Consider the following 810,256-nt stretch of genomic DNA (forward strand, 5'->3'; position numbering starts at 1 on the left):
AGTGTGAAATGCAACCAAGCTGACTATCCCTTTCAGAAAGACAGCGAAGAGAGCACTTATGGCTGAGGTTTCATTCAAAGCCCCCCAGCCCAGTACAGACACGCCCAGGCTCTGCCGGCAGCATGGCTCCCACTCTGTCCTGGGAGGAAGAGCCCCAGTCTCTGCCAGCCTCGCCCACAGCACCGGACCCATTTCCACAGTCTCAGGGGACCCATTCTGTACCCAAAGAGCTTTCAGCCAAACCCATCCGGGGCATAAGGCCAGAGGATTCCTGCAACAGCCTCCTAATCACTTCCATCTTCTCCTCCTCCCTCCATCTGTCCTGTACACACTGCCAGGTTATTTTATTCCTCTAGGTTATGTTATTCCTCCAGATCAGGTTACAGGCCTTCCTCTATATATGTCAATATCGCCCGGAGGGTGCTTCTTAAGACCTGTTCAGGTGGCAGGGCCTCAAGACGTCATATGCAGCTATTTGTGGAACATTCTGGACATACTGACATGTTTAACTCTAACATACAAACAAGGAACAGAACCACCAGCAGAGAGCATTTTTAAGGATCCAACACATGTCCACTAAACAAAAGCTGTGGAGGGTCAGTGGCTGCTGACCTCCTTAGTTAATATCTATTTGCTACCTGTTCATTCACTTTGGAATCTACTTATATTAAGACGACATAGCAGCAACCAAAGTTTTAGAAAAACGTATGCAAGAAAGACTTAGATTGGGAAATTCTATTATTTTTTTCCTGTAAATCAGGAAAAGACCTTTCACTGTACCATCCCCAGCCCAGCTCCTGAAATGGCAGTATTCCTTGAGGGCAAAGTTTGAGAACCACTGACCAATAAGGAAAAAGGACAAACTCCTCAGCCTATCAGTCAATGTCCTCTGCAATCTGGCCTTCACTACCTACCACCATCAACCCCTTTCCTGACGCCCTGTGTTTCCACCCGTCACTGCCTCAAGCATCCACGTGAGCCCTTATCTGTTCTACTTCTGCCCCACATGCTAATATTAATGCCTCCACGCCCAAGGAATAACCACAGCTGGCCCACTGAGGGAGCTCGCCCTGTATGCGTTGACTACATGCTATCTGCTTTTCTAATCACTTGGGTCTCATCTTCCCTGGTAGCTGCAAATCTTGAGGGCCGGGGCTGTGCCTCTAACAGCTTGTATTCTCAGAGCCCAGGAGGAAGCTGTTCTCCCTGTCAGGACCACAAGCTTCAGGACAGTGGCTGGGCCAGACTTCCAGGTGTTTGCTCCAGCATCCCACACAGCACAGCTGGCGGATGAACCAGGGAATATGCCCCATAGTACTGCTGAGAGACCGTGGGACCAGGGGCAAAGCTAGGTTCTGTACTTTCTCAACTACTGGAAAGCTGAGACCAGGGCCCTCACTGGGCCTCAGTCCATAGAGTAAGGAGTTGTTCGCTTGATCTAAACGGCCCCAAGGACCTACTCAGCTCTGCCCTCACAGGGCTGCCCTTCTACATGCGTACTTTTGCTCTCTCAGGGACTCCGGGTTCTGCCTAATTAACCAAATTCCCAGGGGCCGTATGAGGTTAACCAAAGACCTCAAAAAACTAGGGAGAATAGAAAGCTACTCCTAACATCTTTCCCTACACTGCTTCCAGAGCTACTGCTCTGGGTCCTCAAGCCAGATGCAGGGGCAGTCATTTGGAACTGACAGCTTGGTTTCCAACAAAACATAAGGAAAAAAAGGGCACGTCAAATTGCATCTTCTGGCATATATGGTAGTTTTAACAATTTGCCCCCATCTCACACAACTGCCTTTTTAAGGTAAACTTTAAGTGGACACTTAGAGGGGCTTCTGAGTTGAACGAATTCCTGCTGGAAAGACAAGCCCAGAACACTGACTCTTCTCCTCAACTAGGATCCTGAGGATGTGCCCTGCCCACCCAGCACCAAGCACTGAGTGCCCTTTACCTGAGGTTACTGTGCAGCGACTCCCTGTTCCTTGAGCCGAAGTGAAGCAGAATCACATACTGGTGAAGCCACTGCTCTGAAGCCAAACTTCCTGGTTTCAAATCCTGGCTCTCATTTATAAGCTGTCTGAATTTGGGCAAGTTATATAACCTCTTTGTGCCTCAGCTTCCTCATCTGTAAAACAGGGATGATAATAATAGCATCTATCTTACAGGGTATTGTGAGGACTTAAGGGGTTTAATATATTTCAAGTGTTAGAACGGTGCCTGACATATAGTAAGCGCCATATTTAATGCTATTATGATGGTGCTGAGTTGTACCCAGTAAATTAAGTGAACAGCTGCTTAGAGCTGGGGCAGGGCAGTCATGATAGGAGGGAGCCAAAAGGGAGAAAGACCAACCAGTTCAACCCTGAGGCTAGGAGCCACACAGAGATACCAGCTGGGATGGTCCTCCGTGAGCCAGCACACCCTATATATACTGAGGGTACCTCTGCAGCCATCACCTTTGCTGTCTCTCCTCTCCCCCAGTTACAGTGTCCAATAGGGATGAGGAGTAAAAGGAGAAGGCAATGAGCAAGGTTAGCTTTCTTCGGAAGAGCCCCAAAGACAGCAAAAAGATATGAGAACTACTTTTGCAAGGGTGATTCAAACTGTGTGGCCTTGGACAAGTCACTTTACCTCCTTCACTTCTTCTCTGTGCCTCAGTATCCCTATCTGTCCAAGAGGTATGAACCTGATGATCATTCAGCTCTGCATTCTAGGATTCTACAGTTCTAGCAGAGCATCACTTTGATGCTCCTCTCATCTCATTAAAAGAAGGCAGAAATGCCAGTGTTTCACAGCAAATGATTATGACACATCAAAAAGGGTTCACCTAGTCAGTCCCAGGCTGGCCACACAAAGGGACTGGCTGGCCCCTCTGCTCCCTCCCCTTATGTATCACTAGTCACTTCCCATCTCTTCCCTGCCATTTTCCTTGTCAACTACTATACCTTCTGCAGATTGGCTTCAGGGTGGCAGTTCTCTTCATTCAACTTGCCTACTGACTCCTGGCCTTTCTATGACCCCAGATACCTGCCCACGCCTTCCTGCAGGCTTGGCCAAAGCCTCACCAGCCTCTGTTCTGTGGGCTGCATTCAACCAGCTTCTGGCCTCTTGCGACACTCTCAACCTCAGCCATGCCCTAGGGCAGCAGAGGGAGAGTGCCAGTGCTCACCACACATGTGGCCAACTCACATACCTGGCTGCTTTCTAAGACAGCCCAAAGGAAGCCACCAGAAGGGCAAAAGAAAAGCCAGAGCATTCTCTGAGCAGGACTTTAAACATTTACAATAATATCAAACTATCTGTTAGCATAAGAGGCCATACTGTCTCAAAGCAGCCCCTCCTTCTCCACTTCCCTCTCCTTTATAGACACAAAGTCCTATCAGCTGACAAAACCTTAAAATGAAATGGAAAATTAAATTAACTTCAGCCAACTAAATATATTCAGCAGGTTCAGGTTTAAGTCAGGTCTGCTTTTGTCACATTAGCTATGATTTTCGGAAGACTGGAATATATTTAAGATAATATCCATGCTTTGTGGCCATGCTTTTTTAACTCTCAATTTGCCATTCCAGTTCCCTTATCTGTTACTAGATTATGTTGATTAGGCTGGTGGCAACATTCATGTTTACAATTTTGCCTAAAACACAGAGCCTTCCGTGAACAACACAGGCAAAGATAAAATAATAAATTAACTTTCACTCCTTTTTTTCAATTTTCTCTCTTCCTTTACAAAGATAGGCATATTTCTGGTAATACTTTTAAAGCTGTGAAAAGGCTTTATTATATATTTTATTACAGAACTAGAAAATTTCAAAAAATAACTGTGTGGAACCACAAATAATTAAAAAGAAACATAATAATAACCCCATAAAAAAGCATTCTGGCGCCTGTTAGAATTTTTCCTCAAATTACAAAATGTAGCTCTCCACGCTTTCCAATGATTGTTACGTTAGCCATGAATTTCTATTTCAGCTGAATATACTTTGATACAATTTTCCTTCTTAAGACATGGTCATGGCTCATTTTTTCTTCAATAGTTCTGTCATTTCAGGAACAACCTGCAAATTAAAAAAAAAAAAGTTATTAGCAACTTGAGTCTTCATTGTGATATGGTCACAGCTCCTTAAGAAGTAAAAAGAGGCCAAAAGAAACAATGTGAATCACTACAGAGGTACAAAGTGCCCCCTTCTCTCCCCCACCCAGGAACTCCCAGTTCACCCAGTCTCTCTTCCCATCCATGGGGAAACTATAAACCTTGGGAGGGAAAGGTCACCTGGGACACATGGCTGGTAGGGCCAAAGCCCACTCATGGCCTAGGAGCCTTTCTGACACAACCTCAAACCTCAGAAAGGCACCACAGGAAATAGGAAGTCCAACTTTTCTCTGTGCTGAGAATAGTGTGTGTGTATATATATATATATATATATATATATATATATATATTTTAACATCTTTATTGTAGTATAATTGCTTTACAATGGTGTGTTAGTTTCTGCTTTATAACAAAGTGAATCAGTTATACATATACATATGTTCCCATATCTCTTCCCTCTTGCGTCTCCCTCCCTCCCACCCTCCCTATCCCACCCCTCCAGGCGGTCACAAAGCACTGAGCTGATCTCCCTGTGCTATGCGGCTGCTTCCCACTAGCTATCTACCTTACGTTTGTTAGTGTATATACATCCATGCCTCTCTCTCGCCCTGTCACAGCTCACCCTTCCCCCTCCCCATATCCTCAAGTCTGTTCTCCAGTAGGTCTGTAATGAGGTGGATAGACCTAGAGTCTGTCATACAGAGTGAAGTAAGTCAGACAGAGAAAGACAAATACTGTATGCTAACACATATATATGGAATTTAAGGGAAAAAAATGTCATGAAGAACCTAGGGGTAAGACAGGAATAAAGACACAGACCAAATAGTGTATATTTGTTACCTTCGTGTTTTCTAGCATTCTTCCTTCCCTCACTGCATTCCTGCCCTTCCTTCAAAGTCCACACCAGAGTCTCTTGCTTAGTCATGACTCCTGTCAACCTCCTCTAGTACTTGTTTTCTCATTGTTCATTCATTCATTCATCATTCATTTAACAAACACTGTGGCTGTTGTTCCTCAGCATATGTTACTATCTTCTGGCACATAAAAATGAGCTGCATGCTGAACATTACCCATCATCACTCTTTATTAAAATCAAGGCCTTGTGCTGATGCAGTGGCTGGTCAGCAGACGCAGTAAGAAACCACAGTGAGGGAAACTGACCGAGCTGGCTCCCACCTTAAAAAGGATTAATTACTAACCCTTGGTCTTGGCAGTTTAGTGGCTGCAACTGGAGCTTTTGGCATGGAGCTGCTTTGTAACAGCCTGGACAACAGAGGAGGGCTACATGTGGGGACTGCAGGGGAATGTCACACAGAGCCCACCTGAAAACTAGCTGAGCCACTCATGTAAAATATCAATTACTCAGTCTTCCAAGGGGCTGTCGACTGCCCTAGCTCACAAAGATCCCAGCTGAACTCGCCACTGATGAATATAGCCTCTCAATTATTTAAGAGAGCTACATTTCCATTAGGTGGAAATAATGTGTTCGTACAAAATTTATTAAGGAAATTGTTGACATGTTGTTCCTTCCGAATGTCACTTTGTCTCCAGACTATTAAAAGGCCCATGTTTACCATGGAGCCAGGAGGCATTAGCTCAGGGGCAGCATTAAGTGCTGGCACCACTTCTCCCAGCTTTTCTCGGTGGAGAGACCATGAGCTTATGCCAGTCATACAGATGACATGCTAAATGAGCTTCATGTGGGACCTACGTGTTTCATGAAAAATAGGCTAGAGCCCAACTTCTTTTAAATAAAACATTAATTTGGTTTAGAACACAGTTTTTAAAAACCTTACAGAATGTCCCCCTGCCACGGTCCCCAAAAAAGAGTCGAAGGGTCTCTCTCTCTCCATCCTCTACATCCTTTTTATTAGATCAACCTCAGACTTTCCAAGCATACCACACAATGCCTTAGTTAGGAAAAAGAACATGTCAACTCAGTTTACTGAGTATCTGATGGTCTTAGCACACTGAAGGATCTGGATTCTTATTTTTATTCTATTTTAGATACTACAGAGGCAGTTCCCTATTCAGTAAGACCAAATGAGAGTGAATTTATGTTTAAAATATGATAATCTACTGATATAAGTCACAGCACAACTATATTTCACTCATTTACCTAGTATTTCCTCAGGATAAGCACTATGGGAGATAAAGAAGTTCAGGCCTGATTCCTGGCCATGAGGAGTTCCACTCACTATTTGGAGAGAAGAGCCAGAGGCCTATGAACAACCCAATTAGAAATGTGCTCATCTTCCACTGTAATGTAAGAGGATGAGAAGAACAGCACTAAAAGCTCCAAATTCAGGAGTCCTGAGGAAAGTTGAGACTGGTGCAGACTAAGAAAAATCAGGACATTACCATGGAGAAGAAAAAGATACTGAGCAAAAAAATAAGGAGGCAAACAGATAAACATTGCAGGTTCCAGAGACAGTAAAGGGATTAGAATGACTCCAGTGAATGACTATGCTGGGAAGAGGTGAAAAAGGTTTAAAAAGACAGGAGATATGCCAAGTCTAATCAATGGGAACACAATAGTCTCTCCAACGGAGATGGACAACTGGATATCCACACATACAAAAGAATGATGTTGGATTGGACCTTCCCCTCACACCATGTACAAAAATTAATTCAACATGGATCCACAACCTAATTATAAGAGCGAAAACCATAAGACTCTTGGATCATGACAACAGATTCTTAGATATGACATCCAAAACATAAGCAACAAAAGAAAAAAAATAGATGAACTGGCCTTTATCAAAATTAAAACCTTTTGTCATCAAAGGACATTATCAAGAAAGTGAAAAGACAACCTACAAAATGGGAGAAAATATTTAGAAATCATATGTCTGACAAGGGTTTAACATCCAGAATATATGAAGAAACGTTACAACTCAACAACAAAAAGACAAACAATTCAATTAAAAAACGGACAAAGGACTTGGATAAACATTTCTCTAAAGAAGATATACAAATGGCCAAAAAGCACACATGAAAAATGCTCAATATCACTGGTCATCAGAAAAATGCAAATCAAAACCACAATGAGATACCACTTCACAACCGTTATTAGGATGGCTATAATAAAAGACAATAACAAGTGTCAGCCAGTGTATGGAGAAACTGGGGCCCTTGTATATTATTTGGTAGGAATGTAAAATGAGGCAGCCACTTTGTAAAACGGTCTGACAGTTCTTCAAAATGTTAAACATAGAGTTATAAAGTAAACCAGCAATTCCATTCCTAGATATATATCCAAACAAGATGAATCAGTGCACAAAAACTCATACATGAATGCTCATGGCAGCATTATTTACAACAGACAAAACATGGAAACAACTCAAAAGTCTATCAACTGATGAATGGATAAACAGATTGTGGCATATCCATATAATGGCTATTACTTGGCAATAAAAAGGAATAAAGTGCTGATACATGCTAGAACATGGTGAACCTTTAAAACATTATGCTAAGAATCCAGCCACAAAAGACCATATTACATGATTCTATATCCAAGACTGGCAAATCTACAGAGACACAAAGTAGATTAGCTGTTGCCGGGGGCTGGGGAGAATGTGAATAGGGAGTGGCTGCTAATGGGTATGGGGTTTCCGCTCAGTGTGATGAAGATGTTCCAGAATTAGACAGTAGTGATGGCTGCATAACTCTGTGAATATACTAAAAAAAAAAACCCCACTGAACTGTACATTTTAAAAGTGTAAATTTTACAGTATATGAATTACATCTCAGTAAAGCTATTATATTAAGACAAAAACAAAGACCCCAAACTACCAGTCAGGTGGTGCCCTCTGCCCTATCACTCTAACGCTGATTATGATATTTACCATTTATTAAGCACCTACTATGTAAATGTATGGTAGGAAATACAAACAGGTAGGCTAATATTTAACACAGACTATACTAGGTGCAGTATAATCTCATTTAATTCTCATTACAAGGTAGTATAATATTTATATTATCTATGAGAAAGCTTATATTCAGAGAGATTAAATAACTTGGCTAAGATAATTTAATTAGTATGTGCCCAAGACAGAATATGAAACAAAGCTCATAATTACCATACCATGTTATTTCTGTCATATGAAGAAAAAAAAAATTTGTCCTAACTCATATGATTGTTGAAGGGTAAAGTGAAAGGATGAATATAAGAAAATAAAATGTTATGCATATACATTTTTACTCCAGACATGATGAAATTTGGTGGACACAGTATCCCTTAGAGAATTATTAGTCTAACAGCTATATACACTTGTTATGTGTGATACAGTTTGAAATTTTTAATTTTTAAACAAAAATTTGATCTAAAAAAGCCCTTTTTATACAGCTATTATTTGACTTATGATGTTAAGATCATAATCCCAAATAGATAATAATTTTCATTCATCATTTGCATACTTGTATTTTTCAAGTTGTTATACCTTTAAATATTTGATTTTTAAAGAGAGGGTGGCTCCAGTGAGAAGTATATTCACTGAGCCACCCTGTCTCTTCTTCTGTCAGAATTACTATAATATTCATCTGGAATCATTCTGATTTCAACTGAGAAAACAATTTGATTTCTATCTAGTTCTGCCTTGGCTGCTAGTCTGTCAAAGATGTGGTTCTATTTACTGCAACTTATCTAAGGTACAGGACTAGCGGTGAACCACCCAGCTGTGGTACCTGATGAGCTGGAAAGGCAGAGTGATGAGAAAACGAACAGAATCAGGAGCCTGGCTTAGTTGTGCCAATAACTTGCTGAGCAGCTTCTCCAAATCACATCTCTCTGGGACACAGACAACTTAAGAAGAACACACCCTGCATGTTACTCATATAGTAATAAATGGGAGGCCGCAACTCAAGCAGAATTTTTAGTATCTTCTTTACTAGTTTTTCCCCAAACTGCATTTTTAAGGACTGATTTTCTCACAAAGGCATATATAACTGTACTTCAGAACTTCTGAGCCGCATGAGATAGACACTACCGTAATTCTAGCTAAAGGCAAATAAAAATTATGTCTTACTCCAAATAGTCTCCCTATAGTCAAATGTGGACTTCTTAAGGGATGGAAGATGATACTCCAAGCAAATGGCAGCCAAAAGAAAGTGTAGCTACACTCATATCAGACAAAAAGACTTCAAGATAAAAAAATTAACAAGAGACAAATTGGACAATGTATAATGAAAAAGGGGACAGCTCATAAGAAGACACAACTTATTAACATATATGCACCTAACAGAGGAACACCAAAATATATAAAACAACTATTAACAGACCTACAGGGAGAAATTGACAGCAACACAGTAATAGTAGGAGATCCTACTTACATCAACCAATAGATAATTCAGACAGAAAGTCAATAAGGAAAGAGCAGCCTTAAATGAAACGTCAGATCTGATTTGATAGATTTGTACAGAACAGGCCATCCAAATGCAGCAGAATACACATTCTTCTCAAGTGCACATGGAGTTTTCTCAAGGATAGGCCATATGTTGGAACACAAAACAACTCTCAATACATTTAAGAAGACTGAAATCATATCAAGCATCTTTTCTGATCATAATGGTATGAATCTAGAAATCAACTACAAGAAGAAAGATAGAAAAATATCATAAAAATGTGGAGAATGAACAACATGCTACTGAACAACTGTTGGGCCAATGAGGAAATCAAAGGAGAAATAAAAAATTACCTGAACACAAAAGAAAATGAAAATATGACATACCCAAATCTATGGGATGGAGCAAAAGCAGTACTGAGAGGGAAGCTTATAGCAACACAGGCCTACTTCAAGAAACAAGAAAAATCTCAAATAAACAATCTACCCTCACACCTAAAGGAACCAGAAAAAGAACAAACAAAGCCCAAAGTCAGTAGAAGGAAGGAAATAATAAAGATCAGAGCAGAAATAAATGAAATAGAGACTAAAATATGATAGAGAAGATCAGTGAAACTAAGAGCTGATTCTTTGAAAAGATAAACAAAATTGACAAACTATTAGCTAGACTCACCAAGAAAAAAGAAGGCTCTGATAAATAAAATCAACAAAAGAGGAGAAATAACAATGGGTACCACAGAAATGCGAAGGATTATAAGAGAATATTATGAACATATGCTAACAAACTGGACAGTCTAGAAGAAATGGACAAATTCTTAGAATCATACTACTTTTCAAGACTAAATCATGAAAAATAGAGAATGTGAATAGACCAGTCCCTAGTACAGAGACTGAAACAGTAATAAAAAGCTCCCCAGAAAACAAAAGTTCAGAACCAGATGGCCTCACAGGTGAATTCTACTAAATATTCAAAGAAGATTTAACACCCACCCTTCTCAAACTATTCCAAAAAACTGAAGAGGGAACGTTTCCTAACTCATTTTATGAGGCCAACATCATCCTGATACCAAACCCAGACACAGAAAACATAAAAAAAGAAAATTACAGACCAATCTCTCTGATGAATATAGATGAAAAAATCCTCAACAAAGTATTAGCAAACCAAATACAACAATACATTAGAAGGATAACACACCATGATCAAGTGAGATTTATTCCAGGAATGCAAGGATGGTTCAACATCTGCAAATCAATTAACGTGACACACAACATTAACAAAATGAGGGACAAAAACCATATGATCATCTCAACAGATGCAGAAAAAGCACTTGACAAGATTCAACATCCATTTATGGTAAAATCTCTCAATAAAGTGGGTGCAGAAAGAATGTACTTCAACATAGTAAAGGTCATATGTATCAAACCCACTAACATCACACTCAGTGGTGAAAAACCAAGTTATCCCTCTAAAATCAGGAACAAGACAAGGATGCCCACTCTCACCACTCTTATTCAACATAGTACTGGAAGTCCTAGCCAGAGCATTTAGGCAAGAAAAAGAAATAAAAGGCATCCAAATTGGAAAGGAAGGAGTAAAAATGTCACTATTTGTGGATGACATAATTTGATATATAGAAAACCCTAAAGATTCCACCAAAAAACTATTAGAAGTAATAAATGAATACAGCAAAGCTTCAGGGTACAAAATCAACACACAAAAATCTGCTGCGTTTCTACATACTGCCAATGAACTAGCAGAGAGAAATTAAGACAACAATCCTGTTTACAATCACAACAAAAAGTATAAAATACCCAGTAATATATTTAACCAAGGAAGTGAAATACCTGTACAATGAAAACTGTAAGACATTGTTGAAAGAAACTGAAGAAGACATAAATAAATGAAAAGATATTCCATGCTCAGAGACTGGAAGAATTAACACTGTTAAAATGTTGATACTGCCCAAAGCAATCTACAGATTCAATGCAATCCCTATCAAAATCCCAAGGACATTTTTCACAGAAATAGAACAAAAAATTCTAAAGTTTACATGGAACATAAAAGCCCCCCCAAAACAAAAGCAATCCTGAGGAAAAAGAACAAAGCTGGAGGTATCCCATGTTCTGATTTCAAACTATATAACAAAGCCATAGTAATCAAAACAGCATGGTATTGGCACAAAAACAGATACACAGATCAGTGGAAGACAATAGAGAGCCCAGAAATAAACCCACACATATATAGAAAATTAATTTATAATGAAGGAACAAAGAACATACAATGGAGAAAGAACAGTCTCTTCAATAAATGGTGCTGGGAAAACTGGACAGCCACAGGCAAAAAAATGAAAATAGACCATGCCCCACACAAAATCAATTCAAAATGGATCAAAGACTTGAATGTAAGACCTGAAACCGTAGTAGTACTCCTAGAAGAAAACATAGGCAGTATGCTCTTTGATATTAGTCTTAGCAACATCTTTCCAGATATGTCTCCTCAGGCAAGGCAAACAAAAGCAAAAAATAAACAAATGGCAAACTAAAAAGCTTCTGCATGACAAAGGAAATCATTGATAAAATGGAAAGACAACCTATGAAACAAGAGAAGATATCTGCAAATCATATATCCAATAAGGGGTTAATATCCAAAATATGTAAAGCGCTCATACACCTCAACAACAACAAAACAAACACCCTCATTAAAGAATGGGCAGAGGAGCTGAATAGACATTTTTCCAAAGAAGACATATGGATGGCCAACAGGCACATGAAAAGATGTTCAACATCACAAATTATTAGGAACTTGCAAATCAAAACCTCATTTCTGTTAGAATGACTATTATCAAAAAGGCAAGAAATAACAAGTGTTGCTGAGGAAGTGGAGAAAAGGGAACCCTCCTGCACTGCTGGTGGGAATGTAAATTGGTGCAGCCACTATGGAAAAAAGCATGGAGATTCCCCCCAAAATTAAGAATAGAACTACCACATGAACCAGCTATCCCACTCCTGGGTATTTATCCGAAGAATACAAAAACACTAACTTGAAAAGATATACCGGTATTTAAAATGACCCATATACAAGGACCTACTGCATTGCACAGGGAACTCTGCTCAATGTTATGTGGCAGCCTGGATGGGAGGGAACTTTGGGGGAGAATGGATACATGTATATGTATGGCTGAGTTGCTTTGCTGTGCACCTGAAACTATCACAACATTGTTAATCGGCTATACTCCAATATAAAACAAAAAGTTTTTAAAAATTTTAAAAGAAGAAAAGATATATGGGGACTCCTGAGTTCACTGCAGTATATTTACAATAGCCAAGATAGGGAAACAACCTAAGTGGCCATCAAACAGTGAATGGATAAAGAAGATGTGATGTATACATATACAATGGGATACTATTCATCCATAAAAAGGATGAAATCTTGCCATTTATGACAACATGGATGGACCTTGATGGTATTATGCTAAGGAAATAAATCAGAAGGAGAAAGACAATTTCACTCATGTGGAATATACCCCCCCCCACCAAAACAAAGTAAATGAACACACCAAATAAAAACAAACACATAGAATCAGAGAACAGAATAGTGGTTACCAGAGGGGAAGGGGCTTGGGGGAGGGTGCAATGAGTAAAGGGGATCAACGGTATGGTGATAGGTGGAAACTAAATTTTTGGTGGTCAGCATGCTGTAGGGTATACAGAAGTAGAAATATGAAACTTATATAAACTTATATAATTACTGAAACTTATATAATGTTATAAAACTATGTTATCTCAATAAAAAAATTTTTCAAAAAATTTTTAAAAGTGCGCTTCTTAAAACACCAAAAATAGCTTGAGAATCTCAGGTTGGAAATCAGCTGACTGGATGATCTTTGAGGTCCCTTTCCACTTTTACTGTCCTAGGACTCTGAATGAGATATCTCTTTGATCATGTGCATGCGCACAAACACACACACACACATACAATACAGATACATACACTCTCTCATGTTAATGCACAATGTGTGGGACACCACTGCATCTACCATTGCTACAAAGATAGCAATGATATCCTGCCTTGAGGCAGGAGCATCTTTGTAGCAATGATAGATGCAATGGTGTCCCACACAGTATGAACATCACAAATTTCTGACTGTCTAACACTTCATTCTTTTATCCAGTAAGCCCCGCATGTAAGTAGCAATACATAGTACATAAGCAGACAGAATAACATAACTTAAAATAAACAAAATTACTTATAGATTTACTCAAATATTCTCGAGGAAAAATAAAAGGTAACTACAGTAGATGCCTGTCTGAAAACATATCAACATGATACATGGTTAAGGTTCAGAAAGTGTTTGCTTTCATTTTTAAATTAAAAGGTCTTTATCCCTTTATCTGTATCTCACTGGAACTAAATGCTTTCTACTTGAACAAAGGTATTATTATACAGAAATACAAAAACATTTATCTTTTTCATACTAACTTTTCCTCCCACTGGGATATCTTGGTCAAATGACTGCCACTACTGTTTGTTCTTACATAGTTGGGCCAGGTCACAGGAGCAGCTAACCTACCTAAACCCTAAATTTCAGATACAGAACCCCAGGATCACAGAAGAGGGGGTGTATTTTTCCCATGCAATATACAGGCTCTTTTGGGAGGGGGGAGGTTCCATGGGGAAAGCTGCCCTATGCTAACCCAGGACAATAGCCCCAATTATAGTCTCTCCATGAAGTCTGGACCATTACTGAATAATTCTGAGCATTTGAAGGGCCCATCTTTCACTGAGCATGAACACACACTTCAAAATACAGATGTGCTCTCTAAGTGTACTCATTAGTTCATCTGGATCATAAACAGTGCTGGAGAAGCCATGGTAATGGGCCAATCCTCTTGCTGGGGAGACCACCCCTGGCTCTGTTCTCAGGTTGCAGCCTCTCCATTAAGGCCCACAGTAGCTCATTATACTTCTATGTGAGGGGTTCCTCACTCCAGTAAACCCAGGGTTGGATGCTACTTTCAGAGCCTCAATTCCTGCATGAGTGATTTCTGCACAAGGTGACCTGGAAGCCAGTAGACAGGCCCTGAGGGACAAAAAGAGGCCAGACCATGCATAAGCTATGACCTTTAAATGTGGCCAAATGAATATCAGGTGCTCAACAATATCACTAAAGTAATTCTCTCACGGAGAGGGCAAATACAGGGGTGGTAGCAGGGTAGAAGGAACACTCAAAAAAACGAAGAGTGCGAGGAGTGGGAAATAAGTGTCCTTCTCTACAGCTGTCACTGTTAGGAAGGCCTGTGACTCTCAAACACAGCAAGCAGAGCATACTTGCTGAGTAGATAAAGTGGACTTGAGTGCCCACTCATCCCATGAAAAGCTATAGCATCACTAGTAAATCTCTGAATGAGGGGTTATGATGTGAATTTCTTTAAGGTACCTGCCAAATATGGTTCTAGGTTATAATTACTTGAGTCATTTCACACTGTATACTAACTTGGCATATGAGATGCCAAGAGCCATGTGGATATTTGAAAGACAATATGGACTTCTTAAAGGGAAAGTTATAATGCTCTATATAAACATCATATATTAAGCAGAACAACTCTTCACTTTAAGTAGTTCAAAACTGCGTATATTAACATATACATACACAGACAGACACAGATACACAAACACAATGTTTTCCTATAATAGCTTCCTTCCTGACCAACTCCTGGAGGTTGTTGGATGACAACCTAGATAACAGCCATCACTCTCAAGGCCAACTTACCTTAAATAAATCTGCAACTATTCCATAATCTGCCACTTGAAAAATTGGAGCTTCTGGGTCTTTGTTAATAGCCACAATTGTCTGTGAAACAAAAAGAAAGAGTTTGGCCTTTATAAGAAAACATACCACACAGATTGATGGTTCTATTCTAACTTCCCTAACAAATTTGTATTCTTAAAAATGTCTACCATATAAGATTAGTTTGATTAATGTATGCCAATATTGTAAGTTTAGAAATTTCTGGATTGGAACATAACAAGATTATCTCCCACCCCCACCACTAGCCCACTGCAGTATTAAAAAGGTTTTAAATTATTATTTTTTAAAGTTATTTTTTTACTTATAAAAATAAATGTTTTAGGTAAGTAACAAATCAGAGGAGAGGATTCTGGGAAGACAGCCAACTAGGAAGCACTGGGAATCTGTCTCCTCACGTACACTACAACTGAACTGGCAGAATCTTTCTAATGTAACCATTTTGGAACTTTGGAATCTATTAAAGGTTTGCAACTTCCAGGGGAAGACTTGCATGGTAAACTGTAGCTCTTAGCAAAATAGTTGCTACCCACCCCCCAACTCCCAGCCCTAGTGGCAGGTAGCTGTGCACATGTTCCTGGGGCAGCTTTCACACAGCTTACAGGAGCCAGAGTGGGCAAAAAGGACGCTGTTCTCCAAATATTGAGGATCTGTGCTTTGATCATGGAATGCTGCTTCTGATCACAAAGGTGCAAAGAGGACAGTGGCTACTGCTGTTGTACCTTAACCATCATTGTTCATGCCTTCCCCCTCCCGTCAAAGTTATTTCCAGGAGATTTAAAGGATCAGTGCTCTTCATTTTTCTTTTTCCCCTTTTGGGAGCCAGACATTAAAGCCTAGGACATTGAAAAGCAAATACATATCAGGAGAAAACTACAAAGTGACCACACATGCCCAGGGAAAGGCACAGGCTCTGAAAAGACCCAAGAAGACAGTATTATACCTCAGGTAAATACGTGGCACAGAGACAGCCTACAACAGTCAAAAAAACAAGAACAATAATAAGCAAAAACAATAACCAAAAACCCAGCAAACCTGGGGAAAAAGGAGAACCTGATTTCCAGAGATACCACATTATTAGATTCAAGCGTCCAGTTTTCAACAAAAAAAATCACAAGGCATACAAAGAAACAAAAAAGTATGGCCTATTCAAAGGAAAAAAAAAAAATCAACAGAAACTGTTCCTGAAAAAGACCTGATGGCAGATCTACTAGACGAAGACTTTAAAACAGTCATCTTACAGATGCTAAAAGAACTAAAGGAAGATGAGGAGAAGGTCAAGAAAACAATGTGTGAACAAAATGGAAATAGTGATAAAGAGAAAACCCAAAAAGAAACCAAGAAGACATTCTGGAACTGAAAAGTACAAAAACTGAAATGAAAAATTCACTAGAGGGATCCAAAGGCAGACTTGAGCATGCAGGAGAATGAATCAGCAAATTTGAAGACAGGATGATGGAAATTAACAAGCTTGAAGAACAGAAAGAAAAAAGATTTAAGAAAAGTGAACAGAGCCTAAGGCACCTGTGGACCACCGTTAAGAGGACCAAAATACCTACGGTGGGAGTCCCAGAAAGAGAAGAGAGAGAAGAGGGCAGAGAGAATATTTAAAGAAATAATGGCTGAATATTTAAAGAAATAATTTGATTAGAGATATGAATAGAAACAGCCAAGAAACTCAAAAAACTTCAAGTAAGATGAATTCAGAGATCCACACCAAGACACAAAATCACACTTTCAAAAGCTGAAGATAAAAAGAGAATCTTGAAATCAGAAAGAGAGAATTGTTTTGCTACACACAAGCAATCCTCAATAAGACTATCAGCAGATTTTCCATCACAAACTTTGGAGGCCAGAAGGTAGTGAGCTGATATATTCAAAGTGCTAAAAGAAAAAAACTGTCGACCAATAACCCTCTATCCATCAAAACTGTCCCTCCAGTGACTTTTGCAGAAATTGAAAAACTCATCCTAAAATTCATATGGACTCTCAAGGGACCCTAAATAGGGCCAATGAAATAGAAGAGGGAGCCCAGGAATAAACCCTCACATATATGGTCAAATGATTTTTGACAAGGGTGTCAAGATCATTCAATGGGGAAAGGATAGCCTTTTCAAAAATGGTGTTGGGAAAACTGGATATCCACATACAAATAAATGAAGTTTGCCCCTTACCTAACACTATATACAAAAACTAACTCAAAGCAGATCAAAGATTTAAACACTAGACCTAAAACCACAAAACTCTAAGATGAAAAACAGGGCAAAAGCTGAATGATGTTGGTTTTGGCAATGATTTCTTGGATATGACATCAAAGGTATACGCAATGAAAAAACAGACAAATTGAACTTCATGGAAATTTAAAAATTTTGTGGATCCAAAGGCACTATCAACAGAGTAAAAAGGTAACCCAGAAAATGGGAGAAAATATTTCAAATAATATATCTGATAACGGATTTTTTAAAATTAATTAATTAATTTGTTTTTGGCTGTGTTGGGTCTTCATTGCTGCATGTGGGCTTTCTCTAGTTGTGGTGAGCAGGGGCTACTCTTCGCTGTGGAGCACGGGCTTCTCATTGCAGTGGCCTCTCTTGTTGCAGAGCATGGGCTCTAGGCGCACAGGCTTCAGTAGTTGTGGCTCACGGGCTCTAGAGCGCAGGCTCAGTAGTTGTGGCACACGGGCTTAGTTGCTCCGTGGCCTGTGGGAGCTTCCTGGACCAGGGCTCGAACCCGTGTCCCCTGCATTGGCAGGCAGATGCTTAACCACTGCGTCACCAAGGAAGTCCCATGATAAAGGATTAATATACAGAATATATTCAAAAACCTACTAAACTCAACAACAAAAAAACCAAACTACCCGATTCAAAAATTGGGTGAATGACTTCCATAGCCACTTCTCCAAAGAAGATATACAAATGGCCAATAAGCACATGAAAAAATGCTCAACATCACTGATCATTAGGGAAATGCAAGTCAAAACTACAATAAGATACTACCTCAGATCCATCACGATGGCTACTATCAAAAAAACAGACAAATGCTGACAAGGGTGTGGAAAAATTGGAACCCGTGTGCATTGTTGGTGGGAATGTAAAATGGTACAGTTGCTGTGGAAAACATTATGGTGGTTCCTCAAAAAATTAAAAATAGAATTACCATATGATCCAGCAATTCCACTTCTGGATGCATACCCAAAAGAATTAAAAACAGGGCTTTGAAAACATATTTGTACACCCATGTTCATAGCACCCTTACTCACAAAGGCTAAAACTTGGAAGCAACCCGAGTATCCACAGATGGACAAATGGATAACCAAAATGTGGTGCATACATACAATGGAATATTATTAGCCTAAAAATGAAGGAAATTCTGACACATGCTGCATGGATTAACCTTGAGGACATTATGCTAAGTGAAATAAGCCAGTCAGAGAAAGAGAAATACCAAATGATGATTCTACTTAAAAGATGTACTTAGAATAGTCAAAATCATGGAGACAAAAAAAATAGAACTGTGGTCGCCAGGATCTGGAGAGTGTGGGGGGAGACTGGGACATTACTGTTTAATGGGTATGGAGTTTCAGTTTTACAAGACGAAAAGAGTTCTGGAGTTGGATAGTGGTGATGGGTGCACAACATTATAAATGTATTTAATACCACTGACAGTGGGTACACATCTAATTTTATACTTAAAAATGGTTAAGATGGTAAATTTTTTGTGTATTTTACCATGCAAAAAATATTAAGTGCAGTGTACTAAAAACTTTGAATTTTCTGTATATAAATTATACCTCAATAATCTGAGTTAAACCAAACAAACCAAATATAACTGGAAAGTTTGGCAGTTCATCGAAAAATTTTAGATATACTGAATGAAAACCATGGATGAAAAATTAATTAACTTATTTTATATTTGGAGTGCTTTATTCAATAAGACAGAAGTCTACTTTATAAAATCATCATGAGATACATATTAGAGTCAATCCTCAGCTTATTTCACTTATAAAATGATTAGTATTTTCTATCTCCTATTAACAAGTATATATATTTAAACTTGTGACTATAAATGTTAGATTTCAACTTTAAACAAGTAACAAATCCATATCCTAATTCCTAACCCATCTCCTAATCCTAATAGGCTTTGTAGCTCACTATTTATCCTCCATGTACTGCATTCAATTTAATATTTTAAAATTACTATTCTGGGTCTATGTGAGAATACAAAATTTAACTATCTAGTCAGCCTGTTAAGATGAACTTTAAAACAAAAAAGTTTAAGTCTTTATGTATGCAGCAAATATAAATAAATGTAATAAAGGAAGTAAATTATGACATCTCCTACAAAAACTACCACAAGTTCTTCTTATCCCCTATAAAATTTTTAAGTGTAGAAGGTTATAATGACAGTTCAGTAACAGATTAAGGAGAAATAGTCACTAAAAAAGGTGTCATGTTTAAACAATTATTCGATTAACAACAGACTTATTTGTAAGTTACAAATAGTTTGGTATTCCCCACAGATGCTTCTAACACCATTGCAATTAAAGTAAAATTAGAGTTTTGACTCTAACATGCTGTTATTTTAATAAAAAGATCATAATAATGTGAATCTCTAGAAGAAAAATTAAGTACTTCCCTGACTATTACACCATCTCATGAAAACAGCTGGAACACCTTTTTAAAGTATTTTGATATAGTCTGACTTAAAATATAGGCTACATGACATTATGTGTAACTCCCCTAGAGGGGTCCTGAGGCGGAATATTCCAGAATATCTGAAACTGGCACACACTGTAGTCCAGGTAACTAGTTGATCCAGAGAAACATGCCATATATATTAAAGTATGGTCAGAGACGATAAACGAGGGTTTCAATATGAGCCTCAAATCCAAAGTCACAAGGACAAACATTTTGAATCACAGGCATTGATTTGCATCGAGGTGTTTCTCTTCTGGGAATATGTAGCCTGCTTCACAGCTACTAGCAGAGATTTATTAAATTAACGATGGTTAATGATTTTCCTGGAGGCCACCTAGTCAAACGTCTGACAGTTTAATCATCTGAAAGCTTTTTCATCCCACTATATAAAAGTTATTTTTAAAGAAAGAGCACGTAACTGTGGAAAAGGAACCACTATAGTATTTAAGAAAAAAGATTTGGGCTGTTCACAGTTTTTCAGATTACTAAAAGAATATTCCTGAATTATCAACTGCAAATAACTATGATAAAATCTTACTTGCACCTTAGAGCTCTTTTAATATGTCCCTATAAATGCATGTTCTTCTTCCTTACAGACCTTTTAAAGCACAGACTGTATTCAACCATATTAATATGTATACAGTTCCATCAAATTTCATATTCTTTCAACTAGACCACAATGCTAACTAAAACTACAGCTTATATGCAATGCAACTATCAGATTTAAACCAATCACTTAATATTCCATTTTAGAGCTTAACCAAAATTACAAGCTAAGACTGCTGTGTCTCCCACACAAGACAGTGATGGCAGGGACGATGTCTTTTTCATTTGAGCATCTCCAGCATCTAGTACAAAGTACACATGTTTAATAAATATTTGTTGATGGCATGGAGAGACAAATTCTTGGCTCAAGTTTATTCTTATGGATTGTTCCCCAACACTGGTCTCCTTGCTTCAATTATTCTTTTTGCTTTGACTATCTAGTCCAGTTCTCCCAGTCCAGCCCTGTTGGCATGTAATGAGAACTTTCACCAAGATCGTCTAGGCAGGTAGAGTCTTTTATTTTAGAGAAGCAGAATTCTAGATATGTCTGAACTGGCCCAGCTAAAAATATTTTTTTAAGGTTGCTGGTGTTGGAGTGGTTTTTTCCTCTAATGCAGCAATAACATTTTCCCCATTGGCACTGCTGTTTTCAGAGCTCAGTAAAGAAACCTGCCATCCAACTGTGAAATCTGACTGATTTGGGGCCAATTCATTTAGAGGTTACAAGGAGGTAGTGCATGCATCTTTTCAAGTTAGAAGTTAAACCTATTAAAAGTTTTATTACCTTTTATATCAAACTTCCATCTGAATGGATAAAAGCAGGAGTGTCAGAGGCATCTCTGACTTCATGAAAGACTAAGTTCATAATTCCAACTGTGCATTGTTATGCATGAATTAATGTGTCATATTCTGAAATATATGTTCACAGAGTCATCACACATAGAGTCCAAGTAGCAAGTTAAAATCAAGTGTTTCCTCTATACACTGTATTTCTGACAATTACTGAGGTTTTGAGACACTCCAATCCAAAACATGTCAGTCGCAATTTAGTAACAACCCAAGAAGAGGGGCCTTGCTGAGGTATGAGGGTGGAACCATTAGGGGACTAGGGTGAAGCAGAGAGAGAATCAGGCATCAGAACCTCATAAACTAGATAAGTCAGAACCTCATCTAGTTGTTTTCACCGCACATTTTCTATCCATAGATTGTCAGAGCTGAAAGGGATCTTAGAGATCATCACCCAACACCTGCATTTGGCAGACACAGAACTGAGGTACCAATAGGACATGTCACGTGGTAAGTTGGCAGTGGAGCTGGGATTCAGGTTCACACCTCTTTCCATGACATAGCACTGCCTCTCCTACCAATGGTACATCTTCAGGCAGGGTACAGTAGCTTATTTATCTTTCAGTTCCTAGATTTGTGTTCATGTGAATGGTTCCACTATACACACTATAACTACATAGAAACATACCAGTCAAACCCTAGTTTTAAAATATGAAAACTTTTCCTCTTAGCATCTTTATTGTTGTGTAGTTACCTTGCTGTCTTTCATCCCAGCTAAATGTTGGATGGCTCCAGATATTCCTACAGCAATATAAAGTTCCTGAAACAAAAGAGACCATATCATTAGTATGTATTTATATTATATTATACCTTCCAAAGTATTTGCTATTAGCAACTCGAGTCTTACACCGAAAGTATTTTAAATAGAATAGATGCAATATGTATTACTTAAATTATGCTTTCCTCCTTCTCTGATCTCCCTAACCCATAGTCCTCATTTTCCTCTGAATTCCTATAGTAGTGGTGGCATAATAATAAATACATGGATAATGAGAGTTATTGAGCATTAACTATGTGTCAACCACTGTGCTAAGCATTTTCCATCAACTGTTTCACTTAATCTCACAACTTCCTGTGAGGTAGCACTTTTTTGTCTATGCTACTCATTTGGATAACCACACTTCAACTCATCACTCTGTATGTAACCATTCACAATACACACACATTGTATATAAACATATAGACACATACACTTACACATATTAAAATATATTTTGACTTAATTGTTTGCCTTCTCATGGATATTTGTGGAAGTGGTAATTAGGGTATATTTATTAAGCTTCATATTTAGAAAAACCAAAAATACAAATCAGTCTCAAGAGTCATCACACACACACAATCTCCTTAACTAAAAAATAACAAATTTCTCAAAGGCATAGAATGAACCTTTGTATTTCTAACGCCTAATAAATGGGTCACCGCACTGTAGTTTCTAAGTAAATGTTGATGATATTTGCATCTCTTCCTACCCCTCTGCCCCCACTAATTACAAAGGGAATGATGACTTACTGCTGCTCTCTGTCCCTTTATCTAAAAATTTTAAAGTATCCATGTTTGACAAGTAAAATTCACTATCATCATGGAAAACTGACTTAATAAGTGCTTAATTAAAAGAGCTTAGCTGCTCTATTCTGTCTAGTAGGGATAATTAAAGCTTCAACTGAAAAGCTTTTCCCACACATAAACTGAACTAACAAGTCCTGGCTTGGGTAGGGGGTGCACCTACCATGTAACCAAAATAACACTACAGTTTTGTCACAAATGACAGTAAAGTTTCTCCTCAATATGAATAACATGGAAGGCACTGAAGGTGGCTCTGTCACACTCAGTTTTATTACAGGGCAGATACTTCGAAGTCAGTGACAGTGTCAGGTGGTCCCACTTTGTTTTCTGTACTGCTCATAATCTTATTTATGAGCATTGGAGCTTTTTAAAAAAGCTCTCCAGCATTGGACCTTTCTTAAAAAGCTCCCCACGATGCTCTAATGTATAGCTAGAGCTGAGGCCCAGTAAAACAGATGATCCTCAGCTCTTGTGCAGCTTGAAACCTGTAACTCGACACAGCACATTGACAGCATATCTCTGGGTCTCATCTTTAAAGGCATGAAGTGTCCATTGCTTCTAGAGCAGTGAGATACACTGTGTACCCCGGAAAGGACGCAACCTAGCCCCCATTGTGAGTTAATCATCTAAAAATCTAAAATGAGCTGGGCTTGTTTTCTGATTCAACTTGCTCTATAGTTAACCATCAAAAGCCTGACGATAAGAAAGAGCAATTTGGCCTGAACAGACTGTGTCTTAGGGTGGAGGGTATACTGCAGAAAGTAAAGTGTATGGGTTAGGATAAAAAGCAATCCCATGCTCCATGATTCTATCTTAAACATAATCCAATGTGTCAATTATGACCATACACAGCTGGACAATACAATAAGGCCCTGTCATTATACTGTCTTAGCAGACATGGACACTCACATGAGTAATAAACAAGCACCACTATTTTCCATTGAAGATTTTACAGGTAACTTCAATTGATAATTTTAGCATCATTTCAGTTTATTCTGACTAGCATTTCTTTCAAGAAAGAACATTCATTAAGTTATTAATCAAAATATACTTACTAAATCCTACATTCAGGAAAACCAGGCCAAAAAGTTCTTATGTAAAGATTTTTAAAGTAAGATATTTAGACAGACACTGTCTCACTGACCACTCTTTTAAGTATATTCTCAAAGCAAGTATTGGGAAGGATCAATAGTTCTGTAAATGAGTCTTTCTGACATACATGTCTTCATTAAAATTTAGCCAGTCTGGGCTTCCCTGGTGGTGCAGTGGTTGAGAATCTGCCTGCCACTGCAGGGGACATGGGTTCGAGCCCTGGTCTGGGAAGATCCCACATGCCGCAGAGCAACTGGGCCCATGAGCCACAACTACTGAGCCTGCGCGTCTGGAGCCTGTGCTCCGCAACGAGAGGCCCATGCACCGTGATGAAGAGTGGCCCCCGCTCACTGCAACTAGAGAAAGCCCTCGCACAGAAACGAAGACCCAACACAGCCAAAAATAAAATAAATAAATAAATTTATTTTTAAAAAAAGAAAATTCAGCCAGTTTTAAAAGCTGCTCCATTTGCATTATAAAATGCTAATAAAAAATGCTGATTCACTCTGGCACTACACATCAACATAAATATGATATAAATGAAATTTACTTTAGACCCCCTGAGAAATGAATACTGTTGGCTTTATTCATAAATGTCACTAAGGAAATAACAGATTCTGGGGCAAAGGAAACCAAAGGCAAGTGGTTCCAGGGTCATTCCCTCCTTTCTTACCAGCATAAATTGCCCAAATAGGTCCACATGACCAACAGGACCTTATTTTATACTATCTTGCAAACATGGTTCTCTTAATAAATATAAAAGCTTTGAAACAACAGCCCTGAACGAGTCCTGAGATTTTGGCTGCTGTTCTGAAATCTGATAGCTCTCTAAGGCAGAAGAGAGGCTTTTTTCTTCTTTTTTAAAAAACATGTACAGGCAATTAGACTAGTGTCATAGGATGCTTCCTCATGGTTCAGAAAGCATTTCTGTATTTCAATAATAATAATTAGTATGTACAAAACTCTCCACAGATGCTAATTTATGGAGCACTTTAGACACTGCTTCACAACATAACAAGGCAATGCCTGCCCTGAGGCACTTTCTTTCTAAATCAGGTAGTAAGATAATTTGGAGAGAAAATGAGAGGCGATGTTGGAGGGGAGAACAGCAATTAAGGGTTCAAGAAGAGGTGGGATTAAAGAAAGGAACAGACACAAAAGGAAGGAGGGGTAGTCCTGGAGATAAAATCCTAGTAGCCTTTACAAAGGGAGGGAAATCTTGAAGAGTGAAGAGACTAGGACAAACTACACAGCTGGTAGCAGTCTGGGTGGATCATCCTGCAATTCAAGGATAGAGACTGGTGGGGAGAAATAAAGCCACAGAGCAGTAAGAGAACCAGAGGTTATTCTGAAATATAAAGAAGGGACAGCACCTTCTTCAATACAAACAAATTCTGGCAAAAGTAAACACAAATCTCTCTTCCTTTGCCAAAGCCTAAAAAAGACTACAGCTGTAGACTCATCCAAAGAACTTACGGGCAGATGTCTAAACTACTCTAGAGTGGGCTCAGATAAAAACAAGAATGGGGCTTGGAAACTTCTGCATCCAGTGTGGTTAACAGAGGTTTGCAAGAGAAGCATATTATTGTTGTTTAGAATCTAGGCTCTGGAATCTCACTGCTACGTTTAAATGCCAGTTCAGCCACCTAACAGACATGAGACCGTGGGCCAATTATTTAACCTCTCTATGCCTCAGCTTGCTCATCTGAAAAACTGGGATTCTAAGAATCCCCACTTCATAGGGTTACTGTAAGGCTTCAGTTCTTAGCATAAGTATCTGGTTTCCCAAGACACTGGTGTGCCACTCATGAATTGAGATTTGCTCAAACATTGATTTTCTCAGCCCACTGGGTGACCAGTGGACTCCTGGGGTGGTCCCAGGGCTACCATGTACAGCTGAGCAGGCTGTATACTGAACAACTCTGAAGGGAGGTATCATTCATATCATAGTCGTTAAAGATCTGCATTTTATTACAATAATTTTCCAACAGATGGCAGTAAAGTAACTTGAGAAAGGGGTACTTTTTTCCTAATTCATACAGAAGAGTTGTATGGACTAGTAGAAGTGCAGGGCAGCAAGAACCCCCTGTGGTACAAACACTGTCATTGTCTTAAGGATGCCATAACATGGTTTTACTGTTGTTGGTACAGTTATACGTTACAGGCAATATAAAGACAACTAATTCTTTGTCCTGTGTTCTCGTGAAGCTCACAGTCTAACAATGTAGGTTAAGGTAAGATAATAAAAATCTGTAATTCATTACAGGAAAAAATCATGGTGTGATAGAGCTCTGGTCTCTTATGCAACCCCTTACTTTCTGTTCCTGCCACTGAGAAGTGGAAAGGCCTTTACAAGCAGGAAGCAGTTCGCAGGATGACAGTCCTCTGTAGTCATTTCTATCCTCTGCCAAACAGGAGTCCACTTTTATATCCATCTGTTCCTGTTCCCTTAGTCCTTCAAATAAAATAAGCTTTTAGAAGAAGTTTTATTGATCCTAGCCTGATGATAAATCTGTATGTCTGAAAACAGAAAGACCGGAATGAAATCTTAACACTTTTACAGAAATCTAACCAACCTGTGGAATCGACATGGTCAGAGTATTCCCTGGTGGATGATTTGGGTTTGGGCTGCTTTCTTCAAAAAGTATGTGCTAACATCATTCTCCTGCTTTACCCAAACCTTGTGCAGGAAATCTGGAATTCCAAGAGGTATTTATTTCTGAGTCCTGCTCTCTAGAGGATTCTGGTGCAAAAGCTAAGGAGAAAATTTTATTTCCTCATTGTGATTTTTGCCTAACGTTATTAAATCCAAGAGATATACAATATGATGTGAGCTACATAATTTAAAATTTTCTATTAGCCTCATTAAATAAAGTAAAATGAAATAGGTGAAACCAATTTTAATAATATAATCTCAATTAAGACTAGCCACATTTCAAGGGCCCAATAGCCACATGTAGCTTAGTGGTTACCATGCTGGACAGCACAGATCCAAGATGATTTAAGAGCAAGCTAAAGAAGGGAATTCCCTGGAGGTCCAGGGCCCACTGCTGAGGGCCTGGGTTTGATCACTGGTCAGGGAACTAAGATCCCACAAGCCATGAGGCATAGACAAAAAAATCAAAAACAAACAAAAAAACAAGCAAACAAACAAAAACAAGCTAAACAAGAGCCTTCTTGTAAGCTCTAAGAGGTACTGTAGAGCATAGTTTGATAGTAGACCTCAGGATAGAATGACATTAGTCTCTTGTGTCAGCTTTGCTTGTATTATCTCAGAACAAGAACATTTATAGGTTGTTCAAACTCTGTGAAAGAACCAAAAAGGAAAGTCAGCAGAATGACGAAGCTGAAGATGAGTGTAAGAGACATGAGACAGCAAGATTAAACAAGGGAGCAGCCAATAGAGACACAAATAGATGACAAAAATCCATCAATTTTCAGGTACAGTAGACCATCATAGGAAAACCAAAAGCAGATGAAAATGACTGGTTTAAAAACAGTAAATTTATACTCTGAAACTAATTATCAAATTTTGTTCTCTAGTAAGATATTTTTTCTTAAAATTTTAGAAAAACCTGAAAAATCTATCCTGAGAAGCTCACAATTCTTAAAAAAGGGTACAGGCATACTGTGGAGATTTTGTGTGTTCTAGACTACTGCAATAAAGTGAGTATCCCAATAAAGCGAGTCACAAGAAGTTTGTTTCCTAATGTATATAAAAGTATGTTGACACTCTACTGTAGCCTATTAATTGTGCAATAACTTTATGTCTAAAAAAACAACATACCTATCTAAATTTAAAAATACTGTATCGCTAAAACAATGCTAACCATCATCTGAGCCTTCAGCAAGCCATAGTAGTTAACATTGAAGGTGACTCTTCACAGATCACCATAACAAATAGAATAAGATCAGAGACAGATGGGTTCAGATCCTGGTTCTTCCACTTAACATCTGTGTTCTCAGGTAGGTTACCTCTCCTCTCAAAGGCTCAATCTCCTCGTGTAAAATGGAGATAAATACCTGCAGCTAATAAGGATTGCTGTGGTTATTAAATAACAGAATGCATGTGATGTGCTCAAGATATTAGACATTAATGCTATTATTATTATTACTGAATGATCACTAAATCTTTAAACTAGAAGGCATTAGACAACCAACTACCATATAAATTCCACTTTAAACTACTTAAGTAGTTTACTATTGTAATAGTAACTATTACTATCTCAAGGCAAGTTGTTACTTAACTTGATACAATTCTTCTGGGATAATGTACTGAGGAAATTTCTTTTTATTGATATTTATTAGTTTCTGTTTTGCATTTAGTACTAGCTGTAAAGTTTGAATTTCTGCCCAACTTTCTAGACAGTGATGGCCGGCCTAGGAAGTTGAGGTGAGTTTCTTTACAAAATTCTAACACAATCTTCATACAGGTACCAAGACATGTCAAATTGGTCATACAAAAAATACATATATCAAGTTGAAATTACACTTTTTTTCTAGAATTGGAACAGTATTCTGCTGCAGCAACTTCAGATCTGCTTTACTTTAAACAAAGTAGAAAGGAAAGATTTAAACATTTACTTTTTTGTTTATATGAAATATGGCTATGAGAGGAGTAGTTAAATCTGGAGCTTTCCAAGTAGAAAAACCAGGCCAATATTACTTCATCTCTTTAAAAATCAGGTTTAAAATATCTTTCCTACCAAGTCTCCCTTTCTAAATAGAGTTGGGGAAGGAATGTAAAAAACTACATTTATTCAAAGACAAGAAATTTTAAAGACGTCATATAAGTAGTTCTCACTAGAGTTCAGCAATCCAATGTTACGTGCTCAAAAACAATACCCTATGACTACCTCAGACAGGACAAGTTTTACAGAATGGCACATGCTCTCTCAACCTTGTTTACTCAGAAGACTACAGAGGCATAAACTTAAACAGCAACTGTTACAGCTAAAACACAACACATACACAGGACAAATGCCAGGTTAGGAGTTAAATGGAATTCATCATAACAAATAATGAACGTCTCTTTAGAAGTAGATTAACTGAATTATGTTTTCTAATTAGGGCAAGTCTCCTGTGCATTAATATTGCTATATTTCATCCTGTTGCTCATTTAAAAGGCCAAACTATTTCCTCTGTTTGCCAAATTGTGTTTAAGTCTCTTCTCTTTTTGGAAGAGGCCCCAAAACGCAAAGCACAACTATCTGTGGCCCTTTTCTCAAACAGCTCTCTGCCTATATTATGAAATTCTCAGGCAAGATTATGGCTAAACTGAGTTTTACATGAATAGAGAACTTTACCCATACTCTTGGTTTGAAGCTGAAGGTATGTCCCATCCATCAGACAATGCTCCTATACTAGGACTAACTCAGGTTTTATCAGGATTCAAGATGGCATAGTAATCATCACAACTACATGAATTGTCTATAATATTGCCAGTAACCATATTCTACTTTATATACATTAACTCACTTAACTATGACAACTCTAAGGGGTGGAAATTCTTCTCATTTTACAGAACAGAAAGCACAGGCTCAGGCAGGCCTGCTGAGTTGTTCAAAGTTATATACACCTAGTAAAAGGCAGCCTCTTAACCTTTAATTTTTCTTAAGAGAATATTTTGACAATAAATTTTTAATATTTAACTATTTTGCAATTAAATGCTTAGCATTTATGTAATTAGTTTCTATACCAATTCACAGATTTTCTACGGTGGGGAGATATTCTTCAAGTATATCTAGAATGATAGAAAGCAAAGCATATTATATAAAATTATTATATAAAATTATTCAGATGATTAAATTACAATGAAATATTTGGGTGTATGACATCAAAATATTTAGATATACAATCAGTCTATTACAAACTTTGCATTTTAACAGATCAAATAAAAATTTTGACTATAAAATTTTTTATCAGTAAGGTTTTTTAACTGACATGGTTAGTTAGATCATGCTAAATTATATATACCTATATAGAATTTTGGAGTACTAAGGAACCTCTACGAATTTAGGCATAATCTTTTTATTTAATCAATGAAAAAACAGAGGCCCCAAAAACCAAAGCTGGCAATTGAACCTGACTTCCAAGTACTATTCTTTTCACTCACCAAGCTACCTCTTTCCCAAAATTACTAAGAAGGCCATTGTTTGTGCACAGCCTTTCTTGATGATTATTTAATCTAAAATTATTAAGATAACTTCTGTGCCAAGGAGCTTATGAAAGGTACAATGTAACCAGAGGAACACAGTTTGGAGGTTCTTCAAAAAGCTAAACAGAGAATTACCATGTGACCCAGCAATCCCACACCTAGGTATACCACCCAAAAGAATTTAAAACAGGGACTCAAACAGATATCTGTATGTGAATGTTCATAGCAGCATTATTCACAATAGCCAAAAGGTGAAAACAAAACAACGCAAGTATCTATCAACAGATAAATGGATAAACAAAATGTTCATGGGGGCTTCCCTGGTGGCGCAGTGGTTGAGAGTCCACCTGCCGATGCAGGGGACACGGGTTTGTACCCCAGTCCGGGAAGATCTCACATGCCGCAGAGCGGCTAGGCCCGTGAGCCATGGCTTCTGAGCCTGCACGTCCGGAGCCTGTGCTCCGCAACGGGAGAGGCCACAACAGTGAGAGGCCCACGTACCGCAAAAAAAAAAAAATGTTCATGGACTATTACTGAAATATTTTTCAGCCATAAAAAGGAATGAAGTTCTGACACACGTTACATGGATTAAATCTGAAAACATGCTAAAAGAAGACAGTCACAAAAGGACAAATATTGTATGATTCCACTTTTATGAAATATCTAGCATAGGCAAAATCATAGACACATAAAGTAGATTAGGCATTACCAGGGACTGGGGTGGGAGGGAATGGGGAGCTACTGCTTAATGGGTATAGAGCTTCTGTTTGGGGCCATGAAAACTTTGGGGAATAGACAGACAGTGGTTATGGTTGCACAACATTCTGAATGTAATTAATGCCTCTGAATTGTACATTTAAAAATGGTTAAAATGGTAAATTTCATTAGATTTTACCACAATAAAATCATCAAAAAGTAATTTCCTTGACAGAATCCTTTACATAATTATCCGTCTTCAAAACACTTAATTCTAGAATCCTATGGTTTCAACAACTATCAAAAGTAAATAGTTCAACATAACATTAAAAAAATAACAATAGGTGAAACCAGGTAAAAGATTGATGGGAATTATCTGTACTATTTTTGCAATTTTTCTGTAAATCTAAAACTGTTCTAAAATGTTTTGTTTTGTTTTTTTAAAAAGCAACTAGAGTTTTCTGTGAAGTTCAGCCCAAGTTACACAAAGACTCCTTGAAGCACATTTTAAAGTTATAAGAATTGGAGCAGAGCTAGTAATGTAGAAAAGGCAAGTGCCTATAACACAATAATAAATTTACTATTCTTCCAACCTTACTGGAGACCTTCTAAGTAATCTCACTTTAAGGAAATGGAAGATATTCCCCTGCCCCAAATACCATTTCCCAAATTCCTTTACAGACTAAGTTTAGTTAATATTAATATATAATTATATTAAAATAAGTTATTAAAATGTTTTATACAAGATCCAAGTACTCATGTCTTTGGCCCTAAAGTAAGCACAAGGATTGAATTACATACTCTAACTGATCAACCATCATTAAATAAACATTTCCTTTTAGTACAGTGTCTTATGTTCTCTGACATGAATGTGCATGTTTATCTTATCAGAAACTACACATGAGAAAAAAATTAGCTTTTATATGAAAGAACCAAAAATACAGTTAGAATAAGAATAGAAATTTAGAATAGTTTTATTCAAGTTGCCACACCACGACAACTACAACAAAGATTTGCTGTCTACTCTTACTGATTTTCGTGCCAGCTGTTAAATGAGATTGACCACCTACATGTCAATTATATCAGTGGAATCTTTTTTTAAAGTTCTAATATATACATTAAAAAATTGAATTGTCTCTCCAAAACTTAAAAAATTTAACTTTATATATAAAGTAGTAATGGATAAAAAACCTGGCTGATATTTGTCCTCTGAAATAAATGTTTAGAGAAATCAGTCTAATAAAAATTAGCTAAGTAAATAAAGCAAAGATTTAATTAGAACCCAAAGATACAATTACAACTAACTTTTAGCAAAGAAGTTTTTAACTACTGCACAACCAAACTATTTATACATCCAAATCACAGTTTATTAGTTCTACAACTTCTCCTTTGTCATTTTAAGCTTCACTGTAAGGGCTTCGATCATCCAGGCCATGTAATTACCTTTAAGAAGCATGCTTAGGGTGTTTTCTGGACTACAGGTCCATACAGCATTTCTCTTTGTCCTCTTGGGAATAGAACATCAATTGCTTTCAGCTAAATGCACTCACATATGAATATTTTAGTACAATTTAATGCTTCTACACCAACCCCAAAGGAACAGAGCATCAATTTGTGAACACTGTTCTCTTGGAGTTAAAAGCCAAGCTGGATAATGCAGTATGAAAGGGGTTGTCAATCTTTAGCTTTTTAGCAAGTCAGAAAAGCAGTCCATAAATTCAGTTCCAGCTGTGTACAAATAACTCCATAAAATTTATTCATACACAGATTTTTCAACATTAGTGAAATTTTTCAAGAGAACCCCGAAACAAAATTTCTTGTCTTGCTAAATTCTCCCCAAAACTGCTTCTTCATCTAGTAACTATTCACCTTGTCTTACAATTATAAATGAACCACTAATCTGTTAGTAAAATACCAAAATACAGACAAAGTAATCTACTTCCACTAAGTGTAAAAACACATTTTCCTGGCATTAGGTAACAGATTCTTTAATGACTGCAATAAGCTTATATGTTTGGATGATTAGGAGCATAAAGTCATCAACAGGGCTTCTAAAAAGCAATCCAGAAAAAAAGTTAAATGGGAACTACCACTAACTATGACAAGGCTTAAAAAGCCATATTCATTAAATTCTAGTCAGAGCATAAATCTGACACTCTGTTAAGCTCAACACATGTTAATTAATGTCCTAACAAACTATCAGGTATTAGTTAAAGAATTCAATACCTCTTCATGATTTCAAAACAAACAAACTTTCAGCTAACAAGGATTTATAATAGTAATGATAAAAATAGCTAATTCACAGTACTTATACTATATGCCAGGCACAGTTTTAAGTGTTTTACATATACTAACTCATTAAATCTTTAGAACTACCATATGAAGTATACAGACTGTTACTATCACCATTATACACCTGAAAAAACTGTGGCACAGAGAAGCTAAGTGATCTGTCCAAGGTCACACAGCAAGCAAGTGGTAATACTAAGAACTGAATTCAGACAATCTGGCTACAAAGTCTGGACTGTTAACATTTTTAACCATTATATGACACTGTCTATTGTAGGAAACTACTTTAACATCATACCTAGTGGTGAAACACTAGAATTCCCTTGAAAATAAGAGATAGGGATGTTTATCAATCAAAACTCCAACTGTGGAGCTTGACAAATTAATTCTAAAACTGTGAAGAACGGCAGAGAGCCAAAAATGGCTAAGACGATTTTGGAGAAGAATGAGGGAGAGGGGTATTGCCCAACTAGATAATTTTATTATAAAGCTTTAGGTGCAGTATTGGTACAATGATAAACAACTGATGGACAGAACAGAACAGGGAACACAGAAATAGACTTGTGCATATATGTAAACTTGATATGTAAGAGGTAACACTGTAGATCAGTGGGGGAGAAAGGAAATGTGTAATAAATGATTAGCTACATGAGGAAAAATTAAATAGTTACTTCACACCAAACAAAAAATCAAATCAAGTAGATTATAAACCAAAATGGGAAAAGCAAAACTTTAAAACTTTTAAGAAAACAAATACTGATTAATATTGTTAAGACCCTGTCTTAGGAAAGAGTCCTTAAATAAGACACAAAAAGCACATATCAAAAAAGAAAAACTGTTCAACAATGTTAAAATTATAAGCTTCTGTTTATCAAAAAATATGATTTAAAAAATGGAAAAGACAGCCATAACTGAGAGGAAATGTAACATACATAACAAAAGATTAGTATCTAGAATATATAAAAGAACATCCAGAAATTGATAAGAAGACAGACAATTCTATAGAAAAATGGGCCACAAAGATATAAACAGGAAACTCAGAGAGGGAAAAAACCATGAATGGACATTTAGCATACGAAAAGATCCCTCACTAATAATCAGGGAAAAGCAAATTAAAAAACACAGTGAGATTTCATGCCCATAAGACTAGCAAAACTTTTTAAAAATCGTAGTAAAACATAACTAACAAAGAAGTTACCATTTTAATCATTTTTAAGTGTAGTTCTGTAGCATTAAGTGTGTTTGCCTTGCTCTGCAACCATCACCACTACCTATCTTTGGAACTATCATCTATCTCTAGAACTGCAAAACCTTAAAAAAGAGAAAATACCAAAATACAGAGATGATGAGAATAAAGGTAAATTTTATAAACTGTTGTTAAGTGTAAATAACCACTTTGGAAAATAATTTGTCAATATCTGGTAAAGCTAGACATTTACTGGTAACTAAGCTATTCCACCCTTAGGCATACTTCTCTAGGGAAATACTAACATACAAGGAGACATTTAAGAATCTTTATAGCAACATTACTTGTAATAGCAAGAATTTATAGACTACCTAAATAAAATCCATTAATAGGAATATGGTGGAGTTATGATATATTTATATACTAGAATACCATAAGTCAATGTAACACAAATGAAAAGATGCTACCCGCATTAAATGAATGAATCTCACAAACAAAACTGACTAAAAAGAGGATAAAGAACACATACAGTAAACAAAGCGGGTATAGAGGGAATATACCTTAACATAATAAAGGCCATATATGAAAACCCCACATGTAACATCATACTCAACAGTGAAAAGCTGGAAGTTTTTCCTCTAAGATTAGGAGTAAGACAAGGACGCCCACTCTCACCAATCTCATTTGATATAGTATTAAAAGTCCTCACCACAGCAATTAGGCAAGAAAAAGAAATAAAAGGCATCCAAAGGCATTCCTTGGAAAGGAAGAAATAAAACTGTCTCTATTTGCAGATGACATGATATTATATACAGAAAACCCTAGCTCTCCCGCCCACCTGGCAGTGGTGCATGGAAGGCAGGGGTGTGGACCCCGGCCTGCCTTTGGTCTTCCACCACTGCCTCTCATGCCATGGGCACTCTAGCCTCACTGCACGTCTCATGACAGGCCCTCCCCACAGTGGGGTAAGGGCGGGGGTGTCCTGCCACCACCATGCACCCCCCTCAGTGTGTGAGAGCATCTCGCCCTGCCCTCAGTGGTGCCCCTGCAGTGCTCCGGGTTGCCCCTCAGTGGCCCAAGCTGTGGCATCATTTCCCATTGCCAGCAAGGCCCTCGCGTCCCCACCACGATGGTACGAACATTGAGCAGCTCTCTCGGGATATTGAGAGATCTTTTCCAGAGATGTTCATGAATGGGCTCCTTTCCATCCTAGAGGTCGACCTGAATAGATTCTCATCATTCTATGTGATTTTAAGGGCACCAATCAGGCACCAGAGGGGGACCATGGACACCTAAGGGGACGGGAGGAACCCCCAGTGACTGGCTTCCAGGATCTTGGCGCCCAGGCTGGAGGTATGGCCCAAGCTCCTGTGGTGGGAGCTCTGAGTCCAAACTGCTGGACTAACAGAGAACCTCAGACCCCAGGGAATATCAATCGGAGTGAGGCCTCCCAGAGGTCCTCATTTCAACACTAAGACCCAGCTCTATCCAACTGCCTGCAAACTCCAGTACTGGACATCTCAGGCCAAACAACCAGTGAGACGGGAATACAGCACCACCCATCAAAAAAAAAAATGAAATGACAAAAAAATATGTTACAGACGAAGGAGCAAGGTAAAAACCTACAAGACCAAATAAATGAAGACAAAATAGGCAACCTACCTGAAAAAGAATTCAGAGTAATGATAGTAAAGATGATCCAAAATCTCGGAAACAGAATGGAGAAAATACAAGAAACATTTAACAAGGATCTAGAAAAACTAAAGAGCAAACAAACAATGATGAACAACACAATTACTGAAATTAAAAATACTCTAGAAGGAAACAATAACAGCATAACTGAGGCAGAAGAACGGATAAGTGAGCTGAAAGATAAAAGGGTGGAAATAACTGCCAGGGAGCAGAATAAAGAAAAAAGAATGAAAAGAATTGAGGACAGTCTCAGAGACCTCTGGGACAACATTAAACACACCAACATTCAAATTATAGAGGTCCCAGAAGAAGAAGAGAAACAGAAAGGGACTGAGAAAATATTTGAAGAGATTATAGTTGAAAACTTCCATAACATGGGAAAGGAAATAGTCAAACAAGTCAAGGAAGCACAGAGAGTATCATACAGGATAAACCCAAAGAGAAACATGCTGAGACACATATTAATCAAACTATCAAAAATTAAATACAAAGAAAAAATATTAAAAGCAGCAAGGAAAAGTAACAAATAACATACAATGGAATCCCCAAAAGGTTAACAGCTGATTTTTCAGCAGAAACTCTTCAAGCCAGAAGGGAGTAGCAGGAGGTATTTAAAGTGATAAGAGAAAAACCTACAACCAAGATTACTCTACACAGCAAGGATTTCATTCAGATTCGATGGAGACATTAAAACCTTTACAGACAAGCAAAAGTTAACAGAATTCAGTACCACCAAACCAGCTTTACAACAAATGCTAAAGGAACTTCTCTAGATACACAAGAGACGGAAAAGACCTACAATAACAAACCCGAAACAATTAAGAAAATGGTAATAGGAACAAACATATGGATAATTAACTTAAATGTAAATGGATTAAATGCTCCAACTAAAAGATATAGACTGGCTGAATGGATACACAGACAAGACCCGTACACAACCTGTCTACAAGACACCCACTTCAGACCTAGAGACACATACAGACTGAAAGTGAGGGGATGGAAAAAGATGTTCCATGCAAACGGAAACTGAAAGAAAGATAAACAATAATGCTACTAAATAACCAAGACACCACTGAAGAAATCAAAGAGGAAATAAAAAAACACCTAGAAACAAATGACAATGAAAACATGACGACCCAATACCTATGGGATGCAGCAAAAGCAGTTCTAAGAGGGAAGTTTATAGCAATACAATCCTACCTCAAGAAACAAGAAACATCTCAAATAAACAAACTAACCTTACACCTAAAGCAATTTGAGAAAGAAGGAAAAAAAAAAAAACCCAAAATTAGCAGAAGGAAAGAAATCATAAAAATTAGATCAGAAATAAATGAAAAAGAAATGAAACAAACAATAGCAAAGATCAATAAAACTAAAAGTTGGTTCTTTGAGAAGATAAACAAAATTGATAAAACATTAGCCAGACTCAACAAGAAAAATAGGGAGAAGACTCAAATCAACATTACTAGAAATGAAAAAGGAGAAGTAACAACTGACAATGCAGAAATACAAAGGATCATGAGAGATTACTACAAGCAACTATATGCCAATAAGATGGACAACCTGAAAGAAATGGACAAATTCTTAGAAAAGCACAATCTTCCAAGACTGAACCAGGAAGAAATAGAAAGTATAAACAGCACAATCACAAGCACTGAAATTGAGACTGTGATTAAAAATCTTCCAAGAAACAAAAGCCCAGGACCAGATGGCTTCACAGGCAAATTCTATCAAACATTTAGAGAAGAGCTATCCTTCTCAAACTCTTCCAAAATATAGCAGAGGGAGGAACACTCCCAAACTCATTCTACGAGGCCACTATCACCCTGATACCAAAACCAGACAAAGAAGTCACAAAGAAAGAAAACTACAGGCCAATATTACTGATGAAAATAAATACAAAAATCCTCAACAAATTACTAGCAAACAGAATCCAGCAGCACATTACAAGGATCATACACCACAATCAAGTGAGGTTTATCCCAGGAATGCAAGGATTCTTCAGTGTACACAAATCAATCAATGTGATAAACCATATTAACAATCTGAAGGAGAAAAACGATATGATCATCTCAACAAAGGCAGAAAAAGCTTTCAACAAAATTCAACACCCATTTAAGATAAAAATTCTCCAGAAAGTAGGTATAGAGGAAACCTGCCACAACATAATAAAGGCCATATATGACAAACCCACAGCCAAGATCACTCTCAATGGTGAAAAACTGAAACATTTCCTCTAAGATCAGGAACAAGACAAGGTTGTCCACTCTCACCACTATTATTCAACATAGTTTTGGAAGTTTCAGCCCGAGCAATCAGAGCAGAAAAAGACATAAGAGGAATCCAAATCAGAAAAGAAGAAGTAAAACTGTCACTCTTTGCAGATGACATGATACTACACATAGAGAATCCTAAAGATGCTACCAGAAAACTACTAGAGCTAATCAATGAATTTGGTAGAGTTGCAGGATACAAAATTAATGCACAGAAATCTCTTGCATTCCTACACACTAACAATGAAACATCTGAAACAGAAATTAAGGAAACACTCCCATTTACCACTGCAACAAAAAGAATAAAGTACCTAGGAATAAACCTACCTAAGGAGACAAAAGACCTGTATGCAGAAAACTATAAGACACTGATAAAAGAAAGTAAAGATGATACAAACAGATGGAGACATATACCACGTTCTTGGATTGGAAGAATCAACATTGTCAAAATGACTCTACTACTCAAAGTAATCTACAGATTCAAGGCAATCCCTATCAAATTACCAATGGCATTTTTCACAGAACTAGAACAAAAAATTTCACAATTTGTATGGAAACACAAAAGACCCTGAATAGCCAAAGCAATCTTGAGAACAAAAAACGGAGCTGGAGGAATCAGACTCCTGGACTTCAGACAATACTACAAAGCTACAGTAACCAAGAAAGTATGGTACTGGCACAAAAACAGAAAAATACAGATCAACAGAACAGGATAGAAAGCCCAGAGATAAACCCACGCACATATGTTCACCTTATCTTTGATAAAGGAGGCAAGAATATACAATGGAGAAAAGACAGCCTCTTCGATAAGTGGTGCTGGGAAAACTGGACAGCTACATGTAAAAGAATGAAATTAGAACACTTCCTAAAACGACACACCAAAATAAACTCAAAACGGATTAAAGACCTAAATGTAAGGCCAGACAGTATAAAACTCTTAGAGGAAAACACAGGCAGAACACTCTATGACATATATCACAGCAAGATCCTTTTTGACCCACCTCCTAGAGAAATGGAAATGGAAACAAAAATAAACAAATGGGACCTAATGAAACTTAAAAGCTTTTGCACAGCAAAGGAAACCATAAACAAGAAGAAAAGACAGTCCTCGGGATGGGAGAAAATATGTGCAAACAAAGCAACTGACAAAGGATTAATCTCCAAAATATACAAGCAGCTCATGCAGCTCAATATCAAAAAAAAAAAAACAACCCAATCCAAAAATGGGCAGACCTAAATAGACAGTTCTCCAAAGGAGATATACAGATTGTCAACAAACACATTAAAAGATGCTCAACATCACTAATCATTAGAGAAATGCAAATCAAAACTTCAATGAGGTATCACCTCATACAGGTCAGAATGACCATCATCAAAAAGTCTACAAACATAAATGCTGGAGAGGGTGTGGAGAAAAGGGAACCCTCTTGCACTGTTGGTGGGAATGTAAATTGATACAGCTCTATGGAGAACAGTATGGAGGTTCCTTTCAAAACTAAAGCAGAACTACCATACAACCCAGCAATCCCACTACTGGGCATATACCCTGAGAAAACCATAATTCAAAAAGAGTCATGTACCACAATGATCACTGCAGCTCTATTTACAATAGCCAGGACATGGAAGCAACCTAAGTGTCCACTGACAGATGAATAATGAAGATGTGGCACATATATAATGGAATGTTACTCGGCCATAAAAAGAAACAAATTTGAGTTATTTGTAGTGAGATGGATGAATCTAGAGTCTGTCACACAGAGTGAAGTAAGTGAGAAAGAGAAAAACAAATACTGTATGCTAACACGTATATATGGAATCTAAAAAAAAAAACGATTCTGATGAACGAAGGGCAGGTCAGGAATAAAGACACAGACGTAGAGAATGGACTTGAGGAGACAGGGAAGGGTAAGGGTAAGCTGGGACGAAGTGAGAGAGTAGCACTGACATATATACACTACCTAATAATAAAATAGATAGCTAGTGGAAAGCAGCCACATAGCACAGGGAGATCAGCTTGGTGTTTTGTGACCACTTATGAGTGTTGGATAAGGAGGGTGGGAGGGAGGCACAAGAGGCATGGGATATGGGGATATATGTATACATATTGCTGATTCACTTTGTTATACAGCAGAAACTAACACAACACTTTAAAGCAATTATACTCCAATAAAGATGTTAAAAAATAAAAATAAAATAATGTCTGAAAATTAAAAAGAGAAAACCCTAAAGACTCCACCAAAAAATTGTTAGCACTAATAAATGAATTAACTTGCAAGATACAAAATCAATATATAGAAATCTGTTGTGTTTCTACACACTAACAACAAACTACCAGAAAGAAAAATTAAGAAAACTGTCCTATTTACAACTGCATCAAAAAGAATAAAATAACTGGGAATACATTTAACTAAGGAGGTGAAAGACCTGTATACTAAAAACTATGACCCTGATGAAAGAAATTAAAGAAGACACAAATAAATGGAAAGATATTCTGTGCTCATGGATTAGAAGAATTAATATTGTTAAAACATCCATACTACCCAAAGCAGCGTACAGATTAAATGCAATCCCTATGAAAATTCCAATGGCATTTTTCACAGAATTAGAACAATCCTAAAATGTGTATGGAACCAAAATATACCTTGAATAGCTAAAGTAATCTTGAAAAAGAATAAAAAAGCTGGAGGCACCATATCAGAAATTTGTAATATAATTTAAAACTATATTACAAAGCTATAGTAAACAAAACAGTATGGTACTGACATAAAACAGACATATAGATCAATGGAATAGAACAGAGAACCCAGAAATAAACCCATTCACATATGGTCAATTAATTTATGACAAAGGAGCCAAGAATGTACAATGGGGAAAGGACAATCTCTTCAACAAATGGTGCTGGGAAGACTGGACAGCCACAGGCAAAAGAATGAAACTGGACCACTATCTTAAACCATACACAAAAATCAAATCAAAATGGATTAAGGACTCGAATAAGACCTGAAACCATAAAACGCTTAGAAAACATAGGTGGTAAGCTCCTTGACATTAGTCTTGGTGATGGTATTTTGGATTTCACACCAAAGGCAATAAAAGCAAAAATAAACAAGTAGGGCTATATCAAACTAAAAGGTTTCTGCGTAGCAAAGGAAACCATCAACAAAATGAAAAGGCTACGTACTGAATGGAAGAAAATATGTGCAAATCATATATCCAATAAGGGGTTAATATCCAAAACATGTAAACAACTCACACACCTCAATAGCGAAGAAAAAACAAAACAGAATCCAATTAAAAAAATGGGCTGAGGTTATGAACAGACATTCTTCCCAAGGAAGCCACACAGAAGATGGCCAACAGGTACATGAAAAGATACTTAATGTTGCTAATCATCAGAGAACTGCAAATCAAAATCACAATGAGATAGCACCTCACACTCTTAGAAATGGCTGCTATGAAAAACAAAACAAACAAAAACCCAAGAGACGACAGCTGGCTAGGGTGTAGAGAAAATGGAGCCCTTGTGCACTGTTGATAGGAATGTAAATTGGCACAGCCACTATGGAGAACAAAATTAAAAAGAGAACTACCATATGATCCAGCAATTCCACTTTTGGATTTTTATTCAAAGAACACAAAAACACTAACTTGAAAAGATATTTATTGCAGCATTATTTACAACAGCCAAGATACGGCAACAACCTAAGTATCCACCAATGGATACATGGATAAAGAAAATATGGTGTGGGGCTTCCCTGGTGGCCCAGTGGTTAAGAGTCCGCCTGCTGATGCAGGGGACACAGGTTCGTGCCCCAGTCCAGGAAGATCCCACATGCCGCGGAGCGGCTGGGCCCATGAGCCATGGCCGCTGAGCCTGCGCGTACGGAGCCTATGCTCTGCAACGGGAGAGGCCACAACAGTGAGAGGCCCGCGTACCACAAAACGAAAACAAAAAGAAAAAGAAAATATGGTGTGTACATATATACAATGGAATACTATTCTGCCATAAAAAAGAATGAAATCTTGCCACCTTGAGAGCGTTATGATAAATAAGAGAAAGACAAACACCAGATGATCTCACTTAATGTGGAATCTAAAAAAACAAACAAAACAACTCTAAGCTCATTGATACGGAGAACAGATTGATGGTTGCTGGGGGTGGGGAGGAAGGGTCAGAGGGTGGGCAAAATGAGCGAAGGGAGTCAAAAAGGCACCGACTTCCAGTTATAAAATAAATGAGTCATGGAGATGTAATGCACAGCATGGTGACTATAGTTAATGATATTGTACTGCACATTTGCAAGTTGCTACAAGAGTAAATCCTAAAAGTACTCATCAGAAGAAAAAAAGTTCTATAACGATATATGGTGATGGGTGTTAACAAAAAAACAGCATGCTATTATTAACATAAAGTTTTAAAAATATACAAAACAGTAGTATGTATCAGTGTTTTCCAACTTATTTATATCATGGCACACAGAAAATAGTAATATTTGTATGGTACACTAGGCTAAATGAACAAGGCTAGTCATAATATTTACTCTTCCAAAGACTGAGAGGATCAACATCTTGGCAAACTTGTAAATCATCCACGGCACTCAAGTTGAAAAGTTCAGCTATATACTGTTTAGGGATCTGTCAATATACAGTAAAAGTAAAAATGAAATGCATTGAAAAAATAATCATCAAATTTAGGGTAATGGTTACGTTTGAAGGGAGGGAAGGATATGCATTGAGCAAAGAGTTACAGGGGTTTTCAATTGTAATACTGCTTTTTAAATTTGGTGGTAAAAACGTAGGTGTTTACTGTTTTATTTTATATATAAATATATATTTACATATATATTTTTAAATAAAAATAAAAGAATGGGAAACAAAGTGAATTTAGTAAACATAAGCTAATTTTTCAAGCTTAGCCTAGCAAGAGAGATAAACAGGGTGGTAGCTAGCAGGGAAAAAGAGCTGCTGGGTGGGTAGATGAATAATTTTCTTTTTTTAAGGTTATAAAATAGCAGCCAGGGACTTCCCTGGTGACGCAGTGGTTAACAATCTGCCTGCCAATGCAGGGGACACGGGTTCGATCCCTGGTCCGGGAAGATCTCACATGCCATGGAGCAACTAAGCCTGTGCGCCACAACTCCTGAGCCTGCGCTCTATAACCTGCAAGCCACAACTACTGAAGCCTGTGTGCCTAGAGCCCGTGCTCTGCAACAAGAGAAGCCACTGCAATGAGAAGCCCGCACGCCACAACTAAGAGTAGCCCCTGCTAGCCACAACTAGACAAAGTCTGCATGCAGCAATGAAGACCCAAAGGCAGCCAAATAAATAAATAAGTAAAACTAAAATAAATAAATAAATAGCAGCCAGTAGAGAGGTGCCCTGGACCCAAAGTATGGGGGTAATTAATGAAATACCATCTCAAAGGAGGTAAGAAGTGATGGGATCCAATGACAGGTAGACATATTAGTATTAAATAAGAAAAGGGCCACCTCTTTCTCTGATACATATAGGTAACCTTGGTTTTTGTTTTGTATTGTTTTTTGCTTTCATAGAGAGGACAATAAGTTGACTTGTGAAGCAGAAGGAAAGGTCAGTGCCCAAGAATAAGGGAAATGATACTAAATGAGGGGTTTAAAAAATTGGTACAATATAAAATAATGTAGTTGATATATACTAACAAATCAAAATTCAGTTCAGGTAGATACACTTGTGGAAAACTGTCTGAGGCTATACAATCCACCAATTTTTTCTGGACAAGTGATTTTCAAAACGTGCTCAGGGCTCTAATCACTCTGCAAAGGTGCCATAGAAAATCTCTCAGAATACTGAGAAAGGGAGGGAGCTGAGTTAGTAGCACTCCAGATACATGGCCCCAATTCAATCCCACTTTTTCTTATGTTATGTATGGAGCTTTCTGATAAGATTTCATATGAAGAAGGGCTCTACAACGAAACCACTATGAAATTTTACCCTAGCCAGACCTACAGGCCCAAAAGCAAATAATTTTGACTCCTTACAGTAGTACACTTAAATATTAGGCAATTGGCTGACACTGAAAAATACTATTTTTTTAAAAAAAACCTGCCCTATGAAACCACTGTCCTATTTATAATAAAGATATTGTTGAGGATGTTAATCAATAGTGTCCTCTGTATAAGGGCTCAAGGGATAAATGTATTTCTCTGATCTTGATACCAGGCCAAATTATGCTTCCCATGTGCAATTAGTTTGTTTTTACCTTAGGGACAATGTAAATGAAGACACTGATCTTGTTTCCCAATATGAACTGGCTTCTAGAAAACCTAGTGCCAAACTGGCAGCCCGGGTCTAACAAATGGACAAGGCCATACAGAATTTATTTTCTTTAAAATCTCTCTCCTAGTTTCAACACATATCTCCAACCTTTGTTTACCCTCCACCTGAATTTTCTCAAGACCACTCAAATTGCTATCCAGCCACCCCCCCACCTCACCCCAAGAGATACAAGGCAGAGTTTGGCTGTGACAGGTATGGGAGTGGAAAGTCAGAGCAGGAACACTAAGAAATCCCTATCTCTGAGGCCCAGGTGCAGAGGACCTGCCTAAGATAAGGTTAAATAAGAACTGAGAACCACCCCTTAACACAACCAAAGACTAAAGAGATATGACAACTAAATGCAATACTTGGCCCTAAACTAGATGCTGTACTGAGAGGGGAAATATATTATCATGAACATCAACAGGCTAATAAAATAGGAATATTCCATTAGAATATGGAAAACTGGAATTGGAATATCAACTGACAACATCCAGATATGGAATGTAAACTGTACTTTGGCTATGTAAGAGACTATTTCTTTTTTTTTCTTTTATTGAAGTATGTTGATTTACAATGCTGTGCCAATCTCTGCTATACAGCAAAGTAACTCAGTTATACACATGTACACATTTATTAAAATATTTTTTCCATTATGGTTTATCACAGGATTTTGAGTATAGTTCTCTGTGCTATACATTAGGACCTTGTTGTTTAGCCATTCTAAATGTAATTGTTTGCATCTACCAACCTGAAACTCCCAGTCCGTCCCTCTCTCTCCCCCACTCCCCCTTGGCAACCACAAGTCTGTTCTCTATGTCTATGAGTCTATTTCTATTTTGCAGATAGGTTCATTCGTGCCACATTTTAGATTCCACATATAAGTAATATATGGTGTTTGTCTTTCTCATTCTGACTTACTTCACTTAGTATGATAATCTCTAATTGCATCCATGTTGCTGCAAATGGCATTTCATTCTTTTTTATGGCTGAGTGGTCCATTGTATATATGTACCACATCTTCTTTACCCATTCATCTGTCAATGGACATTTAGTTGTTTCCATGTTTTGGCTATTGTGAACAGTGCTGCTATGAACATACAGGTGGATGTATCTTTTCGAATTATAGTTTTGTCTGGGTATATTCCCAGGAATGGGATTGCTGAATTATATGGTAATTCTATTTTTAGTTTCCTGAGGAACCCCCAAACTGTTCTCCATAGTGGCTGTACCAACTAACATTCCCACCAACAGTGTAGGAGGGTTCCCTTTTCTGCACAACCTCTCCAGCATTTGTTATTTATAGACTTTTTAATGATGGCCATTCTGACCGGTGTAAGGTGGTACCTCACTGTAGTTTTGATTTGCATTTCTCTATTAATCAGTGATGTTGAGCATCTTTTCATGTGCCTACTGGTCATCTGTAAGTCTTCTTTGGAAAAATGTCTATTAAGGTCTTCTGCCCATTTTCAATTGGGTTGTTTGGTTTTTTGTTATGGAGTTGTATGAGCTCTTTGTATATTTTGGAGATTAAGACCTTTTGGGCTTAATATTTGCTTAATTTGCAAATATTTTCTCCCATTCTGAGGGTTGCCTTTTTGGGCTTTTTTGTTTTTTATGGTTTCCTTTGCTGTGTAAAAGCTTGTAAGTTTGATTAGGTGCCCTTTGTTTTTGTTTTTATTTCTATTGCCTTGGGAGATTGACCTAAGAAAACTTTGGTATGATTTATGTTAGAGAATGTTTTGCCTATGCTTTCTTCTAGGAGTTTTATGGTGTCATGTCTTATGTTTAAGTCTTTAAGCCATTTTGAGTTTACTTCTGTGCATGGTGTGAGGGTGTTCTAACTTCATTGATTTACATGAAGCTGTTCAACTTTTCCAGCACCCCTTGCTGAAGAGGCTGTTTTTTTCCCATTTTATATTCTTGCCTTCTTTGTCGAAGATTAATTGACCGTAGGTGTGTGAGTTTATTTCTGGGCTCTCTATTCTGTTCCATTGATCCGTATGCCTGTTTTGATTTCTGTAGCTTTGTAGTACTGTCTGAAGTCTGGAAGAGTTATGCCTCCTGCTTTGTTTTTCTTCCTCAGGATTGCCCTAGCAATTCTGGGTCTTTTATGGTTCCATACAAAATTTTGAATTATTTGTTCCAGTTCTGTGAAAAATGTCATGGGTAATTTGACAGGGATCACATTAAATCTGTAGATTGCTTTGGGTAGTATTGCCATTTTAACAATATTAATTCTTCCAATCCAAGAGCATGTGGTATCTTTCCATTTCTTTGAATCCTCTTTTATTTCCTCTATTAATGTTTTATAGTTCTCAGCATATAAGTCTTTCACCTCCTTGATCAGGTTATTCCTAGGTATTTTATTTTTTCAGGTGCAATTTTAAAAGGTATATATATATTTTACATTCCCTTTCTAGTATTTCATTGTTAGTGTAAAGGAATGCAACCAACTTCTGAATGTTAATCTTGTATCCTGCTACTTTGCTGAATTCATTTATTAGATCTAATAGTTTTTGTGTGGAGTCCTTAGGGTTTTCTATATACAGTATGTCATCTGCATATAGTGACAATATTAGCTCTTCCCTTCCAATTTGGATACCTTTTCTTTCTTTTTCTTGTCTGACTGCTATGGCTAAGACTTCCACTATTATGTTGAAGAGAAGTGGTGAGAGTGGGCATCCCTGTCCTGTTCCAGATTTTAATGGGAAGGCATTCAACTTTTCACCCTTGAGTATTATACTGGCTGTGGGTTTGTCATAAATGGCATTTATTATGTTGAGATATGTTCCCTCTATTCCCACTTTGGTAACAGTTTTTATCATGAATGGATGTTGAATTTTGTCAAATGCTTTTCCTGGATCTACTGAGATAATCATGTGGCTTTTTACTTTTCTTTTGTTAATGTGGTATATTACATTGACTTGCATATCTTGAACCATCCTTGTGAACCTGGGATGAATCCACTTGGTTGTGGTATATGATCTTCTTTATATGTTGTTGGATTCAGTTTGCTAATATTTTGTTGAGAAATTTTTCATCTATATTCATCAAAGATATGGCCTGTAATTTTCTTTCTTGGTGGTGTCTTTGGTTTTGGTATCAGAGCGATGGCGGCTTCATAGAATGTCTTTGGGAGTGTTCCCTCCTTTTCAATCTTTTGGAAGAGTTTGAGAAGAATCAGTGTAAGTTCTTCTTTGTATGTTTGGTAGAATGTGCCTGTGAAGACATCTGGTCCTGGACTTTTGTTTGTAGGAAGTTTTTTTTAATTACAGATTCTATTTCAATTCTAGTGATCAGTCTGTTCAAATTATCTATTTATTTTTGATTCAATTTTGGGTGGGCTGTATGTTTCTAGAAAGTTGTCCACTTCTTCTAGGTTGTCAAATTTCTTGGTACATAATTGTTCATAGTACTCTCCTACAGTTTTTTGTACTTCTGCGGTATCGGCTGAGATTTCTCCTTTTTCATTTCTTATTTTGTTTATTTGGGATCTCTCTCTTTTCTTCTTGGTGAGCCTGGACAGAGGTTTGTCAATTTTGTTCACCCTTTCAAAGAACGAGCTCTTGGTTTTGTTGGTTTTTTCGGTTTTTTCCTATCGTTTTTTTAATCTCTATTTTATTTATTTCCTCCCTGATCTTAATTCTTTGCTTCCTTCTGCCAATTTTAGGTTTTGTTTGTTCTTCTTTTTCTAATTCTTTTAGGTGGTAGGTTAGGTTGTTTACTTGAGATTTTTCTTGTTTTTTGAGGCAGGCCTGTATCACTATGAATTCCCTCTAACAACTGCTTTTGCTGGATTCCATACATTTTGTATGGTTGTTTTCATATTCGTTTGTGTAAGAGACTATTTCTACTCTTTGGAAATACACACTGAAGTATTTACAGGTCATGATCTTACTGTCAAATAGTTCAGAAAAAAATTGTGTACATATGTGTACACATACACACACTGTATTATTTTTAATTTTCAAATTTTTATAAGTTTGAAATTATTTCCAAATAAAAAGTTAATTAAAAAAAAGGAATAGAAGTCTTTGTTGCAACAGTAAGCTACAGACTAGTGGATCCCTATAACTGGGTCTGAATTCTTGCAGGCAGCATGAATCCATAAACATGCCAGATTGTTCCATATAAATAAATGTTCAGTAATCTTCCATACGTACGTGTCAACTGCTATGAATGATAATATAAAAATGTATTTAAAAGTATAACTAAATTCATACCATCTCTGAGGTATTAGATATTTTCTTAAAAAAGTGATAATAAAAGTAAAATTATTTTGTGAAATAACAAAATTTGCCTTTAAGTGTCCCCTTACGTGAAATAAGGAACTTCTTACTATTCATCATCGGAGAGAACTATGATGATGCTTTCCATAGCTGTAACAAAATGGCAACAAAATACAACATAGGATCTTCAAATAATATAAAGTTAAAAGGAATAAGAATGAAAAAAAATCAAGCTTTAAAAGATTCAGGAGGTTTTGGTGGTAAGACAACACAGACCCAAATTTAATAAAGATAACTAAAAGTACTTTGTTCAGCTTTAAACACTAAGAAACATTGCATTATTACTAAACATTGCATTATTACTAGACACAGTTTTAACAGCAAACAACAAAATATGGAGGAAGGAGAAGAGACATTTTGGATGTCTTCAAATGCCAACAGTAGGATCTGGCTGCCAAGAATCTAATGCAATATTACGTAGCACTAATTAAAATATTATTTAGGAAGATAATAATCCAACTCTGTACTAGTCAGAGCACACATGAAGTAATGTGCTCAATTCTAAACCTCAGGACTCCTGCTTATGGCCCTGAGAATAGTTTGTATCAGACTAACCCCCCTCTTGCAGAGAAAAACTGTGAAACCTGGTGAAAATAAAGGCAGCAACTGTTTAAATACATTGGAGATCAACCAAGATAGTGGACACTTGAGAAGCCAGAATTCTGTTGGGGAGGGAAGCACAATGAAAAGAGTCCACCATACACCTCTACTTCTTCCCTTGGGACATATGCAAATCTCCCACAAGGGAAATAAAAGCCCCTCAGAAAGCAGCCACTTTAGATAGAAACCTGCAGTCTTATTAGTGGAGGGAACAAACAAGACAGTATTTATGGCCGCAACATTAGCTGGAAGGTGAGGAAAATATTCCAGAGGGACAACCAAAAACTCTGCATACATATTCTGCTCAAAACTCTGGCTGACCACCCCCGGACACACACTGGACATGTGTCAGGTAGCCTCTAAGCCAGCTGGCTAGGCTAAAAGAGAAGAGGATTTGAGGTTTGAGTGCAGTCAAATTAATTGCCTGCGAAAACAAAAATGAATATTCTCAACAGAAATATAACAGAATCCATAATCTCTAAACATATTATTCAATCTGCATAATATGATCCCAAAGTACTAGGCCAGTGATTCTTAAAATGTGATCTGCATATTCCTGTAAGTCCCAAGACCCTTTCAGGGGTCTGCAAGGTCAAAAATATTTTCATGGTAATACTAAAGTGTTATTTGTCCTTTTCTCTCTCATTCTATCACAATGCTACAGTGCAGTTCTCCAGTGGTTACATGACTGTTTGAGGAAATCATCTCTCTGATAACTACCAGAAGGTATGCATCTGTATTTCTGTGTTACCTAAAAATGTTTAAAGTAGTAGGTTTTAAGTATAAATATGTATGTTTAGAGAGATTAACTCAGTTTGTTCTCAGTACAGTAGCTTGTGCTCTTATAGTTGTAATTTCTGTAACCTCATTATCATCCAATAAATTGATATTTGGAATCCCAAAGATTTCCCTGTGCCTACAAGGAAATACAAGAAGTACATTTTGTTACCTTATATGGCAATAAAAAATGTTTTGCAAATTTTTATATATTTTAAAATTTATCTAAAACTATAATTTTGGATTTTGCTAATATTTATACTAAAATACAGAAGACTCACTTTCCCAACCCACAGCTCCAACATCTACATCAAAAGATGCTGATAAAGATGAAACTGATAACAGAGATCTCTAACTTATGGAAAAGAGGAATCTATTCTAAAAAATATTGTGTAAAATTAAAAATAAGTGAAAATATGATGAAAGTTATCTTTCTCTTGGCTTCAGAGATGTTAATAATTTATGTTACTGTGTCTTTTGCAACAGAAATGATGGCCATTTTGAAAATAATTTAGAGAAAAATTAATTGAATGTTTTATTTTTAACACAGATGTGATGAGTTTAAAAGTAAAAAATTGTTTAGCTTTTCAAACCAGGAAGGAAAAAGTCACTGAAGCATCATATGGGTTATCATATTTCATTGGCTAGACAAGCACAGTTGCTAAAAGACAAATAAAGGTGACCTTGCTAAATGCCTGCTAGATGAAAAATCAGTGAAAGAAACTATGGCACTGCCACATTCCAATGATACAGGAACTTGCTGAATAAAAGATTCAACTGTAAACATGAATATTAAGTTAATAAATCATCTGCAAAATTGTACTTTTGCCTAACAAAGAGACAAATCTATATAGTTGGGTTTTGTGTTTTAATTGTATTTGTCCAGTATCAATAACAACTAAATACTGAAGAATTCCTTTATGTGAATGCTTGGCAACAAACAAAAGTGGTACTGAAAAATTCAAAGTATTAAGTAACATTTTTGGATCTCATGGTTTATCCTAGAAAAACTGTATTGACTTTTGCACTGATGATGTAAAAATAACAGTGGGTAAAACTGCTGCCTCAGCATTAAGCAAGACAGTTGCGCCAAACTGTACTAGTTGTCACTGCATTCTTCATGGCCACATACAGTTTAAAAAAAAAAGAAAACCTGGTTTCACTTAACAACGCCCTTGATGAAGTAGTAAAAATTATTAGTTTTATTAAATCTTGACCTTTGAGTACACATCTTTTTAGTATTCTGTGTGACAAATCACGAAGTATGCAAAGTACTTCCATTGCATACAAAAGCACAATGATTGTCTTGAGGAAAATGGCTCGTGTGATGGTTTGAGTAAACCACCCACATTTTCATGGATCACCATTTCCACTTCAAAGAACAACTGATAGATATTTGGAGTTTTGGCAGACATTTTATTGAAAATGAATGAGGTGAGCTTATCAATTCCTAGAAAACAAAGTTTTTGTTGCCATGGACAAAATTTGTGAATTAAGTTGATAATTAGAATTTTTTAAAAACTTGTATCCATGAATATGAACTGTAAAGACGCCTCTAATGAGATGAGTGGTGATATTGATGAAGGTAATGTTTTGATATTGATAAAATGTGTCAACATTTGAAAGATCTACAAAACTCACTAAAGGTTATTTTCTAAATGTTACAGGATAGTGAAAGATCCATTCGAAGTACAATACAGACCAACAGATTTTAATGTAAGGGTATGAAAAGTTCATTGATATGTTTCAGATTCCACACTGCCAATACCCTTTAAGAATTTACTCCTTGCCAAGTTCTGATGTAGTGTAAAAGAAGAATATCTACAATTTTATGAAAAGGCTATTAAAATACTCCTTTCTTTCTATATATCTGTATGATGCTGGATTTTCTTCATATACTTCAATCAAACCAATATAAAACAACACAGTTAGCAGAAACGAGAATCTAGCAGTTTTCTACTAAGCCAGATATCAAGTCAAAAATGTAAAAACATACCACTATTCTCATAAAATTTCTTTTGTTTTGGAAGACAGTTATTTTCACTAAAATGTTATTTATATTAAAAGAAATGGCTTTACTGTTGTTATTTTCAAAAGAATAAATATTTTAAAATTTTCTCAGTTTGAATTTCTAATATAAGAAATATCAATAGATATAACCCAAATAAACAAAAGCTCTGAGAGCCCTAAATAAATTTTAAAAGTAAGGATCCCTAAGACAAAAAATTTGAGAACCATTGTACTACAAACATAATGAAACAGGAAAGTGTGAAAATACAATCAAAGGACATCAACCCTGAAATAACCCAGAACTTGGAATTAGTACACAAGGATTTAAAAGCAGCTATTACAAGTATGGTCAAGGATGTAAAGGAAGATACCTGTAATGACTGCACAGATAAGAAATCTCAGCAGAGAAATGAAACTATAAAAAGAACCAAATGAAAATTTAGAACTAAAAAATACAAAATCAGAAATTTCCTAGATGGGTTTAATAGTATATTAGAAATTATAAAAGAGTCAGTAACCTTGAAGATAGACCAATAAAATTATTCAATCTGAAGAACAGAGGCGAAAAAAAACATGAAAAAGAATGAACAGAACTTAAGTAACCTACAGAAGAATATAAAGATATCTAAAATATGTGCAACTGGAGTCCTAGAATAAAAGTAGAGAAAAATAATGTGGCATAGTGTTCTATGTCAACAGGCCAAATCTGGACTGCCATCTGTTTTTGTACATAAAGTTATAATGGAATACAACTCATTCACTTACTTACAAGTCTATGGCTGCTTCTGCTCTACAACAGAAGAGTTAAGTAGTTACAACAGAGACTATGGCCAATTAAACCAAAAATACTTCCTATGTGATTTACAGATAGCTTGCTGTCCCCTGTTCTAGATCTTTTATGTCCTTACTGAAATTTTTCATCTAGTTATTCTATCAATTACTGGGAGAAGGTATTAAACCCTCCAACTATAATTATGGATTTGTTTATTCCTCACTTTAGTTCTGTCAGATTTTGCCTGATGTATTTTGAAATTCTGTTATTGGGCAGTTACACATTCATGATAGTTCTTTCTGATAAATTGATCCTTTTATCATTACATAATGGCCTCTTTATGTTTGGCAGTACCCATTGTCTTGAAGTTTGCTTTATCTGATATTAAAAAAGACAAACCAGATTTCTTATGCTCACTATTTGTATGGTGTATTTTTTTCTATCTAAAATGTATTTCTTTTAGGTAGCATATAGCTGAGTCTTGCTTTTTATACATCTGGTAATCTCTGCTTTTTGACTGGAATATTGAGTTCATTTACAGTCTTCTCTCACTGCTTTTAAGAATTTATTTTTATCAGTATTGAAGTGGATGTACATTATGAGTTTTGAATACAATTATATCAACCATAAAAAAAGACCAAACAATTCTGCTTGTCCATCAGAAAACAATTCTTGATCATGAGATTTCAGGTCTTCGTTTTGTTCTCATTTATAGTAATAAAAGGTGTTTGCTGATCATTAACTGGAGAAAACTGCAAAGTCAGTGAATCTGGAAACTAACATTTATGACATACAGATGGCCAAGAGGCACATGAAAAGATGCTCAACACTGCTAATTATTAGGGAAATGCACATCAAAACTACAATGAGGTATCACCTCATACCAGTCATAATGGCCATCAACAAAAATTCTACAAACAACAAATGTCAGAGAGGGTGTAGAGAAAAGGGAACCTTCCCACACTGTTGGTGGGAATATAAACTGGTACAGTCACTACAGGGAACAGTATGAATATTCTTTAAAAAACTAAAAATAGAGCTACCATATGATTTAGCAATCCCACTCCTGGGCATATATCCGGAGAAAACCATTATTCAAAAAGATACATGCACCCCAATGTGCAATGCAGCACTATTTACAATAGCCAACACATGGAAGCAACCTAAATGTCCATCGACAGGTGAATGGGTAAAGAAGATGTGGTACATATATACAATGGAATATTACTCAGCCATTAAAAAGAATGAAATAATGCCATTTGCAGCAACATGGATGAAACTGGAGATCATCATACTAAGTGAAGTAAGTCAGAGAAAGACAAATATCATATGATATCGCTTATATGCAGAATCTAAGAAAAAATGATACAAACGTACTTATTTATAAAACGGAAACAGACTCACAGACTTAGAGAACCAACTTATGGTTACCAGGGTAAAAGGGTGGGGGGTATGAACAGACTGGGAGTTTGGGACTGACATGTACACACTGCTATATTTAAAATAGATAACCAAAAAGGACCTACTGTATAGCACAGGAAACCCTGCTCAGTACTCTGCTAATAACCTAAATGGGAAAAGAATTTGAAAAAGAAAAAAGTTTCAATAGGGAATGCAGCAAGGAGATCTGATGTTGGTTAAATTATGGACTCTTTCCAATTAGTTGGCTCTCCCTCCAAAGCAAATGTACTAAAAATAAAATGACTTCCTTTTTGAAAAAAATTTTTTTCTTTTTATCATCCTGTAAACAATTTGACTATTACATGCCTTGTAGTTTCATTCCTGTTTCCTGTTCTTGGGGTTTGTTGAGCTTCTGAGACCTGTGGATTTATAGTTTTCATCAAATTTGGACATTCTACGGTCATTATTTCTTCCAATAGTTTTCCTGATCCAATTACACATATATTAGGCCTCCTAAAGTTGTCCCATAGCTCACCAAGGCTCTGTCCATTTTTTTCCTGTGTTTTCAAAATTTTCTGTGTTTCATTTTGGACAGTTTTTGCTGCCATATCTTCAAGTTCACTAATCTTTATTCTTGTAGTGGCTAATGGCAGGATAAACATTCTTTTCAAGTGCACAAGGTATATTCACCAAGATAGAGCATTTGTTAGGCCATAAAATAAGACTCAATGAATTCTAATACTGAAATATTAAAGAGATGCTCACCAAAATTAAATTTGAAATCAGTAATAGAAAGCTATCTAGGAAAAAAAATCACAAATATATAGAAATTAAACATTCTTAATTTTCTAAATTAGAAAATTTTTTTAACGAATGATGAAAATATATCAAAATTTGTGGGATGCATCTAAAGTACTATTTAGAGGGAAATTTGTGTCTTTAATATTTACATTTAAAAACAAGCAAAATACAAAATTAATGAAGTAAAGTTCTACCTTAAGAGCAAGGTAAACCCAAAGTAATTAGAAGGAAGAAAATTAAGAGCAAAAATCAATAAAAAGAAAACAATGAAAAAAATTAACAAAGCTAAGAGTTGGTTCATTGGTGTAGCTGCTCTGCAAAACAGTGTGGCAGTTCCTCAAAGGTTAAACATAAAGTTACCATATGAAAAGCAATTCCACTCCTCAGTACATATCCAAGAGAAATGAAAACATATGTCCACACAAAAACCTGTACATGAATGTTCCTATCTGCATTATTCATAAGAGCCAAAAAGTAAAAGCAGCCCACACACACACAAACCAATCTTACACAGATTTTTCCTTCAGAAAATATAGCAGGAGGGAATATCTTTCAACTCATTTTATGAAGCCAGCATAATGCCAATACCAAAATTAGACAAAGATATTGGGTGGGGGGGATTACAGATTATTTTGATAAAGACAGACCTAAAAATCTTTAAAAAAATATTAGTCAATCAAAACCAGCAATGTATTAAAAGGATAACATATCATGATCAAGTAGGGTTTACCACAGTAACTCAAGGTGGTTTAACATTCAAAAATCAACCAATGTAATTCACCAAATTAACAGAAAAAAGGAAAAAAAACATGATCATTTCAACAGATGCAGAGAAATATTTGACAAAATTCAACAACCATTCACGATAACAACTCTCAGCAAATCGGGAACAGAAGGGAAGTTCCTCATCTTGATACCATTAAAATAAACAGGCAAGCCACAGATTGGGAGAAAATATTTGCAAAACATATATGACAAGTAACATATCTGGAATAGATTTTTTAAAAAACTTCTACAACCCAATAACAAAAAGACAAGCAATTCAATAAAAAAGGTGCCATACATCTGAACAGATACTTTGTAAGGAAGACATCTGAGTGGCCAATAACACAACAGTGTTCATCATCACAGATATCAGGAAAATGCAAATTAAAACCACAATAAAGTACACCACTACACAAGCACCTGAACAGCTAAAATACCAAATGTTGGTGAAAATGAGGAGCAAGTGGAACCCAGATACATAGTTGGTGAAAATATAAAACTGTACAACTACTTTGGGAAGAAATGATCCAGAGGGGTGTCAGAGTCCAAGCAAGGTAGGTAGGGTTATCTATATAGGAGGGCTGAATGTTCAGTGCAGGGTGTGGGAGCCTGAGTGGGGCAAGGAGAGCATTTGTGCAGGTTAGCGTATTGGCAGGGTCCAGGTTTTTTACTGCCAATGAAAGGCATTACAAACAGGGAAAGGGAGAGTCAGAATTGACCTTGGACTGGAATTGGTGATGTCACTGTGAACTCATGGTTTTCAATGTAGATAGACTGATAGTGAAATAGATATAAATGTTTGTATGTGTATATGAATACATATGTGTGTATATCTGCATACATATATACATACCTACACACATTCCCTAGCTTTTTTCACTGAGGGGTCCTGGGAATAGCAACGAGCACAATTAATATCCAGATGTCAGCTTCATACTATTCTTCACTAAAAGGAGCCAGGACTCCCTGGAGAAAAGACTGATGCCAGGGCTGGGATAGGAAAGGTACAAAAGGCCTGGAACATCTTACTCTGCCAGTAAGTAAGAAAGGCCTCAAAGAATTATGGGAACATGTCAAGAAGATACAGAAGCCACCTTGAAGGGGTTCTCACTGGCCAAATGTGGAACAATTTTTACATCAATTAAAATAATAACAACAGATTTTCACCCATTGAATAAAACAGGAACCATAAGTCCTATTATAAAGAAATGAATATTTATTTAACATTCATTTATAAATAAATATAAATAAATAAACTGAAAGTGAGGAGAACTGGAATATTCACATCATTTCAAAGTACCTCCTCATAAAACACTTATTAATTACAAAGGGAAAAATAACTTTACAGTGGAGAGGTTTGACAGATATCAAAGCCTTTAATATATTTAAATTCCTTATGAAAAATTTAACCAAATGGTCAAAGTGAAAATCTAATAAGACACAATGAAACTGTGTACCATCTGATAGTATGAAATACATCCTTTTGCTATATAGGACATTATTGGGACAACTGGCAAAACCTGAACAAGGTCTGATGATTAGATAGTATTAATGTAAATTGATGTTAATCTCCTAATTTTAAAAGTTGTACTGTGGCTTTATAGGACAATGTCCTACATATTTGGAGATGATGGAGAATCATCTCAGCAACTTACTCTCAAATAGTCCACAAAAATAAAGGCTTTTACTCTGTCCTTGAAAGTTTTCTGTAAACTTGAGATCATCTCAAAAAGGCTTTAAAGTCTTAAAGAAAAATACACACACACACACAAAAATAAATATGTACACATATATATACATGTCAAACTCTAACTCAGAGTTAATGAATCAGAATCTCTGGGGCTTACATGATTTATGTTAAAGAAAGTCTTCAAAGCCTTTAATGTATTTAAATTCCTTATGAAAAATTTTCAATAATCCTATATTCATGACAGTAATGTTGAAGAAAGCTGACTGTATGGCATTTATTTACAATACAGGTAAGGATGCCACTGGTCATTCCCTGTCATTCTGCTATCCTACTTAATAACAAGTGTGTTGTTACTGAAAAGTCAATGTAAATAAAAGTTTGTCTCCCACCATACTTCCTTGTAGAAGTATTATTGATTAGGAAGGTTGTGGGTCTGATTTTTTGTAAATAAATTCAAGCCTAAAGATTATCTATTCATGTAAACTAGGACAAACAAGATTTCTACCAAAAAAATACCTATGTGCCACAGCTCATTAAATGCTAGGGAAGGCTTGAGCTTACTTGCTCAATAAATGCTCTCACAGCCTGACTAATGCAGTATCACAAGCAAATGGGTCACATGGTTTTGTGACTTTGTTTATTGAGTAACTATTTTACATTCTGAGATCTTATCTGACTTCAAATAAGCTGAATAACACAAAAAGCATTAACCATCAATACGTTAGATCTTATAAAAATTAAAAATTTCTGCTCTTCAAAAGAAAGTGAATAAAGAAGCAATAAAAAGACAAAGAACCGAATTTTAAAATGGGCAAAAGACTGAACACTCTTCAAAACAAACTTCAAAAGCAAGACAAATTTTTTGCCTATTTTGAAACTTTGAATGAACCTCTGATGGAACAGGGCACTGAGATATGAGATTTTTAAAAACAGATATGACTTAATATCCTGTTTTGAAATACATTAAAAAAATTTTGAAATACATTAAAAAATTTTTGAAATATATAAAAAAATTCATTTTCCTCCACACAATAAAGACTTAAACTGGCTGAGAATTGTATTCACTGAAAACCTGAATCATCTAAGAAATGTGAACAATCATTAGATATTGTTAGTGATTCAACTTTGAAACCAAAGTATTCCTTTTGTAAGTTTTGGATAGTTTTAACTGAATAGTCTAGTATCACTTACCCATATGGATAAGAATTTTCTGAATTTCATGCAACTAGACATAATACAGAAATAAACTAGGTGTTCAGGAAGATATAAGACCACAGTTGTCACTCACGGCTCCCAATTTTGAGATTCTGTGTTCATTAATATAGATTCATCAGTTTTACTGATAGATTTTATAATATATAGGCTTTATGGTAAATAAATGTTAACGTGAACTTGTAAAATCCATTTAATAATAAAATGCTGCTTCTATCAATTTTATATTTAGTGTTGTGACACAAATTTGACAAACTATTCCACTGATTTAAAAAATGTGAAAAACAATGCTGGATTTAAGAACTGCTCTGTGTTTTACTGAGGCCAAGAAATCCACAGACCTGTGAGAAGGACACATTCACCATGGTAATGGCTAACTGCTTAGGTACATTGAATAGGGCACCAATCACAGGGATGACTGTTCCACAAATATATACAGTTCTTATCCCCATAGAATTCTGCATGGCGTATTTTATTGCGATACTTACCGGTGCTACTATTTTTCCTGTCTGTCCAACTTGCATGTCATTGGGAACAAAGCCAGCATCAACAGCAGCACGAGACGCACCAACTAAGGAAAAAATATTTGTCATTTTTTTAAGCTCTATTATTCAACTAGTTGGAATATTCACTGATAACAGTAAAAAAAAAAAAAAGATTGATATAGTACATACATAAAACATACATTATAACCTGTTTGGGACGTCATTATATAATGCTCCTTTACACTGTAACTTCACAGCTTTTAAAGAAAGGTATTATAATATCTTTACCCCTAGGACCAGATAAAGAAAAGAGTTATATACAACACAAGATAAAGGCTTAACCAGTATTTTCTATCTAAAAATAAAAATGAGAATTTAACTAGCCTTCTATCCTCATTCAGCAGGAGTCAAAAGGGGCCCTGTACTTGGAGAAAAGGTACCCCACTCCCAGCAGGGGTCAACAATGAGCCTCAGGTCCTCTTCATCTCCATCTAGAGAGGACAAAAAGGGGGAGCCCTAGTGAATACTCCTCACTACCTCTTAACACTCACAGACTCACCTCCACTACCTATCATGAGTCAGTCAGGACTGATCACATTCTGCCCTTCACTTACATTAGTCACTGCAACAAGCCCCAGACTCAAAGGTTATCCTTCATAACCCATACACTGATCCCCACAATGCCCTGCATGCTCCCCAATCTGCACCTTCTCCCATGGCTCCCCAATTCCTGAAATCTTACACTATGATTTCTGGAATTCACAGCCTGATACCAGCAAACCACAAGTCTCTGTATCTTCCACCTATCTGTCTAAATGTTCCCTGAGGACAAGGATTCCCCTGCAGCCCTCTCCAGCAGATGTTGCTTTGCCTGCCACCATCTTCATACCACTGGGCCTAGAGGTGGTACACCAGGCCCTCACTGCCACTCTCAGAAAGTTTCCCCTCCTCCCTCCTTAAAACCCTTCAGCTTCGAATCTCATGTCATCAGATCATGTCACCCATATATTGCTGTGTCATCTATCAACCAGCAGGTCAATCCCCTTCATTCCTCAATGATTTTTAGCTTCTGGGTCTTTGTCACTTTCTCCAATACTAGTCTTAATTCTTGAAGACTTTGACACCTTGGCTTCTCAGTTCCTTAAGCAACTCTCCTCCAGTCATCTTGTCCTTCACTCTGCCCATGGTCATATCCCCAACCAGCCCATTAGCAACATCCCTCAATAATCTTGATTTCCAAAGTCTCTCTGTGACCTCCCCTTTCTAGCTGACTATTTTTAGTACCCTACTCCAACAACCCTCTGACCACACTGGGATCCACAATTGTATTCATTGTCCCTCTCTCCCCTCATGTTCTCTCTTCTTTCTTTACCCAGCTTAATTTCTATGATCAGTGACTCTAATCACTCCTCTGCATATGTCTTTAATTTCTTTGCCCTCCTCTTGTACCATCACACTCAAGTGGAAATCCTCCATCTCTGGTTACTGATTAAGCAATCTTTCCACCTTTTCCATACCTGTCCTACTATAGTTCTGCATGGCTGGAGAAAAACACCAATACTCAGCCATGTTAACTGGGTTTTCCTTTAAATAAATAGGCCTTAATTCTCTCCATCTTTCTTAAACTATCGATATAATTTCATATCTTTCCTTCTCTCTTCAAACTTCCAATACTCTTTAAGATTCTGCCTATTTCACTGAAAAAGTTGAAACAATCAGAAGAGTTTCCACATGCTCCAACTAACACATTCACCCATCAACCTGCAGCTGTGTTCATATTCTCTCTCGTCTACTCAAGAACATCCCTCCAGTAACTCTCCTGTCTATCTCGTGTATGATTAATCTCTCCCTCTTAACTGAAGCACTCCTATCAGCATGTAAGTATGCTATTATTTGTCCAATCTTTAAAAAGTCCCTCTGTTCGTCCCACTCCCCCTCTAGCTACTGTCTATTTCTCTGCTCTCCCATATAGTTAAAAGCCTCTAAAGAGTTGTTTGCATTCACTGTCTCCAATGCCAGGCCTCCCATTCTATTTCTAAAAACTTTTTTATTAAGATATAACACACATACAGAAAAGCACACAAATCACAAACGTGCTACTGCTCAATGCCTGATCATAAAGTGAATACAACCAGGTAACTACTACCTAGGACCATTCTTTTAAACCCACTCCAATCAGGTTTTCGCCCCCACTACGCACCACCCCCATTACTAAAACTGCTCAAAGTCACCAATGACTTCTAAGTGGCTGAATCAATTAGTCACCTTTCAGTCCTCACCTTCCTTGACCTTCCGTCCTTGCAGCATTTGACATAGGTCATCACTCTTTCCCTTACTGAAACACTTCATTTGGATTCCAAAACATCATACTCTCTATCCTGATTTTCCTGCCTTACTTACCCATTCCTTTTGGTCTTCGTTCTCCCCTTCTCCCCTACCTCTTAATCTTGCAGAGTCTAAGGCTTAGTCCTGGGACCTCTTCTATATCTACACTCAGTTAGTTCCCTTGGTGAGTTCATCTGGTCTCATGGCTTCAAATGCCAAAGAAACGCAATTGATTTCCAAGTTTCTATCTCCAGCCCAAACTTTTGAACTCCACATTCCTATACCAATTGCTTAATTGACATCTCTATTAGGATGTCTATTATTAGACATCTCAAAACTTAGTACAGTCATTCTTCAGTATCCGCAGGGGACTGGTTTCAGGAACCCCGCCCCACAAGGATACTGAAATCCAAGGATGCTCAAATCCCTTATGTACAATAAAATGGCATATATTTGCATATAACCTACGTATACAGGCATACCTCAGAGATATCGCTGGTTCGGTTCCAAACCACCACAGTAAAGCAAGTTACATGGATTTTTTTGCATATAAAGGTTATGTTTATACTATACTGTAGTCTATTAAATGTGAAATAGCATTATGTCTAACAAATAATGTACGTACCTTAATTTAAAAGTACTTTATTGCTAAAAAATGTTAATCATCATCTGAGCCTTCAGCAAGTCACAGTCTTTTTGCAATAGTAACATCAAAGGTCACTGATCACATATCGTAACAAATATAACAGTAATGAAAAAGTTTGAAATATTGCGAGAATTACCAAAATGTGACACAAGAGACATTAAGTGATCAAATGCTGTTGGGAAAATAGCACCAATAGGCTTGCTCAAAGCAGGGTTGCCACAAACCTTCAATTTGTAAAAAATGTAATATCTGCGAAGTGCAATGCCTATACTTCAAATCATCTCTAAATTACTTATAATACTGAATAATGTAAATGCTATGTAAATAATTATAAATACAATGTAAATGTTATATAAACAGCTGCCAGTGCAAGGCAAATTCATATTGTTTTTTGGAACTTTCTGGAATTTCTTCCCCCCGAATTTTTTTTTTTTTTTTTTTGCAGTACGTGGGCCTCTCACTGTTGTGGCCTCTCCCATTGAGGAGCACAGGCTCCGGACGCGCAGGCTCAGCGGCCATGGCTCACGGGCCTAGCCGCTCCGCAGCATGTGGGATCCTCCTGAACCAGGGCACGAACCCGTGTCCCCTGCATCGGCAGGCGGACTCTTAACCACTGCGCCACCAGGGAAGCCCCCGCCCCGAATATTTCTGATCCATGGTTGGCTGAATCCATGGATGCAGAACCTGCACATATGGTGGCCTGAATGCATGCCCAAAACTCAACTGCTGGTCTATCCTTGGAAACTGTGCCACCTGGGGTATTCCCCATCTCAGCTAATGGCAACTCCATCCTACCAGCTGCCAGATAAAAACTTTTCCTCATAATCTATATTCAGTCTATCAGGAAATCCCAATGGTTCTACGTTCAAATATATATCCCAAAACTCTTTCTCCCCACATCTACAGCTACTAACCCGGTCCAAACCATGAGCATCTCTCACTGAATGATTAAAACAGTCTTCTAATTGATCTCCCTGTTACTGGACTTATCACCCTATAGTCTATTCTCAAAACTGTAGCCAGACTGATGCTTTTAATATATGTCAGATCATGCAACTCTTTTGCTCAATGGTTCCCCATTTTACTCAGAGAAAACCAATCTCCTTACGAAGGCCTACAAGCCCTATGTGATCTGGTCTATTACTCCCAATCTTATCTCTTACCACTCTCCCTTTCTGCACTTTTCATTCCAGCCACACTGGCCTCCTTGTTATTCATCACGGAGGCCAGACACCTTCCTGCCTTAGCAAAAAGCCCTTTGCACTTTACTGGTCCCTCTACCTGAAACACTCTCTCTCAGATTTCCTCATGACTTGCTTCCTTACTTTCTTCAAACCTTTATTCGGATGTCTCCTCATTAAGGCATACTCTGACCAGCTTATTTAAACCTGCAATCCTCCCCCTCCAATCCTCCTCCTTCTCCTTTTCCTGTTCTATTATTTTCATAGCATTTACTACCCTCTAACACACTATATTATTTACTAATTTATTGTGTTTACTGTCTGTAGTAGGCAGAAAAATGGCCTCTCCAAAGATATAGTCACTTTCTAATACCCAGAACCTGTGAATATTACCTGTATGACAGCAGATAGGATAAAAAATTAAGGATCTTGGGAGAAGGCACTTATCCTGAATTATCTAGGTGGGTTCTAAATGTCATCACAGTATCCTTGTAAGAAGGACACAGAAGGAGATATGAAACAGATACAGAGAGAAGAAAGTAATATGAGGACAGAGGCAGAAACTGGAGTGATGCGGCCGTAAGCCCAGGGATGCCAAGGCAGCCTCTGGTAACTGGAAACAAACAGATTCACCCCCAGAGGGAGTGTGGCTCTGCCAACACCTTGATGTCAACACACCTGTGGCCTCTAGAGCTGTAAGAGAATAATTTTGCTTATTTTGTTCATTGCTTTCGCTTAGCTCCTAAAATAGTGCCTGCCAAATGGCGGACACTTGATAAATATTTGTTCGGTGAATGAATGAATGAATGAAATATCCTCAGTCAAATACCACCATCTGATTATAAAGAGTCGATATCCTGCCTTTATTCAGACAAAACCATAACTGTTTCTATGGGTACACATATTAGGTAATATAAAAGCACAGGAAAAGTTTAGAAAGTTATACACAAAACTCTCAAAAGGGGGGAGAACAAAACAGATATCTTTATAAAAAGAAGAACATATTCATGTAATGGTTGTATAATTAAAAACTAAAATATTTTTAGTTTTCTGATTTTTCAAAAAACATCATTCCATTCTCAATATACTTTTTTTTTTTTTTTTTTTTTTTTTTTTTTGCGGTATATGGGCCTCTCACTGTTGTGGCCTCTCCCGTTGCGGAGCACAGGCTCCGGACGCACAGGCTCAGCGGCCATGGCTCACGGGCCCAGCCGCTCCGCGGCATGTGGGATCTTCCCAGACCGGGGCACGAACCCGTGTCCCCTGCATCGGCAGGCGGACTCTCAACTACTGCGCCACCAGGGAAGCCCTCAATATACTTTTAATAACAAGATGTCTCTTCCCTATAAATTTAAAAAAATAATGTTAAATGTTAGTTTCTACTTGTATGAGAGATTTATGTTAGACCACCAATAAAGGGAAAAATAAGGCATTCCTGAATCTGAAGTAGGCGATGAAGCTGACATTTAATTTTTTTTTTTAATGGAAAAAACTACTAAAATGTGGCAAATGTTAAGTGTGTCATATAAATAATAAAAAAGAACATAGACAACCTCTCTTCACTGAACGCTACACCATTTACTTGGAGACTAAGAAAAACTGTTTCAGAGAGAAAAGTTGAAAACCAGAGAAAGCAAAAAATCTGCAGCTTTGAATGACTTATATACAAAAGAAATAATGAAGAAAAAATATTTCCAACGAAATGGGAACATTTTTCTACTAAGGAAAGTAACTTTACCTGCAGCATGTAGTTGATCTGCCAAATCGTACAACAATTTAAAGTTCTCTCCACTCTTCAAACCCCGACCTCATTTAAAAAGATGAAAAAAAAAATTGAGCAAATATAAACTCCATTCCATAAAAATTTTGAACTTCGTATACATGAGTGAATCTTCATATTACACAACTACCATCTCCTCTATAAAGCCTTTCCTGAGTTCTCCCATGATACTCCTGTACTTCTCCTATAAAGCATTCAACACTACTGTAATTAACTAACTGGTTAACTAATGGTATAATCAGTCTTTAAAATCAGTCTTCCCCACTAGAAGAAAAACTCTTTCAATACAAGATCCTTACCTATCTTGGTCACTGCTATATTTAGCAATACTTAGCTGAACAACTGAAAGAAGTTATTATTTTCATGGAAGTCATTCCACTAGACTTTCAACTCAACAGCAAGAACAATCTGCCTTTTCCTCTTTGTTTCTTCAGCACTTTGCAATGGGCCTGGCAGAGAACATATACCCAATAAACATTTCTTAAAAAAATAAGTGAATAAACTATTCAGATATACCTTTTTTGAAATATTAAATTATTTCCTCTCAATGCCACTTGCAATAGGAGGCTGTATGGAAGTTTAATTATTTCATTTGATGTTTAGTTTGGGAAAAGTTTTAAATCACAGCAGTTATTTTTTTAAAAAGCCAGCAGGCTATAAAATGTGGGCCTTTTTGTTTGTTTCTTGGTCTTTTTTTTTTTTTAAGTAAGAAACATGACATACAAAAAGAAGCAAGTCTTGTGCAATATTAACAGCTTTGATACTAAATGTGAAAAAACTTTCAAAGAGTTATCCATAGAGACCTGGACTGCACTGGAGGTCTTTCAAAGAAGAGTGAAGGGTGGGAATCATACAACACAGCGAGACCTGGACTGCACTGGAGGTCTTTCAAAGTAGAATGAAAGGTGGGAATCACACAGCACAGCCCTGAGATTCCAACCAGTTCTTTCTGTGATTTCAGAAGTCAACCATACTCTTCTGAATAACACAGAAGTCAGTCAAAAAGACAAAGCTATGGAGTTGAGAGATTTGTACCATGCTCCCCCTGGTGCCAATGACACAGATTTGCAACAGAAAGTCCAAACTGTGTATTAAACTCATGATTTCATTTTCTTAATCGGTAAAATGGGACTAATATTCGCAACTTACCTACTTCTTACATTTGAAAAAACACCTGTGCTCCTCTTAAATGAGTACTAATAAAAGCAAAGTATTTTAAGTTTACATCATTTTTTAAAATTAATAAATTACAATATTCCACTTACCACCAGATACCACCACTTTGGCACCTGTTAGCTCTGGTCGATCGCTTTTTGTTAATTTCTGGTCAAGCCATTCTGATATCCCCACTGGGGAAGCACTTGATGCTGCATATATTGATACATATAACAAAACATAGAGCATGAATTCAAGTTCTACAGTAAAAAAATTTTTAAGAGAAATACACAAAGAATTAATTCCAGGAAATTTAACTTTGCTAGTTACTGTGAATTTTTTATGCCACTAATTTCATTCTCTCTGATTTTATGAAAGACAACTAGATTCCAGCCTTCACCTCATTAGCTCATTGAGAAGTCATTTAACTCTCTGAGTCTAGCTATAAAATTGGAATAAGCCTCTCTCTATGGGGTTCAACAAGATACTGTATATGTTAAAGTATAACACCTTCCATAAGTTTACTATTATTACATTATTCCATTATATTGAATCTCTATTATAACAGGCAACAGTGAGAGGGGAGTAAAAAATCTTTACATCAACATAACGGATTAATCTTAATGCCCCCCCCACCCTTCTGATGTACACCAAAGCAAATATCCGAGGACCAAAAATGATATAAATATTTCTTATTTTTGTATAAACTTGGGAATAATATTTAGATTGAGCTCTCAAACACTCTGCATTAGAAATTTAACTAGAAGCCTTCTCTTATTCTAATGTAATCTCTGAGCTAAAAACTAAAAAACTGAAATAAATACAAACAAATTCAAAGGAACACTCACCCTTTTCTGAGCTGGCACTACCTCCACTTGTTGCTGCAGCTTCAAAAGATGTTCCTCGGACAGAAAACACCTTCACTTTCTCATCACACTTCACTGTACATAAAGCATTTCCTGTAATGCACATTTATTTTTAAAAAACCACCATGAAAGGCAAAAAACCTCCCAAATATTCCTTTGAAGTTCAGAATTTACTTCACAAAGAGAAGGAAGAAATAACTGTAGACCAGTTACTTGTTTTCTACCTTTACTAAGTATAGGATAAAGGACTACACACTGAAGAAACATATCAGTGGCTCTCTGTATAACCTTGGATGTCTTTAAAAATAGAACAAGTGCTGACCTGCGTGGAAGAAACAAACTGGAAAAGGCAGTCACACTAATCAGGTACACTCTTCCTAAAAGGAATATAAACAAAAGCTTCCTTCTCCAAAAACAACATAATCAGTAACTCAACAACATGAGCTGCAACAACTTACTAAGAACGAAGCTACTATGCCTTGCTAAGGGAGGAAAATAAGTGAAAACATGATCAGGCATAAAGGACAGGAAGTGTGATGCATCAAGACTTTTAAAGGATTTGAAACATTTCTTATGGATTAGCAATCACATTAAGAGTGACCTAAACTATGACCAAATATTTTCCTTTAAACACTACTAGCGATGAAAGATCTGATTTGAGAATTGCCCATTTATACTGAAACACACAACTTCGATCAGAAAGAACAAAGAGTTCACTGCCTTCTCCAGCCCCACTAGAGACCAGCATGCTTACCAAAAGATCAACTAAAGAGATACCAAAATGAATATCGTAATGCAGATGGAAATGAAGTAGAAGCAGCAAAGAAGACTGAAAATACTACTTTACAATAAAGATGTTAAAAAAAAAAAAAAGAAAATACTACTTAAAAAAATAGAAAATTTTCTTTTCCAGGTGCCACTTACAAAATATACTAAATAGTAAATCTAATTTTTATTGATCACTGGAAAAATCTCACTCTGTACACTGAATGATCAGGAAGGAAAGAAGTGTGTTCCAGATTTACCAGAGAGAATGTCATGTCATGGTCCAGCAGCAATTCTAAGACTAAGATTTTCCTCAGAAATCTTTAAGATGGTCCATATTTCAAAATCCTATCTTCAAGATTAATCTCTTCTTTTAAAGTTTTCAAAAATTTAACATACTGATTAATTATTTTCCTTGGGTACTCACCTGCATAAATGGTTCTCACAAATGTGTCAGGTGATTTGATTGCAATGATGTCAGAAATAGGGGCAACATCAAGTTTGGCTGCTATTCTGGGCAAAAGGTTCTAAAAGCAAAATAAGTAGTGAGTTACACACATACATGCTGATGGATGGCTATAAAGTATAAGCAATAACATTCTCTAAATGGAAATTCTGTAGAAATTTTAATTTGAATCTTTTGTATTTCACATGCATCTTTAGACAAATCACAATTTCAAGCACAACTTTTTGGATAGTCTTTGAGCATAAGTAAGAGTCGATGATTACTCTTACATTAAGAGTTTTATAGCAATAAATTACCTTAACTCAGTATGCTGAATTATGATACGATATTTGCTTTAATGATCATCATTTATGAAGTGTGACAGTTATAGACTACTGAATTTAGATAATATAGAAAAATATTTAGAGTAGTAGTAAAATTCTCAAATACTGAGAAAGAACATACTTGTATATGTTTATTTAATGTACATGAAACAAAAAATTTCAAAGCAGACATTTTCACCTTTTTAAAAAGTGATGTTGCATTTTAAAAGACCAAAACTAACCTAAGTGTCCATCAATAGGGGATAGGTTTATAAATTATAGTTCATCCATATAATTTTTAAAAATGAGAAAAGTAAAGCACAATGCCTCTCTCTCTCTCTCTCTATACACACACACACACACACACACACACACACATATCTCAACAAAAATTAATGTACGTGCTTTTCCTTGTATATGCATATAACATCTTTGGAATACATACATGTGGTAACTTTGCTCCCACTAGCAGGGACCATTGGGCAAGCCACAATATTCCCAGGCCTTAGTTACTTCACCTCACAAAGAGAGGAAGAGAATCTCTATGCTTCTGCTCTAAATTTCTCTGACTCTCAGGCTCTAAAACAGAATCAGTTAGTGAAGAATGAATATCCATACTTTCTAGACTCAGAGGTTCTCTTAGATGATGACACCATCTACGTGTAATTTTAAAAGTGAAGTGTTGCTTTGATCACATAAATAGAAAAGGTGAATTGTACACTACTTTCTACAGAGAGCTTACTCCATGGCATCTCCTAAACTCAGCACATGATACTACCTCTAGCAGGCAAACTTTCATTATGACAGTACTCAAGCTCCTCTCCTCACTCCATCCCCAAACTCTCTGTTCCTCTAAGAATTCTCTCAGGATTATCCTCTAATCACTCCTTTATTCTTCATCCTCTTGCACACATGTACAATTATACTATTTAATTGGCACTAACGTGTATTTTGTTTTAAAATACTTTTTAATATACATACTATATGACCCTCAACTAAATTTATAAAGCACCCTGAGAACAGAGGTTGTGTGTCTTCTGCTTCTTGTGTCTCTGCCCCGTATCTAATAAGCAGTTCTACATAAATTGATGCTAACAAGTGTTAAAAGCCTGAATCAAATTTCCTCCTGTTGCATCTGAAAATCTATAAAGATTTTCTAATTTTCAATCTATTGCTACCTATGTTATATAGTAATCCCCTTTCAACCATGATAAAAGAGCTACTGAAAAGTACTCTAGTTTATAAATCCACAATTAGAAAAAATTAAGATTTCATAGGAAATAAAGGGCTTGGGAAGATAATTAAAATTCCATTCAACATAGCTCTAACTTGATAAATAAGAGGTTTAGAAGACACGTGCTTTTAAAACAAACCAAATTTGTCAGCATTTAAAGCCTACTTCAGTAAGTAACTCTTTTTCCTGAGCCACCTTCTTTAAATTGTTCAGGAAATACTGCTGGAATATTGTTACCTGGCTGAGCAGATTCTCTTACAAATTTTATGATACGCAGACCGTGCTTCTTTTTAAAGTTTTAGAACTTTCTAAACTTGAAATTTAATATACTTTGTACTTCTATTATCCCTTGTTTTATTTTAGCACTTCTTGAAAAAAATTTACCACAGTACTTAAAGGCACATGTTTTTCCAGGTCTGATCTTCTGTCTGAATGTCCTGAGAGGATGGATGGTAAACAGATCTATTTCTACACTATCCAACAGGCTCAACCACATGGTTTCAGGGAAGGAGAGGCAATAACTAACACAGTTTTCTTTTGATGCACAAAAAGATGACAGATTTTTAAACTCTAGCATACCAGTACGAAGGTGTGGTATCTTGAAAACACAATTGGTGAAGAACTGTTACACAGCCAATTGTTTAGCTTAATCTGATGGACTCTTCCTCATTCCAAATCCATTCAGAGGCTGCAGCAACAGCTACTATTATGTGACCTTTGTTCTCAAAACTCCCATATGCCACAACATAGCAATCAAGGCTAGAGTATTAAAATCTAGCTAATCAGATACAACAAACACCCCTTCTTGGTTTAACAATCTTTTAGGTAAACTGTCATCACAGAAACTCAGACTCACGAAATTGTTTAAATCACCCAACACAGAACCAAACTCTCAGAGATGGAATGGTCCATAAAGATCTTTTAGTTCAATGCTCATGTACAACAATCCAAAGTACAGGAGCTGGATGTCAAGCCTCTGACTTAATCATTTCCAAGGGAAGTGAAACCTGCCATAGAAAAAACCCATTCCATTTTAACATTTCTAGTTGGTAGATCATAGACATCACTTGGCCAAACCGCATCATTTTACATATCAGAAAACAGATTTCAGGAAGGTAAATGACTAGCCCAGAGTCATATATCATATATATAGAACCATCTTACTTAGCAATTACCAAACCCCACACAAAAATGGGAAAACTTATGATAGGCTGCAATGTGACAACCTAATTGTTGTCACACTGTTATTAGTAAAAGAACAATTATTCATTAAACTCATGTACTTACATTGTAGATTACAAATTCTGTTATTGCCCAGAAATTCTACTAATCTTAAAAGAAAAAATTTAATGAATTCAAAGTGATAATTCTGAGCTTAAAAACAAACTAGAGCAATTCACATGGGTGACAGTGCAAGATCCCTACATGTTTGCAGTGATTCACGTCTAGAAGCAATATTGCACTACATATAAATATTCACAAACACTATTCATTTTGCAAGAAAAGGGATCAATGTATTGGGAACTCACTGCTATTACCACTAGACATGGTTAGCTGATGAAACAGCTTATATCTTATTTCCCAAACTCATATTTAAAAATCAATTACAATTGTGAATGTAAAAGGAAAAAAAGTCAAATCAAGACAATTCAAAAAAGAAATTTAAATGACTGATAACTATATGAAAAGATATTTGATCTCACTATCAATCAGAGAAATGCAAAATTTTGAAAGATATATTTTTCACACATCAGATTGGGGGAAATGTTAAAATGTACAATAGCAAGTGTTGGCAAGCTATGCAACTGGTGGAGTGCAAACTGAGGCATCCTTTCATGAGAGCAATTTAGCAATATACATCAACATTTTAAAAGCACGTAGTCTTGACCCAGCTATTTCACTTCTAGAACTCTGTTCTAAATAAATACCAGCCCATGTATACAAAGGTATATACAAGGACGTTTCTTCACAGCAAAGTTTATAAATACAAAAAATTAGAAACAACCTAACTGTCCATCCTTGGCTAACTATGAAATATTATGCAGCCATTTAAAAAATGAGATAGACACATTATGAGCAAATATTTTCAAGATATACTCCTAAGTGAAAACCACCAGTCACAAAACAATTCATGCTATACTATCACATTCTAGAAGTAAAAAAAAAAAAAAAAAAAAAAGTACATTTATTATAATTTGAAAATCCACAGGAAAAGGCTTAAAAGAATGTACAACTGTTAACACCAGTACTTTGGAAGAGGGAAGAGAGCTGGGAATAAGAAAGGGGAATTGTGATACCTTGCTCTGCATACTGCTTTACTGTATGCATCTTTTATAATAAGAATGTATTCGTGTACAACTTAATTTACCATCTTTAAAGGTAAAAATAAAAGCTACAAGCTGCAGCTTATTAAGAATGGGATAAAAGAAAAGGGAGCTAGAATAATACCCATGGTCACAGGGAGAGCAAGAAAGACCCACTGACAAATTCCTTCTCTTGGGCTCCCCCTACATTCCCCCTCCGTTTTTTTAAACTTCATGCAGACCACGACCCATCTCATAGCACATTCTTTCTTCAGACATATCACAATGCACATGATCAGATTACACCTTTCTCTACCCTAAGGATTCTTCAGCCACCACACAGCCCTTCCCAAATCCCCCAAGTAGATAAATTTGGCCTTTCTAAATATCCATCAGTCACCCAAACAAAGCCATCTCTTATGATGGGTTACTAATACAAATGACATTCACACAATGAGAAAGTTCAACATTGTTTTTAAAGAAAAATGATTTTTTTTTAAATAGAGTTTTTCTCCATAACAAAATCTGAAAATCTGGAAGAGGCATTCTAATAAATTATGACAAAATCTTGAAAGAACAGAGTTGTCTCTGTGACAAAATGGAAAGCCTGGAGATAGCATTCTCACAGAAATTATAACAAAATCTTGAAAGAATAAATTTTAGCAAAACTATCACATTAATTCTGAAAGCCAGGATTAGCTATCTAAACAAAGTCTGTTGTACATTTTCAGCACAATGAAATCTAATGCTTCCAAGTAGTGACATCAGATTCCAGTCTCAATCTTCTCACCTTTCCAAAGGCAGATGCTCCAGCGCAGATGTGTGTGTAATTAAACTGCTTCTGAGTTGCCAAAATCAATGGTGTCAGTTCCTCTGAGAATTAAACACATTTGATAAACACATTTCATAGTATTTTACTTATTTCATAAATTCATAAACTTATTTATTTCTACTGGAAAAACTCACCTGGAAGGAGGCCTTTGTACACATCATGCTGAGCCACCAGAACTTTTGCTACACCTGTTACTTTGCAGAGATCTTGTGCCACCTATGAATAAAAGAGTTTTCAATTATCCATCTAACAGAAAGATACTGATAGATCCACCACTACAATTATCAACAGAGCATAAAATCTTAATGGCCAACTGTAAAAACTGTTCTTATGGGAAAAAGGACTATTTGAGAAATTAAAAAATTATTTAACAAAGAAAATCTTAAGCCAATTGATCTTACTGTCCACTGACCTTAAACAAAAATTCCTGCCTTGAAAAAGAGAAGTACTAATTGATAAACCAAAATCAACACAGCTGCCTACTCAAATTTTGTTGTACATTGTGCTCTTTCCTTTCACTCAGTGCAAATGTAAATTCATCATTTTAGAAATGGTGAAAATGAAGCAACAGTTAGATTCTTTCACAATAACAACACAGCCAATACACTTCAGACTCAGGGTTCCTAGAGCTAAAGAACAGGAGTTAACCACATTGGTATACAGACTACTGCACTTTATCTGGCAATAATAATTTCTGCTGATTTTAAAATTAGTGAGTGAATCTGGGCAATAAAGAAAATCTTATATAACAGTCCCCTGTGAACCACTGAGTTCCTACTCACTGACATATATTTATCTATGATGAAGCAAAATATTTTGTATTTGAAATCCTCATTTCTTCTGTTCAGAATCAGGATGGGGTTCTGGATAAGCTTTTTGACCACTCAGACTTCCTGTATACAGAAGACAATTAGAATTCCTTCTTTTAAATCTCTTTAATTACAGCATAACTAGTTTCTGCTTTAGGAGAAACATGGTAATCATATTATGGTCTACTGTCTTCTTGTTTACCTCCATGCTGATTCACTGCGGTGTAGGCATAAAATGCTGTGCCTCCTGTCCCCTCCCCCTTGATGGAGGGTAAGATTGTAACAATATTCACTGAAGAAAGAATGCAGTGCAAAAGCACCTCTTCTGAATCAAGTGTTCACTGGAAGACAATCTTGTACTATCAAAACCATCTTTTTTTTAAAAAAAAAGAAAAAACCAGCAAAAACTTCAGGCACTACACAGAAGAGTCACTTGCTGTTTATGATAGCTACAGAAAACAATATAAAACTGAAATACGCCTAGGCTATTAACAGAGTCTCTATATACAGGTACTGATTGTTTTTCTTTAAGATTAAAATGTGACACGACAATAAAATTGTAACTGAAGAAAAGATGATTTGCTTTGATCTTTCTCAAAATAATATAAATAAAATAGCATCAAATATTTTTAAGTCATATTAGAATAATTATTTAAAATCACAGCAAAATAAATAATCAAATCCAGAACTAGTATATCTGAAAGTAGGGCAACCAAAAAGATAGCTTAGCTATATCATCATACATTGTGGTTAATAACTATATAAGATTCAACAAGTGTTAGCAGGATTTTGGTAAAGAAATCCACATAACCGCAAACCTGCTTGAATACATTCTTTTAAGATACCAATTTCACATAAGAATATGGACAGAAGCAACACTAACATTCTGAACCTGCATTATATCACATGCTCTGCAACAATGCCATTTAATAAAAAATAAATTAAATCCTCTAAAAAGAAACATGCTCTATTAGGGATTTCTTCCTCTGAGGTCCAAGCCCCCAGCTATACAACTGGCAACTCCTGTATAGTGAGAGGGAACGGGCGGCTCAAGCTGGGTAAGCTTAATTGAAGCACAATTTCAACTACACTACAGCCCAGAGGTACAGACTCTGCATACCACATTAGAGCTCCTTTCCAGGGGGTTAGTTTACAAAGCTGTCACTGTCTTATTTCAACAACAACCAAAATGAAGAACACCTTTTAGTAGCAGCTATAGTTTAGAAAGCATAATACTTACACTTGAATTCTTACACCAATTAAAAATTAACACGCATGATACTTTTTCCAGATTTACCACTTACAGGAATTAAAAGCAATTAGCAAGCATATTCATCAATACAAAAAGGGATCAGCTATTAACCTCTAAGGGGACTCAAATATTATCACTCTACTTGGTACCTGATGGTACATGATGGTGCCAGTGGAACTAAATTAAGTATTCTACCTCATTTCAAAAGATAAAATGCCTGGTGAGCAAACCTTTTAGTTCCTTTTTTCACACGTAGTAACGGTTGTGACATTCAGCATTTAATGAGGATCAGAGACCAGTTTGGGTTACAGTCCTCAGCATAATTCTCTGTCTCCATCTTTCCCTGTCTCTTGATGGAGATTATATTTGCTATGGTTGACCTTAAAAATTTCTCACCTTGTCACATTTGGTTCCAGCTACTAAACAGGACACTTCACCTCCAAGACGACTGGCTGCAGTGATGGTATTTAATGTAATGGGTGCTAGGGTATCATTTGCATGCTCAGCTATTACCAGGGTACTCTGAAATCGTAGCAATGAGGCCTAAAAAGAGAAAGAAAAAAAGGAAAAGAATGTTGTAATACAAACTTTATTTTTACTCTAATTGGTAAGCATGTGTGCTTTAAAGAAAACTGTATGCAATATTCAGTTTTATAAATGTATTTATAAAATACTTGCTCAGTAGCAAAAATTTGGGCTGTGTCTATCACTCTATTACTGATAGTCTTACCTAATAAAAACAGAGAATACAAATTAGTATTCTACTGTTAGAAAAAAAATTTTATTATTTCCAAGCAACTTTCCCACTAATCCATGTTCAATAACAAACTGATAAATGTATCTAAATTTAAAATCCTTAGAACACATTAACCATCAAACTGGGAATCAACTACTACCAATTACATTCACTTGCAGCAATACTGCTAAACAGTACAGTATATCTAGAAATAATGATTATGAAATCAATTACTAAAGTTCTGTTGCTTCAGGCAAAATGAATACCAAAATAACTGATAATGTAAATCTGCCTTTAAAATACAATACTACACAGCAATTTTGCTAAAGTTTCAATTGTTCAAATATGCTTCCAACTTCAAAAAAGAAGCTTTTGGACAGTATCTTGGAACCAACTAATAACCATCCATAGCTACTGTGGACTATCAAGAGACCACCAATAGTTCATGGTCATTTGAAATAATTTCAAACACCAGAAACACAAAGATGAACAAGAATGGTCCCTGCACTCAAAGTTCTCAAGAGAAATTAAGACTTGTTCACATACAATTATAAGACTTGTTCACATACAATTATAAGTTTTCAGTTAATGAAGAGAGCCAAAATGTTGGCAGCTGCCGATCATGAAGCAGAGAATCAAGAGGAAGAATGGAAGGAAGTTTAGGTATTCCTACCATGTGAAAGGATAAGGAAGCATACCACAGGCACGAGGAAAGGAGAAAATTTTGGAACTATCCTTGTGGAAAACGGCAATGAGAAATGAGAAAAAGGGGCACTGATGATCAAATGTCATGGTTCTGTGGCTTTAAATTCAGCAATAATCTTCAGATCTGGAGTTGGAGTGAACAAAGCAGGGTGTAACATGTACCCAGAGCTTGAAATTTACAAAGAGGGTATGAATGAAGGAAAGCCAGGTACATACAGGACTATAAGGCTGGTTGCACAACTAAACTGACAAAATACATATTTTTTTGTTTACTCTATTGTATATACCAATTGCTATATCCTTCACCTTTTTATTAATATATGAGCATATCAGTTCAACTAGTTTCCATAATCATTTGGGTTATTAGTAATTTTTTATTATTATAAACAATGCAGAGACGAGCATCCTCATAGCCAAAGCTCTGCACTTATCCTCAACAGATAAGAGTTCCTTTTAGTCCAGTAAGACCTTTTTGGCTGAAACTTAGCCAAGTTACTCTACCTGTTCTGCTTCCACGGATTACTAAGTCAGATTCTGTGCAACCTTCAACAAAATAGGCCCTTCTTCCTCTAAGCCTCCTACTTCTACCACTGCAACCCCTTCCTTCTCCTCAGCCCCCTAAACCCCCTCTATCCTTGATGAACCTAATCCCAGAGCTGGGGGCCAGAGACTCCAAGGCAAGCCTTCAGGGGCAGAAATGCTTCCAGAGCCACAGAATGAGAATGGAAAGAGGAAGAGGACAGCACTGAAGAATATGCCAGAGGAAGAAATTGCTGCATTGTGTATCAGTGGATAGCATTTCTTGTCTTTTTTCCTCCCTTTCTGTTCACTCAAAGGGAGCAAGAAAAGGGGAGAAAATTAGACTTTTGTTTTTGCCAAATCAAGTCACTGTTTGTATAACTTTTCCTTTTTTACGATAAAAAAAATTGCCTTCTCACGAGAGGTGAAATTCTTTATGGTTAAGGTTAGAAATCTTTATGCACTTCTTAAGATTCTCTTCTTATGACAAATTCCTAGGAGTGTTAGATCAAGAGATAGACACATTTTCAAGGCTTTTAATACTGATTGACGCAAACTGTTCTCCAGAAAAGTTGTAGCAATTCACAACAATTCACAATTCCTGGGATGGCATGAAAGTTCTTAGAAGACAAACACCATGCCTGTTCACTTTTGTATCCCCATAGTCTAGAACAATATTGTTTCCAATATACATCTGTAGAATTATACGGTACTTCTTTTTTAATCAGAAGAGCACAATATCTTGTAAAGAACTTTGTAATTAGGACCCAATGGCATAATTTATGATTTAAATCACATTTCACAAGAATTGCCAGTAACAAACTATTTATTACCAATATATATCAGACACCATATTTTTGATTATGCTTCACACATCATTTGCCATAAAAATTATGAGCTTTTCATCACCATTTAAAGAATAAATCCAAGATTTGGTGGCAAAAGGCCCATATTTGCTATAAGTTATAGTTCTAACATAAGATAAATTAGGTAGTGTCCTAAGGAACTGTCAAGCCTTTTAGAACTTCCAAGGGATCACTGCATATTCTTTCTAAAAGACTATTCAAAATTAAATTTATAAGAATAAACAACAAAAGAATATACATAAGAAACTACTCAGTCCGTCTATCTGATCAATCTTTACTAAGTACTACATATATCATAAGGCACTCCACATTACTTTATCAATTGACTCCTTTATAGTTTTTTTAATACTACGCTTTCTTCTAATTCAATGTTCCATCTTCTATTTCTCAGATACCACCTAAAGAGAAGCTGCAAGCATCTAAACATGGTTATGTAGCTTAATTCAGCAATAACAGCTATGTGTAGCCTACAGCAGAAGAAACTGGTCTGTGACCTTTAAAATGTTATTCCTCACTCCAGAGCCCAGTTTCTTCATCTTCAAATTGAAGGAGACAAACTAGATCAATGGTTTTCAGACTATACTCCATCCAGGGAGGCACCTCAGGAACGACCGCATAGAATAAAGTGAGAACCAGGCAGGTAGGGCTGCCAGAATGGTCCCCAGCTTTGCTTTAACCAAATTAACCAAACTAATATTATAGAGCCCTGTACTAAGACAAAATCGTATTTAAAATTCAAGAAACCTCTATGATGTAGGTACCATTATTATCCTGAGTTTACAGATGAGGGAATTGGAGCTTAGTGGCTACATAGCTAAGAAACAGAGCCAGGTTAAAGTCCAGGTAGTTGGACTCCAGATTTGGGGTTTTTAATTACCAGCTCTCATCAAAGCACCATCATTTTTAGCTGTTTTATATATGGGTCATTCCTGTAATGTTTCACTTAGCAAATATTCTCTTGTTTAAAAAAAAAATAGCACTGGTCAAAAAGAAACAAAAAGATGATATCAAAGGCCTCTTTTCCAGCTCTAAGAATTCTGTAACCCTAAAATCCTATTTTAAATAGAAGTGGTATAGAATATCACAAAAGATACAAAAAATACAGGTCCCGGGCTTCCCTGGTGGCGCAGTGGTTGAGAGTCCGCCTGCCGATGCAGGGGACACGGGTTTGTGCCCCGGTCCGGGAAGATCCCACATGCCGCAGAGCGGCTGGGCCCATGAACCATGGCCGCTGAGCCTGCGCATCCGGAGCCTGTGCTCCGCAACAGGACAGGCCACAATAGTGAGAGGCCCGCGTACCGCAAAAAAAAAAAATACAGGTCCCATTACTGAAAAGGTTTTTAAATGAAAGTCATTTCATTATCTTATGACCCATTCATTGCATCTGTAGACTTTAGGGCCCTCTCTTTTATGGGGAAAAAAGGAGCCAAATCTTAAACATCTGAAGGTAACTATTGAAATCAGTAAGAGAGCTGCTCAGAAAAGAATCTCAATCTCTTCAAAACACTGCTACTTAAATTCAAATTAATTCATGCAGACCAGTGCCACCATATATTCTTGGTCATCAACCTTATCTGGGCCCTCTGCCTGGCAATGTTACTATGACATCCTTGTTGGCACTCTCACTCACTCTCCACAGCAACTATTTCCAATATCCCCTTCTGACATTTTTCAAACTGCCAACATAGTCTGCTCCTTACTCTCAGAAGAAAGCCTCGCTTCTTACTTTGCAATGAAAACTGAAGCCATCAGAAGAGAACTGCTTCCCCTTCCTGATATCCAACACAGAAATTCCCACCCCTACTCTATCACAGTAGAAGCTGCTGCAGGTCCTTCCTCCTGGATCTGATCCCTTCATCTGGACTCTGGATTCCATCCTCTCAAATCTAGTCAAACACTTCATTCTGTAATCACCTCTCAGTAACGTTTCCAACCTCTCCCACCTCTCCCTTTTCCTGGGCTCCTTCCCGTCAACTTTAAAACATGTTTGAAGCTCTCCCAATTTTAATGAAACCCAAAATTAAAAATCCATTATCCCACCTTTCACTCCAGCTAATTCCTCATCTCCCATACACACCTCAACTACTGTACTTGTATCCTGGCTTCTGCACTCACCAAAATTACCAACAAATACTTTTCATGCTTACTTCTTCTCTCAAAATGTTTGAAATTACTGACTAGTCCATTCTTACTTCCATTGCTTAATTAATAATTTATCATCTATATAAAAATGACAGATATACAGACAGAGATAGAGGTATCAAATCTCTCTCCTAAGTGCTAGACCTATATAATTAGGTTACACCTGCATATCCAATTGCTTAACTTGTCTCATCAATCACTCACCAACTCAGCAAATCCAAATCTTAACTCATCTTTCCCTTGATCCTCCAGCCCCCTCCCATACTGCTTCTCTGGAGTTCTTCAGGGGATGCACCATCCCCTAACAAGTTGCCCAAACCATGATCTGAGAGTCATATCTGGGTTTTTTCCTCAACTCTCACAGCCAATCAACCACTAAAGCTGTAACAATTCTTCCTTCTAAATACAGTATATCCTAACTCCACTCACTTCTCTCCATCTTTAATTCCACTACCTAGTGCAGGCCATTAACCCTCTCTTATTACTCCAACTGACTCCCAAACCAACTTTGCTCCCCTCCAATCCATTTCTCTCAGTGATCTTTCAATGATAAAAATCCAACGTTATTCTCCTGCTCAAACAAGTCAACTGCTTCCTGCCTCCTTAGGATATGGTAAACTAGACTCCTTAGATTGGCTTACCAGGCATTTATTCTATGGCCTGATCTACCTCCCTAGCCATATATCTTTTGCTCTATTTATAACTTACTTTCGGATACTTGAACTTGCCCTGCTCTTTCTGACCTTTAGCCTGTCCTCACATTGTTCCCTCTGACTTAAGGACCTCTTCCTCTATTACCGGATTAGCTTCCAATCACCCTTAGATTTTCTGCTTAAATGCCAACCCCTCCAAGAAACTTTAGTACAGTGCTGTGGTAAAGAGTACAGGCTCTAGAGCTCCCCTGCCTGTTCTTGTTTTTTGTTTTTGTTTTTAAATTCTCTGGCTGCACTGTGCGGCCTGCAGGATCTTAGTTCCCCAACCAATGATCAATCCTGGGTCCGGGCAGTGAAAGTGCAGAGTCTGATCCACTGGACAGCCAGGGAATTCCTGCCTGGGTTTAAATCCCACCTCCACCATTACTTCTTTATGCCTCAGTTCCCAGATCATAAAATGTAGATGATGATAACAACAGTAATAATCTCAGAGTTGTTGGGAAGGATTAAATTAGTAATTGTAAAATAAAGCTCTTGGGATAGTTCCTGGAACATAATAAATGCTCAATAAAAGTTAGCATGAAAGCTTCCTGGATCTCCTCCAACTGGTTAACTTTCCTAGCACCAACACAGTACCCTGAATCGACTTCATTACAGCACTTGACCACACGCACCTGATTACTTTGTCTTCCCTTCTTGATTTTGAGTACAGAGGTCATGTCTGGTCTTCTTACCGCTACAACCCCAGCTTCTACTTCAATGTCTAGCACAGAGTAGATGTCTAATAAATGAGTTGAAAATTGCTTCTAAAAACTTCTTCATCAAAAGGATAACAAGTCACAGATTGGGAGAAAATATTTGCAAAAAAAAAAATATCTGATAAAGGACTGTTATCTAAAATACACAAAGAACTCTTAAAAGTCAACAATAAGAAACAAACTGATTTAAATATGGGCAAAAGTTCTGAATAGACACCTCACCAAAGAAAATATACAGACGGTAAATAAGCACACATAAAGATGCTCTACATCATATGTCATTAGGGAACTGCAAAGTAAAACAAGAATGAGATACCACTACACATCTATTAGAATGGTGAAAATCCAAAACACTGACAACACCAAATGTTGGTGAGGATATGAAGTAATGGGAACTCTGGTGTAAATTCAAAATGGTACAGCCACTTTGGAAGACAGTTTGGCGTTTTCTCACAAAACTAAACATACTCTTGCCATACAATCCAGCAGTCACACTCTTTGGTATTTACCCAAATGAGTTGAAAACTTACATCCACACAATGGGACTTCCCTGGTGGTCCAGCGGTTAAGACTCTTCTGGACTTCCACTGTAGGGGGATGGGTTCCATCCCTGGTCAGGGAACTAAGATCCCACATGCTGTGTGGTGTGGCCAAAACAAAACTTACGTCCACACAAAAACCTGCAAACGGATATCTATGAAAGCTTTATTCATAATTGCCAAAACTTAGTAGCAATCAAAACGTCCTTCAGGGGACTTCCCTGGTGGCACAGTGGTTAAGACTCTGCACTCCCAACATGGGGGCCCAGGTTTGATCCCTAGTCAGGGAACTAGATCCCACATGCATGCCACAACTAAAATTTCACATGCCACAGCTAAGGAGTCCGCAAGCCGCAACTAAGGAGCCTGACTGCTGCAACTAAGGAGCCCTCAAGCCACAACTAAGGAGCCCTCGAGCCACAACGAAGGAGCCCTCAAGCCGCAACTAAGAAGCCCATCAGCCACAACTAAGGTCCAGTGCAACCTACTTAATTAAAAAAAAAAAGTCCTTCAGTAGGTGAATGGATAAACTGTGGTACCACTCAGCAAATGGAGTACTAGTCAATGCTTTAAAATAAAAAAAAGAGCCATCAGACCATGAAAAGGCATGGAGGAACTGTAAATGCATATTACTAAGTGAAAGAAGACAGTCTGAAAATGCTACATACTATACGGTTTGACCAATGTGACGTGCTGGAAAGGAAGAGCTATGGAGACAGGAAAAAGATCAGTAGTTGCCAGAGGTGGGCAGGGAAAGGGAAGAGCACAGAGGATTTTAGGGCAATTAAACTATTCTGTATCCTATAACAGTGGATACTTATCACCGTACATTTGTCAAAACCCATAGAATGTATAACACCAAGAGTGAACACTAACGTAAACTATGGATTTTGGATGATAATGATGTGTCACTGTAGGTTTTTCAATTGTAACAAATGTACCACTCTGGTGCAGGACGTTGATAGTGAGGGAGGGAAAAAGGGGTAATATGGGAATGCTCTGTACTTTCTGCTCAATTTTGCTATGAACCTAAAACTGCTCCAAAAAATAAAGTCTATTTTTAAAAAATCTGTTGCTTCAAAAACATCCTTTTAAACTTCTACTTTATACACTGAGCTATAAAAAAAACAATTTTAAGACTCTAGATTAGTTACTCCTCAAGGTTATTCATTTGAACCACAGAAAATGATGCGAATAACTGTTTTCTTGATTCTCCTGAGAATGAACATAGCTAGGACCATTCCAGATTCACAGGTAAGAAGTTATTTAATTACATACAGTGAATGCTTAAGGATTATAAATGTTTGTTGCCACCTTACACTTAGATCTTCCTTTTGTGTGTGTGGGTGTACAAGAAGTTTATTGGGGAGTACTCTTGAGAACGACACTCAGGAGGCATCAAGGAAATAGAACTGGGCGGTGGAAGAAGCTGAACTGCAATATTGCAGTGCAGTCACTACAAAGCTCTCGGCTGATCTCACAAGGAACCCTGGAACTAGGATGGCCCTTCAGAGTTGTCCAGAACTGAAGCAAGGGGGCCACAGACTTTGGGTGGTTTTTTGGGGTTTTTTTTTAAGAATAATCAAACTAACATGACTGACGCATTCTTTTATTTCTAATTCAACCCTGGAAATAACGCCATGTTTTAAAAAAAAGCAAGATATGATCAAATAAGAACACATACAATATGTACAGAATTAAAACAATGGTAAACAGGTGATTTAAGATAGCCAAAACTCAAAAATGAAGTGGCCTTCTTATCTAAAGAAAATCCTTCACCCTTACTATTACTTCATCAGCCAATAACAACAGTTGTAAAGCACCTTAGTTTACAAAGTAATTTCACAGGTTTCTCTAGCCCCCTAACTAGATTAATGCTCTCCCCAATTACATATTCCCCAAACACCCTATACACCTTTCTGTCACAATGATCACACTTAAAATAATGTGTTCAATATTTGTCTCTCCCAGTCTGTTTGCACCATGTGGGCAGGGATTAGGTCTGTCTCATCCTCCACTGTGAACTCAGTATCTATCTTTGAGCGTGACACATAGTGGGCATTCAATGAATGTTTAGCGACTAACTGAAAAGTTTACCCCTAAATGATCAAAAACTAAAAAAGCAACCGTTTTTCTCTCATTGATAACTTAATTATCTAAGCAGTTAATATGTGTATCTACCAAGGACAGTACGCAAACTTGCTAAATCACTAAAGAAATACCCCATCATACTTTTACAGAACTTATCTAGACTACTAAGTAGACTTAGTTCCCATCAGTAAAATGTGAACTTTTCTTCTGCATACCTGCCACATACCCTTGTTAAGTTGACTGGCCTTAATGAGACAGTATTCTTGAAGATAGGATTAAAGGGGTCATCATCCTCTCTCCACCCTTTCAGAGCCAGACTTCTTGAAAACAACGTCCTTAAGCATAAACTCTGCTGCCTCACCTCACTCTTTCTCCTTTACTCACAGCAAACCAGCTTTCACTTCCACTACAACACTGAATCCAGTCTCTTCAAAGTCACCAACAACCTGGAATAGCTAAGTCCAGTGAACACATTTTGGTCCTTCTCTTATTCAACCTTAACAGTTTTGACACTGTTTTTGCTTTTCAGTGTTTTTAGGAGCAACAAAGGAGATTCACTGCTCAGGTGCTCCTGCTGTGCCTTTAACTGTATGTTCAGGTAGTAAACTACCACAGGTGTTAGAAGGAAAAAAAAAGTTGGACTCTAACTCCCTACTGTACAAACCCACTCAAAACCTAAAGTAGTAAGAATAAGTTTAACCTACCTCCCCCACCTTTGAAAACTAAGTGGGGTAATGGTAAGGGTGTGGGGGTCGTTTTGCTTAACTCAAAAATTAAAAAGCAGGAACAAACTATAAAATCTTTCCAACTTCTACTGAAAAAGATAAATATATAATTAAAGTTACCCATCCCTATTTTAACATATATTTTGTAATTTAAAAACGTATATTACATTTCTGTACTTTAACCTCCTTAGTAATAAAATATGATAGCTTTTAATCATGACTAGAAATGTCATATGACATTGATTATATTATTAAAAACACAGTCAATTTACTTCACTTTAAAAACAGACAAGACCCTTAAGTAGACACGTTGGCAGGAAGCATAATTTTACGGAATTCCCCTTATGCAATAAATGTTTTAGTACCACATCAAACTTGGCTTTCTTCTTTCAAAAGAAATTAAAATTTGCATGTGAATTACAGAGTTCAATCTCATTCATCAATGATAGACCGTGGACTCTGAAAAATGTCATGTTCCTTCATACCAGTTTCATAGCTTCTGAATCAAGGTAGATATGCCTCCTGTCTGGCAATGAATATAGTAACAGGAAGACTCAACCTTGAAAAGTGTTGCTTCACTCTCCATGTAAAACATCTCTTTGGTATCTTAGTCAACAAATCAATTTCAAATGTAAATGAATAAAATAATACTAATAATTCAAATCAATAACCCTGCAAGAATGTTAACTACCTATTTTCCTCTTATTGTGTTCCCCAGATGGAAAACACTTTCATTAACAGATAACATTGAGGACCACTCCCCCCTCACCAAGAGACTTTGCTCAAGGCCACAGATAAATCAAAATGAAAATGGAATTTAGATACCAAATGCGAGTCATTTAACTTACATTCTAACAGTTTAAGGTATCTCTTTTATTTTCACTAGTTGCAATAAATTTACCGTCTTAACCATTTTTAAATGTACAGTTTAATAGTGTTAGACATTCTAACAGCTTATGGTATCTTTTTTTCACTAGTTGCAATAAATTTACCATCTTAATCATTTTTAAATGTACAGTTTAATAGTGTTAGCTATATTCACATTATGATGTTAACAGTTTAATCTTTTTAATCTTTTAATAGATAAATCTATTATTAAAAATGTGGTTTTGTAGAAACATATCTTCCTGAATTTACTCATGGTTAGCTACAGAACAATTTATTTAAATTGCAAGAGTGGGGATTCAGATAACTCACTTTGACTTTACGGTATCATAAATATAAGTAAACAGGAGCCAGACTGAGGGACTTGCACTTTAGAAATCTGGGACAACTTGAGCACCAAAACATTTAAGAGTAGTAATGGATGAAGTAACCTACTGAATGAAGTAAGGATCCATGAGTCCATAAATAAATACATCAATAAGCAAGAAGAAAATGTTCTTTCTTATAATTATACAAAGCTAATAAAAGTAGAAGGAATGGACTTCTCTGGTGGCGCAGTGGTTAAGAATCCGCCTGCCAACGCAGGGGACGCAGGTTTGAGCCCTTGTCTGGGAAGATCCCACATGCCCTGGAGCAACTAAGCCCGTGCGCCACGACTACTGAGCCTGCGCTCTAGAGCCCACGAGCCACAACTACTTAGCCCACGTGCCACAACTACTGAAGCCCACACGCCTAGAGCCCAAGCTCTGCAACAAGAGAAGCCACCGCAATGAGAAGCCCGCTCATGAAAACGAAGAGCAACCCCTGCTCGCCACAACTAGAGAAAGACCACGTGCAGCAACGAAGACCCAACGCAGCCAAAAATAAAATAAAATTGATTAATTTTTTAAAAAGTAGAAGGAATGATGAAATTAGAAAAATTGCTATTTTACATCACAGTACTCATTTCTCAGGCAAGAATCATCAACAGATAAGACTAATGGGTGAAAGTCTGATGAGAAACAGAAGAGTTACATCGTTTCAATGTATCTCTCCACAAATTAGTTAACAGATAAGTAGTAATTTGATAGTGGAGAAACCTGCTGAACACTTTAGCCAAGTAATTAACATCACCAATAATGGGATAAACCAACATTATGAGCCTCCTAATATGATGCACTGAGAACACAATACCACTTCTGTGATACTCCTGCCAGTACATAACCTGAAACTAATCAGAGGAAACACCAGACAAACCTAAATCGGGGGACAGTCAACAAAATAGAAGGCCTGTACTCTTCAAAAATGTCAATGCCATCAAAGCCAAAGAAAGGCTGAGGAGTTTTCTAACAAAGACTGAAGAGACATGAGAACTAAATGCAAGGCATGATCCCAGAGTGTCCTAGACCAGAATAAGAAATACTGCTACAGATGCAAACTATTACATAGAGAATGGATAAACAACAAGGTCCTATTGTAGAGCACAGGGAACTGTATTCAGTATCCTGAGATAAACCATAATGGAAAAGAATATAAAAAAGAATGTGTACACACACACATATATAAATAAGTCACTTTGCTGTACTGCAGAAATTAACACACTGTAAATCAACTATACTTCAACTAAAAAACAACAATAAAAAAATACTGCTACAAATGAGTAACAATTGGTAATACCTGAGTAATATCTACAGATCATAGTATTGTATCGTTAAACTTGCTGATTTTGCCAATTATACTGTGATCATGAAAGATGAACCTCCTTGTTCATAGAACATATACTGAATTATTTAGTATAGAGCATGTCTGCAACATACATATTATATCAGAAAAATAATATGTATATATGAGGAGAGAGAAAGCAAATGTGCCAAACTTAATAGCCGGTGAAACTCAGCAAAGGGTTTTGAGAATTCTTTGTACTATTCTTGCGACTTTTCTGTAAGCTTGAAATATCTAAATTTTTAAAGTTAAATATGTATGTGTATTTATGTATCCATTTTACAAGTGTTCCCGCTGTTTTCCTATACCCTTGAAATTCAAATCTCTCAAATGTTCTTAATGACTTTAGAGGAGCTACTCTAAGCATGACTTCAAACTCTGAAAATAAAGTCAAGGTCAAAGTCTTCGGCAAACCACAGCAAAGATTTGGAAATACTGCCTATGTATATTAGCAGTGTTTATAATGACTTAAGCTAGTCATTCCATTTTTTTCTGTTAGTGCTACAAAATAACTGAGTCCTAAATTCCCCCTCCACAACTATTTCACTTATGCCAGACTTCTAACCTGTCCACATAACTATCTTCCAATTACTATATAGGTAAGAATCTGGCTCTGATACCTGGAACTTTCCCAAATCCATGACTTTAACTTGTTTATGTCTGAGTCATCTGAGGAAAATTTCTGGGGAAGACTGAACACTGACCTGAAGGATGTGGGTTTGAACTTTGAGCGTATGGGGGGGGGCCAGGGTTGGGATTTTTTTTTTTAAGGGACCAAGAATACATAAGAAAAGGGCCTACAGATATCTAGAAATACTGCCAACTATGTTTCAGGGAGAAAATCCCAGCGGTGGGTATGAAAACATGCATGCACAAGAAAAACTGTAGAAAAAGTACAAAATGTCAGGAAAGTTTCTGACCCAAGTTTAGCAATCTTGTCACTTAACCATCAGAATATCTACAGAATCTACAATATAAATTGTTACTTGACTTGTAATTGGTCAATCTCCAAATACTACTGTCCCATAGCATTAGGAAAACACATATTTTCTATCAGTCTTTCTCACAATAGCAAAATGTGGTAAACTCATGATTTGTAACTAATGAAAGCATCAAAAACTTACCGCTACCAATATCGTTCCCTAGCTATTTAACCAGCAATCTGCTGGTTTAAAAGCAGGTCAGCTTGCAGTAAAAAGACGCCTGCCTTTCAAAATTGGCTACAGCTGTCAGCACAATCACCTAAACGCAGCACTGTCCCATTAGCCAGAGAGCAGAGCAGGTTTCCAAAACCACATTGCCCCTCGCTCGCCCCAGCACTTGACAGTGAGTGAGTGGATTCGAAGAGCCGCAATGCATCCAGGGAAAATGTTTAATTCTTCCAGAAACGTCACCTTCCAAGCTGAATTCAGGTTTTAAACTTTTTCCAAGAGGACATGCCGGCGGCGACATTTTCCTCCCTCGGGTAAAGATTCCCCGGAGACTCAGTTGCTCGCTCCCCGTCAAAGGTGGAGAAACTGGCGGCCTGTCTGTGCTGGAGGCTGGGAGAGGGGCTGGGAAGAAGACGGGGAAGAGGAGGGGCAGCGGGAGCGCAGGTTCAGTACTCTGACCTCTGACCTCGACCCCCACCTGACGGCCCGAAAGGAGGCAAGGGCAGGCCCCAGAACTTTGAGCCCGAGCCCCAGGCCGGGCTGGGCCTGCCAGCGCGAGGGCCAGTCAGGTCCGGGGGTGGCGGTGACCTTCGCCCAGACCTTCACAGGGACAGCAGATCGAGGCTGGACCGTCACCGGGCTCGACCCTTCCCTCCCAGACTCACCGCCCGCCGGAACTGCCCAGGAGCCACCGCTCGGAACATGGTCACGGCACCCGTTCGCTTCACACTAGCCGTGAACGTACCCAACTGCACCGCCTCCGCGAGTTACCGTAACGCTCGCGAGACTCGGGAACGAGAGCAGACTCCCCGGCGAGGAGAGCAAGCCCGTGGTTTCTGCCTGCCCACTGGGCGGTCGCGCAGCCAATGGGGCCGGCGGAAAGTTAGGGGCTGGACTTGGGAGTGGGGCAAAGGTGAGGCTTTTAACTAGGAGACATAGGGGGAAGCCAGGCTAAAGAAAGGCACGGGCAAAGCGGTCTAACTGCCGCTGACCGTAGCCCAGACTGTCTGCCAGCCCCAGTGTGCAACGCTTGTTAGACTGAACTTTCCCACTGAGCTGATGACGTCACTGTCCTGGCTTCCCAGACCTCTGGACGAAGTTCACCTCTCTCACTCTAATCATTCTTCTGCCTGTTCATTTGCTCACGGATATCAATGTTAACCCCTGCAATGTGCTAAATACATTTTCCAGGTCAGGGGAATATAATAAAAGTATGCATAAAATGTTGACCTCACCAAACTCTGGAGGAAACATACGAGTAAACCTATCATTACTATTATGGGAGGAGGGATTCCTGGAATTGGTGATATTTGAGCTGGGTTCTAGAAGGAGGAACCTCCGGAGCACAAACAGGGAAGGAACATGACAGGAAGGTCCAAGGACAAGGGGCAGGATGCTGTGTGCTGCCTGTAGAAGGAAGCAGATTGGGAAAGGTCTTGAATGGGGGAGTAACATGCGGCCCCACCCTAGCCCTCTTCTCTCCCCACTCTTCCTATCCCAGGACAGGCCCACCCACACCCTGCCTTCAGTGCTCTTGACTGCCAAATCTCTTCTGACCTTTGGATCAGCTTATCCACCTGCCTACTGGGCATCTCCTCAGGATGTTCCTCAACACCTCAGACCCCCATATCCACAACTGACTGGGCGTTCCCTTCCAGACTTTATTCTCCTCCTGTATGCCCTTTCACAGGGAATGCTTTCCGCCTCCACCCAGCTGCTCAAGCCAAAAACCTGGGGGTCATACTTGACTTGTTTCTTCCTTTCTTCCCTATCCTATGAGTCACTAAATTCTAGCGATTCCACTCCCAGAACAGCTCCCAAATCCATCCAGGACTCTCTACCACGCTCTGTGTTTGCACTGCTGCAGTTGCTTCTTTACTCTTCTCCCAGTTTCCAGTCTTCAATCCATCTCCCACTGCAACCGAAGGGCTCTTTCAAAAGAGCAAACTGGTGATGTTACTCCCCTGTTGAATAATACACTTCAATGGCTGCCCATTGATTTTAGGATAAAATGCAAACCCCTTAACGTGATGTATAAGCCCTGTGTGAGCTGATCTCTTCCTTGCTCTTTTACCCCCTTTCCATCTCCCATGGCCATACAGAATTTCCTTCACATCCTCCAACGCCCTATTCCTTCTGCCTCCCCACTCTCTTCCCCCTTCCTCTCCCCTTTACTCCTTCAACTGTTTAATACTTATTCATTCTTGACATTTCAGCTTGGACTTTCCTCCCCCCAGTAACTCTGAATTAGACCTCTCTTCCACATGCCCCTATTTCTGCCTGTACTTCACCTGTATATAGCGGCAATTGCCACATTGGTTGTAATGGCCTGGTTACTTGTCTGTCTCACCCACCTGACTGTAAGACCCGTAAAGGCAGAGTCTATCCTACTTTTTTTATTAATGTGTCTTCACACCTTGCACAATGCCTGGCTCACAGGAGGCATTCAATCAGTGTTTGTTGGATGAATCCACAAATCAATGAGTGACTTGGCTAAAGAGTCTGGACTTTAAGCAGGGGAGTAATACACTCAGAAATTGTCTTACTTCCCAATTTCCTAACCATCTACCTTTCGATCCTTGTCGAGTCTACCAACAAATCCCACTGGCTCTACCTTCAAAAGATGTCCAGAATCCAACAACTTCCACCAACACGTCTTCATTCCTCCACCACTACCACCTCTCCTCAGGCCCTTATCATCTCTGCCCTGGATCATGGAAGGAACCTCCTGACTGGTCTTTCTGTTTATACCTGTGCCTCCTGAAGTCTCCTCTCCAAACAGCAGACTGATTGTGTGCTCTGCTCAAAGCCCTCTTCTGCCACTGCCCGCTCTGTCACTATGCCCCAACAGAACTCGCTGCTCCTTGTACACACCAAGCAGCTCCCATCTCTGGCCTTTGCACTCCCATTGTTCCCTCTGCCTGAAATGCTCTCCCCTGGGGACCCACGTGCCTCTTTTTCTCACTTCATTCAGGTCTCTGTTCAAAAGCCACATTTTCAGAAAGGTCGACCTTGGCCACCCTACATAAAAGAGCCCCCCTCCTTCTGCACTCTCAGTCGGCTCCTTTGACTTTCCTTCTTGGCATTTATCACCAACTGACAGGATGCACGTTTCTATTCATTTGTGTTTCTTGCTAATCTCCCTGCATGGGAATGTAAATTCCCTGGAGCAAGAACTCTGAGCCAACAAACATTCGAAGGGCCCTGTGCTTGGCTTTTGCTCTTGCCTCTGTCTGGAATTCCCTTCCCCACTCAGCAGGCCTCTGTTCCACATTTAACACTCAGCTCACATGACATTTCTTCTGTGAGGCTTTCCCCACCCCTCTAGGATGAACGAACCCTTTCCTCTTCTTCACTCTCCTGGTTCTGTGACCATAAATTGAGCATACGTTACATCCACTTAGAATATGTCTGCGCCCACGTGGTGGGCTGGGGCTCGGGACCCCCTCAGTGAGTCTGCATGTGGGAGGGGCCGTTTAGTATTCCGTATATCACTGCATTTGCCTCCCAACCCAGTTTCCCAGTTGGACTCATAGTCCTATGGAAGTGGAAAGAAGAGGGAAGGGTGCTTTAAGTAAAAACTGAAAGGGGTATTTTACTAAAAACGATGTAAAAAAAAGTGGTCCACAAAGCCACCTCCTCCCCTGCCTCCCCACCCATGACAAAGCAGAACACAAAAGAGGAGAGGAGCTTCCCCACCCCCTCCCCACCTCCATCTCCCACTGGGCAGCTTTGGCACCACCCAGCCTCCGGTGAATCAGCAGCAGCTGTGCCCAGCAGAGGCGCGATGCCAACAGAGACAGGGTGGTTCCTGGCAGAGCCGAGACAGAGCCAAGGAAGAAGCAGAAAACTGCCCAGGTCTATGATAACTGACCAGACCTGCGCATGAGCACAGAGGGGACGCCCCTTGGGACTTCGCCGGGGAGTGGGGGGAGTTCTATATTCACATGCGGGTCAACAACCACCGAAATGTGTGTACGAAAACGTCTAACTTAGAGGGATTTCCCTGTAGATACTTGGGTGTCTGTTTTTCCCCCTCAGTTATGAGCTGCTCTGATGGCAAGACCCCGTGATTTTTATTATCTGGTTCATGTTTAGTGAGTGTTTGTAGAAATGTTTGTCCAAAGAGAAAAGGGAGTAAGAGAGGGTGGGCAGAGGGAGGAAGGAGTTGCCACAGTCAAGCCCTGAAGACTTACTCCAGTCTCTTTGGAAAAACAGCTCACCTCACCTCTTTCCTCTTCACAGGCCAGTTTCAGGAGCAGTTTCTCCAGGATTCCTGGTGAAAACGTAAAAGAGGAGAGTTAGTGGGATGAACTACAGCCCCAGCTGCTGCAACTCTCTTGGGGGGCCACACTCCTTCCTCGTCAGCCATGCTAGGCTCCCCTTACCGTCAGCTGGCACCTCCTCTGGGCTCAGTGGTTTATCTGCTGATCTGAGCCCTTGACCACCAGGCCCTTCTTAGACCAGAGTTGTTGTACTTGTCCATTTATCATCACAAGTGGGCAAGAGAGTACTGAGAAGCACCCAAGTGGATCACTCTTGGCCAAGATGATGTCTCCTCTTCGTCCCTGCATACAAGGTGCCCAAAATGCCCAGGTGGCGTCTGTAGCTAAATACTTCAGTGGGACTCTTACCGTGTCCTTTGGTGGAAGAGTCCCAGTTTGGAGTCAAAGACCTCTAACCCTGCAGAGCCCGGAGCTGTGAGGTCTGGAAGCCCAATCTCCTCAAGTGCTCACTGAGAGTGATGGTAAAGTAGGCCCCTCCTGCTTCCACCCTTTGGTTCCTGGATCCATGTATTCTTCCTGCTGGGGACACAGCACCATATAAAGGTCTTTGATTCAAGATGCACATGGCATCCCGGAGGATGAACCCCATCCTCATAAAGTATTGCCTCCAAGCTGGTGCTTCAAGTGGGCCTTCAGGAGGTCATTCTGATACCCTATCAGGCCAGCAGCTTTGGGGTGGTAGAGTGTGTGACTGGATCAGTGACTCCTGTCATCACAGACTCATTCCTGCACCTCCACTGCAATAAATTAGGTCCCGGGTTTGACATGATGTTTCGTAGGATCCCATGCTGGTGAATCAAATACTCGATAAGCCCTCAGATAGTGGTGCTGGCTAAGGTCTTGGGGGCAGGAAAGGTAAACAGTACCCTGAATATGTGTTAATTCCTATCTGGATGAATCATGGTTCTTCCAGGGTGGAAGGGGTTCAATGTAGTCAACATGTCACCACATGGCCAGTTGGTGTCCTGGAGGAATGGTACCATATTGCTGGCTCATTCAGCAGCAGCAGTAGCTAGAACAGCCTTCTTAAGTGGGAGCCCATGCTACTAGGTTCACACTAGCCTCTCTTGCTGTCACTGTGGCCACTTCATTCATGTACCCTTAGTGCCAGCACTGGGTGGCTGACGGCAGAGGCTGGCTGAGGTCATCTGGCCAAGTGATTTTTTGTCTTCTTGGTTATTTAGTGCCTCTTTCATGGTGAATGCTTGCTGGTGGGTGTTAACATGTGATACAAATACTTTCATACTTGGTGCCAACGTTCACACACCCATCCATCCTTGTGTCTCTATCCCAGACCTCTTTGACCCTAATCCTCCAATCTTTCTTCTTCCAGGCCCCTACTAAGCCATGTAGGCCATTCATCACCACCCCTGAACTCCTATATATTCTAACCTTGGGGCACCTCTCTGTCTACACAATGTGGATGACCAGGTGCACCTCCTGAAGCTCAGCCCACTAAGAAGAGTTTCCTTCACCACTATTTTCAAGGTCACCCCGGAGTGGGGCTACAATGCAACTGACATCCATTTTCAGTTTGAACTCACATACTGGGTCAACTCTCCATAAACCATATACAGGATTTTCGTCCTCTTGTCTGCTGGTTGTGAGGGATCCTACACAGAGCAGTAAGTGTGAACTGAGGATGGGTGCTGGTATAACATGGGGTGTGGGCTGCCTGCTCAGGCAACTTGGTCATGCTCTCTGGTCCTACTTGTGCTCAATTCCAGATGTACCACTTCCATCCCAGGACAGACTGTTGCTGCCTACCTGATATTATGACTTGGTGGGTTTGATAGAACCCAGCTTATGATGGGTGGTTTCTGACATATGGTTACTTGGTGTGGTTACACCAGCTTCCTTTTTGCAAAAGGCACATAAATCTCTGCTGTAGGTGGCATGGCCTTGCTCCAGGGGCAAGGGCCTATTTTGTGATTCCCAGTGGAGGTTGCCATAAACTTCACACAGCATCTCTTCTACAACTGATAGCACTAATACCAGCTATGGAAACATAAATGGCCTAATAGCAGGACTGCTGGGACTACAGCCTGGACCTGCTGTATAACCTTTTCCTGCCCTGAGCTGCATTAAAGCTGGCAGCCTTTTGTGTCACCTGGTTTATGGGCCAGAGCAATATGTCCAGGTGTGAAATATACCATGCCAAGAACCCAAAGCGGACTACCAGGCGTTATGCTCCCTTATTCATGGTAGAAGGTACAATAATTTATCTCTTTCTTTGGATGGGTTATGTGGCATTCCCCTGACTCTGGACCCCTAAACATCCTACTGATGCTATCGGCCCCTGCGCCCTTATAGAATTTATCTCCCACCCTCTGGAGTACATGTGTCAGACCAAGGCCTCTAATGTGCTAGCCACCTTTTTGTCCATCTGACTGAGTTAATATGATGTCTTTGTTGTAACAGATCAGGATGTGATGTTTTGCAGGATGTCTAAATGGTCTTGATCTCTTCCGTCTGTCTTACTACAGAAGTTGAAAGTTAACATAGCTCTGGAGCAAAACTATAAATGTACTCTAAATGTATAATGTTGATGTTCCATATGAATGCATACTGTGTCTGATCCACTTTCCTCATAGGGATAGGAAAGGACTTATTCACCAAATCGATATCCACATAAAATGTACCTGAGGCTGTGTTCATTTGCTCTAGCCAAGATACCCAAACTGGTGTGGTGGCTGCAATAGGGCTCCTACTTGGGTGAGTTTGGGCTAGTCCACTGTCATCCTCTAGGTTTAGTCTGGTTTCTGCAGGGACAATACTGATGAACTGAATGGAAAAATGACGGGATTCCTTTAGACCCGTAAATGTTGCTTCATTGTATGTTGCCAAGGAGGCCCTCTGACTTTTACACATGGTTTTCAATTGCCTGTTAATCACTCCTAGTCTTTTATATTTTTCTCTAGGGCATCAGTGGAGCTTAGTAATTGTCACCCAATGCCATTGTCTTGTAGTTACTATTTCCCTGTATCTCTCAAATGCCTAGCATATTCCCTTCCACAGGCAAAGCATCCCAATTCACCACCAGTGAAAGCTGTAACAATTGAACCACCACTTTACATGAAGGGCTATCTGTATTCCAGCTACTGGCAGTGAGGGTGTCCTCAGTGCTGGTCTAGCAAAGAGTAATACAGCTCCAAATCCCTATCTTATCACCTGCTTTCTCAGACCACTCTCATACTCCTGTTTCTATTGGAAGCAGGCTCTGAGACAAGTTTAAAGTACCTGATGACTATTTGGGGGATGCCCTTAAGATTCACACCTCTGTAAAGGATGAGAGAAGCAGAATGGGGCAGAAGGAGAAGCTGGGAAGATATGTAGGCCTGAACAACAATGCAATGGAATGTGAATTATTCTGTTATTGAATAAGCGGAAAAGCACTGTGTTTATTATGCAATAACACTATTGCCATGCTAAAAGAATACAGTATATGTCAACATTCACAGACTAAACCACATTATTGTCGACCGTAGGAGAACAACCATCAGAAAAATTAGAAAATTAAAACTGGAATGTATCATCTGTGATATTTGAAACTGAATAGCTCATTACATCAGAATTTCTTCACAAATGGAAAGACTGAAAACAAAGCTGCAACCAAAGTAAATTTCTGATTGGCTCATTTGTTAGCCAAACAAGGAAAGCCTTTTTACTGATGGTGATTTAATTAAATTGGGCTTGATCGCAGCAGCTGAGAAAATGTGTCCAGAGAAAATTAACTTGTTTACTATGATTAGATTTGGGGGGGGGGGGTAGAAGAAATGAGGACGTGAAAAGCAACATCAATAATCAATTAAAAATCAAGGTAAATTATTTCAAGTAGTTTTCTGTGGCTTTTGATGAGTTAACAGATGTTACCAATAATGCCCGGTTAGTCTTGTTTATTCAAGGAGTCAATGCTAAGTTTGAAGTTACTGTCGAATTGCCCTCTGTGAATAGTCTGAATGAACGAACTATTCCCTAAGAAGGTGAGAAAACACAAATCAGTACAACCTGAAGTGGAATCTGCTAAGATGTATTACACAGCCAATGGTGGCAAAAATATGTGTGAAGCAGAAAAAGGCTTAGACAAATTTAAAAACTTGTGAAAATGTAAGGTGTGTAAAGCCTGTAGTTATTCATTGTATTATTTGTCAGCAGCTATTTCCTTGAAAATATTTTGAATCTATCATTTTTCATTGTCTCAGTGTCAGCAGTGAAATTCATTCACTCTCATGGACTCTTATCAGTTCTGTGATTTTTTTGCTCAGAAATAGAAGCTGAACTTGTGCTACTACATAGCAGTTTGACGGTTTAGCAGTGATAAGGTTTTATTGTGATTTTTAGCTCAGGGCCTAGATTGAAATTGTACTCGAATGTTTACAACAGCTTATTATCATAGCCCCAAACTGGAAATGACCCAAATGCCTATTAACTGGTGAATGAATTAACAAATCGTGGTCTATTGTATTCCATTGTGCTATGGACTGAATTGTATTCCCTCCAAATTTATGTATTGAAGCCCTAACCCCCAATTTGGTAGTATTTGAAGATGGGGACTTTGGGAGATAATGAGGTTCAGAGGAGGTCATGAGGGTGGGGACCCGGTGATGGGATTACTGCACCCTTCCTCTCTCCCACATTAGAGGACAGAGAGAGAAGGCAGTGTCTGCAAGCTGGGATTACCAGAACCCTACAATGCTGGCACCCTGATCTTGGACTTCCAGAACTGTGAGAAAATATATTTCTGTTGTTTGAGCTCCTCATCTGTGGCATTTTGTTATGGCAGCCCAAGCTAAGCATGATCCATTGTATTCCATTGTAAAACAATAAAAAGGGTACATACTACTGATACACACAACATGAATGAATATCAACAGCATGCTAAGTGACAGAAGCCAAACACAAGACATACGATTCCATTTATATGACAGTCTGTAAAAGGGAAAACTAAAGGGACAAAAAGCTGATCAGTGGTTTCCAGGAGCTGGAATGGAGTGTGGAGATTGATGGCAAATGCGCACGAGGAAACTTTCTATGGAGATGAAAGTGTTCTGTATCATGATTGTGGTATATATATCAATGATTATGTACATTTATTAAAACTCAACAAACTGTATATTTAAAATTGGTGAATTTCATTACATGTGAATTTCACCTCAGTAAAGTTGATTAAAACACATCCACACACACATACAGCAGATCACCAGACTGAACCCTCTGCTGATACAATTTACAATCAGGATATTGATGCAAACATAAACTGAAACATTTTATTTTGTAATCTGACCCACATCCTACATTCAATCCACCAACAAATCCTGTTGGCTCTAGCCTTCTGCTCCCACTCTAGTCTAGCCACTGTCATCTCTCCCTGGGGTTATTGAAGCAGCCTCCTAACTAGTCTCTGAGTCTCTGCTCTTGCCTTCACAGACTATACTCAGAACAATTAGTGATCCTCTTAAAACGTAAATCACATTACACCACCCCGTTCAAACCCTTCCATCCTGCTGGGGAGAAACTCCAAAGCTCTTGCCATGGTTGCAAATCCCTCCCTGATCTGGCCCCTGCTTGGCTCTCCTATTTATTTCCTCTCTCTCCTTCCATTTCAGGTACTCTGTCTCTCTACTCTTCCTCAAACACATGAGCATACTCCTGCCTTGAGGACTTTGCACTTGCTGTTCCCTCTGTTTGGAATGCCTTTCCTCTAGACCTTCTGCTCAATTTGCTCCCACTTTTCATTCAGGTCTCAGCTTAAGTACTGCCTCCTGGGAGAGACTTTTTCTGACCACCACCAGGTAGTTCTTTCTCCATTTTCTCCATCTACTAATTATGTTTTATTTTTCAGAGCAAGGACTTTGTTCTGTTCCCTGTTGTATCCCTTGACCCTAGAACAATATCTGGTGCGTGTCAGGACTCAGTACATACTTTGTGAATGAACAAATGAGCTTACTTGCTATGAAGCCTTCTCAGACTGCCTGGCCTGCCTCTCCAGGCCATCTCTCCCTCTTCCTCATCTTTCTGGCATTTGCTCTTTTTGTTTAATTTTAACAACACCTTTATTGAGATATAATTATGTGCCATACAATTCACCCATTTCATGTATATAAATAAATTATTTTCAGCATACAAGCCACAGTCAATTTTAGAATATTTTCATCACTTCCAAAAGAAACTTCAGGACTTCCCTAATGGTGTAGTGGTTAAGAATCTGCCTGCATGCAGGGCACACGGGTTCGAGCCCTGGTCCGGGAAGATCCCACATGTCTCAGAGCAACTAAGTCTCTGCACCACAACTACTGAGCCTGCTATTTAAAGCCCGCGAGCCACAACTACTAAGCCCACGTGCCACAACTACTGAAGCCCGCGCACCTAGAGCCCGTACTCCGCAGCAAGAGAAGCCACCGTAATGAGAAGCCCGCGCACCACAAGGAAGAGTAGCCCCCGCTCGCCGCAGCTAGAGAAAGCCTGCACGCAGCAACGAAGACCCAACGCAGCCAAAAATAAATACATTTAGATTTAAAAAAAAAAACAAACTTCATATTCTTTTTTTTTTTTTTTTTAGCAGTACTAGGGCCTCTCACTGTTGTGGCCTCTCCCGTTGTGAAGCACAGGTTCCGGACGCGCAGGCTCAGCGGCCATGACTCATGGGCCCAGCCGCTCCGGGGCATGTGGGATTTTTCCGGACCAAGGCACGAACCCGTGTCTCCTGCATCGGCAGGTAGACTCTCAACCACTGCGCCACCAGGGAAGCCCAGGTCTATGCTCTTAAAACCTGCTTCACAGTTTCAAGGCTCACCCGTGTTCCCAACAATTATTCTGCAATGACATACTGCCTTTCTAAATACAGCACATGGAAATGGACCGCCCTTTTTTTTTTTTTTTTTTTTTTTTTTTTTTGTGGTACGTGGGCCTCTCACTGTTGTGGCCTCTCCCGTTGCGGAGCACAGGCTCCGGACGCGCAGGCTTAGCGGCCATGGCTCACAGGTCCAGCCGCTCCGCGGCATGTGGGATCCTCTCGGACCGGGGCACGAACCCGTGTCCCCTGCATCGGCAGGCGGACTCTCAACCACTGCGCCACCAGGGAAGCCCTGGACCGCCCTTTTTAGCAGTGTCTGGCAACAGGACTTTTTTCTTGGTGCTAAAATTACCTGCAAATTATTTTAACTGTGCCACTTTCAGATTCTCCTTTCAACGTATCTGTTCCTTCCCATGTGTTGTCATTTCTCTATTTGAAAGTCATGACCGTGAAACCTCGAACATTTATGGGTTATGCAAACTGCTTCTTTTGGTATATTTTTAATAATCACTGCTCTTATTATTACCAGATGTTGAAATTGCAAATGATAACAAAGTGACAGACTTTAAGGGTAAGATTATTTGGGCAAGAGAAATGTGACTTTTTGTTCTCTGAGAGATAGCGGGTGTCTCGCCTGGATTTGTATCCATTTTTTCCCACTTTTAGCTGAGATGTCTTGGACAGATTCTTTAATTTCACGGATCCTTTGTGTCTTCATTGGTAAAGAGTGCTGTTACTGCCTCTTTCATAGAGTCTTGTTGAGAAATGTGTGGGATTTTTTGTTATTTATTATTATCAATTAGTTATTAGTTATCTATTGCTGTGTAACAAATTACCTCCCAAATTTAGCAGCTTGAAACAATGTTTTTTACCTCACACAGTTTCAGAGTACTAGAAATTGAGTGCTTTAGCCGGGCGGTTCTAGCTTAGAATCTCTCACAAGATTGCATTCAAACTATTGGCCAGGGATGCAGTCTCAGTAGACTTAAATGGGATCAGAGGACTTGCCTCTAAGCTCACTCATGTGGCTGTTGGCAGGAGGCTTCAGTTCCTCACCACAGGGACCTATCCATATGGCTTCTCCCAAAGGCAGTGATCAGAGATTAAGATGGAGACAGAGATACCAAAACATAAGCTGCAGTCTTTTATAACCTAAACTCAATGGTGACATACCATCATGACTGCCATATTCTACAGGTCACACTAACCAACCCTGTTACATTGTGGCAGAGGACTGTGCCAGGGTGACTAGAACAGGAGGCAGGGATCACTGGAGGCCATGGTGGAGGCTGGGTACCACCTATAGATAGAGTACCCAGAAGGCATCCCTGAACACCACGAATTCAACAGCCCTTCTAGGCTCCGGAGATATAAAATAGACATTGTCCTTGCCCGCCACGACTCTCATTCTAGAGGCCCATAGTAAGTGCTCAAGAAATGTGTTTTTCCTTCAAGAAAAAGAAAGAGACAAAAACTTCACAAAAGGAGATCTTGCTAATCAGAGGTATAGCCATGATCAAGGTAATTCCCGCTAGGGAAACTCTCCCTAAGGGTGACTATTACAAGTTGGATGACTCTGCAATTTTCAGTTTAGAGCCTGAGAATTTCTGTTAAGGATTCTAGCAGAAGTAAAGACAGCCATTCTAATTGTCTGTGAGAAAAAGGTGTACTAGGCAAATTGATGGTATCCACAGCCCAGCAAACAAGGTTATTTTCCAAAACTATATTTTCAGACATTGGCTGCATCTATAGGCAGACTAATAAGGTTCTAAAGTCCTGGGCTCCTTATCTCTATGTAAAAGCAACTAAGGTGGGACCTCTATTTGGCAATGACTCAGCGACTGTCAATTTTGTTGATGTTTAACATAACGTGTATATATAGATAGTGTATGTACTATATAATAAGGTGACCTTGAGTTTAACATCTTCTAGAAGGCACTCTGACCTCCCAGTTTACCCTAATTAGTGAAGTTTTACTCCCTTGATATTTTACCTGTGCTAAAATATTTATATTTCAGGTTCTTAGAGGAGGCATGTATGACTCATGGGATTAATGGCAAAGGAATTTCCTCCATTATCAGATTAGCCTTGCATCTCACCAGCCTTCATGATACTGAAGTGAAGCTTGAGATTTATACATAAATATTGAAGTCTTATTCCAAGTTTAATAAAACATGCACATCTTTCTAATATACCCATGGACAGAAACGGACACTGGAACTTTTGCTGATGCAGAAGTGCCCCCAGGTGTCTGAGAGATACCAATTCAAGTCCCACTGGATGGCTGTCATTCCCTCTAATGCCCTTGACCGGCCGTTTCAGGTCACTGAAAACTTTGTGGTTCAGTAGCTCTTTGCGGAGCCTGCCGTCCTCTGCCAGGCCCATGGAGGATGCCGGAGAAGAGACTGATACTATCTCTGAGCTCATAGATTTAATGAAAAACACTCGTCCTAGAGTCCCTGCCTCCACGAGAAAGAGCAAGGATTATATCTGTCTTATTCACAGCTGTGTTTGCAGTGTTTAAAAAAGGGATTTCAGGCAAACTCCGTTAGGGAGTCCCTAAGAACTAAATCATCAGGTGGTCCCCGGGTGTCTCCACACTGAAGCATATGCACCATGAAACTATAATGAGAGCACTGGGGCCAAGCAGGGGGCCAGACCTTTCACAGTCCCCATATTTCGGGTTCATTCCTGCCTCCCGGCTTTGCTGCCAGGTGCCTGCTGCTTTGGTGCACCCTCCTCGTTGCCAAGACTCTACCCCAGTGGTTCCTAATCTTCAACCCAAGAAGAAGTTTTTGGCATTTTGCAGCCAAATGAGAAAAACCAGAATAATATAATGAGTTTTTCACAAAGCTCGATGGGAAGGACCATTGATTCTGAGACTAGGCTTTCTTTTTTGGTGTTACTATGTTACCTCTTACATGAAATTATGGTAGGAGATAGTGGGTTTTTTTTTTTTTTTAAGTGCCTCACTTGGCATCATGGAATTGGCAGTCCTGTGTGATGTCCCCATTGTTTTTTCCTTGGTTCCTGAATTCCAGAAGTCTGAGAACCACCATCATACAAGAACAGTTCAATCCCCACCTCACTCTTGGAGTCTTCCCTGATCCTTCAGGGTTCACTTTCCCTTTCTTTAAAAACAATGTCAGGGCTTCCCTGGTGGTGCAGTGGTTGAGAGTCCGCCTGCCGATGCAGGGGGCACGGGTTCGTGCCCCGGTCCGGGAAGATCCCACATGCCACGGAGCAGCTGGGCCCGTGAGCCATGGCTGCTGGGCCTGCGTGTCCGGACCCTGTGCTCCACGGCAGGAGAGGCCACAACAGTGAGAGGCCCGTGTACCAAAAAAAAAAAAAAAAAAAAAAAACCACAATATCAATTAGGATATTTTTCTAAAGTCATAAGTATATAGTGCAGGACAATTGGTAAATGTAAAAACTCACAAAGAAGAAAACAGAAATCCTCTATAGCCCCACTTCTCAAGAGAAAATAAACAGTCTGAGAGATGCCCTTCTATTCCATTTTCTGAGTTTTTCACTTAACTTTTTAACAAAAATGGAGTTATTTTGTATAAACTGTTTGGTAATTTCATAATATTCCATCCTCCTCCTCCTCCATAATTTTTTAAAAAATAAATTTATTTATATTATTTATTTTTGACTGCGTTGGGTCTTTGTTGCCATGTGCGGGCTTTCTCTAGTTGTGGCGAGCGGGGGCTACTCTTCGTCGCGGTGCACAGGCTTCTCACTGCAGTGGCTTCTCTTGTTGAGGAGCACGGGCTCTAGGCGTGCGGGCCTCAGTAGCTGTGGCGCACGGGCTTAGTTGCTCCGCAGCATGTGGGATCTTCCCGGACCTAGGGCTCAAACCCGTGTCCCCTGCATTGGCAGGCGGTTTCTTAACCATTGCGCCACCGGGGAAGCCCCCTCCACAATTATGACGTGCTGACTTGGTCTAGCTGCTGTGGTAAGCATTTAACATGTATGAGCCACTTAATCCTCACAACAACCCCATAAAGTGGATACTATTATTATTCCCTCTTTGTAACTGAGGCTCAGAGAGGATAAGATACACCCCCATTTCACAGAGCTGCTAAGTAGTAAAGGCCTTCTGACCAGGGGTGCCTGGCTCTGGAGCCCAAACTCCAGAACAGTATGATTCAGTGCACTTCCATTATATGGGTTTATCACAATTTATTGAACCAGTCTTTTACTTTTGTTCATCTCCCTTTTTTTCCCCCAAGTTTCTGGTATTATAAATAAAGCTGCCCTGTACAACCTCACGAGTAAATCTTTATGAACATTATCCGTAAGTACTTCCATAGCATAATTTCTAGCAGAGGATTTGCTGGGTCAAAGTGATGACAGCATTTTAAGGCTTTGTCAAAATTTGCCAAACTGCATCTCAGATTGTTGTGCCTTTTCAGAATGTTGTACCCTAGACACTCCCTCCAACAGGCTATGAGAAGGTCACTTTTCCCACACTTTGCCACCATTGGGAATTATCGGGGTTTTGTTTTTTTAAATCTTTGCCAATGTGAGAGACCCAAAATGGCAATTTCTGATGCTTTAGTTACTAATGTGGTGGTAACCCCCAGAGACTCTGGCAAAAGTGAAGGATTTTGTAGATGTAATTAAAATCCCTAATCACTTGATTTTCAGTTAATCAAAAGGGAGATTATCCTAGGTGGGCCCTACCTAATTGGGCGAGCCCTTTAAAGGGATCATTGCCGTTAGAGAGAGACTCAAAGCAGCAGAAACTCTCTCTGTGGCTGGCTTTGAAGAAGCAAACTGTCATGAAATGAAGCTGAAAGTAAGTGAATTTCATCACCAATCTGGGAGCTCGAAACTTCGTCCTTCCCTAGTCAAACCTCCATATGAGAATGTAGCCTGGCCATCACCTTGATTTCAGCCCTGTAAGGCCCTCCCAGAGCAGAGAACCCAGATAAGCCATGCCCAGACTTCTGAGTTACAGAAACCCTGAAATAATAGACGGGTGTTGTCTTACGCCACTGAGTTGTGTGCTAATATAACTAACAAGACTACAATTTTTCCACGTGTTTTTAATCATGTTTTTTTTCTTCTTTCTAGCTCATTTTTCTGTTAGCATTCATCATTTTCTTATTTGAGTTCTTAATATATTTGTTTTAAAGGTATCAACCCCTTTGTCTGTCATAAATAATAATCAGCCATTGCATTTTTATGTGGTCAAATCCATTGGTCTTTCCCATCTGGAATCTATCTTTGTTGTGCACTTGGAAAGCCCACCCTCATCCCAAGGTTATAGGAAGAGTCACATACATTTTTGTCTAGTACTTTTGTGTTTTTTTCATTACATTTAAATCTTTAATCCATCTAAAGAGGGTTTTAATAAACGGTGGTGCAGAAAAGTCCAACTTTAATTACTTTCAAATGTACCAATAATACCTACTGAATAATCATTTGCTTTCCAATTGAATTCAGATAAAATCAAAAGTCTAATTTTGGCCTTTTCAATCTGTTACATTAAGTCCATCATGTTCTGCTTTAGTATCAAACTGTTTTCATTATTAGAACTTTATAATGCATTTGAGTATCCAGTGCGAAAAATCACCCTTCATTTCACTTCTTTTATAAATTTTCCTCACTATTCTCACACATTTCTTCTTTCATTTTATCTTTTGAATTATTTTGTCAAATTCCATTGGCAATTTAATAGTATCTGTAGCATACCAAAATACATTTATAGATTTATACACATATAGATTATTTGGGGGAGAAATGACACCCCATAATTCCATACCAGAACATGTTTGGCATTCTGTGCATTCTTCATGGCCCTCATCAAGATAGGTTTATTCGTGTACACTCGACATATTTCTTGTCGAATTAATGACAGGGTTTTAAATATTTTCATTTAAAATATACTAACTCTAGTATATTTTAATAACTGTTTATTGCTAGATTATAGGAAAAATATATTTTTTTACTTACTTATACAACCATAAATTAGTAAGAGTTTGGCAAAAATCAGTGAAAGAATTCTGTGAGAATCAGTTGGCTATGTGGAATTTACAGGTCAGAGTATTGAGTATTTTATAATTTATTTGTAAATTATTTGCTATGGTTCCTTTATATCAGTAAAATTTATTATGAACATATATATGCTTTATGTGTATGTATGTGTGTGTATATATATGTGTGTATATATGTATAAAATTTCTTCCCTAGAGACTCAGTTCTTAAACGTTTATCAATACCCCACTCGTGGGATGTATGTGCCTATGATGATTTGTCTAAGCCGTAAGGGAATTCCAAATTCCTTGCCAGTAATTGGTTCACGAATGGACAAATCTAAGCCAAGTTGGGCCAGTGAAACAGGAAAGAGGCTTCCCAGGGGATTCTGAAAAGAAGCTCTCTTGCTCTTTGGTGAGAGCCCCAGGAAGCCAGCTTCTCCAATTGGTCACAGACAAGGAGGCATGTGTATATTTTGGCAGCCGTGTGTGACCATAAGAACCACTCTCAGAATGAAGCTGAGTCTGTGGACAGTAGAGCAGAGAAACAGAAAGGCACTGCTGATGACATCTTTGAGCCCCTGGGTCGTGTAACTCTGGGGTCTACCCTGCCTCTGTGCTTGTTCTTTGAGGCAGCTCATTTTCTGTTTATGTCCCTTTCGCCTGGGCCTTCTTTAGCCCAAAGCACCCTGCCGATACATGAAGACTGAGTGAGGTATGGAGAGTATCACCAGTTCCCAGCACACAGTGGCTGCTTCAGTAAATGACAGCACCTCACCCCCACCCCACCGCTTCCCACCCCCAGCCCCACCAGGCTTTGCTTCCCCATCCAGTGCAGGCCTGCCTCCAGCTTTTGCTCCTGCAACCTCCCTCCTCACCCACAGGCCACACTTGAAGCTTTCTCACCCTTAAAGACCCTGCTCAAATCCCACCTCCTTCACAAACGCTGTCTAGCTCATGGGGAATTCTTCATGCTCAGCTTGTGTAAGCCTCATCACATACCGTCTCCTGTGGTTGCCTGTGCCCTCCTGAATCTGGGTCCATCTTCCCTAGAGCGGCTCCCTTTAGGGCCTGGACCATTCAGTGTGCATCAGAGTCTGCCTCCTACACTGGCCTGGCTCAACCTCTTGCCCCCTGTAACGTTTAGTGAGTACTTGGTGCTGAACTTACCAGACTTTAATCTCTTCTCTTCCTTGCTTTTTGTAAACTGTGGGCACCAGGATTCATCTGAATGAGATTCCTACAACAGCAAGAGGAGTGTTATTATTTTGTTCTGAAGGTCTTTACAAGCACAAGGCATGTCTAAAGTGGCTATAAATAATTTATATTGTCCATAACTCAAGCTGATCAAAATAGACCTCATCACAGTGATGCGGCAAAATCTGGTACAAGCTGCTTTTCTGCTGCCTCCAAACCAATTACACATTCGGCGCAGATGAAAATCTGCCTGGATTCCCTCCCGAATCGGATTAATGCCCCACCTGCAATCACATTCATCACAATCTGTCCATGCTTAGACATTGGATAATCCCATTGGACAAGAGGTGACAACCCAGTTTCTATTATCTCATTTATTACCTATTTTTGGAATTTGCTGGTAACTCTAGCCTCCAGAAGATGTTTTCCAGTGAAAGAGGCTCCTCTGTAGATTCTTTTGAAAAACTGTCACTTCATAGGCTTCAAATAGAGCCAAGCACTTGGTGTTATTTATGATTCCTATTTTGTTTCCAGGTGATGAATACACAAATAGGACACAAGTCTGTGGTCTTTGTTACGAGAAACACACACACACATTTAGCTTCTTACAAATGTGTGTTGGAAACAATAAAAGACATCCTTCAGAACCTTTAAAAGATCTGGGCAACAACTTTCTGAAGAGGCATCCTCACGTTTGAGATATATGATACTTCCTTTTCTGTTTCTTTTAGTATCGTAAAAGCAAGTATCTATGATTGGTAAAGGAGCCGTAACTGGCCCCAAAAGTCTGAAAACCTAAACCCACAACACATGCACACATTTGTGCAGGATGGAAGACCTTTTACAATATTCCATTTTCCTGCTGGAAGGTCAAACTGAACTCCGATAGCTGATTGTTCCTCTCATTTGCATCTAGAAACACCGCTCAAGGGACTTCCCTGGTGGCGCAGTGGTTAAGAATCCACCTGCCAATGCAGGGGACATGGGTTCGAGCCCTGGTCCAGGAAGATCCCACATGCCGCGGAGCAACTAAGCCCGCGTGCCACAACTACTGAGCCTGGGCTCTAGAGCCCACGAGCCACAACTATTGAGCCCAAGCACCACAACTACTGAAGCCCACACGCCTAGAGCCCGTGCTCTGCAACAAGAGAAGCCACCGCAATGAGAAGCCCGTGCACCACAACGAAGAGCAGCCCCTGCTCGCCACAACTAGAGAAAGCCCGCGCGCAGCAACGAAAACCCAACACAGCCCAAAATAAAATAAATAAATAAATACATTTATTAAAAAGAAATACCGCTCAAGGGAAATGCTAGGACCACATGAGTTCGGGCAATTCTAACATCGCGCCCACGTTCTCAGACCCGCGGGTGCTGGAGCACAGCAGAGAAAGCCCGAAGTCACTCCCACCCCAGAAGGATACAACTCGCAAAGCAGGATTGTTCCCCGCAATGTTGATGTCTGTATCTCAAACCAGATGTATTTTTCAATATCTTCAACAAGTAAGTTACAAGTGAGTGGTATTCTTTTCCTCCTTCTTCCCTTCACCCCATGGAAATGGTTGCGAGCAACTGATTACCAGCCACCCCTCCTTCAAACCAGCCTCCCTCCTGCCGTTTCTAGGTTTCTAGGTGGAGAGAGGAGCCTGCCAGAGGGTTTCTCCCTTCGTCCCCTGCCCCCGCTCCTGACTCACGATCTTGTTACCTCTTGCCTCGCTTGACTTACCCACGTGTTAATTTTCCCACAGCACAGCTATGTTCTTGCCATTTTCCCATCTGAATCTCTTCAGTACAACAACAGGATCCTGGAGGTTCTCCTTTGCCAAGAGAGTCCCTCATACTCCTCAGTGGAAGCCTGAGGCTTCCCACTGTCTGACACGAGCTTCCCTTTCAGTCTTTCGCTCATGTTGACTCCTCTGTGGGAGTCCAGCCGCACGGACCTGCCTTGGGTGGCTCCAGGGGTCTTCCCTGTCTCTACGGGGCTTTGCCTGTGCCACTGCCCTGATTCATTCCTGCCTCTCCCAGCTGCTCACATTTTCCCCCAAATGCACTCAACTCACTCATCTCCTCCCTCTGTCTTTGAGACTGTTCCCTCTTCCAAGCAGACCTTCCTGCTCCTTTTCTGCTTGGAAGAATCATACTCATCATACAGGGCTCAGATGATTTGCCGTGGGCTCCAAGAAGCCTTTCTAGTCATCCCGTTCTGTGCTCCCTCCTTGGTGTTCCTGTTGCAGCTCTGGTTCTCAGCTCTGTGGTAGCCCTCGTCCCATTGCTGACCCTAAGTCAAAGGTGAACAAAGCTGGACACTAGGTAAAGTGGCAAGGACACATTTTAATTAGTAATATCTATTGCAACAGGGAGAAGAGTCCCGCATGAACCGAACTCAACTTCGATTTGTACAGAGGGGATGCGAATTGTAAAGGGAGAATGAGGGAACAGGGAGGGGGATGAGTGGGGGCTGGGAATAGTCAGCAAAGTGATAAATTATAAAAGGCAGGAATCAGGGGTTGGTCTGTGAGAAATCCATCGGGGTTTGCTAACTGCTGCTTATCCAAGGTAGGCTTCTACCCTCCCACAGAGGCTGGGAGACACTGGCCCTATCTTAAGGTGTTGGATGGAACAAAAAGTAAATTCTTTCAGCAACCTTGAGCTTTTTTCAGGTAAGCACTTTAAGCGGGGCTGGGGTCATCCTAGGGATGTGGCGTTGAGACATTATAAACTATGTTAGTGTTTTGCTCAAATCTTCATAGGCTAAGACAGAGGTCTAGTTGAGAAAGCGCTTAGAGGAGGCTGGCTAGAGTCTGATCAAGGAGAGACCCTGTGTCACCTACCATCATCTTTCTCTTCTCTCTACCGGGCTGCCTTGTTTCAGTGAAGGCACCTTGTCCAACCGGGGCCCCAGCCCCAAGCCTGGCCCATTTGGCAAGAGACTGGCCTCTCTGCAAAACCACCCAATCCTGGTTTGGTTCATCTATTCCTTTTGGAGCTCAGTCTCTCCCTCTTTCCTTCCCTCCCTTTCTTTCTCATTTTTCCCAGTATCCAGATCTCGGCAAGGGGAGGGATAGTGATAGAAAAAAACCGAACCCTAGAAGGTAGGCCCTGTGACTCTGCAGGCTGGCAGAAGCAGCCAGGAATGCCAGTGCCCTGGGTCAGGCTGCTCAGAACCACTCCCAGGCCACACTGAGCCAGCTGGGGCTCCCCCTTCTGGAAAGATGGGAAAAATGCAACTGTCCCAAAAGGCATCAGCACAGCTCCTTCCTATGACCCCCTCCCTTCCTGAGATCTGGGCATGGCGGTTTATCCCTGTGGCTACCAGGGTGTGCTTTGGAAAGAAACAAAGGCTCCCATGTGTTGTTTTTTTTAAAGGGTTAATTTTTCTCATCCTTCTGTAATGACCATATTGATCCCACAAGGAAAAGAGTGCTAGAGACTGTGGGTTTCTTAATACAGAATGACCCTGGCACATGTCCACTATAAACAAAGTAACAAACAAACAAACAAGTTCATTCCCATCTGGATAGACTCAAGTAGCACAAGTTCATAACTCGTCTCACGGACTAGTGGGCTTGAGTCTCAGTCCCAGCTCTTACTAGTTGTATTAACTCGTGAAGGTTATTAATTTATTCATTTCTGAGCTGCTGGAAGATGGTAAGAGGACCTGACCTGCCTCAATGCCTCAGAGGCAGAGTTGGCTTCATGGGATGCAAGCGGTACAGTCCATGGGGCCCCATGCTTGTTTTCATGCTCTGCCATTGCCGTCTTGAAATTGTTCCTCATTTTTGAGCGAGGGGCCCCGCATTTCATTTTGCACAGGTATCTGCAAATTATGTAGCCCATCCTGCCCTGTGGTTGTTGGGAGCTATAAATGAGACCTTCTACGATTGCTTAGCCCAGGGCCTGGACTGCAGCAAGTGCTCAGTGAATGTTAGGGAGGGAGAAAGGGGCTCAGGAAAGAGGGAGAGGGGCCCGGCAGTGTCACTGGATACCTGTTTGCTCAAAGGAAGTTGGTGTGGGTCAGGCAAGAGAGCCTGGGGAGAGAGGACGGGCTTGGATATTGAAGGCCTGGAGTCTGACTCTGATTTGCCAAGTTTCTTTCTCTTCCTGGGCCTTAGTTGCTGTCTCTGAAACATGGTGCCCAACTCCCCCAAAGTCGAGCTCTCAGAAGCCTATGGCGGTGGTGATGGGGATGCTGAGACCCTTTCTGGCCTATTCTGTACAATGTCTCCAAGTGCCTTTGGAGAAAAGTAGAGGCCAAGGTCGTGGGGTGGGAGGGGGATGGAGGCAGGAGGCAGAGGAGGAGGCCTGGTCCTCAAGTGGGCAGTAACAGAATCCCATCCTAAAGGACTCCAGCAGGAAGACCCCTGGTCTGGGTCAGGGGACTTGGCTTCCAGCTCCATTTCTGTCACTTATATGCTAGATGACAGGTCATTGGCCCTCAGTTTCCTCTCTGACACTCACAGTGGGTTTAATGCTCCCATCACTGGCAACGGCTTCCTTTGTGTTGGGTGGGCACTATGCCTGTGACATGCCCTTTGTGAGTGATCCAGATGCAAGACAGTGTAATGATTCCACCAGCAAGCTCCGGAGGCAGAGAGCCTGGCTCCACGAGCTATGTAACCTGGGACAAATTACTTAACGTCTCCAAGCCTCAGTGTCCTTATCTGTGAAATGAGGATAATTTTAACAATAGTAACTCCTTCCTGAAATGGTTGTGAGCATACAGGCAGTCATGTGTGTGAAGGTGGCCCCAAGCGAGAGTCCTATATGTTAGCCATGACGATCATGATGATACTGAAGATATAGGTTAAGCCCCACATTCCTTCCCACATATGCATTTCCATGACAAATAGGAGACAAATCATCTCCTGGCAGGTAAAGCTCTCCTGAGTGGGTAAGAACAGCAAGGCGGTTAGTGGGGAAGGAAATGGAGCGTGTGTGCACACATGTGGGCCTGTAGGAGCTGTCTGGGGGCTCTGAGCTTGAGGACGGGCAGGCTGGGCAAGGATGACCACCTCTCTGGGCTGCAGATTTTTCTCTGTCAAACAAGGGTCTGAAAGAGAAAGTCTCCAAAGGGTCTTCCAGCGTATTCATTCTAGAGTTCTAGAAGGAAGGAAGAACGGAGGATTGACTAAACAAAACTGTAAAATAATAAAGCCTGGTTTGCTTTAGGTGACCTGGCCTGCTCTGTGATCTGCTCCTAGGCCCTGGCCCCATGCCTAGTGCTTTCCTGCTCTTTCTTTCAGGACTTGTTCCCAGGGTAGGAGCTGCTATCCCTGTATCGTGAATGACCACCTGTTCTGTGATTTCTCAAGGATTTCTGCACAGTAAACCTATCTTTCAGGAGAATTGTGAGTAGAGTTTAAGGCAACAGAGATGGGGTTGGGGGAGGTTTGGGGAGAAGGAATCCAGAGAGACTTCTTTGTGCTTCTGCAGTCTTCTCAGGAAGAGGGTCATAGCCGGGGCTAGTTTGTTTTTTTTTTTTTTTTTTGCGATACGTGGGCCTCTCACTGTTGTGGCCTCTCCCGTTCCGGAGCACAGGCTCCGGACGCGCAGGCTCAGTGGCCATGGCTCACGGGCCCAGCCGCTCTGCGGCACGTGGGATCCTCCCGGACCGGGGCACGAACCTGTTTCCCCTGCATCGGCAGGTGGACTCTCAACCACTGCGCCACCAGGGAAGCCCCGGGACTAGTTTTATGGGATAATACAGAGCTATGGAGCTCAAGTTGCTATTCCCAGTAAGGACAGAGAGTGATCTAAAGCCCAGGAAAGGAGGCTCCCAGATCTCCCATGTGCTGTAGCCCAGGACATGGAGAAGGGGACCCTGGGAGCAGCCAGGAAGCAGAGAACCAGGGCAGGGCCAGATCAATGGTGTCTTGTGGCTGTGCTGGGGAAAGAGGATTTTCACTTCTCTCACTCCAGTGCTGGTCTCCCAAGGATGGCTGTGACCCAGGAGACCCACAGAGAGGGATCCTGAAACGGGTCCGTGGTTTTACAGCTCCAGAGAAGTGAAGCTGGTGAGTGATGGAACCACACCCATGTGGGTCTTCAACCGCACAGTGAAAGAAGCAAGGGAGATGGAGCCAGGCAGCCCTGCTTTGAATGCCAACTCTGACTTACCCTGTGACCAGAAGCAATCAGGTCACCTCCTTAAGCCTCAGTTTCCTCATGGACTAAATGAGTCTAATACTACCCACCTCATAATATTGCGGTAAAGACCTAATAGGCTAATAACTGGGGCTTTGCACATGATGGAGACTAAAGAAATATTAGTTCTTGACCCAGCTACCTGACATCTCAGGAGAAATCACCACCTCCCCCCTCCTCCCTCATAGGGTCTCAAAGAATTGGCTTTTTTCTGGTAAGGAGGAATTTCTCCTCTTGGCAGGAGAGTGTTAAAAGTCTGGACCTAGGATTCCAACACAGAGCCTCCCCCTCCCGGCCGCCTGTGCCATTGAGTTAATTGATCTGCTTGCTCCTAGTTGGGTGCGGACAGTCTGGCCAGGCCCAGAGCGGCTGGAGAGAGAGGCCAACCGGCCAGGAGCACCTCCTAGTTCACTAGGGAAGCACGCCTACCACAAGCCTCCTCCCCATTCTGAGACGGCACCCAGATACACAGACATTATTTGTACACAAATTCTGCACTCAGTCCACAGTTTCTGATCCTCCAGCCCCACAGGAGATACACACAGAGCAAGCACACATGGAAATGCACAAAGAAATCATCAGATGACACACACACAGATATACGTAGACCTCCCCTCCACGCCCAGAGGCACGCAGGCACCGCACACAGGAAAGGCACAGCATACACAGAGGCTCCCAGCACAAAGATACAGCCATAATTGTGATGATCATAGTTACCATGTATTGCACTTATTATGCTCCAGATATTGTTCTAAGTCTTTTCCAGAGAATGCTTTAATCCTTACAATAGTAGAGGTAGATATTATTTTTATCCCTCATTTTACAGATGAGGAAACCGAGGGTCAGAGAAGTAAAATAAAGTGCCTGAGGTCACAGAGTGGCCTGGTGCAGACATACCCACCCATACCCGTCCCCTCGCTCCTCAACCCCGTTTATTTTCATAGACACACAGCATTGTCCCCGCCCCGACATGCTCCACACACACTCAGGGCGAGCGCTGTTTGGGGCACTAGTGGCCAAAGACGCAAGAAATGGCCTGTTGGCACAGCGGCTGGTAAACTGTACTGAAGAACCAGACGGGTGAGAAAGACCAGGCGTTCCAAAGGTAGTGGCAGTGGTTAAAAGCCTTACAAGACCGACGGGGCCACCACGTGAAGCGCTCAGCACAGCGCTGGGTGGCGGGCCGTCATCCAGTAGTGAGTTCAGTGTGCGCTGAGGGCCTAGCCCCAGCTCTGCGCAAAGCCTCTCCTTTCGCGCTTGGCTGCGCCCATTTCCCGGCGAGCAGCCCAGAGTGTGAGGCCAACCAGCCCTAGGTTTTTAGCAGAAGGGCCGCCGAGCTCGACCGCGCCCTCAGGCCGACTTGGGCCGGGATCTGGGGTTCCCGTGGAGACATTTTATTCCCAGGCGCCCACCTGCGTCCCATCGCGCACCAAGTTCTTGGTACACCTTTTAATGGGAAAACAACGACAGCCACCATGGTTGGATAAATGTTATTTATAATTCATGGGCCAGTTCTTGAACCCTTTCAAACAAAACCCACAGAGATTTCTTTGAAAGAAAAATGCCTGGACTCTGCTCAGAAGTCGCGGGTTTTCTGAGGAACGACAAGCCGCTACACAGATAGTAAATTACCCCGCGCGCCACATTTGTTTCTGATTATTTGCGTTGCAGTTGGTTTGTGAAATAAAACAGAAGAGTTTATAAATATCATTTATTCTGGAAGTGAGACACACATTCGACCCCAGCCTTGTTCCTAGAAGGAGCTGTGCTATTCGAGTGGGGAAAGAATGGGGGAGTCCGTGTCAAATTACACTCCCGCCCCAAATGCAAGTCAAGGCTCGAATCTGGATCCGGTGATCGTCTTCGGATTCTGCGTTCTGGCGTTACCCACCTAACGCTCCAACTGGGAGAAGTTTTCCACAGGCGGACGGGTGGGGAAGTCTAAACAGAGTTTATCCAAACCCTTAACCTCTCTCTCTAGCTTGGACCCTGAGAACAAAGGCGCCTGAGAGGAGAACGGTGACCGGCTGGACGGTTGAAGGTCTTGTCCAAACAGACCACCCTTCCCCCCAGCTCTCGTCCTAAGAGAGTGGATTTTTTTTTTTTTTTAAGGAAACAAGGGAGCATCTAAAGGACAGGCCCCCCTTCACTCCCCCAGGTATCCATCACCCTGCTCGAGCGCGCCTGGGGAGACCGCACCGCAAGTCCAAGAGGAAGTTCAGAGCTGCGGCGGCAGCAGAGACAGCTCAGCGGTGGCACAAGGTCCAGCCGGGATAGCCCGACCCAGCGCCAGAGTGAGGATCCTTGTACATTTCAGGGGAGGGGGGCTGCGCTCCATTGTTCACTCTGGGCCAATCAGGGTTAGCCCATTTCCTCCCAGCCAATCCTCCGTCACCCCCGCCTTCCACCCAATCTACCCCGCCCATCAGCCCCCAGGTCCCCAACACCTCCCCTGCATCCCCAGCGGTTCTGGGGAAGCTTCGTGACGCCACAGGTCCCGCCCCCAGCTCCGGCCACTGGCGAATGCGTGCTGACGTCATGCTGCGTGCGGGCCGGTGCGGAATCGCTCCTTCAACTCCGCGGGGCAGGAGGAGTTAGTTAGCAAAAGAGCCGAGGCTGGGCGCGCGACCTTCGTCCTTCTGCCCCTGGCCGCACGCTTTGCGCACATCTCTTTTCTGCATGGTGGATATTATTTTTCATTATCCTTTTCTGGGTACTATGGGGGATCATTCCAAGAGTAAGTCTTCCTGTGTGTGTGTGCGTTGTTATGTGTGTGTGCTTAATATGCAATATTTCTAACGCAGAAGAATGTTTAGTGGATTCTACAAGTGGCTTCTATTTGACAGGACACTGGGAGAGAAAAAAAAGAAAACGAATGCATTTTCCTGCAGGACCGCTTATCCGTTGGAATCCTGTTGTTTTAGTTTATAATTAAACACTCTTTCTCAAGCCTGCTAGGCTGACCTCAGGCTGTGAAATCTGCTTCTGTTTCGCGCTAAGGCAATAGGTTTGATTTAGGGATGTGGGCTTTTTTGTTTGCTTGCTTGCTTGCTTGTCTTTCGGCCTTTCCAATAAGGAAGATTTCTCTAGCTTGATCTGGGATATTTAAACTAAGAAATGTCAGAGGGTGAGCGGAGACTCCGCCGAAAGCTGATGTGTCTGTATTGGGATAGGAGGGAGTCGCTGTGAGAGGGAGTGTGCGGACGGCAATGCCGGAACATCACCGTCCAGTATTGATAGTGTGGCGTCCGCAGGGTTTAAATGTCTATTTACTCTTTCTTCTCACTGACTTGTTATATTTTAGTTACAAGATATATCGATAAAACGCCTGTGTCCAAGTGAATATAATAGCGAAAAAATCGGGGAGGGGGATGGGGGAAGACAGAAAGCCTTCGCAAATTCAGAAGATTTTGTTTTTTCGTTTCCAATTGTCTGGACCTATGGAAAGCCCATTTCCTTTTTCTTGTGGTCGCAATTCTTGAAAGAGAGCGAGAGCGCCAGCGGGTTGGGTTGGGGCTGGAGCGGCCTCGGCCGGGGTCCGGGCAGCCAGGCCTGACACGGGCCCCGCGCCCTTCCCCGGCAGAGAAGCCCGGGACGGCCATGTGCGTGGGCTGCGGGAGTCAGATCCACGACCAGTTTATCCTGCGGGTGTCGCCCGACCTCGAGTGGCACGCCGCCTGCCTCAAGTGCGCCGAGTGCAGCCAGTACCTGGACGAGACGTGCACGTGCTTCGTGAGAGACGGGAAGACCTACTGCAAGCGGGACTACGTCAGGTGAGGCCCGCGAGAGCCCGGGCTGCGCCACCGCCCGCTGGGGCCGGGGCTCGAGGATGGCGGGCCGCCCGCGCGCCCCGGCGCGGGCAGAACACGGCCCCCAACCCCGAACGCGTGCCGCCGCACACCTCCTGGCCTGGGAACCCCCCGAGGGCTGGTCCCCGCAGCCTCCCTCTGGGCCACAAAGCGCCCTGGGCGCGCGTGCCCGGGGTGGGTAGCAGCCCGGCAGGCGAGGCCGGCCGCAGGCCCCGTGCTGACACCACCGCCCGTGCCTTGGGCCCGCAGGCTCTTCGGCATCAAGTGCGCCAAGTGCCAGGTGGGCTTCAGCAGCAGCGATCTGGTGATGCGGGCGCGGGACAGCGTGTACCACATCGAGTGTTTCCGCTGTTCCGTGTGCAGCCGCCAGCTGCTGCCCGGCGACGAGTTCTCGCTGCGGGAGCACGAGCTGCTCTGCCGCGCCGACCACGGCCTCCTGCTCGAGCGCGCTGCGGCCGGCAGCCCGCGCAGCCCCGGCCCGCTCCCCGGCGCCCGCGGCCTGCATCTACCAGGTAAGCCGCTTGCGCCCGGTACTGCGCCGCCGGCTCGGGAGTGAGTGCATGGGTGTGTGTTCGTATGGGGGGTGGTTGTGATCGGACGAAAAGTTGTCACTTGGGTGTATTTCCGTTTGCCTGCAGTGTGGGGTTTTCTGGGTGAGTTCAGAACCCTGTGTTAGGAACGCGGCTGAGTGTGTGTTCGTGTGACGGGGAAAAATTGCATGTGGGTAAATGTGAGCCGGGATTGTGTGTATGAGTGTGCAGAATAGTGGGGAATTGTGTTGTCCGTGATCAGGAATATGTGGAACACAGTAGTATGAGCAGGAAGGTGAATGATCACGGGGAATCTGAAGTGGTGACTTTGTCTGTGGAACTTGTACTCGGAATTTCAAGCAGTATGTGTGTCGTCAGAGAGAAAAGATAGGTTTGCCTGGGGGTATGTGTGTAAGGAATACAGTTCCCAGCCTAGAGGTGGGTTCAGCCAGCCAGAAGCCCACCCGTAAGGACAGCTCTGAAGGCTAACCACTCAACAAAGAGCTAGTGTCTGCATTTGTCTTTTGAGGCCCAGTTTGATGAACAACTTAGCCAAACGTTTCTCGGTGGGGAAGGAGTGGACGTACAGTGGACTCAGGGATCATACACCTCAGGGGATGCTCTGGGTCCTAATCAGGAGATGCCCAGAGGTGGGTTCTAAGTGTGTGGTTACCGGGTAGGAACAGTGACTCTGGCTGAGCAGTTACCAGCAAGTAGCCACAGACCTGAAGCACCAACCTCTAGACCAGGCTGAGCCTCGGGGTGCTGTGTGCTTGAAGTGCTCCCACTTCCTCTGGTCCTCCCTTTATTCCCGTATAGAATGAGAAAATTGGGCTAGATGGGCTGTTTGTAAATATTTATCCAGATCTAGATATGCCCAGAAGAGGATATAAATTGAAACAGTGAGACTTGTATCCAAACCTGGTTCAGATGGGAGTGCGGAAACAGGATGAAGCCAGTGTTGAGGGTACCCTGGGCTCGGGTGTCGGAGGGGCTCCCTTTTGTTTGCTGCGGGTTGCGGGCCGCGGGAATCCGGCCCTAAATACCCGATTCTACTTAACCTGGGGTTGAGAGAACCCAAGGCCGAGTGAGGAAAGTGCCAGCGGCTGCGCGCGGGCCGGGAGGGCGGCCGCTGGGCCAGGGAACCTGGAGCCTTGAGGGAGGAGACCCGGCGGGCCGAGGCCCGAGGGTGGGCAGAAAGGAACCGTTCCAGGCCCTGGAGGCCCACTCGCGCCCCAGGGCAGGTCTTCGCGACACACGGCCTGGCCCTGTCCGAGAGGCCTCTGAATCAGGGAGAAGGGCTCTTGGGGGCCACCCGGGAGCGGGAGACAAGCCCCCCAATTCCGAGGCAGCGCGGCGCTTGGGGTCCGTGTGGGTCCCCTTCCCCTTTCCCCCTCCAGAGTCCCGGGCGCGCCTCCTTCCTCTTCCTCTGAAACTCCGACTTCTTCCGGAGAGCTTCCCTCGTCCCGCGGAACCCACGCGGGCATTCCTAGGGTCTGGTAAGTGGAGGAAGCACAGCGGGGGTCGGCCACTCCCGTCCCGCACAGGCCTAGCTCGGAACTCCCACGCCCCGCTTGCGCGCTGGCGAGATCGCTGCGGGGAGAGCCCTGTGGAGGAACTAGGGAAGGGACGAAAATGCACACCTTTTTCCGGGTAGGGCGAACAGACGGAAAGGGAGAGAAGACGAACAATAAAACGAAATAAACGGAATAAACGAGAAACGAAATCGGGCCTCGGAGGACTCGGCCGCCGCGGGGCCGGGCACAGGGAGAGTGAGTGGCGGTCACTCTCTCATCTCTCGCTCCCTTGCAGACCCGGGATCGGGCCGGCAGCCCTCGCTGCGTCCGCACGTGCACAAACAGACCGAGAAGACAACCCGCGTGCGGACCGTGCTCAACGAGAAGCAGCTGCACACTCTGCGGACGTGCTACGCCGCTAACCCGCGGCCCGACGCGCTCATGAAGGAGCAGCTGGTGGAGATGACCGGCCTGAGCCCGCGGGTCATACGCGTCTGGTTCCAGAACAAGAGGTGCAAGGACAAGAAGAAATCCATCCTCATGAAGCAGCTGCAGCAGCAGCAGCACAATGACAAGACGGTGAGAGCCTGGGAGCTGGAGGATCGGATCGGGTGGAGCCTCGGGTTCGCCCTGCGGCATCTGCGTGCCCATTTCTGGGCCGGCTCTCGGGAGATCCAGGGGGAACTGGGCTCCCCAATAGCGTGTGTTGGTGCTTTCAGAGCAAGGCTTACCTTGAGGTTGAAGGCTTCTTAATTACTGTATCCGAGGTCAGGTCTTCCCCAGTTCCAGCGGCAGACCAGAGTTGGGGTCTGGGGCGTAGTTCGGAGTTCAAGGTGGCATGTTTGCCAGAGCCAGCAAGTCGGGGCGGGTTGTGTCCTTCTCTCAGCATGACTCGGTTTGAACACTTTTCCTCTGTAAACCTGGAGAGGGATGGGAACGCAGGCCTCACGTTCGTTCCCTTGCCATGTTGGCTTCCAGGACCGAGGCTGGCCTATGGTGGCTGTTTTTGGGCCCGAGGAATTTGCACTGGATAAGGCGGGCTCACTCGGCTGCGGACAAGTGTATGCCTCTCCTAAACCGTTTCAGGCTCCAAATCACGTGCCAGTGCCTGGGGCCCCAGTCTCAAAGATGTCGGGAAACGCAAGACCTAATTCGAGCATCTTCCACCCTCTCTCCTGCTTGTCCCGCAGAGCCTGCAGGGACTGACCGGGACGCCCCTGGTGGCGGGCAGCCCCATCCGTCACGAGAGCGCCGTGCAGGGCAGTGCAGTTGAGGTGCAGACGTACCAGCCGCCATGGAAAGCGCTCAGCGAGTTCGCCCTCCAGAGTGACCTGGACCAACCCGCCTTCCAGCAGCTGGTGAGGCCCTGCTCTACCCGCCCGGAACTCAGGACTCCGGGGGAGGTGGGGTGGATTTAGCCACTTAGCCAAGGTGGGAAGGGGTGGGGGTTTCTCAGGGGATGAGGGTGGGGGTTTCTCAGGGTTGGGGGGAGGTGGGTAGCTGCAACCGCACCCGGCTCATTAATTCGCTCTAAACCAGGTCTCCCTGGATTAAAGCGCTCGCAGGGGAGGTCGAGGGATTACCCAACCCGCAGCCCCGCCCTAATACCCCTGCGTGCGCTTGGGGACCTGGCCGACTTATCCAAGGGCCTGCTCCCAGCCGGTGGCTTGTCCCCAAGAGACACCTTTGGGAGTAGGTGGCCCGGGAAAACCAGCTCGGGCGCTTCTTCACCCGCTCCTTCCCGGTGTCTCCGCTGCCCCAGGTCTCCTTCTCTGAGTCTGGCTCCCTAGGCAACTCCTCCGGCAGCGACGTGACCTCCCTGTCCTCGCAGCTCCCGGACACCCCCAACAGCATGGTGCCAAGTCCCGTGGAAACGTGAGGGGGACCCTTCCCCGCCAGCCCGCGGACCTCGCATGCTCCCTGCATGAGACTTACCCATGCTCAGGCCATTCCAGCTCCGAAAACTCTCTCGCCTTTGTAATTATTATTATTGCTATTTAAAGAGAGAGGACTGAGAGAAGCGGTCGGGATAGCCAAAAGCGCCGGGACGCAACCTGCTTTCACCAGACTGGAAAGCCCTGCTCCGAGGACTTTTCTTTTTACAAAACCAGAATTTGGGTTTACTAACGTTAGCTCTGCCATCTCTTCTCCCTCGCTCGGCGTGGCCGCCGCCGCTCTATTACCGCGCCCCCCGGCCCACGCACCCACTTGTGCGTGGAGAACGCGCAGGTCAGGTCCCGCGCCGGCCCAGCCCCGAGCTCGCCCACGCGGATGCGGGCATCTGCCGCCGCCCGGCCCCGCGCTCCCAGGTGGCCTCGCCCCGGCTCTAGCGGGGAAGAGGACGGGGCAATCCAAAGGAACAGGCACTCAATCCCCCAAAGCGCATGATTGCCGGAAAAAAGTAGAAACGAGACTTTCCTTGAAAATGTTTTAAATTATCGGTCGACGGAGGACAGAGTGTGTGAGCCTTTGCCGAACAAAACGTAAGTTATTGTTATTTATTGTGAGGACAGCCAGTTCATAGTGGGACGAATATTTTGATCTTAATAAAAAAAGATAATAACCCGATCGATGCTGCTCCTGTGTGCTGTTGGTGCAGCGGGAGGGCTGGACGAAGGCAGGTTGGGGTTGGGGCTTGTTTCAACGAAGATGAGGCTCCGCGCAGGGCCCACCGCTGGTGCCCGCGCCTCGCGCGCCACTGGCCGGCGTGCTCCCGCGCAGACAGGGGCGGGCCCGGCGGGGATTGGGCGTCGCGCGGGGGGCGGGGCTGGGTCCCTGTGCTCCGTGCGCCCAGTGCGGCCCAGCGAGGCCCAGAGAAGCATGTGAGAGCCCAGGAACTCCCGGAAGCCTGCGCGCTCCCTGTTGGCTCTCCACTCTCGGCGTTTCGCGGCAGAAGCCCGCGGGGCGGTGGGGTGACCCCGTTTGGGCCGGGAAACCTGCGATGTTCCGATGGCGTCCGTTTGGCTGGCTAGGGCCAGCGTTTCCGTCTCAACCTGGCCTCAGCTCCTGCAGCTGGACCCAGCCTGGCGTCCCTCAAGGCCCCCTAGACCCTCGCTCCACTTTCGGCCGGGTGCACTCGGCCCCCCGCCTGCGTTTCTTTTCCCGCGGGTCTGGAAGCCCGAACCCCCACCCCCGGGCGCCTCGCCCGCCTGCCACCCGGGCCCTGCCGCCGAGCAGCGAGGCCAGCCCGCGCGCCCCGGGGCGAACAGGGGGGCCGTGAGGCTCGTCCTCGGCGCTGTCCCCAGAGTGGATGCGCGACGTGATCAATCCCGCTGCATTTATTAATTCCCCCGTCTAGACAGAGGAGAAGGCCGTGCGGCGGCTCCTTATCTGCATTTGGCATCACCTGCAAGCGATACACTGAAGGAGCCACAACAAGCCCCCGCTAGGATCGAGGCTGCCAGGGAAAATAAGTCCACCCAGAACCAGTCTGGCGTGTCCTTGGTTTATTTTCTTTCCAGACCCGAAATGCAGGGGGCGGGGGATGGCCCGGGTGGGAGGGAGCTGGGAATGGCCCCTGGATATGCCGTGCCCAGGTCACTTGGTGTGACATTTCAAACCCCTGTGACTTGTTTTCTTGAAAACTGGCTTTAGTGATCGCAGGAAATAACCAAGAGATACTGAATCTCCAGCAGGCCCCCGGGCAAGCACAAAAAACCGGGAGGCTCAGGTTTTACCCTTCACAAATATTTAACCCTTTGGCAGCCTGGGGTAATTCTTTTCCCAGACCAGTCCTCTTTTGGTGGACTCAGAAAGCTGCCAGCCTGCCAGTGATTCCACTACTCTTGAACAATCTCTGGCATTGGGTTTCCTTGTCCCTCCAAGTTAAAAGACCCTTAAGTAGCTCCTTCTTTGTCCAGGCATTGTTTTGAAAGAGGGCAATGCCCTTACTGAGTAGGGGATAGTTGCAATCTTAGCTCAGGTAGCTTCTGGTAAGGAAAAATGTGTCTGAGGGGGCATCTGTGGTCGCTGGATAGAGGAATCGATGCTTTCTGTTGAAAAGCCATGGGCTGATTGGATGCCAGAGCCTGCTGTAGATGTTTCAGCTGAACTGATGGCAGAATTCCATCAGCAGGTTTCTCCCCTTCCCCCCCATTAGAGATGGGAGGCTGGAAGACTGGCTGGCAATTGAGGAGGTGGGAAGATCGGGCCACATTTATGTTTTACTTCCTGAAAGTCAAGGTGATGCTAGCACAAAAATTAAAGAGAATCTTCCCCTCTTCAGAATTTAGGAAATGGTGCTGCAGACTTAGAGATAAGGGGAGAGATATGTAGGTTTAATGAGGACCAGCTTTACTCTCAAGTGCCCAGAAAGTGTTTTAATAATCAGGGTTAGATTCTTTGAGGGTTCATTCCTTTAACTTAGATCATTCCCTCCCAAACAGAACTATAGATATTTCCCTTTACCTTCTGGCTGGCCATTGGATTAGGGGGCTAAACTTCCAAGAAATCTTACTTTTGAAAACTTTTGATTTATCCAGAATATTGGGTTTTGTCATTTTTAAAAAGGAAATAACAGGTTCTTGAATTTAAAAAATTTCATTAATGGTTGTTGTTAATTAGCTCTGAATTTTTGCTTTGAACACACTGCAGTGTTTTAATGCTACAAATGGAAACATCTGCCTATCTAATTACAGTCACCTCTTCCCTTGACATCCGTAGATCAAAAATCTAATTCCTCTTTTTGATATTTATATGAGTGTGTCTGTTTTTGAATATTGGGAAATTATCCAGATCACGGTGGTTACTGTGTATTAGGATACCCGTATCTATGTGTATTGTTGTATAAAACATCACAAGCTGTTCTCCTGTAGTTTGTTGCTAGCCACCCAAAGGGGCGCATCGTTTTCCTTGTGGGTTTCCAAGGAAAGGGTTTGACTCTGAAGCCTTATTACAGCGGTCCCTGGTGAGGTGTCAGATCTATGGTTGGTTAGTTACATTAATAAATATCTGTTTTACTGGTTCCCAGGTCATCTTTAAACATCTTCTGTAATACAGTAGGGATATCCTTGTAAATTAAACTACAAGTACATTTGTAAATTGTAATTACAATTACAAGTGTTGTATTTTATGCTTACTGAACTTTTAAAGTGAGATACCCAGCTGTGTAGTAAAAAAAGTCAGTTCAATCAAAGAGGCCATAGATGGGAAATGGGAGTAAGTTATTTAACTAGATTCACCTTAGAATAAGGTTTTCTCAATGGATTTATCTAATAGTTTGGATAGCTCTATGTAATGGAGGCAGAAAGGGATTCCCAGAGATGGAAAAGTTTATGGCTATTACACCACAAAATTTAATACATATTGAAAGGCAGCACAATTCTGGGAAATTCAGAGTCCCTGTGGCAGTATTCCCAACGAACTTTAATTTTTAATGGGTTGTGGAACAGAAATCAGCCTTTCAGTTTTGAATATGAAATAGCTTAAAGCTTAGTTTTGTCAGAGCTGCAAATACTGGGTTTAAATGAGACGTTGTCTAAGATTGTTCTCTAAAAAATGTGAGATTCTGCCGCTGCTGTCTGGGGGAGGGCATAAATTGCCACACGTTTAGTTAGCTGTCTTTTCCCATAAAATATTCACCAAAGAGAGCAAGAGAATTAGTTGACTAGCAGCACGCTGGAGAGGGGAAACAATGAATGAATAATAAACGATTTGCAGAGGAGTTCCCAATGGACTTGTGATAAAAGCAGGAAATTCAGAGAGTTTATTAAGCTGATGTAGGGAAGATTAGAGGCTTTTAAATATGGGTCTGATTGATGTAAAGGTAAACTTTCTTCAGGATACTGGGATTCAGTGCAATAACGAGGATTGTGTGACCAATTACAGACTAGCACCTTGTTGATGGAGACTGTGCATGGAAGATGCAGATAAATGGAGCTAGGCTGAGAGCAGTAATGGGAGAGACAAAGGGCACAGAGAAATACTCCATTGGGATCCAGATGTGGAGTGGTGTAGGGGGAGTGGTTCAATTTATAAAGCAAGTTTGGCGCCCGGCAGAAATCATGCCAGAAAGGCTGGAGTGCTAGGCGAGGCCATGTTTTGGATCGGGGCACCGCCTGGTCCATAAGGTCAAGGGCTCGTGAGAGAGTGGGTCAGGGGGTGAGCAGAGGGGCAGGAGTTCAGGAAGCCTGAGCGATTCCTCAGTGGGAAACAGGATATTCAAGGCGGTAGTTTCAGTGTTTAAGGCAGGAGACCCCAGTGTTCGTTCGGGGCGTGGGAGCAGGGAGAGGGACGTGGAAGAAGAGGAATGGTGAGGAGTAATCCCTTCCCAGATTGAGACCCAAGAATTCAGAAAGCTTGGCAAGGAGCTCTGGAAAAAATGGCCCACGTGCTTTTCTTCCTGGGGAAGGAAGGAAAGATAGTAGAGGAGGCGAGGTCCGGACCTAGATTCAGGGTTCGAGGGTCACAACGCCTCCAATTGCCTGTAGGGAGGGAGAGGCTCCGGAACTCGGCAGAAAGCGGCATCCTGCTGGGCGTCCGGTGTGACGAGCCCTGTAGAGCTCCGGGAAAGCGAGCTGCCGCCTAGAGCGGGAAATTCGGTTGGGCAGCGGCGTTGGGCGTTCAAATGTCGCTGCCCCCGGACCTCGGGCGGCTTTTACCTATTTGGCTCAAATTCTGGGCTCTAAAGCCTGGGCGAAATTGTTACCTTTGCTCCGACTGGGCCCTGTCGCGTCGTCAGGTTTACAGGCTGGACCCAGCAGAGACTTTTCGCTTCGGCCCAGCGGGTCCACCTGTGGCCCCTGAGCCTCGGGAGACGCGGGACGTGGCCCCCGCCCCAGGAGAAAGCCAGTTGGTGGCACTTGTCTCCGCAAATTGGAACAAGATGTGCCTGCGCTCACCTGCGCGCTGTTCTCTCCCCACCCCCCGGAGAGTTTAGAAGTAGTAAAACCCAAGGGAGTTAGAGCTTAAATCACTCTGGCCCTGCGGAGCGCACAATAAAGGAGGGAACTTGAGACCTGCAGAAACCGCGCGGGTCGGGAGTCACAGAGGAGCCGCCAGGCCCGATCCTCGCAGGCTCCCCAGCCGGGTGGAGCCGGGGTTTGTCTCAAACAAACCCTCTCCCCTCCCGGACGAGGGGACCAAATGAGACCACTCAATTAAATGTTTAATTGCGAATTCTGGTATGGTTTCTGGAAGGTTAATCACAGCTGTCTCAATTATTTATGGCTTTTTGGCAAATTTCCGACCTGATAAGAAGTATATTCTACTGTGAAGCGTCTTGCAGGAAATCTGATAAATATTTGATTATTCCTTTCAGCTACAAGGATTCTGCGTCCACGCCCCAAGACCCGCGGGGCAAGCGGGATTTGGGAACTCCTCCCCTGGTTGGGGCGCCCCGGGCGACGGCGGGTCGAGCAAGGAGCCGGCCGCCGACACCTGGCTCCCCGGCCCTCGGGCAGCGGAGAAGCCCGGGCCGCCGTCCTGGAGGAAGGCGCGGGCGCCAGGGCCCGGCCCCTCGGCCTCCCGGGGGCGCGGCGCTCAGCCCGGCCGCGGCTCGAGGTGTTTCGGAGCGCGCCGCGGGGAGAGTCCGGGGTCCTGGGTCCGGAGCCCCGGGCCGAGTCGCCGCCGAGCCCTGGCAGCGGGCTCCGCCGAGGCGGCAGGGACTTCCCGAGAGTCGGTCCCACTAGCCTCGGAGCCGCCGTCCCCGCCCCGAGCCCAGCCGGGCTTCGGCCCCGCAGCCCGAGCGCGGAAGACGCCGGGTCCCGGGCGGCGGAAGTACAGAGCGCACTGGGATGCGTTCGCTTTCTCTTTTTTTTCGTTTGAAATTGGATCTCTTTATTTTCTATTTGCAAAGGAGTAAAAACAGCATATACAAAACTCGGCAGCCTTGTGAGGCTCCAAAAAGAAGTGTCCTGAACATTAGGTAGCTAAATTTGCTTTCAACAATCCGATGAAACTTCTGTATTTTCCAGTCCCCTCCGCCCCCAGTCTTGAATCTGATACTATTAAAACCATTTTTTTCCCCCCGACCAGATCTTTCTTCTTGGTAATGTTTGATCCTTATCTGACAGAAATTATTACCAATGTCACTCAGTGACCGGCTTAGCACTGACCGTTGGCGTAAGGTGGAGAACCGATGAGAACAAGATATGAAAAGGTCAACATCTCCTGGCAGACACTCCTCCCGTTCAGCTGTGAGCCGTGCACAGGAGTTGAAAACTTCAATTCAAAGCCCTTGTGACCGTCTGTTTTATTTTTACTTCGGTTTTCATTGCAGTTATTTGAGAAAATACTTTAGGGTGATTCACTATGGTTGATCTTTTTGGATCCCTAATTTTTATTCTGGAGAATTTCAGTTCAGCGATGCTATTTCTATAGGAGATTCTCAGTATTGGCCGCTAGGAAAGTTTAAGCAGACCAACGAATATAATGCTTTAAATTCATTTCAAATAGCCCCCAAAACATATTATGTAATTAGAATGTAAAACTGTTATAAACATCTTTTACTCAAACCTATAAAAGGGAAATTTAGAGCAGGTTAACTTTTAGTAAGTCTTTAATTAAGATACTTCCGGAGTTGGAATTAACGTTTTTCTTTCAAATTTGTATTGCTTTAACAAGAAAAGTCATCATTGCAAACAGAATAAGTTATTTTATTACAAGAACAAAACAGACTTGCTAATTTTATGTCTAATTTTACCCACATTACAAATGCAAAGTATATATTATCATAGGATGTAAGTTACCAAACTCCAAAATATTGTGCATAAATGAAATAAACTCAACTTGCAGAATTAGAAAGAACATTAAAGTATCTACAGTCTTTATAAATAGTGCAAAGTATATACCATATCTACAGAGTATAAACACGTGAAAATGAACTTCTTAAGGAACAGTTAGAATGTTTGATCAATTTAAAATATTAATGAGGGTACTCAAATATACAACCAACCAAAACATTTATTTTTTCTCTTTTTTTAAGAAAAACTGTCGAGCTTCTTCCCAGGCCTGCTGAGGAAATCTGTTAGCCAGCTCAAGATAGTCTTGGGAACCAAGGCATTTTCCTGAGAGAGAAAAAAAAGAAGAGTAAAATTAAAAAGAGTTAAATTCTTCAAAATGTAAGAAATGAAAATTATTTTGATATCTGAGTACAAAATGGAGACATACTCTTCAAATAAATCATGATGCAAATTTAAGTAAAGGTAACTGATCTATATCTATTATAGTCTAAAATATATAATATATATTTTAATCACAATCTATTTCATGCTTCTAACCTATTCAGACATTAACCCCTATGTAAAACATTGTGAAAAACATTGTTTTTGGACTCTGGAGTAAGAAAATAAGTAAATAAGTATGGTAAACAAAATAAAGTGACAGTCACGTATTCCATCCTTAAGTTAGCCTTGAAAGGCTAAATCTGTATGTAAACTTTACAGTTATTTTCTAAAATAGTCTATTTAATCTAAAACATGATTTTAGTTTAAACATAACTTTAAAAATGTTCCAATCTGGCACTCAGTCACCTAACAAAGCAGAGGGAACTGTCAGGAGCCTTACTGGCTCTTGAAACAAACGATCTCCTGGCCAGCCAGTCATCTAGCAGCGAGTATTTGAAAAACAGAATTCTTCCTCAGCAATAAGAATGTGGTGCTGCCAGGAGCTGCTTTACACTTAGAACTTAGAGGTTCACCTGGGCAATGAACTCAACATCTTGAAACATCTTGAAACATTTTGGGGGGATTTAATCTAAGCAAAAGGGGAACAGATGTCCAAGGTGCAAACTGGCAACTTAGTGTGGCATCATCATTTTTTAAAATCAAGTAAGCATATTATGAGTTGTCACCAGTAGAGTGATGACTTTTTCTAAGCAAAGCAGAGAACAGTTCCCTATTTGTTGGTTTGTGGATTAACCCATAGTAAATCCACATTGGGGAAAGCATGAAAGTCAGAGAACATGGTCCCTTGGAAAAGGAAAGAAGGTTGAAACCATGCAGACAGAGTCAGCCCCTGGGACTTTGCCTGCCAGATAGGCAGCAAATTGTGACTCATCCTTACGTCAGGAGAAAGAGGAAGAAAAAAGAATGTTTATATGTCTTACTGGCAAAAAAATTGCTGTACAATTAAAAAATAAATTAAAAAATACATTAGAAGATTTTTCTAGGCATTTTCATAAATTCAAAATTTAAAACATTGTTTTATAAGGTATAGTAACAAATTATGTTGATTTCTGTCTAGCCTCCAACAGCTTAAAAAAAAAATGCTGTCACTGAGTCAGGGCAGAAGTGAACTTGCACACTAATGCAGGCTTAGACAAATGGTACCAAGTATGATGTTGACTTGAATTTCTAAAAAGGGGCATAGCTTTCTGTTTACTTCTCTGAGTGCCTGAACCAATAAAACGACATTTTTTCATATTGTTACAGTTTTAGATATATTCTCTTATACGTACTTTTCAACACCTGCCCACTATAAATAATGTGTGTGTGTGAGACAGACAGACAGACACACACACCCCAGGGTGACCTCCCCTTCTCCCAAGTAAGGGCTACTGAATGGGTGCCCCATAGGGTTTTGCTGGGAGTAAACCTCTGGCCACTTTAAAGACTATCAAACTAATGGAAGAATTGGGGAAAATCTGGATTAAGGTCTCATTAATCAGAGATGCTGTCACGAGAGCCAGACAAAGAGCAACTTCTCAATTACAGTGTGGGTAGCAGAATATTTCAAAAAGTAAATATGCACTTTAAAATTCTACATCTCAGCTCTGATCACAGGACTCACCTCAGCAGGAATGCTATAGGGAAAAAAACCTTTGTAAATCTTTTGGCCCCTGAACTGTGCTGTGCTCATTTGATGGCTTTTTCGTCATGTAGAACAATTTTACACTTCTATTTTCAATAAAAAATTCAAGTACTTGAATTTAGGGGGATGTACGGGCTACTACCAATGATGATTTTATTCTGAACATGGAACCAAATGTATGTGATTTCAGCATTTATGTGATAATGTAGGCCAATATTAATGATCTGATTGTCTCTTGTATTGCAAAGTAGCTCTTTAGTAATTATTCACCATTTATTATACCTTGCATGAGGTGAGTATAAATTACATAAAGACGTTTTGTGGTTTTCTTGTACTTCCATAGATTTCTCTGTATATTCTGATGTACTCATGCTTGATGACAAAATCAATTTCTTTATTCCCTGAAATATATTTGGTATCCGAATCTCAAATATTTTAGGTGATGTAATAAACTGATTTCTCTAACAGTTTCAGAGGGTTGAGTGAGAAATGTCCAGCTAACAAACACATGACATTTAATTTAATAGAGACGTACCTTTGGGCTGATAAGACTGGGTATCTGCCTGACCTGGAGTCTGTGCAAAATCCTGTGTGAAACGAGAAAAGTGTTTTTTTTAATACCAATGCTACGGACAGAGAATTTTGCTGAGCGTGGCTTTAAAAATGCTTCTGAATTCTGAGGCAACTATATTTTTTTTAACATCTTTTTTTTGGGGGGGGGGCGGGTACGCGGGCCTCTCACTGTTGTGGCCTCTCCTGTTGCGGAGCACAGGCTCCGGACACGCAGGCTCAGCGGCCATGGCTCACGGGCCCAGCCTCTCCGCGGCATGTGGGATCTTCCCGGACTGGGGCACGAACCCGTGTCCCCTGCCATCGGCAGGCGGACTCTCAACCACTGCGCCACCAGGGAAGCCCTTTTTTAACATCTTTACTGGAGTATGATTGCTTTACAGTGTTGTGTTAATTTCTGCTGTATAACAAAGTGTATCAGCTATACGTATACATATATCCCCATAACCCCTCCCTCTTGCGCCTCCCTCCCACCCTCCCTATCCCCCCGCTCTAGGTGGTCACAAAGCACTGAGCTGATCTCCCTGTGTTATGCAGCTGCTTCCCACTAGCTATCTATTTTACATTTGGTAGTGTATATATGTCAATGCTACTCTCTCACTTTGTCCCAGCTTACCCTTCCCCCTCCCTGTGTCCTCAAGTCCATTCTCTATGTCTCCATCTTTATTCCTGTTCTGCCCCTAGGTTCATCAGAACCATCTTTTTTTTAGATTCCATATATATGTGTTAGCATACGGTATTGTTTTTCTCTTTCTGACCTCCTTCACTCTGTATGACAGGCTCTAGGTCCATCCACCTTACTACAAGTAACTCATTTTCGTTTCTTTTTATGGCTGAGTAATAGTCCATTGTATATATGTGCCACATCTTCTTTACCCATTCATCTTTCAATGGACACTTAGGTTGGTTCCATGTCCTGGCTATTGTAAATAGTGCTGCAATGAACATTGTGGGACATGTCTCTTTTTGAATTATGGTTTTCTCAGGGTATATGCCCAGTGGTGGGACTGCTGGGTCAAATGGTAGTTCTATTTTTAGTTTTTTAAGGAACCTCCATACTGTTCTCCATAGTGGCTGTATCAATTTACATTCCCACCAACAGTGCAAGAGGGTTCCCTTTTCTCCACACCCTGAGGCAACTATTTTTGCATGAATAGTTTGGAGCCCAAATATAAAAGTTGAAGAAACTGACATTATGTAATTCAGGTTCTCATACATTTAAATTAAATAATGATGACTCAAATCTTGCTAAGTATCACCAGGGGCCAGGTTGTTGCCTCCTGTGGAAAGTACAACTTTGTTTTATATCTAACAAACTGAATTCTTTAGCCAAATACTGTCTTAAAATATTGATAGATTTTTAACATTTTAAAAAGCACAACTAAAAAGCCCTTAACGTATTCTGCAGCTATATCTTTTTTTAATTGAAGTATAACTGACATACAGTATCATATTAGTTTCAGGTGTGCATCATAGTGATTCTATATTCATATACATTCCAAAATGGTCACCATGATATGTCTAGTTATCATCTGTCACCATACAAAGTTATTATATTATTCACTATATTTCCTATGCTGTACATTATGTTCCCATGACATTTATTTTATAGTTGCAAGTCTGTACCTCTTAATTCCTTTCACCTATTTTGCCCACCTCCTACCTCCCCATGCCTCTTTCCCAACCACCAGTGTGTTCTCTGTTATCTATGAGTCTGTTTCTGTTTTGTTATGTTTGCTTGTTTTTTATATTCCACATATAAATGAAACCATATGGTAAAATTGCCTTTCTCTGTCTGACTTATTTCATGTAGCATAATACTCTTTAGGTCCATCCATTCTGCAGCTAAATCTTAAAGTCTAGTAATTTTACTCTTAGATGGAACATGAAAAATGTCATCTATAACATGTAAAGTTTCAGGAACCTAGGACAAACTACTAGCTCTTATTTTAAATATAATTTTCTAGTAACTATTAATCATCTAACACAGGGGACCTTGAAGAACCATTTTATAAACTAAAATCCAATGTATTTTCGTTCCCTTGAGCACAGTTATTTATAGAAAAAAACCAAACTTGATTTAACTCCAGCAATCTAAAGTGCTATCCCAAATAAGCATTATAAGAAATTTCTGTAGTATTTATAAAATCTGTGTGCTAAAATAAAATGTATGTTAAATGTGTTACATTTACATTAAATTACATTTAATTGTGTGTTAACTGTAATGGAGAAGAGTTGAATTAGAAGTACTCCGAGATCAACACCAGATGAAAATAATATATATGATCCTTACTTTAGATTCTGATACCATTTATAGTTTTATAAATTGTTTTCCAAGCAGTTGAAAATGTAAGGGACTAAGTTGGTACAGATGCAAAATTGTCTTTGCTCAACAATCACTCTCTTGGTTCAACAATCACTGTCCTGGTTGAGGCCTCTCTGCTCATGCCATGAAAAACTGCATATCACCTCCCTGGCAGTCCCTGTCCCCCTTTCTTGCCTTACTTTTCTCCACAGCACTTAGTACCATCTGACATGCTATTTATTTTACTTATTTATTTGTTTTTTGCTTTGACTCCCCCCATTCTAATGAAAGACCTTTAAAGGAAGGAATTTGTATCTGTGTTATTTGCTGCTGTATTTCCAGTGCCTAGAGCAGTGCCCAGCACACCGAGGGCACTAAAAAATTAGTGAATGAAAGAAAGAATGAATTTTAAGATCACAGTCTTAAAATTCTCTATAACATCTTTTCTGTTTAAATTTAATCCTAAGGCTGTAAGAATATCTGAAGAATCCTAAATGCTAATTATGATGTTTACATGAAAATTCATTAAGATTTTAATTATTAATCACAAGATGTTCTTTGAAAAATCTCTACCCTACCTATAGATCTGAATATCTTTGAAAAAATTTTCAGAAATTGGAATCCAGACTCAAACAGAACAATTAAGCTGAAAATAAAACATTTCTAAACAATTGATCTAGTATGTTTATTAACTGATCATCTAATAGAGGATAGTTTAAGAAATGTAAACCACTGATTGCCATCTAAGGTGAAGAAGGCTTGGGGGACTCTTTAGCCATCCCAGCCAGCTGGGCACAGTTACACCCTTTCAAAAGTGATATTCGTATATTAGCCAGAATAAGGAACAATAACAATACAGAGCTCTGCTTTCTGTTCCATTATTATGAACAGAAAACACTGTCTATTAATCACATGTGCATCATGGAACAAAAACAGATTGGTTTTAGGGTGGAACATTTGAAGGAAAATGGAAGATTCTGATTCCAGTCCTACAGAATTTAACTGGATCAGAAAAATATAAGGCCATACTTAAAAGTTTTAGATTTAAGAAAAAGCAACATAACAGATTTTTATTATACACACACAGGCTGTGTGTATTTATTTATTTAAAAATTTATTTTAAATATTTATTTAAAAATTTACAAATAAACGGACATTTTTATTGATCTTTCTTCAGCAATCATTAACTTTTCCCTATAAATAGACAAAAAGCAAGATGAATTAACAGTTAAAGCCTTAAAGAAGTCTTTTAAAAAACATTTCCTTAGTGCAGGCTTACCATTTCATTAACTGGAAAAATACCCTTTTCTTGAAATCCTCCAAGTAGAAATGATACAACACCCAAACCCCAGTTTTACTATCATGATATTTTAGAAATTAATTTCAAGCACAGAAATATGTGAAATTTTTAAAAGGTAGCGTGGATGGCAAGAATAAACAGCTGGTTCGCTTTTACTTTTCAATTGCATTAGCTTACACACAGAGCCAGAGAATTAGGCACAACACAGAAGGTACCTGAATGAACGTGGCCAGTAGAACACAGCTCATCTCCTGCTCCAGAATGATCTTGTTCTGAAGATTGTTGTAACAAGCAGCGATAAGTGAAGGGAACAGCACTTTGATCAGCCGTGGGTCACTGAAATACTGGAAGGGCAACTGGCAAAGCTTCTGCAGCACCGTGGGGTGGCGGCCGGACTGCACAATGACCTGAAACAGGAGGAACCCCAGGTCAGCTGCCAAAAAGCCCCGGCCTGCCTGCCCTGTGTCCCCCTTCCCCAGCCAGTAGTGCCAGTAAGAACCATGGAGAATATGCTGAATAAGTGTAAGGAGGAAAGAAAAAGACTCCTCAACTCCTTACCAGAGCTTAACTTAAGTGATATTTGAAAGGAGCAGAAAAGAAAGAAATCTCATTTCCTAACTTAAGGGAAAAGACTCCAAAAGTTCTGCACCCATTTAAAAATTCTTATAATCCACGAGGAATCATGCATTTATCATGGAGAGAGGGTGCCTGTGAAATGGGTTTGGGATACACACTGCTTTAACAGAGTGCCCCACCCTTCACTCTTCCCCTTAAAGCAAAACAGCCATATTCCTTAAAACCTGCAAAGAGCTCACTCACAAGAAAGATACCCTTTCCTATACTCCTGCCCACTAAACTAGCTCACGGAATATATTGAACACAGATAGATCTATTCTGTATGCAGACAAACCCTTGGAAAGAAAAGGGGATTGTAAAGGGAATGGGAACAGTTTCAGCAAACACAGGCTCCAAAAGTTCCTTCCTCCGATCCATACAGCTTATCTATGTTTCCATCAGTGCCACTGAGTCTAAAAGGAGAATTGTTTAGATAAATGAGACTGTTGTCTTGAAGCAGTCTAGGTTTACAACTGTGTACATTTTAAGAAATGGGGCAATGCAATTAATGGGCTTGCAGGGAAGCCCTCCTAACTTACTCCCTAGGCCTACATGATAAACTAAGAAATGTCAAAATCAGATCTGTTTCAAGTAACCTTGATTAGACTGTTCTAATATAAAAGAGCTGGGTGACCCAAAGCCCACTTCTTGGTATAGGAGGAAGCTCACGGAAGGTTAGGAACACTGTAAAATCTAAGGTCAAGACCGTAAATTGTACTTGGAAAAACACAGTTTTACAGGTACACACCCAGACAGGACTGCATTCAAATTAAAACCAGAAGGACAGAATGAAACAGCAGAGGCAGGAGAAACATAAATTACAGGGATTTACAAGTTTTCAAAGTACTTTTAACAATACTTTAAGAACACACTCTCAGATGATAATGCAGTTTGGTTTAAGAAGAAAATCAACAAAGTAATAGATCACATATTTTAGTTCAATAGCTAAAATGACATCAAAAACCTTTAGAGAATGTTGATAGGGACTTGTTAATACCTTCCAATCCAGCAGGAATTTTAAAGACTTGCAGTGTGACAATTCAGCACATGGCTATATGCTGCCATTTCTGACACTGGCTGAGAAAAATATGCCCTATCATCCACTTTATTGATAAAGCATTTGCTTAAATCTTTATTTTAATTATTAGCTACAAATTTTGTAGCACAGCCAAATGATCATCTCTTTAGAATTTATAATGACACCATTATTAGAAGTCTCTTTTCTCCCTTTGGACAAAAATTAAGAACAAGTTTTTTCTTTGGAACTTCACTGTTAAAATGCTATTATTGGAAGACTCACTGATTGAAAAGACATTAAACTGGACAGTCTGGCTAGCACAGGCACAATGTTAACTCAAAGATGACAACTCCTGGTTCCTGGTAAATTAGCCCAGAACATGAGAGCTTAACCATAACTTATTCCACCTGGACTCCTGACTCTCGCTGGGGTGAGGCAGAGCCCCTTGGGGGTCAGTCCCCTCTGGGAACAGGGCTGGCTATCAGTTGCCTGTTGAAAAAGTGAGTTTACAGAGGTCACCAGGAGTGTAGTGAGATGACCTGCCAGAGGCCACCAGCTTTAAGTCCTGAGACTGCAGAAGACACAAATGGAGGCAGGCAGTTTGGTTCCCTTGGGGTAAGGAGTTCTACCCACAGGACTGACTATGACAGGACTCAACCAGATTATAGGTAAGGGGTCCAGTCCCTGAGAGCCACACCCCTTGGCTTGGCTGTGAGCCAGAGTAGGACATGTAGTTGTCACTGTCCCTCAAATCACACTTCAGACATTGTGGGGAGACAGGATTAGGAGACCCCGGAAGTGGCCAACCTGTAGCACTGAGACTCAGTTGGCGAGACTCCTGGATAATTCAGGTGGGCTCTTGGCACAGAGCAATGGCAGTTTGATGTCATGAGCACAGCTAAAATAGTCATCTAAATTAGGCTAATAAGCACTTCCTGTAGGGGCAGGGAAGCAAGGCTGGGATACAAACAGCCTGACCTCAATGCTCAGGGCCTTGGGTACCAGGAGAGAGTTTCCTGAGGGGCTTTTGACAGATTAGGGGATGAAGGCATCATTCAGTTTTATTTCATCCACTCACTCCCAGGCCTTAGGGGGTAGGTCAAATGTCACCTTGGACTACTTAAGCTTTCCAAAATCAGTAGAAAGTCAATAGAGTGCCATCACGGGGCATGAAGTTCTTGCTGAATGAAAGAAACGTACATAAGAGAAATCTCAGGCATACAATATGATGTAAATATGTCTCTCTATATGCCTTCCTCATGGAGCTGCAACTAAATCAATAACTGCTGGTCTGCCACCTTTGTCCAGACAAAGGGTTACCAATAAGGCCTAAGGTGGTACTACCCTGAACCTGGCCAGGCCACCTGCCCTTCCCTTCAGGACACACAGGCCAACACAAATATAAAGAAGCTTTTCACAGAGCCCCTTTCCAGAGTACTGCACCAAGGGAAGGATGTGACCTGCCTGTAGATTTCTTTGGTGGCCACAGTCATCAGAGACAGTAGGTATGGCCTCAGTAGTAATGAGAAACCTCCTCTCAAACATGATGTCCATTTTCAGATGCAGAGGAGGGCTTCAAGGAAACCAAGGGAATTTCTAGCAACATTCAGATCAAAAGAGACTGAAACTGAACTTGCCTCTTGCTCTTAGGTGTGATTCTAAAATAGGTACTAACTTAAGAAGAACTAGGAGATCTGAGTTCCTGCCTTCAATCTAGTCACCAACTAGTTGTGTGACCTAAGCAAACAGCTCAGTTGCTTTGAGTTTTAATTTTTGAAAAAGTATACTTTTCATTGAAGTATAACACACACACCCGTTAAGTTAATAGCTTGATTTTTCACGAAGTGAACTTAACCTGTGTCGCCAGCGTACAAATAAAGAAAGAGAACACGACCAAGGGTTCTGGGTCTTTAATACACTCTTTCTCACTGAAAATTAGATTTCTGCATTTTGAATTTAAGACAAGTCACAGAAACTACTTGACTGTAGTAGAACATAAGATCTCTCTTATGTTCTTAGCACTTCGAGGCCTTCTTGGATTCAGTCTCTATCAATCATTCTCTGGAGAGAATTCTCCTTTGGTCTTCTAAGCAAAGGCCAGTGGGCCTAATTCCTCAGTCACTGAAGAAAGACACCTTTTACCCAAATGCCCTGGCATTCACCACCTTTTTCTTTGGTATCATTGGCAAGGGGTTGGGGGAGGGAGTAGGGAGAGGGTAAGAGAGGAAGTGGGAGAGAGACCCTCACTTCCTTTTCTTTTTGGAACTATCAACAATTCTGGGAAGAAGGGGCTTTAGAAAAAGGAAAGTTGCATGCTGCCAACGTGTGCTATAGCCTGTGGAAAGAGGGCCAAGAGGATCTGAATGCTGGCATTAAAAAGGCATCTGGGAAAAAAAATAAAAATAAAAGAAATCTGGAGTAGACAAGTGGACACGTTGATTCTTTCATCTGTTGATCCTTGACTACCCACTAAGCCTTCTGGCTCCAATCTTTGTACTTCCTACCAAGTGAAGCATAATCTGGGTGCACTGAGTGAGAGAGCCAGAAGAGAGCTCTAAATTCAGAGGACGTTTGCTGAGTGCCTCCTGTGTGCCAAATGCTGTCGGGGACATGGACAGGAATCAAGTTTTAGCTCTCAGGGAGATGAAGTATGTCCACAGTAGACAATGATGCAAAGGAGCCTGGGTCATCAGAGAGGGAAGGATAAGGTACTAGGGGGCCCCTCACCTCCTTCCTTAGGCGAGGAAGGCTGCACTGAGAAGGTGGGCTGGACCTTCAAGGCTAGATCAGATTTGAGCACCGAGAATTGTAGGTGGAGGAATTTTAGGTGGAGAGAAGAAACGCCTAGGTTCAATAACCAGCCTGTCTTTGTCTGCTCAGGCTGCCATTATAAAATACTATAGACTAGGTGTCTTAAATGACAGAAATTTATTTTTGAACGGTTCAGAAGCCTGGAAGTCTGAGATCAGAGTGCAGCATGGTTGGGTTCTGGTGAGCGCTCTCTTCCTGGTTTGCAGACTTGACACCTCAGTGTGTCCTCATGTGGCCTTTCCTTAGTGAGTGCACATGGAAAGAGAGATCTCTCTCTTCCTCTTCTTATAAGGCCACCAATCCTATCACATTAGGACCCCACCCTCATGACCTCGTTTAACCTTAATTAACTCTTAAAAGCCCTATCTCCAAGTACAGTCACATTGGGGGTTAGCATATGAATTTTGGGGGGATACAATTCAATCCATAGCTCAGGTCTGATTCCTCATCACCCCTGGCCAGAATAAAGTTTCATTAGCAGGCTACCCTCACTAACCAGGTGGATTTTAGAAGTGACTGGGTCAGTTGTCTCTCAGTGGGCATAAGCCGTGAATCTGCAGGCTCAAGGGTGCTTGGTGTTAGGTAGCCCTGGGCTCTAGGCCTGGCTCTGATCAGTTAACCAGTTTGAGCCTCAGTGTTCTTTCAATAAAATAGAGGTAGATGTCAGCCTTCAGGGTTTACATGAGGATCAAATGAGACAGTGTTCGTGACCACAATGCATTAATAAAAAACAATGTTAGTTATGAGTGTTTGGTTAGCTCACCAGCTGTGCTGCTCTGAGTCTTCTCCTGCTGGATCTGGCTTCCCTACACTTGCAGGATCAGAAGTCCCCTCCCAGCGTTAGGCCTAATGAATGCTTTCCATCATCCCACCCCCATCTCTCCATAAGGGTTGCTCATTAGAACAGGGCATCTGGCAGCAGCAGGCCCTGCTCTGGCTGGGACTCATCAGCAAGCTTCATGCCACCTGGGAAGCCATTGTGGCGGCCTCTCCCTGACCCTGTCTGCACAGGAGACAGCTATGCAAACAGTGCTGGGGATGCAGCTAGGATCTCGTGGTGGTGGGGTAGGAAGTGCATTCTGAAGGCTCTGAAAAGAAAATCCTAGCATAAGCACGATCCAAGAAATGCAGGTAGTGGTACAGAGAAACAGTCTTAGCTTACTCTGTGTGTGTGTGTGTGTGTGTGTGTGTGTGTGTGTGTTTTGAGCCTGTAGTGCTAGACTTGTCAATCTGAAGACAGAGCAGGAAGGGCCAAAGCTAATAGGCTGGTGTTGTGGCCTCCTGATTCAGACCCAGGAGGAGCTTCCCTCCAAGCACTTGAGGAAATCCTTAAGCCCAGGAAGTCTTCCCAGGTAGCACAGCCTGAGAATGCCTCTCCTTTTCAACCCAAAGACAAGGCAGCAGCTATTACATATTTAAGTGTGTGTAGCTTAATTCCTAGTTCCAGAAGGGCAGGAACTGTATCTTTTACTCTTCTGTTCTCCATTGCTCTGTTACAGGGCTAGGCACATCAAAGTTACTGGAATGAATGAATCAAAGTGACAGAGGGTCCCTACTTAACAAATTCTTCTGTGCCTTACCTTGGGGGAGAATCATACCACAATCTCTTCTCATGAGGTATAGATGCTGTTTTCTGACTCAGGGGCCTCAATGGTCTCCACATCATGTTGCCTTAAGTCTGCATAGCTAGTCCCTTGTCATAGACTGAATGTTTGCATCCCCTCCACTCCTTTTTTTTTTTTTTTTTTTTTTTTTTTTGCGGTATGCGGGCCTCTCACTGTTGTGGCCTCTCCCGTTGCGGAGCAACAGGCTCTGGACGCGCAGGCTCAGCGGCCATGGCTCACGGGCGCAGCCGCTTTGTGGCATGTGGGATATTCCCGGACCGGGGCACGAACCCATGTCCCCTGCATCGGCAGGCGGACTCTCAACCACTGCGCCACCAGGGAAGCCCACACCAATTCTTATGTTGAAATCCTAACCCTCATGTGATGGCATCAGGAGGTGGGGGCCTTTGGGAGGTGATTAGATCATGAGGGTGGAGCCCTCATGAATGGGATTAATACCCTTATAAAAGAGACCCCAGAGGGCTCTCTAGTCCTCTTTCTGCCATGTGAGGATACGACGAGAAGTTGGTAGTCTGTAACCTGGAAGAGGGCCCTCCCCAGAACCTGAACAGGCTGGCACCCTGACCTTGGACTTCCAGCTTCCAGAACTGTGAGAAACAAATTTCTATTGTTTATAAGCTACCCAGTCTATGGAACTTCGTTATTGCAGCCCAAACTAAGACATCCCTAAAGAATGGATTTTGTGATGCTCTGTCTCCTATCCTAGAAGGAAGTTGGGCTTGAGATCCTCAGCGTCCTAGGCACAAACTCAGGGCTCCCTGGCCTGGTTATAAAGAGAGGTCTGGAAAAAATCCTCCTCCTTTGTGGGTGGTGGGTGACACTGGTCTCTCACTTGATGTGAAAGAATCCAAAATCTTCTAGGATATCACGTTGCCAGAACCTCAGCAATACCCAACACAACAGAAAGCCTGTCACTGGCGGAGACATTACTCAACAGTCTATAAAGCCCCTTTCCCTACATTGTCTGAGTCTCTAAACACCCTGTGAGGTGGGCAGACAGGGATGACTATACTCTTTTCTAAGAAGAGATCTAATGCTCAGAAAGTTTGAAAGACTTGTCGCAGGTCCGCCAGCCAGTCACTTATGGAGCTGGGCCTGGAAAACTCTTACGACTGACTGCTGGCTTTTCTCTCACCACTCAGGCCTGTCCAGGGCTATCAGACACTCATGATGCTGCCCCTTACTAGGCAGAGGGGCTCTCTGTCACCTGAGCTCATTCCAATGACTGGCTGCCAGCCAGCTTCTCGCACAACTTTGCCCACCCAGATGAAGATGAGGATGACATACTGTCATTCTAAACAGACTAAACCAATTGACATATACAGATTAAACCAACACAAAAGACCTTTCTTCAAAACCCTATATTCTCTTTGGCTAGGTATCAAATAACCAGTTCTCCGCTATGGGCTGTGCTGTGCTAAGGGCTTGTCTCAAATGATCAGACCTAAGAACTTGAAAGAGAGGAACGGTTGGCAATGGGGCTAGATTCTCAGGAGTGAACTGTTGGAACATGTGACTCCGAAACGAGGACCCTCTTGTGATGGTTATGTAGTCAGCTGCCTTCTGGGTTTTGAGTGCCTGCCAATCTGGTCTTACATTTTTGAAACAACTGCTATCATCTATAATATATTTATAATGTTAATCCTTGGTATGACCTGAATAGTTTTTCCCAACAGTTAAATTTAAAGAAGAAAAAAAGGAAAGTGGAGGTAGGCTATTGAGTAGTTCTAAGTCTGGTCTAGAAATGCAGTCGGCCTGGGGAGAGTTTGCAGATTTCACACCTGTGAAATGACAACTGCTGTATTCACTTCAAAGATCCCAAGGAGAGTGGCTAGGAAGGCCTATGGAGACTCTATCATGTTATGTAAATGGAAAACAGCCTGATTCTCCTCACCCAGAAGGCCCCCTTCCTCCAACTGTGACCACCTGGAATGCAGCCAAGAACCAGGAAGTGAGCAGACAAATCAGTTCATTCATCAAAAATCTACTGAGCATCTACTCTGGCCAAGTGCTGTGTTAGGCTCGGGGAGCGGGGTAGTGAATGAGTCAGACACACCCTTGCCCTCATAGAGTGCCCAGTCTTTCCACAAAACTGATGTCAATTATTGACAGCAAAGTTCTGCAAGCTCCAACTCAGTCTACCAATTCATATTTCAGAAGCAAGTCTAACAAAGTGGATTGGAATCAGCAAATTAGGAGACTGCTGGAGATAGATAAACTGACAACAGGAAGAAGCATCTGCTGACACGAATAAGTGACGGGTGGGAATTAAAATTATTTCAAGAATAAATAAGAATTCAAAAAGTTGCCTGGAACCATTTAGTATATAAATAGTTGGTCTTGAGTGCATTAATGTACTGTAGTAAAATATCATATTATAACCCATTACCTTTTCTTAGTACTCTACACTTTAAAAATTTGCTTCAAAGAGAGGCTTCTGGGAAGATGACGGAAGAGTAAGACGCGGAGATCACCTTCCTCCCCACAGATACACCAGAAATACATCTACACGTGGAACAACTCCTACAGAACACCTACTGAACGCTGGCAGAAGACCTCAGACCTCCCAAAAGGCAAGAAATTCCCCACGTATCTGGGTAGGGCAAAAGAAAAAAAGAAAAAAACAGAGACAAAAGAATAGGGACGGCACCTGCACCAGTGGGAGGGAGCTGTGAAGGAGGAAAAGTTTCCACACACTAGGAAGCCCCTTCGCGGGCGGAGATTGCGGGTGGCGGAGGGGGAAAGCTTCAGAGCCGTGGTGGAGAGCACAGTAACACGGATGCGGGGGGGCAAAGCGGAGAGATACCCGCATAGAGGATCGGTGCCGACCAGCACTCACCAGCCCGAGAGGCTTGTCTGCTCCCCTGCCGGGGTGGGCGGGGCTGGGAGCTGAGGCTGGGGCTTCGGTCAGAGGCAGGGAGAGGACTGGGGTTGGCGGTGTGAACACAGCCTGCAGGGGGTTAGTGCGCCACGGCTGGCCGGGAGGGAGTCCGGGGAAAAGTCTGGACCTGCCCAAGAGGCAAGAGACTTTTTCTTCCCTCTTTGTTTCCTGGTGCGCGAGGAGAGGGGATTAAGAACGCTTCTTAAAGGAGCTCCAGAGACGGGCGCGAGCCGCGGCTAAAAGTGCAGACCCCAGAGATGGGCATGAGATGCTAAGGCTGCTGCTGCTGCTGCCACCAAGAAGCCTGTGTGCGAGCACAGGTCACTATCCACACCCCGCTTCCGGGGAGCCTGTGCAGCCCACCACTGCCAGGGTCCCGGGATTCAGGGACAACTTCCCCGGGAGAACGCACGGCACGCCTCATGATGCTGCAACGTCACGCCGGCCTCTGCCGCCGCAGGCTCGCCCCGCACTCCGTGCCCCTCCCTCCCCCCAGCCTGAGTGAGCCAGAGCCCCCGAATCAGTGGCTCCTTTAACCCCATCCTGTCTGAGCGAAGAACAGATGCCCTCCCGCGACCTACACGCAGAGGCGGGGCCAAATCCAAAGCTGAGCCCCTGGGAGCTGTGAGAACAAAGAAGAGAAAGGGAAATCTCTCCCAGCAGCCTCAGAAGCAGTGGATTAAAGCTCCACAATCAATCTGATGTACCCTGCATCTGTGGAATACATGAATAGACAACGAATCATCCCAAATTGAGGAGGTGGACTCTGAGAGCAAGATTTATTATTTTTTTACCCATTTTCCTCTTTTTGTGAGTGTGTATGTGTATGCTTCTGTGTGAGATTTTGTCTGTATAGCTTTGCTTCCACCATTTGTCTGAGGGTTCTATCCGTCCATTTAAAAAAATTTTTTTTTTCTTAATAATTACTTTTTATTTTAATTATTTTATTTTACTTTATCTTCGTTCTTTCTTTCCTTCCTTCCCTCCTTTAGACAACGAATCATCACAAATTGAGGAGGTGGACTTTGAGAGCAAGATTTATGAGTTTTTCCCCTTTTCCTCTTTTTGTGAGTGTGTATGTGTATGCTTCTATGTGAGATTTTGTCTGTACAGCTTTGCTTCCACCATTTGTCCTAGGGCTCTATCCGTCCGTTGTTTTCTTTTTCTCTTAATAATAATTTTTTTATTTTAATAACTTTATTGTTTTATCTTACTTTACTTTATCTTCTTTCTTTCTTTTTTTCCTTCCTTCCCTCCTTATTTCCTGCCTTCCTTCCTCCCTCCCTCCCTCCTTTCCTCCCTCCTTTCTTTCTATTTCTACTAATTGTTTCTTTCTACTTTTTCTCCCTTTTATTCTGAGCCGTGTGGATGAAAAGCTCTTGGTGCTGCAGCCAGGAGTCAGTGCTGTGCCTCTGAGGTGGGAGAGCCAACGTCAGGACACTGGTCCACAAGAGACCTCCCAGCTCCACATAATATCAAACGGTGAAAATTTCCCAGAGATCTCCATCTCAACACCAGCACCCAGCTTCACTCAACGGCCAGCAAGCTACAGTGCTGAACATCCTATGCCAAACAACTAGCAAGACAGGAACACAACCCTACCCATTAGCAGAGAGGCTGCCTAAAATCATAAGTCCATAGATACCCCAAAACACACCACCAGATGTGGACCTGCCCACCAGAAAGACAAGATCCAGCCTCATCTACCAGAACACAGGCACTAGTCCCCTCCACCAGGAAGCCTACACAACCCAATGAACCAACCTTAGCCACTGGGGACAGACACCAAAAACAACGAGAACTACGAACCTGCAGCCTGCAAAAAGGAGACCCCAAACACAGTAAGATAAGCAAAATGAAAAGACAGAAAAACACACAGCAGATGAAGGAGCAAGATAAAAACCCACCAGACCTAACAAATGAAGAGAAAATAGGCAGTCTACCTGAAAAAGAATTCAGAATAATAATAGTAAACATGACCCAAAATCTTGGAAATAGAATAGACAAAATGCAAGAAACATTTAACAAGAACCTAGAAGAACTAAAGCTGAAACAAACAATGATGAACAACACAATAAATGAAATTAAAAATACTCTAGATGAGATCAATAGCAGAATAACTGAGGCACAAGAACGGATAAGTGACCTGGAAGATAAAATAGTGGAAATAACTACTGCAGAGCATAATAAAGAAAAAAGAATGAAAAGAACTGAGGGCAGTCTCAGAGACCTCTGGGACAACATTAAACACACCAACATTCGAATTATAGGGGTTCCAGAAGAAGAAGAGAAAAAGAAAGGGACTGAGAAAATATTTGAAGAGATTATAGTTGAAAACTTCCCTAATATGGGAAAGGAAATAGTTAATCAAGTCCAGGAAGCACAGAGAGTCCCATACAGGATAAATCCAAGGAGAAATACGCCAAGACACATATTAATCAAACTGTCAAAAATTAAATACAAAGAAAGCATATTAAAAGCAGCAAGGGAAAAACAACAAATAACACACAAAGGAATCCCCATAAGGTTAACAGCTGATCTTTCAGCAGAAACTCTGCAAGCCAGAAGGGGGTGGCAGAATATATTTAAAGTGATGAAGGAGAAAAACCTGAAACCAAGATTACTCTACCCAGCAAGGATCTCATTCAGATTTGATGGAGAAATTAAAACCTTTACAGACAAGCAAAAGCTAGGAGGATTCAGCACCACCAAACCAGCTTTACAACAAATGCTAAAGGAACTTCTCTAGGCAAGAAACACAAGAGAAGGAAAAGACCTACAATAACGAATGCAAAACAATTAAGAAAATGGGAATAGGAACATACATATCGATAATTACCTTAAATGTAAATGGACTAAATGCTCCCACCAAAAGACACAGATTGGCTGAATGGATACAAAAACAAGACCCATATATTTGCTGTCTACAAGAGACCCACTTCAGACCTAGGGACACATACAGACTGAAAGTAAGGGGATGGAAAAAGATATTTCATGCAATGGAAACCAAAAGAAAGCTGGAGTAGCAATTCTCGTAACAGACAAAATAGACTTTAAAATAAAGACTATTAGAAGAGACAAAGAAGGACACTACATAATAATCAAGGGATCAATCCAAGAAGATATAACAATTGTAAATATTTATGCACCCAACATAGGAGCACCTCAATACATAAGGCAAATACTAACAGCCATAAAAGGGGAAATCGACAGTAACACATTCATAGTAGGGGACTTTAACGCCCCACTTTCACCAATGGACAGATCATCCAAAATGAAAATAAATAAGGAAACACAAGCTTTAAATGATACATTAAACAAGATGGACTTAATTGATATTTATAGAACATTCCATCCAAAAACAACAGAATACACATTTTTCTCTAGTGCTCATGGAACATTCTCCAGGATAGAGCATATCTTGGGTCACAAATCAAGCCTTGGTAAATTTAAGAAAATCGAAATTGTATCAAGTATCTTTTCTGACCACAACGTCATGAGACTAGATATCAATTACAGGAAAAGATCTGTAAAAAATACAAACACATGGAGGCTAAACAATACACTACTTAATAATGAAGTGATCACTGAAGAAATCAAAGAGGAAATTTAAAAATACCTAGAAACAAATGACAATGGAGACACGACAACCCAAAATCTATAGGATGCAGGAAAAGCAGTTCTAAGAGGGAAGTTTATAGCAATACAATCCTATCTTAAGAAACAGGAAACATCTCAAATAAACAACCTAACCTTGCACCTAAAGCAATTAGAGAAAGAAGAACAAAAAAACCCCAAAGTTAGCAGAAGGAAAGGAATCATAAAAATCAAATCAGAAATAAATGAAAAAGAAATGAAGGAAACAATAGCAAAGATCAATAAAACTAAAAGCTGGTTCTTTGAGAAGATAAACAAAAGTGATAAACCATTAGCCAGACTCATCAAGAAAAAAAGCGAGAAGACTCAAATCAATAAAATTAGAAATGAAAAAGGAGAAGTAACAACTGACACTGCAGAAATACAAAAGATCATGAGAGATTACTACAAGCAACTCTATGCCAATAAAATGGACAACCTGGAAGAAATGTACAAATTCTTAGAAATGCACAACCTGCCAAGACTGAATCAGGAAGAAATAGAAAATATGAACAGACCAATCACAAGCAGTGAAATTAAAACTGTGATTAAAAATCTTCCAACAAACAAAAGCCCAGGACCAGATGGCTTTACAGGCGAATTCTATCAAACATTTAGAGAAGAGCTAACACCTATCCTTCTCAAACTCTTCCAAAATATAGCAGAGGGAGGAACACTCCCAAACTCATTCTACGAGGCCACCATCACCCTGATACCAAAACCAGACAAGGATGTCTCAAAGAAAGAAAACTACAGGCCAATATCACTGATGAACATGGATGCAAAAATCCTCAACAAAATACTAGCAAACAGAATCCAACAGCGTATTAAATGGATCATACACCATGATCAAGTGGGGTTTATTCCAGGAATGCAAGGATCCTTCAATATATGCAAATAAATCAACGTGATACACCATATTAACAAACTGAAGGAGAAAAACCATATGATCATCTCAATAGATGCAGAGAAAGCTTTCGACAAAATTCAACACCCATTTATGATAAAAACCCTGCAGAAAGTAGGCATAGAGGGAACTTTCCTCAACATAATAAAGGCCATATATGACAAGCCCACAGCCAACATCATCCTCAATGGTGAAAAACTGAAAGCATTTCCACTAAGATCAGGAACAAGACAAGGTTGCCCACTCTCACCACTATTATTCAACATACTTTTGGAAGTTTTAGCCACAGCAATCAGAGAAGAAAAGGAAATAAAAGGAATCCAAATTGGAAAAGAAGAAGTAAAGCTGTCACTGTTGGCAGATGACATGATACTATACATAGAGAATCCTAAAGATGCTACCAGAAAACTACTAGAGCTAGTCAATGAATTTGGTAAAGTAGCAGGATACAAAATTAATGCACAGAAATCTCTGGAATTCCTATACACTAATGATGAAAAATCGGAAAGTGAAATCAAGAAAACACTCCCATTTACCACTGCAACAAAAAGAATAAAGTATCTAGGAATAAACCTACGTAAGGAGACAAAAGACCTGTATGCAGAAAATTATAAGACACTGATGAAAGAAATTAAAGACGATACAAGTAGATGGAGAGATATACCATGTTCTTGGATTGGAAGAATCAACATTGTGAAAATGACTCTAGTACCCAAAGCAATCTATAGATTCAATGCAATCCCTATCAAACTACCACTGGCATTTTTCACAGAACTAGAACAAAAAATTTAACAATTTGTATGGAAACACAAAAGACCCCGAATAGCCAAAGCAATCTTGAGAACGAAAAACGGAGCTGGAAGAATCAGGCTCCCTGACTTCAGACTATACTATAAAGCTACAGTAATCAAGACAGTATGGTACTGGCACAAAAACAGAAAGATCAGTGGAACAGGATAGAAAGTCCAGAGATAAACCCACGCACATGTGGTCACCTTATCTTTGATAAAGGAGGCAGGAATGTACAGTGGAGAAAGGACAGCCTCTTCAATAAGTGGTGCTGGGAAAACTGGACAGGTACATGTAAAAGTATGAGATTAGATCACTCCCTAACACCATACACAAAAATAAGCTCAAAATGGATTAAAGACCTAAACGTAAGGCGAGAAAGTATAAAACTCTTAGAGGAAAACATAGGCAGAACACTCTATGACATAAATCACAGCAAGATCCTTTTTGACCCACCTCCTAGAGAAATGGAAATAAAAACAAAAATAAACAAATAGGACCTAATGAAACTTCAAAGCTTTTGCACAGCAAAGGAAACCATAAACAAGACCAAAAGACAACCCTCAAAATGGGAGAAAATATTTGCAAATGAAGCAACTGACAAAGGATTAATCTCCAAAATTTATAAGCAGCTCATGCAGCTTAATAACAAAAAAACAAACAACCCAATCCAAAAATGGGCAGAAGACCGAAATAGACATTTCTCCATAGAAGATATACAGACTGCCAACAAAAACATGAAAGAATGCTGAACATCACTAATCATTAGAGAAATGCAAATCAAAACTACAATGAGATATCATCTCACACCAGTCAGGATGGCCATCATCAAAAAATCTAGAAACAATAAATGCTGGAGAGGGTGTGGAGAAAAGGGAACCCTCTTTTCCCACTGTTGGTGGGAATGTAAATTGATATAGCCACTGTGGAGAACATTATGGAGGTTCCTTAAAAAACTACAAATAGAACTACCATATGACCCAGTAATCCCACTACTGGGCATATACCCTGAGAAAACTATAATTCAAAAAGAGTCATGTATCAAAATTTTCATTGCAGCTGTATTTACAATAGCCCGGTGATGGAAACAACCGAAGTGTCCATCATCAGATGAATGGATAAAGAAGATGTGGCACATATATACAATGGAATATTACTCAACCACAGAAAGAAATGAAATTGAGCTATTTGTAATGAGGTGGATAGACCTAGAGTCTGCCATACAGAGTGAAGTAAGTCAGAAAGAGAGAGACAAATACCGTATGCTAACACATATATATGGAATTTAAGAAAAAAAAAGTCATGAATAACCTAGGGGTAAGACAGGAATAAAGACAGAGGTAGTAGAGAATGGACTTGAGGATATGGTGAGGGGGAAGGGTAAGCTGTGAGAAAGCGAGAGAGAGGCATGGACATATATACACTACCAAACGTAAAGTAGATAGCTAGTGGGAAGCAGCCGCATAGCACAGGGATATCAGCTGGGTGCTTTGTGACCGCCTGGAGGGGTGGGATAGGGAGGGTGGGAGGGAGGGAGACGCAAGAGGGAAGAGATATGGGAACATATGTATATATATATAACTGATTCATTTTGTTGTAAAGCAGAAACTAACACACCATTGTAAAGCAATTATACTCCAATAAAGATGTTAAAAAAAGAAGTAAAAATAAAAATTTGCTTCACATACATGATAATTCTCCTGTACCTCATATTATAGTAGGTATTCATTTCTTAAGGCATCAAAAAATATATATTAAGTATAATTTAAGTTTTAGAAGACAGGAGACTGTAATATTTAAAAAATGAACACAAGTAGTTAATGTTTGTTCTTTTTTTAACATCTTTATTGGAGTATAATTGCTTTACAATGGTGTGTTAGTTTCTGCTTTATAACAAAGTGAATCAGTTATACATATGTCCCCATATCTCTTCCCTCTTGCATCTCCCTCCCTCCCACCCTCCCTATCCCACCCCTCTAGGTGGTCACAAAGCACCAAGCTGATCTCCCTGTGTTATGCGCCTGCTTCCCACTAGCTATCTATTTTACTAGTTTGGTGGTGTATATATGTCCATGCCACTCTCTCACTTCATCCCAGCTTATCCTTCCCCCTCCACGTATCCTCAAGTCCATTGACACAGACCTACTAGAGAATGGAGTTAATGTTAAATAAACATCATGTTTTAAACGTAGGTTTGGTCTTCTGCAAAATTCACTTATATGGGAACAGCTCATTCCCTGACCATACCAAAACCGTGACACTAAATAATAGAAATAAACTAGAAAAAGGTTCTGTGACAGTTTCTTGCCCTTCTCCAGATCCATCTATCCATCCATCCATCCATCCCTCCAAGCATCTTAGACACAGCCATGGTGTACTATAGTAAAATCTCTCTCTCTCTAGAACTCACCTAATTCAAGGAAACAAAACAGAAAATGGTCATGTTCTGTCTTACCTACTTATACTCTGTGAATCCTGCTGATTTTGCTAAGATCTAAGAATGATCCTGAATTTCCCTCTTATTTAGGAGAAAGTTTTGCATTTTGTTTTATTTTTATTAGTTTTTTTTTTTTTTTTTTCTTCTCAGAATGCCCTCTGGCAAGCTTCTAAATACTTACGTCACTGGGACTCCAATCCTATGTCTGCCATGGACCAGAAGACAGAAACACACATATGGCCTGCCTGGCTCCAGATGCACGAGCAGTTGTTTAGGCAAAGACAGGCAGATGTGAATCTCCAGTTTTCAACACTCTTAAGACTATAAGCTCCATGGGAACAGGGGTTATGTCCCTTTTATTCACTGCTGTGTCCCCAGCATCTGGCATAGTGCCCAGCACAGTGCCTGACAAATTATAGGTGCTCAATAACCATCTGGGGAATGAATGAATGAGGACTGAGCTTTGGTTTCCAAACCTGACTTTAGGAGCCTATACCTTCCGCACCAGAGCCCTGGGCCTACTCTTCCCAGAGCCTTCAAGGTCCTCAGAGACACTGTCTTTGGACCTACAAGAACAGCTGACTGAGTACCTCAGCCAGCACCCTGTCCAATCCAATAGCCTCTTGGCACAAAGGTGCGGAGAGTAGGGCTAGGTGGGGCAGGGGTAGCGTCTTTCAGCAAGACTTGTGAGCTGATCAATCAAGCCTAAGGCCAAACCACCTCCGTCGGCCAGGGTGGTAGGGTGAGTGGAATACGGGTCAGACAGAAATGTATACAAATAGTTAAATCTCACCAAGGCAAATTCTTTATGCTCAGGAATTCCTGTTTTGCTTTTTTCCATTTCTTGTCAGAGACAAGGTGTCCTCAACAAAGGGGCAAAAATAGGTGTCTAGACATCTAAATTCATTATAAGAGACAGCCAAAAGAGTCTGTAAATCATTGGAACAAAGAATATTTTTCTAGCAGAGCAGAAACAAAGTAGTTGTCGCATTCCTTCCCGCAAAACTGGTCCTGCTACAATGCTGAAGTGAAGAGGTAGCAGCCGCAGTGGCCAGGCCAGTACACAAGCCTCTCTATCCACATTGCTTTTGACAAGTCTCATCACACCTGAAGCCCAGGCCCAGGAGAGGAACAATATGACAGGAGGGGCCTTGAGGCCAGTGACCTCTATGAATCATATAAAGAAACGGCATGCCCCAAACACACACACACACCTTGTTTCTCTAATCTCATGCCTTGGGGGTAGAGTAGGGAGGGTGTTGAAGTGGCTTTATTTAAATACCACATGAGAAAAGTTTTAAGAGTCTGTCCACATACATAATCAAATCAAATTCAGAGCAGAGAAACACAAAGATTCCCTTGGCTAGCACTGCAAACAAATTCCTCTCCTCCCAAGCTTGCTTCTGCCATAAGATAGATTTCTAGGCTGAGACTAAATGCAGAGATATTAGCAGACTGTGTGGGAGGCAGGCCCTTTAAGCACTAGCCTTCTCGCTGGTGGTCCCAGGGATTCACTGCTGTCTAGCGCCAGCAGAGGGTCAAGGAGGAAGGAAAGAGGGGGAAGAAGGGAAGGAGGGAGGAAAGCAGCCAGGGGCACGAGGAGAGGCTAAAGCCAGTAGTTGGGGGCTTGGCCTCTCAGAGGCTTTGGAAACCAGGTGATCCTACAGAAACAAGGGCTTTCTTCATGTAGTAAAGGGTGAGTGGCTGTCCTGCAGTGTCCCTCCAGGGAAACTGGGTGAGAAGGCCCCTGAGCTGTCTTCCCTGCTTCCTATGGGTGACAGGCTGTGTGCTGAGTACCACCAGCAGAGGGGTGCAAAGGAGGCTTCTGGGCAGGCCTCCCCCTCAAACTCCACTCTGCTCCTGCAGGCGAGAATGATGCTTCAGAACCAGGGCATCAGGTCCCAGTCCTGGGGCTCCAGTGTGGAAGTCCTGATGACCTCCACATACTGGAGTGACTTTCAGACGCAGGCTGAACATATCATCCTGCTGCTCTCCTCATCATCTCCTAGAGGATAAATCCCCAATTCTCAGCCCCACACGTAGGTCTCTTCATGACCTGGGCCTGGCCTGCTTCTTCACTCTTAGCTCTTATTCCTTCCACTACCTCCTAAGCTCCAGCCAGAATGAACAGTTTGCAGTTCCCTAAACCTTCCCAGGCTATTTTACATCTCAGTATCTTTGCTCATGGTCTTTCCTGTGCCTAGAATGTCTTTCCTACCTTGCTACCTGGTAAGTATTTATTCCACTGTCAGATATCAGCTCAAGCACCAGCTCCACTGTGAAATACTTCTAAGAGGAAGCTCTAGAACCGATCCAGGTTTGTTTACTGTCTGTCTCTCCCTTTTCTCTTAGAATGTCAGCAACTTGAGAGCAGGGACTTAATCTGTTTTGTTTTTCTCTGTCTCCTGGGTGTCTAGAACAGTGCCTGGACCATTGCAGGCACTCATTAAATGTTTGTGGAAGGAAGGAATGAGTCTCAGCACTGACAGCACTGCTCCTAGGCTGTGGGTTCCACAAGGACAAGATCTGGGTTGTATTCATTTCTTTATCTCCCGGCACTTGGTTTGAGATGGGGTGGGCATTTAGCAAAAGCTGATAAATGAGAGAAGGAATGAGTGATGAATGCTCATATGGACAGAAAGCTCATGATATGGGGCATTTCCCCAAGAATAAGTCACCCCCAGCCTTCTGTTCCATGTTAGAGCTTCTTTTTACTTCTTTCATGTTGTCTATTTTGTGAGGAGAGTTACCTTTTAAATGAAGCATGTTCCAAATTCCCTTCAAACACATCTTGTAGCACAAGAAGTGTGGGCTAGATTCTCTTAAAAACTTGGCTAACCCTAAAAGTCACAGATTCTATAATTGTCAGGGACTATACCCATACGTGCTTTTTCTGTTTTAATTTATGTTTGAGAAAGAACCTTGTCTAAAGAGCACAAACCTTGGAAATGATACAGACTCACTGTACCGTCATACATTTGAGGGACTACTTTATTTTGGATTTTTTGTTTATTTGCTTTATCTGTGTCCCATCTACCACAAGGTGGGGGGAGGGGAGAAGAGAGAAGGCTGGTCACAAAAAGTCCTAGATAATGTGCCAGGAGGCCTGGCTCCAGGGACTTGAGCAAGTCCTTCTCTTGTCTGGCAATGAAGGGAGTTGGACTAGATGATCTCTGAAGGTCTGTGAACTTGCAGAAATAATATAATCCTGTGCTATGAGCATTCACACACATAAGCACCTTTTGTTGACTATACCTGCACAGATATTACATTTAAATATGGTAAAAAAATAGTTTAGAATATATTTTTCTTATGAATGAATGAAAAGTCTTCACACAAAACATGCTATCTCCACATTCTCAACTATTCTGATTTTCTAATCCAGCTTCTTTAAGAAAAGAGAACTTATAATCACACACACACAAACACACGAATACTGGCAAGATTATGTCCATTACAGACTAACAGGACATGTGTGTGGGGGGGTTGGGAGGTGGGTAGGTAGATGGACAGTATTTTATAATGCCCTAAAATACAAATATTCCAAGTGGGCTCTGGACCGTTCCTGTGAGGAGAACTTGGGTCAAACCTTCTTCACCATGGAGCCTTTGGGTGGTGTAAGAACAACAGCAGGGTTAATAAATGCAGAGCACAGCCTGATAGATTTTCTGGTCACATCCTAACAGCAGCCAGAGAGCATGGATGCATTCCATGGAGCATTTATGGACTCACTAGCACCAGTCTATGACAATTTTATTTAATCATAAAAATATAATAGTAGTCAAATCTTTTTGTAGTTTCAGTTTACTGCTTTCTCAAGTGAAATAAATGGTCTCTCAGATTTCTTTTACTTTCATCTCTCTGCTCTAAGTACAGTAGGATAAGGTTCCAATTAAGGCCCATTAAATGTTCACGTTGATTCATGTGAGGCATTTTCCAGTTTCTTTTCCTAACACAATCTCAGTGTACCTCTGAGTTACCTCTGTGGTGTGTTTTCAGTTTAGCAGTTGCCCATATAGAAGAGAATTATTCGAGTGTGAGGTCTCCCTTCCTCCTATTTCTGCAGCCCAAAATGGTGAGTAGAGATTCTCCTTCATTGCATTCCACACAAGCATATGTTTATCACCTGTCAGGTACATCCAGATGAACTACACATGCCCCTTGGGAAGGGGAGCTGGCAGCTGGCCAGAGCAGACTGACCCTCCCAACCTCTCTTTGCAGCTGTGCTGGAGCGGCATGGTGAGTGGCAGCCCAGAGACCCCTACAGGGGGACCTCCTGGTGCTTCTACATCTTTTGGGTCCATGGAGACACACAGAGTTCTCTTCAGTTTCTCAACAGATGGGGACACACGCTTTGACGGCAGAGATGGCCTAGCTAAGGTGATATCAAGTGTCAGAGCTGACTGAGTGGATGCTCCAGGGATTTTCCTATTAAGAGCAGGGAATGTGGAGGCTGACAACGATAGTTTCAATAACATCATAGTCAACACTTGCTCCCAGCCAGGGAATGTGCTAACACTACGCGCATGATCAAATTTAATCTACACAACAACCCTATGAGGTGTTATCGATGTTATCCCCACTTTATAGGTGAGGAAACTGGCACCAGGAATGTAAGGGGTTTGACCAGGATCACAGAGCTAGTAAGTGGTATAGTTGTGACCATAGGTCACCTGGCTGCAGAGCCCATGTTCCTCTCATCATGCTATAGAAACATACTACCAACTCCTTAAAGCAGAGACCAGCCCATGGCTACCATGACAGAACTCCTGCACACTAGGGTCTCTGACGAGGTGTGCATTATCTGACGGCAGACCAAAGGTGCATAATCCCAAAGGAATTACATACACATGAAGAGATTTAGGAAAAATATTTTAAAATCCTCCCAGGAAACTTGCTATTAAATGAATGATATGGTGATTTGGGGGTCTTTAAGTGTAGATTTTCCCAGTGTGTGCTTTCAGAGTGAGGCATACCTGCCAAAAAGCCTTTTTTTTTTTTAACCAAATCATAACAAGTCAGTGTAGATTTGCTGTGACAATGCCACCAACTTGATAAGCAAATACCCCAAAGACATCCACTCTCACAGCTGAGAGTCAAACTTGGGGCCTACGTAATAAGGATGACATTTAACCTTCACAACAATCCTGTGAGTTAGGACTTCTTGGCTCTATGTTACAGCTGGGGAAAGCGACACTCAGGGTAACCTGCCCAAGTTCATCACTCAAGTGAGAGGAGGGTCTAGGACGTGAACCTAAGTCTGCCTCCAAAGCTTTCTCTCACACACCGCTGTTTTCTCAAATGCAGGATTTGCCAAACCTTAAGCACAGTGGTTTCATTTGGATCTCAGAACTACTGGCTCCAGCAAAAGCAAAACTAAGAAGTTTCTTTTAGAATAAATTCAAAGATAAACAACTTATAGTGCCAAAGAAATGGCTCTTAAATTTTTAGCTGAAAGTCAGTTCAGGAGGTTTGGTCACTAAAACAGAAGTGCTGTATCCTTCAAAATCTGGGGCCATTTTATCCTTTCCTGCAGTATTATGCCTAAGAAGAGCTGTATTATCTCAACATCCAATAATTCATTCAACAAATATTAAGTAATTACTCTGTGCCAGGCACTGCTGTAGGCACTGCAGACAAAGGCGCTGTTCTCAAGATACTAACATTCTAGTAGGATGGGGTGGGAGCGGGGAGACAGGCAAAATAAATAAATGTCAAGGGCGGGTAATAAGTATATGAATAAAAATAGAGCAAGGTAAAGGGGAAACAGTAACCATGGGTCTGATACACTATTTTAGATACTGTGATCATGATAACATGACATCTGAGAAAAAAACCTTTGAAACACCCCCACCTCCCAAACCATGCTGATTTCTGAGGGAAAAGATTCCCAGGTAGAAAACAGCAAGAACAAAGGTTTGACATGAGAGGTGTGTTTGTAGAAGAGCAAGGAGACCAGCATGGCTATAGTGGAGTACTTGCGATTACTGCAATTAGAAATGAAGATTATTAAATTCAAGTACTTATGTTGGTCTGGACATGACTTAGAATTATATATTCACCTTAGAATTCACCTTAGAATTATATATTTGTCCTCCATCAGAGCTGGAAGGGCCCTTGGGAGTACCCAGCCTAACTCTGGGTAAAGCCCAGAGAAGGGCAGTGACTTGCCCAGCGTCACACAGCTGTACAGCTGTAAGAGGACCCAGCCATCCTGACTGCTGCACTAGTATTTGTTCCTTGGTGCTGGGCTTTTTGTGACTGATGAGGATCTCATATAAGATTTCCTATCTCAGGACAGGTGTTTTCTCTGTGATTACAGATTAAGTCTTTATAGTCTATCTCAGTGATTTATTAAAAAGGTCCCTCTATGACCAAACACCAAGGCAGGACCACAAACAATTAGATTCACCACTGGTCATGAGTTAAACTTTGACAAAATATCCCTTCTGGCCTCATTTTCCACCCCATTAGAAGATTTCCAAGTGAGCAAAGGATGATTGACATGACCTGGCAGTAGGGTTCAGCTCTGGACCTTGTTCACAGGATCAGGGTTTGGGCACCTTGGGAACAGGGTGCTGACAGCTTATTGCTTGGCTTCCCCTTGCGCATCTCCTGCTGCTCTGCTCAGTCTTGGGATGGAGCTCAGAAGGAGATGATTAACTTCATGGCATCTTGCGGCTAAACTAAGCCCTCACAGTGACCCTACCCATGCTCTTGGTCTCACTTCCACTGCTGAAGGCGCTTAGTGGGTTCCCAACTTTTTATAGGAGAGTGGAGATGAAACTATGGTTAGCTTTCAATTTCAAAGTTTCAATGTTAGATTTCCTGACAGTTATTTTACTGGAGTGTTCTGAATCTGAGTTCCCCCAAAATGAGAAACTGAGGAGACTGGTGAAGGAAGGATAGTTTACCTGTACAATTGTGTTTTTTTCCGATCACTATGCCAGAATTATGAATTCAGCCTACTGCTGAATCAGGTGTATTATTTAGTGCCATAAAGATGACGGTAACAGGGCCATCAGGGATAGCAACAGCTGCCTTTCTTGAACATTCACTATGAGTCAGGGCCTTTATTGTCTCACTTAATTCACACAACAATGTGAGAAGTAGTGGTATTATGTCCTCCATTTCACAGATGAGGAAACCGAAGCTCACAGCTCAGTAACTTGACCAAACCAAGGTCACAGTGCTAGGAAAGAACAGAACACGGATTTCAAAGCCAGCTGACTTCAGAGCCTATGCTCTATGTCACGGAGGTGTGACATCTGACTTTTAGTACTATCAGAGATCAAGTTCAAAACCTCAATTGCTGACTGACTCAAGAAGTGAATCCATTCAGGTGCCACCTTAACTATCGCTGTATCAACCACAAGCGGGGGACCCATGGGATTATAGTGAGCCACGAATTAGGACACAATCCTGTACAAAGGGGGAGAAGAATGTTCCTTTCTCAGTTAAGTGCTACAAGTATACCTGGCCAGCATTAGTCTTGGGTGGTGAAGGCTTCCATCTGAGAGCTCAGTGGAGGCTCCCTTGTGGAGGCTGCCATTTACTCCAGCTGATTCCCTGGCAATGCAGCCACCGGGTCAAGGAGGGAGTTCCTTATAACTTCTCAGGTGGTTTTTGGAGTTAAAAGGTACTTGGTACGAGCTCATGGTACTTCAAACTACCCTTGTGTTGGAAAAGAGAGATGAGGACACCAAAGAGATGAGGGAAGTAAAAGGTATCTTTTATTTGGATTCTGTGACATTGGTGACTTTTACTACAAGCAGCCAAAATTGCTAACTGGCAAATTTCTCCATTCTAATATCAGCCAGGTCACTCACTAGAAGTCTTAGAATAAATCTTTAGGCAGAGGACTTCTCTGGTGGCGCAGTGGTTAAGAATCCACCTGCCAATGCAGGGGACACGGGTTCAATCCCTGGTCCGGGAAGATCCCACATGCTGCGGAGCAGCTAAGCCTATGAGCCACAACTACCAAACCTGTGCTCTAGAGCCCACGAGCCACAACTACTGAGCCCACGTGCCACAACTGCTGAAGCCCGTGTGCTTAGAGCCCATGCTCTGTAACAAGAGAAGCCACTGCAATGAGAAGCCCATGCACCGCAACGAAGAGTAGCCCCTCCTCGCCGCAACTAGAGAAAGCCCGCATGCAGCAACGAGGACCCAATGCAGCCAAAAAGAAATAAATCAATAATTAAAAAAAAAAATCTTTAGGCAGAAGTTACTATTATTTTTGCGGTACGCGGGCCTCTCACTGTTGTGGCCTCTCCCGTTGCGGAGCACAGGCTCCGGATGCGCAGGCTCAGCGGCCATGGCTCACGGGCCTAGCCGCTCCGCGGCACGTGGGATCCTCCCAGACTGGGGCACGAACCCATGTCCCCTGCATCGGCAGGCGGACTCTCAACCACTGCGCCACCAGGGAAGCCCCAGAAGTTATTTTTAATTAGGAAATTTATTATTCTACTTTTGGGAAAAACCCCATATTTTTCTTTGGTGCTGTAATACTGAGAGTAACTCCAAAATGGTTATACTGTTGAAGTTCTTCGGCTCTGCCTTAGACATGATACATTTTTATTTTGTGAAAGGAACTGTATCTGTCGCACAAAGAAAGAAAATACAGAAAGCTGACGTTTGTGTGACAGCTAGAGAATAAGCTGCCAACACTGGGAGAACAGAAAGGCCTTGAATGCTGGAGTTTCCACTTTGAGCCCACCACAGCAGAGTCCATTCTTGGACTTGGATGGGGCTGCGGGAGTTTACCAAATGCGTGTGACCTAGGACCATCTGCCTTTGAGAAAAACAAAGAGTAAAGTAAGAATGTGTGAGCAGGAATTAGGCCACCTCTGAAAGTTCTAAAGGCTACAACGGAGCTCTGGAAAACCGCCACTCTTAAAACACAACTCTGTGTCCCTCACTTGTAGATGGTATACAACTGGGAAACTGCCCTGTTTTTGTTTTCAGGGAAACATCTGAGGTGAGTACAACAGATACATTTTAGGACCATTTAGTCAATTAACATTTGGATTGTCTTATTAAGCCATCAAACTACAAAAGACTTGGAAAACGCATGTCACACAGCTCAGGCAGAATCTAGTTTCAAGAGCTTCAGTGTCCAGCTTACTCGCAGGTTCTCATCTCCCCCAGACACATTAGGGAACCTTTGGTGCAGTGCCGAGCAGATGATTACATGATCTGCATGACTCTCTACAGAGAAGCTGATGGGGGGAGGGTGGGCCAATGGGATCCTTCCTACTTTCAACTATCACAGGAGAGTCCGGCTCTGATTGCTGGAATCTATGGGGTCTTTCCAAATGAAAAAGTCAGTCACTGACTACAATGAATATGCAAAGGTGCTTATTCCCAATACAGTAATATGCAGGCAGTCAAATCATCTGTCATTCAAGTTAATTTAATTATCAGACCACATTTAATTATCAAATATAAAATGTAAATAAAGTGAAGGTCTGACAGCCCATACTAATTATGTTCATTATAATAATTAAATGGGAAGGAACGCAGAGTCATGAAAGTACCATAAAAGACAAGGAAGCTTTTGATTAAAAAGAATATTTTAATTAGAAACTGCAGCCCTATAGGAAACAGATGATTGGTTCTATCAAGGATGGGGCATTACTTTTATTATCCAGGTTTCTCTTCTAAAGTCATCTTTAGTACCATGGGGCTCAGTCCTTCCAGTTAATAGACTAAATGGTGGCAAATAAAAAGTGCCAATCCTTTATGCAAAGCAGTTTCCTAATAAAACAGCCTTAGGCTGCAGCAGGAGTTCAGGATCTCCTGTCTTATAAAGACACAAGCTGGAAATAAAGGATCCTCTGTGGACAAACAGGCACTGAAAATTAACATGACTTCTGCTTAATGATACGGAAAGATGAAATGAATTGAGCATCATAATTTCTCCTCTGAAATTTCTCTGATTTAAAGTAAGTGGCATGAGGTTAAATAAATTCACTTTCACAAGAACAGAAGTGAGGGGGAAAGGGCACTAACTGGACTGCCAATCAGGAGGTTGGGCTCTGCCAGTTCTTGCTTGGCAATTCCTTTTCCTTCTCTGAGCCTCAATTTCTCCATCTACAGTATGAGGGAGCCGGACTAGGTATCTCAGGGCCCTTCCAGTATGAAGGCTCCATGAAACTGTGATTGAAACTGGAATGAGAGCTTAAAACTGCACTTCCATATCCCTCAGGAAATGCTCACTTGGCAAATTACTGGGTTTTGGAGGGAGCAGAAAGGGGATTTAGAATGAAAATAAACAATCAACTTTTTAGTTATAGAAAACTCCCCAGTTCTACTGGGATATGAGCAGTTATCATTAAGTAAGCTTGAGGCTATTTCCCCTACCCTTCCCTTGCCATGCAGCCTGATGGGCATGGAGCCCAGCCACGGATGGTGAGCATGGCTGTTTGGTGCAGGTGAAACTACTGTGGCTAGATACGGCATCAGACAGCAAGGACACTAACATCTCACCTGTAAGTCTCTGCTTGTGAGTGTCTGCCAGTGGACCCCCCTGTATTAAAATAGGAGAACCAACGTATATTCAGCTTTTAAGGATGAGCTGCCATGGAGTGGGCAAGCAGCTCATGAAGCTATCTGGTACTGAAAGAATCTGGAGTAGGGCAAGGAGGATCTAAAAAACCACAGTATGTCTCCATAAAATCAGAATGCTGGTCTGTGGTTCTAATCTCAGCCATTAAAATATCACAGACTCACGGAGCTCAAAGGAGAGATGATCTAGGACAATCCTAGGTCATCCTAGATCATCATTTAAAAAAAAAAAAAGGGCTTCCCTGGTGGCGCAGTGGTTGGGAATCCACCTGCCAATGCAGGGGACATGGGTTCGAGCCCTGGTCCGGGAAGATCCCACATGCCACGGAGCAACTAAGTCCGTGAGCCACAACTACTGGGCCCGTGTGCCGCAACTACTGAAGCCCATGCGCCTAGAGCCCGTGCTCCGCAACAAGAGAAGCCACCGCAATGAGAAGCCCACATACCGCAACGAAGACCCAACACAGCCAAAAATAAATAAATGAATAAATTTATAAAAGAAACAAACAAACAACAAAAATAAAAACCCACAACATTTTTTTGGTGGTAAAATATGGATAACATATAATTTACCATTTTAACCATTTTTAAGCCTACCATTCTCAATGGCATTAAGTACATTCACAATATTGTGCAACCATCACCACTATCCATTTCCAGAACCAAGCTATTGGGTTGGCCAAAGAGGTTTGTTTGTTTTTTGCCATAAGATGGCTCTAGTAGTGCTTAGTTGTCTTTAACTTTATTCGAAACAATTTTGTTAGATTGTATTGTGACAGCTGTCATATCAGAGTGCATTTTAAAACAATTATCAAAATTGGTGGATTTTTGTGTAGCCATTTTAATATTGAAGATGGAAGGAAAAAAGCAACATTTTCAGCATATTATGTTTTATTATTTCAAGAAAGGTAAAAATGCAACTGAAACACACAAAAAATATTTGTGCAGTGTATGGAGAAGGTGCTGTGACTGATCAATCGTGTCAAAAGTGGTCTGCGAAGTTTCGTGCTGGAGATTTCTCGCTGGACGATGCTCTACAGTCGGGTAGACCAGTCGAAGTTGATAGCGATCAAATCGAGACATTAACTGAGAACAATCAACCACACAGGAGATAGCCAACATACTCAAAATATCCAAATCAAATGTTGAAAATCATTTGCACCAGCTTGGTTATGTTCATCGCTTTGATGTTTGGGTTCCACATAAGTTATGAGAAAAAACCCTTCTTGACCATATTTCCACATGCGATTCTCTACTTAAACATAACAAAAACATTCCATTTTTAAAACAAATTGTGATGGGTGATGAAAAGTTGACACTGTACAATAATGTGGAATGGAAGAGATCATGGGGCAAGTGAAATGAACCACCACCAACCACACCAAAGGCTGGTCTTCATCCAAAGAAGGTGATGTTGTGTATATGGTGGGATCGGAAGGGAGTCCTCTATTATGAGCTCCTTCTGGAACACTGAACGATTAATTCCAACAAGTACTGCTCCCAATTAGACCAACTGAAAGCAGTACTTGACGAAAAGCATCCGGAATTAGTCTACAGAAAACGCATAATCTTCTATCAGGATAACGCAAGACTGCATGTTTCTTTGATGACCAGGCAAAAACTGTTACAGCTTGGCTGTGAAATTCTGATTCATCCATCTTATTCACCAGACATTGCACCTTCGGATTTCCATTTATTTCAGTCTTTACAAAATTCTCTTAAGGGAAAAAATTTCAATTTCCTGGAAGACTATATAAGGCACCTTGAACAGTTCTTTGCTCAAAAAGATTAAAAGTTTTAGGAAGATAGAATTATGAAGTTGCCTGAAAAATGGCAGAAGGTAGTGGAACAAAACAGTGAATACATTGTTCAATAAAGTTCCTGGTGAAAATGAAAAATGTGTCTTAGTTTTACCTTAAAACCGAAGGAACTTTTTGGCCAACCCAATACCTCTTTGTATGGTCAAAAAAGAGTCATGTACCAAAATGTTCATTGAAGCTCTATTTACAATAGCCCGGAGATGGAAACAAAACCTAAGTGCCCATCACCGGATGAATGGATAAAGATGTGGCACATATATACAATGGAATATTACTCAGCCATAAAAAGAAACGAAATTGAGCTATTTGTAATGAGGTGGATAGATCTAGAGTCTGCCATACAGAGTGAAGTCAGAAAGAGAAAGACAAATACCATATGCTAACACATATATATGGAATTTAAGAAAAAAAAATGTCATGAAGAACCTAGGGGTAAGACAGGAATAAAGACACAGACCCACCAGAGAACGGACTTGAGGATATGGGGAGGGGGAAGGGTAAGCTGTGAGAAAGCGAGAGAGAGGCATGGACATATATACACTACCAAACGTAAGACAGATAGCTAGTGGGAAGCAGCCGCATAGCACAGGGATATCAGCTCGGTGCTTTGTGACCACCTGGAGGGGTGGGATAGGGAGGGTGGGAGGGAGACGCAAGAGGGAAGAGATATGGGAACATATGTATATATATAACTGATTCACTGTTATAAAGCAGAAACTAACACACCATTGTAAAGCAATTATACCCCAATAAAGATGTTAAAAAAAAAATGCTCAAGTCTCAAGAGGGAAAATTATTTATCTAAGATCCTGCAGCTAGTGGCAGAGCTGAGGTTAGAGCCCAGGCCTTCTATTTGCTAGATTATGGTCCACTTTGTGCTCATAAAACACACTCATTTACACTTTCCCAGGATCTTTACGTGTCTTCCCCACGTAAGGCACACAGATATGTCCCAGAAGCATTCAGAGTTGCAGAATGGCAGCTTCTCAGTGTACTGTCTAGGTAAATGGGCATCATCTTCTAAACCCTCCACCCCTGCCCAAGAAATACTTCAGAGATCACTGGTAGAATGGGCCGGTGATACATTTAATTTTCTTAAGCAATGTGAAATGAAAAGAACACTGAGCTGGGCTTTGCAAGACCTGTGTTCTAGTCCTGGTATTTAAGCAATTCTTTATGTCATTTCAGGGGGCTCATTTCACCTCTCTGAGTCCAGATTCTTCACCTGTCTGTGAGGTGGGAGTAATTCCTCTGCCTTACAGCCTCAATGAAGTGCTAATGAGGTCCAAGAGGCCACAGATGGGGCAAGCAGTATAAAGAATTCTACAAATACCAGAGGTTATGCTTTAGAAAAGCACCTCCATAAGGTGCAATGTCTCAGTGTTTGACAATTACTATCATTTCTATCAATTTCTGATTTCTTCTCTACTTTTTGTCATATTCTTTCTTTTCACAGATTGTTGCATTTCAGCAATTGCCTGAGGACTGAACTGACTTCTCTGACCTTCTACCTTCCACCAAATCAGAAGTGGATGTCCAGTTAGGATTCAATCCCTCTGGGAGGCAAGGTGTCGAGAAAGGAGGTCTGGCCTTTTTTACTTTTCTAATTTCTTCCTCTCAACAATTACCTCTAAACCCCACAGCTTCTTCCCCAACTGAGAAGCCATAGGGTCTCTGACTCCTCCTTGGATTGCTTGCTGCTCTCTCTGCCCATTTAATCTGCTTTCTTCCTGTCCCAACATGCCCAGTCTTTACTTTGCCATCAGGTCCACGTCAGTTCTAACATGCCATTTCCAAATACCAGTTCCCCCGACCCCATTTCTCATTGACTCTGGTGAGCCCAGAGATACTTAGAGTGTGTGTTTTATCTATAGGAGAGGATTAGTCTGTGGTCCGGCAACAGCAGAAAATCTCTCTGAAATCCTACACAGTTCTGAGTTCAGTAAATTCATCACAACAGAGTTGGTTTAAGCAAAGAGCTTCAACCATCCCTAAACATGGGTGTGCTGAAGAAACTGAACTTTTTGCTGTAGAACTGTACAGCAAAATATTATCACACACACAAATTACTTACCTCTTTATAAGTGCAGTAGATAGTGTCATGATAAATGGTAAACGACTTAACAGGAAATTGTGAGGTAAACCATGGGCTGTCTACACAAGATAAAGCCACGCAGCCATTAAGAACTGTATTCACAAAGAAGGATTATGATATAATGTTAAATGTACAAAGCAGGATAGGAGTGTATATACCATATGACCTCAGCTATGTAAAAATATTCATAGAGGGCTAAGGAGTGGGTGAAGTGAGTGAAGGTGGTCAAAAGGTACAAACTTCCAGTTATAAGGTAAATAAGTTCTGGTGATGTAATGTACAGCATGGTGACTGAAGTTAACAATACTGTATTGTATATTTGAAAGCTGCTGAGAGTAGATCTTAAAAGTTCTCATCACAAGGAAAAAAATTTTAACTATGTGAGGTGATGGCTAACTAAATTTACTGTGCTAATCATTTTGCAACATATAAATATATCAAATCTTCACACTGTACACACTTAAAAATAAGACAGTGTTACATGTTAATTATATCTCAATAATATTAACTGGCAAAAATATTCACAGAAAAGAGACTGTAAGGAACCTGCCAAAATGGTAACAGTGACTATCTCAACAGTGAGATCAGGGATAACTGTGACTCCTCCTCCTTCTTTACACTTCCTATCTTTTTCATGATGAGTAAGAAACACTTTTGTAATCAGAAAAATAAAAACAAACTTTTAGAGGGAAACAAAATGCAGTTTAGTAGGTCAAATGGACACACATGAAGAAAAGAAAACCACACAGGAGATTTCGCTCAACTTTCCTTCCTTGAGTAGCTTGTAAGAGACTCGTGGACCTGCTGGGCTTAGTCCACGGAAACGACAAAGCATCAGTACCTGAGAGAGCACTGCATGAGTGCTCCTGTGGCGGGAGGTGAGAAAGATCTGCCCTTCTGGCAACGAGGTCTGCGAAAGGGGAATTTTTCTACGTATGACGCTTCTTCTGGCAAGGGTCCACATTTTCTACATTTTAATCACGGAAATCTTTCTAGAATGGACTTCATATTCCTTAGCCTTCTTAAAGGGAATGCACAGAACATACATTTTGCCTCCATGCTCACTCAGGGTCTGCACGGGGGGCATCAACAATCATCCAGGGAAATCAAATACAGGGCTTAGTGTCCCTTTGAAACCAGAGAGCTACAATTTTTTTTTTCTTTTCTTTTTTGGCCGTGCCACGCGGCACGCAGGATCTTAGTTCCCTGACCAGCGATCAAACCAACGCCCCCCGCAGTGGAAGCGCAGAGTCTTAACCGCTGGACAGCCAGGGAAGTCCCAGATGGCTACAATTTCTGAGGTCTTGTGCTTGTCTTGTTGTTTTCTATCCTCTTTCTCCTTATCAGATAGGCAGTTGCAGCTCTCAGTGTGTAGGTTCTCACCTTGTATTTGGCTCTGGCACTACAGCTATCTCCTTCCTTCTTCCGCCCTGGTCTAGTTTACTGCAGGCTAATAAACCTAGTAAGCACACTTATTAGTGAGTTGCCTAAAATAAAAATCAGTAAGCTTAGAGTGAGGGTTAAGGGCCATTCATAGGCCTTTTTCTCAGCTATAATCCACATAATTAAGGTTGCTGAATATGAGGCTTTAGATAACTGAGGTAGTCAGGAATTACAATTTGATGTGTTAGTTATGCCATGGCTCTGTTTTTAAAGATAAAGATGACAACCTAAATGGAAAACGAATTTGAAAAAGAATAGATACATGTATATGTATGACACTTTGCTGTACACCTGAAAATATCACAACATTGTTAATCAACTATACTCCAATATAAAATAAAAAGTTAAAAAAGGGTAAAGTGCTTTATTATTGTTATTTTTAAAATAAAATCTGTAACACAGATTTCCCAACTTTTTAAAGCAACAGAACCCTATTTACAAATGAAATCTTGCTTAGAAACCGAATAATCAAAATAGTTAAAAGCAAAACTACTCTGGGTGATTCAAGGGGGTAAGGCCCAAGCCCTGCCTTCTCAGGCTCCCCTCCAACACCATCTGGCACCCTCTTAAGCACCTAGGCAGAAGCCAAAGACCAAGAGCAGTTTCATAAAGCACCAGACTAATGCTATAATATTTGCAAAGTAACCCAAGTTGAAAGATGTAATCTATTTCATTAAAACAACCACAAAAAAATATGAATAAAGCATCAGGATCTATGTGGTAAGGGAGTAGATGCTTCTGTGTGGCTTAAGAAGAACATTTTATTAAAAATATCTTATTGTTATAGCTTTAAGAGGAAGTCCTAGTGCTGGTCTAGTGCTGATCAAATCTCTTTGGAGAGAAGTCAGAGGCATATCCCTGGAGCCTGGTTAAAGGGCCTCACACAGGACAGATGGGTTCCAGCAGGCTAGCCTGCCTTTTCTCACTCCAATACCTCACACTCTCAGTGCTGGGGAAGCAGTCTGAGGAACTTTCCTGTGCCTCTTACCTGGTTATCTGGGTGGTTGACAGTGAAGTAGCCCACACAGACGATGACCTCATGAAGGAGGCTTTCGCAGGAGACGTGGCTGCAGTGGCCCAGTAGGGAGCTGGCGATGTGCCGGAATGCAAGGGACAAGCCCTCTGCCCCTACAATAGACTAACAAAGACAAGGAGCAGTTAGAACTCCCCAGCCCAGGGACAGCCAGGGCTGCAAATCACAAAACACACCTGGGCCCTGTGCACCTTCTGCCATGATGCCAGAAAAGCATATGAAATTTCTAGAGCACTGTGCTTAACAGTTCAGTTCAGGGATTCCTGCTCCAATAAACGACCATAATAAATGCAACGTTTAAACTGAAAAAAAACAAAAAAACAAAAAAAACAGAAAATAAAGCATAGCAGACCAAATGCCTGTACTACATGGATCAAGACACTATTCACCTAAAGCATGAGTATTTATCCCATTTTTAACAAGGTATTTTTTTCTCATTGCACAGTCTCACTGTAGAAAATTTGGGAAAATATAATAATACTAAAATTCACCTGTAAATCTACCATTTAGCTAACTTCCAATACTTTTTTTTTTTCTGAAGGAGAAAATATTTTCTTGTATGCAGGGATAAAAATATGACTCTAATTATTTACTTATGTTCAAATAGAAAAGAAATATAAATAACAATTAGTTATTCAAATAGCTCTTGTGCTCCCAAAGTAATGTAAAAAAACCCAACAACCTCCCCCTGCCCCCCCAAAAGAGCACAAAAAACAAACCATGAAGCCCCCTCAGCTATGAGGCTTCTGGGATCCTTTCTCGAGACAGTCAAAGGGCTGTTGGTGGTGGGCGACGCGGGAGGAGAGCCTGAGTCTGTCTGTGCAGCCTGAAGCGTCTATTTAATAAACATGTCAAACAGACAGAGCGACAGGAGGGCAAAGGGGAGAGGCGAGGCCCACAGAATGCACTCGCAGCCCACACTGGAATGAAGCACCACTGCCAGCCTGTGGGAAAAGGCAGTGTTTTAAACTCATCTCTTGATTTGAGGTCTTGGCTGGCTTGAACCAGGTCAGATACTTTGCAGCTTGGAAGTTTCAATGAATTCACTCTGCCTAACAGCCGGGGAGGCACAGTCTTTTTAATAAATACTGTTGAAACAAAATTACTACTAAATTTTAAGAGTGCCTTCTGTCTCCGTTTCATTGCACTGAGACAAAATGTTTTTCAAGCCCCAAAGAGACTTCAGGAGGGCCCTGCTCCTTTAAATCAAGTAGTGACACCTTCTCAGCTCAGCCCTTATTTAATTAGTTGTGTCCAGCTTGCTGTGACCCAGTGCCCTCTGTTTAACCTTCACTGATAAGAGCAGGTCAAGGGGCATGTAAGTTTGAATATAAAAATTAAACCAATTTATCAAGGAAACTATATTTCCTTTTTAGCCAGAATTAATTGCCAAGTCAGTACATTGATTTGTTTCTTGAGACTACCTTCAATTGTAAAAACTGTCAAAGTATATGCACTATACAATATCCGGGATCTCAAGGCCATCTGTGCCAATATGAATTCAGAGTGAAATCAGACTCGTTGCTGAAGGGAGAAAAATATTTTGACAGCCTTATTAGTATATAATGAAATGGAACCAGTTAAGAAAATATTCTAATGTATAATCTTTTGTGACTACTATGCGATGAGTTCTCAACCAAAACAATCACATAGGTTTATGGCTTCAAAGAAGGGTGCAGAAGCACTGGGAATGTTGCATTTGAAACCTAACCTTTTGATTCAGCATCTGCAAGATGGTTTGGGTAAATTCTTCACCTTCAGAATATAAGTCAGTCCACATTTCCTGAGGGCCTACTATGTGCTAGTTAGCACAGTGCCTTTATGTAATCTCATTTAAACCTCAGACTTGTGAGGTAAGTGTTTTTAATCTCTATTTTACAAATGAGAAACTCAGTGTTAAGGATTCAAATGACTTGTCCAAGGTCATACAACTTGGTAGTATGATGGCTCAAAGTCAGGTCAGTCTGACTCAAGACCCAGAGGTCTTGATGAGGATGCTTCTCCATAACAGCTCTACAGAGATGCATTCTTGCGATGCACTGGGACTCAAACCGTCAACATGTCTTACACTGTCTTGTCTAACTCTTCAGAGGGTCAGACCATTTATCTCATTTCAATTTTCTTCTTCAGTTCCTTCAATCCTCTCAGGCAATTCATAAATTGTCTCCCAGATTTTTTCTGAGCTCAGACCCATGCTGTACCTAAAATCTCTTTTCCTGTGCTTTATAAGCATAGTTCCTGAAATCTCACTTTTGACAAGTAAGTTGTTTTAATGAACTAGAATATGAGTTTCTCTGACCATATCGATCATAAAAATAATACTTTTCTCCTAAACTCACCCATTGCTTTACAATGCAAATATTGTGTATTTGTATGCTATTTACTTGAGTATTGCACGATTGATCAGGTGTCTATCTATGGCAATGATGTCTATGTGGTCAGATGCTTTGCTTTAGCTTGCTCAACAGAGTGTAGTGGTTAGTTAAAAAAAAGGACTATAAACCTTTGACAGCCGTCCCACTGAGAGATGGGGCCTATGTCTTCTCCTCTTGAATCTGGAAGGCTTATGACGGATTTAACCAAGAGAGGATGGCTGATATGTAACCATATGACTTCTGAGGCTAGGGCATAAAAAAGCCATGCAGCTTCCGTTGGTTCTCTTGGAGCAGTTGTTTTCCAGGAGCTTCCTCTCAGGAAACTCCTACTGAGAACCCAGACACCATGATGTTTGAGAAGCCCAAGTCACATAGAGAAGCCATATGTAGAGTCTCTGGCCAGTAGTCCTTGATGAACCTAGTCTCTGAGTAATCAATCCCAGGCATAAAACATGAAAGTGAAGGAGCCTCCAGATAATTTGAGCTCCCAGGTATTTGAGTCAATTTGCCCCTCTTCTCCATACCCCCCAACCCCAGTCATTCGAGCCCCTCAGCTGAAGCCCTACATCGTGGAGTAGTGACAAGCCACCTCCACTGTGAAAAGCCCTGCCTGAATTCTGGACTCACAGAATCTGTGATCATAAAGGTTGTTGTTTACCCCACTAAGTTTGTTTGTTTTTCAAATGTATAAAAGTAACTGGAACAGTAAGGTAATCATTGGTAGATGTATTAAAGGACCTGATGTTAGAAATTCTAGGTATCTGGGTCCCTGCATACACTGATGAAGCATAAGAGAAAAACATGTGCTCAACTTTGGGCACCAAAAGGATGGCAGCCAGGAGGAAGGTCCCTGAAGGCCTTCCTGGCCCATGCACTGGTTAAGGGGAAAAAGGTACCTGGGAACAATGTCTGGGGAGAGGATGAGAAGCAGTGATGGCAAAATTGACTAAAATAAGACAGGAGAGTCAGAACAGAGAAAAGGAAAAGAAGAAAAAGCAGGAAAGAATTAAGAGAAATATGGAGTAACAGGAAGGACAGAGAAGAAAGAAGCAAAAGAAGTGTTAGGAACCAGCCACAAAAGGACATTCCCCTGGGGAGGTGGGCATCTCACTCTAAGAATGGCTCGAACTCTCGAGTCACCTTGGTGTTTCTCCTGGGGTTGTGGCAAAAGCGGCTCAGGTAGGGAATATATTCTGGGCTCAATACGGCAAGGAGCTGCAGAGGAGAAGTCGTGGTTTCATCTTAGTTGGGCATGAAGGGCTCCAGAAATAGATTTTTGACTTTTCTAACATTATTGGCCATTGTGCCTAAAGGTCATGAGGGAGCAGGGCTGGTTGGAGTTCACTGGTTCTTTTGAGTAAGGCTGCACAGGCTGTGAGTTCATGGAGGGCTGGGGGTAGGGCAGGGACCTGGGGCTCCCTGACACTCAGAGTGACTGATGGAATAAATGGCTGACTTAATGTAAATGCTTGTGTATGATGTGGTGACCCCTGAAGCAGTATAAATCCTGGTCAGAAGACCCAGAAACCAGGAGCTCAGGAACATTTTTAGGTATTTGCTTTTCATAATCCCTGGTAACAAAAGAAATCACTCTAGTTGGACCTAGCTGATGGGTAGCCTGCTGGTCTCCATATTCTGAGGGCATAAAATTAGCATATCTTGATTTCTAAGCTGTTTCCAGACGGAACACAATGGGGTTGGGTCTTCATAAAACACAAATGTTACGTTCAACCCAGAGGCAAGAACCATTGGCATTCTCTGGAGCAGGTACCTCTTGTTCTAGGTGTGGCTGTAAACTCTCAGAACTTTACATATTGTGTAGCTACCACCTAAGGCTAGTTCAAGTGCTTTGAAAACTGAAAAGCATTAACCCTAAGGAAGAGATTTCTGTTCTTATGATGGATAAACTAACTCTACAAAGTTGAAAGATACTGAATCCAATGATACGACTTACTAATTTCCAGTTGTGAAGAGAATGACAGGAAGACAAGAACTGCACATTTGTCACCAGCTACAAAACAGAAGTGTTTCTTCCATCTTGCGATGACCAAAGACCACAATTTTCATACATTTGTATCTCTATAACCTTTTTCCCTTTGAGCAAAGCAATTCATCTAAATTAGGGGTTCATTATCTGCCAAGTTTGTTCCCTTTTTAATGAAATCACTTGACAGTTAATAAACTGAAAGAGAAAGTCTACTCCTTGGGGCTTGCTCTGTTCCAAAGGTTCAGTGTTTTTGAAAATTAAATTTCCTACATGAAAAACAATCTGTTTCTAAGCTGACAGTCTGGTGTTATAACATAAAGCAAGTTTTCTTTAGCTATAAAAACTTAGTATTTATAGGGGTTTGCACATTTAACTACACATGCACTTTACGTTGGATACAAGTCAGTTAAATCATTCATAGACAGTCATATCAATCAAAACAATTTATCTAATTTTGGTCGTGTTTATATAAGAAACCATTACTTTCCTTAATATTTAAATGTTTATGGTATGATAATGCCTTTTCTAAAGAAATCAAGACAGAAGATTTATAAGTAGCAGAATGGCATAGGCTTGGGGCCATGGGTACCAGTCCTGGCTCAGCCATGTGTAACCCTGGGAAATTACTTAACTGCCAGCTTTTCCACCTGTAAAATGGGTATAATAATATTCTGTAGGGTAGTCATGAGAATAAATAAGAAAGCATATGCAAAGCACCTAATCCAGTTCCTAGAATACAGCAGCTTAATAAATAGTACGTATTATTATTCCCTGTATTGTAGCTTATTCCTTATGCCCCAATCCAGGAAAAGAACCTCTCACCATATCTACACAAAATTATCTACTCTTGGCTGGTTAACCAATTCCTGGTACCTGAAAAGCAGGCAGGTCAAGAGCTGCAAAGCTGTTGAAGAAACGTAAACTCTGAATGGCCACTTGGACTGTGTTCTGAGCGTAACTCTCCTTGGGACTAGAAGTGCCGGGGTCCGAGATTGTGCCATGGAAGAGGACACAGTAGAGCATATGCAGAACTCCAGCCAGGTCTGTGGCCTGAAGAGCAGCTGTCAGTCCTGTGGGATCCTGGCGATTATTGTCAAATATGCTGTGTGACCTGATAAGAAACATTCAACTTTTTAACAGAAATCTACTTAAAGGATGCTAGCATTTTTATAGGTCAAATGGAACATGACAAGCAGACCGTTAAAAGCAAACCATGTGAGTGGTGTAGTAAGGTAACAAGAAACCTCCAGGAGTAAATGCAGCCCTCCCCCCAACCAAGTGCACTGCGGCCCGCCCTTTTCTCCAGCTGGGAGACCGGGCTGCTGCAGCAGTGGCAACTGAGTACTCTGCAGCCAGGCTGAGGCTGCTTCCACCCTTTGCAGCCTAGATAGCCTCACTTTGTTTAGATTCCAGGCCTGGTGGAACTGGACAGAGTCCATGAGAGCTGTTGGGACTCAGAACTCAAAACACCATGGCTTCCTTTCTGGATACACAAGGGAATCTTCTCAGGGGAGGCAGTTACTGGGAAAGTACGAGGCCTCAAAAACCCAGTAGTGTGTTGGTATACCGTGACAGGGAGACACTTCAACCGCTTCTGAAGGCACAGTTCCATCATCAAGGAGTATTGGCAGGACAGGTTGTAGGGGCCAGGCTCTCAAGAACAAGCTAGTGCTGGGTTAGCTTTGTACAAATCACCTTGAAGTTAGCTTAGCAATTGTGGCAGGCAGTATGGATGAGCAAGAAGCAACGGCAGTGGCAAATGAATTCCTCAAATCAATAGGAAAGGAAGGGTTTGCTAAATCCACCTCACTCTGGAACTCAGGTATGCGTGAAGCATCTAGTGATCAAGAGCCTACAATTTTAGTAAATGTGGCTGCTAAGCATTCATTCACCCTTTCTGCCCCTAGAAACCATACCCAGGTTTCTCTCCCCTTCCCACAGCCAACATGCTTCAGGTGGGGCCCCCTTCCTATTCACTCTGGCTCAAGGGTATGTAGGTCTAAGGTAAGGGGAACATGGAGGGAGATTCTTGGGCTGAAATGCCTGGAAAGAAGCCCTCCCTTTTTCTCCACAGGTTTGAATCTGAAATGTAAGCTGCTGCAGCCATTTGTTCTAACCACTGCACAAATCCTCAGGTCTCTGGGCTGTTCCAAGTGGGTCAGTCACCTTTCTTCATGGGACACAGCTTTTTCTCAGGAAGGGAAGTTACAAGTCCCTGCTCAGTGTCTCCCTTTAACCTGGTATGATCTGCATAAAGCTGAGCAGAAGTGTCTTTATGTTTCTGCCACAGGATGATGCCCTTCCCTATTTAACACTAATATAGGTCCCTCCCATTCCTTTTTCTGTTGTTGTTGTTATTGTTCCTTTCAGCTGGAATCTAGAATGGGAGAGAGGCATTAAAGATCTATGCTTATCTCATAAATTTGCCCAGAAGCACTGAAGAGATGCCACTAAGTAAATATGAATTCGAAAGTGCTGGCTGGCAAGTTTCTAGTATCTTGTCTAGTTTTCTAATCTATAACTTTTTAAAGGGATTATATTATTCATTCTAATTTGTTAGTTTCATCAAAGTATAGTTTTATTCGTAACTGTGGTAAGCATTTGTTTCCTGAATGTGCACTATTTCTGATAGTCTAAGAATGTGGGATGACACTTATACTTGTTCTCTTCTTAAGAAAGCAGGTCTTCTGAAATACTATCATCTCATTTGCATGGCAGGACCTGCTAAGTACATTCACATCTTCCACCCCGCCTCATTTGTAGTTCTTCACAGTTGGTAGAGAAGGTGTTGTTCTCCTCACTTCACACATGACACAACCGAGACCCTCAGAGATTCAGTGAGATGTTTTAGGTCATAAACATTTGTCAGTGGCAAAGGCAGGGGTACTACCAAGAACTGTTGACTTTTTAAAGGCAGGGCTTTGTCCAAAGACCAAAACATCCAGGCCAAACAGGAGGTGACCTCTTCTTTCGTCTCCATGCCTTTTCTTAAATCAAATCTCGGGGTTAACCGAACACTGTTAAACAAAGTACACAGACGTTGTAATGTAATCCTGATCATCACGGAGAGACACTTTCTGTCTTATGGGACTCAGTAAAAACAAAAAGTTAAGAAATTATATTTATTTGCTTACAGGCACATCTGAACCTTTACACAAACTGTTAGCTAATGTCATTTCAGTTCACCCTTCCTTCCTTCCTTCCATTATAGCCATGAGAGTTAGGGGTCAGACCCCGACTAAAGACGTGAGTAGAGATTAATGTGTCTGAGTTTATTATATAGATTCCAAAAAGGGGTCTGTGTTTGTTTAACAATGACTGCCTTTTAGAACCAATGACAAGTCAGAAGACATTTCTCCCTAAAGCTAATTTCTAATAGGCTTTCAGAACCTTGGGGATGAGTGACATCACTGCTGGTGACAACATTTTTTCTTCTTTGTGATTCAGAATGGTCACCTCCCCTTTACTGCCTGTGTTGCTTTTAAACTGATTATTAGCATATTCAAATGCAGATATTCAGGAATATAGCTTTATTATTTAGAAAACTTTGTAACAGTTAATCTTTGCAAGCATTTATGAAATGACATGAATTCACTGCTATTACTTGTTTAAAAAAATAAATTAAAAAAAACCCAGCAAGTGAAGATCATCAGAATAGTTTCTCTTCTCTCCACCCCACCCTATTTAGGAAAATACCAAACTATAAAATAACATAACTCAGGATCTTTTGCAATATTCTTCTGATGAAATAAAAATGTTGATTCAGAAAAATCAATTAAATTAGCATTCAAGAACTCAGATGTGGAAATGGTTCAAAATGTATATTAATATTGCTTTGTGGAAAAGACACTTTTAAAGTTAGCCTACAGAATATACAGGGTGGAGGGGAGGGGAGAGAGCTTGTCTGCTGCATTTGGCTTCCACAGAACTAATGTAGACATGAAGGGACTTTAGAAAATGTTTACTTTTGATTTAGTCTGAAATACGGATAATTTGTCCTTGAACAGGCCACTGGCTCCTGTTGGTCTTAAATGTCAGCTATAATCACTTTAAGCCTAAATGTTTATAATAAAAAAGTAAAAGGCCTTATTCATATCAGGCACAGGTTATAAAAAGTTTTCTTTTTTTAAATAAATTTATTTTTGGCTGCGTTGGGTCTTTGTTGCTGTGCGTGGGCTTTCTCTAGTTGTGGCAAGCAGGGGCTACCCTTTGTTGCGGTGCGTGGGCTTCTCATTCCGGTGGCTTCTTGTTGTGGAGCATGGGCTCTAGGTGCGCGGGCTTCAGTAGTTGTGGCACACAGGCTCAGTAGCTGTGGTTCGTGGGCTCTAGAGCGCAGGCTCAGTAGTTGTGGCGCACGGGCTTAGTTGCTCCGCGGCATGTGGGATCTCCCCAGACCAGGGCTCGAACCCGTGTCCCCTGCATTGGCAGGGGGATTCTTAATCACTGCGCCCTCAGGGAAGCCCATAAAGTTTTCTTTTAAAAACACATTGAAGATATGAAAAATCAGATCTGAAATTTTGTATATTACACTCTAAGATCTTCTCAATTTTACTGGATTTTAAAGTGTTTTTGTTTGGTCTCTAGGATTAGAGATCTTAGTGGCATATTCATTTCTGTTCATTAATCGTGAGATTCAATCAGGAAAAACTATAACTGGGCCATCAATATACCTGCACAGCTCTTGAAAACCCTACTTTGCCTTAAAGGAGAGTATAGTTGGGCAAAAAAAAAAGCAATAATTTGTGTGGGCATGAATCAGCTGCCATCTGTTCTATCTTTGGTATTTTAAACCACTTATGTAACAGGCCTTATTTGGCCCAAAAAAGCAGCTGTGACAGTCGCACACACTATAACCCCCTTTCCCCATTTGTTCCTGGCTTGTTTGCTCTTGTATCCCTGGTCGCAGATTTCTGATTCGGTAACATCCACCCTGATCCCCTTCAGTGCCGGTATCTTCTAGACTGCTCTCCTAGCTTCTTGGATTTTGGCTTTGTTCCCTCCTTTAGATCTGGAATCCCGGAGGCATCTTATCAGAACCTCCCATTTTAGCCTCTGAATCCAGAACACTCCCCACAAAGGTCTGCATAGTGCTGGGAGTGGACGGAGTTAAGTCACTGTCCCTCCCAATGATGAATGTGAACTTCACTGTTCAAGGAGAAGTGAATTATTTCTTACAGAGTTATTCCAGCTGTGGGCTCTTATGTACTGGAACAGTCTTAGAAAGCTGACCTTCATCTAGTAACATCATCATTTATCAGGCTTTGTGGTGAGCAAAAGGGACATGATTATCTGTCATATATTCTCTATTGAAAAAGCCAAAGTACCTGTGCTCCAGCAACAGTGACCTGTGATGTATTACAAAATCAAGGAAGACCAGACCCCTGTCCTATAGAATGTTACAGTCTAATAGTGGCAGGCATGTGCATCAGCTTCCTATTGCTGCTGGAATAAACGATCACAAGCTAGTTGTTCAAAACAACACAAATTTATTCTCTTAAAGTTCTGGGGGTCAGAAATCCAAAATGTCTCACTAAGCTAAAATCAAGGTGTTACCAGAGCTGGGTTCCTTCTGTAGGCTGAAGGGGAAAATTTATTTCCTTGCCTTTTACAACTTCTAGAGTATGGTTGCTCCTTGGCTCCTGGCCCCTTCTTCCATATTCAAAGCCAGCAGCATAGCACCTTCAAATCCCTCTCTAACACTGACTTTCCTGCTTCCCTTTGAGATTACACTGGGCCCACCTGGATAATCCAGGCTACTCTCTCCATCTCAAGATCCTTAACCATTTCTGCAAAATTCCTTTTGCCATGTTAGGTAACACATTTATAAGTTCTGAGGATTAGGATACAGGTATCTTTGGCAGGGCATTATCTCCCCCCACCCCTGATTTTTTTTTAATTGTGGTAAAATACACATAAAATTTACCATCTTACCTGTTTTTAAGTTTACAATTCAATGGTATTAAATTCGTTCATAATGTTGTACAACCATCACTACCAACCATCTCTTTAAGTCTTTTTTTTTTTGCGGTATGCAGGCCTCTCACTGTTGTGGCCTCTCCCGTTGCGGAGCACAGGCTCCGGACACGCAGGCTCAGTTGCCATGGTTCATGGGCCCAGCCGCTCTGCGGCATGTGGGATCTTCCCGGACCGGGGCACGAACCCGTGTCCCCTGCATCGGCAGGCGGACTCTCAACCACTGCGCCACCAGGGAAGCCCTCCATAACTCTTTCATCATGTAAAACTGAAACTCTATACTCATTAAACAATAACTCCCTATTCCTTCCTCCCCCTGGCAACCACTATTCTACTTTCTGTCTCCATGATTCTGACTACTCTAAGCATGTCATATATGTGGAATCATCATATAGTATTTGTTTTTTTGTGACTGGCTTATTTCACTTAGCATAATGTCCTCAAGTTTCATTCATGTTGTAGCATACGGCAGAACTTCCTACCTTTTCAAGGCTGAATAATATTCCATTATATGTGTATACCACATTTTGTTTATCCATCATCCACTGATGGACACTTGGGTTGCTTCCGTTTTAGCTACTGTGAATAATGCTGCCATGAACATGGGTGTATAAACATGTCTTCAAAACCCTGTTTTCAATTCTTTTGGATATATATCCAGAAGTAGAATTTCTCAATCATATAATAATTCTATTTTTAATTTTTTGAGGAATTGCCATAACATTTTCCACAGCATCTATACCATTTTACATTCCCACTAACAATGCACAAGGGTCCTAATTTCTCCATATCCTCACCAAACCTTGGTATTTTCTTTTTTTTTTTTTTTAATAGTAGCCATCCTAATGGGTGTGAGGTGATATCTCATTGTAGTTTTGATTTGCATTTCCCTATCAACGACATTGAGCATCTTTGCATGTGCTTATTGACCAATTTGTATTTCTTCTTTGGAATTCAAGTCCTTTGCCCATTTTTTAATTGGGTTATTTTGTTGTTGAGTTCTAGGAGTTTTCCATAGTTCCTGGATATTAACCCCTTATCAGATATATGACTTGCAAATATTATCTCCCATTCTCTGGGTTGTTTCTTTACTCTGTTGATATTATATTTTGATGCACAAATCAAAAAACTTTTCATGCAGTCCCATTTGTCTACTTTTTCTTTTATTGCCTGTGCCTCTGGTGTCACATCCAAAGAAATCATTGCTAAATCCAATGTCAGGAAGCTTTTGCCCTGTGTTTTCTTCTAGGAGTTTAATTGTTTTAGGTCTTACATTTACGTCTCTGATCCATCTTAAGTTATGGTGGTAGATAAGTGTCCAGCTTCATTCTTTTGCTTATGGATATCCAGTTTCTCCAGCATCATTTGTTGAAGAGACTGTCCTTTCCCATTCAATGGCCTTGGCACCCCTGTCAAAAGTCATTTGGCTATAAATACAAGAGTTTAGGTCTGTGCTCTCTATTCTATTCCATTGTTATATATGTCTGTCTTTATGCCAGTACCACACTGTTTTGATTACTGTAGCTTTGTAGTAAATTTTGAAATCCGAAGTGTGAGTCCTCCCCCTTTGTTTTTCTCTTTCAAAATTGTTTTGGTTATTTGGGGTCCCTTGAGATTCCATATGAATTTTAAGATGGGATTTACTATTTCTGCCAAAAAAAAAAAAGCCTTTGGGATTTAGATAGGGAGTGCAAGGAATGTACAGATTTATAGATTGCTTTGCATAGTAATGACATCTTAACAATATTGTTTTATAATCCATGGTCATGGGATGTGTTTCTAATTTATGCCTTCTTTGATTTCTTTTGGCAATGTTTTATACTTTTCATTGTATAAGTCTTTCATCTTCTTGTTTAATTCCTAAGTATTTTATTCTTTTTGATGCTATTATAAATGGAATTTTTATAATTTCCTTTCCAGATTGTTCATAGTATATAGTGTATATAAATGCAACTAATTTTTGTGAGTTGACTTTGTAGTCTGTTACTTTATTGAATTCATTAGTTTTAACAGCTTTTTTGTGTGGAATCATTAGTAGTTTTTACATATAATATCATTTGCAAACAGAGAAAATTTTACTCCTTCCCTTCCAATTTAGATGCCTTTTTATTTTTCTTTTCCTCACCTAATTGCTTTGGCTACAACTTCCAGTACTATGTTGAGTAGAAGTGGCAGAAGTGGGCATCCTTGCCTTGTCCTGATGTTAGAGGAAAAGCTTTCCTTCTTTCATCCTTGAGTATGATGTTCCTTGTGGGCTTTTCACATATGGCTTTTATTATGTGAAGGTAGTTTCTTTCTATTCCTAATTTGTTGAGTGTTTTTATCATGAAAGGGTGTTGAAATTTATCAGATGCTTTTCTGTATAAATTGAGATGATCGTGTTTTTTTTCCCCTTCATTCTGTTAATGTGGTCTATTAAATTGATTGATGTTCATATGCGGAACCATTCTTGCACTCCAGGAACAAATCCCACTTGGTCATGGTGTGTAATCCTTTAAACATGCTGCTGAGCTTGGTTTGGTAGTGTTTTGTTGAGGATCTTTAAATCAATGTTCGCAAGGAATATCAGTCTGGAATTTTCTCTCTTGTGGTGTCTTTGTCTGGCTTCGGAATCAGGATAATGCTGGCTTCATGTTAGAAAGTATTCTCTCCTCTTCAATTTTTTGGAGAAGTTTGAGAAAGACTAGTATTAGTTCTTTAAATGTTGGGTACAATTCACCACTGAAGCCATCAGGTCCAGGGCTTTCCTTTGGAGACTTCTGCTTACTGCTTCAGCCCCCTTATTAGTTACAGGTCTCTTCAGATTTTCTATTTCTTTGTGATTTAGTCTTGGTAGGTATTGTGTTTCTAGGAATTTGTCCATTTCATCTAAATTATTCAATTTGTTGGCATACATTGTTAATAGTACTCTTGTATAGTCCTTTTTATTTCTGTAGAATTGGTAGCAATGTCCCATTTTCATTTCTCCCCCCCCACCCAACTTTACCGAAGTATAACTGACAAATAAAATTATAACATTCAATGTGTGTAAAACATGATGATTTGATATACATTGTAAAATTATTCCTATCATCAAGTTAAAACATCCATTACCTCATATAGTTAATTTTTTTTTTGGTAGAATGCTTAAAATCTACTCTTTTATAATTTCAATATACAATACTATACTACAACCATAAAAAAAAAAACACTTCAAGAATCTGAGTGTCATCTTTGTGCAGGGACCATGCTAATCTTTGTATCATTCTAATTTAGTATATGCACTGTCAAAGTGAGCACCCCATTTTCATTTCTGATTTTAGTAATTTCAGAGTTCTCACTCTTGTTTTCTAGCTGAAGGTTTGTCAATTCTATTGATCTTCTCAAAGAACCAACTTTTGGTTTCACTGATTATCTCTATTGTTATTTTATTCTCAACTTAATTGATCTCTGCCATAATCTTAATTATTTCCTTCCTTTTGCTAGGCTTGCGTTTAGTCTGTTCTTTTTTTCTAGTTCCTTAAGTTGTATAGTTTTTTTTTTTAATTAATTAATTTTTGGCTGCGTTGCGTCTTCGTTGCTGCACACAGGCTTTCTCTAGTTGTGGCAAGCGGGGGCTACTCTTCATCGCAGTGCATGGGCTTCTCATTGCGGTGGCTTCTCTTGTTGTGGAGCATGAGCTCTAGGCATGTGGGGTTCAGTAGTTGTGGTTCGTGGGCTCTAGAGCACAGGCTCAGTAGTTGTGGTGCATGGGCTTAACTGCTCCGCAGCATGTGGGATCTTCCTGGATCAGGGCTCCAACCCATGACCCTTGCATTGGTAGGCAGATTCTTAACCACTGCATGACCAGGGAAGTTCCTAGTTAATTTTTTGATTTGAGATATTTCTAGTTGCTTTAGTGTAAATGCTTATAGCTATACACTTTCCCCTTGACAGTGCTTTTACTGTCCCATGAGTTTTTAATTTATTTTATTTTTTATTGAGGTATAGCTGACTTACAATTATATTAGTTTCAAGTGTACAATGTAGTGATTGAAATTTTTATAGATTATACTCCATTTAAAGTTATTATAAAATATTGGCTATATTCCCTGTGCTGTACAATATATCCTTGTAGTTTATTTTATAGATAGTAGTTTGTACCTCTTAATCCCCTACCTCTACGTTGCTCTTCCCCACTTCCCTCTCTACACTGGTAATCACTAGTTTGTTCTCTATATCTGTGAGTCTGTTTCTGTTTTGTTATATTCATTAGTTTATTTTTTTAGATTCCACATACAAGTGATAACACGCAGCATTTGTCTTTCTCTGTGTCATTTATTTCACTAAGCATAACATCTCCAGGTCCAGTCATGTTGATGCAAATGGCAAAATTTTATTCTTTTTATGGCCAAGTAGTATTCCATTGTGTGTATGTGTGTATGCATCTCCTTTTTCCATTCATCTGTTGATGGACACTTAGGTTACTTCCATATCTTGGCTACTGTAAATAATGTGGCTATAAACACTGGGTGCATGTATCTTTTCAAATTAGTGTTTTCATTTTCTTTGGATAGACACCCAGGAGTAGAATTACTGCATCATATGGTAGTTCTAATGTTAGTTTTTTGAGGAACCTCCATACTGTTCTCCAGAGTGGCTACACCTATTTATATTATACCAACAGTGTACAAGGGTTTCCTTTCCTCCATATCCTTGCCAACATTTGTTATTTGTGGTCTTTTTGATGATAGTCATTCTGACAGGTGTGAGGTGTTATCTCGTGGTTTTTAGAATTTTATTGAAGTATAGTTGATTTACAATGCCGTGTTTAATTTCTGCTGTACAACAAAGTGATTCAGCTATATATACATATATATATATATATATATATACACACACACATACACATATATGTATATATATATTCTTTTCCATTATGGTTTATCACAGGATATTGAATACAGTTCCCTGTGCTATACAGTAGGACCTTGTTTACCCATCCTATATATAGTAGTTTGTATCTGCTAATCCCAAACTCCCAGCTAACTTTCCTTCCCCATCCTGCCTCCCCCTGGCAACCACAAATCTGTTCTCTTTATCTGTTAAGTTTGTTTTTGTTTTGTAGATATGTTCATTTGTGTCGTATTTTAGATTCCACATATAAGTCATATCATATGGTATTTGTTTCTCTTTCTGACTTACTTCACTTAGCATGACAACCTCTAAGGTCCATCCATGTTGCTGCAAATGGCATTATTTCATTCTTTTTTTATGGCTGATAATATTCCCTTGGATATATATATACCACATCTTTAACCATTCATCTGTCGATGGACATTTAGGTTGTTTCCATGTCTTGGCTATTGTAAACAGTGCTGCTATGAACATAGGGGTGCATGTATCTTTTCAAATTATATTTTTGTCTGGGTATATGCCCTGGAGTGGGATTGCTGGATCATACAGCAACTCTATTTTTAGTTTTTTGAGGAACCTCCATACTGTTTTCCACAGTGATTGTACCAATTTACATTCCCACCAACAGTGTAAGAGGGTTCCCTTTTCTCCACACCCTCTCTAGCATTTATTATTTGTAGACTCTTTAATGATGGCCATTCTGACTGGTGTGAGGTTGTACCCCATTGTAGTTTTGATTTGCATTTCTCTAATAATTAGTGATGATGAGCATCTTTTCATGTGCCTACTGGCCATCTGTATGTCTTCTTTAGAGAAATGTCTTTATGGGTCTTTTGCCCATTTTTTAATAGTGTTGTTTGTTCTTTTTTTGATATTGAGTTGTATGAGCTGTTTATATATTTTGGATATTAACCCCTTGTCGGTTGCATCATTTGTAAATATTTTCTCCCATTCAGTAGGTTGTCTTTTCACTTTGTCAATGGTTTCCTTTGCTGTGAAAAAGCTTTTAAGTTTAATTAGGTCCTATTTGTTTACTTTTCTTTTTGTTTCCTTTGCCTTAGGAGTCAGATCCCTCAAAATACTGGATTTATGTCAAAGAGTATTCTATTTGTTTTCTTCTAGGAGTTTGATGGTTTCCAGTTTTACATTTGGGTCTTTAATCCACTTTGAGTTTATTTTTGCATATCATGTGAGAAAATGCTCTAATTTCATTCTTTTACATGTAACTGTCCAGTTTCCCCAGCACCATTTACTGAAGAGACTGACTTTTCTCCCTTGTATATTCTTGCCTCCTTTGTCACAGAAACCATAAGTGTGTGGGTTGATTTCTGGGCTCCCTATTCTGTTCTGTGAGCTATGTGTCTGTTTTTGTGCCAGTACCAAACTGTTTTGATTACTGCAACTTGGTAGCCTGGTCTGAAGTCAGGAAGCATCATAGCTCCAGCTCTGTTCTTTCTTAAGATTGTTTTGGCTATTTGGGGTCTTTTGTGTTTCCATACAAATTTTAAAATTATTTGTTCTAGCTCTGTCAAAAATGCCATTGGCATTTTGATAGGGATTACACTGAATCTGTAGATTGCCTTAGGTAGTATGGTCATTTTAACAATATTAAGTCTTAAAATCCATGAACATGGTATATATCTTTTCATCTGTTTATGTCATCTTTAATTTCTTTCATCAGTTTCTTAGAGTTTTCTGAGTATAGGTCTTTTACCTCCTTAGTTAGATTTATTCTTAGGTATTTTCTTTTCTTTTATTTTTTGATGTGATTGTAAATTGGATTGTTCCTTAATTTCTCTGACAGTTTGTGTATAGAAATGCAACATATTTCTGTATATTAATTTTGTGTCCTGAAACTTGACTGAATTCATTGATAAGCTGTAGTAGTTTTTTGGTGGTGTCTTTCAGATTTTCTATGTATAGTATCATATCATCTGAAGACAGTGACAGTACTTCTTCCTTACCAATCTGGATTCATTTAATTTCTTTTTCTTGTCTGATTGCTGTGCCTAGGACTTCCAATACTATGTTGAATAAAAGTGGTGAGGGGCTTCCCTGGTGGCGCAGTGGTTGAGAGTCTGCCTGACGATGCAGGGGACACGGGTTCATGCCCTGGTCTGGGAAGATCCCACATGCCGCGGAGTGGCTGGGCCCGTGAGCCATGGCTGCTAAGCCTGTGCGTCCGGAGCCTGTGCTCCGCAACGGGAGAGGCCACAACAGTGAGAGGTCCACGTACTGCAAAAAAAATAAAAAATAAAAAATAAATAAATTAAAGTGGTGAGACCGGGCATCCTTGTCTTGTTCCTGGTCTTAGAGGAAATGCTTTCAGCTTTTCACTGTTGAGTATGTAATTAACTATGAGTTTGTCATATATGGTCATTTCTTATGTTGAGGTATGTTCCCTCTATACCCACTTTGTGGAGAGTTTTTATTATAAATCGATGTTGAATTTTGTCAAAAGTTTTTTCTGCATCTATTGAGATGATCATATGATTTTTATTCCTCAATTTGTTAATGTGGTGTATCACACTGATTGATTTGTGGATACTGAACCATCTGTGCTTCCCTGGATAATTTCCCCTTGAACATGGTTTATGATCTTTTTAATGTATTGTTGGATTTGGTTTGCTAATATTTTGAGGATTCTGGCATCTATGTTCATCAGTGTTACTGGCCTGTATTTCCTTTTTCTTGTGATATATTTGTCTGGTTTTGGTATCAGGGTGATGTGGGCCTTGTAGAATGAGTTCAGAAGCATTCCTTCCTCTGTAACTTTCTGGAAGTTTGAGAAGCACAGATGTTAACTCTTCTCTAAATGTTTGGTAGAATTCACCTGTGAAGCCGTCTGGTCCTGGACTTTTGTTTTTTGGGAGGTTTTAAAATTCCTGATTCAATTTCATTACTGGTAATTGATCTGTTCATATTTTCTAGTTCTTCCTGGCTCAGTCTTGGAAGATAGTACATATCTAGGAGTTTGTCCATTTCTTCTGTCCAGTTTATTGGCATATAGTTGTTTGTAGTAATCTCTTATAATCTTTTATATTTCTGTGGTGCTGGCTGTAACTTCTCTGTTTTCATTTCTGATTTTATCGATTTGTGCTCTGTTTTTTTGTTTTTCCTTGATGTATCTGGCTAAAGGTTTATCAATTTTGTTTATCTTCAAAGAACCAGCTCTTGGTATCACTGTTTTTTCTATTTTTTTTTTTACAGCCTGTTTCATTTATTTCTGTTGTTATCTTTGTGATTTCTTTCTTTCTACTAATTTTGGGTTTTGTTTGTTCTTTTTGTAGTTCCTTTAGGTGTATGGATAGGTTGTTTGTTTGAGATTTTTCTTGTTTCCTGAGGTAATCTTGTATCACTATAAACTTCCCTCTTAGAATTGCTTTTGCTGTGTCCCATAGATTTTGGATTGCTGTGTTTTTGTTTTCATTTGTCTCCAGGTATTTTAAAATTTCTTCTTTGATTTCTTTAGTGATCCATTGGTTGTTTAGTAGCACACTGTCTAGCCTCACCTGTGTAATTTTTGCAGTTTTTTCTTGTAGTTGATTTCTAGTCTCATAGTGTTGTGGTTGGAAATGATGCTTGATATGATTTCAATTTTCTTAAATTTACTGAGACTTGTTTTGTGGCCTAGGATGTGATCTATCCTGGATAATGCTCCATGTGCACTTTAAAAGAATATGTATTCTGCTGCTTTTGGATGGAATCTTCTTTATATATCTATTAAGTCCATTTGGTCTAATGTGTAATTTAAGGCCAGTGCTTCCTTATTGATTTTCTGTCTGGATGATTTGTCAATTGATATAAATGGGGTGTTAAAGTCCCCTACTATTATTGTGTTACTGACAATTTCTCCCTTTATGTCTGTTAATATTTGCTCTATGTTTTTAGATGCATCTATCTTGTGTGCATATATATTTACAATTGTTACATCTTCTTCTTGGATTGATTCCTGATCATTATGTAATGTTTAAGAGTGTTTTGTTAAATTTCTGCAAATCTGTGAATTTTCTAGTTTTACTTCTATTATTGATTTCTTACTTCATCCCATTAAGGTCAGAGAAGATATTCTGTATGATGTCTACCTTTTAAAATTGACTGAGACTTAATTAGTGGCCTAACATGGTATTCTATCCTGGAAAATGTCCCATACACACTTGAGAAGAATGTGTATTTTGCTTTGGGGTAGAATGTTCAGGAGGGGCATTATTCTGTCACATGGGCCTATTCATTCATGATTCATTTATTCAACAAATATTTACTGAGGACCTACTCTGTGTAAGCACTTTTCTAGGCACTGGGATTCAGCAGTAAAATCCATGTTCTCTTTCTAATAAAACTTACATTTTAGTGTACGAGATACAATGAACAAATAAACAAGTATCACATGTAATATATAGTATGTCAGGTGTGCTAAGTACTGTAGAAGAGCAGGGGATATGGGTAGGGAATGAAGATGCAGGGGTGTGTGTGTTTGTGTGTGTGTGTGTGATGCTATTTTATATAGGGTGGTTGGGGAAACACTTTCTAAAGTGCTATTTAGACAGAATTCTACAGAAAGTGAGGAAAGAAGCCATGTGGATACCTGAGGCAAGGGTGTTTTTAGGCAGAGGAACAGCAAGTCCCAAGGCTTGGAGCCAGGAGCATGCATGACATATTCAAGAAACAGCAAGAAGGCCAGTGTGGCTACAGCTGGTTAAGCAAAGTGGAGGAACAATGGGGGATGAGGTCAGAGAGGAAACAGGAAGACGATCAGGTAGGGTCTTGTAGAGCATTGTAAGGACATTATAAGGGTTTTACTGAATGAGATGGAAAGCCATTGTAAGGTTTTGAGCAGAAGGGTTATATAATATGACTTTGGTTTAAAAATAATCACTATAGCTAATTGGTTGAAAAGTTGTTAGAAGAGCCAAGACAGAAGCAGAGAGGCCAATTAAGAGACTGTTTCAATCATCCAAGTGAGAGATCATGGTGGATGAACCAGGATGGTAGTCATGGATGTGGTAAGAAGTAGCTGGATTCTGAAAAATATTCAGAAGGGAAAACCAATAGGATTTCCTGATAGAATGAATGTGGGGTGAGAAAAAGAGGAGTAAAAAATGGCTCAGTGGTTTTTTTTGCCTGAGTAATTAAAAGAATGTGGCTGCCATTTACAGAAATGGGAAAGACAGTGGATAGAGCATGTCTGGGGAGGAAAATGAGGAGTTCACCTTTAAACTTGTTAAATTCAAGATGCCTATTAGACACCTAAGTGAAGATACTGGATCAGAAGTTGGATAAAATGAGCTTCCCAAGGGTAGGGAATTTTGTCTGTCTCCAGGGCTTAGAACAGTATCTGACATAGAGTAGCCACTCAATAGACATCTGTTGAATAAATGAATAAATATACAAGTCTGAGTTCAGAGGAGCGATCTGGGCTTGAGATATTTGGGAGTCATCAACACACAGATGGTATTTAAAGCCAGCTCATCTAGTGAGTGAACATAGATTAGTCTGAGAATTGAGCCTTGGGATACTCCAAAGTGTAGAAGTTGGGGAGATGAGAATAAATCATCAAAGGAAACTGAAAAATGAAACCAGTGGGGTAGGAGGAAAAGCAGGGAAGTGTGATGCCCTAGAAGCAAAGTGAAGATAGTTTCAAGGAGGAGGAAGTAAAAAATAAAAAAGTTTAATTAAAAATAAATGAGGACTAAAAAAGGATGAAATTTATAGAAATGACTATTAAATCCTATTTTTAGATTTAAAAACTAACTGCATAGGTTTAGGATGGGAAGAAGGCAAGTGACAGGGGACTGGAATATAGCTTTCAATGATAAGTAGGGGGAAAAGACTTAGCAAATTAGCTTCCTATCCATTCAAATGAAGAAACAGTCTTGCTTGATTACCCATGAATATAATTCAATTTTGACTGAGCTAAGAGGAGTAAAACGTACACAACCAGAAAGGTTTATCCTGATCCACTGCAATGAACAACTACTCTGGAAGTACTGGTTCTAGCACTGGGTATGGCACTACATTCAGGACACTGATGTATCAGAAAGTTCCCAAGGAAAGTGAATTGTGTCGTAAAACTATGTGGAAACAATGTCACCTGAGGTACATTTGAAAGTACTGGGAAATTTATTTCAGAACTGGAGGATATAAAGGTTATCTTCAAACTGAAGAGGTATTACACTGTTATTTATGACACCAGAGGAGAGATGCTACCCGAAAGCAGATATTAGATAAACTTACAGAAAATTTTCTAACAATCAGAACACCCAAAAGTTAAATGGGCTGTTGGTGAGGTATTACATTCTTAACTATTCTGAATCAGTGGAGGAATACATTCACTGAATTGACAGAGGGCACTCAAAACTCAGCTGGGCAATGGACAGGATGATGTCTAAGATTCTGTTCAGTTCTGGGGTGTTATAACAGGTGTGAATCTACTTCAAAAATTATAGTCTCCTACACAGACACACACACGCACAACCCCCCCCCCCTATATTTTATATATACAGTAGAGGGAGAAAATAGCTTGTTTAATGCAGATCTAATTTGGAGCCCTGTTGAAGGGAATGAGGATGACTTAGTAGAGATATTAGAGCAAGAGAAAACTCAAGGTGGAAAAGATACATGTGTAAGCACTATAAGATAGTCTGGACATTTGGTTAGAGAAGAGGAAAAATATAGGAGAAATTAAATAGTGAGAATATTAGGTAGGGTGAGGCTGGCTGATTACTTGGGAGGATTTCCAAAGTACCTGGTCATTAGTTTCAGTTGAATTCAAAGAGGAACTTTTGAGAAGGAAACCTTTCTGGGAAGAGAAGTGATAGATGATGAAAACAGAGAGACATTCTTGTTGTTGGAGATCAACAACCTAGAACACGCTTGAGAAAGAAGAAGACCAAGAGGACACCAATGAGAATGGAAGGTAAAGGGTGAGGCCCCTAAGAAGAAACTGTGGTCTCTGGCAGAGGTCTGGGAGGAGGACCAAGAAAGTGGAAGATAAAGACAGTCTGGGGACAACCAAAGGTGAATGGAGAAAGGGCAGGGAGGAGTCCAAAAGGTGAGAATACGGCAGCTCTGGATGACTGACAACAGTATATGGTCCTAGATCTTGGAACTACAGACTAGGACTGTTGTCCAAGAATGCTTCTCAGATGGGACTTTTCTGACCTCTCTATCTTCAGTTTTCTCATTATCACTGTAAAACACAAAAGGGCCCTGTGCTGATTTTGGCTAGTTCAGCTGATATTTTGGGCTTCTCTTATCTTTAGTATTTGGCAGTTAGGCTGAAGGAGCTCTGCCAGAGGCTCTGCTGTGTTGCCAAATGAAAGCAATTACTTCTTCTGGGTGAGTAACTGGGAGGAAAAAACTGTCATATCTGGGCTGCGTGATGCAGTACCCTCCTAATTAATCTTTCCTGCTTCCACTCTTGCCCCTATAATCCATTCTACACAGAGTAAAAATCCATTACTTTTAAAGTAATCAGATCATGCTGCTCTCCTGCTTAAAATCCTCCAGTGGCTTCCTATCACACTTAGAATAAAACCCAAACTTCCACTCTCTCTGTCCTGATCTCTTGGCCCTTCGTCTCCTAGCACTTTCTTGCTCATCACATTCCAGCACACTGCCTTCTATGTTTCTGGTACACACCCACTTCAGATATTTGGGAGTCATCAACTTCCTATTCTGCTCAACTAGAATACTCTTCCCTCCGATCTTTACAGAGTTGGCTCCTTCTTAGCTCAGTGTCATCTTCCCAGAGAGGCCTTCCCTGACCACTCACCCAAATCACTCTGCTATATTACCCTGCTTTATTTTCTCATATCACTATCACTAGCTAAAATTATCTTATTCATTTACTGGTTTATCATCTTTTTCTCCTGTTAGACTGTGAGCTCCACAGAGTGAGTATTTTGTTCACCACTGGATCCCTAATACCTCGACAAGTGTCTGGCACATATCAAGTGCTCAGTAAACAGTAATAAAGATTTGCTAAAGCAATGGAAGGAAGAGAGAGAGAACTGGTCTCAGAAAGGTATGCCAAAGGCACGAAGGCCTTGGACGTCTCCTTCTTACCTTAGGGGAGGAAGAACGTGAGACACAGGCACCTCTTCTTCCTATGCTAAGAGTAAGCCCAGGAAATGGGGCCCTGGCATAGGTCGATGGTGCACACCAGTATTTGCTAATGCTGCCAGTCATAGCTACTTACCGACTTCTTATTTTGTTTCTAGCCTGATGCTAGGTGCCTGAAGGGGAGCTGCTAGGATATTTAGTCTCTCTCCTTAGGGAAACCTTTTCATTTGAAGACACAAAACATATACACAGGACAAAGGAACTAGTGAATTAGAAGTAGACAAATATCAAGTCATAGGTATAAATAACAGGAGCCACCTCATATTTCTGTGGCAAGCATCTTTTTGATTTAATTGCATAGGACTGGATTGGATTCTGAAAGACAGAAGTCAAAGATAATAAAAGTCTGAGGTCTTAAAATCTGTTCATATTACTACAGTCATGAGCAGAGTAAGGTAATCAGGAGGAAAAGCCAACTTTGGGTGAAAGCCAATGAGCTTAGAATCTGACATATTAAATAAAAGTTCCTGGTAGAAACTGCCAGTAGGAATTCCAAGAGGAAATGTCTACCAGGGGCTTGTTTATGAATATGGTTTATGCCTTAACTTCACTTGCTTCTGGATTCATTTACTTTTCCTTACCTATTTTCTTCTATTCTAATTTTTTCATCTATTTTTTAAAAATAAGAAGACATATATACTTCTATAAGCCATCTCAAATCTTTTTGGAACAGGGTGGGGTGTAATAAATATATATAAAAAAGCACCTTGGGCAGAAGGTTAGGGTGACAGACATGTTAGCCCCCATTTGCCCCTATCCTGACCAACTCTGTGAAGAAGAATTGTCAAATTCATGTTTATAATGTGAGGAAACAGGCACTGAGAAGCTAAAGAATCTGTCACTGGTCACAGAGCTAGGAGAGCAGGAACTGCATTCACATTTTTCTGACTCCCAAACCTGGGCTCTTCAATACAACAGTACAAAAGGATTTTCCTCTTGAGATCCTGACCCCCAAAGTCCTAGAGCCAGTGGGAGTTCAACTGCAAGTGTACACCAGATATATTCTGCTATCCTAAGTGTGGTGAGCCTGCATACGTATTGGCAGACTACCTTCATCACACCCTCTCCCCTCTGGGAGTAGTAAGTCAGCGAAGCCTGCCCCTAAATGCTGGCCCTGTGGGCTAAGGCCCAGGCAGCTCCCTTTCTCTGGCATAGTGCCTAGCACACAGTAGACACACAGTTTGAATTGCAGCAATGAAGCGATCATCTTTCTGTCCCTACAAGTCAACTACGACTTTATTACCAGCTGGGATAGATCTTTCAGAAATCTCTGTACTAGCATTTGCCCAATTGTGAATATAGAGATAGCCCAGAGGTTCCTGTTCCTGTATTCTTCTCACTTGCCAGACCTGAAGGATTCGGACAATCACTCTTCCTTATCAGTCTAGAGGCTGTTATGCTCCCTTGGACAGTGTGAGGATTGCTGGGAGATAACTCATGAGGAGCCCTTAGCCTGGGGCACATAAACAGTGTTCAACAAATGTTATTTCCTTTAGTTACACTTGTTTAGTCTTATGTTCACTTCATTCTCCATCTCCCAACACCAGCAAGCCTTTTGTCTGAGGACAGTGGCTAAAGATGCCAAGAGAAATGATAATACCAAGTATGAGACTGCAGAGAGGAAAGAATACAGATGAGAACAGGATACTGGGAACACATTTATCTCTAGGGTAGGTTGGAACGTGGAAGACTCTATTTTTCAAACATAAACATAGCAATATTTCTGGTACAATACGCTCTTCCAGAACCTTTATATTGCCCATGAAGAGATGGGAGTCTACTTCTCCTCCCTTTGAAGCTGAATGGGACTCTGTGGCTGCCTTGCTGAACAGAATTCAGTGGAGGGGATGCTGCATGACTCCTGAGGCTAGGTCATAAAAGGTGACATGGTTTTCACCTAGCTCTCTCACTTGTCAGGATGCTCCTCCTTTGAACCTCCACCATGCTGTGCAGCCCAAATTAGCCTGTGCAGAGGGACCACATGGAAAGGTCCCTAACAAACAGGTAGCATGAACTACAGTCATGTGTGAACAAGCACACAGATGATTCCAACCTCCAGCCTTCAAGTCTTCCAACTGAGGCCTAGAGACTGTGGAACAAAGATGAGCCATTCTCCCTGTATCTTGATAGAATTCCTGACATACAGAATCTGTGAGATTAATAGATTGTCATTTTATGCCACTAAGTTTTGGGGTAATTTGTTACACAACCACAGTAACTGGAACAAGAATGAAAGCAAAGGAGAATATGTGGTTTGGTGAGACGGGAGAAGTGTAGGGAGAAGAGTGGGGTTAGAATAATCTATATGTTGCCAAGGAGCAAATAGGACTAGTACTAGTAGGTAGTGTTAGGGAGACGGATTACAGCTTGGTACAAGGAGAGGCTTTTAAAGCATTAAAACTGATCAATGAAAAAAAAAAACTGATCAATGATAGAATAGGCTCCCCTGGTAAATAATAAGTTCCCTGTCAATGAAGATACTCAAATGTAAACTGAAAGAAGTTATTGAAGAGCTACAAATCTGAACAGAAGACTGGATTAAGGTGACTTTAAGGTTCCTTCCAGTCAATGGAACGTGACAGCACATTAGATCTGGGGTACAAGGAAGATGGATGAGAGAGAGATGACATCTGGAGCCTGATGCCCGAGAGACCAGTGATACCATACATAAAAAGAGAGACTATGAGAGGATTTAAAAAGATTCTTCGGGCTTCCCTGGTCGCACAGTGGTTGACAGTCCGCCTGCCGATGCAGGGGACACGGGTTCGTGCCCCGGTCCGGGAGGATCCCACATGCCGCGGAGCCGCTGGGCCCGTGAGCCATGGCTGCTGAGCCTGCGCGTCCGGAGCCCGTGCTCCGCAGTGGGAGAGGTCACAACAGTGAGAGGCCCGCGTACCACAAAAAAAAAAAAAAAAAAAAAAAAAAAAAAAAGATTCTTCTTTTCCATTCCTTTTGCCTCTTGCCCAGATGCTGTTAATGGTCTTTCCCACTTTCTACAGCCTCTCTCATACACTTTCACATGATAACTCCCAAATATGGTTTTTAGCATGTCATTGCCCTGATCAAAGGCTTTTAACGACACCACTGCCACCACCACATTCAGCAGATTGTTTTATATATCACACAGTATTTTTATATTTATTACCTCATTTGAACATCATAACAGTCTGGTAGGCACTAAAATCACCAATACATACATCTCAAAATCCAGCCAAATTAAGTACTCTGTTCATTCTTCATGTTTTTTTCTGCTTTGATGTCTTTGCGTATGCTATTTTCTTTGTCTATGTTTTTCTCAACTCTAAATGTTCCAACCCTTTTTATCTTCCAAGGCCTAAATTAAATTTTAGTTGCTCTAGAAAACAGCTAATTCCTACAACTAAGAGTGATCTCTCCCTCCTCTGAAGTCCATCAATGATGATGTGATAATCCAATATTTATTAAGCATTTACTATGTGCCAGGCAGCATGCTAAGTGCTTTTTGTGTGTTATCTTCTATCCTCTGTAACACTCTCTGCCTTATACCATGGATATTTGTATATACCTCTTCTTTACTAGCTTACAAGGTCCTTGAGGACTCAATCAACATCTTAGTCATTTTTGTTTTCTCCCAAGCCTAGCACAGGGCCTGGCACAGAGCAAGCACTGTATAAATATTTGTCTAATGAATGAATGAATAATTCAGGCAGGCAGAGTTAAAGTTTACCTTTGTTTGAACAAATGGTTTTCAAGCACCCTTAAACACTTGAGAAGCACTCATTTATATCCACATAATTAATGGGCTAAATTACAAATCATTCTTATCTTTTTTTTTTTTTTTTGCGGTATGCGGGCCTCTCACTGCTGTGGCCTCTCCCGCTGTGGAGCACAGGCTCCGGACGCTCAGGCTCAGCAGCCATGGCTCACGGGCCCAGCCGCTCTGCGGCATGTGGGATCTTCCCGGACCAGGGCATGAACCCGTGCCCCCTGCATCGGAAGGCGGACTCTCAATCACTGCGCCACCAGGGAAGCCCCCATTCTTATCTTTTTATGACACAGGTTTCCAGAGACCTTGGCTAGAACTCATTTTGTTAGTGTAGTTTACAGATGCGAAAATAAAAACCACAAATACACATAGTAACAAATTTCTTTTTGTGTAAAAATATTCTAGCATTCACAATAGTGTTTTCCAACCAATCAGAATTAACTAAGTTTTACAAGCTCCTGTTTTTCTTCTGTGCAGTCACAAGGACTGTAAACTCTTTCACTTTGGATCCACTACTTCTCGGCACTCTTGCTATATAGTACTTTGCATAGTTATGCATCTAGAAATGATTGCTGATTAACTGAAAGGTTTTGTGTTGGTTACAATTTATAATCACTCATTACTGTTTGGATCCTATTAGTTTGGTTACGGAGCCAGCACCTTAAGGGGGACTTGAGCCTTAGCCAATTATGGCAGTTGAGTCACTGCCCTGAGATTTGAAAACTATCCTTTTTTCCTTATTTCTTGCAGGCCCAAGAATGGAAAACTGGTAACAGTTAAGGCCCAACAGTCATTTCTGAAAGTCCTATTACAGATTGTTGAATTTTGTTGAAGTGATTAAGAATTATAGCTTGTGAACAATTCGCATATTAAAATTGTAGAGTAATCCTAATATAAAAATCAATCCTTTCACCAGAAGATCACAATTTCGATTTTTACTTAAAGAAATGCAAGTTTACTGTTCAAAACTAAGGCTGGTACAAAAATCATGTGAGTACTTTTCTCCCCCATGCTGAAGCAGAGATTAACAGTGTAAATACTGACACCCAAATTGTCTTTCAGAAAACCTAGGTAAAAATTAGAAGATTAAGGGCACAATAGCAGGGCAGTGCAAAGGCAGACCTGCTATAATCACCATCACAAAGGCCGGCCACCGGCAGACTGCAAAGTGTTTACTCAAAGCCCTGTGCTATCAATTAGTGTACATAATTATCTCAGGGTCTGCCAGTTCACAAGAGGCAGTTTTTGAAGGTCTCTCTGGGCCCCCTTTGTCTTTTACTCCTGTTGGTCACAGAAGGGCTTTGAGGACAAGCCTTCCTCGGCGCTCAGGCTCTGGCTGGCTTCCCTTGGCAGCCCCAACAGGAATTATGTGAATTCCTCTAGTATAACAACCACCAAGCTACCTTTCTCCCCACACACGGCTTTGACCTTGTGCTGAGACTATTTAACACATGCAACAAAGTGCTTTCAACAGGTCATTATAGTTTAAAAATATAATTTCCACAAAGAAATGGGAAGTATTGTAGCACAAAATGGGCTGTAAATATTAGAGGTAAACAAATCAGAAGATGTAGGAAAAACTCCCTGTATTCCTGTAGCTTGGCAGTATTCAGGAAATACTGGAAGATTGAAGGATGAGAGGAAGAACACCAGACAGGGGTCATTCTTCTTGTCTCTCAGAGAAGCAGCTTACACTGATACTGCTAAGAATTTCCTAGGTAAATTAAGCCAGGAAACCACCCGAACCTGCTTTTGCAGCAAGGCCTACCAATAGAAATTTGCAGAGTAACTGAGGTTGGAGAAGGAAATTATATTGGGTAAAAAATAGATGAAGAATTCTTAAAAACCACTAAGGGTTAATCATTGATTTATTTAAAATCCAGTTGTATATGTACATAGAAATAATTATACTTCATTTTATGAGTGTGTGTATATACGTATAGAATAAGGTTTTATATATAAACTTCATACATACACACTCACACTTTCGTCTGCCTGGATAATCCTTGGGCATGTCTAGAATCATGGAAAACCACATATATCCCCTAATTTGGAGACTACACCATCTACCACTCAAAAATTTCAAGTCAGAAACTTGGGAGTCATTGTAGACTCCTCACTTCCTTTTACATCCCATACTATCAGCTCTATGCCATTTCCCTTACATTTATTCTGTGTCCTCAATGTATCTGCTCCTCTCTATTTCTACTGTCTCCACAGCCCTCAACATTTCAAGAGCCTTTTTACTATTCCTTCTGCCTCTAGGCTCATGCCATTCCAGTCATTTCTATAGTTTTCAGGAGTGATCATCCTATCACAGAAATTTGAACATGTACGGAGTGCACTGAATACCTCATCTCCTGCCACTCTTCACAGTCACCCTATTGTAAACTACATCAAACTGAACATGAGACAATGTCTTATATATCCATAACTCTTGGTTTGGGTTGCCCCCAAAGCAGTCCCTGAAACAAAGATATGGGTGTTAGTAGTTTATCTGTGAGGAAGTAGAGAAGGAAAAGAGGGTAGGGAGAAAAGCTAATCAAGTAAGTGTTAGTGAACAGGTTACCACTGGGTCCCTTTGAGAAACCGTACAGAACATACCTCAGGATCGTCCCACTGAGGGTTAGCGGAGCTGGGATATTACCCACCAATGTATTGTTGGAGAGTCACTCCTGGGGGTGTTAACTCCCTGGCACTTCTAGCGAACAGCTACTTGTTCAGTGAATATCCTCAGGCAGAGAAATACAGGAAGCCACTTGTAGGTGACCTGATAGGCCACAGGCACCAATAACATCTACTATATCATGCAGTGCCCATATTATGCCCTTTCTCCCGAATGAATTCTTTACTCCACTTGTCTTCCTGGATCCTTTAAGATTTAGGCCATTGAAGCCCTTCTTGACCTCCTTTGGAAGTGCTTTACTTCCTTCTCTGGGCACATTCTCTTCTGTTGCAGCTATTATGTTGTAGCTATTAATTTGCAAGTCTGACTCCACACCAGACTCTGGGCTCCCTGAGGGCAGTAACCTTAGTACTTAGCTTGGTGTCTGGCCCAAGGCAGATGTTCAGTCAATGTCTACTAGACAAGGACATGACTGTGTGTGTTAAAGAGAAGAGGATCCTGTTTTCCACATATGTAATTGAGAAACTTTTCAAAGAAACAAAACGTATGCTACCATATTTTGAATAATATAAAGTCAAGTGTGTAGGAGGGAACACCAAGGGAGGAATCTTGGGTCCTAATTCAAGTTAGTTTGGCTCAGTTGCTTTCCCTATAAAAATGAGTGGCTATTAATGACCTTTAAACTTCTTTCAAGTTCCACAGATTTCAAGTGACTGAATCCATGTGTAAGTGAAAGCTGAAGCCCACAAACTTTACAACAACCACATATGGAAATGTTTATGTGTGATATTCATCTGTATTCAAGGAAAGAGTATAGGTGACAAAGACTTGAGACGCTGGCAGGTTTATAATGGTGTGTATACAAAAGAGTGAGTGTTGGAAGGGTCTCCTGGGTGAGAGGATACCTCCCAGGGAGTGGCCTGGCTACTGCACAGGAGCTAGCTGGGCAGCATGGCAGCCTCCAAGCTGGCAGGTGCCAGGGCCCTGGATGGAGCCCTGTCACTGCTGCCAGCCTCTGGGCAGTGTGGGACCACTCGAGCTTACTTAGGTCACAGACCTACACATAGCCACTTCCTGAGTTCTCATCAAATCCCTGGAAGGTAGGCTCTGGCTACATTTCTAGAGGGAACAGACTAAGTGGAACACTGACTACAGGTCGTGCTTGGCTTCCTTGATACTCAGACAGTCTTAATCTTCCTAGAAATGTGACTCAGGGTAGAGGGACTAGGCAAGAATAAGGAAGAATAGGTGGGTGTCGGGGTCCTATGCATAACAGACTAACAAATGTTGAGGAAGTTCATTTCAGGAAACAAATTCTCTTTTAAAATATTCTGAATATAGACATTAGCATTGTGTGTACATTGAATATGGCTGGATAAGATTTCTTTAAGTACCTAGACTTTATTAGTTTCAAATCATTAGTTTTCTTCTTGACAAATCCCTGAGATAGATATATATATATATATATATATATATATATATATATATATATATATTTGTATGCAGTGTTGTTTAGAATTTAATTGTAAGAAAATTGTTTTACTGAACATCCTTAATATGCCTGAGGGATAGGTCATATTTCTATCGGAAACACTGAGTCACTATTGCAAATGATTTTTACTTGGTAGGAGGGGAGAGAAAAGAACACGAGGCGGTTTACTCTGTCTCTCTTAGAGAATTACTGTTTTTGAGGACAGTCCACAGGTGGGGTGAGGGGGTTTACAGAGCCAAGCAGGCCAGTCGTAGTCCCTGGCACACTGGCTAAAACGATGCCCATGGGTCATGTGTGACGTCAGGAGGCTACTGTTTTTGGATGGCTCCTTTCTCTTATTCATGGAGATACCTTGGAAGGACAAAGGGGAAAATAAAGAACTTAGGAGGGGATAATTGAAAGCATGTGACGGTCAGGGCACTGTGAAGCTGTGCCGTGTTGCGCTGAAGGCCTGACTTGATTTGGTCTAGGCTTTGTCGCTGACTTGCTGACTCAAGGAGAATCACCTGATTCCTCTGGATCTCAGCGGAAGAGGAACTGGATGACTTCTAAGGTCTCTTGTAGAAATTATAGTTAAGTTTATGACACCAACAAGAAAAAAAGGTTCTGACAGGAGCATGTAGCCAGGGAAAATGAGACATATTAGACAAGTCTCAATATGGGAAGCCAATAAGGACAGAGGTAGCACAAAGAGGAAAAGAGCCCAGGATGACCATGTACATCCCTATGAAATGACTCCAAAATGAGCAAAATCCAAGAGATGTTTCAAAAGTTGACTCCAGACTGACATCAAGTAGAGGCCTTACCTTCCGGTGACAGCAAAGCACAGCGTGCACATTCCGTGTAAGAGCCCTGCGGCATGCTGCAGAAATGTGGCTGTTTTGGGATGCTCATCCACTGGGCCTTGCACCGAGAGGAAGCAGCCACAAAGCTTGTCGATCAGACCAATGTTCACCACGTAGCTAGATGTGGGGAGAAATGTGTGTTAGCAATCTGCATAGTCTGGCAACATCTTCACCTTCAAAGATAAATCTTAACAAACACAGGCTTAGACCCTTCAAGCAAGCAAACACAACACACATACGTTTGGGTACAGCATCTTAAATAACAATTTCCTAAGATTTAGTCCTGAATAATCAGCTATTTCTGTAAATGGTTCTCTTTTCTCTTTTGGTTATTCTGATGCTATTTTTTCAGGAAAGTGATCATCTGATCATTCTCACCGGTCTAGAGAGTCTGACAATAATTGAAATGATTTATAATGATCTCTATCCTCTTGAAAAGCAGTACTTCCTAAAGTACTAAGAAGCTAAATTCACCAGAATTCAGGGATTCAGAAAATAAGATAATGCTACCCAGACACTCCTGTTACAACCTAAACTTCTAATGCCACTTTAGATTCTCTACTTTTTTTTTAAACCCTATCACCATTAGAAGTATAACAGTGAGAATCTAATTGCTCTCTGTTATGAAAAGCAGCAGTCCTGAGAGTTGACAGTAACACTTATGAAGTCATTTTCATCTTTTCAGTCTATTAAACAGTTTTCCAGAGTCGTTTATTAACCTGGACCAACAACAGTAGTTCTTTTATTAGTCTACAAAGCAGAAATAATTGAAAATATCTGAAGACTATAAATGACCTTGTAGATAAATCAGCCTTAGCTTAGACATTTTATACCAATTCACTGCTACTGCATTTACATGTATGAAAAGCGCAGGACTCTGAATACAGCAGTTCTGGAAATCAACACATACAAACTTTCAGCAACATGTGCAAAGGAATTGATGCTTCTGCTTGTAAGTGCACTAAAATCCCTATCACTATTCATTTACTAATACAGTTTTTTGTAAAAGGAAGGAAAGCTGATGAATAATTCATGTTTGGAGCCTCTTCTAAGTTTACTATTTAAAAGGTATAAAATAATGTTCCCTTTCTCCTTTTACATTTGGAAATGCATTTATCTGGTTACTGAGCATCGGTGGCCTGTTAGGAACCAGGCCACACAGCAGGAGGTGAGCGGCCAGTGAGCTAGCAAAGCTTTATCTTTATTTTATTTATTTTTTTACATCTTTATTGGAGTATAATTGCTTTACAATGGTGTGTTAGTTTCTGCTTTATAACAAAGTGTATCAGCTATACGTATACATATATCCCCATATCCCCTCCCTCTTGCGTCTCCCTCCCACCCTCCCTATCCCCCCCGCTCTAGGTGGTCACAAAGCACCGAGCTGATCTCCCTGAGCTATGCAGCTGCTTCCCACTAGCTATCTATTTTACGTTTGGTAGTGTATATATGTCCATGCCACTCTCTCACTTTGTCACAGCTTTATCTTTATTTACAGCTGCTACCCATCGCTCGTATTACCGCCTGAGCTCCACCTCCTGTCAGATCAGCGGCGACATTAGATTCTCATAGGAGTGCGAACCCTACTGTGAACTGCGCATGCGAGGGATCTAGGTTGCACACTCTTTATAAGAATCTAATGCGTGATGATCTGGAGCTGAAGAAGTACTAGATGCTAGTGCTGGGGAGTGGCTGCAAATACAGATTATCATTAGCAGAGAGGTTTGACTGCACAGAGACTATAATAAATTAATTGCCTGCAGACACATATCAAAACCCTATCAGTGAGTGGCAAGTGAAAACAAGCTCAGGGCTCCCACTGATGCTGCATTATGGTGAGCGGTATAATTACCTCATTATATATTACAATGTAATAATAATAGAAATAAAGTGCACAATAAATGTAATGCGCTTGAATCATCCCAAAACCGCCCCCTCCCAAGTCCGTGGAAAAACTGTCTTCCATAAAACCGGTCCCTGGTGCCAAAAAGGTTGGGGACCACTATCCTACAGTTTTAAAATTGGGAAGTATGAAATGATGACCACTAACCCTATTATCTTATAATGAAGGAAAATGACATATTGACATACTGAACCCTAGCCCTGCAAGTTACTGGATGACCTTGGGCAAATTACCTTGCCCCTCTTAGTCTGTTTCCTTTATTAATGTAATAGAATGTTAGTATAAGGTTCTTGTAATAAGTGACTGATAAGCTAATACATGCAAAGAAGTTGATACATTTTATTGTTAGTTTTATTGTTACTAGTAGTATTTTAAATACTACTAGTATTTTAAATACTAGTACTACTAGTATTTTAAAAATAGATGCATGCAAACTTACTAATCATAAATACAATGAAAATGAAGACAACACAAAATACCATTTCACAAATATCAGATTGACAAAAATCAGTGAGTTAATATAAAACACTGATAAGGATATGAGGAAATGGAATTCCTATCCTTTACTGATGGAAAGTGAAATCTGTAAAATCACTTAGGAGAACAATTTGGTGTTACTTGGTAAAGTTGGACATGCATTTATCATAACATTCATAAATTCCTACTGTAGGCATATAAGCTTGAGAAACTCCCATATAGGTGCAAAAGAAGGTTTCTACAAGGATATTCATTGTATCATTGCTTGAAATAGTGAAAAAATAGAAACTATTGCCCTCAAATAGAAAATGGATGAACTGGGAATTTATTCATTCAATAGAATCTTTAGAGCAGTTAAAATAAATTTATCAGATTTACATGCATCAACATAGTGCTCAACCCCATGTTATGTGAACATAGAAACTGACAAAATAGTATGATAGCATTTATGTAAAATTTAAATAATACAAAAAATAGAAAGCAGAATATATCATTTATGGATATTTATTATATATAAATATATACATATAAAATTTATATACACAAATATATTTATATATATTTGTATATATTTACATATATACATATATATTACACACATGTATATAAAAATTTTATAAAAATGCATAGGAACTATATAAAAATTTTATAAAAATGCATAGGAACTATAAAAATTTTATAAAAATGCATAGGAACTATATATAACTATATACACACTCTAACATAGTGATTTACATCTTGAGCGAGAGTAAGAGGAAAGGGATGGAGATGGGGAGTTAGCTGTATCTACAACATTTGGTTTCTTACCAATAAGAAAAAAGATCTAAGACAATATGGAAAAATGTTATTGGTTACTGAAAAATGTTGTCAAGTTGGTACACAGGTATTGATAATTTTGTTAGGTGTATGTTGATATACTTCATCATAAAATAATAGAAAACTTAAATATTTTAAAAGGCAATAATGACAAACAGAAAAAGCATTTGAAACGTGTAAGATGAAGGCCTAATGTATTTTTCCCCCATGTTTATTGAGATATAGCTGATATATACATCATGTAAGTTTAAGGTGTACAATGTGATGATTTGACATATGTATATACTGTAAAATGTTACTGTTTTCCAGTTTCACACCACTGGGATTGGAAAAGATACTTGATATAAGTTATGTGTTCTCGAATTGTTGAGACTTGTTTTGTGCCGTAACATAGGATTCATCTTAGCAATTGTTCCATGCGTATTTGAGAACAATATGTATTCTGCTGCTGTTGGATGGAGTGTTCTATATATGTCTGTTAGGTTCTTTTGGCCTATAGTGTTGTTGAAATCTGCTGTTTCCTTACTGATTCTCTGTCTGGAAGATCTATCTATTGTTGGGAGTGGGGTATTAAAGTCCCGACATATTATGGTATTGTTGTTTTGTTCTCCTTTTAGTTCTTTTAGTATCAGTTTTATATATCTAGGTGCTCCGACGTTGGGTGCATAAATATTTACCACACCACTGTCATATCCTTGGTGGACTGACCTCTCTATCATATAATGACCTTCTTTGTTTCTTTTAACCATTTTTAGCTTAATATCTATTTTATCTGATATAAATATAGCTACTCCTGCTTTCTTTTGCTTACCATTTCCTTGAAATATCTTCCACCCCTTTGCTCTCAGTCTATGTGTGTCTTTAAAGCTAAAATGAGTCTCTTATAGGCATCATATTGTTGGATACTGTTTTTTTTTTATCCCTTCAGCCACTCTATGTCTTTTGATTGGAGAATTTAATCCATTTACACTTAACATATTGATAATTAGTGATTGGTAAGGACTTCGTATTGTCATTTCACTAATTATTTTCTGGCTTTTAGATCCTTTGATCCTTGCTTCCTCTCCTGCTGTTTTCTTTTGTGATTTGATGACTTCTTGTGGCAGTATGCTTTGACTTCTTTACACTATATGTATCTACTACAGGTTCGTATAGGCTTAAATAAAACATATATATTACATCCTATTTTAAGTTGATAAAAAGTTTGATAGCATACAGAAACTTTATACAATTGTCCCTCAGTATTTGTGGGGAATTGGTTCCAGGACCCGCTATAGATACCCAAATCCGCAGATGCTCAAGTCCCATCATTGGCCCTCCATACCCTCGGTTCTGCATCTACAGATTCAACCAACCACAGATTGTGTAGCATTGTAGTATTTATTGAAAAAAACCTGCATGTAAGTGGACCTGCACATTTTAAACCTGTGTTGTTCTAGAGTCAACTGTACTTTTATTTCTCCCTCCTCATATTTTAGGTTATTCGTGTTATAATTTATGTATTTTTATAGTGTTCATTCAATAACAAATTACTGTGGTTATGTTTATATCTATTATGTTTGATTTTTTTTTTTTTTTTTTGCGGTACGCGGGCCTCTCACTGTTGTGGCCTCTCCTGTTGCGGAGCACAGGCTCCGGACGCACAGGCTCAGTGGCCATGGCTCACAGGCCCAGCCGCTCTGCGGCATGTGGGATCTTCCCGGACCAGGGCCGAACCCGTGTCCCCTGCATCGGCAGGCAGACTCCCAACCACTGCGCCACCAGGGAAGCCCTATTATGTTTGATTTTTAACTTTCAAACTAGACTTGTAAGTGAATTATGCACCACCATTACAATACCAGAGGATCGAATTTTGACTATATGTTTACCATTACCAGTGAGTATTACACATCCATATGTTTTTTTCATCTTTTTAAAAATTTATTTATTTTACTTTTGGCTGCATTGGGTCTTCATTGCTGCATGTGGGCTTTCTCTAGTTGCTGCGCGTGGGCCTTCTCTGGTTGTGGCGAGCAGGCTTCTCATTGCAGTAGCTTCTCCTGTTGTGGAGCACGGGCTCTAGGTGCGCTGGCTTTAGTAGTTGTGGCTCTCAGGCTCAGTAGTTGTGGCTCACGGGCTCTAGAGCACAGCCTCAGTAGTTGTGGCTCACAGGCTTAGTTGCTCCACGGCATGTGGGATCTTCCCGGACCAGGGCTCGAACCCGTGTCCCCTGCACTGGCAGGCGGATTCTTAACCACTATGCCACCAGGGAAGCCCATCCATATGTTTTTATGTTATTACTTATCATCCTTTTCTTTAAAAAAAAAATTATTTATTTATTTGGCTGCGCTGGGTCTGAGTTGAGGCACGCGGGATCTTCATTGCCACGAGCGGGATCTTCATTGCGGCATGTGGGATCTTTAGTTGCAGCATGCGGGATCTTTAGTTGCGGCATGCAGGACCTAGTTCCCTGACCAGGGATTGAATCCGGGGCCCCTGCATTGGCAGTGCAGAGTCTTAACCACTGGACCACCAGGGAAGTCCCTATCATCCTTTTCTTTAAACTTGAAGAATGCCCTTTAGTATTTCTTGTAAGGCAGGTCTAGTGGTGATGAACTTCTTCAGCTTTTGTTTGTTTGGCAAAGTCTTTATTTTCCCTTCATTCCTGAAGGACAACATTGTTGGGTACAGCATTCTTGGTTGACAGTTTTTTCCTTCAATATTCTGAAAGGCTGTGCCACAGGCTGGGCTTCTTGATTAGGTTGGCTGCTTGCTGTGCTCTGATGTTGAGCAAGGTCACTGGCTGGCCTCTCTGGCTGGGAGGGGCCTCCATTTATATCTCATAGTTGGGTGGGTAAAGAAACTGTCTCTGTGGTTGGGAGAGTCTTTGTCTGGGCTCCATTGTGGGGTGAGGATGCAGGCTATGCTCTGTAGTTGAGTGGGACAATAGCTGGGCTCTAAGACTGCCCAGGGTTACTGTTCAGTCTTCCTGGTTATGTGGGGTCAGAGGCTAAGCTCAACAGTTGGGTAGTTCTGTTGGCTTGGTTCCCTGACTAAGAAGGGCTGTAGTTTGGGCTTTGCGGCTGCCTGGCTTCCCCAGCTGGCCTTCCTAGATGGTCAGAATAAAGGCGATGCTGAGCTAGAGGGCAAGGATGATACTTTGCTTTCCTTCCCAGGTTGTGTGGTAAAACAAGCTCTACAGCCAGTACAGTCTGGGGACTGGGGACCCTAATCAGCAGAACTGCCAACTGAGCTCTGTGGCCAGATGGGGTACAGGCTCAGTTCCACAGATGGGCAGAGCTGCTGCCTGGGATCTCTTCTTGGGCACCACTGCAAGCAGCAATACAGTCCACCAAGATCTGAGTGCTGACTGCTGTCAGCCCCTCCACACCTTTCTACTTGATCACCAGTGGTCAAGCTCTGCAGATTCCCCCAGCAATCCCGGTGACGTGAGACCCAAGTGGAAGTGTCCCACAATGCTGGGAGAGCTGGATGTCCACTTGGGCTCCCTCTTCCCACTGGAGAAACCACAGGCTTGTGGGGGGATGGGGGCTCATGCAGTGTTGTGCTGGCCTGTGGGAGGGCTGTTGTGGTCAGAGTGTAGCTGCTCCTCTTATTCTTCTAATGTGGTACTTCTTGATCTCTGAGGTCTGGGGGGAGATGCTTCAGTCTCATCTACCTCCTGCATTCTGAGTTTTCACAATGGTTTCTTGTCTATGGATAGTTACTATCTGGCTTTCTTGTGAGGCCATCTGTTTGATGACAGAATCTGATCAAAAGTAATGAACTAAGACCTTGTAAACAGAGGATTATCACAGGGAATCAACACTGATCCTGACAAACAGGAGCATCATCTACAGCACTGGACTCCATTTCATAGTACAAGACGGTCGGCTGTTCTTTAGCACATCCCATCCATATCTCAGCAAAGTTCTGGAAGCCAAGAAAATCCAAGATCAAGGTGCCAGCAGGGGTGGATTCTTCTGAGGCCTCTCTTTTTGGCTTCCAGATGGCTGCCCTCTTGCTATCTTTCGTATGGTTGCCCCTCTATGCATGTGCCTAATGATTTTAATACATGAAGAGCTTTTACAATTAAAAAAGTCAACATCTCCAATAGAAAAATGGGCAAAGTACATGAACAGGCAACTCACAAAATAATTAAAATGGCCAGTGAACATTAAAAAATGTTCAATGTAACTACTAATACAAAAAATGAAATATTTTCGCCTCTCAGTTTGGCTAGGACTCAGAAGAATGATGATATCCGACAGTGTCTAGGCTGAGGGTACAAGGACGTACTCATATGTAATCTTTATGTAGGACAATTTGGCAATATGGATCAAAATCCTTAATGCATATTCTTTGACCCCCCAAATTATACTTCTCAATGTTTAATAGAAGACAATAATCAATTGTAGGGAAAGATGTTCTTTACAGTATTATCTGTAAGAGTAAAATACTGGAATAAACCTATGTAAGCAATAATAGATTACCTAAAGCAAATCATGGCTACATAATTAAATACTTGGAAAGCCAGTAAAAATTCATTTGCAAGTTTCTGTTGATTTGGAAAAAAGCACTTAAAAAAAAGTATGACCAAACAATGTGTATAAGTATTACAGTTTTTTTCATAAAGTAACCACATATATATGTACCAAAACCAAAACAAAACCAATGATTATCTTTGGGTGGTGGGATTAAAGATAATTTTTGTGTATTCAACAAAATCCATTGTGCTTTTCTGTGTTTTTCAAATCGTTTTTCTCACTGAGCACATATTAATTTTATAATTAGGAAACAAGTTATTTTAAAAAGGAGAATGGGGAGAGAGGCAGAGGCAAGCTATCTGCTATTACAAGAGAGACTGCACTCTTAAAGAAGTAGCAATGGAGCAAAGGTAAATCTGAGATATTTACAAGGTAGAATCAATAGGTACTAAAGACTTAATTGGATGTTGGTTTGGTAAAGGATTGTGAAGAGTTTTTGACAATGCTCAGAATGCTGGCTTAAGTAACTGAATGGAATACTGGTGCTACAGATAAGGACAGAAGACACAGGAAAAGTATCTCCTTTGGGTGGAAAGATAAGGTGTCCAGTTTTGAACTTGTGGAGCCTGAGGTGCCTGTAGTACATCCTAGCAGCTAGGAAAGTGCTTGGCTAAAGTACAGTTTTATGACTTCTCCTTGAATAGATGCCTTATGTTTACTAATTTTTGATTCCAAAAGGCTGGTATCAGTGACTTGGACTATCTATTTGCCTCTAGGTTGCAAAGTTTGATTTCCCTGTTTTGAGAGACAGATATAAATTTCTAATTGAACATGATGAAAAGAATTGTGCTTCAGCAAAAGACCATGAATAGCCAAAGGAATCCTGTGAAAGAACAACAAAGCGGGAGGTATTACATTTCCTGATTTCAATCTATATTACAAAGCTACAACAATCCAAATAGTATGGTACTGGCATAAAAAGAGACATGTAGACCAATGGAACAGAATTGAGAGCCCAGAAATAAACCCATGCATATCTGGTCTATGAATATTTGACAAAGGAGCCAAGGATACTCACTGGGGAAAGGATACTCTCTTCAATAAACAGTGCTGGGAAAATCAGATAACTACATGCAGAAGAATGAAACTGGACCCCTATCTTACACCATTCCCAAAAAAAGAACTCAAAATGTATGAAAGATTTAAATGTAAGACCTGAAACCATGAAACTCCTAGAAGAAAGCATAGAGGAAAAAACTTGACATTGGTCTTGGCAATATTTTTTTGGATATGACACCAAAAGCACAAGCAACTGAAGCAAAATAAACAAGTGGGACTCCTTCAAACTTAAAAACTTCTGCACATCAAAAGAAACAATCAAAAAAATGAAAAGGTGACCTGCAGAACAGGAGAAAATATTTGCAAACCATATACTGGATAAGGGGTTAATATTCGAAAAAATAAGGAACTCCTACAATTCAATGGTAGAACCACAAATAATCCAATTAAAAAATGGGCAAAGGACCTGAATAGACAGTTTTCCAAAGAACATATACAAATGGCCAATAGGTATAGGAAAAGATGTTCAACATCACTAATCACCAGGGATATGCAAATTAAAACCACAACGAGATACCACCTCACACCTGTTAGAATGGCTATTATCAAAAACAAAATCACAAAACTAAAAAGCCCCCCAAACTAAGAGACAACATTGGCAAGGATGTGGAGAGAAAAGTGAACCTTTGTACGCTGTTGGTGGGGAAAGTATATTTGTAAAGCCACTATGAAAAACAGTATGGCGGTTCTTCAAAATATTAAAAACAGAACCACCATATGATCTATCAATTCCACTTCTGGGTATATATCTGAAGGAAGTGAATCATTATCTTGAAGAGATACTTGCATTCCCATGTTCACTGCAGCATTATCCAGAATAGCCAACACATGGAAACAAAGTGTCCATCAACAGATGAATGGATAAAGAAAAGTGGTAAATACACACACACACACACACACACACACACACACACACACACACACAATGAAATATTATTCAGCCATAAAAAATAAGGAAATCCTGCAATTTGTGACAATATGGGTGGCCATATAAGGCATTATGCTAAGTGAAATAAGTCAGACAGTAAAGGATAAATCCTGTATGTTCTCACTTACATGTGGAAACTAAAAGAGCTGAACTCACAGAAACAGAGTAGAATGGTGGTTGCCAGAGGCTGGGGTGGAGGGTCGGGGAAAGGGGGAGATGTTGGTCAAAGGGTACAAACTTCCATTTATAAGATGAATAAGTTCTGGGGATGTAACGTACAACATGGTGACTAAAAATAACAATACTGTATTACATACTTGAAAGTTGCTAAGAGAGTGGCTCTTAAATGTTTCGAAACACACACACCCGGTAATTATGTAAGCTGATGGGAAGTGTTAATGAACGTTACTGTGGCAATCATTTTGCAATATATATGTGTATCAAATCATCACGTTGTATAACTTAAACTTACACAATGTTATATGTCACCCATATCTCAGTAAAGCTGGGAAAAAATTGCAGAGCTTCAGGGTTGATGCATTTCCTGAGCAAATTTCAAACCAGTGTTTTTTTCAAATTGCAATCTGCTTCTACCCTACTCACAATACTGCTTTCCTAGAACTATGCTAAACATTTGACACAGACAATATTTGCATCTTACAGAAAAAAGAATTCTGATGTTTGATAGCCGAAAGATATTATCTGGATATTCTGTTAAAGGATTTTTTTTTAATTTTTTTTTTTTTTTATCCCAGGACCTTGTGAAGTGTCTGGCACAAAGTGAGCACAAGTGATCATATTTTGAGGTGATAAATATTAGAGGATCCCTTAGATCTAGAAACTTGACTAAACTATGTAAAATAATGAGAATAAACACTGTTATTACCTCATCTTGGTTAGACACCCTCTTGCCTCTTCTATGCCAGATAAGGAGAGAACAGGGACATATGTCAGGGTGATGTGCCCTGCTCCAGCTCTGCCTTAGGGGTACAGGTCAGAGAATAGTGCCAAAGACTGTGTTGGAATGCTTTCCTCACAACTTTACAATGCTAGAGATATAAACTGACAAAAAATGCACAGGTTGTAGCAGGGAGTGGTGTGAGATTTCCTGTCACTTCATATTTGAGAAGGTGAGAAAGAAAGCATGAAAGTAGTTAAACATGTTCTGTTTGCTTCATTGAGAAGATCTGAGATAAGGTTTGTGGTTCTACATATAGGGATCATCAAACCAGCCTGCAATGCATTATCTACAAGAAAACAATATTTAACAAAAGTGGTTCAAGTCAGATAAAGAGTGGCATGGTTTTGTACTGAAGTACTATAATTGTCAATCACCCTTTTTAAGCTACATGAGTTATTTGGCAAATTACCACTGTTATTTTTTTCCCCAATAACCTTCTTCTTTTTACAAAGGATCTGGTAACTATAATAATATATGTAAAAATGTAGGTACTTTCTCCCGGAAGGCCCACCAGAATTGCACTGAAGCACTTGGCTGGACCTTCTGCCTCATCACAGCTGAGGCATGTGGCTAAGCTGTCTGGATGACAAGAATGCAGGGTTGCTGCATCACAGAGTAGCCCAAGGGAGAATGCTGGGGCTGAATGGCATTCATCAGCAAAGAGGGCCAGGTTCTACAATGACCAGAAGGACATGGGGAAATTGAATGGGATCAAGCAACTGAGAGAAAGGCCAGGGAGGGTCAAAGTCAAGTGCTGTATGATAAATGGTTGTGGACCCAAAGGGCCTAGTACTCTCTGGCAATAAATATGCCTGGGGAAAGAGGGCAGGCAGATGGAAGGGACAAGTTAGCAAAGTAATCAAGGGTAAGAAAGATACTGAATGAAACAACTGTTTTCAAGAAAGCACTACAAGAGACCAGTGTAAAATTTATGAACTGTGAAAGAAGCAAATGCAGAAGAGGGCATTCTCTTTCTCCTATGAACCTACTATAAGCTTCAGAGAGTAACAAATTGCATGGGTTTTGGAAGTCAGAGATCAGTGCAGATCACAGAGGAGTTTCTGATAGGTGGGACAGGTAATTGATTAACACCAGATGGAACCCTGTTGGGAAATTAAATGTCCTACCTGATTCCAGATTCATGAGGGAAAAAGAATTCAGATGTCAAAGTAGGAATAAATTTCCCAGGAGAGAAGGTGGACCTTGGAAGGAAGCAGGGTTGACCTTGAACAGGTGTTAGGAATTGCCACATTTGTGTAGTGGAAAACATACAGCTGTTGGGAGTACAGCTAGACCTGAGTTCCAGTCTCAACTCTCCTACTTAACTTTTAAACTTATTCAGTACATAACCTTGGGCAAAGCACTTAACCTCACTGAGCAATTTCCTTATCTACAAAGTCTGTATTAGAAATCCTACACTTATAGGGCTGTAAAGCCTCTACTACAGTACCTTACACATAATGGGTGCTCCATAAATGATAGCTATTATTACTGTTTTAAATCTGAACCAAATTTATAACCAGAGATGACCTGAGATAGGGAAATTCTTAGAAATTCTTTGAGTTGGAAGGAGTTGACAGCAAAAAAAGTTATAAAAAGCTTGGACACTACCTATTCTAATATCAAATATCTAAATACCAAGAAAGACAAATGAGCTCTAACTGTAATGCTTTTCATTAATAGGATTTTCCTTCTCTCTACAAAATGTGGTATATTTTGTATTAGGAATTTGTGGATGGTGTGAGAAAGATTGCCATCACATTGGGCCCTGAGACTTAAATTATTTTAATATATATATTTTTAACAAAAAAGACAGTTTTAAGAAATCTAGAAATTTACCTGATGAGGTCCTGAACTCGACTGTTAAAAGCATCACCTTGTGAGGGTTTGCTTTTCATTTCCTGTGTTGATATTTTTGGTGTAATTGGCTGGCTGTTTCCATCTGGTCGATTGGCAATCAGGCAGCCAAAAACCACAGCACTGACTTTGAGAAGTCCAGTTGTCAAGCCTTCGAAAACTTGCTTATTTGTATTTCTTCCCAAAATAGCATTATTTTCATCTGGAACATAAACCTAGATAGAAAAAAAATACAGTAATTGTGTTTCAATAAAACCACCAAAAATGAACAGAGATGATATGGAAATTTTCTGGAATCATAAATAATTTTGAAATTCTAGAGGTGCCATCTGAATGTTTGAGTATTGGTTCTAAGGTCAGATTGTCAAGTTCAAATCTCAGCTTTGCGCCCGCTAGCTGGGTGACCTTGGGTAGGTTGTTACTTCCAAGCTTCAATTTTCTCATTTATAAAACACGGATAATGACATTACCTATAACATAGGGTTCTTGTGAGGATTAAATGAGCTAATAACATAAAATGCTTAGCTTGTGCCTAGGTGCATAATAAGCACTCAATAAATATTAGTTATTCAATTGAATAAAGTATATTACAAATTTGTATAAACTCAGAAAACAAACCAGTTGGTAAACCGACAGCACTGTTTCTTGTTAAAGTGAATTTTTAAAATATCTAATCTAAATTCCTCTCTTAGGAAAAAATTTGCATTTCTTATTACAAAATGGTAAAATAGTTTTTTGCCTAATACATAGGGTCATATTGAGCTGTTTATTTATGGTTTACAGGAAGTAATATGCCTGTTAAAAGTTGGACAAGGAGTCAGAACCTGGGCTTGGGTTCTGGCCTTGCAGCTATACGTGATCTTAGACATGTTCCTTAACCTTTCTGTGTCTCAGTTTCCTCAACTGTTAAATGAGGATAATCTTAGTATCTAATGAATCAACATATGTAAATTCTTAGAACAATGTTTGGCACATAGGTAAGTCCTACAAAAGTGTCATCTGCTACTATAACTGCTACTCTTACTGTGATTCCTACTATTACCAGGAGTAAATACTACTGTGTGTGAACATCAGCTCTTGCAGAGAAGTACAGCTCTTGTAGAAGTACAGTGGCTAGATACATAATTATCAGGCTGGGAGCTCTGTGCCTTGGTATGTGATACTGGCTACATAAGGGTTCACTCTTCCCACGGAGAAGAGGGGCTCCTGAAGGCCTCACTACCAAGAAAGGGGCAGAAACAAGAAGCTAAAGGTGGGGAGAAAGGAAGTTTGGACTTGGAATCAGATAGCACTGTAATTAAGTTCCAGTTCCTCCTCCAGCACGTCACATGACTGTATGTAAATACTTCACATTTCCAAGCTTTGGGTTCTGTATCTGTCTACCTGCTAGGACTACCATGAAGTTCAAATAAGATGACGAATGGGAAATCACTTGGTAAATTATTACTAATAACTTCACAAATGCACTTACTTAGTAACAACTAGTCTTTGCCTCATTCTCATTTTTATCTGCACCAGTTCTATCAAAAGATAGAGGAATAAATGATCACTAGGATTCAAAAGGAAGATCTGCATAAACACAAGCAAATATTCCCTCCATTGTTTATAGTTGTTCATTTAGACATTCCATGAAAGTTACTTTTCTGAGAATAGCCTTGTTTAAGACTGTTGACCATCTCTAACCACTGAGCAATTTCTAAGCCAAAGTAATTACAGTAGAATCTTTCTGCAGTATGTGCTGATGGAAGTTCCCTTTGAAACTCTATAAAACAGTCACAGAGCTTCTTCAAGCTGTGACTAGCATAATCTAGCCTATCCCAATACAGAAGGTGGTATTAGGAGCTGAGTTTGAATCAAGGATTTCTGTATAAGTCAGGATAAGCTAGGTTATGCTGCAGTGAAAAATTCCTCAAAACTTTCAGTGGTTTCAAACAATAAAGCTTTATTTTTCATTCAAATGACATGTTCATCTGAGACTGGCTGGGGCTCCTGTTGTCCTTACTTCAGAGTCTAGGTGACAAAGCAACCATCATTTAGAGCAACAATGCCCAACAGAACTTTCTAAAATGACTGAAATGTTTCAATCTATACTGTTCTACATCTGCACTTGTCACATGTGGATAACAAGTACTTCGAATGTAGTTAGTGTGACATGGGACTGAATTTTTAATTTTAGTTAATTTTAATTTAAATAGTGGCTAGTGTATTGAACAGTACAGAGGACTGTAGGTCACAGTGGCAGAGAGCAAAAAATATCTCTGGAGGGTCTTGTGTCAACATTAAATGAGCTGCCTGGAAATGACACATCATTTTTGCTAACAACTTATTGGCCAAAACAAATCACATAGTCCAATTCAACCACAAGGAAGACAAGAAATGTCATTCTACTATGTACTTGGTAAGAGGGGGAGAATCAGAACATCTGGTCCACAGCACTACCGACAGCAAAATATTGTTTCTTCTAGTATGACTATACAAATATTATTCACAGTTAAGCTATTTAGTAAATGATTACCTTTACTTTCTTGTACAAATTTTTGGTTTCACTCAGATGTTGAATTTCTTATGTACGTATCACTAGTTCATTGTCAATCTTTCTGGTTAAAATGAAATTTCCTCTCAAGTTCAAACACATCAGGGATTGTTGATTCTTTTTCTCCCTCCAATGGAGACAATTGTCCTGAAACCGCCCTCCTCCTGCTGTAATCTGGACTGGTTGCTCTCTAGGCATGCTACACAGTTCTCATTTTGAGATGCCCTTCATCTTCATCCTAAGAATTCCTTCCACCCCCACCCCTCAACCCCGAGTTAGATTCCTTTATTTCTTGGATTCCAAACAACTTCCAAAGAAAGGGTGCTTGGGAAGAAAAATTTTGAGACCTTGTAAGTCTGAAAGTATATTTATTTCATCCTTATACTTGACTGATAGTTTGGATGGATATAGAATTCTTGGTTGGAACTACTATTGGTTGGAACTAATTTTCTTTCAGAGTTTTTTGTTTTAAATAAATTTATTTATTTATTCATTTATTTTTGGCTGCGTTGGGTCTTCATTGCTGTGCGTGGGCTTTCTCTAGTTGCGGCGAGTGGGGGCTACTCTTCGTTGTGGTGCGTGGGCTTCTCACTGCGGTGGCTTCTCTTGCTGTGGAGCATGGGCTCTAGGTGCGCAGGCTCAGTAGTTGTGGCTCGTGGGCTCTAGAGCGCAGGCTCAGTAGTTGTGGCACACAGGCTTAGTTGCTCCGTGGCATGTGGGATCTTCCCGGACCAGGGCTCAAACCCTGCATTGGCAGGCAGATTCTTAACCACTGCGCCACCAGGGCAGTCCCTCTTTCAGAGTTTTTAAGGACTGTCCCATTGTTTCCTACTTTAAGTACTGTTCTTCATAAGTCCAATTAATTCCTAACGTTTTTGTACATGTCCTATCTTGTCCTCTCTGGAAACTTTTCGTCACTTCTTACCCCTGATTTCTTCTGTCATGGTATAGGTCTTCCTTCATTTTTTGTTCAAAAACTCAGTGGTCTTTTCAATCTGAAAGTCATGTGTTTCACTTCTGAAGATATCTCTTGTATTACTTCTTTGCTAATTTCCTCTCATTTATTTTCTCTGTTGGATTTTGGTCCTGAACTGAGTCTTGAATTTTCTTGTATTTTTTTCTTCTGCTTTTCATATCTTTTTACTTTGTCCTACTTCTTAGGCAATTTCCTTAACTTTATTTTCCAGTCCTTCTACTGAATTTTTCATTTCATCAATTGTATTTTTAATTTTCAGGAGTTCTTTTGGGCTCCCTGTTTTGTTTTTACAGTACTTTGTTTTTGCTTCATGGCTGCAATATTTTCTCATCTCTGTGAAATTCTAATTTTTAAAGATATTCTTTTGTATCCTGCATGGTCTTTGTTTCCTCTGAGTTCTTTCTTTGTATTTCAGGTTGTAGGCTTTCCTTAAATATGTGGTAATCTGGAGATTTCTGTTCATACTTAAGATTAATGCATAGATGGATTTCAGTGTTTCACAATCTAGATCTAATCACAAGCTGGATACAAAGTCAGCATGAGGGGCTCCAATTTGAATGACTAAGCAGAGACCCTGCTGGGGAATCCCAGCTGTCAATATTTATAGGTCTATTCTCCTGGGACAGTTAGTGTCACAAGAATGGAATCCTATGCCCTCTAAGCCTAGAATATATGACATGGCCTGCTCATTTTCTCAGAGGTTCATAGAAGAAGGGGCTGAGTGTCTCAGTGTTTAAGGAACAGATTTTCACTTAATCATTTTGTTTTTGTATGATTTCCATATGGCTGTACCTGGTGGCCCCATGTCCTGAGTAACTTTGGTTCAACCTCTTGTCTTCTGCCAGTGTTTGGGGAGGGGCATTCACTTGGCTGTACATGTAGCAGATGGGATCTAGGGCATCTGAACTGCCTCTTATTTAGACTTTCAACCAATCCTCCTCTTTCCAGCCCTACTTGTACCCTCATTTTCTGAGATACTTGGGAACTCTAATTTTTGAGCCTTCTGGGGTTATGTGGCACAGGTTTTCTTCTGGTAGGAAGACCTCCTGCTAATTGAGGTTTTAGCTTTTAGGCAACTGTTTTTCAATCATCTGCTTTCCAGATTAAAACATACTTGCTTTACTTTCCTTCCCATTCTCTCTGTCTTTGAGGGGTTAGAACTTTATCTGTTTATCTATTTACTATAATATTAGTGGGGGCCTTCAGAGAGAGAGAATGTAACTTGTGTGTTCAATTGGCCACATCTAAAAATTAACTCAATAAATCACCTAAAGACACAAGTTTCTTTTTCTTTTACAAACTACAGAAAGAATATGAGAAACACATTTCTGGGTAATGTCAGGGTTCTTCATACATCACAGATTTTCATATTCCTTTCTTTTCAAAAACCTTGTACTGATATTAAGTATTTCAAATAAAACACTATACATGTGCATTTCGCTATCTTTCACTTCTCTAGAAGTATTTTATCCAATAATTGCATCTTTTAAGAATATAGTTGAGAATCACAAAGACATTAAAGACTTCTGAGATACCCAAATTAGTGTCATTTATTTAATCACCTGCTCATCTAACATTTGAATATCTACTACATCCATGGTCAAAGGAATAAAGTGATGCTCCGCTTATTCTAAGGGTCATTTAGACCCTGTACACTTTGATTTTACAAATAAGTGTAGAAAGCTGTGGTTTACTGGTTTATAGTAGAACAGAAAGAACAATATAAAAGAGAGGAGTGGTAGCTATTTTAGAGGTAGGCAGTAGCAAAATGTAACACTAATTCTGGAAGCATAAGAAAAAACAGATATAAGAATGCTAAAGGCACTGCAATGTGAGACATGTTATTTTTACTGGACTCACTCATCTTTATTTGCACTGAAATTATTATTTACTACAAATCAGTATAACAGTTTATGCTCAAAATGACAACCTTAAGATATCAAAAAAAAAGCTAAATTATGAGCCTCACTTATTTGAGGGGGGGGCAAAGAAAAAAGGATGAAAACTAACATTTATCAAGCTTTTCTTCTATGCCAGATACTTAAGCACTTTCTTTATACCGTTACATTTAATTTTTGCAGATTAACATATCAAAGTTCAGAGATATCAAGCAACATGTCCAAGTTTCACAGCTAGTTAATAGAAGAGCTGGGACTTGAACTTGAGTTTATCAGACTCTGAAGCCCATGTGCTTTCTCTTACCCCACACTGACTTCCTCCCACTGGCCATCTCTTCTACTGAGGATTCTGGAGCAACTGTCTCAATTGGAGGGAGGTGAAAACTGATCATGGGCCAAACATTGCCTTTCTGATGTCTCTTCCATTAAAAGCTCTTAATTAGGGCTTCCCTGGTGGCGCAGTGGTTGAGAGTCCGCCTGCCGATGCGGGGGACACGGGTTCATGTCCCGGTCCAGGAGGATCCCACATGCCGTGGAGCGGCTGGGCCCGTGGGCCGTGGCCGCTGAGCCTGTGCGTCCGGAGCCTGTGCATCCGGAGCCTGTGCTCTGCAACGGGAGAGGCCACAACAGTGAAAGGCCCGCGTACCGCAAAAAAAAAAAAAAAAAAAGCTCTTAATTAATTTGAACTTTATTCTTGACCAAAGGGCATGAAAATATTTTATTTAACGGTTGTTGGAATAATTATGGGTGAAATATACTAAACTTATTATTCAGAAACCATAAATGTGGTTGAAGGACCAAATGTTACTTCTTCATCAGCCCCCCCAAAATAAGCTCAATGTAAAGTAAATCAGATATATTTTTACACTTTTCTTATTTTCTCTGTCCACAACTGACAACTTTTGATTTTTCTATTTCATTGGGGCTTTCTGCTTAATTTTAGAAACACCATTTTGGCAATTTTTAATAAAGTAAACAGAAATTGAAAAAATTCTCTAACCATCTGGCAATTATACGAAGAACACTTGTGGCCTGCAGGAGCCAAGCTTGCCATGGTGAACCTTGGGACCTCAGACCTCAGTCTAAAGTCCCTCACTGTACTGAACAGTCTTTTATTTTCTCACTGTGGTTTCCTATTTTCCAACAGTCTAAGCCCCTCACCTCATCATATTTCCGCCCCAAATTTGTTTTTTTCTCTCTAATCTCCTTATTTAATATTGATCCTTTCACTGCTGAGAATAGAGTTTTCTTTTGCTTGTAACCTTTGGTGAAGTCTTTGTCTCATAAGGACATTATTTTATTCAAACGGTCACAGAAATTCTCCTCACCCTTCTATATAGATTTTTCTTTTGCTGGTTTAAAATCCTTTTACCACAATGTTTTAAATAGGAAACTGATGTTTCATCTAAGAAAGAATTTCAAAATTGACTGAATTAAAGTATGAAGGGGTTTATCTTCAGTTAGACAAAAGGTTCTTTCTAGTCTTCAAGAATGAGATTTGATAAAGAGAAACTTTAAGGAGAAGGTATCTACACTGTAAAGGATATTCTATTCAGAGCAGTACTCTGCACTGTTGTCTTTTGTCTAGTTGGGTATCACTGTTACTTGCCAGAGGTAAAGTAACTCGTTAACAGCCTGCTCTTTTGGGACACTTAGTAGATGAAATGCACACCTAGAGTTCTGATATACGCTTATAGACTAACACTTGAGTTTGCACTTCCTTCTAACACAGCTGCTGGGCCAAGGGCACACTGCAAGTTGAGGGGCCTGTCCTTTAGGAAAGGTGTGCAAGCAACATCCTCCCTTCCCCCCGTCCGCTGTCTATTGCACACCTGGCTTACCTGAGTCTGGAACACATTCCATCCTAGGGTGGGTGGTCTGTGGAGGGCAGGGGAAGGTTGCCTTCCCAGCATGCAGCAGTGCTTGTAACTACCACCTGCTGGTACGTACCAGGCCTGGCCTGGGAAAAAACAGAGCTATGTAGCTTTTGTCTCTTCTGAATCTGTCACTCCTGAGGCAGAAATCTAAAAACCACAATTTCTCTTCAATGGATGCAAGGTATTTCCTTTAGTATATTTCTTTAGAATACACTGGTGTGGTTATTATCTTACTCTCATAGTAGCAGCAAACTATAAGTAATTTCATATAATACTCTTATTTATAAAATTTCTCCTTCCTCTCAAAAAATATTTGGCTTTCTCAAAATTTGCAGATATTTCATATAGTTTTAGATCAAGAAAGAAACTTAGCATCAATTTTTTTCATTTTATATTTGAGGAAATAATGGTCTAGAGGAGAAAGAGACTTTCCTGAGAATGAAGAAACCATCAGGGCTAGAATAAGTACTGTGCTACTTCTCTAAACCTACTCCAAGGAGAAACCCAATATCTATAGGGCTAAGCTCTGAGGCAAAGTGTTTTAGCAAAATTAAATTAAAAGTCATTATCACTTTTAAAAGACGAGCTCACACTCTTTCTTTCCCCCACTACCTCCCACCATCAAAGTAGTTGTGAAAACTTTCCACATTCTTTTTTGCAATCCAGAAAGATGTTTTTATTAGTAGTATAAATCTATCCATCTGTAACATGATTCCATGAGACAGAAAATTAACTTGGTAATCAGTGGTAATTCTATCCAACTAATTTTCAGTATTGTGAAGTTGGGCTTAAGTATTTTTAAGTTGTAGAGTGTGTTCACAATGGTCAGAATATGAACTAAACTCACTGAGAACCAATAGGAGATTGTTTAGAAAGCTCCTGTCAAGTCAATGTCAGAGTATAGGGGAAAAAAAGGCAAAAAAATGTGGAAGGGCTCCAGCATCAGACACAGGTTTCCACATTGCTGGCACCATTTTATTTCCTTAGCTAAACTGTCTTCAGACTACAACAGTCATTTCACCATTGACATTTTATAAAACATCTATGCTCATGTTGTATTATGTATAAAAATAGAACTCATGAATGATATTTACCCTGATGATTTAATTGGCTTGAAAGCATGAAAAGAAATTACATATGAATGGCTAATAGTTTTCAACGTTATCTTTTTTAAATTTCACAAACAATATCAAGACAATATTAAAGAGAATGTTGCATTTTATCCCAAATATTATTACCCTTTTTTAATATATTTATGCCTTTCAGACTCTGTTTATACATTTTCCAAAATCCTAAATAATATAGTTTCAGAAAGCTCTATAGTGCATGCCTTAGTGGTCTTGATGCTTGGAAATTTCTTTGTTACTAATGTTGAATTATATTATTTTTCTGCTCAAAAGAATCCCTGGCTTCTTATCTCCTGCAAAGCTAAAGTCCAAACCGCATAATGGCCAAAGAGGCCCTTCCTGATCTACTTCCCCAATTACCTCTCTGAATTCATGTATTACACTTTGTCTGTATGGCTCTTGCTCTGCTATTTCCTCTGCCTAAATACACTTCTCCCAGGTATCCTCATGATTCATTCCCCCTCTTCCTCTAGGTCTCTATTCAAATGCCATCTTATCCATAAGCTTTTCCAGACTATCTCTTTAAAAGTTACATTCTTCTCCCCCAAACCCACTTCCCTTTCCTGTTTACTCAGCTTTATTTTTCTCCCATTGCAATGGTCTAAACTAGTATGTATTTCCTCTCTCTCCAAGCTAGAATATAAGCTCCATGAGGGCAAGATTTTGTTTTGTTCAATTCTCTGATCCTGGTGCCTAAAACAACACTGGCTATTTAGGAGGTGTTAAAAAAATATCATGTTTAATGCACCTAGATATTGATTTTCAATTTTAAAAACCCAATTACTGTAACATATTCAGAAGTTCTAAGTTAAAAATAAAACCAGCACTTAAGGGACTTCCCGGGTGGTCCAGTGGTAAAAAATCTGCCTTCCAACTGCAGGGGACGTGGGTTTGATCCCTGGTCAGGGAACTAGGATCCCACATGCCATGTGGCAACTTAGCCCATGTGCCACAACTACTGAGCTCGCGCGCCTCAACAAGACAGCCCGAGTGCTGCAAACTACAGAGCCTATGCACCCTGGAGCTTCTGCACCACAATTAGAGAGAGAAAAGCCTGCACACCACAACTAGAGAGAATCCCATGCACTGCAACAAAAGATCCCGCATGACTCAAGGAGGATTGTAAATGCCACAACTGAGACCCGACGCAGCCAAAGAAAGAAAGGAAAGAAAGAATAAAAACATGACATTAACAGAAAGATAGACAAGATGAAAAGGCAGAGGGCTATGCACCAGATGAAGGAACAAGATAAAACCCCAGAAAAACAACTAAGTGAAGTGGAGATAGGCAACCTTCCAGAAAAAGAATTCAGAATAATAGTGAAGATGATTCAGGACCTCGGAAAAAGAATGGAGGCAAAGATCGAGAAGATGCAAGAAATGTTTAAAGAAGAAACAAACAGAGATGAACAATACAATAACTGAAATGAAAAATACACTAGAAGGAATCAATAGCAGAATAACTGAGGCAGAAGAATGGATAAGTGACCTGGAAGACAGAATGGTGGAATTCACTGCTGTGGAACAAAATAAAGAAAAAAGAATGAAAAGAAATGAAGACAGCCTAAGAGACCTCGGGACAACATTAAACGCAACAACATTTGCATTGTAGGGGTCCCAGAAGGAGAAGAGAGAGAGAAAGGACCCGAGAAAATATTTGAAGAGATTATAGTCGAAAAGTTCCCTAACATGGGAAAGGAAATAGCCACCCAAGTCCAGGAAGCACAGAGAGTCCCATACAGGATAAACCCAAGGAGAAACACAGTGAGACACACAGTAATCAAATTGGCAAAAATTAAAGACAAAGAAAAATTATTGAAAGCAGCAAGGGAAAAACAACAAATAACATACAAGGGAACTCCCATAAGGCTAACAGCTGATTTCTCAGCAGAAACTACAAGACAGAAGGGAGTGGCATGAAATATTTAAAGTGATGAAAGGGAAGAATTACAACCAAGATTACTCTACCTGGCAAGCATCTCATTCAGATTTGATGGAGAAATCAAAAGCTTTACAGACAAACAGAAGCTAAGAGAATTCAGCACCACGAAACCAGCTCTACAACAAATGCTAAAGGAACTTCTCTAAGTGGGAAACACAAGAGGACAAAAGGACCTACAAAACCAAACCCAAAACAATTAAGAAAATGGTGATAGGAACATACATATTGATAATTACCTTAAACATGAATGGATTAAATGCTCCAAGCAAAAGACACAGGCTCGCTGAATGGATACAAAAACAAGAACCATTTATATGCTGTCTATAAGAGACCCACTTCAGACCCAGGGACACATACGGACTGAAAGTGAGGGGATGGAAAAAGATATTCCATGTAAATGGAAATCAAAAGAAAGCTGGAGTAGCAATACTCATATCAGATAAAATAGACTTTAAAATAAAGAATGTTACATGAGACAAGGAAGGACACTACATAATGATCAAGGGATCAATCCAAGAAGAAGATATAACAATTATAAATATGTATGCACCCAACATAGGAGCACCTCAATACATAAGGCAACTGCTAACAGCTATAAAAGAGGAAACTGACAGTAACACAATAATAGTGGGGGACTTTAACACCTCACTTACACCAATGGACAGATCATCCAAAATGAAAATTAATCATGAAACACAAGTTTTAAATGACACAACAGACCAGATAGATTTAATTGATATTTATAGGACATTCCATCCAAAAACAGCAGATTACACTTTCTTCTCAAGTGTGCACAGAACATTCTCCAGGATTGATCATATCTTGGATCACAAATCAAGCCTCAGCAAATTTAAGAAAATTGAAGTCATATCAAGCATCCTTTCTGACCTCAGCGCTATGAGATTAGAAATCAATTACAGGGAAGAAAACGTAAAAGACACAAACACATGGAGGCTAAACAATACGTTACTAAATAACCAAGAGATCACTGAAGAAATCAAAGAAGAAATCAAAAAGTACCTAGAGACAAATGACAATGAAAACAGGACAATCCAAAACTTATGGGATACAGCAAAAGCAGTTTTAAGAGGGAAGCTTATAGCAATACAATCCTACCTCAAGAAACAACAAACATCTCAAATAAACAACCTAACTGTACACCTAAAAGAACTAGAGAAAGAAGAACAAACAAAACCCAAAGTTAGTAGAAGGAAAGAAATCATAAAGATCAGAGAAGAAATAAATGAAATAGAAACAAAGAAAACAATAGCAAAGGTCAATAAAACTAAAAGCTGGTTCTTTGAGAAGATAAACAAAATTGATAAACCACTAGCCAGACTCATTGAGAAAAAGAGGGAGAGGACTCAAATCATTAAAATTAGAAATGAAAAAGGAGAAATTACAACAGACACCGCAGAAATACAAAGCATCCTAAGAGACTACTACAAGCAACTCTATGCCAATAAATGGACAACCTGAAAGAAATGAACAAATTCCTGGAAAGGTATAACCTTCCAAGTCTGAACCAGGAAGAAACAGAAAATACAAACAAACCAATCACAAGTAATGAAATTAAAACTGTGATTAAAAATCTTCCAACAAACAAAAGTCCAGGACCAGATGCCTTCACAGGTGAATTCTATCAAACATTTAGAGAAGAGCTAACACCTATCCTTCTCAAACTCTTCCAAAAAATTACAGAGGCAGGAACACTCCCAAACTCATTCTATGAGGCCACCATCACCCTGATACCAAAACCAGACAAAGATACTACAAAAAAAATATAAAGAATTACAGACCAATATCACTGATGAATATAGATGCAAAAATCCTCAACAAAATACTAGCAAACAGAATTCAACAACACATTAAAAGGATCACACACCATGATCAAGTGGGATTTAACCCAGGGATGCAAGGATTCTTCAATATACACAAATCAATCAATGTGATACACCATATTAACAAACTGAAGAATAAAAACCATATGATCATCTCAATAGGTGCAAAAAAGCTTTTGACAAAACTCAACACCCATGTATGATAAAAACTATCCAGCAAGTGGGCATAGAGGGAACCTACTGCAACATAATAAAGGCCATATATGACAAAACCACAGCAAACATCATTCTCAATGGTGAAAAACTGAAAGTATTTCCTCTAAGATCAGGAAAAAGAGAAGGATGTCCACTCTCACCACTATTATTCAACATAGTTTTGGAAGTCTTAGCCACAGCAATCAGAGAAGAAAAAGAAATAAAAGGAATACAAATTGGAAAAGAAGAAGTAAAACTGTCACTGTTTGCAGATGACACGATAGTATACATAGAGAATCCTAAAAATGCCACCAGAAAACGACTAGAGCTAATCAATGAATTTGGTAAAGTTGCAGCATACAAAATTAATGCACAGAAATCTCTTGCTTTCCTATACACTAATGATGAAAAATCTGAAAGAGAAATTGAGGAAACACTCTCATTTACCATTGCAACACAAAGAATAGAATACCTAGGAATAAACCTACCTAGGGAGACAAAAGACCTGTATGCAGAAAACTGTAAGACACTGATGAAAGAACTTAAAGATGACACAAACAGATGGAGAGATATACCATGTTCTTGGATTGGAAGAATCAATATTGTGAAAATGACTATACTACTCAAAGCAATCTACAGAGTCAATGCAATCCGTATCAAATTACCAATGGCATTTTTTACAGAACTAGAACAAAAAATCTTAAAATTTGTCTGGAGACACAAAAGACCCCGAATAGCCAAAGCAGTCCTGATGGAAAAAAACGGAGCTGGAGGAATCAGGCTCCCTGACTTCAGACTATACTACAAAGCTATAGTAATCAAGACAATATGATACTGGCACAAAAACAGAAATACAGATCAATGGAACAGGATAGAAAGCCCAGAGATAAACCCATGCACCTATGGTCAACTAATCTATGACAAAGGAGGCAAGGATATACAATGGAGAAAAGACAGTCTCTTCAATAAATGGTGCTGGGAGAACTGGACAGCTACATGTAAAAGAATGAAATTAGAACACTCCCTAACACCATACACAAAAATAAACTCGAAATGGATTAGAGACCTAAATGTAAGACCGGACACTATAGAACTCTTAGAGGAAAACACAGGAAGAACACTCTTTGACATAAATCACAGCAAGATCTTTTTTGATCCACCTGCTAGAGTAATGGAAATAAAAACAAAAATAAACAAATGGGACCTAGTGAAACTTCAAAGTTTTTGCACAGCAAAGGAAACTACAAACAAGGCGAAAAGACAGCCCTCAGAACGGGAGAAAATATTTGCAAACGAATCAACAGGCAAAGGATTAATCTCCAAAATATATAAACAGCTCATACAGCTCAATATTAAAAAAACAAACAACCCAATCCAAAAATGGGCAGAAGACTTAAATAGACATTTCTCCAAAGACATACAGATGGCCAAGAAGCACATGAAAAGCTGCTCAACATCACTAATTATTAGAGAATTGCAAGTCAAAACTACAATGAGGTATCACCTCAAACCAGTTAGAATGGGCATCATCAGAAAATCTACAAACAACAAATGCCAGAGAGGGTGTGGAGAAAAGGGAACCCTCTTGCACTGTTGGTGGGAATGTAAATTGATACAACCACTATGGAGAACAGTATGGAGGTTCCTTAAAAAACTAAAAATAGAATTACCATATGACCTAGCAATCCCACTACTGGGCATATACCCAGAGAAAACCATAATTCAAAAAGACACATGCACCCCAATGTTCATTGCAGCATTATTTACAATAGCCAGGTCATGGAAGCAACCTAAATGCCCATCGACAGATGAATGGATAAAGAAGATGTGGTACATATATACAATGGAATATTACTCAGCTATAAAAAGGAACGAAATTGGGTAATTTGTAGAGACATGTATGGATTTAGAGACTGTCATACAGAGTGAAGTAAGTCAGAAAGAGAAAAACAAATACCATATATTAACGTATATATGTGGAACCTAGAAAAATGGTACAGATGAACTGGTTTGAAGGGCAGAAATTGAGACACAGATGCAGAGAAAAAATGTATGGACACCAAGGGGGAAAGTGGTGGGGAGGTGGGGGTGGTGGTGTGATGAATTGGGAGATTGGGATTGACATGTATACACTGATGTGTATAAAATGGATAACTAATAAGAACCTGATGTACAAAAAAATTAAAAACTAAAAAATAAATGGAAAGAAAATGAATAAAAACATAAAACCCCCCAGCACTTAAAAAACAAAAATGTACAGTACGTAGTCACCCTGGATGAATTTGTAAAGTGAGTAAAAGGAAGAAAGGAATTTTGCATGTTATCCCCTTCTCTATGCAATATCCTACTTCTTCTTCACCTCTTATTCCTAGTTCAGTTGCTGCAGTCTATGGGATATGTCTTCTATTTTCCCCACCTGACAGTTTAAGTTATGTGCCTCACTAAAGTCCCCAAACACCCTGGGCACACTCTGCTTTATTGCAGTACTAACTGCAATGAATTTTAAATGTCTGTTATCTCTCTTTTCTACTAGACCGTAAGCTATTTGTCTCTGTAATTCCAGTGCCAACTACCTACTTGGTGCTTCTAAATATTTGTGGAATGAAAGAATGAGTAGGTTCTAGAGGCATTTACAAAGCAGTATTGGTATGCTGACGTTACTGTGCTGGGAGCTAGTAAGCCAGGGTCTCATTCTAGCTTAGCCATTATTACCAACATGATCTATGTGTCTCCAATTCTTTATGCATAAAATAACGGCATTTGGCTTTAGTATTTATTGAGTCATTTGGAAGTAAGATGGTGAGAGAGGTACTTTTATAAGCATTTAACTCATTAAATGTTTACAGCAACCCTCTATTATATCTATTATTATCCCTATTTTTGCAACTGAGAAAACAGAGGCTCAGAAAGGTAAAACAACATGCACAAGATTGTGAAGTCAGTAAATGATGAAGCAGCTTCTCAAATTCAAGACATCTGATTCCACGTTTAGTGACTTATCCCAACATCACTGTATCTTTCTTAGTAGGAGGTTGCAATGATTACTCTCTAAGGCCTCTTTTTATTCTCAGATTCTTTGATTCTGTAGGCCTAATTTATTTATGATCATGAAGTTATTCAAGTAAAGCCATCTATTTGGAATACAAGCAAGGACCAGGGAACAAAACAAACAGACAAAAACAAAACCAAAAAACCAACGAACAAAAAAACAATGAAAAAGGAGATGGAATCAGGCATACTGATGCCAGTGAGAAAATAGTTAAGCAGTGGAAGTTGAGGTAAAAAATGACAGCACCACTATAAGCATCATCATAAAATACTAGAGGGAGGAACCCGAAGTACAGAAAATCAGAGATTCTCAGAGTGGAAAGCTCTGAGAATTAACTGAAAGCATTAACTGGTTCATCCTCCCAGATAATGTAGGGATTTCTCAATATGGGTCTGACACCCTCAGCCACAGGGTCTCCACCAACCATTCGCCAAGGCAGACCTTTCCAATTTTAGACAGTTCTAATTATTTATTATGTTTATGTCAATGTCTGTCCCTGCTCCTAGCCCTATCAATCTCCACTGACCCACTGGTCATTGGTCTTCTTATTCCTCTATGCAATCAGAATAGGTTTGTTCCCCTGTCCCTAGGAGAACCATTGAGAAATTTAAAAACAGTCCTCATGTATATTGAATCCCAGTTTCTTCATTTATTTCTTATTTTGCATGATTTACATTCTCTTTACCCATCAGGTTACTCTCTATTCTGCAGAGAGACTGTCATTCTCTTGTTCTACACACCATTCAACTATATGATATGACATCAGTTTTTTTCAGAAGTCATGTTTCACTCCAGATATACTAAGTTCATAGTCATCTAAAACCTATAGGTCTTTCCTCCAACCTTGAGTCTTTTTCACTGATGCAACAGAAAAGCTAGGTTACCACCACACCCTGCATCCCGTAGCTGATTTTTTTCAACCTAAATGCCAGTCCACCGAGATCTTTATCAGTCCTATTTCTATCACTCTAAAAACAGCCTATCCTTCCTAGTTTTGTGCAAATTTGATATGCCTGCATTCTATGCCTCTCATAGTCAGATTCCTACCAATACAAGGCTTAAGCCCAAAGGCTCTGAATGCACATAGCCAACCAAGGAACCCATGCTGGGGCACATCTTATTGAAATAGCTTTCATTCTCTTTTGGAAACTCAAACCATGCCATTTGTCAAATGGAAACCACTGTGGTTTATGGGTTGGGGGTTGGCAGGGTGTGAATGGGAGAAGTATATATACGTGTGTGTGTGCGCACACACATGTGCGCACACCCACACCTTCACAGGTGGTAAATATCTGTGAAGGCAAAACACTGGGTTTCCTATCACGTAAGTGTGGAATTCCTAAATAAATTATTTGGCATTTTGCAGCAAATAATGTCTCTTTTGCTCAAAGCTGCCATTCAAAATTCTATCGACCAAAAAACAAAAAATCATCCTTAAGTACAAGGGGCTCTTCTCTAATAAACCTGGTACTCTTCTCATTTTTCCTATCGTAGATAATGGCACTACCATACATCTAAGTACAAAATCCAGAAACCTTGGTCTCATCCTCCTTACCCTACATATCCATTACCAAGGTGAATATTTCTTGACTCCTCTTTTTCGATGGCCATCCTAATAGTCCAAGTCACCAATAATCTCTCTTCCAGACTACTCTGATAATCTAATTGGTCTCTCTGAATCCATATTTGCCCCCCCCCAAAAAAATCCATTTTAGATATCCATATGTATATCTGATCATATCTGATACCCTTCAGGAATGTATATTTATGATTAAAGTCACAAACTTAACTGAACCTACAAAATCCAGCATGCTCCAGCCCCTAAATCTACCTCACTTGCCCAAATTGACTGCCTTCACTTCTTGCTCACTAGGGTCCAGCCTCAGTGGCCTTCCTTTGGTTACCTGAATTACACAACCCCTTTTCCACCTCAGAGCTCTCTTAGGAGCTATCCTCTCTGCCTAGATCATTCCCTCACCTGCCTTTTTGCCTAGCTAATAAGCAAAACCTAATCCTTCAGGATTTAGTTTAAATATCACTTCTTCATGGAGGCCTTTCTTGACCCTCCTAGCTTGGTCAGTTCCCATTTATGCTTTCCTAGTACCTTGTAAATATTCATTTAGCATGTAACACAATAGTAGTCACATAATTAATTGCATAATGACTATTCCTCATACCTGGTAAAATAGAAGCTCTACAAAGATTAGGACAAATGTATTTCATTCACTGTTCTATTCATAATACCTAATGTTCAGTTCTTTATATACTATAGGTGCTTAATAGATTTTTTTTTTTTTTTTTTTCCAGTACGCGGGCCTCTCACTGTTGTGGCCTCTCCCGTTGTGGAGCACAGGCTCCGGACGTGCAGGCTCAGCGGCCATGGCTCACGGGCCCAGCCGCTCTGCGGCATGCGGGATCTTCCCGGACCGGGGCATGAACCCGTGTCCCCTCCATCGGCAGGCCGACTCTCAACCACTGCGCCACCACGGAAGCCCTTAATAGATATTTTTTAAAAGACTAAACAATTCTTTGAAAATGGTACTATTGTTTATCCCCATATTATAGGTAAGAAAACTGAGTTTTAGAGAAGTGAAGAAATTTGTTCAAAATTAAAAATTAGCTAATTATGGAGTGAGAATTTGTACCCAGGTAGTTTGATTCCAGAGCCCGGGCTATATGCCTTCTAAGGTATATGAGATACTTTTCAAGAAGCATCTTCCCTCTTACCCATTTTTATGTCTTTTTTTTATTGTGGTAAAATACACATAACATAAAAGTTACCATCTTCACCATTTTTTTAAAAAAAATTATTTATTTGGCTGTGCCGGCTCTTAGTTGTGGCACGTGGGATCTTCATTGTGGCATGTGGGATCTAGTTCCCTGACCAGCAATTGAACCCGGGCCCCCTGCATTGGGAGCACGGAGTCTTATCCACTGGACCACCAGGGAAGTCCTATCATCTTCACCATTATTAAGTGCACAGTTCAGTGGTAATAAATACATTCACATTGTTGTGCAACCATCACCACCATCCATCCCCATAACTCTTTTCATCTTATAAAATTGAAACTCTACACCCATTGAACAACTCCCCATTCTCTCCTTCCCAGAGCTCCTGGCAACCAACATTCAACTTTCTGTCTTTATAATTTTGACTACTCTAAGCACCTCATAGAAGTGGAATCACACAGTATTTTGTCTTTACGTGACTGGTTTCTTTCACTTAGCATAATATCCTCAAGGCTCATCCACATTGTAGCATGTGACAAAATTTCCTTCTAAAAGACTGAATAATATTCCATTGTATGGCTATACTACACTTCACTTATCCACTCATTCACTGATGAACATTTAGGTTGCTTCCACATTTTATCTATTGTGAATAATGCTGTTTTGAACATGGGTGTATAAATACCTTTTTAAGACTCTGATTTCAAATCTTTAGGGTATATACTCAGAAGTGAAATTACTGGATCATATGGTAATTTTATTTTTAGTTCTTTCAAGAATAAGTTCCTTAAAAGAAAACACTTTCTACAATGGTTGTACCATTTTACATTCCCACCAACAGTACACAATGGTTCCAATTTCTCCATATCCTCACCAAATCATTTGTTTTCTGATCTTTTTGACAATGGCCATCCTAATGAGTGTAAGGTATTATCTCATTGTAGTTTTGATTTGTATTTCCCTAACGATAAGTGATGTTGAGTATCCTTTCATGTGCTTATTGGCCATTCAAATATTTTCTTTGGAGAAATGTCTATTCAGGTCTTTTGACCATATTTTAATTGGGTTTTATTTTGTTGTTGTTGTTGAGTTTTAGGAGTTCCCTATATATTCTGGACATTAATCCCTTATCAGATATAGGATTTGCAAATATTTTCTCCTAGTCTGAAGGTTGCTTCTTTACTATGTTCACAGTGTCTTTTGATGCACAAATTAAAAAAATTTTCACTCACTCCAATTTGTCTATTTTCTTTTGTTACCTGTACTTTTAGTGTCATACACAAGAAATCACTGCCAAATCCAATGTCATGAAGCTTTTGCCCTATACTTTCTTCCAAGAATTTTATTGTTTTAGCTCTTATATTTAGGTCCTTGATCCATTTTGTCTTAATTTTTGTATATGGTGTTAGGTAAGGGTCCAACTCTTTTGCATGTGGTATTTAGTTTCCCCAGTACCATTTGTTGAAAAGACTGTCCCTTCACCATTGAATGGTCTTGGCAACATCAACAAAAGTCACTTGATCATATATATGAGGGTTTATTTTGGGGCTTTCTATTTCATTCCATTAGTATATATGTCTGTTTTTATGCCGGTACTACACCATTTGATTACTGTAGGTTTGTAGCTAAGTTTGAAATCAGGAAGTGTGAGTCCTCCAGTTTTGTTCTTCTTTTTCAACGTTGTTTTGGTTATTTGAGGGTCTCTTGATTTTCCACATGAATTCTGGAACAGGTTTTTTTTCCCCACAAATACATCATTGGGATTTTGATACAAATTGCATGGTACACACAGATTGCTTTAGCTAATATTGACACCTTAACAATATTAAGTCTTGTAATCTGTGAACACAGAATGTGTTACGACTTACATATGTCTTCTCTAGAATCTTTCAGCAATAGTAGTAGTTTCCCTTGTACAAGTCTTTCACCTCCTCAGTTAAGCTAATTCCTAAATATTTTATTTTACTTGATGCTATGGTAAATTGAATTGTTTTGGTAATTTTCTTTATAGATTGTTCACTGTTTGTGTATAGAAATGCAACTAATTTTTGTTTGTTGACTTTGTATCCTACTACTTTGCTGGATTCATTTACTAGTTCTAACAGTTTTTTCTTTTGTGTGGAATCTTTAGGGTTTTCGACATATAAGATCATAACAGATAAAAACTGAGATTATTTCTTCCTTCCCAATTTGGATGACTTTTGTTTCTACTTCTTGCCTAACTGCTCTGGCTAAAACTTCCAGTACTATGTTGAATCGAAGTAGTGAAAGTGGACATTCTTGCCTGCTCCTGATCTTAAAGGAAAAGCTTTCAGCCCTTCACCACTGAGTATGATGTTTGCTGTAGGTTTTCATATATGAATTTTATTATGTGAAGATTCATTTTTGTTCTTAGATTCCATATATATGCGTTAGCATATGGTATCTGTGAAGATACTTTCCTTGTTTCTAGTCTATAGAGAGTTTTTTTTTTTAATCATGAAACGGTATTTTGTATTTTGTCAAATGCTTTTCTGTATCAATTGAGATTATCATGTGTGTTTCCTTCCTTCATTCTGTTAATGTGGTGTATTACACTAATTTATTTTTGTATGTTGAAACATCCTTGCATTCCAGGAATAAATCCCACTTGGTCATGGTATATAATCCCTTTAATATGCTGCCGAATTTGGTTTGGTAGTATTTTCTTGAGGACTTTTACATCAATGTTCATAAGGGATATTGGTCTGTAGTTTTATTTTTTTGTAGTATCTTGTCTGGCTTTCATATCAAGGTAATGCTGGCCTCATAGAATGAGTTAGGAAGTGTTCCCTTCTCTTCATTTTATTTTTTTGAAAAGTTTGAGAAATATAGATATTAGTTCTCTAAAATGTTTGGTAGAATTTGCCAATGAACCTATCAGGTACAGGGCTTTTCTCTGTTGGAAGATTTTAAATTGCAGATTATATCTCCTTGGTTATAGGTTATTCATATTTTCTTCTCCATGATTTAGTCTTGGTAGGTTCTGTGCTTCTAGGAATTTGTCCACTTTGTCTAGCTTATCCAATTTGTTGGTGAACAACTGTTCACTCTAATCTCTTATAATCCTTTTTATTGCCATAGAATTGGTAGTAAAATGTCCTCACTTTCATTTCTGATTTTAGTAATTTCAGTCTTCTTCGTCTTCCCCTTTTTTTCTTTGTCCATCTAACCAAAGGTTTGTTAATTTTGTTGATCTTTTTTGAAAAAAACAACTTTCGGCTTCATTATTTTCTGTATTGCTTTTCCATTCTTTATTTAGTTTTTTCCTGCTCTAGTCTATATTATTTTCTTTGGGTTTAGTTTGTTCTTGTTTTTCCAGTTCCTTAAGTTGTAAAGTAGGTTGTTGACTTGAGATCTTTCTTATTTTTTAATGTAAGCATTTATAGCTGTAAAATTTCCCCTCAGCACCACTTTTGCTGGTTCCCTTAAGTTTTGCTTTTTTTTTCAATTTCATTCATCGCTAAGTATTTTCTAATTTCCCTCGTGATTTCTTCTTTGATCCATTGGTTGTTTAAAAGTGTGCTGTTTAATTTCCACAAATTTGTGAATTTTCCAGTTTTCCTTTTGTTACTGATTTCTAACTTCATCCCACTGTGTTCAGAGGAGATATAATATCTGTCTTTTTTAACCTATTGAGACTTTTTTGTGGCCTAACATATGGTCTATCCTGGACAACGCCCCATGTGCACTTGAGAAGAATGTGTATTCTGTTGTTGTTAGGTAGAGTGTTCTGTATAAATCTGTTACAGCTACTTGGTTTAATGTGCTAAGTCCTCTATTTCCTTACTTATCTTGTGTCCGGTTGTTCTATCCATTATTGTGACTGGGGTACTGAAGTCTCCAACTATTATTGTAGAACTATCTATTTCTCACTTCAATTTTGTCAGTTTTTGCTTCACATATTTTGATATTAGGTATGTAAATGGTTATAACTGTTATATCTTGCCATATTGAAACTTTCCAAAAATATATAATGTCTGTCTTTTTTTCTTGTAACCTTTTTGATTTAAAGTCCTCTTGATCCAGTTTTAAGAATCAAGCATTTTCTTATTTTATCTCCATTATTTTTATCTGCATCCACATACTTCATTACACAGAAATAGAGAGAATTTAAGATAATATAGAAATGAAAATGCAATCACAGAGTTAAGATATATAATTCTAGTCTGAATAACTTCCCTCTTGGTCACAATATGTTGGAAAATAATAGCAAGTAGAGTAGAACTATATCCAAGATGGCCTCCTTCCAAGGGATTTGTTGAGAATTTTAGGGTCAAAGGCAATTGGTCTGGAACAATTTTAAAGGAAGAATATTTATATTATTTTCTCCTTTCCCTATTCCAACAAGGTGCTATGTACTTATCTCTTGTCTGACTCTGATGTTGTACTGTAATTACTGATTCTTACGTCAGTTGACTTACTATATTGTAAATGTGTTAATCCCAGAAATATATATTTTTAAGATGTACAGCATGATGAATTGATATACAGAGTGAAATTACTACAGTCAAGTTGGTTAACATAACATCTACTCACATAGCTACCATTTTTTTTTTGTGATGAGAACACCTGAAATCTCTTAGCATATTTCCAGTATTCAATACAGTATTATTAACTATAGTTATATATTGTACATTAACTCTCTAGACTTATTTATCCTACATAACTATAACTTTGTACTCTTTGACCAACATATCCCAATCTCCCCCAGGCCCCAGTCCCTGATAACCACCATTCTACTCTCTGCTTTTATGAGTTTGACTTTTTAAGATTCCACATATAAATGGATTATATAGTATTTGTCTTTGTATGCCTGGTTTATTTCACTTAGCATCATCACATCCTCTGAGTTCATCCATGTTGTCACAAATGATAGGATTTCTTTTTTTTTTTTTTGGTCGCGCTGAGCAGCATGCAGGATCTTAGTTCCCCAACCGGAGATTGAACCCGTGCCCCCTGCATTGGGAGCATGGAGGCATAACCACTAGACCACCAGGGAAGTCCCAGGATTTCCTTCTTTTTTAAGGCTGAATAATATTTCATTATACCTATCTATCTACCACATTTTCTTTATCCATTCATCTGCCAATGGACACTTAGGTTGATTCCATATCTTAGCTATTATGAATAAGGCTACAATGAACATAAGAGTGCAGGTATCTCTTTGAGATATTTATTTTATTTGGATACATATCCAGAAGTGTGATTTCTGGAGTCACACTTGAAGTCATTTAATTTCTAGTGGACATTTAAAGGACTTTCTGGAATACAGCCTAGTAAATGGCAAGAGACCGACACAGCCTAAATAAAATTCACACAGAACAGAAAAGAATATTTCACTTGCTGTGACAAAAGTGTCAGGAGTGAAAGGAGTGAGGCACAACGAGGAAAATAAATAAGCATCATAAATGGGATGCTGGGCTACACATGCCTAAATATTTAATTAGGCCCTAAGATGATTTGAAGGCAGCACAGAACAGCAAGGCAGGATGTTGAAAGACTGTTGGATTATGAAGCATGAAGAAATATGTTCAGGCTGGGTGAGCTGGCATGAGTTTTTTTAACTCTTTAATTTAAAATAATTACAGATTAATTGGAGACTGCAAATAAAAGTGTAAAGTGGTTCTATGTACACTTCCCAGTTTCCTCCAATGATTATATTTTATATATCAATAACTGTAGTATGATAGCAAACCCAGGAAATTGACATTGGTACAATGTGTGTGTATAGTTAGTTCTATGCCATTTTATCACCTATGAAAACTAGTGTAACTGCCACCACAGTCGAGATACAGAACTACTTCATTACCACAAAAACATCCCTTTATGGTCACACATACATCCTCCTCATCTATTCTTCACTGCTGGCAACCGCTAATTCACTTTCCATCTTTATATAAAATTTTATCATTTTGAGAATGTTATATAAATGGAATCATTTAGTATATGACCTTCTGAAACTAGCTTTTTTCACTCAGCATAGTACCCTTGAGATCTACCAAGCTGTTGAGTGTATCAGTAGTTCATGACTTTTAATTGCTTAATAGTATTCTATGGTATGGATGTACTAAAGTTTAACCATTCCCTATTAAAGGACACTTTGGTTGTTTCCATTTTTGGCTATTACAAATAAAGTAGACTATTTATATTTAATGATAAGTTAGGACCTAAGTCCATCATTTTATTTTTTGTTTATCCTGTTTGTGGCCTTTTCAGCTTTTCGAACCTATACATTTATGTCTTTTGCCAAATTTAGGACAATTTCAGCCATTATTTCTTCAAATACTTTTTTAGTCCTGTCTTCCCTCTCCTCTCCTTCTGTGAGTTTGATAACATGAATATCTGATCTTTTGTTATAGCCCCATCAGGCCCTTGAAGCTCTGTTAATTTTTTTTTCAGTCTATCTTCTCTGTTGTTCAGATTGGGTAATTTCGATTGTTCCTCTTTCCTCTTTCCTCCCTGTTCTGTTGTTGAACACATTCCCTACATTTTAAAGTTGTGGTTATTATAGCTTTAAGTTCTAACATTTTCATTTGGTTCATCTGTATATCTTCTATTTCTTTGCTGAGGCTTTCTATTTTCCATTTGTTTAAGCATCTTTGTAATTGCATGTTGAAGTGTTTTTATGATGGCTGCTTTAAAATCCTGTGAGATAATCACAACGTATGTTGGCTCTCTCTTCTCAATCAGGTATAGGTTTTTCTGGCTCTTGGTATGATGACTGATGTTTTAAATTATATCTTTGATGTCTTGGGTATTACAAGTTCTTATTTAAATCTTGCATTGTAAAAGGCCTTCTCTGACACCGTGCTGGTATGGGGTAGGGTATGCCACCTTGTTACTGTCAGGTGGGGACAGAAGTGCAGGTTTCCTGCTTGGCCTTTACTGACACCCTTGGCGGGGGAGGGTGCCCCATCATTGTTGGGTGAGGGTAGGAGTTCAGGCTCCTCACTTAGTTTTCCACTGATACCACACTGGCTTGCTGGTTTGGAGAGGGAGAGGTAGATGTTACTGCTCCCCACATGGCCTCCACAGGAAGGTGGTGGGGCTTGTTACCTCAGGCAGGTGGTAAGGGTGGTAGGATTTGTTACTAGAGGAAGGTGGTAAGTCCTGGCATCCTACTTGGCCCTTTCTGATGCCACTCTAGTGAGAGAGAGAGTGGAGTCTCACTACCTCTGGGTGGAGTGAAAATTCAAGCTCTCAGCATGGTCTGTGTTTACCCTGGTGGGACGAGGGGGGCTCATTACTGCTAGGTGAGGATTAAAATCCCAGTTTCCCACCCAGCCTTCTCTGAAACCACCATGGTAGAAGAGCAATGCATGAGTGCTTAACCCCTTCTTAAGGCCTCTGATTCTTCCAGAGAGTAACAGCCACTGTCACTGTGCAGGGATTTTTCTTACAGTGGTAACAGAAGTAGTGAAAGAGGCAGTAGGGACAGTAATAGCTTATACTTAGTGAGCACTTAACAATGTGAGATACCAATGCTAACAGCTTCACCTGGTTCATTACACTTAACCCACACAATATTGCCAAACAGCAGCATTGCTACTCCTTTTTCAGACAAGAAAGCTAGGGTTTAGAGAGGTTATATTATGGCCGAGTCAGGATTTCAATCCAGGCAGTCTCACTGCTAAGCCTGGGCCTTAAAACTACTTTACTATACTGTAGTGAGGATTAATCAAGATGACGTGTGAAAGTGCTTGAAAATTAGAAAGCACTAAACAAGTGTGAGGGAATTTTTATTACCACTTTTCAGAGTACTTTGACAAGTGACCATGATTAGGTAAATGAAATTTCAGGCTTCATCCAAAGCTAATGAATCATTTATACACTGTTTTCCACTGTACCAGCTACCCAAAAGATAAGTTTCATATTCCGTAAAAGCTGCAAAGCACCTCTGAATGAAAGTTTTAAAGGTAGAACTTTAGGGAAATACATGTACAGACTATTTTCTCATAGGTATTTTTACATTTTTCACATATAGAAATGGGAGCTGAATTTTGGTTTAATCTCTTTAGATAGGTTTAAACAGAAGTTGTGAGGCGAGAGGTGTTATGGATAATCACTGAGCCATGCTATCTACTTTATAGGAAGGAGATTAAGTTGTGGAGAAATCCCTTTAAATAAATAGATGTAGATCATGAAGTAGACAAATTCACATGAAAAAGGAAATGTATATCATTCACATTTCAACTATATTTGAAATGATGTATAATTCTCTAAAGCACATTAGCTTACAACACTGTTGCATTCATTTATCATTTTTCCAATACTACGTCCTAAGCTCTGTGATAAGCTCAATGGGCGAAGATAAAGACACAGTCCTGCTCTCAAAAGTTCATAGGTAACTAAACTGTAATTAGAATTCCATGTAATAAGTACAACCCTAGAAGTAAACTCATGGCACTGCGAGGACTGGCACAAGGAACAGTGTGGAGGAGGTAACTCCTGGGCTGAGTCTCACAGGAAGAGAAGAACTTAGCTTGCAGGGGTCTCGATGGTGTGGGGCAGTACAGTACACAAAAGGACACAACATGAATGAAGGCCTGAGAGAGTGCGGACATCTAGGGAGCTACGGGTTGATGGGTGTAGCTAGAGCAGCAGGAAATGAGACTGTCAGATCACACAGGCCTGGTATGCTTCATTAAGGATTTTGGTTCTTAACCCTGAAGGTGATGGGTAAGCCAATCAAGGATTCATTTTAGAAATAGGACTCTTGTCATAATGTGGTGTTATGGAAGGGATTAAAACTAAAGGCAGGGAAGAAGCCTATTATATTGCTACAAATGAGAGATGATGGGGATTGTAGAATAATCTGATTAACTGCATATCTGGTGAATGGGGAGGAAGAGGAGCGAAGGGAGGTATGGTTTTAAAACATTTCCTAGGTTTCTGACATAGACGGTAGTTTATTTATCAGGGTAGGGGGGAGGTAAGGGGGGAGGACAGGCCCAGCTTTGGGCATGCTAAGTTTCAGGTACTGGGTATGGAGATGCTGATTTGGGATCGTCAGTGTGTGGACAACAGTTGAAGTCATAAACATAAAACTGTCCATGAAGACTGTACAGCTTGAGGAGGAGGAGGAGAAAAACTCAAAAGGGAATCCTAGGAAACATCAACATTTGCAAAATGGTCCTCTATGAGGAAAGTCCAGAGGGAGATTTTACACAAACCAAAGGAGGGGAGATTTTTAATGTGGAAGTCACTGGTGATCTTGGTGAAAGCACTCTGAGTGAAATGGTGGGAGAAAAAAGCCAAACTACAGTGGGTAGAAAGTGAATGTGTAGTGTGGAAGAGAAAAAAGTGGATGCAGACAGCTCTTTAAGATGCCTGGATGTGACACACAGGGGTGGTAAGTATGACCAGAAGCCAATGAGCTGTCATTTCTTTTCTACTGGAAATACAAGGATGCCTAATGACAGCAATACAATAAAGCTGATGATGCTGGCATTTTACAAATGATAGCTTAATCTTTGGCAACTTGGTCAAAAACAAATGCAGGAATGAAACAGAGAAAAATACAAAAGTGCTAGTCTCAGGATGGGTAATCTGATGTAACATAGAAGCCACATTTTCCCAAGTTAATTATAGGCAACAATAAGTAGTTTTCAAAATTATGTCATTTATTTGTTCTTCTAAAAATACCTATGAAATATCTATCAAACTGTATGTGAAATGCACAATTTAAAAAAGGGTTTTGGTCTTCCTCTTTCACAACTTTCGCTTGGGAAACAAATCCCCCCTGACATTTCTCATTGCACACAGTAAACCTCAAAGGAAGGGAGAGTACATATGATTTGAAAAAAGTCTTTTAGACAGTCTGATCTGCATTCCCACACCTTAGATGAGACTTCTTGCCCTAGAAAGGTACTTCAGGAAGGCAGGTCAGTTCAATTCGGTAAATGTTGGTTTACGTGCCTCAATGTGCCCAACACAAGGTGTGGAAGCAAAAGCAATGGGTTTTAGTATAGCTCCCCCACTAACTTTGTGACCTTGCATGAGTTATTTAACCTTTTTAAGTCTGTGGCCTCACCTGAAACTTGAAAGGGTTGTAAGAGAGAATCCTTCAAGTTCTTTACAGTTCTTTATATTTTATGATTTGTTGACAAGTGGGTCAAAGGTTGCTAAATTAGACATTCTTTTCTCTCTACCTGGTGATTTTTAAGAGCATATGCAAAGTTTTCCTTCCACGCTTCCTGCTCCAACCACTTACCACTCTGTTCCCACCTGCCTAATTCCTACTTAGGTTCAGCTTCCAACAATACTTCCTCAATGAAGCCTTCTCCAACCTTCCTGTTAGGAAGGAATCGCTCCTTCCTCTGACCTCTCAGAACACCCAATCTTTACTTTGCTTATGGCACTCTTTGCTTTGGCATTCATGTCTTATTTTACTAGACCAGAGGATGGCAAACTTTTTCTATAAAGGGCTAGATAGTAAATATTTTATGCTTTGCCGTCATACCGTCTCCATCACAACTACTAAACTCTACCATTACAGGGAGGAAACAGCCATATGTAACAAACGAGTGTGGCTCTATTCCAATAAAACTTTATTTACAAATAGGTGATTGTTTGGCCTGTATGTCCTAGTTTGTTGACCTTCGTGCTAGACGATAATGCTCTTGAGAGCAAGCTCCACACCATATTGTCTCTGCATTCCTTGTGATGCCTAGTATAACATATTCTTGCCTAAAGATGGCACACAAATAGATGGAATAAATTATGTACACTTAAAATGGGAGGAAAGAAAATCAATAACCATTCCCTCTATGTTATTCATTTCAAGAAAAAAAAGAGAGAGAATCGATATAAAAGCATAAGAAGATGGTGTAGCCCTTCAATAATCTAATCAGTGTCTTTACATTGCTGCCTTTTAGACAATACTTTTCCCTTTCTAAATCTAGGGCAAAAAATTAAATTTCAATGCCAATGGCCCTTACAATGCCAAAAGCCAAAGGCCCTTCTGCATATAACAAAAGCACATTTCCTCCAATTTTTTGTTTTGAAAAACGTCAAGCTGTTAGAAAAGCCAAAGAATATTAAACTATGAACTATACCTAGATTCACCAACTGATATCATTTTGCTACATCTGCAAAAGCACGTTTCAAAAATAAATTTTATTGTAAACTGCACCTATTTTAAGTGTAACTTGCAACAAGTTTTTTTTCTGAGAAAATTTTAAAGTTTTGCTTCTTAAACATTTGGGGAAGAGTGTTTGCCCAAGCATACCATGACATCCAATATCCTTAAAGGAAAATATTAATGTATTTGATTACATAGAATGAGTAACTTCTATACCGAAAAAGACAGTATAAGCAAAATTTAAAGGAAAAGGAGACACCAGATGCTAGGAGAAAATGTTAGCAACAAATCTATAAAACAGGAATAAAAATATATAAAGATAATAAATAAAAAATTTAATGTGTGAACAGAATTTAAGAAGACAACTCAATTAAGATGGATAAAGGATGTGAAGATATACAAATGACCAATAAATATATGCAAAGATATGCAATCTTACTAAGTTATCTAAATTTATCTAAAACATTAGTGAGATTCCATTTCAGTTTAGCAGATGGGCAAGTATTTTAATATACAGAATATATCTACATTGTAATATCTGATGTTGGTAAGTCAGTAAGTTTTGACAAATATGCACCTCTATAAGAACCATCAAGGTAGAGAACATCTTCAACACCCCGAAAAGTTCCCTTGTGCTCCTTTGAAGTCAATGTTCTCCTCCACCCCCAGGGCTCTAGGCAACCACTGATCTGCTTTGTGTATCATAGATTATTTTGCATTTTCTAGAATTGCAAATAACTGGAATCATAGAGTAGGTGGACTTTGAATCTGGCTTTTTTTTTTTTTACTTTGAATAATGCTTCCCTGAATTCTGAATAATTCATCCATGCTGTTGAGTGTATCATCAGTCCATTTCTTTCTATTGCTAAATATTATTCCATTGTATGGATATACCACAGTTTGTTTACCATATCACCTGTGGGTGGCTATGTGTGTTGTTTAGGGATTTTAGTTAGTTATGAATAAGGTTGCTAAGGTCATTTGTTTTTTTTTTTGTGTGTGTGTGTGTGTGTGTTATGTGGGCCTCTCACTGTTGTAGCCTCTCCCATTGCGGAGCACAGGCTCCGGACGCGCAGGCTCAGCGGCCATGGCTCACGGGCCCAGCCGCTCCGCGGCATGTGGGATCTTCCCGGACCAGGGCACGAATCCGCGTCCCCCATCAGCAGGTGGACTCTCAACCACTGCGCCACCAGCGAAGCCAAGCAGGTTATCTTTTAAGGAACAAAACTACATACTGAAGTGTGGTCTACATTAAGATTCTCATTTGCTGTGGTCAGAGGTGTTAATGAGACCTAATATTGCTGCTTTTCCTCTCTACACACACTGCTTTCATAGGTGAGAATGAACTGAGCAAGAGCAGAGGCCCACCATAAAGAATGCTTTTAGTCTATTTCCAGTATCTCATAAAACCCCAAGAGGACTGGGAAAGGGCATAGAAACAGGAACTTAGCTGTGTGTATGACCATTTTAATGTCTGGTATTACTGTTCTCTTTCATTTACTAGAAACGCCAGAAGGCCTTCTGCTTGATGCCCTGCTATGTCTAAGTACAAACATGAAGATGTTGGGATGTAAGCTTCAGAAGGGCAAGAAGAGAGACTGAATTATTATAGGGTGCTGGAAAAGGCCTAAACAGAGTTCATCTATATTCACCCTTCTAATTTCTGCCTATCTTCCACACCTGACCCACTAGTAGTCTCTTTTTCTCTCCATTCTATATTGCCCTCCTGAGCCCTCCTCTTGTCTGTTTCCTTCTCGTCTTGGGTCCCACTCTTGTCTTCCTTTTAGTCTCTTCCATTTTCTTTCATCTTTCTGCTTTCTGAGTATGTGTACAAATGTGCATGTGCATGATTCTCACCCTTGCTAAGCTTATTTCAGGCTTCTCTTCCTAGTCTCTCTTCTTCCTCCCAAACAAAAGCTATGAAGTCTGTTAGACATAAAGAAATAGAATTATTCCCTTGCAATTGTTGATGATGGCCTTTGTGCTTTTCATTTGCAGTAGTTTTCTCCCTGCAGCTAGGTACTACAGGTTCCAGTCTGAGTACCGGGATCACCCATTTTCCTGAATCTCTATGTTAAATGACAACATAGCATGTTCAAAATGTACATTGAATAGCTGCACTCCCTTTAAGGAATTTTCAAAACATGGGTTAAATAGTTGTTTTTAAAATTCCTCTGCAGGTATTTTAAAACATGTTTCAACTATATAGCTATAGATATACAGTCTACAATGAAAGCTTCACTTTCCTTTCATAAAAACAATCATTTTTCCAATAAAGAAATCTTTTTAAGTTCAAGGCCATATTTAAGCCCTAAGAATTAAGTCCTGGTATTTAAATTACCAAGTATTTCAGTTACTGAGGTGAATGCATGTAGCTGATGGAAACCACATAACTCTTCCCAAATTCCGGAAGTCTAGAACTTTTATTTCTGTACTGCTTTAAAATCTATCTATATGTATATGTGTGTTTGTATGTGTATAAAATATCAAACTTCAGAAAAGTTGCAATTATAGTTCAGAGTCATGCTGTACCTAGTTGTCATGTCTTGTTCCTACCCATCTAGAAAATTCCTCAGTGACTCCTTGAACTTTCATGATTTTGAGACTTTTGAAGATTACAGGTTATTTTGAAGAATGTCCCACAATTTGGGTATGTCTGATGTTTCCTCACGATTAGATTCAGATCATGCATCTTTGGCAGGAATATCACAGTAGTGATACTGTGTTCTTCTCATTGCAGCCTATCAGGTGACAGACAATTTTGATTTGTTGTACTACTGATAATGTTCACTTTCATCACCTAAGGTGGTGTGTACCAGGTTTTCCCACTACAAAGTCACTTTTATTTTGTAATTAATAACAACTTGGTAGGAATGTACTTTGAAACTAGGTAAATATCCTATTCCTCATCACATATTCATTTTTTTTAAAGAAATGGGTACAGCATAAGTATTTCATAAAAAAGTAAATATTTCTCTTTCACTGGTTAAAAAAAGGCAGAGTGATATTTGGAACAGAATTTGAGATATAGGTCTTCCAGCTTAAACTGACAGATCAATTACCATTTGTATCTCTTTAAAACATAGGCCATTATTTTTAAAAATGTAGAAGTACAATAAATGTATTCTTTCCTCACATTTGAAACCTGAGAAATAAGCAAGCTTCTGTAGGGTAAAAGCTAAGGCCATGTCATTTCACTGTTAACTCAGTATCCATCTTAAACTGAACCTGGCTTAAGTCCGGCTGGAGCTCTCACCGCTTAGCACTCACTCCTTTTCCCTCTGCCTTTATTTTGGCTGTAAGCTTACTAAGGTTGATATTTTTTTCTCATTTCCTTAGATAATGATTAAATTACTTATCAATCAGTTCTCAGTTTAGATAGCTCCTCTAGGAACTTCCCCCGACTCTTGAATATCTCAGCACCCTGTCTTGACTCATCATAACCCTTAAAATATTATATCGCATTTGTCTGTTTGCTTGTTTGAACTGAACTATCCACAAGACTGTAAATTCCAAGAAGACTAAGATTGTGGCTTTAGTCCATTAAAAATTTAATAACTTAACTAGAACAATGCCAACAGATTTAAACTCTTTTGGCTCTTCTGCTATCCCACTCCATGCCTCTCTACTTAAGTAACCACTATCACGAATTTTGTGTTTGTCATTTCCTTGCTTAATAAAGTTTTTTTAATCACATATGTATGTGTCCCTAAAGAATATAATTTTTAGTTTCCCTTGTTTTCACACTTTATAAAAATAATATTTGAAAAAATTAATCAGTGAATTTAATTTACTAATATTTTTAGAATTTTTGCTTCGGTTCATGAGAGAAACTGGCCTGCATTTTTTTTTTTTTTTTCTTGTTTGGTTTTGTTAACAAGGTTGTACTGGCCTCAAAGAATGAATTGGGAAGAAGTTCCACTTTTTCTCTTTCTGGAATAGTTTGAAATTGAAATGATCTCTTCCTTGAATGTTTGATAGAAGTTGGGTATAAGCATCATCTAAGCCTGTGATTTCTTTGTGGAAAGACTGTGACTAACCAATTCAATTTCTTTAATGGTTAGAGAAATTTTCAGGCTTTCTATTTCTTAAGTTGGTTTGTTGAGTTATAATTTTCTAGGAATTTGTTAATTTAAAATTTTAAATGCACTGGTATAAAGTTATTTGAAGTATTCTCTTAACTTTTTAATTCTTCAAGCTGCAGTTAATTCTTTATATTCCTTATATTATTTGTGTCTCTTCTTTTTTTTCATGATCAAGTTTGGCAGAAGCTTGCCTCCTATATTAGATTTTATGAATAACTAATTTTTGCTTTGTTGATATTCTCCAATGTTTGTTTGCTAACTACGTATTATAATTTCCCTTGTTTTCTCTCTAGGTTAATTTGGCTGTTCTTTTTCTAAGATTCTTAAGTTAAATACTCAACTACTTATCCATACACTTTATTCTTTTCAAATATAAGCATTTAAATATATATATTTTACAGTTTTGCTTTATTGCATCCCCCCAAATTTTGATATGTAGTATTTTCATTATTGTCCTATTTTAAGTTCAAAAATTTGTGACTTACTGTATGACTCCTGAGTTTAAGTCTCTAAATTTCTAAATGTATATGGATGTTTATCTTTTTGTTATCAATTTCTATCTTAATTGCATTACATTCAGAGAAAATTGGTTGCAGAATACTTCTATTAAAAACTACAGGGCTTCCCTGGTGGCGCAGTGGTTGAGGGTCCTCCTGCCGATGCAGGGGACACGGGTTCGTGCCCCGGTCCGGGAGGATCCCACATGCCATGGAGCGGCCGGGCCCGTGAGCCATGGCCACTGAGCCTGCACGTCCAGAGCCTGTGGGGAGGCCACAGCAGTGAGAAGCCCGTGTGCCGCAAAAAAAAAACCATACACACACACACACAAAACTATAAACTTCCCCTTAAGCATTGCTTTTTGGGGATATGCTATATTTTTATTATAATCAATTCAAATTATTTTCTAATTTCCCTTGTGATTTTGTAGGTATATTATTGATTTCTAATTTTATTCCATTGTGGTCAGAGAATATACTTTGTTTCTTTAAATTTACTACGATTGTTTTATGGCCCAGAATATAGTCAATCTTGAACACACTATGTATGCTAGAAAAGAATGTGCGTATTCTGCAGTTGCTGGGTGTAGTGATGTATAAATATCAATTAGATCTAGGTGGTATCATCTATATTTTTACTGATTTTTTTTTTAGTCAAGTTATTTTATCAGTTGCTGAAGGAAGGTGCTGAATATCCGTCTATGAGAATGGAATTATTTTTCTCTTTGTTAATATTTGCTTCCTGTATTTTGAAGCTGTTATTAAGTACATATACATTTATAATTGTTATATTTTCCTATTGGTTAACCTTTTATCAATTTGCAATGTTGCTCTTTATATCTTCTAATACTGTTATATATTAAACTCCTCTTCGTTTGATATGAATGTAGCTATTCTAGCTTTTTGTTTTGTTTTGTTTTCAACTCATATTTATATAGGTCTGTGTTTTTATATTTAAGTACATCTCATGTATATAGCATTTGGTTGAGTCTTGGTTTTTACCCTTTTTGACAATTTATGCCTTGTAATTTTTTCAAGGAAAGTTTTGCACATTCTGTTTAGTATAATTATTGATATATTTGGGTTAGGTCTGCTGTTTCATTGTTTTCTGTCTGTCTCACTGTGTTTTGGAATATTTAGATATATTACAGAATTCCATTTTAATTTACATATTAGCTTCTAAGATATTTTGCTAGTAGCTGCTCTAAGGGATTATAATACACAATCTTAACTTTTCATAATTTACTTAGAGTTAAGATCGTACCACTTTGTATAAAATTCAGAAACTTTGTAACCTTATAGGTTTTCTGTCCTCCCCATCCTTTATACTATAGTTATCATTTGCAGTACACCTAAACATGTTATAACCTTAAAGACAGTGCTAAAATTTTTGGTTTAAACCATAACATGTACTTTAAAATTTTGTTAAAGAAACAAAGAGGAAAAAAATCTTCATTTCCAGTGTTCTTCATTCTTTCCTTCCTAAAGATAGCAATTTTCATTGGGTATCATTTTCCTTCAGTCTGAAGAACTTTAGCATTTCTAGTACTGCAAATCTGTTGTCAACTAATTGTCTTAGGCATATATTTTAAAATGTCAACTGTATTTATTTCACCTTTATTCTTGAAGGATTTTTTTTTGCTGGATATAGAAATTCTGGATTGAATTTTTTCTTCTTCTAGCATTTTGAAGATGCTCACTGTCTTCTGGCCTCTGATGAGACAGATGTCAGACACTATCTGAATCATTATTTGCCTGTATGCAGTGTGACAACTTTCAACATTTTCTCTTTTTATTATACTTGGTTTTTATCAGTTTGGCTATGATTTACTTAGGCATGATTATCTTTGTATTTATCCTTTTGGAGGTTTGTTGAACTTCTGATTGAATCTATATATTTATGACTTTTACCAAATTTGGAAAAAATTTAGACATTATTCTTTCCAAAATATTTTAATGCTTCATTCTCTGTTCTTCTTCTGGATATCCAATATATATTACACTGTTTGATATTGTCCCACAAGTCCCTAAGGCTCTGTTCTTTTTCTTTGTTTTTGTTCCCCATTCCCTCCACCACACACATTCTTCAGACTGGTTAATTCCTATTCATATAACTTTAAGTTCAATAATATTTCTTCTGTTTACCTCCATTCTGCTGTTAAGCCCACTAGTGAATTGTTTTTTTAAAAACGTATACTTATTTTGTAAATAATTTTACACTTCTCTCAGCCTTCCCTAGTGTTAACACCCTACATATAACTATGGCACAATTACCAAAACCAGAAAATTAACACTGATACAAAACAATGAACTAATCTACAGACCTCACTAGAATTTTGCCAGTTTTCTCCCTAACGTCCTTTTTTTCGGCTTCAGGATCCAATCCAGAATCCCACACTGAATTTAGTTGTCACATCTCTCTAGTCTCTATGAGTTTTTCAGTCTTTGCATTTCATAAGCTATCTTGTAGACTGTCCTCAATTTCGATTTTGTCTGATATTTTCTCATATTTAGATGGCATTTTTGGCAAGAGTACCACAGAAATGATGATGTGAGCTTCTAAGTATATAATATTAGAGGGTAAATGATATTGATATGTTCTGTTCCTGGTGATGTTAGCTTTGATCACATAGTTAAGGTAATATCTGCCAAATTTCTTTATCGTAAAGTTTCTATTTTCCTTCTTTGTAATTCAAAGTATCTCGTGTGGAGTTATTTTGAAACTTCGAAAATATCCTGTTTCTCGTCATACTTTTACTCACTAATTTTTGCATCCGTTGATGATTCTCTCCTGCAATAATAATTACTGTGGTGTTTGTCTAATGTGATTTTTCTATTTTTCATCATTCCCTCTCATTAATTCATTTGGTGAATTTTTAAATTCAGTTACTGTATTTTTCAGTTTGATTCTTTTAAAAAAGCAGGCATATGACTTTTCTGGACTCAACTGGAAAACTCTATTCTTGGATAGCAGCTGAAATCTCAGTTCAGTTTGTCTTTAGCTGAGGCACTTGGAGTCTGTCCCACACATATATGGTACCAGGGTCATTCAGATATTTATAAATAATTTAGGGGATCCTCCTTTCTGGCTCTCTCCTTTTTGAATATCAGCCTTACATTCTAGCAGTTGTCTTTGCCCCAGATTCTGTCTTCTGGTTCTTTAGGCCAGAAGAATTGCAGATTTTCTACAGTAGTTCTAGTCATCCCATGTGGTACCAACTGTGGCCTGCCCTCAGGCTAAAAGCCATAAAACCAGGAAACTCACTCAATGCTGTTCCCTTCTTCCAAGTATCTATTCCAATCAGAATTTGTCTGCTTTTGATTGGTCTCTAGTACCTTCAGGTAGGTTTTTTTCATACTTTACCCAGAGATTATACTTGTCATCTGCAGGAGGGTCAGTCTGGTAGGAGCTTATTCAATAATATCTGAAGCAGTACTGGATTATCTATATGATACTGATTCTTTCAAATATGTTAAGACTTGCTTTATGGCCTAGTGCATAGTCAATTCTTGTAAATTTCCCATGTGAGCTTATAAAAAATGTATATTCTCTAATATTGCCCTACGGTTCTATCTATGTGCATTAAACCAAGTCTGTGAATTGTTTTATTCAGCTGTGTACATATTTAACAATCTGTCTGCTTTACCCACCATTTGAAAGCAGTGTGATAAAATCTCCACTATGATGCTGGATGTGTCAATTTCTCCCTCAAGCGGTCAACTAATGATTCTAGGTGACAGTAATAATAATGATGATGATACTATTTCATATGACTGCAGTAGAAGGGCAATTAGAGTTATAATCTGACCCATATTCTTTCACTAGGTCAATTTTGAATATAGCTTTGAGGGTAAAGTTCTACATCAGTTACAATATCCTTTAACTGTTCTCACCAAACTTACATTAGCGGTGTGTCATGTAATACAGTAGAAAGAAGGTTAGGTTGGGATTTTGGAGACCTGAATTTGAATCCCAGTTCTATTGGTAACAGGCTGTGAGACTTTTGGCAAATACCCACCCTATACATCTCTCATTCTTCTCCTTTTTTGAGTTCCGTTGTCCTCATTTGTAAAACAAGGAGGACTGGACTAGACTGGATACTATGAAGGCCTCCTCTCTGTTTCTGATATACTCTGTATCAATAAGCTATATAGCCTACTAGACACAGAGTTCACATTATTGATGAAGAAAAGGGTAGGGTGTCCTTGACATGCTGAGCAAGTGCCACATAGTGAGGAAAGGAGAAACAAGACGCAAGTGGCATCAGGAAGAGCAATATTACCAGTAGAGTTGAAGGATTTCTGCTCCCTGTAATTAACTATTAAGTCCATGTTCTGGCTCCTTGGTACAAAGAAAACAATGTGGTGAATGGCCAATTCCAGGCCTTTGCTACTGTAATGAAAATGAAATAGGCACCTGCATGGCTCTGCACACGACTCAGTGAAAAATGATCCCCTTGCTGTAAGGTTGCACTTATATTTTCTTTGTTTGTACACAGGGCTTTCTTGTCACATTCTGAAGTGCTCACCAACAGTCTCTTTGATCCAACAGTACCATATCAATTATTTAAGGTTTGTACATCACTTTTCAATTAACAGTTTCCTTGGCTCCAGAAAATATATACACACAATTTATAAGAGTATTCTTTAAATATTCCATGAGGAACAGGTTACTATGAATTAAAAATAAGAATGCTAATAAAATATGTAATGCCTTTTAAAGTGCAATGAAACATCAAGAAATTATAAATCTTTTAATTAAATGCTTCTTTAGTGTATCTTACCCAGGTGACAATATTAAACATGTATAAAATTAAAGTCACAAAAATGTTACTTTATCTCATTTGTCAACTCAATAAGGTGAGGACACATCAATTTAGGTTATAGGAAGGGATGTCCTGGTCAGGGACTCAGGAGACTAGCATCCAGGTCACGGTTCTATCACTAGGTAGTTGTATGATCTCTTTGCCACATCGCAATTTACTAATCTGTAATATGGACTATTTAGAATTTGTTCAACATTAAAAGTCTATCAATCTATTTTCACAGCACTCAGTAGTACCTGTACTGGTCTTTTTTTTATGGTAATAAACACGTAACATAAATTTACCGTCTAACAATTTTAAGTATACATTACAGTCTAATTAACTATATGCACATGGTTGTAAAACAGATCTCTAGAACTTTTTCATCTTGCATGACTGAAACTCAATACCCACTGAACAGTAACTTCTCACTTCCCCTCACCCCAGCTCCTGGAAATCACCATTCGACTTTCAGTTTAATGAGTCTGACTACTTTAGATATCTCACATAAGTGAAATCATGCAGTATTTGCCGCTCTGTGACTGGCTTATTTCATAAGGTTCATCCATGTTGTAGCATACGTCAGGATTTCCTTCTTTTTTATGGCGAACCAATATTCCGGTGTATGTACATACATTTTCTTTATCCACTCATTTGTCAATGGACATTTAGGTTATCTCCCCCTCTTAGTTACTATGAATAATGCTACAGTGAAAAAAAATAAAATAATGCTACAGTGAACATGAGAGTGCAAGTATCTATTTGAGATTCTAATTTCAGTTCTTTTTGGGTAAATACCAAGAAGTAATCCCATATGGTAGTTCTATTTTTAATTTCTTGAGGAACTGCTGTTACTGTTTTCCAAAGCAGCTGCACCATTTTACATTTCCACCAGCAGTGCACAAAGGTTCCAATTTCTCCAAATTCTTGCCAATACTTGTTACGTTCTGTGTTTTTGATTTTTGGATATTATGTATTTTGGATATTAACCCTTCATCAGATATATATGTTTCAAATATTTTCTCCCACTCTGAAGTTTGCCTTTTCATTTTGCTGATTGTTTCATTTGCTGTACAGAAGCCGTTTAGTTTGATGGAGTGCCACTTGTTTATTTTTGCTTTTGTTGTACTTTTGGCATCATATCCCCCCCAAAAAATCCTTGCCAGGACCAATGTCAAGGAGCTTTCTCTTCATGTTTTCTTTTACGAGATTATGGTTTCAGGTCTTACATTAAAGTTTTAAGTCCATTTGGAGTTAACTTTTGTGTATTGTGTAATTTTTGTGTATGGTCCCCACCCTTTTGGTACCAGGGACCAGTTTTGTGGAAGACAGTTTTTCCAAGGACTGGGGTGCAGGGGCAGTGTGTGTGTGAGATGGCTCAGACGGTAATGCGAGCGATGGGGAGTTGCAGATGAAGCTTTTCTCGCTTGCCCGCCATTCACCTCCTGCTGTGTGGCCTGGTTCCAGGGGTTGGGGACCTGTTGTGTAAGATAAGGGTCCAATCTCATTCTTTTGCATGTGGATATCCACCATTTCCCAACAGCATTTACTGAAGATTACCCAACAGCATTTATTGAAAAGACCACCTTTTCCTTTGTGTATTTTTGATGGTTTGTCAAATCTTAGTTGACTGTATATTCGTGGGTTTACTTCTGAGCTCTCTATTCTGTTCCATTGGTCTATGTGTCTGTTTTTATGTCAGTTTGCTTTAATCTGAATTATTTCCTTCCCTCTGTTAACTCTGGGCTTAGTTTTTCTTTTTCTAGTTTCTTGAGGTATAAAGTTGTTTGTGTGAGATCTTTCTTCCTTTTTAATGCAGACATTTATTGCTATGAACTTCCCTCTTAGCACTGCCTTTAAGCATCTCATAAGTTTTTGTATATTTTGTCTCAAAGATACTATCTAATTTCTCTTTTAATTTCATTCTTTGATTCACTGGTTTTTTCATGAATTTGTTTAATTTCCACATATTTGTAAATTTTCCAGTTTTCCTTCTGCTATTAATTTCTATTTTCAATCCATTGTGGTCAGAAAATATACTTGGTATGGTATCAGTCATCTTAAATTTGTTGATGTGTTTTGTGACCTAACATGTGATCTATCCTGAAGAATGTTCCATGTGTGCTTGAGAAAAATGTGTATTCTGCTGCTGGTGGGTGGAATATTTTGTATATGTGTATTAGGTCCATTCAGCATATAGTGTTGTTCAAATCCTCTGTTTACTTAATGATTTTCTTTCTAGATGTTTATCCATTATTGAAAGTGGGGTATTGAAATCTCTTATTTGTACTGTGTTACTGTCATCTTCTTCCTTCAGTTCTTTTCAATGGTTGCTTCTTATATTTGAGTGCTCTGACGGGTGCATATGCATATATATTTACAATTGTTTTACCTTCCTGAAAAATTGACCTTTTATTACTATATGATGTCATTCTTTATCTCTTCTGAGAGTTTTTGACTTCAAGTCTATTTTGTCTGATATAGGTATGGCCACCTCTGCTCTTGTTTGGTTACCATTTGCATGGATTATCTTTGTCACTTCTTTCACTTTCAGCTTACGTGTGTCCTTAAATTTAAAGTGAGTCTGTTGTTGACAAATGAGTTTGATCCATTCAGCCACTGTATGTCTTTTTACTGGAGAGTTTAATCTATTTACATTTAAAGTAATTATTGATAGAGAAGAAACTACTATTGCCATTTTGTTAATTATTTTCTGTCTTGTAGTTATTTTGTCCCTCATTCCTCTCCTGCTGTCTTGCTTTGTATTGCTGATTTTTTTTTTTTTTGTAGTAACATGCTTTGATTCCTTTCTCATTTTCTTTTTTTTTTTTTCTTTTTTTTTTTTTTTAACATCTTTATTGGGGTATAATTGCTTTACAATGGTGTGTTAGTTTCTGCTTTATAACAAAGTGAATCAGTTATACATATACATATGTTCCCATATCTCTTCCCTCTTGCGTCTCCCTCCCTCCCACCCTCCCTATCCCACCCCTCCAGGCTGTCACAAAGCACCGAGCCAATATCCCTGTGCCGTGCGGCTGCTTCCCACTAGCTATCTACCTTACTATGTTTGTTAGTGTGTATATGTCCATGACTCTCTCTTTTGAGTATCTTCTATAGGCATTTTCTTTGTGGTTGCCACTGGGTTTACATAAAACATCTTATAGTTATAATAATCTATTTCAAGCTGATAACAACATCAATCACATACAAATATGCTACACTTTTACTTCTCCCCCCCAGTATTTTATGTTACTAATGTCACAAAATACATATTTTATATCATGTATCCATTAACATACTTTTATAGTTATAGTTATTTCTACACTTTTGTCTTTTAATTTCTATAACAGAATTAACAGTGATTTAACCACCCTCCCATTACAGTATTACAGCATTCAGTATTTGTCTACATATTTACATTTACCAGTAAGCTTTATACTTTCATATGCTTTCATGTTGCTATTTAGTGTCTTTTTGTTCCCAATTGAAGGACTCCTTTTAGAATTTCTTGTAAAGCAGGTCCAGTAGTGGTGATGAATTCCCTTAGCTTTTATTTATCTGGGAAAGTTTTTATTTTTCCTTCATTTTTGAAGGATAGTTTTGCTGGATATAGTGTTCTTGGTTGGGCTTTTTTTCTTTCAGCATTTTGATTATAACCTCCCACTCCCTTCTGGCCTGTGGTGTTCCTGGTGAGAAATCCACTGATTGTTTTATGAGAGTTCCCTTGCATGTGACAAGTTGCTTTCCTTTTGCTGCATTGGAAATTCTGTCTTTGACTTTTGATAAGTTGATTATAATGTGTCTCTGTGAGATTCTTTGGGTTCATCAAAGTTAGGATCTGTTGGAATTCTTGAATTTGGATTCCCTTTCCTTCACTAGATTGGGAAATTTTAGGCCATTATTTATTTAAATAAGCTTTCTGCCCCATCCTCTCTTTCTCTCTCCTTTTGGGACTACCATAATACATACATTGGCCTACTTTACAGTACAGCATAAGTCCCTTAGGCTTTTTTCATTCTTTTTTCTTTTTATTCCTAACTGGATAATTTCAAATGACCTATCTTTTAGTTCGATGATTCTTTCTTCTGTTTGATCAATGCTGATCTTGAATTCCTCTAATTTTTTCAGTTCAATCATTTTGTTCTTCAGCTCCAAAACTTCTCTTTGGTTCTTTTTATATTTTCTACCTCTTTGTTATTTTCATTTTGTTCATACATCATTTTCTTGAGTTCATAGAACATCCTTATGATGATTATTTTGAATTTTTTGTCAGGTAATTCATATACCTGTTTCTTTAGGGCTGGTTTTGAAGATTTATCTTGTTCTTTGTAGGGGCCATGTTTCCCTTTTTCTTTGTGTGTCTTGTAACTTTGTGTTGGGATCTGCACATTTGAAAAAACAGGCATGACTTTTAGACTGTACATACTGGCTTTGTAAAGGGGAAGACACCAATCACCTTGACTAGGGAATCAGGCATTCTCTGACACTTTTGTAGGGGATGGGACTTCTCTGGGCCTGCGTGAGCAATTCCTCAATTAGAAAGGCTTGCTGGTTTCTGTTTCAGGAGATCATAACCTCTTGCTCCCTCTGGTGTCTACCTGCAGCACTGCAAGTTCTCTGGTTCTCAGAAGCAAGCTGCCTTGCTCTCTCTTGTTCTCAGGGCCTGCCAGGCATCCAAAGTATGCCAGTTTCCTGTCAGTGCCATAAGTCAGGTGAGACAGATACAAGTCCCCTGGCAGCCCTCCAAAAAGCCAGAATGCAGGACTCACACTCAACTCCCCTCCCTCCTAGAGGGGAGAACCCATGGTCTGGGGTATTATCTTCCAGTGTGGAGCTGTGCCAACTTGAGAGAGGGGTGATCATGAGTAAAGCAAAACAGTTCTTCTTACCCACATCAATGTGGCTGTTCTTGGCTTTGAGATCATCTGGGGTATTGCAATATCTTAACTGTTTACCAGAGTTCTCACAATGGTATTTTGGTCTGTATATAGTTGTTAAGTATCTCTGTGGGGAATGAGAACTGGGGCTTCCTATTTTGTCAATTTGCTCTTTTTCACTGGTCTTTCTATTGCCTTCTAATGTGCATGTCTGGTCTCCTCAAGGAGACATTTTGAAGGTAGAGGCCTACTTTTCTATGCACTGAAATGATTTAGGTACAGAGAAGATTCTTAACAATTACTTATTGAATGAAATCTGCTTTAACATATTTTAAAGTTTTCATACTTTTTGGAAGATAATACATCTCTGTTAGCCTTCATCCTAGATCATGCCTGTCTAAATGTACTGTTTTTACAGGGCTCCAAATAAATTCCTCAAGACCTTATCTTAAAAATCCTACTTTGAATCTGCGCTGCAAGAAAAAGCACATACTTTTACAGTGCCACATATGCTAATTTAGCTTTTGTAAAAATCATAATCCAGAACTGTAGAATTTCCATCCTTCCTCAAGGCATGGGCAAATACAATTTCTTCCCGAAAGCCTCTCCAATGCTCCAATTAGAACTCATTCATTCATTCATCAAATATTTAACAGGCACCTCTTATGTGCCAGGCACTCTTTTAGGCTGTGTGGGCTACTCTGTAGCTCTGATTATGTTACAGAACTTCTCATAGCTTTTCTTTAATGTTAATGTATGTAAGTTGTTCCTTCTTCAACTGTGGGCTTCTAGAGGGAAGGAACTGTGTCCAATTCACCTCTGTAACCCTGGAATCTGTACAATGCTTTGCACATAATTGAGATGAAATATAAGAGTGCTAAAACAAACTCCAAACAGCTAGACTGGGGGAAAATAAAGTCTTCGAAACCATCTCAGTTTGCTGAAGAACCAGAAAGGCTGAAGTGCACTATAATCAGGTGTCATATAAATTCCACCAGATCTCAATTAATTAGCTTCTTTTATGCTTCTTTCTAATCCTTCTGGAAAATGTGTTGATGACTATTTTCTATCCTTTACTTAAAGGGTACTAACAAGTTAGAGATCCATATTTCAGTTACATGTATATCAAAACAAGTCAGCAATAAAAATGGAAATGCACTCAAGTGATTTCCAGAAAAATAAAAATCACCATCACTAGCCACCACCACCCTCCACTTCCCCAACTTAGAAAACATACCCTCCTCTCCCAACTATCACATACTCTATCACAGCGGTATTAGAATTGACAGCTAGAGAATGAAAAGCCAAAAGGAACAGCAGAAACCAGAAAGTGCCACATATAGGGGGGATGAAATGTGTTTGACAAACTAATGTCCCCGGATCCCAGTTCTAAACTGAACAAAATAAACATAGAATGTGGTGAAATCCACTGGTTGGGAGATTAAAAGCTTTCTGAGTGTCAAGAAACCTTGAGGTCACAAGTAAGGGAATATTATTCAAAGAAAACTGGGGATTTCAAAATACAGGGAGAGGATCAAGCTACTTGTAACAAGCTCCTGGCACATAGTAGGCACTTAGTAATTGCAAGCTATTATGAGAAGCTAAGGTCTAGCTCAAATGTCCCTCCTTTGTGATGTCTCGGGCAGAGGCTACTGAGCTCCTTCCTCTGTGCTCCATTATACTCTGTACAGGTTTCCAACACACCATTTTTATATGCAGTTTACATGTCTATTCCCACTCTTATGCAGGAATTTCCTGGATGATTGGGATCATGTCTTATGCTTCTCTGGAACTGGAAATAGTAGGCGCTTACAATTATTAAGTGAGAGAATAAACAAACTACCTCATACAATAAGAAAAGGTTTCGATCAGAAAAGAATGAACAGCTAGGATGGAAGATCTTGTCTATAAGTCTTCTTGCTCATTCCTTCACATTTCAAATGTCTCTTTTGTTACTTGTTCTGTTCAAAGTACATTTATGTATCTTCTTCCATTAGCAATATAGAATAGGTTTCACAGAGTAAATTCTTCCAGATGATGCAGCATGCAACAGTGGGAGAGCATGGAGTTTGGTTTTATAGTTTTTGCTTCTTATTTTGAAATAATTTTAAATTGGTAATGGAAGAATATAAATTATATACTTTGTACAGGACAAGTAACAAAAGAGAATGGCTTTTAAATGTGAAAGAATATGCAAGAAGACTTAAAAACAGGATATGATGCAAGAATAGTAGAGTTCCCTTCAGCCAATACCCCTACTGTTAACACCTTACAAAACCATAGTATAATTACCGAAAGCAAGAAGTGAGCCAATAAAATTAACTATTCTATAGACCTTATTTGAACGTTCAGTTTTCTCACTAACGTCCTTTTTCTGGTCTAGGATCCCACATTACATCTAACTGTCAGATCTCCTTAGTTTCCTCCAGTCTGTGACAGTTCTCCAACCTTTCCTTTTCTTTCATGACACTGACACTTTTAAAAAGTACATGTCAATTTTTGTGTAGAATGTCCCTTAATTTGGGTTTGACAGACCTAGGTTGGACTCTTGACTCCGTGACTTACTATCTATGTAGCCCTGGGCAAACCAACCTCTCTGGGACTCAAGTTTCCTCATCTGTAAAATGATATTATAATACTGACTTTCTGTTTTAAAAGTTAAATGAAGCAATATATATTAAAATACCTGGAATATAATAAGGCCATACCACAAATGCTAAGTCTTTTCTCCTTGCCCCTGCCTTTCAACTATTTCTGATAGAATTTTGCTAAATGTGTAACCCGTATTTCAATGCCTTCTTTTATAGATAAAACCACATATAACTTAGCCCTCAAGTGATGACTCGGTGTCATCACTATAAATAGCCATTATTGCACTGTGTAACAGTTCTAGGTCTGTGTTTTTTGTTCTCTCTCACTGCAGTCCCTTCTCATTGTCAGTATACCTCCGTGTAAGGGCCTCATCATTTCCTTTCTGATTTTCAGCTTGAAACATATGGGGTTCCATTTATTTACTTATATATTCATCAAAGACATACTGAAGCTACTGTGTCAGGCCCTGTGTTAGGATCTCGGAGAAAGTGATAAATTACCTCCTGTCCTCCTTGATTTTATGGCTAGCTGGGGAAATGGACAAGTAAACAGTTAATTACAATTCGATGTGGTTAATTCTATGAATGACATAATGCAGAGGAGCATATAAGAAGAACACCTAACCTGGACTTGGGGAAAGAGTCAGGTTGGGGAAGGTTTCATAAAGAAGGTGCCATTATGTCTCAGTAAAGGTCTGCAGAATGTGTAGAAATTAACCATATGGAGAAGGAAAGACAGCAAAAGGCACACAGTTTAGGATGAGCTATTAGAAATACATGCTGAGTAAAAGTAGATCGGTTCTGAAAAATAAATCTCCTGTGTTATAAACTCGCAGCTTGAGAGCGATTTTGTGCCAATACCTCAGGAGCTCAGAAACTTGACCAAGGCCCCAGGGCTGTGTTCTGGAGACTGCAGTTGACAGGCCTAAACCTTTGGATATTATGCTGAGCTTACCTCTTTCAACATCTGTGAACCGAAGTAAAATTTAAGGCTACAATTGGCTGCTTGTTCCCATTTCAAAAGTATAACAGGTTTGCCCCTTTCTGACAGAGGAGTTTCTTGCTTCAAAAAAATATATCAATGGTCATCAAAAAGTCCTTTTTAAACTGACCCTTTTAACTGAGCTGGTAAGATAGGTTTTGAGACTTTCCCAGCTGTCTTCCCTTCTACAGCGCTCATTCCTACGGCCTCAGAGGTTTGCCTTTGAGCTTAACTGATTCCAAAGCCCTAGTATGACCATGTAAATTTATGATATCAGCAAGTGCTACAAGTATATTACCCATCAAATACTGGAAATTAGGAGAATGCAATATAAGATTTTCAAATTAAGAGGTTTTTCTGCCAGTTCCTATTTTACTCTCCCAATCATCTTCACTTTTTTTTTTTTTCCCCAATCTGGAGAGTAAATAAGCTTTTAGTTTTCTCCACAGGGGATATTTCTCAAATCTTAGCTGCTTCTAACTCAAAGCAATAATATTACATACCGTCAACTGGTGTATGAGGAGGTCCATTAAGAAGGTAATCTTGTTACTAAACAGAACATCAGTGCAGTTTTCTGAACAGTTATTGCAGGTGAGGTTGTAAACATTGATTGCATTGCAGAGAGACCTAACAGAAGGAGAAAAACACCACTTATAAAACTCGTGCAGCTCTTCTCTAAACAATTTAAAATACATAAAATGAATGGTATAAAAGCAACAGGCATGGGATAGAAGTCACTCTAAAAAAAAAAACAAGCCAAATATTACTAGGTACAAGGTCCATCAGCTAGATATAAAAGCTTGTAATTTTTATCCACAGCCCAGTGTTCATTAGTAACTAATTCTTACCTCTTATTAATTTCTTAGTTGCAGCAGCAGGCAATGGAAATGTACTTACCAGTCTACTGACAAGGTCTTAATAATCTAAGATTAGATATTACCCAGGAATTTTGGGATCTAGAATTCTTTGAATAATACCCAGAAAAAAAGGTCTGCCAAAGCTCCTGTTGCTAGATCTCCTGGTTGACAAGGGCAGATGATGGAAGAAGGGAGCACACATGAGGAGAAACTAGAGGCTTTCCCTGTGAGACAAGAACTGCAGAGTTCTGGGGAGTGAGCACCACACCTGCTCAGAGATTGAGCAGGGGAGGACCTAGAGAGTAAAACAGTCTAAGGTCAAACCCATCAAAGAAATGTTTTTTTTTTTCTTAAGGATTAAAAAATTATATGCCACTGTTCAAAGAAACATTTGGAGCAACACTCAATGGGTATTCTTCTGAGTGCTTTGAAAACTGTGATTAACCTGCATTGCCTGAGTGATCAATGTTGATTCCTGCCTGTCTGACTAAATCTCCTGCTTAAGTCCTATGTATAAGTGTTTCGATTTAGTCCCTTACAACCAACCCTCTAGAACAACAATTCTTAAAGTGTGAACCATGGACCAGTAACATCAATATCACGTGGGAACTTTTAGAAATGCAAATTCTCAGGTTCCACCCCAGATTACTAAATACTAGAAACTTTGGGGGTAGAGTCCAGCAATTTGTGTTTTAACAAATTTCACAGGTAATTCTGATGCATCTTCAAGTCAGAGGACCACTGTTCTGGAATAGGGGCTCTAGAGTTTGACAGAGCACTAGCATCACCTGTATATCTTCAAAGATATATACTTGCCTGAGTTCCTCCCCTGGAGATGCTAGTTGGGGAATGGGAGGGCTCTAGACATCTGCATGTTTCAAAAGTTCTATGAGCAATTCTGATGTATAGCTAGAGTTGAAAAGTACAGGTCTAAGAACCAACAAGTGACTATTCATTCATTCAACAAATATCTAAGTGCCTATGATTTTCCAGGCTCTGTGCTAGATGGACAAGACAGACAAGCTCTCTGTCCTCATGGAGCTGATGCTCTAGTAGGAGAAAGACGGTGAAGACAGCCCCTCTTGTACTTGTAATCATCTGTTTGTCTGATATAGTTGTATCTTGCTTCACATAATTGATAGGTTCCTGAAAACTGAGCATTAGAATACACTGGTTAAGAGTAGAGGTACTGGAATAAGACACTAGGTTAGAAACCCAGTTGTGCCATTTGAGGTTTTAGCAAGTTAGTCATTTAATATCTTAGCATCCATTTTCTTACCTATAAAACTGAGATAATAATACCTAAGCTTCACATGGTTATCATGAGAATTAAATGAAGTAACAGATGTAAAATATTATACTTAGGACAGTGCCTGGCACATGCTTAAATACTTAATAATGATAGACTTCGTTAGGGTTATTAATCTTATTATTCTTGTTAAGAATAATGCACAAATAAAACATTAAAAAATCCAAAGTGTGCTATAGAAGCTATTATTTCCAGGATAATAAAGCATGGCGTGTCCCAAATTTTTTCATGGCATACTGGCATAAGCAACGAAAGAGGGCTTCCCTGGTGGCGCAGTGGTTGGGAGTCCGCCTGCTGATGCAGGGTACGCGGGTTTGTGCCCCGGTCCGGGAGGATCCCACGTGCCGTGGAGCGGCTGGTCACGTGAGCCGTGGCCGCTGGGCCTGCGCGTCTGGAGCCTGTGCTCCGCGGTGGGAGGCGCCACGGCGGTGAGAGGCCCGCGTACCGCAAAACAAACAAACAAACAAACAACGAAAGGACTCTAAGTTGAAGGGAGCCAGGAGGAGGCTCAGTTCTGGCCTGAATCCCTGAGGATTGTACAGGAAAATGTGGCCTACATGTAACTCATTTAGGACACATTGGTTGGAGGCACTACCTAACAAATTCTCCACAAATGCAAATCAACATTATTTCAGTTATTAGGTAACATATTTAGATTTTTCAAGAGGACTTTTCTTTTTAATTTAAAAAATAACATGTATTTGTGATTATAAAAATAATTTTAGATAACTGTCATAACTTTGGGAAAGAGAAGCACAAATAAACAGTAAAAAACTATCAAGAGATGATTGGTATTTGTACTTCCAGTCTTCTCTTCTTACAAATATTCACTTAGTTAATATGTGTACAATGAATATTTCTCCATGACATTTAATATTCTTCTATAGGGACTTCCCTGGTGGTCCAGTGGTTAAGACTTTGCCTTCCAATGCGGGGGGTGAGCGGTTCGATCCCTGGACAGGGAGCTAAGATCCCACATGCCTTGGGGCCAAAAAACCAAAACATAAAACAGAAGCACTATTGTAATAGATTGAATAAAGACTTTAAAAATGGTCCACATCAAAAAAAATCTTAAAAAAAATTCTTCTATAACACTGTTCTTCAATTTTTTAAGAAAAAGCAGCAGAATGCTTTCTTACTCAGAAGCTTAAAAGCTAACAAAATCTTTTTCAGAAGCTTAAACCAAAGAACAGATAAAATCAGACCTCTTCTGACTGAAGCAGAAGTGGGGGACCCAGGACCCTACTTTGTTCTCCTCTCAAAGAGCCTTGAAGGGTTCCTCAGAGGCCTGGGGACACCTACGGGTGTGTTCCCTTGGAGTACAGTAAAAACTACTGAGCTTCAATACAAATAAAATTTAACTTGGTAACTTTTTGAATAGGAATGATACCTTAGTACAACACACACAAAAAAGCATGGTGAAAAGTATCTCCCTCTTACTTATTTCCCTCAGCCACTCAGTTCCCTACCTTAGAAATCACCATGGTTACTAGTCTACATATCCTTCCAGAAGTAGTCTGTGCATATGCAAGAGTTGTTCCCTCCCACACAAATGGTATCATACAAGATTTGGAGGGTGAAGTGAGCCAAGGCCATCTTCCCGTGCCATTGGTTGTTGTCCTTATCAAGCAAGGTTTGGAAAAGTGAGGTTTTCCTGCAGTAATATTCAGGTTCCATTTCCCGAATTCTGTGTGTCAAAAACCAGTGGGATAACTTGTACTACTTGATTTGATTTCCTAACCTCTGATCTGCAGCCTTAAGTACCCATTCTGTGGTTTCCCGGTTGTGAGAGAAAGTTGTGTGTGGCATTAGCTTATTTCCTTCCTAACTTGTGTTTGGCCTCAAAGGGAGCAGTGCCCCCAGTGGATATGTCTGGTATTGTTTTGGAGTCAACAACAAAAGGTCTACAACTTTTTCCAACAGTTTTGTAAACATCCAATTTCTTATTTTAAATTCCTTTTCTGATTAAAATACTTACATTGAGAAATATTATAGATTTTAAAAGATGGAACAGTGTCATCCAATGGATATAAAATTTTACTTCAATCAATCCCTTACTATTGTGCCCAATTTTCAACGTTATAAACAACACTGTTTTAATATTCAGAGTTCTTAGTTATATGCCACAGGAAGTAAGCTCTGGTTGACTTAAATATTAAGGAAATTAACTGACAGGATATTGGGTATATCATAGGATTTAGAAAACACAGGCATAGAAGTTACCCTGCCCGGACCAATATCCAAATCACATACCATGAAATTGATCTGCTAAAAAAAACACTGGGCACCATATGCCACAGCTTGAACTCACACTATGATTTTGGACACCAGATGCAGCTGCCTCCAATTGTCAAAAGAATAGAGTTTGGGATGTCCTTGCTTCTTACTTCATTAGCCTCAGAGTAAAAGTCTGGAGTGGGTATGTTGGGTTGTGAAGCCTAGGTCACAAGTTTATATACTAGACACAAAGAATACTGGGAAGCAAATACCTGGCATTCTCATGCTCTATAGCGGGAGGGCCACATTATATGCTTGGGAGCTCCAGAAACATAGGATGTGCTCAATAGCACAACTCATGTTCACAATAGCTGTCCTGAACAAATCCTTCTGCTTCCTTAGGATGAATTTTCAGCAATGATAATTTGAGTCAAAGTATATGAACATTTAAGATTTTTGAGACACTGCAAAATTCAAATTGCCTGCCAGAAAAAAATATTTTAAACCAATTTATACTCCCAGAAAAAGAGTTTCTCCATGTTTTTATCAACATCAGATAATTTCATTATAAACAACTGTTACTGATCTGACAGCTAAAAATGGAATTTTTTTTTTGCTGTACGCGGGCCTCTCACTGTTGTAGCCTCTCCCGTTGCGGAGCACAGGCTCTGGACGTGCAGGCTCAGCGGCCATGGCTCACGGGCCCAGCCGCTCCGCAGCATGTGGGATCCTCCCAGACCGGGGCATGAACCCGTGTCCCCTGCATCAGCAGGCGGATTCTCAACCACTGCACCACCAGGGAAGCCCTAAAAATGGAATTTTTAAAGGTTGCATTTCTTTTATTACTAGTGTGATCAAAGACTTTTTCATGTGCTTTTTGCCAATGTATATTTATATTTTCTTGAATTATCACTGTGAACCTTTTACCCATTTTTCTATTGGGGGGGGTCTCTCTTTTTCTTATTGATTTATAAGGCTCTTTACCAATAATAAAGATATTAACCTTTTATCATCATATGTAGCAAAATAACTTTTCCAGTCTGTTGCTTATCTAAATTTTTTGTTTTTTGTCATAAAGAATGTTTTCATTTTTATTTGATAAAATCTGTCAAACATTCCCTTTAGTACACCTGGGTATTGTGTAAAACTTAGAAGGACCTTCCCATTTCAAGATTATAAAAACATTCTTTTAAATTTACTTCTGGCATTTTCATAGATTTTTACATTTAAATGCAAGCTATGAAATTGATTGTGGGATAAGGTATAAGGTGAGTAGCCACTTATCTTTTTGTTAATTATTCTTATCCTCTATTTTAAAATTTTTATTGGAGGTTTTTATCTTTTTCTTAGTGATTTATAAGGATTCTCTCAATATAAATATAAAAAAGAGTTAATATATGTTGTTAATATATTTTCCAGTTTACCTACTGCCATTAATTTTGCTTGTTATTTTGAAGGCATTTTTTATGTACTGAAGCTAAACAATTTTAGGCAGTCAAATAATTCTTTCTTTGTGATTTATTTTTTTCTTCCTTTCCTTTTATCCTTTAAAAGGTTATTCTTCACTATAAGATGAGGTAACTACATGTCTTTGTCTAGCCATTTGTATTTATTTTTCTTTAATCATCACTGTGTGTGGTAATTTTATGGTTTTATAATTTACTATCAAATCATTTAAAATTTATTTTGGGGTGTGGCATGAGGCAGAAGCCTAAATTCCACCCCCCGCCCCAGAGATTACTCAATAATTCACCTTTTCTCTACTGGTTTGAAATGCCACCTTAACTATAACTATATATATAGGATATATTCCCTGGTTTCCTAGTCTAGTTGCTAATATTGTTCAGGATTGTGCCAATATCACATTGTTTTGTGTATTGCAGCTTTACAGTGGGACTAACATATGTAACTATAGATCCCTCAAGGCTTAAAAAAAATGAGGGTACTATATTTAGAATGACACGTGGAATTATAGTTCTATAATTGTATCCTCTTTTCCCTTTGGTTTTGATCTATAAATTTTATGGTCTTGATTTCTAATCTTTTTTCTGTCTTATTCAATTAAATCCCTACAACTTGTCTAAAATCTTTTGTGGAATATTGTAAGGCATAAATAAACAAATACATGAAAAAGCAAACAGCACATGGTAGGGGATTTTGTCCTAAAGCCCTCTGTGCTTTAAAGAAACTGCATTTACTAGTAAAGTATGGAATATGCATCTGTATAATCTTATGCTCACAAAACTCTCCAAAGAAACTTCCACAAAGAAACTACTTTCTGATGAGAAAAAAGCGGGGCGGGGTGGGGGGGGGCAGTAACCAAAAATCTCAGGGTCAGGAAAAACTTGTCCACTTAGTAGAACTTGTTTGAAAAACAACCTCTATTTGAAGAGCACCTGTCTTAGAAAGATCACTTCTTTGAACCCAGCTTGGGTGGTCTGCCCAAGCAGCTTTCCTTGTAATTTAAAACTCAAATGACTGGAAGCACTTTTTAACATCAAACAGAAAGCCCCAGATTTTAAAAGTATCTTCTGAGAAGACAGTAAAATCTTACTGTCCTTTCTGTCAAAAGTACACTGTGGTTGGGTTTAGATAAAGGCTTTCTGCTCCAAATAATCATGAATACATGAGTGAATCTTGTGTCAGTAAGTCTTCTCACTGCAAATGTTTCCTCTGAAAAACAGAGGACAGAAAAGGCGTCATAAAGCTGGGTATTTTAGCAATAAATACAGGAACCTATTTATACCCCAAAAGAACACTAATAGAATACAAGTGTAGTACACCTCTGACATTAAGATTAGTATCTAAGATGTTATGAAATAGTTAAATAGAAAAGCCCCAGGTGGTTGCAGCCTAAGAGGACTTGATAATATAACTAAGGAAGTATGTAAGTTTATATCTTTATGCAGTTTCTAGTGATTAAGACTTTTCAGGAAACACTGTTCACCAAAATCCACTATCTCATACCAGTGTCAAGAAAGCAGACATTTAAAAACAACTGTCATTGGCAGTTTAAAACCAGAGGCCTTATATTATAAATTATAATTTGCCTTTGGCTTGCATTGAGCATTTAATAAATGGCATATAGCTTATACACATGGAGGTGAGTGAAGGCTTTAAGTTCCCGCAGAGCAAAATTCTGTGCTAAGTAGGCACAGCAAGTAATAAGAGTCACACCAATACAGCTGCAAAGAGAAACTTGGAATTTTCATCAGTTACTGTTTCAGCCCTCATGTAAGCAAAGGATGGGCTTGATGTGGATAAGTGTAGGAAAGAGACAGAACATCACAAAACACAGCAAATGATATAGTTTAAGGAAAGAAGATTATCTGGACTGAACCAGAACACACAGCCCTGGAGTAATACCAGTTTCCTAGGGAAGGGAGAAATGAATATTAAAACTAGAGCTCTCAAACATATTATAATTTACCACGTACATTTTGTTTGCATTAAGCATTTAATAAATGGTATATAGCTTATATGCATTGCCATTCTCAAATTATGCTTTGTCTTTATAAAGCTCCAAACTACAAGAACTTTTTAAGATATTATTAAAAAGAATTATTTGAAACTAGGGAGATGCAACTGCAGTTAAGAATTCTAACACCCTAACTGGACCCACCAAGTGAGTGGCCCCTCACAGAACGGGGCCTGTGATGTAGGCCTGGCCTTGCAGGACTGGCCCACCTGAAAGCTGTATGTGCCAATTCTGGAGGCTAAAAACTGAGACTAGTGTCAAAGCACTGAAAACTCTATTCTATTATACAACTACTTTAAGTTAGTTCTAAGCAAGGTCCTTGCCTGATTCATCCTTTTTGGGGCCCTCATAGTATGCAGCACAGAGCTGGCTGAGCACAGAGATGTCTAAATGAAGGGACAACTGTCTTCCTTGTTTCAAGGAGAATATACAAGAATGTACAACTGTGGAACATGCTAACACATTAATTAACCACATTTCCCACTATTCTGCTTTTTTAAACACTCATTAGAATGACTAGGGGTGGGAACCCCATCCCCCAGTTAAAGATCAAGTATCTCGTAAATTCATATTGTTATTTCAGATTCAAACTCAGGACTACGGGATTTTTTCTTCAAACTCTTCTATCAACATATAACAGCTCTCTTTCCTCTCTTTGACACTGAGAATCCTGGTCCTTAAGAGCAGCAAGGATGACAGAGTTAGAATATCCATAATTACTTATTTGCTTTATGCTACATTATAACACACAGCAGTTTGAGAATAACAAAATTAATAGTACACTAATTATGATTACTGAAAACAGTTAAAAATATTTTGGCATATGCCATATCTATTCCTCACCTCCAAAGAGGCTGTACTAGCTACACTGTCAGAACATACAATCATCTCATACTACACTCTCCCTCTTAATCTTCTTTAGTTTTAGTGCCATAATTATATATTTAATGTTCACTATCAGTCCACATGTCAATGTACCTATATTCATTACTTGTCTGAAGCTTGTTCTCTATTAGACTCCTTAGCAAGGTCTTGTGGAAACAATATTCCCTGAGTTCTTGCATATTGATAAGTGTCTGTCCCTTTTATAAGGGAAGGTCAATTTTGCTGAATATAAACTCCTTGGCACGTATCTTCTTTTCTTGAGTATATTAAAAATGTTATTTCATTTTCTTCTGAAATAAAACACTGATATTGAAAAGTCTAATGATAAATGAATTTTCTTTCATTTATATATCATGTGCTCTTTTGCACTTTCAATATGTAACTTTAAAATTTGAAGTACAATTTATACACAGTTACCATTTACCCTTTTTAGTGCACAGAGTTTTGACAAATGCATTCAGCAGTGAAACCACAACCACAATAAAGATATAGAACCATCATCTCCCAAATTCCCCTGGATGGTTACTTTCTAGTCATCTCCTCTCCTAACCCCTGACTACCACATATCTGTGTTCTAATTCTGTAGTTTTGCCTTTTTCAGTCATAGAAATCGAATCATTCCATATGCAGCCTTTTGACTCTGGCTTCTTTCACTTAGTACAATGCATCTGAGATTCATCCGTGTTGCTGCATGCATAGACAGTCTGTTCCTTTTTATTTCGGAATAGTATTTAATTGCATAGATACTTTCCATGCTTATGAATTGCTTATTCATTTACCAGTTGAAGAATATTTGGGTTGTTTCAAGTTTGGGGCAATTATGAATAAAGCTGCTATAAACATTCATTTACGGGTTTTTTTGAGCACATATTTTGTTTCATTTCTCTGGGGTAACTAGGAGTGGGACTGCTGGGCCATATAGTAAGTATATATTTAATTTTATGAGAGACTTACACACTGTTTTCCAAAGTGGCTGTTCCATTGTGCATTTCCCACTAGTAGTGTAAGTAAGAGAGTTACAATTGCTCTGTATGCTCACTGGCACTTGGTAGTATCAGTTTTCTTTTTTATGAAATTTTAGTAGGTATGATGAAGTCTCTTCTTGTGGTTTGAATTTGTATTTCCTAATGAGGTAGAGCAACTTTTCATACACTTACTTGCCATCTGTGTGTCTTCTTCGGTGAAGTATCTATTCAAATCTTTTGCCCATTTATTACCTTTTATTCTGTAATGTATCCAAAGCACATAAAACACTTCCTGGTCTATACATACCAGGAACTAAAAAATAAACACTGACAACAGAGCGAATGAATGTAATACTCTCTTCCTCAACAAAAAAAGGTAGAGAAAGAACACTACCCAGCTTGGGAAACATGTGGAAAGTTCATGATTTTTAAATTTTTAAAACAAATAAAATCAGCTTTCATTTGCAAATCTTTTAGTGTCAGATCTCTTAGTTCTTCTCTACAGAAAGTAGAAAGACTCTAGTGTATATTACTGAACCAGTGAATTTAAAATTATAAAACAACATGGAATGCTAACATGTAGTGTTAACAGAGAGTGCTATTTGATTATGCTTATAAAGTTATTTATTGAGGCAAGGGAGAAAATTTTCTAAAGCAGTCTCATTTTAATAATGTTCACTTGGTCTGTTGTACCAAATAGATTTTAGACATATAGTACTGATTAGAATAAAATAAACTGAATAAAAGCAAAGCAAAATAGTATTTAACATGGAAAATGTATTTGCAAAAAGTTCTATATGTGGTCTTGCATATATGGAAATCTTTTTAAGTGTTATTATTTTATTGATAAAATTTGAAGATATGGAATAAGCAAGTCTTGGTTAATAAGAAAATGTCTTCTCAGCAAGAAATCTGAGGACAGAAGAATGATGCAGAAAATTTAATAAGGAAGAGATGATTCAGTTTTGGTATTTTTGTGACCACAAAGAATGTGGACTTGTGACAGAATTTGGAGGTATTTTTACAGTGGACATTTGGACATTTGGATCCGTGTGAGCTGCGGACAAAGAGGAAAACTTTTCCCACTGGCACAGTGATGACTAGTGTAAATCCACACTGCCTTCTCTACCTCTGACTCCCTCCATTCTGACGCTAGAACACTTAAGGTGGGCGGGGATAGCAGGGGGGCCAACATCCAGGAATTGCAAATCAAGACAGCTCAAGGGGTCTTGAAGAGACGCTAATAATGCTGCCGACCAACCGATCTGTACTATGGGTATGTAAGTTAGGTGCATCCTACACTTCAGTTTGCATCAAAATTCAATGTAACAATCACAAATGATCATTACATTGCATATCATATTCTACAATGTAACATTTTAATAACACTGAGAGTAATTTTTTAATTAAATGATTTTCCTAAGTATAATGATGCCTCAGAGCGGGAGTAAGAAACTTTCAAGTGGATATGTTATTTCAAGGGTTCTTCTTTAATTGGTGAATTTGGGACAATTAGATAGGCAATTTAATTATTCCACAGAGACATATTCTAATTTTAAATGTGAAACCATATATATTTTAAGCACAACCTAATTAGACTTTCTGCATTTCCTAAAATTAATCTCCCACTGAGAAGGTGTTATGTTTCAAAGATTACAAAAATATATTTAAAAATGTAGGATGAGCATCAAATTAAAACATTAATTTTAAAGTCTACTGTTAAACTCTGTCTTGTCTAATAACAAGACAGTTATGATTAGCAAGTCTTTAGATATGTTCTTATGTAGGATCTGGTTATATAATTTTAAAGTCACAATTAAACATGTTGGCTCTGGAGAAGACCCCAGGTGGTTTGCAATGTTAAACAGCAGATTAAAGTCGACACAACTAATTTCTTTACTTTAATCTTATTAGTGGTACAACAGCTGTCAACTGTAACCATTTGTGTTCAGCCTTCCAAGGCATAAACAAAATGCCTCAATATGTCAAATGGAGATGAGTATTTATCAATCACTATGGCTAATTAGCTTGCAAAACAATGTTTTTACTTTTATTGTCTTGGGGAAAGTTATTCACTTCTAGTAAACCTTGATCTAAAAATAGACATTTAGAATTATATTACAATAATCCTGCCTAGAAATAAGGAATTGCTTATTAACAATGGATTGTATCCTAAATTTCACCCACACTGGCAAATACCATTTTATTAACACTTAATGAGGGGCTATAACGTAGCAGATACATGGGGTGGCGCATGATTTCCACCTCTATAGTACCCACATCTGTTACTGATGGGAAATAAGTCTTATGATAAATTTACTCCATATTTGCCACCTGATTTAAGTCATGAGAAGGGTGTTTAAGGTAACACAGAAACGTTGCACTGCTTTTTTAGACTTCATTGCTAGATCTTCTCTGAACATTTTGTCTCATACATACAGATAGTTACAAGTGGTTTTGGTTCATCTTTCCCAATTTCTGTTAGATCATTCCTGTTGTCCCTCTTTGGCTCCTAACCTGTTAGGAGGGAAAAATCATTCCACTAGCATTTTCTGTACCCACACCAATAAGCCACTACAATAATTGGTTTAAAAACCTTAAACCAATCAACCAAACAATACCACCTCCACCAAAAGTAAAAAACTAAACAAATAAACTAAATAACAGCAACAAAAAAACCCCAAGCTACTCACAGGAATGATGACAGTAATTTTTATAAGGTATCAAAGAAATATTCAATTTTTATTAAATTTTTAAAGGTTAAATATTCACATATCAGAAACAAAAGCATAGCCATCATTACCCTGTAAATACCAGCTTTGTAAGAGATCCACTGAGGACCCTTATAGACTCAAACAAATTAAATCACACTTTCTACATACACCTTCAATAATTCAATTTTTTTTTGCTGTGTGGTGTAGAGTAACGTACTGATTAGTCTTATCTTTCCCGTTGTGATGTAAGCTCTTTGAAGATAAAAATCTCACATATCTCAGAAGAAATTTAACAAATACCTGAAGACTGATAATATCTCTCTTTGGTGATACCATGTAGGCAATAAGGTAGAGAAGGAAGAGTACCAGAATAGAATGCGCAGTCCTAGCTGCCAGTGTGATAACTGATGGTAAATCATTCAGTCTTTTTAAGCCTTAGTTTCTTCATTTATATAATGTGATAAATTGGTGAAGACAAGCCAAAAACTCTGTTAAATAAATGTAATATATTTATAAAACAGTTTTATTACTCTTGTATTTCTGACAATGCCAAGTGTTTTGCAGGGATTCAAAACAGCTTCTTTGTAAAGGTTCTGTCTCTCACTCATCTTTTACCCACAATACTAAACAAAGTACTACGCACATGGCAATAAAAGAATATATTAAATGACAGAATTCCTCTTTGGTTAAAATAGCATAAGCAATACGGGCTTAAATTAAGGTAGTGGCAGCACTAATAGAAAGATGAGTGAATGAAAGAGATATAAACTTTTCTTGCCAAAATGTGAAATAAATAAGGAATAAATACCTTTTACTTTTCCCTGAATTAGTCATTTTGTCCAATTCCATCAGACTTAATTATTTTTGATATTGTACTGACAGTGTTCTAATATCTTTTCCTCTTATTAGAACATTTGTGCCCTAAGAATATCAAAATGTGTACAGCTTCCCAAGCACATCCTATTATTTCAGGCCTCCATGATCTTGCACATGCTGTGCTCTCTGCCTAGTAGGATTTGTTAATTTGGCAAACTCTGAATCTATCTTTTAAAACCCAATTTAGATGGCATATCCTACAGGAAAGATTCTGTGTCCTCCTATGGCAGTTAATTACTCCATCCTTCATGCTATCTCTGTACTTGGTGCATGCTTCCATAGTTATTCTTAGCACATCACACTAAATTACCTCGTCCCTTGTTTAGCTCACCTCTTAATGAATGAGCCTGCTGAGGGTATGGACAATGTTTTATTTCCACAAGTCTACTGCTCAGCACACAACTCTCAATCAGAATTGTACAAACCTCCTAGGTATGTGTGTAAAGGTATAATAACATATTTGGTTGTCACAATGACTGAGGGCAGAGGTATTTAATGGGCTATTACACACCTTGCAGTGTGCAGGGCAATCCCGCATTCTGACCCAGTGCCACTGGTATCCCATGCTAGAGTGTGACAATTCACAAAGCCCTTTTCTACATATTAGCACTTCACCTTCACAACAACCCTGTGAGATGGAAATCTTTCCCCCATTTCCCAGATGAAAAATACTACAGCACAATAAGGTCTTAAGAGACAGGTCTCACATTAAATACTGGCAAAGCTGGTATTTGAACTCTAATGCTCTGACTCTAAATCCCAGCTGAGTTTAATCCATTAGTGCATTATATTCCCTTTTCTCTAATTCTAAATACAGATATTCCTGGCTTCAGTTCTAGAACTAATCAAGTGGGAAAGTGAATATGTTTATAGAAGTAGATTTTAGCCTAAAATACATTATGTGTTAGACTGTGTACATATTTGTAAAATGTGATATTATAATCTTCATCCTATTTAGGTGTTTCTCAAGAATCTAAGTCCCAGACAGTAACAAAAGAAAAGAGGTTACAAAGTTAGCAAATTGCTACATAGTTCATAATTCTGAAAGTGCTACAGAGTATTTCAGTAGGACTGCTGTGTTACACTGTCTAGAACACCAAAGGACTTCGTCACAAACTCTACATCAATTGTTTAGTGCATTGACACTTTCCTCACAGAAATACACTGCTGATTTTAGAAGGAAATTAATAAGAAAATAGGATTCACTTAATAGAAATTAGCTTTACAACCATCTTTGCTGGAATGCATAAATTTGAAAAAACTGAGAGAGATTTGTATTTACATTAACTCAAATGTCAATGCTGAGAACTATTTATATGAATTTTTATTTTCAGTAAGGCAATAACCTGAACTCTGAATCAATAGCTAGGCTTGATGAAAATGATTCCCTGGAGAAGGCATTAGTGTAAAGGAAATAGCAAGCAAGTTAGAGCCTCAAATAAGTTGTGAGTAACATCCCAGGAGTTATTTACCAGTGACAGTTCAAGTTAAAGATTTTCTTAAGTAGACACGTAACCAAAACTGTTCAACCAACAAAATATTACTTGAGAACTTTCTACATGGAAAGAAAATGCCTTAATGTAGACTGGGCTAAGAAAAAAGTTTCAAAACTGCAAATTTTATCAGAAAACATGAATCCAGCAGCTACCAGTGCAATTTTGGTAAAACAACAACCCCATCTAGAATAAAGTTTTGCATTTCTTATTGGGAAAGAGAGAGAGAGAGGAATAGGATGATGCAATGCCCTGAAACTTGCATCAGGTACTTGACTATGTCATGCTTTGGGATAGATGTTTAATAATATGGAGATATTGTGTGGTTTCCCTGAGAAGAACAAAATTGCAAGTCCAAAAAAAGCTTGAACTGAAATAAGTCAATGTTTTTCTTCCTTCTTTTAAGTACTATAAAAATGACTTAACAAAAAAATCATTTGTCTTTTACCAATGCTATATCTTTCTCCTAGCAGTTGAAACTGCACCGTTAAAACTTAAAATAAAGGCATATTATTCAGTTCTTAAAAATATAATAAAGCTTTACCTTGTAGTATAGGATTAACATTCTGAGCTGCATCATGCTTTCAGGACTTGAGTGGGGGGTTGGGGGGTGGTGACTGCTCTTGCAATCTCCTCACATTCTAAACATCTTAACCTCAGCTTCAAAACAGGCAACTGGTTCTAATTTCAGAAGATAACTGGTACACTGATTAAGTTCATCATGAACAAACATTTTTTTATTAAAAAGTTGGACTATGGTCCATTATGATCAAGTCTGAGAAAATAGAGTCTAAGAAAATATACTTCTAGTTTTTGTAAAAATAAGACAGTGTTACTGGGATTCAAACTAAGTTCTAATTATAAAGTTAATAATGAGGTAATCAATCTGTGACCCAAGGGCCAACCAAGAAAGTTAACACTTGAGGGCTATAAAGAACATGAGTAGTACTGTTACTTGTTCTTGCAGAACTTATGTATTGTTATTAAAGAACAATACACAATACATTTTCTAATCTGTGATTCTGAAAATAAGCTCTGCACTCTAGAGTATGTTACTTGAAGTGTGCTTACCTTAGCATCCAGGGACAGAATGTTTAATGTATATAATTTTCTATACAGATTCTCCAAACTGGGGTTAGGAGAAAAAAGGAAAGTTCTGCCAGTCCCAGCTTGTAGAAACATTTAATGTTCATAAAGAACTATACCCTAGAGAACTTGTAAAACGTGCTTTCTCTATTTCTACTTTAAAACGTGGGCATTCATTCATTCTTTCTTGGTATGAAAGAATTTAGAAAAACAATTCTATGAGGTTGCAAGGAAGGTTCTATACCATAGTCCCATATTTTCAACCCAATCTAGAGTTTTAAAAAATCTTTAATATTTGTATTTAAAAGTATCAGTCTCTAGGTTGGAAGGGACAGAAATTTACTCAAAACATGTCAAGTAAAAAGAGGCATTTACTGTAAGGCTGTTGGGAACTTTCACGTGAATCCAGGAGAAAATGAACTACCACACTTCAGGAGGGCAGGAACAATGCCAGCTCTGTGGACTGGGCCTACTCTCATTTCCAGCCCCCTTTTCTCTTATGAAGCAGTTTTGGTCTCCTCCTTTCCCCCCAACTGGCCTTCATTAGTCCTGCTAAACTTGGAGTGAACATAGCCCTGTAATGACCATCCCAGAAGTTATTCTACATGATTTTTCAAATTCAAACACACACACACACACAAAATAGGTTGGAGTTTTATAATTTTCCAACTGCAAATCCCTGAGAGAGAAACTTGACTGGACCAGTTTAATTTTGGGGGCTGCGTTTTAAGCCTGATACTGCTGGCTGGTCTATAGATTGGCTGCTTTTGAGTCAAATGTCCATTCTTGGTTTAACCAGCTACGGCCATTGGGGGAAACACCCTATGGCATAAAATATAGCTGCTTAGAAGAGGCACAGCTGCAATGCCTAGAACATGTAGTATTTATAACACCCAGAAAAAGGGAACAACGAATAGGAATGGAGTTGAGGCGAATATGAAGTGAATATGACAAGCCAAGAAGAAATAAAGGGTAGTAGGGAAGGAAGCTCATGGTGAAAACAGGTTAACGGAGTCTGGATTGTGTTACAAACTGAAGAGAAAGGCAAAGATTTAACAGTAGATGAGCTCCAAAGAGAACAGACATGTGAGTCAAGAGACCAGAATAAGAAGCAAGCTATAGGCCAGGCACATGAGGCCAGGCATCTGAGGAAACTAAGTTTGCAGACATTAGATACGTAACAAAATGTTCCTTTTATGAAGAGCTTACATATACCACCAGGCTGGCTACTCCACAAAGGTAACACAGCAGGCTAGTACTAATGATATTTAGAGTTTAACCCACCTCATTTCCCTGTAAGTTCCCTAAGGACAAGGTCTATTTCAAATGGTTCCTAGATGTGGCAATCCCATTCCCATGTCCATATGTACATACAACTGATCCCAAGAAAGGAATCCCTAGAGAACAGTTTCCCTGGGTATCAGGATCAGAAGCCCTACGTCATGTACCTGCTTCTGGTATACAACGGGATATCCCTTTTCCACTATGAAATGAACTGCATCAGTCGCTACCCTGTGAGTATCACTAGACCAAGAAAAAGGAACAGACACCTTTAGGGATGAAACCTCAATAATCATGGGAGAGTAATTCCGAACACTCTGCCATTTGGAAAGAAGAAACACTCTTTGAAAAAAGAGTATCATGGCTCTCTTTCAGGTTGCAGTCATGCCCCAAACATTGTTGCTCCTGACCCTCATTCTGGCAGCGGTCACGTACATGGCTTCCAGCGACTGTGAGGAGTGAACAAGGGAAGCCACGCAAAGCATCTGACACAGGGACTGGCACTGAGGATGCTCTCAATAAATGTTAAGTTCTGCCTCCCCACCAACTTCAAAGGATCAAGCAAATGCAATATTGCCAGGTAGATAAATTGCATAAGTTTATGTTATTTTACTTTGGAGAATAAATTTGTGATCTTCCTAGTAAGCAAGGCTCTACCTCACATCATCCTAAACTTATTTATTTTTACTGTATTCAGTGACTATTGTTCTACCTGAGACTGATTTACTAGATAGATAAATGTATATACTCTAAAGAAGCAAAAAGCAACTTAATTTGTTTGATGTGAATAGAGAGGTATACTTTATAAAGGCCACAGCAGCAGGAAGAATTTATTTTTCATCATAGATTAAAACAGGGGTAATCTTATATAAACCCGTGTACTCTGATTCTAAAACTGTGATAAGGACAACAACTAAGAATATAGTTGTAGCATTCCCTTTGACCTTTTGAGGAAAGAAGTTATAGATATAAGATATACAAATCCACAGAAGTTTAAAGATGGAATAAAAACATATTGCCTTAAGTCTAGCTAACAGAGTGGTCAAAATCAGTAGGGCCTTATTTGGCTAAGATTGAGATGTGATCATATTTTAAGTCCACAGAGTCAAGTATTTGAAGCAGTGTGCTCTTTTACTGCTTTACTTCCGTGTCTCAGAAAATGAATTCATTCATGTATTCAAATGATATTTACTAAGATATCATATGATTTATAAGTAATGTATTTACTATGGTCTCTGATCCCAAGGAATTACAGTATCTCTGAGGAGAAGATAACACAACGAATGGAGTACTTGGCAACATTAATAAAGTGCTAAATTGGACTATTCTCTAAACTGTTTGATATTTCTTCAATGATTTAGATGAAGATACATATCTTTTACAGATCAACTTCAGGAGTGGCACAAAGTTAAAGAAAAAGAAACTAAATTAGAGGCCAAATCAGGATCCAAAAACGATCTTGACAGGCTGGGCCAAAATTAACCAGGATGAAGTTTGGACTTAGGGTGAAAAAAACAAATGACCAAGTAAAATTAATAGATCATATATTCTTAGAACCCAAAGTGATACAGACTTAGGGATTTAAAGTTCAATAATTAAGTAGGGTAAGTGGAGTCAAGACAATAACAACTACCAAAAAACCCCCATTGATATTAACTAAGTGTTTTCTTTGTGCAGAGCACTTAATAAATACACACACTTTTAGCAGTCAACAAGCCCTACCCTACATGGTAGGGTTACCATTTAACTGAGGTTCTGTTATAACAAGCAATTTAGCCCATGATCCCATAGCTACCAAGTGGAAAGCAGAGATTTAAGCTCAGATCTGACTGCAGAGCCTGTCTGTTCTCCATTATACCATGTGGTCTGCACTGCTCCATGTTGATAAGACTACTTACATATAAAAAAATTGTGTCCAGAGGGACAATGGAGGAAGAGAAGCAAGGCTGATGGAGAAGAAAGAGGGGCTGGTTAGTTTTGCTACAGAACAACCTAGAGCAGCTTAGAGAATAAAATAGTTAAGTAGAATAGCTTAACTATTTGGCCCCTTTATTGTCCATGAGTACCTGTCAAGAACTAGAAATACCAGATAAGTAAAAGGCAACCTGGGAAAGACAGCCCAGTATCATTTTTGGTGTTCCAAAAGGTTTGCTGGCTTCTTTATGAAATATGAACATTTACTGTTGCCTGAAAAGGGCTTGGAGATGTGGAATGCCAGCAAATGTCGACTCTCACTTCTGTTATCATTGCCACTATGTAAATATACTACAAAAACACAACACAAAGTTTAGGTCACAGCAGATCCATCTTCTTATTTACATAACATGGGGCATTCCTTTAGCCCAAAGAAAATGACAAACTATCATTTATTTTCAAATATTAAAAGCTATGTTAAGAGGCAAACTAGTATATATAGAATGTATAAATAACAAGGTCCTAATAGCACAGGGAACTATATTCAATATCCTGTGATAAACCATAATGAAAAATAATATAAAAAAGAATGTACATATGTATAACTGAATCACCTTGCTGTACAGCAGAAATTAACACAACACTGTAAATAAACTATACTTTGATTTTAAAAAAAGCTATGTAAAACAACTGTTATTAGTCTAAACCAAAGAAAAGGTTAGAATATGTCATTCATTGTTTTGTACTTGTTTTCTCCAAGTAAAATTAGGAGGCAGAATAACATGAGTCATTCCAAAAGTAGATACAACATGAAATGAAAATTGCCTTGTTAAAAAAGAGGGGATATATGTATACATATAACTGATTCACTTTGCTGTACAGTAGAAGCTAACACAACATTGTAAAGCAACTATACTCCAATAAAAATTCAAAAAAAAAAAAAAAAGAAAGAAAATTGCCTTGTTTCATGGTGATCTTTCCTGGCACTGAAAACAATTTTACTGGAGCACATTTGTTAAAAAGGTTGATTTTAGAATACCATATCCCAACCAAGTCCTTTCAGTAATAACTGATATATATATATATTAATTGAAGTATAGTTGATTTACAATATTGTGTTAGTTGTAGGTGTACAGCACAATGGTCCAGTCTTATCTATATATCTATAAATCTATAGCTCTATCTATCTATCTATATCTTCTTTTTCAGATTCTTTTCCTTTATAGGTTATTATGAAATTTTTTTTTTTTTTAAATTTTATTTATTTATTTATTTATTTTTGGCTGTGTTGGCTCTTCGTTTCTGTGCGAGGGCTTTCTCTAACTGCGGCAAGTGGGGGCCACTCCTCATCGCGGTGCGCGGGCCTCTCACTATCGCGGCCTCTCCCGCGGAGCACTGGCTCCAGACGCGCAGGCTCAGTAATTGTGACTCACGGGGCTAGTTGCTCTGCGGCATGTGGGATCTTCCCAGACCAGGGCTCGAACCCGTGTCCTCTGCATTGGCAGGTGGATTCTCAACCACTGCGCCACCAGGGAAGCCCATTATTATGAAATATTGAGCATAGTCCCCTGTGCTATACATTAGGCCCCTATTGGTTATCCATTTTATACATAGTAGTGTGTATATGTTAATCCCAACCTCCTAATTTATACCTCCTCTACCCCTTTCCCCTTTGGGAACCATAAGTTTGTTTTCTATGTCTGTGGGCCTATTTCTGTTTTGTAAATAAGTTCATTTGTATCTTTTTTTTTGATTCCACATATAAGTGATATCATATGATAACTGTCTTTGCCTGGCCTATTTCACTTAGTAGGATAATCTCTAGGTCCATCCATGTTGTTGCGAATGGCATTATTTCATTCTTTTTCATGGCTGAGTAATATTCCATTGTACATGACAAACCCACAGTTAATATCATACTCAATGGAGAAAAGCTGAAAGCATTTCCTCTAAGATCAGGAATAAGACAAGGATGTCCACTCTGACCACTTTTATTCAACATAGTTTTGGAAGTCCTAGCCACAGCAATCAGAGAAGAAAAAGAAATAAAAGGAATCCATGTTGGAACAGAAGAAGTAAAACTGTCAGTGTCTGCAGATGACATTATACTCTACATAGAAAATCCTAAAGACGCTACCAGAAAACTACTAGAGCTCATCAATGAATTTGGTAAAGTTGCAGGACACAAAATTAGTACACAGAAATCTGTTGCATTTCTATACACTAACAGTGAAAGATCAAAGAGAAGAATTACGAAAACAATTCCATTTACTATTGCATCAAAAAGAATAAAATACCTAGGAATAAATCTACCAAAGGAGGCAAAAGACCTGTACTCTGAAAACTATAAGACACTGATGAAAGAAACTGAAGACGACACAAACAGGTGGAAAGATATACCGTGTTCTTGGATTGGAAGAATCAATATTGTTAAAATGAGTATACTACGCAATGCAGTCTACAGATTCAACGCAATCCCTATCAAACTACCAATGGCATTTTTCACAGAATTAGAACAAAAAATTTTACAATTTGTATGGAAACACGAAAGACTCTGAATAGCCAAAGCAATCTTGAGAAAGAAAAACGGAGCTGGAGGAATCAGGCTCCTTGACTTCAGACTATAATACAAAGTTACAGTAATCAGAATAGTATGGTACTGGCACAGAAACAGACATGTAGATCAATGGAACAGGATAGAAAGCCCAGAAATAAACCAATACACCTATGGTCAATTAATCTACAACAAAGGAGGCAAGAATAGCCAATGGAGAAAAGACAGTCTCTTCAATAAGTGGTACTGGGAAAACTGGACAGCTACATGTAAAATAATGAAATTAGAACATTCTCTAACACCATACACAAAAATAAACTCAAAATGGGTTAAAGACCTAAATGTAAGACTGGATACTATAAAACTCCTAGAGGAAAACAGGCAGAACATTCTTTGACATAAATTGCAGCAATGTCTTTTTGGAGCCATCTCTGAGAATAATGGAAATAAAAACAAAAATAAACAAATGTGACCTAACCAATGATAATTTGAAAAGGATTCAAGCAGGTTTATGGGCTTTCTCTGTTTCTAAAAAAAAGAAAAACAACCCAGTGAACATTCAGAAAGGTTTCAAAAATTTAAATTTTCATAAGTGGGTATAATTCTCAATTTCACACTAAAAAATTCTGCTGGAAGCAAAATATTCACTCAGAGGGAGTTACCTAGCAATAATTATAGGACAACTGCTGAGGTACCATGTGTAGTAAAAAGGAAGATGGGCAAATTGGTGAGGAAAGAGGATCAGGGAGTTGATTTTTCCACTCACAGAGCTCTGGGGCTGCAGGGACAGTGAAGCATTAGGCTTGCAGTCATAGGTGATCCACATGATAAATGTTACTAGACAGTGGCTGCAACTTCTCAAATCTTTTCCTGTTTATTGCTGAGAAAAATGAACTACTGTAGGATAGTAAAAAAAAAAAAAAAAACAAAAAAAAAAACGAGAAACAAAATACAGTCTCTCTAGGTAAGAGCCATGAAAGGCCACAGGAAGCAGAAAACAAAATGCGCTAAGGTGGCAGAAGTTTCATGATGATGAGGGCTGGGAGCTCAACAGGGATAGAAGGGGAGGATCTGGGCAAGTTGAGAGCAAAGGAAGTCCCAAGGCCAGAGAGCAGTTAGGAGGAATATGAAAAAGTCACTGACTCAGGCCCACCAGTGTGCTTTGAGTCTACATTTAAATCTAATGTAGTTGTGGCATTTTTCTTGCCTGTCTCCAAGTAAGCAGCATAACCCTAATTCATTAGCCCGGAGAAGTGAGGCTAGTTTAGAAAGTAGAGTCATGATCTTGAGCTGTGCTAAGGACGGACAGGAGAATCTTAGAGTCAATGCTAGATGCCCACAGCCCTGAGTGCTGGCCTCACTCAGTAAGCAGTACCTGGCTGAAAACACAAACTTATTGGCCTAAGATGAGATGAAGAAACAAACTCTCAATCCTGGTACTGTGGCCAGCTGAGAAGCATTGATCTGGACTTTCAGGATTCCATGGCTCCTTTCCAAAGCAGGTGTGCTAATTCTTACTTAGGTCTTTTTGGGAACTATGGAAACCTCTTCTGTTCCCTAAACAAGAGGCACAAATAAGCACCAGAACATGCCCTCTGCCACAATGACAAAAGTAGCTTTGGGGAAATAGGCATTTCATCTAGGTTACCATTAAGGGAGCTCAGGGTCATGCGTGTTGCAACCTACCAGAAAACAAACAAAACAACAACAACAACAATGAAACCAAAAAACAAAAAAACTATAGGTGCAGTTAAGATGAACAATATGAATTATTAACAGTTATGAAAAGCACTGTCCCAAAGAATCAAATGTCATTTCCTTTCTTACCTCAAACATTTTATTGTATTTCATTCTTTCCTTCCTCTCTCTCTGACAATTAATATACATTGAGGGCTGACAACATGCCAAGCAACACACTGTCAATAAAGTCTACTTTGATAAGGAGTAGCAACTCTTCTGGGTTAGAACATCTATTTGTGTGCTATAACTGCCCCATGTATGGTTTTCTGCTCCAAAGAAAGATATCCTGACTTTAAAGGACACCTATACCTTCTTTCATTAATCTCTACTTTGTCAGTAGAGCAAAACCACCCAAACTAACTCAGTATCAAAGTCTGTACTTAGAAATCTCTCACGTCAAATAGATAACACTGTCTTGAACCAGGCAAGATTACTACTTTAAAAACTGTCACCTAATATTTATATAACACTTTAAGGTTTACAAAGAACTCTCACATACATTATTACTTCAACTGATCCCCACACTGTGAGGTGAATATGATTACCCCTGTTTGACCAAATGAGGAAACAGATGCAACAAGATTAAGGCACTTGTTCCAATTCTCCCAACTAGTAACCAGCAGAGGTAAAACTGGAATTCAGGTTTGTTTGACTCCAAAGCTGGCGCTATTTCTATTTTACCAAATATCTCTCAGGAAGAAAGATAACATACTCTTGGAATTTTTTTTTTTCTGTTGTATCCAGCACACAAATGAAGCAATCACTTTTATAGAGCTAATTAAATATTTAAAAGTTTCTCAGTGATATAACTGAACTTTTATCAAAACTTCTCATTTAAACCTGTAAATAAGAGTCTCCACAATCCAAAAATTGTGCATGTTACAACTCAGGAATACAATACTTCTGAAATAATGCTGTCTGCTACTACATCCTAGATGGCCAGGGACCAAAGGGTGATGTAAAAGAATAAGCAAGTAGATCTTGGGTCTAAAGGATGCACATGATCCTTACGACAGAGCAATTTGCAGTTAAAAGACCAAACTGCAATCCACTTCCCAACTATTTGGCTGGGACTCCAGACTATGGCAGTCTTGGCCTCAGACTGCTCTTCCTGTACGTTAGGGACTTCTTCAAATTTCACAGCTCAGGTCTTTGTCAATGTACTTACCTCCTTTTTTGTATGCAATACAAAAAGTTAGCTGTTATTACTACTCATTTCTGTTCAAATTTTGTAAGCAGTTAGAACTTCTCACAAGTTCATCAGTTCTTCTTGATTTAGGATTAGAAAAGGTCACAGACCAAAGAAATTTCCTTCATAAGGCTTTTCAAGCTCAATTTGAGTTTTGTAAATGAAGTCGAGCACCTCTGTTTTTCTCCCTAATGGGGAGTGTAAGCTTTTGCTATTCAAGCCTGAATAAACATACAATTTTCCTGTGGTCCCCCATATGGAAACCATAGGGCAGAAATGATTCACAAGTGAAACGTGAAAGACAGATTAAAAAACTATACTTACTTAGGAGGAATTCGTGAAACTGTGTTCACATTTGTGACTGGGACCACTACTTGAAGAATGTGTTCAAGGGCTGTTAATCCACCAGCAACTTGAAATGCAATCTGATCTGCCACATTCTAAACAGAAATACAAAAAGAAATTAACCCCATTTCCCAGGCATAAAATTATAACCAAATGAAATATTTAGTTGTAGTGTGAAATATTCTGTTGGTTCAATTATTCTACAAACACTTATTGAATGCTTACTCAGTGCTAGGAACTATAGGCCAAAAGTGGTGAACAAAAAATCATAGTTGCTGTCCCCCATGAAGCTTAAAATTTAGTGGATGAGACCAACATTCATCAAATAAATATAAATAAAACAATTTGAATTACAATAAGTACTCTGAAGAAAAAGGAAAGGTGCTCTATGAGAACAGTGGGGGAATCAACTGTATATTGGGGAAAGGGGTCAGCACAGACTTTTCTGAGAAAGTTGAGGTTTTGAGACAGGCAAAAGAAAAGGGAAAGGGATGAAGCACTCCAAGCATAGGAAAAAATCATTTCATACAGAAGTTTTTAGCAACACTTTTAAAAACTGGATTATTTTGTAATGTTAATTACCACTTAACAAGACAAACTGACTTCCACAAAGATTTCCTTTGCTAGAACTTCTTTCTTCAGTAATACAAGATAATCTAATAACTAACCAGTTAGATGTACCTTTTTTAAAAAAGGGGAGACCTTTAAGATGGTGGAGGAGTGAGACGTGGAGACCACTCTCCTCCCCACAAATACATCAGAAATATATCTACATGTGGAACAACTCCTACAGAACACCTACTGAACGCTGGCAGAAGACCTTAGACTTCCCAAAAGGCAAGAAACTCCCCACATACTTGGGTAGGGCAAAAGAAAAAAGAAAAAACAGAGACAAAAGAATAGGGACAGGACCTGAACCTCAGGGAGGGAGCTGTGAAGGAGGAAAGGTTTCCACACACTAGGAAGCCCCTTCACTGGCAGAGATGGGGGTTGGCGGGGGGGAAGCTTCTGAGCCACGGAGGAGATCGCAGCAACAGGGGTGCAGAAGGCAAAGCAGAGAGATTCCCGCACAGAGGATCGGTGCCCACCAGCACTCCACAGCTTGACAGGCTGGTCTGCTCACCCGCCAAGGCAGGTGGGGGCTGGGAGCTGAGGCTCAGGCTTCTTCAGAGGTCGGATCCCAGGGAGAGGACTGGGGTTGGCTGCGTGAACACAGCCTGAAGGGGCCTAGTGCGCCACAGCTAGCTTGGAGGGAGTCTGGGAAAAAGTCTAGAACTGCCTAATAGGCAAGAGACCATTGTTTCAGGGTGCACGAGGAGAGGGGAATCAGAGCACCACCTAACTGAGCTCCAGAGATGGGTGCAAGCCGCGGCTATCAGCGCGGACACCAGAGACGGGCATGAAACGCTAAGGCTGCTGCTGCAGCCACCAAGAAGCCTGTGTGCAATCACAGGTCACTATCCACACCTCCCCTCCCGGGAGCCTGTGCAGCCTGCCATTGCCAGGGTCCCGTGATCCAGGGACAACTTCCCTGGGAGAACACACGGCGCGCCTCAGGCGGGTGTAATGTCATGCTGGCCTCTGCCGCCGCAGGCTCGCCCTGCATTCTGTACCACTCCCTCCAACTGGCCTGAGTGAGCCAGAGCCCCCTAATCAGCTGCTACTTTAACCCCGTCCTGTCTGAGTGAAGAACAGACGCCCTCCAGCGACCTACACACAGAGGCGAGGCCAAATCCAAAGCTGAACCCCAGGAGCTGTGAGAACAAAGGAGAGAAAGGGAAACTTCTCCCAGCAGCCTCAGGAGCAGTGGATTAAATCTCCACAATAAACTTGATGTACCCTGCATCTGTGGAATACCTGAATAGACAACGAATCATCCCAAATTTGAGGAGGTGGACTTTGGGAGCAACTGTAGACTTGGAGTTGGCTTTCTGCATCTAATTTGTTTCTGGTTTTATGTTTATCTTAGTTTAGTATTTAGAGTTTATTATCACAGTAGATTTGTTTATTGATTTGGTTGCTCTCTTCTTTTATATATATATATATATCATATATATGAGATATATCATATATATATATCATATATATATGATATATCATATATATATGATATATATATATATTTTTTTCCGTTTTCTCTTTTTGTGAGTGTGTATGTGTATGCTTTGCGTGATTTTGCCCGTGTAACTTTGCTTTTACCATTTGTCCTAGGGTTTGGCCTGTCAGTTTCTTCTTTTCTTTTTTTTAGTGTGGTTTTTAGTGCTTGTTATCATCGGTGGATTTGTTTTTGGTTTGGTTGCTTTCCTCTTTCTTTTTTTTTTTTCTTAATTACTTTTTAATTTTTAATAATTTTATTTTACTTTTTATTTTAATAACTTTATTTTCCTCCCTCCCTCCCTCCCTCGCTTTCTCCATTTTCTTCTGAGCTGTGTGACTGACCAGGTCTTGGTTCTCTGGCCGGGTGTCAGGCCTGAGCTTCAGAGGTGGGAGAGCCCAGTTCAGGACATTGTTCCACCAGAGACCTCCTGACACCATGTAATATCAAACAGTGAAAGCTCTCCCAGAGATCTCCATCTCAACACGAAGACCCAGCTCCACTCAAAGACCAGCAAGCTACAGTGCTGGCCACCGTATGCCAAACAACTAGCAAAACAGAAACACAACCCCACTCATTAGCAGAGAGGCTGCCTAATATCATAATAAGGTCACAGACACCCCAAAACACACCACCAGACGCGGCCCTGCCCACCAGAAAGACAAGACCCAGCCTCATCCACCAGAACACAGGCACCAATTCACTCCACCAGGAAGCCTACACAACCAACTGAACCAACCTTACCCACTGGGGACAGACACCAAAAACAACGGGAACTATGGACCTGCAGACTGCAAAAAGGAGACCCCAAACACAGTAAGTTAACCAAAAGGAGAAGACAGAGAAATACACAGCAGATGAAGGAGCAAGGTAAAAACCCACCAGACCAAACAAATGAAGAGGATATAGGCAGTCTAGCTGAAAAAGATTTCAGAGTAATGATAGTAAAGATGATCCAAAATCTTGGAAATAGAATGGAGAAAATACAAGAAACGTTTAACTGGGACCTAGAAGAACTAAAGAGCAAACAAACAACGATGAACAACACAATAAATGAAATTTAAAATTCTCTAGAAGGAAGCAATAGCTGACTAACTGAGGCAGAAGAACGGATAAGTGACCTGGAAGATAAAATAGTGGAAATAACTACCCAGAGCAGAATAAGGAAAAAAGAATGAAAAGAATTGAGGGCAGTCTCAGAGACCTCTGGGACAACATTAAATGCACCAACATTGGAATTATAGGGGTCCCAGAAGAAGAAGAGAGGAAAAAAAGGGACCGAGAAAATACTGAAGAGATTATAGTTGAAAATTTCCATAATATGGGAGAGGAAATAGTCAATCAAGTCCAGGAAGCGCAGAGAGGCCCATACAGGATAAATCCAAGGAAAAACATGCCAAGACACATATTAATCAAACTGTCAAAAATTAAATACAAAGAAAAAATATTAAAAGCAGCAAGGGAAAAGCAACAAACAACATACAAGGAATCCCCATAAGGTTAACAGCTGATCTTTCAGCAGAGACTCTACAAACCAGAAGGCAGTGGCAGGACATATTTACAGTGATGAAACGGAAAGAATTACAACCAAGATTACTCTACCCAGCAAGGATCTCATTCAGATTCGATGGAGAACTTAAAACCTTTACAGACAAGCAAGAGCTAAGAGAATTCAGCACCACCAAACCATCTTTACAACAACTGCTAAAGGAACTTCTCTAGGCAAGAAAAACAAGAGAAGGAAAAGACCTACAATAAGAAACCCAAAACAATTAAGAAAATGGTAATAGGAACATACATATTGATAACTACCTTAAATGTAAATGGATTAAATGCTCCAACCAAAAGACATAGACTGGCTGAATGGATACAAAAACAAGACCAGTATATATGCTGTCTGTAAGAGACCCACTTCAGACCTAGGGACACACACAGACTGACAAAGGTATTCCATGTAAATGGAAACCGAAAGAAAGCTGCAGTAGCAATTCTCATATCAGACAAAATAGACTTTAAAATAAAGACTACTACAAGAGACAAAGAATGACACTACATAATGATCAAGGGATCAATCCAAGAAGAGGACATAACAATTGTAAATATTTATGCACCCAATATAGGAGCACCTCATACACAAGGCAAATGCTAACAGCGAGGAAAGGGGAAATCGACAGAAACACACTCATAGTAGGGGACTTTAACGCCCCACTTTCACCAATGGACAGATCATCCAAAATGAAAATAAATAAGGAAACACAAGCTTTTAATGATACATTAAACAACATGGACTTAATTGATATTTATAGGACATTCCTTCCAAAAATAACAGAATCCACTTTCTTCTCAAGTGCTCATGGAACATTCTCCACGATAGATCATATCTTGGGTCACAAATCAAGCCTAGGTAAATTTAAGAAAACTAAAATCTTATCAAGTATCTTTTCCAATCATAATGCTATGAGATTAGATATCAATTACAGGAAAAAAATTGTAAAAAATACAAACACATGGAGGCTAAATAATACACTACTAAATAACCAAGAGATCACTGAAGAAATCAAAGAAGAAATCAAAAAATACCTAAAAATATATGACAATGAAAAAACGACGACCCAAAACCTATGGGATGCAGCAAAAGCAGTTCTAAGAGGGAAGTTTACAGCAATACAATCCTACCTCAAGAAAGAAGAAACATCTCAAAAAAACAACCTATCCAGACACCTAAAGAAATTAGAGAAAGAAGAAGAGAAAACCCCAAAGATAGCAGAAGGAAATAAATCATAAAGATCAGATCAGAAATAAGTTAAAAAGAAATGAAGGAAACAATAGCAAAGATCAATAAAACGAAAAGCTGGTTCTTTGAGAAGATAAACAAAATTGATAAACTATTAGCCAGACTCAACAAAAAAAAAAAAAAAAGGGAGAAGACTCAAATCAACAGGATTAGAAAAGAAAAAGGAGAAGTAACAACTGACACTGCAGAAATACAAAGGATCATGAGCGATTACTACAAGTAACTACAAAATGGACAACCTGGAAGAAATGGACAAACTGTTAGAAAAGCACAATCTTCCAAGACTGAACCAGGAAGAAATAGAAAATATAAACAGACCAATCACAAGCACTGAAATTGAAACTGTGATTAAAAATCTTCCAACAGGGCTTCCCTGGTGGCGCAGTGGTTGAGAGTCCGCCTGCCAATGCGGGGGACACGGGTTCGTGTCCCAGTCCGAGGGGATCCCACATGCCGCGGAGCGGCTGGGCCCGTGAGCCATGGCCGCTGAGCCTGCGTGTCCGGAGCCTGTTCTCTGCAACGGGAGAGGCCACAACAGTGAGAGGCCCACATACCGCAAAAAAAAAAAAAAAAAAAAATCTTCCAACAAACAGAAGCCCGTGACAAGATGGCTTCAGAGGTGACTTCTATCAAACATTTAGAGAAGAGCTAACACCTATCCTCCTCAAACTCATAGTAGAGAGAGGAGTACTCCAAAACTCATTCTACGAGGCCAACATCACCCTGATACTAAAACAGACAAAGATGTCACAAAGAAAGAAAACTACAGGCCAATATCACTGATGAACATAGATGCAAAAATCCTCAACAAAATACTAGCCAACAGAACCCAGCAGCACATTAAAAGGATCATACACCATGATCAAGTGGGGTTTATACCAGGAATGCAAGGATTCTTCAATATACGCAAATCAATCAATGTGATAAACCATATTAACAAATTGAAGGAGAAAAACCATATGATCACCTCAACAGATGCAGAAAAAGCTTTCAACAAAATTCAACACTCATTTATGACAAAAACCCTCCAGAGAGTAGGCATAGAGGGAATTTACCTCAACATAATAAAGGCCATATATGACAAACCCACAGCCAACATCATTCTCAGTGATGAAAAACTGAAACCATTTCCTCTAAGATTAGGAACAAGACAAGGTTGTCCACTCTCACCACTATTATTCAACATAGTTTTGGAAGTTTTAGCCACAGCAATCAGAGAAGAAAAAGAAATAAAAGGAATCCCAACTGGAAGAGAAGAAGTAAAGCTGTCACTGTTTGCAGATGACATGAGACTATATATACATAGAGAATACTAAAGATGCTACCAGAAAACGACTAGTGCTAATCAATAAATTTGGTAGTAGCAAGATACACAATTAATGCACAGCAATCTCTTGCATTCCTATACACTATTGATGGGAAATCTGAAAGAGAAATTAAGGAAACACTTCCATTTACCAATGCAAGAAGAAGAATAAAATACCTAGGAATAAACCTACCTAAGGAGACAAAACACCTGTATGCAGAAAACTATAAGACACTGATGAAAGAAATTAAAGATGATACAAACAGATGGGGAGATATACCATGTTCTTGGATTGGAAGAATCAATATTGTAAAAATGACTGTACTACCCAAAGCAATCTACAGATTCAATGCAATCCCTATCAAACTACCACTGGCATTTTTCACAGAACTAGAACAAAAAATTTCACAATTCGTATGGAAACACAAAAGATCCCAAATAGCCAAAGCAATCTTGAGAAAGAAAATGGAGCTGGAGGAATCAGCTTCCCAGACTTCAGACTATACTACAAAGCTACAGTAATCAAGACTGTATGGTACTGGCACAAAAACAGAAATAGATCAATGGAACAGGAGAGAAAGCCCAGAGATAAACCCACACACATATGGTCACCTTATCTTTGATAAAAGAGGCAAGAATATACAATGGAGTAAAGACAGCCTCTTCAATAAGTGGTGCAGCTACTGGACAGTAGCTGGACAGCTACATGTAAAAGAATGAAATTAGAACACTTCCTAAAACGATACACCAAAATAAACTCCAAACGGATTAAAGACCTAAATGGAAAGCCAGACACTATCAAACTCTTAGAGGAAAACATAGGCAGAACATTCTATGACATAAATCACAGCAAGATTCTTTTTGACCCACCCTCTAGAGAAATGGAAATAAAAACAAAAATAAACAAATGTAACCTCAGGATACTTAAAAGCTTTTTTGCACAGCAAAGGAAAACACAGACAAGATGAAAAGACAACCCTGAGAACGGGAGAAAATATTTCCAAATGAAGCAGCTAACAAAGGATTAACCTCCAAAATTTACAGGCAGTTCATGCAGCTCAATATCAAAAAAACAAACAATCCAATCCAAAAATGGGCAGGAGACCTAAATCGACATTTCTCCAAAGAAGATATACAGATTGCCAACAAACACATGAAAGGATGTTCAACATCCCTAATCATCAGAGAAATGCAAATCAAAACTCCAATAAGGTATCACCTCACACCAGTCAGAATGGCCATCATCAAAAAATCTACAGAAAATAAATGCTAGAGAGAGTGTGGAGAAAAGGGAACCCTCTTGCACTGTTGGTGGGAATGTAAATTGATACAGCCACTATGGAGAACAGTATGGAGGTTCCTCAAAAAACTAAAAATAGAACTACCATGCGACCCAGCAATCCCACTACTGGGCATATACCCTGAGAAAACTATAATTCAAAGAGTCATGTAGGGCTTCCCTGGTGGCGCAGTGGTTGAGAGTCCGCCTGCCGATGCAGGGGACATGGGTTCGTGCCCCAATCTGGGAAGATCCCACATGCCACGGAGCAGCTGGGCCCGTGAGCCATGGCCGCTGAGCCTGCACGTCCAGAGCTTGTGCTCTGCAACAGGAGAGGCCACAACAGTGAGAGGCCCGCGTACCGCAAAAAAAAAAAAAAAAAAAAAATTAAAAAAAAAAACATAAAATAAAAAAAGGTCATGTACCACAATGTTCATTGCAGCTCTATTCACAGAAGCCAGGACATGGAAGCAACCTAAGTATCCATCAACAGATGAATGGGTAAAGAAGATGTGGCACATATATACAATGGAATATTACTCAGCCATAAAAAGAAACGAAATTGAATTATTTGTAGTGAGGGGGATGGACCTAGAGTCTGTCATACAGAGTGAAGTAAGTCAGAAAGAGAAAAACAAATACCGTATGCTAACACGTATATATGGAATCTAAAAAAAAAAAAAAAAGTTCTGAAGAACCTAGGGGCAGGACAGGAATAAAGGCACAGACGTAGGGAATGGACTTGAGGACATGGGGAGGGGGAAGGGTAAGCTGGGACCAAGTGAGAGAGTGGCATGGACATATATACACTACCAAATGTAGAATAGCTAGTGGGAAGCAGCCGCATAGTACCGGGAGATCAGCTCAGTGCTTTGTGACCACCGACAGGGGTGGGATAGGGAGGGTTGGAGGGAGACGCAAGAGGGAGGGGATATGGGGATGTATGTATACATAGAGCTGATTCACTTTGTTATACTGCAGAAACTAACACACCATTGTAAAGCAATTATACTCCAAAAAAGATGTAAAAAAAAAAAAAAGTCTGTGATAATGATAAGAGCTAAAAATACATAAATAAAAATAAAAAAAGCCACTTCACCTATTTTAGGGAGAATATTAAGTAACCATTTTAGAACTCAACCTATGATTTTTCTATACAACTTCTGATTTGTATACCATTCTTGTGGGAAGGATATATAAGCTCTTTGCATTCCTCTGGCATGGGGACGGCAAGTTTTTAAGCATACACAGAATCACTGCATCAAATATGTGAAATACAGGATAGCAACCTGCTATAGGCTGAATTGTGTCCCCACCCTCCACTGAATTCTTATGTTGAAGTCCCAACCCCTAGTACCTCAGAATGTAACTGTATTTGAGGATAAGAAATTTAAAGAGGTGATTAAGTTAAAATGAGGCTGTTAGGGTGAGGCCTTAATCTAATATGACTGTTGTCCTTATAAGAGAACAAGAGAAACCAGGAATGCACATGCACAGAGAAAAAGGCCGTACACAGCAAGAAGGTGTCCAATTACAAACCAAGGAGAGACGCCTCAGAAAAAAACCAAACCTCATAACACTTTCACCCTGGCCTTCAGCCTCCAGAACTCTGAGAAAAGTAACTTGTGCTATTTAAGCCACTCAGTCTGTGGTACTTTGTTATGGCAGCCCTAGGAAACTAATATTCAACCCCTCTATTACAATACCCCCTTATATTTCTTTTAATAGTATTCTACAGTTCATTAAGCCTTCAAATGTCTTTGGAATACTGAGGGGCTTTTTTATTGGGGGGGTACTTGGGGGAGATATATGAGTTATTCACAGGCTCTGTCAAACATGTTTTCCTGATTCTTCTGATGTTCAAAGCACAATGCTCTGCCTGCTTGATGTGGACTATCAATTATTGGCTCCAGTACATGTCTGGAGTTTGGTAGTATAATATCTTAATCATTCATTTACTCATTCTTTGTGCACAATAAAATACAGTCTGAGACTATAAGAAGTTCATCATGAATCCTAGACAAGACCTCACACTTTTAAGATTAAAAATTAACAATTTATGTTGTTATTAATGAAAAAATGTTTCCTTGCAATAAAACTAACAATCAGAAAATTGAAAACTAGGTGCTCAGTAATTTATTTAAAACCATAATGCTGTTACCATTCTTTCTTCTTATGCTAGGATGTCAATATAATTAGAAAATAGTAACAACTTTGTATTACTACATAGCATACACAGATAAAACTGCACTAATCATAACTATATAGCAAACTATATGGCAAATTGAAAACACATTGTAATAACTCCAAAATTAAAAAATAAAGCTCTATAACATGCCATAATACCCCTGTTGCCCATCCTACTCATTATCTCTCCGTCTTTCCCCGATGTAAAGGCTCTCCTGACTTCTAAAATCACAGAATCCTTTTGTTTTCTTTTCAATTCTATAAAAATAGAATCACACTTTATATATTCTATAATATCTAATTTTTCTTGCTTGTTTTTTCCCCTAAATTCATCCATATTGTTGCCTGTAGCAGTATTCGATTCATTTTCCTTGCTGCATGGTATTCCTTTGTCTGATTACATACCTCAACTTATTTAAATGTTTAACCGCTGATTGACATTTGGGTTGTTTCCACTTCGAAACTCTGGACAATGCTGCTTTCAACATTTTTGTATATGTATTTGGGCACATGTGACATGCAGTTGAGTATATGCTTAAAAGCAGAACTGCTGGGTCACAGAGTGTGCATAGGTTGTGTTATTAGCTATAGCCAAACAGCTTTCTAAAATATTCAGAACAATTTTTGTACACATTGCAGTGCCGTGATGATTTCAGTTACTCTACAATGACACCAAAACTTGCCTTTATCAAGTTTTTTTTTTAAACTTTAGTGATTCTAATGGGTGTATACTCGCCTTTTTTTTTGGCTGTGTTCAGTCTTCGTTGCTCTATGCGGGTTTCTCTAGTTGCGGCGGGGATGCAGTGAGGCTTCCGTGGTGGTGCAGTGGTTAAGAATCCGCCTGCCAATGCAGGGGACATGGGTTCAAGCCCTGGGGCTACTCTTCGTTGTGATGCACGGGCTTCTCACTGTGGTGGCTTCTCTTGTGGCAGAGCACGGGCTCTAGGCACGTGGGCTTCAGTAGCTGTAGCACATGGGCTCAGTAGTTGTGGCCCACGGGCCCTAGAGGGCACGGGCTTCAGTAGTTGCAGAGTGTGGGCTCAGCAGTTGCAGCGTGCGGGCTCTAGGGCGTGTGGGCTTCAGTAGTTGTGGCACACGGGCTCAGTAGTTGCAGCTCGCAGGCTCTAAAGGACGGGCTCAGTAGTTGTAGCACATGGGCTTACTTTACTGCATGGTATGTGAGATCTTCCCGGACTAGGGATTGAACCCATGTCCCCTACATTGGCAGGCCAATTCTTAATCACTGGACCACCAGGGAAGTCCCTGTATACTCACATTTAATTGAGGATTTTATTTGTCTTTCCCTGATAATGATGGGGTTGAACACATTTTGTTCATTGGCTTTTTTTTTTTTAATTTGAGGTATACTTTACAATAGGGTGAAGAGCTCAGATCTTAAGGATACCATTCAGTTAAATTTGATGAGCACCTATCAAGACCTGAACATTTCCATTACCCTAGAAAGTCCCCTCATGCCCCTTTCACAGTCAATCCCTCCTCCCTGATGCAACCACTGATTTGATTTATGGTACCGTAGGTTAGTTTTGTCCACGGTAGAATTTCATATAAATGAGATCATGTAGTACGTATGAATATTTAATTTGGTAGTGATTGGTTATCCTACCAGCAGTTTTACCAGAGCCAGGCCTAGGGTATCACGGAAGCATCTTTAGCCCAGGGGAAACGGCAGAGGGGCTCTGAGTCAAGATAGGGAAGCAAACACATATGTACATATCCTTTCTTCTATACTCAAATAGGAATTATAGATAAAATATTTAATAATATGAAAAAATAACCACATTAAAAATAAGTGAAACATCTCTGTAAAACAGGGATGGAAAAGCTCATAATAATGCATAGAGCAAGGGTCCAACTTTCAGCAGACTCTTAAAAGAACATTTGCCCTTCTAGACTCTTTCTTCTTCCTCAGCTTTCACACTGATTCAGCCTCCAAGTTCTGATTACTCATCTCCTGTTATGGCCCTTAACTTTTGCTTTTTCTATCCATGTCTATATTCTTACCATGTCAGTTCAGGCTTTCATGGTCTGTTGCTTGAGGCACTGCAGCAACCTCCTAACTAGTATCTCTGGATCCTAGCTTACTTCACAGCACACCATTCTCTAGAGCAGTGCTTCCCAAACACTCTAAGATAAAAGTCAGGTGTTTTTGTTTGTTTCTTTGTTTTTAATATTTTCACTCCATTGTGACCAACAGTTTTGTGAAATACAAATTAAATACTAAACAAATGAGGGAAAAAAGGTGTACTAAGTTTGAGCCCACATTTTAAAATATTAGATGAAAGACATAAAATTACTCTTGATTTGTGTACTTATCTCACCATCTTCTAGTGACAGTAGCCTGGCACTGGCCTGTGGACTCTCTTTTGAGTAGCCCTGCTCTGGATGCCTTTATATGCAATGAAGATAATATTCTCAAGAGTAAATGTGATCATGCCACTCTGTGGGTGAAACATTTGAATGACTGCTTCCTCACTGTCTACAGAATGAGGCCCAAACTCTTTAGCACAATTCTTCAGAATCTGATCCCTCTCTAACAGCTTCCTTCCCTGCCATGCTCCTGCCTCTCTCTCAACCAGATTCCCCATGTGGCCCATGCTGTTTCATGCCTCTGTGCTTTGGCATATACTGATCTTCCTAGAAGGGATGATCCTCTAGCTTTTCATCTTTGTATCCCCACTAAACTCAGGACTTCCTGCAGCCAGGGACCATGTCTTCTTCATCACCATATAGCCAACACTTAGCAGAGGGGAATGTACTCAGAAAATGCTTCATCAACGGTTGTTCGGAAAATGCTTCATCAACAGTTTTGGAAAAGAAGGCTCACAAAGGTATTTTAACAGGATTTTAACTGTGAAAACACAGATAGTCAATTGCTCTGGTATGATCCCAGGATACAATTCCTGTTACTGCATGTGCCTAGTGGAATAGTTTTTCATTGGGATTGAGCTTCATGACTGGAGAACAAAATTCAGTTTTTCGAGACTGAAACACATGTTCACCTTGAGCCTCCTTAATAGCCACCAAGAAACTAAATTCTCCACTTGTACTCCGTTTCAGTGTAAAGCCTTTGTATTTTGATATTTCTCAACTCAAAGTTATGTCATACCCTAAGCCAAGCAGATGCACCAATTGATGCAATCTGTCCACAGAGAAACAAAACAGCACCACTGCTGTTCTCACAGACCTTTCCACAACAAGAGAGAACTGGGTCAGCATTGCAAAAGTGTAGGGGAAAAGGACTGAGTGAAAGCAGACCATCTTAATGTACACATCTATGCCTTAAAAACAAAACAAAATAAACTCAAAGCCTTTCATGCAGTGCCAACAACATGGATATGACCTCTTGAAAAACTTAAAACATGGGCTCTAACAGACATTAAGCAGGAAAAAAAAAGCCAATTTCAGGAAGATAGGCCATTCAAAGCCAAATTTTTATTAAAGTATTATTGAAAATTGAAGTTCTAATTTATCAATTGCACCTTTTCAAGGAACTGAAGCAAAAAAAGCAAAATCAACTGTGAAATAAAAAACCCCACAAATTTCTCCCCAGAGAAATCAAGGATGGTTTTGGTCATGCGCACTTCTGTATTACAGATCCAACAAGCCATTTTTGGATTCTCATCCACAGAGCATGGCCAAGTGGGAACACTGTTCAGTATCCTCCTAACTTCTTCTTCATGCCCCACATCAACTCCTATTCATGCCATCATCTCTGCCCTACCTCAGGGCCCCATTTCTCTCTGTTTGCAAGCTCCTCAAGAGTGGCAGCTGACTCATCTCTGCAGCCCCAGTGATGACACAGAACAGAAATGGTAAATACTTGATGGATGAGTGACTGAACAAAAGGATGAACAAATGAAAAGATCTCTCTCAAACAGCAAAAATGTCCTGTGAGATATGACAGTTTAACACAATTATAGGGGCCCGTGAGCATAACAAGGAGAAACACCTCCCACTGGATCCTATTTCCTAACACAGTGCGAATGAACAGCTCTTCCCTCTCTCTGTACATAAAGGTAGATGAGACAATCCTCTGATAGCCTATGCCTTTTTCACCTCAGGGGGACAGAAAGGGAAACTCAAACTGGCTCAATGATGAGCTGCCCAAATGTTAAAATCAAGGGGGGAAAAACACCTTCTTAAGCAGGTGGCATTAAATACTCTTTATGCAAATGAAGATCACTTTCACACAGTAATCCAGGTAGACTTAAAGGACGTAGAGAGCCTCTCATTTCTTCCTCCTCTCTTTTCCCACCACACTAGCTTCTTGTGCCAATCACGTGGTACTTCCTATACACTGCTCTCTTTATATTCCTGGATGCCACAGTGAGGCTGGATGCTCCTCAAATACATGGTCATATACTTGTTCCTATCCCTCTCAGTGTCTAGAAAAAAGCAAGTATGCAAAAAATGCTTAACCATAACTATACTCTCCATCCAACCTGCCCCCTTCTCGATTTGTAATGTTCAAATGCTATCTCTCAATCCTTTAAGACCCAGATCAAATCACTCATAAAGTCTTTCCTGATCCCCTCAACAAAAGTCAAAAGGTCTTTGTATTTAACTGTATTTCTCTTATGGCCCTTATCACTCTTGACTTTATCCCAGAGCTTTTTGTGTTCATGTGCTACACTGTGAAGCCTAAGCTCTCCTACCTCTGCATTCTCAACTGTGGTCAAGCACAGGATGCACATACTGCAGATACCAAGCAAAGTTTGTTAACTGATTGAAAATACCTCATCTAGAAAGGTGAACTAGATATTTCTCCTTTTTTCTGTTACCCCTTTTCCAAATACTCTGCATTCAGACAGAAATTATGAAATTAGAACTTTCATAAATAGCTTTACCATTCTGATGTGAGCAAGAAAAAAATACCTCTGAAGAGGAAATATGTGGCTTTACTTGTGTACCAGACATAACACCTTAATAGCTCTCCCTTCCTTTGCTCTCTCCCACTGTGAGACTGACAACTGACTAATAGGATTAGAGGCTCCATTATAATAACCCAGCTTAGCTAAAGGCCAGCAAAAAATGACAGCTTCAATCTGAATTACATGGCCTAGGAATCCATTCAATTATTAACTAGAGTAACTGTTATTACCTCTCCCAATTAAAGGAGAGGCAGCTGTTAATCTTTGGTGGCCTGAAAAGGCTGATGGCCTTTGTACTTGACTTCTCTATAGACAGTAATTACATTCTTTGTGATCAGAGAGGAAGGCCTTCCTAGCCTTTTAGACAGAGGTGGCAGATGGGGAAAACTGTTTGCATGTTCATTAGCAGGATAGGCTAGGCTAGATTTGTTTGGAGCATCTGGTGACACCTTAAGACCTGTTTAGAGATAGTACAAGTAGGTTTTGGCAAGTTCATAAATTTAGAACTAGTAGCCCCATTTATAGAGATGAGAAGATTCTAGAGTGAATTGTTTTACAGCTGTTTTTCCCATAATGAAAACTTTCCTACCGTTTAAATGACATCATCTCTACTCAACTACTGTCTTCACCTGTTATGGTCAGCTTAAAAGAAGCAAGTATAATGAACAGATATTCCTTCTTCTGTTACATGGTTTTTCTCTTCTAAGCCTTCTAATGTCTGCTTCTTCACATTCCCATAATCTACATAAAGGTTTGGCTCAGTCTTTCAGAAGTAGACACTCACACTTGAAAGAATCAGTTTCTGGAGTCAAGAATATCACAAGGAAATTGTAAATTTGTGGGACTGTGGTGCCAAAAAGAGTAAAATCATAACCCACAGTTTGAAGGGTTAGGTAATAAGGTAAGTGGGGCTGAGAGAGGCTGGAAAAGCTTTCTCAAGATGAGAGGAAGAATTCCTTTGTGATGCTAATCAGCACATGGACCCTGTGGAAGGCTCTCCCCGAGGGAGCTGAATTGTGCCATGTTTGACCTGTTTGGACTAAGTGAGATGAGGGCAGGGTGAGTGAGAGGGGGTGGTGCAGGAACTGAAGGATGAAAGCAGGACACAGACCTGAGTGCTCTCATTCCTTCTCTTTAAGCTGTTATGAGACAGATGACCAAAGATTAGTGTATAGAGTTTATTACTGCAATCCAACAAAACTCACAATAAAGTCATTTTGATCTTCTCTCATCTTCACGCTCCACAAAGCTGCCAAGTGGCAGGCACTGGGCCAGACCCAGCACTCATAGCTACAGTGAGAGACAGACTTAACATAGACAAATGCAACACTGTGAGATAAGCACTATAATAAGGGGATGTACAAAGAGTTGTATGCACACAGAGGACTAGTTCTTCAGGATATAATGGGTGTCAATGTGGACAGTTTTCTGAGTTATCATGTAATCAAACTAAAAGACAAAAAAAGGATTCAAAGTCAAGGACCTACATATGAAGTTCCTCGTGCAACTCCTTTATTCTCCCACCATTCCTAACTTCCAGGCTACCCGCTGCTTTACCGCAGAACTTGAGGAGTCTTACCACAGCAGTTCCCTGTTTCCCTTGTTGCTGCATCTTAACTCTCCTGGGTGGTTTAAAGTTGGGAGGCAAAAGAAACTCAGGACCATGAGACCAAGGAGAATCTGTTTTGGGCAAGGGAGCGATACGGACAAGGACCAGTAACAAGGACAAACTCCTTTAGGTCCAGCAGCTCCCAGGGAGCAGGACCATAGAGCTCGAGGCTCTTGTCCACTGAGATGCAAGGAAATGGAGACGAGTGGTCCTAGAGCACTCTGTTCTTGCTCCATTGTGACACTGGCACTTCTTGACTGATTTTTCTATTATTTAATTGTAAACTAGATCATACTGATTATCTATTTATTTAATCACAAGGTAGACTGTGAGCTCTTTGACAGCTGGGATTACGTTTCTATAGGTCCAGCAAAAATTTATTTATTCAATAAATAGCTGTTGAATATAAAAGTACAGTCTAATTTCTGGGCTCTCACATCAGAAATTCTCTTAAGAGGCAAGAAAAGCCATCAATCCTTAATGAGAAAGAAAAGGCTTAGAAACACTCATGTGCCTGGGAAAGTCAAGGCAAGGATACAGGTAAGCTAGAAACTGTGGCTGATAAGGCAAGGCAGGCCCTGGTGTTAGGCCTGCCTGAAGGGGACAAGCCCAGAGAAGAGAGGCCAGAAATGTGAAGGCCAACTGCAAGGCCTTTGCCAGTCATCTTTGCTTATGTCCTGCCTTAGTCATCTCGGCATTCTTTTTTTTTGTTTTGTTTTTTCCCCTTTATTCTCAAGGGAAGTAATGACCCAGACCCTTTTATGTCCTTAAGAAGGGATGGGGAGAGCAATTTTCTCCAAGTGCCATCCTGGAGGGCTGAAAGTGACAATTCAAGGAATTACTATGTGGCAGGCCCTAGGCTGTTATCTAATCTAAGCCCTCAAAACTGGTACCTCATCATCATCCCATTAAAGAAAAATAGTCTTAGAGGAGTCAATTACTTGCTTAAATTTTTACAGCTAGCAAGTGGTGGAGCCAGGGATTGAGCCTAGGTTTATCTGACTTCCAAGGGTATAATGGGTCTATACCAAGAAAGCTGTGGGGGAAATCTAGTGTGTGGCTATAGGAATGTATGTGACTTTTGGCACACTTATCACTCAATATCCCAATTTTGTAAAATCTTGGACTTGATATTATTTTAAAATTTCAAAGAATATTTTATTTTGAAATAATTTTAGATTGAAGAGTTACAAGTACAGTAGAGAATTCCTATATGCTTTAATTGAGCCTTCTCTCATATTAACATCATACAAAACCATGGTACATTTATCAAAACTAAGAGATTAAATTAAAACTATACTATTAATTAAGCTATGGCCTTATTTGGATTTCCCCTAGTTTTTCTACTGATGACCTTTTCCTGTTCCAAGATCCCATCTAGAATACCACATTGTATTTAGTTCAATGTTATTGTGAAGACAAGGTGAAGTTACTCTTAGCATTAGAGGGGGGATTCTGAGCTCTTATATTAGCATTCACTAGCAACTAAAAAAATTCAAAAAACTTGAAGTAATCCAGACTCAGAGAATGCAAAGGAATGCCAAGTTTGACTATCACAAGTAAATAAAAAAGGAAATGAGAGCTAACTAGATTCTAAGGGACTGAAATATGAGTAGTTCTTTTAACTCGTGGTGCAGTTCTTGAGACTGTCAGGAAATGGGAAGAAATGTGCACACAGCAGGAGGGAAGCAAGCCTTGGGTGAGGAGGGAGGGAATGTGGGACCAGGGTTAGAAGAGACTCCAGGTGGCCCAGGATGGTCTCCCCCTGCAGCTCCAGGCCCAATTGGCCTTCAGTACTTTTTTGGCCTATGGCAGGCTTTCAAAACCCTTTCCTTCCTGGATGTCAGTGAAATCCAGTAAAGCCTTCCAACTGTAGCATGATACTGCTTCAAAGTCTTCAGAGTATGCCTTTCCCACTTGTGCCCATGATAGGATATTTACTGCAAGATTTTTTTCCAAGAAGCAGCTAGGTTAAAAACCTTGTGATGGGGCACTAGGAAAATCAGTTACAGTTGATTTTCGAAATGATCCTGCTAGGAAGCACTGGGTCTGCTTAATTTAGTCAGGAGGAAATGAAAGGGGGGAAATAACTAGTGATAGGCAATGTTTTCTCAGATGGATTATCTGGAGTCTGCACTCCGGTTTAGCCCCTCCTGTTCTCTAGCATCTAAAGTATACAGGGAAAACAGAGGAGACAAAATCCACACTACATCTGTTACTTAAGAGACTGATACAAAGTATGGCAAGGAAGAAGGCAAAAATGAGCAGCCTTTCAGATTTTGGACTTCAAGATGATTGTGCTAATTTATACTTTGATCGTGGATGAAAACTGTGTAACCATGCAGAGCTTTTGTTCCCCATTAAGATGCTGCAAACAAGACCTTCTTATACAGACAACAGTGTGAAAGGCAGAATATCTGGTCATTCTTCCTGATTTTGCTAAATCAAATATGATCAAATGTTTACTGAAGAGTTAGTGCTGCCCGACTGAATTGTAACTGAATTAGAGATGCTCTGTGCTACCACTTTTAGCTAGTGAGAATAAGATAAGACCTTTACTAAAGGTGAACGAAAATGTTTAAAAGTCTGCTTATTCAAGGCAAACAAAACTCAGAAGACTCATTAAGTCTGGAGAACACCAGACCATTACAGAATCTTATTTCTTTATAAAAAGGCATATATGAATCTCTTTCTCTTTACAAGGAATAACAAAGTTCATTTGAAGAGAAATTTGGTAATCAATTTATATTTACACAGCTTTTAGTCTGAAGTCTGAAAAAGGTTTTAGTTTTAAGTCAGAATGCAAGTCCATATCCTTCCATTATGGGGAAGTAAAGTTATCTTATGGAAAAGAAATGTAAAGATCCTAAAAAGAGTCCACACTTCTGAGGACATCCATGTGTAAACATTAAAAGGCATACAACACTAGGAGGCCTTTTCAGCAGGGACAGGGAGAGGTAGGGATTTGAGAAAGACAGGCAGAAATGATGTTTTAGATATTGTTCGTTATGGCACAAATGGTCTTTTTTTTTTTAATTTTAAAGAACAGATGTTATTTGTTTAGAGTTTGCTATAGCAGATAGTCAGCCACCAACAGTTACATTTGGCAGAGGGATGGGTAACCTTTATAATGAAAAAAAGAGAAGGCTTCAAGTATGCACTGTTTGGAGGCTATTGGCATGGGGAAGCTAGAGGTAGGTTAACTAGGAGTGGGCATCTTATGTGACGGCCTGAGTAGCATACTCATCTTTTCCTGGTGGGTCTTGAGTTAGAAGCAGGATCAGAAAACAGTGAAGCTGGCAGTCACTGATCAATTTCTGACCATTCTGGGTTGATTGCTTCAGAGGTAGTAGATTGGCTTCCTAAACTGGTTGCTGGTCATTGTTCTATTGTTATATATGGGCTGGCTATTGTCTATTTGTATATTCAGTTTCTCAGACAACTTGAATATACATGCAGAAAATCCAGAGGAACATACAAAAAAGCTCTAAAAATAATAAGTGAGTTTAACAAGGTCTCACAATATAAGTCAATTAAAAAAAATTAATTCTATCGGCAAATCTGTAAAGATAGAAGTAGATTAATGGTTGCCAGGGGCTGGGGGAGGAGAAAATGGGGTGTAACTACTAATGGGTATGGGGTTTCTTTTTTGGGGTGATGATGTTATGGAATTAGATAGTGGCGATGATTGCACAACCTTGTTAATAAACTAAAACCCACTGACCTGTATACTTTAAAGGGGTGAATTTTATGGTATGTGAATTAGATACAAACTATGTCTTATTTACTGTTTAGAAGCTGTTAGCATGGCCTATGGATTAATTCTGCCACGGGTTGAATCCCAACTCGTTCACTTACTAGGCATAACATCAGGCAAGTTCCTTATCCTCTTGATGCCTCAGTGTTCTTACAAATGAGGGCACATAATTCCCACTTCAAAAGGTTATTAAGAGAATTAAATAAATTGACCTATATAAACATTAGAATCATCATCTTCTTTATATTGTCCCTGCTTCTTTAGCTAAGTACCTAGTATAATGTCATCAAATAAATATTAGTTCCTAACTGCTGAGGGTTCTTGCTTTTTCTAGACTTCACATTTCACTTCTAGTTCATTCAGTACTAATACCAGTAAGAGTAGACCCTTAATGTTCTTGAGAGGACATATCCTGGAATCTTTCTGATACCTCAAAATTTCACTGAAGTATGATTTCTCTCATAAATACCTTTATTTTAGCTGAGTCTACCTTCTCACCTCATCAGCCTCAGCTTCAATATTAGTTCCTCAAAAGGGCATTCTCTGACCTCTAGGTTGTATTTAGTCTTCCTACGACTTCCACAAACAACTCTGTATCCTCAATCATTTCCTAAAAAACTCATCACTCTTTACTGTAATTAACTGTTTAACTGCCTATAAGGGCAGGGTCGGTATCTGTCTGAATTAGTGCTATTTCCCATGTGCTTGGCACATAAAAAATTCACTAACATTTGTTAAGCGTGTGCACACACAGTCAGGTACTCTCTTAAGTGCTGCTTTGCAAGCACCATCTCATATAATACAACAGCATGAGGTGGATACAATTATCATTCCCATTTACTTGGAGAAACTAAAGTTCAGGGAAGATAAGTAATTTCTTTAAGATTATGTAACTAGTAAGGGCTGGTCTAGGACTCAAATCCAGGTATATCTGAGTCTAAAATCTGAGCTTTAACCATCACACTATTCTGCCTCTCTGCATACTATGCACTGAAAAACAAAATTGTTTCATTGAACTAAAATGTCTGTGAGTGAGTACAATGATATAGAGTTAGTGCTGGGAAGTTTCCCTAGACAGGAAGATAGCATTATAGACATATAAACTATACATTTCTACATAAGGGATGGCTCTATATTGTTCTTGAGAATAAGGCTTTGAAAATGAGCTATTATTCAAGTAGCTAGGAGTAAATGGTAAGAGGCAGAAAATAATTATAGAAACTAAAAATTTTAGATTAAGAAGGAACCTGAAAATGATCTAATTCCGTTATATAATTTGAACACATTAGATCAGGCAAAGATGCACCATAGAATATTTTAAGGTGGCCATTTTAGGTAGTTTGGCAAATGTTATGTGCTCTATAATCTTACTATATTTTTATGGCATATTTTATAACTTATTGTCACAACTTGTACATAGATGAACAAGCATGTTATATCAATTCAGCAAATAATCTATGTAGTACCCAGAATATATAAGGAACTGTAGTTGGTGCTTCAGAAGACCAAATCGACAGATAGCAAAAAATCAAATTTAAGGATAACTAATGTCTGTACTTTGGATTTTGTATTCAAGAAATTAATGATGCAGAGGACTTTCCTCGTGGTCCAGTGGTTAAGACTCCATGCTCCCAATGCATGGGGCCCAGGTTCGATCCCTGGTTGGGGAACTAAGATCCCACATACCGCGACTAAGCTCGCGCGCCGCAACTACTGAGCCCGCGCACTCTAGAGCCTGCAAGCTGCAACTAGAGAAGCTCGCAACTAGAGAAGCCTGGACACTGCAACGAAGAGCCCACGCACCGCAATGAAGACCCAGCGCAGCCAAAATCAATCAATCAATTTTTAAAAATTCAATTAAAAAAAGAAATTAATGAGGTAAATTATGTATAGGCTTTTAAAGATAAAAATGTTTTCCAGCTTCCTTTGGTCCTTGATATAAGTATAATAAACTTGGGATATGTAAATGACAGCAAACACAATAAAACAGAGCCACTGCTGCAACTCTTTGAGATAACACCAATTTTTCCCTCTGAATAGACTGACTTTGTGAGGTAATTCCCAGAACTCTTTCCTAGTATTACCAAATCTGCCAAGTTGGCTACTTCTGTAAAGTAAGCTATTTGGCCCAGACAAACATCTATCTTGAATGTTTGGGCATTTGCTTGCCTTAAGGCAAGGAATGGACTAGAAGACAAGCCAAAAAACCATTCAATTTATTTGAACAAACATTTATTGCCTGCCAACTGTGTGCATGGTGTTTGTTAAATGGCAGAAATACAGACACACAGAGGATCAGGACCTGCCTTCAAAGACCTCACATTCTACTGAGAAAGAAAATTAAAAAACAGGTTAATGCAACATAGTGTGATAAGTCCATAGTGTGATATGATGGAGGTACAGGGTACACCCTGGGCTTACGTGGTAGGTACCTAACCTGCTTGGGTGAAGATCAGAAGAATGACAGGGAATACTTCCTAGAGGAGGTGACACCAGAGTTGAGCCTCAAAGAAGCCATCCAGGTAAAAGTATTTGATTATGGGGTGAGGGTGGATGTCTGTGTGTGGGTGGGTGAGTGGGGTGGAGGGAGGCAAATGCACTGAGCGGGAGAGAGGGAGGTGTTCTAGGGGATGAGGTGTATGCAGATAAAAGGGTACAAGGCCCACTCAAGGGGCAATAAGCCACTGAAAATGGTTACGAGTGTGAAGTGATGGGGGAAATGTTGAGAGATGATGACAGAGGGGTAGGAAGAGAACAAATTTTGCAGGGGACCTCGTACTCAAAGAAAGAGTCTAAATCTTATTCTAACGCAACAGAGAGCTTCCAAAAGGTTTTAAAGCAGATTGACACACCCAGATTTTCACTTTTGAAAGCACGCTCTGGAAGCTATATGGAGGACAGACTGGAGAGGGGTAAGACAAAACACAACTCAAATAGTAGAAATGATTAGGGACCCAACACCATCAGTGACAATTCAAATAGAGAAGTAGGATGGCTGGCTAAAAGCTATATTTACAAGTAAAAGCAACAGTCTTGGCTGCTGACTGGATGTGGGAGAAAGAAGAGTCAATTTACCAATCATCTTCTATGTATAAGGCAAAATGGATACAAACTGGTCTGGCACAGGATCAGACTCTCCTCCACGAAAAAGCTTAGAATTCAGTTAAGTATACTAGGGATAAAAAGAATCTAATGATTTTCAAGGTAATGTCTACATGCTAAATGAGTATGTGGCAGTCACAGGACACAGGGTTCATGCAAGGCAGGAGAGAGACAGGTCTCATGCCTCCTTTTCATAATGCCAAGTGAAAAACATGTTTAAAAACGGTTTTAACCTTTTAATATATAACCTTGGTAAATGGAACAGTGGCTTGAATTGGGTATTTGTACATAGGACTGAAAATTAGACAGATTTTTTACTGCATTTGTCGTTAATCAGCCATCTCTGTTCAATAACATTAATTTCATAGAAAAGATAAAGGAGTAAAATATGAAGGAGAAGGGGAAGGAAGAAACAGGAAGATACACTGCTTTTTCTAGGAAAGGCAATATTTCTCCCAATGAACGTCATATATTGGTTGCCATGACTCTGGAAAAAAAAGCCTACTTTTCTTTCTCCTTAATTTGAACTTAAAAGGATCCCTATGGCATCACCATATACGTGCCATTGTCCTCTGAAGGTTTTGTAGATATTGGTTTGGCATCTCTTCTATGTTCATAGCAGCAGGGGGGGCTACATCATAGGCCCCTATAATCTGTACCAAAGAACAGAGTGTGGAACAGTTTGAACACGGAATAGTTCAAAGAGGAGACCAGAACGTCAGTGAAAGACTTTTGAATGATCTTGTGCTCACGTTTTCCAAGCCCTAGTCAGTATATCCATAAGCTCAGAAGCAGTGTATATTTAAGCTTTGTAAGCTATTAGCCACCCATAGACATGATTTTGTCTTCTCAGAAAGTGCATTTTATTAAATTAACCTATTTCTGACAAAGCACCTTTTCTCTAATCTGCTGAGAAATACACTTACCATATTTCAGATGGCCTCTGAGTGGCACTGCCTAACAGTCAGTAGACTGTGTCAGATATGCAGTTATGCTACCTCCCCTTTTTTAAAGAACAACATTAACTTGATAGGAAGAACTAGGGCTATTTCAAAGTAAACAGGCAGGTCAAAACTGTTAAGTTAAAAATTTCTATACAAGCTTAAACACCTTACATATATGGTCTGAACATATTTACATGAAGATGTGAGTGTTGTCAGGTAAATTTACTTATCTATTACAACTTGCACTTTAAAAATTAATTTTTATAATCCTAATATTTAACACAGTGCCTGGCATTTAAGTACTGAGTAGGTACTTGAATAAATGCAAGTTTTTTATACTAATAAAACACTTCCCAGCCTACAAAGGAATAAATCAAAAGATTGCAATCCCTAAACATATGAAATACCAAAATGCACAAGCAGCACAAGAGAATCACATTCTACACACATTGCTGTGTCCAATGAACATTACACCAGAATTTAAAGTTGCACTGTACAATATACACATACAATGCATATATTATAACTAATCAGAAATATTACTTTTTCAAAGGTAGATGAGCTACAGCATTGCCAGTGATCGGTGTGGATTTACAGGTTCCAGGCAATCCTACATTCCCATCTTTTACTACTCCAGCTCTGGGTGGTGCAGGGGTGGAGAGGAATAGCATCCTGCAGTTATAACTCTCTGGGTACCATCAGCCTCCTCTTTTTGCTCCTCCAACCTGTCCAATAATTTTTATAATGAAATCTTTGTTTTAAATACTCTTCTTTTTGAAATACCTGAAGTAGTCACTATTTTCCTGACTGGGTAATACTTTCTTACTGCCCACTGTTGCTTGACATTTTCATTCATTTATTCAACAAACATTTATCAAGCAACCATTATGTTCTTATATTAGGTTCTGGGGACAGTTAAAACAGACATGTCCAACCCTTTATGGAGTTTATAGTCTAGCATTCTAGTCTGGTATAATTAGTTTCTATTCACAAATACGTAAGGATTAAAAACTCAGTGAAAGATCATAAAGTACTACTCAATTCTTACTGGTAAATGCTTTTCTCAAAATTAAATTTATTGCTTTAAGTAAACCAAACGATAAAAGTAATTTTATTAGTTAATAAATCAAAGTGATAAGAAAAGTAAGTCAACCCTTCATAGTTGTACTTTAGTAATCCATTCCTATTCCTAATGTTACAATTAGGCATTGCAAAAATACATACGTGATACAAGTTATGCAAACTGTATACAAAGGGTACACAAAGCATATACACAAATATCAGAGAAGCTGCACAGACTCATCACGAATTTACCTAAATCCTCATTTGAATTAGATAAGAAATTTATTAAATTTGTTTCTATGGCACTTGATACAAAGATAGTAGACAAGTCCAAAACGTCCTCTATCAAACGGAGTCAGCAGTCTAATGTGTCCCCAGACACCAGGTTACCAATTTGTTTATCACTGATCTTGACTATAAGGTTTTTAATGTATTATTCATAAGTACATTATGCATTTTACTGCTTGTTGCAGAGATTTTAATTCAGAAAATGCTCTGTGCCAGCAAGAACTTAGTGTAAATGATACAGATAAAAAGATCATTTCATGTGTTTCTGACAAGTGATTTACATAACTTTTCTATTAATCAAAGTAGAATAAGTAGTGTATAACGTTAACTTGTCACCCACATGGGGTTTTCTATTCTGAAAAATCCAAAATGCTTTGTGACTGACTTTAATTTTCTTATAATTGTCTAAATCTATGATAAAGAACAATTTAGACCGAGAAGTCTGAATTGAATACACATAATCCAAACTATAAGAGATACATTCACCCACTATGACTTATTCCAATTTCAGTTTGGTGGAGAGGTATCTCTTTAATCACGGTATGGTAACTGATTCACTGGTAGTGAGTCAATTAAAATATTGACGATTTTAATTCTGTCAATAAAGCAATAGTTGCTCCTCAAATAGTATACTAATTTTTAAGTTTTATAGTTGAAAGGAAAGGTAAAACGATAATATTCAAGTTACTAAATTTGGAGCTCATTTAGACAAATAGCTTGCAGTGAGATGTGAAAACCTGGACTCTACAGAGATGGTTGAAATACACACACACACACACACACACACACACACACACACAATGTGAACCTTTGATCATTATACTAAGACAGGGTAGGAAATAAATATTTCAAGTGTAAATGTTAACAAAATGCTAAGGGGGATGAGGGAGATTAGAGAGTGATGATTAAAGGGTGCAGAGTTTCTTTTCAGGGTGATGAAAATATTCTAAAATTGATTATATTGATTATATTCAACTGTGAATATACAAAAACAGTAAATTATATTGTTAAATGGGTGAATTCTATATTATGTTTAAAGCAGTTTAAAATGTTAACAATAACATAAAGCAGTTTAAAATGTTAACAAAATGGTTTTACTAAAAACCACACGATTTATTGAAATATTGGGTTTGAAACATTTACAGCAATTTCAGAATAGACCGATTAGCATAGTTCTCACGCAGTATTAACGTCTTTACTAAAAGTGGCACATTGCCTTAAGTAAACATAGTACATAAAATTCAAATAAGAACAACACTTATGAAAATATTTTCTACTTTATAAAAGATTCAGATTCAGTTGACAGGACTGAAGAAAGTCTTAAGTAATAGATCAGACATACATTTGCACAAAAATGAGAAAAACTTAGTATCAGACAAAAGTCTCTGATTCTAGGTTCTGATATGGACCGACATGTTTCTCTCTCTCGCACAGAAGCCAGAAGTTATGAGTTATAGGTTTCCAGGACAGTCACTGATTACCCTTTATGGGAATCTGATAGAACCAACGAATAATCAACAAAGAGATTCAGAATTTCTGTGCTTCAGAAAACATGATAATATAAACAACCTTAAGCACCTGAATTCCATGGGAATTAAACTACTGTCAGGATCTCATTCATTCATTCAATAAACATTTTTGTGTCATTTAAGGCTTGTGCTTCCTTATTAATTTGGGGGTATCCATCCAATGACAGTACTGAGGTGGGAAGTACTGTGTAAGGAAAACAAACAACTCACTGTAATTCCATGGTAAATGCTATAACGTAAGTATAATCAGAGGGCTGTGAGAACACAGAAAGAGGAGAAATTGCTGCTTGTATTTTAAAAAGAAAGTACATGCTTTATATATGAAAAATAACAATTATAGCATGTTATCATGTATGCTGGACAGGATGATATACATTCCACTTCAGTGTCTTAGTAAAAAAAGAAGTGCATAAATCAACTACCAAAAATCCCAATTGTTGTGTGTGACCAGGGTAAATTCACTTAACCTCTCCCACCTTAGTTACCTCACACATGCCATCAATTCCTGACTCACATGAGACTGAAATGACTGTCAGGACTTAAATAAGACTCTTTCATATTTCAAATACGGTTTGAAGTTCCTTTAAAACATCAACACAATTAGCTTTACACAAATCTTTCTAATGTTAATGGCCTGATTATTCAAATAGAAACTTTACTTACTTTACCAGCAAATCTGTAAAATTTTCATAGTTTTGCAAGACAACATGCGGTAACATACTCCTATAGAATGCTTTGTTGTTAGAGTTAAAAAAAAAAAAAAACTCCACAAAACTCAGATATACGAAACGACCATTCATGTGACATTTGTGCGCTGTGTGTATAGACTGTGTTCATCTACCTTGTGGAATATAGACAGCCATGGTAGAGACCTTGAGAAGACTAGTGTTCGAAGCAATAAAAGAACAAGCAGCTACAAGCCAGGGCAAAAATTGGTACTTGTCCTAAGACAGATGCAGACAAAGTGTTTTTAGAGTTCAATGAAGAGAGAGATCATTACTCCTTTGGGAGATATTTTCACTTGGATTACTAGGCTTTTATGGATGATTCCATTAGAAACAAGACCACCATATAGCTGAGTGAATATTTTAAAATATATTCACTTATTTACATCTTACTGCATAACTATTCTTGCCTCCATGTTATTTTTATGATACTGAGATAGGAAATGAGGACAGTCCCACATTCTGCTGAGAAATGTTCATTCTGTACTTTTTGGGATATTTAAGACAATGGTTAACAATTTCTGGAGTCTTTTATCATTCATTCAGAGACTTAACAATAGATGAGAGTGTTATCTTTGGAAGGAAACAAGAACTGCAACCTAATATTGAAATATCTCAGGAATAAATATGAAATAAAGCCTTCCAACTATAGGCTTACATGAAGGGAAGATCTTCTGAGACCTGAACTACTCAAAAAGTCCATCATAGGACACTTAAGTTATGAAAAATTAAACATAATTACTGGTCCACATTAATACTGATTATGTTAATACATGACTGTAAGGTAGAATTCAGTTTTTGGTAAAGTTGGATTTTCTATGCATACTTAAAAAAATATAGGTATCCCTTAACAGATGCCTATTTTAATTAAATTTAATTAGAAGTTTACCCTGTTAATGGTTTTCAAGGCTAGGTCAAGTAGTTTTATCTTTGCCTTAGGAAATCACTGGCCTCATTTATGATTTACCTGATTTTGAAACCTTGTTCTAGAATCTAAACTTATAATATGACATTATTGCTGTGCAGTAATTTTGATTCATAAGCATAGTAATTTATTGAAAATATTCACTCTCCTCTACTCTTACTTTACCATTTCTGTCATAAAGTCCTTTGCATATTTTAACTCTCAATTATATACCCTCCTCATATCTTGTTATCACCAACTAAAGGGTTAAGTTTTTCTTCCTTTTCCTTTTTGTGTAAATAAAGTTTTTTTTTTTTAAACATTGTCAATGGTTAATGAAGCAAACTGATGCATCTTTACAATTTCTAGGCTCACCATTTTTACATATCCCATGCCTTCTCTCTGAACTCATTTTCCTCTTGCTGACATATCTTTTAATTGCTCTTTTAGTGAAGGCCTGCACTTCTTCTATTTCTTTGTCTTCAAATGTTTGAAAATGTCTTCATTTTGCCTTTATTCCTGAGTCATATTTCACTGGGCATAAAATTCTTGGTTGATATTACACATTTTGAAGATACTGTTCTCTTGCCTTTTGGTACCTCTCATAGCTGACAAGAAGTTTCAGCCTAACTGTACTTTTAAGATAATCTGTATTCTGGTAGTTTAAAATATTTTCTTCTTCTCTTAGATCTTCTGCAGTCTCACTATAATGTGAATGCATGCCTTTCTTCCATTCTTGAAAATTCTCAGGTTTGAGTGTGAAATATTAACTCCACTTTTCTCACCATTCTTTCCCTCCAGAACTCCAAATAGATACTATGGAATCCCCTCAGTATATATTCATGACTCTTAATCATTCTTTCATTCTTTTTATCTGTTTTTCTTCTGTGTTTGGGGGATATTCTTTAATACCATCTCCCAAGCTACTGATTAATTCTTTCCCTGTCTACTTTCAGTTTATATTTTATCCTGTTGAGTTTATTCTTTATTTCAAGAGCTGTATTCTTATTTCCTAGATTTCTTTTAGTTTTTTCTCATATTACCTATTATTTCACTTCTGCCTATTTTTTCATGCTTTCCTATTGATTTTAAATGGGTGCTTTCATTTATCTCCTTGAGCATACTAAATATATTTCTTTAAAAATCTCTTTCAGAGAATTCTATAAAATCAATTTCATCTGTTATAAATTCTTGCTCCATTTAAGAAATTGGTTGGCTATTCTTTCTAACATTTTATTTATTCATGTCTGTAATTTTGACTTGTAGGCACATTCTGAGCAGAGGTGTTTTGTTTTATTCTCTCTATCCCTTTATTCTCCCTTATCTCATTTCATAGTTGCTTCCCCTGGGCAGCCAGGGCTCAAGGTCACTTAAATAGCAATTCAGAGGTTGGAGCTCCAGCAACGATCCTGGAGATACTGTAGATTTGGTTACTGAGCAGGCAGGTGGCTTGGTTTAATTCTTGGTTGTGAGGCTGTGTGTTCTCTTCCTTCCTAGGCCTGAAACCTCCTGCAAGCTGATGCACTAAGCAGTAGTCAGAAGCATTTTTTATTCAACCTGCTTTCATGAGTGGAAAATTCCCTAGCCCAAGCTTTGTCCTTGGGCTGTGAACATGACTTTGTATGGGACAGTTACCCGCTTTCAGTCCACAGGAGCCCAATCCTGGTCGCCATAGTGTCTCTGGTCTGAGAGTAGTATGGAATGGTGACTTCTGCCCTTTTGTTAATACTTTGTGTTTCTATTCATTCCATCCTGGTCCACAAGAATCCCAGTTTTGCTTCTGACCTGGCTATGTCCCCTTAGTTTTCTTTTAAAATATCTTTTATTATTGTTACGTATTTGAAGCAGAAGAGAGGTGCCAGTATATAAACTTCCTATGCCAACATGATCCAAAGTTTCCCTAACTATCTGAAAACCCTGTTTTCCCCTTCTGATTTTCCCTATCACTCTCACTAACATTTACCTTCATCTTTGAAGGCTTGTCTTCCTTTGCTTCAATCAGGGGTTAGTAAAGTTTTCTTGATGGACCAGATAGTGATATTTTAAGTTTTGCAGGCAAAATGAAGGCTATTATGTAAAATATAATCACTAATAAATGTAAAGAGCATTCGTAGTTTGTGGGCCATTAAAAAACTGCCAGTGGGCCAGCTTTGGTCCATGGGCCTTAGTTTGCCAAACTCTGCAGAAAATATTATTATTTTTCAGGTTTCTCTCCTCCACTCTATCCTTTCATTACTCTATAGATTTTTATCCATTTCTACTGTTCTCTTCACTGTATTCAGGCCGATGATCCTAAATCTTTATCTCTAGCCTAGGTGCTTCTTCTAAGCCCCTTGTTTTTAGAATTAACTTTATACTGGATATCACTATGTGGATGTCCCATGAGCACATGAACATATCAAAAATGGAATCTGTTCTGTTTTTTCTTATAAACCTGGTACTAAAAGGCACCATCATCCACTTCATGTGAAGCTTCTTCCTTCCCCATACTCCTCACAGCCAATGTTGATTGAATATCTCTTAAATACTTTTCAAATGCATCCATTTCTCATCCCTACATTTGTCAACTTAGTCTGCCACCATCTCACTTAAATATCCAAAATAGGCTTCTAAAACGCTTTATTGCTACAAGCTTGGCCTCCTGCAATCTACTCACCACACTGCAGCCTGAAGGATAGTTCCAAAAGAAATAGCAAAGCTACTGACTTCGCTCCCTGATTGAAGTCCTTCAGTGGCTCCCACTGTCTTTATCTGACCCTTCACTGGTCCCTGATTATCTCTCCAGTTTCACTGCTTACCACTCCCCATCCTTGCTATGTCCCAGTTATGATAAATGACCAAAAGTACCACACACTCTTGTGTGCTTCTCTGGGTCTTTGCAAGTGCTGTTCTCTCTGCCTGAAACACTCTGTTAAAAACCTCTTACTCATCTTTCAAGTCTTAGCTTTGTTGTAAGGTCTCCTCTGATATCAATTACTAGATTATGTGCTCTCATAGCACCTAGTATTTAAATTTTACTCATTTACTCAACAAGTATTTATTAAGCACAGACAGAAATCCCTACTTTCATGAAAGTTTTATTTTAGTTGGGGTAGAAAGTCATTAACAACATAAATGAGTATGTTAGATGGTGATAAGGACTACAGAAAAAAATAAAGTAGAGATGAAGGGCTGGGGGCCGTGGAGGGAAAGAGGGTTACAATTTTTAAAGGATGGGAAGAGAAGGCCTCCTGAGAAGATGATGTCTGAATAAAGACCTGAAAGAGGTAAGGAATAAGCCATGCAGCTATCTGGAGGAAGAGATTTTCAGGCAGCAAGAAGAGTAAGTGCAAAGGGCCTAAGGGAGAAGAGGACTGACATGTGTGAGGAATAGCAAGGCCCATGAGGCTAGAGCAGAGTCAGTGAGGGGGAAGAGTAGTAAGAGATGAAATCAGAGATGTAAAGAGTGGGGCAAATCTACAGCTTTCTAGGCCATTGTAAGTACCTTAACTTTTGCTTCAAATACACTGGGAAGCCACTGGCAGGCACTGGGTAGGGAAGTGATGTGATCCAACTTAAGAATTATTCTGGATGCTGTGTAGAGAGCAGACTGAAAGCAGCAAGGATGGAAGCAAGGAGACCTATTATTGTACAACTTATTATATGGTATTTTAACTGCCTCTTTGCTTTTCTGTAGTCAGCTATTAGACTGAAGCACCTTGGGCGCAGAGTGTGACACATACATTAGGCATTTATATTTATTGAAAGAATGATGTACTTCCCAAGGATCTGTTTTTAAACATAGTTTTCAGGAATGAAGGAACATGCTCTCCTAAGAACATATTGCATAATAAACATCAAATGCCTTTTAGGAGAGAGATGAAGTATCCTTCCAAAATGAAAGGCAGGATACATCACAATAAAGTCTGCGTCCATCAACTAAATTAACTACATGTTATAACTTATCTCTGTGTTTCAATGACCATGTGACTCCTTGGTTTTCAATGACCAGGTGAATCCTACTCTCAGGCATCCTGTTTACTTTTTGGTCACTGTACTCTTTTGAAAGAGGAGTAGGCATTGCCTCCTTGTAAACCACGTCCTGAACCTTTCAAACCCAAATTATCTAAATGTGGTCTGAGGATGAGAAAAATTTAAAGGTATCATGTACGAGGCATCCACTGTCTAGAAAAATCTGTTCCAAAGACACTATGGCAAATTTATCAAACCCTTCATAGTCAAACTTTCTCATGAGGATCTTGTTCTTTTTATGTTTTTTCCAAATAAAAAAGTGAGTATATGTACCTGCACATGGTTTCTGAGTGTGCACTGGGGGAACTAGAGAGCATCTGTTTCCTGTGAACATGCTATGTATCTGGAAATCATCACCATCGTATGCTAATTATGTACCATTGTTCACAGACCAACCTACATCACTGGGAAGGGAAAAATGAAAAGGAAGGAATGAAGAGAGAGAGAGGCAGAGAGGTATGTTAATGATGGAAGAAAACATCAAGAAGACACATTTCTTGTAATCGAAGAACTTTAAAGTTATGTGTGTATATATATTTAACCCAAACCACAAAGAACATATTTATGAATCAGTTCTGAACTATATAGATAAAAGCAGTGATTTAGATGACTGTAACAAAAATTTAGGGTTGAAGTCTGTAAATCTCAGAATTAAAAAAACTGACTATACATATGTTAGCCTTCAGGAACACTGGTATTTCTTGAACACTTTAGCAAAAGTTGAGGGCATAGAGACCCTTAAGTAAAACTCTCTAGGAGAATCTACTGAAGTTGGTAGAGGAAATCAGAAGATCAAACCACTTGGGATGAGATGCCTGTTTTCCTGACTGGGCTGGAAATATACTCCCTCCAAAAAGATATCTGAGACTGAAATATGGCTCTTGTAGTTGTGGCTTATGGGAATGTGTGAAGCTCTCTGGACAAAGGAGTTAAGGGACAGTCACATCCAGATGCATGCTCAAGCAAGGAAGAGGCAGCAAGATAAATATCAACTTGCTTTGCTCAGTACACTGTAGTGATTAATAGCTTGGACTCAGGCTGCAACTGATTTGTTTTCAACCCCTGGTTCCCTACTTATCTGCTGTGGGACCTTGGAAAAGTGCCTCCGTTTCCTCATTTATAAAATGGGGATAAAGCAACAGGACTGCTGTGAGGATAACATGTGTTAAGTTTATGTTAAAAATTTAGGATGAGTACCTGGCACAAAATAAGTGTTAATTATTAGTCTGCACCTATTGAATCATACTGTCCACAGATGTTTTCTTTTACGTTCCCAGTATCTTTTGGCTCTGAGTAAAGGAAGCCTTCAGGATCCCACAGAGATCTAGTGGCCCATCTACCAATCTTTAGTAAAGTCAATGAATTGGGTGACTGGGTTGTGTCCATGCTCTTTTCCTCAGCAGATTCCTTGTCCCTTTGGCATCAGGGCATGGTAGAGAACACAGATAATCAAAAGCATCCCCCAGCAAGAATAAACATCTTCTCTAAGATGGAGTAGATAGAACATAAGTTTTCTCCCACTTGCCACCCCCTACTAGGTACCCTTGGTTTCCTTATCCTCATTCCAACTCTTAGTGCCATCAGCTTTGTTCTAACTTCTGTAAGAGGATCTTCTCATATGAGGAATGAAATGAGAAAGATTCTTTGGAAACCATGATGCCATCTGCAAATATAAGCATTATTACTATTATTGTGGGATTGGAGAGATGGTACATCTATTCTGAGATTCCACCACCTTCTGATTATACTGGCCAAAAACTTTCTAATTCATATTCTACCTTTCTATAATTGTGTTTGAGGCAGTCAGAGGAAAAATTACATTTAAATTCTCTTTGAATGATGTAACCATTGTCTTGAAATCCTACAACGCTTTTCTTCTTTAGCCACATAATAACTTAAAACTCCCCTTGCCATGACTATACAACTCCCTCAGCAGAAAGTAGCTTCCACAGTATGGTTCCAGAGACATAACGCTAATTAAATTTCAATCTGCCTTCTAAATAGTTCCACCCAAAAACCAGTTTGCTACTTTCACGTATCTGTAAGAGTCCAAGATTGGAGAGCTCGAAGAACCCTCAAAACCACTGTTTCATTGACGAGGAAACTGAGGCTAAAAGGTTTTGTCATTCCCAAGCACATACAACCAGGTAATGACACATCTGGAGCAAGAAGCTGAGGCTTATCATTTCTCTGGCACTGTTCTCCCTTGTCACAAAGATGACTACACTGGCAGTAAGATGACTATATGACTAACATTCAAGCTCCATTGAGATTATTTTTCCCATCATTTATTTTCCTTTTTGTTTAACATATTTTTCTCTTTTAAGTTTATAGTCTAATGTTGACTTCCACTCATCAATTTATCTATTACTCATTTATGTTTTCATTAAGTATCTTGAGGGCCTATACTGCTCACTGTACTCTTGAAAGCCTCAAGGACTGAGTTAATCATAGGTTTTCTAAAGGAAGTGTATCTTGAATGTGATCTTGAAGAAAACAGTAGGCACAGATAAACAGAGGAAATGGGGGCCTATTACAGAAGCAAGGAAATGCAGAAAGAAAAAGATGGTGTAAGCACAATACAGAGGATACTGTTCTGATTAACAAGGGGTGATGCCCTTGGAGAAGTGGGAATGAAGAACCAGTGAGGGAGGGCATGAATGCTAGCATTCTAGAGCAGAAATATGATGTCCTAAATTAAATAATTCAACATTTATTTAGCACCTACTAAATGCCAAACACTCTGCTTTACACTAGTGACACATGCTTAAATAAAACAGCCCTTACCTTTTAGAAGCTTCCAATTTTAGTAGGGGAGACAAACAAGAAAATCAGTAATCATATTATGAGGTAGAAATGACAAATTGTATTATGCAGCTATGACAAAACTTGGTAAGGACTTTAAAATCAAACAATGGACTGAGATAAGGCTTCTAAAGGTGATTACTGAAATTAGTTTTGAAGAACAAGTAGGGGATGGCTTCAGGGAGTAGGTGTTTCAGAGGAGGAAGCAGTATGGAGGCCGTTGGGAATGAAATGTACTGTTAAAAATTCAGTATGTCATGGACTTTCTTGGTGGCGCAGTGGTTGAGAAACCGCTTGCCAATTCAGGGGACATGGGTTTGATCCCTGGTCTGGGAAGATCCCACATGCCACAGAGCAATTAAGCCCGTGAGCCACAACTACTGAGACCACGTGCCACAACTACTGAAGCCCGTGTGCCTAGAGCCCGCGCTCCACAACAAGAGAAGCTACCACAGTGAGAAGCCCGTGCACCGCAACGAAGAGTAGCCCCCATTCGCCACAACTAGAGAAAGCCCACGCGTAGCAACAAAGACCTAATGCAGCCAAAAAAAATTTTTTTAAAAATTCAGTATGTCAGTATTTATATACATACATATGATCTCTGGACAGATCTTAAGCAACATTCACTTTATTTATACACTCCCCAAACCTTTGCTCAATAAAAGATTAAGTAAATACCTGAAATTGATAAACAGGCTTTAATTGGCTGTAATAGTTGACATGACTACAGTGCAAGCAAAGGGCCACTCCTCCTTTCTAAAAACTCCTCCTCTGTCTACTTGTCAGCACATTTTTCTGACCTAACTTGGAGATGATCGGAAAAAATATCACCACAGGAAACACATTCTACACGTGAGTCTCCACATTTCACTTTTGGAAGAGGGTCATTAACCAAAATAGTAATATAATTTCTAATACTGGAATGGCTTCTTCTCATTCTTTAGCCATCATCTGTAAAACACATTTTTTTTTAAAAAAGACTAATTCAGAGCAATACATGGCAACTAGTATAAAAATTCTGTGCTATTCATCTTCTTGTGCTGCAGTTGGTCACTATAGTGAGCAGGCCTGACAGTTTGCAGATGAAAATGTAAACACTGAGCTGGACTCAGTTATGTTGAGGCCAACCATTTCTGACAGTCTCTACAACGTGATAAACACCGTCTGTCTATAGTTCCTCTGTATTTGAAAGTTACGACAAACATTTTGTTGAAATGTAAACAACTGACTTCGTGACTGGTGAAGCAGTGGGCTGCAAATTTATCTAAAATCAAGAAAACAAAGATCTTGTTTGACACTAGATAAACCATTAGTGGTCACCAAGGGAGCAGCTTTGGGAGGTCATAAGTGTTGTCATCAGTCTTGAGAAAATATGCACCAAAAGGTATTGTCGCAACTCAGTTGAGGCAAGAATAAGTAATATGAGAGACAAAAGAATTAGAAACTAGTAGAAAAAGGGTAAATTTTTCTTTTACTCTAAAGCACAGTTTTTAACCAGTAGAAAAAAGGTGAAAATTTCTCTTTAAAGGACAGTTTTTAATTGGAGCTGAATTTTAAAATCTATTAACCTTAATTTCTGTTTTTTCAATGACTTTAAGTGGAATAGTATGGAATAAAATTTATAACTAATTTTCTAAAAAACTTAATGAATCCATTCTTTCATTTATTCAATTCTACGGGAGATAATTGTTATTACTTCTTTGTATGGCCTTCCTGAAAAGTTATGCAAGTCCAGCCCAGTGCTCTGGAAAACTTCAACTTACCTTTTAATTAAGGTGGCATTGCAAACCAAATTCTACTATTTTATAATGATATATTATAAGGTTAAATTAAATATTTATAAGTTATAAGGTTAGAATATCACTGACTGAATTTTTATGACAGCCTGTAAATGTTTACAATTCCTGTATCTGTATTCCTGGGCTACATATACTTAGACCTTAATGATGACTTTCAACATGAAGGACAGACATATTAAAATTTTTAATTTCTAGATATGTAAAAAAGTGTTTATAAAATGGAATGGCGGTCACTTCAAGACATGGTAACAAATATATTAAGTGAGAGTCCAAAATCAAGGACTTGGCTTCTTAAAGTTCACAATAAATATCAACTAAATTATTGTCTACGTTTTATATAAGGCAATTCATACTGCACTATATGGCAAATTAAAGTCAATTTTTTCTAGTGAATTTATTAAGATTAATCTTCTTTAGTCATTCAACCAATATTTAGAATATGTAAAATGCACTTCAAAGACCTCTTTTCAAGATTAGAGAAGGGAGATATTCCTACTATGAAAATGAAAAAAGAATCTGTATATTTTACCTTGATCAATCAGCTAAAATAAAAACTGACATAGCTTTATTCACCCTGTACCATTATATTTTAAATCAAAACCACTAGATTCATTTTGTAAATCATGTAATTATAAAATCAAAGACAAAAGCACATGAATTTGTTTACCTAGTGTAGTTCTTCCCACTGGTTAGCTCAGTCTTGTATTTTATAGAATATCAGTCATATGTTAAGCCCTCTATGGTTTCTTCTCAACTACCTACCTGCCCCCTGAACACACCCAATACCAGAGAAACAGCAGCTCAGCAATACTTTCTAGTCACAGCCTAGTACTAACCTATTTCTTGATCGATCTGCGTGCCAGCTTCCATCTGCTTCTGTTCCTCCCAGGTAAAACTTTGCTGCTTTTTCTTCTGTTTCTTCCCCATCTTTGCCTTTTACATCAGTCAAGATGCTCAGCACCATTTTTATACCTAAGACCTACATTAGAATAGCCTCAAGTAAAAACGTTACAGTCTTGGTTTGGTTCACCCTGTGACTGTTTAATTCTAAAATTTTCCACCAACTTTGTCCTGGCCCCAAAGTCTAGAACTACACATCATGGATGGCTTTAGCCTAAATTCCCAGTGTACAGGACAAATGCCTAGCTACCATCTTATGAAAGGAAGTCTACACCCTTCATAAATTACCTATTTATTGAAATAGCTTAGTAATCTTTATAGGCAAGAAAGTTTTCATAGTCTATGAAGTTGTACATTTTGGCTCATTTCTCATTCTAACCTCAAAGAAATTGGATGGTATATCTTAGACCTTCTTATTAAAAACATTATGTATACAAACTCCACTAGCTTACTCTTTACCCTTTTCCTAGTTAACAGAATAATCTCATCCATTCTTTAATTTTCTTGTTTCTTCAGTAAATCTTTATTGATCATCTAGTAATATGTCAGACATTGGGCTAGGTCCTAGGGACTCAGAGACAAAAGGATCCTCAAGGACTCTACAATCTTATAAGAAGACAAACAAGCAAATGAGCTATTCTGGTATAGCAATGATTCTCCACCCTAGCTCTATCTCAAAATTACTGGTAGAGATTTTTATTTAGTAAATCTGTGGTGGACCCAAAGCATCATTTTCTTTTTAATTTTTATGATAAAAGATTTCAAACATAACAAAAAAGAAGAGAGAATCGCCCAGTTATCTGTATTTACTTTAAAAAAAATTCCTAAATAATTCTGAGGCACAGAGTTGAGACCAATACAATATATTAATGATAGTGCTAAGAGAGGTAAACATGAACGGATGAGATTATAAAGAAAGGGTACCAAAATGTTCATTGCAGCTCTATTTACAATAGCCCAGAGATGGAAACAACCTAAGTCTCCATGGATAAAGAAGATGTGGCACATATATACAATGGAATATTACTCAGCCATAAAAAGAAATGAAATTGAGCTATTTGTAATGAGGTGGATAAACCTAGAGTCTGTCATACAGAGTGAAGTAAGTCAGAAAGCGAGAGACAAATACCATATGCTAACACATATATACGGAATTTAAGAAAAAAAAAAACTGTCATGAAGAACCTAGGGGTAAGACAGGAATAAAGACTGTGTCCTACTAGACCTACTAGAGAATGGACTTCAGGATATGGGGAGGGGGAAGGGTATGGTGTGACAAAGCGAGAGAGAGGCATGGACATATATCCACTACCAAACGTAAGGTAGATAGCTAGTGGGAAGCAGCCGCATAGCACAGGGAGATCAGCTCGGTGCTTTGTGACCGCCTGGAGGGGTGGGATAGGGAGGGTGGGAGGGAGGGAGACACAAGAGGGAAGAGATATGGGAACATATGTATATGTATAACTGATTCACTTTGTTATAAAGCAGAAACTAACACACCATTGTAAAGCAATTATACTCCAATAAAGATGTTAAAAAAATAATAAATAAAAAAAAGAATAGCTAATCTGGAGTGATGACAGGCAGGTGTGTGTGTGTGTGTGTGTGTGTGTGTGTGTGTGTGTGTGTGCAGGTACAGAAAGGGCAGCTTGGTAGGGAAGTCTTCCAGAGAATATAACACATCAGCTGGTTTTCTAACAGTGGAATTTCCAATCCTTCATTTTGCCGTAGAGATTTCTAATCAGAAAAACGGGGATCTACCATGGGCACTCCAAGCTCACTGTTATCACTGCTACAGTTCCTTTTCCTGCTGTTGTCCTTTTCTTGGGTTGGCTAGGATTCCCAGTGGAGAAGGGACTGCAGTCCTCTTCTTCGCTGCTCAGTTGAACATCAATTTACGTGCTTTAGGACTTTACCCCAAGAGCTTCTCACAAAATGCCGGATGCAATGTGCAATTTATAATTCTACTTCTAGAAATATGTCCTGCAGAAATACTTAACACAAGTACTCTGCAAGATCTGTAGGTCATTTTTTTTTATTCAACAAACTTTGCCACTTACTAATATTTTCCCTTCTGAAGAAAATTTAAGATCATAGGGTAAAATCAAGATTGGCTTTTCTTCTTTTCGAATTGAAATGCCAAATACATAATCATGGGGATGTAGTAGGTGAGAATTCAATGTAAATTCAAGAGGTTATCAAACAAAACATTTTTCAGAAACTGTGGCTTAGCAGCTTGGTGTGTGTCTGTCTCTCTTATTTACATTTGGATGTTAACTATAACAAAAGGTAAAACTCAATGTAAAGAGAAATACAGGTCTTAATTTATACAATGAAAACATGCTAGAGCAGACACACTCAGTAGGTCCTGTAGAAATGAGTTTAACATTTAGGATTATAGACTGATTGGTTTACCATGCCCATGCCATGACCACGTTATCCTCTTCCATTAAGAGTGTAGGAAATTCCAATTTTAATCTGTATTGATATGGCCTCTACGGACTTAAAGCATCAGCACACTTCATTCACATATTCCACAAACAAAAGAATGAGAGAGTTGGCTAAATAACTCTTAAGGTGACTTAACTTCTAACATTCTATGACTTTCTTCCTATAATTTGTAAAACCAGGAAAGTGCCTTGTAGGCTCAATATATACTTAGTGAAAAAATTTTATAAACCATTCTGAAAGAATATTTCATGAAAGGAAAATATACTAAAAATTTCATATTTCTACAAGGACTACTTCTATATTTTGCCAGAATGTTTTAACTTCTTATATGAAATATAAGACATTGAAATGCTGAATATCCCATTCGTGCAATAAACTTATTATGTCAAATAAAAAGGCTTAAAAGTATTTTTCAATCTCAGCTCTGCTACTTACTGTGTTACCCTGGCCAAGTTAGTTAATCTCTCTGTCTCAGTGACTTTACTTTAAAAATAGGGATAACATCAGATAACATTACTATACTATAATGTTACTATAATGAGTTAATGAGACAACATAGGAAAGCGTTGACAGTAGATGCTCAATAAGTGCTAGGGTTTTGTTCTTTCTGTTGTTCACTGAGAAACATTTTCCAGCTTTAAGATGCCTTTTGGATTAATAATACCTGGTGTTGGCAAGGATGAGTGGAAATGGACCCTTGCAAACCATAGGTAGGCTTGTGAATTAGTATAGTACAAAATTCTTTCAGCTGCTCTCCACTTGGCCAGAATGATGGCTTATGGGACACTCTCCACTTCTCCTGTAGAACATGCTGACTGATGCCTACATCCCAGTGAACATCTTGCCTCTGAGTGTTATCACACACAGCGTAAGTTCCATCTGTTCCCAAAGAAGTTTATGTTAATTGACTCTTCACCATATTATGTAATTTAACTAAATGTCGAGAAAATTAATGATGTATTAGGAAAAAAACATTTCTGTGAAAACTAAGTTGAATGCTTCGGAAAGATTCGATAATAACAGCTGCTATACAAAACTGCCAGCAAATTAGGTCTAAGTGAGATAAGTGAAAGGACTGGGGGAAAAACATAAAAATCTAGAGGACTAGGATGAACTCAGATGGTTTTACACTTTAAAAAACCTGAATGTGAAATCTGTAGCTATTGTATTATAGGTAATAATACTCATGTAAGAATAATGGAATGGAATTCCAAAGAAGAGATCTATTCACAAAGAAAAGCCTTGCTTCTACACCAGAAGACTGGTGAATGAACATAAACTGAAATGTTTTATATGTTGAAACAAAATATTTAAAGTACTTAGGTATCATTTATCATGATTTCCTTGGTTTGACCTTTGGGCTTAACTGATCAACTACAATTGATCTCAATTATACTGGCTAAGAAGGTTACTACTTTTTAACATGTATGAAGTATATATAATTGGCTTTTTTAAAATCAGAACTTCAATTCCATACCTAGTAAATCTATCCTGGAAAATAAGCCCAAGTCCACGACAGCACAGGTACAGAGATGTACATTGACACACTATTTGAAAAAGCAAAATCCCCCCCCAAAATCCAAACAAAAGTCCATCAATAGGGAAATGGTTAAATAAGTCAATGGCACAACTATTCCATGGAATACTATGCAGTCTTTAAAAAGAATTTCCAGGGTAAATAAAAGAGAAGGTTGCTTTTCATTGAATTCCCTTTTGAATGGTTTAATTTTTTTTAAGCCATGTATTGCCATTTTTTCAATTGAAAAATAAGCCCAGCTAATTAAAAAGGTAAGAATTAGGTAGATCATGTGCTCACATGGAATAATATTCATAATATGCTACTAACTGAAAAGAAAGGACTAACAATACATATAGCTTGATTTTTTTAATTAGAAAAAGTATATATGTATGTATATGCATAAGAATATTAACAGACAAAAAATATGGAAGGATATTTTCCTAACAGCTGTTATGTCTGAGATGAGGGACTAGGAGGGAAAAATGAAGGGGCTTTCGCTTTTCTATATATGTATTTCTGTACTGCTTAATTTTGTTTTTAACAGTCAACATACATTATCGTAAACCTAAAGGTCTCCCAAACAGATGATTAACCAAATAAATTATAGTACTCTCATATGATAGAAAACTGTGTGGTTCTTAAAATCATGTTCATAAGAAATACTAAGAAAATGTTTAAGTGTTACACATTTTCTACCAACACACATTACCTTACTAGAATAAAACTAAAATGTTTTATTTTAAAATTATATTAAAATACATATATTTTTATTTGAAACATTGGTAGTTTGCTTCTGAAAGTTTTAAGTGGAAAAGAGCTGTTGTAATCAACTTTTTATTTTCTGAGGACAATTCTGTATCCATCCCGTACCATTAGTAGAGGAAAATCAATGCAACCAACTCATACATATTGGAGACTTGTATGGATTTGTTCCTTCTCCCCTTCCCCACACATGATGGTATATTTTTGTTCTCTTTACAGAAATTCAATTAGCAATATTAGCCTCCTCCTCTGTCAGTGATGAACACCATTGAGATTCTCCTCACCACCTAAAGACATGTAAGATGGGCTTACTGATTCCCTGACTTACTAGTTAACAGGAGAATTACTGCCCACTCCTATAAATGACTCTATATGTTTCTTGTCATAAACACAGTGACAGCTCCTGAAATCAATCTTTCATGACCTTATTGATTAGGACACTTAGAAATAATGAGACTTCACTAGTGGCAGAGTAATGCTTGGAAAAAGAAAAAAATACTCCAAAGAGGACTTGCCTATTAACACTGTGAAATTTATCTTCTCATTGCCCTTTTCTTATTACGGACATTCACCTAGAAACATACATGATGAAAAGTTAATAATCAGTTTTGTGATTCACGTGCTTTTTCTTAATACTTGCTGGTAACATTTTAAATTAACAAAATAAATAGATATAAAAACAATTTTTGACCACTGTCTTCCTACCCTGTTAAGATCAGTACATAATTTCTAAACAAGGGGAACACCTGGGTTTTTCTGAGAGCGATTACAGGATAAAAGCTATTTAGGGAAATTCTGAATATTCTAGAAGGGGGAAGTTTTAAAACTGTTTCACTCATTTGAATATTTTCTGCTTATATGATTTACATATATGTGTTTGAAGCAAAACATAATTTTAGAGCTGGACAGAACCCTAGAGATCTTCTAATTCAATCTACTTTTCATATTATGAAGAAACTGTCACCTAGGGAAGGGAAGTGACTTGCCTAGGGTTATACCCAAACAGAGCTAAGATTGGAATCCATAACTCATCTGATGAGATGTTTTACAATTTTCCATAAAGTTGAGAGGAGGAGGTACAGCTTATCTGGTTAAAGAAAAAAGAAAGAATTCTGCTTCTTTTACCCTCTATATCACTTTTAGGGTATCTGGGACAGGGTTAGGAAACACGACCATGTTTTATTTAAAATATGGGCCTGTAGACAAGAATCACATCCCTTGTACAGTACCTGGCATATTACAGGTGCTCAATAAAAACAGGCATACCTCTGAAGAGTGTTCTGTGGATAACATTTTCCTGGTACAAAGCCTCTTGGTTTTTAATACCCAAACTTGATAGAACGCACTTATCTCTCATTACAAAGTTTTTCAGTTGAAATATACACAGAAAACTTATATGTACCCCGAACTCAGTACATTTTAAATACAATGATATGCAAGTTGAATTACACTCCAAATAGAACTCATAAACGTCAGGATTCCGTGTAGATAGTTCAAAAAAATGCACTGACTGACAACAAAGGGAGTATGTAATATGCTACTGCATGCAAAGCAAAATATTAACCACCATATTAATCATGATGTTTTAGACACTTTACATTGTAATGTGTCTATTACTTACATATACATTTTGCCGTGTTTTAGTACAGTTTAGGAAACTGGAGTTTAAAATGTAATGTGTTTTTTTTTCTCATTTAAAATAATGGGAAACAGACTTGCAGTTAGCATTCTCACACATAATGGATTCACTTCAGGAATGAATTACTAATGGTAAGAGGGAGATTTTCAGTGCAGACACTGTGCTTACAACTGCTGCGCACAGCACTGTACTTTGCACTGTGGACAGAAGGAATGTAGTTCTAAATCCTGTCATTGTTGAAATCTGAGAACTGTATGTATCTGCTGCTACCCTTACTGGAATGGATTCTTTGTAGTGCCTTTCTTCCTTACCTCCTTAGACTCGGATGCAAAATTTGGCATGGGTGCTTCTAACTGGAAGAACTTAGATCATAGGCCCATGCCAAGCTGTAAGGGAGGCTGGAAAAATATTTTCTGATTTCTATTTTGGGAAGGCTTGTACTCATAAGGTAGGACTTCCATAATACCATGAAAACTAAGACCTCAATATCATGATTTTGCAATAAGACACCAAATCCAAAACCAAAAGAATAAAAAAAAAACTGGACTTAATAAAAATTAAAATTTTTATGCTTCAAAGGACACCATTAATAAACTGAAAAGACAACCCACAGAAAGGGAGAAATTACTTGTAAGTCATAGTACTGATAAGAGACATAACCAGAATATATAAAGGACACTTACAATTCAACCATAACAAATAACCCAGCTTAAAAATGGGCAAAGGATTTGAATAGACATTTCTTCAAAGAAGATATACAAACAGCCAATATACACAAACAGATGTTCAATATTATTACTTATCAGGGAAATGCAAATTTAAATCACAACAAGATACCACTTCTCACCCACTAGGATATCTGTATCTATATCTGTCTGTCTGTCTGCCTGTGTATCTATCTATTTATTGGCAGAAATTAACAAGGATGTGGAGAAACTGAAACCTTCATATGTTGCTAGTGGGAACGTGAAATGGTGCCAATTTGGAAAAGTTTGCCAGTTTCTCAAAAAGTTGAATCTAGAATATACTATACAACTAAGCAATTCTACTCCTAGACACATACCCCAAAGAAATGAAATCATACGGCCACACAAAAACTTGTACATGAATGTTTATAGCAACATTATTTATAATAGCCCCAGAGTAAAAACAACTCAAATGTCTATCAACAAAATTAAATGTGGTACATCCGTACAATGCAATATTATTTGGCAATAAAAAGAGGACAGAATATTGTACTAATACATGCTACAATATGGATGAGCCTTAACAATATTATGCTGAGTGCAAGAAGCCAGTCACGAAAGTCTACATATTGTATGATTCCATTTATATGCAATTTCCAGAATAGGCAAATTTATATAAACAGAAAATAGATTAGTGGTTGCCTAGGATGGAAAGGGTAGGGGAAAATGGGGAGTGATTCTAACGGGTACAGGGTTTCTTTTGAGGGTGATGGAAAAGTTCTGAAACCGACTGTGGTGGTAGTTGCACATCTCTGTGAATATATGCTCTGTGAGCATATATTCTCTGTGCTCTGTGAGCACTGAATTGTATGTCTTAAATAAGTTAATCGTATGGTATATGAATTATGTCTCCTTAAGGTCCCCCTATATATAGAGGACCAGTTAACTATACACCTAATTGTTTTTAGTATCTACTGGTGGTTATTATCTAGATTCATTTCATTAGAGGATTTACAAAACTAGTGATTTTCAGTGTTCAACATTCTTTATTAATTTATTAATATCGATTACTTGGTTACCCTAAGATAATATCTACATAAAAAAGCCAGGATAAACACTTGATTCCTTCCCTCAATTTACATATTTTCAGAATAATGAAATATTACAAAATATTTCAAATATACACAAAAATATAGAGAATAATATAACTAAAATCTATGGGCTCATTGCCTACATTTAATAAATGTTATTTTTTCAAATTGCCTTAATTTTTAAAAAAGAAACAGAACAAATAGGGTTACCTTCCCCTCCTAACTTTCTCAAAGGTAATGACTATCTCGAATTGGTATATATACCTCCTATTAGTGCTTTTACACTTTTATGTAACCCTTTCTCTCTCTCTCTCTCTCTCCCTCCCTCCCTCCCTCTCTAGCAACATAACATTTCTTTGAGCATTTTAAATTGTTACCTAAACGGAAGCATACTGTATGTAGACTCTTACAATTTTCCTTTTATGGTCAACATTGCATTTACATTTTTAAAAGTAAATGTTTTACTTAAGTATACATATAGAAAAGTGCATAAATTATAAGTATAAAGCTTGATGACTTCACAAAGTGAACATACTCTTTGCCTCCATTCATTAAAACCGCCACAACTTAAGTGATGACTTACAAGACTCTGTGTTGCTTACCATCATATCCTCAGTATCCAAAGTGTTTAGTACACAGTTGAAAGTTCATTAATGTTTCTTAAATAAATGAATCAATAAACTGCTTCATAGTATTCTATTATATGACAAAGCTGCAATTCATTCATTCTCCTAGTGCCATTCCCCCACTGATGACATTCAGGTTATTTTGCTATTAAAATGAGGATAGAACACACATCCTTGTATAGATCTCACTGCACCCAGGTATAAGAGTTTCTCCAAAGTATAAAACTAGAAATAGAATTTTGGGGGTCAAACAGGGTATGCAAGCTTCTACTTTACCAGATCTTGCCAAACTGCTCTACAAAGTAGTATATCAATTAATATTCCCACCAGCAGTATATGAGGGATTCCTTTCACCATATGCTTTCAAACACTTAGTATTTTCCATTTTCAGTTTTCACCAGACTGGGAGTGAAATGGTGCCTTGTTTAAATTTATAGAAATCTATTAATGAGGTTGAACATCTTTCCAAATATTTAATGGCCATCTGGATTTCTCTTTTTTTATGACTCCACTCAATTTCCTCATGGGTTCACTCTTTCCTACTGATTTGTAGGATAACTTTAATATATTTTTCTAGTCCAACTTCTGGTTATATGTGTTGCAAATATCTTCTTTTCATTCAAAGCATATAACTTTGTTTGAGTTATTATTTGAAGACATTTTTTACTTTAATGTTGTCAGTCATGTTACCTTAATTATATATGCTTTTGAGATCTTAAATTATGTTATAACTAATATCATAAAGATATACTGTATTTCTTCTAAATTATAAAAGTTCTGCTTTTTACATATAGGACTCTAACTTATCCTGGAATTAATTTTCAAGTTTGTGAGATAGGGGTCTTATTCCATCACTTATTCACTTACACATACATCCATTCATTGATTGATTAGTATGGAAAAATAACTGTCCCAGTCCCACTTACTGAAGGGTTCATTCTTTCTCCACTATTGAATATGCAACTTACGTCAAATACCAAGATCCTCTCTCTATATACATGTATATGTGTACATGTATGTATTATATATATAGGTGTGTGTATATATATATATATATATATATATATACAACACACACACACACACACACACACACACACACACACACACACCCCTATATATGTAAAACAGTTTCTGGGCTAATATTTTCCACAAATGTATTTGTCTATTTGCACCAACATCACACATTTACTACAGCTTAAAAAAAGTCTCGTTTAATTCTTTGTGTTTTTTTCCCAGTGACTATCTTTTCAAAATTTATCGTTCAGTTTTATTGAGATATAATTGACACATAACACTGTACAAGTTTAAGGTATCAAGTTTAATCAAATAATGTGTTGATTTAATATACATATATTTTATGAAATGATTACCATAATAAGGTTAATTAACACCTTCATTATCTCACATATTTATCATTGTGTGTGGGGGGGGGTTGAGGACCTTTAAGATCTATCTCTTAGTAACTTTAAACTATATAATACAGTATTGTTAACTTCAGCCACCACACTATACATTAGATCCCAGAACTTATTCATCTTATAACTAGAAGCTTATACTCTTTGACCAACAGCTTCCCATTTACCTTACCCCCCAGACGCTGGCAACCACCATTCTATTCTCTGGTTCTGTAAGTTCGATTTTTTAGATTCTACATACATGAGATCATATAGTATTTGTCATTCTCTCTCTGACTTATTTCACACAGCATGCCCTCTATCCATGTTGTTACAAATGGGAGATTTCCTTCTTTCCCATGGCCAAATAATATGCATTGCATATGTACACACCACATTTTCTTTATCCATTAATCTGTTGATGGATATTTAGGTTGTTTCCATGTCTTGGCTATTGTGAATAATACTGCAATGAACATGGGAATGCAGATATCTCTTTAAGATAGTGGTTTCATTTCATTTGACTATATACCCACAAGTGGGATTGTGAGATGATATGGGTAGTTTTATTTTTAATGTTTTGAGGAACCTCCACACTGCTTTCCATAATGGGTATACCGATTTATATTCCCATCAACAGTGTACAAGGTTCTCTATTTTCCACATCCTTGCCAACCCTTGTTAATTGCTCTTTTTTTTTTTTTTTTTTTTTGCGGTACGCAGGCCTCTCACTGCTGTGGCCCCTCCTATTGCGGAGCACAGGCTCCGGACGCGCAGGCTCAGCGGCCATGGCTCACGGGCCCAGCCGCTCCGCGGCATGTGGGATCTTCCCGGACTGGGGCACGAACCCGTGTCCCCTGCATCAGCAGGCGGACTCTCAACCACTGCGCCACCGGGGAAGCCCAATTGCTGTCTTTTTGATAATAGCCATTTTAACAGGTGTGAGGTGATATCTCATTGTGGGTTTCCATTACATTTTCCTGATGATGATGATGATGATGATGCACCTTTTCAAGAACCTGTTGGCCTTTTTATGTGTTCTTAAAAAACGTCAATTCAGGTCCGTTTGCCCATTTTAAAATCAGATTATTATTATTATTTGGTATTGAGTTGTAGGAGTTTCTTATATATCTTAGATATTAACCCCTTATCAGATATTTGGTCTGCAAATATTTTCTCCCATTCCACAGGCTGCCTTTTCATTTTGTTGGTTGTTTCTTTTGCTATGCAGAAGCTTTTAAGTTGGATGTAGTCTGACTTGTTTATTTTTGCTTTTGTTGCTTGTGATTTTGGTCATATCCAAAAAAATCATTGCCAAGATAAATGCCAAGGAATTTTTTGCTTGTTGTTTTCTTCTGGGAGTTTTATGTCTCCAGGTCTTAGATTTAAGTCTTTATTCCATTTTGAGTTAATTTTTTTTGAGTTAATTTTTGTGAGTGTGAAAAGAGTCCAGTTTCATTCTTTTGAACGATTATCCAGTTTCTCCAACACCATTTTGAAGACATTATCCTATCCCTGTTGACTATTCTTGGCTCCTTTGTCAAATATTAATTCACCCTATGTGTTGGTTTATTTTTAGGGTCTCGATTCTGTTCCACTGGTTTTTGTGTCCGCTTTTATGCCAGCACTAAACTATTTTGATTACTATAGCTTACATAGGGATTGCATTGAATCTATAGATGGCTTTGGGTAGTGTGGACACTTTTAACAATATTAATTCTTCCAATCCATGAATGAGATTTTTTCCCCATTTATTTGCACATTCTTCAATTTCTTTCATCAGTTTCTTACAGTTTTCAGTGTATAGATCTTTTCACTTCTTTGGGTAAATTTATTCCTAAGTATTTTATTGTTTTCGATGCTATTGTAAATAGGATTGTTTTACTTCTTTTTCAAATACTTCCTTGTTAGTGTATAGAAAAACTACTGATCTTTGCATATTCATTTTGTATCCTGCAACTTTAGAGATTTTGTTTATTAGTTCTAACAGCTTTTTTTGGTGGAGTCTTTGGGATTTTCTATACATAAGATCACATCTTCTGCCAACAGAGACAATTTTACTTCTTCCTTTCTGATTTGAATTCTTTATTTCTTTTTTTTGCCTAATTTCTCTGGCTAGGACTTCCAGTACTATGTTGGATAAAAGTGGTGACAGTAGGCAGCCTTGTCTTATTCCTGGTCTTAGAGGGAAAGCTTTCAATCTTTCACTGAGTATGTTGATAGCTGTGGGCTTTTCATATATGGATGTTATTATGTGGAGGTATATTCCTTTCATAACTGATTTGTTGAGAGTTTTTATCACGAAAATGTGTTGAATTTTGTTAAATGCTTTTTCTGGATCTACTGAGAGGATCACATAATTTTAATCTTTCATTCTATTAATGTGGTATATCACATTTATTGATTTGTGTATGCTGAATCATTCTTTTATCCTAGGGAAAAAATCCCACTTGATCATGGTTTATGATCCTTTTAACGTGCTGTTGAATTTGTTTTCCTAGTATTTTGCTGAGAATTTTTACATCAACATTCATCAGGAATTTTGACTTAACACTTTTTTTTCTTGTAGTGTCCTTATTTGGCTTTGATATCAGGGTAATGGTGGCATTGTAAAATGAGTAGACAGTATTCACTCCTCTTTGATTTTCTGGAATAGTTTGAGATGATCTGGAATTAATTCTTATTTAGAACTGACTAGTGAAACCATCTGGCCCTGGGCTTTTCTTTTTTGGGAGGTATTTGATTACTGATTCAAATCCTTATTTGTTATTTTTCTGTTCAGATTTTCTCTTTCTTCAGGATTCAGTTTTGGGAGGTTGTACATTTCCAGAAATGTAGCTATTTCTTCTAAGTTGTCCAATTTCTAGGTGTGTAATTGTTCACTGTAGTCTCTCATGATCCTTTGTGCTATCAGTTGTAATGTCTCTGGTTTTGAGTTTTCTTTTTTTCTTAGTCTATCTAAAGATTTGTTAGTTTTGTTTCTCTTTTCCAAAAATCAGCTTTCAATTTAACTGTCCTTTTCTAAATTTTTTTTTCTCTATTTCATGTATTCTGGCCTGATCATTTTTATTTCCTACCTTCTACTAACTTTGGGCTTAGTTTCTTCCTTTTCTAGGTACTTGAGGTACAAAATTAGGTTGAGATCTTTCTTTTTTCTTAATGTAGATGTTTATCATTATAAACTTCCTCTTAGAGCTGCTTTCATGGCACCCCATAAGTCATGGTATGTCATGCTTCTATTTTCGTTCAAGATCTTTTTAAAATTTCACTTTTTTTTTTCTTTTTTTGCAGTACGCGGGCCTCTCACTGCCGTGGCCTCTCCCATTGTGGAGCACAGGCTCCGTACGTGCAGGTTCAGCGGCCATGGCTCACAGGCCCAGCCGCTCTGCAGCACATGGGATCCTCGCAGACTGGGGCACGATCCCACGTCCCCCGCATCGGCAAGTGGACTCTCAACCACTGCGCCACCAGGGTGGCCTTAAAATTTCACTTTTGATATTGGTTGTTTAGGAGTGTGATGTTTAATTTCCACATATTTGTGTATTTTCCAGTTTTCCTCCTGTTCTTGATATCTAGTTTCATACCACTGCAGCTGAAAAGATACTTGGTATGATTTCAGTTTTCTTAAATTTGCTAAGATTTGTTTTGTGACATAACATATGATCTATCCTGGTTAATGCTCCCTATGCACTTGAGAAGAGTATGTATTCTGCTACTGTTGGATGAAATGTTCTGTGTCTATTAGTCCATTTGGTCTAAAGTATAGTTTAAGTCCAATGTTTCCCTATTGATTTTCTGTCTGAATGATCTATCCATTATTGAAAGTGGGATATTAAAGTTCCCTTGTATTGTTGTCTACACCTCCCTTCAGATTTGTTAGTACTTTATATATTTAGGGGCTCTGATGTTCGATGTATATACGTTTACAATTTTTATAGCCTCTTGATTATTTGACTCATAATTTTATTATTATATAATTACCTTCTTTTTCTCATTATAATTTTTGACTTAAAGTCTATTTTGTCTGAAATAATGTAGCTACCCCTGCTGTCCTTTGGTTTCCATTTGCATGGAATGTCTTTTTCCATGCCTTCACTTTCAGTCTATGTGTGTTGTTAAAGGCTGAAGTGAGTCACTTGTGGCCACCACATACTGAGGTCTTTTTAAAAATCCATTCAGCCACTCTATACATTTTGATTGGAGAATTTAATCAGTTTACATTTAACATAATCATTGATGGGTAAGGACTTGCTAAAGCCATCTTACTGTCTTCTGGCTACTTTGTAGTTCCCTTATCCTTTCTTCCTCTTTTGGTATGTACTATTTTGGGGGTTTTGTTTCTTGGTTACCATGAGGCTTACATAAAACAACTTATAACAGTCTCTTATAAACTGGTAATTTGGATTGCATACAAAAGTCTACCTTTTTAATCCCTTCCCCCATTTTATTTTTTGATGTTGCAACTTGCTGCCTCTTTTTATATTGTGTAATAATTAACAAACTATTGTAGCTATAGTTACTTCTGATACTCTGTCCTTGAACCTTTATACAAGAGTTAAGTGACTAACACACCACATTACATTATTAGAGTATTTCAAATTTGACCTTAACTTTACCAGTTTTATATTTTCATGCTACTAATTAGCATCATTTCATTTCAGCTTAAAAAAGTCCTTTTAGCACTTCTTATAAGGCAGGGCTAATGTGATGAATTCCATCAGCTTTTGTTTATCTGGGAAAGTCTTTATCTCGCCTTCATTTCTGAAGGATAGCTTTGCTGGCTAACATATTCTTGGTTGGCAGTTTTTTCTTTCAGCACTTTGAAAATATCATCCTACTCTCTCCTGGCCCACATGGTTTCTGCTAAGAAATGCACTGATAGCCTTATTGGGGAGGGGTCCCTTGTATGTGAAGAATTTTGTTTCTCTAGCTGCTTTAAAAATTCCCTTTGTCTTTGACTTTAGACAATTTTATTATAATGTGTCTTGAAGATCATTTGGGATTGCAATTTTGGGGGCACCTATGAGTTTCATGAATTTGGATGTCTAAAACTCTTCCCAGATTCCCATATCTGTGAAGTTCTCAGGCATTATTTCTTTAAGTAAGCTTTCTCAAGAGACCCTTTCCTTCCCTCCCTTCTCCTAATTGGACTCCAATAATGCAGACTTTTTCTTAATGGTAGACCATGGTTCTTATTAGTTTTTCTTCACTCTTTTTCATTCTTTCTCAGGTAAATCTTACATCTCCATTTCTTTGGGGTCAGTTGCTGGAAAACTGTGTTCCTTTGATGGTATCATATTTCATTCATGTCTTGCATTGCTATCTTCTTGTTTAAAGAAGCCATCACCTCCTCTTTACTGACTGGCTTCAGTAGAAAAATTAATTTGGTCAGCCCTGTTAGGGATTCTAAGTTTTCTCAGAACTATGAATACACTTGCTGCATACTTCTTGCTCCTCTTCTGGGGGAATGTTAAGATTATACGCCTTCTCTTGATCCTGCAAAGCCAGGCCATGTGCTGACAGCCTCCCTTTTGCTTTCCCTAGGGTGGTGCTGAATGTTCATATTTGGGTGATTTCTCTCAATTCCCCAGAGTTGGGCCAGCTTTCTGTGTTGCTCATTAGCCACTGGCAGAGGTTTCTTCTTGCTGCTGTTAGAGGCATGCACTGGGAGCTGGCCAGGGGGTGTAGGTTTGTGTGGATGAGGTGCTGGGGTACTTGTGGACCAGTTGAGGGGATTCTAGGGCAAGGTGTCTTCAGCATCTCATGGGCGAGCTTCCTGATGGAGTCCACAATGTGGTTCATAGGATCCATGTCCCTTTGATGTTCTCCAAGAGCACTAGCTGCTGTTCTCCCAGTCACATCCAAACTCCTAGTCACACAGCATACCTCAGTATTGAGGATGGGGCTAAAAAGAAGTGGGTCTCTTTGGCAGCGTCCTGCCCAGCTGGGGAAGACTAACTCTAATATGCTCTCACAATTCCTCCTTGGGAGAAATCACAGGCCTAAAAGGTGTCTCATGGCACTGTGCTGTGCCTCCTTGGGGTAGAGGTGACACGTCCTCTTATCCTCTTCAGTGTATCCAATCTCAAAATTTTTTGCTCCAACAGTGTGATGGAACTTCCCCTGGGTCTAAATTGGTGTTCTTGGGCAGGGGGAAGACTATAGGAAATATTTAACCCACCATGTTGATGATATCACCAACTCTCATTTATTTCTTATTTAAAATTGGTTTAGTTATTCTCAACTTTATTTTTCTAAAGACTTTTAGAATTATCTTGTAATATTCCATGAAAAAGTTAATTGCAGTTTTAACTGAATTTAATTTATGTTTTAATTTGTAGAGAATTGACACTTTATAAGTCTTCACAATCACAAACATCAAGTATTTCCATTTGTTGAAATACTCTTTCCATAGAATCTCATAATTTTATCCCTAAAAGTCTTATTTTTTTAAAAAAGGTTATTCCTAGGCATATAATGGTTTCTGTTGTTATTAAGAATGAGATTAAAGCTTTTCTTTTTTACATTTGTAGTTTTTGGTCACTGGTGTCTAAGAACACAACTTAATTTGGTAAATGGATCCTGTAACCAGGAATCTTTATCGTCTTTTTGGTTTTAAGAATTTGTGAATTTTCCTGGATTCTCAACATAGACAAGCACCTTATCAGCAAATATACACAACTTTGTTTCTTTACTGCGTATCTTTTATTCAGGCATGATGTTCAGATATGTTAGCAACATACTTCACAGATATCAACCAATCAAAAGGAAGCAATGGCTTTAAACAATCCATTTGGCTGTACTGGTGCATATCAGCCAGTAATCAGCACTGCTTTTTCTTGTTATATTGAACAAGAAAATATATCGTCCAGGACCTTGAGGACAGTGAATCAATGTTTCATTATTAAATACGATGTTTTTTGCAGGTTTTTGGTAACCACCCTAAACTAGCCTCTTCTTCTTAAAATTAAATCTTTAAAATTGTTAAAAATTAGGAGTAAGTGTTGAATTTTAATTTATGCCTTTTCTGTTTCTACTAATACTGTTTTTCCCCTTTAATTTTAAAATGATGGTTTATATTAATTTATTTTTAGATGTTATATCAATCCTTTCATTTCTGTAATAAATAATAGTTGATTATGTTGCTACTAAATTTTAATTCTCACAACTGAAAGAGTTAGATATGCAATCCTACCCATATTTTTCAAAGGAGAAAAGTGAAGTTTCTGGTACTTCCCTGGTGGCGCAGTGGTTAAGACTCCACGCTCCCAATGCAGGGGCCAGGGTTCGATCCCTGCTCAGGGAACTAGATCCCACATGCATGCTGCAACTAAGAGTTCGCATGCCACAACTAAGGAGCCTGCATGCTGCAACTAAGGAGCCGGCGAGCTGCAACTAAGGAGCCCACCTGCCAAAACTAAGACCTGGTGCAACCAAATAAATAATAAAAAATAGATATATTAAAAAAAAGATTAATTAAAAAAAAGAAAAGTGAAGTTTCCTGCAAAGGTTAATAATCTGGCTAATCTCACAGAGCTACTGCATGGCTGATCTGGAATTTGAATTCAGGCCCATAACTACAAAGCCTGTGGTCTTAATAGCTGCATTACATTGTATCAACATCTGCCGACTGCCTAATTATTGCCATGAATTTAACATAAATTATTTCATTTAATAGTCACACAATCCTTTGGGACGTGTCAACATCATACACTTTACTGATAGGAAAGACTGAAGCCCAGATAGATTAATTAATTTGTCCAGGTTCACAAAATAAATAGGTAGCAGGTTCTAGGCCCATGCTTTTAACATTGCTCTCATCTGCTTCCTTAATATCTGCCCATTGCTGGTGCAATTTTGACCAACATCACGTGCAACTTTCAACAATCCTCTATTTCTTCATAGTTCCTGAGAATGGAATAGAGGACAACATAGATGATTTAATTTATTCTAAGGCAGAGTTTCTCCAAATGTCCATTTAAGTATCTCTAATGTCAGAAAAAAAGTGAATTTCCAGGGACATGGGGGGTATACACCTAGTAACAGCAAGAAGCATCTTCATGAGTATCTTGTTTCAAAAATAAAAAAATGTTGCATTCCTTTCCATGATATCATCTATGTTTATTTTAACCAGAAAATAGTTTTATATGACATACTATTGAGGAGGAAAATAGTTTTCTACTTGCCTTACTTCATACACAAGGTATCTGCCATGGAGTCTATTAATGTAAAAAAAATGAGCTGAACTGAAGACAGCTAGCATCAAGGTCCTTATACAGGCAATTTCTCATTTTTTAGTGTCACTATTTCCGAGAACCCAGACTTATATAAATGTGGTTAAAAACAGTAAGTGTTTACTCACTGCATCCAGCAGTCAATAACTAAGGTGAGCCCAAGAGTAGAATATTGCCAGAGAGGTAGCATGATGGAATACCGTCAGGCTGCTATGGGAAGAAACTTCAAAAAGCACATCTTACTGACAGGTAAAATCACTCATATCATGTGCTGGGCTGAAAGGATCTCTTATACAGCATTGTCTATTTACTTATTTATTTTAAATCATAACAACAATGTACTCAACAAGAACTTTATTAGTGAAGAAATAACTCTAACAATTTGTTCTTAATATTATCAGTAGCATTGTCATTTTTAGCAATGTAAATGAAGATTAAATAATTCATGGTCCTACTTCTGGTTCTCAAACATCATTTTCATGACATTTCTTGCCTAATACAATAATTGACATGCTTTGGTTAAAATTTATCAATTATTTGCCACAAAGTATTTATTCAAGAGATAATACTAAAATAGTCTTTTTCACAAAAACCTGAGTGTAAAAAATTTTTTAACAATTTTTTTTGTCGCTAATATTTGCATAAAACTGACACTCCAGGGAAGTGTACTTTTGTATCTAATAGCTTTGAGAAGCCCCCCTTAGCAATGTTCTAGGGAAAGGTGATTAACGACAGTATATCGGGATTCACCTAGCTAGATGAGTAGTGAACTTGGTTTTGCTTTCTCATGCTTAGCTCTCTTTAAGCACACCATAATCTCTCTACTTCTAAGAAGAAATGAAAAATAACCACCAAAAGGTGTGTAGCTGGGATTCAGTTATAAATAACTCTAATGTCCTATAGTTCTGGTCAGTGAACTGAATACTTTTCTGAATGAGGACCTGCACTGTTCAGTCAACACAGACAGACATTCTCTTTTTAAACTAAATCCTCTACGTGTGATACTTTTCTAAGTAGAAGATGACACACAGCTGTTTTCCAAGATTTGCAACATGGTTTGATATGAAACAGGTTGATCCTCAGTTACACAACTAGCTAACAACTCTAACAGCCATTTCTCAAAATGCTGCTGTTACAGACATTAATATCCTTCCAGTCTTAATTTATATTAAAAGTATGATTTAAAATGATACTAGAAGGTACCTCATTCAAAAATGGGAAACTAAGCAATTAAGATAAGCTCTCCTGCTGAAAACAACCAAAAAAGTTGAATAAAACATTTTTATTATTCTAAACAAATTAAAGCTACCAGAGAGAGAACTGCAAGTCAAAAATCCAGGAGAAGGTAAAAACCAAGAGACAGAAGCACAGCCCTCAAAGCTGCTTTTGCTGATCCATGAGAAACAGTTACAAAATGACACAAATTAAACCATTCCAAAAAAGATTGAAAAGTTTCATCCTCATGATAAGCCTGAAATGGAAGTCAGCCAGCCAATCCACATACTTGCAGCATGTTTAGGACACCCAAGTGGCCTGGGGAACCTTAGACCTTGAACTTGAATTAACATGGTTCCAGAAACATTAGTACTCTTAGCACCTACCAAAAATAAATGAAAATATTTCCAGAGGAAGGCACCATCATATTAGGTTTTCAATTATTCTTAAAAATTGTTCAAATACAATGACCACAAAACACATGTAAATAAATTTTAAAAGACTGAAATTATACAAAGTATCTTCTCTAACCACAAAAGAATGAAATTAGAAATCAGTAACAGAAGAAAGTCTGGAAAACTCACAAAAATGTGGAAATTAAACAATACATTCTTGCACAACCAATGGGTCAAAGAAGAAATCACAAGGGAAATTAGAAAATACTTTGAAATAAGTGAAAATTAAAACACAATATAACAAAACTTATGGGATTCACTGAAAGCAGTGCTCAGAGGAAAATTTATAGATGTAAATATCTGCTTTAAAAAGAACAAAGATCTCAAATCAATAACTTAACTTTACACTTTAAGGAAGTAGAAGACCAAACTAAGCTCAAAGCTAACCCAAAACTAAAAGAAATAAAGATTAGAGTGGTGATAAACAAAATAGAGAACAGAAAAGCAAAAGAGAAAAATCAATGAAATCAAAGTTGGTTCTTTGAAAAGATCAAAAACATTGACAAACCTTTAGCTAGACTAAAGAAAAAAGAGAAGATTCAAATGACTAAAATCAGAAATGAAAGTGGGGATGTTACTATTGACCTTACAGAAATAGAAAGGATTATGACAGCATACTATGATCAATTATATGCCAGCAAGTTAGATAACCTAGATGAAATGGACAAATTCCTAGAAACATGCAAACTACTAAAACTGAGTTAAGAAGGAATAGAAAACTGGAATATATTTGTTAACAAGCAAAGAGACTGAATCAGTAATCAAAAACCTCTCAACAAAGAAAAGCCTCGAACCAGATGGTTTCACTGGTCAATTCTACCAAACATTTAAAGAATTAATACCAATCCTTCTCAAATTATTCCAAAACACAGAAGTAGAGAGAACACTTCTTATCTCATTCTATGAGGCCTGTATCATCCTGATAATACAGCTAGACAAAGATATCAGAAGAAATTCTAGACTAGTACCCTCTATGAGTATAGATGCAAAAGTTCTCAACAATTACAATTATCAGCATGTAATGAAAAATAAACAGGTTAAAAAGGAAACAAGACATCACAAGAAAGAACGTGTAAAAACACACACTGAAAGATGTGAGATATTAAGGTTATTAGACACCGATTGTAAAATGTTTTCTGTGTATAAATAAAAAATAAGCTTGAAAATATCTGCAAAGAACATGCAATTATAAAAAAAGGTCATAGCAGGTGTGAAAAAGAGCAAACAGGCTTTCTAGACATAGAAAATTGAATACTGTGGTTAAAATTAAGAATCTCATGGATAGTTTTAAGAGTGTATCAGAGACAACTGGGGAGAGAATAAATTAAAACAGAGAAGCTAGAAGAAACTCACATATCTACAAAACTTTGATTTACAACAGATGAGGCACCAAAGAACAGTAGGGGAAACTAGTCTTTTCAATAAATGGTGCTCAAAAAATTAAGCACCCAGATGGAAAAAAAAAATGAAATTAAACCTTACAATAAGCAGAAAAATTAATTCCAGGCAGATAATAAACTAAAAGTAAAGGCAAAACTATAAAATTTCAAGAATAAAATATAGAAAAAGACTTCTTGACTCAGGAATGGGACAATAGTTTATAAAGAGCAAAAACTATTAACCATAGAATACTGATAACTCTTTGCACACTAAAATTAAGAAATACTATATGATACCACTTATATGTGGAATCTAGAAAATACAACAAGCTAGTGAACAAAACAAAAAAGAAACAGACTCACAGATATAGAGAACAAACCAGTGGTTACCGGGGGGGAGAAGGACGGGGGGACACTACCATATTGTGGTAGTAGATTAAGAGGTACATGCTATTATGTATAAAATAAGCTACAAGTATATATTGTACAACACAGGGAATATAGCCAGTATTTTATAATAACTATAAATTGAGTATAACCTTTAAAAATTGTGAATCACTATATTGTACACTTGTAACTTATATAATATTGTATATAAACTATACTTCAGTTTTTAAAAAAAGAACTGTTCATCAAAAGAACCAAAAGAGAGTAAAAAGACAGCTGAGTAATAGAAATAGGTATCTTTAATACACTTCAAAAACATAGAACTGGTATCCAGAACGTAGAAAGAATTCTTACAAATCAGCAGAAAAGTGAGCAAAAGATTTGAACAGGCATGTCACAAGAGAATTCAAATGGCCAAGCAATATGAATAGGTGCCCAAACCTACCTGCCAATAGAGATGCACATTAAACTACAGCAAGCATACTACTACATACCCACAAGATTGGCAAAAATTAAAAAGTCTGATAACATCAAGTGTTAGAAAAGGAGAAAGAAACAGGACTTTTATACTCTGCTGTCAGTAGAGTGGCTTGGTACAACTTATCTGGAAAACAATACAGCATTATCAAGAAAAGTTAAAGGTACACATACCCTATAACCCAGGAATTCCACTCCTTAGGGAAATTCTTGCACATGAGTACAAGAATACATGTTTAGAAGCACATTTTTTATAAAAACAACCCAAATTTCCATCAATGGTGAAATGGGTAAGTGCTACTGTGGCAAATTTATATAATGACACAGTACATACAGCAATGGAAAAAACCCTCTACACAACATAAATTCTTAAATACATAAACCTGATAGACGCCAAGACACAAAAATACAGAGAGTAGCATTCCATTTATATAAAGTTCAAAACTAGACATGTTTAAACTAACATATATTATTTAGGAATGGATCCTTAGGGAGTAAAACCATACAGAAAATTTTTAAAAAGTGGTTTCCAAAAAGTCAAAGTAATAATTTATCCAAATATTAAAAGAAATGCATGATTGGCAAAATAAATGTAGGTGGGTTGCAGGGTTCGAGATGCTGGCAATGTTCTATTTCTCGAACAAGTAGTCACCAGGGTTTCTTGCTGTTATAATTATTCATTTTTCTGTGCAAGTGTGTTTTACACAAATTTCTGTGTGTTGTATTACATAAGAGGTTTTTTTTTAAGACGAGGTTTTTTAAAAAGAATTTTAAAAGAGTTTACAAAGAGTTAATGTGCATAATCAGAAAATATCACAAGTTGTGTAAAAAAAGTTACTATAAGCTAGCAGTACAAATATTCATCACTGAGTTTTTATAACAAATTTATTTGCTTTTAAAAGAGCACTCTTCAAAAAGAAGCCACAATAAGTGATTTCACACGAGATGACTAAAATAGTGTGTTTTTATAAAGGCAAGCCTCAACATCTGAAAAATAATATAAGCTATTTTGGAATCATGATTATCTAATTTTTTTTGTTTTTTACTGAGACATAGTTTACATAAAATGCACAGATTTAAGTATTTGGTTTGATGACTTTTGGCAATTGGACACACCTATATAACCACATCTAAAACAAAATACACAAACACTTCCTCCTTTCTTTTCCTTCACTGTTTCTTTTTAAAAAATACAAACCATATACATATTAAATTTCTGTATGATTCTTAAAATAACAATTCCATTTTCCTTATATTAATTGTCTAATGCAAGCTAGTTGAAGAAGTATCAGAAACATTTTCATTTTACTTTGGGCCATACGATACACTTGTCACCTTCTGACAAGATATGGGTGTCATACAAGCTATACAGTTACTTGGCAGCTGCTACGAGGAAACAACTACATAAATTGAGAACACAGTAAGTGAGGGGATCAAAATAAGACGATCCTACGACTGAATGTTTTCCAGTTCCTCTCAAACTGAAGAGTTCCAGCTGAAAATAAGAGAAGTAAAACCTAATGCAACCATGAGGTTTGGAGGATAGACAGTGTCTACCCGGACCTGGACACAATTTTCTGAACACAATTAGGTTGAAAAAGCTCTTAGGGATTAGTGGTTTATCTTCTCTAGGCATGTGTCAAATAGCCACAAAAAGCAGAAAAAAGGGGAGTGGGGTGAGGAAGGATTTCTACCTTTCTACCTTCCACAGTTTTTTGTTGGTGGAATTTTGCAAGATAAATTTCAAAAACACCAAAGTAAGACGGGGTTTGCTATAGGTATGACAAAGTCAATTGTGATTTGACATCTCAATTCAGTTAAATTATGAATGCTGTCAGCTACGTGGTTTACTTATTCAGGTTCAAGAGATTCACAGCTGAATCCCTATTTAAATTTGGCAGGATTCTAAAAAAGTCAGGAAAGGCAACTGGACAAAATCCACGTCCAATCCATTTGCTTAAAGTGTTTACTTATAGTAACAGCATACAAATGTCTCATGTTACTGATAAACCACAGAAAGCTTGTGGGATGCTGTTACTATCCAAACTTAAATGTAATGTTCATTATGGCAGAGTAATGAGAAAGTCAATAAAAATACAAATCACATTTACTTAGAACCAATTTAATACAATGGCAAGTATGATGAAAGTGCCTTTGCATATATGAGAATGTTTTAGAAACTCTTATTTGAAATAATTAAACATTTCTGCAACAGAAGTGTCTTAGGAACAATTTATTTTAACTTGAACTTTAATTATATTGTGAAACATAAACATACATTAAGACAGGAAAAAAAAGAAAACATTTAGTACAATTTTAAAGAATAATTATAATTTGAACATAACATCACCATCTGGTCAAGAAAAAAGAAGACTAGAAGCACTCAAGAAGCCACTTAGGTAAATCTTCCTGATCATACCATTCACCCTCCTCTTTGGATAATCATTATCCTGATTTTGACGAGAAATATTTTCCGTATCTTCTTTATAGTTTTACCACCTATGTATACAGTCTAAAAGAATAATGTTACGTTTGTCTATCCTTAAAGTTTATGTAACTGGAAATGTAACAGTATATAAATATATTTTGGCGACTTGTGACTACACATTGTGAGATACACCCATGTTGTTACCCATAACTGTAGTTCATTCATTTTTTTTTAAACATCCTTATTGGAGTATAATTGCTTTACAGTGGTGTGTTAGTTTCTGCTTTATAACAAAGTGAATCAGCTACACATATGCATTTATCCCCATATCTCCTCCCTCTTGCATCTCCCCATTCATTTTTACTGTTGAACAATATTCCATTACATGAACATACCATAATTAATATATTCAGCTGTTGATGGATACTTGGGTTATCTTCCATATTTGGTAATTATAAACAATGCTGCTATTGAACATTTGTGTACGTGTCTCCTGGTGCATATATGCATTAATTTCTCTAGGGTATAAACCTAGAAGTAAAATATGATATGCATGCCTTCAACTTTAATTGATCCTGGGCATACATCAGAGAAAACCATAATTCAAAAAGATACGTACACCCCAAGGTTCACTGCAGCACTACTTACAATAGCCAGGACATGGAAGCAACTTAAATGTCCATCAACGGATGAATGGATAAAGAAGATATGGTACATATATAATACGATGGAATATTACTCAGCCATAAAAAAGAACAAAATAATGCCATTTTCAGCAACATGGATGGACCTAGAGATTGTCATACTGAGCGAAGTAAGTCAGACAGAGACAAATATCATATGATATCACTTACATGTGGAGTCTAAAAAAATGGTACAAATGAACTTATATACAAAACAGAAACAGAGCCACAGATATAGAAAACAAACTGATGGTTACCAAAGGGGAAAGTGGAGGGGTGGATAAATTGGGAGATTGGGATTGACATATACACGCTACTATATATATTGATAAAATAGATAACTAATAAGAACCTACTGTATAGCACAGGGAAACTCTACTCAATACTATAATGAACTATATGGGAAAAGAATCTAAAAAAGAGTGGATATATGCATATGTATAACTGATTCACTTTGCTGTACAGCAGAAACTAACACAACATTGTAAATCAACTATACTCCAATAAAAATTAATTAAAAAAAATAAACTTGTAGTACCAAGTTATATTATCACAAACAGTGTATGAGCATTCCCATTGCTCTAGCTCTTTGCTGATACTTGGTATTTTCAGTGTTTAATTTTTGCCATTGTGATAGGTGAATCACAGTACCACACTGCGTTTTTTATTTGGATTTTCCTGATCAATAAAGAGATTGACTATCTTTGCATATATTTATTGGCTAATTAAGTTTCTCCTTTTGGTTTTGTTTTGGTTTGGTTTTTTTCCGCTGCACTGTGTGGCATGTGGGATCTTAGTTCCCCGACCAGGGATCAAACCTGTGTCCCCTGCATTGGGAGTAAGTTCCTCCTTTTGGAATGCCTATTCTCTTGATCATTTTCCTACTGGGTTGTTGGTAGGTTTTTTTTTTTTCCCCTCATTAATTTGTAGGAATTCCTTATATACTCTGGATACCCTTCTTCATGGGTTGTACATATAAAGATCTTCTCCCATTCTGTTCTCTTGTCTTTCTACTCTTTTTTCTGGTGTCTTTTGAGGAATAGAAGTTCCTATTTTAATGCAAATTTATCAACACTTCCCTTTATGGTTAATGTCTTTTTTTGTCCAGGCAAAACCCCAAAGTCAAGAAGATATTCTTCTCTTATTTCCGAAAGGCTTTTTTTTCTTTTTACATTTAGGTCAATCTGGAATTAATTTTTTGTTTATGATGTGAGGTAAGGTCAAGTTTCATTTTTTAAAAATAAGGATATTTAATCATTATAGCATCATTCACAAAATAGACCATACTTTCCCCTAGTGCTTTACAGTGCCTCCTTTTTCCATACATACATAAACAGGCATACACATTTGAATAGGACTATTTATGTTTTTAATTGTGTTCCATTTTTCTTTTTCTCCATCTTTGCTCCAACAGCACACTTTCTTAATTACTGCAGCTTTAAGCAAGAGATATGAATAATCTAATCCATGAACATGATAGATTTATTCCTATATAATATTTTGATATCATAAATACAATTGATTTTTTTTATACTCTCCTTGTATCTAGTGGCCTTGTTAAACTTATTTATTAGCTTATGATGTTAGCTATGTTTTTTTTTTTTGTAGATACAATTTGTCAGATTAAGGAAATTCCATTCTATTCCTGGTTTACCATCATGAATTGTTTGGCTGCTGAATTTACCAAATGTTTTTACTGCATCTTTCGAGATGATCATTTTTTTTCTTTTTTCTTCTATTAATATAAGCTATGATTGATTTTCCAACATTAAACCGAACTTGAATATCCTGAATAAATCCAACTTTGTTGTTATATATTATTCTTTTAATACATTGCATGATTCGGTTTGCCAAAATTTTGTTTAGGAAATCTGAATCCAAGTTCATGAATGAGATCGGCTTGTAATACGATTTTCTCCAATTTCACTATGATGTCTGTAGGTGTGTATTTGTCTTTATTTACCTGGCTTGAGCTTCATTTGGCTTCATGAATCTGTGGGTTGATTTAGAAGTTTTAGAAAGTGCTAAATGATGATGACTTCAAATAATGTTTCTACTCCTCTACTGTCCTTCTGAATAACTATACATACATTAGGCATTTTCACTACATATTATATGCCTCTTACACTCTTCTCTGTGTTTTCCATGTCATCTTCTCTCCATGTTTCAGTCTGGATTCTTTCTTATGACCTACCTTACAGTATACTAATTCCCTGTCCAGCTGGTTTATTCTGCTGTTATCTCACATACAGTTTTCTTGATTTTAATTACTAAAATATTCAGTTCCAAAACTTCTATTTTCTTTCAAATGTGCTGTACCTTTAAAAAAATAATTAATACTTATATCGTTGAACATAATAGGCATAGTTCTAGAGCTCCTATTGGCCTGTTTCTATTGATTTTTATCCATGTTGTCTTGCCTTTTATACGCCTAATTATCTTTCTCTGTCAGATAGTATATTTGAAAATTATTTTGTTGAAGTAATTTGAGACTTAGGTTGATTATTATCTTCCTCCAGAGTAGACTATCCATTTGCTTTTGTTAGGTACCTGGGGGTATTAGCAATTCAAGATCACTTTACTGCTTTTTCCAATGATGGGATTTTCCCAGCTACCCAGATGATTTGCCGTTTATCTGCTGTCTGTGCAACGACTGGCATACCTCCTGTTTACAGTTCAGTCCTTTAAGGTCCCAACCCAAAACATGGGTTTTTGGCCACTGTCCTACGACTTACAGTTCTAGACTCCAACAATTTTTCCCCACCAGTTCTGCAATAATATCAAAAGTACTACTCAGCTTCTCATCCGCCCCTTTTGGATCACCAATTGTACCCAGCCCCAAAATGCCTGCCATGTTCCCAGATCTTAGACCAGTAATTCTTCACTACTTTATTAGCAATTCAGTTCCAGTTTGTATTTTGTCTAGCTTTATTCATTGTCATCAGTGAGAGGACTATTCTGAGTTACCTCCTCTGTCATTGCTGTTAGGTCTATAACTAAATATTTTCAAGCTTATCTTTTGTTTCCTTAACACGTAAAAGAACAGTTTTATGATCTGTGACTGGTATTTACAAAGCCTTACAGTTCTAGTTTCTGCTTGCTCTTACTCATAATGACTTATCCACTTTTGTGCTTGTTTTTTGACTGCAGCTATTCGTTCTTATAAAATTACTTGACAAAAATTACCTGAGGCCTAGGATAAAGGTGTCTTCTTCCAATTAGGACTCGCATTTCCTTCTGCCAGGTTTCTAGGGGATGCTACTAACCAATCTGGGACTATTTTAAACTCACTTCACCATTTGATATAATACAGGTAATGTGAACTTGGACTGCAAATCTACTCCAGGGCTGGATTATGGTTATAACTTCTGCACTATACCGAGACACATTCTTTGCAGTCTCTGAGGTCAGGTGAGAGGGTTCACCATTACGTCGGGGAGCAGGCTATGGTGGTTTTGGTGAAGGGAAAATCTCCTATTAGACTTCATACCTTAGGTAGCCCTTAGGCTTTTACTTTTGTCTCCCCACCCCGAGGCCTGCAAAATCGTAATTCACATTTGCCAGCCTGGCAAATACTCTTGGGGCATTCAGTTATAAGCAAAACTGTCTAAACTCTTGCTTTTTCTTTGGCCTGATAACTCTTTATTTCTCCTTAGCTCTTTGATGCTTTTAAGAAAATTACTTTTAAATTTTTTCCAGAATTTTTAGATGTTTTTGATGGTAGAGTTGGTGCAAGTCCCCTAGATCACCGTATTTCTTACAGAAGTGGCTGCGGTTTGTTAAAAAGCATAATACATGCAAGAAAGCTTACAAACGTTTTATTTCTGAACAGAATCAGAGAACCCAAAAAGCCAGAAGGGACGTGAGACACACAGTAAGTATTCCAAAACCCAGGTCTCCTCAGTTTCCAAACCTCTTTTGTGACAAGAGCATTTTTGTGCATCACACATTTAACCTGTTAGTCCTAAAAACATTTCTCAGAACTTCAGAAAAATTACCTAAGGAAACTGTGTCAAAGCAGTAACAGAAAGCATCAGTGTGTTGAGGTCTAAATTAGAGGACAAAGACCTCAAGATTAATCTCTCACCATTCCTCAGTGAGTGCCTGCCCAAGTTCTACCAGTCCCCCACCCCCACCCCCATCACTTCTAGGCTGTCTTCAAATCCTTCACTGGGTACTTGGCTTTGGTGTTAATGATTTTGTTACTCCAGGCAGTTTTCCAAACAAAAAGGAATGGTTATTTATAATTCCTAGACTGAAATCATAAATACCATCAGCTGAATTACACTGAAATGTCCGTATAACTCTATGAACAGAAGTTCACATAAAGTTAGTCTGTCTTGGCTAGGTAAAAAGGATTTTAGTTATAAAAGTTGCAAAAGGATCTTATTGTAGGTAAGTTTAGACTCTTAGGTGGTCCTGCAGTGTATACTCTGAGGACAGCTTTGCAGCAAGGTTCCTGACACAGATCATTTAGGCTGGGAGCCAGACAACATTTTTCTCCCTCAAATTATAAGGGATCAGTGGTATTCCAGTAAATTGCCCCTTTGTGAATGAAATAACTTTACTTAGATTTTCATACTGAAATACCATACTGAATACCTTTCTTATACAGATCATTTTACTTTTTCCTCAAAAATTTTGTGATTACTTCAGTCTGAAACAGTATTCATGAGATACGGTATACATGGTGGTATCTTCAAGCAAATGCCTTTTAGTTCAAAGTATAAGTACCCTTTATAAAAAAAAAATCAGTATCTGCTAATTTTAAAATAATTAGAGATTTTTCCAAGGTATATAAAACCTCCAAACACTCCACCTAGTACATGTTGGACAACTAACAGCTTCTGAACTCTCTCATACTCTGAAAGGGGCATGTTATACAGAAGAACTGACTCTATGTGGCTCTGCCATGATATCACAGTGAATATGCTGCTCTCAGTTCCTATAGAGGATTGTATTTTCTGATGCCAAAATGCAGCTGAGCACCATCTTGTAAAGCTGATCATTTATATGACTGAAAACCTGGTAATTCCACCCATGAGGCATATCCCCTAGAGTAGAACACTGATTCTCAAAGTATAGTCCCTGGACCAGCAGCATCAGTGTCACTTGGGAACATATTAGAAATACAAATTCTTGGGACCCACTCCAGACCAACTGAATCAGAAATCCAAGGTGTTTTAACAAGTCCTCTAGGTGATTCTGATGCAGACTAAAGTCTGAGGCTCCCTGCTTTAGAGAAATTCTTGTTCACTTGCTCTGATACAAGAATTGTTTGAGCAGAATTGCCCCTTCTCTCTCTACCTCTCCCCACCGCCCCCCCACAAACATCCAATCCCAAAAATGAACATCTACTGTCAGGAGAACAATATAAAAAAATGTACTACTAACACAATGTAGTACTCACTATACAACAGAGAAAATAAATGAAAAACAGCTACATTTACAAACTTAAATAAAACTTAGACCCATAATTTTGATTGAAAAAAATCACGTTAAGTCTGCAGTGTGATATTTTATAAAGGTTAAACACAAGCAAAACTAAATAATATATTATTTAAATATATATTTATGTGATAAAGCAATAACACTATTTTTAAAAAACAAAGAAAGGATACCCCTTTAATTCTGTACAGTACTTCCCTCAGAGGGAGCAGAGGCAAGGGGATAGGGTGAGGAAGGAACACAGTGGGAACCATAAATGTACTGGGATCAATCTAGTTCTTAGGTTGGTCATGAGATTGCAGCTGTTCACGTATTTATGTAATTTTTATCACTACATTCTTTTGTATATATAAAATATTATATAATACATTTTAAACCCAGAAAACAAAAAAATGCAGCTCATAAACAAAGATAGTCATTACCTTAAGTAGAAAAATTAGAAACCACCTAAGTGATATAAATTGTGTAAATTGTGATATGTTCATTCAGTAAAAAAGAATTTTAAAATATATGAGAAAAAATTTATGATAAAATGAGTTAGATAAAATAATGTAAAAAATGTACAGTAAAAGGATTAGAAAAAATACAATAAAATGTCAATAGTGGGTATTACAGGGAGTTTTGTTTCTTCTTTGTACATTTAAATTTTTCTATAGTGAATAATAAATACTTTAAAAATCATTAAGGATTTTTAAAACTGTCACTGAAACATTTAATAACTCTAAGTCATTAAAGAAAACTACCAAATCTTCCATTGGAAACAGGAAGGAAGTTGGTATTTTGTGAAAATCTGCGATATATGAGCTTTATAATTCAAAGTTTTATATTTTCTGCCATAAAACTGTGTATCTTTACTACTCTGATTTCATTTAAAATAATTTCATGTTGTTTGTGTGGGAGGAAATATGACTGAGAAAACCATGACCTAAAGAATATATTTTTGCCATAGAGGACGTCAATTAAAACAACTAAAAACAACTTCGATATCCTTAAAAACAAAAAGAAAAAATATCCACCAATGGTTGACCAGCTTTTGGAAACACCGAAGAAACACATATACTGAGAGTCTGCCTTATAGCCCCAGGGCCCATCATAATAAGAAAGAAACATAAAGATTAAGGCCAGAGGCCAGAGATTAGTTACATACCTCTTTTTCCAATATTCTAGCGACCTCACCAAGGGTACGATCTAAAGCAGAAACCTTATTGTTTGCCCATGAGCCACTGTCTTGTACTTGTAGTTGTTTTAGAAGATCTTTGGCTAATCGCTGAAGCCTTGGATACAAAATGAAAGAGAAGAATGGCATGAATGTATTAGACTATAATATTTCGTTTTCCTAAATATTTTTAAACAAAAGTTACTTTCATTATTGCATTAGAAACTGCTTCATAGAGCACCTAAGGGGAAGAAAAACAAACCACTCCTAAGGCTGGTATTATCCTATGTTCACAAACATCAATCTAGTCCTTGTGACACAAAATAGATCTAGAGGACAGTACTGTCCATTCACAGGATTAGCTGGAGCAATTGCTGCCATCAGTTTCCACGTGACCCTTAAACTAGAACAGAATTGGAGATGGGGAAAGGTGAGAGTACGATGGCAGAGAAAATGAGTATAAGACCCTGAGCAGGTTTTCATATTTTGATTTAAATCTTCAAGGTAGCCTTGGATACCATGTTATAAGCACTGTAAACTCTCAGAATATCAAACTCTCCATTTTCCAATTTACAGGCAATTTGGGGATTTCCTGCCACTGCTGATGTCATTTAGACAATAGAGCAATTATTTCCTTTTCACCAAGAATAACACATATTTCCTAGATCGTAAGATTCTTTAGTAAGGGGAATGTATGTAATATTTCTTTGAAGCCCTTATTTCTTCTGTTTCATATACCTTACTCTTTGATCAATCTTCCTCTCCTTTCAACTTACTTGCTTGAGTATCCTACCAGCAGATACTCACCAGACACTTTCCCAGATCTATCCACTTTTCCCCTACGCATCATCTCCCTGTTGCCTTACTTCCATTTTTATCTATGATTGATTCCATAGGCCATCATTATAATCACTTTCTTGTAAACGTGTGCTACATTCCCTTTCTGTTGTTCTGTTACTCCTACAGCTAACCCCCAGCCATGGTAACAATCATTAATGTTTGTTTAGTGGGCCAGGCATCCCTCTCAGTACCTTGCATACATTAATTTATTTAGCTGGATTAGTGAACATCTGCCTGCCTTTTCCATTTTTGATACTGAGAAACAGTCATACCATGCAAAAGACTGGTATGACTACAGATTCAGAATCTTACTAATATACGTTTGTCTAGTCTGCTCACTCTCCTACAAAGACTTGCTTCATATATTGCTCAATCTCCTCACAACTCCACCCATTCCTTTCTCCCCATTACTTTCACATATGAAGATCTTACATCTTATAGAGAAAATGGAAGCTACTGGAACCAGAAAATCTTTCTGCCACAAAATCTACAAGGATATCAGCACTTCACCCATACTCTCCCTTATTTCTCCTATTACAATCAAGGAAGACTGATTCCTCCCATGTAGGGCTAGTCTTGCCACACAGGCTCTGTATGCACGAGGTCTTCCTGGATCTAAATCCCGCTCTTCCTGCTTCAGTGTCTTTGCAAATGCTGTTCATTCATTCCTCTGAAATGCTTCCCCCACCTCCACATTATCTAGAAAATTCCTACTTATCCCTAAGTTTTTAGGCCAAACATTGCTTTCTCTGATTTGACTATTCCTTCAAATCACTTATTACAAGTCTCTCCCATGCAGAGATTTACAACAGAACTTTTGGTAATGATGGGAATGTTCCATATCTGTACTGTCCAACATGGTGGCTGCTAGCCAAATGTACCTATTGTGCACTTGAAATATAGTTAGTGTGACTGAGGAACTAAATTTTAAGTTTTATTTAATTTTAGTAATTTAAAAAGCCATATGTGGCTAGAAGCTATCATACTGGACAGTGCAGAAGCACAGTATTAACTTCATAAGACAGGGTTCTTTTCTTTTTTTTATTATTAATTAATTTATTTATTTTTGGCTGCATTGGGTCTTCCTTGCTGCACATGGGCTTTCTCTAGTTGCAGCGAGCGGGGGCTACTCTTCGTTGTGGTGCACGGGCTTCTCATCGTGGGGGATTCTCTTTGTTGTGGAGCACAGGCTCTAGGTGCGAGGGCTTCAGTAGTTGTGGCATGCGGGCTCAGTAGTTGTGACTCGTGGGCTCTAGAGCACAGGCTCAGTAGTTGTGGTGCACAGGCTTAGTTGCTCCGTGGCATGTGGGATCTTCCTGCACCAGGGATCGAATCTGTGTCCCCTGCATTGGCAGGTGGATTCTTAACCACTGCACCACTACAGAAATCCCGAGACAGGGTTCTTGTCGACCCATTCACCATCTTATCCGTAGCACCTCTAGATAAGTACCCTCAATAGATATTTAATGATGAATGGTCTAAGAAGAAATTTCTTCTTTACATTAATATTAATAGTATCCATAACCTCATATGTTACAAAATGCTTTCATGTACATGATCATTTTTAGTCCTCTGAAAAACACTGTCCATCCCTGTTTGAAAAATGACGACGCCAAGGCTCAGGCAAATTAGGTGACTTTCCCAAGGCCTCACGACTGGTAAATGTATTATTGGGACTAGAAACCTAGGCCTTTAATCTTCAAATTTCATGCTTTGTCTCCACACCATATTAGTCAATTCAAATAAGGAAATTTCATTCACAAATGAGTAATATCTTAGAATATAATTTCATCTAGAAATGTATTTATGTAAAAAAACTGAACTCCTCAAAGAATACAACAGTAATTGCAGCTCAAAAAGGCCCTGGTGAACTCCAGTTTAAACCTAAGCTATCCATATGAAGTTTACTTCGATAAGTCAAGGAATAAATACAAACTCTAAAATCAGAAATACCTATGCTTAAACTCTGGCTCCAGAACATACCACATATGTAAACCCTGGGGAGGTTATTTATCTACTTTCAATCTCAGTTTCTTCAACTTGAAAGTGGAGATTTTATATATATATATATATATTTTTTTTTCTTTCAGAGCTTCTGAAGATTAGAGATAATTAATGTAATGTACCTAACAGCATTCACTAAAGTAGACATTCAATAAATGACCAACTCTTATTACTATTCATTGACAGAAAGTCTCAACCTAACAAAAGGAAAAAGGGAATATAAAAAATACAAAAATAGAATAAGAGCAACATACTTCTTTTCTTCCTAATCGAATATGGGCTAGAGTCCCATCCGATTAAAGTTACTGACCTTATCATGTGGATGAATATTGGCAGCGAACTTCATTGTGTGACAGATAAGTAGCCACTTCAGCTTTTGGCTGAATAAAGCCTGCACACCAGGTAACTGAATATCCAGCCATAGCAATGGATGCATATGAATCTAGCACTATTCTTACCAAGAATGCTCACATTCCACTGAAAACCAGGGGTATTTAGGGAGGCACAAGGGCCATTTTAATTCACAGAATACAAGAGGCTTGTATTTCACCCTGAGGCAAATCAAATCTGGGATTCATATGAACCTATCTTTCAAGGAAGAATGCCAAATCAAGGGGATGCTTAGGTAACACGAGCTAAACCTCTGTTTTATTCCCTGCCTCCAAAGAAGTACCACAAATAATACAGCCCCTCTCAAGAAAAACATTAGATTTTGATTCATACTATAAATAATGATAGAATGTCACAGGACTCAAGCCCTGAAAGCTGTATTTTCCCTACAGGGCAAGAATAGGAGCTGTTTAGAGGGTGCAGTTTTTATTAATACAGAAATTGCTATTTGAGTTACTTCTGGCATGTTAATTTTTTCTAGCATGAAAAGAAAACGTGAAGGATTCATAACTCCTAGCCTAGAACATGAGAAGTATCTGTCAGGTAAATGGCTTTATGGAGAATTTTTTAAGGTCAGATATTTTCTTCTCAAAACTTGAACAAATTCTAACAACTCTTAAGTTCAAACCTGTCACTGGCAAATGTGAAATGTAAGGGCTTCTCTGTAAGGATCCCTAACTTTTATCACAGTCAATTTTGGGAGGTTCATTAGGATCATTGGGAAGTTTTATAAAAGTGTAAGAAAGGGGACTGGGCCCACGTTAGGAACTAACATTGTTCTTCGGTGTGATGTACAGGAAGACATAAACATATTAACTTCTTTTTTCTTTCACCTCCTCTATTTGAAAGGTACATAGTCTAAATTTAAGGCTACTGGTTCCCCTTCCATTTGTAAATAATATGCTTAAGCCTGTATTTCTAAATGTAACAGCCTAAGAAATCCCCATATAAGATGAAAAAATCAGTGTGCATATATTGCCTCCTACATTGATCATCATTCATTGTTGCCAGCCAGCATCCTTTCCTGTGGAAAAAGAACCCATCTATCCCTTTCAGGGAACTACCTCACCTTCATACTTACATGGGTATACTAGATGTGCTCAATGCTATCAGGGTGTTCCTGCTCCCAGACCCTCATTCTTAGTGGAAAGATCTAGAAAATGTGTGTATATTATTATATAAATAAATATAAAAAATACATATAACTGGGCGCAGTGGTTGAGAGTCCGCCTGCCGATGCAGGGGACACGGGTTTGTGCCCCGGTCCGGGAGGATCCCACATGCTGTGCAGCGGCTGGGCCCATGAGCCATGGCCGCTGAGCCTGCATGTCCAGAGCCTGTGCTCCGCAACGGGAGAGGCCACAACAGTGAGAGGCCGGCATATCGCAAAAACAAAAACAAAAACATATAACTATATATATAATTATATATACACAGAGTTGACGCTTGAGCAACAGGGCTTTGAACTGTGCAGGTCCATCTATATGCAGATTTTTTTCACTACGTATGTCCCACAGGATTCAGGATTGGTTGAATCCGTGAACACAGAACTTTGGAGGGGAAGGACGACCGTAAAAGTTACAGGCAGATTTCTGACTGCTCGGAGGGCCAGTGCCCCAGCCCCCACCCTCATTGTTCAAGGGTCACGTGTGTGTGTGTGTGTGTGTGTGTGTGTGTGTGTGTGTGTGTGTGTGTGTGTGTATCCCTACACATTACATCTATATTTATTTCTACTTATATATATAATGGAAAATACGAGTTAAAACCGATACCTACAATTCCAATTCACCACCACAGGATTTTCTATTCTCCCTGGGTCTATTTTTAACTCTCTTCTCTCATCCTTAATATATTTACTTATGTGAACAATCCACCTAATATATCATGCATCTTTCTTTATGCATACTGTTATCTTCCTGCTTGGCCTCCAACTCCCTACTCTGGGCTCTTCTGCCATTCTCAGCTTGCTTGGGTTTCACACCCTTTGCAAGACTCCCCTGACAGACTGTGCCAGGATTACATTCCATGGATTACCCTCCTCATTTGGCTCTGATTCCCCACACCAGGCCATGGTGTCCTACCCCACATGGAAGCTCCCTGCGCTCTGCTTGGGCTCTGAACCTCCATACCTGGCGCCCCTCCTTAGCCTATCTGACACCCACCGTTGTGCCACTGCTGCCTCCAGCCATCCAGCCAGTGCAGATGGTTGCTTGGTGCTCTCTCTTCTAGTGGCTTTAGGACTGAATTTTTCTGGAAAGGGAGGGGAAACTGGTGGAAGAGTCATTTTCATTTATTAGCTAGAATAATTTTATAAGGAGACATTTCTTTTCATCTGCTATTTGGTTACCAATTTCAATCGGTTACAATAATTATCCTTTTTGATGCTCAAATTGTCCTATTTTTGTCTATTAGTAAACTTTTCAAGTCAGCTCCTGAGTCTTTTGATAAAACACTAGCAGTCTTTGAGAGATTCCTTGCCATCTAGTATGACAGAGCATTCAGATCTAGCATTAGACATTTTTCCAAGAAGCTCTTGCTCCCTTTAGTGAGATATGCTCACTGCTACTGCATTGGTCATTGTTTCTAGGCCTCTTCAATCGACAGAGCTAGGAAATAAGTAAATGTGTGTACACACATACATAATACATGTGTATCTATATATGTATATACACAAATACGTATACACACAAATATGCAGAACACTTTTTAAAAGATAAAATATCTCATAAATTCATATATTTCAAATTCAGTCCTACAGGGGTATTACCTGATCTCTAATGTATTACATCTATCTCCTTTCATCCAGACTGAGAATTCAGTTTCTCAGTAATACAGGGGATGAAAGAATGCTAGTCTCCATAATCTTCTTTACTTTATCCTTATTATTATGCACATAGACTCAGAATAACATTATCAATAATACCATCACCAATATAACTGGAGAATGGTTAATTTTTTAGAATATGTTTTTCTCATTCTCCCCAATATTTTTCTTATAGTTATACTATAAAAACAACTGAGATACAGTTATTACATAATATTCTTTTTCTTCTGGCCATCAGTTATTCTTAGTTCTATAAGAAACTATAACTTTACTATTCATCCCTAGTCTTTATGTTGATGTCTAATAATTTTGATTGTCTAAGGTTCATTCTCTCTTAGTATTTAAGATCCTCAAGAAAAGAAAATGTGGGTCAAGGATTTTGTAACTGGCAAAACTGATTTTTTTTTTTTTTTACGGTACACGGGCCTCTCACTGTTGTGGCCTCTCCCATTGTGGAGCACAGGCTCTGGACGCGCAGGCTCAGCGGTCATGGCTCACGGGCCCAGCCGCTCCGCGGCATGTGGGATCTTCCTGGACCGGGGCACGAACCTGTGTCCCCTGCATCGGCAGGCGGACTCTCAACCACTGTGCCACCAGGGAAGCCCGGCAAAACTGATTTTTGAGGGCATAAAATTATTGATAAGAAAGAGTAAGAACTAAGGCAACATTGTTCACATCAGCCCTTCTTGAGAAACCTACTTAAGACTGAGGTTCAGGTGCTTCTCTCAAATTGGTTCCCTGAACCTTCCAGTGAAAACCTGTTAGTTATTTGGGGGTTATCCTTTCCTTACATCTGTTATCCCAGTTGCTTCTCTTTGCTTTCTTTCACACTGATGTCATTACCATGCAGGTCTTGTGGCTATTTGTTCCCATCCACTTGCATTTCAGATTTCATGCAGATACCTGGCAATGCAGTGTTTTTTGTAAATGCTTCCATGGGTTTTGGGTTTTCTTTATTAGTTATCTGGTTTCTATATTAAAATTTGAAGATATTGAAAAATTATGCTTCTATTGCTACTGCCATTTTTCTAGACTTATAATTTAAAAGAATACCCTGGTTGCCCTGTGGCGAAGAGACTGTAGTAAACAAGGGCAGAGCAGTGTAGAACTAATTAGGAAGCTGCTACAATAATCCAGATGAGAGACACTGGTAGGTTAGACTACACTAGTTACTATGGAGGTAATGAATAGTTGTCAGATTCTGAATATATTTTACAGATAGAGCCAATAGAATTTTTTGATGGACTGAAAGAGTGTGAGAAAAAGGATGACTCTAAAGATTTTAGATGTCTTAATTTAAGGATGGGCTTGCCATCCTTAAATTAAGGATGAGCAAAAATATGAGGGGTAAGGTATGGGAGCAAATTTCAGGAGTTTGATTTTGCACATGTTCACTTGAGGCATCCAAGTGAACAGAGACATTCAAGTGGAAATGCTAAATAGGAAGCTGGATATAGTGTTCTGGAGTTCTGGGGACAGGTCTGTATTGGAAACATAAATTTAAAGTTCATCCAGATACTAGATGTTTAAAGTCATGAAACTAAATGAGATTACCAAGGGAGTAATTCTCTATTTGAACTCTCAGGACAAAGGCATGTTAATGTCAGTGGTCAAAGAGACAAGAAACAACCAGGCAAAAGATACTGAAAAAGAGCATCTAGTCAAGTAAGAGGAGAATCCAGAGAAAGTTGTATAGTAGATGGTTACATTAAAGGTCCCCCTTGAAGTATATCTTGCCAGCCATGACGTACATAGTCACCTCAGACAGTGACTACGGACTTGGCAAAATGACTTGCCTTGGCCAATGGGACATAAACAAATGTGACACAAGCAGAGGCTTGATAAGGCCTGATATCCTCTATGAACACTGATGCAAAAACCCTCAATAAAACAAGCATAACAAATTAAACGGCATATTAAAAGGATTATACACCATGACCAAGTGATCTGTCATCCTCAAGGAGGCTGACCAAAGCTTCCTTATATGGCAGTCACAGGGGAGCAAGAAAGCAAAGTTGTGAGCAGAAGCCTCAAGACTTCTGGAGCCAAGGCTCAGGAGTCACATATTGCTTCTGCAGTAGACTGTGGATGAGAACAAGTCAAAAGGCCAGAACAAATTCAAGAGTGAGGAAAATAGAGTCCACTCCTTGATGGAGAGGTGGCAAAGTTATATTGCAAAGGGATATGCCTCCAGGAATGGCTCAACAACTTCTGGCCATCTTTGCAAACACTATACCACATCATATATTAAATTTCCTCAAATTTTGGATCTATTTCTAGACTGTTTTAAAAAATCTATTCCATTAATTTGTATTATTATTCACATGCCAATACAAAACTATTTGGTGGATAAATTAGGAGTTTGGGACTAGCAGATACAAACTACTATATATAAAATATATAAACAACAAGGTCCTACTGTATAGCACAGGGAACTATATTCAATATCTTGTAATAAACTATAATGGAAAAGAATTGGAAAAAATATATATACTGGATCATTTTGTTGTATACCAGAAACTAACACAACATTGTAAATCAACTATAAATTAAAAAAATAAAGTACAACTTCAAGTGCTAGAACTTAATCATATACATAATGAATAAAAGATATCTTAATCGTAAACATAAAAGTGGACATCCTAAGCTCCAGATTCACATTGCCTTTCAATAAGACTACACCAGTCTGTACCCCCATTGGTAGTATTATATAAGTACCTTTCTCTCACTGCACCTCTACTGGTAGTCTATTTGAGAGAAGCAAAATGATGATGTTTTTGTTTACTTAGCTATTACACTTAGTAATTACGCTTACACCCAATGGCGGAGTCTAAATCCTCATCTGTCAAGTGGCCCTTGCAACAATCTTGAATGAGATCTCCTCAGAGTAAGAACCAGTACAGCCTTGCCAGAACTTGTTTTGTTAGAATAGGGTTTCTTTACCTCAGCACTACTGATGTTTTGGATGTGGTAATACTTTGCTGTGGAGGCCTATCTTGTGCACTGAAGAATGTTTAACAGTATCCCCTGGCTTCTGCACGCTTGATGGCAGCTGCACCATTTTTCCAAGCTGTGATAACCAAAATATTATCACATACCCCTAGGCACAGACAAATGTCCTCTCGCAAAACCATCCCCAGTTGGATACCACTGTGTTAGCAGAATAAAATTCTAGGCATCAGATACAAAGTCCATGACCACAGGCATACAATGATGGTTCAGATAAGCTTTTGTTACAGGCAAAGACTGAAAAGACAAAGAACTAAAATGTAGGATAAAATACTCACTTTGCTTTATAGGGTGAGTCTGAGCCAGAATTTTTTGTTTCCAGTAAACTCTCGTATTCCTTGGCCCTAAAGCGAAAAGAGTTTTATCACTGTTAGTTATTTTGCTGCTAATTTTTATAACAAAATAAAACGTTGGCTGTGTTTTTCCTCTCCCAGTACTAGGAACGTTACCACACTAATTTTCACACTTAGATTTCTGAGATTGCATCTTTAAATATTATAAATCTATCAAGAAAGACTAAAAAATACATATTTCCTCACAGGATATAAAACAGATTCATAAAAACACTTCTGAGTTTAGGGACATGGTACAGAATGGTGCTATTTTTCAGAAATGTTAAAATCATGATAATTAAATTTAAAACCATACTAAGTTTCTACAAGGTGGTTGAGGTGCCTCAGGAGGCATATAATGCAAGATTAAATACAGGTAAAGAATAGTCACTTAACTCTAGAGATAATTTTAAAAGGCAGTGGAAATGACTTGACCAGATACTCAAAGATTTGTTTTGTTCTGCTTTTGTTATTTATACTGACTAAATACCAAAAGTCTGCAAAAATCTGAGATAACACTCTTCTGCCATTGTCCAACTAAGCTCCACCTTGCCTGTAACTGTAGGTCACAGCCATCAACAGGTCACCAAACTAAGCAGATGTCACTACAGCAATCCATTAACAATGACTTAATTTGTCAATTTCCCTTTTCAGAGGAAAAAGAGAAAAATACTAATTTAAATATTAACCATTCATCCAAAGGGTTCTAGTCTCAAATAATTAGTCCAGTGACCTATGAAAGAATTAGTCACAATGTACACCAATCCATACAGCAATGACAGGTGAAAAAATAAAAACTGTTTCATAAAAAACCTGAAAGATGCAAATTACAACACACCCAATGAGAAAAAAGCAATCTAGCATAGGTTATGCTTGGGAATGAAGAAATAACTAAATTAGAATTAAACATTAAATTATGTATTGTTTCAACCTACGTGTGCTCATTGCTATCAACCAAAATATTAAGGCATATCAAAATGGGGAAATAACCACATTGTAGTTGCAAGTAATTGTGACCTCATATGAAAGGTGGGGAAAGTAACAATTTTGCAGGATTGAATATGTTCCAAGAGCTGTGCCAAGGAGCTACACATTCGTTGTCTCATACAGTCTTACAAACTCAATATATATATTGTCCTCCTTTTACAAAAAAGAATTTGAGGCTTAGGAAGATGCCAGTTATATCAAGACATATATTTTATCTGAGCCTTCAAGTGGAAAAAACTGAATACATTCTCCCATTCATGCACACCTAACTAGAAAAATACTACCCAAAGAAATCCTAACTTTACCTGGAATGGTAGCTAACCACTTTTTCCTAACTTGAATCTCACCTTGATTCACTTTTAGCAATCAATTAAATATTTATTTCCAGAGCCCCTACTCTGTATAAACTAGAGTATGGGGGGATAATGAGAGTTATATATATATCAGGGATGGGGTATATATATATATATATATATATATATACACACACACATATAGGGAATATTCCATGTATTTATTCTCCATAAGGAGAAGGAAGATAAAGCATTAAAAGATACATAGTTCTAAAAAGCTGAGTAAGTGACTCATGCATACTGTCACAAGTGCTCTTTTCCACCTAAGATGCTAGGGGGAGTTTCCTCAAGGAAATGGAAAGTGTACCTGCTTGAAAGATAGGTAGCATCTGAATACATGAAAAGAAAATGCCATTAATAGGGTATAGAAGTGAGCAAATAATGCTAGACATGGGAAAAACACAGGTTTTGCTTAGGGAACAGTGTACAGATCCCTTTTGCTGCAGCAAAAGATTAAAATGTGGGAATAATGAGAGATAAGGCTGAAAAGAATTATTTCAGAAACTCTTATTATTAAATTCTGATTACTTACTCTTTAAGATAATGACCCACTTTATTAATATTTTAAATTTATTAGTGTTGTGTTGTATACTGCATTCCCTCACTTTTAGTCTCCTTGTCATCGTGGTTGTACTCTTTCTTAGCCATAATGTGGGATATTTATTTACTCCATTTTATTTTTTGTTAGCTTTTCAGAGTTTACCAATATTCTCCAAGAATTAGATCTTACCAACTTCTATTTAATTTCCATTTTTATCTTTATAAAGATATAGTACATTGTAAGTTCCATATGTATATTTGTTAAATAAAAATAAATACATCTATAAATAAAAATAAATACATCCTATTTCCCATGAAGAAGATATGAATATTGTTCTAATCCTTGAGTTGTTTAGACCACTACTACTTCAACTGATAAAATAATTTAAGGCTAAAATTTCATTCTGAGTAAAGTTTTGACCATACTCCATAAGTTTCATGTTCTCATTGTCACAAATTTCAAACAGTTTGTATTTCCATTTTGTCTTACTCCTAAAAACTCTTACTTCAAATAATGTTTTCTGGCCCACTCCCACCCCTTGGTTCCGAAGTGTTAATTTTTTTGTCTTTATAATTCTTTTTTTCATTTTTGGGTCAGCTTTATTGAGGTATAATTTACAAACAATAAAAACTTTAAATTTTAAGTGTATAACTTGATGAGTTTTCACAGTTGTGCCTACCAACATAAGTGAAACCACAATCATGATATAAAGCATTTCCACCACCCCACAAAATTTTCTCATGTTTTTCGGTAATAGTTCTCTTCCCCCTGCCCCCACCTTCTTGTTCCTAGGAATAATCCATCTACTTTTTCCCAGTATAGATATCTGAATATCAAATTACTACAATCATACATACTTTCTTGTGTCTGGATTAATTCATTTAGAATAAATCTCGAGATTCTTTCATAATCAAATATATTATTAGTTAATTCCTTTTCACTGCTTTGCAGTATTCTATTGTTTGGACACCACAATTTATCCATTTCCAGTTGGATATTTTACTTCTTTCCAATCTGGGGCTACTACCTACTCTAAACATTTGCAGACAAGTCACTGCATGGGCAGATGTCTTAATTTCTTTTGGATAAATACCTAGGAATGGGGTTGCTGAGCAATCTGATAAGCATGTGCTTAACCTTAAAATACAAAAATGTTTACCAAACAGGTCATTCCAATTTGTACTTCTACCAGCAAAGAATGAGAGTTCCAGTTGCTTTAATCCTTGAAGAGTGTCTTGCTTAATTTCTTTATATCTGTGAAGTTCTCATATTTCCTTTTGACTTCTAACTTCATTTCCTCGTGGTTAGAGAAGATATCTTGCATGATTTCAATATTTTAAAATTTATGGAATCTTGTTTTGTGGTCTAACGTATGATCAGTGCTGAAGAGTATTTCATGTACACTCGAGCAGAATATGTATTCTGCTGTTTTGGGGTAGAATGTTCTCTATTTATCTGTTACGTTTAGTTAGTTGATGTTGTTCAAGACTTTTATTTCCTTGTTGATCCCCAGACTGATTGTCCTATCCATTATTAAAAGTGGGGTATGAAGTATCCAACTATTACTGGTGAACTGTCTATTTCTCCCCTCAATTCTGTCAGTTTTTCCTTCATATATTTTGTGACTTTCTCAGGTGCATATATGTTTGTAATTTTATGTATTTTTGATGGATTCATCCTTTCATCACTATGTAATATCCTTCTCTCTTTATTGTATAATTTTGGTCTTGAAGTCTATGTTGCATGATAGCAATATAGTTACTGCAGCTATATTATCTTGCAGAGGGTACTCTTTGCATGAAATATTTCTATCCTTTCACATTAAACCACTTGGGTTCTTATATTTGAAGTGAGTCCCTTGTAGACAGCATATAGTTGAATGATTTTTAAAAATTCATTCTGCCAATTTGTTTCTTTTACTGGTGTCTTTAATGCATCTATATTTAATGTGATTACTGATAAGGACAGATTTACTTCTGCCATTTTGCATTTTCTGTATATCTCTTTGGTCCCCCAATTCCTTCATTACTCCTTTATTTTGTGCTAAATATTTTCTAGTGTACCACTTTCATTCCCTTCTCATTTCTTCAAGCATATGTATATACTTATTTATTTATCTATTGTTTTCTTAGCAGTTGTCCTGAATTATAATTAACATCTTAATTCACAACAATCTAGTTAGAACTAATACCAACCTAGTTTCAGTAGTATACAAAAATGTTCCTATATAGCATTTACCTCCTTTATGCTATTATTATAGGTCATTTCTTTATACATTGTGTGTCCATCAACATAGGTTTATAATTATTGTTTTGTGTAGTTCTCTTTTAAATCAAATAGGAAAAATGAGGAGATACAAAAATACTACATTTACACTGATATAGTTACTTTATTACATATATAGTTACTTCTACAGCATTCTTTATTTCTTTGTGTGGATTCAAGTTACTGTCTACTGTGTTTTTTTCGCAGACTGAAGATTTCCGTTACAGCTTCTTGAAGTGCAGGTCTACTAGTGACAATCCCTCAGCTTCTGTTTATCATGGAATGTATTAATTTCTCCTTCATTTTTGAAGTTTTGCCAGATATAGAATTCTTGGTTGACAATTTGTTCTGCTTTTGTGTTTTTCTACCAGGAAACTGAATATGTTTATCCTACTGCCTTCTGACCTCTATAGTTTCTGATGAGAAATAAACTGTTATTATATTGAGGATGTTTTACATATGAAGAATTGCTTCTCTTTTGATGTTTTCAAGATTCTCTTTGTCTTTATCTTCCAATGTTTGATTATAATGTGTCATAACGTGGATCTCTGCATTTCTCCTACTTACGAGTTTGTTGAACTTCCTGGATCTGCAGATCATATCTTTCATTAACTTTGGAAAACTTTCAGCCATCATTTCTTCAAATGTTATCTGCCCTTTTCTCTCTCTACTCTTCTCTGGGACTCCCCTTATGTATATGTTGGTATGCTGGATGGTGTCCCACAAGTTTTTGAGACTGTATTCAAATTTTTCCCCATTCTTTATTCTTTCTCTTCCGTGGAGTGCATAATCTCAATTGAGAATCTTCAAGTTCACTGACTCTTTCTTCTATCTGCTCAAATAAGCTGCTGAACCCTTCAAGTAATTTTTTTCACTTCAATTACTGTACTCTTCAGCTACAAAATTTCTATTAGTTCTTTTAAAATTTTTATCTCATTATTAACATTATCCAGTTGGTTACATATCATTCACATGTTTTCCTTTAGTTCTCTGAGTATATTTAAAAAAATTTTAGGGCTTCCCTGGTGGCGCAGTGGTTGAGAGTCTGCCTGCTGATGCAGGGGACATGGGTTCGTGCCCCGGTCTGGGAAGATCCCGCATGCCGTGGAGCGGCTGGGCCATGAGCCATGGTCGCTGAGCCTGCATGTCCAGAGCCTGTGCTCTGCAATGGGAGAGGCCACAACAGTGAGAGGCCGGCATACCGCAAAAAAAAAAAATTTTTTTTTAAATCTTTGTCTAGTAAGGCCAATGTCTGGGCTTCCCCAGGGACATTTTCTATTAATTTTTTTTCCCAGTGTATGGGCCAATTTTCTTTTTTTTTGCATGCCTTGAAACTGTTTCTTGAAAACAAGACATTTTAAATATTATAATGTGGCAACTCTGGAAATCAGATTCTCCTTCCTCTCAGGTTTTGTTTTTGCTACTTGATGTACATTTGTTTAGTGAGTTTTCTGAACTAATTTTCTAAAGTTTATATTCTTTGTCATTATGGCCCCTAAAGTCTCTGTTCTATTACTTTAGCAATCAATTAGTGATCCAAGAGATTTCTTTAAACACCACAAACAATAACATCAAAACTCCTAATCTAGTCTTGGTAGATGGGCTCTGTGTGTGTGTTGGGGCAAGCCAACAAGACTCAGTCAGGCAGATTAAAACTCTACCTTAGCCCTCACTTCCTGCTTGCATAAAAGACTAATGGTCAGGACCTTCTTGGATCTTTTCTGATCATGTACCCATCCCTGGGCATGATATGGCCTTCTAGATTTCTCAGAGTACGTGGGAGGTTTTCAAAGCCCTTGTTCCCCAAGGCATCTCAATCCTCAGCCTTTCCCTGCAAATTTTTTGATTAATTATTTACACTAATTGTATACCCTTGCACTGGGCACCACCAACTAATACATTTGCCTTTAAACTGTTTTTGACAATCACCCCCAGGTAGCCTCCTCAGCTCTGGGAGGATCCTGAGTTATGTAAAAGGAAGACAAACCCTTAGAACTAACCTTTCAGAGAACCATCAGTCAGGTTAAAACAACTACAGTTCTTTGAGTACAAGGTTTGTTCTGCTCCCTCCATTACTAAGTACCTGTAACAGGGATGCTGAGAAGTTGAGACATGATCAGGGTAAGTTAAAACACCCCTAGCCTCTTTTTTTAAACTGAAGTATAGTTAATTTACAATGTTGTATTAGTTTCAAGTGTACAGCAAAGTGATTCAGTGATATATATATATATATATATATTTTTTTTCAGATTATTTTCCATTACAGGTTATTACAAGATATTGAGTATAGTTCCCTGTGCTATACAGTAGATCCTTGTTGTTTATCTATTTTATAATATATTGTAGTGCGTATATGTTAATCCCAGACTCCTAATCTATACCCCAACCCCCACTATCCCCTTTGGTAACCATACATTTCTTTTCTATGTCTGTGAATCCATTTTTGTTTCATAAATAAGTTTGTATCATTTGTATCATTTTTTAGATTCTACATATAAGTGATATCATTTGTCTTTCTCTGTCTGACTTGTGTCACTTAGTATGATAAACTCTAGGTCCATTCATGTTGCTGAAAATGGCATTATTTCATTCTTTCTTAAGGCTGAGTAGTATTCCATTATGTATACACCACATGTTCTTTATCCACTCATTTGTCAATGGACATTTAGGTTGTATCATGGGGTATTCCTCTGTGGGTTAATCCTATATGGAACTCTCTGTACTTCCTGGACTTGGGTAACTATTTCCTTTCCCAGGTTAGGGAAGTTTTCAGCTATTACCTCTTCAAATATTTTCTTAGGTCCTTTCTCACTCTCTTATCCTTCTGGAATCCCTATAATGCAAATATTAGCGTGCTTGATGTTGTCCCAGAGATCTCTTAAACTGCCCTCATTTCTTTTCATTCTTTTTTCTGTTCAGTGGCAGTGATTTCCACTACTCTGTCTTCAGCTCACTGATCTGTTCTTCTGCCTCGTTTAGTCTACTATTGATTTCTTCTAGTGTATTTTTCATTTCAGTTATTGTATTCTTCAATTTTGTTTGGTTGTTCTTTATATTTTTTAATTCTTTGTTAAAATTTTCTAATTTCTTGCTCTGTGCATCCATTCTCTTCCCAAGTTCTTTGATCATCTTTATGATCACTACTCTGAACTCCTTCTAGGGTCGACTGCCTATCTCCACATCACTTAGTTCTTCTTCTGGGGTTTTATCTCATTCCTTCATCTGAAACATATTCCTCTGTTGTCTCATTTTGTCTAAATTGCTACTTGTATTTTCCTGTATGTGGCAGGTTGGTTAAGTTTCTCAACCTTGGAGAAGTGGCTCTCTGTAGATGTCCTATGCATCCCAGCAGTGCACACCCCTCTCATCACCCAAGAGCCAGGGGCCAGCTGGTCCCAGGGTAGTGTCTGGTCTGGATTTGTGGACTCAGTCTGCAGGCTGTGGGAGTGTAGTTTTCTTGCTTCTGGTGTCTGCGCCCTGGTGGATGAGGCTGGTCTAAAGGTTTGGGTAGGGTTCCTGGCAGGAGGGGCCAGTGCCTGCCCCGCTGGTGGGTTGAGCTGGGTCTTGGTCCTCTGATGGACAGGGCCGTGCTAGGGGCATGTCTAGAGGTGGCTGTGGGCTCAGAGAGTCTTTAGGCAGCCTGCTTGTAGATGGACACATCCCCACCCAGTTTGTTGTTTGCCCTGAGGTGTGTTGTTTAGCACTTGAGCCTACAGGCTGTTGGGTGGGGCCAGGTCTTGATGCCAAAATGTCAGACTCCAGGAGAGTTCTTGCAGATGAATGCTCCCCACTGTGTCCGCCACCAGTGTCGCTGTCCCCAGGGGGCCACTGCCACCCCGACCTCCACAGGAGACCCTCCAAGACTAGCAGGTAGGTCTGGCCCAGGCTTCTATCAAATTACTGCTTTTGCCCTTGGTCCTGGTATGAGTGAGATTTTGTGTGCGCTCTTTAAGAGTAAAGTCTCTATTTCCCCCAATCCTGTGAAGCTCCTGCAATCAAGCCCCACTGGCTTTCAAAGACAAATGCTCTGGGGGCTCTTTTCCCTGGTGCTGGATCCCTGGGCGGGGGGGGGGGTGGCTAATGTGGGGCTCAGAACTCTCACTCCTGTGGGAGAACCTCTGCAAATATAATTATTCTCCAGTTTGTGGGTCGCCCACCTGAGAGATATGGAATTTGATTATATTTCAAGTCTGCCCCTCCTATGGGTCTAGTTGTGGTTCCATCCTTGTATCTTTAGTTGTAGAGGATCTTTTCTGGTAGGTTTCAGTCTTTTTCAATGATGTTTGTTCTGCAGATAGTTGTGATTTTGGTGTGCTCATGAGAGGGGGTGAGCTTGGGGTCCTTCTACTCTGCCATGTTGGCCACTCTCTTCCCTCTCTTAACGAGGTTCATCTGATTTTTCTTTCTTTTTTTTTTTTTTTGGTACACGGGCCTCTCGCTGTTGTGGCCTCTCCCGTTGCAGAGCACAGGCTCCGGGCGCGCAGGCCCAGCGGCCATGGCTCACGGGCCCAGCCGCTCCGCGGTATGTGGGATCCTCCCGGACCGGGGCACGAACCCGTGTCCCCTGCATCGGCAGGCGGACTCTCAACCACTGCACCACCAGGGAAGCCCATCTGATTTTTCTTAATTGCCTTTTCCCCCAGTAGCAGTAAGCCTTTGGTCATTTCCTGAGTTCAAAAAAAGTTGATTCTGACAGTTTTTGCCAGTTGATTCATTATTTTTATGGCAATATGGACTCTTGGAGTTCCCTACCCTACCTTTTTATTCACATCATTCAGGATTTTTAAAATTTTAAATAAAAGACCTTAATTCATATTTACATTATAATTGATGTGTTTAGCATTATTTCTGCCATTTTATTTTTTAAACCAACTTTGAGATATAATTCAAATACCATATAATTCACCCATTTAAATGTGTAATTCAATGTTTTTAAATATATTCATAGGGTTGTATAGCCAATCATCACATTCTAACTTTAGAAGATTTTTATTTTCCCTGAATAAAATCCAGTAACCTTTAGTACTCAATCCCAGTTTCTCTCCTCCTGCTCACATCCCCAAGCAACACTAATCTGCTTTTTATCTCTATAAAATTTTTTATCCTGGACATTTCATATAAATGGAATCATAAGATACATGACCTTTTCCTGACTGGCTTCTTTCACTTACCATATTGTTTTCAAGTTTCATCCACATTGCAGCACATGTCAGTATTCATTCCTAAATACTATTTCATTGTATGGATATATCAAATTTTGCTTACCTATTCAACAGTTGATGAACATTTGGGTTGTTTCCACTTTTGGCTCTTATGAATAATGATGCTATGAACATACCTGTACAAGTTTTATTTGACCATGTTTTCAATTCTCTTGGGTATAAATCTAGGCGTGGAGTTACTAGGTCATACAGTAATTCTGTGTTTAACTTTTGGGGAACTAACAAACTGTTTTCCAAAGTAGACAGACCATTTTATATTCCCAACAATAAGGTATAAAGATTCTAATTTCTTCACATCCTTGTTACTGTCTGTCTATTGAATATAGCCATTCTAGTTGGTGTGAAGTGGAATCTCACTATGGATTTGACTTCCCTGATGACTAATGATGTTGAGCATCTTTTCCTGGTCATACTGGCCATTTGTATACCTTGTTAAAGAAATGTCTACTCAGATCCTTTGCCCATTCATTATTGGTCAGTCTACCAAGGCAAAAGAAATAAAAGCAAAAACAAACAAATGGGACCTAATCAAACTCAAAAGCGTTTGCATATCAACAAAATGAAAAGACAACCTATTGAATGGGAGAAAATACTTGCAAATGATGTGAACTGACAAGGGGTTAATATCCAAAATATACAATCAGCTCATACAACTCCATATCAAAAAAACACACAACCCAATCAAAAAATAGGCAGATGACCTAAATAGACATTTTTCCAAAGAAGACATACAAATGGCAAACAGGCACATGAAAAGATGCTCAACATTGCTAATTATTAGAGAAATGCAAATCACAACCACAATGAGGTATCACCTCACACTGGTCAGAATGGCTAATATCAAAAAGTCTACAAAAAGTAAATGCTGGAGAGGTTATGGAGAATACCGCTGGTGGGAATGTAAAGTGGTGCAGCCACTATGGAAAACAGTACGGAGGTTCCTTATAAAACAAAAAATGGAGGTACCATATGATCCAGCAATCCTACTCCTGGGTATATATACAGAAAAAACAAAAACTGTAAGTCGAAAAGGTACATACACCACAATGTTCACGGCAGCACTATTTAGAAAAGCCAAGACATGGAAGCTACTCAAGTGCCCGTCAGTGGACGATTGGCTTAAGAAAATGTGATATATATATATATATATATATATATATATATATATATATATATATATATATATAGACACACACATACACACATACACACACATATGCAATGGAATATTACTCAGCCACAAAAAAGAACAAAACATTGCCATTAGCAGCAACATGAATGGACCTAAAGAATATGCTTAGTGAAATAAGTCAAACAGAGAATGACAAATACTATATGATATCACTTATATGAGGTATCTAAAAAACAATACAAATAAATCTGTATACAAAACAGACCCACAGACACAGAAAACAAACTATGCTCACCAAAGAGGACAGGAAAGTGGGAGTGAGAGACAAATTAGGAGTGTTTGATTAACAGATACAAACTACTATACATAAAATAGATAATTAACAAGAACTTACTACAGGGAATTATACCCAATATCTATAATAATCTATAATGGAATATAGTCTGCAGAAAAAACCCAAAGACAAATCAATATGCTGTACACCTGAAACTAACACAATATTGTAAATCAACTACACTTCAACAACAAAAAAATTACTCTGAGCATTAAACACACAGTATATAAAAAGAATGACATGGTAACTATTCTTACTAAGAGTTTACAGTGAGGAGAGTAAATAAAAATTTTAAAAAATAAATAAGGTAATATCTGAGAATAAGATATCCTATAAAGAGAATAAAGTAATTAATATACAGTGGCTGATTATATGTATGTGTGTCAAGGAGGTGAAGGATTTATAGAGCACAATGAAGGAAGGCCTCTGAGAAGTAAGTCTTTAAGCAGAAACCTGAATCAAGTGAAAGAGCCAGTCACAGGGAAATCTCGGGGAATTTCAGGCTGGCTAGAGGGAACATCAAGTGCCAATACACTAGGGAATATTCAAGGAACAGAATGGCAGCAATGGTAAAACGAATACAGAATTATGCTTATTATATAAACATGCTACTCCATTAAAAATGCTTCCTTGAAAGTCATCAATGATCTCCAGTATTACCAAACACAATGGCTTTTTCTCTGTATTCATTCTCCTTGAACTTTCTGACTATATTTCACATCTCACTATCAATGCCTTTTTCATGCCCTTATCTCCTTTCACTTCCATTTAACAATTATCTATTGTTACTATTGCAATTTTAATATTATAATAATGAATGCTAAATATATAATTTTAACTTACAGTCCAAATTTCAAACTCCTGAAGCTCTTCACTTGGAAGTTCAACTTTCACCTTGTTCTCTGTATCTTTAAAACCAAAATCATTCTTAACATTGTACATCCACTTACCTATATTTTTCAATAGTACTTTGGACTAATATTTCAAAATTATTTTCTATTCTTCATTTTCTTTTCTCAATATTATTATCAAATCACTAATCTTAGATTAAAACATTTCTTGATTGCTTTCTTTAAATTTATTGTACTATACAGTGTAATGTCAGCCCTATCACTTCATGCCTGAGTTAGTAAAATAATCTCCTATGCACCCAAGCTCTCAACCTTCTAATCCTACCTGTATAGCACAGGTGACAAATCTTCCCAAGTCATTAATTTCCTGATGTTATTCCCTTGGCAATCTATGGTAGTTCTTTCCCAAAAGATATAGTCAATCTTCTAACTAGCATTCAAGGCTCTCCATAATTTGACCCTTTGCTACTTATTCAACTTTATATTCTCTGACATATCAACTGCATTTTATAAATTTGGATTTGCACAGTCCATTATCGAGACATTTTCACCAGTCAGGATACTGCTAGCAGGGAGCAGTACAGCTTAATACCTGCACAGATTAATGCAGAAGGAAAGAAATAGGAGGAAATTATTACTTTTACAAAAATAAACTTCAACTGAAAAGAATAAATAGGCATTTAACAGGCTTACGAATGTGGACACTGTCTACCAGTTCCTCTGGGATACCACTTGGAGAGCTGAAACCTACTTGCTGTATGCTCAGCCACATCATCTCTGTGCCCCTATTTCTTTTTTCCCCCCAAGTTTACTGAGATACGATCAACATACAGCATCGTGTAAGTTTAAGGTGTACCAAGTGATGATTTGATACACATATATACTGTGAAATGATTACCAAAATAAAATTAACACCTCCATCACCTCACATAATTACCATTGTGTGTGTGGTGAAAATATTTAAGATCTACTTCCTTAGCAACTTTCAAGTATTAAAATATAGCATTGTTAACTATAGTCACCAGCCTGCACATTAGATTCCCAAAACTTGTTCATCTCATAAGTGGAAGTTTGTTCCCTTTGACCAATATCTCCCCATTTCCCCCACCCCTGAGCCCCTGGTTACCACTGTTCTAATCTCTATTTATATGATTTTGACTTTTGTAGGTTCCATGTATAAGTGAGATCATATAATATCTGTCTTTCCCTGTCTTACTACTACATAGTAAAATGCCTTTGGGGTTCCATACATGTTGTTGCAAAAAGGCATAATTTCGTTCTTTTTTATGGGTGCTCCCTATTGCAATCAAGGACATACATCAGCATACAGCTAGATGCTCTAAGGACATCATCAACTTCTTCCTGCCTCCCTCTCTCACATAATCTATCTCAGATTTCTTTCTTGTATCTATCTACTCCTCCACATGTCTGTGCCAAACATTCTGGCATCTAATTTTGATCCTTACTGAACCACTGTCTAACTACTTTGTGTGAGGAAGTTTTTTTGTTTATTTCTAAGTATGGCCTTTAGAAAGCCATTGTATTTTGTAAGCCTAGTTTTCCGCATTTGTAAGATGTGGGAATACAACTAGCTAATTTTTTTTTTTTTTTTTTGCGGTACGTGGGCCTCTCACTGTTGTAGCCTCTCCCGTTGCGGAGCACAGGCTCTGGATGCGCAGGCTCAGCGGCCATGGCTCACGGGCCCAGCTGCTCTGCAGCATGTGGGATCCTCCCGGACGGGGGCACGAACCCGCGTCCCCTGCATCGGCAGGCGGGCTCTCAACCACTGCGCCACCAGGGAAGCCCCTACTAGCTAATTTTTAAAGGTCTTTTCTAGCTCTAAGATTCCATGATTCTAAATTCTTATAAACAGTAGGTACAAATTTGTTAGGTAGGGACTTCCCTGGTGGCACAGTGGTTAAGAATCCGCCTGCAGGGGACACGGGTTCGAGCCCTGTTCCAGGAAGACCCCACATATTGCGGAGCAACTAAGCCCGTGTGCCACAACTACTGAGCCTGTGCTCTAGAGCCCGTGAGCCACAACTACTGAGTCCACAGGCCACAACTACTGAAGCCCATGCACCTAGAGCCCACACTCCGCAACAAGAGAAGCCACCACAATGAGAAGCCTGCACGCTGCAATGAAGAGTAGCCCCCGCTCGCCGCAACTAGAGAAAGCCTACATGCAGCAACGAAGACCCAACACAGCCAAAATACAAATAAATAAATAAATTTTAAAAATTGTTAGGTAGATTAGAAGTAGTTGTGAGCTTGCTAAAATGTAGATTCCTCACCTAAACCCAAGTTAATCAGAATCAACTGGCTGAAGCCCAAGAACCTATCTTTTAAATAGGATACCAAGTGATTCGGATGTAAGGGGTCAAAGACTACAGTTTGAAAATCATTGTCCTGTTTCATGATTTGATCTATATTAACAAAACAACATGAAACTTATCATTTATTGAGTTATCTCTTAGATACTAGGCCAGTAGATTTTAGAGTATGATGTGATACCAGGGGGTCTCGGAGAATCTTTCAGAGGTACAAGGTAAAAACTCATTCATTCTCATTCTCTTACAAGCATACAATGGAGGTGAGACTATATGGCATGTGATATTACAACACAGAAGCAAATTTGAGAACCCACCTCTATTTTTTAAGCCAGACATTAAGAAAATTAACATAACTCTTCTTACTAAATTTTTTGCTTGTTTTAGAAAAGTTATTTTTCATAAATTTTTTTTTCATTTTTAGACCCTTTGTTTTATAAATTATGTATTATTGCTTTGGCTAGAACTCACAGAATTATGTTCAAGACCAAGGGTGATAGTCTTTTTGGTTTGCTTCTGGTGCATGGGCTTATTCATGGGCTCTCTATTCTGTTCCATTGATCTATATGTCTGTTCTTGTGCCAGTACCATACTGTTTTGATGACTATTGCTTTATAGTATGCAGTTGGCCCTCTGTGTCTATAGGTTCAACCTCCATGGATTCAACCAACCACAGACTGAAAATATTAGAAAAAAATATTAGACAATATTAGACTGAAAATATTAGAAAGTTCCAAAAAGCTTAAATTCGCTGTGTGTCAGCAACTATTTACAGAGCATTTACAACTATTTACAGAGCATTTAAATTGTATTAAGTATTATAAGTAAGTTAGAGATGATCTAAAGTACATGGGATGATGTGTATAGGTTATATGCAAATAGTATGCCATTTTTATATGGGGGACTTGAACATCCACATAGTTTGGTATCCACAGGGGGTCCTGAAACCAATCTCCTGCACATACTGATGGACAACTGTAGTTTGAAGTCAGGAAGTATGATACCTGTAGATATTTTCTTCCTTCTCAAGATTGCTTTGGCAAGTGTCTATTGACAGATGAATGGATAAAGAAGGTGTGGCACATATATACAAAGGAATATTACTCAGCCATAAAAAGAAACGAAATTGAGTTATTTGTAGTGAGGTGGATGGACCTAGAGTCTGTCATACAGAGAGTGAAGTAAGTCAGAAAGAGAAAAACAAATACCGTATGCTAACACATATATATGGAATCCAAAAAACAAAAAAAGGTTCTGAAGAACCTAGGGGCAGGACAGGAATAAAGACACAGATGTAGAGAATGGACTTGAGGAGGGGGAATGGTAAGCTGGGACGAAGTGAGACAGTGGCATGGACTTATACATACTACCAAATGTAAAATAGATAGCTAGTGGGAAGCAGCTGCATAGCACAGGGAGATCAGCTTGGAGCTTTGTGACCACCTAGAGGGGAGGGATGGGAAGGGTGGGAGGGAGACGCAAGGGGGAGGAGATGTGGGGATGTATGTGTATGTATAGTTGATTCACTTTGTTGTAGAGCAGAAACTAGCACACCATTGTAAAGCAACTGTACTCCAATGGGGACTTTAAAAAAAAAAAAAAAGATTGCTTTGGCTATTCAGGGTCTTTTGTGGTTCCCTACAAATTTTAGGATAATTTGTTCCAGTTATATGGAATATGCTATTGGTATTTTGATAGGGATTACATTGGCTCTGCATATTGTTTGGGTACTATGGCTATTTTAACAATATTAATCTTTCAATCCATGAGCACAGTATAACTTTACATTTATTTATATTATCTTTAAATTCTTTCATCAATGATGACCAGTTTTTATCTTCTTGCTTAAATTTATCCCCAGATAGTTTATTCTTCTTGATACATCTGCAAATGGGATTGTCTACTTTTTTGTTTTTGTGGTATGTGGGCCTCTCACTGTTGTGGCCTCTCCCGTTGCGGAGCACAGGCTCTGGACGTGCAGGCTCAACAGCCATGGCTCACGGGCCCAGCTGTTCCATGGCATGTGGGATCTTCCCAGACCAGGGCACGAACCCGTGTCCCCTGCATCAGCAGGCGGACTCTCAACCACTGTGCCACCAGGGAAGCCCGGGATTGTCTTCTTAATTTCTCTTTCTGATTGATAGTTTATTATTAGTGTATACAAATGCAACAGATTTCTGTGTATTAATTTTGTATCCTGCAACTTCACTGAATTCATTTATTAGGTCTAATAGACTTTTGATGAAGTGTTTATGGTTTCCAATTCATAGTATCATGTCACCTGCAAATAGTGATAGTTGTACTTCTTCCTTTCCAATTCGGATGCCTTTTATTTCTTTTTCTTGTCTGACTGCTATGGCTAGGAGTTCTAATAATATGTTAAATACCAGAGAGTGGGTATCTTTGTCTTGCTCCTGATCTTAGAGGAAAAGCTTTCACCTTTTTACTATTGAAAATGATGTCACTTGTGAATATGTCATATAGAGCCTTTATTATGTTGAGGTACATTCTCCCTATGACCACTTTGTTGAGAGTTTTGATCATAAATGTATGTTAAATTTTGTCAAATGCTTCTTCTCCATCTATTGTGGTTATTATATGGTTTTTATCCTCCATTTTATTAATATTTTGTATCACACTGATTGATTTGCAGGTGCTAAACAATCCTCACATCTGTGGAATAAATCCCACTTGATTATGGTATATGATCCTTTATATTGCTGAATTTGGTTTGCTAATATTTTGCTGAAGCTTTCTGCCTCTATGTTCATCAAGGATATTGGCCTCTAATTTTCTTATTTTGTAGAGTCTTTTTCTGGTTTTAGCATTAGGTGATACTGGCCTCATAGAATGAGTTTGGAAGCCTTCCTTCCTCTTCAGTTTTTCGGAACAGTTTGAGAAGAACAGGTATTTACTCTTCTTTAAATATTTGGTAGAATTCATCTGTGAAGCTCTCTGGTCCTGGACTTCTGTACGCTGAAAGTTTTTTTTTTTTTTAATTACTAATACACTTTCATTACTAGTGATTGGTCTATTCAGATATTCTATTTCTTCCTGATTCAGTGATGGAAGATGGTATATTTAGGAATTTTATATATAGGAGTTTATCCATTTCTCCTAAATTGCACAATTGTTCATGTATAATTGTTTGCAGTAGCCTCTCTTTCATTTCTGATTTTATTTTTTGTGCCCTCTCTTCTTCTTGAAGAGTCTGGCTAAAGGTTTGGCAATTTTGTTTATCTTTGCAAAGAACCAGCCCTTAGTTTCACTGATCTTTTCTATTGTATTTTTCACCTCTATTACATTTATTTCTGTTCTGATCTTTTTTTTTACATCTTTATTGGAGTATAATTGCTTTACAATGTTGTGTTAGTTGCTGCTGTATAACAAAGTGAATCAGCTATATGTATACATATATCCCCAAATCTCCTCCCTCTTGCATCTCCCTCCCATCCTCCCTACCCCACCCCTCTAGGTGGACACAAAGCACCGAGCTGATCTCCCTGTGCTATGCAGCTCCTTCCCACTAGCTATCTATTTTACATTTGGCAGTGTATATATGTCCATGCCACACTCTCACTTCATCCCAGCTTACCCTTCCCCCTCCCCATGTCCTCAAGTCCATTCTCTGCATCTGCATCTTTATTCCTGTCCTGCCCTTAGGTTCTTCAGAACCATTTGCATTTTTTGTTTTGGATTCCATAGATATGTGTTAGCATATGGTATTTTTCTCTTTCTGACTTACTTCACTCTGTATGACAGACTCTAGGTCCATTCACCTACTACAAATAACTCAATTTCATTTCTTTTTATGGTTGAGTAATATTCCACTGTATATAAGTGCCACATCTTCTTTATCCATTCATCTGTTGATGGACACTTACACTGCTTCCATGTCCTGGCTATTGTAAATAGAGCTGCAATGAACATTGTGGCACATGACTCTTTGGGAATTATGGTTATCTCAGGGTATATGCCCGGTAGTGGGATTCTGGGTCATATGGTAGTTCTATTTTTAGCTTTTTAAGGAACCTCCATACTGTTCTCCATAGTAGAGGCCACCAACATCCTGATACCAAAACCAGGCAAAGATGTCACAGAAAAAGAAAACTACAGGCCAATATCACTGATGAACGTAGATGCAAAAATCCTCAACAAAATACTAACAAACAGAATCCAAAAGCACATTAAAAGGATCATACACCATGATCAAGTGGGATTTATCCCGGGAATGCAAGGATTCTTCCATATATGCAAATCAATCAATGTGATAAACCATATTAACAAACTAAAGGAGAAAAACCATATGATCATCTCAATGGATGCAGAAAAAGCTTTTGACAAAATTCAACACCCATTTATGATAAAAAAAAAAAAACCCTCCAGAAAGTGGGTATAGAGGGAACTCAACATAATAAAAGCCATATATGACAAACCCACAGCCAACATCTTTCTCAATGGTAAAAAACCATTTCCACTAAGATCAGGAACAAGACAAGGCTGCCCACTCTCACCACTATTATTCAACATCGTTTTGGAAGTTTTAGCCACAGCTATCAGAGAAGAAATAAAAGGATTCCAAATCAGAAAAGAAGAATTAAATCTGTCACTGTTTGCAGATGACATGATACTATACATAGAGAATCCTAAAGATGCTACCTGAAATCTACTAGAGCTAATCAATGAATCTGGTAGTAGCAGGATACAAAATTCGTGCACAGAAATCTATTGCATTCCTATACACTAATGATGAAAAATCTGAAAAAGAAATTAAGAAAACACTCCCATTTACCACTGCAACAAAAATAATAAAATACCTAGGAATAAATCTGCTCTGATCTTTATTATTTCCTTCTTTCTACTAACTTTGGCCCTCATTTCTTCTTCTCTTTCTAGTTGCTTTAGGTGTAAAGTTAGATTATTTATTGGAGATTTTTCTTGAGCTAGGTATCTCTATAAATTCCCTGTTAGAACTACTTTTGATGCAACCCATAGGTTTTCAAAGGTTGTTTATCCATTTTCATTTATCTCAAGGGACTGATATTTTTTTGACTTTCTCTTTGATTTCTTTGTTGACCCATTGATTAGTTAGTTTCATGTTGTTTAGTCTCCATGTGTGTGGGGTTTTTTTCAGTTTTCTTCTTGTAGTTGATTTCCAGTTTCATACCATGGTGGTCAGAAAGTTTTAAATGATTTCAATCTTCTTAAATTCAATGAGACTTGTTTTGTGCCCTAGCATGTGATCCATCCTAGAGAATGTTCCATGTGCACTTGAGAAGAATGTAAATTCTGCAGTCTTGGGATGGAATGGTTATACATATCTGTTAAGTCTATCTGGTCTAATGTGTTGTTTAAGGCCAGTGCCCCCTTACTGATTTTCTGTTTTGATGATCTATCCATGGCCAAATTGGGGTACTGAAGTCATATGCTATTAATGTATTGCTGTCAATCTGTTTTTTACATCTATTAATATTTGCTTTATATATTTAACATAGGTGCTCCTATGTTGGGTGCATAAATATTTACAGATGAATAGACAACAGTGAGATGGTAGACTTAAAACAACCCCAGCAGTAATTTCATTAAATGTAAATTGATTAAAAACTGCAAAAAATAGACACTGTTACACTGGATAAAAAGGGAAGATTAAATCATATGAAAATTATAGGAGATGCTCAAAATATATAAAAAGACACTGGTTACGTTTAAAACTAAAAGACTTAGAAAAATTTATCGTGGAAATGGTAATTATTAGCAAAAGTGGACCTCAGCATAAGGGACAGAAAAAGTGGACTTCAGCATAAGGGATAGTACCAGATATAAAGAAGGACACTTTATAATGGTAATGTGATCAATTTTTCAAGAAGATAAAATAATACTAAATTTGTATATATCTAGCAATAAAGCTTCAAAATTTGAAGCAAAACTGGAAAAAACTAACATGAGAAATAGATAAATCCACATTTATATTTAGAAATGTTAATATTCTTTTTTATGTAACTCATACAAGATGAAATGGACAATACCAGAGATAAAATACAGATTTTAACAACACTATCAACGAAACACACCTAAGTGACACTACAGAAAATGCACTTACCACAAGGAAAATATACATGCTTTTCAAGTAAACATGCAGCATTGACCAAGACAGACCAGATGCTCAAGATAAAAGTCTCAATAAATTTAAAGGAATTGAAATTGTGTGCAGTAGCATCTCTGACCACAGGAAAAAAAGGCAAAAAGATACATGAAAAGTTGCCAATTATTTGGAAAGTAAGCAATACATTTCTAAGTAGCCAATGGGTCAGTGAAACTGAAAAATATTTTGAACTGAATGAAAATTAAGACACAACATCGAAAATACTGGAATACAGTTTAAGCAGGGCTTAGAGGAAATTTTATAGGTGTAATTTCAAATATTAGAAAAGAAGAGAGGTTTCAAGTCAGTAATCTAAGCTTCCACCTTAGGAATTTAGGAGAAAAGGCAAAATAAATATAGAGTAAAGACAGGCAAAAATAATAAAGTACATAAATCAATAAAATAGAAAACTAAAAAGTAGAGAAAAATCAATGACTGCAAAAGTTCATTCTTGAAAAGATTAATAAAACTGATAAATTCCTGGACAGAGCGACCAAAGAAAAAAAACAATTACAACTTTTAGGAATGAAAAAGTGTATGTCACTACAATCCATACAGGCTTAATAAAATATGGTAATTTTTTTAAACTAGTTTTTAGAGCAGATTTAGGATCACAGTAAAATTGAAAGTTACAGAGATTTCCTATACATCTACTGCCCTGAACATGCATAACCTCCTGCATGATCAGTGATGATGGCCATTCTGACCAGTGTGAGGTGATACCTCACTGTAGTTTTGATTTGCATTTCTCTAATAATTAGCGATGTAGAGCATCTTTTCATGTGTGTATTAGCCATATGTATTTCTTCTTTGGAGAAACGTATATTTAGGTCTTCTGCCTATTTTTCGATTGACTTGTTTGTTTTTTTCTTATTGAGTTGTATGAGCTGTTTATATATTTTAGAAATTAAGCCCTTGTTGGTAGCATCTATATGGAAAAATAAACTTGGACCAATGCTTCCTATCATACTCACTAATTTATTTGAGATGGATCATAAATCTAAATGCCAAAGCTAAAATTACAAGGCTTCTAGAAAAAAAATATGGAGGCTTTTTTAACCTCTGGTCAGACAAAAACCTCTTAGAACCCAGAAAGCATAAAAACAAAAAAGAACATATTGATTGGGGGACGAAGGGAAGATGGCGTAAGAGTAAGATGCAGAGATCATCTTCCTCCCCACAGATACACCAGAAATACATCTACACGTGGAACAACTCCTACAGAACACCTACTGAATGCTGGCAGAAGACCTCAGACCTCTCAAAAGGCAAGAAACTCCCCACATACCTGGGTAGGGCAAAAGAAAAAAGAAAAAACAGAGACAAAAGGATAGGGACGGGACCTGCACCAGTGGGAGGGAGCTGTGAAGGAGGAAAGGTTACCACACACTAGGAAGCCCCTTCATGGGCGGAGAGTGTGGGTGGCGGATCGGAAAGCTTCAGAGCTGCGGAGGAGAGCACAGCAACAGGGGTGCGGAAAGCAAAGCGGGGAGATTCCCGCACAGAGGATCGGTGCTGACCGGCACTCACCACCCTGAGAGGCTTGTCTGCTCACCCGCCGGGGCGGGTGGGGCTGGGAGCTGGGGCTCGGGCTTCGGTCGGAGCGCAGGGAGAGGACTGGGGTTGGCGGCGTGAACACAGCCTGTAGGGGGTTAGTGCACCACCGCTAGCCAGGAGGGAGTCTGGAGAAAAGTCTGGACCTGCTGAAGAGGCAAGGGACTTTTTCTTCCCTCTTTGTTTCCTGGTGTGCGAGGAGAGGGGATTAAGAGCACTGCTTAAAGGAGCTCCAGAGACGGGCACGAGCTGCAGCTAAAAGCAAGGACCCCAGAGACGGGCATGAGACGTTAAGGCTGCTGCTGCCGCCACAGAGAAGCCTGTATGCGAGCACAGGTCACTATCCACACCCCCCTTCCGGAGAGCCTGTGCAGCCCTCCACGGCCAAGGTCCCGGGATCCAGGGACAACTTGCCTGGGAGAACGCACGGCACGCCTCAGGCTGGTGCAACGTCACGCCGGCCTCTGCCACCACAGGCTCACCCCTCACTCCGTGCCCCTCCATCCCCACAGCCTGAGTGAGCCAGAGTACCCGAAGCAGCTGCTCCTTTAACCCTGTCCTGTCTGAGCGAAGAACAGACGGCCTCCTGCGACCTACACTCAGAGGCGGGACCAAAACGAAAGTTGAGCCCCTGGCAGCTGTGAGAACAAAGAAGAGAAAGGGAAACCTCTCCCAGCAGCCTCAGAAGCAGCGGATTAAAGCTCCACAATCAACTTGATGTACCCTGCATCTGTGGAATACATGAAGAGACAACGAATCATCCCAAACTGAGGAGGTGGACTTTGAGAGCAAGATTTATGATTTTTTCCCCTTTTCCACATTTTGTGAGTGTGTATGTATATGCTTCTGTGTGAGATTTTGTCTGTATAGCTTTGCTTCCACCATTTGTCCTAGGGTTTTAACCGTCCGTTTTTTTTTTTTTTTTTTGGTTTTTTTGCTTTAAAAAAAAATCTTTTGTTTCTTAATATTTTTTATTTTAATAACTTTATTATATTTTATCTTATTTTATTTTACTTTATTTTCTTTCTTTTTTCCTTCCTTCCCTCCTTCCTTCCTCCCTCCCTCCTTTCTTTCTTTCTCCTTCTTTCTTTTTCTTTCTTCCTCTCTTTCTTTCTTTCTTTCTACTTCTATTAATTCTTTCTTTCTACTTTTTCTCCCTTTATTTTCTAAGTCGTGTGGATGAGAGGCTCTTGGTGCTGCAGCCAGGAGTCAGTGCTCTGCCTCTGAGGTGGGAGAGCCAACTTCAGGACACTGGTCCACAAGAGACCTCCCAGCTCCACATAATATCAAACAGCAAAAATCTCCCAGAGACCTCCATCTCAACACCAGCACCCAGCTTCACTCAACGACCAGCAAGGTACAGTGCTGGACACCATATGCCAAACAACTAGCAAGACAGGAACACAACCCCACCCATTAGAGAGGCTGCCTAAAATCATAATAAGGACACAGACACCCCAAAACACACCACCAGATGTGGACCTGCCCACCAGAAAGACAAGATCCAGCCTCACTCACCAGAACCCAGGCACTAGCCCCCTCCACCAGGAAGCCTACACAACCCACTGAACCAACCTTAGCCACTGGGGACAGACACCAAAAACAAGACAGAACTACAAACCTGCAGCCTGCAAAAAGGAGACCCCAAACACAGTAAGATAAGCAAAATAAGAAGACAGAAAAACACACAGCAGACGAAGGAGCAAGATAAAAACCCATCAGACCTAACAAATGAAGAGGAAATAGGCAGTCTACCTGAAAAAAAATTCAGAGTAATGATAGTAAAGATGATACAAAATACTGGAAATAGAATAGAGAAAATGCAAGAAACATTTAACAAGGACCTGGAAGAACTAAAGATGAAACAAACAATGATGAACAACACAATAAATGAAATTAAAAATACTCTAGATGGGACCAATAGCGGAATAACTGAGGCAGAAGAATAGATAAGTGACCTGGAAGATAAAATAGTGCAAAAAACGACTGCAGAGCAGAATAAAGAAAAAAGAATGAAAAGAACTGAGGACAGTCTCAGAGACCTCTGGGACAACATTAAGCGCACCAACATTCGAACTATAGGGGATCCAGAAGAAGAAGAGAAAAAGAAAGTGACTGAGAAAATAATTAAAGAGATTATACTTGAAAACTTCCCTAATAAGGGAAAGGAAATAGTTAATCAAGTCCAGGAAGCACAGAGAGTCCCATACAGGATAATCCAAGGAGAAATATGCCAAGACACATATTAATCAAACTGTCAAAAACAAAGAAAACATATTAAAAGCAGCAAGGAAGAAACAACAAATAACACACAAGGGAATCCATATAGGGTTAACAGCTGATCTTTCAGCAGAAACTCTACAAGCCAGAAGAGATTGGCAGAACATATTTAAAGTGATGAAGGAGAAAAACCTGAAACCAAGATTACTCTACCCAGCAAGGATCTCATTCAGATTTGATAGAGAAATTAAAACCTTTACAGACAAGCAAAAGCTAAGAGAATTCAGCACCACCAAACCACCTTTAAAACAACTGCTAAAGGAACTTCTCTAGGCAAGAAACACTAGAGAAGGAAAAGACCTACAATAACGAACCCAAAACAATTAAGAAAATGGGAATAGGAACATACATATCAATAATTACCTTAAATGTAAATGGACTAAATGCTCCCACCAAAAGACACAGACTGGCTGAATGGATACAAAACCAAGACCCATATATATGCTGTCTACAAGAGACCCACTTCAGACCTAGAGACACATACACACTGAAAGTAAGGGGATGGAAAAAGATATTCCATGCAAATGGAAACCAAAAGAAAGCTGGAGTAGCAATTCTCATATCAGACAAAATAGACTTCAAAATAAAGACTATTACAAGAGACAAAGAAGGACACTACATAACGATCAAGGGATCGATCCAAGAAGAAGATATAACAATTGTAAAGATTTATGCACCCAACATAGTAGCATCGCAATACATAAGGCAAATACTAACAGCCATAAAAGGGGAAATCGAGAGTAACACATTCATAGTAGGTGACTCTAACACCCCACTTTCACCAATGGACAGATCATCCAAAATGAAAACAAATAAGGAAACACAAGCTTTGAATGATACATTAAACAAGATGCACTTAATTGATATTTATAGGACACTGCATCCAAAAACAACAGAATACACATTTTTCTCAAGTGATCATGCAACATTCTCCAGGATAGATCATATCTTGGGTCACAAATCAAGCCTTGGTAAATTTAAGAAAATTGAAATTGTATCAAGTATCTTTTTGGACCACAGCGCTATGAGACTACATATCAATTACAGGAAAAGATCTGTAAAAAATACCAACACATGGAGGCTAAACAATACACTACTTGGTAACGAAGTGATCACTGAAGAAATCAAAGAGGAAATAAAAAAATACCTAGAAACAAATGACAATGGAGACATGACGACCCAAAACCTATGGCATACAGCAAAAGCAGTTCTAAGAGGGAAGTTTATAGCAATACAATCCTACCTTAAGAAACAGGAAACATCTCGAATAGACAACCTAACCTTGCACCTAAAGAAATTAGAGAAAGAAGAACAAAAATACCCCAAAGTTAGCAGAAGGAAAGAAATCATAAAAATCAGATCAGAAATAAGTGAAAAAGAAATGAAGGAAATGATAGCAAAGATTAATAAAACTAAAAGCTGGTTCTTTGAAAGGATAAACAAAATTGATAAACCATTAGCCAGACTCATCAAGAAAAAAAGAGAGAAGACTCAAATAAATAGAATTAGAAATGAAAAAGGAGAAGTAACAACTGACACTGCAGAAATACAAAAGATCATGAAAGATTACTACAAGCAACTCTATGCCAATAAAATGGACAACCTGGAAGAAATGGACAAATTCTTAGAAATGCACAACCTGCCAAGACTGAATCACGAAGAAATAGAAAATATGAACAGACCAATCACAAGCACTGAAATTGAAACTCTGATTAAAAATCTTGCAACAAACAAAAGCCCAGGACCAGAGAGCTTCACAGGCGAATTCTATCAAACAGTTAGAGAAGAGCTAACACCTATCCTCCTCAAATTCTTCCAAAATATAGCAGAGGGAGGAACACTCCCAAACTCATTCTACGAGGCCACCATCACCTTGATACCAAAACCAGTCAAGGATGTCACAAAGAAAGAAAACTACAGGCCAATATCACTGATGAACATAGATGCATAGATCCTCAATAAAATACTAGCAAAAAGAATCCAACAGCACATTAAAAGGATCATATATCATGATCAAGTGGGGTTTATTCCAGGAATGCAAGGATTCTTCAATATACGCAAATCAATCAATGTGATAAACCATATTAACAAATTGAAGGGGAAACACCATATGATCATCTCAATAGATGCAGAGAAAGCTTTCGACAAAATTCAACACCGATGTATGATAAAAACCCTGCAGAAAGTAGGCATAGAGGGAACTTTCCTCACCATAATAAAGGCTATATATGACAAACCCATAGCCAACATCGTCCTCAATGGTGAAAAACTGAAAGCATTTCCACTAAGATCAGGAACAAGACAAGGTTGCCCACTCTCACCACTCTTATTCAACATAGTTTTGGAAGTTTTAGCCACAGCAATCAGAAAAGAAAAGTAAATAAAAGGAATCCAAATCGAAAAGAAGTAAAGCTGTCACTGTTTGCAGATGACATGATACTATACATAGAGAATCCTAAAGATGCTACCAGAAAACTACTAGAGCTAATCAATGAATTTGGTAAAGTAGCAGGATACAAAATTAATACACAGAAATCTCTGGCATTGTTATACACTAATGATGAAAAATCTCAAAGTGAAATTAAGAAAACACTCCCATTTACCACTGCAACAAAAAGAATAAAATATCTAGGAATATACCTACCTAAGGAGACAAAAGAACTATATGCAGAAAATTATAAGACACTGATGAAAGAAATTAAAGATGATACAAATAGATGGAGAGATATACCATGTTCTTGGATTCGAAGAATCAACATTGTGAAAATGACTATACTACCCAAAGCAATCTACAGATTCAATGCAATCCCTATCAAACTACCACTGGCATTTTTCACAGAAATAGAACAAAAAATTTAACAATTTGTATGGAAACACAAAAGACCCCGAATAGCCAAAGCAATCTTCAGAACGAAAAATGGAGCTGGAGGAATCAGGCTCCCTGACTTCAGACTATACTACAAAGCTACAGTCATCAAGATGGTATGGTACTGGCACTAAAACAGAAAGATAGATCAATGGAACAGGATAGAAAGCCCAGAGATAAACCCACGCACATATGGTCACCTTATCTTTGATAAAGGAGGCAGGAATGTATAGTGGAGAAAGGACAGTCTCTTCAATAAGTGGTGCTGGGAAAACTGGACACGTACATGTAAAAGTATGAGATTAGATCACTCCCTAACACCATACACAAAAATAAGCTCAAAATGGATTAAAGACCTAAATGTAAGGCCAGAAACTATCAAACTCTTAGAGGAAAACATAGGTAGAACACTCTATGACATAAATCACAGCAAGATCCTTTTTGACCCACCTCCTAGAGAAATGGAAATAAAAACAAAAATAAACAAATGGGACCTAATGAAACTTCAAAGTTTTGCACAGCAAAGGAAACCATAAACAAGAGCAAAAGACTACCCTCAGAATGGGAGAAAATATTTGCAAATGAAGCAACTGACAAAGGATTAATCTCCAAAATTTATAAGCAGCTCATGCAGCTCAATAACAAAAAAACAAACAACCCATTCCAAAAATGGGCAGAAGACCTAAACAGACATTTCTCCAAAGAAGATATACAGACTGCCAACAAACACATGAAAGAATGCTCAACATCATTAATCATTAGAGAAATGCAAATCAAAACTACAATGAGATATCATCTCACACCAGTCAGAATGCCCATCATCAAAAAATGTAGAAACAATAAATGCTGGAGAGGGTGTGGAGAAAAGGGAACACTCTTGCAGTGCTGGTGGGAATGTGAATTGGTACAGCCACTATGGAGAACAGTATGGAGGTTCCTTAAAAAACTACAAATAGCACTACCATACGACCCTGCAATCCCACTACTGGGCATATACCATGAGAAAACCATAATTCAAATAGAGTCAAGTACCAAAATGTTCATTGCAGCTCTATTTACAATAGCCTGGAGATGGAAACAACCTAAGTGTCCATCATCGGATGAATGGATAAAGAAGATGTGGCACATATATACAATGGAATATTACTCAGCCTTAAAAAGAAATAAAATTGACCTATTTGTAATGAGGTGGATACACCTAGAGTCTGTCATACAGAGTGAAGTAAGTCAGAAAAAGAAAGACAAATACCGTATGCTAACACATATATATGGAATTTTAGGGAAAAAAAATGTCATGAAGAACCTAGGGGTACGACAGGAATAAAGACACAGACCTACTAGACAATGGACTTGAGGATATGCGGAGGGGGAAGGGTAAGCTGTGACAAAGCGAGAGAGAGGCATGGACATATATACACTACCAAATGTAAGGTCGATAGCTAGTGGGAAGCAGCCGCATAGCACAGGGAGATTAACTCGGTGTTTTGTGAGTGCCTGGAGGGGTGGGATAGGGAGGGTGGGAGGGAGGGAGACGCAAGAGGGAAGAGATATGGGAACAAATCTGATATGTATAACTGATTCACTTTTTTATAAAACAGAAACTAACACACCATTGTAAAGCAATTATACTCCAATAAAGATGTTAAAAAAAGAACATATTGATAAAATAGACTTCATCACAATTAAAGAACTTTTGCTTATTAAAAGCTATCAGTAACAAAATGTATAGGCAAGCTCCAGATTCAGAAAAAAATTCACAAGACACATATCTGACAAAGAACGTGTAGCTAGAATATATAAACAACTCAAAAATAAAGTGACAACTTTTAACGTGCAAAAACCTTCAACAGACACATCATAAAGGAAGATATGAATGGTTAAAAAGCACATGGAAAGATACTCAATACATGTCATTAGTCACTAGGAAAATGCAAATTAGAATCACAATGAGATACCACTATGCTCACACTGGAATTAGGTTAAAATTTTCAAAACTCACAATACCAAGTACTGACAAATTGTTGAGCAACTGGAACTCCCACAGTTTGCTGATGGGAGTGTAAAACAGTACAACCACTGTGGAAAACAGTGTGGTATTATACTTTTAAGTATTTACCCAAGAGAAATTAAAATGTGTATACACCCAAAGACTTGATAGGAGCTTAATTTACAAATGCCAAAAATTGGAAACCCAAATGTCTATCAACATATGAACAGATAAAAATTTGTGGGACATGCACACAATGGATATGTTCAGCAATGAAAAAGAACAAACTATATACATGCCACAACACAGATAAGTCTGAGAAACAGTATACAGTTGACCCTTGAACAACATGGCTTTTAACTATGTGGGTCTACTTATACATGGATTGTTTCCAATAGTAAATACTATAGTACTACACAATCCCCGGTTGGTTGAACCCATGGCTGTGGAAACATGGGTACAGAGGAACTGCAGATACGGAGGACCAATAAGTTATACGTGGATTTTTTGACTGTATGGAGAGTCAGTGCCCCTAACCCTCTCGTTGTTCAAGGACCAACTGTACTTAGTAAAAGAAGCCAGCCACAAAGGAATCTAATTTCATTTGTATGTATTTCTAGAACAGGAAAAACTAATCTATAATGATAGAAAGCAGATCAGTGGTTACCAAGCACCAGCAGTGGTGGAAGACTGACTGGAAAAGAGACACAAAGACACTCTGTGGAGTAATGGAAGTGTTCTAAACTTTGACAGGAGTATGGCTTACGTGAGTATCTAGATTTGGCAAAACTCAACAATCTGTACATTAGAGATCTCTACTTTCACTTAAGTAAATCATACTGCAATGAAAAAAAAGTCTATAGATACAGATAAGTATGCATAAAAAGGATATATATGCCAAAATATTAGTATCAGAATTATAGTTTTTTTCCTATAACTTAAAGATTTTCTTTAATAAACTAGCATTATTACTATATATATTATATATATTACTATATATATTATATTAATATATATATGTGTGTGTGTGTGTGTGTGTATGTATATATATATATATATATATAAATAAAACTATACTATACTTCCCTGAAGGACCTCACTGAAAAGGTGACACTTGAGCAAAGACCTGAAGGAGGTAAGGGAGCTAAGCTCTATAGATAAAAGTAGGAAGAGCCATCCAGGAAGAGGAAAACTGAAGTACTGAAGTTTAAAAGCCCTGAGGTTTTGAGAAGAGAAGTGACGTGATCTGACATTTTAACAGGTTCACTTTGGCTAGCGTGTTTGGAATAGACAGTAAGGAGCCAAGGATAGAAACAAAGAAACTAGTCAGAGGAGTACAGCAATAATCCAGGTGAGATATGATGGAGGCTTGGTTGAAGGAGGAAGTAGTAATGCTAGAGAAAGACAGTCAAATTCTGAACATATTTTAAAGCAAAGCTAACATTATTTGCAGTTAGATTGGATGAGTAGTGTGGGAGAAAGAAAAAGGTCAAGGACAACTTCAAGGGTTTTGGCATACACAACTGGAACAGAGCACCTGGTCATTATGATAGGGAAGACTATGGGACAAGAACGGGTTTTTTTTCGGGAGGGGTGCTGCAGAGAAGAAAGCAGGAGCTTGTTGTTTGGACATACTAAGTTTGAGTAAAACTGAAGATATATAAAATTGGTAGTCATCAGCAAATGGAGAATATTTAAAGCCACAGAACTGGGTCAACTAGCCAAGGGAATGTGTACACAGAGGAAAAAAAAGAGAGGTCCAAAGAATGGACTCTACAGCATTTCAGGACCTCAGCAAGTTCTTAGCACAAACTAGAAATGAAGGTCAGTAACACCCTGAAGTATATACTGCAAAACTATTTTTAGAAACTTGGAGGAACTTCAAAAAATATAATCAAAAAAGCCTTTTCTATTCTTTGCCTGAATGAGTACTCTCAAGTTTTCACTGATGCTATAAGATGAAATCGACACCTTTTTAAATTACAATCTGAAATTGGAAACTATAGAGAGATAACCCCGGTTCACCATTATTCTAGACCTGTATTTCTGTAATCCCATGGGTGAAGCTTCTCCATCTTTCAAACCATTTGGGAATAAAGGTATAACAACATATTCAGACTACCTTCCTTCAAATAGCAAAGAACTATCTTCTAAGGAGGAACTACATTTGTGTCCTCGAACAAGACTCATCAGTCATCAGATGATGCTCAAAGCTTGTGAGGTAATGATATACTACACAGCTGTCTGATCCTCAGATATCACTTTGGAGGCAGATGATAAACTACAGATCTGACAACTCACTTTCCATTTCAAGATATTTCTTGAACTTTTTCTTGTTGTGACAGGCTACCAAATTGATTAAACCTAGTCATGGTATTTGACACTACAGCCAGCAGACTTCTATTTGTTGATTGCTATTGATTTTCTTTGATACTTCATTTAAAAATCAATAGTTGGAAAGAAAAATAGGCTTGGTTTACACATACTTAAACATACTGTTGTATGCTGAAGGAGGCACAAGTTTGGCAGGGCTTTGGCATCCAATTATACGAAGAGCTCTTAACAGGTGAAAGCAAGGCCTTCAGATCGATATGCAGCTTTCTTTCTTAATCAAAGAAAGTGGCTATAAATTAGGCTCATCAGTGTTATTTTCAAGGCTTTCTTGAAGCAAACAAGTTTAAACTTTTTTGGCGGGGAGACAGGGTCTTCCTTGGATTTACATTAAAAAAGATACATCACTAAGAGTTTTTCTTTGTTTTTAAGGATATTTTTAGTACCTGAAGTTCATCCGGGCTTTTATCTTTTTGGCTTTTTTTTTGTTTTTTTGTCGCTCTTCTCCATCTTTCAAAGGCTCTGGTGGAGCTGCACTTTCAACCACAATGTCAATAATATACTTCTTTAAGGAAAGGTGTTCCTGCAGGATAAATAAATGAAATAATGGTGATGATGATGATGATTAAGAAATAACACAGCATTGATAAAGACTACAGTGAGTATGAAAGAATATATAGATGAAAGTAAAAGTAATCTCTATGAAATACTGGTTTCAAAAATTGCTTGGGGAAAAATTGAAGAAACTGTTTTACTTGAGATTTTCATTGACTCACCAAACCTTTGCTGCACATCAATTGCGCTACATGCTAAGGATACAGCAATATATCCCTGTGCCTTGCAACCCTACACTGCAGTAGGAGAGGTAAAATATGTACACAAATATATAATACCAAGCTTGAGAGTTAAGAGTGCTATAGGAGCTCAAAAGGGAAAACAAGATCACTGTTCACTCAGGGTAAAGAGGAAAGATTTTAAGAAGGAAGCACCACGTCTGCTATCCCTTGATTGAATTTGAACATATGGATATTGGGGATGTGTGTATTTGTTTGGGCTGGTAGTTGGTAAAGGTGGCAGGAAGGGGAAAGGAAAAGGGCATCTCAGAAAACAGGCAGAGATGAGAAAGTGGAAGGTGGTTACTGGCAGCAGAAGTTGGCCCCAGTGCCCTCCTTAGCCGTCTTGGATTTTACGGCTCATCACCGTAATCACTCCCTTGCATGTACACAACTCGCTTGCCCCTCTGTTCTTCTTTCATACCTGCATGGAAAAATCCTAACCCTAAATCCAACTCTTTCCCTACTCTGTACCCATAACTGAGCAGATTAATATGGCTATAATTACAAACCATGTTGACTACTCTAACTTTAAATTTATGACATTACACCTCAAATGGGCTCCAGTATTGCCAGGCAATCAAGCAACCTTAGTCTACCCACATTCTCCTTCCTAGAAATTATTTTAGACCTTCTCCTTAAATTTCCAACACCATTAGCACTGTAGATCACTTCTTCCTCCCTGACACTCTTTCTTCACTAGGTTACTAGACATCACATTGTCCTCCTAACTCCAGCTGTACCTTCTACGTTTTCCTTGCTAGATCCTTTTCCTCTTCTTAACTGGTAAATGTTAAACATCTCAGACCTATCTTCAGATCCTCCCTCTTCTCTATTCAAACTTATCCATCAAGTGCAGTGACTTGAAACATTATTCACACAGGCAATTCCCAAATTTTTATCCCTAGTCCAGACCTCTCCCCTGAACTCCATTCCTATATCAAACTGTCTCCTGAAAATCTCCACTTAAGTAGAATATTTCCACCATAAGAATTTCCAAAATAATATTCTACAACAAAACTCTTACGCTCCCAATATAAACTGCTCTTAGAGTGTTCAGTAAATGGTCCCACTATTTGTACAATTGCTCACATCTAATACACTAGTAACTCCTATCAGCTCTACTTTCAAATATAACCATATTAATCCCAATCCAACCACTTCTCCCCACCACATCACCTAGTCTAAGGCATCATCAGCTCTCATCCATATTATCGCAATAGCCTCTTAAATGTTCTTGCAGCTTCTGTGATCTCCAAATCTTTCCTTTACAAAATCAGCGACTTTTAAAAATATAAATCACATCATATCATTCCTCTTATCAAAATCTTGAGTTCTCATCACATTTAGGGTCAAATCCAAAGTCCTTACCATGGCCTACTAAGCCCCCACATCATCAACCTCTCTCACCTCATCTTACACTACTCTCTCCTTTGTTCACTCCTTTCTATCCACAGTGGAGTGGTTGCTGTTGTTCCCCACATTCATCAGGAATGGTACTGCATCAGGACTCTTGTTTCCTTAGCCAAGAATATTCTTCTCCAAGTACTTGCATAGTCTCAGGTAAAATGAACACCCAGTCTTAAGTAACACCTTCTATTATTTGCCATCTTCTTATTTTGTTTATTTTTCTTCATAGGACTTGTCTAATATTAGTGCCTAACATCAATATTCATTTGCAATCTCCTGCACTAGAATATAAGTTTCATGAGGGCACTGACTTCGTTTTGCTCAGTGATGTTTCAGTGTCTGGTACTGTGCCTGGCATATGGTAGGCACTCAATAAGTAAATGTTAAATGAATGATGAGAAGAGGGTGAGGTAATAAGATCTAAAATAGTATTTGTGGTCAAATGAATGAAGGTGGTCAAAATGTGCAAACTTCCAGTTATAAGATAAATAAATCATGGGAATGTAATGTACAACATAGTGACTATAGTTAACAATACTGTATTGTATATTTGAAAGTTGCTAAGAGAATAGATCCTGAAAGTTCTCATCACAAGAAAAAAAACTGTTAACTATGTGTGGTGACAGACTTTAACTAAACTTATATGGTAAGTTTACATTTCATACACTATATACATCAAACATTATGTTGTACACCTAAAACTAACACAAATGTTCTGCCAATTATATCTCAATTAAAAAAAGACAAAAATAGTATTTATGAGGGTTTATTCTACAACATATATTGAGGTAAGTACTTTACATACCATCATTTAGTCCTTTATACTAAAAGGTATATATTGTTATTATTCCCATCTTAACTATGAGGAAACAAACACAGAATCAAATAACTTTTCTGAAGTTAAAAGGTCAAGATCATGACTAAGCAGCTTTGGAGGTAGTAGTGATAGAGCCTAAGTTTAAACCCAGACAGTATGATTATGGAGTCTGTATTCTTGACTAGTACCTTACATATATGGCTGGAAAATGAGTTTGAGTCATAGGGTTGTGCTCATTATGAAAATTTTATGCTTAGTGAAGTCAGAGAAAGACAAATCTTTTATGTTCTCTCTTATATGTGGAATCCAAAAAATAAAACAAATGGATATAACAAAACAGAAACACAGTCACAGAGAACAACCTAGTGGTTACCACTGGGGCGAGGGATGGGGAGGGACAAGACAATGGAAGGGAATTAAGAGGTACAAGCTACTAGTTATGAAATAAATAAGATACAAGGATGTAGTATACAGCACAGGGAATGTAGATATATATATGTTATATAATATATAACTATAAATGGAGTATAATCTATGTAAATATTGAATCACTGTGTTGTACAACTGACACTAATATAAGATTGTAAATCAACCATACTTCAATAAAAAAGAAACTTTTCAATTCATAAACCTACCAAAAAAGCAAAACAGAAACTCCACAACCAAAGGCAGAAAATATTCTCTCAAATGCAGAAGCAATTATTTTCTTTATTTAATCATTTATTAAATACTTACTGTGATCAGCAAAGGGCTAAAGTGCATACATTATTTCCTAAAATCTTCACAACCCCATAGATCAGGTGGCAATATGTTTATATTTTACAGATATTTAACAAAGGCTCAAAGAGGTTCAATATTATGTCCATGATCACAAAACTCAAGTTCAAAACTACAACTGGCTGACTTCACAAGACCAACCTTTTTTACTACTCCACATTCCCTCCCGCTACACTGCTCATGTGGGCTGAGTCTCTGACATCTAATTTCTAACACTGCGTTAAGGAAAGGAAATCTTTTAAATGACGTCTTCAATTTTGTGAAAAGTTCAATTATACTATTTTCAGTTGTACATAAATGTTATTTACATATCTAATAGAATCCATTAAGTATTAATAGGATCCTTATTATGAAAATGCAGACATTATATAGAAAAATTTGGATTCTATCCAGAACAAAAAAATTGCATCTTTTAAAAAGACATTACATTTATATACAGATTCACACATACAACACACATCATGCCCTCAAATTTATGTTAATTTTTTAAAAACCTCAAAACTAAAACCAAATGAGAATATATATTTTTGTTTGATTTAACTTTTTTCTTAATACAAAATCAACATGTTAATTATAGAAAATATGAATAAAACTAAGAAATAAAAATCTCCTATAATCTTACCACCTAAAAATAATTATTTGAGTATATCATCCAGACAGTTTTCTTCATATATATTTTTATTAAAATGGGCATACCTTTTATAATATTTTATAATCTGCTTTTTAAATTTAATATTGCAAATATATTCATACCATTAAATAATGTTCTAGAACATAATCTACTGATTATAGCAGTACACCTAATTTTACTAAATGCTTTTTTGTTAGATATTTGGATTTATTTTATGTATTCAATATAATAAATACCAGTGCAATAAATATTCCTATAGTTAAAATTTTAAACACAGAGTATATTATTCCTTTATGATCAAATCATAGAACTGAAATTCCTTGGTTACAGATTACACATATTTTTAAGGCTTTTCATATGTATTCCGAAACAATCAAAATGAGAATTAAGTCCCCACAAGTGATTTGCTAGTACCTAGTGTTTCGGTTTTCTTTTGTCTTTTTTTTTTTTTGTAAATATGTCAATTTGTTAGCTGAAAAAGTGATATTAGTATGCTTAACCATTTGTTTGTATTTTGTCTTCTGTGATTTAAAATGTGTCTTTTGTCTGGCTTTCTATAGACACATTTCAAGGTTTTATAGATTTGCTTCTGGTGGTTTGCATTATGTTTTCACTTTCTGTAAGCAAGAGACCGCCTTTTGATGATAAAAGAAATGCATTGTTGGATGTGACACAGGATGATTAATAGTTATTTTTCCATTAAAACTATAATGAAGAAGACTTTAGAAGACTATATATATAGAAGAATATAGAAGACTATACAGGAAGAAGGTTTTGAGACGGTTTCTGAAGATGGAGAGAATGTACAAAGAAGGTTTTTCGCACTGAGAAGTGGTTGAGAAAATTATGGTATATTTCTATGATGAAGTATTAGTCATTAAAACACTTATGAGAATTCTGAGAAAATGAAGGCAGTGGTAGCAATGTTTAAGATTCTCTCGGAATCATCATATAAATCAGAAAGAAAGATTAGATAGCAAAAACAAAACCCACAGAAAATATTTACAACAAAGTAAGTGACAAGGTATCCCCACAGCCTCCAAATAGAAGAGGGTGAGGACAAACTACCAATAGGTCAGCTGTGTTTCAGTGCCTTTGGAGGAGAAATCAGAGGGAAACAACAAGAGTGAATAATGAACTTGAGAGCAGAACTCTAAAAGGAACTGTTTTTCACTGGAGAGTTCAATAGGCCAATTTGCAAACAGCATCTAAAACTGAGAGGGGTTTCCCACTCAAATGGCAGGTGAGTAAAAGGTGCCTGCATTAAGAAGGTCTGAACAGTGTGGTGAAGGCTAGGCCCTATGAACTCTCGAAACTGAGCCAAGGAGAAACTGTTAAAAAACGAACTTAATTAAGCCAACTAGGGATAATTGAGACAAAGGGGGAAAAAGCCTCGATAAAAGCAGAGCAGGGAAACAGAATCAAGAAATATTAGAAAGCAAGTCACTATATTTTTCACAAAAACAATAGAAGAGGGAGCTCTAAGAAGTTAGAATAGGTACCCTGAGTCACAACTCATTATAAAAGTCTTATAAAACCAGTTCCACATAAAAATAAGCAATACAAAAGTATCAAGGTCAAATGTCAAACTTATTAAAAGAAAAAGAAAATAAGTAGAATAGCAACACTACAACAATGAAAACACACCAAAAAAATCCACAGAAAAGATAAAAATGCAACCTTCTATTTCAAAATAAACTAAAACAAATACAGAAAATGTTCTAACACAAATCGCCATCCTAAAACCTCAGCATTTAGGTCACAGAACTCAATGAAGACTGCAAAAGAAAATAAATCATTTAAGAAATGAAGATAAAACAGATGACAAGAGTGAATAAACACAACAAATAATGCCTCAGACAACTAAAAGATAAAAGGTAGAAAAATACTTAAAGCAAAAGAAATAAAAATTATTTGAGAGTAAGTGGAAATACAGAAGATACGGAAAGATGCAGCAAACTGAATAGGAGTGCCTGAAAAAGAAAATCAAACCAAGGGAACAAATCAAATATTAAAAACTATAATTCAAGAAAACTTTTCTGAAAAAGAATATAATTAAATATTGAAAGAGTATACCACATATCTGAAAATATTGACCCAGAGTGGCTAATACCAAGACATATTGTATTACAATTTCTAAAAATATAATTTATGAAAAAAATTAGATTATCATCAGCCCTTTTGACAGCAATATTTTATGCCAGAAGAAAATGAAGTACAGTAGTTCCCCCTTATCCTCGGTTTCACTTTCTGTGGTTTCAGTTACCTGTGGTCACCAAGGTCTGAAAATATTAAATGGAAAATTCCAGAAATAAACAATTCATAAGTTTAAAATTGTGTATTGTTCTGAGTAGTGTGATGAAGTCTCACACCAATCTGCTACATGGCCTGGATGTAAATCTTCCTTTGTCCAGTGTTTCCATGCTGCACCTACCCGTTAGTCACTTAGTAGCCATCTAGGTTATCAGATGGATTGTGGTACGGCAGTGCTTGTTTTTAAGTAATGCTATTTTACTTAATAATGGTTCCAAAGCACAGGAGTAGTGATACTGGCAATTCAGATATTCTCTTACTTGCCTAATTTATAAATTAAACTTTATCACAGGTATTTATGTATAGGAAAAAACAATACAGCTGACCCTTGAAAAACATGGGGGTTAGTGATACTAATTCGCACACAGTCAAAAATCTACATGTAATCTTACAGCTGGCCTTCCATGTTTGCAGATTCAACCAACCACAGATCACTTTATTGAAAATAATCCATGTATAAGTGGACTTGCATAGCTCAAACCCGTGTTGTTCAAGGATTAACTGTATATATAGTATTTGGTACTATCCATGGTTTCAGGCATCCACTAGGGTCTTGGAACATATCCTCCAAGGATGAGAGGGGACTACTGTAAGGTACTTAGTATTTTTTAAAGAAAGAAATGTGAGCTAAGGACTTTATATCCAGCAAAACCAACTTTCAAGTATGAAAAGCACAGATAAACTGTTATCAACATTTTAAAAAACCTCAGAGAATATTATTCTCATAAGACCTTCCTGAAGAATCTACTACAGAACAAGCCTCAGAAAACCAACATGACTAGAGAGACACAGACATAAGACTCGTGGTAAACATTACACGTACACTTACAGAACTAAGACTACACTAGTGATTAAAAGGTAAAGAAATATAGTTATATAATGGCTATATGTCAGACTTTTCACAGAATTACTAATAAAAAAAGATGAGAATGGGGAAAACATGAAAAGAACACAAAAGGGCCTATAACACAGCTCTGACTCTGAAGGGGAGGGCATAACTTAGGGGATAACAGAGACAGAAGATGGATCTCTGAAAAACCACATGGCATAAAGCCTTGGGACTGCTTACCTCAGGACTGGCCACTTGGGATTGCTTACCTCAGGACTTTATTGTGAGAAATAAACTTCTATGTTCTTAAAACCACTGTATTTTTGTCACTATTACAGCAGATTAGTCTTTTCCCTAATTAATGCAATTATGTACAAAATTTTATAATAATTATATATATATATCTTTGCATTTTTATATGTGTATACGTATGTGCATAAAATGACTATAAGAAAATAAGGCAATGGGAGGGAGGCTCAAGAGGGAGGGGATGTGGGGACATGTGTATGTATATGGCTGATTTGTTCTGTTGTGCAACAGAAACTAACACAGTATTGTGAAGCAATTATATTCCAATAAAGATCTATTTTAAAAAAAAGGTGGAAAATTACTAAAAGTTGTCACTAGATGATTGTGATAGATTTTTAATTCTCTCATTTATAATAAGCATGTATAAGTAGATGGTAAATCATTTTAAAATAGTTCTTATGAGATGAAATCTGGAATTGACTTCAAAAAGAGTATTTGAGGAAAGTGAATGGAACGTCAATAAGGCAGGATAAGTTTATCATTGTTATAGCTGAGTAATGATTACATGGAGGCTTGTCATATTATTCTGACTACTATTATAAATGTTTTAAATTCTCCACAATAATCAGTTTAGAAAATCTTGTAACAAGAAATAATTTGTACACATGCATCTTAAAATTCTCTGTCTTGCCAAAAGGAGTAAATGAAATCACAATATTCCTATATCTCAAGCATCTAAGAACTGGACTTAAAATGAAATTTACATGTTTGCACACTATTCAAGTGCTAAAAGTGTGTACTACAAGTTTGAAATCTATTGTAAGGACAGAAGGAGACAATATCCTGCAGAAAATAATCCTTAATGACATCCTTTCATAAAACCCCAAGGAACTGCCTAAGGTAAGAAAAATACAGCAGTCTCATCTCCTTTTACCCGAAATGTTGCTTGCTTCAAGTTTTCTATAGTTCTGGTCATCCAAAAATAGAGCTTTTCAGAGACTGATAGTCCTGCCTCCATTCTATATGAACAACCAAATAGCTTCACAGCCCAGTCTACTTAATAATTAATAAATGTTCAGTTAAAAAAAAAAAGAAACTGTAAGTAATTTACTTCTCCAACAATATTACTCTATAAATATATTCACACTGCAGTGAGATTTACAACAAAATATCAGCAGTAGGGAATTGACTCCATAAATTATGGTACATGAATTAATATGATACTATACAGATTTGTTTAGTTTCAAACAACAGTAATGATATTAGAAACATTCATTGTATAATGGTAAATAAAAATTCAGTAGATGCAAAAATCCTCAACAAAATACGAGCAAACAGAATCCAACAACACATTAAAAAGATCATACACCATGACCAAGTGGGATTTATCCCAGGGATGAAAGGATTCTTCAATATACGCAAATCAATCAATGTGATACACCATATTAACAAATTGAAGGATAAAAACCATATGATCATCTCAATAGATGCAGAAAAAGCTTTTGACAAAATTCAACACCCATTTGTGATAAAAACTCTCCAGAATGTGGGCATAGAGGGAATCTACCTCAACATAATAAAGGTCATATACAACAAACCCACAGGAAACGTCATTCTCAATGGTGAAAAACTGAAAGCACTTCCTCTAAGATCAGGAACAAGACAAGGATGTCCACTCTTGCCATTATTATTCAACATAGTTGTGGAAGTCCTAGCCACAGCAATCAGAGAAGAAAAAGAAATAAAAGGAATACAAATTGGAGAAGAAAAAGTAAAACTGTCACTGTTTGCTGATGACATGATACTATACAGAGAGAATCCTAAAAATGCCACCAGAAAACAACTAGAGCTAATCAATGAATTTGGTAAAGTTGCAGGATACAAAATAAATGCACAGAAATCTCTTGCATTCCTATACACTAATGATGAAAAATCTGAAAGAGAAATTAAGGAAACACTCTCATTTACCACTGCAACAAAAAGAATACAATACCTAGGAATAAACCTACCTAGGGAGACAAAAGACCTGTATGCAGAAAACTATAAGACACTGATGAAAGAAATTAAAGATGATACCAACAGATGGAGAGATATACAATGTTCTTGGATTGGAAGAATCAATATTGTGAAAATGACTATACTACCCAAAGCAATCTACAGATTCAATGCAATCCCTATCAAATTACCAATGGCATTTTTTACGGAGCTAGAACAGAAAATCTTAAAATTTGTACGGAGACACAAAAGACCCCAAACAGCCAAAGCAGTCTTGAGGGAAAACAACAGAGTTGGAGGAATCAGACTCCCTGACTTCAGACTATACTATAAAGCTACAGTAATCAAGACAATATGGTACTGGCACAAAAACAGAAGCATAGATCAATGGAACAAGATAGAAAGTCCAGAGATAAACCCACACACCCATGGTCAAGCAAGGATATACAATGGAGAAAATACAGTCTCTTCAATAAGTGGTGCTGGGAGAACTGGACAGCTACATGTAAAATGTAATTAGAACACTCCCTAACACCATACAGAAAAATAAACTCAAAATGGATTCGAGACATAAATATAATAATGGACACTATAAAAGTCTTAGAGGAAAACATAGGAAGAACACTCTTTGACATAAATCACAGCAAGATCTTTTTTGATCCACCTCCTAGAGAAATGGAAATAAAAACAAAAATAAACAAATGGGGCCTAATGAAACTTAAAAACTTTTGCACAGCAAAGGAAACCATAAACAAGACGAAAAGACAACCCTCAGAATGGGAGAAAATATTTGCAAATGAAATAAAGGACAAAGGATTAATCTCCAAAATATACAAGCAGCTTATGTGGCTCAATATCAAAAAAACAAACAACCCAATCCAAAAATGGTCAGAAGACCTAAATAGACATTTCTCCAAAGAACATACACAGATTGTCAACAAACACATGAAAGGATGCTCAACATCACTAATCATTAGAGAAATGCAAATCAAAACTACAAGGAGGTATCACCTCACACCCGTCAGAATGGCTATCATCAAAAAATCTACAAACAGTAAATGCTGGAGAGGGTGTGGAGAAAAGGGAACCCTCTTGCACTGTTGGTGGGAATGTAAATTGATACAGCCACTATGGAGAACAGTATGGAGGTTCCTTAAAAAACTACAAATAGAATTACCATATGATCCAGCAATCCCACTACTGGGCATATACCCAGAGAAAACCATAATTCAAAAAGATACATGCACCCCAATGTTCACTGCAGCACTATTTACAATAGTCAGGTCATGGAAGCAACCTAAATGCCCATCGACAGATGAATGGATAAAGAAGATGTGGTACATATATACAATGAATTATTACTCAGCCATAAAAAGGAACGAAATTGGGTAATTTGTTGAGACGTGGATGGATCTAGAGACTGTCATACAGAGTGAAGTAAGTCAGAAAGAGAAAAACAAATATCGTATATTAACGCATATATGTGGAACCTAGAAAAATGGTACAGATGAACTGGTTTGCAGGGCAGAAATTGAGACACAGATGTAGAGAACAAACGTATGGACAACAAGCTGGGAAAGCGGTGGGGTGGGGATGGTGGTGTGCTGAATTGGGCGATTGGGATTGACATGTATACACTGATGTGTATAAAACTGATGACTAATAAGAACCTGCTGTACAAAAAAAAATTAGTTATATAAATATGCAGGTGTAGATCCATTTATCTATTCTGTTCCACTTGTCTTTTTCCAATCTAGATACTAATACTACACCACTCTGATTGCTATAACTTTTATAATAAGCCGTATAATCAGGTAGCATAAAATCTCCAACTTTGTTCTTTTTCCAAAGTTGTTTTTGTTATGAATCAGCTTGTAAATTGTATTCTGTTCCACTTGTCTATTTTCCAATCTAGATACTAATACTACACCATCTTGATTGATATAACTTTTATAATAAGCCTTATAATCAGGTAGCATAACATCTCCAACTTTGTTCTTCTTTTTCCAAAGTGGTTTGGTTATGAATCATTTTGTAAATTTTTATAAGAAAGTGGAGAAGAAGTACTGAGATCTTCCTGAATGGAACACTTGTAGGATAGAGCCTGACGATTTGTCCAAGGTGTTCTCATTTAAGTATTATTTCCTAAGCTCTGCATTTATCTAAAAGAGAGATAATGTAGGAAAAAATGTTAAAAAAGCATATATATATAATATGTATAAAAATTCTCAATTGGGCTTTCCTGGTGGCGCAGTGGTTGAGAGTCTGTCTGCCGATGCAGGGGACACGGGATCGTGCCCCGGTCCGGGAGGATCCCACATGCCGCGGAGCGGCTGGGCCTGTGAGCCATGGCCGCTGAGCCTGCGTGTCCGGAGCCTGTGCTCCGCAACGGGAGAGGCCACAACAGTGAGAGGCCTGCGTACCGCAAAAGAGAAAAGAAAAAAAATCTCAATTAAAAAGGGCTACCCTTTTAATACGTCTGATGAACTTAATGTGATTGAGAGACACCGATATTGCTGTTTGTTATCTTGTGTGCAAGACCTATTAGATGTGTGAAAATACCGATCCCTTGGAAAAGAAGTCTGTGTTAATATAATTGTACATTCTATGTTGTCATATGTAGCATATCACGTAGACAACTGTCTGGCTGTACTTGGAAGATTTTTTGAAATCTGATTGCTACTCAATGATTTTCTGTTTTAAAGAGTGTGAAACAGATCACATATGCAAGTAATAAGACCAAAAATCTTAAGACCAATGTATACAATTAAACCACATAGCTTATATTCTTAAAAAATAAAATAAAATTCAGGATTCAATCCTTGCAGTGCAGCTTATATATAAATAAGTGTGTAAGATTCATATATTCATATGTAAAGAGCTGAAAATTAGATCAAAATGCTAATAGTAGGCAAATTATATTTTTCTCAAATTTTCCACAATTGACATATATTTAAATTTTAATTATTGTGAAATTAATGGTAATAAGGAAATGTAAGGAAAAGGCAAGCTATTTAAGGAAAAGAGGATTTGTTTGTATTAGGTTAAGTTGCTATAGGCTCATTTGTGCTGCAGAAGAATAAGTATAACTACATAAAAATACACTCATCTTTTTGTATCTATCCACAATCCTAATTATTATGGCACAGGCACAAGGAAAAGCAAAGTATACTCTTTGAGACACAGTATCTATGACTCATTTCCAAAATATGAATCAATCAGGACCAAAAATCATCCAAAGACCCCTGGATCTCCTTCTTTCCTATAAAAATTTAAAAAATACAGCTCCTACCCTGGAATCCTGCTCAGTGCAAGTACTAATCTGCTACTAACAAGTCAGAAATGAGTCTTCATTGGCCATTCTCAGTATTTGACACTGTTAATTCTAAATATCCATTAAGAGGGGAGACTGTTTTTCCTTAGGAATAGAAAAGCAAATCAATGCAGTGGAAACAGCACTGAACTGTGAGTCAAGATAGCTATACCAGGATAAATTCTACAGCTCATGGCTAAGTGACTTCTCTGGGCCTCAGTTTCCTCAGTAGGAAAAAAAGAAAAGGGATTAGACAGTAAATTGCAAAGTCCCCCATTTTCTAACATTCTGGAAATGAATGTATCAAGCCCAAAAGCTAATTAATGATGGCTAACTGTGTACACACATACACACACACAAATTTAAGTCTAGTTTTAAAGTCACAGTTGTGACTTTTTATATAAAAACAACATTGCTGCAATAAGAAATACCAGTACAACATATAAGGAAACTAATACCTATACAGATGATCTCATCAAAGTTTATACCCTTCTTATTCTTTTAATTACCTTTTACGGCATACTAGACCAAACCCTGGCCTTTCTAACATAATTTACTATATTCAACGAAATAATTCATATTGAAGTTTATGACTTCGATATTCTATCAGACTCTTCCTAAAGGCTCTCATAGTTCTTTATTTTTTAAAAGAGACAGGAAAAAATTAAGCCATAGATAGGTTCATGATCTTTGGGAAAGAATGTCAAAGTTCTAAAAATAGTTGATTAGAAGGAAAATATAAATGACACAATATAGGATTTTATTAAACTATAATTATTATAGCTCTCTCAAGGGTTACCACACAATAAATACATTTCATAAAATGTGCTACATCAAAGAAAATAATTTGCTTCCCATTATTTAAAAATATTATAATACAGAACTGAGAATTTTTAAGGATGTTATTCTTCCTTGATCAAAAAGCATTTAAATATGTCTTCTTTGAATAAAAAGGACCAGAATTTCATTACAGTAATACAAATGTATTTTTACTTGAAAATCAAACGTCATGTTCAAGAGGCATATTTCTCTAGAGCCAAAAGTTTACTTTCAAGAGCAGGGTGGATGCCAAGTTACTAATCTAAATAGATGAGAAATTAATGCAAGGGTTTTCACATTTTGTTTGGAAAACAACATTTTTCTCTCAACCTCATCCTTTACTTTCTCAACTTTGTAATCTAAAATCCAATGATATTAATCAATTCCAGAACTAAATAATGTTTTCTCTTAAATTCTTAAAAATATTATGAGGCATTCTGCTCTTTGAAGCCTGCCTGGCACAACAACAAGTAAGATAAATAGGAGGCATTTTACAATATTTCCTCACTGTCTTCTACAAAACTGGGAAAGGGTGAAGGCCTGGAGGGTTGGAACTTGTTTTTCTTGTTTCTCTGGATGACGATGGTAAGAAAAGTGAGGGGTGAAGAAGAGGTGGAAGAGTGGAGAGATGAAGGTGTTTGGGAAGGGAAGAAGAAGGAAAATCAGGAGAAAAAGAGGAAGAAGCAGATGAAAGAAGGGAAGAAATAAAGAAATACTCAACCACAAACAACATGGCATTTTTAGACAGTACTTTACCACATATTTTGAATACCAACCTCAGAGACATAGTATATTGAAAATAATAACAGGTTAGCTCATTAACATTTAACTTATTAACATTTAATTCAATACTAAGTGTCAAGGGCTTATGCTAACAGCTTAAGTTAAAGAGTCAGAGTTTTACTCAGAATAAGACCAAAAGAATCTAAACTATTATTTTGACTGATATCACTCTTCCATAAAACTATTCCAGCAGATTATCCCCCAGAAAGATTTCACAGGAAAGCTGATTTGTAATTACTGATTGTTTGGATGGCATTAGCCATATCTACAGATTATTATCATCCAGGCACTATTCAGAAGTGAAAGCACCATATACAAAAACTAGTTCATTTATATTCAAATGAGTGTTTAGAGATTCATGAAACTATGAAATTTATCAGAGATAGCATAAAATTAAGAGATAGGCTCAAGTGACATTATTTATCTGTATTTCCCTGGTCCCTGGACTAGTGCAGAGTGCACAAGCAGGTGCTGAAGAAATGCTTAAAAAAAAGTTTGAGAGTTCCATTATATTTATTTATTTATTTATTTATTTTTATTTTTTTTTTCCATTATATTTAAATAAAATTTTAAATTTAGTCAAACAGTAAATTTAAGAAAATCTGAAATGTAATGCCTTTTATCAAAATAATGCCCTTTGTGACAGCATCATTTTGAAATATTAAACACATGTGACAATGACAATTTTTAAAACTCGATAGGCTATTTTAATTATACAAAAGATTCAACTCTGCCAAGGTCCCTGTCTACAGGTATAGGATACACTTATGTTCTTATCTACTACAATCTATGTATTATATTGTTTGAAGTGACCGATGAGAAAAATGAAGCTAATGAAATACTGTGAAACAGACACCATGTAAAAGAGAAAAGGCCATCTTCTGATAGAATGATAGTCCACCATCTGTCCCCCTGCCACTCAGTGACAATTACAAATACTCCAACAGTTTTCTGATTGGTGGAGATGATAAATGAGGTAAAGACTTCTTTTTCAGATACTGATATTCCTTTCTGATCTAATCTGAGGTTTAACAGATGACTCAAAGAAAAGCCCAGAGTTCAACAAGCTTATAATTTATCATGCTGTGAAGATGGAAAGAGGTCTGAGCTCAATACTACAACAGGGAATGGTTCAGTAGTATTGAACCACGGCTTATAATGAAAAATATCTTTGCAGAATTCTCAGATTTAAAATATAGCAACTTAGATTAGTATCAGACTTCATCCTCAGAAATCGTTTCAATAATATCCCAGTAACAATATTACCACAGATCACAAATAACATCACCCTTTCAATACAGAATCAAAGAGACAATAATGCTCATAGACAGAGCTGGAACTCCCCAGTTGTGAGTGGCTTTCACAAGCCCTGGGTGACAAGGGCTTGAGAGAGTTAGCAGCTTCACATCATAGTCAACAGTACCAGAATAAACATTCCCTTTAAGTCTATTGACCTTTAAATGTTTAAGAAAAGGATGCATGCAAAAAAATAAATACATAGGTTAAAAGTAAAAGGATAAAAAAGGATATACCACTCTAACACTAGATAAAAGAAAGCCGGAGTGGTTATGTTAATATTAGACAACATAGCAAAGAATATTATTAGGAATAAAGAAGGTCATTTGACAATAAAAAGGGGTCAATTTAGTCAAGAGGACATAACAATGATTAGCATTTATGAATCTAATAACAAGGCTTTGAACAACATGAAGCAAAAACTGGTTGAACTGCCAAAAGAAATAGAAAAATTAACAGTTAAAATAAAAGATTTCCATATCCCTCTCTCAAAAATTGATAGAACAAAAGTAGGCAGAAAACCAGCAAGGATATAGCAGATGATGAAACTTTTTGAGGTGACAATTATGTTCACTATCTTGATCTTGGTGATGGTTTCATGGGTGTATGACTATGACAAAATTTATTAAATCATAAACTTTAAAGTAAGTGCAGTTTAATGTATAACATTTATACCTCAAAGTGCTTTAAAAACAGCAGGAAATTCCCAATTTGTATGAATCTAGGCACTATAATACTGGGTGGAAAAGAGCTAAGTTCAAAAAGATCACATACAGCATGGTAACTTTTTATAGAGCAGAAAACAACTAAAATAAAAGTATATTTTTTAGTTAACAGATCTAGATGCAAAAATAAAACTATGAAGGGAAGAGGAGGAAAGAGGAAGAATATAAAAGTACATATCAAAAACCTAACCAAGGGCTTCCCTGGTGGCGCAGTGGTTGAGAGTCCGCCTGCCGATGCAGGGGACACGGGTTCATGCCCCGGTCTGGGAAGATCCCACATGCCGCGGAGCGGCTGGGCCTGTGAGCCATGGCCGCTGAGCCTGCGCATCCGGAGCCTGTGCTCCGCAATGGGAGAGGCCACAATAGTGAGAGGCCCGCATAGCGGGGAAGAAAAAAAAAAAAAAAAAAAAAAAAAAACCTAACCAAAACTAGGTTTGCCATAACAATACAAAAAAAAAAAATTCTAGGAGAGAGGCATTAAATAAGAAAGAGGAATGTTTCATATTCTTAAAAGGTATAATTCATCAGTAAGATGAAAAATGTGTAAATAGTTATGACCACGATAATTAAACTTTGTGATATATATATTGCAAAAACTGACTTTAAGAATACAAGGAGGCAAGAATAAATAATAATAGCATATTGGTAGTCTTCATTTTTGAGAAAAGGATATTAATGAGCATAAAAATAGGTGTAAAAAAGTAAGAATATTCACATAACAATGAACAAATTTGATCTAACATACACTATACATACCCAAAGAGAAAAAAACATATTCTTCTTAAAATTTTACAATGTATGAAGCTATAAAGAAAATCATTAAATTTCCCAAAGTAGAACCTATATAAGGCATAACCTATGACCATAATGAAATAAAAATTGAAATTAAAAACAAAGAATAGTGCTCATTTTGGCATTACATATTTTAAATTAAAGCAATGCACAGAAGATTAGCCTGGCTCCTATGCAAAATATCTGACAGTCAAATCCATGAATCATTTCACACTTTTAAATACACACAAACACTCATATTCATAAAATAAAGCAAAAGGCATTGCCACCACTCTAATCTATAACCTTGGAACTACCTCTTTGTTTAAAAGAAAATAAAAACTGAAATACAAAATACTTGTAAAACCCACTAATTATTGAGAAACAAGCCAGCAAGAAATGCTTAAGACTTAAATGAAGAAAACTATACACTTTACTGAATGACACATACATACAAATACAATATATGAGTAGACAAACATGTGGCTGGATGGAAAGAAAGAACATTTAAAAGATGTCCACACTTACCTCAATGCAGTCTCAATCAAAACACAAACAGGATTTTCTTAGCTTACAAGTTAATTGCAAAGGTTATGTAGAAACTGAAAAGCAGAGGAATAGCTAAGGAAATTTTGAAAAAGAATAAAGAAGAACAAACTGACCCTATGAGGAGTAGAAGCAAGAAGACAGCAAATGACATCTACTCAATTTTTGGAGAAAATAAATGTAAAATTGCAAATGTCTACCCAGTGAAAATATCTTTCATAAACAAAAGCACATACAAACAAACAAAATTTCCTACTGGGAGATTCTTACTACCTGAGTAGTAGGCACAAAGACAGTTGTTCTATTATTATTCTACAAACAGTATATATACATCTTATGTACTCTTCTGTTACATAATGAATTTCACCAAAATATTTTAAAGTAGAAAAAGATACACCATGCATATACTAAATAAATGAAATCTAGTATATGTATACTACTGTCAAACAAAATAAGACTTCAAGAAAATTCTTCAGAGGTAGAAAAAAAAGCCAATTTATTTTGTGAATCTGTTATGAACTTGATGTTAAAACCAGAAAGCACCTGCAGATAAAAAGGAAAACTATTCACCTATAGCATTACTCATGCTACAGAGCCATTTCATATAGTAAAAGGCTGAATACATTGAAAGATACACAATTGTAAACTTGTATGCTCTTAGTAATGTAGCCTCAAAATACATGAAGCAAAAATGGCTGGAACAAGAAAAAATAAATTTATGATCATAGTGAGAGACTTTAATCTCCTCAATCAGTAATTGAAAGTAGACAAAACTCAATATAGATATAGAATATTGTAATATCATTACTAATATGCTTGATAGAATAGGTAACTAGAAAATACAATTTCTCTTCAGGCACAGAACATTTACAAAATCTTACCCTGTGCTATGCTACTTCAGATTTCAAAGGATTTCAAAGACTACATTCTCTGATCTTACTGTAATTAATGTAGAAATCAACAGACAAAACTCTTATGTTTGGAAATTTCAAGTCAATGTTCTAAACAACCAATGGATAAAAGAAAAAATTCTGAAGGAAATTAGAAAATATTTAGAAGTGAGTAATAATGAAAATATATTGTATCAAAAAAGGCCTTAGAGATTAATATCTTTAGGAAAAAAGGCTAAAAATTAATGAGCAAAGCATTCACCTTAAGGAGTTAGAAAAAGACTGGCAAAAATAAACTCAGAGAAAGAAGTAAAAAGGAAATAATAAAACCAAGAAATGACATTTACTGAGTAAAAAACAAAGAAGCGATAGGATCAACAAAACTAAAAACCAAATCTTTAGAAATACTAATAAAATAGACAAACTCATGACAAGAAAGATCAAGAAAAAAAATATAGGCACAGGACTTCCCTGGTAGTCTAGTGGCTAAGACTCCACGCTCCCAATGCAGGGGGCCTGGGTTCAATCCCTGTTCAGGGAACTAGATCCCACATGCCACAACTAAAAGATCCCGCCTGTCGCAACTAAAAGATCCTGCCTGTCGCAACTAAAACGATCCCGCATACTCATGCCGCAACTAAGACCCAATGCAGCCAAATAAATAAATAAATAAATATTTTAAAAAAAATATAGGCACAAATTTTAAATGTTAGAAATGAAAAAGGAGACACAGTTAAAGATTCCTTTAAAAATCACAAAGAATACTATCAAAAATGTTTTGCCAAGACAATTGAAAACTTAAGAAAACATATAATTTCCTAGTAAATGAAAATTTACCAAAATAGATGTAGTAAACCATAGAAAATCAAAATACACTCAAATAAATAATTGCTAATTTAGAATCTGACCAACTCATTAGGATAGCTACTACCAAAAAAACATAAAATAACAATGTTGGCAAGGATGTGGAGAAATTGGTACCCTTGAGCAGTTTATGGGAAAGTAAAACTGTACAGCTACTGTGAAAAAAAGTTTAGTGTCCTCAAAAAATTAAAAATACAATCACAGTACAATCCAGAAATCTACTTCTGGGTATACATACAAATAATTGAAAGCAAGCATTCAAACAGATATTTGTACATGTCCATAGCAGCATTATTTGCCGTAGCCAAATGGTGGAAGCAAATCAAGTGTCTATCAACACATAAATGGATAAACAAGATGTGGTATATACATACAATGGAATATTACTCTGCCCTAAAAAGGAAGGAAATTCTGACATATGCTACAACATGGTTGAATCTTACGCTGAGTGAAATAAGCCAGTCACAAAAAAACAAATACTATAGGATTCCATTTGTGTGAGGTGTGTGTGGTAGTCAAATCCTGAGACAGAAGGAATGGTGATTGCCAAGGCCTGGGGGGAGGGAGAATGGGGAGTTATTGTTTAAAGGGTAAAGAGTTTCAGTTTTGCACAATGAAAAGATTTCTGTGGCTGGATGTTGGTGATGGCATACAACGTGAATGTACTTAATGCCACTGAACTGTACACTTAAAAATGGATAGGATGATAAATTTTAACTCGTGTATTTTACCACAAATAAAAAACAGAAAATCATTTTTCAGAAAAAACATATACTAAGAACATATAATTTTATAGACACGTTAAACAAAACCTTCAAAGAAAAGATTATTTCTATTTTATGCAACCTATCCCAGGAGTTTAAAAAGAAAGGAAAAACTTGTTAGCTTATATTATGAAGCTAATATAATCTTGAGAAAGGAAAATTAGGAAAATCTAACTAAAATATTTGCAAAACAAATTCAACTACATATCTTTTTATTTTTTTCGGTATGCGGGCTGCTCACTGGTGTGGCCTCTCCCCCCTCAACTACATATCTTTAAATCAAGACCAAATAAGTTTAATAACAGAAAAGTCATTAATGTAATATATCACATTAAAAAAATTAAGGGAGGGCTTCCCTGGTGGCGCAGTGGTTGAGAGTCCGCCTGCCAATGCAGGGGACATGGGTTCGTGCCCCGGTCCGGGAAGATCCCACATGCCCCGGAGCGGCTGGGCCCGTGAGCCATGGCCGCTGGGCTTGCGCGTCCGGAGCCTGTGCTCCGCAACGGGAGAGGCCACAACAGTGAGAAGCCCGTGTACTGCAAAAAAAACAAAAAAAATAAATTAATTAATTAAGGGAGGGAATTCCCTGATGGTCCAGTGGTTAAGACTCCACGCTTTCACTGCCGAGGGCCCGGGTTTGATCTCTGGTGGGCGACCTAAGATCCCACAAGGCGTGCAGTGTGGCCAAAAAAATAAATAAATAAAATAAAATATAGGAAAAAGTGACCTTTCCATAAGATCCAGAAAAAAATTTCAATAAAAATACCTACTTATTTTTTTAAGACCTTACAAAACTAGGGAACTTCCTTACCTTGATGAGAGCCATTTATAAAAACTTGTAAATTGTTAAAACTCCAAATCAGAAAATAAACAGGGTAAAAAAAGTCTTAATTTCATTCAGCTTAAAATGCCAAGTTACTGAACTAGTTACCAGCATAAATCTAAGGTCACTCTGTACCCCAAATCCTATAGCATGGTTAACACAGATGAAACCCTGGCAAGAGTCAATTGTACATGCTTTAATTCACTTGTTCTACAATGCCAAAAAGCTAAAAAGCCAACTTGAAATTAAGAATACATGCACCTATCTGAGCAAATCTCATCAAAGTGGTCAAAATGGAATCTAGTATTTTGTCTTTTATAATGGCATCAAAGGATATTGCAACAATTTAAAAGAATAAAGAACTAAGGATGTAACAAGCCAAAATACCCAACTTCACCATAATGGTCTTTTATGGTTGCAGATGCATTCATTTATCTAATTTTAACCTTGAATCAAGAAAAAGCAAAAAAGGGGCACAGAAGACTCTGGAGCAACAGGGACACATCTCCATTGTTCTATTTCTTTTTTAATTTTTTAAAATGCTTTTGCTTTTATCAAAGTTACCCATACACATAATTTACACAGTCAATAGTTCAAGGAAAGTAGTTTCCTACTGGTTCCCCCACTTCTTTCCTCAATCCAGAGGCAATGATTTTAGCTGGTTATTTTATAATTTTTTCTCTATACTCCTTAATATATTTTGTGTTGCTACTTCTTCAGTTTTCAATTTTAGGAGTATCTATTGACTTTTCATTGTGAAACATAAGGACTTAAGCTCTACTCCTGGAACCCGGTCCTCCCACCCACACTTTGTATCTCATGTATTCCCCTATCCTTCCAAATGTAAAGAAAATAAAGAAGTGTTATCACCTAATTATCCAGGTGACAGGAATATGGGGTTTACTACATTACTTTCTTCTTTTTTTGGTGTAAAATTTTAATATTTAAAAAGAAAATTCAGCAACACTAGTGAAATATGGGAGAAAAAGTAATATATTTTATCTTTGCATCAAGTAATATATATAAATTATCTAGAAGGAATGAAATATTAAATTTACATGACTGAAATTTTCACATAATATAATAATATATATATCTAAAACTTTTTCACTTTATAAAAATTTCTTCAATGTAATTTTAAACTAGGCCACTTTATTTTTATTTTATATTGGAGTATAGTTGATTAACAGTGTTGTGTTAATTTCAGGTGTACAGCAAAGTGATTCAGTTATACATACACATGTATCTATTCTTTTAAAAATTCTTTATGCTAAGATACTTCATAATCTAAATAAAATTTTTTTGAGAGAGAGGACCAAACTACGGGACTGTGACAATTTTGCTTTATAGCTTTGTGATTTTCCTAACACAACAGATGTGCCTACTCTGCCAACTGCAAGAGAAGCCAAAGTGACAGAATAATTATTACTAAAACTCAGTAAGTTTGATCAGAGATAGGTGTTCCCTGCTCCTCTATGAATATCTACTTTGGAACTAAAACACTGGCCACTGAATTTCAGATAAAGAACCTAATAAAGTCTTAATTAAAGTAAAAGCATTTATAATCACTTATTTATTAAGGAAAATTAGAAGAATTATCTAAATTAGGCATGTAAAATGCTAAATTTGTCATCTATCCTCATTAGGGCAGCAATGTTCCCTCTCATAAACTATCAATAAATCTTTCATTTCCTTTATCCCTCCCACATGAAATCGTCATACTATGGATTTTAAGATTATGCAGGCATAAAATTTCTATATAAAGAAATACATATTATAAAACTTTTACAGCATATTCAAGTAGAAGCAGCTTGAGCTGTATAAATTTGTCTCACTTTAACCCTGTTTCAGATCCTCCATCATCCAACTGAAAGACAGCAGCTGAGAAATGGTGATCACAGTTGCTCCGATCTTTTAACATCGCCCATGGACACAATTCTGCAGCTCCTTGTAATTGACACTTAAGAGCCAGATGGGAAAGTATCAGCCTATACTCTGTGAATGTATAGAACTAGCCACGGTTCTAGTCATTCCTAGCTACCATGATCTGGATTAAGAGTTTAAGGAGTTTAAGAGTTGTCTTTTATAAAACAATAGCGTTTAGGTATGTAATTAACTTCTTAAAGGCAATGGATACCTGTTGCAAATAACTGCCAAAAACATATTATAGGGACCTCCCTGGTGGTGCAGTGGTTAGAAATCCACCTGCCAATGTAGGGGACACGGGCTCCAGCCATGGTCCAGGAAGATCCCACATGCTGCGCAGCAACTAAGCCCGTGTGCCACAACTACTGAGCCTGAGCTCTAGAACCAGCAAGCCACAACTACTGAGCCCATGTGTCACAACTACTGAAGCCCTCATGCCTAGAGCCCATGCTCCACAGAGAAGCCACCGCAATGAGAAGCCCACGCACCGCAACGAATAATAACGTCTGCTCACCGCAACTAGAGAAAGCCCATGCGCAGCAACAGACCCAACACAGCCAAAAATGAATAAATAAATAAATAATTTATATTAAAAAAAGTACAACACTTAACATATCATCTAGAAAACTCCATTCTAAACCTCAAATAAGCAGATGCCAAAAGGAAAAACTAATCTTAATTAGTTTAAGTAAACTATGAAATTTAGGCAACCACCATGATGCAAAAGAAAAGTAGCATGTGTCACAGTATACATGCACCAAGGACTCATGCAGGAAAATATGGTTGAAATGGCTTTTCACATTTGTACAGGTTAACAGTATTTTGAGAGCTAAGAGTCACAGAATGAAATTTTATCCAAAACTAAATAGTTTAAGTTTCTAAACTGCAGTTATTTGTTACCTATTTAAAAATGCATTTTATAATAGAGCAACTGTTTAAAAGCAAAGATCAATGGAAGAAATACTGAGACAGTGATTAGCAGTGAAAGCACAACACGTAACATTAGAAGAAGCATGAGAAACAGGTATCACTGGAGCACTATTTCAAAATTATTAATGTGATTATCCATTTTACCTTCCTTAGCACATGGCCTTTGCCCATTTCAACCCAGCTAGACAGGTGATTAGAATTTGTTCCAAAATAAATAAAAGAAAAAAAGCACCTTATAATCAACTTTAGATATGCAGAACAGATATATGAAGCAAGAGAAGAGTTTTATAAGCCAAGTTAATATCCTGAGGTTTAATAAATTTATTTACTTTGCCCTTTAGCATGTCAATAATCAAGCTTGGAGGATTCCTATAGCATTTACTTCAAAGTATAGAGAAAGTTCCCTTTTGCAACCTTAAGGCTTAGTTACTTGGTTAGAATAAGGAGGAAAGAGAGGTTAAAGTAAATTTTACTTCTTTCTAGCCAAAAAAGTTTGGAGATGAAAGGAGGAAAAAAAAGTGTGTCCCAAGGGAGATAGGTGTGTTAGCTAAATCAGAGTAATGACAAAAGTATTATTTTGATTCTCAAAAGAAACTGTCTCTCTAGGTGTCCCTGGCACCAAATAGGGTATGGTCCATTAATATGGCCATGCTGTGTGGTTTAGCTTTCCCCAAATGCCCTTAGTTCTTATGTGATAGAAGCCAGTAGGATGCCAGGGGCCAGAATGGAGGTTATGGTAAAGTCTCAGAGATATGAAAACAGAGAGAACTGAGGGGTGGCCTGATCAGGAGGAGGTAAATAAATGGCTGATGCTCCACTGAAACACCGTCCAAGTGGAAAGAATAGATCAAGAGTTCACTAGCCACCCTTCCAGATCGGTGGCCCTAAGTAAACTAAGTGAACAGGTAAACAAGAAACCCACACTGGAAATCAGAAAAGACAAAGATACGATGTAGTACGATCCCAACTTTTCCTCCTAACATGGGGTTACGTATGCCATACTCTTACTTCGATACGCAAAGATGCCATCTTAAGGAAATAAGCAAGAGGATGGGGACCAAGGATTGTTATAAAAGAGGCTGGGTACTAACTATGGAAACTAATTAAATTACCAGATCAAACTAAGGTTTAAAATAAACTGGTTGCCTACTTAAAATTTCTTCCTTAAAAAAAAAAAATTTCTTCCTCGAACCAACGAAGAAGACTAAATCAGCTATAGATAGATAGCTACATATTCTCTGCAAATCCCAGGTACAATGCAAGTGAATTTACCACCATAAGAATTCCAAAAGTGAGAAGAAATATACACATTAACAATCAGCTACATATGTGTGTGAATTATATACACACACAACTATAAAAATTTTCCCAGCCTATTAAACAGAAAATGAAGGCAATGGAAACTATGTCCTATAAGAAAGGGTAAGATGTTTTTACATCATTTCTCAAACTAACATAAAATGTACTTATTGAAGTATTGGGGGGAAATGAAGATCCATTCTAAATGAGTTCTAGTTTTTTAATTTGACTTGATTTTCTGTTGAAAGGCAAAGAAGATATTTTCCTAACATGATTATTAAAAGAGAGTAAATACTTGTACTTCTACAAACGTAATAACCAAGGTAAAAAGAAAATGAATCTATTAGGAATTACGGAGTTATCTATTATTTCTCAGACTGCCATCAATTCTGGGAGACATCTACTACCTCTTTTTTTTTTTAAATTAATTAATTTATTTTTGGCTGCACTGGGTCTTCGTTGCTGTGCGCGGGCTTTCTGTAGTTGCGGTGAGCGGGGGCTACTCTCCCTTGTGCTGCGTGGGCTTCTCATTGCGGTGGCTTCTCTTGTTGAGGAGCACGGGCTCTAGGTGCGCGGGCTTCCGTAGTTGTGGCACAAGGGCTTCAGTAGTTGTGGCTTGCGAGCTCTAGAGCGCAGGCTCAGTAGTTGTGGCACACGGGCTTAGCTGCTCCGCAGCCGCAGGCAAGTGGGATCTACCCAGACCAGAGCTCGAACCCGTGTCCCCTGTATTGGCAGGTGGATTCTTAACCACTGCGCCATCAGGGAAGCCCTTTACTACTTCTTCCACATCAATGCCAGGCACACTCTAGCCAAAGAGATTGGCTTATATCCCATTAAATACAGTGATATCTTTATATTTTTACTAATTAAAATTTTCATTTTTTCCTTCAATCACCTAATTAGCATAATTTTCCAAGCAGAAATACTAATTTGGGATTTGTAAAATCACACTTGGTTGTGAAACATAATTTAGTGAAATATTCACTAAATTATAACTTAAGATTCTTCATAAAAGTTGTTTTCATACTTTCCATGAATTAAATGAAAATAAACTATTATTTTCTCTATATTTAAATAACATGGTTGACAAACAGGTATAATGTATATGCTTTTAGGGCCAAGAAGTCTCACAAACACAGAAATGGATAACTTAAAAAAATTTTTTTAAACCTTTTTAATTTCATTTTCTATATGGAATTAAATGTACTTTATGCAAGTCCTACAAAAATCACTATCAGCTTCCTCAGAGAGTGTGAAAACAGGATCACAAAAGAAATCAGAGTTTTAATTAAAACTAATACTTTACTATTTCTCTAGTAATGTGCTGAAAAATTAAATTTTGGAATGTATTTAAACTAGCACCAGTTTCTTTTGACCTTTAAAAATCACATACTTTTATCGTTTGCATTCTAGGATGATGAAAGAGAAAAAAAACAAACATGTAACAGCTCTTTTTGTGAAGTCTCAAGAAACATAAGAAAAATTTCCTGGTCAAATTACAATAAAAACACAAAACATTAAACCTTTCTTGCTGGGCAGCTACCTATTATGTTTAACAGGCTTGAAACAAAATGTGTCAGAGATCAAGAGTAAGTTATCTGATATGTCAAGTGCATAAGGTCAAAGGTCCAATTTTATTAGGTCAGAGGTGGTATAAATAAAATCTTATATGTCAAAGAAGAAGGGTCACAGATAAAGTGTATATAATATAAAGACATCACAGATGACAAGTAATAACTTTAAGTAGAACAAGTATGTTTACTATAGATACCTTTGCTGATTAAAAATGACGTGTGTGTGTAAATATAAAATTGCCTTTCTGTATTACACAACTACATTGCACACTTGTTTTCAGGAAAAATGGGCTATAACCAAGAATAACTACATGAATCGAGAACTTAAAGAAAATTTAATACTTTTATACTGAAACAGTACACAAAATGAATACATCAATCAAATCTCAAACCACAACAGCTAAACATCAAACTATGCTTTAGTAGCTAAAAAAGTTAGATAATATTACACATTTTTCTTCCAAAGTACATGAATTAAATATTCTTTCCTTCTCTACTTCTCTCATTGAGATAAAAACACATAAAATTTAGATTCCAGTTTACATAATAGCAGTGCTCCACAAAAATTTAAAATATTTTTTTGTAAATTGAATAATATATTTAGTTTTTTTTATTAAGAGAACTTAGTTACAAACAATTTTTATAAGTGGAAGAATTTCCTTTATAATGGGAATAATTAAATTCTAATTAATGAAGCAATTGAGAATTTTTTTTCATAGTGGAACACACATAAACTTGACTCTAGCTCTAAACAGTAAACTTAAGTAGAGAATGGGGATAATCACATGAATGATTCAAGTAAAAAAAAAAAAAAATTCCATGTTACTCTCTCTTAAAATACCCATACGATTTGATTAAAAGGCAAAAAAATTATTTCAGGTAAACTAAATAGATGATTAGTTCCATTTTTTATTTCACCTTTATTAATGGTACCTAAAGCCATTCTGTATAACCTTTCAGTTCAACTCAACTAAATGAGTTCTTATTAAATACCATACTATGTGTCAAGCATTATGTCAAACAATGGCTATTAGAGAAATTAAACATTTAAAGACTTCCAATTTCAGCCACAGTGACTGGCTTATACTGGACTAATCTTCCAACTCCAAAAGTTGCACAAAATATACAAAACATCTATTTAAAGGCATTAAAGAACAGCCAACACAGCCAGAACTTGAGAGACCATGATCCCTAAAAGGAGGGAAGCACATGAGGCGAGCTCCACATTCACTCTGGATTTTTCCCTAAGGGCGTATGCCAATTTTTGGCATGAGAGAACAGTGCAAGGTGAAAGTGGCAGTCTTACTAAGCTGAGGAGACAGAATTTGGTTTAGAGCTGTCAAAATAGTTGGAACTTGAGGGGCAAAAATCCTTAAAAGGAGGAATCATAAAGAAGTGAGCCAAATTAACCATGTGCAATTTCCCCTCAAACACTGGTCATATCCAGAAACTTAGGAGAAAACAGCAGCTTTGTTCCTCCTACCTAGGTAAGATTTATTAAGAACCATCCACAGAATTACCCCTGCTTCCTGACAGCATCCATTCCAGAGCAAAGTCCCACGTCCTTGAACACTCCCCCCAACCTCCAGGTCACCTAGCAAAGATCCAAATCCTATAATAAGTCCTTTCTAACACATTATTGAGAAACTATAACTTCCCATAGTGTGCATTTTCCCTTCTTTTAACAAGTCAATAAACCTAATTTTATTCAACTGTAGATGCGTTCCTGATGGTCTTTGCCTGGAGAGCACTGACAAAAACCCAAGAAAAAGAATGAACTTCATATAAATATTAGGGATCAATCTCACAGACTTAAGGATGAGTGAAAGAAGCCAGGTACAAAAAGTACATACTGTATGATATCATTTATATGAAGTTCAAGAATAGGCAAGACTAACTGATTGTGCTAGTAGTCAGAGAACAGTTACCTTTTGGGGGCACGACTGAGATGGGGCATGAGGGAGCCTTCTGGGGTTCAAGAAATTATTTATGTGCTGATATGAGTGGAACAAATGTAAAAATTCATCAAGCTATATATACTTTAAATTTGTGTATTCTATTAATATATGCTCTACTTCAAAAAAGAGTTAAACACACATGTGCACATACACACAAGTACTGCCCTCAAAGAACCACAATAACCTTTCCTGGACATCTTAAAAGATGCTTGACAAACATGAATTTCTCATCTTTGGGTATGTTTAGAAATTTTCTATTAAAAATAGAACCCACAAATTCAGAGATTAGTAATGTCATACATATCTCAATAACAGTCGAGTGAAAAACATTTATAAAACTACTTATACAAATCTAAATTCCATGTAAATAGCAATTATAGGTAGATAAATAATGCCTTTCCAAAAATTTCTAAGTATTGTACTGATACAAAATTATCAATTTATATGATTTTTATATTGTTAACTGTTTTCCAAGAAACATAGAACATCACTAAATAAAATTATTTAAATTATTAATATTTTTAAATTATTAAAATACCATAAACCTTTTTTTGCACTGAAATTATATAAACAGTATTAAATTCTTATTTCTATGTTTCTTTTAATATATATACTAAGATAAGGACATTTGTATACTATATTGTAGTAGTTATTAAATATTAAATATAGTTTTAAATAATCACAGAAATACATATGAACATGGATTTCTTCATAATAGAAAAGAACATAGAAGGTACTCAATAAATGAACAAAATTAAAGCTTACCACTTCCTCATCTGAAAGTTCACGCCCTTGGATGCTGCTATTTTCTCTCACAGCTTGCTGGTGTTTTTTTCCTTTAATGTGGCTAAAAAGATACACCTCTGAAGAGATCTAAAAGCATAAAATCAAAGCAATGTAATGAACATATAATTATATCTTACTTTAAATATTACACATTCTATCCAGTATACTATATGCAAGTTGCGATCACTCTAGCATTTACATATTAGTTTTAAAAATATTTTCTTTAGAATACAATTCTGAGAATCCTCTAGAACAGGGGTGCCCAACCCCGGGTTCGCGGACCATTACTGGACCTCTTAGGAACTGGGCCGCAGAGCAGGAAGTGAAAGGCGGCAGGTGACCGGCCAGCGAGCGAGCGGCTTCATCTGCCGATCCCTGTCGCTTCCGTTACCACCTGAACCATCCCCTCTCCCCCGTCCGTGGAAAAACTGTCTTCCACGAAATCTGGTCCCTGATGCCAAAAAGGTTGGGGACCTCTGATCCAGAAGACACATGGTCAAAAAGGCATGTCATCAAAGCCAACCTTAACAGAGTATCATTTCTTCTAAGTATCAAGGTTCAAGTTTCAGCACTGAAAATGTTCCTTTTCTTCTGTGGTCATAATACCCAAAAATATTGACTTGGGCTATCATTAAGCAGGTATACATCCATTTTAGCAGCAACTGCATGCTTTGGTTCTTTGCACTGCTACTCCTAACTGCTGATACTATTTTTGTACTACTTACTTACTTTGCATAAAAATCGTGAAAGAAATCCATGGTAGTCAGCAGATGCCTTAGTATGACTTTTAAAAGAGTGGGAGAATATATTTCCATAGTTTAATAAACTTTAGTAAATAAATTATAACGTATCATAACAATACTGATACTGACAACCTACCGGGACATTGCAGAGAGAACACTGCTTCTTTCTTTCATAAGGGGTCAATTTGGGGGCATAATCAGTATTTGCATGTCGTCCACTGCTTAACTCAGCAGCTTTTTCTTTTCTTTGCTCAATCTGCTCCATGTGCCTTCTAATGCTTTCATCATGCTGTAAATGAAGTCGAAGTGTGAGAATACAGAAATTTATTCAAGTTATACTGAGAACTTGAAAAAGTAATATTTCCATTAAACTTTCTAATATAACAAAATGTCTTAATTCAGTATTAACTTGGACACTGAGGACAAGAATCTACATAAAGCCCTTTAATATCTCCTACATGCACAGTAACATTTCCTAAAGTGTACTTCATGGAATTACACTGTGGGTTATTAATAAGTGTTGATATTTTGTGGAAGAGGTTCTATGGTCAAATAAACTTGGAAAATATTAAGTTAAAGCTACTTACTTACTCCAGCTTGTCACTGTGCATTATGACTCAATAAACCTAGCTTACACTAAGCAACATTTTAGACACTTATTTGACGACAACATACTTTTGAGAAGCACTTCCTGGAACACACTATGGGAAATGTTGCCCCACAGGTAAAGACCAAGCTCATCCTCACAGCAGACAAGGCCCATCATGACACAGACCTTTACCCACATCGACTCCAGTGACTTCCCAGAAAACAAAAAATAAACCAACTAAAAAACACTATTTCAGACTTCTGACTTTGTGCTCATACCATTTCATACGGCTGGATGCCATCCCACCCATCTACCTATTCAATTTGTCTTTCTTTCAAGATTCAGCTCACAAATTATTCTCTAAAATTATTTCCCTGACTTCTGAAATTCTTCATGTTAGCTTAGTATCCTCCTCTGTACTTTCATAGCACTCCATAGCACTCTATCCATATGGAAATTATCTGCTTAGCATCTGAATCTCACACTAGATTGAGTTCTTGAAACTGAGAGAGAACCATGTCTTACTCATCTCTGTATCCCCATGCCTAGCACAAGACTCAATAAATATTTGCTGCATTAAATTTAAATACATGATAAAGTTCTAGAGCTATGCAAATAGTAAAATAGGGTTCTCTACTCCCTGGAATTTACTACCCCTGTGAAAACCCAACATGTAAATAATTGTGACACAATGTAAAATATTCATACTGCTAGAAACTACTAATGGTAAAGATTTTCTAGAAAATATCAGCTTATCATAATCTCCCAAGCAACAACTGTGCAATTCATAAACATTGAAATAATCTTTTAGTTTATTTCTAAATAATTAAAAGTCTATGAATATAAGAAAGCTAGTAGCAATGTCTTCAAGTCATTAACAAATTAATTACTAAAATCAAGAAATGCTAAAATTCCTTTACATTTTTTCTGTCAATTGCTTTATCTTACTAAAATAATTTCAGGTTTCAGATAGTTGAGTTGGAATTGATCATAGCCAAAACCATATGTCTTATTCTCCAAATACTGATATTAGGAATACAAATTAATTCAGTTTTTTTAAAAGAAATATGACTGATTCTTTTCTTTTTTTAATAAATTTATTTATTTTATTGATTTATTTTTGGCTGCATTGGGTCTTTGTTGCTGCACGTGGGCTTTCTCTAGTTGTGGCGAGTGGGGGCTACTCTTTGTTGCAGTGCGTGTGCTTCTCATTGTAGTGGCTTCTCTTGTTGTGGAGCACAGGCTCCAGGTGCCCGGGCTTCAGTAGTTGTGGCTCCGGGCTCTAAAGAGCAGGCTTAGTACTTGTGGCGCACGGGCTTAGTTGCTTCGTGGCATGTGGGATCTTCCCGGACCAGGGCTTGAACCCATGTCCCCTACATTGGCAGGTGGATTCTTAACCACTGGGCCACCAGGGAAGCCCTAATTCAGTTTTTTTTTTTTTTTTTTTTTTTTTTGCGGTACGTGGGCCTCTCACTGTTGTGGCCTCTCCCGTTGTGGAGCACAGGCTCCGGACACGCAGGCTCAGCGGCCATGGCTCATGGGCCCAGCCGCTCTGTGGCATGTGGGATCTTCCCGGACCGGGGCACGAACCCGTGTCCCCTGCATCGGCAGGCGGACTCTCAACCACTGTGCCACCAGGGAAGCCCCTAATTCAGTTTTTATACAATTAATTAAATCGATAAAATTTTAATCTCATGCTACATTAAAATAGCTCTAAAATTTCAAATTAAAATATATAATATTCCTACCTTGAGCTGAATTTTTTTCTGTAGCTCTTCCATAGCTTCTTGTTGAGCAGCTGTGAGTGCTGCCAATCGTTCTTCCCTGTCTCTATAAGAAGATATTTAAAAATTATAAACTCAACTGCTTGGAGTAACAAATTTCATGAGGTTAAAAAAATACAATTAGGATACACAGGCTTATATGTTCTAGAGAGTTTTTTAAATTATTTTTTTCTGAATGCCTATTAAGTCTCAGATATATTATTGCTCATTAAACATTTGGGAAGCAACAGACATTATTATTTATAAAAGTAGGTTTCTGGACCCAAGAATGGGTTTAAATACTAGCTCTGGGCTGTCATTTAAATATGGCATATTGAAAATATATATTTATCTCTTTTCCCTTCCAAAAACCTATAAAACAATATGAAAGGAATAGAAAAGGCAAAAATTCACAAAGACAAAGAGAATACGAGAGGAATCAATCACAAACAAATTATAAGACATACAAAGAAGTATGACCATGTTTAAGAAAAGTGCAGTCAAATGGAACTCTCTGAATGAGGCCATATGCTAGATTTATTTGGTATTATAAATACATTATAAGAATTAAAAGAAAGTATGCCAACCTAAGGAAAAATATTGTGACAATGATTCAACAGATAGAGAATCTCAACAGAGAAAGAGAAAACGTTTTTTAAGAACTTTCCAACAAAAGGAACTAGGAGTCCTTAAACAAATGGCTTTCTATGGATGGAGCAGGGAAAATATAAGATGAATTTGAAGCATCTTGCAGTGCCAGGAAGTAAGGAAGTACTCAAAAAAACAAAATGATGAAGTATGTCAAAGGCAAGCAGGGGTCAAATGAAAAAGCTTCCAATGTCCAAAGGTGAAACAATTTGAGCAACAAAATAAATACCATAATACTGGTTTGTAACCCATAGTAGAATACAAATATAAACGAGTCCCCATTGACATAACAAAGGAATTTAATAAATAAATGGGAGAACAAATATCCTGTACAGAAGAACTGCAAATAATTTATGTATAAATTCGTGTCTCAAGGAGGTAGAGAATAACTCCCCATCTCTTCAGCATAGGCTTGCTTCCAAGGAGGACAGCATAGGGAAATTTTTAAACTATACAGTGGAGAAATCTGACAAATACTACCTTAGCCAGGTGATCAAGGTTAACAAAATCAGTGATAAGTCAAGGTGACAGTATGAACCTTAGACATTTTAAAAATGGTAATTCATATTCACCCCTGTGCTTCCTCCCAAAACCCATAACCTCAGTCTAACCATGAGAAAAACATCAGACAAATCTTAAGAGAGGAAAAGTCTACAAAATACCTAACCACTACTCAGAACTGTCAAGGTCATCAAAACCATGGAAAGTCTGAGAAACTGTTACAACTCAGAAGAACCTGAAGAGAAATGACAATTAAATAGCTGAAGAAATAGTGGCCACTTTCCAAATTTTATGAAAAGCATTAATGTACAGAGTAGGATAATCATGAAGAGAACCAACCTACTGGTGAAAAACAAAGTCAAAAAGAAAATTTTGAAAACAGGAAAAAACCCCCAACAACTCACCATATACAGAGGAAAAACAGTATGATTAATGGCTGACTTTTCATGAGAAACAACCAAAGTAAGAAGATTCAAAGTACTGAAAGAAAAACCAAGAATTCTATATCCATCAAAACTACCATTCAAAAGGAAGCCAAAATAAAAATATTCCCAGATAAGCAAACACCAAGATAATTCAATGAAAGCAAACCTGCCTTACAAGAAATACTGAAGGAAGTCCATCTAGCTGAAAAGATATGCCAAAGGGTAACTTGAATCCACAGAAAGAAATGAAATACACAGGAAACGATAAATATGAGGATAAATATAAAGGAATCTACAAATACATTTTCTCTATTATTCTAATTCCTTTGAAAAATGTGGGACTGCATTAAAAAAATCGTAACACTGTATTGTTGAGTTTATGACATATATAGATGTAATATATATGACAGTACAAGAAGAAAAAGACATAGTGCTATATTGGAACAAAGTTGCTCTATTTTACCAAAATTAAGTTAATTTTAACGTGAAGTAGTTTGTGATAAGTCAAGATGAATACTGTAATAAAGAAAGCAAACACTAAGCAAATAACTAAAGTAATACAGTTTTTAAAATCAAGAGAAAAATGTAAATGATGCCCTAAAAAGTACTGGTTGAGGGACTTCCCTGGTGGCACAGTGGTTAAGAATCCCCCTGCCAATGCAGGGGACACACGTTTGAGCCCTGGTCCGGGAAGATCCCACATGCCGCAGATCAACTAAGCCTGTGCGCCACAACTACCAAAGCCTGGGCGCCTAAAGCCCGGGCTCCGCAACAAGAGAAGCCACTGCAATGAGAAGGCCAGGCACCACAACGAAGAGTGGCCTCCGCTGGTGGCAACTAGAGAAAGCCCACACATAGCAATGAAGACCCAACACAGCCAAAACTAAATAAATCAATAATTTTTAAAATGTACTGGTTTAACAAAAAAGAAGACAGTAAAGGAGAAAAAAAACTTGAGACATACAGAAAACAAATATCAAAATGGCAGACATTAAATTCAGTCATATCAATAAATTACATTAAATAAGAATGGACTAAACAATCAAAAGGCAGAAAATAGAAGGCCAGATATAAAAAGAAACCTCAACTATATATAAGTGACACACTTTAGATACAAAGACACAAAAAAATGTTTCCCTTTAGACAGAAAAAGACATATCATATAAACAATAAACATGGCAATATTTAAAACATAAAAAAAATTGACTTTAAGATAAGAAATATTTTTTTTAAAAACCCAACGAGGGATATTTCATAATGATAAAAGGGTCAATACTTCAAGGAGTTATAATAAGTATAAATTACATGCCTTTAATACTAAGGCACCAAAATACATGAAGCAAAAAACTGTCAAAACTGAAAAGAGAAATAGACAATTCAACAATTATTTTTGGAGATTTCAATAACTCTATCTCAAGAATTAATACAACTAGACAGAAAATCAGTAAGTATACAGAAGACTAAACACTATCAACTAACTTTATTTAACTGACATTTAGAGAACACTCATCCAAAACAGCAGAATACACGTATTTTCCAAGAGCACACAGAACATTCCCTAGGATAGTCTACATTCAAGACCATAAAGTAATAAGTTCAATAAATTTAAAAGGACTGAAATCATACAGAAAACATTCTTCAACCACAAAATATTTAATTAGAAAACAGAAAAACGGGAGACATTCCAAATATTTGGAAACTAAATAACATGCTTCTGAATAACTCAGGAATCAGAAATCATAAGAAATATTAGAAAAAATCTTGAATTGAATGAAAATAAAAATACAATGTATCAAAACTGATGAGATGAAATTAAAGAAGTGCTAAGAAGAAAACTGGTAATTCAAATGCTTATATTAGAAATGCAGAAATATCTAAAATTAATCAACTAAGTTTTGACTTTATAAAAGTAGGAAAAGCAAAGCTAATCAAATCCAAAATAAGCAGAAGGAAAGAAATGATAAATATCAAAGTGGAAATCAATGTAACAGAAAACAGAAACATAATGTAGAAATCCAAAGAAACCAAAACCTGGTTTTTTGGAAAGATCAACAAAATGTACAAACCTTTAGCTAGACTACCAAGAGACAGAGAGACAGAAAGACAGAGACAGAGAGGAGAGACATAAATTAGCAAATAAGGAATGAAAAGAGGAACATCACTATAGATCATGTTACAATTAAAATCCTTATAAGGAGCTATTAACAACTTTATAAAAATACACAACTTAGATGAAAAGGACAAATTCATAGAAAAACACAAATTACCAAAGCTGACTCAATAAGAAACAGAAAAATCTCAATAGATTGATAACATGTTAAGAAAAATTTGTTTGGTAATTTAAAGTCTTCCCCAAAAGATAACTCCAAACCCAGATGGCTTCACTAGTATACTGAACATTTAGCAAGAAAAAGTAACAATTCTACACAAAGAGTTTCTGTAAATAGTGGAGGAAAAAACACTTCCCATCACATTCTCTGAGGCTAGGATTGCCATGACATGAAAGCCAGACAAAGACATCACAAGAAAATTACACAACAATATCCCTTATGAATACATCCTTAATAAGAATTGAACAACACATAAAAATGATTTTACACTACGACCAAGTGCGAATTAACCCAGGAATGTAAAGTTGGTTTAATATCCAAAGATTAATTAATGTAATAAACCATATTAATAAAAAATGAAAGCTACATGATCATCTCAGTGAATGCCCCCAAAGAAGCATTTATTTAACCAAATTAAAAGTACATGCGTGCTAAAAACTCTCAATAAATTAGAAATAGAAGAGAACTTCTTCAACCTGATAATGAGGATTTATGAGAAACCTACAACTACATCATACGTAATAGTGAAAGACCGAATGTTTTCCCCCTAAGATCAAGAACAAAATAAGGATATACAATGTCACAACTTCTATTAATGTTATATTGTAGGATCTAGTCAGTGCAATAAGGCAAGAAAAAGAAATTAAAGACATCTGTATTAGAAAGCAAGAAGTAAAACAATCTCAATTTGCAGAGGACATGAGCCTTTATGTAAAATATCCTAAGGAAAAACAACAGCAAAAAAGAAAACACTAATAGGAAAATACGCATAGGAAAGTTGCACAAGATCATAAAAAATTATAAAATAAAATATATAAAAAATTGATTGTATTTCTACATACTAGCAAAAATACTAACAAAAATGAAATAAAATAACTCCATTCACTATGGCTTCAAAAAGAGTACTTAGGAAAATATTTAAGAAAAGAAATGCAAGACCTATTTTCTAAAAACTAAAAAATACTGTTGAGAGAAATTAAAGCAGATAGAGACACATACCATATTCATGGATCATATACAATATTGTAAAGATGGCAATTCTTCCCACAATGACTTATAGATTCAAGGCATTACTATAAAAATGCTTGCAAGCTTTCTTTTTTTAGAAATTGGCAAGCCTACCCTAAAAAGTTATTTGGAAAGCAATTCTGAAAGAGAACAACAACATTAGAGAACCTACATTAATTGATTTCAAAACTTGCTATAAAGCTACAGTAGTTAAAACAGTGTGGTGCTGGAGTAAGAATAGACATGTAGATATCAAAAGAACAGGACAGAGTCCAGAAATAAACCCTTACATCTATGATTAATTGACCGTGAAGAGGCAGCAAGGATAGTCTCTTAAAAGCTACCCTCTTCAACAAATGGGGCTGTGATAAATGGATATTTATATGCAAATAAATAAATTTATATTTTTGATTCATACCATACATAAAAGGTATCTTAAAAGGAATTAAAACCTAAATGTGTGTCAAACTGGAAAACTATAACATTTTGAAGAATATCTTATGACACAGGGTATAAAAGGATTTCACAAACAAGATCAAAAAGCACAAATCAATTTGGCCAATTAAATGCTTTTTCCTGGGTCTTTGAATCTTAAACAAGTGATTTTAAAATGTAGGGATGGCTGAGTGTCATTTAACATAATCAGGGCGGCAACATGTTGACCAGACCGTTTCCATCAAAAGACCACTGCCGTGGCTCCTGGGACCTAGTCTCATACTTGACCATGTCCCAGCCTGGTCATCTAACCACCTATCACTTTCGCTCCCAATATTTTACTTAAAATTTACTTTGCTTAAGTAGCCAGAATCAAATTCTATTTCTTACAACTGAAAATATCTTGAAACATCAAGTTTCCCATCCAACAGAAATTTTCAAAAGTTTTCCATTTTGAGTAGGATGTCTTAATTCCTGGAAATCAAAATTCAGTATAACATTTCTGTATTTGTAACACTTTCTAAAAATTCTACATGACGGCAAATAGCTTCAAGACTTGATTTGAATATGCACTCACTACAAATGTTCATCAGGATCAAAATCAAGATAGCAAATGAAGTACCTAGCTCTTTCCCGGGCAGCATCTTCCCGGGCTTTTTCCTTTTCTTGCCTCTGTTGCTCAATTCGGGCTTCTTGTTCTTTCCTCTTCATTAACAATTCTTCTACACGGGCCTGTCGTTCTGCTTCTAGAGCTCTCTTACGTTCCTAATGTCAGAAATATTTTAAAAGATGTTAGAATTATGTGTAAGATGAAAATGATTAAAGGTGACACAGCTTTGACATATACTTATATATTCAAGCCAAATAGATCCCTGGCTTCTCATTAGGTATGCTTCTCAGAATTTAAATAAAATCAAATACCAATACTATCTGGTTTTCATATGTCATTTACCAGTGTTACAAATAATTAGAAGAATAAATGCTGGGCTTCCCTGGTGGCGCAGTGGTTAAGAATCCTCCTGCCAATGCAGGGGACATGGGTTTGAGCCCTAGTCCAGGAAGATCCCACATGCCACGGAGCAACTAAGCCCGTGCGCCACAACTACTGAGCCTGCACTCTAGAGCCTGGAGCCACAACTACTGAGCCAGCGCGCTGCAACTACTGACGCCCACACGCCTAGAGCCCATGCTCCACAACAAGAGAAGCCACTGCAATGAGAAGCCTGCGCACCACAACGAAGAGTAGCCCCCACTCGCCACAACTAGAGAAAGCCCACACGCAGCAATGAAGGCCCAACACAGCTAAAAATAAATAAAATAAAATAAATTTATTTAAAAAAGAATAAATGCTATTTTAAGCAGATACTATCTTATTAGAACCTGATACATATTTTATGGTTAATCACTTCTAAAGCCTTGTGTTTGGACATGGTTATAGAAATAACAGAACATGATGAAGAAAGCATAATTAACAGATTTTATTTCTGAACTAAGCTTCCATATAGGACTTAAGTGAAGAAAAGCTTGTGGCAGGGAGAAAGAGGCATTGTAATATAGCATAGTGGGTAAGAAAGTGGACACTGTATTAGATTCCCTGATTTTGTTTCCTGATTACATTATTTACCAGTTGGTCTAGTTATATTATATATGTGACTTAGTTTTCTGGAAGACAAGTAACAATAGTGCTTATTTCTTAGGATATTGTGAAGAACACATGAGATAATACATGAAAAGCACTTACATAGGGGTTGGCATATACTAAACTCTCAATAATTATCATCATCATCATCATTAATGGAGAAGATACTTCATTAAAATACTGTGATATACTTCCTGTGTATTTTTGCCTACTAGGAGTACTTAGCTAATTTTCACCATATTACTAGATGTATTGATATATTTCTTTCAATTCATCCCCATCCCCCAGGGAGCTCACACAACATCTCCCTGGTCCCTACTCTTTATGATAAATGGAACACACTACACTGATCTAGGCTCTAGTAACCACTACTTCCATAGCCTTGGGCAAGTCATTTTACCTTAAAGAGACCCAGTTTGCTGTGAGATCTAAATTATTAACACAGGTAAGTACTTAGCAAAGTGTTTAGTACATAGTAAAGTGTTCGGTAAATGAGAGCAGAAAAGAAATGCTAAAGCAGTTTCTGTTTAGATAACACTGGGGAGAGATGCTAATATTCCTAATAGTTAACTAAGTTACTAATAAGCTCACAATGGTAACTTTATATCTACAACAAGCTGTATCTACCCAGGGGAAGAAAACCTTTTTAAAGTAGTAACACAAAAGTGTCCCTATTTCTTTTCTTTCTTTTTTTTTTGGCAGGGGGCCTGAGAACTACTGAATTCATGAGAGCACATCTGACAGATCATAGACTGTTGCAGGTGGGCAATTAAATTTTAAATATAGTCTTTACTTTCTAACATACTATTCATGAACTGGTTATAGCTATTTCTCATTACTAAATATAACATGTAGAAACTTTTTTAGTTATATACTCTCTGAAAAACTCAAGAGTAAAAAACAATCAAACCTGGTACAGAAAATTTTCTCCAATAAAAAACATGAACAGGGACTTCCCTGGTGGTCCATTGGCTAAGACTCCACACTCCCAATGCAGGGCGTCTGGGTTCGATCCCTGGCCGGGGAACTATTCCCTCATGCATGCCTCAACTAAGAGTTTACATGCTGCAACTATGAGTCCACATGCCACAGCTAAGAACTCCACATGCAGAAACTAAAGATCCCACATGCCGCAGCGAAGATCCCATGTGCCACAACTAAGACCTAGTGCAGCCTAAATAAATAAATAAATATTTAAAAACATGAACAAAAGAGTTTTCCCTTAAACTCAAATTTATTTTTAAAAAGTCTGCATTATGTCTGAAAACACAACTTTCACACTAAAATGCAAAAGGTTAAAGCATTAAATATAAAGAATTAAACCAGAACTTTTCATTTCATATTTTATAAAACCAAAATCTTGAGGGATATACTTTTAAAAATTATAAGTTGGTCTTATAAATGAAATTTATTAATATTATATATAAACAATTACTTTATGTGTATGTGCAGTGTAGCTACGTTGTACGCAAAAATATGATGTCAACTTGCTGATTGTTTTTACGGATATAAGAAATACTCCAACATTGTACTAATAGAAATAACTGGACTTCAAAAAATATCCAATCTTCTAATTTCTGTTTTTAATAAGTGGAAGAGAAAATTGGTAACTGTATACCTAATGAGTAAAATTAGTAAATTCACCTAGTGTTTTCCTTTCTAAAATTTAAGTTTCCTAAAGATAGGAAGCTTTGTACCCCACAAAAGCATCTTGTACAGGGAAGGAGTTCGATAAATACCTATTAGACAAATGAAGCGTAACTTTATAATATTCATTATAAATCTATATACTCACAAATAAAAAGCATAAACCTACAGCAAATGAACTGTAAAGATTTCTAACTCTCAACCCTTCTGAAACCTCTCAGACTCCCATGTACTTTGTTTCACAGTCAACGATGTGTTTATGGCAGCCTAAGAAAGGATTTTGCAACCCCGCCCTTTACGCCTACAAATCAGAAGATTAGGGCAAGAGGACAAGGCAGAATATCTAAGAAAACTGGGCTTAAAACTAATCCATCAATAATTTATATGGCAAAAAAGGGAAACTGAGAATATATGACGGCAGCATTAACTTAGTATTTCACTTACAAAAAACAAGAATCACAATTGCCTTTAACAATTTAACATTTATGTGAATGTTTCAAAAATAAAATTAAAGCAGATGGAGGGCCTCTGAATTCTTTATTAAGTCAGTATCTTACTATTATTGTATTTACAGAATGTTTGGCATTATCTCCTTGCACATATAGTAATGACTACATATTTAAAAAAATTTTAAATTTTATATATATGTTATATATTACCAATGAATTTTTCTAGTATCAGTTATCTCGATTAAACTTATGTACATACATTTTAAATTTTTCACTGAAAATTAAATCCATAGGAAATTTCTACATTTTTAAAGATAAAAATAAGTCTGAGTAGTCAAAAAAAACTTTAAGTGTTAGTGAGTTCAGAAGATTCCTTACTACTTTCAGAAAATAACTGCTTTCCTTTACGCCTTAATAAATGTTCCAAATTATAAAATAAGAGTCGTCATTTTTAAACAGAAGATAACTGTTATATTTCAAATCTTCAAATCTGCAAAATAAATGCAGAAAAAGTAACTAAAGATGTCTACTCAAAAATATACAATATTACTCATATATTTCCCCCCAAAATCCAGTTAAGAAGTTACCTCTTCCACTGAACTTTCCCTGACATTCCCCTCCCACCAAGAGAGCTAATTATTCCCTACTCTGTGATACCACTGTAACCTATACAGTACAGGTTTCTATTACACTTTCACACTATGTTGTATTATTTGCCATAAAGGCAAAGATCATATCTCATTTATTTCTGAATTATTAATGCCTAATGGTTGCTCAAAAGTAACACACAATTTTCAAAATAATAATTATTTTTGAACATCTTTATTGGCGTATAAAAAAATAATTATTTTTATAAATTGGTTTGATGCAGAAAAAGAAAGAGCAATAAAGCTGAAGGGATGGGTCAAATTAAAAATTCAAATATCCTATTTCATTTACTCATTTAAGAATGTTAGTGAGTAATTAACTTTTAAATGATAAAAATGAATTTTTTACTGTTCCTTTGAGAGGAAAAGCTAAAGTTTCTCTAAAAGTAGTATCCTGTATTTTTAAACATAAGTTAGCTTGACACTCAGATTAAAATGAGACATTGAACTCAAATCAAATAGAGATTGGGGTGAATATGGGACTGATTGCTAGTGTACAAAAAGAGCATAAAGTAACCAATAAACTTGAAAACTGTAATGATATTTTAATTTCCTAAAATTACCAGTGACATGAAGAAGCATGAAACATTAATAACATCCCTAGCTTTTAACATAACAACAAAGCTCTTCATGGTCAGGTCCCTAACTGTACATGCCATACTCACTCATCTCCTGCATAGAATGCCTACTTTGCACCATTTACGACTGTCTCAGTTTTCAAAACTTAGTTGAGGCACCGCCTCCTCCAGGAAGCTTTTCCTGATGTTCTCACGTCTTTGCCACTCTCAATTTGAGTAACAGATTCTCCTTTGTGCTTCCAAAAACGTCTTTACTGTTACACTAATCCTACGAGTTAAGATTTGTTTACATATATGTCTTCCCATTGAGATCAAGGATATATCTTTTTCATGTCCTTGAGCAAAGCACAGCACACAGATTATAGCAGTAATTCAATAAACGATGACTGAATGAATAAACAAGCAAATATTAGTCATAATAGATAAAGTATGTCTGCATCCATATTTGATCTTGAGGAAGATTTAAATAGTTTAAAACCATCACTAAAGTTTATGTGTTAAGTCTTCTTCCCATCCTGAAAATGGTAGCTAACTTAGGGTATGCTACAGAGGTTAAAGTACGTGATGACACTGCCCAATATATGACAGGTGCTCCTTGTCATAAGCATAAAGATTGCCCAGTTACTAAGGCTATATACATTGGTTCAAACACAATCCATTTGTAAGGGAAGAAAGGAACATATTCTTGCCCAACCCAATTAGAAAAGAATAGATAATAATCTGTCCAGAGCAATTTAGTCCTTCATCTGGTTGAGACTAGAGATTCAAATTGACAAAAACACTGATACCCTTTCTGAAGGAGTACACACTGCCTTGGCAATCAGACTTCCCATTTCCAAACCGTGCTACACTAAACCATGCATCCTTGGGAACACAAACTTGGTCTTACTCCTTTTTGTATCCTCAGCACCTGGCTCAGAGCCTAGGAAATGGCTGGTGCTCAATAAATGCTTGCTGAATAAAATTCTACCTGAACAGCTTCATCACGTGCTTGCTTTTCTTCCTGTCTTCGCTGACGCTCTTCCTGTAACTCATTAAGCCTCTGCTCATATTCCTTCAATTTTGATAAAACATCATGGCGTTTGTTCTGGGCTTCGAGGGTATTTATAAAGGCAATTTCGTTTACCTGCAATAAAAAAAAAGAAAGTGAGTTTCAAATCAGGTTAATTCTAAGGCACATCACAAAAATAAGAAACTTAACAGTCTTTATATAATAATACAAACCAGTTTTAAGGCATAGACCAAAAAATGAACGACTTATAGTCTTTTCTTTCAATACTTATCCCCCAAATGGATAATAATCCAGTGTACATAACAAACCCATAGGCCGCAGTAAGAAGTGATTTAGAGAAGTGGTCCCCAACCTTTTTGGCACCAAGGACTGGTTTCGCGGAAGACAGTTTTTCCACAGACGGGGGTGGTGAGAGGATGGTTCAGGCATTAATGCGAGTGATGGTACAGGCGGTAATGCAAGCACTGTTCAGGTGGTAAGGGAAGTGATGTGGAGCAGCAGATGAAGCCGCTTGGTTGGCCGCCACTCACCTCCTGCTGTGTGGCCTGGTTCCTAACAGACCACAGGACTGCTAACGGTCCGTGGCCCGGGGGTTGGGGACCCCTGATTTAGAGTAAAGGTCTGCCATTGAAATATATTTTTTTTATTGAAGCATAGTTGATTTACAATGTTATGTTAGTTTCGGTGTACAGCAAAGTGATTCAGTTATACATATACATATATTCTTTTCCATTATAGTTTATTACAGGATATTGAATATAATTCCCTGTGCCATACAATATGACCTTGTTGTTTATCCATTCTATATATAATATCAATAGTTTGCATCTGCTAGTCCCAAATTCCCAATCCAACCCTCCCCCTTGGCGACCACAAGTCTGTTCTCTATGTCTGTGAGTCTGATTGTTTCATAGATAAGTTCATTTGTGTCATAGCTTAGATTCTATGAATAATGATATCATATGGTATTTGTCATCTCATTCTTACTTCACTTAATGTGATAATCTCTAGGTCCATCCACGTAGATGCAAATGGTATTATTTCATTCTTTTTATGGCTGAGTAATATTCCATTGTATATATTTAGATCTTCTTTATCCATTCATCTGTCAATGGACATTTAGGTTGTTTCCATGTCTTGGATACTGTAAATAGTGCTGCTATGAACATAGAGGTGCATGTATCTTTTTGAATTATAGTTCTGTCCAGATATATGTCCAGGAGTGGAATTGCTATATCATATGGTAACTCTATTTTTAGTTATCTGAGGAACCTCCATACTGTTCCCCATAGTGGCTGTACCAATTTACATGGTCACCAATTTTGTAGGAGGGTTCCCTTCCTTCCACACCCTCTCCAGCATTTGTTATTTGTAGACTTTTTAATGATGGCCATTATGACCAGTGTAGGATGGTACCTCATTGTAGTTTTGACTTACATTTCTCTAATAATTAGTGATGGTTAGCACCTTTTCATGTGCCTGTTAGCCATTTATATTGTCTTCTTTGGAGAAATGTCTATTTGGGCCTCCACTGAAATGTTTTTAAGAGATAAATTAAGATTTTTATAGAAACCATTTTATAGTTACTTAATATCATTGTGATTTGACATTATACAAGTTACATTAATTTTAATAGGTATGTACATTATTCTAATGAGTATGAGGTGACAAAACTTAAAGTAAACAAATCATTTTTCTTCAACATACACCAAATAAGTGACAATTAGGTACAAGATATTAAACTATATACCTCATCCTCAACTTCACATATATTGAGTCTGAACAGTCAAGTTTTGCTAGAGTACAGTTTTTTTTAATAGATCTTTATTGGAGCATAATTGCTTCACAATACTGTGTTAGTTTCTATGGCACCACGAAGTGAATCAGTCATACGCATACACATGTCCCCATATCCCCTTCCTCTTGAGCCTCCATCCCATCCTCCCTATCCGACCCCCCTAGATCATCACAAAACACCGAGCCGATCTCCCTGTGCTATGCTGCTGCTTCCCACCAGCCAACTGTTTTACATGCAGTAGTGTATATATGCTGATGCTACTCTCACTTTGCCCCAGCTTTGCCCTCCCACCCTATGTCCTCAAGTCCATTCCCTATGTCTACCTCTTTATTCCTGCCCTGCAACTAGGTTCATCAGTACCATTTTTTTTTTTTAGATTCCATATATATGTGTTAGCATACAGTATTTGTTTTTCTCTTTCTGACTGACTTCACTCTGTATGACTCTAGGTCCATCCACCTCACTACAAATAACTCGATTTCATTTTTTTTATGGCTGAGTAATACTCTATTGTATGTGTCACGTCTTCTTTATCCATTCATCTGTCGATGGACATTTAGGTTGGTTCCATGTCCTGGCTATTGTAAATAGTACTGCAATGAACACTGTGGTACATGACTCTTTTTGAAATTATGGTTTTCTTAGGGTATATGCTCAGTAGTGGAATTGCTGGGTGATATGGTAGTTCTATTTTTAGTTTTTTTAACACATCTCCACACCATTTTCCATAGTGGTTATATCAATTTACACTCCCACCAACATAATTAAATGAAATAGAAACAAAGAAAACAATAGCAAAGATCAATAAAACTAAAAGCTGGTTCTTTGAGAAGATAAACAAAATTGATAAACCCTTACCCAGACTCATCAAGAAAAAAAGGGAGAGGACTCAAATCAATAAAATTAGAAATGAAAAAGGAGAAATCACAACTGACACTGCAGAAACACAGAGGATTATAAGATACTACTACAAACAACTATAGGCCAATAAAATGGACAATCACAAGAAAATGGACAAATTGTTGGAGAGGTAAAACTTTCCAAGACTGAACCAGGAAGAATTAGAAAATATAAACAAACCCAACACAAGTAATGAAATTGAAGCCATAATTAAAAATCTTCCAAGGGCTTCCCTGGTGGCGCTGTGGTTGAGAGTCCGCCTGCCGATGCAGGGGACATGGGTTTGTGCTCAGTCCGGGAAGATCCCACATGCCGCGGAGCAGCTGGGCCAGTGAGCCATGGCCGCTGAGCCTGCACATCCAGAGCCTGTGCTCCGCAACGGGAGAGGCCACAACAGTGAGAGGCCCGTGTACCACAAAAAAAAAAATCTTCCAAGAAACAAAAGTCCAGGACCAGATGGCTTCACAGGCGAATTCTATCAAACATTTAGAGAAGAGCTAACACCCATTCTTCTCAAACTCTTCCAAAATACTGCAGAGGGAGAAACACTCCGAAATTCATTCTATGAAGCCACCATCACCCTGATACCAAAACCAGAAAAAGATTATCACAAAAAAAATAAAATTACAAACCAATGTCACTGATGAACATAGATGCAGAATCCTCAACAAAATACTAGCAAACAGAATCCAACAGCACACTAAAAGAATCATACACCATGATCAAGTGGGATTTATCCCAGGGATGCAAGGATTCTTCAATATATGCAAATCAATCAATGTGATACACCAGATTAACAAATTAAGGAATAAAAACCGTATGATCATCTCAATAGATGCAGAAAAAGCTTTTGACAAAATTCAACACCCATTTATGATAAAAACTCTCCAGAAAATGGGCATAGAGAGAAACTACCTCAACATAATAAAGGCCGTTTATGACAAAACCACAGCAAGCATCATACTCAGTGGTGAAAAACTGAAATCATTTCCACTAAGATCAGGAACAAGACAAGGATGTCCACTCTCACCACTCTTATTCATCATAGTTTTGGAAGTCCTAGCCACAGCAATCAGAGAAGAAAAAGAAATAAAAGGAATACAAATTGGAAAAGAAGAAGTAAAACTGTTACTGTTTGCCAATTACATGACACTGTAAATAGAAAATCCTAAAGATGCCACCAGAAAACTACTAGAACTAATCAATGAATTTGATGAGGTTGCAGGATACAAAATTAATGCACAGAAATCTCTGGCATTCCTATACAGCAACAATGAAAAATCAGAAAGAGCAATTTATGAAACACTCCCATTTACCACTGCAACAAAAAGAATAAAATACCCAGGAATAAATGTCCCTGAGGAGGCGAAAGACTTGTACTCATAAAACTATAAAACACTGATGAAAGGAATCACAGATGACATGAACAGATGGAGGAATATACCATGTTCTTGGACTGGAAGAATCAATATTGTGAAAATGAATATACTACCCAAGGTAATTTACAGATTCAATGCAATCCCTATCAAACTACCAATGGCATTCTTCAAAGAATTAGAACCAAAAAATTTACAATTCATATGGAAACGTGGAAGACACCAAATATCCAAAGCAATCTTGAGAAAGAAAAATGAAGTTGGAGGAATCAGGCGCTCCGACTTCAAACTATACCACAAAGCTACAGTAATCAAGGCAGTATGGTACTGGCACAAAAACAGAAATATAGATCAATGGTAAAGGAGAGTAAAGTTTTTATGAGTAAAGTACAGTTAATGATAAAAAACTGGAAAATGTCTGTTGGGGTCAAATTTCTCATTCTTGAAAGCCAGAAGGAAGACATGCCACAGTGAAAAAGGTAGAGTGAAATTGGGAAGTAAACAAACTCTGAAGCTTACTCTCTCTGAAAGTAGTATAGACTCCAGGAATCCATGTTGGATGAAATAAAATCTATCACTAGATATGTTACAAACTGAAACAAGAAAGTTTGAATACAGTTCTAGCAAAGATTTCCCAATCTCCATGCCACCATGTAACTACTTTCATAAGTAAATTAACAATATAATCATTTCTCAAGGTATACTGAAAGTATAAGACAAACAGGTATGCTCAAGGAAAATTAATCATAATGTATCAAGGGTCACATGTTAAACATAATCAAGATGAAAGAAAAAGAAATGAGACCTAATGCTCCAGACAAAATAAATAAAATAAAATTCAGAGGGAAGAATGTGCAAAAGCAGCATAAAAAATACAGTCTGTGATGTTGGTCAAATGCTACAAAATTTTAGTTATGCTAGTTGAATATGTCTGGAGACGTAATGTACAGCATGGTGATAATAGTTAATAGTACTGTACTATATACTTGAAATTTGCTAAGAAGATAGATCTGAAATCTTCTTAGTGTGTGTGCACGCACACACACACAGTAACTAAGTAGAGGTAACAGATATTTTAATTAGTTGGATTGTAGTGATCATCCCACAATGTATATGTATATCAAAATATCAAGTGTGGGCTTCCCTGGTGGCGCAGTGGTTGAGAGTCCACCTGCCGATGCAGGGGACACGGGTTCATGCCCTGGTCCGGGAAGATCCCATATGCCACAGAGCAGCTAGGCCTATGAACCATAGCCGCTGCTGAGCCTGCGCATCTGGAGCCTGTGCTCCGCAACGGAAGAGGCCACAACAGTGAGAGGCTCGCGTACTGAAAAAACAAAAAAAAATCAAGTTGTACACCTTAATATACACAATTTTGATATGTCAATGATATCTCAATCAAACTGTAAGTAAGTAAAAAAATAAGACATTTCCTGGAAATTAACTGGAAGAAAACATAACCAAAGAAACAGCAGAATATCTCCCAGGCAAACTTAGTAATGTAAAAAGAAGTCAACACGAACCTGAATTTAAAGGTGCAAAAAAGATGATAAAATGACATGATAAAATAAAGGAAGACTAGAGAGTTAAGGAAACTTAGCCCAAAGTAACACAATCACAGAATTAATTAAATTAGAAAAAGCATGAAACAGAGCAAAGATGGTAAAAAGTCGAATCACTAACAGAGGAAAGGCTTGTTATAATCACAGTTAATATGGACTTTAAAATGAAAATTTATGTGTAAGTAATAACTTTTGAACATGGAGAACAAGTTAAGATGATCTAATGTAAGAATAATATCTGTAAAGTTAAGAAAGACAAAATATTCCAATATATAATACAGAAAATTTTCCCTGATAAAAAGAATTACTGAAAATTTAGAAAGCCCACTTTATTTCATGAAGAATTTATTCAGAAGATCAACACCAAGAATATCCTTATTAAATCACAAAACATTAAGGAACAAGCACAAATTTTTTAAGCTTCCAGGCAGTAAATGCAAGTCATCTATGAGAAAGAGGGAGAAAAAATCTGTCTGGCCTCAGGCTTCTCCACAGAATTAGTTAATGCTAGAAAAACATGGAATAATGCCTACAAAATTTTGAAGGAAAGATATTCTGAACCATGAATCTGATCTCTAGCCAAGATGTACTCAGAAATGCCACAGGCCTTTGATACCTAAGAACTCAAGGAATAGAGCATAATAACCTCTTCCTGAAAAAATTACTTGTTAATAAAATCCAGCCAACCAGGTCAAAACAAAGAACACATGAATGGAGGATTAGGCAAGCTGTGCATCCATTCATACATAGAAGGAAAACTAAACTGTGGAATTTATAGTTTCAGAGCAAAATGTAAATGTTATAAACCTTAACAATGTAAAAATAATGAAACTATGAAAATTGTTGGGAGGAGATCTTGTGAAAAAGAAACCTTTGTTACAAATTCAATAAGTCCCTCAATTTTACTTCCACGTCACTTCCTTCTCTTAAAATGGAACTAAAATAGAAATGAATACTTCTTATTAAGAAGTACCATGGATAGTATAATTCTTTTTTTTTTAATTAATTAATTAATTAATTAATTAATTTTTTTGGCTGTGTTGGGTCTTCGTTTCTGTGTGAGGGCTTTCTCTAGTTGCGGCAAGCGGGGGCCATTCTTCATCGCGGTGTGCAGGCCCTTCACTGTCGCGGCCTCTCTTGTTGTGGAGCACAGGCTCCAGACCCGCAGGCTCAGCAGTTGTGGCCCACGGGCCTAGCTGCTCTGCAGCATGTGGGATCTTCCCAGACCAGGACTCAAACCCGTGTCCCCTGCATTGGCAGGCAGACTCTCAACCACTGCGCCACCAGGGAAGCCTGATAGTATAATTCTATTTTATAAAGTTATCTATTCATTCAATCTGAACATTATTCTAAAGAGATTTCTGGAAGAGTATTTATAATGTCAATGGTAGCTATTTCTGAGGGTGGGATTTTGAGTTTCCTTTGCTACATATTGCTTGAATTCTTTAAAATGAGAATAAACCATTTTCATAACAATATGGCCACTATTCTACATATAAAACAGTATTAAAGAAAGCTAGAGTAATGCATTTATACTAAGAAAAACAAGAGAAAGTCCCTAAAGGTTTTTAAGTTGAGAGGTAATACAATAATGCCCTTAAGAAAGATTAATTTGAAGGGAGTAGGGACAAAAGGCAAGAATAACAACTGCAAATATTGATAAATGATCACAAGCTTTCCAAGTCTAGATTAATGGGAGACTAGTGATACCATTCATCTGAAATATGAATTTCAGGAAAGGCAAATGATTTGGGATACAGGGGTGGTGAGCTGATGAGTTTCACTGGATACAATCATCAAGCAATAGGTAACTGAGTCTAGAGCTTCATTGAGAGGGTGGGGTTAAAATGCAGATCTAGGAGTCATTACAGAGAGGACAGCTGAAGCAAGGAGAATGTGATATTCAAGGAAAGGAATAAATGAAGTGGACTGAAGGCAGTAACATTTAAGCAGCAAAAGAAAAAGGGAAGATAGTAAAGCATTGGTTAGGAAAGCAGAAGGAAAACCAAGATAGTGCAGAAGAAAGTGTTCTAGAAAAAAATACATAACAGTGTTGATAATGAACAGATCCAGAAAAGGCTTTTAAACATAGTGATAACAGAGTAACATTCTGAAAGGAAAGTGCAGTATAGCATAGAGGAAAAATGGTGTCATAAGGAATTCAAGAAGACAGGAGTGATGAGGTAGTGGAAATGAGCACAGACAGCTCTTTCTAGGAATCTAATGATTTCCAAAAGGAAAGAGTAGGTAATCTATAGAACAGGTGGAAGCAGTCAGTCTAGAGGAAGAAAGCAAAGGAGCAGGCACAAGAAGATAACTGATGAAGCAAATTTTAAAAGCAGGCAAGAGGACACAGCACAAGGAAAAGGCTACTGCCATAAATAAGGAAAAAGATGTCTTTTCCTCAAAGAAAACCCCCAAAACCCTGTAATTATGAGTAGACACATTGCATCTGAAAAGCTATCAATGAGACCATTAAGAAACTGAAAATAAAAGCCATTTTATACTATTAAATAAATGATAAAATCGGGTGCTGAATAACTCTGCCTGTAATAATAATCACTAACAACTAAATAGTAGATGACTTATTTTCAATCATCTGTGTATCCAAGAAAGAACTAAGACATTTGAGAAGACTGTTAATTTATGCCAAAAACTCACAAAAAAAGTATATGTGGAAAAAATATCTTACACAGGACTGAAATAAATATATTTGGTATGTCTCAAGGACATATTCTTAAGTTCTAGTGGAACTTAAGTATATTTTAAATCACTGGATTATTAGAACTTCTGGATTAGTAATAAAACAACAGAAATGCATTAGGGACTTAAGGAAAAGTTAGGAAGTGGAACACAAATAGGATGTGGCATTCTATGAAATTGTAATATTTTACAGAGTATTTACAGCATACCAAGGATGGCATTAACTGCTTCACAATACGCACAACCTAATTTAATCCTTTCAGCAATTCTTTGAGATGTAGGTAAGATTATTCCTATTTTACAGATCAACAAATAGGCTGAGAGGCTAAAATAACACCCAAGACCATTCAGCTACTATGTGGTAGAGTCAGGACCTGAATCCAAATTTATCTAACTCCAGAGACTTCAGTCCTCACTATTATGATGAAAAATTACTTTTGAAGAAGGAGCAACTGTTTGATATATGTGGAACCAAATTTCCTGATCATAAAAATCACCTGGGGGGCTTATAAAAAAATAAAGCTCCTCAGGGGCCACTCTAGCATTACTGAAAAAAACCTGCAAAGCTTGGAAATCTCTCTTTTTAACAACTCATATTACTGTTATAATCAGGCAAGACTGGGAAATATTGGCATGTGATAAAACCAAAGGTAGGAGGTTTTGTCTCATAGATTAAAATGTCTGGGGATGAAAGTAATCGACAATGTTTCACACAAACTTTTAAGATATTTATGTAATTATACTAAGAACAATTCATTCATAAAATATTTAAATGAATGAGAGAACAAGAAAAAACTAGATTGTCTATTTTTATTTTCTTTGTAGATATAATACATTTCAAAAGAGGGTTTCAGAGATTATCGAAGAGAAAGCAATGAAAATTAAGAGAACCAACAGGACAGCAGTTGGTAGCAGGGTTTTAAAGCAGAATTTCATATTAGCAAAAATCTTAGTACAGACTGTTAACTCAGTGAACCTGGATTATCAAGAATTTTTAAAACTGAAAATGGTAGCTGATATCTTTATGTAAAAACAACCAGCAGTCAACCACTTATCTTGACGGAAATTATTTAAACTATAGTTTGGGTTAATATGTTTATAGGAGCCACTTTGGTTTAATGAGATTATAATGAAAGTAAATATATTAGGCAATTAGACAGATCAAAATTCATACAAGTCATATAAAAAAAGACCACAAAATGAAAATACTAAACCAATAATAAGAACAGTGGTAAAAGCATAGGCTTTCGAACCACAAACATCAGGATTTTAATTCCGACTGTGTGACCATCAACAATCTGCCTTCAGACTGCTTCTCTAAAATATAAAAATAATACATAGTTCAGAATTTCCACTTCCAGCTATGATGGAGTAAGAGGGTCCAGATGCACCCTCCCACCTTAAACAACTAAAAAATTAGACAAACATATAAAATATATGAAATTCAATTAATGTAACACAGCAAATATCAAAAGAACAAAGGACAAAACCACATTATTCTTGCAATAGATGGAGAAAAAGGATTTGACAAAATCCAATACCCCTTCATGCTAAAAACATTCAACAAACTAGAAGTAAAAAGGAACTTCCTCAATCTTTGAAGTGTATCTATGAAAACCCCATACCTAACATCATACTTGATGATGAAAGACTAAATGCCTCCCACTCCAAAGATCAGGAACAAGACAAGGATGTCCACTCCTACCACTTCTATTCAGTATTGTATTGCAGGTTGTATCCTGAGCAATAAGCAACAACAACAACAAAAAAAATCAAAGCCATCCAAATTGGTAAAGAAGAAGTAAAACTATCTCTAGCTGCAGATGGTATGATCTTGAATATAGAAAATCTTAAGGAATCCACTAAAAAGCTATTACAACTAATGAGCAAGTTCAAGCAAGGTTTCAGGAGATAAGATAAATATATAAAAATCAATTGTATTTCTATACACTAGCAGTAAACAATCTGAAAATGAAATTAAGAAAACAATTCCATTTACAGTCACCTCCAAAAGAGTACAATCAATACTTAGGAATTAATTTAAACAAGAAGGTGAAAGGCTTGTGTGCTGAAAAATAGAAAACACTCCATAAAGAAATTAAGGAAGATTTAAATAAATGGAAAGATATCCTGTGTTCATGGATTGGAAGATCTAATATTATTAAGATGGCAATACTCCCCAAAGCATGGTAAAAATTCAATGCAATCCTAACAAAACTCCAATGGACTTTTTTACGGAAATGGAAAGCTTATCCTCATCCTAACTGCAAGTTGCCCCAAATAGCTAAGACAACATTGAAAAAGAACTAAGTTGGAGGACTATAGTTCCTGATTTCAAAGCTTACTGAAGTGCTACGGTAATCAAAACAGTGTGATACCAGCATAAGGATAGACGTATAGACCAGTGGAATAGAACTGAGAGAAGAGAAATAAACCTGTACACCTATGGCTAATTGATTTCCAGCAAGTGTGCCAAGACCATTCACTGGGGAAAGAATAGTGTCATCAAGAAGCAGTGCTTGGACAAATGATATCCACCTGCAAAAGAATAAAGGCAGACCCCCTACCTCATTCTGTATATAAAAATTAATTCAAAATGTATCTATGACCTAAATATAAAAGCTAAAACCATAAAACTCTTAGAAGAAAACATGGAGGTAAATCTTCATGACTTTGAATTTCGCAATAATTTCTTAACACAAAAAGTACAAAAAATAAAACAAAAGATAGATAAATTGGACTTCATCAACATTAAAAACTTTTGTGCAAAGAACATTATCCACAAAGTGAAAAGGTAACCTACACAGTGTGAGAAAATATCTGCAAATTATATATCTGATAAAGGACTAGTATTGAGAATATACAAAGAACTCCTACAGCTGAACAACAAAAAGACAAACAGCCCAATTTAAAAAAATGAGCAATGGACTTTGAATAGACTTTTTTCTAAGGAAGATATACAAATAGCCAATAAGCACATAAATATATGCCCAATATTGTTAGTCATTAAGGAAATGGACAGATTCCTAGAAAGACACAAATTACACAAGAGAAATAGATAATATGAATAGCCCTATGTATATAAAAAAATGGAATTTTTATTTAAAAAACTCATCCACAAAGAAAACCCCAGGCCCAGACGGCTTCATTGGTAAATTCCACAAAAAATTTAAGGAGGAAATTGTACCAGTTCCACATAAACTACTTTAGAAAACTGAAGAGGATGGAAACCTTCCCAAGTCACTTTAGGAGGCCAGCATATTCTGTTACCAAAAGCAGACAAAGACATTATAAGAAAAGAAAAAAAAAGATCAAAATCCCTCACAAACATTGATGCAAAAATTCTTAAAATTTTAGCAAATGAAGCACACCAAAATATAAAACTGATATTATATCATGACCATGTGAGGTTTATCCCAGAATTGCAGTTACTTTGGTATCCGACAATCAAATACTGAAATTCACCATTTTAAGATCTTAAAAAAACACATAATATCATCTCAATAAATGCAGAAAAAGCAGGTAACCAAATTCAAAGTCCATGGTAAAAAAATTTTAGTAACTAGGAAAAGAAAGGAAGTTCCTCAATCTGATAAAGAACATCTATGAAAGATCTACAGCTAATATCACACTTAATGGTGAACGACTGAACGCTTTCTTCCTAATATTAGGAGCACAGCAATGATATTGGTTCTCATCATTAATCAACATTGTGCTAGTACTGGTTAATGCAATAAAGGGAGATTTAAAAATGAAAAACATACAGGAAAAGAAGTAATAAAACTAGAACTAGTAGGTTTAGCAGGGTTGTAGCATATAAGGTAATACACTAAAATCAAATGTGTTTCTATAAGTTAGCAGCAAGCAATTACAAACAAATTTAAAACAAGATACTATTGACAAGAGCATTAAAAATATGAACTGCAGATAAATTTCATAAAATATATACAAACCAAAATAAATGGAGATATATGCCATCAGACATATGGTTCAGAATACTAAATATCATTAGGATGACAAGTCTCCCCCAGATTAATTGCATTAATTAATTAATATCATTAGGATGACAAGTCTCCCCCAGATTAGAATTGCATTAATTCAATGCAATTCTAATCAAAATACAGGCAGGCCTCTTTTGGGCAGGAGGAGTAGAAATTCATAAGCTGATCCTATAAATTACATGGAAATGCAAAGAACCTAAAAGAGCAAAAGTAGTTTTAGAAGAAAATAAAACTTAAGGATTTATACTTGATCTCATGACTTATTATAAAGGTACAGTAATGAAGATAAAGTTGTATTTATAAAGATAAATGTAACAGAATAGAAAATCAGAAATAGACCCACACATATATAGCCAATTGCTTTCAACAAGGGTCTAAGGCAATTCATTATACAAAAGATAGTCTCTTTAACAACTGATACTGGAACATTATATAACCATATGAAAAAAATGAACCTCAACCCTACCTCACACCATATAAAAAACTTAACTCAAAATGGAACATAGACCTCACTGTAAAATTTAAAACTTCTAGAGAAAACTTAAGGGAAAATCTTAGTGACCTTAAGTTTATGTAACTTTTTTAAATAGGGTACAGAAAAACATAAAGTATAGAAAAAAAAAGTCTATATGGGACCTTTCCAATTTTTAAAACTTCAAAAGACACTTTTAAGAAAATGAAAAGGCAATCCGTAGACTGAGAGAAAATATTTGCAAAACATAGATATTAATATCTAAAATATACAAAGTCCTCTAAGAAATTCTGCTATTTGCCACAACATGGGTGAAACTGGAGGGTATTATGCTAAGTGAAATAAGCCAGAGAAAGAAAGAAAAATACTGCATGGTATCACTTATATTTGGAATATAAAAGAAAAAGTGCAACTCATCGAAACAGATTTTTCTTTCTGTAGTTGATTTCTAGTTTCATACCACTGTGGTTGGAAAAAATGCTTGACATAATTTCTATCCTCTTAAATCTGTTGAGACTTGTTTTGTGGTCTAGTATGTGATCTATCCTGGAGAACATTCCATGTACACGTGAAAAGAATGTTTATTTTGCTGTTTTTGAATATAATGTCCTATAGATATCTATTAAGTCCAACTAGTCTACTGCATCATTTAAGACCATCATTGCCTTATTGATTTTCTGTCCAGATATGCAACCAACTGAAAATGCAACCAACTAAAATGCCCATCAACAGATGAATGGATAAAAAAGATGTGATAGATATATATATATATATATATATATATATATATATATACACACACACACACACAATAGACTATTACTCAACCATAAAAAAGAACAAAATTCTGCCATTTGCAGCAACATGGATGGACCTAGAGAACTTTATGCTTAGTGAAGTTAAGTCAGACAGAGAAAGACAGAAACTGTATGATATCACTTATAATTGGAATCTAAAAAATAATACAAATGAATATATATTCAAAACAGAAACAGACTCAGAGATATAGAAAACAAACAAACCAGTGGTAACCAAAGGGAAGAGGGGAGAAGGGAGGGGCAAATTAGGGGTACAGAATTAAGACATACAAACTACTATGCATAAAATAGATAAACAATAAGGATATATTGCTATTACATGGAATTACAGCCATTATCATGTAATAATTTTAACGGAGTATAATCTGTAAAAATACTGAATCATTATGCTGTACACCTGAAACTAACACAATATTGTAAATCAACTATACTTCAATTCAAAAAACTCAAAGAAAGAGCGAACAGAAAAGTAGTTGCCACAGGCCGGGGGGAGGCAGATAGAAATAGGGAGAGATTGGTGAAAGGGGACAAACTTTTAATTATAAGATGAATGAAATCTAAGCATCTAATGTATAACATGGTAGCTATAGTTGATAACACTGTATTGTATTGATATAATTGAAATACGCTAACCGGGTAGAACTCAAATGTTTACACACACACACACAAAAGATAAATATGTGAGGTGATGGATATGTTAATTAACTGGATGAGGGAAATCCTTTCACAATGTATATGTATATCAAATCACCATGTAAATATCTATTTTATTTGTCAACTATATCTCAAAAAAGCTGAAAAAGAGAACTGTTTGACTAATAACAAAACAATCTAACTTTAAAAAATGAACAAAGATATTTGAACAAACACTGTACCAAATAAGAGCTACAGATAGGAAATACATGAAAAGATGTTCAAAAAGCATATTAAAACCATATGACACTATACATAAAGACTAATATGGAATGGTTAGAATTACAGTATGTAACCATGTCAAGTGTTGGTGAGAATGTGGCTAACTAGAACTCTCATCCACTGCTGGTAAGAGTATATAAAGTGTTTCTTTAAAAGTTAAACCTATCATAAGACTCTGCCAATATCAGGTATTTACCAGAGAAAATGAAAGCACACATCTGCACAAAGATCTGTACACGAATTTACACAGCAGCTATATCTATAACAGCCAAAAACTGGAATGAAAACAAATGTCCATCAACAAGTGACTGGATTAACAAACTATGGTATTTCTACACAATGGTATACTTCTCAGCAATGAAAAGGAAATGATACACAACAGCATGGATAAAATTCAAAATAACTATGCTGAATGAAAGATGCCAGGGGAAAGAGTACATACTCTATGATTCCATTCATATAAAATTCTGGAAAATGCTAACATCCATAGTGACAAAAAGCAGATCAGCAATTGTGTGGTAACAGAGTTGGAGGAAGGAATGAATTACAAAGAGGTATAAGAAACTTTTGAGGGTGATGGAATTGTTTATTATTTTCATTGTACTGATGGTTTCAGGAATATATATGTCAAAACTCAACAAATTGATGCTTCACATATGTGTTATTTATTGTCTGTGAATTATACCTCAATAAACCTGTAAAAAGTAATACATATCTCACAGGATTACTGTAAGAATAAGATATTGCACATAATAAGTATCAAATGAGCATGTAAAAATGCTGTTATTCTGGCACAGGATAAACATTTGATAAACATTAGCTTCTCGTGTAACAACTGAAAAAGTACTCAAGTAACTAATTCAATGTTCAAAGCACCTAAGTTATACCTTAGCTTCTTCCTCTTGTGCTTTTTTAACAATTGCTTGTAACTGCACCTCTCGTTTAAATTCAGCATGAAGTAATTTCTCTTCCATCATCCTACGTCGTTGGTCTAGTAACTCTTCTTTCCACTTCCGGACATCTTTCTCCTATATGCAATGAATTATCACATCATTAATTTCAGCATACATAGTCACTTGACAAGAAGTGCAAACAGATAAACAGCTTAGGAATTATAAAGTCAAGCATGTGGAAAGACCTAAAGGATCATGACTAATGATTACGAACACAGCCTATGGAGCCAGACTGATGAGTTCATAATCTACCATGGTCACTTGCTAGATATATAAACTGGGCAACTTTTTTAGCCTATGTCTCAGTTTCCTTATCTATAAAGAGAATAGTAGTAGTACCTAACTCATAGGTTTTCAAGATTGAGTGAATATATGTAAACTCTTAGAACAGTACATTAGACATTGCTCAAGAGAAATATTTGCTGTTATTATTATACTGCACTATGAGCACACTTAAAATGAAAATAGTTTGTATGTCTTATCCTTATAAACATTAATGGCTCTATAACCCAAATTCAAGACAGATAATTTTATCCTAGAAATTGAAAAAAAGGTGAGAAGTCTGAAAAATAAATATTTGCATAAGAAACATTCTCTGAAGGAACAGAGAGTTTTGACTATAGAAGAATAATTACGTTAGCTCCCTTTACTTCCTTAAAACAATATCAAATAGAAGTAAAAGACTTGTCCTGTGCTCCAAGAAATCAGAACCTGCACCTGCAATAAGAATTATAGAAAATCAATGTTGGCTCAACATGAATGGGAAGAAAACTAACATTTCAGTTGAATTTCATCTATATAATAATGTATTTAACCACCTAAAAAAGTATGATGCAGAAACAGTACTGGATTAGGAGCTAGGAACAGGTCCTTAAAGCTCTAGCTCTGCAAATTATTGGTCAGGTGATATTGGTAACTAGCTCTGCAAATTATTGGTCATGTGACATTGGAAACAGCCCTTAGCCTCTCCTAGATTCAGTTTTCACATCTATAAAATGGGGTTCAGGGGGACTTCCCTTGTGGCGCAGCGGCTAAGAATCCGCCTGCCAATGCAGGAGACATGGGTTCGATCCCTGGTCTGGGAAAATCCCACATGCCACGGAGCAACTAAGCCCGTGCACCACAACTACTGAGCCTGCGCTCTAGAGCCTGCGAGCCACAACTACTGAGCCCGCACGCTACAACTACTGAAGCCTGCGTGCCTGGAGCCTGTGCTCCACAACAAGAGAGGACATCGCAGTGAGAAGCCCGTGCACTGCAACGAAGACCCAAGGCAGCCAAAAATAAATAAATCAAATAAAATAAATTTTTTAAAAAATGGGGTTCAGGATCTGTTCAACTCTGTGTGCCTCACGGAGGTATTGTGGTGATCAGATGAGACCATATATGTATAGAATAGTGTTGAAACAATAACTCATTATATAAATGGAAGGTGGGATTTATCATTTAATAATTGCAGGGATACCTACATTGATGGGAAAATTAAACCAGAGAACCTCTAACGTCTTGTACAATTTCAAGAATTTACTATTTTGGGGCTTCCCTGGTGGCGCAGTGGTTGAGCCTGCGCGTCCGGAGCCTGTGCTCCGCAACAGGAGAGGCCACAACAGTGAGAGGCCCGCGTACCGCAAAAAAAAAAAAAAAAAGAATTTACTGTTTTGTTTGCATGAGTATCTGGAGATTATATTATATAGTGAGAAAATAAAGTATATAATTTTATTTGTATTAAAAATACAATAAGAAGGGAAATTATAATTGTGTTAAAACATTTTTCTCAAGCTTAAAATGAAATAATATATTAACTCTTATAGAGCCCCATGACATGGAGACTGTTTTTCATATTTGATCTATTCAATCTAAATGATTAAAATCTTGACTAAAATGATTAAATTCTTGAGATTCAGGTAAAGAGAAAAATTACAGATTTTCTTCCTTTCCCAGCCAACTTGTCCACTGTACTAAGGAGAATCTTATGCCACCTCATTTTTACATTCAAATTATTTGGTCCAATTGTTTTCCCCAATTTTAAAACAAACATAAGTAATGCAAATATTTTTAACCTAGGCATATTAGTCCTCCTTTCTAGGACCAGAAGGTAACAAAGGAGTTCACCTATGCTATAACGGTTACCTATCTTCTATCATGCTATGTTAGGTATATGTAGTTCACAGACTTCAAGATGGCTCCAAACGATCCCAGCCACCTGGTATTCAGACCCTTGTGTTTTTCCCTCCAACACTGTATCAGGTTCGTGACCAATACAATTCAGCAAAAGTGATGGTATATCACTTCCAAGATTAGGTTATAAAAGACAGTGCAGCTTCCATTTTGGCAGCTCACTTGTTCATTCTCTCTCTTTCTCATCTTCTCTCAGATTACTCTGTGGGAAAGGTAGCAGCCATGTTATAAGAACATCAGGCTATGGAAAGACCCACATGGCAGGATACTGAGGTCCATAACCAACTGCTAAAGAGGAATCCAGGCCTGCCAATAACCATATGAGAGTTTGGAAGTGGATCCTTCAGCTCCAAATGACTGCTGCCCCAGACAACAGCTTGACTGCAACCTCAGGAGAGACTCTGAACAAAGAAATAACAACACAAGCCACTCCTGATTTCCATGCCCAACAAACGGTGAGCAGTTGTTTTAAGTGAAACTGTGTGTTGTTTTAAGCTGCTAAGTCTTGAGGCCCTTTGTTACACAGCACACATAACTAATACAGTACTCATGTCTGCCATGTGTAACTAACAATAAGAATGACCATATGCTGAGCAACAGCCACCCGAGCACCACGCTACTGTTTTACTTGCCACTTTCATCATCACAACTGGTTAACAATGATAATTGTCATTTTATGGATAAAGAAATTAAAAGGCAGTATTGTTATGTAATTTGCCCAGGGCATCATATCCTATTATGTGGTTCAAACCAGGATTTCACCTGATTGGCCATCTCCAGAGCCCATGTTCTTTCCACTACATCATACTAACCAGAAGTTACACTGCTCTAAACACTCCAAGAATGTCTTCCATAAATCTAATTAGTGCCCTACTTATTCAAATCTGATCATCCCAAGCTCAAAACTGTCCTACCAATTCAGTGAACACTTTGCACAAGACTCCCCAAGGAAACCTCCACTGAAAATGGCAAAAGACAACGCGCAGCTTTAATAATCCATGCGAACTCAGCAAAACATCAATTTACCAGCTTTTTTAGGAATGACAAATTCTGTTTTCTTTCTTTAACAGGTAGCTTTCTGTAACTCAGTAGATAGAAATGCTTTTGTTTCCTAGTAAATTTATTTTTATTGTTCTTTTAGCTTCTCTCGAACCAGAAGAAGTCAAGTTGAAAATAAGCCCATTAATTTAAGGCAATCATACTTCCCTAAAAATTAAAAACTCACCCTTTCTAACAATTTCTGAAGCTTTAATGTTTTCTCTTCACGTAACTTTTCCCTTAGCTGCTGTGCTTTCATTTGTTTTTCTTCATGTTTCTTCTTAGATTCTGCAATTGTTCTATTAATACAAACAAATGGACAAGAGACACAAATGTTTACATGATAAAGTCAGTAATATCTTCTTTAGTCTTCAAAGTTCTTAAAATAAATATAAAAAATATACAAAACTAACTTTGGCCTAAAATTTCACAGAAACATTGTCACTTTTCAATGGATCTGGAAATGTCTTGAATAATGTACCTTAAAATAGTATGTAGTAACTCCATTTAATAGTCAAGAACATCTAGTTCCCTTCCTGTGAAACATTTCAAATTAATTTTCAAAGGCCAGACCTTTTACGAGATGGTGAGGAAAGTTTTTCATGCATGTGAATTCCATGTCCTGGAGGTCTAGCAGGTTCCTCCTCTACAATATCCCCCCAGGATGTATTTTGGCGCCAAGATTCACGAGCTGTTTTCAGAAAAAAGAAAACTGCTATTGCTTAACCACATAATTCTATAAAACCAACATTTGAGAACAGACTTTTAAAAGGCATCCCACTCTTATTTATTTTACACAAAAACCCCAAGTAATAAGATAATCTATTTTATACCCCTCTACCTATACATACAACACACACACACACAAACATACAAACATGTAATACCTTCATAATCTGCAAGGACATCGTTCCAATCCATAGACATACCACAGAAAGATACACTTCCACTGCCCATGCTGGCCTAAAATGTAGTAAGAAAAATTGAGTAACAAATATTTGAACCAATTATAACCTTATAAAATGAACTATATATGAAATTTTTCTATCTATTGCTCATATATTTCATTTAGCAAACAGTCCAAAACCAGAAAAAAGTTACATACCTCTTACAGTCACAATAATTACCAAGTTAAAAATACCACAGCCTATACATTTTAAGAGGAAGACTAACCTACGTGCCATTAACAGCAGAGACAAGCCAAGTAATTTTAAAAGAAAACTACTGGGTTTAAACTATTACTACATAAATTCTGACATATTTAGAGCATACATCAGAAAAGCTAAAAAGTATTTGTTGGGCATTAAAATTTAATAGGATAACATAGCAAACATTCATGATACTTTTATTCTTTAAGAAATCCCTCTCATCAACATATATATCCTGAGCGCCTAGTGATAGAAAGGCAATGTATCATTTGCTTTTTATTAGCAGAAGGAAAGATATATCTTTGACTCTTCTTCAATCTGTACAATTATAATCTGAGTAATGTTACGTATTTACTTACTCTGAGATTCATTTTCTTGATGTGTAAAATGAGAAAACAACTTCCAACTTGTCAATTGCATTATATATAAAAACACTTAGTAATGGTAAAGTGCTTAAAAAAAAACTTGCTATTGTTTATCGTATAAGTCTCAATCACCCAGAGAATAAAAATTCTAAAAGCTCACAGAAAAATCACTGTCGTTGTCAGTTTCAATATTGATATCATTGTTTTCTTCAGCTTCAATTTCTCTAGTTAACTGTTCCTCTTCAGCAATAGCACTAGCAATGGCTTCTTCATTGGCCTTTTCTAGACGATCTGCTAGCTCTTCCTTTTTAGCAAGAACTTCTGCCATAGACTATAAAGTGAAAAACAAAATCAGTTGACTGGAAAGTTAAGTAAGTATTTCTTTATGTTCTAATCATAAATAGTATATATAAAAATAGCATTGATCTAGAATTATAAAACTTGGGGTCCAGTTATATGACTCGGAAAATTCTTAAAAGCAAAAGTCTATTTTATATTCCATAAAATGATACAATAATCCATGAGACCTTTTTACTAAACTGCTGTGTATGACAAACTGTGAAGTTGTATAAATAATAGTTATTGTTATTAATAATAAACTGTGAATTTCATTTGAGCACCAAAATTCAAAACATTTACAGGTCAAATATTTGAAAAACCAAAGAAAAACATTATACTTTAAAGGGAATATAAAAAAAAAATTATGCCGTACTGGTGATGACACTTTCTGAACATATATACCTTACTTAAAATTATGCATTAGAATTATGTAATACAAATATATGCATCAGAATTATTAATTAATAAATCCCTATAAAAAGCTAAATATGCATATTATAAACCCTAAAGCAAACAGTGAAATAACAAATATTTATGGCTACTAAGCCAACAAAGAAGATAAATTATAAAAGAAAATTAATCAAAAAGATGGGAGAAAAAGGAAAAAGGGGATGAAGAACAGATGAGTCAAAGAGAAAAACAATAAGATGATAGATTTAAAGGAACCATATTAATAATCACATTACACGGAAATAGAGACTCAAATTGGATAAAAGCAAGACCCCAAACCACATGCTGCCTATACGAAACCTAATTTAAATATGAGAATATAAACAGATTACAAATAAAAGAGCTACCATACTAACACTAACCAAAAGAAAATTGAAGTACTAATATCAGACACAGTAAATTTCAGAGCAAAAAATATGACAAGGGATAAAGAAGGTCATTTCATAATGATAAACTGTTAATTCACTAAGAAGACAAAACAATCCTAAAGGTTTATGAACATAATAATAGATCTTCAAAATGAAAGAAGCAAAAACTGATAGAATTACAAAACAAAATAAACTTAATGGGAACGTAAAATGATGCAGCTACTTTGGAAAACAGTCTGATAGTTTCTCACAAACTTTTCCCACAAAGTTTCTCACAAACAGTCTGATAGTTTCACACAAAAACTCAGGAGAAACGAAACCATATGTTCACACAAAAACTTGTACACAAATATTTAAAGCAGCATTATTCATAAATTCCAAAAAGTGGAGAAAACCTAAATGTCCATCAACTGATGAATGGATAAAATATGGTATATTCTACAATTTTCAATCAGTGGAATATTATTTGGGCATAAAAAGGAATGAAATACTGATACAGGCTAAAACACGAATGACCTTGAAAACAATATGCCTAGTGAAAGAAACCATTTACAAAGACCACATATTGTATTCCACTTCTATGAAATGTCCAGAACAGGCAAATCTATAGAGACAAAAGACAGATTAGTGGTTGTATAGGGCTGGGTGGGTGGGGTGAAAGGGAGGACTGCTGCTGGGCACTGGGTTTCTTTTTGTAGTGATGGAAGTGTTCTAAAACTAATTATGGTGATGTCTGCACAACTCTGTGAATATACTAAAAAACACTGCACTGTACACTCTAAATGGATAAACTGTATGCTATGTAAATTATATCTCAATAAAGTTGGCTTAAAAAAAGTAGCCCCACAGATATATGCAGAGATTTCAATACCCCTCTCTCAACTGATAGAACAAGTACAGAAAATTGGCAAAGGAAACCTGAACAATATTATCAACAAAACTGACCTAGATATTTTCCCAAGAGAAATGAAAACATATGTTCAAAACAAAGACAAACGTTCATGGTGCCTTTATTCATAATAGAGAAACTGGCAACAACTCAAACATCTGTCAACAATTGAATGGATGAACATACTGAGTTACATGCATACAACAGAGTACTCCTAAAGACAATAAAAGAAGAAGGAACTATTAATATACACAACTACATGGATGAATCTCAAAATAATTATGCTGAGTGAAAGAAGCTAAACAAAGATTACATTATTCCATATACAGAAATTTCTTAAAATGCTAATTAATATGTAGTAACAGCAGAATAGTGATAACCCTGGGAAGGGGAAACAGGGAAGCGCAGAAAGGAGGGATTACAAAAGAGAAAGTGAAAACTTTTGGAGGCAATCGATACTTTCATTATCTTGATTATAGTGATGATTTCACAGGTATAAACACATGTCAAAATATATCAATGTGTATATCTTAAATATGTGAAGTTTACTGAAAATCAATAACACCTCAATAAAGGTATTAAAAATGCAAGTGCTTGAGCTTCAGCTTATTACTGAATTGGTCTGGAGTGGAGCCTAGACATGGGTATCCTTCTTAAAGCTTCCCCTCCCCACTTCATTTCCCCTGTCGATACTCTGCCCCCTCAAAACATACAAGATTGTCCCTGGGGAAGAGAATGGGGTGAGAGAGTTTAGATGACAGACCATTTCTTTGCATCATAAGCTTTTTCTCTGTAAACGCTAGAATATTATAGAAACTAACTTGTTAAGGTGCCACACAAATATCATACCTAACAATGATTTAAAAAAACTATTAAAGTTAAATATATTTAACTTTGCAGAAAGTAAATTCTCACATAAGCCTATTTCCTTCTCAATTTTATCTTCTCCAGAGAACATTTCTATTTCACCTCTTAAGACCTGAAGAGATTTTAACAGAGTAACAGAGCTTACGGATGAAATAATGATTAAATTATCCATATACAACTTCTACTATTTTCACACTGTGAAATTCAAACACATACCTGCATACATAATCATTTTTTAAATTTCTAAATTTTCATTAAAATTTGTAATTTCAGTAAATCTAAAAAAAATAAATCCATGGTAGCTAGGATTTACATCAGCATATTTTTACAATGGTGGCAAAAGTGGACCTTAAACATAAAGGGTCCTTTATGTTTAATAAATAAATTTTATTATTATAAATTCTTACAGTCATTTTTTGCTTAGGCTTCTGTTAAATAAGAGAACTACAGATTTTTTTAGTTGAACCATGTATGTGACAATACTATATTGAGGGGAAAAAAGAAAACAATTTTCTCAACACTGCAGCAATTCTCTATAACCCTCTATTTAGAACCTAAACAATGACATGCTTATCTAGAGCAACCCACAGAAGTATCTGTGCCAAGACAAATTAAAAACATAAAATTTTCTCCAAATATTAGTTTAGTTAAAATTCCTCTAAGACCTCTAAGGATATGACAATATTCATATGTAAAGCAGAACTTATTTTCCTTCAAGTATGTAAATGTCATTCTCAAAATAACCAAGGGTTTTTAATACTCTACCATAAGCTTATTTTACCTACGTGATCAAAATAAAAATGATGAGAGAAGAATTTTTAAATAATTATTTTATGCTTATTTAACTATAGGATCTTTTTCCTCTTTCGAAATTTGATTCTCATAGAATCCATTTGCAAAATACATAATTTAATATGATAGCTAGCTATGAAAACAAAAATATAAATACGACCAATTTCTACCGATACATTAAACCCACTATTTATATGACCGTAAATTAGTTAACCTTTAAAACATTCGCACTAAAAAACCTAAGTTAAAAAAAAGTTGCCCTTTATTCCTTTATAAAGGAATCTAAATATTTGTTGTTCTTATTACTGTAACTCTTATTTTTCCCTTAAACAATCCATATCAAATTTCAACTACCTAATCTTGTTCTCTCTCTAAAATGTATAATTTGGCCTAATATCATCTGCTGGTATCATCTTTCAACATGATGAGGCATTAAATTTAAAAAGAAATTATAGTATACAGTGGCCAATTAAAAACTAAATTTGGAGTGTAGGAGGAGGAACCGAGATGGCGGAGTAGAGGGACATGCTCTCACTCCCTCTTGCGAGATCACCAAAATAACAACTAGCTGCTGGTCAATCATCCACAGGAAGACACTGGAACTCACCAAAAAAGATACCCCACATACAAAGACAAAGGAGAAGCCACAATGAGAAGGTAGGAGGGGCACAATCACAGTAAAATCAAATCCCATAACTGCCGGGTGGGTGACTCATAGACTGGAGAACACTTATACCACAGAAGTCCACACATTGGAGTGAAGGTTCTGAGCCCCATATCAGGCTTCCGAACCTGAGGGTCCAGCAACCGGAGCAGGAATTCCTAGAGAATCAAACTTTGAAGCCTAGTGGGAATTGACTGTAGGACTTCTACAGGACTGGGGGAAACAGAGACTCCACTATTGGAGAGCACACACGAAGTAGTGTGTGCATCGGGACACAGGGGAAGGAGCAGTGACCCCAGGGGAGATTGAACCAGACCTATCTGCTTGTGTTGGAGGTTCTCCTGCAGAAGCGGGGGTGGGGGGGATGCTGTGGCTCACCGTGGGGACAAGGACACTGGCAGCAAAAGTTCTGGGAAGTACTCCTAGGCTAGAGACCTCCCAGAGTATGTCAATAGCCCCACCAAAGAGCCCAGGTAGGCTCAAGTGTTTGGTTGCCTCAGGCAAAACAACCACAGGGAGGGAACCAAGACCCACCCATCAGCAGTCAAGTGGATTAAAGTTTTACTGAGTTCTGCACACCAGAGCAACAGTCAGCTCTACCCACCAACAGTCCCTCCCATCAGGAAACTTACACAAGCCTCTTAGATAGCCTCATCCACCAGAAGGCAGACAGCAGAAGTAAGAAGAACCACAAATCTGCAGCCTGGGAACAAAAACCACATTCACAGAAAGATAGACAAGATGAAAAGGCAGAGGGCTATGTACCAGATGAAGGAACAAGATAAAACCCCAGAAAAACAACTAAATTAAGTGGAGATAGGCAACCTTCCAGAAAAAGAATTCAGAATAACGATAGTGAAGATGATCCAGGACCTCGGAAAAAGAATGGAGGCAAAGATCGAGAAGATGCAAGAAATGTTTAACAAAGACCTAGAACAATTAAAGAACAAACAAACAGAGATGAACAATACAATAACTGAAATGAAAACTACACTAGAAGGAATCAATAGCAGAATAACTGAGGCAGAAGAACGGATAAGTGACCTGGAAGACAGAACGGTGGAATTCACTGCTGTGGAAAAGAATAAAGAAAAAAAGAATGAAAAGAAATGAAGACAGCCTAAGAGACCTCTGAGACAACATTAAACGCAACAACACTTGCATTATAGGGGTCCCAGAAGGAGAAGAGAGAGTGAAAGGACCAGAGAAAATATTTGAAAAGATTATAGTCAAAAACTTCCCTAATGTGGGAAAGGAAATAGCGACCCAAGTCCAGGAAGCGAAGTGAGTCCCATGCAGGGTAAACCCAAGGAGAAACATGCCGAGACACATAGTAATCAAATTGGCAAAAATTAAAGACAAAGAAAAATTATTGAAAGCAGCAAGGGAAAAATGAAAAATAACATACAAGGGAATTCCCATAAGGCTAACAGCTCATTTCTCAGCAGAAACTCTACAAGACAGAAGAGAGTGGCATGATATACTTAAAGTGATGAAAGGGAAGAACTTACAACCAAGATTACTCTACCAGGTAAGGATCTCATTCAGATTCAATGGAGAAATCAAAAGCTTTACAGACAAGCAAAAAGTATGAGAATTCAGCACTACCAAACCAACTCCACAACAAATGCTAAAGGAACTTTTCTAAGTGGGAAACACAACAGAAGAAAAGGATCTACAAAAACAAACACAAAACAATTAAGAAAATGGTCATAGGAACATACATATCAATAATTACCTTAAATGTGAATGGATTAAATGCTCCAACCAAAAGACACAGGCTTGCTGAATGGATACAAAAACAAGACCCATATATATGCAGTCTACAAGAGACCCACTTCAGACGTAGGGACACATACAGACTGAAAGTGAGGGGATGGACAAAGATATTCCGTGCAAATGGAAATCAAGAGAAAGCTGGAGTAGCTTTGCTCATATCAGATACAACAGACTTTAAAATAAAGAATGTTACAAGAGACAAGGAAGGACACTACATAATAATCAAGAGGTCAATCCAAGAAGATATAACAATTATAATTATATATTCACCCAACATAGGAGCACCTCAATACATAAGGCAACTGCTAACAGCTATAAAAGAGGAAATCGACAGTAACACAATAATAGTAGGGGACTTTAACACCTCACTTACACCAATGGACAGATCATCCAAAAGGAAATAAATACGGAAACAGAAGCTTTAAATGACACAATAGATGAGATATTTACAGGACATTCCATCCAAAAACAACACAATACACTTTCTTCTCAAGTGTGCACAGAACATTCTCTGGGATAGATCACATTTTGGGTCACAAATCAAGCCTCAGTAAATTTAAGAAAACTGAAATCATATCAAGCATCTTTTCTGACCACAACGCTATGAGACTAGAAATGAATTACAGGGAAAAAAACGTAAAAAATACAAACACATGGAGGCTAAACAATACGTTAATAAACAACCAAGAAATCACTGGAGAAATCAAAGAGGAAATCAAAAAATCCCTAGAGACAAATGACAACGAAAACACGACGATCCAAAACTTATGGGATGCAGCAAAAGCAGTTCTAACAGGGAAGTTTATAGCTATACAAGCCTACCTCAAGAAACCAAAAAAATCTCAAGTAAACAATCTAAACTTACACCTAAAGGAACTAGAGAAAGAATAACAAACAAAACCCAAATTTAGCAGAAGGAAAGAAATCATAAATATCAGAGCAGAAATAAAGGAAACAGAAACAAAGAAAACAATAGCAAAGATCAATAAAACTAAAAGCTGGTTCTTTGAGAAGATAAACAAAATTGATAAACCATTAGCCAGACTCATGAAGAAAAAGAGGGAGAGGACTCAAATGAATAAAATTAGAATGAAAAAGAAGTTACAACAGACACCGTAGAAATACAAAGCATCCTAAGAGACTACTACAAGCAACTCTATGCCAATAAAATGGACAACCTGGAAGAAATGGACAAATTCCTAGAAAGGTATAAACTTCCAAGACTGAACCAAGAAGAAACAGAAAATATGAACAGGCCAATCACAAGTAATAAAGTTGAAACTGTGATTAAAAATCTTCCAACAGGGCTTCCCTGGTGGCGCAGTGCTTGAGAGTCCACCTGCCGATGCAGGGGACACGGGTTCGTGCCCCAGTCCCGGAATATTCCACATGCCGCAGAGCAGCAGGGCCCGTGAGCCATGGCCGCTAAGCCTGCGCGTCTGGAGCCTGTGCTCCGCAACTGGAGAGAACACAACAGTGAGAGGCCCGTGTACCGCAAAAAAAAAAAAATCTTCCAACAAACAAAAGTCCAGAACCACATAGCTTCAGAGCTGAATTCTATCAAACATTTAGAGAAGAGCTAACACCCACCCTTCTCAAACTCTTCCAAAAAACTGCAGAGGGAAGAACACTCCCAAACTCATTTAATGAGGCCACCATCACCCTGATGCCAAAACCAGAAAAAGATACTACAAAAAAAGAAAATTACAGACCAATATCACTGATGAATATAGATGCAAAAATCCTCAACAAAATACTAGCAGACAGAATCCAACAACACATTGAAAGGATCATACACCATGACCAAGTGGGATTTATCCCTGGGATGCAAGGATTCTTCACTATATACAAATCAATCAATGTGATACACCATATTAACAAATTGAAGAATAAAAACCATATGATCATCTCAATAGATAAAAACTCTCCAGAAAGTGGGCATAGAGGGAACCTACCTCAACATAATAAAGGCCATATACGACAAACCCACAGCAAACATCATTCTCAATGGTGAAAAACTGAAAGCATTTCCTCTAAGATCAGGAATGAGACAAGGATGTCCATTCTCACCACTATTATTCAACATACTTTTGGAAGTCCTAGCCACAGCAGTCAGAGAAGAAAAAGAAATAAAAGGAATACAAATTGGAAAAGAAGTTAAACTGTCACTGTTTGCAGATGACAGGATAATATACATAGAGAATCCTAAAACTGCCACCAGAAAACTACTAGAGCTAATCAATGAATTTGGTAAAGTTGCAGGGTACAAAATTAATGCACAGAAATCTCCTGCATTTCCTATACACTGATGATGAAAAATCTGAAAGAGAAATTACAGAAACACTCCCACTTACCATTGCAACAAAAAGAATAAAATACCTAGGAATAAACCTACCTAGGGAGACAAAAGATCTGTATGCAGAAAACTGTAAGACACTGAAGAAAGAAATTAAATATGATACCAACAGATGGAGAGATATACAATGTTCTTGGATTGGAAGAATCAACATTGTGAAAATGACTATACTACCCAAAGCAATCTACATATTCAATGCAATACCTATCAAGTTACCAATGGCATTTTTTACGGAACTAGAACAAATCATCTTAAAGTTTGTACAGCGACACAAAAGACCCCGAATAGCCAAAGCAGTCTTGAGGGAAAAAAACGGAGCTGGAGGAATCAGACTCTCTGACTTCAGACTATACTACAAAGCTACAGTAATCAAGACAATATGGTACTGGCACAAAAACAGAAGCACAGATCAATGGAACAAGATAGAAAGCCCAGAGACAAACCCACGCACCTATGGTCAACTAATCTATGACAAAGGAGGCAAAGATATACAATGGAGAAAAGACAGTCTCTTCAATAAGTGGTGCTGGGAAAACTGGACAGCTACAGGTAAAAGAATGACATTAGAACATTCTCTAACACCATATACAGAAATAAACTCAAAATGGATTCGAGACCTAAATGTAAGACCAGACACTATAAAATCTTAGACGAAAACATAGGAAGAACACTCTTTGACATAAACCACAGCAAGATCTTTTTTGATCCACCTCCTAGAGTAATGGAAATAAAAACAAAAATAAACAAATTGGACCTAATAAAACTTCAAAGCTTTTGCACAGCAAAGGAAACCATAAACAAGACAAAAAGACAACCCTCAGAATGGGAGAAAATATTTGCAAATGAATCAATGGACAAAGGATTAATCTCCAAAATATATAGACAGCTCATGCAGCTCAATATTAAAGAAACAAACAACCCAATCCAAAAATGGGCAGAAGACCTCAATAGACATTTCTCCAAAGAAGACATACAGATGGCCAAGAGGCACATGAAAAGCTGCTCAACATCACTAATTATTAGAGAAATGCAAATCAAAACTACAATGAGGTATCACCTCACATCAGTTAGAATGGGCATCATCAGAAAATCTACAAACAACAAATGCCGGAGAGGGTGTGGAGAAAAGGGAACCCTCTTGCACTGTTGGTGGGAATGTAAATTGATACAGCCACTATGGAGAACTAAAAATAGAATCGAACTAAAAATAGAATTACTGGGCATATACCCCGAGAAAACCATAATTCAAAAAGACACATGCACCCCAATGTTCATTGCAGCACTATTTACAATGGCAAGGTCATGGAAGCAACCTAAATGCCCATCGACAGATGAATGGATAAAGAAGTTGTGGTACATATATACAATGGAATATTACTCAGCCATAAAAAGGAACGAAATTGAGTCATTTGTTGAGACACAGATGGACCTAGAGACTGTCATACAGAGTGAAGTAAGTTAGAAAGGGCTAAATAAATATCGTATATTAACACATTTATGTGGAACCTAGAAAAATGGTACAGATGAACCAGTTTGCAAGGCAGAAGTTGAGACACAGATGTAGAGAACAAACATATGGACACCAAGGGGGGAAATCCGCGGTGGGGTGCAGATGGTGGTGTGCTGAATTGGGCGATTGGGATTGACATGTTTACACTGATGTGTATAAAACTGATAACTAGTAAGAACCTGCAGTATAAAGAAACAAACAAAACCTAATACTAAACTTTCTTTGGGTTATTTGTATGGAAATATGTTAATATAAATGTTTCAGACATTACGTGAAATTTCTAAAAATCTTATATGTTCTGGTATAATGTTATAAGTCATAATTCTAGTTATTACTTTAAAATGTATGTCTCAGAAAAAACTAAATTTCCTTGTCAATTGCCAAAAAAAAAAGAACTAAATTTGAATTTTTTCTCAACAACTTTTTATATGTGCCTATTCCTTTTGAAAATTACTTTTTAAACAAACCCAACATGACCTAATCTGAATTATACTCAGGCCAAGTATCTTAATACTAAAACGGGAAGGAGAAAGACATGAGCAGAATTAAATAGTCATCCAAAAACATAAACCTATAAGTAATTTTAAGTCAATGCATTTTTAAAGATTCTGCCATAGGGATGATAAATAAATTTCATCTTAAAGACCAACTCCAAGCAAATGATAACAACTGTCTAAAGTACTCTGTTAAGAGAATTCTTAAAGCTAAGTTCATTAAGCACAATTTCCCATCTATCAGAGTGGTAGATGTTGCATAGAAAACATTATTATGACAGTTTCTTAACATGTGATCAAATCACACACAAAGTGAATGATTTTGAGCAAGTTATTTAATTCTCACAGTCTCATTTCCTTCCTCTACAAAAGAAGAAGAAACTTAACTATATCAAAAGATTGCTATAAGAATAAAATGTTAAAATGAAATAACATATATCAAATGCTATGTTAAAAAGTGCTTGTAAAGTGTAGAGAAATATACATTACAATTTTTTATTATCGGAGTTTATGTCTCTTTAATATATTTACTCAGAATTTCGATAAGTTGTTCTTACCAAGTTAGCAGCACTCACATTTGAAATATCTGAAGGATGCATTTCACTTTCTATTCTTTCTTTCTCTTCTGAAAATTTGTCTTCACTTGCTTGCAAAGGTGTGTCAGCTTGCTGAGTAACTGAAACACACTCTATATCAATGTGAACGGCAGGTATTTCAGAAGTTTGCACAGAATTGTCTTGTAAGAAACTACTGCCAGAGTTCTTGACATCATCCAGTGTACTCACTGTGAACTAACGAAACATATTACAGATTGAATCAGAGATAATGGAAAATACTCACCAACTTATTTCACTCTAGAAAACCTGATTCTGCTTAACCTATCAACTGTAAAGCAGCAGTTGACTGACAGATGACTCAGTCATTTTTTGGTATGTTTCAAGTATAAGAAGAGAAACCATTAAGCAGCCACAAATTTTATTTGCACATCTACTATGTTTAGGACACCACATAGCACATAATACCAAATCTCAGATATAAAAGAGAAATACACCATAAAAAGTAAAGTATATGTCAGCATGCAGTTTCATTATGCAATTCATATTCTTTAGACTTCAATAGGCTCTCCATTCCCCTTTAGAAATATTTAACACATAACCAAGAGAAACGTAAAAACCATTTAAACAAATACAACTTATGCTGAAGTCAAATACATACCCATTTTTTTTAAAAACTTTCTAGTTTAGTGAATAGGAACAAGCCTTTATTTTCACTTTCTAACAGAGTACAGAAAGAATGGTGCTATGTTTTCCAGCTATACTCAGAGTAATGAACTCCAAGGAGAAGAACTAAAATCTAAAATTGTGAATTTAAAACTTACTCACATCACTACTTAAATAAACATTAGATAAACAGTGCAGTGGCCATAAAAACCCTAGTTTGATATAGTATTTATATAAATATTAAACTTGGCCAAGTCATATAAACTACTTTAAAAATCCTACTATTGGTTAGAACTTTAAAGTGTCCCAAAGTGTTCATTTTAGCATAAGCATTATTCAAATTGCATCACAATGTTTATATTGCTATCAACATTATCCATACATCAGTCACCATGGTTTATAATCTTCTCAGTAATATTTACATTAGCATTATTGATCTTCACAATATAGTCAATGCTGTTTATTAAAAAATCAATATCAACTTAAATAACAAAATCAAAGCTAAACTATAATGTTGAAAAATATATAAAAATGCTAATTCCATTTTCAGAATGACAGTGGAGAAAACAATTATTAATATTAGCTTGGCCACCACAAGCAGTGAACTTTTATACTGAAATAATTTAACAATAATTACTCGAAAGTTCTATGTATAGACTATTTCTAAAACCTCAAAAAATCACATAAGTTTATTCATTACACAAAATCAGCATAATTTTTATACTGTTAAATTTTATAGTTAAAATATAATACATGTACCAAGAATGCCAGATGGTAGTTAAGTGATATAGAAAGTGATTTCGTCATCAAATTTACCTACATTTAAAAGTTTCTTAAAGTTTCACCCAACAACTATGTACTGATTACTTTCTACGTATCTTTGACTCTGCTCCATATTGTGGGAAATTAAAAGGCAACATAAGATAATGCCCGCAAGGAGCTTTAAATCTCATGTGGGCACAAAACATACATACATTAAAGAGTTATAAAACATCAGGAACAATGTAGGATTAAGAGCCATTATTATCATTAAGGAAAAAAACCATGGAAGTTGAGTACAGTTTCTAATAAAAATAAATAACCTACAAGTAAAAGGAGAGAATTTTAAAAGGCAGATACTATTCTGTACTGAGAAATATGACAACTATTTTACAACTTTTTTACTTAGTCCCTGTACCTTATCAAAGAATCTCTCTTATATTTCATTGGACATTTTACATAAAATTATACTAACTGAACATAAAATTTTTTTGTAAACAAATATCTTTTTTTTTGTTGTTGTTTGTTTTGCGGTACGCGGGCCTCCCACTGCTGTGGCCTCTCCCGCCGCGGAGCACAGGCTCCGGACGCGCAGGCTCAGCGGCCATGGCTCACGGGCCCAGTCGCTCCGCGGCATGTGGGATCCTCCCAGACCGGGGCACGAACCCGTGTCCCCTGCATCGGCAGGCGGACTCTCAACCACTGCGCCACCAGGGAAGCCAAACAAATATCTTTTAAAAATGCATTGCTGGGACTTCCCTGGCGGTTCAGTGGTTAAGACTCCATGCTTCCAACGCAGGGGGTGCAGGTTCAATCCCTGGTCTGGGAACTAAGATCCCACATGCCGTACAGGGTGGCCAAAAAAAAATAATAATAATAATAAAATAAAATTTTTTTAAAAGTCCTGTTTTTTTAAAAAAAATGCCTTGCTTAACCAAGTAAGTAGAATAAACTTCAAATGGACTGACAGAAGAGTACTGGGAATATTAACTTTAAAGAATTATTTAAATATAAATCACTCTATACTCGAATTGTAGGAAGTAAAAGTAGAGCAAGTGAAAAATTATCCTACTTTCATCACCATTTAAAATAACACTACAAATGAAGCAGGAGGACACCATTTTAACCAGTAATCAAAGTTAACAAACTTGGGCAAATTGATATGATATGCCTTTAAATGTGAGGCTAAGAACAATCACTTTATTTCTCTCAAAAATGTATAAGCTAAAGTGAATAATGAATAAACAAACTGAAGAACACTGTACAAAAAACCCACAATGTATACTTCAAAAATATTAATGTCATGAAAGACAAAGACAGGCTGAATAACTGTCCCTGGTGAAAGACATTAAAGAAACAAAGCCAAATACAATGTGTAACTCTAGATTGGATCATGCATCATGGAAAAACATTCTATGAAGAAATTATTGGGACAACTGGAAATTTTTGAATACAGACTATAAATTCAATAACAATATTATATAAATGTCAAATTCCCCGAATTTTATAATTATAGTGTGGTTATGTAAAAGAGTTTCTTTGTTCTTTAGAGATATATGCTATAGCATTTAAGGGTGAATGGTTACGATATTTGCACATTACTCTCAAATGTTTAGCATACAATATGAGGGTGTGATATGTAAATAGAGAGAGAAAAAAATGTGGCAAAATGTTAATCTGTGAATCTACGAAAAGGGTACAGGAGAGTTCATTATTCTATTCTTGCAACTTTTCTGTAGATCTGAAATTTTTCACAATAAAAGTAAAAAATGAAGTAGAAAAATTAAGACATTCCAACATACATATATATATCCGTTATAAAAAAGCAATAAAAGGATTTTCAGAATGTACTACCTGGGTTCTCTCTGTGAGAGGATGATCACATGAGTGTAATGAGTCTTTGAGCCGAGATTCTATAGTATTAGAAGGTCCACCTCCAACAAATTCACCTTTCTGAATACTTTTGTCAGGTAGAAGACGTACATTTTCTTTATCACTGTCATCCTTTGACCTTAATGCTTCTGTTGGTAATGAAACTTTTGGCACCACTGCTGTTGATCGTGAACGAACAGGCCTTCCTCTCTGAACAGTTTCCCATCCTTCAGCATCTTTCCGTTCTACGCAATTGAGGGAAGAAAATAAATCAAGATTTCTTTGATGATAAACATTTTCAAAAACCTACAAAATAACATTTTCCAATCTAATTCCCATTAAATATAACTAAAATATAAACATGACACTAATTACTATGCAAGGTGTATTGTGCACAAGTGTGTCTGTGTATTCTCTAGTTCCTACAACCACACTGTGGGGTAGGTATCATTATCCCTATCTTACAAATGATAAAACTGAGATTAAGACTGACCTAAGACCCTGGGACTTCCCTGGTGGTCCAGTGGTAAAGAATTCACCTTATAATGCAGGGGACATGGGTTCGATCCCTGGTCCCACATGCCAAGGGGCAACTAAGCCAGAGCACGACAACTACTGAGTTCACACCCCTCAACTAGAGAGCCTGCATGCCGCAAACTACAAAGCCCATGCACCCTGGAGCCTGTGTGCCACAACTAGAGAGAAACCCATGTGCCACAACGAAAGATCCCACATGCCTCAATGAAGATCCAGTGTGCCGCAACTAAGGTTCAATGCAGCCAAAAATAAAATAAATAAATAAGAAATAAATCCTTAAAAAACAAAAAAGACTGACCTAAGGCCCCATAGTCAGAAAGTAATAACATTTATACTGTGTATACTATGTGCTAGAACTGTTCTAAGTGCCTTAGATGTAACTCTTTTAAATAAACCCTCTTAGAGGGTTCACAACAACCCTCTAAGATCAGTACTATCATTCCCATATTACCAGTGAGGAAACTGAGACAAAGAGAGGTTGAGTAATTTACCCAAGGTCACACACTTAGTAAAGGTAAAGCCAAGATGTAAGTCTAGGCAAATTGGTTCCGATGTCCATACCCAACGAATATGTAAAAACTACCTCCCCTTCTTTTAGAATCCAAACATAGGCCTTGGTCCAAAATCCACGTTCTTTTTCCCCTGTCTCAGTACTAACAGTATACACTGACTTAGGAAAAAAAGGAAAAATCTATTTTAATGATCATAAGATTATAGTGTTAAATGAATGAACCCTCAATGATCTAGTCCAGTATTTCACCATACACATAAGAAAATGAGGGCCTGTATCCAAAGTCACAGAGCAAACTAGCCTAAAATAAATAAGTTTCTACCAAAATGTTTCAAAATTTCACAGCCTGAGATATATATGTATACAGTGATAGCCACAATTTTTAAAATTTTATAGGCTAATTGTAATCTATCAAAATTAGTATGAAGACTTCCAGTTCTGGCCAAGATGGAGTAGCCTCACCTTCATTTCCACGTCCTCCTACTTACAATTAAGAACTCTGGAAAAAAACATACAAAATAAGCACAGGATGATTTTAAAAGACAAAGTAGTAGGTGGACTGCCTAGTGACCCTGGGAATTGAAAAGCAGCACAGCAGTGAGTTCTGGTTTTGTTTACTGCTGACAGGATGCTATAAAAGCCTCCAATCCAGAAGGACCAACTGACACAGACAAAACAGGCAACAGCAAAACTTGTTTTGCCAAGCCAAAGAACAGAGAAAAGGATGGCCTAAGAAAACAGACAACCATTTTGGCAATATTCCTTCTATTCTAGCCAAACGTCAGTGGAAAACTTCCACCCCATAGTTTCAATAGGGGTAAGCAGAGAGCTGAACTTCCGTTGCCCACCTGGCAGAAGCAGATGGTGGTCCAATTCCCTCACCAAAACAATGTCAGCAAAGGTGAACAGTGAGCTGAGCTCTTACCTCCAGTTGGCATTAATAACACTAAACAAAGCAGTAGGAACCGTTTACTCAGCACTCCACTTTCCCTCACATCTAGTGTCAGTGGGAGCTGAACTTCCACACCCACCAAGCAGCAGTGAGACTTAACGAGGTAGTGAAAGTCAGAACTGGTAGACACTGACCTAGTCAGCTAGCTGGGAGGGAATCCGGGAAAAAGTCTGGAACTGCCTAAGAGGCAAGAGACCATTGTTTCAGAGTGCACGAGGAGAAGGGATTCAGAGCACCGCCTAAACGACCTCCAGAGATAGGCACGAGCCATGGCTATTAGCACGGACACCAGAGAAGGGCATGAAACACTAAGGCAGCTGCTGCAGCCACCAAGAAGCCTGTGTGCAAGCACAGGTCACTATCCACACCTCCCCTCAGGAGAGCCTGTGCAGCCCGCCACTGCCAGGGTCCCATGATACCGGGACAGCATACCTGGGAGAACACACGGCATGCCTCAGGCTGCTGCAACATCAGAGTGGCCTCTGCTGCCGCAGGCTCAAGCCGCATACCATACACCTCCCTCTCCCCAGCCTGAGTGAGCCAGAGTCACCTAATCAGCTGCTACTTTAACCCCGTCCTGTCTGAGTGGAGAAGATGCCCTCAGGTGACCTACACGCAGAGGCAAGGCCAAATCCAAAGCTGAACCTCAGGAGCGGTGTGAACAAGAAGAGAAAGGGAAATTTCTCCCAGCAGCCTCAGGAGCTGCACATTAAATCTCCACAATCAACTTGATGTACCCTGCACTTGTAGAATGCCTGAGTAGACAACAAATCATCCCAAAATTGAGGTGGCAGACTTTGGGAGACCTGTAGACTTGGGGTTTGCTTTCTGCAAATAATTTGCTTCTGGTTATATGTTTATCTTACTTTAGTATTTAGAGTTTATTAACATTAGTAGAATTCTTTATTGATTTGGTTGCTCCCTTACTTTTATATTTTTTTTTTCCTTTTTTTGTGAGTGTGTACGTGTACGCTTCTTTGTATGATTTTTTCTGTATAGCTTTGCTTTTACCATTTGTCCTAGGGTTCGGTCTGTCTTTTTTTTTTTTTCTAAGTACATTTTTTAGTGCTGGTTACCATTGGTGGATTTGTTTTTCAGTTTGGTTGCTCTCTTCTTTCTGTCTTTTTATTTCTTTTATTACTTTTTAATAATTATTTTTCATTTTTGATTTTAATAACTTTATTTTATTTTATTTTTTCTGTCTTTCTTTTTTTCATCCTTTTCTTCTGTGTCGTGTGACTGACAGGGTCTTGGCACTCTGACCAGGTGTCAGGCCTGTGCCTCTGAGGTGGGACAGCCGAGTCCAGGACATTGGTCCACCAGAGACCTCCCGGCTCCACGTTATATCAAATGGCGAAAACAATCCCAGAGATCTCCATCTCAACTCTTAAACCCAGCTCCACTCAAAGACCAGCAAGCTACAGTGCTTGACACCCTATGCCAAACGACTAGCAAGACAGGAACACAACCCCATGCATTAGCAGAGAGGCTGCCTCCAATCATGATAAGGTCACAGACACTCCAAAACACACCACAGGACGTGGTCCTGCACACCAGAAAGACAAGATCCAGCCTCATCCACCAGAAAACAGGCACCAGACCCCTCCACCAGGAAGCCTACACAACCCACTGGGGGCAGAAAACAAAAACAACAGGAACTATGCACTTCCACCCTGTTAAAAGGAGACCCCAAACACAGTAAGTTAAGCAAAGTGAGAAGACAGAGAATTACACAGCAGATGAAGGAGCAAGGTAAAAACACACCAGACCAAACAATTAAAGAGGAAATAGGCAGTCTACCTCAAAAAGAATTCAGAATAATGATAGCAAAGACAATCCAAAACCTTGGAAACAGAATGGAGAAAATACAAGAAAACTTTAACAAGGACCTAGAAGAACTGAAGACCAAATAAAAAATGATGAACAACACAATAAATGAAATTAAAAATTCTCTAGAAGGAATCAATAGCCAAAAAACTGAGGCAGAAGAATGGATAAGTACCCTGGAAGATAAAATAGTGGAAATAACAATCACACAGCAGAATAAGGAAAAAAGAATGAAAAGAATTGAGGACAGTCTCAGAGACCTCTGGGACAACATTAAATGCACCAACATTCGAATTATAGGGGTCCCAGAAGAAGAAGAGAAAAAGAAACGGACTGGGAAAATATTTGAAGAGATTATACTTGAAAACTTCCCTAATATGGGAAAGGAAATAGTTAATCAAGTCCAGGAAGTGCAGAGAGTCCCATAGAGGATAAATCCAAGAAGAAACATGCCAAGACACATATTAATCAAACTATCAAAAATTAAATACAAAGAAAGATATTAAAAGCAGCAAGGGAAAAACTACAAATAACATACAAGGGAATCACCAGAAGGTTAACAGCTGATCTTTCAGCAGAAACTCTGCAAGCCAGAAGACAGTGGCAGGACATATTTAAAGTGATAAAAGGGAAAAACCTACAACCAAGATTACTCTGCCCAGCAAAGATGCCATTCAGATTCGATGGAGAAATTAAAACCTTTACAGACAAGCAAAAGTTAACAGAATTCAGCACCACCAAACCAGCTTTACAACAAATGCTAAAGGAACTTCTCTAGGCAGGAAACACAAGAGAAGGAAAAGACCTACAAAAACAAACCCAAAACAATTAACAAAATGGTAAAAGGAACATACATATCAATAACTACCTTAAATGTAAATGCATTAAATGCTCCAACCAAAAGACACAGACTGGCTGAATGCATAGAAAAGCAAGACCCATATATATGCTGCCTACAAGAGACCCACTTCAAAACCACGAACACATACAGACTGAAAGTGAGGAGATAGACAAAGATATTCCATGCAAATGGAAATCAAAAGAAAGCTGGAGTAGCAATTCTCATATCAGACAAAATACACTTTAAAATAGACTATTACAAGAGACAAAGAAGGACACCACATCATTATCAAGGGATTGATCCAAGAAGAAGATATAATAATGGTAAATATTTATGCACCCAACATAGGAGCACCGCAATACATAAGGCAAATAATATCAGCCATAAAAGGGGAAATTGACAGCAACACAATCATACTAGAGGACTTTAACACCCCACTTTCACCCATGGACATATCATCCAAAATGAAAATAAACAAGGAAACACAAGCTTTAAATGAAACATTAAACAAGATGGACTTCACTGATATTTATAGGACGTTCCATCCAAAAACCAACACAATACACTTTCTTCTCAAGTGCTCATGGAATATTCTCCAGGATAGATCATATCTTGGGTCACAAATCAAGCCTTGGTAAATTTAAGAAAATTAAAAGAGTATCAAGTATCTTTTCTGACCACAATGCTATGAGACTAGATATCAATTACAGGAAAAGATCTGTAAAAAATACAAACACATGGAGGCTAAACAATACACTACTTAATAACCAACAGATCACTGAAGAAATCAAAGAGGAAATCAAAAAATACCTAGAAACAAATGACAATGAAAACACAAGGACCCAAAACCTTTGGGATGCAGCAAAAGCAGTTCTAAGAGGGAAGTTTACAGCAATACAGTCCTACCTTAAGAAACAGGAAACATCTCAAATAAACAACCTAACCTTACACCTAAAGCAATTAGAGGAAGAAGAACAAAAAAACCCCAAAGTTAGCAGAAGGGAAGAAATCATAAAGATCAGATCAGAAATAAATGAAGAAGAAATGAAGGAAACGATAGCAAAGATCAATAAAACTAAAAGCTGGGTCTTTGAGATGATAAACAAAATTGATAAACCATTAGCCAGAGTCATCAAGAAAAAAAACAAAAGACTCAAATCAATAGAAATAGAAATGAAAAAGGAGAAGTAACAACTGACACTGCAGAAATACAAAGGACCATGAGAGATTACTACAAGCAACTCTATGCCAATAAAACGGAAAAACTGGAAGAAAGGGACAAATTCTTAGAAATGCACAACCTGCCAAGACTGAACAAGGAAGAAATAGAAAATATGAACAGTCCAATCACAAGCACTGAAATTGAAACTGTGATTAAAAATCTTCCAACAGAGGGCTTCCGTGATGGCGCAGTGGTTGAGAGTCCGCCTGCCGATGCAGGGGACACGGGTTCGTGCCCCGGTCCGGGAAGATCCCACATGCCGCGGAGCGGCTGGGCCCGTGAGCCATGGCTGCTGAGCCTGCGCGTCCGGAGCCTGTGCTCCACAACGGGAGAGGCCGCAATGGTGAGAGCCCTGCGTACCGCAAAAAAAAAAATCTTCCAACAAACAAAAGCCCAGGACCAGATGGATTCACAGGCAAATTCTATCAAACATTTAGGGAAGAGCTAACACATCTCCTTCTCAAACTCTTCCAAAATATAGCAGAGGGAGGAACACTCCCCAACTCCTTCAATGAGGCCACCATCACCCTGACACCAAAACCAGACAAAGATGTCACAAAGAAAGAAAACTACAGGCCAATATCGCTGTTGAACATAAATGCAAAAATCCTGAACAAAATACTAGCAAACAGAATCCAACACCATATTAAAAGGATCATACACCATGATCAAGTGGGGTTTATCCCAGGAATGCAAGGATCCTTCAATATATGCAAATCCCTAAATGTGATACACCATATTAACAAATTGAAGGCGAAAAACTATATGATCATCTGAATAGATGCAGAAAAACCTTTCGACAAAATTCAACATCCATTTATGATAAAAACCCTCCAGAAAGTAGGCATAGAGGGAACTTTCCTCAACATAATAAAGGACATATATGACAAACCCAAAGCCAACATCGTCCTCAATGGGGAAAAACTGAAAGCATTTCCACTATTATCAGGAACAAGACAAGGTTGCCCACTCTCACCACTATTATTTTAACATAGTTTTGGAAGTTTTAGCCACAGCAATCAGAGAAGCAAAAGGAATAAAAGGAATCCAAAACAGAAAAGAAGAAGTAAAGCTCTCACTGTTTGCAGATGACATGATACTATACATAGAGAATCCTAAAGATGCTACCATAAAACTACTAGAGCTAATCAATGAATTTGGTAAAGTTGCAGGATACAAAATTAATGCACAGAAATCTCTTGCATTTCTATACACTAAAGCTGAAAAATCTGAAAGTGAAATTAAGAGAACACTCCCATTTACCATGGCAACGAAAGAATAAAATATCTAGGAATAAACCTACCTAAGGAGACAAAAGATCTGTGTGCAGAAAATTATAAGACACTGATGAAAGAAACTGAAGATGATACAAATAGATGGAGAGATGTACCATGTTCTTGGATTGGAAGAAACAACATTGTGAAAATGATTCTAGTACCCAAATCAATCTACAGATTCAATGCAATCCCTATCAAACTACCACTGGCATTTTTCACAGAACTAGAATGAAAAATTTCACAATTCGTATGGAAACACAAAAGACCCTGAACAGTTAAAGCAATCTTGAGAAAGAAAAATGGAGCTGGAGGAATCAGACTCCCTGACTTCAGACTATACTACAAAGCTACAGTAATCAAGACAGTATGGCCCTGGCACAAAAACAGAAATATAGATCAATGTAACAGGACAGAAAGATCAGAGATAAACCCACGCACATATGGTCACCTTATCTTTGAGAAAGGAGGCAAGAGTATACAGTGTAGGAAAGACTGCCTCTTCAATAAGTGGTGATGGGAAAACTGGACAGGTACATGTAAAAGAATGAAATTAGAATACTCGCTAACACCATACACAAAAATAAACTCAAAATGGATTAAAGACCTAAATGTAAGGCCAGACTCTATAAAACTCTTAGAGGAAAACGTAGGCAGAACACTGTATGACATAAATGACAACAAGATCCTTTTTGACCCACCTCTTAGAGAAATGTAAATAAAACCAAAAATAAACAAATGGGACCTAATGAAACTTAAAAGCTTTTGCAAAACAAAGGAAACCATAAACAAGATGAAAAGACAACCCTCAGAATGGGAGAAAATATTTGCAAACGAAGCAACTGACAAAGGATTAATCTCCAAAATATACAAGCAGCTTATGTGGCTCAATATCAAAAAAACAAACAACCCAATCCAAAAATGGTCAGAAGACCTAAATAGACATTTCTCCAAAGAACATACACAGATTGTCAACAAACACATGAAAGGATGCTCAACATCACTAATCATTAGAGAAATGCAAATCAAAACTACAAGGAGGTATCACCTCACACCCGTCAGAATGGCTATCATCAAAAAATCTACAAACAGTAAATGCTGGAGAGGGTGTGGAGAAAAGGGAACCCTCTTGCACTGTTGGTGGGAATGTAAATTGATACAGCCACTATGGAGAACAATATGGAGGTTCCTTAAAAATCTAAAAATAGAACTACCATATGACCCAGCAATCCCACTACTGGGCATATACCCTGAGAAAACCATAATTCAAAAAGAGTCATGGGCTTCCCTGGTGGCGCAGTGGTTGAGAGTCCGCCTGCCGATGCAGGGGACACGGGTTCGTGCCCCAGTCCGGGAAGATCCCACATGCCACGGAGTGGCTGGGCCCGTGAGCCATGGCCACTGAGCCTGCGCGTCTGGAGCCTGTGCTCCGCAACGGGAGAGGACACAACAGTGAGAGGCCCGCGTACCGAAAAAAAAAAAAAAAAGAGTCATGTACCACAGTGTTCACTGCAGCACTATTTACAACAGCCAGAACAAGGAAGCAACTAAGTGTCCATCAACAGATTAATGGATATAGAAGATGTGGCACATATATACAATGGAATATTACTCAGCCATAAAAAGAAATGAAACTGAGTTATTTGTAGTGAGGTGGATGGACCTAGAGTCGGTCATACAGAGTGAAGTAAGTCAGGAAGGGAGAAAGAAATATCATATGCTTACTCATATATATGGAATCTAAAGGAAAACAAAGAAAATGGTTCTGATGAACCTAGGGGCAGGACAGGAATGAAAACACAGACATAGAGAATGGACTTGAGGACACGGGGAAGGGAAAGGGAAGCTGAGACAAAGTGAGAGAGTTACACTGACATATGTACACTACCAAATGTAATATAGCTAGTGGGAAGCAGCTGCATAGGACAGGGAGATCAGCTCGGTGTTTTGCAACCACCTAGAGGGTTGGGATATGAAGGGTGGGAATGAGACGCAAGAGGGAGGGTATATGGGGATATACGTATGCATATAGTGATACAACAGAAAGTAACACAACATTGTAAAGCAATTATACTCCAGTAAAGATATTAAAGGAAAAAAGAAAAAGAAAAAAAAAAGCCCTGGAATAATCCCAACCTGACTGTGATTTGTTATCATTTTTATTTATCGCTGTATTTAATTCACTAATATGTTGTTCACTGTTCAAGAGAAAATGTTTTATTATAATATCCTTTTTAGGTTTTGATATTAAGGTTATAAAATGATCTCTCTTTTAGTCTGAGGAAGAGTTTCTTTAAGATTGAATGTATCTTTACCTAAAATGTTTGGAAGAATTCACAGGTGAAGCCATTTTGACCTGGAATTTTCTTTGTGAAAAAATGTTTCATTATTAACTCACATTTTTTTAATACTTATAGATTCCTTCAAGTTTTTCTAATTCTTGCTATGCAATTTTTGTTATGTTTTTCAAGTTATTTGTTAATTTCTTCTAAATTTCTAAATTTAGTGTATAATATTGCTCAGAATTTCTTTTTAATATTTTGGGGATCTGTGCCAATGCCCCTGTTTCATTCCTGGTGCTAGGCCTTGTCTCCTTTTTTTCTTGGTATTACTAGAAGTCTGTTAATTTTATTGGTCTATTTGAAGAACTACATTTTGGTTTTGTTAATTTTTCTCTATTCTCACCTGTATTTTTCCTTCCATATTCCCTGGGTCTAGCTTGTTCTTTTCTAACTTCTTGAGATGGACAGAGTATGGATTTTAGGTTTTCCTCCTTTCTAATTGGTGTAATTGAAGCTAGAAAATTTCCTCAAAGCATAGCTTTACCCTAATCCCAAAGATTTCAAATGTTCATTCTTATTCAACTGACATTTTCTAATTTTCAGTGTGATTTCTTCCCTGACTCATGGATTATTCAGATATATATTCCAAAATTCCAAAAATCTGAAAATTGTACAGCTACATTTTTGTAATTAATTTCTAACTTCATTCCACTGTGTTAAGACAGGCAGAATAAGTTCAATCATCTGAAAGTTGTTGAAACTTGTTTACTGTGTCAATTTTGGTAAATATTCCATGTTTGCTTGAATATGTATTTGGACTTACAGGCATGACAAAGTAGCCTGTATTAAAATTAATCTTCTTCCTGCCAAACAGAACTACAAGAGCTAGATGAAATATATAAATGAATTGTTTAAAGGCATTGGAAAGCAACCAGTATAGGCAAGACTTGAGGAACTACAATTCCTGAGAATAGGGACAACAACATGAGATCCACATTCACCCTAGAATTTTCCCTGAAGACTGCTGGAATTCACAGTGTAGGAAAGTGAGTTCTAGCAGAAACCAGCAGTCCTATCTAGCTAAGACAGATATTGGAGTTCGATGAGTCTAAAGAAACTGGGGCTTCAGGGGAAAAAATCTTGGAGAGGGGGAAACTGCAGGAAAGTAAGCCAAAAGAATCTGCATTCAATCTTCCCCTAAGAAGTCTGACAACTGCTAAGCTTTGCATATACAGGGCAAGATTCCAAGACACCCAGCAGAAAACAGCAGCTGGGATGCTAATGAACTAAGCAGATATTGTAGCAACTGTATGGTGCCGAGGAAATAAAAGTTGGAACTCAGGAATGAAGTGGTCTTGGCAAGCACCCCAGGTTTTCAATTGAGACTCCAAAAGGAACAAGAAAAAACTAAAACACATCAACTTTAATAAAACCTCAAGCCAAACCTTGACAGGATTAAGGTGTTCTGCTTGTTCTCTACCTTACTGCCATAAAAAACTATATATTTTTAGAAGAAGTCTCTATAACTTTTAGTATACAATGTTAAACATTCAATTAAATATGAGGCATCCTAATCAAAAAGAGTAAAATAACTCTAAACTGCCCCAAAACTGTTTTTTAAACTAACAAACTCACAGATGGTTCAAACATTTTACTTTTCAGACACAAATTTTTAAAATAGCTATTATTAATATGTTCAAGAAAATATGGATTAGACATACAGAACAGAGAATGAGCAGAATGACTAGAAGACATATCAGTAAAAAGTTTCCAGATTGAAGTAACAAAAGGGAAAAAAATGGAAAAAAAAAAGCATTAGTTGTTAGACATATCAATTATGTCAAGTTCATTAATCAGGTTGTTTAGATATTTTTGATCTTTACTGATCTTTATCTACAGGTACTATCATTTGAGACAGTTATGGTAAAATCTCCCAGTGTAAATATAGACTTTTTTTCAATTTTTCCTTTCAGTCCTGTCAGGGTTTGCTTTATATGTTTTAAAGATATGTTATGTACATATAAATTCAGAGTTACTTTATCTCTCTGTTGAAATGACCCTTTAATAATTTTTAAAAATCTCTAAAATGTTGCTTGGCTACTCTTATTTCATCTGGTAACAATACTAGCTTTGAATTGAATGGGGTATGTATAGAATATCTTTCCCTGCCTTTTCCTTTTGACTTTTCTACATTTTAATATTGAAGGTGTATCTCTTATAAGCAGAATACAATTGGGCTTTTTTTTGTGTGTGTGTGGTACGCGGGACTCTCACTGCTGTGGTCTCTCCCGTTGCGGAGCACAGGCTCTGGACGCGCAGGCTCAGCGGCCATGGCTCACGGGCCCAGCCGCTCCGCAGCATGTGGGATCTTCCCGGACCGGGGCACGAACCTGTGTCCCCTGCATCAGCAGGCGGACTCTCAACCACTGCGCCACCAGGGAAGCCCCTATTTTTAAAAGTGTTATAATCTTCATTTTTAAAATTTAATATTTAGACCATTTACATTTAATGTAGGGATTGATACATTTACTTCTATTACATTATAATTCTTTTTTTGATTTGTCTTATGTGTTTTGTGTTTCTTTTTTTCCTCTTGCTTTCTTTTGGATTGATCAAAAAGATTATTAGTTGAACATTCGTTTATTCTTCTTTGTGGTTTTCCTGAATTTATAACACAGCGTTGACTTATGTCTAATGCAAACGAGCACTCTTGTAACTGCTTAGACAATGTTAGAACCTAGAAAATATAAACTCCATTTATTCCTCTCTTATCTTTTGGGTTACTGTCATAAATTTTCATTCTACATATATGTCAAGCTCCACAAGACATTGTTTCACACAGTCAATACACATTTAAGGTTATCTGCATTTTTATTCCTTCTAGTTTTTTTCATTCCTTCATGCATTTCTGGGATGCTATCTGGAATCATTTTCCTGCCATCTGAAGAACTCTGTGGTTTTTTTTAGTGTAGGTCTGACTACAAATTCTCTCAATTTTTATTCATCTAGAACTACCTTTATTTCACCTTCATTTTTGAAGGTTATTTTTTGCTGGATGCAGAATTCTGTCTCTCCAGTTATTTTCTTTCAGCACCTTAAAGATCTCATTCCACTGCCATCTGGCTTTCATCAGCTATAAGTTGACTCTTGCTCATTTTAAAAGTCTTTTTTTTTTTTAAAGCTGTGACTACTTGCAAAGATTTTCTTTCTTTGATTTTTAATATTTTTATTATATTGCATCTAGATGAGATTTGTTTTATATTTTTCCTAGTTGGAGTTTATAGTGGTTCTTGAATATAAGACAGTATCTTTTGACAGTTTGGGGAAATCTTCAGTGATTACCTCCTCAAAGGTTGCTTTTGTACCATTCATACCATCCCTTCAGACTCCACTTACAGGTGTGCCTCTTATGCTCTTCTCTGCATTCTCCTTTCTCTCTTTTCTCTCCATGATATAGCCTCAGTATTTTCTACTGACTTAGAATTAATTCAATCCCAACTCTCCTAAATTTTAAATCTCTTCTCAGTGTGGGTAAACACATTAGTTGTTTTAAGAATTTCATTTATCTTCCTGGATTCCTCCCTTCCAGGGCACTGTGACCATAAAAAAATCTGGACTGGCTGCTATCTAGACATTTACACAGCAATCATCCTGGGATCACCACCACAGAATTATTACCTTTGCCTCTTCTCTGTACTGGCTCCCTCTTGTAGTGACAGTGTCCATAGAGTTAAAAATCTTTTGAGACCTAGAATGTTTGAAAATGTCTTTAATCTACTCTCACATCTAATGGATAATTTGGCTGGACATAGGATTTTAGCTTAGAAATTATTTTCCTCCAGAATTTTGAAGACATTGCTCAATTTTCTTGTGGCTTCTAGTGATAATTCTGCAAAAGCAGGTGTCATTCTGATTCTTGGTCATTTGTAAACAAACTGATTCTTTTCTCTAATTTTTTAGAGCCTCTCATCGTCTGTAGTACTCATAAATTTACCACCTTTTTTTTTTTTTTTTTTTTTTTTTTTTTGCAGTACACGGGCCTCTCACTGTTGTGGCCTCTCCCGTTGCGGAGCACAGGCTCCGGACGCGCAGGCTCAGCGGCCATGGCTCACGGGCCCAGCCGCTCTGCAGCATGTGGGATCTTCCTGGACCGGGGCACGAACCTGTGTCCCTTGCATTGGCAAGCAGACTCTCAACCACTGCGCCACTAGGGAAGCCCCTCCCAACATGTTCTGATGTCACTGCAGTTTCATCCATTATAGTGGGCACTTAATGGGCCCTTTTGGTTAAAAACTTATTATCTTTCTGTTAAACAAAATTTCCTTTAATTATTTCATGACTTCTTCCTTTTCCTTTATCTTTCTATAATCCATGTTATTCAAATAGTGGATAGTCCAGTATCTATTTTTATATAATAAGTCTAAAACTTAGCATCTTAAAATACTATGTTATTTCCATGCAATTCTTTGACTCAGGAATCTGAAGAGTGCTCAGTTTGGTGGGGGGAGGTGTAGGAGGGGGTTCATCTCATCTCCATATGGTGTCAGCAAGGGTGGTTCAACTGAGACCAGAGAATTCATGATAGCTTCACCACATGTCCAAATCTTTCATACTAGTTACTGGCTGAGACTAAGTTCTTCTCCGGGCCACTTTCTCTTCACATGGTCTCTCATTATTCAGCAGCCTATCTTGGGCTTCTTTACATGGTAGCTGGCTTCCAACAAGGAGAAAATTGAAGCTGCAAGCCCTCTTACCAGCTAGGTTGGGAATTTACCAAACCTCACTCTAGATACATTCTATTGATTATATCAAGTCACAGGACCAACCAAAGATTTAAGGCGAGGGAAAACAGAATCTACCACTTGACAGTGGAAGTGGCATGCATGCACAGGGATGAGAGAAACTGTTCACACCCATCTTTGCAGACAATCTACCACAGTCCACAATCTGGCTTCAGATTGCCTAAGTCTTCCAAGACTACCAGACATTCATCAATTAGAGAATCAGCCTTGAAGACCAATATCTCATGATCTATGTCAGATTTGGATGTGTTCCTCAGGTGTGGGTTCTCTTGATCTGGAAACCTGGCAGTTCAAGTAGAAGAGGGCTTGAAGTGGAAGCAAGATTGAGGTATCTCAACATTATCTTTATCCATAGTCTTCTACTTAGTCTCGTTGTTTGCAATACAGTACCCCCACCTTCCAATGTGTCTGGTATCTCTCAGGTCAAATACCATCTTTTGTACCTTCTCTAGAAACTAAACCTCCAATATTCTGTAGGGTGAGAGAGATACATCTACTCTCATCCTACTATTCAGAGTTATGGGGAAGTGGGGAAGATTCGAGATTCTTCTTATAATCCCTACCTATACCCTCACTTCCAGAGATACCTGCTCCCACCAATTTCTGATCCTTTTGGAAGTTATGTGGATCAAATTGGATTGCTTGACAGTTTTGCCCACCCCCTGAGCTGAGGATTCAGCTAGCTTACTCAAATGTCACAATTGGTCTTGCTATTTTCCAACTTTCAAAAATTTGTTCATGTCATCTCTTCTCCTGTCTCTTTTTCCTTAAGTCCTTTCATATCATTTTAGTTGAGTCTGGGGAAAAAGCAAAGTAACTGCATGTGCTCACTCTATCATCTTTAACAAAAATCAATTTTATAGCATATCATTACAAACTTGAGTACTATACCTACTGTAATTATAAATGACTTAAGATATACACCATAATTCACTGTGCAAAACAGTGCATCAAAACCCCACAACTGAAAACCAAAGTGGTCAAAAACAAAATTCCTTGGTATATTAACGAGTATTTTTAAGCCTAGTCATAATGAAGATCTATCATTTCACTTCAACCAAACGGGTCACACTCATAAATAATCTGAGAGTACTGCTTTAAACAAAACCATGATACATGCTAATACTATAATTCCTTTAAGTTCTTTTGCAGTTTTGATTTTTTAACACATTTCTCTCAGACTTTCAAGACACAGACACTAAACTTCATGATTCCACATTTTCCTACCTTTTCCTAAGAAAGAACTCATACCAACTCTCAATTTTCTACTTTCTCAATGGAGAAAGCAAGGGTAATATATTCCATAAAAGTAAGGTATGTATCTGAAATAAGCCAATAGCACTTACTGAGACCAAAATGGAAAAACAGCGCAACAACATCAATAATGCAAAGGTGGCAATACCTTTGTTATATCCAATAAAACATTTCTTTATGAACCAAAAAACTCCAAAGTGACCCTTCATTGAATAGAAAAGAAAGCAGTATTCTCAAGTTGTTCCTTAACTAATAAGACAAACTCATTATTACTTACTATCACTCTAAAATCTAAGCCTCTAAAGATGTATAAAAATCCACTCTGGATTTATGAAGGAAACTCCTATGGAATCAATTCAGATGAGTCTTCAGAATTACAGCCCTTCTATTTATTTTTGCCCCTTTATTATTCTGATGGTATGGAAAACAGATATGTGAGTAAAGATAAACACATGATATTATTTTAGTACCCAAACAATATTTAAACATTAATGAAATGAAGTACTGACATGACATTTTAAAGTGTATACTACCTAGAAGATGAACTACTTTATTTCTCTTCTACTTACAAATGAACTGACAAAAGATATCATTCTCCTTAAAGTTTACACAGGGCAAACCTGAGACTAGAATGACCTCCAAAAGTTTTCATACAGTTAAGATGATTTTATGATTTTAACTAAGGCAAATTAACATCATATAAATGATGCACAAAGATAAATATATAATGTTATTAGCACCAAATTCAAATAAAATAAATATCTTCACATAAATCTACTTGTCTAATACATACAAAGGTTGATTCAAAGTCACTTGCCATTTTTGCGGGAAGGCTTCTGCACTGTCATTGGTGGGCAAGACTGGGCAGGTGCTACATCCGAAGAAGCAGTAGAGCCTGTATGATGAGCCTTTACCTTGTCAGCCCAACTGACACCTGTGGGAGCCAGACGCGGAGCAGCCACTGTGCCAGGTGAACCCCTATGGAGAAAATGACAGCATTTAATAAATCAAATATAAATTAAAATTTTAAAAATATAGTTAATATATTTAAATTTTAAATGCATTTTGTGTGTGTGTGTGTGTGTGTGTATCCACATATATAGAATAACATACTACCACAGCAATTTAAGGCAAATATACTCATAAATTTATCTTCTTCTAATACTTCATTAATATACCATAACATATTATATGGGAACAAATATAACAAAAAAGCTCTCACCAGATTGGTTTAAAAGAAAATTTCAGTTAAATGGGGAATCTTAAAAAAAATGCATATATTTTTTATTTAAAATTTTATTTTCATTTAAAACTCATAACTTTTAATATAAATGTGCATTAATTTGCCAATTTATCAATGTAGGCATTATTAAAACAGGCTTTTTTTGTGTATATTATTTCATACATGATGCCTCATTGACAATGTCCAATTTTGTTTTCTTTAAAATGGAGTGATACTTTAGTGACACCTATTAAATAATCTTAGTACACAATCCTCCTCAGTTTTAATAATAATTTCCCCAATCTTTCACAGCTGTCCTATCCACTCATCTGACAGCAAAACTTTAACAGTTCACTTTATGAAAGCTTTCCAAAAACTTATCTTAGTTTTCACAGAAACAATGACTCTTTTACACTCACATTTTAGTGGTTTACTTAATATTTAAGTTATGAGTTATTATATAGACAACTTGAGTAAACAAGTTTGGTAACTAACTGCATAGTCTAAAGCATTTAACTCAACCAGGAAGAACAGAATTGCGCATATATACTAAAGTAAGCCTATAAGCCACAATCTTTCAGCATGCTTAAACATGTTTTACAATGATAATAAAGAGTCTCAATTAATCCAATGACACAATACATGGAGAGCAGTATGAGAACCTTTACTATGCATGCATTAAAGACTTCCAGGTTAAAATAAACCATTTACTATACAATACTCTGAACCACAGACTAATGGACTGCATTACAGGGAAATTTCCCTTAAACTGGTGATAGAATATAAAAACATTTGGTTTTATTTGCTTATATGTCTTTCCCCCACTCCACTAAGGTCCAATTATTATAAGGTTCCAAAGTCCATCAACCTTCACCTAAGGCAATATTATCTAATAATCTCATATGAAAGCAAAAAACTGGTTCTACTGAATAACACTTTATGAGCTCTTAGTAAGGGTCAAGTATTGATACAATGCCAGATGCTTGTGATAGAGAAGATATGACAAACATCTTGCCTTAAAGAAGGTCATAATATAAGTACAAAGAGTAAACAAACATTAAAAATTCTAACACACTGAGGGTTTGAGGCAGCTGCTGTCGTGGGGTGGATAAGGCAAATCAGCAAGCCACTCCAGTAGCCAGTCACAGGAGAGCAATGCTTTGGACCTGCCATCAGCTTATGACATACAGGATTATGTGTTGCAGAGACCCAGCAAGGAGGTCCACAGTGAGGCTTTTAGTCCTGAGGGAGCCCTTTCTATTCCTTGCTCTTGTGTTGTAGATCCAGCTGTGTGGCTGACAGGGTCTTGGTGCTCCTGCCTGAGCCTCTGAGGTGGGAGAGCCAAATACAGAACACTGGACCATCAGTACCTCCCGGCCCCACATAATATCAATTGGCGAGAGCGCTCACAGACATCTCCGTCTCAATGCTAAGACCCACATGCACCCAACGGCCAGCAAATTCCAGTGCTGGATGTCCCATGCCAAACAACTAGCAAGACAGGAATACAACCCTATCCATTAGCAGAGAGGCTGCCTAAAATCATACTAAGTTCACAGACACCCCAAAGCACACAACCGCATGCGGCCCTACCCACCAGAAAGACAAGATCCAGCCCCACCCACCAGAACACAGGCACCAGTCCCCTCTACCAGGAAGCCTATACAAGTCACTAAACCAACCTCACCCACTGAGGGCAGAAACCGAACACAACAGGAACTACGAACATGCAGCCCACAAAAAGGAGACCCGAAACACAGTAAGTTAAGCAAAATGAGAAGACAGAGAAATACACAGCAGATGAAGGAGCAAAGTAAAAACCCACCACACCAAACAAATGAAGAGGAATTAGGCAGTCTACCTGAAAAAGAATTCAGAGTAATGATAGTAAAGATGATCCAAAATCTTGGAAACAGAATAGAAAAAACAGAAGAAATGTTTAACAAGGACCTAGAAGAACTAAAGAGCAAACGAACAATGATGAGCAACACAATAAATGAAATTTAAAATTCTCCAGAAGAAAGCAATAGCAGTATAACTGAGGCAGAAGAATGGATAAGTGCATAGAAAGTAAAATAGTGGAAATAACTACCACAGAACAGAAGAAAAAAGAATGAAAAGAATTGAGGACAGTCTCAGAGACCTCTAGGACAACATTGAATGCACCAACATTCAAATTATAGGGGTCCCAGAAGAAGAAGAGAAAAAGAAAGGGACTGAGAAAATAGTTGAAGAGATTATGGCTGAAAACTTCACTAATATGGGAAAGGAAATAGTCAATAAAGTAAACGAAGCACAGAGAGTCCTATACAGGATAAATCCAAGGAGAAACACACAAAGACACAAATAATTCAAGCTATCACAAATTAAATACAAAGAAAAAATATTAAAAGCAGCAAGGGAAAGCAACAAATAACATACAAGAGAATCCCCATAAGGTTAACAGCTGATCTTTCAGCAGAAACTCTGCAACCAAGAAGACAGTGGCAGGACATATTTAAAGTGATGACAAGGAAAAACTCACAACCAAGATTACTCTCCCCAGCAAGGATGTCATTCAGATTCAACAGAGAAATTAAAACCTTTACAGACAAGCAAAAGTTAAGAGAATTCAGTACCACCAAACCAGCTTTACAATAAATGCTAAAGGAACTTCTCTAGGCAGGAAACACACGAGAAGGAAAAGACCTACAATAACAAACCCACAACAATTAAGAACATGATATAACTACCATATGATGCAGCAATCCAACTACTGGGCATATAATCTGAGAAAACCATAATTCAAAGAGTCATGTACCAAAATGTTCATTGCAGCTCTATTTACAATAGCCAGGACATGGAAGCAACCTAAGGATCCATCAACAGATGAATGGATAAAGAAGATGTGGCACATATATACAATGGAATATTACTCAGCCATAAAAAGAAATGAAATTGAGTTATTTGTAGTAAGGTGGATGGACCTAGAGTCTGTCATACAGAGAGAAGTAAGTCAGAAAGAGTAAAACAAATACCGTATGCTAACACATATATATGGAATCTAAGAAAAAAAAAGTCATGAAGAACCTAGGGGTAAGACGGGAATAAAGACACAGAACTACTAGAGCATGGACTTGAGGATACGGGGAGGGGAAGGGTAAGCTGTGACAAAGTGAGAGAGTGTCATGGACATTATATACACTACCAAACGTAAAACAGATAGCTAGTGGGAAGTAGCCGCATAGCACAGGGAGATCAGCTAGGTGGTTTGTGACCACCTAGAGGGGTGGGATAGGGAGGGTGGGAGGGAGGGAGACGCAAGAGGGAAGAGATATGGGAACAAATATATATATGTAAAACTGATTCACTTTGTTATAAAGCAGAAACTAACACACCATTGTAAAGCAGCTATACTCCAATAAAGATGTTAAAATAAAAAGAACATGGTAATAGGAACATACATATTGATAATTACCTTAAATGTAAATGGATTAAATGCTCCAACCAAAAGATATAGACTGGCTGAATGGATACAAAAACAAGAAACGTATATATGCTATATACAAGGGACCCACTTCAGACCTAGGGATACATACAGACTGAAAGTGAGGGGGTGGACAGAGATACTCCATGAAAATGGAAATGAAAAGAAAGTTGGAGTAGCAATCCTCATATAAGACAAAATAGACTCTAAAATAAAGACTATTACAAGAGACAAAAAAGGCCACTACATAATGATTAAGGGATAAATCGAAGAAGATATAAATATTGTAAATATTTGTGCGCCCAACACAGGAGCACCTCAATACATAAGGCAAATGTTAACAGCCTTAAGGGGGAAATCGACAATAACACAATGATAGTAGGGGACTATAACATCCCTCTTCCACCAATACACAGATCATCCAAAATGAAAATATTTAAGGAAACAAAAGCTTTAAATGACATATTAAACTTAATTTATATTTATAGGACATTCCATCCAAAAACAAAAGAAAACACTTTCTTCTTAAGTGCTCAAGGAACACTCTCTAGGATATATCATATCTTGGGTCACAAATCAAGCCTTGGTAAATTTAAGAAAGTTGAAACCGTATCAAGTATCTTTTCTGACCACAATGCTATGTGACTAGAAATCAATTACAGGGAAAAAAACCTGTAAAAATTACAAACACATGGAAGCTAAACAGTACACTACTAAATAACCAAGAGATCACTGAAGAAATCAAAGAGTAAATCAAAAAATACCTAGAAACAAATGACAATGAAAACACAATGACCCAAAACCTACGGGAGGCAGCAAAAGCAGTTCTAAGAGGGAACTTTATAGCAATACAATCCTACCTCAAGAAACAAGAAACATCTCAAATAAACAACATAACCTTACATCTAAAGCAATTAGAGAAAGAAGAACAAAAAACCCGCAAAGTTAGCAGAGGAAAGAAATCATAAGGATCAGATCAGAAATAAATGAAAAAGAAATAAAGGAAACAACAGAAAGATCAATAAAACTAAAAGCTGGTACTTTGAGAAGATAAACAAAACTGATAAACCATTAGCCAGACTCATCAAGAAAATACAGAAGAAGACTCAAATCAACAGAATTAGAAATGAAAAAACAGAAGTAACAACCGACACTTCAGAAATACAAAAAATCATAAGGGATTACTACAAGCAACTATATGCCACTAAAACAGACAACCTGAAAGAAATGGACAAATTCTTAGAAAAGCACAACCTTCCGAGACTGAACCAGGAAGAAATAGAAAATATAAACAGACCAATCACAAACAATGAAATTGAAACTGTGATTAAAAATCTTGCAATAAACAAAAGCCCAAGACCAGATGGCTTCACAGGCGAATTCTAGAGAATTCATTTAGAAAAGAGCTAATAACACCTATCCTTCTCAAACTCTTCCAAAATATAGCAGAGGGAGGAACACTTCCAAACTCATTCTACAAGGCCACCATCACCCTGATACCCAAACCAGACAAAGATATCACAAAAAAAGAAAACTACAGGCCAATATCACTGATGAACATAGACGCAAAAATCCTCAACAAAATACTGGCAAACAGAATCCAATGGCACATTAAAAGGATCATATACCATGATCAAGTAGAGTTTATCCCAGGAATGCAAGGATTCTTCAATATACGCAAATCAATCAATGTGATACACCATAATAATAAATTGAAGGATAAAAACCATATGACCATCCCAACAGAGGCAGAAAAAGCTTTCAACAAAATTGAACACCCACTTATGATAAATATTCTCCAGAAAGTAGGCACACAGGGAACCTATCTCAACATAATAAAGACCATATATGACAAACCCACAGCAACATGGTTCTCAATGGTGAAACTCTGAAACCATTTCCTCTAAGACCAGGAACAAAACAAGGTTGCTGACTCTCACCAAGATTGTTCAACACAGTTTTGGAAGTTTTAGCCACAGCAATCAGAGACAAAAAAGAAATAGAAGGAATCCAAATCCGAAAAGAAAAAGTAAAACTGTCACTGTTTGCAGATGACATGATACTGTACATAGAGAATCCTAAAGATGCACCAGAAAACTACTAGAGCTAATCAATGAATCTGGTAAAGTAGCAGGATAAAAATTAATGCACACAAATCTTTTGCATTCCTATACACTAAGATGAAAAATCTGAAAGAGGAATTAAGGAAACACTCCCATTTACCATTTCAACGAAAAGAATAAAATACCTAGGAATAAACCTATCTAAGGAGACAAAACACCAGTATGTAGAAAACTATAAGACACTGATGAAAGAAATTAAAGATGATACAAACAGAGAGATATAGCATGTTCTTGGACTGGAAAAATCAACATTGTGAAAATGACTATACTACCCAAAGCAATCTATAGATTCAGTGCAATCCCTATCAAACTACCAATGGCATTTTTCACAGAACTAGAACAAAAAATTTCACAATTTGTATGGAAGCACAAAAGGCCCCAAATAACACAAAGCAATCTTGAGAAGGAAAAACAGAGCTGGAGGAATCAGGCTCCCTGACTTCAGACTATACTACAAAGCTACAGTAATCAAGACAGTATGGTACTGGCACAAAAATAGAAACACAGATCAATGGAAAAGGATAGAAACCCCAAAGATAAACCCACGCACATATGGTCACCTTATCTTTGAGAATGGAGGCAAAAATATACAATGGAGAAAAGACAGCCTCTTCAGTAAGTGGTGCTGGGAAAACTGGATGGGTACATGTAAAAGAATGAAGTTAGAACACTTCCTAACACCATACACAAAAATAAACTCAAAATGGATTAAAGACTTAAATATAAGGCCAGACTCTATAAAACTCTCAGAAGAAAACATAGGCAGAACACTCTATGACCTAAATCAAAGCAAGATCCCTTTTGACCCACCTCCTAGAGAAATGGTAATAAAAACAAAACTAAACAAATGGGACCTAATGAAACTTCAAAGCTTTTGCACAGCAAAGGAAACCATAAATAAGACGAAAAGACAAGCCTCAGAATGGGAGAAAATATTTGCAAATGAAGCAAGTGTCAAAGGATTAATCTCCAAAATATACAAGCAGCTCATGCAGCTCAATATCAGAAAAACAAACAACCCAATCCAAAAATGGTCAGAAGACCTAAATAGACATTTCTCCAAGGAAGATATACAGATTGTCAACAAACAGATGAAAGGATGCTCAACATCACTAATCATTCGAGAAATGCAAATCAAAACTACAATGAGATATCACCTCACACCAGTCAGAATGGCCATCTTCAAGAAATCTACAAACAATAAATGCTGGAGAGGGTGTGGAGAAAAGGGAACCCTCCTGCACTGTTGGTGGGGATGTAAATTGATACAGCCACTATGGAGAAGAGTATGGAGGTTCCTTAAAAAACTAAAAATAGAACTACCATACGACCCAGCAATTCCACTACTGGGCATATATGCTGAGAAAACCATAATTCAAAAATAGTCATGTACCACAATGTTCACTGCAGCTCTATTTACAATAGCCAGGACATGGAAGCAACCTAAGTGTCCATCGACATATGAAATGGAAAAAGAATATGTGGCACATATATACACTGGAATATTACTCAGCCATAAAAAGAAAAAGAAATTGATCTGTAGTGGTGGATGGACCTAGATTCTGTCATACAGAGTGAAATAAGAAAGAGAAAAACAAATACCGTATGCTAATGCATAAATATGGAATCTAAAAAAAAAAAGGTCTGATGAACCTAGAGGCAGGATAGGAATAAAAACGCAGATGTAGAGAATGGACTTGAGTACATGGGGAGTGGGAAGAGTAAGTTGGGACGAAGTGAGAGCGTAGCATTGACATATATACACTACCAAATGTAAAATAGCTAGTGGGAAGAAGTTGCATAGCACAGAGAGATCAGCTTGGTGCTTTGTGACCACTTAGAGGGGTGGGATAGGGAGGATGGGAGGGAGACGCAATAGGGAGGGGATATGGGGATATATGTATACATATAGTTGATTCACCTTGTTATACAGCAGAAGCTAACACACCATTGTAAAGCAATTATACTCCAATAAAGATGTTAAAAAATATTTTTAACACATTGAAAATCTAATAATATAAGTATATGCAAGGTTTAGCAGTAACAAGAGATAAAAATGACTGTGACACGGTGGGGTGGGGTGGGGTGGGCAGTGAGGGGAGCAGTAAGAAGCCATGAATAAAGGGTAAGTTTTAACAGAAGAAAGATAACTGACCAAGTAAACTACTCACCAATCCTCACACTACACATCAAATGTTAAGACTCACTCTAAAGAACTAAAGTCCAAACAAATTTTCGTCTTTAAAAACAAATTTTGCCAGGGAAATTTAAGGAAAACAACAGTGATGACTGTGATGAACAATATCATAGCTGACAGAGCTGTGAATAGCATTTTGGGCAAACAGGGGCTAACTTAAAAGGAAAAGTTGGAGAAGCTGCCTCAGGAGGCAAAAAGGAGAAATGCTGATAAGTGCTTAAATTAAAAGAGTTGCCTCAGGGCTTCCCTAATCTCTCACCTCTGACTGACCTGGCTCTGAGGAAGCAGGAACTGACAGTAAAGACAGAATTGTAAACTCCAGAGCACGGAAGACAATAGTGATCACATGTAAGACCAGACAAGAGCTAGGAGATTTACTGGTTCAAGGTGATTTACTGATTCAAGGCACTTAAGGAAACCTCTGTCAAATCATTAGTTGACAACTAAGATAACTGAGCAGAAACTTTAGTGACTATACATGACAAAGAACATAGACTTCATAAAACTAGTTCAAGGAAGTCACTAAACAAACAAATAGCAATAAAACCACCACCACTAAACAGCCACAACAACAAATCCTGGAAAGGGTAGCAATCTGATCCCCAGAGCTGTTGCATTATATGATTTAAAATATCCAGTTTTTAACAAAAAAAAAAAAAAATAAGATATTCAAAGAAACAGGAAGGTATGGCTTACTCACAGACACACAAAAAGAACAGTAACTGAAAGAGGTCCTCAAGGAAGCCTGAACTTTGGACTTACTAGACAAAGATTTTACATGAGCTATTATAAATATGTTCAAATAATATCTAAGAACAAAAGGCAACCACATCTAAAAATAAAGTATGATAACATTTCATCAAATACAGAATATCAATAAAGAGAGATTAAATATAAAAAAGAACTACATAGATGTTCTGGAGTTGAAAAGTACAATAATGGAAATGAAAAATTCACCAGAGGGGCTCAACAGCATAACTGAGCTTGCAAAATAAAAAAACAGCAAATTTGAAGACAGGTAAAGTGAGACTATCTAACCCAAGAAACACAAAGAAAAAGAATGCAGGCATTTGAACAGAGTCTCAAAGACCTGTGGAACACCATCATGATTACCAGCACAGGTATAGTGGGATTCCCAGAGGAGAGAAAGGGACAGAAGGAATATCTGCAGAAATAATGGACAAAAATTTCCCAAACTTGATGAAAAACATTCATCTACAAATCCAAAAAGCTCAACAAACCTGAAGTAGGATAAACTCAGAGATCCACACCTAAATACCTCATAGTCAAACTACTGAAAACCAAAGACAAAGAGAGAATTCTGAGAGCAGCAAGAGAAAACTGAGGCATCTCATGAAAGGATTCCCAATAAGAATAACAGTTTATATCTCACCGGAAGCCACGGAAGCCAGAAGGTAGTGAGAGGACATAGTCAAAGTGCTAAAAGAAAAAGACTCTCAACCAAGAATTCTATGCACAGCAAAACTATCCTTCAAAACCTGAAGAATAAGATATTCTCAGATAAACAAAAACTGAGAAAAAATGTCACTAGCAGACCTGCCCAATAAGATATATTAAAGGGAGTTCTTCTGGTTGAAATGATAGGACACTAGACAGTAACTTGAATCCACATGAAGAAATAAAGAGGACCACTAAAAGTAACTACATAGGTAAATTCAAAAGACAATACAAACTTATTTTTTCTTGTAACCTTTTTCTTCTCGTATGTGATATAAAAGTCAACTGCATAAAACAATAATTATAAAACTGTGTTGATGAGATTATAATGTATAAAGATGTAATCCATATGATAATATGGGTAACACAGTTTATGATATATTTAGATCATTTGTTGTGAAAGAAATTGCCAGTTGATGTTACAAATCATTTAGCATGAAATATGTTTATGAGTTTTAATTTTTGGATCCTAATTATGTTTGAATATACAACATTTCCTGAAACTTAAACTTTACTCTCCTGGATTTTTTTAACTTTTTATTCAAACAATTTCAAACATAAACAAAAACATATACATGGATATATTTATAGTGAAATACCAGTTTTATAATACTATATTACCCACAAAAAAATTATTTACTGTAATGCAAGCCTCAGTAGGCTTTTTTGAGTTCATCTCACCCAAAATTTAAGCTTCTTCGAGCATTTGATGTTACACTTATTCTATCTGTTGACGGACTTGGAATCACATGACGTCCTGGGGACATCTTCTTTACTTCCCATGCCAATGAAGTTGGTCTGCCAATTCAAGACATACAGCAGATTAACAGAGAAAAGGGGTGGCAGGGGGAGGGGTAATCTAATCTTTTCTCTTGGTTGTTAGTGCATGAAAACATAAGCAGGTCACAATTTTTCCCTAGTGCATTGTTTTCCAGAAAGTTACCACATTACCAGTAAGTAATCCCAGATGATGCATGGTCCAGGATTTTCCACCCACTACAGCATAGCAGCATAACCGTAATTATCTAAAAAAGGGCTATGGGGTTACAAAGACAGGATATAAACTACTTATATTTTAAAAGCTTCCATACACCCAGCTAAAAACACATTAAAAAGGCAATGGTACTAATTCTGGCTGCTTGTGTCTAATATCCTTGGAGAGCTAAGTGTGTAGAACCGAGATCAAGACAGAAATACAGTGGTGAGGGTTAAAATGTAGAATACACAGGAAAATATGAAGTCTTCGTCCTCTACCTCTTAATCACCTGTGAGAGTGACATCATAGACATTTCACTGCTCTTTGCTATAAAAGCTAACTATTCCTCCTTCTTCACTGGCCCCACAACCAATTAGCTGATAGGATGCACAATCTCTACTAAAATGTTTTTTCCGAAGCAACATCTTCTTTATCCTATGCCCTCAATCAGACCTCCATAACTCCCCAAATCTCCTTGCCTCTTACTTTCCATTTAATCTAGTGATTGTGATTTTTTTCCCATTAAAAAGTAAAATTTATTGTTAGAAAACAAGAAAATTCAGATAGATGATTATCCAAATAAAGTCTAAAGCTTTTGATAACTTATTGCTAAATTGCCTTTCAGAAAGGTTGTAACAAATTACACTTCCACCAGATGAAAAGTACCCATTTTACTTTAACGTTGCCAGTAGTTGGTATCTTGTCTTAGAATTTTCGTTGGCTTGTGAAAGAGACAACATTGTTTGCAAAGCCTAAAATGTTTACTATCTGGCACTTTACAGAAAAAGTCTGCTGACTCCTGTGCTAGAGTTTCAGTCTTTGATGAGTTCCTTTTCCTACAAGGATGTCAATAAAGATGTTTAGTTGAAAAAAAAAATTCACTGGCAAAATGGTATTTGCTTTTGTTTTTTAAATTATAATACACTTACTATCGTTACAAGTGAGGCTGAACTTTTTCACCAGCCATTTAAACTTCATCTTTTGGGATTTGTACATTGGTATCTACTGTCCATTTTATCCACTGATACTTGTATCATTTTCTAATTGATTTGCAATCATTTACTACTACTACTATTATTATTACTATTATGGCTACAAATCTTGTCACATAAATGACATAACTATTTCACTTGTAATTATTTTTTTATGTAGAAAGGCATATTTTCTTCCTGTTAAATCAAGCCTATCAATATTTTCCTTTGTGCTTTTTGCCTTTGTCTCACAAAGTCCTTACCCACAATAAAAATATATAAATATTTATACTTTCTTTTCTAAGCATGTACAACATCAGTTTTTACATTTACATTTCAAGTCTGCGTGAAATAAATTTTGATGCATGATTTGAGGAATGAAAGATGGATAATGCCATCTACAGGAAATTTAAGGTTGTTTTCTATATCTGGGAGCTGCCTCAGGAGGCCAAAAGGAGAAATGCTGATAAGTACGTAAGTTAAAAGAGTTGCCTCAGGGCTTCCCTGGTGGCACAGTGGTTAAGAATCCACCTGCCAATGTAGGGGACACGTGTTTGAGCCCTGGTCCAGGAAGATCCCACATGCTGTGGAGCAAAGAAGCCTGTGCACCACAACTACTGAGCCAGCGCTCCAGAGCCCGCAAGCCACAACTACTGAAGCCCACGTGCCGCAACTACTGAAGCCCATGTGGCTAGAGCCTGTGCTCTGCAACAAGAGAAGCCACCGCAGTGAGAAGCCCGCACACCGCAACGAAGAGTAGCCCACGCTCGCCACAACTAGAGAAAGCCCGCACACAGCAACAAAGACCCAACACAGCCATAAATAAATATGCAATGCAGCCATAAATAAATAAATGAATAAATAAATAAATAGTTGCCTCAAGTATATTTTTGTAGGATATGAATAGCTGTTGGACGTGGCCTCACAAGCTTTCTCAATACAATCTTCAACATAGCCACTGTTAGCTTGGAGTTTGCATGCAAGAAAATAAATCTAGTTAGCTTTTTTAATGCACTAATGGTTATATTACAGACCCTTTTTGGATATAAGGAACAGGAACTCCATCAAATTAAATAAAAAAGAAAAAAGTAATAAAGACTTATTGTAAGGATACAAACTGTAAAATGTCAAGGACATCCTCAAGGTGGCTCATGATTAGCCACCTGGAAGAGGCAGGCTTTAAAGCAACACTCTTAAACTCTCAAAGATCACATGATTTCTCTCATTTCTGCCTCTCTCTGTACATCTATTCCATTTTCTTTGAAATTGCTTTCCTCTGATTATCTTTACAAGGGCAATATAGTCACCAATCACAAATCAGCGTGATGATCTCTTAACTTGGTTCAACCCAGTGAAGGAATGTACCCCCCACCCCTGCCCAATCTAATCACCTATTACCAAGGCGTAAAGACGAAACTGCTTGTTACAAAGACAACTAGGCTTGATCCACCCAGGGACAGAGTAAAAAATTTTCATTGTGAGAAAAAAATATTAAAAGGATCAACATATCATGGCTTCCTTGAATTTGGTTTCCTGGGAATCAAGACTTCCTGGATTTGTCTCTTGGGATTCCTTCACTCTCTTGATTTCCCCCTGGGGCTGATACACTAGGATGGGATAAAAGATACGTTCTCTATAGGACGGTTCCACTCACTGAGACTGAACCAAGGTTAAATCTAAGGGAAAGAGGCAGCCTAGGCCTGTTTTCTCTGGGTAAAAAGGCATCATTGTAGCTCCATGTGAACTGACCCATTTCACAAGGGCTCAGGTTTCACTTTTAAGTCTAAACGAAATGGTAAATTGTTCTTTTGCCTTTGCACATAGCCAAAATGATACTAAATCCAGTTGGATCTCTGGAATATCTCTCAACTCTCCCTAGTGCCTTTACTCTAGTCTGAGTAGCCATCATCTATAAACTATACTGATGAATCTCAACCTTCCCACACTACAGCCAGAAAGATCTTATAAAAACACAAGCCTGGTATGTGGTTTCCTTACTTAAGAACCTTTACGGCTCAAAATAAAGTTTAAGGTTTTTATCATGTCTACAGAGTCCTACATAATCTGGTCTCACCCTACCTCTCTAGGCTCCTCTCATGCCACTTTTCCCCTGCTCTCTTCACTCCAGCCCTGCTAAACTTTAAACTCTTGACTACACTGTGCTCTCTTCCACCTCCAGGATATCATATACCATCACCTCTACCTGGAATTACACTTTTCTTCTCTCCTTGTCAAGCTAACTGCTTCTTGATATTTCTTCCCCACTTAAATGTAACCTCCTCCTGTGGGGAAGCCCTCCTGGACTTAACAAACTGCATGATGGTGCATTTTCTTATACTCCCAAAGTATACTACATTTCTTTTGGATGACACTTTGTACACTAGTAAGTGTTTACTGTCAATGCACTGTGCACTTCATGAGGGCGGGGACTGTCTGTTTTCTTCACCACAATAGTCCCAGAGCCTGACACATAGCACTCAGATGTTGTGTGCTGATTCCAAATGAAGTTTTCTAAAATATCTCTAATCTCTCATTATTCCCCTCATCTCATCAATTTTCCTCAGTGCCTACTACATTAAGAAATACTGTACCTTTCCCTACATGCTGTCACTTCACACACTCTGCACTTCTATAGCTATCCTTATTTCCTTCATCTGAAAGGCCAACCACTTTGTTAAAATCCATCACTTTCTTTAAACACTTCTGTATTTTCCATGAAATCTTTCCTGATCTATCCCCCAAAAGAAATATGACCCTGTCTTTCACTGAACATCTATAATAGTTTTTCACTGTAGTAAGTTCTATTTTATTCGACCTTTAGACTGAAAATTCATGAAAGGAGTAAATGTATCATATTAAGCAATTAAATTTCTGTACCAGATAAAAGTGATTGTACTAGTAGGTACCCGATAAATACTTGTTACTTAACTTGAGAAATGCAGCTCCCAACTTTAAGATTTTTACAAGTTTCAAATTAAGCTGAGATCAAGTTCACTGTCAATTTTAATAATTGTTTTTGAATCTGCTGTCTGCTATAAATATAAAGACCAGAATTCATTACCTGCTTTGAGCATCTGTCTTCTCTAGCTTTTCCTGAAGTTGAATCCAGTCAATCAACGCTTTGAAATCTCTTACATAATTATCCAGCATCATTAGCACCTCCTAATTCAAAACAAACAACAAACATTAGATTCCATTCTGAAACTAAAGAGTTTCAAGAAAAAATTTTAGAGTAAAAGGACTTAGGAATTAATATTTTTTACACTATATATACTCATTGAGGAAGCAGCAAAACCTACAGATATTTTTTTGAGGGGGGGTTGTTTTATTTTCATTCTCACTCTTTGGTAAGAAATTAGGTAAAGCTGACAGTCTAAAGACCAAGAAATGGTACTGATATTCCTTCTCAAGACTTTCTCAACTGACCATTCTTTTAACCTTTTTTTATTGTTAAATTTAATAAACAGAAAAGTGCACAAAACATAAATGTACACATGAAAAGATGCTCAACATCACTATTGGAGAAATGCAAATCAAAACTACAATGAGGCACCACCTCACACCAGTCAGAATGGCCATCATTACAAATTCTACAAACAATAAATGCTGGAGAGGTTGTGGAGAAAAGGGAAGCCTCCTGCACTGTTGGTGGGAATGTAAATTGATACAGCCACTATGGAGAACAGTATGGAGGTTCCTTAAGAAACTAAAAATAGAGCTACCATATGACCCAGTAATCCCACTCCTAGGCATGTATCCAGAAGAAAACATAATTCGATAGGATACATGCACCCTGATGTTCACTGCAGCACTATTTACAACAGCCAGGACATGGAAGCAACCTAAATGGCCATCAACAGAGGAATGAATAAAGAAGATGTGGTATATATATACAATGGAATATTACTCAGCCATAAAGACGAACAAAATAATGCCATTTGCAGAGACGTGGATGGACCTAGAGATTGTCATACAGAGTGAAGTAAGTCAGAAAGAGAAAAGTATTGTATATTAATGCATATATGTGGAATCTAGAAAAATGGTAGAGATGAACTTATTTGCAAAGCAGAAATAGAGTCACAGATGTAAAGAACAAACCTACGGATACCAAGGGGGGAAGGAGGGGTGGAATGAACTGGGAGATTGGGACTGACATATATACACTACTATGTATAAAATAGATAAATAATGAGAAACTACTGTATAGCACAGGGAACTCTACTCAATGCTCTGTGGTGACCTAAATGGGAAGGAAATCTAAAAAAGCATGGATGTATGTATGTATGACTGATTCATTTTGCTGTACAGCAAGAAACTAACACAACATTGTAAAGCAACTATACTCCAATAAAATTTTTTAAAAAACAAACATAAATGTACAGATAAATTATTTCAAAGCAAGGAACCATGCAACCACCACCCAGGACCAAAAATTTATTAATATCAGTCTCTAAAAGTTCCCTGATGTCCCTCTCCAAATCACTATTCCACCCCTGTTCCAAAGTAACCACTGCTTTGACTTCTAATAGGTTAATTTTGCCTGATTTTGAAATTCACATAAATGAACACAGAGTATGTATTACTCTGTGGCTTCTTTTGTACGTTTACCACATTCATTCATGTTGCAGAGTGTACTTGCGATTCATTTACTGACACTGTCCAAGGTCACTACTAAACAGTATTCTAATGTATTAATATTGGGTTAGCCAAAAGGTTCGTTTGGTTTTTTCCATAAGATGGCTCTAGTAGCACTTAGTTGTCTTTAACTTCATTCAAAACAATTTTGTTAGGCTGTATGTGACAGCTGTCATATCAGTGTGCATTTAAAAAAACACATCAAAACTGGTGAATTTTTGTGTAGCCATTTCAATACTGAAGATGGAAGAAAAAAGCAACATTTTCGGTATTTTATGCTTTATTATTTTAAGAAAGGTAAAAACACAGATGAAACACAAAAAAAGATCTCTGCTGTGTATGGAGAAGTTGGCTGATGAAACGTGTCAAAAGTGGCTGATGAAGCGTGTCAAAAGTGGTTTGCGAAGTTTCGTGCTGGAGATTTCTCACTGGATGATGCCCCATGGTCAGGTAGACCAGTTGAAGTTGATAGCAATCAAATCGAGACATTCGTTGAGAACAATCAGTTATACCACGTGGGAGATAGCCAACATACTCAAAATATCCAAATCGAGTGCCAAAACTCATTTGCAGCAGCTTGGTTATGTTAATCGCTTTGATGTTTGGGTTCCACATAACTTAAGCAAAAAAAACCCTCTTGACCATATTTCCACATGCGATTCTCTACTTAAATGTAATGAAAACATTCCGTTTTTAAAACAGATGAAAAGTGGATACTGTACAATAATGTGGAACGGAAGAGATCGTGGGACAAGTGAAATGAACCACCACCAACCACACCAAAGGCTGGTCTTCAACCATAGACGGTGATGTTGTGTATACGGTGGAATTAGAAGGGAGTCCTCTATTATCCTCCTTCCGGAAAACCAAACAATTAATTCCAACAAGTACTGCTCCCAATTAGACCAACTGAAAGCAGCACTCGACGAAAAGCAGCCGCAATCAGTCAACAGAAAACACATAATCTTCCATCAGGATAATGCAAGACCGCATGTTTCTTTGATGACCAGGCAAAAACTGTTACAGCTTGTCTGGGAAGCTCTGATTCATCCACTGTATTCACCAGACACTGCATCTTCAGATTTCCATTTATTTCGTCTTTACAAAATTCTCTTAATGGAAAAAATTTCAATTCCCTAGAAGACTGTAAAAGGCACCTGGAAAAGCTCTTTGTTCAAAAAGATAAAAACAGTTTGGGGAAGATGGAATTATGAAGTTGTCTGAAAAATGGCAGAAGGTAGTGGAACAAAAGGGTGAATACATTTTTCAATAAAGTACTTGGTGAAAATGAAAAATTTGTCTTTTATTTTTACTTAAAAACCGAAGATGGGACTTCCCTGGTGGTCCAGTGGTTAAGACATCACCTTCTAATGCAGGGGGTGCAGGTTCACTCCCTGGTCAGGGAGCTAAGATCCCACATGCCTTGTAACCAGAAAACCAGAACATAAAAACAGAAGCAATATTGTAATAAATTCAATACAGACTTTAAAAATGGTCCTCATGCAAAAAAAATCTTTAAAAAAAAACAAAACCGAAGGCACTTTTTAGCCAACCTCAAATTTATTTATCCAGTTTATTGGTTGGTATTCATTTTAATATTTATTTATCCAATATTTACCCAATCTAATGTTGAAGATTTAAGTGATTTCCAAATTTGGGATATTACAAATTATATGCTGTTATTCATGTACATGTCCTATGCATATGTGTATATATTTCTGTTGAGTGTATGACCAAGAGTGTAATTGCGGAGTCACAGATTAAGCATGTGTTCCACTTTATTTATTGTTTTAAGTTTATTTTATTTATTTTTGGCTGCTTCGTGTCTTAGTTGCAGCACGCGGGATCTTCATTGAGGCATGCGGGATCTTTCATTGCAGCACACGGGCTTCTCTCTAGCTGTGGCGTGTGGGTTTCCTCTTCTCTGGTTGTGGCACACAGGCTCCAGGGAGCGTAGCCTCTGTAGTTGTGGCGCGCGGGTTTCAGAGTGCATGGGCTCTGTAGTTGGTGGCACGCAGGCTTTCTAGTTGAGGCGCGTGAGCAAAGCAGTTGTGACACATAGGTTAGCTGCCCCGCGGCATGTGGGATCTTAGTTCCCTGACCAGGAACTAAACCCACATCCCCTGCATTGTAAGGCGGATCCGTTACCACTGGACCACCAGGGAAGTCCCAATGCTCCACTTTAGTATATAATACCAAACTGTTTTCCAAAGTGGTTGCCACTCCCGCCAGCAGTCTACGTGAACTCTACTTGCTGCACACCCTCACCTACACTTGGTATTGTCCATTTGGGGTCTTCTTTGTTTTTAACCTGAGCCATTCTGGTTGATGGGGGTGTAATGGTTTCATTTTGGTTTTAGTATGTATTTCTCTGATTACTAATGATTCTCAGCACTTTTTCATATGCTTCCTGGCCATCCTCTTTTTGTGAAGTGCCTATTCAAGACACTTCCCATTTTTCTAGAGTGTCAACTGTCTTTCTCTTTTTGATGTGTAGAAGTTCTTCACATTTTTTGGATATGTGTCTTTTGTTGATTATATGTGCAGCACATATATACTTGCCTTTTCACCCTCCTAATGGAATGGAATTTTTGATGAACAGAAATTCCTAATTTAAGGTAGTCTCATTTATGAGCCTTTCACCTAAAGACTGATGTAGCAATCTTTTCCTACCACAAGGTCAGGAAGATATTCTCCAAAATTATCTTTTAGAGCATGGGTCTATTTCTAGAATCTCTCCTCTGTTACACTGGTCTGTTTATCTATTCTTATACCAGTACCAAACTAACATACGTTGCTACAGCTCTAAAGTAAATCTCAAAACTCAGTAAATTCTCCAACTGTATCTTTGACTTCAAAGTTGTCTAGGCTAATTCCAGGCTTTTGCATTTCCATATAGATTTTAGAATCAGCGTGTCAATTTCTCAGGGGAAAAAAATCAGAATTTTCACTGCATTTGCATTGATTCTATAGATGACCTGGAAGAAAACCAACATTTTTATAACATTGTTTTCTAGTCTATGAACAGATCTATAGCTCCATATATTTATCTTACTCAATGTGTCTCAGTAACGTATTACACTTATCTGTGTATAGGTCTTACACATCTTCTGTTAGATTTAACCCTAAGAATAAATGGAAGTTGTTTTAAAGTTTTTCTTTTTCAGTTACTGTTGATTTATTTTGAACTGGTATCCAGCAACTTTAACTCACTCAGTACTTCTAATAGCTAATCTTTAGATTCTTCTGGACTTCATAAATATACATACATACATATATATATATATAATCTGTGAATAATGACATATCTATTTTTCTCCCTAAGCCTTATACCTTTTATGTCTTATTCTTGTATTCCTCTGCTGGCTAAAATCTTAAGTACAAGGTTGAACAGAAATAAGGTTAGCAGCCTTTCTTGTCTCATTCACAACTGCAGAAGGAAAGCTCTCAACATTTCACCATTAAGTACGATGTTTACTCTAGAATTTTTGGAAGATTCCTTATATCAGTAAGGATGTTCCGTTTTATTCCCAGTTTGCTAGTCTTATCATGAATGGGTGTTGAACTTCATCAAATATTTTTCCTAAATCTACTGAGACAATATGATTTTTCACCTTCACTCATCTAATTTGGTAAATAACATTAATTTCATATTCAAATGTTAAAGGAACACTGCAGGACTGGAAGGAAACTGACTTGATTGTGATGTAGTGTCTAATTTTCAATAACCAGATTTGATACATCGTTATATGGTTTAGGACTTGTGCACTCTGTACTCCAGAGTGGCCTGTATTCTCCTTTCTCGTAAGTGCTTTCGTTATCAAAGTTATGCTGGAAAGAATTCTCTATTTTTCTAGGTTCTAGAAGAATTTGCATAATACTGGCACTTTTTCCTCAATTTTAAAAATTGAGATATAATTCATACACCATAAAACTCACCATTTTGAATTATACAATTCAGAGTTGTGCAACATACATGCAAAGAGTTGTGCAACTATCTAATTCCAGAACATTTTCATCACGCCCAAAAGAAACCATAAGCAGTCACTCCCTTTGCTCCCCTCTCTCCAGGCTTGGAAACCACTAATCAACTTTCTGTCTCCATGGATTGGCCTGTTCTGGACATTTCATATAAACAGCATCATACAATATGTGGTCTTTTGAGGCTGGCTTCTTTTACTTAGTATAATGTTTTCAACGTTTTTCCACCGGGTAGCATGTATCCGTACTTCATTCCTTTTTATAACTAAATAATTGCATGAATAAACACACTTGCTTATTCACTTGTCAGCTCATGGATATTCAGGTTGTTTCCACTTTTTGCTTATTATGAATAATGCTGCTACGTACATTCATGTACAAATTTTTATGTGAACACATGCTTCAAATTCTCTTGGGTGTATAACTGGAAGTGGATTTACATATGGTACATAGTTACATATGGTAACTCGAAGTTTAACATTTAATATTAACGACCAAACTTTTTTCCACAACAGCTGTACCATTTTACATTGTTATCAGCAATATGAGAGGGTTCTATATTCTTCATATCCTTGCCGAGATTTGCTATTTTCTGACTTCTTGATACTAGTCAACAAAAAGAGGATAAAGTGGTATTACTGTTGTTATTTGAAATTCCCTGACGACTAAAAACGTTGAGCATATATTCATGTGCTTATTGGACATTTGTATATCTTCTTTGGAGAAATGTTGATTCAAATTCTTTTTTTTTTACATATTTATGGGGATATAATTGCATTACAATGGTGTGTTAGCTTCTGCTTTATAACAGAGTGAATCAGCTATACATATGCATATATCCCCATGTGCCTTCCCTCTTGCGCCTCCCTCCCACCCTCCCTATCCCACCCCTCTAGGTAGCCACAAAGTACTGAGCTAATTTCCCTGTGCTGTGCGGCTGCTTCCCACTAGCTATCTATTTTACATTTGGTAGTGTATACATGTCCATGCCACTCTCTGACTTCGTCCCAGCTTACACTTCCCCTTCCCCATGTCCTCAAGTCCATTCTCTACATCTGCGCCTTTACTCCTGTCCTGCCCCTAGGTTCTTCATAACCAATTTTTTTCAGATTCCATATATATGTGTTAGCATATGGTATTTGTTTTTCTCTTTCTAACTTACTTCACTCTGTATGACAGACTCTACGTCCATCCACCTCACTACAAATAACTCAATTTGGTTTCTTTTTATGGCTGAGTAATATTCCATTGCATGTATGTGCCACATCTTCTTTATCCATTCATCTGTCGATGGACACTTAGGTTGCTTCCATGTCCTGGCTGTTGTAAATAGAGCTGCAGTGAACACTGTGGTACATGACTATTTTTGAATTATGGTTTTCTCAGGGTATATGCCCAGTAGTGGGAAGGCTGGGTCGTATGGTAGTTCTATTTTTAGTTTTTTAAGGAACCTCCATACTCTTCTCCATAGTAGCTGTATCAATTTACATTCCCACCACCAGTGCAAGAGGGTTCCCTTTTCTCCACACCCTCTCCAGCATTTATTGATTCTAGATCTTTTGATGATGGCCATTCTGACTGGTGTGAGGTGATATCTCATTGTAGTTTTGATTTGCATTTCTCTAATGATTAGTGATGTTGAGAATCCTTTCATCTGTTTGTTGACAATCTGTATATCTTCTTTGGAGAAATGTCTATTTAGGTCTTCTAGCCATTTTTGGATTGGGTTGGTTTTTTTTTTGATATTGAGCTGCATGAGCTGCTTGTAAAATTTGGAGATTAATCCTTTGAGAGTTGCTTCACTTGCAAATATTTTCTCCAATTCTGAGGACTGCCTTTTCATCCTGTTTATGTTTTCCTTTGCTGTGCTAAAGCTTTTAAGTTTCATTAGGTCTCATTTGTTTATTTTTGTTTTTATTTCCATTTCTCTAGGAGGTGGGTCAACAAGGATCTTGCTGTGATTTATGTCATAGAGTGTTCTGCCTATGTTTTCCTCTGAGAGTTTTACACTGTCTGCCCTTATATTTAGGTCATTAATCCATTTTGAGTTTATTTTTGTGTATGGTGTTAGGGAGTGTTCTAATTTCATTCTTTTACCTGTAGCTGTTCAGTTTTCCCAGCACCACTTATTGAGGAGGCTGTCTTTTTTCCATTGTATATTCTTGCCTCCTTTATCGAAAATAAAGTGACCATATGTGAGTGGGTTTACCTCTGGGCTTTCTAGCCTGTTCTACTGATCTATATTTCTGTTTCTATGCCAGTACCATACTATCTTGATTACTACAGCTTTGTAGTATAGTCTCAAGTCCGGGCGCCTGATTCCTCCAGCTCCGTTTTTCTTTCTCAAGATTGCTTTGTCTATTCAGGGTCTTTTGTGTTTCCATACAAATTGTGAGTTTTGTTCTATTTCTGTTAAAACTGCCATTGGTAGTTTGATAGGGAGTGCATTAAATCTGTAGATTGCTTTGGGTAGCATAGTCATTTTCACAATGTTGATTCTTCCAGTCCAAGAACATGCTATACCTCTCCATCCGTTGGTACCGGCTTTAACTTCTTTCATCAGTGTCTTATAGTTTTCTGCAATAAAGGTCTTTTGTCTCTTTAGGTAGGTTTATTCCTAGGTATTGTATTCTTTTTGTTGCAATGGTAAATGAGAGTATTTCCTTAATTTCTCTTTCAGATTTGTCATCATTAGTGTATAGGAATGCAAGAGATTTCTGGCTATTAATTTTGTATCCTGCTACTTTACCAAATTCATTGATTAGTTCTAATAGTTTTCTGGTAGAGTCTTCAGGATACTCTATGCATAGTATCATGTAATCTTCAAACATTGACATTCTTCTTTTCCTATTTGGATTCCTTTTATTTCTTTTTCTTCTCTGATTGCTGTGGCTAAAACTTCCAAAACTATGGTGAATAATCTTGGTGAGAGTGGACAACCTGTCTTGTTCCTGATCTTACTGGAAATCGTTTCAGTTTTTCACCATTGAGAACGATGTTGGCTGTGGGTCGGTCATATATGGCCTTTATTATGTTGAGGTAAGTTCCCTCTATACCCACTTTCTGGAGGATTTTTCTCATAAACGGGTGTTGAATTTTGTCGAAAGCTTTTTCTACATGACTTGAGTTTATCATATAGTTTTTATTCTTCAGTTTGTTAATATGGTGTATCACATTGATTGATTTGCGTATATTGAAGAATCTTTGCATTTCCGGTATACACCCCACTTCATCATGGTGTATGGTCCTTTTAATGTGCTGTTGGATTCTGTTTGCTAGTATTTTCTTTTTTTTTCTTTTTGTGGTATGCGGGCCTCTCACTGTTGTGGCCTCTCCCGTTGTGGAGCACAGGCTCCGGACACGCAGGCTCAGCGGCCATGGCTCACGGGCCCAGCCACTCCATGGCATGTGGGATCTTCCCGCAACAGGGCATGAACCCATGTCCCCTGCACCGGCAGGCGGACTCTCAACCACTGCGCCACCAGGGAAGCCCTGTTGGCTAGTATTTTGTTTAGGATTTTTGCATCTATGTTCATCAGTGATATTGGCCTGTAGTTTTCTTTCTTTGTAACATCTTTATCTGGTTTTGGTATCAGGGCGATGGTGGTCTCATAGAATGAGTTTGGGAGTGTTCCCCCTTCTGGTAAATTCTGGAACAGTTTGAGAAGGAGAGGTGTTAGCTCTTCTCTAAATGTTTGATAGAATTCACCTGCGAAGCCATGTGGTCCTGCGCTTTTGTTTGTTGGAAGATATTTAATCACAGTCTCAATTTCAGTGCTTGTGATTGGTCTGTTTACATTTTCTATTTCTTCCTGGTTCAGTCTTGGAAGGTTGTGCTTTTCTAACAATTGGTTCATTTCTTCCAGGTTGTCCATTTTATTGGCACATAGTTGCTTGTAGTAATCTCTCACGATCCTTTGTATTTCTGCAGTGTCACTTGTTACTTCTCCTTTTTCATTTCTAATTCTATTGATTTGAATCTTCTCCTCTTTTTGTTGATGAGACTGGCTAATGGTTTATCAATTTTGTTTATCTTCTCAAAGAACCAGCTTTTAGTTTTCCTGATCTTTGCTACTGTTTCCTTCATGTCTTTTGCATTTATTTCTGATCTGATCTTTATGATTCTTTCCTTCTGCTAACTTTGGGGTTTTTTTGTTCTTCTTTCTCTAAGTGCTTTAGGTGTAAGGTTAGATTGTTTATTTGAGATGTTTCTTGAGGTAGCATTGATGTGCTATAAACTTCCCTCTTACAGCTGCTTTTGCTGCATCCCATAGGTTTTGGGTTGTCATGTTTTCATTGTCATTTGTCTCTAGGTATTTTTTGATTTCCTCTTTGATTTCTTCAGTGATCTCTTGGTTATTAACTATTGTTTAGCCTCCATGTGTTTGTATTTTTTTACAGAATTTTTCCAGTAATTGATTTCTAGTCTCATAGTTTTGTGGTCAGAAAAGGTACTTGATAACGATTTCTAATTTCTTAAATTTACCAAAGCTTGATTTGTGACCCAGGATATGATCTATCCTGGAGAATGTTCCATGAGCACGTGACAAGAAAGTGTATTCTGTTGTTTTTGGATGGAATGTCCTATAAATATCAATTAAGTCCATCTTGTTTAATGTATCATTTAAAGCTTGTGTTTCCTTATTTATGTTCATTTTGGATGATCTATCCATCGGTGAAAGTGGGGTGTTAAATTCCCCTACTATGATTGTGTTACTGTCAATTTCTTCTTTTATGGATGTTAGCACTTGCCTTATGTATTGAGGTGCTCCTTCGTTGCGTGTATAAATATTTACAATTGTTATATCTTCCTCTTGGATCGATCCCTTGATCATTATGCAGTGTCCGTCGTCATCTCTGGTAATAGTCTTAAAGTCTATTTTGCCTGATATGAGAATTGCTGCTCCAGCTTTCTTTTGATTTCCATTTGCATGGAATAACTTTTTCCATCCCCTCACCTTCAGTTTGTGTGTCCCTAGGTCTGAAGTGGGTCTCTTATAGACAGCATACACATAGGTCTTGTTTTTGTATCCATTCAGCTAGTCTATGTCTTTTGGTTGAAGCACATAATCCATTTACATTTAAGGTAATTATCAATATGTATGTTTCTATTACCAATTTCTTAATTGTTTTGGGTTTGTTATTCTAGGTTTTTTCCTTCTCTTGTGTTTCCTGCCTAGAGAAGATCCTTTAGCATTTGCTGTAAAGCTGGTTAGGTGGTGCTGAATTCCCCTAACTTTTGCTGTCTTTAAAGGTTTTAGTTTCTCCATCAAATCTGAATGAGATCCTGGCTGCTTAGAGTAACCTTGTTTGTAGGTTTTTTCCTTTCATCACTTTAAATATGTCCTGCCACTCCCTCCTGGCTTGCAGAGTTTCTGCCGAAAGATCAACTGTTAACCTTATGGGGATTCCCTTGTATGTTATTTGTTGTTTTTCCCTTGCTGCTTTTAATATTTTTCCATGTTTCTAATTTTTGATAGCGTGATTAATATGTGTCCTGGCCTGTTCTCCTTGGATTTATCCTGTATGGGACTCTCTGCACTTCCTGGACTTGATTAACTATTTCCTTTCCCATGTTACGGAAGTTTTTAACTATAATCTCCTCAAATATTTTCTCAGTCCCTTTCTTCTTCTTTTCTTCCTCTGGGACCCCTATAATTCGAATGTTGGTGCGTTTAATTTTGTCCCAGCGGTCTCTGAGACTGCCCTCAATTCTTTTCATTCTTTTTTCTTTATTCAGCTCTGCGGTAGTTATTTCCACTATTTTATCTTCCAGGTTACTTCTCTGTTCTTCTGCCTCAGCTATTCTGCTATTGATTCCTTCTAGAGAATTTTTAATTTCATTTATTGTGTTCTTCATCACTGTTTGTTTGCTCTTTAGTTCTTCTAGGTCCTTATTAAACATTTCTCATATTTTCTCCATTCTATTTCCAAGATTTTGGATCATATTTACTATCATTACTCTGAATTCTTTTTCAAGTAGACTGCCTATTTCCTCTTCATTTCTTTGGTCTGATGGGTTTTTACCTTGCTCCTTCATCTGCTGTGTGTTTCTCTGTCTTGTCATCTTGCTTAACTTACTGTGTTTGGGGTCCCCTTTTTCTGGCTGCAGGTTTGTAGTTCCAGTTGTTTTTGGTGTCTACCCCCAGTGGGTAAGGTTGGTTCAATGGGTTGTGTAGGCTTCCTGGTGGAGGGGACTAGTGCCTGTGTTCTGGTGGATGAGGCTGGATCTTGTCTTTATGTTGAGGAAGACCACGTCCGGTGGTGTGTTGGGGGTGTCTATGACTTTATTATGATTTTAGGCGGCCTCTCTGATAATGCGTGGTGTTGTGTTCCTGTCCTGCTACTCGTTTGGCATAGGGTGTCCAGCACTGTAGCTTGCTGGTCGTTGAGTGGAGCTGGGTCTTAGCGTTGAGATGGAGATCTCTGGGAGATCTTTCACCATTTGATATTACATGGAGCCAGGAGGTCTCTGGTGGACCAATATCCTGAACTTGGCTCTCCCACCTCCCACCTGTACCTCCCAGAGGCACAGGCCTGACACTCGGCTGGAGCACAAGACCCTGTCAGCCACACAGCTCAGAAGAACATGGAGAGCAAAAGAAAGAAAGAAAGAAAAAAATAAAATAGAATAAAATAGTTATTAAAATAGAAATAATTATTAAAAATTTAAAAAATTAAGAAGAAAAAAAAGAAAACAGAAAAACAGGTAGAAGAGAGCAACCAAACTGGAAAACAAATCCACCAATAATAACAAGTGCTAAAAACTATACTTAAAAAAAAAAACAAAAAAAAAAACGGACAGACAGAACCCTAGGACAAATGGTAAGAGCAAAGCTATACAGATAAAATCACACAAAGAAGCATACAAATACACGTTCAGAAAAAGAGAAAAAGGAAAAAATATATATATATTTCTGCTCCCAAAGTCCACCGCCTCAATTTTGGGATGATTCGTTGTCCAGTCAGGCATTACACAGATGCAGGGCACATCAAGTAGGTTGTGGAGATTTAATCTACTCCTGAGGCCGTTGGGAGAGATTTCCCTTTCTCTTCTTTGTTCACACAGCTCCTGGGGTTCAGCTTTGGATGTGGCCCCGCCTCTGCATGCAAGTTGCCTGAGGGCGTCTGTTCTTCGCTCAGACAGGATGGGGTTAAAGTAGCAGCTGATTAGGGGGCTCTGGCTCACCCAGGCCGGGGCGGAGGGAGGGTTATGGAATGCGGGGCGAGCCTGCGGCAGCAGAGGCCAATGTAAAGTTGCACCAGCCTGAGGCACGTCATGTGTTCTCCTGGGGAAGCTGTCCCTGGATCATGAGACCCTGGCAGTGGCGGGCTGCACAGGCTCTCCCAAGGGGAGGTGTGGACAGTGACCTGTGCTTGCACACAGGATTCTTGGTGGCTGCAGCAGCAGCCTTAGCATTTCATGCCCACCTCTGGTGTCCCTGCTAATAGCTGCAGCTCACGCCTGCCTGTCTCTGGAGCTCGTTTAGGCAGTGCTCTGAATCCCCTCTCCTTGCGCACCCTGAAACAATGGTCTCTTGCCTCTTAGCCAGGTCCAGACTTCTTCCCAGACTCCCTCTGGCTAGCTGTGGTGCACTAGGCCCCTTCAGGCTGTGTTCACGCAGCCAACCCCAGTCCTCTCCCTGGTATCTGACCTCTGACCTCTGAAGAAGCCAGAGCCTCATCTCCCAGCCCCCACCTGTCCCGGAGGGTGAGCAGACAAGCCTCTCAGGCTGGTGAGTGCTGGTCCGCACCAATCTTCTGTGCGCGAAACTCTCCACTTTGACCTCTGCACTGCTGTTGCTGCGCTCTCCTCCATGGCTCCGAAGCTTCCCCCCACCAGCCCCCATCTCTCAAGGGGCTTCCTAGTGTGTGGAAACTTTTCCTCCTTCGCAGCTCCCTCCCAGTGGTGCAGGTCCCATCCCTATTCTTTTGCCTGTTTTTTTTTTTCTTTTGCCCTACCCAGGTATGTGGGGAGTTTCTTGCCTTTTGGGAAGTCTGAGGTCTTCTGCCAGCGTTCAGTAGGTGTTCTGTAGGAGTTGCTCCACATGTAGATGTATTCCTGATGTATTTGTGGGGAGGAAGGTGATCTCCACGTCTCACTCTTCTGACATCTTGAAGGTCTCTCCTATTTAAATTCTTTGCCTATTTTTTAACTGGGTCATTTGTCCCTTTTATTGTTGGACTGTAGGAGTTCTTCATATATTGTGTATATTAGACTGTTATCAGACATATGGTTTGAAAATATTTTCTCTCATTCTGTGAGGTGTCTTTTGACTTAATAGTGTTGGCTTAATAGTGTCCTATAACACACGTAAGTTTTTACTTTTGTTGAAGTTCAATTTACATATTTTTAATTTAATTATTTGTGCTTTGGGTATCATATCTAAGAAACTATTGCCCAGTCCAAGGTTACAAAGATTTCCATCTATGTTTTCTTCAAATAGTTTCATAGTTTTATCTCTTACATTTAGGTCTTTGCTCCATTTTCAGTTAATTTTTTGCACATGGTGTGAGGTAGGTATCCAAATTCATTATTTGCGTGTGGATGTCTAGTTGTCCCAGCACCATGTGTTGAAAACACTATTCTTTCCCCATGAAATAGTCTTGGCACCCCTGTCAAAAAACAGTGGCCACAGATGTGTGGATTTATTTCTAGGCTCTCAATGTTATTGCATTGATCTATATGTCTATCATTGTTCTGGTAACTTACTGCTTTGATTATTATAACTTTGAAGTAAGTTTTGAATTCAGGAAGTGTGGGTCCTTCAAACCACTCACATTTTACCAACTGCCCCACTACCGTACGTTAGAGAAAAAAAATAATCTAATCCAGGATCCAGTCGAGGATCAGGCATTGCATTTAACTGTCCTGTCCGCTTAGCTCTGCTACAGTTCTTCCTCAGTCTTTCATGACCTCATATTTATAAAGGATACAGGCCAGTTATTTCATAATATGTCAATCAATTTCAGGTAAAATTAAATTATCAGGAATATCACATTTCTGATGTTGTGGCCTTAGTGCATTATTTAAAAAGGTACCTGGGGCTTCCCTGGTGGCGCAGTGGTTAAGAATCTGCCTGCCAATGCAGGGGGCACGGGTTCAAGCCCTGGTCCAGGAAGATCCCACATGCCACGGAGCAACTAAGCCCGTACGCCACAACTACTGAGCCTGCGCTCTAGAACCCGCGAGCCACAACTACTGAAGCCCACGTCCCTAGAGCCTTGCTCCACAACAAGAGAAGCCACCGCAATGAGAAGCCTGCACATCGCAACGAAGAGTAGCCCCCATTCGCCGCAACTAGAGAAAAGCCCACGCACAGCAACGAAGGCCCAATGCAGCCAAAAATAAATAAATAAAAGGACACCTGCTATGTATATGTCCTATTACTGGTGATAATAACCTTGATGATTTGATTAAGTGGTACCTACCAACTCCCCCACCTAAACTTCCTATTTTTCTTTGTAATTAATATTTTATAGAGAGACATTTTGTGACTATATAAATATCCTGTTCTTCAACAAAATTTCACCCACTAATTTAAGATCCATTGGTGATTCTTGCCTGAATAAATTATTATAATAGTTGCTAAATGATGATTTTCTAATTCCATTATTCCCTCTACATTTACTACTTAGCATCCTATTGTAGGAAAGGTGCTGTCCCTTCTCCCTCATTTGCCTATTTATTCATTTAGTTATTCATAACAGTATGGATTCATCAATTCCTACATTATTGAATGATCCATTACTATATTTGTTTTGATGCTCAAATTGTCCCAGATTTGGACAATCAGAAGCCCTTAATGCTGGCTCCTATGTATTTCTGACATGACCCCATTATATCAGAGCATTCCCTAGCTTTCTGTCACAAAAAGAATTTTCAGGCTCATCTTGTATTTTCCCTGCCCCTGCTCTGGAACCAGCCATTCCTCTAAGAAGCTCTAGTTCCTCTTATTGGAGAATGGTATCTTGACCACGACTAGGTGTTTAATGTGCTCACTGGTACTGGTGTGTCAACACTTCAAGGTGCTCCCAGTAGACAATAGAAATATATATATTTTTTTATAAACACACACACATATATGTATAGTTTACTTTTTTCCCCTAACTTCTTGAGCTGGATACTAAGATCATTGGCTTTTAGCCTTTATTTCATTTCAATTATACGCATTTTAGCACTATAAAGTTTCCTTTAAGCAGGACTTAGGCTCCATCTCACATATATAGTTTTTGTTATCATTCAGTTCAAAATATTTTCTAATTTCTATTGTAACTTCTTCTTTGACCAATGGATTATTCAGAAGTGTTTTGCTGAGGCTTCCCACTAAGGATTTCTATCTTTTCCTGGATCATGCCCCTATCATTCTCCCCTGCTTAAGAATTCTTCCCTCTCCTAAGCTGTCTGTAGATTTGTTATTTATCACCTAGCACTTCCAGTCCTCAGAGAGAGAGTTGACCTGAATTTTCTACTCCATCTCTAGTAGAAGTGAAAGCCCCTCTACCCAAACATTTTTACCAGTGATTTTCATAAAGCAATACAGGGTATGCTCATCTAATTTACAGGTGAAATAAATCTATGGTAGACAACAGAATTCGAAAAATATATAAATCTGCACTGTTCAATATGGTAATCACTTGCCACATGTGGCTATTAAGTACATGAAAAGTAGCTCATCTGAACTTAGACTTGGACCAAAAGAAAAGGAATGTAAAATACCTTAATGTTCATAACTAAAAAATAGTAATAATGGTCATACTGATTACATGTTGAAATAATTTTGATGTATTGGGTTAAATTTAAAATATTACTTAATGTTTCTTTTTGCCTTTTTAATGTAACAAATAGAAAGATTAAAAGTACATATGTGGCTCACATTATATTTCTATTGGGCGGCACTGATCTTGACAGGCTTACAGTAACTTGGCAAATCTAAAAAGATGAGATTTTTAAATGATAAATTTCTGATTCTACCCTTTGATCCAGTAACTAACTGTACAAGTAAAAGATTGGGGGGAGGTTGGTCTTAACAACACATGACACATATAAAAAGACTGGAATTTTATTTGACACTAAACTCAAGTTGAGTAAATAGTTTGCTGAGCGAGAGGAAAAAGTGAATAAGGCCTCACACTTCAATAATACAAGGATAACAGCAACTATGAAAAGGCTGTGAGTCTCACCAGCACAAGGTAAAATGAGACCATTTCCTCTGTGGGATTTCCATTTGTATTAAACATTTTTTATTGCTAACCAGAATTTTCACTCCCTTTCCAGTTTGGGGAATTGGGTTCTTGCACAGATGTAAAAGGAGAAGATCCTCCTCCTCCTTCCTACTACTTGGCAGTAAGGCTCAGAAATATGATTGGGACTTAACCAATCAGATTCACTTGCCTGGGACTTTGAATCTCAAACTAGTAAGGCAACAATGAAGAGGCAATGGTGTTATTAAAAAACAGCAATACAACCTAGCCAGATGTTTCTCTGCAAAACCTCCCTTGGTTTCTGCCTACTTTCTAACCCTGATTCATCGGTTCTAGTGACAAATCTGTGAACTATCCAATATCCTCCCAATAAATTATTTTTTCTACTTAAATCTGCTAGAGTCTATTTTTGTTGCTAGCTACCAAGAGCCTGACTGATAAGCCATTGTAAGCACAATTTAAGGAGGCTAGATAGATAAAGCAGAACACAATAAAACAAGTGTGATAATAAGGAAGACTTTAACATCACATCATAGTAGGAACTATAGTAAGAACTGGATGACTAGATTTTAAAAGACTAAAGGGATGGTATGATAGATACCTTCACATATAAGAGAGCTTGACATAAAGGGATTATATTATTTCCATATGAATATAATTTATAGAACAAAGAATGCTTGGTGAAAATTACAGATTTTTACCTGGGAGAGCTGTCTCAAAAGAGAATTAGCTACCTGGGGGAATATGGTCAAGGGTAACTCTGTAATCGGTATGTGGACTAGACAACTTTACTTACAGTTCTAAGATTCTATGATTTACTCACCAAATGCAAATTTGTTAGGAACCCACTATGTGCCAAAATACTGAATCTATGAAACTCAAACCACAGGAGAGATGTATTCTATGCTTTAGAACACTGATAGCATGCCTGCAAATGCTGCTCTTTAGGCTGAGTGAATTAAACAGATTATTCCCTCAGATACCCAATGTAACATTTATCAGTGGTACTTTCTGACAGAATGAATTATAATTTACAATCCCTCTTAAAGCAAATTTCTATCCTCTCCAATCTTTAGAAAGTTTTACTCTAGGACCTGAGGACAAGGGGGCAGGGTGGGAAGGGTAAGGTGGGACAAAGTGAGAGAGTAGCAATGACATACATACACTACCAAATGTAAAATAGATAGCTAGTGCGAAGCAGCTGCATAGCACAGGGAAATCAGCTTGGTACTATGTGACAACTTAGGTGGGACGGGGATGGTGGGAGGGAGGCGCAACAGGGAGGGGATATGGGGATATATGTATACATATAGCTGATTCATTTTATTATAGAGCAGAAACTAACACAACATTGTAAAGCAATTATACTCTAATAAAGATATAAAAAATAAAGTAAATAAAAAAATTTTTAAAAGATAATTTTATCCTAAAAAATTGGATTAATAAGTAAAACTATTAGCTGCAAAATACATTAAATAACAAGCAAATCCCACAGAATTATCTGATGAGTGATGAAGTCACACTGTCTATAGTCAGCCACTTCATTTTCAAGATAACACTGACGTTTAGCGATCTGGATGTGATGGCACAGAACCCAAACCCTACTGACACCTGGCCCACTGCTCTTTCTGCTAAGTCGTATCTCCAAGACTTCCTACACCAGCAGCAAGAAAAATAAAAGGAAGAAAAGATAGGAACGAAAAAAATTACTAGCAAAATCCATTATCAAGGGCATGTTTCTTCCAGTGTTCTTTATTAACACTTTTTACATTTACTACTAAACTGAAAGTTTCTGATGTGAAAATTCAAAAAAATAATAATAGTGTCTTCTAAATACTCAGTCTTAAATTCTACTACCATATATGTGAAATCATCAGTTTAAAAACAAATAAATTTGGAAAAGTAAATGTTTAGAATTTTACCAGCATTTCTTATGCGATTGACTCAAAGCTAAATATATCACAGGCAATTATGCATGATTTAAAACCAGTTTTCAATAATATGATGGACTACTTGCATTCTGTTTATCAAATACAGCATTTGCACTGGCAGTGAGCTTCCAATGGCAAAATAAATTTTAAATTGACTGGATTTCACAGGGAATCATTTCTAAATCAGCTTGTCTGTGCTCCACTGTACATACTCATGATAATAACCATTGCTGCACTCTAATTTTCTTCTTTATTTTTTTACTAATTAATTTATTTATTTTTGGCTGCGTTGGGTCTTCGTTGCTGAGCACGGGATTTTCTCTAGCTGTGGTGAATGGCGGCTACTCTTCATTGTGGTACGCAGGTTTCTCACTGAGGTGGCTTCTCTTGTTGTGGAGCATGGGCTGTAGGTGTGCAGCTTCAGTAGTTGTGGCACGTGGGCTCGGTAGCTGTGGCTCACAGGTGCTAGAGTGCAGGCTCAGTAGTTGTGGTGCAAGGGTTTAGTTGCTCTGTGGCATGTCAGATCTTCCCAGACCAGGGATTGAACCCGTGTCCCCTGCATTGGCAGGCGGATTCTTAACCCCTGTGGCCACCAGGGAAGTCTCTGATTTTCTTCTTTAGATGATCCAAAATAACATTACTGGGACACTACATTCTACACATCTCGCAAAGACTTTTTCTTAGCACAGACTAGTTTTGCATATGAATGACAATGAAAATTTTACACAAGAGTTAAATGCACAGGCCACTAACATCCACTCCGTTACTCAGAAACAGGAACTGATTTCAAGTGTAACTATGTGTAGATATTGCTTAATTGGCCAAAGTTGTCATTCAAATGCATAAGACAAAGAACTTCAAAGTGTATTCACTTCACCAGTATCACACCATTCTCATCTTACTATAAAGACTAAAGACATGCCACTCTCACTTTACTATAAAAGCCAACTTTCCAATACTCCCAGAAGATGACTATCAGAAAATGCTAACCAACTATAAAAATGCTTAGGTTTTATAAATACATTACTTTTCTATAACAAAATCTTAGACTGATGTTTTAGTGTCAGTGACCCTCAAAGACCTCAAAAACGCTTTTCACTTATATACGCCTAATTATTCATAAATGAAATATAGTACCAACCTCACTTCAATCATAAAAGTTATATTCTACTTTAAAAGATTCTTCTGAACAAAGAAGTATTGTTTATTTTCTTTCAAAGGTAATCTTTAGTGCCAAATCACTGGTAATAAAAGTCTTCTTATAATCAGGAAAAGGAAAAATTTTTAAATTTTGTCGGCTTCCTTTTCTCAATTCTACTAACAGATTCAAAATCTTTAACTTAAATGACCTATTTATTTAGGGCACAGAAAGTTTTAATTCAGGATAATTTATTTTAGAAGTTTTCTACTGATTTCGCTTTTTGCTAAAAAAAAGAAAAAGAAAAAACCCTCTAAAAGGTAAGAATATAAGCAGCTATACTTCTAATACAAGTTGGCACAGAGAAAGTACATTTGGTGGCTTAAACAACCTATTTTAAGGAATGTTTAGCTCAACGTTATCAGAAATGATCAGAGTGGTACCGTGCAGCTGTAATCCGAGTCATGTTTTACGAACAAGGGAATACAAACAAGACAAGCAGCTGGAGCAGCCTCACAGTCACTGATGCACATCTTCCTCCTTACAGCTATGAAGGCCATTTTGTCAAGCAAGATGAAACAGAACAAAAGTGGCTCTGAAAGTAATGTTATAGGCATTCAGATAACTACATATAGATGTACAGCTAAAATTACCAATTAGTTTACCAATTGGCTGCAACGGATTCGATTGGTTTGTAACTAATTCTAGTTACTGGCACACAGAGCAGGATGGTTGGCGCCATCCCTTTGTCCTCCTGACACACAATACTAGTGCAGACCCTTGGGCCCAGGACATCAATACAGCCCTCCAATTCAGCTGCAGGAATGAGCACAGTGGTGTACCTCAGTGATGATGAAGAAGTGGAAATAACCATCACATGAGAAGTCAGTGATAAAGGGAATGTTATGAAAGAAAGAACTTTACAAAAAGTGTAACAAGTTTTAAAAAGCATTATTTTTTAAAAACAGCTAATCTAACTTTTAAAAACTACTAATGAAATAAATAGTTCAAAAGGGAAATCATCTGAAAGCAAAATGGCAAGTAAACCACTAACGAAACTGACTAATTTCAACATTCACGGTCATGTTCATTCCTTTATCATTCACTTCTTTCAAATATCTCGCCTTAATTTTCAGTAATAAGCAACCTGGAAAAAGAATACATTATATGTTCAACAAATGAAAGCCTGTAAATGAAAATCTGCTGATGGAAACCATTCTCCTATAATTTAATCCTTACTAGGATCCTTTTGGATAAACAAAATTTGCAGTTGCCTGGGTAGTGATAAAAAAATATTTTGCTGCAGTGGCTAATTTTTATCTCAACTCATTTGCAAGCTGGCTTGAATAGATGCTTTTCTCTTATGTAATTTCCCACTATGAAAACTGAGAGACCTATTGCAACTAAAAATGAGCAAAGATACTCAAATAAAATTGTTATAATGCACAAAATCAACATACTCAAGTTCAAATTCTCCACTGATACTTTCATGGTTACCTCTAAACAACTACTTAATGAATTTCTTATGCCTGGAATATTCTCCCAATACCAAACTAAATGTTTACATTCAGGCTGAAGGTCCTCAGGTGTCATCTAGCCAAACTCTTCATTTACGAACACAAAGGTAGGAAAAGGTTTGGTGATTTTTCCGAAGTCATGCAACTAGAGTAGAGAAAACACTAAAATAACTATTATTCCATGAAATCGACTACTTTCCTTTCAAGGGACAGCACAAATATCACATGTAAAGAAACTCTACCAGAATCCTGCAGCCTGTATCTCTCCTTCTATGAATATCAGCATATGTAAAAACTAATGTTAACACATATTCAAAACTCATAAGTGCTACTCATGAACCTGAAAGGAAGAAAAGACTTTTCTCCCTCAAGCCACATATATTGTAATATTGCGACCCACATCCTAAGAGAAAAATAACATGACATTTTTCTAAAATTTTAACCTCCACTAAGTCACCATGCATAGAACAGCAAAACTTCTTCTGAAGACATAAACTGACTCTCTCCCAGCAAACAAATCTCAAATATTTTTTAAAATCCTGAGGAATAGCATGACAGAAATATAACCTTTGCTGCTACACCTTGTGATCTGGACATCAGGAAGAAATGTGTTCTATATTGCAGTCATTACCTGGTAAATTTCCATCATGCAAAATTAACAGTAGAATTCAACTGCAGGAAAAAAACAGTAAAAAAGAAATACTGTAAAAACCACAAATACATGGAGGCTAAACAGTGAGCTACTAAATGACCAAGAGATCACTGAAGAAATCAAAGAAGAAATAAAAAAATACATAGAAACAAACGAAAATGAAAACACAACAGAAAACCTATGGAACACAGTAAAAGCAGCTCTAAGAGGGAAGTTTATAAAAATTCAATCTCACCTCAAGAAACAAGAAAAATCTCAAATAAACAATCTAACCCTACACCTAAATCAACTAAAGAAAGAAAAACAAAGAAAAATCAAAGTCAGTAGCAAGAAAGAAATCATAAAGATCAGAGCAGAAATAAATAAAATAGAAACAAAGAAAAATATAGCAAAGATCAATAAAACTAAAAGCTGGCTCTTTGAGAAGATAAACAAAGTTGATAAACCCTTAGCCAGACTCATCAAGAAAAAAAGGAGAGTACCCAAACCATAAAATTCGAAATGAAAAAGGAGAAATCACAACTGACACCACAGAAATAGAAAGAATTATAAGAGACTACTACAAACAACTATATGCCAATAAACTGAACAACCATGAAAAAATGGACAAATTCTCGGAAAGGTACAATTTTCGAAGAATGAACCAAGAAGAATTAGAAAATATAAACAGACCTATCACAAGTAATGCAATTGAAACTGTAATTAAAAATCTTCCAACAAACAAAAGTCTAGGACCAGATGTCTTCACAGGTGAATTCTACCAAACATTTAGAGAAGAGCCAACATTGATCCTACTCAAACTCTTCCCAAAAATTGCAGAGGGAGGAACACTCCCAAATTCATTCTACGAAGCCAGCATAACCCTGATACCAAAACCAGAAGAAGATATCACACAAAAAAAATTATAGACCAATATCACTGATGAACATAGATTCAAAAATCCTGAACAATATACTAGCAAACAGACTCAAACAACATATTAAAAGGATCATGCACCATGATCAAGTGGGATTTCTCCCAGGGATGCAAGGATTCTTCAGTATACACAAATCAATAAATGTGATACACCATATTAACAAATTAGGGAATAAAAAACATATGATCATCTCAATAGATGGAGAAAAAGCTTTTGACAAAATTCAACACTCATTTATGATAAAAACTCCCCAGAAAAATGGATAAAGAGGGAACCTACCTCAGCAAAATAAAGGCCACATATGACAAACACACAGCAAGCACCACACTCACTGGTGAAAAGTGAAAGCATTCCACTATCAGGAAGAAAACAAGGATGTCCACTCTAGTCACTCTTATTCAACATAGTTCTGGAACTCCTAGCCACAGCAGAGAAGAAAAAGAAATAAAAGGAATACATACTGGAAAAGAAGAAGTAAAACTGTCACTGTCTGCAGATGACATGAGACTATATATAGAAAATCCTAAAGATGCAACCAGGAAACTACTAGAGCTAAATAATGAATTTGGTAAGGTTACAGGATACAAAATTAAAGCACAAAAATCTCTGGCATTCCTACACACTAACAGCAAAAAATTAAAAAGAGAAATTAAGGAAACAATCCCATTCACCACTGCAACAAAAAGAATAAAATTCCTAGGAATAAACCTGCCTAAGAAGGCAGAAGACGTGTACTCATAAAACTATAAAACACTAATGAAAGAAATCAAAGATGACATAAAAAGACGGAGAGGGCTTCCCTGGTGGCGCAGTGGTTGAGAGTCCGCCTGCCAACGCAGGGGACACAGGTTCATGCCCTGGTCCGGGAAGATCCCACACGCTGCGGAGCGGCTAGGCCCGTGAACCATGGCCACTGAGCGTGCGCGTCCGGAGCCTGTGCTCCGCAACGGGAGAGGCCCACGTACTGCAGAAAAAAAAAAAAAAAGATGGAGAAATATACCATGTTCTTGGGTTGGAAGAATCAATATTGTGAAAATGACTATACTACCCAAAGTAACCTAAGATTCAATGCAATTCCTATCAAACTACCAATGGCATTTTTCACAGAACTAGAACAAAAAATTTCACAATTTGTATGGAAACACAAAAGACCCTGAATAGCCAAAGCAATCTTGAGAAAGAAAAACAGAGCTGAAGGAAAAAGGCTCCCTTACTTCAGACTATACTACAAAGCTACAGTAATCAAGACAGTATGGCACTGGCACAAAAACAGAAATATAGATCAATGGAACTGGACAGAAAGCCCAGAGATAAACCCACGCACATATGGTCACCTTATTTTTGATAAAGGAGGCAAGAATATACAATGGAGAAAAGACAGCCTCTTCAATAAGTGGTGCTGGGAAAACTGGACAGGTACATATAAAAGAATGAAATTAGAACACTCCCTAACACCGTATACAAAAATAAACTCAAAATGGATTAAAGACCTAAATGTAAGGCCAGACACTATAAAACTCTTAGAGGAAAACACAGGCAGAACACTCTATGACATAAACCACAGCAAGATCCTTTTTGACCCATCTCCTAGAGAAATGGAAATAAAAACAAAAGTAAACAAATGGGACCTAATGAAACTTAAAAGCTTTTGCACAGCAAAGGAAACCATAAACAAGACCAAAAGACAATCCTCAGAATGGGAGAAAATATTTGCAAATGAAGCAACTGACAGAGGATTCATCTCCAAATTTTTCAAGCAGCTCATGCAGCTCAATAACAAAAAACAAACTACCCAATCCCAAAATGGACAGAAGACCTAAATAGACATTTCTCCAAAGAAGATATACAGATTGCCAACAAACACATGAAAGAATGCTCCAAATCAATAATCGTTAGAGAAATGCAAATCAAAACTACAATGAGATATCATCTCACACCAGTCAGAATGGCCATCATCAAAAAATCTAGAAACAATAAATGCTGGAGAGGGTGTGGAGAAAAGGGAGCCCTCCTGCACTGTTGGTAGGAATGTAAATTGATACACCCACTATGGAGAACAGTATGGAGGTTCCTTAAAAAACTAGAAATACAACTACCATACCACCCAGCAATCACACTACTGGGCATATACCCTGAGAAAACCATAATTCAGAAAGAGTCGTGTACCAAAAGGTTCATTGCAGCTCTATTTACAATAGCCAGGAGATGGAAGCAACCTAAGTGTCCATCAACAGATGAATGGATAAAGAAGATGTGGCACATATATACAATGGAATATTACTCGTCATAAAAAGAAACGAAACTGAGTTATTTGTATAGTGAGGTGGATGGACCTAGAGTCTGTCATACAGAGTGAAGTCAGAAAGAGAAAAATAAACACTGTATGCTAACACACATATATGGAATCTAAGAGAAAAAAAAAGTCATGAAGTACCTACAGGTAAGATGGGAATAAAGACACAGACTTACTAGAGCATGGACTTGAGGATATGGGGAGAGAGAAGGGTAAGCTGTGACAAAGTGAGAGAGTGGCATGGACATATATATCAAACTTAAAATAGATAGCTAGTGGGAAGCAGCTGCATAGCACAGGGAGATCAGCTAGGTGGTTTGTGACCACCTAGAGGGGTGGGGTAGGGAGGGTGGGATGGAGGGAGACGCAAGAGGGAAGAGATATGGGAACATATGTATATGTATAACTGATTCACTTTGTTATAAAGCAGAAACTAACACTCCATTGTAAAGCAGAAACTAACATATCATTTTAAAGGAATTATACTCCAGTAAAGATGTTAAGAAAAGATATTCAAAAAAATGAACAATGTGAATATGATTTTGAAGGAGACAATTTAGTTAAGCTCAATTTCTCTTCTAAACACTTCAAAATTCATTGATAAAAATGATTTTCTGATAACAAAATTACTCTCATTGTACTATGAAGAATATATTTAACAAAGAAATGAAAAAAAAAAACATGACCCACAGAGTAAAAAGGAAATTCAAGGAACAGGAGAAAATATTTATAAATCATGTATCTAGTAAGGGATTATATGTATCCCTCTATATAGTCTATATAGAGAACTCCTAAAACTTAACAACAACAAAAAAAAAACAATTCAAAAACGGGCAAAGGACTTGAATAGACATCGCTCAAAAGAGGATTTACAAGTGGTCAATACACAGATGTAAAGATACTCAATATCACTAATAATCAAGGAAATGCAAATCAAAACAACGAGATATCACCTCACACATGTCAGAGTGACTATCATCAAAAAGAACACAACAAATGTTAGCAAACACATGGAAAAATGTGAACCCTTGTACACTGTTGGCGGGAATGTAAACTGGTGCAGCCTCTGTGGAAAACAGTATGGAGGTTTCTCAAAAAAACTAAAAATAGAAATACCATAAGACCCAGCAGTTCCACTCCCGCGTAGATGTCCGAAAAAAAATGTAAACACTAATTCAAAAAGATACATGCACTCCAGTGTGCACAGCAGCATTATTTACAATTGCCAAGATGTGAAAGCAACCTAAGTGTCCATCAACAGGTGAACAGGTAAAGAAGATGCTGTATATACACATACACCCCACACACACACACAATGGAATACTACTCAGCCATAAAAAAGAATGTAATATTGCCATTTGCAACAACATGGATGGACTTGGAGGGTATTATGCTAAGTGAAATAAGTCAGACAGAGAAAGACAAATACTGTATGATATCACTTATATGTGGAATCTAGAAACTACAACAAACTAGTGAATATAACAAAAAAGAAACAGACTTAGATATAGAGAATAAACTAGCGGTTAACAGTGGGGAGAGGGAAGGGTGGAGGGGCAATATAGGGGTAGGTAATTAGGAGGTACAAACCATTATGTATAAAATAAGCTACAAGGATATAATGTACAACCCAGGGAATACAGAAAATATTTTATAGTAACTATAAAAGGGAGTATAACCTTTAAAAATTGTGACTCACTATATTGTATGCCTGTAACATAATACTGTACATCAACTATACTTCAATAAAAAAAGGAAAAAAAGAAAAAGCAATACTGTGATTTAATTGATAGAGAAAACAGCTGTCATGAAGAAACTCAATGAGCTACAAGAAAACTCAGAAAGGCAGTTCAGTGAGCTCAGAAATAAAATTAATGAGCAAAAGGAATACTTTACCAAAGAGACTAAAACTCTAAAAATGAACCAAATAGAAATTCTGGAGCTGAAGAACTCGATAATACAAGATGAAGAATGCATTAGAAAGTACTGGAAATAGAGCAGACCACATGGAAGAGAAAATTAGAGAGCTCAAAGAAAAAAATCTAGAAATGATACAAGCAGAAGAGGAAAGAGAAATGGGATTTTTTTTTTTTTTAATGAGGAAATTCTACGAGAGTTATCCAACTCTTTTAGGAAGGGTAACATTAGGGTAATGCACACCCCAGAAGAAGAAAAGGGAGAAGAGGGCAGAGCATTTATTTAAAGAATAATAGCTAAGAACTTAACAAACCTGGGGAAAGAACTAGATATACAAGTTCATGAAGCTAAGAGGACACCTAATTACCTCAATGCAAAAAAGACCTTCTCCAAGATGTATTAAAATTGCCAAAAGCCAATGACAGGACTGCCCTGGTGGCGCAGTGCTTAGGAATCCGCCTGCCAGTGCAGGGGACACGGGTTTGAGCCCGGTCCAGAAAGACCCACATGCTGCAGAGCAACTAAGCCTGTATGCCACAACTACTGAGTTTGTGCTCTAGAGCCCACAAGCCACAAATACTGCGCCCGTGTGCCACAACTACTGAAGCCTGCGTGACTAGTGCCCGTGCTCCACCACAAGAGAAGCCCCTGCTAACTGCAACTAGAGAAAGCCCAGGCACAGCAATGAAGACCCAATGCAGCAACCAATCAATAAATAAATAAATAAGAAAAAAAAGCCAATGACAAAGAAAGAATTTTAAAGACACCCAGAGAAAAAAAAGACAGTACCCTATAAAGGAAGCCCCATTAGGCCACCAGCAGATTTCTTAGCAGAAACTCTACAGGCCAGGAGGGTGTGAAATGACATTCTCAAAATATGAAAGATAAAAACTGTCACCCAAAAATACTCTATCCAGCAAAATCATCATTCAGATATGAAGGAGAAATAAAGATTTCCCCAGACAAACAAAAGCTGAGGGGAGATTCAGGTGAAAGGATGGCAGCGCTGAAAGATCCTGAGATGACCTCCTCTCACAAGCCCACCAAAATCACAACTATTTGCAGAACAACCATCAGTGAAAAAGACCAGAACCTACCAGAAAAGATCTTCTACAACTAAAGATATAAAGAAAAAAACACAACAAGTCAGGTAGGAGGGGTGGAGTCATGATATACTCAAGTCCCATACCCCTGGGTGGGTGACCTACAAATGTAAGAATAATTACAATTGCACAGGCTCTCCCAAATCAGTGAGAGGTCCAGCCCCACAACAGGCTCCCCAGCTCAGGGGCCCTGCACCAGAAAGATGAGCCATCAGAGAATCTGGCTTTAAAGGCCAGCAGAGTGCAGTTTCAGGAGACCTCATGGACCGGGGGAAATTGTGACTTCACTCTTAAAGGGTGTGTACAAAATCTTGCTCCAGGACCCAGGGCAGAAATAGTATGATAGGAGCCTGGGTCAGACCTAACTGCTGATGTTGGAGAGTCTCCCAGAGAGGGAGGCACCAACTGCAGTTCACCCTGGGGACACAAACACTGGCAGCAGCCATTTCTGGAAACTCCTTTAACTACGTTGGCACTGGTGTTGACAAGTACCATTTGGGAATCCCCCCTCTAGCTTATTAGCCCCAGGACCCAGCCCCATCTTGGCCCAACAGTCTGTAGGTGCTAGTGCTGGGACACCTCAGGCTAAACACTAACTGGATGGGACAAAACCACACCCAGAGACAGACAAGTTACCTTAAGACCCCCTGAGCCCACAGCTGCCCCTGGACAAGCCACTGCCCTCCAGAGGGTCCAGGACCCAATCCCAAACATCAATGCACAAGCAATGGACCCCAGGACCCCAAAGGCCCTCCAGACAGAGACTGTGGAAACCACCCTTACCGAACAGGGGGCAGACACCAACCACAAGAAAAGCATAACAGCACAGTCTGTGAAACAGCCCATCTACTAGCATATCAGATCCTGCCCTGAGACTGGCTGAGCCCTGGCCCCACCAACTAGTAGGCCAACACAAGCTTCATGAAACCCCAGCCCCCACAGCCAAATGTGTCAGGAACAGGCCCCACCCACCAGCAACATGACACCAGCTCTGAGACCCTTGGGACTTACAACGAGACCCTGGAACATGGCTCTGCCCACCAGTAGGCCAGCACTAGCCCCATGACCTCCTTCACCCACCACTAGGTAGACAATAGCCCAGGGGTCTCCTGGACCCTGACTACACCACCAGTAAGCCAGCACTAGTCCCTGGGGACCCCCAGGGTCCCAGAGTCAGCTGCCTTGTGACCGGGTCCTGCCAACCAGCAGCTGTTAGCTTTCACACAAGCAGAGCCTGGCAACCAACTGGGCTGGGGGCCAACCAAGCCTACCATACCATCCACGTAGTCAGCCTGCCATAATAAAAAGACCCACACAGCCCTCATAAGGGGAACCCCTAGAGCATATAGCTCTGGTGATGAGAGAGGAGTGCGCTGTTGAGGTGCACAGGACATCTCCTACAGAAGGCCACTTCTCCGAGGTCAAAAAACATAACCAACCTACCAGATACATAAAAACAGCAACTTAGGCAAAATGAGGCAACGAAGGAACATGATCCAAACGAAGAAACAAGACAGAACCCCAGAAGAAGAGCTAACTGAAGTGGAGACAGGCAATCTACCTGAGAAAAAGTTCAGGGTAGTGATCATAAAGAAACCCAAAGAACTCAGGAGAAGAATGGACACAAAAAGCAAGACGTTAGAAGCTTTAAACAAAGAGCTAGAAAATATAAAGAAAAACCAAACAGATGAAGAATATAATGACTGAAATGAAAAATACACTAGAAGGAATCAACAGTAGATTAAATGATACAGAGGAATGAATAGAGAGCTGGAAGACAGAGTAGTGGAAATCACTGATGCCAAACAAAAAAAGAAAGAGGAATGAAAAGAAATGTGGAAAGTTTAAGAGACCTCTGCAACAACATCAAGCACATTAATATTCACATTATTGGGATCCCAAAAGGAGGAGAGAGAGAGAAAGGCACTGAGAGCATAATTAAAGACATAATTGCTGAAAACTTCCCTAACCTGAGAAAGGAAACACACATTCAAGTCCAGAAAGCACAGAGAATCCCACACAAGACTAACCCAAACAGGAACACACCAAGACAAAAACTTACACATAAGAAAACTCCCATAAGGCTACTTACATCCCCACTTACCTCAATGGACAGACCATCCAGGCCAAAACACCAATAAGGAAACACTAGACTTAAATGACACATAGACCAGATGGACTTAAAAGATATCTACAGCACATTCCATCTGAAAGCAGCAAAATAAACATTCTTTTCAAGTGCACATGGAACATTCTCCAGGACAGATCACATGCTAGGCCACAAAATAAGCCTCAATAAATTTAAGAAAACTGAAATCATATCAAGCATCTTTTCTGACCACAACACTGTGAGACTACAAATCAACTGCAAGAAAAAAAATGTAAAAGACACAAACTTATGGAAGCTAAACAATATGCAACTAAACAACCAATGGATCACTGAAGAAACCAAAGAGGAAATCAAAAAATGCCTGGAGACAAATTAAAATGAAAAAAAAAATGATCAAAAGTCTACAGACTACCAAAGCAGTTCTAAAGACATTTATATTTATACAAGCTTAGCTCAGGAAACAAGAAAAGTCTCAAACAATCTAAACTTACACCTAAAGGAGCTAGAAAAAGAAAAACAAACAAAACCCAAAGTTAATACAAGATAAGAAATCATAAAGATCAGAACAGAAATAAATGAGACTGAAAAAAAAAAAAGAAGAAAAGATCAATGAAACTAAAAGCTGGTTCTTTGAAAAGATATACAAAATTGATAAATCTTTAGCCAGACTTATCAAGGAAAAAAGAGAGAGGGCCCAAATCAATAAAATCAGAGGGGACTTCCCCGGCAGTCCAGTGATTAAGACTTCATCCTTCCAATGCAGGGGACATGGGTTCAATCCCTGGTCAGGGAACTAAGATCCCACATGCTGCATCATACATCCAAAAAAAAAGACAAAGAAGGAGAATAAAATCAGAGATGAAAAAGGGGAAGTTGCCATGGACACCAGAAAAATACAAAGGATCATAAGAGACTCTACAAACAACTATATATCAGTAAAATGGACAACCTAGAAGGGATGGACAAATTCTTAGAAATGTACAATTTCCCAAGACTGAATGAGGAAGAACTAGAAAATATGAACAGACCAATTACCAGTAAGGAAACAATCAATTAAAACAAAAATTCCCAACAAACCAAAGCCCAGGACAAGATGGCTTCACAGGTGAATTCTACCAAATATTTAGAGGAGAGGGAACACCTATCCTTCTCAAACTATTCCCAAAAATTACAAAGGAAAAAACACTCCTCAACTCATTCTATGAGACCAGCATCACCCTGATAACCAAAACCAGACAAAGATATGACAAAAAATGAAAATCACAGGCTAATATCACTGATGAACGTGTATGCAAAAATCCTCAACAAAATATTAGCAAACCAAATCCAACAATACATTAAAAGAACCATACACCATGATCAAGTGGGATTTATCCCAGGGATACAAGGATTTTTCAATATCTGCAAATCAATGTGATACACCATATTAACAAATCTAATTGAAGAATAAAAACCATATGATCATCTCAAAGGCTGCAGAGAAAGCTTTTGATAAAATTCAGCATCCATTTATGAAAAAAAACTCTCCAGAAAGTGGGCATAGAGGGAACATACCTCAACATAATAAAGGTCATATATGACAAGCCCACAGTTTAACACCATACTCAACAGTGAAAAGCTGAAATCATTTCCTCTAAGATCAGAAACAACACAAGGAGGTCCACTCTTGCCACGTTTATTCAACATAGTATTGGAAGTCCTAGCCACAGAAATCAGAGAAGAAATAAGATAAGAGGAATCCAAGTTGGAAAGGAAAAAGTAAAACTGTCACCATTTGCAGATGACATGATACGTTACATAGAAAATCCTAAAAATGCCACCAAAAACATACTTGAGCTCATGAATAAATTTGGTAAAGTTGCAGGACACAAAATTAATATATGGAAATCAGTTGCATTTCTATACACTAACATTATTAGTGTATAGAAATGCACTGTTGTGTAAATTAAGAGAAACAACCCATGAGAAATTAAGGAAGCAACCCATGTACAATTGCACCAAAAAAAAAAAAAAAAAAAAACCTAGGAATACTCCTACCTAAGGGGGCAAGAGACCAAACTAGAGGACACTAATACTAGGAATAAGCAACAGTGGAGATATAGAGGAACCAGGAAACAAAAGATAAAATGGCAGTACTAAGTCCTCATCTATCAATAATCACCTTACATGCAAATGGACTGAATCCACCAATCAAAAGATACAGAGGGGCGAGACAGGTTAAAAAACAAAACCCAACTGTATGCTGCTTCCAGAAGACACACCTCAACTCTAAAGATAAACATAAGTGAAGGGATGAAAGAGGATACTCCAAGTAAATGGCAGCCCAAAGAAAGCTGGTGTAGACATTCTGCTATCATACAAAATACACTTCAAGGTAAAAAAGGTAAGAGACAAAAATGGATAGTAATAATGATAAAGAGGATACTTCATAAGAACACGTAAGTTATTAACATTTATGCATCTGACATAGGTGCACCAAAATATATAAAACAATGATTAACAAACCTAAAGGTAGAAATTGACAGCAACAGTAATAGTAGGGGACTTTAACACCCCACTTACATCAATGGGTAGATCATCCACACAGAAAGTCAACAAGGAAACAGCAGCCTTAAATGAAATTTTGACGAGATGGATTTTATAGATTTGTACAGAATATTCCATCCAAATGGAGGAGAAATCACATTCTTCTCAAGTCCACATGGAACTTTCTCAAGGGTAGACCATATTTTGGGACACAAAATAAGTCTCAACAAATTTAAGAAGACTGCAATCATATCAAGCATCTTCTCCAATCATGATGGTATGAAACTAGAAATCAAATTCAAGAAGAAATCTGGAAAAATCACATATATGTGGAGACTGAACAACATGCTATGGAATAACTATTGGGTCAATAAAGAAATCAAAGGAGAAATTAAAAATTACCTGAAGGCAAATGAAAATAAAAATATGACATACCAAAATCTACAGGATGCAGCAAAAGCAGTACTAAGAAGGAAGTTTATAGCAAAGGAAAGAAGAAAAACTGTCACTATTTGCAAATGACATGATAATATATACAGGAAACTGTGGGAGACTCCATCAAAAAACTATTAGAAATAAATAAATGAATTTAGTAAAGTTGTAGGATATACAATTAATATACAGGAATCTGTTGCATATCTATACACTAATAATAAATTATCACATAGAGAAATTAAGAAAAAAATCCACTTAGAATTGCATCAAACAGAATAAAATACCTTGGAATAAATTTAAGCAAGAAGGTGAAAGATGTGTACTCTGAAATCTATAAGAGTTTTAAGAATTATTATTATTGATGAAAGAAATTAAACACAACACAAATAAATGTAGAGATATACAGTCCTCATAGATTGGAGGAATTAATATTACTACAATACCTATACTACCCAAAGCAATATACACATTCAATGCAATCACTATCAAAACACCAATAGCATTTTTCACAGAACTGGGAAAAACACTCCTAAAATTTTATGGAAACACAAAAGACCCCGAACAGCCAAATAATCTTGAGAAAGAAGAACAAAACTGGGGTTTTGTTCAACATCACTAATTATTAGGGAAAGGCAAATGAAAACCACAGTGAAATATCCCCTTATGTCTGTCAGAAAAGTGATCACTAAAAAGGCAAGAAATAACAAGTGTTGGAGAGGATGTGGAGAAAGGGGAAACTCATGCACTGATGGTGGATGTAAACAGGTACAGCCACTATGGAAAACAGTATGGAAATTCCTCAAAAAATTAGGAACAGAATTACCACATGATCCAGCTATCTCACTTCTGGGTATTTATCCAAAGAACAAGAAAACACTAATTTGAAAAGATAATATGCACCCCTATATTCACCACAGGACTATTTACTGTTGCCAAGATATGGAAAAAACCTAAGTGCCCATCAACAGAAGAATGGATAAAGAAGATATGTCATGTCTGTATGTGTACTACATATATATATATATATATATATATATATATATATATATATATATATATATTTATATTTATATACAGCAGATGAAGGAGCAAGGTAAAAACCCACCAGACCAAAGAAATGAAGAGGAAATAGGCAGTCTACCTATAAAATAATTCAGAGTAATGATAGTAAAGATGATCCAAAATCTTGGAAATAATATGGAGAAAATACAAGAAATGTTTAACAAGGACCTAGAAGAACTAAAGAGCAAACACACGATGATGAACAACAATGAAATTTAAAGTTCTCTAGAAGGAAGCAATAGCCTAATGACTGAGGCAGAAGAACGGATAAGTGACCTGGAAGATAAAATAGTAGAAGTAACCACTGCAGAGCCAAAAAAAGAAGGAAAACAATTGAGGACAGTCTCAGAGACCTCTGGGACAGCATTAAACACACCAACATTTGAATTATAGAGGTCCCAGAAAAAGAAGAGAAAAAGAAAGGGACTGAGAAAATATTTGACGAGATTATAGTTGAAAATTTCCCTAATATGGGAAAAGAAATAGTCAATCAAGTCCAGGAAGCGCAGAGAGTCCCATACAGGATAAATCAAGGAGAAACACGCCAGGACACATATTAATCAAACTATCAAAAATTAAATACAAAGAAATAATATTTAAAGCAGCAAGATAAAAGCAACAGATAACATACAAGGGAATCCCAATAAGGTTAACAGCTGATCTTTCAGCAGAAATTCTGCAATCCAGAAGGGAGTGGCAAAGCATATTTAAAGTGATGAAAGGGAAAAACCTACAACCAAGATTACTCTACCCAGCAAAGATCTCATTCAGATTTGACAGAGAAATTAAAACATTTACAGACAAGCAAAAGTTGAGAGAATTCAGCATCACCAAACCAGCTTTACAACAAATGCTAAAGGACCTCTCTAGGTGGGAAACACAAGAGGAGGAAAAGAGATACAATAACAAAGGCAAAACAATTAAGAAAATGGTAATAGGAACATACATATTGATAATTATCTTAAATGTAAATGGATTAAATGCTCCAAGCAAAGGATACAGACCGGCTAAATGGATATGAAAACAAGACCTGTATATATGCTGTCTGCAAGAGACCCACTTCAGACCTAGGGACACATACAGACTGAAAGTGAGGGGATGGACAAAGATATTCCATGAAAATGGAAACCAAAAGAAAGCTGGAGTAGCAATTCTCATATCAGACAAAACAGACATTAAAATAAAGACTATTACAAGAGACAAAGAAGGATACTACATAATGATCAAGGGATGAATCCAAGAAGATATAATAATTGTAAATATTTATGCAACCAACATAAGAGCACCTCAATACATAAGGCAAATGCTAACAACCATAAAAAGGGAAATCGACAGTAACACAATCATAGTAGGGGACTTTAAAACCCCACTTTCACCAATGGACAGATCATCCAAAAAGAAAATAAATAAGGAGACACAAGTTTTAAATGACACATTAAACAAGACGGACTTAATTGATATTCACAGATATTCACATCCAAAGCCAACAGAATACACTTTCTTCTTAAGTGCTCATGGAACACTCTCCAGGATAGATATCTTGGGTCACAAATCAAGCCTTGGTAAATTTAAGAAAATTGAAAGCGTATCAAGTATCTTTTCCAACCACAATGCTATGAGACTAGATATCAACTACAGGAAGAAAACTGAAAAAAATACAAACACATGGAGGCTAAATAATACGCTACTAAATAACCAAGAGCTCATTGAAGAAATCAAAGAGGAAATCAAAAAATACCTAGAAACATACAACAATGAAAACACAACAATCCAAAACTATGGTAGGCAACAAAAGCAGTTCTAAGAGGGAAGTTTATAGCAATACAAACCTACCTCAAGAGACAAGAAAAATCTCAAATAAACAACCTAAACTTACACCTAAAGCAATTGGAGAAAGAACAAAAAAACCCAAAGTTAGCAGAATGAAAGAAATCATAAAGATCAGAAATAAATGAAAAAGTAATGAAGGAAACAATAGCAAAGATCAATAAAACTAACAGCTGGTACTTTGAGAAGATAAACAAAATTGATAAACCACTAGACAGACTCATCAAGAAAAAAAGGGAGAAGACCTAAATCAACAGAATTAGAAATGAAACAGGAGAAGTAACAACTGACAGTGCAAAAGTACAAAGGATCATGAGAGATTACTACAACCGATTGCCACTACAACGGACAACCTGGAAGAAATGGACAAATTCTTAGAAAAGCACAACTTTCAGAGACTGAACCAGGAAGAAATAGAACATATAAACAGACTAATCACAAACAATGAAATTGAAACTGTGATTAAAAATCTTCCAAAAAGCAAAAGCCCAGGACCAGATGGCCTCACAGGTGATTCTATCAAACATTTAGAGAAGAGCTAACACCTATCCTTCTCAAACGCTTCCAAAATAGAGCAGAGGGAGGAACACTCCCAAACTCATTCTACAAGGCCACCAACATGGTGATACTAAAACCAGACAACGATTTACAAAAAAGAAAACTACAGGCTAATATCACTGATGAACACAGATGCAAAAATCCTCAACAAAATACTAGCAAACAGAAGCCAACAGCACATTAAAAGACTCATACACTATGATCAAGCGAGGTTTATCCCAGGAATGCAAGGATTCTTTAATATATGCGAATCAATCAATGTGATACACCATATTAACAAACTGAAGGAGAGAAACCATATGATCATTTCAATAGATGCAGAGAAAGCTTTCAACAAAATTCAACATCCACTTATGATAAAAACTTTCCAGAAAGTAGGCATAGAGGGAACCTACCTCAACATAATAAAGACCATATATGACAAACCCACAGTCAACATCGTTGTCAACAGTGAAAAACTGAAACCATTTCCTCTAAGATCAAGAACAAGAAAAGGTTGCCCACTCTCACCGCTAACATTCAACATAGTTTGGAAGTTTTAGCCACAGCAATCAGAGAAGAAAAAGAAAGAAAAGGAATCCAAATCGGAAAAGAAATAAAACTCTCAGTGTTTGCAGATGACATGATACTATACATAGAGAATCCTAAAGATGCTACCAGAAAACTACTAGAGCTAATCAATGAATTTGGTAAAACAGCAGGATACGAAATTAATACACAGAAATCTCTTGCATTCCTGTACACTAATGATAAAAAATGTGCAAGGGAAATTAAGGAAACACTCCCATTTACTACTGTAACAAAAGGAACAAAATACCTAGGAATAAACCTACCTAAGGAGACAAAAGAGCTGTATGCAGAAAACTATAAGACACTGAGGAAAGAAATTAAAGACGATACAAACAGATGGAGAGATATACCATGTTCTCAGATTGGAAGAATCAACATTGTGAAAATGACTATACTACCCAAAGCCATCTACAGATTCAATGCAATCCCTATCAGACTACCACCGGCATTTTTCACAGAACTAGAACAAAAAGTTTCACAATTTGTATGGAAACACAAAAGATCCCGTATAGCTAAAGCAATCTTGATGAAGAAAAATGGGGCTGAAGGAATCAGGCTCCCTGACTTCACACTACACTACAAGCTACAGTAATCAAGACAGTATGGTATGGCACAAAAATAGAAATAAAGATCAATGGAAAAGGATAGAAACCCCAAAGATAAACCCATGCACATATGGTCACCTCTTTGAGACAGGAGGCAAGAATATACAATGGAGAAAACACAGCTGCTTCAGTAAGTGCTGCTGGGAAAACTGGACAGCTACATGTACAGGCATGAAATTAGAACACTCCCTAACACCGTATACAAAAATAAACTCAAAATGGATTAAAGACCTAAATGTATGGCCAGACACTATAAAACTCTTAGAGGAAAACGTAGGCAGAACACTGTATGACATAAATGACAACAAGATACTTTTTGACCCACCTCTTAGAGAAATGTAAATAAAACCAAAAATAAACAAATGGGACCTAATGAAACTTAAAAGCTTTTGCAAAACAAAGGAAACCATAAACAAGATGAAAAGACAACCCTCAGAATGGGAGGAAATATTTGCAAACGAAGCAACTGACAAAGGATTAATCTCCAAAATATACAAGCAGCTTATGTGGCTCAATATCAAAAAAACAAACAACCCAATCCAAAAATGGTCAGAAGACCTAAATAGACATTTCTCCAAAGAACATACACAGATTGTCAACAAACACATGAAAGGATGCTCAACATCACTAATCATTAGAGAAATGCAAATCAAAACTACAAGGAGGTATCACCTCACACCAGTCAGAATGGCCATCATCACAAAATCTACAAACAATAAATGCTGGAGAGGGTGTGGAGAAAAGGGAACCCTCTTGCACTGTTGGTGGGAATGTAAATTGATACAGCCACTATGGAAAACAGTATGGAGGTTCCTCAGAAAACTAAAAACAGAACTACCATATGACTCAGCAATCCCACTACTGGGCATATACCCTTAGCAAACCACAATTTTAAAATAGTCATGTACCACAGTGTTCACTGCAGCTCTATTTACAATAGCCAGGACATGGAAGCAACCTAACCTAAGTGTCCATTGACAGATGAATGGATACAGAAGATGTGGCACATATAGACAATGGAATATTACTCAGACATAAAATGAAATGAAATTGAGTTATCTGTAGCAAGGTGGATGGACTTTGAGACTGTCATACCGAGTGAAGTAAGTCAGAAAGAGAAAAACAAATACTGTATGCTAACACATATATATGGAATTTAAAAAAAAAAGGTTCTGAAGAACCTAAGGGCAGGACAGGAATAAAGACGCAGACACAGAGAATGGACTTGAGGACACGGGGAGGGGAAAGGGTAAACTGGGACCAAGTGAGAGAGTAGCACTAACATATATGCACTACCAAATGTAAAATAGCTAGCTAGTGGGAAGCAGCTGCTTTGCACAGGGAGATCAGCTCAGTGCTTTGTGACCACCTAGAGGGGTGGGATAGGGAGGGTGGGAGGGAGACGCAAGAGGGAGGAGATATGGGGATGTATGTATATGTAGAGCTGATTCACTTTGTTATAAAGCAGAAGCTAACACACCATTGTAAAGTAATCATACTCCAATAAAGATGTTAAAATAAAAATAAGAAAAAATGAAAGATTAACGTCATTGGTAAAAAGCACTACAAAAGCAGAAACAACAACAACAACAAAAAAAATGAGACGGGGACATACCCAAAAGGACAAGAAAAATGTTCACCAGAGAGTAATAAGGGTCTTTAAAAGGCAATGTATTGACACTAGGAAACAGGGAGGGGATGTGTGAATGGGAAAAAAATGCAAAAAACAAATGAATAGGAACTTTGAAGCTGACAAAGAAGAAAGCATGGGTGGCTGGGAGAGTGGTGGTCATTAACAGAAATAAAGAAATCAGGAAGAAATCTTTTAAAATGAAAGTATAATATCGTTTGATGGCTACTCCTAAGAACTAGGTTACCATTACTAGGAACTTAGCCCAGATAAGTCAGGTTTGACTAACCCCAGTAATAGTTACAACATGGTGATTGTGGGATCAAGTTATTAAGTTATTCCAAATACCCCAAAGAAAAATAATCTATTCTCTATTGATTATAATAAATGAGAACCAAATACAAGGAACAAAGACTTAGCAACGAAGATATCATCAATGAAGTGTCATGTTAAATACACTAAAAAATAACAATTCATCTACCTCTACAACTTAAACACTGAATCATAAAACAATGTCTCAGGAAATGTTATACACATAGGAGTAATTATTCTTTAATCAATAAAGATAGCAAATTTTTACTGTAAGCGTACAATGAATGAAAAACAGCAAAGAATACATAACTAGAATAAGACCAGATACAGACAGAGGAAAAGATAGCTATTAATGGGGTGGGAGGTGGGTGAAATGGGTAAGTTGGTCAAAAGGTACAAACTTTCAGTTACAAAATAATGAAGTTCAGGAAATGTAATGTACAGCATGGTGACTATAGTTAATAATAATGTATATTTGAAAGTTGCTAAGAGAGTAGATCTTAAAACTTATCACCAGAAAGAAAAAAAATTGTAACTATGTGTGGTGATGAATGTCAGCTAGAGTTATTGTGGTGATCATTTCACAATTTATACATATACTGAATAAATAAAAACTAAATTTTTGAAAGATAGTTATTAATGTAAAACAATGGTAAGGTAACCAAAGCCTAGTCCATAAATGCACAGGTGAACTCTTAGCCTACTCTCCCTGTGCAGAATCTCATGTTCTTTGTAACAAACTGCAATACCCGAGCTAAAGGGCAATAGGCAAATCAAACAAACCAAAAATAGAGAGATTATAATATTAACATCACACAAAACAGAATTCACAAATGTTAAATTCACAATGAAAATACAACTCATATGATCCTTTATACAACTAATAATAAGGCAGCAAAATGGTTTAAAAAATCTTAGTACCTTTATTTTATGTATTTTCTTTTCAAATTTCTGTAAAAGACCATCGATTTTTACAGCAAAAATTAAGCAATTGAGACGCTTCCAGTGTATAGAGTAGTAAAATATAAGCAATGAGAACATAAAAGGTGGAGTAGGTCAATGGAATTGTGCTGTTGTTATGTCCTTACACTCTTCATGAAACAGTGTGATATTAATTGAAAGTAGATTATGATAAAGTAAACATGCATGTAATACTTATTCCTACAGCAGGTTATTACCTAAAAGTTTTGCCTTAAGTTAAATCTGATTTTCCAATAGAAACAATGGAATTAAATGAAGATGTTTTCCTAGGGACTCAAATTCAAGGCCTCCCTCTGGTGCTCACTGCAGAGTATACTTCGTTGTGGCAATGCCCCAAATTAGCAATGCACAGCCTGAGAGGAGGTCTTCTCCCAGAGCCCGCCCATCCTCGATGCTCCCCCCAACTGATCTAACATGGCTCCCTGTCTCCAGGTCAAAGCCTCTGAGGACACTCCTCTAACCACTTCACTCTCCACCCTTCTCTCTCCTACAATCCAAGGCTCTCCAGCCTATTGTTTTGCTGCAAAAACTTCTTTTGCACTTCTAGACTTTTGCACTTGTGTGCCTAGATGGGATGATTCTATAAATCTATAAATTCTATAAATTTTGCAACTTAAAAAAAAAAATCTCAGAAATTCAAGGAAATATTGAAGAAACTGCAATAGTAGTGGGAGACTAAAATATCTGTGTCTGACAGATCAAGAAGATTAAAAAAATAATAATTTGGAGTATGTAAATAGTAACTTTAAAAATATAAACTTATCAATTTCTATCTAGAGAGAATCCACCTTACCTATTCCTACCATGTCCAAAGGATATTTGCAAACACTTAGCTTCTTTACTTTCTCCACATCTATCAGGCTTCTGCAGTAGTCATTTCCTTCCCCATCCAGCTTAGGTTCCATGGTCCACTACTCCAACTACTCTCTCACCCTCTTCAATCCTTTACTCCAATGAAATTACACTGCATCTGCCTAAAAAATACCTACCCATGATTAATTCATCTACCCACCATCTTTGTGCATTTTTAGCAAGCAACTGAATGCTAAGTATAACTCAGGAGAGAGAGGAATCACATCACTGTGTAAACCAGTGTCTTCACCCCCAAACTCTACGTAGTCTCATTGCTTCACACAGCCTTTTGATATCTATTTACAGAGCATTTACTATGTTTCAACGCCAGTTCCAAGAACTGATGATGGAGGGGTAAACAAAACAGTATGGTTTCTGTCCTCATGGAGCTTACCGTCTAATAAGGGAGACAGATATAAAAACAACAAAATAAACAATTATGTAATTTCAATTGTGATAAGTGCTTCTAGGGAAAGTATTAAGAGTACAGTCGGTCCATACGTGCCCAAGCAGAACCCATGGATACCCAGGGCTGAATGTACTATGTCATTTTATATAAGGGGCTTGAGCATCCATGGATATTGGTATCCACAGGGCAGGGGTTGGGGGAGGTGTCCTGGAAGCAATCCCCTGAAGATACTGAGAGACGACTGTATATTATAGGGGAACCTGGTTTAGTCTGAAATATCTGGATAGGCTCCCCCTGAGGAAGTGACACTTAAACTGAAATCTAAATTAAGGAAATTAGGTAAAAGGGATGGGGGAGGTGAGGAGGTGCTGGGCAAGGAGAATGAGGGATTAGTGTTCTGGCAGAAAAATCAGAATGTGTAAATGTCTGAAGACTAGTGAGCACATGGCATGTTTGACTAACTGAAAGAAGGCTGGTTTAAATGAGGCAGAAGGGAAGAGAGAAAAGTGGTGTGAAATGAGGTTAGCACTGATCAAGTCACTCAAGATTTTAAGGTCATGCTGAAGATTTTAATGCTCAGAGCAAAGGGAAACTTTTGAGGTGCTATCATCAAAAAAAATAGAGCTGGGGCTTCCCTGGTGGCGCAGTGGTTGAGAGTCCGCCTGCCGATGCAGGGGACATGGGTTCGTGCCCCGGGCCGGGAAGATCCCACATGCCGCGGAGTGGCTGGGCCCGTGAGCCATGGCCACTGAGCCTGCGCGTCCGGAGCCTGTGCTCCGCAACCGGAGAGGCCACAACAGTGAGAGGCCCGCGTACCACAAAAAAAAATAAAAATAAAAATAAAAGTAGAGTTTATTTTTGTGGTTTTTAAGTATCATTTTGCCTATAACGTGGAGAATGGATTGGAAGGGTGCAGGGAATCCTGTTACAAGGTTTCAGTTGTAATCCAGGCATTTTTTACTGGTGGCTTGGACTAGAATGGTAGCAGTGGAGAATGAGAGAAGTGGACAGATCAGAAAGATTTAGTAAGTAATCTGAAAGAGGCTGATTCATTGGACAGTGGCTGGTGTGAGGTGAAGGGAGGAGGGGGGAAGAGAAATACATCTCCAGGTTTGGGGCAAAGGAAGCTACCATGAACTTGGTTTATATACGTCAGTTTGACATGCTTGTGAAATATACAAGTGGAGATGCCAACTAGGCAAGTTGGATATACAAGTCTGAAAATCAGACGAAAGATATAGGCTAGACATATAAATTTAAGAATCATCAGAAAATGAATAGTAAACTAAGCCATGGCATGGAGAAAACTGAAGAGGGAGAAAGATGGTCTAAAAGGAGCCTTAATAACTTCTCAAAAGCTAAAGGTCAGGTGGAAAAGAAAAAGCTAAGAGGAGGCAGAAGCAGCAGCCAACAAAGGAGGAAGAAAACTAGCAGAGGTTGTTCCATAAAAGCCAAAGAAGGGAGTGCTGTAAGAAGAGGGGAGTGGTCAACAGCATGAAATGCTACTCAGAGATCATGGAAGGGACTGAAATACAGCCACTGGACTTAGTAATACTGAGTGACTTTAATAAGAACTTAACAGGAGCTCTGATAGGATGTGACACCAGGTTGGAGTAGACTAATGAGTACCCAGGAGAAAAGGAAATGAAGGCAGCAAATGTAGAAAGTTCTTCTAAGAAACTTGGCTAAGAAGGGGAGGAGGAAAATGGGGACTGGGAGAGTAGATGAAAGGATAAGTAAAGTAGAGAAAGGGTTTGGGGGTTTCTTCTTGTTGTTCTTATTTTTGTAGTTCAGAATAGAAGAGAAATAAGCATGTTGTAGGCTGATGGGAAAAGAATCTAATAAGGAAAACTGAAGATACAGGAAAGAGAAGAATTTCCAATCTCAACTGTGACCTTCAAGGCTGATGGGCAATCGGTTTCTATATGTCAGCCCTTTCATCTCCATCACAGTTATTTCAGACCTTTCCACTCTCTTCAAACTTCCAACCCCACACCTCCTACTTTTCAAAATAAAGAGAGCAAAGAACCCATCAAATGGAATTTCAAATTCTTATCACAAATTTCCACCTTGATCCCATCTGTTCTTATCCCTCTTGAATGCCAAGTTGAACAAGCTTTCTCTCAACTGCAGTCATTCTTAACCTATGCACCTCTCCTACTTCTTCCATGGCTTTTGGGACATTCCTATTCTCCTATCTCCTTCCTACTTCTATGATGATTCTTTCTCTGTCCTGGACCTATATTCCTCTTTCTTCATCTGTGACTTCTCCTTTCATCTAATTATAAAATTGATTTTCTTTTTATTGTGTGTCATACCTTTCTAAGCACTTTCTCACATCTCATTTTGATCCTTACTTGTTGAATTGAGAAGTCTCAACTATTGAGATATAAACATAGAATACTTTTATTTTTCCCCCATATAACTAACTACTCAGTTGAATCCTAAACCTGCTGAGTATGCTCAGTGAAATTCCACAGTTTTTCAGTCACATTCAATTATCAAAGCTTGGTTTTTAAATCCCATCTACAGACAACCTGCCTAGCACAAGTGAGAATTACATGCTTTAGCAGATGCTTGTGGTGGGGAAGAACACAGCTTGTCCTCACGGTGTCTCTCCTCTCGTCCTCACTGTGTCTCTCCTCTCGCCCTCCTCTGTACCCCTTCAAACTCTCCTACATTCACAAACTTATGTCCTTGCCATAAGTGGCAGCTGTGGGAACACAGCAATATCCTACTTATTATAGAGCTCACCAGTTATCAGTGATGGATCTACTACAGTCATCAGCCAGTCCTTCTCCAGGGACTAAGGTGATACTGACCACCAAAAGAATCAAGTGCTGCCAGGCAGAGATGCACCCCTAATCTTTCTCTGAATCAATTTGAAGTCAGTGGTCTCTACTGATCTCTGCAGTACATGGTAATTTCTGCACAGGGAACATTCATGGTTCTCTAGGCAGTGGTCAGGTTCACCCTGGCTCCCTCTGCCCAAGCAGTATCTGCCTCAACTCCAACAGAGGTTGGTATATTTTACCTAACCAAGTGTCCCCATAGGAAGCCCCTATTACTCCAACATCTTCACTAATGTACACAATTCTACTCTCACATAAATCGTGAGATGCACTGGGGTTCCTCTTTACTTGGTCAATGACAAGTCCCATCCTATCTCCTTCCAAAGAAAGCATACTACCGTAAAGTCCCTTCAAGCCCAGCTGGCATGAGCTACTCCAGCAAGCTTATTATGCTATGAAACTTCTAAGGGAGATGTAGGTACCACTCTCTATATTCAAGGATGCCCCCAATATTCCAGAGCCACACATCCAGTTCCCCCAGGTGGGAATGGAAAGTACAATATGTTCCCAGTATGCTTTTCCCCAAAATCTCTCAACATATTCCACAGGCACCAAAATCAGCACGGCAAAGATCCAACCAGAGAACAAGATGCCAGTTTCCTGCAGCCATACACACAAACTTCACAAGCAATTCACACACCACATCAAACTTCATTAACTGTGCACTCCCCAAAAGGCAATCTCCCCCTAGCCCACTTTATATGGAAGAAGGGGAAATGCAGTGGTGATGGTCAGATTACAGCTTTGCTGAAAAAGTCAGCTCTTAGCAAGTCATGCAGTGAAGTAGCTGATGGCATAACAGGCATGCCTTTAAACGAAAAAAATGAGAATTTTAGCCTCTTGATTAAAGAGATTGGCTCTGGTCAGCAATCCTGGTTGATACAGTTAAGATACTTTTTCATACTGTACTTATCATGTGAATTACATAATACAGGAGTTATTAACTGCATTTTACATATGAGACAAAGAATTGAACTGTGGTTACTTAACAAAGGCGTTGCACAAAAATCACGAAGAAGGATAAATATTGTCAGTAAATCTACAAAATAAAGGCTGAAGGCACCTGTACAATGAGGATCTATAAAATGAGGGTTATACATCTTACAGTGGTACTAATCAAATGAGATAATGGATAGAAGTGCTTTTAAAATGAGAATAGAACAAAACATAAATAGAACTCCAGTTATTATATACCCAGCACATGGATAAAGCAAATATTAAACTGTATATTTTTACATCACCACCTGTAAGTCCTAGATGGGGAGAGGAGCAGAGTTGGGTATGAAATTAACTTTTAAGCTCCCAGATTTTATTTCTCAGCATAAACCTTTGAGCATCTTGACACAGTACAAAGAATAGAGAACACATTTCTACTCCTCTGTCAAAATCTTCTCCATTCTTTCTTTCTTTTTTAATTAAAAAAAATATATTTATTTATTAATTTATTTTTGGCTGTGTTGGATCTTCATTGCTACACGTGGGCTTTCTCTAGTTGCGGTGAGCAGGGGTTACTCTTCGTTTTGGTCCGTGGGCTTCTCATTGTGGTGGCTTCTCTTGTTGCGGAGCACAGGCTCTAAGCACACGGGCTTCAGTAGCTGTGGTACATGGGCTCAGTAGTTGTGGCTCACAGGCTCTAGAGCACAGGCTCAGTAGTTGTGGTGCACAGGCTTAGTTGCTCTGCGGCATGTGGGATCTTCCCGGACCAGGGATCGAACCCATGTCCCCTGGATTGGCAGGCGGATTCTTAACCACTGTGCCACCAGGGAAGTCCCTATATTGCATTATTCTACTTTGTATTTGAAAATTCTCATAATAAAAAGTTAAAAATTAAAAAAAAATGTTTTTAAATCTTCTCCATTCTTGTAATCTACAACTTGCACAACCAATTTCTATTACTGTTAAACTTTCACAAAGCTTTGACAGGACTGAAAATAAAAGCTACACTGTCTTTGTTTCATAGATATGTTGATTTGTATCATATTTTAGATTCCACATATAAGTGATATCATATGGTATGTGTCTTTCTCTTTCACTAGAGATGATAATCTCTAGGTCCACCAGTGTTGCTGCAAATGTCATTATTTCATTCTTTTTGATGGCTGAGTAATATTCCATTGCATATATATAATAATTTTTAAAAAAAAAAAAAGCTACACTGTCTTATGGCAAGTCTAGCTTCCCTGAATACAGTATCAGAGATAGGTGCAAGAGTTTCTGCTCATCACAGAGACATGGCTGCAATTGGTCCAACTCACTTCTATAAAGAAGTACACATTTGACAAATTTGATTTCTTCAGTCAACCTTTTGTTATTTTTAATCACAAAATCAAAGAATCTGCTGATCTTATTGATCTCTAGGGATGACCTAAAGATTATCTAGGCCCACATGCTCATTTTATATAAGAAACTATAACCCAAAATTAAATCCAATAGTGTTTTCTACCACAACATGCTGATTCATTCCACCCCAATGATATGATTTTCCTTAAAAATATTTTTCTTAAAACATAAAAAGTTTTACATGATGATAGTAACAATATTAATTGTGACAACCAAAGCATAAATTTGGGTGATTTCAACCACTGTTCATTCTGAAAACTGCTTCTGAAGAGTCATATTTTTAGGCTAGTTTAAAACATTTTGGCTGTTTCCAGTTTTAGAGGAAGCATAGCTGTTGTGTCAACATGTAACTTTGCTTTGACCCTTCGGACATTTCAAAGGTTAAACAATGAATTCCAGGATTTTCAACCATGTTCACTGTAGAAACAGAAGCTACCTCTGTAATATTTCTATGATGATGTATCATTCTGGTTTTTCTCAAAATAATTTTATTTAGTATAAACTAATACAGTATATAGTTTGTATCTACTAAACGGCCAGACTTTCTAGTGAATTTTTAGAGCCATATTATGCTATGTGTCTGTTTAATATACTATTACAAATACAAGGTTATCTAAAATTAGAAAACACACCTTACAATGACATCCTAATCCCGCCCAGGATTGTTTATGGTTAGCCATCAATCTCACTTTTCCCTGATCACAGTGAATTAGAAGAGTGATAAGTATCTCAACAGAAAAGAAGCAATGTCCAATTAAAGACATTAAACAGGAAACCAAAGAATGTGAAAATCTCACTAATGCCACCTACAGTACCAATGGAGAACACAGATAAGAGATTTTTTAATAAATTGTGTATATGTGTACCTATCCCTTAATTTCTTGCCTAGGACTATGTATCAAGACAACTTTCTACCAAATCTTGCACAGAATATAAAAGTACATAAGTAGGTAATGCAAACAACAACAACAAGGGTACTCTTGAAAAATCAAAACAAAGAAAAACCTGACACACTCACAGAAGCAGAGAGTAGAACAGTGGTTGCAAGTGATAGGGGAAATAGGGAGATGTTGGTCAAAGGGTACAGACTTTCAGTTATAAGATGAATAAGTTAAGCAGATCTAGCGTATAGCATGGAGACTACAGTTATTATTAAAGTACTGTGTACTGAGGCAAATTATCAAGTCAGACGTAGCAAAAATTGGAGAATCTGACTTCAAATGGATTACAAAGCCTCAAAGCAAAGCTTACCTTACATTCCACCACACTCTGATCTGATTCACAAGTTACATAGATTTCATCTACAGCCCGGCGAAGATTGTCAAAAAGGAATGCCCAGTATCGAGCTCTTAGATCAATTTTCCGAGGGTGCCTTGTTTTAGTGGGACTTTTATCAAAGTGTTTATCTCCAGTTGTAGATGACGTTATTTTACAGTCTACTGTAGTGTTCTGATGAAATAAAACAAAACATGAAAAAGTATTTTTTAAAAGCCTCCAGGAACTGGATTTTTGTATAAATCAAATTTTTCAACATAAATACTTAAAAACATGACATTCTTCTTTTTAGCTTATATCACACTGAATTCATCAAAACAAAACTTCTCAACTTAAATAAAAGCGGCAGGTTTGTAAGGTCAATTACATGTTTCATTGAAGATTAGGATGATTTTAATGGTGAACAGACTCAGTCAAAAAGGAGCACTAAAGTGGCTCCTGATTTACTAAAATATGTGTATGGCACATTTACATACAGTAACAAATAACAGATACTAATTTCAACATTTTGAAATTGCTTGTATATATTCTTTTCATTTAGAAATGACATATCTATACTTATATTCAGTTACTGAATTTTATCTTAAACGTTTTTCCACTAAAAGTAAAAATATATAAATACAAAACAATTTACTAGAAAAGAACACTGATTAATAAAACCAAGCATCAGCTACAGAGCAGACTCACCAAATAAAGTAACTATAGTATTCTATGACCCAATGTCTCCTGAGCTGCACAGGCGGACTTTGAAAATACAAGATTATATTCTATACTTTTATAGACTGTACCAAAGAATCATTCCCCCACAAACAGGAGCGTGCAGTTTACATAAAGACCTGAACTTCTCACTAGAAGTACAAAGGAGTTGCTTATCTCTCTGTGGCTACTTAAACTGATAAATAAATAAATACTAACCTTGTACTACAGTTACAACAACAAACAATCTCAAGTTTCTTTGGGTTGTTTTGTATGTGTGTATGTCATTCCTGTTAGCTTGTTTGTTTTTCCTTTTCATAGAAGAGCCCCAGAGTGAAGAATATCCAAAATAGAAGCTAATACTCTCCTGTTTTATTTTAGGCTTTGGCCTTCAATGTAACAGTGATTCCTATACTTCAAAAATCTTTTATAGCCAATCTTCGGTTTATATAGAATCTTCACTATCAAAAGTCAAGCAAACAAAACATATATACTCACAAAGACATGCACACTTAAGAGACTGAGATGGAACTGCTCATCCACCACAGTCCCCCATCCAGACTAAGGTTGTCAGACTCAGCAAATAAAAATTAGTAAATATTTTATCTGACAGCCTTAGTCCAGGCCCAAATTCTCAACACTCAAGCAATAAAATTTAAAGTAATCATCAACAACCCACAAAACCTTTGCTTCAATGGCTCTCCAAGCACTTTCCAACCCTAATAGTAAATGATAAATCATGATGGCAAATACCCACTCACACAAATTTTAAAGTATGTATTATTAGCTCTACTTTACAGCTTAGAAAATTGAGATTTAGAGGCTGATTTGTCCAAGATCACATAGCCACAGGAGACTATCTTCCAGTTAGAACTCTGCAATTACACCACTGACTTCCCATTACACTGCACCCCAAGGCCCTGTGCTAACAACCCTTTACCGAATATTCCAGACCACCTCATTTCTCTTCCTATATACCACCCAAAGTTAAAATTAACTTGAATTTTCCTGAATTATACTTCCCTCACAAACTTCTTAGAGTGATCAGCAAAACACTAGTAGCTTCCTGTGAATTCAGATCCTAATCTTATAAAATTCTCAAAAATAATTGAACTCATCTTCACCCATTTATGTATTTACCCTATCATGCTTCCATATGTATATGATTCAAATACTTTAACCAACCTTTCTTAAAATGTAGAATAGGCAAAACTGCTTTTAGGTTAAGATGTTTCTATTCTCCGTGATTGGTCTATGTGAGGCTTTTACTAAGAAAGACTCCAGAAAGGCAGAAACTACAGCTAGGTAATTCCATCTGAAGGGCAATGTACTATACAAATTTGACATTTAAGCTTGACAAAAGTAGTAATACTTTATATTTGCACAGTTATTTACATTTTATGAAGGGCTTTTGAAAACATATCATTTAATCATCACAGCAAACTATAAAGACAGGACAAATATTGAAATATTATTATTCCTATTTTGTAGATGACAAAATCAGTAAGATTCAATTTCTTGACCAAGTCAAAAGGCTGAGTGACAGAACTGGGACCAGAACCGAGTCTTCCAACTTCTGCTCCAATGTTCATAAAGCATTTCACATAGCACCTAGCACACAGTAGTACCCATATAATGTTAGGTATAATTATAGTGGGAAAGACAAAGAGGTGAAGAAATATGCTCACAGAAAAATGTGAATAAACTAATGGCAAAATTGCCAAATTTGTGAAGAAAGGTAGAAGAAGCATATCAAATTGTAGAGGCTGATAAGTTTGTATAAAGTTTCAAAATACAGCGCTCTTACGTACCACTGATAAAAATAACAGCAGTGATAATAATAACTGCAGTGGCATCTAATATTCATGTCATACTTGCTATGTGCCAGACACTGTGCTAAGTGCTTTCCATACAGTTATACTTCATTTAATCTTTGAAGCAATTTTATATCACAGTTACTATTATTAGTTCCATTTTATAGAGGAGAAAACTGAGGTTTAGCTAAATTAAATGATAAACCCAAGGTCTCACACTAAGTAAGAGACAAAGCCAAGATTCAAAATCAGGTAACTATCCCATTGTTATGACTTACTGTGCCTGTTTCCAAGACATTCAACAGAAGACAAAGCAACCTAAACTTCTGGAAAAAGCTAGACACAACTGAATCTCATGTTTTTAATAAAATTCAATATAACAAATGTTATACTATTTTAATCAATCACTTCTGAGAGAAAAAGAGGAAAAAAGAAAGAAAGGAGAGGGAAAGGGGAAGGAGGAAATTGAGATTTCTGACTCACCTCTCTTAGAACTCTCGTCAACTCCCCTGAGAATCTGAAGAAAGCTATGGACCTAAACCTCTGACAACAGCTTGTCTTTTTACTGTCTCCATATTTAGTCTTTTCTAGAATGTCCTAAGGTTGGAATCATACAGTATGCAGCCTTTTCAGATTGGCTTCTTTTACTTAATAATATGCAATTAATTTCCTCCATGTCTTTTCATGGCCTGATAGCTCATTTCTTTTTAGAGCTGAATGTACCACAGCTTATTTATCCATTCACCTACTGGATATCTTGGTGGCTTCCAGGTTTGGCAATTATGAAAAAGGCTGCTATAAACATCCATGTGCATGTTTTTGTTTAGACATAAGTTTTCAACTCATCTACATATATACCAAGGGCATGACTGCTGATCACAAGGTAAGAGTATGTTTACTTGTGTTAAGAAACTGCCAAACTGTCTTCCAAAGTGGCTGAATTTCCACTCTGAATTCCCACCAACATTGAATGAGAGTTTCTTGGCTCTTCATCCTCACCAGCATTTGGAGTTATCAGTGTTCCCAATTTTGGTCATTCTAATAGGTGTGTGGTGGTAGCTCATTGTTTTAATTTGCATTTCCCTGATGACATATGATGTGGCACACCTTTTCATATGCTTATCTGCCATCTGTACATCCTCTTTGGTGAGGTGTCTGTTAAGGTCTTTGGCTCATTTTTCAATCAGGTTGTTTCAATGATTGAAACATTGAAACATGTTTAAAAAAAGAGTCCTTTGTATATTTTGGATAACAGTCTTTTACCAGATATCTTTTTCTAAATATTTTCTCCCAAGTCTGTGACTTGTCTTCTCATTCTCTTGACATTGTCTTTTGCAGAACAGAAGTTTCTAATTTTAATGAAATCCAGCTTATCATTGATTTCTTTCAGAGATCATGCCTTTGATACTGTACCTAAAAAGTCATCACCATATTCAAGGTCATTTAGGTTTTCTCCTATGTTATTGTCTAGGAGTTTTATACTTCTGCATTTATGGTCAATAGTCCATTTTGAGTTAATTTTTGTGAAGAATGTGAGGTCTGGGTCCGGATTCATTTTTTTTTTTTTTTGTCGTATGGATGTTCCAGCACCATTTGGTGAAACGACTACCTTTGCTCCATTGTATTGCCTTTGCTCCTTTGTCAAAGATCAGTTGACTAATTACGTGGGTACATTTCTGGGCTTTCTATTCTGTTCCATATATCTATTTGTCTTTTCTTTTGCCAATATCACACTGCCTTGATTACTGTAGCTTTATAGTAAGTCTTGAAGTTGGTTAGTGTCAGTCCTCCAACTTTGTTCTTCTCCTTCAATATTTTGTTGCCTATTCTGGGTCTTTTGCCTCTCCATATAAACTTTAGAATAAGTTTATTGATATCTACAAAATAATTTGCTGGGATTTATTGAATATATTCTTCAACCTGGGAAGAAATGACATCTTGACCATATTGAGTCTTCCTATTCATCAACATGGAATGTCTCTCCATTTATTTAGCTCTTTGAGTTCACTCATCAGAGTTTTATAGTTTTCCTCATATAGATCTTATACATATTCTGTTAGGTTTATACGCACCTATTTAATTTTGGGGAGTGCTGATATAAATGGTATTGTGGTTTGGGGGTTTTTTTAAGATTTATTTTATTATTTTATTATTTATTTATTTTATTTATTTATTTTTAGCTGTGTTGGGTCTTCGTTGAGGCATGTGGGATCTTTCACTGCGGCACGCGGGCTCTTCATTGTGGTGTGCGGGCTTCTCTCCAGTTGCGGCATGCGGATTTTCTCTCTCTAGTTGTGGTGCGTGGGCTCCAGGGCATGTTGACCCTGTAGTTTGTAGCATGTGAGCTCTCTCGTTGAGGTGCATGAGCTCACTAGTTGTGGCGCGCAGGCTTAGTTAGTTGCCCTGCAGCATGTGGGATCTTAGTTCCCTGACCAGGGATCAAACCCTGCATTGTAAGGCAGCTTCTTTACCACTGGACCACCAGGGAAGTCCCAATGGTATTGTGTTTTTAATTTCAAATACCACTTATTCACTGCTGGTACACAGGAAAACAACTGACTTTTTTATGTTAATCTTGTATCTTGCAACCTTCTGTAATCAATTATTAGTTATAGGAGTTTTTTTGGTTGATTCTTTCAGATTTCTTACATAGATGATCATGTCATCTACGAACAAAGACAGTTTTATTTCTTCCTCCCAATCTGTATACCTTTTATTTCCTTTTCTTGTCTTATTGCATTAGCTAGAACTTCCATTAAGATGTTGAAAAGCAATGGTGAAAGGGGACATCCTTACCTCATAACTGATCTTAATGGGAAAGCTTCTAGTTTCTCCCATTAAGTATCATGTTAGCTGTAGGGTTTTGTAATTTTTTTTAATTAAGTTGAATAAGTTCCCCTCTATTCCTAGTTTAGTAAAAGATTTTTATCATCTTTTCTAGGTGTAGAATTTTGTCAAAGTTTTTTTCTGCATCATTGATATAAAAGTAGGTTTTTTCTTTTTTATCCTGTTGCTGTGATGAATTCCATTGATTTATTTTAAATTACGAACCAACCTTGCACCTCTGGGATAAATCCCACTTGCTCATGGTGTATCATTCTTTTTATTGTGGGATATGATCTGCTAATATTTTGTTGAGGATTTTTCTATCTATGTTTGTGAGAGTCACTGGTCTGCAGTTTTCTTGTAATGTCTTTGTCTGGTTTTGGTGTTAGAATAATGCTGGCCTCATAAAATGAGTTAGGAAGCATTCCCTCTGCTTCTACCCTCTAAAATGGATTGTAAAGAATTGGTATAATTTCTTCCTTAAATGCTTGGTAGAATTCAACAGTGAATCCACCTGGGCCTGGTACTTTCTGTTTTGAAAGGTTATTAATTATTGATTTAATTTCTTTAGTACATTTATTCGGAGTGTCTATTTCATCTTGAGTGAATTTTAACAGATTATGTCTTTCAAGCTATCAGTCCATTTCATCCTGGTTATCAAATCTGTGGCAAAGAGTTGTTCATGGTATTATTTTATTGTCCTTTTAATGCCCATGGGATCTGTACTGAAATGAATAAGTAGGGACATGCAATAGGACTTTGGGACAGTACTATCCATATGAGGTTAGCGGTCATAAGTGTCAAAAGAGCCTTTCAACATAACTGATACTTTTCTCCTGCCACTTTCAAATGCATGGGGCACAGAGCAGAATAGGCAGAAAAGTGGCTGTAATGAGGACAACTCTGTCAAGCGTGTACTACCAAGGGGCAGGGTAGCCAGACAGTTGGGAGAGTGGGCAAGAAGGCAATTGTGACAGACAAACCATAGACTCTCAGGTGGATATCCAGGAAAGTGTGGTCATATGGAGGATGAGGGATAATGAAAGGGTGGTAGGATCAGTAAATTATAGATTGCATGGGGTTGAAGAATTGTTAGAGTCACATGATCACAGACAATAAGGCAGGAGGAGAGATGACAGGTAGAAGATGGGATGGCTGAGACTGAGATCCTGGAGAGAGAGTAGTTGTTAGTGAGAACAAGGCAAGAGTCTGACCATCGGAATGAGCAGAAGACAAAACTATTGGAGGAAAGAAATGCAAGAAATTGAGAGGACGGCAGTAATGGTGTAGAGCATGCAGTGAGCCTGAAAATTATATCTTCAAGGAATAAGAAGTGACCTGGAAATCTGTAAGTGCTGCAACATGTCTGATGGCATGTCCTTCAAATCTGAGGAGTTTTAGGAGATGGGAGGGAGAACTGCCCGAAATGCCAGTGAGGAGCAAGCAGGAAACCTAAGCCACCTCTAGGATCACAGGTAGGAGTGCTGTGGGGGAAGAAAACAACTACTACTTAAAACAACTGTGGAGGAAGCAGTATCCCCACACGTGAGTTGGAATTTACCTAAAACAAGAAGGTAAAGGGAATGTGCAGGGAAGAGAGGAACAAAGAAAGTTTTGCTGATGGTAAACCTACTTCTAGAGGGCAAAGTTGTAGGATTTCACAAGTAATCCAGAGGCATTTCCCTGATTACTACTGAAACTGAGCATCTTTTCACAGGTTTACAGGCTATTCAGGTTTCCCCCATTTTTTATTGGGTTATTTGTCCTTTTTCTGATGAATTTTAGCTCTTTATGAAGTCTTTGATGAATGGTATCTTCTCCCAGTCAATCTCACCTTTAACTTTGTTTAAGTGAGTTTTTTAGTATATAAATTTAATTTTGATATAACATATCCATCAGTTATGCTTTTTGTCTTGTCTAGGAAAGCCTCTTCTAATTCAAGGTCATAAAAATATCCTTCCAGATAATCTTAATTTTTTTGTTTTCTCATTTGGTCTTTAGCCCATCAATAATTTTTTTTATATTACATGAAAATATCCTTATATTTTATTTGTAATTTAATTGCATTACAGTCAGAGAACATGCTGTGTCTGACTTCTATATTCTTGTCTGACTTGTATTTACTGAGACTTCTTTATAACCTAGGATGTGATCAATTTTTGCATGTGCTTTGTGTACACTATTTGAGTGCCAATAAATACACACATATACATGCATACATATACATACATATATGTATATGTATTTATGAGATCAATCATAATTGCATCTTAATTCTATCTTCTTGCTATTTATTCCTGCTTGATCAGTTTCTGAGTAAGGGATATGAATATTTACCACTATGATCATGAATACACTTTTCTCCTTGTAACTCTGTTAGTTTGGGCTTTAAATATTTCAAGCCCATGCTGTTAGGTACCTAAAAGTTTTGTACTTTTATACTTTTTGGATGATTATTCTTTTCACCATTATATAATTTCTATCTTTCTGTAATCAATGCTTTTCATGTTGAAGTCCACCTGGTTTGATATGAATATTGCTATTCTAGCTTTAGAGCACATCTAGAATATCAAGTATTTTGCCTGGATTTTTTTCTCTTTCTTTGTTTTAAACTTTCCTTGAAGTTTTAAATATGTCTCTTATAAGCAGTATACAGCTCAATCTAAAATGAGAGGTTTAATTCAATCATCTGACTTTTAAGAACTGAATTTAATCAGTTTACATGTATTGATATTATGTTTGCTGAAATATTTATACTTAGTATCTACCATTATCTTTCATGTTTTTCACTTACTATGATTTTTCTTCTTTTTTTCTTTCTCTTTCCTTCTATTTAGTTGAAAAGCTTTGGTTTATTCACTTTCTCTTTTCCTCTGTTTATTTGGAAATTGTGCCCGCTTGTTTTAGTCCTTTAGTAGCTAGCCTTAAACAAAGACTTCTTCCTAAATAAGACAAGGATTTTATCACGTTAACTCCCTTCCAAACTCCCTATGGTCTTCTGTGTTAACACTGTTTAAGATTATAGCTCCACCTTTCTAAATTTAGTTGTGTGAGTGTTTTTGAAAACCATCAATAGTTAATGAGATTTACTAAAATATTTTACAGCTATCCTTTTATCAAGCTCCCTCCTACAGGTTACCTTTTCTTCTTGCTGATGTATGTCTTTAATAGTCCCTTCATTAAGCATCTGTAGGTGGCAAACCCTTAGCCTTTGTACATCTAAAAATGGCTTTATTTCACTCTTGCACTTGAATGATCATTTGAATGGGTACAGACTTCTGGGTTAAAAGTTATTTCGCCTTATAACTTTGTAGATATTGGTCCACTGTTCTTTTGTTCATTACAATATTATTGTTATTCCTCTGTGCTTTTGTTTACTTCCTGGTATTTTAAGAGTTTTATCCTTAACAGTTTGCAGGTTCTCTAGAATGTATCTAGGTATAAATCTATTTTTATTTACCCTGCTCAGCTCTACAGTTATGCTCTGAATCTCTTGAGAACTCAAAGTAAGGAAAATTTTAAACATCATTTTTCCAAATATTGCATGCCCACTATTTATTCTCTATTTCAAAAGTCCTAGAAGGCATATGTTAGAATTTCTCAATCAAATTCTCTTTCCAATTTTCCATCTCTTTAGTTCTCTGAGCTACATTCTAAATCCTCTTAAGTAGTTAGTGTCTTCCAACTCACAAATTCTCTCTTTAACTAATCTCTCTGTCCAATATATCATTTATTCTTACTAATTGCAGGTACGAATAAAAAATTAAAATTTCACGGACAACATTTTCATTTGTAAGATGTTCACTTTTATCTATAAATGTTCAAAATTCATATCCATCTTTTATTTCAGAATTTTCCTTTTTGCGTTATATTTAATCTTTCCTTTGAGGAATTTAAACTTGTTTATTTGAAAGTCCTCTTTAGAAAAATGACCATTTTTCATTACCTCAGGAGTAAATTCTCTCATTTGTGGAATGTGTTGTTTATATCTTACGATATTATTTTCCTCATGTGCCTTGATATTTTGTTTTGCAAACTTATTTTGCATTTAAGTTTGTTTTATTTCAGTTTTTCACTTCGCTCACCCTAACTACATGTGTACTAGTTTTATGGTTACCATCATCTGGCCCACCATGGTCCCCTTCCAGAGGCCTTTTATTGGGGACTTAAAGCTCTCACCCTTCAAGAATATAGCAGACCCAGTCATGAACCAGAGGGCCACTCTCTTTTATTGCTTCAGATGTCAATTATCACAGGCCACAACCCCAGGCAGATTGTAGTGTTCTTTGTCTCCTAGTGCAGAACACTGCACAAGCCTAAAGTTTTATGCCATGAGCCTGGATCTGTTTTCCCACCACAATCAGGGTGTTTCAGCCTCCCTTATATAGGACTTGTCCAGTAAGTGTGTCCCCAACTCCACTTATCTGTGAATATATGTGTTTGTTTTATTTCTGATCCAGAGAGATTTTTATTTTATTTTTGAAAATCCCTTGTCTCTTTAATTTTTAAAAAATATTTTATCATTGATGCCTCTTGTATGAGAGGACTAGGGAATATTTTATGAACTCACAATGCCACCTTGATTAGAAGTCCATGTTTTCCTTATGTGTAGTTTGGGGTTTACATAATACATATTGGTATATTTAATAAACTAAAATAATATATATGAAAAGTTCAGGGAAAATAACTACAGATTACAGAGCTAACTATAAATATGCCAAAACACTTTTAAAAATAAGGTAGGCTTGTGTTCTCTAAAATTTTAGTAGAACAATCTGAAAAATTTTAGATTGAATACATCTTTATTATCCTACATCCAAAAGACTTCATTATACCTAGAAAGTAAATCATAGAAGAATCACAAATATGGCATGTGCAGCAGAGGAGTTAAGAAGATAAACTGTAGAAATTGATGGCATGGGTTCAAATCTTGGCTGTGTCACTTACTAGTAAGTTACATAACCTCTCTCTACCTCAGTTTTCTCATTTGTAAATGAAGAATAATGCCTACATCAAAGGGTTGTTATAAGAAACAAATTAATATCTGTAAAGTATTTAGTACAAGTTAGGCACATAATACTACATACACATTTGTTAAATAAAGGATGTTACATTAAATTTTTATATGGAGATAAAATATGCAATATTCAAATACTGAAAAATTAGATTTTATAATTGAAATTAATCACAAAAAAGTAAACAGTTGTATATGCTGTACCTGTTTTGTCGTTTTATGAGTGCCTTGAATTGTCCTCTTTGATTTTCCACCAGTTTGACATTTAGATTTTCCTTCAAGGCAAAAATAGATAAATATATATAGATCAACAAACAGATAATATAAAACTGAACTGTGCAAATTATCCAGGCATACTAACACATAATCTCCTTCCAGAGACCACAGAACAATCTATACATGGCCAACATGAACTACAGATGTCATAAAAAACAAATTTCCAAGGTCCCAGAGACTGCTTTTATTGAATGGCTTCTCAGAATAGGAAGAAAATCAACTTCTTCAAGAAGTCAGATAGTCTGATAATTTAAAAACAAAATCAGGTTAGTGACACTCTTCAGCTTATATATAGCTCCTTTGAAAGTAGTTCTTTGAATTCAAATTTTAGTTTGACAATAAAATTAAGAATACATGTTTTGTTTGTTTGTTTGTTTTTGCAGTACGCGGGCCTCTCACTGCTGCGGCCTCTCCCGCTGCAGCGCACAGGCTCCGGATGCGCAGGCTCAGCGGCCATGGCTCACGGGCCCAGCCGCTCCGCGGCATGTGAGATCCTCCCGGACCAGGGCACCAACCCGTGTCCCCTGCATCGGCAGGCGGACTCTCAACCACTGCGCCACCAGGGAAGCCCAAGAATACATTTTTTTACCATATAAAAACTCAGTATTTTCTGTTTTAATTTATCTGATTTATGAAATATATAGTTTCATTTTGAAAAGGGACATTTTCAGTTCTTTGTATTTCTGCAGCAGATACAGCTTTCTCACTTGCTCTTTTTTATAAGAAAGACACTAACTACTGTTTTATAATCACTCTATTCTTGAGAGCTATTCCAAAACAGGAGTAAAATTCTGTAATGTACAACAGACTCGTTTTCCTTTTTGCAAAATAATTTTGGGCCAAGACCCCTGAAGCAGTACAAATGAAATGAACCATAACACCTACTATCAATTTATCTGCACATCAGAGGGCCTCCCTCACTGTTCTACCAGGGGTGGAGGCAGAGAACTCTCCACCCCCACACAGCCTTTTATTCATCCTTTCATCATAGAGAACAATGTATCAGAGGCTTCTTAGAATATCCAGGAGAATAATCAGCTTAGAACAAATACCAGAGGAGACAGGAATAAAATAAAGAACAGAAGAAAACTTTTAAAAATTGAATTATCATCCTCAGAAACATCTGAGTATAGCTGACAGCCATAAAACAAGAACGAGTTGATACTTTTTAAAAAGCAAAATAAAGATTTTTCTGTAAGTGGCAACGTTTTAACAATATAAAATAATCCTTAAAAATTATGAAGTTAACATTTTTCCTTTGTCATCATTATTATAGATATTCAGAACGTTCTAATTCTTTGTGCTCTTATTTCCATTAGTTTGCAATAAGCATAAATGAAGCTTTAAAATAGTACTGGTCGGGCTTCCCGGGTGGTGCAGTGGTTGGGAGTCTGCCTGCCAATGCAGGGGACACGGGTTCGAGCCCTGGTCTGGGAGGATCCCACATGACGCAGAGTAACTGGGCCCGTGAGCCACAACTGCTGAGCCTGTGCGTCTGGAGCCTGTGCTCCGCAACGGGAGAGGCCGCGGCGGTGAGAGGCCCGCGCACCGCGATGAAGAGTGGCCCCTGCTCGCCGCAACCAGAGAGGGCCCTCGCGCAGAGGCGAAGACCCAACGCGGCCAAATTAATTAATTAAACGAACTAAAAAAAAAATAGTACTGGCCAATTTTTTATGTACTTATGTGCAATATCAGGATATATACAGATATAGGATTCATTATTATATTTTCTTTCCTTTTATGTTTTTTGAATAGAAGCAATTTTAATAACACCTTCAGACTACATTGTGTTTTGAATAACCCATGAAAAATGAGAAAATTTCATAAAACAGTATTTATAACATAGAGCAACCATGAGATATTTCTAGGTTTCTTGCCACTTTTGTACTAAATAATGTTGATATATATTTTCTATAAAAGAAATGAAGTAATAGTAAGCTCCATATGACAATTTTAGCTAGTAAGGAGCTAGATTTAAAAAGAAAAATTTAATTTCCACCTCTATTTAATAGTTTTTGTGATCCAAAAGAACTGCTCTCTAAAAATACCTAAGAAGACTGACAAATGAGTGAGGTGGATGGACCTAGAGTCTGTCATACAGACTGAAGTAAGTCAGAAAGAGAAAAACAAATACCACATGCTAACACATATATATAGAATCTAAAAAAGAAAGAAAAATGGTTCTGAAGAACCTAGGGGCAGGACAGGAATAAAGACAGATGGAGACGTAAAGAATGGACTTGAGGATAGAAAAAATCTAAATCTCCTAAACTTTAAAAAAAAACCTAATCTGCCAGTCATAATAACACAGCCAATTTCATTCCTATGTGAAACAGTGAAACTAACAATATCATTTTCATTTGTGTATTAGGTAAGATAAAAAATTATTTCTTATTTAATACATACTAATTTGCCCAAGACTTCTAATTATAAACAGTCTTCAGTCTGTCTACTGTTCAAGACTAAATACATTCTTCTAATTTACAACAAAAATGAAACTTTTTTTTTAATACATACCATCATCATCTTTGCTTTCTAGTGGAACACTCCAAGCTATTAGGTTTCTTGCTGTACGACCCTCCTCTGCAACTATTCTCCTTACTTTGTCATGACTATTGGAGCGCTGGAATGAAGCCTATGCACAGAAAAGAGAACATGTATTAGTTTATTAAATTAGTCAACATAAAAAATATATCTGGCAGACAAATTCATCATTTCTATTATTTTCTCAGAAAGGAAACACTTAAAACTAATTTGGGATCGGAAAGGTGCTTAGACAGAAATAAGAGTAAGTCCCAGATCTTTTTTACTTCTAAAAAGACTGAATTTTACAACTTGAAAAATAAATAAATCATTTCAAGAATGAATTCAACCTAAGGTTTGAAAAACTGTCCTAAGGAGCACAAACACTGCTGTGTACCCATTTCAGCACCACTCCCCCATATGTATCACAGGTTAAAGAGGGTACATATTCCCTCTGAAAGCTCTCGGCAACAAAAGATGTTTTCAAGACTCCTATTTTTTTCCCTACAGATACTGCTAAAGTAAATTTTCACTCAGCTGTAAATTTCCACTGCATAATTTTATCTCCAAGTTATTGGGATCTAAATAATAATTCCTGTAAACTAACATATTTAAGTTGCAAAATTTTAAACTCTGCCCTACTGCACACAATGTGTGTATGTATACATGTAAGTGGTGTGTGTGTGCGTCTGTGTATTCTTGCTTTCTCTAGTTCCACACAGCTGAAAGCAACACTAGCCTACAGGTTCAGCCCCAACAAAACCCTGGGCCAATGGAAGCCAGATCCAGTAATGTAAAGTAAAAAAAAAAATCCACTAATGAATGCTATATGAAAATAGTCCTTTTTTTTCGGTTGTAATAAGATCATGGATGCCTTTACTGTCTTCTTTTGCTTCTCTATATTTTTATTTTTATTTTTTTACTTTTTTTTTTACTTTATTCTTTTGTAACATCTTTATTAGAGTATAATTGTTTTACAATGATGTGTTAATTTCTGCTTTATAACAAAGTGAATTAGCTATACCTATACATATATCCCCATATCTCCTCCCTCTTGCGTCTCCCTCCCACCCTCCCTATCCCACCCCTCTAGGTGGTCACAAAGCATTGAGCTGATCTCCCTGTGCTATGCGGCTGCTTCCCACTAGCCATCTATTTTACATTTGGTAGTATATATAAGTCCATGCCTCTCTCTCACTTCGTCCCAGCTTACCCTTCCCCCTCCCCGTGGCCTCAAGTCAACTCTCTACGTCTGCATCTTTATTCCTGTCCTGCCTCTAGGTTCTTCAATACCAGAAAATAGCCCATTTTTATAAGTCAAGAATCTATGAAAAGAAAATGGCTCTAAAGCATCCCTATGAGCACAAGGATGCAGCCTCCTTGCCCAACCCTTAACTCCATGTGGGAAATCTACCTCTTTCTGAAAAGAATTCACTCCTGGCCCAGCCCAAAATCCTAGTCCAACTAATGAGTGAGTTCATCTTCTCTTCTAGTTCTTGCCAGTCTAAACTCTTAGCATCCCTGGAATCCTTAGTCAACAACAAATTTACTGGACAATTACTATGTGCCAAGCACTGTGTAAAACACCGAGAAGAATACAAAAATATAAGGTAATATACGTATCCTCAAAGAATTAACAATCCAAATGAGTGAACCAAACACGTAAGAGCAAAAACTAATATATGAATTAATCAGTATGGTATCTAGTCTCCAGATGCCCCCTTCCCCTCAATAAACCACTCCTGCTGGTGTTCATGCCCTTGTGTAATCCCCTTCCCTTGAACCTGGCTCTGTGACCTGCTTTTTGACCTATAAAATGAGGTGGAAGTGACACTGCATAATTTCTGAAAATAGGTCATAAGAAGCTTTGCAGTCTCTACCTGGGTCTCTTGGAATGCTCCTTCTTAGGATATTCACTCTTGAAACCCAGCCATCCATGCCATGAGAAGCCAAAGCCACCAGTAGAGAGACCACGTAAAGTCAGCACTGATGGACAGGCCCAGCTGAACTCCCAGCTGACAGACAACATCCACTGAGCCATCTTGGACATTGCAGCCCAGTCAAGCCCCCGGATGAATGCTGCCATCCCAGCACCCCAGGGCAGAAAAACCACCTAGTCAACCCATAGTATCATGACAGGTAACAGGAACTATATGTATGCACACTAATCCACAATAAACACATCTGTATTTCTGTATCTATCTGTATAGAGATATTGAAAACTGTGAGTTTATATTAATACCTCTGATACCTCTGATTTCTTTTTTTTAAGATTTATTTATTTTGGCTGCACAGGGTCTTAGTTGCAACACACGGGATCTTCCTTGCAGCATGCGGGATCCTTAGTTGCGGCATGCAGGCTTTTTAGTCACAGCAAGTGGGCTTCTTAGTTGAGGCATGCAGACTTTTAGCTGCGGCATAAGGAATTCTCAGTTGCAGCATGCGGGCTTCTTAGTTGCAGCATGCAGACTCTTAGTTGCAGCATGCATGCAGGATCTAGTTCCCTGACCAGGGATCAAGCCCAGGCCCACTGCACTGGGAACTCAGATTCTTACCCACTGGACCACCAGGGAAGTCCCAATACCTCTGATTTCAATCCTACATCATAGGTTCATTTTAGCCTTCCCCTTTCCTTATTCGTAATTTCTTTCTCCAACAGTAAGAAACCCAGCTCTCATCATCTAAAATATATTTACTTACCTGTTCAATTCTAATATATACATAAAGTAGTTTCAAAAAAAAAAAGGGGGAATTCCCTGGCGGTCCAGTGGTTAGGACTCTGTGCTTTCACTGACGAGGGTCCAGGTTTGATCCCTGCTCAGAGAACTAAGATCCCACTAGCCACGCCATGTGGCCAAAAGTAATAAAAAATAAATAAATAAAATAAAATAAAGTAGTTTCATAACTGCTAACCCACATCTCTGTGAGAAACACACTTACTAACAAGATTATATTTCTATACAGTTCCATCTTTAGCCTTACAGTGTCCAAAGTACTAAATTTTGTTTTCCAAAATTACTTAAATTATTTCGTCTCATCCTCAACCCTTCAGTGTGGTTACATTATATACCTGTAATATGTTACTCTTTAGTTTCTGGGTTCCCCTCACGTACTGGTAAATTTTAATTGCTGGCTTATTTGGGGAGTATGTGAAAGAAAGGCAACACACGGTTCTCAAACAAAAGAACGTATTAATTAGTATGACTTTGAGAGAAGAAAAAAGTCACTACACTCTAGGGCAGGGGTCCACGAACTTCCTCTACAATGGGCCAGACAATAAACAATTATTATTTTAGGCTTTGCAGGCCATACAGTCTCTTATGACAACTACTCAATCATGCCATTTTGTATGACAGCAGCCATACACAACATGTAAACAAATGGGTGTTGCTCTGTGGGAAATATATATTACTGTTCAGTTTAAAATAAATTCAAATTATAGAAAAGTTACAAATTAGCACAAAGAATCCTCAAAATATCCTCATATATTCTTTTTCCTAAAACATCTGAGAATAAACTGCAATCATCATATCTTTTGCCCTTAAGTACTCCAATGTGTATTTCATATATCCAAAGACACTCCCCTATATAAATATACTACAACTATCAAATCAGGAAATTATCATTGATCCAAATTATTATCTAAATTAGAGTAATTATTTAAATTTCACCAACTGTTCCACTAATGTCTTTGATAATATAAAGTTGACAACAGAGAGAGGGGGAAGATGGAGGAAGAGTAAGACTCGGAGATCACCTTCCTCCCCACAGATACATCAGAAATACATCTACACGTGGAACAACTCCTACAGAACACCTAGTGAACACTGGCAGAAGACCTTAGACCTCCCAAAAGGCAAGAAACTCCCCACGTACCTGGGTAGGGCAAAAGAAAAAAGAAAAAAAATAGGGATGGTACCTACACCAGCGGGAGGGAGCCATGAAGGAGGAAAGGTTTCCACACACTAGGAAGCCCCTTCGCGGGCGGATACTCCGGGTGGCAGAGGAGAGCACAGCGACAGGGGTACAGAGGGCAAAGCGGAGAGATTCCGCACAAAGGATCGCTGCCGACCAGCACTTACCAGCCTGAGAGGCTTGTCTGCTCACCCGCCGGGACGGGCAGGGGCTGGGAGCTGTGGCTCGGGCTTACCCCGCATCGCAGGGAGAGAGGACTGGCGGCATGAACACAGCCTGAAGGGGTTAGTGCACCACGGCTAGCCGGGAGGGAGTCCGGGGAAAAGTCTGGACCTGCCGAAGAGGCAAGAGACTTTTTCTTCCCTCTTTGTTTCCTGGTGCGCCAGGAGAGGAGATTAAGAGCGCTGCTTAAAGGAGCTCCAGAGACGGGCACGAGCCACGGCTAACAGTGCGGACCCCAGAGACGGGCAAGAGACGCTAAGGCTGCTGCTGCCGCAACCAAGAAGCCTGTGTGCGAGCACAGGTCACTATCCACACCTCCCTTCCGGGGAGCCTGTGCAGCCCACCGCTGCCAGGGGCCCGGAATCCAGGGACAACTTCCCAGGGAGAACGCACGGCGCGCCTCAGGCTGGTGCAACATCCTGCAGGCCTCTGCTGCCGCAGGCTCGCCCCGCACTCCGTGCCCCTCCCTCCCCCTGGCCTGAGTGAGCCAGAGCACCTCAATCAGCTGCTCCTTTAACCCCGTCCTGTCTGAGTGAAGAACAGACGCCCTCTGGGGACCTACATGCAGAGGCAGGGCCAAATCCAAAGCTGAGCCCCGGGAGCTGTGAGAACAAAGAAGAGAAAGGGAAATCTCTCCCAGCAGCCTCAGGAACAGCAGATTAAATCTCCACAATCAACTTGATATACCCTGCATCTGTGGAATACCTAAATAGACAAGGATCATACCAAATTGAGGAGGTGCACTTTGCGAGCAAGATTTACTATTTTTTCCCCTTTTCCTCTTTTTGTGAGTGTGTATGTATATGCGTCTGTGTGAGATTTTGTCTGTATAGCTTTGCTGTCAACATTTGTCCTAGGATTCTGTCCATCGGTTTTTTTTTTTACTTTTTAAAAAAAATTTTTTCTTAATAATTATTTTTTATTTTAATAACTTTATTTTATTTTATCCTCTTTCTTTCTTTCTTTGTACTTCTTCTCCCTTTTATTCTGAGCCGTGTGGATTAAAGGCTCTTGGTGCTGCAGCCAGGAGTCAGTGCTGTGCCTCTGAGGTGGGAGAGCCAACTTCAGGACACTGGTCCACAGAGACCTCCCAGCTCCACGTAATACCAAACGGCAGAAATCTCCCAGAGATCTCCATCTCAACACCAGCAGCCAGCTTCACTCAACAACCAGCAAGCTACAGTGCTGGACAACCTATGCCAAACAACTAGAAAGACAGGAACACAACCCCACCCATTAGCAGAGAGGCTGCCTAAAATCATAATAAGGCCACAGACACCCCAAAACACACCACCAGACGTGGACCTGCCCACCAGAAAGACAAGATCAAGCCTCATCCACCAGAACCCAGGAACTAGTCCCCTCCACCAGGAAGCCTACACAACCCGCTGAACCAACCTTAGCCACTGGGGACAGACACCAAAAACAAGACAGAACTACAAACCTGCAGCCTGCAAAAAGGAGACCCCAAACACAGTAAGATAAGCAAAATAAGAAGACAGAAAAACACACAGCAGATGAAGGAGCAAGAGAAAAACCCACCAGACCTAACAAATGAAGAGGAAATAGGCAGTCTACCTGAAAAAGAATTCAGAGTAATGATAGTAAAGATGATTCAAAATCTTGAAAATACAATAGAGAAAATGCAAGAAACAGTTAACAAGGACCTAGAAGAACTAAAGAGGAAACAAGTAACTATGAACAACACAATAAATGAAATTAAAAATACTCTACAAGGGATCAATAGCAGAATAACTGAGGCAGAAGAACGGATAAGTGACCTGGAAGACAAAATAGTGGAAATAACTACTGCAGAGCAGAATAAAGAAAAAAGAATGAAAAGAACTGAGGACAGTCTCAGAGACCTCTGGGACAACGTTAAACACACCAATATTCAAATTATAGGGGTCCCAGAAGAAAAAGAGAAAAAGAAACGGACTGAGAAAATATTTGAAGAGATTATACTTGAAAACTTCCCTAATATGGGAAAGGAAATAGTTAATCAAGTCCAGGAAGCACAGAGAGGCCCATACAGGATAAATCCAAGGAGAAACATGCCAAGACACAGATTAATCAAACTGTCAAAAATTAAACACAAAGAAAACATATTAAAAGCAGCAAGGGAAAAACAACAAATAACACACAAGGGAATCCCCATAAGGTTAACAGCTGATCTTTCAGCAGAAACTCTGCAAGCCAGGAGAGATTGTCAGGACATATTTAAAGTGATGAAGGCGAAAAACCTACAAGCAAGATTACTCTACCCAGCAAGGATCTCATTCAGATTTGATGGAGAAATTAAAACCTTTACAGACAAGCAAAAGCTGAGAGAGTTCAGCACCACCAAACCAGCTTTATAGCAAATGCTAAAGGAACTTCTCTAGGCAAGAAACACAAGAGAAGGAAAAGACCTACAATAACAAACCCAAAACAATTAAGAAAATGGGAATAAGAACATACATATCGATAATTACCTTAAATGTAAATGGATTAAATGCTCCCACCAAAAGACACAGACTGGCTGAATGGATACAAAAACAAGACCCATATATATGCTGTCTACAAGAGACCCACTTCAGACCTAGGGATACATACAGACTGAAAGTGAGGGGATGGAAAAAGATATTCCATGCAAATGGAAACCAGAGGAAAGCTGGAGTAGCAATTCTCATATCAGACAAAATAGACTTCAAAATAAAGACTATTACAAGAGACAAAGAAGGACACTACATAATTATCAAGGGATCGATCCAAGAAGAAGATATAACAATTGTAAATATTTATGCACCCAACATAGGAGCACCTCAATACATAAGGCAAATATTAACAGCCATAAAAGGGGAAATCGACAGTAACACAATCATAGAATGGGACTTTAAAACCCCACTTTCACCAATAGACAGATCATCCAAAATGAAAATAAATAAGGAAACACAAGCTTTAAATGATACATTAAACAAGATGGACTTCACTGATATTTATAGGACATTCCATCCAAAAACAACAGAATATACATTTTTCTCAAGTGCTCATGGAACATTCTCCAGGATAGATCATATCTTGGGTCACAAATCAAGCCTTGGTAAATTCAAGAAAATTGAAATTGTATCAAGTATCTTTTCCGACCACAATGCTATGAGACTAGATATCAATTACAGGAAAACAGCTGTAAAAAATACAAACACATGGAGGCTAAACAATGCACTACTTAATAACGAAGTGATCACTGAAGAAATCAAAGAGGAAATCAAAAAATACCTAGAAACAAGTGACAATGGAGATACAACAACCCAAAACCTATGGGATGCAGCAAAAGTAGTTCTAAGATGGAAGTCTATAGCAATACAATCCTACCTTAAGAAACAAGAAACACCCCAAATAAACAACCTAACCTTGCACCTAAAGCAATTAGAGAAAGGAGAACAAAAAAACCCAAAGTTAGCAGAAGGAAAGAAATCATAAAGATCAGATCAGAAATAAATGAAGAAGAAATGAAGGAAACGATAGCAAAGATTAATAAAACTAAAAGCTGGTTCTTTGAGAAGATAAACAAACTTGATAAACCATTAGCCAGACTCATCAAGTAAAAAAGCGAGAAGACTCAAATCAACAGAATTAGAAATGAAAAAGGAGAAGTAACAACTGACACTGCAGAAATACAAAAGATCATGAGAGATTACTACAAGCAACTCTATGCCAATAAAATGGACAACCTGGAAGAAACAAATTGGACAAATTGGACAAATTGGACAAACAAAATGGACAAATTCTTAGAAATGCACAACCTGCCAAGACTGAATCAGGAGGAAATAGAAAATATGAACAGACCAATCACAAGCACTGAAATTGAAACTGTGTTTAAAAATCTTCCAACAACCAAAAGCCCAGGACCAGATGGCTTGACAGGCGAATTCTATCAAACATTTAGAGAAGAGCTAACACCTATCCTTCTCAAACTCTTCCAAAATATAGCAGAGGGAGGAACACTCTCCAACTCATTCTACCAGGCCACCATCACCCTGATACCAAAACCAGACAAGGATGTCACAAAGAGAGAAAACTACAGGCCAGTATCACTGATGAACATAGATGCAAAAATCCTCAACAAAATATTAGCAAACAGAATCCAACAGCACATTAAAAGGATCATACACCATGATCAAGTGGGGTTTATTCCAGGAATGCAAGGATTCTTCAATATACGCATATCAATCAACGTGATACACCGTATTAACAAATTGAAGGAGAAAAACCATATGATCATCTCAATAGATGCAGAGAAAGCATTCGACAAAATTCAACACCCATTTATGATAAAAACCCTGCAGAAAGTAGGCATAGAGCGAACTTTCCTCAACATAATAAAGGCCATATATGACAAACCCACAGCCAATATCGTCCTCAATGGTGAAAAACTGAAAGCATTTCCACTAAGATCAGGAACAAGACAAGGTTGCCCACTCTCACCACTCCTATTCAACATAGTTTTGGAAGTTTTAGCCACATCAATCAGAGAAGAAAAGGAAATAAAAGGAATCCAAATCGGAAAAGAAGAAGTAAAGCTGTCACTATTTGCAGATGACATGATACTATACATAGAGAATCCTAAAGATGCTACCAGAAAACTACTAGAGCTAATCAATGTATTTGGTAAAGTAGCAGGATACAAAATTAATGCACAGAAATCTCTGGCATTGTTATACACTAATGATGAAAAATCTCAAAGTGAAATTAAGAAAACACTCCCATTTACCACTGCAACAAAAAGAATAAAATATCTAGGAATAAACCTACCTAAGGAGACAAAAGAGCTGTATGCAGAAAATTAGAAGACACTGATGAAAGAAATTAAAGATGATACAAATAGATGGAGAGATATACCATGTTCTTGGATTGGAAGAATCAACATTGTGAAAATGACTCTACTACCCAAAGCAATCTACAGATTCCATGCAATCCCTATCAAACTACCACTGGCATTTTTCACAGAAATAGAACAAAAAATTTCACAATTTGTATGGAAACACAAAAGACCCTGAATAGCCAAAGCAATCTTCAGAACGAAAAATGGAGCTGGAGGAATCAGGCTCCCTGACTTCAGACTATACTACAAAGTTACAATAATCAAGACAGTATGGTACTGGCACAAAAACAGAAATATAGATCAATGGAACAGGATAGAAGGCCCAGAGATATACCCACACACATATGGTCACCTTGTCTTTGATAAAGGAGGCTGGAATGTACAGTGGAGAAAGGACAGACTCTTTAATAAGTGGTGCTGGAAAAACTGGACAGATACATGTAAAAGTATGAGATTAGAACACTCCCTAACACCATACACAAAAATAAGCTCAAAAATGGATTGAAGACTTAAATGTAAGGCCAGCAACTATCAAACTCTTAGAGGAAAACACAGCCAGAACACTCTATGACATAAACCACAGCAAGATCCTTTTTGACCTATGTCCTAGAGAAATGGAAATAAAAACAAAAATAAACAAATGGGACCTAATGAAACTTAAAAGCTTTTGCACAGCAAAGGAAACCATAAACAAGACCAAAAGACAACCCTCAGAATGGGAGAAAATATTTGCAAATGAAGCAACTGACAAAGGATTAATCTCCAAAATTTATAAGCAGCTCATGCAGCTCAATAACAAAAAAACAAACAACCCAATCCAAAAATGGGCAGAGACCTAAATAGACATTTCTCCAAAGAAGATATACAGATTGCCAACAAACACATGAAACGATGCTCAACATCATTAATCATTAGAGAAATGCAAATCAAAACTACAATGAGATATCATCTCACATGGGTCAGAATGGCCATCATCAAAAAATCTACAAACAATAAATGGTAGAGAGGGTGTGGAGGAAAGGGAATACTCTTGCACTGCTGGTGGGAATGTGAATTGGTACAGCCACTATGGAGAACAGTATGGAGGTTCCTTAAAAAACTACAAATAGAACTACCATATGACCCAGCAATCCCACTACTGGGCATATATCCTGAGAAAACCATAATTCAAAAAGAGTCATGTACCAAAATGTTCATTGCAGCTCTATTTACAATAGCCAGGACATGGAAGCATCCATCATCGGATGAATGGGTAAAGAAGATGTGGCACATATATACAATGGAGTATTACTCAGCCATAAAAAGAAATGGAATTGAGTTATTTGTAGTGAGGTGGATGCACCTAGAGTCTGTCATACAGAGTGAAGTAAGTCAGAAAGAGAAAGACAAATACCGTATGCTAACACATATATATGGAATCTAAGAAGAAAAAATTGTCATGAAGAACCTAGGGGTAAGACGGGAATAAAGACACAGACCTACTAGAGAATGTACCTGAGGATATGGGGAGGGGGAAGGGTAAGCTGTGACAAAGCGAGAGAGTGGCATGGACATATACACTACCAAACGTAAAACAGATAGCTAGTGGAAGCAGCCACATAGCACAGGGAGATCAGCTCAGTGCTTTGTGACCACCTAGAGGGGTGGGACAGGCAGGGTGGGAGGGAGGGAGACGCAAGAGGGAAGAGATATGGGAACATATGTATATGTATAACTGATTCACTTTGTTATAAAGCAGAAACTAACACACCATTTTAAAGCAATTACACTCCAATAAAGATGTAAAAAATAAATAAATAAAGGTGACAACAGATATAAGCTCAATTATTCCAGAAGCTCTACAAACTCCAAGCATGATAAATATAAATACAAAGAAAACCAGGCCTAAACCAACCACAGAAATACTGATGATAGCCTGAAACAGAGAGAAAAACTTAAAAGCATACAGAGGAGGGAAAAACAGCTCACCTTTAAAGAAGCAATGATACAGTGAGACTGACAGCTTTGAATTGGCCAGGAAGTGATAAAAGTAATAATTTATAATAAATAAATGAATAACTTATTACTACCTATTCAGTAGAATAGTAGGGTCAAAAACCTTGACTCAAGAGAGTTCAAGAGAATGTTGAGTGAGAAAATGGAGACAGTAAGTATAAATAACTTTTTTTGAGTTTTGTAGTACAGGCGAAAAGAGAAAGAAGAAAGCAAAATGAACAGAGAAGGTTTTTAAGATGGATGATAGTATGGTTTTATGCTGATGGGAATGATCCATAGGAAGTGAAATTGCATATGTAGGGAAACAGGGAATAACCAAAGAAGCTAAAGCTGCGAGTGACAGGAACTGAGTTTCAGTGTACACGAATGAACCACCCAGCTCAAACTATTAGGCAAACAAAGACTGCTCTCTTCCACTCTAATACTCTGTGCTATGAAGTTAACCCAAATTTCCCTCTCCAAAACTTGACTATTTATATTTTTAAAATAAATACCTGCCTCCACATTCCTTCATTCCTCTGACCTTACCCTGGATATCCACATGGCATCTACTTACCTGACTCATAAGCTTTCACTGAGACTCATTAGTCCGTGACCAATGTTCCAGCTCCATTCTGTGCAAAATACTTGAATGATCTCTTTTCTATTCCCATACTTTCCAATCAGTGTAACATCATAAAATCTCCTTTTGCTTAAAGACATCGCCCAATGATTATATAACTTAGGTTGGCATCTATCATTTAGGTTATCTAAGCATTGTTTTAACCAAAATGTATCACTATTCCTTTCAGGCCAGATGAATACATTTAAATAGGTGGTCTACTTTTCATCTCTTTTTCAGATAATTCTCTTATGCAATCACAGAAAATTATATAGGTAGATATACATATATATATATATATATATATATATATATATATATATATCTCAGATCATAAAATCCACTATTCTTTACTTTATAACTCAAGAGTCTTCATAAAGTAATGAGTTTCTCGGAACTAAAATGACCACAAGAGAGCAACAATGTAGTACTGCTAGACCAGAAAATTGGAAACCTAATATTGTCTTCTTCCATAAACATTTCAGTTCTACCACAAATTTTGTAGTTAGTTCTTTTATACTTAGTACACATACACATATTCAAAGAAAAAGCCACCAGCTCAACACTGTCTTCATTCTTAATTCCAATACTTCATAAGGAAAAACATTATAACACTCATCTTACAACACATGACTGAAAACCATTTTTCAGTTTAAAGCACAAGTGCCTTCTGCAGTATATGCTGAATGGACTCTTTTCAGTAAAAACTCATATATTATAATCAATTTTAATAATCCTATTCTTATAAAAATGTCAGTAGTAACTTAATGCAATTTTAAACATTTTAATTAAAGCATCAGGGTTTGAAATGCAATAAATGAGTCTGAGATACTTCAAAACATTATAGATGTCTATTTCAAACAGTATTTTCACACAGGTTCTTTTCTTCCAAGAGACTTAAACAAAATATATGTATTTTCATCCAAAGTCACAGTGTGCCACCTAGTGCCATAGGGAGATTTTACAGAGGCTTGTTCAAAAACTAAATGTTTCACCCAATCCAAAAATGGGCAGAGGACCTAAACAGACATTTCTCCAAAGAAGATATACAGATTGCCAACAAACACATGAAACGATGCTCAACATCATTAATCATTAGAGAAATGCAAATCAAAACTACAATGAGATATCTCACACCAGTCAGAATGGCCATCATCAAAAAATCTAGAAACAATAAATGCTGTAGAGGGTGTGGAGAAAAGGGAACACTCTTGCACTGCTGGTGGGAATGTGAATTGGTTCAGCCACTATGGAGAACAGTATGGAGGTTCCTTAAAAAACTACAAATAGAACTACCATACGACCCAGCAATCCCACTACTGGGCATATACCCTGAGAAAACCATAATTCAAAAAGAGTCATGTACCAAAATGTTCATTGCAGCTCTATTTACAATAGCCAGGACATGGAAGCAACCTAAGTGTCCATCATCGGATGAATGGATAAAGAAGATGTGGCACATATATACAATGGAATATTACTCAGCCATAAAAAGGAACGAAACTGAGTTATTCGTAGTGAGGTGGATGGACCTAGAGACTGTCGTACAGAGTGAAGTAAGTCAGAAAGAGAAAAACATATACCGTATGCTAACACATATATATGGAATCTAAAAAAAAAAAAAAGGAACAGAAAATGGTCAGAAGAACCTAGGGGCAAGATGGGACAAAAGATGCAGACCTACTAGAGAATGGACTTGAGGATACGGGGAGGGGGAAGGGTAAGCTGGGACAAAGTGAGAGAGTGGCACGGACATATATACACTGCCAAACGTAAAATAGATAGTGGGAAGCAGCCGCATAGCACAGAGAGATCAGCTCAGTGCTTTGTGACCACCTAGAGGGGTGGGATAGGGAGGGTGGGAGGGAGGGAGATGCAAGAGGGAAGAGATATGGTGACATATGTATATGTATAACTGATTCACTCTGTTATAAAACAGAAACTGACACACCATTGTAAAGCAATTATACTCTAATGAAGATGTTAAAAAAAAAACTAAATGTTTCAATAAAAAGCATACACATCAGCCTTAAAGTTTTTATGTTTGACTCTTCACTATATAATCTAAGAAAGTAAGTGCTCAGAATGTTTACCAAGAAACATATATACCTCTTAGCAAGGCTCATCAAACAAAAGAAAAAAGAAGGCAAAAATAACCAATATCAAGAAAAAAAAAAAGGAACATCACTACAGATTCTAGAATCTCCAGAAGTCAAAAACATAAAAGGATGCTATAAATAGTATCAATAAATTTGAAAATGTTGATGAAATGCACAAAATCCTTGAAAAACACAACCAAACTTGGCATAAAAGGAAACGGGAAAATCTGAGTATTTATTAAAGAAATTTTTAAATTTTAAATACTAAAGAAATATTTACTGAAGAAGTTCCACAAAAGATAATCCAGGCTCAGATAGGTTTCACTGGTGAATTCTCTTAATCACTGAAGGAAAAATTGCACTAAATTCTTCCAGAGAATAAAAAAGAAGGATCAAATCTCAACTCATAGAGTCCCACGTGACACATTTAGGATATGACAACCTAAGAGGACAAGAGAAGTAAATTACCCGTTCAAATTCTTTCAAAAGTAACAATGTGAAAATTACATATACATACACACACACTCACACTTGCAAACTGAATCCAGGTAAAACATCACAATCAAGTTGATTTTATTTCAGGAAGCAAGGCTGATTTAACATTTTAAAATCAATGAATGTCATTTGCCATATTAACAAAATAAAGGAGAAAAGTTTGATGCTCACTTCAGCAGATGAAAAAAGCATGTGATAAAACTGGACAATCATCCATGATAAAAATTCTTCACAAACTATAACAAACAGCGTATTTAATGATAAAATCTTGAAAGAGACAAGGATGCCTACCATCACCACTTCCATGAATCACTGTACTGAAGTTCCTAGCCCATGTAATAAGGTGAGAAAAAGAATGAGAGGGAAAATATAAGGTGAACCTGGAACAGCTTGTTACACTAGAAAGTATAGAAGGACTCAGAGAATAATAGGAGCATATGAAAAGACACAAGAGCCAGTTTGAAGGAGTTTCTACCAGCTAAATCAGGGACAATCTGAGCATCAAAATAAATGGTAGTAATAAATTATAACAGTAAATAAATAAAAAATCCAGAAAGCCTGAAAGACAGGCGCACAGATAATTGGGAAGAAAGCAAATATTTATTATCTACTTTAATTAATATTTATTATCATCAGTGGATACTAAAACTAATGGGTAGACAGTTTGATGAGTTGCAGGGTATTTACATAGCATCAAAGTATCTCTTGACAAATTAATTTCAAAAGAGAAAGCAAACTTTAAATAGAAGAACCTGACAATACCCTATATTAACCAAGTGATCAGAGTCAACATGATCAATAGTAGGACAAACTGACATCATATGCTTCATGATGTGATATACTGACAAGGACACATCATCATTCATGTGCTATTCTGCCAAAAATACAAAATCTGACTCTAATAATAAGGAAACATGACCAGAATCGAGTGACGTTCTTCAAAATAACTGTCCTGTACCCTTCGAAAATGGCAAAGTCAAAAGAGGCAAAGAAAGTCTCAGGAATTATTCCAGGTTAAAGGAGACCAAAGAGACATGATAACTAAATGGATCAAGAAAAAAAATAGCTACAAGAGATATTACTGAGATAATGACAAACTTTGACTACATTGTGGCTTATATAATAGTATTATATGAATGTTAAATTTCTAGATTTTGATAATTGAATTGTGGTCATGTAAGAGAATGTCCTTGCTCTTACGAAACATACACTGAATATCTAGGGATAAAAGAGTATGCTAGCTTCAAATTGAGGCAGGAGATAGGTGGACCCCAGGCTGAGCACCTGGAATCTGTCCCCTGTGGACAGATACTCCAAGAGAAAGATAATGGCAGGAGCAAGGAGGAGCTGAGTCTTGCTTGGATGAAAGATAAAGAGACCACATATTTCTCATTTTTAAGGACTAGGAGACCTCTCCAACTACACGTGTGCAGAAAGGCTCCTCTGGGGTCAAAAGGGGAGGGGGCGCCACCCCATAAGAGGTGGTGTCAACCTCCCCAGAGGCCTCTACACTGGAATCCATCTTGGCAAAAAGATGCACACACATTTCAGGGTGGGCCCTAGGACAGGTCCCCTGTGGGAAAGAAATGAGATAATTGGCCAAAGGTAAACAAAGACCAGGAAGAAGTGCCCTATGTAAGTGATTTGAATCACCTCTCTGGTGCACTCCTCCTCATTAGGGAGGACACCCACATCCTTTCTCTACAGGTGTGTATCTCTGTCTTGCTTCTATCTTAAATAAACTGTTTCTCTGTGCTCTCCCACTTGTGCTGTGTCTCTAGTAATAAACTTTGTTCCTGTTTTTACAGTTTTTGCCTCCTTGAGAAATTTATTTTTCAGTGAGGGGCAAGAGCCAGGGCAACTTTGCTTCTAGCCTCTAGCCCCTGGTGGTCAAGTGGTTAGGATTCCTGGTTTTCACCCAGGCTACCCAGGTTCACTTTCTGAGCAGGGAACTAGGATCTCTCTTCAGGACCACTCACTGCTGTCTCCTTGAGATCAAAATATTTTCAAATGGTTCATGGAAGAGTAATATATTTATGCACATAACATGCATATACTATATGCATGTTTGTGCAAATATATGTGTGTGCAAATACGTGTACATGTCTATAGGTACATATGTATATGTGTTTGTATGTTTACATGATCTTTTTTTTCTGGCTCTGCCGCATAGCATGTGGGATCCTACTTCCCCAACCAGGGATCGAACCTAGGGCCCCTGCAGTGGAAGTGCAGAGTCCTAACCACTGGACCACCAGGGAACTCCCTATGTGTAATTTTAGATACACATATTGTGTATATATACATTTATACACATCTGCATGTTTTATATACACACACATACATATAGAAAAAGAGAAAGAGAATATGAGAAAAGAGACAAAATTAGCAATTGGTAAAGTTAGTTAAAGAATATATGAGAATTCCTTGTACTCCTCTTGCAACCTTTCTTAAATTTGAAATTATAGCAAAATAAAAGGTGCTAAAAATAATGATAATAAAGGATGATATTTTCATGAACTTCAGGTAAAGAAAAAAGTCTTAATCGAGACACAAAAAGCACTAATCATAAAGGAAAAAACTAATAAACTGAACTTCACTGAAATTAAGAACAGCTTCTACTAAAAAGACATCATTAAAAGAATGAAAAAGCAAGCCACAAAGAAGATATATGCATAAAAGAAACAAAGGTATTGTACCCAGGATAGATAGAGAACTCCTTAAATCAATTAGAAAAAGAAAGACAACCCAACAGGAAAATAGGCACTTCACAAAAGATACAAAAATAACCAATTACCATATAAAAAGCTACTCAAAAGCAGGCACCGGAAATACTAAATTTTTTTTTTAAATAAATGACTATACTGTATGGTGGTGAGGAGTTGGGGCAACTGCTTACACTGCTGACAGGAAGCTAAACTGGTACAACCACTTTGGAAATCTGGCATTATCTACCAAAGCACAAACCAGCCTCTGTTTATCTCTCTAGCCTCATCTTCCATTACTCTTTTCTTTTCTTTTCTTTTTGATAAATTGAGTCTCAGAAATTTTATTTTATTTATTAATTTTTTAAATTTTATTTTTGGCTGCATCAGGTCTTTGTTGCTGCACATGGGCTTTCTCTAGTTGTGGCAAGTGGGGGCTGCTCTTTGTTGAGGTGCACAGGCTTCTCATTGACTTGTTGCACAGCATGGACTCTAGATGTGTGGGCTTCAGTAGTTGCAGCACACGGTGCTCAGCAGTTGTGGCACATGGGCCCTAGGGCACATGGACTTCAGTAGTTGTGGAGCACGGGCTCAGCAGCTGTGGCTCACAGGCTCTAGAGAGCAGGCTCAGTAGTTGTGGTGGATTCTTAACCACTGTGCCACCAGGGAAGTCCCTCCATTACTCTTCTTGTCTGTCATGCTCCAACCCCACTGACTTCTATTCAGTTCCCTACAGCCACCAAGCTCCCTCCTAATTCAAGGCATTTATATAGAATTCTCTCTGCTATTTAGAATGTTCTGCCACTCTACAATGTACATTTTATTGGCTTCCTCCCCAGCATTCACTCCCTACATCTTTCCTAATAGTTCAATTTTGTTGAGGTCTCACGTGGTTCTAGAGAAGTAGACTTCATCCCTAACTCCAGGCAACCCATGACCTTGCCTAAGCCAATCAGCATATTCCACTCCTCCAGGCATAACAAGTGATTCTGGTGTAAGCATGTAACGTAAGGTGATCAATACACAGTGGACTTCAGATCTTCTCCTGAAATATTGGAGAAAAGACTCATTTTCCTACTGGCCATACATGAGGGAATACAAAGTTCTGAAAACTATCACTAACCAACTGGAGACCTTAAAGGGAGCAAACCTTAAGATTATGGCAACAAAACAGAAGGCAGAACCAAGGGAAGAAAAGCAATCAAATCCTTGGTGAAACTGTTGAGCTAATAGATCAAGTCTTATCTCTACTTGCTACTGAAAGCATCCTAACTAAGACAGTGTTCCTCTTAGCCCAGCCAAGGCCTAATGATCTTTCAAGCCCCGACTTAATGGTACTTTCTCAGAATGAGGTATCTTCAACTCCCAGACTTGGCCACGACCCCTTTTATATACTCGAATCAACTTGTACACCTTTGTAGCACATCTCACAATTAAATTTTAAATTATATAATTATGTGTTTACCATCTATGCTCCCCATTAGACCATAAGCTTCTGGAGGACTGGATTTTGTTCATCACTCTAGCTAGTGTGTGCTAGCACAGTGCCCAGCACATAAATACATCATGAATGATGAATAATTGGAATGATAAAGAAATCGTCAAGATAGCTAGTGGGAAGCAGCCGCATAGCACAGGGAGATCAGCTCGGTGCTTTGTGACCACCTAGAGGAGTGGGATAGGGAGGGTGGGAGGGAGGGAGACACAAGAGGGAAGAAATATGGGGACATGTGTATGTATAACTGATTCACTTTGTTATAAAGCAGAAACTAACACACCACTGTAAAGCAATTATACTCCAATAAAGATGTTTAAAAAAAAAGAAATCATCAATAAATAATTGACAAAATAAATATATCATGAATAAATGAACATCATTGGGAAATAAGGTGCTCAACATAAATCCACAAGTAAAGTTCTGCCCTGCTAAGCACAAATTCTTTTTGATTTTACCATTTTGGATGAAAATCTCTGAATTACAGCTCCCTGACTTCTGAAACAGAGACTACTGAAGCAACTTCCTCTTTTCTTGAAACTTTCAGGCTATCACTACAAACACCAACTTTTGTATGATATTGTCATATATAGCCTTCAGGAGCTATAGAAGGGCAGTGGATGACTGTCTTAAAATAAATGGGCCCAGGCCAAAGTGTTTTTAGACTTTTTGGGCTCTTTACTTCCTAATGATTTTGCAGAAAAGAAAAACTTAATTCTTAATTATTTTGTCTTCTTCCCTATCAAGCTATCAGCTGTCAATTCTTATCTGTTAGAATTCTGGGAAATGTACTACTATGTTTCTGAATAAGAAACGCAAGAATTTTACAAGTACAGTGAATATATTTTCTGTATGTGAATTATCTGTTATGGATGATCACAGGCATATTTCATTTACTTTCAGGGTTTTGGCCACATTCTTCAGAGTCACAATAAGCAGTGCTTTACTATACCTTTCCCATTAAGCAGTTTAAAAACAACAGAGATCAAAAGGAAATACTATGCAGCTGTAATAAGGAATGAAGATCTCTAATGATCTAGGATATATTGCTAAGTGGGGGAAAAAAGTATTAGAATACGGTATCTTTGGATTTGAGAAAGAGAATGATAAATATATATAAATTATATACATACTTATATATTTTTCTTCTTTTTGAAAATATAAGCAATAAAGGATAAACCAAAAACTAGTCAAAATGATTACCCACAAGACCCATTAGGATAGCTACTACCAAAAAAAAATAATAATAACAAGGATGTGAACAAACTGGAACCCTTGCTCACTACTGGTTGGAATGTAAAATGGTATAGCTGCTGTGGAAAACAGTATGGAGGTTCCTCAAAAAATCTGATATGATCCAGGAATTCTACTTTGGGTATATAGCAAAAAGAATTAAAACTAGGGTCTCAAAGAAATATTTATACATCCATGTTCACAGCAGCATTTTCACAATAGTTAAAATGTGGGAGCAACCCTGTCCGTAGACAAATGAATGGATAAGCAGAATGTAGTATATACATACAATGGAATATTATTCAGTCTTAAAAAGTAAATTCTGACATATGCTACTACCTTAGGATAGTATACTAAGTGAAATAAACTAGTCACAAAAAGACAAATACTGTATGATTCCACTTATATGAGGTACCTAGAGTAGTCATAATCATAGAGAGAGAAAGTAAAATGGTGGCTGCCAGGGGCTGGGGGAGGAAAGAAATAGGGAGTTATTGTTTAATTGGTATAGAGTTTCAGTTTTGCAAGATGAAAAGAGTTCTGAAGATGGACAGTGGTGATGGTCGCACAACTATATTAATGTACTTAATACCACTGAACTGAACACTTAAAAATGGTCGAGGGGCTTCCCTGGTGGCACACTGGTTAAGGATCTGCCTGCCAATGCAGGGGACACGGGTTCGAGCCCTGGGCCAGGAAGATCCTACATGCCGCAGAGCAACTAAGCCCATGCACCACAACTACTGAGCCTGTGCTCTAGAGCCTGCAAGCCACAACTACTGAAGCCCACATGCCACAACTACTGAAGCCCACGTGCCTAGAGTCCGTGCTCCACAACAAGAGAAGCCTGCGCACCACAACGCGGAGTAGCCCCCGCTCGCCGCAACTAGAGAAAGCCCACGAGCAGCAACGAAGACCCAATGCAGCCAAAATAAATAAATAAATTTTTTAAAATGGGTGAGATGGTAAATTTTCTGCATTTTACCACAATTTAAAACATGGAAAAGAAAAGATTGCCCACGAAGGAAAGAAGAGGAAGAAGAAAAGTCATACTTCTCTAAATGAATACTGTTTAATAGGAATTGTGAACCATGTAAACATTGCATATAATATTAAAACAAAGTAAAAAGAAAAAGAAAAATCAAAAAGAGGTTGAAAACAGTGGAATAATTTTTTCAGCATACTGAGAGAAAAATTAATCAATCTAGACTTCTATACTCAGCAGACCATCTTTCAAAATTAGGGCAGGAAAAAAAGATACCTTAGACAAACAAAAACAGAGCTTATTAGGACTTAAAAGGCCCTCACTATAAGAATTTCTCAGAATATTAAAGGCAGCAAGAAAACAATCCCAAATGACAGATTTAAAAAATTTAAAACTCAGCTTTTTTTATGTCTTTAAGATATAAAAGAAACTGGAGTGTGGAATGGGGCAGGATGAGATAGGAAAGGAGAATATAGGTAGAAACAGTCCTGCCTTTATACCCAAAAGAGGAGGCTCCTGCCCTGAGCCCTACACTTTAGGAGATTACACCTATCAAAATATCAAAACATCAAAAATATCAAAACCCAAAGATAATAAGTAACTAATTGAGGGTACAGGAATTAATAGAGAGAGATTCACAAACTGAACTGAGACCTCCCCATCCTAAGAGAAGACAATGAAGAGAAGGAAGGAGGCAAAGCACAGCCTCTGTGCTGAGAAACCAAGGTAAAAACATCTAATTTTACTTAAGAATGGCCACCCCCAATCTCCCAAGGAATGTGTCTAGGCAGCCTGGATTCCCCCAGAAACTGCTTTCCCTCCTCCTCCTGGGTTTGAGTGGGATAGTTTAAGAAGATACTTAGAACTGCCTTAAATCTTGAGTTAGAAAAGTAGAATATGGGGAAGGAGAACCCATCTGCCCAGACTCTCTGGGGACTTTCACCACATCAGTCCCCATCTAAGATTCGGAGACCACCCTGGCCCAACTTCCACCCTGCCAACCCCAGGGAGTATATTGCTCCTTTAAGAGCTGGCTGGGCCCTGGGTAGGAAAGTAAGTCAGGCTGCTGACATAACCTGATTTATAACTTTTTAAGATTAAGACATATTGTTAAAAAAAAAAGCTGACTTCCATTTCTATTCTTGCCCTAGGTTGTACAAATGTTAGGAGTGAGAGTCTATGGCTCTCAAGTTGAACAGTACATTCACAGTCAGTTACTTTATTGTTGTGCTTTATAACAAATGTGTTCCATAGAGTGTCTTGAAGGTAACAAATATTACATCAAAAAAGAGAATGAATTAAAAATAGAAGGAAGGAAGGGAGGTAGAAGGAGGCTAAAAAAACTAAGGTTAATGCTTAAGGTAGCTTGATCACTTACCATCATTTTTCAATTCCCTTCTATGCCAAGAAGTTCATTTACCACACAAACCCATGGGGTGTGACTCCTATAATAAAAAATATATAGTACATACTCTTAGTCATAACATTGTCATAAAATCATATTTATTCATAAAAGATAAAAATCTCATCCCCGCAAGTTTCTCATTACATTAAACAACAAAAACATCACCCCTTTATATTCCGTTTAGATATACTATAGCATGTTTCAAACACTCTATGCTGAATAATACCTCAATATCTCCAAAAGAAATTAAATGGAAGAGAAAGAGTATTAATTACATAAATAGCCTATGACATTCCAATCCAAAGGCTTCAAGCTTTTTTTTTTACTAAACACACACACACACTTTATATCATGACTCAGTTCATACATACATGATTAACTGAAACAAAGTTTCATGAAGTAATATTTATCCCTATTGTGAGAGATGCACTCTGATTATTTCCTATTCTATTCTATTTCATTTTTTAAATACTGCTTTCACTGAATTGATTTATGACCCACTAATGAATCCCAACTCAGTATACAAAACACTGTGTAACCTCTCCTTAGGAACTTCCGAAAACTGAGATTTTATCATAATATCTCAATTACAGAACATCTAATTCTCTACGTACAACAGATCCTACTTTTCAGGGAACCTAGTTAATATTGGTCAACCCTTTATTCAAAGAAATCCAAAGCTAGGAAACTAGATAAAAAACAAGAGGACAGAGAAATTGTGAGAAAAAATGGCTTAACGCCGTAACAAAAGCTACTGAACAAAGAAAAGCAAGCAACAGTTGGAACCCAACCTTCTGGGATGACAGTCTAGGTCATTTATCTTCATCAAGTGAATCTGCTCCTTTTAAAATGCAGCACTTCAAATGAAAACATATGCTCACACAATAACTTACATACAAGTATTCACAGCAACATTATTCCTAAGAGCCAAAAAGTGGAAACAACCCAAATGTCCAAAAACTGTTGGATAAATAAAATGTACTATATCCATACAATGAAATCTTATTCGGCCACAAAATAGAATAAAGTACTTGTACATGCTACAACATAAAGGAATCTTGAAAACAAGATGCTAAGTGAAAGAAGCCAGTCATAAAAGACCACATATTACATAATTCCACTTATATGTAATGTCCAAAATGGGCAAATCAAGAGAGTCAGAAAAACAGATTACTGCTTGCCTAGGGCTAGAGAGTTGGAGGATGATGAGTTACTGCTAATAAGTACAGGGTTTCTTTTTGGGATGATGAAAATGTTCTAAAATTCAATATGGTGACAGTTGTACAACTCTGTGAATATACTAAGAATCACTTTTTAAATGGGTGAGTTGTAGGGTACATGGATTATATCCCAGTAAAAATGTTACACTTTTAAAAATATACTACCTCTGTTCACAACTTCTCCAATGCCTCTACATCTCACTCAGAGTAGAAGTCAAAATCCTCACAGTGGCCTACCACACCCTAAACCTTCTAACTCCCCATAAGTCTCTGACCATACCTCCTACTCCCCTCTTCTCTGGTGTTCATTCCACTTCAACCACACTGGCCTCCTTAAGTTCCCCAACATGCCAGACACACTACTGCCTCAGGGCTTTACAATTTAAAGTCCCCATCTGGAACACTCAAGATTAACTCCATCTTTGCCCACATGTCACTTTCTCAGTGAGGCCTTCTGACACGCTCTTTTAAAAAGTGCAACCTGTTTATCCTGACTCCCACCACTGGCACTCCCTATCCCACTTCTTCTCTAGAGCACTCATTACTTTATATTATTTACTTACTTGGTGGACTGTCCCTCTTTCCCCACAAGAATGTAAACTCCATTATGTTCTTTTTTTTTTTTTCCTATTAGACCTCCCTCCCACCCCATCCTCACCCCACGCATCTAGGTCATCACAGAGCACCAAGCTGAGCTCCCTGTGTTATACAGCAGGTTCGCACTAGCTCTATTTTACATATGGTAGTGTACTTATGTCAAACCTAATCTCCCAATTTGTCCTACCCTCCCCTTCCCCTCCCTGTGTCCACATGTCCATTCTCTACGTCTACATCTCTACTCCTGTGCTGCAAATAGGTTCATCTGTACCATTTTTCTAGATTCCACAAATATGCATTAATATACAGTATTTGTTTTTCTCTTTCTGGCTTATTTCACTCTGTATGACAGACTCTAGGTCCATCCACATCTCCAAAAATGACCCAATTTCGTTCCTTTTTATGGCTGGCTGAGTAATATTCCACTGTATATATGTACCAAATCTTCTTTATCCATTCATCTGTTGATGGACATTTAGGTTGTTTCCATGTCCTGGCTAATGTAAATAGTGCTGCAATGAATATTGGGGTACATGCATCCTACTGAATTATGGTTTTCTCAGGGTATATGCCCCACAGTGGGATTGCTGGGTTGTATGGTAGTTCTATTTTTAGTTTTTTAAGGAACCTCCACATTGTTCTCCATCGTGGCTGTATCAATTTACATTCCCACCAACAGTGCAAAAGGGTTCCCTTTCCTCCACACCCTCTCCAGCATTTATTGTTTGTAGATTTTTTGATAATGGCCATTCTGAACAGTGTGATATGATACCTCACTGTAGTTTTGATTTGCATTTCTCTAATAATTAGTGATGTTGAGCAGCTTTTCATGTGCTTCTTGGCCATCTGTATGTCTTCTTTGGAGAAATGTCTGTTTAGGTCTTCTGCCCATTTTTGGATTTGGTTGTTTGTTTCTTTAATATTGAGCTGCATGAGCTGTCTATATATTTTGGAGATTAATCCTTTGTCCATTGATTCGTTTGCAAATATTTTCTCCCATTCTGAGGGTTGCCTTTTCGTCTTGTTTATGGTTTCCTTTGCTGTGCAAAAGCTTTGAAGTTTCATTAGGTCCCATTTGTTTATTTTTGTTTTTATTTCCATTACTCTAGGAGGTGGATCAAAAAAGATCTTGCTATGATTTATGTCAAAGAGTGTTCTTCCTATGTTTTCCTCTAAGAGTTTTATAGTGTCCAATTTTACATTTAGGTCTTTAATCCATTTGGAGCTTATTTTTGTGTATGTGCTAAGAAGTGTTCTGATTTCATTCTTTTACATGTAGCTGTCCAGTTTTCCCAGCACCAGTTATGGAAGAGGCTGTCTTTTCTCCATTGTATGTTCTTGCCTCCTTTGTCATAAATTAGGTGACCATATGTGCGTGGGTTTATCTCTGGGCTTTCTATCCTGTACCATTGATCTATATTTCTGTTTTTGAGCCAGTACCATACTGTCTTGATTACTGTAGCTCTGTAGTATAATTTGAAGACAGGGAGCCTGATTCCACCAGCTCCATTTTCCTTTCTCAAGATTGCTTTGGCTATTCGGGATCTTTTGTGTTTCCATACAAATTGTAAAAAAATTTTCTGCTAATTCTGTGAAGAATGTCATTGGTAGTTTGATAGGGATTGCACTGAATATGTAGATTGCTTTGGGTAGTATAGTCATTTTCACAATATTGATTCTTCCAATCCAAGAAAGTGGTATATTTCTCCACCTTTTTATGTCAACTTTGATTTCTTTCATCAGTGTTTTATAGTTCTCTGAGTACAAGTCTTTTGCCTCCTTAGGTAGGTTTATTCCTAGGTATTTTACTCTTTTTGTTGCGATGGTAAATGGAATTGTTTCCTTAATTTATCTTTCTGATTTTTTGTTATTAGTGTATAGGAATGCAAGAGATTCCTGTGCATTAATTCTGTATCCTGCAACCTTACCAAATTCATTGATCAGCTCTAGTAGTTTTCTGGTGGCAACTTTAGAATTTTCTATGTATAGTATCATGTCATCTGCAAACAGTGACAGCTTTACTTATTCTTTTCCAATTTGTATTCCTTTTATTTCTTTTTCTGCTCTGATTGCTGTGGCTAGGACTTCCAAACTATGTTGAATAAGAGTGGCGAGTGGACATCCATGTCTTGTTCCTGATCTTAGTGGAAACGCTTTCAGTTTTTCACCATTGAGAATGATGTTTGCTGTGATTTTGTCATGGCCTTTATTATGTTGAGGTAGGTTCTCTCTATGCCCATTTTCTGGAGTGTTTTTATGATAAATGAGTGTTGAATTTTGTCAAAAGCTTTTTCTGCATCTATTGAGATGATCATATGGTTTTTATTCCTTAATTTGTTAATATGGTGTACCACATTGATTGATTTGTGTATACTGAAGAATCCTTGCATCCCTGGGATAAATCCCACTTGATCATGGTGTATGATCCTTTTGACATGCTATTGGATTCTGTTTGCTAGTATTTTGTTGAGGATTTCTGCATCTATGATCATCAGTGATATTGGTCTGTAATTTTATTTCTTTGTGATATCTTTGCCTGGTGTTGGTATCAGGGTGATGGTGGCCTCATAGAACGAATTTTGGGAGTGTTCCTCCCTCTGCTGTTTTTTGGAAAAATTTGAGGCTTGGTGTTAGCTATTCTCTAAATGTTAGATAGAATTTGCCTGTGAAGCCATCTGGTCCTGGGCTTTTGTTTATTGGAAGATTTTCAATTACAGTTTCTATTTCATTACTTCTAATACGTCTGTCTATATCTTCTAATTCTTCCTGGTTCAGTCTTGGAAAACTGTACCTTTCCAAGAATTTGTCCATTTCTTTGTACTTGTCCATTTTATTGGCATATAGTTGTTTGTGGTAATCTCTTCTAACCCTTTACATTTCTGCAGTGTCAGTTGTGATTTCTCCTTTATCATTTCTAATTTTATTGATTTGAGTCCTCTCCCTTTTTTTCTTGATCAGTCTTGCTAAAGTTTTATCAATTTTGTTTATCTTCTCAAACAACCAACTTTTAGTTTACTGATCTTTGCTACTGTTTTCTTTTTTTCTACTTATTTCTGCTCTGATCTTTATGATTTCTTTCCTCCTACTAACTTTGGGTTTTCTTTGTTCTTCTTTCTCTAATTGTTTAAGGTGTAATATTAGGTTGTTTATTTGAGATTTTTCTTGTTTCTTGAGGTAGGATTGTATTGCTACATACTTCCCTCTTAGAACAGCTTTTGCTGCATCCCATAGGTTTTGGGTCGTCGTGTTCTCATTGTCATTTGTTTCTAGGTATTTTTTGATTTCCTCTTTGATTTCTTCAGTGATCTCTTGGTTATTTAGTAGTGCACTGTTTAGCCTCCATGTATTTGTGTATTTTACCCTTTTTTTCCTGTAATTGATTTCTAATCTCATATCGTAGTCAGAAGAGATGCCTGATACAATTTCAATTTTCTTAAATTTTCTGAGGCTTGATTTGTGACCCAAGCTGTGATCTATCCTGTAGAATGTTCTGTGTGCACTTGAGAAGAACATGTATTCTGCCACTTTCAAGTAGAATGTCCTATAAATATGAATTAAATCTATGTGGTCTACTGTGTCATTTAAAGCTTGTGTTTCCTTATTTATTTTCTGTTTGGATGATCTGTCCATTGGTGTAAGTGAGGTGTTAAAGTCCCCTACCATTATTGCTACTGTCGAATTCCCCTTCTATGGCTGTTAGCATTTCTTATGTATTGAGATGCTCCTATGTTGGGTGCATATTTATAATTGTTATATCTTTTTCTTGGATTGATCCCTTGATTATTATGTAGTGTCCTTCCTTATCTCTTGTAACAGCCTTTATTTTAAGGTCTATTTTATCTGATACGAGTATTGCTACTCCAGCTTTCTTTGATTTCCATTTGAATGGAATATCTTTTTCCATCCCTTCACCTCAGTCTGGATGTGTCCCTAGGTCTGAAGTGGGTCTCCTGTACACAGCATATATATGGGTCTTGTTTTTGTATCCATTCAGCCAGTCTGTGTCTTTTGGTTGGAGCATTTAATCTATTTACATTCAAGGTTATTGTCTATACATATGTTCTTATTACCATTTTCTTAATTGTTTTAGGTTTGTTTTTGTGGGTCTTTTTTCTTCTCTTGTGTTTCCCGCCTAGAGAAGTTCTTTTAGCATTTGTTGTAAAGCTGGTTTGGTGGTGCTGATTTCTCTTAGCTTTTGCTTGTCTATAAAGTTTTTGATTTCTCCATCAAATCTGAATGAGATCCTTGCTAGGTAATCTTGGTTGTAGGTTTTTCTCTTTCATCATTTTAAGTAGATCTGCCACTCCCTCCTGGCCTGCAGAGTTTCTCCTGAAAAATCAGCTGTTAACCTTATGGGGATTCCTTTGTATGTTATATTTTGATTTTCCCTTGCTGCTTTTAATATTTTTCCTTTGAACTTAATTTTTGTTAGTTTGATTAATATGTGTCTCGGTGGGTTTCTCCTAGGGTTTATCCTGTATGGGACTCTCTGTGCTTTCTGGACTTGGGTGATTATTTCCTTTCCCATTTTAAGTAACTTTTCCACAATAATCTCTTCAAATATTTTCTCAGAGCATTTCTTTTTCTTTTCTTTTTCTGGGAACCCTGTAATTTGAATGTTGGTGAGTTTAGTGTTGTCCCAGAGGTCTCTGAGATTTTCTTCAATTCACTTCATTCTTTTTTCTTTATTCTGCTCCTCGGCAATTATTTCCACCATTCTGTCTTCCAGCTCACTTATTCATTCTTCTGCCCCAGTTATTCTATTATTGATTCCTTCTAGTGAATTTTTCATTTCAGTTATTGTGTTGTCCATCTCTGTTTGTTCTTTATTTTTTCTACATCTTTGTTAAACATTTATTATATTTTCTCAATCCGTGCCTCCATTCTATTTCTGAGATTCTGGATTATGTTTACTATCATTACTCTGAATTCTTTTTCAGGTAGGTTGCCAATTTCCTCTTCATTTATTTGGTCTTGTAGGTTTCACCTTGCTCCTTCATCTGTAACATATTTTTTTGTCATCTCTTTTTTTTTTGATGTGTGGGATTGTCTTCCTGTCTTACTGGTTGTTTGGCCTGAGACTTCCAGCACTGGAGTTTGTAGGCTGTTGTGTAGATCTGGGTCTTGGTGCCAAGATGAGAACCTCCGAAAACCTCACTCCAACGAATATTCCTTGGGACCTGAGGTTCTCTGGTTCTCTGTTACTCCAGTGGTTTGGACTCAGGGCTCCCACTGCAGGAGCTCAGGCTCAACCCCCAGCTCATGAACCAAGATCCCACAAGCTGCGCAGGGCAGCAAAAAGAAAAAGAAAAAAAGGAGAACAATAACAAGGAGTAAAAAATACAATAAGATTAGAAAACTAACAGATGTGTTAGAAGAAAATTTTTAAATAAAAATATAGATGAAACAACAACCAGAAGGTACACTGGAACAGCAGCAAAAAAAAGGAAGGAAAAAAAAGCCAGAAAAGGCCTTGGCTGTTTGGAGCGGGGCTTAGGCAGGGGCAAGGTTTAGGCAGTGGGCAGGGCCTATGCTTCAGACTCACAGGGCTGGAAAAGGCACCGGGGGCAGAGGGGCTTAGGCTCAACACAGCAGGAGGGGCCCAGGAGTGCCTCAGGCCTTGGAGGGCAGAGGACCAGGTCCAGGACCCCAGCGGGCTCCCTGGGCACAAGTGGGCAGGGGAAATACTAGACACGTTCCCCTCCGATCCTCCAATCCTGGAGGGTCCCTCCCCACTGCTCTCTTTTTCTCCCCACACCCCATCTTATGCTGCTAGGACCCACACAGCCAGAGGTGGCCCCAGAAGGCAGGGGACCAGACCCAGAAGCCCAACAGGCTTCCCGAGCTGAGTGGGCAGGGAATATGCCCACGGCACTTCCCTTGATACCACAGTCCCAGAGGGTCCCCTCCCGGTCCGCCCCTCCTCCCCTTTCTCTCTCTTCCCTCCCTACTATGCCCCTAGGACCCCCACAGGCAGAGGGGGCCTCGGAGGGCAGAGCACCAGGCCCAGATACCAGCAGGCTTCCCAGGGCCCAAGTGGGTGGGGGAAACACCCGGCACGCTTCCCCTGATCCTCTGATCCTGGAGGGATCCTCCCCATCCACCTCTCCTCTTCTCCCTTCACCTCCCTCCTATGCCCCTAGGATCCAGGCAGCCCGGATGGCGCCTTAGCAAGCAGAAGACCTGGTCTGGGAGCCCAGCAGGCTTCCTGGGGCCTGACTGGGAAGGGGAAATGCTAGGCGTGCTACCCATTGATCCATGAGCCCCCAAGGGTCCCCCAGGTGAGGGAATCCCTCCCCTCTGCAAGCCACACCTCAGGGGTCCTGGTCCTGTCCAGCCTCCACTTCTCCTCCCCCTCTCACTCCCCCCCACATCCAAGCCAGTTTCTTGGGGGTTCCTCCCATTTCCTTGGGCATCGAGGTCCTCCACCAGCATCCAACAGGTGCCCTAGTTGTGGGGAGACGTGAACTCTGCGTCCTCCCACACTGCCATCTTGACTCCGCCCCCTTTCTCATCTGGTTTTGTTATTGCTATAGCCTCAGAATACAGAACAGAGCCTAGCATTGAATAGGCGTTAATTAAACACTTATTTACTATTGAATAAAGCCTGTACTAAAGAATCTTTGCGATCAGAGGGCAGACAGCAGAAGCAAGAAGAATAACAATCCTGCAGCCTGTGGAACAAAAACCACATTCACAGAAAGACAGACAAGATGAAAAGACAGAGGGCTACCAGATGAAGGAACAAGATAAAACCCCAGAAAAACAACTAAATGAAGTGGAGATAGGCAACCTTCCAGAAAAAGAATTCAGAATAATGATAGTGAAGATGATCCAGGACCTCGGAAAAAGAATGGAGGCAAAGATCGAGAAGATGCAAGAAATGTTTAACAAAGACCTAGAAGAATTAAAAAAGAAACAGAGATGAACAATACAATAACGGAAATGAAAAATACACTAGAAGGAATCAATAGCAGAATAACTGAGGCAGAAGAATGGATAAGTGACCTGGAAGACAGAATGGTGGAATTCACTGCTGTGGAACAGAATAAAGAAAAAACAATGAACAGAAATGAAGACAGCCTAAGACACCTCTGGGACAACATTAAACACAACAACATTTGCATTATAGGGATCCCAGAAGCAGAAGAGAGAGCGAAAGGACCAGAGAAAATATTTGAAGAGATTATAGTCGAAAACTTCCCTAACATGGGAAAGAAAATAGCCACCCAAGTCTAGGAAGCGCAGAGAGTCCCATACAGGACAAACCCAAGGAGAAACACACTGAGGCACATAGTAATCAAATTGGCAAAAATTAAGGACAAAGAAAAATTATTGAAAGCGGCAAGGGAAAAACAGCAAATAACAGACAAGGAAACTCCCATAAGGTTAACAGCTGATTTCTCAGCAGAAACTCTACAAGCCAGAAGAGAATGGCATGATATACTTAATGTGATGAAAGGGAAGAACCTACAACCAAGATTACTCTACCCAGCAAGGATCTCATTCAGATTCGATGGAGAAATCAAAAGCTTTACAGACAAGCAAAAGCTAAGAGATTTCAGTACCACCAAACCAGCTCTACAACAAACGCTAAAGGAACTTCTCTAAGTGGGAAGCACAAGAGAAGAAAAGGACCGACGAAAATAAACCCAAAACAATTAAGAATATGGTCACAGGAACATACATATCAATAATTCCCTTAAACATGAATGGATTAAATGCTCCAACCAAAAGACACAGGTTTGCTAAATGGATACAAAAACAAGACCATATATATGCTGTCTACAAGAGACCCACTTCAGATCTAGGGACACATACAGACTGAAAGTGAGGGGATGGAAGAAGATATTCCATGCAAATGGAAATCAAAAGAAAGCTGGAGTAGCAATACTCATATCAGATAAAATAGACTTTAAAATAAAGAATGTTACAAGAGACAAGGAAAGACACTACATAATGATCAAGGGATCAATCCAAGAAGAAGATATAACAATTATAAATATATATGCACCCAACATAGGAGCACCTCAAACATAAGGCAACTGTTAACAGCTCTAAAAGAGGAAATCAACAGTAACATAATAATAGTGGGAGACTTTAACACCTCACTTACACCAATGGACAAATCATCCAAAATGAAAATAAATAAGGAAACAGAAGCTTTAAATGACACAACAGACCAGATAGATTTAATTGATATTTATAGGACATTCATCCAAAAACAACAGATTACACTTTCTTCTCAAGTGCGCATGGAACACTCTCCAGGAGAGATCACATCTTAGGTCACAAATCAAGCCTCAGTAAATTTTAAAAAGTTGAAATCATATCAAGCACCTTTTCTGACCACAACGCTATGAGATCAGAAATGAATTACAGGGGAAAAAATGTAAAAAACACAAACACATGGAGGCTAAACAATACGTTACTAAATGACCAAGAGATCACTGAAGAAATCAAAGACAAAATCAAAAAATACCTAGAGACAAATGACAATGAAAACATGATGATCCAAAACCTATGGGATGCAGCAAAAGCAGTTTTAAGAGGGAAGTTTATAGCTATACAAGCTTACCTCAAGAAACAAGAAAAATCTCAAGTAAACAATCTAACGTTACACCCAAAGGAACTAGAGAAAGACGAATGAAGAAAACCCAAAGTTAGCAGAAGGAAAGAAATCAGAAAGATCAGAGCAGAAATAAATGAAATAGAAACAAAGAAAACAATAGCAAAGATCAATAAAACTAAAAGCTGGTTCTTTGAAAAGATAAACAAAATTGATAAACCATTTGCCAGACTCAGCAAGAGAAAAACGAAGACTCAAATCAATAAAGTTAGTAATGAAAAGGGAGAAGTTACAACAGACACCGCAGAAATACAAAACATCCTAAGAGACTACTACAAGCAACTCTGTGCCAATAAAATGGACAACCTAGAAGAAATGGACAAATTCTTAGAAATGTATAAACTTCCAAGACTAAACCAGGAAGAAACAAAAAATATGAACAGACCAATCACAAGTAATGAAATTGAAACTGGGATTAAAAATCTTCCAACAAACAAAAGTCCAGGACCAGATGGCTTCACAGGTGAATTCTATCAAACATTTAGAGAAGAGCTAACACCCATCCTTCGCAAACTCTTCCAAAAAATTGCAGAGGAAGGAACACTCCCAAACTCATTCTATGAGGCCACCATCACCCTGATACCAAAACCAGACAAAGATACCACAAAAAAAGGAAATTACAGACCAATATACTGATGAATATAGATGCAAAATCCTCAACAAAATACTAGCAAACAGAATCCAACAACACATTAAAAGGATCATACACCATGACCAAGTGGGATTTACCCCAGGGATGCAAGGATTCTTCAATATACGCAAATCAATCAATGTGATATACCGTATTAACAAATCAAAAAATAAAAACCATATAACCATCTCAATAGATTCAGAAAAAGGTTTTGACAAAATTCAACACCCATTTATGATAATAACTCTCCAGAAAGTGGGCATAGAGGGAACCTACCTCAACATAATAAAGGCCATATACAACAAACCCACAGCAAACATCATTCTCAATGGTGAAAAACTGGAAGCATTTCCTCTAAGATCAGGAATGAGACAAGGATGTCCACTATCACCACTATTATTCAACATATTTTTGGAAGTCCTAGCCATGGCAATCAGAGAAGAGAAAGAAATAAAAGGAATACAAACTGGAAAAGAAGAAGTAAAACTGTCACTGTTTGCTGATGACATGATACTATACATAGAAATTCCTAAAAATGCCACTAGAAAACTACTAGAGCTAATCAATGAATTTGGTAAAGTTGCAGGATACAAAATTAATGCACAGAAATCTCTTGCATTTCCTATACACTAATGATGAAAAATCTGAAAGAGAAATTATGGAAACACTCCCACTTACCACTGCAACAAAAAAAATACAATACCTAGAAATAAACCTACCTAGGGGGACAAAAGACCTGTATGCAGGAAACTATAAGACACTGATGAAAGAAATTAAAGATGATACCAACAGATGGAAAGATATACCACGTTCTTGGATTGGAAGAATCAATATTGTGAAAATGACTATACTACCCAAAGCAATCTACAGATTCAATGCAATCCCTATCAAATTACCAATGGCATTTTCTACGGAACTAGAACAAATCATCTTAAAATTTGTATGGAGACACAAAAGACCCCGAATAGCCAAAGGAGTCTTGAGGGAAAAAAACGGAGCTGGAGGAATCAGACTCCCTGACTTCAGACTATACTACAAAGCTACAGTAATCAAGACAATATGGTACTGGCACAAAAACAGACGCACAGATCAATGGAACAAGATAGAAAGCCCAGAGATAAACCCACGCACCTATGGTCAATTAATCTATGACAAAGGAGGCAAAGATATACAATGGAGAAAAGACAGTTTCTTCAATAAGTGGTGCTTGGAAAACTGGACAGGTACCTGTAAAAGAATGAAATTAGAACACTCCCTAACACCATACACAAAAATAAACTCAAATTGGATTCGAGACCTAAATGTAAGACCGGACAGTATAAAACTCTCAGAGGAAAACATAGGAAGAACACTCTTTGACATAAATCACAGCAAGATCTTTTTTGATCCATCTCCTAGAGTGATGGAAATAAAAACAAAAATAAACAAATCGGACCTAATAAAACTTCAAAGCTTTTGCACAGCAAAGGAAACCATAAACAAGACGAAAAGACAACCCTCAGAATGGGAGAAAATATTTGCAAACGAATCAACGGACAAAGGATTAATCTCCAAAATATATAAACAGCTCATACAGCTCAATATTAAAGAAACAAACAACCGAATCCAAAAATGGGCAGAAGACCTAAACAGACACTTCTCCAAAGAAGACATACAGTTGGCCAAGAAGCACATGACAAGCTGCTCAACATCACTAATTATTAGAGAAATGCAAATCAAAACTACAATGAGGTATCACCTCACACCAGTTAGAATGGGCATCATCAGTAAATCTACAAGCAAGAAATGCTGGAGAGAGTGCGGAGAAAAGGGAACCCTCTTGCACTGTTGGTAGGAATGTAAATTGATACAGCCACTATGGAGAACAGTATGGAGGTTCCTTAAAAAACTAAAAATAGAATTACCACATGACACAGCAATCCCACTACTGGGTATATACCCTGAGAAAACCATAATTCAAAAAGACACATGCACCCCAATGTTCATTGCAGCACTATTTACAATAGCCAGGTCATGGAAGCAACCTAAATGCCCATCGACAGACGAATGGATAAAGAAGTTGTGGTGCATATATACAATGGAATATTACTCAGCCATAAAGAGGAACGAAACTGAGTCATTTGTTGAGATGTGGACGGATCTAGAGACTGTCATACAGAGTGAAGTAAGTCAGAAAGAGAAAAACAAATATCGTATATTAATGCATGTATGTGGAACCTAGAAAAATGGTACAGATGAACCGGTTTGCAAGGCAGAAGTTGAGACACAGATGTAGAGAACAGACGTATGGACACCAAGGGGCACAAAACCGTGGTGGGGTGGGGATGGTGGTGTGCTGAATTGGGCGATTGGGATGGACATGTATAAACTGATGTGTATAAAACTGATGACTAATAGAACCTGCAGTATAAACAAACAAACAAACAAACAACTAATACAGAACTTTCTTTGGGTTATTTGTATGGAAATATGTTAATATAAATGTTTCAGATATTACATGAAATTTCTAAAACTCTTATATGTTCTGGTATAATGTTATAAGTAATAATACTAGTTATTACTTTAAAATGTATATCTCAGAAATAACTAAATTTCCTTGTCAATTGCATTATTATGAACTTTCATCAAATCTTTAACTGTAGTCATTTTTAAGTCTTTTGTCATTTACAGACAGTTCTGGGTGTACTCTGATGCTTTTGCAAATATGTTCCTGTAAAAGGGTTTCATCTTCAAGGAATTCATGGAAAAGACTTTGACAAGTACAGGTTTCTGGTAACTGACCATAGTGCTGAACTGAATGAATAAGCATTTTCAGAACTCTAATGGAAAACTGATGAACTCATAAAAGTGCTAACAAAAGATCAAGATGAAAAAAAAATTAATTACATGGGACTGAGTGAACTGATGAGGATGATTATAATTGTTGTGACTTTCTGTTTGAATTAAAAAAAATCCGACAAGGACTCAGAGGCAAAAAATACACAAATCAATTTTCACTGCAAAGTAAAGGAGCTGTTACAGCAGAGGATTACTGGACTGAATGTCAATATTATGACACAGTATGAGTGTGTTTCGTGTTTGGTAATTGCAATCCTTGTTGCTTTTGTTGTGGTCATCCATTTATAATGCTTGGTGTTAGTCTATTTATCTCTTGTAAAAATAAAATACAGTGTGTATGTGTGTGTGTGAAAAAAAAAAAGAACCTTTGCTCACAATATTCGTTTCTTCTCACCCTATATGTATTCAAAGCCTATCAATTCTTCAAGGCCAACTCAAAAGTCATCTTCATGAAACCCATTTTTTTTTTTTTTTTTTTTTTGCGGTATGCGGGCCTCTCACTGCTGTGGCCTCTCCCGCTGCGGAGCACAGGCTCCGGACGCGTAGGCTCAGCGGCCATGGCTCACGGGCCCAGCCGCTCCACGGCATGTGGGATCTTCCCAGACCGGGGCACGAACCCACGTCCCCTGCATCGGCAGGCGGACTCTCAACCACTGTGCCACCAGGGAAGCCCCATGAAACCCATTTTGATATCCCCAGCTGACAGAGATCTTCATCTGAATTCCCAGATCACTTCATCTGTAATCATTACCTCTAAAAAGTGGGGGAAAGTGTGATACAGTGGAAAAAGAGTATATAGGCACAGGAGTCAACCAAATCACTGGTCATGTGACCTTGAGAAGTCATTCAACCCTTCTGAGTATCGGTATTCCCACCTATAAAAATTAAGGCTGGGTTGTTTACCCAAGAGAATTTTTTCCACACAAAGACCTATATACAAATATTGAAAGCAGCTTTATTCATAATATCTCCAAACTGGAAACAACCCAAATATCAAAAAGAAAAGAGACAATCCAATTGTGGCATAAATGTATAACAGAATAGAAAGCAATACAAAGGAATGAACTATTGATATATGCAATAAAATGGATATCACAGACATTATGTTCAGAAAAAGAACCTGAACACAAAAGAATACTGAATTTATATCATTTATATCAAGTTTTAGAACATGCAAAACTAATCCTAGGTGAAAATATCAAAAGAGGATTTCCTCAGTTGGAAGGGAAGGACTGGGGAGAAGTACAAGGCAGCTTTCTGGGAAGATGGATTGCGATAGTGGTTCCCAATTATATATAAATGTGTCAATACTCATTTAACTGCCCACTTAACAAGTGGTTATACTTTTTGTTTGTAAATTATACCAGTAAAATTGATTAAAGACAAGGGCACACAGCTTAAGGGGAAAAAATAAAGGCTATCCTTAATTTATAAGGTTGTTAGGAGGATTAGATGAGAAACACTTCTACTGAAATCAGTATGGCACAGTGGGAAAGACTACACACTGATACAGGACTGAATCTCAATTTAGCAAATTACTATAGCTACTAGTTACATAACCTTGGACAACTCATTAATCCCTCAGAACTTCAGTTTTCTCTTTTGTAAAGAGAATAATATCTACTTTACAGAGTTAAATGGTAGCATACTAGAGTTTCCACCAGTTAAGAAATATCTGTTACCTAACAAGTACCCCAATAGTTTTTTAAATAATACATAAAAACCAGCACATAGTAGATGCTCAATTAGTGTTATACTCTTCCCCATTTTCCTTGGATGAGAATTTCCTCCTCTACTATATTTTAGGATCCTGAAGGACAGGATCAGCATCTCAGTGATCTTCTCTTTCCTCTACTTAAGATTCTATCTAAAAAATGGTAGTCACTCAACAAAGATTTTGAAGGAAAGGAAGGAAGGAAGTAGGCTGGCTTGTTGCTTAAGCAGAATTACCTCTTTTTCTTTTGGTCATTCCAGAATCAATTACTGAGCTTTTCAGTAAAGACAGTTGTAGGCTAGATACCAATAACTTTTTTAAGGCAGACACAAAACTTATATACTATATGATCTATATGCACTGGAAAACAGATTTGAAATAGACAAGAAGCAATGTGAAGTAAAGAATGGGTCTCTGAAGTCAGACCCAAATACATATCCCAAGACTGACACTTAAAAATCTATGTAACGCAGGACTTCCCTCATGGCACAGTGGTTAAGAATCTGCCTATGTTTGTTCTTTGCTATTTTCCAGATTTTCTGAAATACAACTGGAGTACAATTACAACCTTAAAAGATTATAATGATATAAATTGAAATGTATGCAGGAGAGGAGATCAAGACAGCAGGATAGGAGGATGCTGAGCTCACCTCCCCCCAACAACATATTAAAAAAAAAAGAAAGAAACACATCAATTCTCACAGAAAACAGACTGGAGACTGGCATAAAGACTATTACATAACCAAGGCTGTAAAGAAAGATCCACACAGAGTCAGGAAAGAAGGGAAGAGTAGTGATCAGGTTGGAACCCACAGCTGAAGGAGGGGACACAGAAGTAGGGGAATTACTTCATTTTGGAGATCCTCTTTGGAAATAGAGGGGTTTGAACCACATATTGGGCACTCCAGGCCCGGAGTCCGACACCAGAAAGACAAATCCCCTTCACTGGTTTGAAGACAAGTGGGACTGGCAGGGGGGCTGTGAGAAACGTGAACTCCACTCATTAAGAGCATGCACATGCTTGCTTGCTCCCAAAACAAGGCAGAGGAAGCAGACTGAGACTGCCTGGGACTCTAGCTGGTTTCCACAACCAGCCCAGTGCACGCCCTGGCCTACCTTGCTCCTCCACACAGCTCCCGACTAGGGTGAAGGCTGCCGCTGCCAAGGAAAGTGCACAGTTGTGGGGGATGGTGCCAACTTGGACCCAGCTCTGCATCTGAATGGGGCAAGGGCAGCCATTACTGGCACTCCCAGAAGCAGCAGATTGGGAGTGGTCTGGACTGTGACTGTAAGGCCTGGACAGCCCCAGCGCATGCCCCAATCCACACTGAGTGCCCGCTCCAGCCCCTCTTGCTCCATTGCAGCTCCGCAACTACTGAAGCCCGCATGCCTAGAGCCTGTGCTCCGCGATAAGAGAAGCCACTGCAGTGAGAGTCACACGCACCACAACAAAGAGTAGCCCCCACTTGCCACAACTAAAGAAAGCCCACATGCAGCAATGAAGACCCAATGCAGCCAAAAATAAATATAATTTATTTTTTAAAATTTAAGAAAATTTACATCAAGCAATATTCCAACCATAGTAGTATGAAACTAGAATCAATTACAGGAAGAAAAATGAGAAAAAAAAACACAAGGGGACCAAACAACAGACTATTAAAAAAAATAGATCAATGAAAAAATCAAAGAGGAAATCAAAAATTACCTTCAGATAGATGAAAATAAAAACACAACTCTCCAAAGTCTATGGGATGCAGCAAAAGCAGACCTAAGAGGGAAGTTTATAGCAATACAGACCTATGTCAGGGAACAAGAAAAATCTCAAATAAGAATCCTAACCTACCATCTATAGGAATTAGAAAAAGAAGAACAAAAAAGCCAAAAGTGAGCAGAAGGAAGGAAATAATAAAGATCAGAGAGGAAACAAATAAAATGGAGACCAAAAAAACAATAAAAAGGATCAATAAAACCAAGACCTGGTTTTCTGAAATGACAAACAAAATGTAAAGCCTTTAACCAGGCTCATCAAGAAAAAAAGAGAGCAGACCCAAATAAACAAAATAAATTAAACAGGAGAAATTACAACTAATATCACAGAGATACAAAAAATCATAAAAGAATACTACAAGCAGTTATATGGTAACAAATTGGACAATACAGAAGAAATGGATAAATTTCTAGAAACATACAAACGTCCAAGATGGAATCAACAAGAAATGGATAATCTGAACAGACTGATAACTAACAATGAAACTGAATTAATAATAAAAAAAAACTGACAGCAAACAAAAGTTCAGGGACTCACAGCTTCATAGAGAAATTCTACAAAACATATGAAGAAGGGCTAATACCTATCCTTCTCAAACTATTCCAAAAGTTGAAGAGGAGGAAACACTCCCAAATTCATCCTACAATGCCACCATTATGCTGATAACAAAAAGAGACACAGATACTCCAAAAAAAGAAAATTATGGGCCAATATCTCTGATGAATATAGATGCAAACATGCTCAACAAAATATTAGCAAACTGATTTCAACAATATATAAAAAGAATCATACACATGATCAACCAAGATTTATTCCAAGGATACAAGGACAGTTCGATATCTGCAAATCAATGTAATACGCAACATTAACAAAAGGAACAATAAAAATCACAATCATAGATGCAGAAGAAGTATCTGACAAAATTCAACATCCATTCATGACAAAAACTTTCATCAAAGCTGGTTTAGAAGGAACATATCTGAACATAATAAAGGCTATTTATGACAAATCCACAGTTAATACCATACTCAATGATGAAAAGTTGAAAGTTTTTCCTTTAAACTCAGGAACAAGGATTCCCACTTTCACCACTTCTATTTAATAAAGTATTGTAAATTCTAGTCACAGCAATTGGACAAAAAAAAAAGAAACGAAACGCATCCAGATTGGAAGAAAAGAAGTAAAACTGTCCCTATTTGCAAATGACATGATGCTATATATAGAAAACCCTAAAGTCCCAACCAAAAAACCATTAGAACTAAGAAGTGAATTCAGTAAAGATTCAGGGTACAAGGCTAATATACAGAAATATGTTGTTGTTCTACACACTAATAATAAACTATCAGGGAAAGAAAAAAACATTTAAAAATCACATCAAAAAGAATAAAATATCTAGAAATAAACTTAATCCAGGAGATGAAAGACCTATACTCTGAAAACTATAAAATACTGATGAAGGAAACTGAAGATGATACAGAGAGATGGAAAGATAACCCATGTTTATGGATTGGAAGAATTGTTAATATGCCCATATAACCCAAAGCAATCTACATATTTAATGCAATCTCTATCAAAATACCCATGACATTTTTGCACAAAACTAGAACAAAAAATCATTTGGAATCACAAAACAAACTAAATAGCCAAGGCAATCTTTAGAAAAAAGAACAAATCTGAACTCACACTCCCTGACTTCAGACTATACTACAAAGCTACAGAAATCAAAACAATATGCCACTGACACAAAAACAGACACATATATCAATTGAAGAGAATAGGGAGCCCAGAAATAAACCCGTGCACTTGCAGTCAATTAATCTACAACAAAGGAGGCAGAAATATATAATAGAAGAAAGCCAGTCTCTTCAATAACTGCTGCTGGGAAAACTGGACAGCTACACATAAAAGAAGGAAATTAGAACATTTTCTCACTCAAAATATAAAAATAAACTCAAAATGGATTAAAGACCTAAGTGTAAGACTGGAAACCATAAAACTCCTACAAGAAAGTGCAGGCAGAACACTCTTTGATATAAACTGTAGCAATATTTTTTTGGATCTGCCTCCTAAGGCAAAGGAAACAAAAGGAAAAATAAGCAAATGGGACCTAATTTAACTTACTTGGGTAAAATATAATGTGTAGATTAATAAACTTAAATAAGGGATGTGTGTGTCACAGTAGAGTATGTAAATACAATGGATTTCTGGGGAGCAATCACTTGAATAAAAAAAACCAATAGAGTGAGCAAGCACAGGAGTGACACCAAGAGCCCACGTCAGGTTAAATGTCACCATTACATCAGGTTAAAAAGGCCATGTTCTCATTTCTCCCAAAAAGATAAATAAATGGCTAATAAGAACATCAAAAGATGCTAAACATCATTAGTCATTAGTGAAATACAAATCACAACCTCACAACTACAATGAGATACCTCTTCACAACTACCAGAATGACTATAATCCAAAAGACAGACAAAACCAGTGTTATAGAGGATGTGAAAAGACTGGAACCACCATACACTGCGGATTGTGAATGCAATATAGTGCAGCTGGTTTTGTAAACATTCTGGCAGTTCCTAAAAGGTTAAATACAGAGTTACAGTATAACCCAGCAATTCCACTCCTAGAAACATACCCAAGAGAAATGAAAATATAGCCCCACAAAAAAAAGCTTATACACAGATATTCATAGTAGCATTGTCCATAGAATTCAAAAAGTGCAACAACCCAAATGACTATCAACTGATGAATGAATAAATAAAATGTGGTACATCCATAAAAGAAATGAAGTTCCTGGAAAAGTCAAAATTACCAAGACAAGAAAAACATCAATGGTTGCCAGGGATTCAAGGGGAAGGAGGAATGAATAGGTAGAGCACAGAGAATTTTTAAGTCAGGGAAAGTACTCTGTATGATACTATAATGGTGGATACATGCCATTATACATTTGTCCTAACCCATAAAATGTAAAACACCAAGACTAAACAGTAATGTAAACTATGGACTTTGGGTGACAATAATTTGTCTATGTAGGTTCATCAATTGTAACCAATGTACCACTCTGGCAGGGGATGTTGATAATGGGGAGGCTATGCATGAGTGGAGACAGGGAGTACATGGGAAGTCTCTATATGTGCCTCATAATTTTGCTGCAATTCTAAAACCGCTCTAAGAAAAAAGTTTTATTTAAAAAAAAAAAAAAGGTTCGGGAGCGTTCACATGGTGCTGCAGGAAGATCCTGAACTCACCTCCTCCTACAGACACAATGAATCTAAAACTACGTATGGAATAATTTCCTTGGAAAGGGACATGAAAACTGGGTAAACAGAACCTCCACAACAAAAGGTAAAAGCACATCATCAAGACAGATAGGAGAGGCAGAGGATCAGAGAGGCAGAGAAAGTTTCACCAAGGAAAACCCACCCACCAGCTGTGTCAATTCACAATCGGGAGGAACCACAAAGGTATGGATCTTTGCCTGAAAAGTGAGGGATGTGAGCTCCACATCAAGCACTCCAACCGGTAGACGCTGCACAGGAGAGATGGGCCCCCCAAACTGTCTTCAAATACCAACAGAAAATATGCCCAGGAAACCTATAAAACTTCAGAGTATGGACAACCCACTCTTAAAGGGCTCACAGGTAGACTTAACCCAAGAATCAGCGTAAAAACACCTGATTAAAAAGCGTGGACCCTAAGTAATGAGGACCCACTTACTATCTCGAAGCATCTGCCAGAGAGGCAGAATCCAATTAGAACATTCCCCAGGGACTGAGACACTGACAGGAGACTTTTTTTTAAGATTTATTTTTTGAGGTAACCTGGTTCATTATATAATATATATATATATATACACCTGGTAACATTATATAATTTTGTGTATACAACATTATATTTCTACTTTTGTATACCCTACAGTGTGCTCACCACCAAAAATTTAGATTCCATGTGTCAACACACAGTTAATCTCCTTTATGCATTTCACCCTACTCCTTTCTGTCCCTTCTTCTCTGGTAACCACTACTCTGTTCTCTTTATCCACGTTTCTTTTGATTTGGTTTGTTCACTTATTTTTTGTTTGTTTTTATATTCCACATAAGTGAAATTTTACAGTATTTGTCTTTCTCCATGTGGTTTATTTCACTTAGCATAATACACTCAAGTTCCATCCATGTGGTTGTAAATGGCAAGATTTCATCTTTTTGTGGCTCAGTAGTATTCCATTGTGTGTGTGTGTATACAAATACATATCCATATCATATATATATGTATCACATCTTCTGTATCCATTCATATGTTGATGGGCACTTAGGTTGTTTCCATATCTTAGTGATTATAATGTTGCGGGGATTTCCCTGGTGGCACAGTGGTTAAGAACCCACCTGCCAATGCAGGGGGCATGGGTTCGAGCCCTGGTCCAGGAAGATCCCACATGCCGTGGATCAACTAAGCCCGTGCACCACAACTACTGAGCCTGCACTCTAGAGCCCACAAGCCACAACTACTGAGCCCGTGCGCTACAACTACTGAAGCCCACACACCTAGAGCCTGTGCTCCACTATAGGAGAAGCTACCGCAATAAGAAGCCCGTGCACTGCAACGAAAGAGGAGCCCCCGCTCACCGCAACTACAGAAAGCCTGCGTGCAGCAACAAAGACCCAATGCAGCCAATAATTAATAAATAAATAAAATTTTTAAAAATTATTTTAAAACAAATAATTCTGTGATGAACATAGGGATACAGCTATCTTTTCAGATTAGTGTTTTCATATTCTTCAGATAAATACCAGGAAGTGGGATAGCTGGATCATATGGTAGATCTATTCCTAATTTTTTGAAGAATCTCCATAATGTCTTCCACAGTGGCTGCACCAATTTACAGTCCCACCAAAAGTGCATAAGGGTTCCCTTTTTTCCACATCCTCACAAACATTTGTTATTTCTTGGCTTTCTGAATAGTTATTCTAACAGGCATGAGGGGTATCTTGTTATAGTTTAGATTTGCATCTCCCTATTAATGATGTTGAACATCTCTTCATGTGCCTATTGCCATCTGTATGTCTTCATTGGAAAAATGTCTATTCAGATCCTCTGCCCATTTTTTAATGGGTTGTTGCTTTTTGTTATTAAGTTGTATGAATTCTTTATATATTTTGGATACTAACCCCTTATCAGATACATCATTTGCAAGTATCTTCTCCCCCTTAGTAGGTTGTCTTTGTTTTGCTGACTGTTTCCTTTGCTGCACATAATCTTTTCAGTTTGATGTAGTCCCATTTGTTTATTTTTGCTTTTGTTTCCCTTGCCTGAAGAGACAAATCTAGAAAGATATTGCTAAGACCAATGTCAAAGAGCATACTGCCTGTGTTTTCTTCTGGAGTTTTACGGTTTCAGGTCTTACATTCAAATCATTAATTCATTTTGAGTTAATTTTTGTGTATGGTGTGAGCTAGTGATTTTTGTGTATGGTGTGAGCTAGAGTTTCATTTTTTTGCACATGGCTGTCAAGTTTTCCTAGCACCATTTGTTGAAGAAGTCAGCCTTTCTTCATTGTATGTTCTATGCTCCTTTGTCATAAATCAATTCTCCATATATGAGTGGGTTTATTTCTGGCCTCGCAAATCTCTTCCACTGACCAGTTTATCTATTTTTCTGCCAATACCATGCTGTTTTGCTTACTATAGCTTTGTAGTATAGTTTGAAATTAGGGAGTGTGATACCTCCAGCTTTGTTCTTTTTTCTCAGGATTGCCTTGGCTATTCAGTATCTTGTGGTTCCATGTAAATTTTAATATTATGTAAATTTTATAATTTTTGGCTCTATTTCTCTGAAAATTGTCCTTGGAATGTTGATAGGTATTGCACTGAATCTGCAGATTGCATTAGGTAATATGGACATTTTAACAATATTACTTCTTCCAATCCATAAGCATGGAATATCTATTTATATTTATGTCTTCTTCAATTTCTTTCAATGTCTTCCACTTTTGAGTGTAAAGGTCTTTCAAATCTGTAGTTAAGTTTATTTCTACATATTTTATTCTTTTTGTTGTAATTTAAATAGGATTCTTTTCCTAATTTCTCTTCCTGCGAGCTGCTCATTGCTAGCAGATAGAAACACAACAAATTTGTGTATTTTGATTTTGTACCCTGCAACTTTACTGTATTTATTCTTTCTTTCTTTCTTCTTTCTTTTTTGGCCATGCAGCATGCAAAATCTTAGTTCCCCAACCAGGGATCAAACCTGTGACCCCCACAGTGGAAGCACGAAGCGCCAACAACTGGACCACCAGAGAATTCCCCTGTATTTATTATTTCTAATAGCTTTTTGGTGGAGTCTTTAAGAGTTTTCTATTTATAAAATCATGTCATCTGCAAATAGTGGTGAATTTACTTCTTTCCAATTTGGATGACTTCTACTTCTCTTTTTTGCCTAAGTGCTCTGGCTAGGACTTCCAATACTATGCTGAATAAGAGTGGCAAGAGTTGGCATCCTTGTCTTGCCCCAATTTTAGAGAGATAGCTTTAAATTTTTCACCATTACGTATGATGTTATCTGAAGGTTTGTTTTATATATGGCCTTTATTATGTTGAGGTATGTCCCTCCTATGCTGAGAGTTTTTATTATAAATTAGCATTAAATCTTGTCAAATGTTTTTTCTGCATCTATTGAGATAATCATATGATTTGAGGCCTTCATTTTGCTAATGTGGTATATCACATTTACTGATTTGTAAATGTTGAATAAATCCCATTTGATTATGGTAAATGATCCTTTCAATGTACTGTTGAATTCAGTCTGAATACTTTTTGCTGACTCAACAATACTTTGTTGCAGATTTTTGCTTGTATTGAAATGTTCATCAAAGATACTGGCCTGTAATTTACTCTGTTTGGTATCAAGGTGATATTGGCCTCACAAAGTGAGTTAGGAAGTGTCAGTGGGAGCCATTTTTGTGATGTCAGGCTACCTTGCTAATGCCAGCGCTGGCGGGCATGCATTTGAATTTCTCCATGTAACCTGTTAGTGCCAGTGGCCATGCCCCACTTAGAGCTCTGCCTACCCCTGTGCCTAAGCCAGGCCTCATAGCCAGCTGAGTGACAGCCCTGCCCATCAGTGCCCCACAGTCACTGTGGCCCTGCCACAATAGGAGGCCCATGCAGTCCACCTAGGAACACCTGGCTCTGGTGGCCAGGCAGAATTACACTTCTGAGCCCCACAGGACATCTATATAAGACCACTCCTTCAGGATTGGGAAACAGCTGATACAGCTAATACACAGAAGCAAACACAGAGACTTAGGCAAAATGAGGAAATAGAGAAATATGTTCCAACTGAAAAACCAAGGGAAAAAACCTCAAGAAAAGAACTAAATCATAGAGAGATAAACAATCTACTTGATAAAGAGTTAAAAGTAATGTCATAAAAATGCTCACCAGGGACTTCCTTGGTGGCGCAGTGTTTAAGAATCCACTTGCCAATGCAGGTGGCACAGGTTCAAGCCCTGGTCAAGGAAGATCTCACATGCCATGGAGCAACTAAGCCCATGCGCCACAACTACTGAGCCCACGTGCCACAACTAATGAAGCCCATGCGCCTAGAGCCTGTGCTCTGCAACAAGAGGAGCCACCACAACAAAGAGTAGCCCCCGCTCACTGCACTAGAGACAGCCCGTGTGCAGCAACAAAGACCCAATGCAGCAAAAAATAGTAATAATAATAAAATGCTCACTGAACTTGGAAGAATGGAAAAACACAGTGAGACCTTCAACGAAAAGATAGAAGACATAAGAATGTACCAAACAGAAATTATAACTGAACTGAAAAATACACTACAGGGGTTCAACAGCAGACTTGATGAGGTAGAACCAATCATCAAGCTGGAAGACTAAAGAATGGAATTCACCCAGACATAGCAGCAAAATGAAGAAAGAATTTTAAAAAGTGAAGATATGATAAGGGACCTTTCGGACAACATTAAGCAGCATAACATTCACATTATAGGGGTCCCAGAAGAAGAAGAGACAGAGAAAGGGCCAAAATAAATTATTTAAATAGTGGCTCAGAAATTCCCTAATCTAGGGAAGGAAACAGACATCCAGGTCCAGGAAGCCCCAAGAGTTCCAAATAAGGTGAATCAAGAGAGATACATAACAAGACACATTATGATTAAAATGCTGAAAGTTAAAGGTAAAGAGAAAATCCTAAAAGCAGCAAGAGAATAACAACTTGTTACATAGAAGGGAAACCCCAAAAGGCTATCAGCAGATTTTTCAGCAGAAACTTCACAGGCCAGAAGAGAATGGCATAACATATTCAAAGTAAAGAGAAAAAACTTCCAACCAAGAATGCTCTACCCAGCAAGGTTGTCATTCAGAATTCAGTAAGACATCAAGAGATTCCCAGAGAAGCAAAAGCTAAAAGAACTCATGATCACTATACTGGCCCTAAGAGAAATATTAAAGGGACTTCTTTAAGCTGAAAAGAAATGACACTAATTAATAAGAAAATTTATGGAAGGAAACATCACACTGGAAAAGGTAAATAAGTAACAAAGGTAGTGGATCAATCACTCAGAAAGCAAGCATGAAAATTAAAAGACAAAAAGTAATAAAATCAACTATAACTGCAATTAGTTAAGAGATACACAAAATAAGATGTAAAATGTGTCATCAAAGTATAAAATGTTGGGGGTAGTAAAAAGATAAACCTTTGGAATTTGTTCAAATTTAAGTTGCTACCAACCCAATACATACTAATTATACAGTAAGTAGGATATTGTATGTGAACTTCAGAGTAACAGCAACGAAAAAACTTACAGTAAATACACAGAAGAAAATGAGAAAGGAATCTAAACATAACTCTAAAGAAAACCACCAACACACAAGGGAAGAGAGAAAGAAAATAAGCAACAGGGAGGCACTACAATAACATCCAGTAAACAGTTAACAAAATGGCAATAAGTACCCATCAATAATTACTTTAAATGTAAATGGACTAAATTCACAAATCCAAAGACACAGAGTGGCTGAAGGGATTTAAAAAAAAAAACATCTATATGCTGTCTACAAGAGACTCACTTCAGAAGAAAGAACACACACAGACTGAAAGTAAAAGGATGGAAAAAGATATTCCATGGAAATAGAAATGAAAAGAAAGCTGGAATAGCTATACTCATAACAGACAAACTTTAAAACAAAGATGGTATTAAAAGACAAAGACATTATATAAGGATAAAGGGGTCAATCCAGCAAGACTGTATAACATTTCTAAATGTACATGTACCTAACAGGGGAGAACCAAAATATATAAGGCAAATATTAACAGAATTAAAGGGAGAAATGGAAAGCAATACAATAATAGTAGGGGAATTTAACACCCCACTTACAACAACAGATAGATCATCCAGACAGAAAATCAATAAGGAAACATCAGGTTTAAACAACAAATTATACTAAGTAGATTTAATAGATAAATAGAGTACATTCCATCAAAAGCAACTGATTACACATTCTTCTCAAGTGCACATGGAACATTCTCCAAGACAGACCACATGTTAGGTCACAAAACAAGTCTCAATAAAGTCAAGAAGACTGAAATCATGTCAAGTATCTTCTGCAACCAAATAGTATGAAACTAGAAATCAATCGCAAGGGGAAAAAAATGGGAAAAATCACAGAAACATGGACAGTAAAACAACATGTTACTTAACAACCAGTGGGTCACTGAAGAAATCAAAGGAGAATTTAATACCCAGAGACAAATGAAAACAGAAATGTGATATACCTAATTCAGTGGGATGAAGCAAAAGCAGTTCTAAGAGGGAAGTTCATAGCAATACAGGCCTACCTTAAGGAACAAGAAAAATCCCAAATAAACAATCTAACCTAACACCTAAAGGAACTACAAAAAGAAGAATAAATGAAGCCCCAAATTAGTAGAAGGAAATAATAAAGATAGGAAGGAAACAAATAAAATAGAAATTAAAACGAAAAAAAAAACAGAAAAGATCAATGGAACTAAGTACTGGTTCTTTGAAAAGATAAACAAATTCAACAAATTTTTAGCTGGACTAACCAAGAAAAAAAGGAGGAGGACTCAAATTAAATCATAAATGAAAGAGGAGATGTTAAAATTGATACCTCAGAAATAAAGGATCAAAAGAGACTATTATAAATAATTATACACCAACAAATTTGACAACCTAGAAGAAATGGATAAATTCCCAGAAATATATAATCTTTCAAGACAATCATGAAAAAATAGAAAATCTGAATAGACAGATTTCTATTAAGGAGTCTGACACAGAAATAAAAAACCTTCCAATAAACAAAAGTCCATGACCAAATGGCACCACTGGTGAATTCTACAAAACAGTCAAAGAAAATTTAACACCTATCCTTTTCAAACTCTTTCAAAAAACTGAGGAGAAGGAAAACCTTCTAAACACATTTTACGAAGCCAGCATTACCTTGATACTAAAACCAGACAAGGACGTGACCAAAAAAACAAAAAAAAAATTACAGGTCAATAGCTTTGATAAACAGATTAAAAAATCCTCAACAAAACATTAGCAAACGGCGTCCAACAATACAGTAAAAGGATCATACACCAAGTACACCACAATCAAGTGGGATTTATTCCACGGTCGCAAGGATGGTTCAAAATTCACAAATCAATAAATGTGATACATCACAATAACAAAAGGAAGGATAAATATCACATGATCATTTTGATAGATGCAGAAAAGCATTTGACAACAGTCAACATCCCCTTATAATAAAAACTCTCTACAAAGTGGGTACAGAGCAAACATACCTCAACATAATAAAGGCTACATACAACAAACCCACAGCTAACATACTGAACAGTGAAACGTTGAAAACTTTTCATCTAAGAACAGGAACAAGACAAGAATGCCCACCTTCACCACTCTTATTCAACATGGTATTGGAAATCCTAGCCACAGCAATTAGGCAAGAAAAAGAAATAAAAGGCATCCAAAATGGAAAGGAAGAAGTAAAACTGTCACTATTTGTAGATGGCATGATACTATACATAGAAAACCCTGAAGACTCCACCAAAAACTGTTAAGACCAATAAATGAATTCAGTAAAGGTGCAGGATACAAAATCAATACACAGAAATCTGTGGTATTTCTACACAATAATAAACTATCAGAAAGAGAAATTAAGAAAACATTCCCATTTATAACTGCATCAAAAAGAATAAAATACCTAGGAATAAATTTAACCAAGGAGATGAAAGACCTGTAAACTGAAAACTATATAAGACACTGGTGAAAGAAAATGAAAAAGACACAAATAAATGGAAAGATGCTCTATGCTCATGGATTGGAAGAATTAATATTGTTAAAATGTCCATATGACCCAATGTGATCTACAGATTCAATGCAATCCCTATCAAAATTCAAATGGCAACATTTACAGAACTAAAACAAACACTTCCAAAATTTGTATGGAACCACAAACAATCCTGAATAGCCAAAAAAATCCTGAGAAAGAAGAAGGCTAGAGGTATCATGCTCCCTGATTTCAAACTATACTACAAAGCTACAGCAATCAAAACAGTGTGATACTGCCACAGAAATAGAGACATAGATCAGTGGAACAGAATTCACAGTCCAGAAATAAACCCACTCATATATGGATAATTAATTTACACCAAAGGAGCAAAGGATTGTCTCTTCAATAAATGGTGGTTGGCAAACTGGACAGTCACACACAAGAAAATGAAACTAGACCACCATCTTACACCATACACAAAAATTAACTCAAAACAGATTAAAGGCTTGAATGTAAGATCTGAAACCATAAAATTCTTAGAAGAAAACATAGGCAGTAACCTCACTGATCAGTCTTTAAATGTTTTTGTGGATCTGACTCCAAAGGCAAGGAAAACAAAAGCAAAAATAAACAAATGGGACTACATCAAACTGAAAAGTTTATGCACAGCAAAGGAAACCATCAATAAAACAAAAAGGCAACCTACCAAATGGGAGAAGATATTTGCAAATGATATATCTGATAAGGGGTTAATATCCAAAACATATAAAGAACTCACACAACTCAACAACAACAGAAAAAACTCAATTTAAAAATGGGCAAAGGATATGAATAGACATTTTTCCAGAAAGAAATACAGATAGCCAACAGGCACATGAAAAAACATGTCCAACATCACTAATTATCAGGGAAATGCAAATCAAAACCACAATGAGATATCCCCTCATACCTGTTGGAATGGCCATTATCAAAAAAAGCAAGAAATAACAAATGTTGGAGAGGATGCCGAGAAAAGAGAACTCTTATACACTATTGGTGGGACTGTAAATCGGTGTAGCCACTACGGAAAACACTATGGCGATTCCTCAAAAAATTAAGAATAAAACTATCATTTGACCCAGCTATTCCACCTCCAGGTATTTATTGGGAGAACAAGAAAACACTATTTTAAAAAGATACATGCACCTCTACGTTCACTGCAGCATTATTCACAATAGCTAAGGTAAGGAAACCACCTAAGTCTCCATCGATGGATGAGTGGATAAAGAAGATGTGATATATATATATACAATGGAATATTATTCAGTAACAGAAAAGAATGAAATCCTACCATTCTCAACAACATGGATGGACCATGAAGGTATTATGATAGGTGAAATATGTTAGAAGGAGAAAGAGAAAAAACTGTATGATTTCATTCATATGTGGACTGAAAAAAAACCCAAACAAACAAAATAAAACAATGACGAACTCACAGATACAGAGAACAAATTAGTAGTTACCAGAGGGGTAGGGGATTGGTGGGGGGTGGGGGGGAAGTGGACGAAGGAGGGGGCAACTACATGGTGATAGATGGTAACTATAATTGTGGTGGTGGTCACTTCGTAGTGTATACAGATGGTAACTTATAATGCTGTACACCTGAAACTTATATTTTAAAAAAAGGAATAAGGTGCTGATACATGCTACAACATAGATGAACCTTATAAATGTTACGTTAAATGGAAAAAGTCAGACACAAAAATCCGCATACTGCATGATCCTATTTGCCAAAATAAGCAAATTCATAGAGAAAGAAAGTAGATTAGTAGTTACCTGGGGCAGAGGTAGGGAGTAGGATGGAAAAGTGGGGAGGGAAGTCAGGAATAGGGAATGAATGCTAATAGTTATGGGGCTTCATAGTGGGATACTGAAATGTTCTAAAATTGATTGTGGTGATGGTTGCACAATTCCATGAATACACTAAAAACCACTGAAGTGTACACTTTAATGATTGAATTTAATGGTATGTTAAATATCTCAATAAAGCTGTTTTCTAAAAATAGAACTTACAATTTCCAAAATTTCAATCAGTTACTAGTTTCATGACATTTGCCATAACTACCACCCATACTATTATCTACAAAACATTTTTCTATAAAAAGAACTACATTTCTACTTAAATTTTAAAAGAAAATTTATAACACTAACCTAAATGAAAAATCAGCTAATATAAAAAAATAGATATGGCAATATATTGGCAGTGCTACTCAAATTAAATTTGAGAACCCAGGCTATGGCAAAACAATGGCCACGTAGAAAATAGAGCACAAAAAACAAAATAAGTCAGTAAACAGGGAATGAACACTAGGACTAACTGGCCCCAACGTTTCTGAACAAGCTGCTGCCTGTGATGAACTGAGGTCTCACTTGTCCTACCCTGCCCTGCAGTCCCAGAATGTAGAGACACCTGAGAGTCCTAGAGATAAAAATGTGAAGACTGGCTCAAGTGCCAGGAAAGGCTTCTCTCTTCTCTGAGTTCGGTCACCAGGCTCTGTAAAGGCAAGAATCAAATGGCAGGCCCAAAATAGTGAGAAGCCTGCTAGTAGCACTATTCTAAAAATTATAGGCCCAATTAACTGAAGTCAGGACAGTACATCTATGAATTGTCTCATGTTTGTCAATAAATTCTAGAAAAATCGGGATTTCAATCAGTTCCTCTCCAATGTTCATAAAATCTATCACCCATGTTTTTGCTTTTTCTGAAATATAAGAAAATCTTAGTATTTACCTTTCTGAGACTGGTACTTAAACAATGCTGATGTCCGCATACTCCAAAACTATCAATAATTTTTCACGTTTCCTAATGGAAAGTAAGTGTATTACAGTAAAATAAGTAGTATTCTGAAGAGCAACACAGACATTTTATAAGTCCAAGTTGTTTAATGAGGTTTTCAATTCTGATCACACCTATATTTACTACCATGAAAACATCAAATAAAAGGCATTTATTTTCTCCCATGAACCTGGCATGCCTCTTTGAAAATATCAAAATTACTTCTCTTTCCAATAGTATATTAAAAGCTGGCTTGACACATACAGAAATCTTTACAAATGAAATATGATGTCTGAGATTTGCTTCAAAACAATGGGGAGTGATAGCTTTTACGGGACAAGACTGTCCATGCATAGGTAACTGCTGAAATAAATTGGTATACAGAAATTAATTTTTCTATTCTCTCCATTTCACAAAATATATAATATTAAATATATAATAAACTTAGTGCTTTAAGAAGTTAGGGGACTTCCCTGGTGGCACAGTGGTTAAGAATCCACCTGCCAATGCAGGGGACACAGGTTCCAGCCCTGGTCCGGGAAGATTCCACATGCTGTGGAGCAACTAAGCCCGTGCACCACAACTACTGAGCCTGCACTCTAGAGCACATGAGCCACAACTACTGAGCCCACGCGCCACAACTACTGAAGCCCGGGCACCTAGAGCCCGTGCTCCGCAACAAGAGAAGCCAACGCAATGAGAGGCACCACAACGATGAGTAGCCTCTGCTCACTGCAACTAGAGAAAGCCCATGTACAGCAACGAAGACCCAATGAAGCCACAAATAAATAAATAAACATATATTTTTTTAAGTTATCATTAAAAAGTAGTAATTATTTTAGCAAAGCTTCATGAAATCTTTAGTGTTTCATGTCACAGAGGGGAAAGTCTGCCTATAAATCATTTCATTCTAATATTTTTTAAGGTTGTCTCCACCAATGGACTGTAGATCTTTTGCTTATATTCCTTAAGACTTACTGCCAAAGCCAAACACGTTTGTGAAAAAGGTTACCATCCCAGCATAAAACTGGAAACAGATTTCTATTAGTGACTTATTTTGTTATACATGCCATCTGCCGTTTTCACTTCTACAATTTCAGAAATGCCAATTTCACAATGGATATTAGATTGCACCATTAAAGAAAATTCTATTTAACTTCCCACTAAATACCACCATCACTTTCTAAGTGTTTAAAGAATGTTCCCATGTGATTCCCAAAGAATTTTTGCTTCTCCTTTAAATTAGGTTGGGTTGTAGTTGGGTATGAAGGTGAAAGAAAAGACAGAATCTCAAGCCCCTTAATCTTATCCTTAAAACATTAAAGTGGTTAAATGAAGGAATTAATAAAGTCAATATCAAATCAACATTTTAGTGATTCTTAAATATCTATGAAGCTGTAAGGACAAATATTTTTGAAGTCTATGTTTAAAACACTAGATCCTTTGGAGACCAATCAACAAATTATTCATAACTGCATTCATATAGCAACACTGATTATGCTTCCATGCATAATCCACCAGGTAGACTGACCTAAACCACCAGGGTTTAGAGAATTTTAGAGAATTTTAGAGAATTTTAGAGAATAAAGAATGGCAGCTCAGTGGAGTGGAGAGAAAGAAGGAAAGGAGCATGCATTTGCTGAGTGCTTACTACGGGCCAGGAGCAGTTCTAAACGCTTTACAGACACCTCATTTACTTGCTATCAACAAATTTATGAGGTGGATAATAACATCCATATTTTATACATGAGGAAACCAAGACTCAGAAAAATTAATCTGTCCAAGAACAAGTAGGAGAGCTGGGATTCAAACTCAGATCAGTTTGCCTTCAAGGCCATCATACCACACTTCCTCCCACAAAGACACCTTTCCAAATCATATTAAAAATTCTTTGATTAAAATATTAATTCCTTAGTGGATATTATTCAGATCATTTCAATATGCAGCATAAATCAATCTGCACCACTACATTTTGAGGAAAAGTCATAGTTACCTGGAGGAAAAAAAAAATACAAGGGCCAGAGCATCAATATAAACCAGACAGGGACACTGGTCAGAATACCAACCTCAGGTCTGAAAACTTAATTCCAGATGAACCATTCACCAATGGGTGATCTGGAGCAAGTAATGACCTCAGTTTCCCCACTGGTAAAATGGACATAACACTTAACCCATCCTTCCACCTCGGATTGTTTATGAGAATGAAATTAATGTTGGTGAAATCAATAGGTAAACTATAACAAACTATAATACACATAAGGAACTACTATCTACTCAGTAAGATGACTATACTGAACAGCTATTTTCATGTTAGAATAACTTAGCACAAACAGAATGAGGAATACAGTTCACAAACGACAGGAAGCTGCTCTCAGGCGGGCAGGCCCCACCTCAGCGAGAGCCACTTGACAGCAGCAGGTGCTGCTTGGAGGACCAGTTTTCTGCCTGGTTTCAAACAATCCCGTCCCTCACTCCGTCCCTCACTGGTAGGGGAGGGTAGGCGGGAATAAAGTGCTGGGAAGAGAGCACTAGAACAGGCAGAAGGCTGGGTTCTACTACACCCAGGTGCCAGGCCCTGGTTAAACTCTTTACCCCTCCAGGCCTCAGTTTACGCATTTGTAAGATGGAGAGACCTTTCCCGCCCTACTTCCCGGGGAGAGCTAATACCCGAGTCACTGTGCAGGGAAAGCGTGGTAAACCCCGCTGAGAATGAGATGATGACGATCACCTGTCAAATGAAAGGCTGGGAGGGCGGCTCCTCCGCTAGCCCTTCGCAGTTTAGATATTCCAGAAACCTCGGACCGGGCCGCCCCTCTAAGGAGTAACGCAGCCCCCCTGTCCACCTCTCGGCCCGCGGGGTGCGCGCAGTCCGCTGTCGCTCACACCCCGAGCTGAGTCCACAGGGCAGGCCCAAAGCCTGCCCACCCCCGCCCCCAGGCCTCCTCAGAGGACCCCAGGGCCCTCCCGAGTAGCCGCGGCTCCCCTCCCCCAGCAGTGTTCCCTGCCCTTCTCCGCACCCACTCCCAGGTGAGAGGAGGGGGTGAAAGGGCGTACCCCGCCGCCATTTTGTCCCCTTGGCCCCCGCTAAGCATTCCGCCGGCCCGCACCCCAGCCCACGCCCGCCCAACTCTGTGCAACGCGCGCCCCTCGCGGACACTCACCCCTGACCGCCCTGCGCAGTTCGGGGCGGCTCCGAGCGTCCCGCCGGGAAAGGGGCGGGGCGGGGGCGGGGCGGCTGCAGAGGGGCGGGGCGGCTGGCCGCTGCACCACGTGACTTCCAGCTGCAGCCGCGCCTCTCCCCGCTCCACTCTTCGGCAGGCCGCGCGCAAGCGCAGCTCGGTTCCCGCCTATGGGCCGCCGAAGCGGGAGGCAGGGCGTGGGCGCGTTTCGTGGCCCGGTCACGGCTGCTTGTAGGTGGCTGGCTGTTCCACCCCCTAGGCTGTGCGATTGCACGAGCTTTTGGCCACACGGTTCTCTCTGTCTTTCGGAATCAGCCCCTTCCCCCTGCCTCCCTTATCACCACAGTCTGTCCCATAGATAAAGGACCTAGAAGTACGCCTCAAAAATCTGTGACTGAAAGCGCTTCAGAAAAGCAGCAGCCCTAAGCTGAACACAGTTTATTCTCTGCCGCAAAGCTTTATTCAGCTTCTCTTGTGCGCCAGGCTTGAAAGTCTCAAAGTACAAAGACCTAACAATTTAACGGTGTTAAATTAGAGCTCTGAACAACGCAGACCATAATTATCACATGAATATTCCCCCATCGCTTTTCATACATCTGAGAAACTCTCTTTACCTTTCCCTCTCCTTTGCTTCCCACAATAAGCAGGAAGTTATGGAATCCAATGGAGTCTACTTCACAACTAGACTGTAAGTACTGTGAGGGCAGGACCCATATTGTTGGCTGTTGTGGCTCCTCTTCCCTCTTGCCTTCTTAGAAAACTTGCTCTTTCGTTCATTTATTTAACAAGTGTTTTTTGAGTACCTACTATATGTCAGATGCTATTCTAGATGCTTGGACTTAAGAAATAAACAAAAGAGATAAAAATCCGTGCCTTCCTGGAGCAAGGTAGAAACAGACAATAAATAGTGAACATAATAAAGTTCCATGATAATGAGATGATAAGCACTACAGTAAACAAAATGAGTAGGATAAGGAGGCAACATAATGCGATTTCCTGAAAGGTGGTCAGGGCGTTATTCCTCTTATCAATTGTCCCCTTTCTCCGCTCTCTTTCATTTCCATAAGCATTTAAATAACCTCTCCCATCTTGAAATCTCCCACCCAACCCACCAAACCCCACTTCAACCTCTGCTTGCTTTCTTCTGTTTACAGATCTGCCGTTCACGGATACATCTCTCTGACTACCTACACAAGGACGTCTCCAATTCCTCAACTACTACTCATGTCTAGAAGCTCATGTTAGGGACTTCCCTGGTGGTCCAGTGGTTAAGAATCCGCCCGCCAATGCATGGGACACGGGTTCAATCCCTAGTCTGGGAGGATCCAACATGCCATGGAGCGACTAAGCCTGTGTGCCGCAACTACTGAGCCCATATGCTGCAACTATTGAAGCCTGTGCACCTAGAGCCCGTGCTCCACAACAAGAGAAGCCACCACAATGAGAAGCCTACTCACCACAACAAAGAGTAGTCCCCGCTCGCTGTAACTAGAGAAAGCCCGCATGCAGCAATGAAGACCCAGCGCAGCCAAATAAATAAATACTCACGTTACTGCCCTCCGGTTTCTGCCCCACCACATTATGAAAACCACTCTTCAAAGTCACTAGGGATCTCCCTACTGCAGATCCTATGGGCATTATCATCATGACCTAACTTAATTTCTCTGAGTCAGTTGACACTCCTTACATCTGGAAACACTCTTTCCTTGCCTTCCACTTTTACTCTCTTGATCTCACTTCTCCATCTCTAACCACTCCCTCTCCACCTCTTTTGAAGTCTCCTGTTATTTCTCTCACCCCTTAAATGTTGGTGTCCCTCAGGGATAGGTGTAGGCCCTCTCTTTTCCAGCTGGACACACTTTCTCTGGTGATTGCTTCTTTTTAAATTCAGTTAGTATCTTTGTCCCCTATATTTCCCAATATATATCTCCAGCCCTGATTTCTGCTTTGAGCTCCAGAGCCACATGGTTAACTACCTGGTCATCTCCACTTGAACCTCTCAAAATCAAGAAGACAAAAACAAAAACCACTCATCTTTCTTATATACATATAAAACAGCTTGAGATATTTTATTTATTACACAGTTCACTCAAAGTGTTCAATGGTTTTTAGTACATTCACAGCGTTGTGCAACCGTCACTATAATCAATTTTAGGACATTTTCATCACCCCAAAAATGAACCCAATGCTCATTAAAAGTCACTTGCCCACTTCCTCTCAGCCATAAACAACCACTGATCTATTTTTTCCATATATAGATTTGCCTATTCTGGACATTCTATGCAAAAGGAATCATGCAATATGTGGTATTTTGTGACTGGCTTCTTTCACTTAGCATGTTTTTCAAGCTACAACCACATTATAACATGTATCAATACTTCAATCCTTTTATGGCTGAATAATATTCCATTGTATGGATATACCTCATATTATTTATCCATTTATCAGTTGATGGGCATTTAGGTTACCTCCATTTGGGGGCTATTATGAATAATGCTGCTATGAACATTTGTGTACAAGTTCTGTGTAGACATATGTTTTCATTTCTCTTGGATAAATACCTAGGAGTGGAATTGCTGGGTCATAGGTAACTCTATGTTTAACTTTTTGGAAAACTGCCAGACTATTTATAAAACCAGCTGTATCATTTTACATTCCCACCAGCAGTACACGAAGTTTCCAATTTCTTGATATCCTCTCCAACACTTGAATTGCCTGTCTTTTTTATTACAGCCAACCTAGTAGATGTGAAGTGGTATTTCACTGTGATTGTGATTTGTATTTCCCTAATGACTAATGATGTTCAGCACCTTTTCATGTACTTATTGGCCATTTGTGCACATAGAGAAATGTCTGTAGAGAAATGTCTATTCAAATAGACATTTGAATGTTGTAGAGAAATGTCTATTCAAATCCTTTGCCTATGTTTAAATTGGGTTACCACTCATTATTTTTTGCACAGAATCTGTTCCTATTATTGTTCTGACAAATACTCTGGTGCCCCTCCATGAAATGCCCCTTCTTCAGCCCCACTGGTGGCAGGCTTGACCATGTGACTTGCTTTGGCCAATAAAATTTGAGAAGAAGGATCAATTCCAAGCAGAAGCTTTAAGCACCAGCTGGTGGGTTCACCATGTCTCCTTTTTGTATGCCACAAGACTAGCAATCTGTTTCAGAGAGAAGTTGTTCCATCAGCCTGGGTTCCAGAGTGAAGATGACATGGAACAGAACCACAGCTGATCCCCAAAGGACTTGCAGCATTTTTCTTTGTAAGCCACTCAGATGTGTGTGGACATTTGTTACTGCAGCACAACCTAGCCTGTGCTAAAGGATACACCTGTCCTATGTGCTGTGTGAGTGCCTCTACTATCCCTCCAGCCTCCTTGACATGGCCTACCAGGCCATGAAGATCAGGCCTGTTGACCTCTCCAGGCTCATTTCCAGGCCATTCCCTCAACCACCCTATACTCCAGACAAAATAAAATACGTTGATACCCTGGAATTCACTTCTTCCTCTCTTTCTCTCCCCATCCTGGACCTTTGTCCAATTTGTTCCTTACTACCGGAATAACAGTAATATCTATCTTTCCCTGAGTATTTTCTATGTGCAAGACAATATTTATATATGGTCTCATTTTGTCTGACAGCAACCCTGAGAATTAGGCAATCTATCCCACTTTACAAATCAACAAAGTCCCTAGACTTACTTTTCCTAGAGCAAACAGCTAGAAAGGGGCAGAGACAGGATTTGAACCCAGGTCTGTTTGACTCCAAAGCTCCTCTTTGAATCATTATGCTATAAAAATAGATAGAGTTATTTATCTTTTATTGAGCATTTACCATGTGGCAGGCATTACACTGAAGCACTTTGCATGGACTAAATTTAACCCATTAAAGAAATCACATACAATAGAAGTATAGAATTGTGGTATCCCGTAGCAGTTAAGACTCTGACTTTGGGGTCAGATCATGTAATTGTGTGACCTTGAAAAAATTACTAAACTCTCTAAACTTCATTTTCCTCATCTGTAAAATGTAGCAGTAAGATGTACCTCAATGGGTTTTTGTGAGTATTAAATGAATCAATTATTAGAAAGCACTTAGAATAGCTTAGTCTATAGTTAGAGCTCAAATTATATCAGCTATAATGTTTATTTTCTCATCTAGCCTCGCAACAAATAGATATGAGGTTGGTACTATTATGTAACTGTCCCCTTTCCTTCAGCTGCCCTGTCCTTTCCCACCTCTTGACTTCTGACACACTACTCCCTCCAGAATGCGCCTGCTCTTCTTTGCCACCTGGCAGACTCCCACTCACCTCTGGGACCTCAGATATCCTTTCCTGCACTGCTGCAGCAAGCTTGGTTGCTCTCCCCACTGGGCTTCCAAAGCACTTTGTTCAAAGTCTGATAGTTAGATCCCCTTGAAAACTAGGAACAAGAACCCAGTAAAAAGTAGAGTTTACTGTAAGACTGGAATTGAAATGCGGAGGCCTTCGAAACCAGTCTCTCTTGCTTCTCTCAGGTGGATTCCCTGGCTTCTCTGCTTCTTTCTGTTTTTGGCACTAGGAGAGGTGAAGCCAAGAGATTTCCCCTCGCTTGCTCTCCCTCAGGCACCATCTCCAATGGTTAATACATCTTCTCCATGGCTCCAGCTCCAACTAGGAACCTCTTGCCATGGCTCTAGATTCTGCCTGACAGCCTTGGCTTTGATGTTCTGATAACATCACATCTTTCCATTGTTCACGGGCAGATTAATTTGCTCACGTGTTTGATTTGAATGCTGTTATCACCTCCAATGAGTGGAAAATAAAATTCTAGTAATCCATGGCAGACAATTGTAACTGTAATTGCTTGAATTAGTATCTGTGGTTGCTTGAAATAAAGTTCCAGATGAAGGTAAGGAAATTAGAAAATTCGGAGCTACTGTAATGATAATTACAAGGACTACAGAGTAGGCTGACAAGCATTAGACACAAGCATTAGGCAGCTTAGAGAACAAAAATGTTAAATTCAGGACGTTAAACTCTCAGCTCAAGGTGTGATCAGAGAACCAGAAAGCTTGTACAGTGTAGTAGAGAATCTCTTATTTCTTATGACTTAAGGACAGACCATGGCTGAGGATCAGAACAAATTTATTTGTCCAAGTTGCTAGAGTATAATGACATCGAACTCACAGCCTTTCTAAGTCACTGCCTTAAAGTTAGGACATCAGTTGGAAATTAGCGGGGCCCTGTGACTTAGGATGGGGACATTTGAGGTGACTTCCAACTAGCCCCCTAAATATCCCTGTGCCCCCTCTCCTTTATAAGGAAACTGACCTTTCCTTGTTTAAAGATTCTACATGCAGCAGTTGCCTTGCAAAGAGATATCTAGTCTCCCTTAAATCCTAGCCCCCCGCCCCATTACCTCCAAACCCAATTCTAAAGTTAAATCCAGGGACTTCCCTGGTGGTCCGGTGGTTAAGACTTTACCTTCCAGTGCAGGGGGCATGGGTTCAATCCCTGGTCAGGGAGCTAAGATCCCACATGCCTCCCGGCCAAAAACCCAAAACAGAAGCAATATTGTAACAAATTCAATAAAGACTTTAAAAATGGTCCACATTAAAAAAAAATCTTTAATAAAAAAAATTAATAAATAAAAAATAAACTTAAATCCAGGGACCCAGGAGAGAATTGTAAGGTATATTCCAGAAAATAAATAAATAAATAAACTCATACACCCAAACAATTACAGTGTCTTTTATATTTACATTATCAATAACCTGGAAAACTATACCCGAGTAGATTCTACGGGTATTATATGAGAAAAGATAGAATAAAATGATGAGTCAGGTTAAATTTAAACACAGGTATCCTTCGTCTTTTAATGTGCTAAACTGAGCCTTTCTAACAGCTTGCCTGATATGGTTGACTGAAACTAAGATTCAGTAGTGGCCTACATTCAATGAAGCTGAGATGCCAGAACTTCACTCACATAATGGGGAGAAAGAAATGTAAAGAGTCTTGTACAAAAAGGTCAAGCCACAGTGTCACATATGAAAGAGTCAAGGTGATGGGAATATTAGAGTGAATGTGTTATGTGTAACCTGCTCACCCTCCTCCTGACTATGCTTCCTGGAAGGGCACAGAGGGCACTAACGCACTGAGAAAACATTAGTGAGAGAAACATGGGCATCCTTGAAAGCCCTGCAATGCCCTCAGGGGTCTGTGGGGGTACCAGCTTGATGACAGGGTCCCTAGGGATGAAATAGATGGGTAACCTACTAAAGTATTCCTTGATAGACACAACTGGGAAAACTAAAGTTCTAGCACACAGAAACCCACCTTGAGTAGCCACAAAAGGACGTCATAGCCTCTCCCAGTTACGGCACATACCCAGGGCCCAGTGATTGAAGGAGAAACTGGGCTCTCTTGAGGAAGGACACTGCGACATTGTCACAACTGTATACCATAAATATTTCTCCAAGCCTTTCCCAAAAGGACCTGTGGCTATTAGGAGAATGAGCATGCACTGAGGGAAGGGACATACCCAGACTTTGAAGGATTATTAGACACTGATCTGAATTTATGCTAATCCTTGGGGGCCCCCGGATAGATTGAGGGCTTTGGGTAATCAGATAATAAATTAAATTTATGTCCAAGTCCATCACACAGAGGGCTCAGCAGGTTCTGTAGACCCATGCTGAGGTAATTTCACCAGGTCCTAATTGTATATTTAGACGAGACATACTTGGCAACTGGCAGATCTCCTGCACTAGCTCCCTGAAACTTGCAGAGAGGACTATTTTGGTAGGCAGAGCCAAGTAGCCCCTGGAACTGCCCTTCCCTAACAAAATGGTAAGCCAATAGCAATACCACAGACCTGTGGGAACTGCAGGGATCGGTGCCACCATGTAAGATTTGATAGATGCAGAAGTGATGACTCTTTTCTCACCTCTGTTTAATTCCTGTGTTTGACAGTGGCAAAACTAGACAGTGATTGGGATTATTCAAGCTTCTACTCAGGAGATTTCTAACCCTTGTTAATAGATAAATATAAATACATGATTGTTCACAAATATATTCTTAGTACCTAGAACAGTGTTGAATGTGTGATAGGTGCCTCAATAAATATTTGTCAAATGAAAAAAAAAAAAAAACGAGACAGTGTCTTCACTTGAAGCTTCTGATCCAGATATGGCATTTTTGCTGGGACAAATCAACATAATCCTGCCCACGTAGCATGCAGTTGTTGATCTGGCAAATCATTTTTCCCTCAAATCAATTAGCAAAGAAAATCAGAAGCAACAAATTTTCATATGTCAGGAACAGTGACTGACCGTTACAGTTTTACTTCAGGGCCATGTCAGCTCTCAAATTCTGTCACAGTATAGTCCACAAGGACCTTGATCATCTGGACATTCCATAAAACATCACTCTGATCCACTACATTGATAATATCGTGTTGATTAGCTTGGTGAACAGGAAGTAGCAAATATTCTTAGTAAGACATAAGAATGCCAGAGACACAAAAATTCCATGAAGGGAGTATTGCGATATCCCTGTATAGCAGTGGCTCTCAACCAGAGGCAATTTTGTCCCCTACTGAACATTTAGCAGGCAATATCTGGAGATGTTTTTGGTTGTCACAGCTGGAGGTAGGGGAGTTAGTGGCTATTGACATCTAGTGGGTAGAGGCCAAGTACACTGCTAAACAACTTGAAATGCACAGGACACCTCCCCACAACCAAGAATTATCAAGCCCAAAACGTCAAGATCAAGGTCAAGAATCTATTTAAAATTCACTTTTAAAAGTTCAGGTTAAAAAGTCTACAAATAACAAATGCTGGAGAGGGTGTGTAGAGAAGGGAACCCTCCTACACTGTTGGTGGGAACGTAAGTTGGCGTAGCCATTATGGAAAACAGTAAGGAGGCTCCTCAAAAAAGCTAAAAATAGAGTTGCTGTATGATCCAGCACTTCCACTCCTGGGCATACATCCAGACAAAACTATAATTCGAAATACAGGCACCCCAATGTTCATAGCAGCACTATTTACAGTAGCCAAGACATGGAAGCAACCTAAGTGTCCATCAACAGATGAATGGATAAAGAAGATGTGGTGTATGTATATACAATGGAATATTATTCAGCCATAAAAAAGAATGAAATATTGCCATTTGCAGCAACATGGATGGACCTAGATATTATCATGCTAAGTGAAGTAAGTCAGGCAAAGAAAGACAAATATCATATGATATCACTTATATGTGGAATATAAAAAATAATACAAATGAATTTATTTACAAAACAGAAATACACCCACAGACATAGAAAATGAAACATGGTTACCAAAGGGGAAAGGGAGGGGTGCAGGATAAATTAGGAGCTTGAGATTAGCAGATACAAACTACCATATACAGATACAAACTACTTTGTAGATATACCATAAACAACAAGGATTTACTGTATAGCACAGGAAACTATATACAATATCTTGTAATAACCTATAATGCAAAAGAACCCGAAAAATGTATATATATACGCAACTGAATCACTTTGTTGTACACCTGAAACTAACACAATATTGTAAATCAACTATACTTCAATTAATTAATTAATTAATTTTTGAAAAGAGAGAAAGCTCTTAATAATCAGGGAGATGACCCATCCTGTGGATGTTGGTCAGCTTCATTATTCAGCCACTGAGTCCTTGTTCACTGGGCTTGTGTACTAGTAGCCATGGCAGCAGGCATAAGGGCTCAACAACATGGACTTCCCTCTCCAAGGCAGAAAGCTCAGACTGACAAGAGCAGAAGCCAATATTGAACCCTTGCTATCGCACCATTCCTCAGGGCACTGGGGGCATGCCGATTATATTGGACCTCTTCCATTATAGTGGGGCAGAAATTTGCTCTCGCTGAAATAGATACTTCTTTCTTCTTTCCCTATCCAAAATGGTTCTGCCAGCAACACCATTTGTGGACTTATGGAATGTCCTGATTCCATGACTCATTATCATGATGTCCTATACAAGATTGCTTCTCACAAAGGATCTCATCTGAAAACAAGAGAAATTGTCTCAGACTCTTGTATTTCACTAATATTATCACATACCCCATCATCTGAGAACATCTAATCTGGTAGATTGATGGAATAACCTACTGAAGTCATAATTACAGCACTACTTGTGGAACACACCCTGTGAGGTCCAGTGCTATCTTAACAGGATGGAGTTTATGTTTTGAGCCAGTGACCAACAGATGGTGCTGTTTCTCTTACAGCCAAAAATAACCAGGTACTAGAAGCTATTACACCTAATAACCCTCTGACAAAATTTAGTTTCCCTTCTCCCCAGCCATAGATTCCTCTGGTTTAGAGGTCTTTGTTCCTGTCTTAGTTTGGGTTCTTGCCCTAAGACAAGGCCTTGGGTGCATGCAGTTTACCTGGAAGATAATTCCAATAAGCACAAGTAGTGAAGGGAGGAAAGTGAGACAGAGAAAGGAGAAAAGCCAGTAAGGTGTGTGATGATGAGCAGATGATTGCTGTGGGCAACTGAAGCTCAATCTCACCAAAATCCCTCTGAAAAACAGTATGGAACAAGCTTCAGAATTGTCCTTTTGGAGGACAGGAAGGCAAGGCATATACCCACCAACTCCAATTAAAGGACATTAACTCCCTTGCATTTCTGGGCTTTTTTCCTTTGGCAGAGTGTGAGAAAAAACTCACAGGAAGAGACTAGAGAAGGGGGGAAGCTGTCATCGTGCAAGGAGACTCTATTGCAGCTGCAGGTGACTCAGGTAGACCAAGGGGATATGGACAGAGGCATCCACCTCATCTGCTACAGCCCCAAGGGAGGCGTGCTTTCATGAGGGGACACAATAATGGTCCAATTGAGTGAGAAATTGAAACTGATACCTGACTATTTTGGGGTCCTCATGCCACTAAACCAATAGCTAGAGGAGAGGTTACAATACTGGTTGGAGTGGTCAGTCCCAACTAACAAGGGGGATTTAAATTGCTGCCACACAATGAGGCAGAGAGGATTCTGGTACCCAGAAGGAATCATTGGGGAATCCCTTGTTTTTCCATCTCTAGTAGAAACGATTAAAGGAAGAACCCAATAAAGGCAAGACCACTGAGGATTTGGATCCTTCAGGAATGAAGGTTTGGCTCACTACCCAGGCAAAGAGACACCACCAGCCAAATCATTGACTAAGGACAAGGGAAGCATGGAATAAATAGTGACAGAAGGAAGTAATAAATATCAACTCTGCCCTATGACCAGTTATAGAGATGATTAACAGCTATGCATATTTTTGTTATGTATATATTAATATTTACCGATTATTTTTTTTCCCTTTCCTAGGCTATTTTGTACAAAGGTCAATGATATTTAACTTTGTCAATTGGTTCATATGTCACCAGACCATGAGAAGCCATGGTTTACTGGGGAAGACTGTGAATTCCCTAGAGATCTTGGACTTAAAAAGAGCAATGATGACTTGCCTCACCCATACTGAAGAGATGATGAGGGCATCTTCATTTTTGTGAACCGTAGTTGCATCCTGCTAAAAAGAAGCATGAAGTTGTAACATAGGTGGTAAATATTATGAATAGCAAAAGGCGTGGACTGTGACACTTTGTTTGCCTGTTTGCTCTTGGTCTGTTCCCTGATCTACCCCTGCTCCACTCTAACTCTCAGAGAACTACATTTCCTAGCATCCCTCGACAAAGGGCTTCCAGATAGATTAGGCCAATGGGAGGCCCTGGCAGAACACTGGAGAGTGGAAGGAAGGGAGAATCAGGGTATTTCCCTCTCTTACTCCTCCCTCCTCAGGCAACATCTCCAATAGTGGCTATGTTTTCTCCATATCTCCAGCTCTCACCAAACGGTCCCTTCATTCATGGTCCAAAATCCTTGCCATGGTCTAACTCTTGGGTGGTGCCAATTTCAGACAACACCACCTCCTTCTATTCTCCTTCCATCATTAGAAGTGGTAGCAGCTGTGTAATGTTGCCAATCTGTGGTTTGTCTCACTATCTATTGTTGAATTTCTCAGCTCTTCCATCAACTGGTATAATTTCCAAAATTAAAAATCCCTCTTCTTTTAAAACGTAGGGTAGATTATGTTTTCTTGACTGTATCCTAACTGATACATAACCTGAGGTTAATCCCATGCTCAGTCTGGTTCTATGGGGTGTTTATAACACACTGGTGGCAGCCTTGGCACACTGACAAGGATTTGAGGCAGTTGTCATCAACTTGGTAGTGGATATAAGCAGAATGAGGTGTAGGCTATAGCTGCTGAAACATGGGTTTGATGTGAAGAGTATACGGTCCAACCCACCCTGGGCCCTTTTAATTTTACAGCCCTCCAGATCTGCACTATCCAATACAGTAGCCACTAGCCACATGTGGCCATAGAGCAATTGATTTGTGGTTAGTCTGAATGAGATTTGCAGTAAGTGTAAATTGTATACTGGATTTTTAAAGTATTTTAAGAAAGGAGGTAATATATTGCATTAATAATTTTTATACTAACTGCATGTTGAAATGATAGTATTGGGGGGTATGTTGGTTTAAAAATTCATTAAAGTTAATTTCACCTGTTTCTTTTTACTCATTTTTAATGTGGATATTAGAAAATTTTACACATATGCATCACATTATATTTCTGTTGGACACACTGTTCAAGACACCAAATGGGTTCTTTAAAAAGATAGTAAGGGTTGGTGATAAAAGGAACTGTGGTCAGGTGAATAACAGCTCCCAAAGTTACCCAGGTCTCTGGGTCTGTGAGTGTTACCTTATATGATAACAGAATTTGCAGATGTGATTAGTTAAGGATTTTAAGATTTAGAGATTATCCTAGATTATGCAAGTAGGCCTTAACTGTAAATCACAAGTAAGAGGAGAGTGTGATTTGACCTAGCTATGTGAGGACTGGAGCAAGATACTGTACTGCTGGCTTCAAACGTGGAGGAAGAGCCCAACAGCCAAAGAAGGCAACTCTAGAAGGTGGAAAAGGCAAGTAATCTGATTCTCCCCTAGAGCTTCCAGGAAGAGTGTAACCCTGCCAACGCCTTGATTTTGGCTCAGTGAAACTGATGTTGGATTTCTGATGTCCAGAACTGTAAGAGATTAATTTTAAATTAAATTTGTTGCTTTAAGCCGCTAAGTTTATCATAATTTATTACAGCAGCCATAGGAAACTAGTAAAAGAACCAACATTTCTTTTTTTAAAAAATAAATTTATTTATTTATTTTTGGCTGCGTTGGGTCTTCCTTGCTGCGCGCGGGCTTTCTCTACTTGCAGCAAGTGGGCTTCTCATTGCCGTGGCTTCTCTTGTTGTGGAGCACTGGCTCTAGGCACACAGGCTTCAGTAGTTGTGGCACGTGGGCTCAGTAGTTGTGGCGCACAGGCTTAGTCTCCGCAGCGTGTGGGATCTTCCCAGACCAGGGCTGGAACCCATGTCCCCTACACTGGCAGGCAGATTCTTAGCCACTGCGCCACCAGGGAAGCCCTTTTTTTTTTAATTTTATATTCTTTTTTTGAATTAGCATTATCATTATGATAATTATATCATGTTATCATATAGTCTTGCTTTTTTTATTAGAGTTGCTTTTTATAGATTTCTTTTTTTTTTTTTGGCTGTGTCGGGTCTTAGTTGCGGCACATGGGATCTTCGTTGGTGTGGGTGGGCTTCTCTCTAGTTGTGGCGTTCAGGTTTTCTCTTCTCTAGTTGTGGTGTGCAGGCTCCAGAGTGTGTGGGCTCTGTAGTTTGTGGCTCACGGACTCTCTCGTTGAGACGTGAACTCAGTAGTTGCGGCATGCGGGCTTAGTTGCCCCGTGGTATGTGGGATCTTAATTCCCCAACCAGGGATCTAACCTGTGTCCCCTGCATTGGAAGGCAGATTCTTTACCACTGGACCACCAGGGAAGTCCCAAGAACCAACATTTCTTTGTGTACTTTTAGGTACCTGCACTTAACATGTGTTATCTAATTTAATCCTCATGACCATCCTATGAGATAGGTATTTTAAAGATGAGGAAACCAAGATATAGAGAGACTAAGGAACTTGCTCCAGGTATTACATTTAGTAAGAGGCACGATCTGGATTCAAATCTAAAGCCATGTGAAAATAAAGTTCATGCTCTTTCCATGATGTTGCACACATCTCCTCATCTCTCTGGGCTTTGTTTTCTCCACTTTTCTTCCACCACATTGACCCCAGAAGTCACAGGGGTACCTGGAAAATGAGTTAGCATGTTACTGCCACCTCCAAAGGGAGGAACATCCAAGTTGGTCACGTGACTGCCATTTTCTCAGGCAGAAAACTGCTCAGAGGGTAAGTGATTCTGAAGCAGTCAACCAAGGCATACTTCATTCCATTCCCTGGGAGTACTAAATTTAACCCTCTAAATTTAATCTCCTGGTGAAGAGGTGCTACCACCTCCATCCAAGGGGAGAATCTTGGTGTCAGGGAGGGGTTGAGGATTACATAACTGTGTCTAGCTTCAGCAACCTCATGAATGGGGATGCCAGTGTGGTACATACTGGGAATTAACTCAGTCTCCATAGGATGCATTACAGAGACTGGGTAGCTGAAAAGTACATATTCCTGACTCCTTTGCAACAGGGTTTCTGAATGTGAATTGATTTCTGATAATGGGATGACCTCATGAAATATAAGGCAGAAGTGAGATAAAGTCTAAAGCCATCTTTTTACCCCTTACACTGTCAAGAAAATGGGAAAATGTGAATTTTTTTCTGTAGTGGGATTCTAGTAGCCATTTTCCATCTTTCTGAGTGCTGAGAGACGGTGCAATCATCCACGGTGGCAATAGCAGCAGCTTCTTGATTACAGTTTCCTGACCCCTGGATCAAAACTATGGGGGGGTATGTCTTGAATAATTCAAATGATGACCTTGGAGTGTTGGTGACGGTCCATTCTGTATTGTTCTGGGAATGATTTCTAGTAGTCCAGCCTAGATCTTTCTCTCCTAAACCTTATATGCATCAATTTCCTGCAATAAATCTCTTCCTGTAAAAAATACCTAGAGTGGTTTCTACTTTGCATTGAACCTTGACAGATACAGCTGTCAACTGAAAGAGGGAAAATGACAAATACAACTTAGAACATATTTCATCTTAATTGCCGCTAAAGTGTGCAGATCTAGTTGTTCAATAAATATTCATGAGTATCTACTATGTGTCAGAAACAGTTCTAGTCAGTGAAGAAAGACCAGTGAAAAAGAGACATACCTGCCTTTTAAGTGGCTTGATTCAGGTTGGAGAGGCAAACACAATCAGGGATAGAGTGTTAGAAATACACTGGTAGGTAAAGTACCCTGTATTATCAGGGTACATAAGAGAGTTGCCTAACCCAAAGTTGGGGTCCAGGAACATATGCTGGAGGAAGTGATTTCTGAGATTGCAAATTAATTAGAGCTCACAGAAGCTAACACTGACTCACTTAAGCAGTAAAGAAATTTGTTTAAGTGATATAGGAATTTGAATATGAAGTATGGATTAGATAATAGTTTTATATCAATGTTACATTTTCTGATTTAGACAATTGTATGGTGCTATGTAAGAGAATATCCATGTTCTTACAAAATATACACTGAAGTATTTACGAATACAGAACTATGATATTTGCAACTTACTCTCAAATGATTCAGAAAAAAAGTGTGTGTGTGTGTTGCAAGAATAGTTAAGGAACTCCCATATTCCCTTTATTTAAATTTATCAGTTGTTTACACTTTGCCTCACTTGCTTTACCATTCTCCCCCCCACCCAGTTCCTCTCATCCCCTCTCTCCCTCTCTGTATCCCTCTCTTCCTTTCTCAAGGGTATATGATTCCTTAACTATTCTTGCAATGTTGTGTTGCTAAGTATGAAATTATATAAAAATTAAACTTTGTATACCAAAAAAGTGATGTCGAATTGCCAGGAGGGCTAGAAATATCTCAGGCTCAGTGCTACCCAGCCAGGAACAATACCCAAAATTCACACCCCAGAATTTGTCAGTGAGAGCACCACTACTGCTCAAAGAACTTGATCTTTCTATAATATTGTAGCTGTCGAAGAGTCCCTCGCAGTCTTCCTGTGGCTTACTTCTGATATAGTTTTGGGAGATTGTATCCAGTTAGTGGTGGATCCTAGATAATGTACCCACACACTAACTTTAAGGAACGTGAGAAAGTGAGTATAGGCCATTTTCAGCTTCTAGAGTGAGAGACAGACTTTAAGGTGGGAAATTCTGCAATCATCCAAAGGAAAGCAAACACTCGATTGAAAAAAAGTGACAACATTCACTAGAGTGCACTTCTTTGCTACCCATGCCAAATATTAACATAAACCCTTCTTCCCATACTTAATCCTCCAGAAGAAAAAATACTGCCAGTTAACATAATGCAGCTGTTCCTTATAAAATCAAAACGTGCTCACTTTCTCCCTAAAGGGATGATAACTTGGAATCTTACTGGTGGCTGAATCCAGCTTATATAGAATCTCTGTATGATGTTCAGTCCTCTTCTGGTTCCATCATGATCCTGTCTCAGAATTCTGTAACCCATGAACAATATTATAAAGCTAACCACTGTCAGCATGCCCTGGAAGAAACGGATAGAAAAGAAAAGAAAAATTAGTTTAAATATATGCATGGCAGAACAATGAGGCAGATCCTATCATCTTTATTTCTGCAAGAACTCACAAACCTATTTCAAGGGCAGGAATAGAGACGCAGATGTAGAGAATGGATGTGTGGACACGGAGGTGGGGGGATGAATTGGGAGATTAGGTTTGGCATAAATACACTACCCTGTAAAATAGATAGCTAGTGGGAGCCTGCTGTATAGCACAGGGAGCTCAGCTCAGTGCTCTGTGATGACCTAGATGAGCAGAATGGTGGGCTGGGGGGTGGCAGTGATGGGCGGGAGGTCCAAGAGGGAGGCAATATATGTATACATATAGCTGATTCACTTTGTTGTACAGCAGAAACGAACACAACATTGTAAAACAATTATACTCCAATAAAAATAAAATAAAATAAAAATTAAAAAAAAAGTCACAGCGCTGTAATTGATATTTCTAACTTCCATCCCCTACCACACATTTTATGTTCTCCTGCCCAGAGCCACCAGCTGCAACTGGTCAGGCTTCATTACTTGGGTTGAAGAACCCGAACCCTCATTCCCAAGGGATCTGAGCCCTTGATGGTCTTATAAGACTGTTGGAGTCCTCCATTAACTTTACCAGCAGACATGGCAGTACTAAGAGTCAACCCCAGGAGATCTGTGAGTCCCAGCCATTGTCCTTTAAGCCTCTGTGTTTATCGGTGACACTATCTCCTCTTGATAGAGAGGATCAGTCATCCCAGCTGGCACCTTTTTTGGCCTGTATTCCTGGTGACATGAAGAGCTTTAAGCATCCAGGTGGTAGTCTTAATTTCCAATCAGTGGAACCATGGTGTGTCCCCTGGTAGAAGCATTCCTCTCATGCTTACCAACACCTCTATACCAGCGCTCTAGAATCATAGGGGTAGAAAACAAAACATTTCCCAGTTTGCATTACGTGTGAAAGGTACACTTTCCACTTCCATCTTGGAGACTATACTTTTGCAGTGGAAAAAAAATAGGACCATATCTTGGTTGCTGACTTAGAACATATAGCACATCTTGTAGAATAGCACAGTAACCTCGCAAACTCTCCCTACTAGCATTTTAACTGAGTTTTCAGTAGACCATCCTACCTCTCTATATTTCTATTTCCAGGTGATGGAATAAATGATAAGACCAGTGAATTCCATAGACATCAGTTCATTGCCTTAACTCTTTCACCATAAAGGAAGTTTTCTTAGTCAGAAGCAATGTTATATGGGATACCATGATGGTGTATAAGACATTTAAGGCTATGGATGGTGGTATGATCTGAGGCATGGTGGGCAGGGATGTTGAATGATGCCATCAGAGAGCAGTCGTCCAAACACTCCCATATATCCTACTTCAATTCTAGGCATCCTACTTTCCAATCAATGCCCTAATTTTCACATAAGAGAAAGGCTATTATTTCAAAAAGTGCCTAAATTCAACAAATGGAATTTAAATTTGGTTTTCAACCATCTATAGGTATAGAAAGCCCATGGTTTCAGTCCACACCTTCAGTCACGGTCAACTGCCCAGCACAACTCACTGAAGGATCCCATAGGCTAGTGTTGGTTATATATTTGAACAACAGTTTTTACCATAAAAATGAGATTTGGTTAAAGAGAAATGTATATAGAACAAATGATGAACTTAATACTGGTTACTAGAAAGCAAAACAAAAAGAATAGAAAAAGTAAATTATTGGAAATAATAATTTCTCAGTTGAATCTCCAGCAAAAAGAGGGTTCAAAATATCATAGTTAAGTTCCTGAATATAGATGATAACTATAATCACCTGCATCAACTAGCTACCAGTTTAATGCTTCTGATGCCTGAAGAGCACTTTGTTTTGTTTTCACCAAGTGATTGTTCAGCTTGTGTTTGGAAATCTAAGATGACACAAAATTCAACCCAACCTGAGGCTGCTCTAATAGCTACAAGTTCTCCCTTGTGTTAAATGAAATTTCTTCTCACTGAAATTTACACCATTGAAACTAATTTCACATCTTGAAGTTTTTCATGTCATTGTTAATGACATTTCTGCAAACACACCTGATCTTCCGTACAGAAAGTGGGTCAAAGTCTATTAAAATCCGTTAAAAGTACAAAGTATAGTTATGTATACCAAGATAATCTGCGATTCCATTTTAATGATTTTTATAATAGTTGAAGTTCCCCTATTAGGGTTATGTGGTCTTCTCAGCTATTAAAATTCATTGAATGAATGATTTCCTTCTTATTTTGGAGAAGAAGTTGGGTGCAGGTAGTTTCTTTGTGAGAAGTCTTTGGTAAGGTTCCTAGAAACAACCTGAGATGGATATTTGTTTGCATGTAACTTATTGAGAATGTACTCAGAACAGACAGGTAAGGGAGGGAAGGAAGCAGGATGGGAAAGGAACTATGCAAGAATGGAGTTTCAGGTGAAATCTATCTTCAGTCTCATCCTACAAGAAGCTATGGAGTATAAAGTGTACTGCAAAGCCCTTTTTACCTTGAAGCAAGGGAGTGGAATTTTTGTACCCCTACCCCATCTAGATATTAGTCATGGTCCAAGAAATGGGCAGTTGGTATAACTCCCAGGAATCTCCAGCCCCAGAGCCTTCAAACATACAAGGGAAATCTTCCAGAGAACATTGCAGGTATGACCCTTTACCCCAAGTATATGGCAGCTGGCACTGAACACAAAAACTAAAGTAGTTAAAGGAATCTCAGAAGGTCTGGGTAGAGCATCAACAATGTCTGCCAAGGCCCACCTCTTGCACCATTCAGATCCATGTGTTTTTGACATTAGATTCACTCCATTCTATCACAGCTTCTCCAGGATTCTGGTCAGTTATAATTTCTGGCAAAACATAAGAGAGGAGGGTTTGTGAGATGAGCTCTAGCCCCTGTTGCTTCAGTTAGACCCTAGGCTATCATTGATACTTATCATCTCTCACCTGTACTGCCCAATCTAGATTTCCCTCAACCTCAGGTAGTGTTTGTGCTGTTCTATATGGTTTGTCTAGTGGGTGACCTAGATCCTCATTTCTGGGGATGCTGAGCTCCTGATTACCATGCCATTAATAGGTCATGGTTGCTGAATTTTTCCACTTACAGTTAAAACTGGCCATGGAATATCAAGAGACTCCTTAGTGGATCACCAAAGTGCCAAATGTTTCTGCCTGCTCCATTACGTAGCAGTAGCCCCACCTCCTCATGATATCAAAGTCACTTTTCCCCCACAAGGTGGTAGCTCTTTTTCACTGGCACAAAGACCCCAAAGTGGCAAGGTGGCAGTCAGAGTATTAAGTTAAGTAGGATTCTTTGTTCCCTGGTGGAAGAGTCCTTTTTCTGGAAACTAGGAACTACAGAACCACCGGACCTAAAAATTGTGGGGCTAGGAAGAACAAATTCTTCAAACGGTTTTCTGAGAGCGATGGTGAGTGGAGTCACTCCAACTTCCACTCTTTAATTCTCAGACCCATGTATTGTACTGACTGGGGACACAGTACCACACAATGATTGCTGGTTTAAGGTAAAGAAGGATAGAGATCCATCCTCACAAAATGTCATCATAGTCAGATGTTCATTTCTTACCAAGGCACAATAGCATAATTGTAGATGCTTTTCAAGGTTAAAATAGAGTTTAACTCTATGCTTCAATAAAATTCTCTGCTACAGATGTCATGACTCTGCTCTAGAACCCAAGCGGTCTTCGCCATGACTCTCCTACTAGGACTGCTAGGCTAAATATGTAATTCTAAATAAATACTGACTTATGAAATAATAACAACACCTTATAGAGTTTAACATATAGAAAGAATTATAATACATGACAACAATAGCAGTAAGGTATGTGGTGAGTAGTAAATTGTAATTAAAGGGTTCTAAAATCCTTGCATTGTTCAAGAATTGGGAAAAGTCCTAATTTATATTAGAGAAATTTCCATTAAGTCAAGGATGCATATTATAATCTCTTTTATAACACTAAAAGACAGTAAAAGAATGACAACTAGCAAGTTAATAGACAAAAAAATAGAATAATAAAAAGAAAATTTTAAATTTTATTTTAAAAAGGCAAGAAAAGAGACAAAAAGGAACATAGAATGTATTGGACAGGTAGAAAACAAATAGTAAGATAGTTGGTTTAAACCCAAATCTCTCAGTCACTCTATCAAATATAAATAGAATAAATACTCCTATTAGAAGGGCAAAGATTTTAAGACTTAATGTAAAACTTCAACTATAGGCTGATTTCAAGAAATACATCTTAAGTATAAAAATACAATGAGGCTGAAAGTGAATGAATAGAATAGAAAAATGTATACTTGCAACCAGTAATCAAAAGAACCCTGATGTTGTTATACTAACAACCTTATGATGAAAGGCTTATGATGAAAGGCTTTATTAAAGGTAAAGATAACATTTCATAATGTTAAAGTATCAGTCCACCAGGAAAATATAAATTTGTATGTTCTTAATGACATAGCCTCAAAATATGCATAACAAAAATTGAGAAAACCAAAAGTAGAGAAATATACAACCATAGTAGGAGATTATGAAACATATCTCTCAGTAACTGATAAAACAAGTGGACAAAATATCAGTATAGATATAAAAGATTCACACCACACAATGAGCAGATGTTACCTAATTGACATATATAGAAAACTGCAATCAATGACTTCAGAATACAGATTTTTTTTCCCCAGTGCACATGGGTGGGAACTCTTCAGAAGTTCCTGAGCAACAGGAATCTGAGATCCAGCCTCTCTAATAGAATAAATAACAGATACAGTCATGTCCATCTTTCCTCCCTGCAGATTTGTGTTCTAATTCCACTCTCCTATTGAGCGCCAGGTGGGAGTTTGTTTAGCCAGGGCATGTGAGACACATCTCATTTGGGTATTATGAGTAAAAAGTGAGCGTAGGGCTTCCCTGGTGGCGCAGTGGTTGAGAGTCCACCTGCCGATGCCGGGGACGCGGGTTCGTGCCCCAGTCCGGGAAGATCCCACATGCCGCGGAGTGGCTGGGCTCGTGAGCCATGGCCACTGAGCCTGAGCATCCGGAGCCTGTGCTCCGCAACGGGAGAGGCCACAACAGTGAGAGACCCGCGTACTGCACTCTGTCCACTTGGGCTGCCTTTAGGGCCAGAGATGGGTGTAACTGCCTTAGGGCCATAAATGTGAATTGCCGGTTGTAGAGGATGGCTTCTATTTGAGGATGGAGCTATCATTACATTTGATTATTTGATCACTGGGACAGATCCATGTTTAATTTAGGGAAATCTCATTCAGTAAGAAACAGTTAAACTGAATTTGTTGGAATTATTTCTAATAGGTTATTACAATTTTATGACTACCTACACACTTTTTTTTGTTGTTCGTTTTTGCGGTACGCGGGCCTCTCACTGTTGCGGCCTCTCCCGTTGCGGAGCACAGGCTCCGGACGCGCAGGCTCAGGGGCCATGGCTCATGGGCCTAGCCGCTCCGCGGCATGTGGGATCTTCCCAGACCAGGGCACAAACCCGCATCCCCTGCATCGGCAGGTGGACTCTCAAACACTGCACCATCAGGGAAGCCCCCTACACACTTTTGGATACTCCTTAGTATTGGATACTCCTTGGTATATTTTCTAGGTATTATGGCACACCCACCCACCTACATATTTTCTGTCATTTTCTAAGACCCCACTATAACCCTGGAATTTTCATATCTCCTTCTCTTCTCAAAAGACTAATAAAAGATAAAACAACCAACAAAATCCCTCTAATTGTGTGATCATTCAGTCTAAGTTGTTCCTTCATTCACTGCCCTGTAATCTATTCCTTTGTCTTGTGTTTTCCGACTTTGGAAAAGCTACAAATTCATTCAGTTTGTTGGCCTTTCCACATAAGTTGTGTATTGTGCCAAATCTCATTCATTCTCATGGAAATGGGCCTATAACACAGTGTCCATACCAATATATTCAGTAAGTATTGCTTTGTTTCTTAAGCCACTATCCATTGTAATGCACGTTTTAAAAAACTCAAAATCTACAAATTCCCTCTTTTAATAGTTTCAAAGCTAACTCTGCTATCTGTAGTACATACTTTTAAAAGAATGCCAATAGAGCAGAATTCATTCATTCCACAAAAATTTATTGAGTTCCTCTTATTAGTAGGGGCACTGATGAAATACAGGTGAAAACACACAGTTCCTGACCTCAAGACTCTCAAATTCTTGTAGTAATATCAACAAATAGCTACAGTAGACTGTACTAAATGCTGTAGCAGAGGAACATACAAAGCACAATAATGGAACAAAGAGACTTGAGAGACCAACAATTTTGCTTGGTAGGGAGTTAGAAAAGGCCTCCTTTAGGAAACACTTGTGCTGGGTCTGGAAGGTGGAGTGGAAATTTTCTAGGGGGAAAGAAAGAAAAATTTAAAAATTTGAGCCCCTTCTATGAGCCAGACACCTTACATAGAGTATTTAATATACTACTCTCATAAGACTTATCAGACAGGTTTTTATTATTACATTTTTAATAGAATTTTTAAAAGATTAGGTCATCTGTTCAATGTTACAAAGTGGGTGAGCTATGGAGACTGATTCAAGTTCTGTGTGTCTGATTCCAAAATTGTCTATGCTCTTTCCATACTGCTTCCCAGCAGGGCAGAAGGGTATATGATTCGTAGGTTTTTGTTTTGTTTTGTTTCTATTTAATTTTTATTTTATTTATTTTTTATTGTTATTATTTTTTCTGGCTGCGTTGGGTCTTTGTTGCTGTGCACGGGCTTTCTCTAGTTGCAGCGAGTGGGGGCTACTCTTTGTTGCAGTGCACGGGCTTCTCATTGTGGTGGCTTCTCCTTGCAGAGCATGGGCTCTAGGTATGCAGACTTCAGTAGTTGCAGCACTCGGGCTCAGTAGTTGCGGCACCTGGGTTCTAGGGCACGCGGGCTCAGTAGATGTGGTGCACGGGCTTAGTTGCTCCGTGGCATGTGGGATCTTCCTGGACCAGGGGTTGAACCCATGTCCCCCTCGTTGGCAGGCGGAGTCTTAATCACTGCACCACCAGGGAAGTCCCCTGATCAGTAGTTCTAAATCCTGTATGACACCATCTACATAAAGTTCAAGAATAGGCAAAACTTAGCTATGATGAAAGATGTCAGAATAGTAACTATGTTTGGCAGAGGTGATATTTGGGGAGCAGGAGGGAGACTTTTGGGGTACTGGTCAGTCTTCACAGGTTTATATATGTATAAATTCGTTGAGCTGTACATGTAAGATTTGTGCACTTTATTGTATGTAAATTACACCTCAAAAATCTACATGAAAACGTATTTGCTACATGATTTGGCTTTTATAGGTCAAGAAAGTTGATCTCTGTATTCTCATAATGCCTTTTTTATTGACAGGCTGCTTGTTGTAGATACTTATTTTTCTCTAAATAAAATGGATTAATTACAAGTAATGACAGTGGATCAGTCTTGCCTCTCTTAAGCATAGGTCTTTACTATAATCTGCTTCCTAACAATCCTAACTGTCAAGATAATAAAATTGTGGATTTTAAGAGATGAAGAGCTGCTTAGAGGCTTCTAGAAGGGTTGCCACATGGGTCTTTTTGAGACTTTGATGAACGTGAAACTATAGACCTCCTCCCCAAAAATGTACTATGCACAAAATTTTGCATGGGATTTTGAGATTATCACACCACTTAGGACCCACCTAGCAGCCAAAGATTTCAAATTAAGATTCTCTGAACTAATACAATCATTTTCCTACAGGTGAAAAAAAAATAGGCCCAAGGAAGGAAAGGAGCCTGTTTAGGTGCTGAGGGAAGACAGTACCCAGACATTCTGATATTCAGACATTTATGCTGTTCACTCCAACAGCACCTCTTTAGATATCATTAGATCTCCTTTGCCCCAAAGCCTCTATCTGGGGAGATCCTGAGTTCAGAAGAACTTCCATAATATCTTGTATCCTACCCTTTGTAATTGGAATCACATCAGGAGCTGGTCAAATTTTACCTTGTGCTTATTGGAGAACAATACGTGCAAAGCTGAGTTGTGACATTAGTCCTTCTTTTTTCACAGACTGCCCTAAAGCCCAGAACTAAAGTTAAAATTAAAATGTGATAAAAGTGTTAAAAGTTTTTCTTGGGCTTCCCTGGTGGTGCAGTGGTTGAGAGTCCGCCTGCCGATGCAGGGGACGCGGGTTCGTGCCCCAGTCCGGGAAGATCCCACATGCCGCAGAGTGGCTGGGCCCGTGAGCCATGGCCGCTGAGCCTGAGCGTCCGGAGCCTGTGCTCCGCAACGGGAGAGGCCACAACAGTGAGAGGCCCGCATACCGCAAAAAAAAAAAAAAAAATGATAAAAGTTTTTCTTTTCTTTTTTGTTTTTTAATTGTTTGTTTTAGAGAAATCAACCCTGAAGTGTTGCCTATATTTACACTCTGAAACTTAAAACTTTATTCTGTGCTGATCTTTATAACACTGGAAAGATTCCACTGAACTTACTCTTTGTTCTCTAAACTTTTCAATGGTCTCTGATTAAAAAAATAAAATTCCAGCCTGACCCAGGAAATTTGTCCAATCTGTGCCCATTCAGTTTTTCAGTCTGGAGCAGAATTCTTGCACCCAATCCAAACAGAGACTGTGAGAAGTGAGAGGACCCAGAAAGCCTTTTCTTCTGTGTGAAAAGGCCTGATCTTAAGTGGACCAATCAATGAAAGAAAAGGGCTCCAGCTGCAGCCTACAAATTACTTTGAGTTTAGTGTGCTTGGGATGAGGTGCAGAAATCACATAGAACTGTAGGTGGACATGGAATAAAAACCACGTGCACATGCATTCTATCTGCACAGGATTTCCTAGGTACTTACTGAACTATTCCTTTTGCGCAACCATCTTTTGCTTTTCTAGCAGCATGATGTAAGCTTACATTTCTTGAACACTTTACCATATGTGCCAGGTACTGTTCTAAACGCATATTATTTTAATTTAATCTTCATAATAACCCTTTAAGGTAGTCTTATTACTATGATCATTTTATAAATGAGCAAACAGGTTTTCAAAGGCCAAGTAACTTGGCGAAGGTCACAGAACTTGTAAGTCGCGAAATTGAGCATCACATACAAACATCTGGCTTTAGTACTTGGGTTCGTTCGTCGTTCTCTGGTCAAATAAATAAGTAGTGATACATTAAAGACTGGCAAAAACAAAGATTTTCCTAGGTACTGTATTATTTTCACCCAAATCTCCAGCCTTTCTTATTGATGGAAACCGGGTCGGACACACGGAGTGGACAAGGGGCTTCTGGTAGGAACGAGGCTGACGGAAAGAGACAGGGCGGGGGTAGGAGGGGCGTGTCTTTTAGAGGGCGTCGTGGCGCAAGGAAAGGCTCCTCCGGGGGTCTCCCCTCCCGGCCCCGACCGCCAGCCTCCTGTAGCCTCTGGGCCCGCAGCAGACCGCCACATCGCCGCGGCCCGGCCCCAGCGCCGTGAGGTCCAATCATCGGCGCGGCCTGGCGCCCCGCCCCTCCGCCGGGGCTATATAGGCCTCGGCCTTGCCTGCTGCATCACCGCAGTTGTCGCTCGGGCTTCAGCCAGTGATCACCCGAGGAACGGAGGCCACGGCCCTGTTCGCGTTCGGTTCCACCCTCCCCACGTACCGTGCGCCGCCTCTCTGCGGCCGCCCGCTGAGCGCCGCCGCCGACCTGAGCCCCCTCCCGCCTCCCTCCTCACCTCTCTATGTGTCCGCGGCTGGCCGGCGCGATGCGGCTGGGCCCGAGGCCCGCCACGCTGGGGCTGCTCCTGCTGTGCGCCGCGGCAGCCGGCGCCGGGGAGGCCGAGGAGTTGCACTACCCACGGGGAGAACACCGCGCCGACTACGACCGCGAGGCGCTGCTGGGCAGCCAGGTGAGGCGGCCAGGCCGGGGGTTGGGAGGGCCGGGCCTCGCAGCGCGGCTGCCGCGGGCTTTGTCCCGGGACAAAGGGGGCGGCCGGGCAAGGCCTGGCCGGGGCAGCCTGACAATGGGGGCCGGGCGGGGCGCAGCTCACTCTCCCGTGGACCCCGGGGGCTGTAAGGCTGAGAAAAGAGCGCGGCCGAGGAGCCGGATCCCTTCTACCCTCCCTACAAGAGGCAGGATCACTGAGGTTGTGTAGGGGGCAGGGGCCTTGGAGAGCAGGTGTGGGTCACCCCAAAAGCCCTCGGCGAGGGTAGCTCTATTTTTCTCCACCATTTTGCCCTCCTGATAGTAATGCTTGACCACCCCCTGTATATCGCTTACCCCCCAAAGGAAGAAGTCGATGAATATGTTAAACTCACCCCCGAAGAGCAACACAAAAGACTGAAGTCAATCATAAAGAAAATTGACTTGGACTCAGATGGCTTTCTCACCGAAAGTAAGGACGTCCTACACAACTAACAATGGAGACATCCCTTTGTAGGAGACAGAAATACAAACATTTAAGCAGGGTGTCTGTTGAGTGTAGATTGCTAGTGTTCCAATCAATTACAGGTACTGTGTGAGAGGGAAAAAAGGACATGGTGAGTAGGTTTTATACCTGGAAATCTTTAGACATAGGATACCAACTAACACTTAGTGCTTTCTCCAGTAATATATAAACATCACTGACCCTACATGGTGTGTGCAAGTCACACCTAGAGCAAACACCCTGCTCCTCACATGACTTTTTATCAATATCAACATGATTCACTTTAGAGAAACATGCTAAAAACCTTCTTAAGGCATTAAGTGGTTTATAGCTCTTTTGATATATGCTTCATTAGAATCTTAACAACTTGCTTCTTTTTATAAGCAAGTAGAAAAGGACCTGTTGCATGTGAATTATGTTTATCACAAATTATTATAACTGTTAGAGGCCTTAGAATCATTATGTCCACCTCTTTTTGTAAGAAACTGAAGCCCAGAGGCATTAAGTGCCTTGCTCCAATGAGTGGCAAAGCCAGGATTAGAACCCATATCTCCTGCACTTAATTCAGTCTTTAATATCCTTCACTTAAAAAAACAAAGAAACAAAAAACAAAGTGAGTGCTCTTAGGTAGATTCTAGAGTCAGAAATGAAATGCACAGATTCTTTAAAGAATATTCCAAATAAATTGCTGTGCATCTGCCTCACCTCATTGCTTAATTCATGTGATGAACCCGATCAACTTTCCAAGTTGATCCTCAACAAAAATTCAGGAGCTATTTTCTTATAACTCTTATTTAAATACTGTTCAGCATCTGAAGAATGAAGTTGCTGGAGAGAGAATTATAAGCTGATTAGTAAATTCAAGATGTGTTGTCAATGAAGTATTCACATTGGTGCCCTCAGGAATATTAAGGTTTTGTTCCTTGTACTTAAACAACAGAACCTTTAGACTAATTATCCAATAAGAATAGGTCCATCTTTTGTTACACTAGAGAGCACATAAAACAAGTTGATTTGGAAGACTTGGTGCTGTTTATCTGTAAGGGCCTACATGTGTTCAAATATTTAATAGTAAGCTTTTTAAAAAGTTAAAATTAAAGGGAACTTAGTCCAAATCTTCATTTTATAGATGAGAAAACAAAACCTAGAGAGGGTAAACTTATTCCTTACGGCAGAGCTGAAGTATGAACCCCTGCTTCTGACCTTTGTTTTGTTCTGTATTCTGTTAAGCCATGATGATCATTCCACTTGAGGACTGTTCAGGGAATTTTGCTTATTTGCACTTTAAGGGCCAGGACTGGACTCAGGTTCTTGAGAGACAGCTAAGTTCAGTTTGGGCTTTGAAGCCAAACATGGGTTTGAATCTAGACTCTGCTACTTACTAGCCGTGAGTCCTCAATTCCTAACCTCAGTTTCCTGAACTGTAAAACAATTATTATAATTGCCTTGTTTTGAAGATTAGAGACAAAGTATATAGAGGACCTGATATATAATAATTGTTCAATACATGGTTGCCATAATTATTCTGCCCTGATTTAGAGTTTCAGGAGAGACAACGTGTCTTTACTTTTCTATTCACCTGACCTCCCCCAAACCAACAGAGGAGTACCACTCTTTAAACCAAATGGTGTATTATCTTTAAACCAAATGGGTACTCTTGCTTCCTTGCAAATATTTATGTTTTTCTTACCCCCCTTTTTTCTATAATGCAGTATAGTAAATATTTCTATGATAGATTTTTAAAAGTTCATCTGAAGGTGGACATTTGCGATTTAGAAACTTTTCCCCTATGTCTTCAGGTACCCAGTTAAGACAGACAGCTATTATAAGAAGGGCATAAATCATAATTGCTACCCATAACTTTTTAAAATTTCCTCCAGATGCTTTATGACATAGTTAAAGGGAATGTACTGTAACAATATTTCTCAAACTTCAGTCACTTGAGTACATTTTTCACAATTTAGGCCCTATTTACTTATCTATTATTTCCTTAATATAGTCTTGATTCAACTTAATGTAAAATGTATTTTAAAGGAAAACTTTATATTTCATAAATGAAGAACACTATTTTTTCCAATACATATTAAAATAAATGGGCATGGGCTTCCCTGGTGGCGCAGTGGTTGAGAGTCCGCCTGCCGATGCAGGGGACACGGGTTCGTGCCCCGGTCCGGGAAGATCCCACATGCCGCGGAGCGGCTAGGCCCATAAGCCATGGCCGCTGAGCCAGCACGTCCGGAGCCTGTGCTCTGCAACGAGAGAGGCCACGACAGTGAGAGGCCCACATAACGCAAAAAAAAAATAAATAAATAAAAAATAAATGGGCAGTTATTCAAATATTTGTGCTTCCTGAGATATCTGTGATAATTAGCAAAAGTTATCTACAATTTTTTGGATAATATGTTTTAAAAGTCAAGTGCTATTTTGGCCAATTGGTAGTTTATTTAATAAATACTTGTTGAGCCAGGTGCTTTCTAGGCATTTGGAGTACCTCCAAAACATACCAAAACTCTCTGTACTCAAAGAGCTTACATTCTGTGTAGATCGCATATTATAACATTCTTAAGACTCCAAACAGCTCTCCCCACCTCCTACTCCTATTTCTATGAATACAACTAGGCCAGTTCTCACTCACTATTTAGATACATTAAAGATTTTTTTCTTCTTTTAAAGAATGTTTAGAAATTCTCACTTGTTTTAAGTATCAGAATTACTATCACATTCATTGTGTTCTGGGAAATTCTCATAGGTGAACTCAGTTCATGGATTCAAATGTCTTTTAAACATTATGCTATGCAAGAAGCGAAACAACAGTTTGTTGAATATGATAAAAACAGTGATGGTAGTGTGTCGTGGGATGAATACAATATTCAGATGTATGATCGCGTAATCGACTTTGATGAGAACACTGCTCTGGATGATACAGAAGAGGAGTCTTTTAGGCAGGTGAGTACAAGTGCACAAGCTTTTGATTATATCAGTTCACTTTACCTTCCTGCATGAGTGAGCACAAGAGGCCTGAGGTCATAGATTGATTGCTTTGTTCTCTAGGCAATCACCTGTTTCACTTCAGTGGTCATTTTGATGGTTTCCTTTCTAGCCAGATTTAGGACTCTTATTCTGGACTACTTCAGTTATCCTTGCATCTGTATTTCTCAGCTGCATCATTTGTCCTCATTTCCAGGGTTGCTTTTTTAGTGTATTTTGAATATGTATCTCAATATTTTATTTTTTTTTGTTATTGAACAATTGGTTTTATTATTATATTAAGACTGTAGAGGCCTATTCCCATTTTTAAGCACATAGTTTTATATAAAATAACTAAAATTTTTTAAAATTGTGGTAAGGTACACATAACAAAATTTACATTTTAACTACTTTTAAGTGTGCAGTTCAGTATTGTTTAGTACATTCACATTGTTAGGCAACCACCACTCGACTTTCTGTCTCTGAATTCAACTATTCAGGGTACCTCGTATAAGTGGAATCATAACATTTTTGTGTGTGTGTGACTAGCTTATTTAACTTAACGTTCTCAAGTTTCGTCCATGTTGTAGTATGTGTTGGAATTTCCTTTTTAAGATAATAATATTCCATTATATTTATATATCACATTTTGTTTATCCATTCATCAATCAATGGACAGTTGAGTTGCTTCAGCTTTTTGGCTGTTGTGAGTAATGTTGCTGTGAACGTGGATGTACAAATATGTCTTCGTGGCCCTGCCTTTAATTCTTTTGGGTATATATCCAGAAGCGGAATTGCTAGATCATATGGTAATTCTATTTTTAATTTTCTGAGGAACTACAATACTGTCTTCTATAGTGGCTGCACCATTTAAAATAACTTATTTTTGAAGATTCAGTATCACTATGAGTTCTGTTGTGTCTCATTGTTTAATTTGTTGAAATATATTTCTTAAGCAGAGTTGAGGAAGACAATATTTAGGAATCACTAGGAACTTTTAAAGACTTTTTACTTAGTAATTACTAGGAACTTTTTAAGACAAATTACTATAAGCTTGAGAAATTACTATTTCAAATACTGTTGTACTTCAGAGGTAATTTTAAAGACTTTTTTTTTTTGCGGTACGTGGGCCTCTCACTGTTGTGACCTCTCCTGTTGCAGAGCACAGGCTCCGGACGCGCAGGCTCAGTGGCCATGGCTCATGGGCCAAGCCGCTCCGCAACATGTGGGATCTTCCCGGACCGGGGCACGAACCCGTGTTCCCTGATAGGCAGGTGGACTCTCAACCACTGTGCCACCAGAGGAGCCGTAAAGACTTTTTTTAAAAGAGTTTTTGTATGTGGAAAAAATAAAACCAAACACCTTGTTGCAAATGTTGTGTCCCAAAATATTAATCAAGGGTGCTTGGAAAACATTTGAGGCTCCTCTATTCCTTAACTTACCTATCCCATTATTAGTATCTACCTTTTATTTTTTACCATGGCCATATTTTATCAGTGTATATGCTATTTATTATAGAATCATATTGTCCACTTGAACTCTGTAGGCCATCACTAGCTCAAAATTGGTTGTTTCTCTGCTAATGATTATGCATATGCTATGCATATACCACTGGTGTGGAGGTTAAGAGCTCCAGCTTTGGAGCCAGTCTGCTTGGCTTCACATTCAGGCAGACCACTTAACAGTGGTGCAGCTTTAGGTTAAGTCAGACCTCCTTATGCCTCAGTTTCCTCATACCTAAAAATGGGAATGATAATAGTATGGAGAAACAGTAATAAATATTGAGAGTAGCATTTGGACTGGTAAACTCTTCTATGTTGATTTGAAAGAATACTGTTGAAGAAAGCAGGTGTGATTCACATGTTTATCTTTAATATTTATATACAATCAGCTTTTGAAAGTTGTTTAAGCATTTGTTAACTATATCAGCTTTAGATTAGTTAGGATTTAATATATAGGGGAAAAATGTCTTTGCTCCTTTTTTTCTCCTTATTTGGGTCTTCATCTTACAGCAGACTGAAAAGAGTGCAAATCAGTCTTTTCACTACTTAGTGCTAAAAAGAAAACAAATGATAATAATGAGATCTGGGATTTGTTTACTAGTTATTCTCCTTTACTATAGGAATTAACTCATCTTAAAAGCATCATTCGCATTCCAAGACTTTTCTAAAACCAGACCATGGTATGATATTATGACTTCCCTTCCAGAGAATAATACAGAAGTTAAATACAGTATTTTAAAATCTTACTAGAATTAGATTCTGTCCTTTTTTTTTTTTTTTTCACTCAAAAGATTCAATTAGCATCCCATCAAAAGTAAGAAACATGTGTGGTTTTTAAAATCTGTATTCTTTTGAGGGTTGGGGGTGTGGGATGAAATAATACATGATGTTGAGGAGAAAATCTTCACTTTGAAGAGGTACATGACTTGTTAATATAAAGTATTTATGAACAGTTTTTCTTTTAAAAGATGTCTGGTTCTAATGCTATGTTCCCCACCCAGGTACTCAGTACATGTTGATTATAAGACTCTACTTTTAAAGAATGAATTAGATGGATCTTAATAGCCTAAAGGAATTTATGGATCCCTAAAATGAACTCTTCTCAATGGGAGTCCTAATGGTTATTTTTTGACAACACAGGAATATGTCTCTGCATGAAGTTCTATTTATAATACTTTATTAGATTTTGATATATAGAGATATAACCCACTAAAAGTGGATGTGGGGTGTAAAGATGAACGCAGACACAGCTGCATTATTATTCAAAATAAAAAATCAAGGATGAAGAATGAATCGGTCTTAATCGAAGTAACAGACTAAACATTATACCATAAAATAATCATAAAAAGTAATTGGATATCTAAATAAAATAAAATGTTTCTATATGGAAACCTAATAATAAACAAAAATCAACTTGATACCTGAATTTTATCTTATTTTTGATGTTTCATATAGAGAATAGAGATAGCCTGGAATAATGACCCTCTCAGGCAGTGAAATGTCTGAAAAAGCATTTCTTTATGATCTGATGAACAAGTATAGTCAGCACTTTTAAGCAGGATAATTAAAGTTTGAGGACCAACCTGGCAGAAGCTCAATTGCTCTAACTTCTAAAGCCAGCTGCTGAATGTGCATGTATAAGCAACATTTATTTATATAAGATATTATCTTGCATGTGGTTAATCAGAATAAGACCTAGGCTTTTTTTCTGGTATCACAGGTTACATATTTCCTCATGTAAAATTTTTAGTCTACCAAAAGATGGCAGTTTTGTTCTTCACAAGTTTCTATTACAATATAAACTAAACGAGTATGGTAGTTTCTGTCTTTTTACTACTGTGTATAGTACTTCCTACTCTCGACTAAAACACAAGGTCTTTATACAGAAGAGAAAAGTGTTGAGGTTTTATGAAACTGATAGTCTTTTGTTGTCTTTTAGAAATTTGCCACTTTGAAAAACGTCTTTCAGTGTATTGGCTTCTTTAATATGAGTCTCTTAAATTGTGTTCCTCAAATGACTAAAACTTTAAAAAATCACATTATTTCATTTTATTTTTAAAACTGAGAAATGTAAACCAGAAAATACCTTTTTTTTTTTTTTTTTTTTAAAGAAATCTTAGCTGTTGAAAGAGATCCTTTCTTTCCATAGGCAAATTTGGCCAAATTCCGCTCCCTCTGCTGAAACGTGGACCTCTTGCTCTGAATTGAAGGGTTCTTTCATAAGGAAATCTAAGCACTTAGTATTTTGAATAGTGGTTTATTCAAAAAGAACTTGATTGACTCAACAAAGTACCTCAAGTTCTTATTTTTCTACTTTTCCCCATGTTAAACCTGCACATAACATGTAAATTACTTGGTCTAATTATTTAAAATTATGAAACGTTAAGTTAAAACAGCTATTTGGAAACAGTGTTTTCCCCCTGTCGTGATTGGGTGGATATAACTGGCTAGTGGAATCTGGATGTTTAAAAGAAATTCTTTGGGGAAAGAAATGAGCCTCTCCACTGTAAATCAATCATCGTAAAAGAACTAGTGTTTCAGTAAATGACTGCTACCTAACCTCTAGTATTCCAAAAAACCGAAAAGAGTATTTCTTTTCAACAGTGAATCACGTAAGTTAAAAGCTTCTAAAATATTTGAAATTGTACTTTTTCAAAAATGTGCAGTTTAATACACTTAAGTTTATAGAAAGTTATTCCCAGAAATTCTCAAAATAGAATTTATGCAGGATTAGCAATATGCCACTATTGGCTTCCAAGGCTCTTAATCACAGAATTACCTTTGAGAAATTCATTAAAAGCAGCCTTGTCCCTAATAGCTGCTACTTCTTGATTTCCTATCAGAGTGTACTTGGGGGAAAAAAAGGAAGATGGGTGTGAGAAAGTAGAAAAGGGTATGATTGTTTAACCTCGACCTCAAGATAGGCCCTTTTCAGCTTTTGATGTGTTTTATCTGGACATACAGAATTAGCACTGTAAAGAGCCTACAGAGAGTAGACTTCCAAATATTATGTACATTTATCAAAAGTATTCTCATTAAAGGACTATTTTTTGAAACCTGTTAACCTGTTTTTGAAAAGTCATTTTGAAGACCAGAAATAGTTAGAAATAGACATACCAAGAATTAATACGTAGTCTAAATTTATTGCTTTGGGGACATGAAAAAAATTATTGAGATTGTTAAAGAAGATAGTGTGTAGTACTGTAGAAAGAACAGGGAGGATCCAAGTTCAACATATTTTAGCTGTTTTCCTGACATCCCTTTCAACAAATCATTTTAATCTCAGTTTTTCTGTCAATAATAGTAATATGTAACATTTGTTTAATACCTAATACTTAAGGTTTCTAATTGCTTGATAGGAATTCTCATCCCAATTGCTTAACAGAGATTTTTTTCTTATTTATTATAAATTGTTCAATTTCTTTAAAAAAACAAAACAAAACAGTTCACCCATTTCTGTCACCTCCCCACCTCCCCACCTCTGGCAACCACCAGTCTGCTCTCTGTATCTTGAGCTTGGTTTGGGGGGAGTTTTTTGTTTGTTTGTTTTTAGATTCCACATATAAGAGATCATACAGTATTTGTCTTTCTCTGACTTATTTCACTTAGCATAATGCCCTCAAGGTACATCCATATTGTCTCAGATGGCAAGATTTTATTCTTTTTTATGGCTGAATAATAAGTCCCATACATTCGAATGAGTTCCATTCGTAAGTCCGATTTGTTTTGTTCGTTAAGTCCAACAAAGTTAGCCTGGCTACCCAACTAACACAATCGGCTATATAGTACTGTACTGTAATAGGTTTATAATACTTTTCACACAAATAATAGATAAACACAAACAAGAGAACATTTTTAATCTTACAGTACAGTACCTTGAAAAGTACAGTAGTACAGTACTACAGCTGGCATCGAGTGAACAGGCAAGAAGAGTTACTTACTGGAGGAGGGAGAGAAGGTGGGAGATGGTAGAGCTGAAGGATCGTCAGCAATAGGAGATGGAGGGCAAGCTGCAATTTCACTCACGCCTGACGCTGATGCCACAGGTTCTGGTTGCTTTCTGGATTCAATTCTATCTACCGTCTTGAAAAAACGATCCAGTGATATCTGGGTAGTAGCTCTTTCTTTCTTGTCACAGATGACATGGTAGCACTGGGTTGCATTCTGAACGGCTACTGCAACCTTCGTGTACCATTCTACGTTTGGGTCCTGTGCCTCGAAAAGTAACAGTGCCTCCTCAAATAAAGAAAATCCCCTTGCCATTTCCGGTATCGTGAATCTCTTCAGTTCTTTAGTTACTTCTTTTTGTCTCTCTTCATCCTTTCTCTGGGCCTCCAATTCCATCTTTTCGCCTCGTTCCACTCTCTCAATTATTTTCACTTTTGTTTCTATTATCACTTGGTGCTTCTTAGCAGCACCAGCTACATTACCACTGCTTTTATGCTTGCTTCCGGACATCCTGGGCTTGAAATAAAGATACTGTACTACTGTACTGTATACAGTATTGTACAATAAAGTACACAAAAGCACAACCACTTATAGAGGATGCACGCATGTGACAGTGTATGCCCGTCATGTAAACTAACTTACGTGATTGGACATACTATATATTGGCTATTGTAAATAATGCTGCAGTGAACATAGAGGCTCATATATCTTTTTGAGTTAGTGTTTTCATCTTCTTTGGATGAATACCCAGAAGTGGAATTCCTGGATCAGATGGTAGTTCTATTTTTAATTTTTTGAGGAATCTCTATACTGTTTTCCGTAGTAGCTGCATCAATTTACATTCCCACCAACAGTGCACAAGAGTTCTCTTTTCTCCATATCCTTACCAACACCTGTATTTCTTGATTTCTTGTTTTTTTTGTAACAGCCAGGTGTGATATCGCATTGTGGTTTTGATTTGCATTTCCCTGATTTATGATGTTGAGCATCTTTTCATTTACCTGTTGGCCATCTGTATGTATTTGGAAAATGTCTATTCAGATCTGCCCATTTTTTAGTTGGACTGTTTGGGTTTTTTTCTGTTGAGTTGTACAAGTTTTTTATATATTTTGGATATCAGCCTCTTACCATATATATGATTTGCAAATATTTTCTCTCATTCAGTAGCTTTCATTTTATTGATGGTTTCTTTTGCTGTGCAGAAGCCTTTTAGTTTGATGTAGTCCCACTTGTTTATTTTTGCTTTTGGTGTCAGATTATCCCAGTTGTATAGGTGAGGAGACCAGAGAGGTTAAGCAATTTGCCCTAAGTAATAAGCTAAGTGAGTGGCATTGCTGGAATTCAGATCTGAGTTTCTCTGACTCTAGAGCCTGTGTCTCTGTACTGCTTCTAATAAATGTTTGTTATTTGCCCAACTTACCTTCAGAGGGATGATGTGAAGATAAAATATGATAATGGGTGTAAATGTACTTTAGATTTCACATAGTTGTATTTTTCAAAGTATTTTTAACGATGTTATGGTATGGATGAGACCTTTAAACGTGTTCAATATTTAATTTTCAAAGCTTCATTTAAAAGACAAGAAGAGATTTGAAAAAGCTAACCAGGATTCAGGTCCTGGTTTGAATCTTGAAGAATTTATTGCTTTTGAGCATCCTGAAGAAGTTGATTACATGACGGTAAGGAAGAAACATTTCAAGATGACTATTGAATGACCAAAACTTTAAAACTTGCTTTTACAAAGTAATTAAAATGAATTGTATGGCAAACAGAATTTTGAGAGACAGGAAGATCTAGTTTTCCCTGCTTAAGATAAGGAGTGGGAAGAAGGAGGTTTTCTGGTGGGGTGGGGTGGGGTGTGCTTATTGGGAGGAAGAAGGTAAGGAATGAGTTTTCTTTAATCTCTGTAACATATATGAGCATCAGTCTTTCCCTGGCTAGTTTCTGTTTCATAACCACATTATCTTCAGTGCCTTCCTTGTCTTTTTGTAGTTTTCGGACTTTCCTCTGGTGTTGCAGTATTAGTAACACTAGAACTTCCTATTTAGTTTACAGCATCACTTGTGAAAACTTTTGGTCTGGGAAAATGTATCACATTTGGATCCCCTTTCATAGGGTGTGTGGGGGTAGGGTAGGGAGTACAGCTGCTAATGACTAATGATGTTTTTGCAACTTTAGGCATAATGAGTCCTCTCATCCCTTTAGTGCTTAAAAGAAGTACCAGCTCTTCAAAATTTTGTTGGACTCTAGGTTTAATTTAACACTGATTAAGTCCCTCCTATGACTTGATAAGTTTCTTGAGAACAGAAACTATCGTATTGGAGGGTAAAGATTAATATAAGACATGGCTTTTAAAAAATAGGCTAAACATTTATATTGAGGTCTGTTGCCTGGCATCAGCCTCCAGCCATGTGGCTTAGTTCCCTGGACATTTCAGGGAGGGGAGATGTAGCTTTTTGTTTAATGGGTCATGGTCAGATGCTGCTACCTTGTTAGACAGGCTGCAGATATGTTTTTCATGACCTAGTTTAAGAACATTGGCACAATTTGTTTAATTAGGGCCAAAAATTGAGCCCTAGCATGGTAGGCAGAGGATGTTGGATCTTGATTGAGGAATAAGGAACAGTTGAAGACTGAGGAGGGAAATGACCAATGAAAGCAATGAAATAATTTAGGCATTATATGTTATGGCCCCGGAATACAAGGTGTCAATGGAATGAATTAGACTTGACCAACATTTTGAAGAAAGCATAGACAGGAATGTTACTGACTAAGCACGGGAAGGGAGGGGGGCAAGAGTCAGAGATGACTGTGAGGTTTGGGGCTGGCGTAACAATGAAAGCCCATTGCAGAATGGGGTGTGTCAGTATGGGAAAGTTATGTTCTTTGTGCTGAGTTGGCCTTGATGGCAGCATATAAGGTGTGTGACCATAAATTGGTGTCTCATTCAGAGCAGCTTCATTAATTCCTATTTACCTCAATTGTTTTTGCGTATCCCTTTTTCCCTTTAAGGATATGTTTGATATAGGAAAAGGCAGGAGTACAAGATCAACTAAGTGATTCTACTTTGGATTAAAATTTGGAATTTAAAGATATTTTCATTCACGTAGTTCCAAAAATTATTTTAACCAAGGCAACATTATTGTAATAAGTCTATTGTTTCCCAAGAGGATTACTTGAATGGAGGAATAATCATTTTGATCAGTGATTCTTTCACTGGGTCACAGACTTCTTAAAAAATATGATGCAAACTATTGTTTCCCAAGAGGATTACTTGAATGGAGGAATAATCATTTTGATCAGTGATTCTTTTACTGGGTCACAGACTCCTTAAAAAATATGATGCAAACTGTATACTGTGTCCCAGAAAAATCCTATGTATGTCCATGCATACACGTGAAGTATTGGATTATAATTTCAAGAGATTCTCAGATCCTCTCTCTAAAACCAATCTTTGGATATCCAGGTTAAGATGCCCTGGTTTCTATATATAAAATCTGTAATATTTGATTTTTAAAAACGCCAACAACTTGTATTTCAGTGTTATTTCATACAGATATAGATAAAGCCCCTGGGTTTGACTAGAATGGTAGACTTTTGAGAATACATTTCATTATAGTTGTGATGCTAGAATCCAGATTGAAAGGTATTTGGGTGGCAGTAGGTAATGAGGAAACGAGAACTGTAAGGTATAACCTATGAGAGGAAAAGAAAAACCAGGATGGTGGCTAAAGAGTGCAGCATAGTCATTGGGGACTTGAATGTTTTTAAAGGCATAGAAGAAGGAGCTAGTGGAAAAGAGATTGGAGCCTTGGGAGAGGCTGGAGTTAAGAGTGAAAGAAAGCACTCAGGAAATGGGGTAGTATGGGATCTAGGAAGACAGTTGAGGGCTTCACCCTAGAGAAGAGGGAGAGAGAGCTTTAACTGCTGAGATCAAAGGCCTAAAATGATGAGAGGAAAAGGCATATATAGAGGTAATTAAAGGTGAGGATGCAATGCTGGGAAACAAGGAAGCATTTCAGAAGACCTGTACCATGTTTAGAAAAACAGGAGGGTCTTTGTCAAGAGTGTATTGGAGAGAGTTAGGGTGAGGCCCAAGGAAAATGGAGGTTTCAAAAAACAGCTGTAGAGGGTATGTTAGGGAAAGTGAGGCAGAGATAGACTTCGAAGCTGCAGTGAGACCCCACCAAAATGGCAAATTAATTTACAAGGACTAGTTTCTATTTTTGTATCTTTCTCTGATTCTGGAATAAAGGAGAAAGTGAAGTGAGTCTGTTGTACTAGATGGGGATTGGCATAATAAGAAGAAGGTACAAGGGGATATAGGAATATAATAAGGGAAGTACTGAAGCAGCTGGCCATTAAATGGGTCATCTTGGGTCAAGTATAACGAGAAAGGGTGTGGTCTCTGGGTCAGAGGGGAGTGGTTGGTAAGAAGCCTTGGTAAGCGTGAGGAACAGATTTGGGGGCAATCTGGTGTGGATAGGGTAGATTGGTAGAAGAAGAAGCAGGGAAGTTGAGGTTTTATAGGGGACTGCCCCATTTCAGGTCTGGGGGTAGAACAGCAGCTCTATTCAAAGACATCTGAGACAGCGGTTCTTTTGGGGTTGTTAATAGATTTGAGGGAAAGTGGAATTAAAGAACACAAAGGTAGTAAGATACGTCATTCTTCAGAAGGAGGGTAATGTGCAGAAAATAGGAGTGTGAGTTTAGTGCCGAGGTTGTTCAGGAGGGTGAAGTGGAGTGCTCAATAATAGAAACTTAAGGATGTTGAATTTTAAGCTACTTAATATTTGGGGTTTTATTCCTGCTTCTAAATTCCATTGTTTAGAAAGATTGTCTTGCAAGTATGGACAACCAAAATAATTATTCCTAAATAAGTTCTGTAGTAGCATTGATTCAGATGGTGGTGGGATTGAAACTTTTGTGACTAATTTTTTTTGTGTGTGTGTGTGTGTGAACGGACATGCAATAGGAATTTGTCATTCAAGAGGCTTTAGAAGAACATGACAAAAATGGTGATGGATTTGTTAGTTTGGAAGAATTTCTTGGTGACTACAGGCGGGACCCAAGTAAGTAGCTTGGGGATGTGTGGAAGGGGGTGGGGAAGAAGAAAGAAATTGAAAGACAGTCTTGCTCATTGAGAGTTCTGTTTGACAGAGGAAAATGGAAGAAGAACTAGGCCTGATTCCTCCTTGTTCTGCCAAGTTCAGTAAAATACAAGGGAAACAAAGGAACTTAAAACTTATCTGAGAATGCTGTTTTTACTCACTTTTAGTTCCACATCTAGATCCAAGCATTTTTATTCCTTTTCAAACAAATACAATGTAATCATTAATCCAAATGGGTGAGGAAGTAAAGGTTGATATTTTTAAATAGACTTCTGTACCCTTGCATGTAGATCTTGAAAGAGAAGAAAATATAGAATCCTATAAAGACTGGAGTAAGACTGGAAGGTGGCTTACTGAGTGTTTGAAATTTGAGGAGTTTTTAAATGCAGCTTTTTCTGAAAGCAGCTGTCTTTTCAGAATTGTTGCTTAAAAGCATCACTTATTGTGAATGTCACTTTAAAATTACACATGGCATTGCTTTGTAAGAGCACGCAGGAAGCTTTAGTCACATGATGTACGTAAAAACATTACCTAGCTCAAACTTGGGAAAATTGTATCCGAACAAGTAGCAGCAGTTACCAAAATTACTAGTTTGTGATAATAAGCAACAATTTTAAAACTCTGAGTATCACTTTTGAAAATTACTATAGGGTTTATACTTATTTCAGGACTTTTCAGTTAAGTACCTCTGTTTCTTTGGGCCTCCTTTATTTGGTGAGCTTTAATTCATTTCCTTTATTCTAGGGGTATACCAAACTTATTGGATACATGTGATATTCTTGCATATGCATGTTTATGTTCTTGGGGTTTTTTTTAATATATTAAGCAGCAAATGAAGATCCAGAGTGGTTACTCGTTGAGAAAGATAGATTCCTGAATGATTATGACAAAGATGCTGACGGCAGGCTTGATCCCCAAGAGCTGTTGTCTTGGGTAGTACCCAACAATCAAGGCATTGCACAAGAAGAGGTAAGTGTTACAGAATTACTCTCTCATCCCCAAATTGGTGGTACTGGTAGTAAAGGAAATTCAAAATCTTAAGCCAAAGAAAGAAGTAGTGGAGTTATTTATTTAGGAATAATGCATTGCTATTTATTGATTTAAATCTATGATCTGTTAGATTTTCAAGGAGACAAAGAAGTTAAGATTGTATCATGTATTAATCTGATAGCACAATAGAATAATAAAAATTTGTATTTACCTATAGGGGCTCAAAATGAGTTATATTAATTTTGCTTTACTTTGAGATATCCTGAATTGGATTTGAGTTGGGAGGAGGCAGAACCCAGCAGAAATTAAGGAAGGAGGTAATGAGAGACTCCGTAGACAGACCTGGTCACAATGGTTAATATTTTTAGATACTTAGACAATAATGAGTACTTGGCATACCTGAATGGTTTTGACAAATCAAATCACATTAAAATGTGAACCTCTTGCTGAAAATGCTTATTACACTTGACACCTTTTTGTTTTGTTTTATTTTAAAGGCTCTTCATCTAATTGATGAAGTGGATTTGAATAGTGACAGAAAGCTGTCTGAAGCAGAGATTCTGGAGAACCAGGACTTGTTTCTTACCAGCGAAGCCACAGATTATGGCAGACAGCTTCAGGATGAATATTTCTATCACGATGAGCTTTAATCCCCGGGTATATCTGAGTAGAGTACTGGCTCCTTTTATAGTTTGTTACCAGCTTTACTTTTGTGATAAAATGTTGATGTTATATTTTACATTCTTACATCTTACCACAGTCAAGATTAATGTACATTAAAATTTGGGCCTTTTAGAAGAAACGTAAAACAAAAACCTGATATTTATTTCAAAACATATTGAAGAAATGAAACAATATTGTGCCATATGACAACATAGTCTTTCCTAAATATTCCATTTGTTTAGTACTGTATTATGGAATATTTGAGTCCTGTTTCCATACTTGAAAAAATGGAGGATTCTAGAGATGGCTGAACAATATTATTTAAGTAGTATATGACTGAGCTAGCAATTTTTGTTTTAAGTAGATTTAATTTGGGAACTGACAGAAGGACATTGTGTTTAGTTTTAGCATTTTTGTTTTAAAACCTTTAAAGGAACCTTAGAAGGACTTATGCCTCACATGTTAATGATGAGAAGTTCTGCTTAATTTTAAAATGGTTTCTATAAAAGGTTTTATTGTATGAAATAGAACTTTATATTTTTGCATATGTATAGATAGTAATTATATTTAATGTGTAACTATAGCATTATGGTGAGTGGAATTTGACATTGTCCAGAACTCTTTTCTTTTTTTTGACTGATTAAAAATGAAATGTCCTATCTTTTTATATGTGTGTTTGTTTTTCTTTAATCTTTCACGTAAACCTTGAATTTAGCAAAAGTTTTGTTGTATTATACATTACTTCACCTCATCCATTCCTGTATTTTATTTGGGGAGTGAATGTTCTCAAAACTCTGTTAAGTTATATTCTTGCTGCATATTCTTATTTTGCCTTTTTTTTTTCTAGATAAAAGAATCATATTATAATTGAATGTGCACCTGACACATTTCAGTTGCTATTGTGGCAAATGTGGTCTTGCTATTTGGGGCTAGAAATAATCATAAGAACTACACAGGTTGAAATCACCAGTAGAGCTGGTTAGTTATCCGCAGTAGAGCTCAAGATCAGTCATAATGAAATTAAAATCATACTTGATAAGCATTTCTCCACACCTAAATGGTCAGTTTTAACCTTATTCAGGAAGTCAACTTATTACCTTTGTGGGGAGTAAGAAAAGTGAGAAGGTGAGAAATTCATTTTTTCATAGCTTTGACTCACAGATAGTTTTTCTTTCTGTTTTCTTAAATTACTTTTATTTGTGGATGACGAGGTCAGCTATGCATTCTATTAATCTTTTCCCAATCTAAAGTTGTCCCCTTTATAGCACACACAGCACTGGAGGGCTCAGCCAGTCTTTATGAGTTACTAGAGAAAATCTGAAGCCCTTTTCCAATAGAATTAACTGCATCAGCTTATCTTTCTACTGCTCCCACCTCTGCTGATGTGAGTCGCGAATGCAAATTGTAACCTCTCACACTTTAGTGATAGCTTGCTTACCCTGGTATCTAAAGTACATGGTTTTCATTTTAACTTACACAATACCTGTCTGGCCTTTTAAGAATTAAAGATATACCATTATCACTCATCTGCTACTTGTCAGACTTATTGAAGTTGGGATATTTGGAATAACCAGTTTGATTAGCATGCTAACCATTTGTTTTTCTCACTAGATTCTCCAAAATCTATACCAGAATTGTTAGATCATTGGATATGGCTTTTATTTTTAATCTTAATGAGTTAAGAGTTAGCATTCTACATTGTCTTGATTTCATGCAGATATAAGAATTTTGGTGACATTATTAGCGGTCACAAGTATCTGTACTCCTTTAGTTTCTGGCATAAAGAAAATTACACTTTCCAGCCCCCATGTGGGTGAGCAAGGGCTAGTTCTGACCAGTTAAATGTGAGTAGAAGTAGTATGTGTCACTCCCAGACCAGGCCAGTGACAAACCTTTGCCATGGCATTGTAGAGGATGCCTCACTTGAAATGGTGAAGCCACAAGATCAAAATAGTCTTGATTTCTGAGTGATCACATGGAGGTCAGTTGGACCATCAGTGGACTTTGCATGATCAAAAAATAGACTTTTATTATGTTAAGCTACTAAGATTTTGGTGTGTTTTTTGGTTTTTTGTTTTTTAAACTACAGCAGAGCCCAGCCTATCCTTACTGAGTGAAGATTTAGTATTAAACAATTGGCTTTTATAAGCATATGGAGAAGAATCATCATCTACTTGAACGGAGTTTCTATATCTTCTGCTAATTCAAAATAGAAAAGTTTATTTTTAAGGCTTTATTTGGATTTAAATTTTAAATAAGCCTCTTTAAAAATAAAACTTTAGGGCTTCCCTGGTGACGCAGTGGTTGAGAGTCCGCCTGCCGTTGCAGGGGACACGGGTTTGTGCCCCGGTCCGGGAAGATCTCACATGCCGCGGAGCAGCTGGGCCCGTGAGCCATGGCCGCTGAGCCTGCGCGTCCGGAGCCTGTGCTCCGCAACGGGAGAGGCCACAACAGTGAGAGGCCTGCGTACCGCGCAAAAAAAAAAAAAAAAAAAAAAAAAAATTTTAACAGAATTAGGATAATTCGAATTTATTCATATGGAATGAGAGTAAAGATAGAATGAGGCTTTTTGAATAAGCTGATTCTGGCTGAAGGACTTAATTACTTCCACTGTTTGACTTCAGGTACTACTTCAAAATGGAAAAGTTGGCAGTATTTGCACGAATCAGTTCATATGTGGTTCTGATTGGGCAAATATACAGGACAGAAAATGACTTTCTAGTTTGTGGTATGAACTTAAAGGAAGCCAGGACATTCATAGTAAAAAGCCATGATGTCATGTTTGCCTTACTTATTAGTTCTTTCCTTTGCAGTTTTGTTTTTTTTTAAACAGACCTTATTTTTCGAGCAGTCTTAGATTCACAGCAAAATTGAGCAAAAAGGTAGTTATTTCTCATACGCTCTGCTCTTTGCATATGCACAGCCCCCTGCACTATCAAAATCCTGCACCGGAGTGGTATATTTGTTACAATTGATGAGCCTACATTGACACATTATTATCACCCAAAGGCCACAGTTTACATTAGGATTCACTCTTGGCCTTGTACATTCTGTGGGTTTGGACAAATGTATAATGACAAATCCACCTTTATACAGAGTAGTTTCACTGCCTGAATTGATGTTTTGTTGTTCTGTCTAACAACAAATGACCTCATACAAGTGATTGATTTTGTAAGAGTACTCTGTAATAAAAAAACTTGATTATATTTAATTGTAGACTTGCCTTCGGTGGTAAGGAAAGGGAAGCTGGGCTAAGCTGAGGCTGAGCTGTGACTAAGCTGTTTACAGGTATTTCACCTCACCGGCATATAGCAATTAGTCTTCCACCTGTGCTCCTTCAGCCCTTCCTTTTTTTTTTTTTTTTTTTTGCGGTACGCGGGCCTCTCACTGTTGTGGTCTCTCCCGTTGCGGAGCACAGGCTCCGGACGCGCAGGCTCAGCGGCCATGGCTCATGCACGCGCCCAGCCGTTCCGCGGCATGTGGGGTCTTCCCGGACCGGGGCACGAACCCGCGTCCCCTGCATGGGCAGGCGGACTCTCAACCACTGCGCCACCAGGGAAGCCCGCAGCCCTTCCACTTTTTAAACCCCAGCACCGCAGCAAAGCTCCTAACTCCCGAACAACCCACCAAAGCAAAACAGCAAATACTGCGAGCTTAGAAAAGAGGTGAGGGTGATTTGTATTAATGCCACTTTCCTACTCAATTTAAAGGACATGATAAACATTTATTTATAAAATTTCCTGTATGACAAAGAGAAAAAATATAACAGTTTATCTGGAAATCAATGTGTTATCCTTCCTTAAAGTTAAAAGAATGGAATGTAAGTTTCTTGAGGACTGCAGCTGTATCTTTATCATTGTGTTTCCAGTGCCCAGTATGTGATTAGCACATAGTAGATATTTACTGAATGAAGTTACTAGTGACACAAGATGAGAGAAAGCTGACATAATATCAGTTTGTTTCAATGACTCATTTTTTAAATGTCTCAGCCTGTTCTTGCCTTGTGGTCTCTCTTTAAAAAAAAATTCTTTGGATGTTTAAATATATTTGTTTAAGTATCTTTGAGATTATTCTGTTAGTTCTAGGTGTACTCCCATTTGTCAGTCCACTGACTCTCCCTCATTATGGTTTGCAAGTTTTGACTGAATTCACATTTAGTGAGAGCTGTTTGCATAGAGTCTCGTGTGTCCAAGGTTGTAGAAATGTCATTTGTTAGGTCCTGTGGGTTTTATCAGTTCTAGACAGGTTTCTGTGTTAAATTTCTTAGCCTGAAGTTTCTGTACCTCACAGTAGTGTGAATTTGGACTCCATATATCTGCATGGGCACAGTTTTGGTGTCTGATTTCTCATCAGTGACCTTATCTACCCACGATTGACAGATACTGTACTTCCTTGTTCCTTTTTAGACCAGTGAGTGGGTTTTTCTAGTCTTCATTTCAAAGAGAGCCTCCTTCATGGTCCTGGCCAGCTCCCCACTGTAGAAGCATCATCTCCTTTCCTTTTCTTTGGCATTAAGACCTCAGCCCCAGTGGTTAAGGCCCATATTCAGGTGCCATATGTGATTCTCCTGTGAACCATCGTGCCCTTGTTCATTCCTTCTTTGTTTTTATTCCTTCTTTGTTCTAGTACCTGGAGATTTCTCTTTCTTGCTCTTATACTCTGATTTATATTCTTAAATGTTTTGGATTGTATTTTGTCTAGCATTTAAGTTTGTTTGGAGCAGGATTTCAATCGCCATGATGACTAAGAAGCTTTACTGTTAATTTATACTGAAAGAGCTGGATTTTTAATGTGACTATAAGCTAGTAGCATAAAATAATGCAAAGTATATAATGCAACCTTAAATGCTTTAAAAATAAATGCAATGTGCAGATTGTGAGAAAAGTCCTACTGCTAGTTAATCTCATTTGCATTTTGTTTCTTAGACTTAGCCATGAGGTCTGAGCAAACCAGAGGCCAGTTGAGTCAACTAAATGACTAAACTGGAATTCTTAAAATTCCTTGAAAGAAGCATGAGGGGGACATATCAAAACGATGCTGGACTCAGCTTGTAGGGGTTCCCACTGGCCAAATATGGTATAATTTAAGCATCAAAATAAATCATGATAATAGATTATAACATTCGAATAAAATAAAAATCTATGAGTCCATGGTGAAATAAAGTAATGAATTAAGAAATAAATGGGGGAGAAGGGAACACTCTTCCATAGAGTAGAATGCCAACTTATAAATGTAAAACAATGCTGGAGTTAGAAAATCATCAAGGGATGCCAAAACTAGTAGGTGAAAGTTTGATGAGGAACATTATATTTACAGTTTCAAAGTCTCTTCACACAAATTACTTTTTTTTTTTTTAATGTTGAGCCTTCTTTTAATTATTTTTATTTTTGGCTGTGTTGGGTCTTCGTTTCTGTGCAAGGGCTTCCTCCAGTTTTGGCAAGCGGGGGCCACTCTTCATTGCTGTGCGCGGGCCTCTCACTGCCGTGGCCTGCCCTGTTGCAGAGCACAGGCTCCATACGTGCAGGCTCAGTAGTTGTGGCTCACGGGCCCAGTTGCTCTGCGGTATGTGGGATCCTCCCAGAGCAGGGCTCGAACCCTCGTCCCCTGCATTAGCAGGCAGACTCTCAACCACCACGCCACCAGGGAAGCCCTACTTTTTCATTATAAAGAGAAAGATAGTAACTATAGCTGAGAAACCTGGTGGACACCACCTTAACCAAGTAGTCCAAGTTAACATCACCAATACTGGAACAAACCAACATTGTGTTTCTGATATGGTCATTGAGAAGGACACACCATCACTTTTATGGTATTCCTGAAAAAATACAGCTGACCCTTGAACAACATGGACTTGAACTGCGGGGGTCCACTTACACATGGACTTTTTTCCCAGTAGTGAACACTACAGTACTACATGATCCGCTGTTGGTTGAATCCAGAGGTGCAGAGGAACTGCTGACAGAGAGGGCCGTGTGAAAATTATACTCAGATTTTCCACTGTGCAGAGAGTTGGCACCCCTAACCCCCCTCGTTGTTCAAGGGTCAACACTACATAGTCTGAATCTAACCACAGGAAACTCACAGAAACAAAGTGAGGGACATTCCACAAAATAGTTGACCTATGTTCTTCAAAAATGACAAGGTCAAGAAAGACAAAAAGGCCAAAGAGCTCTTCTAGTTTAAAAGAGACTAAAAAACTATGACAGCTAGATACAGCATGTGATCCTGGACTGGATCCTGAAGAAAGGAAAAATAGGTATCAATGTTGTTAATGGAGCAATCCTGACATTTGAAAATGTTCTGTGGTTAATATTGTATCAATGATAAATTTCCTTATTTTGACAGTTGAACAGTGGGTATTTATGAGAATGTCCTTGTTCTTAGCAAAGTATTTTTAGAAGAGAAAGGAGTATGATGTCTGCAACTTACTTTCAAATAGTTCAGAAAAGAAAAAAGGTCTGTGTTCATGCATAGAGAGGAGGAGGGAGAGGAAAGAGAGAGAATAAGGATGCAAATGGGGCAAAATATAAACAGTTGGTGAATCTAAGTCAAAGTTATAATTTCAAACTTAAGAAGAGTTTCAAGAATACATGAAAATTTAAGAATTAGCCCTCTCCCTAAAATACCTTCTAACAATAGGATTGATTGTACACCATTCAGCAACTGTTGGTTCTGCAGATGGATTTAATTAGGAGGTAATGGCAGGAAACCAGGTGGGTCATTTCAGAGTTTAGTGGGTAATGCTACCAAGTGTATGAGATTGTCAGGTTGACTTTGAAAAGATCATTTTGGTTCTGGCGATAAAATGATCTAGAATAGGCACGTGTAGCAAAAGTGTAGGGCCACCAGAGTTCATCTCTGCCTTTTTGAGTCCTAACCCCCATCCCATCCTCCTCCAGATACTCAGTATTCTGATGACCTCTTGTGCTCTCAATCCCTTCCTTCCCACTACTAACCTGCCTTGTAAATTTCCATACCCATCAATATTATCTTACCTGTTGGTTTCTGTCCCTACCCTCTTGAGAGCTTTTAAAACAGAAAAAATATTTTCTCTTTCAATTGTATTTGTATCATGAAGTTTACATTATAACTGAACAGGTTGGCAGAAGAGAAAGGGACCAGAAACACTCAGGTGTACGGTGACTCTATTCAAAACTGCGTGAGAGAATAGAGTTCACCAATGATAGGGATAGGATAGTATCCTAGGCAAACAGGATCACAGGAGAGGAAACATCTAGTTTTGATGACAGAAACCTTGAATCCAAACCATTGCTGGCTCCAACTAGAGAAACTGGATCCCCTTTCCTGCTTGCTCACCTGGGTTGGCATTCCTATGGCAACACAGTGCAAACAGAAGCTCAAATATGGAGTTTACTTAAGGTTTCTTGAGCATATGTCTCCTGATTGCAGCATCCTGAAAAATGCTTTTTTTCTTTTGGTTTTCATGATGCCATGCTTTTCTAATTTTTCTCCTTCCTGTTTGATCACTACTTCTCAGACTCTTTTATTGGCTTTTCGTCCACCACCTGGGGTTTATCCATGGCTTTCTCTCTTTACACACTTTGCCCAGACTATTTCCACTACCCCCACAACTTGGAGAACTTTTCTGAGACTCCCAAATCCATATCTCAGTGTTGAAGGAGGCTGCACATCCATCTTTTGGCATATATGAATACTTGAGCTTTTCATGAGTTGAGAAGTCCTTGAAAATGGGCTCGTTATCTCATCTGTGAGGACTGTTTGCTTTGTGGGCCAGCAGTAAGAGGATATGGGGTAAATCCCTGTGGTGTTTGCAATGGAGCAAATGAGAGAGGTTGAAAAGGAGCTGGATCTCCCATATCAGGGGAAGTATGAAATGGGGGAGGCCCTTGGAAGGTCCATTTTAGAACCCATATGGGTATAATCAAGTAGTGTGGCACTGACATAAGTATAGGCTTATAGATCAGTGAGTAGAATTGAGAGTCCAGAAATAAAACCATGTTGATAGACAAGGGTGCCAAGACAATTCAGTGGGGAAAGAATAGTCTCTTCAACAAATGGTGCTGGGACAACTGGATAGCCATATGCAAAAGAATGAAGTTGGACCCCTTCCTCAAGCCATATACAAAAATTAACTCAAAATGGATCATAGGCCTAAGTGTAAGAGCTGAAACTATAAAACTCTTAGAAGAAATTGTATGAGTAAATCTTTGTGACCTTGGTTTGGGTGAAGCCTTCTTAGATATGACACCAAAGCATAAGTAACAAAAGAAAAAATAGATAAACTGAATTGCATCAAAATTTAAAACTTTAAAAAAAAAAAAAAATTTAAAACTTTTGTGCTTCAAAGACACCATTAAGAAAGTGAAAAGACAACCCACAGAATAAGAGAAAATACTTGCGAATCATACCTGAGAAACTACTTATAAAAAACTACTTATAAAAACTACTTATAAAACTACTTATAAAAATAAATTATCCAGTTAAAACATGAAGAAATTATCTGAATAAACATTTATCCAGAGAATATATACAAATGGACAACAAGCACTTGAAAAGATGCTCAACATCACTAATCATTAGGGAAATGCAAATCACAGCCACGGTGAAATGTCACGTCGCACCTACTCAGTATGTATATAATCAAAAAGGCAGATAATAACAAGCATTTGTGCAGAAGTGGAGAAATTAAAACCCTTATACACTGCTGGTGGGAATGTAGAATTATGGAGCTGCTTTGAAGAACAGTCTAGCAGTTCCTTAAAAGGTTAAACATAGAAATATATATGTCCCAGCAATTCCACTCCTAGGTCTATACCCAGAGGAAATGAAAACATACATACACACAAAAACTTGTATAAGATGTTCACAGCAGCATAACTCATAATAGTCAAAAGCATGGAATCAATCCAAATGTGCATCAACTGATGAATGGAAAAATAAAAGGTGGTATATTCATATAATGGAATATTATCTGGCTATAGAAGGGAATGAAGTACTGAGAGCAAACTACAACATGGATGCACCTGTATATAATCTGCTAAGTGAAAGAAGCCAGTCACAAAAGACCACATATTGTATGATTCCAAAATCTTCAGAGACAGAAAGTAGATTAGTGGTTGCCTGGGGCTGGGGGTACAGTATGAGTAACGACTGCTATTGAGTCCCTGATTTATTTGGGGGTGATGAAAATGTTCTAAAATTAGATTGCGGTGACAGTTGCAGAACTCTCTAAAAATTGTTGAGTTGTACACTTTAATTTTCTGGTATGTGAATTATATCTCAAAAAGATCATTTAAAAAAGAAAAAATCAAACTCACATGAGTTCCACAGAAGATTTGCCTAATCGGTCACTGCGAGCCACAGAATCATGATAACCACCTGAGAGAGGAGAGAATCCTCACTACAGACAGTGATCTCTCCCCACCCCCTGCCATCCCACCTCTCCTCCCAGACTCCAACGCCAGAAAGGAGCAGAGGGCAGCAGAGGCCACAAGTACCCCACCCCACTTGCAATCCCCTGGAATTTTGTGCTTGGGGGGCACACCCTGGGGGCACTTTGGGAGCATTTGAAGGGCAGGGTCAGGGGTCCTAGGTGCCCTGCCATTTTTGGGACAGTCCTGCACAAGAGATAAGTGTCCTTTGTCCCACATGGTTTTAGAATGTCCCAGTGGACATTCATGTAGATAAAAGACCTGGATATGATCATCTGAGCCTAGAAGCAAACTCCATTTTAAACAAAGTAGTTTTTACATGGTTTTAATGTACACTGCATTTCCAGAAATTCAACTACTATGTAAATCAAAGGAAGGTTGGGCTTCCTTTTATTTAGAACTTTTCCAGGAGTTGTTCACCATTGCAGAAAACGAGGTCCCAAATGACATGGCCACTAGCGGTATTTGAGTCTCTGATAAAAACCCCGGTATCCATCTGCATTTGTACCCAAGCCCATTCATGGTGCAAAGAGCCGACAGCAGTACTTCAAGATGTCTTCTGGGGACAGTCATTCCCAAGTATTTACATGTTGAGCTAATACCCTTCCCAAATTCATACTCTGAAGTCCTAAACCCCCAGTACCTCAGGATGTGACTGCATTTGGAGACAGGACCTTTAAAGATGAAAGGGTGGGACGCTAATCCAATAGGATTGGTGTCCATAAAAGAAGAGAGGGAGACACCAGGGACAGAGGAAAGGCCATGTGAGGACACAGAGAAGGTAGCTGTCTTCAAGCCAAGGAGAAAGGCCTTACCAAAGATCAACCCTGTAGGCACCTTGACCTTGGACTTCCAGCCTCCAGAACTGTGAGAAAATAAATGTCTGTTGTTGAAGCCACACAGCCTGTGGTTATGGCAGCCTTAGCAGGCTAGTTTACCCCCCCACACACATGAGCTGTGACTATATGTCTACAGAGATATGTCAACACTGTTGGTACCTCAGTGGGGCAGGGAATAAATACCCTCACCTCTCTCCTTTTGCTGTGGCCTTTGTATCAGTGCCTCCTATTGGCCTAATGCAACAGGAACCCCTGGTGGATACAGTCTGTGGAGGTTACCTCTCTGGGCCCAGAGCAGGTCATAGGAGCATGGAGAATACATGGGGGAGAAGGGACAATCAATATATATTGATTTAAAAAAATTTTATATGTAGATAAGTTATACTACATGTGAATTCTATTTCAACATAGTAAACCAGCTATTAACCACATAATTTTTATTACAAGGAGCGTTGGGTCTGTTTAGAGTTGAAAACCACTGCCTATAACCACCAGTGCCTCTAGGAAGAAGGGGAAAAAGGTTTTGAATAGACACTAGTTTAAAAATGAAAAAGACTATGTCTTAAATACTGTGTCCTATACTGTGAAGTGAAGGAGTTGTAACCACAAAAATGACAGGCAAGTTAAAGAATCTGAACAAGATATCCTTAAGGGACACAATTCCCAATGGGAAAGATGGGTTTAATTAACCCAATAACTGTAAGGGGACAATTATATTCTTAATGTATCAGTTACACCGAATTGCCTGTATAATTTTTTTAAAAAAGCAATAAAGCAGTCTCTCTGGGCTTAGTAACGCACATACATTATATTTAATATTATTAAATCATGTATAATTATAATTTGGAGGGTAAAGTAACGTACCTTAAGAGGTTAACCCAATTCTAGCAGACTGAAAAAAATAAGGCTTTTTCTGATCATAGAAGTAAACATATACAAAGATGCAAAATGAGTGAAGTAGTCCCACCAACAAACCCACCTTTGGTGACAACTCAGGAACCCTCTGATTTCTCACGGCTCTTTGCTGCCTTCTCTCTGCTAAAGCCCTTCCTCTTCTTCATTCTTTGGGAATGAAGATCCCGAAGGAGTGGATCTTCATTCGTCACCTAAATACCCCACAACAAATGATAGTGATTCCTGGTCTGTTCTTCATCCAGACTGTGAGCTCCCTAAGGCAAGGACTGTGCTGTGAAGTGCTTTATATCTCCTCCAGTTTCTGGTGGACACATAGTAAGGGCTAAATATCTTCTTCGGTTGGTGGTGTGATTCATTTTCCAATTTGTAGGGGGTTGAACCAGTGATTTTCAAACTTTGGGTACATTATGATCACCTGGAGAGCTTTCCAAAAACACTGATGCTTGACCCACTCTCCTAGAGATTCTGATTCATTGGTCTGCAGACACCCAGGTGATTCTAAAATGCAGCTGAGTGTTGACAAACTGGTTCTAGTTCAGGGTTTCTCCATCTTGGCACTATTGACTTTGGGGACTGAATTATTCTTTGTTGGGGACAAGGAAGGGCTGTACACAGTAGGATGTTTAGCAGCATCCTTGGCCTCTACTTGTGAGATGCCAGTAGCACCCTCACTTCAGTTGTAACAGATAAAAAAAACGTCTCCAGACGTTGCCAGAAGTCCCCCAAGGGCAAAATCGCCCCACTTAGAAACACTGGTCTAGTTGCTCTGCATATTGCTTTAAGAGTCTAGGTTTGAAAGCCCATAATTTTGTTTTCTGTGTCTTTTCTGACAGGAAGCTGCATCACTGTGTCTGGGTAAAGCACTAGGCTGGTGTCTGAAGGTGGACCTGAGCTTCAGCCACTTAACCTCAGTGCAATCCAGGCAGCTCTCTTCATTCCCAGGTCTGGTTTCTCATCAGAGGGCTATGGAAGAGATCAGAGGAGTCTATCTTTATATTTCCTTCCAGCTCTGACGCTTTGTCTTTGCTGCTTTACCTAGCAACCAGTTGGAAATGGAGTGTGTTTTATATTTAATACATTTACTGAAAAGAATTTTATATTTCCCATTTAATTAAGAAAAAGTAGATTAAATTGCTTTATGGTTATGACTTTACTGATTCCCCACTCCACCTCCTGTAGCAATCTCCCAGGAGACATACGAAAAGTAAGGCATGACATTGTTTTCATTCCTAAGTTACATAACCAATTTCAGTGTGGAATATGATTTAAACAGACAGGAAGAAACACAGCCTTTTTATGAGAGGAATTTAAAAGTGGAGATGATGGATTTAACTTTCAAAAAGTGTCTGTAGGAAATTTAAAAGGTGAAAGTTATTTTTAGAAACTGTAGTGCTAGTATTAAATGAAGTTAAATGAACTATTTCCTCTTTGGGGTGTGTGATTTCAAATGAATCTGTGATAATTTAAAGAGACTCCTGTGTAACTACCTGCAAGGAGGCAGAGTAGAATTGGAGGAAGGCGGGGTTAGGCACTTAGGTCTCTAAATCACTCTCCGAAGCCCAAAACTTTTAGAGTCCAATCCAGACGCTTCTCACCCTTCCACTGCTACTGCCTGGATTCATGTAATTGCCTCTTATTCCTTGCTTCCATCTTTGACTCCCCTTCTCCATAATCTCTTTCCTACTAGGCGACCAGAGAATAGACTTGGTGCTGCCCACCCCACCACTTTACCATTTTACTCAGAGTAAAAACGAAATAGCTAGAGGATTCTACACGATCTGGCTTCTCACATAACTTTCTGACCTCATCCCCTGCCCTTTTCCTTTATTCACTCCTCTCCCTCCACATTGGACACCATTACAATTCCTAAACACACCAGGCACTTGGCACGTTCCAGTCTCAGGACTTTTGCACTTGCTCTTCCCTCTCGCAAGGATGCTCTGCCCCCAGATAGCATAGGGTAACTCCTTTTATTTCCTTCAGGTCTTGGTAAGAAGTCACCTGCTTAATGCAGCCACCCTGACCACCCTATTTAATACCGTAACCTGCCGCCCACATACTGACTCGTCATTCCCTAAGTTCTGCTCCTCTTTTGTTCCCATAGTACTCATCACCTTCGAACACACTATATAATTTACTTATAACGTCTGTTCTCGTGTCCATTTCCCTCCACCAGAATGTAAGCTCCATGAGGGCAGAGTTCTTTGTTTTCTTCTCTCATGTTTTCCAAGCAACTAGGACAATGCCTGGAACATAATAGGTGCTCCAAAAACTATTTGAATGAATGAATGAATGAATGAATGAACCATGAACTGTGAAACCTGAACTTGGGCAAGTTGCTTAACTTCTCTGAGTCTCTGTCTCATGACTGTTAAATGGAGTTGATGAGTTGCTGTATTTACCTAGTAGAGTCATGTGTGAATCAAATGAGTTCTTACCTGAAAGGACTTAGCACAGTGCCTGGCATACAGAGAGTCCTCAGTAAATATTGGCTGTTCTTATTGTTATTATTAACCTGTTGCCCAAGATCAAAATCGGGGTGTAGTGTGTGCTGACGAGTGAATGCGCTCCTGGTTGCATGACTTAATAAGCAATGAGTCTGAGGCAAGAGCTGAACTATGAGAATGGGCAAGGTGGAGCTGGAAAGGCAGGTCAGGTACAGGAAACGCACCTTGAAGGTAGCTCAGGGTGCTGCCCTGGTGCACTTCCTCCACTCCCCCAAGAGGTGTGTGGAGCTGATCTGTGGGCCCTAGGAGAGGATCTGTGTTTGGGGGAGTGTGTGGAGAATGATCATTAGCAAGATGAGAAGGGAAGGGGAGTGGAAGTGGGGAGATCATGTAAGAGGGGGTTGACTCATCTAGGAAGCAATAACGAGCCCTAGGGAAGACAACTGTGGTTGCAACAGATGGTAGAGACATTTTGGAGACAGAACCAACTCCTTCAAAGCACACTCAGAAAGACAATCTACTTTTTATGCTCTATCAGGTAGCAAAAATACGATTAACATGAATGATGTGATTCTTACCTACTGTTAATTTCTAAACAGACTTTGATTTTTATTAACAGGCTTTGGGGCCTATTATTCAACAGAGAAGCAGACTGTTTTTCTCATGGGGAATGATTAGACTAGAAAAAAAAAAAAAGGGAAATTCTTTCCTTGCTAGGTAATAATAGAGAGATATAGCAAGCGTGGCCAAAATACGACATGAAGGAAAGCTCTGGAACCCGCTGTTGTGAAACAGTTCTTGTCAGACCTCAGTGAGTACTGTAGCAGTTTCTCTCAGAAGTTAAAACAGGAAATACACACCTGATTAAACTCCTTTAAGTTCGGATAGCTGCTGCTGCAGGTTTGAAAACCCTGGCATTTCAAAATCTCAATAAAGTGACTTTCGAAGCAACAGAAGGGCAAACCTTTGATAAGGCTGCAAGGTGAGATACCAGAGAGGAAGGTTCCTTTTATATATATATTGGCCACCAATTGACAGCTTCTGCCCTTTAAACTTAATTGCCCGCTCTCTTTGGGACTAGGAGATTTCAGTCTGTTGTCAGTCTTTGATGCTCAGGTGGTGTTAAATATTTTAAAAACCAACAAAACAAATTCCCCAGACTCTAACACCTCTTTGCCCTGATGACGGCCCAGCCTCCTACTTTGTTTCCCTGCTCAGCTTCTCTTCCTTCCTAGCAACCTCTAGGATCGCAAAGTCAGGTCGCTGTTACTGTTATTTTAAAGTGTTTCTCATCTCTTAGGAACCACATCTCCTGGGAACCAGATTTCTCAGAATTTTGAAAATTTCCTTGTTCAGGTTCCTAGGACACATCTGCAGGGCCCTCAGGCATACACGGGAGTGTTGATGAAATGCTTGAGGGCCGTTCTCTTGATTATTGCCGCCTCCAAGAGGAAATGGCTGTTTTCTTGCCCATTTTTCCCTAAGGGCCAAAACTGGGTCCACAAGAGCAGTTTCCCTTGGGCTCTGAGATGAAATGGTCAGCAAACAAGGCTAACGTGTCCGTTGCTCCACTTCCAGCCCTGCGAGACTGCACATGGAGGTGATGCTGCTGGGGGAGATGAGGCACCTGAGGAAGGAACCTCGATGAACTCAGGCACCTGTGGAGCACGCGGATCCTGCTGCACGCTTTCCTACGGGGCACTTAGAAACACTTCCATTTTTTGAAATCTTGCTTTCTTTGGGGTATTTCTCCATTTAATCCAGTGGTTCTCAAAGTGTAGTTCTGAGACCAGAAGCATCAGTATCACCTGGGAACAGGTAAGAAATGCACACTCTCAGGCCCCACCCAGGGCTTCTGAATCAGAAACTTGGGAGTGTGTTTTAACAAGCCCTCCAGGTAATTCTAGGGGTCAAGTGTGAGAACCATGTATCTGGCCTGCTGTTCTATTGGTGTGGTCCTCAAATTGCTTTGCTAATAATAGTTTAGAAAGTCAGCTTTGTGTTTCTGTGCATCTGAATTCGCCTCGTTGTAAGGGCTGTGGTTACTCTCTGACAGCCACAGCCTCCATGACAGGAGGGGGAGAGGGAGGCGAGTGCTGTGAAACAAACGCCTGGCGAGGAAATCTCAGACCTGCCAGAGTCTGCTTTGAATCTTCACACCTTTGAAAAGGGAGAGCACTCAACAACTGGGAAAAAAAATAAAACCCATTAAAGGGACACACAGCTGCTATTTTGAATCAGTAGCACAGCAAATTGAAGTGATAGCCATAAAACATTTTTACTTCTGACGAGAGAATCCCTTTAGGGCAGGTAATGATCTGTTAAATATCAAAGGAGCAGACCAAGGACCCTAGCACATTTAATAGGGAGAAGTGAGGTGGGGAGAGGGGGGAGGAGGTGAGCTCCGCCTTCAACAGGCCACAGCTTGGACCTGGGGAAGTTGACCAGGAACAGGACCAATGCAGAGAACCACGGAGAGGTGTGCGGGGATCCTTTTGATCATTAGAGCTGCCCGACAATGGGATGGCATCTTAGGGGCGATAGGGAGCCCCCTTGCTCCGGGAGCACGTAAGTCTAGGTGACCCTGTAACAGAGACGCCATAATAAAGGAAATTCTTGTGTCAGGCAAGAAGCTGCACGAGGGTCAATATTTTGCAGATTTAAAAAAATCAGAACTCTTTCTTCAAGTGAGATAGTACCCCTTGGTACTTAAATTTATAAAACAGATTAAACAGGGGCCTCTTTTGTGATCCCTGGGACACATCCTCTTTGGAACGTCCTAGGTGAGTACCCAAATCCCTTGCAATATGAGCTCCTCTGATTCTGTGGTTCTTTGACCTCTTTTCAAACCAGAACTTCTCTCTCTTCTCCCCAGGCTTCTCTTGAGCTGCCCATGAGCTTCCTGGGATGTGTGTCACCAAAATAGCAATGGTTACAGAAGATGAGAAAAACCTAAGAGTGCATGCAGCCACACGCCTCACACGCCCCTCCCCAGGGATGGTGCACAGTGAGGACTTTGCATGCTGAGGCTTGATTCCTAGTGGCATGCGAGGGCAGAAGCCCCGAGCAGGACACGCCTGTCTTTAGCCACCTTCAGTGCAGACAGGAAAAAAGGCAGGCAGACTGAGCCAACAGGTAGACCTAAATGGAATGGGTTTTCCAAGCTGTGAGAGACCCACCTTGAAAGTGGCCCAGATGCTGTCTGGGCCTGCCCTGGTGGGGGTCTCAGAAGTGAAGAGGGGGCCTTCCTGAACTCTGAAGGGACCAAATGTGAGATGGACCCCGGACCCGTGGTAGGGAGGGCTGTCAGCCAGGGCCTTCCCTTCTCTGCCCAACATTGTTGGCTCTGAGTCTGTTTTTTTCCAACAGAACCAGATTTTTTGTCATAAAATTCTTGGACTACTTGAGCTTCTGGATTATAATGTCCTTTTTTTTTTTTTTTTTCCACAGTGATGATAGCTTTGGCCTCTCTTATAAACACCTAATGGGCAGAAATTTTCTCCTTCAGAAGAATAACAAAAAGAAAACACCAAGGAGATTTCATTATAGTGCAGCTTCTTCTCTGGTTGACGAGAGGCATGACTATAACCTGAAGCTGATTTTGTTTATTTGAAAGGAAAGACAATTGTTCATTCACTCAACAAACATTTACTAAACACATAGAGCTGCTGGGCTTCTGCTTGGCGTTGGGCATATTGTCAGCTCCAGCTCTGAAGGAACCATGAGGTGAGGGGATAAACATGGGAAAAATCACAGTTCAGGCATCCATGTACTGATACCAACTGGTTTACACAGGCTGAAGAAAAGAAGGTGAATAAAAGAAGAACAAAAAGGCTTCTAAGCAGACAATAGAGAATGTGTAAGCAGCATGAAGTCAGGGGTAGTGAAACCAAGACCCCTAAAACCGAGTTCCCCTGCTGAGTTTGATTAACCTCTCTGTCTAAAATTATTCCCTTTCTTGCTCCTTCTGACCTCAATCCTGTGCTAACTGAACACTAATCAACCAGAGTCAGATGACTAAAACTGCTGTTGTCGATAACATCGTTAACCTACAAACTCAGGTTTTTTCTCCAGGACAAGATGAGCTAACAGACCCCCAAGCCATGGACCACCTGGCCAGAGATAGTAAACCAGAGACATCCTGACTTCTGAAACTATGATTAAGAAATGTCACAAGACCGTTATTAACCCCAGCTTCTTTGTTCTTCCCCTTAAAAAACCCTCTAACTCAAAGACCGAGTGGGAGTGAATCTAAGGCGTGTCTCCCACTCCCTTGCTTGGCGCCCTGCAATAAACCCTCACTTTGCCGCTAACACACACTGTCAGGAGTTTGACTTTCTGCGCTGTGGATGCACAAGCCCTTCTTGCTTGGTTACAGAAGTATGGACCTGTCCTCCTGGGTGGAGAGGGGCATGAGAGGTGCTAGGGAGAGAGCAGCAGCAGGTGGCTTGGTGAGCTGGGCAAGGTAGGATCTGGTAGGGCACTGTCTGCTGAGCTAGGCAATTTGGACTTTATCTTAAGAGTGAGGAGGAACCATTGATGGATTCTAAGCAGAGGAGAGTCCTGACCACATCTGTACTTTAGAAAGATTTCTCTGTGAAAAGATAATGTCTAGGATTTGCATCCAAATGACCTCAGACCAAAATACAAAATCAATTAATTGCAGGACTTTGTAATGGGAAACAGCCCACTTGTCTATCAAAAGGCTGGTCGAATAAAGAAGTACTAGGCAGCTGTAGAAGGGAATGAGGGATATCTCCACTTATGATATATTTCTGAGTAAAAAAGGAATGTGTGGGACTTCCCCGGTGGTCCAGTGGTTAAGACTCTGTGCTCCCAATGCAGGGGTCACAGACTCGATCCCTTGTAGGGGAACTTAGATCCTGCATGCCACACGGCCCAGCCAAAATAAATAAATAAAATAAAAGTAAATAAAACAGAGAAAATTAAAAAAACCAAAAAGGAATGTGTGTATAGTATTTATCTAAGAAAGGCAGGGATACAAATATATAAACATACAACTGTATCTACTTATATTTAAAACAGACAAGCAGTGGATAAACCAATGAAAAGTGGTTACCTATAGGGGGAGGGAGAGTACAGTGTGGAGGAGATGGGGAGAAAAGCTGGACTTCTTTGAATAAAGCTTGGCTTGTGTATTTGACTTTGGAACCAAGTAAAAATTTCATGTAAAAAACAAAACTATAGGGCTTCCCTGGTGGCGCAATGGTTGAGAGTCCGCCTGCCGATGCAGGGGACGCGGGTTTGTGCCCCGGTCCGGGAAGATCCCACATGCTGCGGAGCGGCTAGGCCCGTGAGCCATGGCTGCTAAGCCTGCGCGTCCGGAGCCTGTGCTCCGCAACGGGAGAGGCCAGAACAGTGAGAGGCCTGCGTACCGCAAAAAAAATAAAATAAAAATAAAGAAAGAATTCCTAAAAGTAAAATGGAACAAATGAGCATAAGTGTGCATATGGTTAGTGGGGTAAGCACACAGGGGAACTGTTCCAAACACAGTAATTTGACTGTACACCTATAGAGAGATATGACCTAAGGACAAAAAGGACTGCAAACAAACAATCTTAACTTGTTTTCAGCAATCATTTGGCTGGTGAGAGAATTGGTATTGGTGTTCTGAGACTTGTGTGTGCAATGTGGGATGAAGCCAATGAGAAATTATGTGAAATTCTAATTATATATTTCTTGCTGTCTTCTTTTTTGGCTGCGTTGGGTTTTCGTTGCTGAGCGCGGGCTTTCTATAGTTGCAGCGAGCAGGGGCTACTCTTCGTTGCCATGCGCGGGCTTCTCATCGTGGTGGCTTCTCTTGTCGTGGAGCATGGGCTCTAGGCGTGCGGGCTTCAGTAGTTGCAGCATGTGGGCTCAGTTGTTGTGGTGTGCAGGCTCAGTAGTTGTGGGTGTGGGCTCAGTAGTTGTGGCTCGCAGGCTCAGTATTTGTGGCACACAGGCTTAGTTGCTCTGTGGCATGTGGGATCTTCCCGGACCAGGGATTGAACCTGTGTCCCCTGCATTGGCAGGCAGATTCTTAACCACTGCACCACCAGGGAAGTCCCTTTCTTGGTGTATTTGAGAAATGAGATTCTTAGCATGGAAGAAAGGAGATGCAGGTGGAAGAAATAAGAGGTTATGCAAAAGCCCCGTAGCCCTGAATTTGAGTTGAAAGTATCAGTATGAACTTATAAGTTTTATCTTTAAGACTAACAGAAAACATTATTCCCTAGCTCTGATCTCTGAAAAGATCTAGGAATAGTAATCAATCCTGTAGCAGTGAACACCCTCGGTGCCCAGATCTTAGTCTTGAAATTCCATTTCCCGACAAAAGACTAGGGCTCCATGAAGAAATGTTAATTCCAGGGCTGGGGTAGAAAATGAACATGAGGAGCCTATCATACCAGATGGGAAGGAAGTCCTCAAAGACGGCTAGGATAGTGTCAGAAGGACTCAGAAGTCAACTTGAAGAGGCTCCTTCTGGCCAAAGATGGACACTTTTAGCATCAATAACGGCAAAACTTCAATGGATTGAATACATCAAATATGTTTAATTCCATGAGTTCATAATGATACTAAAACAAATTTAATTGGTCACTTTTGGAGTATGGTCATGAGCAAATTCATTATTTTGAAAATTAATAAAGACATATAATTATCTTTGAGCATTTATCTGTCTTTCCTATACAGGCTGTACTACTGGGTAACCAAATAGTAGATGAGGGGAAGTTTCTCTTTATAGAAGTAATTCAGTTCATAAACAAAGAAGGAATTATAGAATTGGAATATCACCATTTGGCAACTCCTAATTAATTAATGGGTAGTGACACTGGATCAGCAACATCTGCTAATATCACAAACAAAGACAACCAGATATCACATGGCTCCTGTGAAGTATTCTTGCCAAAAATTTCAACCTAAATCTAGATTCAAGTAGCAATTTACAGGAAATACATGGGACAGGAGAAAATATTAAAAGACACCATGGAGATGTAATCAGTAAAATCTATATTGTGGAAACCTCTATAGGATAAATGATCTAGTTTCCTTGCAAATAAATTGCAAGGAAAAAAAAAGAGGAGGAAACTGATATTTAAAAGAAACTTAAGGTAGACAACAAATGTATGGATACAAGGGGGAAAGGGGTGAGGTGAGAGGAATTGGAAGACTGAGATTGACACATATACATTATTGACACTATGTATAAAATAGACAACTGATGGGAACATTGCTGTATAGCACAGGGAATTCTACCTAGTACACTGTGGTAACCTAAATGGGAGGGAAGTCCAAAAGGGAGGAGATATCTGTATGCATATGGCTGATTCATTTTGTTGGGCAGTGGAGGTTAACACAACATTGTAAAGCAACCATACTCCAATAAAAATTAATAAAAAGAAAAAAACTTAAGAAACATATCACCAATTACTGTGTACAGGACTTATTTATTTAGATCGAGATTCAAACAAACTAAAAAAATAAAATAAAAATTTTGTGACATTTAAAAACAGTTGGAAATTTGAAAGCTGGCTGGATATTTGATGACATTAACATTATTAATTGTTTTCAGGTGTGATGTTATGGTGGTTATGTTTTTCTCCAAGAATCCTTATCTTTTAGAAATATACACAGAAATAGTTACATATAAAATGCGATATCTGAGATTTGCTTTGGAATAATAGAGGAGGGGCAGGATGTGGGTGGGGATGGAAAAGGAACAAGTTTAGCCATGAGTTGACAATGACTCAGGTGGGCGATGGGGACATGAGAGTTCATTCTTCTATTCTACTTTTGGATACGTTTGAGATTTTCCACAATCAAATGTTTAAAAACATAAATACAAAGCCATGAAGCCGAAAAGAACGATCCCCGCAGCAACCTGTGAAAGATGGACTGGAGGGAATATTTAGGGGCGCTGACTTTCCTCTACCCTCTTCTCAAGACCCTTTTGCCTCTCCTTCTCTACTCCCACGCCTCATATTCCATAACATCTTACAGAGAAACGCGAACGAACTTTTTGGCCAACCCCATAGAACAAGAGAACGGCTGATTGTACATCAACCTCACAAGAGAAGGCCTGGTTAGGCCTGCCCCCAATATTTGCAGGGCTCAAGCTAAGAGTACAAATGGAAGTCACATGCCATGGGACATCGAAATAATAAAAGTTATAAATCAAGCTAACAAATTGCTAAGTAAAATGTGTTTTATCCTCTTACCCTGGAAAATATATTTGCCTACAGACCTGGAACACCAGGTTTCAGTTAAACATTCTTGAATTCTGTGCTGGAACACGGAATCTGGAAAAGGAGTCCCTTTTTTCTCCCACCCCCCCCGCCCCCAGCTTTGTCTCACGTTGTAAAGAATATTGTGTGCATGTGTGTATATATCCCAGGTCACATGTCCAAGCTCTGTCCACATCCTCCGCCAAAGCTGCCCCTTGGCCATCCTTTGGGCCTAGGGCTGCACACACCAACAGTTCAGTTTACACTTAGGGGGACAGAATTGTGAGGAAGAGGCCCTTGAAAGATTTGGGGCCATGTGGGCATGCTATTCCAGAGTCTCAGGGATATGAAATTTCTTCTAGAAAGGAGACACAGCTCTGTGTGGTTACATCTCCTTGGTTCTGTTGACTCCTTATGCTGTGGAAAAGGGTATGGTTGAGGGAGGGCCATAGTGGGGCTCAGGGTCCACGAGTCCCCAGGGTGACACCAGCGATGGCTGGTGGGAGGATGGGAATTTTATCTCAGATGAAGCAAAATTTGGAGGCCCTTGGAGTTTTCAAAATCCCAATTTAAATACATGACTTTCACCTAAAGGATGATAGAAAGAGGATAATTTCCTTGGCCCCCAGCCCTAACCCCACAGCAAGATGACGAGCCACAGAGAAATCAAGGCCTATGGTTGGAGAGGGTGTCCTAGAAGACATCTTAAAAGGACTGATTTATCCTTTAGGATTAAAAACCTGACAGTTTGGAGTAACATTATAAATAATACAATTATTTTGGTTTGGGAAAAATACAAGATCAATTATACACATCTTACCTTCGAGAAAGTCACGGTGCTTATTGAAATTGAATTCATATCATGCCTCCAAGATGAAACTGGCATACTTTCCAAGACCGAACAGCAGGGGAAGTTGCCCCCCAAGGGTTGTTGGTATGGCTGGTCAGGTGGTTGTCTCTCAGGTTCATTTGAACAATCTTTGCTTTTCAGCCACCTAAAGTCCCACCCTCAGTGCTTGTTCCCTTGGCATTAGCAGCAATACTGTCAAACAGTAATCAGCATCCAGGCTGTAAAGAACAAAGAGCTTTATGGGGGTCTTAAGAATTGCAATTTTGGGGCTTCCCTGGTGGTGCAGTGGTTAAGAATCCGCCTGCCAATGCAGGGGACACGGGTTCGATCCCTGGTCCGGGAAGATCCCACATGCCGCAGAGCAACAAAGCTTTTGTGCCACAACTACTGAGCCCACGTGCCACAACTACTGAAGCCTGCACGCCTAGAGCCCATGCTACGCAACAAGTGAAGCCACCGCGATGAGAAGCCTGCACACCAAGAGAATTGTAATTTAGGATACACAGATTTGGGTAGAAGGGAAAGAGTGTTCCAGGGAAGAAAAAGAGTCAGGGGTTTATAAAGGCAAAGACCGTAAGGTTGTTAAACTTGTCTGGCAGGAATTATGATTGGCCCTGATACAGGAAAGGAAATATTTCTCCTTAAGGGATAGGCTGTCATGAGTTATTTAGGGTAAGGGTCCATATGATATCTTGAGTGTCTGGAACATTGGGCAGATGTTCTGGATGCCTGAGTTGAGACATAAGTGATCAAAGGCCAGATTCCGTCTGGGCTGAGGTGTGCATAAATCACACTCACTCAGTGCCTCCTGGCTTCATTTTAGAGAATTAGCAATACCGACTCCATTTTAATTTTCCTTTCACAGTACATGCCAGGCTCTTAAAGCAGCATGCAACTTGTTCTAGGAAGGGAAACCTTTCGGATCCTTATACCTTACTGAGAACAAGTTCATCAGCTTTTCCCACAGGGAGGGCCGGGGCAGCCAGAGAGCCCCTGACCCCTGCATGGAAGGGCTGAAGAATGAGCACAGGACTTTAGAAACGGTACAGATTTCCACCCAAGTTTGTCTTTATAATTTTGCTGAGGGCTCCTATACCATGGAAGGATGTGATACAGAATGTATCACAGACATAAAAGGTCAGTACTTCTTCAGGGCTCTTTAAGCAAGGCAGCGCTCTTGAGGCTTGTGTCCTTGGAATCCTGGCTGATGTGGGAGCTGGATGTACAGGGCCAAAAGCACAGCAGGCTTCGGGTTGACTAGTGCTCTGCCAGGCCCTGCCTAGCCAGTTCCTGCCCTCACAGCCACGGCAGCCTGAACACTGCTGGGAGCTAGAGCTGTTGGGCAGTCAAGGACTTCGAGGTAGGCCAGGACAGACTGTCTAGGCTCCGTTCTCTTGAAATTTTGGTTCAACTCAAATAGACCTCTGACCACATCTCTGGCCTCTAGGGGGCACGTTTCTCAGTCTCACGGTCTTTTTTAGGGTGAAATTTCTTGAGCCTTGACCACAAGCTTCTAGGAATTTTCTGGATGGGTGGGTGTTAAACCACAGGCCACTGTGCTTTTTTTTTTTTTTTTTCCCGGTACGCGGGCCTCTCACTGTCGTGGCCCCTCCCGTTGCGGAGCACAGGCTCCGGATGCGCAGGCTCAGCGGCCATGTCTCACGGGCCCAGCCGCTCCGCGGCATGTGGGATCTTCCCGGACCGGGGCACGAACCCGTGTCCCCTGCATCGGCAGGCGGACTCTCAACCACTGCGCCACCACGGAAGCCCGCCACTGTGCTTTTGACTCAAACTCTTGGAAGACCTTGGGCCCCAGAGCTGGAGCAGATGAACTTGGCCTGGAACCTGGAGACAGGAGCTTTGCAGGGTTTTTCCTTTGTTTTGCCCTTAGGTATGGACAGGAAGGTTGAGTTACTTAGCCTCATGGTCCATTATCATCTTTGAGCAAGGCCCCTTCCTTGATTTTGAATTAATGAATTCCCTCTTATCCCGTAGTTCCCTCCCATCCCCCTCTCCTCTATAGGTAAGCACACTAATGGGCTTAATGCACATCTTATTATTTGCGTGTGTTCTTGCATGTATTTTGTGAGTATATATTTTCTAACTCGGAAAATAATTTATTTTTCTTAAATGTAAGGGGAAATTAGAAGCACTAATACCTTATCGGGACTTTATGCAAATGTAGAATAAGGATGTTATTCCAAATTCAGGGCCCAGGTGATGTGAAAATGAAAAATAATTGGGGGGACAAAAATACATTGTGAATAACACATACATTTCCATTTCCATGTAGGTATATTATGCCAAAGTCAGTTTATAGTATTTTGGTACATTTGAAATAGCACTGACTTATTGAGAGTAACCACTGAAATACCTTTCAACTATGTGAAGTATGGAAAATTGCAAAATTAAAAAAAAAATTAACATAGGAGAAATGTTATACTATTGTGCTGGCTTACAAAGTTAGCGTCCAGATTTTGGATGAAAATATGTTCCCCTAGTATCCTAAAAATAAGCAAAGTCTTTGAAATCTTTTACACACTGGTATTAGATAGTCCTGTTTATTTTACTCACACCAGCGGCAATAGTACAATGCTAAAAATAAGCATGCACTGCCTGTATTATTAATGTATGGAAATTGCATTCTGTTATAAAATCTCATCTGGTTTCCTACTTTTTTCACTAAGCGCTCCGATGTTAAGATGCATCCACGTTGCTGAGTGTGCCCGCAGCTCATGGGCCACGTTTTACTCATCCACTCCCCCGCCGGTGGACTCTCAGGCTGCCCCTCCCTCATCCATCATGGGCACAGGAACAGAATTTCTGGGTCATAGGACTGAGACAGAGGCTTTAGTCTGGAAACCTATTAGCACAGCAAGTGCCAAAACCCCTTTCTTGTGCCTGGAAGAGATGTTTTGGAAGTCTGAAGAGCCACCACGCCTCCCATCCTCCCTGTAGCACTGGGCTTAACTCCTAAAACTACAGGATTTGAGGTAGGAAAGCTGGATTTGAGGAGCAGCCTTTCTGCCCTCCTCTGCGCCAGGAGAAGACATCCCAGGGTCCAGGTGAGAGGCCCAACATCGCCAAAGAATTTGCTGGCAAGCCCTGAACGCTGAGCTGGCCCCTCCTGCACAGCTCAGGGTAGGGGGACAGCCAGCCCTCACTCCAAGGCTGGGAAGTGACTGGGGCCAGGCCCGGGCAGGCAGAAGACTTGAGCAGGAACACCCTGGGATCAGTAGGCACCCCTGCACCTGCCCCTGCCCCCGGGCAAGCCTTTGGGGAGCAGCTTCTCTAACTATTGAACTGAAGCCATAGTCCAAGAAGCTCAGGCTTCTGGCACTAAACAAAATTCAGAAACACCCAGATTGACTCCAGGAAGAAGTTCTTCCAGCCCTAAGATGGGGCCTATGGGCTCTTGCTGATTTGCACTGCCCGACCCCACCAGCCTTCAGGGGGCGCTGTTTCTCTAACATCAGAGGTTCTGAGCCAGAACCAAGGGCAGCTCTCAGGTGACACAGCTCAGTGGTGCCTCACATTGATGGTAGAGACCTCTCAGACAAAGCCCTGGGGAGAATGAAGGGAAATTGGCTCAGGCAGAAACCTGACAACTAGCACCGCCTTTTCCTCCTTGCTCCAGGAGACCCTCCTATTCATCCAGACGCTTCCAAATGCAGACCGAAAGAGGCTGAGCCCTCCCTCCACACTGCCCTGCCCTGCAGTTCCATTTCCTGCCTCCTCTCCTCCCTAGCAGGAGAGCAGGGACCTTCCCCGGCAGGACCCGAGGATGGCCTTCTCCAGGAGGACACAACCACAACTTCTGTGTACGACAGGCACACAGCAAATAGTAGGAAGACAGTGTAGGGGAGGACTTTTCTTGGCCCTCTGGACCCTTGTCCCATGGGCATGACTTTCAGTTAAGGACAGCCTGGGGCAAGGCCAGTGAGATTGAGGTGGGAGAGTGGGGAGGTGAGTAGGAGCCCATGGGGTGTGAGCCTTCTGGGGCAGCCTAGGGTGGGAGTGGGTGGCAGACTCATAGGAAATAAGCATGGTCCCTGCCCGGAGAAAGGGCACTTGCTATGAGGGTAACAACCATTTGTGCCACAACTATTCTCTAAGCATCTCTTATGTGTCAGGCACTGGGCTAGTTGCAGGATACTGCTGTGAACAAGAGCTATGTGGTTCCAGTGATCTGGATCTGACACTGGAGAGCAGAGGAGTCAAACAAACAGTTAAGTAATCAAATACTAATTCTAAATAGCAATGCGAACAATGAGGGAAGTTGGGAGGATGTTGAGATGGAGAATAATGGGGAGGAGGGAGCTACTCTAGAACTCAAGGCCTTCGAGGTCGGCCAGGACAGTGGGCATGACCTCACTTGGCCTCATGTGCTGATCAGGAAAGGAGGCACAGAGGCGGAAGCAGTGATCATGGAGGTTTTCCCCTGCCCAGGATCCCTTTCCCTCTCCTTGTACAGCCCTCTCAGTTCCCTTCTCCACTCTCGATCCATAAGGGCTCCTGGAGAGGACATGTGACCCAGATCTGGCCAATCAGGGCAGCCCATCCCACACTGGCCACAGTGATTGGTTCAGAGATGGACCCATGACCCAAATCAGGCAAAGGAGAGTCAGGCTGGAAACTTTGGCTGGACCGTTAGATAAGAAGCTGTCTCTTTTCGTCGGAGGATGCTAAACAAGGATATAAGCCTTGAACAGCCATGGGTGGCCACATAGAAAGAGCCTGTCTGAGAATAGAGCCAACCCCAAGGAAAGCAGAGCTGAGAATTGGTGACGGAGGGAGAGAGATCTGTTGACCAAGCCCTAATGCTACTTTTGATTATCTGAATCTGCAGGAGGGAAGAGGAAAAGAAACATCAGCATTCCCCAAAACTCTCTTCAAAATCATCTTCTTCACCAGTCTTCTCTCTCCCCTCAACTCTATAGGAAGCTGGAGGCAGGTAGTGGGCAGCAGTGCAGGGTCTGTTTGGAGCCCCCTTTTGGCAGGTCCTGCAAACACAGGTAGTTTCCTAATGGCTTTTCTCATCTTCACCTTTGGACATCAGCCAAAACTCTGAGAGAGAAGAAAAGCCCCATTTTTAACATCCTGTTACATGAGTATTGTTGGCTCATTTCTATAAATGAAGAAAATGAGGCTCAGAGAGTTTGAATAACTTGCCAAGAACACAGAGCTGGTCAGGGACAGAGCTGAATTCACACCCCAGTTTGTCTGGCTTCAAATCTTCCTCCCCCTTTCTACTACTCCAGTCTAGGGAGTGGTATGGCCCGGCAGGCAGGTGGCCCCTAGCATTGTGGCTATAGGCAGCTTGACCTGGGATTCAGGGCCATTTAACTCCAGCTCTGGCAGGCTGTGGGCAGGGCAGTCCCACATTCAGAGAAAGTGACATCTGTGGGGTCTGGAAAGTACAGCTCAGAGTCTAGGGTTACCACCATGGGCTGAGTGTCCACTGTGTGTTACTGTGTTTCATCCAGATAAGAAACTGACTACTAGCCAGAGCTGATGAGACCTACTGCTGGATACCTTCTTATCCTCGTGTCCTGAGTCAAGACTGACCCCTGTGGTGGCGTGAGGCTGAGGCTGGCCAGCAGGGAACCCCAGCTGTTAGGAGCAGAGGAAGGCAGTGTCAGAGCCAGGCCCACACGCCTTTCTCCCACATCCATCCCATCCCAGACCTGGGCCAGCCTCCTCATGTCTCTCCAGACTCCTCCCCTGCCTCTCTGCCTCCAGCCTCACCCCTCACCCTTATCCACCAGAGCTGCCATTGTTTGCCTGATTGTTCACCATCTTGTAGCCAAATGAATGGTCCAAAAGCATGTTTTACAATGGCAACCTTTATCTACAGAAGGTCTTTGAAACTTCTTGGCCTGGCATTTGCAGTGGTTCAAAATGTGGCCTTACTGAACTTTTTCAACTCTGTTTCTCTTTTCTTTCAGATGCATACCCTGCATGTGTGTCAAACTGTGTGTGCTATTCCTACTGCCACTCCTTGGCTCAGGTGATGTCTGCCATCCCTGCCCTCCCCTCTCCGTTGTTAATATTGACAATGCACTCCTTCAGTCTGTCCACCTTTCCTTCAACAGGTATTCCAGGAGTCTCGCTCTGCTCCTGACATTCCGGGCAGCTTCACCGACCCGCAGCTCTGACACCTCATCCCTTGTATTGTGATCTCTTTAACCCTCTCGTATTAACCTCCTGCATGAGACATCCTTCTTCCCCTGCTCCACTCAACTGCAAATCCTTCAAGGACAGAGACCCTTCAAGGGTCTCACCCATTTTGCAGCTCCTGTGACAGGGGTTAATAAATGTGTGTTGCTTGAATGGGACAAACACAGGCTCTGGCAGGAAAGCACTAAAAACACTGGCTTGAGAGGCTAGAGCTTAGTCCCAGCTCTGCCACTTCCTAGTGTGGCTTGAGGAGAGCTACTGTCCTTCTCTGGGCCTCAGGATGCCCATCTGTAAAATGGAACTACCATCCTCTCCTGACCGCCTTACTAGGCTGGGGTGGGTGGGAGACTCTGCAGGTGTCGGCTGTTATTACGATGGTTTCTCCCATAGGCAGGGTGTGTGTTGAGGGTGGAGGGAGATGATTGTGTTTCTTGGAGCCCTTTAGCCATAAGAGCTGAGTTGAGCAAAGACAGCAGGAGGCCCCTCCCAGGACCCTCAGATGCCAGTCCCGGGGGTTACGGCAGGGGAAATGACCAGCGACTTGGTGCACGTGTGTCTTTCTGAGGCATGGATGCTCCAGGGCTCTCTGCCAGTATCCTGGGAGGGGGACAGGCAGGAGCTCTTCTCCAGCCCCAGACTGCCTGTGAAGGGTCAGTGGGCATGACCTCACTTGGCCTGCTTGCAGTCCTATGGTCCTCGAGGCTCCAGACTGCCTCCAGTGACCTGGGGTGGGGTGTGCAAAGGAAGGTGGGGTTTGAGTCGGGGCGTTTTATCATCACGGGCTATCTGTCCAGAGGGGAAGCCGAGGTTCACACTGGAGAAGGGACTCGCTGAGGTCACTTTTACAGTCCTGGTGTGGATTTTAGAGACAGAGACAATTGAATCTTAGCTCTGCCACTTACTCCTGTAAGAGCTGGAGCAAATTACAACCCTGAGTCTCAGGTTCCATAAATGTTAATGGGGGCTTACAATTCTAATGTTGTAGAGCTATGAGGATTGGAGGGAATGATGTGTATGAGGTGCCCATTCCCGGTGGCGGCTCAGGCATCTGGCTCCATTCCCCAGGGTGATGGGGATGCTCCCTCCTGGACATCCTGCACTGCTCTGGGCAAATATCTCCCCGTTTCTCAGGTGACAAGGCTGCCAAAGGCTTTAGGAGAGAATCAGGTCGGCTTTGGACCCAGGACAGGAGGTGGCAGGTCTAAGATTCTGCAAGTCAGGAGGCTGATTCTGAGGAAGTGAGCGGCTTAGGGCTTGGGACTCCTTTCCTTCATTTGCTCATTCATTCCGCAGATATGGATTGACTGTGCACTCAGGAACAGATTCTGTCCTGGCTGCTGCTCCATCAGGGAGGACGAAGACCCAGATGCTCCCCACCCAAAATGCTCACGTTCCAGTGGGGAGAGAGACAAAGCAAGGAGACACAATGAGAGTGGGATTGCTATGGGAGTTATGTGCACAAGGCAGGGGATACCGAGGTAGTGGAGCTGCGGAAGACTCACACTTCCTTTTTTTCTCATTTTAATTGCAGAGCACATTTTCGTGGTTGAGATCGAGCTGTATAATTTTATAACCTGCTATTTTCATTTGTCATTATGTCATAAATATTTCCACCCGGTGATTATTGAACTCTTTATTGTTTTTAATTTATTTATTTAATTTATTTATTTTTGACTGCGTTGGGTCTTCATTGCTGTGCACGGGCTTTCTCTAGTTGCATCGAGTGGGGGCTACTCTTCTTTGCGGTGCGCGGGCTTCTCATTGTGGTGGCTTCTGTTGTTGCAGAGAGCGGGTTCAGTAGTTGTGGCGCACGGGCTTAGTTGCTCCGCGGCATGTGGGAGCTTCCCAAACCAGGGCTCGAACCCATGTTCCCTGCCCTGGCAGGTGGATTCTTAACCACTGCACCACCAGGGAAGCCCCAATTGAACTCCTTATAAATATTTTCAATGGCTGCAGTGTATTTTCAGTAGAGCAATGCCCTGATTTAATTAGGCCTGGACATGTAGATTGTTTTGGGTTGTTTTTTTTTCCTATGATAAATAGTACTGTTACAAACATCTTTGTACATAAATTATTTCCCATGTTTCTTGTTATTTCCTTGGGGTAGATTTCTAGTCATGGAATTCCTGGACATGGTATATCAAATTTTTAAAATCTCTCAGTAATCCCTTGATACCTACTGCAAAATGTCTTTCTGAGTCGGTTTTTCGGGCGCACCCTAGAGCAACTGTGGCACTGTTTAGACTTAAGTCTGTATAGAGGTAGGGGATCATCGTAGGAAGATAGGTTGGGGTGGGGGTTTGAATCATACAGACTTGGAGGTTCCAGTCCCAGCCCCTTCACTTACTCATCCCATAGCCCTGGCCACGTCGGTTCTCCCATGACAGGTGTGATAACACTATCCTTGACCAGTTTTCTGCAGATGAGAGATGGCGGATGTGAAGCACACAGCTCAGTGCCTGGCACACAGTAGGAGCACAGTAACTGGTTACTGCTATGGAATGACAGCCTCTTGGTCGGGCCTGGGGTGAAGTCATGCCCTCTGGAAGCTGAGGCTGCAGGGTGAGGCCTCAGCTCCAGCCTCCGCTGGCCCAGGCCCAGGTGCCCCTACACTGACCAGGCCAGGGCCCCCAGGAGCGCTGCAGGCAGCAGGGCAGAAGGCAAAGGCCAAGATCGGAGGCTAGAGAAAGTGAACAAAGGGCTCTGGGGGCAAAACAGAGGGAGGAAGTGATTTCCAGGCTGACTGAGGAGGGGAGCTGGGAAGGAGAGGGAAGAGGGAGGGGTAGAGGTCTCAGGGGCCACAGGAAAAGGCAGGACCAAGGTGATGAGAGCCAAAGGGAAGGGCTGGTTCAACGCCAGGATGTAAAGTGAATCCAGGTACCAATCAGGTCCCCAGAGGCTGGCCCAAGGGCAGGGGTGGGCACCAGGGGGCTCTGACAGGCTGCCCAGCACCTGATTCTATGACTAGCTCACTGAGTGCCCCTGGACAGGAACCTGACCCTTGCCGGGCACTGACGCACCCATCTGCAGAAGTCTCTGTTGTCCTTCTGTCTCTGACATCCTCTGGCCTGGCAATGCCCTGAAGAGATGAATGACTTCCCATCTGGCCCTCTGAATAAGTTTAAATACCTACCAAACAGTTTTTCTACTTCAGACAGGAGACAGAACTGCCCTGGGTCTCTTGGATCAGTGGGAAGACTTTTCTGAAGGATTATTGGAAAGGGGAAGGGCAGAGGTCAGAGGGAAAGGGCTTGCTTAGAGAGAGTGACCACAGCCAGAGCAGAGTGGACAGGGCAGCCCCAAGTCAGGCTCGAGGAGAATTAGAAAACGCCTGCTTTGGTGGGTGAAGTCCCATGTTCATACTGCTTGGCTAGAGAAACCAGCTCTGGTTTTCAGCCCTCACTCATCCCCTTGGCTTGATACTCTGTGTTGCAGGTTGAGTTCTGCAAGAGCAGACACTGAGGCAGAGTTTGGAGCACGTGGTATGTACTAGAGACCCACAGCTATGAAAGGAAGGGGGAGAAAGCAGGACTGGGCAGAGAGAAGTCAACCTGTGTTCTAGGCTCAATCAAGTCTCAGCAAACCCAGCACCAGGTCATCTGAGTTGTCCAGCATCAGACCTAAATGGAGGGGCCTCTATCCTCTTGTCTCCATCAGTCACCAGATTTGAGCTGCCCCAGGACAGCTGTGATCTCACGTAAGGCGGCCCCCTGCAGCTGCGATGAGCTTGGAAGGAATTGACAGGAGGTTGTGTGCTGAGCACTCTCCCTCCCTTCACTCTCTTTGAAGCGGGGGGGGGGGGGCCGGGGGGGGTGGGGGTGGGGGGGGTGGGCGGGGATCTGGGCAGCACAGCTTCATGTCTTTCACAGCTTGGGCAGTGAACCACCTGCTCAACTGTACATGGCAGCCCTGTGGGAGAGAAATTTTAGAGGATACAAACCTGTGCCTTCTCTAGATGCTTTGAAAAGTGTGGAAGAGGAAAAGAAAATCAAATAACACATCATTGTCTTTGTACTAAGGGAGTCCCTGTCAGGAGAGTCACATCCTCTGAGCATGCTGGTTCCTGATTTTCTGGCCTGGAAGTTTTGAAATGTCCGGTTGTCTTATCTCACCACTTCCTGCCCTCCCCCTGCACTAGCTCCTGGGCCTCGTAATACGCTTTCTGCTGGGAAAGTGTGTTCATTCTTCCATTTCTCTCCTTTTCCCCTTTTTGTGTGATTTGGCCACAAGTTCTTGACATCAGGGAGTGAGGAGGCAGCCCTAGAAAGAGACGTGACCTTCACAAGAAGAAGGGAGATGGAACCCTCTGGCTCCAAGGTCTTCAGTGGCCCCTTAGTGCTCTTAGTTTGAAGTCCAAACCCTCAACATGGCATGTAACGCCTGCATGAGCTGGCCCTGCCTCTTCCCAGCCTGGCACAGAGCATCACTGAATGAATGGAATTTTTTTTTATTAATAGTGATGAAGAAGATGATGATGATGATAAAAGAACTCATGTTTCTCTAGGCTCCATCAAACCATGTGCACTCCTCGGGGCTCAGATCAGCAATGACCTAAAAATTCTTGGCTCACCTGCTCATACAAAATTCTGACTCTCTCCTTAAAATCTATTCCAACCATTTCTGACAGACAAGCGGTAAAGAGCAATGAGTTAAGAGCAAAAACTTTGGACTCACCCTTGGAAGGAACCAGGATCCTTGGAGAAAGCTTGATTCCAGAGCTGGGGACAGGTAATATATAAGATAAGCCTGAAAAATCTCATGCCAGAAAGTAAGGAAGTGCTCAAAAACTAATAGTGCCACATCAAAAGGAAACACAAGCCACCCTAAAGGGGCTCACACTGGCCAATCTGGGACAGTTTGAGCATCAAAATAAATAACAATAACAACAGATTATAACCCATTGAAAGAGAAATTCTCGAGTCCTCATTAATATAAGTAAATGAATAAATAAATGAGGAAAAGGGAACATTCTTCTGTTCAGTAGGATGTCAACTAATACACATAGATGGAAGAGTGGAGTTGGGTGACATCAGTGAATGTCAAAACTAGTGGGTGTGGGGCTTCCCTCGTGGCGCAGTGGTAGAGAGTCCGCCTGCCGATGCAGGGGACACGGGTTCGTGCCCCGATCCGGGAAGATCCCACATGCCGCGGAGAGGCTGGGCCCGTGAGCCTGTGCGTCTGGAGCCTGTGCTCCGCAACGGGAGAAGCCACAACAGTGAGAAGCCCGCGTACCGCAAAAAAAAAAAAAACTAGTGGGTGAAGGTGTGATGAGGAATAGGATACATATATTTATTTACATAGCCTCAAAGAATTTTCCTATAAGATACTTATTAATCACAAAGGGGAAAACAGTAACTCTATGGTGAAGAAAACTGGTGGACACCACTGAAATTGAGTGACCAAAGTTAACATCACCAACAATGGGACAAGTTGACATCATGTGCCTCCTGATATGATGCACTGAGAAGAACACAGAAGCACTTATGTGGTGTTCCTACCCAAAGAGCATGATCTGAATCTAATCATGAGGGAAGAACCAGACACAAATCCAAATGCTGAGACATTCTTTTTTTTTAATTAATTTATTTACTTATTTATTTTTGACCATGTTGGGTCTTCATTGCTGCGCACAGGCTTTCTCTAGTTGCAGCGAGTGGGGGCTACTCTTCGTTGTGGTGCGTGGGCTCTTCTCACTGCAGTGGCTTCTCTTGTTGCAGAGAATGGGCTCTAGGTGTGCGGGCTTCAGTAGTTGTAGCACAAAGGCTCAGCAGTTGTGGCTCACGGGATCTAGAGCACAGGCTCAGTAGTTGTGGCACACAGGCTTAGTTGCTCTGCGGCATGTGGGAACTTCCCGGACCAGGGCTCGAACCCCTGTCCCCTGCAGTGGCAGGCAGATTCTTAACCACTGTGCCAGCAGGGAAGTCCCAAAATGTTGAGACATTCTACAAAATGACCAGCCTGCTGCTTTCCGAAGTGTCAATGTCATGAATGTCAAGGGAAAATAGAGGAACCGTCAGAGATTGAAGGAGACCAGGAGGGAAAAATAGACTTAAGGGACATTACAATTGATGGAATTAAATTTGAATGAGAAGTGCAGACTAGACAAGAGCATTGTATCAATGTTAAATTTTGCTGTGGTTATGTAAGAGAATGTCCTTGTTCTCAGGAAATATACACTAAAGAATTTAGGGGTGAAGAGTTCCATGTCTCCAGCTTACTCAGATAATATATACTGTACTATTAAGCATATATAATTAATTAATATGCATATGTAAGTATATAGAGAGACATAATAATAAAGCAATTGGGTAAAATTTAAATAATCTGCTGAATCTGGGGAAAGAGGACAAGAGATCTTTGTACTCTTTACTTTTAAAATTATATCAAAATAAAAATGTAAAAAATTTAAAAGCCAAACCAAAACATGAGAAAATGTGCCTTTTACTGACCACCGTAGCAGAGTGCTGGTGAGGGCAGGGCTTAGGAGGGAACTAGGGAGATGGGCACCTGCACCCCAGGAATGTGGGGTCTCACCGTCTGGTGAGAGTCTACTGTCACGCCGTCCACGAGGCTCAGGCTACCAGTCACTCCTCGGCTTTGTTCTGCTGTTTGAAGTCCCGGGAATGAGGCTTTTCTAGTCGATCCTGAGAGGACAGGGCCTCAGCAGCAACAATGCCAGGTCTGTGGGTGCATCGTCACGGTGGGCTGAAAGCCCGCTCTGCGCGGGATCTGAGCTAGATGCCTTTTCATGTTCTCAAGCACTGGGCTAGGCACGTTAGAAACATCTTATTTAAATTTTAGAGCAACCCTATTAAATACATAGACTTATCATCCCTGTGTTCCAGTTGAGGAACTCAGTCTTGGTGAGGTGAGGCTGGAGCCGGGATTCAAACCCCACTCTTCGGACTCCCAGTCTAGTGCTCTCCCTGCTCCCCCCTCCCCGCCCCAGCTGGACATGCCTGGAACCCTCCTGTTTCCGCACTTTGGCCCATGCTGTCTCGTTTGCCTGCATCCGTGCTCCCCTCCCCATTTCTCAACTTAGTGATTTTCTGGCCCAGCCAAGACTGAAGTCCAGGTCTCCTACCTCTGAATCCCAGGTTCTCAGTGATAATTAAACACCAGCTGGGCCACAATCAAGCTTTGCCTTACTGTGAACAAGTCATTTTCTGACTAAATTAAGACCAGCCCAACTGAGGAGAGGAGAGGATGCCGAAAAACTGTTTTGATGCTCTGTTTTGAGACAGAAAAGAGCTACGATGGAAAACACAAAACAAAGCAGGCTGGAAAGGACGGGGGCAGGTGTTGGCATGGGAGGTAGTTATGCCATGCCTTCCCTGTTAGAATCAGGTCAGTTGTTCTGTCCCACTGGGCCTCAGTTTCCCCATCTGTAAAATGAAGCAGTAAGAGGATAGAAGGAGCTCCCATCCAAGCGTGTATGTCTGACTCACGGACTGTGACTAGAAACTAGGCGGAGTCAGTGTCCCCGACGCAGTCAGGCGGTCTGAGTTGGAGCCTGGCCTTATGTTTTCTAACAAAGTCCCACAGGGCTTCTGATAGGCACCCTTCCTCCATTTGAGAACCTCCAGAGCATCTCTGCGGGCCCTTCCACCACTGCAGTCCTCCACTCTCTGACCAGTGAGCGGTGGTGGTTCTCAGCCCTCACTGAAGGAGCCCTTCCCCCATGTCTACCGGGCTGGGCAGGGGGGTCCTGATTACTCTGCTGGCTGCCCACTGGCCACTTTGCACTTCTTTGATGTCTTTTAAGGATCCTGGCCAACAACACCCAGCTTCTGAAGACCAACGATGATTGGAAACTCAGAGTCACACCCTGGTTGCTGCACATTACTAAATCTGAAAGCACCTTGTAAACTCAGAAAAGCCGTGTGGGCGGGAAGAAGCTTTCTTTTTTGCAACTGCTTTCCTGGGGCAAACTGAAAAACAGAATCTATATCACATCCTGAGGGCCAAGAGCCACACCCTCGGTCCCCTCCGAAGATCTGGGGCCAGGATGTCTCCAGGCGGCAGACATAATTTCTGGGAGCCCTGGGCCCCATCCCGCATGGCCCCTTGTCCCCGTACTTCCTCCTCTGCTACTGACTTCCCTTCTCTCCCCTTCCTCCTCATCATGCTTCTGCTCCAGACCCTGCCCTGGCCCCTCGCCTCCAGCCCCACACTCTAGGAAGGAAAGACTCCACTTAGGATGGAACTCTGACAAGTTAACTGAACTCTCTGAGCCTCAGTTTCCTTATCTGTTGGATTAGGTGAGACCTCAGGCATGTGACGTGCTTAGCACAGGGCCCTGGGCAGTGAGACCCCAGCAGGCTTACCTCTGTCGTCCTGGAACTCCCTGTTGCCTGGTCTCACCAGTGAGCTTGTTCTGGTTAATCAGGCCCCAGCTCCCCTCCTGAGGGAGGACTTCCCAGGCAGAGCCCCTCTCTCCTTGCACCCACTGCTGTCCTGCCGTTCGGCACATTTCCCCACCTGGGCTGCCTCCCCGCTGAGACAGGCAGAAGCCCTGCCTTGTTTGTTTCCAGGTCTCCAGGCAAAAAGGCTCAGTAAATGCTGGTGGGTGCTCTGCAGCAGAGCTTGTTCTATGCTGGGCCAGGGTAGCTGCGGTCGAGAGTGGGAGCCCCAGCCCAGTGGACCTGGCCACCTGGAGGGACCCCACAGGCATTTCCCCCGGGAACAGTGGACCACAGTAGCTGGGTACATGAACATTCCAGTTCAACCATGGGGTAGGTGGGGTGGGAGGGCACACCACAGCCATGCCAGCATCATGGCAGTGCACTCTGCTCCTCTAGGAAGGAAGGAGATACATGTGTCACCTGGCCTGCCTAAAGAATGGCAGATATTATCAAGACAGCATGTTAGCAATGAAAGGGCCAAAACAAATGTCGCTTGGACCAGTGGTGATACTGTTTCCAAATGAAATTCGTGGTAAGGGCCTTCCGGATTCCTAATGTCACCAAGGAGCTTTGAAATGTTCTGTTTCTACAGCCCCTTCCCCTTTCCAGAAGGCTCCAAGCTATTGCTTAAGATTCTTCCTATATGAGATGAGGTTGAAGGGTAGCCTGGGGCCAGATCATGCAGGCCATGTAAGGACAATGACCGTTGTTCTAACAGCAATGGGAAATCATAGCAAGGTGACAACGGGAAGGTGATGATCAGATTTGGGTCTGAAAATGTCACCCTGCTGTGTGGAGAACTGACAGTAGTGAGCAGGGTTGGCTACAGGGATGTGCATCTTGAAATTCCTAATAATATCTTTGGATTTGTATTTTTAAGTGACGTCTGATGGGACAATGAAGCATGGATTCAGGGCTCGGAGCCTCGGCTCATGCGTGGTCCCGTCTCCTACTACCACCCCTGACGGGTTCTCAGCTTTCCCCTCCCCACTCCTGCCTAGCAACCACTGCCACCCTCTGCCCCCAGCAGGAACCTGGTGCAGGTGTGGGGAGGCTCAGGGTTGACTGGTGGCATCTCAGGATGGGGCACTGCAGCGGTTGTCCCTGTGCCGTGCTGGCAGCACCGTGGCGCATTCAGCAGGTGACTCGAGCTGGTGGGTCTCCTGCTCACTTCTGCTCCAGGTACCTAGGGCATCCTGGCATGAGTCTGCAATATTCTTGGGGATCACCCTCCACCATGGGAAAGGGAGATGCCTGCTTTACTTCTCTGCCCCCCCTCTGGGGAATGCAGTCTGGTAACTGGCAGGATGGGAAACCCAGCAGCTTGGGTCTCCTACGGAAGTGAGTCAAGAGATGGAGGGTGCTTGTCCTTCACGTATTCCTATGCCCAAGGGAGCGTAACATTAAATAGCAAGTGAAGCACCAGGACAGGTTGAGAGAACATGGGAAAGGAAAAGACTTTATATTTTAGGACCTTTAATGGCAATTTTCCCCTTACCTTTTTAATAATAGGCCCCATAGTTTCATTTTGCATTGATGCTGCAAATGACATGGCTGGTCCTGGTAGAGAGCATTCAATGAGATCAAGCATGTAAAACACATGCAGGCCCTGCAGGCAGTAAGACTCCCTCAGTGCTGGCTAGTAGTATTGTTTTTGTTGTTTCTTTGGCTCAAAAGGATGGATGAAGTGGCTTCAGGAGCCGAACCCCGCCAGAGGGCTTGCTGTGGCAATCAATGTTGTAATAACTGAGTTTGCATTTTATTCTCAATCCTCAGACCCACTACCTCTTAAATTCTTCAAGTAGATGTGTTCAAATGTCATGCAAACCAGGATGGGGCTCTGCCTGCACAGGGGGACTCCCCCTTTAAAAAAAGGAGCAAAGCGTGCCTCAAACACAGCTGCCCAGACCTCAAGGCAAATTGTGTTTTGAGGCAATTGTGATAGTGATTTTCAGGACTGGATCCCCCTCCCCAGGGGAGCTGGTGATGAAGGGAGGCCTGAGGGCAGCTCCCTTTTCTGAGGGGAGCTCAGATGACTCCGTCCCTCTCTTCCACCTCCCTGATGTCCCACCAATCCATCCCCTCCTCCCTGCCTGCCCATCTAGGCCTCATCCCTCTCTCAGAGTTACAACAACACCCTCTTCTTGTCTCACCCCCTCCCAACCACTTCCCCTCTGGAGACATCTTTCTAGAACCTGTCTGTGGGTCCTCCAGGGCAGAGACCAGGTCTGTGTCCTCTCTGAGCCCCAGTCCCAGCAGGGCCTGCCAGGAGTTGGTACCCAGCAGTGTTCGTGGACCTGACTGGGAGAAGGCTGTAGTGGTCATGGTGGTTGGCTCCCAACACACGTAACACCCCAATCAAGGCACCCCCTTCCTGAGGCCAGTGATGGTGGTATATGAGCATGTGACTCAGTCTCCTTCTGGCCAGTGAGACACACGGGGAGGTCTCCCGGGAGACTGGGTGGGGAGGACTTTGGAGAAAATGAGACAAGGAGAGGGGTCCCGTTTCTTCCTCTGTGGCTGTGTCGAGTTGTAGACCAGAGCCGTTGCAGACGGAGGAGGGAGACAGTCAATGAGGAGAATCACAGAGAAACTGAGCTGGGGCTCCAATGCACTTCACCTGGAGGCCGTGCTGCCTCCAAACCCCTAGTGTGGGTGATAACACACGTCCTCCATGTCAGACCCTCTGGTGTTATGTTCCTTGCGGCCAAGGCGTCCTCAATGGGTGCAAATAACAAAGTGAACCTGGAAGATCACGTGCCAGGGCTGGACTCTCACCCAATGGCACCACCAGCCCCAGCAGCCTCCCTGGACTCAGCTTTTCCTGCTACGGATCAGGGTGACAGGTTCTGGAGGCAGAATTGGAGAAAGGAAGGATGAAACCCATTGTTACGAGAGGGCTGTTGATTACAGACACCTGTGAAGGTTAAGACATGGGCTTTGGCATCAGGCAGGCCTGGGTCTGAAGCCTAGCGCTTTACTTACTGGCCTTGGGCGAGTTGCATAAACTCTTTAGTTTGCTCCTCTGTGAAGTGAGGATGATGATAATGTGTGCCCCACAGGATGGGGTGAGGACTAAGTGAGGTTGTCCATGTAAAAAGCTTCAGCAAGTGCTCCAAAGCCGAGCTGGCTGTCCTGGTGGCCCAAACTTGGGAGCCGCAAAAGGTGAGGTGTGGGGAGGGAGAAGACCTCTCTCCACAGACTACTTTAGATTGACGTCTCTGTTACTTCCTTCCCCAGTTGCTTCACCCCACAACCAGCATGGCCATCCGTCTGGGGCTGCCCTGACTGGACCAGAGCAGCTGGGAAAGGAAGGCCTCATGTGTGGGAGCCTTGACATGGACCTTGGGGGATGGGAGGATTGGCCCAGGGAAGGAAGATGAAGGAAGGCATGTCAGGAGGGAGGCTGGGGAGCAGAGGGGCAAAGCTGTGGAGGTAGGAGTAGAGAGGGTACCTTTGGGGAGAGGGAAGAGGCCTGTTTGGAGCAGAAATTTGTGAGGGGTGATGGGAGGAGCCCCTGGAGAGGCAGGGGAGAGAGCCTGGCTATGAAGTTTCCTGCTGATAAGAGGGTAAGAGCCGTCTATCGACAGAAAGTTTCTAGTCCGCCTCCAGAACTAGAAGCGTCACCCCATTTGGTAGATGGAAAAACCAAGGCCAGGGAGGCTGAGTCGGTGCTATCAGAGGCGGTGATGCCATTGGGATGAGGAACAACCTCAGCACTTGGCCTTCGGGGTTCAGAGTTAAATTTACATTAGCTGTCTTCAGCTGCAAGCAGCAGACAGCCTGACTGGGGTGCCTTCAATGCTGGAGATGTTTATTAGCTTGACCCCAAGGATTCTGGAGGTAGGGGGCTACCACGGTAGCCCCACTGCCCTGCAGGTCTCCCTGACATGTTCTCTCTTGGGTGGTTATTGCAGAAGTGTGGGTGTGCCCCATCTCTAACCCTGGGCTTACATAACTGGCACTTGGGCTCTTAGCTCTCTCCTGCGGCAGCTCTCATCCGTCTAATCACCACCAGTCAATGGTAAGGGAGGCATCGCCAAGGGTGGTGATTTGTGGACGAGCCTGATTCATCTCTTCTTGCCAACCCACCCTGGGCTCCGGCCCCCCTCCTGATGTCTTCTGCTGAGTGGGCAGGCCCTGGCTCCCCAGGGCGGTATCTGGAGCTCCAGCCCAGGGCTCTTCCCAAGTTGATACCAGACAGAGCCCCCAGCACCTGCCCCATCAAAACCAGAAACTCTAGTAATGTTCTCAACATTACTTTGTGTCTTTTCCAAAGACTGGGGGTGACAGATGGGGAAACTGAGGCTCAGAGAGTTGGAGGGTGGATTAAGGTCCCTCTGAAGGGTAAGGCCCAGACAGAACAGAAACTGGGGCCTCAACCTGGCTTTTCAAACTCCCACGTTTATGCCTTTGTAATCCTGTGTCTCTCGATCCAACCACATTCTTCCAGCCTGAAGACTCCATCTTCAGAGGGGGGCTTCCTGCCCCAGAGAGTGCCTCACCTGGGGACTTGGAGGGAAGGCAGTATCCACAGGCTGTTACCCCTTGGCTAGTTACCTGCTCACCCCACTTCTGTGCTTTCACAGTTCCCCCCAGCACACAGCTCTGTCTGCGCCCAGACCGTGAGCTCCTTGAGTTCAGGATGTGGACTGGGGCAACGTTCACCCAGGGTCTGATGATGTTCTAGGCTTGGGTGAGCCCCTCCCTCCCTGAAATGGTTTGCTGGTGACGGGTGGAGAGTCTAGCGTCTCTGGACCCGGTCTGGGGTGAGGCTTGGGGTGGTAGGTGACAGCACCCGGGATCCTGCCCTCCTCCTTACCCACAGCTTCAGTGGGCCTCAGGCTCCCTAAGTTTATGGCCTCTGAGAATGGCCCAGCTAGGGCATCGGAAGGAGGCAAGTGGAGACAAGTAGCTGGGTGGCAGATGGCAGGCGGGGCTGCACAGGGGAGCATGGCAGCTCCACTTCCTGTGGGGCGACGGCCCTGGAGCCTGCCCTAGGGGAGGTTGCACAAACCTACCTGCACAGGCCCCGGGCTGCGTCTCCCACTGGCCCCTGCCTCCCCACAGCCCGGGGCTGGCATCCCTGCTCTCAGTCCTGAAGCCTGGGCTGTGTCCTCCGTCTCCACGGGGCTGGTGAGGGGCCGGGCCGGACACTGGGACCCGCCCTCCCATCACTGGGCACCAGCCCTTCCTCATTTTGCTGCTGATTCTAGCCCCAAACAAAACAGGTTGAGCCCTTTTCCTCCCTCCAGCAGTCTCTGGCTTACAGCTGCCTTCTGAGGCACTGCAGACGGCGCCGGCCTGGAAGGGGGGCCCTGGGCCAGCGCTGCCAGGACGGGGACGGTGCGCCTGCCTCCTGGCCCTCGTTCAGCCCTGTCTGTGGCAGGAGAGGGAGCTTTGCCGTGGCAGTCGGCTGAGGAAGATGCCCCAGCTTCAGTTCAAAGATGCCTTTTGGGTGAGTGAAGACGGCTGCCGGTTTGAGCCAGTGGTGTTGGCCCCGGGGAGGCCAGTCCGACCGAAGTTTCCCCGGGGGTGGTGGGTGGGGATGCGGCTCCAAGAGGGGGATTTCTCATGAAAATAGTGGTTGATTTTTGGTCTTTATCATCGTGGAGGTGACTTGGGCTGCTTCTGAGTCAGGAGACGAAGGGGATCCTCAGTCTGGGGTACTGATTTCTCTGCAAACTTCAACACAGTGAGTGGGGGATAGTCTCTGTGCTCCCAGGGCTGGTTTTTCCCCTGAGTGACCCTCTCCCCACAGCAGGAACTTTTTAGGAGTGTCTGATATATGGGTGGGAGCTCGAGGAGGTCTTGTGAGGCGAAGGAGGGAGGGGGTCAGGTTTGGGGACCAGAAAAACTTGACTTTGGATGTTGGCTCTGCTATTTAGAGGCTGGACAAGTCATTTAACCTCTCTGAGTTCCATTTTCCCCCATCTATATAGCAGAGAGAGATATTAATAAACGCACCAACTGGATGGGAGGGTTAAAACAAGGTGAGGTAACAAACTCCCCCGCACCTTGCTGGAGCGCCAAATGGGAATTCTCTTCCCCTCACCCAACCCCTCTTCCTTGCAGACCTCAGGGGTCCTTTGAGGAGGCGACAGGGCTGGGCAATTCCTTGCTGACTTTCTTAAATCCAGTGCACATGTAAATCAAGCCTTTTCCTAGTGAAATTCCAGCACCCAGCTGGCTCGTGGGGGTGAAATGCTTGGCCCAGGCCACACAGCCTGCAAGCCCAGTTTGGACCCCAGATCCCTTCAGCATTTTTCCAGCTGTCTCTCAACCTCTCCCTCTGCTCCCCAAGCTCTGGCTGTTCCCAGTGGCTCACAGGAAAAAGCTGAGACCTCTCTGGTTACTGCTGGGGAATGTGGCTGTCCTGAGGGATCCCCTCCAGCCCTGCAGAGGACACCTGGCTCTTTGCTCACTTCGCACGGCCTCAGTCAACAGCCTGGCCTCCCTGGGCTCTTTCCTGGGGCCTCCGGCCAGGAGACGAAAGCTAACAAGCCAGGTCTTCCTTGCCTTCCAGGCCACGCTCCGCTTGGGGCCCGTGGCCAGCGTGTGAGTGGCCTGCTTCCCGCCGGCACTGACTGCACAGTGGGCAGAGGGATGCCTCTCTGGGCCTCCGTTTCCCCATATCTACAAAGAGGGGCTGGGACCGGCCCAGAGAAGCCAAGGGAGGCAGACCTGGCTCGGCCCATTCCAAGCACCAGGCTGGAAAATGGGGCCCGTGCAAGGGGCAAGGGGCGAGGGGCTGCAGGGGTGGGGTGACAGGCCGGACAGCGGGTCACTACATCACTGCTCTGACTTGGAGTGCAAAGTCTGGGGAAAGGACAGGGCCTGAAAATCCAGGTGCTTAGTCGCCCAAGGCAGGCCAGGACATCTTGACTATATTTTAGCTCCAGGACATCTGTCCCAGCCCAGAGCCCCTGGGTCCACCTTCCCTAGGACAGCTGGGCCAAGGAATAGCCTAAGGCAGGATCTGGGCAGCGGGGGATGGTACATGAGGGAGAGCAGGGTATGGTGGCAGCTTCCTGAGCGGTATCCCGCCCACGCTCTGTGCTCTCCCCACCTCTGAGCTGCTGCGGGCTTCACGGCCTACAGGTGCCCCCTCTCCACCACTGCTCGCTCCCTGGGCCTGGGGTGAGGGTGCAGCTTCCCTAGGGAAGGCTGGAGCAGAACGGGAGAGGTGGCCAGTGGGAGCCTCTCACACTGAGCCTGGGCAGATGCCCCAGAAGGTCGGTGGCAGCACCCCTGCCCCCAGGGCTCTGAATTCTGACACCTCTCACGGGAGCTCAGCCCCACCCAGCCCACGAGGACAGCTAACAGTTACTGAGCATTAAAGATGTACCAGCCGCCCGTTCTCAGGACTCTGTATCTGTTCATCCATTTAAACCAAGGAGGTAGATGCTATTGTTATCCCTATTATTCACAAGAGAAGGCTGAGGCACAGAGAGCCTAAGTCATTTGCCCAAGGTCATGTAGCTGGGGTGAAACCGGACAGGTTGGCCCCAGTGTATGGACTCTCACCCAGGTGCTTCATTGCTCTTCTAGCAACAGGGCCCATCACTGGATCTTTGGGCCACGTTGGTGGAGGAGGGAGAAAAACTGTCCTTCTCACCTCCCAGAGAAGTAAGATCAGATGAGGTCCATAGAAGTCTTTTAAAGCCCAATTTACAGACAAATCTGTTAAATGGAAAAGACTTAATGATCTAACTGCCATGGGGGTGTTAGGGACAGGGGCCTGCCTGCCCCTCCCCCTGGCTTTCCCCCACCCCAGTCCAAGGCGCACCAGCTCCGTTGTGAGGAGGGAAACAGAAGTGTTTTCTGAGGAGCTGAGAGCTTGCATTGAAGCTTATACACTTTACTCATACGAGATGCCCTAGAGTGGTTAGGGCCCATGAACTCTGATTTTACCCACAGTTATAGCAAGCTTGGTCGTGTGGTCTTTTAACCTATAGATACAGCAAATAGTAGGGATCTACATTTGGTTAAATACTGGTGGGCCTGAACTGTCAGAGACGGTTTCACAGATAGCTGGTAGCCTGATAGCAAGAGGAGACAAAGAAATTATAAAAAGCAGACACAGCAGTTCAGAAGTGGTGGGAACATTCAGCATGGGAACAGCCCAGTCCCGTCCCTCAGTACGCCGATATTTGCAACTTTTGCCAGTGTGGCCACACGGTATGTATTTATAGCCTGCGTTTATCTTCAGCAGAACGTTCAGAGGCAGGCCGCTGTGGGAGTGCGGCAGGGGCGGGCCTAGCCGCAGGGGGAGGGAAGGGATCATTCGATGTCTGTTATACACGCACAGTGATAAAGAACTTCACGGCTTTGCAGGAAGTTTGCGGCTGACCCTCAGAGCAGGGGCTGTTGGTGAGACAAGGCCGAGGATGAGAATACCAGGTGCTCGAGCTGAGGGGGACTTAGAGCTCATGTAACCTGACTCAGCACCGAGCGGCACAGAAGCCCCCAGAATGCGGGGATACCACCCCCCTTCCCCAGTACACACAGCTTTCCTTGCCAAACTGTACTGCAAGAAACACCTGTCTGCCTCCTCAGGATAAGGCTGGCGAGTGGGGTGTGTGTTCAGTCAAAGTTTATAGAATAAGTGAATGAACAGTAAATGCATCCACGGTCCTCATGCCTTCCTGAACCTACCTTCTCCTTCATTTTACTTTAGTTACATTCTGCAAATGTTTGTTGAGAAGGGTTCACTACCAGGCAGCCTAAGCTGGGCCTCCCACCCCCACGTCCAATCAGGTGAATGAGACTGTCTTGCCCTCAAGGAGGCCAGAATCCAGTGCTGGAGACTGAGCTTCTCTGATAACACGGCCAGGCACGGGGCATACCCAGAGGGGTGCTCCGAGCTGCGCTTTCCCCTCCTACCCCCTCATTGCCTCCCACCTATATGTCCAACCGCCTTTGCAAAGAAGTCACTGGATATTGCTTCAAGAGAGAAAATCTAGGTCTGGACCAGGTTTTATTAAGATCCGCATCCTGTCCCACTTGGGGTTGTTAAAAGGAAAAGTAAGGGCCGCGTATACTACCTCTCACTCCCTGCCCTTCCCTCCCTGCCGCCCCGGCTTTGGGCAGGAACCATCAATGGGGACAGAGAGAACAGGCCTGAACTTTTCCCTCTGACTTGAGGTCACATCTCTCCCCTTTGAGGCTGGGCTCCAGCTTCAGCTGGAAACCTCTGTGCCAAGCTGGGAGGAGCTGAGCTCCTCAACAGAGGACAGAAGGAGGTACCACATCCTTGGGTGGGGGAATGACTCACCCAGGATGCACCGGGTGAGGGTGGGGAGAGGGGACTCAGGCCCTGTGTGTCTGATCAGCTACTGTTGCCTCTTCTCCTTCCCAGTTCTGAGACTCTGAGGTTCCCCACAGAGGAGGAGACTGAGGTGGGGAAGACCCTCTTTTCAGCATAATTCTGTTTTGAATGTATGTGGGCCTGGGTATGATTTCCTCATCTTCAAAACACCATTGTTAATGACTGCATGGTCCTCCAGCTTGTGGATTTGGTGGACATGCTGTGATTTATTTATCCAATCCCCTATTGTTGGACATTTAGGTTACTACCGATTATTTAGTATTCTGGACAGTGATGTACTGGGTAGATCTTTGTGTATCAAGGTTTTGCACTTGAGGACTACGACTTTGGGTAGCTTCCCAGAAGAGGAGGCATTCCTGGGTGAGAGAGTGGGCCCAGTTCTCTAGCATTTGACACTAGCAGTCACTTTGGGACCCTTCATAGTCCTCTGGCTGGGCAGGAGACTTTTCATCCAGGAAAGAGGGACCAGAGGGACCTGGAAGGGGCTGGGAGGACTGGGCCTGGAGGGGCTCTGCTGGGAACCTAAGCCCACTCAGGCTTTGTGGGTAGACTTGCAGCAGGGCAGGGCCCTGTGGCCTTGAAGGCTGAGGGGGCCAGTGGCTGAGGAGTGGGGTCCTCCCGAGAAACAGGGGATTGTAGAGGCAGGAGGTGGGAGAGGGAGGCCCCTGGCTGTCCTTCCTTTGCCGCCACCTACTGCCTTCCCAATGTCTCCCTGGCCATGGCTGTCAGAAGGGGTGAGGATGGACTCTCTTTCTGTGCTGGTTGCAAAGCTCTTCAAGGCATGGTGTTCTGTGTAAAAAGCATAGAGCCAAGCAGCGTGTCTTGCCTGCGACCTGTTGTGAAAAGTGGGGGAAATAAGCATTTATGTCGGCACAGGCTTGTATTAACAACGAGAGTCTCTAGAAAGACACACAGAGAACTAATTAAATTGATAACCTTGGGGGGAGTCAGAGAAAAGCGATTGATGGGTTACAGGGCTGGGTGTCAGTGAGCGTTGTCACTATGTATCTTTTTATAGTTTTTAATTTTTGAACATGCAAATGTATAACCTATTGAAAAATTAAATTACACAACTAAAAATGAAAAAGAGAATGTTTATTTCCTGTTCTGTGAAGATTTTTTTCTCTGAGTCCCAGCTACTTAAATCATCCCCAGAGGAGCGACAGCAGTGCCTGTTTGTTCAGTGCCTGTTAGGCGCCAAGCACTGCGACAGTCATTCCATGTGTGTCCCCAAACCCACCCTGCAGGGAAAGACTTGCCAAAGTCCTCCTGTCTGCAGAACGGAGGCATGGGCAGGTCAAGGGCCTAGTTCATGGTCATATGTCCAGGACAAAGCAGGGGCACCCACCTAGCTCTGTCGGACACCATCCTGTTCTGCCCCTGACTCCAAGGAGATTGACCGGTTCTTGGTTCAATGATAACTCCTGTTGGATATAAGGGCGGCTCCCTATAGGTTAACACTGGTTTCCATGGTTTTGGAAGTAATGCGATTTTTCTCTCCATAATTTTCTGCAAGTGATCACGGATTACGTATTTCATTAAAAGGAAAATATTTAAAAACACAACTAAGCAATTCCTGTTTTCAAGGCCAAGATGGTGTTTTTAGGCGACATTTGTAGCTCGATAGCATGAACTCTTCCACGTACCCTGTGCACACTCTGTGGCGCGTGTGCCCGCTGGGACCTGAGAACTTGGTTCCTCAGCACCCACTCCACAGGACACGGTTGGCCATGTAATGGCAATAGGTGACTGCAGAGGTCTGTGGTTGTGTTTGCCCTGCTGTTGCGATGCCTGCAGATGCTCTCCTGTAGGATTTCCTGGAGGCGGTGTCCTGGGCCAAGAACATAACCCACACCTTTGATTTTATTATTGGTGGAAAACAAGATCTGCTTCTCCAGACCCTCTTTTTGATCCAATTCCCAGGAACTCATGGACTTTTCCTAGCTGTTCCTGGCACCTCCCCCCAGCCGGGGTTGCCAGCTCCTGGGATGGAGAGGAAGGGCCTTGCTTGGGTTTGGAAGGGTTGGTGAGGATTTGGGAGGTGGCAGGAGGGCAGAGCATGCTCCAGGTGGAAGGAATGGCACAGGCAAAGGTGTGGAAGGGGGAGAGGGCACAGTGGGTTTGCAAGATGGTTTTCTGGCCCAGAGGACTGTGCAGGGTGACTGGTAGGAAGGGAAGGCCCTTGCCGGCTTGTGAAAGGTCTTGACCAACCTTGAGTGAAGGCAAAGATGCTTTCTTCCTTTTTGCACCCTCTGCAGGGATGGATGTTTCCACTCATGCAGAGGTTTGGAGGCTGCAGGCTGTGGGTAGGATGCCCGCCCACCTCGCCTAGAGCCTGGCTGACGCTGCAAACCACACGATGGAGGGAACTTGTGGAAACTGAAACTGCCTCACGTCCAGCTAGAGAGAGTGGTACCCTGTGCCCTGGGGGCTGCCCATGCTAGGGCTCCCTGCTGTGCTAGCTCCGGAAGGTCCCTCCCTCATGGGCTCAGTCACTCCCTGTCTTCCAGTCTCAGAATGGGGAATAGGCCTCTGTGAAGCTTCAACCCTCACTCTCTGAGGGGAACCTGGAGAATCCTTTCCCCTCTCTGAACTTCAGTTACCTCATCTGTAGGATGTCAGAGTGATTCTCACCTAAGATAAAGGCTTTGAAGATGGAGAGGCTCAGGGGTCCACATTCTTCTGCTCAGCATCAGGAGTTAGCAGACCAGTAACAGATCCCAAGGGATCCCCACTTATAATTGGATAGGCACCTACAGGGTGAGCCTCATATGTGGATCCTCCCAGTCTCAGGATGCCTCCCCAACTCTGTTCACCGTTGCATATTAAATTCCACCATTAGAGAGTCATTCCTATGGCTTCAGGTGACAAGATGCAATAGCCCCATGAGGTTGGTATTCTTATTCCTGCTTTATAGAGAAGACTGAGGCTTATAGAGGGGATGTGGGCCTGGGGATACCACCCCGTTGGACTTTGGGGCTGCTGGGCTAGGCCTGACTGCTACCTTCCCAGGCCAGTTCAGAAAGCCCTTGGCGTCAGTGAGAGTGTGAGGTGGTTTGCCGAGACCTGGTACCCTGAGCAATGAGTGACAGAGGAGGCGGGTGAGTGACATCCCCTTCTGCTGGTGTTGACAGGCCACCCACTATTGGGCAACAGGAAGTGTCTGCTGGTGCTCCAGAGACTAGCAGCCTGGGTGGGGATGGGGCAGCCAGATGGGATCAGGGCTTCCCAACTGCAGAAATGGAAAAGCAGAAGCTGAGCTATACTGGAGAGGAAAAGGGGGTGATGGGCTGAATCAGGAAATGCTTGACCTCTTCAAGGGACAAGGAGGCCTGTGTGGCTGGGGCAGAGGGACAGAGGTAGAGAGTAGTTGGAGATAAGATCAGAAATGTGACAGGGATCAAAAATACCAATGCCCAGGCACTGCCACAGGTCAATTGCATGCAAATTTCAGGGTGGAGGAGCAGTATTTTTCAAAGTTCTCCAGTTTCCAAAGTGCAACCAAGGCTGAGAACCATTGGTGTAGATAACTGTGGTGTTTTGGATGCATCGCAGTTGCTGACAATGAGCATATATCTGGCTTTTACCATTTACGTGACCTCATCTGACTCACTTGTGAATGAGTAGAGGGTAGAGGGTTGTTTTTTTTTTAACCTTATAACCTCATACAATTACTTTTTTTGTGGTCAGTATACGTAATGTAAAATTTACCATCTTAACCATTTTTAAGTGTGCAATTAAGTGGCATTAGTATATTCACAATGTTGTACAATCATCACCACTATCTATTTCCAGAACTTTTTCAAATTTCAAACAGAAATTCTGTACCCCTTAAATAATTACTCCCTATATCCCTCTTCTCACCTCCTACTCTGCTTTCTGTCTCTATGAATTTGCCATGCTAGGGACCACATATAAGTAGAATCAGACAGTATTTGTCCTATTTCATTTAGCATAATGTCTTTAAGGTTCATCCATATTTTAGCATGTGTCAGCATTTCATTCCTTTTTATGGCTGAAAAATATTCCATTCTACGTATATACCTCATTTTGTTTACCCATTTATCTGTTATTGGGCACTTGGGTTGTTCCCTCATTTTGAATATTGTGAATAATGCCGCTATGAACACAGGTGTTCTAATACTGGTTTGAATCCCTGCTTTCAATTCTTTTGGGTATATACCTAGGAGTGGAGTTGCTGGATCATATGGTAATCCTATGTTTAACATGTTGAGTAACTGCTAAATTATTTTCCCCAGCAGCTGCTCCATTTACATTCCCATTAGCAATGCACGAAGGTTTCAAACAAACAGACAAAAAAAAAAACCCAAAACAAAACAATGCACAGGGTTCTGATTTCTCCACATCTTCACCAACACTTGTTATTTTCTGTGTGTTTTTTCCCCCAATCATAGCCATCCTAGTAGGTATGAAGTGGTATCTCTTTGGTGTTTTGGTGGTTTTTTTTTTTAAACTTTGCCTTTTTATTTTATTTTTTAAAAATTTATTTATATGGCCGTGCCACGCTGCATGCGGGATCTTAGTTCCCCTTCCAGGGATTGAACCGTGCCCCTTGCAGTGGAAGCTCTGAGCCTTAACCATTGGACTGCCAGGGAAGTCCCTCATTGGTGTTTTGATTTGTATTTCCCTAATGACCAATGATGTTGAGCATATTTTTTTATATTTATTGGCCATCTGTATATCTTCTTTAGAGAAATGTTTATTCAAGTCCTTTGCCTACTTTTGAATTGGGTTGTTTATCTTTTTGTTGTTCAGTTTTAAGAGTTAGTTTTTGTATATGGTGTTAGGAGTCCAATTCCATTCTTTTGCATGTGCATATCCAGTTTCTCCAGCACCATTTGTTGAAAAGACTGTCTTTTCCACATTGAATGGTCTTGCCATCCTTGTTGAAAATCAGTTGACCATATATGTGAGTGCTTATTTCTTGCTCTCTGTTCCATTCCATTGGTCTGTATGTCTGTCCTTATGGCAGTACCACAGTATATTAATTACTGTAGCTTTGTAGTAAGTTTTGAAATCAGGAATTGTGAGTCTTCCAACTTTGTTCTTTTTTTTTTTTTCAAAATTATCAGCTATTGAGGTCCTGAGTTGAGGTGTTTTTATTTTTTTAATTTTTTAAAATATAGTTGATTTACAATGTTGTATTAGTTTCAGGTATACAGCAAAGTGATTCAGTTATACATATTATATATTGATATATTCTTTTTCAGATTCTTTTCCATTATAGGTTATACAAAATATTGAGTGTAGTTCCCTGTGCTATACGGTAGATCCTTGTTGGTTATCTATTTTATATATAGTAATGTATATCTATCTGATAATCCCAAACTCCTAATTTATCCCTTCCCCCCCTTTTCCCCTTTGGTAACCATAAGTTTGTTTTCTATGTCTGCAGATCTATTTCTGTTTTGTAAATAAGTTCATTTGTATCTTTTTTTTATATTCCACATACAAGCGATATCATATGATATTTGTCTTTCTCTGTCTGGCTTACTTCACTTAGTATGATAATCTCTAGGTCCATCCATGTTGCTGCAAATGGCATTATTTCATTCTTTTTTATGGCTGAATAGTATTCCATTATATATATGTATCATACCTTTTTTATCCATTCATCTGTCGATGGACATTTAGGTTGCTTCCACATCCTGACTATTGTAAACAGTGCTGCTATGAACATTGGGGTGCGTGTTCGTTTTGAATTACGGTTTTCTCTGAATATATGCCCAGAAGTGGGATTGCTGGGTCATATGGTAGTTCTGTTTTTAGTTTTTTAAGGAACCTCCATACTGTTCTCCATAGTGGCTGCACCAATTTACATTCCCACCAACAGTGTAGGAGAGTTCCTTTTTCTCCACACTAGAGATGTTTTTATAGGTGAGGAAACTGAGGTTTGAACCTTCCTGAGGTTGCCAACCTGGACTGGCCACCAGTCTATGACAAACCCCCTATAACTCTCCCAAACCTGGACATACTTGGAGAGACACCGTCCTTAGAGAGAATCCCCTGGGGATGGTGGGCTCCTCCTTACAGTTGCCCTACCTCTGGCCCCCTGAGAAGGCCCATGACTTCTGAGCTTACTTGAGGCCCCACCAGCTCTCCCTCTTCAAGGAGGATTGTCCCACAGGCTGGGGTCACCGACTTCTTCAGTGGATCATGAGACGGCCCTGAGGGAATTGATGTCCACCCTGGTCTGGGCCTGCCTAGACCTGAGGGGTCTTTGAAAACCAGGACTTCTACCCCCAACTGCCCAGATGGCAGCCACTGAAGCAGAAGGGGTCCTCTTCTTTGTCACCTCTTGAATGTTTTCCCTTCATTTGGACCAGCTCTGAGCCCACTCTCCCAGGCCTGGGGCCCCCAGACTGCAGGTGGTAGGAAGGTCCAGGAGGTCAGCTGGAGTCAGTCCACGCAAGCAGGGTTGAGGTGGTAGGCAGGGGATCAACACAGAAGTCTGGATCAGTGTCTCTGGAGCTGTCGTGAATACTAACAGCTTGGGCTGTGGGGGTCTGCACAGTGTAGAGCAGCACCGTAGTAGGTGCTGTGTTGGTGTCTGCAGTTGTTCTCAGTCTGACCCAGAAGAGGATGGAAATTGACACTGGAACCAAAGGAACAGTGTGGCTAATTCCAGGGCCAGGGGAAGACCAGCAGCTGAGACCAGGTCTTGGGTCAGGGCGGGAGCTGCCATGAGGCTGCTGGAATTTTATTTTAGTCCTCAGATCACCCCCAACCTTAGAGGGACTGCAGATTCATTGAGGGGAGGAGTTTGCATTCCAGGGTCCAAAGGTCTTGGTTTGAGTCCTACCAACGTACGGGTGCAAGTGAGAGGCTGAGTGGGAAAGGTAAGCAGTGAATGGTTCCAGAGAGCACAGGCTTCCCTCAGGCAGCCCCAGCGCCCCAGAACCCTGGAGGTGGCAGCTTGCTCCACTTAGAGATGTATTTTCCCACAGTGCTGCGCTATGCCGGATGCACACTGGCTGTGTTGGGCAGGGTGAAGCAATTTCCCAGTCTCCAACACAGAACCCTTGCTTGGAAGGCACCGTCTTTGTCTCTCACACTGCCTTTAGAACCCGATGCACTGCTTGGATTCCACTGCATTCACGGTGTGGCCCTGGTGAGTCCCTCCACTCTCTCAGCCTCTGGCTCCTTGTCTGTATTAAATCCATTACTGTGGTTAAAAGATAGACGTGGTGAAATGAATGTTAATGGCCTAGGGCAAGAAGCCCCGCATATAGACCCTCGGCAGGTACAGGAGCCCAGGAAGACCCTGGGCTTGGAAGGCGTTGGAGCCAGAGCCCAGGGTCAGCTCTGAGGCCCAGAACCTACCAAGGCCGGCAGAGGAGGCTGAGGGACCTAATCCAGGGGCTGTGGGTGTCTGTTCCTGCCTTTGGGGAAAGGTGTGAGGAGTGGGGGTCTCCTGCACCCCAGGGGCCCATCTCTGTCTCTTGAGCAAGTCTCAAGCCCAGAGGAGGCTGTCAGTCCTCACCCTGAAGCAATTCACAGCTACCAAGCAAGACACCCCACGTCAGCCCAGTGAGGGCTTGGAGTCCAGTGTGCGTTCCACTATACGGGTGAAAAAATGAAGGCTGAGAGATCGGAAGCAAGCAGTCGATTGGATTCCAACCAGCTAGGATTCAAACCCAGCTCTCCTTTTTTATTTCCTTTCTTGGTTTACTTTTACTTGATATGTACTTATCACCATGGCCACCATTTTCCAGGAGCTCCTTAAGTTTCAGGGTGCCCTTTGCTGGGCTCCTACATATATTATATCATTTAGTCCTCAGAGTCCCAGGGAAAGTGGACAGTGTGTTCACACTCATTTTACAGAGGAGGGAATCTGTGCACAGGAGCTTAAGTAACTTGCTCAACTTGTGTGCGTGGGACTGGCCAGGACGAGGACGCAGTGCCTGGGGTCTTCCCACACCCCCTGCCTGGACTTTCTCTTGTCGAGGTGTTCCCTGTGGGCCATCCTCTGGCAGGTGTAGGAGGTGTGGGAGGGGTGATAATTGCAGAAGGAGACGTGCAGAGACAGCGCCTGGGCCACAGACGCCGGTCTCCAGTCCCTGGCCGGTCACTTACAAGCTGGAGGCCATGCAGCAAGGAGCCCTGTGCAGCCGGCCACGTGCAGGGGATGGTCAGTGCCTGCCCTTGCCGACAGGTCAGAGTCTCCTCCAGGGTTCAGCGTCGGGTGGCTCATTTCCCTTCTGCCCTCCAACCATGTTCCCTACCTGCCCTCAGCCCTGGCCACTGCTGGATCCTACAAGCCCCCCGCCTAATCAACTTGAGTGGGGGGCACTACAGAGGAGCTGTGTGACCTGGGCAAGTCACTCACCTTGCTGAGCCTCCGTTGCTCATCTGTGACGTGGGGCAGTAAGGGCACAGTCCTGACATTGCAGGCTTCTCTGGGAATTAGAGGCATGGAGAACACTGGCCTCTACCCATCCACATCCCATCCATCCTGTTCCCTTCCCCTGAATTTGGAACCTGGCCCTGAATCCTCGTTACCTCCAGGGAGGGTCCCACCACTTGGTCTGCCTGACTCAGGGCTCCACCTCAGCTGGCCTCAGGCTACCTCTTCAGACACCTGCTCCAGCCCCTCAGACCCCTCACTGCTGCTTTCTGCTGGGCTTGTAGCCACTCACAGCTCTGAGCATCAAGCTTCCGGTCTCCTAAACCCGAGGGGCTCATCCCCACCTCCAGGCCTCCGCCCCAGCTCGTGTTCACTCCCTGCCCCACCTCTCGTGCTAACTACTACACGTTTTGGTTTCATAAAGCAGGAGGGAGAAGTGGGGGATCGAGCTGGGCTTTTAAGAGCAGAGGGGAAGTGAGAAGTACATCACAGAATGGGGGAGGGCAGTGCAGTAGAGGAGGCCCTTCCTGCTTGACACTGGAAGAGGCCTATTTAAAAGAACAAAGTCGGAAGCCACACACGCCCACACAATTGCTGTTTGAGCCTGGACAAGTTACATAACCTCTCTCATCCTCGCATTCTCCCCGGGTCGGTATGACTGAGATAAGAGGCCCCAGGTGTGCACAGTTGGTCCCCTTCTGTTGCTTGTGTTGTTCCCCTGGCCCCCACACCCGGCTCCGTGGGATTCCTGAGAGCTCCTGAACATTCTCAGGGCTCCAACGGGGCCCCCTGAAGGCCGCAGGTAACCATCAGCACCCTGCCTCCAGATTCCCCAAGGTCAAGGGCCTGGATGTCTCAGGGGCCCATCCAGCAGGGCTGCTTGAGTAAAGGGCTGTCTAAGGCCCAGGGGAGGCCTCAGACTGGGGCTCAGTGGAGAGCTAGAGCCCTCTGGAAACTCATTTCTAATCCCAAGCCCCTGTCAGCCCAGCTGAACCCAGAGTAGCTCATCTAACCACACTCAATGTGCTTTTGTTCCTTAAAAGGAAGCTTTCTTGGCTCTCTCCCTTTGCCACCTAGCCTGGGCCATCTTAGTAAAGCTGTAAATCACCCCCCCATTTGTCTGCTTATGAATGGACCCCTCCAGTCTTTGAGTCAGGGGACACCTAGACCCAGAACACCTAGTTCAGCACGTCACCTGAGGCTCGAGTCCTCTCTGCGGAATCCCTAACCTGATTATAGACCCCGGAGATGGGGCGTTCTCCATCCATCAGAGCGGCTCACCTGTGTTGCACATTTGGGGCCACTTGGGCTCTTGGAGTTGACCTCTCTGGGGGCACCAACCACAGACACGCCCTCTGCTCCTGATGGCCCCACAAAGCTCTGCAAATGACCACATTCCCCAATGGCTCCTCAAGGGCTGAGACTAGGGAACTTCTCTTTACCCAACCCTCCTCCTGGGGTACTCTGGGTAAGCAACCGGCTTGCTCACTTAAGTCTCTGATCCATCCATCCATCCATCCATCCATCCATCCATCCAACCAAGCCATACGTGGGTGTCCGGTCCTTTGCTTTTCCTCAGTTTAGCAGCCAATAATGGTGGACATGCAGGGTACTAGCTGTGAGGCAGTGGAAAGAGCCCAGCTGCTATTCATTGGCTTATCCTCTCTGAGCCTCAGTTTCCTTATCTGTACAACAGGGATAATAATACATTGTACAAAGTAGAGGGGACAAGTCTGTCTGGCTTATTTAAAGGTGCTGGATAACGAGTCATTGAATCGCAAACAAATGGTCTGGTGTTCTCCATGGGGCAGCTCAGGAGCTGTCATAAACCCACGTCAGCTCGAGGGCCTCCATTAGACGCTTCCTCAGCCTTTGTCCAGTGTATTTGCTGAGTGTTGCTGTGCAGACCTGGGCACCAGGACCCAGCAGGCAAACAGACCCACGTTCTGCCTCCAGGGGGCTGCCTTCTCCAGAGTTCAGTGCTTACTACCTCAGGTGTGCTGACAATCCCAGTGGTTTGGTTTCTCAGCCCACAGCAGACAAGCAACAGTGGACTAGTTGTTCATAAACCAGCCATGGTAGGCACCTTGGCCGCAGAGAACTGTTAAACTGCGGTAAAAGGAGAGGGCAAAGCAGCCTGGGCACCATGAGGCCTGTAACCGTGTTCAAAATCGCAGTCCTTGGCTTCTGGGGCTTCCTGAGATGAAGGGAGTAAGTCCAGTCTCCCTGTTCTGTCTCCTTTTCACTAGTAAAAGGTGATTTTTTTTAAAAAAGAAAGAAAGAAAAATGTTAGAAAAAATATATAGGGCTACCCTGGTGGTCCAGTGGTTAAGATTCCACGCTTCCACTGCAGGGGGTGCGGGTTCAATTGGGGAAGTTCTGCATGCTGTGCAGAGCAGTCCCAAAAAAAAATATAGAGAGAGAGAGAGAGGAGAGAGAGAGAGAGAGAGAGCGCGCCTAGCAACCCAAGAGCACATCAGTTATTAGAAATGTTTTTGACAAGCATGGCTAGCATTTTACAGAAGGTTTCTGAACTTGGTTAGGGTGCAAGCAGGAAACTTAATATTTTTCCTTCCACCTTCCAAAGCCACTGGTAGCGCTCCCTTCCTCTACCCTGGGCACGTGTTAGAGCGTTTCTAGTCCTTTTCAGGTCTACCTCCCTCCAGTTCCACCACATATCAAAATCTCGCTCTTGTTCACTTGAAAGTTTCCCAGTCTCCCCACTTGGCCTGTGATTGGAAGCCGATGCTGGGGGACAGAGAACGGGTCCGTCTCTGCACTCGCCGTGTTCTGCCACCTCCACTGCCTGCTGCTTCTGTGTCTCCACAGATGGCGTGGGGTGCGGGCTTGGGAGCTCTAAAGGGATACTTCACCCCTTATTTCCCTGGTGCTGCTGTAGCTGGTGCAGCGGGTAGCAAACGCACACAGGTCAGCTCTTCCTCCCTGGCTGCCTCGGCGGGCTCTGTCCCCTGCAGCTGTCCACGTCTGACCCCTCCCAGCTGCTCCCCACCGTCCACTCCACGCAGCTTCTTTCGGGGACTCTTCCCTCGCTTACTACCGGCAGCTCTTCCCAGCCACCTTCCCGGCCTCCTCTTGGTTCCCAGGAAACACATGGTGCCAGTTCCCAACTGCTCCCTCCCCAGGCCTCACTCCCCTCAGGCAGCTCCAGCCCACCCCGGACTTCAGACTTCTCTAGGTAAGATGCAGCCATGGTTGCCATGGCTTCCAAAAGCCAGCAGACAGACAGCAGCCTCCCTGCTGGAAGGGCAATTAAAGGTCACTTCCTGTCCCTAAACCTGTTTCACAGTCAGGAGGCCCCCAGAGAGGGCAAGGGACTTTACTAAGACTACCCAGCTTCTTCCTGGCAGATCAGACCTGGTACCAAAACCCAGGCCTCTCCCTCTAAGGTTAGAGGTTTAGCTGTCCTCTGAGGGACTTTATATTCTGGAATTCCACATAAGGGAACATTTGAAAAGGCTTCTGCAGCCTTTTAAATGGACCCTCTAGTGGGGGAGGGTGTATGGTAGGGAGATAACTTGTTTTTTCCAGCCTGGCACATCTGGGTTCTGTCTCGTGGGGGGTGGGGGTGGGGGGGGGTGAGAGGCAGGCAGGGACAAGGTAGGGCATATGGGGAGCTACCACTTGCTGAACAGCCACTGAGCCTGGGGCTTTGCAGAGAGGTGAGGGAATGAGCCAAGATCTGGTCCGGGGGAGCTGGGTTCAAATCCCTTCTGTGCCCTTCAGGGCCCCTGAGCAGATTAGGTAACCTTTCTGGGTTCCATTTTTCTCATCTGTAAAATGGGGGTAATCCCGGCTCAGGGCAACCTCTGACCTTGCTTTTACTATTCTCACCTGTGTACATTATTTCACTGGCTTCTCAGATCAAACCTACGTGGTGGGAACAATTAGGCTTCTCTTTACAGGGAGGGAAGTAGAGGCTGAGAATGACCAGGACCACAGGGTGGGGTGTGAACCCCTATCTGGTCTGCTGAACTCTGTCCAATCTCTCAGGCCAGGCCCGGGCCCCCTCCCTGACTGGGCGGCCAATCTGCCCTGATAGGGCTGTGCCCTAGAGGGTGGGCTGTCAGGGCCAGGAGAGGTTGGCCTCTGCCCTCACTTCCTCCATGAGGAAACCAGGTCCCGAGAAGGGAAGTGGCTTGCTTGGCGCCCTGGTCTCTGCGGCCTAGCCCATGCAGCCACCAAGAATTGTATGGGTATAAAAAGGAGGAAGTGGCAGTGTGTACAAAGGCTAGCTCTCTACCCACCCAGTGGGGGCATGGCAGGGCCGGGGTCAGCTGGCGGGCCTGGACAGTGGCTCACAGCCAGAGCCACCCAGAGAAGGGAGCAGGTGGGCTGTCCCTGAGCACAACCCGGCACCCAGGCCTCCCACATGCTGCCTTCAGGCTGAGGTAGGACCATGCTTCCTCCTGCCAGAGTTGTCCTGAGCACCTCCTCCTGCAGCCCCGATCTGACCCCTCTATGGGGAAAAGGAGGTCCAGAATGGCCACACAGTGAGGGTGGCAAGGCCTGGGGTCCCACATCTGGCTTGAGGGAGGTCTCCCAAAAGAGGGGACCGCACCTGCCTGCCACCTGGCACCCTCCCCTGGGGGGGATCGCCCTAGTGCCACATGGTGAGGGCGGGGCCTCCGGCTGCTTGCCGGCTCTCAGCAGCTCATCTGCAGAGCCAGCACGGCCCTTCTCCAGGGCAGCGTTCCTCTGACCCAGCCTGGCACAGAGCTGGCCTCTGTGAATCCATGGTAACTGAATGACAGACGGAAACACAGCTTTGGTTTGAAGCAGAGAGAATTTGGGAAATCATTTTCAAAAGTTTTTTTTTTTTTAATCTTTTTTTTTTTTTTTTTTTTTGCGGTATGCGGGCCTCTCACTGTTGTGGCCTCTCCGGTTGCGGGGCACAGGCTCCGGACACGCAGGCTCAGGGGCCATGGCTCACGGGCCCAGCCGCTCCGCGGCATGTGAGATCTTCCCGTACCGGGGCACGAACCCGTGTCCCCTGCATCGGCAGGCGGACTCTCAACCACTGCGCCACCAGGGAAGCCCCTTTAATCATTTTTTGATGTTTCAAAATGTAAAAGAGCTGCTGGACTGTCTGTTGAATGACTGATGTCGGTATGTGAGTTTGGGGACAAGCTGACCTGGGTTCACATCCCAGATTGTGATCTTTACCAGCTGAGGGACTTGGGCAGTCACTTCCCCTCTTTTCCTCCTTATCACCATCCTTACCTCCCTGGGTGTGTGGTGTTTTCAATAAGAAAACAGCTGTGATATACCACCTCCCCCAGAAAGCTGTCACCTCCCCCCACCTCTTGTTCATCCTGCGCCACGTAGGGTGCTGAGTGTCACAAGCTGCAGAAGCTGCATGGGGCAGGGGTTCAGGAAATAAAGGGGAATTGAGGCAGGGCTGGGGGCAGCTTCCTGCGAGCCCCTTTGCAGTAGCCGCGAGCAAGGACGGCCCCCACCTGAGTCCTCACACCCTCTCGTCCCTGCTTCACCCCCACTTGTCACAGCCTAAAATGCTGTGTTTTCCTGTCAAAAGAGAGGGATTTTTTTCATGATCTCTGTTCCTCTGAGCTCAGAGCATGAAGGTATCACTGAGGATACTGGAGGGAGAGAGGCGGGCCCTGTTCACCTCTGTCTCAGCAGCTCCTCCACGTCCTTGCAGGTCTTCCTGTGTGGTAAGTGGACTCAATAAATAGCAATCACAGAGGGCAAGGCCACAGGCAGGTTCAGGTGACAGAGGCTTCAGGTAGACAGAAGGAGATGGGAGGCCCTGCCTTCTAGTAGCTTCTGCACTGTGGAAATGTCAGCCTGAGCCTGTCAGCAAGGCCCTGAAAGGGAGCCTTGGATGCCTAGAGGATGGAGCTGGGTAGGTGCAGGGAGGAAAGGCCAGGATGGGCCCCCTGGAGGAGGTGACTCTGGTGCTGGGCCTTAGACAGTAAGCCTGCAGGACTGATTGATTAACTGATTGAATGATTGGTTAGTTCATTTCCTCAGCAGCTTCCTGAGCCCAGCTGTGCCCAGCTCTGAACCATGAGTCAGAAGCCCTGGAGGAAGAGGCAGTGGTGGGGTGGAGGAGGGGTACAGGCTGGCAGGGAACAGGCCCCAGGGACTCAGGCACTTCCTTGGAACAATCTAGTCACTTGTGACGGTGGCTCACTTGGCCAAAGCCCCTGCTGGCACCAGCGCGCTCTGAGCAGGGGCTGGACCAGACTCTCAAGCCTGGAGTGCTTTGGGGACTTGAGCTCCTGAGGACCCAGTCTGCAGGACCCCTCTGCCTGCCACCTCCTCCAGAATGGCCAATGTAGGTTTGCTTTTGCTTCTCTTTCCACTCTGGGGGTCTCAGGAAGGACAGTGGGGTTTCCCTGGGGAGTGGGAGCTGGGCATGGGGCTGGGAGGGAAGAGCAGAGTGTCCGCTGCAGGGCTGGGCTTGGTCAGCGTCTCCCTGCTCAGGCCCCCCTCCCAGAGGCATCGGGGAGTAACAACAGGTGCCCTGCAAGTCCAAATCCTTGTCCTGCCTCTGCCAGTAGGACCTCAGGCAGGTCCTTCCCTTCTCTGGGCCTCAGTTTCCCCAAGGACTGAGGGGCGCTGGACAAGATGCTTCCCAGTTCTGGTGGTCTATGGAATTTGGCCCTGAATACTGGTGTCCAGCTCAGAGTGACCCTCTTGGGGGGGAGGGCAGATCCATTTTCCTCGCTGGCTGCCACAGGCTTTAGTCCTGGGGGTCCGGAGGGAGGACAGAGGCTGAGGGCAGGAAGCCGTGGTCTGCTGCCTGGTTAGTTGGCAAGTGGCCCATGAAAGCTACAGAAATGGAAGCCTGGTGCACACTAGCCTGGACATTGTGGTGGACAGGCCTTCAGGAGTTGGGGGGTTGACTCCCTCCTGCTCGGGTTCTGAGTAGTCAGCCAAGGCCCAGGCCCGCTGCTTGTCACCCAGTGGGCAGCTGAACCTGGGTCTCAGGAATTTCTAGTGCTGCTTAAGGAGGAGGGTGTGAGCTTGGGATCCTAACCCTCCTACAGGCCTGCAGATTCCATTATTCTGAGTTTGCTGAAGGTGGGCTGGGCCTGGCACGGGGCCATCTGGAGCAATCTGTGGCATCTCTGCCCTTCTCTACCACATCTGATTCTCCTTAGACTTTGAAGAAAAACACCCTCTCCTCAAGTACTACCTCCCGCCCCCAGCTTCCTACACCAGCAGCTCAGAACCCACTCCAGGGGTGAGAGTCAGATCAACAGCAGGACGGGTGGCAGAGAGGCAGCTGTGTCCTGTGACTTCTCCAAGATGGCCCTCTCCCCACCATCCTGGCTAAGAGGTGGACCTAGGGGGTGCTGGGTGTCCTGGGCAGCTAGGTGTGTCCTAAGTGTGTGCTAGGATGTGCCCTAGCCCTGACCCTCAAGGCCCACCTCAGCGGATGGGTGCAGGAGCCCGGCGTGGCATCCGGTACACAGTGGATGATCAGGGAACAGCAGCTGCTCTTGTCTCTGCAGAGGCTGTAGAGTGCAGGGGGGTGAAGGGCACAGACCCGAATAAGACAGCCTGGGTTCAATGCCACACCTGCTGCTTTCAATCTGTGTCACCCTGGGTACACCTCACCCATCTGTGCCTCAGTTTTCTCACTTGGACCCCTGAGATAAGAGGGTAATTGAGAAGGTGACAGGAGTGAGCAGAGTGGGGCACCCCATAAAGGCTGTCATCACGGAGGCTTGGTGGGGACCCTTCCCATGGCTGTCTTAGATTAGAGTTGCTGTGTCCTGACTATGAGCTCTGATCTGCAAGGGGCTCACCTACACCTGGTACCTCCACAGATGGGGGACCTACTGTGTGCCTGTGTGAAGCTGTTACCGACCAGCGTTCTTGGCTTCCTTAATAAATAGAAATTGATCAGAGGCCAGACAAGAAATTCAGGCAAGGTTTTATTGGGGCCCCTGCCGCAGCACCGGGGAGCGAGAACAAACAACACGTTCCCTTGTTTGCCCGCTCGCTCAAGCGGGGAGAACTTGTTCTTTATACTGGGTGAGGGTAGGGGTGTGTCCAGGGGTCGGGCTGGAGGGGTAGCTTAGGTGGTTTGCCCACCCCTTAGCTGGTATTGTGTGCAAGGAGCTTTTGCTCTCCCGGCTCTTCAGAAGTGGCAGTTGAGGTTTTTTTGGTCTTTTGTATCTTTTGGTCCAGAATTTGCCCCAAATGCACATGCACGCCATATAATTTCTTTGTATTTTGTAGCTTGAAGGGAGGTGTGTCCAGGTGCCAGCACTGCAGCACTGCAGCAAAGGGGCCCAGGTCCCAGCCTGTCTCAAAGCCAGGTCCTGAGTCCCAAGAGCTCGTTCTTGGATAGGGCAGAGGGGGGCAGACGGGGAGGCCAGGCTGGAGGAGGTCAGCAGGGTCCTCACCAGGCTGCAGTCTGCATTCCCCTGACCCACGCAGCCCGGCTGCGGCCCTCACACGTCCCTCTGTCCTGTGTTCCAGTGCAGGGACTTCACGGCCCACACAGGCTACGAGGTGCTGCTGCAGCGGCTGCTGGATGGCAGGAAGACCTGCAAGGACGTGGAGGAGCTGCTGAGGCAGAGGTGAGCCCCTCCCCCCAGCCCCTGGGAAGTGGCCGAGCCCCCATCCTGGCTGCGCCCCACCCCACCCCCCGCTGTAAGAAGTCAGGAGCGCAACTCTCCTGTTTGTCCCGACCTGGGCCTCCCCCAAGTGGGCAAATAATCTAGTGTTCCTCCAGATGTCCTTGAATTTGGCCAACACTTATTTAGACGAAGGGCTGGAGGCTTACCCTTCTCAAGGAGGAGCCCGCCGGCCAGCTGACCCCCAGAGGCTGAGCGGGTGGACCATCAGGTCCTCCTGCCACTGCCGGCGGAGTCTGAGCCGTGGGCGGCGGAAGTGGAGGAGACGCAGCGTCCATGGGTTGTCATTGCAGGGCCCAGGCAGAGGAACGGTATGGGAAGGACCTGGTGCAGATCGCCCGGAAGGCAGGCGGCCAGACAGAGATCAAGTAAGAGGGCCCCTCCTGCTTCGCCAGGCACTTTCCACAGGGTTTAGGGCCTCCCCGTGTGGGGTGGACTGGGGAGGGCCGGCGAGGGTCTGGATGGCTCCCAGGGCAGGGTGCCTGGAGGGCATCTCTCTTGGGAGTCAGGCATTCTGGGTGAGGTCAGGTTCTGTGTGTGGGAAGAAAGCCAGCAGTCTGAGCACCAAGGAGGCCCTGGGCAGGGGGTGAGGTCATCTGTCCTCAGGTGCCTGCAGCACAGCCTGCACCCTCTGGGCGGCCTCCATCTAAGTCCTGAGAGCCCTGAGGGGAGGTGACAGGACCCCACTGGCTGCCCGAGACCCCGCAGCATCGGCTCAGGCTTCCAGGAGGGACTGTGTGGCCACAGGTGGGGGTGCCAGTTCCTCACCCGTTAGCCCTGGGACCTTGGTGGGGGGGTCACTGACACTCTGTGCCTCCATTTCCTCATCGGTGAGCAGATGACAGTACAGCCTTCCTCAGAGGAATATGTGAGTCCAGGGCTGGCTCAGGCCTGGCTGGGAGGGGAGGTAGCAAGGGCACTTACTGCTGTGAAGCCGCTGGGCCTCTCTGGCCCTGGGGCCTGGGCCTCTGTGTGCGGGCTGTCAGGCGGGGACGCAGATGGAGACAGAGTGACGATTTGAGGGCAGCTAAGGAGAACTTTCTAACAGTGGAGTGGAGGGGCTGCCTCGGGACGTGTGGACTCTCCCCGCTGCATGAGGACCGAGCCAGGCTGAGGGGCAGACAGGACCCTGGACTCCAAGTCCTGGTAGGGCTCTGATGAGTCCTTCTCCTCCTACCCCAGAGCCGCAAGTCCTCACTCAGCCTGCAGTTGCCATAGCAACCCCTGCCCCCTGCGCCTGCTCCCACAGGGGTCAGGCCTGTGAGCGTCTAACGCTGCCCAAGGAAAGTGGCCCTGGACCCCGTCAGCTGCAAAGCCCAGAACCGGGTCCCCTTGTTTGAGTGTCTGAATAAACAACACGCTCTAAGTCTCCTAAAGACATAGGCAACCCTGGCTGGTCCCTGCTTCCAACCTGGAGTCGGGGAAAACTTAGGGAGGGCTAGAGGAAGGTTGAAGAGTGGTGTGAGCCAGGGGAGTTGAATGCTCAAGGCCCAAGGGTCCTGCGCGGGACCACAGAGTGTGAACGGCAGCTTCAGGAGTACGAATGGACCACAGAGTGTGAACGGCAGCTTCAGGAGTACGAACGCAGGAGCCCCAGTCCCCACTTGACCTTTGTGAGCTGTGTGACTGGGAGCAAGTCACTTAACCTCTCTGAATTGGGTTCTCATCTGTCCACTCTGGTGGGCTGTTGAGCAGATAAAGATGGCAGGGCCGAGGTTGAATACCAGTGCAGAGGAGGGCTCAGGACATGGTGAGGAACGAATGGAAGTCTGTGGGGACCTTCTTTGTCTTCCAGGCAGGGGGTGGAATCAAGGGACCATGACCCAGGGGGAGTCCCTGCCCACCTCCTGCCCTCCCAGGCCTGCTGGAAAAGGAGAACTTTCCCAACAAGAGAGGAGACCTCCTGGGGGAAGTGTTCCAGGCAGGGTCACGGTGGGAGGTCAGGCTGGAGATGGACTGCGTGAAGCACACTCAGGGGGCTGTGAGTCACGGGGGACTTAAAATAAGGAAGGAGAAGCCACCAATGAAGAGAATAAAGTGGGAATGGAGCCAGGTGAGCAGTGGGAAGGGTGGAGAGGTGCACAGAAGTGGCCAGGGCGAGGCTGTGGGCAGCACTGATTCCCTGCGTGGTTATAGGAGGCCGAGTGGGTCAAGGTCTGCCCTTCCCTATATGCTGTGTGACCCTGGGATGGTCACTCCCCCTCTCTGAGCCCTGGGTCCTCAGCTGTGAAAGGGGACAATCACTCCCAAGAGTTGCTCTGGACAGTCACAATGTCAAGCAGAGAGTGCCAAGCCACAGTGATGCTCAATAAACAGCAGGGGTCTTTACGATCTCATGGGCCCCTCCATAAGTAAGATAAATTGGGGTCACCCAGTTTAGTTTAACGCTAAGGAGCCTGCCTGGCCAGCCCAGACCATTTCCTATGAGGCCCAGCCCCTCCCTGGCCCTGGCCCTGGCCCTATCCTTAGAGACACAGCTTCCATCCAAGGTGGGAGCACCAGGGTGGGGCCCCAGGCCAGGGAAGGGAGGAGAGTCAGGGTCCACCTTGCTGCCTACCAAGGAGGAGCTGGTGCCTGGGCTGGGAGGGCCAGGCCCTAAGGCTCAGCCTAACCAGTGGAAGGAGAGGCAGGAACAAAACCCACAGGGGCACCGCTGCACAGCCACACGGGTTCCAGAGCAGGCTGGGAGCAGTGCATGCATACCAGCACTGCCCCGAGTTCCCCATTGAGCTGGGGTGGCCAGAGGAGCAGGGCAGAGCAGAGGGCACCTCCTGGGAGAGGCGGAGAGGAAGGGAAGGCACCTTCCTGACAGAGGACCGGCACGGACAAAGGCTGGAGGTTGGGAAGCTCAGGGCACATTCAGAACCAGAGAGTCAGGAGGCAGGAGGCAGACCATCCCAGCTCACCTGCTGCTTCCCGTAGGGCTGTGCCCCTTGCAGCTCCCAGCTCAGCTGACTATGCGCAGTAGGTCCTTCACCATTATTGCTGTTGATCCACAAGGCATGTACTAGGGCTGGTGACACGATTAAGCCATTCCTTTCTTTAACCGTGGGCCAAGCAGCCGTCATCCATCCAAGGACGTAAGGAGCACCTCCTATGGGCCATGCCCTAGGCCGAGTTGGGAGGGATTCAGAATTTTTAAAATAAAGGGCCTCACTGTTCTGAAGCCAGGGCCTAGCACATTGAGGGTAACTTCACTCTCGTCCCCAGTCCTTTGCATCAGAACATCACTCCAAGGGCCCTCTCGTGCCCCACCTCCTCCAGGAAGCTCTCCCAGACACTCGGGCCTTGCCTGCCTGTCAGGGTCTTGGCTTAGACCAGGTTGCCCCATCCCACACCAACGTGGAGGGCTCTTTGTGGGTAGGGGGAGTGGCAACCATGACAACGTGGGTTGCTTCCTTGTCGCCGTGGAGACTTGTGGGGTTGGCACCTGGCAAAGCTGGCCTGGCCACTCCATGTGGGGACTGGCAGCTCATCCTCCAGGGCCCGTCTCCTGGTCAGGGGGAGCCCCCTGCCTCCCCATGGCCAAGGCCCCTGTGTCCCGTGGGATGCTCATTCTCAGCCCCTGGGAGGGTGGGCGGAGGGCTGGGGGTGCATAGGCTGGATGCGGTGAACGAGGAGGACAAAAGCCAAGGGGTGAAGTGACCCCAGAAATAGCCCAGCGAGAGCTGAGAGGGTGAAGCAGGCCAGCCTCCCCACCCCTGCTGCCTGAAATAGAGCATTTCTGTGTCATCCCCTGACCTCAGACTGGTCAGAAGGCCGGAGACTCAGCCACATATATTAAAACAAGGTTACTCCCACCTTCGAGTGATTTTTAGCATTCTCTCCTTCACACATTAACTCAGCAAGCATCTGCTGGGCAGTGGCAATGGAGGACACACAGATAAGACCTGGTCCTCAACTCGAAGGATCCCCACAAGCCCTTTCAAATGCATCTTAAAGAAGCGCTCGGTGGGTACAGGGGGCTTACCCATAACATCTAAACCACACATCCAGCCCTTACAGAAAGTTCACCTTGACTCTCCTTCCAACCTTGGGGCCTTTGCTCTGGCTGTTGCCCTCATTTCTCCCCTGCGAGGTCTAGCTGAAATACCACCTCCCCCAGAAAGCTGTCACCTCCCCCCACCTCTTGTTCATCCTGCGCCACGTAGGGTGCTGAGTGTCACAAGCTGCAGAAGCTGCATGGGGCAGGGGTTCAGGAAATAAAGGGGAATTGAGGCAGGGCTGGGGGCAGCTTCCTGCGAGCCCCTTTGCAGTAGCCGCGAGCAAGGACGGCCCCCACCTGAGTCCTCACACCCTCTCGTCCCTGCTTCACCCCCACTTGTCACAGCCCAAAACGCTGTGTTTTCCTGTCAAAAGAGAGGGATTTTTTTCATGATCTCTCTTCCTCTGAGCTCAGAGCATGAAGGTATCACTGAGGATACTGGCGGGAGAGAGGCGGGCCCTGTTCCCATCAGGGCTCCTCTGGGGTCAGCTCACTCAGGCCCAGCCTCCAGCAAGGGGAGCAAGAGGCCCATCTCCTGTGAGCTGGGAGGCAGGGGTCTCCTGGCTGGCAGGTGCACAGGAAGTGGGATGGCAAAGCAGGGACCATGAGATGGTGCGTGTCACATGGTGGTACAGAAGTACAGAAGGAGAGACATTTACACTGGAAATTCAGACTGTTTGGAACAGAATTCCAGGCTGAGTGTCCTGAGAGCAGGGTTGAAAGGGGCAATGGGATGAGTTACACATGAGGACACTGGTGACTGATAACAGAGGTCAGAGGCTTCCAAGGGGTCCCCATCCTTGACATGTGATGGAGACACGGTAGAGGAGAGCTCTGGGAAATCTGGGTCATGGTTTCCCTGAGTGGTTTGGAGTTGAGAAAGGCCTAGGAACTTATCGCTCTGGGCTGTAATCCTAGGGACAACGGGGAGGAGAACCAGGCATTGCCGCTGTTCAGTGGCCTCACAGTTCAGTGCTGTGACAGACACTCAAGGTATCAACCCAAGATGACAATAGGAACAAGTGCTCCGAAGGGACAGAAGAGGAAGCCAGGCAAAGATGCTGCACATAGGGAATTAGCACGTGCAAAGGCCCTGTGCAAGAAGGAACATGGCATATAGAAGGAACTGGTAGGTGGCCAAAGAACAGGGATAACAGGTGAGAAGTGAAGCTGGAGGGCTGGAGGTGATGGGGCAGGGGCTAGGGTGGTGGCAGTGAGAGGTGGACACATAGGAGATTTGGGAAGTGAAAAAGAAGGTAACAGAGGGGGAAGAGGGTGGAGTCAAGGGCGGCTCGTAAGTTTCTGGTGTGCATAACCTGGTAGATGGTGGTGCCTTTGCTGAGAAGGGAGCCCTGCAGGAGCAGCAGGTTTGTAGGGCGATGAGTCCAGTTTCGGACACTCTGAGTTTGAGGTGTCTGTGAGACGTGAAGTCTAAAAGGAGGTGAGGACCAAGCAGTGGGTGTGCAAGCCCCAGCCTGTGGGAGGGGTCTGGGCAGGGTGTGGTCATGCTGTGGGTCATGATGGGGCATGGAGAAGTGGCCATACTGGACCTAGAGAGGCTCTAACCATGGATGGGGAGACTGAGGCAGGAGATGAGTGTGTGAGACGGAGGTGTAACCGCTGGCAAGGTGTCAATTCTGTCAGAGAAGAGTCCTGACCTCTCCACCCCCCGCCAGGGCAGGTGGGGTCACCATGGCAATCGCCCCTTCCTTCCTCTGGTAAGAGGCAGAAGGCTCCGGCTCTCTCCACTTGTGCGGCCATGGTCAGTTTCTTTACCTCTCTGACCCTTGTTTTTCTCACCTGTAAAATGCGGATAATGATGGTACCCTCCCTGCCTGGCAGAGGTGTGAGGATCACATAATTTAGGCCAGCATTTGAACGTACATCAGCAGCACCTGCAGATTTGTTAAAACACAGTGTGCTGGGCCCCTCTTCCAAGCTTCCGCTTCAGGAGGATTGGGGTGGAGCCTGAAATCTGCGTTTCTAACAAACTCCCAGGTGATGCTGCTGCTGCTGGTCTGCTGCTCCTCCATGGCCTCAGTTTCCCTAACTGTCCCCATGGGAGGAGGGAGCCCCCCCTGTGAAGCCTGCCTTGCAAGGCTTGAGGGGAAATGCAGGCGGGTGGGCAGGGCTGTCTCACTGGGTGTCATGTGGCCATATGGCCACCAGTGGGCGGGAGCGCTGCCCCGCAGAGAGGCTGGATGGGCTGCAGCAGGATGTGGCCAGCAACAGGATCCTCGCCGCTGCCTGGGTGTGACCCCAGCAAGCCTGGCCACACTCGGGCCTCAGTTCCCCTATGGGGGAACTGTGGCTCCTCAGGCGTCCTGGTGAGGGGGGAGTTAAGGGGCCATAAACACAGGCAGAGAATTTTACCCTTGAGATAGACAAGCCTCACTTCAGGGCCAATCTGCAACCTCCACACACCGTCTCTGTGCACTTGGGAGTCTTGGTACCCACAGGGCTGCAGGGAGTGGGGGGGAAAGGAGCCCAATCTATGGGGCTGCCTCAAGGGGACCCCCTACCTGAAGGCAAATCCAGTGGGGGTTTCTGTTAAGAGGGGGCATGCAGTAAGCCCCTAGGTGGGGCATTTTGGAGCTACAGCTCAGGTCAGGTTAAGAGGCCTGGGGGACCCCCAGGTCAGGGTGTGCAGTAGTGGGCTCAGGGGAGGGTGGCACAACAGCAACCCTTGTAAAGCATCTTCTTTGCACCAGCTCAGAGGTGCTTTATACATATACATTCATTTAATCCTCATAACCATTCTGTTTGTGCTATTATCCCCATTTTACAGAAGGGGAAACTGAGGCACAGAGAGGCTAGGTAACTTGCCCAAGGTCATACAGAGAGTCAGTGGCAGAGCCTGGATTGAACTCAGGCCGTCTGGCTCCAGGGTCTGCTTCTAACGCACCTGGGAGTCCAGAGCAGGAAGCCCCTACCCAGGTTCCTAGCCTGGGATTCCAAGTCACCTCCCTCCTCTGCCAGGAGGGGGAGCTCACTCCTCTGAGAGGCCCCTGCCCCTGAGAGCTGATGGGCTGGGGAGAGGCACTTCACCGTCAGTCCTGCTCTGGGCAGCAGACAAGACTGGGCCCTGAGTGGGCTCCAACATCTTTGCTCAGATCTCAACTCCGTTGGTAGCTCTGGGAAACAGCCCCCTGGCAGGACTGCCAGATAAAATATAGACTGCCCCGTTAAATTTCAGATAGACAACAAATATTTTTAAAATTTACGTGTGTTCCAAATATTACATGGGGCATGTTGACATTCAAAAACTATTTGTTGTTTATCTGAAATTTGAACTTAGCTGGGTGGTCTGTATTTTTATTTGCTCCATCTGGCAACCCTACCCTTGGGCGTAACCCCCTCACACCTCCTATGCCCAGCCAGCCCCTTCCCTTTCCTTTCTCCTTGGTGCCCTCTCTGGAGTGGGCAGTGTCTGCATGTCTGCTTCAGACTGGCCAGCTGGTGCCTCCTGACTCCTCCTACTGGGTTTTCTCAGGCACCCCAAGCTTAGTGCACCCTAAAATAACTCCCCATTTTCCCTCCTGGGCCCCTCTCAGAGGTGTCACCACCATCCACCCAGCCACCTAGCCAGGGACCAGGGAGCCCCTCAGTTTCTCACTGTCCTCACCTGTACCTCCTATTCATCCTGTCCGAAGGCCCCTACATCTCTCCCCTCCATCACCTCTGCCCTGCTTGTCCCCCTCTTCCCCCACAGCCCCCTCCAAAATGTCCTCAGGCCACCTGCCAGGTCTGAACCCCACCCTCTCCTGCTTCGAGGCAGGGCCCTGAAGATGTGCAGAAGCCAAGAGCATTCTGTCACAGTGGGAGGTTTGATTTCTGAGCGGATGGTCACAGTCTTGCTAGAGGGTCCCTGGGATCTAGGTCAGTGTGTGTGAGTAAGCCAGGGCCCTCCCACCAAAATAAAAGTCCCCGGGCCCAGCCAGGACTTCAGGTTCCCCTGCACTGTCCTCCTGCTGACCCTGGTCTTTCTGTTTTGTAGCTCCCTGAGGGCCTCCTTTGACTCTCTGAAGCAGCGTAAGTCCCGCCTGCTCCCCACTCCAGGCTGCAGGGTGACAGGACCTTCTGGGAACACCAGATCCCCCACCGTTGGGGATGGATGGATGCTGGCCGGGAGTCGAGGCTGGTGGAGGACTTGGGGATGACAGAGATGAGCTGTGGGGTTGGGGTGGGCTGGCCCAGGCAGGGGCAAATATGTGAGTGGCTGGGGCCCACCAGGTCTGACACCGGGGACCACTGTCCTTACTCCACCCCCAGAAATGGAGAATGTGGGCAGCGCCCACATCCAGCTGGCCCTGGCCCTGCGTGAGGAGTTGCGGAGCCTGGAGGAGTTTCGTGAGAGGCAGAAGGAGCAGAGGAGGAAGGTAAGGGGGCGTGGGGATGGGCCTCGAGTGGGCGGTGGCTGTTGTTGCTGTGGAGGCAGTAGGGGACGGGCTCTCCCGATGGGCAGCACCCCAGGCTTGCGGGTGACGGCGATTTGAAGGAGGAGAGGGGGCTGTGGACAGACACCTGGTACTGGGACCAGGGCCCAGCTCTCGGGCCTGGAAGCCCCACTGGGGGTCTTCCCCCTGCGCTGTCTCAGGCCAGGAAGAGGGAAAGACCTTGGTCTTTTTGATCATCCTACTACAACAGGCTATAGAGGGTCCATGACAGCTTGGGGGTATCCAAAGGAGGCAACCTAAGTTGGGGAGTCACCAGAAACTGGTCCTGAGCCCAAGGATCAGGGCTGTTTACCTGGGAAAAAGGAAGACTTGGGAGTCAGTCACTGCAGCCACTCTGCAGGGCTGCCTGAGGCTGAGGGGAACAGACAGAGCTTGTGGGGAGTGGGGGCTGCCGAGCCTACCTCAGCATCCAAAGGTACTGTTCACCCATCTGTAGGGTATGGCTGTCCCTAGATGGAGGGATTGCATGGAGAGGAAGTGAGGTCCCCATCATGGGAGGTATACAAACAGAGGCTGGAGGCTACTTGTCAGGGAAGCTGCAGAGGTTGGATGGGAGGTGGGCTTGGTGACCCCTGTGTCCCAGGGCCCCCTCCCAAGCCTGAGACTCTCTGACTGGCTGAGCACGTGGCCCTCTGGGAAGGCAGGTACGGACACATGATCAGCCTCTCAGGGCCTTAGTGATGAGCGTGGTGCCTTGGACAGGGTGGGAGAGGCCAGGGCACAGGAGCACTTCTTGCTTGGAGAGGAAGCATTATTGTAAACTGTCCAAAGAACTGAAAATGGAAAATTCCACACAACTGAGCTGTGAAGGGACAGAAGGCAACAGTTCATGGCTGGGGCCAGGCTGGGACTGGGTGTCCCGGCCAAGCCACTTACCCTCTCTGTGCCTGTTTCCCTCTTGTGGGATGGGACACTTATATCCACCTCCCAAGCTCTGGGGGACCCAGCCCAGAACTAGGCCCCTTGCAGTCTTCACAGGCAGGGTGCTGGCTCCGATTAGTAGCTTTGGCCACAGAAATTTAGTGTGGCTGTACTCCCTGTCTGCCCATCTGGCCAGCTGGGGCCTCAGGCTTTCACGATTCTAAATTTGGGTTCCTGAGCAGACAATGGGTCCTCCAAGCCAGCCCCAGAAGTTGGCCCAGCCTTAAGGAGCTGCAGCAGGCGACCCCTCTGAGCTGGGACTTGCTTGCAGAGCATCTACTGTGACAGCAAGGCCCCAGGATGGCTGTTTTGAGTTTTCCTGTGGCCAGTGGGGCTGTGATGTCTGAAAAAGCTGTTCTGGACAGAGGGACAGTTCCAGGGTGTGATCAGGGATCCCACAAGCGAAGGACAGCCGTGATGTAGTGTGCGGGGAAGACTGCCTGGGTGTGTGTGCACACGTGTGCATGTATGGACGTGGGTGTGCACCCAGGAGAATGAGAGGACACCTCTGCACACCTGTGAGCATGTGCATGTGTTTCAGTGTGTGTGTGTGTGTGACCAGGTGGCTTCTCGAGGTCTCCCCGCTGGCACCGGCCCCACTGAGACCCCAGGCACGAACCGGCTCCAGCACCAACACGAGAGGTGTTTCATTTCCCATTATCCTTAGAGCCAATCTCTGTCCAGGCCGAGTTCCATCCTCTCCATCTGTACAAGGAGTCTGGGAGGCGAGGTGGAGGTGCAGGGGCCCCGTGTGCACCAGCGGGTGACCATGACCAAGTCTGGGGTGTGTACACAGGGCCCATGGCTGTGTGTGGCGGACATGGGAGAGTGTATGTATGTGTACTTGTGAGTGGTGTCTGAGGTTGCTCTGTGAAGGCCTTGTGTATATGCAAGGGGGAGCGTGGGGGCCTGTTAACGTTTACTTATGTGTGTGCGTGTATGTGCCAGCGTGGGTACACGGGGTATGATGGCTTTGAGTGGGTACAGAGGCTTGTGAGTGAAGGACAGCGTGCGTGTGTGTGCGCATGTGCACGTAGGTAGGTTGGGTATTCCCGGGCTAGAGACCAAGTCCGGGGTCTGCAGGGAGAGGATACACCATGTGTATCCATGCCCCGGGTTCCTCTAGCTTTCTGTTCTGAGCAGTAGTTGTGAAAGAGCAGGCTGAGGGAGAGGGAGGGCATCTTGTCACCACCCCCTTCAGAGCCAGGAAGGAATGCTGGGCCTCATCCCAAGGACACCCCGTCCTCTGGGCCTAAGGGAGTGTCCTGAGGCCACGGCCCAAGCTCAGAGCCTCACGTCCCCTGCAGTATGAGGCCATCATGGACCGTGTCCAGAAGAGCAAGCTGCTGCTCCACAAGAAGGCCATGGAGGTGAGCGCAGGGGTCTTAGGCCTGGAGGGGTGGCCGGGGTCAGGGTGTGGATGCCAGGAGCCCTAGACTGGGCACCTGGGACAGGGATGCCTCAGGCCTCCATCCAGCAACAGGCACAGTGGCCTGTCGGGTTCTTGGTGTTGCACTTGCTCCCAGGGTGCCATGCAGATTGGCCCACGGCCTGACCTTGGGGGGCTCCTGACTGATGGGCAAGCAGCCAGTCCCGGACAGCGGTCTACAGGGTCATCCAGGCTGTCAGCTGGGGACTCCAGGGGCAGAGGGAGAAGGGACCCCTGAGCTGTGTCTCCTAGTTCACTGAGTAAGGAGAAAAATAGCTTCACCACGCGTGCAGAGGCTGGCATCGTGATGACGCATGGCATTTTAAGGGCCCTGCTGGCGGTTTGATGCGACCACACCTCTGAAGAGGCCGGGGCTGTGGGCAGGGCTACATTGTCCCCACTGGGAAGGGGCCTGGGAACAAGACTCCCTTCTCCATCTCCATTCTGGATCCCCAAATCCTTGTCCCTGGTGAGGAGGCCCCCAACCCATCCACAGCCCCCAACAGGGAGAAGGGAGGTTGGGCTCAGGAGCCTCACTTGGGGCCCCCAAGTCACGCCCCTCCACCGCCCCCCCCCCCCCCCCCCCAGTCCAAGAAGACATATGAGCAGAAGTGCCGAGATGCAGATGACGCGGAGCAGGCCTTCGAGCGCATTAGCACCAACGGTCAACAGAAGCAGGTGGAGAAGGTGCGTGGAGCCCCTGAGGCCATGTGGTGTCAGGGCTGGGGCAGGGCGGGGAGGGAGGGAAGGGGTGCCACAGACACTCCAAGGCAAGGTCTGCATCTGGGATATCCTGGCTGCTCACCTCGCTCTGAACCTTCCTCCCTCTGTCTGTGAAATGGGTTTCCTAGAATCTCAGGGTCTAGATAGACAGTCAGCTTGATCCCCTTTGCCATCTCCAGGCTGCACCCAAGGACCCACTCCTCAGAGCAGGCCCACTGCAGCCCAGGCCCAGAGCTCACAGGGCAATGAGAGCAGATGCTAACCCTCACACAACCCTTTGGAGAAGGGCTCAGTAGGCCCATGTCACAGGAAACAGGCCCAGAGATGGTAAGTGACTTGTTCAAGGTCTGAGGGCCAGGCAGAAACAGAGAAAGGACCCAAACCCAGGTTGTCCAGAACCCAAGCTCTTGACTACTCTGGCCTCTTGGCCAGGGTGGGAGTGTCAGAGATGCCAGGGCTCAAGAAGACATTTTGCCCATTGCACAGACAGGAAAGCTGAGGCCCAGAGAGGGCAGGGGCCTGCAGGTGAGTTGGTGGCAGCAAGTCAGGGACAGAGCCCCAGCCTCAGCCAGTGGGTTCAGCAGTGGGCGTGGGGCCCCAGGGCCCGGCCCCTGGCCTACATTTCTCCCTCTAGGTCTCAACATCTAGTTTTCACATGTACCTGCATGAAGTGCAGGTTTCTGTTTTATTCCTTTTTTACTGGAACCAGGCTGTGGGCCCTTGCAGGGTGAGGCTGGAGTTAATGATGGAACTTGCCCACAGTTGGCTCCTGAGTGTCCCCCTGTGTGGCCAGAGAGGGGGTGACAGAGTTCCTTCAGGGTTGTCCAGGGAAACTCGGAGCCCAAGGGCTGGGCTGGGGGGTTCCCGGGGGCGGGGCTTCAATGCTGCTTTCCCTCTGTCTCTTCAGAGCCAGAACAAAGCCAAGCAGTGCAAGGACTCAGCCATGGAGGCAGGTATGTGGCTAGCCCACCTCCTCAGCCTAGCGGGTAGGGTGGCTTGGACATCCCTTCCCCCACAGCACACTGCCTTCACCCTGGGGACACAGTCACGCTCATCACTCTCATTTCCATACTTATGCAAGTAAAACGAAACCATTCGTTTTCTCACATTTGCCAAGACTGTTCTTGGTGCTTTGCATGTTTTAACTAACACTCACAACAATCCTGCAAGGTGGTCATTATTACTATCCCCTTTTTTTTAAGAGACGAGGAAACTGTGGCACAGAGAGGTTAATTAACTTGCCCAAGGTCACACAGCCAATAAGTGGTAGTAACTGTATTTGAACGCAAGCCATCTGGCTCCAGGGCCCAAGACTTTCACAGCCACAATCAAGGGAGACAGGCCCACTCATCGCACATACCTCTGTCTTACATACACTGAAACCCATCAGAGCCTTCTCTGGGCTTCTGTCTCCTCTATCCTTCTCCTGATGCCAGAAGACCCCAACACCCCTGTCTCTGCTGACACAACTCCTAGGACAGAGAGCTTACCGTTGCTCCCTTTCCCTGGGAAGGCTCTCCCTCCTGCTAGCGCTGCCTTTCCCAGGACCCAGCTGCTCCCTTGGCTGGGGGCACAGAGGTCATGGTCCAAGCCTGCTGGCTTCCCAGCCCGATAGCTCCCAATGCTCCCCTTCACCCCTCCTCCAGGGCTGCCCTCTCTGAGCCTGTTTCCCATCTGGAAAGTGAGACGGTGGGACCTGGGGATGGTGAGAGGCCCAGATTCTGACTTTGGGTGTATGAGGCTCTGCTCCAGCCCCAGGCAGCTGGACCACAGGGGGAGCTGAGAGTCACCCTAAGGGCAGTACCACAGTGGGTGGCCCTTACGAGCGTTCAGATGTAGCACCAGCAGCCAGGGCAGGTCTCTCTAAGGAGGAGGAGGGCACTCTGGGCAGGGGCACTGCAGGAGCAAAGGGGTGGCCTGTGGGGGGGTGTCTAGGCCGCTGGCCTCCCCAAGGACTGCCTGTGCTTCCAGAGCGCGTGTATAGGCAGAACATCGAGCAGCTGGAGAAGGTGCGGGGCGAGTGGGAGCAGGAGCACCGGACCACCTGTGAGGTGAGACACTCCCGGCGTGGAGGCTGCTTCCCGAGCTACGAAATGGGGTGGACGCCCGTCCCCGCTCCCGCCGCTTCACGGGGGGAAAAGAGGCAGTGCTGCGGGAAAGGCATCATTCCTTCATTCATTCACTCATCCACTCACTCCACAGGCCCTGTGCTGGGTCCCTGCCCCCGGGGAGCTCACCGCCTGGCTTTGTGCTCTGGGTCCCCTTTTGCAGGCAGGCATCCTTCACCCTTTTTGGCTGAAGCCGAAACTGAGGCTCAGACAAAACCCATAGCTTCCCTGGGCTCTGCTGATGAGCAGGGCCTGGGAGACAGGCCTCAGGATTCGGGGTCCAGGGATCCTCTTTAGACACTCCCCAGGGGTACACTCCCCCACGCCTGGAGGAAGGACGGGGCAGGAAGCCCACAGGCAGTTCAACTTCCCTCCCCAGAAGCCTCAGGAGCTGGCACAGAGGTGGGGGTGGGGATGCCCAGGAAGAGTCTTTCCTTTCGGCTTGGCTTCAGCAGAAGGGGTCTGGCTGGTCAGCCCCAGCTGAGCTGAGTGGGGCCTGGCCTGGCCCAGCCCTGCAGCAGCCCCCGCCGCCCCCGCTTCTCCCCCAGGCCTTTCAGCTGCAAGAGTTTGACCGGCTGACCATCCTCCGCAATGCTCTGTGGGTACACTGCAACCAGCTCTCTATGCAGTGCGTCAAGGATGATGAGGTAGGGGCTGAGGGCAGGGAGGGGTAGGGAGTGGGAGGGGGGCGTAAGGAAAGGTCAGCCTCCTAGCAACGGCGCACCCAGGCCCACCTGAGCCTGTCAGCAAATACCTAGTCCTCTGTGGTCCGAGCCCTGGCCTCAGGGGTCTCCGACCTCAGCGCTGAGCCGCTGCCCCAGGCCCCGAGTACAGGGAGCTCAGTACCACAAAGGGCCACAGCCTCTCTGCCTGCAGACTGGGCTTTGTGGTTACCCTGGCATCTGCCCTCTCTGCTCACCCCTGCTCCAAGGCCTTGGCTCTGCTATCAGAGCCACAGAACACATGCTCCCTCTGCTGGGATGGGGAACGGAGGTGGACACAGCACCTCAGAGGTTTGCAGAGAGGCTGGGGGACCCTCGGTTGCCCTGCTCCAGGCCTGGCACTTGCAGGAGCCAAGGTTCGGTCCCTCTTCTGTCTCTAGACATCTCCAGGGTGTCCTGGTTCCCCCTTACTGAGCTCTACATGCCTGGTGGGCTGGGTGGGTCCTCCTCAGCAGAGAGGGGCCGCCACCTCCCTTGCCAGGGGCCTTGCAGTCCTAGAGCCATAAGCTCCCTCTCTCATGGCAGCCCTGACTCCCTGATGCCCGCTGCTGTTACTTGCCTAATCCATTCTGCCTATGGGGTGAGGAGTTTTGGGGGTTTTCTCCCCAAATGACTTGAGCCCACCTGGTGACCTCCTTGTAGTGGAGGAAGGAGTGTGGGCTCTGAATCCTCTCATACCGGATCCAAAGCCCAGCACACTGAATTCCTGCTTTGTGACCTTGGGCAAGTCACTCTCCTCTGAATTTCCTCATCTGTAAAATGAGGAAGCAGTGTCTACCTCAGAGAACAGGAGTGGGGTAAATCCCTTGCAAAGGAACTTGTGCACAGTAGGTGTTCCGGAAACAGGAGAAACTGTCAGCCAGGGCTCTAACCCCTCAGGCAGGCCTGGGGCAGTTACACCTCAAGGCCCCTGGTCAGAGTTCAGACCCGAAGTGGGGGCAGGCTTGACAATGTGGGCATGGAGGTGAGGCCTGGCCTCTCAGCCTCTGCTTTTTCCTGCCCCCAGCTCTACGAAGAGGTGCGAGTGACGCTAGAAGGCTGCAGTGTGGATGCCGACATAGACAGCTTCATCCAGGCCAAGAGCACGGGCACTGAGCCCCCAGGTGAGGCCCACGTACTGGCAGCACAGCCTCTGGGTCCAGGCCCGCCTTCCCTAGGCCTGGCCCAGGTTCTCTGAGCCTCAGCTGCCAGGACAGAACTGGGGTGGCTCACAGCTCCTTTCTGGGTGGAGAAGCCTTGGCCAGGCCCGTGGAAGGGGTCAGGGACAGTGCAGTCCCCTGGTTGGGTCCTTAGCCTGCCGCCTCATCCAAGATAGAGAATGAGCAGAGCTTAAGAACACTGACACTGGAGGGGGAGATGAGGATGGGGACAGAGGCAGGAAGCCTCCCCAGAGCACTTGCTCCAGCCTGCTTGGTGCCACTACATCTTGAGTCTAGACTATTCGATCTTGGTGCTACCCACAGTGAGTATCTCTAGGAAGGGAGCGGGCCCCGTCCTCAAGCACCAAGGTGGCCAGGGCAAGGATGGTAAGGTGGGGCCCCAGTCTGGGTCTCCGGATGGGGAGAGGATGGGGTGCCGAGTGGCACAGGTCCTGCCTGCCCTGCCCTTGCCACCCTGGGCCTCATGTGCTTGCTGCCTGCAGCTCCGGTGCCCTACCAGAACTACTATGATCGGGAGGTTGCCCCGTTGTCCAGCAGCCCTGGTGTTCAGCCGTCCTGTGGCATGATAAAGAGGTGAGCCGCCTGCTGGGTGCCAGCCGGACGGGATACAGAGGGTGGGGCCGGGGGTGGGGAACGGGGGCTGCCAGGGAGGGAGGCCAGCCTCTCCTCCTGCAACTGGCTCTTCCACATGTATTTATTGGGCATCTATTATGTGCCTGGTGCCAGGGTTTAGGTGCTGGGCACTCTTCGGGGACAAGACAGGTTCAATCTAATCTCATGACACCCTCAGCCCGAGGGGACCTAGGCATTAAAGAATCACAGCCCCCTTATTCACTAGCGACTATGCTCAGAGCTCCAGGGAGACCCCAGGCTGGCTGACCCCTTGGGCTCTGCTGCTAGCCTGGTTGGAGCCTTGGACAGTCAGGCTGCAGTGGCAACCCTCTCCCACTGGCACGGGATCAGGGCATAGGAGAAGGCCCTACAGCCAGTACTCTTGGAGAATTCTCCAGGTTTTTCCAGGGCCCCTTCCCTGGCCTGGCTGTGGTAGGTGCCAGGGTCCTGGTGTCAGGCCCCAGCGCGTCACTTGCACAAGTCACACACCTCCTCTAAGCCCGGGGCCTATGCGTGTTGGGGGCAGACTCAGACCTAAGGACCCTCTTGGTTCAGGCCTTGGGTGACGATGGTGACAGCCCACTGGGAGCGCCATGGCCTGCTCAGGGAGCCCCCCTGCCCAGGAGCCAGTTCCCTGAGCTCCCCATCTGTGCACATCTAGGAGCATCCATGGGCTTCACATGGTGCCTGCGCCCCACCCCCACCCCCAGGCCTCTGTGACCTCCTCCCTCCCTCCAACCCACTGCAGAGAAGGCCCTGCCTTTGAGAGGCGGGTGGGGTGGAGGTGACGGGCTCCCGGTCCTCTGAGGACAGCTCATTTCTGAGGCCTCTGGAGCCGCCCTGCAGGAAGGCTCCTGGGAGGCAGAGGCTTGTGGGCACCATGGCATGCTCCTCTGGGAACCCTGAGAAAGTAAGAACCCCAGGAGGAGGGCATTCCTACGCTCGCTATCATTACAAAATCTTAGGGGACTCAGACCTCCCTGCACTCCCAGTGAGGACCCAGATCCCAACACAGGTGGTCACTTAAACAACGGGACAGAAGAGCTCACCTGGGGCAGTATCAAGAAAGGTCAGAAAGGGGTCTGATGAGGATGAAAGATAAAGAGGAAAAGAGGTCGCACAGGCAGAGGCCTGGCTGTTGCAGGGGACAGGCAGGGACCACCGTGTGGGGACCAGAAGCCAGGCAGGGCTGGGGAGGGGCAGGGGCCACTGGCCAGGAAGTGAGTGGACGGAGGAACGGAGTCAAAAGCGCAGACAGCCCTGGCACACACAGCCTCGACGAGCTGCTCCTCCAGCCCCAGCCCTGCTGGGTTAACCCTACCTGGCAGGGGCAGGAATGCCACAGGCACCAAGTCTGCAGGGCCCAAGGTAGCATCAGGCCTTCCCACATGTGCCAAGTCCATGCATGCCTGTCCATGTGTTTCCATCCTGGGCCCTCAGCTCCACAAACCCTGCAAGGGGGCGGGGGTCCCGGATTCTCCCACCCTGGGAAAGGTCTCTGTGTCCCACCTGGCACTACAGGGCAGCCTCCTACGGGCCCAGCCCCTTACTGGGCACTCAAGACCCCTGGGCGGTCTGGCCTTGTCCCTATCTCAGTCTTATCTCCTATACACCCCAAACTGGTCCACTCCACTTCCCAAATTCCTCTGTCTGTACAATCTGCACCTTTGCACTCCTCTCCCATTCACCGGCAATGCCTTGCACTCCAGTCTCTACCTGATAAAGCTGAGTCTTTGCAGACTTGGCTTGACCCCAACAGGCCAGGAAGCCTTTCCTGATCAGGGGAAGTAGCATCAGCCTCTACTCGTTTAGCCCTCAGCACTGTCTGCTTCGGGGCACCCACATCTGGTTCCTTACTAGGTACCCCAGTGTCTGCCTCTGCCTCTTGATTCTTGCCTTTTTTTTCTCTCTTTTATTCAACAAACTTCCATGAGTCCAGCTCAGTCCAGGTCTGAGCCAGGCACGAGGGAAGGGGTGAATTAGCCCAGCACTGCCTCCTGGACCTCACTTTGTGTGGTCGGGGAGCAGCTGGGCTGCCCAGGCTGGTGAAGGTCCTAGCGAGGTGTGAGTGGGCCAAGCTCTAGGGGGCAGCTCCTTTGCCCATGGGGGAGGCTGGAGCAGGGGCCTGGTGGGTGTAGGGCCTGGGCCCTGGAGCACAGAGGTCTTAGAGCCCCCATTTAGGCCCTGCAGGGAGCAGGTACTGAGAAGACGTCTACAGGGTGAGGGACTGAGAGAGTGCGGCTGGGCAAGAGCCACTGGACCACTCTTTAGGGAGTCCTCATGGTGAGGGGCACCCCATAAATCACATCTGTGCCTGGAGGCTAGGGGCAACCCCAGCCCTGGAGCCCTGTGGGCTCCCTGCCTCATCTACTCCCCCCATCCCACCCCGACTCACCTGCTTTCCTCCCTGTCCCCAGGTTCTCTGGGCTGCTGCATGGAAGTCCCAAAACAACATCGTCAGCAGCTTCTGCAGGTAATTGGGGGTGACAACTGTCAACCTGGGGTGAAGGGGAGGATGCCTACTTGGCACAGATGGGCCTTCCAACAGCTGGGAGGTTGGGTGTTGGGAAGAGGCTGGGCCAAGTCTGGGGAAGCTCCATGTCTGGGGGGCCTCCAGGGACCACTGTTCTTTGTAAGGGGCGGGTGCCAGGCCTCACCCTGCTCTCAGCCTCCACAGAGACCCTGACTCCCACCTCTGATCGGAATGAGGGTGTCTATGCCGCCATCGCTGTGCAGGAGGCGCCAGGACCCCACACCCTGCCAGCGCAGGATTACAGGGCGCTCTATGACTACACAGCCCAGGTGAGGCCCCGCCCTCCCCTCCTTGGGAGGGCACCAGCACGCCCAAGGGTGTGCTCACACGTAGGCACATGCACTGAGTGGGCTGGGGTGGGTGCCCTTAGAACAGCACCTGGCCTTTGGGAGGGGCCCAGTGCGGACGTGCTGAGTGAAAGCTGATGAACGGCACGAGGGCCTTGGTCACAAGCACATGCGGTATACAGGCAGGTGTGCACGTGTGCAGCAGCTGGCAGAGCTGCAGCTATCTGAGGAAGTGGTCTGAGGATCAGGCTCTGCACCCACAGGTTGAGGGCCTTGTTCTCCGTGACCACGGGTGCCCAGAACAAGCCATGGTCGGAAGGAGGCCCTCAGCTGTGCCGGGGTTGATTTTCTGAAGCCCACAAGGGGAGGATGAGTAAAGGAGCCACAGGGCAGCTGTGCCCAGATCCCCAAAGAGTCTAATCTGCTCCCAGTTTGAGGTGAGGGAGTACAGAGCTGGACTCCAGATCCACTGGGACTGAGGCCAAGCATCTCCTCGGGGCTCGGCGGGCTGCACTGACTCCCAAAGCCTGGTCCCTGGACAGGGAGACAGCCCAGGAGAATGATGGTGTGCCTGTATGACAAGGGCTAGCAGAGGTGCGGGCGTGGCAAACACACCTGACTTGCTAGGTTGCAGCATCTGAGGCAGGGAGGGGAAGAAGGGAGCGGCAGGGAGGTGAAGCAGGGGAAGAAGCCCCAGGTTGTGTGGGAGGCCCACAATGACAAACCAGAGGGGACAAGAGGCTGAGCCCCACGAGGCACCCCACACCCTATGTCTCCAGGGCTGCCTTAGCCCAGAGTGGCCGTGTCTTGCAGCCCCAGGAGGCCAGCATGTCTCAGCTGACAGCCCATCTGGGAGACAGGCTGGCATTTACTGCCTGGGGTTGGGGGAACGCCTGACCAGAGGCCCTCCCAGCAGGCCCACTTCAGCCTGATGCGTTTTCATTCTCTTGCCCAGAATTCCGACGAGCTGAACATCTCTGCGGGGGACATCCTGGAGGTCATCCAGGAAGGGGAGGATGGCTGGTGGACAGTGCAACGGAACGGGCAGCGTGGCTTTGTCCCTGGCTCCTACCTGGAGAAGCTTTAAGGAAGGGGCAGTAGCCCCCGCCTGGACCTGTCCTGTCCACGGGGCCAGCAGTGCCCTCACCACTGCCCTGGCCTCGCAGGGGCCTCAAGACAGAGCCTACCCTCAGGAAAGGTACCGGCTGCTCCCGAGCAGTCCTTCCCACAGGGAATAAAGGAGCGCTCTTTTTCCTCCTTGCACCCGTGTCCAAGTGCTCAATTCGGAGGAGGCAAAGGAGGGGAGAAGCCCAGGAGAGCAGAGCTCCCCACCTGCAGTGTTGTCACTAAGGCCCCAGCTCGGGTCTGTCCCTGGTCTGCTGGGGATGGGGAGGTACCCTAGCCCTGGGTCCCGGGGAACTGCCAGGGAGACATGTTCACAGCGGGCAATGGGAGAAGGCCGCAGCGGTCAGGGAGGATGGGGTAGGGGCAAGGAGACGCTTGGGACAGCTGGGATGGGGAGACCAGGCTTCCTGGGGCTAGAGCAGGGCAGCAGCAGACCGAACACAGGGAAGGCAAGAGCAGCAGGACAGGGTAGGTGTGTGAGCACAGGGAGGAGGGACACCTGGAACGTTCTGGGGATGAGCCAAGCTTAGTTCCAGGCAGGAAACAGGTGACAGGTCTGCCGAGGCGGAGGGGCTGTGGCATGGTCGCTTAGGCAGGCCTGGAGTCTATGCGGGCTGACCTGGGCACAGAGGTGGCCGAGCTCTTCTTCCGCTCTTGGTGCTCTCCGGCCTTTGTCTTTTTGGCCCCAGAAACGTAACTTCTGCTGCCCAAGGCCTGCCACGGCCCTGCTCCAGCCACGCCAAGGGCCTGGGGAGTGACTGCGGGGGGGAGAGCCAGTGGGAACCGGCCGCTCCGCAGTCCTAGGCCTCCCCAGCGCTCGCCTGTGGGAGCCCCAACACTCTACCGGCACAGCAGGCCAGCAGCCCGCCCCGACTCAGGGCCAGACATGCCGGGGGCGGGGGGGGCCTCCTCCACCGGGCACACCTTGAGTGAGCCTGTTACTATCCCCATAGACCACCTTCCCTGGGACTTCATCACTTCGCTTGCTCGTTCATTAACCTTTGTGGCCCACCCACTGTGAGCTCAAGAGGAGGAACACCTCAGACACTGGCTTTACTCAAGGGGCCCTTGACCTGGTGGAGGGGAACAGATAGACCAGAAAGCTGGCGGCAGTACAGGAAATGTCCTGATGTGCCAAGCAGTCCTGAGGCTTCTGGGAACAAGTGACCAAGATAAGCCAAGGGAAAGGGGAAGCTGTTCCAGGAAAGGAAAGAGGGGGTTCCTTTCTGCTCCTGCCTGCCTGTGATGACAGCCTCACAATGGGCAGGGACAGAGAAGGGAGCGAGGGGCATCACTGAATTCTCCAGGATTTAGAACTAGAAGAGACTCTGGGGGAATCTAATCTGACCTCCTGCACGACTGGGCACCAGGCACTCCTGTCAGCTTCAACATCTCTGTGACTGGGAGCTCATGGCACCCACGGAAGCCTGCCGTGGACCTGTGGCTTCCCACCGGTCCTGGCTCTGCCTGGCCAGCCATCCACCTGGCAGCCATATGGAGGAACATTCCACGTGCTCAGGCAAACATCAGATGCCACAGTAGCAAAAATGAGGGCTTTGACCAAGCTCTGCCCTAGGAAGATGACCAGGAGGGGCTGGTAAAGAGGGCTGTTCCTCTGTTTATTGCAGATGTCCATCTTTATGCCCTTATCTTCATCACTTAAGCAAAAAAGTGGGTTTGATTAAGCAAACATGACACCTGGTCAAGGAGGGGGATGGCCAGACTGTGGCCTCTGACCTCAGACTCAGGTGTGAGAACACCTCGAAAGTCTACAAAGCATGAAAGGGTTGTTTCCACCCAGTGTTATTCATGCTGGGGCCAGGCAGAGGTGAAAAGGCACAGGGCAGCTCCTGGGTGCAGGGTAGGGTCCTGGAAGCACGGCTCCAACTACGCTCTGCTAGATGCCACCCCACCACTGCTTCCACCAGAGGGTGTATGGCAGACGGGGTGGGAAAGGGCTTTGGGCCTCTGAAAAAAATCAGACTGAGGCTTAAATCCTTCCTGAAATGTAAATAAATTGTCTTTTTATAAAGCATATTGTACAAGTGAACTGACCAAATGACCATACCGGTCCCTGACACATCTGAGGTTTATAAATAGGGATGTTTGGAAAGAAAAATGTAAACTTGTGCTTGGTTTTATGCTCCCTGAAGGACAGAGAGAGAAGTCAGTGACTAAAGCCCTGCTTACACAAATGCTTGCCTGGGCGAGAAACGTTGCCCAGGACAGCCAGATATGAGAGCTGTCAGAAGTAATTCAATCAAGCAAGGTATTTTGATGACTTCTGTGTGACTGACACTGTATTTGAAAATAGGGGGGGATACTAAGATAAGGGGGTGCTGTCAAAGAGCTCACTCACCCCAGAAGTAGTACAGAGACACTATTGCCCCTCTGATACAAGGTAGACAGTGAGTAGGGCAAGAGTAGGACCGGGAGACCAGGTGCAGGCTGTCCAACACAGAGATGATGGTGGCTTCTCCAGGAAGTGGCAACTGGGCTGGAGAGCCATTCTGGAAGAACGAGGGAAATAGATCAACAGGACTTGGTAACTTACAGGATGTGAGCCAGGAATGGAAAGAGTGGAAAGGAAGGAGATGAGAAGCAATTTCCCTTCCCAGGTGGACTAGAAGGTGGAGGAGGGGTAGCAGCAGGGACGAAGTCTGAGCAAAGGCCCGGAAGAGGCAGGACAGCCAAGTAGACTGACCACTGGCATCAGGTCATATATGGGCAGCCAAGAGGAAAGAAAAGAGGAGAAAGTTAGGTTATCAGTGCTTTATTTATTCCTTGAAAATACCTTGTCATCTTGATTGAGCATTCCATTCAACTGCAAAGATTTTTTTAAAAACCTTTGGCCTAGATATTTATCATCATCTCTGACAGGTGCCGCAGTGTCTACAGTCCTGGAGGGTGATGGGTAATGAGTGTTAGATAACAGAGCCTGCACTCCGGTCATTTAGGCAGCCAGAGAATAGAACTGAAAGCAACTCTGGGGTCACAATTTATACCAGGAAAAAAGAAACCCACGAATGAATCTAAGTCAGATTCATTGCCTCTGCAGCCTTCTCCAATCTCTGTGCACCAGGTCACAATCTCAGCTGGACAGACAGCCTTCCCAGCAGAGGAGATGGTGACAGATAAAGAGGTTGTTGGTGTGTGTGTAATTGGGTGTATAAATAACTGCGGCCCACTTCTTGACAGAGGGCTGCTCAAAGCCAGAATGGAGCAGGAGGAAAAGCATGGCCTCTGAAGTCAGACTATCAGGGTCTGAATCCATGCTCATGCTTCCTTGTGTGGTCTTAGGCAAGGTACAACTTCTCTGGACCTCAGTATCATCATCAGTAAGATGGGTGCAATAAGCCCCTGTGTAAGTTGCTATCCTTGTAAAGTTCAAAATTAGATATAAGCGCTAATTAAAAGCATGAGATGATCATTTTTAATAAAAAAGTCCACCACCTCCAAATCTTGGCTATAATCAACAGTAGCTTTGCGCTTGGTACAGCATCCTCACTTAACGTGCCCTCTGGAGAGTGTGGGTTATGTTGGTAATTCCTTCCCAAAGGTGACAACGAGGAAAGGAGAAGCAATGCACTATTTGACCGAACTGGACACATGCACCACTGGGGTCTAACACTTAACTCCAACCACCTTCCCACAGCTATTCTCAGGCCTGGCAACCTCAGCACAGGGGTAGCTGTTAGGCTCTGTTTGGCTGAACCAGAATATCTGCCTATTTCCCATCCTGGCATGTGAAGCAGCAGCACAAGCCCCGAACAAGGTCACCACCAGCAAGTGAGCACCCCATCCTCAGCACCCTCACAGGATTCTCAAGACCACAGGGATGTGGCTTTCAAACTGTGCTCTACAAAGCCCTAGCAGGGGCCAAAGGGAGGAGAAGCGGCGCTCCCACTCCATTTCAAGCTCTACTTGTAGAGTTTACCTATTGGACCAGCCGTGGTTCTCATTCCTGGCTGCTCAATGGAATCACCTAACAAGTTTTTTTTAAATGTTGATGCTTTGGTCACACTTTAGACGAACTGAATCCAATTCTCTGCCAGCTGAGCTTGAGCATAAATATTTCGAACACTGAGAACTTCTCTAGCTAATGGGTTCTTCAGCTGAAAAAAGAAAGTTTGAAAACCATCTTCTTATGGCACCATAGTGACATTTCAGACACTGAGTGTCCCACTATGGTGCTGGGGATACAAACATAAACAAGTCTCTTTTCTATCCTATTATAACTTCTGTATCTATTTTACTTTCAGTGGATAAACTCAAGAGACCAGGACCTGTGTATGAGTTAATTTCCCCCACGACTAGCCATGTACTCAGCACTGTCCAAAAAGGTATTCAGTAGGTAAACTCAGAAAATTTCTGCAAGGTACTGCACAGTACCCTCAGGAAATCTCAGGGACACTGCAATAAAGAACCACACAGAACATGCAAATTATTTTCAAGAACTGCAAGGATGCTGCATATAAGATCAAGTACCCAAAAAGTAGGGGCTCCTACGCACCAACAATAACCAATTAGCAAATGTATCAGCAACATTACCCCATTCACAGTAGCAATAGACATTGAGTTTCACAGAAAAGTTTCCCAAGTAAACTTAACTCTGTTCAAATCTATAAGAAAAACAAAAACAACCTATCAGGACTTCCCTGGTGGCGCAGTGGTTGAGAGTCCGCCTGCCGATGCAGGGGACACGGGTTCATGCCCCAGTCCGGGAAGATCCCACATGCCGCGGAGTGGCTGGGCCCGTGAGCCATGGCCGCTGAGCCTGTGCTCCACAACGGGAGAGGCCACAACAGTGAGAGGGCCGCATACCGCAAAAAAAGAAAAAAAAAAAAAAAAACCTATCAAACTGGGCAGATGATACAAACTGGAAATCCAGGAGATACAAATGGCTGAAACAGCTTTAAGAGTCCTAGCTAAGAGTCAAAGACATACATATTTTCATCTACTGGATGGGAAGAAAAGGTAAAGGCTGATAATATCCAAAGTGTCAAAAACAGATCAAGATGGTGGAGTAGGATGGGGGACTCGCCTCCCCCAGTGAACACATCACAAATACATCTACATGTGGAACAATGCTCACTGAAAACTAACTGGAGACTGGCAGAAAGACTCCTGTGCAACCAAGGCTGTACGAAAGATGCACAAAGAATCAGGCAGGAAGGTAAGAGAAGTGATCAGGTTGGGACCTGTGCCCTTGGGAGGGGACTCAAACGAGCACGGAGATTACACGGGCAGAGATCCTTCCTGTGGAGTGAGCGGTTCCAGCCACATATTGGGTGCCCCAGGAAGATGAGATCCCTTGGTTGGCTGGAGGGCTGATGGCACTAACAGAAGGGCTGGGGGAAGCCTGGACTCGACTCATGAGGAACAAGCACAGACTTGCTTACTCTTGAAACAGGGCAGATTGAAACTACACAGGTCTCTGACCAGTTTCCCACCACTGCCCTGGCATGCACCCAGCCTGAGCCGAGCAACAGCTCTGGCCTCACTTGTTCCAAAAAGCAGCTCCACACTGGGGCAAGGGCTGTCTTGGCCAAGAGTAAAGCTCGTCTGTGAGGCACAAAGGTAGCCCAGACCCAGAGCAGTGTCTAAGTAGGGCGGGGCAGCCATGACTGGCACTTACACAGGCAGCCCATTCAGAATCTGTCTGCTGACTATGGCCAGACCTCCACAGCCCAGGCCCGACCCACACCGAGTGCCCACACACAGGCCCCACTTGCTCTAAGGTGCAGCTGCACACCAGGGTGAGCATAGCAGTGGCTGAGTGAAGAGACAAAGGAGGCTCAGATGTGGAGCAGCATCTGAACAGGGGAGAGGCAGCCATTACTGTTGCTTACACAGGCAGCACGTCAGAAGCAGTCTAGATCCCTGACTGTGGCCAAACTGCCGCAGCCTGCGCCAGCACTGCTCCGCTCTGGGGTGAGTGTGCCAGCGATGGCATCAGAGGGCACACACTTTAAAGGGAACAGAGCTAGCTCGGACCTGACCCTCAAAACTTCTGCTCCAGCAACTTGAGACCCAACCTGCCCCTAATAGCATGGTGACAGCCATTGAGAATAAGGGACATCACCTCTCACACCTGGCTCTGGCCCTAGCCCCTCTCTCTGCAGTCCCACCTTCTACCAAGGTGACAGCTGCCAGCATGTCCTGGAGAAAGATGTGACTTGTGTTCACGTCGATCTAGCTTCCCCACCAAAGCCACTGGGCATGTGCAGACTGTATAGGGTTGCTCCCACACAAGGATACCCCTTTTCAAGATTGCTGTAGGTAACTGTTTCACCTAATTTCACAGAGACAGAGAAAGTTAAAATGAGAAGACAGAGGAGTTTGTTTCAATTGGAAGAGCAAGTGAAAACCTCTGAAAAACACAACTAACGAAACAGAAATAAACAATTTACCAGATAAAGAGTTCAAAGCATTAGTAATAAGAATGCTAACTGAATTAGTGAAAAGAATACATAAACACAGTGGGAATTTTATAGAACTAGAAAATATAAAAAAGAACCAGTCAGTACTGAAGAATGCAATAACAGAAATGAATAACACACTAGAAGGAATTAACAGCAGATTAGGTGATACAGAAGAATGTGAAAGTGATCTGCAAGAGAGAATAATGGAAATCACCCAATCAGAACAGCAAAAAAAAAAAAAAAAAAAAAAACAGTAAAAAATGAGAACAGTTTAAGGCATCTCTGAGACAATATCAATCATACCGACATTCATGTTACAGGGGTCGCTGAAGAAGAGAGAAAGAAAAAGGTCAAAAAGGTATTTGATGAAATTATGTATGAAAACTTTCCAAACCTGAAGAAGGAAACAGATATCCAGATATAGGAAGCCCAGAGGGTCCCAAACAAGATGAACCCAAACAAACCCACACCAAAACATATCATGATTAAAATGGCAAAAGTTAAAGAGAAAATTCTAACGGCAACAGAGAAAAATAAAGAGTCATATACAAGGGAACCCCCATAAGGCTATCAGCTGATTTTTCTATAGAAAGCTTGCAGACCAGACGGGATTAAATATTCAAAGTGCCAAAAAGGGCTTCCCTGGTGGCGCAGTGGTTGAGAGTCCGCCTGCCGATGCAGGGGACACGGGTTTGTGCCCCGGTCCGGGAAGATCCCACATGCCGTGGAGCAGCTAGGCCCGTGAGCCATGGCCGCTGAGCCTGCGCATCCGGAGCCTGTGCTCCGCAACGGGAGAGGCCACAGCAGTGAGAGGCCCGTGTACCGCAAAAAAAAAAAAAAAAAAAAAAAAAGCGCCGAAAAAGGGAAAAATCTGCAACCTCACATACCCAGCAAAATAATCATTTAGAATTGAAGGAGAGAGAAAGAACTTGTCAGACAAGCAGAAACTAAGAATTCATCAATACTAAACCAACCCTAAAAGAAATGTTAAATGGTCTTCCCTAAGTGTAAAGGAAGAGGCTATAACACGAAGTATCTACAGGAAAGGAGAAATCCCGCTAGTAAAAGCAAATATATAGTAAAGGCTGAGGATCAACCAAACAAAACAAACAAAAAAACAAACAAAAAAATTGTAAAAACAACTATAACTACAACAATCAGTAAAGGGATAAACATGAAGATGCAAAACAGGACATCAAAAACAAAATATGGAGAAGGAGAGTAGAAAATATACACCTTTTGGAATGTGTTTGAATGTAAATGACTACCTGTTTGAAATAGGCAGACATAGTTATAGATCAGCATATATAAACCCCATGGTAACCACGAATCAACACCCTAAAATAGACACACAAAAACTAGAGAGAAAGGCACACAAGCATACCAGTAAAGAAAGTCATCAAATCACAAGGGAAGAGACTAAAAGAACACAGAAGAGCTACAAAAACAAGTAATAAAATGGCAGTAAGTACATACCTACCAATAATCACTTTAAATGTCAATGGACTAAATGCTCCAATCAAAATACATAGAGTGGCTGACTGGATAAAAATACAAAACTCAACTATATCCTGCTTATAAGAGACTCCCTTCAGAGCTAAAGACACACAAAGACTGTAAGTGAGGAAATGGAAAAAGATATTTCATGCAAATGGAAATGACAAGAAAGCAGAGGTAGCAATACTCATATTAGACAAAACAGACTTTAAAACAAAGTCTGTAACAAAAGACAAAGAAGGACTCTATATAATGATAAAGGGATCAATACAAGAGGATATAACACTCATTAACATATATGCACCTATTACAGGAGCACCTAAATACATAAAGCAAATATTAACAGACATAAAAGGAGAAATTGACAATAATACAATAATAGTAGGGGACTTTAAGACCCCACTTACATCAATGGAGAGATCATCCACACAGAAAATCAGTAAGAGTGGTCGTAACACATTAGACCAGTTGGACTTAATAGATAGCTACAGGACCCTACATCCAAAAAAAGCAGAATACACATTCTTTTCAAGTACACATGGAATGTTTTCCAGGATAGATCACAAAACAAGTCTCAACAAATTTAAGAGGATAGAAATTACATCAAGCATTTTTTTCCAACCATAACAGTCTGAAACTAGAAATCAATTACGGGAAGAAAAACGGGAAAAGCACAAACACATGGAGACTAAGCAACATGCTACTAAAAATACAATGGGTCAAAGAAGAAATCAAAGAGACAATCAGAAAATGCTTTGAGACAAATGAAAATGGAAACACAACTTTCCAAAATCCATGGGATGCAGCAAAAGCAGTTCTAAGAGGGAAGTTAATAATGATACAGGCCTTCCTCAAGAAACAAGAAAAAACTTGTTTCTAACCTAACCAACCATCCAAATAAATTAGAAGAAGAATAAAGAAAGCCCAAAGTCGGCAGCAGGAAGGGCCTAATAAAGATCAGAGAGGAAATAAATAAAATAGAGACCAAAACATAACAAACGAGCATCAGAAATGATCAATGAAACCAAGAGCCGGTTTTTTGAAAAGATAAACATAATTGAAAAACCTTTAGTCAGGCTCATCAAGAAAAAAAGAGAGAGGACTCAAACAAAGTAAGAAATGAAAAAGGATAAATAACCCCCAAAATCACAGAGATACAAAAAAATCGTAAGAGAATACTATGAATAGTTATATGACAACAAATTGGACAACCTAGAAGAAATAGACAAATTTCTAGAAACATACAATCTTCCAATACCCAAAGTATCAACAAGGTTGTAGGAAAATGCAGAATTTCATATACTGCTAGTGGGAATATAAACTGGTATAACTTTTCTGAGGGTAACTGGATGTATCTAAAAGTACAAAGTAAACCACTACTAAGAATCTATCCTTGTGTCCACGCAAAGATGTAGAACACAGGGTAATGAAAATGCTTCGGAACTAGATAGAGGGGGTGGCTGCACAATACTGTGAACGTACTAAATGCCACTGAGTTGTTCACTTTAAAATGTTAACTTTATGCTGTGTGAATTTCACCTCAATAAAGTTTTTTAAAATCAAAAAAACATTCTAAATGCCTGACAGCGTGTGTACGAAGGTGTTCACTGCGGTGAGGCTGGAATCAACGAGTGCCTGTCCACTGTACATTGGTTAATCATACTATTACTATATCTATGCAGCTAACAAAATGCAAGAACAAATTCTACAGACTGATACAGGTAATAGTACACATTTTGCTGAGAAGGAAAAAAGAGCACCTATAGAATAGAATTCATATAATAGCAAAAAGCAAAACCACAAACCATGACCAACTCTGGTTTTTTCGCTTTTTTTTTTTGCGGTACGCGGGCCTCTCTCACTGTTGTGGCCTCTCCTGTTGCGGGGCACAGGCTCCGGACGCGCAGGCCCAGCGGCCATGGCTCACGGGCCCAGCTGCTCCACGGCATGTGGGATCTTCCCGGACCGGGGCACGAACCCGTGTCCCCTGTATTGGCAGGCAGACTCTCAACCACTGCACCACCAGGGAAGCCCCCCAAGTCTATTTTTGTAAATGTAGAGAAAACAGTTTAGAAGGGTGCATATCACTGCTAAACTTGCTTACTTGTGGGCACATGTTCCTTATAGGTGTCTGTATGGTTTACATTTTTTTTTTTTTTTTTTTGCGGTACGCGGGCCTCTCACTGCTGTGGCCTCTCCCATTGTGGAGCACAGGCTCCGGACGCGCAGGCCCAGCGGCCATGGCTCACGGGCCCAGCCTCTCCGCGGCATGTGGGATTCTCCCGGACCGGGGCACGAACCTGCGTCCCCTGCATCGGCAGGCGGACTCTCAACCACTGCGCCACCAGGGAAGCCCTGGTTTACATTTTTAAAAGCACTATTACTTTTGTTAAAAAAATTAGGAACAACTTTTAAAAGGCAGTAAGATAACTCTGATAGAATGAGAAGCAAAGACACCCCTGTAGTGATGAGTACAGCTAGAGCCAGGGACCAGGGCTCCTTGGAGAAACAATGATTCCAGGGCTGAGGGGAGGTGGGTACAAGATGAATCTGGAACATCTCATTATGTCAGAAATAATAGAAGTTTTAAAAAAAAAGTTGGGATGTAGGAGACAACTTAAAGGGGCTCCCACTGGTCACATCTGGAACTATTTAAGAACCAAAAACAAAACAAAAAACAAAAGGACAATAATGAATTACAGACCATTGAAAAAAGGAGAATCCATCAGTTCACAATGAATATAAATAAGATATATAAAAATAAATAATTGGGGAAGAGAGAGGGAGGGCAGACTGGTAAATGAGGAAGGAGTGCTGAATTGGAAAAACAGTATTTCACAATCATCATTTTAAGATGGAATCTAAAACAACAATCATCATAGGAAAGATTGAATCAGGCCAGAGTCAGCACTATTTGCTAAATCTAGGCAGAAGTTTGGTGAGGAGCAGAATATTTACATGGTCTTATACCTCCACAGATTGCTTGAGTTGGAAGGGGAAAAACAATAACTATACCATGGAGAAAGTGGAAAACATCCTGTCCCAGTGTGCTAGGTATGAATTTGTTGCCTCTTAGCTCCAAACTTGCCTTCCTTTCCCTTCCTTGCCACACTGAAGCTGGGACTCTGCAAACTACATTTCTCTTCGCCAGCTGGCCAACAGGGGCCTCTGAAGGGGAAAGCAGGGCTGGAAGAGACCATTAGTGTTTCAGTCTGGCCTGGATCCCAGCAGCATCCTCCACAGCGATTGTTCTTTGCTCTCACGTCTCGGCAGGCACCTCCAGGGAGTTGATTCTGCAGCACAGGGCAGGCAGCATGTTCCTGTTGGTCAGGCTTACAGGGCCCTCCTCTGAGGTTCTAAGTTCCTTCCTTGTCTTCTCGTCCCTTGATCCTCGGTGTGGTAGCTGTTTTCTATTCAGACGCTTTAGAGCTCTCTTCTTTCCCTTTTAGTCATTAACTACCTCTTACTCAGTTAACAATTATTTATATTAAAGTTTTCCTATTTACTTTTTCCCCCTCACTGGACTCTGAATGATACACCAGGTGATCAAAATTAAGATCACCACTGAGGGGCAGATGACATTGTGCTTCCTGAGAGGACATATAACATAGTGTTCCAGCCACCTGGAATGCAAAACTCAATCTAATCTAATCAAGAGGAAACAACGGATAAACCCAAAATGAGCGGTATCATTTAAAAGGAGAAACTGTATTCTTCCAAAATGTCAATGTCATAAGTGACAAAACTATGGAAATGCTCCAGATTAAAGGAGACCAAAGAGACATGACAACTACCTATAATACTTGATCTTAGACCAGATCTAGAACTGGGTGGGGGTGAGGTTCTACAAAGGACATTATGAGATCAATTAGAATGTGAATCGTATTTTAAACTATTTTATCAGTGTTAAATGTACTGAATTTGATAACTGTATTGGGGTTGTTACAGAGTATCTTTATTCTTAGGGAATACCCGCTGAAGTATTAGAGTTAAAGGGCCATGATGCATGCGCAGAGAGAGAGCATATGCAAGAATACAAATGACAAATCAAATGGGGTAAATGTCACTCAGTGGATCTAAGTAAAGGATATTTGGGCCTCGTATGTACAATTCTTATTCCTGCAACTCTTTTGTAACTCCGCATTTCCAAATAAAATTAACTTTAAAAAAAAGGCAACAGGTTACAGCAGTAGTTCTCAGCCTTCACTGCACTCTGGACACCCCAAGCCATTTCCGAAGCTCTGGGACCCAGGCATCTGTATTCTCCAAGTTCCCTGGGTGATTCCAATGTGCAGACAAGGGTGGGAAATACTGGTGCAGTGGGGGAGCTCACTCATTAAATTCAGACATAAAAAGTGGCTCTTTTGCCCTCCAGAGCAGCAGTCCCCAACCTTTGTGGCACCAGGGACCACTTTTGTGGAAGATAATTTTTCCATGGACCGGGGGAGGAGGGAAATGGTTTCAGGATGATTCAAGCGCATTACATTTACTGTACACTTTATTTCTATTATTATTACATTGTAATATATAATGAAATAATTATACAACTCACCAAAATGCAGAATCAGCGGGAGCCGTGAGCTTGTTTTCACTTGCCACTCACTGATAGGGTTTTGACATAAGTCTGCAGGCAATTAATTTATTATGGTCTCTGTGCAGTCAAACCTCTCTGCTAATGATAACCTGTACTTGCAGCCGCTAGCATCACCGTCTCAGCTCCATCTCAGATCATCAGGCATTAGATTCTCATAAGGAGCACGCAGCCTAGATCCCTCGCATGTGCAGCTCACAGGAGGGTTCGCACTCCTATGAGAATCTAATGCCGCGCTGATCTGACAAGAGGTGGAGCTCAGGCGGTAATGCTAGCTATGGGGCGTGTCTGTAAATACAGATGAAGCTTCCTTCACTTGCCTGCGGCTCACCTCCTGCTGTGCGGCCTGGTTCCTAACAGGCCATGGACCGCTACTGGTCCATGGCCCAGGGGTTGGGGACCCCTGCTCTAGAGAATAGCCCTGGGGATTAGGGTCTCAGGGTAACACAAACTCTAGTCTCAGCACCATGTGGTACGGCAGAGACCCTGAAGACCCTGAAGCAGGTAGAAGGTGAATTTGTATGGCCCTGGTCAACATGGAGAGATCACCCATCCAGAGGTTCCAAAGGAAAAAGGCATTTCCATGACTATGACAGGTATTAAGCACAATTTAAAGCTGGCAGGAATTAGAATGGTTTAAACGGCCCCAGAGCTACCATCTCCCTTTGTCTTTTTGGTTGCACTGTTAGCATGGTCGATCTGGGTCCAGCTGACAGAGCACAGGAGAGGATGCTGCTCTCTCTCATCAGGCAAGCCAGGGAATGAGTGAAGGACAGCGGTGTGGAATTAGCCTCTTGGGCAAGTTCAAGGAGTGGGTTACCAACTGGCATATTTTCCCAAAGCACTTTCCTACCGTGAAGGCTCAGCTAGGTAGGTCAACGCAGAAAGAGCTGAGGGCAACCAACAATCACAGTCCAGCTATTGCTCACCTCAGCTCCAACCTGTGACAGGGTAGCCATAGAATGCTACATATGGAAAACTGGAAGCAAGGTTGGGGAGAGACAGGACTGGGGAATGGGGAAGGTGGTAGTCAAAGGCCACAAAGACAAGCAAAACATTCTTGCCCAACGTGCAATGGGTAGGAACAAGAGATGCGATGGGTCAAGAGAACATAGCAAATTTCCTACAGTTCTCTAAAATCAGGCATGTTTTGGTTAACTTCCACTTTGTGAACAGAAGTTAGTTTTTACTCCTCTTTCTCACATCATCTCCATTTTCAGGCAGGACAGATTTGCACAATATTTAGGCATCTCAAAACTGATGGATCCAAAACTGAACATGAACTCATGTCCCTAGATGTGGTCCTTACTGGCTCCATATCTCTGCAACAATTCTGCTTCCCCAGTTGACTGAGCCAGAAACCTGGGACTCATCCTAGATTCCTTCCTTCCTCTCCCTTCTCTCTGCCCCATGGCCAATCAATGATCAAATTCTGCCATTCTCCGTGACTCCTAATTCCTCCTGAGTCCACGCCCCACACCATCTCCACCAACAGGGCGCCACTCCAAAGAGCCCTCGAGCTCTCTCCTCAACTACTACATCCACCTCACTGAGGCCTCGCATGGCCCCTTTAGCCCATCCCCACAGCTACAGGGACGCCTATGACAGGTCCGCCTGCACCACTACCACGTTCACACATGGCTGCTTCTACCTTCAAGTAAAATCTGACTTCCAAAGGATGTCATATAAGACCCTAGAGGACCTGGGCTTTGCCAATTTAACTTCTTTTCGTTTTATTTTAAGCCCCAGGCACAATGAGTTACTTGTAGCTCCCTGCACTTTCCATCCCATTTCACATTCCTGTATACCCTCTCCCACAAAGCCTATTCAGCCTCTGGGCTTGGGCCTCTCCTCCAGGAAGTTGCCTCTGACCTCTCCAGGCACCTCCTTTGGGCTCCCATTCTTTAACCACTACAATCACTGCACTGTATGGAAATTATCTGCTTCTGTATGTGTCTCTGATACTAGCACTCCACATTCCTTGAAGAGGACAGCACCATCACTGTATCCCCAATGCCATGCACACAGTAGGTGCTCCATATTTGTGGGATATACTGGACTGAAAAGCATCTGTAGTTTTTTGAATATCAAGGCCTTTAGAATTTAGCAACAGATATAATTAAAACACATGCAAAGCATAATGAACTGCAGATAGCACCAACATTTAAAACATACTGCTGCTCTGGAATTGAAGTATCTCCAAATAATTAAAACCTACATGTTGAGGGGGTGATACAGAGTTTATTGAATTAGATTTTTCTATTTACAACTGAGATCACATCTACATACTATTTTGCTAGTCTACATTATTTCTAACGAGTTTAGACTTACAATGAATGGGCTCAATCATACAAAAAACACACGCACACACTCACACTAATTGTTTTAAAACAGTAGTGCATACATTACACTCCTCCTATAAAGCCAGCTTTGATTAAAAACCGCTAGTTTCAAAGATCAGTCTGATTTTGAAGATGAACCAAGATACACGCTGTATGATTCTAAAATCTATTTTAGCCATTTTGTACAGTTGCTATCTTACTGAACTATAGTATATATTTTTTAAAAGGACACTGATGAGGGGCACCATCTGGTATTACCTTTAACCAGACAGCTGACTGTCTCCCCCTCCCCCCAAAAACCTTTGGCCAAGAGCTCTCCATTGTGAAGACTGAAAGGACCCGGTGATACTTCAGCAGCAGTCCCATTACTGCTTGGAGGTAACAGAAGCAGGTTCATGTCCGCCTTTAATTCTACCACACTACGCAACTCGCAAATGGTTCTGAGATTAGAACATTTACCACCGTACTTAAACACTTACGGACATGGAGAGTCAGCTAGAACAGGGGAAAAGAAACTCACAGGTGGGTAGGTAAGAAGGTGGACACGTGAAGAGCCAAACTGCTCTGTCCGACACCTGTGTACATGTGCTTTAACTAAATGAACTCAGGAGGCCAATAGCAGTGGACCTGCTCAATTCACCTTCCAAATCAGAACAAGACTAAAAAAGCTCAGGTTTGAGTTTTCTACTATGCATAGGTTCCACCGGTGATGAGCAGCTCATAAGCAGGATCTCTACTCCTTCTGCACAATACGATGCAGGCACACAGCATGCCCAGCAGCTGTGGGAAGAAAACAACAATGGAAAAAAAAAAAGGCTGAAAACCCTCTTACAGCAAGTGCGTATTTCTTTGTTGGCAATGGAACTGTTTCTAAGTTCAAAGATCTCAAATCATCAAAAAAGCACTAACAGTAACGGAAGCAATTTCAAATGAATACATTATCTTTTTAGGATCTAAGTACCAAGTTTTAGTTTCCCTGCTTCACACCTAAGAACAATTTGTGAAGCCAGCAGAGAATCAAGTCTCTCCTAGTGCCATTCCCATCTCAATCTAGAGCAGTGCTGCATGAAAGAACTTTCTGCAGTGATGCAAACAGTCTATACTGAGCTGTCAAATATGGCAGCCATTAGCCACGTGTGGCTACTGAGCACTTGAAATGTAACTAGCGCAACTAAGGAGTTGCAATTTTTATTTTATTAAAATTAATTTAAATTTAGACATATGTGGCTAGTGGCTACAATACTGAACAGCAAAGGTCTAGGGAGCGGAATGATCAAGACTATGTATGGTGAGCAAATTTAATGGTGGTGGGTTTTTTTGTTTTGTTTTTTTTGCGGTACACGGGCCTCTCACTGCTGTGGCCTCTCCCGTTGCGGAGCACAGGCTCCGGATGCGCAGGCTCAGTGGCCATGGCTCATGCGCCCATCCGCTCTGCGGCATGTGAGATCTTCCCGGACCGGGGCACGAACCCGTGTCCCCTGCATCGGCAGGCGGACTCTCAACCACTGCGCCACCAGGGAAGCCCTAATGGTGGTGTTTTTAAGCATCTGGATTTGAGGGAGATAAACTTTATAACAAACCACAAAGTGAAAAGCCCAATACATGAGTAGCCCAAAAGCCCTATGGGGGAAAACCAATCTTGATACTAAAAAGTATAGTTCAAAGGTTTTTGTTCCACAATTATTTACTATTTTTGAAATCTAGGTTTGGCTCTGTGGTATTATATACATATTACTTTTTAAAGGTCACTTTTCCTTCATCATTTTATTTTAATAAGGCCTAATCCTTCCGTGGTAGCAAAGTGGAATAGTAGTGCCATGTTATTTTGGATAAGCGAGAGGATTAAGCTGGATTAAAAAGAAACGATTCTAGGGCTTCCCTGATGGCGCAGTGGTTGAGAGTCCGCCTGTTGATGCAGGGGACACGGGTTCATGCCCCGGTCCGGGAAGATCCCACATGCCGTGGAGCAGCTAGGCCCGTGAGCCATGGCCGCTGAGCCTGCGCGTCCGGAGCCTGTGCTCCGCAACGGGAGAGGCCACAACAGTGAGAGACCTGCGTACCGCAAAAAGAAAAAAAAAAAAAAAAAAGAAAGAAATGATTCTAGAATTTTTGACCTGGCTTCTTACAAAATATAAACAGGTACTAAAGAGCTAAATAAATTAATTTGCTGCTCTAACTTTTCATAGACAGTGAAAGGTCTCAGTTATTTGATTTTTAAAAGGCAGGGCCCTCTGTACATATGGGGTCAATCTAATTTCAACAAAGTGTACCTGATCCATAAAAAAGACTCTCAAAGTCTGAAGTGGAAGATTACTAATGAGACACATGTACAGAGAAAAAGGATGTCCTCAAACTGATTTCTCCCTGATAAAGTCACACTCTCCAATTTCTGCCCTTATTTATTAGCCTCTATTCTACCCATTCAGGATATATACTTGCTGCTTGAATTCAACAGTTTCATTATATCAATATTTCCTGAGTGCTTACTAGCGCAAAGCACCTTAAAAACATTTTAAAAGTGGATATTTTTGAAAGTTTACTAAATATCTTAAGCCAATTCTAGACATGTTTAGTATCTAATTCCTAAAGAAATACATTTCCATTCACTGTACAGCAAAACATTCTTAGAACAGCTATAAGATCAAACACAATTGTGTTCCCAGGCAATGTTAAATTGAGCAATAAAAATGCTAAGCTCTGAAGTTACTGATTAGCTTGGGGAAAAGATCTCTTCCCATCCCCACTTCCTCACATTCCTTTCAGTTGGCTAACTTCTACCGAAGGAGTCAGCATTCTCAAAATGGGGTCTGAAATAAGTATCCTTTTTTTCCTGACTTTAATTTCACTTAAATCAACTTGCACTAATTTAAAAACAATTAAATAAATTTGATAAAACCCTACTCAAGCTTGGAAATGAGTCTGTTTAAGAACATTAAATACTACAATTTAAAAAAAAACATTAAGCACTACACAATAACTTCTTATAGTGCAAACCTCATCACTAAGTATTACAGGTCCATTTCCAAAGCTTTGCTATACTAAAATCTCATCAGTTATTGAAATTTTCCAAAAACAGATTTTAAAATATCACACAAATATTTTAGCTCCAGTGTGATTTCTTGCAATTAAACTTTCCCCTGTAGTAGTCACATCATGAGAACTAATCTACACTTAGTCCAAATATAACACCCAGCAACTGCAAAAATGATTAGTAAATACATAGGCAAGTGGTGATTAAAAAAACTGCCAAGGACTAAAATGCTCTGTGATACACTAGGTAGGTGGCATTATGGGGAAGTAGGTATTTTATACAAGGTAATTAGAACTGCACAATGAAAACATTCTTTTCTGAGAAAAATTTAGAAATACCTATCAAAAAGTCATCCATATTCTCTGACCCCTCAATTTCATGACTACAAATATTTTGCTACAGACTTTGCCCATATATACAGAGGAAATTCACTACTTGCATTTCTGTAATAGCAACACTTCCATAAGTGCCCATTAATGTAGATTAAATTATGAAGTATGTCCAAAAACTGGAATACTATATTGCCACAGTAGCATATTAATTTGTTTTTTAAGAAGGTACAAAAGGTTACATATCATACATTATATGTAACCTTTTGTACCTTTTATGATACTTTTGAAATGATAAAATAGAATTTTAGATATGGAGGACAGATTAGTGGTTACCAGGGTATGGGGGAGGGGGCATAGGACAGAGGTGGGTGCAATTGTAAGAGTTATCAGGCAGACACTTGTAGTGTTGCAACTGTTCAGTATTTTGACTATGGTGACGGATACAAGAACCAAACAGGTCATAAAGTTGTACAGAATTGAATACACACATAGAAATGAGAAATCTAAAAAAAATCAGTGGATTGTATCAAGGCCAATATCCTGGTTGTGATATGTAATAGTTTTGCAAAATGTTAACCACTAAAGGAAACTGAGCAAAGCATACAGGATTCTGTCTGCATTGTTTCTCAAAACTGGAGGTTGCATACAATTATCTTAAGAAAGAAAGGTAGAAAATTGCATCCTATAAGCTTCTATTTGCATAAAAAATATTTATGTGCTTGTCTAACCACAAACTACTTCTGGAAGGATATACAGGAAACTGGGAACAGTGGTTGCCTCTGCAAGGGGGGACTCGAGAGCTGGGGTCAAGACTTGAGAGGGAGGCTTACCTCTTACTAAATTTGTATCTTTGAAGAAAATTTTATCAAATGGGTTTTTCAATTAAGAAATTTTCAAGAAGTTAACAATTAAGATTAATTTCCCCAAAATTAAAAAAAAAATCTTAGCCATTCAAGAATTAGCTTCCCAAGCTTTGGTTTTAAGTTTTTAAGGAAGAATTACTTGAAATACTTTTTTAAAATGACTGTCAGAATCAAGCCACTCAATTTTAACTATCTGGGGGCCCAATCTGAAGTGCTATTCATTTATGTATTTTAACTCATTTTAATGAATTAAAATAGAAGTCAGAAGAGGCAGGAAGGAAATAAGAGTCTCAACCTCCTTCACACTTGGCATACAGACCAGAAAAAAGCAACAAGGCCTTGGGAACCAGTTCTCTGTGAAATTTTGCTTTCCATCATTCCATCTTAAAGGACATGCCAACGTTGTGAGACTCCAAAGACTGACAATTCCCATTTTCCCCATACTGCCTGTGCAGTGAGCCTTACACACAGCTGAAACTTAAGAGCTTGCCAAATCAAAACCTAGATTTTATTATTATCACCAGACTGTTGAAATATAAAATTTATAGCTGATCATTTGTTCATTTAAGAGGCTGGCTACTCTCAAAGAAGTGAAATACCTTGCTCATTAAGAAACTAACAGTATAAAGGGTGTAGCAAAATTTTTAAAATCTCATTCTCTTATAGTTTTCAGGTTTTTCTTTCTTGGTAATTTTGGTCCTACCCAAACCTAGACTACTTAACAAGACTAGAACAAGGGTGGGCAGATGTTTCATAAAGGGCAATACAGTAAATATCTTAGGCTTTGTGAACCAAGAGACAAAATTGGTCTCTGTTGCAACTATTCAACTCTGTCACCATAACACAAAAGCAGTCATGGACAATACATAAAATGTGTGGGGCTCACACAAAAAGAGGTGGTGGGCTAGATTGGCCCACAGATGACCAACACTCAAACAAGAGGCTTTTACTGGTAAATTATGTTTATGGGAAAATTTCTTCTTAAATTCACCTTTATGCCTTAGAACATCAATGAAATGTAGCTTAATAGTACCACAAATCACACTCAAAATCAAAGGAGACAACGCTTAAATATTTTTGATACTCACAACACTACCAAAAATCAATCAATCTTTCCCATTATTTAAAATTGAATTTTCTGTGATAGCTCTTAGAGCTTCCCCACTTTAGAACCCGAAGAAAAGTGCTAATCATTTTTCAATGCTATTACATTGTGTATTCTAACCAGTTTAAGTGTCAATTTGCTGTCAGATTTCATTAACAGAATTTAGGAATTTAATCTTCTGAGAATCTTAATTCTTCAATTTGTAATTGGAGGCAGAGTACACATGAAGACGGGGTTCAAGCTTTAGTGATGGTCGTTAAGTCATGCTATCCTTGCTCTCCCTCATTTTCATGGCCTTTAAAACCAGGGACGGCAGAATCTCCAAGCATCCTTCTAGCTCTTTCTCTATCAGGATAAGTATAAAAGCATAAAAGCTCTCTGCTCTTTGAGTTGTTTCTGCCTTCATTCAGGTTTTCCACAAACATGGCACCAATCTACATCAGATTTTTAATATCAAAAGTTTAAACATTTATAGGTACTCTTAAAAAAAAAAGTAGAAAATTCTTTTATTTCAAATGGATGTTTTTCCCTTTAAAACCAGTTTTTAAATTTTCAAAACTACTAGGTTTTGAGGCTGTAAAAGCTCTGAATCCCTGACTTAGTTTTGCTGAACTGAAAACATCAAAGCTTCATCAGCCATTATTTAAGTCAGGGTGATTTAAGTATAAAATGCATATGAGAAGGCATCCTTAAGAGACTAGTTAGAATATTTATTAGCCCCCATTAAAAAATATTTAATGAAGAAATATCTGACTGGTTAATAAGCTTAACTAGATGAGGGACATATCTAAAGTGTTGATTTCATCAGTCTTCTATATACATGTTGCACATTTCATGATCAAAAGCACCATACAGTTCTAAAGTTTTTTTGCTGCATGCTAATACATGCAGCTTTATTACCACACATAAAATCATTAAAAATGCACAGATCAAAAAAAAAAAAAAAAAAATGCACAGATCAGGATTTCACTTGGGAAAAGAGACCTCCCTCACGTTTCATTATTTTTAGCTAAATGAATGTGTTTACACAAAGAAAATATGAAGTACACCCCTGCTGATCAACAGACTACTGCTATGCTGAGCCAAAGAGAAAACGCTTAGAAGGGCAGAGACCATAGCAAATAGAGCTCGGCTTTTCAATGAATCATTTCACAGCTCTCTGAATTATCAGCAAAGTAAACATTCACCCTTTTGCCATTTTATAAGGCACTTCCTGTTCAATACACTAGTTTCTGTTCAAATATACAGAGAGCAGACAAGCCAAGCAACTTACATATAAACTAGCAATTATGTTGGTTTTTCTAACAATTAAATGATATCAAAACTTTCTTCAAGTAGACTCTCTAGACCTGAAGCATGTTTCAAGAACATACTAAAAGAACACTAAAGAACACTCTGAGAACTAGATCTGATGCAAAGGATTTTCAAATAGTTGTAATATCCTCTAACAGAATCCCTAAGATATAATGTATATACCCAAGAAACTAGGAATGCAGATTATACTGGGCAGAAAAATAGCCATCTTTCTTACTTGTTTTTTATGTGGGTATGAGGGATAAAAGATGTGTATGGGTTTTTTTTTGATAAAGTGACAGGTAATTAAAACAATTACCAGCTACTTTGTACAAGCTCTTATTAAGGGGGAAAAAGACTGTTTTCACTGGTAGGAGCTGGGACAAGTCCCCTCAGCTACCAGAAAGACATGGTACATTTCCAAATATGCCAAGTGGTATAACAGACTTCTTGATGACAGTCCTTCTAAAAAAACTAAGTCCACAAATACAAGGGAGGTTAGAATCTCAGTTTTTAATTAAAGGTCATTCCTGTAAAGTGATAAAATTGCTCCCGTTACTGTAAGAGACGAGTGTAGTGCCACTAGTCTTGATTTATGTATATGAACATATAAAACCCTTGACGACAGAAAAGCAAGAAATGGAAGGAGAAATTTTAAAAAGATTAAAATAGAACTTTCCACTTCCAAGCTGAAATACAGCAGTTTGATTTTTTTTTAATTCTGTGAAGTTCTACTGAAGTACCTCCCAAGAATACATTATGACAAGAGTTTGTATTTTGAACAGGTCACTCACTAATCAAGTCAAGAAAATAAGATAAGGAGTCCCCTCACACATGGTTCCCCCATCCAGATCTCTGGTTTCTGGGACCATTCTGGGTCTATGTCTAGAAACAGGAAATGGAAGATGCTGGAAACTAGTGTCTGGTACCTCAATCACTTCCAAGTTATCTATATACACAAAGATTAACTGTACTTAGTGATTAAAACCATTCAGGGTTGCCATCAGAGAACCAGTACACTCTGAAAACTCCTTGGCTAGCTGTGCTTACCTGAATAGCTGCAAATGCCAGTGCTGCCCAGATAACATGCATCATGATTTCTTGTAGCTTCTTCACAACTAGAGCTTCACACCCCTAAAACACCCAAAGTCATCCTCATTAGTCTTTTTAAAAAGTGAAAGCTGCAAGGTCACATATTACTACTCACTGGCAGAAATGGAAATGACAGAAACTAAAAGAGGGAAAAAAGATAATGCATTTGAAAATAATTTATATTAAAATTAAATGGCATTAAAGACAAGTAAAAGAAGGTAGAAAAGAAGTTCCAGGTAGAGATAATTCACCAAGAAAAAAAGCTACCAGGCTAGATTCAAGTGTTGGCCAAGAAACTGAACTTACCTCGGCATAGAGGTCAGAAGGGTGGGCCAGACTGCCATTACAGCTGCTGGCGGTCTCTCTGCAACAGCTAAGAGGGACACTCTGGTTTTTGGTTTCTTTGAACCAGTCTGTATTTTCCCAGTCTGAATAGTTGTGAATTCCACAACAATGCAGCTAACAGAGAAGAGAACAGAGATATTACTTGTCACAGAACACATACCCCTGTGCCGAACTTTAGAGTTCCATGCACTGAAGAGCTTTAAGCTACTTTTAGACCAGTGATGTCCAACAGAACTTTCTCTAATGATAGAAATGTTCTGTGTCTGTATGCTCAGTATGGTAGCACCCAGCCACATGGGGCTATTGAGCAATTAAAATGTGGCTAGTGTGACTAAGGAACTGAATTTTTAATTTGAATTTAAATAGCCACATGTACTTAATTAGTGGCTCTAGAACCTCCATTTGAGAAATCATATTGCCCACAAGGGGTAGTTTACAGCTAAGAAAAATCTTTACACTTTGCCTGTTAAACATCTAATCCTGAGTTAAATATTATTTCCAATGACAAAGTATTTAAAATATTTTGTCTGAAATGTCTGGGACTTACTTTAAGTTAATCTAGCAAACGATATGTGGGAGTAATAGATGAAACAAGATTGACAAAAAGCTGACAATTTTGAGGTGGGTTTATGGATACAAAGATCTACTGTACAATTCTCTCTACCTTCAGGTATGTTTCAAATTGTCTACAATAATTTTTTTTTAATGGTTTTGTCTGTTATCCTTTCTGGTCTTGCTTTCTCAAGGTATATGAAGACTTCTCACCTCCTTTGAAGTCCATCTGGATGCTGAACTTTCCTGTGACACGTACCTCTCTTCCATGATCACCTCTTTAGCTAATTATTTTTAAGGGAAAATCAGATGCTTCTTATCTGGCTGTGACTAGGTAATGGTGGGAAAAAAAACTTTCCAAGGGTGAAGGTAAGATTATCGGACTTGGACTTCGCTGGTGGCGCAGTGGTTAAGAATCCGCTTGCCAATGCAGGGGACATGGGTTCGAGCCCTGGTCCAGGAAGATCCCACATGCCGTGGAGCAAATAAGCCTGTGCACCACAACTACTGAGCCTGCACTCTAAAGCCTGCGAGCCACAACTACTGAGCCTGTGAGCCACAATTACTGAGCCCACGTGCCACGACTACTGAAGCCCGAGTGCCTAGAGCCCGTGCTCTGCAATAAGAGAAGCCACCTCAATGAGAAGCCGTGCTCCTCAAGGAAGAGTAGCCCCTGCTTGCTGCAACTAGAGAAAGCCCATGCACAGCAACAAAGACCCAAGGGAGGCAAAAAATAAACAAATTTATATTTTAAAAAAATAGCATTGATCATTTAGTTTAACAACTCATGTGTAGCTGCATTTGAAAAAAAAAAGGTTATTGGACTCATCACGAAGCTAACCACAGCTGTAAATGTATACTGCTAATTTACATAGTAACAGAGTTAAGTTTAATGTTTGCTCAACAGTGATTGGTCCTCAAAAACAAATTAGCCTCAGAAGAACTCACCTGTCTCTGTACATAATCAATAGCCCGGCTAGCAGCATCAGGGTTGGTTCCATTGTAGGTCTTATATACTTTCTGAATGCTGCGATCAACCTCATTTTCCACCTGAATTAAAACAAAGAATTCAGTCCCTCAAAAATACTGATAAAAGTAACATTAGTCAAGGCTCCAGCTAAAATGCCCTAATGGCATGTGTGCAAAGTGGCAAGATATTTCCGTGAATTTCTTGTAAGAAAAAAGTTTTCTCCCTTCCTGCCTCCATGTAGATTCAGGTAAAACTTCAGACATATTATATCACACAGATTAAAAGCAATCACAGAGAAGATTGTGTGCAAGATGGCAGGCTACCAATTTATTCAAGAGGGAGAAAGCAGTTGAGCCTTGAGATAGGTGTCCTAACTTATAAACAGACCACCTTCTTTTTCAAATAAGTTTTCAGTGGGTTCTCAGAAGACCTACTCATTTTCCTTTCCTAAAGGAGGTAAAAATTAAACAACTTAAAAAGCCCCCACAAGATACTTTTGGGACAAATACCAACATTATTTCCATTTTACTTATTTAACGTTTAATTAGACTTGGGCAAATATGTAAAAGTAATCAGCAGGTTAAAAAAAAAATCAGTCCTTAAAAGTGGCACCTTATGAAGAGCTGCAGTTCAATGTATGTGAATGAGAAGACAGGAAATAAACTCTCCATAATGTATTGCCAAGTGGCAACTAAAGTGTCATTTAATAAAGTTTGCTTGTATCAGATTCTCCTTACCCTTCTAAGATGATTAGACCAATTTGGTAATTTTATCAGTGATGTAGTAAGACTATAAAATTGATAACCAGATCATAGGTAGGGGCATAATCCACTGCATTCTTTTTTTGGCATAGCTCTCTGGTACCTTATGTAGCAATGGTTGAATATTAAATTGGCATATCATGCCTTTGACTCAAAATCATAAGAGAATAACCCTACTATGAGAATAACCCTACTATGCCTTTATAACAGCTCTATAGTTATCCCCAAATTAACTTAAAGCAGCCTGTTTAGCCTTAAATGGTACAGTAGATGGAAAGCAAAAGCAGGAAAAATAGAAAGGAAAGGGGAAAGAAAAGAAGAATGACCAGAAAAGAGGAAAGAGGGGCAAGAAGGGAGTGGCTGGCAACAGTTGCCTTAGTGTTTGAGTTGGTAGGACCCCTTTTTCCTCAGGAACAAATTGCAGGATTACAACTCCCAATCACCTTTTTCTATGTCCAGAACCAACGCATTTTTTTTAAAAAGAGGCAATGGAAAATGAAATCCTCAGTTTAGTTCTTCTAAACAGAAATCTGGGAATCTATATAGGGAATCTATAGGCTGAGGAAATTTGAACAAAGTTCTCAGCTGACCAACTATTCATTTGCAGATCATCCTATGGTCATTTAAAGAAAACTACCTACAAACTAGGACAGTAGTAGAATTAACACTTTGCTATATTAAATGAGACTAGAAGTCCTGACATATAATTTCTAATTATCCTTACATTTTCAAACCAGTGGCTAAAGTGAAGTCAGGCAAAAGAAAATGTTTACTCTCAAAATGAGTTTGTTCTATTTCACTTGAAACACTTAAGCCACCTTTTAAAACATACATTCCAGTAGACAACATACCTTTGCTCTGTAAACATATCCCAAAACCACTACAACAACTTCTGTGACAAAAACCAAGAGTAGGATGATGACAAACTGTAAGGAAAATGTAAGGAAACATTGTCAAAAATTAAATACAAATGAAAAAATAACTCTAAATACTCTCTTGATAAAAAGCAATTATCTGAGATAACTGCTGGAAGTTTAAGACAAGTGCTAATTCTGTTCCAATTATAAAGAGAGTCAAATAGAAAATGGAGTTTCATGCTCAATTCAAGCAAGTAACACAAATGAATATTCCCACATACTATGACGACACATGCGATCAGTGAAGAGCTAACTTACCGTGGCAAGTCCACAGCGGCTTTCCCGGATTGTGGCACAGCAGCCAATTAGCCCAATAATGAAGAGCAGGGCTCCTACAGCTATGATCACCACAGCAGGGATGAGAGTGTACACATCTTCAAAGAAGTGGTCATAGTCGTCATAAGTGATGAAGACATAGGCTCCCACATAGCATAAAATGCCAGCTGCTCCCTGTTGAAAACAAGGTCAGAGCGCTGGTAAAATTCTCCAACCCCTGCTGGTAAAAATCCCCACTATTTCTTAGCATGTTATAACTCAATGAGATTTTCCACCACTTTTAAATCTTTGTAGACGTTTTTTCTGTGAAGCTGAAAATTATTCACTAGTAAGAGCATTTCGTTACTAAAGTTGTCAAGTTTTCCAAGCTCCATCTACTTTTCAACAGCTGCTGGTTCATCTAGGACCAAGAAACCATGAATCCAGTAAGTAAGACTGATGACAAGAATGAAAACACACACACATCCCAAAGCGCTTCTGTAGCTCAATTACATGTCCAATGAGGGTCAGTGTGGAGGTGGGGACTGCCCCCAGCAAATGGGGAAATCGGGTACAAGTGGCAAAGGCAGGATTTGAACCCAGGCGATCTGACTCCAGAATCTGCGTTTATAATCTCCATCTAATGACTTGGGGAAAGAAAATACAATAGCAACTAATAACCATGATACCCATATCTAAAACATTTGCTGTCCTAGTTGAGACTATGAAATTTACCATTTTCATAGCTAGAGGGCTACGTTACTAAAGAACTGTACAAACCCTTTAGGTCTATTTATTCTTTAGAATCGTGTTTCTCAAACTACATGAATAGGAATCACCTGAAGATCTTATTAAACTGCAGACTGATTCAGTAGGTCTGGGGGTGGGGCCTGAGATTCTGCATTTCCAACAAGCTCCCAGGTGATGCTGATGCTGCTGATTCTTGAACTACACTTTGAGTAACAAAGGTTTTAGAGCACCTAAAGGCAAACAATGCAGAAAGTCATGGAACAGCTGCTGCTCCAGACACAATGCTCCAGTTACAGAGTTTTACATACATTTTCCTTTTATCATTGTCAATTTTGCTATCATTGTGTACCAGCACAATACTGACAGCCCAATGCTGCTTGCTTTTATGTGAATGAGCAAATACAGTGTGAGGTTAAGTGTTAAAACATTTGGTTTAATGAATTATCATTTACAGAGCATTTTGAGACATTCAAGTAAAAAGAATTATTTCACCATTCTTCAAAATTTTAACACATAAATCATTAATCTTCAAACTAGAAAAGAGCCTCCACAATGATACTGGAAATATCGTTAACTCCTCTCAACCTGGAAACTCAGTTTATTTCTTTTTTTTTTTTTAATAAGTTTATTTATTTATTTTTGGCTGCGTTGGGTCTTCGTTGCTGTGCACGGGCTTTCCTCTAGCTGCAGCGAGCAGGGGGCCACTCTTCGTTGCGGCGCACAGTCTCATCACGGTGGCTTCTCTTGTTGCGGAGCACCAGTCCCAGGCACGCGGGCTCAGTAGTTGTGGCGCGGGCTCCAGAGCGCAGGCTCAGCAGCTGTGGCGCTCAGGCTTAGCTGCTCCGCGGCATGTGGGATCCCCCGGGACCAGGGCTCGAACCCATGACCCCCGCATCGGCAGGCGGACTCTCAACCACTGTGCCACGGGGGAAGCCCTCAGTTTATTTCTTGAGTCTGTGGGACCCTGTAAGCTTGGGCGTCATCAGTATATTTTCATATACCAGGCCAATAGAATCATTCAGATCTGGAAGAAAAAGACCCCATTTATGGAAAGTTGAGAAAGTAAGTTGATTTTTTTAAAAAATAATAATGAACTTTTAAAAAGAGAAGACAAGACTAGAGTAATGGAGGCAACTTAAAAAACCATAATCTTTTTTTTAAAGCTTTTTTAAAATTTTTATTTATTTTATTTTATTTATTTTTGGCTGCGTTGGGTCTTTGTTGCTGCACGCGGGCTTTCTCTAGTTGCAGCGAGCAGGGGCTCCTCTTCATTGCGGTGCACAGGCTTCTCATTGCGGCGGCTTCTCTTGTCGCAGAGCACGGGCTCTAGGTGCGCGGGCTTCAGTAGTTGCGGCTCGCGGGCTCAGTGGTTGTGGCTTGCAGGCTCTAGAGCGCAGGCTCAGTAGTTGTGGCGCATGGGCTTAGCTGCTCCACGGCACATGTGATCTTCCCAGACCAGGGCTCGAACCCGTGTCCCCTGCATTGGCAGATGGATTCTTAACCACTGCGCCACCAGGGAAGTCCAAAAAACCATATTCTTTTAAAACTCTCCTCTGGCTTTCAAGAGGCCCCACTGCTGGCTTTCTTCCTATTTCTCTCACTGCTTGCTCTCTCATTCTCTTCATGGACTCTTCTTTACCAGACAAATGTTAGTGATCCCCAGAGTTCTACCTTCAGCCCTATTTAAATAGTTTTCATTTTGTAGGCTTTCCTTGGGCTATATTAGCCATGGCTTCACCAGCCACTGCAGCTCTCTACCTAAGCCATCATCTCAGGATTACACATCCCCATCTGGAAGCCCCACAGACACCTTGCCCTCAACTTACCTCAAACCCTCTCTGCCTTCCTGCCCACTCCATTAAACCTTCCCTCATATTCTGTATTCCAGAGCAAATGGCACCACAGTTATTTTTTTCTAGTCAAATGCCTGAGAGTTACTCTATTTTCTTTCTTTGTCCTACCTCTACATCCCATCAATCACCAAACTCCTTCAGATTTACTTTCAAAACACTACCTGAATACCGTAACTTCTCTTCAACCCTCTGCAGTGCTTCTGTCTTAATGTGGGCCTTACCATTGTTCACCCTAAACCTTACTTCCTGACCCTCCCTGTCCCTTAATAATATGTTCTTTATATGATCAGTTATTTTTGTTAAAAATATAAAACAGATCAAGGCATTAGCATGTTTAAAATCAAGATGAGGCAAATAAGGCCCCTGATAAACTAAGCTGTTCCTCCCTGCTTTTCAGGCTCAGACTCCATTACCTCTCATGTACCCTGAACAACAGAAAGCTGTTATTTCCAAATGTACCACATATCCTCTTACTTCTTTACCTCTGCTATTCTCTTTGGAACGCCCTCTCTTCATCTGCCTGGGAACTCCCTGTCACCCATTAAAATGCAGTTTAAATATCACCTCTTCCTTTTGGAAGCCATTCTCGACCATTTCAGGTTGGATTAGGTGCACTTGGTCACATACCACCCCCTACACAGCTCTAACAGAGCATTTATTACAACTGTTGCAATTATAACTATATATGTCTCAGCATGCCATTAGGGCACAAACTTTGCCTGTCAGTCTTTCAGCCCTGTACCACCATCCAGCACCTAGAACGGTGCCTGGCATATAGAAGGTATTCGTCAAAATTCATTGAGTACACTTCATTTCATCCAGTCCCTTGAAATTGCCCTCCTATCTCAATCATAAAGCTTTGGTTTGACTTTGCTTTGTTTCTCTTCAGTCTAATGCTTATAGTTTTTAGTCCACCATTCAAACAAGATTTGGCAACTTAATCCAGCTTACTGAATTCCTGATGGCCATGACATCTGGAATACATTAGTTTATAAATGCTTCACCTACAGCAACTGTACCTGTTCAAAGGCTCTCAGTTCACTGACATACTTACTTTGGTGACATATTATTATGGGATGATGGAAGGCACAGGAGAGGGGAGAGAGGAGAAACAGCTTAATAGTCTGGGTGCATTAACTACCGAAGTACATGGAATACTTAACATTCTTACCAAACATTACTTTTTCTTGACTACATATGTGTGATATACAAACACACACGTGTATACACACACACATTTTGTTACAGTAAATACTTTTAGTCCCCAAACAGAATTAGAAGAATACTAAATATGAAGCCATCAAATACTGTCCAGTTTGTCTTCACTAGTCATCTCTCTATCCTTTGGACTCTTAGCCTTTCTTACTCTAATAGGCAATCTTCATTTCTTAAATGGCTTAAATTAAAATGAATTCCATCTTTGAGCTGCTAGTAAATGAAATTTAAGACCACATAAATTTGAATAGGGCTTCCCTGGTGGCGCAGTGGTTAAGAGTCTGCCTGCCGATGTGAGGGACATGGGTTCGTGCCCCAGTCCAGGAAGATCCCACATGCCGCGGAGCGGCTAGGCCCATTAGCCATGGCCGCTGAGCCTGCGCATCCGGAGCCTGTGCTCTGCAACGGGAGAGGCCACGACAGTGAGAGGCCCGCATACCACACGCACACACACAAAAAAAATTGAATAAAAACAGGATAAAACTGGAAGATATATGTACTCAACAATTAATCTGAAGCATGGGAAAGTGAAGAACCATCTGCATTTTAAACATGAAATGATGAGTTTTCAACCTAAAGAGATCCCTATAAGGCTCACACTTGGTGCTGCCTGGGTGTGGGCCAAGTGAAATGCTTCCAGTGCAGCCATCCTCCACCCATACAGATAACGAATGCAATGGAAGGCTAGGAGGAAATGCCATTTGTAAAGCCGCCTGTTCTTTTCTAATAGACTTGAAGGCAGTTTCTTTTCCCAGGCTGCAAACTAGTCAACATCCAAATCACACAGCAGAGTTGAAAACATAACGCTTCTGTTTTGACAACATACAGTGGGAAGCAACTTAGCAGTTGCACACACCAAAGCAGAAACTGCACTGATTGCTGATATGAAACTATATAAATCAAATTACTGACAGAGACTGTCTCCTAAATTGAAGGTAACTTCAAAAATTTCTTCTTTTAACAACATGTATATATAGTGCTTAATGTAAGTTGTATAGTAAACAATTTATGAAATGACATCAGTTACTCTGAAAATATAGAGAAGGTGTCCCTAAAACAGCTGAAGACATAAAAACAGCAATAAACAACTGCTTTAATGACATCCAACCATCAGTATGAAAAACATAGGTAGAGCTTATATGGTAAACGGAAAAAGGTTATAAGTAATTCCTAACTAGGGACTTTGTAGTCATGCAGATTTTTGATATAGGAGTTGTGGCTATTAGAAAGCCTAAAAGGTAAGCAGGGTTAAATCCTTCTGAAGGGTAATGCTGGGATTGAGATGTATCAAAGGATCTGGGCTTTGCCAACAAACCAGCTGCAGGGGGGGAAGAGGAGGTGCAGCAGAAGAGGGAATGAAATGTAGAACTTGGAAGCAGCTGAACTGCATTAGTCATCGCTGAGAAAATCTGAGCCTATAAGGAGGATTTGTGCCAGGACAGTATACTAAAAATACTCATCCTTTTTACAAATAAGTGAAGGGAAATTTAACGGAAAGGCTGAGACCTGAAACTATAGAAAAAAGAATTTTTTGAAAACCATTCTTCTTTACCTTTTAATAAACTCATGTTCTAAATTAAGTCACAAAATCTTAAAACTTTAGGAAAGCCAGTGCTTTTGCAGAACCCCAAGCTGTTCCTCCAGAAATAAAGCTACCTGTCAGAAAACTTTAGAAGTATGAGTTCCAGAAGTATGACACTTCACTTTATCCTTTTACCCTTCCACTACATATTCAATACATACAAATGTGAAGCCCCTTTAAAATTAGAAATTTCAATGTTATGTAAGATTGATTTTTCTACAGTTTAGAAACCAGTGTTTTGGTTTTACAAACTAATTGTTTTGTTTTTGTACTTTTGAAATCCTCTGTGAAAGACGATGACATGCTAAAATCCACAAAACTCCTAAATTCTTTACTTTTCTAAGGAAGAAGGAATATGAAATGAAAGGGAGCACATCAACCACAGTGATACTTGCCACTGGAATCAGGGAACATTAAAAACAAAACAGCCTTGTTACAAGCCAGGAGGTAAAACACCTCTGCTGTGAAAAGTGCATCTATATGGAAATTTAGAAATGTGAAGGTGCATCCCACATCCCACAGAGCGTATGGGTGAAGATAAAGCAAAGAAGAACAGGAGTGATTTTCTTGCAGTGGTATACAGTAGTCATGGATTCATTTGTAGAAGGGAAAGAATCAGGACAGTGTAAAGATGAGGGGACCATCTGAAGTCATTCAGCTAAAAAGCACAGTGTCTCACAAATTCTTGTTGCCTGCAAGAACTACTCCTTCAGTGTGATTTTTGCCTCCAACAATCAATTGGTAAAGCAGAAGCGACTGGAATGTTGGAAGAAAGAGTAGAAAGACCTGGCAAAAACCACCATGTATTCTAGACTTCATAAGAATGCAGATTTCAAAAAGTAAAGAGGGGAAAAATAGCAGCAAAAATCCATCTTATGTACCTATCTTTTAACATTTAATTCAGAGTCTCCTGTACGGTCATATTAGTTTTTCATGTACCTCGCTTCTCTCCTACAAAGAACCCATTGGTAATTCTATGCAGTGCATTTCTGAAAGCTTTTCCAAACTCCATCCCTCCTTGTGCCATTAGTAGTGTCTTAAAATCACCTCAAATCTTTCAGCATTCTACTTACCATAATATTCTCTAGTCAAACCTATTTGTTTCAATTCTGACTTACTCTGACGAAATACTTCATATCATTAAATATAATTACTCTTACCAAGTCCAATGCCTACATATTTCATTTACTCTCTTATCACTCAAGGAAAAAAAAACTATCCCAAAGATTTCAATTCCGGGCTTCCCTGGTGGCGCAGTGGTTGAAAGTCCGCCGCCGACGCAGGGTACATGGGTTCGTGCCCCGGTCTGGGAAGATCCCACGTGCCGCAGAGCGGCTAGGCCCGTGAGCCATGGCCGCTGAGCCTGCGCGTCCGGAGCCTGTGCTCCGCAACGGGAGAGGCCACAACAGTGAAAGGCCCGTGTACCGCAAAAAAAAAAAAAAAGATTTCAAATCCTCTTTCAGAAATTAAAGCTACTCTAACCAAGAATTTCTGAAGCTATTAAAATATATCATTTTCAACCTAACAAATTGGTCAATAATAAAGGCAAGCAGTATTCAAAGATATGTAAGGGTACAGAGAGAAGAGCCCACAGAAGTACAGAATAATATAGAATAATCTTTCTGGAGAGCTATCTGGCAACACATTATTAGCCTCAGCATTTATACTTTTGTACCTACTAACTGCACTTCTAGGAGTCTATTCTTAAGAAAATAAGTCAGATGAAAACAAAGATTTGTATAAGGTATGTTCATCAAAATGTTATAATATTATAACAAAATTATAATAGCGAAAACAAAAGAAAAAACCCTAGCATCCAGAGGTATATTTGCATTATAGCCCTTAAATATGTTAAAGCATAATTTACTAATATGTTTGTGGTGTGTTAGGGGAAAAATACACTTACATGCAGACATTAAAAAAAAAGGAAAAAAAACACCAAAATGTTAATACTGGTTGTCTCTGAGTGGTGGAATTATGGTAACGTTAGTTTAAAATACTTTTTAGTGTCTTCTTTAAAGAGCAAATATATTATTTGCATAATCATAAAAGTAAATATTTAAAATTATATCTGAAATTGAGACTTTGTTGTTCTTTCACAAACGAATTCTTAGATCTCTCCTTAACCACCAACATAAAACAGGTATCTCTTCAATCCCAAATATTTTAGGCACTTCTGCCAATTTTCCCTGTTTATCACTTTTCTTGGGTCTGCCTGGCTTTGACTCATCTTTAGATGTTTTCTGACTATCTAACACAATTCTGATCCTTTCAGTACACATCCTTTTTTTCCCCCATAAATGTTACCTATTAAGGAGACAAGTAAAAAACAAACAAACAAACAAACCCTACTTGGAGGGGTAAAATTTTGACAGTAAGCCACTTCTGCCATCATTATCAATATCACCATCATTATTGCCATTATTCTTAAAGAAAAAGTATTTTAATCCTTTAAACCAATATTACTCCGATGACATTCCAAAGGTCATGTTCCTCAATTTTGTCCTATTTGCACTGTTTCTGTATTTGGTTTTTTATAATCACTGTTCATCTAGCTTAACAAAGTTGTTCTATTTAATCCAATTTATATCCACAAGTTGAAAGACCCCAAATGTTCAGGTTGCAATGAAACTGGAGATCCGCAACTGCCACAGCCAAATTATTTTAACAGCATGGAAATTAAATATTTTCAGATTGCAGGGCTCCAGGGGACATCTGAGAAGCACGTAATTTAAACATGCATTTTTCTTTGAGACCCTCTGTCCTCACACCCTACTCTAACTGTAAAAAGAGTCAGTTATTACTACTGGAGCCTGAGGTCCTTAAGCTCTATAATAGTAGAGTTTGTCCTTGCTTGGGTTATGTGTTTAATCAGTAGCAGCAACAATGTAAAATACAGTATGTCAGCATTTACTATAGATTCCCTTTTAGTAAATCAAGAACAAATACATCAATGCAAATAATTGTTCTCATCTACTGACTCTACAAAACTATTAAGGAGGGGGAAGGAGGAAAGAGATGATATTTTTAAAGGAAGACTTGAGACTCTCTGTGAGTATAAGGGGAAGGAGCAGGGGGAGGAGCAGCTAGAAATTAAATTCAATAGACTATTAAATGGTTTTGCCTGTCTGACCCCTCTTCCTATAAGCTGTCAGAGAGCAGGAACTGTACCTTTTTGCATTTCTCAGAAACATGTAAAGCACAGATATTCAACAGGTATTTACTAAGTGAATGATTCTTAGAATATACTTGTTTGATGCAAGTATAAATTTTAAGAAAATAAAATTTCTGCAAAAATCCTAAGCTAAGTTGGATCTTATGGAATAAAATTCATTAAAATATTTCAAAGCATGATAAATATCCTAAAGAGCTACTAAACAACCTCTTCCTTAAACTGCCAACTAAAGAGAGCTTTCCTGACTAAGTTCCCCATGCGATGCGCTCTTCCAGTTAATGATTACTCAGAGCCACAAGGCTCTTGGTATGGTGGACAGCTGACTGAGAATGTAGTAAGACTGGAAACATTCATTTTCCTAACTGTCAAAGTTAAGAAACAGGTCTCCTAAAATACACCACAACTTGCTTTTCTTCTAGTGAATTGAAAAATAACTATGAAAAAAGAAATCTGTTAGCTGGAGGTGTGTTCCAATGACATATTCTTTGTCAGAGCAGTCATTCATGATGATAGGAATACAGGAGGTGGAGAAACAAATTCCAGGATGTTTGATAAAGGTTCCGGTTTAAAAGTATCATATTCTCAACTCAAATGTGCAAGATGTGCTAGAAAAGACAAAATATGTATATGGAGATTTGTGAAGAAGAAGTCTTCCTTGAAATATTTCATTATAAATTTTTATCTTTTAAACAAAAGCATGAAAGTATAGTTAAGCTTTCTTTTGGTAATTTGAACACACCAAGTATATTCTTGCCTTAGAGCCTGTAGGCTGTTCCTTGTATTAAATGTCCCCCATCTCCTCCAAATCACCCCAAAATCTGTTCCTTCATATTCCAGATTAAATTTCACCTCCTTGGAGAAGACTTCTTTGCCAACCTAAAGCAGCCACCCAATCACTCTATCACATCACCCTGTTCTAAGTCTCTGCATAACACATCACTATCTGATATTTTCCTTGCTTATTTTTTTTTTTTTTTTTTGCGGTACACGGGCCTCTCACTATTGTGGCCTCTCCCGTTGCAGAGCACAGGTTCCGGACGCGCAGGCTCAACGGCCATGGCTCACGGGCCCAGCCACTCCGCGGCATGTGGGATCTTCCCGGACCGGGGCACAAACCCGTGTCCCCTGCATCGGCAGGCAGACTCTCAACCACTTCGCCACCAGGGAAGCCCTCCTTGCTTATTTTTAATTGCCTTGCTCCACCAAAAAAAAAAGTTCTGTAAGAACAGAGATATTCATTTTTCCACCATTCTATCAGTAATATAAGCACAAAGTAGGTATTTAAACATTTGTGTTGTATTTGTTTAACAAAGCAATTTTCCTTAATTATATGTATTCACAGAGGGAAGAGTAATATGAAACTTTTTTAAGATAAGGTGAATTTTAATGCTTATATAAGGCTTTTAAATATGATTTGTATGTAAAGGGTATTTCATATGAGTGAATGATGATTAGTGAAGGTGCCACATTCCAAAGTTGTTTCCAAAAGCATTTAAAAGGTGTTTAACCTTGTGGTATTTCCCACTCCACAGCTGTGTTAGTGTTACTATGGCCTTTCATACTGATGAAAAACAACACCCTAAGCAGATGTGCCAGACTATAAATTCTGCAAGCATGGACAAAGCTTTCTCTTGTAGTCCCTATAATGCCTAAGACACATATGACCAAAATAAATACTAGCCAATTGGTTTTTCTCACAGGGTAGAAAAAGTAAAAGTAATTTGTATAACATGGGTCTTCATTAAGTACTCAATTAACTTGCCAGAATAAAAACCTGAAATTATAAAGTACTGATTTAAACTTGTTTTAGATGAGGCCTCCTGGGTCAGATCAAATGACCCACTGAATTAAGACCCTTGTCTGACCTTGGTGCAAAAGTGCAGTTTAGAGAAGAGGTTAATGACTGTTCCAATAGCCTTCAAAATTTAGTCATGTAACTCAAACACTCCTGTCTTCCAAAAATTATCATGAGTCTAGAACTAATACGCTTACATTTAAAGCTATGCCACTCCATAAAAAACAAAGAGATCCAAGTTGTACATCCCTTCACTAGTCCAAAATTACCTTTCATGCTATAGGCCCTAATATTTTGGAATTTGGTGAGGCACTCTCAACTTCCACTAAGACAACCTTCAGGATTATAGAACCCACTGTTTCCCCTTTGTCTGAGCCTTTCCATAGTAACTTCCTTAGACTGCACTGTTCAAAATAATCTACACCAAGTCAACATTAACAGTTTTGGCTGTCAGATCATTTAATATCGATCCTAAGTATTTCAAGTACGTATCTATTTGCACATCACAGCTCTTTGAACAAGCTGCCAACGAAACCAGGATATCATGATATAGAGAGGTGTAGTTTAAAGATGTTGACAAAGCAATTAAACTTTAAAACTTATCAACAATCAGTCATTACCATCCGATAGTGAAGAGCCAGTGCAACAGAGCCTGGGCAACTTTGCTGAAGTTGCCCAAGGGAACCTAGATAAACTTTAGAGATGCTCTGTGTAGGGAATGCTTATTCTTCCACTTATAGATTAAGGCATTAAAAGGAGGAAGGGGCCACTATATAAGAATATACTTATTAGAACTGAAGAATGCATTAGAAATTCCCAGGAAGAACAGGTTAACATCTGTTTTATGTACTTCCTCATAATGACCTAATTTTTTAAACTGACAAGTTAAATAGTGTAGTTTAAATGCTGGGGCAGGTTCTAAACAAGGTTAAAATCAGTGTTTTAGAGCAAGTGAGTCTAACACAGCCTAAACAGTTCCTTCCCCTTTCCAAATCTTTTGAAATTACACTTTGCTCTACCACCACCGGCTCTAGAGCACAGGACAACCTGGGTGTGAAGGCTGGCTCTGCCCCACCTTGCGTGTGCCCCTTTAAGTAAACTTTAATGTCCTCATCTGTAAAAGAAGCACGATATTCCCTGCCAGAAGGAGCTATTATGAGGATACTCCATGTAAAGTGCTTAGCACTGTGCCTGGGTTTTAAAAGCACTCAAATATTAGCTATGATTACCAACATCGTCAGATTCCAACAGTTGGTCCTTAAACTAATACTTTGGCACGAGACATATCTAATATTGTTTCCTCCTTAGTTATGTTGCACTAATCCTGCTGTACGCCACAGTTTTTTTCCCTGCATGTCTGCTTAACTTCCTCATCACAGCTCACAAATGTTTTATTATCCTACTAACCTAGATAAAGAGTGTTTTTACCACACAGTTTAACTTCAATCTTGGCAAGAAGCCATTATGAAAAGTACAACTGAAGTTCATCATAACCTTCTTCACTAAGTGCCAACAGTACCTATACTTACATAGTTTCCAAAGATTAATGAACCTTTGAATTAACTGCTATTTTAAATGAAAATTTAATTATTTAAAGAAAATGGCTCCTGCATTTCCAATATTTTGTTTTATTAGCAATTCCAGTCCCTGAGCTTGAATAGCCTAGAACTCACCTGACAGTACACAGACTCTTCTCCAAAATCAAACTGTTATGCCCATAAAAATCACAAGGAACTGTAAAGGCTACAAAGCTAAGTCTATATCTAAGAATCTTCTTACCTATAGTGTTTCTCATCTGGAGAGCCCTGGAAACTCTTTTAGCTTTTAAAAAGGCTTGTAAGTCAAACTAAAGTATAAGAAACACTGCTCTAATTGGAAAAGAAGAAATCATGGAAACATCAATGACACATGGGTGATTCTGAACAGTACTATCGGCCCTACCAGTCAGGATTCTTTCCATCACACCATAAATATCCTGAAAGACTCTATGGCAATACATGTGTGTAGTAAGTGCCTTATTATATGTAATTATCCTTTTATGCTACAGCAGTCAGGATATGAAAAGTTTCCTCCTTTGTTGGGGGAGGGGGGAATGTGTTGTAAGAAGGAAAGGATTCCTCCTAATTTAGGGTATGTTTGTGGGAAAGAGTTGAATGGGGACATACAAAAGTATGGGAAGTGGGAATGTTCAAGAAGTGTCCTGGGGACTGGGGACAGGGAAGTGTGTCCAGGACAGCAAGTGTTTAAGAACATGGTCAATGGTGAAGAAGGAAAGGTGACTGAGGACTTTAACTGCAATACCAAGAGGAGGTTGAACCTTAATCTACTGCTGAAGCTTTAGGGGTGTGGGCGGGTGTTTATTTTTTAAATGAAATAAAGTGATGTGAGGGAAGAAATGATTAATAAGATTTATCCGGGTGCAAAGTCCAGATGAACTAGAGGGTGGAGAGACTGACAGGAATAACACAGGTTATTACAAAAGTCCTTGGCGAGATAAGGACCTGAAGTAAGATGAAGGGGCTATAAACACCCCTTTCTTTGAGGGCGTGTCCAAAAAATGTGTAAGCCACCCTTTATTGAAAGTGAAATAACGCTTTCAAGATCTTGTGACATCCGAGACATATTTAACCAAGGTTTATAATCTCAGGCTACCCATCCCCAGGACCAAACAAACAGACTAATTTTCTGGTTACAGGATTATTTGGCTTCTCAAGTTGAAACCGTTCCATTTTCTGGGCTGGTAACCAGTCAACCAGTTCTCCATACACAAAAAGCTCTAAGGCAAAATCCCTCACCCCTGAGTCGGTAGCGTCCCCGCACTACTGCACCGTTTGCTCGCACGCCTCGGGGCTGCCACTAGAGCTGCCAGGGCTCCGGGCCCCGACAAAGAAAGCAGAGCCCGACCCTTTGGGGAATATCCTATTTCGAGCCTGGTGTCCTAAAAGAATCTGCAATGAGAGCTCTCCGTCCAGCAGGCTGCTCCGGGGAGGGGGGAGGCCGGGGGGCCTCTCAGCGCCGGCCCCTGGCACAGAGCTCGTCGGCGGGGGCACCAAGCCCGAGCGCGGAGGCCGCAAGAAGCCCCCGAGGGCTTCCTCTCACCGCCATCTACGCCCGGAGCCTTCGTCCCAGCCAGTGAGGGACCTAACGAAGAGGCCCCCGGGGCCGGCCCGGGCCCCCTCCCCTCGCGCCTCCGCCACAGGGCCCCCTGGCTCCCTCAGCGCCAGCCCCGGCCCAGCCTGGGTCCCCGCTGGGCCCCACAGGCGCTTCAGCCGAGGCCTCCTTCGGGCCGCACCGCCGGCCCCCCGCCCTCTCCCGCCCGCCGGCCACGCTCACCCAGAAGATGAGGTTGAGAAACACCAGCACGGTCTTGGAGGAGGTGATGCCGCACTGGCCCATGGTGCCGGCGGTCGGCTGAGGCCCTGCTCGGCGAGCGGGACGCGCTCACCGAGCGAGGCGTCAATGGCGACGGCGCCTTCCCTGTGGGAACTGCACGGCCTGCGAAGCGTTCACCGCAGCCCCCGGAGCCGTCGCCCACCCCTAGCCCAGCAAGCACCTCGCTCCTCCGCGCAGCCGCCGCAGTCTCCGCCAGGCCACCGCGCCACACCCCGGCAACCGAGTCCCGCCCCCGGACAGGCAGCTTCAGCCAATCACTCCCGTGGTTCTACAGCGAAGCCACGCCTCTTAAAGGAGACGAAAGCTCAGTGTCCTTCTTGGCCTCTGGCCGCCCTTGGATGCAGACGGCTCCTTAGGGAAGTTTCAGAGGACCAAACCCAGTCCCCTCCTACTGAGCTGCGTTTACTATGCCAGGCTTACAGGTGATTCAGAGTCTGAAGAACGCTGTCTTTCTACCTAGCCCGTTCTCCCCTAAGGAGGTCGGTCCTGACAAAGTAACACCTAAGCATTGTCTGGGAGAAGTGCAGTAAACATCAACAAATATTTATGGAGAACTTATTGTGCCAAGCGCTAGACTAGCTCTCAGAAGAGTCATTGGAAAGGAGAAAAGGCTGGTGAGGGGGTTGGCCATGAGGAGACATTTTCGTGTAGATGTGTGTTGGGAGCAAGGTAACACATGAAGTCCATTCCTGGGTAGGGCATTTTGGAACAAGACTTAGAAAGATGACAGAAACATCTTTTCACATTGCAGCATTTCACACTCTTCCCCCAATCTTGCATTGATCATAGTAATGAACAGTTATTGAGAGCTTACCCCATGCCAGACTTTTTATGGCCATTTGCTCAATTAACCTCCATCACAACCTTAGGTGAAGGTATTATGGTTATCAGCTTCATTTTACTGGTGGAGGAATTGAGGCTTAGAAAGATTAACAAACTTACCCAGAGCCACACAGAGACTAGGTGGTCTAGGGCAGAAAACCACATTCTCAGCCACACACGAAACTGCCTGTTTACTGTCTTACCTACCATTACAACCCTGCACTCCCTCCTCAGTTGGCCCTTAAAGATGCCCATTTGCTCGTCCTTAATCATCTCATTCTCCTGAAATCTCCCTGGCTATCACCTTTCCCAGGTACTCTCACCAATACCTTTTCATCTCAGCCTCCTATTGATTTGTACCAAGCAGCAGCAGCAGCCACTTATTCACTCATTAATAAGCACCACCTCTGTGCCTCACTGTTCTAGGTAGTAGGCATTTCACAGTGAGCAAGACAAATCCTTGCCCCCATGGAGCTCACATTCTGTTAAAGGAGGTAGACCTCAAACAAATAGGCAGGTTAGGTTTATGACATGATATTGAGTAGTGATAGAAAATAATTCAGGGAAGGGGATAGAGAGTGATGCAGGAAGTCCTCCGAACAGAAGATGTTGGAGGAGAACCAACTAAAGTGAGTGAGCAGGCCATGTGAATATTTAGAGGAAGAATAGCCCAAAGGTGGGAATAGCAAGTACAAGGGCCCTGAGCAGGAACATGACCAGTAGGAAAAAGAACATTAAAAAGCCTGACGTGCAGGAGGTCAGTGGAGAGCAGAGAATGAAGTGAGCAAGGCCAGATCACCAAGGGCCTACTAAGCCATATGCAGCGGAAAGATACTGCAAGGCTTTGAGCAGGCCAGTAACAACATCTAAGTTTTGTTTTTTTTTTTTGGTTGCATTGAGTTTTTGTTGCGGCATGCGGGCTTTCTCCAGTTGTGGCGAGCAGGGGCTACTCTTCATTGCGGTGTGTGGGCTTCTCCTTATGCTGGCTTCTCTTGTCGTGGATCACGGGCTCTAGGATCATGGGCTTCAGTAGTTGTGGCACACGGGCTTCAGTAGTTGTGGCTTGCAGGCTCTAGAGTGCAGGCTCAGTAGTTGTGGCGCAAGGGCTTAGTTGCTCGGCGGCATGTGGGATCTTCCTGGACCAGGGCTCGAACCTGTGTCCCCTGCATTGGCAGGTGGATTCTTTTTTTAATTTTTAGTTTTAGTTTCTGCTTTATAACAAAGTGAATCAACTATACATATATCCCCATATCTCCTCCCTCTTGCGTCTCCCTCCCACCCTCCCTATCCCACCCCTCTAGGTGGACACAAAGCTCCGAGCTGATCTCCCTGTGCTATGCGGCTACTTCCCACTAGCTATCTATTTTACACTTGATAGTGTATATATGTCCATGCCACTCTCTCCCTTTGTCTCAGTTTACCCTTCCCCCTCCCCATGTCCTCAAGTCCATTCTCTACGTCTGCATCTTTATTCCTGTCCTGTCCCTAGGTTCTTCAAAACCTTTTTTTTTTTTGGATTCCATATATGTGTGTTAGCATACAGTATTTGTTTTTCTCAAATAACTCAATTTTCTTTCTTTTTATGGCTGAGTAATGTTCCATTGTATATATGTGCCACATCTTCTTGATCCAGTCATCTGTTGACAGATGCTTAGGTTGCTTCCATGTCCTGACTATTGTAAATAGAGCTGCAGTGAACATTGTGGTACATGACTCTTTTTTTTTTTTTTATGACTCTTTTTGAATTATGGTTTTCTCAGGGTATATGCCTGGAAGTGGGATTGCTGGATCATATGGTAGTTCTATTTTTAAAGGAACCTCCATACTGTTCTCCATAGTGGCTGTATCAATTTACATTCCCACCAACAGTGCAAGAGGGTTCCCTGTTCTCCACACCCTCTCCAGCATTTATTGTTTGTAGATTTTTTGGTGATGCCCATTTGACCAGTGTGAGGTGATACCTCATTGTATCACCTCAAATGAGGTGATACCTCATTTTGCTTTGAATTTCTCTAATGATTAGTGATGTTGAGCATCCTTTCATGTGTTTGTTGGCAATCTGTATATCTTCTTTGGAGAAATGTCTATTTAGGTCTTTGCCCATTTTTGGATTGGATTGTTTGTTTTTTTGATATTGAGCTGCATGAGCTGCTTGTAAATTTTGGAGATTAATCCTTTGTCAGTTACTTCATTTGCAAATATTTTTTCCCATTCTGAGGGTTGTCTTTTTGTCTTGTTTATGGTTTCATTTGCTGTGCAAAAGCTTTTAAGTTTCATTAGGTCCCATTTGTTTATTTTTGTTTTTATTTCCATTTCTCTAGGAGGTGGGTCAAAAAGGATCTTGCTGTGATTTATGTCATAGAGTGTTCTGCCTATGTTTTTCTCTAAGAGTTTTAGAGTGTTCGGCCTTACATTTAGGTCTTTAATCCATTTTGAGTTTATTTTTGTGTATGGTGTTACGGAGTGTTCTAATTTCATTCTTTTACATGTAGTTTTCCAGTTTTCCGAGCACCACTTATTGAAGAGGCTGTCTTTCCTCCACTGTATATTCTTGCCTCCTTTATCAAAGATAAGGTGACCAGATGTGTGTGGGTTTATCTCTGGGCTTTCTATCCTGTTCCATTGATCTATGTTTCTGTTTTTGTGCCAGTACCATACTGTCTTGATTACTGTAGATTTATAGTATAGTCTGAAGTCCGGGAGCCTGATTCCTCCAGCTCCGTTTTTCTTTCTCAAGATTGCTTTGGTTATTTGGGGTCTTTTGTGTTTCCATACAAATTGTGAAATTTTTTGTTCTAGTTCTATGAAAAATGCCATTGGTAATTTGATAGGGATTGTATTGAATCTATAGTTTGCTTTGGATAGTATAGTCATTTTCACAATATTGATTCTTCCAATCCAAGAACATGCTATACCTCTCCATCTGTTTTTATCATCTTTAATTTTTTCATCAGTGTCTTATAGTTTTCTGCATACAGGTTTTTGGCTCCTTAGGTAAGTTTATTCCTAGGTGTTTTATTCTTTTTGTTGCAGTGGTAAATGGGAGTGTTTCCTTAATTTCTCTTTCAGATTTTTCATCGTTAGTGTATAGGAATGCAAGAGATTTCTGTGCATTAATTTTGTGTCCTGCTACTTTACCAAATTCATTGATTAGCTCTGGTAGTTTTCTGTTGGCATCTTTAGGATTCTCTATGTATAGTATCATGTCATCTGCAAACAGTGACAGTTTTACTTCTTCTTTTCCAATTTGGATTCCTTTTACTTCTTTTTCATCTCTGATTGCTGTGGCTAAAACTTCCACAACTATGTTGAATAATAGTGGTGAGAGTGGGCACCTTTGTCTTGTTCCTGATCTTAGTGGAAATGGTTTCAGTTTATCCCCATTGAGAAAGATGTTGGCTGTGGGTTTCTCATATATGGCCTTTATTATATGGAGGTACGTTGCCTCTTTGCATACTTTCGGGACGGTTTTTATCATAAATGGGTGTTGAATTTTGTCGAAAGCTTTTTCTGCATCTATTGAGTTGATCATATGGTTTTTCTCCTTCAATTTGTTAATATGGTTTATCACATTGATTGATTTGCGTATATTGAAGAATCCTTGCATTCCTGGGGTAAAACCCACTTGATCATGGTGTATGATCCTTTTAATGTGTTGTTGGATTCTGTTTGCTAGTATTTTGTTGAGGATTTTTGCATCTATGTTCATCAGTGATATTGGCCTGTAGTTTTCTTTCTTTGTGACATCCTTGTCTGGTTTTGGTATTAGGGTGATGGTGGCCTCGTAGAATGAGTTGGGGAGTGTTTGTCCCTCTGCTGTATTTTGGAAGAGTTTGAGAAGGATAGGTGTTTGCTCTTCTCTAAATGTTTGATAGAATTCACCTGTGAAGCCACCTGGTCCTGGGCTTTTGTTTGATGGAAGACTTTTAATCAATCACGGTTTCAATTTCAGTGCTTGTGATTGGTCTGTTTATACTTTCTGTTTCTTCCTGGTTCAGTCTTGGAAGGTTGTACTTTTCTAAGAATTTGTCCATTTCTTCCAGGTTGTCCATTTTATTGCCATAGAGTTGCTTGTAGTAATCTCTCATGATCCTTTGTATTTCTGCAGTGTCAATTGTTACTTCTCCTTTTTCATTTCTAATTCTACTGATTTCAGTCTTCTCCCTTTTTTTCTTGATGAGTCTGGCTAATGGTTTATCAATTTTGTTTATCTTCTCAAAGAACCAGCTTTTAGTTTTATTGATCTTTGCTATCATTGCCTTCATTTATTTTTCATTTATTTCTGATCTGATCTTTATGATTTCTTTCCTTCTGCTAACTTTGGGGTTTTTTTGTTCTTCTTTCTCTAATTTCTTTAGGTGTAAGGTTAGGTTGTTTATTTGAGATTTTTCTTGTGTCTTGAGGTAGGATTGTATTGCTACAAACTTTCCTCTTAGAACTGCTTTTGCTGCATCCTAAGGTTTTGGGTCATCATGTCTTCATTGTCATTTGTTTCTAGGTATTTTTTGGTTTCCTCTTTGATTTATTCAGTGATCTCTTGGTTATTTAGTAGTGTATTGTTTAGCCTCCATGTATTTGTAGTTTTTACAGATTTTTTTCTGTAATTGTTATCTAGTCTCATAGTGTTGTGGTCAGAAAAGTTACTTGATAACGATTTCAATTTTCTTAAATTTACCAGGGCTTGATTTGTGACCCAAGATATGATCTATCCTGGAGAATGTTACATGAGCATTTGAGAAGAAAGTGTATTCTGTTGTTTGGGGGTGGAATGTCCTATAAATATCAGTTAAGTCCATCCTGTTTAATGTATCATTTAAAGCTTGTGTTTCCTTATTTATTTTCATTTTGGATGATCTGCCCATCAGTGAAAGTGGGGTGTTAAAGTCCCCTACTATGATTGTGTTACTATTGATTTCCCCTTTTATGGCTGTTAGCATTTGCCTTATGTATTGAGGTGCTCCTATTTTGGGTGCATAAATATTTCAATTGTTATATCTTCTTCTTGGATTGATCCCTTGATCATTATGGAGTGTCCTTCTTTGTCTCTTGTAATAGTCTTTATTTTAAAATCTATTTTGTCTGATATGAGAATTGCTGTTCCAGTTTTCTTTTGATTTTCATTTGCATGGAATATCTTTTTCCATCCCCTCACTTTCAGTCTGTATGTGTCCCTAGGTCTGAAGTGGGTCTCTTGTAGACAGCATAATAACGGGTCTTGTTTTTGTATCCATTCAGGCAGTCTATGTCTTTTGGTGGGAGCATTTAATCCATTTACATTTAAGGTAGTTATCGATATGTATGTTCCTATTACCATTTTCTTAATTGTTTTGGGTTTGTTGTTGTAGATCTTTTTCTTCTCTGGTGTTTCCTGCCTAGAAAAGTTCCTTTAGCATTTGTTGTAAAGCTGGTTTGGTGGTGCTGAATTCTCTTAGCTTTTGTCTGTCTGTAAAGGTTTGAATTTCTCAGTGGAATCTGAATGAGATCCTTGCTGGGTTGAGTAATCTTGGTTGTAGGTTTTTCCCTTTCATCACTTTAAATATGTCCTGCCACTCCCTTCTGGCTTGCAGAGTTTCTGCTGAAAGAACAGCTGTTAAACACATGTTGATTCCCTTGTATGTTATTTGTTGTTTTTCTCTTACTGCTTTTAATATTTTTTCTTTGTGTTTAATTTTTGATAGTTTGACTAATATGTGTCTTGTGTGTTTCTCCTTGGATTTATCCTGTATGGGACTGTCTGTGCTTCCTGGACTTGATTGACTATTTCCCTTCCCATATCAGGGAAGTTTTCAACTCTAATCTCTTCAAATACTTTCTCAGTCTCTTTTTTTTCTCTTCTTCTTCTGGGACCCCTGTAATTCAAATGTTGGTGTGTTTAATGTTGTCCCAGAGGTCTCTGATGAGACTATGCTCAATTCTTTTCGTTCTTTTTTCTTTAGTCTGCTCTGCACTCGTTACTTCCACTATTTTATCTTCCAGGTCACTTATCCATTCTTCTGCTTCAGTTATTCGGCTATTGATTCCTTCTAGAGAATTTTAAATTTCATTTATTGTGTTGTTCATCATTGTTTGTTTGCTCTTTAGTTTTTCCAGGTCCTTGTTAAACGTTTCTTGTATTTTCTCCATTCTATTTCCAAGATTTTGGATATCTTTATTATCATTATTCTGAATTCTTTTTCAGGTAGACTGCCTATTTCCTCTTCATCTGTTTGGTCTGGTGAGTTTTTACCTTCCTCCTTCATCTGCTGTGTATTTTTCTGTCTTCTCATTTTGCTTAACTTACTGTTTGGGGTCTCCTTTTTGCAGGCTGCAAGTCCGTAGTTCCTGTTGTTTTTGGTGTCTGCCCCCAGTTGGTAAGGTTTGTTCAATGGGTTGTGTAGGCTTCCTGTGGAGGGGACTGGTGCCTATATTCTGGTGGATGAGGCTGGATCTTGTCTTTCTGGTGGGCAGTACCACATCTGATGGTGTGTTTTGGGGTGTCTGTGAACTTATTATGATTTTAGGCAGCCTCTCTTCTAATGGGTGGGGTTGTGTTCCTGTCTTGGTAGTTGTTTGGCATGGGGTATCTGGCACTGGAGCTTGCTGGTTGTTGAGTGGAGCTGGATCTTAGTGTTGAGATGGAGATCTCTGGGAGAGCTTTCGCCATTTGATATTACATGGAGCTGGGAGGTCTCTGGTGGACCATGTCCTGAACTCGGCTCTCCCACCTCAGAGGCTCAGGGCTGACACCCAGCTGGAGCACCAAGACCCTGTGAACCACACAGCTGCTAGTGTTGGAGGGTCTCCTGCAGAGGTGGGGGGTGGCTGTGGCTCACCACAGGGACAAGGACACTGGCAGCAGAAGTTCTAGGAAGTACTCCTTGGCGTGAGCTCTCCCGGAGTCCGGCAAGTAGATTCTTAAGCACTGCGCCACCAGGAAAATCCCCTGATTTACGTTTTTAAAGTACCTTTCTTGCCACACCATATCCCAGTTAAAATTTAAGAAATAAATCAACCAATTAATCACAGCTCTCAGGTGTCATTCCTTGTGAGTGTCTGTCTCCTTGCTGGTCCCCACCTCTACAAATTTTTCTCTCTCTGCTTTACTGTGACGCTGTTCCTCCTTCCCCAAAGCATCTCCTTTGTGTTTCTTCAGCCTCATCCCTTCCCATTTATCTGAGGAGGCCTTAATTCCCTGGCACCTGCACCTCCATCCTGTCCTTCCTTACTATGACCCCTTGGGTGGGTCTTCCTACCACATCCCCCTTCAATATTAGAATCAGCTGGGCCACAAGACATTCTTCTGGGCATGGGTTTCAGCACCACACGTGCTTCTAATGTGCTGCCAGGGTTGCAAACCACTGTTCTAAGTTTACAAACATGCTCCAGTCTCTCCATCCTAAAAAGAAAAACTTTCAGTTAATACTGCAGTTTTCTTTCTCTCTTTCTTCTCTCATCCAAAGTTTCTGATAGCTCATCTAGCTCTGAAAGATCAGCTATTTTCAGACTTCACCATGCATGTGAATCACCTGAGGAGCTTGTTAAATGTAGGGGCTGTTTCAGAAGATGGGGGTGGGACCAAGGTGCTGCATGTCTAATGGGCTCCCAGGTGATGCAGCTGGACCACTCTTTGTAGTTAAGAGCTGGCCTTCTGATCCTGACTCTCTTGCTTCCAACTCACTTTTTTTTTTTTTTTTTTACTTACTGCCTTGTGGTTTCACCCCGTAGTGCTACTGAAATTGCTCCTGCCAATGTTACCAATGACCCATCTGTTACCCCTGCTCTGAGGCAGCACGTATAACAGTGAAGAGCACAGACTCAGAGAACAGAGAGCCTGGGTTCAAATTACTTACTAACTGGGTGACCTCTCTGTGCCTCAGTACCCTCGTCTTCGGGAAGGGATCATGATGATAGCCCCTACCTCACCTGGTTGTTGAGAGAATTAAGTGAGTTATTACACATAAAGCTGTCAGAACAGCGTCTGGCACCCAAGTGCTTTGTAAGCATTGGTGTTTTTCATCTCACAAGGCCTCTCATCAGTGTTTGACTCTGCTGACTTCTCTCTGCTTAATCCTCTCTCTTCCTGTAGCTTCCAGAACACCCCCCTCTCTTAGTTCTCCACCTTCCTCTCTGGCTGCTCTTCTTCCTTGGCCCCCTGGGATGATGGTGTTTCCCAGGACTGTGGCTTAGGCTCTTGGATATTCTCACTCCACCTGGGCCATCTCACCCAATGCCTTGGATTCAGTTACCACCTAAGTGTATAACTCTGCTGAATCTAGAGCTCCGTCCCAGATCTTTCTGTCAGTTTCCTATACATGTATCCAACTGCCTGCTGCATGGCTCCAGGTAGATTCATTAATTCATTCAGCACGTATTTATTGGTTTCCGGCTCTGTGCCTGATCCTATGCCAGGTGCTGGGGATACAGCAGTGAAATGGTTAGATCTGGGCCAAGGCATCAGGGAGCTCGCAATCCAGAAGAGAGATTCAACACTAATCATGCCATTATTGACTTATTGCAATGGGGATAAGCAATATAAACAAAGGCGCAGGATGCTATGAGAGTGAATGATGGGGACCCTGACTTTGTCTGGTGGTGACTCATGCGTACTCTGGACATGGCATGTCCCAAACTGAACTCATTGTTTCCCTGCCCCTCCTCTGCCTGTATTCCTTAGATCAATGAACAACACACCTAACAACTTACCCAGGTCAAGTCCTGGACCTCATGGGTCCCACTTTCCCTCACTGACTGCTTCCACCCAATAAGAGAATCCTTCCTTTTGGAAAATCAGCCTTCTAACTCCTGGCACCCTAAATTCCAACTGCCTAATGCTCAAGCAGGCTGGTGTTATCCCCTGGCAAAGCTGCACCTAGAAAAAGAGAAAATGAGGGGGTGAGGTTCATCCCCAGAAATGCAGACCTACTGTTGTCCTGCTGTACCTGACTGGCACGTCTATTTGGGGGGCGAGGGGAGGATGAAACATGCATGCCTTCTCTTACTGACCCTTGGCTTATAACTTTCCCCAATAAACCATGTTTCTTAATCTATATCGTGTGAACTAAAATGCACTCTGATCCACATTGTGTGACACAAAGGGGCTATGTTTTACCAAAAAAGAAAAAGACTTACTTACTTTTTCCACTGTAAAAGTAATGTCTCACAGGGAGATCAGCTCGGTGCTTTGTGACCACCTAGAGGGGTGGGATAGGGAGGGTATATGGGGATATATGTATATGTATAGCTGATTCATTTTGTTATAAAGCAGAAACTAACACACCATTGTAAAGCAATTATACTCCAATAAAGATGTTTAAAAAATAATAAATAAAATAAAAGCAATGTCTGCTTAGAGTGATTAGTGTCTTTATTAGACCAGCTCTGCAGTCCGATTTGGGACACTGGGGAAAAAAACCATAGATACAAATGATAGACAGTAATAATACCTATACCTGCTTGTAGTAGACATTTGTCTTTTATAGCTGTCCCACATTTGAACACCCTACCAATTTGGAAGGATCCCCATTGTATGAATCTTGTGGGAAGCCCAGCTAAGAGCTAGAAACCTCTTCTCCCTGCACTCAGGCAGCTATAACATGGGCACATGATTGATGCTGAATCAGATGATCCTGCTTAGAAATCTGAACCTTGAGAGAGTGACACAAAGACACAAGGACAGTTAGAGGGGGCACTGGGAGTCCAGCAGTAGGGGTGGCTGTGAGTGCTCTGGTGGCAGTGCCAGTGGCAGTCTTCTAACCAAACCATTAACCTTGGTTTGACCTTGGCTGGGCTGTCTCCTGCTAAGCTTTCCTTGGCTTCCAGCATTCCTAAAGATGCTGGGAACTACCTAATATTTTTACAATAAATCCTTTTCTACTCAGGCTAGTTGGAATCAATTTCTGTTGTTTATCATCAAGAATCTTGACTGATACGATGATCATTACAGAAAAAAGTGGAAAATTCCATAAAGTAGAAGGAAGACAGAAACTCATTGCTCTACATCCAGAACAAAAACTATTAACACTGTCTTCCAGTCTTTTACCACATACATATTTTGACATAATTGCAATTATTTAATTAAATAAAAATTTATATATTCTAAGCTAATTTTAAATTGTTGTATTATTTCAAAGATGATATATATTCATTGTAGAAATTTTGAGAATACAAGAAAAAAAAAGGTACAACCAGAGATAATTGCTGTTAATAATTTTGTGTATTTCCTAAAAAAATTTCTCTATATTTTTATACTTTACATAACCAAGAATACACTGATGATTCCAACTGTTTATGCATAGCTAACTGAGAAATTTTAACAGTTCCTACATAAAAGATGATATGAAGAGAAGCCAGGAGATAGATGTGGATAATATCTGCCATTCACGTGGTGTATTACTCAATACGAATTAAAAAGCCTTAATGGATTCAGGGCTTTAAAGATGCAGAAGATCATTATGCAAGTTCTTGGCAGTGAACACGCATATTATGCTGCCCTTCACAACTCTGCTTCTACTGACAAAAATACAGAAGCCTTTTTGTTCAGCTATTTTCCTGGCACAGTGTTCCAAGCTCTTAAAAATTTGTCCATTATGGGCAAGTGCTGAAACACAATAGGAATCATTATTGTTTTCAGTGTCATCAAACATGGCAAAGATACCACATGAATTGTGGAATGAATTCTGGAGCTTGAGAAACACTTCTCCAGGAACTGGGAGAGGAGTGGGACAGAAGAGAAACAGCTGACAAGCTGATTCAGTGAAGAGACAAGGAACATGCATCCTGGGACCAAACTGCTCAGGCTGACTCTTGGTTCTTACCCCTCGGTTGTTTTGTGACCTTGGAGAAGTTACTTTAAACTCTCTGGGCCTGTTTCCTCATCAGTAAAATAAGGAATGATGCTTGCTAATACATTCAGATTTTGCAACTCTCTTCAAAATGAGGGTGAGGTGGGTGATAAGAATAATACAAATTTCATAGACCACTGTTTATTTGGAGACAATTGAATAAGTGAAAAAATAGAATACTCAGCTCTACTACTGAGTGGCAGGGTCCATATATGACAGAATTCAACTGGCTCACGGCATTTGAGAAGCCTTATAAGTTCTTTATATCACCAGTTTCCATTTCCTAAATTATCCATTTTTTATTAAAACTTTTACTGAATGAAAACATTACATTCAGAAAAATGCACAAACCATAAGTGCACAGCTTGATTGCAACAGAGTGAACACATTTGTGAAACCATCACCCAGGTCAAGAAACAGGATGACCAGCATCAGAAATCTTCTCTCATAGCCCCTCTTGGTCATTATCCTCTACTATCCTGACTTCTAACACCATAGATAAGTTTTGTCTGTTTTTAAGCTTTTTATAAATGAAATCATATGGTATGTACTCTTCTGAGTTTAGCCTCCTTCCCTCCATGCTATGTTTATGGAATTCATCCATGTTGCTGTATGTAGTAGTAGTGTCTTCATTCTCATTGCTGAATACATTCAATTGTATTATTATATTATGATGAACTGACACATTCTATTGTTGAAGAACATTTGGGTTGTTTCCAGTCTTTAGGTTATTTAGAGTGCTGCTTCTGTGAATATTCTTGAGCCTTCCAATCCATGAACGTGGTATCTCCCTCCCTTCCTTTATTCAGGTCTTTATTCATTTCTCTCAGTAATGTTGTGTGTCATCTTGTACACTTTTCATTAGACTTTTTCCTATATATAGGAATAAATATATTTATATATAGCAATATATATATTGCTTTTTTGATGTCATTATAAATGGTCTCATTTTTGAATTTCAGAAATTGTAGCTGGTTAATAGAAGTACTGCTGACTTTTGTATATAGACAGTGTTTCCAGCAACACTGCGAAATTTAACTAATAAATTAATTGATTGTTTTTCTCTATTGTTTATTTTCCTATTTCATTCATTTTTGTTATTATTATTTCCTTCCTTCTACTTTGTTTGGGCTTAGTTTTCTGTTTTTTTTTTTTTTTTTCCCTAGCTTCTTGCTCCGTAGAGAGATGGGGGGGGATCCTCTTCTGTTCCCATTGTCTGGTCTCTGCCATTCTGGATCAATTGGAGTCTGTGAAAAACTGTGCCCTACCTCATGGATCATTACCAGTTCTTCCCCTTCCGTACCTGCTCCCACCTCAGTGCTTTACCTTGAGATTCTTCCCCTTCAGTATGCTAAGTGCCAGCCCCAGGCTTTCCTACTTTCTCTCCTTTTGTTATTTTGGGATTGAAACCTTATTTAGTTGCAGAAAGGTAGATGCAAGAAGGACAGGAATTTAAGAACACTGGGCTGGCTATCTCAAAAAGCAGTCCATTTATAGCACAGGGGCAGCTGCACAATTTTCTAGTTGTTAGATAGTTTGGGTCTCTGGATGACAGGAAAATTAAGTGTATTTCTAGCTTTATTTACGTGAATGGATTGTTTTGTTTCCTAGTTGAAGCACGGGCAAGCAAAATTGTTTTGCCGTTCAGATTCTAGTAATTGATTGTCTGTCAGTTTTGATTTTCAGAATTGTTTTTCATTTTTGTGTTTTTCAGGTAAGAAGAGCAGAAGGCTGTAATGGGGGCTGCTCTCCAGACACCATTTAGAACAAGACATCTCACAGGACAATCTTTCTAAAATGCAACTCTGACCATGCCTTACCCTCACTTAAAGGATTTTAATAATTCTCACTGTCTACTGAATAGAGACCAAACTCCCAGCTTGGCTAAATGACCCTTTGTAACAAAGCCCCTGGCTGAGACTCAGGACACACTGAGCTACGTTCAGTTTTCAAAAACTGCCTTGCCCTCGCTCCCCTCCTGGCCTTTGAATATGTTACGCATGTGGCCTGGAATGCCCACTCTCATCCCCTTTTACCTCGAAGGACTGCTCATCCTTCAAGATTCAGCTCAGACTTCACTTCCAGAAAGTCTTCCTGATCTACGCCCTGAAGCTGGGTTAAATCCTCTTCCCTGAATTCTGACAACCCCCTCTCCCCCCATGCATACTGCTATCAAACCACTTGCCACATTGGCTTGTGATAGACTGTGCTATGAGCTCCTTTTGAAAAAGGACTGTTTCTTATGCATTTCTTTATCCCATGCCCCTGGGAGGAATTCAGTAATGGTCTGTAGGTTGAACAGTGTGGCTCCTGCTGGGCTAGGAGCTCCTATCAGATGTGATTCTGGTGGTATTAAGGCCGCCACACATATGAAGATGCTGGTGCACTGAAAAGGCAAGGACAGCCCCATTTACTTCCATAAGACCTACTGCCCCTGCTAGCTGTGCCCCAGTGTGCGTGCAGACAAATGACAAGTATTGCCTCCCATGCCTCACACTGTGCAGGCTAATTGCCCTCTTCCATCCATCAGGGTCCCTCTCTGTTAACACCCCCAGTCTGTTTCACTGAGGGTAGAAGAGAGACAGGAACAAGTATGAAAGCTGCTCCTTTCTACCACCAGAGCGGAGAGAGGGCTGCTTCCACCAGTGGAAGGAGCACGGCCTTGGGGTCAAATATCTTAGAGTGAAATCCTGGCTCTGCATCTACTATGACATCTTGAGCACAGAGGATTTTCAGGGCAGTGAAACTACTCTATACGATACTATAATGGTGGATACATGCCATTATATATTTGTCAAAACCCACAGAATGTACAGCACAAAAAGTGAACCCTAATCTAAATTATGGACTTTGGTTGTAAAAAGAAATTGTATCACTTTATGATATGCAATGATTGTCAGGACTGTTAAGTGAAAAAAGCAAGATACAGAACAATATATATAGTATGCTATCTTTGTGTAAGGAAGAGGGTTGGGGAATAAGAAATATATATTCACAATTGCTTATATCTGCATAAAGAAAACTGGAAAAGATATACCAGAAATTATAAAAGTGGTTACCTCTAGGGACTAAGGAATAGCGTATATGGGGACAGGGGTGGAAGCACAACTTCCCAATGTATGCCTTTCTGTTTTGTTTTGATTTGTGAACCATATGAATGTATTACCCATTAAACCTGTTTAAAAAAATTAATTCATTCTATAACGTCTAAATTGCATGGTACAAAAACCTACTCATGAGACTCAATGGGGGAAGTGTGCTAATGTATCACATGGGAAAATAACCTGGACCCAGGTAGTGCTTAGGAATCATGGGATTGGGAAACGTACAGGACAGTGGCTCGTCTCTTACTCATGCTTCTGCCTTTCTACCAAGGGGCTCTGCAGTTGCATCCGTCTGGGCTTCTTCCCTACCACTTAGACTCCCCACCTACTCATGCCTCAGCACCAGAGCGAAGCCTCTTCTCCCTGTTCATTTGAAGCTGTGGTTAGAGACAGTTTCAAAGAACAGGGGTTTGGGCAGGAGCACCATGATAGGCTTGCGTGGTACGGGCTATTGCTGGACAAGTCACTCAGATGTTAGGGCAAAGAGCCAACCGGAACTGGGCTCCCCTAGACATGGATGAGCAGAGGATGGCTCTAGGGTGCCTGGAGAAGAGAGGCAGAGAGACAAACTTGACAGGTTAGGAGTCTGTCCCCACCTCCTGTGTGATCTGGGCAAATCCCTTCTTCTCTCTGAGCTTCAGTTTCTCATTTGTGGGACAAGGGGATTGGACTAGATCCCTTCGGTCTCAAAAGGGGAAAGTAGCAAAGTGCAGTGAAAAGAACATTGAACTAGGGGTGGGGAGACCTGGTTTCCAGGGCCTCTACTCCCATAGCCTTGCTATTGGGCCTTCATCAGGCCATGTGACCTCCATGAACCTCAGTTTCCTCTACCAGAAAATGGGGATAACACTCTCTGCAGATTGCTGTGAGTTAAATAAACTCATGTGCATGAAAGTGCCTTGTCAACTGTCCTGTGAGTGTAGGTATGAGGGGTGATTATAAAGGCTACCACTTCTATAAAACTGAGGTATAACCCCTTCCTTGTCCCTCTGTCAGGATGACTGTGGGGGGCACATGAGACAGTATAGGATGGGTGCAGTGACTGAGCCCTGGACTGGGACACAAGAGCTGGGCTCTATCGCTTGCCACCTGTGTGACCGTGACCAAGGGTCCTTTCTCTCTGGGCTTCCATTTTTCATCTGTGGCCTGGGAATGATAGGGCCTGCCTGACAGGTTATAGTGAGGGTAGATGCGAGGGTGAGCCTGAGGGTGTTGTGTGGACTGTGGTGTGATTTTTGGTGAGAGGAATGATTAATGGGACTGTTCCCTGGCTCCCCAGTTCCTGATGGAAACTATTCTGTGATGTTAATTAAGCTCACTTACACAGGCCTCCTCCAAGGCCCTGGGAGGGGGCCAGCAATGTATTTACACAGTCATAATGTTTCTGTAAAACTTATAGAAGTAAAATGTTTCAGTTAAGACCACAGTCTCTTCCACTCTGAGGTTTCTGTCAGATTTCCACTCATGTTGGATGGTGTTGGATGGTCATGGGCATTTTTGGGATCTGGCTAAGGGGAGGTTGAGTTGAAGGTACATTTATTTGACTTAGTGGATATATTTATGTAGTTTATAGTCACTTCTGGGTATACTCACTTCTGTGTATTGCTAGCCATTCTGGCAATAATACTTCTACCCACCAATACCCACCACGCAGACTCACCCATTATCATGACATGAAGGTGCAGGCCAGAGACCATGTTGAAATATGAACGTGTCAATGCCCAGCACTGGCAGGCTGTGGAGGAGAAACAAAGTGTGAAGTGTATAGAGCCAGAAGCTAGTCTGTGGAAAATTCTTCCATCATCAGAACGTCGATTTATTTCTCATGGATGCCCAGTCAAAATGGAAATTCCCTCCTCTCAAAAAATATACTCAGTAATGCCACGTATACAATTATAAATGCACCACACATTTTCCTTCTCTTTAATGGGATTCATACAAAATAAAATATATCAGAAGTCCATTGTTTGTAGGGCTTGAGCACTATAGCAGTCCTACTAACAGGAGGTATTTCTGTGTGTGAAGCTGCATGTTTTATGCATCCCAATATATGGAATCACATTTTGGTGTAACTGATGCATCATGTTCTGATGAGGTCTGGCAGTTCCAGATGAAATGGCACACAAAATTGCCCAACACAGCAAGACGGCCTGGAGAAACAAGGACTGCAGTGACAAAACTCCTGCACATACTCATCAATAAGTACAGTGTATGTAGCATAAGAGTAATTTTATTACACAATCATGTAGCTCAAAGCAATGTAGTAGCAATTTAAGAATGCATCTGAATTGCTCTGGTTAACGAGCCACCAGTTCAGAGTTTTTAAGACTGGTCCTTACCCTGAAATCTTACAGTTCACTTATAAAAGCGGGATAGAAGTTTCCTCCAATTTGAAAACAATCCTAAAAATTTACAACTTTACCAACAAGCTGTGAAGCTGAAAGAAACTTTCCTAAACGATTAACAATAAAATAACAGATTGGCTAACACACAAGAGGAAACATTGAATTATCTTTCTAGTCTCCTTATAGAAAATGCCATATACTATACTTTATAGTATTGTCATACGAAGAGGACATCAAAATGTATGCAGCCAAAAATCAAGGAAAATAAGGTATTACAAAGGCACGTTAGGCACTTAAAAATATTATGCTCTTTGGGGGGGTGGGGTTTGTGATATTTGTAGTACGTCAGCTTTCCTTATTTGTAGGTTGTTTTGCTTTCTTTTCTCATTCTAAGTGCTATTCATGCTTGTACCTGATTTTGTATTTATAATTTTTTATTATTTTTTCCTTTTGGAAGGCCTCCAGTTGTATAAACTTAGGGCCCCACAGAACTTGGATCTGCTGCTGCCTGAGGGGCTGCACTGACTCCCACCCCCAACAGACCCCTCCGGAACGGCCCCCCCACCGTTCTCTCCAGCCACCTTGGACCTTGCACACCGCACCCTGCAGCTGGTGCCCTCCATCTGAGCCAGCCCCAGCCTCAGCCCCGGGCACAGCAGGCAGCAGTAACAGGCACCTCCCAGGAGGAACAGGGCCTGGCCCTGGGAGCTCCCACCCTCTCGCACACTCTGTATTCCGCTTCCTAACCCGGGCCTCACTGCTCTCACATCTTCTCTGGCTCTTCAACACCTTCAGGACAAGATTGTCTGACATTCAAGGCTCTTCTGGGTCTGGTTTTATTTTACATTGAAAATGGGATTTTAAAAATTACATTTCCTTGAAGAATAAAGCTAATAAATAGGAAAGCGGTTTTGTATCTGGTCAGCACAGTAAATTATTTCATGTATTTTTTTCTTCTTTTTTGTCTATTTTTTTCCTGTTGATTCTCTAGGAATTTCTAGGAAGGCAAGCATGTCATCTGCAAATAGCCGTGTGGACTATTCCTTGCCAATATTTATATTTCTGTACCAGGCAGAGGTTTTGTTTGCAAACAACAGAAACCAACTCTACTTTAACATTGGAAGGCTATTGGAAGAGGCAAACTCTGGGAAGTCAAAATAACCAACCAAGTCCCACTAGAAATTCAGACTTCTTTCCACGCTTAAGTGCTTCCCCCTGACCCCAAAAATAAGTTCCAGCCTAGCAAACTGAAAATATCTTCACTCTTTTATCAGTTACCCTGAACAACTCCAAGTCCAGGATTTCTGGGCAAGGTCCATTCCTTCTCTAATTCTGTCCTAATCCTATCTCAACACTCTGCGAACAATATATACAATAATGGATTAAAGGGAAATACAAGAGAAATTCATTGAAGTATTTAAATATATACATGGCAGAGAAGAGAAGGAAATATGGGTAGAGAATATGGGGCTCTAGGCCTTGGCTCGGATGTATGACCTCCCTCCTCTACCATTTATTCCATGTTGACTTTGCCGTCAGCCAACACCTCATCTGGTAGGGTTTTTTTATCTGTTGGGGTGGCCTAGGCCATCATTCCTGAGGGGTCTGGGCCCTGGTGGTTTTGCCTAACATGTTTGTTGTAGTCTTCTTTCTATATATACCGCTATGCATGGCAGTATTAGCAAGCAGAGCAGAGGGTTCCCGGAGAGTCAGCCTCATTTCTTCATGCCCCATTGTAATGACCTCGCCATTACCCTTTAATACTCTCAGTCAGCACTGTCCAGTAGAACTTTCTGCAGTGATGGACATGTTCCACATCTCCTCTGCATGAAATGGTAGCCAACAGCCATATGTTATAGCCCAATAAGGTAGACAGTAGCCATAAGTGGCTACTGACCACTTGAAATGTGACTAGTGTGACTGATGGACTGAACTTCTAATTTAGCTTAAATTAAATTTAAATATAATAGCCACAGGCGGCTAGTGGCTACAGTATTGGACAGCCACATGTAAATCAATCCTTCCAGCTAACACCATGACCTCCCTTGGGCCTGTTCGTCCACTGGCATGAGAGCCCATGATGGCTGGTTGGCAGTATTAACTTCCTATTCGCTGGAACCATTATGTGTCCCAGACAGAAGCTTTCCTCCCTTGCATATCAAAACCTCTCAACCCACAGATGTAGAATTGTGGAAGCAAAAAGCAAATTTTTTGAAAGGGGGTTATTTGGTTTAATAGTGACACATGCCATTCCCACATCCATGCCTTAGTGCCAAGATTGCTATAAACTTATCACTATAAGTTGGTTGCTGGTTGAGCTCATATACCACATCCTGGAGGACAATGTCCCAAACCACAAGATGTTGTCTACTAGGGTGCTGTAACTGATTCTTCATCCGTCTGTCTACTCTTCTCTCAGGCCAGCTCTCCTGGTGTATGCTAAGACCTGTGAATCCCATGACCAGTGGCCCATTGCTTCACTTCTTTGACTGTAAAATGAGTTCCTTGGGCAGAAACAGTATTGTAGGGGCTGTTCTGATGGTATTTATGAAGTCCACTGATGTTGGTCCTGATGGAAGCATGATGTAGAGAAAATGTCTATTCAACTCCAGTCTACGTATTTACTCCCATGAGGACAAATCATTGCATCTCCATGATGGAAGGAGGCCAGTATAACCAACTTGCTCTCACAGAGCTGACTGTTCCTCTCGAGTCATGGTATGGAGAGTCCAGTAGTATGATATCAGATGTGCAGAACTGGCCTCCACTGCTGGAAGTTAGACCCTTGTCAGCAGCAGTGGCTGCTTCAGCTTTGGAGTGGCTGTTAAGTCCTTACTTGGACGGGTGGTCTCTGCAGCTTCCAAAACCACCTTATTCCTGTGTAGGCCCAGGAGCAGCTGGGGAAAGAAGTTGATAGATGTCAGCTCATCCACTGGGTGGGTCATCATGTCCACCTGGTTACTGAGAACTTCCTCCACAGTAAGGACATTTTAGAGAGCATTCATGGGAGACACGTAGTCTCTGTCTCTGGGTCACTTCTGACAGATCCATCCATATTATCTTTCCCAGACCACATGGTCACCAATCTCCAATCTTGTTCTTTCCAAGCCCCTGGTCATCCAGCCAGACCATTAGCTACTGCTCACGAACCAATGTAGATCTGTATCTCAGGCCATCTTGCCTTCAAGGAAAGAGGCCAACAAGATACAATGTTCTAAAGTCTGCCCTTGAGAAGATTTCTCTTCCCCACCATCTTTAGGGGCCACCTCTGAGTGGGACAGTTGCACCACAGAAGCCCACTTCTGGTGAACCAGCTCTGTGTAAACCCTGCTCAGTTCTTTTCCTCCCCCATCAACTGGCTGTAGGAAATACTCCATGAAATTATAGATGTGGGGGGTGATGGGAGGGCAGGACCACAGTATCTGAGATGTCCCTACAGCTGTGTCTTGGTGACAGGCCACTCATGTGCTCAAGTGAACGCACAGAGCGCCTCTTGCTGCAACAACTTCCTCAGGGCAGTTTGTACTCCAGCCTTCTTGCTTTCCCTGCATCTAAGCATCTAAATTCTTGTAATTATAATTCCATGGTTTATTTTGTGTATCAGATTTCAGTACGCCAGCTTTGCAAAAGAGTCTCTTTCCATCTTTATGTCCTACATAGGTTAAATAAGAATATCAGTGCCTCGAAACTTTGTCAAATTTTACTTTGAAAAAAAAAAAACAAAACAAAAATAATTTTACTTTGAAATCATTTATGTATTTTTGTGTTTTGGTGGGTAGAAACTGAACAATCTTTACAATTTTTTCTGTAGTTATTGGACCACTTCAGTCTTCCACCACTTACTGAGTCAACTTAGGTAATTTACATATTTCTAGTAATTTTTCCATTTTATCAATAATAGCTTTCTATTTTACCTAAGTTTTCAAAAAATGTTTGACATTGTGTTATACATATCATTTGCCTAAAATCTGTATAATCTCTTCTGTATCTGCAGCTGTATCATTCCCTTTGCCATTTATAATGATACATATCTATGATTTCTCTCCTTTTTCTTAGTCAGCTTGGCAGTCTGATCAGATCTTAACTTTATCAATTCTGTTTTATTTTTCTGTCATAAATTTTTTACATTTTCTTTATTCCTCTCTCTTACTTTCCTGAGAATATTTTATTGTTCCTTTCCAGCTTCTCGAATTGAATACTCAGGATATTTTAAAAAATAATTCTTACAATTATCCACTTGGATGTAAGCTCCACAAAGAGAAACTTTCTCTCTTTTGGTCATTGCTCTATCCTCAGCACCAGAGCAGTGCTGGCCTATAAGAGACACTCGAAATATCTTTGTGGAATGCATGAATGAGTTATTGACTTTACACAAAAGAGCTTAAGACTATGACACTGCTCTGAGGAAACTTTCAGTCAGATTATCTAGGTTTTAGTATAAAATACTCTCATTGTTAACAATTTCATGCATTTTGCAATCAGAATTTTTTTTTTTTTTTTTTTTTTTTGCGGTACGCAGGCCTCTCACTGGTGTGGCCTCTTTCGTTGCGGAGCACAGGCTCCGGACGCGCAGGCTCAGCGGCCATGGCTCACGGGCCCAGTCGCTCCGCTGCATGTGGGATCTTCCTGGACCGGGGCACGAACCCGTGTCCCCTGCATCGGCAGGCAGACTCTCAACCACTGCGTCACCAGAGAAGCCCTGCAATCAGAATTTTTATTTTTCAATTTAACTTGAGCTATTTAGAGGAATGTTTGAAAATTTCCAAGTAGTTAGACTTGAGATGAAAACCTTCTCTTTTTGTTGTTAACGTCTAGATTTATTATGTTATGAGCAGGGAATGTGGCCCATCTGATTTTTACTTTTTGGTTTCTGAGATCTTTGTGGCCTGGTATGCAGTCAATTTTTGTTACTGTTCCATGAGGATCTAAAAATAAAACAGATAGTTTGCTTTTGGGCTACACATGAAGTTTGTAAAATTTGATATTCAAATCTTCTCTTTACTAAATTTGATTCTGG

At 39.7% G+C, this 810,256-nt stretch overlaps 6 protein-coding genes, 1 long non-coding RNA gene, 2 other non-coding genes and 1 pseudogene across 11 annotated transcripts; 4 read left to right on the plus strand and 6 right to left on the minus strand.

The window, feature by feature from the left end:
- Window positions 1–3,752: 3,752 nt before the first annotated feature.
- ETFA (electron transfer flavoprotein subunit alpha) lies at window positions 3,753–89,587 on the minus strand. Its single transcript, XM_060005552.1, has 12 exons — window positions 89,428–89,587; window positions 75,688–75,834; window positions 73,365–73,446; window positions 73,189–73,271; window positions 68,521–68,620; window positions 67,311–67,421; window positions 66,573–66,674; window positions 65,266–65,334; window positions 59,379–59,461; window positions 22,023–22,088; window positions 15,204–15,284; window positions 3,753–4,055 (listed from the first exon to the last, which is right to left on the minus strand). The coding sequence occupies exons 1-12, from the start codon at window positions 89,464–89,466 to the stop codon at window positions 4,017–4,019; spliced, it is 1,002 nt and encodes a 333-aa protein (XP_059861535.1). The 5' UTR covers window positions 89,467–89,587; the 3' UTR covers window positions 3,753–4,016.
- Window positions 89,588–115,842: 26,255 nt separating this feature from the next.
- On the plus strand, window positions 115,843–120,898 carry ISL2 (ISL LIM homeobox 2). Its single transcript, XM_060003669.1, has 6 exons — window positions 115,843–115,900; window positions 116,747–116,936; window positions 117,222–117,484; window positions 119,315–119,598; window positions 120,210–120,377; window positions 120,782–120,898. The coding sequence occupies exons 1-6, from the start codon at window positions 115,843–115,845 to the stop codon at window positions 120,896–120,898; spliced, it is 1,080 nt and encodes a 359-aa protein (XP_059859652.1).
- A 5,881-nt stretch (window positions 120,899–126,779) lies between these two features.
- On the minus strand, window positions 126,780–619,953 carry SCAPER (S-phase cyclin A associated protein in the ER). The gene is made up of 32 exons (XM_060005554.1): window positions 619,905–619,953; window positions 588,406–588,472; window positions 566,413–566,530; window positions 563,824–563,894; window positions 553,246–553,443; window positions 504,699–504,799; window positions 500,372–500,488; window positions 490,042–490,202; window positions 473,705–473,967; window positions 470,429–470,662; window positions 459,524–459,694; window positions 458,738–458,813; window positions 458,424–458,541; window positions 458,038–458,149; window positions 454,569–454,709; window positions 439,095–439,250; window positions 433,787–433,929; window positions 427,803–427,884; window positions 425,602–425,754; window positions 424,702–424,809; window positions 395,248–395,384; window positions 363,573–363,638; window positions 354,219–354,345; window positions 284,186–284,301; window positions 259,807–259,930; window positions 212,174–212,406; window positions 199,626–199,781; window positions 172,858–173,095; window positions 167,578–167,727; window positions 134,159–134,350; window positions 130,304–130,355; window positions 126,780–128,024 (listed from the first exon to the last, which is right to left on the minus strand). Exons 2-32 carry the CDS (start codon window positions 588,409–588,411, stop codon window positions 127,921–127,923), a joined length of 4,224 nt encoding a protein of 1,407 aa, XP_059861537.1. The 5' UTR covers window positions 588,412–588,472; window positions 619,905–619,953; the 3' UTR covers window positions 126,780–127,920.
- Window positions 181,134–181,234, minus strand: LOC132421261 (U6 spliceosomal RNA; annotated as a pseudogene).
- TRNAG-GCC (transfer RNA glycine (anticodon GCC)) lies at window positions 205,306–205,378 on the minus strand. Its single transcript has one exon. It is a non-coding gene; the product is annotated as a tRNA-Gly (tRNA).
- Window positions 582,798–582,870, minus strand: TRNAG-UCC (transfer RNA glycine (anticodon UCC)). Its single transcript has one exon. It is a non-coding gene; the product is annotated as a tRNA-Gly (tRNA).
- Window positions 619,954–648,322: 28,369 nt separating the features above from the next.
- RCN2 (reticulocalbin 2) lies at window positions 648,323–665,004 on the plus strand. Of its 2 annotated transcripts, none has more exons than XM_060005557.1 (7): window positions 648,323–648,643; window positions 649,024–649,129; window positions 651,912–652,108; window positions 659,145–659,258; window positions 662,555–662,651; window positions 663,517–663,659; window positions 664,178–665,004. In XM_060005557.1, the coding sequence occupies exons 1-7, from the start codon at window positions 648,476–648,478 to the stop codon at window positions 664,328–664,330; spliced, it is 978 nt and encodes a 325-aa protein (XP_059861540.1). In that variant the 5' UTR covers window positions 648,323–648,475; the 3' UTR covers window positions 664,331–665,004. The 2 variants fall into 2 exon arrangements, with proteins under 2 accessions (XP_059861540.1, XP_059861541.1); XM_060005558.1 differs by having other exon boundaries at window positions 663,520–663,659.
- Window positions 665,005–678,811: 13,807 nt separating this feature from the next.
- Window positions 678,812–682,247, plus strand: LOC132419785 (uncharacterized). Of its 2 annotated transcripts, XR_009518247.1 has the most exons (4): window positions 678,812–678,939; window positions 679,536–679,775; window positions 681,408–681,816; window positions 682,032–682,247. It is a non-coding gene; the product is annotated as an uncharacterized lncRNA (long non-coding RNA). The 2 variants fall into 2 exon arrangements; XR_009518246.1 differs by having other exon boundaries at window positions 681,408–682,247.
- Window positions 682,248–706,896: 24,649 nt separating this feature from the next.
- Window positions 706,897–748,150, plus strand: PSTPIP1 (proline-serine-threonine phosphatase interacting protein 1). The gene is made up of 15 exons (XM_060002771.2): window positions 706,897–707,075; window positions 727,795–727,895; window positions 728,246–728,320; window positions 735,935–735,969; window positions 736,210–736,316; window positions 738,623–738,685; window positions 739,333–739,431; window positions 740,375–740,420; window positions 741,439–741,518; window positions 742,124–742,222; window positions 743,304–743,400; window positions 743,940–744,030; window positions 746,487–746,542; window positions 746,738–746,871; window positions 747,845–748,150. The coding sequence occupies exons 1-15, from the start codon at window positions 707,043–707,045 to the stop codon at window positions 747,974–747,976; spliced, it is 1,248 nt and encodes a 415-aa protein (XP_059858754.2). The 5' UTR covers window positions 706,897–707,042; the 3' UTR covers window positions 747,977–748,150.
- Window positions 748,151–762,748: 14,598 nt separating this feature from the next.
- Window positions 762,749–788,354, minus strand: TSPAN3 (tetraspanin 3). The gene is made up of 7 exons (XM_060005559.1): window positions 788,089–788,354; window positions 774,389–774,580; window positions 774,065–774,139; window positions 772,431–772,532; window positions 770,892–771,044; window positions 770,544–770,627; window positions 762,749–763,649 (listed from the first exon to the last, which is right to left on the minus strand). The coding sequence occupies exons 1-7, from the start codon at window positions 788,149–788,151 to the stop codon at window positions 763,557–763,559; spliced, it is 762 nt and encodes a 253-aa protein (XP_059861542.1). The 5' UTR covers window positions 788,152–788,354; the 3' UTR covers window positions 762,749–763,556.
- Between the last annotated feature and the right edge of the window lie 21,902 nt (window positions 788,355–810,256).

Source organism: Delphinus delphis, chromosome 2 (assembly GCF_949987515.2).
Source record: "Delphinus delphis chromosome 2, mDelDel1.2, whole genome shotgun sequence".
NCBI lineage: Eukaryota > Metazoa > Chordata > Mammalia > Artiodactyla > Delphinidae > Delphinus > Delphinus delphis.

Excerpts from the sequence above, each read along its gene's own strand:
- ETFA (XM_060005552.1), bottom strand. The coding sequence starts at position 89,466 with ATGTTCCGAGCGGTGGCTCCTGGGCAGTTCCGGCGGGCG. Across the intron at positions 66,675-67,310 it reads TAGTGCCAGCTCAGAAAAGG|CATCAAGTGCTTCCCCAGTG; the intron begins GTGAGTGTTCCT and ends CAATATATGCAG. Across the intron at positions 59,462-65,265 it reads AGATCAACTACATGCTGCAG|TTGGTGCGTCTCGTGCTGCT; the intron begins GTAAAGTTACTT and ends TTTTTTCCTTAG.
- ISL2 (XM_060003669.1), top strand. The coding sequence starts at position 115,843 with ATGGTGGATATTATTTTTCATTATCCTTTTCTGGGTACTATGGGGGAT. Across the intron at positions 115,901-116,746 it reads TATGGGGGATCATTCCAAGA|AGAAGCCCGGGACGGCCATG; the intron begins GTAAGTCTTCCT and ends CTTCCCCGGCAG. Across the intron at positions 119,599-120,209 it reads AGCAGCACAATGACAAGACG|AGCCTGCAGGGACTGACCGG; the intron begins GTGAGAGCCTGG and ends CTTGTCCCGCAG.
- SCAPER (XM_060005554.1), bottom strand. Across the intron at positions 433,930-439,094 it reads CACGTGATGAAGCTGTTCAG|GAACGTAAGAGAGCTCTAGA; the intron begins GTAGAATTTTAT and ends TTCTGACATTAG. Across the intron at positions 395,385-424,701 it reads AACTTTCAGATGAGGAAGTG|GAACACCTTTCCTTAAAGAA; the intron begins GTAAGCTTTAAT and ends TTTATCCTGCAG.
- RCN2 (XM_060005557.1), top strand. The coding sequence starts at position 648,476 with ATGTGTCCGCGGCTGGCCGGCGCGATGCGGCTGGGCCCGAGGCCCGCC. Across the intron at positions 648,644-649,023 it reads AGGCGCTGCTGGGCAGCCAG|GAAGAAGTCGATGAATATGT; the intron begins GTGAGGCGGCCA and ends TACCCCCCAAAG. Across the intron at positions 652,109-659,144 it reads AAGAGGAGTCTTTTAGGCAG|CTTCATTTAAAAGACAAGAA; the intron begins GTGAGTACAAGT and ends TAATTTTCAAAG.
- PSTPIP1 (XM_060002771.2), top strand. The coding sequence starts at position 707,043 with ATGCCCCAGCTTCAGTTCAAAGATGCCTTTTGG. Across the intron at positions 736,317-738,622 it reads AGAAGGAGCAGAGGAGGAAG|TATGAGGCCATCATGGACCG; the intron begins GTAAGGGGGCGT and ends CGTCCCCTGCAG. Across the intron at positions 738,686-739,332 it reads TCCACAAGAAGGCCATGGAG|TCCAAGAAGACATATGAGCA; the intron begins GTGAGCGCAGGG and ends CCCCCCCCCCAG.
- TSPAN3 (XM_060005559.1), bottom strand. The coding sequence starts at position 788,151 with ATGGGCCAGTGCGGCATCACCTCCTCCAAGACCGTGCTGGTGTTTCTC. Across the intron at positions 774,581-788,088 it reads TTCTCAACCTCATCTTCTGG|GGAGCAGCTGGCATTTTATG; the intron begins GTGAGCGTGGCC and ends TGTTTTCAACAG. Across the intron at positions 771,045-772,430 it reads TTGATTATGTACAGAGACAG|CTGCATTGTTGTGGAATTCA; the intron begins GTGAGTTCTTCT and ends CTTCTCTGTTAG.